The sequence below is a fragment of the Camponotus vicinus genome, unplaced genomic scaffold (assembly GCF_025532165.1).
Source record: "Camponotus vicinus isolate PSW18456_S1 unplaced genomic scaffold, iyCamVici1.0 SCAF_2, whole genome shotgun sequence".
In the NCBI taxonomy this organism is placed as follows: domain Eukaryota; kingdom Metazoa; phylum Arthropoda; class Insecta; order Hymenoptera; family Formicidae; genus Camponotus; species Camponotus vicinus.
In genome coordinates this window covers 24487031-25582571 of record NW_028141956.1, presented here as the reverse complement: position 1 = coordinate 25582571, position 1095541 = coordinate 24487031, and the positions used below count along the sequence as shown (strand labels likewise).

Below are 1095541 nucleotides of genomic sequence, written 5' to 3'. Positions count from 1 at the left end.
TCGAGCTAGTTACATAGAGAAACAGGATATATATGCTGAATACGTCTTGCAATGCCTACCAATGCTGGAATTTGCCATCCATTGGTATCTATACTGCTTCAATATATGTGCAATGTATTGATTACATACTGCGTCTATGACGCGCGGAAATAATATATAAAATTCATTAAATTAATGTAGACATATCTTTTATATTTATTGTATTGAAAATTAGTTCGCAATCTCCATCGGAAGAATCTAATTCTCGCGCATAGCGATACTTGTCGATTACTTTTATATAGTCGAGAATTCCTCGATAAAAAACCGGATAAGTAAGACAATGGGAAAGGGGGAAGACGCCGTTATAAATCCTGTCGCAGCAATAGAAGCCGTAGCACGAAGGTACGAAAAATGGAGAAATAGAGAGCTAGCGAAGAAAAGAGGAAGATGATGGGAGAGAAGAGAGAGAGAGAGGGAAAAGAAAAGGATGGAGTGAAGGGGAGAGAAAGAGCCGAGATAAATGCGGAAGTGAGCTCGCCGTAAAATCGGTCGAGAAATAAAAAGATCATTCCTCGGCTCGTGGCCCAGATCGTTTCGCAATGGGGATTACCTACGGTACGTCATATAAAATGGCCGAAGCCATCCCTCACGCGTATTTCTAACGTACCATGGAATCATCCCTTTTCTCGAGAAACGAGAAAAAGATGGTGACTTCGACTGCTTAACCCTAATTGTAGGTGACATTATTTAAACGATTATACATACTAATAAAGATATCATTGACGATGTTATTTAATTTAACGCACGTGGAAGATTTACGAATTCACTCGATTGCGTATGTATATATTATCAATTAATTGGAGGAATGGATAATAATTGTCGACGCTAGTCACGAATACCTTTTATGGCTATTATTCTCGTTAATTACGCAATTAGATTTTTATTGAAGTACGGATCGTCAAGCTATATGTATATTTTATTGAAATCGAAGCAATTTAGTATCAAATTGCGATAATGTAATCAGTGGTATATTTACCAATAATGCTATGATAAAACAAGTCATTAATGCAATTACTAATTAATATCTAGTAATATAGTGGACATTGTATTCTATGCGATTGTTGAAAATATTTTTCCCTAATTAAAATACATCCAATTAATTTAAAGAAAAATATTTTTTTTAGAAAAACATAAAAATATATAATTATTACATCTATTTAACAGATGTTTATAAATTTCTCTATTTTATTAAAATATTAATGAGACATTAATGGCTGTGCAAGTAGTGCTTTAATATGTTGACAAAAATTAAAATTTCTTCTTATAAAGAATTAGAATTATTTATTTGAATCGTTACATATATATATTTAAATTATTTGTTTCAAATTCTTTAGTTGAATTATTGAAAGCAACAAATGTATTTGTTATTGTTTAAATTTGTTATCGTTTACTAATTTGTACTCAGTAGTTCCTGTAATTCATATTAATCCGATAAACAAGTCTTTCTTGAATATCAAACGCGGTAACATTATAAGGCAGGATACACAAGGACGTAAACGCGAACTATTGCTTTCTAGATTAGGCTTGGATGCACGTTCACCTCCTTAGTGTCAAACTACCTAATCTAATGCAGCGGCGGTTTCCTTGGAGGATTCATGAAACTGGAGTTCACCTTGCTGCTGTGGTAATTATTGCCTGCGGCAATATAAAGCAAAGCGTATTGTTACGGTTATAGAGAGACTGCGCCTGTGCATATTAGCCGTGACGTATGACGGAAGTCGTGGTGATACGATGGCTGCTAAGTTTGAAAGCATTTCCCTGTTTTGTGCAATTTAATGTCATTAATGCATAGATGATATATGAGCCGTTCTCGTGAATCAACGATCACCGAAAACTTATTAACTTTCGAAACATTTAAATCAATCACATATATGAAATTGCATAGATAAAATCAACATTGACATTATATAAAGTCATATTATGACATCAATTACTTTGTACGAATGAATGGCTTATAATCATTAATTTTATATGCATATATATTCGTTAATTTTACGCACATATGTTATATATGATTAATGTATTATGGTCTATTATCTTTTAGATAAGAAGACTATCTTAACTCAGAAGTTCTTTTGGTGCCTTAATGAAAGCTGTAAAAAGCATACTCAACATATTTTTCGGCACAATCCAAGTGTACGATCTCCATAATCTTTATCTTAATTTTTAACAGACTATTTTCCTATCGTTCATTGTGATTGTAAGCTACAAAGCATTGAATGAAATGAACAGCATTTTAAGATTATATTTATTAGTAGGTTATACAATTTTCTAATCTCAAGTTATTATGCTCATAATATTAGTCATAAATAAAATAATTTATCAAGGCCCTAATATGTGTAATACACTTATAATTTAATGCATAAATTATTGTAATTAATGCACAAATATTTATTTTATATTTCTTCAATGCTTGATTGTCTTTAATTTTTGCAATAATAATGTGACAAAACAATTGATATAAAAGTGAAAATAATAAATAAACAATTATAAATTTTATAAAATAAATATGATATTAATTATTAAATAATTTTATTTAAAATCCTTTAATTATTCTTATTATTTACTATTTAAAGTCTCTCATTATTTACATTTTACCTTTAAAAATTTCATGAAATTACATAATAAATATCGCATTTATTCTATAAAATTTATAACTGATAATGATAAATAGATTTCTTGTTGATAAATAGATTTTTGGGTAGATAAATATCTTCGTATAACAGAGAGAGTTTATCTCTCTCTAAATATTGGATAATTCTAATTACATTTAGGAAATGATATATGATAGACTATCGTCTATTTATCTCGCGTATTGAATGATCGATATCGGTTTTAAACTTGTAATACTTTGTAATGCGCGTATCAACGTTTACAAACGATGGGCGCGATGGATACTATTTGTGGCAAATTTATCGTGCAGTAATTCATAATTGTTCCCAGTAAAACGTTCGTAAACGTTTAAACAATTATAAATAATGCTTCTCATGCTTTATGAGTATGAATTATTCTCTTGAGTATGATACGGATATTTAAAATTGTGTCGATAAAATCGCACACATTATTTTATTTGAAATAGATTTCTTGAAATATAAACAGCTTCTAATGTAATGTATATACAAATCACGTTATTTTAAACTTTTCACTTTTAGATTACATTGAACAACTTGTGTTGAGCATTTCTATACAAATAATTAATAAATTTTATATTCTAATCAGAATCTGTCTTTAAAGAAAATATATAATACAAGATTTAGTTTTTTTGAATGCATATATTTATTAAAGATTTTACGTAAAATTATCACATATGAAAATATCTTGCATGTGCGAGAGAAATAATGCAATTAGGAAATATTATTGGATTGTATAATTTCAACGGCAATTAGTTTTAAAAATATCTCAATCGAGGCTTCGTTGTCGATCCATTAATACATCGACGATCCATTAACATAAACATTCAATATTTTCCGCGGATAACGGTGATGAAGTTAACGCATCCTTCCATCGAGCGATATGATAAGCGTGGTGTAAGTGCTCTCTGTAGAAGCTTCGAAATTAATTCCAGGGAAGAACCCCTTCGTCGTTGCCTGCCCTTACCCCGCTTATCCCGTAGTCTTCAGCAAACATACGAGGGCGATCTAACGGATATAGCCCGGGTTAAACTAGCCTAACCGAACGCAAAGCATTGTCCCTTTGCAAGGTGCAGCCTACCGTCTATCTGAAGCTGCCACGAACCACTAGGAACGAGATATCAGCCGGGGAACAATTCCAATCAATTTGAGGCGGATGTATTCGTCCGACCCCCAATCCCTTCCATCCCCTCGCTCTGGTTGCTCGCGAACCGGCCGATATGACGAGAGTACATCCAAGGATCCCGCAAGATATATGTATATACGTACTGTATACATATAATCGATTACGAATCGCGATGCCATCGGAACAATCGGATTTGTCCTCGGTCGCGCGGCCCCGTGGAAGATCCGTTAACCGTTTTGTTGACCGCAAAAGAGTATAGGGAATATAGAATATATATAAACAACAATATAGCTTGCCGGATTAAACTGAAGATTTTAATAGGCCTTTGAGTGTTTCTGTATTTGAAGAAGTTTATTATATTTTCTACAAAAAATTTGTATCATTTCGTATTCATTTTTCTATTATATAAGTCTAATATTTTCATAAATAAATTATAATTATAATTATATTATATCTAATACACTCAATACATTTTCTAAGTCTAATACAACTGGATATTTCGTTTAACGAAATTTAAAGTTTTTGTTATTAATATGTCATTCAATGATATATCTTGTATATTTGCAATGATTATTTATATTATTTTAATTTTATATGTCATTAATTAATTAATACAGAAAACATTGTTTCTCTCGCTAATTTCTTGTTCTATTTGTAGATTTATTTGCCATAGACTAATTCTTTAATTGACATTCTTGTATTATCAATCTGATAGCAAACTTTCTTCAACATTTCTTCTATTTATAAATCGAAATAATGATAAAACTACAACGAAATAAAACTACTATATCTAATAGGAAAAATCTCGATGCGTAATCATGAGCCAGTATTATTCGAGTTATTTGCTTCGGCAAACGAAATCCCTCATCGAGAGAGAATATTCGCAGAGAAAACAATATGCACATGCATGCTCATTAATCATAATATTTAACAACCATTTAGTTGATACCATTAAAGTTATATATAAATAGACAATAAAATATTTACGTCTTTCATCGTGTCGCGTTTGTCGCAAGAAGCTATGAATTGACTCCTAAAATTGGCATACATATTTAATCCAAAAAGTTAGTGGCGTTTGCTAGTCATCACGTGTATATTCCCATTTCTTGAGTTGCGTTCGCGCCAACTTACGCACACATGTGCACTAGCGAAATGCTCACATCATTCAATGCGCGCGTTAAAGTTTTCATTCCGATAGCTTTTTCCAAGGCTGCGAAACCTTGTATACGATCCAGTTGTACGCGTTAAGGTGTAGCACACCAGTACGAAGGCGGTCTTTAATTCAAGGAAGCACGTGCCTGGTGTAAAGCCCGACAACCATTATGTGGCTTGAAGCACAAGGACTAGCGAAGAAGAAAAGGGAGGATTGTGGCGTGGCACTTTGTACAACGTAAAATTGTAGCGACCACGACGACGAGGACGACGATAAGTGCGAAAACTGTGTCCTCGATCCCGATCGCGCGACGGCGTAACTTCGATTTTCGATACTCGGAGTTTCTTTGTGCGCCGCGATGGAATGGGGGCGCACCGTGAATTTACAAATATACGAGTGGTAGTGAGTAAAAAGAAAGGATTACGGGTCAACCAAGTAGCAGAGTCTCCGAAGCGGGGGAAATAACGGAAGAACGTTAGATATATAAGCCAGGAGAGGACTTAAATAATCAATCGTCTCCACGGAAGACCGGCAAGGTGAAAGCCTATAGGGTCGTTTCTCGGGCGAAGTGTTTGCGCATCCTTCGTTTCTCCTTTCCTCCGTCTCCTGCGTCTTCTTCGAGAAATCGTCCCTCTTTAATACAACTCCCTTTCTCTATCTCAGTCCAATACCTTCCACTAGATGCGTTCTCGCCGCTCACATTCTACTTTAGAAGGGCTGGGCGTACACAAAGAAAGCTTCGAAGTTGAAGTCGAGAAGGTCAACTTACTTGGTTTATGAGAGTGACCCTACTATCTACTGTCCTTCGTGAATTTTACTCGATCGTCGATTCTGACCGACAGGATCTGGAAAAGATGAGGATCTCAAAAAATGCGCTGGTGGTTTTATCGAATTTTCTTCAAAATGCTGTGCTCGATAACCCATTTCTCGCCAACGCTTGCATTTGCCTTTTACCTTTTATTGAACATATAAAAATCTGTGTGCATTGAAAAATTTCGATATCCGTCTTTTATACGCTTATTGAGTAACATGCTATTTTTACGTGTTACTATATTTTACATAATTATTAATATCGTAACGTTGACACGATTTATTTTTAAGCATAGATAGATTTTCTATAATTTTTTCTAATTTATATATAAATTGACTTTATTAGGAGAAAAAAGTTACTTATAAAAAACTTGGTTGAATTTAATATAGATAAAAATACATAAAATAAAAATTCATGCGAACAAAAATTTTTATTACTTGTTAGTTGTAATATAAAATGCCAATCTTATTAAATATTTATATAGAGAAGGTTCTTTTACGAGAAATTCAAGATTAAGGCTTTAAGATCTGCTTAATGTCTGGCAAATGCGGCGTAAAACTGTTTCTACTCGCAATTAGCGATACCAGTAGTAGATGCTGCAAGCTACTAAATGCCATTTGTGTTACGCGAGAATCGGACACGGTTCTAAACCGGCGATTAAAGATTTCAATTCGTGCGCTGCGTTTGCGCCGTTCGTTAGGAGCGGAATTAACGCGCGACGTAATCGCGAGGAGGACGAGAGAGACTCGTCCGGCGGGATAACGAAAAGGACAAGGATGCTGCGGGAGGTTGGGTTAATTTTGCATGGCGCGTGGGTTAATTTGGAAAACGTGCTTCCCGGATTGTTGCTATGGAAATGAGAACGTTCGTCCTCACGTTCCCCTTATTCTCAGAGTACGACTTAATCTCAAAGAGAAAGAGAGAAGGAGATGCGGTGACTCGAGGTAATGACGGAAAGGAAGAGGATGTGACACTCGCAGTAACCGTGCAAGGCATAGCGCGAGAGGTAAGGTAAAGCAATAGCGTAGATCTTCGAGGAACGGAGAAAGAGGAGCAAAAGGGTGAAGAAGCCGAATGGAAAGGCAAGAAGTTTAGGAGAGGAAGCTGCTACTATCCGAACTGGATGATACAGAGGAGGAAGACGAGAGAATAACGTCACGTACACAGCGTTCTAAGAGCACGTTCTTCACCCGTTCCGGTCGCTCGAGTGTATTAATCCTGCGCGAGAAAAAGAGAAAGGGGAGCCTGCTCTTGTACTTTTCACGCTCGAGACTCGCAGCGGAATGTAGCGCTCTTGATAATCTTCGACGCGGTGTTACATTGCTGCGCCGGCGAATAAAGTAATATTCCCCTTCTACATCTAACGCTCGTAACGTCATGCACTCTTCAATTACGCCCGTAGAATTTTTATTAGCGCGTTCGTGTCTATATTACGTAATGATACTACCGACACTCTGCTGATGCCATTCTCTCGCGCATCTTACATCTAATCTTACATTCGAATATAATGACGTTCGTGTATTTTCTTTACTGAGAAATATCTCTTAAGAAATGTGACTGTCAGATGTATGCATATACATCAGGACAAATAGTTTCTTTTTTTAATTCCATACGTTCTATATAATTAGATATACATTTTTCCAAGCTTACGTGGCACAAGAAATGATTAGAGCATACGTCTGCAAAAAATTATAACGTATGATTAAATATTAAACATACAAGAAATCAATCATTGATGATTTTTCTCTTTTTTCTAAAATGAGCTGCTACTAATATTATATTATATTAATGAATATATAGATTAGCTATATTACTGAATGCATTTATTTTAATTTAATGGAAAATTTTTACATTTCCAAATGATTTTTATTTGATTGATTCCCAAAAATATCGATGCTTTTGTACGTTTCTTTCGCATCTAATTGGCTCGATTGTTTGCTCAAGATATTTCATATTTCTTAAAATTTATAATAACGAACGCGAATTAAATTTATGCGTAAAGAGAAGAAAGAAATTAGACAGGGATTTCTACAAAGTTGACGTAGCCGTAATAATACTTGTTACGAATATCTATACACAATGCATTAACCGCTAAAAACCATGATACCTGATGTTTGCACGCGGATCAGACTGGATTCGCGTATCGCGATGGCCGCACTTAAACAAAGTCTTATTTACGCGCGCGTACGATACGCCCCGTCATCCCGTGCGTGAGCCACCAAAGGAAAGGGGTGCGTTTTCTCGCATAACTCTTACCGCTTAGAGTGACAAATAGCCATGCGACGTGGTGCGTGCATGGACGACGATAAGACGGGTCGAAATTTAAAGGCAAACTCACGGCGTCCTCTTAAGTGTCCGCGTTGTCGTTATATACCCTAAGACGCGCGTAAAATAAATTTATACGTGTAACTTTTAATAGGAGCTCCATTCTAATAGCCTATTTGTATAATTAATAAGTCTGTTTGCCCAACGAGATGACTGATTTTGAATGAAATAAAAATATATAACTATCATTTATTATTAATTTTTTATATAAAGAGTAGATGAATTTTTTTTACAGAAAATACATTTAATTTTTGTAACTTTACATTTCCTATTTTTACACAATTTATTCACATGTCCATTCATCATATCGAACATTATATATCGATTCTACGATTGTGTAAGTAAAAAAAAATCTGAGTTTCCTCTACATTTTTTACTCTTTTTTTTATCCACGCAGTCGATATTCCAGAGAAAACTCCTGGAATTGGGAGTGACGTAAATGCGGGATAGCTTTTCTATCCCGTGACGGAGCTCATCGCCGATATTATTGCCTCCTGAAACATCGCGGCACTGTAAATATCAGTACGCGATGGTAGAAAATACTTTTCCGGCAATAAAGCCAAGCGTTCGTCGATCAGAGCGGATCATAAATGCACTAGAACCGTAGTAGTGACCGTTTCAAGCTCGATCCAGGGGCGGGGGTCATCGTACACACGCACACACACATACACACACACACGTGAACATCCAAACGTGTGAGTCAATGAGCGCACATGGCGAACGCTGAATTTTGAGATCGCGTTTCGGCTATCTTGCCGCGAATCATAATTGCCACGAATAAACAAGAGCAGAATCGAGATAAAACTTAACTGCTAATGTATGTATGTATAATATAATGGGAGCTTCGATAATCATAACGTGTAAATGCTAATAATAATTCGCGTTAGACGACAGGACATTTAATGAGCCGTGCCTCGGCGCGACTTTTCTCGACGAATCGCTTTATGTAAATATTTTTTCATTCAATTTCCGCCGTCATTAATATTCCGCAAGTCATTAGCATTTTTTTCTCTACGTTGGTTCCGAGCATCGATATGGACATGGCGCGACTGCGGATTGCAAAATGTATTATTTCACTTTGTCATATAACAGCCGAATGTTTAATCAAGATGTTAAAAAAACAGACGTGCAATTGAATTCATCACTAATACATCGCGAGCCAGCGGTAAAGTTTGCATAATGCATTTTTATAATGCTCGACATTTGTATGAAAATCGAATCGACGAGTTTATCAATAGATGATCAGTTTTCAGTTTCAGATGCTTTCAATCTATTGGCAGTCGCGGAACTTATGCAGTGCTAATGTATTCTCGTCGTTTATACGCGCTCTATGCCATTTAGCTTAGCCATGCGTTAAAACATATATATAATTGAATAATATCCGATATGAATGACTTTAGCATTGTGTATGTGTCTTCAATTTCGCGCATAATTCTGCTTCTTGCATTCAAATCACTTACGAGTTACGCACTTAGCTATGGGAATAATCTGATTTGTTGTACTCTGGCCACAGCGAACAAGTACTCGTTACCCGATGCTGATGATCATAGATTACTGGCTGAGCACACTCGCGTCGATTTCAGTTTACGCGCGCGCCATCGAAAACCACTTTATATGTCGCCTTCTCTCTCTCTCTCTCTCGCATAGTGCGTGGGCGAATACGTGGTCCGTCGACTGAGTTTGGAATTTCAACACTCTCGTAACCTACTCTACAAATACTACAGAACGACCCGTTGAAGGAGAGATAAAGCGATTGTTAGCTAGTGTACGCTAAATAATCGTGTTGCCTCGTACACGCCGATCAAACATTCAATCGGCGTCAAAGGTGTCGCGCCAAAAGTTAAACCCGATCCGTTTAACGAATAAACAATCGTGTCGCAGAGCGATCGAGAGCGAAACGCGATCGGATAATCGGCCGCGCGAAATCCGTCGATGACGGTTAAACGTCCAACGCGAATTTATTGCGCGCATATCCCTGCGAAATGGTGGGATATAACTTTTTTTTCGCGTGTACGCGCAAAAATATCGGCGTCCCGCCATGTTAACGTGGCTGGCGATGACTTCCGGCGTGATGATAAATAAATTATTGATTCCCGATCGCGCAAAATTATATGAGGTAATCATTAATGGTCTTGCAATAGCACGTTGCTCGCAATCACGTTCGAGTTTCATTGTTTACGGAGCACAATCGTCCAGCGGCATTAATTAATGCGTCGACGGCATACACACACGATTAGCATTATTAATGCGGGATGGTCGTGCACGGTGAGCAATAAACGATTGTCTAGGTCGTAATGCAGGATTCTCGATTTGTGCAATACAAACTTTATCGTCGAGCATTATAGCCGCGTTAAAATGGGGAGGTAATCGCGACGCCAGCGAAAATTTAGGGATTTACATAGAATGCGCAAAAACTACTCGCGTTCGGCCAGGAGTCAAAGCGCAGTCAAAGAAGGTTAATTAATCGGGCTGCTTTTTGCATACGCACATTCCGTACAGTTATATATTCTAGGAAATCTATTCGCGGACACTGTATTAGAAGGAATATTCATGGGAGATAGCGGTCTGGCGCGCGTGTAATCTTTTCCCGTAGCGATAAAAGGGGTGAGAACATCTTTTATGTTAATATCGTGTTATTAATAGCAGCGGCAGCGGGTATAAATATGTAAACTATTATCTCACAATGAACGTAGCAAAAATTAAAAAAGTTTTGGTCATAAACTTTTTTAATTTACAACATACTAAATTTGATAGATTACCTCACGTTATTGCATCTCACGCGAGCGAGAAGAAAATTGCGGCACATATGTTGATACCTACATGTACATTTATGTCGATATTGCAAACGTACGATGCCGGTGAGATATTAACGTTCTCAGCAGTCTAAATCTCATCGATTAAGAAGCTCCGAGAAAAAGGAGGAATTTCCGACAATTAATAAATCAACGGATACTAATAATATCGGCGATGCTGAATTTCGCTCGTAGCGGAATCAAGGATCCCTATCTTCCGGTGGAAAGGTCTTCCGTTTTTTTCCCTACGTCGCGCGTCGAAGCCGTTCCAATAATCTCATTAATTTCCATTACGGATATTGCAATGCCTTTATGCTCGTGTCGCTGTAACTCTCGCTCTCCGTTCCCTCTGGCAATCAACTCTTGTCGAATTAATCGTGAAAAAGATATCTCTTCTGTGTCTTTCTCTTACTTCCCTTTCGCTGTCTTTTTTCTTCCTTCCTTTATCATTGTGTCATTCATTATTGCTCTCTTTGTACTTTTTCACAGTAGTTAGTCTCAATATTTCATCGGTCGTCGAATAATATATACACATACATATACACAACGTTTTTTAATTTAATTAATGCGCCTCCGCGCTTCGTGTCATCCTATGAGCCGGTTGCCCACCTCGCGACATCATGCGTTATAAACGATTATCATGTGTCTCGTAAAGAGATTAACGTCTGGAGCTTTTTCTGTTTTGCTTTTGCATAGCATGCTTTCGATCTGCCGTCCTGCTTCGTATAATGAGAAACACTGAATCATAAAGAAAAGAAATAGGGAGATAATGATAAGCTATGAATTTGTTTGGAAATTCATGTTATAATTAAATTTTTGTTTTATAGAAATAATCAAGATGTAAAAATTTAATATCTGTTTAGAGAGATGGGTAAAACTATATAAAATGAATTATTTAATCCTTTTCCTGTTACATTATGATTAAGTTATCAAATTCATTTTTATCTGGATTTGTGGTAATTATATAATAAATGACAGTCTTTTTCAAATATTTTCTTCGAACTTTTGTTTCATCTTTCTCTTATAGAAGCTTACTAGATTCATTTTATAATTGTGTATCAATCTTATATATCACATTCGGTAGCTAGTTATTTATAAAAAACAACAATTAGGTAAAATACTTAGCGCATTATATGTTTTATAAAACAATAAAACACACTATGCTATTGGATGGAATACAGAATCGATGATTAGATTTAGATTTACTGCAGTCAATTGATATTATTAATCACAGTATGATCGCAATAATTCACATACTAGTTATCGATTTTTGATATATGTGCGATGACATGTAATGGAGTTTAAAAGGTATGGTTAATAATTCGTCTACGATATTCTTCGGCGTTTGTAGTGGTAGTTCATAAAAAAATAAAATTTCGCATATCAATCTGGTCCACTTTATTACTCATTTACATGCAGGAGGGCGAAACGATGCAAGCGCTCGCGTGAGCGAGCGTACGGGTGCACTTACACGCGTTCACAGGGGCGCAGTGGTTACTCGCAAAAGGGTCCGGTAGGGGAAAGTCGACCATCGGGGGTAACGGCAGTCATTTTTAACCCTTTATGCAGGAAGGGTCGAGATTAAAGGGCAGATTTGCCGCTCGATTTGCCGAGAGAGTCTCTATCGGCTGCAACGAGAACGAGAAGAACCACTTTCAGTTCATCGGTGAACAAATTCTCTCTCTTGACGATGAAATCAGAATTTGAAAAGGGAGTGCGATTCGTTGCTTTGCTTCGAGTAAGAGATAACGAGGATAAGAGTGTCCTATTTAAAGCCCTCTCTTGACGTTTCTTCTGTTTTAATTTCTTCTTATTTAAACGTAAAACTTGTAATAGATATGAGCAACTTGTAAGGAATCCAATATTTTGATACTTTGATGATGATGTAGATAATATTAATAATGATGTACATGTATATATGAATAAATAAGTATATACTATATATATTTTTGTAAAATAATTATAGATAATTTAAATATGATGTAATATAAACACATTTTCTTTTGAAATAAATATTTTATAACAAGTAATAATTTTTTAGTTATATGTGTAGAGAGAGAAAGAAATAGAAAACGCAAATTATATATATATATATATATATATATATATATATATATATATATTTAGTGAATTAAATATAAAAGTTAAAATTAAAATAATAAAATGCCAAAATGCCAAAATTTTAAAATTGTTAAACGTTTGATCATCGACTTTCAAAATGAATAAATATAGCTTATTGTTAGTAGACTGACAAGATAGTTGGATAGGCAATAAGAAAGTTACTAGCGAGACAGATAAAAGGATGAAAGGTTCTTAGCGGAAAGATTTTGACTTAAGGAAACGAGCTTTTCGCAATTCGATTGGTTTCGAATGGCATCGTGCATATTAAGTAGTCGTTATTTGAATGTCAAAAGTATCTTAGGTGGTGATTTCGGTTTCAGTTAGATATACGAGCGATGGCGAGAGAAGAAGAGAAGCAGGGAAATATTCTGAAATAATACTTCAAAGGTGAATACAATTTCGGGAGAGAGAGATCTGCATTTATGGCTTGTCAAAATCACAATATTTTCTCGCAAAGCATTCATTGTTTCTAAATTTGTATTATATCATTATAGTAAAATTGTTAATGTTAAAAATAATTCGTTAATATTGAAAATTCTTTGTATCTTTAAATTAAAAATCGAATTTTTGTTAGATAAAATTATCTGTAAAATTATCTTCATGCTAGATATGAAATTCGTTTCGTTTATGATGAGTTCTACAAATCGTTTAAAATGATAGGGATAACATTTCATAAATAGGTCAGGATTGAAAATATCGTGTGTTCTAGGCATCTTCATACAATGAGGAATGTTCAATTCCGTACTACATGTCATTCCATGGTAGGGAATCAGCGCGAGCTACTTCGGAAATAGAAATCTCATCTATTGGAAACCAGCCGTATACCGCAGGATACTATATCTCCCCACTCCAGGATTAATTAAGGCACTCTCCGCTGGTACCACAGGTACCACAGGCACTCCTGGTAGGCAAATCAATCGATCAGGTCTACCACCTTGCCACCTCATCCCAGAACCAATCAATTCACGCTCCGGAGCGGTTTTCTATTCTGAGCGATCCTTGATTAAGAATCATCTCTCCGTCATTAACGGCGTTCTTCCGGAAAACTAATGCTGCCTTTTTTTTATCGATATAACTAGTGAATAATATTTGATTAAAATAAAACTCAGCTATTATTTAATAAACAATATATTTATAAAAAAATTGCATTCTAAGATACATATATTTTGCAGCATCAAAAGCTGCAAGATTTCTGTTTTGTTTTGATAAAAATTTTTTTAAATTTTCTTCTGGGCGACTCTATCTGTCTCTCTCTTTCTCTTTCTGTCACTTGAGTAAACTATGGCTTTGAGTAAACATTGCTTTCAAGTTGCTACGCGTTTATCTTCTGTCTCTTTACGCGTACACGTACGTAAACACGTTGCAGGATGCACCGAGAGAAAGACAATCAAAGTTAAGGGCGGAAGGATGAAGGAGACAGAAGGCAACAATGTCGCCAGAGCTTCATGGTGGAACCACAAATTCCTTAGTCTCGGTACGGTTTAAGGCTTAAGGATTTCCATGGTGAAAAGACGACGAGTTACCGCGTCGAGATCGTGACCCATGGTTATCGTGCCTGGAGAACCACGGCTGCAGAAACGTTATTATGACACATTGTCGGGGCAGGCGGTGCTCTCTAGGTTTTTGCCTTTCGTCGAGGCAGAAATTGCAGAGGATTTAGTTTTTCGTGCCCGTGCTAAATTTAGATTTATTACCGGTATACGTCCACGAATAAGCACGAACATAGTGTTTACGTTTGTTTACGGCGTGCATTATCCTTCCGGTTCTCCTCGGCTGCTTGGATTACTGTCAAGCATTTCTTATCTATTCCGTTTTCTAATTATGATGTTATATTATTTACAAAATATACTAATGTTTTTGTGAAAATTGAAATGAAAGAAATTTATTGTAATGATTAAAACAATGCTATACGTTTTTAATATTATATTATAAAATTCGTTGATATCGAGTTAAATAAACCCGATGTATTAAATAGATAAATTATTCATCAACGTCGAATATAATTCTTGCTCTCTCTGTCTTATTTAATTATATTTTTAATATTTTAAAATGAGCAGTATTTCCAATATTGCTTTTCGATTGATTCCGGCTGTCTAAGTTACCCCATTTTTTTTCATCTCCTCTAACGAACTCAATATCAAGCGATGGTTTCCGTTGGCCTTCGTTCGACACACGCCTACCTAAGAGCAAGGAAAGAGAAAAGAGAGGGAGAGAGAGCGGAGAAAGATCGATAAATAACCCTTATCGCGCGGACTTATGACTTACGAATGAATTACCCAGTCACCCTTCGGAGTTATCTGTCCTATATATCATCGGAGACACTCTTGGTTCGCCCGGTAGATGCTGCTATGCGCGGTCCTGCAGCCGTTTTCTCCATCATCCTCCGCTATTTATCAGGCAGGTTCCTTCGTCGCGACGCTCCGAGAAGTTCGTTAACTTTTTCCTTCGACGCGTCACGTGCCCACCGACGAGGGTGTGCTAGGAGGTATTAATAAAAACGTGTCGCGTCTCCATCCGCATCGATGCCACCATCCTTTTCCCTCTATACTTGTCGCCCGATCGTTCCTTCCTCTTTTCAACGTTCCCGGTCACCCCTTACCTGCACCTGTTCTCTATTCAACTCGTACTTTTTCCTCAGCGGTACGATAGCAAAAAATTTCCGATACGCCGGCAGTACAAATTACTCGGACGCCGGTAATGAAATGTAAATAACTTATCGGCGATGCGAGCAATTTGTCACGTATATCTCGTAATTGCGTTGGATGAGCGAGATACCTATACGGGATGCACAAGGTGAACGTGTTACCGTGATTACGTCTCTGTGGTAAATTTCGATTAGTTTGAGATGTATTTACGTATTCCATCGGACGAATAAATATAAAATAGATTTTTTGATAATGAAACAACTTGTCAAAATATAATAAATTAAAAATAGAAATTAATCAAATTGCTTACATTAAATAAAAATGTTTTAGTTAATCTTTTTAATGAATTTTATAATCATTTTAAATATTTTTAAAAATTATTTTAAGAAAGGAGCACAATCAAAATATGATAAAATTGCATTACAAAAAATTTTTCAGTGTTAAACTGAACATTACCAAATTAGCCAAAAGGATAAAATGGTGGATAAATTTATTATTCGGAAAAATAATAGATGAAATGTCAGTGATTGTCTTCGAAATATATTATGCAATATATATTACGCATATAATACTTCTATAATTCCAATAATGTTTGATAAAATATCGAACGTGAAAATAAAGAGAGCATTGTGTTCGAATAATTTGATAAAAGTTTACATCGGTGCTTCGCGATTGGCGACGGAGTCGAGGAATGCTAACATTAATTATAAATCCCGGTGGTGTAACAATAACGAAGAGAAGGAAAGAGAGAGAAAGAGAGAGATATATATAGGAGATGCCAGAGCAAGCCTGCTGGAGGGAGCGCAAGAGGTAGCGAGAGGAGAAAAAAAGACGAAAGTACGTGGGAATAGTTCCAAATGGGAGCCATTAATTTTACTCATCCGCCTCGCGGCAACTCGGCGCGTAATAACGAACGTGAAACGATATGAGAAAAGTTGAGATACCTGTCCGCCCATGCCAACCCTTTCCCACCGCTTGACGCGCCGCGAACCTTATCCCTCGAGTGGTTAATGCAAAATCGCGTTTACGAAGTAAGTTGTCGCTTTTTTTTTGTTATCGCGGTCGCTGCACAACCGTAGCCACAAATTTATGATATTCCAAGTACTTCCCTTCTCTTGCTGTCCCTTTTGCTTCGTCCGACGACGATTGCAGGCTTACTTGGCCGTTGCTTATGTTAATTACGAAACATCTTATTAATTTTTTAATGTCGCAGTAAAAAGTATGCGGGGAAGTGTATTTATTTTCTTGAAACTTAATAATTATGGTAATTTTGATAATCACGAATGTCAATCATTTTTCTATCTATATGGAAGATATTATTATATATACTGCGTTGACATCAGTTACTAAGAGCACATTTTATTATACAACGCTTTGATAGCATTCTTCGACGAAATTTGATTAGTAATCTATACTAATCATTAATTTACTTAAAGATTTTAAGAACCTATAAACCCCATGCATAATTTTATTAATCACAAATTGCTGATAAATGTATAAGAAATTTAATAATAAAGTCTCATTTTCGTGGTTTCGTATATTTTTAGTAGAAGCAAGAATAAAACAACTACTGTTAAGGTTTATAATCGGAGGCAGACTAGGAAGGAGAAATATTTATGAAGAGGATATAGTGTAACTTTTAAAATCTTTTCCAATCCAGGTAACACAGTAGACAGAGTTGTACGTCATGAATGTGAGTGAGTAGCTTTCGGGAGTGCCATTTACTCGGTCAGTCAATTTACGTAATGAAGCAGTGAGACCGCACTCGCCAAGGACCAATTACTGTGCGAAAAGGCCGTGGAGCTATACTTAGCCCTTACCTAAAACCGCAACTGGTGAACCACCCCGCATGCAGAGGAATCGTGGCAACATAATTGCGTCACTCGAAGACGCGAGAATCGAACGAGACCGGTCGATGTTTCGTCAAGAGCGTCATTATAGCGGCAAATATCGTCGTGAGTGTTACCAGACGAGGGTAGAGCTATGAGATGGGTTCTTTTTCTTGAAAAAAGGAACTTTCAAAGTTCTTCAGACGGGACACTTGTCAAAAGATGTCGAACACATGGGATTTACATCTGTCGCGAAATAATGCAAACTTAATCAGTGAGAAATTGTTAAAATATTTTATAATTTAAGTCTATCAAAAAGGTTTAAAGTCTATCAAAAGGTATTAAGTATACACATCACAAGAGTTCGTAGATTATTTTATTTATATTTTCTGGCGATATAAAAAAAATTGAATAGAGAATTTCATGCTTTTATATTCCATAATAGAAAAATAGAAATTGATTGATTTAACATATTTATACGTTTTAATGCATTTAAGTATATCCTTTATATATACATATATATATTTTTAAAAAATGTTTTTTTAAATGCTCTGAATATTTTATATGTGCTAAGTAATTTATTATTGACCACGTAGCTAGTTAAGCTATCGTGATTATAAATAATTGTCTTTAAGTATAAATGTGCAACACTATAATATTAATTCGACGAGGAAATAAAAGCGATACGCAGAGCGATCTGAGAATGCGGAAATATTTGCATATCGGGGAAAGGGGAACCCTCGAATGTGAGTTTTGCACGTTTTATATCAATGGAGTCCGAGATATATTGTCCCTTGAATGAATGACGTTGCATTGTGCTGTGCGCTAGCGGGAAAGCTGCTGATTGAAAATTGTATGCATACATAGGGCGTCTTGCTCACGAAGACTGAATGACGGCAAATGAACAAGCGGAAAAAAAGAGTACTATTGATTCTAACAAAATTGAGCTTCCCGTGAAAGCAGTTGACGTTAAACCGCACGATTGAGCGTATTATGCAAACGACTCGAGATAAGAATGCGGCAATAATCGAGATAAACAGGAAAATCAGCGCAGAGCTAATTAATTTTGAAATTGAATGGGATTTTTCTTATCTTCCCTGTAGCTAATAAAGTTAACGGAACAGTAATAGATGGGTCTCTGTATACGGCATTAAGATGTAACTCTAAAATGGTAACGATGCATTTTTCTGGGCAGGAAATTTTCTGAAGCTTTAAGTTGCAGACACTTGATAACAACCGCCCTTTATTCGAGTCGAGAACCCTTTGGCTATGGAAAAACGAGAAGTTGTCAACGACAGACTTCCTTGCTATCGACACAATATCGGATGAGTTATTTTAAACTTTGTCTCTTACAGTTAATACAAAATTAATTAGAAATCCACAGGGGAAGTCCGCTAACGTGGGTGGAATAAATTGCATGTCACGAAAAATTCTTCAGAGTTCTTCGGCATGAGTTGCGACAAAAGCGATCGATTATTACACTTCCGTATCCAACTTGCTATAATTAATCATTAATAATTGATATAAGAATTTTCAGTGTGAAAGAAGCTTTGTAAAATGAATGATCGTGCAGTTCAGGCAAATCGTGAATTTCGAGTGAATCATAATTTCTGCATCTCCCTCCTTTAATTTGAAGCCGCATCCGCTCTCTAATAATTTTTGGCCAACACCGGGCTGTCGTGAATAACAAACACGGTTAATGAAAAGGCAAGATTAGGGCCGTGCTATCTCTATCGATCGCCACATTGTCGTCGAATGAATTTGGAATTCAGCTCAGAGGTGCCAAACGGTTTTGTATTCACACCACGACGCTCCGCGAGTGTGGGAGGCAGAAGGACAGCTCGAGATAGGGAATGTTGAAAAAGCGTAGGACAGACGCGGTGAGGGGCAGATAGTTAGATCGGAGGCGTTGGAGGTGCCTCCGACAAACACGATGTTTGCGACGCAAATACTTTCGATGTGTGGACTCTTTGAGAAGGCTGTCGTTAATGCAGAACGATCGGTGCGCGAAATTCGAATTCAAAGTTGAGATATACGTTGGCGCGGCTTTTATTCAATTTGCATCGGAATGCAAGCGCACGAAATATCTCGCGATTTCTATGTGACCTGCATCATAGTGATCCGATAACGCGAGAATCTAAAATATCAAGGAGGAAATACGTAAAATTTTATTATTTTCAAGTACTTCTCTCTCATGCAATGTATATATACTTGATTTAAATTCCGATCTTTATTAAATATTTCGTTATAATACATATTTTGTATTTTTTATTCTCTTTATACTATTGAATGTTTTCTCTCTTGCTTTTCATTATTTATATTATAGTATTAATTAATTTTTCTATTAAAATTATGATATTAGTATCGTTTAAAACCAATTTCATATTTTTAGACTTTTTAGTTTTACCTATACCTTTACTAATTTACATCTGAATTAATTAATTGTTTTTGTCAAATATCCAATTTTTGTGATATTCCAAGTATTTTTAAAGTAACTTTGCATTCATGTTCTCGTGGCTTTGAAACCGTAACAACCACGGAGATAGAAATGATAGTCGTCAATTCAGTCTTTCCGCGATATTGGATTGATATAGATTGAACGTTACGTTTGATGACTCAAAGGGAAGACAACTGTCGTCGCAGGGAGCTGTCGTGCATGTACGACGTAAATGGCTTGTAAAATAATATCGTGCCGGTTTCTTCTATACACATATACAACTATACGATTCTCCTAATCTCTCGTTTCTTCGCTTAGATGCCCGTGAAATAAAACGTAGTCGAGCCAACCCGTAAACGCGCGAGAATGCCGAAACAATCGAAAAGGGGTTGATGAGCGTTTTCCCAGTGGGCGAGAGCCTCGACGATGTCTGTTCAGGGCCGACATCCGTCGCGTCCCTACTTTCCATTCTTCCCTTGTTGTTCCATTCCCCGGAAGATCAGCGGCGAGCTTATTGCCTCATGAATATGTATAGGCGAGATCGCTCCTCAGGGCTGTATCGCGCAATGACGCCCGGTCGTTAGACGCGCCAACGTACGAATATGGGGGCTCGGGGACATAAAGGGAAGGGAGGACTCGAGGGGATGGGAATGACCGCGAACGAGGCACCGAGAAATTAACGAGTCACCGGTCGGCTGAAATTATACGCGGGGATAAACAAAGAAGGGTCCTGGGAACAGGTGGAAGAGAGTCTCGGCGAAGGGCCCGCACTTCGCAATGCAGATTGTAAAAATAGCCGGGCGGTGTGTAAAACTAACTACGGGTTTGCACAATTCTCCCGTCTTCTTTTTTGCTTCTTATGTTAGAGGAATAATCAGCCGAAAAGGTATTTTGATGCTACTAGAAATACATGGGTACGCAGTTGTTGAAGTATTTAGTGTTAATTATAGGTATGCATGGCTATTTAAATTATTTTAATTCTTGAATAATCATCTAAAATAAAACAGTATCGCACTTGTATTTTACATCTTCCGTCATAGTATAATGTTGTGTACAATATTTATTATAGATATATTGTTGTAAATTTTATTCTACAATATTATATTAAAATGTTCTTCATTTAAATATACAAGTCTTTATTTAATTATATTATTAAATTATTTATTATATTATTTTCATCAACTTTATTAATTATTACATATTATATATTATATATGATAAGGAAAGAAATATAGTTGCATGCTTTAATAATTTAATATATATATAACCGGTGAAATATATAAATAATAATAAAATTGATAAGGATGTAGCAAATTAAAATTGACGTTGAATTGTCGGAATCAAAAATTATATATGTGTAATTATATATTGCATTTTTTTTTGCTCTTGCGCTAGCTCTTGTCATTAGAATATTGAGTAGAAACGCTCCTTTTGCATCTTGTAAAATATGTCCAATACGAAATGTATTCAATAACGAGTGTTGAGACGGTAATCATTAAATGTCTGGAAGATATTTTATAGAAAACTATCGAAATAAAATGCTGGCACTATTCATCAATGCTTTAATTGATAGAAAGAGCTCAATATAATTTCGATAGTTATTCCACTTTATTCTAGGACAACTTTATGGTAATTTGCAATCATTTTTTTTATTTGAAAAGAATCGCGAGACAATTTATATGTATATTTGATACAATTTATATGCAAGATAAGTAATATCTTAGGTATGTTATTTCTTAGAAAATTGAGTTAACTTTTTAATTGTAAAAGATTACTTTACATTTTTTCTTTCTTTTAAAATTTTCTCAAAAGCGCACGCGCAGATATTGTATAAATTTAGATTATTTTTCGTACAGCTGTTTTTCTGAGTATAATTTCTATGAATTTTTTTTTTAAATATTTTATTAAGCTGATAAAAATATTTAGTAATTGTGTACAAATATATTTAATATTATCAGAAATATATATTTATATAATCACTTTTGTAAAATATTTGCAAAAATATTTAATTTATTCTTTAGTTGTAGAAGCGAGATTTATGAATAAGTATATAAAATCGATATCATAAAAATGCTGAACCGATTACTTTGTACATTAGTTCGATAGTTTGGAAAAACATTGATACTGTCCGTCATCATTTATTGCTTCAGACAAAATCGAATGCCACTTTTTGCTTTATGTTTTTAATTTATTCTTTGCGATAATTTCATTAAACTTTTAAATTAGCTTCCAAATAACTTCTATCAGAATATGAATTATGTTGTTAGAAATAAGCTCTTTGTGTGCTGTCACAGAAATCTTTATCCTCGTCAAATGAAATCAGAGATACTTTCGGATATTGACAATCGACATTATTGTAGACATTTTTTTGTATAATCTGTGTATGCCTTTAATCTTACCAATTGCTCGTAAATTAACATTTGCAGTTTAAAAATTATATAATTTTTCGATTTAATTTATACAGATATAGTCACTATTATTGCAATTCGTTCAATGGTCCATACACATACAATTTTTGTGATACATTATTTAGTAACTTAGAATTAATCTTTTTTTAAGAAAAACAACAAAAATCTATTAGCAATAAATTATTGAAAATGATTGAATTAAGTTTTTTTTAGCTAAAGTAGACAAATCAGTAAAGTAGACAATTACAGTTTTATGAAAAAATATAACATTGCATATTAATGCTGTGTAAGATTAAAATTATCATATATTTGTGAATTGCAATTAAATGTATGTCAGTTTATTTTATGTAAAAAGTGCAACTTTTTTTTAAAGAAATATTTATATTTGTTTATTATAACGCGCAAGATAAAACTTAAAAAAATTTTACGTACTCATATTATGCATATTCTGTGATTATAAAAAAAAAAAAAGAAATCCATGATGTTGCGGCAATACAAAGTGATGCGTGTAATCACGGCGTCGTTGAGAAATGGCCGAGTAGCGGGAACATCTGGTGCTTTGAAGCGGAAAACGGGCAAATCTTTTCTCATTTTTCTCATCCCTGTCTGGGATGATGCGCTTTCCAGTTAGCGTTTTCTTGCCGCAAACATCGTAGATTTTTGAGTTTATTTTCGCATCGAATAAATATGGATTCCCCCAAGAGAAATAGAAAAATAATTAAGCGAACAAACAAAAAAGGCGCGAGATAACTTTGTAGCAACTTTTTTGAATTTCGTCGGCATTTGTGTCTTATGTATTACGCAAACAGTTTTCCGAGTAGGACCGGTAATGGAGAACTTTACGATGGACTCGGTCTTAAGTTTCTGAGTTTTTGCACGGAGTCGCCGCACTTCGTTTGCGTTTTATCGCGCCATCAGCAACTTCAACTTTAAGATAAAGTAGGTCAATGAGTCGAGATTTTCAAAATTTTCTTTCACGTTTCTCTTCAGCCTTATTTGTCACATTAAAATTTTAAAAGCCTTCTCGTCGTCAGTTTCCGAATTATTGGATACCGGATGCTCGCGCAAACGCGTGGGCCGCTGATTTCACATTTCCCGCACGCGGAACTAGTTGGATGACCCGCTTGGAATGTTCAAAATGGTCCGACAGCCGGGTTGTTTGCATCTCGTTTGCACCTGGCGAAGAAGAAAAGTTTCGGAAATTCTCAGCGGGCGCCCGCTTCGCCCCAGATCTGAAGAAGTTTTTTCGATAACTCGTAAATTATGAGTGCCCAATGGTCGTTTCTCAACATCTGGCTGGCGGAAACGACGTGTAAAGCCAACTTCCGTAAAATCGGAGATTCTAGACACAAGTCGAACTGTTATATGTTTTTATAAAAATTATTGGAATTAGCAAAAGGATATATAAGCAAAGAGAGAAGTAAATAAATCTTTTTTTATATTAAATTAAAATTTTCGTAATGAAAAATTCGTTTATTTCTCTCTTTCTCTCTATTTTGAGAGAGAGGGATAGAAAGAGTAATTTTTTATAAATTATAATGTGCAAGGAAAAATATCTTCCTTTCACATATAAATTTAATTTCTTTCACATGTAATATATATGTAATTCATGGTTACGTTATAAGAAAGGAAAGCGCATATAAAGCTTACAGCAATACGAATTGTCATCACGATTCGTTGAGAAATAGCCAAGAGGTAGAGAAGCATATGGCGCTCCGAATCGAAGAACAGCTTTCTTTCACGTTTCTTTTTGATTTCCTCGTCAGCTGGCGCGGAGTATAATAATATTTTTGGTTCGAAGGTCATTACTTCTTAAGCCATGTGCTCGAATATTTCTGATATCTTAAGAAATATCGTCCATTTTTCATCGATTTTAAAGCATTCCATAGAGTAAGCAAAAACATTAGAAATGAAATCTAAAATACGTATGTATTGCTAAAGGAATACGTGTTTTATAAACTTATATGAACTTCTTAAATTTTTTTAAATTAAAATCGCTCAATAAACATGAATTTGATATTTTTTAAACTATTAATACTAATTTTTTAAATTAACGAACATTAAATTTTGTTAATAAAGCTATATAAACTAGAACTTTATTAAAACATAAACTTTATTTTTTTTAATTAAATAAAACATATTAATATTTTTATTAAATATTATAATTAATCCTGAAATTTATTTGATTAAAATTATTTAATTTTTAGAATTAAATAATTTTATATTTAATGTTTCGTAGACATTTTTTTTATTGGAAACAACCAGAATAATTTTACAAGAAACGTGTATATACGTATAGCTTCTCTATATGTATAAATATAACATGATACTGTTTATTCCATGGAAATCAATGTTTTACATCATATTTTTTCATTTCGTGAATTTCATGCGGATCATATTATGTGCTTGCACTTTGTTATGTAATGTCCTGTCTATGAAAAAAATATGAGGCCATATATAGTGGTAAGTGCAGAACGATGCGCGGAATCACAGCAACATTGAGAAATGGTCGAGTAGCTGTAGCATCTGGCGAGTTGAACTGGACCGGGAAGAAAGGCGGGAGAAGCTTCCTCTAGTTTTCTTGTTGATTTCCTCATCGTCCCGCGTGAACAAGAATAATGTTCTCGGCCCGATATCAGACCCAGTACCAGATGTCGGTTTACGAAGATCGATACACGATGTTGTTATTGCATCCGGAAACGGGTATCGTTTACTCGAACAAGGGCTAGCGAGATGAATCATTTCGCGAGATTCAAGATTATTGACATAACGAATCCGAGATAAGGACGTTGTTCACATAAAAGATAAATTAATCAGCGCAATAAGATAATTTAATTGCTTTCATTTGAGCATTTTCACTGATGATAAAGGTAAAAATCGCGTATGATATTCTATGTTAATGCTGGAAACCTGCTAAAGTATTGGACTTGATTAGTTACGTATCGGATGCGTTAGAGATGATAAAGTAAAATCTTTTCGATTTCTCTTGTTTCTCACTAATATTGAGTCATCTTGTTTACAAATTAATTAATTTAATATTTAATATAAATAATTAATTGACAAATTATTAAATTATCACTCGACATTTCCGTTTTATTATTCATATGTATACAATATAATACATGCTCAAAATGTGCACTAAAATTTAAAAAATTCTATTTTTAAAATATTCTTCTATATATATAAAGTATAGCTAACGTCTAGACAAATTTCTGATGGTCATAAGTTGAGATATTTGTGTTATATATTTTGACAATAAGATCCTCCTTTTATGGGATGAGTCTCTGAGAGTCGTCTACCGGAATCTCCGGGATTTCGAAATATCCTGATATTCCGCCCGATGTCTTCGCGAAAGAGATTGGTTCAGAGACGGTACGCAGAAGCCAATGTGATTGTACGTGGATACAGAAGGGATTGCGGCAGGTCACGTCGCGCTTCACTTAAAACAAGTAAAGGCCGCGGCAAAACCGTAGGACGGAAGAACCAGAGTGGGTAAACGGATAAACCTAAGCCGAAGGATCTCTGTCCTACTACATGATGCGTCTGGCCTATACATGTTCAACGTGCAGGACATACCCGCAACGAAGAATAGTTACCATGTTTCGCGGAATATTCTTTATTAAAATTGTGACCACCAAAATTTATAATGTAGCCATTCATTGTCTGTGACTCATAAGAAATAATCAATCATCTTTATTATAAAAAAATATATTAATATATATTGCTCACTGATTTGGCATTTAATAAATATAAATATATAAATTATATATAATAAATATTTGCTCCCTTGTCTATGAAGAAAAAATATATAATAATAATCTTACTACACAAAAACATTATAAAATCCAAATGTCTTAAATTGTTTTGTTTTAGATTTCTATATTTTATATTTTTATTATATATTAAATGTGAAAATTTAAAATTTATAAATTATTATGAGTTTCTATTATATTATTTTAGTATTATATTATTATATAATATTAGTCTATAAGAAATCTATCATATATATTTATATTACGATGATATGTGTTTTCTGAGGTTACTATCCCCACTTTATACACGAAGAAATAAGTTAGCTTTGCTCTCTACCAGTAGAATTTCATAATATTCTCTTATTACCTCTCATTACTACGCTCAGTTCGTACTAAAGCATCATATCATTAAGGGTCGACAGGAGGCACGGTGAAAACCACCCGTGGAGACCTAGGAGCTACCAATTCCTAAATCAATTATTTTGACCAAAATACAGAGAGAATCATATTAAAATTATATTCGTAATCAGTAAGATCGTCTGCAAGATGCCACAGAGCGAATTTTTGATTATTAGTCATTAGCACTGAAATTTTAGGTTGGAGATTCGAAAACTGAAAGCTGAAATTTTAGATTGGAGAGATCTAAGATTTGAGAAACGATTATGAATTCGGGCCATAGAGAGTGAGAATTTATTTTTCAGATTGGTAACCCTGAAACCGGAGTTTCGCATTATCACGTTTCGTGTGAAGTCTCCAATATCAGTTCGGAGTTTGCCCGTTATTCCTGTCGACTGTTAATGTGATTAGTTTACCTGCCACGTACTTACTTAAGATAGTGATTGTTCGAATTCACGTTTTCAGCAGCGAATTTCATAAATTAGTTTCGCCGATAGTTGGGAATAAAAGATATATAGGTAAGTTTATGAATTAACATTGTTGATGTTAATCGAAATGCCGTTTCCGTAAATTTATGGTTGAATTTAATGTCACTGTGACTGTAGATGCTAATAATTGCGTTTTTTACGTACTTGAAATTATTTTCGGCTCGATAGTTATTAGTAACATGTCAACCGTAAGATATGTCGTACTTGCAGACAGGCAATTATGAGTCGCTGGGCAAATAAAACCGCAATCGTTACCGGCGCTGCATCCGATCTTGGTCAAGCAATTACATTCGTTCTTTTGAAAGATGGAATACACGTGGCTGCTGTAGATAGGAAGGAAGAAATAGAAAAAATTAACGCGAAATACGAAAATATGGATAAAAAAGATACATTTACGGGTAAATTAGAATTTAAATGTGATGTAAAGAATATCGCAGAAACACTCACGAAGGATGTAAATATTTTGATCAATATTATCGATCCTGTTGGTAAGTATTCGTGCGTTGTTGTGACATTACTTATATAGAATATTACAATGAGAAATGAGGGAAGAGGGAGGGGAATAGAGAAAGGAGAGGTAGAGAAGGAGCGGGAGAGAGAGCGAGAGAGAGAGAGAGAGAGAGAAAGAGAGAGAGAAATTATCTATTTATGACAAACCAGTAATTAGTATTTTTTAATAACAAACTATGAAATTGTAATATATTAGAACCTTTTAATAAATCACGTGCGTGTAACACGTATCGAAAAGATTTTTCGAAATTTGCTGTATTAGATTCCCCACTATACATTTTATCTCAATGATATGTAATTGGTTGATTTCACATTAATTAAAAACAGCGAACTAATATATATATTACATATATTTATGCATAACATTTTCATAGGCAATATATTATAATTGATAATCTCAATAATAAAAGTCCTTTTGAGCATGTAAATTAATAAATATGACGAATGATTAATAAGCAAATCTTGCAAAACTTCTACATTGCTTGTGTTTCTTCAGCCACAAAATGAATTATCTAAATAAAAGCATAACCCGCTAAAAAATTTATGTAATGTAAGAAAACTATATAATATTGTCTATATGAGAATTCAATATTATAGTGTCTTTACGTATTATCATGCATTTTGACCAACCACAAATCACTTTCAATTTAATGTGAGACAAAATTATCCTCAACGTTTCCTTGGATTGGTTACAAGTTGTCCAGGTCGCATAAATGTTTGTTAAATTTTATTCTGGTAAAATCTTATTTCAAATTTATGTGAAATCTCTATTTACATCTGAAACACAATTCATATTTGATACAAAAATTTGATAAATATCAAAATATAAGAAATATAAGCAAAACACTGATTTTATACATATGTATATTGTAATGTGTCAGAGAGCGAATTAAACAAACTTTTTTTGTTTGTTTGACTTAATCTCTTACAACATACAAGATCAATGTTTTCCTCATATTTTTTATATTTTGATATGTATCCAATTTCTTTATCACTTTATTTATGTTTTTCTGATATAAGACGGATTATATATTGCAAATTTGATTACAAAATTTTAACGGAATAAAATTTGATACATTTATGCAGTGTGGACAATCTGTAATGAGTAATCAATTTAAGGAAACGTTGAGGATGATATTTTGTTTCATATAGATTAATGCGTTTAAATTGAGAGCGATTTGCGGTAGGCCAAAATGCGTGCTAAGATAAATATAAAAACAACAATATTGGCAATATCGTAACAAAATATGGTTTTCTCACTTTATACATCTTTTCATCTTACATATTTTTTATACATTCGTTTATATAATTCAATGTGATTAAAAAAACGCGCATAATGTAGAAACGTTTTATGACTATTTGTTTATTAAATATTTTTATCGACGTATTCATTATATTTATTAACTTACAAGGGAAGTTCGGCAAGTCGAAAATTCAAAAAAATCTGAAACTTGGCATAATTTTAGAGTAATATATCCTAATAACGAAACCATTTTTTGTTGGTGCTAAAAAACGGGTTTAGGGATATAACCAACCGTTAGAAAATCGATTTTTGCGTTTCGAAGCGAATATCATCGAAACAAATAGAAATATAAAAGATTTCTATGTTCAAACAAATGTTTTATGGCTTTAAATGTACTTTACAATTGCGTACTTGGATTTTTTAAAAATGATAAAATTTTTAAAAATACCGTCACCACTCAAAATATAAGAAATATTGATATTATATATATATATATATAACAATATATATATTGTTGCATGTTCTAAAATATTCTATAAATTATACTTCCAGATATTGATTTAAAAACCTCATTAATTTTAGATGTTCGTTCGTCGACATATCTTACGATTATAAATGAAGCGATAAAGTCTATGCGCAGGCGAAAAGTCGAAGGGCACATTTTCAATATCAACAGGTATTATTATTTAATTTATTCATTAATTACAACAAGTTTGGAAATAAATTTGGATATATTTTTAATATAAATAAGTCAAGCATTTATTCTTGGTTTCCTATAGTAAAACAAAAATGTGGAACATGTTGAAAAAAATACAATGATTTTTATTTATTGTTAACTTTTATCATTAGCGATTTAAATAACAGATAATTTTGGTATTTATAGTGTTCACGGTCATTTCCTTCCAACACTTCCTGATTCATGTGCGAATGAAAGAGATACATTTCTTTTTAATGAGTGTATCGTTTCTAAGCATGCAAGTGTCGTTTTGACTCATCTGGTACGACGTCAACTAGTGGACGTTAAACCTCCTATTCGAGTTACGGTAAGTTGCGATCAAATAAATTCACATTTTCTGTTTCTATCTCTCTTTTTCTGTTGTATAAAAATATCATTCTAATTAGAAATATATATAATATAAAATTGTAATTATAAAAACACATACGTTTTTTAATCATTATGTGTGATATCAATAATATAATATAATATAATGAAAAATTATGTTGCAATAAGAAAATAAGAGCAAAAGAGAATTTTTATATAAAAATATTGTAAGTTTACATAGGTATTACATAAATAAGTATTTCATAGAATATTAATATATATAAAATCAAAAAAACAATGAATGATACCAGGTGTTATTTGTGTATAATTATATCAAATGCATTTTCATCAATATAAATTTTATTTCTATGATTCTTACTTATTCGTTCTTTTCAGAGCATTAGTCCCAGTTGTCTGAAAACGGATATACCTTTGAATGAGTCTAATAAGTTAAGTTTAATGCCAGAGGATGTAGCGGATGCGATCATTTATGCTCTTAGACTAAAACCGACAGTTCAGGTTAATTTTTGCTAACGCATTCTTTGCTAAAAAAAACATTGTTTCACATGTTGTTTAATTCCAGATTTCGGAGCTTATTATTCAATCTACCGGAATACATCCATGAAAAATATTTTTTGCAATATGTCCACCTCTCTTAGCACCTCACATAATATAGTATAAAGAGATTTTTATTTAAAATAAGTTTGTATTGCTTTGTATTTTTTTGCATGAATATAAAATTTTGTATGTAATTTGTGTGTGTACATGTATATATGTGTGTGCTTGAAATGTGTTATATACTTTGCCTAATATATATTTTGCTAATATAATATTTTATATATATACGCACATACATATATGTATATTTACCGGTTGCAATTAAATTTATAGTGAAAAGAAGTAATCTAACAAAAAGTTATGAAAATAATAAAGTTTCTATGTTTATTCTATATTTCTACATTCTATTCTTTTATCATTTTGTTTATCAGCGCGCGATGCTTCACATCATTATCTATCGCTTTAAAAAGATACATCAAAACACTAAAAATTTAAATTTTGCGACTTATTTTTCTTATCGTCATGCAACATTATCATTAATACGTTTAATAAAAATACGTTCATATAAAAAAATGTATTAATAAATATTGCTTACTAATTTGGCATTTAATAAAAATATAAATATAAATTATATGTAAATATTTGCTCCCTTGTGTATGAAGAAAAAATATAATAATCTTACTAAAAACATTATAAAATCCAAATGTCTTAGATTGTTTTGTTTTAGATTTCTATATTTTATATTCTTATTTTATATTAAATGTGAAAATTCAAAAATTTAAAAATTATGAGTGTCTATTATATTATTTTTGTATTATATTATCATATAATTAGTCTATAACAAATCTATCATAAATATTTATATTATAATGAGGTGCGCTTTCTGAGGCTACTATCCCCACTTTATACACGAAGAAATAAGTTAGCTTTGCTCTCTACCAGTAGAATTTCATAATATTCTCTTATTACCTCTCTTTGCTCATTTTGTACTAAAGCATCAGTTAAAAGTCGACAGGAGGCACCATGAAGACTAGAAACTACCAATTCGTTAATCAATTATTTTGATCAAAATACAAAGAGAATCATATTAAAATTATGATATCCGTAATCAGTAGAATCGTCTGCAAAGTGCCACAGAGCGAATTTTTGGATAAAAAGTCAAAATAAAATTACTAATAAATGTGAGAGACGCTTGCCCCTAGTAGCGGGTTAGGTGTAGCTAGGTACGAGTTTCGCGAATTTTATTTATTATAAATTTTTATGAGGCAAAATGCAAAATTCTATAAGAAATATACTAAAAAAAAATTTATGGAAAATTATCATTTCTTCGAGAAGAAATGACGGATTTAGGAATACTACTAGATTTATATCTAACATACATCCGAGGAAATTTCCATGATAACATATTGGTTTGTCAAGGAGAGATTATCGCTCTATCTTTTTCTCTCTTGTACTTCATATATTAACGTCCGTGTAGGCACAAACCAATATTGTCAACAATATTCAACACACAGATGATTATGATTAATTTATAATATAGATAGTGTGTTGTCCCGCTCTCATTAATTGTGCTGATATTGCCGCGTAATTACATTACTGCATAAATATTAATAATATGAAAAGAGTAGACGTTATATTAAAAATCAAGTTTGAATCAATAATTATTGATATGTAGTTATTTTGATGAACAATTTTTATATAATATATTCAATTATTAAAATTATTACATTTTTATATTAATTTCAAAATAATTTTTAAAACATTGAAAAGATACATATAAACCTCTACATAGGCTCGAATTCATAGTCGTTTCTCATATCTTAGGTCTCATCTCCAATCTCAAATTTTAGTTTTCAGATTTCGAATCTTCAACCTAAAATTTCAGTGGTAGTGGCTTATCATCAAATTCGGTCATTTATCGGATTAAATGAGAATAGGGATCTTTAGAATATTACTTTCGTTCAATGTAGAGACCTGACTATTGAAATAAATAATGGTGAAAAATTAAAAATCATAGCTGCAAAAGAGTTTGTAATTATTCATGTTTTTTTTATTTTCTCGCTTCTTAATTCGCTCATTTTCTTTAATTCGTGATAAATTATCTTTTATTATTTTGGTTGATTGATTCATTTCTCTTTCTCACTTGTTTAAGAGTTTAATTTATTTGTGATCAAAGATCACCATCAGTAAGTAATTATAAGTTTTATATCACATTAAGTTTTATATTATAAATAATTTACGAACTGTAACAATATTAATTTTTTAATATTGAAAATGCAATTACAAATTATTGTTATAAACTTCTTATTTTGATTAAAACTAGTTCTTAATCAAAAATTTTTTGAATATATATGCATGCATAATGTTTTTTATTTTTCAATAGTCAGGTTTCTACTCTCGCTTAGTCAGGAAGACTCGAATTTGAAGATTAGCAGTGAAATTTTAGGTTGGAGATTCGAAATCTGAAAGCTAAAATTTGAGATTGGAAACGAGATCTAAGATTTGAAAAACGATTATGAATTCGGGCCATAGAGACCGAAAATTTATTTTTCAGATTGGTAACCCTGAAATCGGAGTTTCGCATTATCATGTTTCGTATGAGGGGTCCAATATCAGTTCGCAGTTTGCCAGTTATTCCTGTCGACCCTTAATGTGATTAGTTTACCTGCCACGTACTTACTTAAGATAGTGATTGTTCGAATTCACGTTTTCTGCAGCGAATTTCAAAAATTAGTTTCGCCGATAGTTGGGAATAAAAGATATATAGGTAAGTTTATGAATTAACATTGTTGATGTTAATCGAAATGCCGTTTCCGTAAATTTATGGTTGAATTTAATGTCACTGTGACTGTAGATGCTAATAATTGCGTTTTTTACGTACTTGAAATTATTTTCGGCTCGATAGTATTATTAGTAACACGTCAACCGTGAGATATGTCGTACTTGCAGACAGGCAATTATGAGTCGCTGGGCAAATAAAACCGCAATCGTTACCGGCGCTGGATCCGATCTTGGTCAAGCAATTACATTCGCTCTTTTGAAAGATGGAATACACGTAACTGCTACAGATATCGAGGAGAGAAAAATGGATAAACTTAAAACGACATACGAAAATATGGATGAAAAAGATACACTTATGGGTAAATTAGAATTTAAATATAATATAAAGGATATCGAAGAAACATTCAAGAAGGATGTGGATATTCTGATCAATAATCTCAATACTTTTGGTAAGTATTCGTGCGTTGTTGTGACATTACTTATATAGAATATTATAAAGAGAGATGAGGGAAGAGAGAGGGGAATAGAGAAAGGAGAGGTAGAGAAGGAGCGGGAGAGAGAGAAAGAGAGAGAGAGAGAGAGAGAAATTATCTATTTATGACAAATCAGTAATTAGTATTTTTAATAACAAACTATGAAAATGTAATATATTAGAACCATTTAATAAATCACGTGCGTGTAACACGTATGGAATAGATTTTTCGAAATTTGCTGCATTAGATTCCCCACTATACATTTTATCTCAATGTTATGTAATTGGTTGATATCACATTAATTAAAAACAGCGAACTAATATATATATTACATATATTTATGCATAAAATTTTCATAGGCAATATATTATAATTGATAATCTCAATAATAAAAGTCTATTTGAGCATGTAAATTAATAAATATGACGAATGATTAATAAACAAATTGTGCAACATTTCTACATTGCTTGTGTTTCTTCAGCCACAAAATGAATTACATAAATAAAAGCATAACCCGCCAAAAAATTTATGTAATGTAAGAAAACTATGTAATATTGTTTATATAAGAACTCAATATTATAGTCTTTATGTATTATCATGCGTTTTGACCAACCACAAATCACTTTCAATTTAATATAAGATAAAATGATATCCTCAACGTCTCTCCTTGGATTGATTACAAGTTGTCCAGGTTGCATAAATGTTTGTTAAACTTTATTGTGTTAAAATCTTATTTCAAATTTATGTGAAATCTCTATTTACATCTGAAAAACAATTCATATTTGATACAGAAATTTGATAAATATCAAAATATAAGAAATATAAACAAAACACTCATCTTATACATATGTATATTGTAATGTGTCAGAGAGCGAATTAAACAAACCTTTTTGTTTGTTTGATTCACTCTCTTACAACATACAAGATCAATGTTTTGCTCATATTTTTTATATTTTTATATTTATCCAATTTCTTTATCACTTTATTTATGTTTTTCTGATATAAGACAGCTTACATATTACAAATTGATTACAAAATTTTAACGGAATAAAAGTTGATACATTTATGCAATGTGGACGATCTATAATGAGTAATCAATTCAAAGAAACGTTGAGGATGACATTTTGTTTCATATAGATTAATACGTTTAAATTGAGAGCGATTTGTGATGCGTCAAAATGCGTGATAAGATAAATGTAAGAACAACAATATTGGCAATATTGTGACAATATAATTTTCTCACTTTATACATCTTCTCATCTTACATATTTTTTATACATTTGTTTATATAATTCAATGTGGTTAAAAAAACGCGCATAATTTAGAAATGTTTTATGATTATTTGTTTATTAAATATTTTTATCAACGTATTAATTATATTTATTAACTTACATGCTCGAATAGGCTTTTATTATAGGAATTAAATATTTTGTATAGATCGAGCTCTTCTCACTAAATTTATTATTTATATTACACTTCGTTATATTAATCTCTATCGAAGAACGCTACACATTAGTAATAATATACTTGAAAAAACACGCATCTATTTCTGTGCGTTTATTATTTTTATACTTTTTGTACTGAGGGAATTTTTGGTCTCATTTGAAAATTTAATTTTGAGCATGAAATTATAATTAGGTTCATTCGAAAATATAACTTCTAACGCAAAAGATGTTATCGCTGAAGAAAAAGCTCTCACACTTCTACACGTATCACGTACAATTCGCAATGGCGAATAGAGACTTTTATTCACATTAGAAGACTTCTATTTACGTATACATATACATATACATATATATATATATATATATATATATATATATATATATATATATATATAATTCATAGAATATTTTAAAACGTGCAACAATATATATATTGTTGCATGTGTTTTAAAATATTCCATAAATTATACTTCCAGATATTGATACTTGCAATAACTGATTTGAAAACCTCATTAATTTTAGATATAGGATTGACGTCATATTATGAGTTTATAAATGATGCGATAAAGTCTATGCGCAGGCGACAAGTCGAAGGGCACATTTTCAATATCAACAAGTATTATTATTTAATTTATTCATTAATTACGACAAGTTTGGAAATAAATTTGGACATACTTTTAATATAAATAAGTCAAGCATTTATTCTTAGTTTCCTATAGTAAAACAAAAATGTGGAAAATCTTGAAAAAAATACAATGATTTTTATTGTTAACTTTTATTATTAACAATTAAAATAACATAGATAATTTTGATATTTATAGTATTTATGGTCATTTCCTTCCGAAAAAATCTCTGGATAATGTTTTGGATGAAGAAGGTGCATGTCTTTTTAATAAGTATGTCGCTTCTGAGCACGCAAATGTTGCTTTAACTCATATGGTACGATGTGGAGTAAAGGGCGTTAAACCTCCTATTCGAGTTACGGTAAGTTGCGATCAAATAAATTTACATTTTCTGTATCTATCTCTCTTTTTCTGTTATATAAAAATATCACTCTAATTAGAAATATATATAATATAAAATTGTAACTATAAAAACATATACGTTTTTTAATCATTATGTGTGATATCAATAATATAATATAATATAATAAAATATCATGTTGCAATAAGAAAATAAGGGCAAAAGAGAATTTTTATATAAAATTAAGAATTACATAAGTATTACATAAATAAGTATTTCATAGAATATTAATATATATAAAATGAAAAACACAATGAATGATGCCAGGTGTTATCTGTGTATAATTATATCAAATGTATTTTCATGAATATAAATTTTATTTCTATGATTCTTACTCATTCGTTCTTTTCAGAGCATTTGTCCCAGTTGTCTGAAAACGGATATATCTTCGACTGAGTTGCCGCCATTGTTTTATAATTTCTTGGGGCCAGTGGATGTAGCGGATGCGATCCTTTATGCTCTTACACTAAAACCGGAAGTTGAGGTTAATTTTCGCACTTTTTTCTAATAAAAACATTGTTTCACATATTTTTTAATTCCAGATTACGGAGCTTATTATTCAACCTACCGGGACACTTCCATGAAAAATATTTTTAGCAACATGTCCCTTCTTAGCACCTCACTTAATATAGTATAAAGAGATTTTCATTTAAAATAAGTTTATATTGCTTTGTATTTTCTTTTGCATGAATATAAAATTTTGTATGTAATTTGTGTGTGTACATGTATATATGTGTGTGCTCGAAATGTATTATATACTTTGCCTAATATATATTTTGCTAATATAATATTTTATATATATACGCACATACATATATGTATATTTACCGGTTGCAATTAAATTTATAGTGAAAAGAAGTAATCTAACAAAAAGTTATGAAAATAATAAAGTTTCTATGTTTATTCTATATTTCTACATTCTATTCTTTTATCATTTTGTTTATCAGCGATGCTTCACATCATTATCTATCGCTTTAAAAAGATACATCAAAACACTAAAAATTTAAATTTTGCGACTTACTTTTCTTATCGTCATGCAACATTATCACTAATACGTTTAATAAAAATACGTTCATATAAAAAAATGTATTAATAAATATTGCTTACTAATTTGGCATTTAATAAAAATATAAATATAAATTATATATAAATATTTGCTCCCTTGTGTATGAAGAAAAAATATAATAATCTTACTAAAAACATTATAAAATCCAAATGTCTTAGATTGTTTTGTTTTAGATTTCTATATTTTATATTCTTATTTTATATTAAATGTGAAAATTCAAAAATTTAAAAATTAAGAGTGTCTATTATATTATTTTTGTATTATATTATCATATAATTAGTCTATAAGAAATCTATCATACATATTTATATTATGAGGTGCGCTTTCTGAGGCTACTATCCCCACTTTATACACGAAGAAATAAGTTAGCTTTGCTCTCTACCAGTAAAATTTCATAATATTCTCTTATTACCTCTCTTTGCTCATTTTGTACTAAAGCATCAGTTAAAAGTCGACAGGAGGCACCATGAAGATTAGAAACTACCAATTCGTTAATCAATTATTTTGATCAAAATACAGAGAGAATCATATTAAAATTATGATATCCGTAATCAGTAGAATCGTCTGCAAAGTGCCACAGAGCGAATTTTTGGATAAAAAGTCAAAATAAAATTACTAATAAATGTGAGAGACGCTTGCCCCTATAGTAGCGGGTTAGGTGTAGCTAGGTACGAGTTTCGCGAATTTTATTTATTATAAATTTTTATGAGGCAAAATGCAAAATTCTATAAGAAATATACTAAAAAAAAATTTATGGAAAATTTCTTCGAGAAGAAATGACGGATTTACGAATACTACTAGATTTATATCTAATATACATCCGAGGAAATTTCCATAATAACATATTGGTTTGACAAGGAGAGATTATCGCTCTATCTTTTTCTCTCTTGTACTTCATATATTAATGTCCGTGTAGACACAAACCAATATTGTCAACAATATATTCAACACACAGATGATTATGATTAATTTATAATATAGATAGTGTGTTGTCCCGCTCTCATTAATTGTGCTGATATTGCCGCGTAATTACATTACTGCATAAATATTAATAATATGAAAAGAGTAGACGTTATATTAAAAATCAAGTTTGAATCAATAATTATAGATATGTAGTTATTTTGATGAACAATTTTTATATAATATATTCAATTATTAAAATTATTACATTTTTATATTAATTTCAAAATAATTTTTAAAACATTGAAAAGATACATATAAACCTCTACATAGGCTCAAATTCATAGTCGTTTCTCATATCTTAGGTCTCATCTCCAATCTCAAATTTTAGTTTTCAGATTTCGAATCTTCAACCTAAAATTTCAGTGGTAGTGGCTTATCATCAAATTCGGTCTTTTATTGGACTAAACGAGAATAGGGATCCTTAGAATATTACTTTCGTTCAATGTAGAGACCTGACTATTGAAATAAATAATGGTGAAAAATTAAAAATCATAGCTGCAAAAGTGTTTGTAATTATTCATGTTTTTTTATTTTCTCGCTTCTCAATTCGCTCATTTTCTTTAATTCGTGATAAATTATTTTTAATTATTTTGGTTGATTGATTCATTTCTCTTCCTCACTTATTTAATTTATTTGTGATCAAAGATCACCATCAGTAAGTAATTATAAGTTTTATATCACATTAAGTTTTATATTATAAATAATTTACGAACTGTAACAATATTAATCTTTTAATATTGAAAATGCAATTACAAATTATTGTTATAAACTTCTTATTTTGATTAAAACTAGTTCTTAATCAAAAATTTTTTGAATATATATGCATGCATAATGTTTTTTATTTTTCAATAGTCAGGTTTCTACTCTCGCTTAGTCAGGAAGAATCGAATTTGAAGATTAGCAGTGAAATTTTAGGTTGGAGATTCGAAATCTGAAAGCTAAAATTTGAGATTGGAAACGAGATCTAAGATTTGAGAAACGATTATGAATTCGGGCCATAGAGACCGAAAATTTATTTTTCAGATTGGTAACCCTGAAATCGGAGTTTCGCATTGTCATGTGTCGTGTGAGATCTCCAATATCAGTTCAGAGTTTGCCCGTTATTCCAACTTTTAATGTGATTAGTTTACGTGCTACATACTTACTTAAGATAGTGATTGCGCGAATTCATACGTTTTCTGCGGCAAATTTTATAAATTAGTTTCGTCGATAGTTGGGAATAAAAGATATATAGGTAAATTTATGAATTCACATTGTTGATGTTAATAGAAATGTCATTTCCACAAATTTATTGTTGAATTCAACGTCTTTGTGACTGTAGATGCTAATAATTGCGTTTTTTACGTACTTGAAATTATTTTCGGCTCGATAGTATTATTAGTAACACGTCAACCGTGAGATATGTCGTACTTGCAGACAGGCAATTATGAGTCGCTGGGCAAATAAAACCGCAATCGTTACCGGCGCTGGATCCGATCTTGGTCAAGCAATTACATTCGCTTTTTTGAAAGATGGAATACACGTGTATGCTATAGATACGAAGGAAGGAATAGACAAATTTAACGCGAAATACAAAAATATGGATAAGAAAGATACACTTACGGGTAAATTAGAACTTAATTATAATATCAAGGATATCGAAAAAACAATGAAGAAGGATGTGGATATTCTGATCAATAATATCAATGCTTTTAGTAAGTATTCATGCGTTGTTGTGACATTACTTATATAGAATATTACAATGAGAAATAAGGGAAGAGAGAGGGGAATAGAGAAAGGAGAGGTAGAGAAGGAGCGGGAGAGAGAGAAAGAGAGAGAGAAAGAGAGAGAGAGAGAGAAATTATCTATTTATGACAAATCAGTAATTAGTATTTTTAATAACAAACTATGAAAATGTAATATATTAGAACCATTTAATAAATCACGTGCGTGTAACACGTATGGAAGAGATTTTTCGAAATTTGCTGTATTAGATTCCCTACTATACATTTTATCTCAATGTTATGTAATTGGTTGATTTCACATTAATTGAAAACCGCGAACTAATATATATATATATATATTAGATATATTTATCCATAACATTTTCATGGGCAATATATTATAATTGATAATCTCAATAATAAAAATCTATTTGAGCATGCAATTAATAAATATGACGAATGATTAATAAGTAAATCGTGCAACATTTCTACATTGCTTGTGTTTCTTCAGCCACAAAATGAATTACCTAAATAAAAGCATAATCCGCTAAAAAATTTATGTTATGTAAGAAAATTATATAATATTGTCTATATGAGGACTCAATATTATAGTCTTTACGTATTATCACCCGTTTTGACCAACTACAAATCACTTTCTATTTAATATGAGACAAAATTATATCCTCAACGTTTCCTTGGATTGGTTGCAAATTGTCTAGGTTGCATAAATGTTTGTTAAATTTTATTCTGTTAAAATCTTATTTCAAATTTATATGAAGTCTCTGTTTACATCTGAAACACAATTCATATTTGATACAAAAATTTGATAAATATCATAATATAAGAAATATAAGCAAAACACTCATCTTATATGTATATTGTAATGTGTCAGAGAGCGAGTTAAACAAGCCTTTTTTGTTTGTTTGACTCACTCTCTTACAACATACAAGATCAATGTTTTGCTCATATTTTTTATATTTTGATATGTATCCAATTTCTTTATCACTTTATTCATGTTTTTCTGATATAAGACAGATTACATATTACAAATTGATTACAAAATTTTAACGGAATAAAATTTGATGCATTTATGCAATGTAGGCGATCTATAATGAGTAATCAATTCAAAGAAATGTTGAGGATGACATTTCGTTTCATATAGATTAATACGTTTAAATTGAGAGCGATTTGTGATGGGTCAAAATGCGTGATAAAATAAATGTAAGAACAATAATATTGGCAATATCGTGACAAAATATAGTTTTCTCACTTTATACATCCTTTTATCTTACATATTTTTTATACATTCGTTTATATAATTCAATGTGGTTAAAAAAACGCGCATAATGTAGAAACGTTTTATGATTATTTGTTTATTAAATATTTTTATCAACGTATTAATTATATTTATTAACTTACATGCTCTAATATGCTTTTATTATTAGAATTAAGTATTTTATATAGATCGAGCTCTTCTCACTAAATTTATTATTTATATTATACTTCGTTATTAATCTCTATCGAAGAACGCTACACATTAGTAATAATATACTTGAAAGAACACGCATCTATTTCTGTGCGCTTATTATTTTTATACTTTTTGTACTGAGGGAATTTTTGTTCTTATTTGAAAATTTAATTTTGAGCATGAAATTATAATTAGATTCGTTCGAAAATATAACTTCTAACGCAGAAGATGTTATCGCTGAAAAAAAAGCTCTCACACTTCTACACGTATCGCGTACAATTCGCAATGGCGAATAGAGACTTTTATTCACATTAGAAGACTTCGATTTACATATACATATATATATATATATATATATATATATATATATATATATATATAATTTATAGAATATTTCAAAACGTATAATATATACATATATATATATATATATATATATATATATATATATATTTTGTTACACGTTTTAAAATATTCTATAAATTATACTTGCAGATACTGATTTGAAAACTTCATCAATTTTAGGTATAGGATTGTCGTTATATCATGAGCTTATAAATGATGCGATAAAGTCTATGCGCAGGCGACAAGTCGAAGGGCACATTTTCAATATCAACAGGTATTATTATTTAATTTATTCATTAATAAATTTGGACATACTTTTAATATAAATAAGTCAAGCATTTATTGTTGGTTTCCTATAGTAAAACAAAGATGTGGAAAATCTTGAAAAAATAGAATGATTTTTATTATTAGCAATTAAAATAACATAGATAATTTTGATATTCATAGTATTTACGGTCATTTCCTTCCAACAAAATCTCTGGATAAAGATTTGAGTGAACAATATGTATCTCTTTATAATCGGCATGTCGCTTCTGAGCGCGCAGGTGTTACTATGTCTCATATGATACGATGTGGAGTAGAGGGCTGTGAACCTCCTATTCGAGTTACGGTAAGTTGCGATCAAATAAATTCTCATTTTCTGTTTCTATCTCTCTTTTTCTGTTATATAAAAATATCACTCTAATTAGAAATATATATAATATAAAATTGTAATTATAAAAACACATACGTTTTTTAATCATTATGTGTGATATTAATAATATAATATAATATAATGAAAAATCATGTTGCAATAAGAAAATAAGGGCAAAAGAGAATTTTTATATAAAAATAAGTATTACGTATGTATTACATAAATAAGTATTTCATAGAATATTAATATATATAAAATGAAAAACACACACACACAATGAATGATGCCAGGTGTTATCTGTGTATAATTATATCAAATGTATTTTCATCAATATAAATTTTATTTCTATGATTCTTACTAATTCGTTCTTTTCAGAGCATTAGTCCCAGTTGTCTGAAAGTGGATATACCTTTGAATGAGTCTAATAATTTAATGCCAGAGGATGTAGTGGATGCGCTCATTTATGCTCTTAGACTAAAACCGGAAGTTGAGGTTAATTTTCGCACTTTTTTCTAATAAAAACATTGTTTCACATATTTTTTAATTCCAGATTACCGAGCTTATTATTCAACCTACCGGGACACTTCCATGAAAAATATTTTTAGCGATATGTCCACCCCTCTTAGCATCTCACTCAATATAGTATAAAGAGATTTTTATTTAAAATAAGTTTGTATTGCTTTGCATTTTTTTGCATGAATATACAATTTTGTATGTAATTTGTGTGTGTACATGTATGTATGTGTGCTCGAAATGTGTTATATACTTTTCCTAACATATATTTTGCTGATATAATTTTTTATATACATACGCACATACATATATATTTACAAGTTACAATTACATTTATTGTGAAAAGAAGTAATCTAACAATGAGTTGTGAAAATAATATAATTTCTATGTTTATTCTATATTTCTACATTCTACTTTTTTATCATCGTGTTTATGGGCGTGCGATGCTTCACATCACTATCGCTTTAGAAAGATACATCAAAACATCAAAAATTTAAATTTGCGACATATTTTGCTTATCGTGATGCAACGTTATCACTAATACGTTCAAATGTTATCGCTTCATTCAAATTTCGACAAAGTAATTGCTATATGCGACCGTGGTGGTTACATCCTGCTTGGCGCATGACAAATACAGCGATGTCATATAGCATTTACACGAATGATCAAAACGCGTGTTTCCTACACACTATTGCGTATTCGTATTCGTGTTTCTAAACGTGAATTTCCGATGACGATAGCAGCTCACATTGTACCGAGCTCGATTGTCAACCAGGGAGGCATTTGAGGCGATAGTTAAGATGTCAAACAAATTCCGTCGCGCTTCGTGTCGAGAGGGCTATTCGTGTGAGGGGAAAATCACGTCAACCACGAAAGGAAAATCGATTTTCCTGCCGTACGTCGAATGGTCAGGACTTGCCGAAAATTTAAGTGCACACTTCAAGTTCCAGCTTTGTAATTAGACTTCTTGTAATGTTTTAGTGAGATATCATTTTAAACTTACTACACATATTTGGAGAACTACATAAAATTTAAAATCCGTAGTTTCTATTTTTTCGCTTTTAAATGCTTTTAGCTGTTACATTAAGAAGAGGCGGAATTAAGAGGAGCAAGATTTAAAGCGCGGAAGAGCAGTGGGATGATGATCGATAAAGACGTACTCGACGCTTCAGAGGGCTGTCTGTATGGACAGGCCGGTATTTAGGAATTTATATTAAAATATGTAAATCTATTGGCGCGCGGGCATATTTGAAAACAGATAAATTATGCCGGCCGTGTATTGCGTTCCCGCGGTAAAATATCGACAACGGGCGGCAAGGGGTTGAGGCTGACGGCGAAAGCGGAGTTCCTCGCATAACGGCACGTTCTGTCGACCGGCAGAAATGCGATTTATGACGATCATTGTGTAACGATCATAAATTATTTCTTTATTTACGAGGAAGAGAGAGAGAAAGAGAAAGAGAGCGCGAGAAAGCGCGAGAGAGCGCTTACATGGCCAACAGCATCATTTGCATTTATTGTTTTTTCGTGCCTTTCACATTTTTTTCAAATAGTAACACCTGATGCTTCCAAATTCTGCCACTCTTCGCTTATAGCTAGTTTACATTCTATAACAACGAATTTATCTCGTAAGTTGGAATTATTAGATATTTTTCTGTGCAACATAAAAATGTGCAATTAAATATCTCAAATTATTATAGAGATTTAAAATGTCGCTTCAGTAGTTAACAATTCAATATACTTGTAAACTGGAATTAATAGTGGTTTGGTTGGAAAACATTCCTTATTTGCAGTATAGGCTATTATATTGCTTCGAAAACTTAAACTAATTTCGCGAATTCCTGAATTTACACGAGCCACTGAATGTTAAGGAACAAACATCCCGATTTAACTTCCTTAAATGCGTTCGTAACTGTTTCTGACAGGAAACAACTCACCTTCTCTTCTCCACTGACTCTGTATGCTAACAGTTGTTTGACCGTGTTTCTGCAGTTCTCGCGCATTTGAATACGTCTCAAAGTATATATTTTGGGTACATCTTCTGTAAGTCTAAACAATTGATGAATATGTACGTACGATTCTCTTGGAGAATATTGTTTGCATTATATTTCTCCGTCTTTTTATTTGCTGACGAAGTCTAAAAAGCAAATTTTTAATGCGAGCAACTATTATATATCTCATTTTTTAATTAAAAATATCATTGATGAAATCTACGAAATATTTTAGAAATCGAAACTAAAAAAAATTAATTATAATGCAAAAGAAAATAACAATAAATTGTTCATCGAAAATTTAATCGAGTAATTTTTACTAGTACTTGTAAATTTAATATAATTTGTGCATAGTTTTGTATGTAATAGTTCTTTATTTATGTCTGTTTTTAAGAGAAGGCAGAAAGAAACAGATTTAAATAATTCTACAGTAGAATCATTAAAGAAAAATGATAACTTTAGTTACTCTTTACATATATATTTAATCAAGAAATATTTTTCTTCGAATTTTGTTTAGCGTAAAGTTAAAGCCTCGCGATTGAGAATCGAAAAAAATGATTTCGATGCATCAGAAGTTTTGACTTGTCTCATTAAAGCGGGTCTGCGAGACGGAGGGCGAAACGTGGCGCGCAGCTGGATACGACGACAACGAGGAGTCAGTCAGATTGCTAAGGGTTCGCTAGACGGGATCGGGGGTGCCTGCAGAAGGTTCGTTAGCGGAACAGTGGCAGTGCAAACACGGCTTAAACCGACTGCGTACGTGCGTCAATGCGGTGTCAAATTTGAAGTGATTCGCGATGACGGCGTGCACGTGACGCGTCGGTACTAAACGCGCACCTTCGCCGACGACGACGACGATGACGACGATCGTTCGACGTATTGGCCCGTGTCGTGGAGCCATACATATATTGGGCTGAATATCGAACGAGCCCGTCTGTTGACTTATTAAAAGCCGGCTGAAATTGGAGCAAAGGTGGAAAATTCGATTCCCCGGATTTCGGCCGATTTCCGTGTTCATCGTGGTGGTGCAGTAGTGACCTCAATTATTCCGCCGCGAATGAAAGCTATTTTCCCGAGGTAACTATATTGCGCGGTTCCGAGTGCATTCGGGCATATTCCTGATAGAGGTAGACGGCAGTGAAATTTTCGCGTCGATGTCACTAGTTCAAGGTTTTAAGATTGTAAATCTCATGCAATAAAAAAGCTGAGGAACCGGAATTATGTATAACAGATTGAATGTGCCGTCTGTTTTCCCCTTTCTTTCGGTTTAATAGAGAAAACGCAGAAAATCTCATTAAATATAATATTATAATTATAATGATATAATTAAAGATCGTGAGCAAATTTTTATACAATTTTGACGAATTATGTTTGTTCAATAATTATCCAAAAATTGCATAAAATACGTAAAGTGCATAAAAGATAATTTTAATTAATATGAAAATTAAAATATGTTACGCTGCAACTTCTTTAATCATTTTTCTAATCGAATATAATAAGATATTTGATAAAATATTATATTATTATATATCAAATTTTGATTATGCAACGAGATTTTCAAGTATTAAATTGCACAAAAAAGAGAGATTAAATTAGAAATGCCGCATTTTCTCTTTTTAATTGTTTTCTTCCGGCAAAGACGCTTTCCTTTACACGATTATGTAATGTGACGCGTACGCACATACAGCAACTAAAACGTCAACTGCAATTAGCGCATATTCTCCTCGACGACCGGTTTAGATAATACAGTCTAAACCGTGGGCTTTATGTGTTATCTCGTCGATTGCTTCGCTAACCCCTGAAATTTTCGAACGACCTCATCGCCCGCCATTTCCTTCCTCGCTGCCCCCCGTCTATTTCCTCTCGCATAATCTACAATTGCGAAACTGAGGAGAAGTTGCGGAATAGTTCGCTCTCTTGCCCGGCGAGTATGAATTTAATCGTTCCCCGTACGATGTCGAATTCGACGCGATTCGCACGCGTAATGCCGAGGCAAATCGCAATGCTGAGGCAAGGATCATTTGTGTAATGCGGATAATAAGACGGCAAGAAGGACAGCTGACGATTATGACTTGCAGCGTAGGATTTGAATTTTCGCTTTTGTATTACAAGGGGCGTATACCTTGAGGATGAATATTATGGACGGCGCTCTTGTCAAACGCAAAACGGAGAGAGGAGAATCTTTCGCCTCCGTTATATAAATCCGCTCGTTTCATTCGTCCGTATCCCGGAGACATTCATGAGGTAAAAAGATGCGCATAATGTTATCAACGCATTCCCGACGTGGCCGCGCGTAGTTTAATCCACTGCGACGCTGATCCCCGCGGTACACGATGAATTCCGTCCGTCGTCATCTGTAGTGGTTGTTAGTAATATTGGATGAGACTAAAAGGAGAAATCTGAGAGAAGTGTCATTTGAATAATGTAGATAAGTTTACTCCGCTTGGAAAATACAAAAACGGGAAAGATCGCGATTTCGCTCAGTCGGAGGAAATATACGCGCCCGCGCATGCCATGATTTAATCTATTGCGAGAGTAGTGTCTTGGCAAGAGTCAATGTAGAGATATTAAATCGACAGGATTTAACAAGTAAATTTTTGTTGGAATATGACTATATGGATTTTTTTATTAATCATTTATATAAATATATACAATATATTTAAGTATATTGTATATTTGGCAGATCTCTCTTATTAATCATTTATATAGATATATATTGTACATACGTGTATGTGTGTGGACAGTGAAATATTTATTAAAAACTATATAGAAAATAAGGATAATGTTCCCTATAATATTTGATCATATTTTGTATTGAATATTTCTGAAAAATAATCAACTTCGGGCAATCAAATCATTATCTATTTCTTATATTGTGAAAAAATAAAAAGATTATAATTTCAGAGCGCTTTAATATAGCTTAAAATTTAAAAAATTATATATTTAATATAATTTTATACATATAGTTTAATATATTTAATATAGTTTAAAAAATTAAAGTTAATTATAAAAAGTTAATTAAAAAAAATTATATATTTAATATAGTTTAAAATTCAATAAATTATTTTCTATTGTCTGTACGGAATAAATATTGTATACGAACGACAGATCATCCAGCACACGTGCCGGATTTATCGTTTTTCGATAAATCCCTGAATATTTAATTGTAGGAATTGAAAGTCTGTCTTCGACACTAATACATAACTTTTTCGCCGCTCGGTTGGAAAATTCATATCGAATTTATCGATAAAGTTTCTTTGAAGTATCTTTGCCAACATTTTTACTTGTGTAGAAGATCTTACAATAGCCTTAAACAACGGCTACTTCTTTCAAGAATACGGAAAGAGATGTCAAATTATAATTAAGGATAATTCGATAATTTGGAAATTCATACTTTCTTATCGAAAATAAGAACTAATGTATGATGTAAAGGACTAGAATTTACGATATTACATAAAGGAAGATGAAATAATTAACAAAAATATATAATAATATATCAAAAGCAGGAAAAGAAGACGATAACTTTAAACCATTCTCTATGAAACATATGTAACAACTGGTTTCACCGAATCTATATTACCTTATACATGTAACAAACAAGCAACAGCAAGAGCGAAAGCACTTCCATCCACAATTGAATAGAGACAAAGCATAATTTTACGTGCGTATCTACTTCGAATAGCGGTAATACCCTATCAACGAAGAGGTTTATCACTGCAAGGCTATCCTTATCGCCGCAAACGACTCGTCGCTAGAGTATTTCCGCTTATTTCATATTCAGCCGTTCATGTGGGTGGATGATGACAACGAGATGACACCGTTAACGACACCGTGCGAGCGTCTTCTCCATAGGGTGCGCTTAACTCCAGCATACTCTCTCTCTACCGTAGGAACCGTTGTTACGACGACGAGCGTCCGTGCGCGATGTAACGACGCCGGTCGTGATTTAAACGATATATCAAGTCGTCGGTTGCGCGGCGCGTGTGTTGAGGCATTATCGTCGTCATTACGGCCATTATCGCGCGAAATGATAGCATTCATCCCGCTCCTTCCCACGTTTTCACGTGCTCAGTCGCCATCAGGCCTCGATCTGCTCACGAAAATCAAGTTATACCGAGCGCTTTATTAGCGAATTGCGACCTAAATGACGTCTAGACAAGTCTGTTCCCTATTTCTATTCCGTGTGATTTATCTCAGGAATCTCTTGAGCGTCTTTCTGATTGATCGATTTGGGCTTTGTCATCGCCAAAGTGGCTTATTTTAATTTTAATTTAATAATTATGATAGAAATATTGATCGATTTGGGCTAAATCGCCAAAATAGCTTATTTTAATTTTAATTTAATAATTATGATAGAAATATTTCTTTCGTAGAATCGATGAGTGAATCTGTTTTAATAATTTGAATGTTGAAATTTGATGTAGATATTGGTATAAACGTTTTGCTCCAATGCGTACATTTCAATTTAATTCTCATACGCCAATAATTGTTCGATTAAAATTAATACAAATTGCGATATTAAATTTATATTCGAAAATATTTATATCATATTTTTCTTGTTGCAATGTTTGTCATTATTCTTGAAAGAAAAATTTTTTTTTTCACTGCAGATTGTTATGCTTCAATAAAATATAGAAAAAAATCGTTATCACGTTTGGAAGCTATTTTCCATATATGAATTATCCAACATCATTATTTGTTGGAGTCTTCTTCTTTTCTCTCAAAGCCAGCCATATTCCTTTATGAAAAAAATGTTCACGTGAGTCACTTTGCTTGGAGAAAAGATTCTAGGATCCCTAGAGGTTGAATGGGGTTGACGTATTGAAAAGGGACGTTCCTTCTCGCAAAGCAAAGGAAACGAACGCTCGATCTCTGTCGACTTAACGAGACAACGAATGCCGCATTGTCTTCTGCGAATGATGTCAACGCGGTTGCCGATTTCGTCTTTGGCTCGATTCTTTTCACCATTTGCAAGCCATTCTTTTTTCAGCACGGATGATTAATATCTATCCTTTCGTTTGAATTTTCTATAAATTCCAAATTATTTCTCCATTTAATATTTCATTAATAATTATTGTTTCTATATAAATTAAAAAAGAATCCTTTTTAATTCGTATTTTTTTATAATTTATTAATACTTAATTTAATAAGTTTATTTTTTTTAATTAATTTAAAAAGATTTTAAAAGATTTTTTCCCCTTAAATTTATATATATGTATATATATAATATACAATTATGCATGTTACAAAAAATATAGGAAGAAGTGTACCCAAGATGATTGCTGGAAGATATTGGCATTAAATTTCTCTGATACTTTTACGATTCGCAACATGTCGAATGTTAATGTCAGCTTAGTCTAAATTTGTATTCTTTCATTATTATCATCGATTCATAGCTGGCCACTTAGACGCCACTAGTACACGATTGAAAGTTTGTCATACGTATGAGGACGAAGCTGAAGCTCGCTGAAGCTTTCGCGGCTTGGCTGCTGACTCTGCCGTGCGTCTTATCCGCACGGCAATCCAAACTTTGCTAAGTCAATAGCGACGACCCTCCACGGATGAGAGGCTTCTGCGTCATGCTCTTCGATTAGTTTCGTTCCAGAGTCCCGATACTACCGGCGCGGAAACTTACGAGTCGTCACGACCGAGTGGTTTGTCTTTCTTCGACTTCGACCGGCGGCTTCTCTTCCTTTACTTCGCTCTTTTATACTTCTCACCGTCGCCGCGATCAATTCACGAAAGAAATAAAAAGGCTTTGCGTCCGTCGGTGGTTAAAAACATCGTGGAAAGTACTTGGTTGCAATGTACAAGCATTTTTATTGGATTTCATGGCGGGTCGTGGAATTTGTCTTTGTAGTCTGTAAAAAATTTATATTCTATAGAATCTATTTATATTATATGTAATAATTTCATAATTTTATTTGTCCATATTCATAAGCATTACGTGTAAGAAACGTATAGGGCACTCATATTGATAATCAAAAAGTGCAATTGCACCTTAATTGTTCCTTAGATGATTCAGTATTGTTCTCCGAATATTTTAGCCGAAGAAAAGTTGGCTCTTTTTTTCTTTAGCTATCCTCTACATCCGATGATTAAAGACGTGACGTGACTGAAGCAACAAAATGCAAGAAAGAACACAAGAGAATACGTGGCCTGTATAGAAGAAGACGTAAGTTTCTTAAGCGCGTAATGCCGAATGTCTTTCGGGATTTCTTGCGCGTGGAAGATAAAGGAGGAAAGTCGATGTAACAAAGTTAGTCGTGTAAAGGGGTTTGTAGACCGAACTCCTTCACACCGCTGATTGCAGTCCGCGTCACAAAGACCCGCGACGAGAGATAAATGCTGTTGGCTGTCTCTTTACAGGTCTCTACTCATTAACGGCGACGATAAGTTTAACGACTCTGCCTCGGTGTTTCTTCACTCGAGTCTTCAAACGCTGCACACGCAATTTCAAATGCCGACCGGCGCTTTTACAGCAAGATCGTAAAGTAGTAAAGGATCCTTGTGTAAGAGAAGTTTCTCGCAGCGAGATATTTTATAATTGCTTGTATTGGGTATTCACGTTAATCTACTTTTCGACATTTATATTTATTGAACATTTTTTATAGATTAATCCAATATAAATAACACCACAAAGATATTTTAACAGAGATTGTATTTTATAATTACATGTAAATTTGAATTGATAGAGAAGTATATCACACATTATATATTAATAATTATACATTCAGCATTACATAATTATTACAGAGAATAATACAATAATCTGCTACATTTTATCTTTACTAGATAATCACGTTTTTATTAAGTATTACGCGTAAATAAACACAATGCAATGCAAATTATTTCTTTACACATAGCTTGAATACTATACCATTTTAATGGCTTTGTATCTTTTAAGCCTCATCATTTATTTTGTCACTGATGGGTGTATTCATTTGTTAATGATACTCGCCAATAATAGGCGAGTTAGGCTGTTTGTATCAAAAGAAAATTAAACTTTAATCCATTAACGGATATGTTAAATCGTTTCCGCTGGGAGTCTGTTATCTATTCGTCCCCATCCAGGTTTAATTGCATATAATTAAGCGTTTTATCCCCTTTTGCGCATCGAACATGTTTATGCGCTTGTAACGACGCTCAATCTCATTATGATGTCAAAAGTGGCACGTATTTTACGTTTACTAAACGGCAGTCAGCCTACAGTCAACGCGACAACTCGAAAGCACTCAATAATTTAGCCAGTAATTCGTCCACGCGTTTCAAAGGCTCTAATATCTGTTATTTTGCTGTGCAAAAATTGCAGGTCCCATAATTCGCATGCGCGATCAATAGACTTCTAATGGGTTATTCCGTTTCCGTAAATTGATAAAAAAATTGCTTTTCAATTATATTTTTCATAAATCAATTTTAATTACAATTAATATATCCGTTATGATATATCCAATTATAAGAATCACTTGCGTTGATTATTTAAATATTATATATATTAAAGATATATCGAAATTAATAGATAATAAAAAATTATATTACTTTACATTCATATTCATTTTGTTGATTCATAATATTCAATTGAATAAATAGAAGATATCCTTTTGTAAAATATATTTAAAAAATTATTAATTATAAAATATCTTGAATTAAAATTATATGAGATTCTTGAGGAAAATATAAATTAAATATATAGAAAAATTTGTATTTTTTTATCGAAAAATTTTCACTATATCTCATGCAAATTGAGCGTGATTGCAAATTACAAAGAAGAGAAAATAGTAGGGGAATAAATGTATCATCTCTTTTCTTATACATCTTTGCCGTATTCTGATACAGCAATAAGAAAACTTTTGTCGACGGGGCGGTGCGTGTACGTCGGGGGAACAAAAGCTATGCATAGATTTACATCGCGGACACCGCGCGTTCGATTCACCCCGTGGCAAGAAGCTTTATGGTCGTCCCGGTATTCCCGGAGGCTCAACCGCACCGATTTGTCGGGAAACCGTCGAATCTTCAGGGACAGGCGAATTATTATTCGGAACATCGATCGTTTTGACGGTCGCGTTGCCGGTTTGGTCAATCTTTGTGAAGATTGAGAAAAACTCTCTGACTGCAAAAAGAAAATGTGATGGATGTGAGAGATAAAGATGAAATTACTTATCATATAAATTCAGTATTGCATAAAAATGAGAAAAAATTAAAATGAAGCTAAATAGATATATTTAATATAATTTGAAAAATATATGTTTTAATAAGAAATGCATACATACATATATTTCACATGAGAAATATTTCAAGAGTTTTTATATAATTGATTTAAAATTTAATAATGATAATATAATACAAATATTAATTAATAAAATAACATGGTTTAATAAAATATATAATATATAAAAAAGATACCAGTTATTAAAATAATATACTACAAATTTGTATTGCATTTTTTATTGTATATTGTTTAGAACTGTTATTTCTGACATTTAATTAATTCTTTTGTATTGTAATATAAATGTACAATTAATTGTGTTTATTAATTGTGATGTATTTTAGAAAAGTTTCAACTATATATTTTGAAACGGCAAATTTTTCTTTATGCTTTCAGAGACAATTGCAGATAGCTATTGAAATGCAGTTTTGTTACAGATGTCTATGCAATATTATGACGCACCAGTGCGCCCTTGTGTATCGTATATTTCGCGGTCAACGGCGATACTGCAAAAGTTTTACGTGACACAGTTTCGTAGGGATTTGTTTGCAATCTGTGGCATTCAGTCACGCAGGCCTACTGTTTTCTGTTGTTTCGGATCACTATGTCCGTTTTTTTCCCGATTTCACGCCGTGTGTGACAGGTGTATTTTTTGATTCTTTGCACAAAAACCGCACCGCCTCGTCTCGTTCTATGCAGCGTGCATGACTTTGTTAAAATAAAACGTCGTTCAATTGTGTCAAACTGGATTTTCGAACGCGAGAATGCTGTTAAATTTTTGATGACGCACTTTGACATTTTTTAATGTTTGTAGGACGTTTATTTTAGATTACGATAAATTCGATAGCACTTTTATTTGCGTCGTTTAACTTTGATTATTATAACTCGATATCTCAGTGTATAATTGAAATATTACACTCTTTAACGGACACCATGTGTGTCCATTATTATATTACATATCTTTCCATTGCAAGATATTTTTAATATTTAATTTAATTTTTTATTTTTGTACTCGATATGCGTTGATGGGAAAGGAAGGTGTAACGCATTTATAAGGAAAAAAACGCTTATTCGACATTTAAACGATAACAATGTGCGCCAACGATAATAAGAAACTAACACACATTAAATAATATAATAAAAAATAATTTCATGTTAATTAAAATTAATAATATGCATATATTTAGAACATCATTTTATTATATATTAAGATAAATATAACTTATCTATTCTTTTCATAAAAATCCATGAATCGCGAATTATCGTTTGGAGAAACAGCTTTTGCATTTATTTTTTCAAAATTTTTAGCAAAAGCTGTTTCTGCATGGAAGAAAGCCACTCACACATCGATGTTAAAGAAACGAGTGCAAGAAATAATTTAGTCCAAGCGAAAGTGAGAGTTCATCTTCGGCTTCGCGTCGTGTGGACGTAGTATACGATCTTAAATGAAAATGATTTCCCTGGAGAGGAAAAGCTTGGTAAGGCAGCGCGACGAAGGGACAGAGCCCAGGGAAGGGAGAACATCTTAGGTTAACCCTCAGATCTCTCGAAAGAACCGCATCCGCTTTACCGTTCATTTCTCTTCGAAAATACGAGAGGAATATAAACTCTTACGAATTAATGTGTTATTCTACTTGTGATTGTCGGCGAAATGAACTCACGCCCTCTTATCTCTTAATGGAAGATTTTAATGCACGTTTGTTTTTCATTTTAAAAAGATTGCTTTTTCATGGATTTATGAAAAAATATATAAGCAACATTTATCTTACTGTAAAATAAAATGATGCTATAAATATATGCATATATAAATTATATTTTATTAAATAACAAGTGTTAGTTTCTTATTATTGTGATCTCCATCTTATTTTATTGTGATATTTATATCTAAATATAATAGATTTTAGAAATTATTTTTTACAATATAATATTGAGTTATATCAATTTCAAAAGAGGCATGTAATAATAATAAGATTAATGCTAAAACTAACATAGTTGTAATGCATTTTCAGGATTCTATTTGACGAACGGAGTGGGCGTAGGCTGCCAGTGTGGGAAACTTTCCTCTGTTGGTCGATCTTCGCGACTAAGCTCGAAATAGAAAACGTTTTCTGACGATGTACCGAAAATTCAAACAGATTCGTCTCTGCCACCAGAGAAAGGACGAGCGAAAAACGATGAGTAGAAGAGAGAAGGATTGAGAAGGAACAGGGACGCCAGGAAGTTTGCGCGAATGAGTGAGCGGGGAAGGTGTCGGTAGGAAAGAGGAGAGGAACGAAAAGGGGAGGATGGAGAAGCTGCCTCTCTCGGGGCCTATTTGTAAATCAGTTCCCGGTTGCTGGATCCTGATAAACGTCCTCGTTACGCGAAAACGTGCCGGCGACGCGATTATTTAACATCGCGACGCCAGCAAGCAAGCGACCAACCTTCCTCCCCCTCTTCTACCCTCCGAAACATTTGTCTCCTGGTGCCCCTTCGCGCCTCGTCCACACCCGTTACATCGGAGGATGCACTGAATACCGCGTTGTCCCTGTCGCTATATATACGCCGGTTCTATCTAAATTGCAAATATTCCTCCGTGAAATCACGATCGAGAGCGAAGACGGGCGAAGACGCGACCACGATGGCGCAAAGTGTTTCGTCCGGGGAAGATGTGAAGTTTGACGAAGCGCGGTTGAATGAATACCAAATTAAGGTATCGTTAAATCGTTCAACGAAATTGCTGGCTGTATATTAAGAAAGAGAGAAGCGAAATGATAATAATGATAAAAATAATCTTAGGGTCATCAATACAATAAATAATGTAAACGTGTTTTAAATAGGATGAAACTGATAGATGCAAAAATCGCAGATTCAAATAACGTTGCGTTATAAAAATCAATCTATATATCGAGAAATTTAAATATAAATTAATATAAATGGCATTAGAATTTCAACAATATATTGTCATTAATAGAATAACATTTTATTAATGGTATAATTTGGGACAATAAAAAATGTCATCTTTTACATGTTATTTCGATTTACGTGAGTGCATTCTCGTTGTTTAAGATTTCATTGTTCTACATCAGTTCTGAAGTGTCACATATTGCGAAAGAATATTGGTCGGAGGAGATGTCGTTTCGCGTTGATGTGACTGTAAAATTTAGGGTCCCCCCCGTATACCATCGAAAGTTACTCGCGCAAACGTTCTCGCGTTGATTTTAAACAGTTATATGATTTTGTGACTTCTCGCGTACTCGAACATAAATCGCAACACAGTTAGATTCTCGAAGCTTGTACTCACTCACCGAAAATGCTCTTTGGAGTTTGAAACGTTTGTACGACTTTTATGCCTCTTCAAGCTGCCTGCACATCGCATTTACAGATGCTTCGCCGAGGAAAGCATTTTGTTACGCGCGTTAGCTCGTAACCATCACGAGATGGACTTTTGCCCGCTCGAACTGTCACCGAGGACCGTAAAAAATTCACGAATCATCCAATTGTCTTATGTTTATCGCGTTTTACGTTTGAGCACTTCCCTCGAATTTTGGCAGTATCCATATTTACCCGTCAGCATGACGCGACACTAAAAGTGCATCGTTTTAGAAGGAAGATCGATCGAGGGAAACACCAACATTGTCACCGTCGCGGGCCTCATAATGGAATGTTGTTGACGTGACGTTGACGACGACGTTGAAGGATCGAGGTAGAAATTTTCCTCCTTCGGTCCGAGCAACGTCGCTGTCGATCAAGCAATTAGCCTTCCCACTCTCACATCCCTTCTACAAACTCGTTTTGAATAGATCATAATTTTCGTCAAAATGTATGCATAAGTAAAGTGAATTTATTCTGATGCTCCTCTTCTGTGATTATCATAAAAAAGTACACACGATTTTTAAAATATTATTATATATTTACATGGTATTTTAAATATTTTTTTTATTGTGAACTGTCGGTACCTTTTATATTGAAATAGATTATTTTACTAAATTAAATTATTAACAAACTTATAAATTATTATAGAGACTAAAAATGCTGAATAATCACCTTTACATTTTTTTAAACTAAATATGATAAATGTTTCTGTTTTATATTATTTTGCAACAATTTAATTTTCTTTATTACACATTTTGTTATTATAAAATTTAATCCATATTATTATGCTATTAGTAGAATATTATAAAGGCAATTATATTAGCTTATGTTAATATAATTTAAAAGATTTATATAACATTTTAAAATAAAATAGAAAAAATTTGAATATGTAATAAAAGAATTGAATATCTAATAAAAACGCTATATCATTCGATATCTCTTTATTGTATGTTTCACTAAGAAAAGAATAAGCAAATAGAACTAATTCGTCACTGACAGTTTTCTCTAAATTTCTTCGTGACGCGACTTACGGCAACAATAAAACAATTTTGTGCGACTACTTTTTTGTGTTTGTCACTTTCTTTAAAATTTATCTGATAGAGGAGTGACAAGATAACGACGTTGAAAGATCTTGAGAAGAGGTGATGCAATTTTGTTGGGAAACATTATCATATTAAGAAATTGCGATATAACATTGAAGATTTACTTGTTCGATTTTTATCAAGAACTTTAAAACATTCTCCGAGAATTTTTTTTCTCAATTTTACTCGTAATTGTCAAATGATAAATGAGAGAAGTTTTACTTTTCTTGGATATTCAATACGACCGGTATATTCAACTATGATTAATGTTTGCTCGATCTTTGTGTTAAGTCATCCACAGAAAAATTCAAATACGTTATTCGTTAGAGATATAGAAATTAAAGATTGTTACCATAAAAAATTTTTGCACATGATTTTTAAAATATTATTATATATTTACATGGTAGAATCGAATACGTTAAAATCACAACCCTAATGTTTAAGAGATGATTATATTGATATTATAAAAATACTGAAAAATACTCTGATTGTATTACTTAAAACAAAAAACAGTATAAAGCGTTATTTGACAATGATGGTCGTCGGTGTTGTAGTTTTCGAAAAAAGTGATAGAATTTTAGAGCGCATGTGTGTAGGTGTCAAATTTGAAGCAATTCGCATGCCGGATCAACAAAAAATTCTATCGCTTTGCAGCATTGAAATTTCGTTCAATAACGGAGAAACAATACTTCGTGTTTGAGCAAGTTTTAACAGCATGCGTTTCGCTGCTTCAACAAATTTACGTTCAGTATTTATAGTGGAAATATTTAAAATTATTTGCAAGAATGTTTATTTCCATATATGAAAAATTCCATAATGCTAAAAATATTTATCAGATTTCTGTTACAACGCATTATATAGAATCAAAGATCTTTCTTATAGCCAATCAATCAACAATATATATATATATATATATATATATATATATATATATATAATAATATAATAGTTTCCTTTTCCTATATTTAAATAAATTTATTCTTTTATTTAACAATGAAGTAATTTTATTCTGAAATTGGAAGAATAATAGACGTTAATTGATTAAACACGCCTAGACGACTTCAAGAAAGATTAATAAAGTCTTCTATTCAAGAAAACGTCCGTGTTCTCGAGAATCGATATTCGGAGCAAGTCGGTCGTGCGAGATAAAATGGTTACTTTAGTAACTATAAAAGGGTGAAAAGGCGTGGAAGGGTGGCAAAGGAGATTCGGGGCACCATGAGCGCCGAGGTGCTCTATGCAATTATTCGGTTCATTTAATTCTCGGAACGCCGACTGAGTAATGCTCGCGTTGCAGCGAGAACGACGGTGACGACATGAAAGTGTGTGTGTGTGTGTGTGTGTCTCGAGCTCTCCCGTAAGTAAATTCCTGCCGCATAGAATAGGGGAGGAGAGTGATCGAGAGTACCTCGCGCACGGTAGCTTCGGATAGCACTCGATACCGTTTGAAAGCACGTAGGTAAGCATTTATCTCGAAATATCCTATTTATTTTGCCGTGGAAGATGCGGCCCGCGCGTCCCTTATTTCGGCAATTTGGTCACGTCTGACCAGTCCAGCATTTCGACGAAAACCTGTAATTTCGATTTCTCCCCAAGATTCCACCCTCCTCTCCGTCAATCCCTTCTCTCGCTACCTCTTTCTCTTTTTTACTTCCTTGGATCCTCTTTGCCGCACGATTTCTCCCTCTCTCTCTCTTTGCGTTTATCGTTTCCCTTTGGTCCGCCGTTTCTCGTAGACTCTTTCGCGTTGTATTCCGTGCGCGGTGCACTGAATTTAAAAACTTGCGTACACATACGGCAAAGACGACGACGAGAACGACGACGACAAAGACGAGGGATGTGCGCAGAACCGTCTTGAACTGGCAAATAAAAGTCGACGGCACGAATGGTAGAAGATGGATGCGCCGGCGGCTTCCACGTGCAGGCAAATCGATTTAGCCCTTGACGAGCCCTGTTACTCTTTGCTCTTCCCCTCGACTTCAATCGCTCGCGTTTCTCTATGTACATTCGCGAAGATAAACGGCCCGGGAATTGCGCGATCTTCCGGTCGCGTTGGCCCGGGAAACTTCGAAAAGCGAATGATTTCGTTTGTATCGCAATAGGGGAATCGAGTTATGAAACTCGTATATTCCTATTCAGCCGCTTGCCATGTAAATTGTTTAATGCGATTCGAAAATATCGGGTCGGCGCCTGCGTTGATTGCTTAATTTTTTTTTGTTTTTAATAACTGCTCGCGCAGAAAGCATGTGCATCCTTTTATTCATTCTTTTATAGAGATAGATAATTTCATCATATTATTATTATAGAGATTAATAAATAGTACTTTAAAAAAATCAATAAATTGATTTACGCTACAATTCTCGGTTTTTTCAGAGAAACTTATATCCAATATCATTCTAGTGTCATGCACAATTGTGCGTTATTCGCCATAGGCTAAACAATTTTTGGCAATTTCACCCACGCAATTTTACGGTATTACAAAGGAGAGCGCGACGCAAAGCTTTGTGGAAAAAAATTAAACGCTGTTGCTTTGATCGAGCTATTTGGGCAGGTGACCTCGAAGTTGTCATCGGCCTGTCACACTTGAGAGGGTCATCTGGCTATCATTGATTACGAGCGTAACAATTCGGCTCGCAAAACGTTCGTCGCGTGTGTCACGCGTTACACGCCAATCTATAACTCGTGTAGAGACGAGTTCGACAGCGGCCGAATCAATATTTACGCGTTTGACGTGTTATACGCGCCGCGTACGTCGACGGGGCACGGATATTTCAACCAAGTCGCCCGTTGTGCGAAAACCAAGCTGGATAACTTCATCGCGATAGCACTCGCGTGTTCTACGTCGGTCATATTTCATTACGTCAGAGTTTTCCCTTTCGGTCTTCCCTTCGTCTCGCAGAGACTAGTTTTCAATGTTATTGACCGTCTACGCGCGTGTACCTAACATCCGTGAAAGTTATGTCTCGCGGCGGTTCGCGGAGTTTCGAGTAGTACGAATCAATGTTTCGAACGCGCGCATCTATTGCTCGAGGCCGACCATCTTACCGTGTGAGTTGATTTGTACGAATCATGTCCGATCAAGTTTGTGCGCAGAAGAATAGAAATCTCGAGGCTAGACGGGATGTAAAATGATAATAAATGATTGCAAAATTATGTGTTTCGTTGAAAAAGTTTATTCATCTTTATTTTCGTGTACGCATCAAGCGCTCGGGCGTAAAATATTAATTTGTTGAGAAAATGCAATCAAATCTCTGCGATTTATTATTTATTATTTATTTCAACGTGTTGAGAAAAAATGTGATTTTAATTTTGCCGAAAACTGAACATGCTTTGCAATCTGCTTTAAGCTTTGCTTGCGCTCTTTGTTACGACGCGACAGGTCCGAAACAACTATAAACAGTGGCAACTATAAACATACATGAATACAGGCGTTGACGGTACTCGTTCTACGTCGATCATATTTAACTACGTCGACCCTCGTCACTGTTGTAACAAATTCTGGTTGTTGTTGGCCGGTGGTCTACCAGACTGAAGGATCGGCAACCAACGTGCTCCGAGACATGTCAAGTCATTTGATATGGTTATTTGTTTATCATTCACGAAATATCAAGTAAATCAAAAATTTAAGATGTCCAGACACTCACTTTGAAAACACACATTAGTTCATTTATTTATTTTAAAATGGAAATATATTTGTAGATGCAACATTAATTAGCATAAACCTAATTAATACAATTATTCCATAAATATAAACAATATATTTTTATGGATTTTTATGGCATTAATCTTATTAATGTTCGTAAAAATTCAATAAATTTCGTTTACATTATATTATATACAATTCATAAGCTCTTATGAAAATAATTATATCTCTCAATTTTTATTTAATTATATACAACAGATAATAGATTGCAGTTTAAACTCATGATACGACTATAACATTCTATCACGTGTGCAATTAAAAAACATGTTTATGCTGTATATAATTATATCTCAGCAAAACTTGGCTTGATTTATATATTAATAATCCGTTAATTCCATTCCATTTCGTTGTTTGTACCAAGTTTTAAAGAAGACAAATAACAAGACGCGCTAAAGGAGAGTCCTCGACAATAAGATCATCCTGTCGAGTAGGAGATAAATTCTAACCAACGCGGCAATGCCGCCAATCAACGATACTGTCGATCAATCATTGAGTTTGGGTAGTCATTAATTAAAAGCGGAATTCGCACGAATGAACCGGCAATGAACACTTGACCGGTCGAGCAGCCTCGTGGAACATCATCCCGATCGGTTTGAAGTGATCCTCCACCCCGCTTCGATCTTCCCCTTCCGCTTACAGACGGAGGGTCATTCGAGGGCGGTTAGAAGGGTATCCGGAGGTAGAGGCTGAAATTCACGTAGCATCACGCGGGTGTACCCTCATGACGGCCCCCTTTCGGAATAGAACGGGTCCGAAAACGTGGCGTCCGTCAGTCCTGCAATTTCGATGGCGGCTCACGGTCCTGTAATTTGATCAATTAACGCCGGCCGTGCTACACGGGGTAGCAGTGGCTAGGTTGTGCAAGGGTGATTACATCGGATGGACGTGGAATACCTGGCAGCCGCAGAATGATGTGGTTCTAACCAATCCGCGATTACGATCGGCGATCGCGATTTGACGATTCTACGTTGAAAATCTCGCGATTGATACTGTCGCGAACACCGAGGAGAATTATTGTTCGAGAGATTAAGCAAAGAATCATTGTCTATCTCGTTATAGTTATATGCGAAGGTTGCGGAGGATTGCGAGGGGACATAAACGGGACGCGAGGCGGATGCGTCGAATCCGATTTGAGGGTTGCACGTTGCGCGCGTAGTAATTACTTAAGCGCGTTGCAGTGTAGGAAATCGACGCGCCATGTATACGTGGAAATTGCATTTCGCAGCACGTCACGCGAGAATTCTTTACGTCGGGATATGTCAGTTTTGCCAGCGATGCGGGTATTGTACTTGAAAGTGTACTCCGGATCCACGATTGACTAATGAATCGACTGATTTATAAAATTTGGATTTTGTGCTCTTAATCCATTCACTAGATAGCAAAGGACCATTGACATTTGCTGTATGCTCAAGTCTTTATTTAGATATTAATCAATGTTTTAAATATTTAATTTCTTAATTTCGATAAATGTAATTTGAATCGCTTACATCGCGCTTTTACAGTGTAATCATTCAACAATTAATTGTGATTATATAACAATAAAATTATTAATACAATAATTATATATTTTATTTAATTAAATAATTAAAATAATAAACAATTGGACTGAAAATTAATAGTAAATAAATCATATTTTCAGTCTAAATAATTAAGTTTAGGCTAAAAATAAATTACATCTTGCGATGATACTTTGTCATCATATTTCAATCTATTTCAGTCTGTTTTGTTAGAATTGATTTGCAATAAACAATTATCAAAATGATTTAAAATTTGAAATATACAGGCTAATCTATTTTAATAATTATTTAGTTGTACATATATATATACTTATTGATAAATTTTTTAAAATATGTAATTATATCAACTAGGAGTTTCTCATCCGCTTATTTGAAAGCAATGAAATTGGAATGGGATGGATGATAATCCTAGACTGAGCGTGATACAAGATAATGCAAGTGATCTGTAACATGTTCTGGTTTTGGTATTGTGCACGACGCGCATATTGCTATCCCGTCGTTAGCAGGACCTATATGACGTCATTACAGAACGAAGTGTCTGTTTAGCGGATAGTTAACACATAATTATAACGCGCAGATGCACTACAATAGTTTATTTATAGCAATGTTGCTTGTTACTCTCTTATGTATAAACCTACATGTGCGATTTCCGTTTGCACCAATTAGCGAGTTGCGTAAATGATTTTGCGCTTTGCAAGCCCAAACATGATACGTGGCTGAAAAAAATACCATCTGCAAATAGTCGAAAAATACGCAAAATTATGTAACGATAAAATTTAAAAAAAATTGCAAGTTTTGATTTATTATTTGTAATAATGACAAAAAAATTGTCTTTGCTTGACTGTCTTTTTCTACTTACTTATTATATTCCGCCTATTATATGTCATATGTTATATAAAATACATTTATTACATATTATTTACTTTCTCCAAAATTTTCTTCATATGTCAATTAAACACGGTCTCCAACTTTTACTCATTAAAATCTCTAACATTAAATATTAAACCAAAAATTAATGCATAAATTCATGTAAGACACGTGTAAAAGAAACCGAATGTACCATAAATATTCTCAACTGCATTTCTACTTTAGATTCTATCGTATGGAAATTTTTATTTTTCTTTCGAGTAGTTTCAAATTTTCTTTTTTATAAAAAAATTGTTCTTTATTTTTTTTTATAAAATTGTGTGCGAATGTAGTTGTAATACTAACCTGATATCGACAACGATAATCGTACCTGGCGCCGTGTTTCAACGTCGAAAGAATCGGTCCGAGCGCGCCGGCGTGTGACGTGAACGCCGTTAAATTATCGTTTACGATATTAGCCGCCGCTGCATTATCACTCGACGTTTCTCGCGCTTCGTCGCACAGATCGAAAACCGATAACCGGTCTGGATATATCCTCCGGCGAGGATCTATTCAGAGCGTCACGACGTCTAGCGTTGCCAGCGGATTAAAGACCGTCCGTCCCCTTCCAACAGCTTACCGATCTCTTCGCGCGATTTTGCGTTCCCCCTTGCTAAATGCATTCGATGCCGAGCCTCTGCCACTGGCGCTTCTCAAGCATCTCGATATTATAAAACCATTAACATCTCGGATAACGAGCCGCAGCAGTAGAGCCCAGACGCCCGAATATTATCGTTCTTGTCACGTCTGTTTGCGCCCAACTGCGCGCGCGGATACCCTCGGAAATATTTATGTCGTGGACACCTGAAATTCGTCGCGAAGGGATCCAGACACGCCGGATTATTCCTTAATATCGTATGCAAAGACACAAGTTTTTATCGCCGGCGGTTCCAGCATTTTCAAGGGTGACATGTATTGGTTTTGTTGATTTTCTTGGGGAAGAATAATTCTGAAGCAGATGTTTCTCTCCTTGGGACGAGATATAGATTGAGCTTCTTTTGCACAAGATTGATTGTCTTGTAGTTCGAAGAAAGAAAAATCTATCTCTGAACACAATATGGAAATTATGAAGGTAACAGAAAAAATATTTGAGAATGAAATTAATAGAAAGTACATTCTTTTATCTACCTGCGATGTAAATGGTCTTTTATTCACCTCTTTGGCATGAACGGTGCAATGGTGAGAGAGGCACTATCTAAATTAAAAATACATGAGAATCTGCCTCGTGCTTGTCGGTGACTTCCTTTTTTTACTCCGCGAGAGCATCTTAATTGCCAACCAATCCTGCAAAAGCGACGAATACCGGCGTAGAAGGAGAAACTCGATAAGTGCTACCAGAAAGGAGCGAATAGACGAAGAGGACGGAAAGGGAAAGGAAAGCGCGTCGAGTAGGGCCTTTCCGCGGAAGAAGGAAGCTTTTCCAAGGGGGTGGAAAAGGCTGGAGGTACTCGCGAGAAGTGCCGACAGTCTGCTGCGTCTGCCACCAACTGCCAGGAAGTGGAGGTGTTAATTAACTGCTCGTCCCGTCGCCGTCAGGGACATTCGAGAGGGACTCGACTTAAGTTGGCCACTCCGCAATCATTCCGCTGCTCGTTGAAACGCTCATAAGATATCTTGTTGATGCTACACCGAGAGGAAAGGCAAAACGAAGTTTTTTAAAGCTCCGACTAAACGCGCAACTTCCGCCGCCGGCCCTTCCCGCACTTTGCCTTCGCGGAAGTGTTCCCTCGAGCGCGATGTAACGTACGTGGGCTCGGGAAAATGCAATGCGGCTTTTCCCGCGAGTTGTTGGCGAACTCGAGCGTGCTGCGTTAAATTGGAGTGCGAACTACTTGCTCGGCCCATTTCATCATTTTCCATGTTGCACCTGAATAGGCCGTTTAAGGAGAGGTATAATCGTATAAAAAAAAAAGAAAATAATTTGTTTTACTTTTTTCAAAAATAACAGCACGACATCGACAAATCTTATTACATAGTAAATTAGAGAATGATTATTTGTTAGCATAAATCTATTCTATAATATTTATCTAGTTACTTGATTATCTCGAGACAAAACTGTAGATTGTCTTCTTATACAGCAATAAATAATTAATTGATTTTTCGTTGCAATAAGGAAAACATAGAGAATCATATTAATATATAATAAATGTCGCTTTAACTTATGAAATGTAATCGATAATGCAATCACAATGGACGAAACGTAAAGCCGGAATAGAGAAGGTCCGTTGAAACAATCAGAAGAGGATTGAGAGATAATCGTAGATTACCGTAGAACTACTGAACCGGCACAACGAATTGGTGCGTCCCCCGTATTTCATCTCTCCTGGTTTAATCGATCGTACACCTACGAGTTCGCCGAATAATTCCTGTCGCAAGCAGAATAGGTAAACCTGAAATTTATTACGCGTCCGTTGCACCCCACTCACGAGAAGTCGAGAATCGGTTTCAGTCGTTCTCGAAACTGGCGCGATCATCCAATGGTCAAATAACAAAATGAGAACTTTTAACCGGCGGTAGGTTGAAATGAGCACAATTTCCGCTTTATAAATTTTAATGAAAGTTTCGCTGCTCATTTAATAATTGTAGATTTTATGACTTTCAACATACGTAAATTTTCTATCTCTATCAAATGTTTTTCTAATATTTTTGACGCATTACTAATTGCATTTGCATAACGGAAAGGCAATTAGATGATTATTAATGATAATAATATGTTTTCAAAAAACGGAAAATGTAATTTCTAATAAAATTACGAAATATCACGCGAATATCGTATAATTAAAATTTACATCGAATATAAATTTACTAATTAACGACGACCGAAACGCTGATAGATGTATATGTGAAGTTACGTATTAATTTACATTCCGAAGAGGCGCATTTCAAAGGGTTTGCATTCCCGGGAAAGCTCGGTGCAAATTAATTACATAATTGTAGAGAAATGATTCAGTGAGTTGCCTGTATATATAGCACACGATAAGTCAGTGGTTTCTGATTTCATGGAACTCACGTATATAACAATCAATATCGCCCTCGCACGAAAATCCACTAAAGATCGAGACTATTGCTTGGCACGTAATCGACAGTATTTGCACCAGAACTCATAGTTTCGTCTCCTTTTGCTAACGAACCACCATGGCAGGAATCTCGACTGCAATCCTGACACCGTGAAACGGTGGTTCCTTGCAGCACCTTAATACATTGGAGCAATCCTTTTGTTTCTCTTACTGATTAGTGATTTGACGACAATTGTGCCTTGAATACATCATCAAAGCAGGATCAAATTTTGTTACCACATGTAGTAAATTTTATAAATAACGATTTCTATTTCTATGCACAAAGATATTCTGTAACAAAGCTATAAGATGCACATTTATTTCTTGCAATATTTCTTATTTTTAATTGTACTCTATTAACAATTACAAGATTGCAAAATCTCTTCAATTGTTCTGCCTTAAAATTTATATCATATTGTGTATGTAACTTTTTGAAAGATATGGATGTGCTGATATTTTTGGGCAAGGCAAAAAGAGAAGACAACGAGGTGTCGTTAACGATCCAATACAAAGCTATAACTAGAGTGGATGTCACTTCTGTAGTGTACCCTTCGGCCTTTCATGAAAGGGGATGAGAGGGAATCGGTAAGAGATGAGAGAGACGGTTAGAGAGGGGGAGAGAGAGAGAAACATACCGGTTCGCCACCCACAATTCCGCTTGCGGGCACTGTAATTTGCTGTATGCATGCATCCAGAGATGGATAGACACGGCCGGGCAGCCGAGCAGGTCCGGGAGATCTATGGATTTATGCAAATGCAGGCAGTTAGAGTCCCGAGCAGCCTCCGCCGTTGAATAATGCGTTGATAAGATAGGAGACCAGCGCTCATATGCCGCTACCTACCCTACCATCCGCCATTGATTTGTCACCCTTCTGCTCCGAGATCCACCTTCACAATCTCTCCCCGACCGCTCCTGGGAACGTCCTTACCTTCTCGAAGAAGCTCCCCTGGGTCTGTGAGTCGTGCTGGCTTGTACCAGTGGTGATTAGCAATTCCGCACCAGGTACTCGCGTCTTGTGGTGCATGGCTGGCGCGGTGCTTTTGACTTTTCGATATTATCAGCTAAATAAATTTTTCAGAGACAAGAGAATTAAGTCTCTTTATTATTTCAATGATTATTCTTCTCATATTTTTTAAATTTATTTATTGTTTTCAATGATTATTTTTTGCACGTCATTTCTATATAGTTCTATCTTTGTTATAAGATGGAAATATGTTGGCATTTTATACAGTGACATGATTGAAAGTAAAGTACACACATACATACACATTGTTATTGGAAATGGAAAATATTGGTCCAATTCTGATGTTATTATTAAAAGCTTCGATTACGTAAGCTGAAATATTTTTAAAATCTTATCTTTGCTAGGTGGAAAATAGATCAATATAACTGCAAAAAGAAACTTGTTTGTAGATTATTATTGAGTTTTAATTTCTTTTTTAAACTCTTCCATATTTTTCCTTCCATATTTTCCTTCGCTTTTAAATATATTTCTTTTTTCTTATGCTTTGCACTTTCTTCGAATTTCTTTTTAAATCCTATTAGTACACTTGTATTAAAAACATTTATAAAAGTTTTCAATATAATCAATATATGCCAAATAAAACCTTATTAAAGATTAATTTATATTAATTTTTAAATAGCTTTTGATATAATCGATTGTGCTTAATTAAACATAATTTTAAATAACATTCGAATTTTTATTAATCGCATTTCAAAAAGTATTTGCATAAGATAAGATTCTCTATTATCCTGACATTATTCCCAATATACATTGTTTATATATGTTGTAAAGTAGCAAAAGAGGATTAGGTCTTATTGTTCCCCAACACATAATATTGTATTGCCACTATAAATCGGATTTTTGGGAAAAATATGGAGGTTGATCGAGATAGGAGACGAAAAGCGATAATAATGATAAGGAAGTGTAAACATTATCCCTTTAGATATCTGCCGTTCCCTAAAACTTACACTAATTATGTCATGTCACGAATAGTAGACATTCTAATAAAATTATAATTTTATTAGAATGTCTATATATATATAAGTACATTAAGTAAAAATTTTACTGCTAAAAAATGGTTCAGATCTTCATTACCTCTTTAATCCCATCTTATAATCTTGCTTTATTAATTTGCATTATTAATTTCTTGGATTATTTTAAAAAATATTATCAAATATAAAATTATATCTTGTCCATGTAGTAATAGTTTCTGCAGTTATATAAATAAATACGTTAATTTTTTTTACAACATAAAATTTTACTATATGAAATTATTTTACTATATAAAAATATGTACATTATTATAAATCTAAATGAGATATATAATTATTAAAAAATAAATAACGTAAATGCATAGAGATTACGTAATTACAATTTGTTTGTATAAATCGCTTTTTTACAAAGGAAGAAATTCCATAAACGTACACAAATTAATAATGCAGTAATGTTGCATGTGCATATTTATAATAATTTCGTTTCAAAAGTTGCTCCAAAGTAAACTTTTTAAACATAAAAACATTTTCACTCTCCATAATCATTCATCATAATTATTTCGAAACACTAATTCATTATTTAAATGTGACCAAAATTGTCCTCGCGTTGTGCGAAATTTGCGGAGTTTTTCCTTGCACGAGATACTAGACTAAATCACTTTAAACAACTCGGTCGTAATTTCGCGGAGAGTGCAGAACGTACGTCGTGTGCATCGTATTTCAATTATCAAATCCACTGCTACTGTAAGATGAAGCAAGATTCCCGAGCTAAGCGTTACGTATTCCATTCGTGTTGAATGCAATTCGTAGAAAGTTATAAAGTTCCGTATATTTGAGCATAAATAATATTAATTACTATCGATAAAGATCAATAACACTAGGCCGTATTCTTACAATCTGTTCTATTTAAGATCATCTTAAATATGATCATAAATCGTTTTAAGATTCCATTCAGCCAATGAAATGGTCATATATAGCATTTTCAGACCCTTACTTAAGACGATCTTGAATGCAAGAGAGAACTATGATTCATACATGTGTAATGTAGCTCTTAATCGTCGTTTACGTTAATATCAAAATTTCACGCGAGCTTGCATTCTCATTTTCGTTTAAATCAAATGTGTAGAATTTTTTAATTGATGCGAATGCAATTTAATATTTACGCAAACTTATTTACGTTACTTACAATTGCGTCGATGCTTGCAATGTGCCGTCTAATGTTTCAGTGTAAAGGCACGTTGGATGGGTAAAAGGGTTTAAACTAAGTGGCAAATAAAGGGTAGCTGCGAGATGTTTGAGTGTTGTTCCGTTTTTCTTGGTACCCTCCTGCCTCGTCAAGGTGAAGAGGTCCTTCTATAGGTTTTCGGAAATGGAGGGTCGTTGCAAAAAGGATACACTCGCACGATGGAAGCGTTTCTATGGGGAACGATGTGATGGCGGGGGCAAAGAGGGGAAAGAAACGGTTCGTATATGTATACGATGTTCACGGAAAAAAATAAAACGAAACTTCGTTCACCCTGCCATTCTCAATTGGCTTAGGGTATACCGGAAATTTGGACTCCCGTTCGATTTCCGCGATATTTGCAGGGTACTGGCCTAGTTGACTATTCGCGCAACTTATAATATTAGTTCCGTTACCTTCTATGCGATTATATCTTGAATAGTTAAATTTCTAGAATTCCTTTTTTATAAGATGTATTTCTACAAAATTGAAAAATTATGATGATTAAAGAAAATTAATAAAAAATAAAAATATTTTTTTTAATAAAAATATTGCAAAAGTTAAAGAATATAAATAATAAAAATTTTTAAATATAAGAAAGCAAAGACAAGATATAAATAAATCAAAGAAAGTGTATATGAAATATTCAACATATAATATTAAAGCAATAATAATTAAGTAATAATTGTTATTTATATTATAATTCTAATAATATTATTCTTTTTAATTAACAGAAACCTATTCTAATTGAGAATATATCAGCAAAATTATTATAAATTCTTACTATGAATGCAATGCATGTTCCATGCAGCAATCAAAACGATTTCCAATCTCATATAAAACGAAAAAGGTTTATATTTGTTTCATGTAATCACATCACGTAATCATTTTCAGCAATATATAAACATGATCAATATTTTATTTATTTCCCTATTACGGTCACAATTCCAATTCCAGGCAGTTTCTATCATTGACCAGCTCTCGCATTCCACGGCACAGGGCAACTTAATCCGCCGTTAGGCTGCCCTCGAACTCTCCTTGTCCCACGGCGGAAGTTGCTCGCGGTCGGCGCTTTAACTTTCGAGTGGTGCATCCGGCGGTGTGCGCCGCTGCTTGCAGGCGATCGGGAAATGCAGGTCGGATAATTCGGTGCGATTGGCCCTCGTAAAGCCGGGTCTGCTCGGATCCAATTAACGGCGGTGGTTTGTTGCCGGGCGTACAGTTGATTGAACTGGCGAGTCGGCCGAGGACATCCGTCCTTCCCCGTACGCTCCCCCGCGTGCCCTCTTTACGATATATACTTTACGTGTGCCGGTGGCAAACGTCGGCCGTACGTAGTTAACCAGCAAGAGCCGTAAAGTACTCGAAAACTAGGAGAGGGCCCATGGTCACGAGTTCTCTCTCGTGATTATCTTTCCTTCTTCTACCCTAGCGTCTTCCTCCTCCGGCTTCTTTCGAGCCTTCCCCTCTTCAGGGTTAAACCCAATCCACCTTAGTAGGACGTTAATTCTGTCTCGTTGTCGGTAGGATAGTTTCGATTCCGCGATGTTGCTGATTGCGTGCTTTCTACATCGACCTCGGTAGATAGTTCCTAATGGATGGCTCTCGTTCTTTTTTCATGTAATTCTGATAGAAACGATTTGATAAGATTGCTACAATTATTGCAACAATTTTTCATTGCAATAAAATGCGTAATAATACGTGTGTGTAAAAAAAAATCCATATGATTTTAAAATGTTCAAATGGCATGTGAAGTATCAGGATAGCAGGTAGTATCGAGAAAATATGTTGTTGATTGAGAGAATGATTTAATAATTCTGAAATATGCTAAAAGTATTGGTAAAAGCGTCGAGCGAAAATCACGGTAGTTAATTTTAACGGAAAAAAGAAGTCAAGTATCTCTTAGTTTCGTCGAGCTGCTCCGAGTTTCCGAAGTTGCGTCAAATATAGACAAGATAAAAGAATATAGCGAACAGCACGGACACGACAACGATATTGAAAATATCTGGCTGAATTGGAAATCGATGCACGGGCGTGGGACGGATGGAGGGTGATAGCACTTTCGCGTTCCGAGATTCACATATTTCGTCAAAAGTGTCGGCCGCGATGAGAAGGCGGCAAAGTAGTAAGACTATCGGAAACGAACGCTGGCTCTCTCCTCATCTTTTGTCTAATAATCGCTGCTCCATAATGCATGAGAAAAAAATGCTAAAATTTCTCCGGTTACTCGGGAATTATTTCTCGTCTACGCTTTGTAGGCGAATGTCACTGTGGTATTCGTGCGACTTTTATCTTTTTACGACCGATTGTTTCATTCTATTCGACATTATTCATACAATGCGACAATTTACATGGAAACACTCGCGCCGTTCAGTGGAATTAGTAAGTGGGACACAATCTTTAAATAGAAATTTTAAACCTTTCGACGAAAATATGAAAAAATTATAATAGCGGAATTTTATTCAGTGTTAATTGATTGCGAAGCTAAATAAAGTCGCTTATTTACTGCAAATTGGAATGAAAAGAGCGTTTCAGTATATTTAAACAGCAAACAAGCTGCTGAGATTTTTTTCTATCTTTTAAAAGATTCGCATATACAAGTGAATTTATTCGATTCTATTTAATGTGATATTTTTCTTTTTTTATACTCAATTATTCATTTTAAATTTAACTTGATTCTGTGTCTTTCTAGAACGAGCATAAACACTTAAGAAACTGTTTCAACGTAGAACGTACAAATTTGTGTTGATTTCTTTTTCGTCGACATTGCCAATACTCTCTTACAGCGTTTGTGTCTCATTGTTAACTATTCCTATCTGTTTGCTCTTAAAACGGTAGATCTTAATGAAGACCTCTTTTACTTTTCTTTTTTCTCTATCATTCTAACACCGAACAATCGTTGAGCTGAAATATTCTTCTGATTTTATTTTCTCCCATTTTTTTTATTCTTTAATAGCTTGAAATACGCTTTCTTTGATTTCACAGTCTTTGCAGGTCACAAGTCGTTAACCGGTGTCGGCGACTAATCATGATGTATCTAATTGCATTGGTCAGCAATCGGATAAGCGCCTTACGGTAATGCGCTTACCAAGTGAAATTTCGACACAGCCTATGGCGCGACCATAATAGAAATTATAGCGCTGTGCTTGCCAAACAGGTGGTCATGTATGAAAGCAACCGCAATCATTGGAAATGCAACGATGTGCAGGTGAAAATCTCCTTGCGAGAATTAGAAATGAGGACAGTAACTTTTCTACGTACGCGATTCCATTTAATAAAGATGATAATTGTGCAACTTTTTAACGCATTTAACTTAACGCATTTAAATATAATAAATTATACTGCCGATATTTATTTAGAACGAATACATGAAATAGAAAGTATGTTGTAGATTTTTAAATTTTCTTGTATTTCCCTTATTTTGTTACGAAATTACTGTTACGTAAACTTGTGAAAGAATAAGCAAGTTGGCAAGCAGTTTGGCAAGCTTTACGCAACATGATGCAATGTAAATAATTAGAATAACATCGATGGTTAATTAAATGTGTAATTATTATTATTAATTGTATTAAATTAATGTACAAAAATTTTTAAACATTTATTAGTTGAAAAAATAATAAGCATTATTGAGTTTTGTAATAAAATATTTCACATTATTCGTATATAATGTTAATGTATTGATTAAATATTTTAAACCGAAAGAGTTTATATATTTTAATAATTTTAATTATTAAGTGAGATAAATATTAATTAATAAAATCAATAAAATTTTATTCGTTGCAAAATTATCGTTGGATGTACATTATGATATTAGATCGTACACATATTGCTGCATCTGTTCAACATATATTTAGGATATATCAAGCAAATATGCACATATGCAAATAATGCAGTGCTTTACAGCAGTCTAGAAGCTGCCAAACTGCACATTCGCATATCTACGACTTGTGTGCTATGTGCATATAGATTGCGAGAAGAAGCGCTCTGTTCGCTCTATTACCAAACTGTGTTTTAATTGTATGTCCTCGTAGTTATAATCTCCGCATCTCTATCTCGGATATTGAAAGTACAGAATTGCCCGCAATCAGAGTTACATGCAATCGCAGTTCGAAACAGGATCTAGATATTCATAAACTAGTTACAATTATTATTGATTTTGAAGCATATTTCGTCTAACAAAAGGCAGCACTCAAATACAATCGTCGTCTCATAATAATTCGATTATATTTACAAAAGTAATATTTTTTGGATAATATATATAATTATAAATATGATATAAAAAAATAAGTATATATTCTGTGTGTTTGTTATATAATAAAGTAACATATAAATATGACTTATTTCTGCATTTTTAAAATATTTGACAAGCAAATTTAAATAATCTGGTGCAACTTACTTAACACAAATGTACGAACATATTTTTTTTCTAATTTTTAATTCAATCTCAATCTCTCTCTTTCTCTCTCTAATTAAATTACTAAACATAATAAAAGTTAACAAAGTTAAAAAATGCTATTTGTACATTAGAAGATAAAATAGAATTTTCTAAAAAAGTCATGGAGATATTAAAAGTGCAATAAATATGTGTATAAATCTGTGATATTAAAGAATAAAAGTGTGCCAGAGAGATCCATAATTATAAAGCTTGCTTTAAATATGAAATTGCAAGTAAAATACTTAATACTTTTTGTTTTATATAATTCCTTTATATATTGTATGGTTTATGTATTGTTATATGTTTAAAAATTGAATAAAATAGGTATCGATAAAATAAACAAATGGTAATTGATATCGATTGTGGATTATAATTTATTACACACATGCTGTTTCAACTGCTGATCGTGATCTAAATAAAAGACCGAAATATGCAATTTTGAGCAATTAATAAATCGCATTGGAAAAAAAAGAATTAACTTGCGCTTTGATTACCATGCTTGGCTTTCAATTAGGACGTATCTCCTATTTTTCAATTTAATATCAGATATTCAATATCAGAGCCTGCAATTTCGTTTTTGTATTACGATTGTAAGAGTCAACTAATATGGATATCAAATAAATGAGTTATAGAACCTGTATTACAATGCTTGCACTTAATTGGCGCGCAAATAATACGGCAGTTGAATGATTCAGCAGGTGAATTATAATTCCGAATATTTTCGATACAATCATGGATACGTAAATGCATATAAACTCACCGCTAGCGGCGGAAGAGAATGAACGATTGTTATCAGAAAAGCCCGTATATTTTGTTGCCTTCTCACGAGTTTCGCGTTTTTCTCTCTTTTGTGGCGAATTACAACGGGCGGAATATAATTTCGCAAAATACCCCCATCTCTAGCATTGACATTCGAGAGATAGATGTTGGACTGTGTACTTATCTCCGAACTTGTATTTGCCCGCGGTTTAACTATTCAGAGAAGTCAGAAGGGAGCTTTTAACCCCATCGCTATGATACATTCGTCGTGTCAGTTCTGTGTCTATAAAGCTCAACTTGCGTGAAACACTCTCGCCGATGGCATTGGAACTTTGCGACGTAGAATTGTGCGCTTCATCTACTCTATGTGACTTACGTATTCATATTTGTAATGAATTTCATATGTAACTTGATTGTGCGCTGTCCCTTTATAACGTATTACTGTGAATTGTATTAGACAGAAGTTTCAGTTATATCATGCATTGTTGCTAATAGTTTCTTCCCTGGATTATGCAATATGTATAATCAAATATTTCAAACTCCAATTAGTATAATTTAATGCCCATATTTATATTATTATAATGAATTATTTACCGGAAACGCAAGATTATTTTTGATCTCGATTATTATCAAATAATAAATATCGATATCGACGCGTATCATATTATTTATTACAATGTATCAGAAGTATGTGTTTGTTTTATTCTCTCTAAAATTTTACCATATATGCTTCATTTACTACATAATTATAATTAATGAAAATATACTAACGATAGTCTGTAATGTCGAATTACGGTAGGATTTATCTCGGTTTATTATTCGATGATCCGAGCAGAGATCGTTTTATCACAGTTCAAAGATGTTTCTTTCGATAAAAGTTTCGGAGATCGAAAAAGCGATTCGTAAACTTTAATACGTCGTTGCCAAGGGATTCTGGATTCGCGATTCAGCAACGTTACCGATCATGGATTATACGCGATATGCTCACGTACACTACTCATTTATATAGGTGCGCATGTACAATATATTCCTCACACATTTGCATAACTCATGATAGAGTATACAAGCTACATGAGTTCTTTCATATGTTTATCTATGTACGTATCGCTGTTGCATATATGCAAGTGTAAACGTGCTACCGACACAAACTGCATTGAGTTTTAAAGTATGATGTGCGCATTGGCGACTTGTCGTACACGCGAAACGTTTTTCTACGTTTCCCCCTCGTTGCTTTCTTTTTCACCAGCGAGTTTCGTGCCTTCGTTTCTTTCGTCTACAGCACACAATACGTGCGCGTGCAACGACAAACGTTCGTGCTTCGTGTGAGAAAGTATGCATGAAGCGAACGAATCGTAATCCGTTCGCAAAGTTCGTTCAAATTCATCGTAATTTGTCCGCACTCCATCCGTGATTCCATCCATATCCATTTCCCAATACTCGATATTTTTTCATGCCGCTTGTATTACACATGCAAATTGGCATACCGGCAAAATTATGCAAAGCATCGGGCGCGTAACGGGATCATGCTGATTCGGAACAGTTTGTTAAGGGATGTCTAATTGAAACGTATGCAAATTGCCGAGGGCGTCGCGTGTCTAGCACTTCGTTTAAGTACTTTCTTCCATTTGACCTTCCGAGAGCCTCGCTTTTAGAATCGCGGACGGGAAGTTTTAACTGGACTTTTAATGCTTACGCTTTCCATTGTATTCATAATCTGTGAAACAATCGCCGAATGCATAATTTCATGAAATACTTACATAATCGCGAATAATACTTCTTGTAAAAGATGATAGAGAGTTTTGTAGAGCTTTAAATTTAAAAAGGATGAAAAGTATATCAAAATGAGTTAAAGATTTTTTAAAATTATTTTAAAGGTTTTTTAAAATTTTTTTAAAGAAAAAATCGGATTGAATTAATTATGGATTGAATGTAAAAACAGAATGATTGACATGATAATTCTTATTAAATTTAGAGGAGAGATATTAATTATATCAATTAAAGAATAAATAAGAGATATTGTAAATTTAGAATAAATTCAGATTAAACCTTTGAAAAATTGCATTTTGTCATTACTAATTAATTTCAAATTATTCTGGATTATACACAAATTATATGCTTTCTATATTTAGTGCAAAACAGTTTTTTTCTTAGATCTCTCAGACAGTTAAAATTGATTTTGTATATCTCTACATCTCGATACGTCTGTATGTCGTATCGCTTCAAGCGATATCGGAATCGCATGCGGAAAGAGTATCTCGCGAAGAAGAAATACGTCACGTCACGTGTGGCCGATAGAAATGCATTTCTTTGTCGGTCTTGCTCGGTGCACGTCTCGTCGGATAAGCCCGAGCCGCGAGAATCCACAACGATTTCCTCGCGCTCGGTCGTCCCCGATTTTAAGCCGTCCCGCCGCATTATCGTTATCGTTCTCAATTTGGAACGTCGCGTCCTGCGGCCGCGTTTTTTTTTCACACGGTGCGGGCGAGCGAATCAAACGGCGCCCCGGGTTATCGATCGGGGGACAGCAGCTTCTTCAACTTCCGGTTGTCACGACGATGTGCCGTCGGTCGGGACGAGAGGAAGATCGGGGGAGAAAAACGAACGGTGGGAAGGGAGGAGCTGAGGCGAGAGTCGAAGGGCTAAGAGAGCGTAAATGTGTGGATAGGCAAGAAGAAAAGAAACGATCGCGGGGCGAGCGGGCACGTTTTGCCAAACCCTCACCCGATCTCCGTCGTGCCACCCCCGACGACCACATCTACCAACTTCTCACGTTCGTGCAACCCCTTTTAGCACTCGCCGCGACCGCGCCACTTCCATCTCGAGGGGCGAACGTGTACTCGCAACGCCGTTACAGCGGTATATAAGTTTTGAGGTTTATATCGGTTTATGTTGTGGATTAAGGCTTTCCCGGCGCTGCGACGTGGCCACTTTCGTTGTCGCGCTATTGTCGCGCTCCCGAGCACATAATTTTCCGATGTGTGGTCCGCTTTGCTCGCCGTCACAGTTCCCGAACGTCTGCAGTAAAACGTGCACGTATTAAATTAGTTACTTTAACGCGAGCGAGTTTCTCGCACACACAAATCCCGCCGGGAACCATTCCATCAATATAAATTTTGCTAAAATGTACGTCGCCAGAGGAATGCGGACTTTTCTCATTTGTGCAATGGAGTAGCGTATAATGGATAATTTAACTTGAGGACTGCGGTATCTCTGCATGATTCTCGAAGATATTATTATTATAAATCTCTTTATGAACCCATAATAATTAAAACACGTTTAGAGAATTATTTATTGAGATTAAATCTTTTTTATCTATAAAATGACCTGCGCAAACAAAAAAATTCGTTTTATAGAAAAATTATGCACATAAATTAATGCCAACAAATTTCATTTTGAATGGCCACACATTTGCAAAACGAGCTGATTGTTTTTGCAAATCAATTTACAATATTTTTAGATATCAAAACATTTCGAAAGAAGATGAACTTTCTTCCAAGCAACTTGTAAAGCCGCATGATATCTAATTACATCTCATCATGAAAGGGAACGACAGAAAACTGGGACAAACACTGACTTGATCCTGACCTCCTGATTAAATTCGGTGTTATATAGATTCAGACAAATAAGTTCCTCTGGAATCTAAACCGACTTTTCGCATAGTTTTCCTCTCCTTTTGTCGAACCATCTCTTCTCCGTTCGGTCAGATTTTCTCATTCTCTCTGTCTTTGAATCCGAAAACCACAAGTTTCCGATAACTTTTCCAATAATTGAGAATGTTTCTGATGGCGAATTCTAGCATGAAATTTTGTCGATATACATCTTTAGAAATTTGCAAATTGTGTGCTAGTTGATTTCTCTTTTACAAAAATATTTAAGATATATATTATGCAATTTTATTATGTATTTATGTCTTATCATCATTTTTTGAAATCTCTAGATAATAGAAATATTTAATAGAAAAAGAATTTAACTGTAAAAATATATAACACTAAATTAATTATTTAAGCAATTAACTAATGGCAAAAAGTACCGTCATAAAATATACAAATAAAACATGAAATTTACATTGTAATATCATATAATGCGTGTATTAAAAAAACATAATTCACGATTCGATCACAAAGGCCTTTGTGCAAGGATATTTTAACACATCGTATTTTTGTTCCCGCGGTAGGAATCTGTAAAATAATTCGCGCAGAACGAAAACGTCACCTCGCCTGCCGATTTTCGCTCCGGCTTTTTCTCCTTTTCCTCCCCCAGGGTTAAAATGACGCACAACACTCTTTGATTTCTCGTCCGACACGTCTCACGTCCTTTCCACTTTCTTTGTCCCTTTCTTCTTCTCGCTATCTCGCTCGGCGATAACCAGCGCCGCCTTTCACGTAATGACGGGCCGAGTAAAACAATCATTAATCTGATCTACCTCCCTCTTTCGCGTTTGTCTCTTCCGTTCGCTTTGCGGGTGCGCGGGAACGAACATTAATTATCGGAAAAAGGTGCGGCAAAAACGTTGAGCTCATGTGAGCTCGCATCTCGCTGCTCGTCGAGCTTGAAAGTCCGAAGTGGAGCGGGAAAAACCTGCTTTTCCAACAGTCATTTGAAATCGTCTCTCCATATATACATATATATACACATATACATTCGGATACGATCGATCGTACGATCGAACGATAATCTCGAACCGCGTAAACGTGCGCGTACGTATACGTATCATCAAGATACACGCACACGTGCGCGCGAGCGTGCAATCATTCTGTCGATAGGCGTTCTATTAATTTTAATTTGCGAGCGAAATCCCCGCGAATCTGCGTGCGGCGCTATCGTTTCATTGGAATTCTCCGGATCCGTCCGTTGCGAGAAAATATTTAATTCGTTTTACGCGCACAATAGGATGCGGAGTGCAACGTATACAAGCGATATCGAATTCCAGCTGCGCGGCAGATCCGGAGGAAGATCTATTTTTACACAAGAGGGGCAGGAGGGAGGGGGGGAGGGTGAGAGCCGCCTGTTTTCCTCGCATTCCCGACTCCAACTCCGGCGTTTCTTCCCCCTTTCTCTCCCCTCTTTCCCGGCCCTCGTGTAGTAACGCGGAGATGCATCGCGATCGGCGCTCGTTTTTTAGAGATATCTTAGACTCGATAACAGAAAACCTTGTTACACTCTCAACGTTGGACCGTATATCTAGCTCCCATTTCTCCGATCCACAACTTAGACGTGTCACCGGGGGGCTAACGACAATTCCCGTATTCTTTGCTCGGTTCGACAATGCGCCCTCCTCACTTATTCGAGCTTTTCTGATCGATTTTCGTCGGAATCGCACAAAAGCAGTTTCGTAAATTCCACGTCGACGAGCGAACGGCGCGATGAACTTTCGAGAAGCTTCATTACGTAATTCCAATCGTCGTACGTATATAAATTAATTACGCTTCGCGTAATTTTTGATAAATATCAAATTTGTGGGGTTTGCGAAATATAGTTTCACTGTAACGCATTATTATATAAAATATATGTGAGAGAAATTCTATGTAAACGAATTATTAAATAATTTTGCTTGCAAATGTATGCAATTGTTAACAATTAAATATTTAATTATAATAATTAAATATTTTATTACATATTTTATTTACACATATATATTTAATCAAAATATTTGCGCATCAACGAATCTATACGAGTTTCATTGCATATTTTTGTACCGTAAATTTTTCTTCTCTAGTCTAAATAAATTACCTGTAATAGAGAGGAAAATGATTTGTTATACATTTGCTTTGAAAAAATAGCCTAATCTTATTATTGTTACAAATTTGAATAAATTTTGAAGGCTAATATATCTATTACATAATGAATAATGCAATCGCTGCAGATAAAAACGTCATCAACATGTTATCAATATCGCATGTTGTCGTTATTTATTTTTTCTTTTTTTTTTATCTTTTCCTGTAGTATTTATATCTATATTTGTCATATAAAAAGGTCATTAGATTCAAACGCATACGTCTTGTTTCCAAATTTATATTTATTCAACATGATTTTAAATGGCCAGGTTCAACACAGGATAGTCTGTAAAACCAAACTACCATTGGTTACCGCTATTCCGATCCTGTAGCGCGAAATATTCGCGAATTTTACCGATCGCACTTATTGGCGCGGCGCGACGCCGAAGGTACTTGAGCTGTGAACAGCTCTCAAACTTTTAAATTATTACTCAGTTACCGGGGTTTTATTGCGCTAATAATAAAAGCGAGCGATATCACAGCCAACCCGCCGGCCTTTCCACCTCGCTCTCCGCGCACAGTCCCCCATGTGTGGGTGACGTTTTGTTGTAGCTGCGAAATATGGTCGTTACTTATACTGCGAGCTTTAACGTGTCGCCCACATCGACCAACATCTTTAATGCTCGTGATACTGAAATACGTACAAGGCCAAAAAGTGTGCGAAATGGGATTTTGTTGCACTGCGATTTTGATAAAGGATATCGTTAACGTTTCCCTTTGCATTCTCTATTTACCTTTGTTTCCATACACGATATTTTACACTAACATTCATGGGAAAATGAAAGAATTACGTGCACAGGAGAACCATTCTCTCATCGTTTTGTCAGTGGCAATAATTTTATAGTAACAACTGCGACAGTGAAAATGAATTGATAAAAATGTAAAATACGTCTTTGTGACGTTTAAATAACGATTGAATTATAAAAGGATATCATTAAAGAACTTTAATTCTTCTCCTTTCTTTTTACTTTTGTATAGTAATTTGAAAAATTTATATTGATATTTTGGTAAATATATAGAGGTTAGAGAAACTAGCAAACCCCCCCCCCCCCAACATATACATACATATATAAATAATAATAGGAAAAGTATAACAATAAAAATATAATAATATTTCGTCTTATTTATTTCTTATATTTTTTTCCATTTAATGCTTCTATTTAAAATATAAATTTATAAAAATATATATGCTATATATTAAAAAAATATACATCTTATAATTTAAAATAAAAATATAATATAAAATATAATAAAAATATAATATAAAATATTACTTTTCATATAATATATAGATAGACGATCTTGAAAACTGTAATCTAAATGAATCATATCATAAACTTGTGATTGATTATTAATTTCGTTAGTCTTTCGGAATATTTCTTGATACATCGAGCACGCTTACTAAACAATTATAAAACATTGTATTTGTAAATTATTAACAATATCTCGTCAATGTATTAATCAATGTGTACATGTATATAAAATATTTTTATCGTAAATATATTTTATATTTTTGACTATAAATAAATTAAATGCGGTACGAAAGCAATAAATAAAATAAATAATTTTAATACCTATTTATTTTTAATACCTGTATCGAACGATGAATATTATATTATTTTGTTTTATACTCTTATATAAACTAGTATTTATATGTATATATATTCTAAGAGACATACTATAAATTACTTAATATAAAAAGTAATAACTCGTCAAAACAATTACGCAATTCGAACGTATACGTAGTTCGCAATGCAAAATTTATTCTCGACTGTCTCTCAAGCAGAGACGCAAACAATTTTATTATCTTTAAGACTATACATTAGAGAAGATGTTATAATATTTTGTTATGTTATATATTATGTGATTTTAATTATATAAAATCATATAACAATTTCTGCAGTTATTGATATAACAATTACAAAATGCCGGTACATTAATTATTATAGAACTAATTAATATATTCGTAATGCTAGTATTAATATTAATAACAAAGTACACATTTACTATATATTCATATTCGCATATATATCATAGATATAACACTCTTACAATAATATAAATTCTTGCTTTATTTCATACTAAAAATAATAACTTAATAAATTATTCATCAAATCGAAGTTGAAGATTCTGATATATAATATTCATTATATAGAGTTATAAGAAAACGAGTTAATTATAAGAAAATGAGGAGCATTAAGCAAAGCGCAAATTTTTTCTTTTAATGATCATTAATCATTCATATCGCACATTTCAGTATCTAATTTGGACTATCGTTAGCAACTATTACAAAATTATATGAAGCTATAATGTGTGGAGAGATTCTTTTATATAAATATAAAAATTTAAAAACTCCACATAAATACATACATTAATTAGGCATATTACGATAGTAATATATAAATTACTATTACAATTAAAAAACTGAACTTGCTATGATAATTATCAGTATAATAAGAAGTATGTAACATATTATCTTAAGTCGAATAAATTTACCACAGGCTAAAACATAAAAAAGTTTTGTTATAATGAAATAAAGACGAAAAAAATTGATTATGATTTGCATGTGACTTAAAAATTTCCAAATTTAATAACACACATTTAATGCATCGATAGACAATAATATATGTATATCCATCATAATAAAAGTCATTATTTAATATGACAATTATACACAATCACTATAAATTATTTGTTAAGAATCTAAAATTATTCATTCTGGATGAGAAGAATAATTATTTCGCACTAATTTTTTTTAAACATTTTAAAATTAAACATAATTTTTAGTGTCTCTAAAAATATAAGTTTAAATAGAATTTCTTTCTCAATTTTGTAATATATTTTGCTTCTCGCATATATATATGTATATCATATAGATATATGTATAGGTATATGTATATCATATAGATATATGTATATCAAGTCTTGTAATACCATAATTAATTAATATCTATAGTTCATTTAAACTTACCTTTGTCGTTTTTAGGTTCCGCTATTATTATACTTTGAGGTATGTTTGCGGGTGGAGTTTGAATCGATATTATCGATACATCTGATGGAGTATAAGGTGGGGGTGCACTATTCGGAATATAATTCGATTGTGACTCCGTGTACGGAGGTGGTGCAGATGGTAATGGTTTATCTATCACATACATGTTTGATTTATACTATATGATCGCTAGATTATAAAGTTACGATGTTCATAACTTCAGAATCTAAAAGAAAAAAGAAAAAATAGAATATGTCATTGCTCTTGAAGAATAAAAATAGAATTTATACGTGAATATGCGTTAATCAATAACAATGATCAAGATAATGTGAGAAGATATATAAATTGAAAATACTAATAATTTCAATTAGAGAGACGTTTATATGCATGTTTAAACGACACAATAATTTTATAATAATATTAGAGTAAATAGGTAAATGTACTTATTAAAGTATATTAAATACTTATTGGAATTGGAGTATGTTATTAATTAAATTAAAAATTTTATAAATTGCAAAATAATTAATAATATGTATATAGATACATTTTACATATTGATGGTAGATCAAACTTAAAAAATATAGATACATGTGTTATGATCTAATTTATTATTAATAATTATAAAATTTTCACTTTTTTTAAACAGACAATACATATTTCTTTCTTAAATATATTTTTACATCATCAAAAGCAACAGAAAGGGAAAGAAACAGCAGAAAGAGACAGCAATAAAAGATACATAGCGATAATAATTAAAGGAGATAAATATGATAGCTTTACACGAGATATACATACATGTATACATGAAGGCAATACGTTTGTTGAATTTACGTCATATTTATTTCTGAGAATTCGTAAATTTTTATCTCTCTTAATTCTTTTATCTATCTTTTATCTTAAAATCGAGTTGCTTGTATTGTAAAGTATGATTCATATGATTGGATTAACTCTAGAATATTCTATATATTTTATATTATAATGTTAGAAATAAATAAAATAAATCTAATCGTAAAAATAAAAAGAAATTTACTATTATATCTATAGTGTGTATATTTGATTTTTATGATAATGTTTTCCAGCATACAAATTATGGTGTAATCAGGTGCAATCAGACAATATATACTCATATGCCTGGGAAAAGATTACAAAAACTTTCAAACAGTAAAATTATGATTTCTTAATATCGCTTGAATCTAATTTGAAATGAAAGTCAAATACTTTGGTTAGGTAATATCATCACGATTATACATAATAATATTTTAAAAATATAACATGAATTTAAATAAATCATTATAAAAATTATGAATTTTTAAAATTTATTTCTTCTTCACACGATATTAAATATTGTTCAATGAATATTATTTGTTAATACGATTGATAAATACGACAGTAATATTAATTTTCTTAATTGTTTGCAATTTATTATGAGGGAGATTCATCGCAATGCTTATAATTTGTTGTAAACATATTAATTCAATCATTTATGCTATATATGAGTTAAAAATGTTACGATTATTTTTAATGATTGCTTTTAATGATTATTTTTAGTAATTTCATTTATAGAGTTCAGAGAGAGAGAGAGGTTACTCGCATAAAACTTATTAAAGTCAAATTTTTCTGTTTCAAAATATGCAAATGTATTAGCATGAACTTAGCAACTCTATCTAAGCTAATTTATAATAGAAATTAAATGAATTAATTTATTTTAAAGCAAATTATATCTATCTTAAAATTACATGTTAAAATCAACAATACTCACTTTTTCCTTAATATCTCCTTTTTAATTCACTATTTTAGCCTATCTCTGAGTTGCCATTGTCAAGCACTGCATACGTATCATTTCAGTGCCAAATATAATCAATTATATCGATATTGATTGCCATTGTTATCAATGTACCATTCCCACTCTTCTAAAAGAGAAATAGAGGGAAGAATTCAAATTATAGATACATAGATTACAATAAGCACAATTTAATCGTGGAATAAGTTTTAAATTGCATTAAAATTTTTTTGTATTAATTTATAAGATTCCATAATATATATATATTTCTCTTCATACATATCATACTTGATTAAGAGAACAACAAATTCTAAAAAGAAGCACATTATTTAGTTTTTTAAATAAAATTTGAAACATTTAATTGACATATCTATACATATTAAAAGGTTTAATTGATATTGCGATATCAATATTGAGGAGGAGTCCGCGAGCGACATGTGTCGCGTTTGTGTTTTATCGAGTGTTAACTTTTTCAGCTTTAAAACACGCGATAGATGCTACGCGGCAAGAGAATGGTGTTTATATGGATTAGTTGAAGTCAAGTGATTTCTGTAATTCTCAATCGGTGCGGCAATAACACGAACGTATACGAGTTGCCAAAATGTTCGCGCATACGAGACTCGCGCGGCAAGGGAGAATCGGGAAGATCGGGGAAGAAGAGAGGAACAGGTCACCGAGAGAGGAAAAATGGGTCGGCGCCGGGATTTAATCAATGGTTTCGGCGCCATCCGGGCGTATCTGTAAAAAAAAATGCACGAGCCGCTCGTACAACGACGGAAATTCGGATTGTCATTCGCTCCGCAGTAGTGCCTTCATCGAGAATGCATCCTCCGTCACTCTCTCTATTTCTTGCCGATACACGTGACCTCGTTGCACCCCGTCTGTTTGTCCGTCATCCCGTCCGCTCACGCACATCGTTTTTATTGCGTGCACCTCCTACTTCCTCCGCTTTTTGTTTCCTTCTTTCGAACGTTGTGCGTTCCTGGGAGTCACCCTGGTGCCAAGTGTGACACTCGTCGCTCACTCGTCAATGTTCGAAGCACGATGGAAAAGAGTTGCGATGACGTTGTGTCATCGACCGAATCAAACTTCTACCTAAAATGAAAGAGGCCGCACGTATGCGCTTGAACGTTTCTCGTGATGAAAGAATTGATGACAAAGCATAGGAATTGCGTTTTCTATAAATGGACACTTCCGACTTCATTTAAGGAATTACACACACGTACGCATGCACACACAATTTATCCAAGTTGAGTTTCAGAAAGAACGCGTGTCATTTTTAAGTGTATTTAAAATTAAAACTAAACTACGTGTACACATACACACATACATACACACACATGAGAATATGTTAGAAAAAATACTTTTGCTATAGTATAAATTAAATTACAAAGTGATTTATTAAAATAATAATAATTATTATTATAGAGAATTAAATAATAGATAATTAATCATAAAAATCAAAATTATGATAAAATGTTATAAGCATGTCATGACAGATTATTTGAAATTTTTCTAGAGAGTATTTATGTTATTAGAATTTTAATATATCACAAACATGCACATCATACAATATTCTCAATTCTCAGAATTAATAACAATTCATACTTTATTATATGTATATTGTAACATCGATTGAAAATTGTTATTTATTCATGAGCTGAGTCTTTAATACATATAATCTATACAGCCATTTCTTATACGTTTTGCGTTATACACGCAAAACGTATAAAAAATAGCTGTATAGATTGTATAATCTGTATAGATTGTATATTAAAGATTCAGCTCATAAATAAGTAACAATTTTTTTTAAGTCTATATATATCTCAGCTAGAGAAATATTAATAAGACAAAGTACAAATGATAATATCGTATAAAAATCTTTTGTGTAAGAACATTAGAAAAATTGCAAATATGCTTAAAGAGTTTATGTATAAATTATCTAAACTAAATATGAATTAAATCAATCTAATATTGAATTTATCTAAACAGGCGATTAATGAATCGTATTTATTTAATGAGTTTTTTAATTATTTTTACGAAATTTCTTTTAGTAAGAAAATTATTTTTAATCTTATATTAAGATAAAACATGAAGAGAGAGAGATATGTCGTGTATATGATTATCAATATTGATCATAGATTATTGATATAATGACTTGCTATTTTAATATCATATGAATTGTTTTTAAAAGTTAAAGATATTCAAGCAATTATTTTTTTTATATTCGAGCAATTATTTTTTTATATTCTATGTATATTTTACTTATATATTTTACTTATGTATCCTATATTTTACATATTATCTTATATGTATTTTATATATTTTTTGTCTCATTAATCATATTTTTTATAATATCTTAAAAGTGTAAAAATATTTTTTATAAATTTTATCATTATATATTTATTAATACAAAGTAAAACATATTTAATGCGATCACGACTTAGATAAAGTGCTATGGGAAATGTCACATGTAACTCTTGTAACGCAGTAATATACGATCTTAAAACGTCACAGCTCGTGCTTTCGCGAAACTTGGGCGTCTAACGTGTGTTGCCGGAAAATGTACTCAGACAGGCTGTCGAACGCTAAGGCACTGTGAATTCACGCCACATAATTTCCGGGTGTGAAGGTGGTTTCTGTCAGCGAGGAAGCAAAATGGCAATGTGGCATCCACGATAATTCGCTACAACTGTATCGTATTATGTATAACTGTCGTTGTAATAACAAATGTACAATTAATGATAAATTTTCCAAAGGAGAAAGAAGCTAGACAGATAATCATGATAATAAGATTATAGTCAAGATTGTAGCAAGCTTCAAGTAAAAATGTGATTAAAGAATTATATTCAAAAAGTTGGCAGAAATTATTTAGACTATTTATTATAAATATAGTTTCTTGTTAAATCTATTATTAGTAATTACTTTTTGTATCTTTATTTCATTTATCTCATCTCACATCATTAAATTAATATTAAATTTTATTATTTATTAATATTAAATATAAACAGTGTCGATGAGATGACGATTATATTGTAAACGCTACGGCAATGATAGTGATAATAGATTCTAATTTGCAAGAAATTTACATCAATCAAATACTTGTATCTTATAATCTTATTAAAAATTGAATAGGCTGAGGTATTTTAGGTATCTGAAAATTCTCTACAATGTTTTAAATTGTTATAATTATATTATAGCATTGTGTAGTAAATAGTGTGCAATTACATAATTACATTATTATGTTATTTCTGATTTGTGATAATTATAATTTATAAATTTGTAAAATTTTCTATATTATCATTAGTTAGTTATTATATGTGTACGGTATAGAAATAAAAAATTATGATTTAAAAACCGATATAAAATTTATACAAAGCCATGACAATAATTGTCATTTGAGTTATCGCTAACAATAAGTTTCATTTTTCTTGTCTATTTTATAGGAATTAGTCACGTTTAAGTTACAACAATACATACATTATACGCAGTCGTTTCAATATATATTTTTAAACATCTTTTAAAATCTTTTTTTGTTATGGAAATCGCAAAGTCACGTTTCAATACACGTTGCTCGTTTGAACCGTATGATTTGTCATTTAAATTATAATCTCAGGACACGATTTTTTTTTATTCATATAAATGTCAATTACATGCAAATCAGAACAGTCATAGATGCGTAAATACCACTAAGCTATTCCGCATTTATTCACTCAATGTTTATGTGTGAAAAGACGTTAAAGGTCAGTCAGATTTCTGTCTACTGCACAATGAGTTCGCCGATCCGCAAAAAATCCAAATATCATTAATACTGGGATTGAAAATGTGCAGGATAAATATGAATAAATATCGTAGTCGAATTGTTAAGAAACATATTTCATCTTAATCTACATATTTAACGTATATCTATCATATGATCTAATAATATTATATAGACTCCAAATATTTAAAAAATAGTTATTTATTTTTTTTATAATTATATATATTTCTTTGCTGATTTGAAGTTTCTCGAAAACATGAGATATATGATATGATTGGTAGAAAAAAATTATAATTCTTGCTACAATTTGATAATAAACACATTAATCACGTGTCTCAAGAGATTAACAATAAGTCGTATATTTATTATTCTCTTCTCATGCAACATTATGCATGAGAAATGACTAATATAAACGGTAAAAGAATGATAACTGCAACTGTTGATTGTAACTTTGGTCTCGTAAATAAAATACACACGTGTACGTATGTCTCATCAAGGTTGCATTGAATATCGTATGCATCTGCGGTGCGCATTTCTCGAAAGCTTTATAAAACAATAACAAATAAACGTGATATAATGATCGCGAAATCTGTCAATTGGATAATTTGTATTAATTGATAATTATTATAAAAAATTTTTCCAAAATATCAGCCAGAAAAATTTTTTATCATTGAAATTGTTTTGTTCTAAAAACTTATTTTATATTGTTATAAAAATATTAAATATATAATATGTGTGTATATGTGTTTATATATACATATATGTTTATATGTAGGTGTATATATATTACATATGTGTATAAGAACACTGGGAGAATAGTAAAAGTTATCATTACAATATTAATCAAAAAATATCTCAAACAAATCGAAGAAATTATTAATTCTTTTATCTTATTTCAGAAGAAAAATATTTATTGTATTAACAAATCAGAAATTGTACAATCTTATCGCAATGCCGAATAATTGAAAAGCAGAAAACAACCGTATTTTTCTTAGAATTATAATGGATTCTACAAAGACAAGTATTAATTAATAAAATTGTAAAATTATATCCTAATGTATATTTAATTATTCCGGTTATTGTGTAAAAAATGAATATATGATGTATGATAGAGACGTTAAAGAAATATCTCTTTGATTGATGTGTATGACCGCACAAGCATCTATTAAATCTATTAAATGCAATGTTAATATATGTATTACACTGAAGAATATGCATATAAAAACTGGATAAAATATATCTAACAGTAAGTCATTTATGGACAAACACGTTAAAGTACACGTGTAGCAAATGAGACATGGAATGTATCACACTGTTTTTTACTTATATGCGTATAAAGCACAACATCTTTTGCATTCGATTAAAATTAATAGTCAGTTAGTAAAGACAGATACTTTCCTTATTTTTAAAAGTTAAAAACAAACATATTTTATTTCCATGAATTTTAAATTGAAACTGATAAAAACGGCTGTAAGAACTTATTATCGTATTATTCTACTTATGGCCACAATTTTTATTTTTCGACAGATATATATTGTAAATGACGTCAATAAGAATCGAGATTGTCATCAGGAGATATATTTCTTTACTTTCTGCCGATTTAACTCCTTTTTCCTTCTACAATTTTACACAATTGTGTGCGTTCCGCACTCATATACCGCTTCTTACTATTTCACTCGCTACCACTTTCCGCCTCTTTGTCGGGCTTATATACAATTTTCAGCCCCAATATTTTTTGGATAAAATGCGCGTGCCGGTGATTGTCGGTGTTTCCTACGTTATTCAGGAACAAATGGACTTTTAAATTGCAGCCACGGGCCCCATCTGTAGTCGGCGCGTGGGCGTCGCAGTGGATGCCGATAACGGGTGCGACCGTGCCATCCGCGACAAATTCGTATCATTATATCTTCGCGTTTACTTCAACGCGTGCAACACGCGTGTCTCGCGCTTTGTTTATGCTGTAATTACGGCACCGCGATAATTAATTTAAGTAAAAAAACCGACAACGGACACGTTCGAGCGAGTTAATCATCGCAATTAATCCCCTGATATTCACGAATTCTTGAATTAATCAGTACAAATCACTTTTTTCATGTATATACAGAGAGACGGATTTAAGAAACATTCAAAAGAGCAATCTTTTGAGATTAAATACTTTCCAATAAGTTTACTTTATTATGTAGTTGTTATTAATATTTTTTCTATAATGTATATTTTACTTAATAATTCTTTTATATTGACATATTTAAGAATTGTATTTTTAAAAGCTAATTAAACTTCTTTCCTTTAGCCTTATATTTAACTAACATTAAATATATGTAAGTTATTCTGCGACTCTTAAAAACCACTAATAATATTTTAAAAATTTAACCAAATTTTTTGGCGGAAACAAAGTAAAGAATATTACAGAAGTGAAGTGAAAAGTTTGCGGGAATAAAAAAAGTTTCGGAATATCGGGAGAAGAAGAAAACTAAAAGTTTTTTTTTTTTATTATTTCGTTATTAAGTAGTTACGCTATAATTTACTACTCGTTAAGTCAAAGACATCTTTCATCTTTACATTTGAGGCTGTATCTTTAAATATAAATAGGCAGATTGTACCACTTATTCTATTTTACATGAATTTAAGAAAAAATATACATTCGTCTAAATTTGCTGACGAGAAAAAAATTTTTTTATAATATATATAATTTTTTTATAATATATTTTCATATATCTAATATATCGCGATATCTGTATATTTAATCTAAAACGATCGCTGCAACCGCGTTGACACGACTATCATTTTAATTATTAATTGTGTGGTCGTTGTGAAGAGACACTCTTTCGTCAGTTAGAAAACTCCAGATCCACACAAACGAGAACAACAGCCGGGAACGGAGTTCTGAAGAAGTTTCGCTGCCTCGAAAGCGTCGCGACAAATTCGTCCCGCGACCGCGTTTTCGTATTTACCTCGCACACCGCTTTGTCCTCGCGTAATTACGTTCTGCGGGAGCTTAACGCCCGACAATTACTCGGCGGTCGTCGTTAATTTCCCTCGAAATAAAAGGCGACCACTACGGCGGTGACGTCGCCGTGAAGCGCAAGACCGAGCCAACCGACGATACCAATCTTACGATTTCCGCGAGAAGCACAAAGACCGATCCCCTTGCCTCCCCTCTCTCTGGACCTACGGATAACAGCCCTTTGGAACAAGGGGGTTTGTCTACGTCGTGGTCTGTCGACACGACTGCAACCCCCTCGACTCAACCCCCGCGGCTGATTATTTTCCGGGCGCCCAAGTCGTGTCGAAGTTAGTGAGCGCGTCGCGGAATTACCTGCTTTTATCGCAGAACAGTTCATCCACTCTTAAGCCAAATCTAATCTACCCGTACAGTCCGGAACGTCGAACTTGTGTATCGGGTCACAACTTCGTAAAATTGCTACAAAGTGTGCGAACACAGACGGACTTCCGTTCTCGCTCTTTGTCGCTAAACAATCGTTCGTTCGTTTATTTGTCTTGTGATGGTCGTTAACGCCCGTCTCTCGTACTCGCTGCTACAAAGTTCTTAGCCAGAGAATAGAAATCGATTATGAGGTATTCTCATGCAAAATTGCGATTGTAATTCATTCGTAAAGTGAAGTGTTTCTGCGAAGAAATAGAATATTTATATCTCTTTATTTAATACGCGTGAAATGATACAGAATGAAATACGCTATTAAGTGATAAAATATTATTCCTCGTTTAATTTTACATATGATTTTATCAAATGATCTTCAGAGAAGATTCAATTTTATGTTATTCAAATTGTGAACCTATTTCTGTTTACCAATTATATTTCTATTTATAAATATGAATTCAAATGCTATAGAATGTTTTAAGGAGAGACTAATCTATAATAGAATGTCTTTAATTACGTCGTATATATACTTGCGGAAATACTAATTGATTAATTTGCAAGTATATAGCCTCTCTTAGTGGCACAGTGTCGTCATCGCTTCCCATTTATATCTCCCGAATATAGTGTTCATCGTGAGAACGTGAGCACCGTCAAATTTTAACAAGCACATAGGCCATGCGTATACGTACATCAAGTTTTATATATATATATATATATATATATATATATATATATGGAGGAAAGAAGGGAAGACACGAATGTGCCATAAGAGCAGCTTCACGTCGACGAAGCAGTCGTAGCACGCGCCTCGGTAGTAACCCACCTTTATGATCAACGCTCTTAAAAAGTGCATTTTCCCCTTTTCCCTGTTACAGTGGTAGTAAACGCGAGAGAAATCATCTCGATGGCTATCCTATTAAAATAGCCTTTATAATTATCATTTTAATGACCCTCGACAATTTAACTTGACTCATGCTTGATAAGTTGTCATGTCTCTTAATGATCTTGTCTATTTTGAAAAACTCGTCTGCTATTATAATTGATGATCTCTCCCATTACATTGTTATCCAATTGACTTTTAGCAAAATATTTCTGCTGCTTATAAAGTTGGTCTGGTGAAGAGAGTTTTTTTGTATTTCTAGTTAATTCATTCATTCGACCTGCGACAGAAAAATCACGCTAGATTTAGCTATTCTTCACATATCAAATCGATATCATTTCATTGACTATTGCGTTTATGGTATATCGCGAGAGTGTGACATCTCATCCCGTAGCCGGTTTACGACGCGGCTGTCTCCAGAAATAAAACGTACGACAATAGCACGTGGTTTCAAGAAATCGCCACGTCGTTCGTCGACGTGTCTTCACGAATCCACGGGAAATCACGACGAAGTTATTCCGACGACCGTAAAAGGACCGGTCGGGCAACGAGCGTTGTGTAAATTCCAGAGGAATCGTCTCTCTTGCCGGCGAAGGACATGCGAAATACATACGTAATCGCAAATATAACCCATGTTCCAACTATGCCGCACGCAAGGAATAAGTTTTTATGGATATCGTCGCTCTGTATCTCGTCACGAGATTGAATTATGTACGAGTTATGCACGGAAAATTTTAAAGACATCCGTATTGCGTACCAGTCTTTTGTCAAAGTCGACCATGAATAATCGATTAAATATTCAAGATACATTGTCCATTGTCGTAAACATAATCGATTGTGGACAAGATATAGTAACAGTATGCGTGTATAAGGTCTCACCTTACACGTTTTATTCCGTCATATAAATTCGGCGGAAGATTCCTGTAGGAATATAAATGCAAATATATTATACGGTACTATTATAATAAATGCTATAAACTAAAGGCAAATTTATATTAAAATTATTTTATTGTTCTAAGGAATTTATTAAACGTGTTTGGAATAATTATATTGCCATGTACGTGATTGTAAAATTACATTTCTATAATTGCCATTGATTTCGTAATTATTTAATTATCATTCTTGAAGTTTTTGCAAATTTTGACGTCACTAGTATAATAATAATTCTGTTAGATATAATTTGTCTTTTATCAAGATTTAAAATCTCGTCGAGTATATTCAAACGTTTTGTGTTTTTCCGTTTCACATGTTTCAGAATCTACATATAATTGTACATCTTAATTGATATATAATTTACTGCACGAAAGAGTTTTTAAGGTTTGCTCATTGAAGCTACATACGCAACACTATTTAAATAATTGGAATTCTAGAATTCTGACGCTGCTCGTTAAACCAAGCGTTAACCTTAACCCAATTCTTGTACGATTATGCTAATTCAGCAACATTATTGATGTTTATGATCCATCCATAATTGCCTCATCCTTACAATATAAGGATGAGGCAATTTTGCGATCATAATTCTTAAATACAGCTGAAATCATAAACAAGGCTAATTATTAGCTAGTTGAAGAAGATGGTAAAAACAATCGATTTTATACATCATTTATATTCTATATTCAACGTGAAATTTAACGGTTTTAGTTGCTTGTCCGGTTTAATACATATGTGTGTGTGAGACGCGAGTTAGTTATTAAATTTAAAGTTATTATTAAATCGCTCAAACGCAAACAGACTTTTCTATTTTGACTGCAACAACAACGCATCTTTGCTCGAGAACTAATTTTTTCATCCTGAATGAGCGCACTCATCAAGAGTTATCTACGTTCTTGCGACATCATTACAGCTGATCACGTGTTCGCCCCTCATCGTGTTCATATTGGACGATTGGTCACGTTAGCGATCGCGGTTTTCACCGTGCCTGTGCGTTCAGTTATACTATACATCATCATCGCGACGCATCTCTCATTGTCGGTCCTCGATCGCCGTTACATACGTGCGTGCATATATGTATGCCTTCACACGGCAGGTGCATCGCCAGGTGATTGTCAGTCGAATCACGAACGCGCACGATACTCGCGACATTCTCGTCGCTCAGTCGTCGCTCGAGACGTGCACGTAGCATAGAGAAATGTCGAGGGACGCTGGAAAAGGTATGCGTGTACGGTAGATTTACTGCGTGAAATTTTGTGTCAGTTGGATCTCGAACGCATTTAATATTTTCACATTGTTTGTTCTTTGAATAACCAGTACCGCACCTCGATTCGGCTCGGTCGCGCACTTTAGTCTTCATAATTAATATAATTTTTCCATCGGTTCTCGCTAAACATTAAGTGACGATATTGTGCGAGGTGGTTTTTTTAAGATGATTGGAAATCGTCGTTTTTATCGTCTACAGTTCATTAAAGTTTATTACTCATAAATGTGACTCATAAATGTAACTAAGCAAAATATAAAATAATGAAAAAATTATATGTCATTGTATAATAAATATCTGATAGCTTACTGTAAAAACTATCAAGTGCTAAAATTATAATTATAATTTCATGCTTTTGTTTCTTACGACACTAAGATTTTCCATCTTCTTTTGTTTTAATTTTTAATATTGTTTTGTTTGTAAATTTTGCTTTCTAAAATTAAAAAAAATATATATACTTTTATTATATTATTCGCGTCTTTCTAATAAATCTAAAAAATTAATTTCTAGAAAAATGTGTGTATCAGATTTCGTGTAAATGTCAAGCACGCAAATGTATGTAAATTTTATGATAAATATCAACATTAATTAGTCATAAATAAATTGCGTTATGAAAAAGGAAAGTGAGACCGATGTTTTGAGTGAAACGTTCTTTTAAAATATACATTTGACGCAACATAAGATGTGGGAATTCGGTTCACGTTACCTCTTATAAGCGTTATAGAAAGTATTTCTTGAGTTATCATGCTTCAATAGTGGAGGTAATACAGGTTCTCAAGGACTTGAATGAGATAAATGTTACACATGCAAGCGATCAATAATCAATATTAGCATTGGTATTTGAATATTAGCAAGGTATTCGATTTAACCTGTAACTCTATATGTAAAATAAAATTTATACGTATATTTATATTTATATTACGTAAAATAAAATTTCTTAAACGGAAAAATGAAAACGAGACAATTAATAGAATGGCTCGTAAACAATTTTGATTCGAATTACGTCAATCTACAAAACTCATTTTAGTGAGAGAAAGAGAGCAAATTAATGAAAATTTCCTGACAAATATAACACCATTTGATAAGTTTTAAACAAATAAATTCAACAAGACCTATAATGTTAAAAATCTATCTTCGATATTACTATAGCAACGAATTTTTGAAAGGCCTCTTGAGATATCGATTTTTGTTCGATCAATCTGTTTATGTCGATATCTTAAAAACGATCGGACTCGGACAAAAAACGAAAAAAGTTTTTTTAATGAAATTACTTTGACATGATTTTCAGGTTGAAGCAACCGTATTTTAACGAGATATCGAGGTTAAATTTTTCACATGAATAAATGACATCACTCGGTAGATTTCGAAGAGACAAACCCAATGACCTATAATGTAAAAGATCCGATCTTTTTCGAGGTATCAACGTGAATAAAGTGATTGAACAGAAATCGATACCCTTGAAAAACCACTTTCAAAAATTTGTTACTGTCATAATATCAAAAATCCTTAAAGGTCTAGAACTCTCTTAACATTGTAAATCGTTAGATTCATCTCTTCGAATCTTATCGAGTGATGTTATATTTGTCGGAGGTTCCCATTTAAAAAATTTGCTTTTTTCTTCCCTACAATGAGTTTCATAGATTAGCGTAATTCAATTTAAAAAATTGTCATCTCATTGTCGTATATATATAATATTTAAATTTATAATATAACATAAAAATCTATGAAAATAAATTTTTTATTTTATATATATTTGGAAATATTTTTTATATATGTCGGACGTTTTTTGCGCTTCCAGACACGTAAAACTTATTTTGCATAAAAATAATTATCTTTAATGAAGGAAAATAACTTCGTTTCAAAACTTTTGCTAATTATATGTATACAACGTAATGGTACAATTGATATATATATATATATATATCAATTGTACCATTACGTTGCATACATAATTAGCAAAAGTTTTGAAACGAAGTTATTTTCCTTCATTAAAGATAATTATTTATATATATATATATATATATATGTGTGTGTGTGTGTGTGTGTGTGTGTGTGTGTGTGTGTGTGTGTGTGTGTGTGTGTGTGTGTGTGTGTGTGCGCGCGCGTGTGTGCGTGCGTGTGCGTGTGCATGTATGTGTATCCATATAAGATTAAATGTGTTCGCATGATAAATTTACTAGTTAATTATACGCTTGAAAAAAGGAAGTTATGTACCAAATGTAAAATAAAAAACGGAAACATAAATAGACTATTGATAAAGCATTGTTTTCATAAGATTTTGTGGAAATAATAATTTATTTACAGTATATATAATATGCAATAAAATGATGAAAAATACTTTGGAGCGAACGATAATTTAAAATTCGTTGACACAATGCTGTTTTTATTTAATATCGTAAATTAAAGTTAATCTTGCAATTTACATATAGCGTGTACATGGTTATTTTGTGTGCTTCACATTTCGTCGCGTGACATTTATAACGGACAATAATCTGTAATGTGTAAAAATTATAAATTTCACTCATTAGATTGCTACTAGCAATACTAAAAGTGATGCAAAAGAAGTTATATCTAATTGGGCAGAATATGTAAAAGTTGAGTAGCTAAATATGCTACATATCTTTGGTATAGTTTTTATTTTTATACGCGTACTACATATTATATTTTTCATTTCTTCATTATTACTTTAAAGTGTATATTTGCTATCATGTCTTATCAAAACATGGCATATATGAATTCTGTTCAATTAGATAGTTGGCTGCCCTTTTCATATTTCATCATATGATGAATTATATATGTACATATTAACCATCTAGTATTATAATATAATAATTTATTGTAAAAATACTCTTAAACGACTTATATCAATAATACCTAAGAAAAAATATCATATAATATTGACCTAAGAAAAAATATCATATAATATTGACGGCGTTCACGTAAGTTGATTAGCATGAATCAACATTCAACATTCCAGGTTCTTAGCTAAGTATCATAGAAATGCATCGCGAAAACTCGAAATGTCGTAATTATTAACATATGCTATACCATCATGTGATCTGACGATTATGCACATTTACAAGTTTGAAAATTTTCTTATGTTTATTTAATGTGTTATATAAATCATAACAAATATTTTTTGTTTTAAAACTTATTTTAAAACTTAATGTAAGCGCATATAATATTAATTTATGTTTATATAATCTGATATATTTTTATCAAATTATTAAATTATTGTTTATCAAATTTAATTACTAAATTATCAATTATTAAATATGAAAAGAATAATTATGTACAAAATTTAAATATTGATAATAAATTGAAAATTATATAAATGCTATTGTTGTATTTTAATCATAAATATTATTAAAAAAAGAAATATTAGTAAATAAATAATTATTAGAAAACATGAAATATTAACTAGAGCTAAAAAATAGATTAAGAGATAATCTAATTTAATCTTCCTAGGTAATTCAGAAATTCTTGTAAATTTAAAATTTAACTTTATTTATTACATTCTGTAGTACAAGAATCTCAATGTAATTAATATAATTTTTTAAATATAAGTCTTTACACAACAATACAATTATATAGTAGCACTTTATATATATGTATATATAATGTATTTCATAAATTATTCATAATTTATTCATAATTTAATATATATTGTGTGAATATAATAAATCTTTTTCGGCAAATAGCCTCGTCAATCAAAGATATTCGAATAAGAATTTAAAAAATATTGTTCAAAGATATGTACAATTTCAATCTTGATTATAGATTTTTTGGCAAGCTCTGAGGCCGAGCAGTTATTATCTACTGACACATGCGGTGCCGCATCAGAAAGACTTCAGCGATGGTCGATGGACAAGTCGTACCATCAAGATGACGTATCGTTATCAAAGTCAACTTCTCAGGACAATTCTGCATTGAATCATAACGTACAGATCGGGGAAACCTCGAGTAATCCGGCTACCGTAATAACGCTCTCCTCAATTACCGTAAACGACAATGCAGATAATGACGATCCGCCACCTTACAGCGCAATTGCGCTACCAAATCACGCTGGTTGGCCATATGGACTTTTTTCGTTTGGCAACACGTATTCCACAGACGAGGCGACCTGTAGGGTGCAAATACCATTGACACCTTTCCAAGCATCTTTAATACCGACTACAGACTTCCATTTCCAAGGGATTAATGGTCAACACGCATTGTTACCGATGCCTATAATGCCAGAGCGGTTTTTCAAGTTGCAGTGTGATAGAAATTCTTTTGCACCATACATAGATAATGGGATCGCGGAAAAAACTGATGATAAAAAATCACGAAGTGAGTATCGGTAGTAAAAACTTGTAATTGCTTTATGTTGTACATTTTTTAATTAGAATTTTCTACTAAAAAATTTATCTATATATTTAATTCTGGAATTGCTATTTTACTTATATATAAGATTAATATAGCGTATACTTTTTGAATTTATTTAAAAATTTTTGTTCACATTTTTGAATAAATTAGAATTTAATTTAAAAGAATTTTTTACATGTCAAGAAGAGAGAGAAATGAAAGAAAAATTTTTCTTGGTTAAGAAAAAAAAAGGTGTTAAGTGATTTGTAAAAATTGTACAAAAAAATTATTTATTATTTATTATTTCATTCCAATGCGTGCCTTGAAGTAATTAAATAAATCAGTATCCGCATTTTATTATCTCTTTTTAATATTCGTGAGGAGATCGATATTTTAATTTTAACACGATCATAAATTAATGACTGTAGCAACAATCAGTTCTCAATAACAAGATTGAATTTAAAAATGGTCAAAATTAGTGACCGTCTGTTAAAAATAATTGCGATGGACAAAAGACAAAATTTAAAATTAATAACTTTTAACAGGATACGGCGCTATTCTTGTGGCAGCGGCGGTTATCATCTTTCTTATGGTTCTGTCTCTAATGGTTCGTTTCATCATGGAGAGGAGTTGGTGGCGAAGATAGCTTGTCGATGAAATTAGCAATTCTAAAAATGTTTATTAATAAATCCACAAAAGATCATTTATTAACGAATCTGTGATTAGATTTTAGTACATAACGTAATTTTATTTTTAAAATATAGACATTTTTATATAAGACTTTCATACTAGTTATTTCCAATTAATCTCTTTTCATGAATGACAGAATTTTAGAATATTTATCAATATTAATATTTTGGTTATGTCATGTTTTCAGTGTCAATATACAGAATGCGAAGCATGTGTATATTATATATGAGATAATTTGATAGTCGCATTTAAATTATATTTTATATGTCACAAATAATCACTAATTTATGCATTGACATTTTCTAAATATCGAAAATATCAAATTTCATATTATACATTACATAATTTCATATTATACATTACATAACTTGTTCATTATATTTATACATATATTGGTATAAAAGCATGTAATCAAGGTTATCATAATATTATGCAGACATTAATTGCGATTTTCTTCATCAAGAGATGATACAATCTATTAAAAAAATATGTGAGCGTAATGAAACTCATTTTTATCGATTCTTGATTCTTATTCTGATTGTACTTATTTTTATTTAGATTGCATTACATTTACTGTAAATAATGAAAAATGCATTTTGATATTAATAATTAATAAATAAGAAGACTAATAAGTATATTTTTCTTTCAGAATAAGAATAAGAAAATTTACATTAAAGCGAGGAAAATCTATCAAATGTAAATAGTATATATGTTTTATGATTAATAATATCAATGTTTATATATTTATTCAGCGACTTATATGTATGCAGAATGTCTATAAAAAGATTAGAACTAAATTTATGTAATGTATTAATGGAATCGAAGAAGTAAAAAATTCATATAAACCAATATTCGTAAATGTTTTATTAATGGTTTATAAATTTTCAAAGATCAAGGAGTAAAATTGTTCTTACAACTTTATTAAAATTTTAAATAGTACTAGACGCTGACTGAGAAATAGATAATTCTAAGTTATTGTTTATCTTAACCTATACGACCTTTAATCTAGTCTTTTATCACATGTTTTTGTTTACTAGATTTCATTTAATTTCAACGTCATAATTCTGACGTTTGAGTTGTGATTTGTGTGATTACAGTAAACAACTACGTTTTTTCTGAATTATGCGATACGTATAATAATATGTCTGTGATTTTGTCTAACAAATTATAGGAACAATTTTAATCGCGAATCTTTGAGTGCTTATAATTTTTTAGTAAAATATTTTCGAATATAGATTTATATGAACTTTTTCATTTATATGCAATCTCATCAACACATTATATAAATTTTGACTTGTGCCTTTATGTGTGGACACTCTGCATATTACATTATTAAATATATCATCAAACATCAAGAAGTTATAATGAGAGTTTTAATGATGATATTTGACTTTATTAGGGCATACGCTTTAATTACAATATAGGTCTCTCATACGCGTCAGAATGCTATTATAATTCTAATTATGTTTAACAGTTTTGTTAAACCATGGTTATTCTGATAAACTCAGTTTTAAACCCATATCTGAAACGATGTTCCCCTCAGTATCCCTCGGATCAATTAATAAATAATGCATCGCGAGGGAAATTAAGTAGTTAAGTAATTCACACTGTGTAATGAGACTAGAGTTTTATTTATAAAGAAAATTATATCTATAAGCATATGTATATTATTCGTCTGAAGATAAATGCATATAAATCATATAAATTATATACACATAAATAATTAATTGATATAACTTCACAAGTATTTTTTTCTTCAAACAAATAATTTTATATCAACATAACTTTATATATAAATTAATTCAATCGTAGTTATCGAATATAGAAAATCACATTTTCTTCAAATAAAATTTTTTGTACCACAAAAAATTATGCATTGTATTATGTATTTATCAGTTATTATTATCAAATATATTTATCAATTTATCCGTCTTTATTTATGTAATTTATAAATCTCTAACTAATTAAAATGTCATTTTTTGATGATGTTACGAAGTTCATAATTATTTGTCAAGACTGTTATCTGTTTAACGTAGAAACTTCGACGCTTATTGGTCCGATGGGACGCCGATGACGAAGTAGTGAAAGGAGTAGACAATGTCGTGGTGGAAGAGAAGGTAGCTGAGCAATAAAGTTAAGAAAGGGAAGGGTAAATGGAGGCGCTCATCGTATACTGATTAAAAATACAAACTGGTATCTCTTGAGAATAGGTGATCAGAAAAGTCTGGATATCCCGGGAGATGTGAAAGTTTGTAACTGAAGGTAAATTCTCAAGATGAAGATGGATAAAGCTACTAAGAGCATAAGTAGACTTTTAGTGTAACTAAGTTCTAAACAATAGATATTTTTCTAAGTACCGTGTGCATGTATATATATATATATTCATACATTTTTAGTACATTTTATATTTAAAAAATAAGAAATATTGCAATGCTTCCATAAAATTGCTGGATGTATACTTTGCCAAAACCCTCATTAATCTGAACATTTGCAATTCAAATTTAGATTTTTCTTTTGACCAGCACTTAAATATGCAAAATGATCCTACACGCATCTTCGTACACGTTAAGACGCAAAATTGCACGCACACATAATTTTTATAACGCTTTGAAGTCCGGGTTTCTTGTTGAAAATATATGATAATAAAAGGGCCTCATAAAACAAAAGAGCGAGGTCGATTTTCCTCGGCCAGTGGTTTGTGCAAAAGCCGAAGAGCATCAAAGATGATAGAAGTTTAATGCAGGACGGGAAGCCTCAAGGACGAAAAGGAACGCTGGCTATAAAGCCAGACAAGTTAGCGGCCAGAGTAGCGAGGAAAACGAAGGGTCGGAGGGTTGATGAAAAATACAAAAATCCTCTCCCTTGAAAGGATAAAGGGAATGGCGGCGGGTTCGTGCCAGGAAAACGACACGACGCCAGGACACTCGAGGCCAGCAGGCCCGCGAACGAGGGTAAGGTGTTTGTCAACGGTTGCTGGTAGTTAATTACTTTACATGAAAGGAACTTCCAGCCGTTTCGCCACTCGAGGCAACCTCGGTTCCCGCGTGCCATCAATTCCTCCCTCTTCTCCCCCTTGCATCTCCTTCGTGGACTTAACATCACCCCTCGCGTCCCTCATCCTTCTGTCACCTGTAAGAGTTTACGAGTATCTAATCCACCAGACGGGTCATACTCACTCTGCAAACGAGGCCTCTATACTCTCGTAGCGACTTCGCTAAAGAGGATGATTGCACACGAATATCTGTGTTCAGAACTGTGATGTTTATTACATATTTCCATTTAATTTACATTTAAATAACCAAAACAATGCGTTGAAATTTTAATTTGAGGACTTCAAAATTTTTGAATTTAAGATATAGAAGTTTTAAGTTGTTTTAATCAATTTGCTTTTATAATGTGTATGTACGATAATGATACATTTTTAGATGCATCATATTTCTAACTTTTCGATTTTTAAGAAAGAGACATGGGACATACGAAATTTCTTATTTTTATCATATTGAAACTTTAATGATAAATTCTTTACCTCAATTTTTGTGCATTTAAATTTTCTTCAATGGGATTATTAAAACTAATTGCATAATTAAATTAGAAAACACACACACACACACACACACACACATATATATATATATATATATATATATATATATATATATAATATGTAGAGAAATATACTTCATTCAAATACCCTCAAGTATTTATTTTTGTAATTAAATTTTTTCCAATGGAAAACTACCAAAGTTAATTACATAATTAAAAATTAGAAAATGTATGCACACACAATATATATAATATATAAAGAAATATTTCTCTTTCTCTCTTTTATGCGAATAAATATTTATTCTTTTTTGTGGTTTGAATCATTTGAAAAAAATACCGAATCGATCTTAACATTTTACTAATTTAACAAAGAGACCAAGATGTGAAAAATTAATGTACATATTTTTGAAACAAACAAGTCGAAGAATTTTTGATCCTGAAGGAAAATATAAAAGCAACATTAAAGATAAAAAGTAAAAGAATGAAAGAGTTCTTCTATATGCATTACCGCAATTGTATGCAAGAAGAAAAAGCAGCTCGTCTACTGTATTTAACTGTACTTGCTTTAGCAGGATATTATCTCTTGAAGATTTCATCTTCTTGAATTTACATGTACTTTGTTGGATTACATGCATAGACTCGAGAATGCAGACATATATGCATATTTAAAAACGTATGAATTATTAATTATAAATCAATCATGATTTTTTATTTATTTTTCATAATATAATATCTTCAATTTTCTGTTACTTGCTATCGTCTGTTATCAATATCAAATCGTCACTGAACATTATGCAATACACTTTTACATCGTATGCACCGTAATCGAAGTTATGATATTCCGCAGTTTACAAAAGATTCTTCGCACGATGGTGGCGATATCCGGCACGTCTGCGATGTATATAATTCCACTCGATGTGTGTGCATGCATGCGTATATATTTCGAGCAAAGAGTTTTCGCGATGTTTCTTCCTCACTCTCGTAACAACGCGGAAACAGAAATAGTAGCACAGCGTGTGTGGGCACGATACATCATTCATATATACCCGAATCTCATATCGGTTTCTGATCCTCCGGCTATGATGGCTTTTGAAGGGCCACTTCCCCCTCTCGCATCTCACCCCTGTACTCTCAGCCGCTCTGTTTATTGTTACGTCGCATTTATGCATGAACCCTCGCGATTCTATTGTCACGAACACATGACGGACTACATTGGGCGCGGGAGAGAACGCTTCGTGCTTTCTGAGCGGAAGTCGGTAGCGGCGTGAATGGAGATGGGGTTTATTGGGCCAAAGAGAGAGGGAGGGAAAGAGAGAAAGAGAGAGAGAGAGAGCGGAAATCGATGGCATGGTTCTATCTTGCCGAGAGCGTGTGACCTTCCTACCGTGTGCGGCTCTTGAAAGCCAGATTACCGTTACTCTCGTGTTTTTAATTACACGCTCGTTGCCTAAACGTTTCAGCGGGGTGTTTAACTCGCCCGTTCTTACTTGTAACTCGCGTTTTTAATACCATGAAACTCGCCCTTTGTAACAGACTTTCCAGCAAAAGAGAAATATAAAATTAAACAATATATATCCATAAGGTATCGTCATTTATTTTTATTAAAGATTTTTATTAAAATTAATAATGATAAGATTTTCATTATCAAAAATATAATTTAAAATTTTGTCCCTTTGATAAGTGATTAGAAATATTTCGAGGACGGATCAGCGATACTTGAAAGGCAGGAATAAAATTTCGGTGGAAATGCCATTGTCCAACTATCTAGACTCTATCTCAAGGTCATAATCTCACGAAGGGTAGATCTGAAGGGTGCAAGGTCGGAAACGCGGGTTAGATCAGTGGCGCTCGCGGGGACGGTTAAACGAGGAGGAAGCTCTTCGACGACGTCGTTTCCGGCCAAGTCTGATGCGTCTTGACTCGAATCCCGACGTTATCGCGACAATTGAATGGGTCGAGTCCTCCTTGCTTTGGCACTGTCGCTGCGCGACTATGATAAGACTCAGAAACAGCCTTTAATGGTTTCCCTCGCGATTGCCCGTATCTATATCCTCGATTCAAGCCTGTCGTCTATGCTGCACCGATTCTCGTTTCATCGTCGATGCTCCACCACTTTTATGGGAACACGCATGCAGTACCTCGAGGAGGCGAAGAACCATCGATGATCCCTTCTGCGATGCGACTTTAGATTGTATCACGTTACGAGTGTTTTCTAAATGTGTTATAACAGCGGTCGAAATGTGTATCTTATGTCTTATTAATCTGTATAAAATTTCAAATTATACGGATCTTTATTAAAATCCTTCTTTCGTATTTTCTCAAGTCATCTATCGATCGATCTAATCCGTTTAGGAGCGATTGTAAAAGTTGTCTAGACTAACTCAATTTACGTCTGTTATGATGGAATACTATTCACAGAGTACACAAAAGAAAGTGTCAATATTTGCAAGGGACAATTAAATTTTCTTCCTCTTGCGACTGAGATAATATAAGGAATTACGATATAAATATATAATCCTCTTTGAAATTATTATTTTAAATATCTTTATTAAGCGTATGATGTATAATTGCTTTTCTTTCTCTTTTTTTTTAAGTTTAGTGCATATTTTCCTTAAAAATTCACGTTTATCGGATATAACTTTACTCACAAACGTGTTATACCACCGTGCTTATATCGCCGTCCCATATTGCACGTGATCTGCACAATCGGATTAGAATTCGGTGCAGGAGACCTCGATCGGCAAACTAAGTTAAGCTTAGTATTAGAAGCCAAGCCTCGTTTATTAATTCAAACCGAAGTTAACCGCCTGTGTTTCTCCTCGCGAACTCGAGGAAAAGCGCTGGTGTGCGACGTTACTGGGAAGGGCTACTACATGGTTACACCGAAGTTAATCCTTGCAAACACGATGCTATCATCAATATCGATAACATGTACATAACTCTCTAAAGATCTTAAGTAATTATCGCATTTTTACGTGAGAAATGAAGAAAAATTAATAAAATAAAAAATAAAAAATAACAAAAAAGTAATATAGGATTTTAACTGAAAAAATTTCGCGGTTAATTAAAATATTTAAAAAATTAAATTTTTTTTAAATTAAATATTTGTTGATGTCAATAGAATGGATATTTTTTATCACTTATGAATTTAACCAAATTTAATCATACTCTTTGAGAAGAAATTCCTACGTACTCATTAATTATAGGCGAATAATAAAATTTATGTTTACATTATTGCACTTATAAAAATCTTAATATATTATATTTTCAAATAATTTTTTCTTTTATTATATTTTAATATTAAAGTTGTCACTTTCTGATTATTTGCTTGTACATTTGATAACTTTTATTTGTGTGTGTATGTATATATAAAATTATATATAAAACTGTCATGTTTCGTATGATACATTCGCGAAAATTCAATGATCTCGTGGAAACCATATTTGATGTAATAAAAATCAAGATATTAATATTCTTTTCAATTATTGTACTTATTTTGTCCGAATGTATCTTTTTATTGTATTGTTGACAAAATAATAATTTATTTAATGAATGCATTTACAGAAAATCATAGATACTCTTAGTAATTATTTTGTCAACAATACAATAAAAAGATACGTTCGAACGAAATGATTAAAAAGAGTTTTCCAACGATGCAAAAAGAACGATCAATTCTAAAACGTATCTATAAAACACAGTATGTATAAAAGTTGTTCTCTCGAGATATACGCAGCCGACATGTAGTATTAAATTTTGACTACGCGCGCGACTCGTAGAATTCAAATCCATTCGACTATGTTTTCATCGCGCGATATTTCTTTCGATGGCGTATGCTAGTAATCCCAGTGAAAGAGTTTCCATTCGATCGCACACTTTCTAAACAAGATTCCGCGAGATCATACGCCCAGGGAATACCATCGTCGTCCGGAGTCAACCTCGTTACCGAAACTTCCTCTGACGGACGATGCGACGGGCCAGTGACTGCAGGACGAAGGATTCGCAAGAGTGCAGCCTTAACTCCGTTGATTCGATGGTAGATCGAGGGGAAGTGGGAAAAGCCGAGCCTGCAGGGGTTTGGTTTCCGGAGAGATAGTCCGGAAGAAAAAAAAGCGGAAGGGGAGTTTGCATAGCGGAAGTACCCTCCAATCGATTCATCGAAAAACATCTAACCCTCTTGGGTATCTCCTCGAAATCTTTCACGGGAAGATTTGTAGGGTCCCGAGAACTGTCTCCGCGAAATCGCGACGAGAGCCGGCGGGATATGATGGAGTCGTGCGGAATGCCAGACGCATCGCCAATAGAAAATATCGGCGCGAGGCCACCCCTTCTCCCTTTCACCCTCTCGTCGTCTTGCGCCTACGAATAACACGCGCAGAAAAGAAGGAAATAGGAGAAATGAAATTGTTCCATGCACCCGCAACCGTCCGTCTCGCTCCGCGAATCTCGCTTGCCTTTCGCCGGCGAGTATTGAATATTCAAAACTTTCCTCGCGGAACAAACTTTCGTATCCTCCTTGGCGGGTGTGTGTCGGCAGGGGGGCTCTGGCTAGGTTTCTTCCACGATTTGTGGTTTGCCGCGGCAGTTCGGCGGGGCAATTTTCCCGCTGAGGATTCTCCGATTTTTCAAGGCATCCGCAATCCCTGGCGAAATAACGCAACCAACGTTCCATTTGTGAAAGCGACAGTACTCGCTTGGAAATAACATATATTCAAATTTTCACCGTGCTTTTAGTTTTTAAAAAGTTGTTTTATATATTGTTTGTATATAAATACACACACACATACATACATATATAATATTTATGATTGCAATGTTGAATTGATAAACGTATATTGTGTGTGGTTTGCAATTCGCCGTTCTATTTTACAGCGTTTACATTTTTCACGTAAAAATAGACATTATATTTTTTCCAACGTGGTTATCCGACAATCATAAAAGCTTCAGTGCATCAGTGTCGAACTTTGATCAATTAAACGACGTCGCCTGAAGCGACATTCAAGAAATTCTTTATAATTAGAACAACGTTAATTTCCAATCATAACTTTGTGCGTGTCTTTCATCGAAACTTTGCGTCACCGTCGTCCAAGGAGTCGTGATATTTTTATAATACTTCGCAAATTATTTTCCGGGACCTTTCCCCCTCCTCTCCGATCCATTCCGCCAGGCCGTTATTAGTTAATGGAAAAGGTGGACGCGGAAAAAGGAGGATTCTGCTGCGCTCTGAAATGTGATTAAGTCTTTTTCACGCGGCACGAGAGAGATAATTCTTCCTCTCCCTCTTGGCCCCTTCTCATTTCACTTGGGTCGCAATATTGACCTTTTCCATCTGCTCCAGGCGCAAGACTGATCTAATTATTCCGCGGTTGGGATCGCTAGGATATTGAAAGAGAATATAGCGTGAAAGAGTAAACGTTTAAAGCACAATAATGGCTGACCTAAAGACTAACAATGAACTAAGTAACATCAATTTCGAAAATGACGAAGAGGAAAGATATAGGTAATTTAGGCATAGTTGAGATGTTCAAACGAAATTCTTCTGAGAAATATTGAATAACTTACAAAATATACATCCCTTAAATTACATTGCTTCATTTAAATAAAATTGTACATATTAAATGCAATGAGCGCTATTTATATCACAATTTTTATATACATTTTATACAAGATAGAACTTTCTTTTAACGAAAATTGTATCAATAAATACATTTTTGTGCGTTTATCTCCTTGATATACTCCCTCAATTGAATATTCTTTTTTTAATGCAAAAAGTATTTAAATCGAAAGTTCACGTAATGGAAAATTCTATGTGCTATCTGGAAAAGTAGAAAGCGTCGTATGTATCTGTCGCAAACATCCGTCGCAAGGCAACATTACGAACGTAATGTATCCGATATACATAGCTCTCGATTGATTTCGTTCCACGAATTCACGGCGAAAATCGATTAGCAAACAGTCGAGGAGCATCGAATGTAAGCATATATGCAGGAAATACTAGTGATAATGTAATTTCAGCGCTGTAATAGAGCGACGCGGTATATATATTCGGCATCGTGTTCATCAGAAACGTCAAATGCGTGTCGTCTTTGCACAGACAGCTGCTCGCAATACCGCGAGTGTGCGCCATAATTAAATTGCGTACGTCTCGTACTAACACACGACGCAATTATATCTTCGCGTACCAAGACGAATTAAAATGTCGTCGGTATATAATTCATCTTTAACGTAATAAATTACAAGACGCGGAATTATCTCGTGCGTTTAGATCGAAGGCGAATCCCCCTTCGTCAGCACTCGTGCCAAGGTGATGCGAGTTCACTGCAATTGAATTATACGCGACTCTGGATATTTGAGCACGGCCGTGCGAGACATCAAACGATTTTCGAGCATCAGACGGGCAAGCGATATTATTCGCGGTTCCGGCATTCTCGAGCGAATTGTACGGACTAACGCGAGCATCCGTCCCGTATTCTTGTAGCCGCATTTACATCGTGAAATTTACCTTGCGCTAAGCGAAATGCTGGCCTAAGGCGACGTGTAACGCGCATACTAAGGACCTTGTCGTCGCGCTGTCGTGGGCGTATCAGGGGTCGCAAGGAAGGACTCTTCGTTTGTGTAAAGGGTGCGCAGCATCGCGTACGGGGCCGCGAGTCGGCGTCGCTTACGGATGATATTTGCTCGCATCCGGAGCGATTCGTCACTTAGGAACATATTCCACGCATCAAAGAGACGTCTGCTCTCGCGATGCGTTATGTTAACAAACGGATACAATATGGCGCGTTTACATAAACGCGAGCAATCGGCATGGACCGACCGATGTTTTCGTCTCACCGTCGCCCCAGGTATACTATGTAATTACTCGAGACGCCCACGTGCGCGCCGAGCTCTCTTACTCTCTATCAATCTATCTCCCTCTCGCTTCGATGCGTTTGCAAACTGCTTAATCAACTGCGCTCTGATCGCGCGATGTCGCGACGTTGGGAATATTAGCTTTGCCCAACGGATGTTTTTGTTACATTTACGAGACACGAATGCTGGTACAAATGTAAAAGCTTTAAGTGCTGTTATAATGGTGCTTCTCCAATTGCAATCGAGAAGAAGCGAGTTTTCATTAATTATTTAATATAATTGTAGACTACATGTCCGTGCAAAATGTAACGAAACGATTGATTTTCAAGAATTTGATAATTTATTTGTATGAAAAATTTATTTGATTATTGTATAATAATTTTTTAGATTGAAAGGAGTAGGGTAAGAGAAACAATATAAAATATTTGGTCTTCAAAAATTAATCCATTTAAAATGATTTAATTCAAAATAATTTTTGACTCGAGGTGAAATATTTATATAGATTGCGAATATATTTGTCAGGTTTGTCACAATCCAAATTCTCTTGAAAGCAAGCATTTTAAAACGACGTGATGCTATTATCGTTCACTTCTCAAAATTCAAAATTATGCTTATGACGGACGCACGCTTACTTCGCTCTAAATTCGCGTTACATACATGCTCGTATTGCCCGACAGAAACGTCGAGATTATTTAAACTTCGCCAGCGTGCAGCGGTATGCATATAAGCAGTCGACTCGCAAATTGAGTAGGTCGTGACTTCCGACGAGGCGAAATACGCTTGTCCGGATGAGCGTGCATCCTGGCTGAGCGAACCCCCATCCCTCTCTCGTCTCTTCGTCATACCTCCATCTATCCGTCGTGCCTTTGCCTCGACGAGGCTTCTTCCCAGGCAGTCGAGGCAGCTGGGCGCGAAATACGATAAACTCTCTTCGCGAATCCCCGCGAGTGACGGCGTCGAAAAATATTTACTTCCCGAACGCGCCCATCGGGAGCATACCCGCACCTACTTCCGTAAGCCTTTACCGTACCCACTCATCCCCCGATCTCCCTCGACCGTCTCGCCCTAGCTCTCTCTCCCGAAAAGGTTCCTATCTTTTCGCCTTCCACTCTTCGGTTCAGCAAGAACTCGTTTATTCGCGGGCCTAAGGTATTTACATAAATCAGCCATGCAATCTCTTTTTATATTTCGTGCCAAAGTATGACGCGAATATACACGACGGCATGTATGTGCGTAAATATTGCAGAGTGTATGCAGTCTCTCAAATCTTTTCTCCTTTATACAGCCTGCCGAGTACGTCCTTGCTTTGAATGTTCTAAAACGCGACGATGCATACGTATGTGTTGGTATGTGCAAACATATATGCTAGAGATGCAGTTTTTTGTCATCATTTTTGACAGATAAACGGGTCACCGTGAAATTTCTTTTCTTTTTCTCATATAACGATGGAAATTTATCGCGCCGGGGGTGAATACGAGATACGGCCTGCCGCTTTATCTTTACGCGAGTTTTATATACGAGCGTATTTTATACTCTTTTGAAAGTCCCTTCGTGCAATGACGATGTTGTTCAATGAATTTTGGTAAATCGCCATCATGACCAAAAGCAATGGCATATTTTACACATTTTATTATATTTGACACGCAACAATACATTATATTTCCATTATGATTATTAGTCTTTTAAATAAAAATGTTTTTTTATTAATATCAACATAAATAAAAAAAAATATACAATTCGTAAAATTTAATATATTTAGTATATAATTATATAAAATATTCAGATATATAACATTAACATAATTCGCGGATCTAAAATTACTGGAATCAGACGTTTGATTATATTAATGTTTGTATATAATTAATAACATTTCTCTATATTCATTACATTCTGTATACTACATTAATTCAACCAAGAGATCAAAGAGTATACATAGATTTCTATCAACTGTATCTTTGAAATTGTTTACTTACACACTTTTAACATAAAATTTCTATTGTATGCATCGCCATATAGAATTAAAAATAGATGAAAGATTTAATTATCGTTTGATACATCAAATAACTCCTCTCTGATATTTTTGAAATCACAGTTATTCAACTGTCGGAGTATATCATACAGACTGTGCGAGAGACGAGATGCTTACGGTTAATGAAATCGAGTGTAATAGGGTAAATCGATAACCCGCCTTTGATGTTGCTTTAGGCATTCGCAACACGTTATCAAATGAGTCCCCGGATCGATGTCCGTAGGGATATTAATTAATCAATAAAAGACAAATATAAGCGTGACTGTCATTCAATTATTTTCGGTCTGATTGACCAATGAGGAAAAAATAGGGCGCCATAAAATACGAATAATAATTATAGAGATAATAATATTGTTTTTTTTTGTAACCTTTTCTATATATCATTTCTTATATTCTTCTTTGCACTTGTGATTAATTGCTTCGAATTCCCCTATATTGACTCATGATTTATTTTATTCACTTCAATGATTCAATTTTTATTCTTTTCAATTTATAGATTTTCATGATTGCGAAAAAGTGCGCCCAAATATTTGTATAAATGATTTCGAGATTGTGATAAATAATGCGTATTTTCAATAAATATTAGTTGTCTTAGTGACAAGAATTTGCTTACAAATTAATGTTTTTAATTTAAAAAAAAAAATATATATATATATATATATATATATATATATATTCTAAAAATTAAAAACATTAATTTGTAAGCAAATTATTCTAAAAGTTAAAATTATTAATTTATAAGCAAATTTTTGTTACTAAGACAACTAATATTTATTGAAAATTTGCGTTATTTCCCTTATTTCATAATCTCTCGAAATGTATGTTATTTCTTAAAAGTATACTTTCAAGTATTGACAATTTTTAATGAAAAAGGAAAGAAATGACAAAGCTATTACGTTTATTTTATTGTTTTATGTTGTCAAATAGAAAGGAATAACTTTCTTTCCGAAAAATTTTAATAATGAAAGACATGCATCTTAAGCTCTTCAATAGTAATTAAAAAGATAAAAACGTCTATGGATGACTAGAAATGTGTTTTTTTCTGAACAAAAACCATACTTTTAACATTTTCTGGAATACAGGAATTCTTATCTTACTTTTATATCGAACCGACTTCGTGCTTCGCTTTATATTTTTTTACATTTTTCGTCCAAAGTTGGCAAAGTGTTTCGCTTGTATCGATATTTTTTGCTCATCGCACAAGAATCAAAGAAGGTATCGAAGGCAATTTGAGTGAAAAGAAGAGAAAATTTCAAGATAGTAAAGGAGCTCCAACAGCTACTTTTCGCTAAAAGTGCTAAAAATGATAGTTGATAACTAAACCAACTCTTGGTGATTCTTTGTTAGCAGTAATATTGATTTTTATTATAATAAAAATAATAAATAATCACACATCAAAAATTCTTGTTGATATATATTCGTTTGCCATTGGTTCGATTGTCAACTCTCTTCTTAGCTTTTTTAGAAAACTAGCTTGCATTTATACATCTGATTACCTTATATTTCTTCTAATATTAATGTAAAATCTGGCTAATAAATCAGCATTTATAATTTTACAGACAATCTTCCTTTTTTGAACCGCAATTTTGAGATAGAAATCAATAGACAAAGATCTTTAATACAAATAACATTAAGCCAAGCTAAATTTACGCCGATTCTCGAATCTTAGCCGCGATTCTGATCTCCAGATTTCCAACATTTCACAGATATAGGTTTCCGAAATCGTCTTAGATGCTTGATAAGCAGCTAGTTATTATCCGGAATGCGGTTTTCACGTCCAGTATCCAAATCGTTTCAGCTGCGGACCGATCGCGCAAAGCCGGATTATCCACCGTCTGGGTGGATCGCTCTGAGGATGGTATTCTGTGTTGACGTTCGGATAAAATTTATATAGACCGTGACGAATCTCTCACAGCCATTTTGAAAATAATCGTCGAAGCTTGAGTTAACTCCCGGATTGCATTTTAATATTAAAAGAAGCATAAAAATGTAGCGTTTAATATTCTGAATCGTTTAAAAAATAGAATTTATAACGGAGATCATTTCAATGTATAGAAATTTACATGTATAGAAATTTACACACATATATTTAATTATTTTTAAATGAAAAAGTATATAATAGATCTTATTTTTTACTGAAAATTGAATTATTGTTTTCAAACCCTTTTTTTAAAGAATTCTTCTTCTTAAGATCTTAGTTTAAGTTTTAGAAACAATTTTTGTATCGTCTGTCAGATATTCTTACGTTAATTAAGAAAATGATTATCGTATAAAATAGGATGAACGAATTTCGAACCTGAGAAAACCTGGGAGATAATCGAGCAAAACGGTATTCAGTCGTCTTTCCAACTCAAATGAAGTTAACTCCTTAAGTGAATCGCAGATGCGCCCCTTCTTCTTCTGTCTATGTCTATATAGTCGCGTTGTCTTCTTCAATGAATCTGCCCGATAGGAAAACGGAGGAACGAATGAAACTGAATAATCGCGTTATATGACTTCGGCGCGAGTTCGGAACAATTCGTATGTTTGCAGGATTTAATGAGGCATCGTATATCGGTGTGACTACTTTAGCTTATAGAATAATCGTTTTAATATTATTAGAATAGAGAGAGAAAGAGAGAGAGAGAGAAATAAAAGTAAAACAATTTTCAATTTCGGTAATTAATAATTACAATAATAAAATTTATATTTAAAAAAAGAATAATAATAAAATGATTACTCGTAATAAACTTTTAATAATAAGTTTATATATTATATAATTAACAATCTCTTCCTCTCTCTCTCTCTCTCTCTAAGATCGCGAATTGAAAGAAGAAGAAGTCACTATAGACAGCATTTGTCTTACTCAGACAAGATCTCTGCGACAAAACTTTTTACAATCCATAAGCCTGAATCTATCGTCGGGTTTCTTAAATTCGTTCGTCTTCATAAAGGCCCCCGTTTTATTGCTGCTCCTTTCCTAGCCGCTCGCCTTATCGTAGCGGTTTCTAACCCTTCGCTCAAGACTCCCATCTGTCTCCGTTTTCATGGTTGCACTGTGGCAAAATGAAGACGCCAATTCGAGCGAACCAACGCCACGCGAATTCCGCAGATTACCGTGAAAAATGGCCGACCAAAATTGCCTCGTGTCTTCTTAATGCTTCTCACGCTAATTACCTCGGAGTTGGATCCTGCTCTTTCATTGTTCTCGCTGTTTTTGCGTCGGCAAATTGCATCCACAATTCTTTTCATGTGATTTAATTTCGACCGATACACCTTTTCTTGAGGAGAAATGTCCCGATTGCCACATATTGTTTCGTCAGCAATCAAGGAAAAAGAGCGAATATAAGAATCTAGCAACGTTCAAAAGAATAAAGTCTTTGATTATTAAAATTTATATATACAATTACATAGAAACTATAAGAAAATTTCAAAAAATACAAAAATAATATAATTACTATTTATGGATACAATTTAATAATTAAATGTTATCAGTGTATCGATAGTCTTAACATATTAAGAAATTACTAAATTTTTATTATTTGAACTATATATATATATATATATATATATATATATATATATATATATAAAATTGATATGACATATGTGAAAGATTCAAATTGGAAATTAAAAAATGCTGAAAATTACTTAATTTAAATTATACTTTCTCTTAATATATTAATTATCAGATACTAATAACTTTTATATTTGAACTTAAAATTGTATAACTTTTAAGAAAATACAATTTTTAATTTACAAAATAATGTAAAATATACGCATATTAACACGATCCTAAGATCAAAATATTAATGTAATTGAAAATTCGCATTTTAAAGTATTTAAAAATATTTAAAGTATCGAAAATATATTTGATTCTGTGTTTGTATGTGTGGCCATTGTCAGACAAATAATTATCCATAAAGATCGATAATCGAAAGATATCGTAATAAAATTCAAAATTTTTACCATCGCTTCGATTTTTATTTACAATTAGGAATTATCGCGCTTTGATAAAGAATTATCGTCACAATAAATTTCATGTCGTTTATTAAAAGTTCAGATTAGGCTTGAATGTTTAACAAGTGTTAATTTTAATTATCATAGCAAATTATGTCTTGATACTAATTACGAGCGTGTTTTAGAAAGATAATTTGATGATACACAAAATATTTCTCACCACTATCTTTCTCCTCGAATGTTACTGTGCGAATAATATCAAGGCCGTGACATATAAACACAGCGCGTCATAGCCGCCAAGGCCGAATTTCATGTTATTGTCCCCATTCACTACCGAAATATTTTACGTACTTTAACATACATATATATATATATACACGGAATATTAAAATATAGAAGTATTTTAGATTATATAGATTAATTAAATAATACTTATTAAAAAAATCGATGTATCACGGAGCTTTTTATTATGTTAATTATTTCGACCTGCTTTTCGATTGTTTTACTGCGCGTTCTCAATCCGAATTATATTTAAATAATTAAATAAATAATTAAAAAACGCGAAATATGCGCTTCAAAAACTTTCGCCGCGATATATATAAGTTATTTATTATAAAAATATTAGCTATGTGTTATTTATAAAAGTTAATTAATCATATTATTATATAATAAATAGTTTTCCGATATACTGATCGGGATCGCATATAATTATACTATTGTGAAACGTTTTTTAAAATATTAAAATATCTGTGTGAAAATATTAATTAATACAAAAATATTTTATTACAGATATTTTAAGTATTTTAAAATAAAAGCTGAAACGTATTAGATATATACATTATATTATATAAAATAATTTGGAATAAATCATACATACTATTCAGGGAAATGAAAAAAGAACAAGCAATATGTCTATTTTGAAAATAATATAAATAAAAATATTTTATATAAATTACTTACTGCGTATCGTTGCTCTGTCCGCCATCCAAACCTCCTTCTTCTTTCTCTTTGCTGTTTTCTTATAACACTCACACTCACTCGCAAAAAACATGATTAATTATAATTAGTCGTATACATAACGATGCGAGACACTTTGCACGTCACTTCCGTCGATTGCGAGACACTCGTGACACTTTATTTTATAAGAGATCAACGAAAAGTACGATTCGCACGAGGTTAATTCGCACTCAACACGAGACTAAAATTGTAACGCTACTCATTAAATATGCTACCCATTATTGATATATAATACTATATAATATGTATAGCAACATGAATTATAAGATCGAAAAATTAAATTAATGAAAAGTCGTGATGTAGCAATCGTTTAATTAATTTATGCTTGTATTTTAGGAAAGTTTACAAATCGAACGAAATATATTTGACTCTAAACATTGTTAGATAAATAATTACTATCTGTAAAGATCGAAAGAACAAAATTATTATCTCTGTCATTTTGATTTTTATTTGTAATAATGGGTGATCGAGTTTTGATAAAGATTTATCGTTATAACAATATAGTTTCGTGTTGTTAATTAAAAGTTTAGTAAATGTAAATTAATAATCTCTCTCTCATAGCGAATTATATTCCGATACTCTCAAGCGCGTTTAGAAAAAGAATTTGATAATGTACGAAATGTTTCGCAGTACTACTTTACTCGAGTGTCGCCGTGCGAATGATACGAAAGCCGTGACCTAACAATATCGCAATTATTTACATCACCAAGGTCGAACGTCGTGTTGTTATTCAACTCGTTGCCGAAATATTTCACGTACTTTAACATATACTACATATATACGCGGAATATTATAGAAATATTTTAGATTATAGATTAATTAATTAACTACGATTAATATATCAAAGCTAATTATATTAATAATTCTATCAATTCTTGATTACTCGATTTCATAGTTTTACTGTGTGTCTTCAGTTTGAATTATACTTATTGTTAAATTGTCGAAAGATCCAATCATAAAACATCAAATAATATATTTTAATTAATATATTTTTAATAATATTTTATTGTAAATATGAAAGAAATAATTATTATTAATATAATATTATATTATTATTATTATTATTATTATAAAGATTACAGTAAAACAATAATTTATTATTTAATAATTTATTAATTTACTATTTTATAATTTATTATATGAAATAAATGTGTTTGAGAAACTAAATTGAGACATAAATTATTTGTTCACGGATCAATGATGGTTGGACGTGCAAATAAACGTGTTATTTCACACTTTCAATGTGAAATGCGACATATAAACGGTTGATAGTTGTGAAAAAAATATTGATACATATTTTGCTCAAATTTGTATCTGCGTTTGATGAAGTCGAGCGATGTTCACTCGAGCATGTCTTTTTTAGGAGGCATTAGAGATAAAATAATAAGAGAAGGATGCAATAAGGGTACGAAAAGTTAATAAAATGTGAGATGTTTCGTGGCTTGACGAAATCCAAGTTTTCTATTAGATTTAAAAATCGAGGAACTATGATTATTAGCTATCGATCAAATCCGCTGGATTATTTAATTCAGCAGTCCGTGCTGATTATTCAGATGAGAAAATTCGGGGTGCCGAATATGAAATATGTTACAGTATAATTATTACAAAGACTAAACGCAAATTAAATACAAATATTAAAATCTATATAAGAATATTAATTAATAAAAAATATTTTATTATAAATACAAACGTTTTATATTAAAGATATTTTATTATAAATATATTAAAATAAGAAATACAATATTTTATATATGTGTTATATTATATGATAATTTAGGAATTAGGAATATTATAGGAATATTTTTAATTATATTATAGATTAATTACTCATTAAACGATTGATATATCATGGACTGATGCTAATTATTTTCGTTATATTAATTAGTTAGATCTACGATTCAATTATTTTATTGCGCTCTTTCAATCCGAATTATATTTAATTTTTCAAACTATGCGATTATCCGTAAAGCTGGCTGTCTTTAACAATACCTCGGTGGTTAATCTTTCATTCATTATTCATTGTTCCACTCGCAAAGCATCGATTAAATACACATCTTTTGTTCTTCCTAAATGCAATCATGATTTTTAACTCGCATTTGCATTTGGAAGAAAAAAGCTGAAAACTGAAAACATATTGTATAAAGAAATTACATCTAGTAATAGCGAAATTTTTATATATAATCTGCTTTAATCTGTTTGGCTTTATATGTCTTCACATCACAGAGAGAACTTTCAGATTTCTTAAAACTTCTCGATTCGTCGGATTATCGCCGAAGTGTTACATTATTCTTGCTATGTTTCAGTACAATGATTATACCACGGACGTTTGGCTCTTGAAGCTCTCCGAACAGCAGGATCTATTCCGCTTTCGCATGCACGCACAGCGGGTCTGCATTATTGCGGCTTATCCGGTATTACGCTTATGTGACGCCGGTAACATCGCAGCCTTAAGCGCGCACGATGTATCGAACACGGAATTACCCCATGAATTCGCCTCATCTCTCTCCCCCCCATAGAAATTCTGTACACAATACTCAAAGGCCTCTATCTACCACCCAGTTATCCTTATCAATGGCTTCACGTCGCAACGGAGATATAGAAAATCATTTCTTTTTATTATATTTTATCGGTTTTTATAGCCAGATGTTATCTCCCACTTTTTCTTCTTTCATCTATTTTATTCTTTTCGTTATAATTATTCCATTATATCAATCTATAATCTTTCTATGCGCGTTTGACATAAGAATATACGATTTTGTTCTTTTGTAAAATTTAAGTGAAATATAAAATTCTATTAAAATCGCAAATATAAATATTAAAAAAAAGTTTAATATGTGGCAGCTTCAAATAGAATTCTAATGTTGTCAGTCAGTAAATATTGTTTAACATACACATAAATACTTTCTCTAGTATTCTTATGCTTCTAGTCAAATATATCCTTTATTTTAATTGCTTGTTTCTTTACTTAATCTTCATTTAACTTCCCTGCTTTATTATTTTTTTATTGTTTCATGTGTTAGTTCTCGGCTTTCTTTCGTAAATTCTTTATTGGAATGAATTTAATATTGATTTTAATTTAATATAATTTATTAATCAAAGAATAAAAAAATGTGTGTGTGTGTGTGAACAACTACATGATATTTCCGTCGTTGCATTCAAGTGCTTGTTCCAATAAGTACGCATGAAATTCATTTATTCAGTCGAAGTTGTCGGAATGGGTCACTTGTAGATGTGATCGAATCGTTTATTAGAATCACCAGCTTTTGCCGCATGAAAGGCGATCGGAGAAGGCCATTGAAATATTGAAAATGCTCCATTTTCTCTCTTACAGTCTAGATGTCTTTAAAATAAATATTCTCTGTAACATTCAAATTAATTTAATAAACATATTACAATGTCGAAATTAGCACATAATCATATCATAGATACATGTTTTAAATATATTGAGAATTTCATTTAATATTAAAATACATTAAGTGAAAAATTTCAATCTGCAATGTTATATTTACTATTGCAATTATTTCTAACTAGTGCAATTTATTCTATTTTTTTGTGCTTTTTAAATCTAAATTGTCTTTTTTTATTTTACTTATAATGAAAACGAATTAATATATTTTACTTATGATGCAAAGGTTATATTTTTGTTTAAAAAAATATCAAAAAAAAAAGATAAAAAAGTTTTTAGAATCTTATAAAATATGAAAGAGATTAATCTCTCCGCACAAATTACATAACATTAAGATACTCTTAATTGTTTATAAATTTTATTCAATATATTTAAAACATTAACTTTTTTGATAATATTTTAAAAAAGATTGCTTTTACATCTTCTACGATACTGTTTACTATATTTTTGCGAAACAAGTGACAAGCATTTTAATTGATAATTTCATTTATTGGTAAGTGTTGGATGTATGCTGTATATTTTTAGCATATGCGACGCTCATTAATCAGTGAAAATAGAGTTCAGCTTCATATCGTTATCGACTATAGTCGTTGTCTGCATCTCGCCAGTTAATGATATAATCTTGTTATGTAACGACGTGATATGCCTGCAGACAGCAACTCTGCTGATTGCGAACGTACTTCTCGCATTCTAACAGCACTCGTACTTTCTGCGACGCTCGCTCGGTATCTCATCTCCTTCTCTCTTTCATCTCGTCGTTTCTGCTCTTTCTTGTCTCTTCCCTCACATGACCCTGCGTTCGTCAGTCGATACACGTGTTGGACGGTTAAGTCTGCTTCACGATGGACTTTTTCCGTCACGTTTAGTCCCTTAAGTTACTTGTTTTCTAGAATTATGAGATAACTTTTTTGTATCTGATTTATCCGTATATATATAATCAAAGAATTTTAAAAAATCAAATTCTTTAAGAATTTCTAACTACTTGCAAGCAGTTTATGTGACAGGTAGTGATTTATAAATAAATAAAATATTCATTTTATTCTAATTATTATATATTTATATATTTATTATTTTTATTATATTTATAGCTTCAATTTTATTTCAAAGACTCCCACATATCTAGAAAAGACTAAAATTAAATGTTCGTTCTAAATTTAAAATTTCTGGAGCTTTAATGCCAGCATTTAGTAGACTAACGCGTTAATCACACTATAAAAGTCTACCGTATAATTAAGATTTTATAAAAAATAGATATATAAAAGAGAGAGAAAAATATTCATCTAAAGCTTTAAGCTTTGTTCTCATCAGTCGTCGCGTAATTGCTGACTTTGCGAAAGAGGTTGCTTTTTTCAGAACTTTGAAGAAGCGCTTTCTGCTGTTTGAGCGCGCATCTTTCGAGTTTAACGAGTTTCGCAGTCGTCTTATATATATTTTTTTTTCTTCTCAGATGCACCGTCGCAAAGGAAGCTGCTGTAAAAAAATTAATCGTCCGTTATCGGACTTTTACGATCCTTTAATTGCGATTCCGTGACGCGGTCCGCACAAAAAAAAAAACAATGCTTTATCATCGATCGCGTTATTAATCGCTACAACGTAGCGTCGTAATCTAGGAAAGACCGGAAACAATTGTTTCGCGGTTCAACGTGTACGCGCAACAAGTCGCGTCCGATAAGTCATAGCCCGAGCGGGGGTGTCTATGTCGTTCCCGGTAATAAACATATCTGTATCGAGATGGTGCGCGTACGTGTAAACGGCTACGACCACATGCACGTGCTATAGAATTTCCAATATTGGGTGCACTCACGCTGTATAAAGGCGGATGATAGCTATCATGATATCTTTGCCGTGCGATCTATGATATAATAATTACCACACCTTGTCTTCATAAAACTTTGCAAATTCTTCGAGCCTATATTTTATGTGTAGTGCGTTTTAATTAAATTATAATTATCAACAGAAGCGGTTTATAATTTTTTTCCTATAATTTATTCTTTTTCCATCATCCTTAAAAAATAAAAAATAAAATAGCTTACATAACATAATTATATATTTAATTATATTTTGTTATAATATTGCACATTTGCTTTCTTTCTCTCTCTTTATATTTGTTATATATATTTTTAGAAAATCAATTATTATTTATTATGTTTATATTATGCGCAGTTTTTTCTCCATATATACTTTTATAATTTCTTTTGTATTATTTTATATTTTTAAACTGTTATAAATGTTATTTTTTCTTTAGACTATTTATTAAATGTTTGTATACTATTATTCTTCAAACAACAACTTACATATTCTTACATATTTGTTTGTGAAGAAAGCTTTTAAGAGTAATGAGATTAGCAAGAGATTGACCTTGCCATTGGACCACAAATAGAAGACGCAGATGGAATATGAAGGCTGTGAAATAAAAATAATTTTGAGAGCGAGAAAAATGATACTTTTCATGCCGGGAAATAAAATGAGACATTCAATAAAGTGGTCGTGGTGTCGGCATAACGAGCCGAGGTAAAAGCAGTGGTGAGAGATCGAGCCTTCCTCCCCCGACATCCCTTGTTTCATGTAGCGACCGTTCTCTACTCGGCGGTTCACCTCACCCCGTTCCCCCTGCCTTCTCATCTGGCAAATGGATGAGATAAATTGCGCTCTTGGCACTTGACTTTTAAGCCCACTAGGCAAAGATCCGCCCGGCTATACTTACTTTTAAATGTCTTCTCTCTTGACTGGAATTTCAGCAACGTCGACGACGACGACGGCGGCGACGGCAACGACAATGACGACTATCGTCGGCGACGCCGCGCTGACGACGCGGGTAATGACGCGACTCCTCATGGATTAAGCTGTTCGAGGCTTACGAGCTGGTGATTATATGACGCCCGCGCGATCATCGGATGGGCAATTACGCCACCGTAAACGGCCGTCGTTGGCCTATAAACTCGTCGATTTGCCGCGGTCATACGGTAGGTAATGTTCTCTCGTAGAACGAGAATCAGGGATCAAGTACGGACCTGAAGGAGAAAAGATAATTACTTATACTGCTGCGATAAGCAATGATAAAGCAATAAAATAATAAAAAAGAGTAAACAGATAAATAAAAGTTTATATGCTTTTGATATATATTCTTCTAAAAATATATTTACGAATAGATAATTATCTTGTAATTAGTCATATATGATAAATATGTGTAATTCTCTTCTAAATTACGCTTCCATAATTTATTTATTATCTATAAGTTATCTGTTTTCTTGCTATAAAAATATCACAGCAAGGAATTTAAAGAAATTAAAAATCCGTAAAAATAAAGAAGGCAAATAAAAAATATATTTATTATAAAATAAAGGCAGAATCCAAAACATATCTAACTTATTCTCGTGCGAAAAAAATAAACCTATAAGAGTTAATCTAACAATAAGATTCTCATGGGACAGAGTATATGCAAAACGATGAAAGGAATTTTGAGACGAGACAATTTTATCCAACGGACCGATTATCAATTCGCGACACGTTATCGTGACGTAACGGACGCTTAAAGAACGCTATTGTCCCGCACGGTTGGTCCATGGGCAAGGTAGGATTTAATAATGTTGAGAAGCGGGCTAGACGTTGTGTACATATCAAGATCAGTACACACAGCTTTCGGGCATCTTCAATATCTGAGCAGCTCAGAAGCACGGCATTGTCTAAGGGCAACGACGCAGCGTCGTTCGCTGTGCTTTATGGCTGCCTCAACCGATGACAGTGATGACGAGCATTATACAACGGATAATCGTCCCACTGTCATCCGTTTGATACGCATGTACAGAAAACTATGTAATAACATAGACTATCATTCGCTCGGAACTCGATCTCGAAAGTTTGCTTTTTAGATATCACTAGAGCATTACAAAGCACGCGTCATTTAATTCCTCTTTTATGTAATATAATCTGAAAAATATATATATATATATATAATATTAACTGATATAATTATGTATATATGCTTAAATATATATAATTATGTATGGAACTTAGATATATGTTATATGTATTTTTCTTTTTTTCTTGAAATTTAATTTAAAAAAAAATGCAAAAAATATTTTTTATTCCTTATATTTATTTATCCTAAATATTTACGGATCATAACTGTTGAAAAATAAAAAAATAAATAATTTTATTTCAGTACTACTTGACATTTTTGTTGAAAAAAGAAATCAAATCCATAATATGACTTTACAAATCTACTATTAAAAAAACAACTGATTTTAAGATATTCCACATAGGAAACACAAACGTAAAATATGTGCTGATAAAATCATGGAAATACATGTAAAATAATCATATTTTAAATAAAAAATTTTAGCCGTTTCTAATCAATAAAACATCATAATTCTTAAAAAATAATTATACAATAATTATAAATTAATTATATATATAAATAATATATTAAATAATATAATTTATCATATATTTTTAATATTAAATATACAATATTATAATCTATCTTCTATTTTCTCTTTCTCTTTCTTTCTATTAATATTACATACTCTTTGTATTTATTAATATTACATATTAATCACGTATGGAGATAAATACATTCAATATATTTGTAATAATTTTTTAAAAAAATTATATTAAAATACATGACGTATAGTAATACTTTTTCCCTATATAGAGAACAGTAGTAATTAAAATTATTAGTTTAATAAATCAAGATTATAAATATAAAGTTTATATTATATATCAAGTATTTATCTACTTCATTTATTCCATCTATAAATCCAGCGAATAAAAACTGACATTAATATCCATTAATTAAAATCGAGCAAAACATTCAAGTCTCAAAGATTATTAAAACTTTTATAATGTCTAAAAAATTTTTTCAAAGTGTATAAGACTTCCTTAAACGTCTTTGTAAATTTTAATTAAATATGATCGTCGCGTAAACAGCACTTAAAAGTATTTTAATAAATTAAATAGTGCGTAAAAGAAAATAGCACAATTTTTCAATCGATTCTCATGTCGTGCATCACAGTTTTTCAGTTTCGCCGGACGTGGACGCAATTTACGGACGCAAATAGCGTAACGGCAAAATTTGACGAGGAAAAATGAGGAAGCGCGACGGATGGACGAAGGAATGCTCATGTCCTCGACGTGGCATCCACGAGCCGGGAGTCGGCTGGGCAAATGCGAATACGAGTCCTATTCCAATTCCAGCAAGTTAATTGGAATTGTTTGCTGCAGACACCGCGAGCCGTTTGCCCTCGCGCCCTTCTGAATCCTATACCTCGAGCAGCGCCTTCTCTTTGTCGTTGGTCTTCCCCTGGCTACCGTTATCGTGACTTCAGCATGACACTCACACTAGCCCGGCAGTCTGGTCGCGTTCATGCAGTTCCTGACATCCTAAGAGGTATTAATTTCTACCATCCATCCGATGCTTCGCGTTAAAATGCTTGCTCGTGTTCTTTCGAATTGCCCAAATAATCTTACTATTAAAAGAATGAATAACATATTTATCGTCTTCACGATACATATACATCTGTTTAATTAATAGCAATGTTGAGGACGAAGTTTTATATTATTTCTGTGTAGAGTTGAGTTGTAAAAATAAGCATATACAAATACATTGACTATATAGGTAACTATGTATTATACAACTTTGTTAATTATCACAACAATTAAAAATATTATCATATACAATTTGCATGACTTGTAAAATATTATACTTATAAGATTTTTCAATCAGAGAATTATTTAAAGAGACATCTATGTCTGTTTCAATATTGGATTATTTTTTATTAAAATATAATTTACACAATTATATTAAAATTATATTAAATTTATGATTCTCAACTTCTTCAAAATAAATATCGCACTTTTTCGTTGAAACCTGGCGATGAATTATTCGTTCGTATTAGGCAAATCGAATCGTTTAAGTGAATTCTGAATGTTCGAAAGAGGAAAGTAATGAATTTTACATATATGGCAGTTTTTGTACTTTCAGTTTTAAAATTTATTTTGCTAAATCACGTATTTTAATAAATATAAGATTAATGTAAAATGTTAGACAAAATCGATTATTTTATCGATTTATTCAATTCTTTTATCAAGAATATCATGCTAAAAAACATATATTTTTGTTTAAGACAATAATAATACATAATTCTCAAAAATACTACACTTTAGCACATAATTTTCATAATTATTATAAATTATTTAACTCTCTCTTATTTCCATTATATAAATATTGGAAACTTTTGAAAAATTTGTCAAAGAGCAAATAATTTAATGTCTTTAATGCGATTTTGATATCTTCTTGTCTCATTCAGAAGATATCATTACATAGTCTTTAGTTTCTTCTGATAGTTTTGCAAAAATGGAAATTTTTAAATACTTCTCTACAATATTTGTAGAGAAATTTGCAAAAGCTATCAAAATATTTTTTATGCAGAATTTATTAATAATTTATCAAGTGCTATCGAAATATTTCTTACGCAAAAATGACTAATAACCAATAACTTTACCAAGTGCGTTCTTCTCTAGCACTTAAAATTTTTTAGATTTTTAGATAACATTTAAAATCTTTTAGATTATCGTATAATTTTAATATTTGAAGCGATATTTGTAAATGTCTATATGTAATAGTAATATTATAATAAGTAATTTTATAAATGTCTTATATTTTTCTCTATTTCTAATTATCATCTATAGATGATTTTTTTGCACAATCAAAATGTGTCAAGATTAGTTGAAGTGTTCGTTGAAATTCTCTCCGTGATAAACTTTTTCTGGTTATCGATAAGCTCATTTTATCATTGATTTATTTCATTGTATTTATTTGATTGTATTTCAGATAATTATTAATGATTCATCGCGCAGCTTGATCAGAATAAATTCTAGAATATACTTCAAATCTTTCTCTAATTAGAAAATTAAGGCGATGAGCTATACCAAAACCAACAATTATAGCGATTATCCCTATCATTATGATTCTTTCATTATTAAAATTTCCTGTTAAAATTTATATCAACAGAGAATTAGATTTGCAACGATATGTCTCATGCATTTATTGATTTTACTGATAAAGCCCTTATTCCATTGAAGATAATCATAAAAAGATTCAAAGAAATCTTGATAATTCTTCTTTCTCACAGACTTTGCTTTCTATAAATATATTCCAATTGTTTATTATAATCTCCAATGTGTATATATCTCTAGTTACTAAAAATTAAGTAATGTTATATAATTATCATATGTATTTTAATTATTATATATTATATAATTTTTATATGTATATATTTTAATTACACTGAAATATGCATGACAATTAAATCAAAAATAAAAATTGTTAAATATTTGTTTATTTTTTATAATTTGAGCATTATTTTCGTACACATTTGTTTATAATACTGAATATATTGACTGGACATTGCCTTCGAATATATATATATATATATATATATATATATATATATATATGTACATGTATTATATAAATATTAATTATAAGCAAAATTGATAGATTGACAGGAATTAATTAAATATTTGCTTCTTTTTTTATTATTACTTATTACTATTTATTTTTATTATTACTTATAATTGTAAATAAGGGTAAATAAATAATAAGGGTAAATAAATCAAATAAGCACTTTAACAAGGCGCAAAATAAATTTATTTTTGATTACACAGAAGCAATATATAATTGAATCTAAGAACTCCTATCTTATTACATTACTTATCTTATTACATTAGAGTGTATGTATAATTGCATAAATTGCGAATGATAAATATATTTAATATTCAAAATGTTACATAATTTTTTATTTAAAGCCAATTATTCTGCTAGCAAATTGCTGGAATCCCCCTAAATCCAATCCCTTTTCATTGCTTTTTGCAACAAGTTGTTGAACAGGCTCTTGAGCAGCTAGATTATTGTGAAGGTTTACGAACTCTTCGGATGTAACGGCGTCATAAAAATCTTTAAAAATTTTGGATTGATATATTTTTTCTTCAAAAAGAGCATCGATCTTTTTAAAAGGTAGCAAAGAATAAAGATCCTGGAGCAATGCTTTCACTCCACCGCCGACTTCTTGTGTTTTAATTTGAGCTTTAAGGAAGTTTTCTATTTTAGGGGGTACATAATCTTCCATACCGATGGCTTTGTGCAATTCCTTGATTTGTTGAATAATATTGAGTCCATGGTTTTGAAGATATACCACAAATTCCTGATGCTCCTTAAGAGCTTCGACAGCGCGTAGCAGATCATGAAATTCGGATGTTAGAACGAATGTGAAGGCGTTCTGTACTTCTTTATCTTCGTTTAAATACTTGACTACTATGTCAACCATTTCTTGCGTTGGAAGGAGGTAGAAAAAGTCAACAAAATGTTCCTCTAACGATTTAACATGGTCCGGTATAGCAATGCCGAATAGAAGATAGAGGGTATCTGCTACAATGTTCAGATTTACCTTGTCCTTGAGGCCATTTTGAATAACTTGCACGGAATGACTTTCAAAAATCTTGTTAACGATCACTTGGAAGTTCTCAGACTTGATTCCGTTAACAAGCTCGACGAAATGTGTAGAGTGTTTCAGCTTGTCCACATATACGCTAATAAAGGCATCATAATTGAAGAGCCTCTTAACATCTCTAAATAATCCTGCGAGCCCACCGGTTTTATTCTTGATTCCATTATATTTATAGAAGAAATGTTTATATTCAGATTTAGGTGTAGGCGTAGGTACAGGTGAAGATGTGGGTCCAGCCGTCGATGCAGATGTAGGTACGGGTGAAGATGTTGGTTCATGCGTTGGCGTAGATGTAGGCGTAGGTGGAGAAGGTTGCGTAGGTGTAGGTGGAGAAGATTCAGAAGGTGTAAGCGAAGAAGATCCAGTAGATGTAGGCGAAGAAGATCCAGTAGATGTAGGCGAAGAAGATCCAGTAGGTGTAAGCGAAGAAGATCCAGTAGGTGTAGGCGAAGAAGATCCAGTAGATGTAGGCGAAGAAGATCCAGTAGATGTAGGCAAAGAAGATTCAGTAGATGTAGGCGAAGAAGATCCAGTAGATGTAGGCGAAGAAGATCCAGTAGATGTAGGCGAAGAAGATCCAGTAGATGTAGGCGAAGAAGATCCAGTAGATGTAGACGAAGAAGATCCAGTAGGTGTAAGCGAAGAAGATCCAATAGGTGTAGGCGAAGAAGATCCAGTAGATGTAGGCGAAGAAGTTCCAGTAGGAGGAAGTTCACTAGGTGTAGGAGATGTAGGCGAAGAAGTTCCAGTAGGAGGAAGTTCACTAGGTGTAGGAGATGTAGGCGAAGAAGTTCCAGTAGGAGGAAGTTCACTAGGTGTAGGAGATGGAACCCAAGGTGGTATTAGTTCCTCGATGTCGAAGGCTCTATTAACCTGATTTATTAAATCATAAATATAGATGTTTTGCCCATATAGACCATTAAAAAATTCAATCACTTCGGGAATAGACTCGAAATCTATAACTAGATTTTTGAGTGTAGGTGTGGTTGCAAGAAAATGAATAGCATCTTGTACTTCACGATCATGCTTCGCGTAATACGCAACCACTTTAGCAATTTTTTTCACAGGGACTAAATCAAGAATATCTTGAATATCTTCATGAAGAGGACCATAACCGAAATCTGGGAACTGATGAGATTGGCCCAGGCCGATAATGGCCAAGATAGCAAATAACGCTAATGTGATTTTCATCTGCAAATATATCATAATCGTGTATTTGATAAATGTATGTTGTGTAAATATTTATAAATATATTACAACATATTTTAATGTATGCAAATATGATATATATATGTAAAATTTATAAAATTTACAAGCACATTGATAAATCATAAGAGACATATAAGAGAAAAAGAGATAATAATTATTAAGTTGGTTAAAGTGAAATTGGTTCTTATATGTGTTTCTTATATCATATTGATTTTTTACGTAAATAAAAATATAGCAACTTCTAAATTAACGTAGGAGCTTTAAAATAGAAGTATGTATATAATAGAAGTATGTATATTAATGGGTTCTCTCTCGTTTTCTCAAGTAAAATCTACTAAGAATTAATTAATCAATTAATCACTGATTTATGCAAAAAAAATTTATATATATATTATAACACACGCACACACACACACACACACACGCGCGCGCGCGCGCGCGCGCGCGCACACACACATATATGTATTATATAATATATGTGTGTATATAAAATTTTTCTTACATATATTAGTGATTAATTGATTGATTAGTAGATTTTACTTGAAAGAAATTAATTGTAAAAGATCAATTACAAATATAGATTAATTAGATATAGAAGATTAAACAGAAAAATTTTTTACAAACATAATTCATTATTAATAAGTTAGGAAAAAAATTGGCATTTTATTAAACTTTTAAACTTTTACTAAAAAGGAAAAAATTTGAGTCTCGAAATTATTTATAAAATAACTAAAGTAGGAACGATAGCTTTGTAAAAACAATTTTTTAAGGAAAATTTTCAAGAAAGTGTATAAAAAAGACTTTTCTTACTTACTTTATGACAGCTGTGAATGCGCTTTGAAGTCTCCCTCCCTGAATAATTATCCTACATTTATATACTGCTAATATCAAGTTATATAAAAGACTAGATAAGATTGTGACCAGATTGGGATACTGATACATAAAAGAAACTAAGAATTATTTGATAAGTTGTTTGACAAAAAATATGAAAGTTTAGACTATTTTTCTCTATATATGTAATGTATCAAATAATGAAAAAATGATTAAGAAATATAGATGCATTTTACTATTTATATTATGCGATAAATTAAGAACTTATATATAAACTTGCTCACTTAACAGCTATGTATACTCTTAAGTTAAATATTTTAATAAAATAACCTTGTTTAAATGTTTAAAAATTAGTTTAATTACAATATATTTTACACATTTTGTCTTGCAATTCTTATTTCGATATTACAATGACTAGTCATTTATTTTTTGGCGTAAGTTATGATCGAAACTTTGATATTGTTAATATCTTAACTTTTCTACAATATAATCATTTTTAATAAATGGTTTATCATTTTGATTTGTTTGATATCTTGTTATTAATGATATTTATCTTACTCAATAATCGATATCTTAAAATCAGATTACGCATATTTTTCGTAGAATAATATTTTTATTTCTCTCTCTTATATTGAACTTCATATCGTGAATTTTACGGAATTAAAATATATCGATAATTTGATATTGATTATGTCGTTGTGATTTCGTATCATATCCTGGAACATGTACTTAACACAATTTATCGGTAGTATCGACTTTTTTATTTCTCGTCATTATGTCTCCCACAACAAATTATCTAAGATAACATACTAAAAAACAAGTTATTTCTAGGAATATATTTGTTTATAAACTACAATTATATATGTATATATATTAAAAATAATAAAATATAAATCATATTGCAAGTATTACTTTGATAAGTAATTAAAAATATAGTCTGATTTGCTTACAATATAACAATTCTTTGTATTATTAAAAGGTAATATATATATATATATATATATATATATATATATATAAATAAATTAAAACTTGACGGATTTTATGCAAAACATTAAATAATTAATTATCAAAATAATGAAATAAAAAAGTTTTATTAAGAATAAGAATGTATCAGTCTTATTGACAAATGGTAATAATGTGTTAGAGACTTTACAATTTTAAATAAACTCATCCTCAATTAAAAGAATAAAATATACGAAACACAATATGATATATATATATATATATATATATATATATATATATATGTGTATATATGTATAAAACATTGTATCTTCGTCGTTGGATATTCTCGATTAATCCGTTAGTTGACATCGAGCAATCGGCAAGAAAATTTTAACAACAAAGATATAACATTTTATGTATAAAATTATATTAATTAAATAACTATAAGAAATTAGGCTCTGTATATTGAAATATATTAATTAAACTGTGTAAAAATAGCAAACATTTTTTTACAAACAGTATTTCATGAAATATATTGTTTCAAATGAAAAATGGATTGTAGATAAGAAATACTGACAGAAGAGATAGCAAACAATATAACATTTCATGGAATTTGTCATATTTAATGATTTATCAAGTAACGTTTACATTTTTAGAAATCGAAAGTAATCTTATCTAGTTCTTTCTTTTTTTAAGCAATATATTAAGAAGTGCACAGCGATGTCTTCAGTATATACGAGACTTACACGAAAGATCCTGAACACGAAGATCAGTGTATCCACAACTGTCACGGTAAATAAATAATCTTTATAAATATTTTTTGAGAATTATATTTATTCAATTTCTATTGCTAGAATTATTTTAACTAGAATTATTTAATAATTATAGTTTTTTATTTTCATTATAAATTATATGACTAATATATAGTTAATCTTACTTTTTGACATAAATTTGATTATAGTATAATTTTTTTAATAACTTTACAACTAAATTTTATACAAATTTACAATTATTTCTTCGAAAATTAAAATTCAACAAAATTTTATTTAAAATTAATTTAATTATTATAAAGATTTTTTGTATATATTTCTATATTAATTATAATTTCTACAGTAATAATCCGTGTGTTTGGGAGAATGTAACTCAAAAATTATAGTTGATAATAAAATAAATTATATTTTTTTTTAGTTCTGTAACATTTGATTCTTTGGCAGTAGATAAATAAAAATAATTCTCTTTCTCTTCCTCTCTCTTTCTTTCTTTTATGGGATATATTTTCACGAGCAGTTTAAGCAAATATTATAAAAAATAATTTTTTATACTAATATAATAATATTTTATAATAATATTTTAATAATACATAGTAATATTTTTCAACTTTGATGACATGAAAAACATAAAATAAAAAAATTATACTTCTTTTTTAAAAATAAATCATATATGCATTACATGCAACTTTTATATAGCTGTATATAATTATGACAAAGTACTTTATGTGTGTGTGTGTGTGTGTGTACACACACAAACATAAAGTACTTTGTCATAATTATATACAGCTATATAAAAGTTGCATGTAATGCATATATGATTTATGTAGAAATTATAGTAGTATTTTAGTAATTAGTTTTAAATTATAGTAGTATTGTAAAATTATAGTAATATTTATGTAGAAATTATAATATATGTGTGTGTGTGTGTGTGTGTGTGTGTGTGTGTGTGTACACACACACACACATATATATATACACATATAATTAATAATATTATAGTAATTATTTCTTTGTTATTTATTTTACACCAAATGTAATCACAAATTTTATATAAATTAATTGTAATCGAAGTAATTAATACAATTTAATTACATATTGTTTTAGTAGACTTATTGCATGTTTATATACACGTACATAAATAAAATATTATGATATATCCATCAAAATAAAGTGTTATAGTAAAAAAATCATTAATATTCAGTATTAATTTATGACATAGGTATGTTATATATTTATAGATGAAATTCACGTTAACGTTATCTGCCATCTTGGTTATTATCGGCCTGGGCCAAGCTCATCAGTTTCCGGATTTCGGTAAAGGTCCTCTTCATGAAGATTTCCAAGATTTTCTAGATTTAGTACCTGCTAAAAAAATTAATGATATTGTGGTAGACTACTGGCACAATGATCCTGAAACGAAAGCTGCTATTGAATATGCCTTCACTTCAGGTCTACTGAAAGACTTCTACACAGCTTACGAAGCTATTCCCGAAGTGATCAAGCATTTTAATTACCTGCATGAGGAAGGAATTTACATTTACTCCTTAATAAACGATGTTAACAAGGCTCTTGGCATAAAAGAGCTCGAACCACCATCTATCTCTTATACGAATTCTACGATCCAGAAGAGAACCGGTGGAGTCGCCGGATATTACAAAGACCTCTTCGCAGCGCTTCCTCTTAACGATATTATTCACCTCTACGCGCAGAAATTAAAAACTTCTTCAGCTTACGTCAGATATATCAATGAACTTAAGTCTGATAATTATCAGCAGATTATCAACAAAGTTTACGAAATTGAATCCTTTAAGATTATTAACAATGGCCTCAAGAGCAAAGGAGTAAATATACAAACTTTTGAAGATATCATCTATATCGTTCTTGGTATCACTGTACCAAACTAAAGCAGACTATGCATATCCTGTGCATATGATCATTTTTATGATCTTTTAGAACTTATGTCAGTAGAAGAATATAACAAAATATTCATTTATAAAGATGTTTATTTATATAAACGAGAATAAAAAAGAATAAAACGCTCTTATATACTTGTTTACAACCAACTTCTCCATCATTAGTTATATGCTACTAAATCTCTTAAGAAATTTTAAGCATTCAAAATCTGTAGAAGACTGGATTAGCTCTTTATGTCTATTATGTTCAGATATTTTATAAGATCTATAATTATCGGTATGGAGGAACATATGACATCTAAAATAAACAATACCTACATTTTAATTGTAGAAAATCAGCAATAAAATAACAAGGATATTCAATAATTGTTATATTATTATCTTTGAAAAAATCAACGATTTTAAAAGAAGCTGCAGATTTCTAAAGTGTTTGCTGATTGTATTACTAAGTTGAAATTATTCGGATAAAAATAAATACCGGATGTGCAGAAGATCATCGATAATTTATACGCTAAAATTCAATAAAAAAAATATTTTGAAAGTCAAAAGAATTGGAACTTTAGATGAAATTAATTGCCAGAATATTTCATCTTAAATTCCTTTAAAGATCTTAAATATTAAAATCAATATATATATATATATATATATATATATATATATATATATATTTTTTTTTTTTTTTTTTTTTTCTTAAACATTCCCAATTTGCAGTTATATCATGTATATAGTAATATGTTTTAACATTATTGGTAAATATAAACTTTTAAACTAAATAAAATTTGTTGAAATAAATAAAATAATAAATAGTTTTTTACAATTAATGATAATTTTATATCGCTTTATATATATGTATATTTATATCTTTATAAGCATCTATAATTATTGAATTATATTACTTACTTTCTATTATAAAAATAAAAAGTTAAATTTGCTAAACAAAATAAACATTTTACCTGCCTATAAACTATGAACTTGAGAACAATAAACTTTACATTAAACTTTACGTTTCCTTCGATGTAACTTTCTTCTTCAACTTTCTTTTCTTTCTGTTAAAATTAGCTTTGTTTCTTTTTTCTGTCAACAGAGTGGTTTATCAATGATAGCACACGTTATTTTCTCCCTGAGCAAGTTATATTGTCGCTAAATGATGTAGATTTTATAATATATAAAAATTTTTAGTTCTCAATTGCCAAAATTAACAATTTTAATGTAAACAATCTAAATATATAAGCAATTAATAATTGTTTAGAAAAATTACATATATATATATATATATATATATATATATATATATATATACAATATATATAAAGATGTTCTTTATTTAAAAATTATATATCAAAAATGTTGCGAAATTAATGAATCTTACAAGAATCCCAATTAAATGATTATTATCAATTTCCTGATTTTCTAAATTGATGAACTTACAAATTAATTCAATGCTCACATCTTTCATTTCCAATTACAGTTTCTTCGTAGGAAAAAGTAATCCATCTTTTTAAATTTTACATCACCAAATATAGAGTTGCAACATATTTCGTTTAAAATTATTTGATTTTAATGAAAGATCAAAATTTATTCCTCCTGCATTATATATTCGCTGTATATACTTCGATAAATCTCTTTTATCATAAATAAATGTATCATACAATAAATGTATGATAAATGTTTCCAATGAATTATATTGCACTAAAATATATAATCTCTCTTCCATTAAATTATGTTAAAAAACCTATAATAAAATATATATCTGAAATCTTGTTTTAAAATATTTTTTTTTCAATATATTTTATTTTAAATACATATTGAAATATTTTTCTTTATATTGAAATATTTTTCTTATAAATTTTGTTTACTCTTTGAGAAGATGATAAATATGCAAATATATAAATGTCGATATTTTATTTCGATTGTTTCTATTGTTTCTATTACAAATTGATTCACGATTGACAATTTTAAATCACGTTGATGTAATGATAAAATATTATTAAATGTATCATTTTTGAAATTTTTTCATTAATATTATAGTTTTCCAAAACAAATTGATTCCGAGCTTTTCTAGTAAAGAAACATCATCGTTATGTCTTCCTTAACACACCGAAAGTTTTACCGATCATGAGAGAAGGCGGCTCATGCACCATGTGTTACGAATGACTTTGTGCGCTCGCACCTATTCGATAAATAAGGAAAGACGAGCCAGTGCAGGTGTGACGCTAACTTTTAAAAGAAAGCTAAAGAGTTGGCATCCGATTTCTCGTACTAAAGCAAAAATGAATACCGTTAGTCGTGGGATGATTACAGCATGAAAAAAGCAAAACTATGGGATAAAAATAGTACAGAGAGAGAGTCTAGGGAGGGTGTAGATGCTGACGGCGTTTCTCTAATTAAAATTGTTACGATTTAATAAGCCTCGAAACTTAGCATTGGCGTAATGAGAAGTCATAAGAAGAATAAGATTGAGCAAAACGAGAAAGATTTCTAGAAGAGAAATGAAGAGAAATCGAACGGCTAAACGAGCGTCTTAACGTTTGCGGAGAAAGAGATTACATGATAATAAGTAAGGGAAAAAGATAGAAAGCAAGAAAAAGAGATGCACTAAAGAAGGAAAGAAAGAGAAAAAGACGTGGAGAAGAAATCGACTTTTCGATTCTTTAACTTCTCCACTCGATATGAAACATAATTTATATTTATTTTTTTATGATATGATTTTTACAAAATGCTTGATACAATTTTATGATTCTTTTCTTTTTTGTTTTTTCTTTTTCTTATATATATAATGAATATAAATTAACAATAATCAAGAGATGGAGAAAGAGCAAGAAAATAATTTGTATATATATCATTTATTATTACATAAAATTAATTTAATTCAATGCAATAATATAAAATAGTAAATACTTTTCAGCATCCAAATTTATTATTAAGTTATTAATACAACGAATAAAATATATGATAATCGTATTAATTTTTTGGCAAATAAGTAAACTTTTATGTTCATAATAAATTGTACCAATTTGAATTTATACTTTTCTTTAATCTTTGTTGGAAGAAAAAATCATGCAAAACATTTTCATTAAATAAATAAAAAAATAACATATTAATTTCTCTATATTCTTGTTTTATGCAAATATTTTTATGGCAAGAATATATAAATTATTATCACATTTATTTTTAATTGTAAAGAATTAACATGAGCAATCAGATTTTATAATTTTATTGTAATAAATCAAATTATAATAATAAGAAAAAGTTAACTTTTTATACTGTGTGTAAAGATAGGTGCCAGATTTATTCGTCTCTAATTTTTCAAGAAAAGAGGAAACTTTGTGATCTTCTATATCTTGCACTGCACTACGTTTAATTGGCAACGGCGGTAGCATCGGCTTCATAATTGTACTTCGAAGGAGATCCCCGTTTCCTCTGAAGTTCCACCTGTGCGCGGGGTTGCAACGGCAAGTCATATCAAATTATTTTCTCTTGCTGGCCAGAAAACTTTTGCTCGATATTATGGCGGCATGTGGCGGTAACAGCCTGCCGTGCCGGTCCTATCGTTACCGACGTAACGGCCTCGAGGATTTTCACAGTAAAACAAGAAGAACCAACTAAGAAAATGTGTTCGGTATTGCATTAAAGCGGCTTGCCGCCGGGCAGAATTCCGTGGGTAATTTAGATACTACATTCCATATCGATACGCAATAACGGATGCGTACGTAAAAATGTATTTTGGAATTTCAACAAAACTACAAGACGCTATGAAAAAAGTAATTATATTATGATATTTTACCGGTTACGTTAATTTATGGGAAAAGATTTATATGATTATATATCTATAAAACACAGAAAATAATATACATAAGTCTTTACCAATCACAAATAATTTTTTTTAATTAATAATTAATCGATGCTTTTATTTTTAAATTATTCTTTACATATATTATTTCTTTATTTCTATTAAAATTATTTTGTACAATACTTGAACTACTGTACAATATTGAGTAGGCGTAAAATCATTATCATTATTATCATTAGCTATTAAAGAGTTAATAAAATTAATAATAAAGATATTTACTTAAAAGCCAAATATCAAAGATCTTTAATTATATTCATCGATCATCTTACAATTATTAATCATGGCTTATATCTCAATTATAAAATTTATTGTGCTAACGATTTAAATTTATTTAGGAACATATACATATATTATTAAACACACATATCTCTCTAAGTTTTTCGGCGCAAAAGCCTTTTTAATATCGAAAGAGAAACGATCGATTTCTAAAGCGGACGAGAAGGAATACCTTATAAAAGCGTGGGACGAAAGTACAAGAAAAGCGAGCGAAAAAAAAATTTGTGCTTTACGGTGCATTATTCGAGAGCGACATCGGGAATTGGTGACCGACTAAACTCGGCCAATCGGAAGTTTCTCATGTTTGATGGCGGAAAAAAGCCCCCGAGTGGCCCAAAGGTCAACGGCGACGGTGCGGGGAGCAAAGCGCTTCTTTCAGTCCTTTTAGTGTTACGTTCGTGTTATGTTACTTGCTTTGAGGAAGGTTCCTGGACAAAGGAGGACTCCGGGACGATTTTGTGTTGCCGAAGAAGCGGTGAGGTTGCCCGCTAGAAAGTGGCAGAAAAGGTGGCCGTAACAAATCCTCCACAAGTAATCGAGGTCGTGCCTCGGCAAGGTTTTACTCTCGAACACTTAACTCTATTGCGATTGGATTCTCCAGCTGCCTGTAGTACGCTCACTATCGCCCGTTTCGTTTTCTCGCTACTTTGCCGCCCTCGCCCCGTTTCGCGCGCCCACTCACCCCTTTGTCTCTTTCTGTACTGCTCCTCGACCACCTATATCGTGGAACACCTCGGTGGTTTCTTACACGTGGAAACCTTATTACAGGCGACACGATAAAATACCCCAGAGAGACGAAGGAGACCGTTGCTCGAGTACCAGCACCACTATGAACACTGACAGGGTGCAGTGAAAAAGAACTATACAAGGACAACTCTGTAGCAATGAGAACTTTTAAAGAGTGTACATACAAAAATATATTTAGAAATGCGTAAAAAAAATATATATATATTCTTTTACGCATTTTAAGAAAGTTAGCAGTAAAAGAAAATAATAGTTTTTTTACACACACGCACACATTCATTATAAAAAGTACAAATAACTGTATCTCATAGACAAAGCTTTTTAAAACATTAATATCTTTTAAATTCTCTCTCTTGAATTCTCTCCCTCTTGTAAAAAGAACTATATATATGTATTTCTATTATTTTTTTATAGAGATAGATTATAGAAATAATATGTAATTCAGAAATTGAATTACTATAAAAGTCTTTGAATCATAGTGATATAAATAAGATAAAATCATTAAAACTGTTAAATATAAATAAGATAATACAATTACTTTTTAATCATATAATAAATAATTATGTAAAAATTATTAATAATATATATAAATACATCTTTACATAATAATTATCAGAATATCTTTACAAATTTAATGATTGATAATTTTTTAAAGAGAGAGAGAAAGAAAATTAAATGATTTTATATTAATTCTGTCATTAAAAAATTATTGTACAGTTATTTCATTTACTGTAAATGAGACAAATGATATAAAATGTTAAAAAAGTTATTAGAATCTTAACAAAAAATTGCATTTCGAAATAACAACGCTGGATTCTTAACGGTCAGTGTAGAAAATGTGACTTTCGCGCCGCAGAATTGCGGAATCGTCGAGGAGAAGAGCGATAAAGAACCGTAGGGGTTAGCAACCTCGGTGGACGTGCACAAGTTCGCTTGTATTTCAATGTCGGGACATCCGGCCACTCCGACGAGTGATGTGGTCTGCTATCCCCGTACATCCGGCCGTCGCCAAACACTGTCGTGTGCGTTCGCCCTTCCGTATGTTTGCCTGGGTTCAACTTTCCTCAGCGCCATGGGCCTGACTGTCACGAGGTGACCGCCTAACGCACGACCCTTCAGCCTCTGACGCGAAAACCGCGTCATTGCGGGTTACATAGTAATATAGCTACATGTGCACCATGAAAAATGCTGTTGCGAGGCAGCAGAAAGCTCGAAAACGCAAAGCTGCTAAACAAAGTTTGTTGACAATGTCTTTGCTACATATGTAGCTTTATGATTTAGCTCTTTAACAAATAGACTTAAAAACTTTAGCATAGGACATGTAATAGAAATAGTTTGTCAGCAGAATTATTGTTATATATTTTTCGTATACATCACACAACTAGAAATATAAATAATATTATATTTTCTAGATTTTATATTTAATTCAATCAATTAGACGTAAATAATAACATATTACGCATAATAATTTAAGCTTGATATAAGAAAAGATAGCATTTTAACTTTATTAGATAAAGAAACAAACTAAACACTTAAAATTGTATATGTGTGTGTGTGTGTGTGTGTGTACACACTAACACACATATAGCTATATAAGATAAATAATCAATTTTATATGACTAACCAATTCATAATGTTTTTAGACAATTTTATAAATTCTATCTAATAATTATATTTCTTCTTTTTCTATTATTAGATTTATACAAATACATTATATATATATATATATATATATATATATATATATATATATATATAATAAAATCTTAATAGAATCATATATCTTTAGAACATATGACAGTTGTGCCAATTCGATCTTCGTGCTAATTTCGTACGAATTATATGCAATGGTGCTAAACCTCATCAAATATTATTTCAGGAAATTCAGTTCAATAATAATTTTACGTGAGAATTAATAATATATGATATTATTGAAAATTGCGATAGTGCATACGATTATGCAGGTAAATTGTTCGTTCACATTAATTGGATACTCGGCACATTGAAATATTTGTTAATATTTCTTATCGCACAAATATATTACAAATATATATTATATGAAATTATAAATGTGTGTTATTAATTTTATATTTTTAATGATTACATCTCTTTTATATATTTTAAAATAAGAATAACAACCGCCACTGTTTTGTCTGATGGATCGTATAATAATCTAAGAATTAAATCTATTAATCTAAAAATAAAGAAGAAAATTGCAAATGTAAACGAAGATTAATATTCCTCTTTACAACGTTAATAATTCGATCAGATTTATCAATAAGATACAGGTGATAAAGTGATAATGTCATACCACCCGGTGTTAAGACTAGATTATCGAATGTGCCTTTGCATCATCTACATGTAGCTACGTGGAGTCCCGATAACGAGCAAACTTTCGGCCCCGGCCACTCGAGCAAAGTAATTATGCTCGTATTCCTCGTCGAGTTACATTAATTAATGTCGGCTGCAGGGTGAGACTGTGACTTGCAAGGTAAGAGCATTCTTGAGAAGAACCTTTGCAAAGTAAACACATGTGTTACTATCAATAAGATTGAACGCTAATTCGAGATAATACGCTATAGCGAATCTTTTGCAATTAATAATGTCTATAAAAGTATTGTAATAGATATGCTATTTCTCGATTATCAAATTAATTTTACTTATAACACGATTTCTTTCTATTTTAACGTGAAAATTAAAAAATAAAGTTATTGCAGAATATTATTTTAATATGTACATCAAATATATCAAATAATATTAATTTAATTTAATATATAATTTAAATCGATAATAGAGAAGATTATTTGCCATATATAGATTATATAGATTACTATTTATAGATTTATCTTATAATAGGAAAAATTATTGTAGACGATAGAGAAGATTATTAATTTAAATCGATAATAGAGAAGGGATTATTTGATAGCTATATCTTATATTTACTGATTTTGCTTCTATATAATCAATTTTTATTTAATTCCCATTACATGTTATCTAAATGAATTGTATATCATCTTATCATATTCTCTGTTATCACAGTATTTGTCAAACTCTAGAGATAATTGATAAAAAGTTACTGATAATATTTACCTACATAACAAATTTAAAAAATAATATATTTTGTAGCTCGTTTGTGTTATATATTCTAATTTATTCTAATTTTAATTTCTAAATAATTTATTTCTAAATAATTTATTCTAATTTCTAAATAATCTGATAGAGATATTATGATACACACATATTCATGTGCTATATAACAGGTAATCTAAAATCATCATCTTTTTTGTAAGTTTTAAATACGTGCAAATAAATAGATACGAGTAATACACTTAAAGTGAATGTTTAACTTTTTTTTGTATATATTATAAGCATCCTTGCGGTCTAATGAGATCTAGTTCGCTGTATATTGATCTAATGCCATTTTTTTCCGCAAGACGATCAACGTTGCAACGTCCCTTAGGTCATCTATGAAATCACATTTCACCTGTATATATTCTACAGGAGCAATTTTCTCGGGAGCAAACAAGCCAACCTTCTCGCATGCATTAAACTTTGAACAGTCGCGCAAGAAGGCAACATAGATGCATATATGGCTATATAGATGCATATAAGACCTGCATATAAGACTTGAGATCCTTCGATCCTTCAAGTTTGGCAACGAAATATAATTTTAATCGAGTCACAACTCAAATATTCTACAATATTTTTCGAAATTCACTCTTTCACGAAATGCTTTCAATATCTGTATACGGTTTCCTAAAGTTTCTCTTAAAAAATCAGCTATCTTTGATTCTTAAAAATATAAATAATATAATGCTATTCCATCTTGAGACAAGCTTTATATGAGAAAGTATCAATGAAGAGATATGCTTATAAATTGTAATAATTTGTAAAATGTCAAACGCAGTTATAAGCCTTAAATTAAAATTTTGTCAAAGTCTGCTTCAAATTGAATAAATAGTAACATAGTGCTTCATTATTTACTTGCGCTTTTGAAGCATAAGCGAAAATCTTCTCCTTTTCAACGAGTTCATGTACCTTAAAATGTAAATAACCATTATAATTATGCTAAACGATATGCGAGTATTAACACACAAAAATTATTCAAACACATTATGATTCTCACTATTGTACACATATCTGTAAACTTCTAGGCGGTTTAATCCTGGTTCTGAAATTACCGGGGCGAGACCATAATTCTTGTTCGGTCCAGTGGCGTATACCTTTACCGTCGGCCCCACGAGGGTCAGACCGGCATTGTTTCTGCTGGCGCAGTTTATCTGCATAGAACCACATGTTATTGTTGTGTACTTTGCCCCGCAGACGTGCACCGCTCGTTCGTATCTCGTGATATAATAACCAGTAACGGCAATGCTTTAATCCGGGGAGCCAGCGTGGGGTACAAAGGGTGTGAGCTACGGAAGTAAGCTGATTAGGAAGCCGCTCTCGTCTTCTCACCTCTTGAAACTAACCCTTCACCCCCTTTCTTCGTTCTTGTTCCGATCCTATCCTCTATCTTCCTCTCTACATCTCGGCTTCTTTGTTTCTCTGTTTATCTCCGTTCTTGCTTTCGCCTCTTCCCTCCTTCGGCAGCATCTCTGAACCCACGCATACAGACGGACACTAACCGCCCTTCGTCTCGCTCCAATCCTCTCTTGCAGTTTCCCAGGGCTCGCGCGGGATGGTTGGCAACGACAATATATCAAAGCATTATACCTGTCGGTTACGCCTGGTAGAGCGGGAATAAAGTAATTTATAAAGACGACCGGGAACACTTTCATGCCATCCAAGCGTCGTCGTCGACGCCCGATGCTTTTCTGCGGATTCATCGCCAGGCGCTCAGCACGCTGCCTGCATCTCTAACGAAGTACACGCGACGTGGAAAGATTACGTTAGTCCTTCAATAGAGAGCCGCGACGAGATCCTTCTAATACGCATCAATTAAACGCAAGTAATAGAACCTTCCGACAGTCATGGAACGTGAATGTAACCTAAAACGCATCTTTTTACGCTCTTTAGCAGATAAAACTGCACAACTCAATATTACAGGATGTTTCAGCTACTCACGCTTCTTTTCATCTGCAGGCTCTTTCATTAATTTGAACTCGACATTTTTAAAAAATATTACTTCACGTTATCTCTTTTGTTGGGACTTTTTAATATTCATCATTAAATAATAAACAATCGGGAATTTGTTAAAAATTAATTGAAATAAAATAAAAATTGAAAATTAATTAATTCTCTCTTCATCAAGTTATTTTATTACTTTCTTATATTTTACATAATCCATACATCTATACATATTGTCTGTGAATTTTCTTTTGTATTAAAAAAAATGAAAGCATTATTAATAATTTTTGTATGTAAAAAATATTATAATTTTAAAATTACAAACGCGGGCAAGTGTGTTACAAATGGAGGCGAATACTCTGCTGTTTTACGCGCACGAAGAAAAAAATGTCATTTCGTAAATAAACTATGTGAAGGTAAATGTACACGCATTTTAAAATCCTACACTCTGGCTGAACAACGCCGGCTTGAAACAATACGCGACATGGAAACATTCACAAATATAAATATTTGCTTTCCATTTCATACGTTTTATTCCGAATATGCTGTTATTTTAAATTCTTTAAAGACAAATTCTTTTGTCGTTCGTTACGTGTTGTAACGGTTGAATATAATTTCAAGTATTCACGATATTATAAGATTGTATTTTTATAAATTCCAGTAGAAAATGCGTATAATTTTGTAGCATTAATTCGATATTAAATCGATTAAAGGAAATTCTTAATTCATCTCATGCGCGTAATTGCCTCGATAAAAGAGTGGCGGCAAGATGTCGAAAACTATTTTCAAGATTAATTAAAGTTAACAAGCCTTCTGTTTCGCTAATCAAACGCAGAGTTTCGTCGAGAAATGATGGTAGCCTTTGCTAGCCTGTTTTAGAACTTAATGCCTGAATACGAAATTTATCAAACTCGAAACTTTGAAGTCTGAATTCGCATGCGAACGCATCGCGAATGCGTCTGACGCTTCTTATTACAACAACTAGGAAGACAATCCACTTAATCGCTGCATACAAACTGAATAATCCCCTTGATCTACTGAATACAAACCGCAAATGCTTGCCGCGATAAACTTATGTCGCGAATACGAAACTAGTACGTGTCTACCTGCTATAATGTGACAAATCTCTTAGTTCTTATCTTTCCTACCTTCCTGCCTTTAATTTTATTTATTCCTACCTTGAGCATGACTTTTGACTGGTCAAGTATTTACGATCCCCGATGGACGGTGCGGGCGTGCTTCATATTTTTCACTTCTCGCAAAAATCAACGCGAAAATCCTCAAAGGAGGAAACCTTCTTCCAACAACGACGGCTACATCTGCCGCATAGAGGAGCAGCTCTCGCTCTAATATGTCAGTCTGGATTTAAACTAACAAAACTCCACTTCTCTCTCTTTAAATATAAAAGGTGAGCATTGCAAAGAGTTACATATTAAAATCTGCAGTTTGTAGATTTATATGTATTTATATTATTATTATTGTCAAATAAATATTTCTACAAAAAATATTTAGTCTTTTATAAAGTGCGGAATATGTATGAATCGGTTTTATTTATTTATTTATAAACCAAATTCTGATCAATGCAAAATAACGTACCGCGCATATCGAGATTAAATTGATATAAAGGAACAACAGAGAGACGAGATGAGATGAACATTGGAAATCCGTCTTTGTCGCGCGCCGTTACATCGATTTTCCGCGGAGTTATTGCCGCTCGTAAAATTAAAAATTGAGCGCACGGGGAATAGGGGAGTAGATAGGTCGCGGCTACTACACATGTGGTAGCTCATACGCACAGCTGATTCATTCATGTGATTCTACGAACAAAGACGAGCGAGTCACGCGATGACGAATGATAAGGTCGGTCACGTGAGTTTAGCAAGCACGTGGAATCACACGATGTAACTGATTGTGAGTGACTTGACATTGAATTTGTCCGCTGCAATCTCGATTCCTTGATGATTAATTTGAAATTTAAGAAACTGAATATTTATTTATTCTTTATCGCGTTAGAATATTTCGACAATGAATCGTCTTTAATTAATCAAAACGTTATTGACCAATCTTAAGGCCTGTAAATGCTTTACGAAACTTTACTAGGGGCAACTTTGGTCACCATTTCACAAGTAAGAAGGCACATACGTGCGCAGGAAGACAGTAAGATTTTAATCTCTCGTTTTACGTGCAGAGATCGCGGGAAAGAAGTGATAGGAGGATTAATCTCGGAAAGAAATTTACGTGGCGTGCGCGAGTTGCTTTTTAAATTCCATGCCAGCAATCGCGGTAACTCCGCGCCAGCACGTGATAAGGATAACGATGACGATAATCCCGCATCTTCGAGAGTATAAATACGTCTGTCTGTGTATGCGTGTCTTTGGCGAAAGTCGTTTCAGGAGTCGTTCAAGGAGTCATTTCACCGCCGATATCGATATTTCGCAAAGTTTCGAAATCAGCACATATCTACTATATCTCGTGGTGTAACGCGATTCGACATGCGAATGACATAATGACGGGCAAATAAGTATGGTAATGTCGCGACAGGCAAGTTTGTGGAGCGCGTCGCGATGTGTCATGCCGTTCCGGCTCGTTTAGGGGAACTTAGCGAAATAATTACGTCGCTCTGTGCGTCGGCTTTGCGCGTGGCTGCATCGCGAATTTGTCGCCGCGTACAACACGATAATTTCGTGAAACGCAGTTGGAAGTTGTTGAGAATTGGCGGTAGCACGTCCTACGCGCGCGCGCCAAATTAAAATCATCGGAGCTGACAATCGCGGAACCTATTTCGCGTGTTGCAAATTTTATAACAGGTTTACGATGCGTCGGATTTAATAACGGCAAATTGTCAAGTCTATAACCGTAAACTAATTTACGCACGCGTTATTATTTTCGTTTATTTAGAATTTATGCGGCTGTATCGTCTGCCAAATAATTGTAGACGCACACATGCGCATGTCGTGCTTTGAGTAGATATTGTGATACGCTGACATGTAAAACGGGCATCAAAATTTCTTTGGGCAAAACTCCCTCAAGTAGATGTCTGAACTTGGAAAACTTGAAGCCGATCGTAAAACTCTTCTGCGAAGGTTGTGCAAACAAGACATTTGCCTCGGATTGAAATCCCTCAGGATCATCTAATCTAATAGTTTTCAGACACTTGAAGAGATTTAAAACTATTGCTGTTTTCTCGAAACGCACTGGATACATCTTAGCAATAAAACTTTTCTATCTTCTCCTCTTCAAAGACAATCGGAATAAAAAAAAACATTGATATACAAATGATCAATATTGACATTTCGCAAGCAAATAAAATAATATAAAATAAAGTTAGATAAAATTTATTTACTAACAAATCAAAATCGTTTTTTCAAATGTCCCTTCATAATATGAAACATAATAATATATTAGCAATATTAACTCTTATTCTTTAAATAGGTTTCGTCAACAAATCATCCTAAAACACATATCGCGAAAATTTTGATAAGAAGATTTTGAGAAGCGAGAAAGATATATTAGATCAAAGCCCAAGGATGTAATAAAATTTTCAAGTGGTATCTCATGCATCGAATCAATGAGATCGTCGTGAACTCGTGCATCATTCCTAGATATCCAATAAGATTCAAGGAACAGGAATCAAGAAAGAACGAACACTTTTTCATCGGCGTGCGTGAATAAGGTGTCGTTTCTTTAAACTACTAAAATGAAGTAAATAACGTCACGTTGCAAAAGTAGTCTCTCTTGGCCCAACATCCCTGCGAAACTTGGCTTCCTCTTCCCGGTGTATTTTTTTCTCTCCTCTCACTCCTTCGCGGTATTTTCCATCCGATTTCATTTCACGGAAATACAATAACAGTAGGGCTGGCGATAAATCTGTAAATAGTTCGGCGCAGTTTCGTAGGACGCGGGGATGAATCCCGTGAATCCCGGTCCTCCTTCTGGATTCACCCACGGTGCCCCATCGATCCGGCGGCTCCGAGAAATTTATCGTCTCGCTCATTTTCTCTACTCACCGTATTTTTCATTCCTTGCCGTTCCGTTTCCTTTCTACCATTCGAGCGGAAATATAATAACGCTCGGTACCTTTGCAACGAGGCTTTATCGGCGGTAAAGTCGGTTGTAAACGGACATATTAACCGTTTATATCGGCAACATCGAGTGTCGGAGAGAAATGTCGTGCCATAAACGTCAGATCTAAACGCACTTTCAGTTTAGAGTAACAACATTGCTACTTATTTCTCGCGGGTGAAACTTTTACAAGCTTTTACGTATCGATGGTCCCTGGGGATACACCCGACGTCCGAATTCGCGCGAGAGTAATTCTCAAACTATGCACTATGCATCGTCTATGCTGCTTTATCGCTTATCCTCGACGTCTAAATGTGACATTTAGTCATGCGTTACTGAGGACTGACAGAATTATACATCATATTATCTAGTTCCTGTTGTCACAGTGGAAATGTCTGTTCTGTGACATATCACAAGATTTAGATAGCTAATATCCTCGCACTGTATTGTTTCGATTGTTATTTTCCATGTATATCTAACATTTAAATGCATTAATTTTTTCAGCGATCTATGCAATTTTATCACCTCGCAAAAAACGTATTAATTTTTTCGCATCGAAAAGATATTGTGAAAAAATTTACGGATGAAATAATGTCTGCTTTTATTCGAGGAGCTTTTAACTAAAACTTTTAGAGAAATATAAAATATATTTCAAGAGAGAATAAAAGAGAGATCACACAAGATAGGAAATGTCTCGGGCACAGGTAATGTGCGGGCAATATGAATTTTGACATTAGACATTAATACTAGTCAGCGTGTGACACCGTAACGATATAACCCGACTAACAAATTGCAAACTGGTTAATCGGTTTAGTCGGCAACGTTTTCATTGCACGGATTTGCAGCGAGTCAGACTCGATAGCGGAGACACTCGTGTACATAGACGAATCTGTAAATACCCGCGTGTTATGCAAATCGCGAGGTAGCTGCGCGTGCACTGGACTTCTACGTAGATACGAAAATACACATACCTTGACGCACACATACACGTATACATTTCACACACGATGTAGCGGTAGACGTTATAAGCCGAGACTGGAATAAGCATGTAAAGTAGATGCTGCGAACAGGTGACACGTTCGTCTCGTTCCGGTGACACGCTCGAATGTTCCGAGTGGATGGCGGAACATGAGATACATGGAAACGTGATGTGCTCGTTGATGGACTAAAATATGATCTATGCTCTAGTGCGCTCCATTTTTTTCTATCTCTCCTCACCTCTCCGCCCTTTTCATTCTCGCGGTCGGTCAAAGCGAAAAAATGAAATTAATGGCAAAGTTAGCAAGTGGATTACACGATAATTCGCAGCACTGATAGAGATTCGAGGTGAAAATATATTCTTCAGGTATAAGTTACACCTTCAAACGAGGTGTCTGGAAAAATTTTATTTCAGATTTATTTTTTTCATGTGAAATTATTATTTTAATAAAATACAGGGTTTTTTCTTACGGACGGCAAACGCGGAAAAATTATGGCTAAAATACAGATTGAGAAACTTTGAGGTGTATGAGTCGAAGCGTTTGCTCACCGATCGTAATATTTTCTTATTCTTCTAGAGCCATCGCAAGAAAAAGTAAACGGAACGTGACCGAAGTCTTTTCAAGTAATTGGCTTCCGTAAGCATTCGCGAGACACGTAATTTGAAAGAAATATTCCTTCGACGACCTCCAGTTTTCTTTCGTTTCTTAAAGAAGGCTCGCTCTTTTTCTTCTTTTTTCCTCTTTCAGCTTTCAGCCTTGAGCGTTGTGGCTGTACGGAGATTATCTTTTCCTTGATTATCATTTTCCTGTGTTTCTCCATTGCATCGCCGAGTGCGAGTACTTAAAGCGAATGGTCAAAGGGAATGATATTAATATTAAATGTTGATTAATCGTTTCGCGATTTGCGCGAGGAATTATTTAGAGGATCTGTTTTATTTTATTAAAGCGATTAAGAGATTCGTCGAATACCATTCCGAAGAATTTTACGAAAAATGCACAAAGGATTTCCTATATTTCAATTTTATATATCTAAAAAAAGGCTTTTAAACTCTCTAGATTATTCAATTAAGATGCAAGAGTCTTGAATCGTCTTTTAGCTCAAAAGTCATCTTTCCGATAACCTTCCTTTCGCAAAACAACCCAAGTTGTCGTAGAATTCTCTGCGAGTTATAAATGAAATTTTCTTGCAATAATCTGACTTGCTCCAGTTTCAGCGTAAAGAACAATTCATGCAATTACTTTAGAATAATTTATAAAAAAAATTTTACAAAATATTTTCATACATATATGGATATATTGAATCACGTGAAAAAATACGAGATATTTAAGGTAAATTTAAAATGAAGTTATGTACACATATAAAACTAAATTCGATATACCGCGAAAATTTTTTAGCACGGAATATTTTTGATGAAAACGGATTGTAAACGGCCGTATCTAAACCCTGCTGTCGGGATTTGCAATTTATGTTGTGTTCTTTCACGCGGAAATGCGCCGTAATGAGACGCTGAAGAATTTATCACGAGAAACCGTGAAAAGAGCGTCGGTGCATGAAATGCTCTTTTCATTTTGCGCCACGTACTCACCGGAATTGCCACTCTGTTTTTCAATGAAACCTGTCCGGCGCGCGCGTCCCGTGTTTGCTCCCGACACACATACACTCGCAGCGCATCCCTCGTACCTCGCGATGTGTAATGGACTAAGAGTAACCCCGTGGAGAAAGCAAGTCGGAAGAAATCTGGACTGTTTGCACGCGTTATTGTTACTCCTCGACGTCCTTCGTTGATTTTTTCCCGCGCAATTAAAGAAAAGGCGACGTTGTTTCTTGCGAACGATCGCGAGAAAGCATGACGGAAATTTCACCTCGACTGCCATTTGTTTAATTACGAAATTACAAAATTGCTCGCGCGCGTTGCATTACACGCTCCTGTTCCGGAGAAATATCGCGCGCGCCATGTTGCCTAAGAGAAGGAAAAGTAATTCTATCGCGAAGGGAATATTGCAAGTTTTGACGCTCGTTACGTATTAACTTTTTTTGCAACGCGATTTCCCGTTTTTCAAGGCAACGAAGCAATAAACGGGCTCGACTGAGCATAATTAATATCCCGTCCGTCGGCCAAGGATCAGGAAGCGAACTTTCGAAAGCAATGAGGGTAACTGGAAGGGGCGACTCTCGGTTGCATTATTAATCGGCGTGTCTCAACAAGAACGAGCCACCGGAAAACGAGTCGCGAGATACGCCAAGGATTAAAGAGTTGCTAATATCACGCTAATTGCTTGCTGAACAAGTTGTAGTAAGCGCGAGTATCGTCGGCAAAGAAGCTCTTGCTGGCGATAGTAACGAGAGATAAGAAATTTAGAACTGCTAGGCGATCAAAGGCGTTATGCGATTTTCTGCTTGCGAGTACGTCATATCTGCCATGATATAGATGCTCGATTGTCAAAAGAAATTCTTATCCCATCATAAATGCATCTGAAAGAAGTTGAACAGAAAATATCTTAGCTAGAATATACAAATGTTTATTTAAAACTTATGTAGAATGAGAATAAAAACTAAAATACTGTTATATAAAACAAATTTAAGCTATCGATTAAAACGTCAATCTGTTCAATCTTTAACTGACAAAAATTGTAGAATAAAGACAATTTTTTTTGTATATATAATATTTTATATCAAGATCTTAAAAAATAGATCCCTATATTAAAAGAAAAAAAGAAAAGAAAGAATTAAATACATATATAATTATCTTTAACTTTTCTATAAAATTACTACAAATTTTTCAAACAAATCAAGGTATTAGAGCTAACTAGGACATCTCGTGTGCATATGTATTAAACAAAATTATTCGTAAATATTCTCTCTTACTACAATGATATAAAATTCTCAATTTTTGATTAGCTTTTCTCTTCTTGAGATCACAATGAAAGACAGAACTATTCATTGACGTGTTTTTTTCTTGCGCATCTCATGATTGGTTGGTAAACGTCGACAATTTGATGGCTTTTTGACAGCTAGATCAACGATCAAATATTACCGGGACATTTACTGTAGAGACTGTGTGAACTTCAGTAAAGCCGGCTTACCAAAGTTTTTCACAATAGGGGAAAATGTCGCCCGGTCGACCGTATCGATTTCCATTCGACGTCCGTTTTACAAAAAGCGAGAAATCCGCTACGACGTACTTTTATTCGTATGATGCTGGAACTCGTTTAAAGAGAACCATTATGTGCCGACTTTTCCGCAAACATATGCCTTTTTGTCATAAGCGGAATTGAAAATTACACAAAATGAACAAAATGATATGGTATCCAACGTTGATTTTGCAATTCAGTTTTACGATTGGCTGACCACATTTGCAAGTGAGACTGTTACTACTCATCTTGCGCTGAGAACATTGAAATATCCATATATAATGTTTTTATTAGTTTTATTTTATAATTTTCGTCACTAACATTTGTCAACAATAATTTAAAACAATTATATTTTACTTTATTAAGAAAAGAATAAAATTTTGTAATTTTATCTTCAAGGATTCTTCTTCAAAAATCTAACTCAAATTAATTTTTTTATGTTTGTGCATTCAAAAGCAAGAAGGGTAAAAAATCAGTTAAAGTTATACACTGGTGAAATAAAAATAGTTAAAGTAATATTCTTATATTAATCGCTTTGCCGATTCATGTCAGTGATAAATTCTTCTCTAAATACTAGCTGACAGAATAAATCTATTAAATGAGCAAATTACATTAAAGTTATAACAATGTTAATCTAGATTCTCCAAGTTTAGCAGGAAATTCGCTATACTACTTGGAATCCTCGTCGACGTCTCAGACGACGAAGAATCTTCGAAATCGCGTCTCAGCGTGTTTCAATAGAATTCCAGGATAAACGATTAGAACGCAGCGCTGTCGATCGTTGCATCGAAGACTTATCTCGCTTGTTAGACGTAAATGGATATATCTCGTCATCCTCTAGAGGGGCAAGACAAGATTCGATTGTATCCGGGGGCAAAATAAAAAGCGAGTCTTGTTTGGTCTCTTGCCCTTCTCTTCCCCGACCCGTCTCCGCTCTCTCTTTAACGAACTTTCTTACGTCCTCTCTGTTTGCGCGTGCTTATTTAATTTCTCAACGTTCGTCCAATCGTCTGGCTGCAGCCGCGTAGGACTTGAAAGCAGGATGATGGCGATGGGAGAAAGTGCCCGAGTTCTCTCTCCCTCTCTCTCTCTCTCTTTCGATCTGACGGTAATTCAATTTAGTCGAACGTCGAGCAAAATACATTGTCTTCGGACGGTTACCTCGTCGACTATGGAAGTATTATATCTCGGGCCCTGAGAGCTTACCTTGTTTCCGTGTCTGTCTCTTCCCTTGCTCCGTAATTTTCATCAATGGTTCCGCGTACTTCTCGCTGATAAGTACTGATTTTCGTAACAAAAGGAATCATGGTTCATCATTTTTCTTTAAATCGAACCGAAATTATGTGTAGAAGATGAAACTTATATGATTGAACGCGAGAATCAATTATTTATGAACTAAAAAAATTCCAATATACGATCAGCAAGCGAGCATTATTTTATTTACAATTTTTAAGAATATTATATCGTTATTTTTTTCTATAAATTTTACCGAAAAAAGCAATTATACATATCACTATTGTCAATTGTGCTTAAATTCCGAAATAAATTCACAATTATAATTTATTCGCGATTTCAATATCTCGTGCTTTCAATTTTATTCTATAAAATTTACTTACAGAATAAGCTTTATATTCTGACGGTGCGATTTATTCTGATTCGAGAATGATTTCAGAATATCAGCACGATACAAATATGAATAAGACTGCGAATATAGGTAGTCTCCGGGTTTCCCTCGATTCTTCTCCATTTTGGAGCGGATTACGCAAATACGTACGATTTCGCGGTAGGAACCGTAGAAAGAAGAAAAAAGAGATATCGCAAGATACGCTATCTTCTGTATTTGATAGGATAGAATCTACGACAGCTGAGAATCGCACACAGATTGTATCAAATAATCCGATCTCTATCCATCACATGAAATTAATCAGATTACAAAGCATATTGATATCTTAAAGACGTAGTTTTCGAACTCAAAACAATCTAAACCTGAAAATTTTATGACGCATATTTGAATAAAGAATTATTTATCATATTCGATTTAATATTTATACTGTAAAGAATAACATATAATAATGGTAGTATAATAACATACTCCATAAAATTTATTTATTTAAATTTATATGTACAAAATATTAATTTACAAAATATTAATTTATATTTTATAGTTCTTTATATATTTTGAGTGACATTTGAAAATCTTTTTATAATTTTTAGAAATTGATCTTAGAGAAAACTAGAGTGGCGATTATTTTTTTTACAAGTATGATATCGAAAAATTTAAGATCATTTAATCAAAACGTTTCGTTTCATCCGGTAGATTGTCGAGATGAACGGCTGCGTATCATCATTCAAATTTCATCAAAATTATTAACACAATCAAGGATAAAAGAAGATAATAACGAAAGGAACAAGGGAAGAGATATCTGATTTTTCTGCCTGAGAGTATATTCTTCGATTATAATTTATCAAAAATAACTGCGTAATGTGCACGTAAGTAAGTTTCTTCAATTTAAAACTTCTTAACTGCATATTATCATAAGTACTGTAAAATGTTGTTGAAGCTACACGTTAAAGAGACCCATCTCGAGAGAATATACCGCAGAATGTCCTACAAGAAAAAAAGTTGTTTTGCCAAACTTTCAAGATATGAAGACAATTTTCGGTGCTGCTTCCCTGGAGATATCGGCTTCTTGCGCAACAATCCCTTCGCTTCCCCAGTTCCACGCGGAATTTGGCAAAGAAGGGGAAGAAGGGGGGACAAGGGGTTACTGCGGCCATTTGTCATCGTCAGCGTCGCGGCGCCCTGACACCCGACAGAGAACATTGCTAAACCAATTAAAACTATGTCGTCCTCGAGGAGTGGCAGATCTCTCGTCGAGGTACGAGAGCGGGAAAGACGGTGCGAGCGCAAGAGCGAGAGGAATAGACGAGGGGGAAATGGGAGAAGGGTGGAGAAAGTTCAACTCACGGCGAAACGAGGGATGAGGAAAGAGGAAACGGAAGCATAAACCAACCCTCGAGCGTCGCGCATGAGGGTGGCACCCTTCGTCCGTCCGACGTCATTCTCTGAATTATGCTCGACTTGATAATTTATATTATCGAAAACTAGAACGCGCCTCGCTGATGCACCGCGCTGGATTTCGCGCATCCGCCGAAACGTTTTCGATGCAAATTAAATGCAATGCGGGACTCGCCTCAAACAATCGATCGATCGATACACACGGAGCCTTTCGTTAGCTTTTCCTCTCCCCCGTAGTTGAAACTTGCAGCCGCGCGAGACATCCGTTATATGCGAGCTCCTCGATTCCGCGACGCGGCATTTTTTTTCGACGCTCGCCCCGTTAGCCTCGCTCTTTTCGCGAAGTCGCAAAAAGTAAATTCCAGAAATGTTTCGTCGTTCTAGCGAGAAAATAAATATCCGACTTTTTCGTTAAGTGCACTCTCGCAAAACGCGCGACCGAAACTTTTTCCGTCGTCTGCGCCCGCCGTTTGTTACCGCTAACTGCGCGGAACCGGCGCGCAAACACGCAAATGTTTCTCCCCTCCCCCTCCCCTCTGGGGCCGCGCACCCGCGCACCCTCTCTCGTTTCCTCTATACCATCGGTTTCAACTTCGTTTTCTCCGCCTGCCGATGTAAACAACTGAAGTTCCGGCGTTTTTCGCGCGTACCGCCCGCATAAACCACGTGGAACGCCACATAATTCGCCCAGCAACCCCCTTCCTTCTTTCCCCGCGTGCGCTTCCAGCCGCCCGCGGGCCCGATGCACGTTGCACGTTGCCGCGGGATCCGTGTAAACGCTCCAAGTTCCCGGCATTGTTACGTGTATGAGTACAAACTCGAAGATTCACCGCATAATTCGCCGTACCCTCGTATGTGCGTGCCTTCCCTAGGCATGCATTTTCTCAACCTCCCTTCCTCTCTCTCTCTCTCTCTCTCTCTCTCTCTCTCTCTCTCTCTCTCGTTCTACATCCCTCTTCGCTCTCTCGAGCTTCCTTCTTCTTGGTTTCTCCCCCTACGACCGCCGTTCGTCACCGCTATTTGCACCTGCCGCTAATATCCAACATCGCCGCGCACTCGCGGAAATACCGAGACAAGGCTCGTAATTTTGTATTCCGTGTGTATGTACACGTCTATCTTGCGCGTGCATTTTCGAATATCTCCTGTTTGTAACCACTAGTTGCATCTTGCGCCAAGAAACTCGATGTAAACTACTAAAGTTGTAGGCTTCTTCTTCGTACGTGCAAGCTCAACGAAACCGCACTCAGGGATCTCTTTAATCTTTTACAGTTATAAAATTTCGAGAAATTGCTAAAGTTAAATAAAATATCATTAAAATTATATTAGCCCCTAATATAAGTGCTTCTATCATATGAAAATCTTAATTTAAATGCAATTAAAATGATAATAACGGACTTTGTTTCAAATGCTTAAAATTTCAAGATATAAATTGCATTTAAATTGAGCGAATGGGTCTTTATATTAAAATATTTGTAATTTGTAGGGTAATGTATGTTACCTTGTATACTTTTATCTGTCTTCGGACTTACCAAAATACAATTTATTATTTCTTTTCCACGCACATAATCTACATAGCAGAACAGTTCTCGAGGATAAATTAGCTTGTATTTAGTATCTTACATAGATTTATTATTCGATCCCATCCATAATAATAAATCTATTTTTGATAATATATTTATGTAATCAAATAAAAACATTATGTCTATGCGTGGATTTTATTACATTATTAAGAATATCTTAGAGAATTATTCATTATTAATATGTTAACAAATAAACATATGTTTTATCTTATTTGTACAATGTTATTTATGTCTTTTACTCGAATTCAACAATTTGAAACATTTGCGACATTTGTTAACATGAACATAGTCATGTGATTGTTAATGTACTATTAAGTAGATTTACAAACGCTGTCATCATAGAAGGCACGCGGAGAACGCTTTATAGGATTCTCTAGCGAATTGTAGACTGAATTTAAATTTATTTACTGGTCACGTGAAAAGAGAGAATCATCCTCCAAAATCTCGAAATACTTGGAGCGTAGGGTGGGTAGTAGAAACGTATAAATTCACATAGTCATGGTGTAATATGATTTAAACGCATAGTATGTTAGCATAAAGTTTCACTATTATTTTCCATTATTAATATATGGAATTGTATATATGCAAAATTAATTTAAGCAGTAGTTACTTTAAACAGTAATTAATTTAAAATGTACAATATAATAATATTTAACGTAAGCACAAGTATTGAAACAATGTATGATTCTGTAATTAATAATTTTGTAATAATTGAAACAGGGAACAAAAAACATGTACATAATTTTTGTACATTATAAAAGTATTCATCTGATATGTTTGTTATATAATTCAATATACAAGTAATAAATAAGAAATATGTTAGCGAGATAGCAATTTGTAAAAATTTTAATGCATCACACACATGTTTTGCACATGGAATAAAATTATATATAATATTAAAAAAGAGAAAGAATATAAGATATATATTTATTTTATATATAATAATTATGCATATATATATTTCCCTTCAAGAAACATAAATATTAAGAGATGCACACAGAGATAATTAGAAAAATAAATATCTATATAAAAAGATATTTTTTGACACATGTACGCGGACAAAATTATTGGATAAAAATCAAGGCTTGCAACACGTGGCAGCCACAGAAAAAGGGTACATCTATGCTTTTATCTATTGAACGTCCACCGATCAACCCTCATTGTTGTGGTTTTAAATCTCAAGCCCCCGAGGACGGCGGCCACCACGCCTGAGTAACATCTGATGTCCGGATTCCACAACAACCACTTCTCTCCTAAAGTTTCGTCGACGACGCGATACGAACTCTTGTAAACGTGATGTGAAGTGTTCGATTCGATGTGTCAAACACTCGTGCACAAAATCAAAGATAGCTTTCGTGTAAGTAGCGCCGATTCGATTTCGCAATTTTATCATTTTGTGTAACATTTACGTATGACAACTTTTACCGCGGTTTAATTTCCAGAAGTTCTGTCCTGTGAGTTTATTTATGTACCTGCTATTTCGTCGCGTTTTGTTTGCCGACGTGCTTTTGCTTAATATTCATTTCTAATTTTGCAATTCCGGTTACTTATGTATCGTTGTCTTGCAGGCAATTCCGCCGAGATGTAATAAATACGCCATCTCTTTCTTCCGCTCTTCATCTTTTGCGGTCTTCCTTTTTCTCGTTTCTCTACTCGCTGGTCTTCACCACCAGTTGCTTTCGTACATTGGAACTTAATATACAAGCGACCAAAATTCCTAAAGATGCAGGTCCATCTCATACTTATTAAGATATAAATCGATTATCAGATTTACTGTATCAATAATCAACATACGAAACACTTACAAAAGAAGTCGCAAGATCTATTATGAAAATTCATATTTATTAGTTTAATCATTTTAATTAATTGTTGAAACCTGTCGAGAATTATGAATTTATAAAATATATTATTTTATGTTCCTCTCGAAGAAGGCTCTTTTTTCTCATCTTTCTCACAATATTTATTATTAAAATTATTTTTTTGAATAGAAAAAGAGGAAACTGTGTACGATGATTAAAGTATGAAGGAATATTGAATCATTTTCTTAATCTGTCACGCAACAAATGATTTTGCATCTTGTTGAATAAGCATACATACACGTGTAAAAAAGCACTGAATGAATTTTTATTATTCAATATAAAAATAATATTTCTCTCGAAGATTATTTTTTTTCGTTCGTTATTTTTGTAGTTTTTTAGTTTTTTGTAGTTTTTGTACTTTAAAATAAACAACAATTAATAAGAAGGAAGTGTTGTTTCTTCCCTGCGCTCCAACTACCGCGCTGTGGCTCTATGTCATTTTTTATTTAATTTTTATTTATTTATTTGAGCCAAATTCCTAACTATTAATTTTTATTTTTTTTATTTACCACAACGAAAAATCCCACATTTTTCTGTAAATAAAATAACGCACTATAATATAATATAAAAATAAAAATGTAGAACTTCTTTATACTCAATAAAAAAAGAATAATCTAATTAAAATGAAAATTGAATAAATATTTGGGATATAACTACAGCAAGTTTTTCAAGTTTTAGATCGTAAAATGAAATCCTTGCACACGTTCTGTCAATCGATAGAGACTGTCGCTAATAAGAACATAGCGAGGAAATTGCGTGCGCGACGGTTCCCGACCCCGAAGAGACAGCGATCTTCCGCGTATTTTCTAACTTCTTCGTCCACTTTTTCCCGTCTCGCGGTTTCCGTTCAGGGAGCAATGCGAGCGTCGCTACGCTATGGCGCCGAATGAAAGCAGGAGGCACGCGTCGTGTAGTGGTAGAAATTCAATTTCCCGTCTATGCCGGACGTCGATGCTTTTGGGAAAACAACTGTCAGCCAATGCGGTGGTGAACGAAACGAAAGGTCTGAGGCTATTTACCGGACTGTTTCACGGCGGCTCCGCCTGCGGAAAATGCCGATTGCATGAAAGACCGAAGCTTTGTGAGGCTGCCCTTCCATTTTCAAGAAAGCCGTAGACATTCTTCAGGAAAACGCGGCGAACGTTATCGTAAAGACGTATATACATGCCCATGAAGGAATTTGAACAAGGGCAAACGTACATTAACGAACAAATGTGAATGCTAACAAATTGAAAAGCATGCAAATAAAGAATTGATTCTATATTCACTGATGTGCCATGTTATCGTATACAGTTTTCTCCTGAAGATTAAGTCTAATGATGAATGTTATTGCGAGAAAATATATAATAATTATCACAGAAATTTTTAATCTACTTTTTTATATAAATTAATAACAGCAAAAAATAAAAATATTGATGACAAATGGATAGCATTAATTGAGATATTATGTATAAACGAGAAAGAGAGCTGTTTTGAGAACAAGAAATAATAATAAATGTAATAATAAAAAAATAATAAATTAATAAAAATAATAATAAATAAAAAAATAATAATAAATTATAATAACTGTTAAGTACAAATTAATAAATTAAAAAATATAGATCCAAGTAAAGAGAAAAAATGCTTTAAAGGCCATCGAAATAGCGAATGGAAGAACAAGCAGTTATTCACGAGGGATCCTCTTTTTCTTCCGAGATATGTAAGAGTTATGGTCATATAAGCCCTACTGCTTTCACGGATGATCGATCGGCGGTCGTTCGAGTCTTGCCAGACGAAATGACACGGATGAACGGGTGTCGCGCACGATCGGGAGGGAGTTGATGGGAATTGTGGTATGCCGTTTATTCGGTGGCGAACGAGGCGAATCGAAGTGAGGGATAACGTCGACGCGTTTACGCGCTTCCGTGTTTCCGCCGCAATATCCTGGAGCCCGCTGGATCCCGATAATCCGTGAGTGCGAAATAGCCGATTTGCACGTTTCGTGCTGATTGAGCGGGTGTGTACCTTAACAGTATTACACGCGCATTCGCGAGCATGATGTGCGCGCGCGAGCGCGCGCACCTAGTCATAAATTTGATCCTGCTTCGGGAGCATGGCTAGAGGGATTTTGTATCGCGCGCAAGATGCTTGCACAAATGTTACTCGTCGTAATGAAAGGTAAATACATGTATCTTTCGGCGGTGACAAGTTGCCAGGGCTCACGAAGTCCTTGGAGTCATGTGTTTTTGGCGTAAACGCGTTCTACCCAGTAGTCATAAATCTGAATTAATCCGCTCGGGAATTGCTCGGGGTAGTTAAGCCTTGAAAGATACCGATAACTACGAACTTTTGTGGCAATCTGTTTGAAAGACTAGAAGACCTCTCCCTGGCTGGCATACGCTAGTTATAACCGCCGAGACTGTAGCTCATAAGCTCTAACTTCGGTAAGTGCTAGATATAAATTACTACTTAGTTAGTCATGATTTATACGCTCACAAGTAGAAGTTGCATATTGCGTACGTGCGACGTGAACACCGCCCACGTACCAAACACATTTTAGTCTATTATGGAGTTCCCCTATTCGATTTTCGTACGCTTCATCATTGTTAAAATCAAAGCTTGAAATTGCAATAGTTTGAATTAGAAACAATGTTTATTCATATATATTTTTATTCGTGACAATAAAGATGTAACATCCTTTACAGATATATTTTTTGTTATTCTTTCCCTCTGTTTCTTTCTCTATAACACCAGAAATTATTATTTTAATAAAAAAGGGAATTATATTAAAATCATATTTTTCCAACAATTATTTTTTTAGTCATGTTATTATGTTCATATCTTGCTATTTTGTTACACTGGCATATCTTGTTAAAATATTTTGTACAATAAGCTGTAAACATGTATAATAAAATTTCCATAATCAATAAAATCTTAATAAATATATAAATGTAAGAATTTCGTTTAATCCAGTAATATCGATTCGTTGCGAGATAAATTAAAATAAATTCTTTAATTTAAAAATTCCAACACACACGATATAATGGAAAACAATAATATGCAATTTATTACAATCTGCAAAACCGACAACACGCTAAAGTCATTGTATGCTATATTTTGGACTTATCATGATTTATTATTTATACAATACACGATGCATTTAGAGCGAGCGTAAAACGCACGATTTTTTCTCGTTTCCATGTGGAAATATTTTGGCAAGACAGCTACGTTGGATACAATATCATCGATGATCCGCAAACGAAATGGAATGATCGGGATTTCACGCTTATCGGTTTCCATGGACGAGAGAGATCGCGTTGGATATATACGGGAAACTGTGGAGAATTAATTGCCGAATTAAGATCGAGCGAGTTGCCACCGATCGATCGCGTTAATGGAATTCGTAACTTCCGCGTGCCAGAAGTGCCGGCGGAGGACTCCACGTCAAGGGATATCGACTAACGATGATTTCCATACGACCAGGAAGTACATTGAAATCAGCGATGTATGATAGTTTGATTGTTCCATTGTTACTTGCAGATATAATCACGTGTGCGACGAAACACATACGATATAACAATCTATCTTATCATATTGTAATAGTGGTTCAATAATCAAATAAAAGAGGAATTTAAAAATCTCTATATAAAAACACTACAGTCAATTACGGATGAACTGTGATAAAATATTATTATTGAACAAAAAATTCCAAAAGTAATTTGAAAGGCTATTAATTTTATATTTATTATTAAAGTTTTATATTTATTAATAAAGAAAAAAAAATAACTCGGAGAAATTTTGCAATTTCAACTATACCGCTTATTCTTAAGGCTAATAAAGCCCTCGTATGTTGATTCGAGATTAGCAAAATGTTCGTTATATATGTGCATGTATATAAATAAATTTGCAATCTCTAAAGATGCGCGTACGCTTTTCAAGAGCCATTATACAATTTTCCCGCGTATTCAACACGTGAAATAATATTGTTTTTATTTGCATTTGATAGTCATGTTTGTTAATGCCATTATTATTTCAGAAAATCTTGCAATCAACAGATACAGCAAAATATCTATCGCTTAATTTATTATTTTTTTAATTCATTTAATATTTATGCATCAGAATATTATTAATGCTCAATTTACAATTATTATAACTTAATAAACTTAATTATATGTGTACATACATGTATAAGTAATTTTTCTGCTTCTTTAAAAATTCACTATTTATTTTTCATAGTAACAAGAAATTATAAGTAAATATTATAAAATTTCAATTTAAACTATACAATAATCTTTTTTTTAAACTCTTATATCGGTCGAATTTAACAATAATTCTATTAATTATTATCTGTATTAAATTATCTTTAATCGTTGAACTATATGTCTACTTAATAATTAATGTGTATTATTTTTACAACATTTTTAGATATAAAGTTAGAGTTACAATAAGATAATATTTTTGACCATATGACATGAGAGAGTAAGAGAAAGATAGTCCTCTTCTCTAAATAATCTTGATTCAAGGAGGCTTACATTGACGACAAGAAACCGCCGTCTTGCGGACAGTAATCCAGGCTTTGCAAGTCAAATCGCGAAAATGGATTTTCGGCAAGGATCAGGAACCAAGAGGAGAATCGCCTAAACCGGCGGCATTCACTACTTGCAAATTCCAAGATGCCGCAAAGTTAAACTACTTAAATGTTTAGCTTCGCGGAGTGAAGTTAGTTTGATAAAATGCGGTTTCTAAGGATTACAGAGAAATTTTCTAACAGTTAACTGTTCAACGCAAAGCAAAGATTTCAAATTAGCTATATATTTCAGTGCGAAATTAATCCGTGTCTTAATTCTTGTTTATGATTTAGAAAAAAAAATATTTGTTGAATTATTTATATTTTCGTAAACTAGATTTTATTTGATAAACAGTTGTGTTGTAAGTTTGTTTTGTTGGTGCAAGTGAAAATTATCCACTTATAGCACAATATCTTGTCAAATCCTTTATTTCCTAATTAATGTAGTCGCAGGATATAATTACAGGCGAGCGTCTGAGCGCGTAACGTTGATGGTACTTTATTAACTCTTTGTTGAAACCTCAATGGCGAAAGGAGTAATTTATATTCCGGGGTGAAGATAATTAATCGTAAGTGCGGCGATCGACAAAAAAGACTCCTTACTTTGACGTGCTTTGTTCCGTGAACTCCTTAACCGGCGCGGCGGTAAGAAAAATTTGCAAAACTTAAGTCGATCGCTAAATAAGCAAGATTGTTGGCAAGATCTTGGCTCCTCGCGTGGCTTCCTCGTGGTTTTCCTTAATTAAGGATTCTGCTCATTACCATTGCGGTAAACCTCCTCGTTCCCTTTTCTTTGTAAGTGGATAAGATAGGGATAGCAAGAAAAAGGAAGAATTTTCATTTTCCAGATTATAGTTTTTTTTGCACCGACTCAAAGCCTGATGGAAACTTATATCCATGAAGACGATGACGCACATGACACTAACGGCCTCTTTCCCTTCATCTCGACGCCTTCTAACGCAACGTATTACCGTCACGTCAGAAAAAAGAAAGATAAAAAATATCGGAAGAGCGCGTTAAAAATATTAAGATAAATAAATAGAATATAATTGACAAAGGTATTATTTTTACAAACAAAGGAATTAATTTCATTTTTTCCTTCAGACAGTTTAATATCATAAATTAATTTTATAATGATCAGTGTAATTGTAAAAAAGAATTACGAGCTTACAGTTTTCAAAAAGTATTTTCTAGCATCAGAAACAATAATTTATAATAAAAGTACAATAAGTAAATAATAAAGAGTATATTCTTAATGAAGATTCGAGATGTTGTCAGCACTATTCTAGGCCGGGTGAAATTGAAAATATGAACGAGGACGACTTTTTCTCACGAGGCAGTAGGCAGGGAATAAGAGTAGGTCGGCAAAGAGAGAAGAGCGGCGTACAAGAAGCGAATTTCTTCGAGACATGGGAGATGTACTTCGAAGGTAGGCGAGCTCGCTCTCTCTCTTTCGCACCCTTTCCCGTTTCTTCGTCCTTTCGTTCTTGCCAACAGGAGAGAGAAGAGGTAATCAATACATGCGTCTACTCTTCCACTACCTTTCCACCCTCTTCACCACCGTCTCCGCACACCAGCGCCTTTGTCTTGGAGTATTCGACTACTGAATTTCTCGTCACGAGTTAGCATTCGCACGACATTGCCGGATATATCTTCAGAATCGTCGCTTTCATCGACGGATTGGTCCGTTTGCATTCTGCAAATGCATACGTGTCGAAAAGACCCTCGCGAAGCTTTCTGCACGGAGGATAAGGAAATACGTATCGAATTCGTGTGTTCTGAGCCGTCGAGAATACGTCGTGATTGTATGTTGAATCGCCGCTCACAAGCAGATTACTCTCTCCCGAGTAGATGACTATCGAATTTATTTTCTAGATTATTTTTCCGTGAGAATTTTCCCGCATGTTTAAGAATGCTGGCGAAAAGCAGAGGAGCAGGAAAAATTACGCAAATTAATTTTTTAAAACTGGGTAATAAAGAAATTTAGGTAAACTATTTGCATTTTTATTTATTGATAAGTTTTGGGATATGTAAAACTCTCTACTTTTGCATTTATAAGTTAAAAAATTTTGCTATTCGTAAAATTGAATATATCCTATCATCGCGAGAGTATTAATAATAGATGTTAAGTTTATTATCGTTCAATATTGATACGCTTTGCAGGAATTTAATCGCGTAAGAGATCCGCGTAGTTTGGAGAAAAATTTTATCGATATTCGCTTTATAAGGAAATCGCGCCGCCGGTAATAATACTCGATGATAAACAGTAGCGCTTTGTATCCTGTAGCTGATAAAATTTTAATTACAGCACCGTGCATGTATTTGATAGATTATGAACCTTAATGCGATTAAAAGTTGCCCAGAATAAGCGGGACACTGTATAATAATTATCTCTGTTAAGATGCGGTTATACAACGCTAATAATAATTATTATTAAGTAACTGAAGTTATATATATTGCCATCGATGAATCAATTTTAAGATATGATGCATCAGAACGTTGCATTATTTAGGCACATTAGTTGTGTACTTAATTAACTCGACGAAGCTTTAAGTAATATCTCCTCCCCAAAGTGCGCAAGAGTGTGAATTTTTCTTCTACCATCTTAAAGCGCTAGTTTTTTTATCGCGTTTTCTGCAGTTTTTAAGCTGAGCCATTAGCGGAAGAGCTTCCATCAGAATTTGATTAAATAGTAAACGTAATTGCTAAAAATCAGGAATATTTTTGCTAACGGCTATCCTTTGAAGACTAATGAAAACGACAACTTTTAAAAGCAAAGTTAGTTGACCAATTTAAAAAATTGATGCGACATATATGAAAGGCCGCATATCGAATTTTACATACATACATATATAAAATTTAGCTTTGATTAAAGAAATTGATTAAAGTCCTTTCGTTTGTTTATTGCAGAAGTACTTGTGTCCTACATTGATATTTCTCTTGCCAGACTTTTTAACGGTAAATAGAAACAGCCCTTTTTGCGACGCTTCCGAGCCTATAAAGCAAAAAGGTCGACAATTTAAGAAGCAGGAAGATTCCAAGAAGACTCCACAAGACTTTTCATAAATCATTGCTCGCTCTCTCTGAGAATGATATATCAAAAGAAGCAAAACCGGAAATAAACATGTATAGTTTCTTTGTCGCACGTCATGTTAATATATTAAACATCGACTTTTATTAACTATACACACATAATATTTCTTTTACATTTTATATTACATAAAATATTTGCATCATTCCATAAGAAAACTCAAAAACTCTTAATTATAATTTGCGGAGAATTTATTAATAAAGTAAATCTTTTTTAACTAAATGAAATAATTAAAAGGTTTAGTTGAATAAAAGTTCAATTGAGAGATGCACGTTCTGTATAAAAATAGATATAATAAAAATATTTTCTTTCGTTAATCACGCAAATTCTCAACGCGTGATACGCCAAAAATATCGTCGCTCTTTCTCTCTTTTTCCCTTGCTAGTGAGCTAACGTAGAAGAGTTATAATTTACGAGGGGCGAATCTGCCGAGGACGTACACAAATGCGAGACGGATGACACTGATGTTCGAGGACATTAACTTCTGCCTACGCACGAAAAGGGGCGAAGGACACGCGCACGACGATAACGCCCGCGAATAACAAATTAGATATCGTGGTGGATTAAGGAGGCCGGAAATCTTTTGCTAACGACTCCAGACCCTCCTGCGGATTTGCATTTACATCAGTGTGGTCGCTCATAAATATAATAATGCCGGAAGAGACCGACGCGTGATGTGCATGGTGACGTTCCTATCATGATATTCTACAATCACATTTATTATTTGCTGCTTAAGGATGTGAAGCTTCCTCAGGAGTTAAAAAAAAATAAAAATTGTATCGTTAAACGTTAATCCACAATATGTTCAATACTAACAAAATTAATACATGTAAAATAAGAGCAATAATAATGATATTAAATTGTATATGATGACATGCAATATATTAAAGAATGCATTTCTATTTTTTAAAAACTGCAAAAATAACAAAGATCTCCCTTCTATTCAACATTAAAGAGTCTAGTATAATTATATATGTAAAGAATACAAAAAATTAAATAATGTGTAGACTATACGTGATTTTAAGATATTAAGCGAGTATTAAGATATGGTCGCGGTTCCTCGACCACGAGCGAATAACGTAGGTGCGGGGGATTACATTGAGATGACACGAAGCTAATTTCGGACGAGGAAGACGAAAATTTCGCCGGCGGAGGACGTGCCGGTACGATTATACCTTCGCAGGATCATCGTTCACGACGACGCGCTCTTAGACGTAGTGGGTAGTTAGGCTCGTATTACATTTACGCGACGTGCCGCATTAATTTATTATCCCGTAGTCGCGTTAGCCGTGGCTATGCCGGTGCTCCCGTTACAGGCACTAAGGTAATTATAACTCAACTCCCGACACGCGAAACTATGCAAAGCCAATCTAAGCCCTGTACCGATCCACGTCCTGCACTCCTCCCTCCTCTCGTTCGTCCTACCGACTCGTCCCCCCCTTCCCCCTTCCTCCCTTCTTCCACCCCTACAATGCCATCCCTTAGTCTTTCCGTAAGCTTCCCTACCGTCGTAAACCGACGTCTTAGATAACGAAGATCGGTGTCGTGTGATGGATCGGCGCCACCTTCCCATTAAATTGTGTCCTGCTCCGACCGGGCATGTAGACGGAGAACCAGCTCGTGTTCCATCGAGTCCGCGACATGACACGCGTATTTTTCGTCAGTCTACGGTTTCATTACACCGAGATTTAGAAGCAAAAGTGATGGATATCGTCTTGTCCGTGAGACGCCGTGCGGATTGATGGACGACGATACATTTTAACTCTTAACGAAAAGAACAGGCAACAAACATCACCGCCAACAAAATCCTAGATCGGGAAAAGTTCAATGTTTAATTCAGCAAAATTGCATTCTCTCGTTTTACATATATTCAGAATTTTCTTATCCATAATCGACGTACATCAATATCATATATTTATATTTCTTTATATTTTTCAAATTTACGTTGACAATGATTTTAGAGAATGATTTTTGATTCACTACTATTACAAAATGCATATAATTATTATTACAAATGTATATAATTCTATAAAAATTGATTATAAAAATTAATTATAAGAATATTAATTTATTATTATTACAAATGCATATAATTCTATAAAAATTGATTATAAAAATTAATTATAAGAATATTAATTTGTTATTATTACAAATGCATATAATTCTATAAAAATTGATTATAAAAATTAATTATAAAAATATTAATTTATTATTATTACAAATGCATATAATTCTATAAAAATTGATTATAAAAATTAATTATAAGAATATTAATTGTAGAGAAATTGATATTGTATGTATATATTTTTATAATTAATTTGGTATACATAATTGAAATTGACGTACATGAATTGAGAATATTTTCGCATGTATACTTAAATTTATTCCAATAAAATTAAACGATTACAAATGGCGTCACGATACAAGCGCCATTCGGTATTCACACGCAACAAATCATTAACGCAAGTATTATCTCTCTCTCCGGGATCGCGAAGAGGGATCGTGCGAAGATCGCGCGTGCGATTTTCCGAGGAAAAGAAGAACGGAGGGCTACAAATCGCGCCGCGACACCGGCGCTAACGTTCGGGGACGTGCGCTCCAGCAAGCAACGACGGTAACGACCCTCTTAAAGCGGCGCGAAAGTTCGTTTGTCTGATACTTCCGATACATTAAGCCGCGGATTTGTGACTCCGGCGCGGAATTCGGATTAGCAAAATTGCATTTTACGGCTCGCGGGCGCATTCCGGGGTACATAAATTTACCGCGGGAGCACCGTGAAGAGAAAGAGATTACGCGCGTCCTTGCCTCCCTTATCGATCGATTTCTCGCCGCGCGAAGGCTGCATGCCTCGCCATTATTTCGCATTTTCCCGGAGCACTGCAAGTGCCGTTGCATAAGCGTCCTGGTCGAATCGGGACACTTATCATGTCGCAGATATCTCACGAGGAACTCACGTCATGTGAATGACACGTAGCTTGCGGAGCGATCGTATTAATGCTTCTTGCAGATAATTTCGGGAAAATGTCGATGTGTGTTTATGGAAACAACACACCTTTGAAGACGCTAAGTGAGGAGAGGATGCAGGACAAGGTAAATATTGAATTTGCAGTTTACGTTGGAATATAATACACTCGGCATGTACACTTGAAATAATAATTGAAGGAGGAATGATAAAAGAGAGAGAAGAGTTATAAAGCGATTTCAATAGAGCCAAACGTCTGTTAAAAAATTATTACTATTATCAGAATATTTGTCTTTAGGATTTATAATAATATATATAATAGGGTGCAATTTTCTAAACTAAATTTTCTAAACTTTGTAATCTCTTTCGAAAGCAATGTTATTATATTAAAAATAGAATAGCTAATTTTTTACACAAATTTACATTATTTAAATGAAATATTTTCTCCAGCCGATAATGCGACTACTTCATATGCAACCATCGAATAACAAGAGACCGACTGTAATTCTATGGAGTGAAATATAACTCCTGCAAGCGCATTACCTCTACAAATTATCGAACAGAATCGAACCGCACGATCTGTAGAGCGGTTTGATGTTACAAATGCGGCCGCAATAAAGCCACCGGCGATGTCGAGAAGCAAGGCTTGATGAAACTTAATTCCGCTTCTCATGCATCGGACGATTTTATATTTGCGTGGACGTTGTGGCATGTTTTATTCAAGGGCGACCATGTTACGTACCATCTTTCCAGCATTCATCCTCCCTCGTCGGTTAGAGAGGGGTAATGCGGATTGCCCTTTCATTCGGAGCTAAAATTTATAGAGGTTCCCTGCAGCGTTCCCTTAAGAGAGATTTTAAAAATTCAAAAATTCTTCCTCGTGTGCGCGTGCGGTATTAAATTTCGCGTTGCTTCGCGCGCACATCTGAACCACATTGTAGCACGTCGGCAAGAAATTGAATTATGACGCGTTTAGTGTGACAGAAATTAATTAGCTTGTGATTTATCCCGCCGCGCGTTAAATCGCTGAGCGAGTCCTTTAAATCACGAACGATTTATACATTTTTTTAAGAAACTTTTGCGTTCTGCTGGCCCATCTTTATGCGCCCCAACGACAATCAGTCTACGAGAAGAGTGATAGTGCAAGAGAATAGTGCACGGACGGGAAATACAAGTCGAAGACAATGACGGCATAAATCATCCCTCATTATTTTAAGAGAAGCATTAATACCTGTTCTTCTCCAAAAATGTCTCTTTTGAGGAACTAAAGAGAACGTCTCCCTTTAATTTAAGGGAATATCTTATCTTACGTCTTTCTGGTAAACGCGACAAATTAAACCCGCAGGTAATTTTGACTCGCGTCACGCGCGTGTCCGCTTGTTCCCTTAAGAATAATTAATTAACTGTCCGTTAAAGAGGAAATTGCGCGTAAGATGAGCTCTCAAAGACACGGAGCTGCGAGCTCTATCTGTCTGCCGATAAATTTTATGCTCGCGAGCGCGATCCTAGCTCACCCGGTCCCAAACGACGATGTAATATCGACAAGCGAGCGTTGTATATCGGGACAGGATTTTTCGTACCGGCGACATATCGACATAAGGTGCGATATAACGTCGCTACGATATGATCGCCATACGTTTTGTCCTGCTCGCGTAACCAGCGAGTATTCAGGGTGCCATGGGAGCACTTTGTTGGATTTTTTATACGGTCCGACCGTAAGTTCTGCATTATAAAGGCTCTGCGGGCGCCTCTCGCTGAGAATTATATTAAGGAAAAGACAAGCAGAGATGTGCTACCCCAAGGGAAGCTTCGTAGCGAGGCGAGACTTCCTGGAACGCGAAGTCTTTTCGAAGTGTTCCCATCATGGATCCATCGAACTTGTTCGCGAAAATTATGCTCGTACATGTGCCGGGTAAGATATTAGTCCTCCTGCGATCTACATTCCCCTCTAACGAAAGCGTACTATGTTATTCAATTTCCTTTTAATATTAAATATCATATATAGGTTCTTTTTTCCAGAAAAGGTTTCCTCTTTCTATTTGTAATTTTTTTTTAGAGATAATTCTTCTCCTTTCAAATTTTTTATTCACGCAAGTATAATAAATGTTGAAAAAATGTGTGTGAACGAAATATCGAGAATATTCAAAATTAAAAAATTGTAGCACGTAAAATAAATTTCAATTTGATCAATGAGTTCATAGATAAATACAAGCGTGCGAAATTCGCGACGATATCTTTTATACACAGAGAGAGAGAGGCGTGGGAGAGCAATATGCCGGTTTACGAACGTCTGATTTCGTATCCCGGAACGGATGGCGACGATATTTTCCAGAGCGACGAAGTGCCAGGAGCGAGAGATGCTACGTATACGTAACGGTGTATACACACATCCGGAGACCGGAGATGTTGCCAAGAAGAGGAGGGAGGGAAGGCGCGAGAGAAGAAGCATATCACGTACAGAGTGCAACGAGAGAGACGTGTCGGAGCGAGAAAGCAAGCGAGGCGTGTACCGGTGGCGCGGGCATTCTCGGGAAAGTGCGAAGGGGGATTTGGGGAAAGCGCGGTTTTCGTGGCGAGGGGAAGGGGAGGACCGAGGATAGCGAGGCAGGATCACGTTCCATGGAAGTAACTTGGCCAGCAAAGCCTTCGGGGCTATCAAACTTTCGGCTTGATACATCGAGAGGTCTAGCGGCAACTTCGCTCTCCCGCGTTGCACGCACCCCTCTCTCGTGTGTCCGATCCTCTACCTTTCTGAGACTCTCCCCTCGCCCTTCTCCTCCAGCTTCCGCTTTTTTTTTCTCCTCCGGATAAGACTGATCAGACGCCATTGTAATTCGCAGCCAGCACGAGAGCGCTGTCGGATTTCTCCGTTACCGATTCCATTTGCAGCGGACGTTAATACGGCAGGATAGGTACGGCCGAAGGGCCAAGGCCGACCTCGCCTAACTCCTCGTATCTCATCCCTCGAAATGATCAAGGAATTTACGGACGAGGGAGTTTTCCGCGTGGTTTTATTGGCGGCCGTTTATTGAACGTCGACGAAAGAACGCGAGTCGTTGCGTCGAGATAACACATCGATGGGACATGGACGTGCCTGTCGGTAGAGATGAAAGGTTCATCTGGGAGATTGATCGACGTGGATTTCGATACTTTGAGAAAATTTTGCGCAGGAAGCGATGGAACGCAGCGCTATGTTGTGACACGTGACGTTTGATGGTCATATATATACGGAGTGAGTAGGTGTAACCAAACCAAACGACATTAATTTGCAATCAAATAAAAAATTCGAAAAATACTTTCACAGATTCTAGTAAACACGTTTAGAAATATTTCTGCACAAGAATGATTAAACGTCTTAAAAAGCTTAAAAGGTTTCACGTGTATTATACTTCTTGGATATTATATCTTGTAACCAAATCTATTATCTAATTGATAATTTCAGTTAATAAATATTATTTTTATATAATGACAAATATAAATTTTTATATAAACATTTTTATATAAAATTATGTATGACAATAAGAAAGCTGATACCATTTTACTTGGTTATACACTGTGTTTATATTTCATGCGCTTTATTTTTTATTCTCACATGATAGTTTTTGAATATTAAATTTAGATATTAAATATAATATGATGTATTATGATATTCATTATATATAAAATATTTAAAGACTAAAGAGAATGTATGAAATGAAATATATATCATGATCTGGAACACCTAGAAACATTATTACATAAAACTCGCTTGTAAAACATGTAGATCATCAACAGGCGTTTTGATGTCCGATCATAGTCGATCTTGTTCTACTTGACGCGCAAATTACACATGTCAGACAATTAATAGCTATTGAATACTTATTTATATTTATATAGAGAAAGAAAGATATATTTGTATGTTTTCTATTTTGACAAATATTTTAAAATTTATATAAAAAATTGTAGAATACATAAATAAATATTTATATGTCAGGGTACATGAATACATGTAATGTTTTAGATTACATATGCACTATATTAATATTCAATAATAAGACTATTTTTCGACAAAAATTCTTCAATGCACAATTTAAAAAATAAATTTGATGTTATAACATTTAGGTGCATTTGGGATACAACAAGAACTAAAATTGTTCATAAATACATGTATGTATGTGACATGTATGATATATGATTTTTGAAATTATTTACAATGTATACACAAATATAGATAGTCATTGTGCAAAGTTCACTTGTAACATGTTTTTAAAAAATAAGCCATATTTCATGTCAGTCTTCTCTCTCCACTGTAGCCAAATAAAATAAACAAACGTACAAAAAAAAGAGAAATAAAGTAATTAACTTATTTATGCATGTATGTGGAATATTGAAGAAGCAAATGTAAATGTGTCTCTTTTGAGAAATCTGTAAAGTAGAGAAAGAAGGATGAGATCAGACATAGTCGGTTGTTAGGCATAAATGGACGTGGGATTCAAGAGAAAATACAAGGTTCGCAAGGTTCGAGGGTTGAAGTCGCGAGAGCAGGCAGCAGGCTATTAGATTATGGGTGGTCGAACAACAAGATTGCAGACGAAAGGAAAGAGGCCCATTAGTTTCACCAACTATATCTTGCGTCATGTAACTGGGTTAACAATTTGGCATTCCCGTTCATTGCCGTCTTCCTCGAAAACGCTGAATCAAGGAATCGACACTGCAGATATTTATGACCAGAGTTTGACAAATTATGCAGAATCCTTTCCATTATCCCTCCAAAAAAGACATCTTTCTGAAATAAAAATATTTGCCTTTTCCCTTTTTCTGAAAAGAATAATGTTTCATTTTTTCTTTTAAAATTACAGTAATATCTTATTCTTGATTAATATAACCATGTTCTATTTTGCTTAATCCATAATTATTTTCTACATTTCTTTATTGATATAATATCTTTACAGAATTGAATATTTTAAGATAGTTAATTAATTAATCAATTCAGAATTAAAAATAATAATTTATATATAATATATATATGCTAAATTACCGCATATACTATATATGTTTATGCGAACGCATGAAATTTAATATGAATTGAAATAATAATTGGTATTGTTCATTTCGTGGAGATAATGTTGAATTTTTTTTATATTTCATAAAATCTAATGCAAAAAGATCGATCGTGATTATAATTTAAAAAATAAAGTCATGAAGAAAATTACATTTATATTTGTACTATAAGATGCATTGCGATTCGATTTTCATTCGCAAACAATTGATGTACGATGCAAAATGAAGGATAACGATTCAACTTGCGGCGTTGCTGTCGGCTACACGACCAGTCGGTTGTTTGTCTTTCGACTGTACATCGAGGTATCTGAATATCAATGTTATTTATGGAAATGCACAGAACAGATACATATTCTCCTTATGGGATACAAAGCGAAAATATATTAACGGCGGCGTATTCCGTATGCAGATACGAATAGTCGCCGTGCGATTTAAAGGGACGATGTGAAAACCTAGGAGAACGTATCCCAATCCCTGTCTACGTCAAATATCCTCGAGCGAATTCACTCGTCTGACAACAACGCGAATCCGGCAGATTCGCAGGCCGACTTCATTCGACATGAATCCGCGCGAGCGAGAAGAGAAAATATCGGATATCAAATAGCTGCATACTACGTGCGCTCGCGTGCCCGGCAGAATTAAATTCCGATGAGACATTTGAGAACGCGCCGACTTCCTCAGGAGAGGACGTCACAAGTAGAGATAGGATCTGCGATTTCACTCCGACGAGGCAAGCAGCTGTTCCTTCTGCGAGCTTGTGGCATTCGATACCCATCCTCGTGATCTTCGAGATCGCATCTCCCTACCTGTTCGCCCCGTGATTGATACGAAAAACGATTAAACAGAACGATTAAAAAATTTATCGTATTCTTTACGATATTTAAAAAATTACGAGCTATTATTTTTAATTCTAATTTAATTAATATTTGATTTGACAATTAAAATTCATCTTTAAACGTATATTTATTTTTTTTATATTGATTGGTTCTATTTCATTTAATTATATCATTTTGTTATTGTTAGGATTACCACAATTAATCACATATAGAATATAAAATTATAAATATCTTACATTTATATTGTACAGTTTCGTAAAGCTATGTCACAAACGAACGATCAATTTGCGGTTTCTTCAATCTAGTGCCAGTAGATACCATTGTGACCCTTTTAAGTCCTTCCTCGACCATTCCCTGTATCCTGTACGAGCGGCGGTTCTTTAGTTTCAGGGTATCCGGATCGGCTGAAGTGCCTCGGATTAAGCGGATCCGGCTCACCATGCGAAAGGTACTCTCTTCCCCCTTCCTCTCAGGAAGGAAGACGTTTAAGGGTTTTACCTCTTTGCCAGGCACTCGCAATAATTTTCTTACAGTCCGCTAGCCCGTCCGATGTTTCTACGTTCTTGGCGAGGATACACTCTGAAAATTTTCCAGCAATTCCGCTGACTGCCGTTAGATACGTTCACGATTTCGCCGAGACAGAGACAAATGTAACCGTTGCACGTCCGCACAAAAAGTAGCTGATTGTAATTTTTGTTATTTCCTTGCTCATTCTTCGCTTAATTTCTTCCCTTTCTCTTCTTAATGCGAAATCATGCGATGCGATATTATCTCATGCTTTATTAATTCCATCATGTAGCTTTAATTTATAGATTAATACGCAATAATAAGACTAAATATTCAAACCAAGATGAAATGTAATATTGCAAAATTACGTTTTTTTATCAAATTTTGAGCGTTATAATAAACGTATTCACATATGTATTAACTTCCTATCTAAGCAAGCCGGAAAGAAATTTAATAATCTGGATCTAATAATAACTTAATATGCTACTTTATTGGATTAATAATGTATCCTACAAAGTACAACATTGCCTGTACGAAAACATATGAAACATCGATCATATGAAACAATGTGGTGTTGGCATGTATGTTAACCGCGTTTATACCGCACAAACAAGTTGTTTTCATATATACGCCGTTTGCGGAACAAAAGGGCCTCGGCGATTCATGCAGAATATTCTGAGCGGTATACAAGACCATATTACAGTGCCGCGTGTACATCCGGACAGAATTGGCTTGCAACGCCAAGAACGTAGCTGGCGTACTTCGCTATAGCGTGGAATGCATCGCTTCCACAGTGAGTGCGGTCCGCTGTTTCGTTACAGTTCGCTTGTAACGCCAGGTGAAGTATTCATCCTCCCCCATGAACTACGTCACGTATCTTTCGCTTGCGAGAGGAGAGAATGCCGACTCTAATCCTCGAAGAGAAACGAAGCGAAAAAGGGGTTGGGTTATACGTATCTTCGAAAAGAGCGAAGCGACACCGCCTTAGCGTTTTTTATAATGCCTAACCTCCCCGACTGCGAAACATTTCTCAAAATAAATGTTCTTCTTTTCAGCTCCACCCTCTATGTAGTTATGTGTAACAAATAATGTTTGAGAAATTAATTGCGAATGCTGGAACGCATTTTTGGCAATTTATATAAAACATGACACATGTAATTACATTGCTTTTTATTTGAAATTTTTAGAGAAATAAACATATATAATTTATAATATAGTGCTACATAATAAAATATAAACACACATTTAATTCTAGAAATTATTTACATTAAAATAATCTTTGAAAAAAATGTGCGGACACGGTAATTACTTTTACTGTACGCATGAGATTTTTCCTCCTTTAAAAAAGCGGAAATTTGCTATTTAAAAAAAATGACAAAGTTCATGTAAAATTCTAAATGATTTTGAAATAAAATGTAAGTTTGAATGACATTTATTATTTTGTAGCAAGTGCAAGAATCATTTTTTCATGATATGTTGCAACATGCGTTAGTAAAAGTCGCTCACTTTTCAAAAATTTTTTTTAATTTATTATAATTCAGAAGATATAAAATTCAAACAATTTATTTTCATACATTTTTCTGTTTTGAGCTCTACATTTATCTCTAAAAATATTAATATATAATTAAAGATTAGTTGTATGCATATTTATATATAGTTCTCGTAAATCCATTAAAATTATAAAATAAAAAATAATTTAACATTAATCTGTACAATACGCAATGAAGATGGTAAAGTTATAATGCACAACATTAAGTAAAAGAAAAAAAATAAGTTGCATATTGTTAATAAAACTAATTTTAAATTTTATCATATTGATTTATTAAAATCAAGAGAAAAAAATCTTAATCCTTTATTGAATAAATTTTACATACATATAGTATTTTGAATAAATTTCAAAATAAAAATTTGGAAAGACTTAAAATGATAAGATTAATAGTAAATTAATGTACACGCAAAAATTGTTTTTTGAGCAAAATAAAATTAATTTTCTTCAAAAATAAGTATTATATTTTATTTGGAAGGTTAGTTTATTAATATTAAATTGAAATATGAAATGCAGAATATTCAGCATTAATTTATATTGTAAAATAATACAATATTAAATTTCGGGGCGGCAGCAAATTAATTATGATACGTGGTATTTGGCCTTTACGGCCTAGTGTGTTATTGTCATCACAGACGCTCAGCATGTTGTCATTTGCGCGGCGACATTCGAGCAATAAAGTAATGGTATGAGACGCCCCGTATATTGTCAAATTCCTTTTCGAAACGCGATCGCAATAAGTATTACGAAATAATTCGCTATAATCATTACAAGTGACGATTAATTAATTTTCGATAAGTGATTGTAACTGGAGCGCAATTGTAACTGTATCGCGACCGATAGCTCTTTTTGAAGTGTGTGAGGTAGTTTCTCTTAATTTATTTATTTATAATTTCAATTATAAAAATCGAAACGCGCGCATGATAAAGATTGTAAATTATTTTTTCGTTGCAATCATTTCAAACAAAATTTTCTGTAACTATATTTGAGATCAAAATAACTTTAATTTTTTTTTTTAATCTTTCTAAATCAATATCTAAATATAATTTGTTATTCGCATTGAAACACGAATCATAGGTCAAGTTATTAACGTAACAAAAAGCCGTGTGACATATCAATCATTTAATTAACACACAATCAATCTATAATTAAAAAAACAATATTTATTTCATATAACAACAAATTAACTTCAATATAAATTGTTTCGTAAAAATTAGTTATTCGATAAAGAACTCATCTAAAATATAATTTAAAAACTTATTTCGAATATACATATTTTATAACACGTAGAATATTTCGGCAACGAGAATAATAACAACACCGCGTTCGGCCTTGATCATGTGTGACGCGCTACTGTTTATATGGCACGGCCTTGCTATCATTCGTTCGGAGACACGCGGACAGTAAAGATGTAATGCGAAATACTCCGTATATCGAATTTCTATTCAAAATACGATCGCAAATATCGGAAAATAATTTGCTATGGTTATTATAATTAATAATTAATCAATTATCGATAAACAATATATAACTGTATCGCGATGATAATCTTTTCTGAAGCCTGTATCGCAGAATTATTTATTATTTCAAATAAGAATCTCTGTCGAAGCCAGAAGATAAAAATTATAAATTATTGTTTTGTTGCGCGATACATTTATATTTACCGTTACAATAATTATTTCTCCAACAATATTTAGTCAAATATATTTCGATATTTTGTTTTTTGTTGGTCTAAATATGATTTACTATTTGAATTGAGAACGCGTAATAAAACGGAATATAATAATATCAGCTTATTGCTTTGCGATCGCGGAATTCGGGAGTGCCGTTCAAAATGTCGCGCATCCAAAAACGGGAGTGCTGTGCAGTGTCGTGTATAATAAACTGTATGAATTTTCCGCAAGTGCAACGTACGAATCAACGATCAACCTTGATGACCTAATTGAACTTAATCTAGGAAGTGCAGGCCTAGGAGGCGGAGCAACCCTAAGGTATTTATATATTATTTATATATTAATTATGTAAATTGCGCATTAATTCGATTCACATAGTTGAGTGATTTAAACAAGAAAGAATTAGAAAGAAAAAAATTTATATAAATTCTGTAAAATTTTCTATTAAAAATACAATAGTTTTTTTATATTGTTAAAATTATTTTATCATATATTTGCTTATATATTATTGTGTGCATCGAGTAGAAAATTTAACATATTACAAAATTTTTTTTTAATATTAATCATTTTCGCTGTTGTAAATTGTCGTTATTATAATTTGGATTTTAAATTTGTTACGGATCAACGTAGCGCATTAATGTCATAATGTACGCGCTGCTACGAATTGGTCGGTGACAAATTTTTATTTCATTTTAAAGTAATGGATTTATAAAAATTGTACATATAGAATATAAATTGTAAATGGATCCTAAAATAAATGGGCTATTAAATTGAATAAATTTTAAAATGCAAAATTTTTTATATGCACGTATTGTGCGAAAATAAGTTAAAACGTAAATTGAAAAGAAGGATGAAAAACATTTTATTATTTAGTGAGTTTATTAATTATATGTAAGGATAAATTATTCTTATAATGTGTGGTGTGTGCGATCTTATTAATTTTTGATAGTCCATTTATCTGTAATCATATTAAAAATTTTTGCTTTAACTGGTATAAAAATAAGTTATCAATTAATTACATTATATGTAATGTGATAATAAATAACATAAAGTTTAATTTATTGTATTTTATAATAAATTAATTATATTTATTACTATATGTATTTTATAATAAATTAATTATATATATTACTATAAGAAATTTAATCAATCAGTTTTAATTGACAACTTGGCTTTATATCAGTTCAAACAAAGTTACATTAAAACAATATCCAACGAACGATCGTAAACGAGAGTAAAACGCTTATCTATCGGCGACGTTAATTAAAGCCGATGAAAATTTCTTTCTCGAAGGTTAAATGTAATGAATGAATGTGACCAAAACAGACAAAAAATAGGTTCAACTTGCTCGAAGATATAAGCTATGCCATGTAACTGATCAATCAAATGCCTCGTATCTACTTATTCTTATCTGCTATCTCTCGTACATTCAGATACATAGTCAATGAAAACGATAAAAGTGTAAGAAAAAAAACATAAAGAATAATGAAGTGTAAAAACGATAAAACGTCGTTTTATGGATCAATCAACTGAAAAATGAATATTCTCTTATATATCACCCGAAATAGCTTCGTATCTGAATATATGTCAAAACTTCTATGGAAGAAAGGACACATTATATTATAATTTCTCATAAAACACTTTACGATGACAAAATGCTGTGAACGTCTTTCCGCGACAAACATTGAAGGGAATTATAGCTTTAGAGATAATCTCGCAGTAAAACCAGTCAACCCGTGCCAGGTGTATATAAAACACAAAATAGTCATCTTTCCTCGCGCGTCAATGCGAGAATTATTTACAGCATCGAGATAATGATTTAACGCATTTCAAAATAAATTGTACATCATTGAAAATTGATTCGATAGTAAATATACTTTTTTTACAATTTTTTATTTAAATTAAATTTCCTTTGCCTCGAATGGTTTCGCGAAACTATTACGTTATTGAATACTTACCTGCGTTTTTCTGGCGTCGAGCACTCGCGCCGACGTCTTTAGGAGAAACCGCAGTGGCAATTTATACGAGTGGCCGGCGCGGTTTCGAGAAGGTCCGGGCGCTGCTGAATACGAAGGGACGAATGAAGAAGACGAGACGAAATAGTCGTTCTTTGTTTTTTTTTTTTTCATTTTTTTCAACAGGAACGTACGTTTTATTTTGCACTGAGCAGAAATACAAGCTATTCATGAAAGATGAGGTTACAGCGGCCGCAAGCCTCCCCCCGTATCCTTTCCTCTCCACCCCCGCCCTTCCGCCCTTCGCGCGCATTCACAGAGTCCCTTTCGCTTGCCATCGCACCGCGCAACACCTTCGATTCTCACCCTCCCTCAACCTCCCACGACCACAGCATCACAAATCATCCCCCGATCCCGCACTCCGTCCCTTACCTCCGCCCGAATGTAGAGCAAGATAATAATTATACATGTACATATAATTACATTTGTGCATTATCATAATTTAATAATATACATATAGATGATATATATATTATATCTTAGAAAATAAATATATATATATATTTATATATATTTCAATATCGCGCGTTTATATTCCATCCTCGTGTAATTCTCCTTAAAAAATAACGATATTTAGAGTACGCTACGGTGTGTAATAGAAGAGCCACCAAGAGAGGAAAGAAAAGAATGAAGAGGAATAAAGTGCTGCGAGGCGGGCCCGAGCCGCTCATTTTCTTCTCTCTCGTACACGCGCCTCGTGTCATGCAGCCTTTCGCGCGCATATACTTTCCCGCCTTTTTAATTCATCTAATTTCTCATTCACTCGCGCCATTTCGCTCGTCCGTTTTCACCCTCGCGTACATTTTTTTTCTCTCTCTCTGTCGTTAACGTTCTCCTTCCATCCTCTCTTTCATCTAAAACACTCACTCGCGGCCTGGCTTCCGTTATCTCTTCTCCTCCTCCGCTTGGATACAGGTATTTTCGCGCGATTTTCGAGGCGGGCAGTCATCTGACAATTTTTGCGCGTCGCGATTTACAAGGCAAACGGATCGAAAGGTAGCGATATCTTTGAGTGAAAGGATAGCTAATGCGTAATAGCGTTAATTAGTATACATTAGTTAGCAGACTCGGTACGACTACGGTCGTCGTGGATCAGTGTGAGGGCGATGACTTTCCTAACTGAGGCGACAGCACAGAAAAGTAACAAATGCTTTTATTGAAATTTAGCGATTTTATTTCCACTGCTTATTTCCTCTGCAACATCCTTCTCAACGTTCAGTGCAAAACATCAAATATTTCATGTCACGCACGCATATTTTCTGCACGTTTTAATCGCGCTTGTGAAATGAAAAACAGATTAATCGCTCTATCAAGAATGCGTTTATTAGCGGATGGGCCGGCCCTGACGCTAATTCGTGTCTAATAATAGGAAAGCTCGGGTTTGATTCGAGCAATTTCGCGTCCAGCATCGAATTTACCCTCGTTTGAAGCAACCTCGAGCGAGGTTGCGCGACGCGACGCGAATTTAAGCAGCTCGACCTGCTGTAAATAGTTCGGAGGATTCGTAGTTTTTTTCTTTTTTCTTTCTTTTGTTGAATCGAGTGCAATTCGACAACGTTCATCCGGATCGCGAAATGTATCCCGGATGATGCGCCGGCATCTTTAGCGCAAACACAAGCGCTCTTAAGGAGGACTCTTGAAAGCAAGCTCACTCAAGCACGATGAGAAATTTGTTTATTAATAAATTATTTACAAAGCGCACGGCCGGCCTGGTCGCTCCGATAGCCGAAGAAAAAGCATGCGTTTTTTCGATAACGCAAAAATCTCTATAGGCGGACAACAATTATAAATCGACGAAACGTAGCGCGCTCGCGCGAGTGAGGGATGTCTTGGGTAACATTCGTTATAATCGATCCTCTTGCGAGTCGCGAGACGTGGGAAATTTTCGCGCGCGCCAAGAAAGATGGCCTCTGGAGAAAATAATAAAAATAAAATGTCCATCCTCGCGCGCGCGTTTTTATTTTTATTTATTTATTTATTTTTCGCTCGAAATCACCGCCATCCCATCTCTTGCGTCAAAAGATCGTCGCTCACTCCGCGCGCGCGCTTCATCGACTATTCAGCGATTCGTGCACACATCGAATTAAAGACTCAATCGCAAATTGTAGGCAGAGAGGAACGCTCGCCGATGTGGCGCGTAGCGTCCTCCGCTCTACGCTTAATTATACAAAATATAATTAGTTAACCAATCAATCGTAATATGTATACATGATAACACTACAAATAATCTACGTGCTAAACATTTAAACTTAGACGGCATCCTCTGCTTTTTGTACAATCGACGATAGAAAAGAAAGAACAAGATGCGTACCTTAATAATTATAATTATAATATATATAATTAACATTAATAATAATATTAACCGCAGCGTCATTAATATAAAGATAATATGTAATAAAGACTCTGTGTATATATATAGTAAATAATTTATATAAAAATTCTGGCGAATATACTAAGAAATCGCACAAAGTTTGATTCTCGCGTCACGCAGTTTCTACACATTTGGCGCGCATACATACACATATACACATATACGCAAGCAATTACATACAATTGGTTGTTCTCTTTCGTTTTGTACATCTTTTACGCTCGCACTCTCATTCGCACACTCGTTTTCGCATTCGCGCATTCCTCTCTATCTTGTCGCGTGTAACTCTCTCGCCAGACAGTTTCGCGAACCATCGCACCAAAGCTTCGCTAACACTTGCTAATCTCTCCTTCGCGTCGCTTTCCTGTTCTCCATCGAGTGCGAAAGCAATCTAAGGAATCGAAAAAGAGAAAAAGAAAAAAAAAGTGACGCTTGACGTACGCGCGGGACGAGCTCGTACGCATTTCAAAGACCTTCGACTTTAAATACGGGGTGTCATTCAGCATCGAGCATAGTGGATAAGGATGAAACTCGTCAATTTAGCAATAGACAATCCTGGGGCTGAAGGGAAGCGAAAATTCCAAAGATGGCCAGAATATGAGGCGTCGCCTCGAATGACACGATTTTTATTCTCGCAATATGCATACGCATCAGATGTGAAAATGTCGCAGAGCGACTCATCCTGCAAGCAGGCAGAGAAAGGAGTAAAAGAGTCAAGTCACTATGCATCGCGAATCTACCCGTCTTTTTGGACTTGAGTGACGTTATTCTCGGGATCCTCGCACATGGTCGCATCCTGCGCGGTATCTACGTGTTCACGTTTCTTCCTTTCACGTGATCAAGGATCAATTATCCTGACTTTGCGAAGAATTCGTCGGAGTAAATCGCGCGTCTCGCGCGCTTTGCCTGTGAGAATTTGATAGGACGGTTCCCATAAATACTAGTTAAAGTCAACTGGGATTCGACGCAGACTCTCCATCCTTTTTTAGTCGCGTGTCTCTCTAGAAAGAAATAAAGAATCAGTTAATTTCCCATTTAACCCTCGCCACAGAATCGATTGAACTTGAATTAACTTTAACGAATATTTATGACTACGCAACCCGTGAAAAATTCGGAAATTCGGACGATCGCGTGCCGATTCCCTTTTAAGCTCGTGTCTATCCTTGTCGTTTGTTGCACTTTCCTTTCATTTTGCAGTCTTGTCAATTATACTTTTCCTCATCCGAATTGATGAACCGCTCTTCGAAACCGGCAAATAGGCCTACGTATAGCGTAATTAGGCGGGAGCGGAAAGTTGATCATTCCCCATGTTTCCTTCACTCTTCCGTCCACGAGGCGTTCGCTTATTTACGGCGGAACGTTCGACAGGGCTCGACGCTTTCGTCTTTCTTCTCTCTCCCTTTTTCTCCTCATCTCACCCCTTTATATCTTTTTTTTTCTAACTACCAGCCATAATATCCTAACAAAGTACTCTAATATACATTTACATATATATATATATTTATTTATTTATTTTTATATAATAGCCGATACACAAATATCACATGTGATCACCTACTACGCTCGTTATACGAGCTCGCTACACCTTGTACAAAACGTCGAGTCTTCGAAGTAAACCAGCGCGTCTCGACTTTTGGTAGTCGCGGCAAGTGGTTAGTCTCAACTTTGAAAAGATGTCTCTTTCTCTTTCTTTCTCTCTCTTTCTCTTATACGTATTTTTTCAATCTTTTTTTTTACGTAGTTTCTGCGTAGTTTGTCGCCGAAAACAGTCAGGTTTCTAGAATCGTATACAATACACGTGTCGCGTTCATTCTCGTTTTGCTCGATGTTTGCGCGCGACCATCGACTTTCTTTCGCTGATAGATCTATATACTTTGTAGCGCACGGAATAAGTTACTAAATTTTAAGAAAACATATAATCATGTATATATATATATATATATATATCTCTTTCGATGGGTAGAGTATTTGGTAGACAGATTTAAGCTCCTGGCGCGTGCACGATATTATGCACAGCCACGTAGACGCATCTCCCACGTTGCAATCGATACGTACGAACGACTCGTGACGGGAAGCGTGTTTACGCAGTGCCATATGGGATATGAGAGCGAATATTTTTCAAGAGCGGTGGGAAGCGATTAAGAAAGTCCCTGCATCGGTTTTGGACAGCCCCAAGAAATGCAAAACGATGCTCGTTTTCAACAAGATGATCGATGATCATTCGACTTTTCGAGGATGACAATGAAATATTCGCATAGAGCAAAGAGCGCGACATCGCATGGAAAGCTGATCATTTACTGATAATGATTACATACTTGAATGTACACGGGTTTTCATTAGAGTAATTATTGATGATGTTTCTTTCGTTGTTGTATCCCTTATACTGATAGACAAGTAAACGATACTAAACGATATAGATGGTTATCATTTTGAAGCATCGAAAAAATAACGGCGAGAAGAAGAACAGGAAGAAGAAGAAGAAGAAATGACGCCGAGAGAAAAGAGCGACAACCGTGCAAGCGCGTTCCTTAATTTTAATTTTATACTTGAATGGCAAAAAAGCTGCGATTATAAGAATTGTTATCGCTTCACATCTCACACTCATTTTTCTTTCGTACTCCCTTTCTCTTTCTTTCACTCGCATCTTTTTTTTTTGTTCGTGTGTTTTGTTTCGTAATATAAAATACTCCCTTAATCATTCTTGTCCACGTTTCTCCGCGTTCGGGATTACATGTAAGAAATCACATTATCATAATACGTTAATATGCACAGTTATATAAATAGAAATGTATATACGTAACGAGGTACAGAATTCTGGAAAAATGATTTTTGCCGACTTGCATTTGCTCCTCACTTTCCCTGCAATTTTTCCTCCTCCATTTCTCTTTTTCTCTGCTCTGTCACTCTCTCAAAAATCATTCCTATCGTGCCTGTTCGCACCTTATCGTTCACTTGACTTTTTATTACACGTGTGTTACGTATGCACGCACTCGATTTACATACATACACGAAGAAACGTTAATAATCATCAGTAGTAAATTTCGGCTAAAACATAGAACGCCGTCGCATGCCTGTATAAAATCCCTAAAAATGCTATCCTACCATGAATAATGTTGTTGAATGACATTAGTGAGACTGTACGATGACTGTCTGTTGACTCATTTTTTTCCGTTTTCACTTTGATGCTCGATACCTCATCGCGAAAAAAAATTTCACCCCCGACAAGACGTCAGTTATTAATCGCGCCATTTTTTTCTCATCGTCTTTATAAATATCAGGATTCTCGATTCGTAAAGGAGGAAATCCAATTTTCGCGATGATCGAAAACGATCGCACGAGCGAGGCACGAGAATCGTATGTTGACCGAAATCATTTTCCTTCTTGTAGGCCCCGAGATAATCGTCTGCCTATTGGAATGCGTGTCTACTGATTGGCTGTGTCTTATGTAAGATGTATGTTTTTTTAAAGGAATCCACATTTACGTATCTCTTTTACTCTTCCCACTTTCGACTTTTCTCATTATCTCCTATTTATCTTGCCCCCTCCCTCTTCCCTCCCCCGCTCCTCTCTGCTTTCCCTCAATTTCGTATTTAGATTAGAACGGGTGTATTCGACCGTCTATGGATTTGTTCATTATTTCGGGCCTCGTGTTATCTTGTGTATCTGTACATGCGTTAGACAACTTTTAGAAATATAGGTATGTCAGTATATATATCGCAGTTTAGAAAAAATGTATCTCAGAATTAATTAACTGTAAGTTGCACCTGTATCTGAGTATTTCGTAACGAGCGAGTACTGTGTTGTATGCGTTTGTATTATGTATGTGTATGTGTGCATCATGTACATGAAATAGAGACACGGAAAAGGACGGACGCCTCTTAATATACTGCGCCCTTGATTTTGTTTGTTTATTTAACTCGTTGCACGATTTTTACAAGTCTTTAAATGCCAAAGGTCACTTTTTAAAAATATAAGTTATATCATCTTTATCTTTTCCCGTTAATCTTTCGCTCTCGCGTGTCTTGTCTCTCTTTCTCTCGTATTTTTACTCTCATTCACTTCTATTTCTCATACACTTTCATTCTAGTTCATTCACATATTGCCACTTGTGCTTCTATTTACTCACTTGCATCATTATTTCTCTTTCTCTCTTTTTCTTTCTTTCTCAAGTTTTTTTCTCTACCTTTCTTTCTTTTATCTCCCTTTCTCGCTGTTCTCTTCTTAAGTCTTTTTTTCATAAAATCCTTATATCAGTATTAATAGTAATCATTTTCATTACCTATTTAACTCTTTTCTAACGAGGAAATTCCCCAAAAATAATATTAGTTCTATCAGTTATCAGTGTAGCATTTTGAATACGTATTTGGCAATACATGACGTCTGCGATGCACGTGTAAATGAAAAAAAATGTCTGAGAAATTTAATATAATTCAATATAATATAATATATTTTTGATATAAGAAACGATAGAAGAAAAGAAGATATAATTCTTAAATAAAATGGGAATAAAAATATTTCTCATGTAGAAAAGCTGTAGGAAGGGTAAAAAAAAAAAAAGAAAAATGTTTAAATAAGAAAGAAAATGCATGAAATTGTCGCAATAAGTAAAACTATAGCAGACGTCTTGAATTGCGACAAATCTTCTTCTTTCTCGTAACTTTATATAGTAATAACATCAAATTCCTTTTCTTTCCTCCTTCGCTCCTATGGGGATAAGTGCTTCGAAATTTACGTGGTTACATCTACCGTCGCGCTCGTCGCAGTGCCCTGTTACCGCGAGTATTTGTTATTTATTATTAACATTATTATTAAAAGGGAGCTCCTTACATATCTTTCTCAGTACGCATTCCCGTTCAGCTCATTCTCCGCGTTCAATTCTCCGGGGACGTTTATTATACAAATTTTTGCGAGACTCGAGACCGATGTCGCTCATTCGTTTCATCAATAATCTCTTTTTCGATTCATTTTTTTTTCACATAAAAGCTAATCTAGCACGAATCGCGCAACATTTTTCACGTTTACTCCATCATTTTCTCTTCCATTCTCTCTCTCTCTCTATCTTTCAAATTATTACTTTCTCGCATTCTTTCTTCCTTTTTAAAATCGTATAATTTACAATTACTATACAACATGACTGAAAATATCTTAGACCACGATAATACAATTATAATCGTACTGTTTTTTAATTTTTTTTAATTACCACTTAATTTTATATATATATGTATGCTTTTATTTTTTTATTCTTTAGTATTCATCTTGTTTTTCTTGTACGCAAGTATCATAAAACACTTATGTTCAGTTATCGTACCGCGTACAACGATACTGCTTCTCCTAAGGTTTCTTAGAGTTTTCTTAGATACTTATACTACCTATGTATATAACCATCTACCTACATATATATATATAATACTCTCTCTATCCGTCTCAAGCACTCTTGGGCGCACACGCTCTATTTCCGTTCGTCAATCTATTTATCTGTCTATCTAAGTGCCTATCTAACGATTTATCTATCCATCTACCTAGCTAAACGTCTAACTACTTTTTTTATTCAAAGTATTCGCGCTTCTGCCTTCTCGTTTCTCGTCAATTACTCACGCAATTGCACGCGGCTTTATTTCCAATCTCGTTTTAAAACGACATTTCGCACCGTTCGCTTAGCGATATACATGATTTACAGAGCTCGTTGGTCGCCTCGATTGGAAACACTCGTTCCGACGATAAAAATCTTTCCGGTTAGAGTCTTGTCTTTCACGGTATCAATTCTCGTCCGTACCTTTTCCACTACGCCTAAATACGAACCTAAGTGCACGAGTCTGAGAGCAAATTATACATGCGTGGACTCTGACTCTAACAAGTCGCCGTAACGGCAATTATCTTCCGTTATTTTTGCTCCAGCGGCCGGTATGGAATTTAACGAGAGGCCGTCGAGGTCAAAGACGAGACTTTGCATCTTTTACGCGCGGTAATTTCTTTTCTTCTTGTACTATGTGTACTTTTAATTACATCTTGCCCGTCAGAAAAAAAGATCGGGGGTGGGGGGCCGGGGTAGGGGGGATGTCGCGAACGCGACGACGACCACGGTATCCGAATATATCTATCAAAAAGACGTCTGGCTTCATGACCGTTATATCCTAAAATTGTAAATGTGCTACATATATATATATATGTATATATATATATATATATTTATTTATTTATAATTAATCGTGAACAATGGTAACAAATAATAAAACATTGAAAAAATTGCACGATATACAAACTTAGTGTCCTGCTCGTCTCCTCCTTTGGATTCCTTGCCTTTCAGGTTTGGAATATCCGTGGAAAAAAATACACACGCACGTACACACAACCTTTACACGCAAATATACGTATGCACGCACGCATCGACGACTCACGCATACATGACACAGCCACACTCGCATGCACATGCATTCGCACGAACCGTGCCGACACTCCGTCAGTCGGGCTTACTCAGTAGGTACGGTATCTTTAGGTTCTACGTGCGTTATTAATTAATTTATTTGGCCACTGAACATTTAAAATTTAGTTATTTTCATTTCTCATCTTCCCTATTTTGCCTCTTACATCAGGTAAAATTAGTCTTCTTGAAGTTATCTCCTTCTCTTTACTTTTTTTTCTTTTTGATGAGTGCACGTCGCAATGATCTCAATATTTTTCGTGTTTTTTCTCTTTCAACATCGTCGCCGAAATATTAGATTGCGCGAGATATATCGTAAATATCGTAATATCGGGACCTTTCAAATCGATGACGAGCGAGACGAGCAATCTCCTGCTGACGATCGTATCTTGTAGAACAACGCGCTCGCGGATACAACGATAAAATGATAAATACAAGGATAAATGTAAATTTCTCTGGTAAGAGCCAATGAGGATGATAGTGAGTAATTTCAAGGAAAATTAATTTTTCCATTGAAACTGATTAATTGTACACATTTTTTCCGGTGCAATACCAAGTAATCTGATAAATCTCAAATCGAGATTCTATTTTAATAAATCTTCTTGATTTTCTTCTAAAGCATAGGCGAGAAAAATATTGAAAGGTGAAGTTGAAAAAATTTATCCTGTGAACAACTAATCAGTTTCAATAAAAAATTAATTTTCCTTGAAACCGTCATTACCATTCACGATTGGTTCTTAATCTTAAAAATTTAATATTTCCTTGAGAGTCCACTAATTTCTTAATTGACAAAATGATAAAATCTACTGTCAATTATACACGAGACAGGAAATCACTCGTGAAACGTTCGGCTGCGTGAAAAATGCACGAAAATCTCATGTGGATTATACTGTCTGTATATATTTTCTTATCTACATGATTTCAATGAGTATATGACAAGAATATTAAAAAATATATATATTTATATATATTTGTATTTTTTCCGCTAAGTTCTTCATGATGATTGTTTCGACAAATGATTCCCCTACTCGAGCATGTTTCACATAATGTTGCAGCCAAGGAAATTTACGAAATAAACGAAAAGGTCTTTCTATAAAAGCATGCAAAAATTTCGAGAAAAAATATCTTACGTTTCTTATAAAAATAAAAAGCGTCAACAATAATTACCTAAAAATAACTATAATTACCTGAAAGCTGAAGTCGGCATTTAATGCAAATCAGCTGTAAGCTATAGTTCTAAGCGAAACAATTGGATCTCGCGTTCGTAAGCTTCGTTGCAAGCGGACTGTATGGTAGCGCGATAGAATCGGCGGCGAGCCACGTTGTAATTCGCACTGTAAATTCAGGATTAGCACCTGGCGCGGCAAATCCCGTTGCCGTCGAAACTGGTCGAAATCACGTATTCAATTACCACGCGTCGCGTCCGCCACGACTCTCCGCTGCGTGCGATTTCGAGAGATCGCCGACGAGTCCCGCGAGTGTCGCGTGCGCGCTTGATTTTAGCCGCGGGTAGCTACGCGCGGGGCTTCTGAAAGAGAAAAGCAAGAGAAAGGAAATAACATTTGGCACCGACAGTCTCTGCATTATTGTCCTCGCGAAATCTACGTTTTTTTTCTCTATAGTTTTTAGCGTACGCGCGACGCGACACTCGCAATCCTGCGACGATCGTCGACTCGATCGTTTTGGAAAAGGCAAACGATTTGTGGTGTAGGAGCGTATCTTTTATTTAACATTACAATTTTCATTCACGAATGAGTATCCGTCCGCTAGTGCGCGCTGTGGCAACGATTTGAGGCTCGGCGAAAGTTTGTTAGGCTCCCTCCGGTCAGCTTCCCGTTTTCTCGTTTTCCAAGACCCCCGATTTTGTGAAGACGCAGCTTGAAATCCTCGACAGTAGCGCTGATCTTAGAATGTAACGAATTGGCAGTGATTGACGTCTCTCGCGCGAGACTCCCCGGGCAACTCTTTGTTCAGCTACTCCCTTCATCGAGGGCCTCCCCTTGTATTGCAGTCTCTTTGTTGGATCGTTGCTGGCCGTCGCGATGCTTTGGTCTCCTCAAATTCGCGGGAATTCGAGAGGCCGAAGCTTCGTGCCATTCCTTTGGCCCTTAAAGATGAACATCATTGATCGCTCGTTTCTTTAACCTTTCGTTCTTATACGTTAGCACTTTGAAAACGTCGTTATACACGCGATTCTTTGGACTTCGATAAGGTGACGTTTTTAAGCACGCCGATTGCTGGTCAGATTTTCTTCCGAATTGTTTCCATGGCTCGTTTTAGACACGATCTTGAACTTTAATTACCTCTAAACGGCGTCTCGCGGATCATCGATTTCCTCAATAGTAATTTTCGAGGACCAATTTTCATCAATGATAGAGTCTGACGTCTTGTTGCGATCACCCAACTGCAGTTAGCTTTGCAGACTTTCTTGATGTTTGTTCGTCAAGTTTAGATATTCGACGGTCAATTTCTTTCTCTCTATTTGCAGCGTGCTATTAGGTGATCCCGGAAGATGCTAGATTGCATAAATCCTCGCGTAGATGTCAAAGATTTCCGCGATTTTCACGAGAAACAAGTCCCGATAGTCCCGACTGCGGGTGACGCGCGGTTGGAACCGTTCGCGGAAACGATTGATTACACGTGTCTCTTCATGTGGAGAGCTAGATGATCGCTGCGGGAGAAGCATCGGTCGCAGTGCCGACATTTGAACGGTTTCGCTCCGGTGTGCTTGCGGTAATGGCGCGTCAATTCGTCCGAACGCGCAAATCGCCACTCGCAACCCACCCAGCTGCACTTGTATGGCTTCTCTCCTGAAACAGAGGGAAGAAAAACCACGTCAACGAATCTGGTAGAACGCTTAATCCTCCGGGCAGTCGCGCGGAAATAACGAAATTGGAGTATGCGTCCGCTATAAAATTGTAATTTTTGCAGAATTAAAATAAAAATTGGCCCCAATAATAATAATTAAAAAGAAAGAATATTCTTCCTCAAAGAAAGAATATTCTTCCTTGCGCTCCAATTACCGTACCTTACTGGCTCTTATTTTTTAATTTTTAATTAATTTTCTAATTCTTGTAGAAAATGCTTTCATATTCAAGATGAGGCGGAAGTAAACAGATGCAATTTCGATCATAAGTATAACAGGCAATTTTTAATATCTTTACAGAATCTTTAATAAAATAATTTTGCGTAAAATATAACAAATAAGACGATCATAAAAAATAGAATGACTATTATTATATTTTTAACAAGACTCAAAAATTTAATAACGATATGTGTGCGCGTATTAAGCTTGATATTTACATTACAAGTGCGAAAATATCATTTAATTAGAGCTATTAAAATTAAAATTATAAAAAAATGATACTGGAAAAATTAAGATACGTTTTGAATTTTAAGAAAAAATATTCTATATTCAAATTTATGTTTTATAAATTTATAATTTATGGCAAATACGTAAAATCCTCTTTGGATTACATTATTTTTGATTCCAAAACAATTATCGTATATCATTCTGTGAAACGTTACCATATCTGCCATAAATCACATGTATTTAGTTGCGACAAACAGCCATTGTCAATCGGCAGTTTGCGCAGAGCATAATGCTGGATAATGCCCATTTGCACAGAGATAAGCGGAACCGCGGAGTATCGGTTCTCTACTTGAGAAAGCTCGTTCGTTCAATATTATGATCCGAGTGCCTTCCTTGATCGCAGGATAGTAAGCGTGTAACGCGATAGGCGCAAGCTTGCAAAGCAAATGTGATTCAATAGATTTCCGCGGGATGATACGAGAATTGGACGTTATTATTCTCCTAAACAGGCCCTCAAAGGAGACGAGTAGTATCTAACATCGTTAACTGCGAAGCGCGCCAGGACGATAGGAATTCATGTTCAACAATAGCAGTGACATGTTGCGCGAACAAATCCATTCCCGCATTCGCGAATCCGAGATAATCTCCTGGGATTGTCGTGCGGCGATTAAACGCGGTTCAAAAAAAAAAACCGTGAGACCCTGAAATATATATTTGTTGATCAATTGACACATGAGAGTCTTTTATGGAAAATCGCACGTTAAGACGGCAGACGTTGCTGCACGTCGGGCTAAAGGAGAGACCGCGCGTTATTAAGTCCGTAAATAATCCATTCCGTAATATGGAAGGTGGCTGACGTTGATGAGGCTACGGCGGAGAAGAGACAATGCGAGGTCACCACCTGTGGCGCGACGTTAGCGAGATTAACAAGCTGAGGGAGTCTGCGGCGCGGAAAGAGAAGCAGCGGCTTGCGGTGGGAGTGGAATCGGAGACCGCTGGAACGAACGACTGCGAACCCCGTACTCGCTAAATCGCACCCCCTCAGACAGAAGGTGGCTAGCATGACATAACGCGACTCGCAGTGGCGAATGATTGCCCATACATCGTAGCATTTCCTCTCAATTTTTTGTCCATCAATCAGATTCTTGCAAATTACAATTGAAAAGCAATTTAAATCAACTTTACCCTGTTCATGTCGTGTCTCGAAATAGAAAGATAAGTTTCGAAAAGCATTTGCGTAACAAAAGGTTTGTAGACTTATTCTAATAAGCAAAAAAGTAGATTATCTTTGTTTAATAAATCTTAAGGGATAATGAGAAAAATTATGGCTCGCGTAGAGGGCTTTGTCTCGTTGATTTAGATTTTCAGAGTGTCCGCGCAGACGTGTCTCTTGTCGCGATCTAGATACGTCGGTTCTAAAGTACTTTGAGTTCACGCTGAAATACGATCTTCTATTATTTTTGTCAAGGTACGAAATTTGTCGGGCATATCCGACTGCATCTAGGAACTGATGCGCGAGTATATTTCACAACACCGCCGTCGAGATAAAAGTAATACAAATGTGTGTATAAAACCCCGGAGAGAAGCGTTTAACACGTCGCCCTCCCGCTGCTTTCATAAATCCGAAAAAGAGGCGGAATCCTCGTTTCTACAAAGTGCTGTTTTTACCATTGCCATGTCTGTTTGCGAGTTTGCGCAAAAGGCACAATTGTAATTTAAATGTAGTGTTTTCTCATTCGTATAACGCGCCGCGTCTGAGAAGTAAATGTAACAGATTACATCGCGCGAAATTGCGTTAATTTCAGTTTTGACGAGGGTACCTTTTTTTGATCGATATGCTAATTAAGAAAGAATTAAAATATATATCAAATTTCACATAAAAACAATACTGATTACACATTCGTTAATATATACATAATATTATTTCTCAATCGTTGATATATTACTCATGACAGATGTTACATTTTATAAAAAATATATAAATAATTCAAAAAATTTCTCTAGATTTTTATTTACGTAATACTCTCAATCAGCAATAAATGCAAAATTATTCCAAGTATCACATATATAATTATAAGTCTTATCTATTTATAAAACCATATTCATAAAAAGAGCTATCAAATTCCCCAGAATGTATACCTTTCTTCGACAATCACAATGCCTAGCATAGTCGCAATGCAACTGACATTTTCTTGCTAAACTGTTTCAGGAGGAGGAAGCGAGCGGGAAAAAATTTACATCATTTCGGTCTCTCTCAAAGTTGTTTCGAGGGGAGGAGAGGGGACCCTCTCTTTTCTACAGAGTTTCTCATCCCCGGTGAGAGGTGACGACGACAAATCCAGTCGAGACGTGGTGACGCATAACCAAATCCATTCTCCTTCTTCTCCACCACTTGCATCCACTCCCGACTGGCTGTTACCGGCGCCCACGCCAACGACACCCAACATTTCGGAAGGCCACGACTCTCCGGAAAATACGGCACACGTATTTGACGTACTTCACATCGTTCATCCGTCCCTCAACCCTTGCGTCTCGAGAGAACCATCCCCGAATACCCAACCACTTCCTCTGCCCACTCTGTCCTCCGCAGCCGGTTAGAGAAATGGCGACACGAATGTGCCCGGATCCCTTCGCGAGGGCGAGAATTGCGGACTCGCGTTGGAAGAAAATTCCAGGGGCGATAAGGATAAACGCGACGGAGTGGAAGGGTGCCGGGTGGCGCATGTATTACAAGCGCCCTGGTTGGCGAAGAGAAAAATTGTCACCGACTCCACCGACTATTGGATCGCCGCGACGAGAAAAGAATACTCGCTTCCACTAAGTTTCAGGAGACGTCGATGCCCGGTGCATGTGCAGCGTGTTTATCCATACTGAATTCCCGTGTGTTCTCTATGTAAGTATTTATCATAATTATTTACACACATTTGAGTAAGTAAGCAAAGACGATACAATTATCATTAGCCATTATTATCCTTCTTAGCTGTTAAAGTCATGTAATTAGCAATTTTATATTAATTTTATTCCAACGAACCATCGAGATTTTTGTGAATTTTCATTACACATTGAAAATGCATTCTCGAAAGTTACAATCGTCAGTGTACGATAGCACGAAGGGTTAACGATTTCAATCGAGAGGTCATCGAGAGTCCGGGGGGAGAGAACAAACGCGAATGCGAGCTACGTACGCTCGTACTCTCTCGCGGAGATAATGCAATTTTTTAAAAATCTCGTGCGGCTACGTGCGCGCCTAATGTTCGATTCCACGGGCGGAATTGAATTTTGCGTAGCCATGGCGACCATGGCGTAACGCTTTACATGACCGCGGGCGTTATCGCGAACGCGTGCCTCATCCGGCTCCGGTCCATTCGACGCGCATGAGCACATCACGGCACGGGGTTGTCCGTGTCGGAGGTGCACGCGAAACGACATGTACGTGCAGCGGGCATTGCGCATTTTATCGCCGCATAATGGCCTCCCGGCGGTTCGTTACCACCTACGTAATAAAGCCATATTAAACAAGACGGCTTAACGCGTTAACCCCCTCCCTCCCCCTCTCTCTTTCCCCATCCCTTCCTCTCCCACCGTTCGCCCTTTCCGTCCCACCGTCGATCCTCCTTCTCATCCCTTTCGCCGACAACGAACGTTGCTAAACGACGGAAAACCACCCTCGCACCCTCTAGTTCCAGCACCGTTCTAAATATTTTTAAGCGCGCATCAGGACGCATTTACCCTCCGAGAATTATCTTTCTTTCCTCCCTCTTTGCGTCGATAGTGTGGAGATAAATTTGCGGAAATTCGTTCCTACAGAGGAAGAAAATTGCGCGTTGCGAATATATTGATTCAGGCCTCATTTTGCGAATACGAATTTCACGTTTCAGTTCTTTGAATATTGCTGGTATGTCCTGTTCAATTTGAGAAAAATAAATAAAGATAGAAAGCTCCTAAAAAAGTAGATCATATTAAATAATAAATATATTAAGTAACTAAAATATTAAATAATTGATTTTTTTTAATAATTATCTATAGAAAATATAAGATACTTTTTTATACATATAGTTTAAATTGTTATGTACGAGTGGAGGAATGAATTTTTGAATATTCGAATTACGACACGAGAAAAAAATTACAGAAATTGTTTTATAAAATAATCTTTTATATTATTATTACAAAGGCTATTCTCTACCACGGTAAAGCTTGTCGGTAAACATTCTCATGCGTCAAATATTAAGTCATTAATTTACGCTGGCATAATAATAATAGATTTAGACGCGTTGTGATTTCAGCCGTTTGCATGACGCGTTATACATGAGCCCTGCGAAACTAATGCGATTACTTTATACTTTGCGGCAAACGCATAATATATTAGACATTGTTTATTATATGAATATCGCGTTAAAATAACTTACAGTTTCGATCAACGAAGCATACATATCAGAAATCCACTGAAACGGGGCATAATGCAATTACGATCGACCCTCGAAGAGGTCGTTTCGCCTCGTTTTGATGAGTGTATTTCGCATGCGATTTAAGCGAAATTGTTATTGCATAGAGAACAATGCACGCTTCGGTAATCCGCGTTTTATTATCGCATAATGACCCGGCCGTTGTCGAGTGCTTTTGCGTAATAGAGCGGTATTAAACAAGACGACTTAACTCCGTTAAAATACCCCTGACGCATTCTTTTCATCCCTTTCTCATCCGCTAGACAAGATATAAATGACAATGCACCTCTGCTTGGCATTCTTAATAACCTCGATGATTGAATCATTGAGATATCAAAGCAAAATTATTATGCGTATCAATATAAATTTTATTAATTGCAATTAATTTATAATATAAAATATTAATTTAATTAAATCGAAAACTATTTATTATTTTAAATTTTCTCCTAAACTCATCCGCTAAATAAGATATAAATGACAGCTTTGATTGATATCTTTAATGGCTTTGATAATTAAAAATCAATAATCATTGAGATATCAAAATAATTCTAAATTAATATTTATATTAAATTAAATTTTATTAATTGCGAATAATTCACAATATAAAATATCAATCTATTTAGATTAGAAATCAGTTACTCGTGTCCATTACTGGTAACGATTGAAAAAATGTTTTTCTGTAAATAACAAGCTTCATGTGTATAAAAATTTCAAACTTTATATGCAATATTAATTTGAAGTCCAACACTTGAATAGCCCGAGCACGTTACCGCTCTCTTCTCAATAAGCTGTTATTTCGCAAGGAAAAGGCTGTCAGAAAACATGTAAAAATATCAGGCTTTACCTTTGCATGTAAACGAGCTGGAATACCGAATCGTCCTAAGGCTAAAAACGCGGCACGCTCGCGCCCTCGTGAATAACGAAGTTAGCATTGTCGCGCCTTATACGGTATGCCGGAGCGTTCTTTCCGGCGGAAGGGCGATTTTTCTATGTCCTCCCTCTGCCAAGGACGACGACGTTACAGCGACGGGGGTCCGGGCGGCGGGTCGGTATTGCGTCGATATGTCAGTCCGTCCTGGCAACGTGTGCTCGTCGTCTTTGCATTTTATTAAGTCCGCCGTCGGCGAGGATGTATAGGGTACCTTCCGTCATGTCGCCGAGGGATAGGACAACCGGAATTTATGGGCGAGGATTCCGCCCAGAGTCCGCCTTTTACATCCGAGGACATTTTGCGCGAAAACGTTTCGGCGAATAGCGCGCGTCTAATACCGGAGGCCATCGCGAGCACCCGCGTGACGGATCGCTCGAGGGACGGCCGACTCGAAATTTTTCCTCAAGGATCCTGGAAAGCTCACCGAGTCGCGGCAAGCGTTACTTTGCCGCAATGCTTATCGTCGGTGACTTGGTTCAGGAATATGTATGCACATGCAAAACGTGCCGTTACACTCGCAAACGATCGACGATCGGCGATCGATCTACTTCCGGCTCGAATTGATGCCGTAGAGAACGCAGAATTCCACCCTTGAGATTTTCGCATTCGTGAGAAATAACTTGGTTGCTTTGAACGATTATGGAAAATCGATGATTGTGGAAAGTTGACTTTTTGCGTTACAGGGATCAAAAGGAATAAAAATAAATTACATGATGAATTTTTTTTTCAAAATAAATGCGATTCAGTCTAGTACAGTCTCGTTGCAGGAATTGCCAGATTACGAGTACATTTCTCGTCTATTCTTGCGTATTCAAAATTATTAACATGTCGATATGTGCGCTTCATCGATCTTGCAAACAATGGCTTTTGAGCGAATAAATTTCCCATTTTCTTTTCTCGGAATTTTAGTTTTAGAGAAAAATATACGTTGAAAACTTATCTTTTTAGAACGAGACGCGATCGTCATCGCGAAAGCAAGAAAGAAAGGGGAACGCTTTCTTCGGAGAAATATCGTGCGCTATAAAAGAGGAAATGCAAGGTATCTCTTTTACAAAAAGATTTTGCTTCATGCCCCCTGGGAAGAGAGATACGATTTTCTGGCATCGCCAGCATAGTACTCGTACTTTACATTAGTCGCTTTTATGCACCTCGCGTTTCGCATGCAATCTGAAGAATTCCTCCTAGTGACGCGTATCAAATTACGAGACGTATTGCGCCCATTGCTTTTTTTGCATACCGAATTTCGGCGGCGCGGCGGGTTTCTTTTTTTCTCGCTCGAGACAAGGCAAGGGCGGAAGCCCCCTGGTTGCCGGAATGAAAAACGGTGGGAGCAAGAAAGAGAGGGATTTCCTTTCAAGAAATATCGCGCGCTATAAAGAAGAAGATACGCTTGTACCTTATTCACAAAAAGATTTTCATTGCCCCCGCCGGCGAAGGAGATGAGATTTTCTGATAGCTTGGCGTTGTCTTGCATATTCAAAGACTTTCTCGTGTGAATCTCTCGGTCTCTAACGGCGCGGAGCGTCGTTTTGCGCAATTTGCGAAATTTCATCGAATATAGTTGTCAAAGTATCCGCTCGAGTGGCAAGCAGGGCAAATTCTGTAACTTGTAAAATTTTTTAAAATAGCGAGACAAAGCTGTCGTTTTGCTATGAATATAAAAGAATGCACCCTCAATTTTTTCGCGGGGAAGAATGCGCGGTAGATTCCTCTCAAATTTTCTGGTCCAAAAATACTTGGTGGAGAAAAGTTTCTTGTCGCAAACGTATTTAAAACCTCAGAGACTATCCTACTGATTGAGAAACAATTCGCGAAAAATGTAGTTATCATATTCAGAAAGAACGAATGGCATTTTATTTTTTTCGACATTCCACTTTGAAGAGGGAACGATTCGAGAACCCTCTCGAGGATCGAGGATACGGGGTTCGAAGGAAATGTTATAAAACGCGATATGGCTTTATTCAGTTTCGAGCAGATGGATGTTGCGGACGACGTTCTTTTACATGAGATAGCGCGCCATAGAAATGATAAATGAGAGATTTCCGGAAATGTCGCATCGTGAAAATGGGCATACAATTGTTCATGAAACAAAACGTAACTGACATAAAAGAATAGGAAGAATGGAAATTCGAGGAACTGTCATATGTTTTAAATAAATGTATTGTTTTCCATTATATTTGAAATCACGCATAAATTACGTACAAAGATTAAAATAATCGTAATTAATATCATCATTTATAGTGATTCTTTTCATCCTATTCCATTCTCGAATTATTCAACAAAAACTTTTAAATTTATTATTAATATTTATCGCACGCTTTTTTAAATTGATTATTTTTTATTTTTTAAATCATGTGTGAATTATCTGCAAAAATAAAATAATCATAATTAACACCATCGTTTCTTTTTTTGTCTTATTCTTTCTGAATTATTCAACAAAAACTTGTAGATTTATTATTAACATCGCATCGCGCGCAGGAGATGTCACAGATGCCGACGCAAAAAAAGAAACGAGACGCATGAATAACAGATATCGAAAGTATCGAGAGATGCCTGCTTTACATGAAAGTTGCTCGAGCTCTTTAGAGTCTCCCTCTTTCAAAACTGCATCTCTCTCTCTGTGTATGATGCATGTATAGAAGATTTCCATCGCGTGCCGCGAAACTGCCGGATGCGATTCGCATTTCGCGTGTTGTGAAGTGCGGTTACGCTGTCAACCGAAGTGAGAACTTTGACGACGTTCCCAATTGTTTGCGGTATACAACCTCTCCCCCTGCAACCCCCTCTTCCTCTTCCCACCCTGCGTCGCGGCAGACGGATCTAACTTTGGCGCGATCATGTGCTTCGAGCAATGCCCGAGGTGCAAATCGATGTGTGCCGTATAACGTACGTATGTGCGTACAACACATGGCTGTTTCGGGATAAACGCATTACAATATGCTCCATGCAAACTTCTGTAAATGTGTAATAAGTAAATGTGTAAGTGATCGAGATTATTGGGGAAATAAATGCAAAATCTGCGCGATGCGCCGATGCAAACTTGCAGTTTACCACTGTGGCGGAGTCTAATTGAACGCCCTATCTGGAATATCGTTGAAAGCAGCTTGCCAATTCCATTGAAATGTTCAGTAATCCGAATATAACGCGAAAATAAATCACAAACGCGCTACACGTGTTTGCGATAATCTGATTTTCGTTTAATAGAATTTCCCCGCACACACTGATGTTCTTTCTGTCGATCCGAATATAACGCGCATGGGCGATCGAGATTCGTGAAAAAGTTTCTATTATAAGCAAATTTCCAGAGATAAATTTGAAAAAAACAAACGTCCATTCTTCCCCGATATCGGAGCTCTTCGAAAAATTGCGCCATTGATAGCGAATTGCCCGCGATAAGTAATTGATTGCTTCGATTCGACGATCGAGTACGCTCCAAGTATATAAAAACGAGCGACTTTCCAGTCGGATAATTAACTGCGGATTAATTAGATTGAACTCGAGTTTATCCGAGGGTGCAATCGCGAGGATCCGGTCGCGATTCTCTAGCTGCGAAAATCAATAGCCGCCGTGTATCGCATCGGAGTTACCACACGGCATGCTGGCAACATCTAAGATTTAACATCGACGAGATGCGGGACGGGAGGGAGGAACGGGGAAAGGGAGATCGCTCTCTGCAGCCACAGGCGCCTGCGGTCTCTCGCAAGGGACGGAAGGAGGACGCGGGGGAGGCGAGGGGAGGGAAGTCGGGAGATGCAGCTGAGACTTTGAGCTTGCGGTTTCAACGTAAGAGAAGACGTGTTCAATCGCGCAGATGCACTTGGCTCGCGGTAGCGCGACGTCGACGACCGATGGCGACAGCCGAGGACAACGACGACGAAGGGGTGAGAGGGAGATGGGAGGGAGGAGGAGGGAGGGGGGAGGAAGCGAGCGGGGGCGGTCGCCGGGTTCAGTTTCCCGAGCCATTATTTACGAATCGCATTATCCGCGATGCACCGCGACCAGAAACTTTTAGTAATGGAGTACCAGAGGAGGGGGTGGGAAGGGAGACAGGGGGACCCAACGATGTGTGCCGGCCCCGCGAACGCTCGTCTCCCCGAATCAATGTACCGACAAATTTCGGATTACCCGTCGCGACGCGGTTGGTTCCCACGGCGCGAAAAATAACAGAAGGGCTCGTCTATATAAGCGAAAATACTACGCGAGTTGCGTAATCGAGGGAACGCGTTCGATGATATAAATATATCAAATGACAATATATACATTAACGTGTCATTAGTATTCTCCGATAACGTCGCGGTTATCATTTTCATTTGCTGTGTACTCGGACGATAAATTTTACGTCATAATCATAATTTTATCACCGCGTCCAGATTTTAATAACCGAGCATTTTCCATTGCTTTTATAAATAAAGTGTAAATACATTTATCATTAAGAAGCGTATTCTGCATATAAATATACTTTACGTTTATTAAATTTAATTTAAATATCGCTAAAATAAAAAAAGGGAAGAAACAAGGGGAAGGAGAGGGAGGAACGATGGAGAGCGAATGAGACAATCGATCGCGGAAGGAACTGATGTATTTCCCGTGTGCCGGAAACACACCGGAGACTTAAGAAGACCGTTGCTCTGTGTTTTGCAAATTTATTTCTTATTTCATCGTCATGTTTTAACCGGGCGATCGCGTCGCTCGTTTCTTTCACGCTGCAGACCATTCACCGAATATAAATCACGGATATCCATTTGCGCGGAAATGTGCTGGATTTATGGTTAATTCGATTATACCGCGTGCTCCCCCCCTCCTCGCCCCCACCTTACCTATCTCACCCCCGGCGCGAGATACTCCCGAATCCTATTGTTCGCGGATACACCGACGCGTCTAAGGAAATGCAGAAGTAATGTATATAAGCAGACTGTTTTCGACAGCGCGGATTCATCGTCGCGAGCTTACGTTGATAAATAAGCTTCCCCCGGAGCCGAGCCGACGCTCGTTCCATTCTTCATTTGATTTAAGATCGCAGAAAGCTGTACGTTTCTCCAAAGCGCTCTCATGCTAAATTATTATACTTTGGCTGACCTACTTTGATCTCCGTAATCTCGACCGCCTCTCTTTCCTCGATCGTAACCGCCTCCCCCGCGTATATTCTTCGCACACACGTGAAGCTTTCAATCGCGTAAAAATATACGCCGATATATGCGTAGGATGTGCATCGTCATCCTCGAATTATTTATATTCCCCTTTCGATTTTCGAATATCGTACAACGTAGCTTTAATAACGCGATAAAACCAAAAGTGCAGTTTCTCCAGGATATGCGTTAGAGATGTAGTTCCTATTGAAAACTATATTTTTTTTTTCGTTGTAAAAATTATAAAAATAGACGCTGCACATTTTGATTTTCTAGAATGAGCGTTTTCGCGCTTTTGTAAGTCGAGGAATGCTAATATTTCATTTCCTGTAATCACACGCAATCGCGATCGTCGATTAAATCCAGAGAAGAATAAAATCACTCTCTTTGTTAAGTTTCACCGTATATATGTTGACGATCCACTTTCTGAAACGAAGTGAAGGACTGTTAAGTGTCTCGGTGGAAGCGATCGGACTCTCGCGATCGTCGAAGGATCAAAATCCTGTCCGCGGCGCGCGACACGAGAACAATGACGTTCGGAATGGAATTCCAGAACGGAAAGTCCCTGTAATTGGAAATCTCTCTCTTCTCCTACCTTTCCATCCCTCTTTTCTCTTGCCGTTATACACAGCCAATGTGAGGCTGCGGGCCGGCGATCGATAATTCCTTGACACCCCGTGGGAAAATCGGATATGGGAGCCCTGCGAGATTCCCAGCGCTAGAAAGGATCCGTTCGCGAATCTAATACGCGAGAAGGATAAGCACGAAAAGAAAAAAGGAGGAATTAGTCCATTTTTATTCTTGTAAAGATACCACGGGGACACGATAAAGAGTTTATCCGCGGATTTTTTCCCCCCGGTATTATCATTTCTATAACCAGTCTCCCCGCCTCCTTCCATTTCCCTTTACGATTTATAATTAACGTGATTACGGAGCTCTCTTCTCATCGCGCGTTACACAAATTCTACGCGAATCTGGCTGCGCTGTGAGTGACGGTGAAAAATCGCGCCCGTTCCGCAAGCGAACTTCCGCGCTTCGCTCAAATTAGCCTCTTTACAGAAGACTAAAATCCGTTAAACGTTTTAATTAACCCTTGTAAATCACACATTTTTTTTTGCTCTGTTCCTGATCGCGTATGAGTAACAATTGTCTCTTAGCTATTTTAATCTTTTGCTTGAAAAAAATCCACAAAAATTTATATATAATATGTTCCTTGACATCTGTATAAAAAATGATCATGTGGAAAAGTTAAAATAAATTTTAAACATTTTTTTTTGTTGATCAAAGCCTTTGGATATTCTATTGTTGAAATATCAAACTGATTCATAAGCTTTAACTCGCGGATTTGAATGATATATTTTAAATGACCAATGGGAAATTACGTTTTGCAATAAATATAACCTGCACAAGAATGCAAAATTATTACGAGGTGCTAAATCAGCAAGATCCAAGGGATAATTCAAAGATTCTCTTCGACTCGTTCATTATAAACGAACTCTGCGCATTCAAGGAATGAAAAATCGATCGCGACAGATTGATCGCAAGAGAAACGAGCTTTCTTTTGACGATGACGTTTAATCGGTTCGTTAAGAGAGAATTAGCAAACGTAGACGATGATTCTGACTGTTGAGTCGTCTAATCGGATCGCATCGCGAAATCGGTGCTAAGCCCATTGTCTTGGATAACGTGATCCGGCAGATGTAGACGTGTCGTGTCTGTCGTCAAACGTAAGAGACGAGATCAAGCAGAAATAGGGATATCTCTCCTTCGGAGATCCTTCCGAAGGGAAACTTCGCCGATGGATTTCGTAACGAACCTTCACGTCGCCGTCGTCGTCGACTCGCGATCGACGACACGCTTCGTTTCGTATCCCGCTACTGCAAGTTCCTGTCCGCAGGGTAATTAGATTCCATCGAGTGAGATCAAAGTCTACCGTCATTTCCATCCCCGCGAAAAGCCTCGCTTCCCAAAGTTTCTCGGCGCGGTCGTGTTTTTCTCCCGGCGGCGAACTCGGAAAGGGGATTTCGTCCAACTTTTTCAACGTCGAAATCACGGCGGAAATCTTCTCATGCGGCGAATGGATATAATCAATAAGTACAGAAGCAATTATGGCAATTGTTTCTTTTACTTTGCGAGGCAGAAACGTATTTTCCAATTTTTTTATCCTGTCTTAATTCGATTTACTTATTTCTTTTATATAAATAAATATATAAAATAAATATATAAATATATAAATAAATATATAAAAGAATAATTAATTGCGCTATATGAAAAAAATCTAGTCCGCTGAAATATTTTTATAATATAAAAAATAATATAGACATTTATATATTTTAAAAATATGCGTTTAAAAAATTGTTATCCAACAAAAATTAATTACTAATAATAGATAATGTAAAATCAAAGGAAGTATCCTTAAAGAAAATATTTTAATTAATTTTTTCCACATGAAAAAAGAAAATATGTCCGTCATATTTTATTCAAGTTTTCATAAATACTGCATTTCGATCGTTCTATAACTACAATGGACATATACGATAAGAAAAAAAGACAAGAATCTCGAAAGAAAATTCACGATACAGAAGAGGACATTTCAACCGCGAAGCAAATATATTCGATGCTTACATCGTGACAGTATGAAATACCACGTTGAAGCGATGAAAAAAAGAAAAAAGAAGGAACGCGATGCAACCGATATCCGAGGACGCTTTTGCACCTTTTTCGCGTAAATGTGTCGAGATGAAGGTCCTAGGGCGAGAACCGCCGTCCGTCGTCTGGCGCAGCCGTTTCGCCGACAGAGAGATTCTTGTGTCAGGACGAATTCATAACAGAGTCATAATTGCGGGACGAGTCCCGCAGTATGCATAATCCCGTAGTTAGCAGTTCTGCTTAACGATCCGCGAGAAGCAATCCCGACGTACCTGCTACGCTGCAGGATGGAGGCGTCCCCGGCCAACCCATCCCTTATTATCTCCCTCGCTCTCACCCTCGCCGTCTCCGCAAACGGGGATGGAGACCGTAGCCTAAGCTACACGCACAAGGGAACCCATAGAAGCGCGAGGACACGTACCGCAGAGTATATACCGTACGTACGACTGACGAAACCGTAGAGCTTGAGAGTGACGCGACAAAAAGCGTGGATAAAGAGCGACCGAGAGAGGAGGAAGAAAAGGAGATGGTGGATGAGGACCGTGCAAAGAAGAGGGAAGGCGAAAGAGACGGGGAAAACAGGAGAGTTCGTTAATTACAATCTCTCTGCCTGCCATCACTCACCGCAAGCGACCGCGAAGAGGAAGGAGGAGAGAACCATGCTAATATCGCGTTCGAGGACAGTAACGTGCACCGTCAACAGTGAATCACGGAAGTAGCAAGGACATTATCTCTCTTTATAATGGAGCAGAACTTCACCCCATTTTGTCGGAAAGAATTGTAACGATTGATAAAAAAATTCATCTCGTTTCACAAACCAGTAAAGGTAGCAAATTATTATATAATATTATATTTGACAATGAGTATAATATAATATGATAAGTAAAAATAGAATTTATAGTAATATAAGAGTTGGATATAGATTGACGTAACTAATTTCTCAACAAAATCATTTTGCAATTATTTCATTTTCGTAGGTTTTTTCGAAATTGGATACATATTTATTAAGTTATAAGTTATACTAAAGCTATTAAATTTATACATGTATCATATTGATAAACGAGAAAGCTATTACGGTAGATTACAAAAGTTTTCAATCATGTTAAGCTGCATAAAAAAACGTTAGATAGAAATAGAAAAATCGATATGAATTTAAAGTAAACAAAATTCTAATATACACGTTATACATTAAATACAGTGTCATATTTGATTTTTGAGAGAATTTATGAATACAATGGGGCGGAAAAAAATACTCGTATTCAATTAAAGGAGTATGTGATGTCGAGCGGATGTTTTGATCCGTCAGAAATAAATGCGCGAATGTACAAGCGCTACATTTGTCTGTTTGGTTTCATTATCGAGATGATCTCGCGAACGCATCGAATAACGAAGCATCCCTAATTCGGGATACCTATAATTAATTATGCGCCCGTTGTTCCTGTAGTCCACAAGTGTCACGTGGCGGTTTGAAAAATTTGTCGCAACTCGCGCTGACGTGCTTGTAAACGTTTCTCGGCGAGCAATATTCATTACTGTACGCGTGTAACTCGTCGTAATAATAGCTCAACTCGACTACTCCGACGATTATTTCGGTTCGCGTGATGTGTCACGACCGACAATATCGGATTATTTCGCACCAGTAGCGATCCCGACCGGCTAATTCATCGACGGACTCGATATACGAATCGGCTTCGAATCAGCTGATACAATGCAGTTTGCATCGATTCACTCACCCGTGTGCGTCCTTTGATGGGCCTTGAGGTGCGAGCTCTTGGTGTACACCTTCTTGCATCCGGGAAACTGGCATTTGTGTATCCTGCGCTTCGTGTCGGGCGGACTGTGCTCGTTGCTCCTCGCGTGGTGCCTGTTGGCCACGGTGGTTGTGGCCGCGGTCGCACCCGCGTGTGCGTGTTGCGTGCCGGCGACCGCGGGGAAGCCGTTCGCCGTGACGGAGATCAGTCTGCAAAAAACGCAATTTGTTCCCTCTCATTGGCTGCACTGGCCTGGTAATAATTGGTAGTCCGTTGCGCGCTACGACGGACGTGCCGGGTCCCGTTTCGAACCGTTTCCAACGGGCTGTGCGTGTCGCGGTTCGTTTCCTCGGCGAGTTTAACGCGCGCGAACCAGGGAGTAGCGTGATCGGTGGAATGACGAGTAATCGGCGTAAAGTCTCGTCTCGTGCTCGGAAAGAAACGCGAGTGAATCACGAGGAGCGCAATTCCGGCGACGGACTAATGATGGACTGCGGGAGCGAATTGTTTTACGCTTCTTGATCGGCGCAGCGAGAGCTTACGATGTTTCAGAAACTACTTCCCGACTTTGCAATGTCGGGACTTTTTTAACGAACCCTCGTAGCTTTTTTTATTTGGGAATTCCTCCGTAGAAAATTGCCGGGAACGAGAACTAGATGGCTTAAACCGATCCGGAAAGCGTACGTGGCCACTTTGTATCAGATAACTCCGGTTACAGTCAATCAAGATAATTTCCGACATAACTACGGCACATCCGTCTTTCGTGATTTCACCATTGCTTCTTTCAATTCTAGGGTCAATTAAATTTTTATTCGACGAAAATAGCAGCAGTGAAAAGAAATGTCAAAGCGACCGGATGCTTGTTTCGCCTAGCATGGAGTACGATTCGCGAATTTATGAAGCCTACCTTGCGACACCTTGCGCGTTGCCGGCAGTAACCCTGACGATAGCGCTCCTGCCACCCGTGCCATGAAGGTTGAGGTTGTGCACGTCGGGCATCGAACTCCCACTCGACGAGTGACTAGAGTTGGAATGACCTTGACCCGACCCAGGACTCGACGGTGGCGTCAGGATCTGACCTTCGCTTTCGCACCCGCTGTCTTCCTCCTCCTCGATCTCCTGCAGCGGTAAAATCGCGTGCATTATGCAAGATTATGATAACGGAATCGATGCACGCTCCGCTAAAAGTCGCATTGAACTTTGATGCCAGGCAAATAAATCGTCAAGAATCGAACGACCTTGCGGACTCGCTATATCCGTTGCATTGATACCGCATCTCAAATTGCATTGAAGCATAAATTGCATAAGAATGCGCGATCGAATTCTTAATATTTCCCACGCGAAAAAATTTGAAAAATTAATATAATTCCAAATAATATTTATATACAAAAAATATATCAATATAAATAACAAGTATCAATAATGATTTTTGTAGATTCAAGAATTTCAAACATCTAGATTTATCGAGAATTCTATTACATTGTTATTTATGAATTATAAAACAAAAATAATGTTTCTACTTTGCAATAGACAAATTAAAAATTAATCACGATGCGATGAAGTATTTTTTATCAGATGATATCTAATTTTTGACGCGCACGAGTTACCATTAAATTAAAAATAAAATATATATAAATTCAAAATAGAGAATATTGTTAATTAAAATTAAGAATTTACAATGTACCTCGTGTTCTTCATCCTCCTCGAGGTCTTCGCTGGGCTCCTTCTTGAGAATGACTGCCGTGCAAGAAAGGGAAGGTGAGCTGTCCCAGGACAGTGCTGAACACGCCGAACTTGCCGAAGACATCGACAAGGAATCGAGGTGACGGTCGAGGAGATCCCTATCACGGCCATTATCATTATGATCGCCGGGACTGAATTTGATGTCGTCCAAACAGAGGGGATCCCTCTCATCTGACGTCGTCACCTGATTAAAAAAAAGAAACTGAAATAATTTTCTAAAATGCTCACGAGAGATTAATAGAGATTAATTCTTCTGCGAGGCTAATAAAATTGCTAATATTTTATGAGATACATATCATAATAAATAAATAAATAAATAAATAAATATATAAAACGACAAGAAATATGATTTAATAATATAAAAAAAATTAAAATGTTACAAAATTTTTATTATTATATTAAATATTTTAAAATCTAAATAGAAAATAAAAATATGATTTGAAACGATTTAATAGTAACAAAGTTAATAGCAAACATTATCTGGTTACGCACCTCCATTTTGATTGGGGGGTCGAATTGTGCGTTCGTTCCGGTGGATGTCGTCCACGAGATCGATGGCGCCCTGAAGAGGTTCCAGGGCGCCGTGTCCAGTTCCGTGGGGAGTTTTTTATACGATTGCAGCTTCGGCTCGTCCTTCAGGTACCTCTCCATCTCGTAGCATGTCTAAAGAAAAAGAAGACAAGAGGGCTTGTTAGGGGTTTGCAGCATCTTAAGTATCCCGCCGAGTCAGCCACCTAAAGTGGTGGACGCTACTATGACTTAAGTTTAATGACCATAAAGGAGGAAAATGAGATTACTCAGACAATATATATAAAGTTACGTATATATATGATATTATATGCTAACATTCAATAGTTTGTGAGATTGGTAGTTTACATTTTTACATCGAATATTTCGCAAATTTGTTGAGAGAGTTTTTGAAGAGTCATATACAAAAGAAAATATTTTACCAGAGAGAGAATGATACAATAAAATTATATAAAATTATATAAATTATTTAAATATTAAAATTTCAACGTTGTAGTTAATTAAAACTGCTATTGCTAAAATATTCCAGTTACAAGTTAAATTGCGTGATGTAGAATCCAAATACGAAACATTTTTACAACATGTTTAATTTGCTCATAAAGGCGACAAGTCCGTAGTTGTTGTAGAAATTATTTGCAGGAATCAAGCATTCCATATGGGGAAGTACATCGCCGTCAACGCTGCTAGTCCCAAGTTTGCAAAGTTGGTATTCTCCCGTAGGCTGTGCCAGTTTGGTACAGTTCCTTGGAGAGAGTACAAAGTTATGCTACTCACTGCAAGGAATTATGCACCAACTATACTCCGCAAATGAGATTATAGCACCCCATTCTGGCTAAGTCTCCTTCGGGTCCTCCGTCCTGTCAACTTCTCTTTGAACGCACTTGGCGTAGCAAATAATCGACGAATAATAGCGGCATTAAATTTCGATTTTGATACATGATCATGTATTTAAATTTTAAGTACATATTAGCAATGTGTAAAACAATAATCTGTCCGATTGTACAAGGATTCGATTATTGAGTTCTGCGTAGAAATTAATTAACATTGTTCTCGGCTTAACGCGCTATTATTTTAATGAAATTAAATTGTAATGATAAAAGAACATAATAACAAGAAAATATATATAGTTAATACGAATAAAACAGTCGGTAAAAAATGTAAAAGTATAAAATATTTAATGCGTTTAAATTTTACATCTTTTTTTTTATCCTTTCATTGTTTTTAATCAACAATTTTATCGTAAATAATTTTAGTCGTTTCAATTTTTTAATATCTGTTATATTTATGCAATTTTAATTATTTTCAAAATTTCCTATTGTTCTCTTGTTGTTATTGTTTCCCTTCGACGTTGTCATATTGTCGCGATCTTTTAGTAAGTTTCAGTAGCAATAATCGGCAGTATTAATTATTGGAAATAGTACGATATTCTGCGAGAGTGAATTATACCGATGTCGAAAACACAGCCATATTATTTTTCTTTCCGTCCGCAAGTTATACAGATGATAGCTGACGCAAGCATTCTTTGTGCATTTTCTTCGGGTATCTTCCTTCAGGCATTGTCTGCCAATTTATTATTCGCTCTAACAGTTACCATCACAAGCGACGGTTTTGTCTGCCGCTATTACAAATGAAGCTATTCGCCTTCTATAAAGCTACTTAAAGAACTTTTGTTACACGCCGACGCTGATAGCGGCGTAATACGGTTGAGAAATCTGTTTTTGTGTTATTACAACTGTACACGTCTTAATAAACAGCCTCTTTGTGTGTGTAAATAATTATAATATAATTATTATTTTTTTAAAGAATTATACTTAAAAAAAATAGAGTGTTTACATTTAAAAGCTTTAAGAATAAGTGCGTTTTTCATGTCAAGCTTGCTTTCAATTTAAAATAATGTGTAAAACTAAATAAATTTAGGAAATTGATCGTTTGTCCTAATAATAATAAATGAAGAGACTTTCAGAGCCGTAATTTTACAATTTAAATGGAAAGTGTGTAAGGTTTTCTCTCTCTTTCTCTCGGCCATCTTTAAATACCATAATTTACGATAAGTATATCCAGAATCAAACAACGAGCAAGAAGTCAAATCTATTTCCCCGTCTGACAAAGATTCTTTGGGAACTGCAAAAAAATGGTCCCGCGCCAAAGTTCGAGAGCTGCGTCTAATGCCGCCAGTCCCTTCTGCGAGAAAAATAATCGCCGCTGGGCTCCTTCATTATTCACGATTAAAGTTCGTTCAGGGGCACCGTGGGTACGACTAACGGCGTTAATATAACTTGGAAAGGAATTTTATCACTCGCTTAGGGATCGTTTCTCCTTCCCCGGGGCTTGCTCTGGCATCAACTGAACTTTACTAATCCTGACCTCCGAAGCATAGCTCTACGTAGACACGGCTGATCTATCCCGTCAACTTAATCTGTCAGAAAATTCTCGAGGAAAATAATATTAATCATCATTGCAAATTGAGCAATATTAACGCGCTTAAAGCTGCGTGGATTTAGATTAATTTTACAAAAGCTCAATTGAAATCTATACATGTCTAATGTTTAAATAAATAAAATATTGCAGGAATATATATTTGTTACAAGTGTGTAAATAAAACAAACCAGAAAATAAAAAAAGAGAAGATAAAATAAGAAAAAAATATATGGGAAAAGAAAAATATAGAGAATCTCTGTCAGACGTAAATAAAAGCAAAGTAAATATTGAACCGCGACTATCGAGAATAAATGTGAAGATGTATTATAGTTGTACAATAAAAACCATATAATTACAATGCTATATAATTACTTATATTTAGTTTCAAGGGAAATGTAGATTAATCAATCAAATTCAATAATAATGAATATATTCTAAGCATTTGGCTAAATAACAAAGGCATTTAAAAATTTATATTTGAATAATTCGCAAAAAAATTGACAAATTGAAAATATTTTTAATAATAAAGCCAATATTTTTTTTATAAAGCTGATTGCAAATCTCGATTTTATTTCGATTTCGAGTTTTTCTTGTACCCGTCCACACAATGTAAAATTGCACATTATATTAATATTGATTATAAAATGTTGTATATTATCACAAAACAGGAAGTGAATGCATTTATAAGGCTAGTTTCATTCAGGAAAGCGGAAGTTGACCTTTTACCCTTTTTAGATTATTCCGGGAAGGCAGATGGGGAAAGGGATTTCGCGGAAGATATTTGTGATTTCCTTTGTTTCGCCGCATTCTATATAATGGTAAACCGGGGCTTCCTCTGCTACCGCTTAAAAATAACGTGCCCGAGAGAGAGAGAATTGCCGGGAAAAATAAAATTGCCGCCAGTTTTCCGGTTAAGCGCACAACTAGCCGCTTTACGATTTCGCGGAGACGAGCACGTCCTTTTGCCCGTCCATTGGCTCGCGTTAAATCCGAAGCTACTATAATTTAGCAATATATCCTGTAATAATTTCCAAGACCACGGTCTGTTTGTCCGTAGTCGATAACAATAGCCGCGTTAACGTTTTTTGTCGGATTACGTTTTTCACGATAAGTCCAGAGGCCATTCGTCTTTGGATTTATAAACCTTCGACTGCTTTTTTCGTCGCTATGAAATTTCGTTTGGAGAAATTATACGATTTCAAAACTCGTTCGCTCATCTTATACGGCTGTTTCAAGTACTATTGTACAAGATACAAGATCACTACCGTTTCACTATTTTATTTAAACGTCTTTTTATATATAATTTATTATATTTTTTATGTAAAATTTAATAATATAGTTTTTATACACATTTAATTAATCAACATTTGTGAGAATTATGATGTGCTGTTTTCAGAGTATGGATGATCCCGAAGTTATGTCACCAATTTCTTCGGACAACATAATGAGATGATATTCCTCTTGCGGGACCTAAGCAAACACTCGGGGGTGCGAATTTTTTTTACGATGTTTACCTTCTCTTAGCTGACGAAGGGATCGTCGCGAAAGTAACGGCAATAAAAAAAATTCCACGGATCGATAGGCTGAATACCAGGACTCGATGGAAAAGGACGGCGAAAGAAAGACCGTCTCGCTATATAATGTTTTTAAATTAATCTACATCTTTTGTAATGAATTTATAAGATTTTTTATTGCATTACACACGTAATCAACATAAAATATTTTCGCTCATCAAATATCGTGACAAATATTAAAGTGATTATTTTGAATATTGAAGCTTATAATATTTCAAACGTGTACTAGAAATGTCAATTTTAAAACTTCTATAGCTTTTAATAATAATATCGATATATATGCTTTGTTAGACATATAATTAGACATATAATTTATCATGCGTATCAAAAATTAAGGAAAAGAATTTATAATATTAGATTTTTCATCAAAGATGTCATTAAAAAAATTAAAAGATAAATATTATATTATCAATATATTATTTATTACTAGGGTTTAAATGCGTTGTGTCTATAAAGACAAAAAATTTCATTTTCAATCCATATCATCATTCATATGGATATTTGATAGCAAAAGGGTGAACAGTTCGAAAGAAGATCGCGCGCGAAATTTTTATTTCTTTTTTCGGTAGAAACACAATTTGATTTTTCTAGCTGCAATTACGTTTTATTCGATATCACGTAATGTTGTGATATCAAAGAACATTTGTGGATCTTTACTTCCCGCGAAACCACCGGGACTTTCCAGATTCGACCAACGAGGTTATATCTAGAAAGGAGAACGTCTTCGTTGGACGGGCGGCAGAAACAGCTCAGAGATAATAGTCACTCCCTACGACCGATAAGACCGTTCTTAATGATAACGGCGTCATTTCGGAGTTCACGTAGGTAGGATAGAAACTCGATTCGTCGGTCAGCTATCACGTCGAACAAACAGGGGAAAAGAACAAAAAAGGGAGAGAAAGAGAGAGAAAATTGATCGGATCGAAGGGCCAAATCTGAACGGACAATGAGGGCATCGGAGAGCTTCATCCTAGATTCTCAAAATCTCTTATCGTGTAGTTGACTCGTAAATCTCCGAAAACCGAAGTATCTTCTCTCTAGAGGCCATCCCCCTCGACCGTCCTTCTCTCTCCTCCTCGATTCTAGTTTACGCAAACTCAAATCTCGCGTTACTCATCTTGCACGGGGACGTTTCGATAGTAATGAGGCAATAACGGGACCTCCTGGATCTGGCGGTAACAGTAAAATAAAGCATTCTCAAGGAGCGATGCTTCCAAAGGCAGGCTCGAGAACGCAGCTGGCGAAAGAGTTTTCGGCAGGAAATATTAAGAAAGAGAGAAAGGGCGAGGAGGAGAGCGGAGTCATCTCTCTGAAGAGGAAGATAATCCTCGCCCGTTGGCGGAATTTCTCTCGATGGATTCATTTTTTCTCTCCCGTGCGTTTTTCAACCTTCACGTCGCGCGCCTCCCTGAAGTTCCGCAGTAATTCTACAGGACTGTCATTAACAGAGCTCTCGCGGCTCGCTCGAGAGCGAATGAATGATAACCCAAGCTCCATTCTCTCTCCTTCTCCCTCTTGTTCGCACACGTTTGAGCTCACATTCGTCTGTCGTTCTCGAGCCCGCGCGCACATTTGCGAGAGCGAGCGACGTTTCGATGTTCGCGTTGCAGCTCTTCGCCAGGAAGGCCACCACGGTGGCGGTCTGCCAAGTCGTTAAAGAGATTCCCCGCGACTTTAAGGGCGCAGTAAAGCCGCGAATTTATCTCGTCCTTTCCTCCTACTTTTGCTCCCCCGCGCCTCTCCTCCTCGGAGCGACGAAATTTGGAAAGAAGCGCGATCGAGGAGTCATTCTCTTCCATCCCTATATGTCCTCCCCTTTTAATCGTCCCTCTCTCTCTTCTCCCCCTCTCTCGGATTCCTCTCTCGATTCTCTTTTCGTTGCAATGGTGGAAAGGGGAGGCGATCAGGTGCTTTCCATGGATATCGGGGCTTCTCTCTCGGTCCCGCAAACTGATTAAATGGAGTGTATCCGTATCTTAATCTCATACTATACGCATGCCTCTCGTCCTACGACAGAGATACGAAACTCGAAAGAGCCTCGAGGCCAGCGCAACAATTTACGACCCCGAGCCCTTCGGGCATTTGAATCGTTATCTCGATTTTGCGGAATCGGAGAAAGTATCGAATAACGGGACACAGATTTTATATCGCGATCTATCCCTTGTTCTATTGGCACTTTGTCCTCGGAGACGCTAAATAATGCGTATTGTTCACGTAACATTTGCAAGATATCTTACTGAAAATATCCGAAGAGAAATAATAATAATAATAATAATTTCTTATGGCGTATACCTATCCTAGAAGTAAATTGAGCTCGCAGTAAAACTACGTCATTGAAATATTTATGCAAAATTAAGTTTTTTAAAATTTAGTTACTTTTTGCTCCGAAAAGGAACTTGTGTTTCTTTCTAAAAGAATCAAATAAATAAATCAAGTAAAAATCATCATATAAATTTAAAATGAAAATTATTCCAAAAGAGTAAATATTATTATTAATTGTATTTATTTGTTATTTTCTTAATTAATAAATAAATAATTACAATAAAATACAAATAAATATTGCAATGCTCAATATTTCAATATTTTGTTTCAAATATATTTGTAAAAATATATTTCTCAAATCTATTAAATATTAAAATAACAGCTAGGCATTTATAAATGTTTACAGAATATAAATTAAAAAAAAAATGTATACGCAAGGCATGAATTCATGTAACAAATAGCTTTTTCCCAATTTACATCACACAATAAATATGATAATTTAAAAAAAATTATTTTCTACGCGTTTCATGAAGATTCTTCAAAATTCCAAATCTATTAAAAGTAAATATATTTAAATAAATTTCTAATAAATTTATTGGCGAAATCTTCCTCGCGAGCGATATCGATCGCGCGTTATCCGGCTCGGATTCGTCGAGGAAATGCCGATGAGACGACATTCAGGGGAATGGCATCTAGAACGCGAGATCGCGGAGAGATACCATCCAATCTGATCGTGTTTCGGGGCTTATGGTTTTCCTCCGCCATGCCAGTCGTCCACTCGAAAACGCAATGGAACGCCGTCGTAGCGAAGACGATATCCCGGGGTCAGGGTTAACGACGCTAACAAGCCGCGGCTGAGTGACTTACGACTAATTCAGCGTCCCTCCTTTCTCTCTTCCCCTCCCTCGTGTCACGTGATAATTCTCAGGCAGATGCCTAAGAAGAAGAGAGGAGAAATAGAGAGACTGCCACAAAGAGCAAGCGACTCTCTTGTCCAACCAATAGAACGCAATGAGGGCTAGCTTAGGCTCGTTAGGGTGCAGTCGTACAAACGGCGAGACGTTACAATTGTTTGTTATTATTGTGACGTCACCTCTTTAAACGCCCCCTCGTACTTCTGCGCTTGTTGATCGGTAATTTGTTACAGCCCCGGACCCCAATGAGAAAATGAGTGAAAAGGGAGCGGAAGCGTGTGTGTACAATACTAGCAAACGATTTCCGGTGTACAATTAAAGAAGAAACGAAAGCGAATTCAATTAAAAACAGTAGTACAAAATTTAGAATAATGCTATTTATTTTTAGACGTTTAACAATATAATATATTTAAAGTAACACATATATAATTCATGCTAGTACTCGAGATAATGGTCAAACAAAGACATCATCAGATGTGAAATAAAATTATTGGCTTTGTGATAGACAAGAGAAATGACGAAATGGAAGTTTGTAACAAGGAGCACTCGTCTCAGCAGTACCAAATTTGCCTACGATGCGTAGTTTGATTGCGACATCGAGCGTAATAGCAGCTAAGCAAACAGACTGATTTTTATTAGCCTCCGCAGTTCCTTTGTGAGAGAAGAAGGGCTTATCGTCGAGAGGAGGAATTCTCTTGCCTCCTCATTGGCCCTTGGTCCTTTCCCGTTTCTCGGCAGCGGCCTTCAAAGCTAGCGGCAGCCCTCGACGAAGATTCGGAACACGAGAGGGATCAGTGCCAAGGATCATAGGGTTCAAATTCCTGGAAGAACCGCAAACTAACTGGCGTACAGTCGATACCAAAAAGATATTCGGGCTCGAGGTAGAGCGAGGAATCATACGTGGCCACGCATACATGCACGCTATCGATCCAAGACGCATGTTGCGTAACCATTCCGGGTCTCGTACCATCACCGGGATGATTCTCCCGAAGACGTCGTTACCGCCGTAGGTCGCAATCTTCCCCGCTTTCGAGCAAATCGAGCAAAAACTCATCCTCGACGTCGACGCTGTCGTTCCCCGGGATCGCTCGCATTCCTCGACATTCTTTCGCGGTGGACCTTCCTCCCCCTCCCCCACCCTCTCATCCACCGTTCATTCCCTTGGTGATGTCCGCCGAACCATTTTCCACGCTTTTTTCTCCATCACGAGCTCCGACGTTTCCCTGCTGCTATTTAATCGTTAGGACTTTTCCATCTCCTTTTGTGAACGCGCACGTGTCTGTAACTACCGTTAATTTTAGAGACTCTCGTATAATTATACGAATAGCGATTTTGCCGAACATATATGGAAGAAGATTATTATTATTTTACGTCATATCTGTTGGTCTTTAATCCTCGATTTTTAATATTTCATATAAAAAAATTGTAAAACATAGACTACGCTATTTAAAAAAAATATAATATAACTAATAATTATGCATTTTATCGCTTGTCTCAAGCTGATATTTTCGTTGAAATAAGTGGCAATATAAAAGATAATATATTTTCGTGTAAAAAAAATAATAGCGATAAATACATCAAATTATTTGAAGAAGCATTTCACTAAACTTCATATAAATCTCGGCAATTTTAATTCATCGAACGTTATCGACTAAAACGTCAAAGCCGGTAAATGCCGATGATACACAGGTAATGACAGATGACATTGATGAGCGATCGAATGGCCGCTCGAAATTTACACGAAGCAATTATTCGCGAGAGAAATAAAATCTTTGATTGGGAAAAAAAACGGAATCAAAAAACGGACGTGTCGATAACACGTGTATTCTCGACGTTTCCTTCGTGCTGGATTTAATCACTGCTGAACCAAGCCGTCGCGATACAAATCTCACTGGTCTTCCATCAAGTTAAAGAGAGGGTTAATTGATCGCACGCTCGTACAGTGTAATGGACGTTCAATGACCCTCAAAGACCCGTACATCTTGCGTTACAAATGTAAAAAAAGCGTCTTAAAAAAGCAAACAAATTGGAAATCATCCAGGTATGACGAATTTGATCCTCCACGCATATCAATCAAGTTGTTCAAGCGTGTTGATGCAAACGGTATTTTGAAAATTGCTACGTATGAAAAGCTAAGGAAAAGAACAATGGATTCTTTTCTTTTTAAATTTGTTTTAAAGTAATGTCATCATAATATGACATTTCTAAAGTATATTATTAACAGCACACATTATGATAATATATAAATACATCTCTATTTCTCTCATACATATATAGTTATTAATAAACGCACATGATAACTTGTTTGACTCCAAAACCGTGAATTTCCTGTAACATTGGCCAAGTTTGCACAACGTAGTTCAAAATTTCGTATAAATTTAGTTATATTACATTACTATATTAACATATCTTTGTAAATAATTCTATCAAATTTCGCGATAATTCAAATAATGTTTTACGGTGAAATATCGATTAAGAAGTTTAAGAAACGAGAAAAAAATTTTGTTTCATATATACAGTCTACTTTTTCCCGTTTGTATATTTTTAAAAAATACCTGTCATGTATGTGTGGCGCATTAATGAACAACGAAGAAAAAACGATATGGCGGATGTTAGAGCGGGGTGAAACGCATCGACGTGCTTTGGCCGCCGTGAAATATGTATCCGCCGTGTCCGTTCGGCAGAGTGGCGGAGTAGTTCGAGCCTTCTATTCGCGATAAATGGCGAGGATGAGTGGACGGAGGTGTCAATACGTCATTCCGTGCATCTACCGCATCATAGAAGCTGACGAGGACGAGCTAGCGAAGAGATACAAGCGAAGGTGATGGTGAAAAGAAACTGTAATGAAGTAAGAGATTCGAAGGAAGAAAAGGAAGGCAGTGAATTTGAAGACTACCGAGGATAATAAAATATAATAAAGGTAACTGTAAATTAAATGCATAAGCAAAGTAACTACTAATATAGGTAAATATAAGAGATAAAGAATATATAAGAGATAATATGTATAAAAGATTTCTATATAATGCATCAGGTTTTTTTTTTAGAGATAATTTAATTAATCATTAATGATTTATTTGTTTAATTACTCCGAAATTTTTTTAATGCTAAAAATGCAACAATCTTTATAAATTAAATTACATGGAATAACAGTCTGAATTAAGCTTAAGGTTTTCAAATTCATCGATGATAAATATGACAGCTTTTTTATATTATAAAGAGTAAGAATCGACTGATTAACTTGTAAAATAAGGCGTGATCCATGTAATTGTGTTCGTTATTTTTTTCTACATCGATAATTCCTCCAATAATTCTCCACCTCGGGGAATATTACTATTGAAGGCACGATTTCTTCGTTGCTCTTTCCTGCTTTTTCCTCTCCGATATTCTCCGTTTCGTCCGATTAACTGCCGTTTCCTAGTCGGCAGTCACAGTATTCGCGTGCGGTTCTGTCTATCTCGGAGTCTTCGTAAATCTAGGTAATGAGGCATGACGAAATGCAGAACGTTACCTGACGAACTGTGATGCTGAGGACTGACGATTGGTTCTGATCTCGTCTCGTATTCACGGCAAATTCATTCGTTTAATCCGCGGTATTCGCCGTTATATTCACCTGTCTATAATAAAATATCGAATTTCCTACATCTGTATCTTTATGAGATTCACACAGTTGAAAAAATATTAAAGATATTAAACAATTTTTTAAAAATTTGAAAAATGTAGAGAATAATATTTCATATAGATTTTTTCGCGAAATAAACTTTATCATATTAAATGTTATGAAGGAAATTGAACGTACATATATAATTACACATTTAATATTAGCATACACACATATTTATACACATACAAGCACAATTATTTTTTTTAAGTCTTTCACAAGTCTTCTTATAAAATATTATAAAATATTATATATACTTTATATTAATATTCTTGGAAAAAATTGTATTTAAAATATATATTTGAATTTATTGTAATTATTATATATCGCTTAAATTTAAATTCATTATTCATATATATATGTCAAAGATTAAAAATTGTTTAAATTTTAAACATTGATACATATGTTGTAATTTCAATATTTAAGCGTACAATTATCAATTTTCTTCGTTTCTTGCAGCCGTCTAATTTTGACACTTTCTTAGGCTCTTTTTTCTCGTATCTTTCACACAATTAGAAACAATAATTGCGCGTCGGGAGCGCAATAGGGCCGCGCGCGCGCGCGTTGCCGTGAAATTTAATTCCCTGTCTCACAAAGTCCGCGACGTATTTCGTCTTCGCTTTTTAGATAGCGGAGAATATTAATCCGCCGTAAGGCTCGCCGCGAGAAAGAGAGAGAGAGAGAGAGAGAGTTAACATCCTGACGGTTCCTTGTAAAAATCGTTATTCCGCGTCGTTGAATCACGAGGATCCTGAGGAGGCCCCGGTAGCGTCGGCGGCAGCAGACATTATTAAATTACATTTAGAAGCGGCGGTAGAAAAGCATTGCGCTCGTAGAGGGGCAGAACGAAGGGAGGAAGGAAGACGCGGAGGAAAAGTGACGAAGAGATGGTAGGCGAAGAAGCTGCGATATGGAGCACGCGGGGGCTCCGCGGAGGGGAGTGCGCGATCGCGGCTGTATATATTAATTTGGCGCCGACAATACATATTCAAGTTGGAATTCATACGCTGTCAGAGGCAGCGCGGCTCAGTCGAGAGTGAATAGACAGACATTATGGATGTCGTACGGAAGCGGGAGAGTACCGGTAGCTTGTGAGGGAGGAGGTAGGGGAGAGGGGAGGACGAGACCCACCGGTTTCACGTACGCTTTGCGCCCGCAGGGAGCCGAGTGTGCGACACCGCCAGGTGAAGGCAAGAGGGGAGAGGAAGAGAGAGAGAGAGAATATACACACATGTACCACACACATAAATGTATATATATATAAAACAGAGAGGGGAAGAGGCCTGATAGAATGAACGGCGAGATTGGAAAGGGGAAGGCCCACGTCGCACGTTCCATGGGGACGTGACATCCTATTCGGGAACACGGGCTGCATGTAACGAGCGATTCCGAAACTTCTCATCCACCGTCCATTCGAGAAGAGTCGTTCGATTTCGAGAGATTCCGTGCCATACACGTACACTCGACTATCCGTTTGTCCGCGAGATTCAGTCAATCGTTAAAGATTGGTCGCGACAAACGCATCGGAGACGGCCAGGGAGAATGTCTATATGATGAGGGATATATGGGGGTATACATTTATATAATCTATCTAAAGTTTCAAGATAAAGGAAAGATAAAAATTAATTTAAAATTGTCTGAAAGGATTGTTCATTAAATTCTATTAAATCTGAGAAATTATGAATTTTATAGAATTTTGTGTAACCGGAAATATAAGCTTTTTGCTATATATAAATGTGTTATCAGTAGTAATGCAACTCGTTGGTCAGGCCACCAGACGTAGTTAAAGAGTGATTGTTCTCAAGTTGCTGCAAAAATAACTTCTAATGAGTTAGACAAAAGAAAATAAGAGAATGTAAGAGAATAAATGTGAAGTTAATTATTGTAATAATTATATCAAAAGAAATAAATCTTGTAATAAGAAATGAATTTTATAATAAATTTATAGAAAGATTCCACCGATTATTCTTATCTTTTTCATAAAAAATATCGATGACAATGATTTACAATGATTTATGTAATGAAACGCGATTGAATCAAGAGATTTGCAATTAGATATGAAATTAGATGATCAACGGGATATAAATAAACGTTGCATTAGCATAACAGATTCTATGCGAGTCATTTAACCGTTGGAATTCACCTATCATATATAACGGCGTGGTAGTACATCTAAGTGGATTCTAATTTATTTCAATTATACCGCTAATGCATGTTGCCATTTTGTAATTCAATGACGTTCTACTTTCGATGCGTTCGCCGATCGATCGTAATGCAAATCTCATTACCGCTGTGGTAGAAGGATAATGTTACGGAACTGTGTAAAGCAAACGATCGTTAGCAATTGCCATAATGCGGATAGAGCTGCAGTACAACTTTTTTTTTTGCGTGATATTTGAAGTTGATATGGATGATAGAAAAAAATGCTTTTTTCGTAGGACACACAGAAGATTATTGTTAAAATTTATATTTTTGGGAAGAAGCGATTTGTGAAACCAAAAAATGTGAAAAATCTGGTCCAGCTAGAGAATCTCCATCGATAGAGAAATGGTAATCGTAAAATGATATATTAAATATGTTTTGTAGATATTTATATTGCATAAAGAAAAGAGAAAGGATAAAATAAAACGTTAATATCAAAAATATTGTTTTTTTTTCATAAATATTTAAAATAATCGAAAAATATTTTCGAGATTGATGTTCGAGACTTATCATTTAAAGACGCATGAATAATTTATTTATTACTGAAAAATCATAAAACAAAGTTGCACCTCGTCAAAAAACATTAATCATGCTATTCTGTATATCTTATTCCGATGTTTTTCTTAGTATCTTATTATAATTATTTTATATTATATATTGTAAAATATGTACAGAGAGAATAATCATAAATAATAAAATTTTACGTTGCGTTTAGTGAAGAATAAAAAAAAGTTACATCATATTCACTGCGTGATTATCGCAAGAATCCGCGCGTACGATGGTCTTCAATAATTATAGATAACTATTAATAACTCATTACGGAATACTGTTGCAAGGTCACATATATGACCATATTAAAAATATCAATAAACTCTCACTTTCGCAAAAAAGCTGCTTTATTTCAGCATCGATTATTATTATAAAATATTATTATAATAAGCTATTTAAAAATTTACAGTATTATAAATTTATATTAAAGTTATATAAATTGAATTACAATTAAATTTATAATATTCATAATAAAAAAACAATACTCTTTTATGATTGCCATTTTTTTCTTTTGATCGACACGAGGTGTAGTGAAATTTTACTCATTTTCCCACGCTACCTTTTATTCTTCGTACATGTAATCCCGTTTGTAATTTTTACTTCGCTCCTCTTGCATCGGTCCCGCGTATTTTATCGACAACCATCATCGACGTTCAGGAAGAAGGAATCGAATTCGGTCTGCGAGCGACGAAAACGGGGCTAAGCGGGCTCGGTCGAGCGGAAGGAAAGAGAAGCCGCGATGGGCCCGGGGCCAACGTATATAGAGCGAAGCCGCGGATGTACGAGCGCGTAAATCACCGATGCGGGGACGCGAAGGGAGAGAGGAGGAAAACTTCGGGTCCGCTTGTGTAGCGGGCGGGCGACGAAGCCGGAGGCCATAACTTTAAGCCGCTTGACTTGCTCGACGACGTCGACGACGTCGTCGACGACGACGACGACGACGATGGCGAGAACCCCGACAGCGACGGAGAAGCCGCGCATCGAGTCGCGCGCGGCCGACTTTCCGGGATTCCGGTGTTCCATTTATACGAGGAGGAACGTGCGCGATACGGCACCCTCGCCCGTGCCAGAAGCGATTGTTTTATACGGACCAAACTAGGGAATACGTTACGACTCGCTTTAACTGAATACGGGACGCGCGCTTCAGGAGCGAGAAAGAGAGAGAGAGAGAGAGGGAGGGAAAATGTTTTTCCCCGACGACGCTGGGCAAGAAGGAAAATTGCCGCGGTCGCGCAATTTGTCGCGAGCGCGTTGTCACAGTTCTATGTTATACCTGTACATGAATGCAATATATGTAATCTCTCGGTGTAATAAATTTATTCGCGCACATCCCTCGCATACTGCGAGGACCAGGATGACATACGACCCGAGCGCGCTCCATGAAAGTTAGTTAAACAAAAAAAAATCCCACATCCTATAAAATAAAATTAGGAAATTTATCCCTTGTAAAAAATGAAATTATTATTTACTTACTGTTTGTATTAAAAATATTTTTTCGCGTTTAAAATGTATAGTTTCTCTATTTATTTAATTATTCATAAATATCTGTATTTATTTAATTATTGGTAAATATCAGTCGTATGTTTAAACGCGTTTGTTCAAATATAATTTTGTTTGCTGTAGAAAAAACGGATATTACGTGACATGAAGAATAAAAATATCCCTATGGAATCTTAAAGAGGCATATTGCGGTACATGTGTGATTCACTTTCTGCGTTCACACGCCGTTATGGGACGCGCGCGTGAAAGTATGTCTTACTAAATGCCATCGTCCAACAAATGATTATTTCATGACATCAACGTGAACTTTCATTCTCGAGGCAACCTTTTATTATCACGCGTGGAGCTTTTATGAAACCATGCATCTTGCGAGCATCACACTCATTATCCCCATTAATCTTGTTAATAAGAAACTACATCGAATATGGTTTGGTTTTGCAAAATTTATCGCATAAGACGTTTTAAAATTTTCTAGAAAGTATATAAAATATATTATTTATTGATTTGATTTTAAACTCGAAATTTTCTTTTTCTGCAAGAGCAAGTTGTGTAACTGATTTTATTTATAACTTGAATATTATATTCGTGATGACATAAATTTCCCTGCAAACAAAATTTCCGATACATGCAATTTTTTTAGCGACAAACATTTCTACAGATTTTCAAAATCTCTTTTTTTAATCTGTAAAATTCTATCCAAATAAATCAATATTTTTCTGATCTCGAATATCGAGAAATTATGCAATCGATCGGCATCATTCAAAAGCATGGGATCGGGATAATCTTGGCTAACCCTTTGAAAGGAAATTGATCTTTCCCGAAAACATTTCGAGAATCTCGTCATGGATGACATCGCAGTTATGTGTCAATGTGAAATGAAAACCGGAGAGACAGGTGATACGAAAAGCAGTGCAATTAACGAGAGTTTATAGAAAGTTTAAAGAGTGCTTTAACGATCATGGTGCACCGTACACGTTCATATTCAACGGTATAATTTTAATTAAAGTGTAATATGGTGCTCGACTCTCGACTATCTGGACTCCGACTAACTTAGGAGAAAATAAAACGTAATTAGACATGACACAAAGTGACAAAATAAATTTTCTTCATCTAATCTTTCTGCCTAAAATAATCAGATTAGAAAGAAATCTATAAATAAAAAATTACTGTTCAGAAAAATTGCAATATTAATACAAACAGTGCAAAATAAATACCAGAAACATTAAATACCAGAAATATTACATTAATAATTTACATATCATTGATATTCCAACAACACACGAGCGAAAAATTGACTTTCGAAATCCACATCTCTACAATGTTTTTAAACTGTAAAAGCGTAAAAATTACAAGCAATTATCTCATTTGTCTATCAAGACACTCTTTTAAAAAGTTTTTGTGAGATATTTTAATGAAGTGATGTTAAATTCTGGGCAGAAGATGATTAATCACGCATTCTTTTACACTTTATTGGACCCTCATACATACATTTCCGTCTTATCACTTTACACACAGAACGAGATATAACTATGGACTCGTTGCACAATTTATCGCGTTCGGGAAACGATCTCGCAGTAAAGGAAAAAATTGTTCCCGATAAGTCGACTAAAGCTGTCGAAGATAAACCGAGTAAATAAATCTTGCCGGTCGAACAACGCAACGCAACGCGTTGGCGCGGTCAGCATCGGTTAAGCGACATGGTCGGGCCATTTTTCCGCAGATAATTTATTTCATTAAAAAGTTGGGCGCACGATAACTTAAAGTTTCAACGTTTCGGCGTTGCTTTCTTTTATCTCTCTTTTTCTCTCGTCGGCTCGTTAACGACTCGGTTAACCCATTCGCCTCTTTCTCTTCTCGTCTATCCTCTTTTCAGGCCGATGCATAATTCAAGCTCTACGGTCGCCTGTAAAGGCAAAACGCGTATACCGATCGATCCCTCGACCGTGTCTGCTACGTCACTTCTAACGCACAGCGGTACCCGTTAATGATGATTTGTCGACCGAACCGGTGCGCGAATCACACCGACCGATACTTTTTTACGCTTCCACAATTCCGCAAGAAAGTTTAGCTCCGTGAAATTAAAATTCCATGCATAACATAATTATGGCTTTCAATTCGATACGTCCTGTCTCACGTCCGGTCCGCTACTCGCTTTCAGCTCCAGATGTAAGCAGAAATGTCACGCAAATATTTCTTAATAAACTTGCGTGAAGCAGTTGTTGCGTCATAACATCAACTAAGCTTCGAAACTATTATTTCCTAAATATTACAGAATATGATGTGAGTTGACGTGTTATGTTTTTGTCAACAAATTTCGAAACTCAAACATTCAATTATGCGAAAATTTTGCGGCAATTTCCGCCATCGGGCAAGATGATTACCAAGATGTATCAAACAGCTTGTCTAATCACAGTGCTCTATTACGGCGGTAGCTTCCTTCTTTTCGGTCTCTCTGCCCGCTCGTCCGACTAACGTTTTTATCCTCGCAAAAAAATTTCAATCTTCTCCCAAACCAAATGTTCTCGATAAATTTTTTTACAGTGCATACTCGACTCGCTTTCGAGAGTCCTTCGAGCAGGGCTCGTCCTGGGCGGATCTGATGTCCCCTAGTTCTCGATCTAAGCAGGTTTGGAGAGAGGCGACGAGATCCGAGGATGAGGCACAATGAGGAAGAGCACAAGGACGAGAGGAGAGGAGGAGGAGAGGGAGGAAGGACTGACTTTGTTGTTTGCAGGTTTACACGGCCAATCTCGCTTTGATGTCCCTCCCCCCCTTAGTCTCCGGGTCCCTTTCGATCTTCCGAACAACGACGCAACCCCCTTATAAGGGATACGCACTGGATGCGCAATGTGTGTCATGTACAAATACGTACATGACATGTACACGCTTCTACATCTGTGTATGCGTGAATATCATGCGTGCGAGAGATTGTTCTTGATTTATTCTTCAGATGGAAATTTAATAAGGGCATGCGTGTAATAATGTTAGTAATATCTTTACATCATGATGGTTATTTGCAAGCAAATATGGTGAACAACCAGAATAAAAATTCTTTGTATATCGAATCTCAGAATCCGTCCATAAAATCAATCACTTTAAAAATTTTGAGCACAAAACTTTATATTTTGAGTAACAAAAAATTAATGATTTTTTAAAAATAAGAACTGGAATTTTTTAATGCGCGTATACTTTATTTTACATCCATTATAAGCTATATCAATTATAAAAAGCTAATTAAACAATAAAGATTGAGTATATTATCATTTTAGAATATTTTTCTAGAAAGAAAGACACAAACGCATGTTTAATTCCAATTAACACATGCAGTTTAATTACTACGTTCTTTTCTTTCATTTGTGCAATGTTAGCTCGAAAACGAGTCGCGGCCGGCGATAAAATTCTCAATTAATTGAGAGCGACTCTGCGCTGAAATCTGGCGGCTTATATACTCTGTCCAGCTCGAGATACTTATTATTTTTAATTTTAACATCGTCTCTCGTCTTTCAGATATCGTGTACCACCAAATCGGTCGTCCGGATCGCAATCGCGAGCTCAGTTCATAAATTCAGTCGATCCACGACGGTGTTCGTGGCACGCAATCGAGAGGAACTCTCAAGGATTCAAGACGCTGGAAATGAAGGTAATTTCTCCGGATAGTTCTTTAGTTTGCGTGCCTCGAACACCTGCGACCTCGTATCGGCCAATCTTGCCTGCACGGTGTCCCGATATAAAACCGACCGCTTGCAACTCGCTTCATCCCGCTCCAAGTCGCTCTCTGGATTCTGCTGAGTGCGCGACAACCATCGGCCAGTTATCTCATCTCTTCGCAGGAGTGTCATATCGGATAATGTATGCTTCATGTTGCGAAGGATCGAGTAGTTTAATCAATTGATATTTTAAATAATGATCTCGACCAATAATAGATCGAAATATTTGAAAAAATTCTATTATATATATTTTGAGATTCTCTATCTAATTGTAAGATATTATTAAAAATTAATATTTAAGGAAATTTCGAAAACGAACCAAGTTAAAAATTATTAATTTTATTTTTATTTATTTAATTTTTTAAATTTCATTTATATTTATTAATTTTAATTTTAATAATTTATTTTCTTTTTTAAGAAAAATTTAAGTTGCGATATATTTAATATATCGGAATTTAAATTCTAAAAAAAAAAAATTTTTAAATATAGCACGAAATTAAATTTTTTTTCTCAAGAGTTGCGTAAATTATACACCACCTTTCGATTACAAAGTTATGCATGCTCGTATGCAACATATTATCAGACCGTAAGGAATTAGAGCGTTTACGCTCGCGTCCATCATTGTCGATACTCATCGGCTTTAATCGGGATTTTATGCGATCTGATGGGCGATGTCTTGCAAAATAGCGACCATTCGCCGCATTTATGTATCGTACCGATACATCGGTGCGGCAATAAAGTACGCGCGTGACCGGAAAACCGCAATGCGCCTCGTCGTGATCTTACAAACGGTATGTTGCGAAACGAGCGTAATCTCGTGCGTTTCCGCACGCGGATTTATCCGCAATTCTACGTTAATTCGGGATTTTATGCATTACGGTCAACGATATCAACGTCGCATGCAGGTACGACTCTCGAGATATTTTTGAAATTTACGCGACCGTATTCATTTAACAGATTTCAACGCCTCCTTTTTTAATTTGTCGCGTTGACATGCATCTTTGTTTTCGATAAAAAAAATTAATCTTTTGCACGATGCGAAAATATATATTTTTTTTACATTATGCGGAGAAATATTTTATATCAATATGTATGATTTGTAATATTTTCAGGCTACAAAAATAAGCACGCAGAAATTTTTTAACTATGGCATATCAGATTAATCAGAAATAATCAATTTGGGTATAAAGTTAAATTTTGATATAAAATTCATTATTTTTAAAAGGCGATTTAAATCCAATCCGAACATGTTTTTGATAAAAAAAAGAATTGATCTTTTGCACGACACAAAGACGTATTCTACAGAGAAAATACCTTATATTAATACATTACCTATTTTCATGGTTACTTAAATAAGAACAGTGAGATTAATTTTTTATCTCATTAATTTTATATCAGATTAATCCAAAATGATTTGAGTATAAAGTTAAATATAATTTAGTTTCAAGCAGCGATTTAAATTCAACCCGAGCGTACTTTGAATAGAAGAGGATTATGTTAAGAAGCGATGTGACGTATGATGTAATTTCTAAGAGACTAAACCCTGACCAGAGCTAAAAACGAGACTAGGAGGAGAATTACACACGTACATACACATGACACATGGACATATATATTATATACACCGAGATCGGTACAGTCTCCTCTTCACTTGTTGCGCTTTACGCACAAACACAAGGAAGTCATATCGTTCGCCGCGACACGACGTCTCGCAATTAATTGCCAACGTTACATTGTATCGTTCTTAATTTGCTCCTATCGCGAAAGTCCGAGACATTCCATTACAACGACTCATAAAATGTTGCTCTAATTTCCTATATCGGAGATTAGATAGTTTGCAATTAGCTTCAATGCTCATTAGGGATAGCTATTTCCTTGAGCGATATTTATCTAAAATACTCTGAGATTGTAATATGGCATTTACAATTACAAAAGTTGATTTACATATATTTATCAGCACACTTCCCTATAGTATATGTAGAGCGATGCTTTGAATATTTATTATAATAATAATTATTATTATACAATTATAATCATATATAATTATTAATTATTATTATCAATATAAACGCTTTATAGAAATTTATCAATATTGTAATAGCAATATTACATATATTTAGCAATGCAACATTTTGTAAATTGAATAATATCATTATCCTAACGTGTGCATGTGGAATTTCAATTGTGTCTATGATGTATTAACTTGAAACTTTACCGAAAATGATTAATAATTAATTAATAACCGTCGCAATTTCTTCCTCTCCTATGATTCTTTTAAGACGTCGGTATCGCTAAGAAAAAAGATCAGAATTTTATTCGCGATTCAGCGCAACTATCTATAATTTTCTATCAAACTCCCGCTATATCCAAGGAATCTCAGCTAACGATATCCATTCCGAGGCACGATCTCGTTACTTTCATTACCGTGCGAGGCTCGGCGTGATGCGCCCATATACGTAATACGCTTGCCGTGCGTCTCGTGAACGGGGATCTCCATAAAGATTTTTATGGCGACGTCCTGCGATCTTTCTCTTTTTCTTTCTCTCTTTCTCTCTTTTTCTCGACTCGCTCGTCGTCCCTGACCGCAACTCCTCGTTCCGCGCGGTAATATCGCCGAAGATTGTCGACACTCGTAAAAGCCGATGAACACCGGGCAACGTTTTGCGAGAGAACGCTAACATTATCTATCTGATATCTGCTTCGTTTGCGCGCGATTATACAGCTCGATCATTTAACGGTACGCGGGATTATTACGCGGCCGGACAGAGCGATCGTGAGAAACCCGATGCGGTGAATACATATACGTAGCTCGTTTGCGTCTGCCAGATTTGCGATGATAACGTATGTTGGAGATGCAATCACGGAGAGAAATCGATTATCATTGGATAGATTGAAACATCATTAAGAAAACGTATAATAGAAACAAAATTCAAGTTAAAGTAACTTGAAAAATGTCGTGATTAAGCAGAAAGAAAAATAATAGTGGAAAAAACACATTTAATATGAACAGTGATTTAAAAAAATAAAATTTTAGATTTTTAAAAATGTGATTTTTAAAAAACTGATAGAATTGCATGTAATATAAATCTTAATTCTTAGCAATGATTAAGATTTATATTTATATACACATTTATATTTATATACATATTTATATTTATATACATACAATTCTTTATCGGTTTTCTGCATTTTTAAAAATCTAAATTTTAATTTTTTTTAAATCACTGATAAATGTGTTTTTCCTGCTATTATTTTACTTTCTGCTTAATCATATGATTTTTCAAATTTTTGTATGTAATATAAATCTTAATTATTGCTAATCGTATATATTAATTAAATAGCATAGCTTATAAAATTGTCTTATTGCCTAATATTGTATGTAAAGCATTACGGCAAGTTATATTGGAGAAAGAAAATCTTACGAAGAAAATCTTCCGACATCGGGAAAGAGAGAGAGGAACGAGCGAGTAATGAATTACACCGAAAGTTGTCTAGTAAGTGAGCCCATTCGTGCATAATCGTGCAATTAGTTTGATTGCTCGGAGGTAAAGTTTTTTAATAACGCGTAGTCGTTCACGAAGTTTCGCAAGGCAAATACATTATGGAAACCCGCCGCGAGTCGTGCGAGTTAGTTACGCGGGAAAATCTTCGCGCGCCGTAAAGATTTTTACGGGTGCATCTTACGTGTCTCACTCGGGTACTCTGATGCTCGTTCGCCCGTCGACCCTGACCGCAACTTGCGCGGTAATAGGATCAAACATCGCAAAAGCTCGTAAACCTCGATGAACACCGTAGACCGTCAAACAAGGGCGGAAGAGAAACAACACGGTCAGGGCAAAATAACGGGGCTGAATACACGGATCCCGCGATAATTTATGCGATATCGTTTGTTTGTGACTTCATTAAGGTAACATATTTGACTATAAGACGCTTTAAATCTCTTAATAAGCACGAAACGTTGCAATATACGTACGTTTAGCACAAAAATTATCTCAAAAAGATGGCAAATTTTAAAATACATTTTAAATATTTAAATAATATATTAAAAGATATATTTATAAATAATCTCCTAATATTTTGCATTTAAACTTTTAATTTGAAAAATTGATATTTTACTCAAGTATTTCTTTAAATATTTAAATATTTAGATACATAACATATGTGTATAATCATACGTATATTTGCGAAAAAATGTGTAATTGTAATCTTACGTATTTAATTTTTAACAAAGTCTTAATTAAAATCTTCGCTTTTTTCTGAAACTTTATCTTGCTCGTTAAGTCTGCCATAAAACAATCCCTAGGTTTATAACTTTATAACCACTCTATACCGCGTGCGCGAGGTGCGAATATTTTCCGTTGATGCTATAAGCTGGTGTGAGTTGCCGCACGTAGAGTAACAATGCGAGATGCGGAAACTTTCGCGCGTAATCGTCGAATTTGCACATAAATCGGCGGAGGACGTCAAGCTTGCGATTTATTCCGCTTACCGGCAATTATTCACGCGCTTACGCGAGACGATGCGATGCGAGTTTTCCGGACAGAAATTAATTCCGTGATAGAAATCTGCGCGATTGGGAAAAAATTTTCACGGATTATTTTTATGACAGTCCTCCATTTTACGCCCATTTGTTCACGCGACAGTGTGTCTCGTGGTAACATGATCGCAAATCGCAAGCCATCGTAAAGCTCGACGTGCACCATCGGAGCTTAAACAGGAAGAGTCTTAAAAAGAGGAAGCTGAAATAAATTGACTCGAGATAAAAGGAAGACGATATACTTTGATATTTATGTTTCCAATTATTCAATTTAATTAACTGCCGCCATTAAACACTTGAGTCTTTATGATTGGCTATGGATACGTAACACTTGGGAATGTTTCTTCCGCAATCAATTGTAACTATAATTATTGCTTTCATGATGAAACTTTGTATTTCGCTAAAACTGTCTACGGAATTCTGTCTCGTCGTGTACAAATTTTACGAGGTGCTTTGATAAAAGTTGCGTAAAATTAAAAGTTTGAGTGTTTTTCGACAAATTTAAAATAAATTTTTTAATATTTATTTTAAGATTTAAAATAAATTTTATATTTATTTTAAATTCCACAGAATCTAAATTATCCAGAAATTAAATTGAATAAAAAAAAGATGTTTAATTGAATTTTTATTAAAAACAGAAAATTGTCTATACATCAATTGAAGGATACAATCTTCTGATAAGAAGAAAATACAAAATTGCGCAAATAAGCGGCATGATGATAGAATACAAAATTCTAATCAAATTATTACGACTATAATTATTATACAAGCATTATGTAATTAGAATTTAGAAATGTAGTTTGGAAACGCGCAATTTTTTGGAGTTTCCGCTATATAAATTAAAGAATTATGCGTAAGTTTAAATGAATTTAATGTCTTGTAATATCGAATATGCGCGTTATACATTTTTCAAGACATAATAAATTAAATATTTGCAATAAATTAAAAATTAATAAAATAATTTTAAATATGAAAAGTCCACTTAATTAAATTTTAAGTTGAATATAATTAGGAAAACATCTAATTTCATTTTCCTCAACATATATGTAAAACTATTTCGGAATTAATATGGAATTAATATATACTAAACGATTAATAACAACATGAGCATATATCATATTACAATAATTATAATCGAAAGACAACATGCGACGGACGGAATGCATTTCGCGTCCATATATTACAATAATTAACGTAACATAATTCGCATGACTGCTATTAATGTGAATATAATCTGTATTAAGCATCGACTCGTGCCCTTAAAAATTTACGAACATGATGTGTCTTATTAAAAAGAAAAAGAAGCGCGTCGAGTCCTTGCTCAGGACGCGATCGCTTTCGCGTTCCTTCAGTCGCTCGCGATCTGACTTTTTTTTTTAAACTTCGCGCACGTAAATCGCGACGAATTTAATACTCGTCTTAACGTCCGCGAGCGGAATGCAGATTTATGATGGCAATTTATTACACATTTTAAAGCCGATGACGTGGAAAACGCGAGGGAGGGGGGGAAAGGCGACGAGTTTCGAAGGCAACCGCGTTCTCCTACCGTGAGCGAAATCGCGAGAGATCGAAGGGGATTATCGCGTTAGCTCCTGCTATCCCGATCTACAGAGACATTCGATTCGATCGTCGAAGAAATCGCGTCTTCGATGAATGGCGGAGGAGAGAAGAGACGCATGATATAAAGCACGAGAAAGAGAGGAGAATTCTCGGCGCTGTTCGAGCGTACTATATCGCGGAATCGACGATTCGAGATCCTGTAACGGGGGGAAAGAGGAGAGACGATTCCGACAAGACGGAGGCAGGGTGGGACGGAGGGAACGGGGCGAAGTCGCGTATTAAAATCGGCATAAAACGTTATTATCCGCCGGCGTAATTCCGCGGTACCCCGGGTGGTAAGTCCCGGCGGGAGCCGCGGAATCGCAGTCGCCGGCATGGAAACTCCGAGTGAGGGAGGGTGAATTCCGTACCGAACTCGGAGATAATGCACTCTCCCATCCCCCTTTTTCCTCCCCGCCTCTCGACCGGTCTCGGCGATTTGCCCGTCTCCTTCGTCGCCGTGTTCCTTACCTACCTAGGGCCCAGAGAGCGAAGAATTCGATATCAAATTCTTTTAAGAACCTGCGAGCAGCCAAGGGAGGGCTGAGGATGCCGCGAGGAGAGCAGGAAGATATTGCCGCATTCCTATGGTACATAATGAGCTGTGAAATTTCGAGAAGGTCACCGTCAACGGTCCGCCATCGGCCGCAGGAATTATATTCCTCGAAAAGCTAACGCGTCGACGGAGCTGGGGAAATTTATATAAAAATGGCTGGAGAAACTTTCTTCTCTCGGCGAAAAATTAAGCGTACGTTTTATCGCATCTCAGCGTTTTCTAATTTATACGAAGGATGTAATCGCGAGATTTTATTCTTCACGAACGTAATGCACATGCAAAGGACACGGGAACATCCATGATGGTAAAAGACAACAGATTTTTACGCCGCTCGTAACGTCGACGTCTTCGATTTCCATAGACGCAAAATGACAATGGAAGATGATACTCGACATTCTTCCTCGCGAAGAATGGATAAATTCTCGATTCTCCGGGGATATAAACTGCGGAATAGCCGAGAGTCGTTTATAGACGTAGTATAAACAATTTGATATCGAGGCGATGAAATCCCATGTCGATTTCGAGAAATAAAGGCGAACGTCGATGACTAGACAACAACTGTCAAGAAAAGTACGAGAACGTGACATGACCAAAATGACGACATGTCCATCCGAACTTGACCTTGAACTCTTGCCATTTCTCTTTCCTTTCGAATGAAATTAATCAAAGCCGCAAAATTCGATCATAAATCATACGCGTTTTAACTCCACCCACTGATCGAGTGATCTAGCACCTGTACGTAAAGAGCTTCCCCAGCTGGCGAGAGCTCGTAAACCGTCTTCCAGAGACACGAACCACCGGGACGAACCACGCTACCCACCGGGATATCTCCCAGTGCTTACTCGAATGCCATAAACCATTTGGCCGATGAGTGCCTTTGAGACTTTGCTCTCACTATGAGCGCAAAAAGATGTGATATCGAATCTCGAGATCGCAGTTTAAAGCTTCACGTGCGAGATCAAACGGAGACAAAGTCGTCCCAATAAACATTTATTCGCAAAGAATAAATAATAATATAAAAAATAATTAATTTGACATTTAATTATTTTAGAGAGTATAAAAATATCAAAATCATTTTAAAATTATTTTTTTTCCTCAAGATATATTTTAATTCCTCCCATCTTTGCACAATAATTAATAAATAAAAATTTTATTTTAGTTTCTATTTTTTTTTCATATCTAAAATAGCGAGCTGATGTCACGAATGATTATCAACGACCAACATATGTTAGTCCATCCAATTTATTCTTATTACGAGCATTGTCGTGGTCCCCGAATTCATGTCCGAAATCGATTGCCGGATATGCAAAGACACAGATAAGTTTCTTCCGTAAAAGTATACGCACGTAGTTGCAGGCGATATGCATTATGCATGCCGCACCGGTCGCCGTTGATTGCGATTCGTACCGGGGCTACTGCCGATTTTACTTCCGCACGAAAAATTAGTATATTTTTAATGCATCGCCGAGCAAACCCGTCGCAGTAAGCTTGCGTTTCGCTCTGTCCAAAAAATGAAAGTTTCGTTACGCGTTCTCGACTTTCTTTCTTTTTTTTTCACTTACCACTAGCCTCTCAAAATCCCCCTTCATGATTTGTTACGTAAGAAAGGGAGTTTCAACGAGTTTTTCCATTACCTGCAACAGAAAGAGAATTCTTGGTTAATGTAAAATATTCAATGGCAGATAATATGGAATAAAATGGAGAGTTGACATAAAACGAGTTGCCATTGCTATATCGTTATATGTTTTACGCTAGGAAGGTTTTCAATCATCGGAAAAGATTGCAGATATTATTTTAATATTATTCATATAGAAAATAAGTGTTGGAGGTATTTGACTTATATTTTTTCTTAGATACTTAAATTAATAAATAACTTGTATTTCAAAATTTTTATTTTTACATGGATAATAATTTTTTATAATTGTCAAACTTTTCATAACGAATTTTAATGTTAAAATGATCAAAAAGGCAAACTTGATTTCACGATAAATACAATGAAAAAATATCGAAGATTGCATCAATATCAGTTAGTGTTAAATACTTCAATATTCTGTCGATGCCTATACAAACCATAGTGCCAAAATCTGGAAAGGGATGGCAAATCGTTATCCCGAGTTAATTAAACCAGGTTGTTAGTGCAACTCAATCCTGGCATTAATGTACATAATAGGTAACGGAAACGCGCTGCATTTCACCTGATCACCCAATCTATTTCAGTCCCATCACGTTGTTTAAACGCAAGCTTAATTTTAGTGGAACGACATGCGTAGGACAGAGCATCTTTCATTATTTCGAGCAAACCAGCAGCCGTTTCGTCGCAATCGCGACTGTAATTCTTGTGCAATTATTTGTTTTATCTGTTAACACTGCCTACACGACAGCGTATCTGTAGGTTGTCGGTGTACAGGGGCTACGTAATAATTCATCTTACGACTTTTCATTCAAAGTTGAAACAAGTATCGCGAAAGCGGGTGGAAAGTAGTTGCGGAGGGGATTGTTTCGCTTTGCAATCGTCGATTTCGATGCATTCAATATGCACGGGATTTATGCAACTTCAATTATGCTCGTCGAGGCTATTTCTCGATGTCTCGTTGTTTATTAAACCTTTCTATATTCGTTTTCTTCAAGTTGCACTTCCTCCCTCGCACCCTCAGCACGATGCTTTATACCTTTTACGCCAGCATCATCTGCTTCCCATCTTCCATCTGTCTTCCTCTTTCCCCAGCACTTTTGGTTTCTCGCTTCGGCTCTCACGTTTATCTCATTCCGCGCTTCCACCACCCCTCTCGCAGCAACCCTCGCCGTCGACATCAACAAACATCTTGATTATACCGTGAAAGCCGCCTCGAACGAGTCCTGACTAGAAGCTGGAAGACTCGCCCATCGGTGCCGCCGAGAGGTTCCGCTCTTTCCTTTCTTCCTTCCTTCCCTTCCCTCGCGTGCTTCTCCTAACTTCGCTCTCGAGCTTCACTCCCTTTTTCACTCCGCGGCCGCCCTTCCTTTTCGTTCGCCTCTGTCTCCCTCAACCTTCGTAACGATGGAGAGCATACGAACACTGGAAGCCGCCTGGTAGTCTGGTAGTATTTGCATGCGAAATTAATGCCTTTCTATTTCGGTCCGAATTAAATGCAAGTTTGCATAAAGAAACGGCGATTTATTCGTTTATTCTTTGGGGATGAATAGGAAGGGGTAGAAGCGGCGACTGAGGGAAACGACGAACCAACCCCACCGCGACCCTCTATCCACCCGAATCGAGTCCTCCAAACACCCTCGCAATCAAAACGAACGGCACAGTCGTTCCTTTCGTCTTTCTTCCCTCCGATTGCGTCCTTCTTCTTTCGTTCTGTCGTATCTCTCGAAGAGGAGAAAGAAACCGACAAAGGGGGGAAGGGGGAAAGTAAAGAGACTCGAGGGCGCGGATGTACGGCACCTGCCCGCGTTTATATCATTTTATTCCGGGCATCCTCCGCCAATGGACTGGCGACGATCAAACGACGACTTTGTAAACGACGTTAGATCTCTTTCTTGTTACACTTCGACTAACTCCTTGTGCCGGGATCGGGTTGATGTATCATTCAAACATGAAGCAGATTATTCATCGTAGAAACAATTTAAGTAATTCCGGGGAAAGCTTGAAGAAAAAACAAGATCGATAAGAAAAGAAGACAATGTGAATTTCGAAAATTCTAATTAATTCAACGAAACAGAAAATTTAAGTATAAATTGTAAAATATATATTTTATTACAAATGGTATAAGTTTCATTAATAATAATTGACAAGTACTATGATCAATTTTTAAATTAATTTCCTCTCAAGCTTTATTTATAAAATAAGGCTGTGTGACATGAGTAAAGTACTTACTATTAGATCTCGACGAAATATTACATATTATATTGAATTCTACTTAAATTAATTAATTCTATTTAAAATTATTATGCATAGAAAATTTATTTCACTGACGCAACATTCGATGTGTTGAAGTGTCTTAGCTGGGTATTTTATAAGTTTAATAAAAATTAGAATAGTATTTTATACACACACAAACAACAGGGGGAAAAAGGGAGAAAAAGGTTGATGATGGTCGTTGAGCGTTGCATACACGCGACCAAAAAACGACCTGCGAGTATACCTAAGCGCAACTACTAGCAATATATTACAAGACCTCGTTACTTTTGTTTCGTTTTCCATCGTTAGCGCACGTATATGCATACCCACACTAACTCAAGATGGCACATTTAGGATAACAGTGTGCGAAAGCACAACTTTTCTTCCTTAAATCGCTACAAAAAAAAAGCAACAGTTTTCTAATGAAGCGTAGAATAATAGATGAAAATTCCTAGTGGAATTTTCTAATTGTCTCTATAATCTGATATCTGATATTTGATACAGAAAAGTACACCTAAAAATTAAATTAATTTATATCATATTACTATACTGTTTATTAAAAAAATATCCAAAAAAAGAGATACAAATTTTTCTATAAAACATATATACGTATATAATAAATGATGAATGAAATGGCCTCTTGTTTTTATAATATGACTGATAAAAATTATTTATATTTTTATTTGAAGAAAGATATACATGTATAAAAGAGAGAGAGAAAGAGGGAGAGAGACAGAAGGAGAGAGGTTATTTTTTAAATTATTTTTTCAATTTTTAAAGAATTTTCACGATCGAATATATTGTTGCCGAATTGTGATTTTTTTAAGCAAATATAATAATCAAGAGATATAATAGTGCAGTGAATATCAATGAACATAAGCATTCTTTTTAAAATTAATAAAATTTTAAAAAATTATCTTAAAAAAATGTTAAAAATATTAATAATATTAACATTTCACGCTCGTTCGCTTTTTATAATCATCCGTATTTATTTGCACGCAATCATTTTGTCATTTATGTGTGTATCGTCATATTATATTTTAAAGTGCGAAAGAACTGGGAGATATTAAACGAATAAAAAAAAATTATCAATGATTAATTCATATTTGCGATTAACAACTCATAAGGATCGCGAAACGCTACATTATTTGCAGAAGCAGATATTTCACTTTCAATATAAAGTAGAGATCGAAGTGACAAGGAATGAGAATCATAAATTGTTTCATTATAATAATTATTTTAAGACGATAATTATTTTAAATACGTTGAATTTAAATATCCCGTTTCACTTCATTAATATCGATACACATATTTATTAACCATTAATTTACTCCACTATTAATATTAATTAATAATCAATCTGAAATTCAGGGAATATTCAGGATGATACGCATTCATGATTTTTAATATTTCGATATTACACACAAGTGTTTTCATAAATATTACGTGGCGACGCGTAATTAATTGTCACGGGGTATATGCTCAGGTATGCGACGTAGAACACGTCATTGTTTACATCACCGTGACCGGTGGCCTTGACATAAGCGTCGCGAGAGTCGAACGTGTAGACAGCGGCCCGAGCTGCTCCCTGTGTCGTCGTATTATCTTTCGAAATACGATCGTTCCTTGTAACGTGATCGACTTGTGTCTTACAACAACTTTACTATTTCGCATCGTAACGTGTAAGCAGAGTGTATAAATTCAAATTAAAGTTAAATATCCGCGCATTCGCGAATACATAAAAGAGAGTAGGTTAGGTTACGTTAAAGTTGGCCTATTCGCGCGATTTTGATCGAAGGGCTGTCGCAAAATACGCGTTTTGACAAATTATAACAATGTGCAAGTGAGCTTGTCATAAATAAAAAAAAAGGAATTAATAACGATTGTTCTTTCTAATTAAATGCGCCGCGATTTGACTTAAGTCGATTTGTATTGTATTGTATTGTCGCGATGTTTGGTTAGTGATTGAAAAATGCGGGAAGTTTAATATTGTAATAGTATGTTAGTCGAATTAATTACTAAAATGTATAAACCGGCAGAAAATATGTATATAATCAAAATATGATGTGCAAACGTAATAGATTTCCAAAGCATAAATCTCTCGCGAAATACATGTATTATTGATAAATAATCTGGATATATCATATCTCTATTACACGAGTCAAATAACCATTATCGCGATACTCTTATAGATTATTCATCGGGGGAATTAATCAATTGCACAAGCTGATAATCGCTAATTGTAAAGGATTGCCCGAAAATAATGCGTGAAATTAACCTCATTTTTCGTTTGTCGAGTAAATCGTAATTTTTGCTCGCATTGTTTTTTGTATCAAAATACCGTGTAATCATTGTTTCCCGGTAATTAGTGCGCGAACGATCGTGATTAATTTTATTTTCGCGAGTGAATATTGTGTGAGTGCGACGCAGAAGCAACAAAGGATAAAAGGCCCAAAGAGGGAAGGAGAGACCTGGAGTGACGAGCGATCTTGAAGTGAGTAATTTTTTTTTTATATAACTAATATTTATATAACTTATTTCACATGTATTTACATTAGTTGTAAAATTAATTATTTATTTCCATGATAGTGATTTATTTCCTACATATTTTATAGCCATATAATGCATATAAAATATTTCAATGAATATAAAATAATTATTTTAAAAATTATTATTTAAATGCAATAAAATAATTAATTAAAATTTAATTTATATTTATTATAAAATAATTTATTAAATTGTTATTTATTATTTTTAATTTATTATAAAATAATTAATTAATTGCTATCAAACGTTCAGGTAGAGCATAAATATCTATCGATAAAAGATTATCTTCGTGTCTTAAATTCGTTGAAAATAATTTCCTATAAACGAGGAAAGCGAGTATACAATTACTTTCCTGCAGAAGAGAGTCCGTCTTTCTCGGAAACCAACCATTCCCTATTCTCGACGTGACTTATCTTTGCTCGTAATATCGTTACGGTTACTCATCATCCTTAATGCACGTTTGGCAGACATCGCCGTACGCGAGGTAACTATTCGGAGAAAGTATAGTCAAAGAACGTCCCTCGGTAGTTAATCGCCCCCGCGAATTACATTTCATGGGTTCAAAAGAATTTTATGGCTATTCTTACCGAAAGCGCCACGGGGAGGTAAAACTTGGAGAGGATTCTTAAACCAACTGCATCTTACATAGATAGCTCGGTTAAGCAATTTATTTACATTAGCCCTACATACTCGAACGTTTTATGAAAAATGCAATCTTAAATTAATGTTCATCGCTTCGAAGTTTCATGACTTAGCATGTCGGTTTTAGATAAGAGAAAAATTTGTTCTCATACACGAGAAAGAATTTTTTATACAAAATCCATGTGTTCGATTTTATTTTTTTTTCTATTACTTATACAAAAATAATTGATTGTGATAATAATATTACAAAATCTATTCTCATACGAATTCGAATCAGGCTAGGAAAATCTAATGAATGGAAAAAACCATGATAAATTCCATTTTTTATTATTCTGGATTTTATTCAATGAAATAAACTGGCAAAAATTGTAAAAATAATTAATATGTAATCCTAAAATATATTTATATAACTTTAAACAAAAAAGATATTTTTACTTTAAATTATACTAATCTATACTAATTATCGATTAAGAAAATGAAATCAATATAAAGTCTTTTTTTAATTCAAATTGATATGTAAAATTTTTTAAATAAAAACTGGAAATATAAATGTTACCAAATTTTATATTAATTTTTAATATAACAGAAAAGAAAAATATACAATAATAAGAAAAATATACAATAATAACAGAATTAAAAATTTTTAAGAATATAAATATAGTCTTATCTTTCAATAAAAAACGAATTTATTTGTTATTTATTCATTCCTAATCTGTGTATTTAATTTTTGGATAAAGCTTAAATTAGGAAACATTCTCTGAATTAATGAATATCAATAAAAAAAAATTTCTATTTATTTTAATAAAAATTTTTAGTAGAAAAGATCAGTTTTTGTCGGTTTGCTCGAGAAATACGGATTTTTACCATTGATATGGATTTTACTCGAAAAATGTGGAATTTTGCCAACCCTGATTAGGATCAAAGTAAATTTTCTCTTTCAATCAAACTTCACAAGCTCAATTCTGCAAAGTGGAAAATTTCAGGAAATTCTTCCTGGATATTTACTTCCCGCAAAAGTATCATTTATCGCTCGAATGATTTAAGTTTTAATAATTCCGAGTCGGTCGGTAAACTGTGCCTACAACGCGTGCCATCGGGGCGACGGTCCAAATTGCAAAAATAAAAGACCAACATTCCACCGGCGCTCGTAATCCGCGGTCGTTATCGTTGCAGTTACGCATCCGTTCTGCGTGACCGATTTTTATTACCGCACGTGCATACTATTATGTAATAACGTGTCGATGAGTACAAGTAAGGCTACGGCAAAGATCAGAGAGAGTTTCGAGATACGATCAATTGCCAATCAACTTATCGCTGTTTATAACTGCCTATTATGCTCCTGTTGAGATTATTTATAGAATGCTCTGATTGAAACCGGATTTAAATATTGTAGTAAATTATAGTTTACGCACTGATAAAAATGATAGAAACTAGTATTTTCCGGTAAAAACTGGTCTTTTCTATTAAAAATGTTAAAATATTGTAAATAGAAAATCTTTTTATTGATATTCATCTATTGAGACAATATTTTTTAATTTATGATTTATTCAAAATCCACAATAGATTAGGAATTGATCTAACAAATAAATTAGTTTTTATTTTAGAAGATGTTGAAAATAGTAAAACTATATCTATATTGGTAAAAATTTTTTTTATTCTGTTACTATTGCATTTTTCTTATTAAAGTAAAAATATAAAATTTAATAACATTTATATCTCCAAAATTTTTGTTTAAAAAATTTTACATATCAATTTAAATTAAAAAAGGCTAGTATTATATTGATTTCATTTTCTTAATCTATAATGATTAATATTTATTAATAATTAATATAATTATAAATAATATAATTTATTAATTAAAGTGTAAAATATATTTTCGCATAAAGTTATATAAATATATTTAAAAATAGTGTCACATTTTGTCAGTTTATTCTCGAATTGAATGAAATTCGAGACAGTAAAAAAAATCAGAATTTATACCATGATTTTTTCCACTCGCTGATCTTTTCCGATTAATCCAGATTTACAAAGAAAATACGTAAAAATATTTATCATGATACCTTTCTGAAAGTTCTGTAATAGTTATTTACTGTTCGTGCCGATTCGTGAGTACCAACTTTAGCTAAGTCCAGACAGATTATTACGTTTCTCTCCTCATCGACACTGGTCGTAAGGCATTCGAATATAAAGTTATCTCGACGTACTGACTTATGCACGCACATGCACGTGCATTATTGCAACACTCGCGCAAAGACCCCTGGCGTGATCGGAAAATACAGGCCTCCGCGTTTGCAAATTGAACAGCTGATACACTCGAGCCCATAGGCGTGTGTGCAGGTGCAAAACGCTGTCCGCGTGTGCACTTTCTTAGGAGCGATAGATCTATTTATATAACTTATGACGAGGGGGAGACTACTTTACTCTGACTTAGTTTAGAAGTTGCGTGCCGGATATATTTACAGACTCGGCTAATCGTTCCTTGGAATTTTATCACTGCGACTCGCTCTGGAACCAAGTCTGCGGAAACGGGCTTTAAACATTTATGACGCAGATGTACCCAATGAAGAGCGTATATAATCCCGCAATTCTCTTGTTTAAAAACTCGCAAAGTCGAGCGATAACTCGAGAGATAATGGAGATTTTTTAATTCCATTCGTTATAAACTTTTGTATCAAACGCAGATTCCATAATCCCTATAATCTGACAATATCACTGGAATAAATTATTTTTAAAAATTCATTTTATATTCCTGGCGACGGAGCAACAATTATACAGGCATGTTGCATATCAATTTACATATTGATCGATAAGTACCTGCCAAGTTAACTTAGAATGGCACCAACATTGTCTCGACGAAGTTACAGCAGATCTGTGTCTTTATACCTCATTTGGCCGGTGATATCCACGTCGCCAGGATATACGCAAGTATGCATGACGCACAGACGTACACATCTGGCAGGTCGACGTATGCAAACTATACGCTGTATCGATACCATATTCTGTCAACCACACGTACGCTACCACACGCGCAGCTGCCAATGCACGTCTGGCAGCGATGATCCGGTAACGTTCGCTATTCATGAGAGCCTTATTAGCGGTAACGGACGTGCGTGCACGCATTAAGACATAGATTTGGCGAGTCGTTAGCAACCTCGGGATTCGCGAATGGTATTGACACACGTACACCGGAAATTCGACGTCTTCCGATACCAAAGACACCAAAGTAATTTATGTCAAAATGCATTAATTAATTAAATTGAAATGCATTAATTAAATTGAAACGAAAATTGATTTAATCTACTAAAATTGCAAAGACACATTTATTTTTTAATTTAAGATTATTTATTTAAGACTTTACATATTTCAATATGAACATGTATATTTTTTACTGGTATCAGAACTTGACCATCTAATTTCTATCATTTGACAAAATCATCTAGATAATTTTATAGCAAGACCAAACACATATGGTGTATTTTACCTCGTGATTTTTAATTTAATGTCATTTCATGTCAATATATAAATTAATTACTTAACCGAGATTCCTGTCGATCGACTCGATGTACATACATGTGTTTCTTCGAGCACGTGTAAGTCTTCGTAGAGAGAAGATACGTGGAGCACAGAGACCCCGTAACGGGCATCGCGAACGTGCCATAAGTAATCGGCGTTTGTGCATGTACTCGGTTACACACCTATGTATGTACGTACATATGTATGTACGTAGGTTGACGGAGTTTGCTATCGCGGTGGTCCATAAAGTTCGAATGGAATTGGAATACAGTGCCGACCAATGTCACTCGTGTGTTACGTGGCCCGTTACCGCGGGGGGCGCGAGCGCGTACAACTTCATTAAAGCACCCTAACGCGAGGCGACGCGGGCTCGTGTTTCGAGGACGATATAATTCCGCGCGCCTACACTTATGTGTGGAAGGAAATGCGATTGCGACGGCGGAAAATGCGCGTCGGCCCCCGTGATTTGCCGAGTTCTATTACGAGTACTCGTTCTCACTCGCGACACGGCAAATTTGTCGTAAGTAACTTTAATGAAGCCGACGAAAGCCGCGACATGAGAACCAAGAGAGTTGTGCACGCTTTAATATGCGCGCACTCGACATGCAACTGGATATCGGGCTGCCACGAGAAAAGATGGTACGAAAGCTCGCGAAAAATCCCCGAGGCTTACTTTATCTCGAAACTAACGCGAGGATGTATACCTTGACATCCAATCTCGTATGAATTGAATAGTATATCTCTGCATTTAAGACATGGAAAAAATAATTTGGGGGAAAGGATAATTGATTCAATTAATTATTCCGTCAACCAATACATACGTGTTTCAATATCTTCAATTTCTATATAAATAGAAATAAATAAATATTAAATAAATAAATATTAAATATATATTAAATAAATAAACATAAAATATATATTAAATGAATAAATATTAAATAAATAAATAAATATGCCTACACTTTTATTAAACCACTAAATTCGATCGAGGAATAAACGAGCTACAAGTTGAATGTTCTTCCTCAATGTCTACCGTCTGCGGCCTGTTTGCATCGCCCTCGTTGGCTTTAATGCACGGCGCTTTATCGCGAGTCATTGTTAAATAATCGCCGGAACGTTGCGAGGCGATTGGATCGTTATGCACTCCTGCATACCTATTTCGGCGAAACATGCCAGCTACAACGCGCCAGGCGAGCGGCTCGCAATTTGCAACGCGGCTGCAATCGAGGACTCGTCGTAAGAAGACGAATGCTCGCAATGCAGCCGGGTCAGGGTAATCCTGATGCTCACGACTGACCCACATTGATCATCCGCAGCGTCCTTGGGCGAAACAGAACGGACTCCGGAATTCCACGGAGACGCGCGTTGACAGTGGCAGCGTGTCCCGCGAAAGCGGAGGAGCCGCGTCGATATCGCGACGATTTATGATCCGTGACGGGATCGCGAGACGCCGCTGAATGAACGTTCGAATGTATCGGGACGATCGGAGACCCGACGCCGATCCAGCGTTTTTTTGCATTCGCGACTTCGTTTCGCATTCACGCCGCGTCACGTAGGAACGCGCGATATCCATTTCAGTAATTTTTTTCACGTGTGTTACGATATTCTTTCGGGTGATAATAACAAATACGTGTAAAACAATTTTCTATTATCACAAAGTACCGATAACTAAATTATTTTAGAATAGTCTTTCCAGCGTATTTCAGAAAAATTGCAGAGTAAATAATTTTTATTATCATCTGTCAAATAATTTTTCTCAAATAATGCGTTAAATGCGTGATAATTATACATGAGGAAAGAATGAAAATTTCCTCATTTTTTCAAATCATTTTTAATTAAAATCATTATGTCTAACATTCGCGTAATTTAAATTTAGAGTGGATTTTAATCAAGAATACCAATATTAATCGCAATTCAAGAATGAAAAAAGTAAAACTAATAAATATGTATAAAATAATCTCATTAACGTTCTTATTATCACAAAATAACGCCATCTAAATTACTTTAAAATAATCTTTCCATTATATTTTTAAAAAATTACAGAGTAAATAATTTTTATCATTTTTTTCTCAAATAATAATTATCACACATGAGATAAATAATGAAAATTCCCTTATTTCCCGGAACATATTAAATTGCAAATCGTTACATGTAACGTTCGCTTAATTTAAATTTAAAACGGATTTTAATTAACAACACTATATCAGTATTAAATCGCACTCGAAAGAATGCAAGTAAAAAGTTTAGCAAGTTTGCACGAAAATATGTAGGATACCTGATGTAAGTTCTCACGAGGGAATCGCATACGAAGCATCTCAATGAACTCTGATCAATGAAACCGGAACGTGTACACGCTGCTTGATATGCGCGAGTCAAGTACTAGTTTACGCGAGCCTGTGCGCTAACAATCGTGCAAGGGAATTAATGCCAAGGAAGCGATCGTCGATGGAATATAAAAATATCGTAATGCAAAGCGAAAATGAGCATAATCGAAACTACATATATATATGGAATTAAATTCAAATTATCTAGACTCAACGAAGAGTTATATTTTATACATCGTGGCCGTGAAACTAAATGCTTTTACCAATAATGGATAAATCATTATTAATCCCAATGATATAATATTCAAGAAGAGCGAGCGAAATAAATGTCATGTCTGCAAGAAAAACATTAAATAAATTGTACGATCAATATTTACGCTGTGGCAAACTTATCCAAAACACAGTATACAGCGAAATTAAAGAGAAATCACGAAAACATCGTGCACGATTTTTGAAAGCGCGTAAAATAATCCACGCGGAAATAACCAGACAATAACACCAAGCTGTGACTACAGAAATAACCAAAATTGAAAAAGCGAGCACTCGGCTGGTCGTACGTGCGATTTAAAGCGACAACAAATCTCATTAAAGACTCGCTCGCTGTAGAAATAGTCGGAGACCGTGGATCGCACAAATCTGCTTTATCGCTTCACGGGCGGCAGATTAATCCTCGAGGGGTGGCATCGAGCGTCGGATATATTCAGCTCCGCGGAGGGTTTGAATAAAAAGGATTTATTTTTGCACCGCCCGCCGTATCCGAGCAGCGGCCGCGTTTCTCTTCCTTTACACCCACGCGACGGGAGCGAGCACCAAATCTCCTCTCCTCTTTCATATCCTTCTTTTTCACAAACCACTCATATATATATATATATATTTTTTTTTTTTTCATTCCCCTCTAATGCATGGTCCGTTCGGAAACAAATCCGACCAATTCGGGTGCAACCGCCTCGCATTCGAAGAAAGAACTCGTTATCGAATCAGCTATTATAGTAGGGGATTCTTCCTTCCATCCACTTTTCCTCCGATAGAGCCGCACGCACATACATGTGCATACATGGATATGTTGCACGCGTGTGAATCATGGATGAGATTCGTTTGGCAGCGTCCACCCCCCGATCCTGCATCGATCTTTGATCGACGAAACGAGATTCGAGTTTCGATCGAAGGCTCTTATCTGACCGCACGTGCTTCTCCCCTCCTCCTCCTCTTCGCTATCGTTTCCATTCCCGCGGAATCTTCGAATTCTCTCTGTGAGTAAATGATCGTGTCCGAAATCCGGTCCGATGTAATATATCCTTCATGTGTAGGAGAGGAACGAAAGTAGAGTCTTTGAGTTGTCTCGCTGGAATATGGATTACGCGGATTCGTGAAAGTGACGTTATCTTTCACGGGTACACAAAAACGACCCTCGCAATTGTGTGCGACATTCTTTTATATATTCGTGACATTTTCTAAATTAAATATTTCAACACAAATGGGTAATATTTTTATACCTTTTCCGTATTGAACACGAAGAAAATAAATAACTTGGGAAAAAATACATTTACAACACACACGTTATCGAATTTCACACGACAAAATTTGCTCAAATATACTCGTAGTACGGATTTTTTAATTTTAAAAATGTATATAATAATTCATTCTTTCCTACCTCGTCATAATATTTTAATAATATTTTTGTGCATAAATTATTTACGTGCGCTTTTACAAATTCCACGTACGTGAAAATTGCATTATTTCAGCACAAGTTGCACCATAACAATCCTTTATTAATTACTTATTTTTTTTGCGTAATGTATCGATTGGAAGAATCGCGCATAGGAGCTTATGTCATTGCTGGACGATCGTTTAATCGACTTTTCGAGTTAGATTTCCAATCGGGATGGTCGGCCCAACAATCGGAACCGGCAAACGTTAATTTAACGCCACGCTTCCGCGAAATCCGTTTTTGCGAATCCTGCACTTGAGTTAATTGCTAAATCGAGGGGGAGTATGGAGAGTTAGAGTAAGCGCGGAATGAGCAGAAACGGAGAATGAATGAAATCGCTATCAGAAGACGCAGGTAGAGTGATATCCTTGCTAATAGTGTGCGATAGTACTATGCTACGTATAAGCGCTATGTCGCCTGTCCTTTCAGTTCTCCTCCAATATGCATTTGACTGGCTTGGATTTAACTCCCAAGTTTGGTAATAACATCTCATCACAATAAATCGCCTCGCCTATTCCATACTAGATTTTCACATTAGCAGGAACGTTTATCAAGCTACTTTGACATGATTATGATTAACGATGATTAATCGTCACGGTTCTCATCTTGCCTCTTGCCTCTTTCGTCGCGGGATATTGTTTACGGGCTCATTTCCCATCGTTAAGAGCATAAGGCGATGAGAAGTCTAGGATTTGCACGATCAAAGAATAATATAATTATTTATAATACAGCTTATTTAAGAGCAGCCGTGTATATGTGCAATGCTGTTGTGTAAAAAAGATTTGTTTTATAAAACATATAAAGAAAATATGAACGTTTTATTATTATTAAATTAAAAATTACATATGTTTTTAAGGATTATTCTGCATATTATTATAAAATAATTAGGACAGAAATATAAAGAATAATGCTGGTAAAAGTAAATAGAGATGTGATTATAAATAAAATATGTATTTTACAACAATAAAATAATGTGATATCGTAATATATAGAGACACAAATATATCAACTAAAATATATCACAAATATATCAACTAAAAAAAAATCACGATTTCTCATATTTCATAAAAAGTTTTATATTTGATTATGCTATGAGTGTAATAATTCTGCACGTGAAATAATCAGTGTAATTTATTAATCCTTTATATTACATTATCGCGAGAGCGCAGTCATGATAAAAAATTAAAAGATTAAAAATTTTTCATGAATAAAAAAAAAAGTGATTAATGGATAATTAATTAATAAAATTAAAAAAGTTTCATTAAATTATATCGTTGCTGTTTAATCGCTTGAGATATATATAAATTCGAAAATTATTATCGAGTGCAAGGATTTGATACCGTGATAATAATTCGGGGTGCATTTTGAGTCAGCCTGGCCCTATTGTGTGCGAGCAAGTTGACGCCACGCGTGTAACCATGATTAACACGGAGAAAGTGCGTTATCTATCGGGGCGAGCAAAAGCGTGTAAAGCGTGCACACGCACCGGGTGGGGCCGCGTGTAGATTAGGTCAGGCTGATATACGAGTCCATTGTCTCACGATCGCGGAAAAGATATCGGCGTCCATCGGCGTCGAAAGAGACCCAACGTGCGCCGACCACGAGAGATATTCGCGCCGGTTATCGTTTTCGCGATTAATGGTAATTGCGCTGTCTTCGAAACGGCGCGATTCTAAAGGGAAACAGTTGCGTGGAAACAGTTTTGTAATATCTCGTTACAAGATATTCGCCATTATCTTGGTCTAATGCGTAACGCAATGCTCGCGTAATTCGCGGAGGAAGCGACCGTTTGCGAAGGTTAATACGTGATATCCGCGAATTGCACGTCGTGAGCTAACTCTGGCTAAGGTATTTACAGTAGGATATTAGAAAATTGTGAAAATGGCGCTTTTATCTCAATGTTGTGGGAGCAACAATTACAGAGTACAACATTACGTAATTTTTTATATAAGAATAAGAAGATTATAAATTAATAATGTTGCGAAAAATAATCATGTCTGGTATAGTCGTCGCATTTCTGCTTAAAGATCGATAAAATTCGCACTCGAAAAAATATACAATCGACCGAAATACCCTGTATATTTTCTTCCGGTTTAAAATATTTAAAAGAGCGAAGAGCTAAGGTATTTATAATCGGATATTAAATTGCGAAAATGGCGATTTTATCTCAATATTTTGATAGCAACGATTACAGAATATAGCATTGAAAATTACATGTAATTATTTAAAATAAAATCTATAAATGTAGCAGAATATAAATTAATAAAAATAATGACGTGATAGCATTTTTACTTAAATAAAGCTCAATTTATAAGATCGATAAAATTCGGAAAAATATACTAAATATAATCAGCAGAAATATCCTACACATTTTCTTCTGGATTGAGTCAAGTCCTTTATTAAGCGATCGATTTTACGTAATTGCGCTACGTTCGCGATTCAAGCAGCTTTTTTAATTATATCAGGAAATCGTTAAAAAAATGTGCGTCAATCTCGTTATCAGTTAATGTTAACGATATACATTCGCGGGCAGGGCATATGCACGACCGATCGATTATGTGCCTTCGCTAGAGAGATCGACGCCCGCGATATGGCCGGCGGCTTTTAACGAACTGTCGTTAGTCTTTATCGCGCGATCTGAAGTGCTGGTCCGCAATCTCCCTTTATCGCGATGAAAATTCATTTAAACGACAGATGCGATTATTCTGCGAGTCTACACCACTATTATCGATTCGCTAGCATGAGCATCGGACAGGATTCATCGGCCTTAAGCGCGGTTTAGACAAAACGATGTTTGTAAATATATTCTTATTTAACAATTATTCTTGTTTAACAATTCGCCACGTCTCATTGTTCATTCAACAGCGGTAATCAGCGGATCTGAAAAATATATGGCGACGAATCGTATCAAAATAATATCAGTTCGAGCGTTTGAATTATCTATAAAAGTCAAGTGTGTAATATATTTATAGGCATGACGGCGCTATTGTAATTTTACAGTACGCTCTTTTCGACTATTTTTAGAGACGAAAGATAACTGAATTCCCGTTTTGACATGTTCCGCGAACGTGAGGTATTTACTACACTTTTATTACTTGAGAAATTATAGGGCTGTTGCGCTATCGTTCAATAAATCTCGGCGATAAAAATGTAAATGTCCGCTAGAGCACTACGTGGAGGAATCTTTCGATGAATCGAGAATTCTTTTGCCGAAGATATTCAAGAAATTGGCAACTCCATTTTATTGGCGGATCGTTAAAATATGACAGTGCGATAAAAATCATATCTTTATGATTACTATTGTCCATCGTAATATACATATCGATAATTTTTCAGCTATGAAGTACTCTTATAAATTATTGAAGCAGGAAAATGGAATAAAAATTGAAGCAAAATATATTAAAAATTATTTCGTTATAAAAGCTATACATTTAAAATAATAATTATATATATGTACTTTATATTATTCCGATCGATGGAAATATCCTATATCTTTAAATTGATAGAAAATAGAGAAAGATGTGTAAAAAATTTTCACTTTTTTTATCCTTCTTGAAAAATTTACTTCTATTTTCGTTGGAAAGCACTGACTATCGCGTAAGGTGTTTTACATTTGTTATTCTATCGGCAACTTCTGTTTTACCAAATCCACTTTGCTTCAAATCTGAGACAAACAAAAACCTCATTATAGAAGGGCGCAACGTAAACGAGTCGTCCTTTTCGAACCTCGTCCGGTTGAGCCTTTGGCTAACCATTCCGTGAATCCTTCCCACATATCCGTAGTCCTTGTGACCATTCTCTTTCTCTTTCTCTCTCTCTCTCTCTTTCTCTCCGCTTGTGCCCCTTCGGTAAATTCAAAGGCAGGAAAAACGCGCCGAACGGAATTTCCTGGCGCGATTCGACGTCCCTTTTATCAGGGCGATGGAGTCAATCGGTCTCGTTCAACGGATCCCCCTTTTTTGCCTGAGGGAACGGTACGCGGGAAAGCGAGGCGGGGATGCGGACAGAAAAAGATGAAGAGGAAGGGGTGGACGGGGAGGACAGGGGGGTATCAAAAGACGTGCGCAGGTCCGATGTCAGCGGATACCGAATTCACCCTTCGCACCCTTCGAACCACCCTCCTCGGCAGATCGTGCCTCCGGCCAATCCGAGATCACATTAAGTCCGTCTCGATGCGTCCAGTCAAAACTCCAATTTAAAAGTTCCTGCCAGACTCTCGTTCTCTCTTCTTCCCTCTACTCGCTACCACCGCTCCTTTCTCGCTCTCCCGGACTTCTCTTCAGGCACCCGGAATTAGAAATACCAAAAATAGTTCTTCATCGACCGCCGACTAATTTTGCCATGCCCCGCGTGTGCGTGCGTTCCACCCTTTTCTTCAAATGTGTGCATTGTTCCTCTGTATTTGCGTGTATGTGTGTAATCGCGCGAACGAGCGAGCGAATGAATAAGCTTGTGCACGGCTGGATCGAGGGGCAGATCGAAGAAGTCTGCGATTGGCCGTTACAACGTGGCCGCATTATTGGCGCATTCCGCTCCATGACAGGTTGCTCCGGGGCGAAAGAGCTTCGAGAGGATGAAAGCTTCCCGACAGGCTGCTTGGACGGAACTTTTTCGACCAATTAATGAGATCACCGCGCGGAACGGGAGAGACGTCGGGATGGCGTTTGGACCGCGCAGTATTTCCTCCTTGGGGCGAGATTATAGCAAATTTCGCGATTTAACCCGCGGGATTGCCAGTCGATATTTCTACCCGACGGAGAAATGGTCGAGCAGAAACGAACGCGACAATTGGCCGTGCGCTTAAACTGATAAAACTCGCGTACACTTGGTTCGCGAAAGTTATTTCTGCCGCCGATGATCTCTCCGGCCAGATATCTCGCGGGGATGTAAAATTAAATCCTGTTTCAGGGAGAGACGCACGGATCGATATTCGATTAGTCCTGGATCGGATAAGACTTTATAATTGGTTCGCGCACTCAACAGATGAAATTCATCTTCGTTCCCCAAAAGACCTCGGCTGCAATTACTAGTTAAATTTTTATGTGCAGAGCTACATTTTTTATTGTTTAATTTTATAAATTTTACATATTTTACTTCCTCCCTGATAAGAAATATTTATTAAGAATAAGAAATATATTTTTATATCGAAAATAAAATAGAGAGTGTAGTTATTTAAATTTATAACCAAGGAGAAAAAGGGAGAAAAATTGCAAGTAAATAAAATCATATATTCCACAAATTAATATAACTTATATGCTTTGTTACAAAAATATAATCTTTTTTTTATAAAAGATGAATGCGAAAGCCAAATGAAAATGCAGAAAATATGTTACATTTCTGAAAGTTAAGATAGTTTGAAGACGTGGATGAAGGCTCCCTTTGCAATCCGTATCATTTACGGCAAAAAGGACAAGGAACACGTCGGCGCATTCCTCGCGCTCATCAGTCGTTGTATTAGTTTAACTGTTGCCGACAAGAACATAAAGGAGCATTTCCCGACTCCCGAGAGGGTTAAGCAAGAAACGCGAGCATCTTGCTTCTACGCGAGAATAAAGAATAGCCGCTCGAAATAGACACGACGAGAGAGAAGCGCGGCGATAAATCAAAAAAGCGTTGTCCGCGAGCGGCACTAATGCCTGGTTAATTCTGCAGTGGCGAAATCACGGCCTCGAGACATCGGTGCGGAATATAAAATATGTAAGAAGTTTCTCTAGCCCCGACGAAAGAGGCGAGGGGAAAGAAAATACGGAGTCGAGCCGAAGGACGTCGAAGAGTTTGGCGAAGCTCGGCCTCGAGGACGTCGCCAACAGAACGTGCCGTGGAAGAGCAAAAGGGGAGGAAGAGGGGAGGGCGAAGGGAAAGAAGAGAAAGAAAAGTCCGTTGTTTTCTCGGCAAACAAAAATCCCACATCGAAATGAGTTTAAAATCGTCGCGTAATCTCCGCCGCGGTCGACCCTTGAAACCCCTCCTCCCCCGCTTGTCGTCGACAAGCCGCCTTAAACTTTTCCGGGAGACAGACAGAAACGACACAACCGGATCCGACGGTGGTATATATAGTATATCGTGTCGCGGAAATGTCGTTAGGAATACTTTCCTATCGAGAGGGAAGAAATCCCATTAAATCGGCGAACGCAATAAGGAACGTCAAAACTTTTCGCGATGATGGCTGCCGAAGCTGCTACGACGCGTTCGTTGCCACGATGATTATTTGCACGTTTGGAATTTCGAAATTTACCAGCTCTCGATACGAATTTATCGTAGCGATCATAACTAACTCTTGGGAATTTGCATAAAGTTGAGATCGGAAGCTCATTCCCCGAACTGTTTAAAGATGCCGAGAAAAAATACGTAATATTTTGTTCACGTTTATTGATTTGTTACGAACTTCGTTATCGGCGATGGAATAATCAGATCGCCTCGAACGATTCAACGAGGAATACGAGCGAGATTCTCGATTGCGAGACTGTTTGAAAAGCATATAAATTCCGCGAACATCCGGCGATAATTATTTCTTAGAAAAATAGGCAAACCGACAGACATGTAGCGTTTCAGAATTTTAATCGTAGTACGAGGTAGTGTTCGCGCAGGCGGTTTCCTGGAACTATATAAAGTATAGGTATCGAGACTTTGCGGTAACGATCAACCACTGCCACGCCAGGGATCAACGATCTTGCGGAACGAGCGAGGCGTGGTGGATGGATAATGAAGACGAAGGTGCAAAGGTCCATCACAACCAGCGAGGTATTAGATTATCGGCTATATTAGACGTAGATCGAGAAAGGGATTGCTCTTTCTACCGCTATCCGCGGGGCTCTCGTGGTCTCCGATAATCGGATTGTTCTTTGCCGACCAGGGCGCTATCAGAGGAATCTTCGAAGCGTAACTGGATGGGATTGTGTAGAGGCGAACGTCAAACTTCATCTGACGCTCGATGCCTTCTGGTAGGTGATAATTGGATGTCACTGATGAGACAATAAGACCGACGTGTGAGCTGAACAAACTCGAAATTGATTGTTCCAGGGCGTCGTTTATGAAGCGTAAAAATAATCTGTAATAGATACAAATTTGAAAGTATTCGATATGTAAAAACAGAGAAGAAAAATGAAACTTAAAAAAATACGGAAAGCAAAAATAATTTTGCAAATTAAAATTACTTAATTTTACTTTATATTTTTTCACCGATATTAAATATAATAATCTGTAACAGATACAGATTTGAAAATATGATGTAAAAAAATATGTAAAAAGAGAAATGGAAAATGAAGCCTAAAAAATATGGAAATTTGAACAAAAATAATTTTACGAATTAAAATTATTTAATTTTATTTTATTCCCATCGATATTAAATATAATAAATAATAAAATGGATTTGAAAAAATTTTCGCTTATAACGTATGATATATAGATTTCGCACATTTATTTTGACAATACAAGTAGTGCTTCTTTAAAAAAATATATTAGTGAAATTGAATATGAATTGTATAGTCTTTGACTTCCTACATCATTAGATATCAGCTAAATCAGGTGGAACAAGACTGTTCTTATCTATTTCGCGGACGCTCACGACGTTGGCACGCGATCAACATGTTTTTAGGAAAAACGCAGATATTTTCTACTCCAACGTTTTGGCTCTGAACGAAGTCTTTCTGCGGAGAATAAAATACTGGCGCCGAAATGTCTACGTTGGGAAGTTTTATGTCTATATCAAAAATAGTTTTACGCTGTTCCGTGCACACGTTGGATGATGATACAAATCATGTGTATTTCGATCTTTTTAATATTACGAAAATCATTTTTTTATCGTGAAATTTATTTAAAAAAAAGAAATTTAATATATAATTACATGCAATTTAGAAAAATGGAAGAGAACATGAAACTGTGTATCGAAATTAAACAATATTATCATCGTATAAAATAAATTAGTATATTTTTTATCTTTTTTTTTATTAATTTAGGATGTATTATGTGCATTGCCGAGCAAATCATCTTCGACTCGATATTGGGGGAAATAATAATACCATTATCTGCAACGATCTCGAGTCGGAAATTCAATTGTATACACAAGAAACGAAATGCAAAGCTTAACATTTATTGTGGAAAAAAAAATCTTGAATTGCAAACTTCTTTTGTGCGAAACTCGCATTCATAGGTTAAAATCGACAAGCAATTACGATGCAATCTAGGTACAGAAATATTGCGCCGTGAAACGAAAAAAATTATAAATCACACGACCACGTTCTTCACGCGAGAGACAGATGTATTTGCGCAGATGTATACCAATGATTTGTCGCGCTCGCGCGCAAAAACAACTGACACTTCAGCTGTGTCTACTACCGCGACACCGCATCCCTTACTTATCTCTCCAGCAGCATCTGTCCGTTGTAATTTGTCATTTCCCAGCTGTGCTCTGGCGAACGAGCGAATTTAGTGCAAGGTATCGCTCGCGTAGGTGCATGTTTGCACTCTCGCTATCTCGTGGACAATTTATTATGTAAACTCACCGCAAAATTTCTGTTTAACGTCCAACTATTCGCGTCAACTTCTTTCTTGCAAGTCGAAAAAAATTAATCATTAAAAAATGAGCTACTTAGATCCCGTATATCAGCTGTGAAAAATTCAACGTACACGAACTTAATTAAAATTGCTGAGGAATTAAGACGTATTTTATGAAGCGCTTTGCAACGTGCCGCGATGGGAAGAACGGCTATTCCACCCTGTGTACACGCAAGTTATCATTATCCGCAAGAAAGTTTCCCGACAGGAATATTCGCTGGGTCAACCTATTTATCCCGGAGCAGCGACCACGGCAGCGATTCGGCGGAATGCTGTTAAACGTTACGTCCAACTTCTTCCTTCTCCTCATCTTCCTCCTCCGGTTGCATCGAGCCTGTCCGCCGTAAATGAGGTATAGCCACCGCGCGAGGATATTTCCCGGATCAAGCGACTGACCTTGAAACAACGCAACAAGGCTACGGCGTTGTTTGCGGAATCGAACGAGGCGCGTGGTCAGCGGAACCTTACGGAAGAGGAGGAAGAACCTGCGGCGCCGGTAGGCAGAGCCGCGGCGAGACGTTGAAGAGGGTCGAAGTCGTGGCCGTATCTCCGAGGGAGATCGATCGTGGCCCCCAGGAATCTTAATGGAACCCGGGATTACCGGCCTCGCGATCGTGAGGGGGAAGAAAGAGAGAGAGACAGAGGGAGGCCCCGCTTCTCTCCAGGCAAACAAACGTAATTGCACGCGAATCTGCCCTCACCCTCCGGCGCGCGCGGCTTACACGGTGATCGCCTCGCTTCGCCGGCCACCATTACGGTGACTATGATTTAATCGATGTGGCGGCGTAAAATTATTATCGGCACACGCGAAAAGACCTTTGAAATCCGATTATCAGCTTACGATTTTCATCTAATGCAATTATGCAAATAATCTTTTTCCAAAATATAATAAGATACTTAAAAATATAAATAGCTTTATGATCAAAGCTGGCAATAAGATATAAATAAAAATTAAGTTTAGCAAGTACAACTTATTGTAGAAGGAAGAATCGACATCGTTTAGGAGGGAGTGTGAGTTACACGGTACTTTGTGCAATTTGTCTCGGCAGAGACGTGTCGTAAGAATGCTTATCAGAAGCGTACAGTCTGTCATACGTTTAAGGAACACTGGCGATATCGTGTTGGTGGCATAATGCGTTATTCTGACCTCGCATTTATGACGTCTCCGAGTAATACTAGCCGATGCCTGTCGCGAGAACCGCGAGAGCAAATGCAGCGAGGAGATTAATCGCGCGATAGAGCGCTTTAACGATTGCCGTATAACAGAACTGCCAACTCCTATCCTTCCTTTTTGTCATGTCTCCGACATCGAAGATCGCAAATGGGTGCTGCAGCACTTAAAACGGTGACTTTGCGCAAACGTCAGCTGAAAACACCGTACCTCCTGATTGTTTATAGATTTTAATTATTTTATAAAATTACAAGCACAAGAATATATAGCGTGTTTCTTAATAAGTGCGAAAAATTTTAGGAGATGATTCTTTGTCGAAAATTAAGGGGAAAATTTTATTTTATTTCTTAGGTTTTTAAATTTTTAGGTTTTTATTATAATTTTGTTTTTGTTCCAATTTTCCCAACATTTACTCTAATTTTATTTTTATTTTAAAATTTAACTTCTCATAATTCGAAACCTATGCTATTAAGCTGTGCACCGATAACGTATTTTATTTTTTTTCTTGAAAACTACAGATTTTATGAAAAAAATAAAAAAAGTTTCTAAACAAATCAAACTTTTTAATGCATATTTTTAGACGGTCATATTCCGGCTCATTAAAAAGTTCTAATAAAAAATTGAATAGAGATTGCTAGTTTCATCCCCTTATAACAATACGGGAGGCTGAAAAAAATATTAAACAACCTTTTTACTAGTAGTAAAATATCCACCTAATTTCATTTCTTTAACTTGTTCCAAATTTGAGAAAAAAATAAAAACCTAATTTTTACGCCATCATCTAAAATTTTTCGCATTTATTAAGAAACACCCTGTGTAACAGGAAATTGCTATATACTATATATAGTTTTTTAAATATTTAATCATCCAAATGTACGAAAGAATAATTCTCTCCAGTATACGTCAACTTTGAGAGTCTACATTTACAGATTTAACATTCATTCGCGTTTTTACGGCGAAAACGGCGAGAGCGCGAGTCCGTGAAGCAACGCGTAATTATTTAGAAAATCGTTGGCTGGCGTATAATTCATGGGATCTTCGGCGACATGAAATCGGGCGGGTTGAACGCGCGTGCAAACGTAGCGCGACGTGTTTGCCTATTCGGGATTAAAGCAGGAAGCCGATGCGGCGGGGCGCGGGGGCGAGAGAGACGCAGCTGCATCCTAAGGGCCGTTAATGATATTCGCAGGTGACACATCTAATTCAGTGACTGCGCAGGCCGGAAGCTGGATGTGATGCCGGCGCGGCGCGTTGTCATCGCGCACAATGAGGATAAACGAGAACAAACGGTGAGCGAGGTGAGAGGGCATGTTTGCATTTTCATGTCGTTGCCAGCGGCAGGAAATACGCGAAATTACAGCGCGCTAGCGCTGCTTGATAGTACGGCCCGCGCATTTACTTCCGCGAGCGAATGCTCGATGGGAGCAGTTTTTAAAGCAAATTAGTTAATTACGATGGTAATGCATGGAAAGTACTTCTCGTTCTTGTTTCGCAGCGCGCCGCGCAACCAACGCGGATAATTAATTAAATCCGTGACGTTTACATCAAAGAGAGACGATAAGTTACCGCGGATTCATTTATATTAGTCGGAAAATACAAAGATAAACAGCAATTTCAATACAGGGATCTATCTACAAATACTGGAATTAAATCATATTATCGATATTTATATAAATATTATCATAATCGTAATTGATTCATTGGCTGATACCACGTATGATGATCGGAAGATAATATTAATCTAGCTTTAGTGAAAAAAAGTAGTAGTAGCACTCGAGTCTTTTACTAGGATTTACAAAGGAAAGATTGCAAATGGAGGAAATGTACTTCTCTGTAGAGAGAGAGAGCACAAGGTCGAGATGAATACAGAATAGCTGGACCGTTTTGCGCGACCTACTTGTGATTCCCCGTAATCGCAGCCAGCTATCTGATATCTTGTTTCCCGTCTCTTTTATATGGGGACATTCAAGAAGAACGACCAAGATTGAGCCAGACAAGCGTTTTGCAGTTTATATCGATTGCGAGATTTTGGCAACTTTGTTGATCTGGTAATAGATTCCGCCCTTTCTTCTTGTCAGCGTTACTCCACCGACTTTGTTTTTGGCGTTACGTAAACTTGGAAAACAACAAACGCTCAAATTTTGACGTATCGCGAGGGGGATCGTCGAGTCGCGGAGCCAGTGTTGAGCTGCTAGAATAGGGGATGGATAGATGAGCATGAAACTAAAATTAAACATCGATATCTGAACTATCCCTAGAGATAGGGAAGTTTTCCTACAGGAAGATTATCCGTGATCGATTGTAAAAAGTCGCGATCGAGGAACAATCACGGATATTCCGTCGTCTTATTCCACGAGGAATATCTCTACAAGCCAGAACGCGCGAGCCAGCGTCGCGTCTTGAATTTTCAGGAGGACCGAGGGCGAACGAATAGCGTCTCGCAAAAGCGTCCAACGTGACACGGGTAAAATATCCACGCTCAACGAGTTTCCAGGCTTTTTTCAATCCTTCTCTTTTGCCTGCCCGCCTGCCTGGGAGAAGTGAAAAAGAATAAGAAGCATGAAAAGCATCACCGGCTCGTGGGCACGTTGAATGGCCCGCGACGTGCGTATGTTCCACGCGCGAGCTTATTTTAATTCGCCCTTCGCCAGAGGAACGCGAGAAGGGAATCGGACACGGTGACGCGAGCATTCGCGCATAACATTCATCGTACCGTGCAAAAGTTCTCCGTTCTAATGCCACGAAACCCGTTTTCAATTATGCTACATGCCGCGCCTCGCCCTCGCACGTACCATGTATATATTAGTGCCGGTCTTCCGATTTGTCCCACAAGTACCACATCTTTGTGCAGAATAAACCGGTAAATAAAATAAAATAGAAAGAAAAATGGAAAATATGGTAAATAATTTTTTGTATCGTTAAAAATAAATTTATAAGATTATTATTTTTCATTGTTAATTTTATCACTAACATAAAAATGAACAGTTATTTAAGTACTATATTTTTTGCTTTTTATTTTTAGTAAAATAAAAAGCAATTTATTTTTAGTAAAATAAAAAGCAATTAATGTAAAAATCATTTTATGTAAAAAAAATTTATATATTATACTAAATATATTTTAAAAATTATATACAAAATTAAATTTATTTATTTATTTAATTATTTATTATGTTTATTTATTTAATTATAAATATAAAATTAAATGTATTTAATGATATAATTAATTTTTGTTATTTGAGATATGCATTTGCCTCGATTAGACTGTACACTGAAAAAAAGGCTTGGTTATAATAATCCAAACTTGATAAATGTTACCCACTGCTGTGGTGAAATAGTTTCAACTAAACGTATAGGTGATTAAGACGAAATTATTTAATTATTTTTAATATTTAGTGAACTCAATTAAACGTAAAATATTTATAACTATTTTTGGAAAATGTTTATAACTATTACTAAATATTTTGTTATTATTATCATACTTGATGATAAAAACTAAATATTTCAAAAAATGCATTACTAAATGCATCTCATAGATTTACCCAGAATTTTTTTTTTCAGTGTAGTTGCTATACGTTCCTAGACAATTGATCATGGATTGAAATCACAGCATGGTTTTGCTCGGGAGATCGGTGTTATCGTTGCTGCGAGAGATTGTTTTTCTACTGTTTATGACGACGATAAGTGAAATATGCCCGAGGCGAAATAATAACGTACTCTCACAGACGCGTAACTTTTGCAGGAAAGTTTTGCACGCAGGTGATGATGCGTCGCCGTTACGATTATGAAGATGTGGATCATACTTTTATGACGACGATCGTTATCATAGACATTGTTACATTGTTAAAAATGATGTAAATGAAATTCTGACAAACATTCTTTTTATAGTTAAAAATATCAAGAGATTATATATATAATACTTTTTCGTCTTTATATTTTAGAATTTATATATCAATTAAAAGTATTTTTTTGTTCAACTACTTTGCATTCAGCAACTTTTTATATTAAGATATCTTCTCATATAAAGCATTTTATGTTATACTTAATAAACAAGACTTAAAAAGACTGTAGGAGAAAATTTTGTAATAACATATTCTGCCAATTATAATTTTCAATTTTTTTCATCATGAAAAAATAGAAATTAATTTTGCACAGTTTAATATATTATATAAAACCGTTTATATAGAAGAAACATAAATCACTCGTGAACTTAATGAGATGTTCAATTTTGAATGGCATAAAATATTCATCAAATATAGTATATAAATTAAAGTAAACTTTCTGCTATATTATTTTATTATTTTTTTTCGTCTGCTTTACATTTCTTGCCGCTCTGACTGAATAACTTTTCTCTACCATTCTTTCCCGTGGTCTTTCACGTCAGTAATACATTTGCGGCTAATGTAAATTTAAAAGTCAACCTTTCACCTCGTCCTCGCGATAGAAATTCATCGCTCGGTTAGTCCTTCACTTTCATTAAGAATGATTAAACTCCTGCTGGCGTCTTTCGGTAAAAATAGAACACTCGTTCAACGTGCTGGAGAATTTTCTGAGGGAATAACGACATAAAGACCGTTTGAAAAATATGCGGCGTAAACTTCCAACCGTCTCCCATCATTGTTCCCTTGAAACTGTATTTCGCAGATTGGCTGAAAAAAAATTTTTCCTCACGAATGAATTACAACATTTTCTTTTATGATCGCTCTCGCCATAAAAAGATACACGCTTTTCATATGCAAAACTTTACAATCTCGCTACAGTATCAGATTTTTTAGTATCTTACTTCTCTTCTCTTACAACTTCGATTATTTCTATCGATAATTTTCATTTGTCTCGGAAAAAAATAAAAAAAAAAGAACTTTGGTCACAACACATCGTAAGAATAAAAAAAAATATTCGTAATTATTGTTTTCTTAATCCAGTGTAATTATTAATTTTTACTTTGCATAATGTTCTCATTCTTGCTGCTTATTAAGAACTCCTCGTTGTGCAAACGATCATCGCGCGCTTAAAAATAAAATTCTAGAGCTGGTATACTCGCTCTTTCCTTGATGATTCTTTTCATAAGAAATAACGAGTACCCTGTGAAAAGGTCGAGCAAGGAAAGCTCCGTACATGACCGTGTGTACGCACCTACCGTGATAGTAACTAACGATGAAAGGCTTGAAAGAGACCGCGTGTTTTCTTGAATTAGGCCGTGAATGCTCGGCAGCTTACTTTGATTAGGAAGTGGTCGAAGAAAGAGCAGCTTGTTGCGTCCGTCTACTATCCTTGGCCTCGTAGACGCTTCTGTTGAATACGATATTGGGTCGTATGAACGATCCGATGAATGAAATTAACGAATTGTTAAACAAGGGATTTTCGCCGCTTCAATAAATATTTCGATAAATTTCATAGAAAATTTAATTCTACTAATCTTGCACGCATACCATTCAAAATTTTCCGGATAATTTTATTTTTAATTATTTAATTAAATTTTATTGAAAAAATAGTTCTCATATATGCAAAGTTTTCGAATTTATTTTTTTGACTTTAATCGTAATCAATATAACGCAAACTTAATTAAAGAATATTTTGAATTATAATTCGCGAAAAGCACATTTCGATTATTTGTAAACTTATTGCTTGTATAAAAGTGAAAAATCTGTCGTTTTTCTGATGGAAAAAAATTATTTTATAAATCGAAAATAAATATATAAATTGAATGGAAATAAGTATATTTCACGCGAGAGATCTTCGATGTTACCTTTTGCTTTCGCTTTTTTTCAATTGGGTTATCGATAGTAGAGAAATGGAAGTAGAAATCGGTATCCCTAAACGAGGACTCTACGAAAGAGATAAGGGAGAGACGACGATGTTGATGAGATCGTACACATTCTCGAAAAGCCTGTAATCTGTCGCCATAGCGACCGGGCAAAGTCGCTCTACGTCTTTCCTCCTGAATTATTTACGGACATCGTCTGCGAAAAGACGGTGTCGCAGCTCGAGGGAAAAAGTTCAGTTGATCTGAATCAAGATCGAAGATAACGAAACTCGCTTCTAGCTGTTCCTTAATGGTATACATCTCGTAAAATTATGAATAAAGAGATCCAAGAACTTTAGAAGATAATTATTAATATTTACATCCGCATTTATCGAACGATTTATTATCAATTAACAATAGATAAGTTTTTTTTAATCTAATTAAGGTTAACAAAGATAAAAATTTCATAAATAACACATTATAGTTAATCTCGTGGGATAATAAAGATATTATGCAATTGGATATTTGCATATTAATTATAATGAAATCGATTAATTAACTATTTCATTATTTTTTTTTAATACTGAGTAAAAAAACTCATTATGCTAATATATACAATATGATATAAAAATTGATTAATCTGAAAAATTTTAATAGCTATATCATGTAAAGTAACACAAAATTCAAAAAAATCAAATCAATAAAAAACTCACTAATCATCAGATTACATCGCATTACAGTACCTTATCAATATCTGTTTGGCATTGTACATAATTGAATAATTTTCTCCGAGTAATAATACTTTCTATCACTACAGTATAAGCTGTAAATAGTCGAGTCAGCTTTGGGGATACAAAAATCGCCCCAAAGAAAATTTACTATTATACTGAATGTCGCCTCCAATGAGGCTGATACGAATGATCGTATTTAGTCAAGTGACAGTCGCTCCACCGGAAGCAGCTTTGGCTGTATTATTGTAATTGATTCCGCTAGTAGTCGAAGAAGGAAGCTGTTGGAGGTAGACGACAGTAAGGGAAGGGAATAAGTCGATTATCGAGCTTTGGTCGATAAGGCACAGAAGCATGCTCGATGCTTCGACAGATTTATATATATATATATATTTGCGCGCGCGCGCGTCGGCTTCGATAAACCTTCGAGAGATTAAGAGTGTCGGCTTCATTCTTCCTCTCTCGTCTTATTCCTCCCCTCCTTCCTGCACATCTTCCATTTTGCCCATCTTTATCGTCCTTTTTCCTTCCACGCTTTTTTCCTCGCTTTCTTCCTCTCCTGATCCGTTCCCGGCGGGAGTTTTATTTCGAAGTCGCGTTTCGTCATGATGAAACCGTATATACGATATAGATACGCGTCAACCAGCATTACGAAAACATTACGGGATGATCGACTTCGTATCCCGTTTCCTATTATCTGCGCATCGGAAAGTCCGTAAGTCCAAAAAAAACGGTACTCGGTCATCCGGTCGATACGCGGACTCGACAGTTTCCCTGAACCGGAGAACCCGGATGTCGAGAACCGGAAACAAGCTTGCTCTATCGTTCTTTCAGATAGAAATCAGGAAATAGTTGGTATAATCTAAAAATCGTAATTTTTTTACGAGACGACATTTCACGAGAGAGATTTCCGAAAAATTATAAATAATTTATATCAAAGAAATTTTTCAAAAAAATTGCTAAAAACATTTTTAAATTTTCGCAGTTAATAAATTCTTTAATTTAGAAGGAGGAATCTATACGTTGATTTATTACACGCATGTAACATTGGAATTCATAAATCTGTGATGCATTTAAGAAAGATATGTAGCGGAAATAATATTTGATATAATTTAATATATAAGAAGACGATAGAAAAATAAACGATGAATTAATTTCTGTAAAACTGGAAAACACGATGATAGCAGCGGCGCGGTCAGTGTGTATTGGTCAGTCAGCGCGTTTTGAAAAATAACACCGGAACGTTGCAATTTAATATCCACTTGAAAAACGACGCGCCCGAGGTCCCGCAGTAAACGAAAATGTTTTCAATATTTCGAGCGGCGATAAAAGCGATTGACAGAAATCAAGTACCCTTCAATATCCAGCGCCATATGATCGTGGAAAGTGCGCGGGGGTATAAAGGCCTGCAATTAGAGAAATTGCAGGGTACGCACGTGTGTGAGTTCACTGCAATCCGAATAATGGTGTACCAACGCAATGCGTTTTTCAAGTATTCTGACACTCGTTTCCAATAGGCATTTAAAAAAAAAATGCATATTTCCAAAGTCGTTCAGTCGCTGTTGCGAAAAATGTTGAGCATTTAAAGAACGCCGACACGTAGAAAGTGTAAATTAATATTTCCGCACATAAATTTTTTTTATAAATATAATATAATAATATATATTTTTTGTCATGTAATATATTTTAAATTAAAATAATAAAAATTGCAAAATTAATGTATATATTAATTTTGCAATTTTTATTATTTTGATTTAAGGTAGAAATATATCACATGACAAGAATATATTTCATCTATTAAATGTGAATAATTTATAAAACAAATATAATTATTCTGTCGCACTCAAACGAACTACTCTCTTTTGCAATATTGCCTAGAATGTCACGCAAAGTATTTGCATGTATTTTTGAAAATATGATTCTATAGAGTAATATATGGCGAACAAGGCGATGGTTGTATAACGAAGCTCGCAGACGGAAATCGAGGAAGGCGGTTTAATTGGTCGATATCAGACAACGACTCCCTAATTTCTTCGGTCGTTGTGCGCTCGCGGTTAGGTCGTTGTTCTCGGTGTCTGGCTAATGAAGTTTCCTAGCTTTCACGCTATCAGCGTAGCGTCTCTCGGGGATGTTCAAGGTAATGTCTTGCGGATGGTATCTTTAAATAGAATCTTCTATATATATTTCTGCGAATATACGGCGCCTGATGCAAAAAGTCGCTCATAAAAAGATGTAAGAGAGTTATACATTCGCTAACAAAAATACGGTGAAATTTTCATGAATTTTTTCCATTTCAATATAAGCTATCATTTGTTTAAATCTGGAATTAAAAAAGAAACAAAAAGCTGGTACATACTATGAACGCGTATTGCAACTGAAATATTATTGAGAGAGGAACAAAGTTATTTAACTTTCAAGTGTAATTTATCGTTCCAGGTGATATTTTATAATATCTTTGCGTATATATAACACCGTTCTCATAATGCTGTTACTGCATGTATGCTTAAAAATTCAAAATTATATCTGTAAAATGTACGGGAAACATATATATGTGAGTCTAAAATAAATGTTGCAATCAATAGCGTCGATTGTTTAATCTCGCATCCGTCAGACTTAAAAAGACGGCGACGGGATGTTCATTCAATGATAATTCGGTATCGGGTTCGATTACATTGATAAAGATGACTCCGTTAAATTTTTCTCAGCATCACAGCTGGAGCAGGTGTTGCTGCAAGGACGTTGCAGCAAACTTTAAAGCGCACACTTGCAAAAAGAAGGAAAAAAAATCTCGTCAGAGATTCTCCACGTGTCCGTCGGGAATGCACGTCGGCCGAGGTCGAGGTCGCTGAAGACGAGGATAGCCTTCTGCGTCGCGACGTTGCCTGGTGCCTGTCGGTAACGAACGACGTCGTAACGACGTCGTTATGGAGATATATATACAGACGTCTTGGCCCCGGGGCTCGAGTTCACCTTCCCTCCCCCTCTCTCCTTCCCCCTGAACTTGGGAACGCGGCTATACCGTAACACCATGAGGGTATAACGGGGGTTGCGGCTTCATAAGTCGACTTCCTGCATACCTAACCCTCCACCTATTCTCCTTCGTTCGGACTCATCCAGCACTTGTGGGCGCGGTCGTCTAGGTCTTTCTATATCGTGAACCGACCCTAAAGAGTTGCTCCATTAACGCGATTTATGGCTGCTTCAAGTCCGAAATAAAATATCTATCTGTTCTCTGTGCCATGGTCCTCCCGTGCGCGATTGTGTCAATGACTTTGTTCGTCATAAGAGCCGGAGCAACGTGTCACGGGTCACCTGAACTCTAACCGAAAGGGTGAAGGGTATATTTGGATTTCTCGTTAATTGAATACTTAATTCTGCCAATTAAACTATATATGTAGACTCGTTTATAATTAATGGCATCGTTTCAGAAATACGTATCTTGAGTTCAAGAACCTCGAATATAAAATTGAAAACTTAGTATATTTGTATAATGTTGAAAATTGAATATTCAAGCTCGTACGAGCAGGAAATAATTTTGCTCTTGATATAAATGAAAGTTGCTGCGATAAATGTCAAGAGAGGGAAAAAATGTACATATATACTACTCGCAAAACGCACTTCTTATATCTTAATAAGAGTTTCCGAAAGTTCGGCAAATAACTTGCTTGCCGTTGAGTTAGGAATCGTTCTAGTCCCTGTTTCTAGTAGCTGTTATTGCTGATAACAGACTTACTTAAACTAGGGGAGAATAGAATGACCTTCAAACCATGAGTCATAGCTTTGCGCAGGTAACCATGGGGATTCTTTCTCGTAAGGGGAGCGCTTTACGAGTTGTGTGTGTACGTGAACTTTCTCACTTCCATCGGACTATAGTATTCACATCCGACTTTATGTCCACTTTTCACGTAATGCACATGCGCTGTTTATATCGGCATCCCCTATATACGAGCAAACTATAAGAAATCCCTTACTAAGCAAATACCGTACTATATTTTCAGCATTTTATACCTAAAACTTTTTTTTTAAGTATTTAATTTACGTAATTCTCATTCAATTTCTGTTTAATAAAAAGATTATTAAATTCTGAATGCAAATTACGTATTCATTATTATATCATAGATTGATGACTAGTTATTTTTATGAGTTTTGTAAAAAATATTTTAAATAATTGAGAATATTTTTTATGACTGAGCAAAAATTTATAAAAAATGTTCAATATACACAAAAACTACATGGCATATTTTTCTCTCCCCTCATTTCTTTTCTATTCCAAGATGCAAGCAAGTCGTTTTAATTAAAACCAGCTCAGATCAAAGACATTGTGACGAAATAATGATACAATAAAAAGATCCGCAACAAAGAAAACCATTAGCATGGCAGTCAAATTGCACACATGGCTATATTCAATTTAAACTTCCAACTACATAATCTAGGTGAATACATTAGGCTAGATATAAATAATTGTCTAACATCAGCACAGCTATATTATACGATCTTTACATAGAACAGGCACCTCGAAGGCGTACGCTCGCCCTGCGAAGTGGCAGGTCCCCATCCGTGAAATTGAAATTCAGCTTTCCGACGTAAGATCAGTGTCTTTCTCCTATCAACGGGTCCACCGAATCGTGACTGAGTTAGGTCGAGATGGCCGTGTCACGATCCGCAGAAAAGCCAGCGCGACGCACCCTCGGCGCCACCCTCGGCCCTTTTCGCGTTGCAGTCCAAACCGCCAAATGCAATTTCATCGACTGCGTCGTCGGCTCGCGGCGCGGCTTTTCAACGAGCTGTTCGACAATGCCTTTAATCAACAATAATTCTGTACACATCGCGATGGGGTTTCCGGCACGAAGGGGCTTGTGGAACAGGGGACTGACCGAAAGAGCGAATCTCGTGTCGCATTTTCTCTCTGTGGACCTGCACCGGGGACTCTCCATCGTGGAAAACCGTCCACTGGAAAATTAACACTGTCGAGGTTTTCGTCGGATACGTCGCCTCTGATAAATTCGTGGCGTTCATTCTCCGCGCGAAATCGCATCGTGGTGGCTGACGTGCTGTTCGACGAAATAATCTTTCATTTTCTTGATGATACGATAAACTCTTGATTGATTCTGTACCGTCACAATACGAAGCGATCGAACTTGTGAATATCGTAAAACGAAAACAGAAATAATCATCACACATAAATTGCAAAAATCATTTTCATGAGTTTGATAAATCGTTGATTTTAGGCACATTCAAAACGCGAAGAATGTATTTGCATTCAACTTAAAATAATTTAACAGACCCCCTTTTAAATCAACAAACTAGAAAGATAAGTAGACGGTATCTAAATAATGCATGACAAACAAATCATCTAATATATTAATTTTTTAATACATCATCAAATAAGCTAAAAAACTGTTATTTTCATACACATTTTTAGTTGCATATTATTGAAAATTTGTGTCTCGATTAATTATTCACAAAACAGTGAGTTTGAGTTATTCCAAAAATATGATACGTTGTTTTTGTCATTTCTCGAGAATCGATTGGAAATGAAATCTCACTATTATTGCCGCAGGTCAGTGTTCAATTCCCACAGCTGTCGACCCACTCATTTCATTCTTGTTTACTCTTACTTCTCGCATCTCCCCTTGGTGGACTCGCATTGTTTATTCAGTCTCCGGAAGAGACTGACGAGCATCGAATGGTACATGGCGAATTACGACAAAGACCGATAAATGTAATGTCTCACTGGCTATTGCTTACTGAAGGACAGAAATAGTGATTTCGACAGAAATGAAACAATATTTCTCGACAGCTCTTTTCCGAAATATTCTTGTTTCTCTTCTCGCTTTTGTTCATCCGATTTATCGCATTTACACGCCATTTAATTAACGGCAAAGGCATTTGATGGAAAGCATTATTAATTTTTTTTTATTGATGCTAAATCTATTGATATTTAAAGTGATATTAAAGGGTATTCCTATCAATTTTTCGTGCCGTATTAATGATACTCGTAAAATGCTATAAGAATAATCAAATAACGAAAAAACTATAATATTATATTTTAATATTATATTTGTGATTTATGATCTAATAAAATCAGCAAAAAATATTTATACGACTGAGAGATCTGAATTACTATTAAATAAGTAAAATAATCATAAATTAATTACATTAATAATAAACTTATTTTAGAAATGTTTTTGATGTCTCAATGATTAACAATTTTTCTCGAAACTTTTCAGTCTGTCTTTTATTGCGTTCGATAACGCAATGTAAGGTGTTTATCGGCCATTTGTCATAACATTCGTCTCGAGATTGTAAATATTTCACGACAGATATGACTTACTCCGTTTAGACAACGTTTTACTCGAGCGGATATAAATTTAGCACGGAAGTTTGTAGACGATGTAAAGTAGCGTTGGTTTTCGCGTACAAGCGCCTAAAAGTAAGTCCGATCTCCCGGCAGTGCATTAATCAGAAAGAGCGGCAACTACTTTGCGACACGATATTTCTGCAAAGTCTCGAAACAACACGCGAACTTCCGCAAGAACGAATTCGATGAACCAACTCTAAACTGGTTAGACGTGCTAAATAATTTTGCGCGCTTCGATAAGATTGCCACGCGGCAAGGAAACTTGTGTATAAACTCGTTGCATCGCATTCGTAACGCGATGATAAGACGAGAAAGTCACGAAGCCACGTGACAATTGCGAGATATAATTATATTTCTTGCGATTTTTAATTAGCATATGTTTATAAAAAATTGAGGAATGATGTGAGATTATTATATATGTATATAATCTTTCATTTAATTTATTTTATAAAGCTTATAAAGCGATAATAGAGTTGACAGAAATACTCAAAAACGTTGAACTTGTAAGAAAAGTTCAAAGATTTCTAGGAAAATATACTGACGAGTTGATATTAATATTAATATTAATATTAATATTAATATTTATTTTTTAATTTAATTTAATTTAATTTTTTTTAAATTAAATTAAATTTTAATTTTTAGAACTACATTTTATGTTAAAAGAAACAAAGTCAGGTGAATGTTACTTTTCTCTTTCTAGGTTGCTGAGTTTATTGTGCCACCGAGATACAAAAATTCGACGAAAGAAAGTTTGAAAACACAGAGAGAATTAGCCATGGGGTCAATGAGAGAAACCGATGGTGAAGAGAGAGCTGCTGTCTCTTGCGCAAAAGTCGTCAGGTGAACTAGAATTTCGAAGGCTTTGCGCGAAAACGAGATTTCGTCGGACGATGTTTCGAAATTAGTTCGCTCGGAAAGTCAACATAAGGTACCTCGTTCGCGGCAGTTCGTTACGAAACCTAATTAAGAACGAATCCAATCATCACGTGGCTTCCGTTCTGATCGCAAAATATAGACATGCCTGTAATGGCACTCTGTCTTGCATTAACATTTGTTAGTATTTTTAATTATTTAAAATCTTACATATGATAGCAAATTAATTTAGTTTTATATATTTAAAAAAATCAAAATTTATCTTTGTAATGTTTTTAATTAATTAACATTCTGACTATTACTAATATAATGTAATATATGATATTATTGATATTTTTTTTGAGATAGAATTTATGAAGAATGTCAGTGGTCAAAGAAAAAAAAATTTCCAATATAAAGACATGACCTTTTAATTTTATACTATTTTTAGAGATGCAGCTATCTATAAATTTCTTCATGAATTAGTTTGATATTGCTCGAATGTCAAATATAGCCAATATACATATCAATATTTCGAAATATGCGAAAATGTAAACATATAGAATACATAGGAGATGTATCACTTCCTCAGTCTCACATATGTCTCTGACTGAAATTTTTCTTTAGACTTATAACTGGAAGTGATATTTCATACTCTGTCAAGGTATATCTTTAGGGTCACAAACGCGAATGGCGATAGTCAGGAGAATATCATGTCTGGTAAGTCAACGAAGACCACGCGAGTATGGGGACAAGAGCGAGGAGAAGGCGACGGTGTATATATCGAGGAGTCAGAAGTAGAAGAGGAACCAGACGACGTACACAAGGGAAATAACATGCTTCGTCAACAGCGGTGCTGTAACTAATGGATATTCCGACGACGCGGTGGAGAAACTGATGATCCACCCCCGCGAGCGAATGTAAGCAAGCCGCCACTCCTCTTGAAGCGGTCAATGAAATTCACAAGCAACAATGTTGAGGATAAAGAGAAAAAGAAGGAGAGAGAGAGAGAGAGAGAGAGAGACAAAGAGCGAGGTATTCATTTAATAGATGGGATGCATACATAGGTGTATCGAAATGTGCAGAGCAACGCGACTAATGGAATATCTCGTCGACTGAGAAAGGCACATAAATATCCATGTGCGAATAAATAGCAGCGGTTGATATCGAGGCGCGAATTCAATTCGATTTTATTAGCCCGCAAAAAAATCGGACGTGCGTGAAATACGTTAAAACTATCAATGCCGCGGACGCCGATGCGATGAAAACGCGATTTGTCGGGGTTTGCGACCGGTATTCGACAAGGGAATTATAATAAAATGTTTTTCATTGAAACTCGCTAATTTCACGATACGAGCGATTTTATATGCTACTCGTTATCCGCATCCCATTTGCACTCTGGGAATATACGGTGATGACGTGATAAAACTTTAATAATCAAAATTACATTGAAAAATTTTCATCGCGATTCTACTGACCAATATTCTATATCAATATTACATCCGGCAATCAGCCAATATCCATGCTAATTACCGCAATATTCTCAATTATTATAGATTATATGGCTATCGGTGCCATTAGTTTCTGAATTTCTGCCGACTATCCTTCTAAACGAACGCATTTTCCACTTGGAAATCTCTCACGTTTGTAGATGAAGATCCGAGAAGAGTCTTCTAAACTTCGCCGGAAGTTTTATTTGTCCTATTCCACGAATGCAGAAATTTTCGACACGTCGGCGATCGCGTTCCTTTCGCACCGCCAGGATCCACGGAAGCGAGTGACGAAGTGGAACGAGCGAAGAACTTCTAAAGTGTTTGTTCGTGCTAACAATCGGTTTAAACCGACTGAGAAAAAGATCGGCCTCATCCACCATTACGTTCCGAATACATTCGCCTCTTCAATCTAACCCGCGTTGGAAGCCAGCTTGTAAAAGGAGCCTACTATTGTTTAACTTTCCTCAAAGAAAAACACGTATCCGGCAGGGCACGAACCCCTCGAATATTCTCCATGGAAATGCCGCTCTTGCTCCTACAAAGCATAATTCGCTGGATGGGTAATATCTACTTAATCATCATCCAATTAACGCCGTCTCTCTGAAGTAAAAATAAAAAACCCTTGCGACAAGGTCTTTTAAAATATTTAGTATCGAGAATGATATGTATCGCTTATAAAAGTTACAAATGATTAAATAAAAATGATACAAATTTTTCGAGAGACCTAGAACAATATATTGCTACCGTCGTAGCATCGTAATTCATCATCCAACATATTTCTAGTTACTATTACGATGGAATAACTGAAGGTTTGATTGTTAAGCCGTTAAAATTCAATCTCTGGAAATCGCTTTGGGTCTCTTTACGCGAAGCAATTGCGATAGTAATATTTCTTCGTAAGAATATGGCGATAAGACGCGCGGATTTCATGGGAGCGATCGATCACCTGAATTACGAGAGTATAAGGATGGCCGGTCTGCTCGGCGCCAGATCTCCTGCGATCGGCAGGTAGATAATGCTGGGTACACACGCGATTCCATCGATTCTACATTCGCACAATAGCGGAGGCCGGCGACCGCGGTAGTGACGAGGGAAAAAGAGGACGAGCCATTCACGTTTGCTGATGATAATAAGCAGCCACGAAAGAGCTGGAAAGTAAAAGTCTGCGGTTTCGCCACAATGGATGGCACTCCAAAGTGAACGATTTTCAGCGTTTTAATTCCCGAATAATCACTTCGCCGCGCAATCGTGCTGCTACGAGTATTATTATCTACAATATATCCATTTAGATGATAATATCAATAGTTTTGAAGAATGAAGTAAAATAAATATTTCACTTACAACTCTAGATTTATGACAAAAATAAAAATCAGGACAATATGCATCGTATTAAAAAGCAAATAAATGGGAATAATTGCTCATTTAAAGTGAGATATAAATCAGGTGTCGAAATTATTGCTATAATTCGTACATTATATTTACATATGTAATTTTTCATTAAAATTTGTCATATATATATTTCCAAATTTGGATATTACACTACTTTGGATATTACACTTTTCAAGAGAGATTTTATACATTTAATTAGAATACAAAAATATTAAAATTCTACCGCTGTTTTTAGTGTTAATAACAACGCAATATTATACGTTTAGGTTATATATAAAAAGACTTAAAATATAAACATAAGAAACATTTGTATCTGTCCAAAGATCTATCTATCTTCAGTGTCGTTTCTATGAAGGATCGCCTCGCCCTCGCTGGACAGAGAAATTTTACGAAAAGATATACGGGTTTCCTATCGGACAAAAATGAATGGAACGGGATGCAATTTATAACAATGTAAGCATACACGCGACGATCGATTCCGAAGTAGTAGCCTCCGATATCGTTTCGAAGGTATGAAGACATAAAACAAAAGGTATAAAATGGTATCTCGCTAGCGCGACACAACAGTATCGGTACATTTAGAAAAACAATAATTTATTGGACGTAGTTTTGTGAAAAGCTATTTTTTTATTACCCCTCCCTTCCAGCCTATATTCTGCAGTTCTCGATTTATTTTTATTTTACGAATGGTCGCTGTTAATTTCACGTGTAATCAAGAGAAATGCACACATGTAATATTATATTAAATAAAATTATTTAATAGTAATTTATAAACAAATATATTTATATATCATTTTAATAGCAAATAATTTAGATCGGAAATATAAACACAAAATAAGCGACTGCAAATAATATTATAGTCAAGAGACAAACACACACACATGTAAATTAAATGAAATTACTTAACAATAATTTAAAATAAACATTTATAATATCATTCTAATAGCAAATAATTTAGATCGAAAAGATAAACATAAAATAAGCGACTGCAAATAATGGTACAGCAATAATAATAATAATAATAAATTTCATTTGCAATCAAGAGAAACATATGTAAATATTAAATAAAATTATTTAATATTAATTTGCTGTTTAAAAAATTATTTATATATCATGCTAATAGTGCAAACTAATAATCAATTGTTTACTCATTCCAATCATTCTGACAAGTACTAATCGTTGCGCATAAATTGCAGGCAAAGTTAAATCTACGATTTAGATCGAAAAGGTAGACAAAATAAGTAAATAATGGTACAGCTTGATAAATGACAATATATATCTTTCTCTCGTCGATATTACGAAGAAAAACATATTCCATACATTGGTTTTGTGCCTTTAATCCCTCATGAAGAATTAAATCCCACGTAGTAAAAACGATGTATCGTAACCGATGCAACGGTTCTCGTTGCACGACCTACCGCAACGTGATGGTAGCTCCCGCCCTAACGGTCATATCCCGTAACCTACAATCTATAGGAGCGGATCTCGTTAATGAGAGCCCGCGATAGCCTCGTATGAACATGTTTCCCGTTGAAACCTTTTCCCGTTGGATGCGTGCAAGCGCAGCTCGGTTGGCGCGGACGCGAGCGGTAAATCTTGAAAAATGTCGCCGATTTGTTCGGCGGGCTAAGCGCGATCGTTCCCTGAAACGAGCCCGAGTCGTGACAACGACTTAACGGCCGCGCCGTGGCGGAAACGCGACGATCGATCGTTCCGCAGACTTATGACTTTCCATTTCTTACGCCCGATGCGATTGGAGAACCGAGCACGAATGTTTATCGGCCGCTGGTGACGTTGAAGAATTGAAAGAAAGGGTGCGATGAGTATATGTGTGTGTGTGTGTGTGTGTGTGGGAGGAGTGAGCGTCTGGAGGGGCCGTCTCGTGGAACTCGATGGAAAGATTCCTTTCATCGCCGCTCTGGTTTTTTAATCCCGCATCTGTACGTTTCGAGATAACGCCGGGAAAAGGTGCAAGAGACCCGGAATTATGCGTTATAAATCTTGACTTGTGAATTATCGCGGGTGTTTCTCGAAGACGTCGAAATCGTCCGTGTATCGATAAACGCGGAAAGGGATGGAATACATCTTAACAATATTCGAAAAAGAAAATGATTATGATAAAATTGAAATTTGCAATTGTATACATGACATGTATGTAAACGACACACGATAAATCAATTTAATTATTTTGTATTAATGGTCGAATTTTCTATAGAATGTAATTTTTCCTTTGTTTAAAAATGTTTAATATTTATAAAAATACATATATTATTGTATCAATTTTTATTAAACATTTTGGAAAATATTGCAAACAATATGTGAAAGTCTTTCTATTATATTTGAAATGATTTTATTATTGTTTAATTTATTTTGAAATAATTATTTATGCAAAAATGTATATTGAATTTAAGAAACCCTTATAAAAAATTTTATCGCATAGAAAACAAATTGGTCAACGTTAATCTGCACAGATATGAGAAAAATGAAGTCTTGAAAATTTAAATGCCAGAAACTAATAATAATCAAACATTATTAATTGAAGCAAGCGAGCTAGTAACTTTGTAATGGGATTTTGAAGCTTGATGAGACAAGTAGATGCTTTCTACACCTAGTTCCAGTATAAGGAACAATACATAAGACTCAACATAGAAATGGTGAATGATATCTTGGTAATACTAATACGTCAGTGAGAGACTTAGTTAACGTTATCACCAACAAAATTACATACACAAGTCTTGCACACGCACGCAAATTAATGGAATCAGAAATTTAAATCCATGTTCATTTGAGAGAGAATCTCGCATAATCTTAGATTATCACAATATAGATGTAATTTTTTGAGATAATTGGCCAAAATAAAGACCATTAAATTGAGATACTTATTAAAGTAATTCTTTTGATCAGTAGAACCAACAATTTTAATTGTCATGTTTTAATTAATTCATTATATTGATCCGAGAGTAAACAACTTTTTTCATGTATATTTATTTATTCTACGAGGACTTTACATCTCAGGGAATAGATATCTGTCATAGATGTACTCTTTAAATAATTAAAACAATTTCACGAATTTACGTATAAGGTAAAGCAAGATTATTTAATCTCTATTACATTATTAATCTCAATCTCTCAGAAGATACGGAAATCTTCGTTAACTCAGCTCTATTACGGATTTTATCCAAACACGAGATGCTTACAACAAGATATATCCTTAGATGTATCTTAAATTAGAGGCTACCATACAATTCACATAGATCTATTAAATCTAATCCGAAATCCTTTGGAGCTCTAAGGTTCTCTTGGCTTTCATCCTGGAAATGTAATAAGTGGCGCGGAACTGGATATAGGATTTTAAACATCTCATTGAGAATTGCTTCTGACAAGAAAAATTACATGCTTTATTTTAAAGATATTATGATTTATAATAAACAAAATTTTTAGTTAAGCAAAACATAAATATAAAATTTCGATGAGAATTTAAATATATGTTAATGAGTGCTTTTCGGACGTATATCACGGATTCTGATTATGATAATTCATCATCCTAAGCAAAGATTAGACACGGCAGTGATTTTACGCACAATTTACAACTAATAACTCAAATACATCCCGAATTACGCCGTACGCCGGAAGCTCTTTGCCTTCAAAGTTTAAGCTAAAGCGGAAGATACGGATTCAGTGGGGTCCGTTGAATCTGTAATCCTTAGCCCTCTGTTCCTAAGACGATAGCGATTTCGGATCTCCTGACCTGGAAATTCATCCTCGCCTCCCTCGCGCAAAGGGACTTCCGGAGCTTTTCAGCCATCGGCGCAACCTCCTGGATCACTGAGATATGGACTGAAGTAAGATCGGGGAACGAAAGCTAGGAATTCGCGTAGCGCTTGATACTTCGTCTTCTATCTCGAAGAAAAGTGGAATCGTCCAGGAATAAAATCGAGAAAACAGGACTGGAAAATGTACTTTCGGCCATTCTGAGCATCCGCTGCTAAAAAGTAAGAAACAGAAACGTTCGACATATCGTGCGAGTTTGCATCAAATTATCTTCAAAGGCTTTTCTGGACGAATGCGTGTTCACTTAAATTATCAGATTGATGTAAAGTCTCTTAGAACTGTCACGTCGATGAAAAAACGTTGCAATGTGTCTTTACATTCGACGAGAAAAATATAAGATTTTATATTATTTAGAGATTCTCTCAAATATAAATCAATATTTAAAAATAGAAATAAAAATTTAATCATAAAATAATTATTTAAATTATTGAGTATACAGATGATACATTTGGCTAACAAAGTTTTACAGAAAAATATGAAAAGAGCAAAATAAATTTAAAATTATTATTCGCTTTTCATTTAGATTCTCATCTCGCGTAGCTTGTTCCATTTTTTGATACTTTTTCCAGGATATTATCATTTGATTTCTTCCCGCGAGGATGACGTGAAATTAAAAATATGTATGAAAAATGTTTTATATCGCGAAATAATATCGGGACCTATAATACAGACGGTGTAGCTTTTCAACGTGGAGAGGGAGAATCCACAGCATATCGTGGCTATGTTTAACCCGATGTCAATTTTCAGACGTGGTACTGGATGTAGCTACTGCTCGAATGTAGCCAGATGTACGTAATGGCAGCATTTCTGCGGAAATGGTGCAGTGCATAGCTCGTGAACGGCGGCGCGTCTAGGCAAGCATTAGGACTCCTGTTGCTGGCCAAAGATGGTTACGCGAACGATGAATTGCGCGCCGAACAAGGTACCTTGTTGCGGTATAATTTTAATTAGAATGTCATTAGCAGAGACGATAGCTAGTTACAACGCGGTTGGCTCGCATTAAAAATACATTTACCAGTAGTTCATTTGTGTGAAAATGTTAACTGTAATTACATTTTCAATACGACAAGACAATAAGTACGAAAAAGTACGTAAAGAAAGAGAAAGATTAGGAGAAATATAATTTAAGTTAAAAAAGGAAGAAGGAATTTTTTAGAATAAAATAGAAGAAAGAGAAGAGAAAAATTAAGAAGAAATCTTTTCTATTACGCATCATTAAATGAAATATATAGGGTATCCCACGGAAAGTTGCTGAAATTAATCAGCAGTCATTTTTAAACGCATATACAGAATAGAGGAAAAATATCTTTTAATAGAGGAAATTTAGCAGTTTTATTTACATAAGGACAATCGGAGATATTTTTGTCATTTAGTAAAAGAATATGGAACATTTATAAAAGAATATCGACCCTCTTAATGGTATATATTTTCGAATCAAATATCTTTCTCTGAAACTATAAATTTTGGAAAATATTTTTGAAATCTTGCACACTATCAAAAATTGAAATAGATATCAAGTCCCTTTCGTGATGATTGACATATCGAAAAAAATGTTACATAAAGTTTTTTATAGTATCCAAAAGGTTCGAAAATATATTAATATGACCAACATTTTTTTATAAATGTTTATCAAATGATAAAAATATCTTCGCCTTTATTCATATGCAAATAAAATTGTTAAACATCTATTAGAAGATATTTTCCTTATGTATTTAAAAATAACAGCTGATAATTTCAGCAACTTTTCATGGAACATTCTTACATACAAACAACCTGTAGAAGTTCTAAACCGCGATTTATAATACATCACGATGTTACTTTAACACTAATGTATTTGAAATTCGAGATTAAAGTCGAGAGAAAAATATTTACCGTGCAACGAGATCCGCGACGCATGCGACGACAAGCCAACGTGAAATTCCGGCGGATCCGCGAAAATGGGGATCCAGGAAGGGCCGTGTCAATTACCCGCGCGCTTATAAAATATTTGCTCGTCCGCGGAATCTCGACGCGCGCACACGACCGACACCAATCAGTTGGACGCCGACGTCCATCCGTCAGCGATGGATAATCCAGAGGCCGCAGGCTTCCATCGTTCCCGGTGCTACCCCACGTCGTCGCTGCCATGAAAAATGCATCGCGAAGCGAGTGCACACGACGCGACGTGCATCGGCCGGTTTGGTCCACCGATCGTGTCGGAAATATGCGATCCGACACGTGGATGTACGCAAACAGCTGATTGATATTACGTTTGGGCGGATCCGGGCGGCTCGCTCGCGTTTCCCCCTCTCGTTTGTCAACGGGAGCTAAAATTACGAGTTTTCGCGGCAAAATGGGAAGATAAGGAGAAGCGACGAGAATCACTTAAGAAATAATTCCGGTGAGGAAAAGGACGCGAATCGAGCGAGGGAAAAGTGCAGTTTCGCGTGCGCGCGCGAGGCTGCAAATGGCCATCTCCAATGTTCGCTCTTGTTCCAACGAGAGGCGAGATGGGCGTTGGAAATTTTTGGAAAATGAGTGCGAGATGATTTATTTCGATCGCTCACGAAGCGAAATTGCAGTGAATCAGCGAAACTCTTAAGATCTTCTGACGCTACGTGAAATATTTTCGAGCGATGGTGGAAAATCAGCTTGATACTTTACCAACTTGAATTTTATACACGAACCATTATATAAAACAATGTATTTTTAAGTCGTTGAAAGTACAATTTTAATATCCGTTTAGCCTTAGATAATTATTTTGATGCGACTTAATTAAAATTTTTGCTTGTTATGCACGTATAAAACAGCACACTATCATATCAGCTGATAGTCTGTCAGCAAGCCTGTCACTTTAAATTATACACACTTCGTCACGTTCTTGTGATTACATAATTATTTTCCATCATTTAGGTATGTTGTCTTATGCAAAGACATAATTATATCGACTTAAAATCTTAATCATAGAGATTATGATATCACTCTTTTACAAATGTCAGAATACATGTTTAAAGCACAAACATAATTTTCAGATATGATTATTCTTTAAATCTGTCAAGTAATAAATATATAAATTTTTATCACAAATGATGCAAATAAATATCTGCTCTCTTTTTCTTCGTATGAATCGATAGCCTTTTTTCAAATTGCATCATTTCTCATGCGCACATTTGTACTCGAAGATCGATTGCGCAAAAACTTGAAAATTTCCCCTAGTCAGCGACTCCTTTCGTCGATCTCGATCTCTCAATTTATCTCTACAAGACGCGATCATTCAGTCTGGCCGCAGTAATATCACTATTGATACACCGGCTATCGCATTACCGTAAATATCGACGGGATTCACGCGCTCTCACTGCGGCTCGCGGCAAATTGTAACGTAGGACGGGAGTCCGCGGTCGTCTGGAACTTACGAGTGTCGGGGATTACGATGCGGTTCCACGAGTATGTCGCCAGACTCCTGGACTACCGGAGGAGACGGGGCGGAAGGAGAAAGAGAAGTTGCAACCCGAGGTTGCGTGGTGGATGGAGAGGACGGAGATTGCTCGAGTGTGCGGGCGCGAAAGGCCGCGCTCTGGTATTATTTACGGGCCAACTCGCAAAGTGAGAAAAATTTGCACCGGTTTCGCGGAGACAACGCTGCTTTATGCCACGGACCTGAACACCGCGCAGTTTCGCGAGCCAGAGGGTGGACGATGTTTATGAGTTTTTCAACCGGGTTACGTACTTCACTCACTGTCCACGACGGATAATCCCGACCGCGTACAAACGCGAAAAGATCTCTTTTTTTTTTATCGCCTTCGTCGGTCAGATTTCGCAAGTAAACGATATGCTTGAAATTCAGGCACATTTCAGTTGCACATACACACACAGACTATTAAAAATAAATAGGAATTTAAATAAGGTATATTGTAACAATAATCTTTACACTTTCGTAAATTCCAGGCAAATTCCGCAGCTCTCGTTACAATACTGTATATCATAAAAATCTATTTTCCATGAAAACACATGATGATAGATATATAAATATATAAATAAAAAAGAAAATAAATATATAAATAAAAAAGATTTATCCGGATTATAGTTAAAAATTATGAAAATATAAAAATATAATATATTTATATTCATTTCAAGTATTTTTTTCAAATATTATGTAATAAAAAAAATACAATTAGAAACACAAAAGAAACAAAAATATATTTATTTAATGGCTACAATATTAATTTATAAAAACAGTTAAAATAATTTAAAAACATAAATAAAAATAGTGTAAGAGATATATACATCATAAAATAACAAATAAAAGATAAAAACAAATTCGTGAAAACAATATTTTTCTAAATGTTTTTACTATTTTTATAACGAAAATAATTATTTTAATCAATTATTTAATATCTCAAAAAAGTGTGTATTTGTTTTTATATTTATTTCTAACGATATATTTTTTCATAAAATTCACTTAATTTAACATAAAAATGAATTTTCTACTTTATACTTTGTATTAACCACTTATAATCCATTAAGAAAAAATAACTCACGTAAATATTTTTATTTTCAATTACTTTTTAAATACTATTTTACCTATCAAATACAATTCATATTGTTAGATCATTCTAAGGAACTGAAAAGATTTAATTCATATATTTTCCAAAACACACATTTTTTAGAATTCAGGATAAGTTAAAATTAACTAAATTTGATAATTTTTTATGTGTATCTTGTACGCTTGTAATTGTTTACAAAGATAAATAATATGAGAAAATTGTATCAATTTACCTATATATTTAACTCTGAATTACAAACATTTCTCCCTCTCTTTCTCTTTCATTCTCTCTAAAAATAAACTTTCAAATAATTTCCAATTCCACCATTAAAATGATGAATGAATGAAACGCGAAACGTAGAAGACTATAATATATTGACAAAAAAGGAAAAATTGTTATATATTCCATTTAAATTTGCGATTTTATACGTTCACAAAATTTATAAAATATTTTGCAAAACAATTGTTTTATTCTGTGAAACTCAATCGAATAAACAGCAGTACTGTACGTCTATACAATTATTAGTATAACCGATAACGCTAGCTGCGCGAATGTAACAGGTTTTGTTCCTGCGAAAAAAAATAACAGAGACGAGAGAGCAGGTCAACGCCACTTGGTGATGCGGAATTGTTTAAATTCGTTACATCCGTTATTATTGTCATTAACGTCGCTCGACACATGGTATTCGCGATATCGTTCATACCCGCGAATAAAGTCGCATAATTATGCGAACTCAACGAGGATAATAGGGGGACAGAGAGGGGGGAAAGATGGAAGCTGAGAGCGAGATGTAAACACTTGATGCTTTTGAAAGACCTCGATGAATAACCCGTTGAATTTTTCTTGGAAGGGAGGGTGGCGTATAAATGCACCCCGTGACACAAATATGGCGCTGATTCGCTTTCGTTCCCGATAATGAATCCCCGGTATTAACGTCAATTAAATGTCAATAAAAACAAGATGAGCTCAAACAAATGCACGAGCGATCTCGGGCGACTTTCGTAATGCTTTCGCGTCCGCGATAGACATATATATATATATGCCGAAGCATCCGCGAGTTTTATACATATTTATACGATAAATACAAATGCGAAGAGTCGCGAGTCGGTCGAATTATTGGAAATATCGCGCGCGATGAATATTTCTTCGAAAAAAATAAACGACGACAGTCGCTCGGCCGATCCCGCTGGATTTCAACCCCCGCGTGCGCTTTAATTAATCGTAGCTGGCGGAACAATGGAAGGGAGAGAGCAGAGAGAGAGAGAGAGAGGGAAGAGGGAAAAAAACACTATACTTTTGCCCCGGTTATTTGGAGCGGCAAGCCGGATCGATGTATCCGGTAATTCGAGCCGGATCTCATTGCTCGTGCCAAAATTTTCGAGGGCTCGCGCGAGCTCTCGAGAACGGGGTAAAACGTGAGTCGGCAAGCGACGGCGGCAGTACGATTAAAGCGTCGTTAGCATCGATTAGCTTCGTAAAGCTTCCACTGCCGAGCGAGCCCCGTCGTCGTGCTTTTTCACGGCGTAAACCCGACGAGTGTTTTTCCCGGGGCGCAGTCTCCTGGAAAGGGATCCCTTAGCCCTTCCCCGGCTCTCGCCCGTGTCGCGCATACGTGCATACAACACTGTGACTGCAAGATAAACAAATCGAAAATCGATTCCCCGGGTCATTCGGTATTATTGCAGTGCACCGTGGCGTTTCGGTGATTTCACGTGAATTTTGAGCATTCTCTCGTTCGGGATTTCGACCGATTTGGCAGCGCGTTTTTTTCTTTCCATGTGTATATAAACAGCGCAGAGATACAACAGAGATACATTGAAATTGATACTACTATAATTAGCGAAATAAATATCATTTTTTCCGAAAAATTCAAAATTTTCTCATAAATGTTGAGTAGAAATATATATTAAATTTGCTGGACTTTGTCCAAAATTATTTTTTTCATTGAACATAGATGCATTTACAAACAGAAAACAGCACAATAAAATTCGTTTGATGCCAACCATGTCATGTATTTGCAATCTTTAAAGCAATTAAAACCCGTCGCTTTTAATTAAACCGAAGGAGAAGAAAACGATGTAACAAGTATTTATACAAATCCACAGATATATATTTATATTCATTCGCGCTGCGATAATAGAGGAATGCTTTCTCTCATCTATAATTCTTTTTGACAAAAAATAATATCAAAAACTAATAAAAATAACGGCATATAAATAAATTAAATTTGATATTTTATAGAACATTTTCGAAATATATTTAAAATGAATTCACGGTTTAATAATTCATATAGGATACACATGGTTTAAAAAATATATCGACGAGATTAAATTATCCCCGTATAATGAAGCGAGGAATAAAAAAAAATTAATCTGACACGTGTATTAAAAGTACTAGACACACACTTATATAACGATATAAAAAAAACCTTTTATATAATTTTCTCCTATTTATCACGAGACTGTAAACACGCAGGTCGTTCCTGCAATAATGCAACTATGTAGGGCGTTCAATGCCCGAGATGCAGAGATGGTTGCGATCTAACGAGGTCAGTTCCACGTTTTTAATCTAAATAACCCGTAGAGCCCTAAGAGCGCCGGAGGGTGATCGGCATGAACGGAGCATCATCGCAAGAGGCACCCGCGGTTTATTTTCCGACGCTGTGGGCGGCATCAAAGGGCCACGCAACCAACTCTCGCACGAACGTGTGCATTCATCCGCGCGCAGCGTGCAGGCGTGCATCCGTGGCGGTTTAACGAGGCACAAAGTTTCTCGCCATTACGCCGAGATAAGGAGTTTTTGCTCGCCTCTTTTGCCGGGGTGACAGGGTTAACGGGAGTCAGGGAAACAAATTGCAGGACCGCCAAAAAGTAACAACAAACGCCGCGAACTTTGGCTTTGCGTACTGAGAGTGGAAATTACGCTTCTCGTCGTGCTACTCCTTTTATAGACGGTAGCTTTTGTGCGCGGGACACGGTTTCTACCGGGGAATCTCGTAAGATCGATCGATACTTTAGCTATCGGCGGCGGTGCCGCGATGTTTTCTTGCGAAAAAAAATTCTGTAGGTGCAATGATTTATGAACCCGCCACGTCACGAAGGTACGGAAAGGTCCCGGTATCAAAAAGGGCGAACGATGTTAGTTTCCCTTTTTTTTTTTATTTTTGTAATATGCCATTACGTGGATGTTTCCACACTTTTACATGTTATACGCTACATCGACGGTGTCTGTATACTTCGGAGAGATGAACACCTTTGAAATCATCGATATACATGTACATGAAACACAATAGAAACCAAGAAGAGACGTAGAGAAAAGAGTAGATGCTACAAAATAAATGATAGCGCACCTGGAACAGACGGTAATTACAGACACTCGGAACCAGCGTGCCCCTCAATCACTAAATCAAAGATCATTATAGCATGTTTGTTAATTACGAAGCAGAAATACTACAAATTTCTCGTCTTTCGTGCTCTCTCTCTAAGAGTCGGAACAATTAAAGCGTAGCTATTATTAAAGCAGTCATTCAATTAAACATTGTTACGTGTCATTTTCGTTCATCGTGTCCAAGATAATAATATACGTCAACATTGACATTACTGTTGTTTTCGCAAGAATAATCGCGAAAATGATTGCGGAAATAGTCGCATTCCGCAGCAGAAGAAATAAAAAAATTAATATAACATTAATTTTATTAATTAGTATATTTATATTTATATACATAATTTTCTTACTTAGTAATTTATTTACATACATAAAGACAAAAATATGAAAATCACAAAAATAAATAAAATATATAAAATAAAATATATAAAATATATAAAATATATAAAATATATAAAATACATAAAATATATAAAATATTTTAATCGATTTTTAATGAAAAAGGAAAGATTATTTTTGTTGAAACTTTACATAAACAGCACTTTAAAAATAAAAAGATAAACAAAAATTAATTCTTGAACTCAACAAGTTAAATTTTTCCCATTAGAAACGCGACGTACGCGAAATATGCAAGATAGTATAACGACCAATTTCATATTTCGTCGCATCAGTCTCTTTACTTCAAACGAATATTTTTTTTACTCGCGTTTTTTATTCATAATGCTGAATCTGAGGATACAAGCGCTCGCATTAAAGTTCGCCATATAATAATCCCTCGGAAAAGGTTTCCCGTTTACTTGTCTACGCAAAAAGTGCCTAGATGAAAAGCGATATCTCGCGAGCAACGTTACATCGCATTGCCATGGCATCGACGCAAAATGCACGAGGAACGTGCGTTTTCGCGTAAAGAGGGAACCGCTCCGAGGAACAAGGAGGAGGCTGCGAAGCGAATCGCGGCGGCGGGATGAATTTTCCCTTTGAGGAAAGGGCTGCCGATCTCGAGAGAGAGAGGGAGCGCACACACCGGAGGGGGCCATGCAATTTCGCTCGCGTGTTTACGATCACGCTCGTGATACGCACGCGACGCGAATACCTGCGAGCAGCCGCGGGACAGAGCTTTCGCCGAGGATATGAAAAGAGGGGGCGGCTCGCGTGCTTAATTTCGGTGCGGAATCGCGTCCGAGATTGCGCGCCGGCTGGCCAAACACGTTCCATTAAGTCGAGACGCAATTAGAAATAAAGGTGGCTGCCGGGATATCTGCTAGAACGCGTTCCACGTTCCGGCCCCGGATTGTCTCGGTGACACCGGCTCCCCTTCTCCTCCTCCCCTTGTCATCAGCCGCTAGAGAGCCCGCAAACGAGTAACCGCCCTACCTGAAATGTTTCAACCCGACGAACGACGTTGTGGGAAATAGTCGCGGGGAAATATTCAGCTCTCGGTGCAAATCGTCCGCTCTTACCTGTAACACATAAGAGGGAATTCCATTAAGTCTCTCGCGCTACGTCTGTGCTTTACAAGCGGAAATTGAGGAGGACGGGAATCCAGATACAATGGGAATTCTTTCGCGTTTCTGGATCGTCGGGAATATGAGGCGGTAATAACGGGACGAGATAACGGGAATGTATATAGATCTAGCGGCTGCTTCAATACCTTCGACAACGAATGCCGGATTACCTGAGGGTGCTAAGAAATAATGAGATTTATTTCATACCTAAACAAGGACTGCCGTATTTTATGGTAATCAATACGCAATGAAAAAAAATTAGCTAATTGAAGACATTCTTAAGAATATTTTACATGTATCATGAGATAAAAATAGATTTATATATTTTAATTATAGATTTACCTATAAATTTATGTGTTTATTTATATGCATCCAAGATTGATATATTACTCGAAAAAAATATAGAGAGCAACAAATTATTATAAAAACATAATTTCATAACTTAATTTTAAAGCTCAACTCCATTTTTGTCTGACATATTTTCACTATTAATAAGCTCCCACACATTTGTAAGCAGATTATAATTCACGCGTAGATCGATCAATCTTTGTGATGATTACAAATAAACTATCGCTTATCGCTCTAAAGAGCGATAAAATGCGAAATTAGCAATGGCTCGTTGCAAAGCGTGTTAATTAACGTCGACCAAATGAAAAGAGACGATAATCACGCAGCGTCAGCGTTAGATTGTTGTATCGTTCGTCAATTGATTGACAATCGAGCAAAATGTAGATCCTCGTCTGATGAATCGAAAGCAATGACACGTGAAATAATTATTATTTTGATCGACGATCCGTGACAATGCTAGCAAAGAATTAAAGAAAGAGAGAATGAAAAATTTCATATTCAATAAGTGTTCTATTAATAGTATTGTACAATGTTTGATAGAGTGTTTAATAGAGGTTCCAATTTCACGCACAGACTTATCGTTTAAAAAAAGGGAAGAAGATATATTATACATTCACGTTAATTTTCATTTCTGTCGCATTATTATTATTATTATCTACATATTTGTCCTCTCGCATTATTTACACAACAATTTTCCATTACAATGTAAAAATAGTTTTAATGTAAAAAAATGCGGCAGTATTTTTTATCTCGTATATTAACGATGAAAGTCTTTGAAACGCAGTTAATGTAACTTGCATCGGATATTGTATTTACAGCCAAGCATTTTTGCCGCTTTTCTCAAAAGGATGTTACTGACAACACAATTATGTTTTTCACATTCTTTTAAATTACATTAAATGAAGAGAATATTTAATTATGGGTCGCTGAGCTCCCTTCGCTCTCATGATATTGCTAGGGTTAAGCGTAACTTCATTTCTAACTATATTATAGAACGTAGGGAAAAACGAGGTCAAAGCGCGCAGCTCGTGGTAAATAAAGGCCGGAAAACTTTTCCGATAAAGCGAGGGTTAAAAGCCCGCGCTGAACTTTTATCCTCATGCATTTTCTGGATGATGCGCCATGTCGCTCCCGGGAGGCAAATATTTTTGCATCGAGCATTTCCGTAATCAATGCGTGAAGCCGGTGCTATGTATCTATTTTAATTGGTATCGATTCTTCGTTCTATGTGTCCCTTGACGTATCGATGCGAGATGCAATTGGTTACATCTTGACGATATTTTACATTTTTACATAGTGACATTTTAAATAGAAGCATTTTAATCTCAAATTTTTGCAATATTTATAATTCCTTAGAAAGGAGCATAACAGGAATGTCATATTGTTGAAGCCATCATTATAAAATTATTACGAAAAATCCGTAAAAAAATAACGATATTACAAACGTAGAAATACATGTGTACACATTTATATTATGCAATAAATCCACACGAAAAATATCAGCAAATTCGTTATTTTATAACAAAATTTATAGCGAATGGAAGAGATGCGTGTCTCATCAAGATTGTTTTTTTATAGAAATAAATGTACAAAATTATGTAACCACTTAAAAATAAAACATCTCGAATCGCTTTTCGAATATGAAGGACTTCGATCTTACATCAGAAAATAAGACTCGCTTCACGAGATTAAAGTCCATCATGGAAGATTACGAGGTTCATCTCTCCACTGAGTAGACATAGCCAGACGAATATATTGGTGGAGGATATATCTGTGCCTCTCGGGGCATTCATATGCACATTCGTATGTGTATGCGTGTGAGCATCACGAGAGACCTATAATCGTCCTCTGAGCATTCTCCGGTTCATTCATGCGCTTCGAGTTGTAGTAGGCTACGTCAATAAGCGAGACGCACCTATGTCATGCTAGAGTTATCAAAAGAAATATTTCATTGATATTTTTATACCTGAGAAGCGGAAGAAAATAAGCCAATAAAGTTGCAGCACGCATTAATAAAAAATTATTGAAACTGTATACAAATTTTAATTGTTAAAATAATTAAATTTATATTATTTAATTCATTTATATAGTAAATTAATGCTTATTTATCACAAAATATTATTCATAATTTTAAATCTTTGCAAATTGCTCAATAAAGAAATACATAAATCATTACTCTTCACCAATAGATTTATTACTTATGTATGCTTTAGACTTCCTTGCTTAAGTTGCTCAGAAGCGTCACCGCAAACTGTATTCAGTGAATTTGTTGCCGCGATTAGGTCGCATCGGGTAGCGATGCGAGTGCCCCTCTGTCATTCTCCCCGTAGAATTGACGCCCTACACTTCGCTCTTAAACGAAGGGCGGACAAAATATGACGTTGCTACCATACGACCGACGTTGCGCGGCGGGCACGCAGCACGAGATAGCAGAATTGGCAGGAAATTGCGAATTGCCGGCGAGAGCAGGCAGCCGCCGCGTTTGGGAAGCACGAAATAATCCGACCTGCAAATTGAAACCGGTCGCCGGCTGTTTGAGCGGCACCGACTACCAGATAACCAGTCGCGCGCCAGCTGACGAAACCGGCGAAAATTCACCTGGAAAAATAGCTCGATGGCGCGAATAGGGGAGATGAGAACGGACGAGGGAAAACCCGCTTTTCCGACACGGTACCCGGTCGAGAATACAAACCGTTTTTTTTTCCCAACAACACGGAAACGCGCTTGCGTCGATGCAAAAAGCTTGTGCACGCGCACACCTTCCCGCGGAATCGCGCGAATTAAAGGTCGATTTAAAGTTTCATTGGACGACAATACTCTGATGACTTTCCGTGGTCACGATAACGAGAACAATGGCACAAAAAAAACTGCAAGCGAATACCATCTACATCGAGTTTTTTCTCTTCTGTTGCTTTTATAAACCGAATATTATTTCGGGACGCGATTGGTTACATCTTGACGATATTTTACATTTTTAGATGGCGAGATTTTAAACAGAAGTATTTTAATCTCTCATTTTTATGATATTTATAATTCCTCATAACATTTTTATAATATTTATAATTCCTCATAAAGGAGCATAACAGACATGTCATTCTTGAAGCCGTCGTTATAAAATTATTACAATGTAAAAATAACGATATTATAAACGTAGAGATATATGTGTACATATATATATCTCGCAATAAATCTAAAAAAAAAAATTTACGAAGAATATCAATAGTCTCGTTATTTTATAACAAAATTTATAGCAAATGAAACAAATGTGTTTCAAGATTGCTTTTTTAATAGAACAATAAATACACAAAACAATATACATATATTGATAAATAATCAAATTATCAATTACAAATAATATTAAAATATAGCGTTCGAAATTAAGAGACCAAATGCTACAAAATAATAAATTAACGCATAATTGTGTAATATTTAATAGTAGAGATAATTGCAAAAAAGATAGCATCACATGTCAGAGCCGAATATTTCTCGAAATTTCCGACCATAAGCGCAATTTGCCTCTATGGTCGTAGGCCATTCGCCCTGGGGAGTTGGTGTCGAATCAGGCCGAAGCGGGGTCCCCGTAGCCTCGTACACGCGCGTGTGCGATTATTTATCTTTCATTAGGAGCTTCGACCTATTGCTCGACACACTAGGCCCAGGGGCACCGCCGACGAGTTGCCTTGCGAATGTACACGTAACTTTGCCATGCGCATCTGCAGTCAAGATAAATTTCAATAACAGGGACATCAATTCTCGCGGATGTAAATAAATGCCGCGAAATTATGTTAAATATCATCACGAAGAAGAATTACTTCCGTGCGTGTATGCGTTGCTCAGTCCTCTCTTATAAATGCCGCATAAATGTAAAAATATCCGCTTATGATAATAAGCTTATTTAACATGTAAATTTCCGTGCTGTTTTCAAAATAAACATTGCTGGGAGCCATTTATTTTAATAAAAATGTCGGTAATTTATAGCGATTATCTTTAACATATCTGACATATCTCGATACGCGGGCAAATATTCTTCACACAGATACATAAATACTTTTCTTGTTCGAGGTACGCGCGCGTTAATTAAAACAGAAGCGTCGTATGTCAGGTGCTCGTAGCGAGAGATTAAATTACCGAGTCGTATCCGAAAGCGTGCCAGCTCTCAAACAGCATTAAAGGAAACTTCCCAGGCCGGCGATTCCATTCGCAGCGAGATCGATATTGAGAAAAGTCGTCGTAGAACCGTTTTACGGCTCGCTCGCCCGCTGGCTGGCTGGCATTGAGCGAACACCAAGGATCCGCGAGTGGATAAGGATCTTACGATGCCCGCAACGACGTCCGTATACGCGGCACATACATGCATAAAAGCACCGGGAGAGCACATGTAGTTGCAAAGCTGCAATGCGGTACACAATGCACGGTACCTGTCGCTTTAAACTGCCGGAAAAACATTTGGATTCGACGATTGACGCGAGAACGAATTTCGCCCTGTCGAAAATCCCAGATCCCTTTACGAGTCCATTAAACGCGCATATCATATAATAGGTCCTTTTGTGGTACATATTTTAAATATGTGCGTGAAATATGTAATATAAAATATAAAATATATATGGCGAAATTTTATATTACATTATTGCATTTTTTTAATATGAAATTTTTTAAAAATTACAGAAAATCAAATTTTTTGTCGTATAATTTTAAATTCGATAATATCGCTCGCGGAATAAAAAGTTCCGCCCCGCTTTTTTTGTAGAAATTAATTTTCTGTTTAGCGACGTGAAACCGATAAATCGAGCAGACGTACCGGTACAGGGTTCTCGTATTCTCGCGGATATTGAGCTAAAAAACAATTAGCAGAAAAACATAAATCAGTATTGTTTGTTGTCGCAAGTCGGCGTTGCTCTTACACGCCGTGGAAGGAACCGCGAGTGCGTCAGTAGGCGAGAGCCGACATAAATCTTGGGGCGTGCTCCCTTCTGAGAAATAAACCTTCCGCTCTTTTCTTCTCGCGTCGCGACAGCATGGCCGGCGAGGCGACCCTGTTTCCGTGGCGGGTGGTAGATGAAAGTTTTCCTTTGTGCCCGTGGCATGTCACGTTGGTCATTTCGGGGCACACGAGGCGACGCGAGGAGGTGGTTCGGGGATGACGGCAGGCGGTACGCGAAGGGTGGGTGAGCGATGAGGGGGGAGGGAAGGGGTCACCGGGCTGTTCTCCCGCACATATTCTGAATCCCGAAGGGGCCTCGTCGCGAACGCGATTCCTTGCCGGAAGCTGAGGAAAATGAGAGACCGCTGTACCGATTCTCCCTCTCTTTCTTTCTCTTTCTCTCTATCATACAAGGCTTTCTCACGCGCGCAAGAGAAAAGTTCGGGCCGAGGAGAACGTGCACGTCGTGGACAAACGTGGAAAAAAATTTATGAGTCTGATTCACCACATGGGCGATAACTCTGGTTGTCGCACATAGGTAGGTTTCAATGGAGCAGGATTTCCGTCGGTGGATGTGTCGCCGCGATTGCAAATTCCACGCAGAGCATGATTCTTGCATTGTATTTCCTTCCTCTTCCTCTGACGCAAACTGGCTTGCTAATAAAGCCATGTTTTTTTAATTATAAATAAATATTAATGAGAAAAATAGGTCATAACTGGCATATTTGACGTCAAAATTTCAAAGTCGCGAAAATTTTGGAAAATTTTCAAATATTCAAAAATAAATCGATATTATTCATAATGTATCAATTAATTATCTTTTTATATATATCGATTATATTGAATTATATTTTCATCAAATTTTTATACAATATCTTTTAAAAAAGAGAAGAAAGAGAAAGAGAGAAGATATTCTATTTTATTTTATAAAAAAGATATATTCAATTCAAACAAATTAATATAGAAGAAATTGATTTTTTCCTAATTTATATCATTGTTTTAAAAATAATTTTATTTAATCATTTTTAGAAACTAAATAACGAGAAAGAACGATATAAAGTCAGAAAAACCTATTGCTGTGTTTAGCTAACTGCAATGGATTCTTTTATAAGTCTGTATATATCCTATCCTGGATTTTCCCGGCGTCTCTCCTCCAGCGAGGCAAAAGAAAAACGATGACTAAAAGAAAAAAAAATTAAAAAGAGATACTGAAGGGTGAAAGCTGGAGAGATAAGCCAACAGACAGTAAAAGGTGCACTGCAGAAAGAATCTCTTCTTCTCTGATTAAACAAAACAACTGCTGGACACAGCTGACTTGCACGGCTTGCGATGCGCGATGCAACGAAGAAAATTATACGGCAAAATCTTTCGTAGATAGATTACGCGATACATTTAGAGGTAAAATTAATAAGAATGTAATCGAAGCGTGTCAATTAATATTACACGATAGCGATATTATCAAGTAAATATTGCAGACAGTAACAATGAATCTTCTCACAAAGTTGTGCAATAATTGTACACAGATAAAACGCAATTAATCAATGCTTGGAAAATGATGATTCACACATGGCTTTAGGCGTTGTTTTAATTAACCCAACACTATACTCTAACCGTCGATGTTTATTAATCATGCCGTTGCAAATGTATAGATATTTGCGTCAACAGTACGATTATAATAGATCGCTATTTTCGCTAGATTCCTATGCAGGCCGAAGATATGGGTGTGCAACTGTCTATAAATACAACTGAGCTTTCCTCTGTCAGTTACAGAAGATTGCTATTAATTTAGAATGTATAATAATTATCATGAGATGTATAAATTTTTTAATTTCAAATACGAGTGATTTTTCAACTAATATTCATATCACTTAATTTAATGAATAAAGTAACAGAGATAAATTTGCGTGTATAATAAAATTTAAAATATTTCTTTGATAGAAAGAGAAAGAGAGAAAGTGTTGAAATAATGGTTTATATTAATTAATCGTTTATAAAAATTAGCTGAACAATCACAATAGTTTAATTAACATGATAAAATTTTTTCGAAATATTACAATCGTGAGTCTTCATGCATAATACGCATTTTTCGATAAAGCTTTAAAGTTATCACATCACATTTGAGATGTTCAATAAAATAGGTGAAATAATAGTTTCGCAATTTCTTTTCTTTTTTCAAAAAAGAAAAAAATTTGACAGAATTGTTGGAATGCATTAATCCACTTTGCAGTTATGTAGTATTGTCACGGTTGTTATTTCGTGATGTTTCCCCGAGGCTCGTTGAGCGACGTTGTCGAACACGTAGGAAGCATTTCCGCATTTTATTGGAGAAACGTCGGGCGCGTTTAACGCAACGATCGTATTTTTTAACAGCGCGAACCGCAAATCTCGGTAAAGAAACCTGTCTAAAATTGACCGCCAATGTCCCCGGTGAAATTTGTCACTTGACAAGATCATGTCGTAACTTTCTGGCAAATATTTCTTTGGGAAAAATAACGAACAAGTAGAATTAATTTAATTGAAGGGAAATAAAATGAGTTTACGACGAGCTTATCAAAAGTCATCATCAATCTTGTCATTATATTGCACACCAAGGTTTTTTGTGTTTTTCTTTCATATAATAATAATTTTTAATAATAATTAATTTTAATTATTAAAATTATTTTAATTATTAATTATTAAAATTTCAGTTTCGCAGAAAAAAGGCTATTTCTTGCTGCAAGAAGAATGCATGAGAGTCGTACAAATTCATGAAGCATGTCTTACGATATATCTTAAAACATAATCTTGTAATATAGTAGTTTATTCGTATAACTAAAATGTGCTTCTCTTGACAATCAAAAAATCCGGTCGCGTAAACAGCTCCTATGCAGTTTAAATTCTCAATTTTAAAAGAGAGGCGCGTGCATTAATAAAATTCTAATACCCAGCATCCAACTTTGGAAAGATTTTCCGCCTACGATCCGACAATAATAGGATCCACACACGTGCGTTGCAGTTTCTATCGACAATGATATCATAGGAACTCGCTTGCGGTAATCGCGACGCGCGCTGTCCTGCTGTTTTAACAGAATGAACACGGTGTGGTCGGCCGAGGTACGCCGCGGGGGGTTGCTAGCCCGTCAGCTCCGTCATAGGGTTCGTGTCCCGATACGCGCGCTGCACCCCCGCGGGGGAGAGAGGGGAAGCCGGGAGAATCCACGAAGGAAAGACCGGGGAGAGTCTCGTAATGCGAGCACGTTATATACGAAGGCGCGCGTATACGAAAGGTACGAGGGACCACCAAGGGCGCGTGCTTCCATTTGGCCGGCTCTCCTCTCGACCGTTATGGTTGCGCCGGATAATGTATCTGGATTCGTGCCTCCCATGGATTTGCCCTCCCTACCAATGCGCCATTTTATATGAAGGATCACGACGCTCCATAACAAGCGGCTGAGGATATTATAGTGTCCATTGAACGCACACGGCCATTTTTTCGCTCTTCTCGGGAGCAAAATCTTTTTCTGAAATTTTAAGAGAAACCATGGAGGAGAAGATGGCGTAATCTTTTACCGCGGATTAAATGCGATGTATATATATTGGTTATTAAATTTTATAAACTTGTACTTAAGATCCCAAATTTTAATAAAAGCGCTTGTAATTTCAATTAACAGATTAAAATTATATATTAATAATAATAATAATAATAATAAATATGGGTCAAGGTAACACCAATAATAGAGATAAATTATCTGACTTGAGAAACTACTTCAACCTTCAATCAACTTTCTAGATAGTTCCTCTAGTCATCTGTCAGATTTTCCGATACACCGACCTTTCTGTCAATATCCACTTGGCGATATTTTATATCAAGAGCGCCTTGGTTCGATATAAAATGGTTAAACCAATTAGCTTTCGTGTCGCTCGAGCTTTCAATCAGTATTACTTCAATTTTTATTACAACTCAATTTACGTCCTAGCTTATTACATCGGGCTCTCCGCGATATCCGAAAGACACTCTGCTTGCGTCACGATGAAAAATCACGACGATCGGAAAATATTCGAGGAAATATATCACCCATCAGAAATAGAAGTCACGCGCATCTGTAGAACGAGATGACGAGAGGGGGAGATTATTGCCGCTATACTTTCGTGCAATCGAACGACTCGCCGACATACGGCCTGCTATCGGTGATCGGTGTTGCCATTAAAATGCGATAGCGTGTTCAAATCCGGTTGCGGACAGTGCGCCACGTTGTCGGCGATAAAATGCTCGAAATTCCTGACTCATTAAACGAGCACGGCACGACAAACAAGCGGCACTCGAATGCATCGTCCGGACTCGAATTCGCGCCAAAATGCCGAACGCTTGTCGAGCCCGACTCTGATTGTTTGGCGATCGCAAACATAGCGCTAAAATATGTATGAACGATATCGGAATCGTGAATTGTCGACGGCGACGAGGGAACGACGGCCAGTTCCGTCATTGATTCTGGAAGCGAACTGCGACACGATCGGGGATGGCGCGAAAGAGAAATGCGGAGAAATGGTGTAGGTTGCGCGATAAATTGAACCGAACACAACTGGCAAAGATGAAGCGAAACCTGGATGGAAATTCGCGAAAAACGCGCCTGGCGATCGGCGAGATTGGATTCGCGAACATGCCCGCCACGCTCAGATAAAATAAAAACTCGAGAGTTATATACCCGCCGCTTTCTTCCCTGATGACTGCTTCATCTTCCGGCGCGAGAGCCAACTAGCTTTACGCTCGCGGAAATTCTGTATTTTCTACGTAAAAATTGCGGATTTTTTGCGATCAGCAATGTCCCGAAAATTCTAGTTTTTTCGTAAACAGAGAGAAGACATTTATTATAAGAAGTTCAAAAGAAGATCAAAATTTAATGTATCAATGGTACTTAAACATCGCGAAAATCCAAAATGTAAATTTTAAAAAATTGTAAAAGTATAATTTTTTGTTTTAAAACATCTACTTTAAATGGCAATATTTTTTCGATATTTTAAAATATTTTAATCTGCATTTTTCGAAAAAATTTGTCAAATTTTATATAGTTTCTGTATTCCCTAGTTTCTATTAAAAAATTAATATATCTTAAAATACTAGTTCAATTATATCGTGGGGTGTATTTCCAATTTTAATCCCAAATTACAATATCAAAATCAGGAATTAATATTTTGCAAATATTATGCCTGTATTCCTAACATTTTCTTATCCAAAACGTATACATAAAGATTGCATTCCTATATAAAAAATTTGAATTTTAAAGCATTTTCTTCTCGTTCCTGTAAAATTGCAATTTCACATTTACGTCTTTATGCGATGAAGCCCTCGATATATTACTAAATAATCTACAATAACTACGAATAATACGGATTCTCCTTATGTAACATAAGATTTAAAGCGGTTAAAAGATCCATCTACTACGAATACGTTACTCGGAATGAAAATTGTGAAATTATATACCGCCGTGCTCTTTCCTCCGATGACTATTTCATTCTCTTTCACAGCGCGTCGCGCCCAAGTTTGCGAGCTCGGGGCTCCTTTGACCCGAAACTTTGGGAGAGGCAAGAATCCTCGAGATCCTGTTCTTCCCGTGAAGATAGAGGATCCTTAGCATACCGAAAGCGGGCGTTATTATTTAAGAGGCTGCTCTTGCCGCACAGCTCGGATTTGAATATTTCGTTAAGTCCTTCTTTCGACTCCTGCCAGCTTGCGTGCAATGAAGCTCCAAGTTGCTGAAACAGGCTCAGAGAATTGCGAGAGAAGCGTGTAATATTTGTATATTACTGTGCGCCTCCCTCCTCTCGTTCTCTCATCTTATTTGCTTCTGTTTCAATCTTTTTCTACTTTATTGTTTCATTGGTAAATATATCTCGGGAGTATTGAACTTTTTCTCTATATTGCATTTATGTCATTATTCAACTGAAACTAAGAAAAGTATTCGCGAAATTAAAATTTATATTATTACGTAGTCAGATAAGGTCATTTTGTTCTCGCGATGAATTTTTATGCCGTATCAAGCGATACGGTAGCGAATAAATAAAAAGCGATTATTCCCTGCGAACAATTTAACTATTATCAATGCGCAAATTACTTAACTCTCGCTATTAACGATAAGCATATCAAAACGACAGCTATTCATCCAAGAGCAGATATATCGATTTATTCATTTGAAGAGAAATTGGAATTTTAATTTATTGTATTGTGATACATGTATATGCACGAAACAATTATTTCTATAACGATGCTTGTTGACTCGAATATATGTATCTCCCAGTTGCGCTTTAAATTTTTCTCGTCGATGTGTAATTTATTATTATTATTATTTCCTGATTAAGAGAACGAAATAACACACACGAATTGCAGTATCAAATAATTCAAGTAACGGAAAACAATTGATGTATGTATGCAAAGCGTGGAATAATGCACGAATTGCCGAATTGAATAATTTAGGTAATGAAAAACTATTATGTATCAATCCGTTTATTAATAATCAATCAGAAATGCGAGAAACACAATATTCGGTATAAAATTATTTTATGAAACGTTAGATGTATATTTGATGTAAAATAATGTTTCGAGGCGACAACAAATCAATTAGTACACAATTTGGTTTCTTTTTACATTGCATAATTAATAATTATAAAATGAATATAAAATTAATTATAAAAAATAATATAATATTAATATAAATTAATTATAAAAATAATTATAAAATTATATAATATAATTTTTTTCTCTTTGATATTGCTAGAAAGGCTCAAGTCCTAATTTTTTATTCGCATACTTTTATTTACACGTACATTGGATACTTTTCTTTAAAAACTTGGCATATATTTTATCTCTTTTTAAAGAATGAGTTTCCTTTATTATAATATGTTTCTGGATTTATCTAGTATCTAAAAAAATGAACGAGTAATAAATTTCCCATAAATATTTAATGAGAAATGTAATACGAAATATTCATAAAATATATTAAATTATTATTTATATACATCATTAATAATAATACCCGACGTACAAAATTAATTAATTAACGCAATATCGGAAGTACCTATTCGAGCAGAGAAACTCGCAAAAGTACAAGCAATTATCCGAACGATAGGCCTGTGATAATTAATCAGAAATTGCGTAACGCAATGATCACGCGATCGCTGCAAGCCAGGAGGATCATTTTCGGCTGATTCGTTAAAGCGTTCAATTTACAGACAATACAACGATCGCCGCTGTTTCTTTGCCACACGTATGTACGTACCTGCCATTAGGCAGGCAATAACGCCGGTCGACCAGCACGGAAGCGAGCTATTGAGGTCGTCGTCGGCTTACTAGCCGGCCGGCCAGCCCGTCTGTAGTTCGCTCGCAGCCGCGATTACGCCTAAGTGTTGCATTCGCTCCCCCGCTATCATCGTTCGATCGCTTTCCCCTGCCTTCCCCCTCAGCCTCGCCGCATTGTTAAACGTCGTGCCCCGTCGTCACGTTTGACGTCCGAATGTTGCCGTCGTTGCATCCACATCGAGAAAATCGCACGTGCGAACGTGCGCGTGTATACGTGAGTGCGATTACAGCGTTTAGCGCACCGAGGGAAACGCAGTCGAATAGAAAGATAGAAAAGAGGGGAGGGGGAAGAGTTGAGAAGAGCGTAAAGGGAATGACGAAAATTTCAACGAGAAAAAAGAACGGATAGAAAATAGTCAACGAGTGTTTCCAGCATGCGTTTTGCCACGTCAGGAAAGGGAGAGAGAGGGGTCTGCAGGCCCTTGTAAGCCCCACGTGGACCTACCTCAACTCTCGTCATCCCTCGGTTTCCATCCCCTTTCATTCTCCGTTTCTCTCTCTCTCTCTCTCTTTTTCTTTCTCTCTCTCACGCTCGCGCCCGGCTGCGCAATACAAATAGATGGGTTTGAACGAGACTGTGAAAGCTTGCGGTCTCGTTTCGAATAATTGGATTTGCCTCCAACGGGATCGAGAGACGCCGATAGTTCGCACGCGTGCGAGAGTCTGTACATATATTTTGTGCCATTTCTTGTTTCGGCCTCGATCTATCTCTTCCTATCTTTTCCTTTGTTTCTTTTTATCTTCTATACTTTGTGTTAAGCTCAAGCCTCGAAACAAGGTTGCATCGTAGACAAGCGAATTAACCATTCGAATTAATCATTCGTGTGTTTGATTAATTGGATAAAGAACGAGAGGAATAAGCAAAAAGAATTGATGCGAGAAAAAAGCACAGTTATATCTAGTTATGGAAAAATAGTTTCAGATTTTTGCGAGATTAAACCTTCAATGCTTTTTCAATAAGAGAAAGTTACAAAAGTTTGAACTCAAATTCTGGTTAAATAAAAAAAATAATAGTAATAATTGAAAATAATTCATTTGCTTTTACATTATTTCATGTATTACAGATGATTAAGGCAGATTATTACACACTTTTGCTCATTGCGTTTGCCTGCTTGCACAATTATCGCACCTTTCGATAATATTTCCATGGAAACGATGAAACGGGGAGAGCGTCGCCCCAGTTATAAGCTATAACTACTGCAGATGATCGAAATTGTCGCAGTGAACAAATTGTTCATGTGCGTTTAGGTATCGGTTATTTTAGCATTATGCAATTGTACCTGACAGCGCTCTCACGTAGAATAACAGCGAATTCACGCTCGACATTAACTCGAGAATTAATTCGCGCGAATTTCGTCGGATAATTCGTACGAGCTCCAAGGGAAAGTCAACGATTGTAACGAATATTCGTGGCATACCAGAGCAATTATGCCTGAATTATTAATTCCAAAATCGCGAAGCATTCGTGCAATACGAAAATCTCTCCGAAGGGGTAAATTTCGATAGTCGCCCTTTCGCATTTATTTCCACGATTGGAGCACGCGATGGATCATTTCTAGCTCCGAGCTTTTCTCGCATTCACATTCGTAGGTAATTTGCATCAAGTACGGCAATTTTTTTCATTCTCTACTTATCTCTTTTTGTTCCTCTTGCCTTTCCTTTCCGTAATTTCTACCCTCTTCGTTCTACGCACCCTCGCGATTCGGTGGACTCGATGAATCATGTGAGTTCGTTTGCATGCTCGCGTGTTGCGTATCCACCCTCAGGGACACGCGCCGTGCAGAAACGTGGAAGAAAAAAGGGCGCGCGTGTGCGTGCAGTTGCAGCTGACTAAGTCCACGAAAGCGACAACGGTGACCTTATCGTATCGGAGGATCTTAGAGATTGTTCCGCGCAGTCGTGCGAAAGTGGTGTCCCTAGGTGACGCATTCGTATTTTTCCCGAGCGCGAGAGTAGATAAATCAACAGACGGAATATAATTTCAAGACTCGATCACGGGCGTAACAAAGTGCGAAAGTTGGAGAACGATTTGCTCGAGAACTCAATCGGAAATTCTGTAATGGGGAAAAAAGATTGCCTGAAATTGTTATTAAACTTTTCCGTCGCGCAAGTGGCTACGTAAGGTTTATTCTCATTTCTTAAAATAATCGAGAAAAGCCAATTGTCAATTCCCTCCAAGTTTTGTAATCAAAATGAGATTAATTTTTAACATGTAATGTAATTTTTATACATGAATTTTAATATTCGCTAAATATGACAGACATTTGTGATTAATGTCAAATTCTACATCCTCGATTTAAAATTTCATGTTCAATATAAACGTCAAAATAAAATATATTTTCTCCAAACAAGATTGTCATCATACATGTTATGATAATATGTCTAAAGAAATATGGCTCTTGTTAGCTCTCCACTATTTTATGTTGGTCGTATCTTCAGAAAATCCTATATATACGCAATATGGGATTCGATTAGGATAAAAGCGGGGGAGGTTATCAGTGGAACTTGTTCGATCACTCGTTTGCATAATATTTATCGATGATTGCGACTGATAAAGTTCGTTACACCATGGTTTGAAGTTGAAGGGGGAAAAGAAGATGCAACGGGGATACGAATCGAGATGGGCGATAAATGAAGAGAAGAGGAAAAGTTTTGTGCATGCTGAATACCCGCAGCAAATTTTCCCTCTCGAGGATTCATTCGCGCATGGAAATTTCGTGCTGATTATGGAAATGAGGAAAATCGTACCGAATGATGGGGATGTCCTCTCGAAAAACGAATATTTTTCATTCAAGATATAGTCCGAGATTGTGTCGATTGAGCAACAATTTACGCGCTTTTATCTCTTCATTTTTCTTTACTCTACATCTTTAAATAAACTAATAACGAATATTATTTTCATTAATGCAATATAATGAGATATTTATCTCTTGCATGTATAATTTACATTAATGTATCAATAATTAATTTTCCATAAATAAAGAAAATATATAAATAAGTATTAAAATTAAGCAAATTCTACACAAAAAGGCGAGTCTCTGAGAAAGCAAGTTATAATTAAGAAAACGCATTTACATATTTATATAGGGGACGATACGAAGGGATGATAAAACGACCGACCGTATCTGCACTTATACACTTCATGTGTATCATTCCTGTAAATCACAGACGAGTGCTTTTATTATCCAATGCGATATGGCAAGAACAGAAGGCACATGCTCGCGACATGAAACATTAGTTCATCACACAATGAAGTTCGAGCGAGCTTGACGTCAACTAATTAAAAATCGCAGTTATCAGCTCGCACGAGATCTCGTGGAGAATCGAGGTGAAAGAGGGGAAGGCCAGTAGAGCAACCCATTTGATTACTCGATAATAATTAATTGCTCGTTACGTCGCGCAACACGGCGCAATTAATCACCGTGTCGATGGGCTTTCATTTTTCCTGTCCGCGTGTACATTTGTTTCTCTCTCTCTCTCTCTCTCTCTTTCCCTCTCCCCCTTCCTCCCCTTGTCTGCTTCTTCTATTCGTTTTGCCCTTCTTCCCTCTTTCGCTTATCCCTACACTTATCTGATTCGCTTCCACCAACTTGCTATCTCTTTTCTCTCGTACGTGTGCTTTTTCTTTCCTTTTTGGCCGGGTTGGTTAGCTAGCTGGCCGTGGTCGCACTCTATCATGCGAGGTTCATTAGGTTGGACGTGTCACGACCGCGTGGGTGACCATGTGCCATCAAATTGTGAACACGGTCCGCGTACTATGCCGTGCAAAGTGCGTTTCAAGAGCGAGGGAGAATCGAGAAAGAGAGATAGAAAGCGCGCAAGAGAGCAGAAAATACAAGGTTGGGCGAAACGACGGTTGGATGAGATAAATAAATAATTGATTCGAAACATGGCATCGAAGTGCCAGACGAGCCGTCGTCAGACTCAAGTCGCAGATAATCGATTTTACGAATGTAACTGGAAACGTAGACTCGAAATGCCTTCCTGGATTGTCTGAATATTAATAATGCGAGTTGGATTACCATAGGCAATCTCGAAATTCGCTCCATTTCATCATTCGTACACAAATTCAGTAGAACCAGAAATAAATTATCGCCATATTATGAAATATTATAAGTGTCTTATCTTTAAATCGTTCAATTGTTGATATTCTAAATTATTAAATGTCACAGATATTATAACAATGCATATGATTATATTCTTTGTATAATATTTTCATTTGTCGCGAAAGAAATGGCTCTATATCTTCTTTAATTTCCAACAAATAAAGATCAATTGCAAAATCGTGCAGACGAGACGAGATGCTAAATCCCCGCGACTAATCGCACGAAATCAAAATGTTCGACGAGTGCCAGTCGCATTAGCGAAAAATGTACGTGTATGCGCGTATATACACGAGAGGTCAATATGAGAGAGTACGGAAGGGTGCGGATACGCACGGAGATCGAAATGCGAGGGATGAGTCGGCGGCCAATCATCGGCATATGCCACGGCATAGAGTTCATAAGTGACGTGCCAGCGCTGTCGATCCGGGGCATACTCGATATATCGGGTCCACGGGGTGGCATCGAGGATCGCTTAATATGCAGAATAGAATTGGGGGACGTATACGGTCCCGATATGTAGTCCCTGCTCCAGATTGCAAGACGCACGCGAAGCATCTCGGACGACTCGATGTGATTTTGCGGAGATATTTTTTTTTCTTGAAATTAATCGGAAAAGATACGATGCAAAAGTACGGAAAAATATATAATTTGTTTTACAAAGTCCTAACTTTATTTTCCAAAAATAAATCTAGATTTTTAATTAAATATTTTTTATTAGATATATATTATGTGTTTTATAAATGTCTGTATATTTTTTAATTACTTTTAGTAATATATATAAATTATATCAATAGGGAGAGAAAAAGAGATGCTCAGTGAAGTCTAAAAATCCGATATCATTTATATAGATTTTTTTCTATTTACAAACTATGAAATCATTATTCATGAAAATGTTACTTTTATTAATTTATAATATGAATAAATAATAATTTTATATTTTCATATAATTGTATTTCACCAATATATACAGTAGTAATCTTTCTTTATTATTCAAATGTAAAGTTATGTTCTAAACAATTTAATATCTAAACAATTTAACCCGCTTAAAGAAATTATGTTAAGTTTCAAAGATAGGAATCGAGACGTATGTGTATCGTCAAGGCGTCTGTATGAGTATATTTTCCGATTTGTCTCTTTTCTCTTTTTAAAGAACAGTTATACAATTTATCTTTGTGTCTGTGTTTACCGTTGGGAGACCACGTCAGACCGCGAGAGAGCCGGAGGTAAAATGTTTTATATTTGGTCGGCGCCCTAGAGGCTAGAGGCTCCGCTTGGGCTGCGCAATCGCACACATACGCGCACCCACACACGTAGAAGGGGCAAGAGACAAAGAGATGGAGGGAGAGGACGACCTGATAGGGACGAGCAGGCAGAAAACACCAGGAGGTACGGCCGACCATAGTGTTCTCGGAATACTAATGCCCGTGCGTCGATCCCGTGGGTGCTGTTCCCGTAGCATATTGCCGATCGTGAGGAATCTACGAAGTGTGGAGCCTCTCTCTCCCCCATCCCCCGACAAGGAACACCGTCATTCTGGATACGCGAATGATAACGAGCCCGGCATTACGATTCACATAACGTAGACGTGTTCGCGAGGAAGATATTACGTTCCTTCGCGCGCCATCGCCATGGCTTGGTATGCGAGAAACGAGCGATACGAAAAAATCACGTGGGTGCTGAGGATCCCAAAGATGCCACGGAGATGGCGTCTGATGGCTACGGACTAAAGTCGGAATTCATTACGAGAGGAATAAACGCGACTCACGACGAGTTTATCGATCTGATCGAATTAAATTGTTTGCGGTAAATTAGGGGAGAGAGAAGAGAGGAAAGACACCTCGCGACAATTATAAAGATATTAAATCATTCCAGAATGGAGCCTGGATAATTATTTAGTCATTAATAATTCGTTAAGCGATTAATTATTTGTTATACGTTGTAGTTTTCCGAAATTCGACTATGATTCTCCGCATTTGGAAAATCATTATCAATTATATAGAGCTGTCTATTAATTTATTTCTGAGGCTACCGTGTAGCAATTATCGTTCGCATTCTGAATGGATTAAATCAGATGACAAACATGCGTTGCAACATGGAATCGATGATACGATACGATATCGTGATACTGCTCGTTTAAATGCCTCGGCTTGCGTAAAGTGCAAATTTACACAACACAAATGTCGTATCAATTAAACTCGGAATGTGATTGTATATAAGAACATTTAAATGGCTTAATATCGCAAGACGTGCATTGTAAGTTAATACCGCCGTCTCGCGTGGTAATTCAGTAGCACTTAGCCCATTTTGACAAAGTTGTTCGTACAAATTACTTACGTCATTGCACCGGAATTGCAAGTGCATCGTAATGCGTTTATCTACACGACTGTATAAATTGTTAGAATCCGAAAAAAATTAATACAAATATTTTCCATAAGCCGTGCAAATCATTTTATGCATTTTCGGATGATTTATTTATTTCATGCATTATTTCTTTTATAAAAATCGAGACTTCTACAACTTCATGCATGTCTCTTAAACACATTTCCAATAATTTGATATAATTAATTATACAGAGAATTTGTTTTTGATTTACAAAAGTCACTTGCTTCATAAAAATTCAAAAACTTGCATTCGTAGAATGCATTGTAATAAACACAAGATATAAAATTATTAAGGCTTTCAGAATAGTATTTTTAGAAAATCAACACAGTTCATGGAAAATCAACACAATGCATAAAATATATATAATGTAAATGTAAATATTTGGACGCGATGCAATATATAGATGCACAAGTGTTAAGATCCAATAACATAAGCTGAAATTTCGACAATTTTGTTTTTATAATCGTGCTGCGTTTCTCAATTAAAGTTCATAGATTAATCTTAGGATGTACGCACCTGAAACTAATGAAGGGCTTAATTGGCTATATGATTTTAATTAATCATGAAAAGCGCAGATATTGTTATTGAAATTACTTTACGGTGACTTAACACATGCAACAAATATATTTCAACGAGAATGTTGGGCAGATTTGCAGTTGAAATGTACCACTGTAAAAGATATCGGACATTTATTTGCATTGCTAAATTCTGCACCTCAGTCGCGTGGCAAATGTGCGTTGAACGTATGCTACGCACATGTTGCTTCTACGATGGCGCCTTCGAGAACTGTACCCGGAAGCAAACACGATTTCAAGATGTGTGTCTTGAGTTGCACGTGATAAACAGCGGCAGCTTTATATACTTCGTAGAAGCGGCATAAAATAAAATTTGAATTATATTTATACATGCATCCAATCGCGGAAGTGCATTTAGATAATATAAAGTTTTAAGGAAAAGAAAAAGGTTTAAAATTGGGGGCTTAAATATTTAAAAGTAATGGCACGATTGCAATTAATTATATAGAAATTAAATTATATATACATACAGACATATATGTCTTGCAATTATATATTACAAATGTAATTATAAATCAAATACTTGAAAAGTCGATATAATTATATTCTATAACATTATTCTTATATATTTTGCGTATAATAGTTTAATATTTTTTGTATATTTTATATCATTTTTCTTATATCTTTATATAATTTTTTAATATTTTTATATATTTTCTATAATTTTTTAATATGTAAAAAATAATTTTGTATAATTATATCTACTATCTTACAATTTAAAAATCAAAGAGGAATAAAAATTTCTGAGTTCAAATTAAAATTCATAAAATCGATTAAATTAGACAACAATAGTGCAAATAATTCCCGTGAAATAATTTTATTAACTACAATTTTCTCGAAAAAGTACACGTTTAGCGATGAACGTAAAGTTTCGCGAATGTAGTATCTTCTTTGGCGAATCCTGATGTTCCAGTGCCGTTTGCGGCTAAAATACCGAACTGTGAGAATACGCGGCAACGAGCGCGGCGATACCGTGATAAAATCAGTAAAAGGGGCGAGAAGAAGAATGAGGGCACTTCGTTCTGGCGCGAGAAATAAGAGACCGAAGCAGACGAAAAAGAATCAGAAACGCGGAATCGAAAGAGCTCAAGAGTTGCCTGTAGAAAGAATGAGGATGTGGACGAGAGAAGAGAGCGAAAGGAGCTTACGAGGAAGTCTGGCAGTTAGCCAAGTCGCTCGGGTCCGCGCCGGGTGAAAATTATTCGAGATATGAATTTACGGTCGGCGCGGGGTCACAGGGCGAAAGAACGGGAGAGATGAGAGGGGAACGAGAGCGAGAGGATACGGTGGATGGCGGTCGAGCCCCGGGCCAGATAAGGTTGGAGAATCGCGGTCGGACTTAATAAACTTAGAAATCCGAGCGGCCGACCTATCTAGCCCGTCCAAAATTTCATCCCCGAGCCATCCGTCGCCGCAGTCAGTCCTGTGCATGCCTGCACCCTTACCTTTGGTCTCACAACCCTCTCACGATTCTCGAATTACCTCAGCGTCGAGTTTCGTGGACCACAGTTTTTCGAGCCGCACGGCCATTTCGATACTTTATCTATCTCCCTTTCTCTCTTCGATGATTCGATCTTTCTCAGAAATCGAAAACTGTGGCGACCGAAAATCACTAGTCCTTCGTAAAGATTGCACGACCGATGCTGACGAGAAGAAATTCCGGGAATTTCTCTTCCAACGCGTATTAATTCAATTCGTTTATTTGAATAATTCAAACAAGAGAGAATTAGAGAGGACAATTTTTATACAAATCCTGTAAAGTTTTCTCTTAAAAAAGTATTATAGTTATTTAATTAATCTTCTTATTAAAAAAATAATTTTCTCAGAATTTATAAAATTATTCCATTATATATCTGTTTACAATTATACGTGTCAAATAGAAAATTATTAAATAATAATAATTTTATAATATTTTTTATAATATTCCGTTTGCCTTAAAATGAATGGATTAAAACGGAATGAAAAGAGTAAATTTTTTTAATATACATGTTTCGCAAAAAAGATAATTAAAGTATAAATTATACAGAAAAAAAGAAAGCATCTTGTTACTTTATGAAATTTACGTAAGTTATTTTAAACAACATGCTAGTGACTTTATTATTTAAACGTAAAGATAACTTATTTTTATAACACGCATCGATTTTATCTTAATTTTTTATAGTCTATTCGTCTATATACACACATTAGAAAAGTTTTTAAACTTTGTTCAACTGACATAAACAATTAATTAATTAAAATTAAAATTAACAATATATAATCAATTAATTAAAATTCTATGAAATAAATAACTGATAATTAATAATAAAAGATTATTTTATTATTTTAAAATTACATTTTATGTTAAAAAATATATAATATAATATATATTTTTTATTATAAGAATTTTAATTAATCAGTTTTGATTGACAACTTGACTTATCAGTTAAAGCAAAGTTAGGTTAAGATCGTATGCTCGTAAAATGTTTATGCGTATCTATCAACGATGATAATTAAACCATCAACCAAAGGAAAATTTGTTTCCTTCTTCGATTTCTAATAAAGATCGAAATGGCTAAATGTAATCAAAATGTAACCAGGAGTGACAAAAAATCTAATGACTCAAAGAACGATGATAAGCTACGGAAAGTAAATGGCCGATCAAATGCCTCGTATCTGCGTACGTTCAGATACAAAACCGGAAGTGATAAGAAAAAGGAAGATAAAGAATAAGGAAGTGTTAGAAAAAGGTAAAGCGTCGTTTATGGATCGATCAAATAAAAGTCCAGTACAGTGAATGTCCTGTTATATATCGTCCTAAATAGCTTTTTGTATTTGAATGTACGTTGAAGCTCTTTCATGGAAAAAGGACACATTATAATTTTCCATAAAATACTTTACGATGACAAAACGTCGTGAACGTCTTCTTATGACGGACATTGGAGGGAATTATAGTTTCACGAAAGATCTCATAGTAAATCGGCCAACCCGCCAATTTAAATAAACGTCAATTTTTATATCTTCTTAAAAGAATAAAGTGGAAAAGCAATAGCAAATGTATAGTGAATTATGTAAAAAAGATTATATATTCTTATTCACATATATTATCTACATTTCTAATTCTTGTTTGGATAAATTAAATTCCTGATTAAATTATAAATTAGAATTATTTTATAAAATATTTTTCACGATTCAAACTTATATAACTTATAATTTACTATATTAACTCGTATAACTGAATTATGTAACTTAGTTATATACTTTCTCAACTATTTAATTATATAACAATAATTACATTCGCATATTTTCGAAGAAGGATAATATTGCTCTTTGTATTTGGGGAAAATGCGAGATTTTTAATCTCAAGATAAAATAATTTAAAAAAATATATATTATTTTTTATTCGCAGTGATGAGCTGCTTTATTATAAAAAAAATTCCGTCTTCCGACTGTGAGCTATCTGTGGGCATTTCTCCGAACGAGAATGCATGCCACATCCTAAAATCTTAATGAGGGCTTGTCTGCTGTCGAGTAGAACGTCAGCCGGAAGAGCCCGTATTCCCGGAAATTAAGGAAGTCCCCCAAACGTCGCGTATCACGAGTTAAGTAACTTCTTGAGCGTACCAGAACCTGCGCAGCGGGCGCACTCATATAAACGCATGCCATAAATGGGAACGGACAGCACAAACGGAAGTCCTCTACTTAAGTTTCTGAAAATTTAAGTTCACGTTTAAATTACACCTCCATCGCGCTTGGTTGCAAGACTTGGTTCTACTTTAAATTTCTAATACACCTCATGCGGAGCATGACGTTTTAAAAAAAATGTCAAGTACTGTGTTAAAAAAATTACGAGTTTCTTTACAATGATTAGCTTTCCGAAAAGAAAATAGCAGCGTTTTATAGAACATGATCGACAGACAAGTGATAATTTAATATGATTTTGTAAATAATTTTACACTTTATAAAGAATATTTTTGAGAAAAATAACATTATTTAACACTGATCCTTGTTGTATTTATCACTGTAAAAATATAAATCTACATTTCATTTATGAATAGAATTTGCGAGATGAAGTCGCAATTGTACTCGAGACTCGAGACACAGAGGACACGTCATCAACAAATAACGTAATAAATTGAGTAGTTGCGGTGGCTCCGATGAGAAGGAACGGATCGAAGTACCGGTGTGTTTGATTCCGAGAGTTCGTACTTTGTTCGTGAAGAGCGGAACTTAGGAGAGACGGGTAATGAAGTATGCATGCCTCGTGCGATTGAAGCGGCGCGTTTGCATTCGAGGGACGCGCACAGTGCAACCGGGAACTGATCAAAGTTTTCTCGATATGCCGGGATTCGGAATTAGTTATTTATACGACGCGACGAAGAAAAGAGAAATGACGAAAACCAACTAGACCGCCTCCGACTTTTGATGTAAAACATGTCCTCTCTTCCCGAATCGTCGAGGCGTAAACAGAAGCGAAATGCGGAATTGAAGCTGCGAGTTTAAAATAAATGATTGAATATAGAGTGGCATATATGCGTTGGCTCAGATGTAAGTCGCAGTATTAAAACAGTATGTACAAAGAGACATCCTCATTAAAAAAAAAAAGAAAAAGAAAAAAAGGAAAAGAGGAAAAAAAAGAAAATTAAGTCTTTCATACATATATAGAAAGAGTGAAAGGGAAGAGGACAGAAAAAGAGGACTTAATTTTTTTAATAAGAATATTTTTATTTATTATATTTCTGTCCATCTAATATTTTTTAAGCAGCTATTTTCATACATATTTTTTCTATTATGCAGGCACAATCTTTTTTTGAAATCAATTATTAAATTCTATCAATATGAAATTCTGCATATCTGCGATTGGCATGTATTTTTTTAATAAAATTAAATTCCATTTAAATCCAAAGAGCACCATTATTGTTTCGGAAATTCATAAATAACTATCATTTATTATGGAACTCGCTGAAAATTTCAGTAGTTTTCAGTCTGGATAGTACGTTATTACGAGAAAGAGACATCGTGTAAGCGCTAGAGCTCCGATATTGTTGTCACTTGCCATTTTCACTCGCTCCAACAGCGAAATGAAAGGGAAAACTGAAAATATCGTGGCTACATGAGAAAGACGATGGTTATAGCGAAGGGTGAGAGAGAGAGAGAGACATACGGGAGTCAGATTGTTTTGCGCTACCTTGTTGTACTGTTTCTGTTTGCCATCGTAAAAAAGAATAAAGCCGCCATATTGGCAACCTATATCGGAGCACAATGACGCCGACTAATATTTACATATGCAATTGAAAAATGTGGACAATGACCGATAACAATTTTTTTTGTGTACGAGGACGAGAACCTGCGTGTCAAAAAAAAGTAAGACGAAATCACGAAAGAAACGCAACTTTTCGCCACTACTTTTTACGTGCGACAATGTTTCAAACATGTATTTTTGCGAGAAAAAATGCATATTTAAAACTTTCAGATAAAAATTGTCATTAAACCGTTCGAAAATAAACGTCGTTATTTACGTGTTGCATTACTTTACAAAAAAGCGAAAAAAATTTGTTGCGACCACTCGTAGCAAATAAGTGTTTATTTTTGCTGGGGATGAGAGAAATTAAAAAGTCAAAGCACAAGTGTAATTTAGTTAAATGAAAGCATTTCGCAAAATATTACGCTTACCTAACACAAACTTGTCAAGTTGTTTGATAATGGTGGGATATGAATTTGCGAACAAGTTGCTATTACGCTTCGCAAAAATTAATTCTACGGATATTCGGATTAAAATTGTAACATAATTTTGTGATTAAAAATTCAATCGGTAAAATGTTGAAACAGCAAAAAATTGAATTTTTTTTACCATAGTTACATGAACAAAAGTGTAATGCAAATTTCTATTGTATCTGGGATCAAACAAATTTACAGTTTTAATCCATATAAATGATATAAAAATTATACAAGTATACGAAAAAGTATAATACATATATATCTAGTAGATATTCAGAATTTCTAATCATTGTTTTTGATAAAAAATATTGACATTGATTAATGTATTAAAAATGAAGAGAAAAAAATAAGAGAAATAAAATAAAAAAACTAGAAAATATATTTTAATTCTCGAAAGAGTTTCTCTCCAAGTCTATTACATACATCAAAATAAAATTTGTTTTTTATATTTTCACCTTGCACATCACATATTGCAGTGTGATTAGTTATTTTGTTTCCTTCAGTTGCTTGCCAGAGTTGCTAGGTGAGCGAAATAAAAAGTATAAAAAATATTGACATCCCAGTATAAAGCGGAAGGTAACTAAAAACAAATGTAAGCCTGAAGGAACATGTTGAAAGCAGTACTCACAGAAAGCCGCAATGCATCGCGGTACACCACAGACTGCAACGTTAAGTCGTGTGTTAAACCAAAAAAAGGGCATTTGATTTCACTCTCACTCTGAAAGTTGCATATTACACGAAGGAACGATGAATGATATAATACGCGAGCGTTGACCCGACCCTCTTCTTCGAGAGCTCTTACCTGGATATCGATAAAACAAACACTTGCAATTTGAAAAGTTTAAATATTTCTAGAGTGAAAAAGAAAAGAGGGAGAAAGAGAGAGAGAGAGAGAGATGTCTTGAGAAGGAGACTACAAAGAGATGAAAGGGGAAAGAAAACGGGTACGAACGAAGGACGGCGAAACTCGATTAAGAACAAAGATGGAGAGGGAAGGCAAGGAAAAGAGGTGATGAAAAGCTCGTCGCTTTGAGCAAGTGGTTGGTATTTCGAATTTCCCTTTAATTTGAAATACAAGGATCCTCCTGGCGCTGTCCCTCTGGTCTCGCCGTGAAACTCGCGACTCTTTCAAAGCGGACTTTCTCTCCCTCTACCTCTTCCTTAAAGCGTCGGATATTCTTGTGTCCTCGATTCATCCAACAGAAGGACTGGTTCCTCCCCTCGTTTCGCTGCTTATCGTCGATATTGGTCGAATTCACGAATTGATCTCTCAGAGGAAATAGCCTGCGTTGTAATCCTTGAGATTCTTTCTCTCGAGTGTTACCCCAACTGTCTTCGTTAAGAATGCATTTTATAGAAAAGGCGATATATAGTGAAAAGTGAAAATTGAAATGAAAAATTTTTAAAAGATGAAGGCAATGTTTACATACATATCAATTTCCTTAAAGATGCGATTGCTTTTCTGATTTATTTATAATTACATTTATCGTCAAAAACATTTTAAAAGCGAAATCAAAAATAAAAAATATTATTGAAACTATGACTCGCGAGATGTAAAACGTATCATAGAAATTTGGAAAAATATATCGATCAAAAAATCCAATAATCAAAAAGGTGCGTGTAATCTATTTTTATATTAGAAAAGAAATTTAATTTCGAAGCGATAATAATCATTCCAAAATTATTTCGTTCAAATTAAGAATGTTTACAAGAACAATTATTTTTTTATCATAAATTTCATTTTTATCATATTTATGATATATAATGAAAGCTTGTAAATCGATATTAAATTTTCTATTATAAAAATATGCAACTATAAAATTATTAAATATTTTCGTAAATCTATTGTGCGAATAATTTTACAATTTCCCTTAAAGATATAAGATTCGTCACTATTCATATGAAAAGAAATTTGACAAGTGATACCTAATGATTATCAAAAGTTGACAAATTTAACTATTAATTCTATTATTCTAATTCGACATAATAGAAGGTAATGAAACTTATTATAAATTAATAGAAATCAGAGTGAAAGAAACTACACTCGGCCATTGTTTCGGCAAACCGAGAATGGTTTTTCAAGTTCCGCGGTATTTAATACCGAAGAAACCGCGCTCGGAATCCCGACAGCGGCGGCAATTAAATGTAGCTATGTCCTACAAAGTTCAACACGAGCGACACGCCGCGCCGAGCCGAGCCTCGGAGAAGCGTCCTTGTGCTTGCGAGTCGCGACGCCGAAACTTCCGACAGAACTTGGAGCCGTCCGCGTCTCGGAAAGTTGGACCGCTGCATCTGACGAGAACTTATTGTCGGCTCGTAACCGCATCCGGCATCGCGGCGGAGGTGGCAACAACGACACCGAGTCGCGAGGTCGCCGCGACGACGTGTTACTGGAACTTTAATCGTATGCGAATTCGCGAAAAGGAGACGGAAAGAAAGTCCAGATGACAAATGTGACAGAGGAGCATGGGATAGAAACCAAAGTAGACGCATAAAGGAGGAACTCCGTGTCTTCCTCCTTTGGGCAATAAGATTTACATTGCTAAAAATTTATTCAGAAACTCCACGGTATTATATTATCCTTGTATAAGTCAATGCGCAGTAATATTTTATCGCATAAATTGTGCATAAACATATACATCATTTTTTTTAACAAAATAAGTTAAACAATTCTATAAATAAATTATTATAATTAATAAAAATTAATTTAAAAATTAATTATTATAATTATAAAAATTAATTTATTAATTGAAATCAGTTATAAAAATCAATTAATTATTATAAATGTACAATAACATAAAAAAAAACAATTGTAACTTATTCCAATTTTAACTTAAAAAAATCAGATGGTTTAAAAAAATTAAATAAAACATTTATTCAAATAAAATGTTTCAATATCTTGAAAGTTTATTAATATTGTCACATATGATACTCTAAATGACTTATTTAATCGAGAATTCGGAAAATATTTATGTATATGATTATTTTTACAAATAGTTATTCAATTATTAGTGTCCAATTTTTTATTTGCTTTTCTTATACCTATATTTTTGAATTTAAATTCTCGTATAAACTTAAATTGTCAAAGTTAAAAGTGAAATGTACGGAATTGGAATACATGGTGTAAGATTTCTAAAGATATTCCAAGCGAACGCGAACGCGTTTTACATTTCGAAAATAAAGCAAATAAAGAACCGAATGTGCACGTGCTTACTATACTTTATGCAATTTCATCATAGTACATATTCGCGTCATTTCTTCTTTGTGTCCTCGACAGGATTAACTAGTTTATCATGAGAATAATTGGAGGTAGGATGCTTAAAGCGTAATAACGCGGTAGGAAGATTATATAAATGAAGCGATAGTATGTATATTATAAACTTCATCTCTTTTGCCAGTGCACGTATAATCATGTGATCATCCGAGAATGTATGTTATTAAAGATCCAAGTATATTATTAAATCGAGAATGCCGATATTCCTCGTCGGATTTACTTTGACTAATTATTGTCGCTGTAACTTTCTTCACTTGTCACGTTCTTCACTGATTTAGCTCGTTTACAATATTAAGTTAAAGTTGAGATAATGTTAACGTCGTGCTTGAAAATGCGCCCTTCGAGAAACTGGGCGTGTATCTCGTAAAGGGGCTCGCGAAAGAATATCGGAGAAGGCTTCGATAGCGGAAACGCGGTGAAATTGTCCATATTCTATGGATCACGTAGTCGTCGTCCGCGTTTAATTAACTTCTGGTAACTACGATTTCGTTCTCGCCTTTTCCTCTGACTCCGGTCTCCAGCTTCTCTACTCGGTCCAGAGAAAATAATTGTCGGCCGTAATTACGGACTTTTCCTCTTCGCTTCCCACCGTTCCTGTGTCTCCGCTATCTATCCTCTCGCCATTCTTTCTACCACGTACCTTCTAATTCAGTCTGTTTAACGGGACTTTCATCGCGATGTAACCGATTGTAATGAATTTCCGCCAAATGCATTTTTAAGTTCCTCCATTTCCCGGCGCTTTTAAAGCGTCTCTCTGATAAGCGAGATGTGTTCGTTGCGTTTTGCATTTACATGTTCATTAAATCGCCCTCCGGTTATCCATGTGAATTAATTTTTGATTCAAACCTTGCAGCTGTTTTTTCGCGTAAAACGGTTTAAGCGCATATTTTAGGAAATATAAAAAACTGCAATCAATATACGCTGTAAAACACAACACAAAACCACGTTTCCAATTTAAATAGGATTAATTGGACCACCAATAAATTCGTCCAAATACATTACAATATTTCGTTACAATATTTCCTCTTCAATATCTATTTATAATTTTTAGAGTTATTTTTCTGCTTGAAATGAAATGTTAAAAGCATCTAACGTTCGTTTACTAACTTCTAATCTAAAGATTATAAATTAAACGATAGTAAAAAAAGAGTGTGATTATTATATGATATCTTTTTGTTATTTCCGACAAAACTCTCGGATATTAAAACGCGCGCTTCACTATTCATTAAAAACGTCACGTCTCTGAGTGATCCGTTCGGATCCATGGATGGCGTTGCGGCGAGAAAGATTTTCCATTATTCTGCGATTTGCGGTCTCAATGCTGCATTACAAGTTGGATAATTTCTTTCGAAACGAAGAAAGTTAAATGAGTCTTTCGCAGAACTTCTATGTGAGTCGAAAGTCGACGCCGACGACGGAGAAGACAGATTTTTCCGGAGCACCCGCGACGTCCCAACGTGTGCTCGCGATCTCGATTGGACGGGACGATAATGAAATTTTTTTTTCCCACCCAGACTATCAGCGCACGTTTTCGCTCTGTGTGTGTTTCTCGCCGGCTTTCGGTCCATTTATTACTCCCTCATTTTTTCCCGACTGCTTTATTTACACGAGCGCGTATTACATATGCGCGAAAGAGAGAAAAAGGACAATACGCCGGAAGCGAGGGATAAGGGGGAGTGACATGCATACGAAAAACGTGGTGGAGTGTATTGTAAAACAAAAATACATACATATATATATATGTCGGTGGAATTTAAATTAACCAAATGATTCACAATAAACCGATGAATAATGGTCAGATTACAGTAATCAATCTGGAATTATGTTACGGAGAGGTTTGAAAGGATAGGTATATGTAAAGAGAAGCATTTTAAGAATAATTACATGAAATATTGAATGTCGAATAATTAAGCGAGTTTTGTAACTTGCATATATATGTATGATATCCTTATAAAAATTTCGGAATTTGAAGTAATCTACATTTTTCTGACAACTCATTTAAACAAATTTAAATGTCTGAGTAATTGTATTATATTATATTGATTTTTTAAAAGTTTTCAATAAAATTATTAATTATGCTTGTGTATTTTACACCTTTTCATTTATAAATAATTATGAAATTTCATATTTTATAAATCAATTAAAGTTCAAAAAAGTTGATCCAGTTTATCAAGTGCGATTGATATAGTGGTCAGTGATACAGAAGCGGTATCAGACGGAAAGCGAAAGCAAGATGAGAAGCAATAGCCTCTGTCGCTTTTTTTAACGAGGCAGTCACGTGTTTCCGCAATTAAATTGAGAACCGAGTCCTTCGACAATGGTCTCCAAACACAACTGTACCATGTACGTAGCGCGGTCACCCTCGTTCAAATAACGTATTTGTGCGCGTATTCACGAATCACGTTGGCGAACGTGCCCGGTTGAGAGAATAATTGAACGTGAGATAATTCAACGTTTACCTCGACGAAAGAACTTACACGAAATGAGAAATCGAGGACAAAGAATGAACAGAATGATCACGAAAGAGGAAATATATCGCTCGATTAGCCCAATTTTTCGACAAATAATGCTCAACGCGATGCGTCTCTCTATCCATTAAATAAACGCGATTCTACGAGAATTATATTTATTTTCGTCAAAGTATCAATTTTTCGCTGATCGATATTAAACTTAATTTATTACATATAAAAAATCAAAGACTTAATGGCAATATCTTCTGATTTTCTCTAACGCGTTCAGTGTCGATGCAAATTGATTTTTCACAAGGCTCCGATCGAAATGATAAGATTTAACAGTTGACAACTTGACAGTTGTCATTCCGTAGATTTTAGTAGAATGGTCTTTAATTAACTGGGCTTAGGTGTAAGCCCTGATTATCTTGATCTTGAGGGATCAAAGCTATACGAATCCCCTATACTTACTTATTAACCATCTTGCTTTTGTGCCGCAAAAACGCCGGATGTAGGGCGTGAACGTGTGTCTGTCCGTGTATTTATATGTATTATTTCTATGATGCACACAACGTATATATGAATGACACGCGCCCTGAATTACACGCGCCGTGTAATGTATCAAACATACGTATAAGACTCTCTTTATTCTCGGGAAAACATCTTGCGACAGTAAAACATGCATTTAAGTGCGCGGAGGCAAAATGATACTCTCTTTAATGATATTCCTTGTGTTGTAAAATTCCTTCGGGAAATGCGGAGAGTATACGCGACATTCGATTACATAAATTATCGTCCCAATTTTCTTGAAAGCGCGCCGAGGTTATCTGCCTTAGCGAGGGGACATCATCCAATTAGCGACGCAAAGTAAACAGGGTACAGCGGTCGCGGGTTTAACGGCATTACAGCAAAATGTTCGTTATCATGGGATAATAAGCAGAGCTCGTTGTTAGAACAAAAGCGAAACGACACAGTATCACGGTTAAGATACCGCGGAATATTCAACGTTTCCTACGATGGCAGTATCTTGAGATCGTCGCGGGGGCTGTCGTACACGCGAAAAACTTCCGCTACGTGAGTATGCTAGGAATGCGCAGGGAAATACACGGTCGTGTCGTCGGGAATAAGAAGAACACGAAATGAGAAGGATGAAAGGACGATGTCGGAAGAAAGGAAAAAGAGGGAGAGCGCAAGAAAGAGATGGAGTCGAGGAGAGAGGCAACGTGACCGAGCGAGCGAGCGAGATCGAGTGGACGAGTCGAGGGTATTATTACTCCTACGGGATGTGTGGCGGAAGAGCGAGCAAGAGTAGACGGATGATGCCCAGGAGGGTGGTAAGACTCGGCTACCAAATGGTTACGAACATCGTCCAGATGCAGCTATACTATTGCACGAGCGGCGCTTTCCGCTTGCACTCTTCGTTCCTCGCTATCCGCTCTCGTTTCACCGAATTACCTCGTTCCAGTCGTTCGGCCTAGCGACCGGAAGTCGAGTCGGAGCTGAGAATATCGACCGGGGACGCGTCCTGAACGAAACGTCGCTAAACGAGACGAGGACCGGCAGACGCAGAAGCGAGAAGACGAAGAGGGAAGGACTCTTGGACAAGAACGGGAGGACGGAATACAGCTTCGTAGACATGATTGAACTCGTCGCACTTCGGAGCACGATCAAAAAAGAGGGAATAGGTATACCCCGTTCAATCCGGAAAACATTGAGCGTCAAGCTTAGGACGAGAAATCCTTCGCGGCGTGGATGTGTCGTCGGCGATCATAGCGTCGTCGTCATCATCGTTGTCGTTCGGCACCGAGGGACCGACGACGTACGAGGAATCAGCGGGGCGCAAGAAACGCTGACTTGAACGGCATCGTCCAGCAGATGAATGTTGGATCGAAGAGATGGAGAAGGCGGGAAGACCGAACGGAAGGGTAAAGCGAGTGAGTAAGGGGGAGAAGGTGAGTAACACGCGCAGTGTCTACTTGTTTGCGGGAAATTTCTCCGAGCGAAAGGAGATGATTATTCGGAGCGATCAAGCAAAACGAATATCAATCCATGACGCTCGTTATGATTTTAAATTTTAAATTTTATAACGAAAGGAGTGCCGAATTAATCAAATCTAGAAGCCACGTCACACAAATAAGAATCGTCAATAAAGAAGGAAAATCTATCTAAACCAGAAGGAAATAATTCTAAGTTTGAGAGCAATCAAATGATTTAAAAGTAATACACAAAACGAAAATTAATTTCTATAAATTGTGAGTTTTTTCTACGCAATAAATAAGGATTAAATGTGCAGATTCATCACATGACTTCATACAAGACGTAAATAACATTTACATCATTCTCAATGCTCGATTCTCTTATCTAAGATCTTATGATATCTTGCGAAAGTGTTAGATATAATTAGAAATTTATGTAGATAAATATATTGTTTCATTCGACTGCATTCTCTACAAATTTATGTCAATCACAGAAATATAATTTTTACTATGAATATAACTGATAAGAACATAATTAATAATTATTCGTTAAATCCTCAAATTAATCGCGGTAGGATGATTTGTATTTATCAGCAATATCTATCTCATTAGCACTAATAAGACGAAATCGACAGTAAGATCGATAAAATAATATTCCATAATCCTTACTTGGCCGTATCCCGTCAAAGAGGCGGCCTTGCCTACTTTGAAGGATACGAAAATTGCAAAGCGCGGATTTCAGGGTCGGCTCGTGACAAGAATCCTTTGCGGGTCCCGAGGGGACGCGTAAAGAAGGAGCACGATGACGAGAGGGAGAGATGCGGGCTTTAAGCGGAGGCATCGCCATGGAAAATGAAGCTTCCTAGTGAGATTTCCTTCAGATCTTCATCCCGCCGTATTGAGAAAGAAGACAGAGCCGGATAGGGTAAGGTAAGAGTAAGGAACAAGCGGAAGAACGGGACGGCAAAGTTAGGAGGCTGGGGAGGAGGGGTGATTTGTTCGGTACGTGAGAGCGGGAATCAGGCCGACGATATTAGCCCGATTATATGCTCTCCGATCCACAATTTTCCGAATCACCAGTATCACGCGCGCCATTAACTCTCTGTGCCTTTTTGTCGCGATTATCAGACGGTTTTTCCATTCATGCTAGGATAAAGATTCTCGCCTTTATATCCCGCCTCTTCTACTTCCGTTTATCTTCATCTCTCAGGAAGAAGATATATGATTGTGCGAAAGTTTCGCATAATAAATATTTGACGCGATAAATATTTTCACGAAAAGAGAGCAGGAAATAAAAATACCAATTTTTATACATTTAATATATTTAAATTGACATTTTCATATTCCATTGATTAATTTTTGGTTTCAGATTTTTAACATCAATTTAGCTTTAATTGACGAGTTGTAAGAGAATACATGATAATCAATACATGTAAATATTATGCAATGCTTTTTACACATTTATAAATTTTTATTTTTTTATTGTACATATCTTTCCTTCATATGTCCTGTTGTTTAATACATAATATATACTATGATCAAATCTCGCTAGTAGACTTTACCGTCCCTTTACTGTCGCGATTCCGCATTAGAGTGTTCCGCAGTGCGTACCGCAGTGTAGTACTCTCCGAGGGAAACGAGTAAGATCCCTTTTTAATTTAATCGCCCGGCAGAGTTGTTACGCTACGCCATGATTACGACGTAGCTGCGTTTGAAGCTCGCGAACGAAACAATCCTCCGATTTCATTGCGTAGTAGTATGCGCGTTTCCCTTCCACGTATATTTTAATTCTACGGAGTGCATCCAAGAGATTAAATTTCGCATGTTAGACTGGCGTGGTGTCGCGGGTGGGGTTCGGACAGAAATTTCTAAACAGGACGGACGGCGGCAAAGCAAACTCGGAGGCCCCTGAATTCATTTCGGGGAGCGAGTGTGTGGTGTCCACCACACACATACACATATATATGTATACACACGCTACGGAAGAAGACATTACCGTGGAGATTACCCCGGGGAGAGCGGGTATCGTTGGAATTTTATGCCGTGTCAGTGCGGGACGTTCGACCCCTCGTAACCGAGCGCCCTGTTACATCCCTGCGATCGTCCGAAACGATGCCGGTCATTCGGCTTGTGCGTAATTTTCCAAAGTATAGCTCATCCATCACTGGCCTATCGCGCAATCAAGATTATCAGTAAAAAGAATCGCGATACTATATTTATTTGTTACGAAATCAAGATATAAATCGAGATATAACTGCGATAAAAAAGTGCGACGAAAAATTAACCGCATACGATGTTGCTAATTCGGAAAATGGTAGATCGGAGAGCGTAATCGAAATAATATCGCCGATTATTACCTATACATGTAGCAGAATCGTGAGAAGGAAAAAGAGGTTTTTCTACGATACATCCTGATGATCCTTTCAACCTTCTTTTGTAATCTTCATTTTTCACGCGAGATATAGTTATATCCGAAACGCGATTTTCGTCGACTCGATCAATGTCCTGTCATAGGATATAGAAGGAGATAAATCGTCCACGTATATTCGGTCTTTGGAGAAGCTCGGTTCGCGCGCCCTGTCACTATTTATCGATATCCGCAAACAGCTCCGGTGCAGCTAATGGCCCCCACGTCAAAGAGTAACGAAAAATCGTTCTAGCCGTGATACGCATTCACGGGAGCGGATGTTCCCGTCTCTCGTCTGCTCGTGTTTCCTACGATGATTATCTTTGTCGATCTCGAAGGCGGAAGGTAGCGCATCGCAAATTGCTTTTCAATCAGTCGGCATACGTCGACTTTACGCCGGATTAGCTATCGGGGGCTCGACGACAATCGAGACTCGTCCAAACGAACAGGAAAACGCTCCCTCGCGAATTATTTATACGACTTCCGCTCGGATTCCGATGATCGGAGTCTGATGTCGAGCGGGAATTGCCAATCGATAAAAAAGGAATAGCGCGACTACGTCGTCGCGATTCGATTACCGGCCAATAACTCGCGCGTCGGATTCCTCGACTTTCCGTAGCAACGTGTCCAATTTAATACTCCAACTGCACTCACGGCGCCGAGGATCGCGCTCGTATTTACAGCACCTGGTGCATTAAAGGTTATAATTTCGAAACTAATTACAATCGGTGAAACGGATGAAACGCAGCCCAACGAACGGGCGGTTCTCTAGAAAATTAAACTACGCCGCGTCGCCTCTCCTAATTAAGAAATCCATCCACATCTTCGCCTTTCAAGATCGAGCGGCGCGGCCCAAGCACGATAAGGTAGGAGCCTTACGGAAGGAAGAGAAAAAGACCGTAGAGGAAGGCCGAAACGGTAAGAACCGTAATTAAATCGGAGCGAAATCCCGCGGAATAATTAATTGGAGAGCTCCTAAAGTATACCGGGCGCGTCGGTGGACGCGTAACGTCGTTAGCCAAGGGCCTTTCGAGGGGGTCGTAAACCCCGCAGGCGGCCCTTTGGCGACCCGACCATCCCCTTCATTTTCAAGAGGGGACACGCTAAGAGCGAAATGGAAGAAGAAAGGGTGCCAGAGTTTTGCTTCCAGCTCTCCGGAAAACGAAATTATTCCAAGCTCGTATCCGGGAACCATCCAGATTGTCTATTCCCCCTATCACCGTACTTTACGCTTTGTCTCCCAAAATTGTACCGTTAATTTCGTAACTGTTCTCTCTATCGTCGGACAAGAAGATATCATGGCAATTGCATGAATGAATCAGAGACAAACACGATTCTGCATTTATATCTACAGAGACTCGAGATGTATCAATTTTATATAAATATTTTACATATACGCAAACTTTCTGTCAGAATTATGTATTTCACCGAACAAATTCGATATTGATAGAAAAGATGGTATTTCATTAATGATGCTCTCACTTGCAAATATGTTTTAGGTATAGATTAACGTTTTATTTAAGTGCTTTAATTATGCACAAGCACGTACTGATTAAAATCAATAAATGTATTTTCATGTAAAGCATAATAATTATAAACTGAAGATATTTGATATTCAATTTAATTCAGCAGTTTCATAATGCGTAATATAAAAAAAATTCAATGCATTTTATTCGTCGTGCTTTCTTTCTCCCTCGCAGTAATTTACATGTAGCACATTGAAAAAATTTTTTATGACATAAAATATAATATATTATTGCCAATAAGGATAATCAAAATTTCTCAGGCTTCTCTGCTTCGTATGCTTCTATCCATTTATCCTTTCAATTAACGTCTATAATTAGCCGCGCGTCTATCTGGCTGCGAATCTGGACTGCGAAACTGCAATCGAGAGTGCCCCTGACGTATTAACCAAGCCGTGAAGCGACACGACGGATCCCAGACTGCGTCCTCTTCCTCCCCCGCGCCCCCCGTTGAAACCGCGGGGTTGTGTTTCTCGGAGCATCCCTCGTCGAGAGGGCGACCACGTCGTTGTCCGTGCCGACTGTTCTCGGGACGTCACACGCGTGTTGGCAAGATTTGTGCGGCCGGCCGGAATGCGAAGCGTTTGCGGTCCGGATGTCGTTTCGCGGCCACGTCGCATGTATATCCTATACCATCCTCGCGACCGAATCAGCGGCGTTCCTGGCGCGGAGCCAGCCGCCGCTAATTAAGGGAGAGAAAAGACAATCCGCTCGCGAAAAGGTACCCGCGACTGGTTAACGTGATCAAAGAGTCGGCGCCGTCCACGCCTTTTGAACTTTGTCTCGCGTTAAAAATTCCGGCATCGTTTTTTGCACCTTCGACAAAAACAATTTCCCTATTTTCTCTCTTTACTGTTATAAATGAGAGTATTAAAGTGTGATTTTTTTAAATTTATTTTGCTAAGGTACATTTATATAAATATTTTATAACATTCCAACGTATAATGTAAGTGTACTTATGCATGACATTTGAGAAAAATTAAATAAAAAAGCAAATGGAAATAGTTTGATAATAATAATCAATTTTAAATTCAATCTCGATTTTTAAGTGGGAATTTATAATTGCACATACATATATATGATGATTAAAATTCAGATTGGCCATGTATATGCATATCTAACATAAAATTTTACATACCCGTCAAAAAAATACCCGCGATCAGAATGAAAAATGGCGCTTCATCGTAAATTCGTTCCGCCTCGCAATCAGGCAAACCGCGCAGATCGCATTCCGCGCGCTCTTCGTCGCTGGAGAAACGATGCGGAGGATGGCGTGTCGACCATGAGCACATCCGGTATATATCCTGGATGCAGATCGCAGTTACAAAGTGGTCGACGGTATGCGAAGAGAGCAAACGATGACCGGATTTCTGTGCATGACAGAGCGAAGCGCTGTCTGCTCTCCCGTCGATTCTCCTCGGCGCAACGAATGGAAAGCGGAGACGTTCAAGGGAAAATTGCGACGGTTAAAAAGGGGAGGAAAATTAGCGCGAGGAAGGATACGCGGACGAGAAGGAGGCAAGACGAAAAAGAGGGAATATGCAGAGACGCAGGGCGCATATTTACGATCGTCGCATTGCGGAGTCGCATTTAAAATCGACCCAGTTTTCCGCAATCGCGAGGATCCGCTAACGCGAAGCTGCTCCTCATATGCGTCTCTCCCTCGCGGACTCGCGGTTGTTTGCGCGTGCTTCGCCAACGTTTCCAAGCTCTCGATGGGAGATACATCGGGGACGCGGTACTTGCGCGAGATTTGCATGATTCACTGATTTACGAGCATCGCGCATCGCGTTGCACCGATCCCGAGCGTCTTTCAGCGCGCGTATGAATTACGGCGATTTCTTACGAGGGAGCCCATCGCCCGCGACGGAAATTGATACATCAATGATCAGCATTGCAGATGTTGCCGGCGACGCAATGCAGTGTCGTCCGAAATCGATCCGCTTTCATTTATCTCGCTATTGTGCGTCCGATTTTAACGCGAGCGGCTGTCCGCGTCTTCGATCGATCGATCGTCGACCATCTAATTCGAGCGAATTTACATTTACGTCTGAATAATCGATCGTTCTCGGTTTTGATCGACGTCGCTATCGCGTTCCCGACTCTCGTTGGCGTGCGTCCAACGAGACTTTCACGAATAGCGTGAAAAAGAGACGCGCAAAAAGAGCGCGGCGTTTACAGATTGAAGTCAGCAACTGGGACAAATAATGCCATGTGGACTTTTTTAATCCTACTAAAAGAAGAGAATTCGCGACAATAATTTGCCTCGGGAAAAGCACGGCTACCGCGGTTGGGAAAAAAAAGGCAGACAAAGACACAGCTCGACGCAAGAGAACGCTTTTTGCAAGACACGTTTCCGCAGATAATATGGCTCACGCCGCCGTAATTGTTATAAGCAGGGAGATTTCGAGGGTGTCTGCGAAACAGACGGAAGGTCAATTGTGGTATCCAATTATACGTGACCGTCCCCAATACCCTTACCTAATCATTGCCGGAGTAAATAATTAATGATGATAGAATAATTGAGGGCGATTGCTCTTTCCTAAAAAATGCCTCCATGTGTGTTTAATTAAATCTAATCTTATTGATTTTCTCTATCTCCACCTGACTTTGATGATTGCGTTGTATTTTGTTTGATCGATGCAGCAATAAAGTAATTTAAAAAGCAAAAATTAAGAAAAAGCTTCAGTCATAATATTCAAAAAAAAGGTAATTAATTATTTTTTATTTATTAATTAATTAATAATCTTACTATAATTCAGCATAAATATTATTGAGCATCTTTGAAAGAAATTTTATATTAATGATCTATTTAATACGGCTCGTTAAATATTGCATCAAAAGTTTAATATAAGTTCAAAGTTTTTAAATGAGCGATATTTTTACTTGTACGATAAATACATATATTTTTAAAAAGTGAGCGTGATCTCTCAATAATTTTCTAAAGCACAGATGATTTAATAAGGAAATGTACAAGTTCCGACAAAGGATGTCGAGCATATTCGAAATCAATTCAGCAGAGTTCCTCATCGCTAGCCCGAACTTTAGCAAGATTATACGGATATTGTCTGGGTATATTACGTGTACTTGTACGCGCGCTTCCTCGCCTCAAGATGGTCTGCGCGATAAATATATTCAGAATTATGTACATATGATCGCGATAACTCGAGCGGTCTTTCATTCCCAAGGAAATTTATCGTCTGCTTCATGTTCCCTTGATTACAAAACATGTATCTCAGGATTAAGCGCGAATATTTCTACCCTGGATTCGTGTGACCTTTTCAATTGTTTAACTTTAATAAGGATTCTATATATGGTCGTGATTTTATATTTACAACATACATATAATTACGAGAATTACAAGTAATTTTTTATGTATGTATCCTCTATAAATACCATTTAAATTGAGCGACGTATTCTCGCGTTGCTGGATTTAATTTCCTACTTAAAATTACTCTCACTCGAAAAAGATGACCCAATTTTCCGTTCGCTTTTTCACGACATTCGCAGTCTTTCTCCTTCTCTCGCGACAACTAGTGGCTGATCACGCATACGTAAACATATTTATTCGAAAGAGCCACGATTCCATTTTCCATTAATAAATGGAGATAAAATCATCCGTACCGAGTGCCCCTTCAAATGAGCACAGCGAATCATTATGCGACTTGCGCGAAGTTCAACCGCGAGCGGACGTGCATCGGATACCGTTACGGGACTTACGCGAGCTTCTATTTCGAGTAAATGTGTCATCGTCATAGTCATCATTGCTGGCGTCGCCCTTCACCGACGGCAGCAGACATTACGTGTGCGAACACGTACCCCGATAGAGTAGACACTCTACTAATTCATGCTGGCATCGGGCGCTTTATTGGTCCAGATTAGAACGTGAATAGAACAACCGGGTGGCTGCAAAATCGCCATCGCGTATCCGTTTCCGCGAGTGCGTTTCTCCCCCTATTTCTCTCCTAATCGAATCATATGACCGAACATGAGGGGTTAAATGTGGTGATAGTTTTGCGCCGGTAGTCGCTTTATATTCACAAAGCGTCGATGTGTCACGAACTATTTTACCACCAAAGCTATATCATTACATTGCGTTATATATCGTCATTTTGGAGATACCATTATGTTCATTAGTATAATATTCCAGTAAATTCGTGCGTACGTGTGTACATGTCAGTGTAAAATATTTAAATTAATTTTTAACATTAAAGTAAAATTTTATTTAATAACATTTTATATCTTAATAAGCACTCTGCAAAAAATAATTAATAAATAATTTCACATAATTTCAATAGAATTTTTGTCTGTTAATGTTGATGAAAAAATTTTAGAATAATAAGATTTGAACAATCGATTAAATAATGTTCAAAAGTTTATAATACATTATTATCGAACAAAGATGGGGCAAATTTATGCAGCCAGTTTCGTTACTGTAAAACGTTCTTTGTTTTACTCTCTTTGAAAATATAATATAAGTATATAACAATCATCATCCGTCAGTAATATATTAATCAGATGATGAAGTCAAAGATATCAAGCCATGCAAAAATTTTAAATAATGTTTTATAAAATCTTACATCATATACATCAAGGATGAACCAAAGAAAGGACCGAAGAAATCTTTCAGCGAACACTCACCTGCAAAAATAATACAAGAAATTAATTACTTATCAAAATATCATAAGTAAAATTTTAAATTCAAGATTTTATTTCAATCTATAAACTTATATTAAAACGAATCATATTGTATGCAATAAAAGAACTCGGAAAATATAACAAAACATATCTGTGTCGAAGTATTCTACTGAGAATGTACATTATTGTAGCGAGGGGAACAACAAAGTAAATGCAAGGAAAATGAGAGAAAATTTCATGTAACGAAAAGAAAAGAACAATCAAGGAAAAAGTATACGTGTGTTAAATGCCAGGAAGAGAGAATAAGCGTGCCGTTTGAACAGAAAGAAAAAAATACATTTAAGGTTTCAAACGATTGCAAAGTATAAAAGGAAGAGTGAGAGTGATTATTGTGTGCCACGAGAGGTGCGCTCTAAGTTTTCCTTATCCCGAATCAGAGATGGAGAGCGAGAATAAGATTCAACGCGAAGGAGACTAGAATGGTCGGTCTGAATCCAAGATCTACGCTTTGTTTCCCTCATCCTCGTCTTCGTCGAGCTATGTAAGTCCTTCTAAGGCACTCTCTACCCTCTTCTTGTGCCTATAGTTGAAACTTCGGCAACGAAACTTTCTTACCAATCCCCGACCTCGAATTCTACCCGCAAGGCTCGTTCACGAGGACCATGGACCTGCATCCCCGACGTCTTTAGACGGGATCACAAGCGCACGTGTAACGACTTGGCACGAGCCAATGCACTCGTGAATTACTTTAAAGAAAAACTTTCTTCTTTGAATATCTTTGAATCGCCGTCTTTTGTTATCAACAAAAGTTGAGAATTGGAATGAAGATCACTACTTACTACTACATGTGTATTTGTCATTTAAATATGCAGCGTGAATCAATAAAAGCTTATTAAAATTTTTTAAATCACATATTTTAAGAATTTTTAAGAATGAGATGGAAAGGGATAAAATAGATGTATTGATTTTAAAAATATATACAATATTATATGATTGACTTATCTCAATAATAATGAAAAAATGCTAGTATTTTCTATAGAAATCTTTCCAATTAATTTCAAATATATTATCAAAGAAATAGTTGGAAATTTTATAAATATGTAAGAAAATATTGTGTCCTCTCTCTTTCTTTCTCTCTCGTTCTTCTTGGGAAAGTGCATTAGCGCGCAACTGAATTATTATATCAATGATGAAAAAGGAGTTGAATTTTGCTCCGCCTCGCTTGTCAACTGCTGCAAAAGCTACATCGCAGCGCAGCGCTCAATTTCAAGAATATCGTATCGTGAGGCCAATCCGTCAAGTTGCCTGGAATGTGCCCGAGAACTTGCTTAAGGTGTAAAGCGAATGACTGATGAGGGGGTGTATGCGAGAGTGAGGTTACTTCCCAGCATAATTTATAAGCGCGCATCTGTTTCGGAAGTGCAATGTTTTATCATAATACGTATTTCCAATTTAACGGCGAGCCCCAGATGACCGTTCAGGCCGATGACAGCCGGAATGAAACTTAAAGCGTCTGTTTCGTTTGATAATATTCCGATTGCGGGAGTAAATTGCAATTTACATGTGCATATGTGTACACGAGATATAATCGTATCGCGAGAAAGGGAGAATTGTCGATATGCGGCGCTGACAAAAATAATAATAATTTCGGTTGTCGTACTTGATAACAATTATACGTGCCAGCGAATTCGCAGACATTGAGGGTAATTTGGAGTGCGCGAACGCTTCGATTAACACATTGTTATCCGTTCGTAAACATAGTATACCTGTCCGTTTACAAGCTACTATATTATACTGTAATAGCCCCATAAAACCATATAAACAAGTGGGTAGTTTCTACGTGAGCAGTTGCCGTCATGCGAAATCGTAAATGCGTCATTACACGTAAACCGATAATATCTCGTTAATTCATTTGCGTCATATTTTCACACCGAGTACATATTCCACAGAAACGATTCCGATTGGAAAATATAGTTTTACGGCGCAGTTAATAGAAGAGTAAAATCGATCGGGGGGAGATAATATATTTCCGTGATTCATAGATTACGACCGTCGAATCCAAGCGGAGGAAAATTAGGACAAAGTTGTTGCGCGAGACAGAATAATTGACATAAGCACGAATTGTTTAGCTTATACGATAAAGTCTAAGCTATCGGTTATGCGCGACCATCTGAAAAAATGAAGCAAAAGAGCGATTGAACAAATAAAGATGTTGCCGCAGCCTTCCAGATCTTATCTTATAGAATGATAACCACATAAGCCAATCCCCGGGCGTCCATAAGCTCAAACAAAGAAACAGCGGGATGACTCCAGGGAAGAAATAACATACACAGGAGATAACGAATGGCCGCGCGGAGAAGTGGTCCTTTTAGTCGCAGACGCAAAGATCGCAATCGCGACTCGATTCGGGACAATGAAGAGGGGAAAATCCAGGAGGAAAGGCCGGACGACAACAAATTCGAAAGATTCACGGGTATTTTTTCGAGAGAGGATTCCGTCCGCGAGAGCAGTCGGGAAAACAAAGGGAAGGGGGCGCGACGAAACGGTAAAATCAAGGAAGAGGAAAGCGAGGACCCGAAATCAGGACTCGAGGAAAGAGGACGGGAAAGCGAGGGAAGACGTGCTAGACGCGTATATCGATTACCGAGTCCGTTACCAAAAGTACCGACCGAATCTCATTCTCCTCTCGGACTACAAGCAAATCCTTCCTGCGAGCTCTCCCGAGCCTTCGTGGCGTCCCTGATTTTCCGCCTGTTTCCGAAAAAGGCGACGACGCTTCCCGTCTGCGACTCGGAGATTTGCCGGAGGTCGAATTTGCGCGGTCATCGCGTCGGACGGATGCGACAGAACTGTCGAAACGACGACGAATTCCCTCGCGGGACGACCGGATTTATTCAAGGATTTGAATGAAATTTAATGAAAACCAAAGCCATACATTATTCGAACAAATACGTTGTTCGTTTCTACTATGATAAATTTAATTGTCGGAGAAAATAACATCTCACGCGTTTAAAATTCAAATAATCGCGTGATTTTCTGTATCAAAAAATTAAAAAAAAATCTTACGCATGAATCTCGCAAAGCACTTATAAGAATGACAGTCCTCAGTTTTATCAAATTGTACAATCTTTTCTCTATTACTTTCTCGAATCAGCGGTTCAGAAAAGAGCAGAAATCTCCGATTCTCTTGAAATCTAGTAATATGCTTTCCCATTTCTCACTCTTCTTTCATATTCATCGACATATGTATTCTGCAATAGCTCTACATGATGATATATAAAATGTTTTTTTTTTTCAATAATATTAAATTTTCATTTTTCAAAAGATTTCAATAAAAATAAAATTTTCATTTTTTAAATTTGATGCAACCAAACAAATAAACAATTCGAAATAATTGAAATGTACTTTTTTCATCATGCAAAGACACTCTTAATTTGAAAATAAAATGTATAAAATGATATTTAAACACGATTGTATATATAATATCTATCAATAAAATAAATAATAAATATATTTTATTTGAAATTTTGAGAGAGAGAGATGATAAATCATTATCACATAATTTAAACTTTCTAACTAATCTTTCGTTGAGGCTCAGCGTCATTTGATTTCAAGTAAAATCTACTGAAAGAATATACAGATCTATTGAAATATTTCGGGCTATATAGTGGTCACATTGTTAATAAACGCGAGATGGCCTTCGATCTTTTTTTTCGCTCCAATTCCTGCGAGAATCCCAAAATAGCGCGGTCCACTTTTCAGCGAGAAACGCTCGTTTTGCGCGTCGATTTTTAGGCTTCATCTCTTCCATTTCGGGAGATCGTTCCTTTCAGTAGATAATACACGATCTCTTTAACCGTCTTGCTCGTGCCTATTACCGGTGAACTTATTCACTCGATAACCTAATATCGTGATCGCTTAACATTGGTATCGTGGCACCATTAATATCAGTCTACCGAAGCGTGTTGCACAAATTACCATGACTGCCGATAAGCAAAACGTTATTTTCAAATAGCGAGCGAAATTACGTGGAGGTGCAATCTGTTTGTACCTTCTGATATACAGGTCCATTCATTTGTTGGTCATTCGATTTATCGCACGACAGATAATGTACTGGCAGATTTATATACCGGATCCTCTAGTAACTTAGATACAGTCCCTGTACGAGTTTAAAAAATTATTGTAATACTAACTTTATATTTTTCTCGTAATTTAATTTCTTACAGTTTTATCAATCGATTGAAGATGTTACTGTGAGATCGGAATAAATCCGCAGTCGGAAAAAAATTTTCAAATATTATATAATATTTTAAAATATTATATATATATTTTATTGTAAAATATTTTAAAATATTATACTTAAGATTAAAAAAAAATTTGATAAAGAGAATATAATAATTAATATTATTTTATTATTTATATATCATGTATTAATATTTTATTAATTCTATTCATTTATTTCGTTATCGCTTGCGCTTTAATTATTATTGTAATAAAAAAAAATTATCGATTAACAAAAGCGATGTTATCAAGACAGAGAGTAATTCCGAGAAAAGAGGAATGGTTATGGTCAATGAGATTAAATACCGGTCCTGCATTAAAAAACACCACTAATTTGGGAGGCTCTTATACCTTCGGCCTTTTTGCACGATCTGGGCGCTAAAGCGATTATGGTCATGGTAATTCCACGAATTAATTCCTTTCTGACCCGCAACAAACAACTCTCTCAATGTACGCTGTATAATTTCAGCCCGTGAAGCCGTTGAACAATCTCTTCCAGCAATTTCCATATAAATATTCTACATAAATATTCTCAGATCGTGTTAAATAAATAATCTTGTTTTATCAATCAAATCTTTTCGATCGGATTATCATAAAACATATAACAATTGCAATTGCAACGTTACTTTATTTTCGCACAAAACCCTTTAACTAGCAGTAAATAATTCCTGCGCGAACAACTATTTAGACACTCCATCGGAATTAAAAAGTTGTCCCAGCTTATGCCACTGTTAACGATGTGCTAATTAATGATTAAAGTCACTCTATAGTCAGATCAAGTTTTAATTACTTTTATAAAACTGACTGTCACGCAAACTTTAAATGTCTTTAACTCGGTTCCGTCTACTTTGTCGAAAGTAGTTTTCTTGTCCTACGAAAATAACCGACTATATATATGTACACAGAATCGATTATTTTCGTGTATGTGTATACAATGGCATACTTGCTATAAATATTCAAAAACTTACGCTTGTAGCTTGAAAAAAATTAGATGATCAAAATAAACGCATAAATAGTTGCATCTAGTAAAACAGCTGAGCGAGTGACATATTCAATCTTTCCGATAACTGTAATTTAAGCAATTCTATTTATAGCACAATGAAATGCAGTTGCACTATCATACAATGCAAAACAGGGATTACGCAGCGCAATATTTTTCCCCTATCCGTGACGGTTCGCACAATGCTGACAGTCCAGGATTGCGTCGTCCTTTCGACGGAATTATTGCATCGTAACGATTTACAATCTCACTACTCTCTAGCGCACATCGGCCGTATATGCATGTTTATGTATCGCCTTTAATGATGCGCCCACCCCTCATACGCTCACGGGCACTTAAATACCCGGCTTAATGGAGTGGAATTAAGGCAAAGGAATAACTCATTCGTACACATAAGGGGTGCGCTACACCCCCGACCGACCTTTAATAACTTTATTTCAGCGCGGGGGCTTTCCCGCCCCTTCGGTCGCACTCGATTCGGCCGCATAAAATCTCATGGACGCACTTGGAATTTTCGACGAGCAGCGATTAAATGGATCGATCTTGATTCATTCACTGGTCGTGTATTTTTGCAGAAGGAAAAAATTGTATCTCCTTTTTCCGTATCATTATTTATTGAAACATTAATAAACCCTTTTAGCTGTAAATAACAATTGTGTACCGAGAAATGCGATCGCATAATATTTTTACAGAGGTATTTTTATTGAAAACAAGAGAATGTAGAATTTTTTTAGAGATTTAAACGTATTCAAAGATTTCCCTGCAATTTGTATTATTTCGTGAATTAATAAAATACATTTTTATTATATAAATAAGATAACAATTCCTATATTATATTCATATTTATTCATATTTATTTAAAAAATAAATTTATTTCTTTTGTTTGGAAGAGTAATTTTCCAGAAACTTTTTTTATACGTTACCATCCAATATATTTTCCGATAAAAAATTAATATATATAAAAAATCCATAAATGTTATAAAAATAAAGATATGACCATATCTAGAACATTTTGATGTTTAATCAAATCACTAGTGCAGGATAATATTTGCAAACGATTAAAAAAATATCTTTTATTAAAATACTTTATGAACAAAGTGATGTATTATAATAAAAAAAATTGTACGATTAAAATAAGATTAAGTTTTACATGAAATTCCATGATTATCCGAGATTGATTCGGAAACGAATCCCGAATAAAGTGCGACCAAAATACAAATTTCACATACACTGAAATAGATATAATCCTCGTCAAGAGAAAGTGCCCGAGTTTTAGTGATCCGGGATTGAAACAGAAATACGTAGTTCCTAGTTATTGACCGTATCGATGAAACTCGAAATTGTGCCGCCGAAGCAATCGTGACCAGCAGATTTTTATCATTCCACGGCTTTCGCCAGTTTTACCCCCGCATCGACTATCATCATGCCCATCGAGTTGTCCACTTACAACCCCGGCTCACCTACACGCGCGTACTAGATAGAAGCTCGCGGAAGGGTAAGGTTCGCCTGGATTTCCAATTAAACTTTGGCAATTGTCGTGCTAATTATCCGCTCTCTGGACATTTTCCAGATTAAATAAACTTTGGGAAAGGGAAAGGGAGGGGAAGAAAGCGAGGGAAATATATACAAGAGTTAGGCTGCCATCCGAAATTTGTTGGCGTGATTGATATTAATTATCAAGTAAAATTTGCAAAATTCGTAACAAAATATTTCTCTCAAAAATCTCACATTATATATTGTCATGAAAATATCTCAATCAAATACAGTGTTTTTATTGTTATGCCAGAAGATAATAAAGTAATAATAGAAAAAATAATGGAAAATAAAATAATAATAGAAAAAGAAATATAGAAAAATTCTCTCTTTAGTATAAAATGTATTCTTCGTGACACCTATAAAAACGCACATTATTTCCTCTTTGAAGAGAAACTTGAAAAACTTGCTTCGTGTTATTCAAGGGAAGTCTTCTATCATCGTAATAGCTGGCTTCTAAAGAACAAAGTCGGTAAAATTCGAACCGCGGTGCTGAAGTAAATTCAACGTGGACTGAACAAAACCTCTCAAGAAAATCTCCCGTAGAACAAGTGCCAGGATTGCAAAGACTATACCAACCGAGTTCTCTTTCGTGCTCTAACAGGTAGGTTAACCGCAGTTGACAATACTCGACAATGTGGCGGGAAAATTCGCACTCTTCGCGCCAGGACTACTCTACCTGCAACTATTCTGGCACGTTTTTGCCTCTCGAGCTAAGCGCACACCATTCCACCCGTCCGTTCCATCAAGGAATCTCTTTGTCTTCTTTGTATTCTCTCGCCCTCGAACAATTCTTTCTCCAGCGTAACTATACTTTATCGTTTATCCGCCATATGATGTAGTTATTTTACATGTTTTATTGTTTCTCACTTCCTTTTCCTTCACATTTTTATTATTGCGAATACTTGACTTGGATAATAGTAATATTTTAACTGTTTTTTAATTTCAATAATTAATAATTTCACATCTTGTATCATTTTTCTTTAATGTATACTCGCTTTTTATACAATTATAAACAAATTTTACAAGTGCTTAGAGTGCGATAAATATTATTCCATTGAAATTTATTAAAATTGTCTTGCTTTCAATGTAATGACTGATATATATGATAATTATAAAAGTGCTCCGAATAAAGGAAAAAATTCAAACTTTTGAAGTAAAAATAGAGGGACTGCTATCCTTTTGTATAAATACAACTCTATTCAGGATAAACTTTTATATTCTCTATATTTTGTCTCATTATTCGCGAGAGTTGGAAAAATCGCGACTCTTTGACAGTTTTCATATTTTTTCGAGACGATCGTTATTCACACACGTTAAAGAAAAATATTCATCGAGATACCGAGATATTTCCGTAACAATTCGATTACGCGGGAAGACAAGTTCTTAAGGAGGTATCAGAAATTACCTTACACCGACAATCGGGAAGTTGCACGCGTACTTTTCATCCGCAGAGTCCGCGAAACGAAAAGAGTACGCCCGGGAATGCTTAAGACATTTCTCGAGATAATAAAACGGCATGAAAAAAGTTTGCAACGAACGTCAAGAATCTTTATGCATCAAAGTGAAAAGTTATTCTCGCGTTACACAAGAACCTACATAAAGGCCATGCTACATAAAGGAATTAGTATTATTGCCTGAATGTCGAACTTTTATTATTTCAGTCGTGGTATTATAAGATGCTTCTATATGCTGTGTAAAAACAAAGTTTGCTTGCTGCTATCGTCTCTCAAACAGCATTAAACTTGCCCATGGCTGCCGAATTCTTAGCACAAACTTGTATTTTACTTCTCTGATTATCTCTATACAAATACTATCCTCTACACAATATATTTTTCTTATTGCTCGCCTTTCGTGGATGAAAATATAATTTTCATGGAAAAACTTTTTAAAGATACGCTATGCATATATTGATGCAATAAAAATATGGAGCATCCGACTTGCAGCAAATATAATATCGCAGACATTAATACAGGATTATAATAAAAGTAGTTGTCCAAGTATTACATAGCAGGATGATAAAGATGTATGTAGGTCGTTTTATTTATAGCCCACGGGCAATATCACGACTAACTTTACTTGAGCACCTGGTACATAGAGACACGGGTCTATTACCCGACTGTGCGAGAAGAGACAGTACTCTCTCGTCGACTACCAGTGCAGTCAAACGACTCCTCGCCAGGCTTTTTGCATGTCGAATATAAAGTAGCATTCCTTGCGCACATATAAATATATATATATATATATATATATATATATATATATATATATATATTTACAGGGTGTCTTAGAATCCACGGTGGACAGATATATTTCGTTAATGTGCTAAAATATTAAAATAAAATATATTAAAATATTATTAAAATGGGGACAGACCGATATATTATATCTCATTTTTCTTCTAAATGAAGAAACCATCATCAATTTTGTTTTTTTCTATATTATCAGGAAAAAGAGAAATTTAAACGGAAATGTTTTATAAACTTTGCGATCAAATTATATTTTATTAAAAATATCAAAAGAGATTTAGAAGATTAAACACCCATATATATTTTATAATTGCTTATAAACATGCATTAGTGTCATCATAGCCATAAGGTTCGCGTATATCCAATTCGTGAAGTAAAATTTTCGGAAATGTGAGAAAAAGGGGACAGCTGTTTGCTCCACCGACTGCTTTCTCCACCACATTTGATATTTTAGCACCTCTTCTACTTGTTCCCTCTGCTACAAACAACTAAAGCTCGACGCGGCCTAGATGGTGAAAACGCGAATGTGTTCTCGTTTTCTTTCGAAAAGATGAAAACTACTCGCGGAAAGCTATGGACAAAGACAAATAGAAAATCTTGTACGTCACAGCTATTCTTTGTGCGCACTTTTCCTTGCCTTGCTTCTTTGATGTGAAAATTACATTCTCCTTGCCGTCTACGAAAATGGAGTTCAGAAATCAGTATATCTTCTTGGGAACGCAAAATATTATCAAATATCGTTAAAATGCATATTGAACAGAAAAAAAGCACGCGACATAAATTTAATTTATATCAACTCTCTGGAGATTTTAAATCCTTCTAAGAATCAGCAAACATGTATATAATAAATAGCGAATGATTATAGATTGATAAAAGTGCTAAAGAGATTATTCATCGAGGAACTGTGTCGACTGTGAATACCGTCCTTAATATCGAATAATTATCGCCATTTCTCCCGTAGCAATTAATATCCGTTGCGGCAGGAAATCGTCGCGATAAGAGCAGAGTAAATGGTCGGATGAAATAAATGTAACAACTGCGACGATGCGAAGGACGCGATATATTTCTCGACTCTCCCCGCTGTTGCTGTTGCTATTTATATCTCGTTAGCCGCTCCTTCGGAATCAGTCCCTCTCGATATAGGGATCATCGTCGAGGCGGATGCGGCTCGGTTCCTCGTCGCAAAAAAAGGGCCCGACGTACGGTATAGCTTCGTGATGAGGGAACAAGCGAGATGAGGAGGAGACATGAATGCACGAGCGGAAAAGAGTTTTAATTCAGCTGAGCTACCCGGATTTTTCCTCTGAAATTTCGCAATTACGAGGTCTGTCCTTCTCCCTCTGCTATTCCACGGCATCGGTATTCGTCGTTCGAACGAGTTTACCGAAGGAATCAAAGACGAAGCGGATACCCAGGAAGCGTAGCCACAGAATAAGAAAGGAAATATCATATATATAGGACAAGAAATATTCGATATATTCGATGAAAAAGAAAGTGAGAGGGAGAGAAGCTATATTAATATCCTAAGACAGCCTTCTAAGGAATAATGTAAGCATATAAGAATAATAAAAGATAGTTTGAGAAAATGGACGTAAAAAGTACGATATGAAAAGATCAATACAGTAGAGACTAAGTATATGTAGAAATAGAGTTTATAACCAAATCGATATATATTTTACTGAAAGTTATACTTGGAGAAGAAATGACGGATGGTTTCTTCACGAGCAGTTAAAAAAGTATCACTGAATAAAGTCGCTAAATTGCGAACAGTGACAAGTAGTCGATGGGAAGAAAAAGATACCTACGCAAAAAGAGAGGAACGAAGGGAGTTTGAGCACCGTCGATCCAGGTCTACGGATGCAGACAGCCTCTCGCATGGGACGGATCGGGGGGGAGAACCGGTTTCATTCAACCGCCATTTAAAAATTCTGGAACCGCTGCTCTTGGAAAAATAATCAACGGACGAGCGGTCCCGGGTTGCGTAACTCTTAGAAAGCGGCTCTCCGTCCGCAGATAGGGAGGAATGATCGGCGTTCGAGCGATCGAGCGGCGAGACAAGGAGGCAAGGTGGGCAAAGAGAAAGGGAGACGGAGGGAGATCGGCGAGTATATGTATATGTACGGCGTGGCGATACCGTAGATGGAACGTCGTAAGCCTGCCTCCTCCGTCTGTAGGGAACAGGCATGAATTTCCTCCGCCTTTGAATGCGTGCGCGCGTATCTGCTCTCGCGACGGGCGCGCCGGTTCCGGTTTCGCCTTTGATAAGCGATATCGATTCCCGATGGGAACGCATCTCCTACACTTTACTACAGCTACGACTCCGGATCTAAGAGACGTTCCGTATGTGTGTATGTATGTGTATGTGTGTGTATGTTCTTTTTTTTAGATTCTTTCCTTGTCCCGGGGGGTATGTACATTTGGATGTAACGAGGTCCCATTCGGCGCGATCGTGTTACTACGCGAAAGTTTGCGATAAAGGAAAATAGACGCCTTATCAATGGTTCTTTAAAAAATGTCATTCTTTTTTTTTAAAAACACATTAATTTCGTGCATATTATTTTTGCATATCTCTTTTTAAGTAAAAAGTAAAGTTCAAATTTTCTAATATTGTTAATTTTAAAATAAAGCGATTATTTGAGATTTTTAATGAAGATTATTAAATTCATGAGAGAGAGAAATTAATAAACACATAATCGCCAATTTTCAAAATCGTTTCAATTTATAGTTATGTAATATTATGTAATTATTTTATATTTGACTCATCACAAGAATTATATCATCACTACTTATATTAATAAATAATAAAAGAGAATATATGCGCTATATTAATCGAATTTACATTCAAAATTCAATTTGGACTCTTCGGTCGGATAGAATTTCGCATCATTCAACTAGAAATAACTTAATGACAGGATAGCATATTTTAATGAATCTTGATGCGTTTCTATTAAATCATCGTTATTCGAAATTTACTTGCGCCGAATATCCTTGCATTAAAGGCACCGTGATATATAATTTCCGTCACTTGGAAGATAAGTGTAATATAATAGCTGGGTTATAATCAAATGATGAAAAAAATTTTAACAATTCGCAATCCCTGTATATTCTTGTGGTAAAAGTACATGGAGGCGAAAGCTTTGGTACGTTCTCATCGTTTCGAAAAAAGTCGCCGGATATTTTTTACACTGCGGTTCAATAATTCTCGATCCGTCGACGCATAAATAATGAATGCCGGTACGCCGGCGGGGGTGTAAATCAAATCGACGACAGGCGTTTCATTTCGAGGTCGATTTGTCTCGCGCCCGAGAGCGGGTTGGCAAAACGGACGAAACACCCCGCGTTTCGGGCAGCGCCGCCGGAAGCACGTGTTCGTGAAATATCGTGGCGTGTTACTTCAAACGCCACGACATTTCGAAACGTGCTGCAGGTCGACAGTGAGAGAACGGAGGGAGAGGGAGAGGAAGAGAAAAGAGGAGAAAAACCAGTCAGAACGAAATGTAAAGCCCACAGACCATCTACAATACTGGTTTTACCGTCAATAAAATGAATAAATCGTTTATTGGTCGAAATACATAGAATTCATTCGTGAATTTAATTTATCGTTAATCCACTGCTATTTGGATTAATGAGAAACAATATAAATAAATAAATAAATTAATTAAATAAATAAATAAATAAAATAAATAAATATATGTATATAATGAATTATAAACGTAAATTATTCTAATACAAGTTAATTTTAGAAATAATATATTTTTCCTATAACGTTTATTTAATATTTATTTTATTAATATTTATTTTATTTCATTCTATAGTAATCCGAGTGTCAAATGTTCAGAATTTGGATCGACAAAATTCTTGAATTAATTGAGTGAGAAAATTTATAACTATTTTCACGTAATTGATTGATTTGAGTGCATACAAGTTTTAAAATATCGCAAAAGGATTATACTTGTAAGATAATAAAAATTTAAAACTTGTGAAATAAAAAAAATTAATAAATAATTTTGTAATGCACACATACACACACAACCATGAGTCTTCCGATTTTTTCGAGGATATTTTCTTATTCTTTTTTTTCGTATAACAATTTGTGTGTTTATGTATTCAATTTTATAATTAAACTGCAATGTCATAACAAATAAAACGAATAAAATTCAGATGGATTAAAAAAATAAAAAAAATAATTCAATCTACCAAACTGAAAATAAAATTATGCAATGTTATATTCGATGGTTAACTAAAAGCCAATAATTATTCATCCTGTAATGCTTTGATCGTTAAAACTCACTTAACAATTCTCTAAAGCGACAAGTATTCTTTTACCTTGACTACTTTATTGGTAGCTTAATTTTTAATTATCGGCTAACATATTTTCTTTCTCTTCTCTAAATTGGTGGATAAAATTATAGGCGGCCAATTCGAATGATTAAAAATCTCTCGAGCCCTTACCAAACGGCATTGGCCGGAAAAGCCATTCGTAACGAGCCAGACAATTACGCGGTTCGTCCGTTAATGAAGTTAACGACCGTCTTAAGTGCCTCGCGGAAACGAGACTCGGTAAAATCCACCCACGCACGACACTCCTTGTATGCTACACCAATGTACGAACAGTACTTTGGGATGAGGTATGAACGGAGAGAGGGCCGAGATATGATAAAGTACAAGAATGAGATAAGAAAGTATAATAGTAGTAACGGTAGGTTTAGTACTAGAACATTATACTATAATTTAATTAAGCAATAAAAAATGCACGTATAATATTAAAATGTAAAAAATAAGGGATAAAAGATATAAAATTATAAATACTGCATGCTTAATATAACGTATGTATAATTAAATAATTGAAAAGCAATTAGTAATAATTGTAAAATATTATAAAGATATTACATTATAAAAATGCTTCGAAATTAAATAACATAAATACAAACTACCATCTATTTTTAGCATTTGCACAAGAGTTATTAATATATATTTCTTACTCCCTTATATACTGTGTATAAACTTTTACATCTATTTTCTACCGCTTTTTTTCATTATATCTCTAGTTCTAACATTGCATATAGTTTCCACTCAGATAGAAGCGAGTCTATTAATAGCTCCTCTATAGTATCGCGAAACAGAATGAAACAGAAGGAAAAAGTAATCAGAAAATATAATCCTCTTATAATTAAATTAGCAATTGAAATAAAAATACAAATGCAAAGTCAGATTAAGATACATCACATAGAAGCAAATAAATCGAAGATTATTATTAAGATTGTTAAATATTATTCAATGTATTACATAAGATCGAAACAAGGGAGAAAGGGAAAGAGAATGTAGAAGGAGAGAAATGTAGAAAGAGAGAAGAGCGAGAGAGACAATCGACATCCCACGGGCTCGCATTACCATCGACCCGACCATGGTTAAACTCGACGTGGCTATTTATAGACCATGATTAAATACATACAGCCTGATCGTCACGAGAATCCATGAGGGATCCGTGCGTCTTTTTTCTCGAAACTTTAGCGAGAGTCTCCAAATAAGGATCTTGCCATATAGAAGTTGTTTCTTCTGCCTGATCTCATCTCCTCAGAGAATAAACATTCTCTAATACAAGGTACATTAGAGAGTATATTTTTTGATTATAAATTCTGGGATTTCGATTTAAATTTTTTTTAAGAGAGATTTTTTATTGTATTCTGTATCTCTCTTTTTTCTCGCATTTTTTCAAAGAATTATCTTAAATTGAGATTCATAATTTTCAATAGCATATCTAAGTACGATATTTAATTTATATAAAGAGGGTGTCGATAGACTCTCTTTCCTAAGAAAAAAAAATTTTTACAAATTTATCGCCAAGATAAGACAGAACAAAGGCTACACCATGCAACGATAAACCGATAAATGTTTATTTATTACATACTACATACGGCGTATGTTACCGCGTAATTACAGTCTGTCTGCAAGTTCCCAGAGATAAGGTCAGTCTGTTATTTTCTTCTCGCATGCCTCCCCTTCCCATGCCGATTAATCTAACCCTCTGATGTACTATTCAATTTCCATCGTTTATGAAAATTATGCACGTGGCATAATTTTTTTTGCAAGTAATCTCGGTAAACTGTTATTTTCAGAGTCTCACTAGATTGCATCGCAATCGACGATGATTGCATTTTCAACAATGTATCTTTGCGATCGACTTGAAATGTCAAATTTAAATAAATACAAGTCAAAATACCAAATGTAGTTATGCAATTGTTTTTGCATAATTAAAAGTGGAATTTTATACTTTATTTTAAATTTACATTTATGCTTAACATTAAGGAATTTATTTTAACAATAAAATTCAGAAACTTTACGAAGAATTTGATAAACTCGCGTTGGCCGGATATATCTATCATCCGCACAAACACAAGAGATTTAAATATTAGTACATTCTCGACCGTCGCGCGACCAACGTCATTGTTTATTCATTGTTCAGATGAAGAAAGTATTCAAGTATGTATATCGCCTGACAAATAGACAACGAGAGAAACGCGGATGGAACCGCGCCAATAGGAAGAATCACGCGCGAAAAGAGAAAAGCGGCCACGGTATAAGCGACCGTCGAGGGAAAAGGGGGAGGAAGGAGACGCGAACGAGGGCGTTATATAAAACGGGAGTTTTTACGACAGAACGGTTTAATTGTCCGTGGACTCTCGCGGTCTCGGCGGCCGTTTTACGTCGCCGAGAATGCTGCGGAGTTTACTCCTGTGCCAAGGCGCAATTCGCGTTCCTTCCTCGTCTCGCGCAGCGCGACGAAATGCGAAACCGTTTCATTATCAGACACGACCGGGCTCTCGCTTTTGTGACCATCCAGCGTACAAAGAGAAAGAGAAAGACAGAGACAGAGAGAAAAAGAGGGAGGGAGCGAGAGAATCGTGAAATTCGCGAGGGAGAGATAGAGATAGGTAGGTGCTTTATTATGTTTCAGACACATAGAAACCCGTAAGAACAATACGATCGAAATACATACGTGGTGAATGACAGAATTGTCGGATTGGAGAGAGAGGGAAAGAGGAAGAGCAAAAGATATACGGAATATGGAATTGAATATTGATGAGGATTTAAGTTTAATATTCCGACTAAAATGAAACACAATATGCACATGGTGTAAAATTAGGGGAGACAAAGAGAAGCACGTTGCTCACGAAAACGGAATACGATTAATAATTATGCGAAATTTCACAAATATATTGTATAAAAAGAACGAAAACGTAAAACGTAGGATTTTCCGATATTTATATTTAACAATATGAAGAATGCGCATACATCTTGGATGCTGATTAAGATTAAGATACAGAAAAAGCAAAAAGTATAAACGGAGAATGTTGCACATGAAATGAAAAAAGGTATAGGAAGAAAGGAGATGGAAATGTAACTGGTCCAGATAGTCGGTATGAATTTATTATTATGCGATGAAACGATTTATAGTCGTTGTCGAAATAAGCAGTTATCGTTTTGTAATTGATAGATTTGATTGCGGAAACAATTCTTATTTACGATGGATATGAATCAAGTCAATGATATAAATCAGTGAATAAATTACAAACATTACAAGGATCACATAATTGAAAACAATTGTGTAAAATAAATTATCTGTGTTTTAAAGTTTGAATTTCCGCCCGCAAAATAAATTAAATATATTTCATATATTGGATAATTTAATATATATTTCATATATTTAAATATAATTAAATATATGAAATATAATATAAATATATAAGAAATTTTAAATACATAAAAAATTTTTCAAAATTTTTATAGATTTATATGACAAACAGAATTCTCGAAAATAAATTCTTTCTTTCTCTCTTTTTGTATAACTAAATTTAAATATACAAACATGAAATTCAAGGATATTTGAGTTATTTTTGAATAAAGAATTTTGAATTAAATTTTTAAATCGAATTAAATAGAAGAAAAATCAGAATCATAATTTTTAAAATTACATACACAATTGTAAAAGATCAGAGAAATTTCAAACATTGCTTTTATATATGCGTATAAATAATCAAAAGCAATTATCTCATTTTTAAATAAAATCTTAGAAAAATAGAAATTTTTTTAAATTGAAAAATAATCTCTCCCTAGAGAAAAATTAGTCTGTGTTATAATGTTATAAAATATGAACGAGTAATGCGAAAATAATTCAGCTTCATGGAAAGATGAACGTATTTCATCCCGAATGTTTTATCACGTGCGTTCAAAAGTCTTATTTCACGCACGTGCGAAAGATCATAGTTAAAACGAAATTATGACACTGAAATTATGACACCCGGAATTGAATGGCTTACGCATCGTAGAATAGATAAAGCACGCTAAAGTCTCTAATTGATTGCTCGCGGCGCGTAAGTTTTCAGTCAGAAAGCGGATATTTACGAGTACGTTTCAGAGCTTTATGGGAATAAGTTTTATCTCCCGTGCGGAGGTCTAATGGAGCCGTATCGTCGTTCGAACTTAGACCCGTTTGCATACTGCATGCTGCGCGTTTTTAGCGCGGGTAATAACTGTCCGCATACACGTGCTTTAGGACGAGCCTTTAAGGCACTAAGAATGCTAAAATGCCCCCGGCATATGAATATGTATGTGTACGGGAGTACAGACATTTTCTTCGTTCCTCCGCGGAGCGTTTAGGGATGCGTAAAACGCATATTGCCGGCAATAAATGTTTTATTGCGATATCTAGGCGCACTATCGTAAACAAACCAAGAGGAAGTCGATAGACGGATAAGGCGACGGGAACAATGTCGGAAAAATGTAAAGTCATTTTTACATCCTTTTTGAAAGGAATGAGAGAAATAATCGATTTGTAAAAATTATTCTAAAATATAAAAATATAGGGTGTCTCATGGGAAGTGGCTGAAATTAATCAGCTGTCATTTTGTAGAGAGCAGAAAAAGTAAAATATCTTTGAGGATGTTTAGTAGATTCATAATTCATATATGAATAAAGACAATCGGAGATATTTTTATCATTTAATAAATGTTTATGAAAGAATGTTAATAATTAAAAAATGTTATCAATATTTTCTTTTATATACCATTCATCACAAAAGAGACTCGATATCTGTTTCAATTCTCTGATGATGTGTAAGATCTTGAAAAATATTCTTTTCGAAAGAGAAACACTTGATTCGAAAATATACTAAATTAAAATTATCGACATTTTTTTATGAACGTTTATAAAATGATAAAAATATCTTCGATTATCTATATGCAAATAAAACTGCTAAATGTCTTCTATTAGAAGATATTTTTTCTCTGTTCTCTTATATAGGTTTAAAAATAACAGCTGATTAATTTCAGCAACTATTATATGCATCTAAAAATAACAGCTGATTAATTTCACCAACTTCTCGTGATAATTATTAATGACAATGAAATATCCTTGTGTTAACCGATATACACGTACTCCATACAACATAAAAAATTCTCTCTTAAATATTGCAATGTCACCAAATGTATGTTTGCAATTTCACGGTATACGAGAACATCCTACGAGACGCGGGGGAGCCGCGGGGATGAATCTGGATTCTTCCCGGATGCTTTCAGCAATGCGACAGAGAGGAACGACGAGCAGAGGGGGGGAGAGAGGGGGAGGGATAGAAGGACGATAGAATCACGTATCCGATTTCGAGGCGGCAGCCCGCGGGTGCACTCTTAAAACTGGCCGGTGCAGCCTGCGACGCGGTATGCAGCAGCCGGAATTCGCGGGGTCGTAACCGCGACCTATCGGCGAATATTGGATGCCGTTGCATGCCGCTGCTCACCTCGGCATACCAGCCGGGCATACGAAGGAATGCGTGCCCTAGTGCGCAATGGAAAGCTTCCCCCGTCCAAGGTTAGATGTCGAGGAGTATACGTACGTATACGTCCGTGCGTCTACGGTCACGGTGAATGGGCAGGGAATGGATTATGACGTTCCCCGCATTCTGTTTATGCCCGAAAATCGATACGCGCCCGATCAAAACACGATATGTAAATGAGCCGGGCGGTCGAGCCCGGAATGAGGAGCGTTTTATTCTTTAGGAGAAACGCGCGCGACATTCGATTCGATTCAATTCGATTCGATATAACCCGGGAGGGGAGGGGGGGAAGCGTCGTAATGTATAACCATTAACGCGACGTTCCATTTGCAAATGTGAGAACGATTGCAACGTGTGTATCTTGTTATGCGGTTTTCAATTAACATCGCTGCAAAATTGTGGATGCAACGCAATAATGACCCCGAGACAATTTGTCGGTTTTTCGATATGTATGTATATTTTGCTTGGTTGTCAAAATTTATTCTCCACGTGACAGATGTCGATTTTTCTGCGCGTTATTTATTTATTGCATTTTAAGATTTTTTATTTATCAGAAAATCTTGTATTACGCGGTCTTCGATTAATATTACTGTAAAATTGTGGATGCAACGTAATAATGATTCGGAGACAATTTGTCGATTTTTCGCTATACATTTGTATTTTGCTTGACTGTCAAAATTTATTTCCCACGTGACAGATGTCGATTTTTCTGCGCGTTATTTTTTTATCACATTTTAAGATTTTTTATTTATCAGAAGATCTTGTGATTTTTTATTTATCAGAAGAATTTTATTTATTTTTTATTTATCAATCTTGTGATACGCGGTCTTCAATTAATATTACTGCAAAATTGTGGATGCAACGTAATAATGATTCGGAGACAATTTGTCGATTTTTCGCTATACATGTGTATTTTGCTTGGCTGTCAAAATTTACTCTCCACGTGACAAATGTCAATTTTTCCGCGCGTGTATTTATATCGCATTTTAAAATTTTTTATTTATCAGAAGATCTTGTATTACGCGGTCTTCAATTAATATTACCGTAAAATTGTGGATGCAATGCAATAATGATTCGGAGACAATTTGTCGATTTTTCGGCATACATGTATATTTTGCTTAGTTGTCAAAATTTATTCCCCACGTGACAGATGTCGATTTTTCTGCGCGTGCATTTATATCACATCTTGAGATTTTATTTTCCGGAAAATTATCTATTATAAATGATACAAATTCAAACATTGCATACATATATACATGCATACTACACTATCTATAAATCAATTTTCGAATGTATGCAGAAATATGAGCGCTTTCACGAGAATCAATATATAGCCGGACAAACAATGTTTTCTCACACTTTCTAGCCTCATTTGCATTTAGGAACGACCAAGCACGAGCCATGTTAATTACCCGTAGGTTGATTACTTTTTTTCGCGAGAAACCTGAGACCCCGACCTTTCAGAATGGTGTACTGGCCGCTGCACATTGCGCCATTGAAAATTCTATTGTGCAGCAATCCACGGCAGCATACTTAACGAGATAATACGCAGAAAGTGCATACACCAAGATATGACTCCAACTGACGTAGCTAAAAAATCTCTTTGCTTTTTTTTCGCATAGATTTAATTATATAATAAAATAATAAATAAATAATAAATAAAATAATATAATAATAAAAAAAATAATAAATAAAAATATAATAAAATAATAAAGAAATAATAAATAAAATAATATAATAAATTAAATAAAATAAATATATTAAATATATTAAAACACAACGCTTGTATTATCTAATAATTTATTTTGTCTCGAATATTTCGAAATGAGTATTAATTGTCACTCAATGATTAAAATCTATTTATAATTGAAAAAAAGTCTATCACTAAAATAAACAATCTTGTATACTTTATAAGTAACTTATTTTATTTCTTAATCTCACTCTCATTACGATATAAAGCTAGGAAGCTCCTGTACGAGATGGACGGGACATAATAAATCGCACTGGTACATTTCGGATCTTTCTGTCCTAAATACCCGCTTCCGGGATTTCCTTGGACCGCCAACTTTCGCCAGGTACAGCAAGTTTCCATTGAAATGCGCAGAAACCCATTGAAGTGGAAGTCAGTTTCGGAACTGCCGAAATAACAGCCTGGCGGGCAACGTGCTGTGAATCCTCCGCTTGGCGGAACGGGCGAGACGCGAATTCGTAATTGACGTAGAAGCGATTTCACTCGATATTCGAGGGGTCCGGGAGAGAGGTGGACGCCGAGTGCGACGCTCGTAAAATGAACGCTCGGTATGACTTTCCGTTGCCCGGCGGTAATTGCGTCCGTATCTGCGTGTTTACGAGCTCCGTAACTTAATCCTGCGAGCAGAGAGCACGTGTAGCAAGTAATAGCGGAGGCGAGAACAACATCAGCATCGTGCTCTCCGACTCTTTGCGGATGTTGCTCCCTTCGTCTCGATACGCTACGCTATAAGTGCGATCGTATGTAAGGACGAGTCGTCGCGTATTACAGTATAAAGCTCGTTGAACTGAAAAAGCCAAGTTACGAGATACCGTGAAATCTAATGCGGATTGGACGCGTAAAAAAGCGTATTTATTCGACCAGAAATATGCATAAATTACGCGGTTATCTATTACCACGTACGCGAAAAGAGACAAATATGACACTCGCTTCGCACAAAACTGCTTTTAATGAAATTTCCTTTTTTTCAAAAAGGGATATCTTGGCGATATCTTCTATAAGAAGATAATTAACACCATCGAGTGACGCGTGGGATGACGTTTGCGCGCGCGCGCGCGCATTCATACACGTGACTCTATGACAAGGGGTGTACATTCGTTGCCGCGCGATAAATATGCATGAGGGTGAAAAATGATAAAATCGTACTTCTCTCCACGCGCTCATCTCCCTATTCTTTTTTTCTTCCACGCAGATCGCGAAAGAGGATGCGAAGCACACATTCGGCGTCGAAATGAACGAGCCATTAGCGTCGATATGCGCGATATGTTTAAAAACCGCAGCCTCGCAGAGAGAAACGTCCGGCCCCTGAGGTGTACTCTTGTATTCTTCCTCTTTCTCTTTTTTTATGCGGTCTCGCGAACAAAGGTGGCCGCGAAAAAAGACCGGTAATTACGTTCTCGTCGCGCGAGATAATGCTATTGGATTTCTCGTCACCCGGTATACTTTCAGTATCGTACCCTACAATAAGATTCTAACGAACGGGCAAAATCGCATCGATACGCGCAATTGAATTTTACACGGCATAAAACGTCCGGGAGAAGCGAGAACAAGACTTTATGCTTGGTAGCAATTCGAGTCGTTTACTCGCGCGAAATTACGCGCATCCGAGAATACGCTGCGTTATCTGCAGTTGCAATTACCGTGAGAGTAATTACGCCGTGCAGCAGCTATATGTGCGAGAGAAAGAGAGAGAGAGAGAGATATCGCGTTACTTTTATATTTTCCCGACAATTCCGGGAATTAATATCGTTGTTCGCGCCGTAAAGATGATTGGCTACCTGAAACCACTTCGTACGAAGTCCCGCTAATAAAATAAAAACGCACCAAGCACGAAATAGATGTAATCGAGCCGCTTTTCGCTGCAGGATTATCTCAACAAGGTAGTTGTAAAAGTTTAAAAACGATCGCAGATAAATTCTCATTCATTCTCGAAAGAGTAATTATTATTTATACGGATATGAAACGCGCAATCGGATTCTTAATTAGAGAATAAAAAAAATGAGTAAGGAAATATTCCTGTCACGGAGCGATTTTTATTTTATTTTACGCGGTTAAAATATCGCTAGTTTTAGTTACGAATAGTGCGATGGCCCGCGGTGGATTGTACCAATTAAACATATCGAAACGCAACGGAACTGACCTACGCAACTGTTGCACACACTCGCGCAATCCCGCGTAATCGAGAATTTTAGTCCGATCGACCCTGCAGTTCTCGTTTCGTCCTCCCTTCCTTTCATCGTTGCTCCGCCATTTAAAAAATTTCAGGATCGAAAGTTTCTCATAATTCGGTTTTCAGGCTTATTGGGGAAAAAAACCCGTCAGTCATCGCGCATTCGCGGAAGATGAAAATGAATGAGCGAGAAATGCAGATGAAATGAATGGGCAGAAATGAAGCTTGTCATAAGGGAATGCGTTCAGGTTAAGCTTTCTCTTTCATCATTCTTATTTGTACATCAGTCTTCTTTTCCTTCTACCTTTTCATATTTTCTCACCTTCCCCTAAGCTCTGTCTTCCTTACTTTTCTTTATAATGTAGCACTCATAGTGATCAATTATGTCTACTCTACATGTCACTATATAATCATTTATTTTTTCTATTAAAAGTATATTTCTTTTTATATTAAAAGAGTATATTTTATATTAAAGAAGTCAAACTTTTTTCCAGTACTTCAATAAATTGAATTACCTTGTTTCAGTGAATGCACCATTCGATTTTATTCCCATTCTGTGCTCATTCCTCCTTCGCCGATTCTTTCTCCTTTGGGTTCCCGTTCGCGGCGGTCGGCTCGTTAAAAAAATCAAAAGGGAGAAAATAATTACGAGCGTACACAAATCCATCTTCGTAACGCTCGCTAGTCAAAGCTCACGTGACCCAGGGACTTCGCGACTCACCCTACTCCAATGGTCCACTTTCACGGTGGGTCTCGACACGATTTCATGTCCGTGGTGCGTAACGAAAGCTCAAAAGGGAAGGAAAAAGAAAGGGAGAGAGTAGGAGAAAGAAGGAAGGACGGAAAATTGCGAATAGGAAGCTACTGTCGCAGGATCGATACGTATAACATTGGAGCTCTCTCGATTGCGCAATATTCGCATAACGGGAGCTTCGCAGAAAATAATTAATCTCTCAATCGCACAAAAATTGATCCAGGAACGCGTGCAATATTTCTATTCTAGAAATTTTCGATATCATAATCGATAGACTATAAGTGAATTCATTGTCATGGTGCATTAAACATATTTCAAAGTCGATATTTAATATGTTGCTGATTTTTCCAAGGCTCATATCTTTGCGAAAATATAAACTATATAAATAAAACATGAATCCTGTGTAGATTACGTAGATATACACATATACAGGCTAACGATAGCACAGTCTGTCACGAAGCTTTCCGAAGTGAATATCGATGACATCGTACACATGTTTATCGCACCACCCGTTACACACTCGTATCTGTCAACGTGGACTTGACAGTCTCCGCCGACGAGGAACAAGGTATATCTAACAAAGCTCTAGGCATCACAGCTGCTGCCACTGTTGTCTCATTGACGCCGTGTTGCTCTCTCATCGTTCTATGAATAGATCTTGCGACCACCTTCGTCATAACTCCTCGTCGGGAACTTCATTAAGGCCTCGGTGTGCGCTCAAGTGTGTACGCGTCGCGTTGCGTTTAAGATTCTCATCGAAGAAGCAGACGGCTTTCGAACAGCTCGTCTAAATATGCGATTCCTTGCGTAATACTTGGTACAATAACGCGTGATATCGATAAATGCACACATGCGTGCGACAGAGCAAATTTACACTGCTCGACTTTTCGCTTATCATCTCACAATCAGACTCGGAATCGTTTAAAATGAAAGAAAATTAAGTGGGTTACGAAGCCAAAAGAGCCAAAAAGATAATCATCGCATCAAAAAATGAAATAAATGTCATTTCGCTAATTTGCTGATATAATAAAAGAGAGGAGAGAGAATCATCGAAATTAAAAAAAAGAAAAGCTGCATATAATTTCGAATATTTTTTTAATTATATATTTACACAATATGTACACTTTCATTCATCTCAAAATTCACATTCAATACAGATTATCATTGGATAGCTTTAATTAAGATAAATTTCTGAGAGAGTAAACGCGAATGATAAATTTACATAAATTTGTCTGAAAATGTTCTCGACTCCGAGTAACAATGCTTATTGACAAGGCTTTCAAATTTACAGTTAAAACGCTCCTGGCACTTGTTCGAAAAAGCATTCGAAAAGTTTCAAAGACTACACAATTTCTCCCGTTGCGCCCAGAGGCTACTTGCGAAGAAATTGCTTGCCCATTTACGAAATAATGTTCTCGCACAAATATGCGCGCACCTTCGTCAAATATAACATCATTCTTTTATTTGAGTTGCATTAAACGGAAATGACGACTCGTGCGCGTGTATCCTTTTTATCTCTATTTAAATATATCATTGCGAAAACTGTGACAGGTGCGGCTCGCGTGTAACATTGCTCGTGCTTTACCGACATATTATTGCCGAGAGATTCTGTCGTAAGCGAGATGCGTCTGAGATGTAAAGCTCCCTGAAATTTATTGCCGCATCTATCCTTCAACGTGACAAAAAGTCAAAAATAATGTCCCATTTCTTATTCGAGTAATGCATAAATACATCTCTTGTGAAGACTAAGTGCTCTTTATTTCAAGGAAATAATTAAGGAGCGAAGAATTGTAACGAGCATAATTCTTAATCATTTGTAATAGATTTCATAGAAAAAAATTTCATGAAATCATAGAAAAAAAAATATTGCCAAGAATAGATACTATGCCCTAAAATTAGTCGATAGATTATATTTGAATCTGATTCCGTGGTAATTGCGATCGAAATAACTTTGCGATATTGAAAACTTTAAACGTGTCATTTTATTTCCAGTTAATCATGCATTTTGCTCGTTATTTTAGCGACACGTTTAACGTATAGGTGTTAAATTAAAATTCGTGACCTGACACGTGTTAAGCGTCATAAACGTGCGATAATGTATCACACGTTATCTCCGCGAGAAGATATATTAAAACACGTGCAAAACGAATTTCTCATTAACGTCGCAATTTTCGCTCAAATATCCGATGCACGATATAATTCGGTCTATTCAGATTTTCCGACCCTTCGAAAACGCTCGGCTGGAGTCTCTTGAAGCCAGGGAGGTAGGCGGCCATGTACTGTTTGTGAGCGCTTGTGATGTTTTTGCTGAAACAGCACTCGCGTCTCTCTCTTTCTCTCTCTTTCTCTTGTTCTTCGAAATAAAAAATTCAATTTTAAGCGTAGCACGGTACACACGAGGGATTGTTTACTTCGTAACACAGGCCGGCGAATCTCGTTACAGTACGTCAACGTGCGGCGCACGTTGCGAAATCATGATTTCCCAGGCTTTTCCGGATGCATCCGCCTTCAACTCGACGGTTCCATTGTTACATTATCTTCGGGCGCTGACCACGCCGAGATTAAAGTTTTAAAGTTCCATAGAGAAGCTCGGAAAGGAGTCTGGAAAACTGACGAGAACGCGTCGCGCATATGCCCGCTTGCACTCGTGCAAAGCTCACAGGCGTCGACGTTAAGGGACATAAATATAAATACGGCGATGTCGTGTCCTCTACGGTTTCCCTATTCTTGAGAGAGATGCTGCATTCGACTACGTTTTGTTACTTTAAATCAAACTTGGAATAGTATTATCCAGATGTGTCTTTCCTCTCTGGAAAACATTCCTTCTATTTATCATGTAAAATTTTTATAAATTTAATAATTGATTTGCAATATTACATTTTATAATAATTTCAGCATCTAAATTAGATGTAAGATATTTTGAAATTGCAATATAAGAGAGGAAATTTCAAAAAAATTATTGCGCAATCGACAGTAATCGTCGAGCTATATTATTCAGTTTGGAAATATAATTTATTCATGCAAATTTCACAAGATATAACAAATTGATATCGATTTGATATCGTGCTTATAATAATTTCAAGATATCTCATCAATATTTTGAATAATACAACTATGACTGTAATCATATGTATGCAAAGTCGTTCAATTTAAGACACATTTTTAATCCATTACCTATAATAATTTTTATATATTTTTAACATATTTTTAATATTTATCAATTTAACAAATTCACTGCTGCTATTAAGGAACGAAGAAATCTATTAGGACCAGCGATAGCGCCTTGTGTAATCGAAATTTTGAAACCGACTCTTATCACAACACACTTTTAATTCAAAATAAATGATATTTTAAAGAATTGATCGATCTCTCTCTTTATCTATAATTGAGAAAATTATGGATTTACTTCAGAAGAAACAAAATAAAATTAATTTTCTACATGTATATAATAATAATAATAATTAATAGATTTAATTAATATAATTATTAGATATAATTATCAGATTAGATAATAATTATTACATTTTCTGTATGTATATAATAATATTTATTTAACTTTCTCGAGGTTTCATTTGCGTGTCAAGCAAGCTTAAAAAGAGAGAGAGAGAGAGGAGAGAAAGACGACTCTACGCCACTGACTCAAGTTTTCGTTACATCGCTCGCAGAGTTCATGAAAGTTCCATCGGGATGAAAGTCGGGGCCGGGCTTCCAACCGCGCGGCTTTTCGCCGATGCGGCATTCCGCGTCGCATTTCCGCTCGGCTCCTCTCGTCATCGTCATGCTCGTCATGCGTCTCCCGCTATTCCCGGATTCGCGAGCGCATGCCGCAACTATGGAAACATCGCGCGACTCGCCAAAGGTTGCAGGAAGTTTCCGGACGTTGTGTACGAAAATAGTCGCTGTTTTGCACGCCTCGAAATTGATATGAAATGTAAGATATTAATATTAAAAAAAAATTTTCCATCAAAATACCGTGATATTTGTATTTTGCGTTATTATATGTCTTGTTTATGTTTATGACGCTATCTTTGTTTTGTAATATGTTGTTGATATTATTTTTATTACTTATCAAATCTCTATTTTATTAGCTATCTCCCTGCAGTTTGTTTTCGTCTACTTTTACAATGCTATTGTTGGATTAATCAATTATGATAAAGTATAAAAAATGGTTTAGATATATTTTTTATATGATACACAAAAGTAATATTAGATAAGTCTTTAAAAAACTCGCGTACGAAATCCTTCGAAAATGGATAATTGATCGTAGTTAAGTTACGCTTGTCCAGCGATGCTTGTTTGCTTATTAAACGAAAAATGCGCACGAGAGCAGAAATTGAATATCGTGTCGAAATATCTAATAGCCGACGTCTGTCTTTGTGGTACGTCAGCTTTGACATCAGCTGCAGGATTACAATGAATGTTATTCGAAATACGATAGGTTTCCACGTTTTATGTATCATAATTTTTTAATAAAAATTTTTAGTATATGAAATAGTACAGCTCCCTGGAAAACTTTGCTAAATCGAATAATGAATATTTCATAATAATATTTATATCGTAAAGTATGTTGTGTTATAATCTAAAAATAGACATTTTTTATTTATTTACATACATATATTAACATTTCAATGTAAATATTTTTTCTACATATTTGTATCTTCATTGTTACATAAAATTTTTGAGACTGTTATATTCGAGAATCAAGAGTATAAAATTTTCTATAAAGATATTTTATTATTTTCTACCGAATTTGGAATTTAATATTTTTTTTTTTTTTAAACTCAATTATCCAATTAATATTATATTTTTATAAATGCATTACATTAAAATTTTCTTTCTGATAATTACGTAATTATTTAGACATATTTACTTTACATATGCAGTTTTATTATAATTCACATGGTGCTCGAGTATAAAATAAATAAAAATCTTATCGATAAGATTGTTTGAACATTTATTGCTTAGCCTTCTTATTCCTTGAAACACGCGATAAAGAGCGTCGATGAGTTGTACGATGAATACGATGACTAATTACACCTAATACGAAAGGACGATCCACTAACGAGGATCCGTTCAGGATTCGCGAGTGATTCGCATCCGCCCTGGATTTAATCAGACCGTTCCATCCGTGTGGAGTCGATTGTGACCTCGTGTAAATGTCCTCGTAAATTACTTAACCGCTTCATCAAGGTGAATCGTAGAGTCTCTTCAAAAACCACGAAGCTACCACGTGTTATCGATTCGCGGTGAATTTATTCGCGTTGGACGACTCGCTGATAAATAATTAAAATTGAGAGATTGCAATTTTACAGCTTGCAAATTTATATTGTATTTTTGAGTGACAAATTATATTTAATTATATCATTATATAATTAAAAATTATATTATATAATTAATATATATTATATATTCATTATATTATTATATAATTACTATAATTTTTCAAGATGTAGCATTTAAGAGATTCATTGTAGAAATACAGTTTTTGCAACAGAATTTTACAGACTCTAAGCAAATTATTATAAATATAAATTTCCTAACAGCGGTTATATAAATATATTCCCAACAGAATATATCTCCGTCATTATGACATAGATCATTTCTACTTTTAAATTATCTACTTTTAAAACTCATATACTCGTACATCGCAAATCTGTCACGATTCATTTATAGTTCACGAATATTGAAAGCATAAACTTTGCCGTACGGTCGGATTAACCGAAGTCATAAATTCTAGAACATTGATTGAGAAAAGTCACAGAATTGTGTTGTCTGTGAATATTCTCTCGAAATTTCGTGGCAAGTATCTCGCGAAAGGTAGAGATTCAGGAACGCGCCGAATGACCTTCACGTGGAATCACGAGAATGCAAAGTTCGCTGCGTGATGAAATCCAGTTTTGATTAAATCCAATTGCAGATTACATGCCGCATGTAAATGTGAAAATTGCCAAGTACATGTAAAATTCACACAAATATTGCTTTTGCATAAATGACGCACAATTCAATTCTCAATCATTGAATATCTCCTGTTCGTATCAATTAAAAATAAAATAAAATATACAAATTGAAGATCAATTGAAGTGTATATTGCAAATTTCTATCTTCTCCCGATACTTTAGAAAAAAATGAATTTGACATTTCATCGCCTTAATAAAATCCTTATCCAAAAATATTGTGCGATCTAATGTGTAAACAATATGAGCGTGATTTCACGTTTATCTAAATGCGTTGAAATCAACTATCAGCACTTGGGCAATATATAATTAAAGTGTCGATAAAATCATCGTTGTGGGAATTTCATCGTGGGAGAAGAAAAAAAACGACGCACAGTCTACTGCATCGCTCTGGCGATCATTTCCGCAGCTTCATCCGCTGTTTCACTCGTGAGAAAATCAACCGAGTGGCCTCGGGCAATCAGCACGATATCCCCGGGTCCTTATTCGCCAATTACCAGCTACAACTGGCGAATCGGCCACTCTTTGTTCGGCGAGCTTGTTGACGCGATCGCGCGGCTATTGTTGCAACAACAGCGATTCGCTGCCGGCAAACAAAGTTATCCACAGGTAAAGAAATCGGTCGTTAAAAGAGATTGCCCGATCTAGCAAATCGGTTTCGCGGGCGACAAAGGTAATCTCACGAAGGAAGTCCATCGGTCGATGCATATATATATATATGTATGTGTGTTTGTACGTGTGCGTCCGTATCCGATACCGCATCGATTCTGTCGATACCGATATCGAAACTCTATCCCATCGTGCATGCTCGCTGCTCAATTTTTCATGGCGATACTTGTCGATGCTAATGGATGGATAATCCATCCGCCCTTTTTTTTTTCGTTCGTGCCACTTTATCATGCACGTTTAATCGTCACTCACGTAGATATATCACCGAATAAGAATAATATCGCATCGTAATCATGAAATTCGCCGGAAACGAGAGCTGGCTCCGAAAATGGTGTATCGCGCGCGAGCGGAAAGGCAATAACGCGAAAGAGGATATCATTTATTGATCGTAATGGCTTGCGTAATAGAACGTACTTCTAAATGCGATAACGAGTCGCCTCGAAGCGTGCACGTATAATGCAAGTAATTACACCAGCTCCAATTGTAATTTTTTATCGTACATCATTCTTAATGGCGGTAATTAACGCTTTGAAAATCAGCGCGATCTAAAAATGGCGCTTTTCCATTTCCTATGCTCGAATTCTCTGTATCATGTATCAATAATCATGAATATTAGATTACGTATTATTGTGCATTATAATTGATATTTAAAACATCATCGCATTACTAAAAATATCGAATTAAGTAAATTGAGATTAATATGCAACGTTTACAAATTGCATTATGTTTCACATCAATAACGATCAAATGTTAATAATCGTAGAAACTTTATTAAAAAAAAAAACGCATAATTTCGCATCAATAAGTGCTAAATATACATTCACAAAATGAAATTTTATCATATGAAAATATTTGAGAGTTCAAATCGCCACTTTTGTAACGTGCAATCTTTATCTATTTTAGGTTTCGATAGGTTCTTAATATTTAATATTCAAGATCACACAATACAATAAGATGCGGAAAGAGGATAATTTCGCGCTAAATTAAATAGATAATATTCGCAATTATTACGCGATCCAAATATCCATTGTTATTATTATTATTATTATTATTATTATTATTATTATTATTCCGCATCCCTCCCTCATGCACCTCACATTCTCGTGGTTATACCACCTAAGGAGAAATAGTCTCTACCGCGAAATTGCTTTCTGCCGTTTGATCATAATCCAATCGTTCCACCATGGACCAAACGGTCTAATGGGTCGCGGAACTCTGGCCTCTCTCGACTGTAAAATTTATGAACGTCTGCATCTCGGCGCGCGTTAGACGCCGCCTTTAGGAATGCCTATCGAGGTCTGCGAATGTTAAATTAATGCAGCCTACGCCCGTTAAATGATACAAAATACGGTAAAGGAGGAGAATCGACATTATACTGTACCTATATAAAACGGCGAAACAAATGTCCGGATTCGTTATACTAGGCAAAAAAGGATGGGTTTCTTTCATCTACGTCCTGACACTAAAGTTCAGGATTGAAAAAACGTGAAATTTAAAATAAATCAAATAAACATTGCGATTAAATAATATAAGAGAAGCAATTTAAGTAATTGCATAAAACTTCTTACACTCTACATCGAAATGAATAAAAGTGAAATAAAGATTCATTAGTTGGAATATTTATCAATATTTTGGATATTTCAGTATTATGTAAGCAATCGTTAAATGTTACGTTTATAAAAAAATATAACAATAAAAGATTTTAATTAGAAGCCTGTTGAAAAGTACAGTTTTATTTAGGATAAAAATAATTACAATAATTGCGTGAATCTCTCGAAGGGAATGTCGAAATAAATAAAAATAAAAAATCATTCAAGTGCCAATGTTTATCGGTTTCAATATTATGCAAGAGCAATTATTAAGTTTAATAAAGAAATATAATAGTAAAAAATTTCAATTTTTATTTATATGCATACGAATCTCCTCTCTTCCCCTTGTTTATTCACATTTCATTATTATTCTTTCCTTTTTCTCGTAATTATTAATATCATAGTTCATGTAAATAAAAAAAGATAAAAAAGTAAAAAAAAAGAAACAATAGAAGAACTTCACATGCATACTAATTTTTTATTTTCCTCTTGTTTACTCCCACATTGTTATTTTTTTAAAATGTAATTATTAATATCATAATCCATATAAATAAAAAATAAACAAAAAAAAGAAAAATAAAAAATTGTGAAAAATAAAAAATGCTTCAACCTGTGCATTCTAAAATCAGCACAGGGAAAAAACATCGAAGATGTGTATTATCTGGAAATGGCATTTATCGGCCTTTATCCCGTTCGCTCATATGCGAAGCTAACGAGCTTACCTACCTACTGGAAAGATCTCTCGCTCGCGCGGCTTTTTGATCCTAAAATAGCCGAAGAGATTGGTACCAAGGTCTTCGCGCAAAAATACGAGTTACGTAACAGCCGTAAAATTCTGCGCGGATTAGGAACGCTTGAGTTAGCGATATGCTCTTGCTTCATTCGCGGCCGGTTCGCATACCCACTAAGCGCAGTATCTAATTGACCGGATCGGCATTCAATGATCACCGATTAAATCTACTCAAAAAGAATTCGTAGAATAAAATTATTTAAGAAAGAACATAAAAGAATATGTGTACAAAAATTTGAAAGAAGATATAAAAATGGAATATGTGAGATACAAGCTATATTTAAAACACCAAGCAATTTTGTGGAAATAAACAAATTTAAGTATGCAATTTCATCTGCATAATGTGTGTTTATGTCTTAGCTAACAAAATTTATTGTTTATAAATGTCTAGTAAATTATTTATTAAAAAAAAACAATTTTATCTAACATCTTAAATAAAAAATTTTTAAAAATAAAGAAAAAGGAAAAATCTTATTATATAATTTTCTAGCATTTTAAAAAATATCTAAATAAAAAATCTGATATTGATTAAACGTTACATGCATGTATATATTTTTGGTAAAAGCTGTCGTGAGGCGAGCCGCGCCTTATGGTGTGCATGCGTGCATGTCTGTCTGTGTAGAATAGTAGTAAAATCGATCGCGAGAACCCTTCAAGAGCCAGAGTGAATATCGGACGTACGACGAGATTCAGCCGAGCGAGTCTTAATTTATGGCACGTCGTGTTTACGGTTGTTGAGGATTTTGCTTTACGCGAATGAGAACTCGACGGCCTCGAAACACGATAACGGCCTACGAGAAGAAGCTACGGAAGAAAATAAAAGAGAAGCCGAGACTTCCTATTTTCTGAAATAGAAAAAAGGCATGAAAACGATGAGTATCGATCGATCGATATTTGATAATTATTTAATAGATGATAGAATATTCAATTATAATATTTTATATTCGAGATAAATAAAAATTTTGAATTAGCAAAACAGGCCGCATCTTGCTTATTCCAAGTTTCCCAACTAGTGTCCTATGACATTCGGTATAAATAAAGGTTTAAAGTTAGGGAGTTACGTTTAGAGCGCTAAACGTATGGTGAGAATTTGCTTTTATCTGTTAAGCGCGAAATGCGATAATGCCGAGAATCCCCTATTCCCGGCAACTTTCCCCGTTGTTTAATGCATCGCGCAGAAATGCGTGTCGCAACTTCTTATTGTAAAGTGTTTTCCACTCCGTTGTTGAAAGTCCATTTTCATCGCGTGGCGCGCGCGCTCATATGGGAAGTTATAATTAACACATGAAATAGGTATTCTCTGTTTCGAGGATAATCGCGTGCACAACGACGCGTGCAAATGGCGATTTAACTCTCGCGGCGTTACAAAAGAACCGAAGGGAATTCTTCGCAAAGTTTATCCGAGAAATTTCCCTCTCGCGTTGTATCGCCAAATAATCCCGCTAATTTTATACAAGATTTTGCGTTCCGATTTTGCGTTCCGATTTTGTATTCGCTCAATACAAATATTTGACGCCGGGAATAGTTTGTTACAAAGAGTTAACGTCACGCGACGTCATGGTACGTGGTCCAGACAAAGTCGCGGGGAACCGGCATCCGTTTTCCGCGAGCTCACCGCGGATATAAAGTTATTTTCTAGCATGCGTGGGTGACGTTTTATTCGCCTTCGTGCGTGCGTGCGCGGATGAGAATCGCGTCGGTGCTCGCATCGATCATCTCTCGCTTCTCGATGGCCAAAGCGGGACGTAAGGATATGATACATTATGCGAAAAGTCGCGGGGTAATGTAATACAACGACTTGTATGCATAACCGCATAAATCTATTTCCTGTCCTCGCCCTGCTACACACGTCGCATCGTTCTTCCTCTTTTCGACTCTGCACACCGAGACGACGTAAATACGTCGGTTAGACTGTCGTGCCACCTAGCTCGGCCGGAGGTGATGTCGAAGAATTTGCATTTTTATTGGGACCTTACATCCTGCGGGAAAGACGCGGAGATATTGCTCGTTGCTCGTGACAGGCTCTATCAAAATCCACTCTCGCGCCGCGTGTACGTCGTCGCACCTGGCCGTAAAAATGGCGACGATTTGCGCGAGACTGCTCTCGCCGATATTAACTCGGCTTCCAAAACTCATCCTCAAGCTTCAGAAAAAATAAGAATAATATTCTACATCTTGCACCGAAACGGATCCGTCATTTGCAAAGTTTTACGTTCAAGGTAAAAGCCATAAAAAATTGATATGAATAAAAAATATTAAATTTCGACTCATTACGATTTTTATTCGCAATTATTTTAGCGCGAGCCATTAACATGCCATTCTTCGAATTTCGTGCAAATTTATGTGAAAAAATAATTTCGGTCGCAAATTAGATAGAGCGCGAAATCCTCTCCTCGCCATTCGTCTCGCCCATAAAACTTGGCAATTAATGTCCCCGCGCGGTACATCGATTTACCGTTTACAGTGCTGTTCGACGGCACATGTTTGATTTACAGCGTTACGAATTTCCGCTCTGACCAGCGCACGTGAAGGCGCTGATATATGTACACGCTATAGATTACTTAGACCTGGACTTCACCGTGTCTCCGATTTGCGCTCGGTCTTGAAAGTCCTCGTGATAATGACTTATGTGTGCATGCTCATCGCGTTAGTCTAATTAATGTTATTGTCTCGGCACGCCAGTTTATTTTCATCGATCTTTCAAAATTACGTTTAATTCTTTAAGCTTGATAAATTCAACGCAAATCAAATAAATTCAAAAAATATTTGTTCCTGTCAATATAAATTTATGTCGTTTATGTCGTTTATAAATCAGACTAGAATATAATTGTGATGATTAAAAAACATAAATTTAAAAAATCTACTTTAATAATCATATAAAATTCTATGCAATTAAAGCATATGTATCTTAAAATATAATTTATTTATCACATCGATTATCATGACTATCCATGTAAAAGAAATATCTGCCAATTTTCGAATTTCGTGAAACGTCAAATATTTTGAAATTTCCATCCGCGTAAATAAACATACATCATTATTCGGCATTATTAACAATCGTGCAGGAATAATCGCCGGACAAATTTAGCTCGCGCGCATTCGACAGAATATCGTTCATTACGATCGGCGTCTCATATTATCAAACAAATCAAACACATATATAATTGTCGCGATCAGGTAGGCAGTCGGCGAGCGGCGATTTTAAACGACGTGCACGGCGAGGTATTATCCGCATAAATTGTATTACGCGATTGATAACTTTGTCGATCCGCGTACGAGCCGAAAAAATATTCTACGCGTCCGCAAAATTTCCAAATGTCGCGTCGCGCGCATTAATATGCGCGCCAACGTGTACGACCGATGAATGGCGACGGCAAAAAATTTTTTTTTCCCCAGACAGCGAGCGCGCACCTCCCTCGGAACCGTCGAAAAAATGTACGCGTTTCCGTTGGTTGCGCCCCACGGTCAACTGGCAACAGTTGACCAACTTTCGAGGTCATTTTGCGCCGCGACAAGAGCTCGCCGCGTCAGCAACAGAAGCGCGCCGACTTTTCGAGCGTGGAAAACATTCGCGGACTAATCCGTCGGCGTAGTGTATCCAGCAGTCCTGAAAATTATTCATGCTCCGTACTCGGCAAACATGATGTAAAACGGTTTTCGGATGATAAATTATTAACGCTGTCGCGATCCCCCGTTGGACGTGGCGTGGAACGCGACGACCAACAGATATGAGACGTTTATTGTGAAAGCGGCGCAAGTAAAGTTTCGAGGATCTTGTTAAAATGGATATGCATGGACACGCTAATTTGCATCCGCGGGCGCGTGTGTCTCTCATCGAATCCGGTTGACTGACTTGGAAAAATGCATCTCCCCGCGCCATTTTCCAACTCGCGCATGCATATGTATGCGACAGTCTCCAAGTTGGCGAGGAATCTAAAACGGGATTCATCGCCAACTTATAATTGGTAGGGATCGAAATTAATAATGATCTATCGTCGGCGAATTACGAAGGAATATGACATTGCAGTCTGTTAAGGCGCGATCGAAGTGTCATTAAGCGTTCAATTAAAAGAGAGATAATTGCCGGCGACGCACCCGGCGAAGAATTCCCAAGTCGAGAAAAGGATTCCCCGAAATGGACTTTCTCTCCTAGCGCTCCACCGAATACCTATGTTGATCTCCTTTCAATGCGGCGCGCTTAATTGAATTTCGCTTGTCCAATCAGACATTCAAATTTGAAACCGCTCGCTCTTCCTCTCTCTCTCTCTCTCTTTTCTCTCTCGGATGAAGCGCCGGCCGGCGCGCGCTACGGTCAGTAACTCTTTCCATCCCGTGACGGTTTGATTTTAATTGAATGCCGGCAGTCGCACAAAATATCGCTCGACGGGACGACGACACCGCGGCGGCGCTATCGATTTTCCCCCGATTAATTCCTAAAAGTGGCACCTGCCTCCGCGTGCGGCGGCGGCGACGGCGGTGTCGTTTGTCACCATACTCGCGATGAGGGGGAAATAGTTTAGGCCACTATTGCTCATTCATTTCCAAATCAAAGGGACCAAGTTAAATGAGAATCGAATGTGTTCCCTGGGAAAGTTTCAGACGAGTTAGCCACGCTTCGCTAAAAGGCCGTTTAATTGAAAGCCCGCGGAAACTGCCATGACGTCAAAAAGAAGCAATTCGTGCGAGCAAGTTTGCCGCAACTTTGGAAACTCGACGAAAAATTCTCGATCGCGTCGTATAAACGATCGGATCGCGCCTGGCGGCGGATCATCGTGTTATTACGGAGATTGAATAATACGAGAGATTTGGAAGAAGAAGGAGAGGCACGTTCGCGTGCGCGAATTATAAAGTAATAACGTCGCGAAAATCCGCGTAAGGCGAGCCCCGTCGTAATGGGAGCGAGCTTTCGAGGAATTCGAGGGAAGTGTAACTTCGTAAAGCTATCCCCATAATCCGCCGATCTCGCTTGACGCGAACCATGGGAATCTTCCGATGAGGCTAATTTCCCCGAGGAAATTCCCGGGGATTGGGAAAATCAGTGGCTCAATCGATTCGGCGCACTTCACTGGAGAGAAATTATTCATCCTCGATAAAGAGAGTAGTCACCTAGCACGACTAGGGGGTAGGCGGCACCTGTGGAATGAGAACCGTTCGTTTTGCGACGCGAAAGATCAGACTACCCATCCCCCGGGGCGTATTGGGCCGTACATGTTGGTTACGTAATGCCATGAAAATATATTCCGTCTTACGAAATCGTGCTCAACATGGGCAACGCATTATTGTATCCTATTAACCTAGATATCGAGATTCCCACACACGTGTACATATGCCATGTATTTTTAAAGTCATATTGACATTAACATATAAAATGGTACCACACGTGCTCTCAATTTTATATAAAAATATAAAGTATATGTGTCATGTATTATCGATGATTCATCTCATAATAATTATATAATTCTCAATAATATTTAAAAATGATAAACAAATATATTTGTTGCAAAGGAAAATTTTATTAAATATTAAAAAAAAAGAAAATTTGGAAAAGAATTTTATTATTATTATTTTTATTTATCTGTATTTAATTTCTTTTTCATAATATTTTTTCTTATAAAGAAAAGCATTGATGTCTTCCAGAAACGCATATTATTTAATTTCTTCTTTATAGTATTTTTTTCTTGAAAAGAAATAATTAAACATAAATGAGACCTAAATAAATAAAATAAATTAAGTAAAATAAACAAGAATGAAACATTGAAAAATAAAAATAATAGTAGCAAAATTCTTTTAATTTAATTATTTTAAATGTTTGCAAATGTTGTGAGATTCTAATGGGTTAATATGCGCAGATCGACGATCCCATTTATACAAAGTAGGCAATGCGGTCGCAGCTAGCAACGGGATAAGCGCACTCGTAAACCGCGACTTGTTTGCTCGACTACTTAGCAAAGAAAATTAAAAGACGCTCTCGCCAGCAACCGAGCCGGAAGTAAGAGCACTTTGGCCTTTGTCGAGCGCTCGATCCATATTTTCAGGAGAACCTTAAACCCGCTTTGTCTCTCACCCTTTCCTTCTCCCTTCCTTCCTCGCGCGGTGAAGAAAAAAAAAGAAGAAAAAAAAAAAGAAATATCGTTGCGCCCGCCTGCACCGAAAAAGCAATTTTTCTCTCTACCTTTGTATCCGGGCGCTCGTTAAACGAGAGGCTTACGTTTCCACGATGGGAGCCTCGACGGACGACGCGCTCGGCAAATTGTCATTTGCCTATTCGAGGTGAGATCGATCGTATGTAGGACTCGACGCGCGACGACAAAGCGATTCCGGCGGCGGTCAGGTATCGCCTGTCGGCGTATCGCGACCTTTTATCCGTAATTACGTTCATTAGCGCGTTCCTCGGCCGATAACGAGCCAGAGTAAACACGACAAACCATGGCAACGCGGTCGGCATTAATTACCCACGGTTTAACGTGGTCTCGACCAATAAGTTGCGACTTGGTGCGACCAGTCGATCTCGTTGTTTGTGCTATTAAGGTGTTTCGCTTTTAGCTCGTTTCAAAATGAAGGCGAGCCTTTCTCGATTTATCCTCTCGTTTTGCGACACGGAGGATTTTTTTCCCGCTAATATAATTATTGCTATCAAATATAAATTCTTGATTAAATTAAAGACTGTCAAAGAAAATTATTAATGAAAATTCAATGAAAAAATAATTTGTTAGGATAATTATTTAATTGCCGATTTAAAACAGTTTTGATACAAATTAAATTTTAAATTTAATCTTTATTAGAATCTTTATTAAAAGATCATTTCTATTGTGCATTTCATTAAACGAATAAATGATTAGAAAATTAATCGAATTTCCAGTTAAAAATTTTTCTATTTTTCTAGTAAAAATATTGTCTATTTTTCCACTTTTCTAATGAATGATAAATTGCAGTCTTTTATGCGCAACATTTTGTTTCATATATTATTGTCTTTAAATCATTGCAAATAAAATAATTATTTATTGCTATTCTTAATGTGTCTTAAAAATTGATTCACGAAATTCACAAATTCAAATTCAAAGGCCCAGTTAGGGTAATTGAAAGACAGTGAAATCTTTGGTACTGGTAATTTCACCCCGATTCCGATTTAAATTTTTATCATTCCTCTCCCTTTCAATCGACTCTCTACCGGTTTCTCCAACTCTCTCGACCCACTCGATCGATTCTCTCATCGCAGCCCATTCCTTTTCCTCGAAGTTCGCGTTAGTACAGCGTAGGCGTAGTTAAAATTTATACAAACGCTCTGGTTTATCATGCAAATTTGCATGATAAAATATCTTTTGCAGCGAGCCTCTGGCAAGTGGATCGATCAATGAAACGCGATCGTCGTTAAAACCTTATTCGAGGACTTTGCTTACCATTTTTATTGTAACACGAGCATCAATATGCTACAATTTTCATTCATCCGAAATCTCCAAGTCGAGAAATGACTGCCTTGTACTTTTAAAATAATTATAACAAACAAAAATATTATATCGATCACTAGGAAAATTAAATTGAGATGCGAAAATATTATTTTTAAATTATATATTCGCGCTTCGAAATATTTACAATTATCAAAAATTCTTTGATTATATATAATCACAAACATCATGCCAAATTATTTCACGAGCGATTCTTATGAAAAGTATACATATATAGCGAGGAAAAAAATATACTCGAATCCCTAAACACAAAACCTTGCATAATTTCGTATCGCTTTTATCCCGGCGAATAAAATTCCGCCCATGCATAGATTCTTCCACAAACGTGTAGGCGTCTTTTTAGGGTGCGCGATCGGATCTAGATTTAAATTGTAAATCTAACGAAACGTAACGCAGGACCTGACCTGTGCGCGCCTCGAGGCTGGATGCAACAGGCTTCGGAGGAATGCATAGGTGCATCCGCGCTGATAGATCTCCGTCTTTCTCCCGAATTCCGTTTATACCATTTTCGGACACATGCGCATACGACAGGACCGACGGACAAAATGCGATATTGTCTGGTAAGGGCAAACGACGTCGCGTCGGTTGCCCACTCGAGCAGATAATCGGCCAGTCTGGCCATCTCATGTATATGTATGTATATATCTCGATATATACATATACACATGCATCAAGAAACGAAATGACCACTGCTCTCTTCGATCTTTGCTTTATCGCTAATCAACTAAAAAGATGTTTTGCTCCTAGAAATGTCATTCGCTTATCGTAATTAATGTCACTATATTTTTTTCTATTCTGCATTCAATATAAAAAAATATATATATTCATAAAAAATATTTGTTTGATATTAATTTAATATTCGTCATTTGTAACATACTTGTCCAATATTAATTAATCGACATGTATACTATTTAATATATTATGTTTAATTTTTTGAACTCGCATCTTGTATTTTGCTTCATATGTCTATTTTCGATCGAATAAGGATTAATTTTATCTATATCGAGCAATACTCTTTTTGCTTTTCGCAAAGCACTATTTTAATAATTTTACATTATTATATACATGACGAAATATTTTTCCTGAAAGATATTCATATAAGCAATAAGAAATTTTTGCAAAAAATAGAGCATTTCTATAGAATTCTAAACAAATCTTGCAATTAATTATCATTAAAACAGCTACTATTACTTGAATTTTATATTTAATATTTTAATAACCATGATAGAGAGAGAGTATTAAATAATTTATGAGTGTGTATCTTTCAATTTGAGTCCAATTTCGCGAAGCAACATAAATTTTGATCTTATGAGAGATACGAAATTTCCTTCGCTTATATATAATATATATAAGCAATTCGCATGAGGAGCATGGACTGACTTTATTTCGCTTCATTTCTGGCTAGCTCTGTTGAAGATCATCATCACAAACACTTGTCCGATTTATAAAAGTCCGAACGTGCTTCCAAGGCGTCATCTTAAGGTCGAATATGTTAAAAATGCTACCACTAATATATACTTCGGAATCTGCGCATCGAGAAAGGATCTCAATCTTCAACGATGGATGGTAAAGCGTAATTTCCGTTGCTCGATATGCAACCTTATTATACCATCTCTCGGCAGAATGTGCGTAGTTACACTTGTTTCACGAGTCCGCCATAAATGTCGTCATAAACGCGGTAATATTATTGTATCGAATTTTAATTAATGCGTTTTATTATCGATCGTTTATTAACCGTCAGTCGTCGATCGTGCATTATGCATCATGGTCGTGAATCATGCATAAATTTGTTATGTTACATGTGTTGCGTCATATTTTTTTGCAAATTACACGTTGTATAATTTACATCGTCGCGATATAAGTTCCACATAATAATGCAATCGATAAAGCATAAAACAATCGTATTCTTGATTCGATGAACCGGGTTTACCGCCACGAGTATAATTTCCGATTATTCGCGATAAAACAACACAAAAGCCATATTGCTCCGATTATAACAGCAATTAACAGTCATTAACATAGACGTGCCATTTAATGTATTCGATGCCGCCGTTTGAAAACGACAGGTTTAATGAGAAGTCAATATTTGAATCGCCCAGTGTGTAGCAATAGCAAGCAATCCAAAATTTAATTTCACTAATAGTAACTACAAGCGCTCGCTATTATAAAATATACGCATACAAAATGCCTCCATCAACAACTTTTCTTTGACATAAATAGCAAATACTATAAAAACCAATGTATAGATAATTAAAATAAATTAATTTCTTAAATTTATTCAGGGAAGAAACATCTCTCTTGTGTAAAAAATTATTTCTCGTGGATCTTTATAGTAGATTCTGAAATTGGAAAAATTCTTTACAAATTCTGAATCCTCTTATTTTATCGGAGATTCGCAGAGGCTCTAGAGCTGTCCGGCATAAAATCAGTCGATATTTTCCTAGAGGCGATCCCGTGCGGGTTATCGCTGGCGAGAAAAGACCCGGGAATAAGACTTCACAACGTCGCTTTGTTCCCGTCTCTCGAGAATAAACGAAACAATACCGGTAGTGTGTTCGATGCAAAAGTTCCACGATTCCCTGCTTCTGCTTCGGCGTCCCGGCCCTTCACTGAATCCTCTTTCACTCAAGCGACTTCCGAGCTAACGAAGAACAGAAACTCGTGGAGCTCTCGCGACGCGTGCATGTGAGACCCATACACGCGGCCATACATACGGGAAATGAATGAAGTCATTCTGAGCGTGGCAGACGAAGAATACGCTGTGTATCGGTGGGGAGGGAAGAGTCTCGATAAACTGTATTTCGAAGAAGAGAATCGCGTTAAAAGGGCATGGCATGTTATACCGCGGAAGTGACGATTAAAACAGCGTATTACGAAGATAACGTATCGCTGGCCACGTATAATAAGCGCGGTAATTCAGCACAGAAACGATACTAATTCCGAAATTATAATGCAGCTCCCTTCCTCGGTCCGTTGCAGTTCGACGTTAAGCCCGTCGAAACGAACAAATGCTCGGTGATGCGAAGGAAATACCCAATGGGAATACTTAGTATTACGAACAACGCGTTAAATTCGCGACGACCGTCTGCAAAAGCGCATGCATATTGTATAAATGCGCGATCGTTTGATGCCATTTGTAAGCCTGGCGCACGAGCGCTCGATTATTAATCGCGCAGCGTCGGTGCTGCACTTTTGCGCGTGTCGCAGCGAATCGCGAGAACAATCGCGGCTTGTTAACGCGACCGATAATGATAGCGATAATGAAGTATTATAATGACGCCCCACGCGCTGACAAAAAGCCTCTCTTTCTGCGAGCATTTCTTGCATTCGCTATAACACCGATCACGTAGCATATTTCAAAATGAGTATGGCAATATAATTGTATTATGTGCGTGCAATTAATACCCTCTATAATTCTATATAATGATTCTTCCTATATATAAACAGAGGAAGATAATTTACTTAGCCAAAGTTAGTGCTAAGCGACCTTAAAGCACCTAGCCCTTAAGGGAATATTGATGCATAACAAGTTGTAAGTACTTGTACAACATTACTATGTATGTTATGATGCATTATGTTATAACTATGGAGTTATGTGCATTGAGAAAGTCAGTTTAGATAAATAAATGTGATACATCCTTCCCTAGTTAAGCTGATAATATTTTAGTTTAATATCAATGACAGTTTTATCTTTTGAATTTATATTTCTAATATTCCCTTTTAAAAATTGATCAAATATATATGATGTCTTCCACGTAAATAAAAATATATGTATCTATTATTTGATTTTCTATCAAGTACATTTTCATAAAAATCCATCTATTTAATGATCTTGCGAAGACTTTTCTAATAATTAACAATCGTTTAACAATAGGAGGTTTTGACAGATCTCACGATGAGGATAAGACCCGCCGACAGATGACGTCATGAGAATATACATACAATAATCGTAGGAATGGCAGATGATAAGGGAAATCGGGCGAATCGCATCGTAGATCGCTTAAAAGCTCGTTTATGTAAAATTAATGGTACTGCCCGGCAAAAGCAAGCGACCAGGCCATACCTGGTACCGCTATTTTTCGCTTAATCGCACCGGCCCGCCTTCGTAGCGAGATTGCTTCTCTTCACGATATGAGAGCTGCTTTAACGCATGGCGGTCCTTCAGCCTCCAAACGCTCAGAAATCGTTTCTCGATTCATTAGTACGAAAAAAGGCCACTCGTTCTTTTAATATTTATGTCACGGATTTTTAAAGAAAATTTCATCAAAGCATTGATGTTTAAACTCAAGCGAATCGAATAATGTAAATCGAAATAGAAAGTATTTCCCTTTGTTATTTTATTTGACATACTTTTATTTGTTATATATTAATATTAATGAGATATTATTAATCCGTAATAAATATATTACGCACAAACAGCCGCTGCGCGTTATTCACAAGTTGCTTTTGTTGGAAAAGATTGAAAAATTCGCGAAATTCCGAAATAATAACAATGCATTTTTAAATACGCATGCTCTTCGAAAACTGCGTTTATTGGACGTAATTGCGTTTGCTAAATCAATATTAACATTGCATAATGTAAATGATAGAGAAACGCAAAAATACAGAATTAAAAAGTTTATTACGGAATTGAATTTCTGCATTAATCGCTCGAAAAAAAAAAAGAGAAAAAATATGGCAGCTCTCTCACGCGCCCCCATCTGCGTGTAACATACGAGCGGGCGTGTTCGAGAGAAAGTTACGAGCGCGGAAAAAACCAGACGTGGATCGACGGTCCCGTTGTGCACGCCGCATAATGACTCGATTGTAAATCCATGCCCGCGCGTTGCATCATTCATGCGGCCCGAGGGCGAGAGAACGCCATATTTGGCTCCGTCTCATCCGAAGCTCTCTCTCTCCGCAGGGAGGGCTATTTGTTCATTAATCTTATAACGCAACAACCCCCTCCCCTTGGCGAGCGCATGTATTACCAATGCCGGTGCTGCAGCCGCGAATCCCTTATCTCGCCTGAGCGCATACGCGCTCGACGAATTGAGAAACGACGTCCGCTGGCAAAAAAAATGTCGCCAATATGTACGCAAAATGATGAAAAATTGCGGCAAGTGTTGACGTAAAGATCGCTTTACGTAAAACGCTCCGAAAGCATCGCATTATTTTTCAGAGCAAGATTCCTGAATAAATTCCATTTTTTGCAAACTTTAATTTTTAAGTTTTATAGCTTGTCGATTAATATGTTTTCTTGTTAAATAAAATTTACTTGTAGTCCACGAAAGAGCAAGTGTTGGATTACGTATTTATTTGTCCAGGTAGGATCAAGTATTCTTGTAAAAGGATCCGCTTGAAAATTATTTCTTACACAAAAGTAGCTTCTCTCTACAAACTCTTAATAAAGCCGTTATTAAAACAATATTAACAGTCTTGGGATACACCAGTAGCTAGATGTAAACCATTGACAATGCTGTAGCCTGAGAGAGAATCCAGCTAGTTACTAGTACAAATAGGAGACAAAGATTCATTGTATGTTACCTTCTGTTTGCTAAGAGACAACCGTGGCCAATTAGAGATTATGTATTCGATGCAAGCATACATTGTTTACTAACATTTATGCACACGATATTTGACTATTAAATTGTCTAAAAATAAGCGCAATGTATAAATATATAAAAAAATTACATTTAAATTTATGTCATGTCGAGTTTTAACAATATGTGGCTTTAAATTCCTAAAGTAATACATTGAAACATAAAATGTAAGACGCAGGAGACAGGTACATGTAATAATAGGACTGTCTCATCGAAAGTAGGACGTATAGTAACCTTAAGTATTACGTAGTCGACGTATTTGGATGGCGCAATGGGTCATCAAAAAGGTTGCTCAACGAAACAAGGCATGTGAGCATTCGCCAGGGATTTAAGGATAACGACTGAATAATGATCTTTCCACCTTTCTATCTGTAAAATGAAGTTAGAAATACAAGAATCTAATGTATTTGGAGAAAATAAACGATTTTCTTGAAAAATGATTTAGAGAAAACGCAGAATAAATATAGATAATACATTTACACGATAAATATAAATTCTGTTCACGACATGTTGTGATTTAGTAAATATTATGTAAAACAATATGCATTTATCCTAGAAACGTTTTGTAGCGCATGTTTTTTTTTTTTTTTAGTTCGTTGTTATTTACACGCAACAGATTACGAAATTCTCTCTTCATATCGCATGATAATAAGTTAAAACACCTGTGCTTTATCCTTTTCACGGTATAAACATGAAGCAACTGATAACATCTTTTTAAAACATATATAAAGTAAAGTTTATTTAATGTTGGAGAACGTGATGACCTAGTTTTTCAACAAGAAAAGATTATATAACGCTTCTCTTATCAAAGACGGTTAATTATAACTTTAAAGAGTTAATTTTGAGTAAAAATATCATATCAATTTAAAGACTATCTTTCTCGCGATTATTGTAACATTAATTCGCTATCTTTTCATATCCTTTTATTAATTTTTAAAAAATTTTAGGAAATACTCAAATCTACTATCAAATCTGATAAATATTGCGCAGATTTTTAACACGATTACACGTTTGTATCAATACACTTAACACTGTTGTTGCGACTGCAAGTTTAATCTCTAACGATTTATGCGATGTCGTATAAATTTTGATAAATGTGTAGTTTTGTCCTACAAGAGATTTACATTTGAAGATTTATGTTATCTACCCAACAGCTTGTATATACAATTTGAATTTCACAATTTGTTGAACGTTAGTCTTTAGAGCAAGAGTAATTAATGACGTATAGCATGATTTAATAAGCGTAAGCTTCACGATATAAATGAAGAATATAAAATATTGTCTGTGAAGAAACTCATATTAATTTTAGGCATATCAACTGTTGTCTCATTTTGTGTATTATTCTAGATACGAGACTACATCGCAGTGCGCTATAAAGAGAATGCAAATATTTAATTAGTGTACAACTGTAGTCATTTACATGTATAATTACGAGTGTATAATCGTCCATTACTAGAAGCCAATTAACATCGCACAATGCAATTCGATAAGAAGCTATTTCGAATAAAAAAATGATGAACACAAGTGGCTCGAAGTCGCTTTCAATGACAAATGCCACATGTGCTCTAGATTACGGAGACATTACGTGTACGTTAAACGAAATACACACCAGCAAAATGTCTCGCCTAAATCTAAAAGAAATATAGGCGCGAAATGGAAAAATTTATACGTGTGAACGTATCTTTACGAATTATTATCATCAAATACAACACAAGCTCTGATATCGAGGAGAGAGCCTGAACTGATAAAAAATCAATCTCGCGCAGACATCAGATTACGAAAAGCAATTTTACGTGCCGATACGTATACAACTGTACAATTTCACTTATCAATATCTACATGACGTAATGTCAATTTAACGTACGCTATTTAAGCGTCGCGATTTTCATAGCCATCACACGCGCAATCTCTTTTCACCTTGCGACAATTCTCCGTGTCGCGTATGACGGTCGAAATTTATCTCACGGTAACCAAGAGCGGCGCTTTAAAAGAGCAGTAATACATTTGTACATTTGTACAGACGCACGCATGCACGTACGCACGCAAGTGTGCCTGCCGGGAGCGAGTCGTACAGGTTGCGCGACGCATTTTGCCCACGAGACTTTCTTCGCCACAATGCGAAGTGTGCCGAGGGGGGAAGGGGGGAGCAGGGGAAACAAGGGCCCTCTACAATGGCGTAATGCGAAACGGTACGCGCACCGTGCTGCTAAGTGTATTATGCTTCTTCCAGGACGGAGACTGCAACGAGCGAGCGCACAACAACGGTGCGAAAGCGAGGGTTGGCATACCGCTTGTTCCATAGAACACGCGCCTTCGTCTCTCTCTTTCTTTCTCTCTTTTTCTTTTTCTCTCGCCTCTTTCATTACGTCGGCGCACACGAGTAAAGTCAACTACTGCCGCGCGTGGACTTATGAAATTATATACAGGGTGTCTGATAACTTTTTGCGGTCCCAAAGTGTGAAGGTAGATTGGCTTAAATTAAGAAGATCCTCTACTATTTTGCGATATTCGCAATAATTAACGGAAAATTAATTAAAGATCGACCAATCTGCGTGAGTAGAAGCGCGCGGCGATGAAAGTCGTCCTATTGTAACCTTACTAGGCACGTGGCGAAGCGGTGAGCGAGGAAGGTGTGGTGAGTGAGGCCCGGACTTAAATTTTACGTATCATGTCTTCACGATGCCTCAACTTATACTACAAAGTCGTGATCAAAATGCAATAAACATTATCTAATCCGGAAAATATTTCCAAGTTTATTAACATTTTAAAATAATGTTTTAGTATTATTTTAGAAATAGCAAACAGTTCGTTGAATATACAGTTGCTTAAAGGTAATAAATATGATGTTTTATGTATTAAGATATACACATATATCTACAGTGTAAAACATGTCCTACACTTATTGCATTAGTTAAATAACGTATCAAGAGAATTATTCTATTTAATTTAGGAAGTGAAATGTGAGTATTGTATATATTACTTCTTAGAATCTCATAAGAAATTAATCTCTCTCTCTCTCTCTCTCTTTTTATATACATATATATTATATATGAATATCTTAATACATAAAACATAATCTTTATTACCTTTAAGGAACTTATTTATATTCAATGAACTGCTTGCAGATTCTAAAATAATACTAAAACATTATTTTAAAATGTTAATAAACTTGGAAATATTTTCCGGATTAGATAATGTTTATCGCATTTTGATCACGACTTTTGTAGTATAAGTTGAGGCATCATGAAGACATAATACGTAAAATTGCAATTTCGAATTTTTCGCTCTTTTGAACACTTATAAGTTTGCAACAACGAAGATACATGTTACTTTGCTAATTGCTGTTGCAATTATTATGATTTCTGATATCATGGCTGAAACGACTTCTAAAGAAGTGATTTCTAAAGAAATTATATCTATTGTATTTTGAGCAAACTAGAGGACGAATTTCGAAATCTTGGGAGGCAGTTTCTATATGAAGTATGAAAGCTTTATATATATATAACTTGTATAATATTTATATTCTTCCATTTGAAAGATTGTATCAGTTATCGATGTTTGATAGTTTTTTAATATAAACTGCGCATTAAAATAATGATTTAAAAGCAAATAATTATATAATTTGTAATGCATTTATGAAATTTGCACATACAACGTATATGTATCTCTCCAAATAATAATTCATAATAAGTATGTGAGGTGGAATTAAAAGAAAATTATTTATTTATATCTGATGAGAGAAAAATTTTATGGAAGAGTAAAAAAGTGTTTCATATGTGAATGTAACATAATATCTTTTTTACTTTACAAAATATAAAATTGCACACATACAAAACTGGAAATTAGGTGTTCATTACTTTGTTGCATTTCAGATACTTACAGAATTGCCATAATCTTCTAATTAGTCTTCAGTTGGTTCGGAAGCAACATATGATTATCTATTTGAGAAAGTTGCCAATCCCATATTTCCCAACACCATAATACAATATAATAAAAATAATTTTATATATATCCTATAATTGGTAGACTAATCCTAAGATAATTGGTAGACTAATGCAAATATTCTAGCATAATTTGATAAATCATTGTGTACGTAATCATAAAGAATTACGAAATAATATATTTCCTCTGTCGGATTTATGTAAAATAATTTGTATAATTAATAAATTGTAATAAATTAATAATTATCATTCTATCCTAAAATAAAATATCTCTTTTACTAATAAATGTTAATGTCTAATTTTCTATCGCAATAAATTTTCTAATTTAATAAATATCGAATCTCTCGTTAGTCATATGTTCCTTAACTACATTTAAATATACCTTATCTACTTGTTCTTATATATATATATATATATATATATATATATATATATATGTATAATATATTTTAAGATAATATCAATAAAATATGCGAACCGGAGTCGGCGTGTCTGACGCTTTCAATTGACGAAAACCATATTGAATCTAACTCAATATATCTCGCGCACAGTTTCGCGCGAACGGTCCGATCAATCGTGCACATCGCCGAGCCAACTTCCGAAATCCAAAATGGTTCGGTCGGAATATAAAAAGGGAACAGCTAGCGACGAATATATACACGCACCCGAAAACAAAACGGCCGCTGACAATCCGTCATGCCGCAACAATGATCCCGCGCATGACAATCCCCGCATCCGGCAGCGGTCAAATTCAACGAAAAGCGAGGATAGAGAAAGATAGAGAGAGAGAGAGAGAGAGAGAGAGAGAGAGAGAGAGAAAGAGAGAGAGGAGAACCGGATTATCCCATGGACGATCTACTGTGTTTCGCAAACACCGAGGGCCTTATCCGTTATCCGTGGCCGCTCGTCGATCACGCTCGGCGAACCGGTAAACCGCCCGAAACCGCCGAGCGACGCAGTTTCTCAGCACGGAATTATTTCGAATGACAAAAGAGTGGGAATGCTAAAAAAACTCATCAGTATTCAAAAAATTGTTTAATTTTCAGATGGACCCATAACCGATATTTTACAAAGTAACATGAAACCCGAATAATATATGTATATTTATTTTTTAATATACTAAAATATTATATTATATAATATACCGGGTATTCAAATCTGATATTCAGAAATCGATCAATTTTCAATCCCCCTCGAAATCACAAATTTCACGCGAGACGTGAAAGCATCAAACCAGCATTTAACGCTAGATGTGACGTAACCAACGCATAATATATGCATCTCTCGTCGTCTTTGATAAAAGAGAACGTTTGTTACACCTATACAAATTTGACGAAGGTATCAACATTCCAATCCGCTCGATTTATACCGGACTCGAATCGATATCGGGGGAGGTTGGGGGGGGGGAGGGAATCGCCGCGATCGATACGCACGCTTACGCGAGTGGAGGAGACGGCGCGGGCTCTCTGCATCGAATGCGTCAACAAATAAGCGGCCACCGATTGCGTTCTCATGCGGAAAGCGCACGCAACGCACGCACAGGCAGGCAGGTACGCTGCAAAGGCCGCGTTGTGCCGCGGCGACAGTCGAGGGTTGCGTCGACAACCCGCGCGCGATAGCCGGCATTGTAGAGGGAAGTTCAATGCGCTTCGTTGACTATGACGGAAGGAGCGAGGGGAGCGGGGGGGGAAGGAGGAGGAGGGCGAGGGGATAGAGAGGGGAGGGAGAAGAGGGTGGAACGCGGCGGGCGGTGAATGCAACGATGCACCGCGTATGAATATGCACGATAAACGGGACAGAGTGTCGCTCCGAAAGAGACTGAAACAATTCCGCGCGCCGGAACTGCGTTCCTTTGTACCGGCACGGGAATCGTCAAAGGGACAGTGGAGATTAATAAAAAAGAGGGATATAAAAAGATGGAAAAGGGAAGAGAGAGAAAGAGAGAGAGCACGGTGATCGGGATCGCCTATCGGTCGGTCCGCATAATCGATACTCGTTTATGCAGATGCGACCGTTTCCGGCTGTCCGACAGATGTGCGCACTTTGGCACAGAGCGCGACCTAGATATCTCGCACATATCAATATTCTGTTCTTTGTCTACTCTCCTTTGTATGTGTGTGTGTGCGCAGTTTGTAATTATCTTTCGTCGATGACAGATTGAAAGTTACTGACCGCCTTATCGCTCAGGTTATCGTCATTTATTCGTCGCGTCTGTTAGACTCGAACTTTTTATAGCGCACGATCGAATGTCGCATGATTCAATAAAGGCTATAAAGTTATACGATCGTTCAATTATGATATCGTTATTGTGTCGAATTTCTATATACTAATTTGATTGGCATCGGCGCAAAACTTTTCCGAATACTTGACATTGCTTCGAATACTAAACAAATCGTACTTTATTAGTAATCGGCAGTATGTAGTGAAATTCTTTATTGAAAAAAATATATAATTACTAAAAATTATATAACAATTAAATTATATAATATATAATTAAATTTGCTGAAAAAAAATATATATACATACTTTTTTTCGATAAAGAAAATTAATATATTTTTCGATGCAGGACTCAAAATTTGCAATCTTTATAATATTGTATTAAATTATTGTAATACTCGGTTTTATATCCTTATATCTTTCATTACATTTTTACATACTATTTCAATTCAGCTAAATTCTCTCTTGCTCGTTCTCCTTTTCTCTCTCTACTAATTATTTTAGAAGGACGCATGCAAGCGTCTGCATCGAGAGAGAGAGGGATCGAGCAGTTTGTGAATATGTTGTCTTTGTCACTCGATGCTACTACGATTGTATTTCCGGTATAGCGCGTCTATCCCGCCGTATTTTGCACCACCCACCCACTCACCCACTATCTGCTGCTTTACTGGGTGCTCCGATATTACTTGAGCGTTGCATCTGCAGGGAGCGTGCACACGCAGAGGCGTCGGAGTCGCGTTATATACGATTACGCGGGAGAGCACGACAAGCCGAGACGTGGAGGACAGAAAGTCGATACTACGGGAGAAGGATACGCGTCTCGGCGGCCCGTCCTCTCGTGGATCGACCGATATATCGACGCGCTTTCGCGCTCAGAGAGCGTCGACCTAAGCTCGCCGATCGTGTTTGGTGCCTCGGGAGAGTTAATGGGCCGACTGCGATCGGTATACGAGCGAGATTAATTATCGACTAAGGGGAAGAGAGAGAGAGAGAGAGAGAGAGAGAAGAACGTTTTGCAGTCTCGCGGTAGTTTATAGAATGTTAATCGTTATATATATGTAAGAAAAAATCCCTCGATAATGTTAAACGAGAGACTGTCGAAAGATAATTATTGTACTCAATGATGCGTGTGCGTAAATTGAATGTTAAGTCATTATTTAATTAAATAGGATTTTATGTGCGTTTAAAGAAGAATATTTTCTTGCATGTGTGTATTTATCACATCGCTTAAATCCAATGTATTTTATGAATTTTAAGGATTTTAGGTGTAATATTTTATTTTTATATTGTTGATTTATTTTCGAGTTGCTTCATTAAAAAGTTGCTTTCAACAAAAAGTACAAGTCAACTTTTGTTTTCGATTATGTATATGATAGAAGTTATATATGTCACGTAAATGCATTTATGTATAAAAGCATTTTTTTAGTCTTAAAGCAAAGCAATCTCTAATTTAATGTCGATTACGTGCAGCGATATGATTAATAAGTCAATAGTGCTTTAAAATGCGGTGCATATGCGCGTTAAATATTCAGTGTTTGCACATGTGCAAGTAGATTTATGCTAATCAAAATATGCAAGGCGTTTATAAATCCATTTTCGCTATTACTATGATAATCGTGATAATAATAGCGATGATGGTGGCTAATAATAATTTCTTATATTTAATTTCTACGTGCAATGGACAGAAAATATTAATATTCCGAAAACGCGCGATGCATTCAGCAAATTAGAGAATAACCATTACCAAAGAAATTATTGAAAAAGCTGATGGAGCAATTTCATTCTATACATTCGCCATTTAAATATTACATGGATACCCCGCGCGTTTCTATATTATTATTAAAAATATATTTTATTATTAAAAACTGCTGATATTTTTGCCGTGATACGCTGCATCGGGAAATAAAGCATGTGACATCATGCATGATATTTATCGTCCCTCTTCTTCTCCATCGTTCCTCTTATTCGTTTATACAGATTGCAATCGTGCATGCCAAACAATTCGAAGAAAAAAATAAAGGAATATCCAAAGCTATAAATCAAAAGCAATTTTTTGATACCTATCATCATCGTACTCATATCAATATCGCAGAGAGAGGTGGTGCTGCGTGTTTCGCGTGCAATGTTACGTCCAAACAAACGACATATGAAAGATAGCTCACAATCGTGTCGCAGCTACGATAGCGTTTTCAACGCGACACCTGTGTCATCGATCAATCGCGTCGACTCGATTGTAACCGAATAATCGTTATCGAGAGACGCGACAGTCCTATTGGCCATCACCGTCTTGCGGCATTAAATAATGGCTATCAACATTCCATTTGTATGCGTAGCGGGCAATGACTAATGACAGACGGTAGCCTCATTAGTATCATTGAGGAACAGCGACAAGTCATCCGAGGAATATCCGAAGGATTGTCGGAGGAAAATCAATGAGGTTTCATGGCCGTTCCATTTTTTTTTCTCAAGCATTGCACGGTCGTCTGTAATCAATTCAGCCTTTAGCGGAATTAGCGACGGAAATAGCAACACCCTCGAACCCAGACTGGAGAGCCGATCAATGAACGCTTTCTCTTTGCCTCGGCTCCTTATTGCCGAGCTATTTTTGCGAGAGGAGCATAACGGCCGCGAGCGTGCACGTCATTGAGTACAATTGGCCGCATTGTCGTAGGGAGCACGCGGGTCACAGGCTGGTGCGTAATCATGTCATCGACTAATCCGCACCTCAAGATCTCGCGGAAGCTCGCATTCGACCAAATTGAAAGTATCATTTTAAAATTGAATATCAATTCAAAAAAAAGCAACAAGGTTTCTTAATATTTAATATTCGAGTATTTTTGCTTGCAAATAATTTTAAAGCCGAAATTCTGGCAGGCGCAAAAAAATTCACCGTCAGTTTTTAACACCGTTGAATTAAGCCGACGGCACACGGTACGATTTTTCGTACTGGATTTGATAAGATTTAGTAAAATACTAAAAATGCACCAATCAGAATGCAGCATTTCTAATATTTTACTAAGTCTTATCAAATCCAGTACGAAAAATTGTACCGTGTGCCGTAGGCTTTAATTAATTAAAATCAATAAGAAGGGATGTTAGGATGCAACTGCTGCACGTGCAAGATTACACAGCTGCGTTCAACAGTTGACTTTATAACGAGAAGCATGCTAAAAACGCGATATTACAGATAAATCTCAATAGTGTGTAAAGTTATTACATTTATATATTATATACAAAACACTCTCTTTGGAGAGAGACAGTATTTTAATTGACAATGTATACATTGTCGATGAATCGTAAAATGAAATCTTTACATGACGAGTAATGTCGAAATGTCCCAGAAAGAAATGATTAACAAATTGAATCTAAATTACATCTATCTGCAATTTCGCGAATTTATAAGCTTGAATTGGATGCTGACTCATATTGAGACGGCGAATAAATCTGTTCGTCTAAAATATGAATACTTTTATTCATTTTCTGATGGAAATCCCGACAGTACACCTAGTTTCCAACACAATATCCCTATTAACCAATATCGATCGATAATAAATATTCATACCATCATGCACGCTTATAACGAGGTCTCGCGGTAGAACGTGCTTCACGTCGCTTTACGTTCCCCGGATCGCGCGTATATTAAATTAAACCCGTGACGAGTAAGAAGCAGAGTCGTTTCAAAGCGCAGGCAGCGAGATACGCGCCGCGAGCAGGACTTTACGATTCCTCCATATTACGAACTCGACTCGTTTCTTCGTGCCAGTCTCACGCAAAGTCCTGTGAACTCTCAGGCAACGCAATATAATCGGGTATCGCGCTACGGCGACTCGTTTGCATCTCAAACGGCATCTCGAACGAGGCCGTGGCTCTCGCGGAACGAGCGAGAGAATATCGATTGTCGGGTCGCAATCGCGCGACCGTAAAATCGGAGCGACTTGCACTCCGGTGTCGTAAGAACGGACACGGGGGTATTATCTCACGGGGGATCGGAATCGGCGATCGAATAATTCGACATCGGCGAACGACGGCCGCGACGATAAACGAAATTTATCGCGGCCAGGTGCGACTCCCACGCTGCCGAGCGCGGCTTTACTATCTACGGTCGGAATGGATAATTTAGCCGGCCGATAGCAGCAGCCGGGTATAACGAGATTACGTAGCCGTAGAATCACGCGTCGGATCGAAAAACAACCGTTTGCTGAAAAACCGCCGCTCGGTCGCTCTCGCTGCTCATGTTGACTCGCGGAGCGTAACGTGCGTGACTGTCCTGTTGCGAGGAAATAAGAGGTGCTATGTGGCAGCGCAGCCGGCTTTTTGGTAATGGCGAATAATTGTGTTTACGAAACTCTCCTGGAACAGCATTGTTATACGTACGTATTGCGTGACAGCCGCAAACTGTAACAGTATATCCGAGTATCGGGCGAAACAACGGATGCGAGCGAAAAATATAGGCAGGGGAGAAGGAGGAGGGAAGGGGCGAGTCGAAAATTTCGCGTACACGCAAACGCCTCCGCGCTAAAATGCTCGATGTGCGTAAAAATGCGTTTCGCAAGGGAGGGAATAACGATTTATCCGGGTCGAATTTCGCATATTACAACTACGCGGATCGAACGATCGCATTTTCCCGTGCTAATTAAAGTAGCACATAATTGAAAAATTTCGGATAACGCACATGCCGGGTTAAACGCTCCGCCCGTAATTCCATCGGTTTTACGTCAAGCGCCGCGTAATACGAGAGTAAATCAAATTATTCGCAGCGCATTGTTTTATTTCAGCGAAATCAAATGATAAATCGATCGTAAGACGTCGCGAAACATTTCATAAATTAAATTATTGCTTTTACGTGCGACGCGAAAATGTTTACCGAAACAGATTTTAATGCGCGCGCGCGAATGATATTCAGGTCATAAATTATTTCCAGGCACGAGAGAGAGATGAAACTAATTTAAATCAATCCGACAGAGCGAGATAAAATCATCGGCTGATTTAGGTGATTTCAGGGCCAAGTTAAAACTACGTACACGGAAAACGAGATAACAAAACCAGATATGTGCCATCTGCCGTGATACTCGCCCATCTAGTCCGCGGAAACAACGCATCCGCCATCTGCTTTTGCAGATGTTCCGTTCGTATGATGTCCCTGTTCTGCCGTCGAGCAAATATTTCTAGCCGTTTTACAAAATCCTATCGCAGAACATGAGAATGATCTCGTCATCAACGCGAGATAATAATGAATATTTGAATAAATCATTAACGCTCGCGCGAATCCGATTGCATTTTCGTGCGATGTAAATCCCTGGACCAGCATCCAGCTTTGGCTCCTTTAACGTCCCCCGCTATCTTGTTTCATTTATCCACCCTTACTTCGCTCTTCTCTTATTTAAAGCCGTCCGGTTCGACTTCTGTCCTCGCCTCCGCGGTGACTTTTGACCTTCCATTTAAGAGAGGTTCCGTCCTTGCGTGAAATATTCATAGGCGAGTCTTTTGCACCTAGACACAGGTGCCCTAAAAAATACATTCGTCACAGGGACGAGCCAAGGGAGGACGAGAAATAAAAGGAAAACCGGGTCGCGCGGTGTGAAAACGACGGATTAACCTTTTGCCGATCACCGGTTCGATCTCGGTCAACACACGATGCTATGCCGCGGCTCTAAATTTAAGAATTGGACCGTGGAATTAATCCTCGACTGCTAACAATAAGAATAAGAACGTTTCTGTCGACAAAATAATGTCGCTAACCGCCCATGTAACCGAGCGAAATGACGTGACATTTCGAAAGAATGACACGCGCCTTGTCAGCTGATAAAATTATTTTCATGAGACGAGAGAGTCGATTCCTTCCTCTTAACCCGGTTATATTTCTTAACCTCAGATAAATGTGTACTTCAACGCGCGTTTTTATCTATGCCGATGTCGATGTACTCTGATCGATATTAGCCTATAAATATCTACTTCGAGAGAAAGCAAGCGACGTTTTAACTCTTTAATCTATATCCTAGTATTCATACGTGTGTATAAATGTAGTTACATTTGAATGCAAAAAAAAATTCAATTATCACCCAAAAATTTCTTTTCAAAATTTTTTCTGACATATCTAGAACATCCTACAAATAGCAAAAAAAATATGTGTATTTAATAAGCAAATTCAAACAGTAATTATGTTTCAAACATCCAATACACATATTTATGAAGAGGTAATTATTGTACAAGATTAATTATATAAAAAAGGAATTTGTGGAATTTACTAAATTATTTTATTAATCTATAAACAGATAAAACGCAGATATTTATAATCGGTATCTCGTTGCAACTGCTGCATAAGAAGAACATAATTTTCCACGGTGCGTAAGTTAATGCGTTAATTGCAACGATGTATTTTGCTGCGAGCGTGAGTATTAAATGCATCGAGATATTTCAACAGCGGGTTGCTGACTACGTTATTGAAAATGTTGTAAACGTTGAAGCTTATGCTCGGGGGCTACTGCGCGCGGTAAACAAAGCTGCATATTGTAATTGGAATTGCAACGATAGTCGGGGTCCAGGATGGCTTTAATATGATTCGACGTTCGACCGTCGTAATTATTTTGCGCACTGCGTAATTTGTATCGCTCACAGGCTCAGGCATTTCCGGCCAAACGTACGATGCTTAAAAATTCATTTTTGATAAAACCAAATACGCGTCAGCGATGTATTACACAATAAGATGATAAGTAACATATATACGATTTCCTTACAACATCCGTATCTGTCTAACTTTCTCTTATCAATTTTCAAAAATTGAAATAACACACGATCTCATCATATGTATATAAACACACCTATTTTAAATAATAATTTTTTTAAATATCAATCTAAAATATCCATTTAAAATAATAAACTCCCTTGAAACAATAAAACAAAGTGTGATAAATATTTATAACCTCGTATTTTGATTGGAAGAAAAAAATGGTAAGAAAACGTACATCCACATTTTTTTTTTACGACAACTGCCGCGATTTTTCTGCGATCCGTTGTTCGTCGGAATAAATTTCGCATTCGCCTTCTCTTCATCGCGGGACGTTTTCAGTCTCTCTCGCGGCGAGAGACGACCGACAATTTACTGCCGTTACGCGATCCCGCGTAATATCCACCGGCGGCCGTAAAAACCCGGCGCTTTTCCGCAACGCGAAAACTACCCTACGACAAAGTCCACCGGGGACAAGAAACTTGGGTGAGACTCCGGCGGTTTCTCTCCTCGAATCGCCATCGAGATGATTTCGCCATCGAAAACGACGGAGTTCCAGCATCCCGAAGAGGCTTCGTAGAGACGAAGAGGGGAGGGGGAGGGCAGACGAAGTTTGTTCGCGCATTTCTCGAGTACTCGCTACCGTATTTACCGATATATAGCGCTAACGCGAGGCAAAATTTCAAGGCGCGTTAAGGAGGACGTTAAGATATTAAATCCGAGAGCTACGTCTCGGGCTTTCGGGTTCTCAACTAATTATGGAGTTGAGTGCAACCTTAGCCTCTCCCCTTGCCCCCTCTCCCCCTCGTGTCGTCCCCAGCGCGGACCCACCGCCAGCCACCCTCCCGGGACTTGCCTTCCTCCCCCTCAGTTCCTCTCACCCGCAATTGATTTAAGACTTCACTCGCAGTTGTGCGGGTGCGAAATTGCAAGGGAAATTTGCCTAGCCTACCTCAATTACGCTCGTGCAATCCTTTTCTAATGGTGGTGCAAGGTAGTGCGAAGGGACGCAAGAATATGGGAATCTGACTTAACATCGGTGGGATGTCCGGGAAATGTTTCGGCAGCAGCTTTCTCCTACCACCACTTGCGAAGAGCATAATATTTTGGCGATTCAATTACCTGAAACATTAAAAATATAACAGATTAGCAAAAAAGTTGCAGACATATTTTTAATTATGCTAATTAAAGTATGCAATTAATTTTGTCAAATATAGAATGAAAATAATTTTAAAAAATGAATTTTGTAGCTTAGAATATTTTACGTAGTAAAATTATACATCTCTCTAAATGAAAAATAATAAAAAAATGTAGAATTAGATATTATATAAATTAAGCAATTTTATTTTAAATAAAGATGGTGAAATAATACGTCACAGCAATTATAATGAACAAGGAAATAATATCGCGAGGGATTTAATTATATAATTGACGAGATTATTGTACGAATAATATCTTGTACAGCAAGTACACATTAAACGCGTGAGTTTATCTTCTATCTCGCTGTAACAGACGTCGGTCGTAGAGAATAATTTATAGTAATATCGCGGGGATATAATGAAAGCGCGACAAGAGAGAGACGGACAAACTCTGGCCTAGTGACAGTCCACGACGATTTATAAGGTATTACATTCTCTAATGACCGGTTTAGGTAAATGACCCGAATTCCTTAGTAAATCTCCAACGAGACGGACTCCGAGAGTGGGGGCTCTTGGGTTAACTTCCGCTTGGTCGCCCCAATTATCCGGCGCGTTCTAATGATCTAAACGATTGCGCCACGACGGGACATGTCGCTCCACGTTAGCCTAGGTCAGCGAGGATAGACGCTCCTCTTGAGCACCCAGCGACGTTGTTTGTGCCGGAGAAAAAAAAGGAAACGGGAAACGAGCGATCGTAATTTCTGAAAAGCTTTTCCAGATAATGGGATTCTCAGGACCTAATAAAGCTTTTCTCTCTCTCTCTTCTCTTGTATTTTACCACTTCTCTCTCTCTCTCTCTCTCTCTCTCTCTCTCTACGTCGAGTGTACTCCGCCAACATCTTTTGAAAACACAACCTTAAAATTTAATAACAGACGTTGTTCGTAACTCGGTTCTCAAGGTCCTCTCGATGTATGAATATTAAATTATGGAGTGACAAGATAAGCAAAGCCATGTTCCAATAAACGATAAGTAACAGAGATCGCAAAATACTATTACGCAACCTTGGCATATTTCCTCGATATCTTATCGCGCTTATCAAATAAGCAAAAATCTTGCCGAAGAAGAATGCATTAATTATACTCTTCTTCTTCTTCGATGTTTGTATTAATAAGTAATTAAGTAATAAATTCGCAATTAAATTTTTAATAAGGAAATTTTCCTAAATAAGCATTTAAACGATGAATAATCGATATATTTGATTGTTGGAGTTTCTCTTAGATGATGATAAATTTAATTTAAGTTTCTACGGCAATTTTTTTTAGACCTAGATTTTTTGAAAGAATAAAATGATAATTATATAATTACAAAATTTGCTCAAAATATAATGGATGAGATGGAAAACGCACGTAGAGTTTGAGCTATAAATATTAATCCTATAATTGGCCTGCAAAGTGATTTACGCGGCTCATAAAAGTACCCAGCGTTATTTATATCGTAGAATGTACTATATCGTAGGCACGCAATATCCGCATACATGATTCACCCTCACTCAAGCGGCTTCCCGAAAAATCATCTTTCTGGAAGCGCAAGATTGCGCTTGCAGAAACGAAACAAGGAATCAACCGTAATAATAGCTTCAATGAAACACATGAAGAGAATCACATTCTGCAAAAAAAATTTTTTAATAAGAAACATCTGCAATATTGTATAATTAATTAATACACACGCAAAGTATTTTAAATGCAAAATCATCGATATAATTTCATTCTTGTCAAATTCTTATGTCAAATTCAATGTAAAGTGAATGAATTCGAGATAAGATAATTTGCGAGAGATTAACATGTGCGGAAAAGTAGATCAGACGGAGCATATATCAATTTATTAGCACTGTCACATGACCATTAGGTACGTACGAATTGCGGCCGAATATGCTTTTAAGCCAGGTATGCCGAAGTGCGGCAAAATGCGCTAAAGTCCGCCAAATTACGATACAGTGCGCCGTAGTAGCTGTGGCACTCCCATGGCAGCCAAAGTAAACGAGATTAAGGCTGCCAAAGTACGCTAGAGCGCACTTTATTGGAGTAGGTCAAACTACTCCGAATTGGCCTCCACTATGACACGTTATAGCTCATTCTGTATTCGCGTACACATCGCATTGTGTAGGATCGTTATCCCAATTGAATATGTAGACTATCGAATGTAGAGGGGCGTAATATATCGATTATTCATGTTCGATCGATAGCGGCGTGTTTTTCCAAAAGTATTCTTAGCGAAGTCTACCGCTCTTGCATATTAAACGGCCTCATTAAGGCAGGGGCCCGAGAGCGAAAATATCTCGACATCGATCACCGCCAACGGCCGAAACTTTATAAGCCGACTTCATTATTCAGCCCGTTGGGATCGTGACGCGCCTAGAGCCGTCGATCGGCAGGCGAAAAGCTTGTACAAATATTTAGCCGACGATCGACGACGGCTTCCGTCTATAAAAGGTGGCGCGCCATAACGTACTAGAGCGCGCGCGGCTTCGGGGCCATTTGTAAAATGTCCCTCGCCGATTCCGCAATTTTAAGAGACGTATCGGTCTCGTTTACCGTGCACGCTGTATTTTACGACTGCTCCCACTCCCGCGCAAAGTGCTCCTCGCCGCAGCCGATATATTTCATGCAGATGTTGCCCCAAAGTAATCGAGGTAACTCGATACGGACTCCACCCTTAAACGAAGGAACTTTTCGAGACCTTCGGCAGCGTAATAACGATCCTTCCTAGAAATCGTTCCGTATCCCTTCGTCGCAACGTAGACAAAACATCGATCGTTTGCACCGGTCGGGGTTTCTCGAGGAATACCAATGATCCAAGAAAATTACAGGGAAAAGCGAAACAAGAGGACCTTGGCTTAGTCAAAGTATACATATACATCCAAGTTTTATATATTTAACGACATATCGAGTATCAACGAAAACGAAAGATATTGGCCGTTAGAAAAATTTTATAACGTAATGCGAAAAATTGTCTCTCTTTCTCTCCCTCTCTTTTTTTCTCATTCATAATAATGATTGTCATTCAACTTTGTTTTTTAAACAATTTTTCATAAATTATCTAAATTAATTCTTGGCAAAAAATAGACTATTTATTTCAAAAAGCAATAATTATAGATTTTTAAAATTAAAATTAAATTTAAAATTAAATTTAAAATTAAATTTAAAATTAAAATATATATGGAAAATACAAGCATATAAATTATAACTGATTATTTTAAAATTTAAAGTTAGCCGATTAAAAATATTGATTCTCTTATAACGCTTTGCATTGTAATGATGCAGAAATGGAATGTCACCTCAATAATTTATATAAAACTGAATTTTAATTTCGTCTTATCGTCCTAAAAATAAAAATTCTTTTGCCTGATTCTCATAATAAAATTTAGCAAAATCGTTGCACATCAATAATGTAAATTGTCACTCATCATTGAGTGTTTCTTTCGCATTATTGGTTATTTTAGCATTTCTACATGAGATATCTTTTTTAGTCAATCGTATATTTTAACAATGGATGAATTAATTATTGTACGAACATCAATTACATCAGAAGTGATACAATGTATTGCTCGGTAAATAAAGGTTCGAGAGATAAAATAAAAATAAAAATGTAGACTAAAATATAGAATAAAGTAAAAATAATAATTTGTTCCGACGCATATTAAATATTTCAACGAATCAATTCAATTGTGGCTTAGCGGTAATTAATCATCGTTTTCGCGATTGGCTATCTCAGAAGCTCGTTTCCTTTCTGCCACTTCATCCGCCGATTCTAATCCAGAGTTCAGTTTGCGTGCGCATAAATACCGACCTCCATGTGCGCTTCTTTCGCATGTGTATGGCGAATCACGTGCACGCGTTCGTGCTTACCGCAATGAAATCGATACGAGTTCTTTCGACGACTTCCTCTTCGAGATGGCAACCTGGGGAAAGAGAGTGGCTCTCTACCGAAGGGTGGTTGCCACTCACGTCACCATGAAAATGACGCTCGTTTGCGAGATCGATTATGTAGTTATGTATGTACGTAATCACATGACAATCGTCTCTCTGCACTGTTTTTATGTATGTAAATGCAATCGTGATTTGTATTTGACGATCGCCAATTGTAGAAAATATCCCACTTAACCCGAAGTTTGATAATCTATTCTAGACATACATTTTACATTCTTCAATTTTGCAAATAATAGAATTGAATCATTAAAAAAATTTTTAGATGATTTTCTTGTTGCAGCCTCTTCAATTGAATATTACAAAATTTATAAGAATAAAATAAAAATTGATTACAATATACTTTAATCCTGTACATGTGCTGCAGAAATTTTATTCTAAAAATTGTAAATTACAGGAACAAATAACTCCAAAATTTACATTTTATTTTAGTCCATTTGAGCATTAAAGTTCATGCAACTGACTCTTGTCTTTTGTTTGGCTCTTATCATTTTCACAGTTCAACGATGATGACATTTCAATCGCAAAACTTGACCTTACAAAATTATAATTTTATAAATTTACACCAAAAAAATATTATAAATTTACATAAAAAAATATTAATTTGCCATTATCGGTTTCCTCTTTCTAGTAAATGAATCGTCTTTCTTTAATTTCTAGTTAATTTAAAGTTAATCTAAAATAAATAGAAAAGTAAAGATTTCGAAAAATGTTATAAACAATGATGACAGATTTTGTAATTTTTCATCATGACATTATTTATCATCGATCTGTCATTCGGAAAAAATGTACAAAAATTATAGAAAAATAGTGAGAAAAATATGTTCGTTGACTCGCTGAATTATCATGTATTTTTAAAGACGATGGTGTAATATCAGGTATCATGATTTACACATTGTTTACACATTCTTAGATTCATTTTTATATTAAGGCCGTTAAAATTACACAATCGCGACGATAGGAATTGTTGACTCATGAATGCTCATAATGCGGCGTAAATCACAATGTGAAAAATATTAATAACTAATACAAAGTCCGCCCAAGTCGCAGATACTGGATAATCTGCACTCTTGTTTTCCTTTGCATGAAGCATCATGCCGCGCCTCTTCAATGAATCATTCTATTTATAAGGAATTAACACGAGCCTCGGATCGTTTGAATGGGTCTCGAAAGTTTGTAAACCTTCGATCGTTATCCCGCTCATAAACATGCGCGCTTTCGAAAAATGATTCATGCCGAGCATGAATAACACGCGTGGAATTTATACAAGCCGATATCTCATGCTTCAAAATCAAAAATATTTTCCAACGAGGTAAATGTAAAGGTAAATTACCTATAAAACCAATATTTATTAACTTCATAATTAATTATCAACATTAGCTTCAAAAAAATTTATACAGGAATTTTAATTTTTTATGTACTATAAAGAAAACTACGATAAAAAAATCAATTATTGCATTAATGTAATGGGATACATTAGAAAAAAAATATTTAACATTCTTTTTTTTCTCTTTGACACGAATATGTACTCAGTTAAAAAAAAATGAGCTTCGGAAGAGAACTTTTTTTAATATATTTAGCTGAGCACATAATTATACTGATAATTGCTTTCCTTTCACGAGCATAATAAACAGCTGCAACAAAAATAGAGAGAGACAGAGAGAGACTCATGTACACGCGCGCGTGGTCATTACGATATGCAAACCAAAGGTCGATTAAATTATCGCCTCGAAACAAGTTGCTATGTATGAACGAGACGATCATACAAATGCGTATAATTAGCCCTATCGACAAAGGAAGCACATTCTTGCGGGATGACACAATCAGGCGGCGAGAACATAAACAAAGTAGTTTTGTTTTGCACGTATGCATCGCGCACAATATCAATGACAAGAACATAAAGCATAGGAATCGCTAAATTTCGATGTCAAGATATATCGGTATTTTTGTGCGTATTTTTCGATATCATCAATTCTTTTATTTTATGTTGTATCAATATTTCATGAGTATCAATAATATCTCGACGATATAAAAATGCATACATGTATACATGTATTTTAGACATTACATATACTATTATTTACATTACATATACTATTTTAGTTTTCTAGTTATTTGTAAATTTCATTTATTTATTTATTAAGAAATAAATTTTATTTATTTATTTATCAAATTTTATTTATTAGGAATAATTAATTTTTTATTAATTATTTACTTATATTAGAAATAAATGGAAAAGAAATTCCTTTGATATAAAAAGAAGAAAAAAGATATAAATGCGCGCATATAACATCGCATATAACATAATCAATTTACAATTATATAGCATGATTAAAAAAATAATCCTTAATAATCGAAATGTAAGTTAATTAAATTGATAATAATTTAAGTTTTTTTAATAACTTGTCACATATATTTTAATGTTATATGTCGATAATTTCGATTCATTAAAGCATTAATCGCGTTACGAATATTGGAATAGAACAAAAGAGTCTCCCTACCCTTCTTTAAAACGATTATCTCTAATAAACACGTTGGTCTCGTGTTCCATGTGTTGCGCCGCGCAAAAACATCTGTCGACGTCGCGTATGTACAATAAGAAGAGCCTCGGGAGCGCGATCGCGTAGAAGAGATCGCTTTTATGCGAGTTTTACGTAATCCACGTGTGCGCGCGCCATTGAATGCACCGGTTAGGTTAGGTGTTTACATCGGGTGATGCGTAACAGCAAAACATATGGTGCATGCACGCCTACGCGCGTTCGTCTCGTATCGAGGCGTGCAAATAGGATGAACGATGCGATGCGTCGATCAACGGCACGTCGTTCTCCCATGCTGAAATTCTATTAATCCCCTGGAGGAATTTTCCAACGCTTTTTCGCGCTAAGAATTACGCTTACGTTACGAGTTATCGCAATCATTTTATTAATTGTTCATTTTTGTTCTCTTCAATTTAATTAATATGCTCTAAATCTTTTATGAATTGTTATGATTGTTATAAGTTATATAAATTGTTATAAATTTTTAATTGTATTTAAATTTCAAAGTCAGATATATCGATATTTTTATGCTTCGATATGATCAATTCTTATTTTATGTTATCAATATTTTCTGAACCTCATTAATATCTATCATCATTAATGTCTAAGAAAATAAAAAATGAATATATATATTATTTTTGTTACTTAAAATTATCTATAAATAATTTAAATTTTTTTCACAATAAATTAATCAGAAGAAATACAAATTTTCCAAATATATATAAAAATAAGGTTAACTATTTTACACGAAATAATTAATTATAAGAAATAATTATTTCTCGTAAAATAGTTAACATTAATAATACAAAAAAATAGATTGTTAATCTCTCATTGTTGACTAATTTTGTTTGAAATAATATAAACTAGCCAACGATATGCATGTAAAGTTAGTTATATTTTTAAAAAATGAACTATGTTTTAAATTCCAAAAATACCTTCTTTTCTTCTCTAATCTTCTTTTTCTAAATATATTTCTGTTTTTCCCAAGAAACGTATTTCTTGTTTGAAGCAGTTTTCTCCAACAATCCACGACAATTACACGCTAAACATTTGTAGTTGTATGCAAGTTACAGCCTCGTTGAAATCGAAGATGGCGTCCTTGGCGCATAATATGGCGACGACAAAGTGCAACGCGGAACGATCTGGCGGTCTGGCTTCTGACTCGCGATTCCTACTCGCCCCGTCTCTCGCGGCGATACACAAACACCATCTCGACGCAAGCCACCTTTCCCATTATACACTTACGTAACAAGCACGCGTACACAACCGCCAATGCCAGTCAGGTATTTACACGGTACGCCGCGTACGGACTTAACGCATTCCGCCGGCGTTCACACACCCACGCGCGTATGTGCAACGCGCCGTATCCTCCCCCTCCCCCTCCTCCACCGCTCCGTCTCCCTACGTTTTCCGCACATGCACTCGGTCGCCGGTTCCGTGGGACACGAAAGAGAACGTTTCGCCTCGCTCCGTTCGCGCTATACGGGATGTTACAATGAGCGTGACGTCACTTCCGGAATATCCGGCACGGACCGTGAGGAGGAAGCTAGGTCGGTAGGTTGGTAGGTGGCGAGATGGATCGGCCGCTCGCATACAGGGTGTCTCGAATGTTCTTCCATTCGAATTTAAAATTTGTTTTTTTCGAACGATGACGTTTATGACAGATCTCTTTTTATCGCGCGATTTTAATTAATTTTTCACTTGAAGTATCTTGATGGTAAAATCTCTGCTTGTTATTAAAATGTAATTTAATCCAAATAAACGAGATTCTTTTGTCAACAATTTACAGCTATTAAATCTCGATTAATTGAAGATACTTTTGATACTTTTGATACGTTAAAGATAACTTGATATCATTAACGTTTTATCGTTGAAATAATTGCGATACTTTCTCATTTGTCATCCGATATCTATCTGGTATCCTTTCTAGTAGAGAGAGAGAAAGAAAACATCCGGTAGGGATGTTCTGGAATAGTGTATGCAACATGTGATAAAGAAAAGGACTACTGCATGGTATTCGTTTCTATTCCCAATGTCGCTGTCGTTAACGGTATGTTATGGTACGTTTTATTACATAACGGCTGCGTTGTACGTGGGGTATTTACGATTCTGCAAGGTTCTCTTCGGCATTGGATAAGACGTACGCAACTCGTGCATAAGCAGCTATAGTGAAAGTACGATATCGAGAAACATATCGTATACATATCGCAAGGTTACAGGAAATGTATCATTGGAAAAATCTGTTTATGAAACATACCAATGGACAATCTTACGACGATAATTTTCATGGACAAAAAAGCTTTTTTCTTCATTCCCAACATAAAAATATTTATATCTGAACTCTTGTCTGAAAGAGAAAAATGCAATAGATAATAATACAAATTATAAAAGGATATAGTTTTCATGAGAGATGATAATTCTGGTCCATATCAGATTTATCCGAGATAATTATAAATATACACATATTATTTAATTTATAATCGATTATAAATATACATCAAGTCTTGTCTCGAGGAAATCTTAAACTTCACATCATCCAAAAATTTTTTCAGTTCCTCTCACAGGGAATGCATTTAATTTAACTACATCCGAAAGACTTTTGTAACACAAATATTACAAAGGAATATAATTTTTATATCTGTTAGAGATAATAATTTTACATCTGATTTATTCGAGATGATTAATTATAAATATATGTATATAATATTAAATCTATAATCGATTATAAATATACATCAAGTCTTATCTCGAGGAAATCTTAAGCTTCACATCGTCCAAAAATTTTTTCAGTTTCTTACAGGGAATGCATTTAATTTAACTATATCCGAAAGATTTTTGTAATATAAATATAATTTTTATATCTGTTAGAGATAATAATTTTACATCTGATTTATCCGAGATGATTAATTATAAATATATGTATATAATATTAAATCTATAATCGATTATAAATGTATATCAAGTCTTATTTGGAGGAAATTTTAAGCTTCACATCGTCCAAAAATTTTTTCAGTTTCTTACAGGGAATGCATTTAATTTAACCATATCCGAAAGACTTTTGTAATACAAATATAATTTTTATATCTGTTAGAGATAATAATTTTACATCTGATTTATCCGAGATGATTAATTATAAATATATGAATATAATATTAAATCTATAATCGATTATAAATGTACATCAAGTCTTGTCTCGAGGAAATCCTCAGGAAAGCTTTACATCGTCCAAAAATTTGTTCAGTTCCTCTCGCAGAGAATGCATTTAATTTAACCATATCCGAAAGACCGCACGCTTAGTAAGTCGCAAACGGTCCCGGTGTCCTTTGCTCACCGGAAATTACGAAACGACGTTACTTTCCGCGTTTCCGTCGACGTAATGCAAATACGAATCTTGTCGACACTGTGCCCATTTCCGTGGATTAGGAAACGGTCGTGCATGGCGAGGGGTTCGAGAATCGAAAGGGGATATCCGTCCGCTTAACTAAACGGCACTCCGCGCGACCGTGGAATGGATCGAAACTCCTGGAGCTAAGGATTAAAGTAAGCATCGATTGGAACGCGGCGGGAATTATCCCCTACCAGCGGAGGAATTACGGAATCAAATGGAAGCGGCAGGAACAAGCCGGAGCGATATCCATGTATAATTTTATGGCAGCCGGATAAAAGAATGTTCAAGTATTTAAAAATTCCGTAATAAATGTTCCCCATCCCTCTCTCCTCTATCCGTCCATTATACTTCATTCACGTTTTTTTTTTCCAGTTACATATCTAACGTATATATTTTCACAATACATATTATTACTCCATTTTACTCGAAAGTAAACAAGTTAACGGTAAACAGGGAAATTTTGGCGTACAATGTTAAGTCAACAGTTTATTGTTCGGTTTTCCCTCTGTTTAAGTAAATTAATAATTAAATTCATCTCACATATATATGTGCATGTGTGTGTGTGTCTCTCTCTTTCATAACGTATATTAAACTCGAAAAAAACTTGACTTTATAAAAAATGTGATGTATTTATAACCGCAAAGTTATATCGATAATCCCCGTAGCGCAGGTAATCCAAACTTTGGCAAGAAGTTTTAACGATTTCACTGCCGGGCAAAAATTTCCGGCGGGATATGAGAAATCGTCGGAACTTTTCCGCCCAATCCAAATTGCTTGGCACGTCATAAATGATCGACAGCATTTTCGAAATCGCGCGAAAGATTTTTCGGAAGCAAAGTCTACGAGCGAATATTTGTCTCTCTCGGGATAAGTATAATATCTATCCACGCGCACGTGTAAAGTAATTTTTTTTCCGTCGTTACGGACCTAAAAAAATAATTACCGAGCTCCAGATAACACTCGGAAGTATTTACGTATCGCCTCTTTATTCGCAGGATAACAAATTTTCGCGCACGAATGTCACCATATTGGATATCGCGGGCATTCGAAATTTATTTTAGTATTCAGTGGCGGATCCTGAAACCAATATAGAATGTAAAATTCTACCGCGCACGTTTCGCCACGTAATTCCTTCCCGGCGATCCGGAACACGAGAGATTTTACTCAAGTTTTCATAAAAATGCGCAACCTTGCGCCGGTAAATCGATTTATTGCTCGAGAAGGAATATCAAGAGACTTTTACCGGCTCGCAATTGCCTCGATCCGTAGAATAATATTCCAATAAACATTCAATGTTACTTTCGATCTTTTTCCTTCTTATCTCGTTTATTTTCCACTTGACGCAAGAAGAGGCCAGATACTGGACAATAATAAAAATGCCACGATCGCATGCACGATATACTTTCCGACATGACAGCAATAAATTCAAATAACGCGCATATTTCATTTCGTGTCTTCCATCAAGTGCCATCATGAAGATACGATCGCGATTGCCGTTCTTTCTGCTGATAGCATCGTTTGGAGAAAACGATGTACTGGATTTTGACCCTTTGCTCTTCACCCTTTTCCCCCCTGCACGCGAGCTTCAAAGTTTGATTTTCCCTTCATTACGAAGCATAAAGCGAGACATTAAAAAGCGTGACAATGCAAAGCTTTTTTCTTAACAAAGAAATAATGATTTACGAGTGACTATTAAAAGCTTGCCATGCATTACTCTGCATCGTAAAGTCAAACTATAATGATTAAAGCTCTTAACCTCTTGCACCCCGAGACGACCTAGGTTAAACGGATTCCGATCGAGTTAATAGTTTTCGTGTTGCCCCTCTCTATAATCATATCGTAACGCGAGGAAGAAAAAAATTCAATTCATCTAGATTAGCGTCATCTCGCATCGGTACATTAACCCTTGCCTTAAATCGATTATAACCGGTTGCCAGGGAACATCGTATTTTCGCGTGATGATAAAAGTTTCAAGTTTGCAATGACATCTCAAAAAGGGAATATTCAAGCCCAACCCGCTCATCTAACCCGCAGCTTGCACGCGCAATATCGTGCAATACCATAAGAAAGACGGCCACGTATACGATATAAATACTTCCTCCTCCTTAATTGCGAATACAAGTCCCACGCCCGCGGGTCTCAAAGAAGCTAATCGTCTTAACGGCAACGGCGGTTAGTAAATAGCCGGAGATATTGACCGCCCTGAATGTACACGGAACGTACGCGGAACGGTCCGATAAGCACGTCGTAAAGCAGTTAACGAGGAACGCTGTAGGCCGGCCACCGATCCATCGCTAATTACGGATTCACCCCGTGTCACGATTACAACGCGCGGAGATGCCCAGCTGGCGCGAGACGATCCGGCATGTTCTTATTGACGCCGGGACTTCCGGTTAATAACACGTTTCTGGTGTTTACGGTAATCATCAGCGCCGCCTCATTAACAAGATGAATTTAAACGTGGACGAATATAATATGATGTTTATATGATATTGTGTTGTATAATTTAGTTTATGTTATGTTATATAATATTATATAATATTATGTTAAACTTCATTGAATTGTCAGTGATATATCGGGTTTGACATGACATGAATTAGTGTTTTATTCCGTGCGTTTAGTAATTTAATATATTAATAAGGATAATATTTTTAAAATATTTCAAAATTAATTCAGAAAAAAATTATATTATTTATAATATTTAATAGTACTATCAATGTATATTATTATAATATTATTAATAATACTATTTACAATTTTACTATAAATTATTTAAAATACTACAAATTTTAAATAGTATTCATATATGTAATTTTGAAACTTCAGTATTAAAATTATATAAATAAAAATTTGTGTTTAGTAAAATATTTTGTGAAAAATACGGTATGCTATTCATCATACTTATCGTTAGTAGGAGCAAAGTCAGCATTTGAATCTATCAAATGGTATTTTCATATCATATTCATCCCACATTTAGTATATTACATGCATTACGCAATTGTAAATCTAGATAAAAAAAGGATTATATTTATGCGTGTGCGTATCATGCGCGTTAAAAGGATCGGCAATCGCATTTAGTATTATCGACTCGAGCGTGTGCATGATTGATTCATCGCGTTAATCCACGAACAGATCTATATAAATTATCTATATAACTCAAAATAGGAAATCTGATTTTTGGAAAAGCAAAATAGAGGAAATTTGAAATTGCTCTTTCAAACCTGTATTAGAGAAACGAGAAATAATAATAAAAATATATATATGTCTCAGAGATACGTAGATTGTAGAAATGTTCTATAATTAATTTGTAACAATACATTAAAAGCAATGTAATAAACTCGCGTATTTTTCTCCCCATATTCAACTTTTGTTCGATATATACCCTCTGTTTATATGACCATTATTTGCGTCGACATTGGTACGCATTCGATATACTTTGAATAAGTTAATAATACGCGAAATACTACGATCGAATGTTATTGATATTTAATCATGTACAAAATTCGATCTCGATTCAAAAGAAAAAACACATCGGATATATACTTGTATTGTTTATCTCTACATGTGTCGTATTAATACATGTAACAATACAAGTATCCAATTTAAAACGCGTATCAAGCGAGGCAAATATATTAATTAAAAAAGAAAGTAATCGGTGAAAATTTACTCACTTGACAATTCGATTCCAAATAATGTGCTAGCGTTGCAGAAGAGTCCTCGGGAAAGCTTTCAATGGCACCTTCTAATCTTTAATCTTAACTGTCCGACACTCTCGTTCGACACACACTCGATACACTTTGAACGAGCGAGAAACGCGAAATACGACAATCGTTCAACGCTACCGCGCAATCGCCATCGAATTGGATTTTGATAAAAAAAAACGCGGAGCGATCTAACACACATCTGAACTGTTGAGAAAGCACAGCGGTACTACCACGTCATACAATAACTACACGCGAGGAGGTCAAAGGAAAAATAAACGAGAAAGATCGCCGGCGACCTTCGAGCATCAAAACATAAACGTTGTCGTATTTTCAAATTTAATATATCGAAACTAGTTCTGTATGTATGTATATGTGTGTTGTGTTTTATTATATAATATTTTAACATCTTAAGATAAGTATTTTAGACTTGCATAGAATTTTCATTTTTTTATTACTCAAAATTGAAATAAAAAATATATACTGCATATTTAATACTTTTTAAGACATTAAATATATAAATAAATATAAATATAAATATAAATATTATATGTAATATATTTTAAACGTATAATTAACTTGGCTTGTCGACTGTTTATAAAAGTAAAATTATTAAAGAGAGAGGATTTAAAAAAAATTTCTGAGTCTTCATAAAATTCCATGATAATTCCCTGATTTTTTCCTGGTACAAAATAAATCCCTGAGAATTCCAGCTTTTCCATGTTTTTCCAGAGAGTAGACACACTGGCACAATACGATAGTTGGACCAATACTTTGCTCAGCATTTCCAATATGTACTTTATTTTCAAATAATTATTTTCATTAACTTAAAATCGTAACTCATGTTAATGTTATAATATAGTTAGATAATCATAGTATGTATTAATCACAGTGATCAACTCATTCCATTCCACTCACATGTTTCATCGCTATTATATCCGCGCACCGCAAGCGTCCCGACGCCACAAATGACTGCGCGCAACACGTTGTAGACGAGCAACGCAGACGATTAAACATCTCGACTTCCAATTCCGTAATTAGGGCACTGTAATCGGATTTCGAAATTCCGAGCTTGCACATGTCCGGATGTAACATCAATGAAAATCGGAATATAATTTTAATTTTCATCATTAGTTATTAACAACAATTGCGTTGCAATATTCATTAGATTGCAATGAGTATTATCACTCTTCATAATATTGCGTGAATAATAGAATAAATATCTGACCGTGTATGGCACGAGCAAAAGAGGTGTAAAATTCAAACGAGCCTTAAATTAGAAATTAAAAATGCGAAAATATCGCGTATGCTTCCTAAGGGGAAAGATTAAAAGGTCGAAAGCAAATTCTGGTGTTTGCTTTACAATATACGAGAGCAATAACTGCTTATTTTCCGTTCAGAAATACAACAACGTAAGAAATTACATCAAATACTGCAATTTTTGCGAAAATTGAAACAAGATAATTATACGAAAATTTCTGAAAATTTTTTTTCCTAAGAGACGCGAGATTTATTTTCTTTTACTGAACAAGAGATCCACACAATAAATGTTAAGAAATGCATTCTTAGTTCCTTTCTTAGGTATCTGTCCTCTTTTAAAACCGCACGATTATCTTGTTTCAATTTTCAGAAATTGACATGTTCGATGTATGCATGCGAAAGTGATATTAATTATTCGTTCTAAGCGACAGCCGCCGTTAGAAGAATCCCTCGCCCATTTGTCACTCCGCTATCGATTTCAATTTATCTTAATTGCTCGCGCGATTAGCTTTCTCGCGGCCGAAACACGACGACCGGCTTACAAAACGGGCCCCGGAATACAATCGACGTTGCATTGTGTCATTACGCGTTCGACGCAGCGGTTCCCTTAAACACTTACTCGTCGCCCGATCGTTCATTAATGAGCTAATTGCGAATGCATGGAATTAGGGTAGGCCGACCTCAAGCCGCCGCCGTCGCCCCTGCCTCCTCCCACCTCGCTTCGCGCGGCCGATGCGTATCGATGCCACCCCCGAGGGACGAAAGTCCCGCTCCTCGTCCCTGCATCCTTCCCTCCCCCTCATCCGCGCTCTCCCTTCCTCTTTCCCAATATCATTCGCCGAGTCGGTTTCCCCTTTTATGGCGCATAACCGTAGCCATTTTGAGCCGGCCCGGCGAGTAATTCAATTTATAATTGAGCGAAAACCACCGGCGCTGGTGCCATTGCGTCTAGCCGGCAGTCTGTCGGTGCAACTCCGTACGGGTCATTAGTACGTCGGCATATCGACCGTCGTTTCCGCGCAGCCCGCCTGACCCCGCCGCGGCCACCCCGCGCTACCACTCTCGGCGCGAGTAGTCATTAGGAGATAGTTCCACACTCTCCCCGTCCGTTCATCCCCGAACTCTCTCTCGACTCCGTCACGGTCCACTCTCGTCTCTGCGATCGCCATCAAATTGACCAGACTGCCGGATCGACGAAAGAAGCGAAAAGATACGGTATGAATCTCGTAGGAAAGAGAAGAGAAAATTTCAACATAATAAAAAAATATAAGTATATTTGTCTGAAGTATTTTTGCAACAACTACTCCGGCAGAATCTATTATAAATTATTGATCGCTACTTAATTCATCTCACCTGATTCACTCATCTGGTGCTGTCATTTTTGCAGAGACTGCTGTAAAATATGCGTACGCACGCGCGCGCATAATCTATACCTTTAACTTTCCGCGGAAACTCGCCGACGCAGTTTTAACGAAACCCCCGTTCGTTTAATTTCTGCAAACGTAATCTACGGAGGCAAATAAAGGATAAAAGAAACGCGAATCAAGAAACGCGCCAAGAATTTCGTGCAGGGCGAGTGCATTTTATGCGAGTTAATTACGACACCTCTCTGTCGGTGAAAAAATTTAATAACTTATATATGACAGCGCGCGATAATCAGTTTTACGATGCAATACCTATTATCCTGGTGAACTTGATAAAAGCGACCTATATTAATACATCGTCTATTCACGGCCGCGTACGTTTTATAGCGTTTAACCGAATTAGGATCACGAACGAGCGAAAATTGATGCAGCGAGTAACGAGGAAATAACGACACCGTAGAAAGTAGGGCTAATATTCTCTTCTCGGGTCGCAAGTTGCAACATATGTGAAGAGGCAGACCCTCGCGTCCAATTCTCCCTTTCTTCGTCACATCGCCCGCTGCACCTTTTACCTCGCCTCTCATCCCCCGAGCGGGCAATGAATCAAAGCCGAATGAGCATTACCGCGACCGTATTGTCCGCGCAATAGAATTTAAACCAGGACCTCTCTCCTTTCTCCGCCAAGGAGAAACTTGCGCTCCGCTCGCCGGGCTCTTCATCTCACTCTATCACGGATCGCGCCCTTCCAGTCGCGGGAATTCCTATCCTTCTCCATCGTCCGCTTTTCTCTCGCCGTGGCGTTTCTATGGAAACGGCGCGAGGACCAAAAGCTCCGGTATATCAGGAGAAACAAAGTTGCTCGCAGATGTGGGAAGAAGCGAGAGGGACAGCTGGAAGAAGGACGAAAGGATGAACAAGGAGAACGCGGTAGTCCAAGGGCGAGTGTGGCGGATGGGTAGATTAGAAGGAGAGGCGACGATGCAACTGCGGTATGAAAACCGACGAGAGTGAGGGAAACGCCACGAGGAAGGACGGCAGCGAGGACGAGCGGGTAGAGTACCGTTAGAGGCCTCGGCTAAGGGAAACTTTGTAGACGCGACATTTCCTGCCGGCGATGCTGGCGCAGTCTCGCAGGCCATCGAACCGAGAAAGCGAGCGCGCCGCCTCCTCCGCCGGACAGAGAAACGTTCTCCAAAGTTACCGGAAATGGCAATGAACACGCGCTACGATGTACGTGCTCCACGAAGGCTGCTAAGTAATGTAAACACCGTGTAAATCTACTGCGCGGACGGCCTGGGATGTTTCAATCCGGGCGAGTGCATTTTAGATGCGCCTGCCGCGTATCTAGAATTTTGAGCGACTTTACGGACGTAACATTTTTTATTACTATCACGAATGTGTTATTATTTATTATATTATTTACTGTAGTGTAAACGAAGATTATAGCTTGTATAGCACGTTTTTAAACTTATTGCTTTATACTTGAAATAAATAAAATAAAATTTTTATGAAATGTATCTATAAAAAACGAAACAAAAAATGTTACGTCAAAATTACATCCTTCTTTCACCGCAAAAGAAATTAACCGTGAGTAGATGTCGATAAAAAATGTGAATAACCGAAGGAGAAATTGCGAAAATTAGACAGCGGATATTCTTTAAACGGATGGCGATATTTCGGAAATGTCGATATTTCTCTTGTTGTCTCTAATCTAGATATCTCTTCATGATAGAGAAACTGAACATGTGTAGACACGCGTGTATGCGCCGCGGATTCGATGATATTTGCTCGCGTAGATCCGGATGGATTTACGGTAATAAACTCTCGGGTACGGAGGACACGATTTAAAGTACATATTCGAGTTGTCGGGGCGACATGGACCATTGTTGATATTACGATGCTCTCATACGATCCGACTGGTCAACACTCGTGTATCAGGATATCGAGGTTTAATGGATCTTCCACCTATAATCGACTCGCGATGCAAAATGGAAACGACGACGATCATGGTTGCAATATTACGTTACAGTAATGAGATTGGATATTCATATAAATTTGTTATTTTGCGATCTACGATAAATATATATGATACATTAATGGATGTCTAATGGATTCGCTAGATGAATGCGCAATATTCATGCAACGATTGTTAATGAAACACGTGCTTTAATTTTTTACAATATATTTGATATCTGTGAGATAAATTATATCAAAGCTAGTTTTTTTTATTAAATCCATTTCTATAAATGTCAATCCATAATCTATTATAACGTGATATATCCCCGATGAAAATACGCTTAAGTATATTCTGAAAATTTATTGTCTCTCTCTTTCATAAAAAAGAAACAAATTTATATTTGTACCTTCAGGAAAGTTCGGAGCAAATGTCAAATGTAGCATGCACTACGCAAGTTAAATTACAGATTTATGTAAATTCATTATATGTATCTCGGCAACGTTAAATTTATCACTTTCAATGCTAAGTACACAAGCTTTCGGATGCATCATACACGTATTTACATATCCGTCGTGAGAGGGCGAGCGTTTAGGATAATATTGCGCAAACTGCCGGCCGCGAATATCATTTTTGGATCATTGGAACGAGGGATAAAATCTATTTTAAGAATCCGTCATTTCTATCTCGCTTCATTTATGTCGTCCAGCGCGATGATGGCGGTGTTCTCGAGCTATTTCCATGGGGGAAAAAAGCTCGATGCGCTGATATGAAGACTCGTTCAAAGTTATTCTCGATATTCATCGCGCTAGCAACTTTATACGAGTGAAACTGCAGTATCGCTAGTCGATCTATCGATTCCCGATAAATTGTCTGTTGCGTGGGCTGCGGCGAGCCCGTTCGTCTCGTCGACGACAAATTCCCGCGCTTTCCCAGAATCGCTCCTAAATCATCGAGATCGGCGAGCATCGAAGATCGTCTCGTCCATAAATCATCGAAATCTCACCGCGCGCGTTTACGACGGGTCATTTTTAAAAATGCGTTTCGCAATTATTGCACCTCGATATTGTACGTGAGAGATACACCGGGATTAGTCTGTCCTTAGTAGTGGATCAACGTAATCGGCTTTATCGATCTTGAGTCGTGTATATGTATTTAAGGGATAACTTTGCTTTATCGGCGCTCGATGACGATTTTATTGATAACGATATGATGAAATATGTAACTTTGTGAGTGCTCATCTACGTAAACGTTGATGAACTAGCGAGGCTCCGTTATTGCGTAACTCATTTATGTTCACAATCTAGATCCTGCGACGGAAATGCTTGTCATGCCGCGTAAAATGCATTTTAAACACGAAATTTAATCGCGAGGAAATCCACGGTGTTTAGCGCGGAAATCGCATGTAACTTGCTATCGTCGGTCGGTTTGTCGATGTTGAATTTTCGATGTGATGCCATTAAAAAAAAAACCGCGGCGCAACATGACGAGATCCTTTTATTTTTACCTCAACCTGTCTGCGACAGGAAACGGGCGACGCGTTGCCTGTTGCGTCGCCATTTAATCCTCGACGTTGACGTATCATCGTCCACATTATATCCCGATAATTATACGCGGCTAATGAGAAAATACAGATGCGCGGGCGCCGAGATGTACGGGCCGAGACTCGTAAAAATGAATCTTTTATTGCGATTCATAATTTATAGCGAATTAACCTGGCACGAAAATTTCAAAATGACGTTTCTGCGTAAATTACGCGCCATCATCAAATGACTTTTCCTATTCGGTAGAGACTGATCGAATTATTTCAAAGCTTCACATTTCGGCGGACAGTTACATCGCTTCATGAATTTTTCGCGTTTTTTAAAATAAATATTAGCTTAAATTTTGAAGAGATAGGGATCGATATAGTTTTTACTAAAAGCTAATAAATATCTTACTTTTCTTATTTGAAAAATATACATATTAAATAAAATTGAAATATATATGCTAATAAATCCACTTATTACTTTTATTACATATATCCTCTGATCCATATATTACTCCCATTGTTTCCTCTTGTGATGAGCATTATTGCTTTAAATATTTTCCGCGATGAGCGTATAATGTTCTCAGCATTGTCCTTTTAATTATGCACAAAGATTAAATCTAACTTTGTATGTTTATGACAAGGGAGATTTAATATCAATAAATAAATCGCTTCATATCAAAGTTTGACATATGATATTTAGTATTTATTTGCGATTGACGCGCATCTGGTATCGTAAAATATCATGTTTTGTTATGCTCGACAAAGCAAATTGAAATTTCCACGAAACTTTTAAGTACATTTTAACAACTCTTTCAAATTGGCTTATATGTAACTTGTATTTAAACTTCGATTTTTTATATTTTATGCATGTAATTTGTAGAACCTAATTCATATATAATACTTTTTATAATATGTCTACAAATAAAGATTACATTTAAAATGTTGGGAGAATTTGTTTTCTATACTTTTTTGAGAATCTGGGAAACTGTAATACATTCTCTTGCATTCTCTTTTCGGCGCCCATGTGCGCTTCGTATCGCCATTGGAGCGGATCGGCTACCCTTTTTACCTTCGCCGGACGATCCCGTGACGCCATCGCAGACCCTAATGCGATCCCGTCTATCCCCTATCAGTGCTCCCGCTCGCGTTTCACCATGCCACTCTGCAATGGCTGTCCGGTGCGAAATCTGAACGATCGGCCAATTTGTTGAAAATAAATTTCCGACTGTCGAACGGGATTCCCCGATCACGAAGCTTCCATTACGAGACAATCTCTCACCAGATCCGAAAATTGCCCGAAGGGAAGAAGAAGAATCGTTGTTCAGATATTGCGAGATTTAGATTTTGAAACAACAAAAATTTTTAATAATAATTCGTACGTAAATATATAAAAACCAATACCTTCTTTTTATTATTAACAAGCGTGCGAAAAGTTGGCATATTATTTCGTAGAAATTAATATATAATTAAAATTTTTATCTTTATTTTCATTAATAATTTTTGACAATTTAAATGGTCATGGTCATTAAATAAATTTTCCTTTAGGAAAATGAAAATGAAAAATTCAGGATTAAAACGCCAAATTCATGCAGCGTTTCATTTTGTTCTGTGAAATTTTCCTTATCATTCACCGTCAGATTTTCAAAAATTTAAATTTTACAAAAGTTCTAAGAGAACAAATTTCTACCTTAAAAAAAACATTAATTAAAATAAAATGCACGAGCAAATTTACATGTACGAGCGTCGCATAAGACGTTGGACGATTTTCGAGTTTTGTATTTTCTGAAACAGTTTTCCTATAATTCTGAGCATATTTATGTATTTTAATAAAAAGTAAAAACCATTAGAACGATTAAAATATTTTTTAAATAATTTTTTCGCTCGAAATGACATGCAAAAATAAGACATTTATAGCATATAAAAATATGCCCTTTTCGCATACAAAATTAATTATTTAAATTACATTCTACTACTAATGATATGACTCTTTATGAAATGCAATAAATATTATTATCATCATATATAAGAATAAATATCATTATTGAAAATTAACCAACATGATACGCTTCTCTCAAAGTACGAACGAAATAAATAATTTAAAACATATTCTATATAACACACAATTAATTATAAGAATTCTTTAAAATAGTGCAATTGCATCTTATTTAGCATTTAGCTCTTATTCTCAAACAAAACAGAATAGAGATATTATCAGATCTGATCGAAGATAACGTTTCTCAAATTTAATTCGGTCGCTTTGAAATTCGATAGTTTACACTACTTCCGATTCGCGTAAGGGAACTTGGGCGTCATGACGGCTATGGTATGGACGCGATCGAAAGCGTCGGAAACTAAGGATCGTGAAATTAATACGCAAACACCTGTAAACGTGTAGACCTCGGTCACCGATATAGATGTATACCGAATATTCCCTGCTTTATAGAGCCTGAGCATAATTACACGTACTAGCGTAAGTTACGCTTAAGTGCGTAATATAATCCTCTGGCATTAACAGTACAATATTATTACACGTGTTAAATTTGATCGCCTGTTATAAGTTTCATGTAGCCTGAGCTTCTGTCTCTCTCTCTCTCTCTCTCTCAGGAATGCGAAATATACAATAACCCAATGTTGCGCGAATAAGCTGAATAAATTCGCTATCGATTTCCATTTATTCACAAAGCTTCTTACTCACATCCAGAGTATCCACTTATCGCAGAATATTTGTTTGCAATTGTTGCAATTGCGTCATTAAGCATTCCGAAAATGCGCACGCTGCCTCGAACAATAATTATGAAATTATGTCGAATCAGGACGAATGCTACCCATGTTATACTTTGAGAATTAGTTTACAGCGAGCTCTCGATGGTGGTCGCGTGAATAGATGCTGCGCTTGTGAATAAATAAACAAATATATCGATCGCGCGTATGTCCCTTCGTCGGGAAAGGTTAATATCCGCCATTAACCCCGTTGGCTGATTGCGTCCTAAAGTACCACATGATTGATCATGCAGTGTACTGTATAGTAATTTAATTAAGCAATAAGAATTGAATCTATATAATATCATATAAGACTGAATTAAAGTACTATGCGTATAAAAATTACTATTTATTAATTATTAAATTTCGAATCAAATTCTTGCAATCATTGCTTTTATTTTCTAAAATTATTACAATATTAAGATACGTAGCTCTTGAAATATTGATAAGCAGTCGCTCTGTTGCATTTTAAATTTTAAATTAACATAAACATGTAATTTTAATATTCATGACGTAAAAATAGAGAAAAATGTAGGATCAGAATGTATTATCAGAAAGTAAAGGCGACAATAATGCTGCTAATCTGGTATCATACATGAAAGCACAAAAACAATGTACTTATCTATAATCGTGCAATCATCCGAGGGCTAAATCAATATTACTCACATCGATAAAATACGCACATCGTCGCCAGATAACGCGTCAAGCAATAACTCTGGACAGGATGACGAAGAAAAATTGAAAACATATTTTATAATATTGAGAATTTCTCCCCTAAACCGTGCCGTAGAAAAACGCTATTGTACGCCTTGCCCTTTCTTTTTTCATATTGTATGAAAAGCGCGAAAATCGATGGGCCACAAATCACTCGGAAGTGGCCGTGTAGAAATTACCGGTGAACGCCAGTCGATCGGCCAAAGTGGACAGCCGAAAAGCGGAAATTGGAGCAGAAAGTCGGTGTAACCGTTTCTCGCGGCCTGCGTTTTCATACGGACGGGAATCAAACGAAATTCCCGGCCGGTAGCGACGGCAGCGGGATACGCGAGGGTGGACTCTCCATGATTTATGTCCGCGGGGGTGCTGATACAATGGGAGAATAATGAAGTTGGGCTACCATCGCCGCCGCTCTGTCCGACTGGTCCCGACGGCTTAGGTTGGCAAATTAGACAGAGAATATGGGGCGAGAGATTGTCCAACTGCCTGCGAGAGAGAGGTGGTTGGGAAGGGCAAGGGAGGGAGGGATCGAAGCGGGTTTGTCGGAGGGTCGGGAACGCTCACCGAAGGCACAGAAACAAGGGGCTTCCGCGTCGCGATTACACCAAAGGGATCCATATTGTGAATGTCCGAGTGACTGACTGGATTGCCCACCCCTCGTGCCCTTCCCTCCCCCTGTTGCTTTTCTCACCCTGTTTTCTCTCCAACGGAAGACCCCCGTGCGCCTCTCCACCGCTCGTCCAATGGCGCGTCGACAGATATTCCTGTGAAATCCGTGGAAGCCGTTCGTGAATGCGAGCGTTAAAACGAAACGGATAATGGCGACGGTCGAGAAATTTGAGCACGTGTTGAATATGGAGCATGAATATTAAAGTTACTCGGTATGGAATTCACGTATCTCGGATTAATACATTTTTTAAACAAATCTCGCACGAAGATAAGAAATTAAAATGTTACAATATTATTAAAGTCAAAAATTAAATCAGCTGATCGTTAGATTTGCGAATTATTAAATGTGAATATTAAACGATTTAAGATATCATAGAAAAAATTCACGAAGCTTTATCTAATCACAAGTTGACAAGTCGTATAAATATATTGCGAAATGTAATTCTATTATATCAAAGAGTTTCATTGAGCCACAAAGAAAACATAAATCCATAATATTCCATCCGATCTTCGAAAGAATAAGTATAATTCAAATTCAAAAAGTTACTTTAAAAAACTATATAGCTTAAAAAAGAAATTGCAGTTTTCAAAAATAAAGAATCTTTTTAATAAAAAAAAACTGATAAGAATATTTGTTTATAATTAAATACGTATCATACGCAAGGCGCAAAATAGAAAGCAGATGTAAATGAGAATATCAGTCCTCTCGGATACGAAAAGTCAACGTGGATACACTCGCGTTTACGCCAATGCGTTCTCGCCATCAGTCCCCCTCGAGTGTTCGATTTTTCGCTCTTACTACCGGTCGGGATTGACTCCTGCCACTTCCTTTCTTTATGCTCCGCTAACAATGACGCACCTGTCAAACGCAGCCGAGGTGCACCTGCCAGAACGGCGCCGAATCCTCCCGAGAGCGCGTGCCCGTCGCCGTTTAATTCCGGAGAAGGGATGCCGCGCGTTTGTATCGATGATGCGACGCGATTTGCAAAGACGGCCTTGCATTAATCGCGCCGTTTAACGTCGAATTAAACTTCGCACGTCGTCGATAATCTGATGCGCGCGTTTATCACGCATTTCGTAGTAATTAGATCAAAGTGCGTAACAAAAATTATTATTGTCCAACGCGAACATAAACACTTGTAATATATGATAATGATGAGATAATTTTAAATATATAGATGTGATCAAAGTTTTATACGTTTTATACTCGAGATTTACTAAACAAACAAAAATAAACTTTTATTTTGTCTTTCACGTTATTTTCTATGAAATCAAATATAAAGATCGCATCAATGAGTTAAGATTTATATTATTAACGAAATATTTAGATTGAATAATTTGATTTATACATTTTATAAAATTATATTTCAATCTTATATTTTTTTATATATTTATAATGGAGAAATATTTTTGTATTTATAAAAATTATTAACTTTATTTATAATTAATATTATAACATTATAATGTAAGGAAATTAATGTACATCTTTATTATCGATATCATTAGTATTTATTTTATTAATCCGAGGCAGAAAGAAAAGACGCGCTCACATTTTATAATAAATTTTCCCTTTTTTGCCTCGCATCTTTGCAGGCACAAGGATGGTTTCGATCGCGGCGTTATAAAGATTTACAAAGATCTGGCAAACGAGCGGATAAGGTTGTCAAAAGACTGAGAGAAGTGCGCGACATCAAGAGAGAAAACTTTTGATAGGTGAACGCGACAAAAAACGTGAGCTGCAGAAAAAGCGAGGCCCTCGTCAGTTAAAAAGAAAAGGGGAAAAAAAAATTTTCCTTAACGAACGCGATGAAAATGCTCGGCGTCGTCGTCGCATCGCGGCATGTTTGACATTGTTTATCGGGGGATTTTTACACTCCCTTATTTCATCGAGAGTTTAGCCTCTCTTGGAACAACGAGAAGACGGTAAAAGCTCTTGTAAAGTTGTTCCGTTATCGAAATCGATTGTTGAATCGAAAGCTTATTGGTATAGCTCTTGGCAAGATTCGCGATGACGGCGATGAAAATTTGACGAACGGTATGACATCGATCCAAGCATCCACCGCATGTTTAAAGGTAAGTGGATCGCTTGATGCAAAGAAATATACCGATATTCATATAGACTATATATTTCAAGTTTCCTATTTCTTTCATTCACAGATTCGACCAATTTAGAGAATTAATTCTTCCTTGAAACATAATAACATAAATTTAATTAAAAGCCATTTTAACATCGAAACAAATGATACTGACATATGTATGTATAATAACGATGTAAATTAATATTTTTATATCGTACATTAACCATAAATAAAATTAATAATTTTTAGGAATACAGGATGATCTATTTTAAATATATTAAAAATATAATATTAAAATATACTTGTACAAAATGCACAAATCATAAGCTCACAATCTGAATAATATATATAAATGTCAATGCACCGATTTGGATACAATCTTTGCATTTGATTCCATAAAAATGATATAAAGAACAGAATAAAAATCAAAGTTGTTTATCTAGTATATCATTTTGTGAAGTTTATATCAGCAAAGTGCACTTGTTTAATTAAAATAAAAATTTTTAATATATACTAATAGGCCATCCCTCTCCCTCTTTCCTGAAATCCATGGATAGAAAAATGAAAAAGCGAACTGTCATCGTTGGAGACCACGCGCGACATAATCCAGCAGAACTTCGACTCGGAAAGTGCATCGATCATCCCACGCGATTGAAATAGAAAACTTTCCCCCCCGGTCGCGATTCCGCGAAGCGTGTATACCTCATCAAGTATACATTTGGAAGCCTCTCTGTCGCCGCCAGTGGCTCGCATCGCGGTCTTCCGTTCTACGATTTCAAATCTTCGCCCTTATCTCGCTCAGATTACGCGAACAACGAAGAGGAAGCGTGTACGCGCTTTGCGAGAATTACAATTTTACGAGCATTTATATTTCTCGCTCCTTTCCTCTCTCTCTCTCTCTCTCTCTCTCTCTCTCTCTCTCTCTCTCTCTCTCGGAACTAAAATACTCATCCGATTAAGAGACTTTACGATCCCGCGGCATCTCGGTAGGAGAAAACTAATTCGGATTCCGGCAGACGAGTCTCTTGGAGGCTAGTGGTTCACCGTCGCTAAATCCGACGTACGTTCAGCCAGAATAGAGTTAGCGTAGAAATAGAGAGAGAGAGAGAGATAAAACGACCGTGACCTTGGAAGCACCGTAGAATGAACGCGCGGGAGAAACCGAGTATCTCACGTGAGTCGAAAAATACGGAAATATCGATCGCGCAGCTCCCTCAGCGACAAGATTCCCTTTATTCCGTTCGTGCTCCGTTCGATTACGGGCCTTTACGGATCCGGGGGTATCGATGGTATCGCGAGGCTTTATGGGCAAGCGTGTAGCGGCAGCCAGCGGTCGCCCGCATCGAGCTGCCATCCCCGGTGTGGTTCCGTGTTTTTTCGAATAAAACGGAAAATGTTTTTCCGCGCGACGAGGCAAACGTTGTACCGTGTACCTTCCGTGGCGGCGCCATGGATGAGCGTACGTATTAAAGATAAATATTCTTGGCTGCCGGCAGTACCAGGCGTGGCTTTCGTTCGCCCAGTGGGAAGCAATTTAATGGAATACACGATCGAGGAAGTTCGACAAGGAACGCGCAGCGAGCCGCTCTCGATAAGCCGGTTAGAAACGCGAAGAATCCCTTAGTATAGTTAGCATAGTTTAGCGAACTTAGAATTACCGTAGAGACGTGCGTCAATGAAGCGCTCAAATATAACGGGACAACTTTCTCGGCTCTATACGTGTCTCTTATGAGCATTAATTATTCTCATCAGATTGTTGCAATCTACTTATTCATGTGACAATAATTTTGCATAATGCATCCATAGAAAAAAAATGTCATTGGTTAAATCTTCCGCATACGTTCTAAAGTAATATTTAATATAAGAAATTGTTAATTAAGAAATACAAGAAATATAATATAATTTAATATAAGAAATAAATTAAGAAATATAATATAAATTAAGAAATTGTGTAATAAAATTAGATTATTTGATATAAAAATTTGATCCAACTTGTTATAAAATAAAATTACATATATTTAGAGATACTCTTTTGGACCAACTAAATTAAATAATAGCAGATTAAATCTAATCTGATCCCGCCAAGGGAGAATTATTTCCCTTATAAAACAGCGGGATTGGTTAGATCTCGCGCACGATTGTTAAGTGTTAATCCACGTGCACACAAAAATCGTCTCGGCCATGACCGCGAACGATTCTACGTATCCCCTAACCATGATTCGCTCTCCGCGAACCCATTACGGGATCCATTAGAGATCCCCGAAGCTCTCTACCGTCGAATCGTAGAAAAGTTTCGTGGTAACTCAGGTAATTAACGAGGTCGTGGAACTCGTTCATCCCCACGGCCGATATCAAGCTGGGATGGTGGCTGCGCAGATCCGATCTAAATCGATTTCGCCTGTAATAGGGTCCGATGATCATCGAGTTAATTAGCTCAATTGTCGCCGTGGCACTTTTAAGACGATTACGCGTGCCAGGGTCGCATAATGACGATTACGGTTTCTGCTAAGCAAGTACCTTCGATATTTATTTATTCTCGTTAACGAGCACGTAAGTAGGCTTCTTGAGCCAATTGACCGTCAAAATTTTCAATCTGTCGCTGTCTCGTATTCTAATTGCAAATTTTTTAAAGATTTCTCTTGATCAAAAACTTTTGCTTCTTGTTTTCACAAACGAGAGGTATTTAAAATGTCTCAAGATGTTTTTCCCGCACTTTTATTTAGTATCAAGTATCTATAACTAACATGTAACTTGAAAATTTATTCGAGCAAACTCGATTAAAAATAAAAGGAACGATAAGTTTTCAACATCCTTGCATCTTTCAATTCGCGAAAAATGTCAGACTTTAAATTATCCATAATTGATAAACTATTAGCGCTTTGATGTTTTTGTTCGGGGAAGATCAATTCCAAGTTGATCGAAAAACTCGAGCAAAAAGGAAGTTGAGAAAATGCGGAACACCCTGTGCGTTAATATAGTTTGCGAGTAACGATAGATTGAAGGCATGTATATATTATATAAAGGGGGATAAAGAAAAGCGCTCCAGTGTAAAACAGGTTCGATTAGCTAGTAAATATTCGCATAACAAGTACGAACTTTATTACCTTATTAATATTACATGAAACCATCATACCCTTCGGAGAGCGCGGCCGAACGCTGCCGATTTATTGCGATTGCAATGTATACCACCGTATAATCAATAATTCAGTTCTCAAATAAACGTCTAGGTGAATTAGTTGCTATCGTTCGCTTTTCTTGTACCGCAAGAAAACCGCTAAATCATGGGGGATTAGAAGAAGGCAAAAAAGATCCGACGTGTAGCCATTTAATTCGGTCTATCTTACTCATCGTATTCGCAAGCTCTCCTCGATAAACGAATTCGAATTAAATCGCTTCTCGAATGAAATCTTAACTCGCTTTAAATCGCTCCTTTCATCGGGATTAGGTATTGATTCTTTAATCGATTAGGTTGACACACGCTCGTTTCGTTATTTACGAAAATACTCGAGATGTAGTTTACCCGATAATATCTCGTCGCTAAAACGATAAGGTTTTCGAAATGTTCATCGAGAGAAATATGAACCCAGGGTTCACCCGACGAGATTGCCTCTCGACGATCTACACAAACGCGCGAATTATTGTCGCGCACTCTCGTCGTTACATCTCACGAGATAAAGTCATATCAAAGACCGATTTTTCACGTGGTCCTTGACACTTTCTCGAGAGCTCATTTTTCTTGGGCGATTTATCGATACTGTTACACCGATGAGCCCCTTCACCTTCGTCTGACCGACGAACCTGCGACAGCCGAGACTTCATGATACGTTGACGTTAGTTTATAATCTGCCGATAAATCGTGAAACCCCGTGAAATCGCGACCAAGTGCTGCCTAATATCCGCACAATTAATATTGTGTATGTAATACACACTTGCAAACATAATTCATTCCGAAATATATACTTTCTATTCATTTTTGAGACATGTACACTTATTTCTATCTTTCTTATTACATCAAAAATCAAATTTAAGAAATATATATATTAGTAGTATAAGTCAATTATTGCTATTATATAAAAATTATAGATAATATATCTTTTTTTATTAATAACATAACGACAAAAAAAAATGATTGAATCGCGTACATATATATCGTATCAATTCGGTCGCCTCTCACTGTCAATACACATTATTATCTCTTCTGGGACACGGCGTATGTGATAGCCATGAGAAGCGTTTGCAAGCAGAACCACCCGACGACTACACGTACGATCACCGGATATTTGATCCTTCGTCACGGAGGACAGCGCCTTTCGTCGCGGCTTGCCAGGCCACTTAAGTTTCCGCCAGACAGCGTTTACCGAGTTTTACTGCAGTACGAGTGGCAGAGGAAGCCAACTAAAAGTTCCGAGAGCCGTGGAATCGCGACACAGTAATCCTGCGGATAATGCGCGATAAGTCGCCACCGAGGAGGCGGCGTGGGTGGTTGATCGCATCTCGAAGGTCTCGCATCGGTTAGAGAGAAGCTGCCTCTTTTTTACATATTATATAAAAGAATAAGAAAAATATTAATATTATTACGACAATCGCGTTTGTTTATGTAACATATTATTATTTTAATTTTACGTTATATAAGAATTTTATATTTACCATGCTTTATAAGAAACCACATATACGACAACTAATATCCTGAAATAATATCATCGTTCACAGCGTTATGTAATTTTAGCGTTTACCTTATGCAAAATGTTACTGCTTCGCAAACGTTATTAAAGCGGATTAAAGCGAATGTAAAATAAAGAATTATTTGCATAAAGTATAACTCGTAGAGGGATAAAAAATTTGATGACTCGGTAAAAAGCGTTGGCAACTAACAACTGTGCAATTTCGGTAAACCGATGGAAATTACAGGTCGCAATCAATAACTAATATTATATTATCCATGATTTATGTAGAAATCTCTCGCGGGTCGGTGAAATAATGCGGTCGACCAGCCGGTAATCACGATTACGCGGCGACCGGAGAATTACGGTATCGAACGAACGACCAACAATGACGGAAGTTAAAAATGCGTCGGTCCGTTGAAAGGAAATAATTTTTTTTTTCGTTGGACGAGGTTGTTGAACTATCCGCCAGAGAAAGAGACAAGAGTGAGGCGAAAGAGCGAGAGCGGAAACGGGAACGAGAAATCGGATTATTAATAGTTTGGCGATACATCGAGAGTGCTTTGCGCTAGTACTAACAACGGTAGCGATCAATTGCATATGACCTCAAGCTGGCAATACGATCAATCAGATCGCCCAACACGCGCATGTAACGTTTTATCAAACTCGTTTCAAACTGGTTTCAAATCTATATTATATGTATAATAAATGACTTGTATTAAGAATGTGATATTCAATACTCTAGCAAACTTATTAAATTGAAGTTGAGAAAAGATTGGAAAAAATACATACAATATATTCGATTATATTCACAATATTCTATTATAGATATAAATTTTAATGAATTTTTATTATAAAAGAGCTTATATGAAAGGTTAGCAATTAGGAAAAAGATATTAATAATGTTTATATGCATTTCCACTTTATATCATTATAAGTTTGCTCATGTATGTGTGTAAAATTGTTTTTATTTAAATTATTATGTTATTTATATTTTATGTCTCATAAAAACAAAATATAAATTTTTATTAATCAATTATAAATAAGTTTGATAAATTTCATTGTATATATACAGGCACATTATGTACATATAAAATGCACACATACATATACTCTGATCATTTTGAGAAATAACAAGTCAATTTCTCAAACAAAATTCATAAAACAATTTATGATAATGAACTATTCAACTGAAATTTAAATTTTACAAACTGTTAAATTTACAAAAATACATTGCACAAAAAATAAATAGAAAATAAATATTAAAATAAATATGAAACAAACCGGCGCCACGAGCTACATTAAATCACAATTTTAATCTATAAATATATAATATTCCCTTATTCAAAAACAAAAACAATGCGATTACGTTGTTTTGAATATTGCAAATATTTAAAAAAAATGCAGTAATCGCTCGATGAATATACTGACAACGAGTATATAGACCGGAGTACATCGAACCAAGGCACGACCAAGAAGACGAAGTTAACGGTGAGGGCGTCCCGAACCTTTATGAGATTTTCTCCGACGCTTGAAAATTCTCGAGACGACTCTCGACACATTTCCCGGCGCGAGCGGACGCTGGGCGTCGGCGTCGGGTCGACTATTAACGTCAGTCCGGATCCCTTTCCCTCTAGAGCTCGCGCCAGCGGCGAAACCCGAAAGGAAAACCTGCTTACGCTCAATAATAAATCAGGCAGGGAGCTTTGTTCCGCCTGGCGCACTTTCGGAATATCCGACAGCGCGCGATACAAGCCCGATGCGAAGGCACGGACGATGCATCGAACGAGGATACTAGATCAATAATAAATCAGTAAGGTCCGCGAAACTGCCTTACACACAGTCGTCCGGTTTTTCGACGCGGAAAGCGAGGAACAAACTGCTATTCTTCCTACACTCGACAACTATGACGAATTTTAGATTTTCTCTTACCGAAATACAGTGCGAGGCGAAATAAAATTGCACTTGTTAAAAATGAAGGAGTATAACATGCTCGACGAAAATTACTTGAAAAATCAGATCGATAGCATACAACTCGAGAGCTTTGTTGCCTTGATTTTGTTCGAGCATGAATGGACACAATTATGTAAGCGTTGATGGAAGAAAATAACTGTTTCTATCCAATAAATACTTATAAATGCATCAAGTGTACACATGGTGGAAATTTCGCTAATAAATCCTTTCAATTAAGATCGCAAACTTTAAATTGCACGGGACGTATCAAGCTAGCTAGTAGAATCGATCAACTTATATAAGCGATTCATCGCTTAATTGGCTTCTAAATTCCTCCTTTCTTCACTACTCTATGCACGTATCAATGTAACGCGAGTTTGGCGGATATTTAGCATCCGAGAAAAAGCTCGTTGACTAGTTTTATTTCTTTCCGTTGCACTTAGGTATTGAATTATCAATAGTTTGAAGCATCGATCATTGGCCTTCGTCTTTTACTCTCACCTTTTCTTCTCATCATTTTTAGTCTGTCAGCTCGACCAACACGCGGTTGCGAAACAAGTTATATATAATCAAAGTGAAAACAACCAAAGTGAAGATAAATTTTGTCCACCACATATGCAATATATTATACATATAGTCATAGGAATTATAGGATGTGCTTTTATAAAACACGATCGATTAATCATCTGAAAATATCTGTAAATGTCGTGTCATTAAAGGAAGTTTTATTTTAGAAGATTTCCATCATACCGTGTTTTCTATTTACAATTAAGGTTACATTAAGCATGCGCAGTTCTGATGATTACGATTCAAACGTTTGCGTTCCGGCTTTGGAATTTTTGTCGTTATTATTATTGGAATAATGCACGTGTAATCGCACATATCGCTCTTAATCGATACCGGCTCGAGAATTTGTATTCTCGTCGATTTTGTATATTTCATGTAATGCCTCTCGTAACGAGAGCGATGGTAATAAGCGGTTGAAAGCTAAACGCGCTTCCCGGAAAAAATCGGATTAGCGGATTCGCGAAGCTGCGTACAGTTAATAATGCCCAATTGTTTGCGGCACTTAATAGCATATTTGTGCTTTATTCATTGACATCTTTTCGAAATATCAGCAGTGATACTCAAATATTCATGCATCGCATAAAATAGTATCACGATTTGTAGTCTGATCCACATAATAATAATATTTGGCAAGCGAAAAACGCGAATATCGAGTCAATTCCAATACGGGTTAACCGACAATAATCATGTTGAGACCGGTAAGATCAATATTTATTTTCAATATTCCTATTTATATTTCTATTTTCAATCATTTAAGACTGAACATTGCAAAATAATTTTTCATGAAAACGAAAACGTTAGCATCAACGATCAAATCAATCTCTTAATATTGAAATGTATTTGATCATTGAAGTATATAATATTAATTCGATTACAACTCCGTAAATTTCTTATTAATCGCTTAATTCGCGCGTCAATTACCTGAGAAATGCATTTCCGCCGAGAAGAAAGTCGACAGATCTGATGAGAAGGAAGCGACGTCACGTGAAGATCGAGATATAATAATTTTCACGTTCCTTCGTTTTACCTTTCCCATAACGCGTTCAAGTTCCGAGCTTCTTCTTCGTTCCTTCTCCGGCCGGCAAACCAGACGCTCGATCGATCAACCCCCCCTCCCCCCTCCCCCTCCGTCGAGCACGCTGTCAATTAGTCGGGCTTACCTGCAATCAAAAAAGACGAAGGAAATTAGATGTAATTACTGGTGTCGAGAATTGCGCGTTTAATAGCGAAAATAGCTAACCGCTATCGCTCTCGTATCGCTCCGGTTTGCCGCTTCGCTGTCGATGCGACGCGTCCGCCATTCAACGCGGGGGTGACAATCTCCCTCGCGAACGCGCGTCCGAAATTTCGCGCGTATCGCGCTGAAAGTGAATAACTCGCAATTAAACGGCTGACGGAAAAGCGCGGCTTTGTCGCAATTAATACTATTAATTAAAATCGCCGCGCGATCATCGCGACGAGGGAGCGGCGGGGGCGGCGGGAGGGGGGAGACGCTCACGGGAGAGCGAGGCGTGTCGGTTCTGAATATCAAATAATTCCCATTAACGAGCTCTCTTACGGAGCGACGCTCGCGCGATTCGCAGGCACGCGAGTGACGACTATTAAGCCGTGCTTTTTTAATGAGCGCACTTTCCACGAGGGAGGGTTTCTTGTCGCATCGGATTAATAGCCGTCGGCCACTTTACGCTCGTCGAGTGCAATTCGCTTTGCGCGAAGCGTGGACCGCCGTTTGCGGCTTTTCTCGTTTATGGAGGGACTTACTTTGAATTTGTCGGAGATCGCCGCTATTGCGAATACACACGTGGAAAGAGAGAGAGAGAGAGAGAGTAGCAGAAAATGAAACGTCGTGTATCGTATACCGATTGCTCTCGCGCAAATTAGGGTTCCTTCCAAGTCTCTTCCATTTATTTTTCTCGCGTGGGTTTTGCACAAATGTCAAAACTCCGCGAAAACGCATGGCATATTTTTTGTCATTTCAAACGTGTCTGTATATTTTTTTCTCTCTCCTCGCTGTAACGCGTGCATGTACGGTTCGCTCAATAACTCGAGCTTCGCAAACTGATAATGTATATCGGCGTAACATTACTTGATTGCAGCGAGAAATATTTGCAGATAAACGAATCGATAAGATCGCTAGCGAGTTACGTTGCGAAGATAATGAAGAAACATGTAACTCGATGAAGATGCCAAGAAATATATAATGTCGCGAAAAAATTCCGTCGAGTTTTTTAGGCTTTTTGAAGATAATAAAAAGAATTTTATTTAACAAACATATACATTTATCATCGCAATCATATTTAAAGTATCGGCTAGTTTTTCTTAAAGAATTTTTTCTAAAATTTTTTCTTATAGAGTAGAATAATTTTTTGTTTATATAACAATAATAATATTTATATTGCAGAATTCAAATTAAATAAACGTTACATAACAGTTGATTTAAAAAATAATAATAAAATGCAAATATTAAATTACTCCAATAACCATAGTTATGCATACACAAATACGGAATGCACGTATACAAATGCCAAAGAAGCATAACAGGTTTGTGCCTAAAGTTCTGCGACACCAGATACAATCGCGTACGTCGTACGTGGACTCGCTTATCTGCGTCGCGCCTCAATTCGAGATACAAGAGGGTAAAGTTTGTTCGCCGTACACACGGTTATCTTTCCCCTTCCCCTCCCCTCCCTCCTCCATCCCCTCTCTTCTTCCGGTGCCGGTCGATTTCGTAATCGACGTAACGATTCTCCGTAGAAAGAGAAAAGCGTACTGGAGTATCGTCGAGCAGAAGAACCGCAACCCCCGCTCGCTTTTCATCGTCGCTCTTATCTTTGCGAAACTTTGGCGATGAGGCGCCGATTGCGCCGAGATTTATTTACGTCCGCGTCACGTCGCGCGCTCGCCCCCGCGCGGAAGCTCGGCTTATCGGAGATGAAGCGCGCGCGTCCAAATTGCAATTAAAACTTTCCGTTTCTATTCGCGCACACGGAGAGATGCGAGATACAGGCCGGCGCGAGAAGGCGAATTATTCGGAGGTAGGGACGAATTTTGGGGGAGTAAATTTTGGTGACCAGAGGAAATGTACGGAAGAATCTCTCCGATTTATTCTTTCAACCAACTTGGTATCATTTCACTCGCGAGTAACATATGATCTTAAAATGGCGATTATTCTAGGATGCGAGCCAAATGTAGGTGAAAAGAATGAACCGCAGAAAAATACATCAAAATATTTTGAAATGCCGTTTATATATATTGTTATGTATCGTAAATGTTTTGCATTTCAGGAACACGCTCTTCCATTTAACTTAAATGATTTTTAGAAATTTATTTTCAATATAACTGTTAAAAAAAAATATCGAATAAAAATTTAATTTATTTTTCAATAATTAATTTTATTTTTACTTTTATCTTATTGTATTTTTTAATTTATTTTATTTTATTTAATTTCCTTGAAAAATGATATTTTTGTTGAGAAAAAAATTACAAGTTAAATAAAATTATATTTATATAAGAATATTTCCTACAATTACTATTATAAAAAGAATTACAAGGAGAAAGTATCTATTTAGGATTATAATACGGACATTTATAGAACATTAAACAAAACGACTTTGCAAAAAATTGGTAATAGATTTTCCCTTGAAAAGTTACGTTACTAAAACTGTCTTTACCAAAAGTGATCGATGTAGCGAGTACGTTTCGCAATGAAGATAATGAATACGTGCCACGTACGCCGATCGATCTTGGCGGTCGATATATAACTGTGACACACTCGCGTCTTTGAAGGCCTGGATGGCAAGAGAGAGAACGTACGAGTGATTCACGTACCGATATATCGTGAAAGATAATCCAAAGCGAGCTGGAAGCTTCTAATATCGAGTTCTCGTTTCACCGTCTTCCGATAATGCGTTGCTAAATGACGCGTTGTATAAATAGACGTTTGCCATGAAATCGACTTTCTAGGAATCTTTATGCGAGACACACACATTCGAGTATACTTCCCCAATAAAATCGAGAGCGAAGACTAAACTGAAGAATTGCAAGGCAACATGAAAATGGACGATAAGGCGGCCTTAACTTTTCATTCTCCACCGTCGGGCCGTTCCCAATTTTAACTGCGTCGAAGAGTCGTTTCGTCTTCCGTCCTTTTCAACTTGGCGTAAATCCCCCTTCTGCCCATCGTTCCTGAAAAATGTTGGGGTATAACCATCCTATATCACGATCGCCAAGGACATTCAGTACTCCGTAACCGATAAATACGACGTCCAATTCCCCACCATTCTTCGCACATTGGGGAAGCTTCTTCGAGGCGACCGTCGACAAAAGCTTCCGAGAGACCCTACACACGACGTGTTCGCCGATTTCGCGCAAGGTTTAAACTCCAGGGATTAACCGAGAAGTTAAACGGGCGAGGGTGAGAAATGGTGCGAAAGGAGGGGAAGAAAGGTCGAGGTATGACGAACCATGGAAGAGCGGGAAAAAAACGAGAAGCGACAGCAAACGAAGAAATATGGCGGAATAAAAGTCGATTCGCCTTCTCGCACGAAGGGCGAAGAATTTATCGCTAATACAGCGGAGCAACCTCTATTAGAACGTCCCTTTAGATAGCAATTACTTTCGATTTTCGCGAACCACTTTTTTTCGTAACTGAAATTCTAGCGCGTCGTCGGTCAAAAAATTCTCTTAATCCCTGCAAAATACGAATAAATAATAAAAAATGAATTAATGTAAGAGATTAATGCAAAATCTATTATTCTAAATAATAAGTTTTATATAATAATAGTATATGGATATTTAAATACGCTTCACAAAGTATACGATACTTGTTGAAGCGCTCGCCATTTTCGCAAATTGTCGAACGTTTATCGCATTAATAGCACTTTAACCGTCCGGCGAATCGTCAAAGTTCGCGAACGTTGAAAATTCCGCGCCATCATTTCGCGAGCATAACTGCAAAACGGAGAGAAAGCGAGTCACGCGCGCATTCGAGAGACATTTTCCGCCTGCTCCGGAGTTTCAGACCTAAATGTTTTGGATTACCGTAAAATAGCAAAGACGGAGACGCTAAGAGAAACGAAAGAAGCACGAGGGGAGGCAGCCGGGGAAGCTTCCTCTCGCGCGTCTCAATTCGTCGTGGACGATGCGCGTGGAGGAGCAGAAACGAAGAACAACAACAAACGGAGCGATATAGGCGGCTGAGAGAAACCGGGGAAAGAACGGTAGGACGACGAGGGGGAGGGCCGGGAGGGGGAGCAAAATGAGAGACGGGAGTAAAAACCGGTTCCCTTCTGTAAGTGGAACGTGGGGTATGGTCGATATAAAAGCGAACGAGGAATATCTTGGAGCCGCAGGATTGCGCCACGGAACGTTACGCCGACGAATAAACGAGGCGCGCGCAAGAGACGCAAATAATTATTTATTCGCCTCTCGGAAAACGACTGTGCCATCCTTCCTTTTTACTTCCGCCCTTTTAGCGAAAGAGCCGCGCAAAGAGCCTGCGAGATGATACGAAAATTAAATCGAGGAGCGGACAAACGAAAAGGCACGGTCGGCTCTGTGATGTACAGGTCGACCAGGTTCCGGTATTAAACGTCGCGCTTAACGCAGTCGACCAGCCAGTTCTATCGAGCTGTAAAACGGTGGGAGCCAAGACAATAAAGGAGATGAACTTGATATCTTGCCTATGGTAACGAGAGCGAACGATGTCATTACGTGACTCGGAGATAAAAGGACGAGTTTGCGCCGAGTTATTCGTTCGTGTAACATCTTCGTTTCCTTTCGAGAGTATGATATTGGCCGGGCTCTTACGCTAAGATATCGAACTTATTACCGCGAATGTCGCGCGATTTTCGGGACGAGCGAGCTAAAAAAATGAGTCGCGAAGGGGGAGGAGATGCGACAGCAGAGGCCCATTCTCGTATAATGCTGTTAATGGCATTGCAGGCGCGACATCAAAAGGACCACCTCTTTCGATGCCTACAGCAGTGCGATGACGGCGATGCAACCGCATGGCTCTTTCGCGACATTACGACACGGCCGCGCGATTAATTATGGGTCGACCCTTGCGAGCGATGTAGTTTCTCCCCAAATGCATCGCAATCCTGAATAATGCAGTCCGGTAAATAAAATAATCGAGTAGCGTAAAATTAAAAACAAGAGAACAGAGATCAATATGTTACATAAGAAATCCTTAGAAAGACCGATATACTTCAAGTTTTAATCATTTAAAATCCATCTTTCGAAAAAATATTACAAGATTATATTAAATGGAGAAAAAAGTGTTTCTTTTTTAAAATTTTACTCGTCCTTTAAATATCGAGATATAAATATCAAAGGCTATGCTAATGATGTTTCTTAAAATTTTTTCTAAAGGAAAAAAAAATTGATAGATCACAGTTATTAATATATTACTAGCATGAACTCATCATCTATCACATTCCGCATTCTTACGAAACTCATCGGCAATTCAATCGATGATCGAATCAGCTCATCTTAACGAACGGGAAGAATGATTATCGAGGCTAGAGGTGACTCGCAGCGTACGAGCCCTGCGCACGTGTATGTGTATTTACACGAGGGCGAAAAGATCCCTTCGCGAAGTTTCACTGGAGCGACGACTCGCGATCAGATAGTCGATATCAAAGGGTCTCGTGCCTTTCCCGCATTATTGCACAAAGTACAGGCGTGCAACGGGGACGGTGAAGTAGCGTATAGTTGGAGACGCGACATCGAGCGTACCAGCAACCGGTGTGTCCTTATTTACGAGACTCTCACGTAGCGCTGTGTACTCTATTGGCTCTATGCCTTCCGTGTGACGGGGGTCGTCGACACGTGGAAGCTACTGTGAAACGAATGTCGGTCATACGCTCGCGCTCGAACGTAGACTCCAAGATCGAGCCCGACACTTGTACCAATAAAAAAAAAATAATAATTGATGCGAGCGAAATGGGACGCTTGGCATCGCACAATGAAACTGGGAGTACGATCGATGATAAGCGAGCTGCCGCCGCGTAACGTTGCAAACATCGATCACGTGGTCGCATGGATGAAAAGCTTTCGCTGTGAAATGCCGATAGAATCGCTCACTGCGCTCATGCATACGAGTCCTTCGAATAACAATCGTAACCTACCAACCTATTTCTAGCGATTTCTAACGCATTCTTCGCATACTAATTACTCGATCATGCAAATGGTCAATTGTATTGGTGCAGCGGATCGCCAACGACAACACAAGGTAACGCGGTGTAATAACTGCACTGAGTTTCGATTCCGGAAAGTTTTTTCTAGGACTAATACACACACGTACACGTGAGTGGGTTATAAATGAATGCGATCGCGAGGGAGGGAGAGAGAGAGAGAGAGAGAGAGAGAGAGAGAGAGAGAGAAAAAGAGAAAGAGAGAGGTAATTGAGCTCACAAAAGCTTTTTCCCTGCAAAAGCTTGACGGTTTATTTTTGTAATTGCTCCTTCGTGATTACAGAGAATATTGCTACCCTTGATAAATCCAAGCGGTGGCACGTGTAACCTTCTGCTCCATAATTCCGCCAACCGCGATCTCGATAATGAAGAAATTGCGAGTTCCGCGCTCCAAGTCACGTGGCCGGCATGGTCGATATCAAAGACCCTCGACGGCTTTCTTGCATTACTGCGCAAAGTGCAGGCGCTACGGTAGTGCTTTCAGAACGTATTACAACACCATCTTGTTGCACGATTAATTACGCGCTCGACGGAAGGGAGATGAAAAGGGATAGCGAGAAGAGAGAGGAGAGCAAAAGGGTTTGAAAGTGGGTGAGTGAGAACCTCTGCCGGCATCATGAGAATATATACGGGCATGTGAATATGTAGGTAGATAGGTAGAGGTATCTACTTTCGCCGTATATAGGAAGAGACTGGGAAAACGAGTATGATACTTGCGTTACGATCTGCTCGTTTCGCCATCGCTCTTGATGCTGCTTGATTTTGTTTGATGTTCAACGACGTTTCGAAACAGGTGCCATGATCGTTCACCTTTGTGATAACCGACACGCGGAAGAAAATAATTCTAGCTCGAGGTATCGACTGCAAATTGTGCAATTTTATCAATCTAATATTGAATAAAAAATCGATTTATTTTTCATTATCTCAAACTGTATTAATGAAAAAATATGTGAGATAATATAACATGGATAAATTAAATAGCGCATCAAAAATTGATCTTTTATTAAAAATTACATCTATTTCAATCTATAACACAATATAATATACATATATATTTTGCATATTATATTTATAAAATTATTATTTTAATTAAAACAAAAAGATTATAAAAAGTCCTTTATATCATTAAGGGTATTTTTTATGCCGGTAGATTAATTTCATAAAATACAATTTAATGTTTAGATATTAACAAAATTATATTTATAATGTTTTCAAGATATAAAAGGTAGAAATTTAATACTACCGGTGTTTCTCTAATCGCTGCAACACTAGCATGACGGCAACGTGTCGATGAATAGATCGAGAAGTTAGCGAATTAGTCGCAACATAACAATTAAAAGCGAGAGAAGGTATGCGGATGCGGAACTGAAGTATCAGCAACATTCCAGCAATCGCTATAAACACGCATAACAATGAACTTTATACAGTTGTTCACCACAGTTGTTCGGTTCCTTCGATTCAGTCGCGCTTCACTGCAGCTTATGTATGCCATACCGTGTAAAGATTCTAGAAATTTAATTAATTCCACAAACTCGCTTGACGTACCATCAAACTAATCTACTTTACAGAAATAAACACGATTTTCTCCGATATGGAAAGCAGCATTAAATGTCAACTGCAATATTTCTCTCCTTTTGCAAGATTAATAAAATATGTTAGCTTTCTTAAAAATATAAACCCAAGTTAAATATTTTTCAGTAAAAATTATTTTAACGTCGAAATTAAGTTACTTTAACTAAATTATAGAAATTTATAAACTTCTTTCTCTTGTAAATATCCTTCTTCTTGACTGCCTTTTTCCAGCCCTTTAAATACGTTGTGAATCAAGAAGAATAAATAAATTTTCAAAAACATTCGCTCTTGCACGAGCGATTTTAATATTATATTCCAATGCTACTTATCATTCGCGTAATTCTAGGATAGAAAATTCAAGTGCGCCCGGCTGTTATCCTCTTCAAAGATGACGCGAAAGTATCTCTACGAGCGGCGTCGGCCAACCGTGTCTTCGGCGCGTGTGTGCATAAAAATAAGAGTCGTCTCTAATAAAGCGCCGTACGTGCAAGCCACGCGACGATAACACTAATTAAATACGAGTCGCAGTGACACCGGGACGAGCCGGCTCGCCTAACGAGGCCAGTAATTACGCGACGGCTTCATCTCGTCTCGAAGTTTCCGCAAAAACCACACCCGCTTCGCCATCCTGGCCCATTATTCTCGGAATAACCGCAAAGTCAAAAGATTCGTAGACGCGCGTGTTTCAGCCATCACAAAGTCCATATGCGTGTATTAAGCTCGACAAAATAGTGACAATCGACAGCTAAGAAATAAAAATCTCTGATTAGGAATTTTTATATTAATTTTATATAAATATTATTAATGTACAATGTATTAAATTGTTAAATTGAAAGAAAAAAATAGGAATACTTAATTTATATATTATTATAAAAAAATATTTAATATTTTAATTTATATATAATTATAAATTTAAGAAAGAAATATCAGATAGAATATTTGATAATGATTGTTAAAATATTTGCTAATTGCAGATTAAATACGTAAAACTGATAATTAGATACTGTCATCATAAATGGCTCAGTATTTACGATATACATTTTATGCGCGTATATTATTAGCGCGCATTAATATGTAACGCGATACTAAATAGTACGAGTTAATATAATATTTATGTAATTCGCTCTGTCATGTTTTATGCGTGTATTAATACTGTTAATGCGCGTGAAAGATGACTCGATCAAACATCGATTAAGGTTGCATTTATATTTTCATCAACAAATGTATAAAAATGTATCAAATTACCTATATTAAAAGTATTTATATTTAAAGTATTTGAAATTTTTGTGCAATATTTCATATTTCTTCACATTTCTTCTAATGTAATTAATTTTGTTTTTAAAATAATACTGACTAAAGTGGCATTTCAAAATAAAGAAATCCGTTAAAAAATGAGAGTATGAAAAAAGAGAAAATGTTATTAAATAAAAAAAAAGTTATGAAAAGTTTAATAACAAATCGAAAAATATTTTGTGAACAAAAAGACGCAAATGTTCGCACGAGCAAAATCGAGCGACAAAAAGCATATTTAATAATTTACCAAAAATGACGATAACGAGCAAAGATTTTTTTCCTTACAAACCTGATAATCCCGTTGCATCGAAACAAGGCTATTCGAGTTTCCTCCCTGCTCTAATCAGCGGAGCCGAAAATCCAATGCACATATGGCAAATTCAGGGAAGCGGCTCGCCGGAGCCATTAGCAAGCTGTACATTTTCATATGCAGCCAGAATTACGGCTGGGATCAGATGGCGGAAATTCGATCAGCGTTAATCCGAAGTGGCTACTCTTCTGCCACGTCTCTGCGAAGGGAAACAGGCTGAGCGACGTAACGCGATCTCCGGGAAATAACTTTCGCGGGGCGAAGCTCCGAGTTCGCCAAGAAAGTTACCCGAGATACATACATGAAATGTTTATACACTCAACAATTTAATATCAAGCGACGTTACAATTTAGCATCATCATTCCGAATCCTTCATTTACCTAGCGATTCAATTTCACGAGAATATCCTCACTAATTGATGCAAACAACCTTAAATAATATCAACTCTTATGACCCCGACTTTCCCAATGTATCGGAAGATGCCTATTGGGCCGTACGTCGGTTAAAAGCGTAAACACATTCGAGGGTATTAGTGAGATGTCTAGTTTTATTAAAGGCAGAAATCTGGGGTCAGATGGCGATAATTTGGCCGGCAATAGTCGCGCAGCCCTGCAAGCAGTCGGCAATCTATGCTCCGTTAACAGATCCGTTGTGGACGAGGGGTGAGCGAGGCGGGAGAAACGGGAGAATAGTTTAGACGCCGAGAGGGCGAGAGAGGCGGGGGAGGAAAAAAGAGCAGGACCGTGCGAGGACCCCGACGCGACGATGTTGGGGGCGATTCACCGCGGGGGAAATGAAAATAAATGATAGCGCCGCCCGTAATTAATTTAACGCGCGAGAACGGACTGCGAGGTTGCTCAAGCGAGCTGCTTTATACGCTCATCGCGTATAAACACACGCACGCACGTGCGTATGTGCGCGTGCGAGCGCGACTGCGTCGCATCCGGCGTTTCTTTCTTATATATGCAAACGAGAGTAGTCTTGACGGGTCTTACAACCTGTCAAGTTGCCGAGTATTTGAAAAAGATGGTATGATAAATGAGGAAACAAAGATAACTTTTTACTTTTGTTAAGCGACGTCCTTATTCCGTTTATCGATTATAATTTAGAATTTATAAGCTTGCGTGAATTCAAATGGAAATAATTATTTACGAGTAATCCGTGTTTTCAATAGCTACTGCCATTTCCATTAAACACGCGCGTTTTAAATTTCTTTTTACGTAAAAACCCGTAACATGTTCTTGTAATTTTACGATATTTCTCGATGTTGCGTAAACGTTTTCTCTGTGAAATATCAAAAGATTAAAACGTCATGGAAGAGTCTACTCATTTATGTAATTATACAAACATGCTTTCAGAAAAATAGATGCGGGTTCAAAGGTTCTCGGACGGTAGACTTAAATAAGAGCGAAATGTAAAAGACACCTCGAGAAGATTCAGATTGCAGTGCAACGTATTCGTATGTACTTTTGGCATGGTGCTCATTAAGGTAGGAACTAAAAGCGCCTTCATTTTCTTTGCGAGACGATGCACAACGTGTTTCTCCTCAAAGTCATCTTCGTATCAAGGATATCCGCGAAGTTTCCACATTCGCTGCCGAAACTCACATCACTCTTCCGAGTTAAAGACCAAAACGTACGCCAGTCATCGGCGATTTCTATAAAAAATGATCGATGTTTCGAAACGTCAGAAAAGCACGTGACAATCATATTTTGACAGCAAGCACGCGTATTTTTCACCGATACCGCCGACTGTTGATTTTCCCCGAGAAGAGAACCCGAAATGTTCTTGAGGAGAAAGAAGTGAGAAGCTGCAGCCCTCGTGTTGCAATCGATTGCAACTACGCACGCGTGGATGAACAACGTATACGTGAAAACGCGATGTAATGGCGGACACGTAGAAGAATGACGTTACAGCGAATACTTGGAGGCACGAAATTTTTACGTAACTCTGATAAATATGCTAATAAAATACCGAATGTTAAAATGATATCGTAAAAAAAGGTATAATCCCGGATGAGAAGTGAAGATAAATTGGAAAACTCCGCGCTAGAGAAAGTATAACAATCGGCGCATATGAATAACTGTTTTTCTACAGTTCGTAGAGTAATGTAAAATGTCTAAAAGTACACCCGAATATCGATGAGCAACTTTTTCATTTAAAATCCGATTTACTTTCTCTCGACGATTTCTATCGGCCGTAACGATATTACGTATGCGAATAAACAGATCGTAAAATAAATCAAACATAGTTGGAGCGAATCTAACGATATACGAGTGTTGTTGAATTTAACGAAATTCAATCCTTTCACTGCCGTACAAAAATACGAAATAAATTCGTATCGTATAAAAATATAAATTAATATCCTGATATATCTATATCTCCAGATGCAACGTGCACGGTATACTTGACGCATGTATCGGGAAACGCGTTGCGATCGCGCTATACAGATGCAATATTATGCGTGTCGATACATACTTGTACAAGGCAGGTATTACCGCCATCGCGCACTTTATCGTGAGCGATGTTATTGGGCCCCATAATGGCGTCCGCCGTGTTTCCTCGACAAACAAGCTTAGACGAGACGCAAGTTGCGTATGTACGGCACGTATTGCGCGTGTATATTTGCATAGAAACGGAACGAGGAAGGGCCTTTATATCCTGTTGGATGTTAGCTCAGGGCGCGAAAGACGCGACGAGGATGACTGCGAGCTAATCAAACAGAATTCGCTAACCGTTTCTCTCGGGTCTTCCTAGCCGTTTGTTGTTTTAAACATAACGAGTGCACTGATAGCCTCCCTTGTTATCGTTAACGAAAGAGTAAAACAAGCTGTACAAATCAATATAAAAAAAAGACAGAAAAGTAAAGAAAATATCAATTTTAAAATTACAAATAATATATCTCATGTAGAATGCTCCAAATTACTCTCTCCCTTTTTCTCTCTTTAATTTTTAATTATTACACAGCATCATAATAAAGCTATTAAAAGTTTCATTTCCATAAAGTGCAATTAACGGTAATCAAAAAATTAAAATTTATTTTTTGTTTAAATCTTGAAATTTAATTCGTCAAAACTCGAATTTTTATATTGTAAATAATTCGATAATCATATAATATTTTATAATTTTTCTTAAATTTTCTAATATTTAATCGAAAGAATATTCAGTGATTATCAGATAACATTTATCGCCCAACAAAATATTTCTTAAAATCAAATCTAAAATGTGACATAAAAATATTCGTATAAACTATATCTATTTTAAATCGTCATATTAATTTGTGCCCTGACATTTGTGGACATCGATGATAGAGAGATGAAGAGAGAGTAAACTTTGCCGATCCGACAAGCGAGATATTTACCCGGGAAATGAAATGACGAAAAGCGAGCAGCAAACATTCCGTAGATATTACGCGCGTGTATTTGCATGGAAACGGGTCGACGAAAGGCCTTTATACCGGTGCGTGCTCCCTTGATCGTGAAAAACTCACAAGAGAAGGTCGGAGAAGTAAGGAGGTACACGTTCAACGCGCTGGCTCGCTGCTGACTCGATCTTTCCGACTTGATATTCGCGTTTTTTTTTCTCCTCTATCCCACGACAGCCGTTCTGCCGAGGTTCCTGAATAGCAAGAAAAGTTTCGTACATCCGCATCGTTATCGAGCCGGCTGCTTTCTTCCTGCAGCGCACAGCGCTGGAGAACATTAAGATATCGGGATAGATGAAAATTTCATCGGAGGGAATGTCATTTTCCGCGAGATAACAAAGTAAAATGTTGAATCCTGAGGTATAATATTTGCGTGAGCTTAAATATTTCGCATAATCCAGGTAATACACAAATCTAGTCTCACAAAAATTTTAATTGACAGTTGAATGTTTTCGTATTCCACGTTATATATATTTTAAAAAATTTTTATGAGGGTAAGTTGTACACATATATAGGTGTATTCCTATAATCAAAAGAGAAAAAAAGAGAGAGAGAAAGGAAAAGAAGGCGAAGGGCCGGACCAGCAAATGGTTCTCGCCTAATTCGATTTTAAGAGTTCTTGACGAATTAAATCGTGCGAGGCCCGTGCATTTTGTCACTTAGTTAATTATTCATCGGTCCGACACCTTGTCGGAGAAATTCCTTTTTCAAATCTCAATTTCTCTTGCCAAGTTTCGCGTGTCGATCCATCGAAAGACACCCTTTAGCAAATGCTCGGACCATCTTGGATTCCCACGAAACTGTCCGCCGAGGCCAGAAGCAGACCCTTTGAAGCCCCTGTAATTACCGACTTCCTGGCGAATCCCGGCGCAGAGAGGGGACGTGATATAGATAAAGAGGGAAGGGGCGGCAATTCCAGAGGAGAGAGGGAGAGAGAAAGAGAGAGATACTTAATGATTGCTACGTTTTGTGCATGCATTGGTGCCGTGCGTGAGCCCCGAGAATGAATCGTGCAATTGCCGCGGCCACAAAATTGCCGCCCCTTTCTTCCCCTTTGCTAACAAAGGGGGAACGAACCCTCGTGGACCCTCGCCTACGGGCGTAAGATATCCCTCGAGTAACTTTTGAGGATACTCCGTATCGCCGAGTATGTACGGGATACGCGCTAAAAGTAATTTTCCTCCCGTTCAAATGCCCAATCAGCAATAATTACCAAAATATTATGTCTGTGATATTTTTATGCGCGCTCGAATCACAAAAAAACATATGACAGTTGCATTATCTTTCTAGTTTCTTTATCAATTTCTAAATCGTACATCCCAAATGTTCCGTTTCTGTCCGATTGATTAGTACCATTAAATCTCTTCGCTAAAAATAAGATGAAGAAGATAAGAATCAACATTTTACAGACATATGTACTGGAGTTTACTATATCACGACATCGACAGCCACCGAGGTCTCTCTCCCTCTCTCTCTCTTTGTCTGCCCGTCAATGTCAGCCGTTCGCTTCTCCATGTATACGTCACGCCTTATTCGTCGTGCAAATGTATCATCGGAGTTAACCGCGTGACACTGAGCGAAAGCGTGGGCGAATCGCGATTGCCGATCGGAAGCGCACGTCGGTCGCCGGGACGCGGGCAAGAAGCAGCGAGCGCAATGATTAATTGCGTCGCGTCACGTCTAAGTTTTCGCGATCAAAGTGCACCCGTGTGTAAATAATGACAGTAATTCCTCGTGGAATCAAAATTATCCGGCGAGAACGCCAGCGAGGTAATCCTCGCGAAACGATACCCACGTCCATTATGCGCAAAATCTTTAATCAGCTTAGAGGATAATCAGATCGCGTAACGTGTGTATTTGCGGAAGAATCCCCGATTGCCCTCGTACTTTCGGTCGTACGTTGCCGTTTCGCGAGGGTAGCGGAAATAGCGGGTGGAACGATGGTAATAACTCGCGCGAAATAATTCACGATCGATTCCGGAACAAAGATCTTTGCGCGCGGCGGATACGCGCCGCATCGAAAGATTTATTCGTTTCACGAGCCGTTCAATACAACAACGGGCGGCGGAATGAGAAATTTTTGCGTTCGCGTGGCGCGGACGCGGAAACGCGATCCGGCGTCACGCAAATCCCTGCGCAGGCACGATGCATGAATTTCCAGGGGGGTTTACAGTCGGATCAACGCCAGTCGGATGGAATCTTCGATAAGGCAATTTTTTGGTTCGTCCACTCGACGACGACGATGACAGCAGCCAGGGTGTCTGGAGTCCCGATTACCGGAGCTACACGCGGGTTCTACTTGTCGATCGAAAAATTAATAATCCTCCATCGTGAAAAACCGACCAGCCGGAAACCGAGGAATTTTCACGCCCGAATGATGTGGTTAAGAGCTTCCCTCGCGAGCGCGTTTTCCTACGCTTCTTCATTTTCTCGATACAGTATGACGGGGTTACGACTATAACGAAAAGCGCAATTACAATATTTGTGATAATTGGAGGCCCTCATTTGCTACACGAAGCGAAAGAAAAGCCTTTGCAATGATGCGTAATAAATTTTTGCCATGAAATGTCAAAATTGTAAAAAATGTTTGTATAATAAAAATAATTTATTTTCTTATAATAACTCATCATTGCGAAATCATCACACTCTAGTAATTTTTTGCATCTTACGCACTTATGACTTCACTAGACTCATTTAGTTTTGATTCAGCGTGTTTATTCGCGAAGAATGATTTATGCGCATAATTTATTATATACTCTTCAAAGATTTTATCACGCAGTTTTTCGCATTTCTTTTACGATGCCAACATTTTACGTTCTTATGTATAATACATATTAAGCAAAAAAAAATTTATTAGATTTAAAAAAAAAATTTAATTAAGAAAAATATAAACTTTTCCAAGTATATTAATTTATTACACTTTTAATAAATTTATTACTAATAATATAAGATTTATTCCGATATTTAAAATGTGCATATTTTTGTTGAAAAATATATTATCAAAAACAGTTGAAATTTTTTAAAAATTAAATAATATACGTCCTATCTCTTTTCTTTCTATTTCAAGACAAGATACATCTTCCCTCGTACAAATTCGAATCCTCGTAGGATAATTGAGGAAATTAAAATTCAAGTTATATCTCGCGTTTCACGTGACTGATCACGCTCGCGCGCTCGCAAATTCCTGGCGTAACAGGATCCGCACACACTCGTGCACGCGCCTATACGCACAACGGGGTTCCTAAGAGAATAGAGTTAGCGAGAATACAGTTGGCGGCCCTGCCACGAGCAAGTCGGCAACGTGGAACGAGCCGAGCGGCGCGCGATCAATAACACGTGTGTACGCAACGACACACACCCCCGCACGCACTTTTACATTCACGCCGGCGGCGGCCCGCTCCCCTCTACGTTCCAGTCCCCTTCGGTCTCCCTCTTCCGCTCCCCCCCGCTAAACCCCGAACGATCCACACGACCCACCACCGCTAACGGTACCACCACCGACGCGGTGGCTTCAACCCCCCTGCTCCCTTCCCTGCGGCCCTTCTGGCGTGCCGCCACCAGACGCGAAGGCTACCCCGTGCATTACACTTTACACACGCGTGTGTACGCGCGCACACGCGCCGCGAGCGAGCGAGCTACGCACACAGATGTAGCGCGAGTCCGGCGGACGTACAAACGCGGAAATGCGTCCGCAGGGAACGGGAACGTGTAATTGTGTAAATGGCACAATGGCCGACGGTCCCTCGTTAGAGAGCCCCGCCGTGGAAACAAGATTCTGATTAACGCCCGAATTTTATCATTCAGCAGCCGCACTGTTTACTCTCGCTACGCCGTCCGTCATTCCCTCGCTCGCGCGGGAAATCGCCGTCACTGCGCGACCGCGAGAGCTCTTCTCTCTCCGCTCTGATTACTCGCTTCTTTCTTTTTCCTTTTAAATAGCCTCGCTTCTAGCGATTTGTCGGCGAGTCATCGACTGTCGATAATTTCAAACAATATCTACATCATTTTCCTTTTGATGCAATGTTCTCTCTCAAAATATTAGATCCTATTATTAATTTTTAAGTCAACCCTCTATTAATAGAAAATTATATTGTGATGGATATATTAATTTAAGAAAGTAAATTAAATTAAATGTATTTTACATGTTAAATAATCATGCAAGAACTAACGAAAATCACTACTCTTTTTTTTTAATCTCTAATATTTGCTGTTAACAGCTGCTTCTAGTGCACGTATGTCGTGTTTATCCTCCTCGCTCTACGTCCAACAAGCTTCGGTTATTCTCCTGTCGATCCTATATCACGAGAAGTGATCGTGTACATAATCTAGCAGTTTCGCTCTTGCGGTTTCCGCACCATGTTCGACGTAATTCCGATATCACAAGCAGTCGCGGACATTTTCCATTCCGATATCAACATATTTTAACGAAGACAATGCTTTTTTTGCTATTTATATAGTGGACTGAATCTGCCATTCACAATTACCTCCACAGTAAGACAAAAATTTCAGTGAGAAATTTAAAGTGTAAGAGCCATCAATGTTCAAACATGTCTACTCTTGAATTATGCATGAATATATATCCTCGAATAATATCCTTGAATTATTGTAATACGTTAAATATTAAAATATTTTTGCAAACGTGACAAAAAATGAAGGAAATATTCAAAACTATGAAAATAGAGCATAAAATATCGAGGGGAATAAATTGGGATTATTTTCAAAGATTTATAGATGTAAAATTTTGTGCAAATTTTAAATAGTTATTAAATAATGTAATCAATATTTAGTAATATTTTCTAAAGATCATGTGTATTATTTTCTATTTTTTATTTGAAAATTAATAAATTGTCCCACATATACACATATATATACCCAAAGGTCTCCATTATTCTGCTTGCTCCAAATTTCCCCGCAGCATATTTTCGGAGAGAAAGAAATGCCTTGGTTTTCTCTCGTGGTGCCGCCGCCAAAATTAAAAATTACTTGCGCAAACGGACAACGCGCCGTGAATAAAAGTCATGTTTGTGCGCGCGATCGCATGCACGCTCTGCCTAGGAAACACAACGGAGAAGAGCGGAAACCGTTGGTTACACCAGTGGGGAATCCTTTTATGGGAAACGGCACGAGAATACTTCTCGGAGAAAATCCATCGGTTAGATGAGTCGGTTAGATGAGTCTCTCGCGAGCAAACAAGCCGCTCGCAAGCAAAACTTTCGATGCAATTTTCGCGCGATACGTGCACAGGGAAGAAGCAACGGCAGGGGGAGAAGGAAGAGGAAGTAGAAGAGAGAGAGGGTGGGCGGAAAGGGGAGAAAAAATTGTTCGACGCGGGATCGGAAGCGCTAACGTACAATCGACAGGGGGTAGATTCGCGTTTACTCGATTTGAGGCAATCCAATTTCGCTAATGAAACGTACCCAGTGACGCAGTTAGTCTCGACTCACGCACGCACGCACGCACGCAACTAGCTGTAATATTGTACTTCGTTGAACGAAGGTAATCAAGCTGTAATTGATAAACATGTAATTCCGACGACATAGGCTACATCGAATAGGGAAAATTACATCTATTGGCTATAAACTGCCCGCGATTTAAAACGCAATGACGCGGGTCGTAATTGCCCCCGCTCTCGCAAACAACAGTGAGTCGATAAGCGTCCAAAAGCCGAAACGTTTATCAAAAATTATCAGCCCGCGAGGTGAAAATTTTAGTTATATCGCGAAACATGTTTCGAGCCATCTTTTCACAGAGCGTTAACTTTGCATATGTATACATATAATCCATCATACTTTATTTATTACCGTATTTCTTCGTTTGATCGGATGATTTCGTTTGATTTAAACTGCGTGAAATTATCCCGAATAATATTTTTAATATATTTTTTGCGAGAATGCACATGTGCATTTTTTTCTTAAAAATAATTCACGTAATAGCAGTTTATAGTTTATCTATCAATTCATATATTAATAAAAATATCATGCAATGTAATAAGAGAACACGAAGCAAAGCATGCAGTTAGAATTGATTAAATTCAAATAAATGCAAAATTCTTTATATGTAGGTAAATATCAAATATCTATCTACGTAAAGAATTTTATATTTATTTGAATTTTGTTTATCTTTAAAAAATATCTTTTACATTCTCACGACTATTTTTTATATAAATGTTTCTCGCAATTTCAAATTTCAGATGAGATATTACGATTAGAATTATCTGATAATCAAAATAACAAGTATGCAGATTCCAAATATCCGACAACAGTTGCGAGATGCCAACAGACAACAGGATGCACGAGAGGGTGCGCTTGATGCGATAATAAATATCGTGAAATATCATGGATGAGCACCGGTATTCGTGCAGCAGCCACCAAATACTCAGGCCCGGATATGGGGCAAAACGGAAGTGCAGTCGTAAACTACATATAATGCCTACAGAGAGCAGGTTGTAACGTGACAGACTCGAAGAGAATGCATCGAACTTGACATCGGTGTACCAAGAGTCAACGATCTACGATAGATCATAAATTGTACTTATAAATTTTACATATGTAATTCTGTGTGTTTTGCATAAATATAATTTCCCTGAATGTATAAATACAACAAAATCAAGTTTTCGATTTTAATATTGGAATTCATTATAAAAATAATTATTTATTCAGGTGCCTCAATCATCTGGAAAAATCACATTATTTTGACATTATTTATATCCTGAAAAATCACATTATTTTGATCACACTATTTATATCCTGAAATTTTGCGTAGAATATCCTACTTTTTGGAAATCTCTCGTTCATTTAAATTCGAATCTCATTTCTGCTTTAATAATAATTTTGCTCAGAAAAAAAATTGATTACACATATTGAACCATGGAAAAAACCGCTGTTTCTTCTGAAATATTTCTATACTTTGACAGATATAAAATGTCAATCTTCGAAACCTCACTATCTGCTTCCTCTATAGCATGATAAATGTACGAGCTCTCTAGATAACGCTTGTCACTGTTTTTCTTCGTTTGACATCCGGAAAACAATCTTCCACGCACAAGAGGGTGGGCGACGTTTGTAACGTTACTCGGAGCGGTATTTTGATTGCCTTTATACTCGCCGGATATCAGGCTTGTATCGTAAGACTCGGGGTCGATTGGTCGAGGGGGAAGTACGCCGATAAGTTAGCATTGCTCAATTATTGAGGTGGCCGCGGAGAGGCCGCGCGTAGGCACCGCCTGCGTCCAAAGTATAAAATATTTAGACCGACGGCAAAAAGTGCACGCCAGTAGTTTACGAGCGTGCGGAATCGAGGAGAGCCGTAGCCGGGATATGAGGAAAAAGAGAGAAGGGGAGAGGGAGTCGAGAGAGAGAGAGAGAGAGAGTGAAATAGGAAATGGCATTCCACAGCTGCTAACTTCCTTAACGTTTCATTTTCCGACGACGGCGAGTAATCGCCTTATGCGAAATTACGGCAGCTACAAGCCACGATCCGCGACTAAATGAAGGCGTTAAAATTGGCGCTGTACGTGTATCCAAGAAGATTCATGACGTGCACTATTACGTGTTTTATTCGGATTATCTACGCGACACAGCATTCCATCAAGCTATCCTCAAAAGAAAGAATAATCCTTTCAAGCGGAGGAAGAAAAGGAAAATATATATCTTTCTTTTTCGAAGAATGTCGAATGTCTGAGTGCATAACAAAAGTGCACTGGGAAACTTGCATGTTATTTTGAACATTTTTCAAGCATTTTAAGAAAGGTATGATTCTTCGACGGAGCTTTAGACGCAAGATTTCCCGTAATTTTTACCTTCTAACAATTTAATATTAAATGTGTGTTTTTTGATAATATATTAAATTTAAACAAAATTTGCGTCATCTAAAATATTGATGAATTAATTAACAAATAATATATTATTTAATGCAATACATAAACATTTTAAAAATAATTTATCATTTAAATAATATCTCACTTTTATTATTAAAAAAAATAACATTTATATTAATCTAAATAAATTTTTCATTATCTGAATAATATTTTATATTTAGACGAAGAATATAAGTAGATTTACTTGGGATAATTTCGGAGCTATTCCCGCGTCTAATTTCGCGGAGAATCACGGCGCAAATCATTTATCATCTCCGCGTTTACGCTTAAAGCGGGGTAGATATTCGGCGCGGTAAAGGGAACCGCATAAACACAGTGCGACAATGCGCGCATAAATCAAAGGTTGCGTAGAAGACGATATTTCTTAGGGCACGGACGGGTGCAATTTTCGCTGTTTGCAGTCTACTTACTATAAATTCGCCGACTGGGGGCATAGGATCGCGTTCAAACGATCCTCCACGAAATCGCTGGTGAACACGCAGATAATCATCGCCGCATATATATACTTATATATATCCTGTGGCAAACTACGTAACTATAAAACTGATACGAAGCATAATAAGACGCCGCATAATATATGATTAATGCCATAAAATATGCAATTTTTCCAGTTTTATTTCAATCATTACATCTTTTTCCATTCGATTATATTATAAAGAATTTACAGCTCTGAAAAATTATTGTTTCTTAATATAAAAAGAATTTTAAATTGTAATAAGATACTATTATCTCGATGCGATTTTTTAAAAATTGTACCAAGTAAAAAAGTGATGCTTGAAACTATTTAATATATGATGTACGTTTCATTTTTGCCTCGTGAAAAGGAGTTCCAAAATAGACGAGACACATAACAAGCTTCGAATTTTGTTACATTAACCAAATTGCGCATATTATACATAGCGAAAATATGGCCGGCACGTGCGATAGCAATTTCAAAAAGAGAACCAAAGCACTCTCACTCTCTCTCTCTCTCTCTGTCTCTTTTTCGAGCTCTATGGCGACAATGTATTCAGGAGCATCGGGTGCGCAGATATTATGCTAATATAATACCCAATGTGTCGCGGCCCTCTTCTCATCCCGGGTATACCGGTTTTCTGAGAAGATGAGGAGCATCGAAGAGGACCGGATGCGGAGTAACGCGCATGTGCATACACGTTACACGTGTATGCGGTGGAATTCGCGCACCTGCTCCCCACCAAGTTTTCGGTCTCTCCCTTCGAGATGTAATTTGTGAGGTTTACAGGCATAGAGGGGTCGAAGGACACGCCGTAAAAGGGATTTTAGTGGGGCCATGGCACGACGAAGGCGCCGCGGACCAACCGAATCCTGCGGCGCGTCTTCATCGGGGGATTTCCTTTTCGATCCCGATTCCCGATCCTTTGAACCGAATGGATTGGCTGGCGAGCCGTCGAATCGATAGTCCTTCAGAGCCTGAGGATTCTCCTCACTCGGTCACTGAACTCGTATAGTCTCGTATACTCCTGATACTTTACTGATTCCCTATGGAAGTTGGAAAAGTCAAAGATGCTCTTAAGGATGCGGTAGACGAAAAGATGAGATACTAAGTATATGCGACGAGTGCCAATAAAGATTTTGCCTTTTGTAAATCATTCATATCGTTTATAAAATTTCTTACGTTATTCACAACCTTTTAAACTTATGCTGGCAGACATTTCAATAAACCCGAAAATATTTACAATCACAAATGTGTAATGAAGCAAAACTTTATCAATAATAAATTAATATAACTAATAATATTTGCTATCTCTTGCAATTTTTATCATAAATTTAAAAATTTTTTTTTATCATATTTAATAATTCATAAATTTTGTTGATATAATGTATGTTGATATGATGTATTATAATATTCATACCAGTCAATTGCCATTGAAATTTTTATAAATATTTACATAAAACTGGTTATTCTTATTTCCATTTTTATATCAATATTGCATCTCTGTAATCATTTACAATAACTTTATCAATCATTTTAGCGAATGCAAAAGTGCGATTCATTATTTTATCATTTTTTGATTCTGTTATCATTTTCGTATTACAATTTCCATTCCAAAAATTACAATCAAATATTGACGCGCAATATTTTTTTTATTATCGTCTCTTGCAACGAATACCTATATCGAAAGTATATATGCACATATCTGCAGTTATCTTTTCCAAGGAGTGGTGCAGATACTCGGAAGAATAAATCATTCCTCATAAAGACAACATTAATCGTCGCTTTTGACAATACACCACTTTGATAACTGTTTTACAACCTCAGTGATAATATTAGAATGATGTCACGGCGTCCTCGTTCGACCTGTTATTTCGACCTGTACATTTTTCGACACAGATAATTTCCTTTATCTCAAATTATACTGTAATCTTAATCAAGCTATAAATTTCGAGTTAATCTCTGCAAAGAATCAAACATTTATTAATCCATCCTCGACCTTCTATTTAAAAAAAAATAAAGATCATTTATTTCGAGCAATATTTAATATTTAATTATCTCGTAAAAGACATCATTTATATATATAATAGAATTAATAAATTTAGTACAGTCTGCTATTTATAGGTAATTTAATTATATATTTTTTAAGCTACATTAAATTCTCTATCATACAGAATATGCAATACAAATATGTGATCATAATACTATAGATATTATGTTTGAATAATGTTATTTTTAATAAACTACAGCAAACTCACATGAAAGTTTAGAACGAAATATTATATCAGCAATAATCAAACAGGAAGTTGCGATCGATAAGACCAAAAAGATGGCCTTACGGATGATCGAATGAGCGAACTGGCGAGCAAATGAGTTGCTATTCGAGGAGGAGAATGGATCTGATTACTCGATTCCTGTTATCCGTTTGAGGCAGTTACCACCCCTCGCATAGCTTCTAGCTCGGTTAAGAGCACATACCTACCCGGTAAAGGGACGACACCAAAGACGAAACCTTCGCAAAATTATATTATCAGACAGTGTCTCGTCTCTATGCTCCTATTACACTTCTCTATCGTTTATAAATGAGTACCTATATGCCATAAATGTTTTTTTCATAAATTTATCGCTTCATGAATAAATTTATATCGGAAATTATCTAACTAATTGAACATTTTTATTGAAATACTATTTAAAATTTAAACTAAAAAAAATTATATTGACGCGAAATAATTTTTATTAAAGGAGATTTTAAAAATTAAAGTGTTTGAGAGAATTAATTCTGGCAAATATAAAGAGCGAAAATTTAATCTTTAATTAATTTATGAAGCTTACGAATCTTAATTAAGAATCTTAGTCCAGCACACAAACACATTGAATTTAGTTAAAAATTAAAAAGTTTGAATAATGAAACTTTCATCAATTTTTTTTTTAAATAGGAAAATTTATATAAACGAAAAAGAGTATGTGAGAGTATTAATATATGTGTTCAGTAGATATTAATGCAGTGTTTCTTGTATGATATTTTCGTTCAGCATTAATTATGAATCACGATATTAAACATATGGTTGAGTTGATAAAACTTTCTCAGAATAGATTATTCGCGATCGATTAACAAAGTATTTAAAACTTTCGTGGCGCATAGTTTCCGTTGATGAATCAGTAAACTGACAGCAGCAAAGTGACTGCGGCAAATTTCTGTCAAAACTTTCGCGGCAACATGTGGGACCAATCCAGATCGATCCTCACGCATCAATTCGGCGATGTATCATAGATTTACGCAATGATGCCAAAGGCGATTTCCTGCGCGAGTCCACGATTGTTTCGCATCAAAAACCATCACGTCAAGAGCATTTCAGGAATCTGTTGCATAAATCGTGCTAATGGCGAGGTACAAAGACACAGCCGCGATAGCGGCGATAAGAACAATGGCCCGATGTTTCTGCCGCCATTCACGAGGCTCTCTATCGGGACTTGGTGCATGGGCTGCAAGACGGTTACGTGTCCGGAATCTTGAAGGAACACGAGGGAAGGGCTTGTAAGCGTCAGTTCTCTCTCCTCCCATTTCTTGCCTTGTCTTCTCCCATATTTCACCTAACGTGCGCTGAAAATTTACTATGTGCGTCCCAAGATTATTTTGTGTTCCGGAAATACGCGTTTAATAAAATGTGGTACGAAAGAGAGAAAGAGCCAAGCGTGGGGAATTTTCGATTATGGTGCATTAAAATCAGCTTTATGCGGCACGCATAATGCAATACCGTGACATTTTAAAATTTCAAAGGCGAATATTCTTTTCGAAGAGGTTAACGAAGGCGGATCAATTCGAGGATAATCGAAAATCTTGCGTAAAGCTTATGAAACTCATCTAAACTAGTTAAGAATTTAAAAGAGACTTAAATGTTTTATTTATTAAATATTTATTAAATGTTTTATTTATTAATTCTTTTTTAAAATGTTAATTACTGAATAATAAAATTACATAAGTATGTTACAAATTCTTAGTAAAGGCTATTTAAATAGAAAAAATAAATAAATAGAGAAAAATAAAAAAATTATATCAATACTATTTATAATTCTGTTGCTAATATATATACATGTATGGTTAATAAAATGCCAAGCTCTCCAAGATAGACTGCGTATAAGCACATGAGAGCAACGATAAAATGCGTCGCGCGAATCGCGTAGCGCAAATAAAAAAAAGATGCGTGCGCTTAAGTCAAACGTGTTTTTCCACGATCGCCAACGTTATCGCGCTGGCTCATCACAACCGTAATAAGAAACATCTATGCTATATCGTTCCGCGAGTGAGTCGCATAAAAATTCTGTCCCGTGCAAAAGTCAACGGTGCGACAGTACTTTTGCCCCTGCAAGCGAGAAAAGCGGGTCGAGCGTGAAAGCTTTTGCCGCGACTACTAAAGCATCGCTTCGAATTCTTTTTTCTTCCTCTCTTTTTTAACAACCGAGTCATCTAGCATCGTAAAGAGACGCATTCGTTATACATGTACATTCAGTAGTTATGTGAAAGGTCCGAAAAGAAATTTGCGAAATCATCGACTTTCCAGTCCGACTCGATGAAGAACCTGTCGAGCAAGCTCTCTTGTCGGCAAACACTTTCTTGAAAACATGTAATGCGTGTAAGCATTAAAAATTGTTTTGCATTTCCTGAAAAAGCCGATTAAAACGTCACGCTATCAATATAATTATTCATATAATACGATAGAGTCGAAGCAAATCGGATAAAATAACATAGTTATTTGTACAAGATTTAAAAGATGAGCGTTTTCTTTTAATTTTTGTAATTTTATAATTATTTAATTTTCTTTTTTTTTAACTGTCCAAAAATCTGCGCAGAATAAAGAATGGGGGAAATATTTTTTATACAAATTACAAAACGAGAAATTCCAAGAAACAATTCAAATACTAAAATTTTAAGTAAAAAGTGATATTCATATTAATTGTTAAAATTTTGAACGTTTCATCTGGTTAATCTTATTATATAGTTTATTGGATCGTTTCGTGCGTGCTGTATCAAAAAATTAAAGTAATATACCAGCAAACAAAAACAATTAGTCAAAATATAATAATATAAATTTTAAAAAATCTATTTTTGGAATATACAATATTTAGTCTCTTGTAATTTTTCATTTTATAGAAAATCACAAGTATTCTATAGCTGCCAAATGATTAGCTTTAATATAATATGAGTGATTTCAAATGAATCATATCATCATAGAGTGAATTATAAGCAATATGTACACAGAAATGACCCATACTGATGAAACAAATACAACTGTCATCTGTTTTCGCTCGCTATGATTAATCATCCGGCGATGAATCATCTAATACCTAATATGTGCGTACGCATTCATTTTAAATGATTCGCACATTACATTATTATAATAGATGTGTTTTAATTCTGGATAAATAAAATAAAATAGTATCTTTTATTTTGATTTTATATTAAGTTGCACCGTTCAGTTTTCTCTGATACAATTGAATGAAAACTTGACCAATTTTCTTCCGAAACAATTAAATGAAAATTTACTTATCCAACGCATTATATGTTTCATTTAGGAGACAATAAATTATATGAATTCGCCTCAAATAATGAGCAATATCACAATTTTTGACGTCGCTTTTGGCTTCGCAGACACGAGGCGGCCGAAAGAATTTATCCGGTCAGGAATAATATAACTTGAATGTAACGCGAGCGAAGGTATGAGGTTTCGTCGAGCAGGCGTTTATCATAATTCGCGCGTAGTATCGCCGCCGGTACCCGGCCAAATATGTAAAGCGGCCAAAACACACGCACGAAACGTAATTTCCTCGTAAAATGATATCCGAAACTAGACGCGCGCGTGGCTCATACGTCGAGTCTTTCCTCTCTCCTTTTTTTGAACCGTGCAGATATAAAGCTGTAAATTTGATCGTCGCTCCTACTTTATCCTACCTCACGCAATAAGCGTTTCAAACATCAAAGTACCCTCGTTTTATCGCGGATAGTAATCACGCGACTCGTCGTATGGGCTCGTACGAGCCCAACTGAAAAGTGATTTATTATTGTCGATCGCTTAAAATTCAAATACCCATCTTTCCTCTCGACGCGACGTCTCGTTGGCATTATCGGCCCGGTTACACGCTCCTCCGCGATTTTTTTCTCTCTTTCATCGGGCGATATTAAATTCGTGATAAGCCGACGTTACGTCAGCACCGTAGTTACGCGTGGTAATCCACGGATGATCCGGCAATCACGACCCCGTTTAATAAATTCGTTCGATCGGCGCGCGCTCGCGAGCGCACACACTCTCGACGGTCATTAATGTCTCTATATTGATAACGAAATCGCTGTAAACGCCGGCGCGCCGCCCGCGCAAAGGGAATGCTGAAACGTCGACGGTCACGAGCGATCGTAAATGAAGTTATCGGGACTACCGTCGACGCGAGTACGATAAACGGCTGTCAGAGGGAAAAAAAAATAAATAAATAAACGACGGCGGCTGCTGCTCCCCGGGTGTAGCAACCAACGCGCATGGGTCGCGCGATTTTAATCCCGCCGCAGCTGTTTGCCGACCCGTGAAATGCAACGGCACGACTGGCAGGACCGGCAGGCGTTTGCAACATTCGCGGAATCATAGTCGTCGCGCGTGCATAAGACGGGATTTAAAATTAGACGGTGCGCCCTTTCCCCCTCCTCTCTCTCTCTCTCTCTCTCTCACTCTCTCGTTCGCTCCCCGCACTAAGCGCATTAATATCCATTTCAACAGGGGGTGCGAGGGCTGGCTGCGCGCGAGGGTTCGTGACACAACGTCCGCGTGCATTCGCGTGCATCGCTGAGAGACAGAACGCGAAGTGAATGCAACGGACGTGCGCGCGCCGGTAAAAGTGATGCCCTTTCAGACGAAATCAGAATTTATGTAGCTGCCGCTTCAACCGCCACCGAAACTGCGTGATATTTTATAATAACCGCGACGAGCCCCGTTCACATTTCTCGTACGTCTCGTATTTATGGGGTATTTATAACTGCAAAAATATTCCCCCTCCGTTTAGCGATGGGACTTCAATTACATAAAAAGCAAGCACGCGACATTGCATTCGATTTTGCTCGAGTTTTACGACGTCATTTGTCATCGACTTGTATGTACATTTCTCGATGTAAAATATTATATATTATAATAGAATATATAAATATTAAATATTGTTATATAGTAAATGTTTATGTAAATTACAACAAGAGGAAAGGTACGTTAAAATTTTAAACTTTTAGCTTGAAATTAAAAATACGGCCGCAATCTTTATTATTTGAATGCATTAAATTCGGGATTTATAAAAAAACATAATTAATTAACGAACTAGTAAATATTTTCCAAAAGATTCGACGATATATATATAACAAGAGCCTCAAGAATTTATACTCCTATTATAATTGCACGCAACGTTAGCCCTTAATATAACGAGGGAATCGTTCTTCTTTGTCATTCAAGTGCGCGTGGATACAGGTATTATTTACGGGGATATTTTTACGGTGAGTAGATAACGAGAAGAGATTTTTCATAACGGCCAACTGTCCGGTCGCGAAAATGATTGGCTTAACGAGCGCTATGGGAGAAACGCTTCTAAGAGGACGAGAAAAAGCGACGAATGAATAACGACCGAGACGCCTGTGAAAACAGAACCGCGCGACATTTTCTTCCTACCGCGCTTTCGCTAATGGACGGTTTCGGATTTCGGAGTCATACCCATATTACTGCGAGATACATTAATCTGTATCTCTCCGTGGGCGCACAAACGTCTGAACTTTTGTGCTCAACTCAAATTTCCCAAGGAGAAAAGCGCGCGATAAAAAAACGAACGAGAATGCCACACTTGGAAATTACTTTTCGTAAGCTAAGCAAAATGCTAACGTCCTTATAAATTTTGATATTATAGCATTGTGAATAAGAAGCTTTGTGTTTATCACAAATAAGCATCTTTTGAGAGATTTGTCAAAGTATTTTTGACAAAATCAACATTAATGTGTTTCAATCGAAAAGAACAATTAATACGCGAGTCTTTAAATCTATTTCTTGGCAATAAAGAGTAACAAAATTACGTCTACTATAGCATTTATCTTATCAAACTACTTATCTTAAATCTTTTTCATAAATTTCTTTTATATATTTAATTTATATATAATTATATCTTGTTTATTTACTATAGATTCAATATGAAAGTATTAGATAATAATTAATCTATACTCGAAACAATTTTTTCAAACAGAGATTTGTGCTCGATATTTGTTAACTCATCAAGTCCATCACAAAACATTACGAATGAATATAATTATGTATTAATTTATTGCAAATTTGTTATCAAATTAGAGCAACAAATTACCAAGAAATTAACACTTAATTACACCATACATCTGAATTTTTTGATTTCTTATGACGGCAGGTTAACGAAGAATTGTATCGGTAAAGATTAAAGAGCGATTACTGATGAGAACATAAGAATCATTTCAGCCCAACGATATTGCGATCTCAAGTACCACGCGAGCATTTTCAACGGCAGAGGCAATTGCACAAAGAAGTCGCGGATTCTCTTGTAGACGCGAGACGGTAGAAAAGAGTGCGAGACAGATAGATAGAGACAGGGGTGTCTAGAGAGACAGTCGGAATCGGCGAAACGTAAGAAGATTCCGGAGTTGAAAGAGCAGACTCCTGTAGCTCTCCTCCTCAAAAGGTGAGGTTGCGCAAGTCCTCCGTGTCTTTTCACTCCCGTGCCCGCCGCCTCTTTCTCTCTCCGCTTTCCACGATCTATAGCCGGCTTAACTCCGGCATGCTCGTATTTTACGGGGCACAGACGCACACGCACACACGTACACACATATATATGGTCGCACGCTGCAGGCTCATTCCCTCTCTTCTCGCTCGTAGAAGCGTGTCCTTGCGCTCCAGGGTTCCTTTTCCCCCTTTCAGGTTACGCTGCGCCTCGGACGGACCTACGGTGTCCTCCCTGAAACCTTGGGGAGGGTCACCCACCCTTCCCAATCCGTATAAGCTAAAAACGACTTGGTCGCTTAAGGTTTCGCTTAATCTTCCCTTATCCCTTAGCGTGGCAGGTACCCGTAGGATCGTAGGAGATCTCTCCGCCTTCCTTTTTTCGCTGTGAGAACGGGTGGGGGAGGCGACGATCGTGTCGCCTCGGTGACACATCTAGAACGATCCCTCTTCCCGTCGGCCAGCGAGTCTTGTACTGTACCGGATTAATATTGATGAAGGGGAACTTAAAAAGGAGATGGAATGGATCGAGACAGATTCATATTCTATGTATGTGCGTAAAAGTGCGCCGCGAGATTTTATAAGATGTGACGTGTACTGCCGCCTAGTGTATCGTACTAAATGAATAAATTTCTCTACATAAAAAATTCGAGCTTTCCATACTAATATTTATTGCTTATAAAATTAATGACAGCGACAAATCGATTTCTGTCAACATTTTTTTTCTATTCTCATATGTATAAAAAATTTTAATCCATATATAAAAATAATAACATGATCCTTCACTTACTTTATTTACCCCAAAAAACTCCGATATGTATAAAATATTATTTAAAGCAAATAATAATTGACAAGATAAACCGCATTAATGACTTGAAGCAAATGAATAAACAAGATGGAAAGAGAAGAGAGATGGATGTAGAAAGGAAGATAAAGAATGAGATAACAGAATAAATTAAATATATTTTTATACGCTAGTATAATCTGCGATAATACGCATTTCGTTTTCTACAGCAATTTTATTATCGCCTGTCTAGGATCCGAAGGCAGTCGATCACTCGCACGATCTTACACAACTTCTTACGGCTCTACTCTGACGCTTGTACGAATAAATCTAAAACCCGTGACGAGGGTGACATGACGCACCGTCGTGTTCCATTCCTCTATTCGGGAAAAGATAGAAGTCAGCCCCCCCCGATCAGTCATTGCGACAGCACTCCCGCAATGACACGAGACAAATCGAAAAGAGGAGAGAACGACTCGTTCCTCACTGTTACAACTTGTGTACTTATGTAGATAGTAAGAAGGTAGATCATGTTATCGAGCTATTTCCTTGGGTCCCATTATCTATATAGCTGTTTCTTTTTTTAATAAAAATTCACGCAACAAACGATAAATAAAGTTGTCGAATAAATAAAATAATTATTCCACAGAGTGATAAAAAATCATTAGTTGTCAAACATTATTAAACATAGTAAATTTATTAATGATGAGTGGATTTTTTATCTTTAAAATATTATTATGATTTAGTCAAGAAGTAAAAGAAAATTTCGGAAGGAAAGTAAATTAAATTTAAAATAATGTCATATCACTAGAGAATGAAATAACAATGTTGCTTGAGCAACTTCCGTTTAATTCAGTTACGGTCGCTCCACATAAATTATGACATGACCGTTAAAGGTATTAACTGGCACCAACTTCCCGGACTGCCATTCGTTCCACTGGTAATCATTTTCATAGTTATTCGACACTGGTTATCCGACATGGATTAACATGGTCTAATTAGCATGTCTGCGATAATCAGAATTCCCAAGCGAATTCGCTGATTTCTATTTCGGGAAGACGACATCGAGGGAGGAAATCAAAGTTGATTATGAGAGTTGCAACGAGACTTCCAATTGCTTATCGAAATCGAGAAAATAAAAAAAAAATATATATCTAGAAATTTTTCCTCCTCAATTAAATCTCTTATTCCAATTAAATGTAAACTCTTCAATAACATCGGCCCTTCTATTAAAATCGGAATTACAGCGAATTAAATCTATCTCGGACGTGAATAAAGCGCCACGAGAAAATAATTCAATCTGTAAATAATACACGCGAAACAAAGAAAAATATTATAGATCGAACCCACGTCCGAGAGAGATCGGTTATTTCTCTTTATCTTTCTCCTCGCCAATACGTTTCTTGCCAGCGAATCAACTCTTTCTTTTTCCCGCCTTTTCTCCCTTTATTCCTTTTCAGCAGTTTCCTGCGAATTTTGTTATAAACGCGCGCACAGAAACGGCGTCCGATATCCGCGTCGCAGGATCGGCGCAGGACTTTTTGGTGCGGGCTTTCGCCTCTTTCAGGATAACCGGAGCCACGGAGGACGAAGGAGTGCGGAAAGAACGAGGATAGCAGGGTTTGGACACTGTGGTTCTTCGTGCGACAAGTGAGGGAGGTGGGGGAGGTGGAGGGCAAAGGGAGAGGGGTGGGGGAAGAGCCCTTTGTATCGGAAGCACCGACCGTGAATCCGGTACGAGTATCTGTACATGCCGCTCTTCCTGCTCACGACGTGAAAACACGATCTCTCTGGAATTTCACGTGGACGCCACACGACACTTCGTGATGAATCTGTCTTCAAACAAAAATAGAGAATTATATCTCGTACGAAATTTTGACGGAAAGAAACTAGATATAAAAGCATAAATTGCGACATTGTATTATTTTGACTCTAATGTAAAAATAATATATATCTAGAAGAGACGCGTAGAGAGTATCTTACACAAAGTTTTGATGGAAGGGAACGAGACATAAAAGCGTAAATTGTGACGTAATATTTTTAATCCTCAATATATGTAATATATATATCTAGAAAACGCGTGTTTAAAATGAGAGAATATCGACAATGCATTATCCGTATTTGGCTAAAAAAAAAAAACATCTTTTCAATATTTATGAAATATCTTCCGCATATGTCATTTCAATCACATTTATTACGTGTAGAAACGCGCGGCGGAGCCGCGACGTCCGTTGTCGAAAAGTAGAAATGCGCAAAATCAATTCGATTGTTCCAGCAGTCTAGTTCTTGCGCGTGGCAGGCGCCCCAGCAAAGTTTCGGAAGCCGAGGAAATCCTTCCCCTTTCCGAAAGCCACAAAGGCTTTTCTTGCATTATTTTCGCCGGGGCATGCCGGAGGATTGCATCCTCTGACGGCGGATCAGCCGAAGCGAGAATAAAGGGAGGGAAGCGCGAGCGGGGGGACGCGAAAAACGACGGCGGATAGTTGCGGAATAGAAGAACGGAACCGCGCCAGCGTGGTCAGCCGAAGGCAAAACAAGAGCCACGAGCTTTATTGACTGGAACCGATGAAAAACGAGGAGAGAGATCGACCACCGCCAACCATTCCGAGTCGAGTCGAGTCGAGTCGAGTCGAACCACACCACGTCGGTCCGCTCCGAAACTCGAGCTCCGAGAGGGCCGACAGGGGGAAGAGAGCGGGCGAGGGAGGGCGAGGGGGAAGGGGGATAAAAGTTCTTCCGCGTCTCGCATCGATGCGATAGGTAAATACGCGGGATAGATACGTGACGTTACCTACGCGAGTACATATGTGCCACGGCGTATACGCTTTCCCGCGGATGCGTCAGGAGGGTGCATCGCCCTCGTGCGAGCCGCGAAAGTTTTGCCGCCCGTCTCGCGTATCCACGGTATCTCACCCGTTTGCAATTTTCACTCTAGGAATCGCGTTCGTCTCATCCCTCGCAATCTCCGATTATCAAATCCTTCCGCATTTATCTAATCCGTATACGTATGTAGTCGATGAATTGCTCGCGCTTAAACTTTAAACGATACGATAAAAAAGAACCAAATTTATCATAGTTATTATCTGTTTTATCTAGATAAAAATATGCGGTCAAATATTTTAATTTAAGTTCCGTCTCTACGGTTAAAGTTTGTACAATGAACGTTACAATGCGGCTTTACGCGAGCAGAAATGCGTGGCGAAAATAACTTGGCGATCCGTACGGCATCCTTTCCCATTTCGCGCGTCGAGAAAGCATTTCCAGATCCCCGAATATCTTTCCGCGCACACGCAGCCCATGCAGGCCGATGCACTCGCGTATTGCATTTCCAGCAGACAGATACGTAGCCGTGCTACGTACATAACCGATATGTACGTACATATATATGAGAGTTACGTGTCGAATCAACTACGATCGGAGAACAGCTGACACGATGTCCCACGGACCAATCAGTTTTATCCGTCGTGGAACCGGCCCCCTCGTTCGTCTTGCAATTTCGAAGATTGCGCCGTGGCATACGATGACGACCGGCAGTGACATCGCCAGGCCATCGACTTCCGGTTCCGCCTGGGAGCCGCAGCGTCAAAGATTAACGACATATCGTGACTCGTGTCACGGTCGGTGAGCAATGAATCGCGGAGAGTCCCTGACACAGTCCCCGGAGAAGAGTAAAAATAAAAAAAAATGGAGAAAACCGTGAGAGGAAAAGAGCAATCGCATGGTGTTCCTTGGGATGTAACGTCAGTTCCTTCTCTGTATAAACACAGATGTTCACATACGTACCGTGCATTAGCGAATAATCACAGATATGTGAAATACACGGTCGTAGAATGCGAGACGGAAGTTACTTCGAGTCTTGACAAAAGTTTCCGCTTCGTTTAAGGATAAACTTTCGGACCGATTCAATTTGACATTGTTGCTTTTAGCCTGATATACATATTTAAATGTGTGCGGGGCGCACATGTACGCAATTCGTAGCTTGCGTATCGCGTGCGACAGCCGTATCCAGATCGGATAAAAGTTTAAAGCTACGTCTCAGTAGTAAACCTCGGCAACTTGGGCGACGCGAATAGAGACAAGGAGGCTTTTCGCGCGTGCTCTCTTCTCCCTTTCCCTAAGAAAGGGGCCACGAGAAGGACGCGGGGAAGGACGAAAGGCGGACACGGCGAGAGTCGTTTAAAGTCGTAATTGCGCCAATTTCGAGTTACTCCTCTTTTTCTCTTCCGCTCGCTTTTCATCTCTTCAACGCCACTTCTGGTAATGAGAATAAAACAAACGCCCGCGTCTCGTCGAATCAAGCCGGCAATATCGCCCGGCGCGTTGCTTGCCAGAGCGAAACAAAAAAGATTCGCTGCGACGATCTTCGCTGATCGAGCTTGAAACAGAGTCTTATCAATTGATGATTAATAATTAAATTTGCAAGCATAAGCGACTCGTTAATTTTAAATGGAAAGCGAGCGAGAAAGGCATCGCAAAGATTGTACGCACTTTCATAAATTATAACGCTTAACAATATTGCAATTACGAAGAAAAAGCATCAAAAGTATTATGATGTTAATATACTCTCTACATTTCCGATATAAAGTTGCTCAATATTCTCAATTTTCGATTATTATTTAATTATAAATACTATGATAGAATTTGTTGTAAGGGAAATATTTTATATTGTGAAAGATAAAAGAAACTTCATCTTCATTTACTAGATTTATGATAAATAAATTATATACATTTACGAAAAAATAAATGATGATTCAAAAATGTATGAAGATACATTTTTTCTTCGTTTCCTGCAGAAATTAGATTAGCGATTCGAAGCCAAAAGCTGCACATCTTGTTTCAAGTATACGTAATCTCACTAAAGCGATTTGCTTATCAATCGGGCTTTACTTTCGCGGCCTGGTGAACAGAAATATGCGTTGAAAAAGGGTTGATGCGAGAAATAAGGGTGAAACTCAAGAGGGATTCTACGTGCATCCGGAGTAGCGGAGACGCTTTGAGAGTGAAATGTTTTCGTTTTAAGGTCCTTCAGCGTCCTCCAGAGCTTTTCCGCGGGAAGCCCCTCTTCTATTCACTACAGCGATGCGACGGTGGCCGGGTTTTTAACTCATTCTTTCATGCATTTGCAGCTTTTCCACGCCTTTGATGTGACTAGCTGGGGTTGCGCGTGGACTCGCCTGAACGTGGATGTATAAACGCAGGCACAATACACCCCCACAAACACACATCCACAGGCGGGCTTGCAGGTGGAAACCCGACTACCACTTTTTCCGTCTTTCCGGGGTCTCCTTCTCTCCTTTTTGTTTATACAGTGCCTCTTGGATGGTTGAATAACGTTCAGGGGCAACCTCTTCAGTTCCAAACCCACCCCTTCCATTTCCCTCCATTTCTCTCCATCCGCCACCGCCACCGCCACCGCCACCACCGTGCCGCTAATCACTCTGCGAACGTATTGTCGGTTTTACTTTCTCCTTTTGTCATTGCTGCGAGGGAGAATGCCGCGAAAGAACGAAAAAGAAGAAGCCGTCGACGGTGAAATGAATTGATCGATCGCGCGAATAGAAAACGAAACACTCGAGGGATTCGTTCAATATTCTTCGTATGTAAACTAAACTAAAGCTAATGGGATTTTAAGAGACGAGATTTTAAGTAGACAAATAAATAATGGAATATAATACCATGTGAAATTAATTAAAAACAATGATAAAAATAAATACAGACAATTAATATCTTTTTTATAAAAATATTTTAAGAGAAAACGAGAAAGAAATAAAAAGAGTAAAATACTATAAAAATATATTAATAATAATAAAAAAAGTAAAAATTATAATGTTTATTGATTAAAGATTATATAATGGTTATTTATTTTTATTAAGTAAATATCTAATTTGATTAAGCAAATTGAATAAGAATATTTATACATATGAAATTTTCATAATTAATAAATATTCAATAAATAAGCAATATGTTGATGTGATATGTATATTGTTTCACAAATAAAAGTTTTACTACACCACTATGTTTACAACTTTGTAACGAGTGTAACGATATTTTCATCGCCCATGTATATCCATAACATACGGCATAGAGATAACTAAACCGAAGCACGAGAAAAAGATAGAAAAAGTAAATAGATGACGAAAAGAAAATGACACTTGGTGCAGAGGAGGAGAAGCAATTCCACTCTCGGTTTCCTTTTTCCCGTCCTCTCATCCCATCGCCTCTCATCCTCCGATCTCGTTCTATTTCTCTCTCTCTCTCCCTCTCCCTCTTTGTATTTTTTCGTCCGACACTCGTCACCCGTGCGCCACGTTTACGATTCGAACATGAACGTGAACTAGGATGAGAAAACGCGTCCTGCCCGTGGTCCCCACGGAATCGTAACGATTGTAATTTACATAAGCTCTCTTTTCATTTCGATGACGACGTCATCGAGGCTCCGAAAGCTGAAGAAACGAGGAATAGTCAATGATAGAGAGGATCGAATTCTTTACATCTTATACTTTAGATCATCGTGATATAACATGGAATTTCCAGCAAGAAAGATCCGAAGCCACTCTACCTTATTTACATCATATTCGGATTATCTTTGTGATACATCAAAAGTCAAAGTAAAATAAAGATGTAATACTGACGCAAACAGTCAAACACGACATATATATAACGTTGAATAAGTAAATTCTAAAAAAGAAAAATGGACAAGCTTGAAAAATTCCATAAACTTCAAATAAATAATTTGAATAAACTTGTTTTTTAAACAGAAATTCTTCGTAAAAAGAAAAATCACTTCAATTATTTATATTTTTCATATCTCAGTCCACAAACAGATAAAATCACATAATTTTATTAGATTAATATATAATTTATAGTATATAATTTTTTATGATTTAATATATAATTTTTATGATTTGATATACAATTTTTTTAGATTATCTAAATATATGTTTCGTGACGACTTAAACGAACAGTTCTTGATCTTGTTCTTGCGATCTTGTAAATGAGAATAAAGAACATTTAATTTCTCTAAACGCTGCACATAAGTATCAATAATGATATCATCGCGTATCATTACAGTGCGAACATATCGCAACGATAATGCAATTATCACTGGACAAGCTATCTCTCGCTCGGCTTCTCAGGAATCGAAGTTGTCAGCCCCGTAACGGGTACGTGACTGGCCGTTCTCCGCCACTCATGGTATCTATATTTGTACTGCGGCTCTTTAATGAAACGATATTATCTTTACGACTCTCTCTTGACAACAGAATTAGAGAATGACCGGGACTATGCGAGCAATGCAACGTAATTGCGACTCATGGTCGCCTCTCTTTCGCGAATAAAGATTTTTCCGTACAATTACGTGAAACGTTCTCACGATCTATCTAGCCTTGAGCACAAGATGTAGATACATTCCTAGAATCGATCCGCTGACGCGGAAATACTTGTTCAAAATATTTGTTTGAAATAATTTTTCATATCTTAATAATATTTCCTGATATAAATTTTATCAAAGTTTCATGTTAAGATATGTTATTGCCAGTAATGACTATCCTACAATAATATTGCGGACATATGATTTATTATCAGAGTGTAATCAACGTAAATAAAACGTAAATATTTTCTTGCGCAAGCTATGCAACTAACTCTTATCAGCGATAAAAAGATTCGATTATCGCCGCAATCCAAAAAAGATGCCGATATTTACAACGTCGTAAATATACCATCGTATAAGTTTCTTTCAGAATTGTCTTTTCATCTCTTACCAATCACATCACGTACAATAAAAACATTCCCATGCAAATGCAAAATTCTCCATAAATGCAATTCTATAAAATAAAAGTGGAATAACATTTTACATAAAAATCTTTCCTTGTCCTTGTATTTATTGCAGCTATCATTTTTTATAGTTTGATTTATGAAAAAGAAATTCTGATCGCAAACAATCCATTAATTTCAATTATTGTAAGCTTGTTTAGACTGTCCGAGCAATATTGATAAATGAATTCAAAAACGTTCAATCTATTTTGATATACGCGTAGAACGTGCAGTAAATATGCAGATTATTTTATTATAAATCTTTCTTTATTATAAATCTTCCTTATTATAAATCGTTTGCTTAGAACTGTCGTGCATTATCAGTATCCCTATATTCCAGACTTAAAGCGGATGTTCCTGCATTTGGCACAAGTACAACAAGCGAATTTATCGCAGTCTTGTCCGGAAGTAATCATCTTTGTTTCATTTTACCATAAATATTACATTGCTTAAAATAAACTCGCGTTTAAATAAATTTTTATGAGATACGATTTAATATAACTACGTTATCAAACTTTTAAATTAATATTGTTTATCTCTCCTTTTCCCGGCGGAATATTTTATCATAATTATTCTTCCACAGAAATCTTGCATTAATAAAAATTGATGAGAAGAAAAAGTAACTTGAGAAAAAATTTCACTCGATATATACAGTGTTTCTGTTTCTTTTTTCTCAATCAAGCCTTTAATTAAAGCAAATAAGCTATTATTCGATAAACGATATATTTTCAGGAATTTCATATACGAGAGAAAATTTTCTTCCTTTTCTGTAGACAATGAAATCTCGGAGATGAAAGGTCAAATATATAAATCACATGGTATTCACTTATAAATCGCATCAGAACAGTCTCACTTCCTTCATTAGTACATTTATAGAGGCATCGTGCGTGTACATATATCTCTCGTATTTACACATACACGAAGAAGCAAAGGGAACAATGGCCGCGTGTAAATTACTAGCGAAATGTAATTGATAAGTAACATTCGTGCATGTTAAGTTATAAACATATAGCGGAATTCCCTGACTCACTCACTCGGCGAACCAACCCTTCGGACAAGCTGGTCCCGGTAAATGACCAATCACCACCATCCCGGTTTTACCTGGAACTAATTCGGCAACAAGCCCGTGCTCGGAATATCCAACGCCGAGTTACGAGTGGATTAGTTTAAATCGCGAGGGTCCGAATGCGCGGCTCGTATTCCAGCCTAACACGTCATCACCCGGGGGTTTTAATTATAAGCGATACCCGGACGCCGGATTAGATGGTATTTACTTGAGCGCATGAAAACAGGAGGCTGGCAATCATTTTGGAAATATAACATAATTATGAAAATGCATAATGGAAAATAAAAATATGCAAAATATTTAAAACAAAATATATATATATATATATATGTATATATATATTTACAAGTTTTTGAAATCGAGATCTAAGACATTAAGTATTATATCTCGAATGTCATTTATATCAATCTACTCTTGCTCCGAAGAATTATCGACTAACGTAAAGCGGAGCGGATAAAGACAAGGAAGTAATCTCGTATAAATCGTGAAGCAATCGAAAACGTCGATTCTAGAAACGGGAGTGCATTCAGCCTTACGATAAAAGCAAAGAAACTCGAATAATCTAATCGACCAGTATCTATCATGATTACTGTGCTCGAGAAACTATTTTTTTTCGAAACCCTCGGCTTCTCGTCCTTCGTGCGAAAGATATTAAATCCACGCGTATCCAAACGTACTATTTTGCTTCTAGCAAATATTTTGCTGCTCTTTTACAACTAACTCTATCTTGATAATTCATTTTATTTACTTATCGCGATAAGCGACAAGTGTCGATAAAGCGCATATCGATTTCATGACGTCAGGTTTACACAATTTATCGAAAAATATTAGAAATAATTGTAAATTGAAAAAGAAAGCGCACCGTATCATCCAACATGTGATCTAATGAAAATGAAACATACCTCATTCTTTTCGGCAAAGTGCAAAAGCGGGACTTAAATTTACATCAAGAATCGATTTATTCGATCGTTCCATGTCTGGGGGACCGAATCGGATAGCCCCGACTAGATATATATCCCCGAGGAACGGCAACGCGGATTCGATTCTCTCCGCCATCGCGGCGCATATAGCGAGTCTTGAATTTCTGTCGTAATGCACCCACGGGTCGTACTTCCATGCTTAAGTCGGTATAACTCTGGTGGAACAGCCACTTTCGTCGTGCTTTTCCGCGGCTCGCTGACGACAGCGTGGGCACATATAAACGTTGAAGGGTACTGGGCACGGGGGGGAAGGGGAGGCGGAAGATGGACCACCATAATTCAGAACGAGTGCTAAAGGGAGCCTCGTACGTACCACTGTGAAACTCTCGCGTATACCCAGCCCCGCTATTACGAGCGAGGTACAAGCGAGCGAGCAGACTCGCGCGAAGCAAAGAGGTTCGGAAGAGCAGGCACTCTACTCATAAAAATACCGACGGTACGGTAGAGGGATCCCGACAACCGAGCCGGCGAAAATAACACTCGAGAGATCTTTCTTGCGGGCGATGTAGAGCGAGGAAAATTCGCGGAGAAAACGACCGCGGCATTAGCAGCAAACGGAAAAAAATCGACTCTGGATCTTCCCTCGCGAAAAAGGGGATCGAACAAGCCGACCCCAATTGGAAGCTGTCTTATTTTCATTCCGTAAAGCTCGGTCTTCTCGTCTTGACAATCATCTCGGTGAATTTTGCAAACCTTAATATTGTGTTTCCAAGAAAAATCTTAATAGAATATTAAATTAATTTAAATATTAAATTTAAATAAATTAAAACAAGCTACTGATTAATAAATTAAAATAAGCTACTGATTAATAAACGAGACGCAGTTTATATTCAAGAAAGAAATTAAAAGCGTCTCTCGGAGGAAGATTTTTCAAGTAAAAAAAAATATGAGATAATTTTTTCGTAATAACTAATTAAATCGAAAAGAAATAAAATATACAGTAGCTGTCAAATTAAAGACTCAGCAAATCGAGAGTTCCTATTTCCCTCGAGAAGTTGTCGCCCTTGTCAAAAGAAGTCACGTACGCAACGTTCAAGAAGAAAACTGTCGTACCTTTCACAGACACTGCCCGATACATTTACTTTGCGCACGTTTCAGCCTCCGAACGAGTAAAAGGGAATAGACGGAGAATGAAAGGCGTGATGAGAAGGTGAGGTGGCGAAGGTGTCGCGTTCTCGGCGCGATGATGCTTTTTACTCCCCCTCCCCCGTTTCTCCCAATGCCATCCTTAATCTTCCCTGTATAACCCCGAAGCCGACGCCATCAGCGGCATGCCACGCAGCTCATTCGCGAATAATGCGTTTTGTTCCCTCGAAGGTGTTAATATCGACGCCACCGCATCACCTCCGTAACCTCTCCCGATACTCTTCCCTCTCTAACCCCATCCGACTACTACACTCGCTTGCTTGCGTTCCCTGGAGACGCGCCATTCGAGGGAAAGGGCTGTTTGTCAGCCTTCCTTCATCGATTCGACCGTCGAGCCGCATGTAGCAAACTACAGGGAACGAAAAGAGAACGAGATAAAACCGAGGGAGGAGGAGGGACTTTATAGCAAGCCTCCTATTATCGACGCTGTCCCGCTAACACAAAATAAAATTAGCGCTCGTAACGTTTTATATACCCTACCGTCTACCGGGAGCACCGGTGAGCGAGAAAAGGACGCAAACGGGAAGAAAAGGGTGGGTCGCTTTCCGCCGCCGTTTCACCCCCGAATCCCACCCATGCTACTCATCGCCACGTTCCTCATCCCCTCCCTCTTCGTTTCCAGCCCCTCGCGAGCCTGTCTCACTCTTACACGCAAACTCCATTAGGGGTCCTGGAACTCACGAGGAATACCGTATTATGACACCGGAGGGCTCAAGGAAGAAACGCAGAATGAGCAGGCCACGCGAGAAAGACGAAGAAAACGAAGGTGCGCGGCGGGCAAGTAACAAAGACGGAGAAGAATGGGATATGCAAGAAGAGGGAGTGCTTGGAAACGAAGATTTTCCCTCCCGTGACGACCTCGCTTAAGCGAGGAATTATAAATATACGATCTTTTTTGCAGATCGCGCCGGATATGCAGGATACCAGTGCATTACGCGCACAGAAAGATATCGCATCAGATATTTAAAGCATCCCCCTATCCGCAGAGAATTCTCAGCTAGTCTGGGATACCTCATTCTCCAGCTGTTTCTTTTTCGCGATTGTTTTTGTTACTTAACAATTTTACCGTCATGCATTAGCTTCATGTTAATATTTTACGAGTGGTAAGGTTTCCGCGGATTATCTCGGAAGGATGTACATACCATGTCAAATTTGCAAGCATTCTACGGTAATGCATATGTATATTCCAAGAATACAGTTATAAAGCTACTTCCTCCAACAATAAGCTGGAAGTCTCATCGAGATAATGGATATCTCGCCGAGATACCACCCGTATCGGTAAAAGTCATAATCGTGGTATGTCATACATTAAGCATCGCGAGACATCGATAATGAGCGTTATCGAACGCAGCGCGATATGACATTTCTTAATGCCACGTGTAGTATCGCTGCTCGGAAAATGTGACTCCGGTCACATTAAATCGACGATACCTTTTTACCGCACGCCGTGGAACCGGAGATAAAGAATGAAACGCGTGCGAGAGTATTTTAAGCTCCTATTATATACTTCGAAGAGTCCCGCAAGAACCGCACCGCGGATATATCTTTGCGCCGTTCCGCGAGACCCCTGATGGTGTCGTAACTTTTCAATATTTTTTCTCTCTTTTTTTTATCCGTCGTGTTTGAATGTATCGACGAAACTCCGTAGCACCGGCGTCTGGAAACGCTTAGATAAAAGCCAACTCTTTCATCCGGCTCCGGACTTTTATAGTAAATCTTATCGGCATGTTTACGGTATCGAATGTACAGTCGAGGGACAAGAAAAAATCCCGCATCGCAAATATTAGTAATTTCATTCAATTTATTTAATGTTTTTAAACGATATTAATTTGCATTCAGAAATATCTTCCGTCTCTATCAAACCTCTATAAAATTTAATAAATTTAATCAACAGAAAATGTAATCTAATTTGACTCGATTTTACGTTAATTGCATGTACTTTACTTACGATTCCTAAATAATAATTCAGTGGGATTGATTACCGAAAGAGATGTTCTTTGTACCAGGAAATGAGACAATAAAATGATATACTAGAGGGGTAAATTGGGAAATGGCCATTCTAATCTTTCTACGCCGGCGCCGTTTTCCTTGACCAAAGAACGGCGGAAGTGGTTGAGATGGGTAATGCACTACAATTTCGTTTGGTATCTTCCGCCCGATGCGCCGTCGCTCACAGTTCGTGACTGGGACCGACAAGGGAAGGAAAATTTCATGAATTGAAGCACGACGAGTGCGCCGCCCCCGATGAACGAGCCGCGCCACGATGGAGAGGAAAATCGATAGCGCGTCTCAGCTTCTCCTCGAGAATTTCTTGCGATCGCTCGTCGAACTCTCACCTCCGACCACCGCTGCCGCTGCCGCTCCCGCCCCCTCCTCCCCCCATCACCATCCGCCATCGACGGCTCTCAACTTACTCCCCCGCGCCGTCTTCCGACTCGATCCATAACGGTTTTTGCCCGAAGGCTCCGTCGAGGCAAAATAGTTGGAAAGCCTCGGGTCATCCATCAAAGTAACGCGGTTCTCGTCGACCTCGCTCGTAAGATTCGCCGACCTCCGCTTAGCCCTCGCGAACTCGACGCGATGAAGGTCTCAGCCTAACTCTCTCTCCACGATCTCACGAATAACCGCTACGTGACGCAATCATCGTCGACGTGATGCTCCAAGGTTGAACGAGATAGACATCGATAATTGTTTCGTCTCGCTCCTCTCTCGTTTCGTTAATTGACCACCACACGTTGCTCCATCATTGATAATCCGCAACGTCGAGAGTTGCCTCGTCCTTTCTCTTAATGAACCGAAAGCGCGCGTATATCTGGTCGACGGGATATATCCGAACACATCAAAGATCGAGGTCCGTCGATGAAAATAGAACGAAAATGGCAAGTATCTACCACCTTTGGCCGCGTTGGAGATGAACCGCTCTATCGAACGTTACCCAACCTCGCCGACGTAACTAACGCTTCCGTTACCCGCCCGATAACTGGTTCACCGTCGATTTACGAGGTTTTAGCTGTTTTTAGAAGAGCGATGGCAAGACAGGTTCGCGAAAGAGAAAGAGGCGAATGAGGGAGGAAGGGAGCGTTTTATCTCTTACGCTCTATCGTTTTTCGCTCGTTGCTCTTCGGGCAGCGAGAAAAATCTCGAGCTACGCGAATCCAGGAACGGTGAAATGGAGCCGCGAGTTACGTTCCTCTTTAGCGCGATCGGCAATTCCCCGACGGAAATGAGACCGTCGTCTCCGATTCTCCCCGACCGCGGTGTATCGTCGACGAACACGGGTCACGCGCCAAGATCGGCGCTCGCTGGCGCGTAATTAAATGATAAGGATCAATGGGAATGGCTGCCGGTCCCGAGTTTCGGCGATAGAAACCTCCACGTGATCCGGGAACAAGGCGACAATACGACGGAATAACAATGAGAAAGAGGGAATTCGAAGCATCGTGCATCGAACACTTATTAGAACGAAACGTTATCGAAGTTAGTTGACGTACCGGCACCTTCGTCGGGGGAATGATGTTGCATTCACCGCGTATGGCAGACATGCATAGTAAACGTCTATTTGTACACGTCTCACGCAACGATCGGTAACGATTGACGACTACGTCGATACGTTACGGTACTTTCGAGTTACGGCACACTTTCGTCTTGACATGCCAATATCGTTGATAACTGTACTTCTCGACGACTCATTTGTAATAATTTTAGATAAATTTACTTCATATAAATACTATTTTTATTTCGTACAAACAATATTTCTTCTCTCATTATTAATATTGCTAACAAAATAGAAAGATATAGAGAAATATTAACTGTAAAAAATCATATTGAGATGGAATTTAAATGAAAAATATCATATGTTTGAACGATGTAAATTGAAGATAACGAAATTTCATTCGCTTTGCATGCTTTCTTTTTTTTCGCTGATCTCTCTCGGTAAATAAATAAACAGAAATTAAAATAAAATATCAAAAATAAAATCGATATTATATGTGTAGGATTTTACATTATTTAAACTACCTTTAACTTAATTGATTAATATTATATATAAATAAAAAAATAATCAAAATTCATCATATATTGAGATTATACATATAATATTGATAAATTATTTTTCTTATTTATATATTATAATATTAATCAATTAAATTAAAGATATGATGTGTAGCTTAAATACTGTGTCGTCGTATAAATTTCACGAAAAAGGAAACGAAACATGACAAACCGAACAGGTGGGCTCAGGAACCATGACGGAAGAGCAAGCCGACTTCCTCGTGCGCCTTAAGCGCGCCTGGTCTCGATTATTCCGACAAGCCCCTTCGCATTCGCAAAACAGGAAGCGTTAGCCGAATTTTCAACCGCGAAGGTTCAAGTCGAAGGGTAAAGCAAAGGGCTCGCGTTCTCACGCTCGCACTTCCCGATATTTGACTTTTCAATTAACGCAGCTGTTCGAGTTACTCGGTTCGTGGAGCGTTTCACAAGAGATTTCGCGATTTTGCGTCGCGAGTGCACGCGTACTCGTGCGCCGTACAAGACCGGCGATTTATTACTCAATTTGTCGGGGGAGCATCGTCCTTTCTAGCGCCGATACCGCCTGGGAAATGATCGCTGTAATTATTTTTCAAGGACTCGGCGCGGAGAAAGCGCGAGTCTGTTGCGAGAGGCCAACGGCGATAATGAAACCGACGCGGGACGCCCCGTCGACGGTGCCGTTAAATATCAGAGAACGAGAGAATTCTCGTGGAGAGTGAATTGCACACTCCGCGCCAAGAGTAGGGGGTAATACACCGTGAGTACCTTCTCCTTATTCGTCGAGGATTGATTTAGCCCGTTGTAACGTCGTCGGAGAAGTAGCGTGACGTGTTGTTTTTAGTGTCTACACGTTTAATTGAATTTCTCTTACATCGAAAGAGACAGAAAAAGAAGCTGCGGAAAAATATAGTTCCAAGTTAATATAAACTGATTATTGAAATTGTGCAGTATAAATTGTCTGAATTAGAAATAATTAAATTTGTTATTTCTATCGCGTGTCTCTTGTTCTATTTTGTTGATTTTTAATTTGTATCTCGAGAGAAAATACGAGAGAGAATAATTCGTTTACATTTACATTTAAATCTTGTGAATACTGAAAACACACCGCAAGGCGAGTATTCAGTGCGAGAAATAAAGAAATCAAATAATTCAGTGTACGCCAAATAATTCAATTAAGATTTTATTGGATTAACAGCTGAGGATAGTTTCCATCATTTTGCGATACGAGTGAGAATTAGTTTTGTTTATCTTCATTTATCGCGTCTATAAATGAATACTAAAAATATCAACAGATCGAACTCGTTTTATCCGGAGAAAATTTAAACAAAGAGTGTAAAATATTAGAGAGAGATTCTTTTCGAGTAAAATGTTGAAACGAATGCAAACAAAATTTATATAATGTCAGTTTTAATTTAAAATTGTCGATTAATCGTGCATCTTTATTTTTATTTTATATTAATTTTATAACGTTTCCGTATTTTTAATACAACGTTTTTCGAAATTAATTTAATCTATTCGTATTTTCAGAATTTCGATTCTCCTCGAGTAACGAAAACAGACAAGTAGAATATGTTTACCGTTCAAAAAAAATATCAATTTTGCGCGCTTTACTTTTTTACGATCTTGTAAGGAAACCTGTAGTGGAAAAATAAGAGAGGTCTTGCCGACTCTATTTACAGACTCTGCACACCGCACATTGACGACAGGGTGCATAACATCGCAGTTAACTTGCATCAAAGATAGGCCTTAACGAGCTGCATTTGCCTACGTAATGGAGGTTACGTCTCACTGATAATTTCCGATAAGTGCTCGACCGCGTTAACTAGAGCAACCACCTTGTTGTGCCTATCATCAACATCAACGATATCTACGTTACAAGAATATCGTCTAACTCGATATCTAATAACGTATAAATTATGAGTACGGTATAAAATTTAAATTAGTAATGACCCCTCCTTTGTAAAACGACTGTCATACATTACATATCCAAATGCATTACTCAAAATTATAATATATATATATTCTCTAAAATATATATAGATTATATACAATTTATATTTTGTATCACCTACTTCTATTTTTTTAAAACTCACCAAATTTATTAGAATCCATCCAAGTCGAGACGTATATACTCAGATTGAATTAGTTAACGTGTTTGCTCTTTAGGTCTTACCTATAACAAAAAAAAAAAGAATTGATTAATACATCATGGTTATTATTTCTCGTGAAAATTTTCAAGAAAATTAATTCGTTAAATAATATATTTCTCCCTCATAAAACAATTTTTATATTTAAAGAAATAGCAGAGATAATGAAAGCGCACATAAAAATACAAAACAATTGGACCGTGTGATCGAAATAAAACAATTGGACGAAATCGTATGTAAAAAGTCGACGTCCTGCAGATTAATCGATTTCACGGCCGATCGGAAGAGCAACGACGGAAGAGGTAGACGCGCACGCGCGGACACGCATAGGTTTATAAATAATCGCAAAGCCGCGTTTGCCGGCGGATAACGGACGCGCGTGTTCGCAGCGTTAATAACGGTAAGTAACGCGGAGCGTGGCAAGAAAGACGGGGATGAATGCGCCGCGGAACTTGTGACTGATGGCGTTTCCCCGCGAGCCACTTTGTCAGCTGTGCGCCCGCCATCGCGAAACCGCTCGCTCCGCTCCAAAGCAACAAAGTGCGCAGCAACAAAGTGCACATACGCGACACATTACTCTCTTCTCGGCCACTCTCGTCCGTTCGGAAGAATCCCCGGGATCTCGGCACCGCTCGATTTGTCAAACTCGCCGGCGATCGTTTGAAATCTCGGCGAAGTCGGAATGCAAATCCAGGTAATTACTGGCGATAATTTGCTCTGGTCTTTTTTTTTAGACATGATGTAATTTTGTCCCTCGAGTTTCGTCAAGCTGTCACCGTGTTTTACGTTCTCTCTCGATGCATCACGACCTGATTTGTTAACTCGCCCCAAGTACTTTGAATAAGACCGGTTTAACTACATCTGTTTTTCTTTCTCGTAAATCCCAGGAAATCCCTTCAAAAAATTGACATGTATAATCCAGCGCCATTTGCGCGATATGTCTGTCATGTAAAAAAAACTAGAATGCAGATTTAAACAATTTGCGATTTTCTAATCTTTAAATGGAAACTGTACAATTTTATATCCTTACAACTCACGAACCCGCAGTCATGTTTTCCATTTCCTTGTCGACGAACATAATAGAGTTATTATGTTCTCTAATTAATCGTCGTAAAGCTGTGCAATTACGTTTTTATACGCTTTTCGCGTGGACTATTCAAGAACATTACAAAATATAGGCTGTCGGAGCAAACCCAGTGGAGGGTCTTTAAATCTTTTCGGAGCCGCGGAGAAAATAATTTTTCAACGTTTCAATTAAGCGAAAGAAGTCGTTGACTGACAGGACTTAATTGAAATAAAATTGACGGACGGCCAGAGTCGAAATTAAATTTTTGTCTCAAACAAAGATTGACGGTACTATGAATAAACAGCGTTTGCAAGCCAAGTGCGTGTAAACGGAGCTGTTTAATTGCCGAAATATCATTGTGCATCCCTCGCGAGGGAGAGCCACGACGATGTGTTAGGCAGGGAGTAAAAGTTAGGGGAGCGAGAGCGGGAGAATAGTTGCAAAGTCGGGGAAAACTTTGCCGAGGCGAGTCGGTTCGCTCCTCCGGCAGTAATTGTCCCGATCCATTTCCGGCGGCGATGCGGGGCCCGCTCTCGCTCGTTATACAACAGCAGCATCGATTATTCCCAATTATAATAACAAATGCAAATCAGAAATAACGACTCGGGAGTCTGGCAATAAAGTTGCCCCGCGCGCTCGTCGCATTCGCGTACGAGACTCACCGCTTCGTCCTGGAAAACGGCCGACACTTATCGACTTGTCGTCGTGCGACAAACAAATTCAATCGAGCTGAAATTTTTCGATCCCCGCGATATGCCCCTCGTATCGCGCCCGATAAGATAAACGTGGCACTACGATCGCAATAAGTGGAAAAAACTGATCGTATAACGGCAACGTTGCGATCGTAGTAATCGGTAATATACAGCGCGTCAATCACGGAGAGATCAATTAAGCAGCTTCGACTGTGCCCTCGACAATCTGCCCACACACGAATAATTAATCAGGTTTCGATCGTATCAGACGCGCAATCACTGCGCCGGCGGTCATAACTAGCGCATCGCAATCGGGCGACGTGAATTTTATAATTAACGAAAGCAAGATTTTATTATGCAAAACAAGACCGTCCCAATTTTCAGAGTTTTACGGCCGGTGACGATTGATCGGGCTACCCGGTAATTACGCTTAATTACGAGACCCCGCACTTCGATGCTCGAAAATAACCTTTTCTAAAAAAGTAATTGCTTCGCTCATGGAATTTTTATAGCGTCATTTTATTATGCAAAATGCAAATGCATCGGATGCTACCTGCTCGTTATCTCCTCGCAGCAGGAAAGCCACAGATGTCCATGGATGTGTGACGCGCGCAAATTGATATCGAATAATAAGAATGAGTTTCATAACGCGCTAAAATTTTAAATACCTAAGAATTCCCCGTAAAATACAGAGCGATATCCAATTAGATTAATCAGAAATTTAACTCGTCAATCGAGCCGCATTTATTAAAAATTAAATGTACCAGAAAGAAATATAACGAATGATGGGGGAAAATTAGAATAAAAAGTTAGATGTAAGAGATGAAACGAAAGACGGAGCACTTGCCGGAGGAGTAAAAAGATGAAAGACCAGATGCCGTATTTCGTTGTCACGATTTCCCCGACCGACTCTACTTGCTTTATCATGTTCCGTATAATATAGAGCGACACGGGGACGAGAGGGAAGAGGAGGGAGAAATTTCGAAACGCGGGAGACGACGATTACGGCGAGTAATCGTGATAATCGTCACGGGACCTGCAGCCGGAGTCACGACATCGGCTGGGGCCTGCCCCATGGTCGAAACCAAGCAGAACTGAATATTCATTAGCGATGATAATGCCATACGATCCGCTCCCCCTCTACTTCGTTTTCCGCTGCAGCACCGGCTTCGCTCTGGTCCAGGCACAAACCCTCTCCCTCTTCCTCTCTCTCTATCTCTCTCTTTCTCTCCCCCGCGCATCTCGCACCTTCCGTTCGCCCCCATCTCTGCTATTTCGCTGCAACGCGGATGCACGCACGTCTGTGTGCGTGTCCTATCCGTTCCCTTCCAACAAAACGATGCACCGGGACACGCCACCATCGCTTTGAATACGGGACTGATTATTATTCAGAAAGTATAGCGCGCTCCCCGGTCGCGGAAGGGAACTAGGCAAACCTAACTCGATTACGTTCCTGCATAACTCAGGGCGAAGCACCCTTCTCCCTCTCCCCGCCTCGGTTGCCTAAGGGCGACGACGACGCGGGGATGTCGCTTCTCTTCGAAGGGGTCTGCCCTTCCGTCTGCGTTCCAGCGACGCGCCGAGAAATCGCGATAAGTGGCTCCGCCGCGACGAGAAGTTAAGTGGTCGAAGGCTAAGGATGTTGCAAGCAGCGTTACTCGACTATGTGCGGTATTATTACAAGCGTGAATCAAGAGCAGCTCGATCCCGGCAGCACGAGTTTGTTAAAATTGTTATACCAGAGACTGAAACACAGTAATGATAGAATCGGCGAATGTAAATATCGCGTGACGCAGCCATACGAAAATAAGCCCCGCTTACTCAGGATAATAGAAACGCGAGAATTGATTAAAAGTCAAAAACTGAAATTTGACGAAATTATGACGCTTTCAAAAACTTTGATTTATATGAAACGTTGACGAGTGAGAAAAGACATTAATAGATATTGACACATTGCAATTATAATTTAACTGTGAGAGACATTATCGTAGCATTGGAGCACTTTTCTATTAAGAAATGTGAAGGAATAATAAGATAAAAATTCCGAATCCGAATTATTCATTCTTATTAAATTTATAGCTTGATATGCACGAGTAAATTAATTTTTATTCCAAGTTAGTCGAAAATTCTGGCGATGCATTACATTAATCATTATTTAATTAACCGACTCAGAAAAAGATTGCACTCGAACGTTACAGATAGTACGAATATTATTTGTCAGCGCTGTGCGTTGGTTAAAGAAGAACAAGTCTAAGAATAGAATGAGTCAAAATCAACGCAGCTAACTCAACAAGAATTACCACTCGTGCACTTCTGGCTATCGCGAGATTGCCGGAAATGACTATAGCCATGCTTAGCAGTCGACGATGAATCAAAACTACAGTGAATCATAAGCGATAATTGCGATGAGAGTACCAGGAAATGAATAAAAAATTCCGTGATAAAAATTATTCGATATAGAATAAATAAATAATTACTCATCGCAGCGTGTAAAAAGTTATTAATTCTCTAGTACATATAAATAATTAAATATTTCGTATTCTTTAATGCACGCATCTAACAGTTCAAGCACACGTGTGTAAATCGAGTATTATTTAAAATAAAATTCAAAAATCGACGTAAACTAATAATGTAAAAATCTTCAAGTACTTTGAAAATAAAAAATAAATATATATATATTATTAAAAAAAAAAGATTAAATAAAAATTAATCTTGCGATAGGAGGTGCAATCTTCTTCTGCTTCCTCGCGAAAACCAACGAGCGAACGAGACAAAAGTGGAACGAAGCGTGAATTTTCACGCGCGCGGAAATTTATATCGTTGGCAACGGAGCGGAGCACGCGACGAGAGAGGAGCCTCGTGAAGAGTGAACTGCAGGGACGCGTATACGCGTGTGCAGTCGATTTCGCTGCAAAATGCGACACGACGGCGCGGTTCATGGGCGTGTTCGATAGCGACTCTAACAACAGCCAGTAACCAACTTCTTCCAGAAACGTTCTCCATCGCGCGAGAAAATGTAAGCTGCACGAGCGGGGGAGGAGGAGGAGGGAGGGGAGCAGTGACGGAAACGCGTCCATAAATCGTTCTCGCCGTGAAATTATCCGGATTTTTGGAACTTCACGATGACAAGGAAATTCCAAGATTTCCTCGCGATATTTCGCTCGCTGCTACGAGTATCTTCGCGCTTTGCCGTTCCCTTTTCGCGCCATTCTTTGCCGGAACGACGAGGGAAAATAAGAAGGATACCTTTCTCGTTCTTTCTCTCTCTACGTGTCCTTCCTACGTGCCAACATTTCGGCAAAAATCGAGCGAATTCTCGACGCGCCGACGACCTTTCGCGAAAAAGGAACAACATACGCGACTTTAGACCGGCTATGTTTCATTTAACCGGCCGCGGCCTCTGCAAATTGACTCTTCCGCCGGCTGACTCGAGAATAAGTAAAGTTGCCTCGAGTACAGCGCAAAAGGAGACGCGATAAAAATTTTTGTTCGAGACTTTTTAATGAAATACCATAGCGAGCCATTCGACACGGTTTCAAGTGTGCGAGCTTTCATGAATTTAATAATCGCATTGCTTGTCCGTTTCTTAGCGGTAGGAATGACATCGATGTAACAAATATCTCAGGAAGCCAGCAAACAATTTAAATTTTACAACGTAATCAGCTGTATAAAGCATCTGACAATGAGATTTATATTTGTAGGAAACATTTCAATCATCGCGTGATTAATAGTAGAGTAATATATTACTATTATAAGCTATTGTATATAAACAGTGTATAATATTTATAGTGTATAATTTGATTTATATTCATATCATTTATGATTTATATTCATATCAATATGCAATTTTATTCCAATAATGTTTTATGACTTAAAAAATCTTAATCAAAGATCTGTTGGAAAAGAACAGTACTATTGCTTAACCAGCTGATTATATCAAAATAAAAAAAAATTAAAATCCAGTTTGTCGTGAAAAAAATTCAATATCGCGGAAAAAAATAAACCAGGAAAATGCCAAGAGAACTAAACAATCATATCACTGATGCGTCCATGTCGTAATAATTGAAGTTTCATACAAAATACCATTAATGAGGCTCAAAATAATGATGCGTAATGCAATATTAATGCATTTAAAAACAGGAGGTCATCGGAGAAAATTAGAATTGAGGTAGATAATTAATAACTATGATGTGTAAGAAACATCTCTGCCGTGATGACTTGAGATATTTTCACTTGTCTTGGAACAAGTTCGAAGTCTACGATCTAACTAAAACGTGAAGGAAGTAAAATGATACGTCTGCAATATTTGCAATATCGTTCTTCGAAGCAGGCATGCGTATCCCTCTTTTCCATTTGCATAAAATTGCAGTTACATCTCGGCAGACACGTTTTCCTTGCGCGCCGCGCAATACGAATGTCTCGCGAAATTTCTGATAGCAGAGTACTTCGATCTCCTCCTTTCGCGCTGCGTCAGCAGGGGAAAGAATAGAATAACGAGACACCTTTCGATACTATTATACGTGCACATCTCATGAAATATTACATGTGCGAACGGACATTGCAAAAATATTGCGTTCGTATTAAAGCGAATATTTTATAAACGACGTGTCACTTTAAAACGACCGTCACAACTATTTCTAGTCTATCGATAAATTAATAAAAGTTCTTTAATAAGTTTGTTCATAAAGTAATTATTCATTTGGATCATTAATAAATATTTTATCAGAGAGAAAAGAAGAGAGAAAGAGAGAGAAGAATCACATGTATTACATCTTATATTAAAAAAAATTTTGAAAAATTATAAATTCTTATAATTTTCTTAAAGATAAACTCGAGAGCAAAAAGTTGCTTATACATTTGAATTTTGGGCAGAATGGCTTTACTCGTGTTTCGATAAACAACACGTAAAATCTTTCTCACTCGCGTCATCGATGATCTCACCGGCAAGCAACCGGTGGGAGATGATGAAAATATGTTGAGTCGCGAGTGTGACATTTAAAGCGTTACATACAAACGACGGTTAAGTAACTGACTGTTTTATACAAGGCGCGCGCGTTCAAGGAAAACCTGTTCCGCGCACATTTCCCGACATTGTCCGACAATACCATGGCAAATGAGGCATGAATCCTAACTTTATTTTCAGACGGAACAAAAGCGCAGACTACTACACCCTTTTCTTCTCCGCTGTTGTGTCTCGCGAAATTAAAATGTCTCAATTACGCTACTTTCGCCATTTACTCTGCAGGTAATGATGCCGGAATGGTACTTTGCACAAAATAACGATTGTCCATAAAGGTAGCCTCTAACTTGTTCCATTTTTTGCGTAAATAAATACGCGATAGATTAGCTGCAAATTTTTCTTCTCGCTGGCCAATAATAGACGCAATCATACACGCAAAATTTAAATCGTTAAACATATAAAAAAATCGCTTATTTAAAATAGCGATTGAAAAATAAAAAATTGTCACACACATCGGATATATCGAATAATTTAATAATATTCTTGAAAACCAATTTATATTAATGCATCTGTTCCATGTGGTTTTGCGCACGTTTAAATGACAATACCATACGATCTGTCTATATATACCCGGTAGAACACAACGTTGCAGATTACACGATTATATATCGCGTCATGTTACCGAATGTTACCGAAAGCCCGACGTGGGTTAGGCGGAGAAGAGTCGGAGGATGAGATGGCAGCAGCACGCGGACGTAAATCGTCGCCACGATCGAAGCAACGTAGAAGGGTGGCAGGTAGCAGGCTTCATGCAAATCTTATCGTCGGTACGAGCTGTACGTGATAGGATAGGGCGAAGATGGCAAGAAGATTGGCCCCGGGGCCCCGGGGAGAGCGCGCGGTGTCGTTCCTTATCTGCAGCCACGAGCGCATAAATGCATCCTAACGGATGCGTTCGAAATCCGGGCGCGTCCACGAGGGCCTGTCACACGTCGCATCGGCACGCGAGTGCTACCTACCTATCCTACCCTACGGGATGCACAAGTACCGGGGCCCCTCGACAATGTCCGACACACATACAGCGCGCGTGTGCACACATAATACACGAGGGAAGGATGTGCACGAGCGACGAGCGCAGGAAAACAGAGAGGACGGCGCTTGCTACATTGTTTCATGAACATAATTTGCACTATCGCGCCATGCAGGCCGTAAATTCTGGCGCGCAAGTCGCGGTACTCACCCTCGACCTCCTGGCGGCGTCGGCATTTGAATATTTTTAATATGCAGCGCACGAGGTCGGCTAACTAACCTCATATACTATCCTGCCGCATCCCCTTTCGGGAGTCTCTATGCGGTCTCTTCCCCCCCCTTCCCCTCTCTCTCTCTCTCTCTTTCTTCCTCTTTCCCCGCTCGTCTCTCGCGCTTCTTTCGCGAACCAGGATTCTGGCCGTTTCCCTCGCCACGTCGGCTCCCGCGCTTCCTTCTTACGACACGTCGGCCAACCGGAAGTGGTAGAATCCCAAATGCGGTGCCGTGAATTGCGCGCGCCTGCATCGCGCGATGCACCGACCGCGACCAACGAATCTCTCTTCCTCTCTCCTGCGTCGCTCTTACTTTTTCCCTCTCTTACTGCTTCCTCGTTTCGGACCAGTCACCGGAATTTTACAAGTGTGGCACCGGAGAATTACCGCGACATTACACCTGCGCCACGACGGTGTGTCGAAACTGCACGAAGGAAGAGAGGACAGGAGGCGCAAGGATGCGTGACTACTGCGGCAGATGGTACGCAAGATTATTCTCCTTGAAGCTCCTTTTTCGAAAGAAAAGAAGCTTTAAAAGAATCGATTCTCTTCGCATGTAATATGTTATTGCAATGTTTTCAATGTCGCACTAAAATATCTTGATGATACGATTATTTCATATTATTCGTCAATTGCTACAGATCACACAGGCTTGTGGAAGATTAACGCTATCAAATATTCGACATTTTGTGCGAAAATACTACAGTATCTCGACACGTTAACTAGCATATGCGTATGTATTATTTTTATGCAATTATGAGAGGCTAATCCCAAGTTGAGAGAAAAGTGACAATTTACGTCGAAAAAAAGACATTATTTTAACCGCGATATACTTCATGACTATTACATTTCATGTGATAAGCTCATTTTGAAATAACAAGCGTCGAAAGGCCTATTTAGTGGTATAAATAAAAAATAAAATGATGCACGCGAGTGTATGCTTCGTACATTTTGCTATTTTGTTACATTTTTTTTTCTATACGCGAATATATGGTGCGAATTATATGTACTTCTTACGGGTAAAATAATATCTTTACTCTCGCAATTTATACTATATAAAAAAAAATAAATAATATATATTTTCTTAGAAAGTTTATGTCTGCCTACTTGTTGCAGTTTCGATTACCTTACTAAAGTTTTCATAACAAAATTGCATATTATATGTTTTGTGCAATACGAGACAAATCCAGTATAAAAAGCAACGTGTATGCTAAAGGGATAAAATTCTTCAAGTCTCTCCGTTTTATAAAAAACATGGAGATTGCGGAATTAGAACGCTCACAATGTGTTCATTTATTTGCGTTGTTTTATACAAATATGTAAAAATCTATTTTTTTAATATTTTGTTAAAGCATAATTAAATTTCCAACAAAAACATTTTACGCGAAAGACTTGAGAATATATATGAATAATAGAAACTACGTCAAGTATTTCTTTGTCTCAGAAACAGTTGCTGATATATCGTATCAATTATCACTAAAAACAAATTTTTCAAAAACTAATCTAGGCCTACGCATCTGAAAAGAAGCTCTCCATTCTTTTCTTTATCAACAAGAGAAAAGGAAAGAGAATTGTATTTATCTTTTCAACATACAAAATGTATATTTCTTCCATATATACATATATTAAAGGCAGAATGAAAGACAAGATGAAAGAAAGAATACATATTTGCAAAAATAGACAGTTATCGATAAGAATGCTCGTGGTGAGAGGACCTACAGTTGTCGCAGCATGAGCGAGAGAGAGAGAGAGAGAGAGAGAGAGAGAGAGAGAAGTCGGGGCGGGAGAGGGAGTAGGGGGCAAGAGAGAATTCATTAAGGTATGAATAATGCGTCTGCGATGCCAAGGCTGCTGCCGAGAGCACCACCATGCATACCATGGCCTGCCCAAGGCATGGGCGGAGGAGCATGGCTAAAATTAAAGCGAATTCGCTCCCTCGGCACACAACGTGGCTTCTGGCCGAAAACGCTCCACGGTCGCCACGTGCTCTTCTTCGAAGAAAGAAAGACGAAGAAGAAGATTATGAACGAGCAGAATCCTCTTCATAAAAACGGAAGTGAAATTCGAAATCGCAGCTTTCAGGAATTTCATATCCCTTCGCTTACAAAGTCAATCCTGAGACAATCTCGAGAGTATCTTTGTCCTTTAATTGATCGCGAAATGATAAACATATTTGACTTATTTTCAGAGAAACATTTCAGAGAAAAAGTATAAATTTCCTTATTATCCTCAGAAAATTATGTTGAAAGGAAAAGGCAACAACCGAGCTACAAAATTATATCGTTTTTTATCAATATGCGACAAAACGATTCCATCTTCTCCGATACCGTTACCCAGCTATTCAAATGGTATACGATACATTCATCATCTCGTAGCGAGATGTTCGATCGCATCGTCGTTTTACAAACGCGCTTTATAAGCGCATACGCAATAAATTCGCGAACGGCGCAACGATATTTTATTGCATCGTAGCCGGGATCGAGATCCATCAAAGACGAGTTCTAGTTTTGCCAATTGCACGAGATGCCCGACAACGCAAGAGAACGCGGTACTTAGTGAATGACGCATTTCCGTTAGGATTTATTTGTCATCGTAAAGATCGCGACGAGAAACTACCGGTAGACGAAGAATCGCGCTACGCGAGGCTACGACGCGACATAGGAGCAATTACGAGTGTCCGTGTGTCTCGAGGCGGACGTGTACACGTGTGATTTGATTCGCGTCAAACAAAGCGAATAATGTGCGCGCCAGACAAATTTTATGGCCATCGAGTCGCGAACGTACAAGGATGCGACCTATGGTTGGATTTTTTATCGATAGCACGCGCCTTTTTTCGACCAAAAGCAATTTCCGGCGACTGATTTTTGCAAGATTAATGATGGCAAAGATTAAAGATGTTATATCAAATATGTACGATGATTTTATGATATGTAAATAGCTGCGCAATTTTATGGAAATCAAAGTTTTCATAAGAGTTATTAGACATCACACAAACCGAAATGTTTGTAATATATAATTGATATTTCGATAATAAAATTGTCAATTTATTATTCATTGAAGTATTTTAGCGAATATCTGCCAAATCTTGAAGTTTCCTTTATAAGCATATTGTCATCACGCATATAAATATATCACAAAATTATTAGTATTAATGTAAAATAATATATGCTATTATATAAATATGTATATCACAAAAATAATTTATTTATTATTAATGAATAATAATATCACACACTAGTAGTGCATATAAATTCTTTTACTCCTTTTTATTTTTGTTTTATATTTAGATGCATTAAGAAGGAAATACAATTCTTGTTAATAAATATATCGATATGTTTTGAAAAATACATATCATATCGATATCTTTCATCGTCAAATGTATGTTTACTAAAATATTTATTTATAACACGGCATTCTTGCGACTTGTCAAATATTGGAAGATACTTTCCCTTTTATAGTTAAGACCAAGTGACAGTTGAAACTCCACCTCGTATAAAATCGACCGCTTCTCGCACGGTTAGAATTTTATTCCGGCCTCATCGGTTACGTAAAATCGCCGGCGAGATATATTTTTCAAGAAGGATGCCCTGATAGACCCGTCGATATAAATCGACATAAAAAAAGGCTCTCACGTCACGCGGAGGCGCGCGCGAGAATTGTATCTCGAAATACCTAGACCCAGATCCGCGTTGTGCCGACAACGATCGTCTGTAATGCCGGCTTGTATATAGGTGGCGTGTAGTAGGCATGCACAAGGGTTTTCGAGTATCCGTCGTGGATGTGTGCCAGATGTCTGCCAAAGCCGCAACTCTGGGATATGTTGGATGTCGCGGTAGCCGGCGAGACCCAACAACTCCGAAGAAGCCGATGATTGAGCGACAGTTGGTATTAACCAACGCGCGACGAACAAGATGCGCGACGGCTATCGAGAAACTTGAGCGTGTTTGTGTTTGTGTACGTGTGTGGATGCTCGAAGAAAAAGTTTCGTAAATCTTCGGCCACGATTTTCTGGAAAATGCCGCGGTTGTGGAAAGGTATGCGTCACCGTAGACATTAAAGGGAGGATAAAGGGGATCGTGATGTCACCAGCCAGCCAGCCACGTGACATGAGAGCTGGAAATTCTTGAGACAAGGCGACGCGTCTCGACGTCGCCGAAGAAACTTACAAAATTTCGGAGCGTCCCTTGCTGTAAACGTATGTGATATAGATAGAATGAAAATAGGTATTCAGTAGAATAGCAATCACCCTCTTTGCTTCTGAAAATTTTATTAATCTTTGTTAATCTTTTTTACTAGAAAGAAATATTACTATATATATCTGAACAAAATTACAAGATCCTTTGAAAATTTTTATTAGCCTTATGCAATATATTGATTGATGTGTCTTATTACGCATAATCTTTATTAAAAGCTTTTGTTGAGATGTATTTATATTTTTTTTTCTAATAAAAGAAATTAATTATTTGTAAGTTTCTTGTTAAATGTTGTAATACATAATTAAATATTCATATATTCATAAGCAAAAATTGATAAAAGAGGGTTTGTAAACTCTATTCTATTTCTGATGAAATTTTTCACTTATGAATTTAAAATATTTCTAGAAATAGATATACATCACGAAAACTTTCTCTCTTTCAACACACGATTCCTCATGAGAACAAAATGACAAAACATATAATAATTATTTTCACTCGCATTCGTTATCGTAGCATCACTTTTCAATACTTATAACATAATTTCACAGGAAAAAATTTTATTAAAATTAGTTATCAATCGAAGATGTAATGAATTGATATTACTTGACAGTTCGATATGACACTGCACAACTGTGTTTTGTTTGTTAAAACTTTTTAATTTCTCGATATGTACAGACTGTTAATCCAATTACTGAAATATATGTATTCTTGTTGCAACGCTTACACTTCCTACCGGCATTAATTAGCTAATTGACCAAGTCGCGCGCTTAATTAGGCATTGAGCGACTACGTCTACCAGAATAATGGAGGGTGCAGCCGCGCATAGGAAGCATCGGCAGTAAAAAACGCAAGAAGAAACCGTCGAGAAACGGCGGTGAATAAAGGCGAGCCGGAAAGAAAGGAGGTAGAAAAAGGACAAGACGCGAATCACGCATTTTTCACAGAAGAAGAAACGGGCGCGTTAGATGAGAAAAAGGCGAAAAACGAAAAGAGGAGACTGAATAAAGACACGGCAAAGTCCAAGACGGGCGAGCAATACGAGGAGAAAGAGGATCCTGCTCCACGAGTAGAGAGACGACTTACTCGAGATATTAATTTCTCGTTAAAACTCGCTCCAAGATTCACCGAGAGGAAGAGACCAAAGACTGCCTCGTCTCGAAACGGCACGGAAGAAGAGTCGGAACGCAATGGGGAAGGAAGGGGGAGGGGGGAGGGGGGGGGAGAAACGGCGAGAGAGGAGCACGCCGGCAAAACCGGACGGCGGGAGGAGACGAGGTGAAAAAGAAGGCGGCGGCGGCGGGAGAAAAGTGCCGTGGAGAAACTCGTTGCGCGTCTCCATGGCAAAGTACCGTCGACGGAGGCTCCTCGCCATGGTGACGCGAGCGGCGATCTCCTTTCTCGCGTCGGGGAAGTAATTACGACGGGCGAAGCGACAGTCACCTGAGAGCACTTTATCACCGGCCATCGTAATCTGGTGCGCCGGCCGGACAGTTCGGAGGCCCCGAGTCACGGCGATGGACAACAATTTGCAGGGGGAATAATAGTACAGCGCGCTAGTTTAATGCTCGTCTGTACTTTCGCCAGCACCTTGCGAGAGCGCGTTACCGCTCACTAATGTCACCAGATCGCTCTCGAGATACGAAACTTTATTTTCAGACTGTTGCCAATATACAAACAACCGATGCTTTTGCATCTTTTGCATCATTTTATTGCTATAGATATAATAAAATAATAAAATAAATTCTTTCTTCCAGGAATTATTGTTCAAATAATAATAAATTGATTCAAGTTGACATCTCGTATAAGAAAATGTGCCATTCTATTTATACGCATATCAATAATTAATTTAAAAAACACACAATTGCTAGTAGCATTAATATTCGCATAATTAGGAGCGCTGCAAAGGAACGCAGGGAATAACGACCGCGAGAGCTGTCATAATCGCCACAGGATGTCGCGGCGTATTTAATTCAACGCCTTCGCATTCGCGATGTCATTAAGGTCGAGTCGTATTCATTCGCCGCGTTAAAGCGGGATTCGTCGCACGACGACTTCGTTACCATGACAAATGCGACGCAATAACAATAACCGCTATCGCGGTACTTTCCGCGGCTGAAACGGCCGATTTTACTATCGCTCGTCGTCTTGCGATGGGCATTTTTACCGCTCGCGGGAGCCCACTCAGACACCCGATACAGCGCTCATAATTTATCGTTGGCTAACGTTGGTAGCCCATGGCTTGCAGAGCGACCAGCTCATCGCTTTTATGAGACATCGAAACGAGGAAAAATTAAAATAAATTGTATTTTGACGTTTCTCATCGTTTGCTAATTTTTATGATTCTCGAGAGATATATTTTTGTCGGTTTGTCATCTCGGTTCCATTTTTTCATACTTATATATTAACATAAATTTACACGCAAATATAAATAGTTGATTTATAATAGAATTGAATATAATCATTTCCAGGAAGCACTCTAAATTTATCAAAACTATGTCGCATATTTACTTATGTAATATTATTTATTAGATCAAATTCCTCCAGCAGTAATTAATTGCCCTCTTCCTCCTTCCCATCATAATTTTTAAAGAACTTTTTACCGTTCATTCCATTATAACGCTACAGCTGACGTGTCCTCGAACATGTACGGGGCATTCAGAGGTACCGATCATGCCCAGGAATAAATTACGACAATATCATCCGCGCGCACGAGCCGCATTATTTTTCTTCGATGACAAATTTCCCGTGGAAGGAAGAAAGAGCGGGTCGCATGGACGAGCACCAGTTATGAAAAGCATAAAGGGTGGAGGAAGAGGAGGAGGACTAGGGCGAGCAAAGCGCCGGAGCGTACATGCCAGCCGGGCGGAAGTACGGAAAACGACGACCGGCCTCTTTTTCCTCCATCCGGTTTGAATTACTATCATCCCGCCGAGCATTGTCTATTGTGGCGGAGAATTATTTTATTATCGCTCGGTCGGCCGGACTCGAATACTCTCGGAGAGGGCCTGCGTGAAGGAGACGAGGGGGAGGTGCCGGCGGGGAAAGGGGGTACACGCGGAAGGATGACTGTGCAGCACCCGGCGGTTCCACGATTTATTGATCTCACGAGAGAAAACTACGGGAGCCATGAAAAACCTACTATGAAAAACCAAAACTGATTTGTCCAAAATAATCGATATTCTCTAGAATAATTTTTCAATTAATATTTAAGATATGTATTTATATATTATATGTATTTATGGTAATTTTCGACAAATTTCAATCAAAGAAAAAGCTAGATTTCTTTTTCTGTTTAAAAACATTATTTTATTATTGAATTTATCATTTCTATATTTCACCATATCGTCAAAATAAAAATAGATAAAAAAATATATATTTCCATTATCAAAAATGTGAAATATATTTTATTAGAAAATAAAATTTCTCCAAGATAACGATCTCGTCCAAATCTTGTTTCTCGCAAAATTTTATTTTTATACTTGATTTGGAAGATGCTCATATCCCAAAAGAGCGCGTTATGTTTTAAAACTACCAAAAATTATAACTTACCGAAAAAAGGCGGACATTTTTACCTTGGAAGATAAATGGCCGGTATTTTTCGAACCTTGCGAAAAACGCGACGGCGGAGAGAGCCAGACGGAGAAAAATATCGCGCTCCGTGCCGCGTGTTTAATTACGCCTGGCGATTTTATGATTCCTCGGACGATTTGTAAGGACGTTTCCGCGTAGCTTCGCGAGATACGGTAGATTATTAGCGACGCGCTGTTAAAAGCGCGCCAACACCAATCACGGTCTTGCATTTTTACGGTATCTATGAGGGGAGCATGTGCGCGGAAAGGTATCTGACGTTGCCTCCTACTGAATGTTTTTTATGATTTACAGTCATGTAGAATTATTACCACGCATCAACCTCGCTTGGTGCCAGCGGTAATAAAAGCTGACACTGCTCTGTCAAAGTCGCTATAATATTCTTGCCAGCGCTTGTCACTAATACTCTTTTTTGATTTCCTTCTTAATTTAAATAATCGATTTAATATTAAATTACTAGGTTGTTAAAATAATTCGATTGCAAGTGTTAATTTATTAATAATATTGACGATATTTTTGGTTCGAGTAGTTAAATATTATTCACTATTATGATATTAAGCTGCCTACATCGCTGCTTATTTAAGTTACTCCAACTATATCGTGATTATTAATTATGCACCAATGATGCTACCAAAGCCGATAAGATGTCGCTTTCTAGCAATTAGACCCCGACAAATACCGTGTTCTCGTTATATACCATATACTACGTAATGAACAGAGATCTTGATGACATAGTTCAATACACACATTTTAGCAAATACATTTGCTTCGCGTAAATGCAACCGCATCGAGATGTCATGTTAATATCGCGACATGGGAATTTCGAAGAGCACCGGAAGCCAGTGCGTCATGCGCTCATCCGACGCGATTGCAAACCACAACCGATAATAGCTTTAACGAGCATTAAGAGCGCAGCGCGCGCGCTTCGGTATTAATTAACGCTGACGCATATGCGCGTGCGTATAAAAATATCCACCGCTATCGTTACTTGTTAAATCGATGGAACCGAAAATATCTGCACGCTGGAGCGGCGCGCTTCCTGTTCGTGCATTCGTCGCATTCGACGCGTGCGTGCGTGCGTGCGCGCGTGCGTGCGCGCGTATGGTATGCGTGCGGAACACGCGACAGAAGTGTAGAAACGTAACGAGCTCAACGCACCGTAACGAAAACATTGTGCATCGTCTACTACCGTATCGATATCATGCGTGTATCGTGTTTCCCGGGGGACGATGATCCACACACGCGTGCGAGCGCCGCGCACTCGCGTGCGTATCGGCTCTGCGCCAAATTAAACCCCCGCAGGTTCCTATCGCGTTACAACTGTTGTGTCTTTGGCCGCCTGCTCGTTTCCAACGGCCGATGCAGCAAATTCGTGCGCTCGATGCGAATGAGCGCGCGATTGATATCGATACGTGCCGCGGAATCAAAGTGATAGCGCGTGTATATTTTTAAGTCAAGCGCTGATTCCTTCGATCCAAGGAATAACATTCTCATTCTAGAGTAATAAATTTTAATTTAAAAAAAGGAAGGAATTCTCTCTCTTTATATCCCCCTCAAATTCGGTTATGATTGCATCTTGTTCAAAAGTACAGTCATAAAGAGTTATTCACAGATTTTGATATTTCACGTAGTAACGTGGAAATATTAATCCAACTATATGCGAGGTCTTTTCTTTCGAATAACGCGCATTAGTACGTGAAGGACGTTTTATTATCTCAATTAAATCTCAATAACAACTTTTTGCGACAAACGAAGGATCAAAAAAGTCTACTAAATATAAAAAATTAAATAAAATCAAGATCCGATACATTATTCAAATAAAATAAGAAATATATTCGTTTGAAATTTTTATTTCAAAAAATTAGATAAACCTTAAATTATTTTACTAAGCAAATAATTGCGCTTTTCATTTACATAAAAATCCTACCGTTCTGTTTAAGAAAGATTCCAATTTTGTGAAGCTTGCATTTCTGATGATTTAAATTGCTATCGTACAGTCATTTCGAAGTTGATTGCCGAAGAAAGCTCAATCTTATTTAGCGTAAAAAGAAGATTCCAGCTCGCATGAGCCTTCCTCGGGGTAACATTTTTCAAATATTACTCCAGATATCAGCAGATTAGATCGATCAACATTCGAGAGCGGCGATATCATTGATGCGTTACGCGATATACCTGGCCACGCACGCACACATACGCATGTTGCGAGCGCTCATGTGCATTCGCATAGTACTCGCGAGGCGCGTACGCGCCGGCAAACGATCAATATATCTGTTTTCCAACTTCTCGTCTCGCGATTCCAACCACTCTATCCGTCCGCGTCGCCGCCACGTTTGCGGCCACCACGTATGCAGGGGTTCCCCTCCTGGAACAGACGAAGCTTCCGATGACGAGAGGTGTCCCACGGCAGTTACTTCCACTTCGATTCAATTCGAGCAATTAGCGAACAACGGATAGCGACGTGTGGGAGAAATAAAAATGCCAAGTAGTGCTCGCATAATTCAATGCACGGAAATGCACGCAAGTTCCGTTGATCGATCTATTTGTTATATATGCCAAGAAAACGCGGTAGTATAATTGGCAAATATAAATTTCATTACCTATTCGATAACCGAAGAGGTAAATCAATTTTATGCTAAAAATGTTTAACAGAAAATTTTGCGAAGAATATAAATATTAATAATGTATATTGGATCAATATTAATTTTATTGTAAAGGAAAGTGGAGCACATAATTAGTATTTTATACTATAGATATAATGGGAAAGTAGGGAAAGTAGAAATATAACTCGTCTATTTTTTTGGATCTTGATCAAGTGTATAATATTTTTAAAATATACCAAGTACACGCGTGGTAGCAAAGTGATGTTTAAATATTATCAGTAGGCGAAGAACACGAGACAACAAGTGAAATATAATTATAATAGTAATTATATCGCGCAGATAACATCAGAAAGAGAGAGAGAGAGATTTGAAGATATTTAAATACGGGTCCCTAGTCATCAAAGTAGGCGTTAAAACTCGTTTCACGACAGATGGAAAGTCGATTACTCGTCCAAGTTTACCTAATTCGGTCAGCACTAATGAAATATTAATAAAACCGTGCTTAACCTATTCCACAAGCGAGTCGGACGACAAAAAGTTGGGCGAGTAAAAAGTATGGGAGATTATAAACTATCTAACGGGTATTCACCGCGTAATTAACGGAGGCAAGCAGGTAATACATACCGCTAATCTTACATTCCCAACGATGTACGGGAACCATAAATCTCAGGTCATTAATATTATCACGAAAAACTACATGACTCTATATTCCTTTGGATACAAAACAAGTTCACCGACAAAAGTGCACCGATTGTTAATAAACTGATTTTCCCGCGATAAAGGATACCGTTACGACGAACCGACAGGATGAGGAAATGGCACACGACCTTGGAAAAGTATATTGTACATCGTAGCATCGTCATCGTCGTAGTTTTCGAAGGAGGCATCAGTCTCCTCTCGCTCTAAACTCTGACGCATTGTTTATCAGCGAGGCTTATTAGCCTACGCTTCGTAGTAACCCGCTGCGCTGATTTATTTAGATTTCATTCATGAAATTAAGCGCGCCAGTTGTGATTGGCGGTGAATATACACACGTACGCACGATTGTTGGCATCGTCTTCATCGTCTTAAACGTTCCTCCCGGTACGAGAGAGACACCGATTGCGCTCGTAGCTGGATAACTTTCAAACGCGGGACAGCTTTCCAATCTAGCTCATTAACATCAATGATGCTCTGTTGCGACACGAGTACGGTGCTCGAGAGATCCCAGCGGCGCTCATTTCTTCAAGTCAGAGCATGACGGCTTAAATGGTGTTTTAATAGTATTGTGCTTTGAAAATTTTTACTTTAATTTTTACTTTAATTTTGATATTAAATGTTTAGAGTTTTAGAAAGCCATATTAAATATGTCTTAAATAATTTATCTGTTTATTTTGATTATAATTTACTTTCTATAAATTTTCAACCACGAAGAAACTTTTCCCACAATTATATATTAAAAATGCGCGATCGGTTTTAACTACTTTTCTCGAAAAATAAAATTTCCTGAGAAAATATCGCGAGAATCAATATTGTCATTTTTGACAAACGAATAAAAATATATATATACTTTTATAATTGATATATTTATGCCAGAGAAATAAAACAATGTCAATATGATTTACGTCAAATCTCCTGAAACGATAAAACGATAAAATTAATCAAAGACACGGAAAAGCTATCTTGCCTCTTCAGAATAGCTATCCGTATTATAAAACCGGATAAGAATAAATATAATATCGTGATTGACGTTCAAGTACTATGCGCGATATGTAAAAGTCATATAATCAATTTCTGTTTTTTACAATTTAATTATAATTTTTAAAGCAACGAAACGCGCTATTAAACCCGCTTTAGATACAACGTCTTATTATTCTTAAAATATGCGAAAATGAAGAACAAAATATATCGCTTGATATTTAAAAGAGGAAGTAAAAATATGTATTGCCTGGCGCACTTTTTCTTCCAGAGAGTTAATCTAATCTAAAAAAGTAGATCCCCGACAGTTGCATCGCTTCCAGATGCTCTCAAAATTCCATGTTGCTAAATCTCCTTTCAACGTCTACGACGTGATTTATTAACCACATCATCGGATTAACAAAATTTCGAAAAGCTTTAATCTTCGTTAAACAAAAAGTATTAGTTTATACATCTGTGTTTCAATCTGTATAAAATTGTATTAACATTTTAATAAAAATTTTAAAAATAAACATGCATACCTTTAGATTATAAAGATTATAAAAACTTAAGATATTACATTTCAAGGCATACCGATTATAATCAAGCATTTAATTAATCTCGTGCGAGACATATATAAGTCGCGCAACCTCCAGTGCAGATTGTGACAGATAAAAACATTACGTCAGAAGCAACGCGTCAGAAGCAACGGCATGTAACGATGTACGGATCTCCTTGCGCGCCGCAATTCAATTTAAAATGTATCGAGGAAACTTGTTTCCCAAGTACTAAACACGGCGCTCCCGTGCGCCGAAATTAATCGTTCTTCGGATATAATCGCGCGCGGCTCGCCGATGATTAATACGAGCGTCTAAGTCGCGCGGAATGCGCGTTGTACCAGCGATTAACGGCGCGACGAGCGCCTCTAATGTATTTACAGAGCTGAAACCCATTAACGCGCGTGTCTGCCAGTTGTTAACGGCGTGGTTGGCGCAGCCTCAACGAGGAGCGACTTATCGCTTCGCTTCCGGCCGTGAGAACGAAGCGCCGTTGTTGCATCCCGAAGACGCCGAATGCCCGATCGAAGCCGATCTATCTCTTGCTCGGATCGTCGGGGAAAATCCGGAGTCGATCCGCTTATATCAATCGCCGGCGACCGAGCTTTATATTAATCAGAAATCGTGGGAACGAAATAACAAAGTTACGTATACTTTGCAGCTTGGATTATCAAATTTGAAAAATTATTTAATTATGAAAAATTATTTAAATATATATAAACTAATTAATTTTGGATAATTATTTAAATGTATATAAACTTTCCTTGAATAAACTTTTACTTTTTATTTATTATAATATAAATATAAAATTAATTTTGGAAAGTAAATATAGAATTAATTAATTTTGGAAAATTATTTAAATATACATAAACCTTTCTTGAATAAATTTTTACTTTTTATTTATTATCCGATGTATTATTTATTGTGTTATATAATAGATGGTTTATGCTTTTCACTTGTTTGTAAAAAGATTTAATTCGATAGCATTACAAATATAACTTTTCCAACCTTTAGATCGAAAATATTTACGTCCATTTCACATTTCGTTATTAAGGATTTTGATTATTCGGTCAATACTCGGGCAATAATTATGTTGGAATATTAATTCATCAATAAATCAGATGAGTTATTAATTATCGTAAAATAGCTTACATTCACTTATCATAATTATATCATATAATCCTCACATTTTAAAACGGATCACATCTGATTGACCCGAGGACTGACCTCCCATTGCGAAGCAATATACGATTAGTAGCGCATATCGAATAATACGTGATTAAATTATCGATTGTTAAGAATCAAATCAATTTTTCATACGGTCAAAAATATAACGTTGAAAATGAAACAAAATCTCGATGTAAAAATAAGATTTTTAATTATATTCCAGGGACATTTTTAATCATACTTTGACTTGGTTGTTTCGCAAATTTACGATAAATCTGGCAAATGAAAGTGTAACTTGCAAATGATTACATAGGAAACTTCAATCTGTATCTACGCGAGCGCGTCGGTCGTGCTCTTCCTTTGAAAAGTCCACCGTCAGGATTACGACTTCATTCAAGATGGATCATCGTATACGAAACTAAAATTAACGTCGAATCCCGACCGCATTAAAAGCCGGTTTTCAGCGTCGTAAGAGCGGTCCAGAATGGAAAATACGTGCATAAATAGGTGCGTGTCGTGCGCGGAATCAAAATTGAAACATGCCCAGACTGATGTTTATCGCGAACGTCAGATGTCCGATTAAAGCAGTTCGCAAATAATTTTAATTATCGTGTGCAAAGTTGCAATTCAAAACTCTGTCCTTGAATCCGCAAACCGAGTAACCGATTACGTTATCGAATCATATCACTTGTACATGTATACTTGCGTATACTTTGCGCGGTTTGTATTTTGCGTGTGACTTTTGGCGACGAGCGAGCGAATCCAAGTGTGTGGTCACGATTACATTTTACCTGAATTTCGTTTTCGTCCCCGGAACGATGACATTTGGAAACGTAACTTAAAGGCGTTCTAAACTTGGACGACGTTCTGCACTCTGAGCGCTAAGAATAACTTTAGCGTGTCGTCGTGTAAACAAACAGCGGGCGTCTGATAAACTTTGAGAATTCTACGGCACTCTCGCGTTAAACCATGATTGTGTATCCATGTATCACAATTGCATCTATCTTATGAGTCGATCTTTCTTCGAATATCGTCCGAAAATATCGTCAAAATACATATTTATGTCAGAGATCGTCTTATCTCGTGCTTTACGAGAAAGTTGCAACTGACACAATATATCCGTCATAAATTCGCTCTTGCTAAATGACGACCGAGCGGGTGTAGCTGACCCTTATGTAAGTAACAAATATTTAAAGACAAAGCAAACATGTCTGCAGTTGCAGCATTACATTTCATTCCCAGAGGTCTGTGAACAAGAAGAGATTCTGTAGTAGCAACCCTCTGGAAAACGACGTAAGCCACTTTTCCTTAAGTTAACAAGCGAGATGGATTGGCAAATAAGAAATTACAAAGCTGCGCTCAAATTGCGTGGGTCGAGCTTTCACATGCCGTATAATAGAACATCACAGAAATCCTCTGCACACACTCATCTAAAGCATCTAACAAAGTTTATCGTTGTACGATAGTACAAATAGATACATATATTCGTTTTCACGAAAATATAACGTGCATCTAGATATATATTTTTTTACGCGAAACATGAAAATCTATTAATCCCAAACAGTTTACAACATATTCATATGTAACATTTTCCGAGTAGTCAAATGCAATAGTCGCTCCGTTATCGTTTACATCTAAAAAGCGATCGATAAAAAAAAATACATTTCGCAAGTAAACATGACATAACATTGTGGATCCGTGCGATCGAATGTGTGTATCGAATCAACTTGCATCGAACATCGCATACGGAACGGATATCGCGAATTGTGCAACCATGCGATGCAGGCGTCGCAAGCCGAATTTTTTAAACAAAGATTTGTTGAAAAAAATGCTCACGATATTATGGATGCGTATGAAATCGGAGCGCGCATCGTACGGACATGTGCACGCGGAGCGTTAATGAATAAACTTTACCGTATTTCAACTTCAATTTACAGCGAACAGCTAACTAACTGACAACGCCGTTCTAACAGCGGCCGCCTCGCACTGGAAAATCTAAATCCCCTTTTTGTGTTTACTGCGAATATCCTTAATATTCTTTTATACGATGGACAAAGCGCGGAATGTAAAATACATGTCACGGAGAATGCAAAAATGCAAAGCGCGATATATCCGCGCGCCGAGAGCCGAAAGGACATGCAAATATATTCGGCGAGGGTATGGAGATTTGGACGAAAAAATCACATGGGTCGACTTTATATACACTAGTATATATACGCGAGATTGAACTTGTAATTAATGAAATTCGCGCGCATATATATATGGATATCTCAAATTTTGCCAGTAACACGCGCGTATCCATTACACCATGCGAGCACGATGCGTAACATCCACACGATAAATATACGTGTGATAAACTGATTAAGCCATTTAAGAGCGGTTACGAGATATTTAGCCGCGATTTGTTAGCGAAACGTTATAATTCATTAATGGAAGTGGAACAGCAAGAAAGATCACGAGACAACAATAATGCGATCCCATTTGTAGTCTCTATAGTTTTCTCACTCGTTGCTATTCAATGCAAAGTACGCGAATGCGGAACAATACAAGGATCGGGCTCACCGAAGCGATCATCATAACCGCTGTATGCGATTTTCAAGCCAGAAACGAAGGAAACGTCTCTGTACTTGAACCAACACATGAATTGTAATTCTCTGAGATATAATATAGTTACTTTGATAAAGCATTTGCTATTTTTACACATCAAGTGGATAATTAATAAATCTTAAAAATAGAGTTTTAAACAAACGAAACTCTTACGAGCAATAAATTAAATTGTCCAATGTAAATAGAATGTCTGTTTGAAAAAAACCATCATTCTAAAAGATTCGCAATATTACGTAATCAAAACGATAAACTAAAAATAGATAATTGCAGTTATGCAAATCGTCTGTATATCTGATAAAATTTCGCTCGCAAATGTTATATTGTCATCAAAGAAATGAAACAATTTCGACAAAAAATCCCATAAAATAGTAGCATCGTGATAAGATAAGCCGAAATGAGACGGTTTCATATCTCTTTCAGAATGATATCTGTGAAATACACATCCTCCTAAAGCCGTACGATCGATTTAATTCATATTCATCAGCTTTTATCAACGAGACGTATCATCACGTTTGCACGCGCATTCAGCAAATGACCGATATTACGCGCCATGCGCATGATCCTCGATAAATTTCAACAAGATTCCTTGCCCCCTTACGTGTAATGCGCAAATATGTGCATTTGAATGCATATACGTGAGTGTGTATTTTGCGGAAGGACCGCAAAATTTGTCGAACCGACGCGATGGGGCGCGGGGGCGATGGACAAACGTACGTCGGGAGGAGGACCAATTTGTTTTTATCGGTCCTTTGTTTCTCTTTTCGCTTTTGCGTCAGTCCCTTCCCTCCTCGTTCCTCCCCCTCCCCCTCCTGCTCGTCCTTCCGCGCCCTGCGAAGCCGCTTCGCGCAAAGCTCGTTAATTCGAGCGTGACTATCCGCTGGGCGAATCCTTCGCCACCGAAATGGTCAACTATTAACGGAGAACTACCGTCTGTTTGCACTCGAGTTCTTCATCATCGAACACCGCTTCTATTTAAATTTCGCCGATGACAAAATCAATGAGACACGCTCCAAGATGAAGGGTACATATCGAAAATCCAATAGTTGTCCATTGGATTATATTTTAATCGAGCAACATACGTCACATCTAATCGTCTTGATAAATTAGCGTAAAGTTTTGTATACTCAAATTAATCCAATATATTTATTCCTTGATAGCTTTGAAATATTTTTTACGCGCGAGAAATTCGTCATTTTTATAAGAAATTATCTTTAAAAATTTTTCTCATTATTTCTACAAATTTTATCTTTTATACGAAATGTTATAATTTTTAAAATATTTTTATAACTATGTATTATGCTACTTTTATATAATAATACAGATTGTAAAAATTCCAGAACATCGAATTAAAAGTTGAAGGTTGAGAGTTGGATCTCGAAAGTTTAAAATGAACGCTCACAAAACTCGCGTATAATACATTATTATACATTAGATAAGTCATGCTTGTCTCAATATATTGTTTTGTTTGTAAATATCTTGGCGATAATTTTCCGAGAGCGTTCACAGAAGCGTTCAAATTCGTGCTCGCGCAATCCAAAAATATTGAAAGACGCCACGAACCGCGCGATGGTGATAGCGTGCGTACGAGATAGTTATCTTAATTGGAAATGGAAGGTATGGATTCCCTCTCTCGAGGCATACCAGATTGCGTCTTTTTAGAACACGTAATCTCCATCGCGCGGCTTTGGAACCGAACGACCGGTTTGATCACCTCGTATCGTCTTTTTCTCCCAGCTTTCCCGATGTTTCTTCCATCTCTTTCCCTTTCTCTCTCTCTCTTTCTGTCTCTATCTCCGTCTGTCTGCCTTTCTCGACGAAAACGCGTACTTGTCTCGTATGTGGTCGCCTTCCCGCATTTCCGGTTCTAGCACTTTACCGTCGACCTCGGCGACCCGGATCACAAGATTAAACGTACGTGCATCCTCCTTCCCACCTCCTGGGAGCCTTATCTGCCGTTCTCGTCTAGTTCTGATCCATCTGTCCGTCCAACGATCGCCCGGGCTATCGTTCGACATATCTACTTTACGCTGATACTTTTATTAGCCGCACACATGTACGGTAATAAATTCCCGAGATGGAGGTTCGATTATCCGCGCGGTATAACGCTATACGATAAGCTTTACGGTATCCGATAATGATAAATACTCGGCAATCTAGCCGAGGAAGACGCGTCCGGTTGCGCGCGTGCGAATTCGAAATTATCTCCTCATCAACCTCCGCTCGTAAAATGATGGTGGGGTTAATAGATCCATCTCGCCAGCTGACCTCTCACCGCTTATGATGAACGAGGGAACGCGTCGCGCGTACAGCTCCCCGGATGAATCGCGCGAACGGCCAAGCCGACGACGACGATGATCTTGTTCTGGCACACACGTGATACATAAAATGCGAATGCCTCGGCAGTGAGCGCACTAGCAGAAACTCAGAAATAACCGTCGTCGCCGCGTTCCAACCGGACCTGCCGCTGTCGACATTCGCGAAAGGGGAAAGGGAGCATTGGACGAGCAAAGTTATCAACCACCGCAACAACATTCCACGCACACGTTTCGATGAGAATAATCATTCCCTCTCTTCCAATATTGCTCTTTAAATTTTAATTTCGCGCAGCAAAAACAATTCTTTATATTAAATTTGATAATGTATGCGCATGTATTATTGATCGATATAATTTTGTAACATCCTTGAAATAAAGAATTTTAAAAAAGTTGTATGCAGGGTTTTGTGTCCGTATATAAAGCATCACTTTTATTAGCCACATCGATACGTCGACCCAATTGAATTCAGATTATTGAATACCACTCAAAGATATCGCATTTGAAAAATGATATACCGAGAAATGAATATGACGGAATATTTCAAATGGAAGCTATTTGTTTCGCAGGTCGATGACACATTTATTAAAGTGCTTTGCCTCGTGACGGAACCAACACTGCAGAATCGACAATCGACGATAGGTGTCAAGTCTGCAGATTTGACGCAAGTGTCGATGGAGAAGATATACAAGTCCGAGGAGGAGATTGCATCGTTTCCAAGGTTAACAATGCCACGCGAGCTAGAATGTGGCATTCTTTCGCATCATTCACATCGCGGCCCATTGTACACGCGGACTATTGTTTCTTGCATCATCGCCTGTATTCGCGGCGCAAACGCGGGAGCAACGCAAGACATAGAAGGGCGGGGAAGGAAGACGAGAGCCAGAATACAAGCGAAACCATACGTGTATCAATTTGAGACAAAAGAGTTACGTCAGCCTCATTCAAAAATATCTTTAAGCATATTCGAATAGAGAGAAAATATATTAGAATATAGACGGAAAAAAGAAAATTCGAATATAAAATTGGAGAGACTGATTTATAAATTTATAAAAAAACGACAACTTTATGTACCAAATACGGATTTTGCTCAGTATTAAATTTCGAAATCCTTGCAATGATAAGAGTTTTAAAGTCTTTAAAACTAAGTAAACTTATACAGCTGAGGGGTAAATTCTCCTTCCTACGAATTCGAGATATTTCAATGTAAAATAATATGATTATCTCACACCCTACATTATAGATAAATTATATACAAAGAGAAGGAGAGAAGAGAGAGCAAAAAACTTTGAAACTTGATCGACTCGCTCGCTCGTTTCAAGGCAGCCGTAGTCTTTTGCATTCTTCTCGAACACCGATCGAAGCACCGGTGCTAATCGATGCACTCGACTTCCTGAAGTGCAACTTGTCGAAGGAATGCGCAAGAACGTGCCATGCCATAAAAATTAAATGTCGGCAAGTCGTACATGAAATGTCATTCAGAATTATTATCATCAAAATCAAGCGTAATTAATTTTTTTATTAATTTACTCTCCCGTGAACGCTAAAGAGAAGTCGGAAGTCTTTGTATTTCATTTTAAATAAAAATTAATCGATATCGCACTTTGGCGTGGAAAATATTAATACTCGGTAATCGAACGACGAATAAAAACAAATCCGGCACGTTATTTTAATTTTTCGGTGCTCAAATAAAATTGCGTGCTCCGCTGGCAAGCGTTGTACCGGAAATATCGGGAAAATTATTCCGAAACTTTATATCTTTTTGAATGAAATAAACCTGCGTCGAATTTATTAATTGTTGCGCAAGTTTAATGTTTGTAAAATTAGTAAACATCAATGTCACGTATTTTTAACTCGTGAAAATCGGTTAAAAGTCATTGCTTCCAATGTCAATGTCGAAAAGATAAATCGATTATTTAGTTTCATTTCCACAAACGTGGAAAAATTGCGTGAAATAACATGTATGACTTGACTGAGTGATATCAACAGAGCATTTAAACGTTAAATAATTAGTTGTAGATAAATTGCGATTGATTGATAATCGATCGTCGTGTTACTAGAAAAGAATATACGCAGAAAGAATTGTGAAACACGTGTACATATATATTGTGCGAAGACCGTAAAGTATCACATGAGTAAAGTGTGTCGTAATGCGATACGAGAAGTGAAGATGCTAACTCATCGAGTGCGAAAGAACGAGCACGATGGAGGGAAATGGGGAAGGAGGAACGAGGAGAGAGATAAAGAGGGGGAAAAAATATCGCTAATGCCGCGAGCGTCAGTGGCATATAAATTCACGCGTCGATGTACGTTGATACCGGTTTCTGTCTAGGAACACTTGAAGCTTTCGCACGTATTTTAGTCGTAAAACGCAAAAGTTGCACGACCGGATCGTTACGAAGACGATTATATCGCGTACGCGCGCCTTCCGGTAAACAGTAAACGTATTTATTTGGGACGAAGGTGAAGCGCGTGGTTTTTCATCGACGTGCAGTGGATACGCTTTTTGGCTCGGTAAATCGCAAATCGTGGAAAACAATCGGCGCGACTTGCCGAGTGGCGCCGGAATCCAATCTGGGATATTGCAAATAGTGCCTCTCTCAAAAAGGAGGAAATTTTAATTCACGGCATATCTGTCTATGACAGAGAGTCGTATCGAGTACTGAGCCGGGCACGAACGCTATTATGATATAAATATTGAATTTCGATGTATATCGACAATCTCTCCGCTTCAACGTGATCCTCGCAGTACCGTCATCTGTACTGAATGTTTTATTACAAGATCGTAACGTCGCAAATTTTGCACTTTTTTTCTAATAATTAAAACCAATACTCCGAGATGAATCTCGCAATTTTTATTTTTATAATCTTGTCTTTTTAAATATTTTCATTTTGAAATATTTGATAAAATATCATTTTTTTATATATCTTTTCTAAATATTTGAAAATTGTCATTTTGATACGAATATGAAATACGAGAAACACGAATGGTAACAGCGATAATATTAGATTTTCTGAAATGTTAAAATTTTTCACGTATGTGTATTTTTTCCAAAGGAAAAAGAAATAAAAAATTCATGTAAAAAGCGTAGGTTCCGACGATTACTACGAATAAATGTTCTCGTCGCGTGGGGAATCCGCGATATCAGTAACGACAGGGGAAACGCGCGTTGGCGTATCTTCCGCAGCTACAGAACTGTCTCTCAGGCTGAGTAATAATTTCCGCAATGTTAAATTCGATACGAACTGCACTGCTGCATGCATTTAAAACAATCGCATGCAATTACAAGCCTTTTTGTGGTGACAAATCGATATTGAGAAGTGAAAAAAGCCACCAGAGACACAGTCTCATATCGCTGTCAAGTATAAACCGATAAAATTCAATTAAGGATTTATATGTAAAACAATTAAATAATTAAATAATAAAGTGAAATGAAAAAATAAATAATATAAATAATTGTGTGATTAAATTTATGGCGATTTTACTAGCGAAATAGGAGCATATATTCGTCACGCAAATAGAATTTCACCATTTTACGTATTTCTAGATATAAATGTTAAAAATTTTTTAAAAATGATGGTTGAAATATTTAAATTTTTCACACACTTATAACAATCTCTGTGCTAAATTTTTGACGAAAGAAAAAATCCACTGCTCGATATAAAATATGATAAAAAACAAAGCTCGTCATTCAAAATAATCGTTTATCCTAATTTTCGAATATATACCTACAAATATAGTAATCTCCCTGTAGCGATATTTGTTTAGCGAGCATTCTCTAAAAGAGAAATAATTGCAAATTACATTCCCCATGGAACGTAGTTAGTTACGGGGCGGAGGGGGAGATTGCGCGCATCGGGCCGATTTGTCGCGTTTGTAGAGATATAAACCGACGTCGAAACAGTTTGACGGACGAGATCGTGTAAAGTTGGAAATACAAAAAAAAAAAAAAAAAAAAAAACGCGCGACGAAGCACCTGTCAAATCGCATTATCGGGCACGCTCGACACCCGCGCGTCGACGCCATATGCCTCGCATGATCGCGCGGTTACGCGAAATATTGAGGGCGTCGTGTGTATTGTTTTACCCCTCCTCCCCCTCCCGCTCCCTCTACCCCGCATCTTCCATACGTGCTTTTTCACACGAGCTCGCGACCGACAGTGATAAGCGGCACTCGGTCAAGCGATCAAGTAATTAATGACAAACAAGGGGAAACGCCTCATCCGCCAGCGGTTTTCCGCTGGAAAAGCTTCGAGACATTCAATTAGGCAACTCGCCAATCGTAATCGAGCGAGAGCGAGTCGAATGTACGATCGTGCCAAGCGATCGATCAAAATTTTTTTGCGACGCACATACACTCTTGTTCGTTCGCAACCGGGAGAGTTGTGACTCGATGCAATATGCAAATTATACAAAGGGGGTACACGCAAAGAAGATATTTATCAACATTTTACTTTTTCTGGCATTTCCATCATGCTACAAACAAAATTAATCGTTCAAGACCACCGTGCACGCGGTCGGTTATATTAAAATTGTATTATTTCACACACAGGCTTTGCAACGTTCGATCTATACAGTTGTAAAAAAATGTATATATAATATCAGCAAATATTCGTATCGGCGTATATTAAACTAAACAGTTAAAAAAATGTTTAATTAAAATTGTCTTTGATCCCGTATCAATTGTCGTTCTAAAAAGAAATGTAAATTTTAGAATAAATAAATTAAATTAAAATTAAAATGCAATTCCTTAATTTCAATTTTGCGATGGATAATTCTTCGAATTTTTATCTAAAATCTCGGAATCTAGGAAATAATTTCATCGGATTACGAACAAAGGAAACTCGTTTGCTCGCTCTCTATAAGCGATACAAATCGATGCCGTTCGAGGGTAACGCTGCCAAATAAAAGGGTTAAACGGATCACGAACGTCGGTCGTATTTTTTCGCGGAGAAACGGAATCTGAAAAAGCGTTTGCGATATACTATTACCACATTGGCGTGGCGCGGTAAAAAAAAAATGCACTCTACTCTCGGCCTCCGAGTGGGCAACGAGATTTCGACGGACCGGGTGCTTTTTCAATTCCGGAAATACGCCGTGCACGATGCGCAATCGATATCTCGGTGAATCTCCCCGACAATGTGTATAAACGTAACGTCCCTCCTACTTTTTTGACGGCCGATTGGCCGTCAGATGATCCTCGGCACGCGACAATTAAGCATCGGGACGAATATTCGGGCGTGCGTGAAAATCACGAACGTCGTCGACGAGCGATTTTGACGAACTGGCTGCTTTTTCAATGACGGAAATACGTTGCACGCCGAGCGCGATCGATATCAGGCGAGTTCCGCGAACTCCCGACGATGTACGAAACAAGTGAACGCTCAGACGCTCTCCAACTTTATTCCGCGATTAAAAGTATGTATTTTCTGCTCTAGACAAAAATATCAGACGCTATTTTGTAAGCGACAGTAGAAAGATACGAAAACTTTGTGCTCCTCGATTAATTTCCCATTTATTTTATTTTCCTTAATTGAATTTTAATGTAGATATTAATTATAAATTATATAGATGACGATACAAAATTTGTCACATCAAAATTTTTGACATATTTTTCCAAAATATATATATATATATTTTCTTTTTGAGAACAAATATCAGAAATATTATACTTTATAAACAAAATATAAAAATGCGAAAAACTTTCCGTATTATTGTATTTTACTTTTTAATTGAATTTCAATTTAGATATTAATTATAAAAGGTAAATGTATATGTTTATAATTAGTATAATTAATATGACGATGCAAAATTTGTCGCATAAGATTCTCGACACATTATTTCACAATTAAAAGTATATGTATTTTTCTTTCAAGAAAATATATCAGAGAGACTATTTTAAAAACGACAATAGAAAGATACAAAAACTTTGTATGGATTTTCCATTGATTTTATCCCTTAATTGCATTTTAATGTAGATATTAGATATACATATATGACGATGCAATTTATCGCATCGTTAAAATTCTCGACACATTCCAAAGAATATATATTTCCTTTTTAGCAAAAAAAAATATCGGAAACACTATTTCATGAGCGACAGCATAAAAATACGACAAACTTTTGTATCCCTCGATTAATTTTCCACTGATTTAATATCCCATGGAATTTTAATTTAGATATTAATTATAAACATATACGTGACGATGTGAAATTTATCGCGTCGCAAGGTTTTCATCGAGGAATCTCGTCATTCTTGCGTTATTGCAATTTCTTGCTCGCAAATTTTCGCATTTTGACAAATGTAACACCTGACAGAGAACGCAAAGGTCGCAGGTCACCGCGTCATCCATCGTCATCTACAATTTTGCAACTAGCAAATCTCACGAGCTAGAGCATCGATGCGACAATTCCCATTTCACGTACGTAAATGTTCTTTCACGCGCGAGCGTTTGACCCCGACCGCAACGAGAAGGTCAAAGATCACTAACCACAACCGTACTACTCCCAAACGAATCTAACCGGCGCCGCCAGTGGCCGGCTGTTTAAAAGGCCGGTGCTAGTGAATGAATGACGAGCGAACAGTGTGAATATACCTGCGAACCCTCGGTCCTTTTGTCCCTTAAAGAGGGCAATAAACAGAAACATTCGACAACAGTCAAATAGCGAGGGCCGGATGTCAGTATTCTATGACACATTAGTGACATTTGTTGGCACGTGGCACTGTATTGTTGCGTGCAGCATCTTAATTCGACACGTTTAAATTACGTCAGATCAATTTCCTTTAACTCGCGCGTAAAAAAGATCAACTACAAATTATTTCGTACATTTGACATCTCTAGAAAGAGACCGAAAACAATTGACACAAGTAGTGTACATTTGAAAATTAATTACTTGAAAATACAAATAACAATAGCCATAAATATATGCAAAATTTTAATACAAAAATACATACGATCCGTCATCACCATTATTTCCAATACATTTCTTAAAAATTACGGACCAACAAAGTCACTGATATTCCTCGATACAAGTAGGGTAAGTACGTGCACTCTTACCTGTTGCCAGTGATCCTCGAGCGACGGCTGGGCCGAGAAATATCCGGTGTCGTGTATGTCCTGCAGCTCTCGAAATATATTGCCGCTCGGTAGGAGCGTATCCATGGCTACGCGCGACTACGAAGGTCCCTCCGCTTCGGCCTCCTCTCGCAGGTGGACAAGCGGCGGTCGGGCGCCGAGCAGCAAAGAGCAAATCCAATCAACCAACTGGCCAAGCAACCAACCAACGAACCAACAAGTGACAAACTGACACGGCGAGCCCCGGCGCGAACGCTCGCAACACGATGATAAATCAACTCGATTCACTCCGCGAACTCCGCGAGCGTCCGCTACGTTAACGGCTACTCACGACGACGACTCGGCACGCACGTACGCGCGTAAATATAGCAGGTAGCGGCGAGCGCACGTGCGTATCATGAGTGAGAGGTCTTCTCCCTCCCGCCTAGACGATAACGTCTTCGCTTCGACGACTGTTCCGATCGCGGTCGCGAGAGGACGGCTTCCGCGCGAGGAGAGCGAGCCGATTTCCGCACCGGCGTGAAGTCGCGCGCACAACGCGTTTGAAAGATGGCTCCCTCTTTCTCCTCCTTTCTCGCGCGCGCACAGAGTCGAGGAAAAAAATTGCGCTGTCGTTTATTGTTGTTGTCGTTATTGTCGTCGAGGCTGTACCATCGCCGGGAAAAAGCACGCTATCCGGATTAAAATTCACTGCGACGGCGACATCACTCGCGCGGCTCGACGATCTGTCTGCTGACGTCGCGTGCACGCTACGCTTACGACAGTATCCATCACACACGAAGGTAGGTGGAGAAACGCGGGAAAAGCAACGTCAAAATGCCGGCGAGGATCGTCGTCCTTGTTATTGCGTCCCGGCTCTCGCTTTATATATCCGTACGATATTTCGACGCGGCTAACTTTCGCCGAAACAACCCCGTGCATTCACTAACGGGAAACACACACGCGAGACCGTCTCTCCTTCTCTCTCCCTCCTTCTCTCTCTCCCTCTATCTGTCGCTTCGACACGTACCGGCTTGTCTCTCTCCGAGAGATGGACGCCGGTCTCCCTCTTCCCCTCTTTCTCTCTCTCTCTCTCTCTCTCTCTGCCTCGTGTCACTACGAGATCGCGATAGACACGCACGATCGCTCCGGACTGCACGTCACCGAATCAGAAGAACCACGGGATAACACTTACGAGATTATATTCCGTAAGGGACCGGCGAAACTCCCGATCGTATGCGTACGGACTCCTCTGCACGAGCGCCGAAGAGTAACTGACGTTCCTCTCGCCGTAGCCGAGCGCGAGATAATCCGAGCGCGGCCGAAGATGGCCGAGCGCGCCCGATTCGGCGCGACGCGCTACCGCCGTCGGCGGCCGCGCGACGCCGTGGCAGCACCGTTCGATGACGTCGCGACGCTGCGCCGCTCGTATGTTTTGCGCAGGAAGGAGGACGCTACGCAGCCGAGTAAAAAAAAAACAAAGTTTATTTATACAAGGACTCGCGTCCCGCGAACCTATCCCGTGGATCCTCGTAGGAAAGATCGCACACCGACTGATTCTTGAATGTTTAATGGTGAGTGAGAGAAAGAATTGACTCGATATAACCTATGTATGAATATGATCTGTTAGTATAATGTGCGTACTTCAAGCGGTGCGATGTGTTGTCGGTAAGATCTCAAAATACGCAAATTTCCAATAACATTAATATTTGCGGATAATTCGTGTTTTTTCGTCATTAATTGAACCGAGTGAGATTTGTATCATATATTTGGATGCGTTTTTTGCGGTCCAATATTCCAATTATTCTTGTTTTGGAAAATATGCATCGTTTTTGCATGGGAAAAATATCATACACATACATACACAAGCACAATTCTCGATACTTGTTATAGATTAATTTAATTTCGATGTTTTAAGTAACGTACGATAACAATGTGATAATCTGGAAATAATTTTATTGCGAAGGTTAGGTTAGGTTAGTTTATATAAGATAAATTAAAAATATTAAAATATATACAATAATAAAAAATATACTCTTTACACATTTTTTTCTTTATGGTACGATTCTTTAGCGAAAAAAATAAAGAAATTCAGCAATATGCGCAATATATTCTATATTTGTTCTTTAATTGCACGATTTCGTAACAATTGCATTAGTCGGACATTATTTCAATTACGGCATTATAATCGTTATCTTCGCCAACTGATATTACGTTCCGTTTGAATTACGCATGTAGACAATGCGCTTCGGATTCCCATTCAAACAATAATAAAGAAAAGGTCGTCTTTAATTTATGCGTCTGTCTTACTTTTACACCGCGACCATAATCACAACCATTCAGGATTCTAGTTTCACCTTCATGTACGGATGATTTGCAATTAATATGTTATACATCACGCACACAAAAACAATTTCAGAAATATTTTATAAAATTTATATTATAATTTAGAAAACACACAAAAAAATATAACTGCAAAAACTATAATTTATACCTATCACTTTGTTATTGATTATCTTTCTTTAATTAATGTGGATAATTTAATATTACACAAACGTGTAATATTAAAGTTATTATTACATAATAAATGGAAACAATAAAATTTCCATAATTTTAAATTTAAATTTTGTAAAAGATAACCAAATCTTTTTATTAATACGAGTGCATTTAACATTTATTCTGTGTGCTTATTGTATATTTTATTTTATTTATTATTTGCAATACACTTTTTTAATATGATTTTTATTATCTTTTATATAGGTTTTTGATGATATACATAAGAGAATGAAACATGAATTATTATTTTTCACGTACAACAACTTTGTAAATCTCTCTTCTAAGCTGATCCTGGCTAAAAAGGTTTGCATAACATTGAGATTTAAACGAGAGAAACAGTGTTCGTTTTACGAATCGACTACGAGAAATGCGCAAGCACGGAGCACACGAACACGCAGAGAATTATTTGCAAATGAATAATCGCTCGTGAGTCAACTAAGAGAACCGAGAGAGAGAGAGAGACGAACGACTTGTGTCGCCGTACATGATTCATGAATTTTGCGCGTTCGTTAAAGCCTTTCTGTAGACGCTAGTACAGCGCAGAGGAATGCCAGATTAGATACGTAAGCAACGTTTATGGCAAATGGAATTAGAAGACTGACCGCGCTTATCGGGCGCCGTACCTTGTTTCCGTTCGAGCTATCGCAGTCGAGCTATCGCTTGTTGGAGGCTGAACGCGCAAGTCAAAAAATATTTTTTTAATCGGTTATTGTACTCGAATTGCTTTGTTTGCGTGCTTGACGTTTCTGTCGCACTACACAATCGTTCTATGAAGTACAATCGAAAGAGTCTCGATCGTAACAATGACTTGGGATCAATAGCGTCGTCTCGATCAATGATACTATTGACGATATTTTTGAAAGTAGCAAATTTTTTATAAAATTTCAAATAAGCTTTTTAATCTCGCGAATCTTAATCGTGTGAAATGGAAATATCGAAATAAATTACGCAATACTTTTATCATTTTTTTTTAATTTGTAATTAACAGATTGCAATGCATGCACACGTACATATCGAACATATATACAGTCTAAATTATTTTAAGGAGAGAAAGATCCTTTCTCTCAAACATTTATCTCGAAATTGTTCCATGTCTGGGGGGAGTACTGCAGATATTATCTGTTAAATTGCGAGTAGAATATATAGCACTGCGTTGGAACCTGACCTCATGTAACCCCTCAACTTCGGCTGCGTTCTCGGATACATTCGCCGTTCAGTAGGTTAAGACGCTTGGCACCATAAACATGCTGGCCGCAGTTGGACTCAAGCCCAACCTTCGAAAAGCTTTCTTGTAACGGGATACAGTAGTACGTCGATTCTTGCTGCGAAACCAGGGATGTTTGTTAGACAGAAAATCTTTCTCTCCCTCTCTCTATCTCCCTCTCCCTCTCTCTCTCTCTCTCTCTCTCTCTCTACACGTGCGAATACGCTGCGCATGTCCCAATAAAATGACTCGACTGGTCATTCGGGGCCATTAACATATTAATTCAATTATTCAGTTTAGAACGTTATATTACGTTGATCGATGTTTGTAAACCGTATTGCATTTCTAGCATGAAATGCTACGAGCATACGTAAATAATTGAGCAGAATGAAACGAGTTTCAACCCTTTACTGATCCGAGTTTAGTCGGGAATAAAGCGATATGATAATCCAATACAAAATATCGTGAGCGTGCGGCAAATTGGCGCAAAAAGTTGCTTCTCTTAATATCATTCAATTCCGTTATAAATTCCGCCACTGCAGCAATTTTTATTTAATATCACATAATACTTTACGTGGCGTTATATTAATTGCAAAATTAGCATAATGTATTCTTTATAAGTCCCGATCGTATTTATATTGTTCTGAATAATTAAATAATAATATCGCCGTGAGATATTATTATTTACAGCCTATAATAAATGTCATCTCATAATATTTGCAATTCTAAAAAATGCATATTTCGAAAATAATATTTCCAAATGATGATTAAATTTTTGAAAATTCATATTACTGGTCACGATGTTCAATAATATTCGTACAGATACATACAAAATATCTCGTTAAAACTGCTTCGCTCAACAAGACTTGTGTCGTTCCTGTGTTTTTTCTGTAACACATAAGTTTCCTCATACTTTTGTCATAATCTGCATATCACAAACGAAGGTTAATAACAATGGACGGCCACGTCGTCGATATTTAGTGCGCGTTTCTTTTTCAAGTTGCGCCAACAGTTTCGACGATCCGTGCCTAGAGCGCAAGAAACTAAACGCTAAGAATGACGTAATCTCGGTTGCATAATGCTACGACAAACGTTCGCAGCACATGTGCGCTCGTAGTACCACTATTCGTGTCAACTATTATTCTTCAAACGACCATCGACGCGGCATCATTGGCCACGCTGCGCATTCGCGCATCCTTGAAGCTGGAATTTATGGCACAAGGCCGTATATAGGCGCTTATGTGGTCTAGGTGTCTAGGATTTCTTTCGATAATGTCACGTCGACGTTTTCGCGAAATAGTAAGCGATATTAACCGAGCGGAGCGTATCGAAGGCGCTCGCATCTCCGTCATTGCCGGAAGTGACGGCGATTATTATTATTAACGGAGAGATCCTTAATCTCGTAATCCTATCGTGCACGCCAGATGATTCCGGTAAGTCGTGCTGAAAATTTGCGCTACAGATTAAACCGACAAGACGCACAACGACGAAGACTACGACTACGACGTATCTAAGCCTTCGAGAATGATTCTTGATATTTCTTACGATCAAGAGAAAGTATCATGATTACGAAGAAAATATTGAAGATGCGATACTAAAAAAAATACAAGATTGCAAAATTAAAAGTCACATATATCACTTTTAATGTATTATTTAATAATGTTATGTTGTATAGAATCATAAAAATGTAAATGATTGCAACTTGATAACCCTCATTCACGCTTCGATGCTTGAAACGCTTCAAATATTTCCGATTAATGTTTGCGCCGATCTTATACACTTTAATGGTTCGTGAAACTGATGTGCACATATTATTACCTCTTATGAAGGAAATCGAAGAGAATGTTCTTAGGAACTTAATTCTTGAGAGAGACCTTTCTGCGCGTAAAGCGTGATGAAAAATGCCGACACGCATAAGGAAACCACTATTACCACGGCAACCCTTATGTCCACGAATTTGGACGCTGTAAGTTTGACAAAGCCATCGATTTAAGGAACCCTCTTTCCTTAGCCGATATCAGAATGGAGCGATTGACTGAGAGCTTTTCCGAACGTACGTGTAAATATTCCCACAAGCGAGGATCTCGACGAAATTAAGGGAGACTACGATACACATTCCACAAGATGATGCATGATATGTATTGTAAACGATAAATTCTAAAATCAATTTTTATGGATATCGAAAAGATTCTCGTTATAAGATCAGTTATTGAATATTATTATATGTTATTGATATTCTATTATATATATTTTTTTTATTTTGATTGTATTTATTTTGTTAATATTGCTATTTTTATGAAGTGTTGAGTGCTTTTGAAAGAGAAAAATTGCATTAGATTCTAAATGTATTCTAAATGTATTCTAAATGTATGAATATATAATTAATATAATATTATTTTATATATGTGATATATCTCTCTTAAAAAAAATTGACTTCTGTAATTATATATAAGATCATATATAATTATTATAGAATCATATATAAGTATATAATCATATTTAATATTCCACATTTGGCGCGATATCACCATCTTATTTTTATAATCATATTCGATTAGACCTACATTTGAAAACAGATCTGTCCAAATATAATTATATAAAAATAAAATCATATTGCGCCAAATTTCAGATATTACTATATATAGTTATATATAATTATATATGTCATCAGAGGTTTTTTCACATCTAATTATGTCTATTTACATCTGATTATTATAATATATTCATTATATCTATTATACCCATTTTTTCTTGGAATATTTTTCTCATAAATAAAAACTTTGTGGCAATTTAATTATCTATAAAATTAATATTTAAATGTCGATATGTACAAAATATTTTGTGAAAAATTATTATTAATAATTATTATTATAAAATCGCGAAATATAAATAGTTTGTGTTGTGTATCATTCCGTAAAATGTTATTCTAGATATTTTATTAAATAAATTAAAATATTAGAAAGATAGAAAAATAAGCTCCAGAAAAACAAAGTAAAAATTAAATTGTACTCTAGGTAATCATAAATAATCATATGTATAAAATCTGAAGAAAAAATCTTTATATGTTATTTTATGAAAATGCACTTCTTCAGGCTTCTTGATCCACACTAACAGTCCATAAAATTCAAGAAAATGAATTGGCGGAATGCAAAACGTACTATTTATTATAGCATATTACTAACTTCTCTTGCATCATATGTTTGCAGGAACTTATCTGGAGAAATAATTATAAAAGAAGAGAGAGAGAATCCCTTTTCTCGGACTAAGGCAGACTGCTTGAGCAATAAGTCAAGAAACAAATCCGGAAAGTACCATTTGGCTGAGGTAAGTTTCCACATAATACTGTATATGTATTTATGAAAAGGGAAGAATACTCTAGAGATTTATAAAAAATCTGAAAATACAGATGCAAAATTTCTTGATGTATCTTTTAAGAGATTTGAATTTTGTTTCTTTAAATATATGATATTTTCTCTATCGATATTAAAAAGAAATTCTATATATATAGAATATTTATGTGCAAGAAATTTATGTTAGAGATATTTTTTATTATTTTTCTATGCAATTATTATTTATAAATAACTGTTTATTAAATTTCTCACATTTATTTCGAATTACGTTTGTCTTATGTTTAAAATACAATGATTATTTCTCTACAATTTTACGTACGTTTTGTTGAATTAAAAATAACAATTTTAAATAGTTATTTGATATCCAAATTTAGTTTAAAGTCGAAGTAGAGAATCATGTAATAAAATATAAAATTATATACACTTATTGCAAAATGTGTTCTTTCTAAACGAATACTGATATTAATTTTTAAAAACCACAAAAAATATGTCTTTATTATTTTAATTTCAAAAATCAGTAATTTTTACATTAAAATCAATATACACGTGACTGTTTACTGTGTATTTCAATTACAAAAACGGGTAAACATTGTACAATGTTATATTTAAAGAAACATATCTTTTCTATTCGCTTTAATACTGAAATATGGAGCCGAGGTAATATATTAGTGATATTTCTGAAGTCGAATCTTTATCCCACTTATTCGAGTCGCGGCACGCGTTATATATATACCACCAAAACCTTCGTCACACGAAACGTGCCCGGTTTCTCGACCAACAACACTACGCCTACGCCTACTCTCTACGATCCTTCATCTTTGTAAGCGAGGGTTAAGTTTAAGGGTAAAGCAAACAACCCTTGAAAGGAGTCGCCTATGGTTTGATCGATGCACGATTCTTGTACTCGGCCATTTGCTTTCTGAAAAAAAATATATCCACGTTTGTCCATAATATAAACAAAAGTAAAAAGAACTATTAAATAATAAATATCATAGATGATATATCATCATATGACAATAAAAATATTTAATCATTATAAATTGTTTATTTTAAAAATGATATAACTTTGAAAAGTATTGCACTTTAATTAGATTCTTAATTTTTGTAAATTTTAGAAAATAGATTTACAGCAAAGTTAATGCAATTTGAAAAATAAAATTGATGTTAAAAGATTAATTCCATGTTGGAGCTGTTGTGAAAGAAATTGTCGTTCGTTCTTCGTTCGATACGCTGTGTTTTTGTTCTTCCTAATTATTTCTATCTATTAGCAAAGACAAAAGATGATATAATTCATAGTGATAGTGAAAAGAAAATGGTGCTTGGCATTCTAATGGATTGCATTGATTGCATTTTACTATTTTAGTCCCTATCGTTAACATATCTAATTTAGGAGAGTTGAAATTTCTTCTGAATCTTTTTTCTGACGTCGCATTAGTTCGCTGGCAAATGAAATATTCGGATATTTTATCAGTTATTTCCGCGCTCTCTGGCATTTCGACGTCCTGTCTCGCTGACCCAGTCCGGCGTTTTTGCTCTGCGAGCTCCGAAACTATTCTTATGTTTTCTCTCGCTATTTTCCATCGAGCTCCAATATAGCGTGTTCACCACGGTACGGTTAACCTGGGGGATAAGCAAATCCCGTCGTCCCGTTACGACATATACAACGATACGCGCTACTGCCACGAAAGTGAATTAACTTTATATTATAGGCCGTGGCGGAAGATCGTCGTTACTTTAACCCCAACACGACCGGTTAGAACCCGTGCCAAGCCTTTTTTTCGCCCGCGAGAGAAGGAGAGAGAAGATCACGGAAATTTCTCGGCGGTATAAGATATCTCACGGGATATCGTGCAAAGCATGGGAGGAAGCGGGCGCCGGGTCTTTTATCTCGACTCGCCGCAAAGACGACCGGTGAGTATAGACTGAAAGGCCTCGGGATGTAGAAGGAGAAGAGGGAGCGCGCCCGGCGGCACGAAATTTCACTTAGGCTCTTGTCGGGGGTGAATTGCGAGGATGAGTCGCTGCGAGTGTATTTCGGGGTCGACATCGCGCCAGGGCGTACGTATCGCACGGCGTGTTTTCTTCGTGTATATCTCAATGCCACGAGCGGCATCGAGCCGCGTCGAGGAAGGCGAAAAACAAGCCGGCAAGAAAGCGCGCTTTAATGGACGAAACGAGTTTCCAGCCACATGGAGCGCTATTGCTTCCGCCTTATTTTCTGCCCCTTTCGTCAACATCCCGGCATTACGTCGTATATACACCCTCACGTTCGTCGATTTACGGCTGAAACAACACTGATCACGTCGAGCTATTCATTTCGAGTTACATCCAGCCGTTGGATTTTTCAAGTTCACTCGCGTTTGCACTGTCATTTTTACGAAAAGGAAAAAAGAGAGAGAAAGTCAAATCAGGAAAAAACGCAGAGAAATGAAAGACTAATTTGATTTGATGTAAAATGGATATTCCGCGAACAGTGATCGAACCATGTCGAGAGTGCGATGGGAAGCTGCTGGATAATGGTACTCGGCGGGAATCGAGAGAGGAACCGCACTGCTCTGCCGATCGAAAACACATCGGACGGGAGGATCATATGCACCCGCGTGAATATTGATACGCTGATATCGACTGTAATATATTATTCGGAGAGGGACGTGCGCGATAATATTTTACACGCGGCGACTTCATATTTTATGCAAAAGGCTGTAAAACGCAAGCGGCCGCGAATAGTTTTTGATGATTCCTCTGCGGGCTGTGTTTTATGGGGAGTCGCGCGTTAGGATTTTTCGCGCATCTCAAATATTCTTTTTAAACGGAATCGTCGCTTCTTGCGTGACGTTAAAACGAGAATCAGTTCGTTAATGAGGACGTGGGCTCATGGTATAAAACGCGCTTTCTGTGTAGAATTTGCATAAAGAACTTGTGCAGAAATTTTCAGTTTGTTTTTTATACTTTTCGCTTTTATAAACGCTGCAAGGTTACTCTTTCCACATTTGTTTTTGTAAAGGCGACTGTGCAACCTGATTAACATGCATTAATATCTCTCGAATCTTAATCGAGCGAAATTTTTGGCATACTTCTCGCTACTGTTTTGCCCGTCATTAATTAATACTATATTAATCAAGCATCTCTTAGACACGCAATGTATATTTATGTTTTGAAACGTACTGATTGACATGTAGTTAGTAATGCGGACAACGAGCACATTTGAATGATATTCATGTAGCATGACTGTCACTTATCAATGCATCGCGAAAGAAGGATCAACTTAATGATCGAGTGACTGGAGATACGATGAATCACTCATCGCTCGGAGAAAGAAACCGAACACGCTCTAGATAACTAAAATTAAAATTAAAAGGTCGCAATCTTTTCTTAGTGACATTAAACTTTAAATATTTACGATTATTGCAACAATGATTGAATATTATAATATATTTTTTAAAACTTGCTCCGAAGTTAATATAAATATAAATTATAATATCAATTATCCAATTATTCTATTAATATTTCTAATAATTTCTGTCAATGCCTTCGTCATAAATATATATAAATGTATTTACTTAATATTTTTTCTTTGCAAGAATCATATTCATAATCATGTTAAATCTTTTCATCAAAAAAAGATATAACGACTTGAAATTTGAGTTAATTCCTTTTTTACGTGAACATGATCATGAACATCATATAAGAAAGGGATATAATAAATTGATATTTAATTTCTTAATTTTAATACATGTCGGGGGGAAAAATTACTTTTAAGATAACTGGTTAAAGGAGAAATATTTTAAAATTCTATATAATATAAAATATAATTCACTCTCTAATATTTTATATTAAATAGGATTTTAAAATATTTCTCCTAGAAATATCTTTGAAAACATTACGAGTGACTAATCAACGAAAAATTTGTCATACAATTTTGTCACATAAAATTTATCATATCATTATGAGTGGCTAATTGAATATCAAAAATTTGTCATACAATTTTATCATATAAAATTTATCATATCATTGTGAATGACTAATCAAATGTCAAAAATTTATCATACAATTTTACAAACATGTAAAGATGTTACAATTTCTTATTTCGTCATTAGATGTAAACTTCTTGTAACTTGTTAAACGTATTATAGTTTCGTAAATGCATTACAAAGCGTTGCAACGTAGTGTGATGAACGGACAAAAAGGGAACGAAAAAAATGGCGAAATAGATAAAGGGAATTTTTCTTCGTACACCGGAAGGAGTACACCGCTAACAGAGTTCGAAAGAGTTAAACTTTATCGCTACCGGAGAGGAAGTGAGGGAATGAAAGACAGAGAGGAGAAAGCGCCCCGAGGACGAGGATTCCTTCCAACTCTCTTTGTTCCAATTATCGCAGCCTCATCCCAGACTAGACGAGCTTGCTCACCGACGCGATTTGACCTTTTCCGCTTCCGGTTAACCGCACGCTATAGCCGGTTATTCTTCTCTCTAGCGACACGAGTTTTACTGGTTGCTCAGGTGCCGTTGCTTCCATCCGCGGTTTCATAAAATGTTAACGTGCATTTGCAGTGTGTAAGAATTCCCGACGTAATTGCTTTTTACAACATCTCGTCGCGTTCCTTTGTTCACTAACGCGCAGCCTGATCATAATAAAAAGCTCTTAATTAATTAGCAACTTCACGCACAAGATAAAATATAACCGAGCTTTTTAAATGGACGAAAAATTCAAGTAACATTGCGCTTTTTTATTCGTGTCTTATTAACTCTTTACATCATAAAATTCTTATTTGTATGAAATAAATATTTCAATTATAAAAAGAAAGAATATAGAAAGATTCTCTGGCTCATATAACACACAATTTTAATGATTTTTTATAATTTTACTTAAAGTTTTAATAAATAACAAATGGTATTTATCTGCAATTTAATATTGGGAATTAAAGTTGCAATAATGCATTTTCCTTGAAGTTGAAGTATCACGTTTATAACCGAGAAATTACCTCGATACGGAGGATTGCTGAAAGGTGGTTTGAAAGCGAGCAGTCCGACGTATTCGAATCGGTTTACTTGGAGCATGTTGGGCACTTAAAAAACATCCTTCGTGGGGTGGGTTCCGGGCAAGCGTTGAGCCGGTCTGAAAAGGGTGGTTCGAACCGCCGGCGAATAGGCAGTGGATTCGACGATGGCAAGTGGGAGGTAGAGGACGACGAACGAAAGGCTGACGTTCAACGGAGTTACATTGAGCCAGATGGATCGGCGATCGTTTGTCGTTCTTAACGCCGCGGGAGGGCTCAACGGCGGCGTTGATATTCACCGACTGATGCCGGAAAAATTACCCGATTAGTTGGCATCCATCGCACCGCACCCTTGTTCCCTTCCCTTGCCAAGGTGCAGCGACCCATCACCGCTTTTCCCTCCTCGCTCGTCCCGACCGGCTTTTCAACCCCCTCATACCTCGGAGCTCGTCGAAGCGCCTGGAACAAATTCAGCGCAGCGTAATTCGCTCTCATTAATTAGGATTTTCGCGGCGAGAGAAATTAGCCAGAAGCGGCTAAAACCTACGTTGGTGCGCAGGACAGTGATTTGTTTCGTAAGTCGCCATCGTCGCTCGCGGAGAACAAGTCGAATTTAGACGAAATTTTCTTATTATTGACGGAAATATATTTAATGTGCGAGGAGAAGGAAAAATCTTTCGTCTCTCATCCCGCGCGTTATTTCTAATCCGAATCAACATGCAGAGAGAATCAACATTTGATATTCTCCCTCGATGTTTTCGGAAGAGCTACTAAGGGAATGCTCGCGGTTTGTGTCTCAAACGTTATTGCGACGACGTATAACTGCGCCGCGAAGTCACCCGGCATAACCAGACATTCAAGACTGCGGTTGGATATCCGCGGTGCATTGTTATCGAGACAATGATGTGGAGTGACGGTCGACAACGTACGAGCAGCGAAGATTCGCAAGCGCGTCTCGGAGCAGCGCTCGTTCTTGATAATGTAACAGACAGCTCTCGGAAGGCGGTTGGGATATGGAGGGCGGTAAGTGTGGCTTAGCGCGGCTCTTAATAATTCGGGCGTACCGGAGTGCCTCGCGTAATAGGCCCTTCCAACATACGCTTACGCGTACCTACGTGCACACACGTACACATGCCCACACATACCCGGCCATTTATGCGCGGCCGCATCGAGCTTCATCCTGATGGTGGACGCGAGGGGGTCGACTGTGAAAGGTCGGGAGCAAGAGGTGGTGGCCGCTCAAAAAAGCACGTAAATTCACGCTATGGCTGCTGCGCCGCTACAAGACTTTTATCGCGCAGAAACATTTACCGCGCGCCGCTCGGCATTTGCATGCAAACGCGCGATCGTGTCCCATCCTTCCGCCACCCGCGTTTTCTCCGCGACGCGAAGGTTACCGCCATTCTCGTGCCGTGTCTCTCTTCCCTGACGCTGCTGTTAGACTGCTCGGTTACCTCGTCTTCTTGCCTCTGTCTAGTGCTCCTTGCAAAATCTCACTTTCCTTCTTCGATACCGATATCGCGTGATTAAGCAGAAAAAACGTAGCAATATGTCTCGATGATGATCTTTTATTAAAATCTTTTATTATAGTCTCAGCATATCCAATTATGGAAAAATTGTCTTATGTTTTTATTATGTTTTATGTCTTATGAATTTTTTTATAAAAAACTTTTAAATCACTTAATATGATAAGTCCTTTTTATATGTATACACCTGGAATTATGAATTACCTTTTTGACTATCTACGATTAGGTGAGATAATAAGTAAGCGTTAATGATATTGAATAATTTTGAAATGATACGTCATATAAATGCATAAAAAATCTCTTCATCAACAAATAATGAATGAAATGTAAGTTATGAAATGTTATTTAGTACTATTTCATTTTTAAATAAAACAAATACACACGAATAAGAGATAAGTTGTAAGTTTTATGAGGAAAAGAAAGTTAAATCTTCTTCTCAGTTTATTCTAAAGTAATTTCATTTACTAGATAAATATAAAAAAATATATAACTTATACGAGAAAAGAGTAGAAATAAATGAAATTTTTTTAAATTAATTATTTAAATTTATTTTTTTTAATTATTCTATTTTTCAAGAACAATTTATATCTTATAATTGGTTATACATATAAATAACTGATTCAATAATTTGAAAAATTCTACAAATATTTATATAAAATATCTATAGAATCAAGTCGATACGCCAAGCTTTAGCATTGACAGGATTAGCAATAAGAGAATACATACACGCACAATACATTCTCGACCCAAATTCTTTTTAAGAAAATATTGATTCAAATGATTCTCGCGTCGTAAATACCCGCGGAATGTTCATGCATCATCTCCCCTTTTCCTCGCCAGCGAGATGAGAGAAAATGCTAAGAATAATGGAAGCACGCGCCATTACCATTGCGGAAACGAAAATTTCTCGAACCGCTACATCTCCACAATGATGGTTTTATAGATGCTTGTATTTATTCACAACTTGGGATTTTCCCCGATCATGGCATACAAATGGGTGACACTATGAACGAAGTGAACAAATCTAGTCAACAATAGATATTTGTTACGGGAAAAAGAGAGAGAGAGGGTCACGATTCTCAGATTGAATGTCAAAACATGGAACTGCACGGAATTTGAAAATATTCTCTTTCGTGTGAAATCAAAAATCATTTCCTTACATTCTAAATACGCGATATCAGATATAATATCTAATCTAAATAGTTATATTATTCTTACTTATATCAGTATTTTTTATAAGCAAATAATATATTGTCATTTTTACTTCTTTCATTTTCATTCTTTTTTAAGTACGTCACATGTCTATAATATACATATAATCACACACATTTGATATATCAAAATCATTTTTATCGTATATCATTCTTGTTTTATATACGTCTGCGCTACGAAATCTAATTCACATGCATACTTAATAAATATTTTTTCTTTTTTCTCTCTTTCCTGCACACGCCGTGTCCTTGATCTGTTTGGGTATGCATAGCATCGCAGTCATTTGTAACGCTGAGCCCTTCTGGCGCAGCATCTAAGCGGGCTTCTCGCGACGGTGAATCTACTCCACATCTCTTTCTTTCCCTCCCTCTCTCTCTTTTCCTCTTCGTTCGTGCCATAACCGTCGCTACCAGCCCTTTTTCTTTCGCGATGGAGCTGACGTCACGCGAGAAAGCGACATATCACCCGCCGGCAGTCATCCGCCGACTCGCAAAACCCTTCTGACACGACGTGACTCGCGATGTTAACCGGAGACACCGGACGGCAACGAGGAAGAAACGGAGGAAGAAAGCAGGGAGAGGAAAGAAAACCAAACGGACCACGGGGGCGAGGTAGGCGACGAGGGAGACGGGAAGAGGGGTCTCGAGTTTGGATCCATCCTGGCTTCTTCGTCCCCTCGATCCGCGACCGGAGGAAGAAGCCGACCTCCGCTCGCTCATCCACCACATTCTGCTCCACCGTCCTGCACATCCGGCAATCTCGTTGCATCAGGGGAAAACGTGTCCCGCGAAGATAATGAAGCTGGCGAGGGCGGAACTATACGTGACTTACCCAGCGGATAACTAGATAAATAGTTACCTCGCGTTTGCCGCCGTGGAATTTATGACAGTGGTACTCGATTTTGCCTGGCGGCGTATTCGCCGATAAGTGGTTTAAGCTATCGCTTAATGTTTGTCTATTTGAACGTAGAACATATATAATAGATATATAAATAGAGCATATATATAAAAATAGCATATAATAGTATATAAATAACACATGTAATAAGACTGATATATATATATATATTGTTGTTGATTAGACAAAGTAGGAAAATTATTTTGTATTTTCAAGAATTTAATATTTCCTAAAAGAAAACTTTTTATATTGTGTGTATGACTTGAGGCTATTTAGAGAAGAATTTCCAAAGTTTTCAAGCAGTTACATGATTTCATCTTGTATATTGTCGCAGACTATCTGCCCTATGCCGATAACGTATAAATAACAAATTAAATGGATAACAGATTGAAAAAATAGAAAATAAAAAGACACTGTGTATTTTGTGAAAAAACTTAAAAAATTTGAACATGATAATTTAATCTGAAAAAGAAGAAATGGGTTGTTGTAGCTCCATTCAATTTCGAGATCTAAAAAGAGGGAATCAGGTTGCCTATCAGCTGAACCGCTATGATCAAATTGACAATGTCCTCGGTTCGATAAGATCCGTGCAGTCCTCCAGAGTGTATTCCGAGAGCAAACCATCACAGGTGCGGAAAGCTACTAGAGATCGAAGGTCGCGGCGAACCATTACGATAATCCTGTTGGACCCCTGGTGCAAGGGATTTGACTCCGGGCAAAGCAGCGATGGGAAGAGCTAAACAGGTTTATGGAAACTAACTGAATACGGGAGAATAAAGCGCAAAATGTATTTTCCGTATCGTATACTTTGCTGAGTCTCAAAGTAAAATGTCTTATCATGAGATAGTAGAGTATAAGTACATATATATGTGTATGTACGTGGGCGTACGTGTGTGTATATTTTTATCTTATATAAAATTTGGATTAAACACAGTTATAACAACAATAATTGCTTTATGAAAAAACAAACGTTGCAAAAATATCATGATAGAAAATAGAAATGCACAATCAACCACTCGGTTTATGAGAGGATCAGAATGTGTTTGTTTTTCTACTTCTTGCTGATCTGTGATATGGGAGAGCGAAGTGTGCCTCACGGGAAAAAAAACACACAAAGCCGAATCGATACCATGCGGAGGACTGTTCTGTAATAGTCGGCCCTCATGATAGCCCTTTTCCCGGCAATGCGTCACATCGGCTGGAATGACTACACGTGTTTCAAGGAAAGACACGATTGGCCCTATCGGAGAGCCTAAAAATAGAAGTGGCGTCGAACGTCGCTCGAGTCTGTGCAAGAATCCTCCCGGGATAAGATATACCCGCAAGATCGCATATTTATCCAATCGCGACTTCCATCCGGGAAAGCACAGAAGAAAGAATTGTAATTTTCCGCGAGCGATTGTTTCGCCTGCGTAAATCGCGATCTCTAACTGCACCGTCGAAGAGAAACGGCTTTACTTCGGTGAAAAAGTATTCATCCATATTCCGCGCCGTCGTAAAAGCTGCACATGTACGCTTCTTCCGGAAATATTTTTCTTGGTGGCGCGCCAAGAGAGAGATGTCTCTTTCACTCCTCGTAAAGTTTGAGAAATATAAGTACGCGGGATGCTACGTCGTAATGTTGTTTCACAATTGAACCGCGATATGTATTCGCGGTCTCGCTAAATTGATCATTTGCCGATTGTCCGATTTTGCAACAATTGTCGACGATGAAACACGATCGCCCGGGAACGAGATAAAGGGGAGATGAGATGCTCGGACGAGGTTCGCGGATACAAAATTGCGGCGGTCGCTCAAAGCCGTCGAAGGGTCGCGCTTTGGGAGGGGGAGGGAGTAGAGGGTAATATCGATTTCCCGTTATGCCCTCGGAAGACCGCGTTCTCCGAAGCATTCAATTGATCCTGGTAGCACACATTTGTCGTTGGAAAAGCGCGCCGAGGGTTTCCACTTTCGAGAGGCTGTCACTTGCCGCGGTCGATATCTCGCCCTTCTCCCCCGCACTCCGCGCGGCACCCTTCCTATCACTACCTTTGAGATTCCCGCTCGCTCTTATGAGCTCCTGAAAAATGTTCCGCCGTTTCGTGTAAATCCATTTTATCCATCCATTCATCTAACCCACCGTGCCCCTCGCTCGCGCGTATAAGCTCATAGAGCCGACGAGAATCGATGAACCGTGCGCGTGTTCATTCCTCCGCCTCCCCGAGTACTCAATTAATCCCGTCCCGGTACACGTACAACGACCGTGTCACAAACACGCGACTCTCCGCTTTCGAGAGGCCGTTGTCGCCTATGACTCGTCGTACCCTCCTGTCTCGCGACGTCTTTAAGAACGCTGACTCACGTGTTATTACGAAAACTGCTCGTTAACTTCTTGTCAATAGGGTCGACGTGATTCAAATTAAGAACGCATTATCCGCGTTTTACAACGAGAAACGTGCGCGTTCAGCTACGCGTACTTGGACACTTGATCAATATTTGCTAAATTATTGACTCACTTTCGCAGTTTCAGCATCGATAAGAGTAAGTGAAGAAAAACAAAAGAATGATGAAAAAATATCTTTTATGAAATTGCAAGCTGGCAGCCTTTCTACAAAAGGCATCTTTCATTTTCTCTTCTTTTTCTTCTTTCTCTTCTTTAAAAAAAATCTGATGTTATAAAAACGATTAATAATCCAACATTTTATTATTATGATTATTGTTATAAATTTCTACATCGATTTCATGTTAAATGATGTATAAGATTTTTCGTCAAATATAAAGATTCATCTAGTGCGGGTTCTAAAGTACCCTCTTTCTTGCCATCCCTCGACTTCACATAAAATAAGAATATAAGCTTGGTTGCATACTATTCACGGAGAATCAAGCATAAAATTCGAGTAATTGCGCGTACCGAGGAAATTACGCTCAATCTCTATTCATATGGAGCTCCGTAAAATCCACTACTCTTCCGGTCTCTTCTTACTTTCGTGTATAGCATGCACCGATAATCAAGTGCATTTTGCTCGTGGAAAAGAAAACGCTCGCAACTCTGACGAAGTTTGTCGGGACAATGTTGAAAGTATGCCAAGTGCTGTAAGCGAATCATCCTACCCCGTATCCCAGCGAGCTTTTAAAAGTATACTTCGCTCCACTTCAGGCCCGCACCCGTCCCCGCTGCGCTGTGTAAGCTCATAAAGCCTGCCGAAGATCGATGAAGGGCGAATCCCACGTTCGAAGGGTCCCGACATGAGTGAAGTTTGCCGCGAGCGGTAGTCTAACTCGCGTTGAAATCTGCTCGGGGATTTACATCTGGGGCGTGAAACGTTTTTCAGCCCGGACGTCACCGGAACGTCGGAGAAACGCGAACTGACGGATGGCAGAGGCTCTTTATCTCGACGGAGGATGCGGTCTTTATCGGGTCGGGAAAGTATGTTAGCCGCCGGTATCCTGGCGAGATTAGAATGTCGGAATCGGTAAGTTGCGGACTAGACGGCCGTTTAGTTGGCGCAGATAAAGCGGAACGTGGCCGCACAAAGGCGCGCGCCGAGTCGACTTTGATGAGAGAGAAAGGGAGAGGGGGTACTCGAATTGCCAAGTTCGCGAAATTCGTTTGACTTTCAACCGATAATAGCGGAGTAGAGCAGGCTGGACAGAGTATAGCCGGATTACAGGTCGTTGTTGAACCAAATTGGCGCTATCCATCCAGCCCAACACACACAAGATAAATAAAATTTGTTTTCAACAAACCCGTATACCCGCATTTTCAAAAAACTTGTATAAAAACATGACAAATTTACATCTATCGGAATGTGATAATGCACTTATTGCAATAAGTAAAATAGTAAAGGAAATATTGTGTTTATAATTTTACTTTATATTCTTTTAGGACGAAATACGTTTGAATGGATTTGAGTGAAAGACTGGTGAAGTATTTTTGTTGAAATATTTTTCATTGGGACGTTATGATATGTGAATCAAATATAAATTATAAACACTTACTTGAACGATATACGTCGTCTCATAAAAGCATTTCTTTGGTCGCGTTTCATTCTTTGCAAAGTGGAATTTATGCGACTTCTGGTTTCACGCTTTCGCAAACTCTTAGATTTTACGATCGTCCTCGCTGCGGAATCTCGTGAATTAAACACAAAGTTGATAAACCCGAAAGAATGTTTGGATTTTCTGGGTAGATGTTGTTACTAGGGTGGAGAAGATGGAGGGCGGTCACGAAGGGGGTGGCAAAGCATTCCGATCCTTGAGTGCGCCTCCCTCGAGGATGCCGGGTCGTCCACTTATATGTGGTTGCTAAATCCCACAATACATATATATATATATTGTGGGATATATATATATATATATATATATATATATATATATATATAAAGTGCGTACACACATACAATCTCTTATGTATTCGCAAATTCTTCCTCATGCAAACGCGAGTGCAACACATACACATGCACACATGTACATTTATTTGCAGCATATATATATCAGATATACAAGGGGTTCACGACGCAACTCTTCGTATCTTAAAACGTTACCCTAAGTAATTAAAAAATGTGTTTAGATTATTTAATGTATCGTGTCCATTCAAATGTGATTTGAATATTATTTATTGACATATTGTACAATGTACAATGCTAAATTAAATTATATTAATTTTCTAAGAAAGAAAGAATCTCTATTATTAAAAATGTGTATACATATATTATCATGCATATTATTAAATATATAATTCTGAAATATTGAATAGACTTTTTCAAACTATCAAGTTTATTCCTTTAAACTTGATCAATTATTTTAACAAAATTAATTCTTAAACAAGCGTCTGCGATTCTGCCATACAAAACTATCATCGTAGAAAATTGTATCTGTCGTGCGATTAATTTGCTGACAATAAACCTGAAACAAGAAGAAACGACGATATAATTACGACGTTTGCAAAGTTGAGAATCCTTCGCGCTAGACAAAAACGAACGAGACGGAAATGAAGATGAGGGGAACGAAGAGATGGGGAAGGGAACAGGTACGATAGCGCTTGTAAGAAGCTGTAACTGCGTGGCGGCAAAGTGACGGTGGATAGATGAAATGCCAGTCTACCGTGCGGTAGTGACGCGAACCACGCTCTCGCAAAATGGATGTCGTACAGGTGACAGCTGAAAAAAGTATGATATATTAGCGACCATTAGGTAAGAGGAGGACCACGGTTGCACAACCCGGTCCTAGAACGCGGCTAATGGCGCTCAACGTTAGTGCTGCTTCTTTCGGCAGGTCCAAAGTGCCTACTAAGAATGATTCGCGGAGCGAACTCACGGAAATTCGCAGGACTTGCGAAGAGTTGGTGGACTAATGCAAAAAGAAACACCGAGACAAACGTCGTTTGTGAGAGATTTTGTAGACTTGGCATTTCCTTTGCATTTTTTGATAATTTATTATATATTACACATAATTACATCACTTTTTAATATATATTATATATTACTATACCGATTTAAAAAATTTTTAATTACGTTGTATAGTAAAGATGGAAGGATGATGCTTATAGATTAGATTTATTTAGATCTTAGATCAAAAAATTTACATCAAAAGTATTTTTTACCAAACATTAGTATGAATTATTTATTTAGTGTTATAAAAAATCGCATGACTGATTTCATAGCAATTGAAAGAAATTTTATAATTATAATGGAAAAAGATATGATATCTCGAATATATATAAATCGAAATATATATTAATAAATAAAAGAGAAAGATGTAGAAGAGATAAATTTCTCTTTGTGAAATAGGTAATATTATAAATAAGTTCAATGCAATTCCAAGATGAAAATTTACGTTTTCTATTAGCGAAGATTTCGAACGAAAGAAAGGCCTAAAATATATAGCGGGCGATTTTATCGCTTCGCTTCAATTTTCTCGGAAAATAGAATTAACGTCAGTCAAAGGACGAATATGCTCTCGTAATTTTGATTCACACGAAGCCCGTTATCTTTTACATTGTAGCTTTCGGTCCTGGTACAGCTGACACTTTGATCGTGTAATTTTACGAACTTGCCGTGGAGAAGTAAAATATTAAAATTAAACTCGGATAACATTAAAAAAAAATTGTATATATAATTCGTATATATAAATTTCTGCATTTAAAAAATTCACATATGCTATGTGTCTCTATATAAATTTTATGTAATTAATATATCGTATCTCTTTTGTCAAAACACTAAAATAAAAATATAGAGAGATGCTGCTTTACATGAAAGAGTTTTTTAAATCCCGTACAAAAATTAAATTCTGGTAAACTATGCGTGGATTTTTCATCCATGGTGAAAGCTCACATTTCATTGAATTTCATCGGCTGCATTTATAGGCATCTGAGCGATTCCCGGGTGACTATGACGCGAATTATGTGCCAAACACCAAGTATGCGCACAAACGGCCATTACCATTCGATCGCCGTAGTTCGTTTGCCGCGATATAACGAGTCATCGGACTCCGAGGCCTGCCAATGACGGAATGAATTATGCAGTCCATCCGATGGATTATGGTGAACGGAGGATGTATGGTGACGCGCGACTGGTACCGACTTACTTATTGGTCGTAGAGCATATCGAGCTGGCATGCATATGAAATTAAGCATGGATCGTTGCTATGTACATACAACAATGCAGAAGTACTCGTGCAATACTCGTAATTTTATTCTGAAACACACATACTTTCCAATAAATCTTCTATTCTTTCTAACAAATTAATTTGTTTTTTTAATATTTGCATATATAAATTAAATGCAATATCCATTTGATTTAATGTCTTCTCATTCTTTGTATTTTAATTACATTTAATTGACAAAATTATTAAAAATTAATCTGTTTGACTTTGAAAATCTTCTTCTTCATTTTTCATTCTCTGAAGCGAATTTTTTTTATATAATTACAACCTTAATTTATAAATTAGTTTCTCACATTCGCAAGTAATGTTCGATTCGAGATTTTTTTCGATAGGCTATTAACGCGAAGCCGCAGAATTTTTGCGGAACAATCGTTCGCGGATCGCGCAGATGCCTCCACTAAATCTCAGGATCGCCCTTGGACGGTAGTTTAGCTCCTACTATCGTCGTCCTTCTTTTTCAAGGCCCGAGACGTCGTCGGCACGGCTCCCGAGTATTGTTGTCGAGACAGTAGTATCGTTTCCATTGTCTACGAAGACGAGGGGGCGCGCTCGCTATCTCTCAGACCGTCGTTAATGCGCATAAGGGTGGCAACCTGGCGCCGTCTTACCCCGTAAACACTCGCGCGTAAATTCGGGCTGAGTGCACGCCTCTCTTTTCGTATGCCGGAATAAGGTCCCATTGGATCGAGCGGCGATTTTACCGGACGACATGACAGTGACTCTCATCGCTTTAGGCGGTCAAGATTACATCCTTTTTTTTATTCGAGCGATCTCGTGGGACCATCGTCGTACGTCCTGACCGCGATTACGTCGCGCTAATTCTAACGGAAGATCCTATCTCCGCCGTACAATGATGATTACGGCAGAAGAAGGGGGAAGGGAATCGGGAATGGTACCCGTGAGACACTCGGAGTTCTAATTTTATAAAACAGGGGTTATACGCCTTGTTGAGATTACCGGCCTTTCGCGGCATGATTCCGGTAAAGGAACAGTTTTTCTCGAGCGCCGCGATACCGTCATTTGGAGCGTCGTGAAACTCATCGTTAAATTCGGTCCTGGAAGAAGGGAAACGAACCGCCGCTGTCGGGTTGATCGCGGACGTAATCGCGGTCGTTGGCTACGCGCAATGGCCCATCCCGACGAAAACTCGAGATTTCTGCATGGAATGTCGAGCCTCGCGAGAACGGAAGAGCTAGCCGCGTATTAATGGAAGTGTGCGAAAACATTTGCCTGACGCGGCATTCCGCGACGCTTTTCATGGTTAATATTCCTTTGAAAGCTTTCCACTTTCACGGATGTAAAATGAAAGTCACAGGATCTACGTGGCTTTCAGTTGATGAGAGGGAAGTCGGATATAATTACGATTAAATATTTAATTTGAGGAATGTAATGTTTTCATGTTGAGTCGTCGGAAATTTATTATACTTATGGAGTTTCTCGTTGTCTTTGCTTCCGTTTACGCTCACGTGCACCTGCATCGGCAAGATGAACGCGCGTTGGGCGTGCGGTACTTATATCCAAAGCACGTTATCGCGGGTTCCCCTCCTCGAAAGGCCATCATCGTACCTTCCGTTTCTTTATGTTACGGTCAATTTTGTATTCTCCCGACGTTATCTTCTTCTTTTCTCGCTCTTTGCCATTCGCGATTTGTCCCCTCGCTTCGCGCACCCCGGTCAAGCCGCTTATTTTTTTCCTTCTTTACGAACCGGAAGAAGAGACGCAGAGGCACGACGGCATGGCCATTCGAAGTATTTTACGGTTTCGTGTTCCGGCGCTTTAGGATGTCTTTCCTCTCTCTTTTTCCATCTCTCTTTCTCGCTTTCTTGAGTTCCTACCATGCGCGTATCTTTCGCAAGACAGATAACAAAATACATATGTGCATGCGAAATTCATTTGATATTTATCTTTATTCCGTTGCTTTTTGTGTCTATAAAGTCGTCTCGATGTTATGTGATAATTCGCGTAGATTTTACTAAATAGAATTAGGACAAGGATGAAGATTGCGATAGATACAAATCTGGCATCCTTTTACCGACAAGAAGATTTGTCGAGTTATAACTTATGATCCTAGGAGCAAATTCAAGAGTACATAGAATTCATAGATAACATAGAATCGTATTACTGATTATTTTGTCTTATTTTGCATTGAATTAGATGTTTCCAAGAGCCGTTATCCTGACAAGCAAGATGCGAGAGAAGAGAAACGAATTTCTATATCTATGGCTTTCTCGAGTTGGATTTATTTTATTTAACTGATATCTCACCGTGCTACTTTTCCTGAAAAGTTTCCTTAAAATCTTCTTTTACACTTTCTCTTTACGGGTGAGATAACAGTGATGGACTACCAGCGCAGAAGCGCGTGATCGTGATAAATTAGTACACATATTTTTATCCAAATTGAAATTTATCGCATGATAGCCACGGTAATTTATAAGTATCTGCTATTCCGCCGTGATATCTTGAATCGCCAAAAGAATAAGTGTAGCTAAACTTTGTGTGTATTTTGAGTTCTTATATTCTCTAATAATAATAATAATAATATATATATGATAAGAAATTATCGCGATTTACGTGGAGCGATATCGTAAAATTAGATGCGTAAGCAGGAGATATAAATACGGTTACGTACCAGGCGCAGTGATGGAATTAAGTGAAGTCAGACCGCCTGTAGAATGCAATGACCCGAATTAAGGCAATTAAGGACGAATTATAGCCGAGTTTAAAATATAGATGCTTGTGTAATGTTTTAAATTCGTGATATTCATATAAGGAAACCACACAGGCAGATTCTGATGTAATCGCTTTTGGGCCATCAATCTGCAGATTTGCACAAATTAATCATTAATAGCTGTGATTCAACTTTTTATTACTTTTAAAGACAAATGGAGTTTTTTTTAGTACTATATAAATCTCTCTATATTTTTTAACGTCATGTTACTTATTTTCAGATAGATAATTAATCAATTTTTTGCAAGTTTTAGAGGAAAAGTGCATGTAATGATTATATGTTGAATATTTGATTGCGGTATTTTAATGCAATTGTATAAATCGAGAAATAGGCTTATTATGATTTTAATTACTTAATAAGATAATTTAAATTTTTTTAAATCTGTATGTGATTTTGTTACATATTATGACGATAGTTTTTTTTAGGAATTATTTTATAAATTAATGAATAATTGTTTATATATTTAATTATGCCAAACTAGCTTTTCCATAATTGAACGGCATTCATATAACATCTCGCAGGAAATGCTCAAGAAAAAGCTCGTCGAGAAGACTAAAGTGCCGCGCTTTAAAGGCATCAACTGTGAATTATGAATAACTCTTTCCTGGTATTCGAATTTCAGCGTCACGTACAATCGCGCATCAGGTATGCGCGTCATTGTCTTTTTGGAAATATCTCGGATAGCGCGAATGCGAGGACACGGAATTGTTCCGCTCGATTCCGCTTTGTCGTGCACCGCTAATTCCTTCGCCTTGTCCGAGTGCACATGTGAGAGTGTACATAGAGGTCCGGATACTCGTTAACGAGGTCAGTCTGCGTTATTGCGACGCACCTGCTCCGCTCGTGCCGCTCGACGTATACCGGGACCTTGAGGTCGAGTAAAAACCGTGTGAACCTTTTCCATCTGAAGGGGGGAAAAAAATAACGGGCCTTTGGATTGCGTGTTCTCAGCGAGATGGACACGATTGTTAACCCACATTTTCAAGTACGTCACGCCAAAGTACCGATTTATCATTGGCTTTTATGTAAACGGACGACCCGGCTGGTGACATGTCAATAATATCGACGATAACGAGTCTTGACCGGCGCAGTTCTCGTAACGTGGCACTTCCGAAATTCAGCTCTCGACGTCGCATGGCGCGAAGCCAACGCGTTTATCATCCTGATTCGGTAATGCGAATGATATTCGCGAATGATAAGGTAATGTCCGCGCGCGTTTTTATAATTAATATATACTATATATATTTCTAAAGTTCTCTCTCTTGTATAAAATATTTATAATATTAATTATTATTCATGACATGAAAATATTATCATAGTTTTATAAAATGTTTATAAAATTAGTTTTATAAAATGTTTATAAGAAAATATATATCTTTTTTGTTTTTTATATTAATAGAATTTAAAATAGATAAAATAGATAAAATTTATAAAACTTAGACGCTTATAGACAAATATAGTATGTCATAAATTTTCACCCCATTTTATATTCCGTTTTATAGGATTTTTATTTCTTGATTAATTGATGACGTGAAAAGTCACGACGCAAAGTATATATTCTATAAGATAGTAATCGCGCGTTTTTCAAGGACTAATGCGATTAAGACCAAAGCTGCAAGATCATTGAACTCTGAAATAACAACCGCAGTAAACATCGAAGTTTCATTGGCGATCAAACTTATAGCGGCCAGCCGTTAAACTCTATAGACAATGCCACCGTTCAATCTGTTTGTCTTGAATCACCTCGGACAACAAGTGTCCGAGGATTAGGAGGCCAGCTTCGACCGGTTAGCAAAGACATTTTCATGCCCTAAAAATACACGTCCACCGTCGAGTTTTCATTGTTTTTTTTTTTCGGATGTAACGTTATCGCAATCCGGCATGCCGCAGGGCTTAATTAGCGGTTAAAAAGTCAATTAGCGTTGACCGTATTTGTTAACCTTCCGTGGGTACCACGTGACAAGCATACCGACGGCATGTGCACGCTTTACGAAGGAGGTAGAACGAAACACTGAGCGAATACGAGGGCAAATGTCGCACGTGACGTGTCCGTCCCTTTCTCAGCCCTTCTCTCATCCAAGGCCTTTAATGCCTCTTCTCTCTCTTTCTCTCCCTCTCTTTTTCTCTCATTCTCTTGTCTCTTCGCGCCAGCACCCAGATCAGATGCACCCACACTCGGCGCAGTCAGAATGGAAGGTCTGGTAAAAAAGCACATGTCCAATTAAACGCTGAATCACTCATCCCTCCCCCGCTCTCCCCCTCTTCTCTCTCCTCGCCACTCGACCGCCGTGCTCTTACTCTCTTGAAGCTCCCGTTCCCGACAATGATTGCAATTGCTTCGGTTTCAGAAAGGTTAACGCACCGGGTTAAATGCCGGGGAATTCGGTGTCACTTTCGATCGCTGCGCCACGAAATTGTGGGACCCTTTGTCATCGTACTACGGCAAGCATTAAAGGTTCGTTAAGGGCGAGTAGGAGACCGTCGCAATCGCGCCCGCAGACCCCTATGAGAGACTGATTCTCGACAATTCGCTTCATTCTCTTCATGTTCTATTCCCGTCTCATCGGATACACATAGTCGATTTATTCCGACTTGTTTGGAACGATTTTTATTCCAAACTTTGCAATTCAAATCCAAGTCTCTTTGTAACTAATTTTATCTTTCTATTATTTCTCTATAATGAAAAAAATTATGATACTAACTGATATTATATTATATAATTTGACATCTCTTAGTCTCTTTATAAGTAATTTTCAAAAAAATATTATGATTTATGGGTTCCTTGAGGAAAAGTCATACTTATAATTGAAAAAGAACGATGATGCTTTCCGCTTTATGATTTATATTCGAAACGGAAATGACACTTTTAAATAAAAATTCTTTTATCCAAATTATTAAGTCCGTTAGCCTACTGAGAAAAAAAATCAACGTTACTGGATGTTATTCTCTTCTCTCTTTTTCCTCTTTCTTCGCTTCTGTCTCTTAATCCAGCTCTAATATTCACTCGAATGAACGCATTCTCAGAGCATAACATCGTCGGTTCGTGCTGGGAGTGCACGGCACACGTACGTACACACGCACCATCATACTCGCCAGATTCGCAATAACAAAAACTTCCTAAGTCGTTGGAATGTAATCATCGAGCACCACAGTAACGTGCTCAATGAGCTACGGTCGCAGTTACGATAGCGTAGCATGCTCGAGATGACTCACGCCAGAATCACAATCTCTGTTTTGCTACTATGCGGAAATTGCTCGCGATCGCGTGGAATTCGCATTCATCAAACTGCGATTTCTACAAGCAACGGTATTGCTGCGAGCGTGCGCGCGCGCGCACGTATATATAACTACAATTACCAGAAATAGATTGGCTGCGTTCTTTAGCCTCGACGAATCGAATGCTTCGAAAGTAATTAGATTTGCGCTCTGTGGAGCGAGTTTATCGCGCATTGCCTGTTCTTTGCAACGGCATTGTCGATCACTCCGTAAAACTTTACAAACGCTCGAAAAAAGGCGTAATTCAATTTTGCTCCACGTTGAATAATTCTTGCGCCTTTACTACTTACAATGATACATTGTGTTAGCGATAAATTGTAACAATTTAACTGATAAGAAAAGAAATTTTGTTCATCGATTAAATGCACTATTTTTGTGTGCAAGAGAGGGATATTGAATTAAAAATGTATTTTACTCTTACTTTAATTTATAATTAAATACAAATGTATTTTGCTCTTACTTTAATTTATAATTAAATACAAATTTTCATCTTTGTAGATGAAAATAATTAGCGTATGTAATATACATTGTGTAATGAAGCAAAGTTTTCAAGTCTAATCTTCTCTATAATTATCATAATTCTGCGTTACCCATAATGTTAACGCGCGACACAAAATCTGGGGGATACAAAAGGATGAAATCGACCATGCTCACGAATAACCGTAGCAAATCTGACATATCCTCTTTAAGCACGGTCTCGATCTTTAAAGCGATTAAATCCGATCCGCGTCGAGCTCGCTCTCGAACGGTCGCTGCAACGACTGCAGATTGCACAAGAGACCTCCACGGTGCATCTCTCCGGTCGTACGTACACCGCGTATCGGACGGGAGAGTCGAATGAATTGCAGTTTGCACGGCGAAATGCGGCAAGGTCATTGCCCCGGCATTAGAGACGAGACCAAACGAACGATCTCCGGAACGAGCTGGATGAAAGCATGGTCCCTTGATCGAAGGAAATGGCATCGTGCGTACTCGCATTCCTAACACGAGTGCACGCACCGTCCCGGGGAGCGATAAATCTCGTCATTCGACGACGTACAATGAAACTCGTTTTCACCACCGTCGAATGATTGTTGATACGAAATTGAGGCGCGCAGTTATTAGTGCCGCACGTGCGAAAATTGAAAATGATACGATAAAATGTAACGCATTAGGATACGTCATTCTTGTTTTCTTGCTTCGTCAGATCATATTGCATTCGTACTACATGAAATTTTCTAGTGATTCATTTTAAACATATTTTTATTTTTGACGAAATAATCTCTTTTTAATGTAAAATACGAATTTTTATAATTTATAAATTTGCGGGATTATTTTAGATAAAGAACTATATACATATTTAATTGATATCAATGCAGTGCTTTATCGATGACTGTATAACGCTCAGATTTTTATATACACAAAAAAATTCTATGTTATAATTAAAAGATAAAGTAGTTCCTACGTGATAACATCAGATTGTAAAAAATTTAATATAACTTTATTCATGTTGTTTATATTTAGCTTTTGCTGTATATTTGTGAGTTACAATGTGTTATTTGTGAGTTGCAAACTCGCATACGATCTGGCCATGTCAGTTACGTGATATGTTGTTTAAATTTTATTGAAATCGATTCTGTGGTTTGTTCAGAATTTAGAATCCATGTGCGCACACGTATTATTTTATATATGCCTCGTGTACGTAATATTCCAGTCGCGTCTACATTATACATGCATTAAACTTTTCACGAATTCTGTTAAATATGTTTAACTGTATATGTTAGACACTTTCGCAAACAAAAATAACTAACTTTTTGGTACAAAATGATTTGTAATTATACATATAATAAATATTAAATTTTTAAAGCTGATGACGAAGAACATGGCAGTGTTTAAACGATGCTTACGAGAGAGATGAGAAAATAATTTATTTGATTGAATTAATTGATTAATTTATTTGAATGGGAAAATAATTTATTTGACTTTTTTTATTTTTTGAAAATATAGAAACAACGTGACGAAAAAATTATTGATCGACAAATAAATCAAAAGAGACGACGAAAAAGTGTCTGCGAACGCATAAAAAGGATAAGCGCATTACGAGTTTTCACGTAATTTCGCTGAAAGCATTAATTTGGATTAAAAGATCGTCTTCTTTATGGGAAGATGGAATCCTTCAGAAAATGGTAGGCCCCGCGATTGAAGCTAATGGCTCGTACATGGCACGTGCGAGCGCGAGAACGAATTAAACGCCTCATTTCTTGACGGCGCCCGCTCATGTTTTTGTGTTTCCTCGCATCGTTATAAACGACGACGGAATTAGCGAGGGTTATACATTGTCTGGCAATTCTCAGATGCATTAACGATGACAGCGAATAATATCTTGTGTTGATATATACGCTACGTTATATTATAACGAAACATATTGGGGCAAATATTATTAACAGTTATTCTCCCAAATTACTTAGATTTTTAAAAATAATCTACTTTTGAAGAAAGATTCGCAGCATCATAATTTCGTGGCTTCCGATCGTTAAAGAAAGTTTAGAAAAGCTACAGTGAACTGAAAAATAAGATTCACTATTGATCAGTCTTTATTACGACGAAACGAGGAGAAAAGTTCTCACGCCAGCTCGAAAAGTCTTATTAGATTCTACGGTTGAAGTTTCGTAAAAGTTTACTTTCGAAATATCGGCGAGCGATGAACGCAGCATCACAACGAATAAGCGAAAGAGAAAGAGGCAGGGAAAGAGCTGCGGAGAGTTCTTGTTACAATCGAATGTACGCAGGAGAAATCGTAAATGGCCGAAATTACTGCGTCATAATACACTCGCGGCTCTATGCTCTTCGCAGCCATAAATCGTCCATCTAATCTGCGGTAATGGTGATTTGAGGAATTCTCGCAAAATTGATAAATTAATTTTTAAGGCCCTTTCGCGTGAGTAATTTATCCACGTCGTATTTTTCAACGATACAATTTATTATTATTCTTAAGAATTATTTAGCACTAATTTATCTAAAAGCGCAAATATAGAGAAAAGCGAATGTAATTGTTTTTAATGGAATTTTTTGAAAGATTGCGCTTTGCTTAACTATAACAATCACAATCACATATGTTACTCCATTTTTCACGCGAATTTTTCCGCACGATCCATGCGAAATTTTCGTGACGACGGAATAACTCGGGACAAAGGTGTCGAATCGAATCGAACAATTTGCTAAAAGTATTCGCGTTCAATGTGAGCTATAAAGTAGCAAAAGAAGAAGAAGTAGTACTCGAGAAACGCTTATGCAAGAGCGTAACTCGAATCGTAAGGACGAGAGCGAGACGCGAAAAGAGCGGGGTGAAAGAAACCGGGCTGAAGGGGGTAGAGAGGAAGATGGAGAGGCAATAAGTGTAGGGCTTCGCAGATGCGGTTTCCGATAGTCATCGGTACATCGTATAAATCTACTTAACAATGGACAGAGTGCACTCTCCGCGCGAACAGGACCGCAGAGCAAATGCGCGAGCGAGAGAACCCCAATAAAAATCAACATGCCGTCATTCATGCACGAAGGAGACCCATTCGCCATACTTTGCATATATACGGTAGATATATATTGTACGTATATATGTACCCAACCGTCGGGGCGCGATAGAATAGGTCGTGACGTACGTGGCTTTCGTCGTGGTTCAATCACTTTGAAGTGGCCCGTAAAGACACAGCGATAACACGCGAACGTACCTCCGTTCCCTCCATCACTTACTGGAGAACCACCACCTCACGTGTCACTACATATCGTCGCGATATTAGCGACAAGTCGTGCCATCGATACGTAATACGCTACTTTGGACCATGCGATATCCCGCGTCTTTGAGTCACGCGATCGTGGCTCACGGAATAATAGAAACGGGAATATGTCGCGCGGCGCGAAGAGCATCGATCGACGCCATCGCGTCGAGCGTCACCTGTAATATCGGAGCACGATGGACGATAAAGGCTCGACGTTCGTTCGAATAGACGCTCGAATTGCTAAGTCGCCACGTCGCAACGGGAACATCGGAAAGAATCGACAACCTTTCGCGCGTCAAAGAACACCTTGCATGTTAAGTGAAAAAAGACGCTCTCTCTCTCCAGTCGAGCGTGAAGCGGAGCGATTGTCGGCCGGGCTTCTTCGTCTTCCTGCATCTCAGGAAGGAGTCTCCAGGTGTTTTTGTGTGTGCACGCGCGTATATACGTGCACACGGACACACACACACGAGGCCCCGACGCGGCTGCTTGGAAATGCGCCACTATTAAAGCGCATCCCTCGCGCGTTTCCCGCGTCTCGCGGTGCGCCGTTCGTTGATATGCAGACGATGACACGCTTTCCGGTTCCGGCAGATTCCGCACTCCCGTCTCGTATATCGTCGCGCGAAGAGAGAGCCGGCTGGATTCCACCCCCGCAAATCCTCCCGAGGCCGCTTCGAGACGCACCAGTCTGCACTCTCGTCCATTTTTCATCGCGACCGGAATATACGAGCGATCGTTATCGCCTCCGTAAGGAGGAGAGAAGTGTACTTCCAACGGTTTTATTAATGGACGCGTTTCGGCTCTCCACCGCTACCACCGGCTGACCCTGCCCGACGAAATATCGCGCACACGCCGAGTCTTATGCGATGTATTTTTTTTGACGATGTAAAAAGAGAAAAAAAAACATACAGATATACAGATAATTGAAACTGCGCGAGTTTGTGCAAAGAGCGAAGCGCGCTGCACTTGCGAGTCAAATCTAATCGCAACTGTTTACATTCGTATAAATCGTGTTTTAAATTTCGCATGAAATTCGTCGCTAGTTGGACACGACAGCGATATAGATTTAAAAATCATCTCGGATGTATGCGATGTCCATGTTAACGGCGTTAATTAAGCATTGGTGCGGATAGGTGCTTCACACGGCACGTTGAGTGCACTCTGAATTGTCCGGCACTCTTGCGATTTTTTATAAAGTCAATTCCATGAGAGCTGATTTTTAATTCGTAAAAGAGAAAGGTAGACTTTTCAGTTTTAGTCTTTAGATCTTTCAAAATAGATTAGGAAATTGAATCTTGCAGAAATATTAAAGTTTAATTACATATTTAGTGAGGAATGATGATGTAATATATTCTGCAAATAATAAAAATATTAGTCTCCTAGCTTTTTTAGCAGAACATAAATTGCGTGAATTTTTCTGAAATATTATTACAATTATAAGATATAGTTAAAGTATCATTGAGGAAAGAAGAAACTGGAAAGAAATTATTACAAACTAATTTGCAAACATCGCAACATAAATACGGAAAGCAAGTAAAAGTTGGAGACGTCATGGGTGATATTTTAACGGAAACACACGAGTTGATTTCGACGTGTCCTTTTATTCATGCCTTTTCGTGCTTCTCCTCGAGGCCTTTTTGACAGTAACCGCATGAACGGGCGAAACTTTCCTAATCCCACGAGATATCTGCGGGGAGAGAGCCAGGGAATCTCGGGGCGTCCCGATGAAAAACACGAGATTCCGTTACGTACTTACACGCTAACGTTTCGTCTAGCGTTTTCGGTAGAGGACGGTTGTACACCGGGCTCCAGGGCTGTGAAAAGTTTCCTCGTCGCGCTGGGAACACGATCAGGCGATACATCGCCGGTACGTGCCGTGTATATCGAAACGGTCGTCGGTTAACGTCGACTCTCGTGCATACACGAACTGAACACACACACGTGCGTATACATATAATATACACACACACATACACGACGAAAACGTAGCGCTCGCACGTGCGCGCACGGTTTGCACTGCACCGGCCCGCATCTCCACGTAAGGAAGCCTTATATTAGAGATACCTATTTTGATACCACCAAGATACTGAAGATAAAGTATCAATAAATTACTATTCATATCGATACGATGATTTATTTACAATATTGGCTAGATATCGACATTTGAAAGGTAATACCGAATAGAAAGAGTTAGCTCGCTTGAAACGTTGAATAATGGACGAATAAATCTTTCGTCAAAAGCATCATTTTTTCAGATACTTTTATTCTTTAAGATATTTAGCATTTTAATTATTTATTATTGTATTGCATATTTAAATATCTTCCCGTTTATTCCGAATCGAATAGTATTAATATTCTTGATTTATATAACTAAAACAGATCAGAATATTGTTATAAATAGCAAGTAATAAATATAATTTAATATTCATTAAATTTTGACAACTTTTTATATATTTACATTTTTTTGTTTACCATACTAAATAAAAAGAGGCGATTTTTAATTACATTTCTTGACTATGAATGCAAAAGTCACGGCAATCTGCCATCTCTCTCCTTCGCTTTCGCCATTTCTGTGTCGCTGCGTCTCCTGGAGACAATACAACGTCTTTGACGGAGTAGTCGACTGGAAAATTTGGGCATTGCGTTAAGGGGCCACCTACGCACGCGTCTTTTTTGCGTTGCGGCGTTTCTCTCATTGTCAGCCGTAACCGGGACGACACAATGGCGCGAATTCGCCGTCTCGTTTCTCTGTCGTGCTACCTGCGGTTCCCTCAATACGTCTCTCTGGCCCCCTTTCACTTCTCCTCACACATCTATCGCGTCCCGCAAATCACATTAGCGTCATACGCGTAACGTGTTTTCCTGTTTTGCAATCGTTTGCAACCTCTGCACGACGAATATACCAAGGTATTTACACCTCACGATTTCGATTGCTCCGAATTCATCGTTCTTCTCGCATGGGTCACTCGACCTCCTTCGCTCCCTCAGTCCCCTTACGTTACTCCTGGCCCGGTAAATTCGGAACGTCACGTGCTAGATTGTATCTGTTTACGCAACCAAGGCGTCGCTTGACTTCGTGATTATTTCATGCGTGAAAGTCGCGGTAGTACATGTTAGTCACATAATAACGTTGTGAATATGAAACGGGCACAATAAACCTGACGGGGACGAGGAAACTCTCTTTATGCAGCCTAAGTGATTCGTGAAAGCAGCTTCGGCTGAATGGCGAGGTAAAACATGCATACGGTTAGTCAGTTGCAAACCTTGGAGTAAGCAATCTTAGGTCAGATGTTGCAACCGATTTAATTTTGATGAGCTCATACTTGTGAAACACACTTGTAAAGATAGTTGCTATATATATTCATGAGAATAAAACTATGATAATTGGCATGTTTTCAATATAGCATATTTACAATATGCAAAATTGCACTCTTGAAATATTACAAGAATTCCAATTACTGACTTGAGTGAACAATAATAATAAAACTAGAAATGTTTCTCCGGAAGATTATTCATACTTATGATTAATTATTTATACTTAATTTTTATAAGAATAATATTTTTCTTTAAATCTCTGTTTATACATATATTTTCATTTTTTAATCTGCATATCCAAAAATAAAAAATATCTACCCACGAATGCCAATAGAAGTGCACTAAAATTACTTGTTACTAGTGTCTGAATATCGATGAGAGGCAATAATCCTCAATAAACTTGAAGAAAGAATGCAAACAATAAGCAGGACAGGCACATTAATCGATGCCTGTTGCAATTTCCGATACGCTCAAGCTCTCTCGCCTACGCTTCAACTATAATGGAATAATCGCGGAAGCGAATAGCGTGTTTCGAAATTTACGTCCGTGACCTTTACGAAGCCCGCATCGTATATATCGAAACTTTATATACTCGGATTCACTTTTATTCACTTCCTACGTTTCTCTGCTTCCATCTCACGTCGTGTATCTCGAAACACGAAATCTCGCACGAGGTCGTCCACGCATGACCGCTCGTGGAAACGTTTTCAATGCGCTATTTAGCGCTATTTTGATTATGTATTCAATGTGTGCACGTAAAACTAAGAGATTGTTAAAATTGCTAAGATTATTTTCGTCTAATTTAATTTTCGCAAAATGTATGACACTTTTATTTGATTAAGTTACTGCTGTATTACTATTTTATTAGCTTACAATTTCTCGAAATATTATGAAGATTATGCTAATCGGTTTCGCCAACAAAAATGCGATAATTTTGACATTACAGACTTGATTAAAATATTATTAGTTTCTTTTTTAGGTAATGTTTATTATTCTACTTATATCTTCTTTTAAAAATAGTATAAAGTTTGGACTATACTGTTTTTAACTTTTCGGCCAATTATATTTAATAAAAATTAAATTATTAAATATTATTAAATACAAATTAATTTTCATAAAATTCTCTTAATCATATAAATAATATTGTACTTTTATGTACTGTACTTTTTAAACTTTAATCAAGTCAAACTAATATTTTGGAGTCAATATCAATCTTTGAACATCCAATATCCGTTCCGTGTATCGTAGATAAAGGGACAAATGTTTAACATGTGAGCATATGACATTTTCTTCTTTCTACTTTCAAGTCTCAACAGAATATTAATTTCATACTAGTTGTTTCATGATTAAATATACGTTATATGTTTAATTAATGATCATATATCGTAATCTCTAATCTATGCAATAGAAACTCTAGATCAAAAAGTAACTTTTCTAAAGCAGTAAGAGAGAGAAATTTCTACGCGGCATCGTTTCGATTCGCAGAGTGTCATCGAAGCGCTCATAAATTGCGCACGAAAAACACTGCAATTACGCGTTGCGTCTCTCGCAGCGAGCACTCATGCCGCGCGTTATCTCTCTTAATTTCTCAAGATGTCTGACAAATGATTGCATATTAATACCATCGGGAAAGGCCTTGCTAGTCTCCATTCACCGAGTACTGGATTCGATTCGCACGGCCGTGTGGCACCACCGGAAACCTCTTTTTCTCATGCAAACGACCAATTAACCATACATGCCTTCGCGATTGAGTCACGATCGCTCGCGAGAACTCGCGACAACAACAACGACGACGACGACGACGATGATGACGGTTGACGACGACGACAATGAATATTCGAGCGAGTATACTTCATTGCACGTACCACGTGCATGTATGCGCTGAACGATGCAATTGCGCAATCGGCGGTGTCGAGCGCGGCGCACGTAGCATCCGGTGAGTAATCTTAGACGGTAACATACGTACGCATAGTCACGCGGTGCAACCGCAATAGGGTCGAGGAGGGAGAGACGACAGGGAAAAGAATTATAATATTTTTCTCGCGACCCCAACCGACACATTTCATCATTTGCTTCGCGTTTCCTCGTGTGCGAATCGAGCTCGTTTCGCTAAGAAACGACGCACAATTTTCTGGCTCTTGCGCTACTTCTTGCGACCCTTTGTTCCGGAGTCCTTTGACCCTTCGCGTTCCGTTCGATGAGCGCGTGTCGTTCCCAAGCGCGTATTCGGGGTGCAATGAACGTAAGAACGTTACATCGGGAACAATATACGTCATTATTATCGACATCTATACCGGCAATTTCGCCGGGTAAATTATTACATATTTCGGCGTGAATGCTAATGTTGTTATTGACGTAGGGAGCGCAGCGCAGTATCGCGTGAGATGCTTGCACGACGCAAAAATTCGTGGCGCGCGAGGTCGCGGTGCACACACGTGTAGCCGATAATTTGTGGTTCGCCTGCAGCAAGGCTTATGTACCATGGCTTCCCCGAGCTCCTTCAAAGATGGTACTGTGCGCGAATGCGTTTCTCTCGCGGAGCTCGTTATCTGCCTCCGTTCGTCCGGTCGGGGCAGAAAAAAGTACATTGGTGAAGCCAAAAATAAGGAGTCGACGACTGGCAGGCGCACACAATCTCGCGTATGATTATTAACGACGACCCACGCCGGTATTCTTGTCCGGTTCGTTCGCGCCATAAACGACGAGGGGACTATTCGGATTTAATTCGACGCGATTTTTAATCGGGATTTTATTCTTCCCGAGTTCTTTCTCGTTCATGCAACGCTGACGTGAAAAGAAATTGCTTTGTGCATCGCGCACGAATATATATGTAATAGATCCAAGTGACTGGTTATGCCAACAGTCACGTACTTCGATTATAGGAAATCATGTATATAGACAGGTATAATATTCACGCGCGTGCATATAGACTCAGATTGCGTTTATAAGCGCGAGCTAACTGCTTCGCATTTTTACAGCGAGAAATGATACCATCCCGTTATGTGTGAGCGCGATTTAATGTATTTCGCGTTGCTCTTACTCGCCTGTTAATATTTCGCCGGAGGCTACACATCGGGATGAATTATAACTCGTAATTGCTGCACGTTACACACACATGTATATACATTGTAAGATATTTACGGGCCAAATGCTCGCTAAAAAGAAAATTAAAAAATACTTTCCTCAATACTTTGCAAGAAATATTTTTTTCCACGACAAAGATACGCATCCATCATATAAATTTTCTAAACTATCAACAACGTTTATTATTTACTCTTAAGTGAGTCATACTGTGACGGAGCAGTTAAATACGTTTATATATATCTTGTTTTGTATCCACTTCGCAAATAACTGCAATGTATAATATTGAAATTCTTAATACGCATAGTTGACACGCGTACGCGACATACCTATCGTCGACAAATGGCAATCATAGTACAGAATAAAACGAAATTGCGCGCGAGAACGCCGGAAATATTTCACGCACTTGTAACGTGTAGAGTGCGTAACATATTCGAATCGAAATTGCGAATCGCGATGATATTTAAACACGTCGCATTTTTTTTAAACACTCGTTGTACATGAATTATGCATGTATATCGAATTGTTCATTAATTTGACAGATAATTTAATGGGATTCTCTTAATTGATATCCACGCGTATATTATTATTGCGCGCTTGTATTTGCAGATCTATTGTCCGCGAAACATTATTAGTACACAATGGTCACTCGAGAGAGAATTGCGCAGCGAAATAACAGTAGGTCACAGGTGTGCTTCTCTATGAGAGCTGTAAGAAACATCTAGCGACCAACTTAATCTTAGCTTGTACGTGTCAACCGCCGCACGATAAGACACGAAAGTTTGCGATAGTTAACCGTATGATTGTTTGCATTGCCATGTGCGCACGAGCATGCAGCTGTGTGCGGTATACATGTAACGCTGCGTGTACCAAGAGATATGTGCAAATTGACACACATTTTTCCAACAACACTATGTTTCACCACCTTGCGTATTCTCGTTAGAGTGAACGAACAGAATGTTACGCGTATTTCGAAAAAAGTTCACATTTCATAGATATATTTTATATCAGTTTATGCATTAATTGAAAAAATATAATCTATTAATTTAAAAATATATCATCATTTTATGTTTATTTTTATTGCAATTTTTATCGAAAAGTTTGATTATATTAGGCCAATACTAATTTTAGTTTCAATTCGAGTATAAAAAGAGTACGATATATTTTTAGCAAATAGTACCTTTTAATTTAGCAACGTTACTATGCAATTGTGACGTAATATGTGTCTTGTTGGGAGAAGCGGTACACAGGAGGCAAGGTTGGAAAAAGAGGTTGAAGCTGTTACAGAACGATGTGTACATGCACACAATCGCCATGATGATAACAGCGCTCTCATGGCGCGATACGCAGGTCATTATCATTAAGACCACCGGTATACGGAGAGAAAATGTTTTCTTGCCGTGCGAGCTGTTCGCAATTACGACCGTGTGCGTTTTCGTCGGGTCGAAAACGATTCACGCTTACGTAATCGTCGACGAAAAAAAAAGATCGGGGCCGTACATTATGCGAATTATCACGTGTGGGATCCAGGGACAGACGTTGATTATACTGTCGCTGAGGAATGTTTGATCATGGAATACACTCGAGTTAAATCTTTGACGGATATTACAACATTATATAACTTAATTATTAGTTAAAATTTTCGTTTTCATTGCCGATATTATAATTCATTCGCAAATTATCACAAAATTCGAGGATAATTATATGAAAACGTATAAAAAAATGTATTAAGATGTAACACTCTTTAAAAGCCTTCGTCGATTCGTTTTCTTGCGTGCGCATATGTAAAGTGATAATTTCATAAGCGTGAAATAAATTAATAATATCGCTTTGAGCGGTGAGAAGACTGTTATATAACAAAACACGTGCGACCGTAGTAAAGCTGATTCATACTTTATAGGTACGCATTTTCTGAATGACCTACAGAAACCTGTACAGTGTGTCTAAGAATAACCCGTCGTAACATCTTATATCTTACGAGATATAGCGCATGATGATGGGTTTACTTGCTTTTTTTAGGTAATATGAATGATGTCATCGTTCATGATTAATTCATCTTAATCGGCTAAATTCGTAATTCGGCTAATTTCGTAACAAATTTGCCGTCTAAATAATTTCTTTTAAATGCTATTAACAAAATTTCTTTTTTTAAATGCTATTAATAAATTCAATCTATATAATTTAATTAGCAATTTAAATAGCTAATTCGATATATATTTGTTATCGATATATATTTGTTATTTTTTGTAAAAGCAAATAAAATAATATTTATTGTTATCGAATAAATGATTTAACGAAAGAATTTTTTTTGCTGTTAAATATAATGATTATTGTATATGCAAAATTATAATATAAAATATAAATGTTTATTTTTTAAGTGTCAGCAAAGAAAATTGAAAATAATTGCTAACTTTAAGAAAGAAAGAGACAATTATAAATCATTAATAAATTATTACATTGCTATATATTTATTTCAAGGTTTTAATTATTTTACTTGACTTTTAACATGAGTTGTAAATTTAATAATTTCATACATATATTGGAGTGTTCAACTGTTTTAATAACATAACAATTACATAAGCGAAATACATAATTTTCAATAATCTCTCTTTTATTGATAACGTGTTTCATGTATAATTTTTCATGATAAGATATCTTGCACGTTTTCGAAAAAATGGATGAATGAATATCAATTGAACGTGATATGAATATCTTTATATCTTTATATTGTCCTAGAGTTATTCTGTTCATAAAGAATACTCTCGTAATAGCTATTGCAGCGATGATTCATAACTCGCATAATATCATACGATCGACATTGATATTTCCGGTATGAGTAAGACGAGTCACTCTTCTCCCTCTTTTCGTTTCACGAGAAGAAATCAATCAAGTATTAACACTTTTATCAACGATTAAACGTCATTTACGATACGATTCGATTGCTATTTGATTCCCATGATTCCGTCTATGCATATAATTACATATTGCAAAATAATTCGTATTTAGAGCTATAAATGTTATAATTAGTATGTCCTCTTTATGGTAAATGCACAATATGTCATTATTTACGTAAACATGTCATTAAATATCATGTATGTAATTAACAAGATTTGGATACTATTATCATTTATATCTGAGGCATGTTATAAAATCATGTAAATGTTATTGAATAATCTAACAATAAGCAGATACACACACACACACACACACACACATATATATATATAAACAAATTATTCATTAAATTACTTTTTATTAATAGTGCAAATGAATTTTCTATACGTGTTATATAAAATATATTTTTGCATACATCATATTTTTTTTGCTATTATGAAGAAAAGGATATATCAATTTAATTCTGAATTACGTGATGATGGTTTCATATAATCGCCCTTACATCGTTATATAAAATGAATTATTCCATGATACATTAATCATGATTCAAAATAAAACATACCTAGCGATTATATAAAGCTTGATTTCTTTTTCATACGTTTTTCTACAATCAAGGCTGAATCGCATACATTTATGTTCTCTACGCAGTGGTGGATATCGAGTAATCTTACTCGATAGACCATAAAGACAAGACGAAAGACAAGCTTGTAAAATTATATAACAATCTACAATATAATAGCTTCGTAAGTTCTTCGAATGGATTGCAAGAATTTGTAAAAATGAGGTGAAAACAAAGGATAAAAATAAAGCAATTAAGCAATTGTCAGGTACGTAAGAGTTCTCTCCATCATTCTCGGTTTCATATCCGTGTCGAAAATGCCAACTTTATAAATAATTTCATGTACCTGACATAAATAAACGGCTGTCAAATTACGATATATTTTCATCTAGTCTCATTAGACTCGCCGTTGACGCGTCTCTCCGTCACGCTCTACTGCTTATTACACCGTTTTCTTCAGGTGGAACTCTTTTACGAGTCTTCAGGACCCGACATCGGTAGTCGGCTGGCGGAACAAATGCAATCAAGACGAGGCAACCATTCGGAGACGTGACTTCGGTGCGTTTCGACGGCGTCGACATTACATTGACTACGTGTCGAATGATGGCGACATCGACGCCGCCGTCGACGCCATCGCGGGAAAATAAATTCGCGGGACGGACGTCGTCGTCTTCCTCATCAATTCCATTTCGCGCGGGAGCGCGATACGATACTCGCAGTACCAATCAAGCAAACGCACGTCGTTCATCCGTCGAGAGCGGAGTATCCGCGTTTATCGCCAGGACACAACTCGGCCACGTCGACGGAAAACCAATTTGCAAATAGGTCCGTTAGGATGTGCGTAGGGTTAACCGGCGTCGGATCGAATTCGCATTCGTTGTGACACGCTGATCGTACGATACACGGTATCCGAATGAGAATCCACCCGTCGTTTACGTCGAAATACTAATTAGCCGCTCCGTACTTCGCACCCTTCTCGCGTTTACGACTGCGATGACGCATGGGTTGTCAATCGATCGCGATTCTTTAATGAAATATTGGGGCGTGTGAATGAACGATATCACCGAGCCTCAAAAACACAGATCGTTATAATTCTGACATGCTCAATTTATAGTATTATATCTATAAAATTATTATATAATACATAAAATTAGAAATATATATTTTATATTGGTTTCTGATTAGTTTTACACAGAGCCTTCTACTTAAAAGGAGATATACATATTTATTAGACAATATGCTTATTACAAACTTTCATATTCGCAGAAATTATTCGCATAGAAGTAAAGTTTAGATCTCTTTAGTACGCAAATGCATGCGTCAAGTAAAGCTAGATAACTAGGCATTCACGCACCAATAAGTGCGCCATTACCATTTATGGTAATCGGGGAAAGACGGAGTAACGGCAGTATCCTTCGCCAGTTTACCAACAATAACATTCTGGTCTATTAGGCGATCACCCTGAAGATAATTGCTAATTGCTCGACTCAACCATGATATTAGGTAAGTAGATATCTACGTTTATCTAGCCACCGAGGGAAGTTATTCTGATAATTTTTTCTAAATTCTTTCTGTCTTATCTAAACATATTTAGTCGGATCAACATTCCGAAAATTTACAGACGCATTATTATTTTACACAATTGAAATGCCGAAAGAAAGATTTCTTATCGTAACTTTGTAGTTGGCGATAAGACATTCGTGCGATAAAGCGATATCTGCAATGCATGCGATAAATTAGACACGCGGAATATTAATGAGTATGCGAAGAAGACTGGCATCTGTCAGAAAGAAATTGACGCGTTTTATCCCACGGCTCTCATATCTTCGCTTACTCACTGGTTTATCCGTAGACGATTTCTTTTCCGTCTTCCGTCTTCCTTTTCTCTCTTCTATCGTTAAGTGATTGTACAATCGTCCCTTGATTGTACATACGATCTGACATACTTCTTAGAATTTGATTACGCAACATGCATAACGTCACGATCGCAGTTCGCATTTACGTAACTGTAGTTTCATTCATGTATTCCTCGATTCAGGCACATGTACGATGATTTGTGCCCGAAGGGATTCAATTTCGTGCACGTGTTAGCAAAATTTCTTTCAATCGTTGATTTTTCGGATAGTATGGGTCTAAATTTATAGATTTTATTTTTTTTAACTGACTTTGCGTACTGCTTTTGACTCTTTTATCTCTGCGAGCAAAATCACTTCTCTCTCTTGTGTAGCATGGATTTCCACATAGGCGCGGAAACGCGGTTTCCTCTTTTGGTCAAAACGATATCGCAGATATGCGTTGACATCTGCATCCGCTCTTCCACCGCATTTAAATACGTTGAATGACGTAAACACGAACCAAAACTAAATTTGGATCGGATAAAATCTTTCTGCGATATATTAAATATTAATAGATTAAAAAATCACTTGACTATTTGTTGAAGAGTTTACGTAGTAATTAATGCATTTCTAAAAAACTGAGTTTATATATATGAGATTTTAATTTTATTTTTAATTTTCGCCAAGTATTTATTTGGTTTTAAATGAAGTATTTTTTGCATCTCTCTAATTAAATATTAATCTTATTTTTATTTCCTTCTTTCGCATCTATATTTTTGTAAATTTTATGGGATTTTTAAAAAACAAGTCTATTTTTCACCGCACACAATTTCCTTTCTAACATTGTATTATGGGTACATTAATTGCAAATTAATATTTCTGTTTGTATCTCGCAATATTACATGTAAGAAATAGCAGATAGATTTGTACCCATGCCAATGCTTCTAAACAACGACGAATGTTTGCTCGAATTGCTCCGATTTTCTCGAGAATGACATAACCATGCGAATCAATTACGCTGGAAGCTTGGTGAATCGCTTCTGGCGTAATATGGTTCAAATCGACTATGGACATTCGCCGTTCTGACGTGGAGGCGCCAAAAGCCGATCGTATGATGCGTACACAAACAAACTGATATAAACACACGTGCGCATATTGCATACACACACGCGCATATATGCGATATGCATGCGTATGATATCCTTGAGCCAACCTGGGGCTCGGGTATAGTCGCCAAATATTTACCAGCATATTTCGGAGATCGTTAATATTGGTTCTTGCATGCTCTCGTATTGATTCTTGTGTGCTATCGCATGAATTATGTAATCTAAAAGTCATATCACTTGGAATTATCCTTGGAATCGAATCGAAAAAGAATTATAATGATCGATTAGATCGAACGTTAGATGGATGAAATCTGTCAACGCGCGACGAATGCATTATTTAACATCTCGCGTTTAAATATTTATTGCAATGATATCATGTTTTCCTTGCGCTACCTCTAAACACGCTTAATTTACGATGATAAAAACTAACGACGACACATCTTAATTGCCAACATCGCATAATAGCGACGTAAACAAATCTATAATATATACGCGGGATATATTTTCGAAAATAATACATATTTATAGATAAGTAACACAGCATGCGTGTAATATAGGAATAATAGAGTAATCGCAATGCGCGATAATAATCAAGCGAAGAAAAAGAGAGATTTTTAACGGAGTTGCAGATCTGAATATTTAAGTGGAGTTAATTAAACACGTTGAAATTGCTTCATTAAACAGGAGTAATCTACGATATAATAATCCGCTCCTCTTAAGGAGTAGGAGAGCGCAAAACTTTCTGTCACTGCCAAGTCGCTCGTCGGGATTCATCTTGAGAATATCTCCGCGCGAACGTCGGTCCTCTCGGAATTTAATAACGTTTCGCTCGGAAAGTTCTTTAATCGCGCACGCGCGGCATTGAAACGGCGCGATTAGCAATTACGGAGAGATTTTTCTCTCTGTCACTTTTCCCAGCTTTCATGTACTCATTTTTAGCTCCATCCTGAATAAATTCATTTCGTTGCGCGAAATCTTTGGCTTTTTTCGCGCCCTCCCGTTACTATTATTCGCAATGATACGGTATAATAAGAAAATTCGTTTCATAGATATATAAAGATCTATATGTATGCATTTTCTTGCATGTTGAATTGCGAAAAAGAGAAAGAGAGCCAAGACTGTGATATCTTTCTATTCTATAAAAATGACCAGTAATTTTTCTCTTTTTCTTTGAGACAAAAAAATACATATATAATATGTGCCAGTGTTAAGTCTATTTTTATATGATTCATTTCCTTCCTTTAGATATTATTTAAAAATTTGATATTTATAATTCGATCGACGTGCATAACTTTTGCGCGAGAAAGAAAAAATTGCGAATCCGTGTTCGCACTTGGAAAGAGCGTTATTCTCGTCGGGGATAAAAGTGCACGTGCACCGTCCGACCACTGAGTTAAGCCACGGAGTGTTTTTAATTAGGAGCACTATGCTAATTGCCCGGAGGACATTAACAGGACCACGCAGTCGGTTAACGCGCTACTACGCTACTCGTATCGATCCCGCTTACAGTCTTGTAACTGCTGTCGCAAAATGAGGAAGAGCGAGATGTGCAGGGGTGGGAAAAGGGATGGGACAAGAAGGGAAAACGAGAAACCCGGGGCTGCGAGCTCGAGCTTAATGTTGCTTTATCAACATTAAACCAATATTTATTATTACATGCATCGGAAAGTTCGCAGACAGCGAACATAGAAGGAGCATAAAAATAAGCAGTGAGAAACAATACGACAGACATCGCGAGTCTCGGATTGCGTTGCAAAGATTGTTTTGCAGTTTTGTCGTCGCTGCTTATAATTGATGCATTGATGATAAATAATAATCGAATCGCATTATAATCACGCAAATTGGATCCATAATGATCTTCTTCTTATTCAATGGAAGCTCATTATGCTGCAAATTCTTTGAACAATAACTTTTTAGAACTTTTTCTTTGTTCAAGTCATTTATTAATCGCGTTGTACCGTTAGAGTATACTTGATATATGCGGCTGATTGCAAATGTATGTAAATGCAATTAAACAAGTCTTGCAATCACGAGGTATAAAGGCCGGCATAAAGAATGGATATATAAATTACGCGGTAGAGAGACGCGAAAGTAAAGAAAAAGATGAATTAATGCGATATGTTAAGTTCGCTCCCCGTGTGCCGAACAACATTGTGTACGTACCACTGTGTAAGTGTACGTGCGAATACGTGCGATACACTTGACGGGGCAGTAACTAACTCGTGACATTTATTTCAGTGGCTGTACAGTAACTTTATCCGTCTTTTTACTGCTCTCATTGCGCTCTGCTCTTTCCCATATTCCCTCAAGAGCGGACTCATTTTTCGTCGCGCGTAGCGCGGCATAAATATTGACAAAAATATGCTCCGTCTCTTCCGAGCATATTTAATTGTGTGACGAGCCCTCACCGACGGTCACTTTCTTTGCGGGATGTTTGTACCGTTGACCCCCGTCGCTGAAAATATTAAACTTTAAATACAATTTCTGCATATTATACATTCCGCGTACGCCCGCTTGCAACTTCTTCTACCGCTTTGTCTTTCAACGTACACGCTATTTAATTTCAAAAGATAAATACTTGTGCGACACGGTGTACATGCGACAATGTATAACGAAAGAGAGTAAAATACTTGCACTCGTAAAAAAACACACTCTTAAAATTAATATTTAACATAGCTTCTTTATTGTGTATGCATTTTAAATTGTCGCAAATATTTATAATGAGGTTAAAAACGATGTCAGAGAGAAAGTAATAATAATATTCTATCGTGCAATCATATAACATTGGATATAACTTGACGTGACATATCAATGTATTTGTGCAAGGATAGCGTCAGCCAACTCGCCTATTATGGAAGTCCCTTTATGGGCGAATAGTTGAACCGATCGGGTAGATGCATCACATGCGTCATCGTACACATATCTCCAAAATCTACACGCGCTAATCCTGTTCGGATTCCCTTGAATCCGTTTCTACTCATTTGATATAATAAATTAGCATGTTTGCACAATTATGTTAGAGCGAATTATAGTATATTCGCTTAATATTATCTAATGAGAAAACAAGCAGCATACGTCAGTCAAGTCACGCGATATACGGTAGGAAAAACAATGGCTGTGACAGCTATTGTAATATTTTATGATCAATGGAGATTGCGGTATTTTTTTAAAACAACGTTCTGCGCAGATAATATCAAAAATGCCATTCCACCTCCTCATTATTCACGCCAAGTTTGCCGGTAATTGCCCGCATCCTCTTCCACGCAGTCTGCATTCCTCGCGCACATTCCGGCAATTTTTATAATTACAGATTTCATAATCCGATTAATACCATTCATTAAGAATCGCGTCGCGCAACGGAAGCTGCGTAATGTGGGTAATCTTCGCTTCTCCCATTCAACGATGGCCACCAAAGGTAACCGTCCCTCATCAGCGCTCGTTAATGACACTCGATCGACGCGCATCAAGTATGCGCGGCTTGATTATTTCCCGTCGATTTGCACGCATCCATCTATCAGATTCGGTGGGTGGACAGGTACTCTGTACTTTGTCGCAGAGACGGTGCATGTAATTAATTAGGAACGAATATGCACAAGCGGGGACACGCTGCATTCGCCGAGTTGTCGCGTGCAGCAACGGCGCATTGTGCCGGGGGATCTGGTTTCTCTGTAATGAGATGAATCATGTGAACTCTCGCGCGTATTTCTACGTAGGTACGTATAGGTGCGTACGTATGTAAGTTGGCAATACCCGGAAACTGGACAGAATCGCGCGAGTTGGCAGCGGTGGTAGCTTCTGCGGCGCGAATTGTTACCGCGAGTCTCGATGCGGAAACTCTCCTTTCGCTTTGTAACTTCGTCTCGTTAATTAACGTAATTCGAATCGCTCAAGACGAACGCAGCTGCGCTTTAGCTATTCCGCGATACGCGAAGATTGGTGCTACGACATAGTAAAGGGCACTGTGCTACTTTGAATGGTACCGCGGCCTTTAATTACGCGACACAATGCGGTACGTTAATCGTCGTTTGTCAATTGTCGCTTGAAAAGGTGTACGAGACGACTTTATATCGCGAGATAAATTTATTCTCGGTTTATCCACCGTGGTTTCATTTTATTCTAATTTACACTGCGATAAATATTTAACGGTTGTATCTGTCAAATGCGAATAAGAATAGGTTTGCTCCAATTTTTATTTCGGTTTATTAAAGATAGAGAACCGAGTTGAAATAGAAATAAATTATCAGACGACCCGTTTGGTGCGATTTAACGATCTAATGAGCGATGCAAATAGACAACTTTCTTAGGTGATCGATTAGGTAGAACCGCATTCTAACCGTACAATTGCGTCGACTATCGCAACCTGTCGTCTGCATATAAAACTCGATTGGTTGATGATAAGTGGTCGATTACATTTTCCGTTATGGTCCTGGTATGACGATCGCATCGAGCAAAAATAAAACGTACGTGCTTTCTGCGGCGTATGAAGAAACCGTTCGCGGCTTCTGGGTACGATTGACTTTCCATCATTCGTCGGAACTCGCCGCGATCGCGACGGTTTATAAATCTCGATTATTTTCGCGGATAGAAACGCGCGCGGTTTAACCCCGCTGGCGGGAGGGAAAGAGAGAAAAAGGAGAGGTAATGCTATTCTATTGCCGACATTAAAGTTATAAATCCCATGTCCCGCGCAGACGGCAGGACGGGATAATCCTGTAATCAGGCGATGCGAATGAACTTAAAGAGGTCCTTCTAAGCAAGCCAGCAATAATGTTCCCGATGATTTCTCGCAACAGTATTGAACAAATGTTGAATAACCAGCATCCCGCATAAAGCTTTTTAGTGCTTCTGCGGCGAATCGTTAGTGCATTTTTAAAGCGTAATAAACATCTCGTAATTTCGCGTATTTGAAAAGAAATTTCAATTTCTTTTTCTTTGCTTGGGAAAAAATTCCTAAATATTATATATATTGTTATTATATTTTTTATATATTCCCTTTGTGCCATTTGATTCTATTTTAAAGATGAAAAGCTATTTCTTTCCTTAGTAATAATTTTTATTAATGCGTCATTATAAATAAAATAAATAAAATTAGTGCACTGAAAAATTGAAAGTGAAAATGATTATTTCGAGAAAAGAAATTCTCAGCATGGTACGATATTTTTGCACGGTTTTTTCAAGGCAAAATCAGAATCTTCGCTTTCAATCAACATTAATTAAAGACTAAGATGAGTAACGCGGTTAATATGAAAAAACTCGCCATTTTGCATTCATCTCAAACAGCCGTGAGTAGGTAACGCGCTTCGGGAATCTTCTTGTCGAGAATCTCGCTCGTCGGCGTCGTTCTCTTAATCGCGGCGTTTTTGCTTTTCTTCGCGCGTGCTTCGTTATATCGGAATGATAGCGGAATAATAATGTAAGAGTGGAACGCGCGCGAATTCCTGAGCGGCGAGGAAACGCCAGGACCGATAATTGCTTTAATTCATGCAGCTATGCCACGGCTTCTGATCCGCGCGAGTTGATAGTACGCAATCGTGCGTGCATAGTTAGCTGACAAGTATGACAGCCTCTCCGCAAACGCGTATACAGGTAATATTAATCGCATTCTTTTGTGCTTATAATGTCTCTCCGAGACATTTTTACATCGCGAATATAAAGCCGACAGTTGGACATTCTATTGCCAGCGTTCTTGTTCACCATATTTAATGAGTCTGGTTGCCGCAGACGGCTCGATGAGAATGCAACTACGATCCCTTAATTTCTCCCTTTCAGTCTAGACTCTTGCTTTTCTCATTCCTCGTCTTTACCGCGGAAATAAAAATGCGTAGACGATTCAAATCTCATAATCGATGAATAAATTCTCTTTAATTTTTGCAAATTGTTAAATCGATTAATCACAATTATGTGTCATTGTCTTATAAATTTAAAGATTTATACTCTTTTGAATTTTTATATAGTAACATTTATATAAATATATATCTCTTTAGATTATAAAAATGCGTGCCATAAATATTTATAACGACAAATTTTTCGATTGGAGCACATATGACCGACACATTCGAACAATTCTTTTTCTAATTATTTAACAAGATACAATTTATTTCATTTATTATTACTCATTGTTGAAATTGATACATTATTCTGATCTCTTAAATCTGCAACCTGCCTTTTTCATCCACGTTGATTTTCCATGAATGCGACGAGGTGATAGGGCAGACTTTCGTGACACTTGTGCGATGCTTATTTCCGAGCCACTCTCGCGAACGTCTCTCGAAGATTCAATCCAAATGCGCAGCTTTGAGCTTCTCTCCTGGCTCGTAGGAAATACCGCCTTATACGTGTGCACGGGCTTGTTCAACTGCATGTGCGACCGCACAGTCTCTCCCGGCAATCCCAAAAGTAGCATCGCACTTTGCATTTTTATTGGCGCATTACATTATCCCCGCTGGCCGATGGCGGTACGCAGAGTAAAAGACTGTCCCCGAAAGATACATACGTGCGCGCACGTCGCGCTCAGCACCTTAGGAATCCACCCGAGGCGGACGCGGAGTGCCTCGAATCTCTTTATTGGAAATTTCGCCGATAACCGATGCTCCATTAAGCCACCGCCGCGGAGAACGTGCTCGCGCGAGTATCGGCACTCTATGCATAAATTAATGGCGCGGCATGCTTCCTCACGTCTCAAGGATTCGGCTGCCGTGCCACGCCATCGCGTCGATACGCTCGCGGATCGCAAGAACCCGACCACCAGGAGTTGGAGCTTATTCGGGCGCATCTCTCGTTAACGGTACCTCGTTTCTCCTCCCGAACCGCTGACATGTTTCTTCGAGACACATACGTTACGCTCGAGAAATTAAAGTTTCTTTGAGAGCGCGAGGAGCGAAAGCGTCGGTTCATCGCATAATCTCGGTGCAGGTAGATATATCCGACAGTGTTTTCATTTATCGCGAGATGACTGCTGAAGCGAGTTAATAAGGGAGTCGCGCGGACTTTGCTGTCCCCGGACTCTTGATGAGCTTCAATTTATTCGCAAAGCTTACGGAATATAATAAATGCCTCTCTCCTGCACAAGAGCGATTAACTATAGCGGCCGGATTGCGTGCAGGCAGATAGCTGCGCGTCTGTAAACGACAGCCATTATACTTTCATTTCGCGAATGAACTTAATGAAACAGATTCGTTGAATGTACAATTATGCGCGTGTATGAAGCAATTTGTTTTACAGTCGGGATTACTATCAGCAGCTTAATCGCTTTCTTGATTTCTGGAGCTTTGATCAAAAGCAAGGACTCTGCTTTTTTCCTTATGATACATTACTTTGTTGAAGAGCTCGCTTTAATTTTTATTCGTCGTTTTCCTTTCTGCGTTCTCGCATAATGTTATTGACAATGTAACCAATATCTGGTGAAATTTATACGTGCTTCGATCGATACACATGAATGCATTATGCGTTTTCAGTACGATATATGTGCAAAGTGTATATACTTGTAAAGAACTAAGAGAGAAAGGGAGAAAAAGAGAGACAATGGTGACAGAGAGACTCCCTGAAGAATGCAATGCGATACTTATCGATCAATTGTCATACTCGTGAAATAACTGACATGATATACGCTGTGTGTGATGCATACATACACAAGTCGAACCTGTATTCGCTTTTTAAAATACTTTAATTAAAAATTTTTATTATATCGCGATGATGTGATAAGTAGACATATAAAAAAGCACACACACATAGATGCGTATAAATAATTTATCGATCATCTCATTAAAAAATTTTAGTCATTAGCATCCCGTATTTCTCAAAATAAATAGTTATCAATCATGATTATCAAGTGATAAATTACTTTTTGAATAGTATACACAACTATAATTTTATCTTAAAGATATAATTTAAATCATTATGATATAGCTAAATTCGAATCCTTTGCGAATTCCTTTTTTCCATGATTAGCTGTTGCGTTTGTGCTTTATACACTTGTTGCGATTGCTTCACTCGTGTTATTTGCAACTGTCAAATTATGATTTTTGACAGTTTATGAAAAAAGTAAAATTAAAGAAAGAAAAGTGAAAAATATTATTCTCGCCGTGCTTACTTCAAAGCTGTCATTGAAGAAATCGCATATAGTTTGACAAATCAATAATAATAAAAAAATTAAATAAATTTGTTTAATTACCTTTTTGCTACGTTGATGAATTTTTTTTCTTTTGGAATATATTCAAGATTCCTTTAAATAAAATATTTTACAAAACGTATAACCTTTAATATATTATTAACTTTTAATATGTTATTTAATATATTATATATGTATATAATTAATTTATAATTGTTGCATAATTATTTATTAAGAATTATATAATTATGATATTTTCGACTCTAAAAACGGCTAAAATTTTGTATTTAAAAGCAAGATTATTTTACATTGTGTATTTGTATGATTTTATCGGGACATATTTAACAATCGTGCTTTCCTTTTATATATGCAGATTATTTTAAAACCATCTGTTGTTCTTTTAATAACAGATTATAAAGTCATATTGTAGATATGGATGTGGATCCTTTTTAACAAAAATGTCAAGTAGTATTTAAATAAAATTATTTATCTTTTTATTTTTCAACAGTTATGATGTTCGAATATTTAAAGATAAAGAAATATAAGAATAAAGAATATCTTTTGCATCAGTTTTTTTTAATTTAATTTGAAGAAAAAAGAAAAATTGCCCATATATAATCATATATAAAATTATACATAGAGAGAGAACATTGTATAATCTATTTAATAACATATATCAAAGAAGCCAATAGACTTGCACTATTATATGTAATGTGTATCTAAATACATAATTATATATTTAAATATATTTATATATATAATATAATTATATTATAATTAATTACACACATATATACATATATATATATTTTTTCTCAGATTATATTATCTGTAAAAGGAACTAAATAGCGCGCGCTTTGTAATGTTTTAATTTAAAAAAACCAGAAAAAAGAAAAAAAAAGGAAAGAAATCTAGAGAGATAGAAAAAAGGGCGCACTCAATTCGCGCAGACGCTCGTTGCTTTCGTTCATGTTTCAAAACATGAGCTATCTCATTGAGAACCACATCGGATTTCATGAATATCGTATTAGATATGCTATCGCATATTTGTCGTTTTAAAGGCCGACACTTGATTCGAATGCACGATAAAGTGAGATGTAACGTCAACTCGGCTTATTTTGCGAACCGAGTTACATTTCCTCGGAGAATACGGCGCCGAAAATGGGATAGAGCACTGGGAATGGATCTGCGGTTTTGTGTTGGGAAAATCATGTCGCATTCACTTTATCTTATTCGCAGCTTCCGGTCGATTTTCTTCAGGAAGAACGGCGGGAGACAGTAACGGTTGCGACTATCGGACCTGGCAAGCCTAAAAGAAAAGAAGAAAAAGTCCATTATAAAGGCCGTAGACCGATTTCATTTTATCGCGACGTTGTCATCGGCGAATTACCGCGTAAACCGCCTGCAATGTTCGAGTGGATATTACATTGGATCTGCAATAACTGTAAGCGTTTCAGAATTTATATCGCGCTTCGGTCTCGCGCGACCATCATATTGAACACAACGCGCGCGATTTGCTAAGCTTCTTATCGCGCTGAACAATATTTGATCAATTTATTTTTGAAAATGCATGGTATTTTTTTTGCTTCTAATAGTGCAAGTTTAATCGAAAATTGCTAGTTCGATTAATATCTTTGACATACATTTATAAAGTAAATAGTTATATCCTTTATTTTTATTTTATTAATATTTAATCTTTTGGTGATTTGCTTAATTAATCATAAATTGTGTCATTCAAATACAATTTATATATAATGTTTTCTTATGAAACAAGCGACTTGTTTTATGGTTTCCATAATATTTTGATTTGTCAGGAAGAATTATTCAACACAAGAAAACTTTTAGAGTGTTTTATCTTTACAATTGTTCTATAAAAAAAGTATATACTGTTTTAGCTGTAAAGTTTTAAATAGTCTCCAACAAATTATAATAAAATGTCTGATTTGCTTGAACATAATTAATGAGCCGAATAATCTTAAATTACACACATGCATATACATATCTAATATATTATGTCCTATTGTATTGAAAAATTATTTAATGATTGCTAGTTCAACTCAAAGGCCTTTATTTGTGAAAACTTACTCGAAAATGGGCATGGTAGATCACGAAATCAACAAGCAAGCAGAGACTCGCGAAATCGGCCGTTGAATCGTGGCCAAAAATCGGAAAAAGGAACCGGCTTCGAGGGGACTAGTTTTGGATTACTCGCCAGGGTTTCTCATTTTTTAATCTATCGCTTTTTTTTCCTTTTTCCCCTATTCTTCCACCGCATTTTCTTCTATTCCTCTCTCACCAACACACGCAGTGTTCAATACACCACATCATCTCTTTCGTCGTTTCTGTCCGTTTTCTCGCAGAACGATAAATTTCCCGGACTTAAATCCCGACCACGACCGCCATCGACCGCTTCCGCTTCCACGGTGACTATGTACGCGGAAATGCGGTTTGTACAAGCTTTGTGCCCCCTTGTTTACCGGCCTGGCGACATATTTACGAGAGCTGGACCCCCTCGATTCAATCTCGATATTTAGTTCGACTCTCTCTCTGTCGCTCCCGATGTCCTGTACCTCGCATTCTCCCCGGGACGAGACTTATCAGACACTTTCGCTTGCTGTTTTTATGCCACACATCCATCTTCTCTCTTTTGATCTTTTTATCTCTCGTGTCGTTTCATTCGCGTCTCACATGCTGACGTCGCATCGGAGTAAGCGAATTATTAAGAGCGCACTCCATAAAACCATTCATTGTTTTCCACGTAGCTGAATTTATCGTCTTGGGGGGTATCTCGTTAAAACCTCCTCTGTACCGTGCAACGGTACTAGTTTAGGGCGGACCTCTTGGCGTACGTGTCTATGTACTTGCATCCTGAACGTAAGCACGATACACGTCCCCGAATTAACTCGGTTAAGCGATAATCGATCGTCCTTCGTCTTAGCATTCAAGGTAAGAAGTAACAAAGTCATGCCAATTTTTCTGAGCGCAGAATATATTATCATTTGCGTTCAAATAGCTTTTAATATTCACAAAGAACACTTTTACCAAAATTTGCTAAATTTTAATCTTTGAATTTGTCATGATTGGTTTCTTATCTGAAATATTCAGGACTTGAATTTGTAATCTTGTGATATAAGAGAATCTTTAGAAAATTGAAATGAACAAAAAGTAACATTTGTTAATAAGTAAATATCACAAAGATCTATTCTACATAAACTCTCTATCACACAGATCTCAATTTTATATTTATAATAATTTTTTTTAATAGACAGTGCATCTCGCAAAATGCAACCTATTATTTGTATAATATAATATATTTATATCAGAGAAATTAATATATATCAATTTTGGCATGATTTTATTTTTCTCTCGTATTAAGTTGCAGAAATTATAGCAATAGCGAAGATGAGAAAGAGGGAGAGAAGTCCTAAGATCTCGTCATTACTAAGAGTAGGAGAAAATAGTTGAGTTATATCGGAACTTTATTATGACATCATAAAAGGGATAGACTGTATGATTGCCGCCCTTCATTCGTCATTCGATTCACGAACGCATTCAACCCTCTTCAGATTATATGATAGCGAGGGAGTCAACGTGTCACGTGTCGAATTTATGTATGATTCACATCAACTTACTGTTCGTTTTCAAAATTATCGTTTGGAGCAGGATTTTAAATTATTATAAATTGGATTATAAATTGTTATACAATTAAGCACTTGCATTTTTATATCACTTCGCCCCACTTCCTGCTACATAAAATACCTTATAATTGATCGCCCATACGGCAATCAACATTTTAATCAATCCTCTGTGTCTACATTAATCGTTAATTGAATGTTTAATAATTAAAATATTGTCAGTAATTAACGTGTGGAATTAAATACAATAATAATAGTAACGTGAGTAGCGTTGCAAAATTAATACATGGTCTCAAGTATTCGATATCTCGAATATCGAATCAGAAAACTGAATTTATACTATAAAGATAGTAGTTAAAAATTTTTATATTGTTTTTAATTAATAATTGAGAATTTTTTTCTGTGTATTCTATATTGTATATGTAAAAATATGTATCTACACATATATACATGATATAAAACTATATGTACATATATTATACATATATGCATATGTATAATATGCGTATAATATGCATATAAAATAATTGAATATATTTTATTTTTTAACTATTTATTACTTTACTATTATTTCTGTAATTAATATTTTTTTTTAATAATCTGCATATCTTATCTGCAATGTAAATGAATTTAACATCATAATAAGTGCTAATGTTGGCGTAATCGGCCTTCAGTTTCTACATAATTCACTGCTGTAATTATGACGCTTGGAATGGCGAAGGCCCGAAATTGACAGGACAATAGACAACGCCGGGGATGTTACGAAACAACGGAACTGCGATTCAACGATCAAATCCATATCGCTGCCTCCAAAATTTCAGGTTCGGTTCAGCAATGACAGCGTCGGCGATCAGTATCGATCTGGTCTTTCGTCATGGCAAGATGGAGATCGTCACCAATGATCAGGAGAATCGTACGTCGCAGACATCGAATGGTTGATTGGTGACGCAGCAAAGAATCAAATAGCCATCCCATCAATACAATTTTCGATGAGTTCGCGCAGTCGTTCCACTATAGATTCGCGTCGATTGGAATCCTCGACTTTTGCATAAATTGCACGAACATTTCGATAGACTAATAATCGCGCGTAACCGTGACAACAGACTCCGGTTGGAATTTTAACGGCAGTGTCGAAATCAAGCGATTTGGCAATGTTACTGGCGAAAGCGATATATCCGACTTTTGGTTTTATTTCTGCTCGCATTTCCGATATTTTGCCATTGTTAGAGTGAGAGAAGAAGGAATCATTGGAATTGCCGTTGAAATCGGTAACGCACTCGTTTCGGCGCCGCCAAATCGACTAGCCGTTTCGAAATCTACTATTGCTCGTATACGGACCTGGAATATGGCTAGTGCGCCGTAACAGATTCTGTTTATGATGTTGATAATAGCCACAACCGTTTCCTTTCAAAGTGGTTGTCTTAGTTGAATTCGTTCGCCTTCGATTAGGTGACTATATCTTATCACAATTTATTCGATCAATATTGTAATAGAAAATGTTTAATCTTAAAAAGCGCAATAAAAAGGCTGACAATCTTTTCATATAAATTAATTTATATTAAAAAATTCTTATTTTATAAAAATAATAAATATGTTTTAGTTTACATTTAATAAAATAGTTTTAAGGAAGAAAAAAGAAATGATTTAAAGATCCATCCGAGCAATCTGACATGAAGCCATTTGAAATTATCAAACCGAAAATCCGACTACAACATAAAATGAGCGCACAATTAATTACGTAAATAAATGGCAGAGAAAAGGAACCCTCCGTCTGATATACGTTTAATGAAAAAGAAAAAAAAATACCTGCCACGCGTGGAGAACCAAGTCGGTTAAACTGATTAAGCACGTTCCTTCCTTCATAAGTTTCATCCGGGTAAATGTTTTTCATCTTCGCGCCGCTCCATTAATTACTCGTTGCGTATTATTACAAGGGCGAAGTGAAATCTTTTTTCCCCGAAGAGATCTCCTCAATGATTTCGGCAAAGATGAAGGAAACTACGGAAGCTTACTTGGGCACGGTCATCAGGGACGTCGTGATCACGGTCCCGGCGTATTTCAATGACTCTCAATGTCAGGACACGGGCTCTATTGCCGCCCTGAATGTCCCGAGGATCATTAACGAGCTGACCGCAGCCGCCATCCCTTATGGACTTGACAAAAAGAAGAGTCACGGTAAACGGAATGTTCTGATCTTCGATCTCGGCAGCGGTTCTTTCAGTCAATACGTATCAATACTGACTATCGATAATGATATATTTGAAGTTTGCGTGCCCAGTTCAGATATGTGGATAAGAAAATAATCCACATATTTCAAAATGACTTTTTTTATGACTTATAATTGTCATAAATGCATATTGTATAAAATATTTACAATAATAACAATGAAACATTAAAAAACAATGAAATATTAAATAATGAAATATTAAAATTATATATTTTGTTTAATTTCAATTAATTGCTTATTAATATAAAATGCTTACGTTACAATAATTTAGCATTAACAATATATGTGTAATAACTTATCATTTCTTCTTTCTAAAAAATAATTTACATCAAGTATATAAGTTTTTGAGTTAACACATTTTATGATTTTTTTCTACTCTCTTTAATATTTATTTTTTATTATTATCAACAATATTTTGAAAGGTTAAAGCAACAGCCGGTGATACTCATCTCGGCGGAGAAGATTTCGATAACCGTCTGTCGCACATTTTGCGCAAGAGTTTGCGAGAAAATACGAGAAAGATCTGATGAAGAATAAACGAGCTGTTCGAATCGAGAATTGCTTGCAAGCTTGCCAAGAGGACGCTATCCTTTTTTCACGCAGGCCAGTCTCGAAATCGATGCTTTGTTGGATGCCATCGACTTTTACACCTCGCTCATGCGTGCTCGTTTCGAGGAATTAAACCAACATCTCTTTAAAAGCACTCTAGAGCCCAGTGGAAAAGGTGTTATGGGATGCTAAGATGGATAAGACAAAGATCCAGGGGATATAGTTCTTGTCGGTAAATCAACAAAGATGCCACGCATTCAAAAGTTTCTACAAGTTAATTTTCATGTCATTATCTTGTCTTTACTTTGACATATCGGCACGGATATTTCACAGATATAACGTATTGAAAACAATTCCCCATTTAATCAGGCAAATTAACATTTGTTGACTCAATTTCCTGCGATGAAAGCCAGGATAATATCAAGTGCTTATATTCGGTGACAAAACACATTAAAATTCGATTCAATTTCCATGCGCTACTGCCATTCTCTTTTCTGTCCTGCTACACGGAGAAAAGTTGTAGGGGTGGCACGCGCAAAGAAAACACGAGGCTAGTCCCCAGGTGTTCGTTACAGCATTAATGAGCTAGATGACAAAATCAACAGACACTCCTGCTATTCCCATCGTAACTGTAGAGAAACAAGATATATTTTTATTCGATAAAATTCCGAGAACCGATGATACTTAATTTTTGATCGTTCCTTTAGGATTTCTTTAATGACAAGGAATTAAATAAATCTATAAGGCCGAACGAAGCTGTAGCCTACGATGCGACAGGCTGCCATTTTACATAATGATCAGTCCGAGGCCATACAAGATTTGTTATTGTTCGACGTGGTTTCTCTATCGCTTGGCTAGAAACGGCCAGTGATGTAATGACAGCTCTCATCAGACGCAATACGACTATCCTGACGAAACAAACGCAGATATTTACCACATACTCTGACAATCAATCGGACGTGCTGATACAAGTTTATTCGAAAAAGGGAAAAGAGAAAAGGAATGACCAAAGACAAAAAAAAATAATTTTTTAGGAAAGTTCGAGCTCTCTTGGGATCTATCACGAGGGATCGAAGGATGAGATCGAAATAAATTTCGAATATGGCAAAGTCAAATATCGCAATTTAGAAATAATTGAAAAATATATAAATACTGGAAAATATAAAAAGCAAGAAGGCATTATGTGATTTAATTTTTATAAAAGTATTCTTTTTCGTTTGTTTTTTAATCGTTTTCAAAAAAAGGCATGTTATATCGATATTTGAAAGTCTCAAAGTCTATTTTTGTCTGCGTTCCGTGATGCTGATTAGCTGTTGCGCTTGTTCTCGCTTCATTCGTGTAATTTGCAACTATCAAATCACGAGACAGTTTTGACAGTTTGTGAAAAAAATAAAGTAGAAGAAGAAAATTAAAGAAAGAAAAATGAAAAAGATTATTCTCACCATGCTTACTTCGTGAGTTTTTGTCATCATGGACATTGCATATAACTTGACAATTTAATAATTATAAAAAAATTAAATAAATTTGTTTGTAATTAATTTCCCTCTTGCTTGTTGACGAAGTTCGACATTCTTCGTTTATTTTGGAATATATTCTCTCAGGATTTCTTTAAATAAATTTTACAACTATTAATACTTATAATATTTAATATTTAGAAGTAAACTACAATGCTTCTTATATTTTATTTCTAATGATGGATCATTGTAACTTTGTCAAGGCAGTGGCGACCAATTTGAAAAGTTTGATATTTAAAGAATATTTATTATTATATTGCAATAAATCCTTCAATTTTCTTATATATATAGAGTGTTGTAATTTTAATGGCCAAGTATAAGCGAGACACATAATATATAACTAGGTATTTAATTGCGCTTAAGACTCGAATTTAATTATTCCTATTGGCGTAACTTTTTTGTTGTTGTCCTCAAAGGAACAGTTGCTTTCTTGTCAAGACTCTCTGCAGCGCCTTCTTTACTGCAGTTGACTGCTTTAATGATCACCGATCAGTAATTAAAAGAGAGAGCCTTCAGGGCTCAAACCGCTAATAACGTCGTTTCCGACGATCGACGTCGGAGATAAGAAAACAATCCTACGGGGCAATAGGCTCCGGAATGAACTGTACCAAGATGCGAGTCTTGTAATAAAAAAAAGAAAAAATGAGAAAAAAAGGATCCTCGAGAGAGAGAATGTATAGCTCGGCTCAAAGGATAAGAGCGGAGGCAGAGGACGATTCTCCCATGTCTCGAGATTCCTTTCTACCCGTTGCCATCGGCGCACGAATCGGAAGGGGCTCTATTGGAATTGTCAGACTGTTCGGATAAGCATCCGGATGCTGGCGGTCGGCAAACGGAACGAAGTCGAAGGGGAGAATGAAAGAAATCGAAAGGGCAAACGGCCGGTATAGTTGAAAGAGGGAGACTGAGCGAGGAGGAAAGGTGTCGTGATTTTTACCATGAAATTTTTTTCGTTCTTATGTTACATTTGACATCGATGCCAACTGATTGTCTCCGCAACGAAAAAATCAATGAATAAGGAGAACAAAATAACGATTACCAATGACAAGGGACGCCTCAGCAGAGGAGATATTGAGCGAATGGTGAGCGAAGCGGAAAGATATCATGCCGAGAGCGAGAAATAAAAGGAAAGAATAGCAGCTAAAAACAACCTAGAATCATATTGCTTTAATATGAAGAGCACGATCGAGGAAAAGAAGGTCAAGGAAAAGATACTGGAGGCTCATCGAAAACGCATCAGCGAAAAGTGTAACAAGATTATCAAATAGATGGACACCAACACGTTAGCACCAAAGAAGGAGTTCGGGACAAAGCTGAAAGAAGCTGAAAAGATATTCTTGCACTTTTTATTCGATTCCACGTATCTATGGTAATGATATAACTGAATATGACAAATAATGCAGAGAGACAATTTATACATCACGTTTAGCGTTGTTTTTTTTTTTTTTAGTTTTTGTTGGAATAAAACTACTTAGATGGTAGAAAAAAATTTCATCGAAATTGATATCCGAGGGTATATATACATATAAATGATTTAGAGATAGTATACAAGACTTTATTTAATATCTTATAAATAGACGGATAAGAGATATAACTGATTAATTATGGAAATATACTACGGCATTAATTATATGTATAGTTGTTCAGAAAGAAGATCAAAAAAGGGAAGAGAAACAAAGAGAGCGAAACTATATTAAAAAATTATATTGCAAATTCATTAAATAAATTTATATTTCTTTTTGATATACTTAGGATATTATATAATATGTTGTTATAAAATAAAAAAATAATAAATAAAAAAGTGTGTGAATTTATTATAATGTTAATTGCAATATTAAAGAATAATAACATTTTTTTAAATCTTTTATGATATTTTTCCTTGGAAATATTACTTCTACATATGATTGAATATTTCCCATTTGATGGTATTCATTTTATTATCTACTATTATTGAGAAATATCTTGGAATTCCTATATTTGCTACCATTGATAATGAAAAGCCATTATGACGATTGATGAATGCATTCATTACAATAATGAATGCATCATTATAAACATATAACAATTTTCAGATATCCGATTATAAAAAAATTCTGTGAAAGCCAAATTGTACCAAGCTTTCCAAGATATGGTAGACAAACTGCTGCTGGTAACACTAATAGTAATCCGACTATCGAGGAAGTAAATTAATGACGCAAAATAAATGATGAAAAAGAGTTAATATATCATTAAACAATTATTCAATAATTTTAGAATTCTTTCATTAATGAACAATTTTAATAATGATACTAAGATTGTGACTATAATTTGTAATAAAATAATTTACTAACAAAAATTAATTTACTATATATTAATTACAGAGCTAAATCACAAAATTTTTGCATTCATTCAGACACACACAAGAAATTTTATATATAAATTAAATATACCTTTTAAAAATTTTACAATAAGATTTTATGCAATAGCTTATTATTTGTTACTCTAACAACACACAAGTTTTGCCGAAGGCAAAGTTAAATTATTTTTTGAACTGTGTAAGCTTCCGTGTAAGATTGATAGTTTTATTTTAATAACATCTTGTTAGTAAACAAGGTAATTTATAAAGAAATAGAGACATTTCGATTATGAATTCCAACATGTTATTTATTGTAAGCGAGCTTGAGAAATGTAATTACCGTAATTATCGTAATGATTTCGTACACATTTGTATAGGATAATATTGTCAGACTAACAACGACCTAGCGTCGTCGCTTACAGGTGACGCGCGAATGTGTGTAATTATTATGTTGCTTTCGCATAAAAACGTAAAATTATATATGGTAATATTTATACAGCGAGAACGTTAAATATTAATAGTCTTTAGAGCTAGAATGTGTGATAGCTTACGAATTAATGGAACGTTTCTTCTCGTAAAAAATACATATCCAGAGCACCATGTTTCGATTAATTTTTTATGTACAACAGCTGCGTCTGGCGGGGAAGGGGGAAAAATAAAGAAGATGACAATTCGATACTGCCGCCACAATAGCGTAATGCTGCTCGCAAACACATTATAACGGTGGCTGTTACATCCGATTAACGGCAAGATTACAATATTCGCCGCAGCCGATTCACAAATATCGAGAAATAAACGAGGAACAGAAACTGACTATTATGCCGCAAAATTTTATGCCCTGTACTCAGTCTTTCTCGTCGTTATCATCATCGCAATTATTATCATCTGATTTCGGTTTGCGACACGCTACCTTTGTATCCGTGCTGTCTGCGATTATCCGAGTTGTATCAAGCGTTTGAGATCAACCGCGATTTGCTTTATGAATGGACACAACGTCAAGAGGATTTATAATGCACGGGGACAAATAAAATCGGACATTTCTTTCCTTGAGTCATGAGGCATGGTCGGGATGGATTTCGTCTCGAGATCCTTGGGTCCTCGGTAAATGTTCCATTACCGAGCTTAAAGATTCGGAGGTCCATCCTTCCGTGTAATTTCGTTCATAGTCTCTTCTCCGCCCTCGATAGAATAGCGACGAGCGGGGAGGGGGCAATTGATAATGGAAGAAAGGCGTGAGTTACAAACGGAAATGTAAGATAGGAAAAAGGACGAAATATGAGATTTTTTCTTTATCGAAGTGACCGTGGCATAAAATTTCTCGCTAAACCACTATGGAGGCTCGAATACGACACGCGATTTATTCCGCGGTACTTTCGAGAGTCCTTGGTGGAATCGTATAGTAAGAGTAAATAAGATCACAAGCGTCATAGGGGTCGATAAGAACCCCGGGAGAACAATACGTAAAAGTAGTATTCGTTGTACATGTACATGTGTATGTATGTGTATGTGTTAGCACAAGAATGTGTATGTGTATGAATAGGTTTGCGCTTAATCTCTACTTATTATTATATACACATATAATAATGCTGCTCCAGTTGCCTGCATCGCTGAGTTATTTAAATGCCGCGCGATTGCTTAAACAGAACGTAAACTCTCCTTATTCTTATATCACACATCGTATATAAGAAGGCACCACAAATAATCTTAGATCGAGAATCTGGCGACTTGTTTCGCGAGCGATAGATTAGTATACTAACGACAGGTAACGTGCACTCTTGGATCTTCAGTAGCATCGTCTTGCGTTTCTTTCGCGAAAGGTCCTTTAAACGCAACGGATTATTAGCATCTTCGAGCGTCCATAGTTGCGTATCTACAGGCGAATGATGCACCGAAATTACATTGCACGGTGCTATCGTTGCGTTTCTAAACGATTCGCGCGTAAAAATACACATACATACATATATATGTAAGATAATTTTTTGCAATATACATATATATATTTTTAGAAAATATATTAAAATTTTGATTTTTTATAATTCATAATTTATTCCATATCCAAATATGTTTTATGAAAAATTATTAATGGCAGCTATTAATACATGAAAATATGTACGTATATATATATGTATGCTTATAAAAGAACTGTATTACATGTTATATTTCTTGAATTTCATTTTCCGCTTACGCACGTTCTGACTTTTTCTTTTCAAGTCTACATCATACATACATATTGTTTCTGGTATTTATATTTACATATTTATTTTTGCAATCGCTATAACATCATTTTAGCGCGTAATTTCAATTTTCCTAAAAAGGAAAACAGAAAATATCTATCCTGGTTTTCTCATTCAACTTATGCAATTATCATAGCGCCTGATAATAATTTTCTTCAGTATACCACAAATATATAAACGATATTGTTTCCTCTGTGGATTACTGAGGGAACACGACAAAATCGATGCAAGCTTAACAAAGACTAGGCACTTAGTTTCAAGGGACCACACTTGGATGATGAGAACATTAGATTTATATAATCTATGACCTAGTTTTTTATTTTATACGCAAAGTAGATTTTACACTTGTTTATACACTTGTTTTAATATTATTTTGACCATGACACACATTAAGTCATCAACATCTTTATAATATCATCTTAAAGATGGTTTTTATCTACCGCTGTCTTCTGATTTTTTAATGCAGGAACATATATATGTTTTTAAATAAATTTTCAAAACTTGGTTAATACAATAATTTAACACGATTTTAGAAACACAATAATAGATAACTTGTGTATAACAATTTTGATATAGAAACAAAATCATCTATAGGATACTATATACATGTAAAAGTATAAATATGTGTTTGTAATTCTTTGTTGAAATACATTATTTTTCATTTACAATTACGCGAGGAAATTCAATATTTTCAATATTGAATTAGATTTGAACGACGTTTCTCTTTTGTATATGTTCCCGTAATTTTTCACCCATATTAATCTATGTTTTCGAGTTAGGTTGCGAGACTTTTCTATTGTTCACACTTGATAATGTACGGTCATTCACGAATCGATCTCATAATAACTTAGCATGTAAGTAAGTCCATCATTACGACTAGTCAATTGCCTCTTTCAACGCGGTTAATTGCTCCTCGCCAAGCTTCACTTTGTCCAGTATTTCGCGACCGTCCACTATCAATTTTGCCTTCATGTTGATAAAGTGTTGGTAGTCAGCAAATTCTTCCTCATTCAGGTACTTTGCTAGGATCGCTGATACATTTACACTACGTTTATCGATATTACTCTTCAGAACTTTCGCTTCTTCCAATTGATCCATTAGCTTGTCCCGTTTGCTTTCCAAAATTTTCTACACAGAATAATACAGACAAAATTAATATAAATATCTTTAATATCTCTTAATATAAATATTTCTCATATATAAAATAATATTTTGTATTTATTAACATTCGTATCAGGAACAAAGATCATTATTTATAATTAAAATTAGATTTTGTTGATTTTTTGTTTTCTTAATTCCGTATATCCCATAATTTTCTGATTACCAAACGCTAATATCAAATTGCAATATCCTATCTTACATGTACGATCAACTTTAGTTGGCGCGGCGGAAGAACGTTTATACCAAGCATGCAAGGAAGCAAGAAATTTCATACTTACTCTCTCCGCGTGGTCGGCCGGCATTCCATAAAGGGCGTTCTCAGCGCGAGCCAATCTGCCGCTAAGGCCGAGAAGAAGACTCGTAATCTTACCGACTTCCTCTACGTGATTCCGATACTTGGACACTTCCGGCGGACGAGCCACGGCGGAAACGCGAGTGGCTACTCGCGCACCTAATGCTTCGTTCACCTCACCTTCTTCCTTTACAGCCTCCTGCTCGGCCTTGAGGACCACTAGCTTCCTGTCAAGACGCATCATCAGCTCCTCCTGAAAGATCATTTAAATCATAGTCTCGGAATATAATAAGTAGATATGACACTAAATGAGCTGTATTTATATCACGAGACCAACAAAGCACAAGGATATCTAACCAACGAGGTGATGATTAACGGACGATTAGATAACAATGCATCTTTTTAATGATAAGACGACACTCCTGAAAGCGCGATAATTATATTTTACATAAGATTTTATATTCGCGGAGGTTTGATGAAACGATACTTATTATCCTCCTATCCGCGAATAATCATTATTATCCGAGCGTGTATCCCGCGACTGCATATCAATCAAATTTAGCCGGCAACCGTGTAGTTAATTATAGCACATTCTACAAGAGTTTAATTATACTTTGGTCTGTACCTTTTTCTGCCTAAGGTCAAGGCTGTTCGTCGGTTCAATTGCCGGCGCATCCTCCTGACGTGTTAATCCCTCCGCTGTGACGTCTTGCGAGTATCTCGTCAGGAACCTGGCCTTTCCCTCGGATGTCGTGAAATAAGCCGACGTAGGGGAGAGAGGGCTAAGATCGGCCGACAGTGGCGTGACGGGAGTCGAAGGTATGGTTTCATGTCTGAAAAGAATTTATTGCCATAATTGCACCTCTAGTCGGTTAATGCGAATCAGACGGATCGTTCCTCTCTCCTTCCCTCTTGCAGCATCTATGCAGAAATTTTCCTGTAATTGTCATCGCTGCAAGAGGGCAAGGAATTGCGTCAATGAATGTGAGTCATGATTGAATTAATTTCGACATTTTCGAGGCGAGGCAGGAGAGACAGAATAATTTATAAGCGAATACAGAGGAATATTTTGCAGCGTAGAATTCAATTTACATTCGTAATCAAAGTTTGTGATGAATAATACAGCTATATATATGATACTGAATGGATTTTCAAGTTCACGGATAAAACAAGCAGACGATTCAATGTTTGTTCCGCATAAATCCAGTTGATCGTTATCAGTTAAATTACAGCATGCGCGATGTCATCCGTCTAAGCAAATCTCTACGAGAAGAGAAAGTGAGATATATCAAACTGTACGCTATTAGAAAAAAAATTATTTATCTGTGTAAATTGTCGCGAATTATGTTTGAAATATATTTAAAACAAGATACTGCAATTAAGGGAAGTGAATATCAATGTAATTGTTCCTTCAATCATCATTTGCACCGCAAAATTGTCCCGATTTTAGTGCTATTTAAAATTATTTTTGAAACTGCTTATTTTCTTCTGTTTCGAAGTAAAGTGTCATAGAGAGCCTACGTGTATCACTAAAATTGCTTTAACGTAATACGTCTCTTCTTATTGATCTTCAACTGATTATTGATCCGGCAGGAATTTTATCACGTTATATTAGGCACACTTTGAAATTTTAATTTATAAACGCAAGTTATTATGTAAACTTCCGATGCCGTTGAACGCCGGTCGGTTTAAATGGACGGAATAAAAGCAAGAGGTCGTATCTACTTTTCTGGAGGCCCCATTTCCATTTCCCGTTTGACTTGTTGCGAGTACACCGCGCAATCTGCTAGTACGATGCGTCACTTTCAGCCATACGTTAGAGACTGGCAAATAATATGATGCGTCAAGAACAAGTACTGAGTAGTTGGGCTTGACAATATCATTTATGGTGGATTACGTAATGACTTGATGCTTTGGCACTTTCTCTTTGAATACAGGACAAGTATTGTCCGTAAGTGTGCAAGATAGACAAGGAGAAGGAAAGAAATCGCTAATAAATAACAATAAGTAATCAAAAAGCATAACAATATTTACAAATAACAAATATATGCGAAATGTGAAGATATTTCAATATTTCTCACAATATGATTTTCGTATAAACATAATATAAATTAAAACCGAAAATTAAATTAAAAAGTCGTAAATATATAAATAAAAAACATAATGTTATAAAATAAATAAAAAAATTGATCATATTTATAATCTATTCGTATAATATATTCCTGATTGTGATTATATTTGTCAAATTACGACGTTTAAAAAAACGACAATTAAATCCAAACAATTATGAAGGTGAAAAAAAATTCCATGATACGTCTATTCCGCATATAAAATATTTGAACACGTGGTACCTTCTTTTCTTGTAGAGATACCAAGTACGTGTATTTACGACTGGTCCAAAAAATTCTTGCAGATTTATTTTATACTTGTAACAGCGGCCACACGCAGAGGCCAAGTGTGCGTGCAAAGAATTTTAAATGACACTGAAAGTACAAAAAAGAGATTCTTTTGCTTGTTTATTAAAATTATAAGATGTCTGCTAGACGTACGTGAACCAATTAAGTAGAGTGGCGAGTATTACAGATTTGCACTTGTAATGAACGCCTTGGATTTCAAGGCATGCGACTTGATTAATAGCACGTAATCCAATGCTCACGAGCACGTGAAAACTATCAATTATCGCATTTGGTCTATATTTATGTTGTCCTATCTGTCCTGACCGTAACAACAATCTTACTGACCCTTGATACAACTGGATGAAGACAACGCGCGATATCGGAGCAGGTGCGAACCGCTTTGTAAATATTCTTTAATTAAGAACATTACGATTAAAAAAAAGAACTTACTTTTTATCTACATCCGCATCATCGTTGCAGAAGGGCGTTGACTCTTCTAGGGAGAGCCGTCGCTTTGACCGTGGCTGCAAGGTCGTCTCCACCCTGAACAGGCCGGAAACGTAGTCGGTGGGTTTCTTGTGCTCCGGCGCTGGAACTGATAAGGAACAAAAAAAAAAGAGACATCACCAGGTGCTCTTGGTACGCGCGTTTTTCCTACTCGCACGCTTCGTTTCATGCTCCAAGGATCACGACGTTCTATGAAAGCCATAACGCGACAGGGAATTGCATCCAATATCGTAGCAGCGGCGACGTATAATTGAATAACGCAGTTGTGTCGTTGATTAAATTAGCGCTTATTAAAATTAGAGGTCGCTGCCCTCAAATTCTTGATTCTATTGTGTACGTAGACATTGTCCACGCACACAAACGTAGTTAAAGTACCTTCACTTGAAGTAAACTTGCGACAGCGTAAGTAACGACAACTAGATAGATCGTATATATGTCAGTGCAAGATCTGCGTTAAAGTGAACGTCATTTAAAAATTGAGCAACATATCTGATTGAATCAACCGCACTGACGTTTATTAACGACGACGTAAAGCGCAAATAGTAAAATCGTCAGACGAATGATACTCTTTGAACCATTATTCATGCAATTGAGAGTGATAAAGATCAGAGTTACTCACCGAGTATAGGCACAAGCTTGTCGTTGGGGCTGAGTTGACTGGCCAAGTCCTTGCTGAGCTCTTCGCACTCGATCTCCTCCGGTAGTTTCTTCCTAGATTCCGGAAGCGGCCGTTGAATCATGCTGCTATGGTCTTGCTCCGCATCTCCCAGCATGTCGGTCTGCGAGGCGACGTCGCTGGTGGCCGCGTTCACCCGGAGCACGATCTCCGTACGTTGTACCAACGTCAGTCCTTCTATGCCCGGCTGGGGTGACACGCAAAGCGACGACGTCGGCGATGACTTGTCGCCTTCGATTGGTGAGTTTCTCGGCGAGGAAAAAGAGGAGGCTTTAGAAACGCTTGAGATCGAAGACGTAGATGATCTACCGCCAGATTTGAATCTTGAGGATACGGAGGATCTTTCGAGCCGCGAATCCGTTTCACTCGTTTGACTTAGACGGCTCGGTGAGCTGGATCTGTTCCAAGAACCTGTATTATCCGTTTGAGTCGGACTGGAGACTTTTCTGTTGTTGGAGGCGCATTCTATCCGAGCTTCGTGTCGCGTGAGAGAGTCTAGAGAATTTTTGGGCGACGATCTGGATAATAAAACTCGAGGCGATACGCGGGCATCGATTGATCTTCCTGAGGAAGAGGAACTCGAGCAACTTCCCGTTCGTCTTGGAACAGCACCCCGTGGACTTGCAGTCTCGACGTTCGGTGATCTCGGTGGTGAGCTCGTCGGTGGTGGCGGTCTGTCGGGAAAGATGGTGGCTTCCATAGAACTTTGCGTTTCGTGTTCTCTGGACCAGCCATTGTCGTAGGTCGTCATCGTCGTAGCGACCGATGATGTCGTGGTATTCATAGAATACGTGGACATTGCGTTGGATGTCGTCACACTGTTTGTCCTCTTCTCGTTACGACGGTTTAATAATTCAATATTTTGCGAGGTCATCTCGATCGTGGCGCTTCTTTCGCGGAAAAAGTCGTCGCTGGCGATTGGAAACGGGCCACTGATTTCTCGCAGCTGTTTCTGAAAGTAATCGTCCGAATCTCGTAAATTAGCACTTGACAAACTCTGAAAAACAATAACACAGCACAATAAAGTATAAGAGAAGAGTTAGAAAATTCACATAAAATTTTTAAATTGAAAAATGAAAAAATCGAAAATATATTAGATTGTCAGAATAATGATAAAATAGACACAGTAAAATATCGAGAGCATATCACACGAGCCTGGCAAGAAGCCGAATGTTGAAGAAGTGTGAAGATTTACACGTCCTTGACACTGGCTATATTTACAGGTGCAAAAATAGATAGATCGTTGAGATGCGAAAAACAAGTAAACATCGTGATTACGTGAAGGTAATCCGGAGATAATCTTACCTCTCTATTTTGAGGTAGTGGCTCGCAGCTCGCTGCCAATTTCCGACGTTCTCGCTCCAGCTGCCTGTTCCTATCATTAAGGACCTCCACGCTCTGCGGCGATAGTCTTTCTTTGCGTTGCTCGTAGTCGTGTCTCTTTTCTGGATGCCTCTTTTCTTGATAATGATGATGATGCTGATGTCGGTCTTCAAGATTATCATTATTATTATTTTCGTTAGTACGAGATCTCACGTCGCTAGCCTGGAGCTTCTTATTGAGTTCATGAGAGAGTTTATTGACCACTTCTGCCGAATGTTGTTGTTGTTGTAGACATTTCTCCTCCAATCGATGATGAAGAGCATCCACGCTGTGTGATTTCGAAAGATCAGAATGTTGATGGTGACTATTGTGATGCTGATGATGATGATGCTGTTGTAATGTATGATGCGATGTAACGCGTAAAAGTACTGGATCGTCATGATCTCTAGGTGGTGGCCAATCGTCCATACGAGAGGTCGGCGACATTGTTCTTTTGTAGCTACCTTCGCTGTCGGGAGCTCCACGCTCTCGTCTATAAGCTAAATAAGAAGCCTTAGACTGACTCCTGAAACAGAAAAAATATTTTTATTACAAGTGTGTGTGAGAAAAGAAAAGTATGTCAAATCAATATAACTCAAATAAATGTCGAGAATACGCGATGTTAATAAAAAAAATTTATTTATCTGCTCTAAAAAGATCTGGATAATGAATTAAAAGAAAAGAAATGCTTGGTTATAAACATTTGTTTTAAAAGGATGTTTGTCGAATTTTCGTTCGACTTTGGTGGGCGTCGATTGAATCCCGATAACTTAATCAAATTTATTAACGTCGTTGAGTAAATTTATTATTGTTGGTTCATGTGTTGTCGTGTGTTGCTACTGTCTTTTTACATCGTTGTAATTCAATATACGTCGACGTGTATCTTGTAAGGACAACGGAACAGCTTTTACATTTTACGATATTCATGCATCACGTGGGAATATCCAATGTACTCCCCGAACACGTGGAAATTAAATGCTTGTCACGTACATCGAAATCTCCTCTAAAATGTTAGACGTGACAGATTGCATCGAATATTCGGACAGTCAAACTATTGATATACATTTTTCATAATAATATTTAAGTAGAATAAATAATTTCAAATCAAATATTACTAAATAAATACTAATACATTTTTAATTTTATATAGTTAAATATGATCAATATTACAACATTATGATAAAGTTATTCTAGTTATTTATCATAATTATATTTATCTAAAATTTTCAATATTTATTTCATTAGTAATTAATTTAATACATCAATAATTAATTTAATACAAGATGTATGCCTTTTTATTACGTATATCTTACAATCTAATACATGTAAATAAAGATAAATGAAGTCTAATAAATCTCTCAGAAGTCGTTTCCAAGCGATACAAGATCGTTTTATTATATGGATTTGCGCAATTGCAGTAAATACACTTCTAATGACTAATTGTGCAATAACGTTGATGAATGATCGTTCGACATCATAGATATAAATATGCCTATATGTGAAACTTATAGAAGTTGGCGGCGATGAAACTATTTAATCGAAACCGGATAAGACTACTACTGTATGTTACATGAATTTTAATTCTCTTTAACATACCTTTACGGTTCTGTTAGTTTCTCACGGGCTTTTCTTTCATAAAACGATTTCAAGAATTTCTTACCGAGATATCATGGAATGGTTACAATGTTACATGCACAAGAATTATCATTCCAATAACACATCCTCTTAATTGTGCGATTCAGCCTTATACTCTTTATAGTATTTATTTTTATTGATATGTTTTGTGTATCTTTAATTTCTATCTTTTATTTGACTCTAATTAATCGGACTGCAATCAACTTAATCATAAAATGACATGATTTTTTTACATTCAAGTAAAAAATATATCTATAACAAAATACGCGACAATATATGACATAGAGAATGTGCTCTTTTCCACAAGAAGATCTATTTTCCTTTGGTCTTGTGTAAGTACAAGTTATGAGACACGATCCATCCGCGGATTTTATTTCTGCCGCGGAAGATAAGAATCATTGAAGCGAGACTAACATTCGCAACACTGACATTGCTGCATCGTTCTGACGTTTATCATGCTTGGACACATGAACGAAGACTCTGCTTAATCCGAAGTATGCGCGATCGCAACCGCACTGATTTTCCTTTAATCGGATCATGAGGTGACATTGAAATGCCGTCATTGTCACCTTATATGCAATTTAAGCCTGTCTTATGACAACATATAGTGGAATAATATCAAATCCTCCATCACAATATCATATCCCGCCCATGTAGATATGTAATATTACTAAAACGTCAATTATTATTCTCGAGGGATTAAGATGTTCTCGATTTATCGCTACCTTGATTAGAAAAACCCAAATGACGTAGTAATCTCTTGTAGTAATCGTGTCATGTGCACACATTATGTTTTAATCGAATAGATAAAAAAACGATGGCACTTTAAAATTTGCAAAATGAAGAGAGAGAAATATTCGACTATTCATCTTTAAAAATGTCTTCCCATCTTCTCTTCTGCTTTTCCCATTCGAAGATTGACATTGTGACTTTTGCGCAACTTATTCCGACTTACATTGCGAATCTTATCCATCTTAGATGCGCATGTTTAACGGAAAAGAAAGTTTCCACCGTAACGAAACGATTAGGAGAGAAAGGCCGAAAGTAAATTTCGTGTCCGAATTCTAATCACGCTAAGAGTCCACCGTAAAATCTAACGTTCTAAACGCATAATAAAGAAATCATTTCACGTGTACGATAAAATTTATCTAGCACGCGTATTTGGAAGAATAATTCATAAAGTGCGATACGTGTAATCTATTATGATTTAGATAATTATAATCCATAAAGTGAGTATAACAAAAAAAATCGATAATAACGAAGAGGCGAAAAATTTCGCAACATTTGAAATGAGAGATTCGAACAAAATAGAATTTTATCAATATTGAGAGACTACACACATTGCAGTTTTCAAGATAAACGATGTGACAGGAGTGCTATTCGTAGAAACGAATGTATTATGTCACACGATATGCTTGCATATTATAAGTACACACGAGCGATTATTCAAGATATCGCGACGCAAGAATAAAAATAATATAATTTACGATAATATATCTGAATAAAAATGAATATTAATGCGATTCTGCTTTATTCGCGGCATGTTTTTACAAGGCAATCGTAAGAATTCATTGGCATATCGATGTGATCAAGAAATGTACCTCGGGAGTGATTATTCCGCCAGGTCATATATATGCTGCGCTTTTAAGTCTGGATGGTAATGAGGCCGATTCGTAAAATAAATAACGATCCTGTTCGACGAAGAGCAATGAGTAGCGAGCTTTAAAAATTACATCGAATAATGACCATATGTAACCGCGTACACGCACCGGGCCCCTTTCACGATACATGTTTCTCTTTTTCGTGACCGATTAAATGCGGAGGAAGATAGTTATCGATAAAGATGATACACGCGCGCAAGTAACGGAGGAAGAAGATAATCGTATATTGCGGATGTACTTCGCGTTTTTCTCGATAATAAAAATGTTAAATTCCATATATTCATTGTACATGTGTGTGTGTGTGTGTCTTCCTCCTTTTAATAGTAAAAAAAAATCATCGTACCCTTCGCGTTTTTACTATCTCTAATGGCTCTGTCAACAGATTAATGCATGGCTAGATAAATATTTAGCGCGCAAAATGATAGCGCTGAATGGCAGTATTATCATCCAAATGATAAAAGTATACTTGCGCGCTTAATGATAGCGCGGCCGCAGGACTAGGCGTGAGTAATTTATTGCAGGATGAATATCGGCTCATCGGTAGCCAGTTTATGCGTACTAGTATATCACGGTAATTCATGGCCGCGGTGTGTTTTGCATTCGCTCTTAGTACTCCGCCTTGTACCCGACGACCTTGTATACGTATATCAGATATACGGTAAGGTGTTTATCAATACAACCCCACTGACGTTTCGGCAAAAATTTATTGATAAGAAGTTTTCTTGCAGCATATCTGAATGTTTTTAAGATTATTGCATCTCAAAGTGCTATCGTTTAAAAGTAAAGATATACCTGTCAAGATATATTGAAGCGGGATAAGATTTTTCTCTCGGTTATTTGCTATGACTCACGAATTGCGGCTCGACTATTACATCAATCGATGCACGTTACGACAAAACGAAATTTTTTTTCTCAGTAATCTATCCGTTTTATATTGAATACATTTATACTTCTCTTGACTCGCGGAAATCAATTGCGTCGTATTGATAAACTCGCGAAAATATGCGTCAATATTTTATAAAGTCTGATAGGAATGATAATAATATGATTCACGCAAATGTTCACGCGTGATTTGCGCAATCTATAATATTTATAGACGATTAATATTTATAGACATTCGATATATTACCACCATAAAATGCTAAGTGCTTTGTTTTTAATTATGCGAATTAATTACATTATTGTTTTAATTAAGATTGAAAAGTATGATATCTTCCAATGACATGTATTTATAATTTCATCAAGTCCTGTAATACTTAGAACCTTTTCGTATACACATATTAACGTTACAAAGAGAGCATCATCTCTCTCTTCTTTGACAACTTAATTATGTTGACCGATTAGTATCGTGGCTTTCGTTGAAATTCAGGAACAAGACACCGATAGCTCGTAGATCTCATGAAGTAACTACAGGATCGGCTGTGAATACGAGTCCTCCCTCGATAGAGTACATGGCAAACATCGATACGGTTGCATGCTCGGTGTCTCGTACTCATTAGAACAGATCTACGATCGATAGACACCGATTGGGAAAGGCGATCGGTCATTACGACACCACGGTAATTAACTCAAAGCCGGATTGGACTACGCACATGTGTATTTCTTTCGTGCGAGTTAACTACGAGGAAAAAGAGAAGAGGAGGAAACGCCACTAGCTCTTGTACAACCATCGTACGATTTACATATTCGGTCGCGAGGATGATAATTTATTCGCTCGAGCGAATCGTCACGACGGAACGAAAGCCATTCTAGAGGCCGCGAGCAACCTTGCTAATTCAAGCTAATTTTCTAGAATGCGTGTTTACACGTCGCGATGTCGGATGATACTTATTTGCAACGATAAATTCTACATTGTAAATATTCATCGCGATCGCTCAATTTAAGCATTGAAATTAGTTACGCCGGAAGTATCAATTGAAGCGCCTTCGATGATTATCTATGTAATTGAGCGTCACTGTGACTAAGCTCAATTGTATTCAATTAGCTTAGTCATTTTCTCTATAATTAAGAGATCAAATGTATCAAGGTGCGAGGGTTTTAAAGCAGAAAATAATCTTTGACCTAAATCGAGGTGAAAAAAGTATTATAAAACGCGTGATATTTTCCTTTGTTGAACAATTTACTTTCTATAATTGAAGACCGCATATGGAAAATCCTACCATTGGGTGGTGTGGTATAACCGATCTCACGTGGTCTATTGTTTTCACACGGGATAGTGTTGCGTATGACGCTCCGCAGATGTTATGTAAACACATATCAATATCTGTTGAACTGAATCTCGAGCTGCGAGTGTACGAGTGCATCCACGGACGCCTAGTGTTAAGCTCACGCGCTCCCCAAGCTTATGTCAGCTTCTCAAAGGCGTGGGACACATCGATTCAAGTGTGCATTAAGAAGCGCGAGACATGAAAAGTTAATTAGTCGGCGTGGACGATATTGTTCCACAATGACGGAAATGTTCGACGCAGGAGTCGCAAACGCGAGAAGTGAAAGCTTGTCGCTTGCCACTCTTGTTTGTCATTTGCATTTATTTGCATTATTACGATGATACCTTTCTGTCGAATAATCATGTTATAATTTTTCAAGTCAGCAATCGAAATAAGCCAAGTACATTTTTTTTTTAATTTTCCCACCGGACATGATGAAACGGTAATTATGCGAGGTACGAGGTTAACGAGGTTCTTTAGAACATGGTCGCTTCTTGTCGTGGTCCGCTATAGAAGAAGTGGAACTTTACTGTCGAATCAATTGTAAGTCCATTAAGTACCGTTTGCACTAGTAACGGATGCGGTTTAGCATCCATGTCTGACAACGCGCGTCTTTATCCACTGGAAGAATAAACTTGATTTGCGTAAACGCGATGAGTAAAACCTTGTGTTATGTCGGAGTAAGCAACCTTGACTTACTTGCGATTTCGAAAATCGCATTGTGAATAATGCGTGAAAATTAGTAAAGCATATTTAACATGATATATATCATCATCTTCCTTTATAAGATGCAAAATTCAAAGATGAATAAGAAATTGCGTATCTTAAATATTAACAAACTTCGACTTGTAAAATAGAGATGATCGAGAGAACTTCAATATATTATATAATATCTTCCTATTGTTCTTTTATTTGCTAGATAATTTTAACAATTATATTTTAAACGACATATTTGAAATTAATTTAAACAATTTATTTCCTACTACCAATTTATTTTCAATTAAAAAATCAATTTAAAGTAAAATTAAATTAAATAACATTAAATAGTAAATATTAATTAATTATTATATATTATTAATACAATATTTTTATAAAAATTTCATATAAAAATGACAATATGTCTCTGATAATCAGCAATAAAATACTTATATAATTTAATTAAATTTGTGATAATACTAAATTAATTTTAAAAATAATTCCAAGAATTTATATAAAGATATAATTTTATGCTCCATGTTTTATATGTGAAATTGTAACTTCAAGACACAGTGACACCGTCATATGTGCTTCCTGTTTATTCAAGACTGTCATAACCTACTGCACGCGCGCAATCTAAATGACAGTTGCCCTCGTCACAACGTCACTTACGAAATCAAAATGCGTAGTGTGGGTAACATGTGAGAGCGTAAACACCACCTTCACGGGTGGACAGGTGCCCTCGCGACGAACGAAATTCGGGTCGAGTACTCGATTCTTCATCCATTCGCGTTTCCTGCCAAGGAAAAACTGGCACTTGCTGGGCAGACGAAACTTTCTTCGCGGTCTAGCAGATAAAAAAAAAATTTGCTATCGCGAAACGAGGAGCGTGGGTGATCTCGATGCAAGTAAAAGCGTCGAAAAAGAGATTAAGTAAGTTTCGCAGCTTCTGATCCTTTAAAGGTTTCTAGTCTGATTTTAATTGCAAATGAACACACTCTACAAAATTATTCAAAAATTGTTACATGATTTATGGACGATTACATAAAAATCTTTAGTCGGACGTTTATGCATGCGAATATTACTGACTATGAATGAATAGAATATTTCAGTTTCCGATATAAGAAACGTGAAGTGACATACTTTTAGAGAACGTTTGTAAGAGAGCGAACAACACGAACTATATCAAACGACTGTCAGAATGCTACGAGAAACGACACTTGAGTATTCCTCATCAATATTTGTGAACTGTCATGCTCTCGCGGAGGTATGTCACATTCTCGAGGCTTTGCACATGGAAGCCATACTTTGCGTTGGAAACCTGTCGCATCGTTTCAATTTTTTGTTTTAAAACGAAGCAACAGATATGATATGACATCCAAGAAGAGAATAATTTTCTAATATTATATGTATATGTAATAAATATATTTAAACCCAATAAAATATAGAAATATATCCAAGTAAAATTCTGCATTTTGTAAAAAAGAAAAGAAACTGAAATTTTTTTAACAGAAATATGAGCGAGAAATAATGAACGCTTATCTTTAAAAAATTCTTGTTAAATTTAAATTGATCTTTGTCTTGACGTGCAACAAACAACAATATAAAATATAAATTTTAGGTGTAATGAAGTTTCACTCTGGAAGTTTTTTTGGGTTATCTAGGCCATAGAGATGGTAATCGCGCGCGACACGAGACGAATAATCCGACCGAGATAGCCGTGATATCTGCGACCGAAATAAGAATCGAAAGCGAAACGTGATGTTTCATGCCCTGCTGCGATAAATTTCATAAAATTAATCACCTCGTCCCGTCATGTTATAATCTGAGATTTTTTATCGACAATATTGCATTCAAATCGATCTGCAGTAAAATAATCTGCAGTAAATTTTTAAAATTCAAACAACTGTATTCATTGTTGAATTAAATAAAGGTAATAAATATTTTGATAAATTACAGTCAGGAAAAAAAGAGAGAGAAAGAGATAGAGAAAATATAATGATAATAATACTTTTGTTTGTCTAATAAGTTATGACACTGTGAAAACACGATGCATTGAACTTCGCACTTCCTTGTTTCATCTCATACGCAATATAGTGAAAGTAATTCGTAACGGTAATATCTGCTACATAAAAGCAAGATTATTCTGATTTTCAATAAGATAATGCTATTGTAGAAAATGTCATCGTTATTTTTCGAAATTATTGAATAATATGATTTAATTATACGTTTCTTATAAAATCGTACACTGATAAATGAAAAGTTTAATTTTGATCGCTTTTGTGTTTCCTTTTAAAAAACTCACACGGCAATATAAAACGTCGGCGGCGTGGGAAGAGAGGGTCACTTATCAGTTTATCTTGCCCGCATGGCAGTTGTTATCGCTCAGGCATATACGTGGGTAATATATTCCTAACGTGTCCGACTATTCATTGCTACCAAACTCCGTTCACCTACTTATTTACGCTATATTACGTCAATATTAAAAATTTAATGAAAAGTGCAATTTTAATTAATGTTCGTGTAAACTTAAATTCGAACACTTTCTTCAAGTGCTTTCCAGTTGCGGATTATCTCGACATTATATGTATATATATAAGCTCATATCTTGCAAGCTTATATCTTTTTCCATCAAGAGAAATTGAATTTTCTTTATTTATTACAAAAGATTAATTTTAATAAACACTCAATTTCGATAGTCATCAAATTTTTATAGCCTGAACAAAAAACTAATGTTTAAATTATTTCACGAAAAAAAAATATATAGAAAAAATTTAGAGAAAATAAAATTGTACATGTATTTAAATAAGATTTTTATATATTAATTAGATAGCTTAATGTTATAATATTTTTAATTTTATAATATATTTAATATATTGTATAATTTTACTAACACACATTTTCTATATTAATTAATTTTCTATATTAATTAATTAATCCTTTTTCTGCAAGGCAGAAAATAATTAATTAAATTATAAATAATAAAGATCGTTGGATTAAGGATGTTCGTAACAAAGTACAAAATGAGCAATTGCCTGGAATTAGTGTCATTATACTGTCAAATGTTGCATGAACAAATAAATTTGTAAGAAACTTTGCATAATTTTATATCATTGAAAAAGAAGCCGTGATGTACTTACGCGATGTGAAAAAGGATTCTACACAGGTAAAGAATCTGCACAATATAGAAGCATGTCAACCTACTTTCACACTTGGCAACAGACTGCACTCGTATTGGCAATTTAAAAGCACTCGACTCGCGAGAGTAATAAAGCTCAACTTGGTTATGCTGCTCGTACGAAACTCCTTGTACTAATCGCAAGAGATTAATCTTGAAATCGACGAATTAAATGATATATACGTCACGATTAGATTACACGATAGAGTTATAAAAAAATGAAAATTATTCTTGTAAAAGATACATAAAAAGATTATGGAAATTAATTTAAATTTAACACATAATTATAAATTATAAATTCGTTATATTAAATATGTATGGAAAAATAAAGCATTCTGAGATGCAAAAGTCAAACGTAAAATAAATGATAATGATGCAATATGTAATAATTGCAATATGTTACACGAATAACTGTAATACATGTAAATTAAATTCACCTACAAAAATTTTATCAATATATGCATTGACATATACGTGCGTAGATAATATATCATCTGACCAAGATCTTTCCAGACACATTCTTCTTATGGAATACTTTTTCCTCAGTAATGTGATCTATTCGTATCAGTCAATGACTCGATAAAGTTCACAGTCAGCAACTAGACATATAGTTATGTTATCGGAGAAGATATTACGTAAAAGAAATGTAATAATTTGAAAGAGAAAGGAAGAGAAATTATAATATGACATAACTACATATTTAATTTAATTATATATTTAACTATATAATTTAATGTTATATGTTTAATTATATATTAAATTTAACTTAAAATTTTAATTATATATTATATAAACTAAATAAATTTATTTTAATTAAAATAATTAACATAAAACTTTATTTATATATTATTTAAATTAAAATTTGTATCCATATGTACTAGTTGCTCACTCTCATGATTTATAAATGCAAGTATGACGTTTGGTATCTTTGTCGGACAAAGTGCGAATGTGATCAAAGAAGTAGCTCTTCAACCTGTGCTACGTGCACTGTTTAAATAATGCCACTTCATGATTCATGCTTTTTGGTTCTCATCAACCGGTTCGTCAAGCAACAATAACGGTCTCGACGTCGATTAATATGTAATCAATTCCTTAACTGGCGAACGACGCATTATCTTAAAAATAGCATACAATCAATGCTAAATATTTTCACATGGAAGACTTCTGTATTTCAGATAACGTCAGTTTAATTATCAGTTTAATTACGCTGTAAATGGTAATGTATTATAAGCATCTAAATGTAATATAAACAATCACAGTTTTATTTACAAAAACCTTGCAACTGTTTGCATTTTAAATCTCTGTAAAATAATGAATCATACATGTTATATCATTATGTATGTTAAACCAAGGCCACAAGACAAGGTCATTTTATTTCCAGAATAATTAATATAACAGATAAAGATCGAAATTGTGCTGATGTTTAAATTTAAAAAGCGTAGTTACTTACAATGCGCAGAAATATTTGGAGTGCTTGTTTTAACTTGGAGTGTTTTAATTGATATGACTGATAAACGAAACTGCAATGTTTTAATTGATGGATTGATAAACATGTAGATAGGAAATCGTAAAAACAACTTTATCATTAAATTGATTCAGAAAAAAAATTCTGTATACAACATATGTATACAATTATAAATCTTTAAATAATATATTTATATTAATTATTACGTTCCCGCAGCTGATTAAACAAAGCCAAACATTGATTAGTCAAAATTTATACCATCGTCAAGTTAGGTTTATACGATTGTAAAGCGATTCTTTTGGAAGACGGAAACCGCTTCCAAAGTGTTGGCGGGAGAGTAAGATATTAACTCGACGCGTATTCACCTCGCTTACTACCTGACGAAATCACCCACGCGTATCTGCCTCCGGAGGTGAAACAGCAGGAAATCATTGTAGCGGAATAGCCGTCGAGAAATGAGACGTTACTCGGAACGTGTACAACGCGCATACGTTTGACGTGCGAGCGCGTTCGCGATTTTGATGCTGCGGATTTTGAGCGCGACGATTTCGACGATACTTTCTATTTTTCGCGCCCGAGCAATCAGGTCAGCACACCTGGTCGATTCTTCGCGATGACTCAGGCGATGATCTTCGCGGACTCAAACGGACTTCGCAGTCTGGCGCATCGCGCTTCACGCCGGAAAGGCGATGCTCTCGGCGGAAATCCAATGTTGCCTAGAAGAACGGAGCGTAGAGAATACGTAGAAAGTATATCTGTCACGGCAGGGCACGAACCGCCAAGAGGGCTCTCCGGCGCAAGAAGTATTCTCATTTTCCACGCTTCGGTGAACGGCGACAAGGTCTCGCGATGGGGTCCGGCAGAGAGCGATGGAAATGGGCTCGCGGGGGGAGGAAGTGGCGGCTGTGGCGCCAGGACAAAGGGTAAGGACGCGTGAACCAACGGGCCGAAGAATGTGATAATAGGGTCGGCAGGTAACTAATTGCCGCACATGCATGAAGCCGCGAGACACGCGTTTGTTGCAATGTACTCGGCGAAACGACGGAAGAATTCGCTGGAAGAACGCAGTCACTTCGTCTCGGCTATGGTTAAGCGTCTGATTCTACCTGATGTGTTTCTGAGAAAGGCCAGTGCATCTCGCTTCTTTATTCGCATTCTCTGTTTTGCGATCGCGAGCGCCTCTGTACAAAATACCTACATGAATTTTGCAATTAGAATTTTTTCATTCAGGCATCGTTATAAGGTAAAGACTTTGTCAAATTTTGACAAGCTTGGAATTATTTTAAAATACCGTTTCTCCTTTTTCTTATATTTTTTTCAAAAATTTCTATTAAAATAAATGTTATAAGTTATCATAAATTAAACCTCTTGTCTAAAAAGAAACTTTTTTTTTAAATATATTTAAAAAATTTTTATTTTCCATGTAATATATTTATAAAATTTTTTGCAAGCGATGGTTAATAATAGCTTAGTATATTATCTTTCGTTCAAAGGACTTAAATCTCTGCGAATTCCGAGTTCAAAAGAGAAGAGAAGCAGAAAGAATTCAAAGGTATTCAAAAGACTGAAATTAAAGAGAAAAAAGAACGCAGGTCAAGAGCTGCAGTTTCTTTCGTTGCAGAGAAATCGGCATCTAAACGAAGATAGTCGGCAAACTTAGTGACCTCGCATACCAGACATTCTCGCGCTTAAAGCAGCACGTTCCAGTTTTAGTTCTCTCGCAATTTGTGTTCTGTGTCTCGCGACTTCTGTTTCTAATTCCATTCGCATGACTGACGCATACACTTGGTGCATCATAGATATATTTGCATTACATGCGTAGCATGCATGTTCGAAAAATGAATGCCTATTTCAAGCAAAATAAAAATCTTGTAGGAAGTCAATTATTAATCGGGAAGTAAAACGCTCATGGTTGCAGATATACAGCGGTAGATGTCTAAGCGTTTCTTGACAACAAGATCGTCTACCAGCAAATGAGAAGCATTCAGTAACGCCATTCTGAACACAATTGCGATACGCGTCTCTCGGAACAAACCTGCAATAAAGTTGACGATAAAAATCGACGCGTCACGCAATTTACATATTACTGATTTATAAATACCATGTTTAGCAACGTTGGAGGAGAAGATGGCTGCATTATAGTATATAATCATGAGCACAGAGTGGAATAATGGCGAGTTTCGTTTCGGAGATATACCATCTTTTAATTAACTGCGCTTTTAAATTATTCTCTCTTTTATATTGTGTATATACTATATTAATATTAAAAATAGTTTTCATATTATAGCAGTCATGTTACAGCTGTTTCGTGTTTATTTTATCTATACAATTTATATCTATACAAGAGAAGCGTAACTTGTAGGCAACGAGTATACAACACGCTATCGTATCGAGTCTAGGTGGATAACAATCTATTAACGAGGCTTGGAAAATTGAAGGAAAAGGGATTGTTACGCTCTCTTGATGTCGTATCGTGAAATTGCATCGTCACTTCAAAGTAGCAAACACGAAAACCGCAGAATGTTTCTTGTACGGAATATTATACCGCGCACTCGTTTCAGAAATTAATGTTGAACTGGATGATGGGGACTAATTGTAAATGATTTTACAAATCGTGGGAATTCGCGCTGATTATATCGCAGGCATCCAGCTGCTTGGAAGACATAACTGATGAACTAACTTGCAGTCGACTCGTTTGTTAATCATTTTCTTTGAACAAAGTTCTTTCGACGATTCAACCAACGACGATCATTCGGAGGAAGGCAAACAACTTTGCATTACGTCCATAAATGTTTATTACCTCCTAGAAAGGAGGTATCTTTAGGAAGATTATTATAGGTATATTTAGGAAGGAGCTCAAAATTAAAGTAGGTATGCGTTAAATGACGACGCAATCATTAGTAAATGTTGCTGAGAATCTGAGATCGGTACAGGAGAAGAGAAAAATTCACGATGTGTCGGAATTTAATGAACAAAAGATATGTTAATAACGATGCGTTCAAGTAAGTGGAGATAACGATTAAATGAATGGAACATGAATGAGGAGAGTGGAAGGAGCGGAGAAGAAGAGGAACCGCGAGGCAATCGCCATGGATGGAAAGGTAACGATGCGAAATGTAAAAACGCTAAATGGTGGGAACCGAGCAATCATTTCGTAGCGTCGGAAGACAAAGGATAACGGAAAAGACGATTTGTAAGGTAGCTAATGGAGACGACGGAGCGAATATAAAGAAGCCAAAGCGGAGTAGCATGGGTTCTTTAGAGAATCGATCGTAATTAACGGTTACAATACGAAAGGGCACGCTACCAGTCGCCTTAAAAGAAGCCGTTTTGCTTATTGTGCCTCGAGAGACCTCGCCTTACAACCCGGACGTTACTCGACGTACGATCGAAGGAGATCGTTCGCGAGATGGTGTTAGATATCGATCGTGCGTGTCGATACTGGTTGTTGGCCGAGCGAGTAACAGATCCGACCACAGAATATAAAAGACACGATAACTTCATTCAATAGCCAGAAGGCTATGAGGGAAACGAATCAGCGCGATGGTAGAAGCGATAGCGATGCAACTCACGCGTTGTGTACCGGATGCGCGCGTCACTTTAATATGTGAAACGAAGATCAATTGACGAGCGGATGTCAAGCATTCCTTGTAATCGAATCGATCGTAAAATCGCTCATCGACAGAAAACGTCGATACTTCATTCGAGCACGCTTTATCGTGCGATTCTTCGAATTGAGATACGAAACGGAAGTACTAATTGATTATGGCAGATAGAGTCTTTACGACTGATAAAGGGGATTGGATCACCGACGAGGGAGACAGAGAAAAAGGGCGAGAGAAGAGAGGGATCGGCAGGGATCGACAGACGTAATAATGTAACTGTCATCGTCGTCGCTGACCCTCTTCGACTAATTCCGTCTCGTCTAAGAACTCAATTTCGCTGCAGCAATTACCACGTGGTAAATGATTCCTCTCCCCTTCCTCTTTATAACATTCCACGGTAATGACGAGGAGATGCGGGGAGAGGTGCAGAGAGAACTGGCAACTGGCATCGGTTCAGCACACACAGGAGAGATCAAATTCTCGGAAGAAGACGGAGGAACATTTTCAAACAAAGAGGGTCTTGTTCTTTCGCCTACACGTATGATTTCCACCACACGCGACAGGAAAATTTTATGGCAGGCACCTTTGACTCGCGATAAGATTTACGACAACTTGGCGCCTCTTCCGATCAACAAATGTTATTAACTCTTTAGAATCTTAATATTAATTCTTAGAATTATAGAGTTTGTAATAAAACATTTTTATAAAATTAGTGAAAAAATAATTACCTTTCTTGAAATTTAGTTTAATCTTTCCAACGCCGGAGAAAAATTAGTTTTATAAATTTAAATGCATTTAATATAATTTTATGCATTTAAAGTTCTCGCTATTTAATGTAACGTTCATTATATCTATTCATATTATATAAAAAAGAAGAGAATAGAGGTTCTTTGCTAGATATGGTTCATTGTTTGTTACAATGTTTGTTATTAAAAAAAGAAATTATCCAGTAGCAAATATATTGTAGTCCCTGAGAGACATGCGATGGAAAGGATTGCTTTGCGTGCAATCGGTCTGTTAAAAATAAAAATTAATAGGTGGCCCCCATACCCAAATCCGGGAGCAATTTTTTTTTAAAGTCGGTCGCTCACGCGTAGGTAGCGAGATTAATATAAATCGCTATTAATTAATATTAAACAAATACTCTCGTCTCAAAATCTCGAAATAACGGGAATATACGCGCCGTAAAGACGCGCGTTTGAATGCCGTTATGAAGGCGCACGAAGACCGACGTTCACGCCAAACGACTAATGAATTTCATAATTAATACCATTATAATCAATCATGGGCCCTCACGACGCTCGTGCACGCCGCTCGTCGACGATGCAGCCCCCTCGTCGGGGGCCTTTGACGCGGAGGCCGGGCTTTTCCGACACGATCGATCCCCGGCGTCGAATCGATTACCTTCTCCTGCCGGATCCTCCGTCCGGCGAGAGTTTGCCCGCGCCATAAATCAAGCGGTAAGTCGTAGGGATCCAGCTGGAGAAGCAGGGACCGTAAATCGCGAGACGTCTCCATCGCTCGTTTCGCGTTGCCTCGCGATAATCGGCATTGAACGCAACAACGCGCGAATCCACCCGTCGCGATTTTATTCCGCGTGTTCTGCGGCGAGCTTGCGGAACGGAAATGTTGTCCATCCGGCGAATCCTCGCGTCGCGTCTCATCCTTGTGGCGCGAGGTGCGCCCACGCGTCCCGAGGCGGAACGACGAGCAGTCCCTTGAAACGAGATCGAGTCCATTATCTATTTCGCCTCACGCATCTGGACGTCCCGCGGGGATCCGCTGGATAACGTGACCAGTTAGCTTCCGGCTTATCTATATGTTGCTCTTTGCTCGTGCGATTGACTGCTTTAATCCAAATCAGATTGCACGTCGAAACGATTGAAAAATAAACCAGATTTCATGGCCTAGTACAATGTAAATGAGGATATTGCTCGCATGTCGGAAGTATGTGCGATCAGAATTGACAGATTGCCTGATTATATAATATCGAGATGTAATAGCGATCGATATATTAGTGAAAAAAGACACTAGAATATTTATTGACTGCATTTCGTGTGCGATTAGTGTAACTTATTTAATTAGAAGTGGATATTATTTTGATAATCTAATATATTGGTCTACACATGCTTCGAATATTAAAGATATAAATGTTAGTCGCGTGCGACAGGATATATGAATAATATATGCGAAATAAAAAAAATAATAAATAAATATAATAAATAATATAAATAAAATAAAAAAATATTATTAATAATATAAAATAAAAAAAATAATATTTTAACCAAAATACTTTAGCAAGGCTAGTAATGATATGCGCGTACAATATATGTTCTATTATAATTTTTTTAAACAATGAATACTAAATTGAACAATAATGAATTTCTATAAATAAAATTGGAGCATCTAAATATGTGATAATTAATATGTGACATATAAATAATATGTGAAATTTAAAAATAACAACGAGAGAAAATCAAAATAAACAAAATAATCAAACAAGTTTGGATTATTTTTGCACGCAATTAAATATTAATCTTCTATTATATCTTATACCATCTTAAATTTAAACAGCTTAAACAGAGAGAGGTTTTATTAGAAATAATATAAACATAATATATAAGTAGGACAAATATAATAATATTGCAATATTTTACTCGGAGCATTTTCTCTTCGCAAGAAAATCGATCGTTTCTAGTGAAAACTCTCCGGTTAGACATGCACGCACGGAAACTTAGCCTTGACAGAGAAAACTGCATCTAGCATCGTTAACGATTGAACAACAGTATCGGGACAACAAGCGCATACGTTGGAAGCGCCATGTAAAGCCGCGTAATGAGCCGTCACTCATTTTCCACGTACATTATCGTACCGGCTCATTACCTTTCACCCCGGGACCAATCTGAAAGTGTTTAAGCGGCACGAATATATTTCACAGCTGAGAACCTGATGGTGCTAGCCGCGAAAGTGCCATAAACTTCCAGATCAGTTTGCGATCGTATCTGATGCCATTAGCGGATACGGAGTGTCGTAACGACAACCGGAAAGCATTTCAGGGCATACCTAAGCGCCGACTTCCAAGGGAGACTGCGATCTCTTGCTACGGTCTAATTGTTATTAATTAGTACGAGCGGTCGCGACCGTTCGCCGTTCGATTGAGTGAAACTACATCGATAAACGGCGACCTATTAACCCGTTGTTAGCGCAATTAGAGATTGTGAGCTTCTAATTAAACGTCTTTGATAGCCAGACTTGCATACACTCGTTCGGGCAACGAGATAGACGATATAGTCGTCATTGATATCGTCCGTTGCCTTCGTAGAGCGGATACGCGGACCGGATGACGCTGGAATGCTGAATCTGGAAATGTCACTTGTACGTTTTCTCGCGAAAGGAGGCATACAACCGGTGGAATCTGGACCGTAACGTGTTGCAATTTGAGTGGCACAAAGTTGGCCTGGTGCAGCCTCGCCCTCATACATCATCGTCAGACGAGAGCCCGTAATAAATTTCTTTTAATTGGTGCGGCCGCGTACTCGATGCGCGAGCAGATTAAAAAAGGATCCGATACCGCGCTATCAGCTTAATCCCTTGCAGGACGTAAATATGCAGGCGCCGCGCCGGCGGCGATGTTCAGAGGCGGAAATGTGCATGCTATATTTATAATACCGTCACGTAACGCGCGCGAGCCTTAAATTAACCAGTTAAACGTCCAGCCGTTCCGAAAGTTAAGTAACGACCTGGCGCGCCACTAAAGATGTCTCGGGCTGCTGACGTTATAAATGCGAGCGAAATAACCCGACGCCGATGTATTTCAAGCATTTGCGCTTGCGGCCGCGAATCGTCAATTCGACTTGACAATGAATTCGAACGTGGTTCGATAAGCAGGCTCGTGGCGCCCTTGCAGCCTCGGAGAGGAGAATCCGAGCTCGCGTTCGCGAGAGGAGAAGGACGAATGGAGAACACTCGATGCTGTCTGGAGGGAGACACCAGACGGGGAGAAAGACACCATCGCTTCGCTTAGCTGTTCTTTCTGTTTCTTGCAACCGTATCGAGCGAATAGTTCCCAGGCTAGGCTCGGTTACTTGGATCAGCCAGACTCTTGTCGAAGTAACCGACCTATACGTATAAATTTCGTAATGCGACGTTAATTAAAATGGGCAAGAGAGCGAAAATGGAGTCTAGAATTTGATGCACCCTGCGCAAGTCAGATGGAAATATTTTCAAATTCATTTTAGTTATTTAATAATAAATAAAATAAATTTGATGTTAAATAAAAATAAATAAAAATGGCACAAAAATGCAAAAAGTGAATTATATCATTTCAAGATACTAATCATTCTTAGTGTTCCATCAATTTTACTGTAATTGTATTTTTTCTCTCGGCAAAAAATAACGCAAAAATTATTCGCAAGATCTTTGTAGCGGTATTCTTTATTTATGAAGTTTTTTGTAGCTCTAGCGCGATCGAAAACCTTGCAGAAATGAATTTGCTGACCAAACTCATTTTACGCAATAAATACTCGTCCGATTGATCGAACGCGGATATTATTCAATGATAATCGCTATGAAACTATCTTCAAGGATCAATTACTTTTATTATATATCATAAGCATTGAAAGTTAAAGATTTTAATAAGACTTTCGGTTAATATTATTGACGTACCGATAGTCTCGATCGCAGAACAGATTTTCAAATTTGTATGATATTAATTTTTAGATCGCACTTTTTATCCCCCACAGTTTTATAAATAAATTAGAATCCGCTTCCAATTTAAAATCACTTTGAGGAAATTTAATTTTGCTAATGTCGCATCTCATAAATCCAACTGTGATTTTCATTAAATGGCACTGTAGAACAAAGAAGCGACCAATCGTGCGCACGCGCGTATAAAGACGAGTCGTGAGACATCGCAAATGGAGTGTGAAATTTTAGGTTGCCGTGGCGGAACGATCGGTTTGCCGAGGGGGAAGTCCGTGTTATTGATTAGCCGTGACGTCAAAGCTACTGAAGTGCATAAAATTCAAAGCTGATCTATTGGTCAGTTGACATCAACCGATGCGAAGAATATTGCAAATAATTATTGTTAAAGATAATTGAAATTAATTTACTTATTTCTATGGTAAAAGTTTCTTTAGGTATCTAACTTGCAAAATAATTATTTTAAAAGTTTAATTTACAAATCTTTGTTTCACATAATCAGATTATGATTTGCCATCCGTTAAATTATAACGAAATAAAATATATATAAACGAAAGAGATTAGGAAAAATACAAACTGTCGAAAATATATATTTATAAATTTGTTTTTTGGCAGATCTTATAATATTATTATTTTAAATATTATATTGTTTACAAATACCACGTCTACATATATGTATTCGTAAACATATTAAATCAAAATATATATAAATATATAACGTAAATCCAACCGCGTGTAAACCACACGAATAATATACACAGTTAAATATTATATGATATCCGCTACTTTTCGATCATCACGCTTTAGAAAGAGCGCGTCCACGGAATAACAGCATGTCACTCAAAATTCAAAAATCGGCCGTCGTACCTTCGTATTCGAAACTTATTGCTCCCGAAGACCATCGTGTTGATACTGCTCGCTAGATTGTAAATACTCAGATTCAACATCTGTCCGACGAGCAAACCGCGGTCCGCCGCCGTAGAACTCAGGTCATTGTACGCTGGTCCTGACGACGCACCTCCCCCGCACCCGCACTATCTGACACTGGGCGATCGATGTCGAAACCAGTCACACATCCGTTGTCATTCTTCATTCGAATAATGGGTATTTCGTCGATTATCACTAAACGAGGGCGGATGAAATCAGCGATCGCGGGTGACGCGATGCACTTTTTGCACTTTCGGCCGCGCACGCACTTTGACAGCTGTCAGTGAACGCTGCGAGACGTCGCGGACGATACGGTGCGTGTTCCGCGAGCGCTGTCAACGGAATGAGTCGGAGCACAGCTCGCGAAGCGTTGGTGGAAAGACCCAGGTGGGGGAAATCGCAAAAGTGGGAGAAGGAACGTCAAGAAGAGAGAGAAAAGCTCATTGCTGTTCTAAGGGCGAACCCTCTAAGGGTCGATGCACAACATGGAGATCGGATGTGTCCATGCGCCAAAGCGGAAAAGCTGAAAATTGATCATCATACATTTTATAAAAGTCGGGAAAAAATGCGTGCGCATCGAGAAACGTGATATCTCATGCTAACGCGAATGAAGCATAGCTAGAATGATCGGTATGATCACGACAGGTCAATGTGTCGCACTATCATCGCTGATCTGAAGTGGCGTGGATCTTATACATGCGACGAACGTTCGCTTGCACCCTTGAATTATTTTAATACCGCTGACAGTTTCACCACTACTACAATGCTTCGGTGCAACTGACAGTGAGATGCATCTCCCGTGGAAACCGGTTTAATCCGGTGTCTAAGACACCGCTAATAGATCTCAAAGACACGCGAGTCAATGATTCGAGTCGGCGATGATTCGAGAATAATTGGTTTTGTCGTCTCTGTCGAGCGTAGAAGCCTGGGCGACAAGAAACTGGCCTTTAATCGTACGTGCCATTTCAGCGATAATGCGAGGCTGATGATAAACTGCATACGTCGCGGTATCGTAATTCATCCACCGCGACGCACGTTAATAATCTCATCGCCGGCCGTCTCGCGTCGCGAAAAAAAAAATTAATTCGCGGATAAATAATTTTTTTAAACTACACTATAGGAGATCTATCGTCGCTGCTACGGTTCCGCAACCTGCAATCGTAACGCTTTCTTAAGAGGACATCGTTCATGAATTACGGCCGCGAATGCTGTTATTTATACGTTACAACTGCCGAAGTTGCGAAGAGACTTATGACAGCAGAGTTCGCGGGGCCGCTGGTAAACGTCACTCGCACCGATCCGCTTCAGCCTTGTAATCATCGGCCGCGCGGTCGAAAAAGGACGCACGACAGCCGGTCGAGAGGAGAAACGCAGGGGTCGTCAATACGAGTCGTAAATTAATCCAAGACAACGGGGCGCAACGATCTCGACAGAATATCTCGCGGGAAAGCGCGTTTCCTTGAAAAGATCGCGTCGTTAATTCCGTTCCCATCGACAGTGCACAGCGCGAATAATCTATGCGTCCCCGAGTATCTTGAATTAATGCATGTTAAAGGCTACGCATGTATAAGCCATCTCGTCTCTTCTCTCGCTCGTAATGTCAACCGCACGTTTATTAGAAGCGAAGGGAAGTCTCGGGGCCGCGGCGGGGATGCGACTCGACATTTTTAACAGTTTCCCCGATCCGCAAAAAAAGCCCGGACCTCCTTTTTCGCATTCCTATGTAATAACAGGTCTCGGCTCTCGCCGGGGATCGACCGGACTCGGCTCGTCCTGAGACAGAAAACCGGCACAGCCGCCGGCGATTGTCGTAGGTAAGTGAGTTTGACGTACATCGGCATCGCGTACACCATACCATGTGCATTCTCTACGATATATTCTAAGGTCCTCTCCTTGCACTCTCACTTCGCATGCAAAATTTGTACCTGGTCATCTGCTCGCTCATCTTGGATTGTCCGGCTGCCGATCTCGGAAAGAGACTCTCGAATACTATGAAAAGATTAAGATATCCGGAGAAAGAGAGAGAGAGAGAGAGAGAGCTATCTTTGTCGAGACCGTTATAAGATTGATTGATCAGGTGAAACGTGACTGTCTCGGAAAACATCTCTGATCTCGGGATCGTGCGCGATCGTTCGTACGTGAGGCTCATTTGCGCCGAACTTGCGAATGACAAATGGTATTCACGATTTAGCGTGATGCTTACTCTTTAATATATAATGTCAAGATGTAAAACTTAAAGAAACTGGAATGTGTCTTCGAATTTTACAATCCATTTCGCAAATAAATAAATATTGTCACGCATAAATAACGCTATAGATGATTAAGCGCAATTATTTTATGCAATTGTTTTCATGAATAAGAACTGCGAATCGAAATATATCTTAATAATCAGCTTTGAGAAATTATCTGGAAAGATATCGACATCAAAGTCATTGCGAGATTTAACACCGTCATGACGTGGGTCTATTATTTCCTCAGTTCTCGGACTGATATTTCGAGGAAAGAAACACGGAAAAAGATAACAATCTAAATTTAAATGGGCAGCTTTCCAAAATCTTGACCGACGGCTTTTGGGCCGTCTGGACGGCTTCTCTCATGGAAATGCGACGAGACGTAATAATGTAACATTGATCTATAGCTTTCTTTATAACAACTGAAAGTAGCAAAAGTAGCGCATATAGAATCAACATTATTCCATCGAATCTGTAAATCTCACGCACACAAAATTTCCGGCAGCGCCATCAGGAAGCAAGAACATTGCTTCTACATCTCCTTTCTTTGGATTTATTTTTATTGTTATCGCGATGTAACAAGTTACGTCGGAAAACGTCCAATAAAAAAGTAACACTAATTATTTCTAAATTTCCCGATGAAAAATCAATGTCCATGATAAATATGATTAATTATTTATCAACGGCAAAAGCCATAATAAAGCGGCTTTTAAAAATAGTCGGGGTTTATGTTCTTAGGGCGCCAGTGAAACAACCAAGTCGCTTTGTACTTTATCAGCGACGAATGCAAGCTCGGCGATTATCAATGCACTTCCGCATAAAAACTGAGACAACACATCGCCGTAGAAGTTTACACTTCGCCCTCGTTCCTGCGAACGACAGATTACGGAAACGAGGGCAATGGTAGACTCTTCATAGATATTTTCTTATCGTAATAGTCGAAGACCCTTCAGCACGCGTTGCGGGGAAAGTCCGTGTTTCGAATCGACCACTAATATAATAAGTATCCACCTCGCTATGCAGGAAAAATATGATTTTTTTGATGTCTATCTTTACGAGACTAAACTTTATACCCAGATATACTCAGGTAATATTTAGATTAAACGAGTAGGAATTTACTACCATAAAAAATGAACACATTACTCTACCTTTTATCAGTGCAATTCTAAGGTGAATAACATTATCAATACCATACTTGTTTTATACTTGAAGTCAAATGAAAATTTATATTATATTATAAATATTTAAATTAATATGTGATGCATAATATTTTTTAGTAGTACTGGTGCTACTTGTTACATATTACCACTTGGACGCTTATCACATTCTTCAACATATGTGACAAAATTTTATTTTATAAACCTGTTTGAGCGAGATTTACACTATCCTTCGTTTCGCTAGGCGCACTGCAACTTGCTTTATTGTAGAGTCGTAAAAATAACCGCTCGTAATTCACGCGAAATAGTTTAGAGTACGGGGTGCTGCGAAAATAAACTCGACAAGCCCGCGTAATCTTGCGAAACATCGCTTTAAAGAAGATCAATATATTTTAAACATTTGCCCGAGGGAAGACTTTTACTCTTCGACAGGCAAGGAAGACGATGACTTGACACATAAAAGAAACTCTGTACCAGAAATAGAAATCACAGAAAATGCTGTTATATAAAAGAATGTACATGCTCTTGAAAGAGAAAAAAATCCGGTGGAGAGAAAGTGTTCCTTTTTTATATCCATTTTTATATGAGAAATTTCGTACCTTACGTTAATTATCTCTCCATAAATACAAAATTGATTTCGGCGCGCTTGTATTTGGATCGTTAAAATATGACGGTTATAGTCTCTTTTTCAGGTCATGTCTTCGCGTTCCAATCGCCAGTCATAAATGTGGTGATCAAGTCTGCCGCGAAACATACACGCATGCATTTACCAATACATACATTACATACGACTCTCGCATCGCTGATGTCATTCGCTATTCCGGTGATAGGTGATGCTTCCGACATACGCACACGCGATTTGCGCGTCGACTCGCTATTCCGGTCGACGTTTGACCCTGGATCGTTTCGCGAAATTGATTGCATATCGTACGTTTTTGCGTGCGTGAATAAACAATCGTAAAATAACAGAGCGCCTAACGATCTCGTTCGTTATTTTAACGGTGCTCCCTTTCACTGGCCAATATCATTCAGTAAATTCGACGTTCTATCAGTGGGCGATTCATAATTTCGATATTAGCCTCCGCCCATCGTTTGACGAGATCGAGAAATCTACGATTTGCTTTGGCTCCAAGCTTTATTAGGCAGCGAATAAGCTATAATTTTCTAGATTTATTCACACATGTACGGTGCGGCCATTAATTGTTATAGGAATTTTATTGCCGTTCACAGTTATGCTCTCTTGATCGTAAAATTCGCGTTAGGATACCTCGCTCTCTTATCGAACGTATTAAGTGGGATCGATAGCTCCCAGATAAGGGTCGATCGTCGCGTTTATTCTCCTTGACTCTCTCGTAAATCGTGGCTCTTATGACAATTTTTATCTCGAGATACCCGCTGTATCTTCTACTTTAAACAAATACCGCGCCCCAGAGCTCCGAGCACACATGTCACTTATTTATAACTTGGTCGGTGCCGGTCACTGTACCTGCACGCGCTGCTGTCTTATTCATGCGCGCCTAATGAGAAAAGGATCAGCTGCGAGGTTGCTATCTGCGGTTTGCTATGTCCACATCGGCGACTTCCTACAGGTGCGGGAGCAGCCGCGGTAACCTCGGCAAATGTCAGCGACCCCATCGTCAACGGACAATCGACGTTTTCCTCCTGATCGCGTGTGGCCGCTCGGCTCGGTTCTAAGGAAGTATACAGGAAATACGCGGCGCGGCCCAGTCGTTCATGTACAGTCGTTCATCATCAGATCGGTCGTTTTTACGGCCGTTTGGCCGTTCGGTCTGCGGTAGGAACCGCGAATATGGCCGTGGCACTGGAGCTTTTACGAGCGCAGAGGAGTCTGTATCGTGCGCACATCGTAGCCTCGCACGAGGTCGTGTCGGCGGGCAAAACTCCAGAAACACGCACGAGCGTATACGCATCTTCCGCTGTCACCGCGCCCGTTGCTGATGCTATGTTCGGAGACCACCCGCCACAATAATAAAGTCACTACAGATTTGTCTCACATGTGGCTGACAGCCGACATTATACGTGTGTCCGTTCCGCGGTAGAAATTCCGTTCATGAAGTCGTGATCAAGACGCGATAATCAAGCGTGAGACGCTAATCCGACCTAGACATCTTCTTGACAAGATGATGGGAATAAAATATAAATTCTAGAAAATGGAAATAAAATAGGGGGAAAAATTGTATTATTTTGACTGCCTTGGAAAATATAAAAATCACACTTTGATATTGCGTTTATTTATTTTTAATTATTTTTAATTTTATGCATTTTATTCAGTTTAATTATTATTATTGTTATTATTTCTTGGCATTAATTTATTAAATTTGTTTAATTCTTTTAATAAAATAATGTATAATTCTTGATGTGTATTTCCCCTTGATTATATTTTGTATCTTGAATTATTCATATGGAGAAATGATAAAAAACAATATTATTTTCACTGAATGATTTTTACTGAAACATGTCGTTGCGCAACCTTGATGTTAATTGGAGAGTAAATAAAAGTGAATAAATAAAAGTAAGTGAGTAAATAAAAGTAAATAAATACTCTAATCCGATTAAAGCAGAAAAGAAGCTAGAATATGCACATTGCCATAAGAGAGCGACAAGCCATCTGTTAGCATCCATGATGGCAAACTGGCCGACCTACTGGATTGTTGAGCGCGCTTAATTGATCGGAAAGAATTTTAATTTGAGACGAAATATTATTGATAAAAATAATATATTCTAAAGTAATATATTCATAAAATATTCTTAATGTGGAAAAGTCACGTAACAACTTTTACGAGAATTACGTGCATTTTTCAATTGCAGACAGGTATGATATGTCGTAGACCGTTTTCTAGGCCGTAATAATATCCAATGTTCTAGCTATTGAAGACGTAAAAAAGAATCTAATCAAAATCCGATAGCTTTTGATAAAAAGTTTAAACTGTCATGCTTTATAAGTCTCGTATATTATTTGATTAATAATATCAGAGTCTTTAATATAACTTGAGCTTCATCGATTTCATTTTTTGAATGTCATCTATAACAATTTGTACAAAATTTCCGTCATTTTTATTTTCATTAGATTTTATAAAAATATATTGTACAAGTTATATAAAATATTGTCTATCATGTTAAGAATTTTATATTTCAGATTTTCAAAAAAAATTTCTTATCATTATACTTATAATTCATACATATTCATATGAGCTATCGTGCTTTCATCACATCGTAATTAAGAATAGTTAACTTTAAATTTAATTAAAATATAAGATTTAATTATATGTATCTTTAATTGTGTGTTTCTAACTAAAACTTTTTCCACAGTAATCAATTGAAAAAAACATTTTTATAGTCATGCGTACTAGATGGAACAGCTCTTACTGCAAAAGTTGCTTACAAACTGCCGAACAATTTGTGTTAATCATTTTGTATGGCAGACTGTCGTCGAGAAGATACCGTTCCTCGAGACGGTCCCGTGACTTCGTGTCCGGTGTCGTCCGGTCTCGAGTGGCTGGCTATTGTTTTCCTGACCGTTTCGTTTGTCGTTTGCTGTCACGTTGTCGTTGCACTTGTGTTTCCTTGGTGAGGCTGTTTCCTCGATAGAGAGTAATAAGTCGCAAACAGGACGACGTACTTAGCAGCTCGCCGAAGTCGAACGTAATGACGGTCGCCCGAATGAATATAATAACGGTAGAGTTTAAATATAAGATAAATATAAGATAAAAAATATAAGATATATACTACTCTAATTTGCATGTTGCTCGAATTAATTTTACATAAGGAAGTAATTTATATGCAATATGTTGTGCTTCTATAAGAGAGACAACGTAACGATCCTGTTTTAGTTAAAAGAAATCAATAAAATTTTTTAAATTTAAAATTGAAGTTTATAAATTATAAGATTATTGAGTATAAATAAAATATTAAAAATATAAAATGATTAAATTTTCTATATTAAAATTTGCATACGCAATGTTTAAGGAAACACAATTTATATTTATCTATGCAATATGTAGACATTCATTTCTAACATATATATGCAAAAAAATTTGTTTTGATTTCAAGTTACGGAATTCCATTTTGAGATACATGAGAGTGAAGTATATTGCCTATAAATATTTCACTATTTTAATGATAATATTTAATATTGCAATTAAATAAGTTTCCTTTAGGAAAAACTGTACAACATAATATAATATGATATAATAGGATTGTATGCACACATGGATTATTTCATTTTGAGTGCACTTTTCGATAGATAGTCTATATGTGACTTATAAATCGAATATTCAGATATTTGAAGATTTCATGAAACTACTTTCACTTTGAATTTTAATTATCTCAGTAATGATTATGGATACTACTGGTATTACTACTATTTCTGCTAAACGCATTTAGAATTAGCTACGATTGCATATGATTGACCCAGTTCTCCTATGCCGCCAAACGACTCTCGCCGCATATGAAGGAGAACGAACAAGACGAAAAGTATTTTCATTTCTAATGCATTTGTGTCCCTTTTATATTTAATAATAAATATGACGTTATCATTTATTTTTTATTATTTTATGTTTAATAGTAATTAAGTCGATATTAATTTTAATCGTATCAAATATTGATGACACGAATTTTTTTCTTTTTCTTTTTTTATAAAATCTGTTTTAATTTTAGTATTATTTAATAATAATTTTCATAAATAATTTTAGTATTTCATAATAATTTTCATAAATTGCTGTATAGTGAGACGGTGCAACAGGTGCTCAAAAAACAAGTTTTTATCGTTTTTATATTTATATTAACTAATTTTATTTTATATTAACTAGCAATCGATAAAATACGAAATGATTTATTGCCTAGCAATTATGTCGTAAACGTTGTAATAAAATTCTTAGTGTTTTGCTTTCTTATTCCTTCTCCATAATCAAGAAATGTGATTCCTTACATAACGCTAAACATATTTTTTGTTGGGCCCCACCTAGGAAAATATCTGTCGACTGTAGATAAAAGCAATCGATAAAAACATATCACGCGATATCTCATCGATACTTGGTTTTAGATTCCTTTTTCATAAGAGATCGATTTCAATCTTTCAGACCAATCTCAGTTTATCTTAGATTAAATGAAAGTCATATAATTATAATGAATGAAAGACATATAATATAATTAAAGCGAATCATAATTTTTAAAAATATAATCTGTTATTATTTAATAAACAAATTAATATTTTATCTATAAAAATTGTCATTTGTATTTTCATACAAATATTTGTTATACCGAAACGGAAGATGACTAAATATACGGAATAATTTGGGTGGTTTTTTTATATGCCCCTTAAATAATTCATTAATTTTATTTTGCATTTCAATAAGCAAAATAGAAAGTAAGAAAATGTAGAAAATGAGTTTATAATGCAACGGTCGAACCATTAAATGAAGAACGCTGCTTGATTTACGAATCCTGATGTAGCAACTGACTGTGAATTCTTTCTTCGTTGCTATTGTTCTTTGCGTAACTTTTCGAATCGACCCTTGTAAGAAAAACACTGCGCCATGATATGGATCCCATAATGCTCGAATAGAAAAATTCACAGACTAATTATCACGTCGCAAGTGTAATCTCGATGCAATAAGAAAGGAAAACAGTCTCGTTGTTTCTTTTCTCTAACGAGAATTAACGATAACGTCACATGTCGTCGCATAACTTTCGACATCGGACAGAGAATTGTGCATTGGATTTATATAAAAAATTAGCGCAATTGATAAAAATGCTGAAGATACGTTGCCTAGATGTCGAGATAAATAGAGATCACTGCCAGAGTTCGTTATTAATTTCTCGCGAGGCATTATTCTATGACGCCGCACCTCATCATCGTTGGCGTTGTCGAGAACATGATCAAGCACCAAAGAACAGGCCAACACGCCCGTGGTGGCGCACGGTAACCTTTTTTCTGACATTTCTGCCTCATAGGTTGGTTTATTCGAAAGGTTAAACCGTCGCGCTCTTGAATATCTAGCGCAGCGAGAAACAGAAAGAGAGAGAGAGAGAGAAATGTCTGCAACGGTTCTGGCACTCTTTTGCCCGGCAATCTCTCTTTCCTGTCGAAGGTCGGATGCAAGTCAAATGTTGGCTCGTCGAACCGTATCGTGGGTTCGGAACATCTTCGCCAAAGTGCGTATCGGGTAGCTGGTCGATCGCTCGTGCGTTACAAGAGGCCAGGTAACCATCCAATCAGAGCGAGAAGGAAACAAAAGAAAGGTGAAAAGAGTTATCTCTCTGTGAGATCGAGTCTACATCCTGTATCCCAACTAGAAGACTCGACTGGCAAAATTCTCCTTAGCCCGGCATGCAATTATCATCGATCGATTGTTGAGGATCATTCCTTTATTTACAGCGTCTTTCTGGTCTCGCGTCTTGAGCTACGATTGTCGCTCCTCTCGATAGTTCTCGCTTGCTCCGTGGCCCGAAAAATCATGGATCGATGAATAAAGAGGTGCCGGGTCACAGAGCGCGCTTCGCCATTATCGTCGTTCCTTCGTCGACTCGCCGAACAAGTCTTGTTCCGCTTTTCATACAATTACTCGCGTCGCGCGAAATCGTCCTTGCCCGACTTCTCGCCTTTCGAGAACGCGTTCGAGAACGTCGTACTCGTCGGAATTTAATAACGTATCCTCGCATACACCGATTGCGTTCAACGAGCATGACTCCTCTACATTCTCGCGGGAGATATATGGCTCGCGACCTTACCTTCTACATATGAGAGTAGTACAATTCTCTCTTTCATGAGATGCCAGTCGCTCGACGTCATTCTGCATAAACTGATGTGTGTATTATAGGTCTTTTATAAATTCAGTCATTTTATAAAAAGAAATCTAGTCTTTTTTATAAGGTGATATTTTTACAAGAAAAGATTTTAGGCTTTTTATATTAAAGTTTCGAAACATCTGCGACAGATATATAATTTCCTGCGTTTAATATATGCCTTGGGAGATCTGAAGAGAATTGCTTACAACGCGTCATCATTTAAAAGTCGCGTTATTCGGGAAACATCACATGTAAATCACTCGTAAATCAATCTTAGTATGAGTACCGTTAGATTTACAATGATAATCTCATGATAATATATGCGATTCGATTAAACAAACGATCGAAAAAATAGTTAACGACCTCGGGTAACCCGAAATCATTCCGGTATCAGTGGTTAACGCCACGATCTTAGAGATTTATGAGTTTGCGACACCGGTAGTGCGTTAACAAAAAGCGTCTCTTTCGTTCAGTACCTCGTTATCTCTCTTGCTTTGATTTCCATATCGACGATAGGCCATTTTACAGCCCTATTTTATGGGTACGTGGATGTAGCTATTAAGTTTCCTAATGACATAATTCACGTTACAATTGGCGTTTACGGTTATAAATGTTCCACATCAGGATTTATATGCTTCGGATAACACGGAGCGCGAACGATTTGGCGAATGCTGTTTATAAACTGGTCGGGATATAATTTGAACGATAAAAAATATTTTCTTGCGTTAACTGGGCGCACGTACAGCTGTGCATACATCGTTTGTATCGAGTTTTCGGATGATATACTCCGACGTATCGCTTTGTCAATTATACTTTTCATTCTCGTTCGAAAGAAACGGTAATTACGAAAAATTATACGGAACCTATCTATGTCAAGGAAGCGAGATTAATCAACAAGTCACAAATTATGTCGGCGGTACGAACGATTTTAAATTGTGTATAATTGCCGTTGATTGATACGCGTAAGAGACGCTCCAAGGATTTTCGAGATCCGAGTGTGCAGCGGATTTCCCGATGATCTATCGATCTTTGCGAGCCGCATCGACCACGCAGGGAATAAAGTGTACCTTACAGGTTACCTCTAATTCTCAATTGATCGAACGTGGGATAAACACGCTGCACGATACTGGGACATTGCATCGGCTAATGACGATGTTGTGTAACGGAGGCGGTTATTTATCATTCAATTATATTGCAATTATAAGGCCATATGTGCCTCGTATCTTAAATTACGCGATGCCATTTCAGCAATAAACGCTTTAACCTGCTCAAGACCTTTAATAATTGATAATCGCAGAATGAGTAGCTCGGAAAGAGTCTCGTGTCTCCAAACACTAACAAGTTTTGATGGTAAGAGATAACGATAATAATATCATTAGATGACGATCGTCATGCTCGAAAAATTAAAATAACGATGTACAGTTCACCGTTATATATACAATTAATATTACAACAGTTATTAGTCGTAATCGATAAATAATAAAGATGATTAATATGAAATATCGAAATAATGTAGGACAAATATTATGTAATCAAACTCACCCTTGATGAGGAGCGGGTCTCGGTGGAGGTGGCAAGGACTTTCTACCGGGTGTATTTTGTCGTGGTGCTAAAGGTGGTGGCGGAGAATTCGAAGAACCCGTGCTGTATCTCTCCGTGGGACACTGAGACTGAGATTTCTGCTTAGGTAGATCAATGTATTTCGGCGGCAATGCGTAGTAAGTATGAGAACTTCTTTGCGTCACATCGCTAGGACGCTGATGATGATTAGGAACGTATTTCGGCGGTTCGTGATACTTCTGCGGATTTGATTCCGAGGGGAATAGCTTCGAGCTCGCCTCGTATCCCGTTTTTACCGAATTACCAATGGAAAAGCTGTGATTTCCGCTCTTTAGGTACTTGGACGGGCTCTTCGCCGCCTCCGTCGTTGACAGATAATTCGGTCTCGACGGTGGATTCGCGGTGACATTTTTATCCGCGTTCTTAGGCACTTGAGGTTGCGGTCTTTGACCTGAAGAGGATTCTAATCTCTGGTCAGCATCATTTCTCAATAAACCAGACACGTCGACGCGCGTTCCATCGACTCGCATCGATTCTTGCCGAATGATTCTCGGCTCCACTGGAACTTGCGGCGCGGGTCTCTGATTTCCGGAATCGCTGTATCTTTGCGATATGAGATCAGGCAATTGCGCTGCGGGTCTGGCTGAGAAAGGCCTCTCTTCGGATATTCTTCTTGTGGGCGCTAACCTTCCGTTTACCATAAGCTTCTGAGTAGAAGGATATCTCAAACTGGAACGTCCTGTAGCTACCATTCTGTGCGTGGCGAAACCAGCCGACACTCCGTTCTCCAGAACCATTTCCGAATCCACGTGTTTCATTCCCATAGAGGCTCTAACGAACTGATGTTGTTCCTGCTCTTGCACGCTTGTTTTCGTCGAATTCGGCGCGGATTTGCTGTTAGTCTTATCATGATCTCTCTTGCCGCTATGCTTCGATCTTTTCATGGAATGTCTTTCCGACTTGTGTCGCTCGCATGATCTTTCACGACCAAGTTTTGCTGTTTCCTCCGTCTGGTGATGAATGCTGTTGTTAGATTTACGTTGACCCTCTGCGAAAGAATCGTCGCTGAGCTCGGGTGGCGGAGGCGGCAATGGATCGTCGCAATCGTGGACCTCGCTTTCCGTGATCGCAGGCGGCGATGGCGGCGGCAGATCAGGACTAGGCATGCGTTCGTTATAAGCGTTCCTCAAATGAGCTTTTTTAGGAGGTCTCTCGGGCACCCAGTCGTCTATCGATATAGCCGGTCCGACTATCACAGGGCCTAATAAATCTGTAGAGAGACTGCTGCAACTGTTGCTGTGCTGATGCTTAGGAGTCGGTAAATCGCCGTTTCCTTGACTCTGAGCTCTGCTGACATTTTCCCTCCATGTACCACTGGCATAGTCTGACGCCGAACTGGCTCTTCGGGATGAAGATATTTTCGGTCGAGGAGGAGGCTGCGGCGGAGGACTTTGAGGATTCTGAGGACTCTGAGGACTCTGAGGAGCTGGCGCAGGACCCTGCGTTAACTGAGGTTCCGATCGCCAAGACGCTTGATGATGTCTCTCGTAGAAGGACAACAATGCTTTCTTTTGGATCGCTTTTAAAGTAGGATCGGATACTCTGTGACGTTTGTCTGGATCCAGATAAGTGTAACGCATTTGTTGCTGCTGTTGTTGCTTCTCCAATTCATTGATACGCTCAGCTACTGAAAGTTGCGGTTGCGGCGGTGAGCTCAAGGTCATTCTGAAACATAGAAATATTGCAAATAATTAGTTCCAATTTGTCATTAATTATATTATTAGAAAAGAATAATATAACTGTGAAAAAATAAATTTTTAAAAATGTATTAGACACACCTTGATGATTGCGTAGATTCTTGCGGCTGCGTCGTACTGACAGGATAAAGTTTCCGTTGATTGCGTTCACGATCCAAATACAGCACGCTTTCCGAATGATGCCGCTGTGGAGTTTGCACTCTCGCGCTGTGAGCTATTAATTGTTTGCTGCATTGGACTCCATTGGTTTGACTCACGTCGGACATCGAGCCGTGTATAACGTTCCAATTTTCGGAGCCTTGCGGACTCGCACTTCCAATCTGTTGGCGCGTAGGACTTTGCGGCATCGGAGCATATTTGTCGCTTTCGAGTCTGCTTGAATTGTCCCACTGATTCGCTTGCGATCTTTCATTCGAATCGTCGTCAATGTTAGATTCCTGCCATTTACTCTCTCGAGCCGATGATGTCTGACAGATATCGTTTATCGATGCGGACGTCGTCGTGCAATGGCCGATTACAGCTGGCAAGCTGGTTCTGCCTTGTCCCTGTTTATTTCGATCGTTCATCGAAGTTTGCCATTTATCGAGATTGTATCTTCCTTTTGGACCCATTCCGGACGTACTAACGTCGCTCATGGAGCTCTGCCATTTCTCATGGCAAACGTTATTCGGTTTTTGAGTTAATATTCCCCCATTTACGCTGCTAACGTCTGACATGGATCCATGATGCCATCGATCCGATGCTCCTTGTCGAGGAGGCATACCGCTCGACACACTGACGTCCGACATCGAGCCATGCCATTTTAAAGTTTCGCTGCTAGAAGCGCTACCACTGGACGTAGTCACTACGCTATCTCTTCCTTCTCGGGAGGTGTCTTCCCAGGACGCCGCAGGCCTTTGTGCTACTGCCTCGCTGTCTCTTCTCAATCTGATAAGGAGAGCAAACTCTTATTACAAAGACATCACGTGATGTTTAATGTTAATGAGATGGTGTATAAAGACAATCTCACCTGTCGAGGAACGGCGTGTTTGTAGAATCCACGCTGGATACATAACTGTGATATCCTTCGGATTGTGCGTAGCTGGCTTGCTGAGAATGCTGCACTCTCGTGTACTCTTCGAGATCCGCTTGCGTTAAAGTTGTCTCGCGGTAAAGATCCACCTAATGGAAAATGAAGTACAACATTGAATTTAAAAGCATAATGTAAGAAAAAATAATTAAATATTTGCAGTCATTCTAAGTAATGTTTGTTACGTGCTTAGGATATTTATTCGACTAGATTCTTCTACCTGGGACACCTGAGGTTCCTGATAATTCCTTACATAAGCTTCCAGCTCAGCGTGATTCAAAGTCTGAGACTGCTCTTCCCGTTCTGGCGGTGATGGAACCACATATTCCGCGTCTCCTAAAGCTTTACCTTCGCGATCTACGCGCGGCCACAATCTCGACACTGCTTCTTCCTCGACATTGCTTCTGTTGCGTGACTCGTAAGTCTCAGCTGGGATCTTCTCGCAACGCTCCATTACCGTCTTCAACTGCAATATTCAATTTTTGCAGTGTAATAGAAAATCATAAGTGTACCTGGAAAGTAGCAGCTTGAAATAGCATTTGCTAAAGCAATTTTTCGGAATTTACTTTCACGATATAAGTAAAGTTAAAAGTAGGGCGCAATATCCGATAAAATAAGTATAATATAAAACATCTTATATAAATGTTCTAGTGTGTTGACCGAAAAATATTCATACATTAGATACATGCATTCGCTTGTATGAATAATGTTAGCTTGCAGCTATTATATGACTCACGATAGCGTCATTCATTCTCGCATAAAAGCGAGATAAAAATAAAAAATTTCGATCTTAAAATAAACATTGGCACGAAGAGAGCTGAATGCGTGTATTTTAAAATAGGAACTGCGCCAAATTAATAAAATTTCATTGGCGAGAAAAAGGGAACGAAAGCTAATTTTAGCATCCTTCTCGGTTTTTTTTTCCTTTTTTTTGACCATTCTCTTCTCCTTAATACCAAGTTGCTGGTACGTACCGGAATTTATGGTGCGCGATGCGGGTCGGACCAACAAAATACCACGGCCTACTTTTGAGAAAGCCGGTAGCACGACGACGATTATGTCACCGAGAGAAAGGAGGGTGCGGGTGTGGGAGATTAATTGCCTACGCTGTTTTAGGGCGCAGCACAATACTAAGGTCTTGCCCCGCAGTGATCCCGATTCTTAACACGGCACGTTCGGCTCGAATCAGTTCCTTTAATTGTTAAAACACGTGGACGGTGTCGACGTAAAACTTTGTAATTCGTTTGAAAGCATAAGAAAAAGTACTCCGATAAGCTCCGTTGCTTCGTGACTTGTTTATTCTACCGAGATACTTTGCCGTCGTGTAAACGAGATTCGATTTTGCAACCGTAAGACAATCAAGAACGCCTGACACAGCGAATTCTGTTTATAACAGGAAGTCGGAGGAATTGAGCTGATGCAAATCGCGTGATTAGCAGAAGAAGTTAAAAATATTTTGCAAGTGTAAACTTGATCGCCTTGAAAAAAGTCTACAATAAGAATATCTTATTTATCCTTTGTACGCTATCTTTTTCTATTAATCGTAATTATTTCTGCAAAGTTTTTTTAATTTTATTTTTTTATTTTATGTAGCATTCTTGTATTTAATATTTAATTGTTGATTAAAAGATTCTATTTAACATGAATAGTAAAATATACTAAAAAAAAAAAACAGAAATTGCCTGTATTGTACGTGTGCGTGATATCTTATGTATCCAATTAATAGTAAATTACCGCATTAAACCGTGTGTGAATGCGCGGTGTGTGTTTAGGCGTACAAACGTAATGCTCGTTTTGCGAAAAACAAAGAGGGTTTTATAAGTTACCTGCTGCGTGAACGCGGGATTGGGTCTCTTCGTGTGCGGTCTGGTGTACTGAGCTGGCTTCTCCTTCGGATAGTTGGTGTGGTCGGTCCAGGACTTGGAGCGATGGGAGCCGCTGTGTCCCGAGCTGTGGATGTCCTCGTCGGGGTGTCGCTCAGGTGCGCTCGGCCACGACGGATATTTCTCGTGTCCCGGGCCGTAACACACGCCCTTGAGACTGGAGGCATCCCTAACTGGCGGCGTCGGCGGTGGCGAGGCTTCGTCTCTTTCATTAAGGGGCAGCGTGAAGCTGTCGAATCCGAGGCTCTCGCTGTATCTAATGGAACAGAGACAGTTATGTGGAGACGTCGCGTTAAAGTGACACGTACACGTTGCATTCAGCGGCCAAAGAGCCGAGGCAGAAATAGCATGCATGACGCAACATTCCCTCATACGTGGAAACAATTACGCATGGACGCCAAATCGTCTGTTTATTAGCTCCCCACCCGATGAATCACTCGTAATATGCGACACTCTCGACCGCGATGCTTTCGCGCGCAATGTCATTGAACCACTTTATTACCAGGATGTGTGCGCTGACTACATAATTTATGGTACAGTCAACGGATTCAGCGTAATTCGTACGGTAATCGAGGTATTCCTTCGACAAGATACCGTTTGCGTCGGAAAAACTGAGATGTATCCTTCGGAAAAACTCAGACATATCCTTCCGGTTTGCAAGAAACGGTCGACAATCGCGTGATAAAATTGTCTACATACGGGTAAATAATCTTATTGGATATTACAGTTTGCGATCAGAATTTTAATGATTCCTTTCGTAATCGACGGATCTCTTTATTTGCGATAATTCGCATCGAAGAAAACAGGCAGAGAAGAAGGAGACTAGGCACAGATCTCGCGTCGCGTGAGCGGACGCCGCAAAAAAAAAATAAGCATATAATCGCGATGACGTACCCGCTGTCGTTCTTATAGCCCGAAGTATTCTTCTTGTGACCGTCGTTGTAACCGGCAACCGCGGTAGCCTTCTTGGCACCCTCGTGATCATTCCCCTCCATGCTGGACCTTCGTCCGTCGTTTCGCCTTCGACGAAAGTATTCGTTAAGAGCCACCGGTCGAGGCGGACTCTGCTTAAGGCCATAGCCTTCCTGAGAATACGATACGGCACTCTTGAAATTGGCAGCCTCGCTACCGTGGCCGTGGCTCGCGTAAGACTTGTAAGATCCCGGGGGACAGGAAGGTGGGCCTGGGGCCTCATCCTGGACGCGATATCCTGACGGCGACGGTTGCAGCTCCGTCATCGTGTAACCGACGTCCCCGCCATCCGGGATACACCTAAGTGCGCAGAAAATTAAAACCGTTGAGCTTCGATATTTCCACAAAATAAAAAATAATTATATAATTAAATATAATTAAATAATATATAATTATATAATTAAATTATATATATATATATATATATATATATATATATATATATATAAAATAATATATAATAATTAAATAATATATAATACATAATTATATAATTAAATAATTAAATAATAATAATCTCGTAATTAGATGATCGCGTAAAATGAATTGATTATAAATATAATGAAATCAGTCGCAGTATTTTCATATATTTATGAGATGTGCTCATGCGTGAATGTAAATTAAATTTTGCGTAAAACATTTTATCAATTCAATCTTCTTTATAACACTTTAAATTATAATATTATGTGTATTAATTCTGCTTTCTTATTTTTGAAATATAAAATTTATAGCATTAGTAAATTTAAAAATATTTCAATATTGAAAACATATGAAAATTATCTTAATGTTTATTTATATATGCAAATATATTATAATATGATTAACAAATTTGATAGAAATATATATCTTTGTATTTAATAAATCTCATGAAAACGGTCGGTCCAATCTTGAATTTTTTGACATCTCGTAATACACGATTTGTGTTGTTGTGAATATTTATCAGCAGTTAAAAAGATGCGGCATTATACTAATCTCACTTTGTTCGCGGGGAGAATTACATTATCTAGTAGTAGATGCGAGCTTGTAAGACTGGATGCTAGGTGTGTCGGTTACAAGATAAAATCCGAGGTAAACGTCTTACAGCTGCTTATTTAACCTTTGGACGAGTTTAGAGACATGTATACGTGCAGTTAACTTTCAAGCGACAGAGGAATAATGAGTCGTGTTAATAGAGGTGCACTCAGCGTGATTGATGAAACTGATAGATAGAACGCTATTTCCGAGTCAGGGGTCTCCAGAGCGCGTGAATGATGACAGCTTTTAACGGCACGAATGCTAAAAAGTAAAATAAACGATCGCGCATCTCCAGTGCGGAAGATATCGCCGGGTATGAACGTTCGCTTAACTTTTCGTTGAGCAGGTTTTTATCGGCTCTGCGATTAATTTAAAGCATCCTGGATTAATCATAAATTACGGCGAGCACTTTGGCTCATTTAAATTTTAAAACGAGTACATATGTATAATATATATTTCTTCCCGAGAGGACTGTATCGCGGTATCTTGCCAAAACAACGAATCTAAATAGCGTGCTTTTAAATTAAAATTGAGGAATACGGGTGGTCGATCGATTAATTGTCGAAAAATATGAAATCCTCTTGAGAGAAGAAACTATCAATGCTATCCGTCAACTCAAAATTAAAAGATTGCGAGAATAAATGGACACTGGGATTAATACAATTGTCTTCAATACAATCACTTCCACTTCCAAGACAAATTAACGACATTAAGTATACGTCGAAGATTCGATTTTCGTTGTGATCCACAATCGAAGAATACACTTCTGCGAGCGTCATTTTTCTCATAGTTTTAAATTTTATAATCTTCACGAGAAAAAGGGAAAAAAAAGGCGAAGTAGAATGATCCCAAAACCGAGAACAGCGTTTCACGAACAGTAAAATTTTCTTACGTGCGGTGAAACGTCCTGGAATCGACTGCCCTCAAGGCACCAGGTATAGTTGATTTTTACCTACGCGACCTACGTTTCCGACTTTGCCCAGTGATGGCTCCTAATTGCAAGATGTTCTGCACGCAACGCATATTCGAGGCACGCATCGATATCGTGGGCGAATGCAAAATATTTGAGTGATTTTGTAATAAGCGAAAGTGCACCACGATACATGGACGAATAATCGTTACGTATCTGACGAATAGTATCTAATAAGCGGTCGTTTCAGGGGATGTCGAAATTACAATTGCTCTAAATATAATGTAGCGTGCAAGTAACGGATTTATAATCTGTAGCGCACAGATCGTACCTACAATCAGACATAATAAACTGTAGTCGGTAATCCTTGTATGTAATTTTGCAACTCGTAACTTGATGTTTCCCTCAAAATAGTCTGCGAAACGTAATACGCTTTGTAACAGCCTGGTTAGAGAAATCGCTTTTCCAACTAATCAATCGGGCATGAAGTTATCAATCGGCGGATATTAGGCATTCACGACGCTGGCGTGCGTTAAATTGAATTTGTTACGGTAAGCATGTCGGCGCCATAATTTTATATAACTAGAAACGAATCTGAGACAGAGGCGCAGAGGCAGATTTACGGTTTCGAGAGATCCTAAACGCAACATCCAGATAATGACACGCACGAATTTCACTATTTATGAATCGATAAGTTCTCGAATACGTTTCTCCTCCATTCAAATTGTAGGCTAGTGTGTCATGCTGATTATACTGAATTTCATTGCAAATGAGTCGCGCTGGAGAAAGAGATACTTCCGCAATAGGACGATTCAATCACCGCTTCATCGGAATAAGGAAGTACTGTTCTAATAACCACGTACGCCCCCGTCGAATCTCCTCTTTTTTTTACGTCTCGCACGAGTTATCGATTGCTGTCGATGCCGCGACTCGGGTATTATTCTTTTCGTGCACGCAACACTAACGTAGCATGTAATTTCGGCATCGACTGCCAACGGGAATACGCCACGAGGATGATTATTACGGCAAATTGCAACAATGTGGCGAAAGAACGACTTGCCGATTCCATAAATGCCCGTGGACCGGAGAAAAAAAATGCAAACATAGATAAAAATGAAGAATCGCAAATTGCAAGTGTTATTAAGAGCCAAAAAGGCGCATCCTCGATCCTACGTCTCCAAGTATTGTCCATGAATAGCTGGAAACATCGTACATGCGGCATGTGATACCATTCACTGGCGCACTTTACGCGTCATACACGCTTGTTTTCCGCGATCGTGCCACGCATTTGCACGCATTCATTCGCCGAGAAGTTCATAGAGTCGATGAGGGAAAGAAGGATGGCGCAAGATGCATGCCAACGCGCCGCGCTCTCACGTTTTGCGCGTGGAAGGTGGATAGAAGCGGGTGCGACTTTCGCGCGTTTTAAAGTCTCGCGTGTCCCTAAATCACGCCTCTTAATTGCCCACTGCCCGCGGACATCACCGGGGGTCGAGTTTCACCGTGGAAATTCGCTAGAATTTATTTATTTCCCGCGCGAGCACGTCGTAAGGACGGAAAATAGAGGAGGTGTTCACCCAAATGATGCCTTTAACTTTTGCAAGATATGCGCGGGAGCAAAAGTCTCACGAGCGATATTAGCGTTATTAGCGAGGAGAGCGTAAAGTGTGCTTTTTAAGATTAGCAATGGTCTCCGCTTGCACAGCGCAACCTAATAATTGCAGTGCAGCTTAGGGGGAAGACTACTGTAATCATCTATCATGCATATTCTTGCGTAATAAATACGTTACTTTGCAATCTAATTAGTTAGCCTACCGATGAAATAATTCTGTATTTTTCGAGCTAATAAGAACCGGAATGATAGGCCAGTAGTTTCGAAGAAAATTAATTTCTCCTTGAAAGTGATTATTTATGGACACTAATTATAAGATATGAATTTTTCTAGATCCTATAATTTCGAATTAAAATTTATTTATATTTGATATAGGAGCAAGAAAAAAAAATCATGCATTAATTTCAGGAAAAAATTAATCTTCTTTGAAATATTCTATTACACTATCATTTTGCATATAACAAGTAAAATACTTAAAATTTGTGTTTTCATGAGAGCCTTATTAATTTTTTAATTGAAGTAATTCTGTTCAAGATATTGACGAACGCATAAAGTTACAGTCACAGGTTTTAAAGATATAAGATTGAAGCTTGAAGTAGATCGCTCTTTATTCTAAACGTGTCTGGTTTCCACAGCACGAACGATCGTGCTCTATCATCCGATTATCATATTGCTAGAGGAGTAGATGCACGTAGGATATACGAATATATTTAACTCGCGATGTGCGTACTTTTATATCCAGCTAAACTCAATGACTATGCTAACCCACAAAGAGTGTTATTTGTTGTTTCCGGACTGTCGAGTATACACAGGAAAGTATGTTGCATTACGCTCGTCGGCAATGTTCCGCTTTGCTAACGTTCGCTGCTTACCTCGGTGGGGTTCGGTGAGAAAAATAACGAGGGGAGTCGCGGGGAGTGGTCGAAATCGGAGGAAAAAGTTTCTTCTGGCCTTCATCTAAGAATAGAAAGAGAAGGTACACGGATATTTCACGAAGAGGACTCGCAGTGGGGCGAGAGCGTTGCGTCACGTAATTAATGCACGCCAAGTTCGTTGACTGGTTACTCGAATACGTAATTCCGGGGAACGATCGCGTATCACGAAGAAGAAGCTGGTTCTTAGAGATCGAGTCGGATCTCCTTTAACGTGTCATTAATTAATACAAAATAAATTCTTATTTTACGCGCATCTTATTGCATATATTTATCTCATCATATCCGAGATAGAGGTTTTCAAAATTATCGCATCCATTGGCGCTAATTAAATATTCATTATGATAATTTTATTATTATATTATTACTACATCATCAGGATATAAAGTGTAATTTATTCTAAATGCTTATTTTCTCTCTATGGCATTATTCGATTGAAAGGACGAGGAATTTTCAATAAGAAGCGCGCGGCGATTCGCAGGGTACAAATAACAGAAGCCGCAGCCGACAGCCGCGCAAGAAACAATGAAGGTCAACCCGCGTAGGTCGCGTTCTTGACGTCTGGGGCGCGTCGGGGGAAAGAAGAAGGAATCGACGGGGAATGCAGAAGGATCTTAGCTGACCGTTCCGTAGAATGCAGGGGAGACGTACGACGCTATGCGTGGCTTATCGCCGGCCCGTCTGTTCCTCGACGCCGCACGAAGCGGTAAATTCAATGCGGCCTGTGCGCACGCGAGCGAGGCTGGCGAATGGAAGGTGGAAGGCCGGAGGATATATAAAGGAAGGTAGATGAAGACGAAGGAAGAGGGGGAGGGGGAAGAAAGAGCGGACAGAGCGGTGCATGGTGAAGGTGTAAACCAGGACGGGACGACAGAAGCGAGTCCGGGCCGGGCCGAGTCTCGTGGGCTCCGCTCATGGAAATCCGGACCCGATTCCTTTTCCACCCGGCCAACAAAATTATGATCCGGCTTTTGCGCGGAGAGAGGGCGAGGGCGCGGACGCACGCGTTGGCGGTGGACCCCGTGTCTTTCGTGCGTACATACGCGTGGGTCTCCTTCTCCCTCTCTCCACGTCTACAACGGTAGCCGTCACTGTGCCGGCTGAATCGTGTTGAAAATACAGGCTGCACGAAGAGCATCTCCCTCGTCGGTATCCTCTCTTCGCAAGAGCGGCTTTAGAAGTGGTGCACGCCCATTGGCGTAGGATGCGACGGAACTCATTCGTTTCCCATCTTGACCGCGATGCCTCTTTCCTCCGCTCTTGAAGCAGGTTCCCTCTTTTCGTGTCCCTTTTCACGATAAATGTTCCAATTTTATGCACCATTTAATTATCGATCTACATCCATGCAGTCATAACTTACTTTTGTCAACCTGAATGTACTCTCGGATACGTGTATCCTTTGAAGAGTGCCTGATTTGCGAGAGTTAGCAGGTGGAAGGAAGTATGGAATTGATTATTACAGTCGCAAACATATCTATGCCATGATGTAAATCGTTATTCGTACAACATTCGCACGTGTCGTATATCTTCTATTCGATGCCGACGTACTCCGAGTACGAGGAGCAGCATCGCGTGTCATGTATCAGGCTGCTCGCGCCAATGAATACGCAGACGATGTCCTAGCTGGTGTTCTCAGACGAGTAGACGAGATAGTTGGCCAGCCATAGATGAGATTACAACGAAAGAATTCTCGTTACTAATTTACAATCTATATGGCAATAGAGAGGATAGATTCAGCTGTGCGAGATGAGCTTATCTGAAGAGTGCCTCGAGACTCTTCAATAATTTATGAATTTTTAATATAGGTTTGATTTTTTTAAATACAATCTTGATATTATTGTCGATGCAGATATCGAAATCTGTATTTATTCAAATGTACATGAAAAATGACGTAATATTCTTCTTTTATATATCTTGATATTTGTAACATATTGACGATTGGCGTATTACGATTCTTGTATGGGATGATATATTTTGTTCGATACCTCGGCTGACACATAGATGCTGATATTTATTGCAGACCCACTGCTCAATGTCATATGCATATTCACAGAGATTGCGGATATCAGATGCACCTGATAACGTTCGATATAATCGCGCGATGATCGATTACGCTTTTCGCCAGCATCATTACGTTAATCTCTCTCTCTAACGCGATTAATTCAATGTAATATTGCTACAGGGTACTGTCGATTATAAAATCGTTAAGGAAACTAACATAATAATCGGAGAAATGTCATTTGCTTGGAAGGGAAGAGGAAGAACAACCGTCAACGTAAGCCTGACCATGCGCTTTGACATATCCGTGCCAATCAATTTTTCCATCCGTCACGTTGCGGCAGCGCGTCATTTTATATGATAATGAGGCGAATCCAATTCCCTCTTTCGCCGCAATCTTCTCGGCAGTCGATTTGAATTAGCATAACCAAATGCGTTAGTCTATCCGACTAGGAGTCAACGATAGTCGATTTACATGCAACGTTTGATGGGCCGAAAGTCGATGAAGAGAACCGCTTTCGCCCATTTTGTGCGACGCGATTCAAACGAGAGATAGAATTATTCCAAATGGAAGAGGGAAGCTATATCGCGATCCTATTGGAAAAACATATGGAAAACTCGGGAAATTTCATGTTGTAGCGATAATAATACCGACATCGAGTGAGAGCGTGCCGTGGGATTCTCTCTTTACAACTTTCTCAGTCTCTCTCTTTATTTTGAGATAACTTTACTGCTCGCTGGTAATTTTTTGAAATTGCGGATATAAAAATATAAATATGTATATTTTGTTTACAGAAAATTACTCGATATATATATATCATCGAATATTGATATAAATCTCCTAGAAAGATTAATGTAGAATATTAGAATTTTTAATTATCTTATGATTACTGATAATTATTAATGATTAATAATTGCGAAATTGATTCACATTCTTCTATTAAAATCTAGATGAGGTAATCATTAAAAATTTTCTTTGTCTATTCACGTGTAAAGATTTTGAAAAAAGGAAGAAGAATAGAAAGGTGGAGCATGAGAAAAAAATAAATTAGTGAAATGCGAAGTATCTCACATGCACTCTCGTATCCAAGCAAAGAGACCCATAATTTCCGTCACTTTGACCCACGACGTGGTCGAGAGTTTATGTTCCTTTTTGAAAATGCGAGCCATAACTCGAGAGTACGATATGGATGTTTTGCGTAAAACATTAAGTCTGCATTACCTGATTAACGTGCACTTTCACGAGACGTTTTTTACAATCTTGAGCCACGTAATTATTATCAGAAAATTGACAGCGAGGATCGATCAATCTCAGGTATGCAATTATGCGAATCTATTAAACCGTTGGAAGCTATCTTTATAGAAGACAATGTTAAATACTGGACATCGTAACCATAAACATTAGTGTCGGCGGAGATCCTGACGACTTTCGGAATCCAATCGAGGCTTCAATTCTATCAATTGATCGCAAACTTGTGTAAACGCGCCATACCTACCGCGAATTATTGCCCGTTTGAATTCTATCGCAATCACGCGGTTAGTTTTGCAGCGAAAAATGAAAAAGCAAAAAGTTGCGAAAATAATGACGTGTCTTAATACGCGATTCTTACGATGTTAATAATCAACAAATAATACACAACAAAGTCCGGTGCAAAGCAGGTGCTCTATCACGGCTCTTGACTAGCACTTCTATTCGTTGAACTGGAGATTATCTATCTACATATTTCTCTCTCTTTCTCTACAATGCCCTCTACTCCTGATCCAGCAGATATTTTAGAGGACTGGCGGGATTGTGTATCTCCTGGTCCCGAAAGGAGAAGGAGGAACACGTTCGATCGATCGACACCGAGATAATCCATTGTATTTCTCTAATTCGTTTCTCGAATCATGCCGCTGGTAATCGCGATCTCCCTGGCTCTCAAATGGCGAGATCGTTGACCCCGGCTCGTGAATGCAGAATCAATAACTCGGAAGGACTCGATTCGGTGCGATCGCAACCGACCGGTATTTTCCGCGGCGCATCGCGTAGGCTTTCGTCAGACGCAAATTGCAGAACTCTTATGCTAATGGAGCGCAATAGCGACGGGAAGCTGCCATAATTACACGTTGCACGAGTAAGCGAAAGGGAGCACCGAGGAACGCTCGAGTCGATACGCCGATCTCTATCTAAAATAAACGTTTGTATCTCTGTAAATTTCATTACGACCTTAGGATACGACGCTTTTTCAGGTCCGCTACAGTTACACACAGACAGCAGAAGAGAGTCTCGTAGAGGCGACATTGATGTACGCTTTCCGGCCAGTGTATGTTAAAAGGAGGGAGAAATACGCGTTCGTGCCCGTGCAAAAGCGGAATGCATTATCATAAACTAGAAAAGAACGTTATCTAAATACTGGTACATTTCGCGATCTTGCGCACTTCTTACCTTGCCTTATCGCCTACGTTCCATTCCACGTGAGTCACTCCGCACTCATCGCCTTTTTTTTTCGGCCCGATGCATTAACCCTTTCGGTGCGCAGACATTGCAACATAATTATATGCATCGCGAAATTTATGCGATCGCATAAATATACATAAATATATCATCGATAACCTAACGCCGGAACGCGGTAGTGTTTATATAGGATAGAAAAAAATCAGATAATATCATGAATCGTTCAATGTCTGTAAATTATCTCTTATTAATTTATATAAACTGCGCATGGAAATTAGCATGCTGCAAGGTAACTTCTTGAAGTAATATAGACTTAATAAAATGTAAGGTATAAGTTATATTTGAACCAGGGAAATTTAAATACCAGAATAATTTTACTAGCAGTTGTATCGAATAAATATATTTCTTTATCCTTATAAATTCTAGAAATTTAGAGATCTTTAATTATATCGGTATTACATATATAATCAATACAATTTTTTGGTGTATTATTACTATCAATTCTATTAATATATTATTCCGTTATCATGATATCAATCAAATTAAAATTAAAAATCTCCTCGATTTAAAATTAAAAATTTCCCTCATGCATATTTCACGAAAAGATTATAAAATTTCCGAAAGATTATATCTCATATATCATCGCGCATTACACTGATATTTAATCAGTTTTCTTTATTTACGTTATCATGCGAAGCCGAAAAAAGATTTCGGTACAAAACCGGTATCTCTTGTACCGGTTTTAATCCTCCTGATCCGGCCATATCACTCGACGGCGCGAATCTGCATTTTGCGCAGCCGAAGGATTAAGTAATCGGCTTTCGCGCAATGGGTCGCCTCGCCATCCGGAAGAGATCGGTCGAAAACGAGCTTGTCGCGCGAGATAGGTCGCCTCGCGGAAACGCGGAAAGGCTCTCTCGAGCGGGAAGAGAGTCTCTCGGGGCGCCTTCGGGGGCTTCCTCCCACGGTTGCGTCTTATCTGCGCACCGCGAGCTCGCGGAAAGAATCGGCCCGAGCACGCTACTCGCACACCGGTAACGTAACGTTCGCGCGTTGCAAATGCGTGGTACCGCATGCGATTTCCTGGAGTAACGGCCCCTGCGAGTCGAGGCTCGCACAACACACTGGCCCTTGCAAGAAACCGCGCGACTTCTTCCTGCTCTCGTATACGTCCCGAGATAAACGCGCAAAGAATCGAGCGATTATCGAGGCGACGTATCGATTCCGCGCGCAAATTTTAAAACGAAATAAATGTACACGCATAGAAACTTGCGTATATGTTGGAATTCCAACGATCCTGACAATTACCAGAAAGGGATTTGCTAAATCGATGGTATTTCTCTATCATTATTTATTTAAAAATGATCACGAATTTATTCCTTATCCTTTTCTAATTTGTATTCTACGCTTTTAACAGAGTTTAAGGTTTTAATACAACAGAATGAAAAGAAGAAAATTGATTTTATCTACTTATTGAGCTAGGAAAGCCATCGCTTTGTTTATGCATCCGAAATGATACACGTGTAATTTTATAGTGGAGAATTTTTTTGATAAATCGCGTGAAGAGACAGAACGGTTATTAACGAGCGAGCAAATCGATTTGCCTCTTCTTGAGGAGGAACGCGCATAATACCTGTTCTTGGTCGTCGGTTATCTGCATCAGGCGGTAAATCGTGGTAGGAATAATATCATTATGCCCCGGGCACATGCGTCAAGTGCGTATACGCCGTGTTACGCCATTGGCAACGCTCCCGGCATATAATCGAGAAACGAGGGGAATTGATTAATTAACGCGGAAAGAAGTCTTCTCCTGTGGGAGCTGACCTTGTCGGCATCCGCTTTCCGGCCAGGCGGTTAATAGCATCTAAGTTATCGCGCGAGAGGATACATATGGATCGAGGAGAAACGCAGTCCCTCGTTCGCGACAAATCGGCATTTCGATCGGACTTATTAATTAATACGCAACAGCGACAGCGTACGCTTGAGAAATCGATCGGCTTCGTCGGGGAGGGACTTCCGGATGGCTGGAGAAAATGCGGAGTCACGCGACCAGACACGTGTTTGGAGTAAGGTCGCTAACGTCGCGTCGCCGGCTTAAATTACGTCGCGTCCGGTACCAAAAAAAGACACACAGGTGAGACGTGCGAGGGGTGGCCGACGCAAGGTGAATTTATTAATTGGAAGGACAGCCTCGCCTCTCCTCGGGGACCTTGGCTTCCTTATCGAGAAAGAAGGAGTTATCGCGGATGACACATCAGCTGATCGCCCCGCTGCGTAACTATGGCTGGAAGTTATCGAATCACTTGCGAGGTCCATCGCGTCAGGTCGTGGGGTCTGAAGGGAAAAAGGCACCAGGAGAGATATCTCCTACGAAGAACGGGCGGAGGCAATCAAAGGGAACCGATTCTCCCTGTAGTCGCCGCGGGCAGCTCTATCCGAGGAGTGAATTACGCGATACGTCGACGATCGCGACGAATCATTTATAAACTCACACAGGAAACGCTATTGGGAGAGCTTATCGCGCCGAGCATCGATCGCCGATACTCCTCTACCGTGACGAAATTTTCCTTATATGTACTTGGCATTTAACGATGTGTTACGGTTTACTTCTGATGCAATTAGTTAATTGCGTAAACAGGCAGCGTGTAATTAGACGCAGGATTGGCGTGACCTCGACTTGGCTGGCTACCTTCGTGCCGCACGTGTTAGCATAAGCGAATAAATCGTTAAAATCATACACTGAGAGACGTTTTTATTTTTTTTATCCTCTAGACTCTAGAGTATTCACGAATATTATGTATTTAATAATCTTTTTATTTAAATTAATCTCTTCCCTTGATCAGCTGTCATTGTTTCTTGAATAATTTATCGAGAAAAAAATTAGAATTATCAATTTCTTTTCTCTGTTCTATTAATTAATTTTCTTCGCAAGGAGAGATATTTTTTCCGATATTAAAAATAAAAGAGATAGCAAAAGCAGCTTTACATTGCAGTATCAGAGACACAAGAGTATTCAGTGAGCATTTCACGAGTCGCGCGGTAACGAGCAACTTGTAGTACCTATTCGCAACAAACCTCTCGAGATCTCGAAGTTAGTTTGCTCGACCGAGAGAGGATCGAGCGAACGAGTCGGTGCAGAGCGTGGGGCCCAGGGGGCCACGCGAGGCACCGCGGATCGGGGTCCGATGGATAGTAGAAGGGACCTCGCACGACCGGAGAGAGAACCGGTCCTTCCTCGGCCCTCGTTCGACTTGACCGCCATTGGCGTAGACGCTTCAAGTGTGGGTGCTAAACTGGAAATACTCGAGGCTGCATTGTCCCCATCAGCGAAAAATCTTTCGTAATGCGGGATCAAGCTCGACGTTAATGTATTGCGGCTAATAATAAAGGAATTGTGCTCAGCTTAACGCTTTTGTCGTCGAAACGCCATTGGCGTAAGTAACGCAGGCTCCAGACGCACACTGACCTGTATTCAGCGGAAAAAAAATTTTAATGCCGTCCGAGATCTTTTTACTTGAGTATACTTATTTTTGACGTTTCGTTATATTATATATATTTCGATCGTTCCTTCTGATTCCTTTCTTGTCAACGAGAAAAAAGAAGATAATGTAAAACATATATTCGTCATACGGTATCCGCGGCATCACGAATCCACGTTCGTCCAGAGGTAAAGCAATCCATCTTTACTCGATTGCAATCTGGAGCCGGGCGTATACTTGGAATACGCCTAATGCATGCATAATCGTGCGCAACAAGTGCAGGTTTGTACGCGGAATCGAAGTACTTTTTCGCCGGTGGCCTTCCTTCCTGTCTCCCCCTCTCCGTCCAGGTCGTTAACCCCGAGCCGTTTCGCGGGGTACTCCTTATACGTCCGGCGAAAAAAAGGAAGGTGAAAAGCGCGAGGTCCTCGTCCCTCCCTGTAAACGTCATTATACATATCCGTGCATAGCGAACGCGCAATCAATTACGACGCACGGCGTATTTCTTTCGCTTCGGGCCACGAGTCTCTATAAGGCACAAACGCAAAAAAATGCGCCGTGGAAAAAAAAAAAAGGAAATTGTGAGCGCTCGCACAAATGACGACGATCCGCTCGATCGCATGCGTGTCGAGCACAATGTCGCGAATAAATAAGGCGGTCTCATTTGCATCCGCGCGAAAACGTGCGATCTCGCGTGTTCTACTCGAGTTATCGCGAGTCCGCGATCGAAGCCGGAGAGGATCAGGGTTCAAACCCTGGTGACCACGGTAATTGAACCCGCCTACGCACGCCACGGACGAGATGGTGCAGTCCGAGATGTTTCTTGAGTAAGACGAACGTTCGCGGACCGAGTGCCGTTAGGCCACCACCCTGTCGTCCGTTGTCAACGGCTGTCAAGCGAACTGTAGGTTGGCACATATAGATATAGATACACATGTATGTACGCACGTATAAATATACGCGCGAGTGAATGCTCGCGCACAAGATTCGCTCGCTTGTACACCCACCTGCGCGTCGCGAAGGTGAATCGTTCTACTCGTATATAATTCACACGGGGTGGGGGCCGGATACTGTTAACCGCTGTCAGCCGCTCTCGAGGAAGACGCCGCATAAGGGTTCGCTCTCATTTCGCGCTTCTTATCGCCTAGATTTTAAATCGCATCTGAAACGATCCTGCATCATCCAAGAATAAATCTATGCAATATGAAGAAAATTAGAAAACAAGATATTATTATTAGCATTTTCTGATATCTGCATCATAGACGTCGAAAGATAGTAGGTCATCGATATTCTGTATTTTTATAAGAGATGAACGTTTCATAGAGCTCCTATTCAAAGAAGCTTGTAGTACCTGATACAATTGAACATTTCTATAACTGATGGGATATTTAATTACCTTATTTATTTCGTGCTAAGACAGCTCTTTGTGCCTATTTATGATACGCGGACAGATTGAAATTTGCGGAGGGAGTGCACGTTTCGGAATTTGAAGAGGACGTCGCGTCGCGCTTCGTTGCACACGCTTCAAAAAACGACCCGTGAAACTCAAGGGCCGTGGCAACCCTTTGTCCATCCGCAGGCAAGAAAGAAATGGCCTTTTACATCCGCGAGAGGCAAGAAGCTTACCCACGATAGGCCGTGAAGCGTTAACGGGCTACTTAGGTGCGAGCAATTAATACACACACACATATACACATATATATGTGGGGACTATACAATAAATATCATTTACATGGTGACAAATTAATGTACAGGTCGAGTCGTTCGATCTCTCTCCTTCTCTCTCTCGGGATGTTTGGCGGATTTAAATGGCCAATTACTAATTACAGATATCCAACGATCTGAGTAACGGTAACGCGAGGCTCGCGTTGTACGTTGTAATTTAATTAACGGCGATTACATCGCTTATTTATACGCGCAAATTTATACAGCTCGGTGGAATCGCGCTCAGCGAAACGAGAGTCGCGAATCGCGCAACGACTTCCTCACGCATCCGCAACTTTCTCCGCGGGCGCAACACGCTGCGAACGAGCTTAAATCTTGTCGATTTATCGCGGCGTTAATTAGCGTTATCCACGGCAACGTGGATCGACTCGCGAGAAGCGATCTCGCCGTAGATGGCCGCCTCGTGTCTCCCGATGACGACAGTGACGACGACGCGAGATAAACGATGTGGTCGTCGTGCAACTACTTCTCGGCACGACGCGATACGCACTCTGCGCTGCCAATCAAGGTGTCAACGCTATCTGGTGAACACTTTGAAGAGCATCGGCCTCTATACGTCCTCTCTTGCTTTGTTTTCTTCATCTTTCTCGGCGAGCCAAGCAGCCATCGTAAAGAACGATATACCGAGATTTGCAAACGATCACAAGTGCCCCGAGGTTCAGACGTTAATTGAATAATTTGCATCCCACTTGTCCGCTTCCGGGAGGAATGCAAGTGTGACGGCAGGAGGTCAGGGAGAGTCCCGCTCTTTATGATCCGAGGAAGACTCTAATCTTTTGACCTAAAGCGAAGAACGTGAATAACCGCGAGCTGCAGCTCGAAGATATAAGGCGAACGTTAAGATGATTGGCTTTATGGAGAGCAAATAAGATACTTTATTATGAAAAATGATAAAATTTCGTACATAAAACGAATGATTTTGATTGTTAGGACAAGTACACGTTATACACGTGCGTTTTATTGGTTATAAACGGATCCCGATCACCAAATATTTGTTGAAGAAATATCGTTTTTAAATTTCATTTCTAGAAATAAAATAATTGGTTTCTATGAAGTATCAAAAATGAGACTTGCATATAACTTGATGCGGATTATCCTTTCGTTGTTTAAGAATTTCATCAAGTAGAAGTATTATTCCGCAAGTATTGAGAAAGATCGGTTATTGCTTGACATTTCCGATTATCAATTAGATGTCATTGGCTAAAGAGACCCTTATGGATAAAGAAAATCATCGTATATTGACTTTAACAGAAGGATATCAATTTTCAAATACCTCGTTGTCAAGTCATCCGCTTATCAAACTGTTTTCAACATTTACAAGATCTTTGAACAAACAATTAAGTAGTGATACAAAGTAGGAAGTTAAAATATTGTTCAGAAAATACGTAAATAACGAAGAAAGAAAAAGGAGAAGAGAGAGAATATGATTAAAATACACGATTAAAATTTTATATATTAACAAAATTAAAATAAAACTATGAAGGAAATAAAAATTAAAATCAAACTTAAGCACATTCGACGCGGATCTATCTTTATAAATGTCAAAATTTTTGCTTAAAAGGCATCATAATTAATATTCTTCATTCAATATATTCTTAACTCAAATTAAATCCTCATAAAATGAATAAATGATTTAATTAAATAGATTTAATTGCGTATAAGTTGTACCGCAAGTTCAATTGACTTTTGAGAATATATTGAACGAAGAGTATTAATTACGATCTTACGATATCTTTTGAATATAAATTTTGACACTTATGAAGATATCCGTGTCGAATGCTTGAAAAGTTTCGTAGTTAAAACTCGCGAGTCATCAATTAAAGATCAAGTGGGTTAAGAGGTGAGCCACGGTTCCAAAAAGCTGCTGTCAGCATGCAAAGTCAGGAATGTGATTGTATCTCTTGCTCGATTTGGCTCGAAATCTCTCGAAGCTGGTATAGCCAGAATTGTTAAAAAAAAGCAGTCCATTTCAAGAAATGGACGACAACGACATATTAACCGTACGAGGCAGTGACACTTTTCTCGTTATCTCGAAAAAATGTGCGCGACATGTACTGCTCCAGAAATCTAATCTTTTCTCAGCACTAATAAAGTGACACTTTCAATTTAATGGCTGCAATAATAATATAACATAATATAAATAATGATGTACATTGAATCCGCATCTGTTCGCATCTTTTTAGTAATAATAATAATCTCTAGCAACATGTATGTGATGAATTTCACATGTCAATATGTCAAAGTATGTAATAATGTGCTGTAAAAAAACGTTTTGTCCATATTTATCATCGAGAAATTATCTTTTTCCTTAAAATGACTAAGTAATAATATTATATTAAACACGATATTATGCATTACATATGGGATGCAACTACACGTTTTCAATTATCACTATTATGTCCACATAAGTGGAATTGGTTTCACTAGTCTTTAGCGAAGGAATGCGAGCAAATACTTCCACTCTCGTCAGATATCTGGTTCAATCATAGTTGCATCGACATAGACGAGATCGGCGAGCTTCATTAACTGCTACCTTCATTCATCGCGAAAACGAAAAAGACTCGAAGAAATTGCTTCGATCTATCGTTCTCCAGAAAACGTGTTTGATGCGAAAAAGAAAGGAATTCATCTGGATGATTCGATTTTTATCGCGAATATAAGATGAACAGATTAACAGAATATTTAGAGATTAATCGAATATTTTGATCATCCTTCCTACGACAATAAACTTCCACTTTTACGAGATCGGGAGTATGTTATTGACGCGATAGACTTATGAAAACGTTTAGAACAGTGCAAAAGAATGTAAAAAATACTGTATTTATAGTTTATTTACTGTGAGCGCAAAAACTTGATCTTGGTCGATCAAGATAATCTAAGCTTAAATCATGTTCCATCATAATTTATTTCCAAAGGATCTTGCGATCGGTCAGTCGACAAGCTCGGAATAATTTGTAATGCATACTATGAGGAGGGAGGACATCCGGCGCTCATGGAAATTTGCAATTAAGAGATTACAACTCCAACTGTGAGTGGGGAGAGGTTTAGCAGGTCCTGCTAAACCCTCTCGCCGATGCTAAAATAATGATTAGCGCTAAAAAGGACGCTGTCGAGCCGCGCGTCCGGGAGCTTTCCATTAAAATCGCCGCCAAGAGTCTCTCGCCGTAATTTCACATCGTTTCTTGCAGCTATCGTCGGATCTACCTGAGTGTGTACGCCACTACTTCAAGATCCGCGGCGTAAAGGCGGGTTTTGCGCTCCTTTACGACGGTATACGCCATACACTAATAACTCATGGTCGAACTATCAGATACGTATACACTGGCGATGCTTTTCTCTCTTTGTTCCTCATTCGCTCCCTCTTCTTTCGCCCGTATCTTCCCGGAGAAGATGCCAGGCTCATTGTTGCTCGCTCGACGATTCGTTCGCGCGAGAATGAACAGCGATTTATCGCGGCGATGGGAGCGAGCCTGCGGGATTTTTTTCGCGGTAGGACTGCGACTTGAAGGGGGAACGGGGAAGGGGATGCTTTAACTCGAAGATAAATACTTATTCCCGTGACTTTATCACCAATGGGCACACGCGATCGATGCATGGTCGCGACAGTGCGGGCATAATTCGTGTTATATGGACGAAAAGGAGAAGGCGGGTCATGCGAGAGGGCATCCTCAGGGTGATCCAGCAGAAATATTTGGCAGAAGTTTGACCCGAGGCGAGATCCGTCCAATAAGCCCCTCGTCGCAGGATGAATTGGGGTTTGATTGCGTGTTGCTTTAAACGAAGCATATGGATTTTAGTACGGCCAGTCACGAACGGCCGTTTATATTATTGACGAAGCGGGTCATTGGCACGATGCATGTGCCGCTTAATGTTTCGGTTATTATTACATGTTGTATATGACTTCCAATACATAAAGGCCAATATGTACTCGTAATTATAAGAATTAATTTGTTTTAAAAAATGAAAGAAATAAAAATAATCACGTACAAAATTCATAAATTTGTTATTCATTTATGATTTTAAACTTTTCAAATATATGTTGTGTTTTTTTATTCAAAGGAAATTGTAATTTTGTTCCTGTTTAAATTAATTTTTTCATAATTCAAAGGAAATAAATTTAAGTCGAATGCTTTACGTAGACAAAAGCTGATGGAACAAAGAAAAAGGTTACATTAATTTATATTTCCATATTAATTTATATTTACAAAACATATTTACGTTTTTTGAAAAATATTCTTTTTTTAAATATATCAATAATATTATGGCGCTTTATAATAATTTATTTATTGTCAATGCATCAGTTTTTCTTTCTTGCACGCTTGCATGTTATATTTCTCGCAGTTGTGAAAGTTATCGAGAATCATCGTTCAATCAGTGAAATCATTGCAACCGGTATATTTGCGTAGCATATACTCATTAATCAATTGATGGAAGATTCGCCTACTCATATGCTATATTATAGCTCGTCTGAAAAAGAATACGTTGCGCTTTCTCTCCGATATCATTCTGATAAACCATGTCGCAGTCTTTATAAGATTCTTTTTTAAAAGTTACGATCAACGATGGAGATGCAAGATGTTGGATGCTAATTATATTAATGCACAAATGTCATTAATCTAATGAATAAATATCGTACAGGCACCTGGAATTGCGGTCATTATTAATATGCGAATCTTTTTCTCATAAAATATGCAAAAGAGAATCGTGGATCACAATCTTCAGTTGCCTGCTTTATCAGAGATCTACAAGGCAAAGATATACAATTTATATGCATCCATTTATGCTCAAGCGTTACGAAACTAATAAGATCTATCATTATATGTTTTTGTATTACGTCACAGGTCAGTGCGCGAAATATGTAGCTTAATCGTTCAACATTAAAAAAAAAATTAATAATATATTACGATACGATGCTACAAATAATATGATGTGTGGTTAATATACAAGTTTTGAAATTAGAAATGTTTTGATACACTTCGTTCTAACATGAGTAATAATCTCTCCCACGTAAATTAAAAGAAATATGCTTCTATAAATTTATTCAAAAACAATATGATATTTTATGCCAGTTTTATAATAATATATAATGCAACAATAAATTTATATATATAATTTTCGAGATAAATTTGCTCTATGTATTAATACATCTTTTTTTATAAATTACGAAGCTCTCTTCTTGAATTAATGAATTTTTAACAAAAATTTGAGTAGAGGCTGTCCTTTTCTATTATTTTTTTAAAGTTATGAATATAAATTTGAAATATGTAATCTCTTTGGAATACAATGGAATATAAATCATATCATTAATATATATTCTAAAATGAATTTCCTATCAAAATATTATTCTTATCTGTACATAAAAAAATGTAGATTAAAATATTTAAATGCAGTGCATAGAAATATTTAATATAAAGAAAATATGACAATAATTGAAGGGAATAAAAATTATACTTTATATAAAATCTAATATAATAATAATTGGAGAATGAGAGAAATAATGAAGAAACAAGCGTACTCGTTATTCCATAGAATATAAGCAGTCGACATTCCGTAAAACGACATCTGTTCTTGGTTGTGTTCCGCGTTCTCTTTGCGAGAAAACCGCGACTCGTTTCGTCTGCTCTTACTCGCCGGTAATTGCGATCAATACTATCTTGTCCTCGGCCTCGTCTTCGTTGTCGTCTTCGAAATTAAACGACCGGGCATTTCTTTCATCGAGGACGAGGCAGACCAGTGTAGAATGTAACCGTAAAGATATCTGAAAAACTTGATCTCGGTATGCACGCAGTTCGTGGCACGCAACGGACGCACCAAGTAGCTAAAGATTAACTGCACGTGTATCGAAGCAATTATATAAAAACTTGATACATATTGTTTTAAGAAATACTTTAGATATTAGTTAAAATAAATTTTCCTATCAATAACAAAAAAATTTTATATACAAGGATTAAAAATTGATATATACTAGTTTCTATCAACCTAATTTATATAGAAATATTTATTTTTTATTTAATTTTTAATATATTTAACAATTTCTCTGTATATTTCTTAATTTTTAATCTGAAATCTACTTGTCTAATTGTCCACAACATTTTTGTATCGATTTTTAAATGAAACATTTAATATATATTTACAACACATAGATAAATTTTTTATAATATATGTAAACAAATTATAATAAATATTTCGAAATTTTTACACACTTTCTCTTTTTCAGAATTATATTAAATCTCTTTCTACAGACTCTTAACATTGTGTTCGATTCTCCCAGCAATGGAAATGCACGCTTTTATTATTTGATGTAGTACACCAAGGTTCATACGTCTCTTTCATCTGCCTTGGAGGGAGTCATCCGATGAGGCTTGCAATCACGTAAGCGAACATGGGAACAAACTCAGAAATAAACACGTAGGTACGGTCAAACACTTACAACGGGCAATCATGTGCTATTAAATGAGTTGGAGAGAAGTTACGAGTTTGCAGCGTTACAAAAAAATATTGCAAACTTGTATTTAGTTCTGCTATTGAGTATTTATACTTTGAGTATTTGTGTACTTTCATAGAAGATGATAATTATAATATTTTGCTGTCGATATATACGCTACTCAATAATGACGTTCTAGTGTAATCATCATCGATACGATGATGATTAACATTTGGGTCTTGGTCAAAAATTAAAAACTATGCATTGGAAGATGATTCGCCTCAACAATATGATTTTTATAAAGTAAACGAATTAGATAGAGCGAAAGCATGTTACACCCGAGATGGACGACGCCGAATATTAATAATTCCATCTGTTCCGTTAATCGGGCGCTAATTAGTACGCCGTAAATAGACGCGCGGGGAATGTGCCGCCTGTCGACTGATCGCCTGCAAAAATTACATTCTTCCCACACTGAAGTTAGGGGCTTGCCGCATTTCTCGTCGGCGATTGGCATTGACCTTTACCATAGAGTTGCTTCCTCTGCGCGCGAGAGAACGATGAATGAAATGATCCCGGTCATTAATCGTCGCGTCGCCGTTTCCGCGAAGGAACCGCAAAGAGGCAAAGACAGAAAGAGAGGGACAGTTATACTGATTTCAATTAATTCCGAGACATTCCGCGTTTTTCTCGCGGAAACCGCGAAGAGGGCAAATTCTTGAAGAGATTCGCAGGATACGCGAAGTCTTTCACGATGAATGTCATGCCGCGAGCCACTAGGGTTACCGAGTCCAAGTTCTTAGACGATCGATCGCCTCGAGGGATCGAGGAATCGAGGTTACCCTCGTATAATAGCCCTGGGACAATTCGTGATAGAATGAGAGTAGATAGCGTCTTGTAAAACACTTGATAATTAAAGACTTTCACATAAGAATAATGATTATTGACGTAATAGAAATGAAGAAACATGATATTGAGATGTGTGTCATGCATTTCTTCTTGAGCTCCGCGCAACATGTTAAGGCGGCAAGTCACGTCTCGCTTAATGAACGATAATTACACAAACAAGAGAATAAACGATATTACGTTGATAAGAAACTCAGAATTAAGTTAACGCAGGCGCCGTGGCTTGTTAACATTCATCAAGCGGACTCTCGCAGGATGTTGTTGCAGCGATTCAAAGATTAACGCGCCGATTGTAAAATTGTAAGATTCGCGAATATAAGCTTTTTCGATTCAATACGAAATGTCGGAAAATGAATGCTGTTAAATGAAAAAACCGTTAGTCATAAACCCGAAATAATGCAGCGGTCTCTCTTTCAATAATCGGAATTACGACTCGATTTAACGTACGTGCGAAATTTCATTATACTGATCTCTCACTGCATCTTGAAAGTGCCATAAATGGCGTATTTTATGAAGAATTATTTTTGAAATTATTTTCGAAATTAAGCGGAATGCGTTTGAATTTAATCTCCGAGATAGCTTTGTGAGAGAGAGATATCAACATTATAAGATATATCTTATAATTGCAACTGTATATTTAGATTTCTAGCAGTTGTCACCCCTTATCAGCTACATAAAACCTCATGAATCGCGGCGAATAAACGAGAATAATTTTGCGTAAATGAATCATAGTCGCATCAACACTTTTTCGATTGACAATCACAAAATGTTTCATAAAAAAGATGATCGAATTAAATAATTCAATAGGAAATATAACCCACAAGAGTAGTTGTGTTTCAAACAAAAATGTATAACAAGAATAAGAATGGCTTCCTGAAGAATTATTATAGCTTTGCGGGCCAAATGCATCGGTTTTATTGTTCGATTTTATTATTATTTCCAGGCTTACGCTGGCATTCGCCATTCGAGATTCCATGAGAGAGCAACATGAATCGTAAACTCCGAGCACTTCGCGAGAAGCATAACTCGACGGATGTTTATATGCGAGCTCTTTGTCGTTGCAACAAAATCACACGCGGCAATAACAGCAAAGACGGCTCCCGGCTTCTCGTGTAAAGATCGCGGTATCGTGAAGAAGTACCTCTTGCGGGCCCAATCTCCCTTTTGCCCGGTTGAAAGGAAAAGAAAAACACGGGCCATAAACCTCGCGGTGGTTGATACAACCGCGATATCTTCTGTCGTTACAAGTACGCGCGTGGCCTCTAACTTGTGAACCGCGTCGTAATTAAGACGGCAAGAAAATATACTTATTACTTAGCCGGTTAAGTGTAGGGGATGCAGAAAGAGTACTATGTAAGATGGAAACGTTGTATCGTGCGAAGAGAAACATGTATGAGTAGCAACATCGTAATACTATTGACGTGAAAAATTTCAATGAGAGTCGATTTAGTGCTTTCTAGAAAACATGGAAGAAATTCATTTAATAAGTGCTTGCGATGGTGATATACAATTACTATAAAATTACTATAAAATTATACGGAAGATAGAAAGATAGATAGAGAATGTGTATGCGTTAATAATAATAAGAATATTTTAAATAAATAATTTCATTATATTTATTCATTTATTCATGTAGCATTTTATTTCTAATAAAATATTATATATATAATTTTATATTTATAAATAAAATTAAATAAATTTATTTATTTATAAATATGAAATTATAAATTTAATTAAATTTAATAATAAATTTATTTATTAATTATTAAATATTTACATTATTTCTTACGAAATAAAATGTTGCATTATACAAATCAACTGCACTCTCATTGAAGTCTCCAGATGTTAACGCTAACGTGAGCTGTCAGGATATCGAATGTTGCGACACTATGAGAGTCAGGTCATTAAAAATCTAATACGATGATGTAACAATACTGAAGACTAATATGGCCACGCTGTCATGATCACGATTGTGAGCAGATTTAATGTCACGTGAAAATGAGCCATTAAAATGCAAGCATCCTTTGAACGTCCGCGTCCATAGCAGTTAACTGTATTTATAAGACTTCAAAGATAATTGAAAGAGACGCAATTCGCGCGCACACAACAGACTGACGTAAGAGAGACCTCGATTCTCCACCGGGAGAGATTATGGCTGTTCGCTACCTTATAAGTAGGTACTTGCGTGGTAATCAACACTGAATAATCGTAAAATCGAAAGTGGACTTTTCAGTTTAGACCGTGATGAGAGAAACGAGTTTACAATTATTTCAAGTCCGGTTATGATAGACTCAATCGTAGAAAGGAAAAAATAGGTCCACATTAAACATTTCAAATTGATCAATATTAGCAATTAGTAGAGTATTAATGACAATTTATATAAAAAAATAACAAAATATAAATAAATTATGAGATAACATATCGAAGTGCGTAAGAAGCGAGATAAATTCATACTTGAAAGACTCGGTTGCTAATTGAAAGAGCTACGAAAGCGAAGAAGTTTACAGCGTCATCAGCTAAAAAGGAATGAAAATAAAATTTGTACTTGCTTTCTTTTATCTTGCTTTCCTCTGAAACGGGGCGCATTGTATGCGCTTATTATTAAAGAATAAAAAGATGTCTGCATTTTGCCTTCGTCAAAAGAGAAATATGAATTATAAGGTCGCGGATGGTAAATGAACATCAAGGTCGGTTTCGTGGGTACATTCAAATGTTAAATGTATTCTTTCTTTCGTCGCAGCGCACAAAAGGGGCTGCATGCGACAGTGATGTCGAAATATTAAAACAAGCTGTATTCGGCCTTGTCAACGATTTATTGCACTGGTTTATCTCACTGCCAGCCTTTAGGAAGGAGCGATAAAAATTGGCTTTTGTTAGTGACACCAATCTGTAAGCCACGCTTTTTCAGGCCAAGTGCCATTTGCGACACTTATTCTCAGAAATTCTGTCGGGTTATGCACTGTATACTTGCAATCAGCGGATAACAGATGACGATACCGTATACCGTGCTAAATCCCACGGCAAGAAAACGAAGAGAAACTATAGCTAAGAAACTAATCTCGTTTGCTGATCTTGATTTTATAATCAATCCTAGAATTAACGGAGTTTGTTGCGCCGATAGAAGATCCATGGTCATATACAAGAGGGATATTTAAAACGTTCGTCTCACATGGATAAAGATACCTGATATAAATATGCAAATGTAATTCTAAACTGTGGAAAATCAAATTAAATAGCCAACTCTTCTCGCTGATAACTCGCGGATAAATCTTTAGATATCGTTAAATACAACTATAACAGAATATAAATCATATACAGACATTATTGAAAATAAACAATATTAAAGAGAATATTAAAATCTTCTTCATTCGATATTTTAACACGTACGTTATCTTGAATATTTTATAACAGCTTTGCACATTTATATTTTAATAAAATAAAGATTAACTCTTGCCAGGAAGATACCGTTCTTTATATATCATATCACCCTACATGTTGTTAAGGTAGCCTTATTTCCTCATTCTTTTCACTTTTCAATTTCTCGCACCGTCGCGCAAAAGCCGCGGGTGCAGTTAGCAAATTCCTCACAACCCACAAGAGTAATATTGGCTTCACACATGGAGGCGAAGAATGTGGAACGCCGCAGTAAAGTCGCATCGACGCGAAACGCCAACGATGTGTACGTGAGAGATCTCCTCTCCGAGAGGTCAGCGAAACCGTAAAGAAGCCGGAAGTGCTTGCGGATTTCTTGCCCGGAACACGAATGTATTGTGCCCGTTGCGGCGGAGGACGACCAGGGTCGCCTCCGTCGACCGCCTTCAGGATCGAGCTGGGCGATCGATCGAGCGCGATCGAAATGTCCGATCGATTAAGGCATGCCTCGCGTGCTCGAACGCTCGCTGCACGCGACGTTCATTGCTCTTCGGGCTCATTCGGAGCGACATTCGAAGGCTAAGCTGAACCTCGAGGAAGACACACGAAGACATCCGACACATTCCGACCTTTGAGCAGCTGTCCGATCACGGGTCTTAACGATACATCGAATATTCCTGTCGACAATGATATGAGGAGCGTTTGATGAGTCTAGTTCAAGTGTCTCGAGAAGAGAGAAAATAAGGAAAATTGCCTCGTGATCTCTTTTAAAATTTCAAATGAGTGTCAGAATTTTTGTTTCGTTTACACTCTTTATTTTAAATAAGTCAATTAAAGAAGGTGTGTGTACTGCATTAGCAAGGCTATACAAGCATATATTGTTGTAATCATACAGTTACTCTCAATTGTCTGTAGTATTATTATAGCAACAATCTCTCCACGTCTGGATAATCTGCTCTGCGCTTGGATCCCATGTAAGTCACGGTAGTAAATTCTCCATCACGGTTTTCCTATCAAGCTTGTATTCTAATGAAGATCGCTGTACGTGCGAGTACATCAATGTTAGCGGGGATAAAGACTCTACATGATTCGTTTCATAATCACCGTAAACAACCGCATTCACAGTCTGACGCTTTCCACGTTTCTGGAATGCCGGATAGTAGCGCGGGAGATAAGTGAATAGTAGAGACTAGTAAATTAGCTCTCTCATAAAGAAAGAAAAGAGAATGGAACCGGTGCGTGTACACGCGTCGGTTAATAATGTATTCACGTCGCTCTGCTATTCCGACTCTCCGCTTTTCGTGGTATCGTTGTCGGGAAGAAAACTTCTCCCATTAATTAGTTTGCTGTTAATTTCACGGAGATCTCAGCCGATAGGCTGAGCAGCCATGTTAACGAATCAAACGGGTTTCATAGAACGGATTTGTTGTGCCATGTGACATTTTGTCGAAACATTAAATTCTCTTCAGTCGTAAGAGAGTAGCTGCGTCCTCTTCATAGCTTCGTGTCTCTTTTTTTCTCAGCTTTTGTATTAAACAATATTCTATGCGAACATGTGCATAGAATGAGCCATAAAGAAGACGAGCTGTGCCGACAATTCTTTGCATTAAAGGAAGGGATATGAGATCTCTCCATTATATCTTTGAGATAAATCGCATGTCTAATAATTTATGGATTGTAATGTTATTAATACATTGCACTTTTTATATTTTACTTTGTGATTTAATCATATATTATATAAATCGTCCCACAAAGTTTTTTTATCTTTAAAAGACAAAATTTTTTATACATCTCTTTTGCATTATTTATCTCATTTCATATTCCTTTTTTTATTGGACATGCAACATTTTGGATTTCAGATTTGAAATACATTATTCTGAGAAATACAACAAAAATAAATTAAACAAGTCAACAACTGATTAATTTATTTTCATCTGTTATTTAAGAAAACAACAGTTTGCAAAGATATATTACGACATTGTATGTAACAATGTGCAAGCGTGCGACAATGATATTGCCACATATATGTGATAACATTTATATGCATCATCTATTTCGAAATAATATTGAGCTAACCGTGCATTAATTAGGCAAACAAAGAAACATATATATGACTACGAGGACTATGTAACGGCTGTGAAATCCTGGAAATCGTTGCCACATTCTGTCATGGTGAGGCCCGGCGCACAAAGAAACATTAGATGCATCCAAGAACGCGAGCCCGGCTCGCGTCGCTTCGTCTAAGCGTTCCCACGTGTTACTGGGTCACTATACTTTTTAAAGGCGAGTACCGTATATTCACCTCAACCCACGGGTAATCTGAAATCTTCAGGGCCGCGGCACGATAGAGTCGCTAACTTGTTAGCGCCTAGCTTAGTCCTCTGCCGAAGCGGACTGGGAATTAGTAGTGTAACCGGTTGTATGTACGTGGCGAAACGCATAACCTGTGGAAGGGAAAGGAGAGGAAGAGAGAAAAAAAAAGCCACGGAGCCACGGAGATCGAACGCGCTAATCGGTACGGTAAGAGTAATATCCATTAGTAGTCCCCTACAATTCAAAGGCTACCGACGGCCTCCCGACGCTTTTATTCCCGCGAAAAAATTCACGCCTCTACAACACACCGTGCAATTATCTACTTACGGACATTACACTTGCAACCGGCAACACTTGCATCTACTTGCCAGCTGTAATTACATGGCTGAAAGGCAATTCGCCGTTAAGAGGCAACGCGCGGCAGCGTTTTACGGGTAATTAACATTCGTCTCTCTATCGGATCGCTCGGCGCGAGACGGGCCTTTCTTCGAGCAGCGTCTCCCGAGACGACGAACGCAACGATCTGCCAAAGTTTGCGCTCGCGTGATCTCCGGGGAACCCATCGCCGCGCTGTTATCGAGGCGAATTGGTGCTCGTAAATCCTGGCACTTACCATTACCGTTACCGTGCTCGAGGAAGCCGCAGAAGCGCGGCCCCAGTCTCTCTCTCTGCCCTTGAAGCGTAGAAATAATCGACGATACACCCGTGCGAACCTGGCGCCCAGAGATGGCCTAGAATAGTCGGTGTTTAAGGAATATCCTCGCAAGAACGGGGAGGAGAAAGAGGAGAAGAAGCGTGTTATGGTTTAGTTGTGCTGGGAGTTGGTTTACGAGGTCTCTCAGCTACGAAGACATCCGGCGAGACGTCCCAGCAGAAACGAGCGCTCTTCTGGCTGACCTCATCGCTGCTTCGACCAGCCGGCATCGCGGCGCCCGGCGAGGAGCCTTGAAGTACCGGCGAACAAAGACCGGCATCACGACTGAGCGAATTAATCCCTTTCCTAATCGGAAGATCTACATTCCTGCACCTAAATGCCTTTGTCTCTTGATTTTTGCGGTGCAACTTTATTCCCAAGCGGTCAAAAAGATAGCAATTCAGATAAGGTTTCAGAGTGCAAATCTCGTTGAATTATTTTGCACAATATCTAAACGAAAAGATCTCTTTACATGCTTTATTTAAAATTGGTTCTTAAGATTTTTTACTTTAAGATTATTATTTCGCGAATCTAATTTTTTTGCGGTAAATATTGGCCAACTTATGTTAATATTAATAAGGATATATTGAGTAAGTTTCTTTTGCACCGCGAAAACTATTACCCTCATAGTTGACCTGAGCAAACGATATAGTTGAAAAACAGATATTCGATCGGTCGGCGATTTGCGGGCCACCATTGCAACATACGAGAGAATCAATCCGTAGACATAATCGAGCAATCATTTTCAGGATGATTTACGAGATCGTGGCGCCGTCAGATTGCGGTTGGTTTGCTCACCGAGCATGCACTATCGTAGCTCGCTTAACTCGAAATCTCTTGCGCATATCTTTTACGTTTCATGTCATAACAAATAATTCACGAGATATATCCTGTATTGAGAGGGTCCAATTTCTTCATAAATAATTTTTTTTCTTTCAAAGCGTATTTCACTTCCAATTACTTTCATTTTAGATGCTGCTAAACTTCTGAAAAACTAGGTCAATTCTTCAATTTCTTTGTTGTATCAATCTCTCTCTTTCTCTTTCACTTTCCTCGAAATTTATAATTAAATTAAATTTATAATAAATTATATAATAAATTATAGAAATTTATAATTAAATTTATAATAAATTAAATTTATAATAAATTAAATTTATAATAAATCGATAAAATCAAGAAAGAGAATAATTGTAATGAACCGAGCGAAAAAATATAACTCGGCGAAATTGTGTCGTCATTACACAATAAACGATCCAATACTGTTTTACGCAACTTGTAAAAGGTGCTCCGCAGCTATATTGTTACTTTGAATGATGGAATATTGTGGCTATATACATAATGCCTATATAAATATACTTAGGCGATACACATAGCGTTATACAACAAGCACGTATTTCTGATATATTAAGATTGTATCTCTATGATACGATTAAGGCTATGGCTATTATGTATTACCGTTCTCTTTTCGGATCCAGACTACGCTCTAAAGTCAATTCCGGCTGGTAAAAGTATCACTGTCATTATGCACAGTCCGCAGGATACATATCATAAAATATAACGGTGACAGATGTTGCGTGTAATTTCAAATTGCGCTGCGTTGTAAACGGCGAGATTCGATATTACGAGACTTTGCGAAACGCAAGGTATCTATATATTTAAAACAGTTTTGCGCGGATAAAAAAGTGTTACTTTTTACACGTAATTTTCGTGTCGCGAAACAGATGAATAATTCCGACGTGCCCGAGAATCGCTCAGATTTACATCGTGACTTGTATTTATGCTTTTGCATTACGATTCATAAATTCTTACTATAAAGGATAAAGCGGATGTTAATCATTTCCACGCCTCGCAGGACGCAACGTCGTCATCGGATGCCGCGCGATTTTTACAGTCCCGCAGTGACAACAATGTCGCGCTATAAAATCACGATGTCACAGCGACTTTTCTAACGACGGCACGACGTGGGCTTTACGAGCGAACCATTTGCCACCGCAGCGATGATGACCACGACGATGGTCGGCATCAAAGGTACTCGGCAACGGCGTTCTGCCCACTTGAACCCGGTGCTAAAGGCGGTTCAAGGCGACAAAAGCGATGAACGCATCTACTATGCGGCTCTCAGCGCTCTTAGTAGTAGTCTTACCGCGGGCGAGACGATCCTCGAGCCAAAGAGTTCAGCGTTTCGATCGCAGGGAAGCCACGCGTGTGCGTGGCTGCATACGCGCGTCCCGGTGCTGGAGGTTAGATAACGGTGCAGCAGCCAGGTAGCAGACACGAAGACGACCTAACCCGCAGGGCCGAGAGAGCGGGAGGACGGCTGCGTGAGAGGAGACGGTAGAATCGCGCGCGATTCATTTCAGAAGGAGAGGGACGCCGTGCGTCATTCTGAACGCGCGGGCGCGGGATAACCTGGGATTAAAGGTGGTACGGGGGAAGAGGCCGGTCTCCTACATCATCCGCACCTAGCCCAGATTCCGAATCCTTTTCTGGAACGATCGGTCCAACGTCGGTCGTGACTGGCTCCGCTTGAACCCGGACTCGTATATCTGACGAGTGATCGTTGGCGATCGTCCCTCTGCGAGAGTATCGCGGAAAGGAGATAACGATATTCGCGCGAGAAGCTTCGGAACCCTTCGTTGATATCTGATGGGGAAAAGCGGGACATTCGTCTTCTTCCGGATTCACAGACTTCACGGAAGCCAAGAGAAGAGAGAAAGCGAAAGCATGGGACAGCCGTCGATACCGGAAGTTTCTCGGCGGGGGAGAGAATTCCGGAGTGGCAGATGAAATCAGACGATGATCCCAGATTAACCCAACGATGAAAAGCATCGGGTGCGCGCCGAGCGTCGGACAGACGTCCAATTAAGTAGAGAAAGACGCCGTAGCACGGCGGGAGATTTTCGCGGGGTCTGGACGTCGCCGGATCTCGGAGCATGCTCTCTAATGCTTTTCTAACGATCGTCTCGTGTCGTTATGACGATCGCGGCGAGTCCGTGTCGATTTGATCTCCTCGTTTCTAGCGAGGCCGCGAGATAACTCGACACAATTCACCAAGTAACGGAGCCCATCTCTCGGCCATCGCTGCACGACTTTGATGAAACTCGACGCCACGTAGCCGCGTTGTTCGATGAAGGTCTCGCGTCTTCTTTCTTTAATGAAACACGAAGTTCCATGTCGAACCCGTACATCGAGATATTTGAGCGGCAAAGTAAGTTGAGAAGGCCAGAGGAAGAAGGATCGGTTCGAATATGAGATCACCTTGACTTTGGACCACCTGGCAGCCAGACCTTACATACATTCCTTGAGATTCTTGCGTCTTCAAGCAGAAAGATTTCGCGCAGATACCTACGAAAAAGAGATGCGGGAAGAAGCAGCTGCCTCGCGTACGTTTAATCGCTCCATAATCATTATATACTTCATACGATGAAAAATAATTATAAAGCCCCCAATCCAAAGTAGCGTCTTCGTCACTCGCAGTATGATTTATCTCGCGTTTACGCTCTTCAGTGTCGGCGTGGCAACCGACAGTTATCGACGTAATAGCGAATAACCAGGTGAGGAATGAAATCATCGCTCGAAATTGGATTAGTCCTTTGTTGCCCAACCGAAAAGGGCTGCATTCCCGCTTCGGTCCGCTTTGCCGGAACGCCATATTGCCACATCGCGCGCGCGGGTCGGCAATAAATTATGAAGATTGATGTTTCGCAAATCAAAGCCGGTCTCTCTCGCGAAAGCAACACTTTAGGAACGGTCGCCGCGCGGGACGGAAAAGGGGAGTTTAAGCGACCAGGATGATCTCACAAAGAAATTGTCTCGCTACCTACCTCGGGGTTCTCTTCTGGATTAGAATTTACGTGCCGCGCGCGCGCGCAAGCTCGACCGCGAACACCTCCTCGAGCGAGTTTTACGAGTCGTGTCGATTTGCAGATCTCTCGGCGTGGTTGACCCGTTTCTTCGTCGTTCTTTCAGTCGGACGGCGCGGTTAAGCGACTTTTAAGGTCTTCGAAAAGGCCGTTCTTCGCCTTTACGCTCGTATCAAGAGTTTATGGTTCGCACGACCCCGACGCCGCTGATCTTAGAGGCCATCACGACGATTTGCATGGTACTGATGCCGCTTACCAGGCGTGCCGTTTCGGTTCAGGGTAAATATGCGCGTTTTTTCGAACGGCAATCAACACGAAGCAAAATAGATTTCGACTCATCGACATAGGGATTTTTTCTTTTCCTTCTTCCGATTCGCTGTCAGGTTGTTCTTTTTAGTTAAACTAGAATGGAATAAAATGAGATGGATATATATTTTTAAAAGAAGGAGAGAAAAAGAAGGAAAATAACTAAAAGTGTGCAAAAAGTTCACTGCTAAAAAGAACAAATCTATTATTATCTCTCATTATATCTTAGCTTGTTTCGTTATCGTTTGAATTATCTTGTCTCTTGCATACATTTATTAATTTATACATATATCTGTTATTAATTTCTCTAGCTTTTTTATATACTTGCATTGAATAAAAATATTATTATTATATTAATATTATTATTACTATATGATAACATCGAATCGATGTTGATGATGTGAAAAGCGACACATTTCGAGCTTGTTGCTATAATGACTGAAAATTGAGAAGTGATCGCGAATATTTATCTATCTAACGTAGCTCAAGTCGTGCCATCGAGCCGGATGACATTAAGTACATTTGTAGTACGTGTACCTTCGCCGTTGAGATATCACGTCGAGAGGCGAACTCTGACATTTCCGACATCACGAGAATTTTGTTTGAGAATAGACTAATGCAAGCTTGTTTACTAACGATTAACAGATCAAGCAATCGTTAATTGCTGTGGCATACAAAGAGAAGATTGTCTATTTGAAAAATCATGTACAATAAATGTTGGCTCGATATAAATGGTTAAAAAATAATTGCCATAAAATTTAATCTAGGTAAAGATATTTTTTCATAAATTTTCACATTAATTAAAAGTAATTGAAATAAGTTAATTGCCTTTAGAAATAAAGATAAAAAAGGCTGAGAATCAGTTAAATTTTAATTAACTTACTTAATATTTACAAGAATGAAATACATATTACGTCAGCAAAGATAATTAATGTTATTATGAAACTTATCATTATACTAATTAGTTCTTGAATGAAATACTTGACATTTTAAATTTGAAAGTATTCAAGACAAGGAGGCATTTTAAATATATTTTTACAATTATTGTGAGGAAACAAATAAATTTATAAAAATAACAGACATAAATGAAAAAAAAAATATCAGAAGGGAGAAAAAGATGAAATGGCATAAAGCAAGCCGATCATGAGGTCGATTATCACGATTGTAACGGCACTTCTTACGATAATTGACGGATCGTGCAGTCTGTTTCGGCCGAGAACAAAATTGCCAGGTACAACAGGCAGCGAATACAATATATGCGTGCCTTATGCACAGACACATCTATCATCTTAATTGCGAAAGATACACATCTTAATTCGGATCAAGGATAGTCGCGTCACGGGCTCGCGCCTCGAGCAACTGATACGACAATTTATTGTTTATGGCTGGCTGCGATCGGACCTGTCGCAGCCACGACCACCACAATGAGAGGAATCTCCGATAATTTAACATACTCTATTGACCCGCGTATAAATGTTAACTGTATCCGCGACGAGACACTCGACTAATCGCTCAACTCTGACGTCTATCGCTAATATCTATCCGAAATAAATTATTTATGCGCCGTAACTCACACGGAGCGACAGGATTATAAGCGACCATTTACGGTCGCGGGTAGCATCTGCACTTAAATTATCCTTTATATGTCTTTGTGTACAGTCGGCTCTACGTGAGTAGCTACCGCGCGCGACATAAGTAGATGCACGAGGCAATGACGCCTGGTCATCCTCGACATACGGTCCCAAGATCACGCGGGCATCATTTTTCCCACAAAAAATCACCGGTTAACTGTAAAACGTGCGGTGGGCAGGTAGGTAAACGAACATACACAGACGCGGAACGCGCTTGAGGGCAACGCCGCCAACACACCCACTCCTCTCATCCGCTAATGGAATTACCTGTTCGAGTTTACAGAAACCCATATAACCGGGGTTTGTCCTAAGAACACAGGGCGTGCGAACGTATGTTGCGCGCGCGTGCGAGCGCTGCGCAATCGCGTGTGCGTGAGCTTACGTTGCGCGGGCGAGCAATACAAGATTCACACGCGTGTAGGTGCACGCGATGGTGCGGATGCGAATGGAAATTATCAGCGCCTTTGCCTACCATCGCTCGAGGCGAGCGACGACCTCCATGATACTCCCAACCTTTCGAGATTTTCCACGAATTTGGTACTGTAAGAAAAAAAATGGTATCGATTCCACTTGAATGGGTCACACGCGACCCATTAGACACGTTATATCACGAAACGAGGTTCCTCCGTAATTTGGCATCTTCATGATGGTGCTGTCATCGAGAAATAAATTTGGATAATAATATGATATTTTAATTTTAAATTTATTATGTTCGCAAAATAAGTTGAAGAAATTTAAACGTAATACGGTTATATTAAATGCTCACTGAAAATAAACGAGATGTATCAAATCAGAGTGTGCCTGCGTGTTTGTTAGATGGTCGATTAAAATATTGTCTCTCATTGATGGCGCGTTTGCTGGCGGGAAGGCGTTCAATCGCCGAAGGTTGCATAACTCTTCATAATAGTTAATTATCGTTGCACGTGGTGCGAGCACGTCTAGATACTGATGTTCCTTCCGAGGTGTTGCGGCGTATATTATTGATGATGCTGCACGATGTATCCGACCGGCATTCCTACGTCGCTGGTGGGAGTATCCGAAATGTTCATTAGATCGGTCGCATAATGGGAGACGAAGAAAAAGTCCGTAATAGCTCCAACTACAGCTTTCGCAAATCGCAGTTGTTTTAAATACAAATCTATCGAGTTTTATTTATCCGGTCTAACGGTACCATCGAGAGGAAGTAGCTCCATGTGTTGCATGACTGCACAACTTCGAGTAATGCGATTTCTCGCGAATTCCTCTTCCTAGATAGTAACTCTCAACACATTTGCAATTTATTCGATCCGATCTACTCGATCGTTTCTTCGATCGTTTCTTCGATCTAGTCATTTCGATCTATTCGGCTCACGAATTAAATTGCCATGCACGAACTACGCCCAAGGCTGACGACTGTTCTTTTCGTTCTTTTTATTGCGCGTGCGATGATCTAATCCCTCGAGTGACAACAAACGAGTTAGTTGTAAAGATACGCTCATTTACATTTATACCATATGTGGCCAAATATAATTACTTGTCAAAACGATTGACAGGAAATTGGCACGTGTCGTTTATATCAAATGAAAATTTTATTTCCTTAGACATTTTAATTCAATGTGAAAGACCCGAGACCCGAGACGATTAAACGTCAAATAATAGTCGTCGTTGGTTGATCGACGTGTGGAATCGCGATGTTTGCTTTTGTCATCTGATGGTGGCTTCGACCGAGAGTAGGAAAGAAGACTCGTAGAGAAGAAGAAAGAAAGAGGGATGTAACACCGTGGGAGCCGACAGTCCCGTTTCACGGTTTCTGCTCCGTGAAAGTGATCCGATATCATAACGAAAGCACGCTATTAGCTTTGCGTCGCTATCCATGCTCGAGATCCGCTCGAGATCGTGAGCTGATAGATCGCGGTCATTTGTTCGGCACGACCGCGTTGTCCCGCGTTTGTCGCTCGTTCGTTCAGGCCATTACGCAATCACAATCCGCGTCAAAGGTCAATACTTGCGATATATTTCATCTCGAAGAGCTCTGACAAAGGCAAAATGTCGCGAACAAACTTGACGTGCGAAAGAAACGTTCGATACTTTAACAAAACGTCACTTTGATACGCCTGACCAAAGAATAAATTTCGTCGATAAGATTTGAATGTAAAAAAGTATTTTAAAAATGGCTGAATCACAATTCATTTATACTTATATTTTGATGTATTCAGATTTAAATATAGAAAAATATCCTATATTAAATGTATTTTTACGTTAATTAATTTCTATCACTCTTAACTTTCACTTTTTAATTGCTTCGTTTGAAAATATATAATTAAAATAATTAAATAATATAATTTAAATAATATAATAATATAATTAAATAATATATAATAATAAAAATATAATAAAAAATTGTCAAATTACAGAGATTATTGAATATATTCGATTCAACAAGCCTATCGAAATTTAGGGAAATGTTAGCATATCGATTCTACAAATAATTAACGTTCTTCTTGACAGATCACCTCTTGACAGAGTGCATCTCACTTGCGGCGGATTAGAAGAAATAATCAATAATTCCGATCCGGCTGTCATTCGAGCCGCTTCGCTTGCCGCGTGTCTTTACCGTTAAATCGTCAGAGTGGTTTCCACAATTTCTCGGCAATAATCCGATCCGGAGCGGTTGTGAAGCGCGACCGGTAGAAGATGTGAAGAGCCCTCGAGGCGTTCGCGTCAATGGGGTAATGAATCATCCGGTAACGTAGCCTGTCTCGTTATTACTTTCCTTACTGATCGGTGCGCGGTTTGAAGACCAGCTCGTTCGTAAGGTCAAAAGCGTTTTCGCGTCCGAGTCTCGTTATCGGAGAGTTCCCAGGAGCGCAATTGCTTCACGATCGATCAAGAGACTTTGGTCTGGCAACGTGTACCGGTGACTATCCTTGTGGCGATCGCCGAGGGAGGACACCGCGTGTCATTACCTTAACGAATCTCATCGTCGCGGTTCGTTTCGCCGTCGACATGATATCATTTTCGATCGTCGGGAGCCAGCTGCTCGGCCTGTCCAGTCGCGACCACACACGTACTCTCCCTTTCTACCGTGAAATCAAAGCCAGAACGTGCTCATTCCAGTGAGATTCCAGCGGAGCTCTCTTGCGCGATCACGTAATCTCGCGATTGCTATCGATGAATTCCTCAGAAATTTCGCGGTTGATACAGGCAGTGATGCACACAGTGTGGAATTCATTCTTCGTCGTGTTAGGTTTGCGTAAGAGACGAGTAGCATCGATATCTCGGATGTGTGACAAACGACAGAGCCAAAGTGATTCTGTCGCGCGACATGAATAGGCGCATATTCATGAATAGCGAGCTCTTCTGCGACGCATAATTGCGCCGATGAACGTAAGATTATAAATTACAATAGTAGCATGCGCTTATAATTGCCGAAGGATCATTAATTTACGAATGGACGTGACAAGACGTAACGTATGGTTGCGTCAAGAAAAGGAGATTTGAATGCGCGAATAAGTGGATCTCACTACGATTACTGAAATCAATTCTTATATGCGATGTGCTGTGCCTATTTCTATAGTACAAAAGAAATTTAATAATCTCGATAGTTTAACGAGCGCGGTGGTAGATTTAAATGCCTAAATCAATTTTGTGCGCCGTTGAATAAGCATCACATGCGCGATGTATCCTCGATATGCGAAATTAGTTATCGCGATTCTACCGTATTTCTCTTTCGTCGCGTGCGAAATTTCACGCCTCGTTTATCACGAATGGCGGCGTGCAAAATGCGACCGATTAATCTTGAGGAGATTTTTTGACAGCGCAACATTCGTTCTCGCGAATTCGTCTGAGAGCAGCTGACATAATAATTCGCGTTTCTCATTGATATGTAGATCGCTTCTTCTACTTGTCGAAACGACCGTCGTCGCTCTAAAGGCGAACCGCTGCTCCGAAACGTCCCAAATATTCCGGAATAAAACTCTTATGTGGTAGAAAGGGGAGAAAGAGAGAGAAACCCGAGGGCAAAACTCGCCGCCAAGGGCAGACAAGAAGTGGGTCCGCTAGACACGCCTCTGCGTTTCTCTCGACTCTTTTCCCTCTCTTCTCAAACGATATCCGACGTGCTGACGATTAAGTCAGAAATTTCAATGTAAATGGACATGCGTTCGCGTTGAGTTTACGCACTTTTAATCGATCACGTGAGAATACTTTCAATCGCTATGCAGATCAGGCCTTGGTGACGTCGAGCTGCGTGAAGGCATCGCGTAGGGCACGCGACTTACACAAGAATGTAGACGAGCCCTTTCAAGGTCGGCCGCCGTCCAGGATTATCTCGTGGAATCCTCAATCACGCGCCTTGCTACTTAAAGCGTGTCAGAGCAAAACATCTCCCTCTTGATTCCTGCCGTGACTGCATCGAGGTCGACCAGATGAGAGAAATGAACGACTTGAGGAGAATTTACGTCGATTGCCTCGAAATTGGTCTCGCGTCTACCATTTTCAAATAGATATAATGTATCGATAATTTATTTCATCAGCGAGAGACCGTCAAAATGGCCTAGCTCTAAACTTGCCGGGTAAGATCGTTAAAGGTACGCTGTATAAAAAATAATAGAGCGTATAATCTATTAGCTGTAATCTGTAATTACACTTCAAGTGTTTACGTCGAGCCCTGCAATTTCATTATCCACCTAACGACAAAATTATTAAGGATCTATTTCCCACTTTTATCGATTTGACGAATTTGGATTAATGTTATTAATCCAAGAGATATAATTTTTTATAAAGTTTACAAGATATTCTGGTCAATATAATTCATCGATGAGAATTTTTAAAGTAGACTCGTTCAATCGTGACTCATTCGTCGCATCTGAAAGACATGGCGTACAGCCTCTTACGAGACATATGCAGTGTTGCCGCCGCAGAATGATGCGGTATTGTTATGCAGATCGGTGTTGCTGCCAAGCGGTGACCGCGACTAAAGAGACGCCATAAATTCGACGACGTGGTAATCTTTTGGCCTCGAACGATTTCCCGGCAAATTCCGGCACGGCGGCTGCGAGCACGAATGAAATATCGCGCATAACAACCGAGCTCGTTGCTCTTGACAGGGCGCGTTCAGCGCGATGAGCGCGGCCCGATGAGAATGCTTCGTTATTAATCCCGCGGCTCGCGGCTACGGCACGACTCTGCTTTCGAAATTCAAACTTATCCTGTAATTAACGACAACAAGTACGGCATTACTTTCGACCGCCCGTCAATCGTATCGCGCTAGGCCTCTTCCTCGATGCTATTCGGTTTCTCGGGGGAGACACGAGGAGCCCAGGGTTAACGAGATCTCTCCGACTCTCTCGACGCAGTGACTCAGAATCCGCGATCGCCCAGTCGGAAGTCGCGAATCGTGTACGAGGCATAATAAGCGGCTATTGTACGTCTCGGCAGCGATATACCGTGTAATACAGGAATAAAACGTGTTCCTTGGACGAATGAGAGGAAAGCGAAAGAAGGTAACGTTGTCGTATCCAACTGTTGGCAGTAACCTCACGTACAGAAATGCGCAGCATCGCTCATTTACTCGCTCGCTCCTTTCTCTGTGTCATCGGATGGACGCGCCCCACGATGTCAATCGCGATTTCGTCACGATTTCGTACGAAAAGATGAAACAATTCGTTAAGATAAACGCACTATCATCTCGCAAATGTCCCATCACAGGCCGTAATAAAATTCAGGGGTAGTTTGAACAGAATGATCTCTGTGCAATTTTAGTTGACGTGTAACGAATTGCGAAGAGCAAGATTTAATCTTCTTATTGCAAGCAATTTCTCCGATTTGGAGCGAGAGACGCGGACGAATGACAAGAAAATAACGGACAGAGGGGAAAAGGAGATCTGTCATTATGTCGTTCGTCTAATGGTCTCTTTTGTTCTGAAACGGTGCACTTTAATGCTTTAGCATTTACAGGCACGTAACCGATAACTAGTTTGAGCAATACTATGTCGAAACGGTAATAAAAATGTTAACGAAAACGAGCAATAAAGATTCGTCGGCGCGAAGAAAGGATCAGACAAATCTGTTTTCGCGAAAAGTCATCGCAACAGCACATGCAATGAAGAATCGAGTCACCCGACAATAAGAGATATTAAATCGAATAGAGCGGGAGCAACAGGAGAAATACGAGGCCCATTATGACAAAACCATTACGTTGGAAGACATCTCGTCATCTCGCAATCCATCGTCATCTTTATTAATACGGCGCGCAGTTTGCGTAAGCCAAATATGCGCCTCGATCTCCAGATCTGTCTGAAATAAAGCACCGAGGAAGCGATTAATTCGCTTTTATCCAGCCAGACAATGGAGCCGTTCTAAATTCCTGCCCACCAATACCAATTGACCAGAGCCCACTCGCATAGTTCATATCGGTCGCCGTATGCACCGGGCACGTGCGAGCGAGAATCTCGTTGCCTGTGCAAGCTGAAAACTGTTGCCGAGCCAGACACGTCACCAGACACAACGTCGCTTGTGAAATATAACCTACATACTTTAAGAGCACGTTGCATCTAGCTCGCACGGCCAGTCGCATGCGATAATATTGCGCCGTTGAATCGACATAATACGCCGATATAATCCACGAGCGGTTTGCCAATCTTCGAGGTACGAGCGTATTTCGAACAGTATGCAACGTTATAAGATGCCGAAATTTTCGCAAAAAGTAAACTTTCAAATCGAACGAGTTACAAGTTGGAATCAATAGAATTCAGCAAAAGAAATATCGTGACATTATCAAAATTAAATGTCAATATATAAAAATTTAAATTGTTATAAATATTGAAATTTGAATTTAATTTAATTATTGAAATATTCCATAAAATTGCTCAATTAAATCTTTCATTTATTTTATATAATATTGTGAAATAATTTCGATTTCAAGATTACGAGACCGCGCCTAGTAAGAAAGTGTATCATGGACATAAAAGTTTTCTCGAAGAAACAAGATTTACCTTCTTAAAGCCGCGACCTTTCTTTTACTCCCTAAAGTCGAGAATATTTGCGGCACCTTCGCTCACCGTGGCACGCAACAATAATTAGTCTGACGCATGTATCTGTCGCGCACCTTAATTATACGGCGCCGCACAGTGTAATAAGTGAGCGATCCGAAGGGAAGTAATTCTTATTTTGTTAGATAAATTTTTAATTATTATTTAATAATTGCACGATTGATTATTTTGATTAAATAATTATTTAAATTAATTCCTACATTACAACATAAATAATTATTTTTCTGAATGTGAGATGCCAGTAATTATTTTATTAAAGTATGTTTAATGATATGTTATTAAAATGATAAAATATGATATTATGAAATTAATCAAGATTTTATTACGTGAACTAGAATTGTTGTTTGTCCATATTTTTAAAATTAATATTATAGCTTCTGAAAATATAATCCAACTTTAATATTGATAAGTCAAGGCAGTCGAGTTTTAAAAATAAGAATTATAAAAAAGATAATAATTGTAGAATAAAATAGGACAGTGAAGTAAAGTTTGAGGATTTCTTTTTACCTCCTATTAAAATTAATGTGTAAAAAAAATTTGCAAAATAAATAAATATACATACATGTAGGATAAATTTTTAAAAATAAAATTGTGTTCATATATACTTCAATTAGGTAAATAAAATATTACTTGTTAGTAATTAAGGTTTAATAATATCTTACGGAAATTAATTTGCATGCTAAAATTCATTCACTGTAATTTCAAGGCTTTAAATAATTATTTAATAGCAATTATATCATATCTATAAAACTGTTACATATTAATGAAACATTTTCTCATAAAATGAGAAATTATTTTCCTGCAAATCGCTCACTTGTCACACTGTGCGCCACGCGTATGATAGACGCACGCACCACGCAAACGCTGCATATTTTCGATAAATAAATGCATGCTTTCACTGATCGTGCGCGGCACGTGTTCGTTTGCAGTGCAATCGACGCGGCGCTGCGATTATTATTATAGCGTGGTGGCAATTCCAATATCGAACCCTCTCGATTCGCTGCGAAATCAGGGCCACGTCACGTCGGGTGCACGAGTACTGTGTAATTCGCCCCGACCATAACTGCGTTTATCTTTCCGCTGTATTATCCGCTCGTATAGTCCTCGCGTCGCAGGTCCAGGTCAGGTCCAGATACCCCACGTGCGCGATCGCGTTGACTTGCGCCACTTTCGCAGGTCGAGCGGGGTGTTACGAAATTTTCTATTATGCAGTTGTTATATACGATCCTCGCATAATCACGAATGGCATCACCGATTAAGCATTTATGCGCGAGAAACCTGTTTGCTATGGACATTTTGCAAGAGCGACTAGAGAGCGCGTCTCTCCGCGCATTCTAACTAGTTCCGATCCGAATCGATTCGCGAATCATGACGATCCTCGCGCCATAAAGTAGGAAAGAACACGAGCGTGCATTATCGAGGCTCGTTGATCTCGCGCGCCGAGTGAGACCGGAGTGAATCGGATATGTCGTTTGATCTCATCTCGCGAGCCCTATCCTTTCTTTTAACACAAGCCACGGAGGTGGTTGAGGGGACTTGAAATATTCTGTTAACTAGCGGCGAATTCCGAGCTCTGCGATATCAAACGGCGTGCAAGCACGCGATCCCTTTATATCGTTCCGCACAATAGACAGACCATTGCGGCAATATTGCTGCAATATTGCTGCAATATTGCTGCAATATTGCTGCAATATTGCTGCAATGTAACAACAATGGTCTGTGCAGTATGGGGGAGTATGAAAAACGAATGTAATCAATGGCAGCGAAAACAGATGATCATTTTAATTAAATCACCCGATACCTAGATACGTGTATCTAACGACGGTGTTATCTCGGGCGTGCACACTTTCGACGAATGTGATTTAGAAAGTGAGTTTCTTCTTCCTTTTCCCCAGGCGCGCGAGAGAAAAAATTAATACTTATAGATTAAAGAATGCTAGATATGCAGTGTGTCGAGAGGTACCGGTCTAAGGAGTCCCCATGTTTTTCATTTAAATGCACTTCCGTTTAAGAGTTTTCTTCGCGAAAACTGATCGGTTGATAGAGCCAAGGCGATATAGCAATTACGAATGCTATTAAGCGCGGCTAAAAACTTCGCCTACTAATTGATTCCGCCCATGAATGTAAACTTTGTCTACGAACCGTGCAATCGTCGGAGGATCGTATATTAGCGCGATACTTTGAAGTGGAAATTTATAATTACAGTCTAGCGGCCAGAAAGAAAGTGCATTCGCAATGAGTTCGATTCATATGCATTCGCCTCTGCACGCGGAATATTGCAATTTTTAATTTATCTTCTTATCTAAGTTACGCTAAATATAAACTTTACTTTTGAATATCCAGAAAGAAGAAATAGAAAAATTATGATATATATAAATATCTTATCTTCTTTTTATGAATTTTAATAATTTAAATAATTTAAATAATTAAAAAATAATTAAAATAAATAAAAGATAATTAAAATAATTAAAAAATAATTAAAAAAATAATCTATAAAAAAATTTGTTAAATTAAAATTTTTCTAAAATATATCATTAATTTTCCGAATTTAATTTCAAATATTAAAAACAAAAATCGGATATATTCAGTCTTAATATACATATATTGATATCTTTTTATCTTTCAACGTTTATATTAATAAATTTTACCAAATACGTCGTATCAGTTAACATGTATCTCTAAACATACCAAAAGCGTGACGAAGAATTGCAACAGACGGCATTGCGTCAGTTTTTGTCGTCGTGCGAAGATATATTTATTTGGAACATCAGACACTGATAACGTTAATTAATCGTAGCATTCATAAGCGCTCGAGCAAAAACGTCGTTTAAATGACTGAAAGAAAAAGAACGATACACGAAGAAGGCAGGATTCAGTCGTCGTGACATAAGCGCGGGCACGCAACGGTAGAAAGGATGCTCGCGCACACATACAACATTGATAGACTCGAAAAAGAGGGAAAAAATGTAACGCACACCAAGCCAGAAAGAAATGGAGAACGGGTTCGAGCAGAGCGAGACGGAGACACGCCTACGGACGTGCGTACACGGACTGCCGCTCGCGTGTCTACGGCTTCACGCGAGGAGGTGACAGTGAAAGTCCTGAATCACATTCCGATTCCGAGAGAGTACTATTAATAGTCTTGGAGTGCGACGGACTGGAGAAAACTCAATAAGACCGGTAGATTACAGATCGACCACGCATGGTCTCCCCAAATAATTCGCATCGCTGAATCTTTCACCGTGAAAAATCATGCGCAAATACAGTTAGCGATCCATCAATGTTGTTTCGCTCATGCTATTATGTAAACTATATTTTATAGTTGTAGAATAAAATTGTCATTTAGCTCACGATTAAAGTTGGCAATTATTCTCAAATTGATAAGAATGTTAGACACATGCAAATTGCACTAAACATTTTTGTTAGAAAGCATAATTCACGATACTTTACCCTCCGCAAGCATCTCTCGTTATTATAAGTACATACCTGAAACAGAGGGAAATTCAGTTATTAGTCAACTGTATATTTTATATGTAAATTTCTTCAATTCTAAGCGCTGCATGAATGTGAGAGGAACAATTTTAGATTAAATATACGGATACATAAATGGTAATGATTTATCACATCCGTTATAATACGTTCCACAATTTCAGTAGACAAATGCAGTGCGTTTAATAAAAGATTAAATGCAGTGAAAAACGATAATCCGTTAACTATCTCACATGATTACTGACAATCTTCCGTATTACCGCAACTTTTTATCTACTTTCGCGAAAAAAAGCGTATAAGCAAAACGGTAAATGGCAGACGCGAAACGACTTACATGCTCGGAAACGCAAAATCTCTCCATTCAACTCCATTCAAGAATTAAATAACGTTTCGTCTTTTTCTAGATATTTAACTAGCTCTTTATCTTAAATACGGAGCAATGAACTCGGGAGACCCCCAAAGACTGGACTGAATTTCGACTAGCATAGGTTAAGGAATGACCTTCGTTGTGTCACCTCATCACACGAATGAATGTCTATGATGAACTCGTTTTTCTCGCAACAACGATGATCCAGACCGTGAGATTCCGATGGTTATCCAGACTTAAACTATATAAGTGCCGTAATACCGTGGCTAATGATGCAGATAGATACGTTATACGCTTCTGTGTGTGATGTATTCACATGTTTCATAGAAACATTTGTTCGCGTTTACTTCGTTTTATGCGTGTTTAGTTCAGATGGTACAATTTTAGTTCTACAACAAAATTACATATTTAAATATTGTGTATGTTTGATTTCTACTAATGTTATTAACTTATCTTTTGGAAAAAAATGCCTTATTTTATGTAATCTTTTTTAGATCATAATAAATATGTACGTATATTCTTGGCAAAAAAACAGTGAAATGCAGCGTTTTCCTTTTTTAGCGCATTTTTTTATGCAATAAAATATAAATCCTCACTTTTGCTCCAACGGATTAATCCCTGACAAGCGAATGCTGCTTCCTTTGATCATGTATGATAAACACGAAGCGGTTTGCGTGCGAATAAAATACATGGTACGTGCTAGTGTCGACATTAAGCGACGACATAAGTAGAGACGATAAGAAGATTAGCGACAACGACAAAGGTGCATCGCGATGCGCGAACAATGAGGCGATGACGTGCAGTAGATGCAGCGAACGCACGACGGACGAGCGACAATGAGACCAACTGCAAGGTCGAACAAAGTCGACACGAACTGGATGACTAAACCGGTGCCTTCTCCAGCCACTAAGGTCACCAATGATTCAGTAGAGAAGCATCCGAGCGAACCGGAAGTCGCGCACTCCCGACTAGTCAAATGCCAAGTCTCCCTTTTGACCTCGTTTCGCTTTATAAATTGGTCTACGTTGACTCTCGATCGGATCGTGAACCCTAATAAATCGATCGGATCATAATCGTACGTTGGTGAACTTTTGACTCGTCGCTTCGGGGACTAAATCTAGTCGTGCGTGTAATAATCATACCGTGTATTCCTCGAGGCAAGGTATTCATTATGCATTAGGTTCGCGGGATCGGAGGGGTTAAGGTCTCGGTAAAAGTGAAACTCTATGCATCGCTTGCCATGACGGCGAACATGACCGTCGTAGGTAATTACAGATTTTATCTCACATATATTTGCTATTTTCCGAAGATATTTTAATATATTATTTACCCGCGGAAAATTTTTAAATCTTTCATCTTTAAGAACCGTTATTAACAGTGCGTATACTATAGAATTCTTCATAATAATAACTTAATAAATGCATTATCGTACATCACCGATAGATTCTTATTCAACATTTAATTAGTATTTAAATTTATAATCAATGGTGTTTCAAATTAAAAATATTTTTTAAAAATATCTATTAGCACACATTTTTTCGCGAGATATATGTGATGAGAAATCAAACGTCATCACGCGTCAACATTTAAATGCAGATGCTATGCTAGTCAGCTATGCTGATCAGCTCGTCGCACTTCATTCGCTCGCGCAATAATCATTGAAAATGCAACACTGGCTCAATTTCTCTGTCGTGAATTCTCGAGTCTTTACTTGAGTTTGACTGGAAAGCGAATTGATCGCGTGGGTCGTCGAGTGAGTTCAGTGTCAGATCCGAGACGAGTACTCTCATCTGGCATGCATAAAATACTTTGGTGGCGCCAACGTGTCGGACAGCTCTTGGTTGGTTACCTATAAGCCTGTACACGCACTCTCCGTCCATCCTTTCGTCCTCCGTCCTTTTTCAGCTTCTTTTCCACTTGGGGCAATGACCAAGTCACCGCAGAGATTCTACCTTCCGGTAGATCTTTTAACGTGGCCGGTTATCCCCCTTGCCAATGGCGCGGAGGACCGAACTTCGGTGAAGTTCCCGGCGTCGTTGGATGAGAGTAGTAGACGTTTTGCACAAATCGTTTGGAAGGCGTTCTGCGCAACGATGACCTGTTGCTGCAGGAAGGGATTTAAAGACATCTTCCCGGGTAAGATGTTCGCCCGGTGGGTCATAAGATCTAGTAACCCGCAAGCCCGTGCCCAGATGTGCTTCGCTATAAAAGCGTTGAGCTTCTTCGCACGTCAGTGGGCCGTGGACGGGAGAAAACCACCCATCCCGGAACTGGCCGTACCACGCACGATCGTTAGGTGGGTGATTCGTCACCTTTCCAACCCTAACGCTCGTGCCCAGTTCGGCAGACTCGGCAGACTCCTCCCCACGGGAGATAAGTATGTCGAGAAACGTGCCCTGCGGTCTCATCGAGATATTGTTGTGAGTCCATCGTATGACAATATTGAGCTTGCCGATGCCATCTATTATTTCGTGAGAGACTTCTTCCGTCAACGACGGCATTTGGTCCGGCGCTCGGTGTCCTGGGCGCCCAATATAGGATCTGCGTCGTACAACAAGACGCGTGCCGAAGGTGGAAGACTTGAGGAGCTGGTTTCCGATGCCAAGGAAATCATAGAGGCCATGTTTGGCCCGGGAAAGCGATGGCTTCCGCGACGAGGCACCCAATACTGGGTACCTGATTACGCAGGTCGTCAAGTGGTGCCTGATGACATCTTGGACACCATGATCTACGAGACCGCTCTTGAGAAGACAAAGAATACCTCGATCTTCCGAGCAAAGGTCCTCGGTGTTAGTGAGCCTGGTTATAAGACAAGGATCATCACTGTCTTGCCAGCACATACACTTGTTACCGGAGATGTTCTCCGACGTCAAGTGTGGCCAGTCCTTCAGGCCGAAGAGTGGTTTGATGGCGATCAACTGCCAAATAAGACGAAGTTCAATGCGCTGTTCGAACGCGCGCGTGGCTCTCATCATCCGATTGTATCGGCTGATTTGAGTAATGCCACAGATCATGTCCCGTTCCGTTATGCACAAGCCGTATGGCATGGCATACTGGACGCATTGGGCGCGGGCAAGGAACTTAAAGACTATGTCAATAAGGCCCTTGGTCCGGTTGAACTCGTCTATCCAAGTGGTGAGCGCATCACATCCCGTCGTGGGATTCAGATGGGCACACCCCTTAGTTTCACCACTCTCTGTCTCCTTCACCGATTCGCCGTGCATTGTTGCGGCTTTGACGATTTGCCATTCCTCATCCGCGGCGACGATCTTATTGCCGCCTTTCCCAGTGCCAACCGCTATCGCGACTTCATGGAATCCATAGTTTTTAAGATCAACCTTACGAAGACCATTATATCTGCGAATGGTGGCACGTTCGCTGAACAGACATTCAATGTCCGTCGCGCCCGTCCAGCTGGTAAATTCCTCAAGTACTCGCCCCGTGGTTATCTGGGGCCAATCGTTGACGTGATCCGCTTGAGCGATCTTCCCCTCAAAGGGGTTGCGTTCGCGGAGAAGCCGATCCTCACGAATATTGGTCGATGGTATGACCAAGTACAAACCCTTCATAATCCAAAACGCCTTCAACGTTCTTTGTGCTCTAGGGTGGTAAGTATTTACCATGGTAAGTTGGTAAACCAAGCACATGCGTTGGGAGTTCCGGTTAATTGCGACCGTCTCATAGGTGGAGCAGGCATCCCTAACAGACGAGGAAAACTCGTCATTCGCGGATTCGCCCGGCTTGTTGCCGGGTTTAATGTATCCGATGGCCGTGATACTCAGGCCCTGGATGCCTTCAACCGTCTGAGAGACGGTCGTAAATCGATTGCCGATGACATCGCGCGCGAACGACATGCGCGCTATACTCGGCAAGGAGAACTGAGTAAACTTACTTGGTACCCTTGCCTTGAGTCCTCGCCGTTCTATCAAGCTGAATTGAGATCTCAGCTTTACCGAACGGGCGTAAATAATGTCATCGTGGAACCGATGTCGCTCCGGTATTGGGGAGCGAATTGGCGGAAACTCCCTCATGTGCTCCCTAAATGGGGGACTGATGATCTGTCCCCACTTATCCGCGGAATTGACAACACTCGCGGCGTCTACTGCCCTCCAGTTCAACTGGGTAGAGGACTCATCCCCTACCAAGTTTAGAAACTCTAATGGGTTGCCGATGGCGACCTTCCGGGTTTCAGCGGTGCCTGGCATTGCCCATTTTTATCTGGAGACCTGCCCCGGCACTATCTTAGGGTCCATCCGCCACTGCTATTTGGTACAGTGGGGATTTTAGTATATACTAGAGGGACCTTGGGGGATGTGGTCACTCTACGGCGTTGTGCTCGTCGGTGCCGTTTCATACGGAAGGCCAGTCGGAAGCCAGCATGCACGCGAATACCTTCACCGGCACTTATTTGGTCAGCGAGCGACCTTTCAGGGATTCTCCGTGGCAATCGGCATTGCATCCATCGAGTGAGATACCAACATCGCTCTGGAGTCGCATATCACTGTGTTAAAAAGCAGCATTAGGTGTGAGGTCTGGATAGCTCAGTGGTCTAGAGCAGTTGCCCGGAAAGCAAAGACTCGGGTTCGATTGCCGATCCAGCCACTTGCGCCTCACATATTTTTCTAGTCTGCGAATATTGTTTTCTAGCAATTATTCGTTAGGCTGAAAAATGTGTGAATGCTCTCTCCACAGGATATGCGTCAATGCCGTTGCCACGGATGGATTCTGTCGCTCGTTGATCAAATGGGCGTAAAGACACGTCCGACCTCCTCCCACATACATCCCTATCTTTCTCTGGAAGCTGAAAGCTCTCTCCCTGCGACTTTCCCTCTCTCTCTCTCTCTAGTCGCTGCCGATCCGCAGGCGAGCGGGCAGGTATGTGCATTTTTATGCGCTCATTTATGCCCACGCGTACACTAAAAATAATCCTGTATCGAAGCTGAAGGATAATAAACCTGCTGGACTGGCAATTACGGGCATTCTTCCTCGCGCGGCCGATCTCTTTCCAGATCACGATTCCTTCGTGCATTCTTTTCGCGTCCCGTCGATCTCATTATTTATTACGGAATATAAACGTTGGAATATATCCTCGGAAGAACATGCACTTTTCCGCGCACTTAACCGGCGGAATAATAAATAATTAATGATCGGTCTATGGGATTATGATGCAACTCTCCCGCTGGGCCTTTATAAAGTTGGAATGTACGAGGGCGAAAAATGAGAGAGATCCCGGCTCTTTGATAAAGGGCTGCTTGCGTTAAGTTGCCAGTATGTACGCTCGTAATTGAAGATTAGATATTAATTGCATCGCTCGCGGCGATTCCGCGGTTCCTCGTCCTTCGGACACGACGTGAGAACAATGCACTCGGCGGATAATGGTTAAGAACACGGTGATTATGCCCCGGTATCGTGACTAAGGTAGACTGTATATCGCTTCGAGAATAACGAGTCCATCGGGGTATCGTTCGTCCTTTATCCGGTCTAACGTCGTTTTGATGATCTCACCGCAACAAGCACTTTACGTCGTGCCGTGCCTCGCGCCCGTAAAAGCCGCGTCTCCGCACGCGTGATTGCACGACTTGCGTGCGCGCCGATAATCCAAGAGTAATTGTGCGACCCCCCCAGAGATTGTATCCAGTTCATATTATAATCTTCGATGTCGTAAGGCGCTCCGATAAGAGACGCGATCCGTCCATGTGGCGCGGGTCCACGTCGCGTGTTACTGATGCTGGTACAGCCAACGAGAGAGAGAGAGAGAGAGAGGGAGGGAGAAGAAAGGGGAGGAGAGAGAGAGAGGGATTTTAATTGGCACCAATTATTCTTCGATTTAATTGACAGCGATAAATAATTTCATACATAAAACGCCTTTACCTCGGCTCTCGAGCTAAAGTCGCATCCGTGGGCCGGGTGAGCGCATACATACAACGTACGCTCACGCGCTAATGATCGTTGCGCGATAGCAGGCGAGACATACGTACATAGACAGCCGTAAATAAATGGCGCATCGCGCCCTCCCCTCCCTCCCGCCTCTCCCTCTTTCCCCGATTCACGTCTCCATATATGCAGAGGGTCTTGTCGATGCTTTCGCCCACGCAACAATCGTGCGCGCATCGCGGCGAATTCTTCACGGTGATCGCCTTGGCCACCCCAGCGACCTTCGACGTGAGGACGATGGATTTTATTGGATGTGGAAAGGGGGGTTCACGCACGGGGTCGTGGTATGTGGCCGCGTAAAAGGAACGTTACGAATCGCCTTACGTAATGGCACGATCGTTACGATCGACGAACTCGTGAAAATTTGCCGACGATCGTCGGAGGCGCGATTTATCATCTCTCTCGTTCGCGAGGTGATTATTTCGTGAATTTTTTTCACCGCCTCCCCGAGGAACGAACTTACTCCGGGGCCGATATGCGAGGAGAGTCGAATATCGCTGAATAGCTTATCGCGCGATGCTCCTACGCAAAGATGCGCGTGCGTGTCTGTCTCTCCGAGTCAATCAGCATGCATAAACGTGCGTATAACCGACCGGTCTGATCGCAAGCACTTTGCACACGCGAGCATTATCCATCTTGGTGCATTGTCTTCGGAAGACGACGATGTAATTTATCGTAATCGCCCGCGACGTGACTGTTCGGTGAGACGATGAATGAACGCGCCGTCACACTGTGTGTCTCGACGTGAAATTGCCGTTGATGCATTCTCCGACACATTATTTTAATCTATTTACCCCAAATTAAATCCAAATTATTGGGAGAGAAAGCGAGAGAGAGAGAAGAAGTGTCTCGGACCGGAAAATGGGTGATTTCATCGAATGAGAGGAAGAAAGGTGGAAAAATGTAGATGAAAACACGTGTAAACGGCTGAAAGGAAGCGAAAGAAAGGGAAGAGAAGAAAGAAAGAAGGAAAACGGAGCCGAGAACAGGATACTCCAGCGAATAAATAAGAGACTTCTATCGGCGCAAAGTTGCGGGCGAGGAACGACATTCCAATCTCTGGATACCGAGCAGCGCCTTCACCTCCTATTTTCCACATTCTCTCCTTCCCTCGTCCTCCTCTCCTTGAACTTAGCACTACATCAAACTGCAATCGGTCGTTTAAACGACACGCGCAACAACGTATGTGCACGCAAAGTACCAAAATTAGCGCGTTCAAGGACGGGAATTCCATTCCATTCGCGAGTAATTATAGAAAAGGCGAAATTGGAATTTCCGAGGATATAAAATCCGTGGCGAATTAGAGAACTTCTCCAAGGACGGGTTATGTTAGGCTGCCCTTAATAAAACGAGATACCGATGATGCTTGATTTTCTACGCGATCGCAGCAAGCGCGATATTAAATACGTTACAATAAAATATTAAACTAGTTCGTTAAGTCGTTCGCAAAACTGGCAGTGTTGCGTAAAAAGGACGAAGCGATGCTTTCCATATAATTCGAAAGCAATGGCGACGTGGAATGCCGTCAAGGTCCGCGGATATGTAATCAACTCTCGCGTATGCAACATGTGGAATAGAGAAAAGGGGGAGACGTGAACTCCTCCGAAGGTAAAGGAAAAGGAGAAAAGTTCTCTTTCCAGCGGTATCCTGTGGGAACTTCTCAGCGCTCTCAGATTATACCGCTAGAGAAAGATAACGAATGTATGACAAGCTTGCAGTTGCAGTCGGCCCGTGCAACAGTAACAACGCGCTCGCCGCGTATTAAGATATGATAAGTCTATTTAATTCCAGGCGAGTAACAAAAATATGCGAGGACTGCAAATGGCTCGGGAACGTTTCCCGCGGATTCACAACCGTGACATTCTTTTCCATTTCGAGAGAGAGAGAGAGAGAGAGAGAGAGAGAGAATGAGACCCTTGTAACCGAAGACCGGCGACGTACGAGATTGCGCGTGCGTTTCGCGAAATTCTTAACAAGGAGCCGAAAGGGGAAAGTCGAGATCGTCGCGAGAGAAGAGCGGCTGGGCGGCCAAAAGTGCTGCGTCGTCGTCAGCGATGAGATAACCGGCCGGCAGATTAGAGGTCCTCTTTCCGGTGAATTTATCACCGAGATGCGCGTGCAAAAATGCGCTTTGTCGGCTTTTGCGAGCCTCGACGAATCGCTGCATCGACCAGAGAGTGCGGGGCAGGTGCCGCTCGTTAGAAGCACGAAAATAAAAACGAGTTTTATTGAGTTTCGGTCGATGTGTGTGCGTGAATAATCGAATCGATGCGGCAGGTCCGGAGAGCTTCAGGTACCTCCGCGCGATCTTCGCAAATGGCTAAGATTTGATTAAAAAATTCCTCCGTGTTCACCGCTTTCACGTTCCATCGTACTTCAAATATTTACGTGATAAGGAAAAAGCGAGTCTCCTCTCTTCCCTTGTATCATTTGCGGTCAAGAATTGAAGATACTAACCAATGCAGTTACAATGAATCCAGGTTTTGCGTATCGCGCATAAATTGATTTCTGCGTTAATTCGTAAGAAGTGACGTAAGAAGTAACGTTTTGCTCAATTTCAATCTGCCAGTTTCAATTTGCTATATTTTATCCTGCAAATAAGCGCCAAATCAATTTTCAATGTGATTTAAGAAGGATAAGAAAATAATGAATAAAATGAAACTCTAAAGGAAGCTACTCAAATTACGAATGATCAAGTATTAAAGTTGGACCAATGCATTACGAAATAAAAGGTAGATCGCTCGGCGTACGAAATTTCATCTTCAGAGACTTAACGATCGTGTTTCTTAGTGCTCGGCCTTGGAAGTCGTTCCGCTTGTATTCGCGCGGCACTTACGTAATCGCCAAACAACTTACGAGGACTTGCTGTAGAAATCTCTCTCTGCCATCGTCCTCACTAAACTTTCCACCAACGTAAAAAAAGAAAAAAAAATCTCAAGTTCCACAACATCCTACAATGTCATTAACTTGGACACGGCTGATCAACCATTGCTATCAAAAAAGTGGAGTCAAAGAACACCTTACAAGTAACGCGTAAAATCTAATGATTGACGTTTAGGAACAAAAATTCTTTATCGTTATTACCTCTGTTTTACTATTAACTAAGCTTGATAAAATTTATCAAAACCGAAAACATTTATTACCTGGTGTGAAAAGTTAAAACAAAGGAGGACCTAAGAAACGTGTCAATATTTATACGGCAAGTGTATCACGATGCTGATATTGTATGGAGTATGTTTATCTTTGATACATTCCAGCACTTCATAGATATAGTCGCCTAGTAAAGTCCTCTTCACGAGTCAGTGAGTTGGAATGTCTAGCGACTAGATATTTGAACGGCGATGTCACGACATTGAACGTCAGGAACCATGCTGGTAGGTGCCAGTTCTCAACTATCGGACGTCAGTTCAAGCGAGCGTTGCCCCGTCCGGCATTACATAGGATCGTATGAACATTTTTAGATGTCGAAAGTGTCGAGGGACATGTGTGATTGTAAAAATAATCATAGCATTACGAATGCTCGGACATACTATTTTATGATAATGAAATATAAATACGAATTCACATACACATTCACATACATTCTCGATCCTTGAATGGGCGTCATCATGGAGAGATTGCAACAATGTATCTCATTATAAGTATTAAATACAGCGATTTAAATGCAGCCACGGCGCGAAGAGATCAACCATGAATGATGCAGAGTTTTCTTATAACATTGAACAAATACCTGCAATGTCTGCAACGTATGCTTTGTTTACTTATTCTTCGAGATCACTATTTGCAAAGGGTTCTAACAGTTGACTTTAACATCTCACTTTTCTGATTTAACATACGTCGTAGGCGATGATACATTTCTGTCGCAACGAAAATAAGTTAATTTCGCGCATAACGCTTTTATGATTTAAACATGAATTTAAAAATAATATTTCGTTATTTTGATAAAACATATTTCAAGAAAAATCAAACTCTCCAATATTAATCATTATACTGCAATAATAGAATTTGTGATTATTATATGGAAGATATGATTTCAAAAATATTTTGATTACATTCTGTGCTACGTATTAAACAGTCGGTATATTTATAATAATCTTTGAAATCTAAAAAATCTTCATATTTTAAAATATTCTTTTTAATCTAAAAAATCTTCATATTTTAAAATATTCTTGTTTGTCTAATTGCGAGTCTGCGTTGCATCCAAATCGATCTCTCGATGGATCATCGTGAAAGGCAAATAGAGAGCCGGGCGCGGGAACATTTCGCCGGAACCGACCCGAGGAGCCATCGCGACATGACATTGTTACTCCTGAAAGGTTATCGGCGCGAATTATCCGCGCGAGTTCCTCGCAGAGCGCGCGAAATCCTCGAGAGCTTGTCATGGAGGAACCGTGCTCGATAGTCGGCAGGCACGTTCCCGAGCGTGCGCCCGTATTTATGGCGTTCTGTCGCGCAAGTCGTTAACTTCCACAGCAGCTTGAGGGGCCTGCGAGCCCAGGAAACGCGGCATTGCCACCACGGTGAGATCTTCACCTCGTGACCTGTGTCATGCAGCGGTATTTACGATGCCGAGTAAGCGCCGGCGAGCTGAGAATCGTCCCTCGTCACGCTCCGGATGTATGAAGCAAAATGGAGCAAACATCGACACGACAGCAGCGTGTCTCACACGGAAGATGAATATGACCGATATGCATGTATTCCTATAATAGCCACGTATATGCAGTTTGCAAACGAATGGGTAGTTTGTACTTAATTACAAGTCTACACATGTTGTTGAAAATTGTAGAATAGTGACAGATGAACTGATGCAAAGGAAAGATAGACTGCAGAAATAGCAGAAATCTAAAGACAGATAGATAAATCTCACGAATTATATACCTTTTTAGACAGCAAATCATCCTTCTCTTCTCGTGACTTGAAATCATTTTATATTTTTACCACCCATGAAGTATATTTCGATGGAACCAGTAAATTTGTATCCTGTTTCGTTCTATGATTATTTTACGTGATCATAAACGATGACAAGTTTAATGGTAAAGCAACATGCAAGTTGGCATACTTCTCAAACATGGGAACGAATTTACAACAGTAATCACGTAATAATCTCTGTCGTATTCTCACAAACATTAGCTTAACTGAAGCTAAACTAATATATAATGTGTTTTGAGAACGATAGAACAATGTTAAATAATTTCTCGTATCATAGAAGTACAACATTTAATCGCGACATGTTAAATAAGTCAGTGTTTCATATAAATGACACTGAGACAAATAATTTCGCATTTATCGATATGATATTCAACTGTCGATGTCGCTTATCATCATCAAAGCTAACGATCAAATCATTATGAGCTTGAGAAAAAAATTCCGATCAATTTGCATACGTTTGTTTATGTTCGGCCGATCCTCGTAGACGGACAAAAATAACACCGCGGTCGGAATGACGGAATCGTATTGGCAGCCATACTTTAAGGACACTCGGAACCGAGTCGAGAGCGACATCGACGCCCGATTCGAGGCGTTTCTCGGCCGAAGTTTGCGAACGTGCTCGGGGGCCGTTGACATCGCCGGACCCCGATCTAACCCCGGAGGTGAGCGGCACTCGCACCGCGAGAGAATTCGCATAATTGCTGACGGATGCTAATGCGCCCCGCCGCGCCTCGCCTCGCCTCGCCTCGCCTCGCCTCGCCTCGTCTCATCTCGCCTCGTCGCGCGAGGAAGAAAAACCAGATTCGCAAGTTTCGAAGCGTGTATCTCGGGATTACAGACTGACGTGGACCTTGAGCGACCACGAGAAGTAGTTTAGGCGATCGGATAACTTCGAAAACCATTCCATTTTTCTGTCGTCGTCGACTGCGAGCGAAAACGTCGGTGCAGGCAACTCTGGTTATTTAAGATTCTAATTCCTAGCGTTTTTATCGACGACATCCGATTCATAATGGGCGTTTACGTGATACTGAACGAAAGCTTCTAATCGATAACTATTAATCGTGCACTAACTCGCGCGATGTCGAGACGACTAGGTATATCTTTTCAAATGACATCAGCGCGCCACTACTCGATCGTGGAGCGATAAACAATTTATAGCGAGGCAAGGTATGAGTCACGGTATAAGCAGAGAATCAATTGCTGTTGTAGAGAACGCCTGTATGGGCAATTTTATTGCATCTTACGTCGCGCAGATATGTGTTTGTGGGATTAATAATTATACAAGTTTGCGTGTAATTTATTCCAGTCTGCGTTAACACGCACATGGAGAATTAATAACGAGTCATAAATAATATATCCGCGATTTTCAGCGAGAATCACTTGATTCTTTTTACAGTTAGATATTAGATTGTAAGTAACTATCTCGTTTTATAGAATATCTTTTTTCGTTCATATAATGTCTATTTAAACTGTCTTTAATATCCTAAAGTGTTTCCTATGACTTTGCACGATTGTAGTGACAGAACATTATTTGGATGAGTCGAGACATGATAGCATATATCCATAGTCATATAATGAGACCGCTGTCAATCCAAGAATAGTAAGGTTGTTAAAGCGGAACGAAAATAATTATATTCTTCTTGTTTGAAATCTCATTATGTAATTCTGCGCATAATTTCTTAATCATAATATGTACTCTTGTTAATTTTTTCATTTAATATTTTAATTTTTTAATTTATAAACAAATTTTTTTATTTATTATATTAAACCTTCGTGAAATTTTGCATAATTTATCAAAATGTGAATTTATTCTATACCGCTCATTCGTGCTAACATAAATCACACATCTGCAAAACATACGCATAATCTTGCTATTCGTATGACCCTGACCGCGCGATAACATGCCATTTTTTCCATCTTTTCAATATGTTATGATTTTCTAATGCATTTAATAAATCATTGTCGATCCAAAGATTTTGTGATATTTTCCCAAGGAATAACTTTAGTATTTCTCACGCGTATTCTTCCTGTTAATAGATATACACACACAGGATGTACAACATATTTACTGGATATATTAGAGACGTAATTTTTTTTTTAGACACGAAACTGCCATCGGAAATGTACGTTGTGTACGAATAAAGTATGTTCAAATGCATTTTACAAAACCAAGAATATCACATGTATATCAACGACGAGGTAGTATGCGAATATTTACGCATGCATCAATTCCAACTGTCTGGCAAGCTAGTCAGCTGTGTGAATTGGTATATCTATTCATATCCGTATGCAGATATGGAATTTCATGCGAGCTGTTGCAGTTCGTTATAAATGCATCAGTATCCCGGCGTTTCTTCCTTTCTCACCATGTATCGAGATAAATTGCGAGGAGGCACCTTTTGCTTAGCGAGTGAGAAATGTATTCTTTCTTCTAACATAACGTAGAAACGAGAACATTAGCCAGCTGAGAGATGTGGCGTTGCAGTATAACGTGAGAAACCTTATGAAGATATCGCACGTGAAATGGTTTCGTGGTTACCAATCATTTTATAGCATTTATTTTACGTTTGAAACGTAACAGGCTTGTATCTTATCGAAAATAAATTAAACGAGATTGTAATGATGATTTTTTCTCATTAATTATATGTTAAAATAAAGCAACATGAAAATAAATAATATTTGATCACATTATTGCACATATGTATCTTAATCTTTCTTACTAGATCGCATTAAAAGCTTATTAATTTTTCTTAAAATTTATTGTGCAATTTATATTTAATAGAAAATACGCATCTTAATACGCTAGACATTTTTTTTATTTTTTGAAACATTATAAAATTTTTAATCTGCTGCTGTTGTTACCACTCACTGCCTCTATCAATCGACAGGTATAAATTCTTACAAAATAATAACTATAATTTTCATGTTAATCTCAGACAGCGGAAACAAAACCTTGTTGGTAAAAGACAGTTGGCTCGAGATACCTTTATACGTACAATACAAAATGCGCATACATGCCATTTATGATGAGCTAAATTATGCTTGGGTTGGGCACGATAAACGTACATCAACATTATTATCGCTGTTGTTGCTGTATTTCGTAGCGTGTTGCCATTAACGGGTTCTCTGAAAGCCCACCAAAGGGGCAGGCAAGGCGAGTCGGTCCGACGAGAACCATCAAGACCGAAGTGAGAAAATCAAGAGGGAGCCTACCGGTTAGGTATATTATTATAGCGTTTCCTCGGATCGTCATGGTCACCAAGTCGGTTGGTGGGTCGGCCAATCAACCGCCGCGATCGCGGTACAAAAGGAGTTTTCCGTCTCTGAGCTCAAGGTTGGAAGCCCCATCCAATCCCCGTAGCCGTGAAAAAAAGCGGAATTAGCTGCAAAAATTGTATCCGGAGATACGGAGTTTGTTAGCTCTTCTTCTTGTGCAAGAAAACAAATCTCCTTCGGATTCATTCGAAACCGAATGATCCGTAATAACTGTCTGCGGCCAGCTGTGTTCTCTCGACTTTACGATATCTTCGCCTACGGATGTTTACCTCTCCTCTTTCGTTACATTGTACGTATCTATGTGTGTATGTGTGTGGATTTCAGCGTATATTCCATGTAAAAATATTCAAATTAACATCTGCCGATGAAGTATAGAAGAACATAATGTGCGAACGTCTTCCAAAATCGATAACGTTACGAAATCGGAGTCGATGATGGAGAAAATATTAACGTATGAAAGGCAGGAGAAAATGTCAAACCATTGAGAAGCATATTATTATGGATTTACAATTAGCGTTGCACATTAGAGCGACTGCCATCTTCGTCAAGTATGAAACACATTGTCTTACTTTCACTTCCGTCGCAATTTCTCATAAAATTATGCATCGTTATATTATTATATTTCTAAAAACGTTTATAATTCATGCAGAAAATACGTAATGTTACCAAAGCTGAATAGTATGAGAGTAGACTTGAAGTTACATTTTACTATTGGCATTCATTCATTCTTGCTGTCAAAGAGGTATCAGCCGAGTTGCCTATGTCTTTCGATTGCAAATTAATTTCGAGGCTTGTTAATCATTAAGATCTGAATTGCTATGACATTTGAAAGCGACAGGTACGTAAATATCATTAGAATAATGCTATGTATAATACTAATATATTTTCGCGAGACTTTTTCAACCTGCTCCGAAATGTCAATTACGATATGATTCATATTGACATCGAGTTATTCATCCTTCTCCCCTCTTGCTCTCTCGATTAATTAAATAATTCCGATATTCGCGGAACATCAATCACGCCTCTCGCGCGAATTTATTATATACCAGGAACAGAACCTAACGAACCGCACCGTACGTACGTTCGAAAACACGAACAATCTTTAGGCCACAAATACCGTGTAATTCGTGGTTCTATGGCCATATTCTCCTCGCGATGTACGCTTGAGGAGACCTTGTAACGAGCAGAATAAACTCCCACATCGTTGCGCGCAATAATGCTCAGAATCGCAACGACGTGGTTCAAGGCAGCATTATTTGCAAATAATAATGTGGAGAACGAGATTTGTACAGGGAACCCTTTCCTTCATTCTTCTTCTTCTTTTTCATATCGAAGTACGCCTCCAATCAAAGCGTACGCAAATATCTCTATTCAAATGAGATACCATCGATTTCGTTAATCGACACCAGCATTCCAAATGTCAATATCGATACATCGAATACGTGCACATGGTGGTAGTGGCGGAGTCGAGGGTAAGTCATACGTACCAGGAGAAAGTTTACGAGCGTCGCGGAGGCGAAGGTATAACGTATGCGAATTGTGCCTGGAACTATGACAGTGCTAAATGGTTTTGAGAACGCTAACGATACGGCTCGATTTTGCAGCTCACCGATCAAACCATATTCTTCCGAGACAGTCTCGATGACTGTTAGTTATCTTCTTACGATCATATTACAGCAATTACAGCGTACACACTTGGAAACTTTAACAAGACTGCAAAAATCGCCAAGCAAATTAATGATCTTGCGAAAATACATAATGTCGAGTACGCAACATTGTTGTGCAAAGAGAAAATCTATTAATAAATTATATTACACACACTTCATCTGAAAGTTTAATATAGTATAAATATTATGTAATGCTCGGGCACACACATTTAACTCCAAAAAATTAAAATATAATTAAATATTGTTACATAATATACGCTAATGATTTAAAACAAACTTATTTTTTTACTTTAACAAAATATTCAGAAAAGATAATTCACATAATTGATTAGAATAAAGTGACATCTTGACATAAAAGTGCAGAAGTGCGCTTGCTGATAGACTGGAATGATTCATGCTTCGTGCTTAACGAACAATGACAAAGCTGCTAAGGGATGCTAATTAAATTACAACGCAGTTGAACAAGTACATTGCACCGTCACGATAAAACGTGTAAGCATCAAAACAAGTTTGTGCAAGATGGTTAAACTCGAAAATACGATTCCCAACATAATATATAATAGAACTAATTCATGAATTCTAAGTTCTTTATTTCGTAAATGTATGCTCCGATTTTATATAACATCACAAGAAATTTAATATTATTCTTATATTATATTTTTAATTATATTTTTATTTCTAAAACTTCTAATATTTTACTCTATTTAAATAAATATTAAGAATTAAAAAAAATAAATATTAAGAATTTATGAGAATTAATAAATGCGAGATTTTTTATTATAATTGACTTGCTTGGTTGGACGCTCTTTGAAATTTATGATTTGTTTTGAATCTCACATCTTTCGCAAAATTAAATAAAAACCGTGAGACGCTTCGATTTCTTTAAGAATCAAGATGTCTTCCATCACACTAGAGAAATACCGGTTATCAACAAGGACTAGTATGCAAAAAGTTGAGAACGTCGAAGAATGCAAAATGCACAAGTGCGATATGAAAAAAATGAAGTGTCATATAGCTCGAGACGATCTTTGCCTGCTGTATTCTCGATACGATTTCTCGTTTACGACGGCGTAAAATAAAACCGCGCATCCGTCCGTCCGCGTCTTTCACGTCGCCGGAATGTGTTGGACGGAATGCAGTTATATCTTCAGCCAACTTGCGCGAAAACGCGACGCAAAGTCGGATAAAGCGGTTCATGTTGGATATCCTCGACGAGAGGAGACGCGACGCGAGGTATAACTTGGCCAGCAACCCGCGTATCACAGTTTCATATATGTTTCAGTATGCGAAAAAAACGAGAGCGCGAGAGTAGGAACGCGAGACGGAATCGTGTTAGGTGCAACACCGTGAAATCAGCTCTCGATTATACGTGGAAGCGCTTGGCATCTCTATGCTTAAAGCGGTTTTTACGGAGCGCCTCGACCCGGTTATGTCAGGTAAGGACGAGCATGCTTGACGGATGCGCTACCTCGTATATTATCCTGCGAAAAAGAGAGGGGTACCGTTGTACTCTGCTGATATTAGCGGAATACGTTGCGGACACGTGGCATCAACAGAGTGTTGATGCGTTTGTATTTTTAGATTAGCAAACGCCGGTTATTAGCAGCTCATTAAGACGAAAGTGGTGTACTCTTTCATCAGAGCGTCAGAAATTTTTGCAAAACGACTTATGCGTTTTGATCTTACTCGAAGTTTAAGTCTCATTCTCAGGCTGTAGATACAACAAAATATCTAAGACACTCGTGTAATAGTGACTAAAACGAAAGGAAGAGGCTAGGGACGAAACTTTGTGCATTTATATAAACTGCTTGATTTTACACTGCGACACAAAGTCGTTCCTCCTTTACGAGCGACGTTCGATTTCAACCGGTTGTACATTCGCCTTTTTACGATCTTACGCGAAGCGTTCAAAACGCGAAGGGAGTTAATGCGAGCCATAGCGATTTTCGAACGTCATAAACGTCGCGAATTATCGTAATCGTAAATCGCATTATGCGAGAGCGCACAAGTCATACATTCTTACGATAAGAAAGACGGCCATGTTTGACATTGAGATCGAAATCACGGAGCGATAGTCCAAGTCGTCTCGTTTCCGTTCCTTGACCGGAATTTATTTACGCTGTTCTCCATCCTAAATCAACAATTGTCGGATACTTGGTCCACGCGAGCGCTTCAATCGGAGGAATATTTCCCATGGGTGTTTCGTCACCTCTGGCTGGTGTGAATACGATAGTGCGACCCTTCGAGAGTGCTTTCTTTCATGCTTTCTTTAATTCTTAAAATTACAATGGACGAGATTCAGCGTAAACAAACCCCGAAAAGTGGATCCGTTACAACGAATTTTAATGAATTATTGTGGCGAGCGATTATTATGACAACGCAATTTAATGGTTTTATAAAGCAATTGAATAGCGCGTCGTTTTTCCGGTCTATCGTTCTAGTATATCAAGTTTTGACGTTTACTGACTTTTAAGAAATCATCTGTGACGAATCGGCGCAATTTTCCAGGGAACAATCGGAAAATTTTACCGTTTGAACGCGTCGATTTCATTAGTTTATTGGTGCTATCATTCACGCTGATAAAATCGGTAAACGCGAAAGCGTAAATAAGTGCCGTATCTTATGATACTACGTTAACAATAGCAGATTTGCAAATAAAATCAGCGAATCGATTGCGACTCTTGTCGAGCCTTATAATTAACATTTGCCTGTTACACGTCAGGGATGAAAGAATATCGGGAACATCGTTAACGATCGAGACGAGAAGCGAAATGCGGAATGAATTGATCGTGGCATGTCCGAACGAATCGAAGCGAGAACACTTGTTCGGTTTATAGCGTACCTACGGGGCTTCAACGAAAGTTGACTCTTCAAGGGTCTAACAACAGCATGGTCGAGCGCATCCGTGAGCCGATTGCTCCGTCAATTACTAATTAGGGTAATCATAGGACGATACTTGCTTCGGATACAGGAATTGGTGTAGCAGTCTCCACGCATCATTGATCAATGATGAAATGATCGGGACCTTGTAATGAGAGAGAAAGAAGGCAAAAAGGAGTATAAACGCCGGATAATCTAAGGAAGCGAGAGGTAGCTTCAAGAAAGCCTGGGAGGAAGAATTCAAAGAATACGGAAACGCTATCAGCTTCATGGAGCATTGCTTTATTATTCCTGTTGAAAATGTTACGGTTACGGATTTTCAATCAGCTGTTTCCGAGAGTGATTTCGTTGATTCGAATCGTACTTGGCTCGACTTAATTGACCCCGCTATCTTGAAAATACAGTACCTCATCATATAATGAGATTAATTAATAGAATCTTTTATGTTTACAATCACTTAACAGATTCAATGCCAATCGAATTTTTGAAGAGCTGCGAAAAACTAAATAATCGCGAAAAAATTGAAGGTTATCGCAATGTCACGTCGAGTTCCTATCGCGATAACAGAGAATCGCAAATAAATGAGCATGCAATTCACGGAATTGTTGATTTTTTCATTGAACACATTTTGAGATAGCGTCAGACTCATGTGTTGTTTACGCAAATTTATTTCGATCAAGCTCGTTGACAAAAAGAACATAAATGTAACTATCGGTGAATGCAATAATCGGCGATTTTCTATAATCGGTAGTACATGACCTTATTTTGGAATCAAGAATTATTAATCTTTTTTGAGATGGTCGCAATCGATAGATCGATAGATTTTTTGTAATGATGCTGATCGGTTTGCTGGATCGAGAAACGAAAGAAAGGAACCGGATTCTATATGATTAAAATGCTGTCAAACATTATCATTATGTTCTCATATGGAAATGATGTCAATAAAGTATACAAGCGCTGTTCATACACAACGCACGGAAATAACTGGCTATAAAAAGAAGTTGATAAAGTCGTACTAGTACAAATCATATAATAATAGATGTTAAGTCTGATTTTTATGGCTCGATTATCTACTTGCGAAATTTACGAGTGACTTGATATTTAAAGTCTCGACCGAAACATTAGAGATACTCGGAACATGTCCTTTTTATTGAATACAGGATTATATTTTAAATATATGTTTGCGATTAACCATACTATTTTTCTACTTTTAAATCTATGCTTTTAGTTTTACGTTTGAAGTAAGACCCAGGAAAGAGATCAAACTATGAAAAAGTAAAATAATAATTAATTTTTTAATTAAATCAATATTCTCTTCATGAATATTTTTGTTGACAAACTTTACTGTAATTTTAGAAGCGAATAGTTTAAATCTCGATCTAAATCATATCATGTTCCTTTAAATAAAAGTATACTTTCTTAGATATATCCAAGATAAATTTAAAAATAGATAGACACTCTCTTACATAATCTTAAAGATATTTTTAAGGCAGTTGTGTATATTATTAATCACTTTTCCATCTAACGACTTAAACGGGGTGTGTCAAATGTCTTTCCTCGCCGTTTCAAATCAACGAAACGTTTGTTTGAAAAGTGGAATTTATGTCGCAATCGGAAACGCTGCACGATAAGAGCTGGTCGCTCGCGCCCGGAACAATAATTTTCCAACGATCATTCACGGTTCGCGAGTGTACCGACCGTAATGACCGCTCTGTTCTCCGTGGCGTGTCATCGACATTTGCAGAATCGCTCATTGTCACAAATGACTCGACTGCCATAGCACACACCGCCGTTCGCGGTGCAAAAGGCCACACACGCGACTTCGTGAAATCTCGAGATCAGATCGAGCATTGTTTTTATTATCAGCGCGTTGCAAATCATGTAACTCGAAATTGACCTCGCCTCAGACATCAGCATGACAATCGATTTACCCTCATGCGACAAATATTGTCCTGTTTACAACATCCATTTCATAAAATTTCAAAAAATTGCAAAAACAGAATAATTTTATAGATTATTTTATTTGTTTATAATTTATATTTTTTTATGCGAGAATATATATTTCATGTAACAGCAAATTTTATAGAAATATTGTACTCTTCTTTGATTAATTACTGGCAAATTTCACACAAGAATGAATTGTAGAAAATTATAATTCGCAAAAACAGAATAACTTATATTTTTTAATATAAGTTATATTTTATTTGTTTATAATTTATATTTTTTATGTAAAAGTTTATATTTTATATTTTTATAGTTTTTTTATTTTATATTTTTTATAGTTTATATTTTATATTTCTTTTGAAATTTCACAAAAATATATTTTCTGGATAATTACTGGTAAATTTTACACAAGAGTGAATCGCAAGAAATCCGAGAATTCTATAATAAGAAGAAAGCTGTAACCGGAACACTGAGATTATCCCGAGGAAATGTTAACGTCAACGTCAGACAATGAAAAATGCTCGTTCCCAGTTGTCTTTTACAGAAAATTATACGAACGAGGTCCTGCGAACGAAAGTCGTTTCGCGCAACTCTCTCTCATCTTCATCGCGCTTCTTCGCTAAAACATGAAGGATGATAGAGATCATATGTTCACGATCCGAAACAGATAAATGATCAGATTAGGGAGACATCAGGTAGCCCATCGGCTGGAAATAATCGAATAGGTATTATTCATCCAGCTAATTCTGGAGCTAAGAGGATGTGCTCCGAAATTGTGCGGCTTATATTGTATTCCTTTCGTATCCCACAGTTCATGGGACGTACGGAAAAAAGGAAGAAGACCCTGGAAGACATACTTCCGCGCATGAGTAATAAATACATCGCGGATCCCGGCCTGTCTGATCATCATACCGCGAAGAATAGCTTTACTCCTGAAATAGCAATTGCGATCCGGTAATAACGCCTCTCCAACATTCACCCCGATCGCTTATTATCGCCGCGAGGTACCGCGCGTTGCACGTTTCTCCGGGGATTTACATGCGTCCGCTTTTCACAATTTACAGTATTTAGAGGCGCGCGGCCGATATCCCGCGGCAAAATGCTCTTCTATCGCCCTTCTATCGCGCTCCCACTCCTCGAATCTCACGCTTGTTCTCCATTTTACTCCCCCTCCATGTTGATTCCCAAGATTACGGGCCAATCGTCGATTATACCCGCTCTGGAAGCTCGCAATTTCAATGGCTATTGCCTGCCAACAGGAATATTAATGCGAAATGGATTACCCTCTGATGGCTCTCGTTCCTTTTCCACCGCTTCTCTACCTATTATTCTTCCTTTCTATTTTTTTTTTATACGAAGGACATCCGGTTGCAATGTCTACCGACATATTGTACGCACGAAACAGTAGGACAATCGGATAGAGAAGCGATGGGGGAAATATTCAAGATGCGTCGAGATAAACGACCTAGACAGGCTCGTCGTCCTCGAATGCATAACGTCGATCGAATCGATTTAATGGCGCATGTGCTGTTTTTTGTTCTTACCATCTGGAATAATATGATATAAATATCGTCTGAGGTGATTGGAAAATATGCAACATGCCGTAAACTCTCTACGAGTGCTTTCGTATACAATTCTTCGACTTAAAAATATATTCCAAGATAAATTAGATGTGTATTTTTTCATTATTAGACTAAATGAATAACGTATATCAAATCACTAATAAAAATTAATCTATTCGAAACGACTGACAGTCATTAGCTAAAATAATGACTTTCTCACTTGAGACCATGTATAATCATCGGGATAGATAGCTCACGTAATTCTACATAGACGACCTGGAAAGCAACTACTGATCTTTGCGATAGAATTGGAACGTGTTCCAGTCAAACTAGATCTTCTGGCTAGTAATAATCGAAGAGAAGAGATGCAACTTGAAGAACTAGAAGCCTACATTCGCTAGACGCGAGTGAGTACGGCAAGTTCATATAATTCGAGAGACTTAACATCGAACGTTCTTGAGCAACATGTATTGCGCATACTTTCAAGGCAATAGTTTCACCTATTTCGTACGTCTCCCTCCACTCTTTCCCTTTTCACACTACAAAATCTTTAAATACTTGGGACTGTGTAGCCATAAAAGCCGTACAAGCGGTACGGTCGTTTAAAGGTTTAAAAATAGATTTGAGGATTTAAGATTCGAGGAAGGAGTAAAGGGACACCATAAATCCTGTCGAAACTGATATTTTACCACAAGTATTTAGGCAAAGAAAAGATATTTCTTTTGAAACAAATTTGTCAAACTAATCAGATATAAAGTATACAAGATAAAACGATTATCCTAAATCTGTTTTTGGTCTCAGAACTCTTTTGTAAATAAAATGTGACATAAATTTTGTAACAGGCTTCTCTAACTACAAATAAAATTAAACTTACTCAATTTATAAATAAATCAATATGTATACATCTCTACAAAATAGATTAAAAAGCCCTATAAATAATTAATTAATAATAAATAATAAATAAATTAATAATAAATAAATTATTAATAATAAATTAATAATAATAAATAAATAATTAATAATATATTGTTAGAAGATATAAAAACTTGGATGCAGTAACTTTCACTATAGCCTTGTTACGAGTGGAATAGTTTAATAATGGTATTTTAAGCGTCACTTTTTTTGACGATCTCTTCAAATATCTTTGGAATGTTGCTGCCCAGCCGTAATTATTACAGGTAGCTACCTGCATCCATGATCAATACTCTTTATATTGTACAAGCAAAATTCTCGAAGGCAGTTATGTTTCATTCATGAAAGGAACCTTCACGCACACAGACGGCCAAAGGAAACGAACACATTCATAGCCAACTTTTGTTGGTCTCATGTATATATTTATCCAAGCCGAACCAAACTATAGTTGTTTGACATTTCCGGCACTAGAACACCGATACGTATAAACACTTTCATTGGAGATTGCGCAATTACTTTTCTAATCATTAACGATTGCGTGAACACGAGTAACTCGCTAATATATAGAAAGTAGCACTTTCATCCTTGTATGCATAAATCATTTTTTTCAAGTAGTTTACATTTCGAATTATGTGTGATCATACACTGTAACGAGCACTTAAAGAAAACTTAATACCAATTCATCACTTTTTCTAAAACAGAATTTTTTATTTTTTAAAATAAGCAAATTTTATATTTTAAATTCTTTTTCGCTCAGTTTGAAATTCAATAATATATTTAATAATCAATATATATATCTTTCTCTTTTATTATTGGTTATATGTTTGTCAAATGAGCCGTACAATTATATTCACATGTTGCTGCTAAGTTTAACATTTCTAATCTGATACCGTTATCAGTATGTTGACTGAAAGATTAATTTGATTCTCTTTCGCTCTAATTCACGAAAGAATGAGCGAGTAAATCTAAATGATAAAATAATGAAATTCTAATGTGATTTTCATTAATGACACAAAATACAATCAATAATATATCTCTTCTGTTAATCGTATATTTGTTAAAATTTACAAGATTTATGTATATTTCCACGTTTTTTAAATCTATGTATCCAATTGCACTTTTTTTATCACAAGTTTAAAAATATTATTTCGTCTTTTCTCTTTCTTTGAGTTTCTCAAGGGAAAATGATGAAAGAATCTAGACAATACAACTATTACACACCGCAAATTTTAGTTTAAAACAACACACGCACATATTAAACGTACGCCCATTTTGGTTTGAATTAACATATAATGGTTAATATCTCTCTTATCCAACCGCATTTATCCGCACGCAATTATATTCACACGCGCACATTAAGCATGAACAAATTCGCAAATTAATCCTGTTGGAATGTGTGCGTCTATAACTATTCAAAGATTTTCATAAATCCTATCTCGCTCCGATTCACGCGAGTGCGCGCCGACACCACGAAGACGCAATCTATGGATGCGCCGCGTGCGGAAAAGGTCAAGGTACCAGCCTTGATATCGACCTAGTGTCAAGGTCATCGGCGCGCGCTCATCAGGTGTGAATTATTAAAAAAATAACTCGAGAGACTCGCGGGTCAACAACCTGTTCAGTAGCGAGCCGATTATAACTGTGACTGTTTGATGTGAGCGTGCGAGCGTCTCTTCCCAAAAGAAAGTTACCGAGGCCTCGTAAACCAAACAATGGATCCAACCGGAAAATCGGTTCAACGTACCGGTCGAGAAGGATTCCTCAAGAATGTCGAGGTTCGCCAGTAATAGCGAACCGCATCCGATGCCTCACACATAAGAATGCACCTCGTACAGCCTTGCCTCGCCATTCAATTTACGCCTTCTAACACTATGTCTCGGTGATTTTAGAAACTGTGCACATTTCAAGGAGAACGAAAATGCACACGTCGAGGAGAGGAACTCTGAAAGAATCGCCCGAAATTAGTTGAGATGAAAGAAGAACGACTCGTTAAAATTCACACTGCCGTTTCCTTCTCGTCAAGAGAAGAGGGTTACGAAGACCGAATCCGTTACACGCTTATGGCAGGAAGTTTCCAGCTATTTCGGAATGTTAAGCGCAGCGAATTTTAAGTAGGGCATTTAATTTAATTCTCGCTCGGATGAACGTATGTGTTATTAGACTACTAGTCGAGTTTTTGCGCAAATGATTCATTTACACTGACAAGTTTAAATACATTTACAATGGCTACGATTCATACGGTCAATATAGAATTAAATAGAGAGTCACACAATTTTTATACGCAAAGGTAGAGCTAGTTTAATGAGAATGAAACTTGAAACAGCCGAGACCAAACCGCGGATATTCGTAACATAAACGTTATGTAACGAACTGTCTCCGTCAGCACGTGGTATCAGCGTGTCGCGCTTTCAAGAAATAGGGGGAGAGGAGCATGTACTAATGGGCAGGTGTGAATGCGCCTCGAACTAGCTTTGTCCAAGCATCACTTAGGAAACCCTCCCTCGAGTAAAGACGGTTGTGCCTTCACGCTGCCACCTGGCGCGAAGCGCAGGTGTCGGCGAGAGCGAAGCCAAGAAACATAGAAGCTGATATATACCTATAGCTTCACAGGTCTCCACCTGTTGATGCGCAAAGACGGCTGCAGCTCCGCTCGATCGTCGTTGCTAGGCCGTCGCTGACGCGGGGAAAGGCTCGTGCTCTCCTCCGATCTGTCTATCTCGGAGTCTCTGAGGAAAACGTCGACGACGAGGAGTAAACTTGAAGCGACGAAAGCAGCACATCCACTGTACATTAACACCACGTAAAACACGATGGAGCGCTCTTCTCGAAAATCATCACGTGCAGGAGAGCGACAATCGCTCCTTTCCCCAAAGTAGCCTCACCACGTCAACGTAACACCATCGATCGGCACGTAATCAGTCTTACAGCGTACAAAGTCCTCAAGAAGGTCTCGTAACGAGCGCGACGGAGTCATTTTCTCTCGGAGGAATTTGAAATAAAGGACGCAGCCCGCTGTCTACTCCGTGCGAGTGCCGATGCACGACTGTTGCCGATGTTGGCCGACAGTCGGTCCGAGCAGGGCGACTGAGAGCGGCAACGATCGAGGATCTGCGAGCGGAGCCGAGCGCGGCCGATTTGACTGGATGGAATGCGCGCGGCGGAAACCAGCCGGGATCGGAATCGGGATCGGACGCTCTCGGTGCTCCGCCGCCGGTTCGGTTTGGTTCGGTTCGAAGGCAATCCAAGGCAAACGACCGCGCGCACTACCCGCTCTTCATTCCTCCGTAGAGGAGGCACGGCTCTCCACGACTCTGCTACAATCTATGTATGTCTATTATCCCTCTCCTCCGTTCGCTCGATCCTCGAGACGCTCGCTCCTCGGTGCTTTGCGATAAATTCGCGCCGATTCGAGTCTTCAGGGTCTTGCTCGAGCGTCGATTTCGAGGCCCTTCCGTTCCTTAGAATTTAATTAACGAACGGATACGCCCGGCGTAGCGGGCCCTCGTGTCAAAATTTAATTAAGGAGAATTTCCTGACGATGACGTTAAGAATGATGATCAAACACGAAGTAGTTTGTATACATTAGTGTTACGATATGAAATTACACGTTATAAATGTGCTCCCAAAAAGAGAGAATGTTTAGAACTCACACATATATTCGGATTCTATAAAAAACGCGTGAATTATGACCTGCCAGGTAAAAAAGTATGATTAATTTTTATATTATTTTTCATGGAATATATTACAAATTAATATCAATCACGAAATTCATAGAAAAAATGAAGTGAATAGAATGAATAATTTATAGCTAGACAATTACATTTTTCGATGTCTTTTGTTTTTAAATAATGATAATGAATTCGTTAAATCGTAAATGCAAAATATTTCGCAATTAAATTCAAACAAGCAAGTCGTGCTTTCGAAATAAACTAAGTAATAATGTCGAGCGAATTTTTTGGAGTAAATTTATAGGCAACTGTTTCAATAACAATGTATACAAATTTATTCATATGATCTTAAGCCTCTCGAGACTCTTTTTTCGAACTGTAAAACATTCGTTAATTCGTTAAAAATTCGTTAAATCGCGAATGCAAAATATTTCGCCATTAAAGTCAAACAAGCAAATCATGCTTTCAAAATAAACTAAATAATGTCGAGCGAATTTTTTGGAGTAAATTTATAGGCAACTGTTTCAATAACAATGTATAAAAATTTACTCATGCGATCTTAAGCCTCTCTTTTTTTGAACTATAAAACATAATATAATAATCATAAAGTATAAGAAACTGTAAAAATTTATTGCATTTTCCTAATCATGCGTGAAACAATTTTTAATTACGCAAGTTGTCGAGACGCGCCAAGGATTCCTGAAATATTTCAAGTTTATCGTACATGCTATCCGCGTGGGGGAAAGTTATAACATTACGTTTAACGATAACAGATTATCGTTTCGGTAGAAATTTATGAATGCTTATCTACTGCCATACAGCCGGACACGCGTGTTCCTCTCCAGAAAAATTATTCCGGGGTCGTACTCCGCGAGCACCCACGCAGGTATCGCGCCTCGTAAAGTCCTACTAAAATACCGGTATTGGCTTCAACTTATTACACGCTTACCATACTTATATAATTTCACATTTATGCGTAACGCTGAAAATGTGTCGCCGGGCGGAATAAGCGTCCACATACATACGCGTTACGCACTTGCGCAATCGTCTACGAGAGCGCGATCGCGTACAATGGCATTATTTACAATCGTGTATCGGGAATAATTCTCGCGAGGCGCATAAAGTATCGGTTAACGTGCGGCTCGACCTTTCCGGTTGGATGTAACATTGAAAATAAAAATGTCAAGGAAGAAAAGGGGCAGGGAAGAAAGCGGCGACGCAGGCGCGGCGTCCGGTGCAAATGTTCCGGCGCGAGAAGTCGCGACAATATCCCCGAGGAAATTCTCGGTCGTCGAGGCACTCAAGGTGCCCGGCATCTTCTTGCTCTTGTTCGCGGCCAGTTGGAAAGAAACGAGATGTTGCCTCGTAAGTTAGATCGTACGGGCACGAATGCACATACCAGCATTGGTGTGCACCGTGAGCCGGATTGCGCCGACCAGCGTCTTGCCAACCATCTGCCGGTTGTGGCCAAGGACGTCGAGTCCTTCGATGCTGTTGACCCGGAGAGAGGAAAGGTCGATTCAATTACCGGGACAATTAAAACATTCCCGAATGTTTTGATAACGCGCGAACTTGGAACAGCACGTCGAGAAGAACACGTTTCGTCGAATCGAAAATGCGTCGTTGAAACGTCACCTCTAAAAGAGGCTCGCTTAACAGCCGCACTTACGTCAGCGTCTCGCGCGAATCGTACTTGTATTTTTCACGTGTATGCACGTATTCGTGCTAACTATCGGCGACTTCGCATCGACCTAAATGTTACTCCAATACGGTGACCGCAGTCTCTCGAACGCCGACGTGTTCCAATTAGAGGCTCAAAGAAAACGACGAGGACGGCGACATGATTTCCTCGTTAATCACGATGATTACGCCATTTTCGTGCGCGCAATCAGCCCCGAAAGAAACCGTTGTGTCGCGTAACTGGTTTGAGGAAGGGCAGATCATCCGACCTTCTTCATGGACGATTTCGACGGAATTTTTCGAGAAATTAGTTCCGCTCGAGATCCTTTTACTTTGCGACTAACGTAATGGCGATAGATTTTCGCAAGCGGGTCGGGAGATATCGAAAGCAAAGCTCTCAAGAAGGATCAAGGACTAAATTAAAGAATAAAGTAACCGATGGATATTTTCTTGACGCCGCCGAAAATAAAATAAACGCATCGCGGAGCCATCAAAGGTACGGGCAAGATAGAAAGGGGAAGGGAAAAGAAATGCGCACAGATACGGAGCACGTGTAGACCGAGAGCCACTGATTGCGAGAGACACGCAACAATCGCTGCAATTGACCGCGTAATAGAAACGCGTTATGCAGGCTGCGGCAGGGGCCGGTAGGATACCGGTCGACCTTGAGAGTGAACACGATTCCTGCGTTTTCCCTTTTACAGAAGGGTTCCGCGTTCGCGTAATTGCCGCGTTACGCTCGACCTTTTGCAAAATTCGTGCACGATAGGGAAGATGGACCGAGAGCGCCTCGCACTCGATTAACCGCGACAACTCGTCAACTTTTATCGATTCTACAAAGTGAATCTGACAGATGACATGCAGTCCGTAAAACACATGACTACATTACAATTTATTACAATTTGTTATGCAATAGTTCTCCTAATACACACTTCAAAGACAGTGTGATGATTTGATTAAGAAATTTATGACCGTTCTCGATGCAATTTTGCATTCTTCTTCGTTTGCAATCGAGCCTATTGAAAATGTTCCGCTAATCATTAAATATTTATAGTCGTACACTAACAAATCTCGAATTATATCACGCGAAATCAACATTAATACGATAAAAATTCATCGATTTGATCCAATTCGATTCGAATAAAGAGCCGTGAGATCGATTGACTTTGGGAACGATCGGAAAAGGGCAAGACCAGCCGCGGGATCTCTCTACTGGGATTAAGTAGCTCCAATTTTTTATGGTAAACAGATGAAAGTTCATACCATGGTTAGATCATACAATGTATGCAAAACAAATGCAAATGCACTCGATCTCCCAGAAAGTTATGCCAGGAGATTTCTCTTCGTTTTGCATGGTTTTGCTTTGAATCAAGTATTCAATTTACATTTGATTGTTACCAGAGATATCGAATTTTGAGGTATTATGTATAATAAAGCAAAGGCAATAGAGAAAAAAAAACGAAGAAAAGAAAGAAACTAGATAATTTTGCAACAATGTTTGTGAAAGGAGAATTCTAGTCAGATTTCGTAGAAAGGAACGAGAATTTATGTATAACATTTCATACGTCTCTAAAATAAAAAATCTGCTTTGTAGAAAAATTTGCACCATATGGGAAAAAGGAGAAACTCACATGAAAAAAAGAAACTTTGAAAAGAACAAACTGGAGCTAAAGGACAAAGCTTTCGGAACTCAGGTAGAAACTCGCAATATGAATTTTCTACCTGTCGGTGGAAATTGAATAGTATAGAATACAAAGCCATGAAAAATGTCGCAGATCTCCGAATAATGGAAATTTCCGAAAAAAATTTTGTCATCCCCTTAATTCCCCGAAGATATAATAACATGAATATACGAGTTCACCATCGAGTTGAAAACCACCGAGTCGCGGAAAAAGAATGATTTGACGATCAATTAAAAAGAAAAAATTGGTAGAGGATCTATTACGAGGAACGACACATACATTATCGCATAAATAATCATGAAATGGAAAAATATTTGAGAAACCGGCCGCGATTTATCGTGGCCTCCGTACATAATTTTCCGGTGAATTGTAGGGTAGCTTAATTGACACGTCACCTCTCTTCTCGTGATCTACAGAGAGCCATCCGTCTTGCCTTCGATCCACGCGCGTCGGCTTTAAATCAATTCCGGGTATGGACAAATTACCAAAAGGGATTAATGGCTTCAACGCCGGCCCTAATTGGCCCCAAATCATGCGAAGCAGTCTCGCCTGATCGTTGCCTCGCCCTTCCGACGCGAATGGCGGGAGATACACCCTCGCTCGATTTTATCTTGTCGCCGAAGTCAATTCTACGCCTACGTGAAATTAATGAACATCCTTTTTCGACGGTTACTCGTGATCCTGGGATCGCGCTCGCCCGCATGCGGGAATATATATATATATATATATATATATATGTGTACGGATAACCTTTAGAATCTTTGAAATTACGCCGTGCCTCGGTGGGTGGATGAATGAATGGGACTACCCACACGCTGACAATGAAACGCGTTTGCTAATCTAACGCTATTCCACTAACTCATCCGCGCCTGTAATAAGAATTACGAAACCCCGGTTCGTTTATGCGCTTGGAGATCTGCCTCGGTGATTCGAAATTACTGTGGGAGATGTCAAGGGAATTCGAGGGAAATGGATAGAACGTAATAATCATTAAGAATCACTGGACATAATCGAATCTGTAAAAAGCAAGCCATGATTCGCTGACGACGTTTGAAAAGGAAGGCATCTAAAAGAGTCAGTCTATTAATCTACTCAGTGATATACAATAGAAGTCGTTAGTCGTTTGTTAAAATTAAAAGCTTCGCATCCGTACCATGTATTTTGCGCGTTTTCAAAATACAATTTAGTATTTTAAGATTTCAAAGAAATCAGTCGGCAACGAAAAATGACAAAGAAAGAGACAAAGAAAAATGTGAAGCGTAGGAAAGCCTCTTGAGGCCAAGACAATGAAACCTTCTGTCAATGATCGAATTTATGATGGATCCAGTATTGCTATTTATTCTTGCAGGTACATAAACAAAGAGCAAACATCAGGCTATGCAAATCGTTATTTCAAGTCTATAGTTCAGGACGATATTTATGTACCTGGAATAAAAGATGAGATAATGTATAACAAATAAAAGATAGCTACGTGGGTGCGAGATATTTACATGTCAAATTCGAAGTACGATAAAAATTAAACGATTTTTTCCTCATATTTTTGAAATTTTAAAATATTAATATTAATAAAATAGTAATAATAATATTAATAAAATATTAATATTAATATTAAGAAAATATTAATATTCGTAAAAAACAACTGAAAAGCACAAATATATAAATACTAAATTTTCCTATTCCTGACAATTTTTAAAAATGCGTGGCAAAAAAATAGATATAAAATAATCATAACTCATTTTGACCGGAATAAAATATTGAAAATTCTATTACTTTAACAAATTTAATTAACAATTGTGATTTATATTACAAAAAAATAAATTCTTTTCTATAATATTCAGCACAATGAAAAAACTCACAGACTTTTGAATATAATTAAAGGTGGAATAAAAAAAGAGCAAAGCGTTTGTCGAAGGAATTAATGTTCTCACGCGTACTCAATTTATTCCGCCTTGCTCGGATTCATTCCATATGCATGGACAGTTAAGAGTACGCCGGACTTTACACGCATGCGTTCGCCCTAATGCAGTAATCGAGTTAAGAGCGAACTGACGTCACGCGTGTGACGCGAGACAGGCCCGGTGAAAACCTGTATGCAGATTTATTTATTTTTGCGCGATTCATAATTAATACATTTTTAACTAACGTACTTGCTTCTGCGCGTGTGTGCAGCGAGAAAATATGTGTCTGGATAAATCGTTCACTAATACGCATCGATTGTATGATCAATGAATCGGTATAAAAACATCCGTAGGCGGGTTGACACGAATGGACGAATTAATTTGATTTCGAAAGGTTCGCTCGCGTACGAATGCGTCCTTAGATATAAATCATTCGCACAACTTAAGAGTTCCATAGCGAAACACGCGCGTGCGTTGCACGCAGCAAACTCTTTCTTTAATTATATTCTGTTGTCGGCCCTTGATTTCTGTGCGAGCAACCCTATCCTTTTAATTAATATACCGCTGAATATGCCTGTAATTATAAGGCTTCATGAATAATGTGAAATCACGATTACGGAATGACGAGTTCGTCTTGAATCGCGATAACATAATTGTGATACGGTGTGAACGGTAATTTGCACGCAACAACGTAGGAAATTTGCGATTGTTTGGTGCGAGTCGTGCCATCACCATACGATATTTGTTAGGGTGATATTAAGCTGTCACACAGAAGGCGATAATACGAACGACTTATCGCACTCACGCGCAATGCCAAGTGCCTCGATACGGTGTGCGTGGGCGTGTTTGTGATTTACACAAGTGCGGTTTATTTCTCATATAGTGCCCGCGCGCGGAATCAATCACTCGGCGATTAATCCGCGAGATTCGCTAATTATTGGACCAGCTGTGCGCCGTTCTTGGGGCCGGTTATAAATCTTGTTTCGCAACAAGTATACGAACGGACGGACGGATCCAAGATAAAAAAAAAGAGAGAAGAAACATAGTACTTATTTGCGTCATATCCGCAGGCGGCACATGTATTTTCGCGAAAGCTATATAGCCGGCAAATAAATCCTCGTGTGAAAGAGACGTTACAGAATTTCTATCATTTATTAGGAACGACTCGGTTTGCCTTGTGTCATCATCGACTTTGCCAGCACCTTGTTGTCCCTCTTCCTCCCGTTTGCAGGGCCGTACTGCTGAATCTCGCGCTTGATTATCTCAATGTCATTCCTTAAGGCGTCCAGCGACTTTATCGTCCTCTCCATCTCACGCAGCACCGGCCTGGGTCAATGAACCGTGAATGACATTGACCGAAATCGCTACGCGTCAAACTAACAGATCTTACGGAGCCATCAGCAGCCCGCCTTCGAGCCTCTTCTCGTCATGAGTTTGTCGTAAATCTTTCAGAATTAAATGGAGCTTATTGACATCCTCTCGAACTCTGGCTGTCCGTTCGCGATACTCGTCCAATTCGCGTTCTTCAAACTCGATGTCCTCCGCGAGGCACGTCTCCTTTTCCTTGTAGTGAGCGACTCCGTTAACCACTTGAGCGATTCTAATTTCGATTTGCCAACAAGCTCTATTAATAAAACCTCCCGTTCCGATAGATGATTAGAGAGATATATCGGTAATAATTCATTCGTTGCCTTAAGTCAAAGATCTTTCGTATTAAAGCTGCGACAGTAGATATCTCTCCAGATAACTCTATCTAAACAAGTAATGCAATCTAAAATATTGCCAGCGCAAAAATCAAAGCGCCAAATACGATCCTTATCGATAATTTCGAAATGACTAAAAGAAGGTTCAACGAACCTAAGTTTTAATATAATATCTTTGAAATAATTAAGACACGTTAATACAAGACAAAATATCTTCGCATACTTGTGGCGTAATTTCTCTAGTTCTCTCTCGCGTTCGTCCAATTTATCCTTATGATTCACATGAGAGACATACAAAACCTCGTAATCCATAGCAGTCATTCCTTCCCCGAGGGTTTCCAGATTTCGCAACAGCGTCCTTATCTTCTCGAGACGATGCTGCAGGACGATGTACTGGTAACGATTGCGGGCGAGAATCTCGCGTCGTGACATCTGGCAATGAAGAAGTCCTCACGTGAGCCTCGCGACTAACATGCACGCACAGCTATTTTAATTGGTATGCCACATAATTGCTGTAATAGACAAGTGATGATTCACGGTCATTAAGTTACACCTGCCGACGGGTTATCTCGTTGACAGCCTTCTCCGTGATCTTTCGTCCGGTCGTTGCATAAATGAGACCCGTCGCCACTTCTCTCTCGCGATCCAGGAGTTCATCGAGTACTCGTGCGTTTTCATCGCGCATTTTTCGCACTTTGTCTTCGTAATCTTGTACATCAGCTATTGTTTGAGCTCTTTTCTCGGTTACATCATCGAGCTGCTGTTTATACGTATACAATGTCTGTTCATAAATCTGCTCCATTTGCTCGGATTCTTTCGTCGTATCCGTGAATATCACTTTCTCTTGCGTCTGCATAAACGTATCGTGGCAAGAGCTGTTCTTATTAAAAGTAGCGAATATATTGTACATGTACGTATATATCATCTTAATTGCAACGCGAGAGATCAGAAGAGAAAAAGAAACAAGATTTATAGCAAATTGCGATGTAAAATAAAAATCGAATAATGCACATATAAAATTTACTATTCTTATATACCTAGTTTTATGAGGTATAAAGAGATTGAAGTTATTAAGGTACTTAACCTTTTTCATGTGCTTGGTAATCCACATCTCGAGAAGCCTGTTTTTCCTTCGTAATTCTGTTTGCTCGGCTAGAAATTCTTTCAATTTTCGAATCATTGTCTCGCGACTGGTAAAAATCTGCACTGGCAATCACATTAAATCTCAGTGCAAACGTCGGTGAGCAATTTATTATATTCTTTCTAATACACGCATTATTATCGTCGTTACTTTTCAGGAAAAGACTTGGAATGCTTGGGAGAAGCATTTTATTATTACCATTTCAATCGATCACAATAACAACGTAACACAAATCGTATACAATGCGGAAATACTTTTAGGCGGAGGAGCGTAATGAGAAGGGAGGCTCGAGTCTTTAGAATATTACGAAGGTCGTGAGGCACAGTAATTCCACGGGTAGAATGACGCAGAATGACAAGTTTATGCGAACCTCGACTGGTATCTCAGCGAGCACGTGATCGGGCTCTATCACTTCTTGCACTTCCTCTTCGGGCTTTTCTGCCGCGGCAGAGATTGTCGCGATAGATGGTATATCCCTTTTCTCTTCTACTTCCTCGTCCTCGATTCTCTGTTCTCCGTGCCTCTCTTCCTCGTAATCATGTTCCTCCAGTTCCCCATCCCGAATAAAAGACTCGTCCTCTTCGATGATATTCGCCTCCTCCGCTTCCTTCTCTTCTTCTTGAAATTCTTTAGTCCTTAGTGTCAAATTCTCATGATCGTCGTTAGCATTCATATATAACCTTTCCCTATCGTTCTACGAAAAAGAATCGCGCTTTATCGAGCTCTTCGCGGTGTTCATAAGTTACTACGGTCGGTTACCTCGTCGGCGACTCCGTCCACATCGTTCTCCATCATTTGCTCCATCACATCGAGACTTGGTTTAAATCGATAAACGTAAGCGGTCGCGCCCCGGGACGCGGAGCGGCGAATGCTATGGAGAAACGGGGCTGGATAACAGCTGCCAGACGATGAAAACAGTCGAACGAATTCACCGCGACCGGATCGACGCTTCTTCGCGAGGAGGCCCCGAGCCGCATGCGGTCGACCTTGACGATCGGAGATGATCTTTTCTCTTATGTACGCGTCTCTCTACTCGCGTTGATTTAACTGCGCTCGCGCTCAGGCGCTGCTGGGAGGAAAAGTTTCTCGCAGAACGTCGATTAAACTGCTGCGAGCTACCGGACACCGTCGGTGCGGATGCACGGTGCATCCTGCGGCGCGCAGGGTATGATTTCATCTCCCTGTGCTTTATTCCGCACTCTCCCCGCTGATGTATGAAAAGTTTATTTATAGGGGACTCATTCGATCATGCGAGAGCCGCGTATGATGGCAGTAACATAGTGAGTTGAAACCCGAGTATCTCTCGTTCGTCTGATGTTAAAGCGAGGGGAATTAACAACGGCATGTATGTAATTCATCAGGAATAGAGAAAAAATGCAACATGGCGTCTCGTCATTACGTTTCTTTTCGTTCAACGAAAAGTGCATTTTCATAATTGGCTTATTATATGATCGTAAATGTGCGAATTGAGTGCAAATATTTAATTCAAATTTTCTTTTCAAGCTTTTTATTTTTATATTTATATAATTATTACGCGAAAATATATATAATAAGAATTAATTCACATCAAAAGAAAATTTTGTGTTTAATGTATACACGATACGTATTTAAATGGGTATATTTGTTTAGAAGATTAAATATATATAAAATATATATAAAATATACAAATAATTTTATAATTTAAAAGGTTTTTTATTTATTTATTTCGAATTATTTTTTCCAATAATAATGTTTATGTATATTAATTTCTGAATGTTTTATTTTTATATTACTTTTATATTATTTTATATTATTTTTATATTTTATATTATTGTCACTTTACAATGCAAGAAAGCTAATATTCTTTGTTCAATAATATATCGCATATATTTTTAAGTGACGGGAAGACAATACGTGTCAACGAAAGTGACGTTACAAAATGACTAACATAAGATGTGTGCTGTCGTCTGATAGCGTTTTGCGCTTTATGTTAGTCCTACCGGAATTAGATGCCATATGAAAAGAAAAAAAAAAGTAAAGACAATATGAGGAAGACGAAGGAAAAAAGACGAAGAGAGGTACTTGAGACAACGTGGGCAGCCGCTAACACTGCATTCCTGTAGGATCAAGGATCCCTGCTTGCTCCGTGTACGCATTTACATATGCAGACACACGTGTGAGAAGCTTGAATGTGCGGACTCGCGACTCGGATGTGTATTCATGCACATGTATTACTGCTCATGAACGTAAATGTGTCACTCATATACACGTGCAGTGATATAAAGGTGCTGGTCTCTTACGCTCCACGATGTCAGTATCGCATACGTATATTTTTTATCACATTCATGCTCGCCAGGGAACAAAGGATACAATTCCTCGGCGTGCAAAATTATAAAAGTAATCTTGAAAAATTTAGCTGGTGAATTTTTCAAGAAAAACAAGAACGTTCTTTTGAATAAATGACATGACAGACGAATATCTGCCACGCTACATTATACTACTTGTAGCGGCAAAATGTAATACGTATCTTGCACTTATATTTTCTGATGCAGAGAAAATAGAAGAGCGGATGATTTATTTCGTAGAGATATGCCGCGACGTAAAGCCTATCGGCATGCGCTCCAGCGTTTCCAGACTGCGAGGAAAGACATTCGTTCATCACGGTCGGACCAAGTATGGAATCGAGATAGCGTAAGAAAGCAGTTTATGCGGCGTGACGAGTGACAAACCGAAGACGGACGCGGAAGACGTCGAACGTTGGAGATGCGTCATTCTCGCGAGTCGCGCTCGAGGAATCCATCGCAAGAGCCGCGGCTACGTTTTTCCCCTTGATTTTACATGTACGCATACATAAGCACGTCAGCGTTATGTATATGCCGGGTGTGTCCAGGCCGTTCGTTGGCCTTTCCTCGGATTTGATTTCCTTTCGAATCGCCGCATATTCCCGGCTCGTCCGTCCGTGCAAGCTGCAGGGATGGAAACTGGACTGACTGGCTTTAACGGCTCGTGTCCGTGATGGTGCGACCCACGTACGAAGCTCCTACAGGCGACCACTGTTGCACGGTGCACACTGGATATATGGTACATGCGCGCGCGCGTTTGCGAGAGAAAGAGAATCCCTCCGAGAATGCAAGCGCGTCGAATCGTCGTGCATCAAATAGAACGCGACGAGGAGCGCGGCAGCCTGCAGATACCATTGTGACCGGTTGCATAAACCCGCCATCTTGGTATCCTCAAGGACGCGCGTCGAATCCTAAGGTCAACGCACTCGACTCCAACATCGGCCGCCCTCCGCCTCCTCCGCTTCGTCGTTGACTTCTTTTTCTGGACCTTCCCCGCCCTCCCTCCTCCACCCTTTCCCTTCTTGCCACATGCCTCTTTCTCTCTCCTTTTCTGTTTTTTTTATCTTTTTTTTCATTTTTGTCGCTCGCTGGCGTCGCGTTTCTCTCGCTCTTGCTTGCGGGTGAGATGGAGAATCTCATCTGGCCACGAGCGGGATGTCACTGCCATTAATCCCGCCGATACGGCTCTGGCCAGAGTCGGTTGAGGCCTCGGGCCGTCTTCCTCATTTTCCTCCCCTCCTTCTCTCTCTCTCCCTGTGTCCCGCTTCTTCTTCTCCTCTTCCCTCTTCTTCTTCTTCTACTCCTTCGATCTTACGACCTCTGCTTCTCGTACAGAATGATAAACGCAGGATATTCCGCGAGCACCATCGACCGTATCCCCGTATAAAGTACTAGGTCGTTAGAGCCGGCATTTAATCTCGCGCGCAAAAAGCGCAATTGTGAACTAGACTGATTAAAGACGCTTCGTTGAGCGGTCCCTCGATCGGCCATACCCTCGTAACTTTCCAACCGAAAATGTCAACATATATCCGGACGAGAGTCGGTAGCGTGCAACCTCGTGATAAACTTAAACGTTTATAAACTACGCTTAAGAATACGGCCTACCCCGGCGTTGTAACTCATCTGCATTTAATTATCTGCGTAGAGCCGCGGGAAGAGCTCGGGGAACAAATGAGTTTTTCCACGGGAGCATCTACGAGCCGAGACGATAAACATTCAAGTACACAAATGGCAGCTAAAATTAAGTGTATGTTGCAGCGTTAGATAATTTTGCGAGGGGGTACAAACATGAGAGAGTCGAGTCGATGAACTCTTATCGAGGGAGTCGACCTCTCTCGTGTAAGGTCGACGCGAGACTCAAACGGGTGGGGGTGGGGAGAGGAAGGAAGGAGCCCGGCGGAGGTGTTAAAGCCTTTGGAGTAATTGTACGGTGAAGCAAGAGACAGGTAAATCGCGGTGACCAGAGAGAGCCGAGATGGAGCACGAAGAAAAAGAAGAATCAGGAGCTGAGGAAGAAGCGAAGGAGAAGAAAGAAGAAAAAAAAAGAAGCAGGCGATGCGATGTCTGACCCCGGCCATCTTGGCCCGCAGGGTTATTCTATTTATAACGCGGACTTAGCTATATTTAGCTTACGGGGCCCTGCAAGAAAGCGAGCGACGAAGGAGAGAGTCCAAAGGGCTCGGTGAGGAAGGACGCGGAGGACAAGCGAGAAGGGCCGCGGGGTGACGCGAGGGGAGCAAAACGAGACAAGTGGGGCCCCGAACGATCGTTTGGGCCTCAACGAGAGAGAAGGAAGATGGGCATCGCAGAGATAAGTCGCCCAACATGCTCGGTAACTCGCCCGACAAATACATTAGCATTTTGAGGTCAGCTATCTCGCCCGATTTCCGCCACATCATTGAACCCACTCAGTATCACGTATTCGTACTTTAATCCGACTCTATACGTGCGTGTAACGTATCGGCCAGCACCTGCATTCGAGCAATCGCGGATGGATTTGATTGTACCTTCTGAATAAACCCATGGAGGCTGCAATGTGGTTCAGAAATAAATGAATTCAGAATTCCTGATGACGTTAAAAAGAATAAGTAGTATTATAAGAGTAAAGTGACACTTTAAACCAGTATCATTAACTATTGCTGCTTTTATCTATCTTCTTTTCAGTTGCGTAATTATCTCGCAAACAGGTTTAGATCGATGTAAAAATAGAATAATGACTTTGAATGATACATTCGATGGAATTGGAAATAAATTACTTATCGAGTTATGATATATCTTTACGAAACGGTAGAAATTGCCTTTCTTATAAACTTAATAGCAGCCTTCTGAAATTGCTGCCTCGCTCTGTTCAAGTCTTCATTACGTTCGCCAGAACAATCGCGATATCGCGGGACGTGTAAAATTCATGGCGCGAAAAGGGGGAGTCACGATAGACGCTCCATCGACTTCGGGACGGTTATAAGCCCGTGTCGGCCTATCGAGGTTATCGCGGTCTCCGCAGTAAATTCAGGCCCCAACAATTCCGATTACTCTCCTTCTTTCTCGCATCCCTCTTCTCCTTTTCTCGCCCTGTCTCCACCCTACTCTCACTCTTATTCTTCAGGGCCCTCTCCGATCGTGTTGGTATTTCGTATCCGCCGAGGGATCCGCAAATTCCATCGGATACGTACTATGAAACGACCTTAAAGCGAAGACAACTATATATCTCAGTCGTGCACATTGGCCACATACCAGATGTAAACACAACCGAAGAAAGGACCCAATGTCCGTATCGCGATGACCGTCGTGCTAAATCATCCTAGTCAGGGAATACTGCAGGAAGTGCCGCGTATACCTGTGCAAGGGAAGCGGTATATCTTCCGCTAGAAATTTTTAAAGAAATCGAACGTATCAGAAAGTAAAAAATGAAGGGGAAAAATTGTGAATTTTAGACTGTACTTGCAATCTATTAAATATTTTTATAATCAATTATAAAGAATAATATGCTATTGAATTGTGCAGCGACCGGAGTATTTGATCGAGATAAGTGCCGTCGTTTTAATAAAAGTATACGTCTAGACATTGATAAAATAAGGGATACGGGAAGTTATAATTTGTTCACATCACGAGTTTACTTCATTATTTGCGAAAGATGGGAAATAAATTGCCGCGCGAAGTGCTGAAGTGCCAAGGGCATTGCTTCTTTTTAATTTAGTGCATCCTTCGCGTATGTCGAGGCTCTCCCACCCGGCATCAACAGCCGAGTGTCCGTGGGTCACGCGTTGCAGTGATAAATCATCCTAGATAATGGGATAGCACCCCATTCCATTTCCAACGTACTGTCAGCGGATAAGAACCGATACGTATGCCGAGTATTTTCCGCCGAGAATTCGCAACTTTTACGCGTCCTGTATCGATGCACTGAATCATTTTAGACAACTTTACGATTTATTATTCGGAGAACGGACGACGGAAATAAATGATATAGAGGGAAGGGAGATGTGCGAATCGATAAAAACACTATTTAAAAAAAAAGCCACTCGATAAAGGAACATATGGGACAATGTTCTTCCCGTTTTCATTCGATCTCTGCATTTTTATTGATTTCCCGTGCACGTTCTTTCCGGGATTCAATATAAGGACATATTTTCAATCACGTATACATTACGATGGCGTAGCTATTTCTAATTTTTTGCGTTATATAACCAGATGTGCTTGCAAATCATATACGTTGCTACGCAAAATCATGTCTGAGCGCGAATAAATTATGGAAGAAAAATACATTGAAGTGCTCGAGTATACGAGGGGAAAAATGCGAGAGAGTTCCTTGTCGAGAATCCTCGCAACGTCATGAAAATTACGCAACGTCAAAGTCGCGCGTCCCACGCTGTCGCTTTACTGCACCATGGACGTTCGCGTAGTCGCAAGGGTAAGGAGGAAAAAAAAGAAAACAAAGTCGAAAGACATACGCGCGTATCGAGCATTTTATAATTTCGTCGGATGAATTGGCATTAAGCGTCATCGCGTTGCTCATGCTCACCGGAATGACTGCGCGATAAATCAAACGAGCGATGAATCGAGAGACGAGTTAACAGCATCGCGAAACAAAGGCGCGGTCTTCCGTGATTCGGCGTTTTCCTTTATTTCAAAGAGAGATGTACAGCGCATGCCACGTTTCGCGTAGCAAATAACCGACGCTAATGGAGATAGCGCGATCCGATTTTCTATTATTACGGAAGTCTTATGTCCAGATACGTGACTCCCCCTCCCCCTTTCCTCATGGCAATAATAATAATGAGGCTCCTACGTGCTCCTCGACGCAGCTTTATGCAACAAATTCGTGGGAAATAATTTAACATATATAGTTATGTGGAATCGTCGACATAAATGGAACAGAACAGATGTTATGATATGCGTTTGTACTACTTACTCGTATATTTCATATCCAAATACGATTAACCTTTCGAGTTACATTAGTAATGCTCCGTGCGTTTAATGCGTGATGAGTTTCGTGATGTGAGCCACGTAACGTGGACTATTACGAAGATAAAAATAAAATTGTATCATTTTTAATTTAAATATTTTACCGAGAACCTACGCACAATCTATAGAATGTAATAATGTTGCAGCAAAAATTAATGTTTGCGATGTAAACGTTATCGCGCAAAGAATACTCCGAGTGGCAAGTAAAAAGATTGGAGAACCATCAGCGATAAATGGCTCTTCCCGACCGTTTTCATCACCTTATACAATCGAAGGCGTTAAGTGTTCCGTATGTTCAGCACTTCATTGCCGTTGTTTCTTTCTTTCACGCGCATTTCCTACATACGCGAGGAAACAGTATGTTTCCTGCATCGGCTTTCTGCGAATTCCTCTCGTCGGCTAAAGCTCGCGCGAACAAAAACGGTTCGTCACCTAACTGCACTTCGAAAAGCAAGGCGAGTCTTCAGCGCGTTGAAATCCCCATTAAAGTATCGTAGGAAAAAAGCTGCACGCCTAGTATACCTAACGTCTTTCTCTCTCTTTGCCAGCATCCTTACGGCTCGTATATAACGAGGGTTGGGCCAGCAAGTATTTTGCCTCAGGTGGAATAGTAATTTTACGTTCTCCAGCTGACATTGATAAAAATATCAATTGAGGAAATTATATCGATATTTTTTAAATATGATGAGCAATTTGATATTTGAATAAAAGAAAAGCGAAGAAGTTAATAAGAAACGATAAGCAAAGTCAGAGAGAGCCATTTTTTTATACAACAATCCTTACCTTCTTTGGCGATGGCGGCCTTGATCGTGTGTCTCGTGAAGCGAATATCGACGAGAATCGCGATTTCGCTTCTTCAGACTCCTGCCCTCGCTGCCGTAGATCGGTCCGCCTCGCGTCAAGGTCCCAAGGTCGTTCGATATGGATTTCTCGTGATGGTTCATACTATTCGATCGCGGTCGATCGTAACCATGAGACTTTGCGAAATTACCGTGATTGATCTTTCGGCCGCTATTGTGTGTATAGGCTCTGCCGTGCTCCCTCGGTAGACTACAGTACAGATTCTGCGACGTATAAATAGTCTTGCCCAGGGATTTATTGTTTCCGCCATTAGTGCTTGCATTTTCCTTCGAGACAAACGTAGAATTGACGTCGTGACTTCCTTTAGAACCGCCACCTAAATGCTCCCGCAACCACTTTCCGATACCACCACCTCCACCTCCGCTTCCAGTATGGCCGTCTTGAATGCCGTAGGAGTCGCCATTCTTGTTTCTACGACAGAAAAGAATATTTATGTATTGATTATAATGCCCGATCGATTTCTTCAGCAAATACGTCCGCTCTTTCCACATGTGTTCGCAAGTGAAACGCGAAATGAAAAGATGCAGCGCGTGGTGACAATGAAAAGAAACCGCAGCGCGTGTTACGAGAAAAAGGGACAACGGAATATAATATTTCAAGGGGGGAAAAAGAGAGGAGAAACCAAGAAATGAAGCGATTGCGTTCACGGTCTTCGAAGAGAGCGCGATACAATAGACCATGACGGCCTCGGTTGAGCAGTTTCGATTTCAGCATCCAGACAGATCGATAAAGAAAGGCCATGCATGTAACGAGGCAAAAACTAAAAAGGTGCATAGCTGAGGAAGAAAGGGCCTCGCGGGGGAAGAGAGAGAGAGAAATGGGGAGAGAGAAGGACGGGGCCAGAAGACGAACGAGTGAAGGCGAATGAATGGCACACGCCCTCGAGAAATCAGGGCGAGTGCTTTATAATAATAAGGGCCATGTGTGGAACGAAATACAGAGACGCGACTGGCGGACGGGTGGAAGGGCCGGTAGTAGTTAGGACGCAATGACCTTGGCAAGGTCATCGATGCTTCTGGTCATCGCCACGAGGAACCGCCACCACATGGTACCATCTCACCTCCTATGTGGCTCGAGCCAAGGATTCTTCTTTATCGATAATTCCGCCCTTTTCAATCGGCGCTTCCTTTATATCAATTAATTCCTATTTCACATACTAAACTCGTTACGATCCGCGATAAATCGCTTATATTGACGCGATAAATTAAAGAATTTTACATTGCGAATGCCATGCATCAAAGTCAGCGTGGTAAATGATGTGTGCGTTGAATTAACGATCGATACTTAAATCAACGCGCATAGTTTATATTTAATGGAGGCAGATCAAAGAAGATCTAAAGATTCAATATACGAGCGTACTTTGCGATTCGCTTAATTAATTGCGGCAAAATTAATTAACTGATCGGCAAAGAACGAGTCTTGGGTTTCTTGATAAAAGGACAATCTACATCGTCGAAAGTCTAATCGGGCACTTGAGATCTCGAATTCAACATTTATAGAGAAGGTAGAGAAGGAGGAAGATGGCACGGGAAGCCAAGTAGCAGTCTCGATTCGGTTTCTCGGCGCATTATCCGGCGTGTTACGCCACTGTATGAAATTCCGGTTTTACCGCCCCCTCCGGCCGTTCGGGTACCCGCTCACCTACCCCCTCCCTCCCTGTTATCTTTTCGGCTTTTTTTTCCCAATGTTCGTTTTTGTCTGCCGCCTCGTGAACCGCACCCGAACCCAAAAGCAAACGCATTATCACGAAGCAATCGTGGAACTTCTCGGCCAATCAACGACTTCTTTAGAGATTGCACTTTTGATGGTAACCGGTTGCACTCCCGAATCCAATAAAAATATCTCGCATTTTCTCGTTAAGTGGTAAACAGTACAGGGAATATACTATGCATCGTTCTAAAAATTAAATTTGGAAATATTGTATAAATTTAGTCAAAACAAATATACATATATAAATGATTCAAAAAAATAATCAATTTCAATTTAAAAATATATTCATCTTTTCACTGCAGATTTATAAGTAGTGGAATTATAAAACTTGATTTTGTAAGAAGAAAAATATGGTACATTCACATATAAATGTATTGTCAATTTTAACAACAACCAAGATAAGAAGGTAATGAGATTAATGTAAAACAACCTAGGATAACGTCATTAAATTATAATCCATGTTAAATTAATCCATGTCAACTTGAGGCAAAATCCAATCATACTTTGTACGAGCGTGACACTTTCAGTCTGATTACTGTTAAATGTTATTTTCCTACCTTCTTTCCCCGCTTTATCCGTTTAACGTAGTTAATTATAGCTTAATCTTCATGATTCATGGCATCGGCGTCACGCTCGTTTTCGTTGAAGTCTGAATCCAACGTACTAAGCAATGCATTTGTATGCATTTTGCTTGCTTCGCGAGTTCAATTCTCTTATTGTCACATTTCGTTCCACCAGCCTCGTTTCATTTTATTTGGTCATCTTTTCGGCTCTGACGCGAACGTGAAAAGACGATGGCGCAACCACAATGAATTATATATGCTAAATCATTTTCTGATTTATTTTTATCTGTCACTCAAATATTCAAAAGCACTAGTCAATATTAAATAAATAACAATAACGAAAAAAACAGCATCATTTAATCTTTAGATTAATTAAGAAGATAATGAAATTATTCCAAAGTTATTTGCAATTACATTCAACTTTACACTAAAGAAATTATTTGAAATAAAAAAATTTAATTCAACATTTATATTCATATGTGATCCAGTTAAGCACATAATATATTTTGCGGACAAATTCTAAAATTAATTATATGTATGACAAGCATAAAAATAGTGATTGATTTCGCGAAACATTTTTCAAAGATCATCCTATACCTTTTCAGGTGATCGGAACTTGGACTCTTCTCTTTCCTTTTACTCGCCAGCTCTTCGGGTTTTGTACGGTTCGTTTCGCGAATCTTTCGCGTTTTCTTCTTATTTTCCCCGCCTGTCTGCTCGTCCTTTCGGACCGCCTCGCTGCTATTTCGTTTCTTCCTCTCCTACGCCTTCCTCCTTCCACTGACTTTCCATTCTCATTTGATGTTAGTCAATACAAACATTCATCTTTTTTTCAACTGTATTTCTATTCTATCGTTCCACGTCCTTCCTTGAGAAGGGATTCGTTCTATTCGGTGGGACTCGATGGTACCAGTGTCTTCTCTAAGATAGCGAATGAATAATTTATCATGCGGTAATTAGCAATCCCACGCACAGCGTAGACATTGTATATATCGCATACTATTAGTACTTTCTAACTAAGAATATTTTAGCCGTAAAATTTGTAACGGCAGGAAAGATGACACCCATATCTCAGATATTTTCATATGATAATACGAAATGTGTCTATAAATGTTTGTGGAGAGAAAAATCAAGTTCCATGGAAGTATCTCTCACTCATATTGTAACGTGAAAAAATACTAATCTCAAGTTGTGCAATCTTAGGTTCGCCGATGCGTATAATCTTAAATCGAATTTATGGAGGAAAGCTACGTAATGGAAAAATGGCATATTTCTAAAGATTGCTCATTAAAATATGTACGACATGTTGTTCCTATCTTATATACATATAACAGAGAAGATACATATTGATTACTACTAGATGATGCTGCAGTACTTGCAGTATAGATAGGAATGAACGTTGCAGTACATGGGATTAACATTTAGATGAGCGGATGCGTTGAGACTTACGTTGCATCGCTGCTCTCTCAAGTACAAAGGATTAACATCCTTACAACCGTCCGTATATGTTTTTACGCCGCGTGCATCCAATTGAATCATTCTTATATCCATAAACGTCGCTCCAACGTTTCTGCCAACGAGAGCTCGACGGAAGTCGGCTCCTCTTTTACCGAATCCCGAAACGCATCGGCCGACTCGTTTCGGCGAAGCGATAGCAAAAAAATACCTTGTCAATATTGATTCTCATCTCAAAGAGTCAAAGGTTCTCCGAGACAAAACGAGCCCTGGAAACGACGCGCGTCACGAACGAGCAAACGCGCCGCATCGTGAGGGTGCTCAAATATAAGCCGCTCTGACCATAATACGACGATATATTATGTGGCAACATATTTTTACGTTAAGTTACGGTTCCCGAAAATCGACGTCGGCACCTTTGAGTCTCTCGCGAAAGGGCATAAGCAGGTATCTGCTCGTGTATGTACGAATTGATAAGTAGATTACACTTAAAGTTTTGAATATTTAAAAATGTCAATCGTCTTATTATATTTTTCATAGAATACCATTTATTACGAGACGAGCTTTGATAGAAATACAGCTGGCTGTTTTGCTTTACGACATATTGAAATAGTCGAAAGTAAAGAAAAAACATCTCATACTGTAGTTCGAATTTTTGATTATTTTATGTGTATGAATTTAATGAACTTCGTTCTTCAGTCCTGACATCTTTTTATTTCCGGTAATCAAGGATTAAAGAATGAACAACTGGTATTAAAGACACTTTCCAAAATTGACATCATCGAAAATGCTAAAGTGCATAGATTACAAAGGCGAATATTTTGTGAAAAACAATAAATAAAAATTTACAAAAAATCTCGTGTCTTATATGGACGAAACTTTTAATATTTGCTACAGAGTTATATTTTTTTCCGCGTGCAAAATACTGCCAATTGATCGATTGTGATCTGTATTATATACCTTTATGACTTAGACTTGCTACAGACTAGAATGCAGCCATGTTGAAGCTAGAAGAGAGATAGAAAGAATATAGAAGAAATCCCCTATCTTCTCTAAGGTGAGGTCGAGGTCGTATCGGCGTTACTAATGTCGTGCCTTGTGACAGTCACCGTACGGTGAAATGACAATTTCAAGCACGCCGGAATGCTGGACGGTAATAAAGTACTCTGTGGATTCGTAATTACTGCAGGACGGGTCACGAGCTGTCGCTGGTCGGGAACGATTCCGATGTCTCTCCGCTGATTATCTCCGACGGTTTGGCTCTCCAAGCCGTCTCTCGCACGATAGCTTAGTTTATTGTATGTACAGGAGCGTTTATTCAATATCGCCGAACGGTACATTACGATGTCTCTAGTCGATCTCGTGTGTGGCCGATCCAGGATTACAAAGAATTGACATTATTAACCTATTACCGCCCACTCGATCACCCCCTGGTTACGGGGTATATAATTCATTAATTCTAGAGATTATACTAAGATTATGTACATTAATAGATATTGTCGGTATTTTATGTACGATCTGGTGATTAATCAAACCAGATTGCACGAAAATAAAAACGTGTTGCTCCTTTATTTCTCCTATCCCAGAATTTTTTACATTCGACGAACTTAAGTAATATATGATGTATGAAATTATGCGACGCAAATTCAGCGAGACTTATATTAGTACATGTTTAATATTTCTAGTCGATATTTTAAGACTTTGCAAAGCAATGATAAAAAAAAACAGTTTAATTTTTAGACATTTAAAAATATAATAGAATTAATCGAATAAAAAATATTTTCTTTGATCGCAAGTTTTAATAAAGCGCAACACACACTTCTAAACAAAGTAAAGTACATTTACATTTATATAACTTGTGTCGTGTTTAAATACAAAAGACAGATTCTAAAAAAAAGAATCTGCGAAGGCGATTTCAAAAGAAAGACACATGTCCTTCAAGTTTAAAACGTCCAGTCATTCTGTCGCTCCGGCAAGACTATGTCTCAAGCAGTACATAATGTCCGTTCTCTCATCGTAAGACCGTTTTGAAGAACGACGCAGGATTACGATGATTGCGTTCAGTACGCCGCCGTACCTACATTTCTTGCGCTCGCCAAGTCAAAGGTCACCAGACTGGCTCCATAGCGACCCGTTGTTCTCTTGTCCGTGCTTGCCTACCTTCGTCTAGATAGAAGAACGTACAGTCGCAAAAAAACACGTACAATCCGGATGGAAGACGGCTGTGTGACTCGACAAGATCATCCTCGTCATCGGCCGAGTCTCCCGGATGATTCTTTCGGGCAAAGATCACGAGGCAAGGTTTTGTTTAACGGTATCATCCGCCGGTCCACGATGCTAATACCTTTCGCTACACGATCATTACTCTGGCGGAACACTGATTGGCTCGTTACGTCACACGATCTCGCAGCTAATGATCCCAACAAGGCACCGGATATCTTCGATCGACCGGATCGTTTCGGTGGAATGTGAACGGACTCTGTGTCTGTCGATCGTGCTCTCGCTCGTGCATCATACGAGAAAATCACTCCGTTTCTCCGAGCAGATCATCTCCCTCGATGCACTTGGCACGAAAAGCGAGGCCGTGTCACGTGAAGGTATCGAGTCGTCTTAAGGTCGCCGGTTATTTATGGCTAGGAGAGCGGATGATCGGTGGAGATATAATTTCGCCTCGAGTGGCTCTAATATAAATCTCGAAATTGATTATAAGGCAGGTTTGCGTAGTGAGTAACTGGTGGCGTCGATATATCGGCCGTCTAGCCTTTCGCTTTGTACGCTCAGGATTTGCGAGCATCCTAAGAACGTTAAATAAGTTGCTCCCATTTGTCGATCGTAATGCACTTACGAAGGGCTGCTTATTTCCCTTCGGAAAAATCAAGTGGCATGGGTCTACATTACGAGGGCAGCGCTTTGAGCGAAATGCCACATGCATCGCTCGCGGAGCAAGCGAGGCGAGGAATCCTGCGGACCGGTTTGGTCAAACGAAGACTTTCAAGAGAGATAAACTCTTATTGCTTGTATAATTACGATAAAGTCCGATACATTCCGCAATCAAGAGGAGAGTGACGATTTAAGGAGGCTAATAATTATTTTCCGGCAATATCCCATTATAATTACGCAATCCATTTCTCTTTTCTTCTTCTCTTTCGCATCATTAGTCATAAAGTCGCGCTAAAGGTTCCTGGATTCCGTGATGGATGAGCGCGAATCGTTAGAAGAAATTTTCACGCTAACGATCAAGTATCTCTTTAAAACGCTGCAAAACGTTTGAAACAATCTCCCAGTCTGTCGTTGCGGTTTTGCGACCCGCGAATCTCATTTAAGGATCGAGCGAGGAGCCCGTCACGAGAATTCGCCCGCATGTCACTGTGCTACTATATTTTATAACAATGAGTAATAAACCTCGATGATATACGGCCGCAAAGCGACCCTTTTTACGCGCAAAAGTCGGCCCGCGCAAGGAGGACAACGAAAGGAGAACGAAGGAGGTGGTGGTGTAAGAAAGAGGAGAAAGGGATGAGGTGCTTGCGCGCCTACGAAGGTGGAAAAAAATGATGGTTGTCCTGCAGCCATGGTAGTCTGCAAAAATGTTTCATCGTGCAGGCAGAGCGGCAGCAACGACGATCGCATTTGAATACCGCCTGTCCTTGGCAAGTATTGTCTGCCTTCCTTCCTCTTCTCCGCTTCTTCCACCGTCTCCTCGTTTTCTCGCTACGCCCTCCACGCATTTCCCTTACCCTTCACTCTCCTTTCTCTTACCTCATTATATATATTCACCGCGTAATACGTGTGCTCATAGCGCAGTGTCAGACTTACCACGTGCTCGCGCTTGTTAAATTGCCAGTTAAGACCTTTGTTTTTTGCACATTAACGAGAAACGGGCATCTGGCTGCGAAGTTTAAGACTCGAGGACCCTCTATTATTATAAAATAAAAGGGTAAAAGAAAGAAGAGCGGAAAACATTGATACAATATATGTATCAACAAACAAAAAATTGAATGAAAAATTCAACATAGAATAAGTCGAACTTTTCGGAGTTCTCCAAATAAATTGATTTGGATTTAATTAATCGAATTAATCTGAAGAGACCCGAAAAATGCGACTAACTCTATGTGGAATTCTGCATCCAATTTTTTTTTTGTTGATAGCTGCAGGCTAGTCATGGCCCATTCAGGGTCCAAGATAGAGATGTGTGTGAGATGGTTGTGGATGATTCGATTAACAAGCGGAATCCATCCGTGACAACGGCATCGACATCCTGCGAAGAGAGCATTCACACACTTTTCAGCCCAACGAATAATTGCTAGAAAACAATATTTGTGGACTAGAAAAATATGTGAGGTCCAAATGACTGGATCGGGAATCGAACCCGAGTCTTTCGCTTTCCGGGCAACTGCTCTAAAACTCTACTGAGCTATCCACACCTCACACCTAATGCCGCTATTTAACACAGTGATATGCGACTCTAGAGCGATGTTGGAATTTCGCTTGAAGAGTAATTTATACTGTTAGAATTTAAAACGATATGTGAAGATTGTGATTGTAAGATATTTTCTAAAGAAATAATAAAATGTCTTGAAAAATTAGATATAGACCTTTCCTTATAATAACCTATAAAATAAAAAAGACAAATCCTTCTAAAATGGCAGCAAGCAAATGTATCATGTACCTCAGAAATTGCGCATTTTTTATCCATAGATATTTAAAATCAAAGTAAAAAGAACGTCTCAACATTCAGACATTGATATTTTTTCATGATATTTTTTCAAGTTTATAATTCAGAAAGTATTATAAACATTTAAAAATGAGAAATTATTTTACAATTAATTTGGAGCAGATTTTATTTAACAAAACTTTAAGATTATTAGATTAAATGATTAATATAATGTACAAGTTGGATTTAATATTAAAAAGAAAAAGGATTACACACACAAAAATGTTAAAGGCCAATTAAATTTTGATTGAGAAAAATCGATTTTATAAATATTATCAAAAATCGATTTTATATAAATGTTATCAAAAAAAGATATACATTATTTAAAAGAACAATGCCTAACGCTTACAAGTCGAGATTTCTCACATGCTCGACACTTTGTCGTGATGACACTCAGTCGTGGGACCCGCCAAGAGACCGCACGATAATTTATGAACGTGTCCGCGAGGAGACAAAAGCCGAGAGCGGCGAGAGAGCGTCACCGCGAGACGGCAACGTGCAATTAGCGCAAATGTAAATAAGAGAACCACAATTTAGCACACGGCCGGCGCGGATCATCGCGAGTATGCGCTCGGGCTCATGGCGCTCCTCCTCCTTAACAACTTGGCGCTCGCGAATTTTATGCGGCACTGCAACGCGAGTTTTTATGTCCCTCGGTAGAGTGGGAGGGACTCGCGAGATGTGGCTAGGGGTGGGCGTACATACATTTACTGTCAAACTATGAATCCGCGAGGGAACCGCTCTTCTCTTCCCTTATCGCCGCGTCCTGTAATTACACAGGCGAGGTCGCACTAGTATAAAGCACAAACTTAACGCTTCCGATCTTTCGCGCGTGAACGCCGAGTACTTTTTGAATACGATACGACGGGCGTACAAAGCCAGGGAGATTATAGGTACGTGACGTTTCGAAAACCGGCTCTTGCGAGCCTCTTGCCAAGATTATGGTCCCTTATATGCGCCAGAGGTTGCGACAATCTCGCACATAGAAAGGGGTCCATCGTTCGAGGGAAGCGAACAATGTTTCCTCGCGGCGGTGTGCGATTACGTCGATAGGCAAAAATCGCATATTAAATGGACCATCGTAACAATATACGTACGTTCTTACATTTACGATTCACGCGGAGTGCAAGCTTGCAATCAGATTCCGCAAAATCGAACCGTCTCGGTAATTTTACATGGGACATGAACTGTATTATTTAATGAACTGGCGTACAACGCGCGCTACGCAAGTCGTTCATGTATTCCAGCTTTTTATTCATGTATTTCAATATTTTAGTTATATTGTTGATATAAATAAATACAGTAAAAAAATTTATTATAATGGTTTATTCATTGTGATAGTTTTTGAAATATAATTTTTATTTAAATGTATGAAAAACTTTTCTACAAAGATACCTTTTCCATAAAAAACATTTTTCTTCTCAAATCTTCAATAATTGTGTCTCTATATAATAGAGTTTATTTTATTTTGTACTGGATCTAAAATTGCTCATTATTAATTCAGTTAATAGTATGTGAGCAATTTTATTTGTTTAATATTTGTTTAATACCACTGCTTTTTCTTATACATTATTACTTCAAACTATGATATTAAATGTGTAATACAATCTTCTCAGTGATAGACCTTCAATTTAATATGAAATAACGTATATAAAAATAATTAATCAGCATCAAGAGGTGACTATAAACTTTAATACTTTGGAAAAACTTTGATACTTTCAAATAATGACATGTTTTTTTAATAATGAATATTTTCTCTTAAAAATATAATTTATTTACTTTTCTTGTATTGCAAAGATACTTGTCAATTATATTTTAAAGTAATATTAAAATACAGAATTCAAAAGACAGAGAGATATTTTATTTTATAACAATAATTTAATTTCGTAAATTTTGAATATGTATATAAAGTATATTATATTTTTTGAATTTCTTTTTTCCGATAAAAAAAATCATGACAAAATTAAAGATCTATCTAACTTCCAGAAATTCATTTATAATTTTACATACACGTATCTCAATAAATATGTGTATCCTAAAAAATATGTATTTTATGTGTAGCTCTTCAAATGTGTTTTGCACAACACGACACATAAAATTATAAATAATAATTTACCATGAATTTTATCACGAATTACAAACCGTTTAAAATAGCTTATAGCAGATCGCGCGTTTCGGAAAATATTTACTTCTTTTCTCATCCTACAGTGATAACCTTAGACTATGTCGTGTACAATAAACAAAATATTGTATCGACAGGTATTAATCATATAATATTCGTTAGGAACACAGTGCTATTACTTCTACTCACAGGAATATCATTTTAAATATTCTTTTAGTGCAACATAAAAGACACAGAAATTCAGAAAAATAAAACAACATGCTGAAACATGGCCAAAGATATTGTATGTATATATACAATAAGATTTATTTTTATAAAATATAAAAACATAATATTATTAATAATATCGTGATTTTTATTGTTAGAAGAAAAAATATCTATCCGAGATAATAAATTCCATTCAAGGCAATATTGTAAAAGGAGTACAAACCTTAAATCCATTTTTAGAAAAAAATTATAGAAATGTAGGAGATGAAATTTTAGAAGCATTTCAATCTAAACCAGATTTCATTGGCCAGGTAATATGTTTTAATAATCAAAGTTATTTTATTTTATGAACATACGTATGGTGCGCGCGCAAGAAGGTATCTATAATAAAATATAAAAAGATATTAATTAACAAACAAAATTATATAAATCTATTAGACAAAAGACGATATATTATTTGATAAAAAACAATGTATAACTGGTATCTCATAGGTGAATGCGGAGACGGGAGAACAAAATACATTCGAGCAAATGAAAAAAGATAGTATAAGATGTGCATTATGGATGCAAGAAAATGATATTCAACCTAATGACGTAATAACGATATGTACACACAATCAATTTAATGCTTATATACCGTTTCTGGCCGCCCTGTACATCGGTGCTGTAGTGAATCTGTTGGATGAACATGTAGTCATAGGTATTTTTCTTCCCTTTAATTTTTACGATTTATTTTTATACATTTAATTTTTTATACATATAAATTAATTTGATTAATTTAATAAATACTTATAGGAAACTTATCTTATTTTTTAATCAAAACCAAACCAAAGATAATCTTTATCGACGAAAAGTTTTCTGCAGCAATCATTAAATCTGTATGCGACATGATGATCGCAAACATAGACAGACCAATAGTTGTGACTTTTGGCGAGGGATTATATTATAAAACTCTAGAATCAATTCTAAAAGATCACGACAATCCGGCTAAAATTAATAATTTTCATTGCACTAAAATGACAAATATGAAGGAAACTGTGATGATATTATTTACTCCGGGCACTACTGCTTTTCCTAAATATGTAGAAATTCCTCGTTCAGCTTTTTTGGCTCCGCCGAATCAAATGGCACCTTATATGAAAGAACATGATATCGGCCTATGGTTCGAATCTTTAGGTTTTATCAATGGGATATTCATGACTATTCAAGCTATTCGTTCGCATGTGACAGTGATTAAAACTAAGTCAAAATTTCATCCAGAAAATGCGTGTAAACTAATAGAACGGCACAAAGTGATATATAAAAATCTACATTTTTATAATATATGTAAAATATGAAATACTTCATGTATAAAATATAAAACATTTATTTTAGGTAACTTGGGCCTTTTTTCAAACTAGTATGTGTATCCAATTGATTAACTCCAATTTCATTAAAAAAGATGATTATAAAAGTTATAATATATCTTCTTTGAGAATGGTTGTATTTAGCGGTTCACCAGATAATTCACGGGACAAAATTCATGTTAGTTTCAAAAACTTGCTACCAAATACTTGTATCATTCAAACATACTGTATGTATATTTTATGTATATATATGCATATATAAACATATATTACAATTATAATTCTCGAATAATAATAGCGATATAATATTTATAACCGATGAGTTATTTCAGGTCTGACTGAAACAGGAATCATTGCTTATCAGCAACAAAATGTGAGACAACACTCATTCAAGAAATCTGGTTGTGTAAATTTGAGTAAAAATGTTCAATTGAAGATCGTCTCTTTAGAGAATAAAGACTTATTAGGTCCATTCGAACAAGGTGAGATCTATTGCACATCTCCTTACATGATGATACCAAAGGATAAATCTATAACGAATGACGATGGTTAGTTAATATTTTAAATAATGATGTATAATTATGATCTCTTATAAATTTCCTTAAATCATTTATAAGCAAATTTGTATTTTATGGTTCAATCAATTAATTTATAGGGGAATCTAATGTAAACTGGTTCAAAACTGAAGATTACGGTGTCTGTGATAAATATGGCAATATTGTTGTCAAAGGCCGAATCAACCAATTATTTGAGTACAAGAAATATTCAATTACATCAATGTCAATTGAAATGAGATTACAAAAGCATTCGGCAGTGTCTGAGGCCGTTGTAGTACCTGTGCCATTCCATCCTACATGTAATAAACATCCGATAGCATTTGTTACGAAAATTCCGGGAAAAGAGGTATAAATATTTAAATATTATTTCTAATAATATCAAACTAAATATTATTAAATATTATTTCTAATAATATCAAACTAAATATTATTAAATATTATTTCTAATAATATCAAGCAGAATTATTTACAAACAATTAATCATGTTATATCTCAGGTGACAGAAAAGGAGCTGAAAGAATTGGAAAAGGAGTTAAAAGAATTCATCGTTGATAAAGAACTTCGCGCAGGTATAATATTTCTTGATCAATTCCCACGCATTCCTAACGGAAAAATCTATCAAAAGTTACTTCATGACTGGGCTCAAAATTATATATATGAACAAGAATAAATATGAATATAAATACGCTTAATCTGATCGTTATACGTTTTAGCAATATTTCACAATTCTAAAATCAGTGAAAATATTTAGTAAACAAGAAATGTATATATGCAAGTATTTCGCGTTGATTATGAGAGCTATAATAAATTTTGAAACAATTAACGAGAAAGATAAAAGATAAAATATTAAATAATAGTATTTTACATATTTCGTTTCATATATATGTGTAAAATATATATTATATACATACATATAATGTATAATATAATATAATATGTATAAAAAATATGTATAAAATATGTATAAAATATCTATTATTTAATAATGTATATATACATATGTATACATTTTTTTACGCATACAAAAAATTTACTCATTTATAAAAATATTAGGATAAGATTATCAGAAAATTAAAAATATTCAAATTTTATTCTTTTTAAAAAAGATCAGTTTCATATATTCTTATTTTATATAATTTTTACATTTTTATATTCTATTTCACGCTTTGTAAACTAAACTCTTTAGTGCATCATTATACATATTTAGAAAATATATTACTATTAATATAAGAATTTTGTAATGCAAATGTAATTGTCATATAATAAAATGTTCGACATGCAATCATAAGATTTATTTTACACATAGCTTTCAAAATTTCATTTTTCATAAAACTTTGTTTACCCTGAAATACGTTATAATTCAAAAAATTTTTTAAATTATTCGACAATAATTTTTAATTTATCAAATTATTATTTAAATACTAAATATTGTGTAAATATTTACATTTGTATATTTTTTATATTTCTAAAATAATTTAACATTTTTAAAAATATGCTATCAAATATTAATTTTTTAGCGTTTTTTAAGCGCATAATTTTTAAAAATACGATTAGAGAATCACAAATGATTATTTTTATTTAGGAATCTTCGGATTATTTAAAGATTATTTTTATCTAGGAATTAAAAATTTAGAGTTTTCCAAACTCCAAGAGATTATTTGAATGATCTGAAAAGTGTTCATTTTTCTACATAGAGCGACTCAGCTTCGAGATTAGTTGCAAGATTCAAATTCTTTGCTCTCCTCATTATTTTAACAAAGAAAAAATATTTATTATAACAGGAGGACGAAAAATAAAAAAATCTACAAATATAAAGCTTTCTTCTTTTTTTATACTTTTTGTTCTTTTCTCAAGAAATATAAATATATTCTTTAGATAAAATATATTCGCGCATATACAAGCCAAACAAATACAAAACAAGTATTTACAACGACAGTCTAGGCAACCTATACGCGTGAAATGTTTTTCCAAGAGAAGGCTAGCCATAATGCAACATCGGATTATAAACATGTGTTTTATGGCATTATAGTTTATCGACAGTGCACATAAGTGTACACATACACATACACATAACATAGTCATGTATGTACAAATATTTATACATACATGTACGTATATATATGTATGTGTATACATATATCTGCATATATATATATGTGTGTATATACACACAATCGCAGATACCGCGTACAGCTTGGCTATTGCTGATTGCTAGCCATGTTGCTCCAGGGTAACCGTAGGCAACTCTATGGGCTCGTTATGGTTTCTCCGGCTCGATAATGTTCGATTGAAATGATCCCGCCGTAAACCGTGAAATACGTACCAATCATACTCGTGGGGCACATATACATCGCGTCGAAGGCCCTAGAAGCACGCGTATGACCACATCGACGGGGTCTTATGACGAGAAATTGAGACTTCAGGCGGTCTACGACGAGGTGGAGATATCTCCACGATGATCGCTCCACCGGGCATACAATTTGACGTTTAAGCCTCGCTTACTGGATATAACGCGGCCCTTCCGATCGAGCTTCGCGGAAAGATAAGCCCTTCGTACAGCTGCTACGAGGGAGTAAAATCCCCCTCTCTGGGCGAAACGTCTTCCTGGCTCGATATATGGCGATGCTTATCTCACCCTTATGCGATATGCGCGATGGTAATGTTTAATAACTGACGTTTGCAATTGTGAAAACGCACTCCTTTTGTAGGCGCGAATGAAACTTGTTATCTTGGCCTATATATAGCTAACAAATGTAATTGCAACAGCGATAATGACTGCTAGTTGCCATAGTTTTCTCGAATTTGCAAAATATTAAACATAATAAAATAAGTAGAAATAGAAAGAATTTATTAAAATTATTTGCTTGTCGGTTTTTTTATTATATATGCTTTATATTTATTGCTGTTTTACTGTAAAATATTTTTTATATTAATAATGAAAATTGTAAAAGAGAATAAAAATTGTAATCAAAAATGTAAAAAAATGTAAAATATATAAAGAGGAACATATGTATTCTAAATTTAGTGTTTTTATAAAAAACATTTAATTAAGATTTGAGTTTTAATAATTAATATTTAAGTTTTTTATAAAATATTGTTCTATTTAGAAGACGCTTTGTAAAAAGACTTTTTTAATAAAATAATAAAATTCGGAAAGCTTGCAACACATGAGTAGCATACATTTAAATTTTTATATCTCTTAAAAAAAATCCTAATCACATTCTTTATGATATCAAATATATTTTTATTATATCTAAAATTTCTCTTGTTTCTTCAATTTAATTTAAAAATCCAAGAATAGCGGTTTAAATTCAAGTGTGAATTATTCAAGAGAAAAGAGAGAAACGGTTATTATTTTCTAATCCACCCCAGCGCAGCAGGCAAATTGAAATCGCAAATAAAGGGGCTTCGTGTTACAAGTCGAGCAGCTCCCGTTCAAGATAAGGACCAGTTCTTGTTCCTTATAAAATATTCATTACGTAGCTTCCAGGTCACTAGCGCTTAGAACCTAAGATGTGAGTTACGTCTCGCTTCGCGGTACTCTCGCAAATTTCGACCTGACAGTGGCAGGTTGATTAAGTACATGACAAGCAAGCTGCAAAGAAACACCAAGACTCACGCCCGGCGCTATCTTGCTCGGAATAACTCGGGCCTAGTCGTGATTTCGCATAGATTCCGCAAACATGATTCAGGAAGCGTCAGATTTCGCGTCGGCAAAAACGTTGGAAGGTGCGACACGACCGCAAAAGTGAAATTGCAGTCTAACATGAAGGAGCAAGGCTCTGTGCCTGACAAATCAATTCGCTATACAATTTCTTCGATTCTCCGTGACTCGAAACTGTCATGTGATGTGCATCTCGCGCACGGTGCTAACTAAAAATATGTGTGAAAGTAAAAATGGAATGCGAGATTTTAGCGATTCGGAGTGCATCGTGAATGCGCATCTGCTTGTGACAGGAAGCGACCGATTTTACAGCAACGCGAGAGACATTAAAGGAGACAAGACCGTGACCAGGAAGTAAAGCTCCGTGATCAAATAAATACGATGTATGGAATAAAGATCCATATATTTCGTCAGGATATTAAACCAGCGAATTTCATATGCAACGTTCAATATATGAATGCATACGTTAAAAATATATATAAAAGAAAAAGTAATAGACATCAAGAAAATAAAAGAGAAAAAGAATATTAAATTGCACTTCAGACGCGAAAACAGAACCGGAAATGTGGCCATGTTAAATCATATTAAAGCTACACAAAAATATTTCTTTTTTACTTTTTACTATCCTTTGCCCTGACGTCATTGTACTATTTATTTACTGCGATAAAACTTTTATAACGAAATAACTAAGCCTTTTTAATCGCGGCAACATATATAATATATAGATTAAACATTCCAAGGATTATCGTTTCAAGACGCGGCTCACATCGCGAATCATATAATAATTGATTAATTATAAGATATAATATGATTTAAGCACTGACTGCTTTCAAATACAACTCGGTTAAAATACATTTGTATTACAGATGTATATAATGTTCATTGCGAGTTTGATTAGCTTCGCTGATCTGCGCATCTTTAATATTAAACGAGCCGCAAAAGGCATTTCATGATGCGAACCGTATCAGTTGAGCGAGTTCACTTAGGTTCAGCCTCGACTCGGAATATAATCAAGCGCTGCTCCATTTCCCGCGAGATCACGCCGATGGAAGCTGATGGGGGCGAGGAAGAGGGAGGCAGAAAGGTGGGATCCTTTTACACGAGTCGATTTGCACGAGTTGTGTACCGAGTGGTACAGTATGAGTGGAACGAAGTTCACGAGGTCGGATCTAACGGACAGGTCTAATGCAACGATTATCGGCGCTGAGTTATTAGACTTAACTGAAAGGGGGGACGGAGTCGATTCGTCAAGACCTGTCGCGCTTTAAAATTGCGTGGGAGCGATTGCGGTGACTCCGCGATAAGCCGCTCCCCTCATGATTAGGCGGGGAAGGTGCATATATCTAAAGCGAGGTGTCTCGGATCGCAAGCCTCTTTGAGGCGGTTGCAGCTCTTTGTTAGCTAATCTCATATACAATTTCACTTTCGCATTCTGCATTGCCACACGGACTCGGCACGGTAGCACGATCGTGTGTGACGGCTGGTCTTTGCAACGTCCGGTATCCCGCTGGAAGAAAAGACGGGGAGAAATGCGCGCGACTCTTTATGGGGCACGACGTTGAACTTATGCCGCGATCTATGGACACGCGGCGCGGATGCGGATGAGACTACAAAGACGATGTTTAGGTGGGCGGGCGTGTTGGAAAGTTTCTAAACATGCCTGCAATTTATTCTCCGAGTTCGAGCGCGTCCCGTCTTATTCGCGTTAGACAATTTAACGAATGTCTTTACGTGAATGTAGCTGGTAACACCTGCGGATTCGCTTGTAAAAAGTACTCCCACTCGCAATCAATTATACTACTGCGCTCTGTAATGGTCGGCGGCTTCTTTCTTACTCTCAGACACGCGTTCGATTCAATCGAAAGTTACGTTTCTCTTAATATCATTAGGCAAGCACGATTTAGTATAGGCTACTTTGAAAAACATTTATATTGATGGCTAAAGGAGGAAGATATTAAGAAAGTTCCCTCTCTTCAAATTTGAATTATTATTTTTAAATTCCTGTGTTAAACTTTAATTATGTGAAAGAATTATTTATATAAAAAATCAACTGGGATAGAAGAGGACAAGTATAAGAATTTAAAAAATCTCTCCCATAAGAAAAGATTATTCAGACAAGGAAATAAATGCAGCCAAAAGATTCAGCTCATTTGCCTCCCACGCAGTGTAAACAAGGATTAAACCTGACTTATTTCATCTGCAACAAATTTCAATGTTTCATACGGCGAGAAGAATAAATACTTTTTTATACGATTCTCGCACAAGACTCGAAACATCCAATCAATCCTACGCTATAATAATCGAGGACGTTGGAAACTGTCCAGTCGAGGAGCTCCAAGACTGTAGCTGGCGATATACCGCGGGATTCGCCACATCAATCCAAGGATTGGTGTTACGTCAACGACTTGCACGCTCGTTCGTGCAATTTATAACTCCCACTTGTGCTTTCCGAGAGTACGAGATCAAGACGAATCGCGCTTCAGCCTCTCCTCCGCTTGACCTCCAACCGTGGCGCCGCGGTTGACCATGCTTAATAGTTTCTACTTCGAAGGAGAGAGAGAAAAAGGAGGAAAAGGAACGGGAAGAGAAGGGAGGAAAGGGAGAGAGAGAAGATTTCCGTCCCGAGGCTAGACTATAAATCGTATCGCGGAGCTTATCAGAGTGGGATATTCGTCCGAAGTACTGAAGCCCTTCCTCTCCCTCTCTCTTTCTTTCTGAAAATAAAAGAAACATGGCAGAGGTGAAAAAAGGAACAGGAGGAAGGGGAAGAAAACGATCGAGAATTCAGACCCGGGTTTGCCGACCGGAGCGCTCACTGACCCCTGACGGCTCAAGCCGAAGCGGACGTCACGAGAGAAACCTTTACCTTCGTTACCTTGGTAGTATTTAAGGATCTTCTTCAGCGCGCCGTATATACAGCTATGCAAGTACTTAGATCTTTATCCGACATTGCCCGTCATGAGGAGATACTCCACTGAACCTGAAACCTCCTCGAGAGCCATTATCGGTTTGCGAGATACTACCTCCTCCGTAACGAATTGCCTATGAAATTGTACCTTGCGTCCTAAGTATGGCATAATAGGCGACGAGACGGTATTAGAATATTCGAATGGCCGGGGTTCATGACGTGCGTCATTGAAAATTCGATTGTCCGACGCGGACAATAAATAATCGTCCGCGGAGAGCAATCAGATCGTTGAATTTCACGCCCGCTTACTTCCAATTCGATTGTGATCGTTAAGTGCTGCTTTGCGTAATAAACGCGCGAGTAGATAAAACCGAACCGACCGGTTGCTTAAAATCGGCGTCTCGTAATGCTCGAGTGACATTCAAAGGTTCCGAATGCGGTCAACGTGCCGGATTTAATCGAGATTTCAATACCGAGAGCTCGTTTACTCGCTATTCTCTCTCGATCTCGTCACTTTCCTTAAAAGACCGCTGAAATGTAGTCGAGGGCGCGATCAGGATGGGGGTCCTCTTGCGATGCTATTTATCACGGTGTTCTTTTCCTCGACGTCTCTCGTGATCCGATCGGTACTGATAACGGTACACGACGACAGAACACACACATACACACACACACACACACACACACACACACACACGCACGCATAAAAGTACCTGTGCACATTATTCAAACGCGCGTCATCGGCTCATTCGAGGCGAGGGTAACTGCGTTTGCCGCGGCCGAGCACTTTACACACACATGAACCAATTAATTTCTAGAAATGGCAGCAAATTAATTACGTTATTGGTCATTACAAGACATTTTGTTGCGCAACGTGCTTGCTCGCCTTAAGATAAGAAACCGCTTACAACAGCCAATGACAGTTGAGAATGATAATTTTAATTGTGCAATACCAGGGTCATGTAAGTCGCGAAAATTGTCGCGAATATGTACAATGTCTATTTGTGTTGCGCGAGCTTACGAAGCATTTCCTCGATATTCTCATAACTTGAAAAATCTAGCGAAATGTTATCAGGACGGATTCTCACTGTATTCCTTAGTATCATCAGCAGCTCTATTGTAAGTATTTCAGATATTGATATGAAATATCAGTTCCCAATCAGTTTAATTGTTAGAAAAAATTCTTAATAAATAAATTTTTAATTCTTTTATTCTCAGAGATAGAGGTAAAATTTCTTGACATAAAAAAACGTTACGTTATAGGCTCTCATTTCATATAGCAGCACAATCATGGATGAATTGGTGACGGTTTATGACACTTCCATTTTTTCTCTTAAAGCCTCAGACAATAATAGTTCAGTGTATCTACAAATTGCCAGAAAAATTTTGGAAACTGACAAATTACGTGTGAGTAATAGAAAATATCCTTAATCTTTAAACATAAAAATAATAAATAACTATATTGCATATTTATTTATATTTTATAAAAAATAAGATTTCATAAATAAAATTGTTCTGTAACAACAATAAGAATTTTTCATCTGGCTTGAAAAAAATAGGACAAATCTAAGCTTTGGTATCTTAAAATACAAGACTTGTTTTTTCGAAATTTTTTCTACTTGAGATTTATCAATTTTGTATTTCATATTATTATAGACAATATAATATTTATTAAGTTTATAAAATATAAAAAGATTCTTCTTATACTTTTTATATCGAATAAAACTTTTGTTATTATGTTAGTTTGATATTGTACTGGAAAGATTCGATGGCGTGATATTCCCTATTCCGGAAGATCCCATACTATTATGTAAACTTTTGGAGGAAGAAGCAAAACATGATAACATCCTCTCTAAATTACGATTTTCACGCGTTTTCAATATGGAAGGAATGCATTGTCCTATACCTGCTGTAAGTTGAAAGTTATTTGTTAAAAATTTATTGAAAAATAATATATATTTCACAGATAATATTATATAATATTTGAATTATTCATTAATACAGGGAAAAAGGAAGCTGATGCCATACACTTTCCCGCCGTATTTCGAACTGCATAATGATATTGGTTGCGGAGTATTTAGTTGTAAAGTAATTATAGAATTATGCGACGAAGAAACATTGCAAAACTGCATGCCACTGATCTCTGAGGAAATAATCGTAAATATGCAAGCAGATTATTGCTCCAACATCTTAATATAAAAATTAATATTTTTTCATGGTGTTAATGAATAAGAGAAATAAAATTGATAAATTATTATACAATATATTATTCGATATTTTTAATGTAACGACTTTTTCTCTAATTCTCTTCTAATACTGCAACTTAACATAGAATCAGATCACGAAAATGGTTAGTTGTAGACTTGTGTAGACTCCACGAGGATTTATAACTTGATTACATAAGCTCGTGATAGACAATATCACGCCGTTTATCGAATTTTTCGTACCTTCCGAGATCTCCAAGATAGATAATGAGGTGCCAAGTTTCATAAGCACATCCTTGCTTATCGAGTGCCTGCATCATTGACACAATGCGTGTTAGTGTATATATGTATATGAGAGTACGTATACAAGGCAGTGCGAATAACTCGCGAGAAACCGTCTAAACGTCTTATCAACCTTCATCGGATAATATCGGTGCCTGAACCTGAACGTAATGTTTATGAGTAATGGTTCGAGATCGTGGCAGTAAGGTCGACACCGATGAACCGTACACGGAATTTGAGATTTAGATACAGGTATCGAACTTGTACCCTGGACACAGCCTGCATTGTCGTTACGTATTATAATCCTAGCCTATCTAAATTTGTTCTGCCTAATATCGACTATTCAACTGTCATATTACGCAAATTCTATTCTTATGTCGAGGGATATATCTCTAACTCCTCCAAGTTATGTCTTTATACAAGCAAATGCTTGCTCATTCATGAAATCTTTCATTAGAGGTGTAATAAATATTTTCACATTGTGTGAAATATTTAACATTTGTGTTACTGAATGCAATACTATGTGTATTATTTTCAAATAATATAACATAATTATTGTATTTCATATTTTATAAAGGTGCTGATCGCAGATATAGAACACATTATATCATGATTGTGATGCACATGGAAAAAAATGCATCTGCAATGGATGAGTGCGTAGATAAACATAGCATTCGCTAATGAAGAAACATTACATTATAAACTCATATGTCAAATTATCAAGATTAAGTACATAACGGTTTACGCATCTCCTAATTAATAACATTGCGAGCACTTGTAATTAATCGCACATGTAATATACGTACAACAAAATTAATTATGTGAACGCTGGCATTGATAAAAGTACGATAACTTCTTTTTATAGTGCAAATGTATATGATACAGGATATCATGGCACGATACTGTATAATAAATAAAATTGAAGAAAAAAAAAACAGGAAGGGAAAATCGTAAATTGTTAGATTTATTGATAGAAATGCGAAAATGTCTTGCTCATTTAAATCAGGCAAACGCGTTGCTAGCACGGTCTATTTATCCACAAACATGTAAAGATCATCTACACGCAAGGTCTGCATCTTGCAAGTGACAGGTCGGCGGGGTTTTATCGAAAGAACAAATAATAAGCGCGCGGATGCTTTCGTCGATGTTTGCATTGTCGAAAGCCGGTCGGGAGGTGTCGATAGGGTCAGACCTTATCGCGAATTCCAATACGCCCGATAAACATTCCGGCCTGAGGAGCCTGATTGCAGGAGGAAACCTACAATCGAAAGGCTCGTGCGGAGGAGAGGCGGAGGGTGAAAGGGCTCGGCCAGCGAAGGTGATTCATTAGTCGTACAACACGGAAGTGTTTGGACCCTCGACATGTTGTGCACGTACAAGTATGTGTGCGTGCCGTCTCAGGATCTCCGCGGCCAAAGCCAGGCTCGTCGTCTCCTTATTATGCGCAACGGGGGCCCCTCGAAACGAACGAGCCGGGCGTTTCGGGGCCGGTCCTCCAGCCTCAGACTTTAAAAGACAGAATATATCGCGATAATTCTTTCCGTTCCCGATCGCCCTTAAAACGCGACGTCACGTTGTCGTTCCACCTTCCGTGACCGGAGTCATCCACCTCGCTCCGACAACTAGTATGTACCCCGCAGGTGAAACGGATGCGGAGGGTCGGCCCCGAGGAGTAGAATGCTAGGGATTTCTTAAATACTGCACCGCGCGCGGCCCATTCTACCACCCCCTGTAGCTAATCTAGAATTTATGCCGCCTGTAACTTACCGAGGCGCACTTTATTACGTCCGGAATATGAGAATTTCATCTGCCGCGTGACTCGGCGACGATGTCGAACGGGTAACTTGATACGTCCCATGACGTGAATTCATGGTCACGTTAGAATTCCATCCGGTTCTATTAGGTGGTGCACGATATCAGGTTTTACTTCGCGTTTGGCACCGAATAGAATCGTTAAGCTCTGCGGACTTATACAGGATTATAATATATTATGAATGTGTGTGTCTCTCTCTTTTGACAGCGGATGTCGGAAAGAATATTTTATCTATTGTACATACATAAATAAATTTAAATTCATGATGATTCCGAGAATACTATTACTTAATCGCGTTAAATATCACTCAATCTCATCGAGCTGTCATTGGCAATTTTTAGAAACTCATACATTCTTCCACGCATCATTATTGCTCAGCATAAACATCGCCTAGCTATTTCTCGAATTATAAACGATAATTACTTCGCTGGCATGCGAGCGAAGTCATCGTCGCGTTGCTGCAGAATGCAATATCATGAACCTGTCCGCCCGTAAGATTACCGAGTGTCTCAGATTCCGTCGGAGCGTCTATAACTAATCGCGCGGAGTCTTCTCACGCATCGCAAGGACCGCGAATTCTGCAAATTGCTTCTACTTCCTGGTTCATCTCGACTTATTCTCCGCCTGCCGATCAAATGGTATATCCCGTATAATCCGGGGAATCCGCCGATCTTCCGCCAGCAGATTACGCGATGACGCCGAGCGTAATAGATCCCTGGAATTCTCTTCGCATACGCGAGCGAAATATATATTTCCCAACTGAAAGCATCTGCCAGTTTTCAGGTGCATCGTTTAGCACGACACGCCGGATAATAATCGGTCGATTAGCCTTATCGTATGCGGAAACTTCTCGTAAACGATCTAATTGCTTACGTCGTTAGTTAAGCTCGAATAAGCTCGTCGGGAGTATAATACGTTGATTATATATATGCAAGATAATTTGAAGACATTTTGAGAAATTATAAAACATTTCTCCATTTTATAATTTAACAATATTGCAAAAACTGAGACTGCGATTATGAAGCTTTTACTTTATAACGATGCGAACAGATGAAATTGTGCAGGGTGGCAGGAAAACGGTTCTCCAGCGATACGTGAAATATTTAGATTAAAATATTTCTTTTTAATTTATAAATTACTTCATAAAATAATATCTTGGCGGTGCTATATCATCTTCATCGATGTAAAACGTATCTCCTATCCTTCCACGATATTCTCGATCGTCCATTACATCCCACAAACCCCATCAAACATTACGCCGCCAATTATGTGAAGAAGACGCTCGTCGCTTCCCGCGCATCGATTAATTATAATTCAATGGCCGAGCAGACGAGTGAAATATCGGCACTCGTATTAGCGCATTCGTATATTTTGCGACGTATAGAGTCAGACAAAGTCGCGGAGGGATTATGTACGTGGACCTTCGCACGCCGGCGAACTTGCTGGCAGCGTGACGAGTCGCAAGTCATTCAGCATTCCTGTTGCGGCGGACTCGGAGAGTCGTGTGTGCTTGGTGGTGTGCTCGCTTCTCTCCGCGGTCCTTTTAGCCGGCAGCCAACGTTGGTCCCAAAAGGACCGAAACGCGAAGCCGGTCTCGAGCGACCGCTCTCGCATGCGCTCACGTACGAGCGCGAGAGGTCGACTACGAAGAGTAATGCGACGCGAGATGTGGAGAACGCTTTCGTTTGAGTCACGAAACTAACGATATCGCGACAATTATTGCCAGCTTGGAACAATGCGCGCGAAACAACAGCGATACGAGACGTTCTCTATTAAAGTAGTACGCTAGCTGTTCGCTAAGGAAGCGAACACAATGGCATAAACTTGGACGAGTGTCTAACTATTTAATTATATATATGTACGAGTTCCGTTAAAATATTGGATGGGAACTAGATTAGCTTTATCGTAACGTATTAAATATATCACTATTTTTTTTAATATACAGTAATCTGATTTTATTTTTGTTATATAATAATTATATAATATTTTATATATAATTTTATGATTTTTTTTATAATTTTATATAATAATTATATAATATTTTTTATATATTATATAATAATTATATAATTTTATATGATAATTATATATAATTTTATATAATAATTATATAATATTTTATATATTTTAATATTTTCCATGATAATAATTTTTGTATAATAATTATGTAATTTTTTAATATAATTTATATACGATTTATTACGAATGATGATATGATTTATAATACATTACCCCTTTTAGCAATTTTTCATGACTTAATAATCTGCAAAAAATTCAGATTACTATATTCTTCCACAATTTCTTAACATTCCAATAATTTTGATCTTACCGGTGTCTCTTGAGCTCTCGCCGGATGCTGCTGCGCGTACGAATAAAGCGCAAGGCGCCGCTGCCGAGGGAGTTGCTCCGTTTCTCCCCTTTGTCCAAGGTTGGCAACCACTGGTCCGGTTGCAGCCCGTTGTACACGCCGTCATCCATATCTGTCGCACCCTGGATCACCGCGTCGAAAGCTTACGCTGAGATTGTCCTACCGATTTACGTTCTTCATGGCCTCGCAAAATTTTTCACCCTGCATCCGGTATCGTGCGTACAACCGAGCGCGAAGAAGACGATTCGCTCGATTCTGTAACCTATACGACGGTGTGTAACGGCCTTTAATCCCTAACGGATCGGTCAAACTTCCCACGACGCCGCCGATCGTCCCTTCCTAGTGAACATCGATCGCGCCACAAAAAGTAAAGCGCCGATCGATGATCGATTTATCTTTTCCCTCGGAAAAGCGCTGTGTCAAACTTATGTCATCGGTAATTATACGTAATTTAATAGTAAAAAAAGCTGTGCCCGACGTTGTAGGGTCCAATGATGCCTCCTCCAATGACGTTCTCTATTGCGTTCGACAGGAAAATGCTATCCGCACGTTCGAGGCATTATCATAAATACGGAAAATGAGTATCCGTTAAACGCGACCGGTCCTTATATTGTTTATGAGCGCGATCAACGCCGCAGTCGATTACATAACGGCCGTCGTCGTTATACACGCATGCATGCACGCACCATGCAAGCTCCACCGTATGAATGTGTAGTCGAACTGGTCCTCTGGTTCCACCGGTTAATTCCGGTCAAACGGCAATCGACCGATGTTATCTTGCATCTTGCCTGCGGCGTGTCTCCTCGCTTCTGATTTCCGTGGACCGTAGATCGACATCGCGTTTTTGATAAATCATTGACGAATCTAATGGTTCAGTCCACTCCAGCTATCTTTACGCATCACTTCATTCGAAATGTATAATAAAAGCTAATCGAAAATTATATAATATCTTTATGTAGAAATTATGTAGAAATTATAATTATCTTGTATAATTTATTCTCCTTTAATTATACTTGTCCATGATGCACTTGATATTCATGTTATATATTGCTGCATGCAGTTTACCACTATTTCCTCAAATCCACGCAACTGCTCGATAAAGCCATTTACGAAAAAATCAACACATGCGAAACATGCACAAATTTCTTTCGGTGTTGACGATGTCACAATGCGCTTCACGTAAACGTGCTTCAACAGATATATCAATGAGGAAGAATCTCGTGCACCTTTTTGAGTCGGTGCCACCTTAATCGAGCGACCGGTCCATCACTCGCAGACTCAAGAGCGGGAACTTCGCGCCGATTCCTCGCATTCTTTGCGGTCGTCCTTCTCATGTGAAATTCATACGCGACGCCGCGATATTGAACCGTCGTAATTAAATAATTAAACCAAAGATCCCGCTGAAGAATGTTCGAAATGAATCGCGACCGCCGAACTTGGCCGAAGCTGGCCAGGTGCCGGCATCGAAGAGCCGGGTTTACCGTTCGCGTACGCGGTACCAGGAGCAAATGTGGCCTCCAGTGGTAGCGCTCTGAAGCGACACCTGTGAAGAGACGCTACCCTCTTCCTCTTCTTCTTGAGCCTTCCTTCGCGGGCGCCCTCCGAGCCGAGTCGCTTTCCTCTTCCTCGTCTTCCTTTTCCCTCTCTTCCTCTTTCTCTTTCTCCGCGTGTTCCTTTCCCACTTCTCGCGATAACAATGGGATTACGAGTCCTCTGCCGATATAATGGCGGCGATAGAGGAGCACACGGCGTGATTAATAATATCCGTAAAGGATCGCGCGATTAAAACGTGACGTCGAAAGAGGTCGGGAAATTAATAGCGCGACTTGTCGATTTCTCCCCAAGTCTCAATTCGCGTCGCGCATAAGCGTGTATAATGCGCTAATAATAACGATGTAACAGACGCACTGACAATTAGCACCGCGATGTCTCGGGCCCACCGAAATGTACGTTTCGTTAGTAATTGCATCTTACGTATTTGGAGAGACGTCGTTAAGAGACGTCGTGAGGTATTATGAAAAAAAGCAAGACGAGAAAAGAAACGTAATGGCCAACGAGTCCGTTCGAGACATCGAGTCACGGCCACGTAATAAAAGCATGTGGAGCCTGTGCGGCGCGCCAAGAGAAACTGCTCGGTATTCTCTCTCCTCTCCGGATCTCTCGGCCGATCCCAGGTCTTCGCGGCTTCGTTGGCTTTCTTACTCTTTGATCCTCTGCCCGTCTTGGTTGAAGTCGCCAGATACCACGCCGCGGATATTTCTGTACTCCCTATGTACCTGCTCATCACATCGGCATGACAATAACAACAACGCGGATAACGAGCCCTACTCAGGTCAGAACTATGCTCCCATGTATTCTAGACTTTGTCGTCTTGAAGCTACGAAGTTTCCGACACAAACATTTAAAAATACAGGACAACTTTTTTTTAATTTTCCATATGTAATTTAAATGTAGACAACGTGGCTCATCCACCCAACGAATTATTGTTTCCAGCCCCTCGGTTGATATTATCGTGATGCAAATTGAATATAAACCAGCTGTAATTCTTTCGCGTCATAATAAATGTTTTTGTTAATTTTTTTTCATAATGTACATAAGTGTGCTTGAAAAAACTAGGTCATTATCAAAATATATATATGCAATCTGCATTCCTTGGACAACCATAGAAAACGACGTCTTATTAATTACTTCGATTAATCATTATGCATTGATTTCGAACTTATTTATTGTTGTTATTTATTGTAGTCAATTCCGTTCGGCAAGAGCGGGAGAGCGCAACATCAATCATTGTATGTTTTATCTGATTTTTGCACCTTTGTATTATGACGTGAAAGAGTTACGGCTGGTTTATATACAATTTGCATCACGATAATATCAACCGAGGGGCCGGAAACGATAATTCGTTGGGCGGATGAGCTACGTCGGCTCGTATCTCTTCGCTCTCGCGCTCGCCCGCGTTTTACTTTTCGACGTGATCCAGCGAGATGCACCTGCGTAATTGCTAGCCCCGTGGTAATAACGTAATGGGAACAATGCGGTGGCAAATAGTACCGAATCGCGAGTTACGCTCGTGGCTGAAACGTTGCATTATGGCACCTTTTTTTAACATAAAATGGGCAGGTGAAATTAATTTGCGCACGTTTATGATCTACAAGAAAGAAAGCTTCTTGCGGGTGCGATTATTCGGAAGTAATGATATGCACAGAAAGCAAGAAATTTTATCTAAATAATTATCAATTTCTAGTAGTCAATCTTAAACTGACATTTTCTATATCAGGCTTACGGCATTTAGTTTCCATTTTCATTTATGTTTGTTGTCATTATCTCAGCATGTGCATTATTGCGCACTGAAAATGATTGAAACTGTCTGAACACGGGAGCAATCTTGGAAATGGTAATCATCTAGTCGGGCTAATCATCTATAAAGCCGAAAGTGCATTTCCGCATTTGGAGCAGAATAAATTGGAACAGATGAAATTGTTCTATATATGAATATAGAATACTATCTTTATATGAATATCTTAAGAAAATACATGCTTAAAAGAAATTTAAAAAGTCATTAAATTTTCCTGATCTTTTTGTTCATTGAAATCTTGTTCCATCTCACCGAAACTATTTCTTTTTCAATGTTGTGATTAAATCATTCACAAAGAGTTCAAAATTAATATAAATAAAATTGCATAGATGTCCAGCTTAATATTTTACGATAAAAAGACACTTAAAATATGAAGAAATTATAATGAGAATTTCTCTCAAGAATTATCTTAGGCTATGTAGATATTTTTTAGATGCATAACACACGAGAATTTCTTTGCTTCTATATTTTCATATCGTCGTGCGAATTTTTAATACAATAAAGATTTATTGTATTATTTAATTAAAATTTTTATTTAAATTTAAATTAAATAATACAATAAAAATTTAAATTAAAGATTTAAATTAATTTAACACAATAAAGATTTTAATTAAATTAAGATTAAAATTAAAGAGACACGTACGCTTCCCTTCGATGTACGTACGTGCTGCTTAACTATTTCGAACCGCAAGAAGCGGCGACCAAAGGAAGAGCGGACGCGTTCGACGGTGAAAACGAATGAGTAACGGCCGACAGCCCTCGAGACTGCAAGCACGTTGCAAGTCGATCTTCAGGGCCAGCGAGTGTGGCGAATCGCGGATGGATCCCGCGTACGGGTCATGGTCACACGAGCAAGGCCGTGATCGCGATTGTGTGCACGGTGCCTTAATGCGTGGTGCTCGTGAACGAGGATAATAGGGTCTACGAATTTCTCGGTACTGTGTCTTACTTCGAGCCCTCATCCTCCCCTTCCCCCTTGTGTGCACATCTATCTACCTACACTCGCGGGGATGTGCAATTACTAGCCGACTGTACCGCGATCAGTGCCTATCGACGCGAACAAATTGAAAGAAAACATCGTTATCCGGTGTTATTTTCATCGCGCGGCTACCCGGCCTACACCCGGAGCACGTGATATCGGATATCGCCGCGAAAAATCATCATCGTGATTGCATATGTATATAAAGGCGCCGAGAGATCGGAGCGCTGCCAGTTTCTTCGGCTATATAAGGTTCGCCATATGAAATTACCTATTTGATGATAATATCAACTAAATAGCAATCGGGGCCTTGGCTGCTCGATATGTAGGACGGTCGGGCTTAGTGGTCCCCTTTTCGCGCAAAGTAACATCGTCGTAGAAAGAAACCATCATTTGTTAAACGGCCATGTACCGTGCTATTAAGTAAGATCTCGCACTCTGTTATTATCGAGAGAACCCCCGGTATCTTTCAAAACTCGACTAGTTATCTCGGGGAATAACTATATACTAATAATATAATGGCGAAAGTATAATAACGCATTGTGACCAGCCGGTTTCCTAGTCACATTCGCCAATAATCTCAAAGCAATTAAAAAACGATACTTGATCATAAATTTTTACGGGTAAAAAATATTACAGCTTCTTCCACATGTTTATATAAGATATAAATTTCGAATTCTTTTAATCGATTAAGACTCGATCTGCAAATAAATTTATATTCTGTAATAATAAATTAAAAATTTAATAATAAATTAAAATTTTAATAACTAATATTAAAATTTTAATAAATTTTAGTAATAAATTAAAATTTTAATAATAAATTAAAAATTTATTAATAAATTAATAAAATTTATCAAATCACGCTGGAGAAGTAAGATCGTTCGTATAAATTTAATATAAAAGTATAATGAAGACTTATGATAAAAATAGAGAATTGTCCGGTTATTTAATATGCCTATCAAGATTATACGGAGTTCTTAATAGCGGCTATAATATTTTGTTATTGACGCGCTTCAACGTCATAATGATTATGTCGTCACTCCGCACGTCATTATTTCCGTGGGTATCATATAATGGAACTTTGTTTATGCTTTTTGTTACAAAACGACGAGGACGCGAAGGAGGTAAAGTCATGTGCATCGCGCGCGCTTTCTTAAGAAAAGGCCCGGGTTAAAAAGGGTTGCGCGGTGCTTTTGTCCGAGAGTGAATCGTCCATATATGAAGCCGGGCTCGGCTCTAGCTCTACTCCGTTGAATCCGCTGGGTGTAATTATGCGGAGTCGTGGAGAGCGCATATCGATCACTTCGTGGGGCATGCCCGACAATGGACGAGCGAGCGACGGTTCATTAACTGTTCGATTAAAGCAGCCTAGCATGCCGTATCCATCCAGGTATATATCTATCGGATGAGAGCGGCTGTCATCGAGAATCACTCCCGGGGTACACGCGACGAGGCTTAAGAGTCAATGATCATTACAAGTACGCTACTCACACTCTCACACCCGATACTTGCCGACAGAAATATGCCGCAAAAATATGTATCGGTCAATAGCGATTACAATGACGGTGCGAAAGCTTTCTCCGGCTGACGCTTTGATTTTCAGAACTGTCGCGGTTCGTTACCTCTGTCTCTTTCACTCGTGTCGAAGGATCGATTCGAGTGTACCTATTCGAAAGTCTCAAGATACGGTTGTCTTAATATGTGTGTGTCTGCATATTATATATTATATATCTCTAATTATAAATTTCAATCCTTCATATGATCGATTTTATTTAAGAAAAATAAAAAATGATCCAACATTTTTTAGAAATTAATTAGCTGTGTATTGCACCTTATACGAAAGACAATTTTCAATCCTATTGGATCACATGCAAAGCAACCGACATGAAATATTGGGAGGTATGTCGCCCAAGATTAGTCGCAATCGGCATGCGTAATATCAGGAACGTAATGACCGCAATTAGTGCAACAGAAATATAGCTGGAAAGTCGTAACCCAATTTTGATTTAGACAGGTAAGCATGCACGCGGGGAACACGTGATCAGCTAATTAATGCCACAAATTCCACCCCGGTTCCGGCTACTGGGAAGTTAATCTACTCGCGAGCGTATTAACTCAGTGATTGTACGCGCCTTGCTTTCCAGGCAGACTTTTTATCGAACGGAGAACTGGCATGAAAGTGTCGATGAAGAAAAAAAAAAAGGTGGAAGGTACGGACGAAAGATGAGAGAGCTACCGCGCTTACGCTACCTATATATCGTGACTGGGCGTTCGCAATCGTCGTCTTTCAAATTGCATTTGCGAAAGGAAACTTCGTCCGTCATCTCATCATGCTACTTCCTCCACCAATGCAAAGATATCTACGCGTATATGGGTCAGGAGGTCTAATTCGAATGGATATAGAAACGGATAATTTATATCCTCCTGACATTGTATCGTGGGTGTGACATAATTTTCTCCGATCAGCTAATTCGTTCTATCACGTCTATCGAGTCTATCACGTCTTCTTAAAAAGAAACGATAACCTTTCGGTCGCTTTTGCGATTTGAGAAATAAATTGCGGTGATATAAATATGCGAAATAAAAAAATATAGAATAATATCTGATATCAAGTGCATTTATAACATTCAACCGTATATAAAAAATCGATTAATGATCATGATATTATAAACGAGTTTTGACTCAAAAAAATTTATATTAAATATGCAAAATTAATGAAATTAAAATAACTGATTAGAGAAAGTTTAAGTATTATAATTATGCGTGTGGAAAGAGAGATTGCGAATGTTGTATTCAATATTATATTCAATGATGCTGGAGGGCGTGGTCCAACAGGATTGAAAATGTTAAGCGTAAAATAAAATGCACAACTGATTATTTATACGCAAATGTGTTGAATCATTCCTTTACATCTTCCTTTCTTAACATATTCATACAAAAGCAAACACAATTAATTGAAAATATTAGTCATTATATTAGAGGACTTCATTTTCTAATCAGAGGTATATGATATACATGTGGATATATACATTAAAAAGATGGATTCAAGCATGTGTTGGCAGGTATTCGCTCTACCATGCAAAAGCTATAGTTTACGATACGCGATACAGGTACAGGTAATCGCGAAAGGTTCCATGCAGCTTCTCCCTCCCCCTCCCTGCATGTATATGTGTGTTTGTGTGTATGCACGAGAATGTGTGCGAGTATGTGTGTGTGTGTGTGTCTGAAACGTAGGCAAGGTAATGCAACGCCAACAGAATGCAACGTTGCCGGTGCAACCACCCCCCGATATTGCTTGGAGCTGAAACAGCGAGGGCGGCAGGGCGGGGAAGTATATACACGGTGTCTTGCAAAAGTTCCAATTGTGCTCACCGTCGTGATGTAATATGTGCATTTGTGCGTTAAACGATTCTCTCCTCCTCAATGCGTCAATTTTTTCTCAACATACTAGCACAAGAGTACTGATCTAACGTTCGTATCTATGCTCATTGTATCAGTCAATCATCGTGTATTATTGATATTTTGTATTTAGATATTTTTACGTGTGTATTCCATTCCAAGCACAAACTCCATGCATAGAATAGAACAAATTCTATAGAATCGGCGACGGTTATCTACGATAAATTCCGCTGCAATAACGACATAGCGGCTGTTCAGATTCTTAAAGTTATTTATCAGATTACATCGAGCCTAATGCAAAAAATGCGGATGTAAAAATCTTAAAAGGTTCTGTAAACCTGTTCCTCTTGTTAGATGCTACAAAAGCAAAGAATGCATTCTACACAAGGACACCCCGTAGATACAACTTATTCCGACATACAAGAGATTCTCGATAATAATGGCTATTTTGTATAAGCGAATCGGCAAAGTTTTATCGTTTGAACTAAAAAACGCAACAAGAAAAAAAATTTAAAAATGTACAAAGATTAATAAGTGTTTTTATATAAAAATTACGATACGATTGTTTAATTATACGCTATGGAGTCACTGAAAATCTCAGTATGGACAGATATATTTCTATGAAGAAGCTTTAATCGCGTACATCTGTCACTAAGACAATTAATTCAATTTATGCAGATGCAAGTTGAGAGAAAAAGGGGCGCACACGTAAATCGCGAAGAGAGATTGCCGCTGTTGCTTCGTCACGGTGACTGCATTCAAATGATAACATCCGCGATGTCTTTCCCGCGTGGCCACTAGTGACGTAAAATGCGAAAAGATCGATTCCGCTCGCGCGATTCTTCCTGCTTCGAACTGCCCTCGTGCACACCACGAAAAAGAAAAGTTCGGCGCACCTCGATTGCATAATGCAAGGCGGGCCTTGGTGGCTTCGTCAGCCAGTTTATCGACCTGTCAAGTATACTGCCTGTTGACAGATGTTACGACGTGATCTCTTCGTGGCCTGATACATAAGATGTATATGTCCCGATCTGTTCCTCGTGTCTGTCGTTATTGTTGTCGTTGCCGAGGCGGATCTTTCTACATTTATGCATGCGCGAATCTTACACGCGAATAAAGTACACGAATGATGGAGAGGTTCCTCGCGCAAACGCACATCATTATTGCAATTTTGTTGGCGGAAACGACGAAAAGTGGCTTGTTAAGTGTCTAACTGCAACTTTGATTGGCCATCGTTTGTTTGCGCCTTTTCTCTTTGCCTTAAATACTCGCCGGTTCGCGCTCTTTACTAGAAAATTGCATCATTCTATTGTGACTCTTGTAATCAGCGAAATAACATTTTAACATGCGAGGCGGCATGGGTTCTTGTACACTGACTTCTTGAACGATATACGAGTGAAGAGAAGCCTGCCAACACCTATCCTTTGATTGTTGCATGTTGTAACATTCGCCATCAAAGCCACACACATTTTACAGGCATTTTAAATAACGCAGAGAAATACATTTCTATCATTGTAATTTAAAAGTAGCATGACATCTCTCATCACAAAATCGCATCGCCTCGTAATAAGATTTGCACCGGACGTGGCCATGACAACAGTCGTAGACTTATGTAGATACATCGTGCTTTATCAAGTATCTCTCAAAAAAAGGAGAATCAAATGTAGTGAATTTTGTTCTCATAAATATATGTGACGGAACTAAAATAGGATTAAACGAAAGGGAGCGGACGTGCCGCTAATAAAGGAACGAGATCCGAGTCTCTATAACCCTCGAACGTTCGCACAAAGATTGCGAGGGAAGCGTATAATACAGGAATACGGGTGAACAATCGCTTTGTTGACAGTGATTTATAGATCCTTATGGGGGCCACGGCGACGCCGACTGTCTAACGTCATGGCATTTCGTATCGTGGTCACCTCGCTTCCGGAGTGTCGTGAATCAAACCAATACGTCGCGATTATACGATCTAGCACGCCGAACATGTAAGATTGTTGCTAAAATAAACTTTATAAAAAGCAAGTTATACACATTCGTACAGAATCAATGCGTATCGCATTATATTAAGCTATTGATATCCTGAAATAGTTTATTTCTCATCTCAATCATAATTTAAAAATTAGATATATAATCGTTTTGCAAGTAAAATCGACAATTTATAAAAATAGAGGTTTATCTAATAGCTTTATTGTTGATATCTAATTAGATATTTTTATTTCAAATTTTATTTTATTTCAAAAATATTTGTTTAAGTATTTAATTATTTTTTTATTCAATTTTTAAAACTTGAGAGCTTTGTTTCTGTATATCAATTTCTGTTCTGTAGATTAATTTTTAATCGACATGTGCTTATTTTTATGTTATTTAATTAATAAGTATACAATAGATACTTTTATTAATAGATAATTATATTTTGCATAGGTCACAAAATTATGAGATAATAATTTTAATAGAAGAACATATTTTTCGTTTTTATTAAAAAAATTATATTTAATTATTTTTTTATTCAAAATTTTAAACTTTGTATATTATTTAATTAACAAGTATTGTAAATTACATATTTTTATTATATAGAAAATTATATTTTATATAAAAATAGGTCAAATTATGAGATATTGATAATTTTAGAATAAAAATATATTTTTTTTAATATTAGTTGCCGCGCTTTTAAATGTAAAAATTTAATAAAGACAAATGATCGATTGAAAAATTGATCTATACAGATACAAAGCTCTCGAGTATTTTTCTATTTAGTTAATCGACAGTCAATAAATAATGAGAGAAATTTTATTAAATATAATCACGATAAAAACCGTCTTAAATCTCCATGTATGAGCATCAAATTCGAGAGAATGCTTCGTTCATATAAATGATGGTCTTGTGCGAACGTATGTTTTGTTTTGTCACGTTTGCACGAGGAAGTCGAATGTATAGAAAGCTTCGGGTTGGATACCCCCGAACAATTTATGGCCCATCATAATGTGGTTTAAACTTTATTGTTCGCTGTTACGATACGGATTTCGGCTACCATCCATTCTACCTACCATCAGACGACGACCGATTATTTCCATCGTCACATTTCGTCACGCGATAATAGTCCTCGGAATCCCAGCCTCGATTCTTTCACGCCCGTTTCGAAAACTATAAAACTTTAGCGGCATTGCCGTCGATCAGTCGCATATATTCGCGCGGAGACAAATAAAAGCAATCATTCACGCACTGGCGATCGGCACGCGTGGGAGGTCGGAGTTGCACGATCGCTCAAACGTCGATAGCCGGAAATACCACGGTCTTGTTAGCCGTTGATCCAAGCGATAGGTGTGGGCGCCGATCGTAGGCCAACCGATCGTCCGCGAACACAAGCCGATATAGAGGAGAAAAATACCTGGTATGATCGAGGGAGAGACGATTAGCGATCCTCGTTGATTGACACACTTCTCGCTTTACTTCCTCATATCACGATGTGTATCGCTTCACCAATTTCCTCGCTAGCATGTCGCACAAACAGAGACATTCTAGATATCACGAGCTATTCAGATATCTCGTCGAGCCCAGAAAATTGGAACCGCATTTGACGAGAATATATCGTGGGCGTCGATCGTGCCACGAGCAAGCGATCTTCTAGATCACGCTTCGGATCGGATCTATCGCTGTCAAATGAGGCACGAGGTGGAATACATATTGGCAAGCGTGCACTCGCAGTTTCTACAATTCCCACGCCCACCGTCACATCGGTCATGAGGCCGCAGAGCAGGTCCTAATCATAGTCGTCGCTAACCACTGACATTACGCCTGAAAAAGCCGACCATGAGCCGATTCCGTTGCCTCTTGCCACGGCCACGAGAATCGCTAGAAGCGGCTAAAGTCTTTCTAAATTCTTTATACGGTGACCTTACGGCAATAGATGATCTTTGCGCCATCGCCGTCGAATTTGGAGAGACGCGTTTTCTCGACGACGATCGTTTCCTACGCGAGAGCGACTCTTGCGACATTGTAATTTAAGCACTATAATCTCGGAAATGTTAAATCATCAATCGTTTACGTCAAAGGGAAATAATTTATTCGACGAACTTACATAAACTTGCAAGATAGCTATAAGAAGTATCCGCGTGAAAACCCAGGCTGATTAGCTTTTACTCTACGAGATTAAGTCATGGCACGTGCGCAGGCAGTAAAACTACCGGCTATATATACCTGTTGGAGAGTATAAACGTCATAGTGATAAGATTATCTTTATTGCTCATGGTGGCTCGTCATCATTTTGTTTACTTTGACGCGTCGTTGACAAGAAGCCATCGTCCAGACAACTCGCTCGTGCGAGATGGTGAATTGTAAGCTCACGTTTATCCGCTTTCTACAATTTACATTGACTCGCTCGTGCGACTATTCGGCGACATTTGTGAAATCTTCCATGACGCTGAGATTATTTACCGAAGTCACGCGGATCCAAGTTCGTTGTTGGAAATCGCGAGATCAATGACTGCAACTGTCATCTCACACACGGAGGACATGACGACACGAACCTGTTATATCTTTCGCCAAATTACCTGATTGGATTATTTTTTACGAAAATATTCGCGACAAAATTAATCGAGAGAATTTTTGCACAATTTTAGTACACAATATGTTTTATTTATAAATAGGGATTCCCTAAATTATATTCACGTAAAAAATTATTTAAATAGATTAAATAATATTGTAAATAATATTACTGTCGTTTTATAAAATTTTGTGATGATAAGTTATTGCTTATAAGTTCAAATTGCATTTATTAATTTATAATTGCTATATTTTATGACGCAGTAGCAATTTTTGTTAACAATTGCATAGGAGAGTTTCGATTGAAATGTGTCATTTCACGTTCACCTCTGGCACAAAGCGTATACGGTACTTTGACTTCTTGCCGCCATTTATAAATGTTATTGCCTCTAGCTAAATGTTATTGCTCGATCTTTCGGTTGCAGGATTTCATTACAAGCATTCAGGCGTTATGACATAGTATGACCGCGTCCGTTACGTTTGTACGCGATACCGATCCGTATCGATGCATCTCCGGCGCCGCACCTGTAGACCGACGTTATTATTACCTACATCATTATCTTTATCAAAACAGTCAATCTTCATTAAAATCCTGTACAATGATGTTGGAGGACCAACCGGATCTCGAATCCAGTTCGTCAACTATCCCGTAACACGATGCTCCTCTTGCGCTTTTCGCGAGATCTTCACATAATCGTGCTAGATCGTTTGGAAAATGATGGAAAATAAAGACAGAAATAATCGCGTATACGAAAAGAAGAATAAAGGAAAAGACTTAAGTACACGACAGTGTTAGAGAAAGGTGGATCCATAAAGATGGAGATTGCTCCCTATTGCTAAGTGCAAAAGCATGCTGTTGCTGATAAGAAACTCTCACTCGTCTCGCACTCATCACACAAACAATCGCGGTTCGCCTGATAATTCATAAAATGCGTAATGATTTATTGTCGCATCGCACGACAAGACACATAAATGCAATATCTAGCTTCGTGACTTTGAAAGTAAATTGGCACGATAATGGCCGCTGATATTTGTTTTGTCAGAGAAATAATAAATTGCATGCCTACGCACATCGGGAAATTAGCATATTATAATTTAGGAAAATGCAAGCTCCCTCCCGGTAATTTAACAATTTTCAACGTTGAATCAGAAGCAATTATATAAGAACTGATAACACGAACTAATAATGCAAAAAAAATAGCTAACTTATATTTGTGCTAAAGAGTTTTTGCAAAAAACTATTGTCTTAATATACTAAAAAATAAAATAAAGAAAAAAATACTATATAGAACAAGAATGAATACATTGTACTAATCACATACGTCACACAATTATCAAATTTAATGATAATGTAATATATTATTGCTCTCTGCAATGAGAATAATTTTATTAATATATTAAGATTTAATCATATGTTGCAATCACAGGAATAAAAATCAACGATTAATAATTATGTGATTGATGTGACATTTCGCTTTTTTATCCTAAACCGAAAAAGATATTTCTATTCTCAATGTCTACTCATATATCTTGAATGAATAGAAGATTAAAGAACATTTTTTTTTGTTTAAATAACTCGTATATAGAATTACAATTTCGAGAACCGTTCTTTCTGATTACAAACGTAAAAATCAAACACTAATTAAGTGCAAATGCTCTCTTTCCTCGATTATTGTCTCTTTTGCCTCTATTCAAAAATATTAATATAATATATAATATATATTTTTTTGTATCTCTCTTCGTCTGACTCTTTCCCTTCGACCTGTCCGGCATGGGTGACCCTATCGATAACTACGGCTGATATTTTCATAGTTCGTTCTTATATTTAAGATCGTCTTAAGTAAAGTCTGAAAATGTTATATGACCATTGGCTGAATAAAATCTTAAGATGCGATCTAAAATCATCTTAACATGATCTTAAATATAAAAATAGATTATATGAATACCGGCCTATGTTACCGCCGGCATAGCTCTCAGGTTCATTAGAGTACTCAAACCTCCTCACCCGGCAAATACCTTCGTTAAGGTGGAGATACATTGAGGAGGAAATTTTTTTTTAATTATATTTTTATTTTCTTTTAATATAAGTCTATCAAATTTGCCGAATAAAAAAGATAATACAAAGAATTTATAAAATATATATTATATAATTACAAAATATGATTTACAAATTGCGCAATTACATAAAATTATATAAAAGATTATAAAATATATATTATAATTATAGTACAATTTATATAAATTTTGATGATGCAATATTAAATAAATATATTCAAATTTATCCAAATTTATAATAACATGGATAACTTGATATTGAGAGCATTAGCACATGTGGACTTAATATTATGTATAACTTATAATATACACATATATGACGACGTTATACTGACGAGTCTTTGAAAAAAACAATCTCGCTCGTTCTGATATGTTCTCAAGTTTATCGAGATCAATAATTGAAATCGAGATAATAGAGATCGACTATGAATTACGCCAACGCCGTCACGTAAGAAATAATTATTGAATCATTAATATTATCAGGTACGAGAAATTGTCGAATCTGAAAATCTTTAAAGATACCAGCGAGGATACTTGACGAGATAACCAAAATCTTTTACTTTTGAATCAATTGAATATTAATAGCGCATAGCTGATAGTATTTAGCATTAGTATTTAGTGTTAAATTGGAAGGTTAAAGAGAGGAAAAGAAAGAGAGAAGATAGTCCGGAAGATAAGACAATTTCTCGCAAAAAATAAAAACGTTACAAAATATATTTCCAGTTTTTCGACTTTTCATTCAAGGAGATACACCATTATGGCATTATAAATAATTTTTATATAATATACGCACAATAATACATAATATATGATAAATAATACATAGACTTGAATTATTGTATACATATTTACATACATATTTATATGGAACGCATAAAATATTAAAATATTATATTACATGAAATTATCCGAAATACGCACAATGTAAAACTTAGTAAAAAATTTTTATCTTCAGATCAAACTGATAAAATATCGCGATCAAAAAAATAATTAATAACGATTATGTTTCTCTCAATTAAGAAAATGTATCTGGGATTTTAATGCATTTTGTGAATTGGGATTGTAATGCACTTTCTGAAGAAAATATCCGATGGCCCAGAAAGATAAAGGGTTTCGATATTACCCAATAATTATAATATACATCTTATACATCTTACCCAACAAATTAGAATATAAATCTCAACTTAAATTTCGCAAAGTTTAATGTATACGATGAATAATTAAATTCACAATAATTGTAACGTATTAATTACGATACACGTAATTTATAATAATCGGAACACACGTGCGCGCGCGATATAATTATTATCATTTTATATGATAATAAAAATTAGTAGCGACATTAGTGGCGCATTTCATAATTCTGTAATTATACTTCATTATCTCTCTGTATATTTCATTAGCTGTATATTTTGTTATCTGAGACGCATTTTATTATCTGTAATAATATGCGTGAAAAATTAAACGCGGATACAAAATCGAATGTTCAATTTATTTTTAAATGCGTACTTTTTTATGTAAAAATTTCGCGGTCAAAAATGAGATATATATCTTGTTTCACGAATAATTGCAAACCGCAAATGAAATTTAAAATAGACTTTATAATTAGATAAATAAAATAATTGCATTATTGCCACGTTCAAGAAAGGGTAACTGGCCCAACGATTAGACCAGATCAAGATCCCTCTGCCAAGTGACACTGATTAATATCTGACAGAGAGAAAAACGATCCTAAAAGTGGAAAGCGACCTCAACTTGTCTTATTTCTATTTCGGATTCTGTGGAATCGATCCGCAAAGGATAGTTAAGTGATTCATTGAACATTAAAAGTCTCATCATTACAGGATGGAACGAATCCCTGATCTTCCTAATTGCTCCCGATAACAATGATTTCGGCAGTGAATTAACGACTGTTACCGTCGTCATCATTTTCAATATATAAGATAAAAATTCGCGTGAAAAAAACATGTTCTTCCACTATTAAGAAATTATATACTCTCTTTATTAAAAAATGGATATAACGATTTTTACGTACACGTGATTACAATCAAATATATTTAAGAAAAATAAAATACATGCGTTTTTATCATTATTTGGTTAAATATGCGAGTACAATTAATTTTAGGGTACCATGTGCTCGAGACGAATCAAACCCGATAACAGCAAGATTTAAACAAAACTTCAATTCGAATATTTAACAAAAAAAAAAATTATCAATTATAAAAAAATTATTAAAAATTATTAAAAAATTATTAATTATATAAAAAAATTATAGAAAAATTATCAATTTTTCTATAACAACTTAATAATTTAAATACATCTTACTGATATCAGAGTACCCATTCAATTCGTCTCGATTTTTGTAATTACTCGCATATTTGAAGTTATATTCATGCATTCATAATATAATATTAAGTATAATACAAAAAAGAGTTATGTCAAATATATCACATAATTTGCGCATGTATTTTATTATATGTACATATACACTCGTCTATAAATTAATCATAATATGAAATGGTGGGACGTCCAGTGCCTGCAAATGGTTTCTTAAAAGAGACCAAAAATTAAATTAATTCAAAATTAATTAATAAAATACATTTGTTTGTAACCATAATATTTATATCAAAAAAATTTGCAAAATTTATTATTTTAAATTTATATATTTGAAAAAGTGAATTCTATTATATCCATATTTAATCTACTATTATTTCCATTAGGATACTGATATTAATACAAATACTAATGGAAGAACATTCTTAATTAAAAGAAGAAAATATCTTCTCTCAAAGTATATCATTTAGTATATCATTTATTATTTACAAAGTATGAATTTAATTTCGTGATTTGATTCAAACATTTTATGGTGATCGTCGTTTAATTACTGCCAAAAACATTGTTTCCAGGAACCACCAAGAAAATCTGGGTTTAATTCCAACCCTATAACGGAAACTTCTAATTTTTAACAAGGCACCGAACTAAGCGTTATGGATAGGTCCCACAAAAACCGATGAGAAATAACTCTCCGCGATGAGGATCGTTTCGACTCTCCGTCAGTACAAACCGTGCATTTGCTAACGTCCACCTGACATGAGGGATAGCGATAAGGCTTCTTCACCGAGTTAGCAATCGCGCCCAAAAACATAGAAAAAACGCAATTGTTCGCAATATATTTGATTAAATCGTTTAGTGAATATTTAACGCGACGCGAAATTAGCAAAATATTTTTAATCAAGAACGATATTCATAGTAAATTATTTTGTTTTGCAGATTTTAATTTCCACGTGTGATCGATAATATTTAATCTTTTGCAATATTTTACTTTCGAATATATTAGTGTTTTGCAAAAGCGCGATCGATAAATTTTGCGAGTAAGAAACTGATATTTAATCATTGGTTAACATCGAATCTCATTATTCTTATTTAATATTCTTTATATTATATAGAAAAATTTCTTTAACGATATTTGCGCGCGATTATAAAATTTTTAAGTAAAAGTTTCCCGAACTTATTGATAATCTTTTAACATAAAAGTAAGCTATTTAATGAAAAATTGAAAATAAACTATTACTTGAAAAAACTATTGAAATAACTACTATTACTTGAAAAATTTAGAATAAAAATATTGAAATTAAATATATATTTATCGAATAGATAAATTTAGCAAATTATTATTGTACGTACTCTTTCAATTTCATGTAATTTACAACAGATTATAATAAATAATTAAAATTAGATTATTACTATATGTACATATATGTATTATTATATAGAAAATATAAGAAAATTATAAAAAATAAATAATTATATAATTATAATTTATAGATAAAATTTAATAATTAGATGTTATCAGTATCGATACTCTTAATATATTAAGAAATTACATCATTTTTATTATTTGCACTAATTGATATGACATATGTCAAATTGAAAATAAAAAATGTTAAAAATTATTTAATTTGAATCATACTTTTTCTCAATATATTAATTATTACATACTAATAACATTTACATTTAAATTTAAAATTGTATAACTTTTAAGAAAATACAATTTACAAAATAAAATACTAATAGAATTTATAAAATATTACAAAAACTATAATGTTAAATATTATATATAAATGCAATTTAAATGTAGTTTATACATTTAAGTTACATTTTTACAATCATAAACTAAATTTTTTATTTTCATCCTACAATCTTTCTTTTATAATCGATTTCAATTTTTTACATACAATTTATTTAATTAAATTTATGAAAAATATATTTTTTTTATTTCCCTGAAAGTAAAGAAAATAATTTTACAGCTATACATTTTCTTTAATTTTGAACTTTTTTTAAATAACCCCTAACAAACCTAGTATTCCTACTTAGCGGCCCTAACAGACCTAGTTGCCCTGCCTAGCCGCCCTAACAGAGAGCCCTAACAGGCCTACTTGCTCTACCTAGCGGCCCTAATAGCAGTCCTAACAGATCTAGTTGCCCTACCTAGCCTATTTCTTGACTTACACCAGTAAAAACTTGTGATTTAGGGAACCCTAATCAGGAATCCACGATAACGTGAGATTTAAGGAGTCCTAACCAGAAATTCACAATCACATAAGATTTAGAGAGCCTTAATCACGCAATTTCATTTGGACCGATAACTTCGCGTGTTTTTAATTGCGTGTCATCACACGCACCTATAAATAAGAAAATATTTTTTTCTCTCGCATATTTTCTGGCCAATATCACTCACTTTTCAACCCAGTGAGATTTACTTTTATTTCTGGCCATTCATTCTGACTCGATTTCTACGAGTCACAAATTAAGAAAGGAGAATACCTCCTTCTTGCCGATTAATTATTATCATCGGCAGATAAGACGATTAATTTATTTGCGATTGTATGATATTACAATCGTTTTTCAGATGTGCATGTCGTTTAATCGTCAAAAATCACAAAATGTAAATCATCATGCATATATAGAAAATAATTAGCATGCATTTTAACTCTCGGTCGGCGGATTATTAAAAAACTATATCTTTAAAATTGTTTTATAATACTCATATATATAAATATATAGTGGAAATAAAAATATTTCACATATCTTGCATAAAATTGCAATAAATATATCTTTATTTTAAAAATATTTTTCCTTTTTCTTTAATTTATTTAGTATTTCTCTTAACAAAAAGGTTTAAAAATTTAATAAATTTACAATTTATAATATATTTTATAATTTTATTTTGGAATATAAATACAAACAGAAAAATTTTTTTGATTTTATGATTTAAAATTAATCAATGTCCGTATACGCAATTATCCTGCCGTCTGAGAGTTAGAAGCAACGAATTTATCTACATGCATTTATAAATCCATTGCCTCAAAATAAAAGTTTGTCACTCACCGGCACTGATGCGCAACAGCGGAGTTGTTATTGATGCTACGTTGTCTGTAACACAAATATAAAATCCAAATTATAACAGGGTTTAAAATAATTAATATTTTAAGAAATTATTATTGGACGCATTGAATTTTATATTCGTTGCGTACAATTATAAGTAGATATGTAAATATGAAATAATTTTATAAATAATTAATATTTAAGTAGAAATTTTTATAGAAAGAATTTTTATAAAAATTTTCCTAATTTTTTCTTATTTAAATCATTCAAATAAATGAGTCAAATTGATACGTGTACGCGATTTATATATAATAATTAATATAAATAATAATACATACCATCAGGTTGTTCCGCCGGTGCAGGATGCCTCTCCTAGGCCTCGTCCTCCTCTCAGGTTAAGTAGGTGAGTTGATCTATAACATACATAGAAGATGCAGCAGCTTCCAAAATAATTAATATTTAAAGAAAAATACTATCGTACGCATTGAATTTTATATTTGATGTATATAATAGTAAACAGACTAATAAAATAATTCTATAAATTTTGGAAAAAGAATATTTTTTTATTAATAACTCTCTAATAATTTTATAAAAGCTCATATTTTTACGATTATAGTTTTCATAAAAATCTTTTTCTCTAATTCTCTCTTATTTTAAATCATGTAAATAAAAAAATTAAATTACGCGATTACTTGCTTAATTTAAATTACAATTATAATCAATATTAATATATATATAATTATAAATAAATAAATTATTTACCAAAAGGTTGCTCTGCCGGCGCCCGATGCCTCTCCTAGGCCTCCTCCTCCTCTCAGATCAGTCTTAGACGCGCGATACTTTTAGCGGCACTCCCGCACTCACGTGCGATATTTTTATATCGCTACTTCCGCACTTTTACGCGCGATACTAAACGATTCCCGCACTATTTCGGTACGATAAAAAATTTTCTATTTGGTCGCGCGATGTATATACTTAATATGTATATACTTTGAACGGCACTCCCGGTTTCGATACGAGCGAAAATCCCATTTCACTTACGAAAATCAACTTCGAGTCACAGGTCGGGAACGCAACGATACAACGAGCAAGGATTAAGCCCAAACCGGAAAGAAGACGAAAGGATTGACGGAAATAGAGGAAAATGAAGTTCACCAACTCTTTTTCGCGCATAATTATCCTATCTCGTACCGAACCTGGACCCGCTAAGCACGATTTCAGGTGCTTCGCCCGGAACACGAAGTTTCCCGCAATGCAGGATATGGCTACACCAGGCTGGTAGACGGCAAAAAAAGAGGATACCCACATTTTTTAAATGCTAACATTCAGCAATTTAGAAAATGGGGAGGCAACCTCTTTTACCGAGCGAAAATCGTGCCTAGGGGAATCCACTCGACTCCTCGACAGGGTTAACACACGCAGTGCGTGTGGCTGTAGACGAGCAAAGAGAAGGAACCCATTGACGACCATTCCGAGCAATCGATCGAGTTCTAACTAATTCGGGCCGAATCACTTGACGAAGCACGAAGCGCGAGTGCAAACTCGAAACATCCCAGTTAATTGGCATCGGAAGTAGAGACTCGTGACAATAATGAAATTGGGATTTTTATACGAAAAGTCCAACGCGGAAGCGCGAAAACGCGATGACGCGAGAAAGCTAAACGCGAAAACGCGGTAACGAAACGCCGCCGTCCGCGACACGTTGACGGCACCGACGACGGAAAGTCGACGACGCAATGTGCGTCCAACGCATTAAATGCGCGTGCCACATATGAGCCATTGTGCGACTCGTGGCAATGCTGGGTACTTAGCTTCCCCTTCAGGCTCCTTGGGATTTATCTTAAATAAAAAAATTCAAAATAAACCTCAAGGCACCATCCAAGTACTGAGCCACCCCACCGCGTCAAGGTGTACCCATGGGGGGTTGTATAAATTATAAATTATAAATTTATAATATAATATAATTTGTAAGAAAGAGAAAAAATTATATTATATATAATTTTACATATAATGTGGATGAAATTTATTATATCATTCAATAATATAAAGTGAATTATTATCGCGCTTCCGAATTTTATATCGCATAGTACGTTTAGTCAAAATAACAATCTTTTTTTTTTTTGTAATGTCTACTTGTATATTATTGAATAAAAGATTACATGACGATAATTTTTCTAAATAAAATTGAAATCTACAGAGAATTAAAATAATAAATAAAAAGAAAATTACTGATTTATATAATAAATATTGCTACAATTATTGCTACCCTCAGAACGTTGATATTAAATTACTATTTTTTTATTATTTATTTCCGTTCCTATAAAATGTCAATCGAAAAATAAAAGCGGTCTAAAAAGAAATGTGTCAAATGTGTAAACATAACACATCTTAAACTAAGTGAAAATTTCATTGATTAGAATAATGATTACAAGATTTCATTTAAGAAAATATTGTACTTCAAATTTTATAATATAATATTCTTTACGAATTATTCCACAAAGCTATGAATATGTTTTTAAAATTTTTGAAAATAATATTTTTTAGAAGATAAAGCTTTATAAATATAATTTAAATGTGAATAGAAATTATCAGTGATTTAATATTAATATACATCAATTATAATGTCACTTTAAAGTTGAAAATTAAGAGAATATGTAGTGTGCATATTTATTTTTTATGCAGATGATGTTAATTGTTTTAATATCGCGATATATAAAACAATAATATATAAAGTATGCTTTCATTAAATCGAATTTGAAAAATATTCTGGAAACTTATATCTCGTTATAAACGTATAAATAAAGAAACTAAAATGTATGACAGATATAACTAAAATATATAATAGACATTAAATAAAATGCGACATTAACAAAATGACAAGCTAAAATATACAACAGGCATTTAACACCATAAATTGCATAATTATCGAAAAAATTCTTTTTTGAACATAAACTTATGAAAATAAAAAAATTCTAATTTTTTTATGCATAAAATATCTAAATAACATATTATTGTGAAGCAGATTATAAAATATTACTATCTATATAAAAGTATTAATTAATACAAGAACATTTTATTATAGATATTTTAAATATATTAAAATAAAATCCAGAATATTTTATATATACATGTTATACTAATGTAATTTAAAAATTGAAATAATTTAGATAATTTGGAATAAGAGAGAGAGAGAGAGAGAGAGAGAGAGAGAGAGAGAATGAAAAAAAGGACAAGCAATATATAATATGGTTTAAATATAAATGATATATATAAATCTAATATAAATAATATATATAATATAGTCTGAATATAAATGATAAATATAAATAATAAATAATTTACAAATTATTTACCGCATATTGCTGCTCCGTATGTTGCCAAGTGCTTTTTCAGACTTGCTTTTCCTCTCCTTTGCTATTTTTTCGTTGCACTCACATTCACTCCCGAAAACAGGATTAATTAAGGTTAATGATGTACGCAACGATCGCGAGACACTTTGCACGGCACTCCCGATCGCGGATAATAATTACGATTATAAGTTTAGTAAGCATTAATTATAATTATCATAGCGAATTATGTTTCAATACTAGTCGCGATTGCGTTTTATGGTTAGAGAGAAAATTTGGCGTTATAGAAAGTATTTCGTACCTTACTCCTCGAATGTTGCCGTGCGAATGATATCGAGGCCGTGAGATATAAACACAACGCGTCGTACGCCGCCAAGGCCGAACGTGTTATTGTCTATTCATTGCCGAAATATTTTGCGTACTTTAACGTTTACACAGAATATTAAAGGATAGGAATGTTTTAGATTATATAGATTAATTAAATGATATTTGTTAAAGGATTAATGTATCACGAAGCTTTTCATTATGTTAATTGCTTCGATTTACGATTCAATTGTTTTGCTGTGCGTTTTGAATCTAAATTATATTTAAATAATTGAAAAATAGAACGAAATAAAGCATCGAATTATATTTGACTCTATAAATGTTATTAAAGAAATAATTTCTGCTCGTAAAAAATCGCACATAACAGAACCGAAGCACATAACATTAGCGCGTTATACACCGTCAAGGCCGAAGATCGTGTTATTATTATTACTGAGTTATTATTACTGACTTATTATTATTTTATTACTGAGATATTATTATGTATTATGATAAAAATATATATATATATATATATATATATATATATTCTTTATTGCAAATAAAAATATATGTATATATATATATATATATATATATATACATATATTTTTACTTGCAATAAAGAATGATTGCGTTTCAATAAAGATTTATCATCGCAATACATTATCGTATGCCAAAAAATAATTAATCATTAATTGTATTCATGATCGAAAATGATTTTTCAATATTAATCGCGAACACATTTTTAAAAGGAATTTGTGACGGAGCGTTTTGTATTATTACTTTGCTGTTCGAATATCGACGCGCAAATGATAACAAGACCGTGAGATATAAACAATAACGCTCTATAACCGTCAAAGCCGAATACCGTGTTGTTCTCAATTTGTTGCCGAAATATCTTACGTTTAACATTATACACACACACACACACACACACACACACACACACACACACACACACACACACACACACGCACGCACGCACGCACGCACGCACGCACGCACGCACGCACGCACGCGCGCGCACACACACACACACACACACACACGCACGCACGCACGCACGCACACACACACTCACGTACACACGCACACACATGGAATATTAAATTATAGCAGTATTTTAAATTATAAATTATAATTATTTATTAAATAATTATAATATATTACCGATTCTTTCATTATGCTAATTGCTCGATCTTACTATTCGATTATTTCACTGCGTATTTTGAATTTAAATTATATTTAAATCGTCCAAAAGTCGAATAGTGTAGCAGCGAACAAAATATATCTAATTCCAAGTATCGTTGGAGAAATAATTATTATCCGGAAGAATTGCAATAAAATAATAATATAAAAATTTATATATATATATATTTTGATTCTCTAACTTGATTAAACGAATAAATCATTTAACATACACGTTCGAAATCTATCTTCACAATAGTGTTAAAATCATATTATTCTTAAAAGTTAATTAATTATTAATCATACTAATCATAGCAAATTATTTCTCGATATCGCGATCGCGTTTCAAAAAAGAATTCGACAATCTATAGAATGTTTTACATCTCATTACCTTCTTGCTCAAGTGTCGCCGCATGAATGACAACATGTTAAGCCCCTATGATAACAGTAACACATTGTAAAGGCTGTAAAGGCCAAATAACGTTATAGTTAATTTAGACTATTGTCTTGAAATATTTAATACTTTAAACATTACTTTATGATATAAATTAATGCTGAACATTTTATCTCTTATTTTAAATTAATAAATAATGCTATTTTATCGCAAGTAAAATCTAATTATCCATCTTATTTTATTTTGATTCAGAAACCATTTGTAAATATCGTATACATATCTTGTGTCTTATCAAATTTTCAATTTCTGAAAGAAATGATTTTATTTGACGTTAAAGAATGAAAAATTTTTCTTTTAATAAATCAATATAATAAAATTTAATTATTGCTAATAACAAATAACTTATTTTTTTCTTTGATTTATTAAAATTGTGCAAGTTTTTCTAGAGACATAATAATTTAAAAAGAAATAATAATAATAAATTATATAATTTTTATTATAAAGATATATAAAAGCAAGAAACTTTATTTTATTTATAACTTGAGATTTAATTTTAAAATCATTAATTCTTTTTAACCATTCTTACAACGGGATAATTTGAACATAATGCAATCTTCGAAAAAAGTATAAGAAATTCCGAAAACTAAATTACACTTGCTCATTTTTCCAAAGTATTTATTTTAATATTGATAATAGATAATGAAAGATAATATGAAACCCATCGCTAATATAATTAGGTAAATATACGTAAATAAGCACCGACAAATTCAGAGCAGTCACTTATGCATCTCTAATTGTTCATGATAATAATTAGGCATTTGTGACAGATATAACAAGGAGTATATTTATATACAAGTACAGTAAATTAAATATCTACAATATTGGATTCTTTCTCCTTACATTACGTTACCGAATATAAGAAGTTAAAAACGAACAGTCATTACATACATATAGACATTGCTATAACCGTTCGATTAATCGTCAAAATATTTAATAATATTATAAATAAGTATCAATATTGTGTCTACACGCAATATTTTCTATTTTTTTTTTCTGTTCATCACAGACCGATATATGCAAAAGTTAGCTATATGTTATATAATACACAATTATTATAAATAACTAATATATATATATAATTCCTTTGTTTTAATATTATATCATTATAATAGTCTTTATGAAAGCCCAACATACGATATATACAATATGAAACCACTTGAGTACACGCGTCAAATTGATCAATTTGAAGCTAATCATTTAAATTATAAAGTAAAAATATAATAAAATAAAAATTTTACTTTTTTTATAATTATAATTTAAAAATTTAACCAAAATTAAAAAGATATCTCTAACATATTGATATATTTAATTCTTTCTAATTTTATAAAAATTATACGTCTTGCTTGTTTATGATTACAAGCTCTAATATTTTTGATAGATTATTCAATAGAAAACATACTCGCATTAACTTCAATAATTGATAGATTCATCCATAAAAATCATACTTGCATTAACTTCAATAACTTACTACAAATAAAATTGCACTGTGAAAAATTATTACTGCTTCCATCACAATCAAAAAATAGTACTTATATGTACTGACATGTGTGCGATAAAATGATATTTAATAATATATAATACAGAGTTTACGATGTATATATATAGTATTTTATCACTTATAATTTAGGTTTATACGCACATTGGCATTGAGCATATTAATTAACTCGATAGAAATTACTCGATATTAAATTAATATAATAAATGTAAAATATATACATACATTCTTGTCATATTCGACAAGTTACTGTGCATTAAGACGCATTTCTGTTTCAACAGTACACTAATATATAATATATAGCAATAACAATAAGTAATAACTGACTTTATTATTATAAATACTTCGTGCTAGTGTGCTTGCATAATAATCATCAATATGCACAAACAAAAAGCACTTTGTCCTAAAGTGGTTTCTATGGATTATAAAAATATTTTACAAAAAAATATTTTACAATTTCTCTTAGAAAATTTCTACATATTCCATCCATCTACATTATTCCGGTCATTCACATTTTGACACTCATTACATGACTCTCATCATCCAATATAATTTTTCAAATATTATCGATAAAAGTTGAATAAAATAAAATATATATATATGAAAATATTAAAAACGATTTTATGTCTATTTAAACTTTAATAAATATTCTAACAGCATGTTATCAATTTGCGCCATAAATGTGCTAAAATGGCAAATAAAATGTTCTGTTTTATCTACGTAAATACACTTATTAATACATTATTATCTTAGGCAATATTTTATATACGAAATGAATAATATGTCATTGATAAACTATGGCAATACGAATATAAAAGAAAATTTTTAACGGAATAAAAGACGAATGGAAAGTATGCTATGTACAAAAGTAGATGATTATATTACATGATTAATGAGTGAGTTTGATTTCTCTTGATTTTATAAATCGACTTAAGCACAAATCGACTTAACAAATTTTACAAAACGTCATATTAGATATCTATAAAAGGTGATATCGCATCGCTCATGACGAATACAACAAAATTACAATATATGAGTAAGTATTGCAAACTATAATAATAGTGTGCATTATTAATCTAATAATCGCTTTTTTACATTATTGCACAAAATATAAATATATCTTCAATATTTTTCATTAAATCGTCAAGCACTTTAAACATATTACATCTATATCTGTTGCGAATGTAAATAATCGATTAGTAATAAATTATACAATTTTTTCCGCAACTTTTACGGGAATCGATCATCTTACACTCATGTCGAAAAAATTTCATGAGTGTAACAAACATTTTAAATATATGTTCGCATAGATTGATCATTATAAATTATAAAGGAATAAAAAAAAACAATATTTCTTCATTCAATCATATATCAAGATATAAATACAAAAAAATTTAGTCAAACGATGAATATGAAATTCAAATAAATAATGAACAAAGTTACGCAACACTATAAAATAATATAATTTTATACGTTTTTAAAAAATTCTAATTTAATTAAATTTCGCCTCTTAAATTTCTAGTTTTATTTTTAAATATCTTGATCTTTTAAATATTTTTCAGTTATTCTTTCAAGTTTCTTTTAAAAACGTTCTAATTTTACACGTATGAAATCTTTATATGATATATAAATTACATTTACAATACAGTAGTGTGCGATCTACAAATTATACTCTATTATATTTTTATTATAATCGTTAAAGATAAAATCGTAAAAAATACTGCCGATGCCTATTTGCAGTAGATCATTTAAAACATCTTTTTTCTTAAACATAGGTTTCAAAAAATATATATACAATTTAAAATATATATACAAAATAAACAAATAAAATAAACAATATAAGTAGGATGCAAAACTATAAAAGATAGAATGGCGTGAGCTATTTTTTGTATTTGTCAAAAATACTCATGTTATCTCTCTCTCATTTGTTAAGAGTTATCTCTACAAAGACAAATGTAAAGACAAATTATAAATTAAAAGAAAATAAACAAGAGTTCTATAATCATAAAATCATAAAATTGTACTGATTGTACTGATTAAAATTGACTGTACTTTATAAACAAAAATACGAGATATACTTTAAGCAAAAAATTGATCTAAGCAATCTCGTTAATACTAGACGATCAAAAGAGAACTTTTTCCCTACAGATGCTTCCGTGCGATGCACATACAATATACATCACAATAATATACGGACACGAATCTCAGGAATTGCCAATAAATTTCTAATTAATTAAATTATTTTCTAATTGATAAAATGAATTAAAGTCCGTGTTGATTTCCTCCATCAAACATAAACTTCGCCTCTTTTGCTGCCGGCGACAGTCGCCACAGGCGACACATTCGTGGACAACGTCGAAGACGTTGATCCTAAACCGCTCGAAAGCGACGCGTTGGTACACGAGACACTACTGATCTTTCTCGATGTGTCCTGGACCCGTTGATTGGACCTGGAGAGATCGTGACCGAAACTGTTAGTCCTCGGTCGAATGCCTTGATTGCCGGACGTGAGTTTGTCCACGATGGTGAGACCATTCGCCATCGAGGCCGTACGAATTTCTCTTGAATGCAATCCCGGCGATTGCGGTAACGACATGCTTCTGTCATCGCGACCTAATTGAACGACCGGTGGCGGACCAGGCAACGACGCCGATCGTCTACCTCGCGCATCCGCCACCGCGATATTTTGCCCACCGGGTAGAGCGGCGGTGACGACGTAGCCTAATTTCTCAGGATTCATCAGGATCGGCGAGCGATCGTTGTAACCGTCGAAAGTGGGCGAGCTACCATTGCTGCCCATCGGGCTGTTATTGTTATCGATCAGTGGTGTCGAGCGGTCCTCCTGACCGGTGATGCTTCCGCTCCTACTACTGCCACTTCCGCTACCTTCTTCCTCGCTGCTGTTGACTTCCGTCAGCGTCGCCTGGACGCTGTTACCCTCATGGAGATGCGGCATCGTCGTCGTCGCCGTCGTCATCAGGCCCAGCTGCGTCAGGTGGCTCATGGTGACTGGCGTTAAGGTCACCGGTGTCATCAAACCGGCGCCAGTCAACGTCGGCGAGAGTACGGCCTGTGCCAAGGCCGCCGCGCCAGATTTCCCCGAGGACGGTGTGCTCTCCGTTTCCTGTATCGGCGACAGCACCACCACCGACAGGTCTGTCGGATAATGACCGTTCGCTGGTATCACACCCACCACGCCGGCGCCGATGTTCGCCGCATTGGTGGCTGACAGTGCCAACCTCTGTTCACGGTCGACCACCTCCTTCGTCACATCCGGAGTCGGTATGCGCGGCCTGTTCTTCAAGGATACCGGCACTGAGTTCAGCTTCGTCATAGTGCCTGTAATTAGAAGAAAATCGCCATGACTGTTAAAGCGACACAGCGACAGTGATTCCGGATTCGGGATGATCGATTCGAGGACGCGCGTAGAAAATAGGTAATGACATTGTCGATTAAATTAACGACCGCAAGACATTTCCCGTCTAGAGACGACGCCACGGATGAGCGTGGAAATGAGTTTTAGACCATTGCTTTGGCGCCAGACAGGAGACATATCGAGTTATCGTCATCATCGTTGGCGAGAATATAATTACGCGGATATGGTATTTTAACGGTGCTATCTTTCTCCTATCGAGAATCGAGGCTTTCCTGGGGAGAAAAGAATAGAAAGAAGTACAAGGATTCTTTAGAGAGTTGTCTTATTATTGAACTCGAGGGAAATAATTGCAGAAATTGCGGAAATCACGGAGGTCGCGCAAGATCAAACATTGCGTAATCTCGCGCATACGTGGAAGCAATAAAGGAAAAGCTTGCGATTCTTCGAGACTTTCTTTTAAAACGAGTCATGACTCAGAGGAAAGAAAAATCTTCGATTCGAAACGCCCGCACTATCAAGGAAAACGTGTTAACGAGATGAACAATATTTCAGCATGAAGGTAAAAATATAAGATTGATGAAGAAAAGAATTTTCATATTACATTTTTTTAGAGATAATTATAATAATTTTAATAATTTATCTTACTTACAATAATATCATATATCTTTCGTTTGTTTTAAATAATAAAATTGGTTAAAAAAAGATGGCATGTGTAAATGATTCTTTTATTTCTTTTATTTTTTTATGCATTTTATGCTAGCTTTCTTTCTTCTATTTTTTTAAGCATGTATAAATGTTTCTTTTATTTTCTTCTATTTTTTTATGCTGTTTTATGCAATTTTTTTATGCTGCAATTTATTATTCTAAATTTTATATAAATTTAGAATAATAAATTGACATATATAACATTACAGAATAAACATATTATTGCATAAAAATATTACGTAATTCATAATATAACGAATCATCGTCATTATAGTTTCAGTTTCTCGTATAAAATGTCTCGTAAAAACTTTGCTTTTTTTATTAAATTTTTTCTTATCGTATTATTAAATTCCTGTCATCTTTTTTTCGATATACATACTTTGACGACCCATGCGTTGACTGCGAATGCTCTTGCGCCCCACGAGACGATCGTAGAAAGACATTTTGAGATTGGGATTGTTCGTTTGTGGGAGACCACCAGTTTCAGGACTGCTGTATACGCTATTGTGTCTGTTTCGTGCAAAGAAACCACCGCCACTGCTATACGTGGAGGAACTGCGTACCGAACCCATTCGCGTGATCTGTCGTTGGAACCATCCGTTCTTCTTTCGTTCTACCAACGGGGTGTCCACACTTTCCTAATAAACGCGCCAGATTTAATATTAGAATTATTACAAAAATTATGAATATAAATTATGTATATAAATAGAATATCTTTTTATCTTAAATAATAAGAGAATGTGTTTAGATTGAATATAAGAATACAATGTTTACTGCTTATATAAAATTATTTCAATATCGCGCTTGAACAACGTAATCGGCTTCACTTACGTAATCGGCGTACATATCATCCTGATGAGCCTTACGATGGTGAACGTGACTATGAATCTGTGTACCTAGCATAACATTTGCATAAAGAGCATCGCTATCTTTTACTTTATAATGCTCCGCGGAGCCTTTGGGTTCCTCTTTTCGATATTGCTCGCTGGCGACTGTGTACGGCAAGTCTTTGGGTACGACTTCGTCCCAGTATTGATCTTTCAGAAGTTCCGGATGTTCCTCGTGCATCTCATCAACGATCATGTAACCCGCCTACGAGATGACAAGATAAGAAAAATTGCATAAACATAATACACTGAAAAGTTAATATAAAAACTAAGCTATACGTAGCGAAAAATGTGTCTTCATGTGCACGAATTTTTTTTATTGCAATATCTATTTTAATATAATATTATATATGAAAAAACACATTCATAAGTTTGTAGATTATTTGAATGTAAAGTTAAAATTTTTATAATTATCTACCTTAATATGCCTATCTATCAGCCAGTTCAGCTCGATATCGTCGTCATCTTCGCCGAAGGGATTAATTAACACCTCGGCGACTTTCAGCCATCCGACGTAAAAACAAAACTGCAAAAACAATATTGAGTGTTCATGAAAAACATCTTAAACATTATGCGGAAAAATTTCCGATACAACATTCTACAATCAAATGAAGATAATAAATCAATTACCTGCAACGTTGTAAAAAATGGGAAATACATGTCCGGCTCCTCATATTTCCCGGCGCTTTGCGCGACAAACTGTCTACCGAGTAAAGCTGAGAAAAAATAGGCGTACAGTGATAGTGTTACCACCTGAAAGTACAATTGAGAGCTCTGTGTCAAGAGATTTCTTCCTCTTACGTCATTATGATAAAAAAAACGGCGATTATAAAACTTTTTCATTTGCATTTATCATTTTGAGAGAAAAAACTAGCTACTGATATTAATGAGGAAAATTAGCATATATGATACAGTTTATTTAATTCAAACGTCAGTTTTTATTTAAGGGGAAAAATCGTGACGGGAAACACTTGCCACCGGAAATCTCGAGGGCTTCGTTGGAAATTATGGCTTCTTATAAGCTTCTCTTTCCATCGCGCAAGTACAGGTAAACAGGTTTAATGAATGAATATCAAGGTCGTCGCAATATCGAGCGCCGCCTTTCCCATCGAAGGTTACCAGGAAACAGTGGTTTATGCAAAAGTATAACGCGACTTACACACGTGCGCATACAATAAATAATATCGCAAATATGAACTTTGAACATTTCGGAGAATCGCCAGGTCCAAAGGATTCTTCTCGAATGCAACGCGAAATTATTCTCGAAGGCGTGACGTATCGCAGTAAAATTACTGTTCAACTCTCTTGACGGCCTTGACCATGCAACACGTATTGGCTTCGTGTTTCATGCACGATTCATTATCCGCGCTGCATCCGTTGGTTGAAAGGCATGTTTTTAATTAAACTTATTATATTACATGTATATATTATAATAAATGTTAACCATAATTATCCAATATGCAATTAAACTTAATTATTAACCTATTGTTTTTTTTATTGACATGCTGTAAATATATATTCTTTCAAAGTATATCATTAAATGTGTTATTTCACATTGTAAATTCTTTATTAATACGATTTATTTAAATATATACATCTTTTTTTAAATACAATATATATCTAAATATAAAAAAATATGAATATAATAAAAAAATGAATATTGTTTCTATTGCATATTATACATATACAGAAACTATGTCAGATTCGGATTAAATACTTTTTTTAATAACGCGATTCACAGTATCGGCAAGACAGCTTCTTAAAATTGTTTGTTGCACGAATAAGCGAAAACATTTGCAATGTAAACGCAGACGTATGCAATAACAGCGAGCATATAACGAATATATTAATCTTCATGTATTATTATTCGGTGAATACTCTACGGTAATTACGCGTAATCATTTTGCGATTTCACGGAGTATATCAAATCGTACTATCGTCTTGAGAAAGATTTATATCATGATTTATACATAAGAAAAGATTACATTCACACACACAAACACAAATTCAAATGCATCATTGCTTTTGTTGCCTTTCCCTAATTAATAACAAAATTTGTTCAAAAGATAATTATTTTATAATAATTTCACATACACAATATTATAATTTCTGTCCACGTTTTAAATATATTGATTATTTTGTATATATTATTTTAAACAAAGAAATTTCTATTCTTAATTATTTTATATTTTATATTCAAGTACTTGTGACATATTAATGAATATAATATTTAATAATAATTAATGAATTAAGAAAAACATTTAAAAATAGTAGAACAAGAAATAGAGAATATGGTATTACGTAACATACATATACACTCAATAACAAAGATCGAAACATACATATACACTCAATAACAAAGATCGAGCAAAGCTTCTCCCGACACATCACGTTCATCCAGATTTACGAAATAGCGCAGTTTTAGTTCTTCGAAGATAGCATTTGTACACCCGACAATTTATGAAAGTTAGTTAAAGAACAATTACAATTGCACAATACCTGTCGGCTAATTACGAACATGAAACATGTCTTTCTGAGAATGGATCCACTTTACAATCTCAACATACTTAAATATATTATTTTGAATTCTTTGAGAATAAGATCTTTATCTAGATAAAGAGAATTACTGTATAATGAAAATAAGATAAAGAAGATTGTCTGATTGTTTAAAAAAATTGCATGTTACAGAGATATATTTCTGCATAATTTTAATTAATAACAAACATAAATGTATATGTGTAATATTTATTTTTTTCTAAAGAAAATGACATGAATATATCAAATAAAAAAACGATATAATATATTTAAACTTATTTAAATTTTACACAAACATTTGTTTTAAAAAAACGACTAAATAATTTACTCCTGAGATGATGAAATATTGTCTACAATATATGCTTCTTTATATAAATATGATGAATTTTTTTCCTATGTATCTATGGTTCAGTTTGATATCCAAAATTGCAAATAAAATGTAAATAATGTATAGGATACAGTTTGTCGAAGAATTACATAATAAATGCGTCACGCTTGTGGCGTTTAAAGCGTGACAATGGCACGATTACTACAGAACGATGAAGACATTCACGTAACATATTCGACATCTGTCAATGACAAGTAGCATTATCGACATATAATTATTCCTTTCACAGTTTTAGCATGAGAAGGAATGGACGAGAAAATGGCTATAAAAATAATATTTTCTCTGCTCTTTTTTGCATGTGCAGAAAAAGTAGAAAAATCACATAGAGAATTTTATTATTCTTGGAATTGCCAAGTGGATTTGTAAGCAGTGTTCACGAACGATTGTCCTCGAGATTTATTTCCTTTTTTACTTTACATTTTATCTATTAGTCAAATTCAATTAATCTGATATCTAACACTTATCTGTGAATTTATTGATATTTGTAAAACAGATATTTATATGTGTATAAAGCAAAAATATACTTCACAATCTATAGAAATAATACAAATTTTAAACAAATAATTGCCGTATTCAATTAATGCAGTTTAATTTCATTCAGCGAAATACTTACCTGAGTGTAGACTAGAGGAACGCAAACAGTATCGTAGCCAATCAGTGCGCCAAGCCTCTTCCGGATATCGCTGAGCTCGACAAGAAGAGTTTGCACTACTTGATCGCTAGTAATTAGGGCCTCCTTCCTCGCCCTGTTAATAATGTTAGTCGCCCAGACGAGCGGCATCCAATACTTGGACATGGCCGCCTTCTTATTCATGATCTCGAAGATTTTCTTCTCCGATTCCATCATCAGACCTGAGGAAAAAAAAGCATCAATGATTAAGCATGAGTTGCTTCGTTATTCGTCCGACTTGAGCGAAAAAAACATTCCCGGACGTCCCAGCAGGAGCTGTGTAATTATACGAACTTTCCCCGTTTGAGACGTTTGAAAAATTTCCTCAACGAGATATGATATCGTAAATCGTGATTGATATCAGCAAAACCCGCGAATCGACGATGCAGCGTTAATTAACGAATTCACTAATACGGTTCGTTAATTAAAGAATTATCAAATAATCAGCATCTCTCACCGACTTTCGCGTACAAACTGTATTTATATACTATCGCGCCTTCGTTTTAGTCAAGATAGACTCGTATATGAAATTGAATAAACCACCAACGGATAAATTCTACTTTATTTTCTAATTAATAATGTATTATATACAAACAGTATTTTAGAATTTCATTAAATGTTGTAGCATTTTATGCCAATAAACTTTCTTAGAGAAAAAATTATATTTCTACATCGAATTGTACGCCACACTTTTATAAATCAGTTTCTTGATCTTATTTACTAAGAATAGTTAAAATTCTAATACATTCCATATATATTTAAAATGTAAATGTGAAAAATTGCGAATATGCATGATAAATAAATTTATGGAAAAAATTTAGAATGTTTAAGATTTATAATTTTAATACGTTTTCTGACCGTTGTTTGCCAACATTATATTTGTTTTATTCCTTTTAATATAAATGGATATACTGAATAAATTTATGACATAACGTTGAAGAAAAAAGTGCATCCATATCATGAGAGGAATTCAATTCCTACCTTCAGTAGGAGGGACTTTATTATGAAATGATTAATAGGAATTGCGTAGAAAAAGACCAATTATTTATTATCTGAGAAAATAACAATTGCATAATTGCTAGTAACAAATCATATGAGTCTGTCATAATATCGCATATGCGCTATGGCGCGATAAAGTCAGGAATGTAATAAGAGATGAGCATTTGGTTAATCAATGGATGGTCTCCATCGATGCCAGAGATGAAAAAAATAATGGTGAGAGGTAACGATTTTCATGTGTGGATTTAAATATGAAAGAAAATCGAAGAATCCCCTGATGAATTATCTGATATACGATATTATACGATATTAGCACGTTTCCAATTTTTTCCACACTAATTTTTAACGAGAGATCTTTGATGAATTGGCAATCGAAAAGTTTCTAATGAAAGTTAGTGAAACAAATTATTTATATTCCTGTTGTGTATAAAGCTTGAGATAAATGAAAAACAGTGTGGGTGCAACATCGAAATATTTTATTTTTGTATTTATCTTTTTAGTATTGGTATATAAATCAACTTTCTCTCTCTCCCTCTTTATTGAATATATTTACATATTTTCCAAAAAATTTGCCTTATAAACTGATTTATAATTTTTTAAATAAATATAAGTATAATATAATAATTATTTTGATTACTGAAAATATCAAAGTACAAAGTTTTTCTGTGTTTATATTGATATATGTATAATCTTTAATCTTTAATAAAATATTATCCTCTAAAGGCGCATAATTTATTTTAAAATCTATGCAACTTGAAAGTATATCCACTTAATGATAAAATAATTTTAATAAAATAATTTTTTATTGTTATGGCTAAAGTCTCCTATAAATGCATCACCAATCAATAAAGATTATATTCTATTAAGTGCAACTATCGAAATAAAAATCATTTTAAAAATTATAGCAATCACAAAAAATAGCTAACTATTAACTAGTAACTATGTGTATATATATTAACTCGATTAGTGTCCAATCGAGTAACGGAAACATTATAATTTCTTTCGGAGGCATGTTTTTATTGTTAGAGCAGAAAAGATCGCGTTTGCACAAACGTATGTCTGTAACTTAGCTGGGGCGATGACCGAAAAAATAAGGCAACCTTCCTGCGGATATCGAAATAACTTACGGCGTCACTCTAAGTCGTTGATCGAAGAAACTGTCTGCGAGATGAAAGAAACTGCGATGGACACGTGTAGATTGCTAATGACGGTACACATACTCTTTTATTCAGCAAGCGTATGATAGTTGGATCAGATACACGCCTTAATAATAAAAACTGATATAGACAGTCTCCATGCATTCGATTTATAGTGTTTTATATGTCTTAAACATATAGCATTAGAATTTTTTTACCCAAAAATTATAATTTTACTCATTTTTTTCTGCGCTCGTGCAGTATAATCACGTTCATATTTAGCACACGTTTTATTATTATCATTTCTTTCATGTTTTAGAAATTGTATGTCGTATTTTTGCTTCCAGATGTGCATTTACATGCAGACAACTCGATATATATTTGAATGATTGATAGATACAATTATTAAAATTTCTACAAAATTAAAAAGAAATGATTTGACAAAAAAAGATTTATGTGAAAAACAAGTGTGAAAAATGGAAGCAATAAAATGTGTCATTATTGTCATAGCTTTTTAAGCGGAAAATATATCTTGCTGTGTACATTTGGAAAACACCTGCAAGCATCGCAGAATATTCAAACTGAAATTATTACCGAGTGATCGATCGATTCGATATGCGATCAGCTCGCCCCATTCGTCACACGACCTTGAGTCGCATGGCATCATGCACAATGAGCCCGAGAATTTGCAGGCGGCCACTGAAAGTAACGGCTGATAATTCATCGAATGACTCATTCGAGTTTCGCGATACGTTATTGGCAGCGAGGACCAGATCTGCCGGATGTGTTGCAAAATCCTTGCTCGGCATACAAGTGTAAAATCGAATTATAAATATGTATACATTAAAACGATGACGTGCGAAACATCAGCGTGTCGTTTAATTAAAAAAAAAAAGAAGCACTCGATATAAATTCAAAAAATATATATTTAATCTCTGTGTGCGCTTTCACGTGCTACGTTTTGTCAGCGATTTGCGATTTTCACATGAAAAATTTGCGGCGCCGTGCGCTTCAAAAATTTCGAAAGCGTCCAGCGCCATAAAGGTAATTTATATCCACTTTCACAGGTTTCAACGGGTAGCACGAATTCGTGGGATGATTCGTCCGCTTAATTTGCGCGTCGGTGTTAAATTTACCGGTTGAAGCGAAACGCCGTGCAAAACCCAGCGACATAGCGTCATTACTCTCATCTATAGAATATCTGTTTACTTCTCTGGAGATAAGAGTTACTTAATGCCGTTAGCATCTGTTAATAAAAGCAAATCGACGCTAATTAAGAAAGCCTCTGATCACATTTATGCGTAGTTCCCCGATCCCGTAGTTGTTTACATTAAATTATAGCTCGTAAATCATAATCATCGTGTATCAGATCGTAGACTCGTGATGTTCGATATAAAACTTGATGCGCATGTAATGAGTTTAAATCTGGATTAGCGACCAGCTTTCTTCGTAGCACTTATACCTCGACCGACATGAATAAACAGTTAATATAATTATAGAACATAGAATTAAAGTACGCACGAATGCACAAGAAAATACCTCGGCGTCTAAATATAGAATATTTATTATGAATATTTAATTATGAATATTTATATAATTAGTTAGGATATATGAAATAAGTAAAAATAAATAAAAGTGATATGAAGAAGTAGTTTTTGCTTGGACATCTAAGATGCAATCATTGTATAACATAATAAATAATTTATAATGTTTCCAACAGTCCATAATCTACCTTTTTTTATCTCAAAGAATATTTTTTACCTAGAGATATGTATATTTCGAATAATAGTAAATAGAAACGGTGTTAATGTAAAAATTATGTAGAATTATGTCTCAAAACGAGCGGGTTTCTTTTCTCAAGTGATTACTGGACGCTGCAGGCAGATTCTAAAAAATTGCATCCAAGCGCATTCAAATAAAACAACTACGGTGGAGAAGAAGTGGTCTCATCCCGTCCTAGCAGAATGTTTACCTCCTGGGACCTCATCGGTTGCAGACGAGGATGAGCAGGATAGTGAACAAGGTAGAGCACCTCAATGCACAACGGATCCGGGTAGAAGGATGCTCGGCAGAGGTCAACAAACGCGGGGATCCTTGCACTCTCGACAGGCAAGGTCGTCATGAAAGTAAAAAATATACCGAGCTCCTTCAGCCCTCCCCTCGCTCTTCGCACCCTTGCTAGCGCGCCGTGACGAAGCTGAAAAGCATCCTTCGCAGAAAACCAGTCCCCCATCCGGTCCTTCTTAACACTTCTTAAGTACAGTTTACAACGCAGAAACCCGCGAATGCGGATGTTCCGTATAAAAGTGTCTCGAGAGGAATCTCGATGTTGGGCCATTCAAGATACGATAGTATCGTTATCGTTTATTTACAAAGTAATGTATAAAATAATAATAAAAAATCTATACTTTTTTTAAATTAAAAATATTTCCGCTATTCATTTTATCAGTACGAAACTGCCATATTTAAATAATATTTTAATATATATGTTAAATTTTCTTATAAAAATAATCCTTTAATATTTGAATATTTTAATAATATTTTAATATATATTATATTAAAATATTATTTAATTTATTTAAAGTATTACGTGACAATTATAAAATATTATTTAATATATACTATTATAATATATCAGATCAATAGCATGTTTTAAATAACAATTTTAAACATGAAGAAAAATGTATTTAACTAGGGAGAAATTTTCTACACTTTTCTAGGAATGTGTGTTTTCTAGTTATAATTTAATTTCATTCAAATTTGATTTTTTATACCAATATGATGCAATAGAAATACTTGATAAAATATTAATATAACGACAAATATATTTCGTTAGATTTCTATAGGATTGAGTTAGAAAAGAAAAGAGAGAAAAATTAAGAAACAAATAAAACAAAATATTCGACCGACACAAATCTCATCTTGCTGAGAGACACTTCAATTTGTTGAAATTCCTCGCGCGTAATAATAAACCTCTCGCATATGAATAATGGTACTTTCTGCTGCGCTGACGATACGGTGCATTTGTAGCCGAGCTAGGTCGCAGACTTGGCGCCAGTGAAAATACACTGATTAGGAAATATTCCCGCGTAATTAGAGGCGAGCAACTTTGAGCTACTCGACGCGCGGCGGATGTGCGCTGGATGTCAATAGACCGTGTCTGCCAAAGAGAAAATCAACGTCCAAGTCAATACGCGTCTGCATTATTCGTTCACGCGCGTGGTCGATCCTCGCAATCGTACAACACACGATGCGCCATTAACGATTTCACTATCATCCGAACGACACAAAAGCTCGCTCGCCAAATGCAAAACTTCCCCGCCTGTAAGAGAAACTTATGAAATTTTCCATGGCTAAGTAGATCGTAAAAAACCCCATCGAAGTATAATTTTCCATGATCAAAAAAACGATCCGTATGTGAATCAAATTGGACGAAATAGTGATAGAAGTCAATAATAAAATATACATTTAGAAGATTATATATATTTTATATATAATTGTTCTTAATCATCTCTTAAGTATAATAATTTGAAAATTTTTTAAATTTATTTTTTGTGGGAAATAAATTTAAAAGATTTATCTTTTCTTATTTTTTTTCTTTTTTATAAATAGAATCTTCTTATATCCAAGTCTTGCCACAAATTATAGATTGTAAATAACCTTCAATGCCAATAATTGCTAAGTGTTACATACATATGTAAATTTTGCAATGAAACATAACAATTTTTTTTATTTAATATATTTCTGTAATATTATCATATTTTATAGGAAACCAAGCATGAAGAATTTCAATACATTTCAACGATAATATTTGCATTATTTATACTTCATTCAAACTGTAATAAATATATAATTATCTCTGATAACTACACATTTTTCAACTTCACTTTCAAAACGGAAAGACTGCATATATTTAAATCAGTTTACATTTCGTAGACTAATCGGTAAAAGAAGTGACAGGCATTCCTAATTGTTCTGTAGCGTGGAAACGAAACTTTTGTGCGAATCACGTTAATCAAATGTAATTTGCCAATGTCTAGTCTAACTGACTTCACATCCTGAATTATGTAGTTGCAAATGCGACGATACCGTGTGCATAAGAATTGAAAATGTTCAATTAAAATTACTGTAAATTACTGTAAAACGCAATTAATTTTAAACACGACGAAAAGAATTTGCTATCAATAAAAAAATATCGAATAATCGTATACTAAATAAAGAGAAATAAAAATAATTTCTCGCTTTACATAATAATCAAAAATTTCGTAATTTTTCTCTCTCATAATTTTTTGCCCCGCGAATAAATTAGCTCGCCCAAAGGAGGGAAGGGTGGCGGGGAATGCATCGTATTTTCGCATGTGTCATGGCAGAGGTTCAACGGCCGTCAAACGATTAAGAAATTTTATATTCCGAGAGTCCAACACGTTTCTCCTCGTTCTCTCGTTTCCCTCATTTAGGTGAGCACGGTCAAGATCCGACCTTCCCCAAGGCCGATGTCTACGGAGCATTACGCCGAGACAAAGTTGACAGATTTTCCGCTCTTTCGAGGCTGGCACCCAGTTGAGGATATAACTGAGTTCACGTGACCTAGTCGCACAATATAACTGTTCCTCGAGGAACTCGAGAATGTCAGAGAGTTCTACGAATAAACCGCGGAGGAATCCGTTATCCGTAAAACATCAATTACGAGGGACTTCGATTTATATATATATATAGTTTCCTTTCTAGTTTAAATGACTCGCGTTGTTCGTGACATCCGCCGTGAGAAAACGCCAATTTTACCGTGCATATAATTGCGCGTAATGTCGCTTTTATATACTTGCCGAGATTAATTAATACCCATAGGTTTCTTCTCTATTTTGCCTCGGTTACCGTGAAATTCTTTCGAAACCCGTCGGCAGTCTTTTCTGCCTCTTATCTGATCTACGCGATGGAAGTATGCTCTCGAAGCTACTATATCCGGACGTAATTATTTTCTTGCCGATTGAGCCCGCGCCGCCGATCGTCCGGTATAATCGCGGAGAAATTCTGCCTGGGACAATAATTTGTTCTAAATATAGGTAACGCGTGCTGCGCGCCCATCAGCGTATTACGTCCGTCGAACTTGCATGGAGAAAGGAAAAAGAGGAGGAAGAGGGAAAAGAAAAGGAAGAGGAGAAGCGCGAATTCTTGAGTTTCTTGCTTTGCTCTCGCCGACGTGGCCCCAGCCTGAGGACGCCACCGATGATGATAATTATGACGATCTTGATGATAATGATGATTATGATGATGATGATGATAATGATGATGATGATGATCACTAGCAGCGCGATCCCCGCAGCCTCCGTGACTGGCGGAGATGCTGAAGGAAGCGAAATAGCTGCGTACGTATCGTCAGCGAGATACCGGCGAGTCTAGCCGATTACCACCTGCAGTCGCGGCTAGATTATGGCTCCCATTACACTGGCTATATTTAACATCTAGTCTCGTGCGATCTAACTGCAACGATTCTTACAGATCCCAAGATAACTTCCACAATCGCTCGCGGCCGAGTTTCATCCTGGCATCCGACAGAGCAACACGACGATTGCTCTTGAACAAATCTAACAGATCCGCCTCGCACGGATTGATGGACAGGCGTTTCGAGGAAAAATTATAATTCCATCTAGGTCCCATTAACCTGCTAGCAGCTAGTGCATTTACTACCTATGCATGGCGTATTATTAATGCACGAGTTTCGCGTGCTTTTCAAGTGGCTAAGTGATATCTATGACGGAGCCTGAGGGAAGAGCTCATCGCGTTAACGGTGAAAATCAATGGATAGTGATACGGAGAGAAAAAAGAGCAAATAAGGCCTGCAAGAAGATCGACCGAGACTTATCGAGGAAATCGAAGACGCGACCGGTGATTATCTTATCGAACGGCACGCACGGCAGCGTCTCATCAGATCGTTCATAATCGCGCCGGGTTATTTCTGCATGCAAGAGAAGGAAAGAACGGCATACAAGAACGATGCGCAGGACGAGGACGAAGAGGTTGAAGCGGGCAAGAAGGAACGTCTGCTCGGCACCAGGAATAGAAACGAGAGATGTTGCCGCAAGAAGCAGGTCCGGTCGCGCTGCAAAACGAGAAGATCACGCCGGAAAGGAAAAGGAAAAGGAAAAGGACGAGGAGAATTCTCTGGCGCCGGCGCTCCGGCGTTTCTAAGCGCGATCGTTGAAAATTACCTGGACGCACGTGAAAATTGCCTGGCGGCGTACGAGATACCGTCTCGTGGCGCCTGGCGATTTTCAGATTGTAATTCCCCGGGGAGAATCGGTACACGCGGATAATTTCGTCTACTTTCAAAAGACGTTTCGAGATTTCTTCTCATCGCTATAATTTCCCGCGATCGTTCTCCATTGCAGCGACAAGGCGACTTTCCGTTCTTGAGAAGAATCGAAATGCAATTTTAAAATGTTTAATACAAAAATCTTACATTCGTGGATAAAATTTTCAAATTATTTTTTTTATCATTATTTAATTAGTTTAATTTTATTAAAAATGTGAGATGCATTATTTAATTTGTTTAATTTTATTAAAAATGTGAGATGCAGAAATTGTAAATTTATATATTTTCTTGTTGGAATTGGGCTTTTTTTATAACTCATATGCTTCTTAAACCAGCATGTACCGAGTCATAGCGACATATTTATTTTGTCTTTCACAATACTTAATTGATGTCACCATCGATGGTTCATCGTGCACGCAAATGTATGAAATCATTTTGAATGACGTTCGTTGCAATTTTGCGTCGGCATATCTTTCTCAGAAAGATATCTGTTGAGTACAATTAATTTTGCGAAATTTATTATTTGCGTCTTTATCATACTAAATGTGCCGTACATTATTCATTGCGCAACTTTGTATTGATTAAAGATATGGAGAAGTAAAGAAAAGATTGATTAGAAATTTATTCCTCGTCTTTTACGCGCTATATTTTCATACACGTGTTATTCTATTTTAAGCTTCAATGCGATATTTACTTTCACGATGTAACACACATTTTCTTCACCGGAAATATGTTGTTTGCTTGATTTAATATAAGTTTTTGCATCATCTTTGCGCAATCTGTTTGGCTTGTAATTTCGCCTTTCGTGTTCGAAAACATTATCATAAAAAGTGTATTTCAAGAAGAAAATAATTTTATAATATTGCGTTTTTCTTTTACATTTATTTGACTAATTTTTTGCTTTTGCCTTTTTATATTAAAAATTCTAATTTTTTAATTATCTATTTATTGAATACATTTTGCATATATTAAAATATATTGCGAAAAATCTGAAGTTAAAAGTGCAATTATTCTTTTCATATTTAAATTATTTTCATTAATTTAATATGTAAAATCATCAAAATATATTTTATATTCAATAATTTAAATATCGATTTAATGTAAGAATTCAGAAAATATATGTTTCTTCTTTTTTGCTGATATCAAAGTAAACTTTATAATATGCGACACACACATTTTAGCATACATATACTTCCTCATTCTTTCCTCAGATGCATACAAATAATGTTTTGCTTGTGCAATGTATGAATTGTTATATTTATAATGCACGTACCGTAAGAGAATTCTTAGCGTTCCATTTTTTAGCTTCAGTTTCATCATTTAATCATGATTTCTTTATATTAACGATTATTTGCAATAAAATTAAATAAAATGACATCATTCTATTTATGGAAAAATGCAATGCATTTTTCACACATGCAATAATGGAACTATTACAGAACAAGCTGCCAGACCAATCTTGTTTCCTAATTAGATCCTGTTCGTCTCCTGAGAACGAGCTTCTTTGCCGTAAACGCGTTGTGCATTTCTTTCGTGGCATCGCCATAAAGTTAATCATTTCTACGAAAGAATAGGAGTTCTTATCGTAGATTCCACTATTTATTCCCTGCTCGAGAGATGGACGGTATTCTCATGTTCATGAAACATTCACAGAGTTCTCACATTGGAAAAATGCGAGCTATTTCTGGAACGGAGCAGCATCCGCTGCGGCAGCCGGGTGGTAAAAATATAAAAACTAAACATCTCGACATGCGGGCTTCTTTAGAGAGGACGATAGATGTTGCGGAAATGTAACAATTCAGATAATGTGACAATCCAGAAAATAAATCTTACGTGTCCGGGTAAAATAAAAATTGATAACCTGAAAGAATCGCTCGATAAATTGCGCGCATTTTATTCAATCTTTGCCGTACCGTTAATCCTTGACTTTGTTCAGGTGCAGGTCATTATTTTGCACGATAACTGGCGTTTGCGCCAAACTACTTGCGCGTTTTTATTATTTATTCATGAATAGTGTAAAAAAATTTAATCGATCGAAGTTGACGTATCTTCCACATCTACGCTATTCATGAATCATATAAGCAAATCGCAAAGACTAGCAAGGTCTAGCATAACAGCAAGCATAACAGAAGCGTAGGACTTTTAATCGTGATATCGCTTGCGATTGCATTCGAAGAGTGGCGAAAAAGACAGAACTACCAGGCTGTCCTTGCGCCAAGCTGTCATGGCATAAGCGGCGGAGCAACATTATATTATATGTTTATGGATGACGTGGTGAACGGCTTTGTCTGCCGACACACGCCGACTAATGGAACGGCGACATGTAATGTGATAAGAAAGCCGTGTGCTTCGGCACAAAGAAGAAAGCGACCTCTGCTCAATGCAGGTGCGACATTATTATCTTCATCCGTTGCATTCATCAGTGGCAAGAATAGCTGGACAACTAACGAATTATAAAAATTCAAACGATCGTACTATTGTCAACGTTGTAATTATTGATTGTATTACTGGTTGTTAAATGATAGTGAGGAATCATAATTGCGTAATAAGAGATTTGTCAATTTGATCCAGACCCACACACACATGTTTTTAATAGATCATCAGTGATAATAAAAAAAGCAATGATGATCTCGGAAATATTTTATGAGATATATCTCTTCTACGCTTTAATTTTAAATATTACACTATGATTAATATTGGAAAGCAATAATCTTGAAGGAGTATCGCATAGTTTGCATGCTAATATTGCTTAAACATATATTCCGAAAATATAATTTACTGACCTACATCCACCATGTGCTGAAGCGTCGGGAAACGCCTCTTAACCCGAAGCGAAATTCTTTGCAGCGTAATGACGTACGCGAGCACAGCATACCTCACGATGTTGCGTCTCATCAACCGCCCCCGTTCATCCTAAAAACAGACATACAAAAGAACGTTAATTATACTTTGCATATCTCGTTGATAAACTTAAGATATAGGCCTTCAATATATTTATTTTCTTATTAAATTTAATTTATTCGCTTTGCGTAACTAATATTTTCGCAAATAATATAGATTGTTTTAATTGACTAGAAATTGTATATTTTCTGAGATTTTATATTATTATTTTTGAAAGTTTTATTTTTTAATTCTAATAAAGATTATACATTTTATAAAAATTTCTTGAAATACAAAATCATATCTCTTTTGAAATATTATTAATATTATTGTAACATCGCAGCAATGTTCTGTGCTGTATAGGATAGATATATACATAGATAATATATTCGAAAAGATATGAATTTTTATTTCAAAAATGTTGTAAAATATGTTAATCTTTATTAGTTGAATTAAAAAGTTATACAACTTCTAAAAATAATTTTTAAGTTCTCTTTTACATTTATAAAATGTTTTCTTTTAAATAAAATTAAACATATAAGAGACAATTTCGATGCGCCATATATACGCAAAAATTCATAAAAATCACTTCGATAAAAATGTCGTGAATTTGCAATAAATCGGTATCGGCGAGAATGGCGTTGACTTCAAAATTTATTTCCAAACGAATGCCAGACACGTTTTCATGTCTCGTACATACTTTCCCCTTGTTTTCTTGGCCAGACATTACGAACGCTCCCGCCCCCGCAAACACGTTCGCTGCATACACCACCGTTTTAAAACTGTTCTAGTATTAATCGCAGAAAACCTGGTGGCGCCTGCCGGCTGTTTCTCCTTTTGTTCTTGGACATTGATGTGCACTTTTGTAACCGATCGCACGTTTTATAATCCACCGACGGTCGCAACTGCTTGGCAGAATGTCAAATTGATCGGAAATGAACGACGTGGGGTTCTTCCGTATGTGCACAATTATAATTGTAAAATAATATGATAAAAAGTATAACAAACGTTTTCATGTCCGATTCATTTATCAAAGAATTGCATAATCGAGATACTCCGTAGATCTTTTATAAAACTTTATGCACATAAAATAAATTAATTGTTGAGAAATCAATGCGTTTAAAATGTGCTTAATTTGTATTAAAAATGAATTTTCGTAACGTTATAGATAATTATTTTACACATTACATTGATATTAAAAACTTAGTTAAGGCTGATATAGATTAATGAGATATAGATTAATTATAAGAAACATCGGTTTCTATCTTTGTGAGATTATAAAGTATTTTTTTCTTTCTGACAGAGACAAGACGCGTGCCGAGTTAATATTTTATAATCACAAATTGATTGATCTATCTCTACGGACTCATTCCTCGCGTTCTTTAATGATGATTAGCTATAAACCTTTTCGGACACGTAGAGCTCTCATAAAAGATTGCGCCAAGCATTACCGATTACAATTGCAATCACGTTGAAAAATATTTCGAAACGGTAACAACGTTTAATTCTAGAGATGAAATTTCTTCTTCTTTTCGCATTTCTGGCCTTTCCAATTGGATTCCAAATTTTCCTTTCTGGAATTGGATCGCCATCCGATTTTCGGATACTGCGTTATCCCCTCAATAGCTTCTTCGTCACCTTTCATTTGCACGTAAAATGAAAGACGAGTACGTGCTCTCTTCCTCAGAATTCTGCGATTTACCGTCGCGCGTGTAAAAATGCCCGACTCGGCAACTTGGAAATGATCCGACCGTCTCGTCTCGGGGCCTGCATCCCAATTAGATTTCAATGAAAGGCACAGCCTGTGTTGACCGTTGCGGTACCGCTCATTCACAAATCGAACACTCTGTATTACGCGATTACATGACCACTAGTGTACGTATAACTGTGAGTTTGTTCCATGGCTGAAGGACCTTGTCCCCCACCTACGTGCAAAAATTTCATCGGAGCTCTTCTTAGAGATCTATTGCATCCTAAGCGTGCAATTGTACGCATCTTACGCTGCGTTTGGAATTGAAAATTTGCGAAAACCATATCAATCAATTACGATAACTGAGGTATCGTGTAATTTTAATTTTTTCAAGTTTTAAAAATCATAGATAGACAAGAGATTGTTTTTCCATTTTAATTTTATGTTTTTTAGCGACACATAAATGTATCTGTTTTTTTTCTAACATATTAATTTTACTTGTAAATAATGTAAATTAAATGTTCTTGTCATTCTACAACTTTATTGATTAAGTCAAAACAATTATCATACCGCAAATCGAGAGATTGTTAATCGATAATCTGTGAATCATCGATCAAAGAGGTATATAAATAATGCTTCTCGTACAAAGATGAAATGACAGTCAAAGGTGACAAACGGAATGCAGCGAAATTTATGCGGTAATGCAAGTGCTTATATCTTTTCTCGTTGTAATGTATAATAATAAACATCAGAAAACCATGTCTGCAAAAATACTTCGATATTTCATCGTGTTCTGCAACGTAATGCAACAGCTTCCCCTTCCTCTCTCTAATTTGCTTAAAGACCTACGATATTTTAACAAAAATAACTGTATACTTGATAGAACATCGTGTATAATCAAACCGCTTTTTCTCGATACTTTCTCGAAAATTGTTGCATTCTGAATGCCTGCTCCGTTCAATTCAGTATCTGAAATTAATATTGGTCTAAACGAGGAAGGTGAAGAGGGCAAGTTACATAACGAAACGATTAAATCGATTTAGCGGCGATTGATCGACTCTCACTCTATTAGTGTAACAGCGGTAGCAATTGAGGATTACATTTTAAATATGTAAAATATAAGTTTAGCACTCGGTGCTTAATCAATGGATGTTACATATATTTCATTAAATTCAGATTACCGGTGAAATTATGAATCGTTAAAGAAGAATGTTCGTATGTATGCGTGTATATATGTATGTATGTGCGAAATATGCTCGATGCGTAGGTTCATCGTAGGTTCTTTTTCGGCACGATACGTTGTACTTTCACTCCGATACTGAGTCATTGACCAGAGCTGAAAGCTTGCATCGAATTCACTGTCCAAATTGAAGCTCTTCTACTCTCTACAGAATCATCGAAGAATTTAAAAAAATAATTAACCAGTATTTATTGAATATGAGTAATTAAATATTGTGTGTTTGTAAAGGAAAAACTGTTAAAAAAATTAAGAACTTTAAAAAGATGTATTTTTAGCTTGTATGTCATAGCTTCAATTATATGGAAATTATCCAAATAATTGCATTTTATTTTAAAAATAAATGAATCTAGCCAAGTAACTATAGTTATCACTATTAGATTATGTATACAAATGGGACAAAAGTCAAGGTTCTGACGAATAACGCATCATGTCTTGGGAGCTTTTCATTTTTCACATTCATATATTAGTTGCGTAAAAGAATGAAAAAGTGAATCCACCAAGCTGCCAATTATGAGATCATCGTCCCGCATATTTTTTCGCTTCTAAACGTAGCGTGACTAGGTTGGCATTTGCTTAGGTTAACGACACCAAAACGTGTCATGGCAATTCATTAGCGTAATAAGACCGAGCGTAACGCGAGCGACTATCAAGGCTATATTTATTAGACTACTATGAGCCTTCCCATTCAAAAAAAAGAAAGCATTATTTCGTTAGAAAGACATTTCTGTTTGAAATTTTTTTAGATTTTTATCTAATCGGGAGTCTCGTTTTTATCGCAACAGTTCGCGAGCGAGAATAACGTTTATCCTTCCACGAAAAACGCTCCGCTGCCACTGTATTTTTAATCACAATGGAAACCAACAAGAGAAGTCTCTTCTCGATGGGCAGGTTCTACTTACATTTCCAGGAATGGCGGCGCTGATGAAGAGGGCCAGATTGTCTGGCCAGGGCAAGAGCTTGTATTGCTCCCACCACCTTTTCACAACAAGGCTCACATAGAATCCCAAAACGAATGACATGGGTATGGATTCGCTGGAATTGCCGAAATAATAACGGATCTTTTCGAAAATTCTGCAAAGAAAGAAGAATATTTTTTTAAATACAATTTTTCTTACATACATGCAAAATTACTCCGGTCTTTATTCTGCACTTTATTTTCACCCTTTATTTTCTTATTTTAATAAAAATGTAAATAAAATTTTGTATACATTTTAATTATAATACTTAAATCCTTGATTGTACATATATTATTATATAATTAAGAAATATGAGATATTAAAGAAGAAAATAATTTAAAAATATAAATTAAAAAATATTTTATGAGAAATAGTAGAAAGCTAAACTAAATTTTCTTTCTTTCTTATTCTATCGCTAAAGTTTATCACATATAAGGTAGAATTTTCTGTGAACTTACACATAAGTGGAGCAAGGTTAAAGTGATATTGTCACTCACCATGATATTTCTATCGCACTTACGCTTTAGTTAGTTTCAGTGTATATTAAATGCTAGTCGATATTAAATAAAAATTTTTGTCTTTGCAAATGTTCACGAAACCGCATATTTACTTCATCGAAAGCATTCGAGATAAGTCTGATTCTCAACTCTTCGACGCTCTGTTCAATGTCGGTTATTGCCTCCCAGTAAATCGTTTTAAAGAAAAGTAATCACTACGTATAAGTAGCCATATTCATCTTTACGACTTCGCACATCAATTTTGAGTGATTAACGCGCGATTCCAGGATCTTCCGGTAAGTAGGTTTATGTTGGAATTTCCGCAAGTATAACTGGTACCGCATTCGCACTCTTGAGGTAATATTGACTTACCGTTACCTGAACGTACAATATCATGGCCACGAGAAACTGATATTGTAGCCATACGTAGTTATTTGAGAAACGCAGTGGTATAAATACTTTCGCCAAAATACAAGACATTCAAAAATAATCTGAGAGTATAAAAATATTTTTCAAGATAACACATTATGCGAAACAGCAAGGATATTTAACATTTTACTAAAAAAGGTAACAACAGAAAGTGATAAAAGTTTTTTATAACTACGTGGAAGGTAGTAATTCTTGATAAATTTAAGCGCGAAAAGAATTTTAGAGTCTTAACGAAGGACGCGATTAATCTCGCAGCCCACTGCACGCAATCCTATTCAACAATGTTGGGTCGCTCATCCTTTTAGGTATGTTGGACCATCCCTGCAGTTCTAAATTTAGCGTGGACTCGAAATGATTTAAAGGAGAAATCTTTTTTACATTCTTGAGTTTTTTTATCTCTCTTTTTCAGCCTCACATAAATAACAGGTTATGTTTTTATGTTTTTTTTTAATGCCGGGCACGAACGCTTCTCTAACACGTTCCCTGATATATCGTGTTGTGTATCATACAGGATGCATGAAAAGAATCCTTTCAAGAAATAATAATAAATAATATAAGATGTTCCAAAAGTATAACTATACATCTCTCAAATATCTTTCAAATATTAAAAAAGATTACTTATCAAATATTAAAAAGTATTACTTCTCAAACATTATTAATAAATTAATCCCTTTTTAAAAATGATGTTGGAAGTGACTTCCATAAATATGCAAACTTATGTCTTAACTCGTTTAATTTTATTTCGTTATTTTCTTCAACTCTTCTGGTAATATAACTGATAAAATCTTCAATAACAGCTTCAAGCTTTTTACGTTCTTATTAATAAGCGCGTTATTAATTAAATAAGTTAGTAGTGGCTATATAGCAATTTTTTAAACACTTTGTATAATAAATAAAAAATAAATTTATGTATCACATATAATTCATGGACGCTATATTTATACGCAAGCATCATAATTCCGTAAGTATAAATGTATCATATCAGTTATATATTCAAATATATATTTCAATATTAGGTAATAATATAAGAACATTAGGCAATAATTTTTTTTATAATTATACAATTTATTTTATTTATTTAAATGTACAATAAACCTTCGTTGCTTAATTCCTTGGTTCTACAATCGATAATCAATTGATCATCGATCATCATGAAGGTAAAAAAAGTTACCGAGCGTTCTGCATGACAAAAAAATCCAATGATGAATTAAAAGAGGATATTGTAAATTTTTCAACGTTAGTCGATGAAACGCGACCGTGATCGAGGTGCCGGAACCTTTAGATTTGCCGACGGGCCAAGGTTATTGTTGTATAGGTTTATCTACATCCATAAAATTCGGTTATAGCAGATACAACTACGTACCATAGCTGGCCGAACATGGATAACGCCACTGAATTCAGCATTATCCACGATAAAAACGCGACCAACGAATTGGTAAATAACAGAAAATGCAAAATTATTGCTGTTCACCTTACACGCTCAAGAGATAAAGATTGCCTGTGTTCTAATTTTATTTATATGTATGTTTTTGTGTATGTGTGTGTGTGTGTGTGTGTGTGTGTGTGTGTGTGTGTGTGTGTGTGTGTGTGTGTGTGTGTGTGTGTGTGTGTGTGTGTAATATATTTGTTTTTGGTTGTGCACCGCCTTGAATTAAAATCTGGCATTATCGTCTGAAACGATTATATATTTGCAAAAAATTAAAATTAAAATTATTGTTATTATATATAATAATCACACGTTACACAAAAGATGAGAAGATTTATTTCAACGACATGCATTATTTCTCTAATATCAATATAAAAAAAAATATTTTATTACGAAAGATACCTTTTTATCTATACTCTTTTACCTATTTAAAATTCCAACAGAGAACAAAATTTATGAGAATTATTGTTTAATTCCAGGGACATGCATATTTACTCACACCCGCTGCTGGTCATTGAGCACGTATCGATATGTAAAATTGATGAGGTAGTAAAAGAACAGATACGCCAGTAGTTCCCGCCAAATTAACTTGTAAACGGAGCCACGCCATCTGCAAAAAAAACCAAAAAGTTAATTTAAATAAATATTAATTTCATATGAATATACATACATGTAATTTTTTATGTGCTATAGTATTAGAAATTTACTTTTCTTATTTTTGTGAATACACACACTCATTTTATATAAAAATTAATCATATATGTGTTATCATGACCAATATTTATGTGTTATTTGTATAAACAATAGACAAAGTAGTATAATAATGATTTATTATATTTTATGGAAAAATATTATATTTCTTAGTATACTTTTTTAGTATACTTAGTATACATTTTATCACAATATGCATATTACGTGAATGCTTTTAAAGAAAAAAGTGGTTTGAAGCAGTTGCACTGATTAAGAATTATGTATTCATCCAAGCGCTTCGTATTAAAACTAAGAATGAATTATTAGCAGTAAATATTCGTAATAAAACTTTGCCTATAAATCACGGTACGGTGACTATATAAAGATTCATCATTCTCGTGCCATAAAAACGAACGAAACTAGTCGTTCATTCTCGAGCATCAGTCGAACTTCCTCATTGTGCGAATAAACTTGGAAGTATCGGCCACCAGATGTGCTCTTTTCTCTTTTCGAACGTCCCCTCACTTTTACTTAAATGTGGGAAGCATCGGCGCTTCCTTGATTCTAACATAAGTATTAGTCATGATAATAAAGCGTTTTTACACGCGATTGTTCGCTTGATAAATATTCCGCTGATTTATTGACTAATTTCAAAGCATTACGAATATTAATAAAACGGCGATGCGTCATTTTGCATGACGCACGCCAAATAGGTTTTATTGAAACCGGAAAAGAGAGAAGAAACACGTACAGACAAATTATTTTGCATTTCCCTTTCAACCAGTTGTCACTTCGCAATAACTTGATCGAGTATGAGCGCGTAATCAGTAGCAGAGTTAGATCATTCTATAAAATCGTAAACGGCAATGCGCGCTTCGGAACCGGCTGGAGAATTAGCGGCAAGTATGTCATGGCTAAATCGATTTTATGAGTTTCGAAGATATGCTGTTTGCAATGTTCCCCGAACATAAATTTACCGTAAATTTTTTGTGGTAAAATCAAATATCGGTCAGCCGGTCATGATAATGTAAGGGAAAAGATTGGAGAATATGTTCGTTTAATAAGTTTGCCCCCCTTCTTGCTCTAAATATATAATATAGTAACATTTAAAAATAACAAGATTCATAAATTAAATTAGAAAGAAATATTTTAACAAAATAAAAATATGGCATTCACAGAGAAAGAATGACTTTGAATATAAAACGAATTTCTACGCATTCGACGGGTGCAACGCGAACGAGGCCAATGTGAAAAGTAGCTTATAAAAATTGTAAAGTAGTATGTCAACCATTGTTCGGTAATAGAACTATGAGCTGTGCCATTGCTTACACCTTTATAAATGAACATTCATTTATTGGAATTTATTGACATTCTGATTTACAATTAGACTTAGTGTCACATGAATTATGTGCATGCGTATGTATGATATGTATATGTAATAAGAGAAGAGAGAGAGAGAGAGTTTAATAATATTATAAAACTATGCAGATATTTATTCTCGGAGAATAAAATATTCAGTTTTCTGTTCCACAACAAACGACACATATTATATATGCTACACTTTAATATGTCAATTTGTCAATTTACAAAGTATGCATATCGCCGTATTTACTTGAAACATAAAATATAATAGCAAAGCGTTAATCAATATCGCGCCTCTCTAGAGAAAGATATGAAAAGCTGTACCGGACATCCGCCACATTCAGAGCAACCAATTTCGTGTGCTCACAAGACCGTAACGATACCGAACGATTATTGTGTGCGATAAATTCATTCGCAGCTGATACGACAAGGATCAAAAACAAAGAGCGCGAAAACCTCTCTCTCATAGGAGAGTAATTCAGGCGATAAATAATAAATTGCGTTAACTGCTTAGATCAAAACAATTTTTCCGATGTGATCTCAGTAATTGTGTTCCAATCATCGGAATGGCGTAAGCAAGATTATTTCCTTTCGATAAAGACTCTCCTACTCATCAGTAATTACAAGAAGCCGCGGTACCACCTATTGAGCATATTTTTTTGTCGCGCAATACATACTAATCAACGTGTATGATCGTACTATCATATATTGCAATTTTGTAGAAGTAACCATAAAATTGATACACACACATACTTACATAAAGCACAATTGCGCGCTTTTAGTTGCCGATTAAACTGTTTGTTTAGCATACAGCAAACGCTTGTTACGTTGATATTCGCTGGACAACTTAACTAGTCTATTACGTGAAGATAACTAATGCGTTTCTCATTAAATGCCAACAATAAGCGTTTTTAAATGTTTTCGCAGAATAAAAATACACATAATGCAGTTAACACTAAAAAATTAAAATATTAACATTAAGAAATTCTCTCCTATGAAAAACAACATTTAAATTATTCGGGGAATTAAAAGCCAAACGCATGAATAGTAATGCGTAAATTTCAAGAAAAATAATTTTTCTAAATTTTTCTTCAATAGTTGTATACAACACACAAATTTGGGTAAAATATATGTAAATTACAATTCATAATGCATTGCTATTTTGTTCTTCTAAAAAATATCTGTGACGAATGTTTCCTACGTTGTTGTAATATTTTAAATCACTACATATGTATATAATTGCTTGATTTGTGAAGAGATATACTTCAAGAGAAATGTATCAAATTAAAATTCTTTATCAAATTTAAAAATAGATATTTAAAAAATATAGAGATTCAGAATTTTTTTTAGAAATTTTTGAAAATCTAGGTATGTTTTTAACTTTTTAAATATATTTTTTTCTCTCTTTTAACTAAACTAATATATTCGAGAAACTCTCTAATACTAAATCATACAAGACATGTCAAAATTCAAATTTATCAGTCTGTCAAGATTCAATTTGCATATAAATTAAATCCAAATTAAGGTTAAGATTAAGAAAAATTTCACTTGAAGAAACGTATTTATATTAATTGCGAAATTTCGCAATTATTTTTGTAAAATGATTAAGTGTTACTAGACTAGATTTACTAGAATAGATTTATTATTTAGAATAGATTTTTTTTTATTGAAATCGATTATTAATACATACATATATATATATATATATATATATATATATATATAATTATATATGTATTAATAATATAAATATAAATATTATAATTAAATATATAATAAATATTATTAAATACACACACACACAAATTACAACTATATAAAAAATTTCTAGATCTCACATGGAGAAAGTATGACAATATCTTATTCTTCAAGTTGGTTTGATCGAATTTCAACGTTCTTCAAATATATTTAGAAACTTAATTGTAAACAGATCCAATGCAAATATCTAGAATTGCATCAAATCTTGATGATTTGCATTTTCTCGGTGGTATTTATTAGTTATATAATCATAGATCATAGATAATGTGCACGCATATAGATGCATGCAAAGTTTCGCGTATCAGCAGGGAAAATATGAAAGCTGTAGAGTTTACTTTTAGTTTCGTAGATATACGATGAGGCACCTGTTAACGAAGATATTCGATAACGACGTGTAAGGTTATCGGCGTTTGATTATTTCATTATTTGTGTGTCAGTAGGTCATGGGAGGAGGCAATGTCTTTCTCGTGCTTTTCATACATTGTCGTATACGATGACACGCCCGCAAATCCCTCCACGCACATACGATGATATGTATGTACGTACATGGGTAACGTAAAGCCACATCGGCGTAGGTGTGCGATCGACAGAAGCCATTGTCGTATCCTTAATCAATCCACGAAGCTTATTTGCTGACCTTTGCCGATTATTTTCCAAGGATAACAAACACTCTGTATGGCTGGCCGGAAAGACCGACACGACGAAATTTCCAATTGCATGTAAAATCACTTAAATTTTATCAATATTATTAATCTATGATTGAGAAGCATTAAAATTTTTAGGTGTAGTAAATTAAGGCGTTTGAAACCTATACTTATTAAATTTTCATGGTTGCAAGGCCGTGTCTAAAATACTTGAATTTGACGAGACAGATATTTGCATTTCAGATATTTCATTCTTATTTAATTAAAAGTTTAACGAATCATCTTTGTGAATAGGATTATGCGTCACTCTGCTTCCTTTCTCATTAAAATTAGTTTTCAGATAAGATTGACCATGAATAAAAAATATTCGGCGACTATTTTGCACAATTCTTAACTGCTCATTCAATGTATGCAAAGAATATATTCCGTTTCTATAATAGGAAGATATCTGTTTCGTTGAGTTTAAAAGAACAAAATCAGTCTTCCAATCTGAGATTAGCAATAATTTTCTAATTATATTAATAATCTTGAGCAAAAGAAAAAAAGAGAAAAAAGAGCTTGCATATAAATGATCTGGATATGCTTTAAATCTTGTCGAACTGGTAATCCATAATTATGGATTGACACCCAATACAGTTTAACATATTATTATAATCATAAAGCTCGTTTTGCGAGAAGTTTATCGTTTACTATAACACATTAGCCTGTCCTAATATTATTCACGAAACTGTGATTAATGTCAACTTAGCCGTTATGACCATAAATCAAGAGAGTATATATATTTCACACATGCTACATATTATATATAATATAAATAAAATAATGTTATTCATCAGTAATCTCGGTGAAAAATAATCGAGTCAAACATAACATTTTAACATTAAATAATAATATATGTATGTAATTTTTTTGACATTTCATCGGCAAAAGTTCATAATGCAAATCTCTGTCTATAATTCATCTTCGAATTTTTTGAATGATTAAGCTTATTTTTTATTCTGCTGGCAATTTTTCATTTCTACGAGTAACACGTTAAAAGAGCGTATTGTAAAAAAAGAGCACGTACTAGAAATCGCGGTTTGCCGATCATAAAATATCGTGTTTAAGGATCGTAAATTAGCGCATTGTCACGAGACACGATATTTTTTAATTATCGATAAAATAATGTCAACTTCGCGATAACGGGTCGAGGAAGACGTTGACGCAGGTCGTAAAGGTTGATGTGCGAGTGAACGTCAATGACGGTTCTCGAGTGAATGGGCGAACGTTGTGCGATGGCTGAGTGCTAGTCAGCCATATATCGAACGTTTATGCAAGATAGTTATAGCATAACACCCGGCAATTTAAAAGCGTTTCCTTTTTAATCCTTTCTCTGCACGTCTCGTGATTTCAGCGCAAAATCGTTCAAGGATTCGCTGGATGCAACAGCGTGTCCGGTTTCTAACTATGTATATACTACTAAGGAGCTCCTGGACAGTACCATAAATAAATTGCTAGATCAAGTATGCCTTCTGAGCAATGCTGAAAGACGCTAAAAATCCATTTTATAATGATTAAGTTATAATCATTTAAAACATATAAAATAAATGTGTAACATCATTGTAAAGATGCTAAGACATTTTAATTTTTCAATAATTATAAAACAACTTGAAATTATTTCATAGATTAGCTCTTATAAAGATTCTAAGAATAGAAGAAGAAGAGAGAGCAATCATTATCTAATAAAAATTCTAATTTACATCAAGTGCTTAAATAAGCTAAGGAAAGATAATGCCATTTAATTCACAAGGAATATTATACATGTCAGGTAAATATCCTAGAAGAAATATTCTCAAACTACTAATATTTTAATATATAATATATAATCATGGAAACCAATTGCGAGATGAAAATAAAAATGCTTACAAAGCATAAAGTTCGTCTTATAATATATGAATAAATTTTATCTAAGGTCTTGAACGCAACAGGTCTGCCTGGCGCAACATAGAGCGATCAAAGAGTTATGTAGGAAGTGATTGAGTTCGCTATAAGTGCTTTGGTATAACAAACGGAATGCTAAATATTACTGAAACGTGAGTCACTGCCGCGCTGCTTAGCAAATCAGGCAACAATAATCTACGTTCATACAATCTATTACATAGGGTATAGCTCTTTATCGGTTTTAATGCAATTCGCAAGAAGATGTCTTATACATATAAGTAACTTTTCAGGGCTTATTATACTAATTGTAAGTAAAAACGAATATGAATAAAGACTTATATTATGCATATGTTTCTCAATATTCTGCAAATATTCGCACGGGTATTTTCTAATATAAGATGCAATGTTTATACGAATAAAACTTTATCATATAAGAATAAGATAAAAGAATTTATTACTATAAAGAATTTACAAATATTGCAAGTAGAAAACTTGATTCTTATAAACAATATTTTTAATCATTTTTCAAAAAATATATGATATATTACATGTGTCGTATATATAAGGTTTGTATTATATTGATAGAAATATTGAAAATTTTAATAGCTATAATTATATTTAAAGATATTTAAAATTAAATTAATTAAAAACACATATCAATCGAATCATTGACTAATATACTAAAATAGTAGTCACAATCAACTGATATGCTAAAATAGTAGTCACAAATAGGAATAAAGCAGCGTGATTTTATATGAATGAAGACTGTTACACGCTCATAATTTATATCAGCATATGTCATTGATGTCATAGATGTGGAAATAGCATCTCTCTCTAGTTTATCATTAAGAAAATAGAATCTTTGTAGAATATTTGTCTTTCCTTTGTAATACATGACATTTTGATCGTCATGCATTTAATCCGACGTGATTACCACATTTTCATATATAATCAATACATTATTAAAAAAAAATGAAAAATAGATACTGATTTAAATGATGACTAAGAAGTTGCAATAAATGAGCAGATCTTTACTTCGGGCTGTACTGGTAAGAGGAAAATAGGGAGTCCAAGCTGCTGTGGATGGCGTAAAGTAACGGTCCACCGGTCAAGGCTCGCCAAGGCCTTTTATCGCTCTTGTCGACCAGACAAGCACGCTATGCTTCGGTATGTTGCAATTTTGTTTCTTCAATTCCTACTATGCCTATCCTTCTCCATTTCTCTACGTTGCTTGAATTGACAGTCACGCTTGACATAGTCGTGCAAAATCTTTCTTGTTGAATAAACATTAAAAGTATCAATTCTATCTGATACGTTTCAAGATAATATAATATATTGGTATGAAATGTGTGTGTTGAATAATTTAATGAGGTATATAAAAATGTGTGCTATCCACATAATATACTTTCTTTATGTTCTAAGATAAGTTGTGTTTATTACATGCATGCTTTGAAAGATGAGATGAGTACAAGGTTTCAGGTGGGCTGATGGCTATGAAGAACAATGAGACGGATCGGGTGAAAGCGATTGTAAAAAAACACTTTCGAAAATCTCTCGGTAGAATATATGCGTGGTAGAGTTATGTATTGTGAGATGAAAAGATGAAAAAATAATATAGCGCGTCAACAATTATTATAAATCGCTAAATAAACTTTTCATTAGATATTACACTTTTATATTAATAGACTTTTTATTACGTATTACATTTTTATTTTAGTGCCTCTTTTGATATTTATTATTTTTTGATATTTATTATTTTTTATTATTTAATTTTATATTTTTCGTCATTAATTATATCATATATTTTGTTATTAATTATATATTATATATTATATTATATACAGAGAGATATCAACTTAAAAATTTTTGTGTTTTGTTAAATAATATTATATTTCAGAAAAATAATTAAGTGTGAATTATGTCAGTCTTGTTTAAAAACAGACATATATGCCACATTTTAATTAACCACGTCTATAAATAAAGATATCAGATATTTTCCTGTTATTATATATAATGTTATCGACATTAAGATTTCTTGATTTACCATGATTAAGATGTTCACATAGCAACTGTCCTTGTAACTCACGATATGTTCATTAACTGTGAATGATCGTATTGACCACGAATTCTTTACTGACCATATAAAATTTGCATTTTTATATACTTCTTATTCTCTAGAAAAAAAAGAAAAGATATATTGAATATATATATAATCTATAATTTATATATATTAATATTGGATTATGCAGAAGAAATTTTAAAACAGAAATAGTTGCTATAATAATCATTTGATAAAATTACACATTTAGTTTTATATGACTTAAGAACATAGGTATATTTTATATTTCATATATTTTTACTTCCTTTCTGTAATTATAAATATAAAGGAATATATTATAAATTTTTTATAATTAAAATCTAAATCAGAGTTAATTTTTTATATGTAAATTTTACGTTATTTTAATGTATTAATATTATTATATCTTGAATATCCGCCATTATACATATAATTGCTAATCTTTGATGTTCCATGAGCTCTACATAAGCATCAATTGAATCAGGAAGGCATTAACGGATCATTATTCGTAAACAGAATAACTGATGTGCCTGCTTACGTAGGCTTTCTTCATCCCATGCTTTTAGTCATGCCATCTTCAGCGAGCCGAGCAGTTTCTACATCGACGCTACTGTTCGTTGAACTCAGCTTATTTATTGCCGGTCAATTTTGCCGATCAAACTGTATTTGGAAATCGATGTAATGACTTCACGATCAGTCAAGTCACTGCTAAGGTGTATGTGCTTTCACGTGATTATGGTCATTCAGCTCAGATGCATTCGGTACAGCTTCCGTAAATTGAACATGCAAGTGCTACGGATAGAATAGAAGAATGATCTATCGATGATTCAATTTATATTGCAATGTTTATGACTTAAAGCCATTTAATTAAAAAGTTATTGCCATTTTCTTTTTAAAGTCAAGACTTAAAAATAATAATTTAAAGTTGAAAATAATGTAAAATTTTACATGAAATGTGTGTTTTTCCACATGCATTTGTAATTGCTTAATATGATAGTTTTAAATTATAATATTAAAAAAACGAGAGGTAAAAAGTGAGAAATTTCTATAAAATTTTGTATATCTTAATGGCGATTATAAAAATATATATTGATGTGTAATATATCGATATAAGTATAATGTAGTTATTGAATCATTTTTATTATCAGTTTTATTATTATTTTCTACAATAAATTCTAAAAGAGGTTTGCTTTACAAAAATTATATTTTTCACAAAACATATCGAGGATTCAGTTTATTAAAAATTCTGCAATATAGTGATTAGAAAGAAAGATTTCTATAGTGATTAGAAAAACCTGCAATGACATGCTGTTCACGATATTTTTGCAATTATTTATATCTCTTTACAATTTAACATTGAATCATTGTTTTCGGATAAATTATGTTAATTATGTCCATTTTGAAACAAATAATACGAGTCTTTTGTTAATCTTTTTCTTCTTTGTTGATTCTCCTTTTCACTCATCTTTTCTGTCAAGCAAAATAGTGACTACTTATGGATACGTTTCTTCGCAAGAAACACGGAATTTCGACGAAAAAGAAATGAAAGAAAATAATACACGATTCTCTCGGGATGAATAGAACTGGCCATGTATGGTTTGCACCAAGAAGAAATACGAAAACTCGTACTCTGTACTGCGGTATAATATATTCTTTTTCGTCGGTCCTTCGTATCGTGATCAAAACAATACGCAACATGGGCTTGGAGCGGCACGATAGAAATTTCTTTGACTAAAGTTATGTATAATGGCAAAGATACACCGAGAATCGATCCTTTTATCGCAACATCGCTACCTTATTTATAGCATACTTGTCTCATACGGTAATCGAATTGAATTCCTCGACAATCGAAGAGAAGATTCACATGCGAGCGCAAGAAATATCCGTTTTTACAGTTTGTCTTCTCTTTCTTTCTATCTTATAATATAATTGCAAATATTTTCTCTGAGCTATTTTTGATCAATTTAATTGATTTCGAGATTTTATTGACTATTATTGTTATTATTATTATGTTATATAATTAATTATATAATTAATAAGTCGAATAAGTACGTAATATGATTAATAAATCGAATAAGTATATAATATGTAATACATAATGCATTATCAAAATTGTTATAAAATCGCGCAAAAAAAATAATGCTTAAAATCATATATTTGCAATGTTTAATTATCATCAGCATAATATAACAGTGCATTTAAAAAAATTCTATTATTTCCTTGAGACAGCAAGTTTTTCTATTAAAGACTCTCATTCTATTTCCTAAAAATTGCTTTATTTAAAAAACAAATTATTTTCAAATTAATTAATAATTATATTCAAATTATGATAAAAATGTTATTTATAAAATATAAAAAGATTGTCATTCTCTGGTAAAAAATACTTGTAGCGTCACTATCACGGAATTATTTAATATGTTATATATTTGGTGCGAAATGCTATTGCGTGACTCATAATATTTAATCTTCTATATAATTTTTCTAAATTTTACGATATATTTAGAGTATGTGTTTTATGTTATATATATGTGCATATATATGTGTTATACGTTATATGAATATTGAAACTTGAATCTTCTGTGTCAAAAATTCTAGCAGGAGTAGGAGAATCAGGAAGAAAGCGATCAAGATTATCCGCCTACGCATATCAAGCCACGAGTGTGAAAAACGCAGCAAGAATCTATGAATCGCGATAAGTATTGTTACGGAGGCCAAATAGAGAGATAAAAGTTCGAAAAGTTTAACTCGAAGTGAAAATAATCGTGGGCTGAATCCGCTTCTTTCGAGGACACTGTCAAACTTTTACATTCGAATTCTCTTTAAAATATAAACACAATCTTATTTACATAATATTTTATATATGACATTTCTAAAAAATGTCACATATAAAATATATTAAAATATATTTAAAAAAAATATCATATAATTCAATAATTTCTGAATGAAATAAAAATAATGTTATAAATTTTATATGTAATTTTTTTCACGTTAGGATAATAATATAAAATATACTAAATATATATAAATTAATTAATAAGATATCGTAACATTGTACTATAAATTTAAAATTCGTGGAAACACGTCATGCCATTGAATAAACAATGATTCATAATTGAATTGTTACACAATCACGACTTAAATCTATTTAATGCTTTAAATTGGTTTAAAACTTAGTAATTATGTGAATACTCATCATCATATCTTGTAGGAATTTTGTAGGAATTAAAATATAATATTTTCTAAAATTATTATAAGATCGATTGTTAGAAAATAAATCTTAACATAAAAATGTGCATTATTTTTACACTTTTACTAAGAAACGCTGAGTCTAACGTAGTAATTAGTATGAATGCTAGAAGAATAACAGTCGATTTTGATGATTTAACTGCTTCCGTTTCCACAACGCGATGATCGTGCCTTGCACGAAGGGATAGCATCACTCGAGTCATTCAATAATTGCGATGTTAATGAATACGAATTATATAAGCGTATGTTACACGAATTCATTGATTCACGAGTTCTGTAAATCGCTCAAGAACAATAATGTCTAATATTTACATTTTAGACTCGCATCATATATAAGACGAAAATATTCCATATATATGCAATTTTACGCGCATTACATACATTACATGTCACATTACACATATTACATATGACATCTTGCATATACTTTACATGTTATATCATATAACATAAGAACTTTTATGACACTCTTAGTGCAATTACTCGTAGAGCTACTTCCATACTTCGCCTAGCTTTCAAATTATTAATAAGAACACTTAAACATAATGTTGTAGTTTGTTATTTAACACACTCTTAGATTTTTTGTCTCATGTGTACATAATCTTTCATACATAAATCAGAGCGACATGCGAAAATTATGGCTGTCATTCAGAAGAAAAAAATTAACAGAATTCCAAGAAAAAATAAAAATAAGCGCAATTTTCGAGATGCAGTTAGAAGGTGTGCTGATTAGTTGTATGAAAGTCTTGATGCTATTCGCGCGGAAATACACGAAACGCCCGAGCAAGAGTCAGCTTCCTCCGCGTTTATATAATGCCAGTAGATGATTAACATCAATCGCGGCTGCTAACGAATTAATCACGTTGCCTGATGAGTACATCCATTTTAGTGCTAAAAATTATACTCAAACATGTAGCAAGGTCGGGTCTCATCCACAGTTGGCACAAAAAATAATGTACGTTCGATTGTTTGGATTACTAATGAGTCAATGCTATATAATGATTTTATATCAATTAACTACGACAGTTAGTCAAAGTTAAAGTTAAAGCAAAATATTTAATTTGTAAGTTTACATGTACCATTATGCATATCAGATATAAGTATGTATTTAATTAAATATTACGAATGGTTAATCTGATGATTTAATTAATAAATTTTAGTGCTAAATTTTATGATTTAATTAACTTATCTTAATCCAATGACTCGCGCACAGATTTATATAACACATATGATTGTTAAAATTGTCTTTATTAAAATATTATTGTTAAAAAACAATTATTATAATGTTAAATCTGTAATTATTGAAAGCTTTTATGGGAGAATGCTTATCCAATGTTAAACCAATAGGTTTTTATTATTTTAAATTCATAATTTCATTTACATGTCATTATGATGTACCAGGTTTCGTAATCAAAGATCGACAATCCTCCGCAAAGAGACAGAATAATCTTGAAGTATAACTGTAAAATAATAATCTTCATTGCTTAAAAGCATGTCTCTTACTGGAAAGTAATAATTTTATCGAAAAGAATACGAAAATTATAGACAAATTTCAAGTGAATTTTTGCGACATTATCGGTACGTAAATAAATATTTATCGATTAATTGGCAATCGATTCTAGTAATAACATAGTAAGGTCTTTTGCCCGATCTCGGGCCATGAAAATAATTAAGTATCCTGGCATAACACACGACTGCGTTTGGTGAACGTTATACATACCGATGAGCCTGATTGACAGTGACATAGTTATAAACAGCCTTGTATCTTAAGTCTCGCGAGAAGCGCGGTTATGCATAGACGGTAAGCACGCTGTTGCGTGTCCCTTGTGTTGCGTTATCAGCTCAAGCCGCGCCAAACACCTGTCTCGCCTTTTTACGTATCATTAAGCGACACGAAGACGCGTTTAAAGACATATAATAATTCGATCATTTGATCAAACATGGATTTCAATTCAGAAAAAACATATTCTAATTTATATATAGCTAATGAGAGAACTTAAATGATTAAAACAGAACAAAAACAAATTTTTGGAGCAAAACAATGCAATTATAACTAAAATATTCTTCCAATTATGAATTAACAGAAGATTCAGTTATTCTGATTCAATGATAATTCCCTTTTAATTATAATTTAATTTGATAATGTGTTAGCACTTAAGATACGATCGAATTTGTCAGATAATATGAATTTCCTTGATTTATACAATTTTAAAATTATCATTGAAAGATATTAACGTAAGAATTCTGATGATGAAATTTATCAAAGGAAATTATCATCCATATATCTAAAAATCTCAAAGTTATACTAAAATTACAACGACAACAAACAAATCCTCGACAAACATTTATGGAGTGTTAATTTATGGTCTAGTACTATATCTTGCATAACTACGATTTTAATAGCCGTTGCAGAATAACTCTGAAAATTTCGCGAATGATAAATACATCTGCGGTTAAACTGTGCCAGCAAATAAATCACGCTGATAATTTTTCACACCTTGGTCTCTTGTTCCTACCGATCGAATGAAAATTTCGCGGCTCTTTCCAAAAACGACGACGGCATACTGATTGACCGGGATTGCCAAGCGGTCTCCTTCTCTCTCTCCTTCACCTTTCGGAAAGATACCATCAAGGCAACAAATTGTAATTGATTCCTCGCTCTAAGCAAGATAATACCAATGCGGGCAACAAGGACGCAAGGCAGCAAAACGTTGCATAACTAACGCCGGTCACGCTTCACGGCGTGATGCTCCTCGTTCGTCCTCTCTTCGCCAGACTTCTAGGACTTTTCCTCAAGAGCAATACTTCCGCGGAAATCCGGTTAATTCGTTCAATCGAAAGATTAATATTATACCAAGTTGAAATTCGAAATATTATGTGTACCTCGATCGATATATCGAAAAAGACGCTTCTCGATATTGCCTGGAAAAAACTGGGAAAGTTATGCGCGCAAGTTGTTTTACATCTTAATTAGAAATTGAGTGAAATCGAATGTGCGTGACATGCGTCAATCAGCCGTTGAACGAAACGTCTGCTTCATCATTGTTTCTTGCGAGGGAATGATAAACGTCCCTGTGATATGGCGCTTAACTCACGTACGGATATTTGCCGGATCGATCAAGGACCAATGGAAATTTTCGACGAGACTTCACGGAAGAGAGAATAAGTTCCTTTGCCCTCGAGTGCAAGGGAAGATATTTTACGAGGAAATAATTCGTGCCAATGCCAAATTTTTAAATGCAAGTCGAAATATAATATAATGATAATATGTGACATCCATCTCATAAACTGTAATATTCAAATTTTTAATTAAAAATAAAGAAAATTAATCATATTCAATATTCGAAGATACAGTTGCATATATAATTTGCAATTTGAAAAAAAAATACATTAAAAAGAATAATTCTTTTGATATTGTTTCGTTTCAATACTAAGTTGAAGTCTTAGAGTAAAATGGAAATCAAACACAATGATTAATGCCAAATTAAGATCAAAGACTAAGATTACATTTTTAATTAAAAAATAAAGGAAATAAATCTTATTCAATACTGGGAAATATAGCATACATAATTTGCATTCCGGAAAGAAATAATTGCATTGAGAAGAATAATTCTTTTAACATTGATCCCTATCAATTCTAACGTGAAATTTTAGATTATAAATTGAAAATTAAACACAATAATTAATATCCTTATTTGATGAATTCATAACTTTGTAAAAATTTCTGCACATTATGGTGACAATTATAAATAATATATTTAAAGTGTATTATCGCATTCATTGTAGCAAGTGACGCGCCGTTTCGAATCCTTTCAACGCGGCTGCTAAGTGAATAAAGCCACCGTGTGTCAGCCATGACGCGTTTGGAGTACATCCAGACGAGTCTTGCCCCAAGGCGCTCTTATTAGTTACGCATATTCCTATGAAATCGATTATACTGTTTACAGAGCGATGTCCTATCTTAGTGCGTACACTTCTATTAAAATACCTGTGCAAATAATAAAACTGGCTTCTATACTTTTAATACAAATCGTATAAGTTCTTGAATATTTATTCCCCAACATTAACTACACAGTTAAGCAAATACTTCTCATCATCCTGCGACCTGTAACTTTTTATAAATTATATACTTTCGTCCCTATGATAAAGAGATTTAATTCTCGAGTTTAGTTAATTCTTCAACATGCACACACACACACACAGAGCTTTTGTGAACTGGTGCAACTACCGGCCCGAGAACATCCTAGAGATGGTGTCGATGACGGAGACACTGGGTCAGCTCGGGTTTCTAGGTGATTCGATGTGTAGCATCGTGCACCCGGCTCGATCGTCGTCCCGTGCCGCTTGTGAAAAGTGCGCGCGCTCTTATGCGAGCGACAGGTCGACGAAAGACGAGCGAGGTAAGCGAAATGTATGTCATGTGATCGAAGTGCAGCATGCGACGAAACGTTTATCGGCCACCGTCATCTCTCGCTCGTCCTCTCATTGTCATTCGTCCGTGTCGCAAAGCGACCAGCGACGACGAGCTCGCGAGAGAAGCGCAAAAACGAGCGCGATATGACTTATCTGTCGCGAGCTCGAACGTGACTAATCGATGTGGTCTTTCGGATGATGAATAAACCGCAGAAAGCGCTCGAAAGGAGCCGAGCAAGATAAATTTTACTGGTCTGAGGAATTAGAAAAACATGACAGATAAAAATGAGTGACGAAAAAGCACGTAGAATCCGAGAAAATTTCCCGAACACGTAAGAGAAAGTAATAAAATAAAAGAATAAAAAATAAAAAAGAAGAAGGCTTTCAAAAAAAGGGAGTAATGGTTAGAATAGGAATCTGCTAACGTAGAAAATGGAGAATCTAAACGAAAATAAAGTAAATATAAGCGTAAAATAAAAGCGATCACTGTGGAATATTTTTAAAAGAAATAACGAGCAAAATACAATAAACAACAGCTGTACTGTGACGTAGAAATTCATATTATTATCTTTAGCCTCAGGTAATATAGCTGGATTATTATAATATGACGCGAACATTATAATATGACGTGACACAAGCGACTTTAGATGATTATAATGCATGAGTCATGATTCAAACTCCTGAAAAATTTTTATCGAACATCATAATATTAAAAGAACGTAACGCAATTTTGACGTTCCTTTCACTGAGGCAAAAGACAGATATTTCCGTCCCTGAAGTCGTCCAACGTAAGATAAATTACACCTGGCTCTCGGCATCAAATTCACAGTTTATTTATTTCCAAATACAAGTTCCTACGAAAGATAATTTCCGCGAGATATAATTTATTTATAATCTTTTTTTAATCAAAAACTATGCTGCTTTAATTTTCTTGCTTTACTAATTACATTTGCAAGAAAAATAAATTTCAATTTTAAAGATAATTTCTTAATAGATTTCTTAATTAATGATAATAATGAATACATATGAAAGACTCATTTAATCACTTACGTATAATTAAATTATATATGCACGACATTTGAATAATAATGTAATATTAAGTAATGCTGTAAATGTAATTTTGTTAATGACATATGCACTAAAAGTGTATTTTGTAAAAAATTAAGAGATTATACTAATGGCAATAATATATATATTATAAAATACATAACATGTATTTTATCAAAATTTACATTCAATCATATCAATTCGATACATCCTACAACATATTAAATTGATCTTTGTATAATTATTTTTTTCTTAATACATATAATAAAAAAATATTTCATTGGAAATAATTATATTATTAGAAATATCAAATTCTATTTATAATATATTTAATCTTTACGACAAAAATGCTCAGTACTGAATAATTATGCCCTCTTTTTCCTCAATTTTACGATCATTTCAATAACCTGGTAATTCCATACGTCCATGTTTTCCTTATTCCCGAACATTTTCAACATACATGAGTGTCTTATTTCACGTCCTACATAAAGTGCGTGACATTCTTCGTGATAGGCCTATCGTTTAGCGACACGCGCTTTTTCATTTCACAACGAGCTGCTTGTAATTCTGCAAACATCTGCACAAATTTTGCCCGCGCAGACTGGCCTTCGCGCATCGTCTGCACATGCCGTTCAAAGGCAACATTGTTTTATCCATGTATCGATTCGACGTCACTTGATTTGCCGTTCATCTTCTGCAAATCCATAACGATAGACATGCGAGCGGTTAAACGTTCAGCTTCGCGCGACGTGAAACCGTTCTTGCTTTCACGCGTGCGATTCGCCTGCCAGGATTGTTCCGTTCATGCGCTACGAGTATTTCGCGCGCGTGATCGAGCCAGCTGTAATACCGTACATGCAGGCACTTGTTGCAACAAACGTCATGCTTCGAACGATAATCATGAGCCATAAAAATACTTTAGGCTATCGTTTCGCTTTCGTGCTGCATCGCTAATGTCACGACACGTTTCTTACATTCCGGATGTTCAATTCCTAGTAAATGACAGACAGAGCTACATTAGCAAAAATGGCTGCGTTCAGCAGAAAAAGCTGCTTTGCAACTGTTGTAAAATGCGTGAGCCTGATTGGTGTATGCTCTTAATTTTGACTGAATCTAAGAGCATACATCAATCAGATTCACGAATTTTACAACAGTTGCAAAGCAACTTTTCCTGCTGAACGCAGCCATTATTTTTCCTTTCGCGCTACATGCAAAGATTTCGAGTTAGGCAGTTGAATATAACAAGTAAATAAGTGGTAGAAAAATATCACGAAAATAATGATTCGATTCGAGAATTTAGTCTCCGGAGGAAGTTGGAATTGGCCCTTAGCCATGCACGTATGGGGCATGGTCTTCTTCGCACGACAGAAATCGCAACCTCGTAACAGATCTACTCTACGTGAGAGAATTCGCCCGCGTGATCGCTATCAGCGTATTGGAAAAGCAGATAAGATCATTGTCTATTCCTGGATATTGGCTATGCTCTCTAAAAGTGCTCTCTATCAGTGTATTATCACTGAAAAACAGTAAATACTCACTGATTACAAGCAATTATAAGTACAGCACTGATTACAGTGATAATACACTGATTCACTTTTAGAGAGTGTATTTATAGAATGTTCTGAAGACTCTCTTGGATATTTATAGATCGCGGATCGTGCTGTTTGCTTTTGCCAGTAGCACCGGTAGGCGGATAAGAAAGCTGGTATGGGTCACCGCGGAAGACGCGAACGAGAAAAAGGAGTGCTTCGCGTGCTCGCTGCATCTAAAGGAGCAAAACGCTGGGAATGAAATGTTACAGAAGTAGGATTCCCCGGTATGAGCAGTTCTACCCTGCTATAAATAGAATAGCTATAAGTTATTTTTTCTTCTTGAATGGTACCTTTCGATGAACGATTATCATTCAACGCCTTCAGAATTGAAATAATCTGATATTTCGATTAGAAAACCATCAAAAATTCCTTTCTCCGCAAATTATAGCTAATTACAATCGAGTGGAAAATCATCTGATGGGATATTCGCGCTCTCGTTTGCACGCTATCGCGAAACATTTTCTATTCCTGGACATTCTGGTGTATTTATAGACCAACCGCTGTCGTCTTTCCTTTAACTACTGTATAGTGTTGTGGTATAACGCGCATAGGAAAGCGAGATCTTACGTGAAAGCCGTTAAGGCCGTTTCCACCGAGACGCTTGGAGAGAAACCGAGACCATCTATCCATGAACGCAATGTATAAAGGTCGTAGAAATGTCAACAAACGGGCTTTGACAAGGACATCGTGAATTGTAGGGATCTAAGATCATAGCACTAGATGCATTTTTGCGAATAACTACAAAGTGCGTGGTTAGATCAATATTAGAAAAGAACTATTACATTTAAATGGATGATAGCTTTATTAAACATATGTAATATTTATGAGCTTCATATAATGTAACATATGCGGAGAAAAAGAAGTGTCTTTTATGCATAAACAACTTTTTTCCTGATCGATTTTACCCTTTCCATATAATTATATGGAAGTTTTTATCGAAGAAAAGAGAATTTTTTCGACATCTATTATCTTCTTCCTCTCTTCTTCGATGGTGAAAATAATTTCGCATGTATTTATATTCGATAATATAGAGAGAAAAATATTTTGAATAATATATTAAATATTAAATATTAAATATATTAAATATTTTCAATAATATAAAAAATATTTTAATATGAAAAATATTTTATTTATATTAGTAAATTTATATACATATATGTTTCTCCGCGAGTCATTCATAACATCGATAGTAATTAACGTCATGCGAACGGCTTCAAACACAATTAACACATCCGTTTTATGGTTTCTTCGATTGTTATCAACAGAAGCGACAATTGTATGTATTGTAAAGAGAAGTGTGTGTAATGTTTTGTTATTTCAAAAAACGGTGCAACTTTTTTTTCACACTTTCCTTCTTTGTTCTTTTGTTTATTATTTCAGCGAGCAAGATAAGTTCGTATTTCGCGATTATTATTTGAGAAATGGCTGTACGTGACGAGCAGTTATTGCCGTATCGTGTCGAACGAATTCTATTTAATCAAGTGATTCTGTTCGTCGCTCTCGGAAATTTTTCAGCAGCCAGTCTTTGTATTCAAATATCTCGGGACGTTACAAGCACATTACTCTCATATGTATCTACATTATATTTCATAAAAATTTCACGTTACATAACATTTAATTTGACGTATAATCTCTGGCACCGAGTCGCGTAGAAACGTTCTCAACAAGTATTGATGTCACCGACAAGAACGATTATATAATGATTTAATGACGAACAACTTTTTAATAGTAAAATTTTGAACTATGAAATAATGCCACTAAGCATGAAATAATCCCGCAATTAAAATGAAGATAACGCATTTTGAATAAAAAATTCATTTACGTTAAGTACATTTCTGAAATCTTATCAAAACAGATTATTATGATTCTCGGTTACTTTATAGACAAGATACAAGCTTTTTTCAAAATACCCAATATTATCAGTAACAAGCATGCAACATAAAACGTAATAAGAAACATTATATGTACCCGGAAAACACTTAAACCTTATTTTAATGCGATTAATAATTAATTATCATTAATTAAATGATATTTCTTATTGTTACCAACAGGCAATTTTTCACAAGATGTACATATATTAGCGAAAATATTTTATTACGGAAATATTTCTAATATATATAATATATATTCTAATATATCATTGAAAATCCATTATACTCTTCTAGAGATAAGAAATAATAGAGCAAGATATCACATATCTTTCATTTATGTCTAATCATTCAGAAAAACAGTTCCAATAAATTCTGAAATCACTATATTCACTACGATGCATTGACAGATGCATACGAGGTTCAAACACGTATCCGCCTCCATATTATTAAGTCAATCCCATTATCATAAACATTATTATTGTTATCCATGGCATAGGAAAATCGCGCGTAGATCGTCGTGTAGTAGTGCAATAATTTTTAGCAGCGATATTCCAAGCACACAGCAACCGTATGCGCCGTTACGTTTAAAATCAACGTATCGACGACCTTATTTCTTTAAAACGCGTGCGAGCAAGCATTGACCGAATACCATTTCTGTGCTAGCAGGTTTTACGTGCTTTGCTACTGTGATTTGTGCGAATCGCGTTTTCTGTACAGTTGAAAAAATTTGGGACGCTTCCGGAGATCAGCTTTTGCTATCTTGCGATGCTAATTTATTGACTAGAGTTTCGAAACACGCGACTAATTAATTCGCCTGAGCCTATTAGACAATTCTCACTAACATCTAAACGATGGTATAGCTAATGTGTGACCAGTCTTCCTATCTTTCAGCACGATTACTTGCCAAATTTTTGCTCAAGAATTTGAGCAAAAATTCTTTCCTCTTTCGATAACTTAGCTGTAATATATCGAAAGCGCAGCACATTGAGTCGAAAGTTAAAAGTTGCACAACGATCAGCCGCAATAGCGCAATTTCTTATATAGCGTACTGACAATATAGATGATTCAGAAGCGCAATCCAATTTCATGGACCATTGTGTATCAAAAATACACCGCGAAATTTTAATTCTCCAATACATTCTGATGTCCTTTGACAAACTCATATCACGAAACTGTTATGTTTTGCAATGATCGCATAATCGCGACGCCGACAGCCGGTCACATGTTCGAGTTTCAGTTAAAAATACTATCACTACAATTTATGCAACTTGTCGAAAGTAAAAGTAGGTCTCTCTCTTCTTTTCCAAGTAATTATAATTGACAAAAAATTTGAAAGTAATTTGTAGCAAATAAAGTATCAATATTCTTGAAATTTAACTAAGTTATAAATAGGATACTGCTAAAAAAAGGAAACATAACGTGTCTACATTTGATGATGAGGCTCTCGGAAAAATAACTTTTCCCAGAACTCCACTCGTCTATTACCAGTTCTACCTGTCAGCCGCCTGGTAGAACTTGACAGCTCCAGTGTCTACGTTTGACGTAGACCGCAAGAAATCGTATCTAAATGTATGCAGCATAATTTGTATGCAACATACTCAGCATATTGAAGCGAGCTAACATTAAAAACGGTAACGAGAAAACAGCGGACTGAAAGAGAGAGAGACTCACTTGATCAGAATCCTCCAGAAGCAGCCAAAGCTGGAGCCGTTCGGCACTTCGCTCGCGTACGATATAGTCATTTCCTGTCTGACCGCGCGCGCGCACCTCTCCTTCCTGAGTCGCTACCCTCTTCTTCCTCCCTCGTTGCCGTTTCTACGGATGACTTGGTCCCTCGCACCGTTGGTGTTTCCGGTGGAGATGCTGCACACTCGCGCACATGCGGCCAAGCCGCCGGTATTATCTCCGATCGATCTGATCTGTTCGAAGATCTCTTCGAAGATATACCGGGAGATCGACACCGGGAATCTAGCTGATCGCTCGTTACGGGCTTACCATCAGGAAGCTCTTGTAATACGCGAATGAGCGAAACCAGCTGACAGATCGACTGTCTACTGACTGAGCTCCACTGGACGAGCGGCGAGACCAACGGAGAACGGGGCCCGGCTGTGTGCCACCTCCACCTGGGGACCTCCACCAGGGATGTGAACGTTACCTGCGGTACCCATTTCACGTCGAACCTGCTTGGAGCAAGTGTTTAAATTAGAGTTGGATTTGGATCAGATGACAAAAGGCAGGGAATCAAACGCTCAGACGTACTTTTGTGTTCTGCAAAATTATTTTTGAAATATATTTGTTGATAAGATAATTTCAGAATGGCACACCTATGCAAATCTTGAATTTGCATTAAATATAAAAAAATTAAATATAAAAGTAAAGAATAAATAATTAAGAGTTTATAAATTCCTCAAAGTTGCATGAATGTGTAACTCTTTCAAATATTTATCTTTATAATATTTCAATCTTAGAGATGACTGCATAAAGTTAAAATTCAATTAAAAGTGTGAAAAAGCTACTAAAAAGAAATCAAATAAAATATTTTAAAATATTTTAATATTTCAATCTTATAGATGAATACATAAAGTTAAAATTCAATTAAAAGTGTGAAAAAGCTACTAAAAAGAAATCAAATAAAATATTAAACACGTGAAATTAATACCTTTTCTTTTGCGAGGATTCCGCGATTTGTAAGAAATAAAAATGATAAGAAGAAGATTAACGTCGGATTAAATATCAATGTGATGGATGATCTTAAATGATATTATAAATAATAAATTAGCGGACAAACGTTGAATGACAATTTCACATCTCTACGTTTATTATATTTCAGAAATATTAACTAAACGGTACGCCATTTCGTAAATTGAATATTAATTTCAAAATTATACCAGATTAACCCTTAGTCACGTAGTTGTCCGGAGTCAACTGAGAATTTATGTAACTCTATCGCAAGCACTTGTGACATGCCGGTTTATGCAGAATTGCTCTTTCAAAATCGATGACATGTCTTTTAAGTGGATTTGTAGCGGGTAAAAGGAGAACAGTTCGCCGCTTGTGACTCTACGATGATATTACACATATATCGTAATGAGTTTCTACATTTCATTACTCTTTCGCGTTAATGCTGATGTATTCCTCATTTTTCTTTGTGTCATCATCATTATAAGCATTCGATTGTATCATTAGGATACCTAATTACAGTATACATAATTTTCGCGATACATTTGTAACTCATAACGCGCATCTGTCTCATAACGCGATACTTTATTCCTTCAAGGATAGACCGGGCTCTTTTACGGTCCTGTGTTCCTGATGCAGGTGAATATTACACAGGTCGAGCACTGCAAAACGCCATCTTGCATACGGTTTTCGCACTCTTCTCTCACCTTGCCGTGGCCTAGCCTACGGCGTAATCGCGGCCTTCTGGTACCATCCACCGGTCACCTTTCGCTCGTTCACGCGACATATGAATACAAGATGACGTGTACTTTTGCCGCCTCCCAGAAGTATCAATATGATTTTCATACGTAACAGGAAAACCCCCAAAACAGGAAACTTGAATTCACCGAAGAGCTTTACTCGGAAAAAATGCGAGAAATTCGAGTCGTAAAAAACAAATAAAACATCGCCAGATATTATTAAGTGCCGCAAAATAGGTCACTTACGTCATTAATTCCTCGATTTCAATTTTAGCACTTCAAGATTGTTAGCGAGAAGGTTTCGAAAACCTGTCGACTCTAATTACTGCGGAATTTGAAGAGATTTTACTCGAAAAATCCACTGTGATATTAGTCCCCTTCCTGATTTACATAAATTAACAACCGGAGCATCTCCGCGGTTACCGCGGATGACCCTGCACGAGTCGGAAAAGATTGTGCGGCAAAGAGTTTTGCGGTGACAGAACAAAGGACAAGCTACGTAATAATTTATTATACTCGACGAAACTTTTTACACAGGAAATTAAACGCATTTGCACGACCTCACTGAGTGTACCATCGCTCAAGTTTTAATGTTGATTTTTTTCTGTACGTCGTACACGGCATTCGCTGAAGCTTGGAACAGCTTCTTCTCGTATTCGGTCATGTGCATTCGTATGATATTCGTGATGCCATTTTCGCCAATCGTGCAAGGTAGCGACAGGAACATATCGTGGCTTACATCATGATGACCCTAGAAGAATGATTATGCCTCGTGTAAAGAATATAACAATCTTCTATTAATTTATATTTAGTCAAGAACAATTTCTTTTAAAAGATGTCATTCGTTTATATTTTGTTCAAATTTGTCCAGATTTATTTACGCAAAACGTGTGAAAGGGATTTTTAATTAATTTTATCGAATTATATTAAAGCGATTTCTTCATTAATGAATAAAGTATTTTTGGAATGAGAGCAACGTGGCATACATGCATATTAATATATACCTGCACTAGAGTTGAAACTGGTATAATCGCTTGCGTATTGCGTAATATTGCGATTATTATGTCTACTGCGGAAAGTCCAATGGCCGTATTTGAGTATCCTTTTAAACATCGCACCATCGGACCTCTAAAAAAATTAAAAATATTGTCTAAACACTGCTTTAACATACTATAAAAATATTCTTGAGATTATTGCATCTAAACTCTATAATTTTTAATATTGAGAGATTGGAAACAAAAATAGCAATATATCTCCAATAAGAATAAAATTATTAAAGACTCACAATTTTACAACTTCTTTCACTATTTCATGCCATCTTTCGTCGTCTGTCTCCAGACCGATATTTGGGATAATGTCGCGGAACTGTACTCCTGCGACATTCACTCCGGACCAGAGCGGAACTAGCGAAACGTTATATGTTACATTGGGCTTATTGCGTAACATGTCACTTTTTATTTGCGTCAAATGTCAGATATGCGTCAAATGTCAGATATCGATCGAAGTTTACCCATACTGTCCCCGTGTTCACCGATAATTAATCCTTGAACCGAACTTGGCGCTATTCCTAATCGATCAGCAATCAGATAGCGAAATCTTGCGCTGTCCAGATGAGTGCCGCTGCCAATTACCTGATGGACCGGAAGTCCGCTCAGCTTCCAAGTAATCCAGGCCAAGATATCCACTGTACAAGAAAGTTTCACATTAGTCCAATTGCAATACATAAAAATTAAAAAATAAAATTCTTTTAAAAATTGATTTTAACCAGGATTGCTGACTATGACGAACACCGCATTTGGACTATAATTTACTAGAGGTGGTATTATGTTTTTCAATATTTCTGTGTTTCTTTGCACCAAATCAAGTCGACTTTCGCCTTTTATCGGTCGTACACCCGCACAAATCGCTACGACTTTTGAATTACTTGTCACACAAAAATCTAGAAAAGAAATTTTTATAATATAAACTATAACATAATTTTATATAAATATAATTTTTTACAAATAATTAGATATAAATGAAGAAAAATAATTATTGTAAGACATTAATTGTAACTAAGTGAATTTATTTTTGTAAAATATAAAATTATTATTAATCAAAATATGTAAAATTAATTATATTACACATGTACAAACAAATTTACAATTTTTTGTAATTAATAAATATGTGATAAATCTATTACCTGTATCGTACTCGATCTTCGGATCTCCTATGAACACAGAACTGTGAACAAAATCCATCCCTTCGCCTTCCAATTTTTTAGGAAAAGCGTCTACCATTGCAATATGAGAAGTAATTCGCTGAATAAAAAGTGATATTGAATAAAAAATGATAGTAAAAGTTTATAAAACATTTCTAAAAAATTAATTTTTAATATATCCATTCTTTGTTTAAATTATACAATAAGCTATCTACGATATATCATCATTAATATAAATATAATTAAATAATAGTATTTATACTTCTTCGAACAAACGTTCAATTGTACGAATTTTTAATTCAATACGAAATAAAGAAATAAATGTAATATAAATAGCTAAGGAAGAAAATTCGAATAGATAGGAAAAGGATCGTAATACTTGAAAGAGGAGCGAATTGGCAATAGCAACGCCAACCATACCAGCACCGACAATAGTGACTTTATGACAACAGTCTCTAACTGGTTCTGAGGTCTTGCATAAGAGCTCTTCTCGTAAGCATGGCGAACTAAAATTCAAATAATTCGCTTTCCTTCAATATTCCTACGAAATGTTACATCATAATATCATTTAAAGATTTCTTCAAATTATCAATAATTTCAAAACTAATTACATCAGATTTTCTGAAAAATTTCCTATTCATCAGAGATTTATGTTAGAAATATAAATGTAATGCAAGTAACAATTTTACTTTATGCAATAACATAACGCATATTTATAAAACTTTTACTTTTTAAACATGTACTTTTTAAATGAAAACTTTATTTTGTAAAGAAGAGAAAAAATTATTTGAAAACATAAATAATATAAATAATCATATTATAACATGAGAAATATTTTAAAAGACAATAATAATTAGTTAAATTTAATATTTTTAAATGAATTAAGTGTAATAAAAAATAATTCATTACAAAATTAAATTTAAAATAAATCAAATTCCATCTATATTTTATTTAAAATAAAAATCATTAGGTATAACGAAAATGTTTACACGAAATTAACTGCTCTCTGTAAATCTGAACCAGCAGTCGCATCTTTCCCGAAAGGTTTCCCTCTATTACTTCCGAAGATTTTTGTTAAAACTGTCGATGGTAAAGTACGAGTATATCGGCTTCTAATGGAGCCTATTGCCGTCGTTGATGTCACCCGGATAAGATTTTTCAAACATATCGGTAGCGTTGATTTTGACAATATAGGTGATAGAACCATTGCTTCTGTCAGTCACTGATTTTGTAAACGTCGCACGATCGTTTTCACCCGCGCCCGTCACATCGCATAGAATCGTTTTTTTTCGAGAGGAGAGAGTACACTGATAATCGAACGACATAACATCTTTGGCATTCCGCCATCATGTCGATTCGCCAATTGTTAAACGCGTCCATGGTTACTTAAATTTTATATTACAGGCGTTCAAGAAAAAAATACGTATGTGATCCATTAAATTGATAAATTATTTAAAAAGCTTATTTTAAATTATTTAAAAATACTTTATTGCTTGTATAATATATTAAAAATGGCTCATTATACAATATTTATCATGTTAGATTAATAATCAAATTTCACAAGTTGTATATTAATACACACATATACATATAAACACACAACATTCATAATAGAAACATTCCTTATTCTATTAGAGTAAATAGCACAATTTAAATAAAACATACATGAAAATAATCAAGCATGTAATATGTGTGCATGTGTAAAATGTAAAAAATGAGATATTTCTTAAAAATTTGAGAATAATGTATTCTCATATTACAATGTGAAAAATTAATATTATTGAATACGACTTTATAAATTTGAATCATACATAAATAAATTTGTATTGCTTGTCTGCATACGTGTGCGTTTTATTATAATATTACATCAATAACTGTTTATTAATTAAAAAATTATTAATTAAAAAGAATAATTTATCAGATGTATAATAATTTAAAATTTAAATAATATCGTGTGTGTATGTGTAATAATATTAAGGCAAAATAATATCAGATTGAAATAAATTATAGTGGAGAGATATCTTTATCACAAATATAAATATAAATTATAATAGTAAGAAATAAATTTTTAGTAAAAATATTTCATATTTTTAACCTTTTCACATATATGTCATTATCATATATAACTTTTTAATATCTATATTCATGTATGTACTATTTGTAGTACATAAATATACATAGATATTATATAGTTAAAAACATTTATACGAAAATTCAATAAACTTGTATACATAATACTGTGTTAAAATATCTGAAGTATGTAAGTACACATAAATTGTACATATAAATAGACACACAAAAAGCATAAAAATAAAATTAATTAAATACGTAGCTAAGAATAATGTATTTGTTTAAAATTTGAGGCCTTGTTGCACTTCGTGCATCGTCGCTGCAGATTTATGTAAGAGTGCAAGTTCATCGTCTGTTAACTTCTGCTGAACAATGTGCGTGACGCCATCTTCACCCAACGTGCAAGGTAAGGATAAGAATACTTCCTCGTTAATTCCATGATAACCCTAAAATTATTAATTATTATTTTCATAGAACTCAGTTTTATATATAAAAATAATTAATATTATTACATTTTAATAAAAGAGAAGAAAAAAAATAATAATATATTAAAATATTAATAAAAATGCACATAAAACAATAAAAAATTAATATATAATTAATTCATAAATATATTATAATCCATTGTTAAAATTTTTAAAAATATAAAATAATTTACAGTCATTGTTATTAGAATAAAAATAAGAAATGTTATAATTGAAAATATTCTAATTAAATATGCTCTATATAATTAATATGCCTAATGAAATATGAAAATAAGTTTTAAAGAGAGATTATTCATTATTATTAAATGTAAATTATTAAATGTTAGTTAATGTAAATTAATTTAGTGGGAATCTACGTTGTCGACTTACAGTAACCATCGTGGATACAGCATGCACTTGATTGGAATTTCTTAATATTGCTGACGCAAGATGCGATACGCTGAGACCAATAGCCCAAGAAGTATAGCCCTTCAGCTTGATCACTTCATATGCGCTTTCCACTACCTGTTTATGCAGCTCGTTCCAATGTTCTTTGTCTTTATCGGTACCCACGTGCTCGTCGAGATCACGCAAACGCACTCCAGCAACGTTAACTCCGGACCACACAGGCACTGATGAATAGAAAAACAAATATCTTATAATATATAGAAATAAATATTTTTATAAGTATACGCATTAATTTGACTACTATAATGATATTAAATTTTTATTAAGATATGAAAAAAAAATATTCTTTAAATTATTTTAATATGTTATTTAAAATAGCTTGGCCGGCAACTTGATTAGTCAATTTTTTGTTCATTAATTGTGAAAGATTTTCAAATATTATAAAAGAGTATTTTACGTACCACTGGTGTCACCATGCTCTCCGATAATCCAACCATGGCAGGATGTAGGAGCGACGTTAAGTCTTTGAGATAATAGAAAGCGAAAGCGGGCAGAATCCAGATTCGTCCCGCTACCAATGACTTTATTCTTTGGCAAGCCGGAAAGTTTCCATGCCACGTATGTTAAAATATCCACAGGGTTGGAGACGATCAAAAGAATCGTGTTCGGGCTATATTTGACTAACTGAGGAATGATGCCTTTGAAGATGTCAGTGTTACGTTGAACCAGATCCAGCCTGGTTTCGCCTTCACGCTGACGGGCACCCGCCGTAACAATACAGAGACTCGAATTTTCAGTAGCAGCGTAATCTGTGCTGGCATTGACTTTTGCATTTTTCATAAATGCACTGCCATGTTGCAAATCCAACATCTCCCCTTTTAGCTTGTCTACCATCACATCAATTAATACCACATCACTTGAAACGTGCTGCAACAGCAATAATTTATTAAGTGATTCAATTTTACATATATTTGATTGCAATTAAAAGTAGAAATAATGCAATACTTTTGTATACATTATAGTATTTATTATTGTCTCAAAAATCAAGATAATACTTATTTAAACTATTATATCATGTATAATTAATTATTGATTATTAATATTGATTTACGTTTGTTAAGATGCTAAAAGCACAGGCCATTCCAACTTGACCCACACCGACTACTGTGATTTTGTTTCTACCATTTGACACACGGTCCGTCACAGTAGTTAAAAGTTGATCTTTCAACGTTGCCATTTTCTGTAAAGTCTGCAAAAAATAATGTAATATATTGATAAAAATTTGTTATGTATATATTTTAATTTGCATGTAACATTATTTTAATACATTTTATTACATTTAATATTTTTTATTTATTAATCAAAAGCTGAATTCAAGTTAATATATACGATAAAAAAAAATCAATATTAATAAAGACCACCAAAAAGGCTACTGTGAAGGTCAAAAGGTCGTATAATGCTGACGATGCGCATGTCCATGAAGTGATGATCTCTATTATTTCAGAGAATTTCATTTTAATAGCTATTGCCTTTCTTCATCTTTCTTCATCCTTACTTCAATTAAAATCGAGCTCAGGTCATCAACCCTGTTAATAATATCGATTCTAACGCGCGTCTGTTTCTTTTTTTAGAAGGAATAGTGTCGCGTTGGCAAGTGCCATTTCAAATGATGCGGTTGTAAAATGCTTCATGCAATTTCAATTTCTTGCCATTTACTGCACATGCAATGAATGCAACAAATAGTGCATTCGATTGTCAGATGGCAGTAGCAGTATAATCGACGTGCATCTTTTTTTTCAAATACCGGTATTTCCTTTTAAATTAGATACAAATATGTAAATTGTAAAGCGAAAAATACGGATAATGGTCATATAGGAATTTAATTACAATTCATACATATCTCTCTCACTCGCAGATTGATTATAAATCGCCAATAACACTTGACCAGCGAAATATAATCAACAAATGACTCATACCAATATTATTAAACTCGTTACACTTTGTATAGAAGAATAGAGAACAATAAATTGTAACACTGGTTACATACACGTGGTGTAGCAAATGTATATAATATGTACTATCGATATACTTTTTATCGCAGATAATAAACGTTGATTGATAGCGAGCAGTTAATCAAGTGAAGGAAACAAATTTTATGTTATAAATATTTTAAAATATCAGTAAATTGAGATGAAATCTAGTAAGATAAATTTGTTAAAGTCAATTTTAAATTTATGAATCTCAGAATTAATTCAAAATAATCTTTTTAAATATTATTATATATTGTAATAGCTACTTCAGACATTGCGATTAATCAAACAAAAATAATTACAAATAATACGAATCTTCACCAACCTTTTATAACAAGTATTCTTTCGGCAGCACTATTCTTCAACACTGTCGAACACAGACTGAGCACATTGCAGCCGGCACGCCGTTATTTCACTGACTGGACTGACAATTCAGGGATGTAGGTTCACTAAGGTGACCTTTCCCCCACCTTTTATACCTTCCACAAGCGACAAGCATGATGAAATATGTGAAATTTTGACATTTATTGCAATTATAAAAATATTAAGATTTAAAAATAATTGTCAAAATGTGTATACAATTTTTTGCATGAGACTTTAATAAAATGCCACGTGAATTCTGATTCAAGTATTGTAGTAAGCGTAGACGAGAAGGTGCTTCGGAGCACGTAGCACTTTGCGGTTTCGAAGAGAGAAACGTGACATTGCGCACGCGTAAAATGACGCATCACGCACGTGACGTGATATTCACCATCGATCCAGTTCGAAAAGAATTTCTTCTCTTGAACCTTTCGGAAATCCACCAATCGTGAGGTGCTGTGGAGACGTTAGAGAGTGGGATAAATGTATTTCTGGAACACCCGAGTATAACTTTGCATTTTATAGCGCAAACAACAACGTTAAATCTGATTTCTTTAAATAAAAATATTCAAATTGGTATATATGTCTTCTTTCATAAAAAGCATTATTTTTAATATAATCCTTTGAGATATTTTTATAAAAAATTTTCAAGGAAGCTTAATAGAAAGAAAATGTGTAAGAGTTATTTAAAATTAAATTAAATGCCAAAATATTTTTCTTGCAATTTAATCTTAAGATTGTAAGTAATTTTAATTTTTAATGAACTTTTGTGAATGAAAACTATTACGGGAATTAATTTAAAAAACATCATAAATATTAAAAAGTAGTATACATTTTGTTAAAATATGTAACGTTATTGATATTTAAAATAATTAATAAAATAAAATTAATAAGTTATTAATTAGTTATTTATACAAGAGATAAATAACATGCAATTACAATTTAAGTCAGATGACACTGACGATAAGCAATGCGCGCATTTGTCAGATTAATGTACCTCGATAATTTCCCTGACATCAGCGAGAATGAGTCATATCACAAACTACCGGTGTGTCTCTGATGCAACTTTCCCCACGTGATTGCAATGCGTTGTTTCATCATTTATAGAATATCCTCATATTTGACCGGTTTTGGCACATCTTTTTTCCTCTTATATCCTATTTACGTTCTCTTTTGCTTTTGTTGACAGATATATGTGTTTGTCACCTCGAAATGGTAACAGTTATGTCAAGAAGGAAACGTGAGTAAACTCACGTATGTATCTATCAAATTTTAATACGTGAAATATAATATTAAATCGTGTGACAAGCCGAATTTACTGCCAAGCATAATAGATGCATCCATGAATAAATACATTAAAGTATCACTGAACTCTATAACTTATCTAAAGAATTATTTTTATCGCACCTACGTTAAGAATAAAATAAAAAAGTGCATGACAGAGAATATTAAAAAGTCAGATCGTAGTAACAATGTTAATTAATATTATAAAATAGATATCGACAAAGTATATATTAGAAAAATATTATATTCATATATTATAAAAATATTATAAAATATTATATTCATATATTATAAAATATTATAAAATATTATAAAAATATTATATTTAATTAATAATATATATACAGCAATACACCCACACACACACACACACACACACACACACACACACACCCATCTATTTTTATTTACATTTTAAGATACTATATCATCTGTCAAATTATCAATAATATTAATTAATATAGTTTCCATTAAATAAATTATTAAAAGATTTTATTTTGTCATGTATATGATTGATTTCTCAGTTTCCATTTGAACTGACAAGTATAGAAATCCTTAAGCCATATTGTGGCATAAAACATTTTATCATATTCCCTATAATAATGTTTTCTGAAAGATAAATAAATTTATTTAATTTATTTCAGAAAACATTACTTAAACTTTACTTAAACTTTATATTATGTTATGTTAACTTTATATAATAAATGAATTTAAATTTATATAATGTTAATATTGACTCAACAGAACGACATTTAAATATAAATCAAAAGCAAAATTTTAAATCTTTGCTTTTCTTTCAGAAATCATGTTCTTAACCAAGGACCTTTCTTCCTGCATCTAATTATGAATATTTTAACGCGGACACTTCAATATACAATACATGTCGACCATACAAAAACTTGACGAATGTCTCATTTATCTACGGCTACAGCTGAAGGCCAAAACGGTCACAGGGACTCACTCGTATCGTTGAATGATTGCAGCATCTATATGAAGATGACACACATATGTAATTACAAACCTAAAAGCCCGAAGAGTCGACGTCGCGAAATTAGCATAGTCGTATAAATATACATACCAAAAGCAACTGGGTATACGGCGGCCCTTTTTACCCTCATCTGTGCGTGCACATGTTATGTTTATCACTTCTTCGAAGCAAATAACCTGCTCGTCGTCGGCTACTACTTCGAGGTCCGCTGTCTCCGATAAAGAGAAAGAGACCTCTCAGAAAGTCGAACATCAGTGTTGAATGGTGTAAACGTCATTGTGTCGCTACCGTAATGCGGCTCCTGCATCATTTTAACAGATGCGCCAACATTTACGCATACGACAAATTTAATAGCGATCTAAAAATCTTCTAGATACTATTTACGCATGTCTAAGCGTGCATTATTGTTTATAAAGTTGATTCAGTTAAGCTCATTCCTATGTGTCTATCTAATCGCTAATTACGTAATGTAATAATGTATACGATGATTTGCTTTTGCTGTCGAATTTCTTTAGAAGATATCTAAAGATAATTGTATGATTTAATCAGCATGATAATATAATGAAAATTCATTTCACATTAATAATTTATCAACATTAATAAGATTGCATTTAATAAATTCAATCGCTATGATTATTTAGGTATATCAATATTAGTCATAGATATACATATATAAATTTAATTTTAATCTTGAAATATCAAAGTTGATTAAAATTACATATTTAACTGATTCTGGACATTTTAATACTATTAATCTTATACTTGCAATTTTGGTAATCAAATATTCAAAAGAATTAAATTTTAAGAGATAATATAATAAATTTGTAAACATTTTTTTATATTAAATACATATTTTATTTTTATAATTGCATCGCTATCACACCTGGGAAGATTTTCGTCGTAATTGAATTTCGTGAAGTGGCCATAATTCTCAATCATTATCATTTCCTGTTACCGCAGTATTATATAATGTTTCTTGCGCATCAGTAATCATTTTGTAAAATATGCGAAAAGACATTGCAATATCTTATTGCGATTTCCATAAACAATATGCATAAAGTGTTTACGTGATTAGTCAAATAGTCCGCATAAAATCATGCTCAGCAAAGCGAATGCGGATCTTTAAAGTTTCGAACAAAGTGAATGAAGAAAGAAAGGTGGAAAAAACAAACTTCCTCATAATAGAGCAATTTAGTAAATTGATGAACGTGATAATTAAGATCGTGTTAGGGCTCAATAACGAGACCTTGATATGGTAATTACAGTGGAATAATTCATGTGTATTCGTTAGCGAGCGTCACCACACGCGTGTTTGTTGTGTGCATCCGACGTGGACCCGCTATATTTGTACGGGCTCGTTGAAATATTTCGGCTCGTTTTTTTTTCTCGCGACGTGATTGTAAATTATAGCTCATGAGAAAATGCACTCGCAAAAAAAGCCATTCGCAGAGTGTACGTAATTAGCTATAGTGTCTTAAGATGAAAAGGATTCGTTAAGTTATCCCAATATCTCACGCAATATCATGTAGCTTGCTTGCAATTTGAAGCAAATTAAAACGTGCGCAATATTACGACGCTGCACGTAATCGTGATGTAATGTTATCAGAGTCCGATATTTCTGAAAATAATGTAGTCAGCATTTACAGCGCATTCGCCGTTCCACTTGCGATAAAAAAACTACTTATGCAATAAAAACTTGATTATGAGAAGGTACAAGTCCATTTGTAGACTGAAGATGTATTATTTTTCATATTTAGAAAACATAAAATCATTGAAATAAAAACTGCCGTATTGGCTTTAATTTTATTCGTTAGGAATAATTAAAAATTTTATTACATATAATTATGTAATTATAACATTATACTAGATTTATATAATAATTTATATGTTTTATATATATAAATTATTATATATTCATTCTTAAATATAACATGTTAAATCGATGCAAAAAGTCCTTAAAATATAGTAATAAGTAGATATACATGTATATAATAAAATAATTTTATAAATTTTGAAAATATTATTTTTTAATAGAAGCTTACAGAATTTATAAAATAATTCTAATTAAAGAAAAATATTTCTAATTAAGAATTAATTAATAAATTAGTACGTAGGAGCCAGTAAGGCGTGATAATTGGAGCGCAAGAAAGAAGAAAAATTTTTTTCTTCCTTACGCTCTAATTACTGCGCCCTACTGACTCTTACTTGCCAATTTTTTAATTATTATTATTTGAACCAACTTTTATTTTAATTTTGAAAAATATTCCTCTCTAATGTTCTCTTGCTTATCATTAAAATAATCGAATCGAATTAATGCGAGTATGCAATTTATATAACAACTAATATAAGTACAATAAGTACTTCAGGGTTGCTTCGCCGGCGCCTAATGTCCTAGGTCTCCTCTTTCTTTCGATTTGTCGTCAAGGTCTGTTGATTCACACATTAAACTTGTGAAAAATACATAAAGTTTATTACATGCGACATTTTGCACGGCATTTTTGAATTCTGTGAAGCAATATTTTATTTCACGCGAGAATCGCACTTCAAATCGATAAGATAACTTCGAGTAAGAATTCGAAAAAGGAAATAAAATCGATAGATAAGATCGCGAATGGTTTTCATTCACTTGTCTAAAATCCGAATATAATATTCGGATTTTAAAGAGATTCGAATTTGCTTAGACACGAGTCATTATGATATAATGAATTATAGATGTTATATCGCAGAAATGATGCTAAGCCATCATAGTTAGCTCAAGACAAGGAAACATATATGTCTTCAAAGTGTAGGAAAAAACTAAGCAATGACATTCGGTAGGTTATATATAAATATATGATGTAACACCATATGGTATACGTATGTGACAAGAGACGAGACGGAGTCAAACGATTCCACCTGCCCTTATAAATAATCGATCGAATTCTAATCAAAAATTGAGGTCGAATTTAACACACACATATTAGAATATATATATTACAAACATTTACTTCCATTTACTATATAATATAATCTGAAAAAAATATATATATATATAATATGTGAGTAATATATAATTAACTAAAATAATTATATAAATATATTTAAATATATACAATTATATATGAAACTTGTAGATATATATTATATATAATAGTGCGACTCTGTTGGTTTCTTTAATGTTATTAAATAGATTATACAATATTCTATGCTTAATTACATACGTAATTTTATATGCGATTAAATATAAGTAATTTTTTCTTTTTTCTTCGAGCTTAATTTAAAGAAAAAGATGTTCTTTATCCTTATTTCTTTATCTTTAAATATTTACGTACCATAACTATTGAAAAATAAAAAAGAAATAATTTTATTTAAATACTAATTGACGCATTTTCGTTAAAAAGAAATTATACCACCATATGACTTTACAAATCTGCTATTAAAAGAATCGATAATCTTAAGATAATATGTATATACACATAAAAAAAATACGAGCGTTGAATATGCTCCGATAAAGTCATGCAAAAGCATATAAAACAATAATACTTTAAACAAATTTTTCCTGTTTTTTATCGATAAAACATAATTATATAAATCTTAATAACTAATTATACAATAATTATAAATTAATTGCACAAATAAATAATATATTAAATAATTATATTAAATAATATATAAAATAATTTATATCACACATATTTAAAATATTAAATCTATCTCCTCTCTCTTTCTTTCTCTTTCTATTATTATTATTATTAAAATATTACATATTATTCACATATTATCCACCACCACCATTACTCCATTAATAATAAAGATCATTATCTTTGACTACAAAAAAAACTGAAGCTATTACAGCTTCAGTTACGATAATTTTGACCGCAAGAAACGCACGGCATAATTACGAGCATGTAGATCCGCTTTCGTGCTGGTTCTCCGAAGCTGCGTTTCTGTCGATGCACGAAATTGCATCTGATATTTGTCCGCAGCCGCATTCCCCCGTACCGCTTCAATACTGCGGGTGGTCGTCTTCGACATCGGGCGTTAAAAGCGCTCACGCGTGCGGGCGATGAAGGAGGCCACGAAGAAAGAATCCGACGAGGAAAGAAGGAGAGAGAAGAAAGTGAACGAACGGGTTGCAATAAGTGATTCTCCGTAACTATAAATAAATGGCGATGCGTCTCGAAAGGCTTCGTTCGCCCGTAAATCTCGAATCGAGGCATAATCGCCGAAACAATCTGGAATCTACCGCGAATCGAGCCATATCTCTCCACGTGTTTGGGTCCCCGATGATGCCCGCCGTTGCTTTACCGTCGACGGTAAAATAGAATCTAACCGCTCTCATCGGTAATCCAGCATCCTCTTATAAATCAAGCTCTGATATCGACGTAGGCAGGTTTCGTAGCGAAATTATCCTAGCGCGCTTGTGTGAACGATTATTATCCCTACTCTTCTTATCCTTGATATCGTGACCCGCAACCGGAACTAGACTACCCGAGACAAATTCTTTTTTTTTTAATTTTATAATAAATTTTTTTTTAGAAAATATTTGAGAAGGGAATTATAATTTGTATTAGCACTTTTTTGAGAAGAATACTAAATAATATCAGAATATGTTGTTTTTTAAATTTTCTTAATTATGATGCTATTATAATAACGTATACATGCATCTATTAGTAATCATTGATTATCTTATCGTCTGGAAAATGCGTTGAAAAATCTTTCGTAGCAATCTTCCATTGATTGCCGGAATAAATGGAATCGGAATGAAACAGAATTTCATTGCGTAGTCACGTATCATATTAAGAAATTGCAATTACGTTCAAATCGCGTACATATTTTCGCGATCCATTGCAGCCAAGCTAAATTGCGACTACAAGAATGTATGTACACATATATGTCTGGATTCGATTAACTTCCGTATCTTTCGCGAATAGTAAAATAGAGAGACATGTACGGAAATATTATTATTATTTGCTAATAGCATTATTCGCAAAATTTACAAATGTCATATTAAATATTTCCATGACAAACAATTGTTCTATTTCAATCAATAATTTTTCATATTTATTTTTTACACAATGCACGCAAACAATTTTTTACATTTAATTTCTTACGTCTTTAATAAAGTTTTTGTCGTTGAAGGATTTTATTGTTCGAGCAATGTGTATTTTATTGTCTCTTAAAACTTATTGTGTGAAAATCTGTGAAAGTATGTATTAATATAAAAATCGGTTTCGGACAATCATAGTGGCGTGATTTCACGCCATTAATCTTCCCCGACAATTAACTGACTGTAAGACCAACGTAGTGGCTATTAATTACAATCAACGTTATCTTACACAGACAACCGATACAGACTTTAATCTTATACATTCGAAGGAAGCCTTTAAAATCATATCAGTATTGCTATATGAATATATACATATCACACACATATACACACATCAATATCATTTTAATGTAAAAAAATATTATTAGCATACATAAAACTTGTGGAATTTCTTTCTCGGATCGAAAAGACTATGCATGGCAAACAGGCAGATATATATAAAATAAAAAGATGGCAGATAAAAAGATCTTTGATCGTATATGTTCGTCCATCTTCCAATAGATGCCGGGAATGTTCAGTATTTTTCTCTTCGAGGTGGATAAAATTAAAGAATTATAGAATAGATATGATTCTAATAGAATAGTAAGCAATAATGTATTGAATAAATAAATCAAACATAAATGAAATGCAATGTAAAATTGATTACTTGATTTTTAGAAACGTCACATGAGAATATAATAATTAATATAAAATTAAACATTCATATATCTTTCATTTCAGACACATTATTGAATAATTTCAAGATATATCGATGTATAATAATTTTTCGATTTTTTACATAATGAATTATAGTGAAAAGTAGATATTTGATAGAATGTAGGAATAATGCAAGAATGTAGTTTTTTTAAGAAAGAAGAGAGAAAGAAAGAAGAAAGAAAGTGGCGAAAGTTCTGCAACGACGAGCCCGAGAAGAAAGAGAGATCGAAGAGAGGCTGTGCCCATTGATTAACGGATATCTTAATTACTGATTGGCCGCACGGACTAATTAAATCGTAACTCAATCAGGATCCCGTCCTGCCTCCTGCGCCACGGCGATTTTACGAGCTTATGCGCGCAGTTCGAGACTCCCATATACATATGTCCCGGGTTGCTGATGGCATATGGGTGGCTTTGAATAATGCACTGCAATCCCTACCCTATCCTCCTTTTACATACTTCCTTCACCGATCTTCCTCGCACGGCAGTGTCTCCTTTTTTACTCCATCTTCTCTCTTTGGACACCTTCTTTTTTTCATCGACATCAGCCTCTTGGCTTCGAAACCGCTTCGACGGCATTATATTTGCTTGGAATAAAAAAGTATAAGTGTAATTAGTAATACCTACCACCGAGAGAGTCCTGTCTCTTGAACGATAGTCTCCGGTTCCTCCGGATTTTTCATTCGTATAAACTACGCAAGATGTGAATTTTCAATAGCAGATCGCGTAAATATGAATTTTTCTCTTTTTGCATAATGCGGGTTCGTTAATTAGTACAAAGCCCGTATTCGCACATTTAATATCAGGTGTACCTAACCGAATTTAATATTTATTTTATATTTGCATTTATAAACGCTTCTTATTTTAAACAAATAAGACTCAGACAATGTTAATTTCAATGCTGAGTGTACAGATAAAGATAATGAACGTTAAATATGAGGACAATAATTTATACTTTCTTTTCTATATCGCAATATTCAAATAAGATAATAATTAATCTATAAATCAACTGTAGCTTTAATTATAGTAGAATCCAAGAATTGCATTTGGATCCAATGTATCTGCAGTATGCATATCATATTTTGTATGCATATAAAAAAATTCATATTTCTTATGTGATATTAAAGTCGGAAGATTGTTCAAATTAACGCAGTAAGAATAAAATATAAAGAATATGGAAATAAAAGAAAAGAGAATATTTAACATAAAGTATTTTTTCCAAGATCTCTATATTAAATTACTTTTTCTTTGCAATATAAAAACCTATGTAAAAAAAAAATACATTAAAATACATTAATACATAATTATTTTTAAAATAAAAATTTAATTGTGTAACGATATAAAAAAATCAAATTTTATATAGACAATTAAAATTGTAGAATTATTCAATAAACGAGATTATTTATTTAATCAACATTTTTTTACTATTATTTCCTAAGACATGCAATATTTATTTGATTCATAATATAATTCTTCCTTAGTTTTTAATAGAAATTTTTAACTGTTATAATTATTAGTTCTTTATAAATGATGAAATTGATGAACAATTTATTATTTATAAATGAAAAATGTGCCACTTGGATAAAAAATACAATATACATTACATATTTAAAACATATAAACAATACAAGAAATGATCCTTTTTTTATAAAAACTGAATTTAATAAATTTCGCATTTATTGTTACATAGTATGTATGGTATCTAGAATCTAAAATATCTAGCAGTTACTTTCATATAATATTTTTGTCATAATGTATATCAGAGACAATCATCTGTGTGTTATCCAAACTGCAATATAAAAATGTAATTTTTATTAAATTTTCCTCGGAGAGCAAAAAATTATAAAGATTAATATTAAAATTTTAATATTTTTTATTTAAGTAATATTTTTTATTTAAGTAATATGTTTTATTTAAATAATATTTTTCTTTCAGATATTTACAACAAATAAATTTCTCTAGGTATACAAATTTATTTTATCAATTCGCGTCTATCAAATAATCTTAAAATGTTGGCTTGATATGTGAAATATGTTTATATTATTTAAAAGTCTTCTTGTTTTTTAGATACTACAGCTATTATTTTAAAGCAGCCAAGTGTAACATAAAAGCAATGTTTCTAAAAAACTTTAAAACAGAAATGTTACTTATAATTAACATTAAGTGTAAAAATAATAAAAATACAATTACATTTATGGTTCTATATGCAGAAAACCTTTCTTGATTACGTATATTTGGTAAGCGTCTTATATTAGTAGACATGGAGTGTCCAGTCTGTCCTCTTGAAGAATTCTCAATGTGCTGACAACTTATTAACGATAAAACGACAGTCAACATGATAACACATAATATTTGCACTAAATATTCCATTTTAATATTTATATTACAGTAAATATTATAATCACTCATAATAAGTTTGATGTATTATAACAAATGTATGTATAATAACAGAAGAATCTCTCTTAGAAGAATTATTATTGCAAGATTTTCGACGTTTACTCGATCTTGCTAGATTCTGCTAGATTCCTCCGCTTCATCAGCTATTTATATTCATCTCTAGAGACGATTACGCAAACTATGTTTTTACCACCACTTCAAACAACTTGTTAATATATTTCTTGAAATATGTAGAAAAAATGGCCATTAAATAAGAGGTTGTCCTTGAAGATTATATCGTGAATATTCATTATGAATTTTACATTTTGTTATTTTCTGGAAAAAAATGTCTGCATGCTTAAGATTTTATTAAAAATTATGTAGTAATCTCTTATAATAAATCTCCTTAATTTATAGCTTATTACATTAAATTGATATCGACACGTAATATTATCATTCATTCGAAATTTGAAAGAAATGAATTATATCTCTTGTTGTTATTATCTATAATATTTCATTCCAATATAGAAATAAAAATGCGATTGTTTTAATTGATAATTAGATATTGCATCTAGTATTTTGTATCTCAAGACTGTTTTCAGTAAGACGATTAAATGTTTGATACGTAAAACTATATCTACTCTTGCTATGAATATTCAGGTAAATAATGTATTGCTTTGTTTAAGATTTCCTATCAAAATTTTTATCAATACATTTAATTTTTATTTATTATATAGTGATTGTTAAAGATTTTATCTTGCACACAGTTTTTTTATTCGTATAAATGCAATCAAAAATATTCTAATTAAATCTTAGCTACATCTTGACAAATATTCGAACATAATAGATGTGGAAAACACCTTATAATTAAAAATATTAATTTTACAGATGTCTATATAAACATGAAATGTCTATGCAGCTGGAAATAGTCGAGAGGTTATTGCACAAAATATTCTGCTACTAAATAATACAGTCGATTTCTTGTGTATATTGAAGATACTTTATTATTAATATTCGCGAATAGCAGTAATACTAGAGTTTGTTCTTTTTAGCTAAACTGGCTGCGCTAGTTTAAAGATTATCTTTTTCCTTCCAATGTAGAGTAAGAAAGATAACCTCTGAACAGCCAGTTTAGTTAAAAAGAATAGATCTCATATGGCAAAACAAACATTTTAACTAATGCCGAGGATGGCAGAGACAAAAAGCGTGATATCAATATGCGTGAATTTTATAACAAATTAGTATATCGTTGACCACTAGATGGTCGCGAAACTACCTTCCTTTATATTTATAATAGCAATCGTTTTATCATGTCGATCGCCTTTAGCGGAATGGTTAACTGCTCCATACACAGAGCAATTAATTACAAGTAGTCTGCATTAATCTTTGCAAATTGGAGCCGAAATCCTCGGAGTACGCCCTGCAATTTATAAGACTCCTTATTCATCAGATTGCGCAACAAAACCAAACCGTCCTATAAAACAAATGCAGATTTCTCTTTTTAACTCTCCGACTCGACTGGACAAGCCGGATGGTAAAGAGTAAGATCTTTTGTCGCGAGTGCATAATACACTCTGGTGTTTCGACAAAATGCCTCAACTGATGCAAATCATAAAACAATTCGATATAACTTTCTTTTATTTACACGATGTACATAATTAATAAATTAAATAAATATGTATATAAATTTCTCCTATTTTTTCTTTTCTTATTTCTGGACATAAAGTTTAAACAATTTACTCATTAATTGTGAAGAATGGTTAATATTTTAGTCGCACACTGTTGAATGTATTGTAAATTGTAAAATTATGCGAAAAATATTTTAATCACATCTCTTATTCATTCAATCTTGTCAAGAATCGGTTTCTGTGCTTCATAAATTCTTCGGCAAGATATCGTCATCAATTCTTGCTCCTTGGGTGTGTACAATAAACGAATAAATGATTGCACGCCGTTTCTTCCTACTACACACGGTAGCGACATAAAGATATCTTTTTCTAATCCATGTCGGCAGCCCTAAAATACATATTTTATGTTTTTGGCATAGGAAGAGAATACATCAAATATATTTTCAATTCAAGCTTGCAAACAAGAAATTGAGGGAGAGTAGTTTAAATAAATCCTATCATGGGATAAACCTTCAGAAACGTTGAAACAGTGAGACAAGCGCAAGTGTTGCGCACGATAGCATCGACGATTTCACTTGCACAGATACCGACTCCCCAGCTGTGATAACCTTTCTTCGTAATCAATTCGTTATCACTGTTAATGACTTTCGCGTGCAAATCCCCCCAGGATTCCGGATCCGTTCTCGCGCCGATCTCTTTATTTATGTCTTTTAAAGGCATGCCCATTACCGCAACGGTGGACCAAACCGGCACTAACATGTATTAAACACGGTAATAGAAATAATATAAATTAATGGATATATCGTAATAATGAAGAAATCAACTAACTAAATGGATTACACGTTCATTATAAAAAAAATTACTATGGATAGATTTTATATAAATTATACCAGAAGCCGGTCCACTTTCGCCAATGATTAATGCTTGAATTGCACTCGCTGAAATCCCGAGCTTCTGAGAGATAAAATACTGAAATCTACAACTATCCAGGAACGTTCCTAGTCCTATGACACGGTTGGGTGGAAATCCTGATAGTTTCATAGCAACGTATGACAGGATGTCGACTAAAGAAAATCGAGACAATACTTTTTCAAAAATTATATTTATAATATTTGCGATTATATAATTAATGCCGATTTATTGATTATAATGTATCGAAGAGTTGTAAAATATTTTGATAAAGGGAAGATTAATTTATTAAATAAATGCAACATCAGTTTCTATCGAGAAAATTAAAATACGTACAATAATTTTTGTTAACGATGCGTTAAATATAGTAATGATGACGTACCTGGCTTGGAAAGAATAAGGAGAACACTGTTCGGCGCGTACTTGGAGACGTTCGGAATGATATCCTTGAAGATTTTCAGATTATGCTCTAGATAATCGGCCGGTTGCTGGTCTTCATGAGACTGGCTTCCAACTGTGACCACACATACCGCAGCGTCTCTGGCACAAGCGTAATCTATCGAAGTGTAATAAATGCTGAATGATTCATCATTTAATGCAAAACAATTAGTCTTGTGTAAGATAGACGAGAAAGATTTTATATTTTTTTCATAAGCGAAAAAATCATGACAAAAATAGATTAGCTCTCTCTCCATTTTCGAAAATCGCATTTTCCGAAAAATTCAAATACTTTAGTTTATTTTCACTTTATTATTTTCTATTTTTATCACTTATCAATACCTACGTCGTGCAATTTATCTCAATCTTATTAACATCTTTCGAGATGTCTTAGATAATAATGCACGCACTTCCGGTGACCGATTGCTAACCGTGCGATTTATTTATTCGAACATTAAAGCGCACTCATTTCGAGATAATTGCTCGTTACTCGCGGATAGTGTGATGATGGTCTCGCCGTTTTTCTCCCTCTCCCCTTTTCCCATCGAGTTTCACCTTTGGTACCAATAATCTTGGGATTGCCGAGATATGCAGCCGCGTGGCTGATGTCTTCTGCTTCCGCCTTGGCAAGATCTTCGTTCACGTCTATTAGGACGAGCTCCGAGGCGAGACGCTGCGGAAAATTACAAGAAATGAGCGATAGAATGCAGGATGGGCAGAGAAGCTATAAATTAATTAGCGGTCATCGCTGCCCGGCAAGTAGTTTTTATTACGCACACTTGAAATCATTACGTATATAATAAGCATCAAGATTCCCTCTCGGAAAGTGCATTAAGATCAATGACATTATTTGTGAAGTCCCTTAATGCGAAGAATCGTTAAGATCCGATCATATTTCTCAAAATGCGCGCTGTTTTCGGGAAAGATTCACTTTGTCGGTTTAGTTTCATCTCGTCGTAGGCTGTACCTGGTGACACAAGCGATGTCTTACGCAGGGCGATAACTCATTCATGAATAATTACGGAACCGGTACAGCTTCTTCTCGTCGTAGGTTTCTTCTGGGGGCTACCTTTTCAACCCGGCAGGAGATTTAAATGCGTGGTCCCTCGCGATCGCATTCGTTATGGAATGTCAAACGAGCATGAAGAATGGGATCCCCTGTCTGCACGTCCTTCATTTTTCTCTCGCAATCATGGTTTTCACGTAAATGGTTTCTGTTTGTATCTTTGCAGATTTTTCACTTCAACCTCGAGAATATCATCACATTATAATCCCAAAAATATTATAATAATTCATAAAGTGACGCGGCAAACGAGAGTGAGGGAGAATCATCAGTAATCCATATTCGTTTCTGAACGACGGATCATTAAGCTTGGAGCGGTTCTAAGGACTAGTTCTAATTTGTGCAGACTAATTTGTGGTATAATGAGATATTCGGACAATCATGTAAATCACCTCGTAAAAGTTAATGGGCATTATTCTCCTAGGGCCGTATCGTATACAAATGCGTTTTTGTGGTAATGGCAACGGACGCGGGGCGTATTAAGTACGTTTTACCGACGCTCGTGCATCGAACAGACGGACGCATTTCTCCCTGATGGATGGTGCTTTCACGCGTTAAGACAAACGCCCAGCTGACTACAAAACGACTTCTCGATATATTACGTCGCGCCCTCATGCTTCCGATCTGTTACTTGCGCGCCACTTAATTATCATACTTCATTAGGCGTGACTTCCGCGTGAAATATCGAGCCGTGGAATTTTTTCCGTGCGCAGATAATAATTGTTTTCCAATACCTCTTGAAATATTCGTACAAATTCGTAACAACACGTGACGCAAAAATAATTTTAATACTGTTATCTCTCTTGACTAAATCACTTGATCACGCATACAACGATCTCTCGTGTAAGAGACGAACATAATTGGCCTGCGTATTTAATGTTGACGTAGATTTTGGCCCGGATACACGGACGACGTATCTTTTGTCGACGGTTTTATCTGGTATAATTCGCACAGCTTGATACGGGCCGTCCAACATGACGTGTCACAGCGGGGACGAAGCGAGGAGAATCGGAGAAAGAAGCGTACCTCGCGTGTGCAGTTGCAAGGAACCACTTACGGTAGATAGATCCGCAAGGTGGATGGTAAGTCGTGGTAGTCGTAAGTTCGTACTTCGCGATGATCTCGTTGATGCGATCTGCCAAGCTACGCGAGGTGCAACGGCATGACTCGACCGTATCTCTTTCGCTTCTTGCTCCTCTTCATGTCCCTCTTCCCCTCGTTTCACCGGAATATCCTTGGTCGCCGGACGTTCCGGCAGATCAGAACATCTTCGTGATCATGTCGGACAAGCGCCACCGAAATTTCGACTCCCACGGTTAATCCGAATGACATTAAGTAGGAATGCGTACTTTCAGCTCTGATGAAGGCTGACTGTCGCGCGAGAGGAAGTCATTCGTCATCGTCAAAAACGCCGACGACGATATGCGGTTTTCAGGAGATCCACAGCATTAATTTGATGCGAGATGCGAGCAATTTTCCTCAAAAACGCTAACTCGTGGTCGGCGGTGTAACGAGGTCTTCTGATATTTCAGCTATTCTCGGCATCATCGTGACCTCCTTGTACATGACGTACTCCGTTATATGTGTTATTTAGCCTCTCGATGTACACCGTAACATCGTCTAACGAGAAGTCTATCGTCTGTTAGTTACGCCCTCCGTATTTCATCGCATGCGAGCGCTATTGTTTGCCCTCGTAAATTTGCGGAAACCGAAACCTGAAATTATAGTCGCCCACGCTTATTACTGTCTACCGGAATATATATTGAGCATATGGATAGTACATTGTTGCACCTTTATGACAAGGCATGTCCAATTCACATGTTCCATTTAACTTTTACCTTTGATACGAAACGAACGCGAAATTATCTAAACAATACAATAGTAATATACGATTTCGTTTAGATTATTATAGTCAATTTCATACTCTTTCCATTATTATATTTAATTTATTAAAATCAGAAAAATAATGTTATACATGTGTATAACTATTCCATAAAATTTAAAAAAAATTTCTAAGTAAAACTTTCATAAAATCTTGAGTTGACTATTATTATAAAATTTTATAACATATTATTTGTATGCAGATTTTGCTGGGATTTCAGGCAAACCGTGTTATAAAAAGACTACAGTCTTTCTCTATAGTTACTAAAGAATAAATCATCGATTATCCTGCACATAAGGCGCATAGTCGACGTGTAAATATTTGCGTTAGGACGCGATAACGAGCAAAAGAATGCACGCTTCTTTACAACTTTCGATCATCTTCTTCCTGCTCTCCTCTCTTGCATGTTTTGCTCCGTTCCTTCCTATAGCCAAATTCCTTCTTCTGGTCTTCCATGGATCATTTGCATAATAGCCTTTTTGAAACGGCACACTAACGAGCTCACATTCAGGAGTCGTCCAACCCGTAAGACCCGCACGCATGAACATATATATGAACACATATGAACCTACACACTAGGTTCTATTCCTTCGTTCCATCATCCTTTCTTACATTAGATGCACTACACAAAGATGTTGCCGAGGCCCGCCAACAGAAAGCATCATATCTTTGATTCTCCGAAACACAAATACGAATTATGTGCTTGAGCCACATAGATATGGCGCTATGTCTTATTCACGCGAAATTAGTATGACGTGTTCATATAGATAGATGTATCAAGTATATTATCCGTATCATCTGATAAAATCAATTACAATGCGCAGATCGATTATACATTCATACATTAATAAATTTTATATAAAATGTATCTACATAAATATACATCTGTGAAGTGTATTAATATTAACTTTCACTTATATGTAAATGAACTTTTGTTATGAAATTAATATTAATTTATAAAACGTATCATATATATTACATACCACTGTATATTACATATTTAAAAATAAATATGAAAGTATAAGATGTAGTGTAAAAATTTACAAAATTACATTTATATGATAGCTTGCAATAATAATATGGACAGAATATTTAATTTATAAATAATAAACATATATTTTATATATTCATATTTTATCTTGAATATATGTAAGTTAATTTGTGAATAAATATATACTAACATAACTTTTTTATCACACATTAAATTATAACAATTTGATGATTATTTGTATATATCTCTTTTCAATTAATAATATAAAATATATGTTAATAATATTAATTAAAAATAATATGATTGTTATATAAGAAAAATATAAGTTTAAAATCAAAATTATACGAACAAATAAAAATGCAGAAGAAATTGAGAATGCATTACACTAACCTTGAATAAAATCGCTATAGCGACGGCAACACCTTTAGGTGCGCTGCCTACAACAACGACCTTGACACGATAGCCATCCACAAGATGTTCTGCCTGTTTCGTCAGTAAAAAGGTTACCGTGTTGCCGGCGACATCAGGTGATTTCCTTCTAGATTCTGTCATGTTTAAAGAACACTGAGCTCTTTAGTTTTTTGATAATAACATTAGATAATTTAGATAAATCGAAAACTGTTTGAAGTCGTGGATGTGTCTTTAATTGACGCTTTTCAAAAAAAATTTGCTTTAAAATTTACAAGTTAGGAAGGACATTTGGAAAATTAGACAATCGAGAAGATACTTTTGACAGGAGGCCAATGAAGTCGGCGGATATGTAACAAGTAGCTTTATCGATTTAAAATAAGATGATAAAAATGAAATATTGCAATATAAGATAATCAAATTAATTTTATATGATAAAATAAAGCGGGAAAATTTTCTTTGCCATTTGTATCTCGTACGCTTACAATTTATGTAGGAAATATAAACCTCGAGTTACCTTGTAGCGGAAGATATACGATTCAATTAACACGTTTAATCATAGACGAAAGATGCAATCGATAAATTCAATCGCGCCGTACAAAATCAATTATAATCGGAAAAAAAATATTCGTACAAAAAGATAAAAGCTTGGAGCAGATGTAGAGACAAATCGCCAATTGTGATGATCGCGCTACAGCTTCGCTATAGTTTTCGTTTTTCGAGGGATAGGAGATTGTGAAATTGATCGACAGCTGTTCGATTCGCACAGGTGGGATGCGCCATGTTAAGAGATACATTCAATTTCCGCTTTATAAGATATTCAAGAAGGGTTTTAGGAATATTATTCTCCATTCTTGTATAATTTACTAATTCATTTCATCGTTATTATAGAAATATTATTTCTGATTTCAATAATTTGAATCAACTTTTACAATTATTATTTTTCCTAGTTAAAATGTTTAAATAAATCTCACGCAAATTTAATATCAGAAACATCTATAAAATATATAAATACATTCAAAATTTATAAAAAAAAAAACTATAGATCTATAATATATTCAATTTCCATTTTACAGGATATGCAAGAAAGATCTCAGAAATAATATTCTCTATCCTTTATTGATTCATTTCGCTATTATAGAAATTTTATTTCTTGTTTCAATAACATGATTCAATTTTCACAATTATCATTTTTCCAAGAAACTAAAATGTTTAAATAAATCTCATGCAAATTTAATGTCAGAGACGTACGTAAAACGTGTATATATATATATATATATATATATATATATATATATATATATATATATATATGAAACGCAACGATCTTACGCCTCTCCTTTCCTGCAACGAAGAAACATATAAAGCTAATGCAGAAAAAGATTGTAGTTTAAATTATCCAATCTTCTTTAGAGCCGCAGCTCGGCCATACACTCGCTTCGCGTGCAACGGGGAATGCATTTTCATCCGCCCTTTCACCTTCCCGCCGTACATCGTTCGGCTTCGTAAATCAAAATTCGATCGAGCAAAAAGGAAACGATAATAAGCTTCGCACGAAACATTGTACCGGCTTGCGAGTAATCTTAGAAGAACGCGACTGGTTTAATTTTCCAGGAAGTCGAATTTATATATCGTTTATTACTGCGATCGGATGTACGTACGTTGTACATCGCGGAAACCGGTCGCCAGGTGCGCGGCCCTCGTCCTTATTGATGAAGATGCATTCTAAAAGGCACGCTCTTTCTCGTCCTTCCTCCCCCGTCGCAGTTTCCGTCGTGCGCTCCTTCTCTTCCCCCTCGTCGTCTCCGGTCGTCACTCTTCAACGTCGTTCGTCGATTCGCGAAGGATGCCGCATTCGCGCAGCACATTGCGAATGCCATCGGCGCACCGTTGCACCGCTGCCTTTTCTTGATCGTTCAGCTTCTGTCGTACCGTGGCGCACACACCCTCTCGACCGAGAACACAGGGGACCGACATGTATACATCTTTGTCGGTCCCGTGGGAGCAACTCTGCGAACAGAGATTCCTTCAGCTTGTTTCCCCTCGCGCGTTGGCGAATTGACATGCGAATAAGTGCCATTAAAGATTCGATTTGCTCGTATTGGAAAAGAATCGATACAATTCACGATGAGTTAATGATTTAATAATTCTAATCGTTGTATATAAAAATAATTTATACCTTACAATTATTATCAGAGTAATAAAAATTTAATACCTGATTTCTATGCATTATAATTCAATTTACTTTCCTTTATATTAGATTTCTAATTAATTATTTTGCTACAATTAATAGCAAATCAACTATATGGAATTTGTATGCAATCCTACAACTCTGATTTATTTTTTGAATTTAATCGTTAATTATTTTGGTCTTTAAAATCTTCATCGATGAGATATCAAATTTTATTTTTAAATCATTGACATCAATAATTTTATAAAAAATATTATCTTGTTTACGAAACATGTATAGGTGTCTTACGTGTATGTATGTCGACGCTGGCAACACAATTTTAGTATTTCTGACGATGGCGTCGACGATCTCAGCGGTACAGAAGCCGAGAGCCCAGCAACTTGGCCCTTTCTCGCCTTTCTTCCGATTAAGTTCGTCGTCGCTGTAAATACAGTCAGCGTTTTATTACTTCCCTAAATTCTCCCGAGAATGTCCCGTGATTTTAGCCACTGACATTTTATTTACAGCCACGGAGATGTCACGCCACTTCTCGGGATCATCCGCTTCGCCCATTCTTGGGTTTATGTCGCGTATCTTCGTACCCGCCACGTGAATGCTCGACCATATGGAAACTGTGTGAAACGGCAGATGTTGAAGACGAAGAATCACCGTTATATAACTTAGGTTATTTATAACTAAACACTTTACACGAATTATATATTTGCGATGTGAAAATAAAGCATCTGTGTTTACAATCTTTTTGAGTAACATAATAATGAAAATAATAAAATCATATCAATCCTTGTCGATTAATTATAAATATCTTCTCAAAATTAATCGGGATATCAAGTACCAGAAGTATCACCCTGCGCGCCGATATTCATGCAACTAATCGACGTGCGCGCTAGTCCCAACTTCTGACTTAGTAAATCCTGAAACCTAGAGCTGTCAAGCAGAGTTCCCGTGCCAAGCACTCTGTTTGACGGAAATTTGGATAACTTCCAGGTGATGTACGACATCACGTCGATCGGTTGAGTTACGACGAGCAAGACAGCTTTACAAGCCAACTTGGCAATGGTAGGAACGATCTTCTTAAACACCTCAACGTTGTGCTTTACATTTAGTTCCTCGCCAGGCTTTCTCTCGCAAACCGCGATTATCACTACGGTTGAGTCCTTCACTTTGTAGACATCTAAAATATAATTGATTGTAAATCTTATCATGGAATGTAAATCTTATCAGATTATCGTAAAAGTTTTAAACGCGAGTATATTTTATTCTATTTTAGATATCTTTTTTCCCTGAGAGAATTAAGGCATAAATCGCTCCGATCCCTTTGTGGAAGATACTTGGATATTCATACGAAAGGAGTCGAAACGGGAAATAACTCCGTTCAGAATCAGATACACGTTTCCGAAGAACCTTTCTTCAGAACATTTCATTCAATCGCGCAATAATCAAGTCCTCGAAAACGCGTGGAATACAAAACGATCAGACAGAATAGGAAACTTTCTCTCCTTTCGAGAGAGATTTACCATCGAAAGAGATGCGCCGATAAAGATGGCGAAGAAGACAATCCGGTATGTGGTCGGAAAAATAAAGAGTCTTCGTGGCAACACCTTCACAAAGTGCTTGTAGTAACACGGAGCGGTACCGCGACTACGGAAGATACGTTTACGACGGGGAAAGATGTTGTTACAGATAAACTTGGCAAGCCCGTAAAAAAGTCGTCCCACTTGTTCCAGTAATTGCTACCTCGCACGAGACAAGATCGGAAAGAGTCATTCCACTATCCGATAGGTATAAATACCGACAAAGTTCCATTGTATGCGAGAAAATTTGAACCGAAAGCACATTTTTTTAGGTGAAACGAGCGACAATTTGATGAAACTATTCACCAGGTCAAACTTTATCATTCCAGTTACCGAGACTGTCTTCCTGAATTCCCACGAAAAATACTGCGTTTTTACAACTGGCTACTCGTCGGACGAGGTAACCGCGTGTTACATACACGTCGCAAACAGAAACAAAATACCGCATCGTGGAGTTTCTCGATCATAGCAGAGATAAATAAAAGTGGACGAAATTTACGATGGTGTCTGTGAAAAACTCGGGGGGAAACGCTCGTCCGGTTTGCGGCGAAGTAGATGAGAATCGAGATTAAAGGACAGGTCCGGAGAGAATTCTGATCCCCGAAACTCTGCTGCTTAACCCGGAATCCATTCCCTGTACAGGAACATCGCTGACCCGATGTTTCTGACCCGTTGCACGTTGACAGGGGTCCGTTGACGAGCACAACTTGACGGGTCGTCGCTTAAAATGGGTGTCGATCGACGCAGGCGATGGCACACAGGTGATGCTCGGCAGACTCATCAGTCCGAACGTATCAATCTAAAATTCGTGCTGTCGTGAATGAGACTGCCTTGCGTTTAATGCGCGGAAGGCCTACATCGTCCCACGGGCGCTTACGATTCCTTGATCCACGATTGTGAATAGAGCATGAACGACGGGATCATCCGGAGTGTGAATCATGGTGACAATCTTAATACTGGTTTTACTTTGACATGGATAATGCGACAGATGAAACGTTTTTTTTTCGTAAGAATAATGCATAAAAAGATAACAAAAAAAAATACAATTGGATAGATTTATTGTTTAATTATGCAGTTTTTATTTTTATCTAAATTAAATTCTAAATTTTCATCACAAAAGGAATACCTGATGTGCCAATAACTAACGGACATCCTAGAAAGACCCCAGCGTGTTGAATGTCTTCGGCTTCGGCAGAAGCCTTGTCCTGATTTTGATCAATCAGACAAACTTCACTCGCTATTCGCTAGAAATCACGCGAAATAAAATAATCAAATATTGCAAACTACACTGTTTCTCATGCACTTACTCTCATCAAGATCGCGATGGCACAGGCCATTCCAACTTTTCTTGTACCTATAATCGAAACTTTAACGCGATGCGGATATTCATCGCATGATCCCAGATATCTCGTTACTAGAGCGTTCCTTGTGGTTGTTACAGTCGGAATTTTGTCCTAATTAATTAAAGATAGATTATCTTAGAACGCAAGTATTTTGATTTCTTTAAATTTTCGATTCGTCGAGATATAAAAAAGCGTTACGTCGTTGCATTCAGTTTCATCTTGCGTTTTGCTATCGATATTGCTCTCCCCAACAATGTCATCCATTTTAGAAACGTCAGATGCTTCGTCAGCCATGCTCCAGTTGTTCCCGTTAGTTTCCCGAACAGCTGCGTGAGCCATTAGATATTTAATGAAAACATATGATCCCGCCCATCTGTGCGCTTAACTAACTGCTCATGTACCTGCACACCTTTCTCATTCGGAATATTTTATATTAACGCTTTAGATACATCAGTTACTTCACCACTCTCGTTACCTCAATCGCGTGATTCCCTTTTCTTACGTTATTAACTCCGCGGACGCTCGTCGAGGTGGTCGCTGCTTCTCAGGAAGGGGGCTTAAATGAGCGGCGCTGCGAGTCTTGCTGCTTATGCAGATCCGGATCGACCTACGCAGAAACGAGGCATTGGTTTTTAAGGTGAATCAGGTACCTCCGTTATGAGGAAGAAGTAACGTTCGCAGAGAGGAGATAACCCCCGCGAGAGAGAAACTCTAGCTGGAAGAATAACGGCGGAACTTATCCGCGCGCCTCGCTGTAAATTAGCCGCAGGTAGTCTCGTCGTAGAAGTGCAGGTACTCCCTCCGAACTCTCCCCTCTGTGTCCACTGTAGCTTCATGAGTCGCTCGTACACTTCTATACTCTTGCGAATACATCCACGCACACGATTGTGTGTGCATGCGTAAAATACGCGCCGAGACTTATTAGATAATCACAGCGAGTGAATATGATTTTAACGACTGTTCCGAATGAAATAATTAACCTCGTGTCACATGCTAAATCATACGTGACTTTCTTAATCATGTTTCTGCAGACCAGGAATTTTTATTAAAGTTTTGAATACGTTTTCCTTTAAAGAGAAATAAATTACCATAGAAGGAAATATACATACATATCTTTAATATTTAATAATAATATGGAGGTCATTAATAAAATGTATTTTTTACTCTACTAAGTATTTTAACTAATTATTATTTTTTAATTGAAATATTTAAGTTAAATAGATGTCATGTTAGATTTAATATATAATCGTATTTAATTTAAATACTTGAATATTTCAATTAAAAAAATAATAATTAGTTGAAAATATTTAGTCAAGTTTACAATTTTTTTTCTCAGTGTATTATGTAATATATTTTGCCTTTGAAGCTTTATGATAAAAACAAATAAATAATTATATATTTAATTGATTAACATTTAATAATTTATTAATATTTAATGACTTTGTAATCATGTTTCTTTTGAAAAAATATTGAAGAAACAATTCTGGAATATCTCAAAAGAAAAAATCATCAAACGTATCATTTATTTTCTCAAGTGAGTGGACGAGAAGATTATTAACATCAACTTGCTACATTATCTTCGAGACAGGCCTAAAGACTCCAGGCAAGCCGTAGCGAAAAAAAAAGGAAAATGAACACGCAACGTCATATATTCTTCGCTATGCACGCGTTGAAAGTAACTCTTTGCGCCCGCGATATAATGGTCGAGCGACAATCTTAACCATCTGTAAAGAGACCAGTTGAAAAAGTAAAACTTTTCCATTTACTTTCGGTGTTCGCCGATAAATCATGCCCGGCTGCATTTAGGAGTAGCAAACGAGGCGTTCCCGGTAGTCTGGGTATCGCGTGGTTTTAACACACATTCGAAGATGTATCTGCCTCCCGAGAGGTCTCGTTTTTCGCGCGTTGGTCCACGCGGTCCTGGCCCCGATCCGCGCGCTCACGGACACATTCAATTTTAACGTTAATAATCGCCGGGAAAAATGACGACCTTAAACACGGCCATTCATCAGAGCCGATCGATATTGCGAATGCGCCTTAACGACGGAGAGATACCATCGACCGTCCCGCTGCAGAGTTATTGAATCGCGTCAAATAATATACGAGCCAATAATGTATGAATAGTCCTGCAATTATGGCCCGCCGATCGTATCTAAGGGCGCGTTGTAATTTAGTAATCGTTCATTCTCACCGCGTCGAACGCGGGGAATCGTCGAATATCGGTGGATATCGATCGGCCGTTGCATCTGCGCGATTTTTCACTTAATGTCCGAAGAGTTTTAGGGAATACAATTTGCACACGACCCCGAATCGATAAAGCAACCTCTGTGATCTCCGCGATTGATCTCGCTACCTCGTTCGATTCCCTCGGCAGCGGTTACCTCTCTAGGTTGCCCCGTAGGATTGTAATAGGATAATACGTTTTATATCTTTTTAATGACCCCGTGACGCTCGTAGCCATTCATAATGCCAGTTAAAATCAGTATCTACCAATTAAACGATTTTCTAATAACATTCATGTCGGATGGAGAAGATGGTAGGATCGAAGGTGAGAAAGTAATTTCAAATCTGACACTTATAGTTGAGCGCTGTGGGTGAGAAGCGCACCCTGCTTCGAGATAATTAATTCTCCACCTTAATTAATCATGCCAATTTTATCGAATGTCAAGATAGAGAAACGATACGGATCGATTCAGCGTCGTTTCAGGGATTTTCCGACTGTCGCGATCAATGTCGACATCCTGCCGATTCTCACAATCCAGCTCATGCGTTTGAGACGCTATTGTAATTGCGATACTCAAACGTAAGCCTGCAAAAGAGGCCTTTGCACGAGGACACGAATCAACCGCGATAAAAGCGTGATTCGACGATAACGATGTCTCGTGAGGCAAGATTTAGTCGAGTGGACGGTGCAAACGAGTCTCCTCTTACCGCGGAGATAGTCCTCGAAGGTTGGTCGTAAGCAACCGATCTTCTTTCTGGTACCCGGACCGAGTCAACCGATCCAGACACTGGCTCGCGCATGCCTTTGGTGCACAATGGTTGGTACTGCAGCTGATACAAGTATGTTCGCCGTGCAACCGGAATTTTAATTGGCTATTTGTTTGTCCGCTACACTTCGTGGAGCTGCTATTGTCCGCCCTGCCGCAGGAGAACGACCGTCACCTCTCCTCTCTTCCTTCGGCTCTTGCCTCGCTCCTTCCCTTTGCTCGCGGTTGCTTTTCATCGGCGCGGTATTAATCTACTTTTAAGAAAGAAAGCGTTCCACGAAAGCACTTTTGAATTGAATTGTGTTATTTAATCCTTGAAATTGGGAATTTTTTTTCAGAACAACATGGTTGTTGCGAAGAAGAAAAAAGTTTTCGAGCTTAATTGAATTTTTAAAATCAGCACATAACTATATATTATGTTTGTGAAACAATATAACAGTCACTTTGTAATATTTATGTATTAAATTTTCATATATCTTAATTAATTCAATCAATATTATGTTAATACATATATGATATAAATTACATTATTTTTTTGTTCAATACTTGCTTGTAAATTATTTGACACAGCCAAATAATTCTTTATAAATCTCCGCTTTTATTTTTGTAAGATTTCCGGCTAATTATCTTTTAATTTATTTTATAATTTTATTTGGATTACATTGTTGTATTGATATACACATTTAAATCCTCTGATTTTATATTTATACACTATAATATTAATTATCTCTGATGTTACTTGCATTTCTAATGTGTGTCGAGCGTATAAGATTAATTTAGCACGCAAGTCTTTATATTCTTCTCGGTAATGCGTTCTAATAAATTAGGAAGCTATGGGCCATTCGGTTTAATCAACAGAACAAGAACCGACACGGTTCAGTTGCTTAAAATCATATGGATTGCCTTGAAGCGAAACAAGGAATGTCGTTCATCGGGATTGAGATCATCTCGAATCACGATGCTTTTTATATTCTTTGTGATACTTATTAAATTGTTATCAAATTATTATATAATTTATTATCTAATTTAAACAAAATCTCGAACATTTAAAGAAAATGCATCTCGCGTAGAAAGGAACGTACCATTGGTACCTGTAGAAACAAAGGTCACAAACGCAAAATCGGTAGTCGAAGAAACATATTGGTTTCCGTACATCTGTTGCATTGATTAATCGCTCGTTATTTACAGGGACTGCAAGATTCATTTTCGCCGCAGTAATTACGGACTATTCGAATTGACCGCGCGAGGAGTTTTTTTTTTGTAGGTGTGCATATGTGCCCCGACGTAATCTTGCCAATGATCACGTACGATATTAAAAAAAAATTTGCCAGCGCTTTCAATCGAACGCCGGAGATCTCGGAACGCGGTCGTAGGAGGTCGGGACTTACGGTATACGCAAGTACCACAGCCACGTACGCATACGACCCCCGTGGCTCGCTGAAATATCGCGCGGACGTCGCTTCATTTCGATATTCCTGGCCCTGAGGCCCCGACGAGGCGAACCTCTCTCTCTCTCTTTCTCTCTCGGGATCTGGACGGCAGAGGAGGTCCAGCGAGAGTCCTCTCGTTTTATTACATCGCATCGGGAAGGGGCGAGGCCGATGCACAATTGTTTATGCCCGTGTCCCGCCCTATCGAACGCATCGGACACATTCGTATACATACCTACCACGTATACGTACACGTGGTAAAATACGTATACGCCGTACGTGGTGAAGTCATGCGCCGGTGATGATGTTGGTGAACGGACGTCGCGCGCGTTCGCGTTGCGTACCGTATCCTCTTCCCCCGCAACCACATGCCGCACTCCTCTCTCCGTGCTCCTCCTCTTTGTTTCTTCGTTCGGGCTAAGATTATTAATGGCCAGACCGAGGCCCGATACCCCGAAGTGTCAGCCTCGTGACAATGACGAAGCTCGCACTTCGAGAGTCCACCCTTCCGTCCCTTCCTCCTCCTTCTCTCATCATCCGAGGACGAGTACCGTGCGTCATCGCGTGCGACTTCGATTGACGCCGTAGGTTATTACAATGGAAGCAACATAACGCGATGCGATTTGCAACACGAGATCGCACAATCGACTTGCCACGCGTTATTCTTACTGTTAATTCTTGAGATTAGTCGTGCGATCAATAATAATTATTTTAGGTGACAAGGGAGATTTTCGAATATTTTATATAATTTATATTTTACTTCTATTAAATATAAATATCTAAATTTGTAAAAAAAAAGCTTGGAAATATTTGAATTAAAGTTTTTCATTTTATTTAGGTACAACAAGTGAAAAGAAGAAATAAAATATTTTGTTTCTTTCTCTTAAAATTATAATTTGATTCGAAAGAGAATGCTTAAGAGAAATTGGCGCAAGAATCAGCTGGCAGATATTTCTAAGTGATATCTATATGTGTATCAGCAATATAAGATACTTGGAACAACATCAATGGTAGCAGGTGTTCTGTATCAGATTGTCAGATGAACTGGATTTAAAAGCGATATGTAAATCATGAGACTATAACACTGTTCTATTTTCCCTTCGGATAGGATTTAATCTCGCATCGAGAGCCACATTCTCAAGATCTCTCAAGATACACGTGAAAATAAACATTGTCAAAATGACAAAATTATTAATAATCTCGCTTACAAAGTGATGTCAAATGTTCTGCAAAATCGTTCAGAAACGTGAGGAATTAACTAGTGCAAGAATTAATTCAAAAAGATGTAAATGTTAAATTTGGGACCAATAATAATTAATATTGAGGGTGTATTGTACATGGAAGGAAGCGCGAAAGAGAAAAGATGTGAGGAGAGAAGATAAAAAGATAGTTTGGAAGTGAAACGAACGAGTAGCAAGCGACAGATGGGCGCGGACACAATCTATCTCTTTCCCTCCGAATTTGATGCCTCTCTCTCTCCTCTCTTTCTCATTTCTGCGGATTGTTTTCTTTCTCTTTCCCAGTTACAAAGTTGGCATATTCTAGAGAGAGATAGAGAGAGAGAAAATTAATGCTCGCCAAGTGCGCGTAGTCGTAAAGCTTCCCCGCGACGCGGTAATTATGTAGGACCGCGCACATTATACACCCTCGTCGTGCCACGTTTCGTTGTGGTAAAGCCGCCGTCGTTGCTTTACGAGCTCCTGCTTGTAATAACAAAGCACCGCTGTACGATGACACGTTAAAAACCACGTTTGCACTATCGTAAGTCAAGGCCATCGTCTCGAAACGAACACGTCGCTCTTCTCTTTCCGCGCGCGGTAGCAATGGGTTTAGTCCATTATGATCTCGTATTGTGTCTTTCGGATCGTCTTTAAGATACTTTTTGAATCTTTCGAATTGATGTAAAAAAAAAAGATATCTCAGACATCAACACTTTAAAATATTTGATTAAATTACTAACGTTCGAATATAATAATAATTACAAAAAATTGATTATAGTTTAACGCTTGACGTTAATAATCCATTTTCATACAATCATTAATTTATAAGGTAAATAATTTCAAAATTTTATGTAAAATAACGAATATTTTTTCGCGTATTTCCTATAATTTTTCTTAAGTATTAATCAAACATATTCCGAAAATGATATGTGATTCTAAAATACACACAGAATTGAGTATTATGCATTTAATAGTGCAGATAATAATTTTATTATCTACGTGACTTACAAAAAAATTTTTAGTATGAATATAAACATTGTATCATATTTTATATTCAATGCCATTGTTTGATATTACTAAAATAACACTAAAAGTCTGTTTTATGTAAAATCTTTAGATAATAAAGTTATATAAGACCGTAATAAATTTCAGAATTTTTTCGATTGTGTTTATGATATTTTGACCATGATTTTTATAAATTGAATATCTCACATGGAAAAAAGACAAGATACGCAAAATTTAAATTTTAAATACTTTATAGTAATATCAAGTATATCAATCACAGGAACTGTTATTTGTTGCACTATATACTACTATTTTTCAATAAAAATTATAATAATTATGTACAACAAAAATCTCTTCATTATAGGTATAATAATATAATTATTAATTTGTATAAAATGCTCTATTGTGATTTAAAACATATATATATATATATATATATATATATATATATATATATAATATATAAATAATGATTTACATTATAATAAAATATAAGTAAATTAGAAAATAATAATCAAAATTTGCAATTTAGGGATTAATAAAATATTAATATATATTACATACTTGAGTAACGTTAACATTTATTAGTACAAGAGATATTTTATTTTACGATAGAATGATAATTATTAATTTATTATAATTTATTAATTATACAAATGATAATTATTAATTTATTATAATTTATTAATTATACAAATTATTTTACAAATATTTGACAGAGAAAAGATATTATTTCGTAATTCCTTATGATTACGCACACAATGATTTGTCAAATTATGCTAGAATATTTGCATTAGTTGAAGAATCTGTCGATTATCTTGTATCATAATATGGGATATTATACAATTATTTTGTATTATATTGTATTATGGTATTGGGAAATATGGGATTGGCGTCATTCCGTAAATTCCAAATAGATAATCATATGTCTCTTCCCAAGCAACATTGAAGATTGTATTTAACGCTATTATTAACAGCTGAAATGCAACAAAGTAATTAACGCCTAATTTCCAGTTTTGTGTGTGTATAATTTTATATTTTGCGAGATAAAAAGATATTATGTTACATTCACGAAACACTTTTTCACTCTTCCACAAAATTTTTCTCTCGTCAAATATAAATAAATAATTTTCTTTTAATTCCACTTCACATACTTATTATGAATTACTATTTGAAGAGATGCATATACATTGATGTGCAAATTTTATAAATGCATTACAAATTATATAATTATTTGCTTTTAAATAATTATTTTAATGCGCAGTTTATATTAAAAAACTATCAAACATCGATAACTGATACAATCTTTCAAATGAAAGAATATAAATATTAAATGATACAAGTTTTATATATACATATATAAAAAGCTTTCATACCACTTGTTGTAAGTGCAATAACCAATTCTTTATTATGCGTATAGTTGCGGTCTTTAGCTTTAGTTTGCTCAAAATAACTGGCAACGTAATTTCATTAATAGTAACCACTTTACTAGTAGAAACCACTTCTTTACCAGAAGACGTTTCTTCAGTCATGATACCAGAAATCATAATAATTGCAACAGCAATTAACAAAGTAACATATATCTTCATTGTTGCAAACTTGTAAGTGTTCAAAAGAGCGAAAAATCCAAAATTTAAATTTTACGTATCATGTCTTCACGATGCCTCAACTTATACTATAAAAGTCGTGATCAAAATGCAATAAACATTATCTAATCCGGAAAATATTTCCAAGTTTATTAACATTTTAAAATAATGTTTTAGTATTATTTTAGAAATAGCAAGCAATTCGTTGAATATAAAGTTGCTTAAAGGTAATAAATATAACGTTTTATGTATTAAGATATTCACATATATTTACAATGTAAAACACGTCCTACACTTATTGTATTAGTTAAATAACGTATCAAATGTATCAAGAGAATTATTCTATTTAATTTAGGAAGTGAAATGTGGATAAACATTGTATATATTATTTCTTAGAATTGTATTATATTAATATTGTGTATATTATTTCTTAAAATCTCATAACAAATGAATCTTTCTCTTTCTTTTTCTTTTTTACTAGACACTTAAAAAATCTTTCTCTATTTATATGGCATTTGCCGCATGTAATATTACTGGTAAATTATCAATTGTTACACAATAATTAAAAATGTTATCACGTAAATATTTGTGAGACTCCTCTCTCTCTCTCATACAGTGAATAAAATTTTGTCGAAACATAAGAGAATTTTGTTGAAACATGAGAGATCTGGTTAACGTTAAAGTGTATTTTAACATAGTGTGTTTACGACGTAGAATTTTCATCAATTTAATTATTTATTTTCACATAATCGTAATATTAGTTTACAAATATTATGTAATTTGACGTAAAAGGATTAAAGATATTTTAATATTCTTTTTTTAATATTTCCTATACATTATTCAAATATTTTTTAAACATCCATCAGATGCATATTTGTGAATTTTTTTAATAGAAAATGCAATGTGAAATGTGTGTGTGTGTGTGTGTTTGTGTGCCCAATTTGAAACACATACACAAATACAACTCCAATATCTCTTATCGAAAGATATTTAATAGATACAATTGTCTGTAACAATGATATATTAGAAATCCAAAATTAGGCGATCTCTTTCTTTTTCTCTATCTATCTATCTATCTATCCGTGTATCTATCTCTCTTGGCCATCAAAGCATTGGGTGTTAATATATTCTACGGTGATCTATTGCTTCGTGTTGGCGTGTCCGAAGAGTTTAAATCGTGATTAGGATATGGATGTGGTGAGAGTTGTAACGGTGTGTGACTTCCTGGCCACTGTTAGCAGTCACGTTGAATCACTGTGGAAATGTTTCTTTGTAGACATAGACGAATCGCTTTGGCTCTCCGATAACGAGGCAACGGCACGCCAACCGTTTTGTAATGTTCGTATGTTAATGACTAAGTATGAATCTCGTTATCGAGTATGCTTGTGCTGATATAAACCATAATGTATCAGAAAACCGATACTTCACGAGAGACAGTTCGCCTAAGGATACCTCATAAAGACGTTAACGTAGCTGAAATTTGACATGTCCTTGCATATCTGAACAGTTTCAACTTACTTTTATGTTAAGCTTTTATCGTTTTACTAACTAAGTATTTTCACAGGTAGGGAAAGAAATATATTTAATTTTAATATATTTTTAATATATTTAATTTAAGATAATTTTTTACTATATAACCACTATAATTTTATAAATATTTTTACATGCATTATTTTTATATGCATAAAACAAGAACAAGAAATAATCCCTTGGGATGAAAGATATTAAAATTAGACACAAAGTGTCTAGCAACTATTAATAGCATATTTTATGATCTATAAAAGCTGAAAAGCCGTTGTATACTCGCGTTTTAATATTTTACTAGAATTGTTTTACATAACAAAATAAAGTATTCCGTTAATCGTCGTTTCGTCTGCTATCGTAGACAATTTGCTCATCCCATATGAATGAGCCCGCGGACACTTTTATTCCCCCTCATAAGAAACACAACATTTCGTTCTGCAATTTGCTTGCATCGTGCTCAACTATTCCTTAAGCCACTTTGCATTTATATGAGCGCATCTCGTCCTCTCTCAGCGCGGGAGAGATACACAGGGAGGATTGTACGCACATTTATCTGGTCACAAGAGAAAAGACAAGGAGAAAGAGAAAGGATGAAGATAGAAGATAAGACATGGCAGAAAGAAAGGAGAAAGGATCAGGTATGCGAGCTTGATGCAACGCAATCATAGAAAGTCCTAAGTCTCTATGTGAAAGAAAGAAGGAACGGAAAGATGAAAGAATCAAAAGAGAGAGAGAGAGAATCGAGAAGAAAGGGATGGCGGCGCCGACAAGAAAGCGCGACCGCGAGAAAAAGAGAGAGAGAACTCGGAGTAGATGAATTATGTTAAACGCCTGTTTAAGTACATGTTCGCCTAGGGATACACACACCGACGCGTCCATTCGTCTTTTCGATTTATATTAAATCGCCTCTCGAATGACCCGACAACGACTCTGGCCGAACCGCGTCAGTTCGGTGCTCATTCTTTGCTTTTCGGGATTCAACGAGTACGATAATACCTAAATTCTTACAAATATTTAGATTTTATTTTAGATAAAACACCCACTTATACTGCACATCCCTTAAATTCCTTATATCTATAATTCGCAAATATATAAAACGTATATTTAATTATTATATTATATACATATTAAAGCTTGTGTGTGATATAAATATGATTTTAATTATATACTTGCATTTATTTTTATATTGCATATATTTTTATATTAATTTTCCAATATGCACATGTTCAAAAAAAATATTTTATATTCATTTTTCACCTGATATATAATTCCCCAAAATACATTCCTACTGTTCAATGTTTCCTGCATGAACATCCATGAGCGTTTAAAGGTTGCATTTCTGGTAAGTAATTTATCCTTGAAAATAATCGTAGAATGGTTACACACGTAACCTTGGATTCTCATCGCAAACTCTATGAACTATTCTTGGCAACTTTGATAAACTAGTATGGCCTTCATTTCGTAGTATAAGGTCATGAAGACGAGATGCATATAAGAGGTATATTCGAATGCACGTATAATACATGATCAAGTATATAGGGTTTAAAGAGCGATAGATAAGTACCATTATCATTGCATGACTCAGAAATCTTGATAAAGTAAAGATAACTATTGATCCGCATCAAAGCACATTTCTATTTACTCTCCGCTCATGAACGGTTGTCTATCATCTATCGATAGATCGTTACTCTCAGCTGATGCAGTATTCTCCGAGCACATTCCAGTGTATTGAAAGCCGTGTACTTCTCGATGCAACTCTTCAAATATGCCTCATATCGAATTATTCACTCAGAACTAGCTCGCTCAAGCAGCAACTATGACTGTATCATGCCTGTCCGATCATAGCTGATTTATTTTATGCGCTGAATAGCAACGGTATAAGCTTCTTTCTCATAAGCGATCATCGTTGTACGAGGCACGACGATATTTAGCGTAGTCAGGTGTAAACGCGCTTTCGCACTCTCTCCAGGCAATTGCGGAAGAGGAAATCTGAAATGTGATCCCTGCGAACGGCTCGTATCCGTTGTTGCGTTTGGTGCGCAAGTGCATCGGCGTAATAATACATATTAAAACGATGCTTCCGCGTGCAAACTGTTGCTTCGCACGGAAATCCTTAATCTAGTTTCATTATAGACACTAGGCTCGAACCGCCAGCGAATTTACGCTATGTCAGAGCGCGGCCATACATTGTGTACACGCACGAAATGCGAGAAGGTTACACCGAATCGACTTCGCTTCCTGAAGCAGGCGCGATAAATCAAGATTAAAATCGTGGGTTTGTTTTCTACTTTTTTCGTCGAACCTAGAACGATACGTTGAGCGTGATATCGCGCTGCCATTACCAGTTCTATTAAACAGTACCTCTCTCCGGTTTTATCTAGATGTATGTACAGACGCGTAGCTTCTAGAAGATACCAATCAGCAGCATTCAGCAATGTCGATTCACGCAATCCGTCTCCGACAAATCAAACGCAGATACCGATGAGAAGAGCCAGCCGCACCGGACCGAAACACAAGAAGATAATGAATAGGCCTTGGTGGTAAGGTTTGCCAGAGCAACGTATATAAAGGGGTGGCCCATTATCTTCCCGATATCGTCGGTCAGGCAAATAGACGATAAATATTAATTGGAATCGGCGAGATAAAACAAATGAATCCCCTTGCCACCGGTGCAAGTGCCGGTCACGCGCCTCTCGAAGGAGCAACGAAGAGCAGGGAACGAGAAGGGAACGCGCCAAGAATCGTGGGTCGATTCGCAAAGATGAGAAGACGAGGAAGGAGGAAGACGGCACGAGGAGAGATACACGCGCGGATCCGATGAAGGGAAAGGGAGGAAAGGGAAAGAAAGAGAGCAAGGGGAGACAGAAAGGTGGTCAGGCAGAACGGCCGTGATTTATACAGAATCATATCTCCATCTGAATGTCTTCATTTTTAACGCACGGCCGCGCAATGGTCTCTCTCTCAGCGGCTTCGTTTCGGCTCCTCATCTTTGCCCTCCCTCTCACATGCTCCCGTCTCGCTCTGTGTCTTCTCCTCCTCTGAAAATCATTTCACTCACTCGCTGTTAAAGAACGATGGAGGAACGAAAGCTCGCGAATCTACCTGGGAGTAAATCGCACAACTTCCCCGATGCTTCCCTGGTGGTCTCCATACGATTTAATGTCTTCATGTATACCGCCCCCTTCTATCCGTTCTCTGACCCAAAAGATGTGCGTTGAATTCCCAGGTCACGTCGTATTTAGATGCGACCACGCTCGAGCATGGATGAGGAAACGCCTGCGAGAGTCGAACGCAGCCACGCAAATGATCTGGTAATTTTGTACGGAACGCCACGTCGATCGATACGCTTGCACCGATCGATTTCGTTCCGTTCGCGCGTGCATAATCGAAGAAGCCCGGTTTTCGGCGAGCTCGGTCTGTTGCAGAAGGAAATCGAGTATTTCCTGATTATCGCGGTTAGGCGAATTTAAAAATAAAAAAAATATTAGAGAAATTAACATAAGTATTTTGAACAGCACTTTAATAATTTTGAATTTTTCTATAATTATTATTTTCAAAAAAATGTAAGGTCTATCTATATAAAATTAAAGGAGATGAGAAAAGTTTATCAACATCGTTTTTTTAAAAAAATATATAAATCATATAAAATATAAAAAATATATAAATAATAATATATAAAAAAATAAATAATAAAATATAAAAAATATATAAATAATAATATATAAAAAAATAAATAATAATATATAAAAAATATATAAATAATATACACAAGCGAGATATTACATTCTGCAATACAGTTGACAAAAATGAATAATCGTGAAATAAAAATGAATTATAACACAATGCGGCGATAAAACACATGAATCTGCATTCCTTAATATGTCGGATACATCAAAGAAACTTTGCTTTAATCTTCCTCCGCACAGATATTCATGTATTATGCGCATAAATAATGTGCAGATAAAACTACTTGATTTTTGCCCGATTCGTCGTTTGCGATTTAGATGTATATCTTCCCGATGAAAGAATATCCGGCGAAAGAGCCTATCGCGCGTAGTTTGTAATTATTCATAGGTATCTACATAAGTGCTCGGCGCGTGAGGTATGATTATGAAAGCTCGATTACGATGAGACGCGTACACGACGTTTCCAGGGGAAATCGCGCTATTAGACCCGGCGCGATAACGTAATAGCTCTCGTACAAAGAGGAGGAGGAGGGTGTACTTAGGATGCGATTTGTACGCGCCTTGTAAGCGACGATCATTACGAATGGTAATCGTTACGAGGATTCATGATCCGGCCGATAGTCTCGCCGGCATGAATAATCCGACGCTGCCTTTATGCGTTATTCGTTGCTCGTTACTACACGTCACCATCCTCGACGCTTCGTCAAAGAATATAAAAAAAAAATAGAAGCGGCCGGGGCGAAACAATCCATTAAATAGTCGCGAGGTGGTCCGCCTCTCCGAGTCCTCGAGTGCGACGATGACGAGGATGAAGAGGTACCCGGTGCCTCAAGGTGACACGGGCTACCAGAGAGAGAGGAGAAGAATTCACGACGTCCGCGCACCTCTCCTTGTACCTATATTATATCCTCGAGGATACTTGTAACGGGGCCCTGAAACACGTCGACGCGCCGCGCCCCGTGACGACTTCTTTCGAACGATGACCGAGCGATTCACCAAGGGTCCTGATGCCTGCTGACGATCGCCTGAACGAAACGTATTCCCATTTCCGACACTCCCTCGCAATCGTTCGCTCTTTGACTCAACCGGGAGATGCGCATCCCGACGATCGAATGTGCATCCATAGAATGTCAATAGAGTTGTCGAGAAAAAAATGCTAGCAATCGATTACAGGGACCATCGATTTATATGTTACTTATAAAACGTGAATTTTTTTTAATAATAATACAAACAGAACCGAATTAAAATTTCAGCAAAATAAAATATATACATTTATTAAATAAATAAAAGAATATTATTAAATAAATCCGTTTTGAGATAAATAAGAAATATGTAAGAAAAATATCTCTTCAAACAGGTAAAAAATTGAATTGAATATAGATATATCATTTATTAATAAAAGTACGTTAATTATATTCAAAAATACACTCGAATAAATTAGAGACATTTTCATATGACTTTAATATATTTCTGATATAATTATCCATTGGTTTTTCTGCAAGTTTTTATCAACAACGTGCACTGAAGGAAGAATCAATTTTTCTCCAAGTCAAAGATATCAAGAATATGCGATATATCATGCCCCTAACAAATTTTAACTGACAATAGGGGAATAAAAAGCATCGTTCAATATGGGCGCATAAGTCGCGGCAGCGTTCGATAATCGATTCGCGTTTTTCACCGGGGCACAAAAACAGGTGCAATTAAACTTTGCACCCGAGAAAGGCGAAGGGAATTCAGCTCGAGCCACATGCGAACCAAGGACTCTCTCCTCGTTCCTCTCTCCTCCTCGTCCTTTCGCGCCGTCCTCCTCTAACCCTTAACTCTCCTGCGTCGTCGCGATATCATATGGCTGGCAATAATGCATCTCGAAACGACGACGGTAAGGTGCAGACTCGGGGCCGTTGACTGGACGAGCTGCAGTTTTGCTTTACGACGCGGTTGAGTGACATTTAATACCGAACGGCGCCCTTTAGCGCCTTTACCGCCCATGAGTGCTTTGCCCCCTGAGTCGTATCGGGGACCATCAAGTAATTCTCCGTGAATTTCGCCGTAAGTCTTTAGCGCACAATAATTCGTCATTTTCAGTCGTGATTATCTCAAATGAAAACACCACAAACTAGTGAAATTATAATTAGAGAAAAGGAAATGGGAAATTGAAGTATTCATTCATTCATTTTGTGTATTTTTGATATAAAAATAACCGTAAAATAAATTTTCGATATGATCAAAGAGCGCCAATAATTGTTACCATGGATGTTCAATTTTTTAACATTCTATCAATTAATTTTTTTATTAAAATATTAACAGTATTAAGAAGGATAAATTGTATAAAATTATCATTCATATATCGCAACTCTCTTAATCTAAATAATCATAATGCAACAGGTGTGAAATGTACACGTATAATTTTCAAAATTTAAATCTTTCAAAATTGAATTATTAATTTGGATTAAAAAACAAAAGTGCATATAAAATTAAAAGAATTAACTTTCACATCAAAAAAGCTTTACTTTGCAATCCAAATCCTTCTCTTTGTCTATTAAATTTCAATTTAAAAAATAAAACCTGTAAACAAACTTATGATGAATTAAAATCAATCATATTTAAAATTAAATATCCAAGTTATAAATTAAAAATGATTGTCATCAAACAATTTATAAAATCTGCAAATTATTTGGATCGGAGTAATCTACCAATTTAAATCGAAAGCAAGATCAAAATCTCGAATAAATTTCCTAAATGATTTCAAATGGGTCAAATTTTAATTCAAATTCGTGGCAGATGCGAATCGAAATTTCAATGGAAAAGGACGCTAAATAATGCACCAGGAAAAGTTTCCTCGCAATAGAATGATTTCGCTCGCGACATGAAATATAACTGCGCCTCTCCGGATTATTGCGTGTACGATCATCGCGCGTGATTTCTCGCGCCTTAAGGCCCGTCGCTATTACTGGTCGCGAATTTTTGCGAAAACGGAGGAGTATCGGCGCGATAGGTAAACGCGCAATAAAGCAGCCCCGTGGAGCGCGATTAACGCGCGCGAGATCGAACACGGAGAAACAATAAACGATTTTGTGCGAGCGGAGCACCCGTTCGATCGACCCTCGAGGAGAGGCCTTCACGAGACCCGTCCAACCAGACATTTACGACGCACTGAACATCGACGGGACCGACAAACACGACTGACGCTGCGAAACTGACATATTCTCGCGAAATATCGGAGTTCCGGAACGCGTTTTATGTCTTGTCAGAATGTAAGCTTCGGGGACAGTTAGTGATCGCGACGCGAAAAATATCTTATGCATCGAATGTCCTCCCGGATGAAGATCCCCCGATGTGATGATGATCGATACAGGAGATTTATTAAAGTCGTTTAAGAACTATTTTATTTGACAGTTAGAAACACAAGCATGTACCTCGGAATGCATTTCATGTAAAATGCATTAAGAAAGAAGTGAAAATGATTTTACATTATTAATCCAGGAATATATTGTTTTATATTATGTAAAGAAGCATGGATATTCACACGAAAATCTTTTTCCTTTAATTTCAATTCCCCTCGTAATTTAAGATGAAGAGAAACTTAATTGCCCATAGTATTTACGAAACTGATGCTGGCAGAATTTCCGGAGAACCGCTCGCAGCATCAAATCGAGGAATCATAAAAGCGATTTACGGAGGATCGGCGGAGATGTCTTGCCTGTTAAGAGTTAAACGTCCGTCTTGCACAGGAGGTTGTCAAGAGAAGAACCGGCCGACTATGCAACGCGTTGGACCATCTCGGACCAGCCACTTCCGGACAATTTATACCTAGTCAACTCGATTTCACGCCGCGTGCAACCGTGCTTTTTCCACTCTTACATGGTCTAAGTACGCGCCAATACGTAAGAAGGTATACCGGGCAAATGCGTCATGGGGTCTCCTCAACCAATGAATATATTGACCTACGCGAGAGAGAGAACCGAGATTTCCCTTCGAGATGGTCACCGGTCTGGAGCTTTCATTTTGTCACGTTTTAAACGACCTCTCGACGCGCTTTCGCACTCGCCCGAAGCGAATGCCATTCCCGTCCTTTTGCTTCTCGCCTCTCTTTAAAAATGTAATCGGCGAACATGGTAATGCATTCGAAAAAATGTTTCGCTAATATAGGTAGATTTGCAGATATCACAACAAAAATTTATCGCTATTTCTTGTATCTATTAGATTTTATATATCTATTAGAACGATTTTTATAACATGTAGGATTTATTCAGTGAATTCTAATAATACCTTCTGATAATTTAGATATGCTTTTGACAAATATTAATCATGAGTTTCGATATTATAACTAGAACGATTTTTAGCTAGAACGATGATGACTAGTCTTAACATGGACAGGCTACAGAAACTTTCTTTCTAAATTTCACAAATAGTTCAGAGTCTTTGTCATTTAGATTAATTAAATGCAAAGTGTACAAGATATCACATATTTGCTAATCATTTATCAAACTCAATTAATTGTTTACATCAGAAAACTATTATTATAATTATAAGAATATTTTTTTGCATGTGAATTTTTTTCGCATATTTGCCAGGAAGACATGAATAAAACGTGAATTGTGCCTCTGATTATTTTTGGGAGTCAGAAAATATTTGATATTTGATAGCTACATCCTCGTCTGTGGCACGTTTTGTAAGTTTTATCAAACCTATCCCATGTCATAAAATAATCAGAATCGATTTTAATTACGATGACATCTATGACGTTTTAGCTCCGCGTTCCCGCGATACCGCACGCTGAATTATCGGACATTTATGAACGTATCCGTTATTCGATTTCATGCTAGCAATGGGCGGTAATCGCATGTGCAACGTTGAAATTTGTTGTCCCTCGTCGCTATTATCGTCCCGCAATGTCTTCCTCGATAATATTTAAGTATGTTTTCCAATAAAAAAACAAATATGATTGTATCCGCGCTTTTGTCCCTGTCGCAATTATTCACATTACCTACAAGACGAGTCGCAACATAATGAAATCAGTGTCTCTAAACACATTATATTAAGTAAATTAAAATTTTTAATTTAAATTGGAATCTATACATACATGAAAACATACAGAAAAATTAATTAACACGTAGGCAAAATATTGTACTCACAAATCAACATTAAAAAAATGTGTCTTTCGAGAAAAACCTAATTTTTATTTTTCATTATTATCATTTTATAAAAATATTTTATAGAAAAAAAGAAAAAAATTGCAAACATTTTATTTTAATTCAGCTTTGCACACTCAATTTAGTTATATGTTGTCGCATTAAGATCATTTTATATTTGTTATACTCATTAAGTCACGAAACATCTCTCGGCAACTGAACAAATCCGCATCGTAGGTGACAACGAAATCGAAAAACGCGATTAAACTCCAGGTGTAACACCGGCCAACGAGCGGCATCACTCGGCAACGAGACACAAATTAAAAATTAGACAGCCAGAACGAGCCGATCAAATCGGGTCTCTCTCTCTTCTTGTCCTCAGCTTTCATCTCACGGCATATAAGTCTCGCCTCGCGGATAACTCATAAAGTAAACTTGTTTATTTTATCGAAGCCCTTTTGTCGAGCCGCCTCTTTGCTCGAATCGTTGCTTTCTCTTAAGCTTCTCCATTCACGTTCGCTGAGTAACGACATTTTCGAAATATGTATGTCTTCGTCGTTTTTCTCGTCTCGTGACGACAGACTTTGAGGCACGCCAGACTTCTTCGAGAGCAAAGACGGCAATGGATCGCGAGGAACCTGGGGATAAGAGTAGAGCGTGCACCTGCCTCTAACAAGGGAATCCATGGAATTCCTTGATCGTGAACCGATGTACATACGTCGGAACGATGGATGCAAAGCGAGAATCTTTTATGCGGCGTAACGACACCGCCGAGGACTGTTCGCTCGAATCATTTACAGCGCGACTGACATCTCGGAATGAGCGTGTTAGACACGCATTTAGGGCTCGAATTTGTAATTCAACTCAAAAAAATCATAAAAGCTTTTACGGATAAATTAGTAAAAAATAATAAAATTTATAGTGTAATAAAATTTTCTCTTAGATAAAGTAAAAGGACATGTCTTACTTGCGTATCTTAAAGAAAAATTTTTCACTTTGAATATCTTTTACTCTTGTATGTGAAAGTATGTGTAGTTACAAACTTTTGAAATGAAATGAATTATCGCACAGTCTTATCATTTCGTCAATCAATTAGAGAAATTGAAATTTCTTTCAAATAATAATTCGATATAAAAATCTAAATTACTCATTAAAAATATTTATTTTATTTATGATTTATCTTAATGTGGATATATTTTGGATAATACTTTTGTTTACATTAATAAAATACAGCATTTTATTATGAAATATTAAAATAAAAGTTTATCGAAAATTTAAAAATGCAATTAATTTATATATATATTTTACAAATAAAATTATAAAAGGCAAAATATTCGATAAAACAGAAAATTCTCAAAATAAAAATTGGAATTCAAGAATTAAAAAAACAATGTGGCAGAAAATAAATAAATTAAAAGCGACTCTTTTTCAAGTTGCTTGCTCATTCGCACATTTTTGATTCTATAATAAACAATCCTAAAGATTTAAATATATAGTGCCAGCAGGATCTCTCTTTAATACGAATGATCGAATATCGTTTTTCAAAGAGTCGACCACCGTGCAGAACAAGCAACCGTTCTGTATAGCCGTGAAAATAATGTCCATCGAAAAGACAAGTTGAATCTCCAAGATAAGATAAAATATGATCCCGGATAATCTAACACGGGCCTTCTCGGATTCCGATGGTTTAATTTCAATCGTACGTTGTAATAGTTAGTCTATAGCTCGAGTAACACTCCAAGTAACATAGTTTTATCACAAGAAACAGTATCCTATAACCGTACTCTTGAGCACGGTACTTAATTATCAATTAAGCAATATTGGTAACGTAGATTCTATTTTGTCTGAGAAGTAAATTAATTTTATAATTCATGTAAGAGAGACTAAAGTTTTAATAGCAAAGAGAGTTGTGTGTACAAGAGTGACCTATAATAAGATATTTATTTTTAAAAGATATAGTAATATACATTCTACAGATGCAATTGTATGTGAGAAGAAATATGATTTAACATATGCAATTAGTATAACTTTGCGACTTTGATATATTAATGATCGTGCCTCTTTGATCTAATTCTTTAGAAAAATTATATACACAATGATGTTAAATAAACAAAAACTATTATAATTAAAATAGTTTGTGAATATAAAATACCCGTTATAAGATTACAATAATTAATAAGGAATTAATGGAAAATTTATAAGATATTTATAAACTCTTGTAATATTAAAATTACTTGAAAATAATGCGTATTTTGCATACGATAATAAAAAATTATATAACAATCAATTTCAAACAGAGACGATATCGGGATTTTATAAGTAAAAAGCTGCATTTTTTTGCACATAGAGAATATTTATAATTATAATTTATTTATAATTATATAAATATCTCTTTAATATATAATTCAATATACAATTAACCGTTGGTTGCACAAACGAAAATGCAAGTTATCGCGGAGATTTGTAGGATTACATGTGGGTGATATCACGAAACCTACCAATAACATGCAATCGAAATGGAATGGTTCACTATGCCACTACGATCCATAATGGCCCGTAATATATGGAGTGAATAGATCTCATCGCTTGCGTAACCATCCTGGGCCTTTTCTCCTCTGTACGGAAGATATGCTTCCATAACTCGTTGCCTCACTATTATATCGAAGCTTTGGTCTCTTCCTTTCATCATATATATATTATATATACTCAATCCTCGAATTGGCTGAGCCACCCAACGCTTCGTCTCGATCTTCTCTTTCTCCTTGTTCTCCGCATCCTTTCTTTCTTCACTTTCTTTTCTTTTTCTCCCTTTCTCTTTCTCCGACTTATTCTTCGTCTCTCCCTCGTCTCTCGTGGTCTCGTACATTTTCCCGTAGCACTCCAGCAACACGTCTCGCGTTATTCGCCGCGGGATAGAGAGAGAGAGAGGAAGAGAGAGAAGACGTATATATATAGTTAGGTCGATTGTTCGATGCGGCCACGGATCGTGCCATTGTCGGGCTGCGCATTTTTGTTTCTCGTAATGAACTATTGATCGCGAACTGGCGATCCTTTCACGCCACGACGCGGCGGGGGGAGGAGGGGACCTCCGCATGATGGTTAAGGCCATCGACAACCTCCGCAGAGCCCTTCAATGGTAATGGCAGGAAGAGCAGAAAGAAAGCATATAAGAGTGGGCGCGCACATTCACGTATCATTACGCGACAGTGACGAATTATAACGACGCGGCCAGTAATGCGTCTCCGTGTGCCCGCGTTTTTGCCGCCAAAAGGTAGCAGAGATCGATAGGAGATCGAGCGAGGAAAGAATGACACAGCGGGCAAGGACGACGGCGAAGAGGGAAAGATGCGACTCGTCGAGAGCGAAAAAGAAAAGGCGAAAGAGGGAGAGGAGGAAGCCGACCCACGGTAGTGCATTCTGTCTCGTAAACCTGTTCCTCTTTTCGCCGCCCGAGAAACCCGCTCTTATTTACGAGGGCTTCGCGTGCCGCCGAATTTCGGATTCACCCGCGGCGTCGCGAGGCGAAAAATTCGGAGCCGCGTTATTTACGGGCGCGATTCCGCGTACGCGGTCGACCTAATGTACATCTTCGATGCTCTCGTTTAAGGAACCCCACCTGGAAAGTTTCCGCATTACGAGTCGATCTCCGTAATTTGCTGCCCGAGAGCACGACGAGGTGATAAATATCGATGGCGGTGCGATACGTAACTCGCGTGCTATCGCTTGAAAGCGCGATAATTTAATGCTAAGAGTTGGTCCAGCTGACTAGCATTCCACTAGAGCACCATCATAATGTGATATTAGTTTGTTGCATAGGCCATTTCGAGAAATTTGCCATTATTTCCGATGCTCTAGTTCGGCGATCTCTCCTCACATTCAACATCCGATATATCAGAGTCTGATTCTCTCGTTGAAAATTCCCTTTGACATATTTCCTCCGTTAGTTTCATCCGTCAATTTCTCCTTCTTCTCTTCGCTCTCCGTTTTTTCAACGTAAAGTAACCGAGGTAATACGTGATCGATCGCAGCCGGGGTCATAGACGGTCATAAATTATCATTGCTTACCCGTTGTGTTCGGCCTTAAGGTTCCCACGTCATAATGAGACCTTCCACCCTTCAACCGGGCGCTCTTCCTCCCTCTGCTCATCCGCCCTCGTCCTCGTGCTCTATCACTTTTTCCCTAAGCCCACGTTACAAATACGACGATTCCGTCCTAGACTCAGGCAGCAGTTGCTGAAACGAGCGGTAATATATTACCTAATGATCGAGATCGTTGCTGTCATTTGCGCCAGACGGCTCCGGGATTAATTAGCCTGGCCGATACTCGGAGATCTCATTTGGACGACTTCCATCGCTCGATATTCTCCTCTTCTTGCACGATCCGCTCCGTTGTCACTCTCGCGTTTTGCCTCTCCTTCTTCTTCTTCTTCTTTTTTTTTGCCTCTGCACCTTCTCGCTTCTCCGATACTCGCGCCGTCATTTCTTTCATGCACGACGGGCTGCCCCGATCTCGTCCAGACATATCGAAACGTCGACGTGGTAGAACGCGCGTGCCTGATTGTCGTTTAGATCTGCCGTCGATTCCCTTCGTCGGCGCGGCTACGCCGTTTCTGCACCGATGACAAAGAGAGGATGGAGAAACCGAGACGCTCGTAATTCAGTTTACTTGCGATCGTGGCGGCGTGATTTGCGACCGGCTGCCAGGCCCCGAAGGAACGTATATATCGGACGATCTACGTAGAGAGTGATACGCTGCCGATTTCACAAGTACCGAACAACTCCGATATTCTTTTGGCCATCCAATTTTTAAAGCATTTTCTTTGGCATTCCATTTGAAATTTCGAAACAAAATGGAATTCTGGATAAGTAGAACTGCAGAGATTTAGGAAAGCATGTGTGATAATAAATCTATTTTCTGATCATTAATATTGTTATTTAAATAATACATATTTTTTTATACAAATTTTAAAGATTGTTTCATATAATTAACTGATAATTTTTTTATATTTTTCTTTTTCCAAAAGAATTTTTCTCTATATAAAAGAAACATCTTTCTTATAAATTCAATCTTTATGCATTAAAAAATAAAAGCTTCAATAGGTTCCAATTGTCCAACTCAATGAAATTTACTTTTATACTTTTAACATGAAATCTCGTTTGACGTTACATCGATTGTCGTCCCTGAATAATCACGGTCTCGCTTGACACTTGTATTTTCAGCCTGAAGAAAACCGCAATTGGTAGAGATCTGGTGTAACGATCGTCCTGCTCATCCCTCTTGGTTGCCAGAATTCGAGGGGATCGTCGAGACAAACGCACCGGCTTAAGTTACCGGCTCCCGAGCCGTTAATTCGTCTCGATCGAGTGCCTAGATAAATCGACACGTCCTCCTTCTTGAACGCGCTCGAGCGTGGCATCGACCAGGAAGATTGGCCTCTTCCTCGCATCCCCGCGACAATCCGCGACCACCGCCACTTCGCACCTACCAGTAACAGCCTGTACGGCGAATGCGAGCCGTTCAGATGGCGGATAAGCCATCCGATATCCGCCTAATGTCGAAGATAAATAACAATTATTTTATAATTAAGCGACCGAGTGTGGGCAGTAAATACACGTCGCCGGAACAGGAACACTCCTTGATGTAGCAACGCAATCCGACACCGTCTGTTGCCACTCATTCATAAGACGCGGGCCGGCATCGATCAACCTCGCCTTGACCGACTCAGAAACGAGATGCACATTGGCGGAATCAACTCGAATGGAATCTCACCAATATCTGCGCTTATTGTTAATTAATCTAATCATTTAAATGTCTCAATTATATGAAAAATTAGATGATGTTTTTAATATGTATGTTTCTTTTTTATTTATTATTGTTGGTATATATTTTTATCATTAAACAGTTAAAAACTCATTCTTATTACTTTTTGACAGAATCTTACTATAATTAATATTTCTTAGAATTTTAATAAAAATTCTAATGCATTGAAAATCGTGCATTGAAATCCTCGGTCCTTGGAAATATTTGGAAAATGTAACAAGTGTCGAGAATTATTTTGGGTACTTGGTAAACAAATTTTCGGCCTATAAAGTTTATTAATAGACTCGATTAAGAATCCATTTGATGTGACGGAAGATAATTTCGAATTTCTCGACATTCTGTGCCGTCGACTCGATTTCTCTCTTTCACCCTTTGAGAGCGTCCAGAGATGCGTATCCGCGTAAAATAAAATAAAACTCAACGAGATCGTATAAGGTGACTTTCCACCGCCGTAAGTTATGTCCAGTATGTACGCATAAAGCCATTATATACCATATGCCATTCTGTAATACGCCATAAAATTCCGCGTTATATATCTAGACGCGATATCATCTGGGTTAGAAGCACCCGTAGAGCGCGCTCAGTTAGTCGATCCCCCTGTACCTTCACCTCGACAGTCAGCATCGCAACCTCGGTGGAATGACCTTTCTCGCACGAGCTGCATCGTACGAAGTACGTTCTTACCACGGCTGTCTCTTTTAACTCGATCAAACCGGCTATTAATTTCACCCTCCGGTGATATGCCCTCATGGCAGATGCATTCCTCTCGGATCATTCGTCTAATTACTACGGCGTGAGAAGAGATCGCTGTTCGCGTAACGATACTAAAATGACATTAATATCAAACAGAATTTGACATCTGTCATATAAAATTATTTAATAGTCTTTTTTGGAAAATTCTTTTTAATTATTAAATTGAAAAAATTCTAGGCACAAAAAATCCAAGAAAATATATATGATAATTCGCAGCTTTGTTTAGGGATATATATACTCAATGTTTCATCAGGCACTTTATCCTTCCATCATTATTATCATTTACGCAAATATATAGGTAAGCTGATTCATGCAGCTTCATTCACCAGATATAAATTATACATGAATAACGGCCGGTTGAAAAGGATACCGTGACCAACCAGATCACAAATGACTCCTCCATATTTTTCGTTCATGAACTCCTCCTGTGGATTCAGTTACCTTCCAGACATTCGCGTGTACGTCACGGACAACCGTTTCCGAATGATATGGCATATGCATCAGCGCTTCTCTGCCACGATGAAGCACGACAGAATGCGGAGATGGAGGAGAAGGTGTAACATTACAGAACTCCCGTATGCCATTGACTTTACGGGATACGGAAGCCACATAGGCTACTGAAACCTCTCTACGTATTTTCCCTTATCATTATGTTGCATACGATGCATGTAATACTTCTCATACCACACATTAAGGCAAATTCCAACTTGAGTACATTTTTCAAAGGTTCTCTTCAATATCCATAAATCAAAGAATCATAAAAGATATATTAAATTAATAATTTTGCACATTGATGGTCTCATCGTAATCGAACTCTAATCTTGAACAAAACGCAATTACATCAAGAAATATTTATGATATAATATAAAACATTTAATATTGTTGTGCAAAAGAATCATCATTTTAATAACCGATTTTTGGACAATGCTAAGACACGTACGTGGGTGGGTGCTGCTTGTGCGGAATGAGGTGTACGATTACACAGTATAACACTACTCGATGAGCCTCCCAGAGAGAACGCGGTATCGTCACGATGCAATGGGGAACGTCGCACCTCGACTGTGTTTACACGCGCGAATCGCGAGCTTTGAATAGGGGTGGATGGTTGATCGCCAACGAGCCAGGGAATACGTACATCCTGGTGTACGTGTGTGTTCCTGGGAGACGTACAGTAATCACTCGTCGGCGGAGTAGACCACCGTGAGTCGCGCGATGTACATAGTATATATCCTGGAGGAGCCGCGAGAGCCTAGAGGCGACGCGAACCTTATCAAGGACGGGTACGCATGCTGTACATAACTGTCGGAATATAAGTGGGTACTGTATTAATTTATAGGATTATTGCAGTTCAATCTGTGATTACTGAGATATGTTACTCTATTAATAAAATTAATGGTTATTACGTATACGGTACATTATGTTTGAAAGGCTCGTTTCACGTTGTGTTTAATCATAAAAATTGTGCATATTAAAATATTGGCATCTTTACAAACATGAGATAATCCCAAGAAATTGTATGTGTTGATCAAAATGATTATATTTAAATATCTGAAGCAAGTTTCCGTCAAAGTTTGCATTAAAAATGAATTCCTTTTTCCTTTTTTCTGTGATAATTTCTCGAGAGCGTTCAGTTTCACGCTATGGCAAGCAATGGCAAAGTTCGCACGAGAACACCGTTGCATCGTTTAATTTGTAATAATGTTGCCATGCGTTAACTTAAATCCTCCGGCGCGAAGATGTAAATCCACGTGTACATCCATGAAGCTCCGAATAATTACAGATGACAGTTGTTCATTAACTACTCATTAACAGGCCTCGAAGTGCGCGCACTTTGAAAATATGTAATTACTGCCTTTTCCACGGTTATTACGATCCCGTACGGACTTCTAAGATGTGCAATGCCATACGCAGTGATGTATGTTTTCAAGGGTATTACTGTAGGCGCTAATGTACGACAGTGAGCCGTTAGTACGACTTATAATAACTCGTTAAGGTAAGCTTTACCGCATCGCTTGCGTACGCTCAAAAGTAATGTGGTCGCAAATAGCGTCGATAATTTTCTAATGATTCAGCGTTCACATTATTTCTCATAAAATGTAAATATTAATAGCAGGATTATATCTTGCAATTTATATTTATACGACTAACATTTAAGACTGTAAGAGAGGCAATATAAGATTTTTTCTATCATAATTTTCATGTTGAATCCCAGTTCAACCAATTCTCGCATTAATAGAATTACCTGGCAATTATCAGAAACGCATGTGAAAATTGCGCATACAAAAGTGCGTATGAAAGGTACGTTATATCATATTCGCTAATGTAATTTCCCGCACTCTCAACAACGGACGGCGATGCCTCCTGACGTACGCCATCGTTTCATTTGCGCTACCTTGCTCACGCCAAGCGGTAACAATGCACGTGACGTTCCACCGCCGCCGGATTTACATTCGCGCCCCGGCAAATGGAGGGTCAGGGATAGACGCGTATGGTTGATTACCAACAACCGGAGAACGTATAGTTACATCGTGAATAGTACACGTAGCTGAGGCGTGTAACGATCGCTCACCGGTGGTCGCCGCGGGGACGACGACGCCGGTCACGACCGTCCGGAATTTCTCCGCGTCGCGTCGCGACGTTTCGCGCGCGGACAAATTGCTCGATCTATCATGCGCCCGGGCTACAAGGCTAATCCAATTTGTAAGCGGCGCGATAGCACAGCGGGGGGGACACGGTCCATTGACGTGACATTCGTATCGCCGACGTCTTCGTTGACGAATGGAGAACCATGACCGACTGGAGGCGCATAGAGTGGATTAGAAGGAGGTACACTACAGGTGTTGAACTGACGTTTCCCTCATGTACTACATATATAAGTTCGAAGAATATTATATAAATGATAATTTATGTGCAAGTAATCAGTACAAATAAAAGTAAAATTAGATAAGTTTTTTAAATGTGAAATGTGGAAGAGCTACACAGAGAAAAAATAAGTGTCAAATCAAAACTTATATACTTAAACTAACGCGTTCATTTTGTTTCGTATATACGCAACAATTTATAATCTTCTTAGAAGAATTTAATAATTTTAAATTTCAATAATATTATAGTCTTATTTTAATATTGTAATTGTTACCTCAAGAACATATAATTATTTAATTCTACTTTAAGAAAATTATAATCTTTGATTTAAAAATGTTATTTTCTATCCAACATTGTTTCTTTTCCATTGAAGAAAATTAAATTTTAAATCATAAGGATATATTTCTCTTGATTGAACTATGTAAAATGACTCCATTCAAGTAAGCAATTATTCAAGCAATTATATTTTTCTTTAATTAACGCAATATAATCTCATTTCAAGACTTCCATGTTAAAACTAAATATATTTTCAAAACAAGAATGTCCTTTTTTTCTGTGTAAAAATAAAAGTAAAATTAGATAAGTTTTTTAAGTGTGAAATGTGGAAGAGCTACAGAGAAGAATATAATAGCAATATAATACAATAAAAGGAATTTTGTGCATGTCATTATGAAACCTACCGACATTACCATTCTTCTTTTGCACATCTGGAAGTTTGTCAAATACATATTTCGATAATATTAGGATCATGAGAGGGGGAAGGTGACGGAAGCACATTGGTGCAAGAATAGATTGGCTTATGTTTATCTTTATAATGTGCACTGAAACGTATAATAGAAATTTCCAGCGAACCAGAATCATTAATATTCATTTTAAAAGTCTTCCAAGTCAAAGTCTCCTAAGTTAAAGGTCCAACAATTTGATCGATGATGAGATCCGACAATCTCCATGTGTAAACCGCTAATCCCCGAGAAATACAAGAATCTTCAATCAGTCTTTAATGTCAAATCGCAGCATTTTTTGTTAATTATTTATTGGGGTAAACTGACATTTGATCATAAACGTTATTTATCGAAACGATCGTGAAGTTTCTAACTAAACTGACCATCTATCGTGATTTTATAAATGCGAACTGAATGTAGGTGTTAACCATTATGTGACAAGGAATTAAAAAAAATATATAGTATATCCTGATATATATGTATGTATACACTTATATTCAATATCCTGATAAATATAAATATACTCGACGAGGTAATACAATAAAGTCACCGGTTGCTACAACCATCGCGAAACAGAGAAGCCATGTATGGTAAACGATGGTGTGGCAGCCAGGTATTTTGCCTCTGCAAACCCCCCATAGAGAGAGAGAGAGAGAGAGAGAGAGAGAGAGAGAGAGAAAGAGAGGGGAAGGGCGAATTGAAGAGAGAAACAGAGGGAAAGACTTGCGGTGCTGCAACGAACAAAGCACAATCGAACCTATCTGACGAAAAATATCCGAGTCATCCTCGACTTAATAGCTAATTATCAATTAATTAAAAGCGCCCCCTCCCCCTCCGGGGGGGGGGATTCCGACGCAACACTTAGCCACGTCGCGCTACGCGCTCTGCGGATTCCTTTTATAGAAAATTTGCATCTCATGAACATTATCAAATCGTTATAAGACGGGACGTACGCAACAATATATTGCATCAGGAACGACCGGCCCGTGTACTGTAATGAGTTTTTCGATGCATCCTACGCAATAAAGGAAGATGAATGATGCAATTTCCGATCACCTTGACATAGAAACTTAATCGCTGCGCAAATGAAATTGTTAAATTGATTCTTCGGATGTGTTAAAGCGGAGGTCTCGAACGATAGATGATTGAAGCGGATATTACAAGTCTTTATACAATCACGCAATTATTTCAGATTATGACATGATATTCACACGCATTTCATGGCCACATATTCATTAATTTAATTCCCAAACGTTTATTTTCTTAGAATTTTATTGATGAAAAAATCTTTATAACTTAATTGAAACTGATTTTATTAATTGCTACCAAAATTTTGCTTGCTCTCCTAAAAACTCTTCTTTACGTAAGCTTTTAAGAACATTTTACATAGTCAATTTTGAAATGAATTAATTGTTAACATTTATTAATCCATTATCAATTGTAATACTTTAAATTAAAATATTAATATATGATAAATCAATAAATATACGATATATTCATATTGTTAGTAATAATAAGTATGAATTTTTCAAGCGCTTGAATTTCCGAAGCTAGTCTCTTTTAGATCGCATCTTCTTCCTCCGAATTTTTTCATTAAACAACACATAATAATGGAAATGTATAAATTTACTCCAACTTTTTTGAACTAACGTACACTAACAATGTTACAAGAAAACACCACGATGGTCATTAACGATGTCAATATTTTCACTCGCGGCAGAGTCGATTCTATCCCGAGCTGAGTACACAACTAACACCGAAGCAACAATTTGTAACGAAAGCTGCGAAACGAGGGGCACGCCTTTAATGCGAAGATATCCCAGGCGCGATGTACCACCCGTGCTTAATATAATATCAAATATATTGGATAATGATAATGCCGCGCGAGCACCTATACTCGCTGTATTGGTGATTGGTTATTAGTTTTGGCCGTGCGATACGATCTTAATGGGAATACTTAGGTGGGAGGCTCCGAGACATTGAGGATGATCTATACTATGGATCCGTGTACACGCATCAGGCCCAGCTGATAGATCGACCGGACCTATTCGTGGGACCTACCGTACATGATACCCTACCGCCTTCCCTCGATCTCTCTCTCTTTCTCTCTCTACATTGCTTACATGCAATCTGTATCTATGTGTATGTGTGAATGCACACCATTATAAGATCCCATACTGGTCCTATAGTGGTACTGGCGAACAGCAACTCGGCGACAACACAATACAGCCAACACGAGAGCCGATAAGATCAGGACCCAAACTGCTGTGTCGAAAATGCCTGCTGAGGTCCGCTGAGGTCTTTTTTGCACGCGCTCATTCAGCCTACCGTGTATATGGATCTGCTTCTTTCCCCTTTGCCGCTCATTGTTATTATTATATCCCCCTCTGCTTTACTCTTTAGCTCCGGAAGAGCGATTCGTGATACGAGTCTTGACTAAAGTCACTTCCTACCGAACAGCTGTGCTCTGCCCTCGATATTTCCTGATATTTCCCCCACGAAACTCGAGGTAACCCCTTTTTCGTACGCCTCAAAGCACACGGTACAGTCCCGGCCACGAAAATTAGCCGAATGTGACATCAACGAAATGGCTAAAATAGTATTATTTAAAATAGTATCATTATTTTTTAGTTTATAATAGTAATCTTTGGACATGATATAATAACTTCTGCGCGTACAACGGATTTTAAATTAATTTTGACTCATAATAAAAAATTTCTGTTATACATTTTTCAAAATAAAATATTTTTATATTGATTTTTCAAATTATTAAATTTAAAATTTTTTTCTCTCTTAAAAAAATGCTACTTATATATTATAATTACAAAAATATATATTTTAAAAGAAAAATAGATGATATTTATTCTAATTCATCGGCATAATGCATAAATAAAATATTTGATTTTAGAACTATTGTATAAATTTTATACAATAGTTCTAAAATATAAATCATGAATGGCGTGTCGTCCGTAGTCAAAGAATTAATAGTTGCATCTTATATGTTTATTAAATCATTGTAATTATATTTATGTTATTTCTGTACGTACAGAATTATATTATGTTCAAATACATAATGAAAAAATTAAACCTATATATTCAAATATTAAATATTCCTCGAGCACTTTTATTATAAAATAAATCGATTAGCCTTTAAAAATTAAATTATATTACACACATGTGATAACAAAAGCACTGAAATCGCATTCCAAGCGCGCGCTCGGAATTCTCGTATCGTAGCTTGGGGGTATTTCGCTCTCCCATAAACGGTGGCCGACAAACCAGTTACTACTCTTGCTTCATGTGGTACATTAACTGACGCATAAAAGTGACATAGCCATATTTTCCATCGATCAAGAAACGTTTGGCAGTAAACGAAGCGCGATGAGTTATCGATCCGCCTTTCGCGCGCATTTTCCAGACTTAATATTCTTTAGAATTTCTCACTTAAACGAATCTTAATTATCTCTCGCGGATAGAATAAGGCATCATCGTATATTGATGCAACGTACCGATGCGCGTTTCGTTTACGATGATATTTGCATTCGCACTTAAATGAGATTGTTGGTGTCGTCGTGATGCGTAGGTACCGCAATGGACACTATTCAGATTGACGATTATCATATTTTTCATGGCTGACATTTATAGTTCGTGAGCGCTTCAATGTATCATACACTTTGTGCGGATTATCTTCGCCGTCTCACGGGAATTTCTCCGCGGCCGCATCGTCAGGATTCGAGAATAAAGCATGAACACGATCCACGCGTATGCGAATAGCTCACCCACGAAGAGCTTTGCTAAGGGCGTTAAACGTGCGTTATGTCTCTCTTTACGATTCACGGAAGCCTCCTTTGAATCGTCAAATCATCCAGTCGAATGGCTTCATAATTGTACATTCATAGCGATATTTGCTAAATCCCTTCAAGCTTCTTCAAGAAGATAAGACCTATTTTTGTTGTATGAACTATCATGCGAGCATCGTTTTTTTAAAGGCCTCCTCATCGTTCTATGATATCAGAAAGATGCTCTCGAGAAGAGCACCTTGTTTTGAGAATTTTGGAATCCTTTTGAAACACAGGATTCTGACTGATTGCAAAAGAAGGTGGGAAAAGCAGGCAAGATTCGATGCTGCAGGTAGATTCACAAAATGGAACGGGTGGACGGGAGGAGGAGGACGACGAAACGAACGGGAGAGAAGGAGGTGATGAATCCTCGCGATTAACACGTCACCGTGGAAGAGCGTGTTTAATCAGTGTGCGGAGAAGACGCTGCGGGGCGTCCGCATTCGGACCGTCGGCCCTGTCGTTGCACCCCTTTTTAAAGCGGCCGGAACACCCCGTCATAAATAACGGGGCGTTCTGGAGCCTCCGAGTCACAGGGAGGATGACCACGATGGTAATTGTGAGTTACGCCGGGCCCCGGGGCCCGTGTAGGGAAGCGCAGGCCCGCGAGACATGTTCCAAAATTAACGATGATAACGATGATCAAAAGTAGCTCCTTAACCGGCAACGAACTTCTTGCTGCTATCTTTGAGCTTCGAACCCTGCGGGATATAAACACACACACATACGCACACTTTTCACCTTTTATATCATAATAATCACCAGTAGTTGATTGCAGTTAAAATATAGCATTTGAAATATGGGTGTGTGTACGAAATATATATCATCGATATTATTATAAAAAGAATTGAGTATCAAATATTTAGAAAGCTCTGCAGCTTCATTTCGATTATTAATATCACAAGGTAATTAAAAACGTAGAGAATTGAACTTGCTATCTATAATAATCTATAACTATGTAAATATAATTTATTTTCTAATGTAATTTCTTCTTATCTATCTTTAAAAGATGGAAGAAAAAAATAGAATAAAAAAATAAAATATAAAAGATAAAAAATATAAAAAATAAAGTATTGTTAATCATTTTCAATTCCTGTTCATTTTCAATTGTTTAAGTAAAAATTATCACAATGTGTATGTTATCTTGAAGATTCAATGAGCATTATGGTCTTTCTTTGGGGCTCTCAACAAGTCAAAAGCGGAAAAACAACTACCTGGAACGAAAGAAGAGAAGCGCGAAACATGGAACGACGGGCGGCGAATCAATCCGTGTAATGCGGTTCTTTAAAAAAAAAAAGAAAAAAAACGTACCGAAAGAGAGACGGAATACACGCGAAACTCGCGCCTGTAAAAAAAGCCCCGACGTCAGATTCGACTGCTGAATCACGGAATAATACCATGAATGAGTTTCCAATCACCGTGACGTTACACGAAGTGTGGTATAACTCCATGTCTCTCATCGTCTTATTGAATTGTTTTTGTCTCATATTTTCTGCTATTATATCTAAATACAACTTGTAATCCTTTTTTCCCGGAAAATGTATTATTTTATGTTTCTGTATTTTTTGCAATATAATTGTAATATATATACTTGGGCTTGCAATCAATTAGCTATTAAATTAATTCATCTTATAAAAAAAAATACAATCTCAAAATATACTTATTTACCTGCCAATAATATACGTATCTTAATATCCTGCACTCAATATACTCGATACACAATCAAGAGATCTTCTCATTAAAACATTTCCAATACTGTATGTCTCAAATTGATTAATTAATTTTATGGGATTCCCAATCACAGGTAAAAACCAGAATCTACGGACGATATCTCGCGCGGCTTCCCTAGGGAGGGCGAACTCTTTGCTTGCGAAATAAAAATGGCACCGACATTATTAATTAATCGCGCGTCGCTCGTTCTCGTTTCGTCTCCCTTCCTCCCGCATTTGGGCTACCATCCGGTCGACCGACCGGACAATACCTTTTCGATTAAACTTGGTGGCCCTTCAAGACCACCGATCATCTCGGGCCCGCTTCTCCTCCAGCTCGCACATCTCGCGGCAAAAACCGGACGCTCTGCGCAACACTGGACCCATAAACAGCTTTTTTAACCGAGATGCGTGCACTTGAATATTCAATAGCGCAAGCCGCGCGATTCGGCGCGGCATCAAAGCTTCTCTCTGTCTCTTTCTCTCTCTCTCTTTCTTTCGACTCGTCATACTTCCGAAACGCAGCAATTAATATTGATTTGATTAAATTCGATTTCTTATGTAGCATCAGGATCCTCCCTAACTGTTACGAGGCGTTTTAACTACGAACGGGGTGCGATCCAGATGGCACGCATACTAATGTGCTTAATGTATCGTTTTTTAGCAGTTGTACAAAATATGGCTTCACCTAATGAAGATCATAAGCATTGATTCGAAATAATTTTAATAAGAAATAATTAACTTTAAAAATGCAATTAAGGACATAATTTTAATATTAAAATATTTATTTACAATTTTTATTTATTTTTGTTTCGTGATATTTTAAAGAAAAATTTTCTATTTTATATCTAAATGTCACACAATTATCAGGCAACATCATGTTTAAAAGATTGATTGATCTTCGATTCGGGTGAAACAAGATGTTATTAATTGTCTAACCACGGCTTTATTACCATGGTTGTTAAAGTGCCTACATTTCCATGATAAAGAACACAACATGGTGTTTAGAGCGCTATAAATCAACTTAGTTAGTCCGACAGTAGGCGAGGCGCGGACTATTTTACAGACTGACCTGATTATGTTACAAAAAGAGGGAAACTGAGCAGGTAAGAATGATGGAAAGATTTAAACGACATAATAAATCTTCAGCGTCATGCTTATAACCACGTCTAGGTTTCGCGATATAAATCCAACATTATTCCTTCTTGCTTTCTATATTATACTTTCATGTGTGAAACGGAATGCAAGGATATTAAAGTCTATGCAGACATTCTCAATGCTTATTTATTGCTAATTTTGTATAATGCTTGTCCCTCCTTCTCTTATATTGACACTAAACGCAATCTTTATGTCAAGTAATCAAGATAAAGAATCTCAAGTGACAATTAGCATTAAATGAGTAGAAAAAATATAAACTGTTAAATTTTTAAAATTTCGTTCGTACAGGCAATAAACGAATATTTATGTAGATCCAACATGCGAAGTGCGTACAGAGATTTAAATTCTGCTCATCGTTCGTGCGCAAATTATTCCGCGATTCAGTCAGAGCTACTTCATGCAAAGCAGAAGAGGAATCGGGGGCTGAATTAACGTGGAGAGTAGGTAGATCGGTGCCAGATGCCATGCTCCCAGTAGGACGCCAGGCGCCCCAGGAGTGAAGACGTTCGAGTAATTGGCCCTCTGCTTCGATTCCGACTGCTGCGGCCGCGGGGCACCCGATTCGGCGGCGGCCTAACCGGACCAACGTCCTCTCGTTACAGTGGAAGCGCCCGTCCTGGTGTCGGCGGGGAGCTACTGATTACAGACTCACCTGCAGGAGCCCCCTCCAGAACTTCCCCCTTCCTCACCTTCGCCGCGCAAGCGCGAACGTCTCTTTTCCTTCATCGTGCTCCTCCGGTGCTGGTCCAGCCATCACCTTGTACTCGGTACACGTGTTGCCTGCCGCGCATAATAAGGCCATCCTTTCCTCTCGGACGCCCCCAGCTCCGTCATCGTCGTCGCCGTCGAGACAGCGATTCATTGAGTTCTCAGAAGCTACCGATCGACTATCCCTTCTCCGAGCTTGACAAGTCGTTATTGTGAAACGACATGGAGGAAACTGGTCATAATGTTCGCGACACGGGCACAAGATAGTCCTGTATGATTGATGCCATCTCTTGAAATGCGAATAAAATGGATCAAGAGTATACACAATGTCGTACCTTTTGCTGCGTCGACACGTTTCCGTTTGGACTTTATTAGCTTTTTCCGGTATTTACATTATTGTGTGGCTGACAATAACGCCAGCGTAAGGAAGTGGAGCTTTTCTCCCTCTTCCTCCTTTCTCGGTATTTGTCAATTCACTACTATGTAGAACACGCGATCCGTGATCATTATGCTAGGATGCGAAGCGGATAATGACGAACTGTACAAGTTTTAGGTTTGATCGATGGCAATATCTTTTTCTCTCTTGACGAAAGAGAAATTGAAAAAAATGTAAAGTCCACGTTCCTATAAGTTATTGCTTATGTGAATCTTGACCAAGAGAGATTGTTCAATTTCTATAACATCATTTACTACTTTTGTGCTATTTGGATTTTTTAATCGATTGCAAGATCTTTGAAAATAACAGCGTAGTGTGTATTATTAATGCGCTCATATTCTCAAATAGGTTTATACTCTTACGTTTCATCTTTCATGTCACCTGAATCGAACATCGAAGGATACGTCGCGTAGGTGGATGTGGCACTAGGCGTCTTTGTGCCGCTCGTTAGCGTACAATGCAAGGAGATTAGATGCGTAGGTGGGATGACATACTTAAATGTTTTTAGAATAAGCATTTAGTTAATTATCCAGTTACGTTTGTCCCCATTTCGTCGAACTGGTTGCCTCCCTCGAGAGATGTATAGAGTCGATGATTATTCAATAAAATACGCCGACTCTTGAACTTTGATCGCCGATGGTGAGACAGCACGAGAGAATCTCTGCGCCTGTGTGTGTGTGTGTGTGTATACAATGTCTAATATATCTTTCCTAAATGATGACACGTCAAACAATATTCGACTTGACCCTATCGAGGCGAAGGAACGCGTAGAATCTCATATAATAAAATGTTTCGTGACTGTAGACTATTGTTGTGTCATTTTTATTCTACTCATTTAATTTTATATAACATCTGTACTTGCATTTTATTTTATTTTCAAGTCCATCATCGAATCTATTTAATTCTCTTATCATCTTTATTTATTTATTAAGACCTTTTTTTCGAAAATGGATAACTTCATTTCTTTCACGTACGCTTCCAATCATTTTCCCAGAACTTCGTTTGGCCATGCTTCGTTTGGATCTAACGCAAAAAAGAACCTGCCCTTACCGAGATGCTAATTGCCCTGCATGATTAGTCCGGCACTGATCGTATTCGGTTGCTCGACTGCCGAGGTTGGATCGCGCAAGAGAGACGGCCAGAAGAAAATAGCGTAAATCAATCAACGAGTCCACCGACCGTTTCGACGACGCTATGGTCGGGGATAATTGGAGCAACGACAAGTTGATCAGCAGAGCTGGCGCGGCTTCTTTTACGGCGCGACGCGAAATGGAACGGACCCCCGACTTCCACTCGTCTACTCGACTATCCAGCTCCGGCTCGGAGTCCTTAGTCATCGAGGGTTCGCATCGCAGGCATGCCTCACGATGCGACAAGAAGAAGACATGACGAAGTCCTGCAACCGTAAGGACGTCATTGCTTATTCAGGCGCAATGACCTGATTGTCAGCAGCATTAATAATCGTGCGTCACTCAATTCCAGAGAATCTTCGATGCGTCATGCGCGTCCTCGATCTCATTTGAATTCCCCATGGAGAATGTTGCGAAAATGTCATACGTGCATGATTGAATCCTAAGTTACGCTATCGGATTCCATCGAAGCGTTCGAATCAAATGTATGCAATAAATCGTAAGAATAGATGACATTGTGCGATAACTATACTTATTTTTCATATATGTTATTATTATTTTAATATTAACACATATCTTCTTCCATTTCTTAGCGATTATAATTCTTATTATATCACATTATATTTTATATTTTAATTATATTATAAAATGCATTTTATAGAGTGAAAAAATATAAACTTACTGTAATTTATGAAGATTAAACACTTCCTAATATTTCTTTCTCATAAACATTTTTCATATCGATTATTAAAATTAATAAAATTAATAAAATTATTAATTAAAATAATATTTGATATCTATCATTAGAATATAATATCGATTTTTGCTTATTGACATTGATCTTTGAGAGAAAGAAAATTACGCATATGTGTATAAGCGTTGACAAGAATTATGCAAAATTAATCATGCGCATAGTGTGTCACATTAACAACTTAGAAATTCGAAAAGAATACCGTAAGAAGAAACTTAAGCAGATACAAGATGGAAAACGGGAAAGAATTCCTTTCGGTACGTCGACGCTATGGAGATAATGTTGATTGTGAAGAATTCCGTATCCATTTCTCTCTCTCTCTCCTCCCTTCGGATTCCTCAGTCACGCATTTTTATTGTCGCGCGACATCCCTATGATTTGAGTCCTTTTGCAAAGATAAATATTCTGTTCTATCTATAAATTTAAGATTGCAAATTCAATTAAATCTTCAGTTGTCATTTCTCACATTGATCTCGATCTTCCATGTATTGAATATAAAATATAAAAATGTATATCTACATTTGTATAAATATTCATACATATTTGTACAAACAAAAATATCAATTGTTTTTAATCAAGGTAGTTATACGCAAGTACATATATGTGGTTCGTTTAATTGAGAGTTTGATTATCGGAGTTAATTAAGAGTTAAACCAAATTCATTTAATAGATTTAATCGTTTGGAGGAAAAATATTATAAATAATTACATAATAATATATATTATATAATAATATAATAAAAATATTTTTATTTTTATATATTTCATATGATGTTTCATAAATGTCATATTATAAAATAATGTATTTGGAAAAGAAGTAAAAGTCTAAAATAAAATTTAAAAAAAATATATTATCAAGGAAAATTATCCAAACAAATTTTCATAAAATTACTTTCTTTTTTCTACAGCATCCATTTTTGTGCATTCACATTTTCATAATAAAGCTGCCTTATACAATAATTATCAGCATTTTAAAAATATCTTTTACAATATTTCTAAATTATTAAAGTACCGAGCTCTAACACGTGTAAAAACTGTCTTACGCAAAATTACTACAATCGATCATCTCCGAAATCACATCTCAATATCTCTCTGTCCCCATCCGGCGCCTCTAGTGATACTAACACATACTCTTGTCGTTTGTCGCATGATAGCTCGAAAACTGCGCGCTATCTTGATGCAGATAATTCTTTCTCCGTTCCCTTCGTCTCGCTCTTCTGTTACGTCTCGTATGCACTGTTACTTCCCTTGTCTTCTGCTCTCTCGCGTATTTTTTTTCCCTTCTTCCGCAGAGCGGCGACCGTTTTGAGCGCAGCTTTGCCGCCTGCACGATTTCGGCGCGATGTGAGCTACGCATTTGTGTGTGTACGTGCACACGTCTGCATACGTGTATTTTATTGCCATGAACCACCGGCTCATTCTTCCTTTTCGTTTTCTTTTCTGTCTTTCCGCAGCACCATGGCTGACCACACTCGGCCGACACGTGCGTGATCTTCTTCTTCCGTTTCTTTTCCCCTTCTGTTATTAGATATTTTTATAGCTCTGCTTTCCGTGTAAGATGTAAATGTATAATAATTAATATATTAGGAAGCAACACACAAAAAGTCAGTTGGATTCTAATCAACACTCATTAATGTTTACAAAAATAATTTTCAGCTATATTCAATTCTTAAATTTCTTGTAAAAACATATCTATATAACGTAGAAAAAATTGTATACGAAAGATATTACAATTTCAATTCGCAAATTATAAATTATAAATTTTGCGCAAATTATAAATTCGTAAATTATAAATTATAAATTTTGCGCAAATTATAAATTATAAATTTTGTGCAAATTATAAATTATAAATTTTGCGCAAATTATAAATTATAAATTTTGTGCAAATTATAAATTATAAATTTTGCTCCAATTTTGATACCGATTTAAAACCAAAAGTTGTGGTCGCGATTATTAGAAAGTCGTGAGAAATGATTTTCTTAATAGCCTACCAATCCAGCACTTTCGAGAGATCTCTCATGTAGATGCTTGAAATCTTCCGCGATATATTCTAGTCAACGATGCCAGCGTGAATCACCGGAAGGCATCAAGTGTTTAATGTAACGTCCACTATCGATCGTGAAGATAATGCGAGAATCGGCCGGAGGTGCGATATCGGGATTTAACGAAGGAATAGGAAAGCAGACTCGGAGATGCGGTGTCACGAAGCATCGGAGCATCGCCTCTTTGAAACCGCGGTATTTCAGGAAGAGGCGTGCGAGATAACAGAACGAAGGAGAGAACGGAGCGTTTGACGGTTCTCGTTACCCGGACTGATTGCCGGCTCTCAAGCAACGGAGTCCGCGAGATATCCACTCGGGGGAGATACTTTCGTATCTCGAATTACAGATCTTACTGAAGACTTGGCTCAAGACTTGGCCCTGCCGGGAAAGGCTCCTTCGCGAGGAAGCGGGGCGTGGAACGAACGTCTTTAAGAGGAAGAGATGTACCCTAGCCGGTGAGCGAATCGAGACGACAAGAAGAAAGGAGCGTGGTTCGCTTTTCGCACGAGCGTGAACGAATCTAAGTAACGTGCTTAGACGTGAATATCTATATGTCGACTGTAGCACGAAGCTGACAGATTCGATGGACCGACGTCTATGTCTCTCTCTCTCTCTTTCTCTTTGGAGTTCGTCTCGGTTCTTTAGCGCCTGGTGGGCCTTTCGAACAACGCCAGGCCAGCCAGTCGAGAGTCAATTTTCTTTCCTTCGCTCTTCCTATTCTTTCTCTCTACTCTTATGCAAACCGGCTCCTCGCCTTCGTGAAAACAAAATGACGATGAGAGAAGAAGGGAGAGAAAGAGAGAGGGAGATGAGATGGGCCTCTCTCCAAGTCACCAAGAAACAATTCTCTTCTTTCCTCCTTCTTCTTCATTGTCGGTAATTTTTTCTCTCTTTTTCTTCTTCTTCCTCCCTTTTCTGTGCGACACTCGCGATTCTGTGTAACTTCTATCAATCTTTTGTTGACAAATAAGCGTTAAATCCGTTCGTGAAAAAATTTTCGCGATCTAATTCGAAAATGTCAATTTTAATAAAGATATTCAGCTTCGATCGTCCATAAAATCATTAAATATCCCGAATAATATTTCTTAGCTATATTAATATATTCTCTCATTTAAATTGATAAACATTTATCTTCTTAATCCATCCTTCATGCATCCTGCAATTCATCAATTACGTAATTTCCGCTATGGAATTGAAAATTTATTTAAAAATATTTGATTAACATGTAATTGAGTTCAAACTTTTTCCTCGTTCATAATGCGGGGATAACGAAGCAGTTTTCCGCATCAACGTACAATAAGTGGCCTATTGTGCATTGTATCAAGCCATTAGCTACACGTATTCTCAACATGATTATCCCTTTTCCGTCGTTTACATTTTTGAGCGTCCCGTTATCCGAGAAAAGAAAAATCGACGACTAATCTACGGGCTGAGCATAATGACTCTCTCGGTGAGCCTGACAATTTAATTCCTCAGTCTCGTGCTCGATATCCGGTATCGTGGGCCGCGAGGTAGTTTATTTAATTAGTCTCGTCAATTAACTTTTACAGATACGTACGCTATACGTGTATGCGCGCGCAAACGTGTGTAAGTCTCTCCTACCGTGTTGGCCGTAATATCGTCGCGAGTCTCGCTTAATCTCAACTGACAGTGATGATTAACGACGCGCTAGAGCGACTCTGTCCGGCTCACCTGTCTTCCACATTCGTAAGGTTAAGTGGAAAAGCCGCGGCGAGGAATGTGGCAATCCGGCAGACACCGAAGATAAATAGACCTAAGACAATGGGATCCCTCCCTCTCTCCCTCCCCATCCGACGAGTGTAGGCCTAGATGGAACAGCGAGTTCACGTGGCTTGAAATTTGCATTCGTCCCAACCCCCTTTCCCCCGAAACCGTTTATAAATCACTCGACCGGACTCTCTCGGGGCCTCTCCGCTGTCCACGAACCGCGACGCTCTGCTCCGAGAGGGCCAGATATTGTCACGGCTACAAGATATATGTGTACTACTGTAGGTGCGCTATTATCTCCGTCCGTTCCTCCCGGGGAAGGAACGACGTCGGATGCACCCAATCATAAGACGCACTCGGGACTAATGTCTCTGCCAAATTTGCATAACTCGCGCGCGACATCTTGTACGCGCGATTCCTTTGAAGCTTCACGGATTGCGCCTCGCGATTAATTTCTTGTCGACGCAATTCGCATTAATTCGCGCACGCTTGCTTATGTAAATCTTGCATTATCTGTTGAATCGCTTGTCTATATTTTTCTATAATTTTCATGGAATTGCGGGAATCGTTTTCCTGCACATGTCGACTTTCACTTAAAGCCATGTTCCTCGCTTATGCACGGTAATATTCCATAAACGATAGTTGTTTCAAAAAGAACCGTATAAGTACTGGTGTCACGAGCACTTGACTTTCATTTTACATCGTTAAAAGTATCACTAAAGTCACGTAAAAGTATTTCTGTCTACGATCGTATCGAACAAACAGTATTTATATAAGAGAGTTTCAGGAAGGTTTACGGCATAATTCTGATGCATCATTATCATTATATCATTATATCATAGCCCACGTTGCGAGCGCATCTATTGCTCAGGAAATAGGCGAAATTAAAGCGTTTACGATCGACCACGCGCATTAATAAGAGCATCTACCTTCGTGTTTCTCAGAATCTTCCTTTTGCACTCTTCCCATGAAGATACCTTGAAACGGAAGATTAGAAATATCCAAGGTACGCCTCAGGTGCGTTCATCGTGTTAAACGCAAACTGTTAATGCGGAACACGTGTTCGCGATACAAGGAATACTGCCGGTTGTATTAAACCTCCCGGTTTCTCCTTGTAGTCGTATTAAATTATGACCTCAAAAACGAATCATGATTTTTTGTTTCCTTACAAATTCCCTGTAAAATAAATTAATTTTTTTTAAATTATTACTACTTGTGTTCAATTCTATGGACTGGCGTAAATCTTCTTTTTTGATTCATGAATTAATAAATAGCTTGAAATCTGAATCAATTGTTATAAATTCTTTTAGATGGAGTTATATATAAATTTATTAATACAAGATAAAAAAAGAAAGTTTTTCTCATATTATATTAAATGCTAGAAATATCATGTGTGACAAAAGCTAATTTATTTCTTTTAATTAATTAAATTAATATTTATATTTATTTAAATTAATTTACTTTGCAAAAGAAATGATTCTTCTCTCCTTTGTTCGTAATTCAATAATCGTAGACAAAATAGCCGTAGAATTGACATTTTGAAAAAAGAAGATTGAGATGCAAAGAGACAAGGAAACGTCAAATTGTTCTCGCTTTGTTCTATAATTTTATAGCGCTCACTTTTATCTGGTCTCTCTAATTAATTGCTCATAAATTGCGGGCGACGAGTCGTTAATGTAAGCGCGTGCGTGCGTATATGACTTGTCTGCGTCGTGGTTTAGAGTCCTTTCTTTGTATGCAACTCGACTGCGACACGCTCAGGCTTCGCGCATTAATGTATTTTATCGTGGTAACGTGCACACGGCTGACCGTTACAGGTGTTTAACGCTCGTAAACAATAGTCTACCGATTTCGTCGCCGGCTACCATTAAAAAACACGAGAAATTCTCCGATTTTTCGACGATACGAGAGAGTCGCATCACGATAGCACTGATATCTAGCTTCACAATAGGTGATTATTTTCAGGTAGCGACGTATTGCATAAAGGACGTTCTTTCGTGATACATATGTTGCAATAACCATTATGCATACGTTGTATGTCGTTAAATGTTTTGGAAAGGTGCCTTTACGAGCACTTGTTAAACATAAGTTTTCCAAGTACATCGTAAAAGTGTAAATACACTTAGATATCAGATATTAATTTTAATTTTAATGTTGCATTACTTTTCAACGATAGTACTTTTAAATAATTTGGATTCCATTTTTCTTGAATAAAAATATTGAAGGAGATATCATTATTCATCAAAGTTTTTCTCAATTTCTCATTCGCAGTATCATATATTTTTATAATTATATATAATTTTTAAATTAAAAAATTCTATTAAATCTACAAATTTACAAATAATTGAAAAATTTAATTTTGTAATTTGTGTTTAAAAATTTTTGTTCCTAAATTTTTACTAAAAAGAAAATCAAACTTTAAATTGAGCGAATCAACTTCAAAGAGGTTTTAAATTATTAACAAGTAATGCTGGAAAAAAATAACATACTATATATTTTTTTAAATAAAGGAATTTTTTAAATAAACATTGTATATCTTTTTGCATAATTTTCTATAATTTAATATAATTTTTACTTTTGTAATTATAATTCTAATTATAATTATAATTCTTCACTAGAATATCAACATGCTTCCAAAACAATTTGTAAAAAGATTTAATTCAATGCTAGACGTTCCTACCATCGCGATCGATGTAATCGTTATGCCTTTAAACTGCGTGAAATTCAACATTAGTGTTATCATAAACCGCGTTTCTAAAAAAATCTCGGCAAAATTAGCACAAAAAGAAGAGGAGGAAGAGCTGAAACCTCAAACTTAGTCTCTTACGCGAATGTATTCCAGTACAATGCGTACGTAAAATAAAATACTCTCTTACAGAGAAAGAGAGGCTCATTGCCGAAGCATGCAGCCTTGTCTTGTACAATTTGCTTGAACATGCCCGTCGCGGTCGGAGCGCTCGTTTGAACCGGTCGTAGCATCCTCTTTTCGCCAAGGAAATGAAGAGGATACACGATGCTGTTCCTCGGGTCCCGTGGGATCGAGAAGCGACGAAATTCACGGTGTAAATTCTCCAAGTCATTCTCTCTCTCTTTCTCTTTCTTTTTTTTCTTTTATTCCTTCCCCTTTCTTCCTTCCTTTCCTCTTGCTCTTTAATAGCGCCCTCGCCTCTCTTCGCAAGACACTACCTCTTTCTACCTTTCGAGAGCTGTTGGCGAGTGTGTGTATATGTGCACAAGGGCCTACCGCGATAAATCTAAAGGATCTTCCGCCGCAGACTCGAGAACTCGATCGGGACAAGTCTACCAAGCGTAATCCGGTGTCGACGACGCGGATCAATGCCAGATCCCGTCGTCGAGCTTTTCGGCATCGCAGATTAGATCCCTCTTCCCTTCTAAATCCCTAAAGGCATAACATTCAGCGCGCTTGTTTACGCTTTCATTTCTTTTTTTCACATTCCATCAAGTAATAAATGTATGTAATTATATCTTAATAAAAGATATTACATAAATGTAGGAATGTGTAGAGGTGTTTTTCTCACTGCTGCCAAAAAAAAGGATCGCTTCGATCATTATATTCGGGTTAAACGCGATTGGCCCGCGTTAAAAAAGCGGGATTTCTCTTCCTTAGGTTCTAGCTACATTTCCCTTCAACTCTCTCCAGGCATTTCTTATCGCGTTTTCGTGTTACTATTCACTGTGCATGACGTGCGCGAGAAGACGGATGCTCGCGGCAAGGTTCACGGGATTGATTACCGTAGTCAATAATACGGGTGTGTATATTGATGAGAGCGCGGAATGAGAGAACGTTAACAGGTCAATGAAATTATACTGTTACAAAGATTGATGCCGTTGTGATTGATGATTGATGATACGCTCGGCGCTGAGGTGGCAGAAGGTGGTTTTCACCTGATCACTGACCATTCCGTCGAAATTTGTTCGACTATCGTTACAATTTGTATCCCATGTTACACAAGCGCCGACATGTTGCATTTTACATCTCGGCTTCGTTAAGCGAAACGTAGATTCTGTATGCAATCAAATAGAAATTCCAGCCTCGTTATGTAATTATTTCAACTTGGTTCTTATAAATTTTTTTATAAATTCTTTACAATCGAGTGAAGAAATAAGATCTCACTTTATATCATTTTAGAAACATATACACGTGTAATATATACAATATTTTATGCATTTATAAACTGTCGTAACATTTTCTTAATTAATTGTATTAACACGATTTGAAAAACAGATGGCTATAATTTATGTAATTAATGGAAAAGAAGCTAAACACGTTAATGGAAATTTGGAATCCGAGCTACTGTAAAAGCGTAAGGCTTTAATGTTCTCAGCAAGCGGTCTTAAAATAAGTTTCAAATTAAAATTTCACTTGTGCGTTTGTTAATTAAATCTAATAAAACATAAATCAATACTTGAAAAAATGTGTGACGCGACCAACTGGTTGTTAAGTCGTTGGGAGCCCGATAAATCGTTACCTCGGAAGTTTGCTAAGATTACATCGGCCATTACAGACTCCCGTCGTTTTCCTAAAGATGTTCAACGGTTATCTCGCTAAACGTTTAATTACGGTATGCAAATTAACTCTGTAAATAGCTGTGGTTGGATCAAGTAAAATGGTTTATGGTCGACAAGAATTTCGCCATATGGAACCAATTTAATAATCGAACGTAATTAAAAAACGAGAAATTCAATAAGGACAGACTCGACAAGCTAAAGATAAAGTCTCTTGTGTTTATAATATTTATCTCCGACCTAACTATGTCATCAGTTTCCAAAAGAAATAACGGAACAAACCATTTTCGAGAGAGAATTGTACGATAGAAAATTTTGAAAAATTCTCATACTGAGATAAATAAAAATCATATCTATAATAGAGAAAGAGGCTGATAACTTTGAACCCTCTTCGAACTTTCCTATGCTTTGCTCGCACGCGGAGAGAAGACGGTTCGCGTGGTACTAATAAAAATAATTACCGGTATCCATCGTTATTGGTCGGCGCCCAAATCGAAATCTGATAAGGACCCTAATAAATGCCGCGGACCGATCGTCTTAACGGTAGAGACAAGCTGTTTCGAGAGAGCCACCGGATGATCCGAGAGGCGACTGTGTCTGCCCTCGACAAACGCCGCTGCGGAATGCGTCGTCCTCGAGTCCTAATGATCCCCGAAGCCGGACCCACCGGGGACCCTGATGATATCTAGGTGGAACGAACGTCGTCCGGACCTGCAGCCGTGAACGCTGTCTCGTCCTTGCTACTGTCGCTGGCAAGATTGGTGCCTCCTCCACGAGAGACTATGTTGCATTCTTCGACAGTTAAGTATTAATAATTTACTAATTGCCTCACGATAGGAGATTGACATGATTTGCGCGACATTACGCAACGCTATCGTCGCAGGGAGTAGAAAGAGTACTAATTTAAGATGGCGTATCCATCAAAAAGATAAAGAAGCCTGAAACAAAATCGACGGTATCTTTGAGACATGTAGAATTTCGAGATGAATATCAGAAGCTCACCAAGCCATAATTGTTTCATAAGTTAACATTATGAAACTGAACTAATAGATATACACGAGCTCTGTCCAGAGATTCATCATTTTTCCAATCGCTCCGACAAAGATTTGATAAAGAAAAAGGACATTCTTGTTTTGAAAATATATTTAGTTTTAACATGGAAATCTTGAAATGAGATTGTATTGCGTTAATTAAAGAAAAATATAATTGCTTGAATAATTGCTTACTTGAATGAAGCCATTTTATATAGTTCAATCAAGAAAAATATATTCTTATGATTTAAGATTTAATTTTCTTGAATGGAAAAGAAACAATGTTAGATAGAAAATAACATTTTTAAATCAAAGATTATAATTTTCTTAAAGTAGAATTAAGTAATTATATATTCTTGAGGTGACAATTACAATATTAAAATAAGACTATAATATTGTTGAAATTTAAAATTATTAAATTCTTCTAAGAAGATTATAAATTGTTGCGTATATACGAAACAATGAACGCGTTAGTTTAAGTATATAAGTTTTGATTTGACACTTATTCTTTTTCTGTGCAGCAAAAAATGGCGTCCCTTTCGTTGGAACCTCAGCGAGAAGAGATGTCGTGCATCCGACCTTCGCTCTTATGTTCCTCTGCAACGTTCTGTACGTCACTTCCTTTTTCCGAGCGCGTATGAATGCGTTCTAAGCACGAGAGCGACTCGATCTTACCGGGATTGTCACGAACGGTCTTTGCCTCCGCGTCTTGTCTTTCTTTGTCGCTCCCTCGCGTTTGAACGAGGGATGAATGTTCGAATCTGCCCGTTGTATGAATAGCGGAGTGATGTTTGTTTTGAGTACAGGTTCTCTCGCGCTTTGTCTCAGCGGGAGCCGCAGTCGTTTTCGATGCCTCCTCCTCTCGGTCTCTTTCTTTTCTTTTCATCGCACCTTTTTTCTCTCGCATTTGTTTTGACTCGAACGGAGAATTCAGAAATAAATTTACATCCAGATTTTAATAGAATGATGACATTTTAAAAGTAAAATTTACAATTTAGAGAGAAAAAAATATTATTAACGACGCGCGAAAAGAGGAGAAGCAACGAGAATAAGGACTGGAGACTCAATGTTATATTCATCTTCGTTCGAAACCTCGAACGATGTTGACGCGTGAACTCGACGGATTCCGGCTTCGATAAAGACATTAGACGCGCTTCTTGTTCTTGTACGGCGGCTTTTGTGCTTTTCTCGGTCAAAAAAGGAAGTATCGAGATGCGGTAGGTGAAAGAGTGGCGCGAAGGTGGAATAAAAATCACAGGCATGACGGCGGTTCTGTCACGGTGTAACTGACTACAGTACAGTTTCGGAGCATGAGTTGAGAAGAAGCTAAATATAGAAAAAACACGATGAGGAGAAAGAATGTATAACAGAAAAGCCTATAATGCTTACATTGTTGGTAATCGATTAATCATCAATTATGAACAAAATTTATTAATATTAGATTTTATCTGATTTTTAATGACTTAAAGGGTGATGTACGTGTGATAAACGTAGAAAAAATTATTTGTCTTCTAAGCATATGTTTTCAATGCACATGCGCACATAAAGATAATGATTTATAATTTAATTCACGAGATAAACAAACTTATGCATTCCTACCCACGAATTGCATTATAAATTTCTGAGACTTTTGTATGCCCACCCATTCACACATTTATCACATGTTTCGTTCATTCACACCATGTCTCTAATTCGCTCCCGTAAGCAACGCACCGTCTTTCATCCGTTTTTTATACACGAATTTTGTATCCCGAACTTTCGAAGGTGTGGCGCAATTGTTTACCTTTCATTACATCTTTTCCTTACTTAAAAAGAATCTCACTACTTTTTTACATTTACAATTATAAAAAAATATTGCATTAACACAGCGATCTTCAATTAATAATTCAATGTTTAAAGTCATATATTTTATTAAAAAAGAGAAATATAAGTTTAATTTAAGTTTAAAAAATGTGCTTTACTTTTGCATCATGTAAATTAAACGTATAATTTACGCTCTTATATTATATAATACATATACTATCTTCTGTTATAATTCTCTTCTATTTGTTTAGAAAGCAAAGAAAATTCATCGAATTTTTATCATCTTTTCTTTTGCTTGTATATTATCGGTTCTCTTTCTTAAAATCGTGAATAAAATTTATTTCGTCTGTTTAAAAATAGTCTCCTACATATTAAACAGCTCTCAATCAAGATGCAACTGATATCTTTTTGTGACAGGTGTTTAGAAAACGAGAACAGCTTGCTAAAAAATGTGCACATTGACAAGATTTAATCGTCACGATGATGTTTTGATAAAGCGCTTAATAAGATGCACTATGCTAGCTTAACTCCTAACATGTGGATGATGATTCTTTTCGTTTCAAAAATATCTTCGTGAATCAAGATTTGTGTTTCTTCACGTATGTATAACGTTACACGATTGTGTCATCCGATGGGAAGCCTTTTAAAGGATCAGAAGATTCAGGCTAATACCTGAAATGGTGTTGATATACATTTCTATGCAAAGCGCTTTAAGCAGGCCGAGTTTGTCCGAATGATTAAGATTTCCGCCTGTCCTTAAGGATTATGTCCGGTATTCGTCGCTTAAGTGTGTTTTACGGTGAGCCATAAAGGAACCTGTCTGTGCAGGTGCAAGAACTTGCGCACACATTTTTTGCTTATCTTGTTAAAATTCTTACGAATGCAGTAGCGATAACAGTGAAAAATAAGTTGGCTGCCATCGAGATTCAAAGCAATTCAAAATGTACAAAGTGCTTCAAAAATAACATGCACTAAACCATAAGTATATGTAAAATATAAGTATATGCAATATTATGTCAAAAATTATGAAAAATAGCAATGTTTAAATTTACAGATATACAATAGCTCTTAATTTTAAATATACGAGAATTAAAATCTTGTAACAAATCTTTTAAAATGCAATCTCATGTTTTTCAATTAATGCCAAGAGAACTTTATTAAAAGAATTGTATTTTTAAAATTTATTTACCATTTAATATTAAAGATTAATCAATTGTCAGAGAATAGAACTATTGATCAAATTTCTTCCCTATAAAATATGATGATTACATGCAAAATATATAATTGAAAATTATAAATATAAAATCGAAGAAAGCATGCATCTTTTGCAACAACCTATGCATTCTAGAAATGTAACTAAAGTATACAGTCATATATTTTATCAAAAGATCTAGAATATTTTATCATACGATATATCAATAATCGACCTATTGCAAGCTAACAAGTTATTTAAACTATCTAATTAAAAGCAGATACACGATAAGGTATTTCTTATCATGTATTTGTCTTTTATAATTATAGATGACTTAAATAACTTCTTAACTTAATACGACAGATAATAATAAACAAAGATCTTGAGAAATCTCCTTATGCTAGCGTAATATCAGTATCCAACTAAATGTATGTGAGAATAAAAACTGTCGTCCACTCATAATGTAAATACATGTTTGAAGAAGGAAGCAATTTCACACGAGAAAGCAATCTTGTTTGGTCTTGGTAAATCGTCCTTTTGGCGATTATTAGGGTGTATTCATTTCAGAACAGCATTAGGTCGCGTTGTGACAAAAACTCATTCCGCCGAGAGCTAATGACATATCCATCGTCATAAACCCAGTAATCTTTTTCGCAATTTCGCTAACAGCGTCACCGTAATACACACGAGTTTACGAAACACCTGTCAATTTCACATTCGGCAAAAAATATTTCGTCACGGCGCAACGCATCCACCTGTTCCTAAACTTGAACTATTATCTCGGGTGGTTGGCGAAATCTTTTTTTTTTGTACAGAAAAAGATACAGACAAATACTGTAACACAAGAAAGAAGACAAAAAAAAGATCCGGTATTAAATTGAGCCCAGAGAGAGATTTTCTTTTTATCCTCTTTTTGGAACAATTTTCTTTTATCTATATATTTATTTATTTTTCTTTTATCTATATATCTATATTATCTATATATTCATTTATCTTTCTTTTATCTATATATTTATCTCCTTTTTTAAGAAAAATCTTTTATTGTTAAAATAAATGCAGGTATAATAAATAAAAGATATGAGATGATAACTTAAAAAAGTGTTGCCACAAATGGATTTTGCTTGTGACCTGCTGCCTCAAATCCCTATCTTTAGCTTGGATTTTTATGAAATACAAATTGTCTGTTTAAAATAATCTATATAGATAATTTGAAAATGTGCATTATTACATAATAATTGAAATAATCATTCGTAAAAATAGGATATTTGTCTTATAAGCAATACGAATAATTATTTCAATTATTATGTAATAATACATATTTCCAAATTATCTATATATATTATTTTAATTTTAAGGAATTATTTGATAAAAGAAGTTTCATAATTTTATAAATAAAGAGAATTTTCTTACTATACTCTATTCAAAGAATCAGCATAAATATATTATTAATACACATATTCATATGAAAGATATCAATTGATATTATTTCTATCAAATAAAAATATTAATTCTCAGTCAAATAAAGATTAATATATTTGATACAATAATGCAAAGCAATAAAAATTGAAATTTAATCACTATATAAAACTCAAGAGTAATAAACTGAGATAGAGACGAGAAGACGCGCGACAAGAAGATAAAATAAACTGAGGGGATGTTACAAGTATACATATATACAAAGAACGGAAACTAAAGTTAAAGAGACAATGTGCGGCAGCACGCGAAAAAAAAACAAACAACGGAGTTGTCGTTGCCCACGAGGGAAATGGAAATTAACGCGGTTGTCGGGAGGAAACGTGGGTCGATGAAAATAAACGAAAGAGGGAGGAGGGTGAGACGGGGGGGGGGGAGAACAAGCAAAGAGAGGATGAGAAGACGGAGAAAAGGGACCGAGCGGCGACGAGACATGACGCCGACCTCTCGGCGCGGTAAATTACTGACGTACGCTGAAGAATCCGAGCGCGCCGAGGGTAATTCCTCGGGCGGGCGAGGCGGTATCGGCGGGTCGCATCTCCATGACAAATACTGGCAGGACCTCGCGCGGACGCGGCAGATCCTATCTGGATTTTATCCCCGCGGAGATAAATGAACCCGCGTATAAAATGCCGCCTCACAGTGTGGTTACGCGTACACGTGTACGCGCGGATATAGGGCCACCGCGCACTGATACCGGTTATCTCGTACAGCGGAAACCGCGTGCTCGCCGATGCGGAAGGATACCGCCCCCGATATCCTTCATATTTGCCGCAAACCTCAGGACGCGGGCAAAAGCGCGATCAAGATGTATGCTAAAGGCAAATTTGTACACATTACACAGCCTCTCTCTTACTTCCTGCATTCTCGTATTCTAATTCAGCCTGAAATATTATATTTGAAGAGATCGAATGTATTACTGTATTTTTTTCTATTATTGATTGCGAATTATTAATACATAATGAAATAATAAAAAATAATAACATAATGAAAATTCATATAAAAATTATTAGACAGTTTGCAATCTCTGGAATTCAAGAAATGTGATTAAAAAACACTAATCAATAATTATAATTATTAAAAAATATTAAAATTTTCGCAACTTTTTAGTAATATATTTATACTTATGTTTTTTACATATTTTTTTAATATTAACTTAAGATTTATCTTTTATATTGAATATTTTTATTTAGAAAAGTTGCCTGCGCCTGTAGGTACTCATAAAATGCACAAGTGTCACACTATCGTATCCGACAAATGTCAACATCATCAGTCTCTATAATCATGCTTCGAATACCACCATAATTAAGATATTTTTATCGTGACTTCTTATAGAGCCTCCTTTCCCTCTACAATTTAAACTCACTTTCCGTGAACCAGGTCGCGACAGTTAAAACGAGATACGATCGAGACGGCATCGCTCTCCCTCCAATCGAATCGGTGACTACCAATCCGTTGCCGTGAAATTTAATTAATTCCGCCTCTTACCGGAGTCACGGTGGCTCCTTATCTTGGACTCCCGATTAATACGAAACGCCTTATCGTAAAGAATTAGCCTATTCGGCGAGAATCGAATAGTTGGAGCATCGTGTGTGCACGAGGTATGGTAAAAACGTTTATCTTAAGTACACGTGCTAAGGCCACCCTCCTGGCACCCTCATATCACGCGTGGCACTGCCGAAAAAAATCTCTTCCTCCAGGAATTTCGCGTTAAAGATGAGCCATGTGTACCGATTATACCGCAGCGATTATTTCCCTAGTTAGCTTTGCAGATGTTTTTTATATAATACAGCATTTTTTCTAAGTTCGATGATTTAAAATAATCATCAATGGAATTATATCCATAGTGAAAATTTGTATACAAAAAAAATCGTTGGACAATTTGCAATCTCTGAAATTTCCAAAATGTATAAATCACACTTAGTCTCAAAATTACAGATATAACATAAAGCAAGTGATAACAAAACATTAAAAAACATTAAAAAATTAATCCTGTGCATTCGAAAGTTTCTCTGAATAAATTAATTATTAGATAACTTACAATCCTTCAGATTTAAAAAATATAAATCACACTTATCTCCAAAGTAAAAATAATTATAATTATGATAATATAAAACAAACGATAAGAAACATTAAAAAATTAATTATTCCTGTGCATCCGAGTTTTCTCTTTCTTTTTCTTTTGCAAAATTGCAAGACGTCATTTCTAGTTGAAAATTTTCAATAAAAGTAGGAAAATATTAAAAGGAAAATTATGTCGACACGCTATGTGCGATTTAAATTTTACTAATTTTGAGATGTAAAGTATCATTGCGAGATGAGAAGAGCCGATACGGTAAAGTATCGATTTAAGCGATCTATTCAAATACCCTCGCACGATCCGAAATCCGGTTTATAATATACTCGCATTAGGTCGCACTTTCGCGCCCACATAAAGTCCATAGAATAACGCAATTAGCCGTTTCTGAATCGGACTCGTGATTATCGTTATTCGCGCCACAATCCCTTCGCAATACCGTCGGTCCCTTTTACGCGTTTAACTCCTTAATCCTCTTTTTTTGCCAGCGTTAATGCTGTGACCTTCTCCCATTTAAGACGATTATATCGTTACGCCGATACTTATGGCTCCTGGCATGATATTACAAAATCGAAATACAGATCGCTTTCAATGCGCCCGCTGCCACGTCAAGATCATCGATAGAAAATGGTAGCTATAAAAATTACAACACTCCGTATTTAATATTAGGAGATATAGCATTGGTCAGCCATTAACTACATTTGCGTCCAAGCCATAAATTCTCTTCTCAGATCGCATACATTGTATAGATTATTATACGGATAGAATCTCAGGTTTCTCATTTCTCTTCATCTATAGATTCCTCGATCAATTTATTGCTGACATTTCCAGCCGGCCTCATTATGAAGTGTTGAAAAACACGTACGGAATTTTTATATCGTTGTCACACATATAAGAGAGTAACTTTGTTTTTATTAAATTCTCTTGGAACAAGTGCGCGCGAGTCCCATCGATCGATGATCTTCGTCATCACGCTTGTAAATTCGGCATTCCTAACGGATCAATCTTGAATCCTCGGCGTTGGGAAGACAAATCATGAGCGCTGTAATTTCCGACGATCAAGGATGTAATATATGATCGGGGGATCAACGATCTTACCGGGAATCAATTTGAATTAAATATAAATCCGTTTTATATCCTGTAGCTAGAGGAAGCTGATTCGCGACCTGCGAGGCCCAATTAGGCTTTATAAGCGGTGTAATATAGGATTTTCAGTCTCACGTCGAAGAGAAACCTGAGTCCGGCAGAGGAAGCAGAACACGGAGACAAGAGCGCCCCTTGGTAAAACGGACCGACAGAGACTGCCCGCCGACTTCACACCTTATTTATCTACATCTCTTTCGTGGCGTGCATCTGTTGCATCTACCAATGTATATGGTGCACGGTCATGAAAGTTAAACCGCGATCCACGCGTTCCGAACACATTCCTCCCTTCGTCGGGAGATTTAGCGCGCGCAAAGGTCGGCGAAGTTTCATCAAACACAAACGAATCACGAGTGTAAACCGCCTGAGAATTGACCACGAACGTACTTCGTACTTTGTATGATCGAATGCTATCATGATCACGCGAGACACTGAGCGATAGACGACAGAGGAATCCGGCAGACTCTCTCCCCATGATTTTTCCATGTTTCCGAAAAGATAAAATTCGACGCAATACATAGCTATTACGAAAGGACATTCAAAGAGAACTGAGGGAAGCATCGATCATCGTATTAATTATAATTAGCTCTCGGCTTATGCGGCCGAGATCTGATTGAGAAATATATAGTGCCGTTGCAAAACACGGTTGACTTGGAGAGATTCAATATCCCACGTTCCAGAGATTGCCACAATGAGAGTCACGTGCAATCAGCAATTCCAACGTGCGGTTGGGAAAGCGGACATTCCGAGATGGCAGCCTACTCTACATTGAATGAGCGCTCGGCAAATTTCGAGGGTTGCAGCTTCGACTCGCTCGTCGATACGAGAAATTTATACCATTTTGTAGCAACAAATGCACACGTAGCATGCGTTATATGCTAAGTAAATTTGTGCATTCTCTAAGATCGCTGCGAGAAGGAAGCTGCGGCGAGAAACGGAGTAAATGTGCGTATCGGCAGACATTTAGCGCGACTGTGGCATAAATTTACACGCGATCGACGCACCTATATGCGCTATTTTCATTCTTTTCCTGCTTCCTTTCCTTTGCATGTGCGTAGTGTGCATATGTACATCACATATATATGTTTTCACGAGGATAGCAAGAAACACGAACACGGTCAGGATGCTTCGGAGAGTTCTCGAGAGGCGTAAGCTCATACTTTAGAAAGGCTAGATGTGTATGTGTGCACTTCAAACGAGAGATCTAACATCGAAGTGTGCGCGTGTATGTGAAATTTAGCGGTTCTACAAATGCACGTGTGCATCGCAATCGTAAATATTGCAGTCAACGGTACGCACATTTTATGTAAATTTCGAATAATCGTGAGAAATGTGAAGGAGAAGATAAGAGTATAAGAAGATGAAAGAAAAATTTTACGCATTGAAATTTGATTCTGATTTTGTCGATTAAAAAATAAAATAAAATTTTGAATGTGCGCGAGAAGCTATATAATTTGTATTTACGTCATTCAAATGGACGTATAAATAAAACTGGATATAATAAATTTAACCCATAAAATTAAACGTCTAATTTTATAGTTCAGGAAACATAGTGACTATCATGATACTATCTTGTGCATATTTAACTTCGATTATCATTATTCAGAAAAAAATACTGCTTATGATGAAGAATTTGATTTTTCACTATGAGAGATCGATTTTACTGCGAGAAGGACAATATAATTGAAAAAAATATAATGATTCTCGTAATATTCCAAGATAACTGTTTTTCTTCAATATAATTTCTATTGGTAATCATAGTAATTGATCCTACAATTTTCCAAGCAATCGATCCGTCGTCAGTTCATGGAGATACCTGCGAATGTCGCCTCGTGACTCGCTGTCACATTTCGCATTTCTCGGCGCAATTCGCGGGGCCGAGGTCCTTCAAAGCCGTGGGAACGGTATGGGAGGAGATGTTCCGGTGGCAATCAAATTTATGAAACGCACCTAAAACCTCGAAAGATGTTTATCAAACTTCCCGCTTCTTCGCAATGAGACAAGGACACATACACAGGGAGTGTGTAAGTTCCCAACAACCATATGTATCTTGAGAGTACTCGACTCGGCGCAACTACGCCGGTGAACGTCAGGGACGAGATTTAGAGGCCGCGACGGCGGACAATGCACGACACCTGCGGCACCTTCGAGAGAAACGAAGAGAGGAACGAAGGAAGAGGAAGAGAGGAAAATGAAACGAGAGGAAGAGGGATAAACAGAGGAGCAAAATAAGGAGAAAAGGAGGCGCGGAGGTGGATTCATCTCGGCGGGTATACGCCACCATAAGAAATAGCGTGGTTCGCTTATGTACGTTGCATTACAAAGAACAGAGAGTGGTGCCGGTAGCGCGGCGATATAAAGTAAAGGGACATGATCTTAAAGATTTTCAATATCAGTAAGAAAAGAAGCAAGAAAAAAATTAAATATTTATCAGATTCCTTTTAATTGTGTCAACTAAACCTGTTCTGTCTTTAATTTATATTTATAATACCTCCAAAAATTAGACATCATAGTAAATCAACAAACTATTTTTGACATTTCGATGTTCGCCGCCAGAGACATGGGCTCGCTAGAATATTAATTATCCTGCTGGTGGTCGATCCCGCGATTTTTTTTGTTCTCGGGATGGTGCCCGGCTAAAAGGATTTTCGGTAGTTCGGGACCCCCGCTGACGACGCGCGCGGTGAACGAGAGGAGAAGAACCGCATAGTCGAGAATTTTTTATTGGTATATTAATTGGACATCCAATTATATCTTACGCGGCGAGGCATAAATTCATAACTTTTAAACTCGCAGCTAAAACGAACTAATTATCGAAGCGGGGGCGGCTGTGTGCCTTTCCGCGATCGAAAAATCGATGTCGAGAGAATATTCACTCGAGTATCCTCTCGAGGAGAACAAACTACCCGATGAAACTTCGCGGTATGATTCTGCCATCGTTAACCATCGACATCGTCCATTTACTGACGCGAGAAGGATCCTTAGCCAGCAAATTCATTTCGCTTCTTCGACACGGATGAGGCACTCGTGCAGCACTTACTATCAAGACTCAACAAGCGTAGATAAAAAGAGAAGAGTGTTAGAAATGCTATTAAAAAAAAAAAAGACTTGATATTTTACGTCAAATGTAATATCAATTAAAATCGATGCGATTCTAACTGGTTATTTTTCATATTCAGAGAATTTTTTTCTGTTTTTAATCCTAATATAAATGTACTCACATCTGTTATAAATTTTGTCTTAAAATAATAAAAAAAAATTGTCATATATTTAATATAATATTGATACAAGATTGCATCATGTATAAATATAAGGTATAGCATTTAAATAGAAATTATTAGCGTTAAATAGAAACAGCAATCTATGTATCATAAATTATTATATTGCAATATAACCATGTTTTTCATAAGCTTGGTATAATATTTAATGGATAATATCGTTAATTGAGATATATTATTAGAGAGATATACAACATTGCGTTATGTGATTATTAATCATGATTATCATCATAGGTAACGTCGGACACTACTATTGAAATACAAGAATTATATAGAAAACACATATGCAATTAAACATTATACTCAATTTGATTTAAATTATTATTAATGATTACTCCGAGAGCGAGCTGCAGCTGCTGTTATCGCGAAACTTGGGCTCCGTAATTCTGGGGGCAATCGTGGTCTTGGAGGATGCGAGTATATAAGTGGAGTGCGAAGTCCTTTTAATTCTACCTAGAGCAATCCCGGCCTTAAGAATCTCGGCGACCAAGTATCGCGCGCGCGCATCCGTGAGTCTCGTGTGTCTCAACACATACTTGACGATGTTCTCCAGACTGGCACCTTCCACAAGGAGATCCATGTGTCTTCGCGATGACGTTGTCGAGAACCTACGCGAAACACGATGGTTCGATTTTTTTACATATAACGACACGCACGCTACAAATTTATTTATTACACTTTGCCCCCCGATATGTTTGCGTCATTATCACGCTCTTTCCAGTAATTGGACTATAAAGATAACAGAAAAAAATGCATATTTTCTTCGATTATGCCAGGAAACATCGTTATCACGTTTTATATATCGGGTAACGAACGTCAGTCGTTTCGATTTAAATGAGAGATTTATCGGCAATGAATTGCAGTAGTATACCGAGCACATACCTAATTGGATTATATACTCCCGGAATGCATGTAATGGGAAAAGAACAAGCAGCGTAAGGAAATGGCGTAAGAAAATAAAAGAACGAAGGCGAAAAAGGAGATGTAGCGGTATCGCTTTTATAAGTCATATATTAAAATCTTATAATTGAAATATGATTTTCATCGTATAATTATATATGCAATATTTTCTGCGCAAAAAGTCATTATTTAAGATATTATTTAAGATACATTTAATAATAAAGAAATGAAGAAATCACTAATCGAAAATGCATATAAAGTGACAGAAGAAAAAATATTAAGTGATTCTAGAAGAAAAAATTTAAAAAAATTAAGACAAAAGAAGAATGAAGTAAATTTTGAACGCAAAAAAGTGAAAATTATGCCAATTTCTCAGCAAAACCGTGAATCACGTTTTAAAAAAGATCATAAATAAATTATAAATAAGAAAATTATAAACATTTGATATCATCATTATCCTATGTAAGTCTCTTGAATTCTTTACAATAATTTACGTTACAAATTATTTATATATATAAGAGAATATAATATATATATATAAATATAAAAAAATATTTAAATAAAATAAAATGATTATTACTCTTGAATTATTAATTTTTAGTATAAAATATCGAATTAGAATAATTAATACTACTACTCTCTTCGATTTTCACACTATTACCGTTTCGATATGACTGAGGAGAGAAACAGAAAGACAATAGGGGCACAAAGACAACTCAATGGCAATAAGTGCATAAAAATAGCGCGGTCTCTCATGTGAAAAATCAAACGCGAACGTTAATTCACGGTTGAGGGACGTCTTCGAATATGTACATGTTAACGGGGAAGAGTTTTTCATCGGTCGACGTGAAAGCAGGTGATTCCGCGGCCTAATGGAAGGGCTCGGTACGCTCCCGTAACGTATAATTATCAGGTAGAACGAGCTCGAGAATGTGGCGGCTCGAGTGAGAATAGAGACATTATTCCACTGTTATTTTTTTCCTTCCTGACTCTTTAGCGATAGTAGGAAAATGGAGACACGGAATGATTCGCTCCACTTTAACAGTATAAGTTTCTTAAAACTCAAAGGTCTTCATCAAGCCTCGCGTTTTCTTAAAGACGAACTGTGACAAGCATACTTTTCAGTACATCAGTGCGCTGATGTCCATTTAGAAACTGGCAGTATTGTCCTTGAGAAGAGAAACATGTCCGTAGATGGGAGCGAATGCAAGATGACGTAATTAATTATCTGCACGACGAAATCGCGAATAACATTATTAATTAATTCAATTAAGATATATATCTATTGAATTTATATTACTGATTAAGCGGATATTATATGTGTATCGAGAAATTAATTAATTATAAATTATTAGACTAAAGCTCTCAATGTTTTGTATGAAGCTGCAAGCTCGTGTAATTGATTCATGGACTCTGAATTTCTTTGCACTCTTATACTAGCGTCACAATCGTCATTCAAAGAGCGTTGAAAGAGATTCTTTCCGGTCTATTCTTAGCAAACTACACATCCGATCATCTCTTCGAGATACTCAAGAACGTCCTTCACGAGCGCGAGCTACGATTGCTACAGTTCATCCGGTTTTCTCGTCCTTTTTCTTTTATGCCTCGTTAATGTCGGTCAATCTACCAACAGTCTACACAGCAAGTCATAGTTAGAAACACGTTTCTGTTTTACGAGCACAACCAGACGAAAATGGACAAAATTTTTGAAGAACTTTGAAATGAAAATTCTTCTATTATTTATTGTACATTAATAAAATTCAATCAAATATAGCTCGTCATCTTATATTGATTAAAATATTTAAAAATGGAAAAATTCTAAACAAAATCATTATTATTGACATTATAAAGATTTCTAATGTCGATTAATATTATAGCATGATTAAAAGCGACCGATAACCTGCGAAGACGCAAACGCAGAATCAAGATGAAGTCAAAGATAAAAGCATCGATCGTGGGCGGATGCAGTCATTCGATGAAAGACAAAGAAAAGGCACAATATGTGCATCCATTTTCTCTTTTACACTTGTTTCCTCTCTTCGCTTTGTATCGAGCGAGAAACGTGCCGAGCATGTCTCTGCTTTCGAGGAGAGAAAAGAGGACTCGTCGTATCGATCGTGCATTTTATTAGCTAGCAGATTCCGTACTTTGGAAGCAGCGTAATTTTCCGCATCCTATATCGCGCACATTCGCGCTTTTATGCGACGCGTAAAAAAAAGGACGCGATCGGTAGAACGTATGCAATATAATTTTATTATTGTACAAGCATTCAATGGTCTCTTCGTTACAAATCATACATTATGATAGTCCTCGCGCATCGCGCGTTCCGCATCTTTAATAATCCTGTACGCACACTTGAGCAGCATCCTGATATCATTGAGTGTACAACGAACTCTAGAAGGCTTTAAATACTCGTGTTAGCGTGTTTAAGGATTTTTTTTCCTTTGTGGACAGTTTGCAGGAATCTCTCCTGTTCCGAGACTCGTCACGCGACGAAAACGAGTCCAATTAACTCGTCACCGCCACTAATTACCACAATGCGAGGGAAGCCTGCCACGAGTAACTAGATTATCACGATTATCACAATACAACTTTATTGCTCAATCTAGAATATTTCGCATAAAATTCCAAAAAAAAAATTATTTAATAAATTAAATTTAAATATTATTTACAAACAATAATGAAATGTTATTAATTAAATATTACTAATAAAAATATTACTAATAAAAAAATTGTTAATATTTGTTTATTAAAAAACAAGTATGAATGATGATTTTTCTTATCGTTAATATTAATAAAAATCTTCATTAATAAAAATTTAAGTGTCATAGTAAAATGTAATATGACGTTATTTTGCTAAAGTGGGCATTGAAGGACACCGCAAGGATAACGAAGTATGAGCGAATGCTGAGATATTTACTTCTAGCAAATCAGAAGGCGCATGGCAATTCATTGAAAGCCGCAACGTGTCTGAGAGAGAGAGCAGTCGCGTATATATCGTCTTAACGTTGGCCGTACGTGCGAAATAATACATGGCAGAGAAGGGTCGGGTCTCTTGATCCCTTCCTGAGCACATGATAGTCGCGGTCAACCATATAGTCACGGGCCATTACCGTAGTACCACCGGTTCTTTGTGGCGAGATCGTCAAGAAGAACGTTCAGCTCGAGATAGAGTCATTACATTGGATAGATAAGTTACCACCTGTACTGTTCAACCTGTCCAGGTAAATACCTATGTGAGCCATTGCGTTGAGCATCACATATTACAGTGATCGAATAAAAATAAAGCGAAGGAGGGGAGAAGATTTATATACATACTTTTTTTTAAGGAAACAAATTGAAAAATAGAGAAATTTGTAATAATTTGCGGCGGAACTCAAGCAGAAAAGACGTGAATTTACATATCGTTTTATTACTCTTTAAACACGATAATTTTTTCCATGCTATAATTATGACTCTAAATTTGCCTACTCTTAATGATACATATATATGTGTGTTTTTTGCAGCAAAATTAATCTCACAAAAATAGATTTTCGAAAATAAAATAAGCAGCATGGGTTTTTAGCATAGAGTTCTTTTGATAAATCAAAATGATTCGAAAAAATCTCAATTAATTTTAAAACGTTAAAATACAATGAAAATTATTTCATTAATTAATGCGCATAAGCGTTTTCATTGAAATGATTCTTTAGGATTTATTTTTCCCATATTAATTTACTTAGCTCTGAATTAATCAGTTAGCTTCATAAACAAAGACTTTAATCTCACATATGATAATTTAAATATCTTTTCATTCATAATAAGAGAAAGAAATTTTATCTGTCGCATCCACGAAGGGATACGAATTTTGCAAATCCGGCTTTCGATTTTAATTATTGCTCGATTAAATGATAACTTATAATATGTCGAGCCATTTTTCATTTATGAATGAGTGATTGAGCGCAAAGGATGGGGAGTGGGATAGATCGCGACTACTACATGCGTACGCGCTGCTGTCACGTGCGGCACGTGATCGCATCGCGTGGGCGCGCGAGCAATGACGGACGGTTCACGTGAATGACCGTCATCGTATCACGCGACTCGCGTGCACATACGGCATCTCCGTTCACAGATTACCGTTACTCCGATAAGAAGAATCGTACCGAGTTGAAAACAATCGCTTATGAAAGCCTAAAATGCAGCGCGATAGTGATCTATTTGACATTGTTGTATGCACATAATATATTGTAGATTTTATTTTGAAAAATTTCAAATATATATATGTGTATATATAATGTATAATTATTATAAATATTTATATTTTATTTTATTTATATTTTATTTAATTAAATATTTTTAATATTGTATTAAACATTTTATGTATTTCAGAATAAAACATTTTATATTTCTGGAATATATATTATATTATACACACACAATGATGTAAAATAAATTACTATCGCGAAGATGAACGAGCAATTATTTTTAAAAGTAAATTTTTAAATAAATTCTAAATTACTTACCCTACAGCACCATGTATCGCCCAATGCTTCCTTGACCTCCTCCTGCTGTCCCTCTTATTTATCCATTGTTGCTTCGTCGCACTTACACTCACTCGCGAAAAGTTAATTATGATCGCGCGTGCACTAATCACTCGAATACGACGATCGCACGATACTTTACGTGTGGCTCTCAATTCAAAAATAATAAATGATATTTAACACATAACATAATAATATAAAACATTGGTAAATATCGATCATCGCGAAAGTTAATCAATCATACAAATTGATAATTATAATCGTTAACTGTATAAAAGAATCACATTTCAAAAAATAATGCGACAAATCAGAAAGAAGTAATAAGTTATATAAATTACAGAAGGTTACAAATTATATTATTATATTTTCGAACGCGATAATTATTTATTTAAATATGCTTTGAAAAGAGAGATTCGAGATTTATATTTCGTGTTTTGTGTATCTTTTTAATTTAGATTTTTAGTTACCAATTTACAATAATATATGATTAAAAATGCGTAGTAATACGCGAATCGCAAAATCGAGTAATTAAAATAAATAACGAATTGTCGACATTATATATAACACATCAATTACTGATGAATAATTAATATAATTATATTTTTCTTTTTTGAAAGAATAGAATATTCCACATAAAGCTATTTTGTAGTGTGTTAAATATTCCGTGTTCACACATTGACTGCCGCGTAGTATCTGACCTTCCTTTTCCGCGACGCGCCGAGCGCTATTGTTGACATGCCGTGGCCTTGTCATTTGCGTCGCGAGACTCGAGCGAAGAGATGGCAACGCTGCCCCTCTCCGCATATCGTAGAATTATTTTCCGAAATGCCACATTATTTCTCATAACTTTTGCAATTAGATTCACGCGATTAAATAATTTTTATACTCAATGACTCATAATCGTATTGGTAGATATAAATACACTGTTTTACTCCTTTTATTCATTAATAATTATTTCTTTATATATGCTTATTATTAGATTCGAATAGAACAAACATCGTGCTTTAAACTTGCCATCAATTTAAATACAATTTGTGCTTATAATCGTCGTATCGAGAGTACGAAATAATACGGATATCACCGAATATTTAATTAACGGAAAGTCGTATTTATATGTGCGCGATTTTGGATAGTTATAGTTGTTTTTCCGTCAAATAATAAAGTATACATTTTATAATCGGGAGTGTCGTACAAAATATTGTGTGAAAACGTTAACTATGTTTTCGTGAGTGAATATTGTGTAAATGCTACAACACAAGGATGAATAAAAGAAGAGAAGAAAGAGGCTCGGAAAGGCATCTGATACTGATGGAACAAGTATAGGGTAAGTAATAATTTATAATTTATTTATTATTTATAAAATTAATTACTTTGCTAGTGTAATTTATTTATATTCTTATAATACGTACAAAATGTGGTAGCTTTTATTTTGGATTAGAAATTATTAAATGTAAGACTCAAAACTCATGGAGTTTATTACGATATATATATGTATATGTAATAGAATATTTAAAATAATTATAATGTTTGTATATAAATATATAAAATATTTGAACGTATCGTGTTTAAAATATTTATAAAATTATTTAGATTATATAAAAATAAAATTTTTATATTTATAATATTTTTACAGAAATTTGTTACAGATGTCTAAATAATCCTTCTTAATAAATTTGTAATTTGTTTAATTAAATATTTGTTTAAAAAGTAAACAAGAATTCAACCAGAAGTTAATAATTATTTTTAAGATATTAATTATTTTAAATATGCAACATACGTATAATTTGAAAACAATGTTATAATTGTTTGTTATTCCTCTTTTATGTTATATATTATTTTATATATATACATTTTATATATATTTAATAAACTCCAAAATTAAAAAAAGAAATGTATTTGCTGATAAAAATGTTATATAACTATATCATGTTTAAATATATATATTAGTTTTATATGATTTTTATGCATCGACAAATACATTTCTTACATTTAACGTACAAAATTATATAATTACATAATCAATGAATTCTTCAATCGCGCCCCACCTTAGACAAAGACTGATTGTAAACTTTCAAGATCATTTTTGTATCAAGGTGTGTAAAATGGAAATTCCTTTAGACTGACTTGATACCTTAAGATATATGACATTCATGAATTCATAATATGATGACGTCTATACGACAATATGTGGGTGGTTCGATTGAAAAAATAAATTCATTTATGTATTTATGTATATAAGCTATTTAAAAAATAACTTCTTTAAATAACTTATATAAACATAAGTCCATATAAATGAATAACACTTATAAAATGTATCGATTATAGCTATTATTTTATATTGTTTATTTTATATTGTTATATTAATAGACTAAATGTCTACAATAAATTTATTGATTGATGCGATCAATTATTTATTAGATGTATTTCTCGTTATTTTACGTTCTGAAAAATATGGTACAAATATGCTAAGGAAAATCGAAAGTAGTTAAGACGACTAATGAAGATGCCTGCGTTGAGTGATATCGTTGCACGTCGCGATATGTTTAATTAGAGCGTGTAATGTCATTACCTGAGAATTGAGCCGCGGTGTGACATACAACTAATCTCATTACACGACATTGGCCATTAAATCGCTTCTCTCTTCCATCAGCGCAATCGCACCAGACCGGTAATAATTATGCTAGAAGCCGGGATCTTTTTTTGCGTAGAACCGGTCCACGCTTCGCTGTACATTAGCCGACTATGTGTATAAAATCTAGAGGAAGACGCTCGTGGTCGATATCGAGATCCGCGAATGCTATCATTTTATGCGGTACAAGAGAACGAACAGACGCGAGTTGAGAGATGGACGACACGTGTATTCGACATCCCCGCAATTATTTTACAAGGACGTATGCGGCCATCGCAATTACGCATCGCGATACTTGCCTTCAATAATTAGCGGCTCTTCATTCGCAAAGGAGAGTGCGACATGAGTTATTATTAACGACGCGATTAAATCGTAAGGAGTTTGCTACTGTGTAAGATAATCACGCGAGAAAATCTTTTTTTGTTATCAAGTAGGTGTCTCGATGTCTTCTTTAAGCCGTGTGATATTTGCCGCGAACAATGATAGGGATACATCAAACATAATATTATACATATAAGAGAATACACTTGTAAGCTCATAATAATTATGAGTTTAAATGAGTATAATTATTGTGATATAATAATTATAAAAATTTCGACTTAATTAAGGAAATAATACATTATTTTTTAATCTCCGATCATCTTCTAAGAAATGACTTATAAGGAATCTAACCGCGGTATTAGATGTAATCATTTTTAAAACGTTTGCCACCAAGAACTAAGAAAGTTACCATTTCTTTTTATTTAAATTATCTTCCAAAAAAAAGAGTTAATCCCGCGTTTTATGCTATTATTAAAAAATATTATTCAAAGCTCGCTATCCCCCACGTTTTTTCCACTCCTGTCAACGATAAAGAGATCATTTGAAAGCGACAACTGTTGACATGAGTAACGCTATCTCCGATATCGCAAAAGTGCAGAAAGGGAGAATATGAGAACATGACAGCGAACGCGAAAAGCAATAAAAAAAACCACGCCAGGAGACATAGCTCTCCGTAACCGAGGATGGCGTAAGAAAGGAATGAAAGAGGCCACCCTGCTCGCGAATTACCATAAATATCCCATGTCGTGCATGCGCGTTAGTGCGCCACTAGCAAATACACGTGTAAATTCAGTGTTTCGAATCCTATTCCGCCACTCTCGATGCCCATTGTCTCTCTCTCTCTTTCTCTCTCGTGGTCTGCTTCTTCCACCTGACCTATCACCTGATGTCCCCCTGTCTGCCCACCCCTACGTTCCTACGGTACATACGATCGAGTAAACCTCTTCTCGTGCAGCCGGAATCGGCAAAAAGAGGCCCCGGTGCCGCGGTCGCGTGACTTTCATGCTCGCCGAGAGTCCTTCTCTCGTTCCCTCTTTATCACCCCAAGATTCTTCGATGTATTCGACTCAGTGCCGTACATCGGTTCGTGGCATGCTCGGAGAAAGTATTGAGCGATTATCCGTTTGCCTTGCTGCTCTTCGTGCTTTTTAAATAATCCACTCAAAATAAAATGTTTTATTTCAAAAAGTTTGATAATATCTTGCAATATTGCTTAAGTAAATAAAACATATGAGATAAAAACAAGAAGTGGAAATTCTTATTAAAAGCATAAATATTTCTATTAATGTCAAACATGATGGCAGTAATTTTCTATCAAATTTGCTTTGTCCAAATTAATCGTTCGTTATTAAAAACAGCTGTAATTTATACTACATATATAATTTTAATTTTCATGATGAAATATTTGAAAAAAAAATGTGAATGATTAAAAATATGAAGATTTTAGTTTTTTATATTTTAATAAGTTATAACGCACATACATAATAGTGAGAATCTAATTGTATATATATTTCAAATATTATATTAAAATAAATAAATTAATAAATAATAATAAAATAAATTATATTAAAATAATTCATCATTCAAATGTCTGTTTTTAATATTTGATTACACTAGATACGACACTGTTGCGATTCTTCGCGGTAGGTTTCCTAGATCTGGAGCAAATCATTAGCAGGAATAACGCGTTTCGCCGCTTTGACGTTCTTACGTTTACTTCGCGGAATTCTGCAGAATTATCGATGACGATGAAAGTGAAATAAAGTATGATAGAGTCGGCGATTAATCCGAATCAATATTCAATTGATGTAATGAATCCTTCTGCGCGCGCGACTTCACAAGATTTATTATTTATCATATTCCATTAACACCTCTGTTATCTCGAGATAATATCACACTGCTAGTAATACAGCGAATTATTTGTTTGATCTATAAATCGGTTCCTTTAATCTTTGTTATCAGATGATGCGAAATCTGTATACAACGTTATCAAATTATAATTAGAGAAAAGAAACATGCGTGCGTTGTGACTCTCGTCTTGGCTTCTCCGAACAGTACATTTAGCAAACATATCGTATCTTATGATTGAAATGTACGATGCTTTCATCGTTATATTACCGCCATATAATTTTGCTGCGATCACTTGCGATTATAAAATCATAATTAGAAACTAGCATGTTGCAATATTAACTGCAAGACTAATAAAAGAAGCTTATTACTTCGTGTATTTAAAAACAGTTACATTTTCTATCATTTTAAGCCGAAAAAAAATCATAAATATAGAATCTGTTTGTGTAAAAAAAAATCAAGTTTTTATTCATATCACGCTTTAAAATTGTGCGTAAAAGTAATCATGTTCGATATAAAAAAAATATATTAATATATTAAATTTATGGCATTTTATTTTTCGACATCTTATTTTTTCAAATGGAATATTTGAAAATTCAAAAAGAAACTAACAATATTTATAAGTTGCATAGTCGCAACTTGAATTATTTTCCACGACAGGTGCGCACAATTTTAATCGCGTGGACGCAACAAGAAACGAGGTCCAGGAAGATGCGCTAAAAACTAACCCAGTAACCTAATACACATCTAAGGAGAGCTCTAGCCTAAATGGATACGCTTCTTCTCGGCTTTTGTACCTCGTTTCCTTCCTTTCTCTGTCATTCCTATTCGTGCCTATCTTCGACTACAAAACCTACAAAAACTCCAACTTGTATCCGTAGACGATAATAATTTACTAGCAACGTCCCGCCGCGATTTCTCGTTGATTATTCTCCCGTTTATAGCCGCGATATATCTCGCAATTAAACACTTTGCGGGCATAAACGTCCCCCGATGAATACTCTCGGTGCTAACGTAAGCAAAGAGCCGCATCACCACGCACACCTTTTCTTGCGTGCGCAAATAAAATTCACGTGGAAGAATCTGAACACGCTTTTCCAAGTGGACTCCTCCTCTTCCTTCTCTTCTCTCTTTTTACATTCGCGCAAATCACGGCAGACTAATTAAAGCCAGTGGTCTCGGTATCGGACCCGAAGTCGGGACCTTCGACCACGCGTCTTTGGCGAAGAGGGAATATAGCGTCGACGATAAAGTATTGCGACCATTACCGGCCAGCAATGACTTATTGCGGGATAAGGAGTAATGTATGGTTACTTAAGGTAGTAATCATTCGCACATATGTTATAATTATCGTCGCAAGCGCGATTAATCATCACGGGACGATCGACCCGCTCGATGGTATGTACTTTGTTGCGGTATCGCCCTAACCGTGAGTTTCCTCATGAATTTACATGACTCGTGCGCTGCTCGAATCCCTAGGGATTGATTCGTAAGATCCCGCCATCGACGATCGATCGCGATTGCCTGTTGCCTTTGTCGTTGTTAATTTCGCACGACGTCTCAATTGCCAGTTATAACGCTAATCGGGCTTCTAATGCGTTTGCGAATACGAGATCGGGAAAACGTGCGGCCGATAATGAAATGAACGCAACATCGACATAAATAAACATTGCCATAGATCTATCAGATTGCGCGTTTAATATCCAGCTCCCATTCGCTGCATGTGTGTCGATATGCCTATAATAATTACGTTCATGCTTTGCTCGCTCGGTCGATCGACACCTACGACATTCCGATACATCTAATAACGTATACATTATGAAATCGACTGGCCATTTGGGACTCCTAAAGTCCGTTTAATTATCGCAATACGTGCCGCAATCCGTTTTGTATCGATATAGAAGGAAAGGCATCTCTTATGATTGCATAACAATTAAGATTGTCGCTAACATTATCTATGCAACTATATTGCGATATTTTTGTGCCAGTGTTTGCGTGGTCTTTATATCTTTGGCTCCGGCACTAGATAGGATAGAATGGCATAAGACATCCGGAGCCATCATAAAAGCAAAAGGATAAGCAAAAAAGGGGTAGCGTGAGACGTAAAGATATCCAAGCTGACACGTCAGGTGAATGCTACTAGCATAATGTTATCGTTCTGAAATATGCTTAAGAAGTCAAAATATTGATAAAAGTATATGGAACATGTTGATTACTCATACTTTTGGATTTTACAATCCAAGTTTAAAAGGATACAATGATGCAAAATAGTTTGTAAATATTTTAATCATATTAAATCAAGAATTTAATCATGCTACTTTTATAATTGAGTCTCTCAAAAGTCAAACTGTTCAAATACATTTTTTTCTAAATTTCTTAATTTTAGTACTAGACATTAATCATGTATTAAATGAAAAATTTATGAAAAGTAGAATTTACTTCTTGATTGATTATTAAAAAATTAAACGCAAACTATTAGACATTTATGATAATTTGAATAATCAAAATTGATTACAATATTATTAAAATTGATCTATGAAAAAATTGTTTGCTAGTTTGCAAAATAATTGGATTTTATTTACAAAAGCTGAAACTGAGAATTATTTAGATAACTTTATTGTGATTCGTATAATAGTATATTTTTATTTCACACATTTCAAGAATTATATTTTCAAGAAATACTATATTTTTTATTTTAGCATTATATATAAAATAAATTTGCTAAGTGAGTATCCATATACGCACGCACATTCGTACGCACGCATACACATGCACACAGATATTGTAATAAAAAGAAAAAGGTTTATTTTAATTGAATAAAGTAATTTTTTTTATTCTTAAATGTTTGTGTTATATAATTTTCATTCTCTTGTATACAAAAACTATTTCAATTCGGGAAATATTAATCAAATAATTCAGAATTATTTTTCTTTTTGTTAAAGCATATCAAAATGTCATTAAAATGTGACGTGTATATTTTCTAGAATCATACTCTTTTTCGAACTTTATTTTGTTTCATTTGATTTCAAAGTTGTCTATGCATCAAAGAGCATCATTTCATGCTTTGGAAATATAAGAAGACGCGAGATAAATTTCTTCAGGTGGCGACTGTGACAGATATTCTGTCGTAGGCATTAATGATGGTACCAGTTAGGTGTCAGTTGACGCATGACGTTTGCTTTTCGTGTGGTGCGTACTAACGATTCGTTGTGACAACAAAGATATAATGTTTTTCACGGTTATTAAACATGTCCGGCGACTTCGCACCGCAGGCACGCCCATTATGTAGCAACGGTGTGCGAGTATATAACGCCTTAGGATATATTTTATAGAGGCGATGTTAGAGAGGCACCAATATGGCTAACTAGCAGCCATTCCCTTCCGCATCCTGATTTTTTATTATAACCACTGAAATTATGTACATGAAAGAAGTGCTGGCAAAAATTCCGATTATAGAGACGATACGATAATTTAAAGTTGCTCTCGTAAAATGTTCACACTCTTTCCTACCTTATTCAAAAATATTGTGTTTAATGATCGTCACTCATGTAAAAGATACTTGATAAAACTTGGAGGGTTTGCTTCCTTATTATTATATTGTTAATAAATTTTTATGACAATTAAGATTTAGGAAGAATATATTTAATAAAAAATATTCAAATTATCATATCGTGTAAAAGATACTTGATAAAATCTGAAAGGTTTACTTCATTATTATTTTATTATTATATTATTAGTAAATTATTAAAATTATTAAAAAAGAATATATTTAATAAAAAATATTTTTTGCTTGAAATATTCGATATTTATTTATATGAGAATTAAATATATATTTTAATATTTTCAATAAACTTTAATATTTTCAATAAACTTTTATATTAGAATTAAATATATATTTTAATATTTTCAATAAACTTTAATATTTTCAATAAACTTTTAGGTTTTATCAGAAGAAGTTTTTTTTCTCAAAATTGACATAAGTCTAATATTAGACTATTTATGCTTTTAGCTAAATAATTGTAAAATATACGATAGATATTTGAAGCATGCAATCTATGTCACAAACGTCCTTTCATCGAGATTCTAGGAAGACATCTATTTATATAAAATGTTGCAACTCATCTTTCGCAATAAACAAACCATGGTGCTCGAATTATTCTCTATTCAAGAGAGAGTTATTTCCTCAGCTACGAGAAAAGAAATTGCATAGAAACAAGATCATTGCGAAATGAAGAGATCTCGAACAATAGGCACGTTTCACAATTGCGGTCGCATAATTGATTACAGTTCATCGCGTTGGCATCAAATTCTATTACCGTAAACTTATTATTACATAAACTTAAGCTGTACCAAAGTATTCATTCAACTAATTGAACGCGAATCGATAAAACGCCATGTGTGGGATTTGCATGTTAATTAACTGATCCTAACTGATTATTTCGACCATTAATTTATGCGCAAAATGAATTTAAGCGTGTGCCACACATGAATTATGTAACCGTACTCCATGTTCGAGAAGTAAGAAACTTGTAACATTGAAGAATAATCAAAGAAAAAGTAAAGATATATTGTAGCTTAATGATTATTAGTAAAACGCTATAAAATGATAATAAAATTAATAAAACATAAAAAAGCAGCTTTATTATAATAAACAAATTATAACATGCTTCTTTATACATTAATTTATATTAAATTAAAATATAAAATTTCTTTTATTTTTTTAAAAATTGTTTTTAAAGATAAAATATATTTCTTTTATTTTTAATGATTATTTTTAAAGATGAAATATCTTTTATTTTTAAATATTTTGATTATCTATAGTATTTGACTGTATCAATTATACTGTCTGAGAATTATATAACTCGATGATTACGCATCAGCTTTAGCGTCCATATTAAATAATAAAATTATCTCACCTAATCGCAATTACAAGGAAACGCAAAACAACAAAACGTATAAATCGCGCACTAATCTCACGTTACGTGCGAGAACTGTTGCACCTGCTCAATGATATTCGCGAGAAAGGTACAAGGCGAGCGAAACGGTTTTTCTCATGAATCATCGCGAGCCTCCCCATATTTTCGAGCAACGGTGTAAATATATAACGCGCATAAGCATACCTCTTTCTCTCTCCTCCTCTCATTTTTTCTTTCGTATCCGTCACGCGCCGCGTAATGCAACGCAGCCATGAGAGCGCGTACATACACGCATGTATACGCAATAAACGTAACACAACGTAGATTAAATGCCACCCTCGCATCACGCCGGCGCAACCTGCGGAACTCGAACATTACCGAGCAATGCGGTTGTAGTAGATTGCGTGCGCCGAGTCTGAGTATTGTGCTCGGACCCACGTATGTATGTGTGCGTACCGTTTTGCGCATATATCGGACACGTAAATGCACATACGCGATGCGCTCCGGACATCGCCGGAGCGTGCATCTTCGCAACGTTCTCTCGCGATTCAGCGCGTTGGAGTCGCGTAGCTCGCCCTTTCTCTCACTCCCGCGAGGGGCTCGTGTACGTGCGTACACGGGCAAACCTGTTGTTACCACTCCTCCCCCGGTATTATCTCTCTCACGCATCGGGCGCCGATTTTTATAAGCGAAGTGATTCACGAGGCAAGTTCATCAAGTCTCTCTTCCCCTCTGCCACCTTCGTAGGTACACGGTACGCTTTCACGAAGATTAGAGAGGACGGAAGAGAAGGAGAGGGAAAGCTCTCTTTTATTTCCGTCCATATTCTTGGACTACACTTGGACTATCAATGGCGTAAGCGAAGGGCGCTCGCACGATTTCGAGCCTCTCTTCTCCGCGCCAAGCGCAAATTGCATCTCGTGGAGCCAAGCGAGAGAGCTGGCCTCGGCACTCCGGCTACAAGAAGGACATACTTTAGGTGCATTACACTCCATTCATGCGCGCACTGAACGTTATAACTGTATGTTTGAATTCAACTCGAAGGATCCAGCAGCTTTAAATTACTCTGGTACTCTTGTACCTTGCTCGATAAAGAGAAGAGAAAAAAAAGAGGAGAGAAAGAAAGATACTTGATGTTCGAGGCTCTACATGTGATATGTGGAAGATTAAACGAACAGGAGAGATTTAAACTACAATTGAATCTTAACTTAACATCTATTATCTAAAATTATTGTCGAATATCACGACTGTTTTAAGGTTCGTCAAAGTGCAATATTGTGTAAACATTGCTGTACGAAACGCATGATTATCGCAAGAATGTAGATAAATATGCGTGATTAACAACCGCTACTTTCGCTCTCACGCGGTACAATCGAAATTTATGGACCGTATCTTCCTAAAACATGTCTTATAATCTTCACGCTCTCTGCCTGTTCTCCCTGATCACACTGTTGCCTGATGTGCATCTCGTGTTGAGTTTTCTATCTAGCTTCGCCATAAGCGCGCGTATGTATTCCATGATTCGAACACTTTGCTGTGCGAATATACGTTGGGACGGAAAGTCGAGAAGAGAGAGAGAGAAAGAGAGAGAGAGAGAAAAAGAAAGAAACCGAGAGAAAGACGAAAAGACAGAGAAGCTGCTTCGTTATCTTTACGCTTAAATCGAATACGGATGAAATTCCGAGACTCATACAAATGGACGACACCGTAGAAATGTCCGCAGCTTCCTGCACTGCCGTTGTTAGCGTTCCGATCAGCGAGGGCGATCAGCTGTTATGCGGCCATCCCACCTACACATCCGTGCGCGCGACAACGGCAAGATTCTGTCGCTAACATGATCCAACCACCACCACGCAAATAGCCGTGTAAAAGGTAATCAGGACAGTTCTCCTTTAGAAGATTAGTGCCGACGAGCATTATGCTTCTTACGATCTTGATACGTTATTCCAGCTACAGTGTGGCAATACTGATGATATCATTTGTCCTCGTGTCGTCGGAGCGCGAAATGTAATTTTACAAGCAACTCATGAGGAAGTTAATGTGCAAAGATCATATTAAGGATATAAAGTGACGAGTAAAAATAATCGCGTAAAAGAAAAAGAGCAATTTTATAGGCATCTATTTATACATTAATTCTAATTTTCTTTCTTACGCATTTTTATATGATTAGTTATTTTATTAAATTATATTTCTTTTAATTATATTAATATTAATTATTTTATTTTGTGTGTGTTATAACAACTGTTGTTAATTTTTGAATCATTTCTTTGATGACAATTTTATACTAAACACTATTTTCTAACGCTTGATGAATAATGCAAATTCCATTTGACAAAATATTGTAGCGATTGTGCACACACAGTTCAGATGTATAATGTGATAAATAGTTGAAGCAACCTTTTATGGTTATCGTAAAAATAAGATGTAACACCTCGTGATTGTAACTGTGCGAAAACATGGACGAAACTGTTTCGTAATGTTTACGATGACACGAGGCGGTTCGTTCAAATCGAAAAATGGGTTTCTTTACTCTTCTTTTTAATGAGATAATATATATGCGTAGCGTTACATGGCCAAAATAGAATTTGAGACTTGAGCATTGTCATAAAAAATCGAGTCTTGAGAAGTAACGATAAAAATAAAATTATTAAGAGATTCGCGAGAGAAAAAGAGAATATCTATTTTTCGTACAGATACATATTTATAAAATAACACTTTTATATATTTATATAATTATTAAAGTAATTCGTGCAAAAAAACTCGGTAAAGGAAAAATTATGACAAAATGAGAAGATTTAGATATTTAAAATCTTCTTTAAACACATTAAATTTTAAATAACCCGTTTTTCAAAATTTAGAGTATTATATATTTTTTTTTAATTTAGAGTAGTATATATTTTTTAATAAATACGTTAATGCATTTTAACACAATTGCGTTAATAACAAGATTTTAATAATAAAATTTTCGTATTTTTACCATGAGAAAAAAATTAATTTTTTAATTTACATGTATTATATTTCGCTTGCATAAATTAAAAAAAAATAAGCAAACCTTTTTTTCTTTTTTTTTCTTTACGATTTTTTTGCAAGATAATATACTAAGCAAGAATCGTAATGAAATTAATGCATTATCCTGTGGTATCGTCTCTAAGTTGGCCGTATCCTGATCGAAATCACTAGTCGAATTTATGAAGCATCCCACCCATCTTAATAGGTATTTCTCCAACAGCGGAACAACAGAAGCAACGGCAGCAACGGAGAGCCCACGATCGCCGCGTAATTCACGCGGGGGAAAACGTGCGGCGATTCGATCGCATTCGGCGGGCATTAAAGCGAAAGGCGAACGAAATAAAAAGTCTCGGAGTCGAGAGAACGCACGAGTGGAAAGAATAAGGGCGCCGTAAGCCCTCCGGTAGCGTATAAACGTAGCCGAGCGGGGGTCCGTGGCTGGGCGTTCTTTGAGATGGTCGATCGCTTCGCGGCGCGGAATCAATATTGTTGGATTGCTTCGATAACGCCTCGTAAATATAATAAAGCCCTCCAATCCCTCCCCGATGCCCTTGCCCCACGTATTTCCTTCGCGCAAGACAGAACTGCCTAAGAGATAATGGTCGAAGCCCTGGGCACCCGGTGAGTCGATTGGAGGGGGCCGCGATGGTAGGGCCCCAACCCCTCTTCACCCTCGTCTCGCTCTACCACATCGTTTTCGCTTTTTCTCCTTCTCTCTTCCTCCCACCCTGTTTTCCTCCCTCTCCGTCTGCCTCGTGATCCCTCACCACGATGCGGCGCGGCAGCAGACCTGCCGGGCACCAGAAGAGCCGACTCAGTGAGTTTCAGTCCGAGCCGGCGAGCGCTTGGCCCTCTGTCTCTCTTTCTCTCGGCGCGGTCGCCCATATCATCGGTTCTCCGACGGCATCCGTGACGGTCCCCGAACACCTCCGGTGGCTGTGTGTGGTCCCCACCTTTTTTCCTAGACGATAGGTTTCCGATAACGAGGACGACACCGAGTCATCTACCATCATCGCCAGGGAGGGTGGCGACTTTTCGCAGAGTCGAATGCGCGTTTCGCGATATTCGCAAACATCTCGTAATCGCAGTCATCGATCAACCGTGGGTGATTAATATCGACGAAAGAGCGAAGATCCGACCCAAGGGCAAGTGATATTCCGACCGGGACTGTCATCTTCCGCTTCGAAGGCGCCCGGAGACTTCGACGACCGATACGAAGGATGTCACGCTTTGCGGACCACCCTGGCTGCCGCGGCCGACGCCGTGTCGCGGTGGCTGCGATCCTGCCGGCGATCTTGCGGTGAATGTATACGTGTTTCCTCCCCATGCGCTGCATATGTATCGAGATAACGTGCGACGAGATAGCGTGACTCTCGGCGGGTATCATTGGTGAGTCAATGAAGCTCCAAGGGAAACGACGCTGATCGTAAGTTTATTATATTATTAGCCGATGTGGTCTCCAGCGAGATTGACCGGTTTCCTCGAGTGATGATTTCTCCGTGGAAGAGAGAAGCCGGTGTTGTTGTCATCGAGTCGATTGGTGGACGTGCGACTTATCCGAAGAGGAATACCGCGTTAAGGACGAGCGCGGAGCGCGAGTGACAGTACGCGTTTAGTGTGCGTTTCTTCTTTGTCTATGTTTTCGCCCATGGAAAATTGTGCCAATCAGGAATTAATGTACGCCGGAAATTGCAGCATGGAGGACGTAAGCGTAAGTATTACATGTTGTCCCGCGAAAGCGGAAATTCCAAGTTTTTTGTGCTCTTCAAGAGCCATCCACCGTGAAAATTAATTGCATAATTCCTACGGATGTTATTCGAATGAGTAACATTTCGCTCACAATTAAATGTTGTGATGCTTATTGCGAAAATGAGCGACAAATCGAGGAACTGCTCGTCGTTCTCTTTGTCTTTAGATTTACATTTATTTGTTTATTGTGTTTAATATGAAATATATGTGGAAACATATATTTTTCGTTTTTTACCATCGTTTCGGAATATTGCAATTCTATTGTCTTTCTTATATAGTCATGAAGCGGGTTCAACGCATAAAGGTTAATTAAATTTTGATTTAATCAATCTCTACACAAAACAATTCATAGATAGGAAAAAATAATATATGTAATTACCCCAAATATTTCAATACCGGTCTATCGTTTACCCCTTCGTATTTCCCTGCCGAGAGCGGTGTGAAAGCAAATGTGTCATACGAGTTGCAACCCAAGAAACAAGTTCGTCTACTCAAAAGTAGCCCGGGATGGATCACCGCGGATGACAGCTTGTATTAAGAAGGCAGCGACAGACAAATTTCCGCTGACGAGACGCAAAAAACGGCCTTGTTTCTTGGAGGGACCGAGATGAAACCGGGGATGGAATCGGTCGCTCGTTACACCCTCTCCCCCTCGCCTTCTCCTTTCCCCACCGCACCTTCCTCCGGTCGATTAGTCTCGGGGGACGCGGTGGTTCGCGAAGCCGGGGTCGTCGCCGAGATATCGCACACGTGCACCCAGCACACGCGAGAAACGAGACGGTGGGCTTATTATTAGTTGGCCATTGGTCGACTCTCACGCGTCCGCCATCGCGCGGGACAATGCGCCGGGGATTGCTTATTGTTGTTTATATTTACGCGTCGCGGCATAAATCTTCGTTTAAGTCGCATTCAGCCGCCATGCGCTGAGAGAGCGACGCGCGCGCGAGCGCAAACACACACGTATGCAAACACACACATTCGCACACTAGTCGCTTGCGAACGGAGCGCGCGCATGGTTCGTCACGGATAACGCGCGGTCTTCATTAAACTTAACTTCTTTGCGTGCCGACCGGCCATTAAGGACGGAGGACCGGCCTACGACTAATTTGTACTGTAAATGAGATCTCGAGGATCGTTACCCGCGTGAAACAACGTCATTCTAACGGTCGGAACGCCGCTGCTACGTAATTATCGCTTTCGGCTGACGAATGGGAAAATAGATAATGCTACTTGACATTTGTTTCCATTGTCGATTCTCTCTCGCGACTGTGTCTTTGTAATATGCAGATAGGAAATAATCGATGAAATTATATCATCAGATAAATTACATTATATTTACATTATATATTCATAATTACATTATAATATAATTATAATATAACATAATTTAACTATAATATAACATTATAATATAAATATTACATTATTAAAAAAAATTATATTGTTATCAAATTATTAATAAAATTATATTATTATCAAGTTATATTTTCAAATTGCTTGAAATTTGAATATATAATTCTTGATAATATTACAAGAATATATATTGCGATCATTTTTTGAAATATTTAAATATTAACAGAAAATTAACAATATATTGCATTCACGTGCGAAATAAATTTTTCAATCGGAAGCTAATATATTTATAACACAAAGGGAATTATTTGACACACGAAGCATTGTATTTCGGCCATGATTGTTTCCGGCAAAAAATCTCATTTTTTTGCGTATTTATAAGGAAATGCAGTCGGCAATTTAATAGACAGACCAGCTCGATAATGATTTAAAGGTATGGTGAATAATACAACTATTGGTTTAACGGATAACTCATCCAGCCCACGCGAAATGCTTCCCATGCTGCCATTAGATTTGCAAGAACTGTTGATAATTTATCGCATCGTAGGAAATGAGTGAAGTTTAACGGCACCGGACAATGCTTAATAATTTAAACGAGCATAGTTTAGTGCTAACCATACACTATTCATGCACACGTCCATTTTATTACCAATATTATAGTACAGTATATTATATCCGGCATATTAATAAAAGGCAGTCACATTCTCGAGACAATGGCTCTTCGTACCTTCGTACAGCAGAATAATGCTTCCAAAGATTAAGACATTATTCGCAAGATATACTTATACACGGCGAGGCATTCCGTGCATGGTAATACGCTGCTTTTGGTATTGTCCTATGCGTGCGCGAAAGCGAGACGGCCTGTGTGCGTACGTGTATGTGTGTGTGATGACTACCTTTAGATCGCATCGGAGCAATTTTCACCGGCTAAACTGATCTACCTGCTTATATGATCGCGCCGCGATCAAGACCGTCCATCCGCGAGCATTTATATCGGCGAGGCGGCCAACAAGCACGGGGCGTACGTATAATATTTTGCCTAGGCACGAGGAATATACAGCTGTCGGTAAATTACGGCCATTAAATTATGGAATATAGCGGCGAGCGCGTTTTGCGAGAATTATTTTGCCATGTAAAGGGAAATTTATTCCCGCTTCCTCCTCCCCCGCGCGGACATTAATTCTTCACTTGAAAAGTGCGAGCCCCTCGAAATCACGCTGTACAGCGTCAGCGGGAATAAATGTGTCGATTTTCAATAGATGACAATTGCGATTAATCCATGCTGTTGGAGATACTTTGATGTTTTATGATTATTATTTTTAATTAAAAAATTCGCGTTGCTGAGGGAGGATGGATGCGACCATGATCACTTTGTTAAAAATTTGTAGAATACCAAGTTGGGAATCTAACATAAATGTCTTCCTCCAATGATATATATCGATTGTAAACTATTTTAATATCAATGCGATCTTGCGTGCACACATACAATCGTGTGAAAGATTTTAATAAAGCAGAGCACGATGTATGAAGATTCCTTGGTGCAACTACTTTTCTTCAGGGTGACGTAATAATTTATAATAAGCATGTTCGTGGAATCCTGCTGATGCTATTAAATCTAAAGTTAAAGGATATGGTTATTAATTTATCGCTAAATGAATTAACGACAGATGCGTTGTCAGAGGTCAGCATATTTGACCAGATCCATCAACGCTATGCCTTAAACAGTTAGACGATTGCTTCAACCGGTTACTCGCCACGTAATCTATCCGCTCTTCCTGAAGAAAATTGTGGCGTATCGTGTGTCTTCGATTACCTCTCTGCCGCCTGTACAAACACTTGAGAAGTGTACATACATGAATATATATCTATGACGATGCCCGAGGATGTGAAGAGTGTGGAAAATCTGATGCAAATATCGAGCTCAGCAAAATATCTTAAATTATCCTGCTTTTTAAGATTGATAAAATTTTATAATTTTTTTTTTTCTAAAATTACATACACACATATGAGCGAGAACAGACTTGATTAATTTAAGGAGCAAAAAACGAGATAAAAAGCAAGACAGAGGAAAATAAAAATGTTTGCGTAAGACATAAAATAGAAGAAATTTTTTTTTAAATTATGGCATTTGATATAATAAATATTGATGAGCCAAGAGGTTAAAATTTATATATTATTAAAACATATACACATATGTATAGTTTTAGATCTGATCCGAAAGATCGCTTTTTAATGCCCCTCACCCCCTTCTTTCACGGTTACGCTTTAGCTCTTTTTTTCTGTCCCTCTCCCTCTTTCTATCCTCTTTACCTCCGTGTCTCGCCACATTCGGAATTCAGATAGGGTGGGAGAAAGAGGCCCCCTTTCACGATTATCAAAGGGGAGGAGTTGGTGGCGCGAGGGAACAGCGTCAGCGGCCTTCGCGTCAGATAAATCTACGTCGCGATCTGCGTTCAAGAACGTCGTTATCTGCCTATGTATACGCGCGTGCACCTGCAGGCCTCGCATGTGCGTGCAAGCCGTACAGGAGCGGCGGGCTATCGTCCATCGCGACCAAGGTTTCCGAGGGCGCGTCGGACTTAACGATGAGAAGAGGCGCATGGACCAGCTGTTACCGATATTACCCCGGCTTTATTTTTCACGTCGGACTAGAGGGTTGAGAAATTATGGCGACATTTATAATTCGAACCGATTTCGTTGATGGTTGGCTGCGGAGAAAAAATAGCATCCCGCGGTCGAAATTAATTGGCTCGCGTTCAAACGTCAAACGCATATGTATGACAAGTGCGGAAATAATGCGCGACTTATAATTTAGTAATTATGAGAAATTGATGTGAGATTGTGCATAAAAGGATTATTGTATCGATACGAATTACATAAAAGTGAAAGTAGAAAAATGTTTTAATGCAAGAATATCGTATAACTTGACGCTTTTGTTGTGCGAGACTAACTTTCATAAATTATTTATTAGAGCACACGTAATCGATGCACTTGTGCGCCCGCAAAACTCGTTGCTGTCGGTTTACCTACTCCCGTCATTCGATTCGACTACCGTAAGAACCGGATTTCTGCACGAGTGTCGTGAAATATGTACATATGTATGCCGACGGGGTGACTTTTGCATCGAATTGAGAAACGAGAAATCGGCGAGAGCCGGGAAGCCAAGCGTATCAACCGTTTCTCGCAGCCGATCACAAGGGGCGAATGCACGAATCATCTGCTTATCTAATGGCGGCCGGAGCTACGCGAGTACGCGTTCAATTATGCGTATCGCATCTCATTAAAATGGTCGCAATAAATTGCAAAGAAAATCGTCCCACATTAAAATAATCGTGTTCGGATTTTATGCCTCAAAAATGAAAGAACCTGAAAGCTTCCTGTGCAAATTATTTTGGATAAAAATAAAAAAGAAAACTGCAAGGGTCACGCTTCCATACAGAAAAAAATAAGTGTCAAATCAAAACTTATATACTTAAACTAACGTGTTCATTATTTCGTATATACGCAACAATTTATAATCTTCTTGGAAAAATTTAATAATTTTAAATTTCAACAATATTATAGTCTTATTTTAATATTGTAATTGTCACCTCAAGAATATATAATTATTTAATTCTACTTTAAGAAAATTATAATCTTTGATTTAAAAATGTTATTTTCTATCCAACATTGTTTCTTTTCCATTCAAGAAAATTAAATCTTAAATCATAAGAATATATTTTTCTCGATTGAACTATATAAAATGGCTTCATTCAAGTAAGCAATTATTCAAGCAATTATATTTTTCTTTAATTAATGCAATATAATTCTCATTTCAAGATTTCCATGTTAAAACTAAATATATTTTCAAAACAAGAATGTCCTTTTTTTCTGTGCACTTATTCGTTTCAGCTGTTGTGTTTCCCTATTGACAGACCGGAGCAAATTTAGCTTGAAAGATTATCGATCGCAGGAGGGACGCGAAAAGTGAGTCATCGGTAAGATGTGTGACAAAGTACTCTCTTGGATTTCCTCCCCAAGAGACTCCATTTAATTGGCAATTACTTTCTAAGCAATGTCTACCGGCGTTGGTGTAAACGCAGTAGGCGTGCATGCATATGCATGCATCACGACGTAGCTTCCCTGGAAATTCTCGATGCGCGGATTTACGCGATAGGATGCTCCTGCGACCTGGGGTAGCAATGAAAAAGGCAAAAGTGGTGGTGCAAGGGACCTTATTTTTACTGTTCGACGGGGAAATAAAAGCGGCAGTTATTTACAATTTACATCCTATTCGTTGTGTAAATGATGCGCGTTTAAGTTTTATCGGAGATGAAAATTATCCGCGCGTTTTGGCCGTAAAAACTGCGTATGACACATGTACAGATATTTGTTGCTTCTGAAATTGTATGTAACAGTTGGTATAATAATAATAATTAAAATATATACTAAAATTACATTTAATCTTGAAATCTAAAAAATACAAAATTTAAATTTAAATAAAATATTTAATATCAATATTTAAAATTAAATAAAATTTAATTAATTTAAATAAAAAAATTAAAATGAATATTTATATAAACTTAAAATTAATATTTAAATAGAATTAAAATTAATACTTAAATAGAATAAATAAATCGTATACATGTAGATTCGAAAATTGACGTATCATCCGAATTGCTGTTTTAACATATCGTTAGTCGAATCGTAAATGATCGATCGCCGAGACTCGTAAAACTGATAGCGAGGCGCAAGCAATAAATTTTACATAAATACGCGCTGCATATTCATATCCATCACGCAGCACCGTTCAGAATATTTTCCGCGCGGTTGATGGCTACACGACTGCTGATCATCGCAAGAAGAATATCCCTATAAGACGAATCTGGAGGCAAGAAGTCTCATTACCTTCTTCTCGAAATTTATCTTCTTCGTATATACGAGACAGACGCGGTTGAGAATCACCTGGCGTATTACGCGAGTACTTATTCGCGTCATTATCGATACTTAATCATCAACGAAAAACGGCCTTCGGTCGCGCCTTCTGGCCACCTCGGACAATCGAGAGATTCTACTGTATTTCGTCGGCTGGAAAACATTTACACAGTTTATCACTGCTTCCTCTTCGAGGGGGAATTCGACATCGAATATCTCTCGCGCCTTAATTAGCGGGATCCGCGACAAAGGGATGGGACGGTCCGAAGCAAGACTCTTCTCTCTCGTAGGCGAGAGATGTGCGTCGACTCATGCATTATGTATACCCACTATGCACACCCGGGTATACCGGACGCCTAGAAACATTTCCCGACGCAAGTAACGCAAGCCATAGCGCCGGTACCTGTATTTATAGAGGTACGCAAATTGGCTGCAACCGCCGGCCACACCGCGAAATGCCTCGTCGTGGCGTGGAATATGCAAGTCGTCGTCGTGAAATCGTCGCGTCGCCGCATCCAGTCGAATAATTATCATTGTTAATCGTCGAATCGTCGCGCCCGCGAACAAAGGAATCGCAGAAGCGACAACCTCGTCGTTTAAAGATCCTTTTACCACGACATTACATGATTATTAAATAAAATTATTGCGCATTAAATATGACGTGCAGCAATGCAGCTTTTTAATTAGGATAATTTTGTTCGTTGTATACTTCTCAGACGCGAAACATCTCTTATCTTTTTTAAAAGAGTTGAAAATATTTTCGGCCAATAATTTTATTAGTTGCTTATTTTATTGGAAAATTGAATGTTAATGTAAGTCTTATAAATTTCACAATTATATCTTGTTTTTTAAAATAAAACTAAGAAAAAATTTCTCTCTAATTTGTTTTAATAAAATACTTATTAAAGTAATTAATACTTATAAAAAAATAATAAATAAATAAAAATAAATTAATTAAATAATACTTTTTAAATAACAATACTTATTAAATAAAATAATTATTAAATAACACAAAAATGTGATTTATAATCTATTAAAATTGTCTAATATTAATATTAATTGTATAATATAATTTTATACGTTTAAAGTGAGTCAGCAGTTTCGAATAAATATCGATTTCACAGTTTGTGCGATACGAGTCAATTCTAGTTAATCAAATACATAGCTATCAAATGAATAAGCTATTATACCAATCACCGTGCATAGTTTGGCATGTGAGATATATGATGCGTCGTCTCTTGCATGTGTTTTAAATTTGTATGTGCATTAATTTGTAGCGTCACGCAAAGTAAAGTCATAATATACTGTGGCTAAAGAAATATTAAATATGAAATGGTATGGAATATGCGAATGAAACAAAGTGGAATAATTTCGCAACCGCTATCGCGTGTTACGAAGTAAGTGAACTCTCTGCTTTAAAAGAAAAAGAAGAAACGTTTGCGCTGTGCAAGTTTCTTTCACCAGAAAAAATGTTGCCATTCAATACCTGCTTGGGAAGTTCTTGTAATCAACGAAAATGTATATGTACTTGTCAGTCTTTTATAACGAGCCATTTATAAAAATCCTATTGTTTGACGGCCAGGCAAAAATAAATAAAATTTTTATGCAGTTTAATTGTTTAATATTTCCTGATGATGACGGACATAAAATAGCATAAATTATCCACTTTACTTGTCAATCTTTTGTAACAAGCCATTTACAAAAATATGGATATAATAAAAATAAAGAAAATTTTTATGCATTTTGAACATAAACATTATTAGATACATCAATTTAATTGTCTGCATAATATTTTTTAATAATGAACGTATCGCACTCGATTATTATTATTCTACGAAATAATTTTGATTTATATTATGAATAGTCAACTTATGATAAACGCGAATTATTATCGTAAATACAAACGGCGATAAATTCATAGAAGATTCAAGAGAAATCGCGAAATATAAGACTCCATTGTCTCATCTCACGAGTGAAACTTATTTGAATCTAATCCGCTTACAGCTTGCTCACATAATTTCTCACACATTGAGTAACATCCGTGAATATGCAGTTATACACTTAAGATTTCTCACATCGTGATATTTCATTGTATTTCTGACAAGAACGTATATGGAAACGCATTTATGTAGTGACTCGGATGCATCAATTAGCATTGCATATATAGAAAGTGTATGCGAAACATGAAAATGAAGCGAGGTGCAAAAATTTCGCTATTTAATCGTGAATAACGCAATTTACGATCTCATAATTAATAGTATATTGCTAACAGACATTATATACATGCATATATTTGTAAATGTATTTGAGTATATTTTCCAAAATTCTTGATATTCAAAGAGTTCTCTCTATTGCAATTACATACGCAAAAAGAAATTCGCGATGTCGGGCCGCGAAATCACAGGTCACTTTATTATAGATCTAAAAAAAATCGATCGCTGGTATATACTGTTAATTTGTTTTGCAATATGATATGGCCATTTCTGCGATAGTGTTGATGAGGTTGAGATTAATTAGCAATTTATCACGAACCATGCCAAGACTTATTACGTATCCAATTTTCTATCGACAAATCCATATCGTTCAATCAAGTCCATGGCATGTTCAGGCCGTACACACTAGATTGAATATCTACATATGCAAGGCGATACTCGTCAAGGTTAAACGTTAATTGACCGTCGCGAAAACGATATGCGATCGGCATCGAAACGATGCGGAATTATTAGCTTTATCGAGTATGAAATTAAGATGTAGACTGAGCTCACTCTCTTTCCCTGTATTAAAAGCCCGTTATATGTATAAACTCCCTTTCTCTCTTTTCACGATCGATATACAAAGACGGTGGACCCTGAAGTCACGGTAAGCACGATAAATAAAAAGTAACTTTGCCTTTTCTCCCTGCCTCTTTTCCTTTCGCACACATACTCATGCATAGATACCGTGAACTTTGTGATTCATCCCTTGACTATTGTGACGATAATACTCTGGCCTTGCCCTTTACTGATCATGTAAAACGCAACATGGAAGAGATGTTTAAAAATAATGTTTTAATGGATTAATCATCAATTTTTTAAATTCGAAATAATTGTAGATTAATTATAAGTGTATTATAAGTAGATAAAATTCTTATATTTTGATTGATGATAAAAAATGTATGAAAAAAAATGATACTATGATAAAAAATGTATGAAAATTATATCGAAAGGCTATGAAGAAGCAAACAACAAACACGATCTATTAAAAAGACATGGATAAATACATCCCAATTGTCGATACTCTGTATTTTACGATCGTGATACGAGGGATATCTCGAATTCCGGAGCGCTTTCCAGCTCTTGCCGCCGACGAAGCCGCGTTTCCCTCGGTAAGTACGTCGTAGACGAGAGAGATACGTAGCTCGCGGCATCAATCAAGAGAGAAAGAGGAAAACAAGGTATTCCACGGTCGTATCGCGAGGACTCGCGGCCGCAGGGTGGCTGGCTGGGCCGACTTCTCTCTCCGTCTCTCCTGGCTCTCGGTTCAAGAGCCTAACTAACGCGTCTAACGCGACTTAAGTACGAGCCCGGCTCGCATAACTGCGAGCGGGCAAGTTGTTGCGGCCTCGCCCCTGACATAAGGAAGTTGCCGACGCCGTTGGTGTGGCGCGTTGCTGCTATACTAATCGCTTGCACGAAGAAATCAAGCAACTGCCGGCGCACTCGTGGATGCGCCGCGTCGCCGGTGCCGCTAATTTTCCCCTCATTACAGTTCAATGCGTTCTATGGGCTCTCTTGCCGCCGCTCTCTCGCGAGACTCGTTAGTGCAATTGCCAGCCGGCTAAATCGCGGCTCGCGTGCGCCCCAGGCGGGACGCCCACGTGTGCAATGGCCGATAGAGTCAAGGCTGTGTCAAGCGCGACTTTAAAAAAGGGGGGGAGAGTCGAATTGCCGGAGATCGATATATTATACGTCGAAGATATATAAACGGAAATCGCGGCGTTCAATTACGGAGCTCAATAAACGAGAGAAACTGCGCGGAACATTTTAATTAATCCAAACCCGTGAGAATTGCAAGCCCTATAATTTCAATTATAATATATGTAATTTATATTCTTGGAGACATATGTTATATCTTATTTTTTATAAATATGTATCACATATGCGATAAATTATCTGATTTGCATTAGACCGGATCCAGGCTTTCTGGAATAGAAGTTTCATTAATTAAAAGATACGATCGTTAAAATTATTCAGCTGGCAAGTATCTTGGTTAAAAATCACGTTTTTGCTCGTGAAAATGATAATTCAGGCATCACGATGGGGATATTATATATGCCGAGAGATTATTTTTACGGACGTCGCGTATGATTCGCTCTCAGACGCGGGCGGTATGGATCGACTTTCGCAAAGTATTATCAAGCCGCGCTAACGATTATTTAGTAATTACAGGCGGATGATTACAGAGCTTTCGGCGTAGAAGCCGCGCGAGAACGGGACGAGTTTATCGTCGAGCTGGCATCTTGATAAGTAGGGCATTATCTTGGCGCGGAAGGCTCGCAAAGATTGATGATCGGTCTCTCTTTTTTCACCTCGGTAAACGTAATAAGCCTCGCACCGACCGCGTTTTAGCGTAGATGACACGCGCGCCCTAATTACATCCATTCTCTATCGCCGCGCATAATGTCCGGATGTGATTTATGCCACGGGATTCCCTCTCTCCCTCCTCGTCTCGTCTCCTCCAAGGGATAAAGATGCAATCTAACTCGAGTCCGGTAACGTACGAGCACTCGTTGTAGGAAGTGACGGACGATGCTAATATCGTTATTTGTTGCAAATTGCGCGAGTTATTCCGGGAATCGAGATGTACGTGGGATTGCGGGATATTTATGAAATTGTACGGGAGAAAACGGGGGGCGAGACTAAGAGTCGGCGCGCGCCCGCCGCGAGATGCGAGCTATGATTACCGATTTTCACGCGCGTTTACCCGCGAATATCCCCGAGGAAAGGTGAAATCATGCACGTCGCCCCGTGCAGCTCGAAACAAATATCGTGCTCGCCGGGAAACACGCGCGAATACACGTCCGAAATATGTATACACGTGGTTTCCGATAAACGCGTCTCTTCGCGTTTGCCCCGAGGACCAAAGTAAGCTTGTACTTATACAAGAACAGCGTGATATTAAGCGTAGAAATTGATGCTAACGGAAGTAGATGGCGTGAATTTGTCTAGGATCTAGTCGATTTAAATTGGAGTTTAATTATTAATATTATTGAGATTTTATGGGGATTGTATCACTAGCTCACCTTGAGATATTATTGACGAGTTTATTAAGCTCAGGAACATCCGGCTTCCTTCATTTCCTTTTATTATTTATTGCATTATCACAAATGTGATACACATATATATTGTATCTATAAATATTATAAATAATTCTTTTAATAATAATATTATAAACAACTTATCAGAATGGCGAGTTGCAAATTATATTTGTTATTGTAGTAATATTCTAGGTATACAATGTGTACGTTTATAATAAGGATAACGTAGGAATTAAAACCAGCAAATAGAGAAAGACAAGTTCAGTTGTCAATAATGCGGTGTGATAAACTTGCTGACTTGTACTAAAGGTGGGGCTCTCCGTAATGACTTATCATGCATCAATCAGGAATTAAGATGAAAGCAACCAGAGGGATGTGCGAGCAAAATAAAATACCGGTCCGCGACGTGCAAGTCGTGAGAATCGGAATGATTAAGGGGAAGGAAAGCCCGGCGATCGGCAGACGCGTTATTAAGACGTCGCGGTATCCATTGGCTCTCGATGAAGATGTTCGACGACTAACGAGAACGATGAATACCAGGTTCACCTCGGGCGAGAAGATTGCGGTCGGTGGAAGAAGAAGAGGTGGATAGGGGGGAGGGAAAGGGGGAGGGGGGAAGGAACGAAGGGGGGCCAGGAGGACCACGAAAGCAGAGGGAGGAACGGCCAACAAAGAGCGCCTGCAATCCACGAGTACCAAAGGCTCAAAATAAATTGCTTCGTGCTTCGTGTCTCGCATGCTCGATCTTCGGGGCAGGAACCACGATACCCGGAGCGGAATCGTGCGGATCGGTAGGCAAATTAGGAGACCCCGTAGGCGCGACGACTTCTAATGGAGACGTTCGGGAGGAGGGAGAGGGAAGGAGAAGACGCAGGGGGAGGGGGACACAGGTGGACAGAGAGAGGAGAGGACACGAGGAGGGAAGAGGAGGAGAAGATGAAGTGGGAATACGAGATAGTCCCTCCGGGCGAGAAGACCGCGGTCGTTTTCCCAAGCGCGGTGGAAGAAGAGGATGAAAGGGGCCGCTCGCCGAAGACCGATAGGGGAGGGAGGGGACGTGAGAGAGCCGATTCGTAGGTAATTCGTTTCTCCTTTTCGAACCTGTATTTAGGCTCTCCTGTCTCGTCTCTCTTGCTTGCTCGCGGCTTTCCGTCGCGTGTGTGCCCGAGCAAACACTCTTTTTCTCTCTCTCTCTCTCTCTCGCTTCCTTCGGAAGAAGTATCCCTCTCGAGTCCGGCCCGATAATCGATCCAGAAAAGGTGCAGAGGGACTTTTACGATTTATCGAACGTCGTTAAGGTTCCGACAGAGTAACGGCTCACTCGCGGCAGCCGAGAGATGCGGGACTGAATAAAGAAACGCGAAAAATATCATCGAAAAAAATAGAAAAAGTAGGTATATTCTCCGAAACGTCCGTTGTTAATAGTATCGTGCTTTTATTTCTCTCCTCTCCTCTCCCTCTTTTTCTTTTTCTCTCAATCTTTCCAAATTTTCTATCTACTTGTCGATTAAATTATTCTCGAATAAATTATTTCTGTCGATACCTTCGCACACTGTTGATCTTATATTGTGTTTGCTTATATAATGTATATTTTATCCGTTAAGATCTTACGTTTATAATCACCATTTCCGCCTTTCTCTCTGGATAACGAGCGGATGTTCTTGTAGATACATAATGTTTCTAGTTCTTTGCAGCCAAGACCTAATGCTGCAAGATATTGAAAAATTCTGAATCCAATTCAGTATACAATGTAGGCACTATGATTCGCAAAGCAATTCAATTTTCTCCTGCACAGAAATCAGCCGATTGTGATCGTTCAGTCAATCAAATCTTGTGCTTGGCTGATCTCATATGAAATAAAAAAAGTTAAGCCTAAAATATTCATTTTTCACAAACTTCTTATTAAACATACATATATAAGAGAATTATTATCAAATATAACATTAAAAAAATTAGTATATTTATTAAATTTTTCCTATCTTTTTCTCTCGCTTCTGCATTTAACCCTTTAACTAAAGCTGTCGTCCATAGACAACGAAAATACATATCGTAATTAAAGGATTAAAGTAGTATATCCATATTTTTATTTAATGTAGTGTAACAGATTGAAAAATTATTTGTTTTTATTTAAAATTTTTTTTCAGGAGAAATTTGCTTATATTTCTATTATACGTTATATTTAAGAATATTTTAATTATGAAATGAATTATTGCAATTTTATGGAATAATAAAAATATTTAGAATATTAAAATTTCTACCATAATATACTATATATGTAGAGTATCTTTGTATCTTTATCATGATAAACCTCGTTTACATAAACATCATCTCGAATTCTTTTTTTAGCCGATGCACGTCATCCAACAAATGTACGATGTGAAAGTCTGTTAAAATATCAAAGACAGCTGTCTTAACATATAAGCAATATCCATTATATACAGCAACTGCACGATCTAAAGTAATTTAATCAAGCGCTGACAATTTTATTTTTCGTAAATATCTTGATCACGGAACGATTTCTTAAATAAAAATCTCTTAAAATATATGCGTGATAAAAACGATATTGCTGTTTTCTCGAAGCAACGCGTGTCTATATCGCCATGAAAATACTTGTAACCCAAGAGTGCACTCGAAAAAACGTTAATCAAGACGAAAAATATCTCCCAGTGCCTAGTTAGCATTATCAGTTTAATGAAACTTCCTTCCACTTGTAAAAAACAGACAACGAAGGCAATGTGGCTTCGTCAAGAGCGACTCGAGCGTTCCTCCAAAAGCAACTCCCCCTTTCTCTCCTTCGAGATCCTGTTTTCTAACAAAGTCTTCTCCTGCGCAGCTTTCATATCTAGTTTCGGGAATCGCTGCGCAGGATAACGGTTGCCATAAAACGGCAGTAAAATGTCAATTCTCGCGGCCGCGCCGCCTTCTTATAAACACTTACACTATAAACACGGGAAATTATAGTTGGTCCCCGATACCGCGCCAACAAACTTCCCCCGCGGCGCCAACCGGAAGCGGTCGGTTGCGGGACTATGCGGTCGTTTAGTTGCGCGAATAACGGTGAGCTCTCGTGCCAGAATGCAACAGCGGGCGCGCCAGAGTTGCATCCTCCTCCAATCCGTACCGTTCTACCTGGTGATGTACAGGGATGTGGAAAGTAAAAATCGTGACGATGATCGACATGAGAAGAAAGTTACGAGGAGACATAGCGGAATCTATTTGCACGATACCTGAACAGAGTCCCGCGCAGCCTGCCATAAATATCCCATTAAGAACGCTGCATTATACATATAGGTAATATTATGTTAATTGCCTAGATACAGGATTGACCGCTATCAGATGTAAATGTATGTGTATGTATATCTTGCATGTGTATTGCGAGTTATACCGATGATACGACCTCTATCTCTTGATGATACTAGGATCTTGAGTTATACCAGGAGCTTCATTAACGTCCCACGACCTCGTCATTATTTTTAGATGCCTCTGTTTATGAATAATTTTGGCATTAATCGCAATAAAAAGTCGCATTTAATTTTTATACTCGCCTGATTCGATCACTCGATATATTGATAGAATTTCTCATAAATTTAAATCAAAATGTTAAACATATTTTATCTTAAGCAGATTGTATAATGTTGAATATAGGGATTATATAAAAATCTGACTCATTATCATAAATAAACAATATTATGGGGTACTGTATAATAATAATTATATTACGAGCTAACTGAGATGCCGCAATCTTTAAATATTCTTTAAATTAGAACCAGAGACTACAATGTAAGATATACTTAACACACCGACTTGATCGTACTTTATCGGATTATTCCGTCTCGAATTTCTTGCAGGCGGAAATCGATGTAACTGACAATCGGTGACTCGCTGGCGCTCGATTAATAAAGATATTCTTATGAATATATTCGTAATTATAAAGATATTCTTATGTGAATTCCTCGCATAACGAGATTTTGTGGCCGAATAAGAAGAGCCTAATTTAAGGAGTAATCTCAAAAATTTGCAAGTACGTGAGTTCCTTGATCGCAGGCTCAACGATGCTGCGGTGCAAAAACAACCGGAAAAAGAAAGAAAGGAATTCCCCTTGAGAAAAGGATGCGTCACAGGCTTACAGAGAATTCCGTTATCGGTATTCAATGATATTCAAACGACCTACATGGAACCCTATCGAAGTCCATGGGGGAGAGACTCTTTAATTTCCATACAATTTATTTGACAAGTTACAACTTCGAACTATTAAATTAGCACCGCTTCACAGTCGCCTTCGATCCGCCGGGAACATCCGGATGCTAATAAAGTCGTGTTCGCGATTTTAATTCACGACTTCCACCCCGGCATCGGTGGTCTCGTTCTAATTAACGCTCATTTCGATCATAAATCGCAGGAAATCCACACGCTCGCCGCCTAATCACAGGCCGCAAATGTTTTTCACCTCCGGGAGATCCTGTACAATTACTCAAGGAGCAAAGAGCGGATCTTAAGAACTCGATTTTCTCGCGTCTCTTGTATGAAGCCGGCAAGCAAGCTCGTATGAAGCCATTTCGGCGGGCGTAAATTATCGTCGACGCTGACCGCACGGACTCGGGATTACTCCAAGTTATTTAATTGAGTAATTAAATTATTCCAGGTAGGTTACTGGACGCATTTATGGGGAATGCATACCATATGGCGTAACTGTACATATACAATCTATGATATTTACGTTGTCTTAATTATTCGCGCTCTAATGACTTCAACTTGCTAATTAAAATCTAGATAATGAAAAAATATAATCTAAATATTTTTTTATTCTCTCACTATCTTTCAAATATAATAGACAGAAATATTACACCCGACAGAAATACCTATTCCCGATATCTCGATTGCATGCAAATCAAGATGTCAGTAATAATAATGGATAATATATGAGGATAATGAGAATCGATCAATAATTGATGTTGATGTGCATGAAATAGGCATTTTTCACAAGTTTTAAATATATTTAATCTATGATAAAAATATAAATATCAGTGAATGAATATTTATTATTAAAATTATTAAATTTTTATAGTTATTTTTAAAATTGCAATATCCTTCTTACATCAATATTAACATTGTAGCAGGGAAAAAATCAGATTAAAGCATGCATTATCGTCATATGAAATTGTTTCTATTCCATGCATACAACAGATGGATGTAGATATCCTAGCGTAATGTCGAGATGACGAATACTATCTATAATCGCGTCCTAATCTAGTTTCATGAACGTTCGTCGTTAGGCCACTGGCGGCCGACAAAGTCCAAATCATTATGTCCGGCCCACGCATTCTTTCCGCGGCGGTCCAGGCCCGGTCTCAGCTTCTCTTTTTGATCGTGGAGTCGGTCCGAGGCGGGAGATCCCGCAAGAGGAAGGGAGGTTACCCAGCAAAGAAGAGGTGGCAGAGACAGAGAGAGCGAAAGAGAGAAAACGGTTATATCCTGACTGCACCGACGGTCGAGGTGGTCCAAGCTTTGCTGGTGGCCTGCTCTCGCACTTACACACTCGATCGCACATTCGATCTCAAGCCAGTGCGAACGACCTGAGATCTCTCGTCACCAACTACGTAGAAAAGAGACCCTTCTGACCCTTGTAAAAGCCAAAAAATGAAGCGAAAATTCGTCCTCTGAAATCTATTTTTGAAATTATGCTATAGATGAAAGCGTGAAAATTAGTATTAAATTTAGAAATTGTGTGATTGCTTATTTTTTTCAATTTTATATGCATATAAAATTGAGATTTTATTATTTTAAAATCTAACGTCACAATATTTTCCAGTTTTTTTTTTCTAATTAATAACATACACATGTACATTTTTACATACATCTTTTCAATTTTATATGTGTAGAAAATATACATGTGTATTATTAAAAAAGAAAATTGTGGAAAATATTGTGACATTAGATTTAAAATAATAAAATCATTCTCGAATTTTTCTGATAAATGCAAACGAAAAATCAATAATTAGTTTCCTCTCTTCATTATGCAAAGTACAATAAATTATCCGAAGAAATATCATCTGTTTGTACAAAAATAGATACCGGAGGCACGCGGTAAAAGAAGTAATCCCGAGGCAATTCAGAATTGCCCAGGATAACCGGATGATTCCTAGGTATCCGTTTATCTCCCGACGATATCGAGACAAGGGAGAACGATTAAAACGGTGATATATCGCCACGATCTGGCAGGTACGGCATCTCATTACGCAAGAGTCGAACGCTCCCGACAAGATAGTAATTACTAAGCCTAATGAGACCGAGGTCCGATCGACGATACCCTGTGATTCGGCGGGAAAGTTTGACCCGGCCGTGGAGGCTGCGATGAGAAAGATCGTAACCTCACCTCGCGTGGTTATCCGTTAATCTCTCCTCTATGAAATCGGGGAAAAGCGAAAAAAGGCCGGTGCCGATCGATGAGGCTAGTATTCACCAGCACGCATCGCGGCTTGCGATGAGCGTAATTTACCCGATGATTTCACCTACCGTGGCCGCACGCTGGCCTCTCGACCGCGGTACAGCTTAATAGAGAAATGTTTCCATGCGTGGAAACGAGATCGAGATAACGATGATTGCCGTACGATCGTAGGGGAGAATCTTCCTAGCGAAGTGGAGAGATGGATTCCCATAAAAAAGGAGAAGCGCTCGATCTCGTGATAACATGCTTAGCGTTGTAAGCTACTGATTTTTAGCTAGTTTAGTCCCCGTGACTCGACTGCCTACCGAGGAATTAACATGGCTCCCATTGATATTCGGGTTAATTAAATAGCAGAATCGCGAACGTGTCCGCCACTATCGCCCTCCTCTTCCGCTCTCTCTCTTGAATACACAATGTAGAAATCGCTGCGATAAGAGGAGATGCTCATCCGCGAGATTACGTGATTTACATAAACTCGGGTGAGAGGGGAAAGGGAGGAGGGCACCGGATACATCGCCAAGACCCGCCAAGTTCGACCGCTTTCGGTGCGCTCGTCTGTAATTAAATCTCGGCTGCCGTATTCCTGATGACTAATTAGGATTCCCATCCTCGTAGCCTGTCGAGTGATACAAAGTGCAGGAACTCGCACGCAATTGATACGTGAATCGTTGGCGAGCAGAACAGAGCATGCATGTGTGTTGATTAATATTTTTGATTGTAATTATACGAAGCGAGAAGGTTTGCATGCCGAGAAAATTACACAAGCGAAAATTGTATTATGCTGCTCTAAAGATCTGCATAATCACTATAATCAATCATCTTAATTCAAATTAATATTTGAGAGCCAACTTAATCTTAATTTTAAAAAAATAACTACATTGCTATTGTATCGTATCAATATTATTTATGTCCAGCATTTATCTACAGGATACATGATATTGAAATAACGTATATAATATTATAAACATATACATGTTTCGTTTATGAAATTTCACAAGTGAAGATTGTACGTCACAGTTTATCACCGACCTTGGACACCGTCGAAAATCGTCTCCGCCATGGGACCATAGGACATGGAAGCGCTTTCGCGTAGTCCATGGTCAGTGGGTTCGCCTCGGGTATTAACGACAGATGCGTACCCCGAAGAGCCAATTTAACGGTTGCCACAAAAGCGGATCGGAGCGAGCGAGAAAAACAGAAAGAGAGAGAGAAAAAGAAACAGAGAGGAAGGGAGCAGCATGATATGGCGATGTAGCGAGCGGTGAGATGCGTGGAGAGAGCAAAAGAAGAGAAGAGCGATAGGGAGAGAACGCGCGTTATGAGCAAGGGGCGGGAGGAGGGGGAGAGCGGCATTAAATCTCACCCTCTTCCGACACCGCTCTCCCTCCCGACGAGGCACGTCGTGTGACGTATATCGGGCTCACAAAGGGCCCCGACCTGATCTGCGACCTACGGAACAGAGGGAGAGGAGAAAAAAGAGACGTCTCTCTGCACGCGGCTTATGTGCGTGTACGTGGGCCTGTGCGTACAACGCGGGGTGAAAGACGAGAATCCGCTTTCGCGGTTGACCTACCCCGGCCCGATCTTTTATAACGTCGACGAGCCATCGTCGTCCACGCTTGTCGCCGATCTTGGTTCAACATAATAGCACGCGAGATGACAATACGAGCGCATTTTGGAGATGTTAAACGCGTGTATTTTAATGTTAAAATATTGGTATACATCATACGAAGAATATAATAGGTTTTCTGAAAGTTTATATAATATTCACATTTGTATATAATCGTAGATCCCCTCGTGAGTGAGTAAACTTTTCAATCAAAGTTTCTTCCCCCAGCTTGAAAATTTGGAAACGCACTTTTTTCTCTTTTTCTTTCTTTTCCTCTTGATAAATTATGCATTTTTAAAAATACTTTCTTGCAATTATAAGTTGTGTATAATTTGTAATTATTATATTATCGAGATTTTTTTGACGAAATTGACGAAAATAACTATTAAAATTAATTATTTTCAGAAGACATTTTATGCCATGCAATATATTTTTGCTGAAAACGTTATGTCAAATGTAAAAATGCACACTTCCATGCTAGAATGATTGTACATATTTTACAGGTGCAAAAATTTGCGTTTATAATCAGCATCAGTGATAATTATTCTGCCGCAATTTTTCCTAAACGTAAAAAAGACAAGAAACCCATCTTTTTAGATTTTGTAAATAATTTAAAATCTACTCTTTCTCTCTCTTTATAGTTTTATTTTTATGAAAAATCCTGCCTTGAGAATTTTATAAATTTCTCAACGATATTAAAATCTTTTTGCTTAGTTTTCAAAGAAAAGAAAAAAAGTCTTGCATGAAAGGTTTAATATATCCACACATACAATACCAGTTTCTTGTTAATAAACTGTGCGTGTTATGGAATGTTGAGAAATTATGTGCAGGTAATCAATGTCATGAAGAAGCATGTCGCCGAGAATACATTTGCGTCGATCTTTGATCGATGACTTTAATAAAAGTTTATGCAAAATATGGAATAATATAGTAATAATATAGCATTAATACGTACATGTATATGAATAATTAGTTAGGAAATATACATTATAAATAATTTTATATTCTCTACGATAAGAGCGAGGTTCGATTATTGTTTAATTTTTTTTTTTTTATATATATAAATGAATATTTTTGTGTAGCGTAAAAAATTTAATACGGAAAGTATGTCGATTTTATAGATTTGTTAATAAAAAAATATTAAATATGTATAAAATCAACAAAGTAAACACTCGTCATTTATTAATTTAATTTAAGGAATAAAAGGAGAAGTGATGTTGGTGAAAAATATTTCTCGGAAATAAATGTTCGCGATTTATGTGAGAACTCGAGGATCGTGCGAGTAGCTCGCCGAGAGGGAATTTGATTTCTCGAATTTCTCGGCGATGCCGCCGGCAATCGGCGAGGCTCGCCGCCAATCGAAGCCGGCGTCCTTCGAGCGCAGCGGGCCCGCGTTACGTACGAATTTAAAGGATTTCGTGAAACCCCCGTCCGTGCCGCGCGCCTCTCAAGTTGGAGCGCGCACCTCTCTCGCAGACCTCTCTTGGAGCACAGCTTGAGGCAGGATGAAGACGTCCAGAACTTTGTGGCAGCTCAAGGTCTGCCACTTCTCCCTTCTCTCGGGAACCTTTCCCCCCTCGCTCCTGCCCCCTTCCCTCGAACGATGTCTCCCTCGCACTACCTGCACCTCGCGTTCTTTCCATCCTCTTCGCGCGACCTCTCTTCATCTTTCCCTCCCCCTCCCCCCTCCTCTTGTGCCGCTGGCGGTCCGATTTTGGCGAGAGGGAGACCGGCAACCGTGTCCATTCGAGAGGGTGAACAAGGACGAGGCGAAGATTCGCATTCGGGAGGGAAAAGGAGGATTGTTGACGCGCGAGTGAGAGGGAAGTAGAAACCCAACAGGCTGAAATAATAGGTTGCGCCTGTGCGCTCATTAACCTTTATACCCCGCCAGGCTGCGAGTACCACCAATCTTCCTCCTTTCTTCCTGCGATGCGCCGGTACACCTTGGTAGGACGATACGTGTGTTTGCTTTGCCGTGGATCGGGCAGCACACACGAGCCGACTCGCTGATAGAATCGATGGTGGGTGAGTTTTTGCGCGAGTCGTTTTCTTTTATCCGGATTTTTTTATCTGAAATCAAACCTGGGAGTATAAACAAAGACGGGCGCTTTATTTGCTCTGAGGCAACTGGGTGCGATCATCGTATTCCCAGGAATAATTTCGCGTAATTATCCCGGCACAATCGCTCTCCAGACACGTGAATTACGTGCATTGTGCAACGCACGAAATCGCAAATCTTATTATTGCGCGGCTCCCTGAACTCTCTCATAAATCGGTCATGTTCTCTCAGGCAAAGAGAAAAATAGACAGATGCCAATGGCCACGTGCAAAGGGAGTGTTAATTAGATGCCCAATGTCACTTTGCGCAAATGAATAAAGATCGGCGAGCCTCGCACACGTTTCTCCCGACGCTTTTGCGCCACTTTATTATTTTTTTTCCCAAGAGATCGCTCGTAATTGCTGCTCGAACACCTGTCGACTACCTAGATCACCTTAATCCGCTTCAATCTCGAGTATTACTGCATCTCGACGTGCGGACGAGATACGATCGCACGACACAGATGGAGAAACGCATGTTATAACGTAATCGAGCGATTGCATTCGAATCACACATGCATGGTAGCAGCTGCACTCGCGCGGAAATGCATCCAGATAATCGTTCTCGCGTTTTACATTCACCCGATGGTAATTGTCACCGGACTTAATTTATGATTAATTAAGACGAATTTATATCGGCGAACACGTGTGAATCGGTCGCACTGCCGTCCATTTGTCGGGCATTTGATTCCACCATGAAAAGCGAGCCTCTTAATCCTCCCATTAATTTCGGGAGCTCGTTCGACGTGCTTCTTTCTTTCTCTCTCTTTCTCTCTCTCTCGAATCCGGGTTAAATCTCGGTTTGAAAATTTCGATGGCGGCCGCAACGAATAAGATCACCCTGTCGTACGCGTTACGGAATATCTACGGCGTTCATGGGGTTGTTGGCAGCCGACCGAAGTGTGCGTAAAGCCGAAGACGAGAGATTACCGTTGGTTAAAATGCCAACGAGCCTCGATCACCGTCGTTGTGTCGTCGTCCTCGTCGTCGTCGACCGAAAACGACGTGTTTACGGATTAAAACATCGTGTCTTTCCTCGCGCAGGGCCGGCCTTCTCTTTGGAGGATTATGAGAATCTCGATGTTACAGCGGGGCTTCTTATATTGTCCCTTCTTTTCTTGACAAATGTCCGATCCCTTTGGATCAGCCGTCGAAGATGCCTCCCGACTTTCATATAGAGCAGCGATATAAAGAGAAGGAAAAGAAGCATCCTGCCAACGAGGAAGTTGAGCCAGAAATCAAATAACTGCGAGGCATTTTCGAAATAACAAATAGAAAATGAAAAAAAATAAGAAATGAAATTGAGAAAAAGTATGTCATAAATGGGTCTTGATTGTTGGGTTACAGCAACAATCACTCTGTTGCAATCAGAAATTTTATTCTATTAATTTAATTTATTTATTCTATTTAACTATCCGATATCCATTTGTGATTTAATTAATGACTTTTCTTTGTGTATATATATGCATGACTAAAAGTCATTAAATATGTCACAGGTAATTATTGAAAAAAATAAAGATATTTTGTATTATAATATATATTGTATTATATAATAATTTTTTTAAATTTTTTTTTTCAATAATCATTTATGATATATTTAATAACTTTTCTTCATAGAATAAATAAATTGAAATATGCATAAAACAGAACGATAGAATATATATAAAACAGAAATATAAAATACACTTTTAATAAGATATATATAAATAAAATTTTGAAGAAATTATAAAAAACCGAAATTATGTAAGAAAATTAAAAGCGAGAGGAAGAATGCTATATGATTTATATAATTTAGATAAAAAAAAATCTCTTCCTTAAAATGGACGTTTTAATCGATGTTGAATTTGTATTTGAAAATCCAAAAATTGCATTATATCATAATAATATTATAATACATCTGCATATCCATATGAACCCAGCATGCATCGATTATCAATCGATCAATCTGTCGATTACTATCGAGAAACGTTCCGGGAGGATTGTCTCGCGCGAAGCACGTCGAAGACACATCGTCTGACGCATTCGCAGCGCGTTGTACGGTGGCGAAATTCGTAAGAGTTTGATCGATTTCCTTCATCTCCGACAGTGCGACGAGACAAAAGGGCGCACGACTGGAAGTTCCGAGATGGCATAGCCGAACTCCCGCGCCTCCACCTGACAGAGGTCCACAGATTTATCACCGCGCGGGTCTCTACCCGCACCAGATATCATCTCGCCGCCGCCGATCCCGTGTCCCGTCATACGTAATCCCGGCGCTCCGACAGCTCATCTATTTATGAGCTGGCATTTCTCTCTTCTCCGAGGCCTCTTGCTCTTTCTCTTTTTCCCTCGCCCACTCTTCGTCCCGAGACTTATGCCCTTCTCCCGTCTCTCGCCAGGAACTAGATTTTACATTCGAAAGACAGAGGATGTGTCCTCCTGAATTCTTTCTTTGCGATTCTTTAGAAAATATTGTGCTGATCAAACATGCACGAGAGATTATATTACGTTCACATAAATATTTAAGCTTTGATTATCGGTGCAAAATCAAGCCTGTAAAATGATTTTTAAATAAATAAACACAATTTTGTAAAAATTTTGCAAAAAGATTCACTTAATTATTATAGTTAAATATCGCAGGCCATTTAGATTTGAAACTAGTACCAGATTTATATTTTAAAAATTGGTATAAACATGGAGTGCAAAAATATCTTAATATTTATCAGAAGCAAGGTTTATAAAAAATAAATTTATTTCATCGATGATGATACTTGAGAAGTAAAGTTTAGGTTGAGGAAAACGTGTTCCTGTTAATGTAATCATTTTTCAGACAGGTTTATAGAGAGACAGCCTTATTAAGCGGAGGAAAAAATATTCTATGGAGCGTGGGGGCTTGATGACCGTTCCAATCTTGATCAAACACGAAAATAGTTATACGAAGAAGAAAATAATACATATGAGACATTCGAAACCGGATAACTTTGGTTTGTCTATTCATTTGTTAGGATATGAAATACCATGATAGCCGCCAATACGTTGATGAAAATAACGATCAGTATAATGTTCCGGAAACGAATAACAGTGACACGATATACCCATAACGTGTAAAATAATATTGTGTAAAACAGGAAAATGTGACGGAAAAAAATTTAATCATTCTAAAATAATAACTATATAATTAAGAAATAATTATCAAAAATTGAGGTTCTTATAAAACACAGTAAGAATGTAATTTCCATAATAATAATGCAAGTAGCATATCTTTACGCAAATTGACTCAACACCTCTCCATCCGTCGACTGGATATTTCAATGAATACCGATCATGAATAACGAGCCGTGATTACTGATCGTAAGATTTGAAATAAGTGAATGGCGAAGTATTATAGCAGAAAGCCGTCGTATTCTCGGCAAAGTGAGACAGGAAGCGGGAGAGGCACGATTTTGCCGTAATCTCCACCAAGAGAAACGAAGCGTGAAAAATATGCATTTTATTCAGTACGTTTGCGCGCGTGTTATACGTTGTACACTTTTCTCACATATAATTTTACCGATTTCTTCTTTATTTTTACCTCGTTTAACTTTTTTGAAGTTATTTCTCTCTGATGTATCACTACAAACTTTTAGATACATGTATATAAAATTTTTATTTAAAGAAAATCGAACTTGTAGTTTAATAATAATAAATTTTGGGAGTTTTGCTCTGAGAAAAAAATCAACTAAATGCATTTAATTAGTTATCATTTTTTAATTGAGATAATTAAATATTTAAGTGATATACATCATATTCAATTAAATACTGAAATATTCCAATTAAAAAAATTATGATTGACTAAATACATTTAATCAAGTTAACAATTTTTTCAATCTATTGAAAGATTCTATATTTATCTAGAAGATGTTAAATGCGCTGATCATCTATTTTAGTCAGCAATATATTATACGCAAATATAAATATAAATGGACATTTATAAAATATATAGAAGTATGTTTAAGTTATTTCTGTATAGCTCTCTAGCCATGAAAATACGACTTTCTTGATTCACGTCATTTTCACTTCGTGTTAATCGATCAGCGGATCTGTCGATGGTCATCTAAGTCGCGAACTCTCCTTGCACCATCTTCCGCATACGATTCCCTGGGCATTGCCTGTCTATCAGGTTTCAGGATGTGAATTGCTAGCCGACAGAAAGATACGCTCACATGATGCGCCAACCGATCAGCGATAATAATCACGCGGATTAAACGTAGCGGATAAGGCGCCAGGTGTTCGCGTCTAAATTTTCAGATGCATCAAAGAGAAAATAATAATCCGAAAGGATTATAGCTCGTCTGGTGTGATTAATATTTATATATAATTAAATTAATAATGCATGCAAAACATTTAAAATAAAATTGTGCAAAACAGCCAAGTTAATATTAAATCCCAATAAAAAAAATTAATAATTAAATCCCAATAAAAAAAATTAATTAAATTCCAATAAAAAAAAAGATTGCTTAGAAAATTCACGTATCCATCGAATAACGATTTTTCACAGGTAACATATAAAAAATAGTATCTTTTGCAATGTCAGTCTTTCAGATAGATGCAGTGCAATTCCTCGCGAATAAAACACAAGAGTACCTCAATCATTATTCAGTCTCAGGAAATCAAAATCATTTCCAGTTTGAAGTCCTGAAAAATTGCAGGCCGCAATTTGCTAAAATATGCAGCGTTACACCAGGCATTTAAGTCGACGCGCGTATTATCCGCGGACTTTGGATGATTGTTCCCAGAAGTTGCCGGAAGTTCCGCGGCATTTAGCCATCAGCGGCGAAGCGAGCAGAAACGCAAATCAACGGGCAATAATAATCGCGCGAATAAGACGTCTGTGGAGATGCTGGGTGTTCGTTTCTGCGCGCGTTCCCTGGGCCCTCCTTAAAACAGGGGGAGCCCGAGGCCCGGACTCTCTTCAGGATCCGCGCGAGCCCGAAAAGAGCCGCGCGACGAACGGTATGTGACAGCGTGTAATCTCGCCTCGGCTCCGTGCCCGCCGAAATAACAGGTTCCTCTTTCCCTCGTTTCGCGGCTCGATCCTGCCGCAGCTCCTTCCTCGCACTTCCTTGCATACCGAGAGGCCCGATGGTATAATACCCGCAGCCCTTATCCCGGTACCCGTCGCACAAAGTTACGGTTTCGCGTCGGAGACATTATTAAGGCCGGCACCGACGTCGTCGCACGAAACAGGCTACGCGAGAAGGTGGCTCTCGCCGGAGCCGAGAACGCCGGGAAACCGGATCCTGAAAGCTCTCTCATATGCGCATGTATGCGCGAGCGGCGCTCGAGGGGACTTTAACGACGATCGCGGAGATACGGCCGATGCGAGTGAGTTTATAAAAATTCGTCTCGAAGTTCATACAGCGCTCGCGTTCCCCAGTCAACCCTCGTGGAGGAATAAACGGTCTGTGAGCGATTTATTCGGATGAAAATGCTAATGTAAGATAATAACGCTTGTTAGATTCGATCAATTAACATTTTTTAATTTACATACAATATTAAATTAGAAATATCTTCAGCACTATCCAGTTTTTCTCTTCTGTTCTATTTATAATTAATTTTAATAATGATTCTAATTATTGTCATTAATTCTTAATTATAATAATTATTCTAATTATTATAATTAATTCTTAATTTTAATTGTTCTAATTATACTAAATTGTTATCCATGAAAAATAAAAGATAGAAAGCTCTATAAATATTAAATATCTTATATTTATAATTATTAGAAAAATATAAAATAATAAAACTAAACAATTTCTGATAGAAAAGTAAACTTTTTTTTATATGGAATACATCTCTTTAAATAATTATCAATTAAATGAGCGATTTAATGAAGAATGAAGGATATTCGTCAGGTGTTCTTTTTGAGCGACTTTAAAAGAATCAATTGAGAATAGCGAAAGTAATAGCGGTCAGCAACAAAGAAAATAATTATTATTTATGATTCGCGAACCCGCGCGTGGGCCAAGAGTTTCGCAAGTCTCGATTAAGATCGCAAACACGGTGCTAAATGTTCCACGCGCATTGATCCCATATTTCACGAATCAATTTCTCCGTTTAACCGACGCAATGCGAGAACAGGAACGGACGGCCGGCGATCTTGAAGAGAAACCCGGCCGCTTGAAAAATGACGTTTCGCTCGGCTAAACTTTACCGTCGAGAGGGACGGACGGGCTTTGAAGCTATCGGCCAACTGCGACCGGTAGTAATCATCGGTAGCTTTGAACCGGTCGTGGCTGCCGATTGCGTCCCACCGGAAACTGGAAACTGGCGAGCGACACAACGACCTATACCAGGACAAGGGCATATTTCTCTTTCAAGCGCGAGTGTCATTGCTCTCTCCTTCTCTTTCTCACTCTCTCTATCTCCGTCTCCCTTTCTCTATCGGAACGACAGCAGTTTCACGATGACGACGATGATATCGCGCGCCAACCCGCCGCCACGTCGATCCGCATGAATACCGAAGAATCAATCACCGTGCCGATGGACGGTGCCGATAGGCGCGAGAGAGCGTTGCACGATCTCGATTTGCATCGGTAGTCCGCGGCATTGAAATCATAATAATAACCCGGACCATTCTTATCGCGCACCGAACGGGATAAAGATGTCTTTAAGCGCTCCTTTGCATCGGCTCGCTCTCGAGCCGGCACTGCAACTTTGAATCATTGCAGCGTACTGACACTCGTAACATTCCTACGCACGATATAATAAATAAATATATAATTTATAATAAATAAATAAATATAATAAATAAATATATATAATAAATAAGATATAATAAATAAATAAATATATAATAATAATTAAAAACACACCCTTATATGATATAAATATATATAATAAATATTTGACATCCTTGTGTACCGAACAAATTGATGAGACGGTGAAAAGATAGAGATAACAATAGACGAAACCCTAAAGCGCGTGTAGTGTAAAGAATTGTACTATTAATTTCCAATAGACCACCTGATGCGGAACGCATCGTCGTTTCTGCGCGCAACCCTTAAAAGTTGACGCTTGATTCGTTTTTGAACCGCATTCTTTGACGCGAGAATGCAACGTCATCTCTCACTGGATCAGTTACCTGTCAACGTCGAAACACCACAATTTCCGACGATGATAGAGAACCAATCACCTGCAGGAGATGATGTTTATTCGCTGCGCTTCAATATCCCATGCTTCATTAAATGGCCATTGTGCGATTCGAGTGCATTTTTTTTCACGACAAATATTAAATTAATATTAAATTAAATTTTCTGAAGGATAAGAAACTTCTGAAAAAACGGATGCACAGCTTTCAAAAAATTATTATAATTGAATATACGAATAGATAATAATTTTAAACAAGAATATATTAATAACGATTATAAAATATAAAGAAAATATATAACGTGTAATACATCTCGATGCATTAGAACTTTTTGCTGTTTGTCTCCATATTTGCTTACTAGAAATGATGCAATGTACATGTCAAGTAATATACTTAACATATATCTTGGAAATGATAAATCTCTGAACTGAATCATATATTTTTGTCAAATGGACGTCGAAACGGTGATTTTTTCCACTTGGAGCTGCAATTATTCGCAAGTCGGTAGCAATCTCGCGCGCATCTACGATTGCGACTTCGTATGGTAATCGTTACTGGGATGTCTCGACGCAGATCGTTAGATTGCAGCCGCTAAGGATGTACCGTCGACCTTAACCTCCGCATGATATACAACATGTCTCTCAGTACGCATGCACGTGTACACTGTTTGCTATCTTCCCCAATCGCGGGAGATACCGGAAAGGAAATTAAAATTACGCGATGAATACGATACAGCCTACATTCCAATAAAAGCGTCTGTACGTAAATCAATTTGTCACAGAATTCTACCGTTTTTAGCCAAGTTATGGAATATCTCGGGGTCCATTTATTCATGATAATCTTGCTTCGATAAATTAGATCTCTGACAGCAGCCTGTTCTTCAGCACCTCGCGCAAAATATAGTTGCTATAACTACAAAACTACTGTTCCACCATTCCATTAAACACGTTTCAGCTGCGCATCTTAATTCGAGCAACCGGTAATTTTTAGCGTTTCACTCGCCTGTCGGAGATAATATAACCGGCCAATCAGCCACTGATGTTACGCGTCTACTCTACTCATTCGGGGATGTCTGCACCCTGTCGTCCTAGCTTATCGTCATAGCAAACTTCAGGATCATAAGGTATAATTATAGGAGGATTCGTCCAACATCACAAATAGCACGACGTCACGCGAGCGCATGAGTTAGCGCCGGTGAAGCGACTTCTCTTTGCACGATACTTCGCAAGACTCGGTCACAAAGAAGGAGAAGAAGAAGAAAAACAAGAAACAAAGATAAAGAGGAGGATAAAGAATATGGAAGGAGGTTAAAGAATACAGCGGCAAAGGAAACTGCGTAAAGCAGACGGTCACGAGAAAAACCACAGATCTCTTGTCTTCGGGGGTCGAGCGGACGTATAATCTTTGCGAGATGAAGAGAGAAACGCAGGTATACAAGAAGAAGAGAAATCGGGGAAAAGAGAAAGAGAGACAGAGAGATCTTTCCTCGTGGTCGACAAGAGGGTGGGGGCAAGGTGGATCGTGGATTGAGTCATTATGCTTGCTCGGAGGAGACCACAGGCCTTGATACGGGAACGGCTGCCATCGACTCGTGAAAGGAAACCGACCGACCGGATGATTCAACGCGTACAGAGACGGACAAGGTAGTCGCCGGTGTCTACTCTCTCTCTATGCATATATATTTCCTCTATATCCCTCTTCCTTCAGTTCAGCGTCAGTGTTTTCTTTTCTCGCTATTTTTTTCCTTCCACAATCGGCCTCATCAGATGAACAAAGATAATAGAACGTCCGTCAAGAGCTCAATGGTGCACGCGAGAGAATTTGACGCGAAGATAAACGACATCCCCATGTTAATTCATTATCGGTAAATCCGTGTGTTTCCTCTACAAAAAAAAACAAATTTAATTGGGAGTGAAAGGAGAAGGGAGATAATACTCTTCCAGATTCACAGAAGATGACATGTGGCCTCGTTCTTCTGCATTTGAAGTTATTGCTTGTGTGATGAATATTTTTTTAAATTTTCAAGTAACGATATTTTGCGAATATTCTCGAATACTGTTTGAACTTCGATCTTCGAAAATTATTCCATTTCAAGTAAAGGTAGAGGTGATTTGAGGACGTTGAGATTTGCTGTTGGACACGTCGGTTTTTAGCTATACTAACATTGTTCACCCGATGAAAAGAAAGTCCCAGCGTCTCATGACAAGTCGCTAACATCAGCACGTACCATAATATTATGACATCGGGCTGGTCCACTGACTGGTTCTGCATCGATGCCATTACCGAGGCTAATCCGCCACCGGATTTTTATCTCGTTCCCGCACCAACACAATCCGAATGGGACAACAAGGTTTCAACGCGAGTTGTTGCGACAGGAAGAGGAAAGGTGAGAAGCACAAATAGGAAGAAACAGGTTCGGAAAACCGCAGGTACATTCCTGTAATAAGTCAAGAAGACCCATATATCCTATTGGATATTTTAGATCGATCATTATGTTCTTAGGAAGGATTAAGGTGTCTCTTGACAAGTCATTTTTGTCCATTCGCTTCAAGTTTCTTTCGAAAAGAAAGCGAAATAGATTTCGACGTGGATCTGATAGTGAAACTAGAAATCAAAATCTGAATTCATCGATATAATAATGATCGAGATAGTGAAATTTCGATGCAAAAATATCGCCGATTTATTTATGATCGATTATTTTATTATCGCATCAAACTGTAAAAAAATTTATCAATATGAAAATCTTTAAAAATAATCATAAAAATTGAAGTGAAAAATACTCAATAATAATAAGAAATACTAACACAAAATAATGTTCCTCTTAATTATGAATGTGTAATAACGTGTGTGATAACTGTGTAATAACTCGTATTTATTCACGACACGCTAATGCATATATTATGCAACGTATAAATATTCAGAAATTTTATATTGCATTTGATACACATTTTACTTTCATACAGGTGCGAATTTTTTCTCCTATTAATTATTTCCTATAGACAGTTAAGTGCCTGCATAAATGCACGTATATGTAATATAAAATTTCTGAATATTTATACGTGGCATAATAAATGTTGCATTAGCGTGTCGTGAATAAATACGAGAAAATAAATATAGCGTGACATAGACATATAATAAAGTCGTTTGATTAAAGAGCCCTCGCGAACCATATTTTACCGACATAAGGAGGATAAACATCAAAAGTCCCTGATATCTCGGCGTAATCAGCGTTAATATTTCTCGCGCGTGCGTGAGTATGCGTGTCTAACTCCTACATGTCGCGATTCGATAAAAAGTCGCTTGGGTGTGAAAATCATCGTCGCTGTCGTCCGTGTAACGACGTGGAACGTATCGAAGAAAAATGCACGGCCGGCCGGGATATATTCTGAGAAGTTCATTAAGCTCTCCCTTAATGCGCGAGGGAGTTGCGTGCTCTTTGCGTGCGTTCGCGGCACGCGTGAGGTGAGGTCGCGGCGAGAAACAGCGGGAGAGATGGTAATTTGCGGCATAATTTAAAGGAGACTTCATACTTTCACGGGCATTTTATATCAATGCTCTACTTGCGACTCGCCTAACTGTACATTTTCGAATTACGCACGCTCGCGTATGCGAGATTGCACGTACGCAACTGCGGGCCTTTATAATCTCGTTGCGCGTTTGTGTCCGTCCGTTTAAATTATCCTTTCAGTTATCGACTGGTGTCTTTATGGGCAATCTTTTATGGTTCGTTCTGCGAATTATGGAGAATGTTGCGGCGATGCATGAATAAAAATAGTTTGCGAAATTGTCGTATATTATGTAAATTGGTTTCTCAAAAGTCTATTACTCTTGCTTTATATCTTTACACGTTCTGCATGATTTAGAAAGAACTCAATTAATAACTTTATCTCTCATTTATCTATTATCACGATTTTAGAGCGTTTCAATCACTTATTGCTAGTAAAATATGCAAATGTCATATGACATTTAAGATAGAAATTTTATATACATAATTGAATCAAATGAAATTTATTGGATGTACTGTTGCGTATAAACAGCTACAATTACATTTTGCTAAATAATAAAGCATGGCAGAAAACCATTATATTTTTAACATTAAAAGAACTTAATTAAATAATTATAATAATTAAAAAATCATAAACGGATTTTATATAAATTTCAATGATATAAATAAAATTATATTAATTATTTCCACACATATAACATTTAAATTTTTATTTTATTTCATTTATATTTTATTTTTATTTTTATTTATTTTATTTTATTTATATTTTATTTTTATTTATTTTATTTAATTTATATTTTATATTTTATTTTAATTTTTATTTATTTTATTTAATTTTTATATTTCCTGAGAAAAGTCAGAAGCCACGTTTTACTGTTTTCAATTTTTCAAAACTTCAATTGTTTTCTTTTGATAGGGCGTAGCGAGATGCGCAAAGTACCGCTGCACCGGGTTGCAATTAAGCCGAAATCAGACCGAGCCCATTATGTGGGAGAACAGCAGCGTGTCACGTTCGTATATATGTGTGCGTTTTTCCGAACATCAGAGATTGAAGAATTTACGAGTCTGTCGAGAGCGCGAGCATACATTTACTTCCCCGTTTCTCCTCCTGGCCGCATGTCACGTCGTCTCGTGCTCTTTCGCGGTCTCGTTCGACTGGTCGAATCGGTCGAATTTCGTGGCTTCACGTCGCGCCGCCTCTCATCTTCCTTTCGGCCGTATATCCCGTCCATCCGTTGCAGCGCGGATTCAATGTCCATGCAAAGCAAACGGCGGCCCCGGCACGGCTGTCAATTATCCGTTATATACGGCTCTGCCTCTCGAACTCATCCTTAACGACCCCTCAAACTTGACTCGGGAGAGAGAGGGGGAGTTGAGGAAGAAAGATAAGAGATGCGTCTCCCCGGCCTTGTGCCAAGGAGCGCCGAAAATTCACGGGACCACGAAGATCGCGAGACGATGTCAGGCCACGATTGAAGACGAGGAGGCGACGCGAGATGGAAACCAGAGGAGAATCTTTCCGGGAATCGTATTTGGTATTCTAACATTCCCGCCACATCGAGAGACTCTCCTCCCTTTGTATCTCGAAGAGGGCAGGTTCGACTGCGAATAGCGTGTATGTGTGTGTTATATCCTCGCCGCCAAATGTGTCAGAATTGCAAATGCGTGCGATCCGACGAAACACGTCGAAAGGCGGCGGCGGCTCGATAGAAACAGGGCGCGAATTCCGTATTGCGAGTTCTAGAATATATTTGAGAACGAATAGAGAGAAGGATAGAGAATGTTGGCATCATCGGGGACCGTGAAAGAAACCGTAGGGACAATGGTGTGAATCGCAAGCGAAACGCAAAAAGAATCTTAGACCTACTTTACCATGGAAATTTCACGGGGTCCCTATAATTTTGGCCGCATTCTGGATGTCGGCCCTTTGAATTTGGGCAATAAACAACGTTTCTATCGTGCGAAAGTTACGTTTCAAACGTCGTAATCAATATTTTTAAATATTTAAATATTTCATTTCACATTTATTTTTCTGGCTGTTTAAATTAATTACAAAATGTTTAAATTAATTACACTAATAAATGATTTTATTTATTAAAATTTCCGGATGATTTTCCTTTTCATATAAATTTTTCTATCATCATAATAAAGTATAGATACTTTAATTAAATGAACAACTTTATCAACTACGAGAAGATAAAGTGAATAATTAAATAATTCATTAATTTCGATGATTAATATAAAATATTGAAAGAGAAGAATATATTTTTTATACCTAAAATATGCTTGAATTCACGATTATAAGCAAAGTTTATACGGAAATGCTTTCCATGTTTCTTTTAACGATCAAGTGTGTACATCAGCTTGTCTAGAAACGACAAAACCGTTGAGGAGAATGTTAGAGTTAACAAGTGTAAGCTATCATCCTTTTCGCTCGTAAACATCTCGTAATTATAACGAGACGCTAGACTTTGAACATAACGAGTACAGATGATGAAATCAAAAAGCGATAGCTCGAGGTGCTAACAATTTACATTGGTTCTTGTTAGGCTGATACTGATGATCCACAAATCAATCGAACAATCCCATAATTTAAATATTTAATTGACTACGAGCGTGGAACGTTTATTGCGATGATTATATCATCATGTCACGAATAGGAAGTATTATTATGTTGCGATAAAGGATCGATCGAATGTAAATATTACATCATGAGGACATCTAAATGATTCTCGCTGTCACTTACTTGATTTGAAGTGGTCACGAGCTTTGAAATTGGATAGTCCTTTCCGGTTATAAGATCCACCTCCTATCTATCTTGGAGAAGATGCACAATACGTTAATTTCAGCCTTGGATCCAAATGTTGCGAACGCGTGTAGATGATTCTGTATCGCACAATAAATTTATTTATTACGGAAGCGTCAAAAGCAGGGAAAAATTAATCGCGTATGACAGTTTGACGTTTGACGGTCTTCGATTGTCTCATGATGTCATCGTTTAATATGTTCCGGGTGATAAAAAATATCATATTAAATGATATTTGAATACGTTTTGAAATATTAATAAAAAAAAATAAATCAGACAAATATATATATTGTGTAAAATTTTTTCATAGACAAAAATGACATGATAAAACTCAGAAGAGAAAAAGCAAACACGAAAGAGGAAAGACGCCAAAGTTACTTTCGTTGGCGCAAGCGTAGTCTCTCATTTTCTCTCATCAATATTAAATTGCAATACAACGAATGTATTTATTATGGTAAAAAGCAAATCAACTCCACCTATGATGACCTTGCACATGCCGGATGAGATTGCGTTCGTCATTTTTCCACAGCTGGATGCAGCGAGTCGCGTTTCTTAAAAGCTCCGCTGATGAATTGAACCCTGCGCCTCGTCGAAGGTGTGTTGTGTCGCCGACCGGATAATGGCTTATTAACAAAGCGTTGCCGAGGAACGCGGAGAAGTGACAGAAGGGTTTTGACGAGAGAATCGTACGATGCAATCGGGAGGAGAGACGCGTAGAAAATGCGCGAATCCCGACGAAGCCGGGAGTCACGTCACCCATCGGTTTCTTCGACGTCCTCGTAGAAGGGGCCCCTAACACAACGGGGCTTTAATTACGCCGATATCACGGTAATTAAGGCGATCAATGCGTGCTATTGTGCGTCGTGCTGTGGGCCCGAGCGCTCCTCCCGGGTTCCATCCATAATCCCGACCACGAGCCTCCTGCTGCAGCACAAAAGTACCCCACCTCTCTATAAAGGATACAAGGACGCATCGTACCTGCAGTCGAATCTTCATCGCGGCCACCTCGCCGCTGTGGAAAAGCCACGACAAAGAACCGAGAGGAGAATAAACACAGTGACTCTCGATCTCGTCGATGATATGCAACCCGATCTGAGACTTCTACCGGGGAACGCGAGTGTCTCGGACACGAAGAACCACCGCGGGCGCGCTCGAATGAATCTCTCGTGGAGCGGTTATTTCATTCGATCGTTCGACCAGATCCGAGACTGATGGAATTCAATAGAGAGGAACGCTTCGCGCGGCATTATTTCTCTGCCCCTCAATCTTCTCAACCCTTTAAGGCACGATGGACGAACACGAATATTGAGCCATATTCGGCACTTTTATATTTTATAAATAAACTTAAACTTTATAAATATATATACATGTAATTTGTTATTGTGATGTTTAATTTTGGCATTTTGGAGGCAGTTTTCATATAAAATTTCATACTAAAATTTTTGATTAATATGTATATGTGTATATAGTATTAATTTCATGTTTTTAATTTATAGTGTATTCAAAAAGAAAGTTGTTGCAAAACAATATATAACAGTCAATTAAAAGACAGCATAATATTTCTCTTATTTCATTAATAAATTACATTTCTCGAATATTACAATAGCCAATACATCATTTCCCTTGAATTTGCTCTAGATTAATATACAATTCATGATGTGAGAAATGTCAAAATATTTTATAACGAATAGATGAAGTCATTAGTTACATATTGCTTGCAACAAATATCTTTTAATTTTCGTACAATCACACTCAGTGCAACATTAATATCTCAATAATTAAAAACTTTTTTAATTTTAATTAATATCTCAATCAAATAAAAAAGGGAAAAACAATACATGTTCATATTTCTTTACGAAAACTTGTTTACTTGGAGAATTAACTTTTGCGTTAAAGGGAGAGAGAACTCGACACGGAAAGATGCGTTTATGTCTCGCGTGAATAGTTTCATAATCATCAGCGATACGAATAATCATCTGCTGTCTATCAATAAACTCCGCCTTACGACATGGAACTTTGCATCATCTTTCCTCGAGGTAATCACCATTTGACGAGCTCTGCGGATTTTAAAATGTCTGTTCTTCTTCAAGTTAATCGCTGAGAAAAATATATAATGATATATACGGTTCTTCGATTTTCTTGCTAAATGTGCAATCACGTTATAATCTCGAATACACATTTTTTTGTAAAGTATTCCATTAGATATTCAATCAATAAATTTATTCCGAGGCATAAGATTTTCATATATTATATTGAAAAGTTATCCTTATCACATAGTAGATTATATTTATTAGTTCATTTCTATTAAAATTAAAAAATTTATAATTGTAGCTTTTAAATGCAAAATTATTGTTATCTTCTACTGTTCCATGACAGACATTTTCAAGAATATGCTTAGATGATTCACTCGTGAATATACGATTCCATTGTCTATCAAGCCTCCTATTAAATTCATGTACAAGATACAGATAGCAATCCAATAAAGTAGGAAAGAAGAAAGGCTACCGCCTATACAGTTCTCAATGTTTGTCGTAAGAGTTAGGACATCGAATGTCTCTTTGTGAAGACCAGCTTCATCCGGTCTATCTCACTGTTTCATGAAAGAAAAATGCTCAGAGATGCGCCGACTGTGTTCCTCGCTCCTTTGATTTTAACGTTTGTTTGCCCCGCCATTTCCTGAAACATGTACCAGTGGAGACAGACTGGATGCGTTTAATTTTTTTTTCCATAACTGTGCAAGGGTACGATGAGAGTTCCATTAGCCGTGTTTACTTGGGACTAAAAGATATACTGCGCGTATGTAAAAATTTAAATCGTGCCTTATTAAATAAGTTTACATTCATAGTAATAAAAGTCTTATAGCAAAACTGTAATTAATAGATTGAATCTAAAATTTAATTGGATTGAACTGTCAAGATATTTGCAGAATAAATGTACAAATAATATACAAGACATAGATAAAAAGAAAAAAATAAATATATAATAAATATATAAATATATAATAAAAAATATATTTAAAAATTGTATTATTATTATATACTATTATTATATGCATCGAATTTTGCATTGAATGCATATAATACATACTTAATTATAATATGTAAAAATAATTGCAGTTACAATTAGGTTAAAATTAAAGGGAAAATCATATAAAAAAAAATTTCTATAATTATTTAAAGTTGAGATCGTGTAAATTTGGACTAACCAACTGTTTTATTTTCAGGTCACGGTCACCAGCACGACTACGACAAGCACGAACACGGTCTATCCTAGTATAAATGACATGGATTGGTTCGCCGGTGTCGCCGAGGAAGAATTGCTATATTATACCGGTGTCGGCAACGATATCGATTCTTTATGGGCTGTTATTGGCAACTTTGTACCGCCGCCACCTAGACCACCTTTTTTACCCGAAGAAAGCATCGCCACCGATGGACTCACCACGTGCGACTTGTGTTCCTGGGCATGGAGAAACGATAGGCATTCTTTCTCCCGGAAAACGGTGGATGGCACCCTTGGTGAGTCTTTCATTTCTCACAATACTAGAATTACATTGCTTTAATCTACGTTCCATATACGATCTATTAGTTATTTTAGTTATATATTACGAGTAATTGAAAGATAGAAATTTCCCATATATAAATTATGCTTTTAAAAATCAAAATATAAATGTCTAAAATAAAATTATATCTTCGAAAGTAGGAGCAATAATGTATTATTCAATTAAAATTTAAAAATTTATGAAGATAAACGAGAAACTCTTTTAATAATAAGATCTAATTTTTGATATCTAAATAACATTAATCAAAATCGATATTAGAAAAATAATATTTAATTTCTCGTCATTCTATCTTATATATCGTTAACTTTTAAATATTTAAGAATATTTTATTAAAATATATTAATTAAATATATTAATATTCATTAACTAATTATATATTTTATTAAAATATATTAATTGGTCTGTATTAAATTATTCGAGCGCGGTTTAAGAAATTTTCATCGGATACGAGTAGAAGCATTAAAATATTTTTGCTTCATTAATCGAGCAATACGACGTTGGTCATTTACTATAGTCTGTCGGTTTTTCTTGTCATCACTTCAACTAGAAAGATTCTCGAAAGATGATGAGTGGTCGTTTCGAGCGAGCCATGCATCTGTCCACATCGAGACCAGGTTATTCTTCGTATACACACTCGACTCTTGTTTGCAACGTGTTTATTCGTTAAACAGCTTTTCCCGTCTAGTGCGTGCTTTAAGATTCGGATGGATCCCTCTTGAGTAAACATTAACGAAATTCATTGTAACGATGCTGTGAAATTTCTATTCCTTCCCCATAGAAATTCTTCTAAATCAAGCACTTGTCCAGATTCTCTCTTAATTAACGATACGACGTACAGTACAGTAATATTTATTGCTTCTCATATATTTTTGTATATAATTTTGTATATAATTTCACAAAAAGTACAGAGACGAGACTCAAAGATGGCATTAGTCTTTATTGGGGCAGTAAATGTTGATCACCTGGCAACAGCTGTGGTAGAATTCGTAAAGAAGACACATACAACTTGGCTTGTTACTGTGCGGAGATTACTGTGCTGAGATCTTTATTTCTCACTCTATCTACCGTATGCAGGAAATATTACACGAGAATTTTCATTAATCCGAATTGCTCCAAATCAAGGGTTGGACACTGGATGAACGACGACGCAATCATGAAAGAAATCGCTATTAAGAGCACACGATGTGATCGTCTTAAGCACGTCCATTAAACATAATGATAAATAATGCGGACATGTGCCGCACTTTTTGCCACATTTTTCGTTCGTGGTAGTCTTAATTACGGGTATAAACTATATTTAATACGAATATCTATATAGCGGTAATATTACTTTTTCTCTTATAATTAAATGTTGAGAATAACGGTACATAATAATACTATCATATTAAATATACGGATAAGCATGTTGAGAGAAGAATATTAAAATTATGAATTATATGCAAGACTGCTATGAAAGATTATGATGTATGTTTCGTGCTTTTCCACTCCTTATCTCTTTTCATTCATTTTTCATTTATATCATACCTTCGTCAAGTAGCTAAATTAAGAGAAATATAATAAAAGGATTAGATTAGATCGATTTTCGCAGCCTGAAATCTGTTTAATTAAAAGAATTTCCATTATATTTTATAAAAATATAAATGCCAAAAATATGCAGCTGTAATTTTTAACAATTTTTATTAAATTTAGCTTCAAAATAAAACGTGCCATGAAGTGTATAGACATTGATACGAGTATATTGCAGTGACAATTTTTTTTTTCACAAAGTTCGATCTCAGATTTCCTTTGGGAGGTAAAATTGCAATTTTAAAAAAATTATCAATTGTCAATTTTTAAAAAATTTATCGAATTTTCTTTGCTATCGATGCCGTGTAAATTACGAGGGATAATTCAAATACTTTCCCCCAACGTAGAACCGACCTCCAACATCCGGTGGACGTGCTTCAACCAATCAGAAACAGGCCGGTCCCGCTCCCATGGTTCCCCCTCGAGATCGGTGTTCGCACGTACGCACGAAACGTACGTGAAGGCGTACGTAAGTTTCTGCATCGTGACACGCGGAGTCTCCCCACTTCTTCTCTTCGGTGGGCCCCGTCCCTTTCGCCCTTCAGCCCCGCGGGCCTCGTCGTCCGGGCACGCATTATCGCCATTACCATGAATTCCTGCAGTTATTACCCCTCTGTTGCACCGCCACCAAAATGGCGGCTGGACGCATCCTACCGTGCAAGGAGGACGCACTTGGCTGTTTGCTCCTCTTTTTATTGTGGCGCCTGTGCTGCTGGCATGTCGTGCCACGTTATAACGCTCGACAATTAACGTCGAGAATGGCGGCGGTCAATGGTAGGGATAATTGACCCTGTCAGGACTATGACAGCACTTTTACATTACCGCATGATTCGCTAGGCTGATCTCATGCTATGTTTTATATTTTGTGTTAGATAAAGATAACATGTTTCCGGTTGATGAGAACCAGAGTTATATTAGATTCGAATCTAATCTCTTCGTATTCTCTTTCATCATTTCAGCCTTTGTTCCCGGTGATGAAAAGACAGCTTAATGTGTTGCAAGTTCAATCGAGGTATCATAGACTCCTTATGATTAGCAGATATATATTTATGTCGAAATGGAATCCTTAGCGATTACATCATGCTAATTAAACCCTAAGTATTACGTTATAATAAGCGGTTTTATACTTGACGAAAATTCCTCCATTATATTACCTTCGCAAGTATACCTGTCGTATTTCACATTTATAAGAAACGAGTCATGACGCGCGACGAAATGTCATTGTCGCTAAATCGCAAAATATGGCGCACGAGCGGAACCTGGCAGTAAATAAAGAAAATGAAGCCGAGAGGCGAGAGAATAGCGCGTTGGGGGCTTCAAGGAGGTTGGCAACGGCGGTAATCATCGCGTCACTTCCCATCCTTCACGACGTAATAATTACGAGATCGCGCCTCTTACTCTCCACGTGATGCAGACTCGTGCTTGTCGACGAGGGAAGGCAACGAGGGAGGCGAGAAGACTGACTGAGATCAAAGAAAACAGAGAGGAGAGAGAAAGAGCTTAATGCGAGCTTGCGAGTATCTTTCGGTCCCTTCTGCCTCGTGTCGACGTAGGCCGCACGATTCGGCGTGACTTCAACAGCGAGCAACAACTTGTACGTTTCGCACTCGGAGATTTGCGCGAAGATTCGTTAACGCTTGATGAGGGTGGCAAAATATTTCACACGAAGGGCCAGACATATTTTCGATGAGGTGTGCCGAGTTAATAAAAAAAGCAGTTGGAGTATCTATAAAATTTATTATGAAATTTTTCTATAAAATTTTTATGCGATTATTAATTAAAATTGCTTATAAATCTTATAAGAAAATTTAAAGAACCCTGAAGACAAATTTTAAATTTTTATAGATAATTCTTTGTGTAAGATGCAATACTTTGTCGTTAGATCCACACATTAAAATCATTAATATATAAAGGGAGAAAAAGATGTTTTTATTTCGAAGATTCTTCTCTCATAAATAATTAATTAAAAAGAAATATAAAGATTTTTAAAAATCTTTAACCATATCTAACAAAGTTCTACAATATAATTGCATGTAATTCATAAATATAATCTTTAATATATCTGTGTACATATAATAAATAAATAACTAAAGAAGAAATAAATGTATATTATAGATTTATGGATACTTCTGTATCCAATTTTAAAATTTGCCTTCTATTGTGCAAAGAATCTCGTGCTCCAGAGCGGTTAATCTTAATGCTTTGCGCCGGAATATGAATAGATTTAATAAAGCGCGGGACGGCGCGCGTATAAATCGCCAGACATTAATTGCATCATGGCATTTTGCAAAGCGAATTATATGCTGTACAAAAACGATTAAGTTTTATTCCCAAAAAAATGAAAAATAACGCACACAAAGTTGCAACACGCAAGTCGACTTTATAAATGCTTATCAGTTTATATATTAAAACGTTAATAATTACACGAGCTGCATACAGTTACTCGATTTAAAATATATATCTTGAAATCTTAATTCTTACACATAGTGAAGGAAAAATTCTTTGGGATAAATGGAATTCTATAAATAATCAAAAATTGCAATTCTAATTCTCGTCTTTAACAGCTCGTCAATTTTATGGTACGCGTTAACCAGAATAGGTAACCATATTTTCTCTCGTGTGTATCCGTACTGAACTGATATTATCTCGTTGCGTATATACCAAGGGAACGTAACGAGGCCTCCCTTAGTCCAACGTAAACATCTCTTCCATCTCCTCTTTCCTCTTCTTCTGCATCGTTCACACATCGTCGTTCCCTTGGCTCCTCTCGGCGCCTTCCTTTTTCGACAAGTCGTAGTGTCCGGCATTCACCGCGACGAAGGAGAAGTAAGCACTTTCGCGCCTATATATCGCGCCGACGAATGCAAACGAGATGCAGAACGAGTAACGAGAGCGCGTACACGTTAACGAAAATCTCTTGAAACAACCTCTTCAAGTTCCCGCTTCTTATGTGCCTCCGAGCCGCGCGCTGTTAATTTGATAGCCGATCTCGCCAACGTAGATTTATTGGCAACAGCTATGAAGCAATGTGTCCGAGCATAGGCTACTACTAGCGTGTGACTTTCTTCGATCTCGAGTTTGTAATAAAAAAGAAAACTGCGTATCTGATAAACAAATTAATCGATATATCGTATCTTATGGAATAAATCTATTATAGATGCAGCAAAAATATAATCTCATTACTTTCATTAAATAGTGAATATTATACTGAATATTATAATTTTACAGAATAAGTAACTATGTTTTAAATTTTTTAATTTTATTACACACACGTTTTATAATTAATATATAACATATATAATATACAAGGTGTTTCTTAATAAGGGGATGAAACTAGCAACCCCTATTCAATTTTTTATTAGAACTTTTTATATGAAAAACTCCCCTTAATTTTCGATGAAAAATCATTTCCTAAAATTTTTCGCACTTATTAAGAAACACCCTGTCTATACGAATAAAATATGTGCGTAAATGAAAGCTTATATGTATATGTTATTTCGTTTATATAATATATTAGATATTCAGATTACATTTAAATAAATGCATTAGTGTCAACAATTTATTTAAAACAAATCCTACTTCACGTGAAAGAGAAATAAATGAGACTCGCGAAATGATTTAAAACTCGGCTCTTTTAATAGAATGAGATAACGATGTTTTCATAATGTAAGCACATTTAAATGTCCGTAATGTTCATCGATTGTGTCGCCGGGATGAATACACAAGTAGATTCCATTCGGCCGATGACGGAGATGAAAAATGATTTGCGATCTCGCGGAGAGGCACGTATGAATTATCGCGGGCTCGCTAATGCCATCAGATAGCTGTCACAAAAGCGGAGAAATTACACAGGAAGAGAGGCTAAGACTGGTGAGCGTATTAATCGTGCATTTTAGTAGATAATTAATTCGGCTTCAAAGAGAGCCACGAGTTAATTATATGTAAATAAAGATCGCCGGCGCAGATAGGCAAATCATCAATCTTAACATGAAACGGACGCGGCGCGCACTGCTATCCTCGTCGGCGCACGTGAATTATAGAAAACGGTAAATTGGATAATGGTACGTTTATTAGCGGAGATAGTGCATTGCATCCCGATGCCCACGCGCGCGATTCTTGGCGCACGATTTCGCCGCAATCGGCGATCGAACGCGCCGCTAACGATGATTGGTACAGAGTTAATTATCGTATCCCCTTATGTGTTACCTCTTTGGCAGCCACCCCGTACAAATTATCCAAAGTTTATTTTGTAATGACGCGTATTAATCACGACTAGAAAGCTGTCGTAATCTACGTGCCGCGGCTTAATCCCGACAATCGCCAGGACACAGTAATTAGTGAGTCTCGTGGTGAGATTGGTGCGCCAACGTTTTCATTAAAGCCGCGAGTCGAGTTTATGACATTTCATTTAGCCTGAGATATTTCATCGGCCGCTTGATTACATCGTGTGATTACACGATTCGCGTTATTATTAAGTCCGTTGTCGCAACTTCTTTTCGGCACTTCGCGACAAAATGTATGATATAACGGGAATAAAATGGGGATACCGTCCCAAATTTAAGTAACAAACTCCGTATTCTGTTTTCATTTAGAGAAATTTATTATATATTATATATTATATTATTATTTATAATATACTATATTTACATAATATATTATAATTTATATATTTTATTATGCATATTTACTATTTATTATTTTTATTAATTAATTATTTTTATAAATTACGTACTTTGATTTTATGAAAATGACACTTGATGAGAAAATAGTGGTCAGACAATAATATGTATTATATATGTATGTATTTATATATTATATTAATTTATTATATTAATTATATTTATTTAATTATCTTTATTATATTAATTCTGGTATAAATTGTGAAAGACACTAGAATTAATCATACGTTCGCATACTTCGAGCTTAAGATGAGTAAAACAATGAAGATAACAAGGGGACGTGCAGAAAAATGCTTTTATTTTTATCCAAGGTAGTCGTTATAAAAGCCATTCCCTTGTTCTAAAGCCTTAGTATAATCGCGTATCTTACGTCCGAATTTCTTTCAAAGACCTTTTTCTAAACTGAACTGTAAGTTTGGCTATTGATACGTTCATACCATATATTTTCCAACGACATTTCGACATAATTAAGATTACAACTTGGACCGATTAGGTGAAGACGACGTGACGCACCGAAGTCGTTTCGACGAGACATCCTTATCTACGGCACTTACCAAACTATGCCGAACATAGTCATCTTATCTCGGCGACACGAAATGCGACGCGGTACCGGAAATATCCGCGTCTCACCTGCCGATGGCACCGCGTTTCATTTAGGAATGCTAGAAGGCGCGATCGGCGTCGCCAGAAGCAGCCGTTATTTATTGTCCTTTTCCTCCTTCATTTTGTTTCACGTGGGAGTAGGGTTGAGAGGGAACGAAAGAAGATGTTAACAGCCGTCACGTATCTCTAAGACGCCGTAGGTACCGCCGTATCCGCGGCAATCGACGTGAGTCGAGAGATTCGACGAACTCAGAGGTAACCCGCAGAGACCAACTTTTCCCACCCCGATTGCGGCCAAAGCCGTCGACCTCCTGCGCGTTCAAGGAATGTTTTCGAGGAATTTTATGCGAACCACCCAGAAGTATAGAAATCAAAAGAAAAAAAACGGGGAAGAGATCTTTGCGCGCTTTCTTTGGTTCCTCATTTAATAATTAAGATGAGCCGTAATTTGATGACTCTATTTCTTAAAGTCAATAGTCCAAACCATAAGCATCATTCCTCGACTTTATCTGAATCATTCTTTTTAGAATCACTCTTGGAAATACACATATTTGAGATACAAATTGAGAAATTAAAATAAATTAACGATAATTATTATCAGCAAAAATAAAAGCGAGATATTATATAAAATATGTAGGAATATTTTTTTATTTTTTTATTTTATTTTCTCCCAATTTTATTCAAACTGGATTCGGCGAGTGTAATAATTTCCTCTTGAACATATTAAGATATTCTGAAAATATTATAAAAATTATAAAAATATAAAAATATTCATATATATATTTTATATAATATTTCACTCTTTTATATATATTGATAATTTTTGTTAATTTATTTTTTGTATCTTAAAAAATAAATATAATACTCCTAAAATAAAGATGATTCTACAAATTAAGTTGAGATGACACTTATGATTTAGACTATTGATTTTAAGAAATAGAGTCATCAAATTATGACTTATCGATTATATCGTGACCATAACGTCAAGTTCCATAAACGCGACAATGGCGTCTTTGTTTTCCTCGTAGGCCTCTTCTCGCACGCTATTAACGATAACGCGCGTGCCTCTTAAAGGTTTTTAAAGACCTACCAACCATACAACTCGCGAAGTACTCTTCTCTCCTTTTCGCTCTCTGTCTTTCTGTGCTCTCTGCTCCTTCTCGACAACGAGCCGCAGAGAAGAACCTATCCATTCGATTCTATTCTTACACTTTTACCCGGCGTAGGTACAAACTTGACGTTGACGTGTACCAAGTGCCTTCGAGCGGGTTTCTTGAGTTCAGGGTTGATGTTGGAATGAACGAGCGAACGATTCCGTTAACTAAGCTCTGCCTGTGTAAGCATAGAGTATTTCTCACGAACAGCCACTGGGAATAGCTCTGACTGGTTCTCCAAAGGAAATTTCTTGCTTATTAATGCACGCGGATGCTATTAATATGCCAAAAATACTGCTCACGGGATTAAACATTACATGATACACGATAACAAATTATCAGTTACATCATTTATACACATTTACATATTAATATCCTGCATAAATATTGAAGAAATATTGAATTCACTGACGTGTTTCCAACGTTCCGACGAAATCAGCTTTTTTGATCTTTGTGATATTTAAAATATATATTTACAATACTTAAAAATATATATTTATATTTATATATTTATATTATTTTTTAAAGAATTATTTAAATATATTATTTAACATACCCCTTCTAGACTTCCTCCTCCTCTCAGACTGTCAGGGTTGATCTGCAAAAGATAAATAAAATATTAATTAAATAATTAATATTTTAAAAAATTATTGAATTTTATATTCGATGTATATGAAAAAAATAATAAGCAGATAAAAAAATAATTTTGCAAATTAAAAATAAATTATTTTAATAAATTATTTTAATAATTTTCTAATAATATATATAAAAAGTTATAATTATATTACAACTATATTATCTCTAAAAATAGAAACTTTTACAAAATCATAGCTTTTATAATATTTTTCTTTAATTTTCTCTTGTTTATTATTAATGTAAATAAAAAAATCAAATTATACGATTAATCGCTTAATTTAAATCGCGTGTGCACAATTAATTAATAAATAATTATTATATAAATCATGAATTATTTACCGTAGGATTGCTCTGTCGGCGCCCGATGCCTCTCCTAGGTCTCCTCCTCCTCTCAGATTGTTATGGTTGATCTGTAATAAACAAAGAATAGATCCAAATTATAGCAGCAAAATAATTAATATTTTAAAAAATTATTATTGCACGTATTGAATTTTATATTTGATGTATATAAAAAAATAATAAGCAAATAAAAGAAATAATTTTGCAAATTAAAAAGAAATAGTAATAATAATAATAAATAGTAACAAAGAATTAGTACATTTGCATATAAGTGTGTTTCAAATAATACGGTACGAAACACATCTAACGTTTGTCGAGAATAAGTAGATATTCATCTCGATTTTATTGAGATGTCTTACATAATTATGTAATTATCGATATGGTACTCTTACTCCTATCGCGATTACTATCATTGTTTCTGATATTATATAATCATCATGACTGTGGATTGCATCGTGCAGCATATTCGGTACCGTTTTACGCCTCCGGGGAAGTGCTTCGGCTCCGTCCATTGCGTCGGCACCGATCTCTTCGGAGAGCTGCCAATCAAGGCGCGATCACACTCACCTCGAAAGGCAGATTTCAGATCTGAGATCGATCGATGCAATCGCTGAATGCGGCGTTGGATAATCCCGCGGTTAAATGCGACATTCGCTACGCACAAAGGACAATGTCAAATTGAGATTGTCTGGATAAACGCGTCATTATCGATCTTTGCAGAGCCTAACGTGGCTGGAAATCTCTTCCGTGTATCTATCTCGTTTATCTATCTGTATCATTCCTATCATTGCATCTCCACGCAATCACCGAGCTGTCCTTTATCTCGATTTAAACAGATAATACGTGACGTATAATTTTTCATTCGAGATGAAATTTTGTTTTTTTCAGAAGAATTTTTCACTAACATAAAAAAAGTTTCTTAGAGATTAACTAAATTGATATTTTAATAAGAAACTCGTCTTGCATATAGTAATTATTTTCTTCAAGGCCAGGTAATCGTGAAATTATTATCCGAGATGACGCGATTTATTCGACGGCAGCATTGGATTAAGCGAACAATACTCTCTGAGAGCGGACCATTAAGAAAAATGCACAACTAATGATTCGAAAATGAGAGAACATCGATGATCAATCAACTCGGCGAGTTCGGCCGTTTCGCTTAAATAAGAGCGATTTAATCCGCACGGCCCGATGACGAAGTTGAACTTAAGAGCTCTCGCTCCGCGACGAGCGGCTCCGTAAAGTGTTGATAATTGATATTTGATCGCGTGCCAGGCCGGCAATTAAATGCTTTCAGGAAGCCGCCGCGGTCTTTTTATCGTGCACGTCGAAGACGAGATGGGAAAAGAAAGAGAAAAGGAGAATTGGAGATGAGGCGTGCACGCGTATATGTACACGTGGAAAGACAACCGACTGTCTGACTGTCAGCCCGTTTGTCTCGCCGGCCACACCTTTACCGGACAGACGAACGAAGAGAGAGACGGATGTGGAGGAGTATCGGCGGCTGGTGAACCTAGATGGGATGACGGATAACTCGACCGGTCGATCGTTCACCTGGTGATGGATCTGTTCTCGACTATTCTTTATTCTCGGCGTTCTTTCCCTTCGCCATCTCTCCGAGTATCGATCCGAGACACGCTACATACACCCCATACGATTTTCGATCACGACTCGTGGATCCGAACTTGTACGGCTTTATCTCGATTATAGGTCGCAGATAACGACTAAGAAGGGTCGAATGACGTAAGAAAGGCATATTGAATCCTATCGAGCTCTCTACCTAGACCTAAACCATTCGTCGCATTCGTCCGAGTGAATGACGACGTAATAACAGCGTGTCTCTCTCCTCTTTCATTAGCCTCGGTAGACATTGACCACCGGATTAGAGTGACGTAATGCGTTCAGGCCCAGGACTGCTTATATTTCGCACGTCGTTAGGTCGAATGAATAATTCAGCGGTTCTCTTAATCCGAAATGTCATCACACGACCACGTGCGAATCCTCTTGATCGCGAGCATGTGTGCGGATGTAGCATCGATCCAAACAACATTTCTAAGACATGAGACATAATTTGCTGGCTCATTTCTTATGCATATTCAGGATATCGATTAGTTAACGCGACGTAGGATGTGAACGGACACGAACGCGATTTTTCTCGCTATCCATCTATCACGATGCTCCTTTTTTTAAAATCTTGTATTAGTTCGTCACTGTCGTTAACTAAATTAGAGGGATGTCGGAAACGTCTATATATGTGCGTTGTTAGAAATAATCGGGCAACGTGTGTGTGTAAGTCGCGCATCCCAGGGAGAGGAACGAAATGATTTACGAGCCATTATCGAGGTACGGTACACGTCGCGTATCTTTTACACGAGAGTTCGAAAGTCGATGAACGATTAACGGTGAAAGTCTTGCGGTGTGAATTACGACGTGCCCAGGAGAGACGTGTGCATCTAGCACGCACGCTATGTTCAAAGCTGTAATTGATTTTTCGTTCTCACTACCGTAAGAGATTACAATCTATGGCAATAATAAAATTATCGAGCAGTGTGAAACATTCTTAAAAAAATCGAAAAAAATTGCCTAATTGCCTAAATTGCCTAACATGATACAATTTTAGAAGAGACTGACATTAAAATAGATTATTTATCAATTTTAATATTATTCCAGTATGAATAGAAATTAAATTAATGAACAAAATAATTAATTTAAAATTCGTATATTAATTTTTTTCAATATGTATATTGTTCCTACATGTATTACTTTTCATACATATACAAATAGGATGTAAAATTATATCAAAATATGTATTTAAAGATAAAATAATTTCCCATATTAATATAAATTGTATACATTAATGAATGAATAATACATTTGTATTAATTTAGCGAGCCTTGTGGCGAGTATATGAAAGAAGTTTGGTGATGATGGAGATGGAAGAAAATATTGACAAGACGTTTGTTAGTTTGAAATACGATCTGTTTACAGCGATGCTTATGATCGAAGCACTGGAATTAAACTGGAATTAAAATCTTCTGACATCCGGATAGTGTCGGTTAGTCTACGCAAAGAGGCGTCTGTTCTTAATCTTTCTAACGTTCTCGCACTTGTACCTGGGCTCTCAAAAGCTCGTAAAGGTCAAATAAAAATGATTTGCGGTTGGGTTAAATTCATCGCGTTTAAAACCTCAATCGTTACCGGTTTTTCATTTTACGTAATTATTACTGGATTCGTTTCATTCATTTTTTTTATGGCGCCGCGTTGTTGATAGAATGAAAAATTGTGAAATCTTTTGATACAATATATCTATATTTAGAGAGAGAGAGATTAATTTGCTTTTTATTTATATATATGTAAATGTGCGCCTCGCGAATTAGCAGCGACGAAGTAGTAACAAAGATAATGACATCTATTAAATTGATACGATGGCTGAAAGCCCCGCTGCATTTACGTACATTTATGGTAAAGTATCTCTTATCAGCTTTACTTTATATGTCTATTTCAGTCGGTAGCGAGCAAATGTGGAAAGAGACGTGAATATATAATGAATCCTACGAAGCCGCAGGTATATTGAGCCATCAGGTAGACGAGACAACCTTCCAAACGACGCTTTTAAAATCTTTAGTCACGCTGGTTTTATTTACGAGCATCCGACCGACTAATTTCTCGAATAACCACGCGAGATTTAGTATCACCATATATAGGATGCGCGAACGCTATAACGATGAAAAAGTATTCTTGCTGGTGCACTGCAGAGGATCGCGACAGATACCATTTTACTGTTTCTCGCGCTGTATCTAATTTATTTTCCAATATATTCCACATTTATCAAAATCTTTTGAGCAATTAATAAATTTAACATTATTAATTCTTAGTCTGTGAATCAATGTTAATTTTAATATATTGAAGAAAATCGGTAATCTGATTAATAAGTCTTAAAGAAATAAAAATGTGCTCTCTCTCTTTCTATATATATATATATATATATATATATATATATATATTTATATTTATATTTATATTTATATGATTACATATTTAAAAAATTATATATTTAAAAAATCTGTATGCTTTATGTTTAATTTTATTTAATTATGACAAAAATTATCTGCGAAATATATGATACATAAAAACCATTTTTTCAGTAGCTTGAAAGAGGGATTTAAATAATAAGGAAAATAAAGATTTCTTCCTTATTATTTAAATTATCTTTAATTCATTAACACTAAGTTTGTACATGATAATTTGCATGAATCATAGTTGTGTTATATCTAGAAGAATTTTTTTTATTGAAATAAACAACGGTTTTTAACTAACATAATTTTCGTGGAGACAACCTTGTGCGTTTTTTTTTCGAGGTCAATTTATGACGGTCATTCTTTCAAACCATTTCCAGACAGATATAAAGAGCGCAATTAAGAGCAAAAATACGTGCGCAGCTTGGTGAAGCATTAAGATGTAACAAATAGTGGATGTAAGGAATGGCAAAAGCGGGAATCGGCAAAAAGTATCGCGAGGTAAACAAAATGGACAGATAAGACCCGCATGTATGAAACCAGGACTGGCCAAGTATTTCGCCCACGGAGCCTAAAGCGAGAGACCGATTAAAATTGCGATGACGATGGCAACAGTGGAGGACGGCTCAATTATTACCACGATGTTTGCCATCTGACATATACAATGTCTCGAGTTTTAAGCAATTCGTTCTGATGCATCTATGTTGCGAATTTAACGACCAATTTAGAGTTGTCTCTTCTGCCAGAAATATTAAGACATAAATTTTTTTAATTATAAGTAATTAAAAAGACTCTCGAGATAATTTGTATGTAAATTGAGCTTTAAGAACAAGGACAGTGCAATACGTTATTATTCGTCTGATTTCGAATTATTTCTACTTAAACGAAATTATAATTTGCATATTAATTATAAAAATTAATTATAAATATGCTCTTACGGTTGAATTCAGAAATTATGAAAAAAAAAATACGATCCGATTAGATCTTCACTAAATTGACTCTAATCGGTCAAAGAATCCATCGATACGGCCAACAAATCGTAGATTTATAGATGAAAGAGGATTATGAAACATTCTGTACATATATGCATGATGCTATTCTGGCAAGGAAAACTCTCAATGTGACGTGTGTGTCAGATAAATTATTATTATTGTATTATTAACGACATATTTATCGACAATACCGTTCTATGAATACCAAGAAATACGGCATTGACTTGCCAATCTGTCGGTTTTGTGGTAAACCACAGACTCGCTTATGTCTTATTTGATCCGTCTAAATTATATTTCGTTTCCATTTTTTACTTCTCTAGAAAATAATAAACGTGATGTCTATATTGTCCACTAGAATTTTATTTTCCCAATGTTGTATCTCTATCGAAAAAGCCTGAATTATAAGAAATTTATTCTGCGATTAAATATTTTCAGAATAATTCTGGAGAATTTTTTAGAAGTCGGTAGTAAAAGAAATATCAAACACAATTTCTTATGGGAGATAGTGCAATTAATAACAATAAAATCGCTATTTAATACATAGCAAATAAAATAAATATTATAATAACATAATAAAGTATTATAGAATAAACTGAAAAATTATAACTTAAATATTATTTAAAAATGAAGTCAATTTTTTAATTGAGTCAATTTTTCAAATAAAAAAAGTGATTATTGTAGATTTTATAAAATCTATAACAGAAATCTTGCAGTTATAAACTTATTACATGTATAATTAATATATAATTGCACGAACATGGATGGATGTGGGTATATGTACGTGTGATTTATATATAATCTTGCTTAATGTATTATAAATAACATTTTGGAATGGCTTGTTTAATGTCAACGAATGAATTAACGATTATATCTCACTATTCGTAGTAATTTTTACACGACAGAGAGAGTTGTTCAAAACAAGTTCATCGAATACATTAATAAAATGAAAAATGTTATCGAAATTCGTCGAATATGTCTTCATTTATCTACACACGATTTCTCGTATAATGAAAAAAAATGATTCAAATTCATCGTGGATCTTTCGGTGGTAAAAGAGATGGGGCTTAATGACAGCCGTTAGCAGCTTAAACACTCGATGCATTCTTGAGTAGTGATGTGAAAAATAAAGTCTCGTGTTGTAATGAATAACGACTGTTTTTGAGAATAAAAACGAGAAGTTCAATGAATTGCCATCGCGAATGTTGGACCGCAGTTTTTAGCAACTTCTTTCATTACGTAAGAAAGATAAGAAAGAAGATATCAGCTCATCACAATGTCATTTTTGTACGCATGTCTGTCTTTCAAAACGCGAAACCTCACGTGAGTCCCGTTGCCGAATCGTTCTTTGATGATGATTAATGAACAACATATATATATTTCTACGTTTCTATGTTATATAAAATCCACCTTCCAAATTAGCTAACTTCAAAATTCAATGAATCGTGGGCGCAAAACATACTGTAATACTACAGACATGCGAGCGCTTAATTATTTTGCCAATCTCTCAATGACAACCTATTCTTGATAGACAAAAAATGCGTGTAATTCATGATAGATGATATAAATGGTGTGATAGCATCGAAGAATAACAATAATAAAATATTACAAAATAAAACATTTACTTTATATCAGAAAAGTTATCTAATAAATTGATATATTCTTTGTAATTGTAAAATAGATAATAAGTTTAAATAAGCAATATAAATTTCTTGCTTCAATCAAATAAAAGCAATGTCGGGAAGAAGACATTATTGGCTTTTATCTTGTCTCTGATTATGAAATCCAACTCATTCGGATAATTATACACTATCAAAAATTAGCAGTCGAATCTAGTCGAGAATATTGGCCAAGCATCGAATCTAATTTAGCCAGATAATGTTCTGGCTATTACTTCAATAGCTAGGTAGCTAGTTTCTTAATTATTTCGAGTTTCCCGTCATTTAACTGAGAATTACCATAATTGAATATTGAGTATTAGTCTCTATTGAGGATTGCGAGAGAGAATCTAAGAAATACAATTTTCTAATAAATATCCGTCAATAAAATTTAAAAAATAAACACGCGTTATCACAGCAGATTTTTACAACTTGCTTGCAATTTACATCCGATGTTAATTGAGCGAAGACATTACACGCAATAATTCACAAAAATGATGTCACCGGAAGACGTTAATAGCACCCGAAACAAATATTGACATATTAAGAGACGCAATTTTTCGGTTGATGCTCGAGAGATGCATATTTATCATGGAAAGAATGTAATTAGGGTAAATTTTTAATTACCTTGACGCAGTCGAAGGGCGTTTAAGTTGCAAGGCGTACAAGGACAGAGGAAGTCTTCGGGCAAAGGTAATGACAACTCACTGTAATTATACATATTTAAGTCACAGCATAATTTCATGATGCAGAGAGACCGAAAGAATATTCTTGCTTGCCATTCAAATTGACCATGTCAAATATTCGTCTGTCTGGCTTTTATTCTTGGTTCGTATGCTATACTTTACAAATAAATGCAAATTGTTGTTTCGTCGTCAACCGATTGTCAGCGACAATTATATGAAAATTCAGATTTTTAATCGTTTGATTTAAAAAATTAAATACCACTATATATATTCTATAAATAAAATCCTTGTATTTTTTTATTCTTAAATATCAAAGGGAATTTTATTTGTGAGTTTTATACGAATAAGTCAAATTATCTTCGTATTAGACAGATATACTTAAAATTAAATTATATTTAATTTTATTAGAGCAATGCATTGACAGGCAGACAATCGTTTATGTATATTTTTTATAACGAATAGCCAAAAACAGTTGATTTGTATGATTCTGCTAAAAAATAATTTTATGAAATATTTTAAAAACACATCGAGTTCAGCCAATTAATGTAAGCTAATTTTATATAAATATTTTAGATATTTTTCATTAGTATTTTATTGTTTATATTTCAAAAATCACGCTAATTCTCTTGTTTATACATGAAGACTGATACATGCAGGATTTTATACATTGTCACATCGACGTGTTCATCGCGATCGCAACTTTTACGAGATATAACAACTCGGGAACATGGTATGTAATTAGAGTAAAATATCTCGTACTCATGCATGTCATTGAACACGCTCGGCTCATCGATCGAGAGCCTCTTAAACGAGCTACAGCGCCTAAAACCGGCAATCTTCGTGCGTATACCTACGAACAAGTAATTGCTTATTTGCATAATGATCGCACAAAGTGCCATCTTACTTGATTAAACACATGAGTTCTTTTACCAAGCTTCCAAATTGGAAGTGCACCTACACACATCTGTATCCGAATCCTTTCGTCGATAAATTGGAAACCAGAACGTCCACAAAACGAGTAAATCAAGCGATGTAATGAGCCGCGACGATTAAATAAACACGAATGTCCACATATAAATCGTGCAATAAATTTTTAATAATCGCGACGCAAACCATACTCCAATTTTGCCAAATCGACATAAAAACCATGTAAAACAAGATCGTGCGATAATTTACGTCGAACCATAGGGACAAACTGTCGCGTGATCGCGCGAACTTTGGCGGTGGCAGCGAACACGTGTAAAAACGAGTGTGTAGTAATATTGCAACATGCAGTGGTCTGGCATCCCACGTATTGACCCCCCATGGATCGAAAATTAGATCTCGGCCCGAGTCGCGAGGAAACCGAAGGGAGAGCGAGAGAGAAGGAGTGTCCGGTTATTCGCGCGAGCCCGTAATTGGAGTCCGGAATCCTGAAATACGAGGCGGGCTCTGGACCACCTGTCGAAATGGATCGTGGAACGATCTCTCGACTGGCGAGGCCAGTAAAAAGAGAATTCGCGCGAGAGATGAATACATACGAGAATATATATTACATACGATGTGATCAATGTAACGATGTAGGCACACTATTGACGTAGTCTAGAAAAATATCCAGCGGAGGAAAAAGTAGTTTCAACAAAATCTCGAGAGACTTTAAAACGATATGCGAGGATGGTCATGGAATACATAATGGTGGAGAACCAATTAATTTACCGATCAACGAAGCTTGTCGATTCCGCATATAAGCTTTTACGTTATTGTAGCAAAAATATCGTGACACATTCATTAGCCATTTTGTTGTTAATTCGTTTGAATAAATATCCTTAGGAAAAATAATCAGTATATTGAAACAGTTTTACCAGTTACTGATTATTTTTTTAAGGATATACAAGGATTACAAGGGTATAGATTCCATATATGTATATAAAATATCTATATAATGTATGTATATGACGAAGTTCTCTAAAATTGATCGAGCAACTTAATACAGGCATTGGCATATGAAGTTACATCATGAGATTATATCATTTATGACAATATAATTCTAAATTTATCAATATTCATATTCTTTCCGCTTCAAAAGTACAATGGACTAACATAAGCAATAATTATTGGTCATAAAAATAAAATGTGTTCAATTATACTTTGTTCTCATTGTTCATTACAAAGTATAATATTTTTAAAATTATTAATTATTTAAATTTTGTATCATTTTTTCATTCATTTCTTTAAACATTGATATTATTTTTTTCAATAAAATTGTATTTTTACTATTAAAAAAATCTAAAATACTTACTAATATTTCGTAAGAATAAATTAAATATACATACACAATCAATATTTTATAAAAATATTACAAAAAATAATTATATATACAGCTTTTAACTGATATAACTATGAATAATGTAAAATGATAAAACAAGGCACGTACTAAATTGCCATTGTAGATTGAATCGCGATTATAGATAATATATGTTGAGAAATGAAGTAGACATTGCAGTCAACTAAAACGATTAATCGATCATGGAAACAATGATTTATCGTATGCTTTCTTCAAAGAAAGTAAAATCTGAATCACATTTTGTACAATCATAATTCTGGATAAACACGATTACACCTGTACATTCGTATTTAATGTGTATCTGATTAGACAAACAAAATGTTCTGAAATTAGATAAATTTTAACAAAGTAACAAGGTGATAAATTATTTATAGAAATCATTCGAGATTTACATAATCTCTTAGAGACTTTTAAAGCTATTAAAAATTTAGCACATTATTTATAGAATTATTTTCTAAAATTATTCTCTCCTATAAAAAATTATATTTAATAAAATATAATAGATTAGATAAATAAGAACGTGGGATGCAATATATTTAATTAAATATAGTTTCTAGTAGTAACTAAATTTTAGTTGCTAATGAGACAGAGAAGTCTTGCAAAAGGTTATTAACTCCGACATGCAGGTTGAAGAGACTACCTAACTAGCTTGGCTTGTTGTGCAAAGATCAAAACAATTTACCGAGATAACTGTAACAGGGTACTCGCGCACGCTGACCGACATTAACACGCATTGGTCTAGGTGGTCAATCTCAGCGCGAGATGATTGATAACTCTCTTGTAAGCGTTATCAACCGCAACGTGCACGCTGTTGTGTTCACGTCAGGAACGTGACGCTGATAGACGGGCGTCTTGTCTTTTCTTCTCTCTCTCTCTTCTCTCTTTCGCTTTCCGGTCATATCCATACAACTTGTTGTCTTTAATTTAAAGCTATATGTCGACATGTTAACATGAACAGTTTTTTCCCTTTTCCTATTCTCACTGCGATTTTCTTTCAACTTTTTATTTATAAGAAGGAATTTAGAAATACCTTTAATTTTTTTAAATTATGCATTAAACAGGGAATGTCTTCTTTAACCATTTGCTTACGATCTTTATTGGAGATCTTCGAAAATAATTAGTTTCAAGATATTAGTTGTTTATTTATTTTTGAAGCTAATATTTTATTTTTTTTGCTGGGATATAATTTGGCAAAATAAATTTTCATTTAGAGATACCTATCTTTTTCAAAAAAATATGAATTATGTAAAGTAGGAGACGGATCCCCTTTTTTAAATACTTTCTAGTTGCATTTAGTTATATAAAAACTAAAAATTAGTAGCTTTAAGCGTCGAAAAGTCGCTGTCAAGTCCTGTATCGCTACCTGGATTGCCTTACAATGATGAAGAAGCAACATTAACGGTGCATTCGTATGCAGAGTCGAGTACCAGTTCTCGATCACGGGCGGCTTCTTCACCCTTGAACAACTTCCTTTCCCTTTGATGTCCCTTTTCCAAGCTCTCTGACCAGACTCTGAGCGATTGCGGTGTCGACAACTTGAAGTACATATAAACCCACGTATGCGTAGGTAAACCGACGGCATGAAGAGCACCGCATGACAAGGGAGTAATGAATCTACCTCTCCGAACGAGCGTACTTAGGAAGGTTCTCAAATAAAAGCGCTGCTCGGACGGAATTCGAAGACTGCGTGCGATTAATGTTGCTGCTGCGAGCAAAGAGCGGACGTAGTTGCAATTGAAACGCGCATTAAGAGTCTTTTTCGCGAATAATCTCGCGATCAGCGGGATCTAATTATCCCGTTTTCTCGTTCGTAGCTCCACGAGCGCCCGCTGCTAATCTCCATTTTAACGTTTAAACACGCGTCCGTCCGAGGGGAGAGTCATCGCGATTAAGACCTTGAATAAGAACAGATCAGGATTATTCTGTGCGAGCTTGAGATATTTGACGATAACGCGACGAATCCGACTAATGAGCGCGAAGACCAGCTCGCGATGCAAGCAGCTGAGCAGAGAACCGACAAGGAATCATTCAGCAAAGGCGCAAGTACTCGGAGCTTGAAGCATAGGTCACGGAAAATGATCAGCGGTCGACCATGAATCAATTCAAAGGTCGATTACACTCGGGAAACGATCTTCTGATTGATCTACCGACAAAAGAATCTACTAGTACCTTCATTAGCTCCATCATACGCTTGCTCGTCACCGTTCCCTCGCCGTAAACCTGCGGTGCGATTCTCTTAATTACGTTCGCACGGACGATAATCTGAGGTCTCGTTAAGAGCGGTGCGCGAGATAGCTGCCGCAGCGCGATGAAACCATTCCAATGGTATAAGTGAGATAGGTAAAGGACGAAGAGTGCTTTCGGTAGGTGTGCGGCAGAAATAATAGCGAAGGACGCCTAATAAAGCTGCGGGTGTCCCGCTGCGCGGAAACGGAACGCGCCGGATGAGACTGCGAGCCAATTACTGGGGGCGCCCGCGCGAAGATCTCGAGAGCCGATTTATACGCGATGCTCGTATTGTTCATATATATACTTGGTAAAGAACCCGCCTAAAGAAATTACGATAATGAGATGGAACTATAAAAAACAAAGTCGTTCTTTAAATGTCATAATTTCGGCGAAAACAGATGGATATCTATATTCATTATCGTTAAAACATGGGAATCTAAAAATCCTAATTTTGGATTTGTTAATTTTTCCTTGGCTTTTTCTCTATTAAATTAATTTTAATTATATCTAATTTTAAATAAATTGTATTTATATATTTATAGAATAAACGCATAAAATATGTTTATAAAATTAATAACGAATAAATATGAATTTGTGTGATGCCAGCAAAATTCTGACTTAAGAAATTGTATATATTTTATTAATTTCTCGATTTAAATATCCTCAATTTATATATTTATAATTGTATCTTTAATTTCTGTTATATTTATATTTATTTATATTAACAATTTCTAATTTTTTTACAGAAGCTCCTGGAGAACTTGGATGGGTGCTGACTCTAGTGATAGTATCCTTAGTATCAGCCGGTATCGGGGCTGTAGTGATGATGACTCTCCTTCATTGTCGAAGGTTAGTATCATCTCCATTTCATAAATGTGCTCATATATCTTTTCATTAAAATAAGCGATAGAAAAAAAACGATGGAAGATTGCTTTGTACAACACAAAGAATCGATTCCCGAAAAATTCCTCTTTCCAAATTTTTAATAATAAAATTAATCGGGCTTAATGATTGACCAAATTGAAAGTCTCGTATATAAATATTACCCTTTTCAATCTTCACGAGCTTGCTTTCTTCGAACGTTTCACGAAGAAGCGGTGAAGCAGTTCGATACGGATCACCGCACCGACCGATTGCGGTTTCATCTTGCAGCCGTTTAGTCGACTTTCTTAAATTACCACTTATCGGTGATACGTAATCGAGTGAGCCTATCGATGCTAAGAACGAGAATGCAACGGTCGCTAACTAGATCAATTCAATATAAACCCGGCAGGTGATAGGCCTGCTAACGGAATGTAGAAAGAGTGGAAGAGCGAAGAAATGGTACACATATGCACTATTACAAAAGAATTACGATTGCAGTCGGATCTTAATTAGAATTCCTGGGTAGACAGGAAACGAGAATTTTCGTGATCGCAATCTTTCTCATTCTCCTCTCTGAAGGATGTTCGTGAAAGATGATTTATTAAACTTGATTGCCAATCTCTCTCTGCATGTTTCTTCACTTATAATTTCAAAAAAATGGTGATTATTTAGGATACACGTCTCTAAGTTAATTATTTAATATATGAGTAGTCATTGTTGATTTATGTTTAATTCTTATACCATTATACTCGTATAATTTTCATAATTTTTAAACAATGAATTTTTAAAAGAAAGAAACTATTATTATATTTATATAAAATAACAGATAATGATTTCTCTCATGTAACATATGCATATTTTGATCTGTTACAGGATAAAAAGTGCTGGTGGCAGAGGTAAGCTAAATTTCATCATGATATTTCTTTCAAGCGTAATTTATATTAAATGTTATATATTGTATTTTTCGCTTATTCTTTTAACGAAAATGATAAATTATAAATTCTTATAGATAATTTATACTTTTATAAGTAAGATCACATTTTTTAATTATTGTGTAAATCGGGTCTACAAAGATTACTTAGCGTAGGATTACGATTAGACTGGATTAGAATGAAGAGAAATCTAGATTTACTATCGGAACGTGAACTAGTCCTCCAATTATGTCGAATTAACATAGCGTGTTCGACGCGGCGGGTTCGTGGCGATGCTGACAGGTCAGGTTCGAAACGATTCCCAATTATCCGAGTCCCCTACTGAGTTACCAGCTCGCGGAACCCTTTTATTCGCTCGTTTCTTCATTATACATTAATATATGACATTCACATTCACAATAATGCCCTCTCAGATATCTTTTATGACAGATCCCACAAAAGGTACTTTCAGAAACGTTTCTCTTTGTCATGTCGTAAACTTTAAATCGTAAAAAAAATATAGCAAAGATGAGGATCATTTTTAAGAAAATTATGTTACAATAAAATGATTCAACGACATGATGATTATGCGACATTATTTTAATTCTTAAAATAAATAAATAAATATATTATGTAATGATATATTATAACATCATATTTCGAATGGTCCTTATGATATTCTCACAGTATTATGCAAAACAGCGCAATGATATAAAAAATTATAAGACAATCTCTCATCGTAATCTTTAAAAATGGATATACTAATTTGCTTTCTACGATATAGTTCTCGTAAAAAAATAGCAGCAATCAGATCGATAAACGTGACCTTTCGAGAACGTGAGACACGATCTTGCTGTCTCTTCTATTAAAGGATAACTTCCTCGTCTTGATACACGTCCGGTGTTGACTTACAATGTCATCGGAGTCTCGACGATTGTCTAAGTTCCAGACGGTAAAAGGACTTGAACGAAAAGCGGGCCTCTCTGGCGCCTCGGGAACCCTATGCACGAATGTGGGCATGCATGTCGACGCGAAAGAGAAGGAGAGCAACATCGTAGTGTGAGCATCGATTGGAGTTTAATTAGTTCGCATAATGCAAGCCCCTCACGGCGATATAAACCGCGCATTCGTGTGTTGTTCGTCCTCGTATCGCGTTTAAGGGATAGCTGGGTGACGCGACGCGACGAACAGGATACAGTCGAGCGACATAAAAGACAGCGAAACGCGTCTAATTAACTTTCTGATTTAAAATCACCCGCAGCACGATACGATCGACGAGCGAACAGCGGCGGCGAGTCGGCGAGACGTAAAAAAAACGATGAGGGAGCGGAAGGGAAGGAGTTGCCAGGGTGCTACCGCCTGGGATGCAGAGGTCACCCGAATTAATTATCCGACACTCGTTTCATTGAACTTCTTGAACTAAATCCCACGTAATTCTACCGTTCTTGCGGCATAATTTTCACTTAATTTCTTAACGATTTTAGTCTAAAGTCTTGAGAAAATGACTTGATTATCGCTCACTAATTTAAAAAACATTCTAGTTTGGTACTAAAATGAAATATATATGCCTAAAATATATTAGAAATGTATTTATTAAACTTTTAAAAAAAATAGAGAAAACAAAAGAAACTTTTAAAAAATTAATTAATATTTTCTGGATATGACTATATTTATAATATTGTAATTTCTTGTATCGTAAAAGTATTATTTGCGACTTGAAGAATGTAAGTGAAAAGATAATTTAGAAATTTTGCAAATTAGTCATAAATAAATCATAAGCATAAGATCTTTCGTTAACGATAATATTGCTAATTTCCATCTTGCATCAAGGTAATCGTCCAAGGTGGTCCGTGATGCAATTTGTATTTGCGGCCGGCAAGAGCGCGCAATTTCGTCGTTCTCGCCTCAGGGGCAAGCTCTAATCCGGTTTTAGAACGGATAACTGCCAAGAGAGGCACACAAAACGATCAAGATACAATTACACGTTAAAATGATGATTTATTGCTACCGTTTGAAACAATAGTAATGGTTAATCGTATAATAATACGTAGAAGGGGAACTTTTTCAACGATGCAGTGGATTTTTATCGTGAAATAAATGTTATTGCATTTTTTAGATAAATCACTTATTCTTATTAACCAATAAAATTTAAAATAATATATAACAACATATATATATTATTCAAAAAAAGATTTTTTCAAAATTCATCTTACGTTATTTTCGCAAAATAATAATAAGATGAATTTTGAAAAAATCTTCTTTTAAAAAAGATATATGTTGTTATATATTATTGTAAATTTTACTAGCTAATAACAATTAGCAATTTAATATTAATATTAATTGATCTTTATTGTAAAATGTATAGCATGCGAAAAACTTATATTGTATATATTTTATAATAAAGATCAATTAATATTCGATTATTCAGAGATTTTACACTTTTAATAAAATCCATATCAATTAAATTATAAACATTGAGTCAAGGCGCATCGATCCTATATCTCTACAAGATTTTAAAAAAGAATATTTGAAGAATATTTTCAATTTTGACAGCATCTCACATTTCGCATGTATTATAATTTTAATGCTATAAAACTTATTAATTTCGTAATTTTTGAATCAATAGAGATCCTAATTGAAATTTACCTGAAGAGAGCTCATGAAACATAAAATTCATTACGCTGATATTTTATAAAATTACGCGTAATTGAATATCCCTCTGAACAAAAAATAAATTAATGAAAATTCGTTAATATAATACATCCTCCCGTGCGGGTAAAGATTGCTTTAAGTGCTACAGGGCGAGCAGCGTGTTAATGGAAGGACGGCTCAAAAGGCTACTTTCGCGCAAAAAAGAACGGAGGTCCATACTATACACGTTAGATTGCTGTGCGATCTTTGCGAATACAATGACCGGGAAGTCGAGTAGAAGAGGTGAATCGAATTTACTAAATGCTTCATCGTGCATCAACCGGAACGATATTTCGGACCAGTCTTGATATAATATGTCAAGAAACCATGATGTGCTCGCAGCAACATGCATTTTATACGTATACTTTTATATCCGTTGCACAATCAGATGCATTTTTCTTATCATATAAATAATAATTTTATATCAAGTCAATTATAACAAACTTATTGAATATAAGACTAGATAAATATTGCACGAATTAAATATGATTAATTAAATAAGCAAACTATTCTTTGTTAAAATGTATTTGAAGAGAAAAATTTTAAATTAAAAAAGAAGTGTGTTAAAAAATAATAAATAAATGTAATAAATGTAATAAGTGGGATCATTATTAACATATGTTTAATATTCATCGTGTTTAAATAATGAGAAAATTGTAAATATATCTACAATGATTTAAACTCTAGATAATAAACTCTAGATAATAAATTATATTAAATTTCTATCGTGTGAGATCTTACGCGTGGCGTAAGAAGATTAGAAGGCAGGAAGTGAATTCTACGCCTTTAAGTTATCTGATCATGATGAAAGAGCGTAACATTTGCCCCCCGTCGTCACGACATGTTCCTTAACGCCACGGTTTTCATGTGTCGTCTAATTAATATTCTGCCTATTTGTTCTAATAATTCGACCGCAGGTGACATGACGCGACGGTTTGAAAAAAGAAACGGAACCGAGTACTTAAATTCAAACTTCAAAAGGCGGTCATAATCGTGCAAAAGTATATCGCAATCAAAAGCTGAAGATTCAAAGCATCATTGCTTGAGTATATTTCCGCAGATTGAGCATAAAATTATTTTATAATTTTTTATATTTTATCAGTCAATGAAATTTATATCATGTCATACTGATAATGTAAAAATAATCTATTACATATTAATAATCTCACGATTACAAAAGCTTTTGATGAAACACGAGTTTTATTTGACATATTCTTATTTCGAAAACGAGATATTTGCTTAAACACATTAACATTCAAAAGAAAAATTATATAAAATGCACCGACAGACAATTCCAGAAAAATGCAAGACAAAATAAAAAATAAACTGTTTTTTTATAAACGTATATTGCAATCGTAACTTATCCCTCGAAGAAGTATAAATAAAATAAATTAATAATTTTATCTCGCGTCAAATAAAAATATCTAAACGTCAAAAAGCACAACGAAAGAGCAATGCGATTAAACGAGAACAAGTTCTCTGTTTCCCGGCAAACCAGTGGCACACTTTTCAGGACAGACGAGCTCTCTTCGAATCCGGTAGGACGAAGGAGACACGCGTACGTGCGTATCATAGGACGTCTTCGTGGCGAGAATGGAATAAGTGAAGGGCTCACGAGAATTCTTTTAATCTCATTTTTTTTCTTCTCATGAACCTACTTATCGTCGCGGCGGTGCTTGTGATGTATAAATTCCGAGATCTTATTCCGCTCCTCTTTCACTCTCCGCCTCTCGTCCTCTTCTTCCTCTCTCCCCTATATATTCCATCACCCGCCTCACCCTTGTTGGTATGCTTTAACCCTCGGCGCAATTCTATGAGAGCTCGTGTGACGCTGCGATGACAGGCTCACAATGAAGCCCATACAGAAAACAGCCGGTTTTTTTCGTACACGGACGCATGTCATAATGCGCTGATCCGGGTCGCCGTCTATAGACACGGGGAGGGGCAGTATTTATATCCGCGTAAAGCTGTATATAACATATATACGTATACATATAACGTATCGGGATTTGGGGCCGACCTCACCTGGCACTTCATATGCTTCTGCGCGAGAAACATACCTATTCCCTTGTAGATTCGAGCGGATTCCGTAGGACCATGATGCCTCTTCTGAGAGAAACGCGAGCTCACGAAATCGGAGCGTCGACTTTCGCTTCGACGCGCCAACGAATTTTTCCGGAGCAACGAACACGTGTGAGAGCCCCTCTTCATTTTTGTTCCAGCGAGCTGCTGCGGGGTCGGCGTAGAAGATTCAAGCGTACCCGACGTTGGCGGACCCGCAGGGTCGGGTGGTGCCGGCGGCGGGGTGGCCGTCATACCTGATCGGCCACCTCTCGAATTAGACAAATTACCGCCTTACCACGACGTAGCGCCCAGCCCTGGTAAGTGTTACATCCTGTGAGACGCTCGCTTGTCCCGACACTAGCTCGCTTCTTATGCATATGCGTATTACGCGCCGTCGAGAAGAGATCACTGAGAAATGACCGCTCGTTACTCGCGTGTTCTTAACACATTACAACGTGTTGTTGTGATCGCGAACGCGGTAGCACGTCCCTCGCTGACTGTACGTCTCATTTCGCTCGCCGAGGAAAATCGAGCGCTTACAGAACCGGATCTCGCGACTTGTTCTTAGCGGCGTTTTCAACTAGTCGATAGCTCTGCAAGATCTTTCACGATGTTACGAAACGATTGTACAATCTCGCGATAAGATAATGTTAAGCGGAACACATGGAGAACTTTGAAAAAGTCATTAGAAGAAAATGAAAGTAGGATATAACTTCTAATAGTTACATTGATTAATTAAACCTCTTTCAGCAGAAATAGAAATTTATGAATATTCACAATTAATTAATGAAATAATTTGCTAAAATCTTTTTTACCTATCTTCAAAGGGCTCTTTCCATCATTACTCGCGTGTTGTCTACTTATGTAAGGGAATTGTACTAATTAGCCCAAGTCAGAAGTTGATGAAATCAAACTTTAGGGCACAACGTGTGGTCGTGGTTGGGCTCTCGACGAGGCGGCGGTACCCCGGGTGTCGTCACGACCCCGCTCTCTCTCCCTCAGCATCGACGAGCGATGAATCTCCCGGTCGAGAATCATTACACCCACATGCAGACCGACGAGGCTCTGTACGCGGAACTGGACTCGCAAGCCGCAAGCTACGCAAGCGATCTACAGTTACAAATGAGAGGAAGCTCAACGTATGGTACGACTTCCGGCGCCCAGGACGACGAATATCACGAACTGGATGCTGCCAGATTACATCGTCATTACGGAGGCAGCGACGGGTCGTTACAAACTGATACACTTCGCACTCGACACAGTAAAAGGTAAATCAAGTACAAGACTCAGTTTTACGATAATTATTCTTCTTAAGAGCTAATAAAAAATATTGTTTGATGGAGACATAATATTTTATATTACTTTAGACATTAATAATTTGATAATCAAATTGTTGGGGAAGACATTGAGAAATGTGGTGTTTATTAATTAATTCTTGAGTCAATTATCAAATTTGTAGCGACCGCGAAAATAATGATTACGCATGTTGATAATGATACGCAACGATAATCTATCGTCTCCCGACTTCCTAGATCGATAACGAGCTCAATGTTTTGTTCTGGCAACGCCTTCTAAGGGCAGCTAATTACGCGTTGTAACTACGCGCACATCCAACACACGTCGCCGTGTAATCGGCAGTTATCGATACGGTCGATGCATATGTTAATGGCGCATTCCCGGTCGAGTGGCCGGTTATTGAGAGCCTCGTTATCGGCTACTTCCAGGATACAAGAGCCGGACTATGAGATGTACGAGAACGGGCCGTCGACGCCGGTGCCGCCGGGTCAGCACCAGCACCATCATCATCATCACCATCATCACAACCATCATCATCATCACCAGGAATTGAGGATCGGTAGCAGGAACAGCGAGCATCCCTCCTATCAAAATACAGCGTATACCGGAAGCGACGCTGAGCCGGACGGACCGACGTTGAGCAGCGCTCCCAGCAGTGCCTACTACAGCGATCTCAGCTCCAACTCGGTAAATCAACAGATGCCGGCCACGGCAGTGTCGTCCGCGGCGACGACGACGACGACGACGAACCTGCATCTGAATCCGCAGAACCTGGACGCGCCGCAATTTAGACTCGCGGCGATCAACGAGAACACAGTGCCTTCGGATTATATTTAAGGGACGTTTCTTTCGAAATGGGCTTCGAGATAAAATTTACAAAATAGACAATTCCACCGATGTGCGTTTATTCTGCGTGAGAAAAGGATTTTTAAGTAGTACATAATATACGTTCAACTGAAAATATAGTGAGACTTTTATGGGACAATCTTAGTCCTAATCCTAATGTTTAGGATGGGACAATCTTAGTCCTAATGTTTCAGTTGAACGCACCTAATATTTATAATTTAACCTTGTCGACGCTACAAGGATAATAGGAGAAGTTGTATTCTTGTACTAAAAAATAGAAATAAAACGAGCGAATCACAGAAGAGATAAAAAGACTGTGAAATTTTTTGTCACTGTCGTCGTGACTCGAAAGTTTCTTCAAGACAATGTTTCACGGTGCTCAGTTTTAAGCTTTGTTCGTACAAGAAGAATTAAAAAGATCAGGTAAGCGTTTGGCAAGAGCGTTATTTAACCGGCGGATGTATCGCGGACCGGTTCCGGATAAAATCGATTTCTTCCCCGGCAACGTTTCATTTGCTCCTTTGTCGCCACACTTTGCGGTCCTGTTAAGACAATCGACGCGCGAATCGACGAATCAAGCGTCGCGAATCGATCGGCAGCGCGGCGCGTTCTCCTCTGCTTTTGCACGCTGATAAAATACTAGGTATTCAATGTCTCGATACTTTTTTTCAACGAAAGACAAGCGGAAGATAAACCGGTTGGCAGGTAAGTGACCACAGCAAATCGTGCCAGCGGAATTAATACACGATTAAGCACCATATCCTCGCGATATCGACAAAATCTGTAGTTTTGGTAAAAATGCTCGCTATTAACCGTTAGCCGCGCCTAAGCACGAGATTGCGCTTGTTAGAATAGTGATAAATTTATGTTCACGCTCGGTGCATCGTAGCCGCATCGGAGAACGCGAATATTTCGAGTACCTGGCATCAGTTCAGGCGTGACGCTTGGTACACGTGACGTAAAAACGTAATGATACCGCGCGCCAAGAATCACGCGTTGCGGTTTCCAATCAGCAATAACATGTCAGATATAAATTGATGCTGTCCAGACGTTTCTGCAAGAGTCAACTAGTATTTGGCGAACGAAAATGAATTCCCATTATTTTTACTACCGTTCATATCACTCGAAGGGGGAAAATGTCAAACATGTATTATGTGAATGATTGACATATAAAGCACATCTATTTAAATTACTCTTTCAATGCAATAAGATTGCATCTAGCGTGAATAATTTTCCATTCAAGTAAAAAATTTGCAGATAAAATCTGCACGAGAAATAGAAACAATAATTAAAAATAAAGCGGAAAATTGAGAAATCGTGACAAGTAATAATACTTGACAATTGGCTAAAAAATAAATTCGAGATAAAAAGAGAACCTTTCATTAATAAATAATTATTAACCTCGTTTTAATGTATAAATTTCTACCTGTATCCTATCTTAATCTTTCACTGTTACAAAGTCGACTTGGGCGCATCTGAAGAGATTCCAACGCATTAGAGGATTAATCCCGGATATAATCGCAGTTCACGAGGCAACTATGGATGTTACCGGGAAGAGGAGCCGCGCCGCGGAATCGAAATGCCTACACGTTACGAGTGAAATAAAGTCGTTTTGAAAAGCAGGTGCTTCGTAATTTGACGTTCGGCCTCTGCCAGTCAGCGCCCTCGGCTACGTCCGTCCGCCTTCTCTAAGCGGCCGCGCGCGATACTCTCCAACATCCTTCCATATTTACCGCAAATGAGATCTCGTTTTCACGTGCGTGCCTCGATTACGGAAAATTGCAGAATTCCGTGCCGTATAATCGACAGGCCACGATGTTCAACGAAGTAACAAATATGTTACTCTCGCATGAAACATCCTTTTGCAGATATTTCATTGTATTTATTTCCTATTTTTTATTCTCTACGGAATACATATATGTTATAAAAGATAGCGCGTGTAATTCACCAATTTCAGATGGTATTGTCAGTGGCTAAAAGATCGCGTGCTAATATTCTTACAGCAATGTTGACTTCGTTGTCTGATTCTTCGAATTTTGTCTTCAACTATTCACCGTAACAAACTTCTCTTTCAGCAAAGTACGGAAAAGGCGTATTACAGAATATTATGAAAATTTAATGCCTATAATCACAAATTATCTTCACGAGCTCGGCATATAATTGTGGGAAATATTTCAAATTGGATACGAGTGGTTGCGTACGCGAAATATGTAGTAGAAAAATCGCGTCGAATCGGATTCGCGAGCGATTATCTTCGCGAAGAATTATCACTCGAGCGCTAAATAGGTTTCGATCTCGGCGGCGTGTCAGTTTCAATCGTTTATCTGCGATTCCCGATCGACGGCGGAATTAATTCGTCTCGCTCAATTCGGCGAGGAATCGTTTAATCGTCGCCGTCGTGTTCTCTTAATTACCTTCTCGGACGAGGCCGATTGTTCCCTCGCCGAGACACGAATCCGAGAAAACGCGTTCTCTCGCTTCGCCTCGGGATTCTCCCGCGTGCGCGTTTCACGTCTTTCACCTTTAACTCACCTGCTCACGCACGCACACCTACATCCGACCGACACAATGTTCGGGGGATACGCGAGAGCGCTCACCTAAACGCGCACACCTTTACATACGTGAAAATAGCTTTAGAAACCATTTGATTCTGCGAATTTCCACTTAGAACACGCTAACTTTCGAAAGAAATGCGAATGAGGGAATGTCTATCGCATTACTGAATATGATTGCAATTTTCTAACTAACTGGCAAATATTTAAACTGGCAAATATTTGTAAACTTTATATAGTTATAACTTTATTTATTTAAAAATATTTATAAACTTTATATAGCGCAATGTGAAAGTTATTTGTTGTAAAAGACGATTATTTCATTGCTTTTATATAACAAAAATAGCATGCTTTTTAGTATTTTTTGTATATTTTTCGGAAAAATTCTTAATATCACGAATCTTTCTTTAATTCGTTAATATGGTATATAATTCTTATTTCTAATAATTTATTGATTATTTCTGATGAATTAAAGAAACGTGAAGCATCATTTTTATAATAAATATTTTTATAATAAAAAATAAAAATATTATAATAAAAATTATAATAAAATATAATAAAAATATTATAATAAACAAATTTTTATAATAAATATTTTTATAATAATTTTTATAATAAAAAATAAATTGAAAATAATGGCAATTTTCAAAATGGTGAAAAATATGTGCATTAACAAAGACGTATACAATACGTAGCACATGCCTACAAACAAGGCAGATACAACAGAGTACTCCCTCTCTCTTTGCGGATATGCTATATAATTAATTGCGCCCTCACAGCCACAATGGAAAAGAGAGAACCGCTGGGCTCTCCTGGTGCAAGTATTATACCGCCGAAAAAAATCCCACGACCGCGCCAAGCCATCGCGACCGGATGGGCATCCCTTATCACGGTCATGTGTGAGTGTGTGCGTTGCACGAGAACATATATTATGAAAAAGAAAAAAATCACTTAATTAAAGTTCGTCTCATTTTCCTTTACGAGTCTTCCGCGTTTGCGTCGCGCGCCGATACTCCTAGCCGGCTCGCATGTCTACGAGTAATTTGGAGTTATAATTTGAAGGGACGTTACTTGCATCTGTAATTTGCGTCTGAGTAGATTAGCTCGATCGCATCACTATTTATCATGGGAAATCTCATAACGACGTCACGCTTCATTGCGGTGAAATTGATGCAAAGTTTGCAGACCGTATTAGTTTGTACACATTAGTCTAACTCATTACTAACGTAATGCGAAAATGTTAAATTTCATACGTACACACACACACATACACGGGAGAACTATTTACTTATTCCAGTCTTTAAACCATGCATAAACGAAAAAAAAAACATTTAAAATGTTTAAATTATCAAATTTAAATTATTTTCATTTGCTATCTATTTCTGTTTTAGATAATCATGCTAAATTTCAGTTTAATCCTTCAATTTTTTATCCATTTTATCAATAGTCATTCAAACGTAAATAATCACTTTTATAAAATAGCAGATGCAAAGAAACTTTATCTTACAATTAGTGATTAAGCAATGAAGTAAAACAAATATACAAGTGAAAGAAAGAGGATTTTTACAAAATTAAATTCATTAATATTACATAATTAAAAGTTCAATATTTAATTCAAAGCTGTGTCATGTATAAAGATCAAGTTTTATTGCATCTATTGCAAAAGTTAAAAGTACAAATAATGGTCTGTCTTGTATAACCGGTTTAACTCTGCTTGCCGTTTAATTTGCGAGAGGAACGCGTTTCATTCGAAAAATGCAACTTCGAGATCCTCAACTATCGATCGATATCGCTGATCATGAGAATTCGCGATTAAATTCCCGCGAATTTCTTTGGAGCCGAAGGCTTCCCTTTATAATGCTTTCTCTTACCACAGCTTGTGCAGGTTTCGACGGATGTCTTAGAATGATCGTAAGGGCTCTCGGCCCGCCCTAACCGAACGCACCGCGTGTTCGTTCGGACTACGGGATATATAAATTATACATGTAAATATACGGACGGCCGACTCGAGAGATCGAACTGCGAGATATCAAGATATGTGTTGGCGATTCCCGCACCTTTCCCTCTCTTTGTTGAGTCCTTCTAGCCTCTCGAACCCGGGTTCGCGCATACGCACGTACGTAAGAATTCACGCATTTCGTGACAAATGTCTTTGTTTTCACATCGCAAGGCTTTGGAAATTTAGCCAACTACCATGTTCCATTCGCGATACAAACAATGATTTCTATTATGAAATAATTATAATTTTCCCTTTCATACATATTCTTAATTGATATTTTAATTTGAAAAAAATAGATAATTAATTAAATTTAAAAATTTACGCAATGATATATATATTTCAAACTAAAACATCAGTTAAGAATATACATAGAAGAGAAAACTATAAATTTTATTCTTCCGGTAACATCCATTTTGATTAATTTTTATTTCTAACGTAATGATTTCTAACATTTTTCAATCTACCATTTTAATAAATAGAAAAGTAAAATCATTTTTAATTTGGTGTTAAATTCAGTTGAGCATATTAATTATTATAAAAACATTATTATAAAAACGAATAATTCTTTATGCAAACAGCAACAAAACTTAATATCATGTATGGTTGATATCGATTTGACAATTCTACTAGAAATAATGTACATTATATGTGAATAATTATGTTATATTACGATTTATTTAATTGTACATATCTTCCAGCTGTTCCTCAATTTATTTAGGATTTAATGTAATTAATCGCACAGCTTCTATGGTTTTATAAATGGTCTAATAAGTGAAAACGAGAATATTAAAAAATATGTATTCGATATTCTTGCCAATTTGACATTATAATTAGAATTCAATTATAATTAATTTAATGAATAGATATTAACTATTAGCTACAAGCTAAAGAAATCTTTCAATATCAATTAAAATAATAAATATTAATATATATTAATTTTTGAAACATTTGTACATTTTATATCATTAAAAAACAAAAGAAGCTTCTTTCGATATTTATGAAAAGATAGAAATTTAAAAATAATCTTGCAAAACTTGATTATAATTCATGCGTTATGTAAAAAAGATTTTCGTGAATTTTACTCATATTTATAATCATAATACAATTATAAATATAATGCGAGTGTCTTTATATTGACATCAGCTTAAGTAGTCTAATTACGCTAACTTTATAATTATCTCCTGGCGAGATATTTTAAAAATCACAGTAAGGATTGCAGTTATTGCCGATCTTGGCCGCAATTTATTGAACCGTGCTGATAATTATCAGTTACCGCTAATAATTCATTTGCATATATATGTATTATATTATATTACATGAGTGCCTTGTGTTGTAACAAAGCATAAAGATTATGCACACACTCTAGTTGTACTTTGAACCTAATCAATGTCAACATATCGAGCGAAACATTGTATGTTTCACGCCATAGTTATGCGAGAGTTTACGTGTGAATTCATGCGAAGGAAATCGTTAATTGCTCGACTTATTCAACCAGCAAAATTGCAACAATTTCTAATATTAACGGAATGCAAATGTGCATATGTTATGTTAAATATTTCTATGGTTCTTGTACATTTAATTAAATTTATACATATTATACATATATTATACATATACATATATTGTAAATCAAATACGAGGTTTTTCTCGCCGTACTTATTTCCGCGAGCACACATTCGATTGTATAAAGTAGTTTAATAGATATCGGCCACATAAAAACAATTAACCGTGAAAATTAAATGTAATTAAATCGGTTAAAAATTAAATGTAATTAAATGTATTTTTGAAAAAACAATAGCATATGCAAATACTATTTCGATCTCAATCTATTGCGCGACTTTAATTTTATTAAATAATTCATCAACAAAGTGCAAAAGTGATAAGATACTTTGTGCACGTTTGGATTGCCAAGAAATAATTTTATATCAATCGGTTGATATATATTTTCCATATGCAAACGTTCCTGCGATTATTGTACAAAATAGCGATGTATCACCATATTATATTGTAATATTTTAATAGGCTAATGAGATATCACGAAAAAAATTAAAGATGAAAAGAGAAAGAAGAATATTATAGTATATTTTATTTTGTAATTTAAAAAATGTGCAAAAATAAAAGCTTTTATGATTAGCGTAAATTAAAAGCACATTGATGCAGTTATCGTGTTACAAAACAGATTTTATAATTAGTCACTGCCTACTGAAATGTATATGAAATTTAAATAAGTTGCCCAAGATATGTGTGATATATTTTTGGTAATAATATTTGAAAAATTTATTTAAAGATTATAAAAAAACTTATTTATATTATAATATTCTAATAAAATTTATGTTTTAATATATTAAAAAAATATGAAATTTCGGATATCTTATTTCAAAATGCTATTAATAAATGCAAATATGTTGTGTATTGTCATTTATTATTTTACATACACATATATCCCGTTAATAATAAAATATTAATTTTTCTTGCCTATATGTTTCTTGCCTAAATGAAAGCCATAATAAATGTTATACAAAATGTAACATTAAAATAATTTTATATTGTAATAAAACACTTGACACTATAGATAAATCGCATATGTAATCGATACGTCATCATGTGTCGAATGATTCCGAAAAATATCAATATATGTATATGTCAACTAGAAATTAACGAAGTGATATATTATACTGATAGGAATCTAACGATGAGAGGAAGATACATAGCAGAGATTAAATTGATTTCCTTCTCCATGATGTTATATCACTTAAGTTTTTATTTTGCCTTAGAAAAGGGGCTATTCATAATCTTTGAATATGAATATAAATATTGTTCCGATTACTTATTCATGCATCCCGACGAAGCCATATATCAATGATTTCTCGCGGGCAGAAATTTCAAACCAGTATCTCGTATATAATTGTAACTTTTTTCTGTGTTTTACTAAAATGCCATCTATCATAATATAAACCTTAAAATTTTTGTTAGAAAAAGAGATGCAAGTATATTAATAATATTACTTTCTTATTGATTTGTTTATAATTACAATTTAATTAATCATGCCGATGATGTTTTCAACATCTCTTCGAGGAACCCATGTAAATTAATATTTAGCACAAATTGTATTATATAATTATATAAGATCATAAATTGTAAACAAAGACATTTTATTTTATTATTGTATATATTGTAATCTGAAATGATAAGCAAGATATTTTAATATTTCTTGAAAAAAATATCGAATTGTACAGTAAATAAAAAAATATTTTATGATATATGTATATATGTGCATGTTTTTTTTAATAAAATGTTTTATTAATATGTATATATATATATATATATGTATGTATGTATATATGTACGTATGTATATATGTATCTATTCTAATTCTTAAAATTTTTATAATCAGTATCAAAGAATTTTTTTTAATAATCTCGGTAACCAATTATATTATTTTTAAAATTATCAATTAAATTATTTTCTAAAAATATATAGCTGATATATATTTGTTCTTTCTATTATAAATCAAAATATTTTTATGATAAAATCTGTTTTGTATACACTAATTTAATTAATTTATTTAATAAGATATAATCATCAAGAATAAAATATATAAATTTAAATATTAATTTATTTATATTTTAAAGATAAAAAGATATTGTAATATATATTTTAAAATCTTTTACTAACTCATATTAAGTTACTCTTTACGTTTTTCCAAAAAATATATATAAAATTTATCGCTATTCTACAAAAAAAGGAGATAAGTATTTCATAGTTATAATAAACTTTTGAATATACCGTTGTAAATATTTGTAATATAAAATAGTAAAATATTAATATTTATTAATTACTCACTCACTCACTGAATTTGTACGAATTTCGTCGGATCTCCGCAATAGTTATTAAACGTTGAAACATCAGCCATTATCTGTAACAAAAAAAATAATGATATATAAGTTACAATATAAAAATCAGAACACATGTAAAATTTATATATGTCAATCAAAACATACTTATATATTAACAAAATCAAATAAATAAATTTTCTATTTTAACGGAGTAACATACAAATCTAGTTTCAAAAATCTTAAGAAAAGAATTATATGAAAAATCACATCAATTTAAATTGCACCAGTGTTAAAACAATAAAGACACAATGAATATTATAGTATAGTACAACGCGCTTAGTACAACGCTTTGAATCGTTTAATTAACTAATCAAAACAAAAAGAATGAAGATTTTTTTTTCTCCTGATCAATTAAACGCATGGAAATAGCTGTAACATTAAATAGAGTATACCTGCATTTGAGTGCATCGTGCAATCGCGGTCATATTCATAACTTATTTTAAGATTTATGAGAAAATTGATTTTTCTCTGCACTTCGCAAATAATATAACAGAAAAGGAACTCACGGAGAACGGTTTATTAATCTTGCACAACTTGTTTTTGGTCCACATCTTTGTATTTATCCCCGAATCTGTGCACACACTCGCGAAACACTACACATTTCAAACGGCCATTTGCAAAGACGCTCGTCTTAGTACACCTAACAGTCACTGGTGGCGCTACAATCACCGCAAATTCACCATATCCGTACATGACTTATTTTAAGATTTATGAGAAAGTTGACTTTTCTCTGCACTCGTAAATAATAGAACAGAAAAGGACTCACGAAGAACGGTTTATTAATCTTGCACAACTTGTTTTTGGTCCACATCTTTGAATTTATTCCCGAATCTGTGCACGCACTCGCGAAACACTACACATTTCAAACGGCCATTTGCAAAGACGCTCGTCTTAGTACACCTAACAGTCACTGGTGGCGCTGTAATCGTCAAATTCATGTCCGTACATGAGAATGTATTGCATGCGTAACAATTTTTTTTCAATCAGAATAAAAGATTCTATATTCAATTTCTAAGCAAAATTTTTAAATAAACTAATAACAGCACCAACCAAAATGTACAAATGTGTCAAATCGTCTCTAAATATATAAATGATCGAGAAATCAATAGAATAAAAATATGTAATGTCCGATTATCTGATCTGAAAAAATTACTCGATTTTTGACACGAAACTACTAAATACTTTCACAGTTTATTCAGAAAACGATTTTACTGCAAATAATGGCGTTTTATCGGCTCGATTACCTCTTTATCGATTTATTTGTGCGGATATTATCGGAATCCGGAGTCTCTGCTTCTTCCCGCGAACGATCCTACGCAGAAAAAGGAAAAGGAAGTCACTGCATGCTGTGCATAGTATGTTTGACCAATCAGAGTGAAGGCGTCGAAATCTCTGATTGGTTAATCAAGTAAAGAGTATTTATGGCGCCAAACTTAATTATTATTACTATATTTTCAAAATATATAATTGTTTACATTATCTGTTTTTATTATACATGTTAAATTTATTTTTACCGAAATATTTTAAATATACTTGAAATAATAAATTAGATAGAATTATATTTCTTCAATGTTGAATTTTATGATATTAAAAATAATAATAAAGTTTTTTACGAAACACTCGATGTGGATGTTGTGTTTAAAATTTATTATTGCATATATAATTTATATTTATTTGCTTATTAATTTTGAATATTTAAAATAGCAATTTAATTTGCATAATACTATTTAGCGAAAGTTGGAGATTGTTTTAATTGGCAATTTTTATCGTTGTGTGAAGGACATGACAGTCACTTTTGTTCATATATTTTATATATATGTACTTTTAATATAAATTTTTTATTATGAATTTCATTCAAATTATTATCATTCATGAATGACTTTAATTTATATTATGCAAATGATTTTAGAGAGAGAGTTTGCGATGTAAAATTTAAGAACCATTTTGAGGTTATATTAAAACCACGTGTTACTAAATGAAATTGACTTATACGGCACAGTCTGTCTTTTTAAATGATTATAATCATTTTATATAAATAAAAATATATTAAATATGCATTGTGTATTGCATATGTTGAACTAATCTGTAAATGTGCCACAATAGAATCTTTAAGAAAGATTTATTTATTTATTATTACACACATTTCATCACTGTCAAAAAAAAAAGTGATTAAAAAGTAAAATAATAACTTATAACAATGAAATTTTTCACTGATTCTATAGCACGTTGTGCTGCACGAATTGGTACTCTGAGTGGATTTGAAAGAATGCCTAATGTTTCTTTTGAAACGCCTCTACTTCTTATTTACACAAAGGTATGAGATAAGAGACTTAATCTTTTATATAATATTATTTCTTTCTTTTATAATATTTATATTCATATTTTATTTTAAAATAATGTTTAGGGTGGCAGTGTGCCACATTTGACGAAAGATGTCTTTAAAATGGTAACTTCGGGACAGCAACTGCTCTCAGTCTCAGTTCCCTCTACTGTATTAATGATGGATGTTATTAAAGAGTTGAACACTTCTTTCGCTGATTTTGTTAGCATGAAGGTAATCAAAGATTAATTAACACTATGCGTTAAAATTTCACTGTACTTTTTAAGATACTAATTAAAGGATTTTGTTTTAGGAATACATAAATTTTTTATCAATACAAGATCCTGCATATACTACAAATCCTGGCTTTCAACAATTAGACTCTATTTCTGTTTGGCCCAGAACAGGAAGAATTGTTTTTACTGCTAATAAATATATGGAGCTTGTGCAAGCTTATAAACCAGATTTCTATGTTGCGCTATGTGATGGAGATACAAATATTAATAGTAGTGCAAAAAGAGTGTCAAAGGCAGTTTTGCGAAGCAAAACCTTATTAGAACAATGTCTAAATATACACTTGCATTCAGATACATTAAAATCAAAAGGAATATTAGGATCAGTGGAAGGTGGTTATAATTTACAAGCCAGAGAAGAATCCATAGATTATTTAAAAGATAAACCTTTGGCAGGATTTGTTATAGATGGGTTACATAATAATGGTCCAAGTGTACAAAATATTTCAACAAAACAAATTAAACAAGTAGTACAGCATACTATTGTAAATATCAAGTTTTCAAATTTATGTATATTTTAAAACATTTTAATAACTATACTATAATTTACTATAATTTTTTATAGAATTTACTGCCTACTGATAAAATAAGAGTATCAATGGGTTGTTGGAATCCAGTTACTGTACTTGATCTTGTTGAATTAGGAGTGGATGTATTTGACTCATCCTATCCTTATGTAGTTACTGAACAATCACAAGCTTTGACTTTTATGTGTGATCATGACATTTGTGAGAGTGATCAATATAGAATATCAGTAGCGGAAGAGAGGTAGGAATATGATAAAAAAATGTAGAATATAACATACTTTTTGTATATTATAATTGTGCTTTTACATATATCTTCATATATATTTTTCTCTTTTTAGGTATAAAGACGACTTTTCTCCTATTTGTAAAAAATGTAATTGTCTTGCGTGTCAAAATCACACACGAGCGTACCTCCATCATTTGCATCATACAAAAGAAATGCTTGGTTTAGTACTTTTAATGATGTATGTATTTATAAGTTACAATTTAATCAATTTTGTCTTTATGTTATGTTTATACAAAATCTAAAGATTAACTTAATTATTTTCAGACACAATACTCATCATTATCTTCAATTCTTTATTGCTATTCGTGACAGTATAAAAAATGGAACGTTTAATCAACTGCAGAAGAAAATTCGTCTAAAATATATATCTCTTAACTCTGAATTTCCTCCATTACAACAGTCTAATTGCATAAGCATAGAATGAATTAAAAATACATAAATACTTAAATCAATTTTTTATTCTATTTATATAATATTTATTATATTTATTTGGAAGACTGTGTTATTCAGGTAGGAAATTTGGATCGAGATAATTGTAGGAAGAATTACTAAAACTTTGTGGGAAATAATCTAAATCATAACTTCTAGTACATTGTGGTGGTTTTATGGGAATTAATCTATGAAATGGATCATGTATGGGATTTTCGGCTTCCGTCTGTGCTACTGCACAATCGCCACATAGATCAATTCCACTATGACATTCTGAGCAATGCCATCTGGTACCTTTTAAAGGTTCTTCACCACATATTGTGCACTGTACAAGAAATATTATTGATAAACAAAAGTTTCATACATATAATAGTTAAATGTAAAAAGAATATACAGTACATACTTTGTATCCAATATGTTTGTATGAAGAAGAAGAATCTTGCTCTTTTTCAGCCTTTACTTGACGCAATAAAGTTATTTGCCTTGCTTCAGGAGTATCGTCAATTCCTCCACTTAATGTATCATCCTCCTGAATAAACAATATTAATAAAAACAATTTTTTAAGTGTATTACATATATAAAAGAATAGTGCAGATAATGCTTACAAGTTCTGTTACAAGCTGTTCTTTATTTTCGTCTGATATATTGAAGGAAATATCTTGATGTGGAAAGAATGTTGAACGTTTAAATAAAAAATGATTATTACGCTGATGTTTATGGGTTAAACCTTTCTTAACATCCAATTTTATCTTAGGACCTCTTCCTGGTATGGGTAAACCTGCTCTTAAAAGTTTTATAAAATACTTTTGAACTCTACTGGACACTTGCTTAGGTGTTCGGTTCCCTGCAAAAAGAAAATATAATATCTTACTTACAAAATAATGTAAATTTTTTTAATACAATAATAAATTAAGAACCTAATGCATTTGCTATTTTAGTCCAACGTCTCATTTCTATTTCTTCCGGTGGGTATTCAATTAAAAGTTCCTCGAGCCGTCTTTGTTCTTCTATTGTCCATAATTGATTAAAAGTTTCAGGCTTGCTTTCATCAAAAACACGACCTCTCACTAGAATCTATAAAATAAAACTCTTATTATATGTATTTATAGAGATTATGTTTTTTAATAGATATAATATATTCCCATATACCTTTCCATTTTCTTGTTCACTTTTCACTTGCATCTGTGGCAAGACATGTCCGTGTCGAGTTTGCGGTCTTATACGTGTATCTGGCAATGATATATTATATTGTGACCAATCAATATAAGGAATCTCTGCGATTTTCTGCGGGCCAGGTAACTCAGGAAGATCTCCATTTTGCAGCTGGGCCACAAACGATATTGGATTCTTTATCGCTTTGGCTCGCGCAGACTTAAGTTCATCTAAATCTTTTATAGCTTGAATTCTTTGTGCCTCAAGAATAACTATTGTTTTCAGGAAAGCGCTATAATCCTTGTTACCCTTCAATGCCAAGTGATCGGATTCGAAAAAAAATTCGCCCTCCTCTTCATCCGGGCCCTTTACTTCTTCGTCATTCATTTTCGATTAGTTCTAATTCTAATTTTGAATAAAGATATACACGTGCTTATCATATATTTACACAATTCTTTGTGTAGTCAGATATAAATTCTGTGATGCTCTGTCTACTTAACCTAACCTAACCTTGCATAACCAAATAGGGCAGCGAAGGCAATATATGTCAGTTGCACACAGCTGATTCACAAAATATCGATTATCTTTTGAATCATCAATGGAGAATTTGAATTCCATTTTTTATTGATAATTCAGATATCAATGGAGTTTCCTTCTCACAGATATTGGTTTATTAGAGATTATTGATTAGTTAACAATGAAAAATGTAAATCTAATCTTTTGTTCACGGATTTATAAATACTTATATAGTATAAGCTTTAAAAAATGCCTTATTTTAAAATAATAAAAAAGAATTAAAAATAATGAAACTGTAAAACATCAAACAAACCCATAATAGGTGCTTTCCATTTACATCAAAACTCAGATAAATCTCACTTCTGTCTTTCTTCAACATTCATGTTAAAGAAAGACAGAAGTGAGATTTATCTGAGTTTTGATGTAAATGGAAAGCACCTAATATATGTTAAATTATTGCGCTCAAAGTCTTATCCGCGTAATTTTAAAAAAATTACACATATATTTTTATCAAAAATACAATTGTACGAATAATTCTGTATTAGTTTAGTTTTATTATAGTAGCTTCTTCTAGTTAGTCAGAAATGTTAAAAATTTATTAAATCATAATTATGTTATCATAATTATATTATTCATCAAATCATATAACTTTCTATATATATGTGGCATATTATTAATGTTAGGAGAGATTAATATATTTCTTTCTCAACTTATCTATTAAAAGTTGATATTATTAAGTACATTTATTAGTTTTCAAATATAAGATATCTTGTAAAAAAATATCAGCTATAAGAACGTTCTTATCTTATTTATAATATATTTACAACATGATGTTCTTATCCATATTAGTATATCCATCATTTTACAACATAACAATTTTTTACAAAAAACAAAGCAGATAAAATTTAATTAACTTCCAAAAGAAATTAATTTTAAAAAAACTACTGTTAGAATCGTTCACATTATTAAAAAGAAGAGAAAATTAATTGATGTTCACGTACAAGAATGCTGCAGATGCATGATATGTGTATGTCTTCTGAAAGTATTGTTATATCAATAATAAAATAATAGTACAACAATTGAATAATATTAAACTCTGTGAATGAATCTTTTTCGGGATCAAATCATTTATCAATAGAAAAATAAGTATCCAATTAATTATCCCCTTTATTATACGGGTACTTTTATTGAATAGAATATACATATATATAAATAATATCTCTTCAATTATTAAAAATTTCTTTTATTATGAACATTTTCATTGAATAGAACAGAATACACATGTACAATAGAATAGAATATAGAGAATTAGAATTAGAATTCAATATATAGAATATTTAAATAATATAGCTCTCCGTTTATCACAAATCTCTTTCTCTTTATTACAAGCAGTTTCATAGAATAGAATTCATAGAATTTTCATTGAATAGAATACATATATAGAATATTTAAATAGCTCTCTGTTTATCAAAAGTTTCTTTTTTCGAAATGTAATAAAAAATAAATTTGAAACTTTTGACCATTGTATATTCGCTTTATTTCTATCACTTGTATGCGGTTTCAAATAATGTATGAATCACAGACAATCTATGTGGCTTTTGTAATATAATTGTTTTAAGCCTAAATACCAAAAATGGTAATTACTACTGGAGCTACATTTATATAGAAACATTCCTCTCTATTAAAGGATACCAAAAATACGAATTTCACACATTATCTTATCTATTTATCATTCGGCAGTAACGATATCAGTATACGGATAGATATTTGATAATGATTTACAATTACTTTGTCAATTAATTTAAGCTAGATGCAGTCGAGTTCGTAAAATGAGTAAACAAATCGTTGAGTGCGGTTGGATTTATTCATGTAAGATATAAGTGATAAGTGCCAGAGCAAACTTTCTATTGCGGCCTTTAATGACTGTCTGTATGGCCTTAATGCCTGTCTTTACTGTCATTTATTTCGTCGATCGCTCTCTATTAAAAAAAATAGGCGGCCACTTATAATGATTAGTATCTTCTTATCAAAGTAATGCGTGTGTACTTGTAAAAAAAATGAGCGACAAGCTGACCCAGCAATACCACAGTCGCGAGCTCTGGCAGTGATAAACATACGTCATCCAGTAGCTTCAGTCGCATGGTCGAGTTCGGTGCCATCGAACGTGAACCATCGATGACAAGCTCGAGGAGCTCGCGGTTACTTAGAATTCAAGACAAAAACCTGCTGTTACCGCCGATTTAAAATAAAAAATCCAACAATCCGAGCAATGTAACTTGAATTTTAAATTATTGTTTAACAGTGACGACAAATACGCTACACATTCTCCACAATATTGCTGATTTTACAGTCTCGATACACGGAAAAATGGCACGCGAAAAGGAGCAGACAGCTGGAAAAATCGAGCTAAAGAGAGAGCTAGGACTTTTCAGCGCGGTCAACATTATCCTGGCAGTGATGATCGGTAAGATATAATTAATTGAGAATTTAAAATTCTTCACATATATTTAAATTACAAATGCAATCACAAATAACAATCGTAACATAAATGCAAATGCAAATTAATTTTTGCTGAATTTTATTTCGTATTGTTTCATGCATACACATATACACACACATATACACATATGTTTGGATTTAATAAATTAAACATTGTTTTATACACGTGCACGCGCGCCATTTATTTCTTCACGTTTATTGCAGCATGTTATTGTGTGATATCAAAAGTTTGATCAAGACCGTGGAGCTATACGTGACGTATAATTAAAGTGTACGTGTACAAATAATAAAAAAAAAAAAACACTGAGATTTATGACTCATTCTTTTCGTTCGCAAATTTTTAATCCTTTCGTTTGTAGTCGCATTTTAGTGTAATAAATAATAATATACAAAGAAGGCAAGCTCAAATTCACAGTATCATTTACTGTATCGTGCTATAAAAAGATCCCACACGATGCGTGCTCTTTATTGCAAGTCACGAAAATTATTTTCGTTTTTATTGTTTGGGAGTACAACTAATCGAGCGTTGAACCAAATTTCAATATATGTTCATCTCTGTTCGAAGATGAAAAGAAAGAATTACAGAAAAAATATAAACAGAAAGAATTACAGAAAAAATATAAACTCGGTTTTCATTAAATTAAACATCTGTATACAAAGCAAGACAGATGTTGACAGATATTGGCAAGAATTATAAGATAGGCATTGTCTCAAAAATTTATGTTACTTTTTTGCAAACTTACTTCCTTTACACAGATGTTCTTTCATTCAATAAATTAATGGAGAAGTCTTGTATATTAATTTTTTCCAGCACAATACTATCTCTGTTTAGTCGAATGGTTTATTGAAATGGTTAAAATATGAAATATCAAATGTGTGTGTGTGTGTGTGTGTGTGTGTGTGATTGGAATTTCTAAAATTATACTAGTATTATAATTTTGACAAAAAATTATTTGTCCAGTAATAAGCAATAAAGTAAAATAATGAAAAGCAACAAGAATAGAAAGAATAAAAAAAAATTACAATTATTTTTTGATCTTTAAAATTAAAGGAAAATTTAATTTTTTATAGAATAAATATATCTATAAATTCTTTTTAATCAATTTTATAATCGTAATTTCCATATTTAAAATGGTATAATATTTTTAGAAAAAAAAAAAATCGCGAATTTTTCCAATTTTTCTCAATCTCGTAATATAACATTTTATATTGTTTAAATTTCGTTTTCGTTTGAATTAGTTGTAGTCATCATAGAGTGACGAAATGCATATGTATCATGAGAATTACATATTACTTGCAGATAACATATAATCGCAAAGTTATTTATCGTTCGTTTTACTAAAATGACACAATATAATTAGAAATGAAACATTATGGCAGTCTCGACAAAATATGATGATAAAATATACTTATAAGATAATTATATACAAGAAATTAACATTAGTTGTAACTGTAAAAAACCCAAATAAGGTACTATATATAAGATATCAAATAAATATAATTATTAATATTAATATTAAGAAAAATCAAATAAATATAAAATTATAATATTCTTCGATAAATATTACTAAATTAGATTTTCCATTCTTATGTAATATAATTATTTAAAAACTTGGCATTTTTTTTCAAAGCATTATCTGTTTTCATTGACAGACCTTATCTTTTTATTTCTTTGGCTCCAAACAATTTATAATTCAAGACTTAGCAAGATTAATTACTGATATTCTATCTATGATCAAATTATATCGTTCGGCATAATCTTGTATAAATAATATAAGTAGAACAAATAATAGCATACTTGTTGAATTTTTTATAATATCCGATGTCAATTCCGATGACCGAAATTGGTGTATCAATTTATTAATATGCGATAAACAGCTTTATTCACACTGTCTGCTGTAATTTAAATGCTCTATAAATGATTAATAATTAATCTAATGCAAATATTTTAAATGTATATATGTCAATCAATTTAATAATTTTATGTACGACTATAAAAAAACGTCACAAAGGTTAATCAAGGTTAATCGGTCACTCACAACACGAAGCATTAGCTAACTGTCGTAGTTAGCTCCGCCAAATACTGTTGAATTATTATTAATTGTAACCTCGTTACCTCTATTGTCCAGGTTCCGGCATTTTTGTATCGCCCACCAGCGCACTTGAGCGGTCAGGATCTGTGGGATTTTGTCTAATCGTTTGGATCAGTTGTGGCGTGTTATCTTTGTTGGGAGCGTTGGCCTTTGCTGAGCTAAGCACTGTGGTACCACGTTCCGGTGCCGAATATGCATACTTCATTGAGGCTTTCGGACCATTACATCCTTACGCCGGTCAAATACCGGCATTTACTTGTTCCTGGATTTATGTTATGCTACTGCGACCGGCGGAAGTAGCGGTGATCATGTTGACGTTCGCGGAGTATAGCATACAACCGTTCTCTGGATACTTTGACAATCTATGCGGCGACTCTATGGCAACTTTGAAGAAACTCCTGGCCATCATGGGACTTGCTGTGATAACATATATCAATCTCATCAGCGTAAAGCTTTATGTAAAAGTACAAAATGTGTTCACCATGTGTAAGATACTTGCCTGTATCGTGGTAATCAGTGGTGGAATATGGTGGCTTGGTACAGGTCACGTGGAACTTCTCAAAGATCCCTTTCACGGTACAACCACATCAGCCGGGAACATTGCTCTGGCTTTCTATAGCGGTCTATGGGCGTACGACGGTTGGACCTCGGCCGCGATTGTCACCGAGGAAGTTCAGAAACCCGAGATCAATATCCTTAGGAGTACTCTCATCGCAGTACCTGTTATCACCGTTCTATATGTATCTATGAACTTGATGTACATGGCAGCGTTGACGGCATCAGAGATGGTGAGCGCGCCAGCGGTAGCGGTTCTTTGGGCAGAACGAGTTTTACCGTCTTGGATGGGTTTCGCGATACCGCTCGGCGTAGTGTTGTCGACCTTTGGATGCGCCCTTAGCATTCAATTTAGCGTATCCAGATTATGCTTCGTTGCAGGCAGAGAAGGCCACATACCACGCGTCTTCAGTTATGTGCATATGGAGAAAATGACACCAGCTCCCGCAGTGATCTTCCAAGGCATACTCTCATTACTGTGTCTGCTACTGGGTGACATAATCGCCTTAATCGAATTCGCCAGTTTCCTCATGTGGGTGTTTTACGGATTCGCGATGGTATCGCTTATAATCATGAGACGGACAAAACCAAACGCTTCCAGACCATACGCTGTGCCTATCGTGATACCTTGGCTTGTGTTAGGTATCTCTATCTTCCTTGCAGTACTACCAATAATTTATGAACCATCGACGAAATATCTTTTCGCGCTCGCGTTTGTTCTATGCGGCATTATTTTGTATCATATCTATGTATACAAGAAGACAAGAAGTATTTTATTAGGTAAGTTTAATTAAATAAGAAATATGCAGAAGCATATGTAGAAGCTTTTTGAACAAGAGAGTTTTATGTGTCATTTGCTATTGTAGAACGTAATCTGCTTATCTCTCTCTATAAATATAATAAAATTTACACTTAATCTCTTTTTTCAGCTAAACTGACATACTTCATTCAAACGCTATGCCTAGTTGTTGCACCAGATGAACGGAAAGACTGATTAAATCTTAAATCCATCATTGATGTATATAAGTATATGAAATATTTGCTCATATTTGCTCATATGTGCATTTCGTAATTTCCAGAAAAAATATGCAATAAGCATAAATAAAATCAATGTGCCTTACATTGAAATACAATTGCCATGCAATTAACAAAATTTTTAGATTTTTCTTTTTATATTTTAAGCATATAATTAAAATATTTTATATAGAGAATACAAATGTATATATAACAAAAGATATAAATAATTAGGAAAAATAATATTTTATATATTTGTGCAATATATTGTACTATCAAGATATAATGTCGCTGATAAAATAACGCATAATATTGTAATATATTTGTTTTATAAGGATACACATTTTATTATATCTGATAACATTTTGCTATATGTAAAATAGTATTCTGAGAAAACAAAATTTAAAATAATGTAATTCTACAAATATACTCTTTTGCAACTTTTTTAAATATGATATTAATAATTGGCAATAAAATATTATCTATATTTTTGTATAGTAATTTCATATAAATAAAAGATAATTCAGAATTATAAATTATAATTTGTATGTATAATTTATATATATATATATATATATATATATATATATATATATATATATATATGTATGTATGTATATATAATTTATTATACTTTAATCTAAATTATAATTTATAATTCTTAATTAGATTTTTTACAAAAGAAATAAATGTACAATTTCTTACATAAAATATCAGATTATACAAAAATATTATTTTACATATAAAAGTTCTTCTGTAATCTATCTAGTTTCTTTGTTTAGCTGGACAAAAGTTTGAGTTACTATCATGGACAAAATACAAAAAACTATTTTAATCTATTTTGTTATCTATTTTGTTAATCTATTTTGATATTCAACTTGTTAGACGCTTAATTTAACCATAATGATTTAAACATTTGAATTGCACATAAATTTCATAAACAATATAATAGAAAGTATATTTAAAGTTAATATATTTTTGGAAGTTGAAAAGAAATACTCATCTATTGAGAAAGTAGAGTTTCCTTTCAATAAATAAATAGTATATAAGTATAAATTTATTTATATATTTCAAAAAATTCCAGATCTATTTGTGGAATTATTTGTAATTTAGCTTTGTAATAAATAATATCAATTATTAAAAATTTGTATCAAATATTTAGTCAAATTACAAAATGTGTGAATAAAATTTTATATACAAAGCTTATGTACTAATAAAATAATTCTATATCAATTAATATAATATTCTGACTGTAAAATATCACTGATAAATATTCTACTTGTATATAATGATAGATTTAAAAATCTTATATATACTCTTTTTTTATAATAACATTAATTTAAATTTTGTATAAATTAACTCTATCAAATCTGATATTATATGCAGTCTATATAGTTACTATTGAGTTGCACCACATTTTGAACAGGTTTGTCTCTCACTGAAACATTTTAGAATGTTTTATAAAAAAAAAATATTTATAATTAATTATATTTCATCACTTACCTCAATATCTGATGAAGCTTTTTCCGGAATTCATTGCACCGAGCTTTTTCAGATGCAAGTACTGCATCACGCTCTCTTAGTTGTTGTCTTAAATTATAAATTGTATCTTCCAGTGCTTCAAATATTGCCTGAAAAAATAATAAATATTTCATTAAACAAGAGAAAATCTGCTGTGATCTAAATCTGATTTACATGATATAAAACTGACTCTGGATTCCTCTGCTGTATCGGATAAAACAGGAGGTTCATCCAAACAAAAGAATTCTCTTACGCATGAAACACCTATGAGAATTGGACTACTCAATATGCCATTAACAAATGCTTGAAGCCCACATATCCTTTCTTCTAAAAAACTTGGAGCAAAATTATCACCAAGCCATTTTTTTCTTGGTAGTGATAAATGAGCAATAGGAACTTTTTGCCTTTTTAATTGAGCTAGTAGTCGAACAAAATCTGTATATCTTCTAAACACAAACCAACAATCGCCATTTTTCAATTCAACTCGAAGTTTGTAAACCTATAAATCAAAAAAAGAGAACACTTATTTTTTTTAATATTTACAAAATATAAATAAGACAGTTCTCATATTTCTCATATATTTTAGTTTTACATCTTAAAGTTAATATTTATAATTAAAAAGTATAAGGGGTATATTTTCTGAATGCAAGACATAATATTTATATTTATGTATGTCATAATAATAATAATAATAATAATAATATATTTAAATATCAATATATAATCAATATAATTTAATATGATGTAGAGTAGTAAGAGAGGATAAGAGAATTAATATAAGAATTAACTAACTGTAAATCTAGCTCTTTCCTCCATAATTTCATAACCAACAATAGGTATTCTCAAGTCTTCGCTAGTGAGGGGTGATTGAAGAATATTTGTATTATTGTTATCATTGGAATAATTAAATCGTTGCACAGTAAATGAATTTGAGTGGCCAGATCCATCTGAATCAGGACTATCAAGAACTCTCACAGTACCTGCTTGAGAACTTCTTGCTTTACTAATCGCAAATGTTACCTCACTGATGCATCCTACACCAGCCTCTGAATTGGACATTTTAACTCTGACAAACTAAACAAAACCATGCATAAACTTAAAATAAAAAGAAAAATATTAAAGCTTGTATACAGTTATTATAAATAAATAAACTTAATCAATCAAATTCCATTTGATTTTATAAAACACTGTAATTAATACATAAAAAATATTATATTGAAATGTGTTATACAATTTGAATAAAATATAAGCAATAAATTTATATCAAATGAGATCAATTTAAACCTAAATATTTATAACCACACATTATATATAAATAAATAATGGTATATAAATAAAAATTGCATAAAGAAATTTTTTGCAGATTGAAAGGCAATCTCTAATAAATTCTAATAAAAATTAAATTTCACATGCTATGTAATTAATTTTACGAATCAAAAGTATTTTATCAAACTAACCTTAATTAACAGATAAGTAATAGAATCAATTCCGTTTACTGCATTTTTATACTTCAACACATATTTCAACACATTCTATAATATAGACCACAATTGTTTACGAAGACACTGTATGTGCACCAAATAGTCATCTAATCAACAAAAATTCTCTCGATAAATTTCTTTGACGTTTATTTGACATATTGAAAGTTTCCAAAAAATCCACAGATTTAAAATTCGCGAGAGAGTAAACTCGATGGAACAGAGAGAAGTTTGTTCATTTTAGCTGCGCTAGAATTACATTGGACAAGTGGTCAGATTTAATTTCTTCTCACACACGTGAAAGCAAAATATAATTTTTAATATCATATATATGTCATAGGATCCGGAGAAATCCGATATGATACAAGTTCTTTTATAATATCGTATTTCTTAGACTATCCTTTTTATAGAGATATTTTTTTGCGTTCTAAATTCCTGGTATGTGATTTTATACTTTTTTCGAGCATAATATTTAATATCTAGACATTTGATATTTATATTTATGTAAAATCGATACTGAAGATATTTCTCTCTCTCTCTCTTTTTTCTCTAAAGATATTTCTCTCTTTCCCTTTCTCTCTGTCTCACAAAAATTATAGATTTTTTTAAATGTTTAAATAAACCAATTCTAGAAATATTTTTTTTTTATTACATGCAATCAAGACATGTAAATTAAAATCCTTATGCCTGAATGAACCGACCTTTTCAACACGGATAAAGTCGATTGAAGCAAATTGTACGGCGATATGCTTATTTTCTTACCGAAGCGTATCATATCGCGCTTTATTAAAAACATAAGGTTAAGTTCGAGGGTCTCCTCCATCGATCCTACGCGAGGCTCTTTTACGATGATTAATCAGGTGTATGCTTGCCACTTCCGTGACAAGGTACATCTTGCCAGGCTCCCTTAAAATTGCAGTTATTTCCGACCTTACTACAGAGTTTTGCCATTATTCCATAAAACCGGCTTCTAATCTTGCCGTGGCATTAGACTTGATATTAGTGGTTTTTGCGGTAACAAGAATAATATTTTGCATCAGGAAGCAAAAGGATTCGCACTGCTACGTGGTAGTAGCGAAAATGGAACACGTACTATCATGCGTAACTAACGCACAATGTGCGGCTCGATTAACGATGCGGAGAACAGGATATAATCTATTTACCGATACAATGAGCTACAACATATCGGCTGTGAATATTTCGATAAAAAGAAAGAAGAGACATGGAGAGCACTAAAAATAAGGTAACTCAAGAGCAAGAGCGAGGACAATGCTTATTGTTAGTATATATATTTAAAAAAATTAAAGAAACATAAAGACAAATGTTAGATCAGTAATTTAAAATGTAACTTAAAGATCTTTATTTTCCGGAAAGTTTATTATAAATTTAATAATATACGTGCAAGACTATAAGAAAAAACAATTTGTTTTTTTCTAAATTAACTGTAGACTGGGAAAGCCATTTTTGTGGCTCTGAACAAATCTCGAAATTTTGTATAATATTTTTGTTATTTATATAGAAAAATTTTTGGGAAAAAAATCATTATTTTAACGAAAAAATGCCGGCAATTTAAAGATTAAATCGTTTTTTGTGCATTATATAGTGTTTTTTTTATATAAACCAATTTTATTTTGTATGCATTAATGTGACAATCGTTCATTATGACGATTAATCGTAAAAATTTTAATATAATCCATGCTTTAGATATCATTGTAATCAGAATCAGAATACATGTAAGGAAATAAAACAAAATTTACAATGAGGTTATAAATCAATTTTGCGCTTCCTAATAATTGAAGCATTATTGATTTTGTTTTCTAATAAGAGATATATTTATTATAGATACTTCCGACAAATTTTTAGTTATCGATCGTTATCAATATGCTAAACAGCAATTAAACGTGCTATTTCAAGCGTGTTTACAGCAATTCATAACATGCGTTATCAACACGCTATTAAATAGCTATTAACCTGATCACAATAGGTCATAAACCTCATATTATGGCTGCGTTCGTTTTGACGCTTTCAGTGCGGAAAGCATTATTCTATCTTTGTTTGATATTCGATGTGCAATAAAGACAAAATGATGCTCACAGCGCGTGAGCGTGCAAAGCGAACACAACCTATATATGTCTTTCAGTGCCACCGTATCCCTCCTATTTTCTGTAAAATGTTGCATCTATAATTTGACATCTTTGACATGAATTATCTAGGATTACTAAGAGCATTTCGTCCTACACATTTATTTCTTTCGGCTTTTTTTATAGTAAAATAAAATTTTTATATTTGTTATGTGGTACGTTTAAATTTCGCGGCTACAAATATATATTGATTTTATTACGTATATTCTCAACGTGCCTATTTTACACGTGCCGAGATATGTCGCGTTTTTCTTCATGGCTTTGCAAATTATGCCGGTTGATACAGATTAAGTAAGTTTATAAACTAAATAACTAAATTTACAAGTAAGTTTGTACAGTAACTAAATGCACATACATATGTTTTTGTAAACGGTCAATATGGCTGTAGCTGTTTACCGCCAATTTTTTGGCGGTAACCGGCAAGCAAATGTAGCAAAGCGTGGCATTAGGATTTGTGACGTGTTCGCAGTGAAGCCAGTTCACAGATAATAATTATGTCAGAGAAAGAGTCGGAAATCATTTCGCTAAAGTTCGCGAAATTGTCGGACAAAGCATTTGCACCGACGAAAGGATCGGAATATGCGGCAGGATACGATTTACGAAGGTATATTATTCTTAACGAGAGTGCTAATTTTTACCACTCATTGTCGTTATCAAGCACTATGTAGATAATATGCGAGAAGCAATTTAATCGGACGATGTCATGCCAGTTTATTCATTATTCAATTATTGTAGATATTTAAAATAATATTAGAAATATTAAAAATTAATAAACTAATATATACCAGCCTATAATAATTCTATTCGAGACAAAGTATATTTAATAAATTTATCTATGATTTATTATTATTAATTTATTATTAATTTAATGTCTTTTTGATAATATTTGATAATTACTACAAAACTTTTCTCGTAGTATACTTAACAGTGATTAAAATAGTTATTTAAAACGATTATATATAAAAGATTTAAAAATTTTTTGTTTTCTTTTTCTTCTATATAAAGTGCATACAAGTATATCATACCAGCCCATGGCAAGGAATTAGTTAAAACTGACTTACAAATAGAAGTTCCTCTTGGTACATATGGCAGAATTGCACCACGATCTGGATTAGCATGGAAAAATCACATAGATGTAGGTGCAGGTGTTATAGATGCAGATTATCGGTTCGTATATAATTTCTACATATTTTAAAAATATTAGAGTCCAGGTGTTATTATTTTTATTTTCTGTTACAGTGGTAATCTTGGTGTACTACTGTTTAATCATAGCAATGAGGATTTTGAAGTTGCACCAGGTGATCGTATAGCTCAATTGATATGTGAAAGGATCATATATCCCAGATTGGAAGAAGTAAAATGTCTAAATGATACAAATAGAGGTACAGGAGGATTTGGCTCAACAGGCACAAAATAAACAGAAAATAAGTTCAGTTTATTGTGTGATTTACAGTGTACTTTATCACTATACATTATGCTGTATGCTATATATTCTTATATTATACAGTATATTTTTTATATCCCTTTGTATAAATAAAACATTTTGATAAAAATAATTTTTTTTTGTTTTAGAATTGCTTATAATTGCTTAATATTACTACAGTCTAACAAAATGTATTAAAAATTGTAAAAAAGAAAATGTATTTAACTTAAATTTAAAAGATGTATATTGACATAGAATTTATAATTGATATAATTGTCATATAGATAACTTGTTAAAAATATTTATATTTTTGAAACAGAAACTAATCCTGTGTACAAAGTTGGTGCTTTGATGAGAGCCAATATATTTTTGAATTGTTCATGTTTTGCATCATGTAAAATTTTGAATATAACACTCTCAGAAGTACTTATGTGACATCCTATATCTCGCATTCTCTGTAAAAAAGATATGTCTCTTTAATAATGTGTATACATAAACACACTAATATTAAATTGAGAAAGAATAATGTGTCACCTCTAAAGCTAATAGTCTATCTTCCTGAGTACGTGAAGAACAACAATCTGCAACAGTATGAACTTCGTAACCATTTTGTCTCAAGTCAACAGCTGTATTTTCTACACAGACATGTGTTTCAACACCAATAAGTATAATAGAGACTGGTTTTTCTCCGCAACAAAGTGTTTCAAGCTCCTTACAAATCTAAAAAAGCAAACAATGTATATTTATATCTAATATCATATATTACTTATATTATTACATTAGTATTATTATATAATATTATTTTATATAGAATACAACATACACATATACTTACTTCAGGAGTACACATACTAAATTGAGTTTTTGCAAAAGGACCTTTCGCTCCAGATATGTCAAGTTCAGGTATGGTTTTCCCTAAAGATGTTGGATTTTGCTCAGAAACTAGCATAGGCACATTCAAAAGCTTTAAAGCACTGATCTGTGAATAATTATATTTTATATCAATCTCATTATCAATTGTATCATATTGTCATAGTGATGTATTGCAACACATCTTATCATGACAGGTTTCAGGAAAATCAATATCTAAAATAACTATACTACAAGGACTATAAAATAACATAATCTTCCACATATGTGCATAATTTCAATTAAATTTCAATGATTTCCAATCTATAAATAATTCATCAATTATGTATATTTACATCTGTATAAAAATTATACATGATTATATATATTAAATCATATTTTATAAGCATTTAATATACGCGTCATTTGATAGATTTACCAATTTTGTTGAATTTTGAACAATCTTGTCGAATTCGTGTATAGCCTTAGCGAATTTTTCCTGAACATCGCATATGAATAATGCAGTTTTGCCTTGCTTGAGTACAGTTTTCGCAGCATTAATAGCCATTTTAGTTACAGTTGTTATTATTTCGTATATTGTACAATTTATTACGTAACTTTGATAGGTACACTAAAATATGTATATAAACACAATTTATATTCCACACGAAATCCGCGGTAACTGGAAAATAGAACGAATGCGACAAGCTTTATAAGCATGACAAGCACGATATATATAAGCAATCATGTGATATCCGGACAAGGTCTTCACTTTATCATTATCAACATTAGCGGACAAACAATTTCACTGCGTTCTAATTATATGTGAAGATTAGATACAAATACATTGTGCAGAATTATATCATATTTATTGTGCGACATGTGTCGATAAATATTATATAATTCTTTTTTACAATTGACAAAAAAGCAAACTTTTATTGTCTCTTAAATGTTCATTTTATTGATTAAGTTAGGTAATATCAATATAAAATGATATAATATGTAATGTTATATATATCATTATATAAAAAACTAACTTTTTCACGTTATATAAACGAAACCATTTATCGCAAAATGAAATTTATTTCATTAAATTATTAATGAGGAATCGTAATAAATTGAATATATTTTTCCCAGCAATAATAGTTTGACATACAATTGCGAAAAATATAACAGATTACATTTTATTTGCCTTTATTTTCATATTATTCATATAGACGTATATGCATGCAACATATGTTTACGCAATGTTATATCAAATCAAGCAAGAAACTACGAAAATATATGACCAGAGTTAGTCAATTAGTTTTTTATCATGTACATATTTTATTGCAAAAATAGTATCGCTAGACTCATTACAAGAAGCGACGTGAATTTTAAAAAGTTAAAAAAAGATATCTTTATCAGTTAAATAATTAATGAATGATAGTAAAAATAGAATAGAATAGAAATAAAATAAAAAATTATTTCTCGATTTATTTAAGAGTACAAATATTCAAAATATATTCGAGCATTTTGCTTGATTCGAATAATCAAATTAAAAATTTTATTAATTCTATACATTATATTCTTAAACTCTTTTTTCTCTTTTTACTTAAAAATATTATTGATATATATTTTGATTGAAAGGAACGAAAAAATTGAACATATTTTATTCAACATAAATAATTTTTTTATATTTATTACATGAGCATTATATATTTTATTAACATAGAGAGAGAGAGAGGGGGAGGGCAGTTTTTAAATAAATTGACACTTGACACAGATAATAATTGATACTCTTAATATAATATATGCTCTTCATCAATATAGTATAAATAATTTATAAGTAATTTAACAAAATTATGAAAAAAAAATTTATTCTTGGAGAAACATTTTGCGTCTCAGCGCATCTGTCAAAACGATGGTCGATTGCGCAGGTCCCTAGATGTACCGCGGATTGGTGGGGTCTTCTCACTCGATCTGGGGACACACTGGCTCCCGAGCCGCACTGATGGTGCAGTAATCAAACAATGTTCCGGTCGGTCGGATGCGCGGATCTCGGCTGAGGAAGATTTGTCGAGCAAGACGCAGTCACTTTTGACGTTTCGTTATGAACGCGCTCGCGAAGTGCGCGTGGTCCGCTTAACGCGCGCGCGCGCGCGCGGGTGTGTGTGTGCGTCTCGATTCGCGTCGTAATCTCGTCCCCGCGTTCGACAGAAGCATACGGTAGAAGCGAGCACAGGATATGGCCGTGGAACCTCGCGTGACCGGGAACGCTAAGCCCCTGGTGCCGCTGTTCACGAAGGCGTCCGATTGCGTGAACACGAGCTGCTACTGGTGAGTACCCGATCACGGCCGACGTAGCCGCGGTTTGCGGTCAATCATGGCGTGCCCCGGGGCGCCGATCGATCCTCGGACAAATAAACGCGTCGTATTGCGGCATGCACCGTGCTCCGATCGATACGTTGCAGACAGCCGCGAGCGAGTTCGCCGCCATCTTTGCAGTATCCTATACGCGCGGCGTGCGATTCGAAACACAATAAATATACAGATGAATTAGACTTATCCTTCTCTTAAAAAATGAGCGTCTTCCGATGATATATTTAAATGTAAATTGACCGAATATGCAGTGAAAAAATAGACAACCGAGCAGTAGCTCTGATATTTAATAATAGAAAAGCATAACGTCATGGTAAATAATTTAATGGAAATTTTATTTCGCACTTCTATCTCATCAATTTATGGTGAATGATCTTGATTTATAAGAATTATATTTTTGCGAGAAATACAATTTTAATATATAATTATATAATTTTAATATAACAGCTATGCATTTTATATCACGATATATTAATAATAAAAATGTGTAAATTAATTTTTTTTATGCATTTTTTACAGATATATATATATATATATATATATATATATATATATATATATATATATATATATATACATACATACATACATAAAAAATGATATATTTATTAAAAATTCATTTAATATATAAATATATAATTTTAAAACTTATTTTAATTATTTTAATAGGTACATATGTATTCGTTGCAAATAATCTGTTTAAAAAATGCTGCAATCTGTTAAAAAATGAATGCAAATGAATTAATTATATATATATCAACAGACGAATTTTATGCGACTGCTTATTCGTATTTTGTGTATTTTGCCCCAGTTATTTTCCGTGAAATGGATTTTGGAGTAATGAGTCATTGATTCAAGGCATGCCGATGCTATATCGTTTCGCGGCTCGTTTACGTTCTATTTAAGTAGTGCGAATATACGAGCTCGCTTTTGTTACAATTAATAATGTATGCGATAGATAATGCGCATAAAACGGCACGCGAGGCTGTATATTGTGTTAAACTGCTTGCACGAACGCATTCACGTTGGTTTCCTTTTTCTTGTAATTGCAAGGAGCACGTAATCTGCTAAAACTAGATTAATCTATGCACTACGTTTTCGACAATCTTTTTAAACTAATTTTTAAATCAACAGATTGAATTTTACATTATATGTTGCAATTAGAATTTCATTATATTATTTTTATCGTACTCTGCTGGATATAATATTTCAGAGGTGTATGGTGTTTATAAATAAGCTTGTTCATGAATCCTTAATTTGACATTGTTTTCTATAAAACACGTATATGATTTACGTATATTTTATTTTTCATTTTATCAAGCCATGTTTTTTACAGGACATTATATAGAAAAAAATAATTAAATATAAAAATCTTTTCTTAATTTTTTTGAAAAGATAAATGCTATCAAATAGAAGATTGATATTTATATTTCTCTTTGATATTTTCTTGTCTGTTAATACATATAATATAAACAATGAATTGTGTTCTATTTTATGATATATGATAAATTTTTAATTGATATTTATTGTACTTTCCTACTATTATTTAATAATAATATATGTTATACTACTTTTTTATTTTACCCTAAACACTTTGCTTATTGATTTTGATTTTATATACTGATGTGATATGAAATGTGATATCCTATGAAACTTTTTAACATATTCTTTGTAGAATCTGTTGCACATATTTATTTTTATATACATTTTTATAGCACATTGCTATTTCAATTTTTGCTATTATATATTTTATTAATTATACTGAATTATTTCGCGTTTTGTGCAAAAAAACGAATCAGGATACTAGCGTATGTTTTTAATCGAAGATGAAGAGGAACATGTACTCAATTTCAGCGAAGAAAACATATGGAAACTTTGCCAAGATGTAGCGACTAGGCATCCCTCCGAATTGCAACATTGTCATGTTCTTTTCGTAAGCAATTCACGACGAAGCGTTCCCCTTTGGCGTCAACGGGCCGGAAAGGACGAGGACAAATTGGTCGTGTGGGTTAGTATTGCAAAAGCATGATAATTAATCGAGGAAATATACATCCGTTTCATAATAATGTTTCGTATACATATACATTGCCTTGTCTGTGTAGGACTACCATGCTATTCTCATCTATGCTCCCGATGAAAGGGCAGTGGTGTACGATTTAGAGAGTTCCTTGCCGTTCCCTACACATTTCTGGAAATATGCCACCGAAACCTTCAGATCTGATGAAGCATTGCGGCCTGAATATCACAGAAGATTCCGTCTGGTACCTGCCAGCGTATATTTGCAACAGTTCGCATCAAGTCGGCATCATATGAAGCGCAAGGATGGCACATGGATCAAGACACCGCCAGATTATCCTCCGATCTCGACACCAAGTATGTAGAGAGAGATCTAACAAAGTTTTGAAATTTTATAAAAATTCTCTATATAACTCTTGAAGCATTAAAATTACATCTTTTGCGCAAACGTAATCAAAATTAATATGCTTGTTCTATAGCCTATTTTTTTTTAATATTTATTTGTTTTAATCATTCTAATTTTTATTATGCCACGATCCCTCAAATAGCATATATGTATGTGTATATATATGTATCATCTATTTATGACACTTTTTTATTTATTTGTTGCATCTCAAATATTTCAGCGTGCAAGGATAATCTCGATTCATTTATCAACATGGAACCAGGAACCGGATTAGGCGTTGTAATGAGTTTGAAACAATTAGTCAACCGGTTTTATAGGCCAAATGTTAACACACAGGCGCCGACACCGCCTCAACCGCAAGCCACAGCGACTTAAATTATGAGCTATAGTGTGTTGTTCGCGTACGCTTTGATTAACGATATTGGGAATAAATTGTATGGCCTAAGGGAATTGGTTTTGGTGCATGCACCTTTGTGGGCTAAAATATTTGATCGAAATTTGATAATAATGTTAGTTAATTGCTGCTAATTCTGGCAGAATTTCAAATATAAAATCGTTGCAATTGTATCTTTATTAGAGCGAAATTCGCTCCAAGAGATGGAACCGAGAGAATTTTAGTGAAATTATATTTTATTGTCGTGTTGTAATATTTTTGTTAAATTTTGTCACATTGTATACACATTTTAGAGTTTAGATAAATTTATCGATTTTTATTAATTATTTTCTTTCTGCTATTCCGTCACAAATATTGCGCATAAACTTTTGAATAGCATGAGACCAGTAAATATATAAAAAAGAATATCAATGCAACTATTAATTATTTATCATAAAAAAATCCCGGTTCCAGATATATAGGTAGATTTTTAAAAAATCTCATATTTTACTCATAATCAAAACCTACGTATATCGATAACAGAAATACACACTTTTTCCAATACAATACGGGATTGACGTCTTATTCTTCAATCGAGTGATTTGGCTTATCACGCATAAAAAGCAATTTTGCTGAGCAATTCTACTTTCTTGATAAGTGCTTATGTACCATATTAATGGACTTCATTAAAACAATCCATTTTCTCTCTTCTATTAAAGTAAAGTCTCTTTCGCAGAATTTACCGGAGAGATATTCTCTTCCGGCAATGCAGCACATTATATTCGACCACGTTCTAAATACAAGTCGTGTTTTATGTAAGTACTTTTGTCTTCATGCCATAAGACGATCTTTCTCTCACGGCTTTATTCTGTCATGTGGTGTTATTATAATTATTGTGTCAAAGACTGATGTATTTACAGAGAGTTATCCGACTTGATAGAGATCCCTTTGTCTATCGGCGCGTGTTCGAAGCGCGGGATGCGATTAAAGCGCTTATAATTACTGTGCGATCGATGTAATAAGGTCAAGAACTTAATCTTTGCGACGTAATGTAATTATTACGATTATTGTAATTCTTGTGATACTTTACACTTTCTACTTTGAATACCTACGCTATACTTATCTACTGTTTGTACTAAAAGCCGATTCTTAAGAGATATATTTGCTTGTTGAGCTTCCCTATATTGGCGTATTGACTTAAATGAATATGCGATATCGTCACGCGACCAATTACTAACATCGAAGAACCTGTTGATTCAACGAACGTATGTTGCTTTAGTGATGATAGAAATAAATTTTACAACGAAAACATTTTAAATTCTTCACCTGTACTGGAAGTAAAATTAGCATTCTATTAAAATGTAATATTATTTATCTCTATCTTACTAGTATAAGATATAATATCATTTTTCGATTCTATATATCGAGATATAAAATATTTTTTTCAATTTATTAATTATTTGATATATTATCTTTATATTATATATTATTATAAACATTTGGATTATTATAAACATTTATTATTGTGGATTAGCGGTTAACTCTTATTTTAAGTATAATGAATTAAATTCACCCTACGAATTCGAGCATAGTATGAACAAGTACACACATTTAAATGTGCTCGCAATTATAGAGTGACCTTCATATCCCAGAATAGCCAAACGGCTTGGATTGCAACGGAGTGCAATATAAGTGCTTGTTATCTATGGTCATGGTGGTAACCTTGGATCGCAAAGAGTTAAATCGCGTGTTATGCACATTTTATCAGATGCGGCAGCCTTGAAAGTTCAGCCTTTATGCGTCGTAAACTTATTTCAACCCTCATGTTTGTGTTATTTAATAATAATGACAATATGTGTGTGTGTAGTACGCAACTCATTCTTTATGCGATACCGCTTTCGATTTCAACTTATTAGCTTTAACTATTTTATTCGAATGTAATAGGGAAGTTTATCAACAAGCAATTAGTATCAAACTATCGATTCGTCGAATTGATGCCATAATTATTTTCATGAATATGCCAATTATTCGTGAAAGAATTCACCGATCGGGCCGATAGTTTTAAGAATTCGCCCACTTTTTGCCTTCCAAAATATCTCACTAGTTCACTCTATCTTTCTCATCGACACATGTTTACCTCTAGTTTGCATGTATCATGTTACTACCAATGTAAGTATTTATAAGCGGAGGAATCTACGGTTTCGAAATATCTATAGTCACCGAAAATCGCTTTAGCATAAATTACATGCGACTGCGACAACGCAGTCTCTATGATGGAAACCAGGTTTCTTTTAATGGACGCGCAACGCGTGGGAAATTTGGGACCGATCTTCTTAGCAAGTAATCTCGCGAAACTTTATCAAAAGATAAAAATATTGAAAAAAAAAGATTCTTTTTATCGTTCAGACAAAATATTGCTAAATATATCGAAGCAAAAATATTACGATTATATACATATATATATATATATATATATATATACATATATAAAGTATATAAACATATACATATATATCAATATTTCATATTTATTATACAGATATATTGTAATTATATTGTATCGAATTCGATACACAGATAAGAGTTTAGTCAGAAATGTTAACTTATACAATGTTTTATATATATACATATAATATATATATATATATTTGTCGGCGTTCGGTGACAGTCTCTTTCCATTGTCATTTATGAGCTGTATACGCCCAGACTTAAAGATCCACAAGTTTATTGCCACGTTTTCGCATATTTGCAAAGAGTCATGAAAACTTCTTCTCCTTTCGAGTATATGATGGGTTATTACAATAAATGGATGCACTAAGCTTCAAATTTTACAGAATATTTAAAGCTTTCTCTATTTGTATCCTAAAATCCTGCCTTCTTACTTCCTTAGTGATTAGTTATTATTTTTTATTATAAGAGTTTTTTTTAGGCAGAAGTATTTATTAGATATTTAAAATATTTATCTTATTGATAAAGTGTTAAATTGAAATTTATATGTGCAATATATCATATCGAAGTTAACACATTGAGATATTTATTAGAGTAAAATTATAAAATAAAATAATTTAATAGCAATAGAATTAGAAAGAAATTAACGAAATAATTAAAAATGTTTTAGACATTTGTGATTGTTAACAGCATAAAAACTCTAATATAATAAATATTTAAATATATATTATTATATCTGTCTAATATATCTAATATATAATATAATAAATATCTAAATATATATTATTAAATATCTCAAAAAAGAGTTGAATTATTAAATTACTAGATATTAATTAATTTAGAGGATAAAGAATTTTTTATTTCATATGAAATATTTAAGTATATATATATGTACATGCATATGCGTATAAATACGTATAGGATTTATTAAGAAATATTATGGATGCAATTATTTTTCTAAAAAAAACTAAAAAAAACTTGAAATAAAGTATTTATAAGTAATATATTATTTTATTTTTAAAACATTTTCAGACTCTAAAGGTAATTGAATTGATTGTTGAAGCATGTGTTTTCTATCTTCACAAAAATACATATATATATTTTAATTAAAAATATAAAACAAATTTTTTTAAAAATAATTTAAAACATAGATTATAAGTAATATATAATACTTTCTTAGCTTTATGAGCGGAGGAAGAATATGTTGTCAATATGTTACATTCTATTGTAAGAGAATGTTCATAGTAATTTTATATATATATATATATATATATATATATATATATATATATATATATACATATATAAACAAGATATATCCATGTTCTATAATTTTATAATTACCTTAACACATTATTTTAAGCAAATTATTATCAAAAAAAATATATGTATATTGTGATATATTAACACATGCTATATTAAAAAGAATAGAAAATAAATATCTCTCTCTCTCTCTCTCTCTCTCTCTCTCTATATATATATATATATATATATATATATATATATATATATATATATATATAGAGAGAGAGAGAGAGAGAGAGAGAGAGAGAGAGAGATATTTATTTTCTATTCTTTTTAATATAGCATGTGTTAATATATCACAATATACATATATTTTTTTTGATAATAATTTGCTTAAAATAATGTGTTAAGGTAATTATAAAATTATAGAACATGGATATATATATCTTGTTTATTATTCTTTTAAAGATAATTCTGTGAAAGATAATTTTTTCGATCGATGATTTCTTTTTTATCAAAAGACATAATATTTGATCTTGATCTAGAAGACAAAGACAAGCTTTTTCAGAAATATTCTTGTTTTTATTCCCTGAATAAGTTTTTTCCATACAGTTGCTAAATCGTTCGTGAAGGCTTAGCTTGAGTTATCGTAATTAAATTACCAGGCTAATCGCTTATATTATACACGCTACAATTAATATAAAATCTGAACACTAACAAGAAGGTGTTTGATCTTTTTTTTGTTTTTTTGTACATTGTTCACCATAAACAGATAAGATTAATTGTGTCGATGCAATCAATTTATATAAAATATGCATATTGATATCGATGTACTGAAAATAATCGAGCTTAAGAAGTTTTTATAATTTTTATAGTCAATGTTCTCTTTTTCTTTTTAAATGCATCGATTTTATTTAAAATTGATTGCAATTGTATTTTTCTTAAAAATCTACTTTATATATACTTATGTTTACATTTTTAAATGTATAAAAAAAGTATATATATAATGTACATCTTTTTGTATAGTCAAATATGAAATTCTTACAAGTTTTTAACAATTTATCAGTTGCAGTTATTTTATACAAAAATCTCGAAAAATGTATTATATTGAAAAGTTTATAATAATCTTGTTATTGAATTTTTTAAGTTCCTAATAAATTTTCTTAAATGAATGCTCTATATATTATATTTGGTATTAATTGATATCTTTTAGCAGCTTCGTTGGATTGTATCACATTAATCATGTTGGCCATTTGCTCCGTGCAAATAATATATACAGAATATTTGAATTTTATTTTAAATAAAGCTAAATATACATTTTTTAAGAAATAAAAACGAATTATTTTAGAAATTAGAACGAATTTTTTTAGAAATGAAAACGAATAGAGGAAATAATTTGTTTTTCATGAAATATTTGTTTAATTAAAAGTGGACCATAGTTTTGATTGTATTGATTGTCTAATTAGTCTAATGTATTGACATCTTCTATAATATGTAACTATAGACAGAATTTTAAAGTAGTATTTAACAAAGAAAAACTAGATTCAATTTCCGCATGGCGAAGGTTTCATATGGCGAAGATTTCATCATATCTTACCGAAGCAAACAGTTTGCAATAAATATTTCATGCCATCTTTATGGGAAGAAGACTTGCAACAATGACTTGGAACATTTTTGTCGAAACACGAAAGTTTATTCGAATGTCAAGATGAGATCATCTCCTTCAAGTCTCATATTCAAGCTGATGTCAAGACTCTTGATTTTTCCTGCTCTCGGCGCCTGTACGACCATCTCCATCTTCATGGCGGATAATACGACTAAGGGTACACCTTTTTCTACAGTATCGCCCACTTTTACCCTGATGTCGATCACTTCACCGGGCATCGGTGCCCCTAGTTGATTGTTGTCGCCTTTCACCACTTTCGGATGCACATGCAGTTCCTGTATAGAGAATAAACAAAATGCAAATTGTACTTTGTTTGAAATTGACATTCAATATTAATTTGACTGTCATCTTATTTTAATTTTGATCTTGATGATAATCTCATTTTCTAGCTTAACTTTTTAGATAATTTTATTTTAATTTCACTGTAATTATTATCTAATTTTGTTATTTATTATCTAGTTCTATAGTATTTATTTTATTATTATTATCTAGTTTTATCTTAATTATAATTCAGTCATAATATTTTGATATAAAATGACTTTGTATAAGGTAATGTCAAAAGTTTGCATTTACCTTGACAGCCTCCTTATCCTTGATAAACACAGACCTCAGCTGGCCGTTCATCTCGAAGAATACCTCGCGTTCGCCATTCTTCGTAAGATCTTCGGCAACCGCAAGAGTTTTGATACCAAGAGTTTTACCTTTTTCAATTGTGACATCAAATACTTCACCCACTTTAGGTCCCGTAAGGAAGACTCTGGTCTCCAATTTGTCTACCGGACCAAATTGTTCTTTGAAATTCAAGTAGTCCTTCGTTACTTTAGGATAAAGCGCGGCCGACATGACGTCCTTTTCGCTGACATGTGGATGGGATTCTTTCAACTCCTTCGTCAAAGCGGCAAAGTCAAGTGGTGGTAAACTCGCGCCTGGTCTACCTTGCACGCGTGGCATGTCCTTAAGAACCTTCGATCTGAAGACATTACGAATGCAAATTAAATTTAATAAATCGCAAGATAATCATTTGAGATGCATTATGTTCGTGCAAAATATTCTTACCTCAATGGCTCAGGGAATCCTCCATGAGGTTCACCAATAGCGCCTTGAAGAAACTCGACCACCGATTTAGGAAACGATAATTCTTCCGCTTTCTTCAGTACGTCATCAGCTGTCAGTTTATTTTGAACCATAAATTGTGCCAAATCACCGACAACTTTAGAACTTGGCGTGACTTTAATGATGTCACCGAGCAAGAGATTGGCTTGTCTATACGCTTTCTTCACGTCTTCGAAAAACTCGCCTAAACCGAGGGAGTAAGCTTGGAATTGCAAATTTGTATATTGTCCACCGGGAATTTCATTGAGATAAACATCCGCGTTTCCAGACCTCATCGTTGTTGTGCACTCGAAGGGTGCATAGAGTGTTCTCGTTTGTTCCCAATATGCGGAATATTCCGAGATATCAGGGAGATCCAGTTTTGTATCAATATCCGTTCCTATTATAATATAAATTAACAATTTTATTAATTTTAATTTTAACTTAATTTTGATGTATATGTATTAATATTAATGTTATTAGTGCATTAATATTATAATTTATAATATATGTATTGCGATTTTTATTAATAAATTTATAGTGACTCTCTATTTAAATAATAAGTATAATTGATGCAATTTCATCAATTTTCACATTTAAAATTAAATCAAAATTTATCTACATGTGCAGTTAAATAAAAAATTATTAATAGTTAATAAAGGAAATAAAAATTGTTTTTTTTAAATATACCTTGAAGACAAGCAACAATAGCGCCCATAGAAGGTTGACTAGTCATGCCGGACATACTGTCAACAGCAACATCTACAACGTCGGCACCGCTTTTTGCACAGGCTAACATGGAGGCTACTCCGGCTCCAGCAGTATCATGTGTGTGTATATGTAAAGGTATATCCGGATGCTTCTGCCTGATCGCGTCAATCAATATCTCGGCTGCTCTTGGCTTGAGCAATCCGGCCATATCCTTGATCCCCAGTACATGAGTGCCTGCCTTGACCAACTCATCCGCCAAATCGGTATAATATTTCAAATTGTACTTTGTACGATTAGGGTCGCTCACATCGCCCGTATAGGAAATTGCCGCTTCAACGATACCTCCGGCGTTTCCAGCGGCATCCATACCTGAAGAAGAACTCGAATTCAATAAGGAAATTTTTATGAGAAAACTCTCCGACCTAATAGATCGGTTTTGTAATGTATGTTAAATTAGAGTAAAAAGATTTCTTTTTGGAGAATATATTTTATTATTAATTCACATTATAATGAAATTTCTCCAAACTCACCAACGATAAGATTTGGCAGATAATTGAGTGAATCGAATACTCTGAAGATATCCATGCCAGTTTTCACAGCCAATTCACAGAACTTGAAGACCACGTTGTCAGGGTAGTTTGTGTATCCGACAGCATTGGCGCCTCTTAACAACATTTGGAATGGGATATTTGGGATGGCTTTACGCATGTCCTCCAACCGTTCCCAAGGACACTCATGGAGAAACCTCAAGGCCACATCGAAAGTCGCGCCGCCCCAGTTCTCCAACGAATAGAGGTTGTTAAATTTGTGTGCGACAAACGGAGAGATCGTTAGCAGATCGTGCGATCGGACGCGAGTTGCCAGAAGAGATTGATGCGCATCGCGGAATGTAGTGTCCATTAAAAGAAGACCTTTGTGTTGTCTAATAGCCTTGGCGAAGGCTTCTGGACCTTGCTGCTTGTAAATGTGACGGAATCCTTTCGGAGGATCCAAAACATCTGGAAAAAAGCGCAGAAGTGAATCAGTTTGATATTCTTTTGAAAGGAATGGATTGTTATTTGATACATGCTATTGTTAATAAGCGCGACAAAATATTTCTAGAAGCGGTAGATTATCGACATTTATCATTGATTAAAAAGGAGTCAATAAAAAATAAATTATTTATGAAATAAATATGTTTATAATTATTACTTTAATATGAAATTATATAAAATCTTTATGAATATTAATTATATTTATATTGACTATTTTTTATTGATTCTTTTCTGCAATTATATGCACAAAAATGTCGAATATGTGAAAATCCTTATTTTAAATATTATTGTACATAGTTATTAAATATTATTGTATATAATATGATTAGACATAACTTTTTATTCGAAGAAATGCTTCAAAATGCTTAAAATAAAATGTTTTATAACCATAAAAGAAAGATATTTAATAAAAATAAATATAATTAAAAATATAAATAAAAATTAAATATAAATCAAAATTTATAATTATAAAAAGGCAAACATAGTCCATTTATAAATTAATATTATTATGAATTCACATTTTTTAATATATTATAGCAATATATATTTACATTATTTATATTATTATTAATAGCATTTATTAACAACAATTCATTTCTTATTATCTTATCCAGTATATTAAATTTTGCTATTAAATTCGATAAAAAATAAATCAATTAAAAAATAAATTTCGATAAATACAATTTCGTCAATCTGAAAAAAAGAACAAATAAAAAAATAAAATTTTGCTTTGCTATACTATACCTATAGTCTCACAGTTTATCTTCTCAATCTGCACAATAATGGATTTTAACATAATATAAGCTAAAAAAAAAGCATGATATAATATTGTAACCATACCTGGAACATCGGGATCTTTGGTCTCTTCTGCAGCTGCAAGCTTAGCAAAGTCTAAAAAAATTGCCAAACAAAAAAATAAAAGCATGCTATAAACAGTGAAGTGTGTATGAGAAGGAAATTAACATATCCAAAATTACAAGTCATTACATAAGAGTATAATGATAAATCTTTAAATAGAAGATTTTCATGATTTATTTTAATTTATTCGATATTTGTCCCACTTGTGAAGGCATACTGTATATTAATGACATCTTAATTATTAATGCACTTTTTTCTTAATTATGCAGAGGATGAGATATTGAGAATTATTAATATTAATTACTAACGAGGGAAAACAGCATGCTTTCTTCTTCTTCTTCTTCTTCTTATTATTATTATTATTATTGTTGTTATTATTATTATTATCATTATCATTATCATTATCATTATAATAATTATTATTATGTTATTAATGTAATGATGATAAGTAGAGACATGAAAATGTTTCGTGACCCCATTTATTGATTCGCACAATGTGTGCAGTGTATTTAATGCAGCGCGGTGCAATAATCACGCTTGAATTTAGAGACAAGAACACACCAGAAGTGAAGATATAACATAAAGATCTTTGATATAACGCTTTAATAGAGTGTTTCCTGTAAACCCAGCAAAAAAAGCGGAAACGAATTGTCATTGATAAGCAAAAAGGATGTTTATTATTTCTTTTGTAAATTTGTCATACGTTTGTTATTGTTTACTTTCATTAAAAAAAAATAAAAAAGTACGTTAATTAATTTAAAAAAAATTATGCAACATTATGTTAAATTTGACAGAGAGATACTCTTGTGTAAATTTATAAAAATATTAAATGAGAGTTTCATTATATATTATAGCACATAATACATAATATGTGAGAGTGTAAAAATATTTTCTATATCAATTTTTCTTATTTGTTAACGAATTAGAAATTATTAGAATCATAGCGCCTCAAAAAATATTATATCTTCAGTCACTCTTAAATATTTGAAAATTAATCTGTGTAGCAACATTCACATAACAATGTTAATTAATTAATCAAAGAATTAATAGACATCCTATTCTTAAAAAAAGAAGAAAAAAATACAACCCCTGTTTTGCTGATCCATGAAGGCACATCTTCTGCACGACTTTGTTCTAATTACGGCTAGTAATTTCGTCACATTATGGATCAAATGTTTATAAGGTCGAAATTTATAATAGGGTTCGGATTCGAATGTTTGTATCTTATGATTAACCTTAAAAAGTATTTTAATGGGAATTGCTTCGCATATAATTAAACTGAACTGAAGTGCATATATGTCATTTGGATATAAATCCAAAAATGACATTTGGGATCTTTTAGCATTACCCCAGATTATTGCTATATTCGTTAGTAAGCGATCATATACCTAGAGCAATCTGTGGAATATGCGGTTTGATGTCTGCCGGTTTCAGCTGAGTAGCTAATGGTGTGCTTGGACCATTCACTAAAACCCAACCGAGATAATTTAGTAACTTCTGCGCTCGATTCTGGCTGGGCTGTAACTGAAAAAGCTGAGGATGCTCGTCGATGAAGTACGTATCGACGATACCGTTGAGAAACTTTTGATTTTCCAAAACATTTAATAGAAAAGGGATATTTGTCTTTACTCCACGCACACGGAATTCACGAAGGGCTCGATTCATCTTTGCGCAAGATGATTGAAGATCACCAGAATGAGCGATTACCTGAGGGAAAACAGAAAATAATATTTATATTTTTCAAATGTAAAATCTTTTTGCACTTATATATTTTGCTTTTAAATGAAAAATTCTTCATATAAATATGCCTAAAAATTTTCCAAGCAAATGATAATATCATGTATCATTAAAAATATTGTAAAACTGTTCAGATGATAAAAATTAATTAATCTACGTGTTATGTAATTGATAAAATAAAAAATCAAATTATTTAAATATGAACCAAATATCCAATATTAAATTATCTATTAGAATAAATTTTATTTAAAAATAATATTTTCTTTTAATTATTTTAATAGACTATAATCTCATGAAATATCTCTACACTAAACATTTATGTATAATTTGTTATTTACATTAAAAATAAGATGTATCTGGTAATATTATAATTATTTTATATTTGTTAATTTTACCTTAACGAGAAGCGAATCATAATATGGCGAGATTATAGCTCCAGCGAACGCGGAGGCTCCGTCCAACCGGATACCCATGCCTTCGCCAGAACGGAAGACTTCTATTCTTCCGCTATCCGGTTGGAAGTTCTTAGCTGGATCTTCCGTAGTCACTCGGCATTGGATCGCGAATCCTTGAGGTGTAATTTTTTCTTGAGTCATACCAAGCTCCGGTAACGTCATGCCTTCGGCGATTCGAATTTGAGATTGCACAAGATCGATTCTGAAAGAATAAAGATGATATGATATCTGCGTAAAACAAGTGACTACATATCTAATATTACAATTAATTATATATTATAATTATGCATATTATTATTACATATTTTAATATTATAATTATGTAATATTAATATTATAATTATATATGTATATTTAATTATTAAAAAGAAAAAAAGTAGAAGAGAAATGATTGAAAGAGAGGATACAAAAAATGTAAGAAAAATATATTTATCATTTTTTATATGTATCTCATTACCCAGTTATTTCCTCGGTTACTGTATGTTCAACTTGTAATCTAGCGTTGACTTCAATAAAGTAAAAATTTCCAGATTCGTCGACTAAGAATTCCACAGTACCGGCATTTGCATAACCAACGTGTTTTGCCAATTTAACTGCATATTCGGTCATTTTATCACGAATCTTGGTTGATAGTGATGGAGCTGGCGCGATCTCGACTACCTGCAAATTTTACGAGAAAATTATTTTTATTCGTAAGTTAAAATTAAATCGGACGTTGAATTTTATAAAATCAAGTTAATTTTAAAAAACTACTTTATATATACTTGTGGACTATTATAAATATGAATCCTATGCGATTGTGTTATATGTATTGTCCCCGTTTCGAACAAGACAGTCACAGAGAATGTATGACTTGCCTTGTATTCATCCTTGAAGTAGCCTTGTAAAAAATTCATAATTTGTTCACAGGAGAAAATTGCTAACTCAAGATGATATATTATAATAGCTTGAGCAATAATAATTTTAAAATATATCTTGTATGATATTTTATCTATTTCCTGTATCTTTTTAAAATGCTCGTAATCGAATAATCTATTTTTAAATATAAGTTAGTTAACTTACAAGGGCTGCTAAAAGACTTGATAAGATATCAGTAAATGATATTTTTTTAAGTCACTATTTAAATTATTAGATTTTTTCTAGTTTATACAAACTGACTGCGAATACAGATAAATATTTTTTTATAAAATAAGAATAAAAAACTCACATATTATATTTCAATATATAAAAAATGACAAACATTGCCGAAAATATTGCAACATCAATGGCTAATGTACGGGTAATCGATTAATTGATTATTATCAACATTAAATTAAAATTAATCGATTTACTGACCTTTTGGTGACGACGTTGCACAGAACAATCGCGTTCATATAAATGCACGACATTGCCAGCGTGGTCCCCAAGTAATTGAACTTCAATATGACGTGGTCTTTCAATGAATTTCTCGATAAACATCGCGCCATTTCCAAAAGCAGCCGCGGCTTCGGAAGATGCACGATTGAACATCTCACGGACCTCTTCCATTTGTCTTACGACTCTCATACCTACGTAATAATAAAATTTTTTAGAACAATTTTACAATATAAATATATTAAAAACATTAAAATATTTTATAAAATGCATTTCTTCAAAAGCAGATAAAATCAAAGTTTATTATCTTTAATATTATATTTGTTTTATTTAACTAATGTGAACATTATTAAGGGAAATTTATTACTAATATTACTCTTTACTTAAGAAAAAGGAATATTTTTAATTTATCATTTACAATATATATTTTGATTTTTCTTTATGCATTTTGCATAGATATTTGAACAAGTAGTATTTGACTAATAATAGGTATTTAAAAATCTATTAGTCAAATATTATTTGTTCTTCTTGAATTGTAAAATATGCAAATCTATTGCGCCATTATCATCAAATAATCTATTGTAACCATATGTTGTGTGTAAATGGTTTTCACATTATTCAAAAAGGAACGAATGGTTTTCAACACACTCATACATTATATATTAGAAAATACATTTTTCGTTTATATGATTTATATGCATTATTATGTTAATTATGTTTTTAATAGAGCAATAATCTATTACATAATTTGATTTTTTTTTATTTATTTCTATTTTTTATGTGATTTTATTTTTTATGGATTGATATATTAATAATTTTAATGAATGATTACCAAATAATACTTTTTTAAATTAAATCTGATATGCTAAATTAAATAATGTCAAAACATTGAATTATTTTTAAAATAATAATTTTAAAAGAAAAATAACACTTTTTAGCAAGAGATGACTTTATTGCTAACTTAGAGCGATATATTATGACAGCTTGAGTAATAATAGTTTCAAAATGTATCTTACATATTATATGTTTCCTGTATTCTCTCTTTAAAATGCTTTAATGATCGACGAGTAACATAATTGTCTCGTTTCATAAAATAAGAGTTAACACAGTTCTTATATAAGCACTGTTTATTTCAATGAAGCGAGGAAAAGACTTGAGTTATTTAAGATTTAATCAATTAATTAAGATTTAAATATAAGTTTCTATCTTAAAATCTAAAGTATAATCAAGATTTTTATGAGACCTTTGAAAAAGGCTTTTATGAATTACTTTATAAAGTACTATAAATATTTTTTTATATTTAGATAGAAAAACGAAATATTGACTCTTAATATTTAAAATTATAAATTTACCTCGTCCTCCGCCTCCATACGCTGCCTTAAAGATAACCGGAAGTCCATGTTTCATGCAGAATTCTATCGCCTCGTCGGAAGTCGTTACCGGTCCATCTGTTCCTGGAACGATGGGCACCCCAGCTTCAATTGCGGCTTGTCTAGCAGCCACCTATCGATTGGATGTACATACCATACTTTTGACTTCTGGCTCAAGAATTTTTGGAGAACTACGAGTATTTGCAGAATCAATGATATGGAATGTTGTGGAATTAAGGATTAAAATACCTTATCTCCCATTTGCTGAACAACTTTAGGACTAGGTCCGATAAATCTAATGCCAGCATCAGTCACCGCTTGAGCAAAATCCGATCTCTCTGACAGAAACCCATAACCAGGATGTATGGCATCGATGTTGTTCTCCTTGGCAACTTGGATGATCTCGGGGATGTTCAGGTAAGCTTGAACCGGAGGTAATCCTTTGCCTACTAAGTAACCTTCGTCCGCTTTCTGCCGGTGCATTTGCATTTTATCTTGCTCCGAATAAATCGCTACGGAGCGAATACCGAGTTCCGAGCAGGCACGAAACACGCGAATGGCGATTTCTCCTGTAACATTATTAAACTCATGTATTAAAATTTCAAATATAATTATAAGAAGTCGGATATACAGAGGAGAAATTTAAAACGTATTATTTTTTTATTGGTTTCGTTTTATATTTTTATTATAATGATGAGTAGAAATTAATAAATAAAAATTAAATCGATTTTTAGAACTTTTTGGGATAGTAAACTATCATTCATTTCTTATGTGAAATTCACGCATACAACACGCGTAGTACACGTGTTATAAGATACAGATTAATTAAGCGGAGTATCTAGCAATGTGCTAGATTCCCGCGATGTTTAAATCATTTCATACTTCTATATCAGGAATAATGCTGTTGCTCTTGATTAATCACGTAATCTTGTTCTAAAAATGAGCAAATACCTAACATTCATTAACTTCAATTGTATTCAAGCAATGTTTATAGTGCAAATCTTATTTACAATTATTTGCAAAACATGATAATGCTTTAATTTATAATATTTATAATAACAAGTTTATAATTATTATTACATCAATTATGCAAATAGAACACCGTGAAAATATAACAGAATAAAAGCAGATTTAAATTTTGCAGACAATTATTTGTGCTAAAATAAATAATAGTAAATATCTTTACTATCTCTATTATCTATTTCTATAGATATGTACAAATTTTTATAGTACATATCTAACAAATGTGTTAATGAATCTGTGATGTTATCGAGAAAAATTTTGTAATAAGACATGTCTTGCATCTTATCTTCTACACAAGATAAGTTTCTTCTTTCTTATAAGATCTTTCGAAATTTGTTTACTTATATAAAACTAATTTTCTTATAATAATCAATAATTATAATGCATAGAATATATATATGCATACACGTTCTGTTGTAAAAAAATCATAGAAATGGAAACTGCACAGCAATAATTGTAAATTTAAATATTGATTTGTGATATACATAAATATATTAAATATTGATTTGTGATATACATAAATATATTATATTTGTGTATAAAGATAATATTATTACTTTGTACGTATAATGCAATAATGCATTTTTTAATTTATTGAGAAAAAGAAAATTTACATTATAAATTAACAAATCTCATTAAGGAGAGACTTTAATGTTTATTATTTTTTTTTAAAAATACTTAATCTATATACTTAATTTATTTACCTCGATTGGCGACGAGGACGCTCCTGATTGGTCTGTATTCTACATCTGCGGCGAAGTGTCTTGCAGCGATCTTCCATATTTGTAAAACACTTCTGTGTTTACTCAACGAGTGATGAGCGCGTATGGAATGCATTTTGTCGGTCGCTGTGTTCTCGTCAAAATCACAATATCACTATCTTGATACTTTAATACGAATATCGTATAAAATTAAAAGACAAATTTAATTATCTACACTTAATTACTTTATCCAAGCAAATTATTTTCTTATTAATATTTAGGCCGTCTTAAATATTTGGACTAGTATTTGCGTTTTAAAGCTATTTCCTTCCGCGCGCGTGTATTTCGTTCTTCCTTCAAGCTCGCACTCGACAATTCGTTTACTTTGAGATAACAATGTCTAGTAGTTATCACTAAAGGTAGTTTTCAGTTTATCGGAAAATACTTAATATTTGTCCCACAACACGAGTGTTTTCATTAAGCACTAAAATGTCACTTTTTATTTTTTAAAACAAAATATCACTTATCTCTTGCTATTTTGCCAACTATTCGGGTATTTCTGAAACAGACAAATGACTTTCTTTAAATAACAATCAGTTTATATATAATTGCTATTATTATTACAGCTAAAAATATAATTTGCAATTTTTTTATCTGGTTTTCACTTCTAAATTAATAGATTATTAATAGATTAATAGATTATCTGTTATATACTTGTCATTTTTTACGAATTATATTTAAAACTTTTATATTTAAAAATATGTCTTTCTTCATACAATAATAGAAATTGTGGATATGTACCTTGTAATTATTGTTTATGAGATAAGATTTATTTAAGTTATTTAATTATGTTATGACTTTTTTAGATATTTTAAATTAAAACATTATGTAAGAAAGAAAATTGTTTTATTACAAGAAAATTATTATATTGTGATGGAAAACAATATCTTATTTTTTGAAAAGAAGAATCTACTTTTATTCTTTATTAAGTAACATTTTATTTGAGAAATCTTTTTTCATTATTTTACAAGTTAAAATATTAATTTCCGACAAAAAAGAAACAATATAAAACAATAACAAGTCAAACATAAGAAAGATCGTATTACACCGCAATACACTGAAGATTGTCTTTAAATTAGATTATTGACGTATTATGGCTGACATTGAACGTAACGTTGTACCGAATGAATTGTAAGTGCAAATCTGAATTAGCGTGTTGATATAGTTCAGTTTACCACACACGATATCGTACGATATCGTATGATACAATATTTATCAATTCGTACTTTTAACGCTGCTATAACATGATATGGTCACGTGATTCACATTATTTGAATGTGAAGGAAATGCACAGCGCAGAGACATTTTTACGAAAATTCTGTGCTTTGTAATAAATAAACATACAATCGCATTGGAGAATAAAATGGATGATGGTTATATGCATAAAGAAACAATAAAAAATATGTTAGATGTTATTAATAAGTGTTAACAATATTGTGTTTATAAGCTCCAAAAGAAAATATTAAATGTTAATAGAATAAATTTCACATAGAAAAAGAAATTATGAAAGAAAATTTATTAGACAAAATTTTATACGAATATAATTATACGAATATAACTATATAATTATAAGTATACGTAAAGTTAAACGTAAAATTTTTGCTTATAAATATTTTTGCTTATAAATATTCAAAATAAATTTAATATTCAAAATAAATTTAGTGCTCTTAATACGTTAGTGTTGTTTGTGACGATGATTATATGTGCGTTCTTTAAAACATCTTTGATCAATGGTCAACGACCATTCAATACATTATTAATTTAATACTACTAAATCATTCTAGTGACGCATTTCGCTTTATAGTTTCAACATAAAAGATGTATATTTGAAATCCTTTTCATGAATAGAAAAAATTTTTATGAGTTAATTCTCGAATATATTTTTTTAGTAAATGTTTATGTTAATTAATTGATATGTTTCAACATAAATCGTATGTTAAAATATATATCAATATCAATCGAAGATCGCACGGTAATAAATTGCGTAACAAATAAATTTTATGAGAAAGTATGACAATTTTCATTTTATTAATCTCTATTATTGATTTTTTACTTACGTTATCGCGTTTACGTAAATCTTTATTTTCGTTATCGTGCTTATGTAAAAAGATATAAATATATTTGCAAACGTGAGAGAGGTATCAGGCGAATATAATGCATTGAGAGATGTCACACAGGATATGACACAATATAAACTATGATGTAGTTAGAAGCTGGCGACGTGAAACTGTTTCATGAATAGACTCTATTATTTACTAAATGTTACAATTGATAACGAAATCTAAAAGTGGAGCAGTTTATACTTTAATGATTGATAAAGTAATTGAGCAATCGATAAAGTAATTGAATTATATTGAAAAAGCAATAAAATATTCTCCAATTCTTGAAACATTCTCTTTATTTTAAAATTTTATTTAATTAAAGATATTATATTTAATACTTAATTTAATTGATTACTTCTTCTGTTTTAATATAGTAATGATTATATTCATTATTTATCTTTATATATGTATTTAAAAACATTGAAAAATATAAATTAATAATAATTAAATATATATTTGAATATTAAATGCATTAGTATTACTCTAAGATTATATTATGTGTTACGAAATATATATATTTATTATATAATAATTATATAATTTTTGATTATATAATTAATTGATACTATCTATTAATGTTGCGATAATTGCAAGCAAATCAAGATGTATTTTCCTGTCTTCAAGCAGTGATTCATATCAATTAAATTCATTGTTTGACATTCCTAACGAGTGATAACGAGAATAAATGACGCTTTTTATAATAATTATCGAAATTATCGAAAAAATACCACGTGATGCCGATAAGGAATACTTTAATATTCACCAATACATGGAATTAATACATTTCATTCATGCTATTTGTAAAACATATATGTTCTATAAGGATGTATGTTGGACAAATCTTTGTGCAATGGAAATTATCTTGCTGTTTGTCACCGCAAACAGAAGAAACATTTAAAATAATTTTAAATATAAATTTATCATCGAGACAATTGATACATCTTCGAAAATTTCATCCTAGTAATAAATATCATTTAATGGCTATAAGTTATGATTATATATATGTATAATCATGATTTATAAAATAAAATATTAATATTCTTAAATTATATGTATATTTACATAATTATTTATTAATTGTGTTATAATAAAAATGATAATTATATATTTTATTCATTACGTATATTATACATATACATATACATTCTGTATCCTATGTAAACATATAAAACGTCATTAAATAAAGTTGCTATAAATTACACAAGATTGCTTGATAAATAAAATGTAATATTATTCGTTATGAATAACAATTTTATGAAAAAACTGCGTGATATGAATTAATCATAAAATATGTAGAACGAAAGACATTTCTATTTGAATTCTATCGGAATTTCTATCTGATCTCGTATTCGTGGCATGCTTTTGCAAGTCACGAGTAAATGCAATCAACCTTTTGAAATTTCTTCGCACTTTCGATCGAAGAATTATGTCTATGATTTTTCACCAGATTGTATTTTTATAAATATAATTTCGATCGTCCTCAAAACTTTCGATCGCGAATAATAAACTATCGATTACGAAATCGAGACATCTATAACATTAATCGCGTGAACTATTCACCTCTCATTCGCAAAACACGTGTCGCTGTGTTCTCGATTTCTTTCGTTCTTTATTACACGCAAAATAGATGCAATAAAATTTTTTCGAAAATGTAGATTCTTACACTTTGTGAATTTCGTGTATGTCATTGCGTTGATAAGACATTAGAATTAAAGTTAATGATCTGATAACAAAATAAGATAAAACAAATATAATACGACATGTGTATGTATGATAGAGCTGACAAAATTAATACATATTATATAAAATATAAATGCAAATAAGAAGGTATTTTAAAATGCAATAAAAAACTAAACAAAAACTAAAATAAGAAAATAATTATTTTATTATAAGGATAATTTTTAAGATTTTAATACTCTATATATATATATATATATATATATATATATATATATATATATACACGGTGAGTCATTTTAATCTATAATCCCAATTATCTCGTTGGCAAAGCATGACAGAGAAAAAATTTTCCCACAAAAGTTGTTTGTTTCTTTGGGGGCCATAAGATGGCATCATTGGTTTGACCTTGAAGAGTCATTTGAAGGTCACGTGAAGGTCACCTTCAATTTCTTAAATGGAACCTACATTTTCTCATTACATATTCTTGTAGCTTATCTCGAGAGCTTTCCAAAACACTATAATTAAGTACCTTTTCATTAAGTACTTTTCGAGTTATGAGGCTTGAAATAATTTCTTAATTTTACATAAACCGTAAAATATCTTGTAAAATATTCATTTTTCGATTATCTTACCTTAATACTTTTATGTACAAAATAATGAGAGGAATCAATTGGTGTAAAGAAAACACATAATTATTTCGAAAGAAGAAATGTAATTTGCAATTAACAATTACATTTTTTTTTTCGAAACAATTATGTGTTTTCTTTACACCAATTGATTCCTCTCATTATTTTGTACATAAAAGTATTAAGGTAAGATAATCGAAAAATGAATATTTTACAAGATATTTTACGGTTTATGTAAAATTAAGAAATTATTCAATCAAGCCTCATAACTCGAAAAGTACTTAATGAAAAAATACTTAATTATAGTGTTTTGGAAAGCTCTCGAGATAAGCTACAAGAATATGTAATGAGAAAATGTAGGTTCCATTTAAGAAATTGAAGGTGACCTTCACGTGACCTTCAAATGACTCTTTAAGGTCAAACCAATGGTGCCATCTTATGGCTCCCAAAGAAACAAACAACTTTTGTGGGAAAATTTTTTCTCTGTCATGCTTTGCCAACGAGATAATTGGGATTATAGATTAAAATGACTCACCGTGTATATATATATATATATATATATCTTGGCGCAGTGCAATATAATATAATATTTATTATATAGCGAACAAAAAAATACTATAAACACTATAAATAAAACACTAAAAATACTATAAACACTATAATAATAAAATAATATTTATTATTATAGCATATTTTTTATTGGCCATATATTATTAAATGTTTTTAAAGTTTTGGGAAAAAATTATATTACAGAAGAAAAAAATATATTACAATTGTTTTTTCATTCAAATATTGTCACTATCATAATTAATTTATAAACTTTTTATAGATTACAATTAATACAAATCATTTTTTACCATATCCATGATATAGTGATTTTTATTGTCAGAACTTGCATGAATTTATTCAAACTATTATTTAGACTATTTATTATTTAAACTAATTATTTTATTATTTATTTATCAAATCTATAATTTATACAAATAAATTGAAATGAATAAATTGTTATGTGAATCTAATTATAGATTATGATAACATTTAAAAGAATTGGATTGCCTGATATTTGTCTTCTAGATAGATAATGCAATCGTATGATTGCAGTTCAATCAAACAGTGAACTATGATTGGCTTCATTTTCACCAATCAACTTTCTAAGGTTTAGGTGTAAGATTGAGTTGATAATTGAATAGAATTTCTATCAATTGTTGCTCGTATTATTTTTGTACATACGAAAGATTTTATACTTATTTATTATTATCGATTGATAACATTATGTACCCATTATTATATTATTAAGAAACATTTATTTATTACTATTGGATGTATAAATGTATATAAAACACTGTGAAATACTTTTAAGTATTGATCCGTAGTAATGACAACGCCGTGGCGTCAGAGACAGCTGATTCACTATCTATATATATATATATATATATATATATATATATATATATATATATATATATATATATATATAGCATTTTCATACATTGTTTGTTAAGTTCAAGTGCAATTGATAAGCAATTAAAATATAATTAATAAATGTATCATGATAACTTCCTAATTTACTTAATCAGCTTAACAATGTGATTTAATTGAAGTAAAAATGAATTGGACATAGATTGTCATTCTATTATAAAGAATGTAAATTAGTGTTAACAACGAAATAATGATGAGATATATGAAGGGAGTTATATATATATGTATGTATATTTCTTTTTCATGTTAGCAATTAATGTTTTATACCACTATTAGCTTCACCTACGTAAGGAAATGTTTTTATGCGCACACACAGTTTGCGTGGTAAAGAAATATGAAGTATAATATAATTGCAGCGGAACAAATAAAAGACTGTGCTACATAAAAAACTTTTGAGTTCATTGGCATCATTTCTTGGCAACTCGTAGAAGAATCATATTATAATAAGAATAGGTCAATATATGCGCTAGAGCTGTATTGATCCCTCGTGATAAAAACTTTGTACAGAATCTATTGAAAACAACTGATTTATTATGTATATTTTAATTAAAAACTAGAAAATGAAAACTATCGAAGAGAAAAAATCTGCTTTTGCGTCCAGCTTTACAATAGAAGAAATATATAATATCTAAATATGTTAAAAAATGAAAAAAATAAAGTACATAAATAGAAAATAAAGATAAATAGAAATAAAGATAAATAGAAAAATAATTTGAAAAAAGATTATAATAGAAGAAATAATCAACTTTTGTTTGTTCAATTTACTGTCCTCTGAATATAAAATGCGATATTCACACACACAAGTTGCGTGAGGGCAAAGTTCGTGAAAGATATGATTACGCAAAAACACAGTGATGACAGTGAAGTATCGAGAGGAAGAACGAGATAGAAAAATATTTAGCAGTCTCGCATATGACGCGCTGCGCACGTGCTATCTGCAGTTTTCACGTTGCATCACAATCGTGCACATGCGAATGAATCTCGAAATGCACCGCAATGAAGGTTATTCGGTCAAAGTAGCGTCTCGTAGTCTGCCTTGATCCATCTGGATCACTCATCGCCATCATTAAACAAATGAAAAATAGAGATATATGATTGTGCCATACATGTGAGCATTTAATCCAGCACGTAATTATATATGCGATTCAGGGACAAAGAATTGTAACTATAGCCAATAATTGGTTAAACTAATTCTTTAAAAACAAATTAAAAAATTGTTCAATGTAAAGTTAATATAACATGGAAAATTGCAATTTTAAGACTGCAAAATATGTCTCAAATTTTTTCTGATGTTTGCGTATTTCTATTATATATTTAATATTAAATGCCATAATTTAAAACTCGCGATTTTATTTGAATCACACATAATGTTGTCATGATATTATTAGGATATATTTAGCACTACACTACTACAGGTATATTTAGTACTAGATATGAGGGAACTATCAATATATGTGTATATACGTTCGCTATAAATTAAAGAAAAATACTAGATCTAATAGAAATAAATTTTTTTACCATTTTTTATATAAAATTATATGTTTATATATATATATATATATATATATTTGTGTTATATGAATTTTTCTAATATTCTTATCTTTATATATACAATTTTTTTAACAATAAATTATTGTTAACAAGTTGTTGTATATTATTTACTATTTTATTTATCTTTATTAAGCACTATGTCATCAATATCTGAATAACTTTCTCAATTTTTTTCGCACAAAAGCAACACAAATATGTAATGTATATTAATGGAAACTGGTTATGTAAATTGCCTCGGTTTCATTATCACATATCATCATGCAGCAATATGTATTTCTTTTCGTTATGTTTGGTTCCTTCGAAGATAATGCATTTTGATCACTCAGAAAACATTCAAGTTTTATTCCCTATTTCAGCGATAAGAATATAACCTTGATTATTTTTTGACATATGCTACTTAATATCGAAGTGCGCAACTTTTGACTTTGCATTATAACGAATTACTGCAAACGTGAAAATTTCCCATAATTTATTTATGAAAAAAATTCTATTACTTTATTTAAATTGTTAACACTTGCGCAAACATATGAGTGACATAACTCCCAATAGCGTAAACTCAAGATATGTATATGTACGCGAAAAATTATTTGCTATTATATACAATAATTTTTAAATTCGCAAGAAATTTAAAAGTTTTTACATTTCTAAATTGATTATGTATCTTTGTGTAAATAAGTTGAATAATAATATTTAAATATATGACCTTCAAAACTAGAAAGTAAATTCGAATTAGCAAATCGTTATTAGCGAATCAAGATGCGTAGAAATATATAGGTACAAGTATGTATATATATATATATATATATATATATATACGTAATATCTTATATTTTAAATAATTCAAAGCTAAAATATTAGCATTTGTTAAAGTTTAAAAATTAAAGCTATATTTTCCAACATTTACTATAAATCTTTACTATAAATCTTAATATTACTAACGGAAGAGATAAAACAATATACAAAATATTATTTTTCTTTTTCAAAATTTCGTCAGCAGTTAAATTATAAGTTTCATTAATATTAATAATATTAAAACATCTAAAATATTAAATTTATTGTATTATTTATATACTTCTTGCATGTTTATCATTAGTTAAGAATTTTATAACACAGATTATAGGCATATTCGAAACAGATAAGAATATATCATTCCCATTATGCTTTATTTATTGACGCTAGCAAAGTATCCAAGGAAAAATTCATCACGCAATTGTGGTTGGGAAACGAATTTTCCTCGTCGTGAAATAATGAACGTTGCACTTATTCGCACATTTGCATACACCGTTCACTATTCGCGTACACTTGGAGTATTGAGAGAAATTATACTCCAATTTAGGTAAACACGCACATTAATAACGTATCCAGATATCAACGATATACCGGTCAAGGTGATCATGCGAATAAACTTGTCGACTTCAGTCAGATTTCGTGTACTTACTGTATCACACGCCGGGGACGAGGCTGGCCAGACTCCGTCCGGCTGAAGTCTAAGCCACACTGAACAGTCTCCCTGGCACACGCGCTCGACGACTACAGAAATAGAGGTGGTAATTGTTAGTCGAACTTGCGCCTTGCCTCTGTAAATTCTAACTAGAACGAGTGTGCTGCTGCCATCTCTTCAGTACAAATGCTCGACAAGCTTTTCTGATTGTTCCCTTCGCGACGAGATTGTTGATTAACACGTTAATATTAGATTTTGAAAAATGTTTCATGAAAAAAATATATATTATTGCGTTTTGCGAAAAAAATTTCAAGTAAAAAGTGTAGTTAAAAAATCAGATTTTGAAAAAATGAGGAATATTTGAATAAATAATAATAATAATAATTTCACAAAATTGGAGACATTTTAAAATTTTTAAATAATCTTGAAATTTCAATTAACACAATAAACACAATAAAATTGATAGAAACCTAAATATAAGATAATAGTTTATGTAAGTTTCGTTGGATGTTCTTCATTTGAGAAGTCATTGATGATTACTATTTCTATTTTGAAAAAATACAATTATTTAGATAGATCTGAACTGCTAGGAAAAATTGCAAATCTATAAGATAATAATAAAGAACATTGAAAAAACAAAAGAATATAAAAATTTTCTGAATATTTTTATGGCCAGGATTGAAGCAATTTCGCAAGTGACATATGTGTGAGATTATCAGATAAATAAAATAACATGATGATAGAAAATAATAATTATTAGCATAATAATTTAATTATTAGAATAATTATATAAAATGTTAAATATTTATACAATAATTGAAAAAAATCGAAAAATGTCACTTATTATTAAAAAATTGCAATGGTTTATAAAAGTAATTATTCTACTTGATTTTATAATTAATTAAATTTTGTTAAATTGTTTTCTTTCGATTGTGGATTTTAAAATAATTGCACTTTAAGAAACTTTGAAAAACAGTAATGCAATTCTTGATAAAGTATTAAAAAAGTTTTAACAACAAAGTTGCTAAAACTACAAATTTAATATGAACAATGCAGGATTGTTTCTCAACGTTTTATTTATTTGTATACACTTATAGACCCTAATTAGGCGTGAGCTACTCCATTCCCAACTTGAATTAACAATTCAATTTTCAATAATAAACGGACCACATTCGGTAAGCCGTATCGTGATTCTCGAGACATACGTGTCGAGGCATCTGATAGGATTATAGCGGAGAGATAGCACATATGTGCGGTTTAAATAGTTGACTCGGCTACGAAAAACCACATTTTGTTTGATAATTGTCAGAAGTATATTCAAGTATATTCAAGTGCAAAAACAACTTATTTTTTGTAATAAATAAAGTTTTCCGTTACTGTTTTGTCAATGTAATTATTTCCAATAGGTTTATACGTAAAATTTAAATATCGGCTAATTGATTACTTACATTATCCGCCGTGTTCGTAACAGATACTTCGAGTTTACGTACGTACAATAATAATATATGTACACAAAATTGATTGGCCTAGCTAAGCTAATGTGAATAGACCGTGTAACGCGAACACAAGGTGTTAATAATTTCGTAATGTAGCCTTTAATCTTGTATACCGCGAATGCGTCAATATAATCATCACTTGATTAACAAGATTAAGATCCTTGGAAGCGCATTGTGTATTGACTTCCGAATCAAGTTTATCAAGTTATCACTGAAAACTATTTTGGCGTTTCGCTAAAAAATTTTGTTTTTTAAATATTTGCATTTCCATGGGGAGAAAATTATCTTCCTTCTTTAAATTAATTCATTCTATACATATAATTAATATAATAAATATATAATCTTTTACAAATTTATTTGATAGAGAAATATAATTTATGTATCTTATTTTCATAACTTAAGAATTAGTCAATATTTTGCAATTCTTCCTGTGATTTTTTTCACTTTTCATTAGTAATCGTTAAACTAAAGTATCCCGCGTGATTTTACACGCTCCACGGTCTTGTTTAAAATGTACGTGTATATGTATATACAATAATCCATTACAATTTTATATTTATATAATTTTTGTATATATATTTTTTTTATTATTTTTTTTATTTATACATGTACGTGGAAGTCAAAAATTAATAAAGTTAAAAAAATATAATTTTCAAAATAGAACCTATAACCGTTTTTCTCTTTAGCTACAGTGCTATTGTGTCATTTATGAATTCTTTATTTCTTTCAAAAACGCATCGAACATTACTTTTTTTTCTATATATGTGCTCTACCTGTGCATACTGTTGTTTATCGACATGAAGTCTTCGGGACATCCATTTCGCGAAAACACGATCGATTTTCAAATGAGTTTTCTTTTTATTTTTTCTTCCCATTTGGTTCTTTCGCGTGATTTCTACGACACGATAAGAGTTTCGAAAAATTATTGAGCGTTATATCTTTCATAAATTTTCTAATAACTTTCCCGTTAAAAATCGACCTATTTTATTAAAGTAAATACGTGACGGAAAATTGGTACAAGAAAAGTGTTTTATCTTGGTGAATTTATCGTACTTTTTCGCTTTACTTATGCATCAGGTGCCTTATAAGTAATTTTGCAAGTTATGAGCCCTCCAAAGTGCCTCTAATAAATTTTGCAGTGTCGTATTTCAATACATATATCATAAAAGTTAAGTTTAATACACGAAAAGTCACATGAATAGTTAATTAGTATACGATCCGAATTTTATATCCTTAACTATCTTTTAAATATTCCGTACATATAATCATCGAATTTCTTGCGTTCTTATTCATTTGTAACATAATGATTATAATTTATACACGATTTTTGCTGCAGGATCGCTTAATAATATTGAATTAAATATACATCGATATCTAATTCTAATCACAATTCCGCAAATATTTAAAATTTAATCTTAACTTATTATTTAACTTATTATTTATTTACATAAAATTTACAAATTGTAAATTATGGTGTAAATTATGATTAATATATTTTCGTAAGCAATTTAATTTTTTGTTTTTAAATCATTATTTCGTTAAACCTCAGATTACTCAATGAAACAAAGTTTTATATATTAAATAAATATTTATATGTATATACAAATCTTTTATTTTTCAGGATATTTTAAAGCAATAAATAATACTAATAATAATAATCATAATTACATACAATAATACAATAAATAATACACGAATACACATTTTTTATAAATTATATGATAGATATTATTCCTATCTGGTGGAATAATGAGAATTTCAGGAGAAATATAACAATAATAATATAAATAAACTACAAAATCAAATCGTACAACACTCATATTCGAATATAGGAAATTAATGATCAATAAAAAATATAATTTGCAAATATGAATAATCGACATTTACAAACATTGATATAATATTTACTATAATTAATTAATATCTATAAATAAAATTATCAAATACATAAAATTATCGAAAATTATTAATATTTCGAGATATATTTTCGAGTAAGTCCGATCAAAAGTCAAAATTGCTCTAATTGTTTTTTAATTATAAATGATAAATGAAAATTTTATTTTGTTAAGCTAAACATAGAATCTATGCATAAATATTTCATTTGTTATAACATAATGAGTGGCTCATTATTACAAAATATGTAAAACAATGTAATTGAGCATGGTAATCATAATAAACACTATATTTGTGTTTTTAATGAATGTTTTTGGATGAATTTGTGATAACGATATTATGAGTTTGTGTGACTTTAACTGTGCGAACAGCATGTGCAATATATACAAAATTAAATGGATTTCATGAGATTGTTTAACTCTGTAACCATATAGATTGTTTAGCTTTGTAATCATATAGTTATGATTCTCTATTTATGAATCAAGAATATAATTATTGTAATTAGATTAATATAATTATAAGTGCAATTATTCACAAAATGCTTTTCACTTCGATTTTCTGTTAATTTATACTTTTTAACTTCATCAATAACAATCTACATTTTTAATAGCAAGCATCAAAAAATTGTACCCGTTTTTTTCATCTGTATCGTGAAACTAAATGCATATTTTTGTAAATAAATAGATAAACTTTTACTTGAAATAAATAATTTTTAGATTTAGAATCTATAATTATCTGTCAGTGTTAACAGTATCATTTCTTTTTTATCGTGAAGCTTTCGTAAATGTATATATTATAAAAATTTAAAGATTTTTGAAATTTGTAGAATTATTTATCTATAATTGTTGTTTCAAGACTGTCATAACAAATCATAGATTTTGCAACTTTGTATGTATATGTGTGTATGTTATATACATATATGTATTTAATAGATTGCATATTATACCATAAATCGCAGCTCACCCGAAATAAATATTATAGACTATAGAATAAATTGAAAAAATGGAACTATGTATTGCGCACAGATCTTGTAGAAAATATCTACTGATAAAATGGATCTTATAGACAGTAAACAACTTGCACAGTATTAGGTCAACTTGTTATCGTCGTTATGTATTAAACATACACTAGATTCAATACGTCTGTACAAGCGTTGGTTTTTAAGCGTAAAATTATCTTATGTGTTTTGCCTTGAATAAAATAAAGTGGCAAAACTGACCTTTAGAGCCAATTTTGAGGAGCATCCTTGGTTAAAGCTCGGATAGTTAAATCTTGTTTTGCATATTATAGCAAATTGCTTGACAACATTTCAAAATTTATAATTTTGCATTGAAAAAATAAAAGAAATTATTTTGATAATTGATAGACACAATTATAAAATAAAGAATTGATACAAGAGATTGTAATAAACACACAAAATAAATTATATCATATAATATCAATATCAGTTCGATACTCATTTTCAATTTAGCAAAATTGAATTTAAAAGAAAGGTATTTTTAGATTTAGATAGAACTTAGGAATTTATAAAATATTAGATAAATCAGAAAAACACTGACACTTTTAAATCTTTGAAAATTACTATGTCTATTTGTTTGAAATATATTATATTTGTAAGTGTATAATTTTCTGACAGCGATACGCGTACTTTTCTCTTCTCTCTAAAAGTGAATCAGTGTATTATCACTGTAATCAGTGCTGTACTTATAACTGCTTGTAATCAGTGAGTATTTACTGTTTTTCAGTGATAATACACTGATTCAGTCTAGTGAAAGTAGTATATATACTACTTGTAATCACTGAAAAACAGTAAATACTCACTGATTACAAGCAGTTATAAGTACAGCACTGATTACAATGATAATACACTGATTCACTTTTAGAAAGTCTATATAATATTGACAAATATAATACATATCCACATTAATTTTAGTTTTAACTAAATATGATTTATTTAATGTTTTTTTTTTTAGGAATGTAGTCATATAAAATTCTGTGTCCCGATTATATGCATTTTTAAAAATAATTTCGTATCATAGTTTTAGCAAAATGACATATTGATTAAATCAATCTATAATTAAATTTCGATACTACACAGAGCTTGGGTTAATTTAATATGAGTCACGTGTACATATACTTTTGACGTAATATCGTCGAGCTGTTTGAGAGACTTTGCAAAAAAATATGTTTCTCCCCATATGATAGATATCGTCGAGTGATGCGCGGATATCGATCGAACGATATATCTGATAGCACGTTCGTCAAACATCACTTTTAATTAAACGAGGAGTTGGAAAGCTGGCCCTTTATTGTAGCTGGCAGTACGGCTACTTTTGTACGCAGATAGAATTCGACTGACGTCAGAAAGTCAAAAAGCACGTTGCTTTTTTGAGATTCGCGATAGAAAAGTCGATGACACACGTATACATAATATCTTATAATCATATACATACCGTGTATAATATAGAAAGTTTAGCAAATACAGACGGCCGAATTAAGGAGACCTTTCTTTGAGCTTCGAAAATTGTTCAAACGTTTCAAAATTATAATATATTTATTTTTTCACGTACTATACATATTACATTTGTAATTATATTTTTCCTCGCTCTAGATTTTCAAACTAATTTTAATCTATCTTACTGCATACACTGTATGAATTAAATTTCTCATTTAATCTCATTTAAAATCATTTGTACCTTAAGTCCTGCGTTCTCTTCTTACAAGAATATGTTCTATATGTGTTCACTAACCGGAATATTAATATTTTTTTAGGTGCTTTTTTTCGTTAGACATTGTCAAGTCGACCTTTTAAATTTTGTACAATACAAAAATTCTTCATACAAAGATTCTAAAGAAATTTTTAAAGAAAGCGAAAGAAAGAGTCCTATAATTATTGTTTTGTGAAAGATTTTATAAATTCAGTCTCCTTAATTCGCCAGTGAGGTATTTTTCCTCTGTATATATGTAGTTTGTCTTCACGCACATCATGCGTCCGTCCGTGGGTTTTTAAAACCTGCTCTACTTCATCGCAAGCTTATATAATATATAACAGAATCTCTTTATGCAATTTTTCATGATCAATTCGACTATCGCAAGATTCATTGTCGTATCATTATAATCGTTTTAATCATAGTCGCTAGTCGAGGTATACCACAATTGCCACAAACTTAACTGGTCCGTCGCTAATTTCTTAACAAACATGTAAATGGCATCTAAATGAAAGTGCAAACGCTAAGAATGATTGTACAATACGATTGTTTCCGCTTTTGCGCGGAAAAATCCCTTGCTTAAAAATTCGCTATAGCGCGAAGAATATAAACTTACGGACGTAACAACAATGTGGTGAGCAATCTCGCGAGAAAAAAATATCGTGCATGCATCCTCAATTCAGGCGACCGAGTCACGGAGCGCGTTCGTCCTAATACGATTCTCTAATTAATTCCGGTTGCATATTATAAAAAAATCCCTCTCGTATTTCTCTCGTCCGCTCGTTTCTCAACGTTCAATCCTTCGACCTGGAAGACTCTAAACCTAACTGATGTGTTGTGTTGTAAAAATAGGCAAGTCTTATGCGCGCTATATGTACGGATGCGTTGTGCTTGTCTTGCCAGACAATTACTCCTTCTCCTCGATCTCTTGGCTCTCCGCGCCCAGCAGAGTCGACTTGTCTTCCTCGTGTTCCTCGACTTCCGGCTCCTCTATGTTCGGCCGTTGACGTCTCGATGCCTTACGTTGCACGTAAAACATCAGGACAATACTGATGCTCGCTAAAGCGGCCAGTCCCGCGAGGACGATGTAAATTGTTACCGGCATTTGGGTCGAGCCCTGTAAATTCATTGAAACGTTAATTAAACACGATTAATGTCCTCATTGTACGATAAATATCTTCGTTGCGCGAAAAGTTGAAATATTGAAAATACTCTACTTTCTTATATACCTTCATATATTTTTATAAATTCTCACTATGAAATGTTTTCACTTAATTAAAATATCATAAAAGGTTTCTTTTTCTTTCCTGTCTTTATCTTTGTTGCACACTTCTATATTTAAATATACGTGTCATTTAATAAATTAGATCAATTAATGAACCATTAATAAATATTAATTAATAATATTAAATAATAATATTAATTAATAATATTAATAATATTAATAAATATTAATTAATAATATTACATTAATTAAATTATTAATTTAATTAACAATGTTATTATAATTTCTCTATTTTATCATATATGCAATTTTATAAATAATGTATTTGTATTACATATCTAGACTAAAGTTAAATAAAATGATAGCTAGAAACGAGCATTCAAGTTTCAAAAATATAAACTGGATCAATGATGTCAAACATATCCCACTTTATTTCTGTTAGAATCACAATAGAAACGTTTTTAGGTAAATATTTAAAAATACCTGTTTTTTCGTGGCAATAGTAATTTTTCAGATTATTTCTCATTCTTTGTACAATGAACACGTACATTGTTGAATAAAGGAACATTCTTTGAATTCTGTCGATTGCACAGCGACTGCTTTAATTCGCCATTAGGTCAGCCTACAGCTTTACGTGCACGATAATATGTTTTCGCCAGCTCCCATTTCGCCAGCCATCGGCGCAATAACCTGCTTGAAATTCTGATTTGTGCATCGCATAATGCACGGAATTCACGATAGTGTTCCGTTTAATGCAACCGAGCCTTCGTCTGAGCAACTATTTCCATCGTTCGTGGAATCCAACTTAATATTTCGATTGAGACATGTAGTAGTAATTTATTACATACATTGTTTGAGCTTTAATTAAATATACGTCCCGATATCAAATTATCTACTGTTACAGAATTATCCTTTCGTTACAACTAGCAGGTGCAAAAATAAATGTTTGCGAATGAATCGATTCGATAAATAAAGGATGTCGGAAAAAAAAGACACAAAAGTTAATAATAATTCTCACATTTTAAAATTTATACTTGTAACTAGGTAACCGAAACAATACTTTGAATATATTGAATAAAATGAATTTTATTTATTTTCTCCGTAATATATTTTTTCTATATTACATATATATATATATATATATATATATATATATATATATATCTTATATATAAAGATAATATAATTTCATGAATATTTATTGTCTTTAACAATATTTTTCAAATCAAGGAGCTCCGAAATTTACTTTTGCGATTTTCGTCAATAATGCCGTATTATCTTGCGTTTATAATCTATACCGTTACTTATCTGAGAGATGAATATTTATCGGAAAATGTTGCTCTCTGTTACCCCAATTACCGTTTAATATGCAAAACACAAACTAGTAGAGAATCCGATACTGCCGCGGCAAATTGGATACCGGTAAACATATGAATTAGCAGATACTCAAGGCCTTATTAATCTCTCGCAGGCTGCGTTGTTGAAATTTTTAACTTTGTGTGATAAAAATTAAGCACTCCCTCCGTAAAAGTTCTAGGTGCGGCGAGTTATAAAGTAGAGTGTGTTACTATATTGTGCACAATTTATAAAAATTAGATAAGAGAAGCGAGATTATTTGACGAACAGCTTTTAGCTCGATAAATTTGCTTAAATGAATAACAGCGTTAAAAGGATCCGCTGCATTCGCTAATATAGCGAATTACGAAAATATTTGACAAAAAATATTTTTTAACAAGAATATCGAATAAACTATTTTTGTCATCGCTAACTTCTTAACAAAACAATTATTTTTGGAATCATTAAATTTGAATTAATTGCAAATGTTACTCTCTTGGCAAAAACAAAACTTATAATTTTTATTGCATAATGAATTTCAAGTAAATTTAAATGAATGTGATTTACAGTTTTTTCATAAACATGTAATGTTTTTTTCTTAATAATACGCGTGCGATCTTCGCAAAAATCTTTAGATGCAGCACAAGCATTCTCAGCAACGAATAGCATTATCGAATCAAGAGAAAACACAAGCTTTTATATTGATTGATCAACAAGAGGTGTTTCAAGAAGGCAGTCTTTCCCTTTCTTCTGAATTCATTTGCATAGGAAATCTTGTTGTGAAGAAAATGGAGAAAATAAGAGAAAAGAAATATATATATATATATATATATATATATATATATATATATATATGATAGGGCGCGATATCACGAGACATTTTATAGAAATTGTTATATAATGTCACGTCCTGCAATTTTCCAAAAGGGAAATAAAAATACATCTGCTGTGTCCCGGTGGGAAACGTACGAGAAAAATAAAGGCTCCAAGCGATTGCTCGTCTGCTTTTAGATTCACGAACATGCTCTGCCTATCGATCGGACAGAGTGCTTCAGTTTAGATGTCTTTGGTGCAACGCGATCAATATTTATGCAGGACGCAAATTTTCGAGTCGACAGCCAGACGACCAGTAGACTTGAAAATATGAGAAGAATGCATGACGTTATATATCTTGTGGACCACACAACCGAGATATGATATTATCTTTTTAAATTCTACAAAGGGTTATATATAACGGCGATAACAAAAATGAGTGAGATTAGATATAAGTCTAGAAATGTTTGAAAACGAGAAATGTAAAAGTTTCCAATGAAAAGTAATTTCGAGACATTGATTATATTTCTTGAAACACCCTCGGATTTTTAAAGTACTCTTATTTCAAATAAAAAATAATCAAAAATTAGAAGAACAGAAGAAGCTGAGTTTCGACAACATTCGATCAATTTTTTGTTTAAAGAAAAAAATATATATGTATAATTAAAATTATATAATGAAAAACTATAAAATTGTAATATTCAAAAAAAGCTCGGTTTCTCTTCTTCAAAGAGAAATTCCGGAAAGAGAAAAAGTCAAGACGCGCGACAAGTCAGCAAATTTTTGCACAGACGATTTGCATGATGATCGATGCACTTTATTAAAATGCAGATATATATTTCAAGTCCCCTTGAACGCAATTCATCTCCGAGAACGTACCGAGCATTTGATCGAGAAATAGAGGAGCACTTACCTTCCACTGAAAGTCGGCCGAGGGATCGCTGAAGAACCACTTTTGAGGCCAGGGTTTTATCGTGCCCTCGGGCGTTTTGAATATCAGGCCTTCGAGGCTCAGGCGCGGTGCAAGAACACTAGTAGTGATGTTGCCTTTCTTGTAGGAGGCTATGCCAGCCTTCATGTACATCTGCGGTATGGTCTCATTTTCGCGTAGTTTCAGGGTCACCCTCGGCATCTTCGGCTTTTTTGGTGTGCTCGCCGTCTTCGTGTCCTCTGTCGTGCCGCTCGAGGACGCCGAGAGGGTCGTTGTCGGCGGTAGAGCGGAAGTCGTCACCATTTGACGGACGCTCGTCGACGTTTCCGTGCTTGGAATTGCTTGCGTACCAATTTCCGATGTGTCTGAAAAGAGATAATTGTCTGAGCTTATAATTTTCATAATAATTATATTATATTCACCGATATCTCCACGATATTATCACCAGCTTAGTTGAAAAATCGATAACAGAGCATCTTCATAAATTTATATAAAACTGAAATCCGTTTTAAAACCGACATTTACAGTTTTAGTGCGGTTTTATGAAGATGGAAAAATTAAATTTCGTACTTGATCTTATAACGTTCGTCCTAATTTGAAAAACAGAAAATTTTTGAACAAAAAAAGAGACAATATCATTATATATATATATATATATATATATATATATATATATATATATATATATATGTTGTATAATATATTATTTTACGGTGACAAATGAAATATATATTTTATGAAAATAGATATCGTCCTCTCTCTTCAGTACAAATAATTTAAATACTAAATATCGGGATGCCTTTATTTATAATTATTTATAATAAAACGCTATTATGTTATTAAAAAATATTATATTGGTTGTGATTATCTGCTCGCATATATCATCACTCCTCTTTAGAATTCAAGTAAAACAATACCTGCTAACGTGGTATCGTCAACTACTGCTTCTTCCTCCTCCTCCTTCCCTCGGAGAATTCCGTTGAAAAGGGTCGTGCTATCTTCGAGGTCTTTCCTCCTAGTGACCTCGGTCGTCGACACCGGTGTAGTCGGAATCCTGCTTCTGTTCTTACTAACACCAATGTCCTTCGTTTGGCTTCTCGATGTGTTTCTGACCGGCTCGACTCGGCTCATCGCCAGCATCGTGCTGGCGAAAAGGTTGTGGTCGTTCTGATTCATCAGGAACGGCGTGGCCACGCAGGACAGTATGATAAGCACCATCACAGTGCCCATTGTATACTTGATGATCCTCGGCCGGGGCTTACCGGAAGTTTGCGGAAATCCGCCGGACGAAAACTGATCCGTCTGTGGCAGTATCGTGTACTGCAGGCTGGCATCGCCTTTCCGCACCGTTTTGTACATAATTATTCAACCTGTCAGGATAGATCTTGTTAGGAAATACACGACGGTGATCCTTCAACTGGCCGGAAATGTACGATTCTGTCGGTCGAAAATAACCTCGCATATTTATTTTCAAGAGCGCGGTTTTTCAAGGCGGAATTTCTTGTATTGTAACCAAAATGTTCAATTTTATTGCAATTGAAAAGAGAATCGTAACAAAGAAAAGTATAACATTGAAATTCAATTTTAACATTGAAATTTAAATCAGAGATTTTATGCAAAATATTGTTGCAAAATTAAAATATCATTGTGTTCGATATTACATTTAAGATTACATTTAGATTATTCGGAAAATTTTTCTGCAAAATTACATTTGAAATAGATTATCCGGAAAATTTTTGTCAATAATTTAATAGCAAGTAACATTAAATAATATTTTATAAAATAAATTGCAATAAAAATTGTAATAATACTAAATAACATGTGTATTTATTTTGGATCAAATTCGCAATTGAAGAACGGGCAGCAGTGATTTTGTCCACACTTCCATTATAAATGATAAATTTCATGTACACTGTTATGTTTATTCATGTACTATTAGTGATTTATTTTTATGGAATGTAGCATTATTATATACAATAATATTCGGTGTAATAAAATGATCTGTCACACCATAATAAAGTGTGTACCTCGATTTTTCGAATGGGTTACTTATATCAATATATTCTCGAATTTTTTCAGATTTAAAAATCTACTTCTCTGAAATGACATTTCTGGCATTTAATATCTCGTAAAGAATCAGCCATAAAATACAGGTGCTAACCAAAGGAGATAGAGATTTTCTCGAGATAGATACAATACAAAAGTATACGACATGAGATAATTTGTCTCTCGCCAAATCGTTGTGATGCAGCTCCTGGCATCACGTTTCCATTTCATACATAATTATTCATGCTGTCAGGAAGAGTCTTGTTACATTAAAGTAAAGAAAAGGCGATGAGGTGTTTGCGTGAACCGGAGTTAGAGGTGTTTAAATGATTTTTTTTTCGCGCGAGAAAGCTATTTGCGAGATAAAGATGCTTAATTAGAAGATCGAATTTAGAAGTTTTTCAAAACAGCGTGAAGAGTTAATGAATATATTAAGAACTTTAATTAGACCGACTACATCACGATATTTTTTTGCATAAGGAATTACTTCATTAAATATGCATTTTACAAGAAGCAAAAGATAGAAAAACTTTTTCTGTTTTGTGTTATATTGCCTTGTAAGGATTTTATAAAACTATCATAAATATTCTATGCAGATTTTTTTTGAAAATTGTCTCAGTTTTTGATATATTTTTAATTATAAATTAAAAATCAGAAATAAAGCTGTATATCTTGTCTAAAAATAATTTTGAAATTTTAAAAAATAAACTTGCTATTTACGCTTTATTTATTATTAGATTTTGCGGTATTGCGATAAACTCAGCAAATCGTTAATAAAGTTCAATCATGAAACAATGTTTAATTAAACTATACAATATAACGGAAATAGAAAGCGTTTATAAATTAGTTTGCGTAGAAAGCTCTTGACATTTAAAAGCCTCATTGTTTAAAGCATGTCAATAAGTTTGGAGAGATATGAAAAGGTAAAACTTAAATATGTATGATTAATATATTTCTGATTTAATGATCACTCGACATGCATGACAATAAAGAGTAAAATCACAACCAAATGCGAGCGTTACTCAGTCTGATTAAGAGAACAATATTCTTCTCCCTATGGGCAAACTAATTATTTTAATTAATTCAATATTATAAGAAAAATTAATAATAATAATTCATAAAGAGATAAATATGTAGACATAAATTTAAAACTAAATATTATGATTAAAGAAAAATTCGAAAGTCTTTAACGATATAAATTTCATTTTTTAAAATGCAATGATTCTAGAAATAAACATACTGATAGTCACGATATCAATGCTATGGATATTACGAAGAAGTATAAATTTGGCGAATGAATATTATACTGGAAATTAAATCCAAAAGGATCAATTACACTCCGCTTAACCGGTGTCGACGCCGACAACTTGTTTAAAAAATTATCGTAGGTTTTGGAACGTCAGAAATGACAAAAACAACAGTTTTTCAACGCTCAACATTTCGAACGATTAATAGTTCCTAATGTTAATGCATACCGAATATTTAACTATGGACAACTTCGATAGAGACGTCGATAGTCCTCCTCGGTAAACCAGATAAATTATTCTCGACAAATCTTCCCAGCCATCGAATAAAGCTGATTTCTTTCTACGAGGGAAGCGAAAAAAAGGGGAGGAAGGAAAAATTGCGTCGAAGATCGTAATCACAGATGAATCGACGATACTCACGATATGTGAAACGGTAGTCGAGGATTTTCCCGTAGTTTCCCTGCCGGTCTGATGTGTCGGCGCGTACACGACAATCCGGGACAGGCAGAACCTCGCCTGTGAAGGAAACTCAGCTGGAAAATGCGCAGATGCGACCCGACGACGACGACGGGGTGCGCGCGTCGGCGCATACATCGTTCCCGATTGCCGGAAGTTGCTTCGAATATTGCCAAGGGATAGATGTCCGCGGGTTCGCGGAGTCGAGGGTTCAAGGACGAATTAGGAGGTGTCGACCGTGAACTTCTTTTGGTGCTTATACTATCGAGTTTTAGGCATATTTTCGCCTGGCACCGCCCGCGCGCCAAATTACGGTCGTGACTGGTACTGGACGAGAAACTGATCGATAGGGGAGAAAAATCGCATTCGCCGTTTGCTGTTGTACGAATTATATTCTGAAAATTAAAATATATGCATTGCTATGTTTAACAAAGTGTTTTTGAAAATTGAGAGTTAACGCAAAATTTGTTACAATTAATTTTATTTTTTAATACTTGTATTTATTAACATAATTAAATATTTTAATGTAAGGTAGAATTTTTTTGATAAACAAATTATAAATGAAAATCAATTTTATTCGCGAGATACATTTCTTTCAATAGCGATTATCATATAATTTAATCTGTTGATATGACATAAATTTGATGTCATTTTATATATATAGTTTCAATAAATCAAATTTTATTTTTGAGTAAATAAAAATATAATTTTTCAAGAAAAATGAATTATATTTTATTAATTTATAAAAAAATATATGTAATTTATTTAAAAAGCTTATAATACATTTATTTATAATAATATATTTGTACGTAATAAAATGGAAGACATCATTTACTGCGTAACAAATTGCGGAAGTAAGCTTTACTTAACTACACTTGTAAAATTTGAAAATATTTTAAGTATAATATTTTGCTATATTATACAATTACACAGTCTTATTGCATTGTAGGCATCGCAGTCGATGATGCTATATCACTAGCATCTCCAGATCTCCATAATTGAGTTATTGTCTTCGTTTGCGTATGGAAATTTACACCCTGAAATATTGTAACAATGATAAAAAAATTAGCATATAGTTATCACTCGTTCAAAAAAATCTAGATTTATTATTATTATCTTCCTACAATATAATGCAAAGAAGGATAATCTAGTAGAATAATGCAAATTTTGTGCAAATAAGATATATCTTTTATCTGTATATCGTTTCAATACCAATACTATCATTATTATTTTTGATAAATTTTAATTAACTTGAACTTAATCGATTAGATTTCAAAAATTTAAAAATTATTGCAAAGAGTTATAAATATGACATATTTTGAGATAAATAGATTAACTTATCAGAATGAAGTCACGTGAAGTTATATCTACTCACGTCTTTCCCATAAAAATGATTATCACCGAGGAAGGAACCCTTGTTACCAGTGAAGCTAAACATCGGTAGGGGTACTGGTATGGGCACATTAACGCCAATTTGACCAGCTTCGATTCTATTCACGAATGCTCTGGCTGTCGCGCCATTTGTCGTGAAAACTGCCGTGCCATTGCCATAAGGATTTTTATTGATGATGTCGATGGCCTCGTTGGTAGTGTCGGCGAATATGCATGATAAAACGGGCCCGAATATTTCGTTTGTATAACACTTCATCATAGGCTGTAATACATCACAAACAATTCTTAATAATTTACAATATATTCAAAAATTAAATGTAATAATATTAAATTAAAATACATTATCTTATTTTGTACAAATGTTTCTGTCAAAAATATGAACAATACACTCAAATGTAAACAGTTATAAAAAATCATTTTAACTCTTTTCATTTTGAAGGACACGCTGTGAACTTTTCTTCTATAATAATAAAAGTTTGGAGCTTACTTTTTATTAATTTTCCATACAAATTCGCGCTTCGCGCGCAATCTTGATTAATCATTTTATTATAACGTAGACATTATTTTACCTTAACATCGGTTAACACGGTCGGCCCGACAAAGTTTCCATTTTCATAGCCGGGTACAGTAATGTTTCTTCCGTCGAGAGCCAATTTCGCGCCGTCTTTAACACCGGATTCCACCAGTTCGCAGATTTTCTGCTTCGCCTGCGGCGAAATAACAGGCCCGAGATCAGTGCCAGGTACATGACCGGCGTTTACCCTCAAACTCTTTGCCGCCTCTACTAATTCGGGTATCCATTCTTTAGATTTGCCTACGAAAATGGCCACCGAAAGTGCCATGCACCGTTGCCCGGCAGCCCCGAAAGCCGCACCGGAAATTTGCGACAGCGTCTTGTTCTTATTTGCATCCGGCAAGACGATGCAGTGATTCTTAGCACCCATGTTGCACTGTACCCTCTTGCCATGTGCACTGCTCTGCTTGTAGATGTATTTACCCTATATTTGAGAAACATATGTATATATTTATATCTCGATTATAATTAATTATAATTAATATTAATATTAATTATTGTAATTATAATTAATTATAATTACAAAGCTTTTTATTGTAAAATTTATTTTTTATAGTATACAATTTCTTTTTTATACTGCTTTTTATCGTAGAAAGTAAGCAGAAAATATACTTCGATAAAAATATGATGTCCAATAAAAATATATATATGAGCAAAAGGGAGAAGATCGATCTACGATGAAACACGGAAGACAATTTCGATATTATTTCCGGTCTCGCTTCCATCTTGGCTTACCGCTTGATCAGAACCGACGAAGGAAACAGCCTTGATATCAGGATGTTCGCAAATGAAGTCTACGGCTGCGTGCTGGCCGTGTATTATGTTTAAAATGCCAGCTGGTGCACCGGCTTTCGTAAAGAGATCAGCGAGGATCATGGACGCACCTGGTACCCGCTCCGATGGCTTCAGAATTGCAGCGTTTCCGCATGCGACCGATATTGGGAACGACCAAAGCGGTATCATGGCAGGAAAGTTGAAGGGACAAATAGATGCGGTAATGCCGAGAGGAACTTTGTAAGAGATGATATCCATGTCTGTAGCAATGTTGGCTGTGGATTCACCCATTTGGAGCGTCGGAATTGATGCGCAGGCATCGACGACCTCTGTCACCGCATAATTAAGTCGATCAATATTAATCATGAAGTAGAAATAGAAATGACATTAGCAACGTGATCTAACCATAATTTAAATTGTATTGTTGAAAAATAATTTTTGTGCTCCAAAAATTGAAAAATCAGTAAATAATATCATAATTTCATAAATATATTTTATAAATCATAAATATACATGAAATTATTAATTTTAAATTATTACATAAAAAATGGCAAATTTTTTAAATATTTTTTGCTTCTACATATCTTTTATAATACTTATTCAATATACTTTTTTATTATCTTTCACCAATTTGATTAATCGGTCGAAAGTCATTAAAGGCAACATGCTAGATATTAAATTATCTAATTAGATATTGTCTATATAATTTATATAAATATTTTCTAACATAATACTTACGAAGACCTCGAAGCACATCTCCTTCCGCATCAGCCATAGTCTTTCCATTTTCCTTCACAAGATTCTGCGCAATTTCTTTCTGTGAGCAAATGAATAAGATATAAAGTTGATATAAAATATTTGAGAGTTTGTAAGATATTTATTAAATATAGATAGGTGGTAGTGAAAGATTAGTAGTCTACGTCTGTATTTTGTCCGTTACTACTGTCATAGTAATAGAAAATTTTTTACTTCGCCGATGCAAAATTCATTAACAGATCCAAATTAAAAATGTATTTCCATTTTCTATTTTGTCTACGTGATATTATTTAATCAATATGTAGAATAGAATATAATTTCAATATAATATAACGATATAATATTTAGATTTTAATAAAGTGCATTAATAAACTAACCGAGTGTTCACGAATGAGAGCCTGATATTTTAGCATCAAATTTTGTCTCGTTAGCACGCTTGTGTGTCGCCACTTTTCATATGCTTTCCGTGCACTCTGCACCGCATTTTCCATTTCATCCTTCGTGCATTTTGGAGTGCGACATAGCAACTGGTTCGTCGCTGGGTCGTGGACATCCGTGAACTCTGTGCTCTTCGATTCTGCAAAAAAAAAAAAGAAAATTTGATTTGCAGATCGATGTAATTTAAATTGTATGATCAAAATCATTAAAAGTCAATTTTATGCATAAAAAAAATTTAAAAAATCTTGGAAAGACTAGATCGCGTTTATGACATAAACTAAGAAAATAATTTAGTAAAAAAAATATGATTTGATATTGAATAAAATGTGTCAACAATTACCTACGAATTGCCCATCAATATACATTTTAACCGTGGGAGCAGCATTACTGTAGGATCTGATGATAAACCGTGCCTGGAATATTTTAACACTTTTTTAACAATTTCGCGTGGAAAAAATACATGACGTTGTATATTTTTGTTTAAATAATTTTTTCGTGATAACAATATGCATTGAGTTATATACAATGATATATATTTTACTAAAAATTAATATCCAAATAAATGTTCAATATTATTTCAATAAAACAAAATTTAAATTAATTTTTAAAGATTTTTATTGAATTGAGATGCAATTGATAAAAAATTCTATTTAAAATCATACTCATTTATATATGGAATACTTTGTTTTATAAAAGCTAATAAAATAAATATTTGAAATAAATATTCTTTTTAACATATATACATAGAATGTGAATATTTGCCAACTCACAGAATATTTATTATTATATTTTAATAAAAAATGTTCTTTATTTCATTTATAGATGTAAGTATATTTACAAAATCCTTTTTACAATTTTATGCATAGATTACATGATCGTATGATTAACATGATCGTATGATTATAGTATTGATAATGCAAATGTATCAATAAATCAATAAAGCCATCCAAGATATTTGAATACTTTTAAGTAACAAACAAATTTGCATGATAGTGCCACTTAAATCAATAAACGAATAACGATCCACTATAGCCAGCAACTGTTTATCATCATTTATTTCATATTGCACGAAGTTCTATCGAGATTGGTAATATTATTCTCCCCTTACGAGCATTGCCCAAGGGTCAATTGATAAGATTCAAATTGTTACCTCGTAAATATTATTACCATATTCTAGGAGCGCGTTTAAAATAATAATAATTAAAGTATTCTTTACTTTTAAGAGATTAGTCTAATAATTTATTTTTATTGAATATAAAAAAAATAAATAATTTATATTTTACTTGTCAGAAAATTAATATTTAAATTAATTTCAAAACAAACAATAAGACATAAGAGTTTTAAAAAATAAAAAAAAGTATCAATCTTAAAATTGAATTTTTCAAAATATCATTCTCTATTATTCCAAAAATATTTCTAGAACAATATATGTGTATAAATAATTAATATATAGCAATATTTTATAAAATGTACAATTTATCCTCCTTTGTAAAAATATAATAAAATGTAACGATATAGCATAAACATATTTTCCTGAGTTATCAGATCAAGTATATATATATATATATGTTATGAGATCATAAATTTCTGATAAATGCGTTAGCCTATTTAGATAACATCGTAAGCTATGCGTTTAACTGCATTACACAAAAATTTTTTTATAAAATAGAATATGTTTTTCTGATGAAACATGTACGCCTATAAATTAATTAAAAGTTATTACAAAATTATACAATTAATTATTTTACATGTAAAAATTTAGTATTTTTATCGTAATTTTTGGTTTAAAAATTGCCTTTCAATAATATGAACATACATCAAATACATTATAACATATACACACAGATTACTAGTAATACATCAATTAATAAACTAGGCGTACAAACAGAGATTAATCGATTTTATTTTAGAGCCGCAAATATATTTTCGATAATATGAAATATGATACAAAAAAAATTACCACAATACATATATAATTTACTTTACATCTCTCATAAATTTCGTTGATTAATTATGCAGTTTGCATAAAATATAAAATGTAATTCTAATAATTAAGAAAAACATAGAATTATTAACATGATGAAGAAAGCAAACAATAGTAAAGACAAATACCAATCTAGAACTCCTCGAAACTTTTATGTCAATTTACCGAAAACACTCGATACTTTTACGAATACAAAATAAATTGTTTAAATTTAAAAATATTTACGGACACTAAAAAGAATTATAAGAAAATGAAACTCTTTGCGAATCGATTTTTGCGCTAACGTGGATACAGTTTTTTTTTTTGCAATTCATCGCTGATTTAATTTCTTGAATAAATACAAATGTAGTCTGTAATTGCAGTTGCAAGACACGTATTTTTGAAGAATTTGCGAAATGAGAGCCGACATATCGAGCGTGATAATGACATATTTTTCGTACCTCGCACTTGGTGATTCTCGCGAGGAGCACCATACTTTCGATTAATATGTTCAGCCGCTTGTATGGAACTGAATGAAACGTGTCGAAAAAATGACCTTGCATTCAATCTACGTAGCATACAATGTTTTTTGACAAGATAGTACATGAGTGTTTAGAATGAGTCTTGCGATCGATGTCTCTACAGCGATATGCAGCGAGGAGTCGAATTGGATGACTCGAATCGCATAAAGGAAGGAAAAGAGCCGAGAACTATCGACCAACGTCTTGACTCATATTATTTTATTTAATGAAGAAATTATTCCATAGCATATTAATTATTCTGCAAATACTAATTTTATTACTGTAGGTTTTAATTAGATATAATAAATATGAAATTAATTGTGCTATTTATATACTAGAGAGATTTTATTTATTCTTTTATGAACGCATTTCAATGTATCTAGAAATAATAGTTTGATATTTAATGTTTAAATGTACTCTTATCGAAGATCTTATTATTCTGAAGACGAGAACTTAAAGAATATATAAAAAAATATTAAAGTATAATTAAAAATAATTTAATAATTTTTTTTAAGAAGAAAATCTTTTCGTTATCGAAAGTTTACAAAATTAATTATACATAATATTATAGTTGCAAATATATATATATATATATATATATATTTATAACACAATTTTTTATATATAATATATTTTTCGCGCAATTTTAATTAATTCTGAAAGTAGCGTAGGCGTATATTTAATTTTTCATTGATAATATGAAGATCAGCTGTTGGCAACTTGTCAATGGCACAAAACAGATATCGTGAGGCTTTTCTTTGATGCTTCAGATGTCGCTACAATATTGTATTGGATAGCTATGGATATTCTGTTTATAATAATATAAGTAATTTAAATCTTTTTTTATAAACTTCAACTTATTCATCATTTTCAAGTGCAACTTATAAAAAAATATATATATTGGATTAGAAACACATGATCATTCTATTATAATATTTTGTATATATACGAACAAATAATATTATCACAAAGATTTCAATATAATTATTGATTTTAAATTATATGTCAATTAATAATATGTACATGTGAATCATTGCGAATCTTGTAATTATGGTAGTATTAAAATATTATAGTAATAGTTGACAGTTTTTAAGATGCAAATGAATCTTTCACATCATATATTACAATATTATGTATTGGATAAATAAATTATATCTAAGTAAGTATGCGATCTCAATAAATTAATATACAATAGAGAATAGCTTTAAAAATATAATGCAAAAAAGCTTCAAAAATAATGATATCTAGAAATTTTACAAGATTTAAATCACTCGCATAATGTTTCATCCTGCTAAAAGTAATTTTTCGTGAATTTTTTTCGATGCTTATATGTCAGTATATGATTGATTAAGCGAAAATAAAAATGTTGTAAGCAGTACTTTTTTATTTACGCTCAAGTTCCGTCATCAAGATTGCGTGTGAAGAAGGCAAAAGCTAATGATTGCCGGTCATGTATCACGTGATTACATGGAACCTGATTGGCGGACAGTCATTGGAATCAATGAAATTCTGTCCGTTATATTAAGTTCGACTATCTATAACGCATATAATCACACAAGATCAATTCTTAGATCCATCACCGTGTTGTAACAAATATATACATTGAAAACCCAACTCGAATAAATAAGTGTCATGTATATATGTATGTATGCATGGTTTTTATTAATAATAATTATAAAAAGATATAGAAATTTTATATCAGACAAAAATGTGCTATGAATGCACTAAGAATTTTAGCAGTATCAGCTTTCTAAGTCCCCTCTATAATTCTGTTCGCTCAAGTTTGCTTGTATTTTAGATTGCATTCAATTTTGTGTTTTTAATTTTTTGAGTTACATCTAAATTTTTTAATTCAATGTTTTATCAATAAGTTCAAAAATTACACAAGTCGCTATTTGATTAAAGATAAAATAAAACAATTTAAGAGCTAAATATAGAGAAAGAAAAGAAAATAAAAGGGATTCACATGTTAGTTATAAATTTACATAAATAAAATTTATAAAGACTATATTATAGATATTTTTTATAAATATAAATCAAAATATTAATTATTATTAGGATATTAACGACAAGGATTAGATCTAAACTAGTAGTTTTTGAACAGTAATAAACTTATAAAAAAATTATAAAAATAAGATATAAAATATCCGTTATTGTTTTTTTATTTAAATAAAATACTAAAGAGATAAAAAAATGTAGGAATTAAATGTAAAACTATTCATTTAATTCTGCTTCTGTGTATATGTATAATGTGTATTAAATGTACCTCTAATGAAATTTATAGTTTTTCTTAAGTAATCTAATGCCTTATTTTATACATGAATGGTCACTTGCAATGAATTACACATCAAGTTGCCAATAAATGCTAGACCGACATAATTTGTAGATGCGAGAGATAAACTTGCGTGTATAAATTTAAAACTACTGTGCTTCCTGTTTAGGCGATTTCGAATGTACGTTCCGTAACCGCAGCTGTCAGAGGAATAATAAAAAGTGAAAAGCGCGTAGACGAAATATGTTTCTCGTAAACGGGAGTCGGTCTGTCAAGTCGTGTGTGACATAACGGCAACGATAATCTCTTCAGCACTAACTGCCGCGAGCGAAATGACATACAGGTTCAAGCCACGAAGTTGTCTTCCATATGTCATTATTGCTTTTCTCTTTGCCCGGAATATCAAACTTGATAGAGTCCTCTAATCGAGTCATTTTGACAAATTGGAAATAATGAAAGCAGCAATTTGTCTAAAGCATTATTTCAACTCTCTTAAAGGGAGCAATGAATTGCAACCAAAGTTGTCTTGATTTTAATATTTTATCATAATTTTTATTTTCATGTATTGTGTATATTTGATGTTACTTTTACTTATTTATTTAAATTTTAATAATAATGTTAAATTTAACGTATTATTATTCCATTCTTTAGTCTATATCTATTTTATGATATCTATTTTTATCTTATTCTATTTTAGATATCATCAGACATTTTTATTTTAAATATTTAAGAAGTTCATTTACAAAAATTATAAACCTGGAAGCTATATAAAGCTGAAAAGTATGGATTAAGAAATAAAATATAATAAAATTAATATGTTCTCTTTTAAATTTCCAGAATCAATTTAACAGTACTTACAATACAATGGAGTGGATTTATTTATCAAATTAAAATATTTTGATTGTAATACCTTTAGTGAAAGGTTTAGTGATTATTTTTTCATAATAGAATAAACTGAACTGATCGCTTTCATCTAGTATTATGACAAGAATTTAATTTCAATCTGTTAATTAATTTTAGCACTATTCGAGTAAAAAAATAAAATGACGAATACAAAGCATAGCAAGCACTCTTTTAAAAAAGTATTTAGAAGTAGAACAACAAGATTTAACGAATATTTGTATTCACATTGACATGTACGATGATTGCTGTGCCACGTCTACTTCTACGTTTGCAACAAGAGTTTCCTGAGTTGAGTTGTGTAAAGATTATGTTATCGTCTTGGCAGGGGCATCGTAACGTATTTTGTAATGCGCTGTTCGACATTCTGAATATTAAGTTAGCTATACAGCGCAGACTATTTTACAAAATTAAGTAGCCTTCGACTTATTATCGGTACTATTACTTTGTAAAAATATCAATTTGAAAATAGTCACGTTTATTTGATATTAAAAATAAAAGTAAAAGTTAAAAGTTTATTTGATATTAAAAATAAAAGTAAAAGTTAAAAGTTAAAAATGTTTAAACTAAAAATAGAGAATAAGTATCTTCTAATATTCCGTATGTAATAATCATAATAATTAATTAATAATATCTTTCTTAATATAAATGTACATATAACGGAAAATATCAAAATGTAAAATGTTTACTTTTAATTTTGCTATACGAGAAAATTAAAATTTATGGATAAAAAGTGATTTCAACAATGTGTTGTTTTGCAATTTTTGTTTAAATACAAAGATTAAACAATTTAAAGTAGAATACGAGAGATGAATATAATCATCTATATTAAAGTAGAAGCAATATTCTTACACATTATGCTTTTAGCACAAAAAACATACATGTTAATTACAGAAAAATGTATATATTAATGCAAGAATTGTATTAATTAGTAAATGAGTAGGAATATAAATTGGTGCAACGCGAGGTTGCCGTTGTTGCCATCTAAACGACATTTCCTCTTTAGCTCTGTATACGCTGCTTTACATACGCCTACGTCCACTTGTACAACGGAGTCACGTGTCCGATTTGAGTGAAATCAAGTACCGGGATCGCGAAGTAAAGTTTCGAAATTAATATCTGTGTCTCGTAATATTTATCCTTCTATCAAATTGATAAATGTTATTTATGTACATTTTTTGTAGCATATATCTTATTTTCACTTTTTATCTGAAACGTACACGTGGGATCAATGATCAACGTCGGAATGTAAATTAGATTATTATGCTCTCAAACATATTCACGATAATGTAGCCAACACAGATTTACAATAACAGAATTACAAAGTGAAACTAAAATAATATTTTAAATAATTATAATTATTTTATATAATTTTATTATATTTATTATATTTATTATATTTTATCATATTTTGTTATATTTATTATAATTATTTTATATAATTTTATTATATAAAATTATTAAAAAAAGAAATAAAAAGTTGAATATTTTACCAGTAACAAAAGATCATATGAGTTTTTTTAATATAATATATAATCACACACATTTACACATATTTTTATTTATAACTAGTATTACTATTTCGACTGCTCTGTTAGAAGATAAATGAAGATTACATTTAAAATTTAATTAAAACATTGTCAATTGTAACTCAAACTTAATAAAAGTTTCGAGCTCAAGATAATTTTAGTTTCGGAACAATCCCATAAAGAGACAGACGTGAAAGTTGGTTATCTATATCCTGTCCTAGACAGTAGAAAGTTTTTTCTTCTCTTTTCTGAGCCAGTTTTAGGAGTCCCTACATACACGTATGGGTTTATGGGCGTAGAATATATTTAAACCTCATATTCTCACTTATACCATATCATATTGTCGTTCGTATTCGTATTCATGTACTTATAATTCATATTGGTATTCTTCGCAATGTGATTAGAAATCACGTACGCACACACATGTGTAGTCGATGACGTATGCCCATACTTATGTCGGCGATACGCTGTGTGTGATTCAATTGTCACCGGGAAAAAAATAACTCAGATAATGCTGATCATACAAGAGGAATGTCTCGGACAGAAATTGCAAGATATCGCTATGTGTTGTATTTGCACCGCGTTTCTTATTTCTGTGATTGCTTACTACATTTCAGATGCATTTCGGCGAAAACACAATAATTGCTTATATGTTTCAGTTGCATTTCTTTCGACGAAAACAAATGCTTTAACGAATGTGAGAAAGCTCCTTCTGTTTTCTATTTTCTTAACTAACAATCTTTATATTGTGAAAGAAAATACATAGCGCTGTCGATACGCGAATACTCGGGTATACAATATATAATGTAGACTTGTATTATAAAATAAAATATTTGAAAAATTGTATTATAAAATAAATAAAATATTGGAGTTTTTTACTCGTAAAATAGTGTAAAATAATGTAATATAATATATCACTTATATACATATAATACATCATTCTTTGTAGAAATTTAAAAATATTCCAAATGCCTTCATGAAGCCTTGGTTTTTTGAAATTAAAATTAAATTGTAATGATTATGATAATGATTATGATATATATAATCGACTCATTCTGTTTATAATCTGCATAAATCTGCATTATTGTACCATTTATTATTATTTTTCGGTTTTAGATATCTCTTAAAATTTTAGAACATAATTTTTTCCTGAATGATGCAGGAATTTAAAAATTCTTTCCATAACATAATATTTTCCACAATGGCGAAGGAATTTAATATGTGGGAATGAACCTTTTACAAGTCATGTATGTCTGTATTACAGCGGTTTTGATATTTAATCTACAAATATGAGAAATGGATGGATTGAGACCCGATAATCGCAAGTTAATTTTTCTTCATAGGAGGTTTATTAATCGATTATCCAAATCGCTTCGGTCTCTTCTGTGGACCATCTTCAGCAACTGTCAAAAAACATATGATAAGACATTTTCATCAACTGTCAAAAACCATATAATAAGGCAACGCATGGCAAAAGCGACAAAACGGCCCGATTATGAAACCATTGCGTTGCACGACACCTGGTAATTCGATAATAATGTACGTGGATAAAACGCGCAACACATGTGCCATAAGGCGACACCGGCCAGAGAGCAGTTTCGAAATTTTGGAGCGGGAAGCTGCACATGCACGTCTGGTTACGATGCGTCGCAGGTGCGTTTTCCGAATATATCGTTCGTGTCGTGGTATCGTTCGTCGTGTTGATCCGACCAATCGACATCGTCTTTCGCTGGTCTTTCTCGTTCGAGAAAGCATTCGGTGTCGCAATTCCTCGTTCAACTTTATTCCAGCCGGCCAAATGTACGCGCGAACTTCTCCCATAAATTGATGGGCAGATTGCAAAATTTCCAAGTCTGCTCAAATATTATATTAAACGGTGTGCGAGAGAGGCTTTTACGCGAAAGCGAGAATATAACGCAGAAATATATGCATGTAAATCGAAAAGTACACACACACACACTTGACTCGAATCGTTGACTTTAATATGCGACTCGGGGGAACAATCTGATGGTCTCATAAGCTAGTGACGTGGAAGAACAACAAGCTCGTCCGTGACGTATGAAACGTGTTCGCGACGTTTACACAATCTGTGGAAAATACTCGGGATTCTTGGCGATCATCCAACATACAATAAAAGTTAAAAGTCACTCTTTCTCTTGTGCGAGCGTGTTGCTGGCAGTGAGAAATTTGCAAGTTTAATTCGAAGTCTCTTCACGCCATCGTTGACCCGAGCCTTTGGTTGCCTCGGGTTGTTATGAGAGGAATTGTGAATTGGTGTATAAATAATTCTGCATAGATAATTCATAATTACATAATGGAAATTATTTTTAAAAAATCAAAATTGCATCAAATTATATGTCTCTTATGGTAGCGTAATCATTATTAGATGAATCATTTGATTTCATCAATATTTCCTTTGAATTTCTCTCGATTATTTGGTCTCTTCATGTTTCATCAAACTCTAACAAAATTATTTTATATACTTATTAAGTTTATATTTCCCTTATTTTATTATACAGAATTGTATTTCATCATTTTTATTTAATTATGTATTTTATCTTTTATCAGAATTGTATATTTATATTTATCTTAATTTATATTTATATTAAATCTATATTTCTTAAATTTTATTATACAGAATTGTACAGAATTTTATTATACAGAATTGTTTTTGTATTTGTACATGAGAACATTAAGATTTCATGGACTCATTTAATTGTTTTTAAATGGACCCTGTTTTCACTCTTGATTTTCAAATGATCGATGAGTGATCGATGAGACCATCTCATCGGCAGAGAAACGCTAAATTGGAATTTAATTATTTTTCCATGATCCTGAAACGCATGATAACCGGCTTCGTTTATCCTGCCGGTTTATAAGCCGTCTATTCGTACGGCTAAATATTTTTAGAATGCGGAACAGGGAAACTGGCCCCAAGGTCATCACGACTGACGGCGAACCTGGCATAAGGAACGCGACCTCCGTGACGCGCGACTGGCACCTTTTGGAGAACGATCAAGGAACGTCCCCGGCTGGTATCCTCGGCGAACGCCGTAACTGACTTTTATTATGTCCGCTACGTTCGCCTGTACATCGCGGCCTCGCCTTAATCCCCACCCGACGAGGCTGCGTCTTCCGGGGTTCAGTTGACCCCGCGTGCAAAGCCGATTTATAGCGGTTGCAATCAACGAGCTCGCCTAACGACTCGTGTGTGTACCGGCACTTTTACACTTTTGGATATTTTTTGTCTCGACTGAGACGTACGATGTCGGTTTGGAAGCCACACAGACGAATTCACGATCTTATCTCTGATATATCTTCTTCTCTTTTTTTTTTATCTCTTTCATTTAATTGCTTAAAAAAACATCGCCGTCTGCCTACTCGCAGCTTGTCGACTTCTGTTTAAATAACATTATTATTATTATATTACTGTCTAGATATATAGGCACTATACTAAAATATTGTCAGAAATTTCGAGTTTAGAGAAAAGTATCCGAAAGTTTTTTCGATATCGATATTTGCAAAAAATTTCAATTTTAATTACATATTTATCAAACGCATCCATTATACAGGGTGTCCCGAAACTAACGCTTGATATTTTAAAGACAGATTCTCTGGTCAATTTAAAAACGATTTTTCCTCAGCGAAAATGTCGAGGGAGACCATTATTTTGTGCATATTCCCAATTTTTGTCATCATGTATCTTTCTAACTAAGCCTTAAATTAAAATTCTATTAAAGTAAACTCTACCTAAAATTAACTAAAGAATGTGACTTTATTAATATTTTATTCCCATAAGCCTTAGTTTGCGAAAAACTTTATTTTCAATCGTTTGTAACTCGAAAACTATTAGTGCCGCGACATTTTCGCTGAGGAAAAATCGTTTTTAAATTGGCCAGAGAATCTGCCTTTAAAATATCAAGCGTTAGTTTCGGGACACCCTGTATTTAATGATTATTTTTATTATTATATTTATTCATTTAATTGATTATTAATATTATTATTAATATGACTATATTTAATATGATGATTATATTATATTAATATGATTATATTAATATGATTATATTAATATGATTATATTATAAGTTACTTAAAATATTATAGAAAGTGCAATAAAAATGCAGCTTGCATAAATTTACCATCATGCATTATTTTAGCACTTTGTAATAAATATCGATAACAAATGCTTGTTAGCTATAAATTGTGAAGTAACAATGAAAGCATAGATAGTCTTCCGGTACCAAGGGTTCCGTACAAAGCCGATTTACAATCGCTGCAATTATCGGGCGTTTCAAACTAATTGAAGCATGCAGATTGATATATCGTATTCATTGTGCAACTAATATAGCGCATTACTCGAAACGAAAAGATCGCTTTCTTGCATTAATGATGGCCGATCAATAATACGTATTTACGTGAACGCTTAACAAACGTATGTGGGACACGTAAATAGGCGGCATAATTGCACTTAGAGAATAAGGATCATTAACGTCGATACGTGTCAGGAAAATGGCGGTATTTACAATTATAATAGCGCCTGAAACCGCTATGTTTTGACGCACTCGAGCGAATCAAAGTCATGCCCGTCAATTTTATACACGGCGCGGTTAAGCGCCGTCAAAAATAAATTCAATGATCGGCCTTCTGTAAGAGATTAAACTACTTTGCACTCGCTGTATATGGAAGCGGAAGAGATTACGCTTCAATCGAGAACATACGAGGGCGAGGCTGAAGTTTCGCTCGCCGATCGATGCTGTGTAGTCGGCAGCCTCATTGTATTTTTAGCTTTCTACGAGTGCGTACGCGGATCTATTTTTCCAGCGATCGTTTGCCGCCCACGCGTGTTCCCCGCCTGAGAAATACTCGTGTCCGGCCTCACGCGTTTCGCTGCAGGAACGGTAAAAATCCGTTTTAGGAAACATTATTTTGCTGTATCCAGGTTTGTTACCGCCGCCGGCTGGATAACCCGAGAAGAATCATTTTACTGTTATCTATGATTTACGTTATTCGTCAAACTATAATTATCGTTTAATATATCGAGTGATGGTTGAAGAAAATTAATATTTTAAATATTTTTTTATATTTTATATTTTATATTTTTTTATATTTTATACTTTATTTTTATATTTTTTATATTTTAATATTTTTCAACAACAGGTATAATTTGCACGAGCAAATTCTTTTTACATCAAGAAGTCGAATAATATTTCCAAAATGGAAATCAAATTTTAATTTATCAGAATAAATTAAGAAAGTAAGAAACACAAAAATATTGGCTGATTTTTCGTTTCAATAGAAGGGAAAGATATACCTGTGAATGAAGTTGATGAAGGTAATGATTCTTTAATATAAAGAACAAAAGAGCAATATAAATATTTTCATATATTAAAAAACATATTTCACTCACAAATATATATTTTTTTCTATTGAAACAAAAAAACCAACTTTTTATTATAAATACTTATAAATCAACACAATCAGTAGTACTTATTACTAATATAAAAAATTGTTGCACATTTATGCTTTATGTTTGAGAGAATTAAGCACCAGCTGCATATGTCATTAACGAGATGTGAAAACATTAAGATCATTTGTAACGAGCGAGAACGAGTTAAACGTGAAGAGAGTTCCGAGCAAAAGCTAGTAACAAAGTTGCTTCAATTTCTGCAAACTAAGTGACTCATTCTTGATTCTTCATTTACACGCGATTCGCATTACACGCGGTAGGAAGTGTAATTATAGTCTTCCTGGGAGCCTACCAATTCGCACACGCTCCGGTACTATTCTCTCGAACGTTGTAATGTTTCTATTCCGATCAGGTAAGAAACGCCAACGCGCACCAGATCACCGCGAATACCGGGATGCTTCATTTTATTATCTCCAACGTAAATACGCACTGTAAATAAAATTTTATCTTGACAGATGCTTCGTGAGTGATATATTTTATCTGGCATTCAAGGAAATATTTTATTCCTTCCCCTCGTTCACCGAAAAATCTATTAAATTAATTATATGTATGTATAATATTTTCCATTAAAGTATGAATCAATTTTTTAGACCGATCTAAAAAATTAATTCACATTTTGCGAATGAAAGATACTCTTTAAAAATTTTATTTTATTTTATTACATATTTTATATAAATTATTATATTTAAATTGAATCCAAAAAATTGATTTGTACTTTAATGGAAAATATTCTTTAAAAATTTTAAAGTGATTATATAAATATTATACTATTTTATATATTCTTTATTCTAAAATCAGAAACGCCAGATCACCGCGAATCGTGGATTTGATCAGAACTTTAAATGCTCCAGTCGCCATAAACCCCAAAGATTTCTCAAGGATATAAGAATCATATGGATTATATATATATATATACAATTCTCGCAGCAATTCTCGAAGAGCAAGACGTTCGCCACCGCAAAGTGTTAACCGTTTTCGCAAGCTTGCGGCTAAACTCGAAGCGGGCGAACTCTTCTCCTTGTGCGAAATACGATCTCACGTGCTCCCGCATTTGCCTCGCGGACATCGCGCCATGAAATTCCCCATCGCACGTACATAGGTAATTCCGCACGCACGCACGTACACGACGGTGGTTGCTGCTGTTGTTTGCCCACGCGTGTTACGACTTTTTCAGACTATAGTGCACGATATCGTTCCTCTTGTCCTGCGGTGCACGCACCGAGAAGGAGAGGCACTTGGCGAACCTACACTTGGTGGCGAGCCCGATGTTTTGCCTTCGCGCAGAGCACGGTTTCCTTTTCAGACTATGAGGTATACACGTCTCGATACTCCTTGGTCACTAACCATCGACTATTACTTATTGTGCCTCTCGATTTACCGATCTTTTCAAACTTTCTCATTTATTATGCATATGTGATTTAAAATGTTTGCGTTTTTATTTATCCTAATGCTTCGAGGCTATCTATGAAAAAATGTTTTTGAGATCTCAGTAAATATTAGTTATAACAAATGGAGGTGTAAATAGAAAAAAAATAAAATTTGTTTTACAAAATATGATATTTCGTGAAAAAAACAAACATTTTTTAAAAATATTTAACGTCTTTAAATTTTAATTATTGTAAATTGATTTTTCATTACTATTGATTTTTTAGATGATAAATACAATTATGTAAATCACATTCCAATTGGTTATAGTTATGTAATTATTTTATTTTTAATTAAATAAATTTTCTAAAATCAAATCAAAATTAAATTTGAATAAATTGTCTTTATTATAGATACAAAAAAGCAGAGTTTGTATTTGTTAAAAATGTAGTATTTAGTCACTATTTTAATATAATAAAGAAACACACACACTAAACTTTTTATATTTTTAATTTATTTCTTTTAAAATAATTTTAATGGATTAATGAGAAATTTTTGTTATTAAAATGATACCAAACATGATAATTCGAATAATTTTCATTTAGATACATAATGATAATCTTTGTTATGCATCTAACTGAAAATTATCCGAATCATAGGATGTTTAATACAATTTGCTGCATTTGCTTGTCTTTAATTTATTAAAATTCGAAAAAAGCTAAATTAGAAATTAAACAAAGAAATATAAAAGAATTTTAAGTTTTTTTATATTCTCTGCTACATTTTCTTAATGTAAAAATATATAAATATATAAATATTATCAGGAGGTAATAAAAGTTTAAGCAATGTTTTTTAAAATATATATAATTAAATAAATTCAAAAAAATTATATCTTGGATACTAAAAATCTGTATCGCTTATCTGTATTATTATTTGTATTATTGAAAACCATATTAAATTAACTCATATTATTAAATAAACATATGTGTTTAATTTGTAAATGTGTTAAATTTGTAAACATAATTAATATTAATATTCTAAAATAAATAATTATTCCATATTCCCTTAAAAAAATTAATGTAAAACCATCTCTAAAATATTAAATATTAAATATAGAAACTTGATAAATTAAATACATATATACTCTAAAATATACTCCTGGACAAAATTAACGCATAATTTTTTTTTCACTTTTTCTTTAAAATTTAAATATCAGCTTAAAGAAAAAGTGAAAAAAAATTATGCATTAATTTCGTCCAGGAGTATATATATGGCCAGATATAAAAAAGACCGCTCCTTTTTATCGATGTAAAATTGCCAAAGGCCTTCATTCTTAAAATCAAGGGAATGACGAGGCAAAACCCAGTGGCGGAATTTCCCCGGTTTCATGGTTTTCCGAGTACGTTAGAATTCTAAAGTCGACACAACGAACGTGCGCAGAGTCGGTTGTCCAGAAGAAGTAGAGTGCCGCTACCACGATAATTGCTTAATTACCTCCTCGTTACTGCGTCCTTCCACTACTCCGACTATCCAATTAAATCCACTAGTCCGAACTTTAATCATCTCGATTCCCGCCATCGTTCTCGAAAGCATATGTAAACAGCACAACTTAAAAAGCATTGGTAAATATCAATGACAATAGTATTTAACGTGCAAAATGCTAAAACGAGTGCAGGGTTTGAATATCCAATTCTCCGTGTAATTAACATAAATTTTTATCAAAGTACATCGTTTGCCTTTTTATATCAATTATGAATTTTTTTGCTGTCACTTCATAAAAATTGCCATGCTAAAAATTACATTGTATTATTTTATATTATTTTACATTATACTATTTTAAGAAATAAATTAATAATCAATGAAGCAGATATTCAATATGTTTTACTCAATAATATTATAACAGTTCTCTGCTACTTTCTTTTCTCATTTAAAATATAAACAAAATAAAGATGAAAAATTTTTGCTTATTATTAGAGAAATATATTAACCACAGGGAATTTTCCAGATTTTTATAAAGAAAAATTTGCAAGATTAAAGTTCAATTTATATTGAACTTGTCACACGTAGTACTAACTTATGTTTTTGGAAGCACATCTGGAGCGATCTCGCTTGAAAACACGAAGGATGCGAGGAAGACGAACGCACATCGCGAGGCTCGGCAATGGGCACATTTGAAAATAGAACCGGGAGCCGCGAAACTCGTCAAGGCCGGCAGGCCCGAGGGAATAAGAGAGAGAAGGTGAAGCCTGGCAAATTTTCGTGGCCAGGGCTACGACATCCGGTTGTGCCTAGTGTTTTTGTCGCGTGAACGCGCGCGAGAAAGCGCACAGCAAAGACTTTCGCTTTCGAAAGCTGTACGCGCCACTTATCTCGCCGCGACTTTCTTCTCCTCTTCGATCAAAAGGCGCCTCGGTCCTGTCGCATCCGATTTTGCGGACGAAGATATCCGCCTCCGGCGGATACATCTCTCGCTGATGATGTAAAAGAGAAATATAAGTACCTTTTTTATATCAGACTACAGTTTTCCCCGCACTTATACCTAGTTTATCTAGTTTCTATGGCACAGAGTTGTATCAGTATCCCGATAAATTTCTGGAGAATCTATTTAACTATTGATCCAATGTTACGTTATATTCGAAACTCTTTCGAGTGACCTTTGAGTAGAGAAAGTTAATGAAACAGCCTCCTGTATTTGTATAAAAAATAATGTAATTATTTAATTTAAATTAAATTAACTAGAGTGTACGTGAACACGATATAATCTAAATATACAGTATATTGAGTTTCAAGCTGCAATATATTGTGAATGGGAAAATTATGCAAAAGAGGCAAGATGGCAATTATATGTGTCAACTTTCGCTTTCATGATGTCTTAGGTTTTATTGCTATTCGCGATCTTTTTCTAAAAGAAGGTGTTGATGCAGTGTCATAAATGTCTAGGGCGATGTAATGAGTATAAGGCACGACGAATGTCATGCAAACATGGAGGGGAAAATCCACCGGAAACATCAGATATACATAGTGACTATACATATACAAACGAAAAATGCTGCCAGCATAGCATATGTATGCATGTAATAATTCTTTATATTTTAATGATAAACGAATAGAATAAATATAATAATGTATTATCTCACACACAATTATTGGCATAAATTATTATTTTCCATAATCATATAAAATAATACAATCATTTAAAAAAAAATATAATAATATTAAATTTTAATTATTATATCTTATCTCATGAATAATATATTTTATCTTTCGTATGCAACAAACAATTAATATTTCTAATGAGATAAATATTTTCACAATATGAAAATATATCTAGAAAAATTAAAGATTATTATTTAAAGTTTTTCTCTTAATCTACTTCTATTTTCAAAAGTTTAAAGTAATATCTTCCACTTTATATTTATCCGAAAAATGAAATGGTTAGAGATTCTTCAAAAATATTAATTTATTTAATGGTTCTTTAAGTAATCGTTCACTTACGTAGATATATATTGCTAGCCCTACATGATTATGTTTGATAATAAATGAAATGAAAAAGTTCTGAGAATCCCACAGAAAATTTCAAACTGATAAAAATGTCCCTTGGAAACCGGATATCTTATGATAAAATATAATCTCTCGAATAAAGTTAGAGTATTGATAAGTCGTATGTTGCGTAGTGCGTACATATGTCGCAGTAGGATATGCGTTGCAGAGAAAGGAAAATGATTTTCCGGCAAGCTGATTTTCTTCGTATCAGCATACATATGTGTGTGTGTGTGTATATATATATATTTTTTATCTATAATATTAAGCTGAGTCACCTTGTTTATTGATATTGATATGGGTTATATTTATCACAACGTCTGCATCAAGTATCGCGACTTATCCGATGGAAAAACACTCGCAACAAATGCATCAATTGCGCTTCCTTTCTACTTAATAAACATGTGCAATTAGAATCACAAACGTTTAAACTCATCGCATACGGTCTCTGGCGTAATGCAGGTATCAGACATTTTCATTTACTGCGATCGATTTCAGTTCGCACCATCTCCGCTGCATTGTTGCATTACGGATGGTAATCATCTAACAGGTTTTCGCAGATAACGCTTATTTGTAAGAAATAATCCTGAGAATATTAAGTAAAATATTCACCAAATGTATTTGTTTTTAAGGAAAGATAAGATAAAATAATTCGAGAAATTTACAATTTAATTAAAATAATCATTCCAATAAAAATTTTTTACATAAGTTAATTATAAAATTTTTTACATAAGTTAATTATATTGAATGAATTAGAATTAATTAGATAAAATTAATTTAAAAATGCATTAATTTAAAGAGATTAATTGTTTAATCAAAATGTGTATAATCAAACTAATCAATTAATTAATTAATTAAATCTATATAGGAATATGTAAAATTACACTTCTCATCTATTACAGGATGAAAAGTTCTGACTATATTAACTAATAACAAAAACGCGATTGTATAGAAACTCATAATCCATGCAAGCGAATATCTGCAATCTGCGAATGTACATTTGTCCTGCAATGCAAATGCATAACACGTCGCTCTCGGAATGTCTATCTACATGACGCATTTGCAGATATCTGCTTGATCCTGAAGAACTCTTGGCCTTTTAAGATTCTCTGACATGGAGCATATCATCCGTCCATCGAGATATCCAAGCGTACATAAAACAATTCGAAAGATTGTAACATGAGGAATGCAATGTTTTACGCGATACTCGACTTTACTAGAAACATTCCGATAATAGTCCTTATGTTGCGACGATTACAGAAATGCATTTGCGCGGCATTTTGTGCCATCTTTACTTATTTTTCCTCTCATTCTGTGTAGTCAGTCGTAAAATAGAGAGATGATAATTTGAATTATAATATTTCTTCGAAATACTGAGCGTTTCTCAGATGAGGCTCTGCTTTATGTACACTGTTGTTTTCAACATAATTGCCTCATGATACTCTGAAAATTTTGCAAATTTCAAACACACTTCCGCTCATAAATACCATTGTAGAATTTTTAGAAACTTTCTTCAGATATGTGTAAATTGAAGGAACATACAATTTAATAAAAATAATAACTCGCAAAATTTCTCTACCAATAATTGTAGAATAAATTAATAATAAATTTATTAATAAATTAATAACTCGCAAAATTCTCTATCAATAATTACAGAAATATGATTTCTAATTACACATGAATTAATCTCTAGACATCAAAATTAATGATTCATATAATATAAGGCAAGCAATAATTTTTTTATTTACAAAGACAATTCAACTCTTATAAAAATATCTGCTTTATTCAAAAAAAAAACTTTATTCATAATTAGTTTTACAATAATAGTCTTCTCCTTTTATTATTTTTAATGTACGATGAAATATGTTTTTAAATGCAAGAATAGATATTAAAAACACATTATATGGTAAGAAATAAACAGCGGCATAAATAATTTTCTCCATGAATAGACATTAATTATGGATTTGCAGAAATAACAACAATCTTTGTGTTTAATCTTATGCGAAACAATGACTATGTGGCATAAGGTTATTCGCAATAAACGTATTATATTATGCTAATGCCGTTTCTCGTCTATGATGAAACGCCGCGTGTAAAGATCACACGAATGGCAATGGCAAAACACACATGGTGTTTAATAGATAGATTTAAAAGTATAATTAAGGTTATTGGAATTATACACCTATTTGTTTTACAGCATCTCGCATCTAATTAATTCTCAAATTTAAAGACGTCTGCAGCCGAACCTATTTCCCCCGATCGTAATTTATGTTTCTTTCTATCGTGTTCATCATTAAGTAGAATTAGACACGCGAGAATTTATAATCATCGTGTCATTACTTTGCTTCATTACCTCGTGTCTTTCATTACAGGAATCATCTTTAAATAATTACCTCTTTCGCTTTACTGTCGTATTTTTAAATCTTTCCGCCATGTTTTACTTCTCATTCAATTCTTACGCACGTGGTGTGGGTTGTTTGTGTCAGAATCAATATAACATGTGCCAAGGTAAAGTCAATCTTTGCAATTTTTTAAGTATATTGACTTAACACATTATAACTAAGTTTTTCGAGATTTGTTCTTCTGTTGGAAAAGACTTTTTCGACATTAGACACATTTGTCCTTTCGTATTCATTATAACGCTTCTATGATTATACAAAATTAAGTCATTCATACATAATCTGGTCCCCGAGGCGATTATGAAACCATGACGCGAAAGTTTATCATCATAACATAGCGTGGATAATGAATTACTGAAGCGTGTCTACTCGTGAATACTCGTGTATCGATTAATAAGAAAAATCGATTAATATAGAAAAATTGTAACTGACATTATATGTATCAAATATCTGTGAACGAACGTGATAAACGAATATTTGCACTACGAAATAAATAAAAAATCAAAATGCAAATAATTCTTGTTTTATTTAATTGTATATATTTATATACAACTTATTTAACGTTTTTCTACTCATTTAATTGCGTACGAAGCAATGAATTCATGCAACTCCAATGTAGCGTACGTAAACTACATTTTTCTTCACAAACTTGTTACTATTAATAAAGCCAAATAACAAAATGTATGATTTTTTCTCTCTCTCTGTTTTTCTCATGACGTGAATATAAATTTAAATACTTTTTTATCATTTTAAATGCGTACAAGTTAATTTCATTATTCTTTAGTAAAAGAATAAAATAATGTGCAACATTTTCTGACAATGAACGTGATTATAAAATCGCTGAAAGACGTGACAATATTTTCTCACGTATAAAATAATAATCATAAAATCAAGAAAAAATTACGTTTTATTAAATTATAGGAAAATATCATATTATTCTTATCATATTCAATTTTTATGAGTTTACTGCTTTCATAAAGAGGTAAACATCCGCGAGATGCGTTCTCCAGCGTAAACACAACGCTGAGCTCAAAATACAACAGCCCGGCTTGCATCGCGACTTACCAAGGCCTTCTGCTAGTACCTTGCTCTCTTTTGTTGTATGTAAATTAACGGCCAACAACCGAGAATATGATATCGAGGCACAAAGACGTTTCGCCACTCCCCGACTGCGTTGCGTTCTAAGCGTAGGGAATTTCTCCCAACGCGCATTAACCCTATGCAAATTTATTCTGTAAACACGCGATTGTAAAAATATGCCTCGATGCTGAAAATTTTGCTGGCAAAACCGGACACGTCACGGTTTGCTAGCTCGACGCAAAATTGCACTTTGATCACGCCTGAGCTGCGTGTTGTATTCGAGTTCTCGTACAGTGCGAGGTATTTCATTCTTTGTTATCGTGGAAAAATGCGAGTTTTTATCAACTAGAATTCTCAAACTTGAATAGAGAGTTGATTTCCTACCGTTTCGTAGCACTTGATACATAGTATTTGATATACTTATATATGTTACATTAATAAAACTTTAACTTTTTTCTTACAGTTAAGAATTCCTTCAACTTTTCCCTAACTGGAGCGCAATTTCTTGAGAAAAGTAATGTTTCATCTCAATTGTATTTGCTGCAACACTTATGCATTGTCTCCTCGGCCAATTAGGGCTAATTAGTATCTCAAATGCTTGGACACGCCTGCTCGTTCTTTAATCGACGCTTGATGCGCGTTTTACGTAGACAATAAATAAGCGTCGATTATTGTCGCTCATTTTTCAAAACGAATCGTCAAATTCGTTCTCACAATTTTCCGGAGCACATTCATCGCTATAACGGTTGTAAAATGAGCGATGGAAGCTCATAAAGATCTAAATTATACTGCGCATTTAACAAGAAAAGTCTTCACTCATATTAATATCAAATTAAATACTAATCAAATATTAATATTAAATTTATTATAACAATATTAATATCAATATTAATATCAAATTAAAATACTATATTTTAATATTAAATGTATTAAAAAATATACAGCATGGAAATCAATACGATTATGCTTAGTAAGGATTCTTTTACGATTATTTTTACGTCATCATCAAGAATCATTAAATGTTGCTTTATTTTACTTTTTTCGCTTTTTTGTAAATCTTAAAATAAATTTTTTTTTCGATTTTGTTAACATTATTAAGATCATTAGTGAGATCTCCGAAAAATTTGTAGATATATGATGCTTAAGAAATAACTACATCTAAATATGATTTTAAAATAAAACAATAAAACAATAAAACAATTTTTGTCGAAAAAAAGACTATCACTCCTTTAATTTTAATTTCTTATATTTCATTGCTATTAATGATTTTACCTGTACATATACACTTTCATCAAATTTCGATTATATCTACACTTATCAAACGAGCCTAAACTACATTTAAGGGTGTATCTAACACATCATTGTATGTATAATGCTTTCGCATATTCGCTTGTATATTTTAATCCGCAACTATTGTACGGCAATGAAATAAAATAACGTTACATAAATATTTTATAATGTATAATGTGACGTATAATTAAGAAAAATTTATACGATTGGCCTTGCTCATTTGATTCGGAGGTCCTCGAAAAAAAAGGTATAGTAAAAAGAAGATATTTATAAGACTGATAATTAAGATTAATTACGTTGAATTAAGAAATATCGCTAAAAATGATATGATATTTTTTATACAATCGCATAATTATATAGATTAATATTATATAATATTATATAATATTATATAATGAAATTGATATAGAAAAAAATTGAAAAAGAAATGCTCTAGCGCATAATTTAAGAAAATTAGATTTATATTTTCGTATTAGAAATAATTACACATGTCTATAAATATTTATCATTATGATATATTTATCATAACTGACAAATTTTTCTCGTCATTATCACTCGTAACATATTTCAATAAATAGCGATAGCATGTTAGAGAGAACGCAAAGTTATAAATATAATTTTATAAATATAATTTTTATATTTATAGATATAATTTTTATTATAACATTTATTTCATATAAAATAACTTGACATAATTAAATCAATAAGACTTTCAATATGATTAAGCAAAGCTATTTTTACAGCTTTGTGCTAGCATTAGGATACATTTACAATCGTATTTATTCCACTGGCATCGCTCGTTCGAGAGAGAGAGATATTCACTTTTATCGTCGGTTGTCTTATCGTCTGTATGCCTTATCGCGTGTTGTTTAATATGGTAAGCTTCATTATCTTGTTATTATGCCGCCAACGAAGTGAGCCGATGAAGTCGACACGAGTCTTATTGTCACTTTTATTTTAGTCATCCTGATACTATTGTTATTATAATTAAGTGGAATGCAAAAGCTCTTTCAAACCAACATGGCGCTGATATGGAATGTTCATTTCGACTGTCATTAATTGTCGTCGATTCATTATTAACTCAAAATCGACAAATTAAATTATCTTGTGTGTGCACGAATAATTATTAAAGAAATTAACATTATTAAGCAGAAAATATCAATTTTCTATTTTCATCAGATACGTCTCGATATTTATTTTTAAATCTTTTTATGAAAATATTTTTCACGTCTCATTATAATTATGCAAAATTCTCATCCCATCGAAAAATTTACAATTATTATCCACGAATATCAATTCCAATATCGATGTTGCGAATTTATTATTATTTATGCGTAATTTGCCAGACCTTACATAAGTAAAGCGTCATATATGTCTGTGTTAGCTGTGGGATCAACAGCTTTAACGACGCAAGCTGTTTGTCGAGTTGCTTGCCAACGTACCAGCAAATTGCATTAAAATGCATCGAAGCAAGAATTAAGGCGCTATTAAGAAATCGGTAGTACGTTCGCGTACGTTCGCACTTGGACAAACGTTTATATCTATCAAGATAAATTGCGATCGAACACACCTACATAGTTTTCGTTGCTTTCGCTTGAAATAGCTAACAACGTAATTTCAGCAACATATTTTGCGCTCTGTCTGCAATAAAGAATAATTGAGCGATTCAGAAATCGATTTCTCATTAATGGAATTATTATAAGATCGAACTATTATGATTTCTAATATGCTTTTACTGTTTTTATGATAAAAAACATTTATTATTTATAGTTAAACAAATTGACTGATATTTCTGAATTATTTCATTTACTGTCTGATCAATTGGTCGATTTCTCTTTGACAGAAGTGTCGAGATATATCGATATATTTAAATTAAATGAAATATTAAAGTAATATATTGAATACATAATAATATATAAAGCTAATGATAATATCAAGAGTTGTACATATGGTTTAATTTTAGAGTTAATTTATTATTGGAACAGATTCCCTCTCATATATTTAAATAGTATACTTAATATATGTGCGCTTAAATACGGCATAAGAAAACGGACGCATTGTTCTGTCCGTTCGCTGGAAATAGTGCGCGAATTCAACGAATGTCTCCCTTGTTTCCTCAATGACATGCTGACGAACTGCTACATAAAGGGAGAGGGAGTGCACGCACGAAAGAGAGGGAATATTTCGCGTGCGATTCATTAATAGAATTTATGAAAACATGAGGCCGTCCTTGTTGAGTACATCGCTCCCTCGCGTGTTAAATGGCGGCAGCCTTGTTCTCAAGGAACATTTGGTACCGAGTCTTCAGAATGAGCCGTGCTAATCTACCGCACAGTGGCGTCTAGTCAGACAAAACTTGAAAATTTAAAAATTAATAAAGTAATATATTTTTCCTATAATAATATCTATATAAAATTTCAAAAATATAATTATTAAAATTTAAAAATAAATAAAGTAATATATTTTAAAAATTAATTAAGCAATATATTTTAAAAATTAATTAAGTAATATATTTTAAAAATGAATAAGTAATATATTTTAAAAATTAATTAAGTAATATATTTTAAAAATTAATAAGTAATATATTTTTCCTATAATAATATCATAGTTTCAAAAATGTAATTATTAAATTGATGTCTTTTAGAAATATTTCTGGAATGCTACTTAAAAAAAAAATTGCAAGTTTGCTGCAAAATTCTCCTTAGCACTGCCAACGCCATTTTCAGCATTTTATACCTACAAAGACATATATTATCGTGTATTTTTATATAGCGTCTTGTAAGGAGGGAAATATATCATTACATCAAGCGCGATTTATACGCGACGCTCGCGGCGTGCCATTATTTGTCATCTCATTGCGATTAATCTCGAAACTGTCGTCAAGATGCGTTTTCCTCGCAAAAAGATCCGGTATCCTACTATTTGTATTGCTCATCTCAAGTCAAGAAGACAACTAACAAAGGAAAATATGAAGTATTATATATTTCTTCGCATTATTTCTTTATTAGAAGAAATTTATCAAAGTCGATTAATATTAAATATTAATGTCAAAGTTGATTATGTTTTCTTTAACGGATACTCAATCGTTGTGTACGATTGTGTACTTTCTCGCGTTTTTTTGTGAACGAATCCGCGTGTCCTCCGTGAATATTTCAATTGGAATTTTAATGACTTGTCTTTCTCTCTCTTGTTAGATTTATCGTTAAGTTTGAAGAGAATCCGTTATACATTAATTGCACTATTGCTATGTCCCGCGGTTATATGAGGTGTATTATAGATACGTGCGTGTGTGCTTACGTGTGACCTAGGGCTACGAGACATTCTGATTAAATTAGCTAATTGGAAAGTTTTATTCTATACCCACGAATTTTAATTAGATTATAAAACGGTTAATTAGAAATAATTAAGCATACTTAACACGTTAATTACATTCGATAGCGCATTTGTACATATTTCTTAGTAGTAAATAAAATGTGAAAACCTAAACTATTAAAATTTATTGATCTTGTGTGAATAAATTGGTAGTTTTTCATTAGTGGTCATTATTGATATGATGGAATAATGAATGCAATTGTTTCTAATATATGCTTATAATATGTATTTATACTTATAATATGTATTAATTTTTTCATTATTGAAACTATGACATTTACATTATAAATAATTACATCGTAAATAACTTTTTATTTGATTTGTATAAGTTGCATAGAGAGATAAATAATCTTTTTATTTTCTTTGTTACATTATTCAAACTGAAAACTTAATAATCTCAATTATCAATTAATATTTCACAAAAGTCTTTATTTATTGGAATATTTTTATATTGTAATTTTTCTAATTTTGCATTTCATAATTTTTTAATTTAAGATGAAATTTAAAAGTATATAATTATTTGAGAAAAATCATGAAAGGAAGAACAGAAGTTAAACTTGAAGAAAACTTGAATTGTATCATACAAACGATACGTCGGACGAGTATATTTTCATTGGGTTACGATAAGAAACTGAATGATTAAGTGTCGCACATGATGCAAACAGCTTTGATATCATTTATCATATAAAGAAGGAGAAAGAAAAACAGTACAAAGATACGTCTCATACTAATATACAGTAATATCATACGTTTTTTTCATCTCTGACGTGCCATTGATAAGCTTACTTGTTTTAAAAGCAAGTGTAGCATGACTACGATGCACTGATACACTCGTGTGTAGAAAATTCGTCTTTGTATTCATCCGTCAACCTTTTTCTTTTCTTTTCCTCTTCTCCTGTTTTCTGTCTTTCCTTTTCTTTCCCCTCTTCTATCTTCGTCCCTTGCATATACGTATTCTTCTTCTCTAGCACAGAGCATCCATCCTCCTTCGTCTTCCCGTGTGTTTTCTTGCAAGCAACGCACACGCTGACAAACGAGGAACCGGAATATACATGGTGACTTATATATACGGTTGATATTTTGAGAAACGTTTTCATATTTCTTTTATCTTCTACGCTGGTAAAAATGTTGAAAGTATCCGAAGAAGTAGAGCTAAGCTTGTTTCTTTAGATGCTATTTAAAACACTTACATTTCTCTCAATAACATGCATGAATGAATTTGAATTGTAAGTAAAGATAAAATTTCTTGGGATGATTACGATTTTGAATGACATTTTAGTCTACGATAACTGATACTTGTAGTATCTCGTTAATATAAAATATAATACAAATTTGTTTCTGAATTATAATGAACAGTATTTGAAAAAATTGTTAATATGTAGAATAATCAACTAACATTTTTTTTCACTATCAATATTATAATATTGGATAAAATATTATAATCAATATTATAATATAATTAACAATATACATATATAATATAAACAAATAGTTATTTTTCAGACTCTGATAATTAATTAAGATAAAGAAATCTCGAATATAGAAAAATATTAGGCCTTTTTTTATGTTATACTGTTAATATTAGTATACCAAATAATTCAGTTATATTTGAATAATAACTTAAAAATAAATATTTTAAAGATAATATATAAGAAGAGAGAATTTTTGTTTTCTGATTCTAATCTATTTAAGAAAATGTTAGAAATAATATTATATTCTAATTATATATGCATGTAAAAAACTTATATTATTAAAATACAAATAAATTTAAGTACGTTTGTAGAATATTATACATATTAAATTTGGTACATTAACGTTTCAGATATTTTGTAATAAAACTGAAAATTAACAATTAGTACCATAATTTTAATTTGTAACGAATAATGACTAAATCAACTTTCTAAAATTGAAATCGCCCTTTTAATGATCTCACCCTGTATACAGCTGTGTCTTCAAACAGGAGATAGAGTCCGTCTACCGTAACCTTGCACCGTGGAGTCAAGTGTTGCTAACCGCGGTAACTTACCTTGTAACCTACAACGTTAAAAAATACCGTCGAATCACGTATATACGCTAAACAATATATTTACCGTGACGTATCTTAATCATACTGAGATCTATGATTTGATCCTTGTGTGATATTCCAAAATTCACGGTCGAAAATGTAAATTTCAGTTGTAGAGAATAGGAAGACAGAAAGAGAGATATAAAAAAAGATTATAATATATAATTGAATTTTAAAGGATCACAGGCGCGTAAGGTAAAATAATTGTGAAACTAAAATATTTTGTAATCCTCAATCTAATCGTTATTATCAATCATAGCTAATCGGTTACATGTGGCATTTCTTGAAGAGATAAGTTACGATTACAGAAAAAAATTAATTTTGGATTTATACATCTATATAAATACTTTCTATGTTCTAGAAAAAGTGTTTAATTATTAAGACAATAATTTTGCAAGATCTTAATAAAAAATTGTTATAACAAGATTCCATGAATTTAAATGATCATAAAGTATAAATATAATATTAAATACATAAAAGAGATAAAATAAAATTTATATCATTTTTTTATAGCTTTTATAAATAATATTTATCACTTTCTCCTCGTATTCCTTTGTAAGTCTTTTAAGCTTTCTCCTGCATAATTTCACTTTTGGAGTTGGAACTCTTTATTCTTTCTAAAGTATGTCATTAGGAAGCATTACAATGTCATATTTATTCCAGTGTCACCATTAGCCTTATTAATAATTAGATTTAATAGCAATTGTTGTTCGCCTGACAATTGTGTGTCTAATAATTAGACTGAATAACAATCGTTAATAAAAAAAATAATATGCAGTTCCTTGTGTGTTTATGGCAATCATTAATTTCTAGCTGGAGATAGCGCATCATAATTACTTAATATGTATGCAATTCTCTAATCGAAATCGGTAGACATAATTAAACAAAATTCTGCAGAAATTGAGATTATATTATATAAATATCTATAATAATATCATTATGTACGGGAAAGAATACATGTGTGAAAAGCATTTAAAAATTATTAGTTGTTTATATATTTTCTCAATTTTTTCTAGAAAATTGTTACAAAATATCTATAGTACTCTTAATTTTTTTTTGTATAAATTTATATATCTAACATTAAAAGTGAAAGTGTTCAGAGGAAAAAGTTTTAAAGACATAAAATAAAGGAAAAATGTAATTTGCAAAATTATTTTCAATTCTTTAATACGAATATATTTTCATTTAAGTTTCAACATTTCAATGTTTCAACATTTCAACTATTGGTAATCACATTATTATTGATAAATTTGTAATTGAGACAATTACAATTACAACAAACCGATACGCAATACAAAATAACAATTTTCTCAAAGATATGATTATAAAATTTTTTTTCTCGAATAAAGCATTGGCGATTGTCTTTGTGTATGCGATACAAATGTAATCAACAATAGCCAACATATATCAAAGATATGTTTTGTTATATTTAACGCGTTTATTTATCGCCTTATCTCTCTTTCCTTTTTATGACTATCACGCATTTCCTGTTTCTCGATTTTCTCTTTTTGTTATTCGTTCTTAATAATTATAGCGTATTATTAATAATTGCGTAATATTAACGTACTATTAATTTTAATTCACCTCGCGTTCTTTCTCTTTCTCTTTCTCCAGATATCGTTTTCATTATCTCTGTGAGTACTTTGTAACAGATAATCTATCGACGAATTGCTCATTATTTTTTTCCATCTTTTGATATTTATTTCTTAGAAATTATCGATTACAAGATATGATCACGTCCAAAGTTCTATGATAAATCAATTTCTCTGCTACATTTTAGAAATTGACTGCAAAAGAGATCTAACCCCTCGCTTTTTTAGGATGAAAAGATTTAGAGCCTTTAGAGTTATTGCATATCATTGCTTATTTATAGTGCCACTCAATTAATTCGTTGCGCTTTAAAGAGTTTTCACAGCATATCTGCAGCTTTGGAGTTCAGTAGCTTTAAACTATCGTGATCAGAGAAGAGGACCATCCCAGCTACGCGTTACGTCTAATAGCTTTAATTATGACTATTAACACAAATAAATTACGGAAGTAACCGGCTGCTAATTCATTCCAGATGTACGTAGAGTGCAAGAAGCGAGTCGCTCATTCTCGCATTCATCGGTAAATTCAATCTGACCGCGTTTGCAACAACCGTCCGACCCTGGCGAAGATGAGTACGTTTGAAAATGTGACCGAGTCGAGAGATCCAAAGGCGAGGAGATGGCAGCAAGGAGGAAGATAGCGGCGTCAGGGAGCAAAGAGGGAGAAGGAGAGAAGCAAACAGAGAGAAGAAAGATGGAAATTGAAGAGGGAAAGGATGTGCATGGGGGCAGACAAGAATGAGAAAGAAACGATTATAGCGATGGCATCGGGAGGAAAAGAGAGGGGAAAAAGAGAAAGAAAAAGTAAGAAAGAGAAACGGGGATATGGGAGTGAAGGAGAAATAAGGAGAGAAGAGAGCGAGAGAGTCGAAGGCGAGTCAAATGTTAGCGAGTGCATGGCGATGGAACGTCTTTAAGACCAAGGAGGGACTTATATAAGAAAGCAAGATAGCAACCGGTTGTCCCTGAGCCGCGACCGGCGTTTATTTGCGCATTTTTATCTATTTTTCGAGCAGGCCAAAAAACTCCGTGCGCGCAACCAGTCCGGTCGACGGCGCACATGAGTTTGTCGCGAACGCCAAAAAGATTTTTCTTTCCCATATTCGGATATGCGTGCTCTCATTGTCACTGGAAAGAGGGGGAAAAGGCATGCGAATATTCCGCAAACATATCGATCCATACGATATCGAGTTATATTATCAATCATAATCATCATCAATATCAATATATATTGCAGATTTACTAATTTTATTGCATCACGTTTATCGCATTTATTTATGTAATATATCTGTGCAAATATTTTCTAATTGTGCTGCTCAAGATTTAGAAATATTATTTTGACTTTTTATTACACAATTATTATTTAAATTATATTGCTGAGTTATTCTGAATTTGAATTCTTAAATTTTCACTATGAAGAGAATAAGACAAATGAGATACTAAAGAATTAATTATTTTGTGAGTGAAAAATTAGCGCGAAATTATAATGGAATTTTTTGAATATGAATGAATGAATCATAATCATCATCAATATCAATATATATTGCAGATTTACTAATTTTATTGCATCACGTTTATGTTATCGCATTTATTTATGTAATATATCTGTGCAAGTATTTTCTAATTGTGCTGCTTAAGATTTAGAAATATTATTTTGACTTTTTATTACACAATTATTATTTGAATTATATTGCTGAGTTATTCTGAATTCGAATTCTTAAATTTTCACTGTGAAGAGAATAAGACAAATGAGATATTGAAGAATTAATTACTTTATGAGTGAAAAATCAGCGCGAAATTATAATGGAATTTTTTGAATATGAATGAATGAATCATAATCATCATCAATATCAATATCAATATATATTGCAGATTTACTAATTTTATTGCATCACGTTTATGTTATCGCATTTATTTATGTAATATATCTGTGAAAATATTTTCTAATTGTGCTGCTTAAGATTTAGAAATATTATTTTGAATTTTTATTACACAATTATTATTTGAATTATATTGTTGAGTTATTCTGAATTCGAATTCTTAAATTTTCACTGTGTAGAGAATAAAACAAATGAGATACCGAAGAATTAATTACTTTGTGAGTGAAAAATCAGCGCGAAATTATAATGGAATTTTTTGAATATGAATGATATATTTGAACATAATTTAATCAAAACGCGCTAAACATTTTGTGTTGCTACAGATAAAATAAAAAAATTAAATAGTACGTTAACATAGCGTGTTGATAATATCTAATATCCCCCGTCAATCACAATAAGTGACGAACGGACGCTACTGTTTGTACATCGCAGATGTCCATTCTCATTTACATGTGCATCTGGGGGTATTGAGTATCCTGTTGTAATTTTCGTACAAATACAAATCATTCGCTCATTCTGTGACGTAATATTGAAATAACCAACTGTCCTTTCTCGTATCGTCTGTATCCCAATGAACGCGCATACGTCCGATCGTTTGCTCTGTCTGTTTGCTCACATGTGACAGCGTTCGCGCGCGCATTTTGTGTCTGTCACCGTCACGAGAGAGAAGAGACATACGATGTAAATTGCTATCGATTTGCATTTACTTTCTCGCTTAATTTTCTCGTTTTTCGTATGAAAATGAGATCAACTTATTAACGTTTCCAGTTTAAGTCATTTTATCGATTCTCTTTCAACAATAATTGCCTTCTGTTACAAATAATGATGCAAAGAAGCAGCATTTTTTTTTTAAAGTTTGCATACTTTATTTTGTTTAAAAAAATTCTTATTTTATTATTTCATGATATTATATATTTTTAAATAGTTATATATAGAATATAAACTTAAATTTAAACGGGCCATCAGAGCCAAACGCGGATGGTAGTGCGTAAATTCAACGAGAATTAAGTTTTCGTTGAAATTTATTTGTGTGCACAGGGCACAAAATTTTCTTGGTACGATACCAAGCAAATTTTAAATAATTCTCAATTCGAGAAATTATTTAATTATTATCCCTCTATTTCCCCCCTGTAGTGTTGTAGGCGAGAAAAATATCGGGCTGAAAGTCGCTGAATATATATAGAATATTTTGTATATTGATATTTAAACGCATATGCAAAATTTTGAATTAATATCTTGTATATTCAATTTTAATTGCAAAAGATATATAGCAAGAGATAATATAAATCTGTTATATGAAAAATGATTTTACACAATTTTTTGCGAACTCGAAAAGTACTTGATGAAAAAATACTTTATTATAGTGTTTTGGAAAGCTCTCGACATAAGCTATAAGAATATGCAATAAAAAATAGGTGGTTCCATTTAAGAAATTAAAGGTGTCCTTGACCTCACCTTAACGATGCCATCCAAGGTCAAACCAATGACACCATCTTATGTTCCCCTCAAAACCATACAATTTTTGTCGAAAACGTTTTTCTCTAAAATGCTTAGTTTTTGAAAGAAAAGGGGTGTACGGGTGGTCTAGGACACCCTGTATATTGAAAAATTGAAATAAATAAATAACTTTTTGAAATGGATGAGATCGCATGTTAATAATTTATCATGCGTGCAAGAATAAGACAATTATATCTTGCTATAAATACTATTAAATATGAATGGCATTAGCATGTACTTATAATACTCTCTTATTATTAATATTTTTTTATACAAAGCAATTTAAATATATATAAAAAGATAATAAAGCAATCTCACACACAACAAAATCACACACACACAAAAGTACACACTGCATAATTGGATTCGTTATAACACGAAATAACGTTAATAATTTTCTATCTATGTATGTAGATAAGCATTCAAGAGAGAAACCACTAATCATTGTCCAAATATCAACCTTACGAGTTAATAATTTTGAATGTCAAGAAACATCATCATGTCTCATGCGAAATTCATACGCAGCAAGGTAAGTTGTACATTTAAATGCGAATAGATTAGCGAATTTTGCAAAAATTCATATTTTTTATATACTAATAATTGCGCCAGAAAAAAAGATTATAATCCTTCGATTCTCTTCCGCTTATCTTTATATAATTTTCATATATGAATTCATTACCTCGATATTAAGTAAAAATTAATCTAACATACGATGCATAATAGAGTTGTCACACACAACTAATACTCGATAAAACAGAAATGAAGGAGTTTGGACAATATTTTTTACGTGTTTTTATATTGTAGTCTATACGAAATATTTCGCGGTGACGTCACAAAATCGCGCTATTGTTTACATACCGCGCTGTGTTTACATATCGCGTCGCGACCTTGTTATTCACGCGGTGAGGCTCGAGCGGGCAGGTAACGACGCGGACCGCTCCGTGCGTCGTATTATTCATCGGAATACGATCATTTCTCATAATTATTACAATTATCCAATCTAGCGCAATCGCGATCAATTGTCGTAATGAATAATATACGCTCGCATCTTCGAACGGCATGTAAAAACATCGCAGCGACGCCTCTTTGATTTAAAAACAACGCAAAAACATGACATGTATATCGACTGTTTATTAACATAACATAACAAATCATTATATCATTAACATTGTTATAACATATTATTAACATATTATTAACATAACGTATATTTCACGAAGTTTATGCCGTAAAAATCTATTATCTTCCTCTAACATTCAAAATTTAAATTATATATTTCGCGAGATCCGTTCGATCGATTTGTTAAGAATTGGTATTTTTTTCGATTTATAATCCACGAATATATATTTCTTTTATTTTAATTTCCATTGTTATATCTATTTAGTATTATATGATGCGCAGTAATAAAATTTCTCTACGCGATATATACGAGCGTATACTTTTCATAGTAATAGAAATAACGCATGTTTCTACAACGAGAGTGTGTGATGTGCAAATATTATCGCATGATTTTCAAGTGCCGAGCAAAGTTTTCTGTCTTGTTTTTCCGTCGCTGTACTATAATAAAGTGTGCATCGCGTGTGATTAACATCGTTTGGAGTATCGTCCAAAATGCCACGTAATTGTCATATTCTGCTGATTAGTGTGCATGCGATTATAATTATCCGTGTTTTCGCGAGTGCCACGAAGGAACAAGTAAAAAAAGAGGAAAAGAGCCAGAATGGTATCATGCAACAGCAAAGCAATCCTAAAATGTAAGTAATTTATATAACTTATTTTATTTAACTTATTATTTGATAATTGTGAAATTAATTACTTGTTTATTTCCGCGTTATAATAATTATATATGATACGTTATAATAATTCATGTTATATAATTACTATTTATATGAAAAATATTTAATTATTATTTTAAAAATTTATAATTATTTATATTAATTTTCTTTAAAAAAGTTACATTTTTATTGTATTTTGAAAAGTGAAAAATGTTTTTTGAGAATGTTGTTCGAGAATTATATAATTTTTGTTTTACATATCTCTGTAGAGGACAAATAAATTTAATTAGACGATTATTATTTTTTAAGATAATAGTTAATTTGAATATCGTTTTTTTATATAATTGGATATTTTTTTAACAAATTACAGTTGTGTACTACAACTCCATTATTGCGTATCATATCGGTGAGTGTTGTAAATTAATTTCTTTTCTAATA

General features: G+C 35.9%; 27 protein-coding genes and 10 long non-coding RNA genes across 60 annotated transcripts; 17 read left to right on the top strand and 20 right to left on the bottom strand.

The window, feature by feature from the left end:
- Positions 1–26811: 26811 nt before the first annotated feature.
- Positions 26812–30878, top strand: LOC145966963 (farnesol dehydrogenase-like). The gene is made up of 6 exons (XM_083091429.1): positions 26812–26982; positions 27163–27440; positions 29288–29381; positions 29589–29748; positions 30144–30266; positions 30331–30878. The coding sequence occupies exons 2-6, from the start codon at positions 27173–27175 to the stop codon at positions 30370–30372; spliced, it is 687 nt and encodes a 228-aa protein (XP_082947555.1). The 5' UTR covers positions 26812–26982; positions 27163–27172; the 3' UTR covers positions 30373–30878.
- A 2033-nt stretch (positions 30879–32911) lies between these two features.
- LOC145966962 (farnesol dehydrogenase-like) lies at positions 32912–37142 on the top strand. Its single transcript, XM_083091428.1, has 6 exons — positions 32912–33072; positions 33255–33535; positions 35527–35620; positions 35826–35988; positions 36380–36511; positions 36570–37142. The coding sequence occupies exons 2-6, from the start codon at positions 33265–33267 to the stop codon at positions 36609–36611; spliced, it is 702 nt and encodes a 233-aa protein (XP_082947554.1). The 5' UTR covers positions 32912–33072; positions 33255–33264; the 3' UTR covers positions 36612–37142.
- Positions 37143–39127: 1985 nt separating this feature from the next.
- Positions 39128–43081, top strand: LOC145966965 (farnesol dehydrogenase-like). The gene is made up of 6 exons (XM_083091430.1): positions 39128–39290; positions 39473–39750; positions 41753–41846; positions 42020–42182; positions 42582–42698; positions 42757–43081. The coding sequence occupies exons 2-6, from the start codon at positions 39483–39485 to the stop codon at positions 42796–42798; spliced, it is 684 nt and encodes a 227-aa protein (XP_082947556.1). The 5' UTR covers positions 39128–39290; positions 39473–39482; the 3' UTR covers positions 42799–43081.
- A 39244-nt stretch (positions 43082–82325) lies between these two features.
- LOC145966968 (uncharacterized) lies at positions 82326–118753 on the bottom strand. Of its 2 annotated transcripts, none has more exons than XR_014437249.1 (4): positions 118057–118753; positions 85469–86584; positions 83692–83935; positions 82326–83222 (listed from the first exon to the last, which is right to left on the bottom strand). It is a non-coding gene; the product is annotated as an uncharacterized LOC145966968 (long non-coding RNA). The 2 variants fall into 2 exon arrangements; XR_014437250.1 differs by lacking the exon at positions 118057–118753 and adding an exon at positions 116314–116377.
- Positions 95419–102671, top strand: LOC145966967 (uncharacterized). The gene is made up of 3 exons (XM_083091432.1): positions 95419–95658; positions 99483–100034; positions 100595–102671. The coding sequence occupies exons 1-3, from the start codon at positions 95637–95639 to the stop codon at positions 100693–100695; spliced, it is 675 nt and encodes a 224-aa protein (XP_082947558.1). The 5' UTR covers positions 95419–95636; the 3' UTR covers positions 100696–102671.
- A 2642-nt stretch (positions 118754–121395) lies between the features above and the next one.
- Positions 121396–124343, bottom strand: LOC145966969 (uncharacterized). Its single transcript, XR_014437251.1, has 3 exons — positions 124224–124343; positions 122200–122405; positions 121396–121471 (listed from the first exon to the last, which is right to left on the bottom strand). It is a non-coding gene; the product is annotated as an uncharacterized LOC145966969 (long non-coding RNA).
- A 4804-nt stretch (positions 124344–129147) lies between these two features.
- Positions 129148–132150, bottom strand: LOC145966960 (uncharacterized). The gene is made up of 2 exons (XM_083091426.1): positions 132050–132150; positions 129148–131217 (listed from the first exon to the last, which is right to left on the bottom strand). Exon 2 carries the CDS (start codon positions 131215–131217, stop codon positions 129319–129321), a length of 1899 nt encoding a protein of 632 aa, XP_082947552.1. The 5' UTR covers positions 132050–132150; the 3' UTR covers positions 129148–129318.
- Positions 132151–133692: 1542 nt separating this feature from the next.
- Positions 133693–135828, top strand: LOC145966792 (protein G12-like). The gene is made up of 2 exons (XM_083091156.1): positions 133693–133806; positions 135023–135828. The coding sequence occupies exons 1-2, from the start codon at positions 133735–133737 to the stop codon at positions 135686–135688; spliced, it is 738 nt and encodes a 245-aa protein (XP_082947282.1). The 5' UTR covers positions 133693–133734; the 3' UTR covers positions 135689–135828.
- A 7113-nt stretch (positions 135829–142941) lies between these two features.
- On the bottom strand, positions 142942–144994 carry LOC145967593 (uncharacterized). Its single transcript, XR_014437464.1, has 3 exons — positions 144694–144994; positions 144552–144605; positions 142942–143081 (listed from the first exon to the last, which is right to left on the bottom strand). It is a non-coding gene; the product is annotated as an uncharacterized LOC145967593 (long non-coding RNA).
- A 39148-nt stretch (positions 144995–184142) lies between these two features.
- Positions 184143–509616, bottom strand: LOC145967216 (Krueppel-like factor 6). Of its 8 annotated transcripts, none has more exons than XM_083091877.1 (8): positions 508362–509616; positions 392452–392621; positions 238793–238864; positions 211719–211889; positions 211168–211410; positions 210391–210602; positions 209466–209692; positions 184143–194081 (listed from the first exon to the last, which is right to left on the bottom strand). In XM_083091877.1, exons 3-8 carry the CDS (start codon positions 238817–238819, stop codon positions 193906–193908), a joined length of 1056 nt encoding a protein of 351 aa, XP_082948003.1. In that variant the 5' UTR covers positions 238820–238864; positions 392452–392621; positions 508362–509616; the 3' UTR covers positions 184143–193905. The 8 variants fall into 8 exon arrangements, with proteins under 8 accessions (XP_082948003.1, XP_082948002.1, XP_082948001.1 ...); XM_083091876.1 differs by lacking the exon at positions 508362–509616 and adding an exon at positions 426681–426838; XM_083091875.1 differs by lacking the exon at positions 508362–509616 and adding an exon at positions 406219–406472.
- Positions 243582–276345, top strand: LOC145966921 (uncharacterized). Its single transcript, XR_014437238.1, has 3 exons — positions 243582–243610; positions 275104–275243; positions 275932–276345. It is a non-coding gene; the product is annotated as an uncharacterized LOC145966921 (long non-coding RNA).
- A 153-nt stretch (positions 509617–509769) lies between the features above and the next one.
- Positions 509770–576716, top strand: LOC145967215 (uncharacterized). Of its 3 annotated transcripts, XR_014437311.1 has the most exons (4): positions 509770–509932; positions 515325–515442; positions 575270–576328; positions 576425–576716. It is a non-coding gene; the product is annotated as an uncharacterized LOC145967215 (long non-coding RNA). The 3 variants fall into 3 exon arrangements; XR_014437310.1 differs by having other exon boundaries at positions 575270–576716; XR_014437312.1 differs by lacking the exons at positions 575270–576328; positions 576425–576716 and adding an exon at positions 517178–518839.
- On the top strand, positions 565704–569624 carry LOC145966815 (heat shock 70 kDa protein-like). Of its 2 annotated transcripts, XR_014437175.1 has the most exons (4): positions 565704–566481; positions 566652–567207; positions 567682–568081; positions 568178–569624. XR_014437175.1 is itself a non-coding variant. In XM_083091193.1 (3 exons), the coding sequence occupies exons 2-3, from the start codon at positions 567006–567008 to the stop codon at positions 567684–567686; spliced, it is 207 nt and encodes a 68-aa protein (XP_082947319.1). In that variant the 5' UTR covers positions 565704–566481; positions 566652–567005; the 3' UTR covers positions 567687–569623. The 2 variants fall into 2 exon arrangements, 1 of the variants encoding a protein (XP_082947319.1); XM_083091193.1 differs by having other exon boundaries at positions 567682–569623.
- Positions 571945–733247, bottom strand: Shrm (shroom). 4 transcript variants are annotated; one of them, XM_083091868.1, is made up of 14 exons: positions 731191–733247; positions 705239–705727; positions 617719–618096; positions 616768–617080; positions 615162–615407; positions 614882–615033; positions 613954–614799; positions 612098–613840; positions 580229–580811; positions 578867–579920; positions 578191–578335; positions 575970–576177; positions 575331–575597; positions 571945–575019 (listed from the first exon to the last, which is right to left on the bottom strand). In XM_083091868.1, exons 1-14 carry the CDS (start codon positions 731337–731339, stop codon positions 574768–574770), a joined length of 6825 nt encoding a protein of 2274 aa, XP_082947994.1. In that variant the 5' UTR covers positions 731340–733247; the 3' UTR covers positions 571945–574767. The 4 variants fall into 4 exon arrangements, with proteins under 4 accessions (XP_082947994.1, XP_082947995.1, XP_082947996.1 ...); XM_083091869.1 differs by having other exon boundaries at positions 578867–579875; positions 731191–733131; XM_083091870.1 differs by lacking the exon at positions 731191–733247 and adding an exon at positions 708187–708344.
- On the bottom strand, positions 694273–698448 carry LOC145966688 (uncharacterized). Its single transcript, XM_083090971.1, has 7 exons — positions 697932–698448; positions 697543–697866; positions 697116–697232; positions 696585–696881; positions 696255–696463; positions 695719–695928; positions 694273–695654 (listed from the first exon to the last, which is right to left on the bottom strand). The coding sequence occupies exons 1-7, from the start codon at positions 697974–697976 to the stop codon at positions 695483–695485; spliced, it is 1374 nt and encodes a 457-aa protein (XP_082947097.1). The 5' UTR covers positions 697977–698448; the 3' UTR covers positions 694273–695482.
- LOC145966689 (uncharacterized) lies at positions 697938–702925 on the top strand. 2 transcript variants are annotated; one of them, XR_014437129.1, is made up of 4 exons: positions 697938–698337; positions 698406–698593; positions 699049–699299; positions 702597–702925. It is a non-coding gene; the product is annotated as an uncharacterized LOC145966689 (long non-coding RNA). The 2 variants fall into 2 exon arrangements; XR_014437128.1 differs by having other exon boundaries at positions 699049–702925.
- Positions 716149–718660, top strand: LOC145966325 (uncharacterized). The gene is made up of 8 exons (XM_083090338.1): positions 716149–716163; positions 716246–716398; positions 716580–716787; positions 716883–717379; positions 717462–717660; positions 717766–717981; positions 718089–718336; positions 718487–718660. Exons 1-8 carry the CDS (start codon positions 716149–716151, stop codon positions 718658–718660), a joined length of 1710 nt encoding a protein of 569 aa, XP_082946464.1.
- Positions 725565–726826, top strand: LOC145966425 (uncharacterized). Its single transcript, XM_083090469.1, has 4 exons — positions 725565–725681; positions 725826–725969; positions 726306–726473; positions 726567–726826. The coding sequence occupies exons 1-4, from the start codon at positions 725628–725630 to the stop codon at positions 726759–726761; spliced, it is 561 nt and encodes a 186-aa protein (XP_082946595.1). The 5' UTR covers positions 725565–725627; the 3' UTR covers positions 726762–726826.
- Positions 733248–756851: 23604 nt separating the features above from the next.
- Best2 (bestrophin family protein) lies at positions 756852–807674 on the bottom strand. Of its 2 annotated transcripts, none has more exons than XM_083089612.1 (11): positions 807364–807674; positions 806147–806658; positions 784355–784465; positions 781447–781618; positions 777521–777650; positions 766236–766474; positions 763330–763452; positions 763118–763225; positions 762644–762904; positions 762192–762450; positions 756852–761070 (listed from the first exon to the last, which is right to left on the bottom strand). In XM_083089612.1, exons 2-11 carry the CDS (start codon positions 806215–806217, stop codon positions 760019–760021), a joined length of 2526 nt encoding a protein of 841 aa, XP_082945738.1. In that variant the 5' UTR covers positions 806218–806658; positions 807364–807674; the 3' UTR covers positions 756852–760018. The 2 variants fall into 2 exon arrangements, with proteins under 2 accessions (XP_082945738.1, XP_082945736.1); XM_083089610.1 differs by having other exon boundaries at positions 806147–806655.
- Positions 787764–789833, top strand: LOC145967404 (uncharacterized). The gene is made up of 3 exons (XR_014437402.1): positions 787764–787894; positions 788106–788384; positions 789703–789833. It is a non-coding gene; the product is annotated as an uncharacterized LOC145967404 (long non-coding RNA).
- Positions 807675–808383: 709 nt separating the features above from the next.
- LOC145965988 (L-lactate dehydrogenase) lies at positions 808384–811453 on the bottom strand. Its single transcript, XM_083089613.1, has 8 exons — positions 811084–811453; positions 810474–810600; positions 810077–810194; positions 809660–809833; positions 809405–809578; positions 809180–809297; positions 808899–809022; positions 808384–808645 (listed from the first exon to the last, which is right to left on the bottom strand). The coding sequence occupies exons 1-8, from the start codon at positions 811299–811301 to the stop codon at positions 808475–808477; spliced, it is 1224 nt and encodes a 407-aa protein (XP_082945739.1). The 5' UTR covers positions 811302–811453; the 3' UTR covers positions 808384–808474.
- A 102-nt stretch (positions 811454–811555) lies between these two features.
- On the bottom strand, positions 811556–815687 carry LOC145965989 (L-lactate dehydrogenase). Its single transcript, XM_083089614.1, has 5 exons — positions 815392–815687; positions 814148–814285; positions 813498–813963; positions 813019–813260; positions 811556–812610 (listed from the first exon to the last, which is right to left on the bottom strand). Exons 2-5 carry the CDS (start codon positions 814271–814273, stop codon positions 812446–812448), a joined length of 999 nt encoding a protein of 332 aa, XP_082945740.1. The 5' UTR covers positions 814274–814285; positions 815392–815687; the 3' UTR covers positions 811556–812445.
- Positions 815688–825122: 9435 nt separating this feature from the next.
- On the bottom strand, positions 825123–826162 carry LOC145967382 (uncharacterized). Its single transcript, XR_014437388.1, has 2 exons — positions 825674–826162; positions 825123–825272 (listed from the first exon to the last, which is right to left on the bottom strand). It is a non-coding gene; the product is annotated as an uncharacterized LOC145967382 (long non-coding RNA).
- Positions 826163–827489: 1327 nt separating this feature from the next.
- Positions 827490–952241, bottom strand: LOC145967210 (uncharacterized). Its single transcript, XM_083091865.1, has 14 exons — positions 952010–952241; positions 838482–838890; positions 838248–838394; positions 838067–838184; positions 836202–836540; positions 835863–835980; positions 835658–835790; positions 834995–835188; positions 833161–833344; positions 829390–829507; positions 828779–828952; positions 828378–828551; positions 827998–828239; positions 827490–827875 (listed from the first exon to the last, which is right to left on the bottom strand). The coding sequence occupies exons 2-14, from the start codon at positions 838620–838622 to the stop codon at positions 827699–827701; spliced, it is 2259 nt and encodes a 752-aa protein (XP_082947991.1). The 5' UTR covers positions 838623–838890; positions 952010–952241; the 3' UTR covers positions 827490–827698.
- LOC145966526 (uncharacterized) lies at positions 845592–846578 on the bottom strand. The gene is made up of 2 exons (XM_083090639.1): positions 846305–846578; positions 845592–845905 (listed from the first exon to the last, which is right to left on the bottom strand). Exons 1-2 carry the CDS (start codon positions 846515–846517, stop codon positions 845795–845797), a joined length of 324 nt encoding a protein of 107 aa, XP_082946765.1. The 5' UTR covers positions 846518–846578; the 3' UTR covers positions 845592–845794.
- LOC145966088 (uncharacterized) lies at positions 916001–987974 on the top strand. 2 transcript variants are annotated; one of them, XM_083089872.1, is made up of 7 exons: positions 916001–916895; positions 955293–955587; positions 977259–977358; positions 978247–978269; positions 983198–983356; positions 983959–984307; positions 984764–987974. In XM_083089872.1, the coding sequence occupies exons 1-7, from the start codon at positions 916821–916823 to the stop codon at positions 985170–985172; spliced, it is 1410 nt and encodes a 469-aa protein (XP_082945998.1). In that variant the 5' UTR covers positions 916001–916820; the 3' UTR covers positions 985173–987974. The 2 variants fall into 2 exon arrangements, with proteins under 2 accessions (XP_082945998.1, XP_082945997.1); XM_083089871.1 differs by having other exon boundaries at positions 916002–916895; positions 977256–977358; positions 984764–987973.
- Positions 960820–970802, top strand: LOC145966089 (uncharacterized). Its single transcript, XR_014436958.1, has 3 exons — positions 960820–961067; positions 967497–967663; positions 969005–970802. It is a non-coding gene; the product is annotated as an uncharacterized LOC145966089 (long non-coding RNA).
- Positions 971915–994848, bottom strand: LOC145966090 (uncharacterized). Its single transcript, XR_014436959.1, has 3 exons — positions 994135–994848; positions 993576–993648; positions 971915–971978 (listed from the first exon to the last, which is right to left on the bottom strand). It is a non-coding gene; the product is annotated as an uncharacterized LOC145966090 (long non-coding RNA).
- Positions 994849–995361: 513 nt separating this feature from the next.
- LOC145966439 (queuine tRNA-ribosyltransferase accessory subunit 2) lies at positions 995362–997969 on the top strand. Its single transcript, XM_083090484.1, has 6 exons — positions 995362–995942; positions 996033–996182; positions 996262–996726; positions 996807–997009; positions 997107–997232; positions 997319–997969. Exons 1-6 carry the CDS (start codon positions 995826–995828, stop codon positions 997476–997478), a joined length of 1221 nt encoding a protein of 406 aa, XP_082946610.1. The 5' UTR covers positions 995362–995825; the 3' UTR covers positions 997479–997969.
- On the bottom strand, positions 997495–1004185 carry LOC145966440 (ZZ-type zinc finger-containing protein 3-like). 3 transcript variants are annotated; one of them, XM_083090488.1, is made up of 6 exons: positions 1003767–1004185; positions 998633–999040; positions 998401–998557; positions 998089–998327; positions 997887–998012; positions 997495–997808 (listed from the first exon to the last, which is right to left on the bottom strand). In XM_083090488.1, the coding sequence occupies exons 2-6, from the start codon at positions 999020–999022 to the stop codon at positions 997557–997559; spliced, it is 1164 nt and encodes a 387-aa protein (XP_082946614.1). In that variant the 5' UTR covers positions 999023–999040; positions 1003767–1004185; the 3' UTR covers positions 997495–997556. The 3 variants fall into 3 exon arrangements, with proteins under 3 accessions (XP_082946614.1, XP_082946612.1, XP_082946611.1); XM_083090486.1 differs by lacking the exon at positions 1003767–1004185 and adding an exon at positions 999146–999332; XM_083090485.1 differs by lacking the exon at positions 1003767–1004185 and having other exon boundaries at positions 998633–999331.
- LOC145966437 (b(0,+)-type amino acid transporter 1) lies at positions 1001093–1005814 on the top strand. 2 transcript variants are annotated; one of them, XM_083090482.1, is made up of 4 exons: positions 1001093–1001422; positions 1001502–1001615; positions 1003780–1005078; positions 1005228–1005808. In XM_083090482.1, the coding sequence occupies exons 2-4, from the start codon at positions 1001519–1001521 to the stop codon at positions 1005290–1005292; spliced, it is 1461 nt and encodes a 486-aa protein (XP_082946608.1). In that variant the 5' UTR covers positions 1001093–1001422; positions 1001502–1001518; the 3' UTR covers positions 1005293–1005808. The 2 variants fall into 2 exon arrangements, with proteins under 2 accessions (XP_082946608.1, XP_082946609.1); XM_083090483.1 differs by lacking the exon at positions 1001093–1001422 and having other exon boundaries at positions 1001429–1001615; positions 1005228–1005814.
- A 548-nt stretch (positions 1005815–1006362) lies between these two features.
- Positions 1006363–1008510, bottom strand: Snx16 (sorting nexin 16). The gene is made up of 5 exons (XM_083090489.1): positions 1008291–1008510; positions 1007626–1007907; positions 1007024–1007332; positions 1006816–1006943; positions 1006363–1006750 (listed from the first exon to the last, which is right to left on the bottom strand). Exons 2-5 carry the CDS (start codon positions 1007890–1007892, stop codon positions 1006711–1006713), a joined length of 744 nt encoding a protein of 247 aa, XP_082946615.1. The 5' UTR covers positions 1007893–1007907; positions 1008291–1008510; the 3' UTR covers positions 1006363–1006710.
- A 1610-nt stretch (positions 1008511–1010120) lies between these two features.
- LOC145966442 (protein N-terminal glutamine amidohydrolase) lies at positions 1010121–1020716 on the top strand. Of its 2 annotated transcripts, XM_083090491.1 has the most exons (6): positions 1010121–1010743; positions 1010922–1011056; positions 1011458–1011619; positions 1016940–1017093; positions 1017188–1017458; positions 1017728–1020716. In XM_083090491.1, the coding sequence occupies exons 1-6, from the start codon at positions 1010691–1010693 to the stop codon at positions 1017880–1017882; spliced, it is 930 nt and encodes a 309-aa protein (XP_082946617.1). In that variant the 5' UTR covers positions 1010121–1010690; the 3' UTR covers positions 1017883–1020716. The 2 variants fall into 2 exon arrangements, with proteins under 2 accessions (XP_082946617.1, XP_082946616.1); XM_083090490.1 differs by lacking the exons at positions 1010121–1010743; positions 1010922–1011056; positions 1011458–1011619 and adding an exon at positions 1014716–1015043.
- On the bottom strand, positions 1011867–1013469 carry LOC145966443 (isochorismatase domain-containing protein 2). The gene is made up of 4 exons (XM_083090492.1): positions 1013164–1013469; positions 1012711–1012854; positions 1012410–1012595; positions 1011867–1012330 (listed from the first exon to the last, which is right to left on the bottom strand). The coding sequence occupies exons 1-4, from the start codon at positions 1013290–1013292 to the stop codon at positions 1012178–1012180; spliced, it is 612 nt and encodes a 203-aa protein (XP_082946618.1). The 5' UTR covers positions 1013293–1013469; the 3' UTR covers positions 1011867–1012177.
- Positions 1020717–1022010: 1294 nt separating the features above from the next.
- On the bottom strand, positions 1022011–1042635 carry Pcb (Pyruvate carboxylase). Of its 2 annotated transcripts, XM_083090480.1 has the most exons (14): positions 1042510–1042635; positions 1033577–1034132; positions 1032099–1032418; positions 1031832–1031982; positions 1030462–1030673; positions 1029584–1029786; positions 1029067–1029328; positions 1028323–1028641; positions 1026917–1026967; positions 1025573–1026040; positions 1025022–1025411; positions 1024296–1024731; positions 1023813–1024209; positions 1022011–1023514 (listed from the first exon to the last, which is right to left on the bottom strand). In XM_083090480.1, exons 2-14 carry the CDS (start codon positions 1033707–1033709, stop codon positions 1023266–1023268), a joined length of 3591 nt encoding a protein of 1196 aa, XP_082946606.1. In that variant the 5' UTR covers positions 1033710–1034132; positions 1042510–1042635; the 3' UTR covers positions 1022011–1023265. The 2 variants fall into 2 exon arrangements, with proteins under 2 accessions (XP_082946606.1, XP_082946607.1); XM_083090481.1 differs by lacking the exon at positions 1026917–1026967.
- Positions 1042636–1045964: 3329 nt separating this feature from the next.
- Positions 1045965–1057260, bottom strand: LOC145966258 (uncharacterized). The gene is made up of 4 exons (XM_083090227.1): positions 1056627–1057260; positions 1053831–1054283; positions 1052896–1053278; positions 1045965–1049726 (listed from the first exon to the last, which is right to left on the bottom strand). The coding sequence occupies exons 2-4, from the start codon at positions 1054270–1054272 to the stop codon at positions 1049517–1049519; spliced, it is 1035 nt and encodes a 344-aa protein (XP_082946353.1). The 5' UTR covers positions 1054273–1054283; positions 1056627–1057260; the 3' UTR covers positions 1045965–1049516.
- A 182-nt stretch (positions 1057261–1057442) lies between these two features.
- LOC145966257 (putative methylmalonate-semialdehyde/malonate-semialdehyde dehydrogenase [acylating], mitochondrial) lies at positions 1057443–1063156 on the bottom strand. 2 transcript variants are annotated; one of them, XM_083090225.1, is made up of 8 exons: positions 1063021–1063156; positions 1060937–1061009; positions 1060536–1060735; positions 1060141–1060219; positions 1059364–1059731; positions 1058624–1059052; positions 1058038–1058316; positions 1057443–1057699 (listed from the first exon to the last, which is right to left on the bottom strand). In XM_083090225.1, the coding sequence occupies exons 1-8, from the start codon at positions 1063120–1063122 to the stop codon at positions 1057598–1057600; spliced, it is 1632 nt and encodes a 543-aa protein (XP_082946351.1). In that variant the 5' UTR covers positions 1063123–1063156; the 3' UTR covers positions 1057443–1057597. The 2 variants fall into 2 exon arrangements, with proteins under 2 accessions (XP_082946351.1, XP_082946352.1); XM_083090226.1 differs by lacking the exon at positions 1060937–1061009 and having other exon boundaries at positions 1063021–1063110.
- Positions 1063157–1095541: the final 32385 nt, after the last annotated feature.

Bases quoted from the DNA above. Each gene is read 5' to 3' on its own strand.
- LOC145966963 (XM_083091429.1), top strand. From the start codon at position 27,173: ATGAGTCGCTGGGCAAATAAAACCGCAATCGTTACCGGCGCTGCATCC. The intron at 29,382-29,588 runs GTATTATTATTT...TGGTATTTATAG, and splicing joins CACATTTTCAATATCAACAG to TGTTCACGGTCATTTCCTTC. The intron at 29,749-30,143 runs GTAAGTTGCGAT...CGTTCTTTTCAG, and splicing joins AACCTCCTATTCGAGTTACG to AGCATTAGTCCCAGTTGTCT.
- LOC145966962 (XM_083091428.1), top strand. From the start codon at position 33,265: ATGAGTCGCTGGGCAAATAAAACCGCAATCGTTACCGGCGCTGGATCC. The intron at 35,989-36,379 runs GTAAGTTGCGAT...CGTTCTTTTCAG, and splicing joins AACCTCCTATTCGAGTTACG to AGCATTTGTCCCAGTTGTCT. The intron at 36,512-36,569 runs GTTAATTTTCGC...TTTTAATTCCAG, and splicing joins CACTAAAACCGGAAGTTGAG to ATTACGGAGCTTATTATTCA.
- LOC145966965 (XM_083091430.1), top strand. From the start codon at position 39,483: ATGAGTCGCTGGGCAAATAAAACCGCAATCGTTACCGGCGCTGGATCC. The intron at 41,847-42,019 runs GTATTATTATTT...TGATATTCATAG, and splicing joins CACATTTTCAATATCAACAG to TATTTACGGTCATTTCCTTC. The intron at 42,183-42,581 runs GTAAGTTGCGAT...CGTTCTTTTCAG, and splicing joins AACCTCCTATTCGAGTTACG to AGCATTAGTCCCAGTTGTCT.
- LOC145966967 (XM_083091432.1), top strand. From the start codon at position 95,637: ATGTCGAGGGACGCTGGAAAAG. The intron at 95,659-99,482 runs GTATGCGTGTAC...TCTTGATTATAG, and splicing joins GTCGAGGGACGCTGGAAAAG to ATTTTTTGGCAAGCTCTGAG. The intron at 100,035-100,594 runs GTGAGTATCGGT...AACTTTTAACAG, and splicing joins TGATGATAAAAAATCACGAA to GATACGGCGCTATTCTTGTG.
- LOC145966960 (XM_083091426.1), bottom strand. From the start codon at position 131,217: ATGAAAATCACATTAGCGTTATTTGCTATCTTGGCCATTATCGGCCTG.
- LOC145966792 (XM_083091156.1), top strand. From the start codon at position 133,735: ATGTCTTCAGTATATACGAGACTTACACGAAAGATCCTGAACACGAAG. The intron at 133,807-135,022 runs GTAAATAAATAA...ATATATTTATAG, and splicing joins GTGTATCCACAACTGTCACG to ATGAAATTCACGTTAACGTT.
- LOC145967216 (XM_083091873.1), bottom strand. From the start codon at position 508,466: ATGGATACGCTCCTACCGAGCGGCAATATATTTCGAGAGCTGCAGGAC. The intron at 211,411-211,718 runs GTGCGTAACCAG...TTTTTTAATCAG, and splicing joins ACCCCCCAATCAAAATGGAG to GTGACGACGTCAGATGAGAG. The intron at 194,082-209,465 runs GTGAGTGAATCG...CCTCTGTTTCAG, and splicing joins CCATCAAAGGACGCACACGG to GAGAGAAGCCATACAAGTGC.
- LOC145966815 (XM_083091193.1), top strand. From the start codon at position 567,006: ATGATTTCGGCAAAGATGAAGGAAACTACGGAAGCTTACTTGGGCACG.
- LOC145966688 (XM_083090971.1), bottom strand. From the start codon at position 697,976: ATGGAGCAAATGATGGAGAACGATGTGGACGGAGTCGCCGACGAG. The intron at 696,464-696,584 runs GTGTAACTTAAT...CTTCATTGCCAG, and splicing joins ACGAGATAACCCGTCGGCAG to ATGTCACGACGCGAGATTCT. The intron at 695,655-695,718 runs GTAAGATCTGTT...TCATTGACCCAG, and splicing joins GGCGGGCTGCTGATGGCTCC to GCCGGTGCTGCGTGAGATGG.
- LOC145966325 (XM_083090338.1), top strand. The intron at 716,399-716,579 runs GTAATATGTTTT...GGTATCTCATAG, and splicing joins AACCAGATTTCATTGGCCAG to GTGAATGCGGAGACGGGAGA. The intron at 717,661-717,765 runs GTATGTATATTT...GAGTTATTTCAG, and splicing joins TTGTATCATTCAAACATACT to GTCTGACTGAAACAGGAATC.
- LOC145966425 (XM_083090469.1), top strand. From the start codon at position 725,628: ATGTTATCAGGACGGATTCTCACTGTATTCCTTAGTATCATCAGCAGC. The intron at 725,682-725,825 runs GTAAGTATTTCA...GTTACGTTATAG, and splicing joins GTATCATCAGCAGCTCTATT to GCTCTCATTTCATATAGCAG. The intron at 725,970-726,305 runs GTGAGTAATAGA...TTATTATGTTAG, and splicing joins TGGAAACTGACAAATTACGT to TTTGATATTGTACTGGAAAG.
- Shrm (XM_083091868.1), bottom strand. From the start codon at position 731,339: ATGGATGACGGCGTGTACAACGGGCTGCAACCGGACCAGTGGTTGCCA. The intron at 615,408-616,767 runs GTAACTTATAAA...TGAATATTGCAG, and splicing joins ATCCCGCGTTCACGCAGCAG to TTGAAGACGGTAATGGAGCG. The intron at 578,336-578,866 runs GTGAGTAACTCT...GTTCCTTATCAG, and splicing joins CAAGCTTGTGCCTATACTCG to TTCCAGCGCCGGAGCACAAG.
- Best2 (XM_083089612.1), bottom strand. From the start codon at position 806,217: ATGACTATATCGTACGCGAGCGAAGTGCCGAACGGCTCCAGCTTTGGC. The intron at 766,475-777,520 runs GTCAGTAAATTA...TTTTTTCCTCAG, and splicing joins TCAGCACATGGTGGATGTAG to GTCTGATGATGGAATCGGAG. The intron at 761,071-762,191 runs GTATGTATATCG...TTCTAATTACAG, and splicing joins TCAACGCATGGGTCGTCAAA to GCACTATGACGAAGCTGAAC.
- LOC145965988 (XM_083089613.1), bottom strand. From the start codon at position 811,301: ATGGTTCTATCACCTATATTGTCAAAATCAACGCTACCGATATGTTTG. The intron at 810,195-810,473 runs GTATTACGATCC...CTTTTTATTCAG, and splicing joins CCAATTCGCTCCTCTTTCAA to CGAATTACTTCTCATATTGC. The intron at 809,298-809,404 runs GTAAACTTCGAT...ACGTTTCGCTAG, and splicing joins TGAACACGGGGACAGTATGG to TTCCGCTCTGGTCCGGAGTG.
- LOC145965989 (XM_083089614.1), bottom strand. From the start codon at position 814,273: ATGGCAACGTTGAAAGATCAACTTTTAACTACTGTGACGGACCGTGTG. The intron at 813,964-814,147 runs GTAAATCAATAT...TTGCTGTTGCAG, and splicing joins CTTTTAGCATCTTAACAAAC to CACGTTTCAAGTGATGTGGT. The intron at 813,261-813,497 runs GTACGTAAAATA...TCTATTCATCAG, and splicing joins AGAGCATGGTGACACCAGTG to TGCCTGTGTGGTCCGGAGTT.
- LOC145967210 (XM_083091865.1), bottom strand. From the start codon at position 838,622: ATGGCTCACGCAGCTGTTCGGGAAACTAACGGGAACAACTGGAGCATG. The intron at 835,791-835,862 runs GTCAGTGGCTAA...CTGTATTTACAG, and splicing joins TCCGTGGCTGTAAATAAAAT to CGACGACGAACTTAATCGGA. The intron at 835,189-835,657 runs GTAAGACACCTA...CTCTGTTCGCAG, and splicing joins CAGCGTCGACATACATACAC to AGTTGCTCCCACGGGACCGA.
- LOC145966526 (XM_083090639.1), bottom strand. From the start codon at position 846,517: ATGAAGATATATGTTACTTTGTTAATTGCTGTTGCAATTATTATGATT. The intron at 845,906-846,304 runs GTATGAAAGCTT...GTTGCATTTCAG, and splicing joins TATTGCACTTACAACAAGTG to CTGTTAATAATAGCGTTAAA.
- LOC145966088 (XM_083089871.1), top strand. From the start codon at position 916,821: ATGTTTTCGCCCATGGAAAATTGTGCCAATCAGGAATTAATGTACGCC. The intron at 916,896-955,292 runs GTAAGTATTACA...TTTTATTTTCAG, and splicing joins GCAGCATGGAGGACGTAAGC to GTCACGGTCACCAGCACGAC. The intron at 984,308-984,763 runs GTAAATCAAGTA...GGCTACTTCCAG, and splicing joins CGCACTCGACACAGTAAAAG to GATACAAGAGCCGGACTATG.
- LOC145966439 (XM_083090484.1), top strand. From the start codon at position 995,826: ATGAAATTTTTCACTGATTCTATAGCACGTTGTGCTGCACGAATTGGT. The intron at 996,183-996,261 runs GTAATCAAAGAT...ATTTTGTTTTAG, and splicing joins CTGATTTTGTTAGCATGAAG to GAATACATAAATTTTTTATC. The intron at 997,233-997,318 runs GTATGTATTTAT...AATTATTTTCAG, and splicing joins GGTTTAGTACTTTTAATGAT to ACACAATACTCATCATTATC.
- LOC145966440 (XM_083090488.1), bottom strand. From the start codon at position 999,022: ATGAATGACGAAGAAGTAAAGGGCCCGGATGAAGAGGAGGGCGAATTT. The intron at 998,558-998,632 runs GTATATGGGAAT...TTTATTTTATAG, and splicing joins GTGAACAAGAAAATGGAAAG to ATTCTAGTGAGAGGTCGTGT. The intron at 998,013-998,088 runs GTAAGCATTATC...TTGTTTATTCAG, and splicing joins AACAGCTTGTAACAGAACTT to GAGGATGATACATTAAGTGG.
- LOC145966437 (XM_083090483.1), top strand. From the start codon at position 1,001,519: ATGGCACGCGAAAAGGAGCAGACAGCTGGAAAAATCGAGCTAAAGAGA. The intron at 1,001,616-1,003,779 runs GTAAGATATAAT...TCTATTGTCCAG, and splicing joins TATCCTGGCAGTGATGATCG to GTTCCGGCATTTTTGTATCG. The intron at 1,005,079-1,005,227 runs GTAAGTTTAATT...CTCTTTTTTCAG, and splicing joins GACAAGAAGTATTTTATTAG to CTAAACTGACATACTTCATT.
- Snx16 (XM_083090489.1), bottom strand. From the start codon at position 1,007,892: ATGTCCAATTCAGAGGCTGGTGTAGGATGCATCAGTGAGGTAACATTT. The intron at 1,007,333-1,007,625 runs GTTAGTTAATTC...TTTGATTTATAG, and splicing joins AGGAAAGAGCTAGATTTACA to GTTTACAAACTTCGAGTTGA. The intron at 1,006,944-1,007,023 runs GTCAGTTTTATA...TTATTTTTTCAG, and splicing joins ATACAGCAGAGGAATCCAGA to GCAATATTTGAAGCACTGGA.
- LOC145966442 (XM_083090491.1), top strand. From the start codon at position 1,010,691: ATGTCGCGTTTTTCTTCATGGCTTTGCAAATTATGCCGGTTGATACAG. The intron at 1,017,094-1,017,187 runs GTTAGTATTGCA...TTGTCTGTGTAG, and splicing joins AGGACAAATTGGTCGTGTGG to GACTACCATGCTATTCTCAT. The intron at 1,017,459-1,017,727 runs GTATGTAGAGAG...CAAATATTTCAG, and splicing joins TCCTCCGATCTCGACACCAA to CGTGCAAGGATAATCTCGAT.
- LOC145966443 (XM_083090492.1), bottom strand. From the start codon at position 1,013,292: ATGGCTATTAATGCTGCGAAAACTGTACTCAAGCAAGGCAAAACTGCA. The intron at 1,012,855-1,013,163 runs GTAAATCTATCA...AATTATTCACAG, and splicing joins TTCAAAATTCAACAAAATTG to ATCAGTGCTTTAAAGCTTTT. The intron at 1,012,596-1,012,710 runs GTAAGTATATGT...TTGCTTTTTTAG, and splicing joins TTAGTATGTGTACTCCTGAA to ATTTGTAAGGAGCTTGAAAC.
- Pcb (XM_083090480.1), bottom strand. From the start codon at position 1,033,709: ATGCATTCCATACGCGCTCATCACTCGTTGAGTAAACACAGAAGTGTT. The intron at 1,024,732-1,025,021 runs GTATATTTAAAA...ATATTATAATAG, and splicing joins TATTGTTGCTTGTCTTCAAG to GAACGGATATTGATACAAAA. The intron at 1,024,210-1,024,295 runs GTAAGAATATTT...TAATGTCTTCAG, and splicing joins GGATTCCCTGAGCCATTGAG to ATCGAAGGTTCTTAAGGACA.
- LOC145966258 (XM_083090227.1), bottom strand. From the start codon at position 1,054,272: ATGTACAAAACGGTGCGGAAAGGCGATGCCAGCCTGCAGTACACGATA. The intron at 1,053,279-1,053,830 runs GTATTGTTTTAC...ATCTCTTTTCAG, and splicing joins TGACGATACCACGTTAGCAG to ACACATCGGAAATTGGTACG. The intron at 1,049,727-1,052,895 runs GTAAGTGCTCCT...ATGAATTTACAG, and splicing joins CGGCCGACTTTCAGTGGAAG to GGCTCGACCCAAATGCCGGT.
- LOC145966257 (XM_083090225.1), bottom strand. From the start codon at position 1,063,122: ATGCAAGGTCATTTTTTCGACACGTTTCATTCAGTTCCATACAAGCGG. The intron at 1,061,010-1,063,020 runs GTACGAAAAATA...AAAATATTCCAG, and splicing joins CGAGAATCACCAAGTGCGAG to GCACGGTTTATCATCAGATC. The intron at 1,060,736-1,060,936 runs GTAATTGTTGAC...TTTTTTTTGCAG, and splicing joins TATTGATGGGCAATTCGTAG to AATCGAAGAGCACAGAGTTC.